This window comes from Diabrotica virgifera, chromosome 9, assembly GCF_917563875.1.
Source record: "Diabrotica virgifera virgifera chromosome 9, PGI_DIABVI_V3a".
In the NCBI taxonomy this organism is placed as follows: domain Eukaryota; kingdom Metazoa; phylum Arthropoda; class Insecta; order Coleoptera; family Chrysomelidae; genus Diabrotica; species Diabrotica virgifera.
In genome coordinates, this window is record NC_065451.1 from 17,712,478 (window position 1) to 18,722,763 (window position 1,010,286).

The 1,010,286-nt window shown below is 32.8% G+C and overlaps 8 protein-coding genes and 2 long non-coding RNA genes across 19 annotated transcripts; 3 read left to right on the forward strand and 7 right to left on the reverse strand.

Annotated features, from left to right (window-relative positions):
* Positions 1 to 3,430: 3,430 nt before the first annotated feature.
* On the reverse strand, positions 3,431 to 4,255 carry LOC114328489 (uncharacterized). The gene is made up of 2 exons (XR_003652180.2): positions 4,049 to 4,255; positions 3,431 to 3,769 (listed from the first exon to the last, which is right to left on the reverse strand). It is a non-coding gene; the product is annotated as an uncharacterized LOC114328489 (long non-coding RNA).
* Positions 4,256 to 10,535: 6,280 nt separating this feature from the next.
* On the forward strand, positions 10,536 to 158,173 carry LOC114328490 (fatty acid synthase). Of its 2 annotated transcripts, none has more exons than XM_050661743.1 (27): positions 10,536 to 10,717; positions 17,944 to 18,096; positions 18,229 to 18,396; positions 20,973 to 21,173; positions 33,467 to 33,705; positions 34,367 to 34,786; positions 37,993 to 38,121; positions 39,684 to 39,914; positions 41,559 to 41,748; positions 45,251 to 45,782; positions 50,532 to 50,784; positions 53,567 to 53,924; positions 56,748 to 57,064; positions 61,369 to 61,521; positions 72,399 to 72,626; positions 77,429 to 77,796; positions 85,803 to 86,073; positions 94,184 to 94,363; positions 99,154 to 99,319; positions 104,919 to 105,132; positions 128,264 to 128,394; positions 131,275 to 131,634; positions 144,494 to 144,676; positions 147,717 to 147,973; positions 148,800 to 149,030; positions 151,725 to 151,961; positions 158,024 to 158,173. In XM_050661743.1, the coding sequence occupies exons 1-27, from the start codon at positions 10,588 to 10,590 to the stop codon at positions 158,129 to 158,131; spliced, it is 6,408 nt and encodes a 2,135-aa protein (XP_050517700.1). In that variant the 5' UTR covers positions 10,536 to 10,587; the 3' UTR covers positions 158,132 to 158,173. The 2 variants fall into 2 exon arrangements, with proteins under 2 accessions (XP_050517700.1, XP_050517699.1); XM_050661742.1 differs by lacking the exon at positions 10,536 to 10,717 and adding an exon at positions 13,600 to 13,744.
* LOC126892249 (uncharacterized) lies at positions 10,539 to 13,757 on the reverse strand. Its single transcript, XR_007700745.1, has 2 exons — positions 13,628 to 13,757; positions 10,539 to 10,600 (listed from the first exon to the last, which is right to left on the reverse strand). It is a non-coding gene; the product is annotated as an uncharacterized LOC126892249 (long non-coding RNA).
* A 5,909-nt stretch (positions 158,174 to 164,082) lies between the features above and the next one.
* Positions 164,083 to 177,232, reverse strand: LOC114328496 (uncharacterized). The gene is made up of 5 exons (XM_050662576.1): positions 177,216 to 177,232; positions 176,723 to 177,046; positions 176,547 to 176,646; positions 166,694 to 166,852; positions 164,083 to 164,139 (listed from the first exon to the last, which is right to left on the reverse strand). Exons 1-5 carry the CDS (start codon positions 177,230 to 177,232, stop codon positions 164,083 to 164,085), a joined length of 657 nt encoding a protein of 218 aa, XP_050518533.1.
* A 30,188-nt stretch (positions 177,233 to 207,420) lies between these two features.
* LOC114328495 (glutamate-gated chloride channel) lies at positions 207,421 to 921,184 on the forward strand. 9 transcript variants are annotated; one of them, XM_028277355.2, is made up of 13 exons: positions 207,421 to 207,691; positions 389,476 to 389,600; positions 516,222 to 516,311; positions 594,581 to 594,669; positions 705,159 to 705,223; positions 769,064 to 769,284; positions 770,449 to 770,531; positions 781,860 to 782,000; positions 817,495 to 817,647; positions 847,368 to 847,582; positions 868,760 to 868,819; positions 889,131 to 889,241; positions 911,326 to 921,184. In XM_028277355.2, exons 3-13 carry the CDS (start codon positions 516,232 to 516,234, stop codon positions 911,488 to 911,490), a joined length of 1,383 nt encoding a protein of 460 aa, XP_028133156.1. In that variant the 5' UTR covers positions 207,421 to 207,691; positions 389,476 to 389,600; positions 516,222 to 516,231; the 3' UTR covers positions 911,491 to 921,184. The 9 variants fall into 9 exon arrangements, with proteins under 9 accessions (XP_028133156.1, XP_028133158.1, XP_028133155.1 ...); XM_028277357.2 differs by lacking the exon at positions 207,421 to 207,691 and adding an exon at positions 219,623 to 219,978 and having other exon boundaries at positions 911,341 to 921,184; XM_028277354.2 differs by lacking the exon at positions 207,421 to 207,691 and adding an exon at positions 219,624 to 219,978.
* Positions 460,235 to 466,185, reverse strand: LOC114328499 (uncharacterized). The gene is made up of 2 exons (XM_028277366.2): positions 465,934 to 466,185; positions 460,235 to 460,675 (listed from the first exon to the last, which is right to left on the reverse strand). The coding sequence occupies exons 1-2, from the start codon at positions 465,979 to 465,981 to the stop codon at positions 460,298 to 460,300; spliced, it is 426 nt and encodes a 141-aa protein (XP_028133167.1). The 5' UTR covers positions 465,982 to 466,185; the 3' UTR covers positions 460,235 to 460,297.
* On the reverse strand, positions 481,273 to 488,870 carry LOC114328500 (uncharacterized). Its single transcript, XM_028277367.2, has 2 exons — positions 488,776 to 488,870; positions 481,273 to 481,701 (listed from the first exon to the last, which is right to left on the reverse strand). Exons 1-2 carry the CDS (start codon positions 488,821 to 488,823, stop codon positions 481,324 to 481,326), a joined length of 426 nt encoding a protein of 141 aa, XP_028133168.1. The 5' UTR covers positions 488,824 to 488,870; the 3' UTR covers positions 481,273 to 481,323.
* LOC114328497 (uncharacterized) lies at positions 490,774 to 495,845 on the reverse strand. The gene is made up of 2 exons (XM_028277365.2): positions 495,694 to 495,845; positions 490,774 to 491,208 (listed from the first exon to the last, which is right to left on the reverse strand). The coding sequence occupies exons 1-2, from the start codon at positions 495,739 to 495,741 to the stop codon at positions 490,831 to 490,833; spliced, it is 426 nt and encodes a 141-aa protein (XP_028133166.1). The 5' UTR covers positions 495,742 to 495,845; the 3' UTR covers positions 490,774 to 490,830.
* An 11,651-nt stretch (positions 921,185 to 932,835) lies between the features above and the next one.
* Positions 932,836 to 949,015, reverse strand: LOC114328494 (facilitated trehalose transporter Tret1). Its single transcript, XM_028277353.2, has 2 exons — positions 948,877 to 949,015; positions 932,836 to 934,189 (listed from the first exon to the last, which is right to left on the reverse strand). Exons 1-2 carry the CDS (start codon positions 948,926 to 948,928, stop codon positions 932,868 to 932,870), a joined length of 1,374 nt encoding a protein of 457 aa, XP_028133154.1. The 5' UTR covers positions 948,929 to 949,015; the 3' UTR covers positions 932,836 to 932,867.
* Positions 949,016 to 981,260: 32,245 nt separating this feature from the next.
* On the forward strand, positions 981,261 to 983,571 carry LOC114328493 (facilitated trehalose transporter Tret1-like). The gene has a single exon (XM_028277352.2). The coding sequence runs from the start codon at positions 981,262 to 981,264 to the stop codon at positions 982,573 to 982,575; it is 1,314 nt and encodes a 437-aa protein (XP_028133153.2). The 5' UTR covers position 981,261; the 3' UTR covers positions 982,576 to 983,571.
* The last annotated feature ends 26,715 nt before the right edge of the window (positions 983,572 to 1,010,286 follow it).

The following is a 1,010,286-nucleotide window of genomic DNA, read 5'->3' on the forward strand; positions in this document are numbered from 1 at the left end:
TGGCATCACCTCACAGGAGGTGATTATACTAGTAAAGTGGGCACAGAAGCTAGAGCTTTAAAAGAAAATCCCACCCAATATTTACAAAATTTTGCAAGAGGTATATATATGTACTATGTAGATATACTTACTTTTTACCAATTATGTTACAAATGATTCTTTCATATATTTAATTTATCAATTATTTTACAGACTGTTCTCCATTTAGTATAGAAAAATGCACGAAGAATGCAGAAAAATTTTTAGTTAACATTACCAAGACTGTAGACTGCAATTGTACCTCATTCGATGAATTAAGAGTTTGGATTTATAAACACAAAAATTCAGTAATAGAAAATTTGCCACCCACTTCCAATTCAATTAAACTTCACATTTTAAGAGCTTTTTATGTTGTACACATTCAGACAAATGTTTTAAATTCAGCTATGGATGAATTAGATCCGACATCATATGGATTTTTTATGGACGATAATTTATTAATGCCACAGAAAGTACATATTTTGATTCCTCCAGCTGAAAAGTTACCAGCTGGTTGTAACTGTTCAGTTTGCGGTCCAAGATGTAATGCCGCAGGTTGAAAATACTTTGCTGCACCTTTTGTGCTTGCATGAAAAAAAATATTTGCACAAATAAACAGTAATTATTTTTGTTTTTTGTTTTTTATTAACAAATAAAAATTACTTACTCGACAATTGAATTCACTGATGTTTTCAATGCATCTCCAATTTAAAAGTGCCTGAAAACAGGCAATTTCTTCGTAGCTTGCATAGTGGGCACACGTAAAACGCTAAAACACTATTTGTTTATAGCTTCGTTTAACAATAAAAAAATTATTTCTTAGCAATGCAAATAATCAAAACCAGTATAATTTGACTTGAAATTTTCAATTCTGCCAGGAGAATTTCTGTTTTATTTTTTAGTCAAAAATTATTCGGGTTCAAAAATTGCAATTTTTCGATTTTTTGAAAGTCCAACCGCGTTTATCTCGAAGACTATGCATCCAACGAAAAAACTTGTAAGAACATTTTTTGCTTCGAATGACTCAAAAAATACAAAAAATTGTTTGGTTTTGCGAAATATCGCTGTTATGTAATTCCTCAAGTTCTTTGTCTATAACAATCTTATCTACATCCGAATCAACTGTTACCCAAAAAATTCGTGTTCTACTTAACGCGACCACGTAGAGAACAAGTCAAGCACTTGCAAACAGGCAGTTTCTACGTAGAATTCATAGAGGACACGCGTCGAAACGCTGAAACACTATGTGTTTAGAGCTTTGTTTAACAATAAAATAATTTATTTGCAGCAATGAAAATAATCAAAACCGGTGTAATTTAACTTGAGCTTTCCAATTCTGCAAGCAGAATTGTTATTTTATTTTTTATTCAAAAGTTATTCGGGTTCAAAAATTCAAAATTTTCGAATTTTGGAAAGTTCAACGGCGTTTATCTCAAAAACTATGCATCCTACGAAAAAACTTGTAAACACATTTTTTGCTTAAAATTACCCAAAAAATACAAAATATTGTTTTGTTTTGGGAAAAATCGCTGTTTTTTGATTCCTCAACTTCTTTGTCTATAACAATCTTATCGACATCCGGATCGACTGTTACCCAAAAAATTCGTGTTCTACGGGTCAAAATACATAAAAAAAACTTGGGTAAGTCCATCTGAATTAACGAGGCCGTTGTACCCCCCCTGGCGACAGGACTACAGTGTCAACAGACATATTCAACTTAGTACTAGAAAAGATAATTATTAGAGAAGCCAAGATCCAGATAGCGGCACGATTCTCAACAAAAGACAACAGTGCATAGGCTTTGCAGATGACTTGGTGTTTCTGACACGTTCAAGAATAGAACTTAGAAAAATTTGAAGAAGCTAGAAAATATGGGCTGGATATACATCCAGAAAAATACAAGCGTATGGAAATGAAAGGGGAAAAGCCAGAAGAAACTAAATGGATTACTCTAAGCACGAATGACACGGAGTATAATTTCAAGAAGGTATCAGAATTTGAGTATCTTGGAGTAACAGTTACAAACAGACGAGAAGAAGAAAGAGAAATAGATAAACGGTTGTTGAAAGATAGCAAAGCAGTAGGAACGTTAAACGCACTGTTCAAGCCAAAAAACGTAACAGGGGTAGCCAAAATTCTAACTTATAATACTCTGATATAATCTTATGATTGTATATATTAATAATATAGGTATTTAAAGTCCGCAGATAGTGTGCTACTTTTTTTAAACAAAATGGCGCCCGAAAATCGTGTTTTTTCTCAATTTTTTGCTCTATAACTCCAAAGATTTTAACTTTAAACAAAAATCTCAAATAAATATTCACCGTAATTAAATTCTGCATAGAGACGGGGTTTTTACGATTTACTTCGACAAAAATTTTCCCCGGAAAATGCGGGTTTTTCCAACAAATTCTTTAATTTTCAACTAAAATTTTAGATAAGTAATTGTTTATCAATAATTAAATAGCTTGGTAATATAAAAGGTCTTTCCGTATAGATTATAATTCCAGAAGCCGATGGAAATTGAATGAACACTTTAGTAACAATTCAATTGTTAATTAAAAATTTACGGTCGCTATAATAAGCACAATAATTACGATACATAAGAATAACTATAATTTTTGTATAAAAAGACACTGTACCTACCTAATGTATTTTACAGAATTAAAATTGGACTATTTAAGCGGCCTCAGGAATATTTTAAAATTATAAAAAAAATTTTGGCCTATAAACAAATAGAATATCTCGGAAAATATTAAATTAAATTAAATCATGAAAACGGTATTGGAAAAAAGGGGCAGGACGCTTCTTCTAAAAGAAAATACGTTTAATTGTGGTGGGTGGTTCCTGAGATACAACCGGTCAAAGTTGACTGGCATTTACTGCAAAGATGTAAACAATAGGATCATAATTTTTGAACCGTCACCTTCTCATTTTGGCCCTCTTTCTCCACACCAATTTTCATATCTTGAAAATACTTATAACATATATTATTATAATAAAAAATATCGATATTACGAGTGGAAATTGTCAATAAAGAAAATTCCAATCAAAAATTAGGTTGGAGAAAATGTAATCTCAAACTTCAAAATCTGTAAACGTTAAAAAAATGCATTTTCTCGGCTTCTCAGGAAGCAATTTTCTTTATTATTTTTTTGTTCCCAAAACTCGAGTAGAGCCATCTAACTAACGCATTATTAAATGTCAAAGTTGCTTTTGTTTTGTTATAACCCTTTCAGGCCTGAACTTTTTTTTGAGTGAATATGAAGTTTCCCTTTAAATGAATACGATATACGGTATCTAAAAAAGGTGTAAAAAATGCAGAAAAAAAATTCATAGTTTGAATCTGTCACAAATGACATGTCACGTTCGTGCGCTCTCGGTTTATGTTGTATGAATGCAGGATTGTAAGTGTATGAAAAAATTCACTTTTATTAAACGTAAAACACTAATAGGTCCAAATAACAATTATTTCTATAATTTTTTAATATGATATTACATACTAACTAAAATAAAACAAACATTTTTTGCTGAAATGTCATGTCTTTTCATTGCCTCCTTGCTGAAGAAGAGCTCGTTGAAGGAACAGGTTCTTCATCCAATACAGTATCTTCAATATCCTTGTCATCGGTGTTATTTTTAAACATTTAAACCTCAAAAGGACCATCATTTTCGCCATCTAAATCTTCTATTTCGGACTAGTTACCATCATTTAACAACTCTAGAGCCAAAGCGTGGGTGAGAGGCACACCTGTAATTAGAAAAAAATACTTGGTATCATTTAAATAGAGAAAAAATAATAAAAAGTCAAACCAATAAATATTTAGTATTTTTAATTTCCTGCTATTGAAAATTGAATGTGTGACGACAATTCACTATCGTGATATTTAAATATTACGGGACAAGATCTCTACAAACAAACCAATAATTTCTTAAATCTTGTTTATTATCTTGAAGTTGAAACTTTATCTATACCACAACCCCGTTACAATAACATTAACACTTATAAAAAAAAATAGCATTTACTTACCTTTACCGGTTGTGTCCTCAAAATACACAGCCATTTTATAGGGTATTCTATTGCAAAATAAGCGCGAATTAGTTAAATAATTTCAGTTACTCTGATAATACACGATAGACACAACATATTGATATCATCTTTCCCAGTAAAAATATGTTTATTTTGATATTGATACCCACATAAACATGAGCTCACGATCGTGTCAGCCGGTCACGAAAAGGATAATATATTAACTTATTTATAAGAAAAAAAAACTACATATTTTATCCAGTTGTAGACTTTTTTTAGATAAACTTACTACAAGTATACCTTTTAACCTTAAGAACAAAAATATTCTCATTTGAAAGCTGTATAAATATTTAAACAGTCTTTATTTAAACAAATTAAATTTTTTTTATAAAAAAAAATTAATCTATTATAACAAAACAAAAGCAACTTTCACATTTAATAATGCGTTAGTTAGATGGCTGTACTCGAGTTACTTGGAAACAAAAAAAGAATGAAGAAAATTGCTCCATGGGAAGCTGAGAAAATGCATTTTTTTAACGTATACGCTGTGAGCTCGTACGTAGAGGGGATATTTATAAATTCGCGAGCGCCAGTAGTGGCAAGTCTGTAAACGTTTACCGGAAATTTGACATAAATGTCAAAGTGAATAATTTAAAATTAAAATTAAAAACATTAATTATAAAAAATATTAGTTGGTAAAGGCTGTGGTATATATTTTTACCTTAAATATTCTTGCGTTTTAAATACTGAATTTACGTTTTTTTAATGTTCCGTAATATGTAATTATAAATTAATCTTAGCGCCATCTACACGATAATTGTGAAAGTATCTGAAGTAAGAAATTAATATTTCATCAATAGAACGTCAAAATGATGAGCAAAATCTTAAAAAAATCTATTACAATTTAATTACTTTTTAGCGTTGTAAATATTAAGCGATAACAATTAAATAATACTTACTAATGAAGTAAAAACCTCACATGTAGGTAGGTGGTATATAATTTATTAAAAAATTTTTTCTAAAAATGATCCAAGATGGATAAAATCACAAACGTTTTTGGACCAATCAGTCCATCATCAGGTGGTAGAAACCTAAAATAAGCAATGCTTAATAAATTATATACCACCTACCTACATGTGAGGTTTTTACTTCATTAGTAAGTTTTTATTATGGTATACAGCCAATGAGAGGAATATTTTCCTTTATATTTTAATTAAATAATAAATTTAAAAATTACCAGTGAAAGTTGAATTAGTAATCCGCCAGCAGCGACACCAGCGAAGCTCAGAGCGTATACCGATTTTGAACTTTGAGATTACATTTTTTCCAACTACTAATTTTTGATTGGAGTTTTGCTATTTTTGGCAATTTTCACTCGTTATATCGATAGTTTTTATTATAATAATATATGTTATGAGTATTTTAAAGATATGAAAATTGGTGTGGAGAAAGAGGACCGAAATAAAAAGGTGATGGTTCGACAACTATGATCCTATTGTTTATATCCGTGCCGTAAATGCCGGTCAAATTTGACCGGTTGTATCTCAGGAACCACTGATAACAATTAAACGTTTTTTCTTTTAAACGAAGCGTCCTGCCGCTTTTTTTCCAACACAGTTTTCATGATTTAATTTAATTTAATATTTCCCGAGATATTCTATTTGCTTATAAGCCAAAAAATTGTTTATAATTTTAAAATATTGCTGAGGCCGCTTAAATAGTCCAATTTAAATTCTGTAAAGTACATTAGATAGGTACAGTACAGTGTATTTTTATACAAAAATTATAGTTATTGTTATGTATCATAATTATTGTGGTTATTATAGCGACCGTAAATTTTTAATTAACAATTGAATTGTTGCTAAACTGTTCATTTAATTTCCATCGGCTTCTGGAATTATAATCTATACGAAAAGAGCTTTGATATTACCAAGGTATTTAATTATTGATAAACAATTACTTATCTAAACTTTCAGTTGAAAATTAAAGATTTTGTTGGAAAAACCCCGCATTTTCCGGGGAAAATCTTAGTCGATGTAAATCGGGAAAAACACGTCTCTATGCAGAATATAATTATGGTGAATTTTTATTTGGGTTTTTTTTGGAGTAAAGTTAAAATCTTTGGAGTTATAGAGCAATAATTGAAAAAAACACGATTTTCGGGCGCCATTTTGTTTATAGAAAAAGTAGCACACTATCTGTGGACTTTGCATACCTATATTATTAATATATACAATCATAAGGTTTGATTCCAACAATAAAATTGCTGGTAAATAACTTTTCCCAAAAATGGCCTATATGTACTCCGATATAATCTGCCAAGACTATAAAACAACAGTGAGACCGAAGGTGTTGTTGCATGTGAAACTTGGACAATGAATCGAAAAAACTAGATATTTGGGAGAGGAAAATCTTGATAAAAGTTTTTGGTGGTATAAAGGAAACTAACGGGGAATGGCACAGAAGAATAAAGCAGGAGCTAATGAAGATTACAAGAGACCCAAAATACCACATTAAATCATAGCGCAGAGAGTTAAGTTCATCATCATTAGCCTCTCTCGATCCACTGCTGGACATAGACCTCCTCTGTTTGTCTCCAAAGTGTTCTATCTTGTGCTTTCTGTATCCAGTTTTTTGTTGTCTTTCGTAAGTCGTCTTGCCATCGTGTTGGTGGTCTTCCTCTGCTAGGTTTATCGGCTCCTGGTCTCCATTCAACTATGGACTCGCAAACTAGTTGAATGGTTGAATGGAGTTAAGTTATGTTTTAGGAATAGCACAAGAAAGAAACGTCCTAAGAGTTGTGCAAGTAGGAGAACAAGGTAAGAAATGTAGAGGAGGACCACGAAGTAAGTGAAGACTGACATAGAAGAAATGAGAACCAGATACTGGAATATTTTCTTAAATAGAACATCTTTTGTTTTGGTATTATAATGAAAGTTACTTTTATGGTACCTTATTTTTTTGAGCATTCCTTACTGGCTAATTGGCTCAGCCAAAGCTATTATATAAAATAGTATTCACTATATTTATTCACATTAATTTGTTAGTTAGGTATTAGTGATTTTTTTAGTCAAACATTAATTGCAACAACAATAATTAGGTGAAGTTTTATTTCATTGCCGTGAAAATAGGTTTTTTGGCACGTTTTTGTTCAAATGAACCTCAATTATCAGCATTGTTATCATCAGTTTATATGCTTCTAAGGAAAGATATTTCTCAAAATTTTCAATTAGTGAAATGCATGATTTAGAACAAATTGAAGTTTATGTATGTTTAGTAGTATTTTAAAATTATCTTATTGGGAATTAACCAAAGTTTTTTGAAGTTTCAACTAGTTTCAAGTTTCATGTAATAAATTTGTTTAAGAAAAAACTTGATTGATTTTCAGTAGTAATTGCACAAGAGCTCTGAAATTATTGAATTTTTCCCGAGTGACACTTTGACAGTTTTAATTTCACGAGCCGAAGGCGAGTGAAATTATGTCAAAGTGTCATGAGACCAAAAATTCTATATTAATTTCAGAGGTCGAGTGCAATTTGTTGCGATTATTTCATGAATAAAACTGTTCAAAACCAAAATTTTATTGTAATTTATTTATGTAAGTACCATTAAACACACAGTTTTTATAAATATTTGACGATTGAAAGTCATCACTTTTATAATTTTTAAAACATTAATTGTCATTAATGTCACTGAATGTATTTTTTCGTAGCAACGAAGGGCATCTGACGTAATATACTTAACGACGGGAGATTATTAAAAATTATCGATTTAACTCAGATTTCTGTAGCTTTCTATTGGTCAGAATCTCCTATGAATGAAATAATCAATAGAACACTATTATATTGATTTCGGCGAAACTGCTTATGACTAGAATTAAACCGGTAATAGATAACGTAGTAGATATTTTTACATCTACTATGAATTTAATGCACGAGTGATCTATCTGACAATATAGATAAAGTTCCCCTTAAACGATTATGATACTTGTCTCTTGACATTTATATCATTTCTTGTACTTCCAGAAAATTTATTACTCTGGAAAAATCATTAAGTTATCGCGTAAATAAACAACTCATTGTGTAACCAATTTGATGATCACTATCGAAAACATAAATAATAAAAATAGTAAAGTCAGTTTTGTAACAATATAAACGCTGAGTAAAGATGAAACAGCAGGGGTGACAAAACACGTCCTTGTCTAACCGCCCTCCGAATTTCTACTTCTACTTTCTACTTTGTTGACTGCTGACCTAAAAGTCCAGTAGTTGTCAAGTTAACCAATCTTGTACATTATGAAGCCATGATATGCTTCTTCTTCCCGGACCTCACACTAAACCTGACGAAAGTTTGTCAAACATAATAAGAGACAAATAATGGAAAATTTTGCGGGAATTCGACTTCGCTTAGGAAAACTCCGATGGAAAATCTGTACTTAACGCGTAATGGCGTTCAATGTTGGTTTAAACCTTCACGATTTGCCTGTTTCCATTTTATAACAACTTGTCACTCTGATTGGAGAATACAGTAAACGAATGGGATTAGAGATTAATATCAAAAAGACCAAATTCATGATCATCTCCAGAAACTTGGATGCACTTGAAAACTCCACCATAACACTGAATACCAAGTCCATTTAAAGAGTGAGCAAATTTAAATACCTGGGAATGTGGCTTTTTGAAGACTGGGCATCGGACAGGGAAGTAAAATGTCGCATTAAGCAAGCTCGACAAGCTTTCCTAAAATTCAGGAAGGTACTGATCTGTTCAGAGTTAGATCTTCAACTGAGACTAAGGTTTACTAAGTGCTACGTATGGTCGGTGTTGATATATGGCGTAGAGGGCTGGGCACTCAAAATGAGGGATATAAACAGATTAGAAGCCTTCGAAATGTGGCTTTATCGCCATATCCTAAAGATACTATGGACCAAACAAAAACGAAAACTTTTTGAAACTATCAAGAAAAGGAAAACGATATCTTGGTCACATCATGCGAAACGAAATTGAAAGAGGGTAAAATTGAAGGTAAGAGAGGAATAGCTGGAATATAATAAACCTGCATTTATGTGCTTTATAGATCTGACTAAGGCCTTCGATTGTGTAAGATTGGAAGATGTGCTAAGATTGCTAAAGGAGAAAAATCAACCCAACAAGATGATAAGGATAATTAAAGACCTTAATACGAAGAAAAAAACAGAATAAAAGTCGAGAATGAACTAACATCAGAAGTAGAAATCAACTCGGGAATCAGACAAGGGGATAGCTTGAGCACACTGCTTTTTAATTTAGTAATGGACAAAATCATAGAAAACATTAAAGGTACTGGAAAAGGATATAAGATGGCAGAAAAACAAATAAAAATCCTCTGTTATATGTCCTCACAATACAGTGGCGAAGAACTACAACATGAAAATATCAACAGCTAAGACAAAATCCCTGGTAGTGTCAAGGGAACTCATAAGATGCAAATTAATAATTAACATCGAACTAATTGAACAAGTATCCAGATTATAATATCTGGGAGTATGGTGTTATGGAGATGTTAAAGAGAGTGTCCGAAAGCAAGCAAATAAAGCCAATTACGTGTCAGGATATCTGAGGGATGTCATCTGGAGAAACAAAGATACGAGGCTGGAAGGGAAAGTACGCATATACAAATCATGTGTAAGACCTATCATGACGCACGCGATAGAAACAAGATGTGACACAGCAGAAACGAAGAGGATACTGAGAACATCAGAAATGAGAACGTTGAGGTCAATAACTGGGAAAACACTGAGAGACAGAATACCAAACGCCAGAATAAGAGACTTCTGTAACACACAAGATATAGTACGGTGGGGAAGACAGAGACGACGAGAGTGGAATCAGCATGTGACGAGAATGGACAGCGAGAGGATAGCCCGTATAGTATAGCCAGAGATTCGAAGCCAACAGGCAAGAGACCAATAAGAAGGCCCTTTAAAAGGTGGCGAGATAGCTGACAGTCAACATCACAGCTACGAATACAAGCTCAAAATCGGTTAAGAACAGGCCAAGAAGCCTAATATAAGAAGAAGAAGAAGAAAAACAGAGGAATAGAACGCAAGAAAATGTCCTGGCTCCGAAACATAAGGCAATGGACAGGGATTAACGACATACAATCTCTGACACATATTGCAAGAAACAGTGAGTTCATGGAAAATGTGATCGCTAACATCCATTAGTGGATTTGCAGTAGAAGAAGAAATCGAGCATAGAAGATTAATAAATAATCGTTCTTCACTATCTTATGACGTAGTCGATAACGTTGAATAATACGATTTAAACTCAATTTACCTACCTATAGGGTCAATGTTAAAAAAATTGAAATTAATATTCATCATTCAGACACAAATATTTCCCTTATTGTTTCAAATGAACTTTAGTGACACTTACTGGAATTAATAAATGAATAATAATAAAAAAATCCTGACCACCATAAAATCGAAGTGCACAATAGACTACGTTCATTTTGGTTGTTTGTTTTTTTGGAAAGAGTTGTGCATCTCACAATCGAAAATGAATGTAGTGCCTGATGATGTGGTGATCTCGGGGATCGGGGGTCTTTTCCCAAAGAGTACCAATATTGGGGAGTTCAAAGAGAGGCTCTTTTCGAATGAGAGTCTTTTGGAACAAAGATTCGAAGAAGGTAAGTTTGGAATAAAATTATCGTATGCATATAATCTACTATGATCTACTGATCAATACAACGATTCCAAGGATTTTTCAAATTTTTTATGCGAATAATATGATTCTGAAAGCTCTGCAAAAGTCTATTTCTTCAATTATCTCTTTATTCGAGCTGAATTTTTTATTTACGAGTCATCTCTTTAGATTTGGCAACACATAATAATCGGAGGGGGCCAAATCAGTAGAATAAGCCGGATGAGAAAGCAATTCGAATCCCAACTTATGAATTTTCTTTCTTTTGTGCATATGCGGCGGTTTCTCATTGAGTTCCTGCTTAAGTTTGTTCAATAGCGAACAATAATATCGGCTATGGATAGTTTTACTTTTTGCACGATAGTCAAATTTATCCTTTAAAATCTCTAAATCCCTAAATACAGTGGCCATGACTTTCCGACCAATTTTTGCTGTCTTCCGTCCACTGCCATGCGTCCATTTTGTTCTCTGGTGTATAGTAGTGGATCAATATTTCATCAAAGGTTACCAATCAACGCCAAAAGTCTGATGGAATGTGCATCATAAGGTTCAAACACTGCTGAGGTGTCACACGATCATGTTTTTGATCAATGGTCAGAACACGCGGCACCCATCGTCAGGATAATTTTTTCATATTTACACATTCTTATGGACTGTGCACCTTCACTTTATGATCAGATAGAGCCATTTAGTTGCCTTTCCTCACATTTTTTAGTGTAACTGCCTCAGTGGGCCGTCCACTATGTGGTTCATTCAATGTAGATATACGGTCATTACGAAATTCACGGAACCAAAATTTGACACTGAAGTTTGAAGGAGCATTAGTCCTATAATATTTATCCAGGTTTTCTTTAATGAAACTCTACCGGTACTACTGGATCTGTTTAATGAAGTATATAAAACCGGAAAAATCCCTCAGGAATGGTTGGTGTCCTCCTTTGTAACAATACCAAAAACAATATATGCCAAAGATTGTTCAGACTATAGGACAATATCAGTAATAAGCCATACCCTCAAAATATGTCTAAAGGTGATTCATGGAAGATTATACAGAAAGCTAGAATGTGATATGGATGATACCCAATTTGGGTTCCGCAAAGGACTTCGAACAAGAGAGGCATTGTTTGCGTTTAATGTTCTCTCTCAAAGATGCTTAGATATGAACCTGGATATTTATTTCTGTTTCATCGACTTCGAAAAAGCGTTCGACAGTGATGGAATCTCTATAAACGGAAGAATAGTAAATAACATAAGATTCGCTGATGACACCGTTATAATGGCAGACACCCTGGAATCGCTACAAGAATTGCTAAATAGAATTAAAGATTATTGTATTCGATACGGACTAAAAATAAACAAGAAAAAAACTAAATTCATGATTGTCTCAAAAACAGAACATGGAAATCAAAGGTTAATGAGCAAACCCAGATAGAAAAAGTTAAGACATACAAATATCTGGGAACCTGGGTTGATGACAAAAATAACCAAAGCAAAGGAATTAAAGTCCGAATTGAAACTGCAAGGCAAGCATTTATAAAAATGAAGACACTGCTTACAAACAAAGACCTTCAGTTGCCTCTCAGATTGAGGGCTCTAAGATGCTACATATTTTCTATATTGCTGTACGAAATGGATGCTTTGACATTGAAGAGACAACACATAAGAAGAATAGAAGCGTTCGAAACGTGGTGTTACAGAAGAATATTGAAAATTTAGTGAATTCAAAGGATTACCAATGTTGAAGTGCTACGACGTTTAAATAAGGAGTTAGAAATTATGAAAAGTATAAAAACTAGAGTTAGTTAAAAATAAGGAATTAGAAATTATAAAAACTATTAAAAGTAGAAAAAATTTGGGTTACATTACCAGAGGAGAAAAATATGAGTTGCTGAGAATTATTATGCAAGGAAGGATCCAAGGAAGAAGAAGCATAGGAAGAAGACGCATCTCTTGGCTGAGGAACCTTAGAGAATGGTTTAACTCTAGTTCATTACAAATATTCAGAGCAGCAGCCAACAAAGTGACCATATCCATTATGATATCCAACCTCCGATAGGAGAGGGAACTTTAAGAAGAAGAAGGTTTTCTTTCGTTTCCTTCGCCGGTTTATTTTTCAAATAATTAATGAGAGATCGAAAATCGTTTTTCTTCATAAAATTTGACATGTGAGTCTAAAAAGGTTATAATTTCTAGAAGTAAGGTTTTTCTGAGATTGCAGTGCCATAACCGGCAAATGACCGGTTAGGGCTTATCGGATTGGTAACTAAGACCATTAGATATGTAGTTTTTATTTAGATTGTATTGTACCCTCAGAAATCGGTGAAAAAAATTTACACCCAAAATAACAAAATTCAGTTTGTCAACACTGTGTGAATGTTGATAGTAACATATCCCCATTAAGATAAACAGAACTGTAATTTAGTCCAGACAAATTAATATTTTTTTGTGCCAACAAAAATGAGATTTTTCAACCAAATAATAATGTTTCAAATATGATGTGCAAAATAATTTTGAATTGGATTCCGCTAATTAGCTTGCTTTTTTTGTCATTAAAGTACAAACAATTGTATATTTATTCTTTATAATCATTATTGTCCAGTTCTCGTCTTATTTATTTTCACTGTACTAATATCCGTCGACTAATTTACAATGATTAATGCGATGTTAAAACATTTTATCGTTAGCGGCTTCTGGAGTGTCTGAGACAAATCTAATTTCATTGATAAAATGCGCAGTTCCACCGAATTCCACTTAAACAATACAATTTTTTCACCGTCTACATACCATTCTTCTTTTATTGAGTAATCTTCTCCAGACAATATTGATCAGTTTGTCTTTGGTTGTTTGTTTTTTTGGAAAAAGTTGTACACCTCACAATCGAAAATGAATATAGTACCTGATGATGTGGTGATCTCGGGGATCGGGGGTCTTTTCCCAAAGAGTACCAATATCGGGGAGTTCAAAGAGAGGCTCTTTTCGAATGAGAGTCTTTTGGAACAAAGATTTGAAGAAGGTAAGTTTAAAATAAAGAAACCGTAGACATTGTCTATATAGTTTCTATTTAGACTATACAATATCTTCTCGGTTCTTCTTCTTCGTCGTTCTTCTTTTATTGAGTGCTCCTTTCCGGCAATTTTAATTATTTTGTCTTTAATTTTGCCAATTATTTCTTTTTTTGCCAATTTTTTAAATTTATTTCTTCTTTTAACTGTATCATTTATATCTTCTGTTTGATATATAGCAATTACTTTTATACTCAGAATTCTGACCAGTGGCATTCCCATACTATTTGTTTACTACTCTTAGTTATTTTCAAAATCTTATGGTTTTTACTTTATTAATTGTTTGCAGGGATTACCATTAATACCCTAATGGACCTGTAGTTATATTCATCGTTACAAGTTCAACAAGTTTAACAGTTCAGCCCGTTTCTGCCTTTAAGCGAGCTCGCATACCGAAGCAATATCCTACATCGCATGTGGCATGCATTGCGAAAAGATACGCACTGAGTGTCACATCTGGTTTTCGGTGAATCTTCGTTGACTTTCGGTGGAATTTCGTTCACCGAAAACCAGAAGTGACACTCAGTGAGTATCTTTCCCCAATGTATGTTATGCGATGTAAGGATATTGCTTTGGTTTGCGAGCTCTTGCGACTTTCCTGCGACATTTATTGTATGGGCGATTCCACAAAGTCCACAAGCGACTTGTTTTGGGAAATTCTAATGTTTCTTAGACTTACTCGACTGTTATGTAAAGTCGGGTCCATAGATATTTCGCCCGTCGGCAAATTCAAACAGATAACATTTGTATTGTTATGAAATTCGAGTAAACCGATGTCCCTTTGTGATAAGGCACACGCCGGTATTTTTACAACCGGGGTACTTATTGTAAATCAATCAGTTTAACACTTGAAAATGTATACTTGGGCATTAGTACAGTTAAAATTGTTAGACGATTATATTTAGATGAAATATTAAGCAATAGAATTGAAACTTTTTTTTACTTTTAAGGACAAAAAAGCAAGTTCATTAGCGGAACGTGATTCAAAATTATTCTGCAGATTATATTTGAAGCAATATTTGATTAAAACATCTCATTTTTGGTGGTAAAAATATATTAAATACATATATTAATTTGTCTGGACTAAAGGTTGTAAAATATGGTCTGGAGTTATATTTTTGTTTGAATTGGCCGACGGGCGATAGATAGATGGTGTCAACTTTAACAAAAGCCAAATCTTCCTGTATTTAGCGCCTCGTGTCAACCAACAGGGTTATTTGCACTTTCGAAACAATTTCGAAATAATTCAATCAATGTCATTTCGAACCATTCACGAAGGTTCTGCGGCCAAGAAATTTCTTCTACGTCTCACGCTCCTTTGTCCAGCGATCTTTCCTTCCATTAACAGCCCTAGAAACTTATATCTTTACCTCTAGAGACGTCGCCAAAAAACTCACGTTTTCTTTTATTTATAGATCGTCATCATCTTGGTGCTACAGCCCTTAGAGAGCCTCGATCTTCTCAAGCTTTCTATGCCATTCTGTTCTGTCCCTTGCTTGCATTTTCCATTTGCCGACTCCGATATTTTCAACATCTTGTGTTACCCCGTCCATCCACCTCAACTTTGGTCTACCCCGTCTTTTCATTCCCACGGGTTCAGCTGTTAGAATCTTTTTTATCATGTTCGATTCAGGGGCCCGGGCTACATGTCCTGCCCACTGCAGGCGGTTTCGCTTAATTATAGTGATAATATCTTTTCCATCAAACGTATGCTTGTAAATATTCTGCAGTTCAAAGTTATATCTACGCCTCCATATTCCGTGCTCACAGTCTGCTCCGAATATCTTGCATAGCATTTTCTTTAAAAAATCGATAGAGCGGATTCATCTGTTTTAGTTATCGTCCATGCCTCTGATCCATATGTGAGAACGGGGACTATCAATGTTCTATACAGCCATATACAGACTGTAGTTTTTTGAGATAGACGTTTGTTAGATAAGTACTTCGATAGACAATGAAAACACCTGTTTGCAATTATTATTTGCCTTTTTATTTCCTCAGATGTGTTATTATTGGGGTTAACCGATGTCCCTAGATATATGAACTCTTTGACCGCTTCGAAGTTTTGGTCATTGATGATTAGATTTGCGTCAACATTTCCAGCTCTTGTGTTTGTGTTAGTCGCCATGAATTTGGTTTTATTTTGATTAATATGTAACCCCATTTGTTCTGCTGCTGCTAGTAGATCGGTTAGGATTTCCGCAGTTCTCGCCCTGGTTCTTGTTATAACGTCCACGTCGTCTGAATATGCTAGAATTTGGACTGATCTATTAAATATTGTTCCTCTGCTACCTAAATTAGATAGAACTTTTTCTAATGCTACATTAAAAAGCTGACAAGCCAGCACATCTCCCTGCCTTAAGCCCTATGTATTTCAAATGGGGTTGCCGAGACATTTTGAATTTTTACTGCTGATAGCATCTTCGCCATTGTCACTTTTATCAAACATATGAGTTTTTTTGAATTCTTCACTCATTTTGATCGTTCTTTTTTTATTTGCTATGTAATTTTTCTGTACATTACAAATATGCAATTTGCCTAGACATTTATTAATTAATAAACTGTCTAATTTGTTTAAACCATTTTTGAAAAAATAATTTTTTCCCAAAGATCCACGATTTTAATCATACTATCGTTATTAATCATAGAAAAAGTTAAGGTATACTTTAATAAATAAATTATCTTCAATAAATAATTATCTAATAAAAATCATTTATTTATTAAAATGTATTTTAACTTTTTCTATAATCATTAATGGTACTATTAAAAAAAATAGAGTTTTGTATAAAAATATTTTTTCAACAATTGTTTAATCAAATTAGACTGTTTATTAATTAATTAATTTATAAACAAATTGCATATTTGTAATGTACGTAGAAATTACATGCAAATTAAAAAAAGAAAAATCAAAATCCATTGAGTTGATCCAGGGATACAGAAAATTATATTCGTTTGAAATTTCTTTTTCGGTATTTTAACTCGGTGGATTTGTAGGTTCCACCTAGTAATCTTTTGAACTACATTTTTGAAAATCGTAGAGGGTGCTGTGAAGCTACAATGTTTGTGCAATTTTTTTAAGAAAAAATACAAATCTCAGTCTTTAAAATGGCATTAATGAGATTCCTTCATTATTATAATCAAATTAGCAGCGAATTAAAAAAAACATAGCGCTAACTTTGTCCCAAATGAACCCAGGCTAAATTTTATTTATTTGAAAATTCGTGTTAAAATACTATATTTTCGAATATGTATATAAAAAGATTGTTTCTACGGACAACATTTTTAGTTATTCTAAATGTTTATAACCTACAAAATTTCAAAAATTTGGCATTAGGATTTTTGACTATATTAATTATTTTTTTTATCTTTTTTTAATACATTTTTATACTATCACTCTTTTACTTTCATTTGGAATACCTGGAATTGCTGTATCTTCCTTATTTTCTGTCTTATCTTATTGAAAAATGAAGGTCTCTGGGATAAACAAATAGAATAACTCTTAAACTAATTAATGGATTGGTTTCAAATTTTAAAGGTTTGTTAAGTACGCCAATATCCAACTTCGGGTGAAGCACTAAAGTTCTAAAGTAGCTTTAGTAAAAGTTATTAACAAATAACGATTTTCACTTATTTTTCAGTTTGGGTAGCAACAAATTAACTTTTTAACTTTCAAAAATTGGCATTTTGAAGAGTTTTTAATGTTCTAAAAAACTAAATTTTGTAATTTTATGTCAACTATTTAGCTTTTGAATACGGTGCAAAAAATCGAAAAAAACGCGATTTTGCACTAAATTATTAATAATTAAAAACGGACGCGAACTCTAGGCATGAAACAAGTATGTTTTCTGCCTATAGGTCTACAATAACTAAACAAGTAGTCAGCTACCTGGATCTTTGAGTGTCCCGAGAAAATCCTTATTACCCTGGACTATAATCTTTTGTTTTATTATTTGTGCAAGTAACTTTCTTCTATCTATATATCTTCTATCTTATTATATTCACGTTATTTTCGTTTGTGGCTTTTGTTTTCCTTTGAGGTATTGCTTCTGAACCATTGTCCCACTGCTATAAATTTTTTCTCAAAACTGTTGCAATTACAAATTAATGTGCTTGAAACAATTCATAAAAGCTTCCCTTTTTGCAATTTCAGGTTCTTTTAAAAATGCCAGTGGACTTGTTGGATGTATCAATGCAGATATGTTTGACCACTCCTTTTTTGGTATTCATAGACAACAAAGTTTGTATGCTGATCCCATGCACCGTTTGGCGTTGGAAAGAGCCTTGGAAGCGTTAGCTGACGCAGGTAAGATATTGAAGGAAAAAAATATTGTCGCACATTTTTTTCCTATTGTGTTGCTCTTTAACAAGTTTCTCCACTCTCACAGCTACATATATACACCTTTGTAGAATAAAATAACACATTGTTATCTTTTAGGAATCCACCCTTCTGAGTTTAGGGGAAGAAGAATTGGTTGTTTTATGGGTTCTACTGTTGGAGAAGACGACCACTTGTTTATGGAATCTGTAGTCAGTGGATTTGGTATAACTGGCCATTCAAGGGCTATGTTGGCCAATCGTATTTCCTATTTTTTAAATCTTAGAGGTAGGATTTACTTAAATTCTATTACCGATATAAATATTTTTAAAAGGTCTGTTTAACGTGTTCTAATACAGAGTGTTCTAAGTATCATCCGTATTCAATTCATAATGTCTAGGAAATTAATGATGATGATCCAGATCGTTGAACGCAGTTTTGTGATGTAATGCAAGATTTATATACTTAATCAAAGTCCACGCTTCATTCTTCTAGGACATCCATGTCCCACTACATGAATTCTGCAAAAAAATGACAGAAAAAATGGATTTTTATTAGAAATTTTATTAAATTTCAACAAAAACGCTTTCAGGCCTTTTTGCAGCAGTATTTTGCAGGCAAAAACACTAATATATGTATCAAAGCAACAAAACACAGAACCACGTTGTACAAGAACACCTATTTCTAGAAAATATTTGAGGTTATATTTATAATGGAATTGCTAGATAACGTAAAGGAATGTTTAGTAATACCGTAATACAGTTAAATTTGATTAAAGTGAATTTCGGGGACAAGTAGATACCACTAGAACTTTTTTAAATTATTCCTCTGCAGGAAACATAGAGGTTTTGGTTATCGATGTTCATAAAACTCAAAAACTTGTCAGATACCTGTAAGTTCAAGTAATGAAGCTTAAAATAGTACAAAACCTCGAAATTTTTACAGAATGGATCGATTTGCTTGAAAATTTGAGAATACGTAGTGGATAGTCCAAGGATCAAAATCTATATGATGCCGAAAGGCGCTTTTACCAAGGGGGTGGTTGCCACCCCATCTCGTTGGTGGAAATTTTTTATTATATTTTGACCGCACAAGTTGGTAAAAACATTTATTCTAAGCAAAAAACGTATTATACATGTTTTTGATAAAATTAATAGTTTTCGATTTATTCGCTATCGAAAGTGTTAGTTTTATATCGAAAAAATCAATGTTTTTAATAAGTTTTCTGCTAATAACTCCAAAGTTTTCGTTTTATCCAAACAATTTTACTTAACAAAAATGTACCTTTCGAAAAAATAAACAAAACCATTTTTTTTAAATTTCCTTAAGACCAACAGTAATCGAGCTATACTTTATTATGTTAGCTCTTCTTCGTCAAATGCTAAATATTGTATTTTCAAAGTCAAAAGACCGAAAAACTATGCATTTTTCGAGGATAGCTTGTTCAAACTAATTTAAAGTATTTAAAAATATCTATCTTCAGAACTAAAAAAGTATCTAGCTCAAAAATTAAGTGACTTATAATGAAATGAATGTCAGTCCCTTTTTTTTCAGCGAAAAAGTGATCGGAAGCAAGTATCCAAGCAAGATCACCATGCTAAGTAAAATTAGTCATTGACCTTATTTTGTCTTCTTTATTTATGTATTATTAATAGGTTCTAGAAGCTTGACCGGCTTAGAGTGATTAGTTTTAAAAAATGGAGTTAAAAGCGAATAACGAATTTTTGTAGTTTGGGAAAAATGGCCTTTTCTTCAGAATAGAAAGATAAGCGTCAGAGATACGAAAAAATTTTCAAAAATGAAATTATAGCTTATTTAATTTCCAAGAACCTGGTTTGCAAAAATTTTTTCTACTGCAAAAATTGAGTGAGCTATTGACAATTAAAACTTGTAATAACATGCAAAAACCACCTTTACCAACCCTTTCAAAGTCACCTCTTTTCGCGTCTGAGGATTTTAAAGAGATTTAATATTTGTAGGTTTATAGATCCTGTACAATCCTACAAAATTCTTTTTTAAGAGACTTTCTAAGATAAAAAATAAAAAAAGTTACGGTTAAAAAATCAATATATTTTTTTGAAAAAAAAAGGAGAAATTCTATTGGAAGCATGATAATGTAAGTTAGCGGTGTTTTTAGTCAATGACCTTATTCATTCTTCTTTATTTATCTCTTAATAATAGATTCTAGAAGTTGGACTGGCTTAGAATGATTAGTTTAATAAAAAAACTGGTGTTAAAAGCGAATAAAAAATTGTTGTAGTTTGGTAAAAATGCCATTTTTTTCAGAATAGAAAGATTAGCATCAGAGGTACAAACAAATGTTTAAATATAAAATTGTAGGTTATTTAATTCCCAAGAATTTGGTTTGAATTCTACGGCAAAAATTGAGTGAATCGTAAGACTGTATATCGAAAAACATTGATTTTTTCGATACAAATCTAACACTTTCGATAGCGAATAAATCGAAATCTGTTAATTTTATCAAAAAAATGTATAGAACATTTTTTGCTTAGAATGAACGTTTTAATCAACTTTTGCGGTCAAAATATAATAAAAAATTTCCACCCCCGAGATGGGGTGGCAACCACCCCCATGGTAAAAGCGCCTTTCGGCATCATATAGATTTTGATCCTTGGACCATCCACTACTTATTCTCAAATTTTCAAGCAAATCTATCCATTCTGTAAAAATAGCGAGATGAAAAGCTTCGGTTCCTGGACTACTGGCCCGATTAAAATCCTATACAGGTTACTTTTTTAACTTACTTCTCTGGATTTACATTCACAGTGTAGTAAAAACAAATTATATTAGAATCTATAATTCAGTATTCTTTCTATTTTCCTTATATTTTTTGTTTACTTTAGGTCCAAGCGTGGCCTACGATTGTAACTGGATATCAGGTATGGAAGTCCTCCGTTTAGCATACTGTGCTATTAAATCAGGACAATGCGAAGCGGTTATTGTTGGAACGACAAATTTAGCATCACTTAGAGAGTTTCATGAACTGTACGAAGATCTAGGTCTTCTATCAAAAGACGGAAGTACTAAAGCTTTTGATGCAGATGGTAAGTATTACACACTTTTTTTACGTTTCAATTATAAATATAGGTAAAGAGAATTAATAGTTCCAGGAGTAAAACAAAGATTCAATGAAAACCATGTAGTAGAGTATTCGATATAAGGTCGACCTTCACCTATCTGTTTAATGGATAAAAATTATTGGATATGTAATTTAGCATTCTAACAATTACAAAAAACAAGGGTCTCCGATCTAATTTTGTTCTAACTATAATTTATTAATTAATATTTTTTTTTCTAAATTTAAAAATAAATTTTTTGACCCAGGCAGATATTATTTCAGATTTTTTGGATCATTCTAAACAAAAAAGGTCTTTTGTAATTTTGCTCCAAAGTTGATCGTTTTCGAGTTATAAACAATTTAAAACTGAAAAAACAACGAACGATGACAATAATTTTCAAGTCTCAAAAACACAAGTATAGACCAGGGCGCATCTGTAAAAATATTAGTACATTTGGACGTTGAGAGGTGACTCAAATTTTTTTGCAGAAGTTGCTTGAAAATAACTCAAATAATAATATTTGAGTTATCCTCCCTCTCAAAAAGGTCCGGAACATTGTTTAAATAATCAAAATGTCAAAAAATTAAGGGAAAATTCGATTTTTTCTTCGTTTTTTGATTATAACTTTAAAAGTATTCATTTCCGAGAAAAGTTGTACTAACATAAAAGTTGCGTAATTAAATTTCCTACAATATAGAATTGGTTATAAATTTAAAAAATAGTCACCCTTGTTTCAAAATAGCAATAATTTTGAAAAAAACATACAAAAACAAGTATTCGCATTTTACGTTTTTCAACCATTTATGCTACACTTAGGACCTTCATATTTCACTCTGAAAAACTTTATGATACAGTAAAAGAATGCTGTAAATTTCATTAAGATCGGTTCAATAGATTTTGCAAAATAAATTTTGCAATCCAGCTTTCGTAAAAAAAATTCATTTTTTCAAAATATTACAGGACTGAAAATAAAGCAGATAGTAAGTTGAAAATTTTTTTGCGTATAGAAGTGTACTGTACCTTTCATTTGCAATTTTGCAAAATTAAAATCGATTAACATCACGGCGTCAGGAGTTTTTTTAAATAAACATTAACTATTGGTGCTACGCGCAGGACAGCTGATAGTTTGCTCTGATTGGGCATTCCAATGACCTTTGATAATGATTGATACATTTTAACTTTTGTTACATTTCGATATAAATAAATAAATTTGTTTATTTCAAAATAAAAACACATACTCTATCCTTTGAAATGACACTTGTATTAGCAAAAACTTTCTTTGCTCATATATTTTAACTTAAATAATAAAAGTTCATTATTTTTAAACATATGCAATTGTTTAAACAACATTTCACAAACAATAATAAAACTAGTTTGATTTTTGTGGAATTAAAATATTAAAATACAACAAAATATAGAGTAAGAAAATAATATATTAGATAAAGATTGGAAGAAATTTTGGTGGAAATCAACTTGTGTGAATCGAACACCGCTGTCCTGCGCGTAGCACCAAAAATTATTGTTTATTTCAAAAATTTTCTGACGCCGTGGTAATTAATCGATTTTAATTTTGAAAATTGCACATAAAAGGTACAGTACACTTCTATAAGCAAAAAAAAATTTAACTTGTTATCTGCTTTATTTTCAGTCCTGTAATATTTTGAAAAAATGATTTTTTTTTGCGAAAGCTGGATTGCAAAATTTATTTTGCAAAATCTATTGAACCCATCTTAATCAAATTTACAGTATTGTTTTACTGTATCATAAAGTTTTTCTGAGTGCAATATGAAGGTCCTAAGTATAGCATAAATGGTTGAAAAACGTAAAATGCAGATACTTGTTTTTGTATGTTTTTTTCGCAATTATTGCTATTTTGCAACTAGGGTGACTATTTTTAAAATTTTTAACTAATTCTATATTGTAGGAAATTTAATTACGCAACTTTTATGTCAGTACAACTTTTCTCGTAAATGAATACTTTTAAAGTTATAATCAAAAAACGAAGAAAAAAATCGAATTTTTCCTTCAATTTTTGACATTTTGAATATTTAAACAATGTTCCGGACCTTTTTGAGAGGGAGGATAACTCAAATATTATTATTTGATTTATTTTCAAGCAATTTCTGCAAAAAAATTTGAGTCACCTCTCAACGTCCATCTCAAAACAGATGCGCCCTGGACTAGTAAAAAATATCATTTTTGTAATCATTAAGTATATAAATTCAAGTTCAAACCTTTTCCATCAGGTCTGGATAAGAATTTTTCCACCTACCTCTACCGAAAGTATACTTTTCCGGACCTGATTGTAGGGAGCAAAGTTGTACTTTTCCTCCCTAGGGAGACAAAGTACTTTTACTCCCTAGGGAGTAAAAGTAAAAGTGACGGCATGGTATTTCATTGATGAAATATAACTTATTGACGCCCTGTACAATATCTATTTTATATTACGTAAGTATCTATACATTTTAACGTTTATTTAAAAACACTCTGTATTTTGCAGAATGGTAAAAAACAGTAAATTGTTATTCTGATTTAACATTGTTTACATTAATAATTTGACTTATATTTGACAGTTGACAGTTATATTGTACCTACTTGTTAGTTTTAGTTCTAATAAATTTTGTTGGTTAGTTACATAAATAAATTAAGTAAAAATGAAAAAATGTCTTGTTATTTGAGGAAGGTGGAAAAACCATATATATAACATGGGAGTAAAGTGCCTTTTCCTCCCTTGAATGATTACTGCCCTCCGCTACGCGTCGGGCAGTAAACTTCATTCTCGGGAGGAAAAGTAGCACTTTCCTCCCTTGTTATACAAATAGCTATTAAACATGTTTTGTTCTAAAACATATTTTTTAATTGTTAATGAGGAAGGTTTCTTAGGGGAAGCCGGGCATTAATAAGTAAAGAACAATGTTTCAGAATGAAATAAGTCCAAAAGACTTATCAAGAACTGATAGAATAAGGTTTTAACTTGAATTTAGGTACTTCGTAATTTCAAAACGGGTATTTTTTACTTATGTTTTTGAGCCTTGAAAATCGTCATCTTTCATTCTTTTTTCAGCTTTAAATTGTTTATAACTAGAAAGCTATCAAGTTTACAGAAAAATTACAAAATACCTTTTTTGTTTAGAATGACCTAAAAAATCTGAAATAATATCTGTCCGGGTGAATTTTTTTTTAAATATATAACAAATTGCATTTTTTAATTTTATTAATTAATTATAGTTAGAACAAGATTAGTTCGGGCAACCCTTGTTTTTTGTAATTGTTAACATGTTAAATTACATATCCAATACACTAATTGACAAATATTGTCAAGAACTTTCTCAATATTTGGGTTTGGAACGAGAGAGGCATTGTTTGATATGAACGTACTTGCTCAAAGATCGTAATCTTATAAAGCAAAAACTGTGCATCATCTTGTTTCCTGTGTTGAAAAACACGAGTGTTCTTATTTTGTCTGCAATAGACTACTTTTTGTGGTTAGGATATTAGTTATTCAGATATTGTACATTATTTTTATACTCATTATTTAGGTATATTTATTGTTGATTAAATCATTAAAATTAAAATGCATGTCAACCTGCTCAGTATGCAAATTCATTTTTCAATAAACAAGAATGTGTGTGTACTTTGTACGCGCGTAAGAAGTTATACTTCTACTACATATTATGTGATTTTTAAGACAATACCAAAAATTTAAAAAAATAAAAGAATAAAACGCACACAAAACACATTGAAAAATGCCACAAAGAAAAAATGATTTCTGAACGATAATAATTGTTGGCAAAAATTTTAAATACGCATTTTCTGAAAAAAAAATTATATAACAAATATACTTACAATCATAACATGCATAAAAAAAAATAAAACTTACATCGGGAATTGAACCCGTGAATTTCGTGGCGCTTTGATTCGTAATCGAAGCGTAGACTCACTCGTCCAATCCCACATTATTTATCATGTGGAAAAATACGGTAACTGAACGTTTTACTGTTTGACAGTTGTTTTGAAAATTAAATTATGTAGTTTAAATTTTGTGGAAGAAAATATAAAAATATAACAAAACAGTAAGAAAACAATATATTAGATGAAGATTGGTAGAACTTTTGTTGGTAATCAAATTAAGTATGTAAATCAAAGCATTACATACCTACTAGATAAATAAATCAACGCCAAAAAATCATAATTTAAAAATAAAAATCGAACCTAATTTGGGATTTCTCTCTAAAATCCGCATTCTTCAGAAAATAAATGTATGTATTTCAACCTAATCCAAATGTATAATTACAATATGATTATAATGAAAACTACTTACCAAATTAGAATGAGTTTTCCTTGTCCAAAATAGTCCAAAAGTCCAAAAATATAGGTATATGAAAACTATTTAAAAAGGCAGTATAACTATTAACTAACTTTTGTTTGTTGTTTCTTTTCACACAAATTTTAAAACGCAACAACCATAAATAATCTAACTACAGCTGTGCCACAGCCGCCATATTGAATAATTTTTGACATGTCATTTGAACATCCAATCAGAACAAAGTTATAATTCGCATGCGCCCGGTTGCTAGGTTTTACCATATAAAAATTCACCCTCTATCGCCGGTAAAGAAGTATAACTTCAAAAAACATTTATAGTATTCCTCAACATTAATTTCTAGATTATATTTAATCCCAAAAGTAGGCTGTCATAATAACGTTAAACCCCGCCCCACAACATTTGCGATAACTCTCTTGATGCCTGTGTTGAAATAGATCGTTATCCCTTATTTACGTCTTGACACGGTATTAACGTTAGCCTTTGCGATATCTCTCTAATATAATAATAAGTAATAAATAAAGACTGTGTAATTTAGATCGGAAAGGAGCAATCCAGTTTGAAAAGTAGTAATTTTGTGTAAAGTGCTGAATTTGGTGGTCGTGTAAGCAGATTCCTGTTGAGACGAAATCGTGATCGAGTCGAGAAGTACAATATCCTCGTGTCCGAATAGATTCCAGTTTCTGTCTGGAACGAGTAGCCGGTTTGTATCAATTTTGCACAAGATATCGAGCTGAGAGAAAGAATCTTGTAATTGTAAAGATTGATATTGTTTGTATCGAGTCGGAGACTAAATAGAGGAGAGATTTCGAGCGAGTGCTGCTTTTTATTTGTGAAACAGTTTGGAAGAGAAATACCGTAGCAGTATCCGAGGAGCACGTGTGGGAGAACCGAGGACAACACAATCAATGAGAAGGAGTAAAGAAGATAAAAAAAGGTTAGTCAGATTATTTGTGAAAAGGAGAGAGTTGTTGTATATTACATCCAATTTTTTACAGCATAATTTTTTCATTCATTAATTCATAGAAGAGTCTATTTAAAAGGTAAATTAAATATTGTTTTTTTTAATAATAAGAACAATCTACCGAATCATTTAAATGAAAATTTGTTAAAAGAAAAAGGAGCTAGTAGAATTAAAGATTAATTTTATTAGATAAGAAAATTTTGACAAAAGAATAAAGTTTTAGCATACATTTTGAATCTTATATTTATGGTATAGTATAAAAATAAATAATATTTATAAAATTTATATGAATTTGAGTATATTTATTTCCTCCGCCAGGCACTGCCTGACGCCAATTTTAATAAAATAATGTTACGGGTATACCTAATCCCACTCGAATGAACAATAAAAGGAGCAAACCGGAGCATGATAATTCTTTTGACGAAGAGGAAGCATTTAAGAAAAGTAAGTCAACAATAATAATACCACCCCAAAAAGAAGACAAAGAAAAACAAGAAATGGATGAAATAAAGAAAATATTAGCAGAACTGAAGCAGGAGATTAAAACAGAAATAAATAACTTAAAAACAGAAATGAAGGAAGAAAATAAGGAGACCAGAAGTGATACAAAAGAACTAAAAGAAGAGATAAAACAAAATAATGAAGAAATAAATAGTCTAAAATTAGAAATCCAAAAAATGAAAAATGAATGGACTAAGGAAAGACAAGACTTGATAGAAGAAAATGAATTCATTAAAAAAGAAAATAAAAAGATAACAGAAGATACAAAAGAACTTCAACGAACAATAGAAATAATGGATAAAGACAAAAGGAAAAATAATTTAATTATTAGTGGGTTAGAAATAGATACTGACGATTCAGCAGCACTGAAAGAAAGAGCAGCAAATATGATTGGAAAGCATTTATGAGTAAATATTAACATTAAGAGAGCATGTAAGATTGGAATTAGAACATGCTTAATAAAACTAGGAAACGGAGAAGAAAAAACAGCCATTATACGAAATAGGAACAAACTAAAGAATGCTGAACCCAAGAATATATGGATAGTAGAGGACCTTAGAAAAAAAGAGAGAGAAAAAAATAAATCTCTAAGAGACAAAGCAAGGGAGATGAGAGATAAAGAAAAAACAGTGAAAATTGGGTACAACAAAATTACAGTGGATGGTAAGGAATGGAGATGGAACTACAATGAGGAAAAAGTAGTGGAGGTAGCGAGTCCAATAAACTAGCAGAGCGACAGAGAAGCGACGAAGTAGAGGCCAGACAAGGATCAGAAAACAAGGAAATTACAAATACACTGGACAATGAAAATAAAAGTATAGACTTGATTAGTGATAAGATTAGGTTTAGAAACTCAAATGTTAAACATAAAAATATAAATAGGATGGGTGGTGGAAATATTGGTAGTATAGGTAGGATAAGTAGTAGTAGTAGTAATAACAATCATGAAAAATCAAATACTAATTTTGTAAATGACGAATCAGAACAAATAGGAACAGGGACATGGAACGTGACCTCTCTAAATGGAAAGGAAATAGATAATATGTAGGTAGCTAAACTAAACCCAAATCCGACACCCTAAAGCAGAGGTTCCCAAACTATTTTTTCTCGTAGACCACTTTAAAAAATATACTGGTTTCGGTGGACTCCCTGCTGCTACATTTCATTTTTACCACACTTCCAATGAAAAACAGGGGGGGGGGGTAAAAATAAGACATTGAAGGTCTTTTTCGTCTTCTCTTTTCTCAAAATATCATTTCAAGCGATTTTACAGTGATTTGGAATCTATTTAAACAAATTTGCATTTTTCATCGTAAATAATCGATTAATAAAATAATGTTTTATTTGAAGGGTTGTCCAAAATGTGATTATTAGGCATTATAACAAGTTTTTTGTTTTAAAACAAGTTGTTGATCAAACTTTGGCGTAGAAAACGTTAAAAAAATACTGTTTTTTCCATTTTCCTCCATTCCCAAAATGCATGTTCTTCTATTTGGCTGAAAATATGCCCACAGATAGCCAAAACACAGGACTTTAATAGTTAAAAGAATTTGTATAGTTTTACAATACAAGAAAAGTTACATGCAATGAAGAGTCAAAATTATATAGTACAGTCGGGTTAGCATTTGATCTGGCATGCCGAGATACCCAAGCAAGATTCTATTTTTCTAATCTTAAGGGGGTCAATAGTAGTGTAAATTTAAAATCGCAAATAAAGAAGAACCGTTTTTTCTCAATATCTCCGCCATATTTACTTTTCTACAACAAGTGTAAAGACTGAGTTATGGGGGAAAGAGTGACAGTTACAGCTTAATTATTGAATTATCTCGTTTATTATTAGTTTTATAACAAAAATGTATCTACACAAAAATGGAGAGAATTAAATTTTATACAATTTTGATCTCTTTCATGTTTTTCCTAAAATCAATATTTCAGGTAGTACGTATGCGGTAAAAGCGCGAGCATAAGCCCTGATTGATTTTATAGCAGTGGTTTTTGTTCAATATCACCGCAATTCTCAACTTTTCGACAAAAATGGTATAGGAACTGAAATTAATCCAAATAAATTGTGTTTACAATAATTATTATAATTTTCTTAACGATTTTTTTCGTATGGTCGATATTTTCCGAATTAATTGTACCTACAGTAGATGCCCATATTTTTGACTCTGATATTATTCCACGTATTTTTTGAAGTTATACTTCTTTACGATCGAGAGTGAAATTTTTATAATGCCCGGCCCATGCGCACCCAGGCAGTATGTATTTCGTTGCTAATCTTTGAAGATATGTACCTATGTATCAGCGCTGTCAGCGCAAATAAGTCATATTTATTATATCATATAAAAGGATATATTAGTGTTCTTAGTAAATGTATTATTTATTATAATTTTTGTGTCTTTGGATTTGTCTTCCTCGGGAATAAGATATTTTATAATAATAATAAGTATATTTAAATTATTTTTGTATTAAATTTGTCAGTATGTATGAGAAATCTTGTAACCTGTCAAAGCAAAAGGAATATAGCTCAGTGGTAGAGCGTGTGACCGGAGATCAAGAGGTCCCGGGTTCAAATTCCGGACGATTCATATTTTTTTTTATATTTTTGGTATCATTTTAATAAAAAAATTTTAAAAGTGGTAGGTAAAGAAAGTTAGTTTAATATTTAAATAAAATACAAATAACCTGTTAAGTATATTAATTTCGTTGAAATCATAATATTAGAAGTATAACTTCTTATGTGCGTACAAAGTACACACACATTCTTTTTTTTTGTATTGTAAAACGATACAAATTCTTTTAACCACTTAAAGTCCTGTGTTTTGGGTATCTGTGGGCAAATTTTCAGTCAAATCGAAAGGCATAATGTGTTTTAGGAATGGAAGAAAATGTAAAAAACGGTATTTTAACGATTTCTACAATAAAATTTGATCAAAAACTTGTTTTTAATCAAAATAACTTGTTATGATGCATTATAATATCATTTTTGAGTCACTACTATTAAAATATTATTTTTCCATTGATATTTTACAACAAAAAAATACAAATTTGTTTAAATAAATACCAAATCGCTATAAAATTTTCATGGACCCCCACTTGCAACTTGTGAACCCCCATTTTTATTTCACGCCAATGTAGACCCCCGTTGAGTCACTCGTAAACCCCTGGGGGTCCACCTGGAGCACTTTGGGAATCACTGCCCTAAAGAGTATAAGGAAGGGGAGAAAGAAAAAAAGAATTTTCCCTGTTCTGTCCTGGATAAAGTAAGCAACGAGAAATACTATAAGCCACAAACTGAAGGTGATACATTAAAATCAATTAGCCCTGAGAATATTTTATTGGAAATTTTTTTATTAAATTTTGGTATTGTTTCCATGAGTAGCAATTAAAATAATTAATTAATTAATTGAATCAATAAAATGCTAATCAATCTCATAACAGCGAGAAAATACAGAGCATAATAGTATATATTGTGAAAATAATACCAAACTTAAGCAAGTTAATGAAATTGTTTAGTTTGGATATCAATTAAATTGTAACGCAGAGAGTCACGGCAAAATTAGATCTAGGATAGAGCAGGCCAGAGAAGCTTTTAGAAGTATGTCCAAGGTGATGTAGAGTAACAGAGACCTAAAATTGGCATTGAGATCCGCCTACTTCGCTGCTACGTGTTTTCGGTCTTACTTTATAGTGTCGAATCCTGGACTGTGAACAAAATCGATCTAAATCACCATGAGGCTTTCGAAATGTGCTGCTATAGAAGTATTTTAAAAGTTTCTTGGGTGGAGAAGATTCGAAACTCGATACTAGAACGTCTCAGCAAGACTACTGAGATTATAAAAAGCATCAAGAAAAGAAGGCTGGAGTATTTCGGACATGTAATGAGAGGTCCCAAATATAGGTTGCTACAAAATGTTATGCAAGGATGAATAGCAGGCAAACGCAGTCCAAGACGAAGAAGAAACTCATGGTTGAAGAACTTGCGAGATTGGTATGGTGTTGATACAAGCATGCTATTTAGGGTGGCAGTGAATAAAATTCAGATAGCTATGATGGTAACCAACGTTCTGAAAGGACATGGCACATGAAGAAGAAGAGACCGGTCTTTCGTGGTAGAATAAATTATTGATTGTAAGTCTTTTCATTTATTTCTTCTTCTCTTCTTCCTTCTTGTATGTAGGCTTTAAAGCCTGTTGTTTCTTAAATATTAGCCTCCTAAATTGTTTAAGTTATCGCACTATATTTTTCTTGGTTTGCCAATACATCTTTGTCCATTCCGTGAATTATCTCGTGCTATTCGTACTATCCTATCCTCTGCCATTCTACTAATGTGTTCGTTCCACTCCTGTTTCCGTTTTGTCACCCATCCATTTATGTCTTCTACATTGCATACAAGTTTCTTCGTATGTTTTCGCTTCTCTCCCTATCCAACAGACTCCTCCCTGATATTCGTCGGAGTATTTTCATCTCTGTTGTTTCTAGTAGTCGTCTCGTTTTAGATGTGTCAGGCCTTGTCTCCGCCGTGTATGTCAATATAGGTCTAATTGCTGCCCCATATATTCTTGCTTTTGTGTCTTGTCTTAGGTGTTTTTTCTTCCAGATTGTGTCATTAAGAGATCCCGCCGCTTTACTTGCTTTTAAGCTTTGTTGTCGTACTTCCTCTTCAACATCTCCGTAACTGGTTATATCTATTCCCAGATATCTAAACCTTGCTTCCTGCTTTCTTATTTTCCCATCAATTTCGATTTTACATCGTAGTGGGTATTTAGACGTTGTCATACATTTGGTTTTTTCTGCTGATATTATCATATTGTATTTCTTGGCTGTTGTATTGGAGATGTGTGTTAATCTTTGGAGATCGTCTTCTGTCTCGGCGATTATTGCGGCGTCGTCTGCATAACATAATATTTGGATTTCTTTGTTTCCCATTCTGTAACCATGACTTTTACATACTGCTTCTATTATTTCGTCCATTATTATATTAAAGAGCAGTGGGCTTAATGAGTCACCTTGTCTGACTCCGCTTTGTACTGGTATAAGCTGCGTAAGTTTTCCATTTATCTTTGCCTGTATTCGATTATGAAAATAGATGTTTTCGATGGTTTGTATAATTTTGATTGGTATGTTTCTTCTATACAGTAAATGTAAGACGTCTTCGACTTGGATGCGATCGAAAGCCTTTGTCAGGTCTATAAAACATAGATATGCTGGTCTATTGTACTCAATGGCCTTTTCTGTGATTTGCCTCAGTACAAATACGGCGTCTACGCAGGATCTTCCGGATTTGAATCCTTGTTGTTCATCTGATAAAGTTGTTAGTTTATTGATTTTGTTGGTTAGGACTTTTGTGGTTAGCTTAAGTGCGGTGTTCAGTAGATTTATACCTCTATAATTGTTGGAGTCTTCTTTGTCTCCTTTCTTGAACATTGGTCTCATTATGCTGTTTCTCCATGTGTCTGGTATCTTGCAGTGCAATATTAGTTTTTGTATAAGTTTTGTCATATCTAGGGTTATACTTTCTCCTCCGTATTTTAGAAGCTCGTTGGTTATTCCGTCTGGTCCTGATGACTTCCTGTTTTTGAGTGAATTTATGGCTATCTCTCCTTCCTGAAAACTGATTTCTATTTCGTGTCTTAATTTAGGTAGGTTATTGTTTTGATTATTATTTTCCTTTCCTTTAAACAGTTCCGTCAAGTATGTTTCCCATTCGTTTGCTGGTATGTTATTGTATTCCTTCAATTCTGCCATTTCTTTCCGTTGGTTTCTTATGAATCTCCATATTTGTTTTTGTGTTCCATAGAAGTCGCTTTCCATCCTTTTTGTAAACTGTTCCCAGTGTTCATTTTTTGTTCTTCTTACCAATTGCTGTGTTTCATTTCGTATTCTTCTATAGGTGTCTCTGGATTCTGGAGTGTTTGATGTTTTATACTTCATGTAGGCCTCTCGCTTCTCTTTACATTTTTTTAATTTCTTTTCTGAACCATGGTGCATTGTTGTTGTTTCTTTTGTTCAGTATGACTTTGCGTTTTCCTAGAGCTTCTGTTGCTGCCTCTTCAATATTGTTTTTAATTTTCTCCCAGCTCGCGTTTATATCTTCGATGTCGTCTATTTGTTTCAGCTGTATCTTCTGTGCTAGCCTCCTTTGGTACATTTCTACATTGAATTTTTCCTCGGTGATTTCCTGTATAAGATGTTTTGGTGTTATTTTCATTCTTATTTTTGCTAGGACTAGTTTGTGTACACTCCCTGCGCCTGCTGAGTTTAAAGTTCGAATATCTAGAATCTGCTTTGGGTGGATTTTTCTATTAATGACTATTAAGTTAATCACAGATTTGTGCCCCTGGAGTTTTCAAAATGTATATTTATACTGAAGCTTATGGTCGAAAAATGCATTTATTTCTCTTTACCTAAATTGAAATAGACTCACATATATGTAATATACATAGTCAACATTTTTGTAAAATAATAAACATTACACATTTCTTGTAGCTGATGGATATGCGCGTAGTGAAGGAGTTGTGTTACTAGTTATTCAAAAATCTTCTGAATGCAGAAAACAATACGCCAGTATTGAACACATAGCTACACGGTTTGATGGAACAACAGCAGACCGGTTTATGGCCGTCGATGAAAATAATATGGTTGAGTTTTTGGAGGATTTCTACGAGAAATGTAGGATTAAGCCAAATGATATCGAGTATCTAGAAACTTATGGATGCGGAGTAAAGGTAAGAAATCTAAATAGAAAAGTATCAGTATTTCTGTATGAAATATTTTGTTTTATCAATAACATTCTATTCCAATTTCATCGAACGCTACACGCAGGTATTAAAAATTGTCCACCCTTTAAGAACTATAGCTTTTACCTCTTACAGATGTCACACTAAATTCTTCTTTTTAGTTTTTCTTCTGCCCCTCCCATGATCATATATTTCTGTGCCTCTTCAAAAATTATCTTCACAACTCGTCTTAATTCTTTCGCGGTTCTAGCTAGGATTGTTAGATCATCAGCAAATGCCATGTACTGGTGCTCATTTTTCACGATTGTTTCTTTTACCACCATGCTGCATTTTCTGATTATAATTTCTCACACTAAGTTGAATAATGTAGTGGATAAACGATCTCCCTGTCTCAAGCCTTTTGCAACCGTAAATTGATCTGAAATACCCGTAGCCAATAGAGTTTTAGTGTCATTTTTACTAGCTTGATCAATTTTTTTGGTACACCTACCTACCCAAGTGTTCCATTGCTCGGTGGCAGACCTTTTACGTTATCCTTAAATTAAGTGTATTGAATTGATCAGAATTAAAGCTCTTACTTTTTCTTTGTCTTTTATAACAATTTAACAAATAATCTTTAAAAAATCTGAAACACTTTTTTTATTTACAGGAAACCGACAAACGAGAACTTAATGGCTTAGCAAGAGTATACTGCAAGGACAGACCAAAACCTCTTTTAGTCGGTTCTGTCAAAACTATCACAGGACACGCTGAAGCCTCATCTTCTCTATTTTCAATAGTAAACGCTCTTGTAGCTCTAGACAGCGACTGCATTCCAGCCACGCTTCATTACAGCAAACCCAACCCAGATATTAAGGCACTGGTTGATGGAAAGTTCCAAGTCAATACTGAAAACAAAAAGTGGAAACCAACTTATGTAGCTGTCAACGGGTTGGGAATAAGCTCATATTTTGGACACGCTGTCTTTAAGGCTAATCCAAAAGAGAAGATTCTTAAGAAACCTGCTTTCCCTGTTTTACTGAATGCCTCAACCAGAACTGAAGAAGGAATTGACAAAATTATTGAGACGGTAAGACAACTAGAGACTCAATTATGGACTAGATATCACTCTTTTTTAATCTTGTGTGGATATATTAGTTTAGTATTCCCTGATAGTGAAATTTCAGTACAATACTTCTGTGTGAATTTTCATGTTTCGTCGGTCTGAGATTAATAATCAAAACGGCAACAGGTGTATGTTTTCAAAAACACTGATAGTGTGTAAAAACTTTATTAAAAATCAGCTAAGTACTTTCAGCATATCAGAGCTTTCGTCTTATAGGTATAAATACCTCAAAAAAGAGTAATTGTTGACCAACACATTACAAAATTTAAAATTGTCTCAGAGCTAACATTGCCGGTTTAACCTAACTTCGGGCCCTGGGCACTAGAGATTTAGGGGCCCCCTTCATTGCTATTCGTTGTCAAGTTTTTTAACAAAAAGACGCATGCATTAACCTGCATCAACTGTAAACGTTTATTGTAAAACCCATACATTTTTAAAAATTAAAAAAAAAATATTTTTAAAACAAACGAGAAAAATAGCAAACGTAAAACATATTCCAAAAAATAAATTTAAAAATATAAAACAAAAACAGAAAGTTCTACAGAACAACACATGACAAACAACAAAACATATTCTAAAAAATATATAAGACAAAAATTATCTCACTTTTTGTTTGGACTAGGCGTTAGCAAACTGCCATATTAATACTATCAAAATTAAGTTGCTCCACTTCTTCATTTTTTATAATACGATAGTGATAGTGCGTCTAGGTTTTCTTGACCCTTTTACCTTCAATATATGTATCTTTATGCTTTTTAATGCCAAAAACGACCGCTCGCCTGACGCATTAGAAATTGGTATCATCAAATAAACTTGCAGTAAAGTTAAAAGTTGGCAAAAGTTGCCAACCAAATGACACCAAATTTTCAAATGTTTATTCAAATTTTGGCATAACGTTATAAAATGAATAATTTCGTTATGCAAGTTCTCTTTGGTTTCATCAATATCTTTTTTAAATTCCTCGCATAAAATATTAATTCACTTTTTGACTTCTTTATTTAGCGTAAAAAAACATCTAACAGCTTATGTAACATCATTGTAGCATTATATTCTCTTTAAAAGATCTTGAGAAATATTGTGGCATATAACATTAAATACATAGGTACTTCAATTCTGAATATCTCTTGTCCCTTTAAAATTGTTTTACTTTCAACTGCTTCATCGAAAAATGTTCTTTTCTTTGTTTTTTGAAGGCCAATTCTATAGAATATGTTTGAGATTATTGCCTTCAAAAAAAAATATTTTTGGCTTCCAGTTCAATTTTGCTTAATTTATTTCTTAAGTCTCCAACAAAGCTCAAATGTCAATAATTCTACTCCAATTGACACGTTCGTCCACAGTTTCTAACGTTTTGCTTGTTGCATTCACTCGTTTTAAAATCCTTGCCCAAATCAGTGTCAATAGAGTATTTAAGTTAACCTGTCTCAAAGGTATCCATTTTATTATGCAGTGCTTTGGCTTCACTTCTAACTGCTGATTTTTTGTCTCTATTATTGCTTAACTGGAAAAATTTGTTTGATGGATCCGTAGTTTTTAAGTAAAGCATTTACAGCGTTAAAAGTTTCTACATGTTTTGATTTCATCGCTTCCAGGAATTAATTGCAAGTTTGGTCAGACAGATAGTTAACTGAACCTTTTTCTTTATTCGCTTCCGCTGTAAATGCCGAGCTAAGAAGTTGTCAAAAGCAAAGTATATAAGACAACTAAGTAATTTCCCTTATGACGACTCGTTAAATTCTCATGGGATCAACGAAAAGCTAGTCCTTGAGAAGCAAGTAATTTAATGGTCACAACAACTCTTGTTAGGACCTTTACTCAATAGTCAGCTTCGCCTTCTACTTGCTCTTTTAAGCCAGCGTCTATAACTCCAATTTAACTGATAACCCATCTAACTCCAACTGATGATCTTGTTATTAATGTAACCATAGAGCTTCATACATTTTTTTACAATTTTCTAAGGAATCGCTCTTTGGTTTAAAAGTTGTCATAGTTCTTATTTTTATCAGTCTTAAAATCAGACCATATCGAAATCGCAGGTATTTCGTAGTCTTTTTCTCTATTTAAAAAAATATGGTCCTCGAATATTTAGCGGACTTTAATTTGTTATTAATAAAAGGAAGGGTCCCTACGGGCCCCTCTCGGGCCCCGGCCCTTGGGCGCCCGCCCCAAGCGTCCAATGGATAAAACGGCACTGAGGTCTAAGCCTCTGGTCATGGGTAAAAAACCCTTAAATTATATAAAATATCACATTAATGCGAGTACTACACAATGGCTACCATTTTACATTGAACAGCTGTTACTGTTAGTAAAAACAGTAACATTGAACAGCTGTTACTAACAGTAACAGCTGTTCAATGTAAAATGGTAGCCATTGTGTAGTACTCACATCAATGTGATATTTTATATATTTTAATGGTTTTTTACCCATGACTAGAGGCTTAGCCCCGAGTCAATTTTAAATTTTGTAATGTGTTGGTCAACAATTACCCTTCTTTTGAGGTATTTATACCTATAAGACGAAAGCTCTGATGATGGCATTTTGATATGCTGAAAGTACTTAGCTGATGTTTAATAAAGTTTTTACACACTATCAGTTTTTTTGAAAACATACACCTGTTGCCGTTTTGATTTATATAGAAGTGTGTACAAATCATACAGTCTTTTTCTATTTATTGAGATTTAGAACACATTTCAATATTATTCAAAGGTTCTGGCATAGTGCCATCTTTAACGAACATTTTATTCTTACTTTATAATTTAAGCGATATATACTGTACACTATTCATCTTGTAAGGTACCAAAAGATTATTGTTTTATCTTGTTAAACATCCGTTTATTTTATTAGATTAATATAAAACATTCAATACATAACTTTAATTTCTCTAAAAACTTCTCAAGAAAAAAATTTTGGCCGTGCTAATGACATTTCTATTAGCTCAGGTAAAGTTCTGCCCTTTTACGTTTTGTATGTACCTTTGTCTATTTAAATATTTTTCTATAAAAGGTAGAGGTATAGAGGTATAGAGGTATTCTCTTCTATAGTTCGGTGGACCAATATTTTGGAGGAGCCAAGGTCAATATTTTGTTTATGACATTTTATTTTTTGTTAAGTTTAAACCAATTATTATGCTATAAGAAAAGTGTATTAAATGTCATCCATCATATTTTAGTTGAAGAAGAAACAAAAGGATCCAGAATTTTATAATTTGGTACACCAGTTCTTCTCCAAGGCAATCCAAGGTCATCTTTACCGTGGATATTTACTAATAGATGGAGAAGAAACTAAATCTGAGACAGTGGTCAGTATAATTCAAATCTAGATATATTAATTAGAGGCAAGATCGATAAGTTATCACTTCTTCTTCTTTAAGTGCCCATCTCCGCGGCGGAGGTCGGCAATCATCATAGCTATTCGTATTTTAGAGAGCGTTATCACTAGAGAGCGGAATATATGCAAAGTGCATATAGATGCATATATTGCATATTTTCAGACAACAAACACAACATTGCATATTTAAGCTAAACACGATTTATTTTGCATATTTTAAAAATAAATTATATAAAAGTTTAAAATTTTCCTCTCTTAGTTGGAATTTTATAACTTCGATATGAACGAGCTCGTTATTTATCTATCTATCGTTCATTATTATCTATCTGGACTTTCCCATTACTACCTGAATTTAACAATTATGGGTGTTCCCAGAAAAATATTATTTTATTAGCGTAGCAAGTCGTAGGTACCTACCTGCTTTTAAGGGTCTAATAATTATTTTGTCAGTTTCCGGCCAACATTTGTTTAAAGTAAACGTTGTATCGTATTTAGTGTTTTTGAAGTGATTGGTATATATTAAATTTAAATATGTCTACCATTCAAAAAGTGCTTGGATAAAGTGTTTTCCCGAGTTAAAGCTAAGTGGAGACAAAGTATTTTGCAAGGCTTGTTCCAAAATCGTAAGTTACATTCAATTTCACATTTCATTTTTTAAATGAGGAACTGACAAACAAAAGCATCATGTCCCACACAAGAAATTTTTCTGAAAAGAGTGTTTTTATTCGACAAATTCGCTTTTACTTCTATAAAGACGGACATAGAGAGAAGCATCAAAATACAAAACTCCATCAAATTGTAGACAATTCCGCTTTTGTTCTTCAGCTTAAGTAACGTACTTTGTTCTTTAAGTAACGTACAAATTGCTAAAGAACTTATGTTCATAAAAGTTAATTTTAGTTTTTTACCAGATCTAATAAAGTCATTAGAACAAAGGAATTTACAATTAAGTGATTCGGTTAATCTTGTTAACACTTTTTCTGCTCATTGTCAAAAAATTCCCGGAAATACAGGTATTACAATTAGAAATAAATTAAAAAATGTTTTAGAAAAAAATGAGGGCTTCGATTGTTTGAGGAAGGTTGTACGTATTTTTGAAGGCAACTTTTCTGAAGATCTTACGACTTAATATATTGTTTTATTTTTGAGTATTTTTAATATGCATTTGCATATTTAGACAAATTTAGAAAAAATACCTGCATATTTGTAGTAGAAGTAATGCATATATATGCGCATATTTTGGTAATGTTGTGTTGCATATATTCCGCTCTCTAGTTATCACAAATATTTTTCGTAAGAGTATTTTTTCGTGGAAATGGTTCCAATTAAAAAAAATAGTAAATAATGTTAAAATTATACAAGAAAATAGCTTCAGAACATTATTGATAAAATTATTATTATAAAATAATATAGGTAGTCCTATTATTATATATTTTTTTTCGATTAATATTTTACGAAATCGGAATAATAATCGGAAAGGCTAATAAGGCTATTAATTATTTACTAAGGCTAAGGGAATTAATTATTTTACAGAACTATATGGGCAACAAAAGACAGGTCTGGTTTGTCTACTCCGGTATGGGAAGCCAATGGAACCAAATGCTGGGCGATCTAATGCAAATTCCACTTTTCGCTAAATCCATTAAAAAATCATGCGACATATTGGCCAAGAAAGGAGTTGATCTAATGAATATACTATCTAACAGCGAAAAAACTATTTTCGATAATATTCTCCATTGCTTCGTAGGAATTGCGTCAATGCAGGTAAAGAAATATTTTTTATATGTTGTTTTAATATTTATTATAAGAATTTTGGAAATGGTCGCAATATCTTCTACAATTAAATTTAATTACATTACATTAGGCTTACCTTTTTTCTTTTGTACGCGTCCCATATAAAAAAATAAGTTGGTATTATATTTTCATAATGAGATCCCCTAAAAATATTTTTGTACGTCACTGAACCCTTCTATAATACACACTGTTGAGTTATAAATTAGATATACGAGTACACAATATACATGACAATACTGCTTTTCCGCTTCTCACACTTGAATCAACTCATTCTCATGCAACTCATTCTCATAAGCAATGTTGCCGATTTTAGCCCTTCCTTCACTGGGGTGTTTCTAATCGAACACTAAACGGACTGTATATCTATTAAAAGTTTAAACGAAATTTTTTCTATTTTTTTTTTAATAAAGAAGATCTACAACTCTGTCGTTTCCGACATTTTTTAATATTCGCCCTGTATCTCGCTAATGTAGGCAGCTATTGATGATTTGATTGGACAATCGTTACTTTAACGAAAAAAGAACTCATGACATCTTAACTACCTTTCTCTATCTCCTCTAGTTTTCGGCATGCTCTGCAAAACATACCAATTTGGGACACCCTGTACAGTGCCATAATCACTATTTTTACTATAGACACCTCTTTCATCACCTGGTTTTTATTCTGTTCTAATCTATTAAATCTATTTTATTGATAAACCACACTTATTGTTTATTAATACTTTCAACTAAATTACAAATGATTTATCTGATCTTATAATACTTATTTGTATACCTTATAGTCCATGAATCGAAGCTTTTCACCTCGAAATGTTTACAGAATTGATCGATTTGCTTGAAAATTTTAGAATAAGTAGTGGATAGTCCAAGGATCAAAATCTATATGATGCTTTTTTACCAAACTTTCTAAGATAAAAAATAAAAAAGTTACGGTTAAAAAATCAATATATTTTTTTGAAAAAAAAAAGTAGAAATCCGATTGGAAGCATAATAATGTAAGTTAGCGGTGTTTTTAGTCATTGGCCTTATTCATTCTTCTTTATTGATGTATTATTAATAGATTCTAGAAGTTTGACTGGCTTAGAATGATTAGTTTTAAAAAAACTGGAGTTAAAAGCGAATAACGAATTTTTGTAGTTTGCTAAAAAATACCATATTCTTCAGAATAGAAAGATTAGCATCAGAGATACGAAAAAATGTTTAAATATGAAATTGTAGGTTTTTTAATTCTCAAGAACTTGGTTTGAAAAATTTTTTTCTACGGCAAAAATAGAGTGAATCGTAAATGAGTATTATCGAAAAACATTGATTTTTTCGATATAAAACATAACACTTTCGATAGCGAATAAATCGAAAACTATTAATTTTATCGAAAAAATGTATAAAACATTTTTTTCTTAAAATTAACGTTTTTATCAACCCGAGATGTTGTGGCGACCACCCCCTTGGTAAAAGCGCCTTTCAGCATCATATAGATTTTGATCCTTGGAGTATCCACTACTTATTCTAAAATTTTCAAGCAAATCGATTCATTCTGTAAAAATTACGAGGTAAATAGCTTCGGTTCCTGGATTACTTATAATACTTATTTGTATACCTTAATAAAATCTTGCAGATTGCCTTAACCGATGTTTTAAAAGCTCTTGGTATCGAACCAGATGGAATTATTGGACATTCTGTAGGAGAACTGGGTTGCGCCTATGCCGATGGCTGTATGACCCACGAACAGATGATTCTATCCTCTTACTCAAGAGGAAGGGCTTCTATAGAAGCCACTTTAATTCCAGGAATGATGGCAGCTGTGGGTAGGTCCTAGTTTATTCATTTTTAGTAAGAATGGATGAGACTCGTGTAGTTAAAACAGCAAAAGATAAATCACCAATCGGTAGAAGAAGTAGGTATTGGATGACTGCGCAAAAGATGGAGTGACAACTTTGCACAGAGGTATCAATCCGCCAATAATTGCTTATAAAGAGGAAGCAGAATTACTTATAAATAGGAAAAAGAAGATAACTAAAAAGAAAAAACAAAAAATTTAAAATTTGAAATTTTTGTATTATAGCCACTTTACACCATGCAAGTAATTGCGCTATTAATTGCACAATTTCTTGCACAATAATTTGTGCAATTAGTTGCAACTACCTTTTTGCAATAAAGTAGGTGATTACACGGTGCAAATAATTGCATAAACTGACATGAAATAGACTAGAGAAGAAACTCTCAAAAGTCACATACTCGTATAACAAGTTCTCAAAAGCATTTTTATCCACCCTTACGTAATTTAAATATATAGACGGTTCATTAAACTCCTCTAAAAGGTTTAAAGTGTTGGATCGATAGCAGCCTAAATCCTGATCTAGAAATATGATCGAGAATAGAACAGGCAAGAAAATCTTTCGAAAAAATCAAAAAACTGCTTTGTGATTCTCGAACAAAACTCGAAATTCGACTACGTTTATCCAAATGCTACGTCTGGTCGACTCTTCTCTATGCAGTTGAGACATGGACCCTTAAAAAATCAACCGTAAAAAAATTGGAGGCCTTTGAAATGTGGATCTACCGGAGAATACTCAAAATTTCATGGACATCGCATACCTCAAACGAAGAAGTGCTGCATAGAATAGGCAAGGCAAGAGAACTTTTCAACACAGTGAAAGTTAGAAAAACATCATACCTAGGCCACATACTGAGAAATAATAAGTACCAATATGCTCAACTTATAGCGAAAGGAAAGATCGAGGGAAAGAGAGTACTAGGAAGGAAAAGACTATCGTGGCTCAGAAACACCCGATAATGGACAGGGCTAAATTTTGAATAGCTAATAAGAACAGCTGAAGACAGAGACTACTGGAATATACAGAAAACGAAGACCAACTATTATAGTTAATCAGGATAACCAGGTAGTGCTAGGTGAAAAAGAGAAAATTCATATATGGGAAAACTATATTCAGGAGCTCTTTCATGACGAAAGACCCATGAGTGAAGTGTATACAGACGACCAGCTGACTGGCCCTTCAATTACTAAAGAGGAAATAGAAAAGGCAATATTATATTCAAAAAACAATAAGGCACCTGGACCTGATGAAATCCCTTCAGAAATACTCAAACTACTAGATGAAAGGGGAATTTCAGCACTACATAAAATATTTAATTTTATTTATGAAACTGGTTGCTATCCTCAGCAGTGGTTGCTCTCTACATTTATTCCCCTACCCAAAAAAGTCAATGCAAAAAGATGTGAGGATCACAGACTCATTAGCCTGATGAGTCACACTTTAAAAATATTCTTAAAAATACTACATCAAAGATTATACAAAAAATGTGAATGGGACATCAGTGATTCTCAGTTTGGGTTTAGGCAAGGTTTGGGAACAAGAGAAGCAATAGTAGCAACACAGGTGTTGGTCCAAAATTGTTACGATCAGAGGAAGGACGTATTCCTGTGCTTTCTAGACTACGAGAAAGCGTTTGATCGTGTCCAACATCACAAGTTAATGCAGATCCTCAAGAAGCTTGATATAGACCAAAAAGACATAAGATGCATTGAAAACTTGTACTGGTATCAGGCAGCACAATTAAAAATAGACAATTCTATATCCAAATCCATACATATAAGAAGGGGTGTTCGGCAGGGATGTGTGCTTTCCCCTCTTTTATTTAACATTTATTCGGAAGCCATATTTCAAGAGTCTTTGGAAGATGCAGAGATGGGAATCAAAGTGAATGGAGTATTAATCAACAACATACGATATGCTGATGATGCTGTCTTAATTTGCGACAACATAGCAGATCTTCAACAACTTGTCACTATAATCGGAGAATACAGTAAGCGAATGGGATTAGAGATTAATACCAAAAAGACCAAATTCATGATCATCTCCAGAAACTTGGATGCATTTGAAAACTCCACCATAACACTGAATACTAAGTCCATTGAGAGAGTGAGCAAATTCAAATACCTAGGAACGTGGCTTTTTGAAGACTGGGCATCGGACAGGGAAGTAAAATGTCGCATTGAGCAAGCTCGACAAGCTTTCGTAAAATTCAGGAAGGTACTGAGCTGCTCAGAGTTCGACCTTACACTGAGACTAAGGTTTACTAAATGCTACGTGTGGTCGGTGCTGCTATATGGCATAGAGGGCTCGACACTCAAAACGAGGGATATAAACAGATTAGAAGCCTTCGAAATGTGGCTTTATCGCCGTATCCTAAAGATACCATGGACGGCGAAAGTCACAAATGTGGATGTCCTTAAAAGAATCAACCAAGAACGTCAGCTTTTCGAAAACATCAAGAAAAGAAAAACGGCGTATTTGGGTCACATCATGCGAAACGAAAAATACCAGTTCCTTCAACTTATAATCCAGGGTAAAATTGAAGGCAAGAGAGGAATAGGACGCAAGAAAATGTCCTGGCTCCGAAACATAAGGCAATGGACAGGGATTACCGACATACAATCATTGATTCACATTGCAAGAAACAGAGAGTTAATGGAAAATGTGATCGCCAACATCCATTAGTGGATTTGCATTTGAAGAAGAAGAAGAAGAAGACAGAGAAGAGTTTGCAATTGTAGTAGCCAACCTTCATTGAGGAGACGGCACTTTAAAAAGAAGAAGAAAATGTTTAAATTTCTTTTAGTAGTATCGTTATTTGCTAGCCACGATGTAACCAAGAACGCTGTGTTTTGCAATGTCCCATGTATTGCAATGTCCCAAGAACAATCTTATAGGTAATTAGTAATTACCAATCTGAACAAAATTGGGAAACAATCAAGCGTGGTCTTGATATCAAGCAAAGCATGACTTTGAAATTGAGGATGACAGAATGTTAATATCATCAGAAGCTTTTAATTGTTGACAGAAAAGTAAAAACACAAACAGTGTTAAAAGTTGCTAAAACTATAATCAAATTAAAGAAAAAATTGCATGAAAAAAAATTGCTGTTCTATTTAGCTGCAACTTATTAATGCAACAAGTTGCAGCAACTGTTCTGTGCAATTTTCATATGAAACGATGCAATTTCTATTGCTGCAAGAAACTGTGCAATTAATTGCGCAATTACTTGCATCCTGTAAAGTGGCTTTTACACTGCGCCGTGTCTTGCTTTCACTTACATTACCTCTTTGGTTTGTACTTTGCATTTTGGTTTGGTGTAGGTTTGCTTCTTTTTAGTTTTCTTCTTTAATATTGGTGTCCTCGTAGCTGCCGAACTTTAACATTAATTTGCAAAAAGACGTAACTGCGTGCTTTGTTTACTTAATAAAACTATTGAACAATTTTTAGTTTAGATTTTTTATAATTGCAGGTCTTGGATATAACCAGATTAAAGATCAGCTGCCTCCTACAATAGAAGTCGCTTGTCACAATGGTCCAGACAGCTGCACAATCTCAGGCCCCGAAAAAGATATGGAAGATTACGTTAAGACATTATCAGCTAAGGGCACATTCGCCAAGTTGGTTAATGTAGCAAATATCGCCTACCACAGTCGCTATATCCAACCTGCTGGCCCATTACTCCGCAAGTATTTAAACGAAGTCCTTCCTACACCCATGCCTAGATCTTCCAAATGGATATCCACCTCTAACTTAGAAGCCAACTGGGAGACAGATTTAGCTAGACATTCCTCAGCAGATTATCACACCAACAATTTGTTGAGTTCCGTTTTGTTTGAGGAAGGTATCAAGCATATTCCCAAAGACTCTGTTCTTATCGAAATTGCCCCGCATGGTCTACTTCAAGCCATTCTGAAGAGATCTGTTCCGCAGAGCATAAATGTTCCTCTCACCAAAAGGGGATCTAAGAGTGGCACAGAATTTTTGTTGCAGGCTTTAGGAAAGTAAGTAAATTTTTAATATTACCTTAAACACATATTCTTGTTCTTAAGGTTGCACCTTCAATTGAAGGTTGGATATCAACATGGCAATTCTTATTTTACTTACAGCGGCTCTAAATAGTTGGTTAGAGCTCAGACTAAACCATTCCCTTAGATTTTAGGACCAGGAGGTTCGTTTTCTTTCTACATCTGGTTTACCTTTTATTTTGCCGTCCATAATCAAACGCAGCAGACCATAACGAGGACCTCTTACTATATGACCGAAAGAATATTCCAGATTTCGCACCTTAAATGAATGTATAATTTCTTCCCTCTTAGCGAGGACTTTAATATTGCTAATCTTGATATTCGTAGCATCCTTCGATAACACCAATGCTAAAAAGCTTCCAATTTCTACTTTCTTCAATAATCAGGCCTCAGATCTGTAGAGGAAAGTTGTAAAAACGTAGCAGCGTAACAACCTTATCCTTAGGCTAAGGCCATACACGCGATAATTTACGGCGCCGTAAGAGCCGTAAAAAAAAGCGCCACACAGTATACCTAGGGTAAGGATAAGTTTGTTGCGCTGCTACACTAGATCCATTCTACTAGATCCATTCTTAGGTCTCTCCTACATAATAGATGTTTAATTTTCACAAATTTTGCCCTTGCATGCGTTTTGACTAATAGTCTGGGTTGATTATCGGAGAATAGGCCATTTTTGGGAAAAGTTATTTACCAGCAATTTTATTGCTGGAATCGAATTATAAGATCCTATATATTAATAATATAGGTATGCAAAGTCCTCAGATAGTGTGTTACTTTTTTATAAACAAAATGGCGCACGAAAATCGTGTTTTTTTCAATTATTGCTCTATACCTCCGAAGATTTTAACTTTACAACAAAAACACTCAAATAAAAATTCATCGTGATTAAATTCTACATAGAGATGCGTTCCCGATCTCTTCCGACGAAAATTTTCCTCGGAAAATGCGGGTTTTCCCAACAAAATCTTTAATTTTCAAATAAAGTTTTAGATAAGTAATTATCTACCAATAATTAAATAATTTGGTCAATTAAAAGACTTTTTGGTTTAGATTATAGTTCCAGAAGCTGATGAAAATTAAACGAATATTTTAGCAACAATTCAATTTTTAATTAATAATTTACGGTGGCAATAATAACCAAAATAATTATGGTACACTGATCAAGCTTTGAAATCTTATAAAGATGAGATGCCTATTTAATATTTTGTCGACAAAATATGAATTTTTTATTTTTTTGCATAATCTTTAAATGTTAAAAAAAAATAGTTATAAACAAATTAACGTTTCTCAGAAAGTTTTTATTATATTATAATTTTAAAAAATAGCTAAAATGCGCATTTTAAATATCTTTAAAATGAATGCTTTAAACCTTCTTTGCAACCATTTGTAAAAAAGTTATGAAACAGCAAAATAAACATACGATTACTACTGTGTTTATAATTTTTTTTAATTCTTTCAAAGCGTAGAAGTGAGTTTAACGTAAAAGCTAATTATTTACAAAAAAATATCGATTATCAGTTTAATGGTTATATTTTAATTAAAGATTATAAATATATTTTTTTGTAATTTACACGCGCGAAAGTAGAGTAACACAGTACTGTAGCTAAAATTTTCACTCGGAGCGACGACCGGCCGCGTGATGTACACTTTTAATAAATAATGCATGCTGCGTGTCAGTCGTTTCGAGTGAACATTTTAGCTCCGACTCTGTATCAGGCCTACGTTTGCGCTAAAAATTACAAAAAAAGTATTTTTAATCTTTGATTAAAATATAACCATTGCACTAATTTTTGACATTCTTTGTGAGTAATTAGGTTGTACCATAGACTCACTTTTAAGCTTTGAAAAAATTAAAACAAATTATAAACAATGGAGATTTGGTATATTTATTTTGCTGTTTGCTAACTTTTTTGCAAATGGCTGGAAATTTTTTTTAAAGCATTCATTTTCAAGACCTATGAAATACGCATTTTAAGTATTTTTTTAAATTAGAATATAATAAACAATTTCTGAGAAATGTTAATTTGTTTATAACAATTTTTTTAAACATTTAAAGATTATGCAAAAAAATGAAAAATTTATATTTTGTCGACAAAATATTAAATAGGCATCACACCTTTATAATCTTTCTAAGTTTGATCAATGTCTCATAATTATTTTGGTTGTTATTACGACTGTAAATTGTTAATTAACAATTGAATTGTTGCTAAAATATTCGTTTCATTTTCACCGGCTTCTGAATTTATAATCTATAACAAGAAAGCATTTATTTCACCAAGCTATATAATTATTGATAAATAATTACTGGCCCAAAAAATTTATTTGAAAATTCGAGATTTTGTTGGGAAAACCCACAATTTCCGAGGAAAATTTTCGTCTGAGCAAATCGGGAAAAACATGCCTCTATGTAGAATTAAATTGGGGTGAATTTTTATTTGAGTGTTTTTGGTGTAAAGTTAAAATCTTCGGAGTTATAGAGCAATAATTGAAAAAAATACCATTTGTCGGCGCCATTTTGTTTATAAAAAAAGTAGCACACTATATGCTGACTTTGCATACCTATATTAATAATATATAGGATCTTAAAATTCGATTCCAGCAATAAAATTGCTGGTAAATAACCTTTCTTTGTACTTTACTAATTAGACCAGCGTATTATAACTATTTTTTTTTTAAATTTAAAGATTATGCAAAAAAAAGAAAAAATTATATTTTGTCGATAAAATATTAAATAAGCATCTCATCTTTATAATCTTTATAAGTTTGATCAATGTATCATGATTATTTTGGTTATTATTGCGATCGTAATTTGTTAATTAACAATTGAATTGTTGCTAAAATATTCGTTTAATTTTCACCGGCTTCTGGAATTACAATCTATACCAAGAAAGCTTTGATGTCACTAAGTTATTTAATTATTGATTATTAATTACTTACCTAAAACTTTATTTGAAAATTAGAGTCTTTGTTAGGAAAAACCGCATTTTCCGAGGAAAATTTTCGTCGGAGCAAATCGTGAAAACATATCTCTATGCAGAATTTAATTGCGGTGAATTTTTATTAAAGTGTTTTGGTTGTAAAGTTAAAATCTTCGGAGTTATAGAGCAATAATTGAAAAAAATACGATTTGTCGGCGCCATTTTGTTTATAAAAAAAGTAGCACACTATCTGCGGACTTTGCATACCTATATTATTTATATATAGGATCTTATAATTCGATTTCAGCAATAAAATTGCTGGTAAATAACTTTTCCATGAATTTTGCTAATTAGCCCAGAGTATAACTAAGATGTGGGTATTATCAAATATTATTGACTGTAATACATCCAACTCCCACAGAAATCTGGAAGCACGTTGCCACTAGCGCCACTGTCGGCTTGAGTTGAACTACGTTTTGACAACCTAAAATTTGACGTAAACATTCAAATTTAATTTTATAAATTTTTGAATAACGAGCTAATTTTGCTAAATTAAATTAAAATAAGCGCTATTTCTTTGCTTCCTCAAAATTAATGGGAAATGTCAAGAGTTGTATGTATTACAGTCAATAGTATTTGGTATTATTAATAGGGAGTGCCTCGTTGTCTTTTAGATGTTTTGTAATGACCATGAATTTTCTTAATTTTAACACCATTATATGGTAAACTTTTCGTTCAGCCGTTCCAGTATGTTTGTCAGGCTTTGTATAGAGTTAAAGTAAATATGATAGTGTCATCGGCGTATCTTATTGTTTTCACCCAATTTTGAAAAAATGTGAAAACTTTGAATTATCCACGTCCGTCCGTCTGTCTGTCTATCTCTCTGTCTGTGAGCACAGCTCCTCCGTCATTATACTAGGTAAAATGACAAATGAGGTGTCAAATGAAAGCTTATAATCCAAGGATGTTACTAAAGGTGATCAATTTGATCTAGGCTGTCTGTCCGTCTGTCCGTCCGACAGCGAATATAACTCCTCCGTCATTATACCAGGTAGAATGACAAATTAGGTGTCGAATGAAAGCTTATAATCCAATGATGGTATTAAAGGTGATAAATTTGACCTAGGCCGTCTGTCCATCTGTCCATATGTCCGTCCGACCGCGAATATAACTGCTCCGTCATTATACCAGGTAGAATGAAAAGTGGGGAGTCAAATGAATGCTTATAATTCAAGGATGGTACTAAAGGTGATAAATTTGACCTAGGCTGTCTACCCGTCTGTCCGTCCGACCGCGAATATAAATCCTCCGTCATTATACCAGGTAGAATGACAAATGAGGTGTCAAATGAAAGCTTATAAGCCAAGGATGGTACTAAAGGTGATAAATTTGACCTAGGCTGTCTGTCTGACAGCGAATATAACTCCTCCGTCATTATACCAGGTAGAATGACAAATGAGGTGTCAAATGAAAGCATCTCATCGAAGGATGGTATTAAAGCTAAGAAATTTGACATCAGACTTCCGGTTTTAGAGTTGCAATAATGACTAAAAATTAGTAAAATCGTAAAATCGTATATCAATCGACGCAAAGTTACACGAAGAGTTCAAATATCGACTTCCAGTTCTACTTTCGATTACTTTGGGTGAAAACCTAGGACTTACGAAGTTCAATTACTTGTATTATTAAGGATTTCACCATTTATGATTATCCCATTCTTATTTGTTGTTGTTTTTGTTTATGTAACTCTGTACCTGTTTTAATGTACTTTTTTGTATAGATATTAACAGTATTTTTTTTCTTTTAGAGTGTATCTCGCTGGTGTTGATATGAACTTAGCCAATATTTATCCCAAAATTGAATATCCAGTAAGTAGGAACACGGAAACAATAGCCGATCTTATACATTGGAATCGCTCAGACAACTGGTCAAGAGATTCGTTGCAGAAGTCTAAATCTGGAGTAAGAAACTTTAATCTTACTCTAACTGCTCCAGAATTTAGTGATTGTATGGGACATAAATTAAATGGGCGATATGTGTTACCTATTAGTGCATTATTGGTAAGTATTATCCCGGTTATTTATAGCGTTCTTCGCCTTCCGGTTCCCAGTTTTCAGCTTTGTCGGTTGTTCCATTCTTCAGGGTGAAGATTCCTTTCTGACATTGCCTTCTGAATGCCGCCTAGCCAGGATTGTTTCGGCCTTCCTCTCTTCCTTCTTTCCCTTGGCGTCCTTTTTAGAATTTGTTTGGGCAGCCTGTGGTCGTCGATTCTTTCTACATGACCATACCAGATCAGTTGTCTCCTTTGCATTTTTTGTATTCTTTCAAGCCTTGATTTCTAGCCGATTTTCTCCAGAAATACATTTCGAATGCAAGTAGGCGTCGTTTCAGGGAATTAGTAAGTTGCCATGTTTGCCACTATACTTTTAAAGATGGAGTTAAAGATGAGATGTTTTCTTTGATTAGATAGTTATTTTGACCTAGCATCGAGTTCAGGCATCAAGTCACCCTTTTCCTTTCAGGATCCTTTGCTCTATCTCTTTTTGGTGCGTCCACTCTTGTTGATTGTTGTTCCCAAATATACATATTCCTCACAGTTCTTGATTGTTTCTTGTTCGTTAACTATTAGACCTTTTACTTCATTATTGGTAAGTTATTATTCAATTTATGGCAATACCATTCCAGTACAAAACGCCCAACACCATTCCAGCTCTTTTAACAACTCTAACGTCAATGTTATTTTTCACAATCTGTACCCCATCTGCACTAACCTCTAAATTTTTCAATTCTTGACACCCTATTAAAACAATTGCTATTAACTTTTATCAGCAGAGAAAAACCAAATGTATGAAAACATCCAAATACTTCTGAAGTATTTAGATATTGTCAGAGGCGTGCGGTCCATGGAAGCGGGGGAATCGCCGCTTCCCTATACCTACTTCGATATAAGAAAATATATCTATTATTAATTAATACCTATTTAATAACAAAATTTTTTCCCTAATCCAAGTAATCTACATATTACCTAGGCATACGCATTGAAAAATATTAAAAATTAATCGCGTACGAACGAAATCAATATGCACACAATTCAACTACATATTCGGTCCACTCCTGACAGAAGCGCATCTCAAAATCGCCGCTTGTCAAGCAGTTGTCCGGTGTAAAAATTGGTCAGGGTTCAATGACTGCAACCCATTAATCGCGCGAATTTTGGTACTCTGGAAGCGCTCGTCCTAGCGCATCCTATCGCCTTCCGACTGTTACTGCTGCAGCGGTGGTTAGGTACGTACGAGGTACATGTACATTCGCTTAAAGAATATGTATTTCGATTTAAATTTTTTGCAGATATTTTTCGTTTTACTGATCTTTCATTTGACATTTTACAGATGAAGTCAAATGACATTGCATTTTGTATAAGACAAATTGATGACTTTATTAATATGATAATTAAAAAACGAGAGCAGTTTAAAAATATTTGGGATAAAACTGAAAATATGGGGTTTGAACATGAAAGAAAAATAATGAAGATTGATAATGTCGGCAACAGAGAGACCTTTTGATAATATTCTATAACAAATGAATTCTAACTTTCAAAACTTTAACGATTTAAAATTTGTAGAATTATATATAATCTTAATATTTCTAATTATAATTCATCAAAATTTCCCACAGAGGAATTTACTTCACTACGATTAAATAATGAAAATCTTTTGATATCCCAGCTTTGCATTCTCAGTTAAGTGTCGTTTATGAAACAACTGACATTAGTGATAAAGAAATACCCAGAAATCTGGGTATTTCTATTATAACTACTGGTTTAAACAAGTCACTGTGTGAAGTGGTCAAGTTGTGTGAAGTAGTAGGTACTAACTATCCCAGCCACAACTGCATCAGTTGAACGAAGTTTTTTATAGGGCTTTTCATTCACAGTCATTTGTTTCGAGCTTCTGTCATGTGTCACATAATATCAATATATCTACGACATACGTTATTGGTATATACAATAATACAAACCAAAGACGCACGACGTACATATATTAATATTATATGACACATGACAGAAGCTCGAAACAAATGACAATTGATGAAAAGCCCTATTATTAAAATGCATTAAAAGTTTTAAATTAAGAGTTTAAAAGAAATTCAACATGCGAAATTTAGCCCTATTATCCATTGAAAAAGACTGCATTCAACAATTATCAGAACTTGATAGGAGAATAGACCTCAAGTATAAATAAGTGTCATATTGTTGAAAGTTGTGTGTTGTGGAAAACGCCTCGGAATATAATTTTTTTTTAAATAGAACTCTTCTTTAGGAAACAAAGCCCGGCGCGAGGACTCAAGGCCCGAGCTAGCAATATAGATCAATGATAGGTCACTAGTCACTAGGAATAGCGGGAATTGAGTGCCTCACGCATTGATCGGGGTAGGATTTAGTGTGTAAGTCCTTGTACCTAGGACGTCTCACATAAGCACTTTGCCGATAGAGAGCCCCTATAGCGCATCAGAGTGTTATCAGGTGGGAAGTGGCTCGACCCTCGAAAATATTTTTATATCCTTATTGAATCGCTTCTCCTTCCGAAAAAGTCACCGCATGCCACTGGATATTGTCATACAAGAATAGAAGCCTCTTGATTCCAATATATGTAGATGTAAAAGTCTCAGATCTTTATCATATATTCTAATCATTTTTATATCAGTTCAAACAGCCCTATCATGTTTGACCCTATCGAACCCATTTTCCAAATCTACAAAGCAGACGTAAATTGGTTTTTGTACTTCCCATAATCTATGTACATCATCACATATATTTAAAAACTGTGTTTTGTTCTTTTTCAGAATATAATTGTTCAAATTTCTGGAGATATAAAAGGAGCAGCTGGCTTGAAGTTCGAAAACCTACACTTTAGGAAACCTTTGGTGCTTTCCTCGATAGGTTCAATACCTATAAATGCCATGATTCAGCAGGGAAGTGGCGAATTCGAAATATTTTGCTCCGAAAGCGTTCTACTCCTGTCTGGTAAAATCACCATCGTCGAAAACGAAGAAGATATCGGTTTGGAAAAAACCGAAATAACTTTGGATCAAGACAGTTTGAAACTAGAGAGTGAGGATGTTTACAGTGAATTTGGACATAGGGGTTATGAATATAGTAACCTCTATAAGACAATAAAGGACTTAACTCTAACAGAAGAAGGTAAAGTCAAAATGCGTTAATAATTTTTAAAATTTTTTTTTTGCGTTTATTTATTTAAATTGAAAAAGACTCTATGACTTGTACACACTTCTAAGTAGGTCAAACCGGCAAACAGGTGTATGTTCTCAAAAAAATTTATAGTGTGTAAAATATTTTTATTAAAATTATCTGAGTACTTTTAGCACATTACCTGCTATCATCAGAGCTTCCTAAAAGGACATTATTTAAGTTAAGAGATTTTTTATAAAAATACAAGATTTAAAAAACTTACGTCCTATAGGTATAAATCGTTCATGGAAGACTAATTGCCAATCAACATATTAAACATGGATAGATACTGGGCTAAGCCTCAGATCTAGGGTGTAAAAAATCTTTACAATTATTAAAACCACATCCAAATTCTTTTTAAAGACAATATGGCTGCACTACACCATTGTATATTCAAGTGAACAGCTATGGACTGTCATTCATTAACATGATAAAGTTTAACATGAAAGTAACATGATAAAATTTATTGCTCTTTTTTTTTAAGATATCTGCTAACTTGATAATCAAGCTAGCAGAACAGTAGTTCAAAAATTGATGAATCATTTATAATTAAATGCCAAAGTATTATCTGAATTAAATGCAAATTTAATGTTCCAAGAAAAAAATTATTGCTCTTTTGTTATAAGTTATCCCATGTTCTACTACTAAAATCTACTATATTTTCTTCCAAATTCTAAAATCTACTAGATTTAAAATTTTCCAACTAAACCACAAGAAATTCTACTAGATCTAGTAGAAAATCTACTAAATTGGCAACCCTGAATATGGTACAAAAACTTCTATTGTGCAGTGAAGGAGAATAATTGCTCTAGAGTTTCTAATCGCATCTGCTTTTGGTAGTAATTATTCATTAAATTCCCACGGTTTATTAACTTCTTAATTAAATTTATTGTTGAAACATTTCATTTGCATTTAAGTCAGAGAATACTATGATATTCAATTATCTGATATTTTATCTATAATTATTGAACTACTGCTCAATGTTAAAGTTGAACTACTGCTAGCTTGAAATCAAGTTGGCAGAACATGCGATAACTAAAAAAAAGAGCAATAAATTCTTTCTTGGAACATTAAAGCATTTAATTCAGAGAATACTCTGGAATTTAATTATAAATGATTTATCAAATTTTTGAACTACTGTTCTGCTAGCTTGATTATCAAGTTAGCAGAACATGCGATAACTTAAAAAAAAGAGCAATAAATTTTTTCTTGGAACATTAAATTTTCATTTAATTCAGATAATACTTTGGTATTCAATTATAAATGATTTATCAATTTTTGAACTACTGTTCTGCTAGCTTGGTTATCAAGTTAGCAAAACATGTGATAACTTAAAAAAGGGAAATAAATTTCTTCTTGGAACACTAAATTTGCATTTAATTCAGAGAATACTTTGGCATTTAATTATAAATGATTTATTATCAAATTTTTGGAATACTGTTCTGCTAGCTTGATTATCAAGTTAGCAGAACATGCGATAACTCAAAAAAAAACAATAATAAAGTTTTTCTTGGAACATTAAATTTACATTTAATTCAGAGAATACTCTGGTATTTAATTATAAATGATTTATCCATTTCTGAACTATTGTTCTGCTAGCTGGATTATCAAGTTAGCAGAAAATGCGATAACTTAAACAAAAGAGCAATAAATTTTTTCTTGGAACATTACATTTGCATTTAATTCAGAGAATACATTATCATTCAATTATAAATGATTTATCAAATTTTTGAACTACTGTTCCGCTACCTTGATTATCAAGTTAGCAGAACATGCGATAACTTAAAAAAAAGAGCAATACATTTTTTCTTGGAACATTACATTTTCATTTAATTCAGATAATACTTTGGCATTCAATTATGAATGATTCATCAATTTTTGAACTACTGTTCTGCTAGCTTGTTAGGTAATCAAGTTAGCAGAACATGTAATAACTTAAAAAAAGGGAAATAAATTTCTTCTTGGAACATTAAATTTGCCTTTAATTCAGAGAATACTTTGGCATTTAATTATAAATGATTTATCAAATTTTTGGACTACTGTTCTGCTAGCTTGAATATCATGTTAGCAGAACATTCGATAACTTAAAAAAAAGAGCCATAAATTTTTTCTTGGAACATTAGATTTGAATTTAATTCAGAGAATACTTTGGCATTTCATTATAAATGATTTATCAAATTTTTGGACTACTGTTCTGCTAGCTTGATTATCATGTTAGCAGAACATTCGATAACTTTAAATAAAAGAGCCATACATTTTTTCTTGGAACATTAGATTTGAATTTAATTCAGAGAATACTTTGGCATTCAATTATAGATAATTTATCAAATTTTTGAACTACTGTTCTGTTAGCTTGATTATCAAGTTAGCAGAACATGCGATAACTTAAAAAAAAGAGCAATAAATTTTTTCTTGGAACATTAAATTTGCATTATATTTACACTTAATTATGGTATAAGAATAATTGTGTTCTGCTGACTTTGTTCTGCTAACTTGATGGACGTAAAGAAGGAAGTGTTCAAGCGGAACCATTGTCCTATGCGACCTCTATATTGGTAAATAATAATTCAAATATTATTTTAATTATTATTCCTTGTTAATATTTAATTACGCCATCTAGCGGTGGACTTACAATTATGAAAATAATTTCCAGGCTTTTCCCGAGACAACTTTTGTTATACAATTTTTTTCGCAAAGCTATACTATAAACCGTGCCTGAGATAGAGCCGAGAGCCATTCTTATTGGGACACCCGGTACATATATATATTTCGTAGGTTCTGTAAGTACAGTGGAATGGAAAGATCATTGGCTACTTTTACTCGAAGCCATCGTGCAGCAGCAAATTTTCAATGCCGGAGAACGAAGCCAAGAGATGCACGTACCAAAGTTCATACAAAAGATTACAATTGTTAATAACGATCTGCCTCAAGTCCAGAAAGATGTGAGCGTTCATTACGATTACTCGTCGAGGTTGATCTATACATCTGGAATGGAAATTAGTGATATGGAGACAGTTCCCTTTGAATGCAAATCCGATGATTTTAAGATTAGCAAGATTGATATGGTCCAGTTGGATAATAGTGTTTTATATGTAAGTATTTTTAAAACTTTTTTACATACTTGGCTTGGTCTTTGTCATTATCTTCACAAATTTTGTAATCCATTTTAAACATAGTTCTATATTTCCTAGGCCCTGAAAGTTTCAGAATAGCTCAGAACTAGCTAACAATGCAATATCTAATTGCAATTATATGGATAAATTGATTTTTTTTTAAATTTCGAACTATTTTAATGTTCTAATGTTAAATGTGACTAATGCAATGGCATTTAAATACCATTTTAAAGTACGTTAACGAATCGATACGTGGTAGCTCACTGGCAGAGTGGTAGACTGGAAATCGAGAGGTGCTGAGTTCGAAACCCGTCTGTTACGTATCTTTTTTTAAATTTTTAATAAATAATTAAAAGTTAATATAATTAAAATTCATATTTTATAAGTTAATTTTATACAGAGAGAGTCTGTAAAGTGGAATAAATTCAATATCTCAAATACTAATTGTTTTTTTGGAAAATGCTCAGACCCGTCGATTAGTATTTCAAATTGTCCTTTTTGACATTCAATAAAAATGTATACAGGGTGTCCCAATTTAGAGATATGACGTCATCGTCGATTTTCTTAAATGGCAACACTGTCATTTTGATAGCTAATTTGATAGGGTTTGTAGAGTTATACATAACTGCAAAATATCAAATTTTTATTCTCTACCATTTACAAGATAATAGAAAATAACAAAGTTATATCTGTAATTTGGAATATATTCAATAATTAAAATACTAACTGTTTTTTTGAAAAATGCTCAGACCCGTCGATTAGTATATCAAATTGTCATTTTTGACATATAATAATAATGTATACAGGGTGTCCCAGTTTAGAGATATGACGTCATCGTTGATTTTCTTAAATGGCAACACTATCATTTTGATAGCTATTTTGATAGCGTGTGTAAAGTTATACACATCTGAAAAATTTCAAAATTTTATTCCCTACCGTTTACAAGATAATAAAAAATAACAAAGTTATGAAGAACAAGAAGTAATCAAATAATAATTGAATTTATTTATTTCAATTAAGCAAATGCTCATAACGTTGCCCATTGACAATTTGACAATAATTGAGGGCAACATTATGAGTTTTTGCTTAATTTATTGAAATAATTAAATTCAATTATTAGTTGATTACTTCTTTTTCATAACTTTGTTATTTTTTATTATCATCTAAATGGTAGAGAATACAAATTTAAAATTTTGCAGTTGTGTATAACTTTACACACCCTATCAAAATAGCTATCAAAATGACAGTGTTGCCATTTAAGAAAATCAACGATGACGTCATATCTCTAAATTGGGACACCATGTATACATTATTATTATATGTCAAAAAGGACAATTTGATATACCAATCGACGGGTCTGAGCATTTTTCAAAAAAACAGTTAGTATTTTAATTATTGAATATATTCCAAATTACAGATATAACTTTGTTATTTTCTATTATCTTGTAAATGGTAGAGAATAAAAATTTGATATTTTGCAGTTATGTATAACTTTACAAACCCTATCAATTTAGCTATCAAAATGACAGTGTTGCCATTTAAGAAAATCGACGATGACGTCATATCTCTAAACTGGGACACCCTGTATACATTTTTATTGAATGTCAAAAAGGACAATTTGAAATACTAATCGACGGGTCTGAGAATTTTCCAAAAAAACAATTAGTATTTGAGATATTGAATTTATTCCACTTTACAGACTCTCTCTGTATATAAATATTATTATACTATTTTAAATATTTTCTTTGATTTATATGAAACTAAATCCGCTAGAGAAATAATTATGCCTCTAAAAAAGTCGATTACAAAATTATTTTTTCTATTATCATAATTAGTATAGTATAGTTGATCCAAAAGATGGCATAACCCAGACATCCAAAGTGAAAGATATCCTTCAACACCAAATTGTTCTATATAGTCCACACAATGTCCAGAAAAAAGTCACACCATTTTGAGCGTCGGGTTTGGGGGGAGAGGGGGGAGAAATCGGTAAATTCGTAGTTTTTTAAGTTTTTCGCCAATATTTCTAAAACTAGGCGGTTTAACATGAACAACCCTCTATACAAAATTGTTCTAAATTAAATTTAAAATAAAAAAGGCCTATGCATAATCTTTCTAAAATGAATGGTTCCAAAGTTACGGAGGTAGTATAGTATAACTGGTCCAAAAAAAGGCCTAACCAAAACATCCAAAGTAAAAGTTTTCCTCCGACACCAAAATGTCCTATATGGTCCACATATTGTTCAGTAAAAAGTTACACTATTTTGAGCTTCCGGTTTGGAAGGGAGATGGGAGAGAAGCCGGTAAATTAGTAGTTTTTTTACGTTATTCGTCAATATTTTTAAAACTATTCTTTAGCGTAAACAATGTTATATACAAAAAAGTTCTACATGAGATTAAAAAAAATATGTTCTATACATAATTGTTATAAAATCAACGGTTCCAGACTTACAGAGGGTGAAAAGTCGCAGTTTTCGATATTTTTATATTTTTGGGCAATATTTATGATATAACTATACCAAAAACCTAGACATCCAAAGTGAAAGTTATCCTCCAACACCAAATTGTTCTTTATGGTCCACATAATGTTCAGAAAAAAGTCACACCATTTTGAGCGTCGGGTTTGGGGGGGAGAGGGGAGAGAAATCGGTAAATATAAAAAGTATCGAAAACCTCCACTTTTCACCCTCCGTAACTCTGGAACCGTTGATTTTATAACAATTATATATAGAACGTTTTTTGTTTTAAATTTTATGTAGAATATTTTTCCAGAGAACATTCCTTACGCTAAAGCATAGTTTTAGAAATATTGACGAAAACCGTAAAAAAACTACTAATTTACCGACTTCTCCCCCATCTCCCCCCAAACCGGACGGTCGAAATGGTGTAAGTTTTTACTGAACAATATGTGGACCATATAGAACAATTTGGTGTTGAAGGAAAACCTTTACTTTTGATGTCTGGGTTAGGCCTTTTTTTGGACCAATTATACTATACTACCTTTGTAACTTTAGAACCGTTCATTTTAGAAGGGTTATGCATAGGGCCTGTTTTATTTCAAATTTAATATAGAACAAATTTGTGTAGAGGGTTGTTCATGCTAAACCGCTTAGTTTTAGAAATATTGACGAGAACGTAAAAAACTACGAATTTGCAGATTTCTCCCCCCTCTCCCCCCAAACCCGACGCTCAAAATGGTGTGACTTTTTTCTGAACATTATGTGGACCATATAGAACAATTTGGTGTTGGAGGATAACTTTCACTTTGGATGTCTGGGTTTGGGTCTAACTATACCATACTAAATGAACTTCATTATGATACAGATTTTCATTATGATAAGATTTTTAACCAATAGAATCGCGATATGGCATTCGCGATGAAGGTGGTACACATGCAGTGACCAATGGCGAGTCAAATACATACGCTTTGACAGTTCTCAATATGTAAACAAACTGACAAACTACTTAATTTATTTGCGTTACAAAATTAATAAATTTGAACATATTTTTTGTTGTGAATGATCATAGAAAAAATCGTGTATACAAATTGCATTTAATTACCATTAGGAAGCTCGTACTCTATACGAAACTCACCGCTAGGCGGCTCGTTGCATAATATACTATTATGACATAGAAATTGAAACAACCATAGTTATTTATGAAACAGTTCGTGAAGTATGCTTTTTGCGAACGCACGCGTGTTTAGAGCACGAGCGACAGCGGAGCGAGTGCTATACATCGTGTAAGTTCGCAAAAAGGCTTCTAATGGAAGCGGTCCACTCCATCATACTTTACGCAGCATCAGGACGACTGCAGGTGATACGTAAACATAAATAAAGAAGAATTCTAGATAAAAACCCTCCTGAACAGCAATCAGGTATGACATTAGTGAAAACGACAAAGCAGAGGAGGAAAAGAGAGAGAGAGATAACCATCAAAGACGCTTTGTTGTCTGTATAGACAGCAAAGAGCAACGAATGCGTATAACACTACTCAGAGAGAGATAAAGAGATCATGAGCCAGAGAGAGAGTGCGCGCGCGTGATAGAGAGAAAGAGAGAGAGAGAGAGAGAGAGAGAGAGAGAGAGAGAGAGAGAGAGAGAGGAAGAGAGAGAGAGAGAGGGTGAGAGGGGGAGTGGGGGGAGGTAGAAGAAAGAGAGCAGGAGTTTTTTCTTTCAATAATTTTCGCAAATGTAATAATGCATGTCTTGTATTCTACATATTGTTTATATTTTTTTAGTAATAGCTAACGAAATAATTAAAATTTTGAAATATTTGTTTTAGAATATGAGGGCTGCCATCGAACTAGCTTTCCATTTGTGTCTGTCCAATCACGGTCGGCAAAATGAAAAGAAGATATATGTTTCTGAATATGTGAATAAAAAATCGCTTAGCGAATATATCAAACCAGTAATAAGAGATTTCCATAAATGTAATGTAAGTAAATCACAGTTTTTTATACTATCTTACTATGGTCTGATAAGTAATCAACTTCCTTTGAGATAAAAAAACGTGTTTTTCGAGAAAATAATTTTTTTTATTATTCAATATAGACTCCCTAAACTTTCTATTGTAAACATTTTTGTATGTTCGTAACACTCGGAGGGGGCAAAATCAGGAGAATAAGCTGGACGAGAAAGAAATTCGAATCCCAACTCATGAATTTTTGACATTATCATAACGTTCGTGTGAGTCGGTGCATTGTCTTGGAGAAACACCAATTTTTTCTCTGTATCACTGAGTTCATGCTTCAGTTTGTCCAATTATGCACACATTGGCACCTGATAGTTTTACTTTTTCAAGATAGCCAACAAAAATTATTCTTTTGCAATACCAAAATACAATGGCAATGACCTTTCTGACACATTGATCAGTTCTTATATTACAAACCAGAATAAAAAACCGCTAAACGCCGTAAACATGAGTGGCGCATACAATATTCCAGCTACAAAAGATCTGATATGAATATTACGTGGCGCGAAAATGTATTTTCATTTTGATGCAAAATAAAATTTTAGTTTTATTTTAAAACATTTTTCCATAATATTTGCTAAAGGCTATAGCGGGATAAGATGGTCAAAAATTCCCCCGCACCGATCAGCCCTGCTATTTATGTTTTCGATAAAGGATATAAAATTATGCTCTCATGCAAATTTTTAGCTTCCCAGAGGTCCTAAAACGTCTTAAATCGAGAAAAGAAGAATTTAAGAATTTTTTGGTTTTATTTTTTTGTGAGCGCAATTTTACTTTAATTATTCTGAAAAAATTCAAGAGGTTGTATCTTTTGAATACAAAACAACCTAATTTTTTTGAGATTTTGAAGCGTTTAACATGTCTGCTCATATGGGAACAAGGAAAGACTATCTATAGAGATACTGGGGGGTAAGAATGGGGCTAAAGAAGAAGAAGCAGACACATAAAGCCTCGTTGCGGGACGGCAGCTCATTTGTTGTGCGGGAGCTAGGTCGTAGATTCGTTAGGGAGGGTGAAGGGGTGTTAAGATGACTAAACTACCATAACAAATACAAAGGGTACTTACTCTGACTAGAGGATCTTTCTACTATTTAAAAAAACAGGACGCCGTTCGAAACAAATCCTCTGGTTCATATATGGGTACTTACTAAGACTTTTTCTCACTTACGGGGTACCAAATGGGGGGACATTCATCATTGATTCCTCTTTGGGGTTAAACTGGGCTACATTATCTCAATACTGGCTTCTATGCCATATTCCTTTTCTTCCACTCTAAAACTTACACACAGTTGCATTAGAATTTAGTTAAAATTTTTCCAAAACAAGGTTACAGAAATAAAATGGTAGATACACTTACAAAACGTTTATTCAAAACTTTAAACTCTTACCAGGTTTATTCAAAATTTTACTACAAAAACAATGATTACAAACAAAACAATTACAATTGAACTTGTTGGGCAGTATATGTCAAATAAAATTTGACCTATTTATTTCAACACAAGATTTGACGTAGCTGTCAAATGTCATAAGTCACTGCCATTTTTTACCATTATGAAAGCAAATTTCTTTATACAATTATTTACCAGCAATTTATCCACTTGAAATTCAGTAAAATTAAAAAAACGTATCATACCTTAAAAACAAAAAAAACTCTTCGTCACAGTCACAAACTACAGGGGAGGGGTTCATCAACAAACAGGGTCATCGAACTGAGGCAGGGGGCAGGGGGAGGACATGGCTTCTTTCTTCAATTTCAGGACAAATGGGGACTTGGAGACTTCATTTCTGGGAACTGGAAACAAAACATCACGGAACAGGAACGACATTTCTTCGATGAAATCAGGGCTTGACCATCATACATAACACAGGAAAAAATGGGCAACAATGCCGGTTTGTAGAACTGCGTGTTTGACTCTCAAGAGGCTTTGATTTTCCATTAAATCCATCACTATATGTGGAAAAAAATCCTCTCAGAGCACTCACCACACATTCAGATCTTCACAGCGACCATTATACATTTTACCGGCGGGGAACAAAGGGACTACGCCCTAATTCGAGCGAGTACCAGCCGAGGAGATGCTATCACCTTCGGACGTAAAGCTGGACTAATTTGCGCTTCGCTCTGAAGCTACTACTGGGGAAAAGAACGACGGAAGTACCGAGCGATTTTGATCCTTAGGGATGCTTAGTTGACAAGAACCCAACTTTCAGTTCAACATTTCTTCTAGAAAGTTCTTCTACGCATCAGAACTGTACTTTTGTCAGCACTTCTTACAAATTGTAACACATTATGAAATATTGTGAAATACTTAATGGCTGTATACAGGGACGGCTTGGGATATTTTAACGATATTCAACTTCACAAAATAAATTAAAAAAAGGGACATTCTTTTTGGGAATTGGGATTTTAAATTAATGTTGGAGTTTTTTCAAACGCTACAATTTTTACAGCCAATTTTAGGATTTAGGATCCTGACTACAACAACTGAAAAAAAACTAAAATTGTGAATTTTGTCGTAAAATTTTTTATGTGGGCTTATAATAATATTTGGAACAACTTTTCCAAATAACTTTTATCGATATCTATAACGCGAAGCAAATCGAATCGCATATCGAAAATTCACCCTGTTTGTAGTAGGCCGCGTTTAAAATTTAAAGGATCGTTTAAACACAGCGATATATCAAACAACTTATCAAGGTCAATCGAGTTGTTGCAACTTATCATTGTGTGTAAACGGTGCATCGCACGACTTATCAAAGTTGGAGTTGGGTTGAGGTTGGTATCAACTTATCACAAGGATCGAGTTGTTTTAATTTATCGTCGTGTCTAAACGGTACAGCGATTTATCATTGGACTTGGGTCGTATCAATTTAGGAGAATCTTACCGTATTAGAATTTATTTACATATATAATTAAATAATGTACAGGGTGATTGATTAGTGGGGTAAAGCTACGTAGATCCGTTATAGTAATAGATAGCAATAAAAGTTAATAACAAAAATTGTAGCCAACTTTTAGATTCACATTTATAAAATTAATTAGAATGTTACATAGGGTGTTCGATAACATAGTGGCAGAAATCATAGAGCAAAACAGCGAAACCAAACAAGTTTGATTTCTCCGCTCGCACTCTTTGTTATTTTTCCGAAAAATGAATCTCGATGTCCTGATATCTGAAGTGTTTCAAAGAAAGCTGTTTTTGAATCAGTAAGATTCCCTATTCAGATGACGACGATGGCTTTTTAAATTTATAACTTTATGCAATTTTATAATTAAATAAATATTATGTAACTTAATAATTATTATTAGTTCTACGTTCTACAGTGTGGCAAAACCAAATGGAATAAATTCATTATTTCTTAAACCGACGACTAAAAAATCCGGACATATTTTTAAATTATGATTTTTTGGCATTTACATACTAGTGACGTCATCCATCTCGAAGCTGAAATAAAAAATATACATGCGGACCAATGTAAAAAAGGTCATTTCATTGTTGTCTTCTTACCGGCGTGAGAAATACAAAATAAGATTTACTATTTTATTTGGACATAAGTCACAATTCGAGTTTGAAATCAAGTTTACTTGACGTTTCGAGTTTCACTTCGGAAATCGTTATCAGTATATAAAAAAACATTCATAAATTAAAAATTTAACTTTTGTTTCTGGTGAAGCAACGCAGTTGGAACAAGCAGAATATTATAATTATTGTCACCGGAAAGCGAAAAAGGTAACGCACAACTTGAAAGAACTTATATATTTCTAACTTCGTTTCTGGTGAAGCAACGCAGTTGGAACAAGCAGATATATTATAGTTGTGTCACCGGAAAGCGAAAAAGGTAACGCACAACTTGGGAGAACCTATAGATTTCCAACTTGGTTTCTGGTGAAGGAACGCAGTTGGAACAAGCAGATATATTATAATTGTGTCACCGGAAAGCGAAAAAGGTAACGAATAACTTGGAAGAGCCTATAGTTTTCTAACTTCGTTTCTGGTGAAGCAACGCAGTTGGAACAATCAGATATATTATAATTGTGTCACCGGAAAGCGAAAAAGGTAGTCCCTGAAAACTATAGGTTTTTCCAAGTTGTGCGTTACCTTTTTCGCTTACCGGTGACACAATTATAATATATCTGCTTGTTCCAACTCGTTGCTTCACCAGAAGCGAAGTTAGAAAACTATAGGGTCTTCCAAGTTGTGAGTTACCTTTTTCACTTTCCGGTGACACAATTATAATATATCTGGTTGTTCCAACCCTGTTGCTTCACCAGAAGCGAAGTTAGAAGACTATAGGTTCTTCCAAGTTGTGCGTTACCTTTTTCGCTTTCTGGAGACACAATTATAATATATCTGCTTGTTCCAACTCAATTGCTTCACCAGAAACGAAGTTAGAAAAGTATAGGTTCTTCCAAGTTGTGCGTTACCTTTTTTGCTTCCCGGTGACACAATTATAATATATCTGCTTGTTCCAACTCCGTTGCTTCACCAGAAGCGAAGTTAGGAAAGTATAGGCTCTTCCAAGTTGTGAGTTACCTTTTTCACTTTCCGGTGACACAATTATAATATATCTGGTTGTTCCAACCCTGTTGCTTCACCAGAAGTGAAGTTAGAAAACTATAGGTTCTTCCAGGTTGTGCGTTACCTTTTTCGCTTCCCGGTGACACAATTATAATATATCTGCTTGTTCCAACTCCGTTGCTTCACCAGAAGCGAAGTTAGAAAACTATAGGCTCTTCCAAGTTGTGAGTTACCTTTTTCACTTTCCGGTGACACAATTATAATATATCTGGTTGTTCCAACCCTGTTGCTTCACCAGAAGCGAAGTTAGAAAACTATAGGTTCTTCCAAGTTGTGCGTTACCTTTTTTGCTTTCCGGTGACAATTATAATATTATATCAGCTGCTTTTTCCAACTGTGTTGCTTCACCAGAAACAAAGTTAAATTTTTAATGTGTGAATGTTTTTTGTTGATATTTTCAACTCAGGCGCTCCAAAACCAACAAACCACTCGCAAACCCGTCCAAATACGTATTGCGAACCATCAAAGCTTTTGTTGAAAAACCGACAGAAGTTGACGTGCCTGATCCCTTGATCACGCATTTTTAATTACTTTTTCTTTTGCGTAGACAGACGAATAGGGAATGTTGTATACAAATTAAAGTACGGTAATGGTACTTTTTAATAGTGATATAAAATACAGGGTATCCCATTTAAATTTTACTGAAAAAATAATGTACCTACCTACTTGAGTTTTAACTCACCCTTTATTAGATATAAAGTAAATTAGCAATATCAATCATTTTTAAAAATTTTGACAATAAATAAAATATGGCATCAATAAACCATTGCCGTTGTGCTTATTTTTATTTATACAGTGAGTTGAACTTGTTACGATTTTCATATAAAATTGGTTATAACTTTGTAAATACCCTGTATAACATACCCAACCTTTATATTTTGAAAGTAACAGGATCTATTTGTTTACGATGAAAACTAGTTATAATTCATTGAAGGGTCTAAAAGGGTCTAATGTACACAATGGTCCCCTCTTCAACTTGTTGTGGTCAACTTATCGCAGCGTCTAAACAGCGTTTCAACCTCAACAAATCACAGCAACTTGTCATCACAACTAGTTGCTGGACTTATCGCTGTGTTTAAACGCCCCTTAAAGTTCAGTTGACTATTTTAAAAATTGTGAACCATCACCCCGTATGACTGTGCAAAATTTCAAATCTGTATATATTTTTATAGCCGAAACATAGGAGTGTCTTCATCTTAAATGCGACACACTGTATCTTATCAATTTGATAATTTATTGCAACTAATATAGTCGTATTTTTTATAGATTCAAAATATACAATCAAACTACTGACTAATTCACTAATTTTATCATAACAAGTTCAAATTGATTGCATTGAAGTATGGAACCAATTAATGTGTATTAATAATTAATGTGTATTAATATATAATTATGTGTAATAATATAATATAATATAATATACAGAGTGAGTTTTATGTATGCAAACCCTCAATTATCTCGGAAATGGCTTGCACGATTTTTATGGATTGTGGTGTGTTGGGGTTTTCTAATGTGGCCGATATTATAGTAATACTTACATTGTTCTCAGATCTTCCGTTTTTCTGAAAATCTAATTAACTTTCTTATTTGAAATAGAACACCCTGTATATTTTTGCGTTTTGAAGTCCTTAAGAAATACTGATTATTTTCCATGTTATATTCCCTATACCCAAAGGCCATAATTTCGGAGTTATTGCTACATTTATTTAAAAAAACTTTTTAAACAAATTATAAAAATCAATTTTTTCGGCCTGCGTAGACATTATTTTACGTTCTTTGGACCATTGGGAACAAAAAAGTTCTCTTGTAATTTTTCTTTGAAGTTAATCATTTTCGATTTATAAATAATTTAAAACTGAAAAGAAATCGAATAATTACGATTTTCAAGGTTAAAAAACACAAATCAAACATTATTTTTGAAACTACCAAAAGTATAGAAATTCAAGCTAAAGCCTTATTTTATCAGTTACCAATAAGTAATTTGAGCTTGTTTCATTCTAAAATATTGTTTTTTAGTTGTTAATGCGCTCGTCCTCTCATATGCGCTTCATTAACATTTATTAAAAATCAATGTTTTAGAATAAAACATGCCAAAAAATTTTATAGCGAGCCCCTGGAAGAAGGGTTTTGGGTACTCCGCAGTTTCAGATATAATGTTTTTTACTTTTGTTTTTGAACCTTGAATAATCGTCATTATTCGATTTTTTTCAGTTTTAAATTGTTTATAAGTCGAAAACGATTCACTTTAGAGAAAAATTAGAAAAGACCTTTTTTTGTTCCCAATGATCCAAAGAACGTAAAATAATGTCTACACGGGCCGAAAAAATTGATTTTTATAATTTCTTTAAATTTGTTTTTAAATAAATGTAGCAATAACTCCGAAACTATGACATTTAGGTATAGGGAATATAACATAAAAAATAATCAGTATATCTTAAGGACTTCGAAACGCAAAAAATATACAGGGTGTTCTATTTGAAATAAGAAAGTTCACTAGATTTCCAGAAAAACGGAAAATCTGACAGCAATGTAATTATCACTGTAATATCGGCTGCATTAGAAAACCCCTACCCACCAAAAACTATGAAAAACGTGCAGGTCGTTTCCGAGATACTTGAGGGTTTTTATACATAAAACTCACTCTTATTATAATAATTATAATAATATTATATTACTACGCATTAATTGGTTCAATATTTCAATGCAATCAATTTGAACTTTTTATGATAAAATTAGTGAATTAGTCAGTATTCTCATTGTATATTTTGAATATATAAAAAATACGACTATATTAGTTGCAATAAATTATCGAATTGATAAGATACAGTGTGTAGCATTTAAGATGAAGACACCCCTATGTTTCGGCTATCAAAATACTGCACCGTCATACAGGTTGATGGTTCACAATTTTTAAAATAGTCAACTGAACTTTAAATTTTAAACGCGGCCTACTGCGAATCCACAAACAGAGTGAATTTTCGATATGCGATTCGATTTGCTTCGCGTTACAGATATCGATAAGAGTTATTTGGAAAAGTTTTTCCAAATATTATTATAACCCCACATACACATATAATTCAGGAATTTTTGAAACCCATCAGGTGTTGTAAAGGACGATGCCAGGAATAACTTCTACTAAAATGTAAATAAAAATATTGAGCGCTTTTTTTTAATTGCGATTTTCATTTGTTAAATTTGCAATTTTTAATGATTTTTAATTTTGTAGCTTAGGATATTGATTTTAGAGAAAAATTTTTTAATAGAAAGTTGTAGTAAATTAAAAAACCTACAATTTGAGCTATGGTAACTTTAATTTCGTTAATTGGTTATTGCCCGAGAGGGTAGAAGGTCTAAAGATTATATATATAATTGGTTATTGCAAAACAGCCTGCGAAAGGTCCAAAATGGCCGTTTTTTACAATTGCATTATTTATTGTACAAATAATGTTTTTCTATTTTTTAAAGCTCTAAATTTAAGATCTTTCCATTCCTAACATAAAAAAAATTGTAAAACCATATTAACGAATTTGTTGCTTAGATATTATAAATTGTTTATCCCAAGAGGTCAAATGTCGAAGGCTATAACTTTTTGAAAAAAAAAATCGTAGAGAGTTGGTGAAACATCCAATCTCCTTCTAAAGAGTTATATTTTCATATTCTGATGTAAATAAATGCGTAAAACATTTTTAAACCTCTAATTTTTGGGTTTGAAAATAAGGGGGCAAATTTCGTTACAAACATTTAGAGCTGAAGCGGCCCTGTACATCCTATGAGTTTTTAACTTACAGATTATTATTGCTGAAGATGAAACGAAGATTTATAAAAAGATAAAAAAATTTCTACGACCAACTGAAGCCGAGATAATTTTTGGGTTTGAAAATAAGGGGGCAAATTTCGTTATAAACATTTTAGAGCTGAAGCGGCCCTGTATATCCTATGAGTTTTTAACTTACAGATTATTGTTGCCGAAGACGAAACGAACATTTATAAAGAAATAAAACTTTTCTACAACCAACTGAAGCCGAGATAATGGTTTTTTTTCTTAAATCGTAGTGCCTTTATTTATAATAATTAAGAAATTATTTTACAGTCATTGACTAAAGAAAGACTTATATTATCTTAAAATAAAAATTATTATAACATATAATTACATTTAATTATTAAAAATTATTTTTTAAATCGGTGCTTTTGCAAGCGGGCGAATTTTGCAAATCGCCCGGCTGGATTCAAATCAGCGCGCTCGGAAAATTTTTACGTAACTTGTATTAAATTTTGACAGAAAAAAATTTAATAATATTACCATTATAATATACAGTCTATTTACCACTGTATTTGTTTTTCTTGATAAACTTTTATCTGTGAAATCCAAAAAGAATAGTCACTACAAGAAGAAAAAGTTTTATATTGTATATTATAGTAAGAAGTAACATTATTATTATTATATTTATATAACAATGAAAAAATTAAAAATATATTTCATATAATATATGTATCATTTTTGTAATATTATTTCTTTAGAAATGAAATTTCACATATAAAAGTTTATCAAGAAAAACAAATAGTGTGGTAAATAGACTGTATATTATAATGGTAATATTATTTAATTGTTTTCTGTCAAAATTTAATACAAGTTACGTAAAAATTTTCCGACCGCGCGGATTTGAAGCCAGCCGGGCGATTTGCAAAATTCGGCCCTCGAAAAAGCACCGATGTTAAAAATAATTTTTAAGAATTAAATGTAATTAAATTTTATAATAATTTTTATTTTAAGATAATATAAGTTTTTCTTTAGTCAATGACTGTAAAATAATTTCTTAATTGTTATAAATAAAAGCACTACGACTTAAGACAAAAAAACAATTTTCTCGGCTTCGGTTGGTTGTAGAAAATTTTTATTTTTTTATAAATCTTCGTTTTGTCTTCAGCAACAATAATCTTTAAGTTAGAAACTTATAGGATGTACAGGGCCGCTTCAGCTCTAAATGTTTATAACAAAATTTGCCCCCTTATTTTCAAACCCAAAAATTATCTCGGCTTCAGTTAGTCGTAGAAATTTTTTATTTTTTTATAAATCGTCGTTTCATCTTCAGCAACAATAATCTGTAAGTTAGAAACTCATAGGATGTACAGGGCCGCTTCAGCTCTAAATGTTTATAACGAAATTTGCCCCCTTATATTCAAACCCAAAAATTAGAGGTTTAAAAATGTTTTACGCATTTATTTACATCAGAATATGAAAATATAACTCTTTAGAAGGAGATTGGATGTTTCACCAACTCTCTACGATTTTTTTTCAAAAAATTATAGCCTTCGACATTTGACCTCTTAGGATAAACAATTTATAATATCTAAGCAACGAATTCGTTAATCTGGCTTTACAATTTTTTTTATGTTTGGAATTTAAAGATCTTCATTTTAAAGCTTTAAAAAATAAAAAAAATTATTTGTACAATAAATAATGCAATTGTAAAAAACGGCCATTTTGAACTTTTCGCAGGCTGTTTTGCAATAACCAATTAACCAAATTAAACTTACTGTACCTCAAATTGTAGGTTTTTTAATTTACTACAACTTTCTATTAAAATGGTTTTCTCTAAAATCAATATCCTAAGCTGCAAAATTAAAAATCTTTAAAAATTGCAAATTTAACAAATGAAAATCGCAATATAAAAAAAAGCGCACAATATTTTTGGTTACATTTTAGTATAAGTTATTCCTGGCATCGTCCTTTACAACACCTGATGGGTTTCAAAAATTCCTGAATTATATCCTGAAATCGACCTATTTTTCACCCACAGCCTGGGGTATCGGTTTAACTTTTCCAGCCACATACATACATATCCACAAACATTTTCCCTTTTTTAAATAGAAATTGAGTCATATTTCTGAGCTCCGTAACTTTTGAATGGTATAACCGATTTTCAAAATTAGACAAGCGTTGGAGAGGTAATGATCAGTACTATTAGAAGCCGCAAAGGTCGGACTTAAATTTTCAAAACTTTTGTGAGTTTTGGGGACGATAACGAAAAACAGGCCCTAACTAGGAAGGGCCGTAAAATCCACACCCTTGGACCAAAATGGATGTTTGGTATATGAATGGGTGAGTCTTTTCCTGAAATTTAAGATAGAAGTTGGTATAATTCTCAATTCCGTCAGATTTAGAAAATCGAAAATTTCGTGTATATATAGTGTCCCGTGTAGCGCCACTGGCGAGAACTGCCGTTCTCTGGTAATATTTTAAACTTAACGTTTTTGTTTTAGATTAACTATCTTCCAGTAAGGGAGATTAGACAGCTTAACACTATCGACACGTTTGCCAAACTGATTATTATCAATGATGTTGTAAGCAAGGAAATTATAAAGGTAATAAAGAACTGTGATACTGCCTTCCTATTGGCTAAAGTGGATCGAACCCAACAACTAGATCCCGCAATTGCCAGAGTTGCTTACTTCAGAGTTGGACAAGATCATTATATGATCTGCAAAAAGGTAAGGAATAAGTAAAACGACAACTACATAACGGTATCGAAATTTTCACGTAGTTTAAAAAAACCTTTGTAGTGTTGACATTTATGTCTTTAGAACTCTTTAAGATGTTATCCATCTAAGTACAAGTGTTGATATCCAACACATCTCGATAGATATTATTTGAAGAGAATCGATAGATATTATTTGAAACATCTTCCTAATAAAAAAATTTTAAAAAAAGTTAAAATTCAATTTATTGGTAACATATATTGGTCTCTTTTATAATGTAGCATCTTTCTCCTACACGTGTTTCGATGTTTCACTTCTCGTCAGGAAGACGTGTCATCATCGTCATCATCATCATTTGGCTCTACAACTCTATGTGAGTCTTGGCCGCGTTTACTATTTCCCTCCATTGTTGTCGGTCCTGAGCAGCTATTTCCCATTACTGTACTCCCATTTTGCGTAGATCACGGGCCACTGCGTCCTTCAATCTCTTTCTTGGGCGACCAACTGACCTTTTGCCATCGGGCCTTTCCCAGAATGTGGCGTTCAGAAGTCTTTCGTCACTCGATCTTAGCACGTGACCCGCCCATCGTATTCGGTTTGCTTTAATGTAGCGTACTATGTTTTCATCTCCATTTATTGTCTGGAGTTCATCATTGTGTCTTCTTCTCCATTCTCCTGTTGTCTGTTCTCTGCAATACCCATAGATAGTCCGCAGTATCTTTCTTTCAAGTACCAGTAATTTTGTCGTTTCCCGCTGGTTCAGAGTCCATGTTTCGCTTCCATACGTTATTATGGGACGAATTATTGTCTTATATACTCTTATTTTTGCTGGCCTTGAGAGTATTTTTGATTTAAGTAGGGTCATTAATGAGTAATATGCCCTCTTTCCTGCAATGATCCTGGCATTTATTTTCAGATGTTATGATCGCTCCCAGGTACTTAAATTCTTTGACGACTTCAAAGTTGTATTCATTAATTGTTACGATTTGTCTAACCCTTGGTCTTAGGTTCTTCGTAACCACCATGTACTTGGTCTTGTCGTCGTTGACCTTAAAACCAACTTCCTTGACTCCGTTCTCGAATAGGGTGAAAACTTCTTTTCATCTCTGATGGATTGTGCAATTGTGTCCACGTCATCGGCAAAGGCCAATAGTATTTTTGATCCTTGGGCGGCAAATCCGTTTGTTAGTTATGGCTGAGCTTTCCTTACTGCATGCTCCAGTGCGAAGTTAAACAGCAGGGGGCGAGAGGATGTCCTTGTCTAAGCCCGGTGTCAATGAGAAATTCCTCCGACGTGGTGCTGCCAATTCTGATTCGTGCAGAAGCGTTCTCCGTGCTCACCTGTGCTAATCGTACCAGCTTTCCAGGTACTCCCATTTCTACCATAGTCTCCCACAATGCTTCTCTGTTAACAGAATCGTAAGCTTGTTTAAAGTCCACGAAGATTTGGTGTACATCGCGGTTGAATTCCCAGTTTTTTTCCAACACCTGGCGTAGGACGAAGATCTGGTCTATGGTCGACCTTCCCGGTCTGAATCCGCTTTGGTAGTCGCCTATTATTTCTTCTGCGTATGGAGTTAGTCTTCTAAACAGTATTATGGATATAATTTTGTATGTTGTATTGATTAACGATATTCCTCTATAGTTCCGACATATTTGTTTGTCTCCCTTCTTGTGAATAGGTATTATAAGGCTTTCATGCCAGTGTTTCGGTATTTATTGTCTTTCCCAGACTTCTCTTATAAGATGATATATCTCAAGATGTAGTTTTTCTCCCCCTTTTTTTAGTAGTTCTGCCTGTATGCCGTCTGGGCCTGGGGCTTTATGGTTTTTTAGGGACGAAATTGCGGACTTTACTTCAGCTAGTGTGGGCCCTGGTATTTCAGGTTCGGCTAACTGGTACTGTCTTTGTTGCCCTGTCGTTGTGGGGTTTTCTGTATTTAAGAGTTGCTCAAAATACTTTCTCCATTGGCGGCTTATCTCTTCGTCGTCTGTGAGCAAATGTCCTGCATCGTCTTTTATAAATCTTCGGCTGTTGGTCGTGTTGCTAGTCATTGTTTTTAGGTCCCTATAAAACTGCCTAGACTGACCGGTTCTATGTTCCTCCTTGAGTTGCTGTATTCGTGCTTCTAGGTACTGTTTCTGTTTTTTTCTTAAAAGTCTTCTCGTTTGAGTCCTTACTCTGTTGTAGTCTTCCCTGTTCTCTTCTGTAGGTCGTGTTAGTAACTCCAGCCTCTTGATTGCTTTCTGCTGCAAGCTTTGTTCGCACTCCTGGTCAAACCACTGGTTTTTCTTCTTGTTATTCCTTTCTTTCCCTATAGTGTCCGCTGCAGCGCTTTCTATGGCGTTCGTTATATTTTGGCATTTCTGGTCTATGGTCAATTCTGGTGTTGATGTTTCTTCTTCTTTCAGTGCCTGCAATTTATTTTGGATCAGTGACTGATATTGGCGTTCATTATCAGGTAGATCGAGCCTTCAAATGTCCCATCTGTTTTCTTGTTGGCGTTGCTTTGGATGTCTCGTGTTAAGCCTTGTTCTCATTTTTATTCTGACCAGGAAGTAGTCAGAGTCACTTTCTGCTCCCCTCAGACTCTGTGCGCCGACGATATTGCTAGAGTGTCTTCCGTCAATAAGCACGTGGTCTATCTGGTGTCGTGTGATTTCGTCATTTGACACCCAGGTTACTTTATGTATATCTTTCCTTTAGAACTGTGTAGTTTTTACCACCATATTGTTGGCTACAGCAACTTGGCTGCAGCTACTGGAAGACTTGTGGTAGCTTGAATTGAAATCATCATTGTCCTTTGGACAGAATTGGTTGGTATGTTTTTTCTGGTTGGTGTTTTTGCAGTCGTGTCAGCAACTTTGTCACTTCTTTGGGACATAGTTAATTGATGTGGATGGTGGCACTGGATTGTTTTGCTCGTACTGGATGAGTTTTGGTGGTGGCATTTCTGGTGTCCTACAAGGGAAGGTATTTTCAGAGAAGAAAGTGCTGGGTAAACGGTTGTTTTCAGAATTTACTTACTTACTTACTCCGAGGCGTTACCAACTTTCGTGGGGTTTAATCGTCTTGACAACATTCCTATTCTAACTATTCCTTTCTATCTTGAGAAATCTCCATCCCATTCTCCACGCCCATAGTTTTAAGGTCTCCTGGTATATTATCTTGCCACTGGAGACGAGGTCGTCCACGTGTTCTTTCAGTTATTTCCAGACCAACCTCACTATTCTTTCGTCAGAATGTCTTCTGAGGTGTCGAGCCCATTGGAGTCTGCTGGACTTTTTTCTTTAATTATGTTAGCATCTGGATATAGTTCTTTGAGCTTTTTGTTAGTTCTTATCGATTATTGTCCTGCTGCTTCATCAAGCATCCTTCCTAGGATTTTTCTTTCCCAAATACGGGATTCCTTTCAGAATTGTCATGTTTTTTGTTTATTTAGTGATTTAATTATGTGAATTGTAACGAATAAACACGTTGTAGAAATAAAAGAGCAACAAGAGAACGGGCTATTTCTCCATGTAAAATCCCATAAGAAATCGCTAAGGTCCATTCTGCTCGTTTTTTGAGCGTTTTGTGGTGGAGACGCGATGGCTCGTCGGATCGTGACGTGTAAGGGCTCGTTGAAAAGGGGAGGGGGTTGCGAATATGCTAAGACCGGAACCATTTGTCTCTGATGACGTCTGTATGTCTCTGGTATCCTCTGTGGTCGTCTGTGTCTTGTGCTAACGTGTCTCTGATGACGTCTGTATGTCTCTGGTACCCTCTGTGGTCGTCTGTGCCTTCTGCTAACGTGTCTCTGATGACGTCTGTATGTCTCTGGTACCCTCTGTGGTCGTCTGTGCCTTCTGCTAACGTGTCTCTGATGACGTCTGTATGTCTCTGGTACCCTCTGTGGTCGTCTGTGCCTTCTGCTAACGTGTCTATGATGACGTCTGTATGTCTCTGGTATCCTCTGTGGTCGTCTGTGCCTTCTGCTAACGTGTCTCTGATGACGTCTGTATGTCTCTGGTATCCTCTGTGGTCGTCTGTGCCTTGTGCTAACGTGTCTCTGATGACGTCTGTATGTCTCTGGTACCCTCTGTGGTCGTCTGTACCTTCTGCTAACGTGTCTCTAATGACGTCTGTATGTCTCTGGTACCCTCTGTGGTCGTCTGTGCCTTCTGCTAACGTGTCTCTGATGACGTCTGTATGTCTCTGGTATCCTCTGTGGTCGTCTGTACCATTCTGTTAGCGTCTAGACGTCATCAGTTGACAAATGGTTCCGGTCTTAGCATATTCACAACCCTCTCCTCTTCTCAACGAGCCCTCACACGTCACGATCCGACGAGCCATCGTGCCGCCACCACAAAACGCTCAAAAAACGAGCAGAATGGAACTTAGCGATTTCTTATGGGATTTTACATGGAGAAATAGCCCGTTCTCTTGTTGCTCTTTTACTTGTAGATGCAACCCTAATCTTCTACACATCGGCAGACGTGTCCGCGGACGGCATCTGCGTTTGCATCCGCAGATGTGTAGATAGGGTAATTTGATTATTTGTTGTTTATATCACGATATCGCCGCTATTTGCAGCATATAAAAGTAATTGTAGAGCTTTTGACCTCTTTATCAAGCTTGACTGGTTGTTCAAACCATTTTTTTAACAAAAAGTATGCTATATCCTATAGTAAAAGTTACAATTACCGAACTCCAAGTTGCTTAACTTAACTCATTTGTGAGTAATATTTTAGAGACGTGCAGTTTTGTTATTTTGTTATGATAAAGAATCTACAGAATATAATTAATTTCTAACGTTGGTGTTTGTTTACAGGTGACTGGTGTGAAGCCAAAAATAATAAACATAAAGGAACCAACAATAAGTCTTTCGGACCTTCAGAAGAAATCGATTTCATGGGTATCCGAACTGCTCAAGTTCTCCAAGGAATCCAGTAAACAGCAAATACCTATTTTACTCACAACATCTGCAGTCCCATCTGAAGGCTTTATCGACTTCATCGAAGGCATCAGAGCATTACCAAACATGGAGAACGTACGAATCTTCTACAATCTAGACAAAACTCCAGATCGGGTAAACGAGGTGGTCAAACGAGATATTTCGCTTATGATTTTGAATAAGGGTCAATGGTGGACGTATATGCCTTTGGACTTGGGCAATCAAAACGAGAAACTTATAGACAGGTAGACTATCTAAAGGCCGTTTGTTATGTATTGTATTAATTTAAGTCTTCTAACTGGATCTAATAACTGAGACTGATTACTTCATTTCTCTAATCCCTATAACTACGTTTGACTTTAATCAAAGTGGTTTAACTTGATGGGTAGTTTTTCGCAAATCTTAATCCTTAACTTCTTAGGTCTGGATCCCGCGTATGAAAAAAAAGTTGATTAATAGCAAGCTGAAATTTTGTTAATAGCTTAAGGGTGTCTAGTCGGACAAACTTTAATATATGGGAACACTGGAACAGGGGAAGTTCTAATTGTGGAACGGGTTAAAAATTTGGAACGGTCAGACCACGAAAACGGCACATGTATTTTGTCCGACAGAACAGACTTAAACTCTCCGAACAGAGATTAAACTCTCATGCAAAAATCAGACTGCTATTTATCACCAAATGGGCGTTTTAATGAGTGGAACATGTAGAATATGTCAAATGACAGGAATTATGACAGGTGATAAATAGCAGTCTGATTTTTGCATGAGAGTTTAATCTCTGTTCGGAGAGTTTAAGTCTATTCTGTCGGACAAAATAAATGTGCCGTTTTCGTAGTCTGACCGTTTCAAATTTTTAACCTGTTCCAGAATTAAAACTGCCCCTGTTCCAGTGTTCCCATATATCAAAGTTTGTCCGACTAGACACCCTTAAGCTATTAACAAATTTTTAGCTTGCTATTAATCAACTTTTTTTTCATACGCGGGATCCAGACCTATCTGCTTTTGATCCATATGCACAAAATGGATATCGATGGTCAATTTTTAGATATTTTGTTTTGTTACCCTAAAATTAAAGAAAAATATGTATTTTTACTTTACAACAGTGGTTCCCAAACTGGGGGGCGCGCCCCCCCTGGGGGGCGTGAGGACATATCAGGGGGGGCGCGAGACAAGTTGAACATTAAATTAAATTTAGTTATTTTTCTAAAATTCAAAATTAACCGCTTGTTAAACTGTATCTGGTAACGCAGAGTAAGCAAAAGTTATCTCAAATACCTCTTTTTGACAATACTGTGAAACGCCGCATTGATGATATATGACCGAAGACATACAAAACCAGGTAGTTGATGCAGTAAAATAATCGCCATTTTTTGCTATTCAGCTAGACGAGAGTACTAACATATAATTATCATATTATCATATTCATAACACAATGTTATCAGTTAATTGTTTATGTTCGGTATATTCAAAACGAAAGAATGAAGGACGAGCTACTCTTTTCTACAGAGTTGGAGACTGGAAACCACGACAAAAGCTGTTAATGTTATGAAAGCAGTGTGAGAGTTTTTTGACAAACATGAACTATCTTGGCAAAAACTGATCAGTTTATGTACAGATGGCGCAACTTCAATGCTTCGTTTTCGTTCAGGCTATTTGTAATTAGTAATAGAAAAAAATGCTGATGTGATTGGGATACATTGTTTTATACATCGACAAGCCTTGTCAGCAAAAACCCTTCCAAATGAACTTAGGGATGTCTTAAAGTTGTGTATTAAAGTAGTGAAGTACATAAAAAACAGTGTGTTAAATACTCGACTGTTTAAAACTCTGGTGTCATCGACCTTCCTGAGTCCCCGATTGTTCACACTGCAGTATACTGCATAAGGATTTATTGGTCCTGAAAATTTAGAAAGTGATCACAAAACACTGCTACTTCATACAGAAGTACGATGGCTATTAAAAGGAAACATGTTGGCAAGATTATTTGACCTTTAAGATGAAGTAATCACCTTGGAACATCAAAAGCAAAATGAGCTAAACATGGCCTTCAAAAAACATTGTACCCAAGTAATATTGGCCTATTTGTCAGACATCTTTGACTCGTTGAACAGCCTTCACCTAAAACTGCAGGGTGGAAACTCAAATATAGTAGTTACTCATTGTGATGGAGGCTTAATTACTCAACTTTGGAGGCGTAAAATATCAGCAAACCCCTGAAATTATTCAAATTTCTCTAAAGTAGAGCCAATCTCAGAAGAAACACGCTTCAAGGACATTTATGAAGGACCAAGTTTAAAAATCCAAATATCAAACCATTTGGAGAGCCTAATTGAAGAGTTCCGAAATACTTCCCAAACACTTGTGACAATTTTATTTACAGAATCCATTCCATGTCAACTGATTCAATCCATGTCAACATAGACTCCCTGCCTGAATCACTTCAAGAAGATGCTTTGCAAATAAATCCAAATGATTTTTTGAATGATTCCTCTGCCAAATACTTTGCTATAATGGACAAACCTTCATTTTGGTTAAAATATTTCAAAGTGTATCTTAGTGTATCACGGGAAGCTCTTCATTTATATTTGCCTTTTTCAAGTAACTATTTGTGTGATTTTCAACACTTGTGGCAATTAAAACAAAGTATCGGTATAAACTTGATGTTGCTAGTGACTTGTGCTGTGAGCTTACTAAAACTCAGCCACGAATAGGCATACTAGTAAATAAAATGAAAGCACATCCATCTCACTAACCAACCTAATATATTTTTCTTGTATTAATAATTTTTGTATTTTATGGAAACTGATATTATAGTATCTTATGACAGAATAAATAAATGTTTTGTTTTCAAGCTAATACTTATTTGTTTTGATTTTGTTCCTATTTAGGCGCATACAATTTATTGTAAAGGGGAGGCGCGAGAAGCTTTCATTCCAACAAAAGGGGGCGTGGTACAAAAAAGTTTGGGAACCCCTGGTTTACAAGCTCCCATGTCGTTGTTTCATATATGGCCATCTATAAACTAATTAATGAAATAATTACATAGGAGCTTGTAAACAGTAAAAATACATATTTTCTTTAATCCTTATCCGGGCAAGATGGGTCCAACGGGCCCGAGACGCCAATTCTTTTATCATAAACTGATAAAAAAAAATTTTTGAATTTTATGCATCACTGAATTTGTTTAGAAAATGTTTGTTGACTTCAACATAGTCATGAGCCATTCAAAATATTCATTAACATTTTTGAAATTATTGCGTTGAAAGAATTTTGTCACGTAAAGGGGTAACACGGGCCCGTCGGACCCTATTTGTATTTATACGTAAAGTCTAAATCTTTGTTATAAAAGTTAATCTGGCAGTTAGGTAATGTTTTTGTGAATTATCTAAACGACTTTTATGATTCCGGAAATATAATAATAAAGCATAAACGTGTAACAAACAATTAAAACATCTCTTTAATGTGAACATCAAAGAGATGCTTACAATATCTGTTATATCTACTCTAAATGAATTTTAAGAACTGATAATCATTGTTGGAATGCAATAATATTGTTAGGTAGGTACTTATACATATTTTAAAACAAATAATGCATCTGCTATCAGTCGTTTGATATCGATGTTAGTGTCGACAACTAAGCTCCTAAAATTATATTGAATTACAGTGAAAGTAGATAGTGCGAATAAAATGTCCCAAAAACCATTATCAGCTGCAGAACTGCAGGATATTGCTAATAATGGGATTCTGATGACGAAGAATCTCCTGAAGTAGGTGGAATTGAAAGTGACTCTGAAATTGAAGATCATCTTTCGGAAGCAAGTGAAGAGGATGATCAGAAATTAGTATTAGTGATAATGAAGAAGAATGTGTAGCTACAAGTTTCCAGATTTCAGTGTGTGTAATTTTTGAAACTAAGGATGGAATTAACTGGAAGAGTCAACCACAATTGACAGGACGTATGCGATGCTGCGACATAAAAAGCAAAGGGCACAAAGTAATGTTAGCCCCTGGTTAAAGTATAGATGATCCTGTTGATTCCTTTTGTTTGTTTGTGGTCGAAAAAATTGTGAACAAAATAGTGAAGTGTACAAATAAAGAAGCCGAAAAAGTCCTGGGCATAGAGAACTGGAAATATTGCGATTCTAGAGAGCTATATGCCTTTATTGGACTAGGCAGATCACACTCTCAGGTAGATCGCACTCTCGAGGTAGACCGAATACTATAGTAGCACCTTTTTTTTAATCTAGACAATTTAAATTTAACTTTAATGAAAAATCAAAAAAGAATATTAGAAATATTCTGTAAATATGAATAGTACATTCAAGAACAGTGGTGGGCCCAACGGACCCGAGCTGCCCGGTTACGTAAGTAAAATGTGTTGCCCGGATAAGGGTTAATTTAGAGTAACAAAACAAAATAGCCAAAAATTGGCATAGGAGGTTGGGAACTTTCACCATCGATATGTTAAAATATAATGGATAAAATGGATAGTTTATACCAGTGTTTCCCAACCTTTTTTGTGCCGTGCCCCACCTTTGCCTTTATAAAATTCTTAATCTCCCCTATGTAACAATAGTTTTTATATAAAAAATTTGATTATTGACCTACTAAACTTAATGATAGATTTTAGGAAGAAATCAGTAGTAAATTGTTAACGAAACACAGTTAAATTTTCAAAACAGGAATCCAAATTCCCAATAATTTTAATCAATTTTCCTACTAATAAATTAATAAGTTTTCCTACTTTAATTTAGTGAGATCCTTGCGCTTGATTTTTGCTGCTTGCTGGACAGATATTTTATATAAGGTTCGAATTAGGTTAGCTTCAGCCTCCACGTTTTGTTATGTCCAACCAATTTTCCTTTACCAGTAAATCAGTCAGTTTTTATAAAATAAAAACTGACGCATCATTTTGCAATTCTGCGAGTCCTTCTTAATACTGCATATTTGATATATCAGACAAATCCACGAATATTGGCTGCATCAGCCATCTTGGAAAATCAATTTGTTTTATATTAATAGAATATTGTGATGATTGACAATAACAAGTAGTGTTGCCAGGTCCCATTTGGTTTTAATCGGTACATAAGCAAAAACAAATCGGGTTTCAGGGTTGTAGATCGGGACAAATAAACAACAATAGCCCAGCAAATGACCGCTTTGGAGTGTAATTTTCAGAGTCAACTCCGAATTCCATGAATATCTGGTTTTAGGTTCTACTTACTGTCTACATCAAAGCTGAACTTGTACCGTTGGTTGCTTTTACTTGGGGGGTGACAGTTACAGTTACCCCTTCTCGGGGGTAAAAAAACGCGTGTTTAAAATAAGTCTCAAAATGGATCAACTGACTGACTCTAAAGAAGTTTTCTTCTATATAATTTTTAAACTAAGTCAATACTTTTCGAGTAATTTGATCGAAAAAAATATTCTTAGCAAAAATGTAGCTTTTAAAAAAGCAAAAAAAATTGTATGTTCAGAAAGCCTATAAAATCAGTAAAAGCAAAGTTGTAGCTCATCAAAATTACATTCTTATTGTCAAATTCCAAATCGAATTTTTCAACTTGAAATAACCAAAAAATTAAGCAATTTTCGGGCAAACCCTATTAAAAATTTTTAAAGTCTTTAAAAGAATCTTTAATTTTGTTTTATATAAAAGTCTCTAGCATTAAAACTAAGCGAGTTACGCTCAAAATAAAGTTGGCTCCTTTTTTTGGTAAACAAAATCGTGAAAATCTCCCCCTATTTAGCGCCGTAAATAAAATTGATCGTTACCGCTTTACCATTTACTTTATATGTGTATTGTTTATACGATCTGTAAGGTTTACCGGTTGGGAGTGCTTAGTTTTGAAAAAAATTGTTTTATAGTAAAAAAAAATTTTCCTAAAATATTGAAAAATGCTTTTTTTTTCAAAATAACTTAAAAAGTATTAGGAACACTAAAAATCTCAAGGAGTAAAAAGTAGGTAGGTTTTGCTTTTATAAATATGATAGATTCATTTTGTTTTTCTGTAAGACAAAAATTGGTTCAAATATGGCTGTTCATATTTTCCTCGTGATTAGTGGCCCTTTCAATCATGTACAAAATACACGAAATACGTGAAGTAAATTGTTTTTAAAGCGGTAGCGATTAATTTCATTTGGGGTACTAAGTAGGGGGAGATTCTCAGGATTTTTTTACCAAAAAAAAAGGAGTCAACTTGATTTTGAGCATAACTCGCTTAGTTTTGGTGCTAGAAACATTTTTAAAACATAAAAATAAAGCTTTATTAAAAAGTTTTAATTGGTTTTTCCCGGAAAGTGCTTCATTTCTTGGTTATTTCACGTGGAAATATTTGATATGAAATTTGACGAATAAGAACGTATTTTTCATGAGCTACAACTTTGCTTCTGCTGGGTCTATAGACTTTACGAGTTCACAATTTTTTTCATTTTTTTTATATTATGCTACATTTTTGTTAAGAACATTTTTTTCGATCAAATACTTACTTTTTGAGTTATTTGTGAAAATAGCAAGAAAACGTGATTTTTTTGTCGAAAAATAAACATTTTCAATCTTAAATAACTCGAAAAGTATTAACTATTATTAAATCCGGACTTATTTTAAACGCGCGTTTTTTCACCCCCAACTAGGGATAACTGTTACCCCCCGAGTAAAAGCAACCAACGGCACAAGCCGTCCCAATTTTCATGCAATTTGGAGTTGATCCTGAAAATTACACGGTATCGCCGTATTTCCCGTTCATTTACTGGACTACTAGGTGTTTCTATAATCTGTATTTAATCCTACATAAAAATAATAATCAGACGAAATTACAAAAAAAATCGTAGATTAAGTAAATTATTTATTTTTTATTAAAATTATATTTTTTATTCGATTTTGCCGCTTTTATAAGTGCCTTGTTTTTATAACATACATATTTATAAAATTCACTGCAAGTCCTCCTGAAATTGGTTTTCGTGGGTGAAAATCGGGACATTTAGTGTCCCGATCAGGTACAAATCGGTACGCGTCCCCAGACCCCTGAAAATCGGGACGTCCCGCGCAAATCGGGACACCTGGTAACGCTAATAACAAGTAAAGAGGTATCAGTTACTTCACATTTTTGGAGCCACTGAAACTGTTCAAAGGTTTTGTTGTTAGTATGTTTCTGACATAACTCAATATGGGTAATGAAACCAAAAATAGTTGCATATTTAATACATTCGGTTTTAAAGATTTCCACTAAATAATTCACAAATGCTTTACCACCGATTGTGAACAGATACTTCATTTCAGGTTTGTCATTTAAACAATCATTAACAGAAGCAAACAGTCCATAAAGATTTTCAAGCAGCTCCCTTCCGATAGTCATCTTACTTCAGTATGAAGTAAATGTCTCACGTGGTCTTTATTTTGTTCTCCACAAAATAGCTTAAAGAGATGCTCACATTTAATTAGATTTAATATCATTAACACACTTTATTACGGAATGTAATGAATACTTTATTTAGAACAGGTGAGATGTTTTGAGCTACCAAGATTTCCTTATAAATAACACAATGCACAAGAATCGTTCCTGGATTCGCATCTTTCATGAATTTTAAGCAGCCATTCTCTTGCCCATCAATCCATCAGCAGCACAAGATGTAAGTTATCAATACTGTCTCAATATTTTTCAAAGTTAAATCAGCCATTTGCACTGAGAAATTTCATCTTTTCAGCTTTTCAACAAGCTGTTTTTCAATATCTTCACCCACTTCGTCTATTCTTCCACTAACAGTATTTTACTGACATAGCTTTTACATCTTTGTTATCTTTTACAAGAACCGTTTAGGAAATGTCGATATTGACTGTTTTGTTAAATTCTCTCCTATCTGATAACTAGCCTCAAAGATACGATTATTAGTTGAAGTATGCGAAGTAAATAGAGATTTTAATATTCTTCACCGAAATCTAGCATTGCAATTAAATGGCCCGGAAGGAAAGGGTTAATCTTGTGTCGAGTCCATATTCGAATTGCCCCCCTTAACAATCAAATTGCCTACATGGAAACACTGGTTTATGCGTTTCAAATTCTTCTATATATAACCCCAAATCATCCTGTTTTAATCCGAATACTCAGTCTTTGTGAGACTCGGTTAGCTCCAAAATACGAAGTGGGTAGTTTATAAGCTTGCAAGATTTATTTTGTACCTTCTTACGTAGTGTACCTTCCTCATTCTAGAAATTGTCTAATAAATAAATAATCTAATTTGACATAATATCACGCAGGCAGTCCGATGCACCTATATTAGAAAACAACTCGATAAGTTATCTGGGAGTGAACCTGAAAGATGAGGCTTTAACCCCGAATAATAAGGACAAAAACGAAATCGGAAATATTGATTATGCTGGTCTAGCTAAGAATGGCGAAAGAGTTATGGGTTTGGCATATTTGGATAAAGAAAATTCGAAGCTTATTGTTGACGATGACTTTACTTGGAACATACCTGCAGGATGGAACTTCGAATCAGCTGCTACAGCACCACATGCATATACTTCTGTAAGTACTTCTTTTATACTTTTTTAAATTTTAAAGAAGAATAAATAAATTTTAACTTTTTTTTCATATATTATATAAAGCTTCCTATTTTTCACAATCATAAACTTGTCAAGATGACACGTTTCACAATTAAAATCACGTTCCCCAATTAAAACTTCCCCTGTTCCAGTTATGGTGGTACTCCACCCTCAGGAACATCCTAGGTTAGTGGGGGTAGTTACCCCCTATGATAGGGGTTAATGAAGTAGACACTATTTGCTGAATACTTATTTATTTACCAACTATAAATACCACAGTAACTAGTTGGTGCGTTTGAGGTCTAACTATCTAATCAGGTATCTGAATCACGAATGATAATGGATAAAAGAATGATCCACGATGCTTTGCTGTAACTATAAATAAACTAGAAAAGTGTTGATGTTTTTAATGCTGACTCGGCTTGGCCGTGAATTAAGAATAATATTGAATAGCTGACAAAGCGTTATTGAAAGTAGTGCACTTGGTTGAGTAATCGGTGTCACCTTAATTATTTAACAACAAACGTGATGTTTGTTTTGTAAGACATTTAAAAATTAAATGAATATGTCTTATTTTGGATGCTGATAATCCTATACACAGTGTTCCCGTACATCTAAGTTTGTCCGACTAGACACCGTTAAGCTATTAACACATTTTCAGCTTGCTATTAATAAACGTTTCTTTAGTACACGGGATCCAGGCCTACATGTCTTTTGCGAAAATTTAAAAATTGAATGAGCGAAATAATCGTGGTTTTCCAGTGTATATGTTACCGTAAAAACCGATTTCAGTTAAAACCCGAATTTACTAGGAAAAACTAGTTTTAACTAAGCGCTTTAGACAATTCTAGTTTTAACTAGTCAAAACTAGATTTGACTGCTAGATTCAGTTAAAACTAGAAATCGCGAACGGATTTCATTTAGTGAAGTTTATATGCGATTCTCTTGTGATTGCATATCGATCAAATCTACCTGAAAGCGACTATTTATTTCTGCATGCAATATAGGTTTGGACACAAGACCTTCGTTTTATATTTTTACTCTTCTTTCGTTGGCAGGTTTCACAAATTGGTATAAAAGTATTGATCATATTAATAAAAAGTTAAATTTGCCTATTTCCTGGCGGTTTCAGCCTTCAACCTATCCCGATTTCCATGAAAAATAGCAACATGGGCTGCTTCAATTATGCCAAAAATATTTTCGACAGGTACATAATATTTGATGGGATCAATTTTAGAAGCTAACTTTTTTATTTCGCCAACTTCAACAATTCTAAATCATTTCAGTCTTCGATTTTGTATTGGTGTTTTCTTGGCAGATAGTTCCGCATCTTGTACTTCGACCATTAATTTATTATAATATGCTTTTGGTCCCAACATTGTAGTGACTTTCTTTCTTCTCTGTCTCTTCCATTTGTAAAATCATTTCCAAAATAGGTTCTTTTCACGTTCTTGTATCTCTGCTCTCAATCCGATCTTCGATATTATCACTAATGGTGAATAATACACAGTGGTGTAATATAACCAATAAAAACGATGCAAAACAATCAACAGTTTCACACACTACTTTGCTACCGACCGGCCGCCTTCGTCATTAACACTACCCACCCCGAACAAGCCGTAATACATACTTGTTTCTTTTAACAATTTTAACTGGTATTCGCCAGTAATTCCAAAACAGCTACTTTGAACTATTATAAACGGACGGGGTCGAGTTCGCTCCCAATGGTAAGAATTTTACCTGAACTAAAAAAGGTAGAGTCCGAATTGGCTCCCATAGACAAAATTTATTTTACCTAAACATGTTGAAAATATCACCCAGCGTTGTCACTTCTTTCAAATTTTCTCTTTTTGTTAGAAACAGGTACCTTCCTAGAAATATCTATGGGAAAGGAGGAAGACCTAACCCTTCGGTCCTAACTTAACTTTCGGGTATTAGAGTGTAGAGCGCAAACCGGCTGATTTCAGGTAAGAGCACAAAACGGTCGAGCGCATACCGGCCGACACCGATAATTTGTGTTAAAATTGCCACATATGCCAATGTTGAACTAAAACAAACTCTAAAAGTATTTGTCTAAAAGTATAATTTTACTATAAAAAGTCTATATCACTATGTAAATTTCCTAAGCAGTATAAATATTACACGATTTGGCAACAATGTCTAATGTTTCCGCGATTATATGAGAGCCTACCCGCATTAATGCGGGAGCCAATTCGTATCCTTCTAAAATATACCTGAACGAAGCGGAGCGAACTCGACTTCACCCTTATAAACTACTCTAAATGAAATCCGTTCGGGATTTCTAGTTTTAACTGAATGTAGCAGTCAAATCTAGTTTTGACTAGTTAAAATTAGAATTGTCTAAAGCGCATAGTTAAAACTAGTTTTTCCTAGTAAATTCGGGTTTTAACTGAAATCGGGTTTTAACGGTAACATATATATGTTTAAAAGCACCTAAAAACCTTTAAAAAACACAAATAAAGCCCTTTTTGTACACTTTTAAGTAATGCTTTTGTTTTTCTTTTCATTCACATTCTACAGGGTGAGTTTTAAGTCGGTGGCGCCCAAAATCCCGACAGCCAAAATCCCGACAGCCAAAATCTCGAGGGCCAAAACACCGACACGCCAGAATCCCGACACGCCAGAATCCCGACAGGCCAAAATCCCGACATGCAACAATCCCGACCACTACATTTTGAATATTTATTGTTTCCTTTTCAAATTCAATACCAAATCATATTATACAGTATTGAAATTGAAAAATTAATTACTTACTAATAAGTACGGGTACTAATTATTATGTATTTTAAAAGAAAAAATCATTAAACACTTCATTTTATAATATAAATGTAGTCCAGAAAACCACTGCGCATCCGCTAGGAAAAATGTTCTAATTCGGATTCTTTGCACAATCTTACTCAAAAAGGACTCCTTTTAACAAATTTGCATGTTGCCAGGACCAAAAAGTGGTCAAAAATTTTTTAAACGTTTTTTTTGTTTTTTTCCTAAAATTATTTTTTTTGCACGGAAAAAAGTTTTTTTAGGTTTTTTGGATCATTCCAAAGAGAAAAGGTCTTTAGTGACTTTTCTCTAAAAATGATAGTTTTTGACATATAAGCGATTAAAAATTGAAAAATTGCGAAATCGGCCATTTTTAACCCTCAAAAACTATGTGAAAAGCTGAAAATTTAAATGTTGCCAAGGTAGGTAGATATTCTATAAACATCGATTGATGAAATCCCGAAGAGTTTTTTGCAATACAATATTTAAAACTCCTTTGTTTTTTAATTGCTAATCAAGCGTACACGACACTATTTTCCACCGACAGTATGGTGCAAATGAAAGGAATAAATTCGTTATTTCGTAAACCGGCGACTTTAAGGAAAAATCCCGAAACAAGTCGATTTTCATTTTTAAGTTATGATATTGTGGCGTATATGGTATACTAGTGACGTCATCCATCTGGACGTGATGACGTAATCGATGATTTTTTTAAATGAGAATAGGGGTCGTGTGCTAGCTCATCTGAAAGGTTCTTCAATTCTCTATTCAGTAATATAAACATTTACATAATTATTTATACAGGGTGTCCAAAAAATTTTTATTAAATTAAATTATTTGACAAAAAAGAAGTAGAAGGACACCCTGTATAAAAAATTATGTAAATGTTTACACTACTTGATGGAGAATTGAAGAACTTTTCAAACGAGCTACCACACGACCCCTATTCTCATTTAAAAAAATCATCGATTACGTCATCACGCCCAGACGGATGACGTCACTAGTATACCATATATGCCACAATATCATAACTTAAAAATAAAAATCGACCTGTTTCGGGATTTTTCCTTAAAGTCGCCGATTTTCGAAATAACGAATTTATTCCCGTTTTCCCGGTCGGCAGAAACCTTGCCGTACGGGTTTACCTTATCTATGATAGCTACCCTAAGGTGTGTTACGGAGGCTTCCGCGAAGCTTTCCGCGAAGGAAGGGGCAGTGGTGTTTCCACCGCTGCGTACCTTCTTGTGCTTCTGCGGCGTGCTCTCCGTGGAAGTGCTTGGGTGAAGGCGCTTCACACCGGGGCTGTCAGTTCCTGTCCTCTTTTGGAGGTGGAACTGTTGACAGCTTCCGATGCGGGCACCTCACCTTTGTTTTTGGAGGCTGGAGAGGGATGGGTGGCTCCCGTAGGTTCCTTCCCCGCCGCCTCTCTGGCCTTCCTCCTTCTTTTTAGCTCGGCGCCACTAAGTTTGCAAATCGGCGCTTTTGCCGATTTTCCCGAGGTGATCCTTGTCCGGCCTCTGCTGGGGCCGAAGCTCGAGGTGAACATTGCTGTCCGTCCTTAACCGCGGCCTCCAGCTGAGGTGAACGTTTTGGTTCAGCCTCGGGATTTGGTTTTGGTTTTTTGTTTGTTATTGTTAGTTTGTTGTTTGAGTCCATGATGTTCCCACGAGTAGCTAGGGAAAGGTTTGTCACCCCTGGAAGAGCCCCGCATTACCAGAGGAAGGCTATATGCAATGGGGTTTCGCCTGGTACCCCAAGGGGATCGTTCACGACCACATACACCCTGTGGCCATCCAGCCATCGGCACGATTACCATCCACCTTAGCTTGGGTAGGTTTGGGGTAGGCTGCTTCTTGGTCGCTGAAGCAGTTCGCCCACTTCTAGTGTCTAGACTACCTAAGAGAGATTCCCAGATACCCCAGAGAACCAAGTGGTGACAGGAACTGATCTAGCAAGGTCGTTTCACATCCTTACATACTTCCCATTCATCAGGCCTAGCCCGTTTATAGGGAGTACCTACACTCAGCGGAGAGCTCCTTATTAGGGAGATCCTATTCATTCACACATGCATACTTGTTCCACTTCCTACACCAGACTACAGCCCTATCTAAACTGTCAGCTTAAGCCCCCGAACTCACGTCAAAGTCTTGCAGCCACTATCGGGGGATTATATTATTTATTATACGTATCATATTTACTAAAACATAACTGTGTATTTACAATTAAAAAACGTACCTATCTATTTATTGTATTATATTATATTGTATTATGTTGCTATTTATGTTATTTATGTTATTTACGTTAATATGTTATTATTTATTATTTTATATCCTATTTACCGAAACAGGTGTATCCACACCTCTCGGAGACCTTCGGGTTAATTTATTTACTTTAGCTGTAAATATCTAAAAATATTATACCTATTATTGTTGAATAAATTATTATTACTATTATTATTCCTTTCATTTGCACCATACTGTCGATGGAAAATAGTGTCGAGCACGCTTGATTCGCAATTAAAAAACAAAGGAGTTTTGAATATTGTATTGCAAAAAACTCTTCGGGATTTCATCAATCGATGTTTAAAGAATATCTACCTACCTTGGCAATATTCAAATTTTCAGTTTTTCACATAGTATTTGAGGGTTAAAAATGGCCGATTTCGCAATTTTTCAATTTTTAATCGCTTATATGTCAAAAACTATCATTTTTAGAAAAAAGTCACTAAAGACCTTTTCTATTTGGAATGATCCAAAAAACCTAAAAAAACTTTTTTCCATGCAATAAAAATAATTTTAGGAAAAAACAAAAAAAAAACGTTTAAAAAATTTTTGACCACCTTTTGGTCCTGGCAACATGGAAATTTGTTAAAAGGAGTCCTTTTTGAGTAAGATTGTGCAAAAAATCCGAATTAGAATATTTTTCCTAGCGGATGCGCAGTGGCTTTCTGGACACTTACTGAAATGGAAGGTTGTAAGTGACATGATAATATCTATTATATTATGAAAGTAAACTTGAATTCAGGATTTGATTATTTGTACATATAATATTGGACTATATATTGGCAAAAAAAAAAATAATTTAATTCATATACCCATGTTAGAAATTTTATTTAGAAAGTTATTTCATTATAAATGGTACATACTTCTGTTTAGTAACAAAATATAAAAACAGATGGCCATATAAATGTAATTATATGTTAAAAAGAAACTTATCAAAGCTTTCGGGATTCTGGTCTGTCGGGATTTTGGCCTGTCGGGATTCTGGCGTGTCGGAATTTTGGCCGTCGGGATTGTGGCTGTCGGGATTTTGGGATAGACCCGTTTTAAGTATAGAACCGCTTCAATTATCTCGAAAGGGGTTTGCACGATTTTTATAGATTTTGGTGTGTAAGGACCTCGTGACACGGTAAATATTATGATCGTATTTACATTGTTTTCAGATTTTAGAAATCTATGGAATTTTCATATTTTAAATAGATCACCTTGTAAGTAAATTTTTTATCTTTTGTATAAGTCCTTAAGACATACCCATTATTTTTCGTGTAATATTGCCTATACCTAAATGGTATAATTTCGGAATTTTTACTAGATTTACATTATCTTTGTCGAAGTTAAAAGAATACATTTTGATTTTTGAAACTGTTACAATAACAGGAAAAAATCTTTCTATATTTTTGTTTGAATAAATTAATTAGACTTATCGCAATTAAATGCGAGTTATCGATCACACAACTATAAATTCACGTCAGCAGACATCGTCAAAGTAAACTATGAAATGAATTTAATTCTGAGGTGTTTGATTATTTATATCTTTAGCCAGACTAATTACCTAAAACTAATTACTCGAAGAGTAATATGAACATTCCAAAGAGGTGCTTAAAAATGGATTGTAGCTGCACTGGTTTGATGCACTCTTAAGATAATTACACCCAGATATTTTAATTATAAATGGAGATTTGAAAATGGTGCGTAGTCTAGGCAATAAAACTGTCTATATACTAGAAAGAAAAGTGGCTATCAGGCATAACTATACACATTTTTCCAACTAGTCAACAGACGCAAGTTAACGATATACAACTCAACAACTCAAGAAATGTGGACGAGTACATGTCTAACCAAAATTTTAAATTCAAGAAAAATAAAATGGTATAGACTTTGTAAGTTTTCATTGACTGTTAAGTAGGTTTTTAATATATAGGGGAGTGCATATAGATTTATGATTCGGAAAAAATCAAACAAGATAGAACTTTTTGTAGTTTCATTAAGAAATGTTTAATAAACAACATATCAAATAGTATTTGATAGATTCGACAGTTACTTGACGAAAGTTCATTTTATGTAACAATAAAACACTGAAAACGTTTGTTTTCTATACTTCCACAAAATTTATTACAACTATGTGGCTACAGCTGTTTCGGAAGAGTGCCTTTCTCACTTGATAACTATTGATAACTTTTTTATTATCAGTTTTACGAAAAAAAGTTATCTTTATAATTTATAAATTACTCTGCATTATATAGAGTCTAAGATGCAACCATGAGATATCAAATTTTATTAATTTTATACGAGGTATGTCAAAAAATATGAATTTCACTCAAGAGCAAAGTACCTTTAAATTTCACAATAGCGAAAATTGTTATTAAGAAAAGTTGTTTGGAATTAAAAACAAAGTTTCAATGTTTAATTACATCCTTCTAATTGAAATATTGTGCACTATAAGGGCACTTAACTCTTAAGCGAAATTCATACTTTTTTAAATACCTCGTGTAAAATTGAAAAATTTTGATATCTGATGGTTGTATCTTAGACCAGGTAGAGCATTTTATAAAGAATACCTTTTTTTTCCTAAAATTGATAATAAAATAGTTATCATAATTGTAATAAAATGATGATCGCGTAATTTGAGAAAAATTTAAAAAAACTCTTTTTCAATTTGAAGGACGTAATTGTATATTAAAACATAGTTTTTAATTCCAAATAACTTTTCAGAATAACAATTTTTAATATTCTGGAATATAAAGGTACTTTACCCTTTAAAGAAATTCATATTTTTGACATATTATCTCGTATAAAATTGATAAAATTTGATATCTGATGGTTGAGTTTTAGATTTTAGACTATGCAGAGTATTTTATGGAGAATAACTTTTTTTCGTTAAATTGATGATAAAAAAATATAAGATTGATTATATATGAAATATATATTGATATAGAAAAATATAAGCTTGTTTGAATTATTCCAAAACAATGCATGTTTTCTTTCTATCTTGACTCCCCTAATATTAGGTTATTAAGTTTGTATTTGTTTTAGGCATATTACATGTTGGTAATCAAAGGAAGGGTTAAGCATGGAGACACGGTGTTAATCCATTCAGGTTGCTCACCTGTTGGTTTTGCTGCAATGAACATAGCTTTTAGTTACGGTTGTCAAGTTTTTGTTACAGTTAATTCAGAAAGACAAAAAGCGTTTATAAAGAAGCACTTTGTTTACGTAAGTACATTCGAAATATATTTCACATTTTTAATTTCTTGTTGTGTTAGGCCGTGGAGTTGAAATATCTACATTGTAAAAATGTGTACCCCATCCTCCATGCTATGGCACGCTGGACGCGCCATACAGTCTGTAGTCAACACCACGAGGTATGAGCGGGAACACAAAGTGAATCAATACTCATACGCTTATGAAACGCACCTGACGCATCATAAGGGCCTTCACATTTTACTCTTTTTCAACTTGTCTTGAGTGAAATGCCTTTAATCTTTCCTATCAGCCTCTCTTGGCTAACTCTTGTTTCTTCCGACCCCGAATGGCGATTAGGTTTCCGAAAGCAGACGGGTCACTATATTTTCTTCTACTACACCCTCTAGTAACCGAGTGATTACTGGTATAAGCAATATAAGTAATTCCCCATCTACCGGCCGACGGCTTCGGGCGGATGAGCTAGTAAATGGCAAGGCGCTCTGTTGTCCTGAGACTGAGAAATTGTTCTCGAAGGCGGAGGAACCAACAAAGTGGTCAACGGCATCAGGATGCAATAGAAATATGAAAGAAAGTACGATAATTTTAACATGCATAACAAGATCAAGGAAATAACAGGTAAAAGAGTGAAACAGGCATACATCGTAAAAGACAAAAAAGGTAAAATGATTACAGATTTAAATGAAAAACTGAAGAGAGGGAAAGAATAAATTGAAGAACTGTTTGAAGACGAAAGACCAGAAATAGAAGTTGCAGAACCTACAGACGACACAACAAGGCCTAAAATCCTAAAAAGCGAGGTAGAACATGCTATAAGGAACACTAAAGGGGGCTAAGCTGCAGGACCAGAACTTATAGAGGAAGACACACTTGTCGAGTATACCAAATAATGGTGAAACCAGTTCACCAAATAATGGTGAACCTCTTTAACAAAATTTATAGAACAGGCATCGTACCAAAGAAATGGCTCCCCACTACTTTTGTCACAATCCCGAAGACGAATAACGCCAGAGAATGTTCAGACCACAGGACTATAGCATTGATGAGCCTCATATTAAAAGTATTTTTAAAAATAATCCAAAAGAGAATATTTAATAAATTAGAAGAGGACATAAGTGCGACATACTTGTTATGTTAATGAGAGTATGTTAATGCAGAGATGTTTGGATGTAAACCAAGACCTCTATGTAGGTTTCATAGATATTTAGAATGCCTTCGATGAAGTCAGATATAATAAAAACTGTATGAAATCCTAAGAAACAAAAACATCGACAGTCGCGACGTTAACATCATATCCAGGTTGTACTGGGGACAAACAGCAAAATAAAAGTTGATAATGAGTTAACCGAAGAAATTGAGATTCGTCGAGGTGTGCGTCAGGGTTGTGTGCTTTTTCCACTACAGTGGAACCCCGATAAGTCGGCCCCCGATAACCCGGAACTCCGGCTAACCCGGACCGATTTTTATCAGACAAACATTTCAACAATAAAAATGTATTGCTGTTACAAAATCTCGTGAACCTAATTCATTCATTTGGTGACGTCAATATACGAACGAAACGATTGAATCCGACATTACTGGAAATATCAGGGTGCAGATGGGACCCTGTCGCGCAATTCGCAGCAAATAAAATAGTCGTATGTTTTTGGCTTCATTTTATTTCGGTTATACATACGCATTTTCAAGGTTCACGAGGTTTTGTACCAACTCTATGTAATATAATATTTGAGAGATAATGGGTATTTGTGTAATTTGAACTACATATACCATAGTAAAAATGACTCATGGCACACCACATTCATTGTCGTGTTATCGAAAACAACAGGCACCTGTATTATCCTTTATTTATTTGAAACTGTCTTAGCATTGTTTAGAAAAGACTATTAAAATTCTGTTTTTAACAATGGTCTTAGTCATCACTGATATTAAATAATATGACATCAGAGACGGTATTGTGTGTAGTAAAGTCGTATTGTTCGCTTCTGTCGTTCGTAAATCTATTCAGATTTTGTGTGCGTGTCTTTTGTCTATAAAGGCAACAAAACGTAAAAATGTTGTAGTGACAATGGAAAAGAAACTAGAAGCATTAAGTAGAATTGATAAAGGTGAATCTTGCAGCAGTATATGGTGTCGGTACATCTACAGTATCGGATTGGAAGAAAAATAGAACTAAAACCGAAGAATTTTTTTTCAAAATGATAACAAAAGACAGTTTGGACAATCGGTGCAAAGCTAATAAAGCTAAGAATGAGACTCTTGACGACGCTTTGTATGTGTGGTTTTGTGTGGAATGCGAACGTGGTTTACCAGTGTCTGTGTGACAATTATAACGGAGTTTATCTGTAAGCATACCATATTTTATTAATTTTTACCATTTTCTCCGGCTAACCCGGATTTTCGATAACCCGGATCGGCCGCGGTCCCGATTAATCCGAGTTAACGGGGTTCCACTGTACTTTTATCAAAAAAATGTATAGAACGTTTTTGCTTAGAATGAATGTGTTTACCAACTTTTGCGGTCAAAATAAAATAAAAAATTTCCACCACCGAGATGGGGTGGCAACCACCCCATGGTGAAAGCGCCTTTAAGCCTAATATAGATTTTAATCCTTGGACTATCCACTACTTATTCTCAAATTTTCAAACAAATCGATCGATTCTGTAAAAATTGCGAGGTTTTGTCCTATTTTAAGCTTCATTACTTGGACTATAAGTGAATTTTGATATTTTGTTTGGTGGTTCCAATAGGTATCACTAGGCCGACAGTAACTAGTAGGTATGTTTTGTTACAGAATTCAAAAATGAAAAGCTGCCTTGATTTGAGTAAAATAACAAGTATTGACGATTACGATTTACTAGGGATCGCCAACTTCTTGAAAATTTCAAGATCTTGTCTTGATCTTGTCTTGATTTCAAGACTCTTACAATTTATGGCCTCGCAAGCACTGTTAATTTTAAGTTACATTTGCCTTGAGTTTTTGATTTTTTATACAAGGTACAGTGGAACCCCGACAAGTCGGCCCCCGATAACCCGGAACTTCGGCTAACCTGGACCGATTTTCATCAGACAAACATTTTAACAATAAAAATGTATGTAATATAATATTTGAGAGATAATGGGTATTTGTGTAATTTGAACTATACGATAGTAAAAATGACTCATGGCACACGGCGGCAGAGCGACGTTCATTGGCTCGGATTATCGGAAACAACAGGCACCTGTTATTCCTTTATTTATTTCAAACTGTCTTAGCCTTGTTTAAAAAAGACTAAAAGACTATTTAAAAAATTCTTTTTTAAACAATGGTCTTAGTCTCCACTGTTCTTAAATAACAACATCATTCCCATTGTGACCGTATTGTGTGTATACTAAATTTACAATTAAGATGCAGTAGAAATAAACAAACCAAGACACGTTAAATGCTACTAGGAGCACTCCCGAATAATAATTTACAATGTATAAACTTTGGAAATCATAATTTGGGATATACAATGTATATACATTGTACAATATGATTCGGGAGTGCTCCTAGTAGCATTTAACGTGTCTTGGTTTGTTTATTTCTACTGCATCTTGATTCTAAATTTAGTATAGTATAGTCGTATTTCAATTATAACGGAGTTTATCTGTAAGTATACCGTATTTTATTAATTTTTACCTTCTTCTCCGGCTAACCCGGATTTTCGATAACCCGGATCGGCCGTGGTCCCGATTAATCCGAGTTATTGAGATTCCACTGTACTATTCAATATATATAGCGAAACAATAAGCCAGGAAGCGCTCCTAGAACAAAACATTGGTATGAACATTAACGAAGAGTTAATTAACAACATACGATACGTTGGTGACACGCTAATAGTAACAGATAACCTAGAAAATTTACAATATTTGCTGGAAACCATAAATACTCATACCGACAAAATATGGTCTAAAGTTGAACATCAAAAAGACTAAATTTATTATTGTAACGAAGAAGCTATACACCAATGTGAATTTAACCATAAATAATAAGCAAGTGAAAAGAGTCCTACAAATATTTAGGGGTTTGGTTCACTGATACTAATGACCAGACAAGAAAAATTAAGAGGCGCATAGAAATAGCGAGACAATCATTTATCAAAATGAAAAAGTACCTATGCTACCGGGACATAAATTTGAAATTAAGAATGAGAATGTTAAGGTGCTATGTTTTCTCCGTACTGTTGTACATCATGGAAGCTTGGACACTGAAAAAATCAACATCAAAAACATTGAGGTATTCCACATGTGGTGCTACAGGAGAATGTGGAAAATACCATGGACAGACAGATGTCTTACTGAAGATGGGGAAGGAATGCGAAGTCATAAAAACAATACAAACGAGAAAACAGGAATATCTAGGCCACATAACGAGAGGGGAAAAGTACTCCCTGCTAAGGCTCATATTCCAAGGAAAAATCTCTGGAAAGATAAATGTGGGATGTAGAAGAATTTCCTGGTTGCGAAATTTAAGGGAGTGGTACAGGTGCAGCTGAATACAATTGTTCAGAGCTGCAACCAACAAAGTTAAAATTGCTGTGATGGTAGTTAACCTGTGATAGGAGACAGTACTGTAATAAGAAGAAGAATTTCTTGTAATTCGTGCTCAAGATTTCTGTATTACCGGATTAAGAAATGATCCAGCACTCAGTTAGTTGGTTTCTTCCTCAGAACGCTTATCTAGACCTTGTTTCAAGTAGGGTTTGGTATGTTCCTTTAAAGTGAAATATTTTAAAATCATAATGTGAATCATAATAATGATAAGTATGTTCATTAATTTTAGATGCAAGCTAGGAACATATTGAACTACACCAGTACTAAGTTTGAGACTGATCTGATGACCATAACAGGAGGAAAAGGAGCTGAAGTTATATTAAATTGTCTTTCTGGGATTCTTCTTAAAAGTTCGTTAAATTGCATCGCAAATTTTGGAAGATTTATCCAGTATGGTATGTATAACAATTTAAAAAAAAAAAACGTTAAAAACCATTTAAACTCATTTTCATGCATTTTCGATTTATTCGGTTCTTCTAGCCTAAATATTGACTATAGGAAGGTTTGAATGAAATATGCAAGCTCCAATTAAGAGATTATATTAACGAAATCGTCCCTATAGAATGGGGGGTGACTAATGGGTTGAAATATCTATATAGCAGAAAAATACTTAATTGGTATGGTCACGTCAGAAGAATACATAGGAAACGTTGAATACGGATCATAACAGATTGATGTCCCATGGAGAACATGGAGAACAGCTATAATACTGTAATAGAACTATGGAAGTCAATGAAAGACATCGGTATCAATGGAAAACTCATACAAGCAACTAAAATGTTATATGAGACCACTAACGCCAGAATCAAAAACGGCAAGAATTTCACTGAGGCATTTAATACTTCAAAAGGCATCCGACAAGGATGTTGTCTATCTCCCACTCTCTTTAAAATATACCTTGACCAATCCTTACAGAGGTGGACAAAAGCAGTAAAACCGATGGGACTGAAAGTGGGAGATGACTTCCTATTTACATTATACTTTGCGGACGACCAAGTTGTTATAGCCCAAGATCAAGATGAACTAAGCTGTATGATACGGAAGCTAAATGAACATTACCAACAGGCAGGATTAGTAATAAATATGGACAAGTCAGAATACTTCATAGTGGAAAACGAAGACAGTGAAAACCTACCATTGGAACAAGGACATATTATTGGTGTGAAACAATGCAAATATTTGGGAGCTATATTTAAAAAACAAGGAAATAGTGAAGATGAAATACAACATAGGATCAATAAAGGTAGATGCATCACTAGATCCCTCAGTTCAATTTTATGGGACAAAAATATCAGGAAGGAAACAAAGAGAAGAATATATGAAAGTATAATGAAGGGCGCTACACTCTACGGTGCAGAAGTTTGGGACATAAGTGCAAGAAATAAAAATAAGCTACTTAGTACAGAAATGGACTTTTTGAGGAGAAGTTGTCAGGTTTAGAGATTAGAACATGTAAAAAATGAAACAATTAGAGAACATATCAAGGTGGAAAAAACTATAATATACGATATTGAAAAGAGACAGCTGACATGGTTCGGTCACGTTAAAAGAATGAATGAGACTCGCTGGCCGAGAAAAATATTAGAGTGGATCCCACCGGAGAGAAAAAAAAGAGGACGACCACGGAGAAGCTGGAGAAACAATATGCAGGAGGCAATGGATTCGAGGCAATTAGATGAAGATATTAGCATCGCAAATCGAAAATATTCTTTTAAACAACACACACCCAGTTCGTATTTGCATTCCGAGCAGTAAACACGTACCCATATCGCTCTCGAGATTCAAGTTTCAAGTTTTTTTGCCGGTCTCGGCTATCGGCCGGGACTAGTTTATTAATGATAAGTGATAAAAAATGATAAACAACACACATCCTTCGAATTCACAACAGAAATGAATTAAAATAGAAAATTTTGCATATTTATGGGAGGCAATAATGTCGGGAATTTCCACCCGTAATAATCCTAATTACTTCTTTCTACGAAATTGATTAAGCAGCAAAGTATTGTAAAACCCTTAGCAATTAAGATGGTTGGGACCGAATTTACTCGTTGACAAAAGGGTAGAAAATTATTAATTTAATCTGCTACCTGCCGGGACCCAATTTACACCCCATAAAACACACACTGGAAAAAACAGATTAAATTAATACCTGCAGGTACTACATAATTAGCAAGTCGAAGATGGAGGAACAATCATTGTTCTCCATCTTCGACTTGCTAATGATGTATTACCGGCATCTATTAATTTAATCTGTTTTGTCCTTTGTCCAGTGTGTGTTTTATGTTATGTGTTAATTTGCCAATTCTCTCACCAAACAAATGTTACGACATTTTGCCAGGATACCTTCCTGATTTGACGAAACGCCCCTGATGATGCTCGAGGAGCTAAGTATACTTGGGCAAAATTTAATAAACTAGTTGCTCAATATCTACCTTTTAGGTCTGGATCCCGCGTTTGAAAAAAAAGTTGATTAATAGCAAGCTGAAAATTTGTTAATAGCTTAAGGGTGTCTAGTCGGATGACCTTTGATATATGGGAACACTGTAACAGGGGCAGTTTTAATTGTGGAACAGGTTAAAAATTTTGAACGGTCAGATCACGAAAACGGCACATTTATTTTGTCCGACAGAACAGACTTAAACTCTCCGAACAGCGATTAAACTCTCATGCAAAAATCAGACTGCTATTTATCACCTGTCATAATTCCTGTCATTTGACATATTCTACATGTTCCACTCATTAAAACGCCCATTTGGTGATAAATAGCAGTCTGATTTTTGCATGAGAGTTTAATCTCTGTTCGTAGAGTTTAAGTCTGTTCTGTCGGACAAAATACACGTGTCGTTTTCGTGGTCTGACCGTTCCAAATTTTTAACCTGTTCCGCAATTAAAGCTTTCCCTGTAGCAGTGTTCCCATATATCAAAGTTTGTCCGACTAGACACCCTTAAGCTATTAACAAATTTTCAGCTTGCTATTACAGTGGAACCTCGATTATTCGTCTCTCTATTAACCGTCACCTCTGTTAACCGTCAGGGTCCATACATAAGTTATATTGACATAAGTAAAAATTTTGTAATCAATTCATTTTGTTTGAGCATTGCGATCAGCCAAACGAAATTCGTTCAAATGTACACGTGCAGTTATATCACCACCGCATTTTTTTATGTAAATAGTTTTTGTTCTTATTCGGGCCTCTGGATTAATTTTCAATTGAAATAGGTAATATTGATAAATGATACCGTGCTTTTAGAATTCTATTTTTATAATCGCAAGCCGAAAATAAAAACGCACAGCACTATAATTATTTCAGTCAATATCTGTGTGTCACCATAATTCAGTTTGATTCAAATTCAAACATTGATTGTGTCATTTAGTCGTTTGATCAATTAAGTTCTGAAAAATAGAGCCTTCCACATCTGGAGCATCAAAAAGAAAAAGTGTTGTTTTGTCAATTGAAAAAAAAAAAAAAATAAAAATTATTGCAGATTTACAGAAAGGTGTTTCCGCTGTCGCATTGAGTATGCTGTCGCAAAAAGTATGATGTTACGAGAACAACAATAAATGATTTAAAGAAAAATGCTGAAGGAAATAAAATTTGAGAGTAATACTATGATTTTTTTTTAATGTTCTGTTAACCGTCTTTTCGATTATCCGTCATACCCTTGATCCGGTGCCCTGATGGATAATCGAGGTTCCACTGTAATCAATTTTTTTCATACGCGGGATCCAGACCTATTTACTTCTATAAATTCCATATATTCAAGCATTCAACCTACTCCTAATTTTGCATTTGTTCTAGTTCCTCTACTTCTACTCATCTGGTTATCAACCATTGTTCTATTGCATTTTTAATCTCATTTCTTATGCGTTTTCGTTTGTTTTGTCTCTGTTTTTAATTGGAAGATCATTTAAGAACAAAAAATAGTTATTCAGTTTTCTATATTATCATGTACACTTTTAAATTTTCCACTTCGCATTTTTCAGATTTTATACTTAGGTCTGGATCCCATCATCACCATTGGCGCTACATTTCTTCGTGAGTTTTTGTTGCGTTTACTATTGCCTTCCATGTTTATCGGTCCTCTGAGACTAATTCCCATTGTCGCACTCCCATTTTCCCTATATCTTCTTTGACTGCATCTTTCCACCTTTTTCTAGGGCGCCCTACAGACCTTCTTCCATCTGGCTTTTCCCAGAACACATTGTTTATAAGGCGATTGTCGTTACTGCGTATCACATGCCCTGCCCATCTGAGTCTATTAGCCTTTATATATATATATATATATATCTGACTAGATTTTCTTTTCCGAATAGACTCTAGCTGCTAGCTCGTTATTGTATCTGCGCCTCCATTCGTTTGTCACGTTGTATCTGCAAGGGCCATATATCATTCGAAGGATTTTACGTTCCCACACCAGCAATTTATGTACTTCTCTTTTTGTTAGCGTCCATGTTTCGCTTCCATACGCGACTGCTGGTCATATTATGGTCTTATATAACTGGATTTTTGCACCTCGTGAAAGAAGTTTTGACTTTATTAGATGTTTCATTGCAAAGAAAGATCTGTTTCCTGCCATTATTCGCGTTTCAACTTTTCGCTTTAATTTGTTGTCATTTTTGATTGTTGCTCCTAGATATTTAAATTCTTTAACCACTTCGAAGTTATGATCGTTTATAGTAATATTTTGCCTTATTCGCCGTCGTTCTTGTTTTGAGACGACCATGTTTTTTTTGTCTTCATTTATTTTTAGACCGATGTTTAATGCAGCTTCTTCAAAACTCGAGAAAATTTCTAATGTTGATTGTGCTACTGCGTCTACGTCATCGGCAAAGGCGAGTATGATTTTTGCTTCCCGAGCAGTTAGGTCTGGTTTGATTTTTGGATACATTTTTCGCATGACATATTCTAAGGCCAGGTTAAACAACAATGGGGACAACGGATCTCCCTGTCTCAGTCCAGAATTTACGCAGAAAGCATTTACTGCAGCTAGTTTCTTGGGTACTCCGAGCTCGATCATTGCCTTCCATAATAATGCACGATTAAATGAATCATAAGCTTGTTTGAAGTTTATAAATATCTGATGAACGTCCTGATTATATTCCCAATACTTTTCAAGCATTTGTCTTATTGTAAATATTTGATCAATAGTCGATCTGCCAGGCCTGAAACCAGACTGGTAGTCACCAATTATTTCTTCGGCGTATGGTACTAATCTTTTTAATAATATCGAAGCCTAGGTCTGGAACCCGCATAAGAAAAAAAAGTTGATTAATAGCAAGCTGAAAATTTGTTAATAGCTTAACAGTGTCTAGTCGGACAAACTTTGATATATGGGAACACTGGATGAGGGGGAGATTTAATGGTGGAACAGGTTAAAAATTTGGAACTTCAGACTACGAAAACGTCAGATATATTTTGTCGGACAGAACCTCCAATTGATTTGTTGCTCTTTCATTAAACTCTCATGCAAAAATTAGATTGGTGTGTATCACCAACTGGGAATTTTAATGAGTGGAACACGAAGAACATGTCAAATGACAGAAATCATATTGGTTGCTTATAGCAGTCTGATTTTTGCATGAGAGTATAATGAAAGGGTAACAAATCAATTGGAAGTTCTGTCGGACAAAACACATCTGACGTTTTCGTAGTCTGACGTTCCAAATTTTTAACCTGTTCCACAATTAAAACTTCCCTTGTTTCAGTGTTCCAATATATCAAAGTTTATCCGACTAGACACCCTTAAGCTATTAACAAATTTTCAGCCTGCTATTAATCAATTTTTTTTGGCACGCGAGATCCAGACCTAACTGTCTTAGCGATAGATAAGTGAAGATCCTCATAAAGTAAACTTTGATTAAAATGAAAAATAATAAAAAGCCTTTTTAAGTTAATCTAGAAAAATAAATATTGGATATTTTTTTCCGGTTTCTTATCACTCTCGTACATTTGACTTATATTTTTAATCTTTCTAATATAAAACATATTCAAGGTAAATATGATATGGAGGAAGGGGGTAGCATTGGAATGTACTGCTTTTTAAGAAACGTTTCGTTTTACTGTGTCGATTTGAACAAGATATTTTTCAAAGAAAAGGATATTAAGGTTGAGCTACATAAGCTCATTGAAGAAGGATTGGCTAATTACACAGTGCGACCGTTGAAGAGGGAAGTTATAAAGAAGGACGACGTTGCAGATGTAATGTCGTAAGTAATAATTATATTATGTATTTATTTTTTAATTGTAAAGGTGTAGGCGCAAAATTTCGCGCCAATGGGTTTTAAATGATTTAATTTTTCTCGAATCCTGAGAAAACCAGGATTTTAAAAAATGTAAACTAGTCCAGAAAGCCACTGCGCATCCGCTAGGAAAAATATTCCGATTCGGATGTTTTGCACAATCCTACTCAAAAGTGACCCCTTTTAACGAGTTTGCATGTTGCCAGGACCAAAAGTAGGTCAAAAATTTTTTAAACGTTTTTTTTTGTTTTTTCCTAAAATTATTTTTTTTTTGCATGGAACAAAGTTTATTTAGGTTTATTGGATCATTCCAAACAGAAAATGTCTTTAGTGACATTTCTCTAAAGTTAATAGTTTTTTACATATAAGCGATTAAAAATCGAAAAATTGCGAAATTGGCCATTTTTAACCCTCAAAAACTTGAAAATTTGAATGTTACCAAGGTAGGTAGATATTCTTTAAACATCGATTGATGAAATCCCGAAGAGTTTTTTGCAATACCTACAATATTCAGAACTCCTTTGTTTTTTAATTGCTAATCAAGCGTGCGCGACACTATTTTCCACCGACAGTATGGTGCAAATGAAAGGAATAAATTCGTTATTTCGTAAACCGGCGACTTTAAGGAAAAATCTCGAAACAGGTCGATTTTTATTTTTAAGTTATGATATTGTGACATATATGGTATACTAGTGACGTCATCCATCTGGGCGTGATGACTTAATCTATGATTTTTTTAAATGAGAATAGGGGTCGTGTGCTAGCTCATTTGAAAGGTTCTTCAATTCTCTATTCAGTAATATGAACATTTATATAATTATTTATACAGGGTGTCCTTCTACTTGTTTAATAAAATTTTTTTGGACACCCTGTATAAATAATTATGTAAATGTTTACATTACTGAATAGAGAGTTGAAGAACCTTTCAAATGAGCTACCACACGACCCCTATTCTCATTTAAAAAAATCATCGATTACGTCATCATGCCCAGACGGATGACGTCACTAGTATATATGCGACAATATCATAACTTAAAAATAAAAATCGACCTGTTCGAAATAGTGTCGCGAACGCGTGATTAGAAATTAAAAAACAAAGGAGTTTTGAATACTGTATTGCAAAAAACTCTTCGGGATTTCATCAATCGATGTTTAAAGAATATCTACGTACCTTGGCAACATCCAAATTTTAAGTTTTTCACATAGTTTTTGAAGGTTAAAAATGGCCGATTTCGCAATTTTTCAATTTTTAATCGCTGATATGTCAAAAACTATCAACTTTAGAGGAAAGTCACTAAAGACCTTTTCTGTCTGGAATGATCCAAAAAACCTACAAAAAACTTTGTTCCATGCAAAAAAATAATTTTAGGAAAAAACAAAAAAAAAACTTTAAAAAAATTTTTGACCCACTTTTGGTCCTGGCAACAAGCAAATTTGTTAAAAGGGGTCCTTTTTGAGTAAGATTGTGCAAAAAATCCGAATCGGAATATTTTTCCTAGCGGATGCGCAGTGGCTTTCTGGACTAAACGCAGAATGAAAGTTCAGGGGTTTTACCCCTGTTTTATTTTAATAAGTTACAGGGGTGAACAAAAGAGAAAATTTAGTGTGATTTTTAATTTCAAATATCTCATTCAAAAGAAAATTTTTGTTTATTCTAAGGGACTTTCAGCCCTCAGTAATAATGTAATCTTTCATTCTGCGTTTAAATTTTTTAAAAATATTTATTAGTTTTCTCAGAATTAGAAAAAAATGAATTTCAAATGCATTTAAAAAGCGTTGTTCCGAAATTTCGCGCCTACGTTCTTAAGAAGGACTCGGTATATATGTTACAGTTCAAGTTGATTATCCAGTTGGAGTTGACTCCAACTAGTTGGAGTCAACTCTAACGGCTGGTTTCAGTAAAAGTTGATTATAAATATAAAATGAAGATTTATATTCAACATTTACTAGTAAAAGTAGACTCCAACTAGAAAAAGTATACTCTTCCTAATGCCATTTAGTAAAAGTTGATTCTGATTCACACAAACAGCCGATTCTAGAAATTAAATGTTACTGAATTTGTTCAAATTAGTCTAGACTGTATCGTCGCCCCCGTTAGGTAAATTATTCCAGTTCGATTTTTTTGCACAAACTTACTCAAAAATATGTCCTTATAACGAATCCACAGGGTGTCAGATGGTACTGTGGTCGAAAAATTGTTTAAACAATTTTTTTAAACAAACTCACAAAAAAATTCATTTACGACAATTTTCTTTACATCATTTGGGTCATTCGGAGCAAAAGAGGTCTTCTGTGATTTTTCTGTAAAATTTATTGTTCTCGAGTTATACGCGATTTAAAATTTGCAAAATACGAAAATGACCATTTTCAAGGCTTAATAACTCAGTTAAAAATTATTATTATTGAAAGTCCGAAAGTCACCAAATAAAATTTTAACGACCCCCCTACAAGATACTGAAGAAATTTTTGTTATTATTTTATTGCTAAGCGGTTACATATTTTTAATTATTAACAATGAGCGCTAGGAGCGTATTGACGCAGCTATAAATGTGAGTTCGAGTGAGATGCATCATTGCACCATTTTGACATTTAAAAATTCAAACTTCTGTCAAACCACAAAAGTGTCAAAACTTTTTTTGTAATTTATTGCTCACATGTCATCACCATGACAAGGCGAAAGTTCTTCTTCTTGTGGTGCTTTCTCCTTTAGTGGAGGTTAGCGACTACACTGGCAAATCTGTCTCTGTCCAATGCATCTCTAAACAAAGATGTTGAATCAAGGCCGGTCCAGTCTCTGATATTTCTAATCCATGAAATCTGGCGCCTACCGGGACCCCTTTTCCTTCAATCTTACCCTGGATGATCAGTTGCGTGAGGCGGTACTTTTCGTTTCTCATTATGTGTCCCAGGTAGCTAACTTTTCCGACTTTAATGATTTTAGCAGTTCCCTATCTGTACCTATTCTCCTCAGAACATATTCGTTGGTGGTGTGGGTTGTCCAAGGTATTTTCAAGTCTCTTCTATAAAGCCAGAGTTCAAAGGCGTCCAACTTGTTCATCAGTGTTGTGTTGTGTCCAGGCCTCCGTTCCATACAAAAGTATTGACCACACATAGCAATGCAGAAAACGACATCTAAGGCTGATATTAATGCTACTGTTACAAAATAAGCTTTTCATTTTGATAAACCCCTGTCGGGCTACCTCTATTCTCGTTCTTGACTTCTTGTTTATAATCAAGTTGATTGTTGAACCAACAACCAAGATATTTGTACTGGCTTACGTATTCAAGCTCTTGGTGATTCACACATTTATTGAAAGAGGTAAATTTTTATTCCTTGATATTCTTATAACTTTGGTTTTCGCAGTATTGATCTTCATCCCCATTTATTCACAACTCTCAGTAACCCTATCCAACAGTATCTGCAGCATATGGTCCGAAGCAGTCATTAATACTGTGTCATCTGCATAGCGGATGTTATTTACTCTCTGACCGTTTATCCTGATTCATTCTGAAGGGTGCGATAAAGAGTTCGCAAATATTACCTCAGAGTAGACGTTAAAAGTATAGGTGATAGCACACAACCCTGTCTAACACCTCGTTGTATTTCAATTGGCCTTGACGTATTACCATTGGTCTTTATGGTTGCTGTCTGATTCCAATAAATAGCCTCTATAATTTTAGAATCTCTTTTGTCGACTCCGATGTCGTTCAATCTTTCTATCAAGGTCTTGTGCTTCACCCTATCGAACGCTTTCTCAAAATCTATGAAACAGATAAAAAGGTCTGCTTGCTGATCTTTGTATCTTTGTGCCAGAGTTTGAAGACAGAATACTGCTTCTCGTGTCCCCATACCTTTTCTGAAGCCAAATTGTTCTTGACCGGTGACCTCATCACATTTTTTACAATATATTCTGTTCTGTATGATACGCAAGAAAAGCTTCAGAATATTATTTAATATACTTATAAGGCGGAAGTCCTGGCATAATTTGGCGTTCTTCTTTTTGGGCAGTGGTATGAAGACTGATCCAAGCCATATTTTAGGGATAGTCCCTGTATTGTAAACATTATTAAATAGTTCAAGAAGAACGTCTAAGTTTTCCTCGTTGATTAACTTGAATAGCTCAGCTGGTATTTCATCTTTTCCTACAGATTTGTTGTTTTTTAGTTGACGAAGAGCATATTCCAGTTCGGACTTCAGTATTGGAAGACCTTCGTCGTTTTCGGTATTTAATGTAGGAGGTTCTCTGATGTCATAGAAGAGTTCCTTTATATAGTCTTCCCACATGTTTATTTGTTCTTCAGGGCTTGAAATCAGTTTGCCTTCTGCGTTGATGTCCTTGTGAGTATGTCGTGCCTGTGAATTCTTTGAGTTTCTTATACAGATGGAAGTCATCATGTTTTTTATATAAGTTTTCGATTTCTTCACATTGTTCTGTTATCCATTTTTCTTTTGCAATTTTTATTTTTTATTTAATGGTTTTATTTAATGCTTTGTACATTGCTTTGTGCTGTTTGCGTTTTCTTCTTTCATCCATTAAATCCAATATTTCCTCTGTCATCCATCTTTGCTTCCGTGGTCGCTGTTTTGTGAGCATTTCAGTTGCCGTTGCAAGGGCGTGTCTGATTTCCTCCCGAAGGAGAAAGTTAAGAATGTTTAATTATATGAAAGGGTGTAAAAAACAGTGCGAAAAAGTAAAACCCATTTAAAATACATTGTTACTTCAGACACACTTTAAACTCTTCATGTACTGCTATCTATATTTACAATTTTCACACAATAAAACCTTTACATTTTACATAATATGAGATAGAGTAGATAAAAATTATTTTTGTGAATTTGGTTAACAAAAATTGGTTAAACAATTTTTCGACCGCGGTACCGCGTGACACCCTGTGTATTTGTTATAAGGATTGTTATACGGATGTATTTCTTTGAATAAGTTTGTGCAAAAAATCGAATCAGAATAATTTACCTAACGGGAGCAACGTTACAGACTATACTAATAAGTAATTGAAACGGTCAAAACAAAGAAACGCACACTCATCAAAAATGCACTTGAGATTCTCGTATAATCAACATTTACTGAATCGATCCAGGAAGAGTCAACTCCAACTAGTAAAAGTTGATTTAAATTTTTCAAATCAACTTTTACTGCTCGTTTCAGTTGGAGTTGACTCCAACTAGTTGGAGTCAACTCTAACTGAGAATCAACTTGAACTGTAACATATACACTGCCGAGCACAATTTTTTTTTATATTTTTTCTCTAATTACTAGAAAAAATGCTGTGAATCAATTTAAATATTTTATATTTCTTTTTTTTGTACGCTTCCTAGTATCAAGTTAACCATATCGTTCTGGTTTAGTTTTTGATACTATTATGTATTATTATTATTCCCTTTGGGTCTTTGTCGACGAAAAATCCATTCGATCAAATGTTCGTCGACGAATTGTACATTCGATGAATTTTGCATTCGACCAACTGTTTGTCGACCAAATGTTGTCGACTAATTTTCCGTCGACGAAGTGTTCTCGACCAACTTTCCGACACCGAATTGCAAGACGCCTTCTTCAAAGAGCTCTAGCACCATTAGGAAGCATTTTCGAACTAGGTGAATTGAGTTAAATTATCTTAAAATTATCTGAGCAATCTCCAGTCTTTGTTTATTGTTAGAGTTTCTGACACCCTGTATAAGGCAGGTGCGGATCCAAGGGGGGTCAATGGAGTCAATTACCCCCTCCTTGAGACCTCGCCTGGTATCTACTGCCACTTTTTTTTAAGAAAGAGATTAAGGTTGACAAAAAAAAATAGAGAATTTTGTGTCCTGTTGATAACTGAATATCTGAAACATACTTAAATATGTCAGAATTCATTGTAATCGAAAATTATTAAAAGTCTTTGGAACATAACAAATGAAAAATCTCCACAATAAATCTGTTTATTACCATCTATTCAATTCAATGCCAGAGACCAGATAAAAATAGTAATTGCCGCTGCTATGTTATGGTAATTTGTTTTCTAGAAAGGTTTGTATTGTTGACTGCAATAAAGTAAGCCGGTGGTCTCCAATAGACGCTGTAGGCTGCGTACAGCATTACGCCGCGCCGTAGGAAAATTATTCATTTTCGTTACTTGAAATAAACTTTGAGGGACAAAAACTATCTTATGTTCTAAAATTGTAATTCTAAAACAAAGATCTCTAATAAGAGCCACTTTTAGAAGGATATCCTAAGTATCATGTAACAGAGACTTGAAACTGGCATTAAGGAACCACCTACGTTTCTCGGACTTACTGTGTGGTGTCGAGTCTTGGACTGTGAATAAACTCGATCTAAATCGCCTTGAGGCTCACGAGATATGGTGCTATAGAAGAATTTTAAGAGTTTCTTGGTAGGAGAAGAACATAATGGCGTAGAAAGCTTGAGAAGGTCGAGGCCCTCTAAGGGCTGTATCACTAAGATGATGATGATGATGATGATGGGAGAAGAAGATTCAAAACTCCACAATACTAAAACCTCTCAGCAAGACTACTGCGATTATAAAAAGCATCAAGAAGAGAAAGCTGGAGTATTTCGGACTTGTAATGAGAGGTCCTAAATATAGGTTGCTACAAAATATTATGCAAGTGAGAATAGCAGACAAACGCAGTCCAGGACGAAGAAGAACTTCATGATTGATTAGGGTGGCCGTGAATAAAATTAAGATAGCCATGACGGTAACCACCTCTCTGAAAGGATATGGTACAGGAAGAAGAAAATAACAGCCCGCCCCGAAAAATAATTATGCGTACGCCAGTGACGAGAAATTTTGTATTTCATTGCCCCCACCTTGCCAGGTTGCTAGATCCTCCGTTGGTATAAGGATTGGTGGGTTAATGAAAACTATATTAATTTGCTATATTTAAAACTAAAAACTAATAGGCCTGGATCCCGCGTACCAAAAAAAAAGAATGTGTGTGTACTTTGTACGCACGTAAGAAGTTATACTTCTATTATAATATAATTTCAACGAAATAAATATACCTACTTAACAGTTACAATACAAAAAATTAACAATAATTACCAAAAATGAACCAAAACTTAACAATGCTAAATATTAAAAAAAAAAAGAAAAAAGTATGAATCGTCCGGGATTTGAACCCGCAATCTCGCGATTTTTTGATCTCTAGTCCAATGCTCTACCAACAAGGCCATCAAGCCGCATGCTATATACTTACCTTTCAGATATACATAATTATACATCACGGTGACAAGTGAAATATAAAATAGATGTTTTATTATTTTACGCCCAAGGAAGACAAATCCAAAGACACAAAATTATAATAAAAAACCTTTTAAACCACCTTTTTCAAATTGCGCAAGTTGTATTATTAATATTAATGTTAATAAATGAAATATAAATATTTTGACGTTTCACAATTTGACAATTCACTTTTAACTGCAGTGCCTTAAAAATTTTAAAGCACTAGTGCCTTAAAGTAGCATTTTTAACGCTCCTATGGAGTCCTAAAAATTGCATTTTTAACACGTTTGTAGAAAAATATATTTAAAAACACCAATATATTCTTTCCACACCTTTTCTGGACTGATACATACATAAATTAAAACATTTTGAAGTATAACTTCAAAAATATAATATGAAAACTATTTAAAAACGCAGTATAACTATTAACTTTGTTTGTTGTTTCTCTTCCCACAAATTTTAAAACGCAACAACCATACATAACTAAACCGTCAACCGTCCAAACCACAGCTGCGCTACAGCTGCCATATTGGATAATTTTTGACATGTCATTTGAACATCCAATCAGAACAAAGTTATAATGCGCATGCGCCCGGATCATAGGTTTTAACATATAAAAATTCACCCTCATATCGCGCGTAAAGAAGTATAACTTCAAAAATTTTATTAATAGCAAGCTGACAATTTTTGAATAGCTTAATGGTGTCTAGTCGACAAACTTTGATGTACAGGAACACTGGAACAGGGGAAGTTTTAATTGTGGAATAGGTTACAGGTTTCAAACGTCAGACTACGAAAACGTCCCATATATTTTGTCGGACATAACAATTGATTTGTCACCTTTTCATTAAACTTTCATGCAAAAATCAAACTGCTATTTACCACCAAAAATAATCCCTGTCACTTGACATCTTCTACGTGTCGGACTTATTAAAATGCCCTATATATTTGTCGGACAAACATTTTTTCATATATTATATAAAGTTTGCTATTGAATAAACTTAAGAGGATGGGTACGTATTTTCGGCTGCAATGCTATTCAAATGGGGATTCATTTTTTCCGAATCCTAAGAAAACTAATAAGTATTTTTGAAAAATTTAAACGCATAATGAAAGATTACGTTATTGGCGAGGGCCGAAAGTCCCTGAGAACTTCTATAAGGTTTATTTTAATAAGTTACAGGGGTGAAAACTAAGAGAAAATTTAGTGTGATATTTAATTTAAAATATCTCATTCAAAATAAACTTTTTATTTATTCTAAGGGACTTTCGGCCCTCGGTAATAATATAGTCTTTAATTCTGCGTTTAAAATTTTCAAAAATATTTATTGGTTTTTTCAGGATTCGAAAAAAATGAACACAATGTCCGTGGTAATATTTCCAAATCTATCTTTGTCATACAACGCACTCAGTCGAATAGAATATTGTCAGCATACTGTCAGTCAGACAGTGACAATCAGTGACAATTTTAAATATTTGACGTGGCATCGGGAATATCTTGAGTTGTTGATAAAATAATATTGATATATAGTGTATTTGATAAATAATTGATTTAAGCCGTGAACTTAAGGCTATAGGTACATAATTCGCAAATATTTTACGTGTATCCCTACTTTTTCTGTCTTTACACGGCAAATTACGTGTAGTAAAATTCACACTGGTATGGATATGTAAACATTACTATTCTTTTTCTCATGATCAACTTTCAGTGCGTCACAGTTTTTCGATTTTTTTCCAACGCATTAAATTGTATGTGACAGAAAAAAAGGCACGCCGGTGATTACATTTCTTTGGTGACATTTATAACATTTATTCTAGTTATTTTAGTTGTCGATAGATGGCGCCATAATAAAAAAATTATTTTTTTTAATTAGATAATAATATTACAAATATAAACTGTATAATTTATAAACTATACAAATCAAAGAGAATACCATTTTATAAATGCAAGAAACACATTTGATTTGTTTTTATTCCAAATTGAAAATAAAATGTGACAACTGTCAGATTTAACTAAAATTTTATGTTAGAATAAATGTCATAAATGTGTATTATCACAGACTTACCCTTTTTCCTATCATTTGTTACGCACTGAAAAATGATCATGAAGAGGACAATAGGGTATTTCATTCACAGTCATTTGTTTCGAGCTTCTGTCATATGTCGTATAGTCCATGTATATTAATATTATACACAGATTATACAACATATGACAGAAGCTCGAAACAAATGACAATCGATGAAAAGCCCTATAGAATGTCATTCTACTTGAAAATGTCATCATTAATTTAAAGAGATGGGTTTTGAATGTTCTTGGATAACTGTTATTTTTATAATTGCAAATTATTAATTCAGTTAATAAATGTGATAATTTTTTCACTAACTATGTATTCAGTGATTGTAATAATTTATTTGTACAACAAAGACTAATACTCAATCGAAAAAAGAGAAAAAGTGTTAAAGTGATTTTTTAATAATATATTGTTATGGAACGCTTACAATTTTGAACATCTTTAACAACAAAATACTTGGATCACAGAATACATTATCCTGATGTATTCTCTGCTTGGATCTTCCACAAATAATACACAATAAATAACTTTTTATTATGTTCACGTCTTAAATCAATTATTTATCAAATACATTATATATCAATAATACTTAATCAGTAACTCAACATATTCCCGATGCAATGTCAAATATTTAAAATTGTCACTGATTGTCAGTGTCTGACTGACAATATATGCTGACAATATTATATTCGGCTGAGTGCGTTGTAAGACAAAGATAGATTTGGAAAATATTACCACGGCATTGTGTTTATTTTTTTCGACTCCTGAAAAAGCCAATAAATATTTTTGAAAATTTTAAACGCAGAATGAAAGACTAAATTATTACCGAGGGCCGAAAGTCCCTTAGAATAAATAAAAACTTTATTTTGAATGATATATTTGAAATTAAAAATCACACTAAATTTTCTCTTAGTTTTTCACCCCTGTAACTTATTAAAATAAACATTATAGAAGTTCTCAGGGACTTTCGGCCCTCGCTAATAACGTGATCTTTCATTCTGCCTTTACGTTTTTCAAAAATATTTATTAGTTTTCTCAGGATTCGAAAAAAATGAATCCCCATTTGAATAGCATTGCAGCCGAAAATACGTACCGATCCTCTTAATAAAAAGTTAATTATTGTTTATTATTTGTGGAAGATCCAAGCAGAGAATACATCAGGATAATATCTTCTGTGATCTATGTATTTTGTTGTTAAAGGTGTTCAAAATTGTAAACGTTGCATAATATTACTAAAAAATCACTTTTTTTGTTGTACATATAAATTATTAGATACAATCACTGAATACGTAGTTAGTTAGAAAATTATCACATTTATTAACTGAATTAATAATTTGCAATTGTAAAAATAACAGTTATCCAAGAATATTCAAAAGCCATCTCTTTAAATTAATTATGACATTTTCAAGTAGAATGACATTCTAGTAATGTTTACATATCCATACCAGTGTTAATTTTGCTACACGTAATTTGCCGTGTAAAGACAGAAAAAGTAGGGATACCCGTAAAATATTTGCGAATTATGTACCCATGGCCTTAAAAACAATCTGCTAGTTTTCACAACCATAAACTTTTCAGGATAACACGTTCCACAATTAAAACTTCTCCTGTTCCAGTGTTCCCATACATCTCAGTTTGTCCGACTAGACACCGTTAAACTATTAACAAATTTTCAGCCTCCTATTAATAAATTTTCTTTTGGTACGCGGGATCCAGGCCTATAAAGATAGAATTAAATTTTGCAAATACTGCTATGCGTACCATATTATTATCTCTAATTCGTTGTCTAAAAAACTTTTGAATAATGATGAAAATACCATTAGACAGATTAAAATCAGTGTGATTTTATAAGGGGCTTGAACACTATAGATATAGTTATCCATTTAGTTATACATTTAAGTAATGACATTCAGTCGACCTTCAGAGATAATAACTATAATAGTTTATTTCTTGGTGTCATTGGCTTTATGAGTTGAAATATGTTTAAAAATCAATGACAAAGGCACAAGAGAAAATGGTATTTGGTTAACAATATACAACAAAATATGTAAAAAAAGGGAGATATGAAAAAGTCGGAGCAATTTTTCTAAAAATTGATGATATTAACCCTTAAGTACTAACACCCCGTCTCTCAGACGGCATCGCTTGTCGAAAGTGTGATATTTCCCTTCCCAGAAAAATTTGAAGGTCACCCGTTTACGACTTTTCAAGTTGGGTTGATTTTTAATAGTATTGAATTCGGGAATTTGCGGCAGGTTGTTATTCGAAAGACATTTAAGCTCAAAGTGTGATTTCCGTCTAATAGACGAGGTGTTAGTGTTTGTGCCCAGTTCGTCATTACACATAATGTGCCTCAGTTAGTCAAAAAACATCAAATAAGGGAATAAAGACCCTGAGAAAACTCCTTTGAAATGGTTTGATGAGGTAGAAGATGATAGAAGACGACATAAGCGAAGTGGAATCAATTTGTGATGAAAATGTTGCCACAGACTACCATTGCTATACTGTACTAACTACAGTACCTGTCAATTTTTTTTGTTTTAACATTTTTTAAAATACTTTTTATTTTCATTTTTCTTACTCTTTGTTTAACTCGATTAAAAATTTTTTCCGTCGACCGTCCATTTATGATCAATTTTAACACCCTCAAACTTATTGATTAATGACCCCTATTAATTAATGATTTTCTATTAATGAACGATTTCATTATAGGCTTGCATAAATTAATTAAACGCTCTGTGATTGGCAGTGACCTGTGGTGTAGGCACCAAACATATACCTATTTATATTCCCACTAAAAAATTTAAAATCAAGTAGCCGTTGTTAGTACTATCTGTCATTGTATGCCATTATTTACTTTATTGTGTAAAATTCTGTGTATTTGAAAAATCAAAAGATGGATATTGACAAAGAGTTTAATTTAACTCCACCAGAAGTGACAGAAACTGCAAATGAAATATCTTAAAAATTTCGCCCCAGGACCCCCCTTTTCATCCCTTTAAAGGGGGTAATTTGTAATTACCTTTAAAGGTAAAATTTATAAAAAAAAATAGTAAAATGAGGAGGACTATATTTCCTACTATTTATTTCTCGACAGCATATATCTATCACACACCGTTTAGTGGGGGTGGCGCCCCAAAGTTGACAAATTTTTAAAAAAGATGTTTAAAAAAATTTTTTTCCCTAACTGTACTGAAAATTAAGAAGAAACCCTACGGCAATTAATTACAAATAAGTGGCTGACTTTTTGGTATAGGTTTCATTTAAGGGAAATTGGAAATTTTTTAATTACAGGGTGTTACATTTTAAAACAATTTTATACCATCTGAACCACGTATGCTAGAGTAAAAAACTTTTAGCGATTATCCATGTACTGGTATTATTTACAAATTTTTATAATGCACCCCCATTTTTTTTCCAGAACCACCCAAAAAAAAAAGAGAACTAATAAAGAATGCGATTTTTGTGGAATCCTTCACAGGCCATGCCCTTTATTAAAATGCTTCATATATTATTTTGTGCACGTTCTTATTACCCTTGCATGGACATCAAAAGCGATTTTTTGATGCAACCCCTGTAGCCAAAATAAAAAATAAATAAAGAAGGGGGGTTGAAAAAATTTTCTTTTGATTTTTGGTCCATATATGTTCCATCAATAGCGTTTTTCATAAATATATATGACTATTGCAATATCCCTGCGGAAAGTACCCCTATCCTTGAAAATAAACTGCAGAAACTACCCCTATTCCTTGGAGAGCATGTTTTTACGATGTTCTCGTTACCTATGCAATCTTTTAAAACAAAACTTGTACAGAATTAAAGACCACTATTTTCTCTACAAATAAGGTCCTATGCATTTTTTTGTATAAGCAACCGTTACGGCACAGTGGCGCCGTAAACCTCAGAAATGCTTTGGCGGGCTCCAGTTTTGGTTTTTTTTTCGTCACCTATTAATTTTATGGATAATTTACTATTTTATGTAAAATAAAAGAACACACTGTCTGCTACACATTATGACCTATGCAAATGTTATTTTCTTTGCACCCTAAAACCACAGTGGTGGCCCAAAATCAATTTTTGATTATTTTCTTTATTAATTCTCCTTTTTTTGGGTTGGTTCCGGGAAATATATGGGGGTGTGTTATACAAATTTGTAAATAACACCAGTGCATGGATAATCGCTGAAAGTTTTTTTACTCTATCATAGGCGGTTCAGATGGTATAAAAAGGGGTTTTTAAAAATGTATCACCCTGTAATTAAAAAATTTGCATTTGCCCTGAAGTGAAACCTATACCAAAAAATCATCCACTCATTTGTGATTAATTACCGTAGGGTTTCATCTTAATTTTCATTACAGTTAGGGTAAAAATAATTTTCATCTTTTTTAAAAATTTGTCAACTTTGGGGCGTCACCACCGCTAAACGGTGGGTGATAGGCATATGCTGTCGGTAAATAAATAGTAGGAAATATAGCCTTCTTCATTGTACTATTAAGTAAATTTTTTGTAAAACTTACAGGAAGGGCTACCTTTCGCAAAAAACACAAATTGCCCCCTTTAAAGGGATGAAAAGGGGGTTCCGGGGCGAAATTTTTTAAGAAAGTATTAGTGTCCTAATAAGCACCCCTTGATATACCAGAAAAAAAAAATAAAACCAGACTTTTGTCCATTTTGCGAGGCCCAACCTCTGTTTCCTACACTATCAGAGTTTTATTCCAGAATCACAAAGAAGTTTTTTGATTTTTCCGAAAGATTTTCCAGCCTTCTATTCTAGATCTTATTTCTAGATCAGGATTTAGGCTGCTATCGATCCAACATCCCAGGTACTTAACTTTATTGACCTGTTCTAAAATGTATTGTCGAAGCGAAGATCGGTGGAATATGCGCATTTTATCAATGAAATTCGATATTTTTAAGATATTCCAGAAGCCGCTATAGATAAAATGTTTTAACGACATATTAATCATTCATAATTACTCAACGGATATTAGTACAGTTAAAATAATTAAGACGATAACCGGACAACATTGATTTAATGAGTAAAATTTAGTTTTTTTTTATTTTAATGACAAAAAAAGCAAGCCCATTAGCAGAACCCAATTAAAAATTATTTTGCACATCATATTTGAAACATTATTTGGTTGAAAAATCTCATTTTTGTTGGCAAAAAAAATATATTAATTTCTTTGGACTAAATTAACGTTGTGCTTATCTTAAAAAGGATATGTTGGTATCAACATTCGCACAGTGTTGCCAAACTGAATTTTGTTATTTTGGGTGTAAATTTTTTCCACGGATCTCCGAGGGTACTATACCTATTTATTTTGCAAGTTTGAGTACACGTTTTGATTTTTTCGGATTGACATCACTTTGGTTTTTTTAATGTTTACTTTCTTACCAAATTGCTCACAGGTCGAGTTGGTCTTGTCGATGAGTTGTTGTAGACCCAAGTGGGGAATCCGCAATCAACAACGTATCAACAGCATATCTGATGCTGTTGATATTTACGCCATTAACTTTGACTCCATCCTTGGAATCCTTTAGTGCCTCTTTAAATAGGAACTCGGAGTAGAGCTTAAACAGCAAGGGCAACAGGACACATCCTTATCTAACCTTCGATCCTAACTCTGGCGTTTTGGTTCCAGCAGAATTTTTGCAGTAATTTGATGTCTTTTCCATCTAAACCGACTTCTTGCAGACGTTCTAATACTGATCGTGTCTTACTTTAGGAGTTGTTATAAATAATTTTAAAACTTTTTTATTTATGATGATTATTAAGAACATGGATTTAGGATGTTAACAGAAAGGGGTTTTAATAAGGAAAGTTTCAGATTTAAATAACTATTACTTTGGGCTAATTAGCAGAATACAAGGAAAAGTTATTTACCAGCAATTTTATTGCTGAAATAGAATCCTATAATTGTATATGTTACAGTTCAAGTTGATTCTCAGTTAGAGTTGACTCCAACTAGTTGGAGTCAACTCCAACTGAAACGAGCAGTAAAAGTTGATTTTAAAAATTTAAATCAACTTTTACTAGTTGGAGTTGACTCTTCCTGGATCGATTCAGTAAATGTTGATTAAACGAGAATCTCAAGTGCATTTTTGATGAGTGTGCGTTTCTTTGTTTTGACCGTTTCAACTACTTATTAGTCCAGGCTGTAACGTCGTCCCCGTTGGGTAAATTATTCTGATTCGATTTTTTGCACAAACTTACTCAAAGAAATACATCAGTATAACAATCCTTATAACAAATACACAGGGTGTCACGCGGTACCGCGGTCGAAAAATTGTTTAACCAATTTTTGTTAACCAAATTCACAAAAATAATTTTTATCTACTCTATCTCATATTATGTAAAGCAGCGGTTCTCAATCTGTGGTACATATCATTATTTGCGGTGGTACACAAAACACACAAAAACTTAAAATAGTAGTACATAGTAAGTCTTGATTATACAATCTAAAAATATAGAAATATAATAAAAGAAACTTTAGATGGTACATGACTCAAAAAGATTGAGAGCCGCTGATGTAAAGGTTTTATTGTGTGAAAATTGTAAATATAGATAGCAGTACATGAAGGGTTTAAAGTGTGTCTGAAGTAACAATGTATTTTAAATGGGTTTTACTTTTTCGCACTGTTTTTTAGCACACTTTCATATAATTAAACATCCTTAACTTTCGCCTTCGGGAGGAAATCAGACACGCCCTTGCAACGGCAACTGAAATGCTCACAAAACAGCGACCACGGAAGCAAAGATGGATGCCAGAGGAAATATTGGATTTAATGGATGAAAGAAGAAAATGCAAACAGCACAAAGCAATGTACAAAGCATTAAATAGAACCATTAAACAAAAAATAAAAATTGCAAAAGAAAAATGGATAACAGAACAATGTGAAGAAATCGAAAACTTATATAAAAAACATGATGACTTCCATCTGTATAAGAAACTCAAGGAATTCACAGGCATGACATACTCACAAGGACCAAATAATCTAATCAACGCAGAAGGCAAACTGATTTCAAGCCCTGAAGAACAAATAAACATGTGGGAAGACTATATAAAGGAACTCTTCTATGACATCAGAGAACCTCCTACATTAAATACCGAAAACGACGAAGGTCTTCCAATACTGAAGTCCGAACTGGAATATGCTCTACGTCAACTAAAAAACAACAACTCTGTAGGAAAAGATGAAATACCACCTGAGCTATTGAAGTTAATCAACGAGGAAAACTTAGATCTTCTTCTTGGACTATTTAATAATGTTTACAATACAGGGACTATCCCTAAAATATGGCTTGAATCAGTCTTCATACCACTGCCTAAAAAGAAGAACGCCAAATTGTGCCAGGACTTCCGCCTTATAAGTCTATTAAATAACATTCTGAAGCTTTTCTTGCGTATCATACAGAACAGAATATATTATAAGAAATGTGATGAGGTCACCGGTCAAGAACAATTTGGCTTCAGGATAGGTATGGGGACACGAGAAGCAATATTCTGTCTTGGCACAAAGATACAAAGATCAGCAAGCAGACCTTTTTATCTGTTTCATAGATTTTGAGAAAGTGTTCGATAGGGTGAAGCACAAGACCTTGATAGAAATATTGAACGACATCGGAGTCGGCAAAAGAGATTCATTTATTGGAATCAGACAGCAATCATAAAGACCAATGGTAATACGTCAAGGCCAATTGAAATACAACGAGGTGTTAGACAGGGTAGTGTGCTATCACCCATAATTTTAACGTCTACTCTGAGGTAATATTTGCGAACTCTTTATCGCACTCTTCAGAAGGAATCAGGATAAACGGTCAGAGAGTAAATAACATCCGCTATGCAGACGACACAGTATTAATGACTGATTCGGACCATAGTCTGCAGATACTGTTGGATAGGGATACTGAGAGTTGAGAAACTCTCAATAACTACTGAGAACGGGTTACTAATCGCGGCAGATAAAGTAACATTCTTCTTTCAATACAACAAAGAGTTACTTTACTGCCGAAAATGAGGGCAAATGAGTACAATAATGAATGATTTTAGTGACGTTTGGCGATAAACAACGATTTTAAACAAATTCGCAAAAATAATTTTTTCACTTCGTACAAATTTTTTTTTAGATCCTTTGGGCCTTTTTTCTCTAAAATTGACTGTTGTCGAGTTATTAGCGACTTAAAATTTGAAAAACGCCAAAATAACCATTTTCAAGGTTTAATAACTCGGTTAAAGATAATTATTGTGTAAGTCGAGCGAGCGGCCGTGGAGTAACGGCATAATCGCTGGCCTCATACGCCAGTGCACGTGGGTTCGAGCCCTGCCAAAGACAAACCATTTTCATTTCCAATAATGACAGGAGTTGTCTCACCGTGCCTCGGAGAGCACGTTAAGCCGTCGGTCCCCCTGGGCTAGTGTACATCGACACTAGTTACTTGAAGCAGGGTTAAAGATGTAATTGGCGCCGGAACTGTCCGAAAGGCAAAAATGCCATACGATGTTATAATATATTATGAAAGTCAGAAACTAAAAAAAATCAAAGATAAAAGCTACCTCTATAAGATCCTGAAGAAATTTTTGTCATTTCATTAATAAGATATTATTTTTAATTATCAACAATGAGCGCTAAGCATGTATTGAGGCGGCTGTCAATGTGAGTGCGAGTGAGATTCACCATTGGACGGCGGAATGGTGCATCTCTTTAGCACTCACCATTGACGGCCGCCTAATACGCACTTAGCGCTCATTGTTAATAATTAAAGATAACAGCTTAGTAATAAAATAGTGACAAAAATTTCTGCTGGATCTTGTAGAGGGGGCTATAAACTTTGGTTTGGTCACTTTTTGACTTTCATAATAATGGATTTTAACCGAGTTATTAAGCCTTGAAAATGGCTATTTTCGCATTTTTCAAATTTTAAATCGCGTATAACTCGACAACAATCAATTTTAGAGAAAAATCACAAAATTCCTTTTTTTGCTCAGAATAACCCAAATGATCTAAAAAAAATTATTCGAAGTGAAAAAATTATTTTTGTTAATTTGTCTAAAAAAATTGTTTAAACAATTTATCGATCAAGGTACTGCCTGACACCCAGTAGATTTGTTATAAGGACCTATTTTTGAGTAAGTTTGTGCAAAAAATTCGAATCGGAGTAATTTACCTAACGGGGGCGACGATACAGCCTAGACTAATTTGAACATATTCAGTAACATTTAATTTCTAGAATCGGCTGTTTGTGTGAATCAGAATCAACATTTACTAAATGGCATTGGGAAGAGTATACTTTTCCTAGTTGGAGTCTACTTTTACTAGTAAATGTTGAATATAAATCTTCATTTTATATTTATAATCAACTTTTACTGAAACCAGCCGTTAGAGTCGACTCCAACTAGTTGGAGTCAACTCCAACTGGATAATCAACTTGAACTGTAACATATATATTAATAATATAGGTATGCAAAGTCCGCAGATAGTGTGCTACTTTTTTTATAAACAAAATGGCGCCCGAAAATCGTGTTTTTTTCAATTTTTGCTTTACAACTCCAAAGGTTTTAACTGTACACCAAAAACACTCAAATAAAAATTTACCGCAATTAAATTCTGCATAGACATGGATTCTCCCGATTTACTTCGACGAAAATTTTCCCCGGAAAATGCGGATTTTTCCAACAAAATCTTTAATTTTCAACTAAAACTGTAGATAAGTAATTGTTTATCAATAATTAAGTAACTTGGCAATATAAAAGCTCCTTTCGTATAAATTATAATTCCAGAATAGTATGATATAATTGATCCAAATAATGGCATAACCCAGACATCCAAAGTGAAAGTTATCCTTCAACACCAAATTGTTCTATATGGTCCACATAATATTCAGAAAAAAGTCACACCATTTTTAGCGTCGGGTTTGGGGGGAGAGGGGGGAGAAATCGGTAAATTCGTAGTTTTTTAGGTTTTTCGTCAATATTTCTAAAACTATGCGGTTTAGCATGAACAACCTTCTATACAAAAATGATCTACATTAAATTTTCAATAAAAAAGGTCCTATGCATAGTCCTTCTAAAATGAACGGTTCCAAAGTTACGGAGGTAATATAGGGTAGGTACTATACAAAAAAGGCCTAACCCAGACATCTAAAGTAAAAGTTTTCCTCCAACACCAAATTGTTCCATATGGTCCACATATTGTTCAGTAAAAAGTTACACCATTTTGAGCGTCCGGTTTGGGGGGGGGGGAGATGGGGGAGAAGTCGGTAAATTAGTAGTTTTTTTACGTTTTTCGTCAATATTTCTAAAACTATGCTTTAGCGTAAACAATGGTCCATACAAAAATGTTCATGTATTTGTGCATCGCCCTCTGAATCGAAATGAAACACTTAGATTTTAAAATAAAATAAAAATGTATACCATTTTAATTCAGTTGCAATGCGAAGGCAAAACTGTTTTATTTTTCACTTAGAACAGAGAGCGCAAACCAGCACTCTAAATCGACGATTTTCGACTCTAATTGGAGTCATCATCAGAGAGGCGCATGTTTGCTGCTCTCTGTCCCAAGTGACGAAACTGCGAGAGCTTATCCCAGCATTGCAACTGACGTTTATGGAGTAGGTGTCTAGCGACATCTGGCAACTGAAAGTCAAAGTTTTCAACCTAATAGAAATATTAAAAATATTGAAAAATATTAAAAATATTCCTAAAAGATATTTAATTGAAAACTTATTGGACTATTTTCCTGGTAACACCTTTATAAAAGAATACGTTTTCGTAATGGAGTAGTTACTCTGAGAAGAGGGTTGGTTGTTAGGAATACACTATTTGTCCATACTTTATTTATTGAACACTACTAATTGTTATCAGTAACAAGTTGGTGTGCTTAAAGTAGAACCATCGACGAGTGCATCTGGATTAAGAATGATATTTAATTAACGAATGAATTAGAATGGATCACGCTGCCTTCATGTATAGTCTAGGCGCCAAATAGAGGTCACCGTGTCATTTTCAATTCTGATGGACAAACTCAACGGTTTCTTATGGATTTTGGGCTGCTGATTAAGAATTTAGAGGGGGTATTTCGATCCGAGTGGTCAAAAAATTATTATAAACAATTTAATTGTTTATAAATTGTTTATAAGGCTCTGGCTCATAAACTAAAAGAGATAAAAAAAATGTTCCAAACAAAATTTGTTCCCTAATAAAAAACGAGGAAATAACCGTTTACTAAACTTAAATCAGACAATTAGAACTCAAGATATTGTAAAATTAGTGCACAATGCAAATTGCAAATTGCAAAATAAGTATTTTTCGAAGCTTTACCGATCGTAACTCGGCTTCTACGCAAGCAAATGAGCCTTATAAGGTGTCCTTTTAAAGCTTAATTAAGAGGCTTCCAAACAAAGTTCGCTAAATTATTTGATCTTCATTTGTTTTAAAGGTATACCCGTTTGAAGTTATAATTTTCTTAAAAAAATTGTACATTAATTTGTTTATAAAGGTTTCAAGCACACTTCAGCTATAAACATTTATACTTTAATTAACAATAATGATAAAACAACTCAAAAGGAATAATTTGAGCTTACGAAAATGTTCGTAAGTTTATTTTTGGCTAAGATGTCGATATTTTAATGGCGCGCTATGAGGCGCAAGATTGGCTCACAGTCAAGTAAGTATGTATTCTTCGACGCTTTATCGATCGTAACTCGGCTTCTACGCATGAAAATGAGCCAATATGTGATATCCATATAAAAATGGATCGAGTTCTTTTGCAGCATCATCATTGCATATAAAACGAGCATTTATGATGTGGCGGCATACACGCAATTGACGGGCCTTGATGATGCTGCAAAAGAACTAGATCCACTTTATAGGGATATCATATAGATAATTAGACCCTGAAGCCTCAAAAAGTTTTAGTTTTACTGCCTACAAGAACAGACTTGTACCACCATGTAACTGTTAAAATTTCGCTAAGAACTTATGCAGATGTAAAAAAGCTGATATTCCCTGTATATCTCTATGCAGATTTGCAGATGCATGAAAAAAATGTTTGTAAAAATAGTATTAATAAATAATATCACCTTACTTTTAGTTATACTTCTGAAATATTAGTTTTTAATGTTTTTTTCTCATTTAGTGCAAAAATAGAAGACAATGTAAATAGAATGAAAGGTGATACGAAGTAAAGTATGATGATTTAATTATAAGAATTATATGATAAAATTTTATTAGGATCTTCAAAAATGAAAAATGAAGATAATGTATGTATACATAGAAATTATAATTTGCATCGACAAGTTAGCGCGTAAACCTTTACGCGGTGAGCCGATCTTGCGCCTCATAGCGCGCGCCATTAAAATATCGACATCTTGGCCAAAAATAAACTTATGAACATTTTCGTAACCTCAAATTGTTCCTTTTGAGTTTTTCTATCATTATTGTTCATTAAAGTATAAATGTTTATAGCTCAAATTTGCTTGAAACCCTTATAAACAAATTAATTTACAATATTTTTAAGAAAATTGTAACTTCAAACGGGTATAACTTTAAAACAAATGAAGATCAAGTAATTTAACAAACTTTGTTTGGAAGCCTGTTAATTAAGCTTTAATTAACGACACCTTATAAGACTTATTTACATGCGTAGAAGCCGAGTTACGATCGATAAAGCTTCAAAAAATACTTATTTTGCAATTTGCAATTTGCATTGTGCACTCACTTTACAATATCTTGAGTTCTAATTGTTAGATTTAAGTTTAGTAAACGGTTTTTTCTTCGTTTTTTACTAAGGAACAAATTTTATGTGAAACATTTTTTTTATCTTTTTTAGTTTATGAGCCAGAGTCTTATAAACAATTTATAAACAACTAAATTGTTTATAACAATTTTTTGACCACTCGGATCGAAATCCCCCCTCGAAATTCGTAATCAGCAGCCAAAAATCCATAAGAAACCGCTGAGTTTGTCCATCAGAATTGAATATGACACGGTGACCCCTCTGGTGCCTAGACTAGTATAAGTATATAAACAAACTTGTAACATGTAGTTTGTTTATATTGCCGATTCAGCTTGACCATGACATACGAAAATATGAATTAGTTGACTATGCATTATTGTCGACTGGTGCTTCTAACAAATCTAGGTCACCTACTAAGATGTAAACAAATGTATATGTTTTGGTTTTGTTTCTAGTACATTTAAGAATTAAATGAATATGTCTTGATCTCAATTTTGGATGTTGATAAACCTTTACACCTTCATGGCTTCTAAAAATGGCAAGTCAGATGGATGCTGAAGCGAAGAGGACAAGAGGGAATTAAAAAAATTACAATTCACGGCCCCGTCTGTTCAGCTGGTAAATTCCAACGGAAAATGGACCTAGTTACTCAAAGGAGTAAAACTAATATAAAATAAAATTAAAATGTATACCATTTTTATTCAGTTGCAATGCGAAGGCAAAACTGTCTTATTTTTAACTTATAACAGAGAGCGCAAACCAGCACTCTACATCGACGATTTTCGGCTCTAATTGGAGTCATCATCAGAGAGGCGTAGGATGCTGCTGCTCTCTGCCCCAAGTGACGAAACTCCGAGAGCTTATCCCCGCATGATTTTGACTTAGATTTCACTTAAAAAATATGATCCGAACAGAACTTTAAGAGCAACTTGTATTTATTGACATTTTCCTTAACAAAATAGTCGCAAGTAGCTGCGCATAAGTTATTTCTTATTTTTCTCTATGTTGTGACATTTGAAGTTTCTTACAAAGTAATATACTTGCAGAAGACTTCAGAATCACGAAACCATAGGCAAGATTGTAGTAGAAACAGGCAACACGATGAATACCAACAAAATAAATTTCAAGGATCCCAATCGCTTCATCTGTAACGCAAAGGACTCATACTTAATTTGGGGTAAGTTTTATTAATATCCAAACGTTTTTGTTAATATACTAGAAAAGTCGATTCATCTCAAAAATAGTGAACTAGCACGTCCTTGGACTTTAACCCATTAGCCGACAAGACTGCATATGCAGACACATACAAAGGAACATTACTGTCTGCATATGCAGTCATGTCGACGAATGAGTTAAATAGCATATATCAGATCGTCCTCATCATGCGCAATCAAGCAATTTGGTCAGATATTTATTTACTTCGCATAATCGGGACGCAAGGAGAAAGAACCACATAGTTGGGCCTGCTTTTCTCAATGCTAACTTAACCAATGAAGTGTATATGGAGATGTTATAAAATGTAATTGAACCGGTAATTCTTAAAATTCTGGAAGATAATCCAGACGAATTCGGCAACTTGGAAACAGTGGCTCCCGTGCACTATTATATAATATAATAAATGTTTATTCAGAGAAAAGATACAATACATACAATGGTAATACATTAAAATCATTATAATTCCCTATAAATAAACACAAAAATACCACTTGAAGCAGAATGCTTGTGCAGTGGTTAATTTGGTTCATTTTAATGTAACAAAATATCCTAGTGTAGGTACACAATATCTTTTCACAGGCAATACCATAATATAATATCTATTACTTTTAATAATAAAAGAACAAAAAAAAGCAGAGCATTACATTGCTTTTCGAAATAATTAAATAATTAAAGAAAATAACTCTATTTCAAAATCTGAAAAAAAAAATTAAAAATACAGCATCCCTACGATGTATTTATAAAAAAATAACAGCAACAAATGAGAAAAAAACACAATTTGGTACAACAACTATGAGTCCAATATTTAAACACTTGTTTTATTTTCTAACTTCAATTAAATCATGTATAACTGAAAGAGGGGTATCTATAACATATTTCTTTAATTTATTTTTAAATTGTTTTATATTCTTGACATTCTGAACATTTATGGGTAAAACGTTAAAGGACCTAGGTCCTAGATAAGTGAAACAACGCTGTCCAATTGTTTTTTCACTTTTCGGGGTTATCGCTTTATTCCTGTTTCTGGTGGAGTATTCATGCAAGGGAAACTGTAGTGTTTGTCTATTTTTATATTGATATACAGTAACCGCTTTAAAATAAAGCTGCCTAATATCAAAAATATTAGTTTCCTTGTATAATAATTCAGTGGAGTAAAGCTTGGGCTTGCGATAAATTGATTTTAAAATTTTTCTTTGGCCGACATTTAGTTGTTCCAAATGATTGCCATACGCCCCGCCCCACCCAAGAATCCCATAGCATAATCTAGATTCTACTAAGGCAAAGTACATAGTTTTTAAAAGACGCTGTTCTAAAATATTGCTTAAGTGTTTAAATTTAAAGAGTAAACTTCGAAGGTTTTTTGTCACATTCGCCATATGTAGGTTCCATTTTAAATGACTATTAATTGTAATTCCCAAATACTTTACAGAATGAGCAGACAGAATATGTTGATCCTTATGTCCTTCATTGGATATTATTAGTGTTTCGTAGTTAGGCAGACTTGTTTTGTAAGATCCAAAAGGCAAAAAGAAAGTTTTTGTGAAGTTAACAGTTAGTTGTTTGTGTGCAAACCAATCAAAACAATTTTTTAAATTTTCTTCAGCCAATAATTTTAGATTCTCCCAATTATCTGCAGTATACAGTACAGCTGTGTCATCTGCATAACTAATAATTTTACCTTTTAATTTCATTGACAATAAATTATTTACATAAATTATAAACAACAATGGACCAAGAATCGCTCCTTGCGGAATACCGTACTTCACCACGTTTCCCTCACTCACACTTTCATTCATTTTTACCCTTTGTACCCTATTGTCTAGATAACTTTCAAAAAATCTTAATACGTTGCCTCTGAAACCTACATCAGCCAAAGTTTCCAAGAGTTGCTTATGGCTTACTATGTCGAAAGCTTTAGCCAAGTCTAAAAATACACATAATGTGGGCTTACCTCTATCAACTGAATCATAAATGCAACCCATTAGTGAAGCAATTGCATAATCTGTACCTCTGCCTTCAACAAAGCCAAATTGATTATTAGATATGATTTTATGTAGGTCTAAAAATTTTAGCATCCGAGTTTTAATCGCTTTTTCCATAATTTTTGCAAGGCTAGAGATTAGTGAAATTGGGCGGTAATTTTGGCTTAAATCCTTATTTCCTGATTTATATACATGTTTGATAATTGCGTCTTTAAAGTCTGTTGGACATTTTCCATTTTCTATAATTTTATTTAATAAATATGTTAAAGGGGATACAATTTCTCCTGAAACTTCTTTTAATATTTCTGCCTTTAATAAATTAGGTCCGGGAGCTTTATTCAACTTAAGGGATTGAATAATCGCTATAACTTCACCTTCAGTTATTGGATCAAAAAAAGCACTTTGAGCGACTGAGATTCTATTCGGATTATTGGATGGCGGTTTTTTTTATATTGTTAGCCAGTTTCTCACCAATAGTTGAAAAATAATTATTGAAGGTAGTAGCGATATCCAAATCAGAGTTCATAATCCGGTAACCCTCTACTAACTGTTTAACGCCAACAGAATTTACCTCAGTTTGGGTCAGGTCACGAATAACCTTCCACGTATTTCTACTATCGGGTTTATTAGTAATTACGTTTTTAAAATATTCTGCCTTATTATGATTATGATGCATAAGACGTTACCTAGATGGGAAATATCGTGGTAGATGGATTTTTACGACGAGGTTCAATAGAATGACCAGCTTGGGCACCGGACCTCATACCAGTTGATTTTTTTCTATGCTTATTATTTTCGTGCTCCTTATTTTCTTGCTAATATACATACAATAATTTAATTCTTGCGTTTTAAATTTTCAGGTGGATCTGCCAACCACTGGTCCCACATCGCAGAATGGCTCGTCCATAGAGGAGCTAGGAAAATAGTAATTGCAAGCGAAAGCAAACCGAAAGAGAACCATCTCAACAGAAGACTGCAATTCCTCCAGACCTATTACGGCGCTGATTTAATAATGGCACCCAGCAGAATTCAGACTAAAGAACACGCTCAGAATTTGGTCTCCGACGTTCAAAACTTTGGAAATCTTCATGCTGTGTTTGCACTTTCGCAGTCGATGAGTATTTCTGCTACTGAGAGCGAGTCTGTTGAACTTCTCGAAAAGGCTTTGGAAAGAATCGCGCCTAAAGCTATATTGATTAATTTTGTAAAATCAGCATCAGGTAAGATACTAGTTTCTAGTAGAATAGTTCTTCTTCAAGTGCCATCTCCGCTATGGAGGTTGGCAATCATCATAGCTATTTTAATTTTTAAGGCAGTAGCTCTAAATGGTTGTTTTGAGCTGCATCCAAACCATTCTCTCAGGTTCTTCAACAATGAGATTCGTCTTCTTCCGATGCTTCGTCTGCCATTTATCTTTCCTTACAGGATGCTATACTTCTCGCCCCGCATCACATGTCCGAGATACTATAGTTTTCTTTCTTTAATTGTAATTTCAACTTCCTTCTCTTTACCTATTCTTCTCAGTACTTCATTTTTCGTAACTCTATCTACCCAGGAAACCCTCATAATTCTTCTATAGGTTCACATTTCAAAGGCGTTAAGTCGTCTCATTGTCTCTACATTTAGCGTCCATAATTCCATTCCATAGTATAGAACACTGTATACGTAACATTTTGTTAGGCGTACTTTAAGAACTAATCTTAAATCTTTGCTACATAGGACCTTTTTCATTTTCATAAAATTAGAACGTGCTTTTTCGATTCTGACTTTGATTTCTGCAGTGTAGTCATCACTTTCTGTTATAAGTAGTGTGACCAACTCCAATTCAGTCGAATTCGGGACAAAGCTGAAAAAATTACCTGAAATCTGGGACTTTTTAACGAAAATCGGGCCATTTTTTTAATATGTCCCATTTTATTGATAGACCAGGGCGCATCTGTAAAAATATTAGTACATTTGGACGTTGACAAATTTTTTTGCAGAAATTGCTTGAAAATAACTCAAATAATAATATTTGAGTTATCCTCCCTCTCAAAAAGGTCCGGAACATTGTTTAAATAATTAAAATGTCAAAAAATGAAGGAAAATTCGATTTTTTTCTTCGTTTTTTGATTATAACTTTAAGAGTATTCATTTCCGAGAAAAGTTGTATTGACATAAAAGTTGTGTACTTAAATTTCCTACAAGATAGAGTTGGTTGAAAATTTATAAAATAGTCGCCCTTGTTGCAAAATAGCAATAATTGGGAAAAAACTATACAAAAACAAGTATTTGCATTTTACGTGTTTCAACCATTTATGCTAAACTTAGGACCTTCAAATTTCACTCAGAAAAACTATATGATACAGTTAAACAATACTGTAAATTTCGTTAAGATCGGTTCAATAGATTTTGCAAAATAAATGTTGCAATCCAGCTTTCGCAAAAAAAAATCATTTTTTCAAACTGTTACAGAACTGAAAATAAAGCAGATAGCAAGTTGAATTTTTTTTTGCTTATAGAAGTGTACTGTACCTTTCATTTGCAATTTGCAAAACTAAAATCGATTAACCATCACGGCGTCAGGAATTTTTTTAAAATAAACATTAATTATTGGTGTTGCGCGCAGGACACCGGATAGTTTGCTCTGATTCGGCATTCCAATGACCTTTGATAAGTATTGATACATTTAAATTTTTATTACATTTCGATATAAATAAATAAATTTGTTTATTGCAAAATAAAAACACATACTCTATCCTTTGAAATAACACTCTTTTAGCAAAAACTTTCTTTGTTCATATATTTTAACTTGAGAATAAAAGTTTATTATTTTTAAACATATACAATTGTTTAAACACTATTTCATAAACAATAATAAAATTAGTTTGATTTTTGTGGAATTAAAATATTAAAATACAACAAAATATAGATTAAGAAAATAATATATTAGATGAAGATTGGAAGAAATTTTGGTGGAAATCAACTTCATGTGAATCTAACACCGCTGTCCTGCGCGTAGCACCAATAATTAATATTTATTTAAAAAAATTCCTGACGCCGTGGTAGTTAATCGATTTTAATTTTGCAAATTGCAAATGAAAGGTACAGTACACTTCTATAGGCAAAATAAATTTCAACTTGCTATCTGCTTTATTTTCAGTCCTGTAACATTTTGAAAAAATGAATTGTTTTTGCGAAAGCTGGATTTCAAAATTTATTTTGCAAAATCTATTAAACCGATCTTAATGAAATTTACAGTATTGTTTTACTGTATCATAAAGTTTTTCTGGGTGAAATATGAAGGTCATAAGTGTAGCATAAATGATTGAAAAACGTAAAATGCGAATACTTGATTTTGTATGTTTTTTTCGCAATTATTGCTATTTTGCAACAAGGGTGACTATTTTTTCAACTTTTAACTAATTTTATATTGTAGAAAATTTAATTTCGCAACTTTTATGTCAGTACATCTTTTCTGGAAAATGAAAACTTTTAAAGTTATAATAAAAAAACGAAGAAAAAAATCGAATTTTTCCTTCATTTTTTGACATTTTAATTATTTAAACAATGTTCCGGACCTTTTTGAGAGGGAGGATAACTCAAATATTATTATTTGAGTTATTTTCAAGCTATTTCTTCAAAAAAATTTGAGTCACCTCTCAACGTCCATCTCAAAACAGATGGGCCCTGGACTATGATTATTTAACATTTTTATGCTGACAGTGATATTTTTGATGTGATTAAGCCACAATAATAATTACATTTTTGTTAGTCTTTGACGTTTCGACTTCCAATCCGGAAATCGTTCTCAAAAAAGAAAAAATTAGAAAATCAAATGATGTTGGATTTTCATGTAAATATCACCTTAGGTTAATATAAAATCACCTTAATCCCATCAAAAATATAATTGTCAAATATGCCACAAGAAAACAGCTTCAGAACATTTTTATGTTGATGACTTCTTACTATCATATTTGAATGATTGAATTTGCTTAAAAATGAGAAGAAAATCTTTAAAAATCAATCCATTCATATTTTAAATTGACCTCGATTAACTTTTAAAAATCAACACATTCATATTTCAAATTAAATTTTAAAAACAAAATGTTTTTAAGGTCTCAATGGCAAGTACCAATTTTTCGACTGTCCATATTTTCGGTTGTCCAATTTGTTCGTCCTACCAATTCAATTTGATGCGAATTCTTAAAAGAATAACGTATTTCAAATTTCAAAATAGAATTCTACCAAAACGTTGAAAATTCGGATGGCCCGGAAGCCTCGTTCGGGACGCCGGGACACGACGTCGAAATTCGGGTCATGTCCCGGATTTTTCGGACTAGTTGGTCACACTAGTTATAAGTGTTCCTAGGTAAGCATACTTTTTTACTCTTTCGATCTGCTGGCCCTGTACTCTCAAGATTTCGTTAGTATTATGGTTGTTTTTACTAACTTTCATAAACTTCGTCTTTGTGATATTGAGAGAGAGTCCGTACTCCCTACTACACCTTATTATTTAACTTATGAGTCTTTGCAGGTCTTGTAAACTATCGGCTATTATTACTGTATCATCTGTATATCTGATGTTGTTAACTAAGACTTCATTTACTCTTATCCCGACTGTTTCATCTTCCAGAGGTTCTCGCATTACTTCTTGAGAATAAGCGTTAAATAATAGAGGTGATAGTATGCAGCCTTGCCTGACTCCTCTTTTTATTTCCAGTTCTTCAGATGTTTCTTTTTTAGTTCTTACTATTGCTCGCTGATTTTAATAGAGGTGTGTTATTAGTCTTAAATCTCTTTCATCTAGGTTTCTAGTTTTTAGTAGAGTACTAGTTATAGTTTTGTTCCGTTGGTGGTTTACGGAAACAATTATGAAATTAAAATAAGTGTTAAAACAACGAACAATAATATATTTACTTATTTTGGGTAAACAAGCGTGCTTCGTTTATTATCTCGTAAGGGTTTGTTATTTAGCGGGGGTGTGAATGAACTGCCCGGGTGCCCGCTGTGACGATACTGACCTAGACCACAACACTATTATGTCATAATATATGCGGTTCTAATATGTGGCCAGAAAAGGCGATAAATTAGTAAATCTGGCGTTTTAAAAGCTGAGAACCTTTCTGTAGTTTTTAAGAAGTTGACATAAAGGCATCCTAGTCTTGTGTTTCCCTGAAAAAAAGATTAATTTTATACAATCTGGTTTTGTATTTTAGGAACGAAAAACACATGTGAATTTAACATTAGACGTATTCTTTCGTTTTGAGAAAATTTAATATTTAAAGTTAGCAATTAAAAAAAAAAATAAATGAAGCGTGTCGCTATAGTTTTAATAGTCATAAGTTTCAGTTTCTTCTTCTTTATGTACAGTTGGTTACCTTTTTTCAGGACGTTGGTTACCATTACCATTCTTAGCCTTCTATCGTCTATTTATACACAAAGGCCTCTCCCAACTCCTTCCATCAAATTATATCCTGAGCAAAATACTTCCAATTTTTTCCGGCTATTGTTTTTATGTCATCTATCCATTTGTTCTGTGGTCTTCCTCCTGGTCGCCTACCTTCGTGAGGTCTCCAATATTGTATTGTGGCATTCCAACGTTGGTCTTTTTGTCTAGCAGTGTGGCCTGCGAAGCCCAATATGAGTTTGGTAAATTTTGTTGTGATATTCTCGACTTTTGTTTTTGATGTTACCCAGTCGTTCCTCTTTTCATCTGATAGTCGTATACCTAGCGTTGTTCTTTCTATTGCCCTTTTGTTGAGGCTAGTTTATTCACATTAGCCTTGGTTAGGGTACATGTTTGACATCCATATGCCATGATAGGAAGGTTGCACTGGTTCAACACCCTGCTCCTCAAGTACTGAGGTATTTTGCGGTTATTAGGTATCCAACTCTTCTTCTTAAAGTGCCGCCTCCTCAATGGAGGTTGGCTACTACAATTACAAACTCTTATCTGTCTTCAGCTGTTCTTATTAGCTGTTCAAAATTTAGCCCTGTCCACTGTCGGATATTTCTGACCCACGATAGTATTTTCCTTCCTAGTCCTCTCCTTCCCTCGATCTTTCCTTTCACTATAAGTTGAGCATATTGGTACTTATTATTTCTCAGTATGTGGCCCAGGTATGATGTTTTTCTGACTTTCACTGCGTTGAAAAGTTCTCTTGCCTTGCCTATTCTATGCAGCACTTCTTCGTTTGAGGTATGCGATGTCCACGAAATTTTAAGAATTCTCCGATAGATCCACATTTCAAAGGCCTCTAACTTATTTATGGTTGATGTTTTAAGGGTCCATGTCTCAACTGCATAGAGAAGAGTCGACCAGACGTAGCATTTGGATAAACGTAGTCGAATTTCGAGATTTATTCGAGAATCACAAGGCAGTTTTTTGATTTTTTCGAAAGATTTTCTGGCCTGTTCTATTCTCGATCTTATTTCTAGATCAGGATTTAAGCAGCTATCGATCCAAAATCCCAAGTACTTAAATCTATTGACTTGTTCTAAAATGTGCCCATTTATTGTGCAAGGTTGAGGGACATTTTGATTTTTTCGGATTGACATCGCTTTGGTTTTTTTAATGTTTATTTTCATACCAAACTGCTCACAGGTCGAGTTAATCTTGTCGATGAGTCGTTGTAGACACAAGTCGGAATCCGCGATCAACACTGTATCATCGGCGTATCTGATGCTGTTGATATTTACGCCATTCACCTTGACTCCATCCTTGGAGTCCTCCAGTGCCTCTTTAAATAGAAACTCGGAGTAAAAGATTAAACAGCAGCGGCAACAGAACACATCCCTGTCTAACTCCCCTCCTAATTTCTACCACTGCGGATGTGGAACCCTCGATCCTAACTTTGGCCTTTTGGTTCCAGTACAAGTTCTTCAGTAAATTGATGTCTTTTCCATCTAAGCCGACTTCTTGCAAACGTTCTAATAGTAGGTCGTGTCTTACTCTATCAAATGCTTTTTCGAAGTCTATAAAGCATATAAATATATCTTTCTGTTGGTCGTACCATTTTTAAGCCAGAACTAGTAAACTGAAGAGGGCTTCTCTCATTCCCATGCCGGCTCTGAATCCAAACCGATCGTCTCCGATGATTGTTTCGCACTTTCTATAGATACGATTATGTACGACTTTTAACAGGACTTTTACTGCATGACTCATAAGATTCAAGATTCAAAAATTTATTGACTACGTTTACAAAAAAAAATTTTTTGAATTGTAGCAAGTCAATTTGATATATATAAAAAATACATGAGATAATGTGTAAATATATACAATATAACATATAGAAATATAATTACATTTACGCACATTTACAAAATATGACATCGGAAAACATAGTGAGTAATATTCATGTCCATGAATAAGGCTTATCAGACGGAACTCATTGCAGTGTAGTGGGTTTGGCTTTTTTGGTAGTGGTATGAATATTGACTCTAGCCAGTCTTGGGGTATTTTACCTGTATTATAAATGCGATTGAATAAAAGGACAAATATTTCGATATTTTCTTCACTGATTAGTTTCAACGTTTCTGAGTATATTCCATCTTGACCTGGGCTTTTATTTGTTTTGAGTTGGTTAATTGCATTTATAATTTCAGATTTCAGAATTGCTGGCCTTTCGTTGTTATTTTCCAATATTGGTTCTTCTCGTATGTCATGAAAAAGAATTTTAATATAGTTTTCCCACTCTTTCAGTTTATCTTCCGTTGATTCTAGCAGTTTGCCATCCGTGTTCAGCATGGTGTGAAAAGTTGTTCGCTTGGTAGTTGATGTAAACTCTTTAACCTTTTTATGTAAATTAAAAAAATCGTGCTTTTGTTGCAGTTCTTCTATTTCGACGCATTTTGTTTCCAGCCACTTTTCTTTTGCTGCGGTTATTTTTCTTCGAATTATTCTATTTAGTCTTTTGTATTCTCCATCCTGATCATCTTTTCCTTTAGATTCTCTTCGCTTGTCCATTAATTGTATATCCAACTAAGTTTACCGAATCCTGCCTTTGACAGTCTTGCTCTTCTTCTTCTTTTTAAAGTTTTCTCTCCTATCAGAGGTTGGATATCATAATGGCTATGGTCACTTTGTTGGCTGCTGCTCTGAAAAGTTGTAATGAACTACAGTTAAACCATTCTCTAAGGTTCCTCAGCCAGGAGATGCGTCTTCTTCCTATGCTTCTTCTTCCTTGGATCCTTCCTTGCATAATAATTCTCAGCAACTCATATTTTTCTCCTCTGGTAATGTGACCCAAATATTCCAGTTTTCTAGTTTTTACACTCTTCATAATTTCTAACTCCTTATTTAAACGTCGTAGCACTTCAACATTGGTAATCCTTTGAACCCACTGAATTTTCAATATTCTTCTGTTACACCACATTTCGAACGCTTCAATTTTTCTTATGTGTTGTCTCTTCAATGTCCAAGCTTCCATTCCGTATAGCAATATAGAAAATATGTAGCATCTTAGAGCCCTCAATCTGAGAGGCAACTGAAGGTCTTTGTTTGTAAGCAGTGTCTTCATTTTTATAAATGCTTGCCTTGCAGTTTTAATTCGGACTTTAATTTGTTTGCTTTGGTCATTTTTGTCATCGACCCAGGTTCCCAGATATTTGTATATCTTTACTTTTTCTATTTGGGTTTGCTCTATCATTGACCTTTCATTTCCATGTTCTGTTTTTAAGACGATCATAAATTTAGTTTTTTTCTTGTTTATTTTTAGATGCAATAATCGTTAATTCTATTAAGCAATTCTTGTAGCGATTCCAGGGTGTCTGTCATTATAACGGTGTCATCAGCGAATCTTATGTTATTTACTATTCTTCCGCTTATAGAGATTTCATCACTCTAGTGAGGGCTATATTGTGGCCAACATAACTTTTTAAATTGAATCTCATCAAGGTAAGTATTCACTATTCTACCGATATGAAGACTTGCGTCATGGTGCATTAACACGAATTTGTTATTCAATATGGCTGGCAAATGGCAAAACATGATCTAAAATGTTTTTAATATACATATCAGTTATCATTCACCCAATCACATCTACAAGTTGGGTATCTCCATTCCAATAAATACCACTCCATCATACTATGCCGCCCCCACCAAAATTAACACTCTGTATGAGGTTACATCTGGCATACCGTTCACCATATGGAAGCAAGATTTACAAAACTTCGTCAATAAAATATATACATACTGCGTCAAAACAATAATATGTCAGCTGTAAAAGTTTTCAATTTCTTTGCAACACGAAAATGCAGCAGCTGCATAATTCTCTGGTTAAATCGGAGAGTGCAGGAAGTGTCTAAATTATAAAATTACCAAAAAGAATTAAATTACAAAAAAGAGCAATAAGATATCTGTTTGGCCTCAGAAGAACAACACATTGCAGAAGCTACTTCAAAGATCACAGGATTCTAACACTACTTTTTTATATATTTTAGAAACTGTTTGCTTAATTCGTAAACATCTACATGTCTTTCCAGCAAGACCTAGACATGACTATTCCACCAGAAATTCTACCTTTGACATCTATTTACCGATCCCGTCCAGTGAGTTAGTAAAGAAATCTATATTATATTCTGCAAAAAAACTTTACAACCATCTCCCTCTACAACTTAAATCTGCAACATCTTTCCTCAAGTTCCGTAAAATGACTAAAGCCTATTTGTCTGAAAGACCATATTATTCAACAGCAGAGTTTCTTAACCAATAACTAAGAAAATACAGTATTCTTATTTATAAGTATAATCTTAATCTATATTTGAGTGTCATGTGCAGCAGCTTAACTTAACTTATTAAATTTCTTAAGGTAGATTATGCAATTTGCAAATTTTTTTAAATTTTGCAATAGATTGTTACTGTTTTTTTTGTTTCTCTTCATTATTTTTATTTATATAGACGATTTATATCATTTTAGTAAATTGTATTTGTTGTTTGTTATTGTTCTTATTTATAATTCTTGTAAGCTTTGTCTATAAAATTGTTAAATTTTTCATGACAATAAGGCATATTCCTATTCTATTCTATTCTATTCTATTCTATTCTATTCTATTCTATTCTATTCTATTCTATTCTATTCTATTCTATTCTATTCTATTCTATTCTATTCTATTCTATTCTATTCTATTCTATTCTATTCTATACCGGTTTCGGAGGCCTTTTCTCCCTCATCAGTAGTCCCATATCCTCTTCTCTCCGACTTTTCCAGGTATCACACTTTGGGCCTCTCCGAATTGCAAAGAAAGAAATGTCACGGATGATCTAGAGCCATCTACCGAAGAACAAAGTAAGTTATCAATCAGTATGTCAGTTGTAACCTTATAGAGAGCGTTAGTTTGATGGTGGCGGCATAGTGCTACGGAGTGGTACTGCTTTGAAAGGACATGACATGCCAAACACGTGAAGGTGATTAGGCGAATGATTCGGAATGATAATTGATATGTACATTAAAAACATTTTAGAAGATCATGTTTTACCATTTGATTTGAAAGGTTATCTTCATGTCGCTAACATAGTGAAAACTTACCTTAATAAGATTCAATTTAAAAATTATACTGGCCTGTATATAGCCCGGATCAGATTTAAATCCGATTGTAGCATTTATGCGATACTTTAAAACATCGCATTCTGAAAAGAAATCCTCTTCCTATGATACAGGGAGGGGGGGGGGGGGTGGTTATTTCCACATGCATGTGCAATATTTTTGTCCGTGAGTATATATTCATGGACTTGTTCTATCCTATCTCACAGCCATTTATAGTTATACATCTGTAGTCATCTGTGTTTGTCATTGATTTTGTTTTTGTCATATTTATTTTTTACCATCAAAGCTATCTTAATTTTATTCACTGTAAACCTAAATAGCATACTTGTATGCTTGTATTCCTTTTCAGACGATATCACAGCCATTTGCCAGGTCAACAGTGATATAACTTGCATCTGTTATTTGGCTTCTAGTTATTTCCTGTGAGTTATTTAAAATAGTGACCCTATTTAGAGTCTAATTGAAGCTAATTGCTAATTGCTTATTGAAGCCTAGAGCTTTCAAAATAGTTTTTTATACAGGGTGTCTATAAACTCTACCGAGAAACGAAAGTAGGAGATTCCTCCGATAATTTTAAGATAATTCAACCCAATTCACTTAGTCCGAAAATGCTACAGAGTCAGCTAGAGTTCTTTGAAGATGGCGTCTTGTAATTAGGTGTTCTTAAATACCCCCAGAACGCTTCTATTAAAAAAAAAGAAGATTGGTACGGATATTTATCACCCAGATATAAATCGATTTCATTCATTGTGAATTTATAGTACCGGTCATAGGCGTCGGTTTTGGGTAGGGCAACGGTTATTTTATCCCATAACTTTTTTGTATTTAATTTTTAAGCATTTTTGACTGTGGATTATTAAATTGTGTGGTATTCTAGTACTAAAAGGTACTCTTGCTTTAAGTCCATAGAATACACCGTTTTCTAGAAAAGTCAATTTTAAAATTTTTCGTTTCTTGAAATAAAAAATAAAAAAAACTATTTAGAAAAACGAAAACTGGTACGTTTATTTATATTCCAGAAATGAATCGATTTCGTTACATGCAAATTTCTAGTACCGGTCATAATATGCGTCCGTTTTGAGTAGGTCAACGGTTATTAATTTTATCGCATAACTTTTTTGTCTCTAATTTTTAAGAATTTTTGACACAAGATTAATAAATTATGAGGTATTTTGGTACTAAAAGTTACTCTAGCTTTAAGTTGGTAAACTACACCGTTTTCTTTTGAATTTTTTTTCAACTTTTTTTCAAATTTAAAAAACTAAAAATTTTAAAATCGATTTAATCAACAATTATCCAGTAACCAGGACTAATATAATTGGACAATATAATTAAAAGTGCGAATAAAGTTGCAGAGCGTAGAAATAGGGGTTGCTTTGCCGAACTTGCACGGTCCCAATAGATTTACACTTCGGAAAAAATTAAACAAGATAGAACTTTTTGTAATTTCATTAAGAAATGTTTAATAAACAACATATCAAAAAGTTCTACTAGAAAAGTAGGTGCTTCATTTTTTATTAAACAAATGAACTACGAAATTAGATGTTTTTTTAAATAGGTTCGAAAATATAAATTTTAGAAAAAAACTGACTTGACCATTGAAAAATTCAGAAAATTTTACAAAAAAAAACCTTATATAAAGAATTTTCTAAAATTAAATCTGCATCTTCTATAATTTTTTATTTATAACGCTAAAGTCACCCTTCTCACAAACATTGGCGCACTGTAAATTAGCGTACGGCGAAGTGCATTGTTGAGTTATTTTAATGTAATTCTTTAACTAATGGATCAAATAAAATTTTACAAATTGAACATGAAAGAAGAATAATTAAGCTATCTTATGGTTATAATAGAAATAAATAAAATGTATGGTCATAAGTACGAAGTGGGCGGAAATTGAGCCTTACATGAATTTTGTTTAAAAATGATTTAAAAATGTGTAACTAATACAATTCTTCTTATAAAACTCTCAATTTTGCACAACTTACCTTTCAAGCATCATACTAAATGACGTTTCATTCAAAAAAAAATCTCAAAAATTTAATTCAAATGATATGACGTCTCAAAAAATGTAATTTTTGAAATCTTCGTAGTTTTATAGAATTACCACCACTTTAAGACGGTATTACTCAAGTTTGAACAGATCTATTACAGTTTTATAAGTACTTTTTGAAAGCTTAGGATGTAATACTTAAAATTCACTAAATTATTTTACTTTAAAAATGAAATAAACTATTTCTTTTTGAAAAAATTAAGAAAGATAACAAAAATGTAATACAAAAACCGAAAATTACCAGCTAAAAAATGTTTATACAAAGTGATCAAAACTTTTTTCTGTAAAACTTACCTAAAATACATTTAATAATAAGCTTCAACAATAATAAATGTTCAGTAAAAAAAATTTTTTTTAGCTCTTATACAGTATGTCTGCGTAACTTGGAACCTATTGATAACTTTTTTATTATCAGTTTTACAAAAAAAGTTATTCTTTATAAAATACTCTGCATCATATATATAATCTAAGATGCAATCATCAAATATCACAGTTAATTAATTTTATACGAGGTATGTCAAAAAATATGAATTTCACTCAAGAGTAAAGTATCGTTACATTTCACAATATCGAAAATTGTTATTAAGAAAAGTTGTTTGGAATTAAAAAAATTTGTTTTAGTGTTCAATTACATCCTTCTAACTAAAATATTGTGAATAATAAAGGCACTTAACTCTTAAGAAAAATTCATATTTTTTACATACCTCGTATAATATCAAAAAAAAATTTGATATCTGATTTAGATTTTAGACCGGGAGAGCATTTTATGAAGAATAACTTTTTTTCGTAAAAGTGATAATAAAATAGTTATCATAATTGTAATAAAATGATGATGAGTATCCCTAATTTGACAAGAATTTTTTTTTAATTAGAATGATGTAATTGTATATTTAAACATAGTTTTTAATTTCAAACAACTTTTCATATCATTTTTTGATATTCTGGAATATAAAGGTATTTTACTCTTTAACGTAATTCATATTTTTGACATAACTCATATAAAATTGATAAAATTTGATATCTGATGGTTAATTTTAAGATTTTTGACTATCCAGAGCATTTTATGAAGAATAACTTTTTTTCGTAAAATTGATAATAAAAAAGTTTTCCATGTGGAAAACATACATACTGTATAAGAGCTTCTGATTAAGAATTTTCAAATTGCAATGCATATTCGGATTCAACATAATCAAAAAAAAAATAGAAACATATTTGATCAAAGTAAAATGATGAATTTAACGATATTTTTAAAATTATTTAGACAAAGCAATTGTTATTGTTTAAACAATTAGCGACCAAATCTGCGAGTAGAACTTTTTACTTTAACAAGTAAAACAAACAAAAAAAGTTTTAGAAAAATATAAGCTTGTTTGAATTTTTCCGAAACAATGCATATTTTCGTTCTAATTGCACTCCCTTATAAAATATAATTTGACTTTAAATACATTTCTGAAGGTATGTGATTTGTTTTATAATAATAAATTAATTTGTTTTTTTTAGGATTGTGTTATATCAGAGGACCTGATTATCCTACATACAATATTAACGTCGAGAGTGAAGAAGATGTTAAAGACGCTATAGTTTTTCTGGATAAGGTTTTATGCTACCAAATAAGTAACCTGTCGTTAAGAAGAGATACAGAGTTGGAAGAAATACAAGGATCAGTTAAGAGCGTTATAAAAGGTGAGTGGTACGATATTTTGGAGATCTGTTTGATTGAGATTTCTGTCTTTGTAATTGGCTTTAATAAATAATTGGGTCCAGTCCTGCTAAATGGACAGTTAGCACGCAATGAGAAGTAGCTCCTGCTAAAAATTAAAATTCAATGGTTTAGACAAACAGTAAATTAATGAAATTTAATGTAAAACAAAATATAAAGTGCAGTGAATTAGTGTGTAAAATAACAGCCGAAATCTGTAAGTTACTGCATGCTTTTTCTCAATTTTAAAATTTGCAAACAGTAGAATAATAGAAATTAATACAAATTACATGTCATTAAATTCCAATTTATTCATAAAAAGATAAGGTGATTATTAATAATAGAGATAAAAACCGACGTACAAAAGTAGAAATAATCACTTTAAAATTTTTGAGATCTAAACAGGTTTGGGCTTAAAAAATCCAAAATAATAGTCCAAACGTTTAGTAGGTAGAAAGACCTCTTCTGAAGGGTTGAACTGAGGGTGCTTTCTGGCGCCAGCTGTAATGAACAAAGAAATGGATAACATGAAAGAGATTAAAGACGTTTTCGAAAGTCCAGGCGAAATTAACAACGATGGAGGAAAAAATGGATAAAAATTCGGAAGTAGTAATAGGTCTTAAAAGGGAAAATCAAAAATTAAAAGAAATAATAAATAATAAAGAAAAAAGGCTAGATACAGTAGAGAAAGAAATAAGAAGAACTAATGTTGTATTTGTCGCATAGAAGACATAAATAACGAAACACAGAGAGAGGTGGAAGATAAAGTACAGAAAGTTTTCAATAACATCGGAGCAGAGGTCAATGTGAAAACTGACACCACAGAAATATGTAGACTGGGAGTATTCAAAGCAAACAAAAATAGACCAATTCTAATAAAGCTGCAAAACTGGGCAAAGAAAAGAGAAGTGTTCGAAAAATCTAAAAAGTTAAAAGGCAACCGATATTTGGATATCTGATGACTTCCCAAAAAAGTGCAAAAAGAAAGAAAAATACTGCTACCATATCTCAGAGAAGCAAGAGAAAAGGAAAACGAGCATATCTCAGACAAAATAAATTAATGGTAAATGACAAGAGCTATACAGCTCTAAAAAGACACAAAAAACAACAGCAAGCTGTATAAATATATTAACAAGCAAAATAAAATATTAAATATGGCAACAATAGAAAAGAAAGAGTGGCAAAATTATTTCAAAAATCTCTTAACGCAAGAAAACATACAAGCAAATGAAGCAAAATAAGATGAAGTTTTGGAAATAACAGAAGAAGAACGGCTTGAACAAAACATACCAACGGCAGAGGAATTTGACGAAGTGATAAGCCAACTAAAACAAAATAAAGCAGGGGGAACAGACTGTTTAGTTAATGAGTTGATTAAACATGGAGGGACAGCCATACGGCAAAGATTGTATAACCTGATTAAACAGATTTGGATAAAAGAATCAATGCCTAAAAAATGGGAAAAAGGGTTAATTGTTCCGATATTTAAAAAAAAAACCCAAAAGTTTGTGAAAACTACAGAGGTATTACTCTTCTAAATGTGGTTTTTAAGATCTTGACCACAATGATAAATAAACGATTGATGGAGCATGCAGATATAAAAATAGGGGATTATTAAAATGGTTTTAGGAAAGGAAGATCTACCGTAGATGCCATACACATAGTGACTCAGACAGTCGAGAAATTCTGTGAATATGACATGTGGCTACATATTCTTTTTATTGACTTTAAGCAAGCATTTGACAGTATCAAGAGGCCAGAAGTAGTAAACGATATGAGGAACATAGAAGTACCTGGAAAGATAATAAGACTCGTGGAAATGATGATGAAAGAATCAAAGGCATCCGTATTAACGCAGAAAGGAACAACAGAAGAATTCGAATACAATGCAGGAGAAAGACAAGGAGATGGGCTGTCAACTACGCTCTTTAACATAACTTTAGACGCCATAATTAAGACGTGCAAACTTAATGGGACGATCACCAAAAATTCAGTCCAGATAGTAGCATATGCTGATGACAGCAGTGCTGGCGAGAGACAAAAGAACTTTAGAAGATATAACCAGACAAATTGAAAAGGAAGCGGTGAAAAGAGGCTTAACAATAAATGAAGAGAAAACTTAGTACATGAAAATAGAGAGGAAAAACAAAGATTCAGAGGAAATAAATATAAAAATCGGGAATTATAATTTCGAAACAGTCAGTAATTTTCAATACCTATGAGTCATAATTAACAACAAAAATGAAAGAAATATAGAAATTACCAACAGAATACAAGCGGGTCATAGAGCATATTATTATAAATACAAAAGTATTTTAAAAAACAAAAAAATCAGCAGAGTTACGAAAACCCGAGTATACAGAACAGCAATTCAAACAGTGGTGATATATGGGGCAGAAACCATGAGCCTAATAAAGAGAGAAGAAGAAATCTTAAAAATATTTGAAAGAACAATGGTAAGAAGAATTTATGGACTAAAGAAAACAGTGCACGGAGATTATGAAAGGCTCTTGAATTTAGAAATAAGAGACTTACTGGGAGGCAAGGATATAGTGAAAGCTATAAAAACCCAGCGACTACGGTGGTCTGGACACTTAAAAAGAATGGTCGAAGAAAAAGATTTAAGGAAAGTTACAAAGGGCGAAAGGAAGACCAAAATGTAGGTGAGAAGACCAGGTATTAGAGGACATAAAAAGATTGAAAGTGCCAAGATGGAGACAGAAAATACAGGACCGGGATATATGGAGGAAAATAATAGAGAACGCTAAGAGGAACCCTAGATTAGACTAGTTACCTGGAGAGAAGATTGAATGTGGAGTGACTCACCACAATAAAACAGTCAATGAGCTCAATAAGAGTGGCTCCAACTCCGCACGGAGTGTATAGCCTGTATATAAATGGCTTTAATATTTCATTCATAATATTGTAAATGCCCCAGGATTTACTCCCACACCTCGTCTTAATCTGTTGTGAGTTGTGAACGATTGTGATGCTCCATTCTTTATATTCTTTATTTTGTTCTAGATGTAACTCAGCTACTTCCAAGTGAACAGGAGGTCATACGGCTGCAAAAGAACGCATCTGATGAACCAGAATTCGTACAAGTGCTAACGGAGGGACCTCTAGAAATTCGAGAATTAGCACCCCTCTTTGTAATACCTGGATTAACAGGTTTCGCGGAATTAGAGCAAATGCTGAAGCACATATTGTATCCAACGTTCTGCGCCGTTTTGCCTTCCAAATCTTGGTCTTTGGACAAACTTGCTAAAGTTTGTGCTCAAGTAAGTACATTTTTCTTTTTCAGTGTTCAATTTTTTAATTTTTTTTATTTTTTCTGTTCATATTTTTCACTGCATCAAATCTTAAATTATCACTTAATCCAACCTATATTGTTAATTCATACTACTGACTACCCCACTTCCTTAGAAATAAGTCATTTTTAAACAATGTAAACGAAAAATAACTCCATGGTTCCTCCTCTCAAAGTGAACGGACGCGAATCTCTCTTGACTGTTGACCCCCGCAGGCAATAAACGGCAATATCTCTCTATGATTGTGAATTCCGGACAGAAAAGACGCCCTTTTCGCTTTTGTATCTTCCGCCACTGATAACGCCTAGCTCAACAAAAACACTAACGTGATAATTATTGCGAAGTTCTATGATTCCATATTTCATAATAAACGAACCCTTTTTCTCCTTGTGAGCTAGTTTAAAACGCAAACAGTAATGTGTACAAATGTATCCGCTAAAAACAGGCAGACAAGTTATCCCGATTTTATCCGCGATGAACTACTGCGTGTGAAACTTGCCCATGTGACTTGATTATGACCGATTATTCTTCTACTTCATTTAAACCACATCTATAAGACACTTCAAATAACTGAAATTATTAAAATAATTTCGCATAATTGTACAATCAGTTGCAAGATCTGTTCATTTTCTCGGAAGATGAAGAAAAAGACGTCTTTCTACAGATTTTTTTAGTTATTTACTATTTTAGCTTTACAATATCTTCTTTAGTTACACATATTCTTATAGGGTCTTTTCTTTCACTTGTATCTTTTAAAAAGAGTAAAACTATTCCATAACACTTTTTTATCTTTCAGCGAATGTCAGAAATATATTCTGGGAACAACTACAACATTGTCAGCCTCTCCACAGGAGGTGCTTTAGCTATTGAAATCGCTAAAATATTATCCAAGCAGAACAAAAATCTTCACCTGTTCTTCGTAGATAGTGCGCCACTGCGTATTCAACAAGGGCTGGAAGACATCGGGGAAGGCCAACAGCTAGAAATTAATTTATTGCGAATAATTTTCGACATTAGTGACCCAGAGGTATGTATTTGCTATTTAAATAAAAAATACATATTTGTGACAACAAACTAACAAACTGGCATATAAACATTTCGTCAAAAGATATAGTCCTGGATCCCGCGTACCAAAAAAAAGTTGATTAATAGCAAGCTGAAAATTTGTTAATAGCTTAACGGTGTCTAGTCAGACAAACTTTGATGTATTCCAGCAAACAGACCGACGTGTTAATTACGTGAATTTTGGGTACATTTGTCACCAATATACGTAAATTGCTTACGTGAATTTCACGTGAAAATTTGGTTGGAATGTCACATTGAAAATACGTCTTTAAATTACGTGAATAACTCGTCTTCAATAGACGTGTTATTTACCTTAAATAGCAATAAAATGTTTCGGGAAATTCACGTTGCAAATACGTGTTGATTAACGTATCTTTTAGGGAATGCATATATTAATTTTCACGTGAAAGATTCGTCCTCGGTTCACGTAAATAATTCGACCTTTGATTAACTTATGAAGCACGTAATTATTGTCCTCATATGATATAAATAAAACAAGCATATAAAGTATTAACAATGTATTTATTTAGTAGAATTTAGAGACTTTAAAACATTTGTCTTATATAATTATTATACAAGATAACGAACCAAAAATGGTACCGACCTAAAGACACATTAAAAAATTTGCCAACACAAAACACAACACAGGTCACTTTGTATTTCGAGGAGGACACTTTCTTGTTTTTTCTAATTGCATCATCGGCACTTCAACCCTCGAGCAGTGAGGTGTGAGGTAAACGTTAATACGAAAGACATTATTATAAATAAACCCGCTTAAAATAAAACGAGGGAAATAAAGCTCTTCACGTTTCACTTTTTGTTGTGAGAAATGTGAGAAGCTGATATTAGAGGTTATGATCATCAATTATAAAAATCGATTATTTTTAAATTACAGTTAAACTATTCTAATTACTTTAAATTAGTATTACGTATTTTCTTTTTGTTTTGAAATTTCTTCTAATATTAACTAATTGGTCTTACTAAAAATCTATTTTAATACCAGAATAATATAAAAAAATAATTCTATCGAAACGTATCTATTATTCGATAAATCGATTAATTTAGTTTTCTAACCAACTATGTTAGTCACGTACCGTGGTCACGTGATAGTATTTAAAGGAGGAGAAAGGCTTGGCAGTACGTCATCACCGCGCGCGATTTGAAAATTAGACTCAACATCATTTTAGCTCCTGTGATATTTTTAAAGAAAAAAATGGCTTTTGAATTGAAATAGTTATGCTAACTCATTTTAAAAGCGAAATCATAAACTTTTTGTTTAAATATTGGTATTATTTACATTACTTTTACTTGAAATACATCTAATTTTTCGAAGTCCATAAAATACAGTGAGTAAAATTCAAGCGATACGTATTTAACCAACACCGTTGTAAAATTTTGTTTTCCAAAATATTTCTCAAAATTTAACCAAAGGAAGTTATTTCTGTTTTGTAATTATTACGTGAAATAAACGTACCTTTGCGATGTAACCGAAATTCACACCTATTATAAAAACATGTACTATATTCGTCATTATGATTTTATATTATTCTAATTTCAAACATGTATAAAGGAAGCACTAATATATAGGTGAATGATTTGGCACTGAAATACGTTTTTTTTCCCGTCATAAATAACGGAGTTACGTATTCGTTGAAATTTGCCGTAAATTTAACGTAATCATCACGTAACTGGGCTCAAACCTGTTTGCTGGGATGGGAACACTGGAACAGGGGAAGTTTTAATTGTGGAACAGGTTATGGATAAATTTGGAACGTCAGACTACGAAAATGTCTCATGTATTTTGTCGGACAGAACTTCCAATTGACCGTTATTATTTCATTAAGCTCTCATGCAAAAATCAGAGGGTGTTTAATCACCCATTGGGCATTTTAATAAGTCCAACACGTAGACCATGTCAAATGACAGGAATTATGACAGGTGATAAGTGATCAAAAAAAATCTGATTTTTGCATGAGAGTTTAATGAATGGGTAACAAATCAATTGGAAGTTCTCTCCGACAAAATACATGGAACGTTTTCATAGTCTGACGGTCCAAATTTTTAACCTGTTCCACAATTAAAACTTCCACTGTTCCAGTGTTCCTGTACATCAAAGTTTGTCCGACTAGACACCGTTAAGCTATTAACACATTTTCAGCTTGCTAATAATCAACTTTTTTTGGTACGCGGGATCCAGGCCTATTAAGGATATTGGTGTTACTCAAATAGAACTAAGCCGCGTGAGCGGTATGAAACGGGAGACTATTATTATAATTTTCAAATTTTAGTTTTTTATTTTATTACGAAACTTTTTAGTTGGTTAAATTTTTGATACCACAGAGATGGAATGATCTTAAGTTATTTTATAATAAAGAATTTTCATGAATATTTTTGTTTTTAAAGCATTTTTTAATAATATCACAATTTTTGATGAGCAGTCTATTTAATTTAACATATTATTAAATCTCCGAAAAGAAAAAACTTCCTACTAATATACAAGACCACACCATTCTTCAACTAGATATGCCACATTTATAACACTGCCATGTCAGCTGTGTTGCCTACATTCAGACTTCAAACTCACATAAATCAATATCACTCAAAATATGTTTGTAACTATATTTAAAAATTTATGATATCAAATTCATTTTTTCAGATTATTAAAAAGCTTACCAATAGTTCAAACTTGGAATCAAGAGTTCAAATGGTGCTGAAAGACAGAACTGATCTTAACGATAAAAATAAGAAACTTTTAGAACAGGGCTTACCCGCCATTAAAGACTATATCGAAAAAGTAAAATCATACAAACCTGACAATAAACCTATAAATGCTAAAGTCCATATTCTACTTCCTGAAGACTGTAGTGCTTATGAGAGCTTTGGCTTGTCTGCGGTAAGTATAAAATATCAAGTAGTTGTTATTTTCAATCGATATAATATAGTTAAACAATGATATAAAAAAAAATAAAAAAAATGTGATTTATAAAAGTTGAGACAATAATTTAAAATAATTTCAACATCAACAAATCTTTCTCATCATCAGTATCATCATTCAATCTTCGCTTTTCTACTGCTAGACATAGATCCCCTCAGAATCTTCCTTTTGTCTCGATCTTGTGCCTCTTGTGTTCAATTCCTATGACAACGTTTTAGGTAGTCAGTCAAGTGTTGGTGAAAGACTTCTACTTTGGTAGGCATCATCTTTTGGTATCCATTCCAACATACGCAGTGTCCAACTGTTGTCTGTCGTTCAAGCCACGTCAACCGCCCTGTACCACTTCGGTGTTGCTATTCTCTCTAGAGCATAAGGCACTCCTGATCTTCGTCGTAGTTGGCGGCTAGGGATCTTGTATAGCAGTGAAACGCTCAACAGAGCACGCTCCATCACCCTTTGAGCAACACGGATTGCATTGTTCTCCTTGTTATGGTCAAAATTTTCGCTCCATAAGTCAACACTGGCAAGACACACTGACTAAAGGTTTGTCTTCTAATTAGTATGTCAGACAATTTGAAAATATGGTTCAACTTGCCAAAGACTTCCCAAGTCAGTCTTAAACAACGGAGAAGCTCAATGCTTTGGTTATCTTTTCCTACGTGAATCTCGTGATCTAGGTATTTATAGGCAATTACCTGGTCTATGGATCTTGTGCCCATGCTTATATCTCCGCCGACTACAAGATTTGTCGTCATCTGGGTTTTAGATAAATTTATTTTCAATCCTCCTTCTAGTGATGAAAGGTAGAGATGATGTAAAAGTGCTTTGGTCTCATCTATCCTATCAAAGAAGTCGCCCAAAAAGTATTCCTCCATTTACGATGTTTTTTCGTTACATGATTCATTAATAACATTATTCTATCAGTGGCTATTTTGTAGACATACTTTTACCACTTTCTTCGTTTGTTTTTTATCCACAGTCACACTATTATCGTTGCTATTATATTATTATCGGTTGTGCATTTTTCCCTTATACAGGGTGTAACAAAAATACAGGTCATAAATTAAATCACATATTCTGGGATCAAATATAGTTCGATTAAACCTAACTTACCTTAGTCCAAATGAGCATACAAAAAAAGTTACAGCCCTTTGAAGTTACAAGATAAAAATCGATTTTTTCCAATATATCGAAAACTTTTGGATATTTTTTAATGAAAATGGAGACGTGGCATTCTTATGGCAGGAACATTTTAAAAATAAATTATAGTTAAATTTGTGCACCCCATAAAAATTTTATGGGGTTTTGTTCCCTTAAACCCCCCCAAACTTTTTTGTACGTTGCAATTAATTTATTATTGTGGTACCATTAGTTAAACACAATGTTTTTAAAACTTTTTTGCCTCTTAGTACTTTTTGTGAAAGCTAGTTTTTATCGAGATATTTTGAATATTTGTCAAATCCACCACATATTTGTATACTGTTACGTACGATTGTAGAGACCCGGTAATAATATGAAATTTTTTTATAAATTACAGTTTGAGGTATATTTTGAACCATATTAGAAAAGAAGCCACATCTCGATAAAAGGTGCCTCATCGGAAAAATACTAAGAGGCAAAAAAGTTTTAAAAACATCCTGTTTAACTAATGGTACTGCAATAATAGTTTAATTGGAACGTACACAAACATTTGGGGGGTTTAAAGGCACAGAACCCCCATAAAATGTTTATGTAAACATATTAAAAAAGAAGCCGTATCTCGATTAAAACTGGTTTATCGAAAAAATATTAAGAGGCAAAAAAGTTTTAAAAACATTGTGTTTAACTAAGGGTGCCACAATAATAATTTAATTGGAACGTACAAAAAAGTTTGGGGGGGTTTAAGGGAACAAAACCCCCATAAAATTTTTATGGGTTGTACAAATTTAACTATAATTTGTTTTTAAAATGTTCCTGCCATAACAGTGCCACGTGTCCATTTTCGATAAAAAATCTCTAATAGTTTTCGATATATCGGAAAAAATCGATTTTTATCGTGTAACTTCAAAGGGCTGTAACTTTTTTTGTGTGCATATTTGTACTAAGGTAAGTTAGGTTCAGTCGAACCATTTTTGGTCCCAGAATATGTGATTTAATTTATGACCTGTATTTTTGTTACACCCTGTATAGGGTGTCCCAAAAGTAGCGGAACGGTCGAATATTTCGCGAAATCAACATCGGATCGAAAAACTGAAAAATACGTGTTCAATAATTATCAAAAATCTATCGAATAACAAGAAACACGACCACCACTCCATCCCCTAGAGGTGGGGTGGGGGGTAACTTTAAATTCGTAAATGGAAACCCCCAGTTTTTATTGCAGATTTGAATCCCCTACTTTTAACTTTTATTTGAGAAATTTTTTCGAATTGTGGATAGATGGCGCTAGAATCGGAAAAAACGATTTATCGTGATACTATAGGTAAATTATAGAAACGGTCAATATCTCGAGAAATACACTTCCAATACACTACGTGTTTAATCTTTTTCAAAAACCTATCGAATAACACCAAACATGACTTTCCACCCCACCCCCTGGAAGTAGGGTGGGGGTAACTTTAAAATCTTAAATAGGAACCCCCATTTTTTATTACAGATTTTGATTCTTCATGAAAAAATAAGTAACATTTATTCGAAACATTTTTTAGAATTATTGATAGACGGCGCCAATAAATCGTATTTTTTCTATTACAGCGCCATCTATCCACAATTTTAAAAAATGTTTCGAATAAATGTTTTTTATTCTTTCATGAGAAATTGAGGTCTGCAATAAAAAATGAGGGTTCCTATTTAAGATTTTAGAATTACCCTCACCCTACTTCCAAGGGGTGGGGTGGAAAGTCATGTTTGGTGTTATTCGATAGATTTTTGAAAAAGATTAAACAAGTATTTTTTGGTCTTTCATTTGAAAGTGTATTTCTTGAGATATTAGACCGTTTTTATAATTTACCTATAGTATCACGATAAATGGTGTTTTCGATTATAGCGCCATCTATACACAATTCGAAAAAATTTCTCAAATAAATGTTGCTCACTTTTACGTAGGGAATCCAAATCTGCAATAAAAACTGGGGTTTTCATTTACGATTTTAAAGTTACCCCCCACCCCACCTCCAGGGGATGGAGTGGGGGTCGTGTTTGGTGTTATTCGATAGATTTTTGATAATTATTAAACACGTATTTTTCAGTTTTTCGATCCGATGTTGATTTCGCGAAATATTCGACCGTTCCGCTACTTATGGGACACGCTGTATATACATACGCTGTCCACCAGGACCAGGGTCATAGGGTTCACATTTGGCCTGGTAAGTTCCGCCGAACCTGAATCTTCTGGTTCTGCAAATTTTCATATGCAGAACTTTGATTAGAGTCATCGAAAACTCTGATTGTTTTAAAGGATACTTTTTTAAGTCTTTAATATGCCTTGCCAAGAAATAATAGAACAAAACAGAATACCACAAGAATGGAGATCAAGCATCCTAATACCTTTCTTCAAAAAGAAAGAAAAATCGGACCCGGAGAATTACAGAGGAATTAATTTATTAAACACAACACCAAAATTGACGACCAAAGTGATAACAAACAAACTGAATAAAATTATAACATTAGCAGAAGAACAACAAGGTTTTAGGTCGGGAAGATCATGCACCGACGCTATATTTACAATGAGGCAGATTCAAGAAAAATCGTCAGAATACAACAAACCGGCATACTTATGTTTCGTGGACCTTAAGAAGGCATTTGACATGGTAAAATTAAAGGACGTTATCCATTAATTTACGCAAGAGAGGTACCTCTAGGAATAATTAAAACAATCGAAAATATCTACCAGAACAACACAATAAAAGTAAAAGTAGATGAAGAACTAACTGACCCAATTGAAGCTGGTAATGGGATAAGACAGGGAGATTCCCTAAGTCCTCTGTTGTTCAACCTGATCATGGACGAAATAATAAAAAAAGTAAGAACAAAAAAAGGATACCAAATGGGAGAAAAACAACTTAAAATAATCTGCTACGCAGAGGACGCAATACTAATCTCTCAAAGTGAAGATGATTTACAACGTATGCTGCACGAATTTAATATAACCGCTAGAAAATTTAACATGTTAATTTCCCCAAAAAAGACTAAATGCATGGTTATAACAGCAGATCTAATAAGGTGTAAATTAGAACTGGAGGGTCAAATAATAGAACAAGTCATGGAGTTTAAATATCTAGGCATCACACTATGCAGTTACGGAAAGATCGAAAAAGAAGTGGAAGATCAGGTGAATAAAGCAAACAGAGCCGCAAATTGCCTGAATGAAACAATATGGAGAAATAAAAACATCGGAAAAGAAGTGAAAGGCAGAATTTACAAAACAGTCATCAGACCAATAATGACATGCGCGGCAGAAATACGACCTGATACAGAAAGGACAAAAAGAATGCTAGAAACAGCAGAGATGAAAACATTGCGAAAAAGGAATGGTAAGACGCTGTGGGGTAGAGCTAGAAGTGCAGATATACGAAGGAGATGCAAGGTGGACAACATTAATAACTGGATGAAAAGCAGAAGAGTAGAATGGAACGGCCACATAAGCCGAATGACAGCAAATAGAGTAGTAAGGACGGCGAGAGACGGTTCCCCAATAGGAAGACGATCAGTGGGAAGACCACGAAAACGATGGAATGACAACTTACTGGAGGCACATTGAAAAACAGACAGAATAATGTCTATATAAAAAGAAGAAGAAGAAGAATATGCCTTGCTTAAAATGAGTAACCCTCAATACCTTGTAAAGATCTCGATGGAGCGGATCTCTTCAATCGGTTTTTCATACAGTTTTACAACTTAAAATCATATATAGTAAAATCAACAAGGGTAGTTTGGAAAATGTGTTCTGTTCCCGCAGTCATCAACAAGGAAGGAAAAAATACAACTTAAGCATTTGATTTTGTTATCTTAGGCAAATCCTGATAATTGTTTCATGAGTCTCTGTCTCCGGAGTCATATGTGCATCCTCCCCGATCTTCAAATTTTTTAAAAACCAGTCTTCCATCTTTAGGTCGTGGCTTTGTTTTCTTAATCGAATTTTGATAATTGATTAATCTGTTTTTTTCTCTGGGACGCGGCTGACGACCATAGGCACCTTGTATTGGAGTTAACTAAACTCAAACTTTTATCCTTCCCACATAAGTACCCTCTTTAGCTCACATCAGATCAACAGTCTATTTCTTGGTATAATCTTAAGGAGAGTTCACCCACAGGGTTCCTGGACAGGCTAGAAGTTGTTTTATTGGACCGTAGAAGTTCATTACTACTTCCGATAGATAGGAGCCTCATCCACTAATTGTTTCAAGTTGCTGACGATCAGATTTATGAGCCTGATCTAGTATAGTATCAGGATGGTTTCTGTGTACTAATGCTATCTTCTATACTTTTGTGGAATTGTTATATGAACTAGTCGGGTAGTTAGAGTTCCTTGGTTTTTTATCAACCTTAGCAATTGCAGAAGACTGAATGATTCTGTTTCCTGCCATTGCCCATAATGTAGCCTCCAGAATACTTCTTTTAAACTATTTTGTCTTATGTCTGCTATTTGTGTAATTGTATGTGAATATTTACGACATTCCTGGAGGTACTGGATAGCCTCCCAATTTTGACGAAATGCCTCTGAAAATGCTCTGACATGGAACAAGTGAGAAGTACTTGGACAAGATTTAATAATAAACTGTATTTTCTATTTCTAATTTAAGGAGTTTCTTACATATTCCGTCTTTTTTATTCCCATGTTTATTTTTTTTGCGCCTTCGCTATATGTGTAATTTTCTTCATAAAATCACATTTTGTCACAAATTAGAAAATGTATCTTCCATCTGTTTATTAGTACCTATACTTTTTATAATTAGCTCACAGTTCTTTATTGTGTTAAGATGTGTAGTTATTACGCATTATATTTAACGATGTATAAATATTAATATTTTTTTTTATTTTAGTACTTTACGAGTCTGCCGGAATTCGCCCAGTTCGATGGAGACCATTTGAGTATTATTGCCAGCTACGATGTCAGCGAATACATCAATAAACAGCATTATCAAGATTAATTTTGATTTTAAATGATGAAGCAATAAAGACTTTTAATTGAACTGAGTTTTGAGCTTTTTTACACAGCCTTTACGTCTAGCAAATGAAACATGCAGTACCTATATTTTTAATTTAATATCAGCACAATTAGATTTTGAACTTTTTTTCCTAATCCTAAGACTAAACAGCATTTTATATTTAACCTAATCTGCTACTTTACTGTCCTATAGGTACTAAATTTAACTCTAATATAAAAGACACGTTAAATGCTAATAGGAGCACTCCCGAAACATAATTTACAATGTACAGTGGAACCTCGATAACTCGGATTAATCGGGACCGCGGTCGATCCGGGTTGTCGAAAATCTAGGTTAGCCGGAGAATAGATAAAAATGAATAAAATACGGTATTAGATGACTGGCCTATTAGAAATATCTCGAGAACTAAAGGCAACAGAATCATGAAAATTGGAGTGAAGGGGTTTTGAAGGGTGATCTATTTATTGAAAATATTTTCATCAATTTGCCACTTCCCGTTATACCGGAAGTTGCTTAAAACTTCGTTTTTTTAAACGGGACACCCTGTATATTTTTACATTTTTAGATTGTACTCGATGTGTTCTTTCTTAAAATATGCGGTTTTGTAATGTTATACAGGTTAGTTTAAAAGCTAATTACGTTTTTTTTATTAATTTCGTAGCAACTTTCTCACCCTGTAGAATTGTAGTAGTTGGATATCAAAAACTCTATTTATGTTAAAATGATTTTTAATATAATGTAAGATTATTAAAAATTATTAGTATAGCTAAATGTTAAATTTTGGTATACAGGGTTGGTCGAAACTCGGAATGAGGATTTTCTAAATTTTCTTAAATGGAGCACTCTGTATTTTAGTATTGCAATGAAAAGACAGTTTATGGTACTTTTCAACGAAAACTTTTCGTTTATAAATTTGCAAAAGTCTGTGTGTTATTGCGTTGCCGCTCTTGCAATACTTAGAGCAGATGTATCGATGGATTCTTATGTAGTTTTGTCTTCTGAATCCAAATATGAAAACGGCATTTCGATATCTCTAACCGTCTTCGAGATAATCGACCTCAAAATCTAAAATGTGACGTCACAATCCGGTTATTTCATACCACGCACGAAACGTCAGCTGAAATCTCTGATTAGGAAGTAGGCTCCTTTTTTTAATCTGAATTTGTTAAGGAAAGCAAATGTTATTATTTACATTTGAGTTTGACACTTCGTGAATGTCAAACTAAATTTTAAATTATTTAGCTATTAATAAAATATAAATGACATTTTATAGTGAATTTAATTATTATATAAAATATTATGTGTAATAAATGTATAAAAATAAAATTTGAGTATATTTTGAAAGCAATAATGTATTAATAACTTTCAAAAGGTTTGTACGATTAAGTATACGGCCTCCCCTTTAATGATAAATATACTGTTCCATAAGTACTACTACTGGTCTTGTTATACAATGCTACTACAGTTCATCAGTAAAAAGTATCTTTATATATTATGTATTTTACAATATTTGAAAATTGTTCTTAAAATGTTGTTTGGAATAAAAAATTATAATATTTGACGAATTTTCTCAAATTATGGATACCAACATCATTTTCATTTATAAATCTTGTATTTTTAATTTGACGAAGAAAAGTTATTCTTCATAAAAAGCTCTTCTTGATCTAAGATTTGTGATGCAACTATCACGAATCAATTTTTATTAATTTTATACGAGGTATATAAAAAATATGAATTTCGAGTAAAGTATCTTTATACACTGCTCGTCATAGAAAACGGGCACCCCAAAAAATGGGTCATGTTTGATGTCAAGTGTCTCCTAAACCTGTGGTCCGATTTAAGTAATTTTTTCAATATCTTATAGCTTTTTTTAACAATTTCGCTTTAATAATATTGTTGCTAAACACGTAAATTTTGATTGTATACCGGGTGTACGAATCAAACTGTGTTTTTTCCTCAAAGTTTGCAACACCCTGTGGCATATTCTAGCATTTATAAAATACTGAAATTAAAATACAACTATAGCCTCAGGTTCTCTTAACATTCTGTTTATTGATACATTCGCTTATATTGGATAATACAAAAGTTAGGTACTTTAACAACAAGCCATGCTCTTCATCAGTACAGGGTGTTTCTAAATAAGTACGACAAACTTTAAGGGGTAATTCTGCATGAAAAAATAATGACCATTTGCTTTATAAACATATGTCCGCAAGTGCTTCGCCTCTGAAATACAGGATGTTGAATTTTTTCCTACAAACCGACTATTTATTTATTGCATTAAAACCGGTTGAGATATGCAAATGAAATTTGGTGGATTTTAAGAAATAGTTATTGCGTATTTTTTGACATGCAATTAAGAATTTTATATTCACGTATGCACGCCAATGGTGAATATAAAATTTTTAATTGTATGTCAAAAAATGTGCAATAACTACGTCATGAAACCCACCAAATTTTATTTGCATATCTCAACCAATTTTTAAGCAATAAATAAATCGTCAATTTGTAAGAAAAAATTCAACATCCCGTATCTCGGCAACGAAGCATTTGCGGGCATACGATTGTAGAGCAAACTGTCATTATTTTTTAATGCAGAATTACCCCTTAAAGTTTGTCGCCCTGGTTCTCGCATTTAGAAACACCCTGTACTGATAAAGACCATGCCTAATTATTAAAGTACCTAATAACTTTTGTACTATCCAACATAAGCGAATGAATCATGAAACAGAATATTAAGAAAACCTGAGGCTACTGTAGGGCTTTAATTTCAGTGTTTTATAAATACTAGAATATTTCACAGGGTGTTGCAAACTTTAGGGAAAAAACACAGTTTGATTGGTACACCCGGTAGGTATACAATGAAAATTTACCTGTTTAGCAACAACATTATTACTATATACAGCGATATTGTTAAAGAATAATGCCATAAGATATTGAAAAAATTACTTAAAGCGGACCACAGGTTTACGAGATACAAGACATGAAAAATGACCTATTTTTTGGGGTGCCCGTTTTCTATGACGCGCAGTGTAGTTCACAACATTTAAATTAGAATGATATATTTGCACATTAAAACATAATTTTTAATTCTAAACAACTTTTCGTAATAGCAATTTTCCATATTATGAATTTAAATACGTATATAAACAAAGTTTTCGTTATGATAATGCTCGCATTTTCAGCTTGTTTATTTCTTAAGCATTCCCTATACCTAAATGCTTTAATTTGTGCTTAATTGTTAATCGCGACAAGAATGTTAACTAAGTAGGTATTTTGATAGCTATTGGCTATTATATCATTATTGGCAATACTAAAGATCAGTCTAGATTAATATGTATTTATTTCCGAAAAATTATTTGTGATTGAATGTTTTCACGGTCAACCTAATAAAATTTCACGCATTTTTTGTTGAAATTAATGTTTGGCTTGAATCACCAATAACACAAATTAAAGCAGTTAGGTATAGGGAATGCTTAAGAAATAAAACAGTAGCATAAAATATCATTTTATTACAATAATAAAATATAGGGTGTTCCATTTAAGAAAACTCAGAAAATACTCTTTCCGAGTTTCGACCAACCCTGTATAGTATAATTCAACATTTAGCTATACTAATAATTTTTAACATAAGTAGACTATATTAAAAATCATTTGAATAATAAATAGAGTTTTTGATGTCAAACTACTACAATTCTACAGGGTGTGAATGTTGCTAGGAAATTAAGAAAAAAACGTAATTATCTTTTAAACTACCCTGTATAACATTACAAAACCTCATATTTAAGAAAGAAGACATCCAGGAGAATCCAAAAATGTAAAAATATACAGGATGTTCCATTAAAAACGAAATTATAAGCCACTTCCGGTATAACCGGAAGTAGCAAATCGATGAAAATATTTTCATTAAAGAGACCACTCTTCAAAACCCCTTCATTCCAATTTTCATGATTCTGTTTTCTTTAGTTCTCGAGATATTTCTAATAGGACTTTTATCTGCCTCACCCTGTATACACAGTACCTACACATCTAAATTATTAAAAACACGCAAACACAAACCTAAGCAAACGGAAGCAAACAATACAAGACTGTTCTACACACAATACAGTCACAATCGGAACGATGTTATGAACAGTGAAAACTAAGACCATTGTTTAAAACAGAATTTTTTAAATAGTCTTTAAGTCTTTTTTAAACAATGCTAAGGCAGTTTGAAATAAATAAAGGAATAACAGGTGCCTGTTGTTTCCGGTAAATCGGAGACAATGACCGCCGCTCTGCCGCCGCCACAAATACACATTATTTCTCAAATATTATATTATAGTATTTTTACTACAAAAGCGATATTACGTAGGTCAAAATTTTTGACGTAAGAGAGCTGTCAAAACATTAGAATGTGACTTTTCATTATTGCCATGTTTATAATAAACATGGCAATGATGAAAAGTCACATTCTAATGTTTTGACAGTTCTCTTAGAATGTGACTTTTCATTATTGCCATGTTTATAATAAACATGGCAATGATGAAAAGTCACATTCTAATGTTTTGACAGTTCTCTTACTTCAAAAATTTTGACCTACGTAATATCACTTTTGTAGTAAAAATACTATACATACTATCCCTTGCAAGATAATTCGGATGGAATTCTCCATATTAAGAGACTGGGCCAATATCAAACAGAAAATAATCTGGGGAATTCCATCCGAATTATCTTGCAACGGATAGTAGATATTTGTTGTTGAAATATTTGTCTGATGAAAATCGGTCCGGCTCAGCCGGACTTCCGGGTTATCGGGGGCCGACTTATCGGGGTTCCACTGTATAGTCCGTCCGCTATAACTTTTCCCATGCGGTACGATTCATTTTCAATCAAATTAAGTCAAAACAAAAAGTAAAACGTACGCCGATGTGTGTAGTATATAGTATACAGTATACAAAATGTATATACACATCGACGTTCTTTTCAATTTATGTTTTGACTTAATTTGATTGAAAATGAATCGTACCGCATGGGAAAAGTTATAGCGGACGGACTATATAAACTTTGGAAATCATGATTTGGGATTTACAATGTATATACTTTGTAAATTATGATTCGGGAGTGTTCCTAGTAACATTTAACGTGTCTTGGTTTGTTTATTTCTACTGCGTCTTGATTGTAAATTTAGTGTAGGTATTTCCGACGGATTACCTTAGGATCTAATAATTATTATTGTTGCACATTTTACGGTTGTGGCTAGGTTCACTGCCTGAAGTTAAACTGATATTTATAAATTTATCACTATCACACAAGTTCAAAAGGTTGGGTGGGTTTGAACCTGCGGACTAGATCTTGATTATCTAACACTTCGAACACTTCCCAGTTTGTATGGTTGTGGAGCCAGTTTTCGTGACCAATGGCAATCTTCTTAATTTCTTCTTTAATTGTTGCATACGAAGTTCCTGATTTAGTTTTTTGTTGCGGATATACCACGGATATACCATGGATAAAGATATACCATGACTATGTCTCTAAGTATGCAGTTTTGGACTCTATAAAGGCAAGCATAGTTATTTTCACTACTACAACCTCATAAATGTAAACCATAGAACCTTACTGATTTAAGTATTTGTTTGTAAACTATTACCTTGATTGTAAGTTGTAAATTTTGATCAATCTTTTTGTGTAAATATTATATATTATGTATATTGTCCTTTTATTAAATCTTGACTTGATCATATGTAGATGTTAAATGAGAAAAATAACTATGCTTATTAGTTTATTATGCTAGTTAAAATAGCTTTGCGAAATCTACCAAAGCTTACTAGATTTATAGCTACGTGAGATCTGTGAGAGCATTAAAAATGAAAGTGAAATGTATCATTAAGCGCTTTTTGTTTTATCCTCAAGAGCAGTGTGGTTGTTTACATAGTATAGTTGAAACCATCATATTACTTGTCATACATCGTGGTAAAAAATGTGCAAACTGTATAACATAGTTTCATGATCTAAAAATTAAACAATTAAAAAATTACATAAGAACCTACCACTTTACTGTGGCATATGTAGCATAATGTTTTAGATGGCATAATAGACCAGGGCGCATCTGTAACAATATTAGTACATTTGGACGTTGAGAGGTGACTCAAATTTTTTTGCAGAAATTGCTTGAAAATAACTTAAATAATACTATTTGAGTTATTCTCCCTCTCAAAATGGTCGGAACATTGTTTAAATAATCAAAATGTCAACAAATGAATCAAAAATTCGATATTTCTCTTGGTTTTTTGATTATAACTTTAAAAGTGTTCATTTTCGAGAAAAGTTGTACTGACATAAAAGTTGTATAATTAAATTTCCTACAATATAAAATTGGTTAAAAATTTAAAAAATGGTCACCCTTGTTGCAAAATATCAATAATTTCGAAAAAAACATACAAAAACAAGTAAACTAAAAAGGGGTAGTTCCCTGGATTGGCTGTATACCTTATAGTTAAACAAACTGGAACATGAAGTAAAAACCACTTCTATGTAAAAGGTATATTTACTAAAAATTTTTAGAATCCCAATGGATTCAATAAAATGAGTTCATCAGAACGTTTTCAAACCTATCGGTCCATCATCAGTGATTTGAATACTTGCAAAATAGCCCCAGAACCAAACAATGGTTGTGATTATAAATAATTCTACATTATGTTGAAATAAATTTAAAATGGCTAAACGCCGATGTTCAAGGATTAAACCTCTGGGAACATGGTGAAACTCTACCCGAGGACCCAATCAACCATCTTCGGTCAACGATGACTACTAAGTCTTTAGTCTTTCGGTCACTTAGTAGTCATCGTTGACCGAAGATGGTTGATTGGGTCCTCGGGTAAAGTTTCACCATGTTCCCAGAGGTTTAATCCTTGAACATCGGCGTTTAGCCATTTTAAATTTATTTCAACATAATGTAGATTTATTTATAATCACAACCATTGTTTGGTTCTGGGGCTATTTTGCAAGTATTCAAATCACTGATGATGGACCGATAGGTTTGAAAACGTTCTGATGAACTCATTTTATTGAATCCATTGGGATTCTCAAAATTTTTAGTAAATATACCTTTTACATAGAAGTGGTTTTTCATGTTCCAGTTTGTACAAAAACAAGTATTCGCATTTTACGTTTTTCAACCATTTATACTACACTTAGGACCTTCATATTTCACCCAGAAAAACTTTATGATACAGTAAAACAATACTGTAAATTTCATTAAGATCGATTCAATAGATTTGGCAAAATAAATTTTGCAATCCAGCTTACGCAAAAAAATTCATTTTTTTTTAAATGTTACAGGACTGAAAATAAAGCAGATAGTAAGTTGAAATTTTTTTGTCTTATAGAAGTGTACTGTACCTTTCATTTGCAATTTGCAAAACTAAAATCTATTAACAACCACGGCGTCAGCAATTTTTTTAAATAAACATTAATTATTGGTGCTACGCGCAGGACAGCGGATAGCTTGCTCTGATTGGGCATTCCAATGACCTTTGATAATGATTGATACATTTTAATTTTTATTACATTTCGATATAAATAAATAAATTTGTTTATTGCAAAATAAAAACACGTACTCTATCCTTTGAAATAACACTTTTTTTCACAAAAACTTTCTTTGTTCGTATATTTTAACTTACAAAATAAAAGTTTATTATTTTTAAACATATGCAATTGTTTAAACAATATTTCACAAACAATAATAAAATTAGTTTGATTTTTGTGGAATTAAAATATTAAAATACAACAAAATATAGAGTAAGAAAATAATATATTAGATAAAGATTCGAAGAAATTTTGGTGGAATCAACTTGTGTGAATCGAACACCGCTGTCCTGCGCGTAGCACCAAAAATTAAGGTTTATTTAAAAAATTTCCTGACACCGTGGTAATTAATCGATTTTAATTTTGCAAATTGCAAATGAAAGGTACAGTACACTTCTATGTATAAGCGAAAAAAATTAAACTTGCTATCTGCTTTATTTTTAGTCCTGCAACATTTTAAAAAATGAATTTTTTTTGCGAAAGCTGAATTGCAAAATTTATTTTGCAAAATCTATTAAACCCATCTTAGTGAAACTTACAGTGTTGTTTTACTATATATCATAAAGTTTTTCTGGGTAAAATATAAAGGCCTTAGGTGTAGCATAAATGTTTGAAAAACGTAAAATGCGAATACTTGTTTTTGATTGGTTTTTTCTCAATTATTGCTATTTTGCAACAAAAGTGAGTATTTTTTAAATTTATAAACCAATTCTATATTGGATTAGGAAATTTAATTACGCAACTTTTATGTCAGTACAACTTTTCTCAGAAATAAATAGTTTTAAAGTTATAATCAAAAAACCAATAAAAAATCGAATTTTTCCTTCATATTTTGACATTTTGATTATTTAAACAATGTTCCGGACCTTTTTGAGTGGGAGGATAACTGAATTATTATTATTTGAGCTATTTTCAAGCAATTTCTGCAAAAAAAATTGAGTCACCTCAAAGTCATAATTATTTTATCAAACATTTTACCTTTGTAAAACAAATAAGCGACATCTCTCCCAATGCAGTTGATTTCAATGCTAACTTTTGTTGTGATCTTAGCATCATCAGTAACAGCACTTTTTTGTCGCTCTCATTTGCATCAACCCACATTACGCTATTATATATTACATCAGCTATTGATTTGCTCTAAAATAATGTATATAATATAAGATACAACTTTATCATAAAACGAAAGAAGAAGTCAGCATCTCGCATATAAAATCAATTTTACCAAGTAGGTAATATGTCCATATTCTTGGATTGGTAATATAAAAATATCTAAAATGAATAACCATTTTCAATTTCGTTGCAACACGAAACTACAGCTGCATCATTATTCCAGTTCAATCAGAGAGCGCAACAAGCACCTCTACCGGTTTCGAAACTTATTAGTATCTCATCAGGAGGCACATATGCTGCTCTCTCTGACCCAACTAGGACAAACCCCGGCGTGCAGTCACGGATTGCAACGAACGAAATGGCAGGGATACCCTAGCGGCAACTGCTATCAAAAAACTAAGTTTTCAATCTAATAGCACATAAAACAACATTCAAAAATGTCATTCTACATCCTACCAGACTGAAAACAATGGGAACCTTCTCTGGTAACACCTCCGAGGCTTCTACAATTTGCAAGCCATAACGGATGCTGAGACTAAGGAAGATGAGGGAATTTTACAATTAATAATTCACGTCCCATCTGCTTAGCGCGGTAAAGTTCCAACGAGAAATTATAAAAATATCTATTCGAGTATCATGGATTCTTATTTATGCTGAAAAATTACAATTTAGCCTTGATATTCCATTGGATATTGTTTCCACATATGAAATGTGGTGGCCGTAGCATAGTGGCTATGTTACTGGTTTAAAAATCTGTAGAACCCCGGGTACGAATCCCGGCACTAACAAATTCTTCAATTTCTATTCAGCTGTCACCGTGCTTCCGAGGACACGTCAAGCCGTCGGTACCGGCTACGTAAGGTGGCATAGCTTGGTTTTTGACTAATAATACTTGAAGACTGCTGGCAATCAACAAAGCAGTAAATATTTTTGGAAAAAACTGTCTTTTCTTATAAATCAATTGTCATACTATTCTAACCTTGCTAGATTTATATTACCAGAGAACGGTAGTTCTCGTCAGTGGCGCACAATACCCATACATGCGTCACTATATATACACGAAATTTTCGATTTTCTAAATCAGATTGAATTGAAAATCCCATATCCCATCTTAAAGTTTAGGAAAAGACTCGCCCATTCATATGTCAACTCTCCAATAATTTAAGTCTGTTGCGGTTTCTGATAGTACTGATCATTACCTTTCCAAAGCATCTCTAATTTTGAAAATCGGTTATACATTATTTCTCATGATCATTTTTCAGCGCGTCACAGTTTTTCGATTTCTTTCTAACGCATTAAATTGTATGTGACAGAAAAAAAAGCACGTCGGTGATTACATTTCGTCGGTGACATTTTTATAACATTTATTCTAGTTATTCTAGTTGTCGATAGATGGCGCCATAATAAAAAAATAATTTTTTTTAATTAGATAATAATATTACAAATATAATCTGTATAATTTATAAGACTATACAAATCAAAGAAAATACCATTTTATAAATGCAAGAAACACATTTGATTTGTTTTTATTCCAAATTGAAAATAAAATGTGACACTGTCAGATTTAACTAAAATGTCATGTTAGAATAAATGTCATAAATGTGTATTATCACGGACTTACCCTTTTTCCTATCATTTGTTACGCACTGAAAAATGATCATGAAAATGACAATACCATTCAAAAGTTACCGAGCTCAGAAGTATGACTCAATTTTTATTCAAAAAGGGTAAAATGCTTGTGGATAATATGTATGTATGTATATATGTATGTATGTATGTATGTATGTATGTATGTATGTATGTATGTATGTATGTATGTATGTATGTATGTATGTATGTATGTATGTATGTATGTATGTATGTATGTATGTATGTATGTATGTATGTATGTATGTATGTATGTATGTATGTACCTATGTATGTATGTATGTATGTATGTATGTATGTATGTGTGTGTAAAAGTTACACCGATCTGAATTTTTTTTCTGTGTTTCAAGAGGAGGTCTGGGCCGATTCAGAACCGGTGTAGATTGTCACTTTTGACCACCCATAAGCCAGCTATAGGGCTTGGTAGATACAAAATGGCATATTTTTTGAGCCTATATATCTTAGGATCAAGGAGAAACAGGAAAACAGCAAATACACCAAATCAAGAGAGTTGAGTGAAGCTTTCCAATGGTGCCTATGCGGTTAGGATCAGACATGCACACGGCTCAGTATAGCCAAAAAATTGAAAAACTAAACTTTAAAAATTTTGCAGATTTGACAATTACCCAAAATTTCAACCTACGAATTACGCCAATAACTAAGAATTTTTAAGAGGACTCTAGACGCGTCTAACGGTGTATATGTCATATCTGGGAAAATTCGAATTTTTAAGTTATAGCCTTCATAAGTATGATCAAATCTATCTCTTATGGGGAAAACGGTTTTTCAAGTTCAGTAATTCCTGTATTACCTTCAGTTGTCGTACTTGACCTTGGATGAATCAGATCCTACTTGTCAATAAATTTCAAACTCACGTTTAATGATGAAAATCGGTTTAGCCCTTCAGAAGTTATTGAGCTCCAAAAGTATAATCCATTTAACCATTATCGCCGAAGTGGTTTATGTAATTGTAGTGGTTACGACGCTAAAATTGTGCAATCTGAGTTCATTTTGCCGGTCATAATTATTAGGATGGCTGGGATATGAACTCGGATTGTCTTATCACAAGTCTGGTGTCATAACTACTAGATCATTTGGGAAAGAATGCGACAAAGGCGACCAATCATAACGCTTAACGTGTAATCGAGAAACATTACATTTAACTTCATACATTTAATTTATAAAATTTTTTGAAAAACTCCTGATACAAGAATAAAAAACCGCTAAACGCCGTAAAAATGAGTGGCCCATACAATATTCCAGCTATAAAAGAGCTGATATGAATATTACGTGGAACGAAAATGTATTTTCATTTTGATGGAAAATAACATTTTAGTTTTATTTTGAAACATTTGCTAAATTTGAAGTAAAACGAGCCACAAAAGAGCCTCAAAATGCAAATTGTATCAAAAGTTACTCTTTTGTGGCGCATTTTACTTCAAATTTAGCAAATATTATGGAAAAAATCATTTAAAATAAAACTAGAATTTTGTTTTGCATCAAAATGAAATAGTTATTTTCCTAACTAGTGCGGAAAGTGATACTTTCCCAGACGAGACTGCCGTTGAACCGAAAGACGCGATAGCGGAGTTCGGGCAAGCGGTCGAGTGCGGGGAAGACACTTTCCGCATGAGTTACGAATAATATTTTTTCTAGGGCCGTACGTTTGGAAAAAAGCCACAACAACTAGAGTTATATCAATTTTTATTTAGGAGTGAAAATACACAAATTAATTCTTTGACAAGGTTGTCAAAACCGAACTTTCAATATAATTGGTTACCATGACGACGATCTTGGTTTCCATGGCCACTATTCAAAACCACTGTTAATAATTGTGTACTGATTTGTCATATTAGAATTATTATTACTGATTAGAATTACTGATTTGTCATATTTGTACATGTCATATTAGAATGTCATTTAAACATAAATAACATAAACGACCTTTATAAGGAATTAAAAGATTTAAAATGTTTTTTCCCAATAAACCTTAATACTTTAATATTTACAAATGATATGGAAATTCTTCATCTCATTTATAAACATGTTAAATTATGTAAATACAAGTTGTAAACGTAATATAATAGGCATAATTTGTTAATGTGGTTTGAAAAAATTTAAAAAAAAATATATATAAAAAAAACACATAATAAAATAATAAATAAAAAAAAAATAGAAACAAACATAAAAAAAAGAAAAAAAAAATAGAAACAAACATAAAAAAAAGAAAAACAAAAAAAAAGAAACAAAAACAAAAAGAAAAAACAGTAAAATAATTAAAAAAAAAAACAAAAAAAAAAAAAAAAGAAAGCTACACAATGTACCAATGTATCTATAAAAATAATATTGTAGAATGTACTTATGTTTATAAGAAATTTATGACTATGAATCTGCAATCAATCACAAACAAGTCTGGCTAATTGGCTCTGCCAAAGCCATTTTTCAAAAAAAAAAAAAAAAAAAAAAAAAAAAAAAAAAAAAAAAAAAAAAAAAAGACTTTCGAATATAATATAAAAATAATTTTATTTCATCGAATTGGCGTGTTAGTTTCATTAAAACATGAACATAAAGAGATACATTTGAAATTAGTAAATAATATCTAATTATTAGTTTATTGCATGTATTATAATTATTTTAAGGCCATATTAAAAAGGTGTTTTACTTTCCCGCATGTCGTGCGGGAAAGTGTAACTTTCGGAAACGAAATGCGTACGGGAAAGTGGCTGTTTTAGCACGGCCGTAGAAAAATACATTTTGGCGCCACGTAATATTCATATCAGATCTTTTGTAGCTGTAATATTGTATGCGCCACTCATTTTTACGGCGTTTAGCGGTTTTTTATTCTTGCACATATTACATCAAAAAATAAAATGCAAAACAGAAGACTAAAGGGAAGGCGTCATAACTTGGAGTCTAGTGGCTTGTGACCGGCAATTTCGAACCAGAAATTAAAGGTCCGGAATCAATTTAAACTGCAGCGCTATCGGAAAACGCTGACAGGAATAGGATAGGACATCAATTAATGGAAGACGATTTTCTCGACATAAAATTAAATACATACAGAATCAGATTATTGAAAATCGGAAGAGCGGACTTTCTTAAAAAGAAAAAGAAAGAAAAGAAAACACAAAGGAATATCTGTCGTATGATATCGTATATTTTTCATTAATTTATGTTGGTTAGATAGATTTGTCTTAGAATATTTTCAATAACCTTTCAACATCTATCAATATCTATATGGACATCTATCAATATCAGTGACAGCAGTAACTACCAAATAATTATAAAGATAATAATTACCTCTTCTTGAATCTCATTAGCGAACCAAAAGAAAAAATACATTTGTATAACTGTCATATTGAATCCAGCAAAACATCTAAGTTTTAATTGTAACGATTCTTCCTAAAAAATGTACCAATCACTTGCGCTTTCTGTTTTTAATTGCAATAATTAAAAAAATAGGGTCTGGGTTTGTCCTAGTTGGGTCAGAGAGAGCAGCATATGTGCCTCCTGAAAAGAGAGTAATAAGTTTTGAAACCGGTAGAGGTGCTTGCTGCACTCTCTGATTGAACTGACATAATGATGCGGCTGTAGTTTCGTGTTGCAACGAAATTTAAAGTAGTTATTCATTTTTGATTGCAATAATTAAATTGATTAGTAAATAACGTACACTGAAAATACCATGGACGGATATGCTGACAAATGTGAGCTTAAGAGAGCAAATGCTGCCAAGCGAGCTTCTAGCGCTAAAATTTTAATGTCACCATTGCATGCGGTTGTCTTTTTAAAGAGAGATCACATGCTATGATTTTTTTTGTGACGGATATTCTGATGCCCTAGCGGCGGAGTTGGGGTTGATTTCATGTAATCGAATGAACTATCTTTCAGTAAAGTCGTGCCAGGAACGCAACTCATAAATTTGGCAATATCAGTTTAAAGTCTTCTACTTTAAAATGTATCATATGTATCTGAATTGCCGATATAAATGATACTCCGTTCTTTAACGGTAAAATATTGCAAAACCTCTAAATTTTAAAGAACCGCTTGGATTGACATGAAATTTGGCATAGACATAGCTAACAAGTCAAAGAAAAAAAGTGATATTGTGCCGATATGTGCTTTTGCCCTCGGGGTGGTTTTCACCCCCTCTTGAGGGTGAAAAAATTTTCGTCCAAAGAAAGTAAGGAAATGGATAAACTGGCTAATTTTAAGTAACTTTTGTTCTATGGAGTTTTTTCACTAAGTCAATACTTTTCGAGTTATTTGGCAGTGAATATGTTCATTTTTTCAACAAAATAACCACGCTTTTAGACGGTTTTTCGCAAATAACTCAAATAGTAAGTATTTTATCGAAAAAACATTCTTAGCAAAAATATAGCCTGTAAAAAATAAAAAGAAAATGGTGTATATATCACGTCTCTACACCTAGTAGAAGCAGAGTTATAGTTAATGAAAAATAAGTTCATATACGTCAAATTCCAAATGGAATACTTTCACGTGAAATAACCAAAAATGAAGCACATTTCGGGGAAAACTCATTACAACTTATTTAAATTGTTTAAAAAAAGCTTCATTTTTGTTTTATAAAAAAAATTCTAGCATCAAAATTAAACAAGTTACGCTCAAAATAAAGTTAGTCTATAAAATAAATGATCTGTAAGTTTCATCGGTTCAAAATCCTTATTATTGAAAGGGCTGTAGTTAAAAAGGGTTGAACTAGTCACTGATCACGAATGTATGCAAATTTAGAAACACCAAATCTTAATCAATTTTTGTCTAACAGAAAAACAAAAAAATACATGATGTTCAAAAAAGCAAATCTGACTATTTTTGTTTTTCGAGATTGTTGGTATCTCTAACAATTTTTAAGTTATTGTAAAAAATAGCATATTTCTCAAAATTTAAATTTTTAAAAATTTTACTTTGAAACCAATTTTTTTCAAAAATAAGCACTTGGAATCGATGAAACTTACAGATCATATAAACACAACATAAGTAAAATAATTTGTGGAGCGGTAACGATTAATTTCATTTAAGTTGCTAATTAGGGAGTGGTCTTCCCGATTTTCTTTTGCAAAAACAAAAGGGACCAACTTTATTTTGAGCGTAACTTGCTTAAATTTAATGTTAAAGACTTTTTGTAAAAACAGAAATAAAGCTTTTTTTAAACACTTTAAAAAAGTTATAATGGGTTCTCCCCAAAAAGTGCCTAATTTTTTGGATATTTCTCGTCGAAATATTCTATTTGAAATTTGTTAAATATGAGTCTATTTTTCATTGGCTATAACTCTGGTTCTACGAGATCCAGAGACGTAACGCTTACACCATTTTTTTTTACTTTTTTATAGGTTATATTTTTGCTAAGAACGTTTTTTTCGACAAAATACTTACTTTTTGAGTTATTTGCGAAAATCCGTCTAAAAATGTGGTTATTTTGTTGAAAAATGAACATATTCACTCGCAAATAACTCGAAAAGTGTTGACTTGGCGAAAAAGCTCCATAGAACAAAAGTTACTTAGAATTAGTCAGTTTACCCATTTTCGGACTTATTTTGAACATATATTTTTTCACCCCAAAAAGGGGGTGAAAGTCAACCCCAGGGCAAAAGCACACATCGGCACAATATCACTTTTTTCTTTGACATGTAAGCTATATGTATGCCAAATTTCATGTCAATCCAAGCGGTTCTTTAAAATTTAGAGCAAAAACCGTGAAAGAATGGACTATGAGTCAAATTAAATAAATTATTAGAAGAATTTTTTTACTAAGCAACAACATTTTTGTTTATGTTAGTAGGATTTTGTATTTTGACAACGGCACCCGATTTGGGCGTCGAAACGTTAATAAAAATCATTTTTTAATAATATTGTGGCTTATTTCCCATTATAAATAGTTAAAATCTTCAATTTGGCTTGACGCAGGACAGATCAGCAACTTATTTATAAGGAGCTAATTAAGTAAATAAATAAATAAAAGTTATTATTCATTGATCTTGAGAAAGCATATGGTAGAGTTCCTCCAGAGGTTCTCTGGTGGACGCTCAAAAAGAAAAGTGGTTCTCGGTGAGTGTGTAAATATCGTCATATTATCGACTGAAACATTTTGTATGAAAGGGGGATTAGAATTTGGCAATGTTGGATCCAATAGTGGATACCCAGAGAAGATAAAGACACCAAGGCAGACCAGCAAAAAGATTAATGGATAACTTGAGAACAACAGTGGGGAATTGGATACAGAAGGCACAAGAAATGGAAGAAGATAGAGGAGACCTATATCCAACAGTGGATGCAAGAGGTTGAGGAATGATGACAATGTATTTAATAATAGGGAAACTAAAGAGTCCTTGATTTTTTATATATGCTAACGATGCAGTCATTTGGACCAACGATTGGAACATTGGGAAGAAAAACAATTAAAGCTTAGTAGGACAATTAGAAGCAGGAGGAGAACCTAGCGTAGGAGGAAAATAACGTATCTAGAATGTTTATTTAACAATGAAACTACTCCCAAAAATCGGCAAATAAAGCTTGATGGTTTATCGCGTTTGTTTGTGGTAATGGCTTATCTCTGCCTGTCAAAGATTTCTGTCTCTGTGACCGTTCTCAAAAGAATAGTTATTCTTTCAAACGCAGAAATAATTGTTAGTTAAAATGTATGTATTACACCGTTCTTAGGCGTCAACGCCCTTCGGTAGGGATTTATGGGGGAGTATCACTGAACCGCAAGCCCTTATCCCTTGCCGTACTGCTCCCTCATAGATCGATCAGATGCCCGCATATTCCAGTCTAAGCGCCAGATTCATATTTAGAATTTTACACTGGCGCGTTAGCCTTTTTGTTTTTCCGATGGGCTGGGCTGGGTTTGAACTCACATACCTCAAGGCGAAGTGAAGTGTGGATCAGCCGCTAGTCGCACTGAGCTATCCGATCGACTGTTAGTTAAAAAATGATTAAGAGGCTACAGTAGCGATCAACAGGTAGCAACAAACGCGTTCCAAGTTTACGGCTCTAATTTTGAATATTTTGTCGAGATATTTGGCACACATATTCGTAATATAATAAAGAATGGCGGTACAGAGCCCAATTTCAGAAATATGTTAGTACGTGGAAATTACTCTATAACTAAATAAAATATTGAAAAAAGGAGCGTGTACCGCCATTAAGAAGAAACAAATTTTTTCTTCAAATAAACTTTTTTATCCCATGCCTAGATTTTGTGTAATCTTGGAACTACTAAAATTTTTTATTTCTAACAAGAAATTGAACATATTATAACTGAATAACTAATTAGGAAACATAGAGAAATTATCACTGTCATTTTGACAAACCTGCGTCAGATTTTCTCTAATCTGTTCTGTCATCTTTATCGATATATGTTCAGTGCAGTAGTGTGTTAATTTAAGAATTCGTTATTGTTGTTTCATAGGAAAGTGTTTATTGATAGTTAATTTATTATATATTTGTTGTTGTTGTAAAGTTGTTGGCCTGTTTGAAAGAATATATTGTTATTAATTGTGAGTTTTAGTTATATGTAGGTAGGTAAGTATATTTTACGTAAAAATATTTCGAATTCTAATGCGAGTATATAAAGTTTTAGGAGGATTTTTTATTCTAAAAATATTATCAATAGTTTAACAAAATGGAAAAAGTAAATCAAACGAAAAATAAAGTGAAACCTTTCAAGAAAAAGTCCATTAGAAACCGTGCCAAAATTATGCGAAAATCGAAATTTGTTTCGCTTCACAACAAAAAATGATTATTTATTATTGTTTTATTATTAGATATTTCATGCAAATACCTTTCTAAATACCTATCTTAACATAAAATTTTCACCCATTTTGGTTTATTTTTATAAATATCTATTTATTAATAATAAAATCGTTTTCTATTACGTCCATTTTGCGCGACTGTGATATTGTCAAAAAAATTAATCTTAGATAATGTCAAAGATTACCACTGTTGCCAAAGTTTATGATACTATCTCCCGAAGTTATATTTTGTTGCTACCTGTTGATCGCTACTCTTTACTCTTAATAAATGATTAATAAAAAATGTTTAATAAAATAATATTTACTGTCAACGTTGGTATCATAAAAGCTGCTGTATCTAATACATAGCTGACATACTGTATCAAAATGATTTCCTTTAGAGAATGTTGAATCCAGTTCATAAGTCTAAAAGGATAAAAAGGTATAAAACACAAATTATTATTTTTACAGTGATCACATTAAATGTTTATTGACATATTACCTTATAATCAGCTGATGAGATTTTACACAATCTTTCAATTTATTTTCACCAGATTTTTTAAGACCACAAACATTGGAGATATTTTCTATATTCAGCTGTCTTATATCATGTTTTAGTAAAGTAATTTGACCCAGAAGAAACAGTATCAAAGACATTGGTATTATCTTGTAGTAACAGAACAGTATCATCCCTATAAATACTGTTACGACGTCAAATAAAGAGCAAATCCATGGATAGTCTTCGACCATAAACGGATACCAGATCTGGAAGACAAATCCTCTCGCTAATGGACAATCTGGGTTATATTCTATATGCTTCGAATCGCTAAAAGAGATAGATTCATGTAAAAGAAGTCCAGCTAAAGTTATTGGAAATTTTATTAGTGTTATTGTGTATCCAAACAAAATATGGATAATTCACATATGTTTAGTTAATATTTAAAAAAGAAATAAAAAAGTTATGATAACTAGATAACATAGTAGCCTCGATTTACTGAGTGACTAAATCCATGATTAATGAAGGATATTCAGGAAACATTAGTGAACAGGCGACAAGGCAATGAGTTCGATTGACAATCCATCTGTGAAGAGATGCTACCTTGGGTTTCTGAGTACTGATCAGAACCCCCCAGGCAACCAAGTGACGTCAATAACGTCGAGGAAACGTCAGCCTTTGGTTAAATATATACACGTGTTTGAACATTAAGACGTATAAACGTCTTTTGTAGGTGATTTTAAATACGTAAGATTAATGACGTTAAAATACCTTTAAAAATACGTTTTCATTTCAGAGTATTTCAGACAGCCCAAGTCTGACATCACAAAAATGGGAGGAGCTTAACGGGTTAATGCTTATAATGTTCAGGGTTACCAGGTCTACTGACTTTTCAGTAGACCTACTGATTTTAACTCCAATTAGTGACCTACTGAAATCCATCAACATATTATATTGGCCGTTATTAGGTTATTAACAGGTAAATTTCTATGAAACGGGCTTCAAAAATACGAGATTATTTGGCCGCTTCCGTATAAATAAAGAATAATTATGACCTGGTATTAATGGATTATTTAAATAAGGAAATATTCATACAATTGGTTTTGAGAATTTTGAAACTGGCCGTTAGTACAGGTGGCCGATTTTGACAGATGACCGATAACAGAGGTCTTACTGTATTTACATGGCCTAAAAAGAATCTACTGATTTCTATTGATTTTTGAAAGCAAAACTACTGAAAAAGTAAATTTATTAGCCTTAAATTGTCATAAGAAATTTTTCATTTATTGTTTACGTGCTTTTTGTGGTAAAAAAGTACTTTTCATTTACATAGATATTTAGTTGAAGAAACGTGTTAATTAAGAGATTTTTATTCGTTTTTCTCAAGTGAGTTGTGAGTTAGTTTAATGCAATAGTTCTTCTTGAAAACGGATTGAGCTTATTTGTTAACTAGTTTTAGTTTGTTATAAACTAATTATGTGTTATCGAGTTATTAAATTAATTTGTTTATAATTTATTTATTAGTTTATATGTTGTTTCAGTTTTGACACAGTAAGTATACGCTAAATTTAAAACAGTTAAATGAAAAATTGCAATACCAACAATACCCATACGAATAATTATTATTGTGTATTTTTAAAACCATAAAATGAAAAATAATCTAAAAGACGACATAAAAACTACGTTTCTTATATCACCTAATTAAAACGTGATAAAAATGACGTCAGTTATGGTGGGACAAATTCACGTGACTTTCGACGTCGAAAAAACGTGACAAACTGACGTGGTTTGGTGATAATTGTGACGTCTTTTCAACGTTTTGTAAACGTTATTTGGTTGCCTGGGCCATCGTCCTTTCCCGTGTCAGCGATCGAGTATTGATCAATCGTTTCTGTTTCTCGTCTGTGTCGAGTAATTATCGACTGTCTCCGTCCCACCTTTCGCCTAGGTTGAGTAAGAAAACTTACTAATAGGTACAGAAATGAACAAAATCTTTTGGAAATAGACTATTTCACGACAAGCAATAAACATATACGCGAATGTCAATATGTGCAAAGTAGTAGCTAGTGAAACTGTAAGTCAGCAAATACTTACATTTCTTATGCTGTAAGTATGTATGTATGGAAATGGGAAACAAAACAAAGTCAAAAGATCGTGAAATGTTCGCATAAAATCAAATGGTGCAAGTAAAATAGATGAAAAAGTTGGTTTATTTAGAGCAAAAATAGTAAAAACAGAGCTGGAATAGAGAATTAACTTTAACCGCCATATGTCAAGGCCAAGAATGATGACTAGCTAGAACCGATACTTCTTGTAAAACTAGCCAGCACGTTGGGCCAACTACAAGCTATATTCACACCGTACTGTAATTTTAGATAAAATAGTGCTTCCTGAAAATACCAGGACTTTGCATATTGCCAGACATATCGAGACTGAGTGCTGAAAAACAAGAAGTTGCATTTGTACAAATTACATCTGGTCCAGGAGCTATTAGCAGTTGACTTTGGTAGAAGAATCGATTCTGCGAAATCATTATGGAATGATGTAACAGAGATCAAACTTTCATACCAAAGGTACTATTTTCAGAGGAAGCGGCTTTTTTGTTCAACTGTCACGTAAAGCGCCAGAGATATTGATACCAGATAAATGAACATCCACGTTGGATGGAAGAATATACAGTTAAGTCCATGGTTCTTTATCCGTGCGTCATTAATACCTGGCGAGATAAAACCCATACTTTTTATGTAGCATCATTGTCTTCCACGCATGAAACTAAAGACAAAGCAGTTACCGCCTGTTATTAAGTAAAGACACATGTTATTTTTATGAACGCTCTAGACATCGAAAGAGATAGGTACAAACAAGGGAGCGTTCAAGTATTACGTACCGCGATTTTTGAAGATTTTTGACCCCTCCCCCCTACGTAACGCACTCTAATGGGCGTTTAACTATTGCGTAACGCAATTTTTGAACATTTTTGACCCCCCTCCAACCTGCGTTACGTAATACTTGAACGGCCCCCAAGACGATTGGGGACGTTTTCAGATATTAAGTATAATTTCTGACGTTTCTGGTTGGTTTACTTGTTTGTGGCTGTCAGTTTGTTGGATTTTTTGCTGTTTTTTTCCTGTTTTTGCATTTAGAAGTTATTTATATTACACAAACAGTTGTTTTCACAACTAATTTTATATTCGAGTTTAAAATTTTATGGTAAGTGTATTTTATTTTGCCATTAATTGACATACAAAGTTAAACCAGCGGCGGCTCGTATCACTTTAAGTAGGTAGTGCCAGAATTCGGGCAGCTGCCTAAAATTTTAGTGACGGGTTCACGATATTGTCAAAAAAGGTATAAAATAGAAATTTAAAAAAATTGGTAAGGATACTTTCACATTATGTAGGTATATACTATTTCTGGGGTGTCAAGAAATTTAAACATTTAAAATGCATTCAGTGATTGATTTGACATCATGTCCGCCCCACAAGTAAAATCTCCAAAATCCCTCAACTTATCGCCCTTTACACAAATATCTGAAAACTATAACTAACTGAAATTCACCAGCCACGCGACGTCTGTCGTTTCATGGGCAATCACTGCAACACAAAGATAATTTTCAATTTCTTTCCTTATTTCCTCGTGATAAACATCTAAGATGCACTGAAGGAGTTCATTTTGTGTTGTTTTGAGGTACATGCTTTTAAAGATTTGGAACTTTGAATATGAACCTAAGTCGTTGTCTAATTCGGCTAACATTGAAAAGTTCCATAAAGATCCTTCTATTTTCCGAATTTTCCTCTTCGTCGTGATTTCTCAAAACTAACTCGAAAGCTCCACAAAACCATATAGATATAATTTTTAATTTGATTCAAAACATATCGATTCTTTATCCACTTCTTGTTCATTGTGTTTAATTAGACTATCACGGTAAGCTGAATTTAACTCGGGTTTTATTAAAAATTTAAAAATTTTAAATTACTTAAAAATATAATAGTTTATAATAAAAAGTTTATTAATTAAAAATGTAATAATTATAAATACAAAAACGAGCGATCGAACGCATAAAAAAACTCGAAAATATAATGTACTACCCTGCACGAGAATCTTTTTGCATCTACGATCCACTATTCACTATGCTGAGCATAGTTAAAAATATTAGATCTTTCTTGTCGAGCCAGGCACGAATAGTCTCATTTAAACGTGTATTAAAAGTGCAATATAGCTCTATCTCTGTCACTTACACAGAATGTCCGTAAAATCTTTCTCTTTTCAGCCGAGCCATCTAAGCTTTTGGCACGATGCGATCATCCCGTCCGCTGTGAGTGGCGAGGGTTGTACTACACTGCACAGTTGCCAGATTTTATATAATTTATAAAGAGAAAAGAAATACGCACAAAAAATGAACGGGCATTAAAACGGTTTAAGGATAAAAAAATGTTTCTGCATAAAAATAAGGTGGTGCCAAGGCTCCATGGCACTACCTCACCGGCCGCCACTGAGTTAACCGCATTCACACAGTTAAGAAATTGTTTTGTTTAAGTTTCCGCAAGAGTGAAAGAAAATTTAATGTATTATTTTAATTAAAAAAAAAGTTAGTTTAGTTAGCAAAACTAACATTTTACATTCTATTTATTTGATAATGTCAAATTTTATAATATAATCCGTGATAGAAGCAGTAGCTGCTTTCTGTCACTTGCTGTTGCGTGGAGTAAATTTTCGACTTATTTCGTATGCTTTAAATAATGACGCAAGGGTAAAGAACCATGGACACCTGTATTTGTAATGCTACTGTTTAAGTAGCTAATTATACGACTAAACTACGAATAGTCTTTTTGACTTAGTGCTTATTTGTGGTTGTTTGTTTTAAATAATATTTTTGAAGTTATACTTCTTTACCGGCGATAGAGGGTGATTTTTTTATATGTTAAAACCTCATCAGCCCGGCGCATGAGCATTATAACTTTGTTCTGATTGGATGTTCAAATGACATGTCAAAAATTATCCGATATGGCAGCTGTGGTTTGGAGGTAAAGGTAAAGGTAAACAAATGTATAATATATTAGTTTTATTGTTGTGAGGAGAGAAACAAAAAAGTTTATAATATTGTAGTGACTTTTAAATAGTTTTTAAAAGCAACAGGTACGTAATAATTGTTAATGTATCATGGGTATAAACCTATCTATTTGATCTGCCAAAATACATAGTATGTAATACTTTTATTTATATAATTTGATTACCATCAAAATTTATATCAATATTCACCTAATATATTGTTTTTTTACTCTATGTTTTGTTGTATTTTTTCAATTCTAAATCATTTCAATTCAAAATTAAAATAATTTGATCAATTTTCAAAATATCAAAATATCACAAGTTTAATCCGTTTAGTTAGTCGATCTTCGTAAATAGTCATTAGTGTCCGTGGCTAAGCGGAGAAGGCGAATGAATTCCAATACCAACCGCTCTTATCAGCGCTGGTTCGAGCCCCAATAGAAACTTTCTTTTTTGTTTTTTTTAATACATTTTATGATTGTAAGTATATTTATTATATAATTGTATTTTCAGAAAATACGTATTTAGTAAAAAAAATTTCGACAATTAATGTTCAGACATCATTTGTGGCTTGTTTAATGTGTTTGTGTGTGTTTTATTCTTTTATTATTTTAATTTTTGGCACTGTTCTAATAAAAATATTTGAGAAGTAGTAAGTATAAATTAGTTTAATATTTAAACAAAATATAAATAAAAAGTATATTAATTTCGTTTAAATCATATAATAGAAGTATAACTTCTTACGTGCGTACAAAGTACACACACATTCTTTTTTTAAACAACGATTATCTACGATTTTGTCATTGTAAATATGCAAATATATTGTATTATTATTATTAGAAATAACGATCTATCCATCCAGCAATTTTGCAAAAAGTTGTATTTTTTATGTTATCTGTGTAATATTTCCTTTCTTAATTACACTAGTAATAAATATAGTCTAGTCAAATCAAAAATCTATTGCATCTTAGTCGTTATGTCGTCTGCATATTAGTTCTAGTCTTACAAATGTTAAACCATCTGGAAAGCTATCGCATAAGCAATTACTAGATTTTATAGTGTGAAATTGCATTACTCCAGGGAGGTGATGCTCATATGTTAAGGTGGTTGATTCATTTTATGGTTGAAATATCTCTTGTTTAGTACAACTGCATCTACAATGGATATAAATGTTTTAGTTTGTTTATCTCCGAGTAGATATCATAATTATAATAGATATTTCTCAAATAACTATGGCTTATTTGCCGTATATAGGTACTGAATGAATGTTTTACAAATACTGTACCCTAATAGTGCAGTAGATAACCGTTTTGGAGTGTAATTTTCAGGGTCAACTCCGAATTGCATGAAAATTTGGATTTAGGTTCTACGTACCCTCCACTTCAAAGTTGAACTTGTGCCGTTGGTTGCTTTTACTGGTTTACCCGAGAAGGGGTGAAAAAACGAGCGTTTAAAATAAGTCTGGAAATGGATAAACTGAATAATTCTTTTGTTCTATAGAGTTTTTTACGTAAGTCAATATTTTTCGAGTTATTTGCGAATAAAAATATATATTTTTCGGCAATCGACAATAGTAAAAACAACTTTTTCAGGCGGTTTTTCCCAAATAACTCAAAAAGTGAATATTTTATCGAAAACAATAATCTCAGCAGACATGTAGCTTATAAAAAAATAAAAAACATAATCTGATAATGAAGTTTATAAACCCAATCAAAGCAAAGTTGTAGCTCTTGAAAAATACGTTCAATCATATTCGTCAAATTCCAAATCAAATATTTAAACGTGAAATAACCAAAAAATTAAGTAATTGCCGGAAAAAGTTATTAAATCTTTTTAATGTATTTAGAAAAAGCTTTATTTTTATTTTTGACAAAAGTTTCTAGCTACAAACCTAAACGAGTAACAAAAATAAAGTTGGCCCATTTTTTTGGTTAAAAAAATCGTGAAAATCTCTCCCTGTTTAGCACCCTAAATAAAATTAATCGTTACCGCTTTACCTTTTACTTTATACAGTCTGTTCCAACGACAATTTGACCCCCAGAAACTCAGAAACCAAAAACTTCTTCAAGATTAAAAAAAAAAACACTCCAATTATCAATAGGAGGGGGACGAATTTTAATATCTCTGCGTTTTCATCACTGACCATTACTTTTCTTTTTTGTTTGTTTATGTCATATTCTTCTAGAATATGACATGACGGTGTATCTGTCGGTGTCTATGTTATACTGAAAATATGTGTTTTAGCCTTAAAGTTAACAGGAATGAGAAGTGTGATAAATTTATTAATTACCTACCTTTTTCCTACGAAGTACCACATCCAAGAAACAAAGTTAATAATAATAATAAAAAATACACAAAGTTTATCATTGTTTCTGCAATACTTCGCATAAATTGTATGAGCTTCTTTAGTTTCAAAAGTTACATTATTTTCATACTTTATAATCCAACCTAAAAATCCCTTAGTGCTCTTGGATTTAAGCAGCAATGTTAGTATTATGGCTATGATAAAATGCACATAATAGAAAATCATTTCAAACATAGCAGTCTGACATTTTGGATAAAATACCAGAGTTAACAACAAGTAGTGGGTAACCACTATAAAGACCACCAAAAGTAAGTCCGAGCATTTGTTGTAAATACTTTGAAGGGAGCTGGGATTTTCAAATTCCCATTGTCCTGCTATTATCATCAATATTTTTTGAACTCTCAAATAACTGATGCGATCCATGTTGAACGATGGATGTAACTAAACTAGGTTTGATATTTCAAGTAAAGCGAATTTAAAATTGTAAAATTAGCCATTTGGTTTGCTTCCCAAGGCAGTACAAACAATTAAGTTATTATTCAAAATAGTGTTTGCTATTTGTGTTTATTATTAAAACAGAAATATGTCATCTGCTAAAAGTTAAATTATTTGTATACAACGTAGAAACACGTAGATGAGACATTTTTTAATATACAAAAAAAATAAATTACTTTTATTCATATTACCCACAGAAAATTTCACAGAAGTGATTCGAGGAGTCTGGAAAAAATCCCAATCCACAAGAAGGGAGAAAAACTCGGCAAGAAAACCTACAGTAGACAAGGCGAAAACGGCGGGTTCGTTATAAAAAATATTCCCATGAGATTTTGTCTCATGAGACATTCCAGAATAAGGTTCAAGAAGTCGCCCACGTGAAAAATGAATTTTTTTTTAACATTTTTTTTAATCAAAATGAAAAATCAATATTTTTTATTTGTACAAATTTTTGTTAGGTTTTTTGGACCATTCTGGACAAAAAAGGTCTCTTGTAATTTTTCTTTAAAGTTAATCGTTTTCGAGTTACAAACAATTTAAAATTGAAAAAAAACGAAAGAAGGCGATTTTCAATAATTAACAAATTGGTTAAAAGTTATTAATACGAAAGTCAGAAAGTGACTAAATCAAAGTTTAAAGCCCCGCCTACAAGATCCTGAAGAAATTTTTGTCATTATTTTATTACTAAGCTGTTATTTTTAAGTAATAATAATGAGCGCCTGCACGTATTACGCGGCTGTCTGTGGTGAGTGCGAGAGAGATGCCATTCCGGCAGTCCAATGGGGTAACTTACTCGCACTCACATTTACAGCCGCGTCAAGACGATCTTACGGCTTATTGTTAATAATTAAAAATAACAGCTTAGTAATAAATTAATGACACAAATTTCTTCAGGATCATGTAGAGGGGTCTTTAAAATTTGATTTAGTAACTTTCTGACTTTCATAATAATAATTTTTAAACAAGTTCTTAAAAATAGCCATTTTCGCGTTTTTCAAATTTTAAATTGCTTATAACTCGAAAACCATCAACTCTAGAGAAAAATTACAAGAAACCTTTTTTGTCCAGAATGGTCTAAAAAATCTAAAAAAAAATTGTCCGGAGCAAAAATAATAATTTTTGCAATTTGATTAAAAAAATTGTTAAAAAAAATTAGGACCACTTTTCGCGTGGGCGACTTCTTGAACCTTATTCTGGGGTGTATTACAAATGTGATTATGCAAAAAAATCTCATGGGAATATTTTTTCCAACGAACCCGCCGTTTTCGCCTTGTCTACAGAGGCATATCCGCACTCTATGTGAGCTACAGTCGGAAAAATGAAAGAATACCCATGAACGATCACATCAATCACATAAATATTATTAAGATAATTAATAATTTATCTCTCTCGTTTGTTATTCATAGAAAAAAAACAGCAAATACAAAATATGTGATTGTATGTGATTGATATGATCGTTCATGGGTATTCTTTTATTTTTCCGACTGTAGGTGTTTAACTGGACCATAAACAGGAGATTAAGTCACTTCACAAAGCAAATAATACAATAATAATACTAAGCCTGATTCTGACCAGGCCGTTCCACTATTGGTAGGGGAGCCCAAGCGGGGATTTTGCGAGTTACTCGAGCGCATCAGAAAATCACATGGGGAGAAACCTTGTACCCTGTAAACTAGGAGTGGGCAAATACTTTAAAGTGCGGGCCAAAATGAAATTTTCAAAATGTCTCCCGGGCCGGAGACCTACACCCAGTATGTACGCTGCGCACACGCTAATGTTTTTGGTGGAGGTTTTTCTCTGCCCAAGAAAGTTTTTTGACATAAACATTATAAGTATCATTTTAAAGCGTTTGGACAAATAGTAATAATAAATTGTCTTACTTGTGTGTACATGCGAACAAATTGTTTTCAGTAAAATTACGAAATTTTTAATATGGTCCATTAGATTAAGCCATAACAGGGATCCAGATAAAATATGAAATTCAGAAATTCAACAGCAGCCTTTTTGAAGATGATAAAATTTCTGAGCAACCAAAGATTCAATCTGCAAATCTGATATCGGATGATAAAATATTATGTCAAGTCAACCATCAAAGTCGAAATTCAAAGGTGTGAACTGATCTAGTATGGTCATGTAGAAAGAATGGACGACGACAGGCTGCCAAAACAAATTTTAAAATGAATACTAAGGGAAAGAAGGCAGAGAGGAAAGCCGAAACAATCCTGGCTGGGTGGCATACAGAAGACAATGTCAGAAAGGAACCTTCACCCTGGCGAATGCAACGACTTACGTACGAAGCTGGAAACTGGGAACCGGAAGGCACTCCTATGTCCACTCTATTCTTCTTTATTGGATTGGTAATGCTGACTTAGTGTGAAAGCTGGAAGATTTTGATATGTGGCTTTTTAGGAGAATTTTGAACATACCATGAAAATACCATGGACCGATAATATTACGAACGAAATGGTGTTGCACAGAATAGAAAAGGAACAGAGAACTTTGACCATCATTAAAGGGAGAAAGACAGCAAGGAGAAAGGGTACATACTAATAAATGATAAGTACGTTGTTGTAAGTTGTTGCAGCAGCTGATTATGAAAGGTAAAATCGAAGGAAAAGAGTCCTGGTAGACGACAAATACCTAGCCGAAAAATATTCGCGCCTGGACCGGGTTAAACACATAAGTAGACGCTTTTAAGAAAAGCAGAAGATAAAGATTCATGATTTATATGAATGAACACTACAAACACTAGATTAAGAGCGTAGGCGCAAAATTTCGGACCAATGTTTTTTAAATGTATTCCATTTTTTCTAATCCTGAGAAAACTAATAAATATTTTTGAAAAATTTAAACGCAGAATGAAAGATTACATTATTACCGAGGGCCAAAAGTCCCTTAGAATAACAAAAATTTTCTTTTGAATGAGATATTTGAAATAAAAGTCACACTAATTTTTTTATTTTTTTTTCACCCCTGCGACTTACTAAAATAAGCATTGTAGAAGTTTTCAGGGACTTTCGGCCTTCGTCAGTATAATTTACTCAGGATTCAAAAAAAATTAATGCATTTAAAAAGCATGGCGCCTATGCTCTTAAAAAAAAGCTTGCGGTATTTTTCAACGTGCCGGATAAAGGAAGCTAAAGGGCCGCATCCGGCCCGCGGGCCGCCTTTTTCCCACCGCTGCTGTAAATGTATCCCTATCACATATACTCTTAATACAGGGGTGTGTGTTGTGGGCAGTCCATAAAAAAATCTATCTTTAGAAAAACTCGAAATTGTCAGATTCAGACACGGTAAGTTAAGTACATGAAGAAAAGGGTATATATTAAAAAATGTGACGAATTTGAGCGGGGCGTAAGGAAATGGGCGAGTCTCAAAGTTTCACAAAAAAGGGAACATTTAGCGAAATGAATATGAAAATTTCGAAAAAACTGAAAAAAACTTGTTTCATATTTTTCAAAAATCTGTCGAATGATACCAAACACGACTCCCCACGGAGGGGGTGGCGTAAATTTAAAATTTTAAATAGGAACCCTGCGATATTTAGCGAAATGAACATTAAATCGAAAAACTGAAAATACATGTTGAATATCTTTCAAAAATCCATCGAATAAGACAATAAACCAGCACCTCGGAGGTTGGGTGGGGGATCACTTTAAAATATTTAATATGAAAGTCCCTTTTTTTGCAGAGTTGGATTCCTTACTTACAAATAAGTAACTATATTCGAGACATTTTTTCGAATTCTGGATACTAATTATATTAAAAATAACGAAGTACCTAATAGGCTATTGATTATGATCAAAATAAGAGAGCTAAAAGGAACTACAACGTTAACGTGATTTTATTGTCTCATATAGTCAATTGACCTCTAAGTTTGAAAAAACCGCGGAGTGCTACCATTTAAATGGGTGCGTTCTTGAGAAATAAGTGAATTAGTCCCTAGGCACATGGTGAATTAGGGTGAGTGCTATGCACTTTTGGTGCAAAGACGTCTACAGGAAAATTGTACCAGGTTAAATTTACTATCGAAATATTACATTTTACAGTCAAAAATATTTTTATTTTCAAAAATATATTCAAAAGAAAAGCAAAAAAAACAACACGAAAGAAAGCAATTTTGTTTTTTGCCCCATAACTTTTTTCCCCGAGGATATAGGTATAGACGTTGCTTCCAGAAAAAAGAACTTACATTCTTTCTCTTTAAAATGACGTTTAGTAGAAGTCTCTAGGATTTATATTTTCCGAAATAGGATTTTTTAAAATTCGCCGCTCACAGCATTTTTGAGCCATTTCCCGCATTATTTCGCAAACATTGTTCTGTAACTTTTTTAACGCATCTCTAGGTACATTTATTAGAAATAATAGTCAATTACCTTTAAAATGGTCTATTGTATAAGGTTGCTTGACTATTTTGAAGCAAGTTCTGCTTTTTCACGGTATTATACTTTTATTGATTTTTGATATCTTTTAAATTTCTCATTACTACTTTTTTCTTGTACATTTAGGGATATAAATTATATAATAGAAAACAGCATATTTTCTTTACTTTAAAATGGTGTATTGCAAAAAAATCTAGGACTATTTTTAAACAAGATATCCGTAGGATATCCAAGAGTATCCGTAATTTGAAACAATTTTAAAATTATTAATTTTTTTTCAATTAGAAGAATATAATTGCACGTTATAATATAATTTTTATTTTCAAATAATTTTTCTTAATAACACTTTTCGATATTGTAAAATATAAAGGTACTTTACTCCTAAGCAAATTCATATTTTTTAACATACCTCGTACACCAATAATAAAATTTTATATCTGATGATTGTATTTTAGGTTTCACACTAGTCAAAGCATTTTATAAAGAATAACTTTTTTTCATAAAATTAATATTAAAAAAGTTTTCCATATGGTTCCAACTATTGCATGTGTATATGTCACACTTTGAAAAAGCATACCTTGTTTAAAAATATTCCTCGAATTTTTTACAGTATACCATTTTAAAGTAAAGAAAATGAGCTTTCTTTTTTTATTAAACAATGTATATACCCAAATATACAATAAAAAAAGTTATAATGAGAAATTTAAAAATAATCGTAAAATATATCAAAAATCATTAAAAGTCTAAAATTGTGAAAAACCATACCTTGCTTAAATATAACCATATGGGCTTCTACGATAGAACATTTTAAAGGTATATGACTTATCTTTTTACTAAATGTACCATTGCGTATACCTAGAAATGAGTAGAAAAAAAGTTACAGAACAATGTTTGCGAAGTAACAAGGAAAATATCCAAAAATCGCTGTGAGTGTTGAAATTTGAAAAATTATATTTTGGAAATTGTTAATCACAGGGACTTTTACTAAACGCCATTTTAAAGAGGAAGGATGGAAGTTCTTTTTCTGTTAAGCAATGCCTATACCTATATCCCCGTGGAAAAAGTTATGGGGCAAAAAACAAAATTGCTATCTTTCATGATTTTTGCTTGCTTTTTTCTTGCTCATGTTTTCTTAAAAGTGGCAGCTGCATGCCACCTCTTATAACAGAATGACCTAGTTAACTTTTGACCCACTTACAACGTGTGGGAGTCATATGTTGCCCTAGGGCCGTATCCTTAGGAATTTTATCCATCTTTTGGATTTTTCGATGTTTTCATTTATATAAGACTTTTGTCTGTTTTTTGAAAGGCTTTGATCTTTGTATTTTTTGGTTGGCTCACCATGTTCTTGTAACACTGATGATGCTCTTGTTACAGAGCGAAAACGTTTTGTTCATATGTTTGTAGCCCTTTAGGGCTTTTTAAACTAATATACCTTTTACCAAGAAGAACATTTTTTATTAAATTTCACTTGTAATTAATGGTATACGGCCAACTACAGGAAGTTCTTCCTTGTGGATTTTTTTAAAATGTGATATTTCGATAGTAAATTTAACCTGGAATAATTTTCCTATAGACGTGTTTGCACTAAATGTGCATAGAACTCACCCTAATTCGCCCTGTACCTAGGGACTAATTCACCCCTTTCTCAAAAAGGCACCCATTTAAATGGTAGCACTCCGCGGTTTTTTCAAATATAGAGGTCCATTGACTATATGAAACAATAAAACCCTGTTAACGTTGTAGTTCCTTTCTAAAATACATAATCAATAACCTATAAATCAGAAAGATAAAAGTTTGAACAAATGTTTTTGTAAGAAGAATCAAAAATGATCACTGGGACCCGAAACAAATTGATCTATATAAGCGGACCTGCTTATAGAAAGCAGGAAGAAGAAAAAAGCAGGTTTATTAATTTTTTTTATTATTTTATAAATTATTGTGATATTTCTAGAAACGACTCACATTTTGGCCTGCTATGCTGTCACAGTAAAGTGATAAGTGATAGGATAGCCGGAAAAGTACACTCCTTAAAAGATGGCCAGAAAACTTGTTCAAACATGTTTTTAGAGTTTCTCAGTTGGTTATAAATAATAATTTTGTTTTTGGTTTTTGGTCTTAGGTTCAAGACCTATTTAGCCAGACAATTTATTAATAAGTAAAAAAAAATTACATTTTATAATAATATATAATTACAGTAAAATAATGTATACAGTCGGAAAAATGAAAGAATACCCATGAACGATCACATCCATCACTTATTTTGTATTTGCTTTCTTTTTCTATGAATAACAAATGTTTGTTATAGAAAAAGATAGCAAATACAAAATAAGTGATTGATGTGATCGTCCATGGGTATTCTTTCATTTTTCCGACTCTAGTTTATGCCGGTCAATTTTGTAGCATTACAAGTTTCTGCTACAATGGTTTGTAAATAGTATCCATTGATTTTATATCCTATCCCAAGAAAAATATCTAATTTGTTTTGTGAGTTTATATATCATTAAAATATTCTGAACCGCCCCTGGTTCTGAGTATAACGGTTTATTTCACAACATTGTAGAACTTAGGAAATTTCTTGTTTATTTGTGTAAGTAAACATTCATTATTCTAGAATGAATCCTTGAAAAGATTTGGTATTTTTCCCTTAGTTTTGAGCGCTAAGCATCGTTTGATATTATTGGTCAGAATTTTGAAAGATCGTTGAGTTCTCTCCGCCGATTGGCCATTGTCTTCCCGAAAGAATGATCGGCTTGACGCGTGAGCGTCTTTCACTGAGAAAGGTGATGAGAAAAGTCAGTTCTAAAAGTATGTTTGAAGGTTAAACATCTTTTTCCCGTAGAACTCATAGAATCGCACTTTGCCGGTTTAAAATGGCTTCTTTCGTTATGGTAAAGAAGAAAAGGACTTGCATTTTGTCCAGTAAACATTAAGGGATATTGTTGCAAAGTTTCACAGCAATAAGTTGGATATATTTATGTGAAACAGTATTATTGTGACGCAGTTTGTTTTGCCGGTAGAAAAGTGCGTGGTTCCTGTCTTTTGTGTAGCTGTTGCTATTTTTATGATGATGTTATGGATTTGTTCATGTTCCTGTAAGAATTCCTGTATTGAAGTATCCCGATGATATTTTATTTGGTATCAATTTATCCTGTTTCCTATTTGGTTAAAAATGAATGTCTTCCCAATCTTGGATGGAAAATTTTGGTTAAGTTCCAAGTGTGACATGTGACGATGGATTTTATTTTAAAAGAGGTATGGAATAATGTTTATTTTAATTAAATTCCAAGTGGATTAGATTGGTAAAGGTTTTAAATATTTATATAGTTTGTTTTCAACATGGTAATTTTATGTAAAGTAAATAAAATGGCAGTGACTTTTGACAGCCATAAGTCAAATTTTTGTTTAGAGATACACTGCTAAAAATAAGGTTAAGAATTGTAAAATTATATATTTGTTTTTATTATTCATTTCTTGTTTGAGAATATGTTTATTCTCAAAGTAAAAATAATAAGGTTTTAAAGGTTTGAATAAACATTGTAAAATGTACCTATTTTTATTTCTGTAACCTCTTTTTAAAAAATTATTAACCAGATGTCTAATACAAATGAAATAAGTTTTAGAATAAAGAAAAAGAAATGACATAGAAGCCATAGGATGGTAATTAATAGCCCAGTTTGACCCAATGAGGAATCTAAGATGAATGTCCCCAATTGGTTCCCATAAGTACGGAATATGTCCAGTAAGTACTCGATATGTGAATTTGAGGATTTTTCAAACGGCATCCAAATTTGTTTAAATAGTAGGAAAGTCCTCAAGTCTGTGTAAGTATCCTTTGCTTATTTGGTTATGTAGTTAGTCTTCTTTAAACCCTCTTACTTCCCCCTCCCCAACGATTCCACGACCTGCCACCGCACAAAAAATGAGCTGTCGTACGCAAGAAGCTTTATATGCCTGTTCCTTCTTCTTTAGCCCCATTTTGACCCAAAGTATCTATATAGTTAATCTTATCCTTGATCCCATTAGAGAAGACATGTAAAAATGCTACAATTTCCATTACGCACATTCACTCGATTTCCTAACCTTCCCATTGGAAACACTATTGAAGATTGTACAAAGATAATAGGTCTGGATCCCGCCTTTAAAAAAAAAGTTGATTAATAGCAAGCTAAAAATTTATTAATAGCTTAAGGGTGTCTAGTCGGACAAACTGTGATATATAGGAACACTGGAACAGAGGAAGTTTTAATTGTGGAACAGGTTAATAATTTGGAACGGTCATACCACGAAAACGGCACCTGTATTTTGTCCGACAGTACAGACTTAAGCTCTCCGAACAGAGATTAACCTCTCATGCAAAAATCTGACTGCTTCACCAAATGGGCGTTTTAATGAGTGAAACATGTAGAATATGTCAAATGACAGGAATTATGACAGGTGAGAAATAGCAGTCTGATTTTTGCATGAGACTTTAATCTCTGTTCGGAGAGTTTAAGTCTATTCTGTTTGACAAAATAAATGTGCCGTTTTCGTGGTCTGACCTTTCCAAATGTTTAACCTGTTCCACAATTAAAACTGCCCCTGTTCCAGTGTTCCCATATATCAAAGTTTATCCGACTAGACACCGTTAAGCTATTAACAAATTTTCAGCTTGCTATTAATCAACTTTTTTTTCATACGCGGGATCCAGACCTAAATAATTTATTATTACATTATTACATTCCTTTAGTTTTTAAATAGATTATGTTTTCAGTAATCATTCAAAAAATGTGTGTCATGATAATAAATGACAATAAAAGCCGAATTTTATGAGGCTCAAGTAGGTCGGAGAGCAGTGGTTTATGTCAGTCAGGTTCCAGAGAGCCACATAGTCGTGAATTATACAAAAGGTGTAACACAATAAGTACGGCACAACAAAAAAGAATTCGTGCACGTTGATTTGTGAAAAAGATAACTGGTGAGGCGTGTTGAATGGGGTTGCCTTTTAGGAAGTTGAAGAATGAAAAATATGTATATAAAAATAAAATCTACAAAAAAGTTTTGAGTTAAGACATTACTTGTGTAATATTGCGATATTGAGATAAATGAATAATTTTGATTCATGAGTGACAAAAATGAATTTGCCAATTTTTTTGGCAAAAACTTTTGTAGTGGTTTCTGTGGCTAATACAGAAATCACAAAAATTTATGAATCACTTATTCATAAGTGATAAAGTTTTCTTCTACTTTTAATGTTTTTTACACATTTTTCTGTAATGGAGAAACATTTTCATTTACAGTACCGCATCAAATACAATTGCACGATTATTTCTCAATAAAGTCACAGATATAGAAAACCCAATAATATTCTATGTGTTTTGACACAAGAAGTTTAGTTTGTTATTCGGATTGTGCTCCATATTGATATAGACCCACAAAATAGAAATGAAATAGGAATTTTCGTAATATCGGAACTAAAAAAATATGTCATCAATTTTACCCCAATGTGCCCCAATACATGACAGAAAAATACTCTGATATCTGTGAGCCACTTCATTTAACCTTCCGCCGGTAACGTGAATTCTTGTAACATAGTTGGTAACGCCGGTCTACGACACCGACTTTTTTAATAATGAATATCTTAGGTTGTGATTTTGTGTTAATATTTTGATGTGACTAAATGTTTAATATAACTATATTTAAATAACAATATAGTAAGAAATGATCAATATTTATTTACATTCGGGAAAAAAATGCAGATTAAAAAAAGTGGCTTCTTTTAGATAGTAACATAATTGACAAACAATTTACAAAAACATGTCAAGTTTTTGAATACAAAGTATCAACAAACATATCGAAAAGGGTTGAAATGTCACAAAAAAAATAAAATTATTCAACAAATGTCCAACACAAACTGAAACTATTGTCCGTTTGTTTCCTCATTTTTTATACACTCCACTGCACCGCACTGTACGGTTCTGGTTCGGAATTAGCAACAATTTCGTCAAAAAGTTGTTGCAACGTGATTTGTTCCCTTTCATAATCAATATTCATATACAACTCCTAAAATTAACATCTATTATTTAAACTGACTATGCACCAAAAACGACAAAAACTTACCGTTAAGTATAACACAAATGGTAACCTCGGTCTCTCACACCGTCAGGTCAAATAACATATGAACTATCTACACTTGGCCACAGATTTTTTAAGACTAAATAGTGTGATGAGAATTTGAAAGCTACCTGGCCGCGGGGACAAAAAAATATGCGCATTTGAGTTTTACCGCGAAAAATCCGCTACGTCGGTGTCAGGGACCGTACGTTACCACTCGAAGGTTAATATTATAACCTACTATTAACTTACAACAGGTCTATGCTCCTACTGCTGAAATAAAATATGACAATAAAGTATAAATTCGATTTAATAAGCTTAGCAGTGGCGGATCTAGAAATTTGCCTGGGGAGGGAAAATTTGCCTTAGGGGGTGGCGTAACCGGGGAGAGGGGTTCGGGGGTTGCAACCCCCCATTGGGACCTATTGGACCCCCCGTTGTATACGTTTAACACGACTACTATTCCATACCCCCTAGGAACACTCCAGTAGTTGTAACCCCGCTTACGATCATCCTGGTTACACCGTTGCTTAGGGGGGAACTTCCAATGAAACACCAACCAAAAGTTATAAAAAAGATAAACCCAAACTACATAAAAGACATATTATAATAACTAATATGCATTAAGTTCCCTTAATTTTCGTAACTAGCGTATTTATTGGGTTGAATTTGTCTGTCTGTGGTTTAAATTTCATGTCAGCTAGTATATTTTTGAGTTTCCACAATTTTTTTCTTTAATTTTGGACCTTGTTAGGGAGCTAAGAGGAATTTCCCCTTTTTCCCTCCCCCTAGATCCGCCACTAAAGCTTAGTGCAACATTAAAAAAGTTTAAACTCCAATGAAAACATGTATGTAATGGGTGATTTAAATGTCAAAATTGGTAAAGGGCCTAGATCAGTTCTTGTGGGGGAATATGGCCTGGGACACAGCAATGTGCAAGGGGAGAGCCGCCCCTAGAGATAATCCAACATGTATAATAAGGAATTAGATATATTCCTTTCTTATCAACAAAAGATTTAGAAACTCCACATCCACATTAATAGAGTTACGACATACCCTGTAGCAGATACTGAATCCTTTAATATAAGAATATTGAATCTTTAGTCCCCGACGTAAGCTTCAGTGTAAAATGAATATATAAACAACAAAAGTAAAATCTAAAACTATGTAAACAAGTGCATGAAGGAAATGAAAACAACCGAGTATGTTGAGAAAAAATGGAAATTATTACGTGAACATAATAATATGACCACAAGACTAGACGAATGTAACGAATAGATTCAAGAAACAGCAATGGATGACCTAAGAAATACTAGACCTTATGGAACAAAAAAGACAATATAAGGACAATGATTCTTCGTTATATTATGTTATGCTTATTTTATTTTGTTTATTTATTGGGAAAACGTAAGGAAATTGAAGATTACGTCATAACTGTTTAATAAAATGATGGATCTAATCTTATTGCAGCAAAAGAGTCTTAAAATCTATCTGTGAACGAATTGGTATAAGTAAAGTGGTTTTTATTAATACTGGAAGTACATGAGAAAAAATATAGCCTTCGTGAACTTAGAGGTTGTTCTCCTGTCAATAATTGTAAACTTTTAACTATGACGTTAGAAACGTGCCTGTGGCTAGATACACAATTTGTTGAAGATAAGAGATGTCAAATATCTGGCAAAAAATGTTAAGTTTGTGTTTTTTGTAATGTTATTTTTGATTGAAATTAAACAACTATACATTTCTTATTATAGTACTATTTAGATTTTCAGTTATCGGTACTCACCGGAGGGACCGCAGACGTTCGGAAACAATTAGCGTCTCTTTGCAAAGACAATGACGTCGACTTTGCAAAGTAACAAGACACTTACTCAACACACACACTACACATTACTCCCCTGACTTAGTAATAAGTTATACAATTACGTGGCTAAAGGTTCTAGTTCTAAACCAAAGCCAGAATCAGAGAAAAAAAAAGATTTTTAGTTAGTTTGTCTTCTTTAACATTAGGTTTCACGGCTTACCTAGTGTACGGTCTTAATGATAAGGGTAACCTTGAGTTTGCTTTAAAGCATCAGATATACTACATTTAATATTTATTTATCCTACACAATTTGAGAGGAAAGTTAACAACAAATGGGTTAATTGTGGTACTAAATAACAAACTGACGGAATCTTTATAAACTTGTACATACTGATATGATTCACCATTTCAAATATAAATATACAATTGGTAAAAATAATACAAATAAATAAATAGATACAACTTTATTTTGCATTATTTATTTTGGCGAAAACGTTTATAGTACAGGTAGTGAGCCCGCTCCGTATGAAAAAGTTTCTGATTTTGTGCAGCGGATATGTGAAACAATTGTGCATTTAATGATAGAAGTATATAATTTGGACCACATATACTGCACATATAAAGGTTCAAATTTAGATATGAGGCCATCTTAGATTTTTCCTTTTACAAAAATGGCGGGGATTCAAATTGGCGACTATACATTGTGACTAAGAGCACGATGACTTTTGAACGAGACTTCAGATTTCAACCAAATTTGGTATATAGATTCTTTTTTTGATGTATAAGATCGAGGTCTTGAACCGGAAGAATCGATTTACCAGAAGTTGCGTTTTGCCTGGTTTTTATGTAAAAATAAGCTGTTTTTTTTTCAATTCTTTCACCCGCTATGTATTAATTTTTCAAAAAGTTAATACCGCTATTGAAAAGAGCGTAAACATGTTTTTTAGGAAATATTTTTAACTTTTTAGTTATATTAATTACCATTTAATAAATGCAAAACGTATCTTCACATGTACCTATATGCGGCAGATTTGTGCAAATATTATAAGAATTATTCTGCATTTAATAGTAGAAGCATATTATTTGGACCACATATACTACACATATAAAGGTTCAAATTTAAATTCGAGGCCATCTCAGTTTTTGTTCCTTTTACAAAAATGGCGGGCATTCAAAATGGCGCCTATACATATGTGACTAATAGCACGATAACTTTTGAACGAAACGTCATATTTCAACCAAATTTGGTATATAGGTTCTTTTTTTGATGAATAATATCGAGGTCTTGAACCGGAAGAATCGGTTTACCAGAATTTGTGTTTTTACTTTTTTTTGTGTAATAATATGTTGTTTCTTTTTCAATTCTTTCACCCTGTATATATAAATTTTTCAAAAAGTTAATAACGCCATTGAAAAGAGTGTAAATATATTTTTTAGAAAATATTTTGAACTTTTCATTTGTATTAATTACCATTTAATAAATGCATAACGTATGTTCACATGTACCTATGGGCGGCAGATTCATTTTTAATGCCCACCATTTTTGTAAAAGACTAAATCTGAGATGGCTTCATATCTAAATTTGAATCTTTGTATGTGTAGTATGTGTGGTCCAAATTATATGCTTCTACCATTAAATGCACAATAATTCTTATATTATTATTTGAACGAATCTGCCGCAAATAGGTACCTACATGTGAAGATATGTTCTGCATGTATTAAATGGTAATTAATATAACTAAAGAGTTCAAAATATTTCCTCAAAAATATTTTTACGCTCTTTCCAACGCCGGTATCACCGTTTTGAAAAATTAATATATACAGGGTGAAAGAATTGCAAAAGCAACAACATATTTTTATATATAAAAAAACAGTAAAAACACAAATTCTGGTAAACAGATTCTTCCGGTTCAAGACCTCGATATTACTCATCAAAAAAAGAACCTATATATCAAATTTGGTTGAAATCTGACATCTCGTTCAAAAGTTATCGTGCTATTAGTCACATATGTAAAGTCGCCATTTTGAATGGCCGCCAATTTTTGTAAAAGGAACAAAAACTGAGATGGCCTCGTATCTAAATTTGAACCTCTATGTGTGTAGTATATGTGGTCCAAATTATATGCTTCTACCATTAAATGCACAATAATTCTTATTAAATTTGCACGAATCTGCCGCATATAGGTACATGTGAAGATACGTTTTGCACTTAATAAATGGTAATTAACATAACTAAAGAGTTAAAAATATTTCCTAAAAAATTAATACATACAGGGTGAAATAATTGAAAAAAAGAATGTGTGTACTTTGTACGCACGTAAGAACTTATACTTCTATTATATGATTTAAACGAAATTAATATACTTTTTATTTATATTTTGTTTAAATATTAAACTAATTTATACTTACTACTTCTCACACATTTTTATTAGAACAGTGCCAAAAATTAAAATAATAAAAGAATAAAACACACACAAACACATTAAACAAGCCACAAATGATGTCTGAACATTAATTGTCGAAATTTTTTTTAACTAAATACGTATTTTCTGAAAATAAAATTATATAATAAATATACTTACAATCATAAAATGTATTTAAAAAAACAAAAAAGAAAGTTTATATTGGGACTCGAACCAGCGCTGATAAGCGCGATTGGTATTGGAATTCATTCGCCTTCAACGCTTAGCCACGGACACTATGTGTCATTATTTACGAAGATCGACTAACTAAACGGATTAAACTTGTGATATTTTGATATTTTGAAAATTGATCAAATTATTTTAATTTAGAATTGAAATGATTTAGAATGGAAAAAGTACAACAAAACATAGAGTAAGAAAACAATATATTAGGTGAATATTGATAGAAATTTTGATGGTAATCAAATTATATAAATAAAAGTATTACATACTATGTATTTTGGCAGATCAAATAGGTAGGTTTATACCTATGATACATTAACAATAATTACGTACCTATTGCTTTTAAAAACTATTTAAAAGTCACTACAATATTATAAACTTTTTTGTTTTTGTCCTCACAACAATAAAACTAATATATTATACATTTGTTTACCTTTACCTTTACCTCCAAACCACAGCTGTCCTACAGCTGCCATATCGGATAATTTTTGACATGTCATTTGAACATCCAATCAGAACAAAGTTATAATGCGCATGCGCCGGGCTGATAGGTTTTAACATATAAAAATTCACCCTCTATCGCCGGTAAAGAAGTATAACTTCAAAAAACAACATATTTTTACATAAAAACCAGGACATTCTTCAGGTTCAAGACCTCGATCTTACACATCAAAAAAGAACCCATATACCAAATTTGGTTAAAATCTGAAGTCTCGTTCAAAAGTTATGGTGCTACTAGTCACATATGTATAGTCGCCATTTTGAATCCCCGCCATTTTTGTAAAAGGCAAAATCTGAGATGGCCTCCTATCTAAATTTGAACCTTTATATGTGTAGTATATGTGGTCCAAATTATATGCTTTTATCATTAAATGCACAATTATTATAATATTTGCACGAATCTGCCGCACTAATTCGGTTTCTTTGCTGATTACTGTTCAAAAATGTCCTCTTACAAATCAAAGGGTGCTGAAAGAAATTTTTGGGCAGAAATTATTTGAATAATTTTTTAAACAAATTCGAAAACTCATCTTTTTTTGTCCCGGAAAACACATATTTAGGCTTTATGGTTATTTTAAAGAGAAAACCTCTCTTGTCATTTTTGTATTGATAGTTTTCGAGTTACGTATCAGCGATTTAAAATCTGAAAAATGCATAAATACGCATTTTCTAGGCTTCAAAACCTATATTATGTAACACGTCATTTTTAAAGTTGCTAAGTTGCCTAAATTGAAGTTTAAACATTTTCAAGGTCAAGAATCTAAGGAGTAATCGGGGCTTATTTCAATTTAAACCGTTGTTGAGGTTATACTTCTTTAGGCGCGATTGAGAATGAATTTTTATTGTGCCACGCGCATGTAAGCGCAAATAAGGTATGAAATGAATATATTAGTGTTTTAGTAAATATATTTATTATAATTTTTGTGTCCTTGGATTTGTCTTCCTGGGGAGTAATATATTAAGTATTATTCAAACACTAATATTTATACTTCACTTGATCTATTTGTCACGGCGATTTGTCATTATGTCCGAGAAATCATGTAAATATAGCGATTATGGGTCTTTGGCAGAGCATTCGACTACAGATCGAGAGGTCCCGGGTTCAAATCCGGACGATTCCTATTCCTTTTTTTTGTTCTTTTTTAATTTTTGGTATTGTTTTAATAAATAATTTTTGAAAGTGGTAAGTATTAAAATTAGTTTAATGTTTAAATAAAATACAAATAAACTGTTTAAAGTATATTTATTTCGTTGAAATCATATAATACAAGTATAACTTCTTACGTGCGTACAAAGTACACACACATTCTTTTTTTTTAATTCTTTTTAATTGTTTAATTAATTATGCGCTTTTTACCGCTTTTTAAATGAATTAAAATGTATAAACATTTTCAATTTCTTTTCAACACGAAAATGCAGCAGCTGCATAATAAATTGAAAATGTTTATACATTTGTTTAAAAAATGTTTTTCTACAACCGTGTTAAAAATGCAATTTTTAGCACTCCATGCGTGCGTTAAAAATGCTACTTTAAGGCACTAGTGCTTTATAGTATATTAAGTATGGAGAACGGTAAGGGTTTTATACCGATCGAAGACAATTGTTTGGAGGAGGAGCGGAGCGACGACTCCAATTATTGTCTGAGATCGGTTACCCTTAACGTTCGACATGCTTATAACGTTTTTTGCTCATTATTGATACCATTTTGCGATTGATACCATTATAAATTATAAAATTAAACATTTTCGTCATATTGAATAGTTTCATTCATTTTATCAAGATATAATTTGAAGAAATTGAACGGGCTTGGGAAGAAGTGTTTTCCGCAATTATTCCCGAAAAATCCAAAATCCGTTATCAAAATACCTAACAAAGTTTTAAAAAATGGTGCAAAGGCAAGAATTTAAGAATCGAAGAAAAGACTCTATTGGCATATTTCGTTCAAAGACATATGCAGTTGAAAACTCCTGGAAGCCTCTGGGCAGAATATTCAATGATTAAATCCACCGTTTTTCTTTATGATGGCATCGATATTTCCAAGTTTTCAACTTTGATCGCGTATTTGAAGAGAAAAAATGTTGGCTATAGGCCTAAGAAGTTTCAATATTTTTTTTTTTTTTTTTATTTTAACCCCACATTTATTACAATCTATCTATACAATCTAAACCTAAATGTTTAGGTAGATAACAGACAATAAGTAATAGGACTGACAAAAATTAGGAATGACATGTAGGGAGGCATCCAGTGATGCACCCCTTTTTTAAAACTTAGCCTACAACACTGACTATTTCTGACATAAACTTATACACATTAATTTAGTACCTATTGTTCACTTAACTCTAACGGAACTTTTCGTTTTAACCTACGAACAGTACGCGGTTTATTCACTAAATTTTTTGCTAACACGTTTGGATGCACTTTAAGTTTTTCTGTATGTTTTTTCGCGCACTTTTTGATGTCATCTTTGACGTATGGTAGTCCGGCGTCCCGATGGATGGCTTCATTGGTTATGAACCATGGAACTCCTAGTATTGATCTCAATATTTTGGACTGAAATCTTTGTATGATTTCAATGTTGGAATGTGCGGCGGTTCCCCATAATTCTATCCCATAAGTCCACACTGGTTTTAGGATGGATTTGTAGATTAATATTTTATTTTCAGTTGATAGTTTTGATTTTTTGCCCAACAGCCAATATATGGTTCTTAACTTATGACCCAGTTGTTTTCGCTTAGTAAATATATGCTTCCTCCAGTTTAATCTTCTGTCCAAGTACATACCTAGATATTTGACTTCATCCCCTTGTGGGATTCCTTTATCGTTTAAGTATACAGCCGGACATGTTTCCCTACGCGTGGTAAATGTTAGGTGTAGCGATTTGTTTTCATTAATTTTGACTCTCCATTTTGTCATCCATTGTTGAATTTTATTTAGATTATTTTGTAAGATTTCTGAGGCTATTTTGGGATTTTTGTTCGATGATAGTATTGCCGTATCATCCGCAAATGTGGCTGTAGTGATATGTGTATCTGTCGGTAAGTCAGCAGTGAATATAAGGTATAATATAGGTCCTAGTACACTTCCTTGGGGCACCCCAGCGAGAATTTGTTGTATGTTTGTGTATTCATTCTCATACTTTACCTGGAAGTTTCTGTTGGTGATATATGACTTGTATATCTTGATGTATGACTGTTTTAGTTTACATAATAGGCCTTTATGCCAGACTTTATCAAATGCCTGACTTACGTCCAGAAATACCGCCGAGCAGTACCTATTATTTTCAAAGTCCTCGTTGATTCTCTCTACAATTCTATGTACCTGTTGTATTGTTGAATGTTGTTTTATAAACCCAAATTGGTGTGGTGGTATTAGTTTTTTGTTTTCTAGTATAGGCATTAGCTTAGTAAGTGTCAGCTTTTCAAAAACTTTGGATACCACGGGAAGAAGACTAATAGGACGGTAGGACTGTACATTTTCTGGTTCTTTTCCTGGCTTTGGTATCATTGTTATTTGTGCTAGTTTCCACTGTGATGGGAAATGACCTAGTCTCATTATAGAGTTAAATAACTGTGTCAGAAATTGGAAGCCTTTCTCTGGGAGTTGCTGAAGAGTTTTTCCTGTAATCAGGTCGTATCCTGGAGCCTTTTTTGGATCGATGTTGTGTTGTATAATATTTTTTACCTCATTTTTTGTGAATCTTTTTTCAGGAAGTTCTAGTTGATAAGGTTTTGTGAGTATCGAAATAATTTCTTCTTCGGTTTGTAGTGAGTAACTTCCCTCATTTGATGTAAAGACTTTTTTAAGGTGTGTCGCAAATGTTTCGGCCTTTTCTAGAGGACTTCTCGCCCATTGTCCTGTTTGTGTTCTTAGTGGTGGGACTGTATAGTTCTGCCTTCGTAGAGTCCTTGTAGCCTTCCATAACGAGTAGTCAGTAGCTTGAGTTGCATCTAGTTTTTGTAGGTATTCCTGAAAGCTTGCATTTTTTTCTGCTATTATCAATTTTTTTAGGTCTTTTTGTGCTTTATTGAGGTTTGTTTTACTTTGAGGTGATCTTGATAATTGCCATTGTTTTCTGAGTCTTCTTTTCTCAATTATTTTTTCATGTATTGTATTGGAACAGTGTTTGTTCATATGTCGATTTGTAGGTAATGGTGTTGAGTTCCATGCTGCTTCCTGTAAAACTGTGTTAAAATGTTCTACTGCTTGTTCGATTTGTTTATCGGTCTTTAGTGGGATGTCTAAATTGATTTGATTATTTACTTGATATCTAAAATAACTCCAATTTGTTTTGTTGTTGTGTAATATACAGCTCCTTTCTATTTTTGTTATGTTTTTGCTTACAGTTATGATAACAGGTGAATGGTCAGAGGATAAATCGTAACAAGACTTTGGTTTAAAGTATTTTTCATTTATTCCTCTCACTATAACAAAATCGAGGAGATCTGGAATTTTCGCAGGGTCTGTAGGCCAGTATGTTGGCCCCCTTGTGGTTACTATGTTCAGATTATCTATTAGTATTTCTTTTTGTAGTTCACGGCCTTTGGTATTAATAAGTCTAGATCCCCACATTAGATGTTTTGAATTGTAGTCTCCGCCACAAATAAACCTAAGTCCAAGTGTATCAAAAAAGGTTTTAAATTCTGGTTGTTTAATTGAATGTTTTGGTGGACAATATATAGCTGAAAAAGTTATAGGTCCTGTCCAGTCTTCTACAACTACATTTGTGGCCTGAATATGTGCTTTTTGATAGTGAGTTGTCTGGTAATGTTTGATGTTGTTTCTTATAATGATTGCTGTCCCACCATGTGCAGTTCCATCTGGATGTGTTGTGTGATATATTTTATAGTTGTGAAATTTTATGAAACTTTTTTTCGTGAAGTGTGTTTCTGAAATCAGTATTATGTCTAATTGGTGATTAGCTATAAATGCATACAACTCATGTTTGTGTTGTGTCAAGCCATTAGCATTCCATATGGCAAATTTTAGTGTATTAGCCATTAGTTCATTTTTGAGACAAGTGTTGTTAATAAGTTTAGCATGGTGCTCATTTGTTCCATAAGCCCTTTCATCATATTCTTTAACTCCTGCATGTCATTTGCCTGAGTGACCATTGTAATATCTTGTTGGTTGGTATTTACCATTTGAGCATATGTAGGTCTTTGTGTTGTACTTATATTTGTTGTAGCCACTGGTAGCTGTTGGTTTTGTAGTTGATTCGGTGACTCTTTCTTTCTTAAGGTTGGAAATCTTGCTTCTTGCAGTTGTTTATGTACACTGCATCCTCTGTAATTCGCTGGGTGGTTATTACCGCAAAGTACACACTTTACTAGATCAGATCTAATTTTGTTAGGGCAATCAGCTGTTTTGTGATTTAGAGCACATTTTACACACCTGTATTGATGATAGCAGAAATTTTTTGTGTGACCATATCTTTGACATCTGGTACATTGTACTAATTCTCTTTTTAGCCTTGGGGCTTCGACATCAATTTTTGCGTTGAGTAAATATTCCATCTTATAAATTTCTTTATTATTATCTTGCATTTTTAAGTCCACAAAAAATAGTGGTAGGGGTTTTTTTGTAATTCTTTGTAGTATATTCGTTATTTGTAGAACTATATGTCCTTGGCTCTCTATTTCTTTTTTGATTTCTTGTATATTCACTGTAGGATGAAGATGGCGAATCACTACTCTAAAGGGTTTATCTTGCTTCTTACGATATGTATGATATTCGGTTTTTTTCTCATCAAGTGCTTTTATTATACTGTCGTATATTTCAATTGTTTGGGCCTGTACCTTGACTTGTTCTTCATTAAACACTCTGATTAAATGTTTATCTTTGGCTATAGTGTTTAGTAGTTCGTTTAATGGTTGGATGTTTTTAACACCGGCAATAAATATTGGTGGGGGCTTCTCTTCCTGTTTTTTTTCCTCTTCAGTATCTGCTTCTTGTGTCTCTTCATTAATTAATACATTAAATTTATTTGCTGTTGGTGTGTTGAGCCAGTAGTTATCTATTTTGGTTTGTTTAAGTTTGGAATGTTGTTCCGGACTGGTTCTCCCACGTTTTTTATTTGGAACTATTTGCCATTCTTCATCATGTGCTTTGGATGTGGATGGGGGTTGATATTGTGGTAATGTACTTTGGACTGAATACTGGTATTGAGGTTGATATAACTGCATTGGCTGGTTTGGCTGGCTTGGAGCGAAATTTTGCTGAATTTGTGATACAGGATGTGGTCCCATTTGCATTTGTTGTGGAAAATATCCTAGTTGTTGAACTGTTAAGTTTTGGTCGCTGAGGTTCATTTGGCTAGATGTTGGACATTGAGAGTATGGAAATGGATACTGATTATATCCGTTCGACATTTTGATTTAAATATTAATATTAGTATAAGGTGTTACCTTGATTGGTTGATTCCAAAAATAATATTCACAACACATTTTTGACACAATCGCCAGCACTAATATTAATATACTTTATTTTTATTATTTAATTTGTTTTGAAATAATTAATTTGGTTGATTTAAATATATAAAATCTGTTTTGTATGACTACACCAGATTTATTTTTAATATTTCAAGTCCATTAAGGTATAATTAGCTTTAAATGGTAAATTGATAACAGTAATTGTTTTATCTACAACCGTCCTCGATCAAGTTTGGACGACTACTATATTAATATTAATCTCTATTATTCTATATTATATCTATAATAGTTTCAATATTAATAAATAATTCGTTAGTTTTCTTTATTCTTTCAAAAAATAAATTAAAATTAAGAGATTTTTTAACTCGACGGTAAGTGAATTACTTACCGTCGAGTTGGAGTACTTACCGTCGAGTTGGATTACTTACCGTCGAGTTGCTAGTAAATGTCACCTACTGACGTAAAATCTGTCACGATAAACAGTCAAAAATGATCAATCGTGCAAAAAATATTTTTAAGGCACTGCAATTCGTATTGACCGTATAGACAATTTTGATGTAATGTCAAAAAAATTTAAAAATGGAATGTCAGTCAAGTTCAAGTAAAAGTTTTTGTAGATATTGTCCTGTAATTACGTTTGATATGCGTGTATTGTATGATATTGTATGATATGCGTGTTAAAAAGTACATTTTTAATTCGCTATCGCTCATTCTGCAAACTTTCACATGCTTGCCTTAAACGTGTACTTTTAACACTTATATCATAAATAACTATTAAACCATTTCTTGCCAAAAATTTCGCCTGGCACCTTCAGATTTGTTTAAAAGGTACATTTTTGAACAGTACCTGCGTCGCAAAGAAACCGAATCGGAAACATTTTTCCTACGGGAATCGTCTCACAACCTGGACTATAGCTGGGTTAAGTTTGATTTGGCACTGGTAGGTTAGTTTTTAGTCCAGATTGAATATTTTTTTAGATACCTAGGTAATGCGTTTCGAGACGGCTTTGCTTAGCTCGGTTTGATTCAGTTTTTGGCGCAGAGTGACAAAACATGCGTTTCTCATTATTTGTTTGTTACATACCGGTAGACGAGATGTTATTTTAGTTTAGTTTTATGATTGTGATTTTCGCGAGCGGAAAACCACTACGGAAAAATTATAAATTGTTACGGACAATTTAAAAAACGTTAAATTGGTTTGTGTTGGTTCTGTGAAGTGTTAAGTGGAGTTGCGTGAAGTGTGTTATAAAACATAGTGTGTGAAGTTGCAGGGGTAAGCTGGGTCTTTATTATGCAAACAGGGTTTTGAATATTGTTTTCTAAAAATAAAAATTTGGTATTTGGTACAATTTTCAAAGCAAGCAAGCGTTAAAGATTTTTATAATTAATATTGTTTGCTATCAATTTTTATTTAACTCAATAAATATAATGAATACAGTTCGTTCACTCTCTATATTTGCCCATGTATGTAATTATTCATGAATTATACTAGGTCTCCTTTTTACTCACAGAAACTAGTATCACAACATTAACCCGTTTGTCCATAGAAACCACAATAAGTTAAAAATTTCTTTTTATTCTTTAATATTTGAAAGCATAATAAAACTAGCGATGATAATATTATATTATGCAACGAGCATTTAATGATGGTCATTATGAAGCGAGTATGAGGGTTACGCCGTATGCGGCGAGTTTCGTATAGACTACGAGCTTCATAATGATAATTAAATGCAAGTTGTATACACAATTTTTTCTATGATCATTCACAACAAAAAATATATTCAAATTTATTAATTTTGTAACACAAATAAATTCGGTAGTTTGTCAGTTTGACGGTTTGTTTACATATTGAGAACTGTCAAAGCGTATATATTTGACTCGCCATTCGTTACTGCGCGTGTGCCACCTTTATCGCAAATGCCATATCGCGATTATATTGGTTAAATATCTGTATCTTAATGAAAATCTGTATCATAATGAAGTTCATTATGATACAGGTAGTGAAAGCATAATTGATAAATACATATATAGTCCGTTTTTTAACGGTAAAATATTGCAAAACCTCTAAATTTTAAAGAACCGCTTGGATTGACATGAAATTTGGCATACACATAGCTAACAAGTCAAAGAAAAAAAGTCATATTGTGCCGATATGTGCTTTTGCCCTGGGGGTGGTTTTCACCCCCTCTTGGGGGTGAAAAAATATTCGTCCAAAGAAAGTCAGGAAATGGATAAACTGGCTAATTTTAAGTAACTTTTCTTCTATAGAGTTTTTTCACTAAGTTAATACTTTTTGAGTTATTTGCCAGTGAATATGTTCATTTTTTCAACAAAATAACCACACTCTTAGACGGTTTTTCGTAAATAACTCAAATAGTAAGTATTTTGTCGAAAAAATATTTTTAGCAAAAATATAGCCTGTAAAAAATTTAAAAAATAGTGTATATATCACGTATCTACACCTAGTAGAAGCAGAGTTCTAGCTAATGAAAAATAGGTTCATATTCGTCAAATTCCAAATGGAATACTTTAACGTGAAATAACCAAAAATTAAGCACATGTCGGGGACAATTCATTATAACTTATTTAAAGTGTTTAAAAAAAAGCTTCATTTTTGTTTTATAAAAAAAAATTCTAACATTAAAATTAAACAAGTTACTCTCAAAATAAAGTTAGTCCCTTTTGGTTTTGTTAAAAAAATCGAGAAAATCACCCCCTAATTAGTATCTTAAATGAACTTAATCGTTACAATTTCACAAGTTTCTTGACTCGTGTATATATTGTTTATATGATCTGTAAGTTTCATCGGTTCAAAGTCCTTATTATTGAAAGGGCTGTAGTTAAAAGGGGTTGAACGAGTCACTGATCACGAATGTTTGCAAATTTAGAAACACTAAATCTTAATCAATTTTTGTCTAACAGAAAGACAAAAAAATACATAATATTCAGAAAAGCAAATCTGGCTTTTTTGTTTTTCAAGATTTTTGGTATCTAACAATTTTAAAGTTATTTTGAAAAAAAGCATATTTTTCAAAATTAAAAAATTTTTGAAAATTTTATTTTGAAACCAAATTGTTTCAAAAATAAGCACTTTGACTCGATGATACTTACAGATCATAGAAACACAACATAAGTAAAATAATTTGTGGAGCGGTAACGATTAATTTCATTTAAGTTGCTAATTAGAGGGTGGTCTTCCCGATTTTTTTTTTTTGCAAAAACAAAAGCGACCAATTTTATTTTGAGCGTAACTTGCTTAAATTTAATGCTAGAAACTTTTTGTAAAAACAGGAACAAAGCTTTTTTAAACACTTTAAAAAAGTTTTAATAAGTATTTAGTCCAAGTAATGAAGCTTAAAATAGGACAAAACCTCGCAATTTTTACAGAATGGATCGATTTGCTTGAAAATTTGAGAATAAGTAGTGGATAGTCCAAGGATCAAAATCTATATGATGCCAAAAGGCGCTTTTACCATGGGGGTGGTTGCCACCCCATGTCGGGGGTGAAAATTTTTTATTATATTTTGACCGCAAAAGTTGGTAAAAACATTCATTCTAAGCAAAAAATGTTCTATACATTTTTTTGATAAAATGAATAGTTTTCTATTTATTCGCTATCGAATGTGTTAGTTTTATATTAACAAAATTAATGTTTTTAATCAGTTTTCTGCAAATAACTCAAAAAGTTTTTGTTTTATCAAAACCACTTTGCCTAAAAAAAATGTACCTTTTGAAAAAATCAACAAAACCGTGTTTTTAAATTTTCTACTAAGACCAATAGTTATCGAGCTATACTTTATTATATGTTAGGTCTTCTTCGGCAAATGCTAAATACTGTAGTTTCAAAGTCAAAAGACGGGAAAACTATGCATTTTTCGAGGATCACTTATTTAAACTAATTTGAAGTATTTAAAAATATCTATCTTCAGAAATAAAAAAAAAGTCTTTAGCTCAAAAATTAGGTGGCTTATAATGAAAAGAATGTCAGAACCTATATTTTTCAGCGAAAAAGTGATTGAAATCAAACCCCTAATCACCACCCTGATTAAAATTAGTCATTGTCCTTATTTCATCTTCTTTACTTATGTATTATTAATAGGTTCTAGAAGTTTAACTGGGTTAGAATGATTAGTTTTTAAAAAAATGGAGTCAAAAGTAAATATCGAATTTTTGAAGTTTGGTAAAAAATTCCCTTTTCTTCAGAATAGAAAGATTATCATCAGAGACACAAAAAAAATATTTAAATACAAAATTGTAGCTCATTTAATTACCAAGAACATGGTTTGCAAAAATTTTCTCTACAGTAAAAATTGAGTGAGCTATTGACAATTAAAACTTGTAATAACATGCAAAAATCACCTTTACCAACCCTTTCAAAGTCACCACTTTTTGCGACTGAGGATTTTAAAAGGATTTGGTATTAACAGTCTTATAGATCTTGTAAAAACCTACCAAATTATTTTTAACAAACTTTCTAAGGTAAAAATTAAAAAGGTTACGGTTAAAAAATCAATATATTTTTTTCAAAAAAAAGAAAAAAAAAAATCCAATTGGAAGCATAATAATCTAAGTTAGCTTTGCTTTTAGTCATTGGCCTTATTAATTCTTCTGTATTTATGTATTATTAATAGATTTTAAAAGTTTGACTGGCTTAGAATAATTAGTTTTTAAAAAACTAGAGTTAAAAGCGAATAACGAATTTTTGTAGTTTGGTAAAAAATGCCATTTTCTTCAAAATAGAAAGATTAGCACCAGATATATGAAAAAATGTTTTAATATGAAATTGTAGGTTATTTAATTTCCAAGAACTTGGTTTGAAAAAATTTTTTCCACGGCAAAAATTGAGTGAATGGTAAATGAGTATATATCGAAAAACATTGATTTTTTCTATATAAAACTAACATTTTCGATAGCGAATAAATCGAAAAGTGTTAATTTTATCAAAAAAATGTATAGAACATTTTTTGCTTAGAATGAATGTTTTTATCAACTTCTGTAGTCAAAATATAATAAAAAATTTCCACCCTTAAGATGGGGTTGCAACCGACCCCATGGTAAAAGCGCCTTTTGGCATCATATAGATTTTGATCCTTGAACTATCCACTACTTATTCTCTAATTTTCAAGCAAATCGATCCATTCTGTAAAAATTGCGAGGTGAAATGCTTCGGTTCCTGGACTAATTCCCCAAAAAGTGCTTAATTTTTTGGATATTTCACGTCGAAATATTCTATTTGAAATTTGGTGAGTATGAATCTATTTTTCATTGGCTATAACTCTGGTTCTACGAGATTCAGAGACCTAACGCGTACATCATTTTTTTTACCTTTTTATGTGCTATATTTTTGCTAAGAACGTTTTTTTCGACAAAATACTTTTTGAGTTATTTGCGAAAAACCGTCCAAAAATGTGGTTATTTTGTTGAAAAATGGATATATTCACTCGCAAATAACTCGAAAAGTGTTGACTTGGCGAAAAAGCTCTATTGAACAAAAGTTACTTAGAATTAGTCAGTTTATTCATTTCCGGACTTATTTTGGACATATATTTTTTCACCCACAAGAGGGGGTGAAAGTCACCCCCAGGGCAAAAGCACACATCGGCACAATATCACATTTTTTCTTTGACATGTAAGCTATACGTATGCCAAATTTCATGTCAAACTAAGCGGTTCTTTAAAATTTAGAGCAAAAACCGTGTAAGAATGGACTAATATTCTAATAGACTAACTTTCACCGGTAATTTTTAAATTTATTATTTAATTGTTATCGCTTAATATTTACAACGCAAAAAAGTAATTAAATTGTAATCGATTTTTTTAAGATTTTCTTAATCATTTTGACGTTCTATTGATGAAATATTAATTTCTTACTTCGGATACTTTCACAATTATCGTGTAGATGGCGCTAAGATGAATAGATTAATTTATAATTACATATTACGGAACATTAAAAAAACTTAAATTCAGTATTTAAAACGTACGTAGATTTAAGGTAAAAATATATACCACAGCTTTGACCAACTAATATTTTTTATAATTAATCTTTTTAATTTTAATTTTAAATTAATCACTTTGACATTTATGTCAAATTTCCAGTAAATGTTTACAGACTTGTCACTACTGGCGCTCGCGAATTTTTAAATATTCCCTCTACGTACGAGCTCACATCGTATAGTATGAGAATAGAATAATTATTTGTATAACAAGGGATGAAAGTGCTACTTTTCCTCCCGAGAATGAAGTTTACTGCCCGACGCGTCGCGGAGGGCAGTAATCATTCAAGGGAGGAAAAGGCACTTTACTCCCATGTTATACATATGGTTTTTCCACCTTCCTCAAATTAATAACAAGTCATTTTTCATTTTTGCTTAATTTATTTATGTAACTAACCAACAAAATTTATTAAAACTAAAACTAACAAGTAGGTACAATATAACTGTCAACTGTCAAATATAAGTCAAATTATTAATGTAAACATTGTTAAATAAAAATAACAATTTACTGTTTTTTACCATTCTGCAAAATACAGGGTGTTTTATAAATAAACGTTAAAATGTATAGATACTTACGTAATAGAAAATAGATATTGTACAGGGCGTCAATAAGTTATATTTCATGAATGAAATACCATGACTTCACTTTTACTTTTCCTCCCTAGGGAGGAAAATATTTTTCCTCCCTAGGGAGGAAAAGTAAAAGTGACGTCATGGAAAATATTTTTCGTCCGTAGGGAGGAAAAGTAAAAGTGACGTCATGGTGTTTCATTTATGAAATATAACTTATTGACGCCCTGTACAATATCTAATTTCTATTACGTAAGTATCTATTAAATTTTAACGTTTATTTATAAAACACCCTGTATTTTGCAGAATGGTAAAAAACAGTAAATTGTTATTTTGATTTAACAATGTTTACATTAATAATTTGACTTATATTTGACAGTTGACAGTTATATTGTACCTACTTGTTAGTTTTAGTTCTAATAAATTTTGTTGGTTGGTTACATAAATAAATTAATTAAAAATGAAAAAATGACTTGTTATTTGAGGAAGGTGGAAAAATCATATGTATAACATGGGAGTAAAGTGCCTTTTCCTCCCTTGAATGATTACTGCCCTCCGCTACGCGTCGGGCAGTAAACTTCATTCTCGGGAGGAAAAGTAGCACTTTCCTCCCTTGTTATACAAATAGCTATTAAATGCTGCTTTTCAATCATACGTTAATTTATTTAGTTGGTGATCTTTCCTTATTACTTCGACCACTGCTATTGAAAGTGTTTTTCAAAATAAAAACATCTGTAGCTCAAACCTGATATCACTAAAAATGTTTTCTACATTTTAACCGCCCCTCTATCTTTTACTATCTATAAACTCTTTTCTATCTATAAACTCTTTTATATACCTTATTCTTATTCTTATTTAAGTAATAAAAAATTAAATGACATCCAACAATCTTTTAAAAATTTCCTTGTCCAATCTTTCGTCTCTGTTTTATATGCTTGCTAAAACCTTTATCCAAATTCCTTCTATAAGACTAAACTAAGACTATTTTTGAAGTGTATGTATAATATTTAATTACTAGCTGAACGTTTTCAGCTTACAAAGACAACTTCAGAGCTGTGGTCAAAATCTATAAAGTACCACAACTAAAGTAGGATCTCAATTTTATTGACATAATTTTATTGAAAGAAATTTCTTTTAAAATTCTTCTTCCGAAGCTTAAAACTTACAGGATAGTTAATGGATAAACGGCACATTAGGACTTCACAAAAACATATTAAAAATTTTGTTCATGGTACAGGTGACAAGCACCCAATCATCTGGATTTGAGCAGGCAGACATACCAGCTTTGCTATTCATTACCTCGTGTGTTTTCCACTCTTCAAGCATCTGTGAAGATGATATTTCCTTAGCAGTAGCTACAGTACGCGTTACTTTATTATACCTGTCATAGCCCTTTCTATACTCTTTCCTTTCCCTAACCTTCTCTTATATGTACTTCGTCGTTCCATCAGCAAGTTTTTTTTCTCTTGGAGGATCATCACCTGATGTTTTTCCTAGCACTTTCTCTTCCACTTTTACTACAACTTTTTTGTTGGTTTCTCCGTTTTCCTGGAGATTCACGATTGCTTTAAGTGGAACAACAGGAAATAGTGTAAAAGCAATGTACGTCAAGTCTCCTTTCATGTTTTCTCTTCTTCTAATGTAACTTAAATACCTACAGGCTTCAGACAGATCTACATAGCACGTAGAGTCAGGTAAATAAGTTATATTCCAATCCTCCTTCACAAAATGTGGCTACGAAAATAGCAAAAGTGTCGCAAAAAGTAGCAAAATTGTCGAAAGCCTAATGGCTTGTTCCTCTTTACTGGTTATGTATTTTTCATTAATCTTATTGGCAAATATATTAGCAGTGTAATAGTTGTGTTGAGCAAGACATTTTTATTAGAAATTCGCCCAATATAAATCCTTATCTCATTCAATATTTGGCGATGTTAAATATCTTACATCAAAAATTTGCTTTGGTATTATTATTTTTTTGTTATTATGTGGTGAATCGCTGACAGTTGAACTTGTGTATTCTGTCAAGTATACCTGTGTTGGGGTTTGTAGGGGAAAATGTTTGAATTATTTTCAAAGTATTATGAGCGTAAAATTTTTAATGCTGTTATTTAGGTATAAATAATAGTACATATTAGGTTAATAGGTATAAAAAAACTGTTTTAAGCTTGATTCTCCTACGGAGTTCATCTTTTCTTCGAATAAATCAGTTGACATAATATGAAGCGAGGCAAAAAACCTGACCTTCGATTAGCAATCGTCCTAGCAATATTATAAGCTTGTTTAGTAAACCACCCTTCGTAAAGCCGCTATGTACATGGATAATAATTTCAACAAAGAGCAGAGTGTGTAGTGTATACACGTTGCAGTAGTTTCGCGCTACACCTGAATACAGACCTTTGGTGCGTCGCCCTTTCCAACACGAGCCAGTGTCTGGCAACAGATCATATAGATTTATTGGATCACAATACGAAAAAATTCACGAATTATTATCAAGTGCGACAAAAATAGCTGTCATTATATTAGTAAAGGTCTGTCCGACGACCAGGAAAATTCGACTCGATTTTCGTTGTGTCAGAGTCGATGAGGAAAATTTTCTGGTGCGCGGTCGTCACTAGTTGTACGTCTGGTCGACGGTGGGATGCGTTTCGCTAGTTTTCCACAGAGTTTCCTTTGCATCAAAGGGTGTTACCGTACCTATGAAATGTACTTGAATGAACTCTTCCAGCCTTCTTCGTGCGTCTCTTCGTCTTCGGCATCGTGTTACGAACTGCTTTGTATATAACTTCCTCCAAACGGTCATTGTTTTGTTTATCGCTTATTCCAGCGGCTGGTATTCGATAGCTCCATGAAGATTGACAAGTTGTTTCATGTTCCACCGCTTCATCTAAAACTTTCGGTCCTACTAGTAGTAAAAATGTCTGTAGTTTACTCTCTTTCAACCCATTGACGAGGGTATCTAGAGCTATTTTTTTCCAAAATGTAATCTGCTACCGACGGCTAAGCCAACCGCACTATAACAGTAACATCTGCTTCAAATTCTTGAAGATTTTCACTTGCTCGTTGAATTCTTCTTCATAGTTGTGCTTTGTACACTTGTTATAGATGGGCATTTCCATACCGCTTTTCTAATCGAGTAAATACAATCTCAAAACAATTTTCTCGAGTCTTATGGATCATTCGAGTATATTCGCAACATCACCTCGTAAAGGAGCCGTTAAGAAAACGTCGTTTAATGATTGGCTGTCGCAATAGATTCCAATGTTCTAAGTTTAAGGTATATTTACCAAAAGGCTTCCCATCAAATATTGACAATTTGAATCCCATATGATCCGATGTTTCGTCTCTTGGTGACCATTCTTTCACCACAGGATCTAAAACTTTATAGAATATACCAGGAACCAGGTGTAAAATGCCAGCTAGAGAACGTTGGGAGACACATTGTGTAGTCATATTATGACACCGGTATAATTAATATAAAATATATTCTAATCCTCACTCAAAGTCAATCATCAAAGTATTATAAACCCTTGGATTAAATAACCTCGAGTAACATTGAAATGACATGCTTATTATTGCTTAAAGATGTATATAAACATAACCCTGAAGATAAAGAATAATACTACATTTAGTGATATTAACGTAAAAACAATGGCGACATCCGTTGGGCTAGGTTACGATACCACTGTTGATGTTTATACTTACAGTTCGGATACCAGAAAATAAAGTATAATGTAGTTAAAGTCGGGTCGCATTTATTATATATTTAATTAATAAAAAAGAAAGGCACCTTATACCAACCACCAACCTATTTCCGTTACAATTCATCAGAGAAGGAGAGTAAGACTTAGTACAAGATTCTTCGATTACATCGATAAAAATATCATAAATATAGGAATATATGCTTGGCACAGAAAGGCGATTGATAGAATGTCGATGATGATGATGATGATTGAGCAAGATATTTTCATTACAATACAATAATTGGCGAAGTTAGAGCTCCTACGTTTAGAATTTGTGTTGGTATTATTTCTCTAGTTGTTATTATGTACTGCATCGTTGATTTTTAACCTTGTATATTTTTTGAAGTGTAGAGTTTGCGGGGAAGACCTGTTGCTTATTTTCAAATTATTTTGAGCGTAAAATTGTCAATGCTGTTATTTCTTGCTTTTAGGTTAAGATTCTCACGAATTAGTATTTTTTATTTTTCTCTAGTGTTAGAGTAATTATTACAAAAACAGTATTAACTGATAGAATCTAATAAAACTATGTATTAGCCTGATTCTTTTACGGAGTTCACCTTTTCCTCAAATAAATCAGTTCACATAATATAAAGCGAAGAAAAAAACCTGACCTTCGATTAGTAATCGTCCTAGCAATATTATAAGCTTGTTTGGTAAACCACCCTTTGCAAAGCCGCTATGGACATGGATAATAATTTCAACAAAGAGCAGAGTCTTTAGTAGCAGTAGTTGCGCGCTACACCTGAATACAGACATTTGGTGCGTCGCCCTTTCCAACACGAGCCAGTGTCTGGCGACAGATCATATAGATTTCTTGGATCACAATATGAAAAAAATTTACGAATTATTATCAAGTGCGACAAAAATAGCTGTCATTATATTAGTAAAGGTCTGTCCGACGACCAGGAAAATTCGACTCGATTTTCGTTGTGTCAGAGTCGATGCTTCTACAGAAATTTCTTCCAAAATGTTTGGAACCACTGTATAAGCTAACTGCATTATTCGAGCAACATCTGCTTCAACTTCTTGCAGATTCTCAGTTGCTTCGTGGTATTTTATGCACTGAAAGACAATCATCAAAATATTATAAACTTTTGGATTCAATAACCTCGAGTAAAATTGAAATGTCATGCTTATTATTGTTTAATGGTGTATATAAACATAACCCTGCTGATAAAGAATAATTGTTAGAGGAAAGTCGCCAATTATGGAATACCATTTTGTTTTAAGGATATAAAATAATACCTTTATAGAAATGAAAACCATTTAATGTTATGACACATCAGTCATACATTTTTATGAAGTAATTAAAAGCCTTTAATTAAATATCTTAATTAACAAAAAAAATCTAACAAAAAAAAAACAAAATCCCAAATGAGGAGCCAAATATGGAATAGGTACCCATATATGGAATATAGGCATAAACCAAAATATCAATAACAAAAATAGATATAAACATCTGAGATCAAATAAGAAAATTGTGAAAAATGAAAGAAGTAGCTTAATTCACTTGCAGACATCACAGATCCATGTATGAAACTCTGGACCAGCACAATCATAATGAGCCCACTTAAACTTAATCCACTATTCCATAATTAGGCACCAAAACGACTGTCCATATTTGGATTTGTACATTAGTTCAAACTAGTATCAACATTTTTTTAAGTCGGAATGTTTTAATTACAGAAGGTCATAAAATATCAAAATAAAGGTACAATTGATATACGCAATAACATAACAAGTCTGTATTCATGCATAATAACCAATAATACTCGTTGAATATATTTACCTTTGAAGTTTTCTGCAAGACGATAAAACATAACGCGCCTGTCAGACACGTATGGTTCGCGCATCTGACACAGAGGTGTGAATACGATAATAAAGAGGGCGACTGAAATAGAGGATGGTCTTGTAGTGCGGTTCCAACTTATATTTTCGGAGAAATCAAGGGATTCCATATTAGGGTACTATTCCATATTTGGCTACTTTCCTCTATAGTTCATATTTATTAACGTAAAGACGACGGCGACATTGCGTTGGGCTAGGTTACGATACTATTGTTGATGTTTATACTCAGAGTTCGAATAGCAGCAAATAAAGTATAATGTAGTTTAAATTGGAGTCGTATTTATTATATATTTAATTAATAAGGACCAAAGGTAACGTATCTTAACCACCGACTTATTTTCGTTACAACTCATCAGAGAAAAAGAGAGAGATTCAGAACAAGGTTCTTCGATTACATCGATAAAAACATCAGAAATATAGGAATACATGCTTGGCGCAGAAAGTCCACTCATAGATGTCGATAATGATGATGATTAAGCAAGATTACATTATTATCATACCATCATTACAATACAATAATTGGCGAAGTTATAGCTCCTACGTTAAAATTTGCCTTGGTAAATATTAATTCTCTATTTGTTATTATGCACTTCATTGGTGACTTTTAACATTGTGTAGTACATGCCAAGTGTAGATTTTGTGGGTAAGACGCATTGCTTATTTTCAAAGTATTTTGAGTGTAAAATTTTCAATGCTCTTATTTGCTACTTTTAAGTTAAATTTTTCACAAATTAATATTTTTTATTTTTCTCTAGTGTTAGAGTAATAATTACAAAACAGCATTAACTGGTAGAATCTAATAAAACTATGTATTAGCCTGATTCTTTTACGGAGTTCTCCTTTTCCTCGAATAAATCAGTTGGCATAATATGAAGCGTCGCAAAAAACCTGACCTTCGATTAGCAATATTATAAGCTTGTTTGGTAAACCACCCTTCGCAAAGCCGCTATGGACATGGATAATAATTTCAACAAAGAGCAGAGTCTGTAGTGAGTATACACGTTGCAGTAGTTGCGCGCTACACCTGAATACAGACATTTGGTGCGTCGCCCTTTCCAACACGCGCCAGTGTCTGGCGACAGATCATATAGATTTCTTGGATCACAATACAAAAAAAATTCACGAATTATTATCAAGTGCGACAAAAATAGCTGTCATTATATTAGTAAAGGTCTGTCCGACGACCAGGAAAATTCGACTCGATTTTCGTTGTGTCAGAGTCGATGAGGAAAATTTTCTGGTGCGCGGTCGTCACTAGTTGTACGTCTGGTCGACGGTGGCACGCTTTTCGCTAGTTTTCCACAGTGTTTCCGTTAAACAAGTGCAGCAAAGGGTGTTACCGTGCCGATGCGAGGATTTTTCTTTATGGATCTAATGCGGTATTACCTGAGGTGACGCAAATGTTTAAGGTAATTATGATGATCTTCATCAATAATTGACATAAAAGAATTTTAGCGACTGGACATTGAATAATTATGTTACCGGAAGTGTTCGCAAAGTTTTATTAGTAAATTCACGACACTTGTTTCGATGACAACGCGATTTTCCGCGTTGTCATCGTAATAAAGTAAAGTTTATTAATTAATTGATTCACCAAGATGAATTATGTGCGCCTTTAATGCATTCATTAAAACACACTACTACAATGTTAGCTAATAGATAAACATATTAATATATTCATAATATTTGACAATTTACAAAAAATTAAGGTTACATAAAATAATATAAAACAAACAGTGTTTCTTGTCACATAAAATTAAATAAAATCATTTTTTGCCTTAGTATTTAAATTAAATTATTAATTACAAAGCTCAATAGACCTTGAAAGCCTAGGACTAAAATGCAATTAATACAGTGCTTATGGATTACAGAATTTGTATCAAGTGGGATGACCAATTATGCTCATTGCCTAAAATATTTACTAGCTATCCTTATTTGTTGCAATTTCTTGCCAATTATCAACCAACACCTTCTTTCTGAGGACTTCCTGTACGCTACCAAACCATGCTTGTCTGGGTCGTCCTTTCCTTCTTTTCTTAATTTCTTTCTTTCTTAATCCATCATCCACCATCTCACTTTCGGTGTCTTTACGAAGCGACTGATGCTTGGTTTGTTATACATCCACTAGCTCATCTATTTGTTTTTCGCACCCAACCTTCCTCCTTGTTTTTTCCTCTGTATATGGCTCTGATCATTTTCCTGACCCAAACTTTTCTCTGGTAACAAAATATGATTTTCTATTGAGCGCAGCATTTTTTGAGTTTTTATTAGTTTACAGTAAGAACCTTAATCTTTATATTATTTGCATTTATAGATCACCTGACTCTTCCATGGAACTATTTTTTCAGAACCTGCTCGATTTGTTAGATGACCTGCCCCATAAAAGCAGAAAAATTTTATGCGGGGACTTAAACATTAATTATGCTGCTGCTTGTGCTACACAAATATCCCTGGTCAACAAATTTGAATCGTATGATCTAACAATGCACATTGATCCTCTTACAAGGATTACAAAAACTTCATCTACCATAATTGATTATATTGTCTCAAATTTCTCACCCCGTGACTATGCGGGACTATCTGATCATGAAGCGGTTTATACGAAGTTTAACACCTTTAGCAAGCCCTCTTCGAAAACTCGACGTTTAGGCAGGATTTTTTTTCGCTCGGAACTTTCGTAAATTCCAAAATTTATAAAAAATAAATAAACATTTTCAATTTCGTTGCAACACGAAATTACAGCCGCATCATTATTCCCGTTCTCTACCGGTTTCGAAACTTATTAGTCTCTCATCAGGAGGCACATATGCTCCTCTCTCTGATCCAACCAAAACAAACCCCGGCGTGCAGTCACGGATTGCAACGAACGAAATGGCAGGTATGCCTTAGCGGTAACTGCTAGCGAAAAACTAATTTTTTTTTCCAAAATTTATGCTTAACACCTGAGTGGCCCATTCCTTCTATGAACTTCGATAATAATTTCAGTAACTTTATTAATAAGCTTGCCTGTATCTTTAATAAAGTATTTCCTTTAATCACAATTATTAAGCCAAAAAATCACAAACCCTGGACTATCAAAGGTGTCCGCATATCAGCCAAAAATATGCGTTCACTACTGTACATCAAGAAATTTACTACCAACGTCTCTGTTACTGAATATGTCAACAAGTACAGGGCAATCTATTTAAAACTTATAAAATCAGCTAAAAAATTGTACTATTAAAATCATCTGGGAAGCTCTAAAAGTGTTGAAAAGAAACTTGGTCCATAATAAACGATCTTCGAAATAAAACTCACACAGCTCAAACATTTTTCCTTCCAGACCCAGAAAATCTAAATAAATACTTTGTTAATGTGAGTAAAAATAACACATCAAATATTGTGTCACAACAAGATCCCATTTACTATCTCCCTAATTCAAGAGAGGTCTCGAATTCATTCTTTATAAGGCCGGTTAATAAATCTGAACTGATCCAAACAATCAATAGTATCAAAAGCAAATCTTCCTGTAGTACCGATGGACTACCCATAAAAATTTTCTCAAATCTCCCAGAGTGTGTGTTGCGAGTCCTCATCTCTCTAATTAATGACTCTTTTGAGAAAGGTAAATTTTCAGAGTGCCTAAAGACGGCCATCATTATTCCTCTTCATAAGGGTGGTGAAAAATCAAATGCTTGCAATTATAGACCTATTGCATTACTACCGGTACTCTCCAAAATTATTGAGAGACTCATAAAAGCCCGACTTATGTCTTTTCTCGTTGATAACAATATTTCATCACAAAATCAGTTCGGCTTTTTAAATAATAAATGTACCACAGATGCCATGTTTTCTGTACTACATGAAGTTTATTAAGCATTAAACAATAATCTGCACACTGCCACTGTTTTTTGTGGTTATGCCAAAGCTTTTGATTGTGTAAATCACGACATTTTGATAAAAAAGTAGATTTCTATGGAATTCGAGGTATTTCTTCGAACTGGTTTCAATCTTACTTGGATAATAGGAAACAACTGGTTAGAGCAAATGATACAGACTCTACTCTCAAAAATGTTGTATGTGGGGTACCACAAGGTTCAGTATTGGGTCCTCTACTTTTCCATATTTTTTATTAATGACATCACTAGCTTAAAAATCGAGGGAAAAGTTTTTCTTTTTGCTGATGATACCAGTATCGCTTGGAGCAACTCAAATATCGCAACTCTCCATGCTACTATAACTTCTGATCTACTCACAATAAAATCCTGGTCCGATTCTAATGTACTCTCCTTTATCGTAGATAAAACAGTAGAATTATCATATAAAGGAGCTCTTCAACCCTTACCTCTTCATAGCAACCATATCAGTATTGTTGATACTGTAAAGTTTCTTGGCATTTTTTTAGATAGCAACCTTAAATTGTCCCTTCATATTGATGTGTTAAGCAAGAAAATATCCTCAGCTTGCTTTGCAATATGATCTGTTTCGAAGGAAATGAATTAAGCCTCTTCCAAAATAACATATTTTTCTTTGTTCGAGTCCCATCTTCGATATGGTCTCCCTTTTTGGGATTCTTGTACGGCTGCCCAATCCGATGTTATCTATTTGGCCTCAGAAGAACAACACATTGCAGAAGCTACTTCAAAGATCACAGGATTCTAACACTACCTTCTTTATATATTTTAGAAACTTTTTGCTTAATTCATAAACATCTTGTCTTTCCAGCAAGACCTAGACATGACTATTCCACCAGAAATTCTACCTTTGACATCTATTTACCGATCCCGTCCAGTGAGTTAGTAAAGGAATCTATGTTATATTCTGCAAAAAAACTTTACAACCATCTCCCTCTACAGCTTAAATCTGCAACAACTTTCCCCGTAAGTTCCGTAATATGACTAAATCCTATTTTTCTGAAAGACCATATTATTCAATAGCAGAGTTTCTTAACCAATAACTAAGAAAGTACAGTATATAATCTTAATCTATATTTGAGTGAATATGCAGCAGTTTAACTTAACTTATTAAATTTCTTAAGGTAAATTATGCAATTTGCAATTTTTTTAAATTTTGCAATAGATTGTTACTGTTTTTTGTTTCACTTCATTATATTCTATTTATTTTGACGATTTATATCATTTTAGTATATTGTATTTGTTATTGTTCTTATTTATGATTCTTGTAAGCTTTGTCTATAAAATTGTTAAATTTTTCATGACAATAAAGCATATTTCTATTCAATTCTATTCTATCTTTCCAATTTCTCTGTATTTGTACATTTCATTCTCCATACTTCGCTACCATACGTAACTGGGGCCCTTACTACCGTTTTACATATCCTTAACTTTAATTTTCTGGATATATATTTGGATTAGATCAGTGGTATTAGGCTTACCTTTTGTATTTCCCTTTGCCAATCTAGCATTCAGATCCCATTCTTTCTGACCTTACTTTTTTATAATCCCCAGATACGTAAAATGGACCACTCTGCCGAAATTATATAAATACCCTTGTTTTATTAGATGTGAAAATATACTATCGCTCTTCTTTTTGCTTCATATTTCCGAGTATCATGTACTTACCTTGTACTTATGTTGACTTTTCTGGTTTATTTCTAGGTCAAAATATTTAGCCTCATTTTCTCATCTTTTATAATATTTTTTAATTATTTTCTTGTTTTCATTAGAACAATTAGATCATCAGCGAAAGTTAGCCATTGATGTTCAATGTTTTAAATACCAAAAGCACAGTGTATAACGAGTCTTCTTGTCTAAGACTTCTGCTTACTTAAATTTCATCTGATGAGAAACTTTTAAAACACAATTTATGATAATAATATAACCATAACCACAGGGCCCCCGCAAGGCTGATTTGCGCCCGCGTGCGGGACATATTTTGGCGCCCTTTAAATCTACTGTATAAAACTAATAAATATTTTTGAAAAATTTAAACGCAGAATGAAAGACTACATTATTACTGAGGCCGAAAGTAACTGAAAACTTCTATGTTTATTTTAATAAGTTACAGGGGTGAAAATAAAAGAGACAATTTAATGTGATTTTTAACCTGGGAGCAGTAACGCTGTTAAAAAAATTTAACATTTTTTCCTTTTTCGTGATAACTCGATGAAAAATTTTGCAACATAACTTTCCACTCGTAAGTGCTTCGAGGAAGGGTGTATTAATGCGTGGGTTTTTCTTTCTTTTTTTTTCAACTTCTTTTTTTGGAATTTATGGCTTTGGTGAGAATTAATTAGCTTTAATAATTGTTAGAAGTAATATTTCTAACATATCAAGTAAATAAAAATACTATAAATTAAAAGTTTGTTGTAAATTCGTATTTAAATTCGTTTTGTTAGATAAAATCTAACGTGCGACCGATTACGCGACAGAAAAGGGCGCGACTGTTCCCGGGTTAATTGCAAATATTTAATTTAAAAGAAACTTTTTATTTATTCTAAGTGACTCTCGGCCCTCGGCAATAACGTTATATTTTATTCTTCGTTTAAATTTTTAAAAAATACTTAGTAGTTTTCTCAGGATTCGAAAAAAATGAATACATTTAAAACACATTACAAAACAGGCGACATTTTGCGCCTTTCCCTTTAATTTTTTTGCTACATTTATAAAGCACCTTGTATATTAAATTAAAAATATACATTTAAGTAAATAAACAATAATATTTGGTCATTTCAAAGTTTTCAAACAAATTTTATATAGGTTGTCTGCATAACTAGGAACCATATGGGAAACTGTTTTATTATTATTTTACGAGAAAAAGTTATTCTTCTTAAAACGATCTGCATTGTCTAGAACCCAGAATACAACCATCAAATATCAAATTTTAGGAATAGGAGGTATGTAAAAAATATGAGTTTCGGTCAAGAGCAAAGTACGTTTCACAATATTGAAAAATTATTATGAAAAGTTGTTCAGCATTAAAAACTGTTTCTATAATATGCAATTACATCCTTCTAATTAAAATATTGTGATCTATAAAGTCACTTTACTCTTGATCGAAATTCATATTTTTTACACATATCTCATATTTATAAAATTGATAAAATTTGATAGGATTTGATGGTTGGATTTTAGATTTTAGACCATGCAAAGCTTTTTATAAAGAACTTTTTATCATACAATAATTGTACTTTTCAACAGCGCCCTTTTTGTTTATTAGAAATAATGTGATAAGTCTTATATTATTAATAATTAGCCCTTTTCATTTATTACAAATAATGTGATAACTCTAATTAATCATTAATAATAAAGGAGTTATCACATTGTTTATAATAATAAATGAAAAGGGCGTTGGGTGTCTGTAATTTGAGAAAAAGAAATTTTCAATTAAAATGATGTAATGCCATATAAAAAATAGTTTTTAATTAAGTCCAAACAACTTTTCAGTAGTAATAACCCAAGAACATTGATAATTGTTCGAAAAAATTTTATAACAGATTTCGAAAGCTTGTTGCTTGGAAACAGACCGACGCCGTAGGCGGAGGTCTGTTGCCTGTAAGCAACAAGCTTGAGAAAGTTGTTAAAAAATTTTTGAGCATTTATCAATGTTCGAGGGTTATTCGGATAGAAAATTTTTTGCTGGTTATAAAAAAAAATACAGAGCAGAAACAATTTATTTAAATGTGCAATTAACAAGTATTCTTTGGTATATTTGATTCGATAATTTCATTAATATTCTCATCAGTATTACAACCAAATCGTGACATTTTGAAATATTGAATATTTGAAATGTCAAAATCGAAATGAAACGAAATGTAGGTATCCATAGCTACATGATTGAGTGAAAACAGCCCATGGGATCTGTTTTCAGTATAATGTTGGTTTTATTGGTTGTATTCAATCAGATGACCACAAATTAATTGATTTCATTGGATTTCTAATTGAGCAAAAAATTTTCATAATAATAATTTTCGATATTGTGAAATATAAGGTACTCTTGATCGAAATTCATATTTTTGATACGCGTATAAGATTGATACAATTTTTTATTTGGTTGTATTTTAGTTTTTAGACTATGCAAACCATTTTATAAAGAATAAATTTTTTCCGTAAAATTAATAATAAAAAAGTTTCCCATATGGTTCCAAGTTACGCAGGCACAATGTCTTAATTTTCTTTTTTTTTTCAAAATAAATTGTAAATTGTGGATTTTATTAGAGAAAACCCGATTACATATATATTATTTAAAATAAATTATTCTAAGTAATGATTATGATACTTACCATTTTCACAATTATTAATTTAATTTCCACACCACTTACAATAACAACAAATAAAAAAAATGTCCAATATTTTTTACACGAAAACAAAAGTTAAATATCAGGCCAAAAATAACCCAAGGGATACTGCAATACTTGTCGTAATTATTAACTTCAATATAAAATAAAATTTTAAACCTTTCACTGCAGGAAACCACTCTTCACCAGTAAGAGTAAATAATGTTTGTGCCTAATAGACGAGAAGGGAAAAGGTATTATCAAATACATAGGTTATCATAATTCATAGAGTATATGTATTTGTTTACTTCAAGTAAAAGATTCACTTTATAAGGAGTAAAACTGCTTGATCCAGCAAGTTGTGTTTTTGTAGGAGTAAACTGCTAAGTTGCATTTTATGGGTGTTCATGATTTATGTTTCTACTCGTCAAGGAGTGTGATTTGATGTTTATTTGACTATTTTGAGTGTCCCTTTAGTTTACAATATAAAATTAATTGGATGGTATGCCAAGCGTAATTTAATCTACTTCAAAGAAAAAAGTTAAGGAGGAACAACAAAATATATTTTTGACGGAGTAAGTTCAACATTTCAGGACAAGAATAATTATTTTTTCAGTAACAATACAATATTTGATTTTTGAGATTTCTCTAGCTGTTCATGAAATAATTAAAATCGTATATAAAAATGATTATCTCATTTAAAATAAATATTTACCAAACCTTCGGTTTGGCGCCCCTTTGGGATTACGCCCGCGTGCGCCGCACGCGTTGCACGCCCGGTTACGGGGGCCCTGCATAACCATAATAATAAAAATGACAACAATGGCAACACATTCTTTAACCACACCCGCCATATTGGATAATTTTTGACATGTCATTGGAATACCAACCAGAGCAGACGTATAACGTACATTTACATTCACTCCCAATTGCGCCTAAAGAATTATAACTTCAAAAAAAGCTCTTCTCTAAATTGGCCTGATGTTAATCTATCTATTTAAATTTAAAAGTCCTAAGTATTTAAACACCTAGCTGCAAATTCTACTAACTCCACTTCTGGGTAAGCAGAGCAGTAATTTTTAATGAGAGACTTGAAATCAGTTTTTATGTCATTTTGAATATGTTCACCCGACACCAATAAATAGTTGCGAACATATATATTGAAAACAGTTTTTAAACATCAAAAGGAGTGATTTATATCAAAAATTAAAAACAACGGTTTTTGACTTTCTTATATTACGTCATATACTTTTTCTATCCAACTCTTTATATTATTAATAGTGTATACCTCTACCGCAGTATACTAACCACCAGCTATAATTAATATTGTCGCAAATGGTCAAGGTAACAAGGTAACCATTTACTGGCTTATATAGGTCAAGAAAACCGATTTATCTGTCTTTAAAAAAACTGAGCTAAATATGCATGTCGTTATAGACCAGGTTGGATCTGTTTTGAGGTAGATGTGAGAGGTGGCATTCGGATTTTAGCAGATAAAGTTAGGTGACAACTTCAATATATACAGGGTGGGGCAGATAAAAGTCCAATTAGAAATATCTCGAGAACTAAAGAAAACAGAATCATTAAAATTGGAATGAAGGGGTTTTGAAGAGTGATCTCTTTAATGAAAATATTTTCATCGATTTGCTACTTCCGGTTATACCGGAAGTGGCTTATAACTTCGTTTTTTTAAATGGAACATCCTGTATATTTTTACATTTTTGGATTCTGCTGGATGTCTTCTTTCTTAAAATATAAGGTTTTGTAATATTATACAGGGTAGTTTAAAAAATAATTACGTTTTTTTTCTTAATTTCCTAGCAATATTCACACCCTGTAGAATTGTAGTAGTTTGACATCAAAAACTCTATTTATGTTCAAATGATTTTTAATATAGTCTACTATTGTTAAAAATTGTTAGTATAGCTAAATGTTGAATTGTACTGTACAGGGTTGGTCGAAACTCGGAAAGAGTATTTTCTGAGTTTTCTTAAATGGAACACCCTATATTTTATTATTGTAATGAAATGATATTTTATGCCACTTTTTTATTTTTTAAGCATCCCCTATGCCTAACTGCTTTAATTTGTGAGTTTTTGGTCATTCAAACCAAACATTAATTTCAACAAAAAATACGTGAAATTTTAATAGGCTGGCCGTGAAAATATTCAATAACAAATAATTTTTCGAAAATAAATACATATTAATCTAGACTGATCTTTAAAATTGCCAATAATGGTTGAGCTATCAAAATAACTACGTAGTTAACATTTTTGGCGCGATTAACAATTAAGCACAAATTAAAGCATTTAGGTATAGAAATGCTTAAGAAATAAAAAAGTACCATAAAATGTCTTTTTATTGCAATACTAAAATACAGGCTGTTCTATTTAAGAAAATTCAGAAAATCCTCATTCCGAGTTTCGACCAACCCTGTATACTAAAATTTAACATTTAGCTATACTAATAATTTTTAATAATAGTAGACTATATTAAAAATCATTTTAACATAAATAGAGTTTTTGATATCCAACTACTACAATTCTACAGGGTGTGAAAATTGCTACGAAATTAATAAAAAAAAATTAATTAGCTTTTAAACTACCCTGTATAAAATTACAAAACCGCTTATTTTAAAAAGAAGACATCGAGTAGAATCTAAAAATGTAAAAATATACAGGGTGTCCCATTTTAAAAAACGAAGTTTTAAGCAACTTCCGGTATAACCGGAAGTGGCAAATTGATCAAAATATTTTCATTAAATAGATCACCCTTCAAAACCCCTTCATTCCAATTTTCATGATTCTGTTGCCTTTAGTTCTCTAAATATTTCTAATAGGCCAGTTATCTGCCTCACCCTATATAATTGACGTATTCTCCTTCTCAAATATGCCCGGAACATTAATAAAAAAAGTTAAATATTTAAAAATTTCGAAAAATATCGATTTTTTTCTATTTTCATTGCTTATAACTTTAAAACGATTTATTTTGGAACAAATTCGTAGGAAAAGAAAATAAAGATAATTGAATTTTGTATAATATACGACTGGTTTAAAATGTCTTAAATCAGGGGTTCTCAATCTATGGTACATGTACCACTGGTGGTACATTTCATTAGGTGCGGTGGTACACAAAACGCGAAACCACAGCCAAAATCCAGCATATTTGTAGTTAATTAAATTACCTACCTCCATAGATACTTCAGTTAGGTGGTACCAAAAATAATTATAAGCATTTTGGTGGTACATGGCTCAAAAACATTGAAAACCACTGTCTTAAATTATTACCCTTTCTGCAAAATAGCAACCACCACCAAATTTCATTAAAGTCGACCTAATATATTTTGCATAATAATTTTGCAATCTATATTTTTTTAAAAAAGTTCAAATTTTTTAAAAACTTTTTGAACAAAAAGTAGACTATTTAGAAGTTTGCTAATTTTTTTACATATAAAGGGGTTCTCTACCTATCTAATACACTTTACAGAATTAAAATCGAATTTTTTGAGCGACCTCAGCACTGTTTTAAAGTTATAAGCAATGTTTTGGCTTATACACAAATACAGTGAGGACATTTTAGTTGGAATAAATTCATTTTCTTGACAATGGGCGACTCTGGAGATAAATCCCGAAACAGATCGATTTTTATTTTTAAATTATAATTTTTTGGCATAAATAATATACTAGTGACGTCATCCATCTGGGTGGGATGACGTAATCTAAATATTGGAATTAATTTAATTCAATTTTTTTTTTAATTCAAACCCTGTATAAATAATTATGTTAATGTTTATATTAGTGAATACAAAATTGAATAGCCTTTCGATTGAGCTATCACACGGCACCTATTCTCCTTTAAAAAAATCATCGATTACGTCATCACGCCCAGATGGATGACGTCACTAGTATGATATATATACCAAAAAAATATTTATCTCAAGAGACGCCTATTCTCGAGAAAATGAATTTATGCCAACTCAAACGTCCTCACTGTATTTGTTTATAAGCCAAAAAATTGTTTATAATTTTAAAACAGTGCTGAGGCCGCTTTAATAATCCGAATTTAATTCTGTAAAGTGTATTAGATAGGTAAAGAACCTCTTTTTATGTAAAAAAATTAGCAAACTTCTAAATGGTCTACTTTTTCTTCAGAAAGATTTTAAAGAATTTGAACTTTAAAAAAAATTTAGATTGCAAAATTATTCTGCAAAATCTATCAGTAGTATGGTATAGTTAGACCCAAACCCAGACATCCAAAGTGAAAGTTATCCTCCAACACCAAATTGTTCTATATGGTCCACATAATGTTCAGAAAAAAGTCACACCATTTTGAGCGTCGGGTTTGGGGGGGAGAGGGGGGAGAAATCTGCAAATTCGTAGTTTTTTACGTTTTTCGTCAATATTTCTAAAACTAAGCGGTTTAGCATGAACAACCTTCTACACAAAATTGTTCTACATTAAATTTTAAATAAAAAAAGCCCTATGCATAACCCTTCTAAAATGAACGGTTCCAAAGTTACGGAGGTAGTATCTTAAAAAACTACTAATTTACCGGCTTCTCTCCCTTCTCCCTCCCAAACCGGACGCTCAAAATGGTGTAACTTTTTACTGAACAATTTGTGGACCATATAGAACATTTTGGTGTGGGAGGAAAACTTTTACTTTGGATGTTTGGGTTAGGCCTTTTTTTGGACCAGTTATACAATACTACCTCCGTAACTTTGGAACCATTCATTTTAGAAAGGTTATGCATAGGGCCTTTTTATTTCAAATTTAATGTAGAACAAATTTGTATAGAGGGTGGTTCATGCTAAACCGCATAGTTTTAGAAATATTGACGAAAAACGTAAAAAACTCCAAATTTACCGATTTCTTCCCCCTCTCCCCCCCAAACCCGACGCTCAAAATGGTGACTTTTTTCTTAACATTATGTGGACCATATAGAACAATTTGGTGTTGAAGGATAACTTTCACTTTGGATGTCTGGGTTATGCCATCTTTTGGATCAACTATACTATTCTACAGGTCGATTTTAATGAAATTTGGTGAACGATTTAAGTATGTTATAAGAATTTTTTAACGAATTACAAAAGTTCTAAGCGCAACCAAAGTGGTTGAAAAACGTTGAAAAAAACATGCTTATTTTGCCCCCTTATTTTGTATTTATTGCTATTTCGCAGAAAGGGTAAGAATTTAAGTAATTTTTAACCAGTCGTTTATCATACAAAATTCAATTATTTTTATTTTATATACCTACGACATTGTTCCAAAATGAATCGTTTTAAAGTTATGACCAAAGAAAGTAGAAAACAATCGATGTGCTTCGAAATTTTTAAATATTTTAATTTTTTTATTAATGTTCCGGGCATATTTGAGAAGGAGCATAAGTCAATTATTATTACTGAAGGTGTCACCTAACTTTATCTGCAAAGATCCGAATGCCACCTCGCACATCCAAAAATAGACGATTTTTTACAAATCCGCCCTGGTCTATCAGTGTATTACTACAATTTTTAGTTAATAAATTCGCAATTGATTTTTTAATCTTACTAATTGTTTACGAGAAAGATTTAATATCAATTCTTAACTTTATTGACGAATGTCATAACTAAATTGATGAACATCAAACTATTTATGTATTTACTTATTTATTTGATGCTACAAATCGCAGAATTAACTTCCCTTGATTGCTACCAATGAAATACTAGATACAGTGGAACCTCGATAAGTCGGATTAATCGGGACCGCGACCGATCCGGGTTATCGAAAATCCGGATTAGCCGGAGAATATAGTAAAAATTAATAAAACACCGTATACTTAAAGATAAACTCCATTATAATTGCAAAACATGAAATACATATGCACAGCACATCTAAATTACGTACAGTTGTATACAGTATTGTTTATTTCTTGGTAAAAATACGCAGTCAAAGTGAAAAAATGTTTGTTTTGTCTGATGAAAATCCGGGTTAGCCGGACTTCCGGGTTATCGGAGGCCGACTTATCGGGGTTAAACTGTACTGTTAATCCTTTCGTACGCATTGGTTTATTTGAATACGACCTGTTCTTTATAGTCCAGGGCGCATCTGTTTTGAGATGGACGTTGAGAGGTGACTCAAATTTTTTTGCAGAAATTGCTTGAAAATAACTCTCCCACTCAAAATGGTCCGGAGCATTATTTAAATAATCAAAATGTCAAAATATGAAGGAAAAATTCGATTTTTTTATTGGCTTTTTGATTATAACTTTAAAACTATTTATTTCTGAGAAAAGTTGTACTGTACATTCTTGTTGCAAAATTGCAATAATTTCGAAAAAAAGAATGTGTGTGTACTTTGTACGCACGTAAGAAGTTATACTTCTATTATATGATTATATGATTATAAACGAAGTTAATATACTTTTTATTTATATTTTATTTAAATATTAAATTAATTTATACTTAATACTTCTCAAACATTTTTGTTAAGACAGTGCCAAAAATTAAAATAATAAAAAAATAAAACACACACAAACACATTAAAAATGCCACAAATGATTTCTGAACATTAATTGTCGGAAAATTTTTTAACTAAATACGTATTTTCTGAAAATAAAATTATATAATAATAGTACATTATATACCGCGGGACTGAAGTAGTACATTTAATCCTGAAGGTAAAGTTTATGGCCCGACCGCAGGGAGGGCCATAATTTACCTGAAGGATTAAATGTACTTCAGTCGCAAGGTATATACGATACTTTTCGTACTTCCGGTATGATTTTATTAATTATTTCAATAATTTCAATCAGTTTTTTCTCTCTTCAACTCATTTAATAAACTGTCTTTAAAATAAGTTACCATAGTAACATTGCGTTGTGACAGTTATAATTTAGAAACATTGTCATTACTAGTGTCATTGTAAAGAAACATTGTTATTGATAATTATTGGTATCATGAGTGAAGAAGGTGTATCTGATATTGATAAAAATATTTGGTCAAGTCGCCGATTCGTCCACTATAGTTATGCCACAGTCCTCATTCTCGCTTCCTGTTTCCGCAGGATCTTCGAAACAAACACCAGTTCAATATGAAAAGGACCTATCTGTTACTCGTCAGTTACCTGCTGCATTAACCCAGGAAAGACTGGTCAATATGACGAACTGTCACAATATTAATTTGAATATTAACGTTAATTACCATTCTAATTAATTATATTTTTCAATAAAATATCCCTTAAATTCGTTTGTTTGTGATTTAATCGTTCCGGGAGTTTCGTCAATATTTAATCCCGGAGGGATTAAATGTGACACTTTAGTACCTGTCACAAGGGAGTGAAGTTGTCACTTTAGGCCCGGAAGTACGAAAATATACTTACAATCATAAAATGTATTAAAAAAAAACAAAAAATAAAAGTTTCTATTGGGATTCGAACCAACTTACCACGCGGCTGGTATTTGCGTTGTATTGGGATTCACCCGCATTAAAACTGCACCACAGAAACAGCTTGTCATTATGTGCGAAGATCGTCTAACTAAACAGATTAACCTTTTGACATTTTTAAGTATTACATACTACTTATGTATTTTGGTAGGTTCAAGGTAGGTATCGGAGCCCGTATACGCTGTGAGCTCGTACGTAGAAGGGATTTTTACAAATTCTCGAGCGCCAGTAGTGACAAGTCTGTAAACGATTACTGGAAATTTGACATAAATGTCAAAGTGATTAATTTAAAATTAAAATTAAAAACATTAATTATAAAAAGTATTAGTTTGTCAAAGCTGTGTTATATATTTTTACCTTAAATATACAATACGTTTTAAATACTGAATTTAAGTTTTTTTAATGTTCCCTAATATCTAATTATAAATTAATATATTAATCTTACCGCCATCTATACGATAATTGTGAAAGTATCCGAAGTAAGAAATTCATATTTTATCAATAGAACGTCAAAATGATTAGCAAAATCTTAAAAAAATCGATTATAATTTAATTACTTTTTTGCGTTGTAAATATTAAGCGATAACAATTAAATAATAAATTTAAAAATTACCAGTGAAAGTTGATTAGTAATCCGCCAGGAGCGACACCAGCGAAGCTCACAGCGTATCCGCTGTGAGCTCGTACGTAGAGGGGATATTTACAAATTCTCGAGCGCCAGTAGTGGCAAGTCTGTAAACGTTTACCGGAAATTTGACATAAATGTCAAAGTGATTAATGTAAAATTAAAATTAAAAACATTAATTATAAAAAATATTAGTTGGTCAAAGCTGTGGTATATATTTTTACCTTAAATATACTTTCGTTTTAAATACTGAATTTAAGTTTTTTTAATGTTCCGTAATATGTAATTATAATTTAATCTAAAAATCTTAGCGCCATCTACACGATAATTGTGAAAGTATCCGAAGTAAGAAATTCATATTTTATCAATAGAACGTCAAAATGATTAGCAAAATCTTAAAAAAATCGATTACAATTTAATTAATTTTTTGCGTTGTAATGTTAAGCGATAACAATTAAATAATAAATTTAAAAATTACCGGTGAAAGATAATTCCAGTAATCCGCTAGGAGCGCCACCAGCGAAGCTCAGAGCGTATAACGACTAATAAATTTCATATGTTCAAATATCATAATAAAATTTGATCAACTATTTATAAAACACTTACCAGTGAAAGATTCTTTAGCTTTGAATAAGCGAGATCTGCGGCACTCATACTAGGCACAGTTTGATGAGCTTTCACATTGGCATGCAACAATCATCTCTTCTATGTAAATAAGTCCAAAAATATAATATGAAAACTATTTAAAAAGGCAGTATAACCATTAACTAACTTTTTGTTTGTTGTTTCTCTTCCTACAAATTTTAAAACGCAACAAGCATACATTATAACCAAACACAGTCCCACCCCACAGCTGTGCCACAGCTGCCATATTGGATAATTTTTGTCATGTCATTTGAACATCCAATCAGAACAAAGTTATAATGCGCATGCGCCCGGTCGCTAGGTTTTCCCATATAAAATTTCACCGTCATTACGCCCGTAAAGAAGTATAACTTAAAAAAAAAAGAATGTGTGTGTACTTTGTACGCACGTAAGAAGATATTCTTCTATTATATAGGTAATTTAAACGAAGTAAATATACTTAACAGGTTATTTGTATTTTATTTAAAAATTACTTTCTTATCTACCACTTTCAAAAAAATTTTATTAAAATAACGAAAAATAAAAAAAAGTATGAATCGTCTAGGATTAGAACCCGCGACCTTCCGTGTGCTTCCGTTCTCTGTCCCACCGCTCTGCCAACTACGCCATCGAGCCACTTGAATTGACATGTAAGTTTCGGATATAATTACACAACACGGCGACAAACTGTAAACATGTTATGCCTACATATTTTATTATTTTACTACAGAGAAACACAAATCCAAAAACACAAGAATTATAATAAATAATACATTTCCTAAAACCACTAATATATTCTTTTAATGACTTATTTGCACGGTTACAGATACATACATACCTATCTTGCAAGGTTAGCAATGAACTACATACTGTCAGTGCGCAGGCGCGTGGTTCATGTACAATTTTACCCTCAATCGATTCGCCGCTAAAGAAGAATATCTTCAAAAAAACCATACAAAAACAAGTATTCGCATTTTACGTTTTTAAACCACTTATATTACACATAGGACCTTCATATTTTACCCAGAAAAAATTTATGATATAGTAAAACAACACTGTAAATTTCATTAATATTGGTTTAATAGATTTTGCAAAATAAATTTTGTAATTCAGCTTTCGCAAAAAAAATTCATTTTTTTTAAATGTTGCAGGACTAAAAATAAAGCAGATAGTAAGTTGAATTTTTTTTGCTTATAGAAGTGTACTGTACCTTTCATTTACAATTTGCAAAATTAAAATCGATTAATTACCACGGCGTCAGAAATTTTTTTAAATAAACATTAATTTTTGGTGCTACGCGCAGGACAGCGGTGTTCGATTCACACAAGTTGATTTCCACCAAAACTTCTTCCAATATTTATCTAATATATTAGTTTCTTACTCTATATTTTGTTGTATTTTAATATTTTAATTAAAAAAAAATCAAACTAATGTTATTATTGTTTGTGAAATATTGTTTAAACAATTGCATAATATGTTTAAAAATAATAAGCTTTTATTCTCTAAGTTAAAATATATGAACAAAGAAAGTTTTTGATAATAAAAGTGTTATTTCAACGGATAGAGTATGTGTTTTTATTTTGCAATAAACAAATTTACTTATTTAGATTGAAATTTAATAAAAATTAAAATGTATCAATCATTATCAAAGGTCATTGGAATGCATAATCAGAGCAACCTATCCGCTGTCCTGCGCGTAGCACCAATAATAATTGTTTATTTAAAAAAATTCCTGACGCCGTGGTAGCTAATCGATTTTAATTTTTAAAAATTGCAGATGTAAGGTACAGTACCCTTCTATACGCAAAAAAAATTTCAACTTGCTATCTGGTTTATTTTCAGTCCTGTAACATTTTGAAAAAATGAATTTTTTTTGCGAAAGCTAGATTGCAAAATTTATTTTGCAAAATCTTTTCAACCGATCTTAATGAAATTTACAGTATTGTTTTACTGTATCATAAAGTTTTTCTGGGTGAAATATGAAGGTTCTAAGTGTAGCATGAATGGTTTAAAAACGTATAATGCGAATACTTGTTTTTGTACAGTTTTTTCGTAATTATGGATATTTTGCAACAAGGGTGACTATTTTTAAAATTTTTAACCAATTCTATATTGTAGGAAATTTAATTACGCAACTTTTATGTCAGTGACACTTTTCTCGGAAATAAATACTTTTAAAGTTATAATCAAAAAACGAAGAAAAAAATCGAATTTTTCCTTCATTTTTTGACATTTTGATTATTTAAACAATGTTCCGGACCTTTTTGAGAGGGAGGATAACTCAAATATTATTATTTGATTTATTTTCAAGCAATTTCTGTAAAAAATATTGAGTCACCTCTCAACGTCCAAATGTACTAATATTTTTACAGATGCGCCCTGGTCTATTATGCAAGTAATAAAAGCATCCACATAACTGCAAGTATTCTACAAGAGTCCATCTAATCTTTAGAAAAGTGCTCAAAGAAAACAGGTCTTCGCTTTTCTATAAATAGAACCAAAGCAATAGTTTTCCAAGAGCCAAACAAATAGATTGATCAAAGTTAGCACTCTATAAGCAGGATGTGCAGTATGCAGAAGAACATCGATACTTCTTGGAAATGATAATAGATGCAAAATTCACTTGATAAAGCAACATCCAAAAATTTACAAAAACCTTACAATAGATAAGCTCTACTCAAGCTCAACACTCCGGGTAATAAAAATTAACTTTCTTTGGAACCCTTAATCTTCAAGGGAAGTATTCTCTTAGTGAAATTGCTTCTTTTTTCAGAGGTTTAAAGTGAATTCACTAACCAATAACCAATGTGTATGGGCGCCAGGTATGGGCATTAGGGATGTAGAAAATGATGCTTATTTTTATAGTTGATTTCTTCGTAAGCAGATTAAGGGATTGCGCTTTTTTTAAATATAAATTTTTCTTTAGTATATACACAGTTGTGCAAAGGTTTATTCAAACTTCTTTTTTGTACTTACACCGGAGTACACCGGGTGGAATAAAATAAATGTTTTTGTATGTTAAGTTTGAGACAACCTGTAGGGAAGAGTACAAATGTGAGTACACATCGGAATCGTATTGTAGTTTTATGTTTTGTGAACATTTTGTTTTTTGAATGTGTCTGATATCTTTAGAAACAAAACACATGGCACAGAAACTAGGCGGTTTTACTCTTTGTGTTTTAATTGTGTGTTTTTACTCCATTTGTTTTAACTGACGATATGCGATACGTGAGGAGGCCATATCTTATCATACTACTAAGATGAATTTTTTTTCTATATATAGTGCGAAAGGAACAGATTGTTTAGAGATAAAAAATATATATAATGTAATGGACTCTTAAACAGAAGCATATCCTTGTCTTCTGTTAGTACCAGCATAATTAGTTTATCAGTGAACGCGGGTAGTGCCCTTCCTGTATTTCTGTGTGATGACTCTGTCATAAACTAGGTTAAATAGCCTCGGTCCAAGCAGTGGCGGATCCAGAACTTTTGTTTGGAGGGGGTCATGGGTCTTGAGGGTGATTTAATTACCTATCTCTGATGCAAAGTGACTTAGTCTTACCAACCTTAGGATACGTGGGTTTACAATTATGGGGGGGGGGTCATGACCCCATGACACCCCCCTGTATCCGCCAGTGGGTCCAAGGACGAACACCTTAAGGACTACGGAGATGACGTCGAATGCAACCCCTTTTTCTGCGACTATCGGCCTGTGCGACAGATAGTCAGCGATGATGTTTGCAGGTATTCTGGACAACGTATATCCCTCAGTAAGTCTATCGCCATCCCCATTAAACCCTACGTTAGGAGCGCGGTTATTGCTGACGAGCTTAGTCGCGTGGTCTACGATTGTAGACCAATAGTTTTTTGTCGTATAATACCTGATTTTGACAAAATTAACAAATTAATGGTTAATAACATGTTAATTTATGTCCGTACTTTGATATTAGATATGTTTTGTTCCTTGGCTTTTCTCATTTTGACAGTGGTAAAATTAAAAACGAGGTCATGATTTTTTGGGTCTTTATTCGCAAGTAAATAAAAATGGTCACAAAAATAAGCTCAATTTAGTAAAAAACACAACTATTTTTGAAGATATTCTTGTTTAGGCGCGATTCGATTGAGGGTAAAATTGTACATAAATCTGCGCGCCTGCACACACAGACTGTAAGTAGTTCGTTGCTAATCTTTCAAGATAGGTATGTATGTATCTGTAACCGTGCAAATAAGTCAATAAAAGAATATATTAGTGTTTTTAGTAAATGTATTATTTATTATCATTCTTGTGTTTTTGGATTTGTGTTTCTCTGTAGTAAAATAATAAAATATTATGTAGGCATAACATTTTTACACTATTTGTCGCCGTGTTTTGTAATTATATCCGAAACTTACATGTCAATTACAAGGACCTCGCTGGAGTAGTTGGTAGGGAGCTAGCTCCGATATTGGAAGGACGCGGGTTCGAATCCTGGGCGATTCATATTTTTTTTATTTTTGGTTGTTTTAATAAAATTTTTTTGAAAGTGGTAGATAAGAAAGTCAGTTTATTTTTTAAATAAAATACAAATAACCTAATAAGTATATTTACTTCGTTTAAATTACCTATATAATAGAAGAATATCTTCTTACGTGCGTACAAAGTACACACACATTCTTTTTTTTATCTTTGAACTTACAGAATGACCAATAGGGATGAATAATAAAGAAGAGAACCAAAAAGTAAGAAAGGCACAAAACTATTAAATGGTCAAAGTGGCACAATTTTAGTCCGTCAAACATTTAGTGGAAATATACCCAAAATGATCCTTGAATGCAAATTTGTCACATCTTTGGCATGCCCTTCTTGTTGACATATTGCAAATTCGTGCACAAATATAACATCGTCCCACGTAATTTGTTGGAATATTAGGGGGAGGGGGTACGACTTCTTGAACTACGAGCAGTACGTGAGCTCGTCGTCTAAGTTCTCTTAGCAGGGATGGTATAGTTGATCCATATTCAATTTGCGGTTTGATTAGTTTCCATGCTAAGTTTTCAATGGAGTCCCTTCTTGAAACATTTTCATTTAAGTATGTTATTAGCTTTGCTACATATTAGCTTTATATATACCACTGAAAACTGGAACGCGCTTAGTCGCGCGATCTACGGTTGTAGACCAGTGCTCTTTGAATAATGGTAAAAAAATAATGCAAACAGATGGGCGGCGTTTAGCAAACTGGAAAGTAAGTTAGAGGTATTAGTGACAGCTACTAAGCGGGATGGGGGCGTATGTGCAGTTTTCTGTAATTGGCGACCACTTAAAGGAGAGTGATCTACGATTGTAAACCGCGCGACTAACGGAGGGTTAAATGAAGTAAACGTTAAAGAACGTATTATTGGGAGAACAATATTACGATATTAATATGAAACAAATGTGAGAGACCCTGGACTCCTTTGGAATTTTAAAATATTGTCAAAATATATAAGATTTTTTATTTACTGTACGGTAAAAAGAACTTATACATTTAACTGGTGCATCATTACTGTAAAATTTATTTCCTTCCTGAATGAAAGCATTCAATACATAAAAAATTATGTTCCTACATCAAAGTATTAAAAGTACCTGTATAACGTCGACTTAAAATATAATTTGTTTCTCGGATAAAGAAAGAGGGCAGAATATCCTGAAATAATAATTTACCCTAAATATACCCAAGACAAAAGGTAAACCCGCATAAGATTCACTAATCTAAACATGACAGACAAACGGTAAATTCTCCTCCAAAAGATGAATTATTAATCATTCCTTTTAGTAGCAGCTTTCAGTTAGTTCTTTTGAAATAATTATAAATTAATATACGTAAGTGTTCAAAAGAAAAACTGTATTATTTTTAAATTATGCTCCTAAAGCTATTTTAATTAATTAATGGAATAGGCCACAATTTTAATTAAACATACTTTATATTATATGACGTTTCTTAGCCTCGCATTAAATGATGAATCCACAAGGAAAAAAGCTTTCCTGTAGCTGGCTGTATACCGTATATCACAGAAAATTAATAAAAATCTATTATAAATACTTATTTAACCAACAAATGTATTATTAAGGGCGATTAACAATTGAGATATTTTAACGCGTGAGCGGGGCGAGCGCGTTAATGTTCGAGATTGTTGATCGCCATTTTATTTCACGAGTTCGTTACAAAACTTTTCCGTCGACAGTACTTTTCAGAAATAAAGATATATCCATCTTTTGATTTTTCAAATACAAATAATTTTAAACAATAAAGTAAATAATGACATACAATGACAGATAGTACTAACAGCGGCTACTTGATTTTAAATTGTTTAGTGGGAATATAAATAGGTATATGTTTGGTTGCCTACACCACAGGTCACTGCCAATCACAGAGCGTTTAATTAATTTATGCAAGCAATGTATGTTGTGTTGCCTATAATGAAATCGTTCATTAATAGAAAATCATTCATTAATAGGGGTCATTAATCAATGATCTTGAGGGTGTTAAAATTGATCATAAATGGACGGTCGACGGAAAAGGTATATAATTTAATAAAATTTCCTTAAAGGGGTACATCATATTTGCAGAAAGTTTTCGTTCTTAATACAGATCATCATCAGTGCTGAACAGGATGTTCATATGCTAAGCCACCTAATTTGAAAATATATGTGTAAACACCAATTAAATATATGGGTAAAAGTCTTTGTCAAAAATGTTCTGTATAGGTGATGTAGCACTTTAAGGGAAGCGGTATTCTTCAAAGGACCAAGAGACCGGTGCGGAATTACTCTCAAATGCGCAGTATAAAGGGTGAGAGCAAAATTGAAGGAAAAATATGTCGGTGCCACGATACATCAAAACGGAAGATGGGAAGAGCATATGCGGGAGGTCATCAAAGCTTCGGAAAGTTGACTTACTGCATTGGAGGATCATGCTCATTATTTTCGAGCTCAAACCCGAAAGAAGGAGGGCCTTCACTCTATTATGTAGTCGATCATCTTTTACCCAGCACTGGTTTGGTATGGAGCAATACAAATGGGCCAATGAGCAATACAAGAGACGCTTAGCACAGTTAGAAGGAAAAGTCTACTTCATGTTAGATGAGCCTACAGAACCTTTCCTGCCGAAGCATTGAGGGTGAATGCTCTACATTCTTGTAGATGACAGAAATATAATGTCTAACAATAAAACACTGAAAACGTTTGTTTACTATACTTCCACAAAATTTATTATAACTATGTGACTACAGCTGTTTCGGCATAGTGCCTTTCTCAAGTGAATTAGTTTACTAAGGGTTTCTCTTTTTAAAGTCTTTAACTGAAGAGGTTCAGGAGTGGGGAGCTGTTTGTCTCAAATTGGTCATTCAGAATTATATCTGTATTATTTAATTTATTAATTTCCATAGATTCTAATAAAGATAGCTTAAGGCCTTTATTTTGAATATGCAGAATTTGAAACTGTTCATTAAAAGAATGATTATGATCTAGAAGGTGAAGAGCGTATGTAGAAGTGTCTGTTTTTCTATTATTGAAAGCCCTTTTGTGTTCTGCTATCCGTTTGTCAAATGTTCTGCCAGTTTAACCGATGTAATTTTTCAGACAGTCACCACAAGTTAGTTTGTAGAGACCACTCTGTAGTTGTTTATCTTTCGGCTCTTATTGTTCTTAATATATTTGCTTAAGTTGTTGTTAGTTCTGAAAGCTGGTGTTATTCCATTCTTTTTTATGTATCTGGCTATTTTTGTTGTTATCTTGCCATGCCATTATATGTGATAGAGCAGAAGGTACTGGGTTCTTTCTGTGGTGGTGGTCAGACTAATTTCAGGGCTTTCTTATGAAGTTTTTGGTTTAAAATTTTATTAATTGTTTGTTCGTTGTAGCCATTGTTTACTGCTATTTGTTTAATGATGTTCAGTTCTATTTCGAAGTTATTTTTGACACGGAAATTTCTGTCAGTCTATGTATCATGCTATGGTAGGCTGCTAATTTGTGTTGTGTAGGATATCATAACCTACCCATACTGACACAACTATACACAATTCATCATCATATCCTACACAACACAAATTAGCAGCCTACTATAGCATGACACATAGACTGACGGAAATTCCCATGTCAAAAAATAACTTCGAAATATAACTGAACATCATTAAACAAATAGCAGTAAACAATTAGTCCGTTCTTTAACGGTAAAATATTGCAAAACCTCTAAATTTTAAAGAACCGCTTGGATTGACATGAAATTTGGCATACACATAGCTAACAAGTCAAAGAAAAAAGTGATGTTGTGCCAATATGTGCTTTTGCCCCGGGGGTGGTTTTCACCCCCTCTGGGTGGTGAAAAAATATTCGTCCAAAGTAAGTCCGGAAATGGATAAACTAGCTAATTTTAAGAAACTTTTTTCTATAAAGTTTTTTCACTAAGTCAATATTTTTCGAGTCATTTGCCAGTGAATATGTTCGTTTTTTCAACAAAATATAACCACTCTTTTAGACGGTTTTTTGCAAATAACTCAAATAGTAAGTATTTTGTCGAAAAAAGATTCTTAGCAAAAATATAGCCTGTAAAATTTTTAAAAAAATGGTGTATATATCACGTCTGTATACCTGAGTTATAGCTAATTAAACATAGGTTCATATTCGAAAAATTTAAAATGGAATACTTTAACGTGAAATAACCAAAAATGAAGCACATTTCGAGGAAAACTTATTAAAATTTATTTAAAGTGTTTAAAAAAATCTTCATTTTTGCTTTATAAAAAAAATTTCTAGCATCAAAAGTAAACAAGTTACGCTCAAAATAAAGTTAGTCCCTTTTTTTGGTAAAAAATCGGGAAAATCACCCCCTAATTAGTATCTTAAATGAACTTAATCGTTACGACTTCACGAGTTTCTTGACTCGCGTATGTATTGTTTATATGATCCGTAAGTTTTATCGGTTCAAAGTCCTTATTTTTGAACTTGCTGTAGTTAAAAGGGGTTGAACGAGTCACTGATCACGAATGTATGCAAATTTAGAAACACCAAATCTTAATCAATTTTTGTCTAACGGAAAAACAAAAAAATACATGATATTCAGAAAAGCAATGCTGACTTTTTTTGTTTTTCGAGATTTTTGGTATCTCTAACAATTTTTAGGTTATTTTGAAAAAAATCATATTTTTCAAAATTAAAATTTTAAAAAATTTCACTTTAAAACCAATTTTTTTCAAAAATAAGCACTTTGAATCGATGAAACTTACAGATCATATAAACACAACAGAAGTAAAATAATTTATGGAGCGGTAACGATTTATTTCATTTAAGTTGCTAATTAGGGGGTGGTCTTCCCAATTTTTTTTTGCCAAAACAAAAGGGACCAACTTTATTTTGAGCGTAACTTGCTTAAATTTAATGATAAAACCTTTTTATAAAAACAGAAATAAAGCTCTTTTAAACACTTTAAAAAAGTTATACTGGACTCTCCCAAAAAAGTGCTTAGTTTTTTTGGATATTTCACTTCAAAATATTCTATTTGAAATTTGGTGAATATGAATCTATTTTTCATGGGCTATAACTCTGGCTTTACGAGGTTCAGAGACCTAACGCGTACATCATTTTTTTTACTTTTTTACAGGCCATATTTTTGCTAAGAACGTTTTTTTCGACAAAATACTTTTAGAGTTATTTGCGAAAAACCGTCTAAAAATGTAGTTATTTTGTTGAAAAATGAACATATTCACTCGAAAAGTGTTGACTTGGCGAAAAAGTTCTATAGAACAAAAGTTACTTAAAATTAGTCAGTTTATCAATTTCCGGACTTATTTTGGACTTATATTTTTTCACCCCCAATAGGGGGTGAAAGTCACCCCCAGGGCAAAAGCACACATCGGCACAATATCACTTTTTTTCTTTGACATGTAAGCTATGCGTATGCCAAATTTCATGTCAATCCAAGCGGTTCTTTAAAATTTAGAGTAAAAACCGTGAAAGAATGTACTAAATGGCTATAACGAACAAACAATTAATAAAATTTTAAACCAAAAACTTCATAAGAAAGCCCTGAAATTTGTCTGTTCAAGTAGTATCATTGTATTAGGCAAAAAGTTAGTAAACAAAAAAGTTGGCCCCTGAAAAATATGCGTTTGTCGTTTACGACATTTTGTCTAAAACCAACGATCTTGTTAGTTCTGTGATATGCCTTTCTGCAGGAATAATAATAGTCAATTTTGAGTTTTATCATCAATGACTTTATGGATTTTTCGCTTGCTCACGACCGAAGAGGCCCTAAAATCATCCTTTGCCAGGATCTTGAGATCCAAATCCATAACGAATTATTTTTTATGCTACCTACTAAAATATAGTATGCAGTTTTAGTCGTGTTTCCGTTTAACAACCGTAATAAAAGCATAGAAAACCTATTTTCTATTTTTATAAATATATAAGTAAATTTTATACTGATTATTATGAGCATTTCCTTTATTAAAACTAATTTAGTTATGTGATATAACCTAGTTATTACCAAATAAATACTTTAGAGCTACAAACGATAGATTCATTGATTACTCGATTTTAAAAAATAGACCTGTAAATCAACGTGAAATACGTCGATACCGTGTAATTTTCAGGGTCAATACCGAATTGCATGAAAATTTTTATTTAAGTTCCTCTTACTCTCCACTTCATTTTTGAACACTCATGTTCAATTTTCGACAACAACAAAAAAACACGTTTTTAAACGTACCTCATATAAAAAAAGAATGTGTGTGTACTTTGTACGCACGTAAGAAGTTATACTTCTATTATTATGATTTCAACGAAATTAATATACTTTAAACAGTTTATTTTAATTTTATTTAAATATTAAACTAACTTTATTTACCTACCACTTTTAAAATTTTTATTAAAACGATACCAAAAATATAAAAAAAAGAATATGAATCGTCCGGGATTTGAACCCGGGACCTCTTGATCTCCGGTCACACGCTCTACCACTGAGCTATATTCCTTTTGCTTTGACAGGTTACAAGATTTCTCATACATGCTGACAAATTTAATAGACCAAGTGAAGTATAAAAAAATACTTTAAATATACTTACTATTATTCAAAAATATCTTATTCCCGAGAAAGACAAATCCAAAGACACAAAAATTATAATAAATAATACATTTACTAAGAACACTAATATATCCTTTTATATAATATAATATGACTTATTTGCGCTGACAGCGCTGATACATAAATATCTTGAAAGATTAGCAACGAAATACATACTGTCTGTGTGCGCATGCGCCCGGCATTATAAAATTTCACTCTCGATCGTAAAGAAGTATAACTTCAAAAAACAAAAAAAGGGTAGTATGTGTGAAGTCTGTAGAAGCACTAGAAGCAGAGTTGTAGCTCCTGGAAAATAGGTTCTTATTCGTCAAACCGAATATTTCAACGTGATATAACCAACAAATGAAACACTTTTTAGGGAAAACTCATTAAATTTTTTTTAAAGTGTTTATTTTATTTTTAATAAAAGTTTCTAGAATGAAAACTAAGCAAGTTAAGCTCAAAATAAAGGTATTTTGAGAAAAAAGCCATTTTTTTAGAAATTTAATTTTTTTTTAATTTAACACCAAATTTTTTCAAAAATAACCACTTTGAACCGGTTAACCTTACAGATCATATTATAGAAAAAATATGTAATTAAAGTAAATTGTAAAGAGGTAATGACTAATTTCATTTGAGATGCTAATTAGGAGGTAATTGTCACGATTTTTTTTAGAAATAAATGGACGTACTTTATTTTGAGCTTAACTTGCTCAGTTTTGTTGCTAGAAACTTTTATAAACAAGAAAAATAAGGCTTTTTTTTAATACTTTAAAAAATTTTAATGAGTTCTCCCCGAAAAGTGCTACATTTTTGGTTATTTCACGTTGAAATATTCGATTAAGTTTAACGATTAAGAACCTTCTTCTTATGAGCTACAAATCTGTCTCTACTAGTTATACTGACTTCACATTATACTATCATTTTTTTTTGTATTTGTATAAGCTATATTTCCGCTAAGAATATTTTTTTTCGATCGAAATTAAAAAAGAAATACAAGCTGGAATATTGGCAGGCAATAGTACATGCGCATATTGAAAAGCAAGTTTTTATCAAGAAAATCAAACATACAATTATATAAAACAACTGTCGACCAATAGTAACATACTGCAGTCAGACATGGATAATGACAAAAAATAAACAAAATTTACTGAAGTCTGGGAAAGGAAAATCATGAAGAAGATATATGGAGGTATAATAGGGGACGTTTATGGATAGGAAGATCAAATGATGAGTTAAAGGAATTATGCAATCAACCTAATATAATGGGAGCGATAAAAGCACATAGATTTAGATGGAGAGCTTATCTAGAAAGGATGCCGAACACGAGTATGAGGACAAAAAGGGTACTAAACTATACTATAGCTTCAAAAAGGGAGGTCGAAAAATAGATGCAAACAAGAGGTCAATAGAATAGAATAGAAATATGCTTTATTGTCGCTGAAAATTTTTAAAATTTTATAGACAAAGCTTACATACAGTCAAAAGAAAAATAATATCAATAACAAATAACAACTACAATTTCCTAAAATTAGATAAATCGTCAATCGTCAATAGCAGTATATAAGATAAAAAAGTAAAGACAAAAAAAAATTTATTGCAAAATTTATATAAATTGCAAATTGAACATACTTACAACAAATAAATAAATCAATAAAATACAACATTAGGAACTGACAAGTTTAAGCTACTGCGCATGAAACCCAATTTTCTTAGTTATTCATTAAGAAATTCGTTTATTGAATAGTATGGTCTTTTAGATAGATAGGCTTTTGTCATTTTACGGAACTTTGGGAAAGATGTTACAGATTTAAGTTGTAAAGGGAGATGGTTGTAAAGTTTTTTTGCGGAATATAGTATAGATTTCTTTACTAACTCAGTGGATGAGATCGGTAAATAAATATCAAAGATTGAATTTCTGGTGGAGTAAAGATGATGAAGATGGGCCTTGCTGGAAAGACATGAAGGTATTTACGAATTAAACAAACCGTTTCTAGAATATATAAAGATGGAAGTGTTAAAATTCCGTGATCTCTGAAGTAATTTCTACAACGTGTATATCTTCTGAGGCCAAACAGATATCTTATTGCTCTTATTTGCAATTTAAGATAATATTAAATTGGGCAGCTGTACTAGAACCCTAAAAAGGAAGACCATATCGAAGATGAGACTCGAACAACGAAAAATATGTTATTTTAGAAGATGCTAAATTGAGTTCCCTTGAAGCAGATCTTATTGCATAGCAAGCTGAGGTGTGTTTCTTACTTAATGAATCGATATGAAGGGACCATTTGAGGTTGCTGTCTAAAAAAATACCAAGAAATTTTACAGAATCAACAGTACTGATCTGGCTGTTATTAAGAGGCAAAGGTTGAAGAGCTCCTTTAAAGGATAATCCTACTGTTTTATCTACGTCAAAAGAGAGTAAATTAGAGTCAGACCAGGTCTTTATCGTCAGTAGATCCGAAGTTATAGTTTGATGAAGAGATGCAATAGTTAAGTTGCTCCAAGTGATACTGGTATCATCAGCAAAAAGAAAACTTTTCCCATCTTTTTAAATAAGTGATATCATTTATAAAGATAAGGAACAGAAGAGGACCCAATACTGAACCTTGAGGTACTCCACATACAATGTCTTTGAGACTAGAGTCAGTATCATTTGCTCTAACTAGTTGTTTCCTATTATTCAAGTAGGATTGGAACCAATTCAAAGAAATACTTCGAATTCCATAGAAATTTAGTTTTTTAATCAAGGTTGGAAAAGATATGGAAAGAATGGGGCTAGAAAGGCATAAAATACACATGAATAACAGGAAGGAATGGAGAGAAATCACATATCAAGCCAGAGAAAATCGCAGTACATAAAGAAAAGTGAAAATGAAGAAAGAACAAACTTTTGAAACCATGGGCCTCTAAGATCTTTAGTGCTATTGTATATATATTTTTTTTTGTGATAAATCCTACTTTTTCAGGTTTTTGTGAAAAACCGTCCAATAAAGGGGTTTCTTTGATTGAAAAATGAACATTTTCACTGGCAAATATCTCAAAAATATGGACTTATGTAAAAGCTCTATATAGAACAGAAGTTGTTTAGAATTAATCAATTTATCCACTCAAAAAAAGTCACTTACTGGCCTAATTTTAAATAAAAAAGTCAACCAGCCACAATGTCGCCGCGAACGACGTTTTTAGCATTCTATTAGCATGTAGGAATAACTATTGAAAATTATAAAACCTACGTGGTATGTTCTTGAACTGGGACTATAATAATCGATATAGTAAAAGCCTTGTTGTATTTATAAATTTAATCAATGCCCTGTAAGTTCCTACCCCAAAACTGGAGGTTACGCTGTGTGATACGAAAAAAGTTAGTAATTGGGGTTGGGGTGTAGTTTGAAGACCGTGTTTGATTAAACAGAACACTAATTATGAAAAGTGTGGTTATGTCAAGGATATCGGTCAGGAGGTCTCATTGATCGAATGTTCGTTGTTGATATAATTAATACAAGGCATTTTTTAAGTTAAGGGTAGCTTTGCAGTAACCTTTAAGATTACACGCACAACCTTTACAATCACACAAACTAATTAGGGCTGTTTTTATGAAGAATAATGTTTATTACGACGAGTATTTCAATGCATGAGAATGTATTGAAAAATTCATAGCCTGTAGGAGCAAATACTTAAAAATCAAAATATTTTATTAACAGTCTCTGGTGTCTGATGATTGGTCTATGCTGGAGCAGTAGGTACGCTCAGAGATAAGGAGAAGCATCTTGGTGATACTCCTCCATTGATCCTCTTCCTAGGAAAAGGAGAAACGTATACAGGAAAAAAATACGAGAGGCGTAGACAAGAAGAGAAAGAATAGAAAAGTAGAGATAAAAATTATAAATAGTTTATATCAAGTATTTCCAGGTCTCGCCAAAATTTAAAAATTTAAAGATTTCAAGAAACTGAGGAAGTCCCTACGGCAGATAACAAACAACCTGTTTATCTTTGATTTAAGGCACTGAAAAATTTTCAACAAAATCCCAAATTGAAAACATAAGATGTTTTATTTACGGAATGAAGAATATAACGTTTGTAGAAGAGTTGAAGCCTTCACATAGTCCTATTAATTCTTCTTTCAGTACCCTGTCCGATTATCGAAAGTTTGCGATCATATTGGCAATAGTAACTTTGTTTACGGCATGCGGCAGCTTGAAACAGATTAGCGGTGGTCTTTTGATACCACTCCCGGAAATTTTGGAGCCAGGATGTTCTTATTCTTCGGCCTGGGCCACTTCTAAATTATAAGAAATTGTACGATAAAGCTTGTACATATGTGAGAGTATAAATATACTCTCAGGGTTGGACTGTATGTATGAGGATTGCTAGGTTCAAGTTGGAATATAAATACAGTCAAACCTGCCATATCCGGATCAATGTGGCGACAGACCGATCCGGATATGAAAAAATCCGGATATCAAGACCACTACTTCTTTTATAGTCTCTGAAACGTTTTCTCCTTCATACATTCCAGTAATCAACGCCGTCAATAACTTTCGTCGATAGACACGTTTTATAGATTCTATAATACATTATTTCACCATCTTTTAGTTCTTCTTTTAGTGCGTTGTTCAACAGCAGGACTGCCTTTCTCGGTAGATTTCGGTAGATCCGGACGGCGCAGAACCGTCCGGATATGGGGAGGTCCGGATATGGCAGGTTGTACTGTATAAGGTTTTATACAGACAATTTTCATATGTAGATAAAAGTCTTTCCAAACTGTGAAATCTTGTTCCAAGCACTAAAGTCGGTCACACACGCATTGACTGTTCAGCCCAAAAGAAAGGCTGTACCGTCAAGAGATGAGCGGTACCAGAGTTGACCCTTCGAAAGGTCGTAGAGAGAAGATAAATATTTCTTCTGTCGCGATTCCAAGTGTCCAAGTATTGTGTATTGGAAGGGATGAAATTAGGAGGGGATGAACTAGGTGGTACTGGACAGGACAGGGTTGGCCTGGTACTTATTTAAAGTTAAGGGTTGTAATAAGAGATTTAACACATTATCTCTAAATAAAAGGTCGGAAGTTTTCTAAAAGTTGTCTAAAAGTGTTATTAGCACACGATGATGACCTAGATCTTGTAACTACCCCAAAAATAAAAACTTGGCTACAAATACGAATGAGAATATGCAAATTATTAAAATCAAAAATACATTTACCTAAACTTCTCGAATACTTCTAAAAAAAAGTTCAACTTTAACATTACGGCAACTTTCACTGTAATTTTCGTTACAATATCTAATTGTTGTGGAAGTTTACAACTCGATTAGAGACCAACAAAACAAAGCGGACGTATTAGATAAAGATTAAATTGTCTACCTTAGCATGCAATAATTGTCCTTCAAAATATTTAGGTCAGACTGATCGGAGTTTTCGTATAGGAATAAAAGAGCATCTATATTCTCGAAAATCACGCACAAGGAATCATTAGCATTAACATGAGACATAGCGTCGTTAAATAAATCTTAAAAATTTCGAGCAAGGTCTATTTTAACGACTTAGATTTAATTAATAAAAGGAAAGTTTTATAGAAAATTTTATCGATTTAATTAAATAAAGACAAATTCTCTGATTGTAAAACTATTCTGTTTATTGCAATGGAAGTTATGAGTTTCTTTTTATGGTTCCTTCCTCTATCGGAGGTTAGGTAAAAAGCTGTGTCAAATTTTTGAAAAAAAGCCTTTCAAAGTCGATAAAACTTAAATTTGTGTCTTTCTTCCATTCATAAGCTTGTTCTAGGATAATTATTAAGGTGCATATGTGATCTATAGTGGAGCGTTTAGCACGAAAGCCTGCTTGGTTACTTCTCAGTTTCTTGTCCAATTCTTCTTTCATTCTTTCGAGCAGAATTTTTGTTATGAATGGCCTTGGATGAAGCGCTTAATAGAGTTTTTTAGTATTTTTATTATCAGTCCCTCTTTCCATTCTTGTTGCAATTCTTCGTTGGTCCATATTTTATTTAGAAGTTTATGTAGCATATCTATGACTTGTTCGGTGTCTGCTTTTATCAGGTCGATATGTAAATTATCTGTTATTGAGGATTTGCCATTCTTCAATAATTTAAGTGAGTTGGCAATTTCTTCTCTTGTAATTGCCCCAGTGTTAAACTCTAATTCTTGTATTTCAATTTGATCATCCAATTCTTGGGTTCGGTCATGTTTAACGTATATTTTTTCAAATCCACTAGGAAGAATTTCCTGTAGCTGGCTGTATACCATTAATTACAAGTAAAATTTAATAAAAAATTTTGGTCTTGGTAAAAGGTATATTATTTTAAAAAGCCCTATAGGGCTACAAACATCGAACAGAACGTTTTCGCTCTAAAAAGAGCATCATCAGTGTTGCAAGAACATGGTGAGCCAACCAAAAAATACGAAGGTCAAAGCCTTTCAAAAATGGACTAAAAGTCACATCAAAATGCTAACATAGCAAATTCCAAAGGATGGATATAATCCCTAAGGATATGGCCCTAGGATAACATATGACTCCCACACGTTGTAAGTGGGTCAAAGGTAACAAATTAGGTCATTATGTTACAAGAGCCTGTCAGCTCTTGTAACATAATGACCTAATTTGTTACCTTTGACCCACTTACAACGTGTGGGAGTCATATGTTATCCTAGGGCCATATCCTTAGGGATTATATCCATCCTTTGGAATTTGCTATGTTAGCATTTTGATGTGACTTTTAGTCCATTTTTGAAAGGCTTTGACCTTCGTATTTTTTGGTTGGCTCACCATGTTCTTGCAACACTGATGATGCTCTTTTTAGAGCGAAAACGTTCTGTTCGATGTTTGTAGCCCTATAGGGCTTTTTAAAATAATATACCTTTTACCAAGACCAAAATTTTTTATTAAATTTTATTTTTTCAAATAGTCTGGGCTGATTATCGAAGAATAGGCCATTCTTGGGAAAAGTTATTTACCAGCAATTTTATTTCTGGAATCGAATTATAAGATCCTATATATTAATAATATAGGTATGCAAAGTCCTCAGATAGTGTGCTACTTTTTCTATAAACAAAATGGCGCCCGAAAATCGTGTTTTTTTCAATTATTGCTCTATAACTCCGAAGATTTTAACTTTACAACAAAAACACTCAAATAAAAATTCACCGTGATTAAATTCTGCATAGAGACGTGTTTTCCCGATCTGCTGCCACGAAAATTTTCCTCGGGAAATGCGGGTTTTCCCAAAAAATCTTTAATTTTCAAAGAAAGTTTTAGATAAGTAATTATCTACCAATAATTAAATAATTTGTTGACTTAAAAGCCTTCTTGGTTTAGATTATAGTTCCAGAATATGGTGAAAATTAAAGTAATATTTTAGCAAGTATTTTTAATTCAATTGTTAATTAATAATTTACGGTCGCAATAATAACCAAAATAATTATGATACACTGATCAAACTTTGAAATCTTATAAAGATGAGATGCCTATTTAACATTTTGTCGACAAAATATAATTTTTTTAGTTTTTTGCAAAATCTTTAAATGTTTTTTTAAACAAATTAACGTTTCTCAGAAAGTTTTTATTATATTATAATTTTAAAAAGTTAATTCTGATTACTAAAATGCTTTAAAACTTTTTTGCAACCATTTGCAAAAAAGTTATGAAACAGCAAAATAAACATACGATTACTACGGTGTTTATAATTTTTTTTTTAATTCTTTCAAAGCGTAGAAATGAGTATAAAGTACAAGCTAATTATTTACAAAAAAATATCGATTATCAATTTAATGGTTATATGTTAATTAAAGATTATAAATATATTTTTTTTGTAATTTACACGCGTGAAAGTAGACTAATACAGTACTGTAGCTAAAATTTTCACTCGGAGCGACGACCGGCCGCGCAACGTACGCTCTTAATAAATAATGTATGCTGCGTGTCAGTCGCTTCGAGTGAATATTTTAGCTCCGACTCTGTATCAGGCCTACTTTTACGCTAAAAATTACAAAAAAAGAATTTTTAATCTTTGATTAAAATATAACCATTGCACTAATTTTTGACATTCTTTTTGAGTAATTAGTTTGTACCATAGACTCACATTTAAGCTTTGAAAAAATTAAAACAGATTATAAACAACGGAGATCTCGTATATTAACTTTGCTGTTTCATAACTTTTTTGCAAATAGTTGTGAAAATTTTTTAAAGCATTCATTTTCAAGACCTATGAAATATGCATTATAAGTATTTTTTAAAATTAGAATATAGTAAACAATTTCTGAGAAATGTTAATTTGTTTATAACAATTTTTTTAAACATTTAAAGATTATGCAAAAAAATGAAAAAATTTATATTTTGTCGACAAAATATTAAATAGACATCACACCTCTATAATCTTTCTAAGTTTGATCAATGTCTCATGATTATCTTGGTTGTTATTGCGACTGTAAATTGTTAATTAACAATTGAATTGTTGCTAAAATATTCGTTTCATTTTCACCGGCTTCTGAATTTATAATCTATACCAAGAAAGCTTTTATTCCACCAAGCTATATAATTATTGATAAATAATTACTAGCCCAAAAAATTTATTTGAAAATTCGAGATTTTGTTGGAAAAACCCACATTTTTCGAGGAAAATTTTCGTCGGAGCAAATCGGAAAAAACTTGCCACTATGTAGAATTAAATTGGGGTGAATTTTTATTTGAGTGTTTTTGGTGTAAAGCTAAAATCTTCGGAGTTATAGAGCAATAATTGAAAAAAATACGATTTGTCGGCGCCATGTTGTATATAAAAAAGTAGCACACTATCTGCGGACTTTGCATACCTATATTAATAATATATAATATAGGATCTTATAATTCGATTCCAGCAATAAAATTGCTGTTAAATAACCTTTCTTTGTACTTTACTAATTAGACCAGCGTATTATAACTATTTTTTTTTCAAAATTTAAAGATTATGCAAAAAAAAGAAAAATTTATATTTTGTCGATAAAATATTAAATAAGCATCTAATCTTTATAATCTTTATAAGTTTGATCAATGTATCATTATTATTTTGGTTATTATTGCGATCGTAAATTGTTAATTAACAATTGAATTGTTGCTAAAATATTCGTTTAATTTTCACCGGCTTATGGAGTTACAATCTATACCAAGAAAGCTTTGATGTTACTAAGTTATTTAAATATTGATTAATAATTACTTACCTCAAACTTTATTTGAAAATTAGAGTTTTTGTTAGGAAAACCCGCATTTTCCGAGGAAAATTTTCGTCGAAGCAAATCGTGAAAAACAGATCTCTATGCAAAATTTAATTGCGGTGAATTTTTATTTGGGTGTTTTTGTTGTAAAGTTAAAATCATCGGAGTTATAGAGCAATAATTGAAAAAAATACGGTTTCTCGGCGCCATTTTGTTTATAAAAAAAAGTAGCACACTATCTGCGGACTTTGCATACCTATATTATTAATATATAGGATCTTATAATTCGATTCCAGCAATAAAATTGCGGGTAAATAACTTTTCCATGAATTTTTTTAATTAGCCCAGAGTAAAAGTATTCTCTCCATCTTTGAGTTATTTCTTTCTCAGATTTAATTAATTTTCCTTGTTAATCTTTTATTTCTCTTACATTGCTTACTCTATTGCCTGTTAGGTTTCGTATAATCGTATATTATGTTCGTATATCATTATCTTGTGCTGCTTTCTCTGCTGATTTTAGCATTTTGTTTATGTAATTCCTTTTATCTTTTCTAGATGCCTTTTTAACTTCTATGTTTTCTGCTTTGTATTTTCTTTCGAGGATCTCTTCTTCTCTTGTTCCTTCTTTTTGCAATATGTCTTTCTTGATTTTCTTTATTTCTTCTATAAGCTGTAACGTGTCTCTAGTTATCCATTTTTTTTTTCACTTTTTTTCAGCCCGATTGTTTCGTCTGCTGTCTTCATCATGACCTCTTTGAAGTTTTTCCATATTTCTTCCACAGAATCTCCATTACAGTAGTGTATATTTCGGTTTACTGTAAGTCTGTCAGTGAATATTTTCCTTGTTTCTTCTTGCTTTAGGGTTTCTACATTGTATCTTTCTCTTCTGGTAGTCTTGCGATTATTTTCTCTGGCTAGTTTCATCCTTAATGTTTTACATGTAAGTGGTTACAGTTTTACATGTAAGTGGTATATATTTACGTCAGACAAATGTGTTCCTGCCTTAACACTCGTACTCTCGTGCGTCATCTACTACATAGTCCTTAAATCGTACCCCGGTACTCCGGTCCTGTCTCTTCTAATTATTTCATCCGGTCTTTGGTTATAAATGTGATTCGACGGCTCCATCTCGTTCATTCTCTCTAATTGGCCTGAGTCTAAACATTGGAATGGACAAAAAATAACAAAAAGGATACTGTTTTGTCTCTTCTTTGAACTTTAGTATAGAAGCGTTTCTTTTAAGGTCGTTTATAATGTTTTTCAAAAATTATAAGCAGTATTTCGAGAAAAAGTGATTGAGTTTAAATATCTATGCATCACACTATCTAGCTACGGAAGGCTCGAAACAGAAGTGGAAGATCAAGTAAATAGAGCAAATAGAGCCGCAGATTGCCTGAATGACACAATATGGAGAAATAGAAATATCGGAAAAGAAATAAAAGGTAGAAATTATAAAACAGTCATCAGACCAATAATGACATACGCGGCAGAAACAAGATTCGATGCAGAGAGGACAAAAAGATTGCTCGAAACAGCGGAGATGAAAACTCTTCGAAAAATTATTGGTAAGACTCTATGATCTATGGGATAGAGCTAGAAGTACAGATATACGACGAAGATGCAAGGTGGATAACAATAATAACTGACAACATGATAACAATGACAACAAATAGAGTAGTAAGGACAGCGAAAAACGGTTAGCCAATAGGAAGACGATCAGTGGGAAGACCACGAAAACGATGGAATGACAACTTACTAAAAGCACACTGAAAAAACAGACAAAGTCATGTCTAGGGAGCGGATTTTATGCTAAATGCATATTTCGCATATTTGAGAACTTTACAAAATTTTGCATATTTTTAAAGAAACGTGCATATTATGTGTCTATTTAAAAACATTTTTGCCCAAACGAAAAAATTCTAAAATTTTTTAATTCGACACAAAATATTTCCCCGCACATGCTGTCATAATATCTTTTCGAGAACTACCTGAAGTCGGCTCATTACTACCTGTTCGTTTTTTCTTAGAAAACACCCGGTCTTTACCAACAAAGTGCGTATAGTAGGTACGCCGTCATAAAATGATTGTAGGATGTTAAATACCCTATTATTAAGATAATATTTACACCCCTAAACATCGTTTTATGATTGTCTAACGCCAACGGAAATTTAAATATGATTTAAATCAGATCATGTAAATCAGTAAAATTAGTCACCTTCGTACTTCTGTTTGTGAATAGTGCAATATACCGAAAGATTCTAGCCTAGTTTATTCCCGGATCAGAACTTATCCCCAGCTTCTTTACACCAATGGAAAATTATTCTGCAAAGCATGTAGTAAAATGGTGAGTTTAAGATGGCTTTCTTCCTCTTTTTTCTTTAATAAATAATATTTGGCTGCTTCCTCGACATTTAAGTTTAAACAGTTTAAAAAAGTATGTGTTATTGTAGTAGATACCATCTCACCGAAAATTTTCCGTTACACAACATGTCGGGACAGAACTACATAAGTCAAAATGCAAGAAGATAAGCGAATCGAAAGTTGATCAGTTACCCATTGACAGTAGACAATCGTTGATGAATTCATCCAATGAACAATATAATTCGGATTTATGCGAAGCGATGATTTGTGCAAACATACTTTTGAAAAAACTGGAAAATCCTATGTTTAAAAGTGTTTTTGGAAATATATTCTAAGAAAAGTGTTCCTGATGAAAGTAAATTGAGAAAAAATTACGTCCCTCAAATTTACAACGATACCATAAAAAATCAAGAAGATAACTAGTGGAAAATCGATACATTCGATATTGTAGATAAATATGTGGTTTCTCAAAATGCGCATTTTTTGAAATTAGTGTGCATATCTTGGACATATTTCGTAATTTTTTACTGCATATGTATGCGCATATAAATCCGCTCTCTAGTCATGTCTATACAAAAAGAAGAAGATTTCAAGAAAAGAATTTTCTTAAAATATCTGTAGATTGCGCTTTTATTTATTTTATGAAAAGTATTTCCTTAAATACTACAGTTTTATATTATAGACCATGCAGCCTATTATTTTAAAGATATCTCATTTATTTAAAGCTATATCGTTTGAAACGCTAGAATAGGGAACCTCTAAGGAACAATAACTAGATAGAACTTCAGTTCATGAATACTTTAGACAAAGAATTCAATTAGCGGCAGTGGGATTTCACGAAAATTACATCAGCCAACTTAGTAAACGTACAAAAACGTAGATTCTCTAGAATTACGTAATTACATAGGAGAGTTAAATAAAAGTTTTTTGTATGAGAAGTTATTTTTTGATTATGTAAGTGAAATATTATAGAACACTCCTTACTATTTTCTTTTAGTATCAAATCAAAATATTTTTTAAATGAAATATTAAATGGGTAAGACAGAAATAAAAATTTAAATTTTTTATTATGAAGGTTCCAAAGTTTATTTTGAGACTCCCTCTCCACTGCCCCCTTGGTCCATTGGTGGTAATGTGCAGTTGGTTCTCCAAAACATCATATTCATTGCATTTATTCAGTTTTTTATTCTTTTATTCTCTAGAAGTTTTTATTTAGTAAAACTTTACTTACTAAGCAGAAGAAAAACTAACTAACCCAATTGAAGCTGTCAATGTTATAAGACAGCGGGATTTCCTAAGTTCAACCGGGATTGTTCAACCTGATTATGGAAGAAATAATAAAAAAGTAAGAACTAAAAAACGGTTCCAAATGGGAGAAAACAATTTAATATTATCTGCTATGCAGATGATGCAATTCTAATCTCTCAAAATGAAGATTATTTACAACGTATGCTGCACCAATTTAATATAACTGCCAGAAAATTTAACAATTTCCCCAAAAAAGACCAAATGCAGAGCTGGAGGGCTTTCTAGATACTAGAAAAAGTGATGAAGTTTAAATTTCTAGGCATAACACTATTTAATGCGGAAAGCTCGAAACAGAAGTGGAAGATCAAGTAAATAGAGCAAACAGAGCTGCAGGTTGCTTGAATGAAACAATATGGTGAAATAAAAATATCGGAAAAAAATGAATGGCAGAATTTGCAAAACAGCAATCAGACCAATAATGAGCTACGCGGCAGAAACACGACCTGACACAGAGAGGACAAAAAGATTGCTAGAAATAGCAGAGATGAAAACTGTTAGAAAAATTGATGGTAAGACACTATGGGACAGAGCAAGAGGTATATACAGTGCGTCCATAAAGTAACGCATAAATTCATTATTTCGTAAACCGGAGCCTTTAAAGAAAAATCCCGAAATAGGTCGATTTTTAGTTTGATAGTACGATTTTTTGGCATACATATCATATTAGTGACTTCATCCATCTGGGCATGATGACGTAATCAATGATTCTTTTTAACGAGAATAGGGGTCATGTAATAGCTCATTTGAAAGGGTATGTAATTCGCTATTCAATAATATAAACATTAATATAATTATTTATACAGGGTATCCAAAAAATGTTTTTTTTAATTAAATTAATTGGTACAAAAAGATGAATGTATGTAATTTGTTTAATTCTAAATATATTTTATTGGTGCCAGAAAACATCTTTCTTTCCCCCTTCCTTATACCCTTTCAGGTGTCGGATTTGGGTTTAATTTAGCTACATATTCATCCATCTCTTCCATTCTTTTCGGTCCTGTGCTATTAGTTTCATTTCTTCTAGCGTTTTCTGTTTGATTTTTCCTGCTTCTACTATTTGCTGTATCCATTTTTTCTTCGGCCTGCCTTTTTTCTTTTTTATAATATTCCTTGTTTCGTGAATTTTCCTTGCTAGTCTACTAGGTTTCATTCTCATCAGATGTCCATACCAGTTTAATTGCCTCTTTATTATTTTATTCATTATTGGTTCCTGTTTAGTTATCCCTCTTATTGTCTCATTTCTTATTCTATCCCATTTGGTCTTTCCGGCTATAGCACGTAAATGTCTCATCTCAATTGCATTTATCCTACTATTATGCTTTTTCTGTAAAGTCCAATTTTCGCTTGTATACAGTATCGTCGGTATCACAATCGTATTATATATTTTAATTTTTGTTTCGTGGGACAATTCTTTTTTCCTCAGAATTGGCGCTAGTGCGTTGTACAGTTTATTTGATTTTTTAGTTCTGTTTGTTATTTCGAGGTCTATTTTCCCATCATTGGTAATAATACTTCCAAGATAATCATATGCTGTAACTATTTCCAGTTGAGTATTTTTGCATTTTATAATTACTTCATTTTCTTCCTTTTCACCGATGACCATTATTTTACTTTTCTCGATGTTTATGTCCATTTTTAATTTCTCTATTTCTTCTGTCCATATATTTATGAGTTTTTGCATTTTTGTCACGGAATCTGCTATAAGGACTATGTCATCCGCATACAATAGGGCTTCTATTTTTATTGGCTGTAATCTTTGGTATCCTATTGTTGTCTGTATTTGGTTCGTTCTTTCTCCAGTATTTCTAGTCAATTCATTCATGACTATTATGAATAGTAGCGGACTAAGACTGTCTCCTTGCTTGATACCTCTTTCCCAATTGAATTCTTCAGATCTTTCCCCTGCTATCTGTACACGTCCTTTTACTACTCCGTATATATTTTCAATCATTTTTATCACTGTACTTGGTACTTTCATGTTCTGCAAGCATTTCCATATAATTTGTCTTTCTATAGAGTCGAATGCTGCCCTTAGATCTATGAATGCTAGAATGAGCTTTCCCCCCGAGTCAATACTTCTTTCTATTATATTTCTAATGATGTAAATGTTATCGTTTGTCTGTCTTTCTGGTCTAAACGCTGCTTGTTCTTCTCCCAGTTCTTTTTCTACCTCTTGTCTTAGCCTCTTCTCTACTATTTTCGTGTATATGTTAAAACATACCGATGATAAACATATTGCTCTATAATTTTCGCAGTTGACGTGTTCTCCCTTTTTGTATATTGGCACTATAAGGTTACTTTGCCAGTCTTTTGGGATTTGCTGCTTTTCCCATGCCTCTTTGTATATTTTCAACAACCAGTTTATCCCTTCTTCTCCCATGTACTTGACCATTTACGGGTCTATGTCATCATCCCCTCCAGCTTTACCTATTTTTACGTTTGATACTTCCAATATTACTTCTTCTCTATTTATTTGCTCTAATTCTTTGTTCTCGTTATCTTGATATGTTTCATTTCTATCATCTATTATTGCATTTCTAAATTTGTTTTCATAGTATTCTTTCCATACTTTAGCTATTTGTTCTGGAGTTGTTTGGATTTGGTTTGTTGTATCCCTTACGGCTGTTATTTCTTTATGTTTTCCTTTCTTCATATGTCTGATTGTTGTCCAGAAGCTTCTATTATTTGTTACATAGTTTTGTTGTAATTCTTCTCCAAACTCTCCCCACGTTTTTGTTTTTACTTGTTTTATGGTGTTTTTCGCTAATCGTCTCAGCCTTTTGTATTCTTCTTTATCTTCTTCCAGTTCGGTCTCAATGTATTTTTTCCATGCTATTTTCTTTTTCTTCACTGCTGTTTTAACTTCATTGTTCCACCATCTCGTTCTTTTATGGAGTTTGTTATGTTTTCTGATTCCACATATTTCTGTTGTTCTAGACTTTATGACTACTTTGAAGGCGTTCCATCTTTCTTCCAGTGTCCATGCCTCTTTTTGGTTTTCTAGTTGTCTTAATCTTCTATTTGTTTCTTTTTTGTAATGTTCGCGCACCTGTTCTAATTTGAGCTTATTTACTTTTACTCTTTGGTAATCTTTTCTTTCCACCTCCTTTATTTTTTCATCCTCGAGTTTTGCAGTAACCATCCTGTGCTCTGTAGCTAGTTCCGGTTCCTTTTCAGTTAAGACGTTATGTATTTTATCTTCTAGGTTTATCGTATAAACTATGTAATCTATCAAACTTTTCGCTCTTCTCTCTTCCGCCACGAACGTATATTTGTTTTCAATGTTTTGGTTTGTAAATGTGTTTCCTATTAGTAGGTCATTTGCTTGGCAGAAATCTAGCATTTTGACACCATTCCTGTTGAAACATTCCTCTCCGTATTTTCCAATGCATCCTAATCCTTTGTTGACATCCTTGCCCACTCTTGAATTCCAATCTCCCAAAATTATGATTTTCTCTCTCGATTCTCTTAATTTGTCTAGTGCTCTTTGGAGTTCATTGTAGAATTCTGTCATCGTTTCTTCATCTCTGCCTTCAGTTGGTCCATATAATTGTATGAATCCTATTTTGTCTTTTAGGTCCATTTGGATTGTTATAATTCTAGATGATAATGTTTCATAGTGTGTTATTCTTGGTTCTAGTCTCTTATTTACTATTATACCAACTCCTTCCTTTGCTTTTTGTCCCTGCGGTACTCCTGAATAATAAAGACTATATTCCTCATTTAGATTTATGTGGCCTCCTCCTACCTTTTTTGTTTCACTTATTCCCATTATTTGGATACCCATTTTTTCCATTTCTTCAGTTATTTCTATTTCCTTTCCATTTAGAGAGGTCACGTTCCATGTTGCTATTCCTATTTGTTCTGATTCTTCATTTACAAAACTATTATTTGATTTTCCATTATTGTTATTATTACTACTACTACTATTTATACTACCTATACTACCAATATTTCCACCACCCATCCTATTTCTATTATTATGTTTAACATTTGAACTCCTAAACCTAATATTATCACTAATCGAGTCTATACTTTTATTTTCATTGTCCAGTGTATTCGTAATTTCCTTGTTTTCTGATCCTTGTCTGGCATCTACTTCGTCTCTTCTCTGTCGCTCTGCTAGTTTTTTGGACTCGCTACCTCCACTACCTTTTCCTCATTGTAGTTCCATCTCCATTCCTTACCATCCACTGTAATTTTGTTGTACCCAATTTTCACTGTTTTTCCTTTATCTCTCATTTCCCTTGCTTTGTCTCTTAGAGATTTCATTTTTTCTCTCTCTTTTTTTGTAAGGTCCTCTGTTATCCATATTTTCTTGGGTTCAACATTCTTTAGTTTGTTCCTATTTCGTAGAATGGCTGTTTTTTCTGTTTCGTTTCCTAGTTCTATTAAGCATGTTCTTATTCCAATCTTACATGCTCTTTTAATATTAATATTTACACCTAAATGTTTTCCAATCATATTTGTTGCTCTTTCTTTCAGTGTTGCTGAATCGTCAGTATCAATTTCTAACCCACTAATAATTAAATTATTTTTCCTTTTGTTTTTGTCCATTATTTCTATTGTTCGTTGGAGTTCTTTTATATCTTCTGTTATCTTTTTATTTTCTTTTTTAAACAATTCATTTTCTTCTATCAAATCTTGTCTTTCCTTAGTCCATTCATTTTTCATTTTTTGGATTTCTAGTTTTATAATATTTATTTCTTCATTATTTTGTTTTATTTCTTCTTTTAGTTCTTTTATATCACTTCTGGTCTTCTTATTTTCTTCCTTCATTTCTGTTTTTAAGTTATTTATTTCTGTTTTAATCTCCTGCTTCAGTTCTGCTAATATGTTCTTTATTTCATCCATTTCTTGCTTTTCCTTATCGTCTTTTTGGGGTGGTGTTCTTATTGTTGACTTACTTTTCTTAAATGCTTCCTCTTTGTCAAACGAATTATCATGCTCCGGTTTGCTCCTTTTATTGTTCATTCGAGTGGGATTATACCCGTAACCTTATTTTGTTTAAAGTTGGCGTCAGGCAGTGTCTTCCACCCTATCCGTTCAGAGAAAAACACTACCTACCTACCTTAATTTAATTTATCTTCCACCTGATTAAATTTTCCAAAGCCGTCCCTGACTTTTATATTTAATTTTGCTAAACGGCTGGTCTTAATCTATTCTCGACAAGTTTTTTGTTCCTGATTTATTTTATTTAGTTTTTGATTATAATATGCTTAAATATTAGGTACTGGATTTTTGATTTTATGAATATTAATCTAGGCATGCATTAACTTACAGTTTTTCTGAAGGCTTTTGCGTTGTGTCGTACACTGCACTTTCCTTTAACTATTAATCTTACTTTTAATATTTTATTATTTGTTTATACCACTTAATTTTTTATTTTTATGAGAGCTAAATTTTTCACGTTGTTCACTTTCGATTTCCAGGACCGGACCGCCAGAAAACATAAAAATGTTTTATTTAAAAAATAAACATTGATTTTCGCATTGATTGATTAACGTTATGTTAATCTTCCAAGTGGCAGGTGGGTGGCAGCTCTAACATTGAATTTAAGCGAAAAGCAATATTTATTATTTGTCAAATACACATGTATTCCTGTTTTCTAACAAAAGTAAAACGAATTTTGAATTAAATAAGTTACATACATTCTTCTTTTTGTCTCAATTAATTTAATTTAAAAATTATTTTTGAACACCCTGTATAAACAATTATTTTATTGTTTGTATTACTAAATAGAGAATTAAATACCCTTTCAAATGAGCTATCACACGACCCCTATTCTCATTAAAAAAATCATCGATTACTTTATCAAGCCCAGATGGATGACGTCACTAGTATGATATTTATGCCAAAAAATTGTATTTTAAAAATAAAAATCGACCTGTTTCGGAATTTTTCCTTAAAGTCACCGGTTTACGAAATAATGAATTTATGCGTTACTTTATGGACGCACTGTATATTGTTATATAAATTTTATGGGAACAATTTAGAAAATTAATTTATGTCAAAGACCACGAGATCATAGATTTTCATCGCCCTGTATATGGCCAAATATTGTAAATAGTATAATTTAGTCATAAGCAGTGGTTCGCGGAAAGTAAAAATCGTTTAGTATTAATGATTCTATGAACGGACTTACACAAACGGTCGGATTAGAAAGTGCATATCTTCACTTTGGAAGTGAACAGTAGGACGTTTATAAATGCTTCTTAGAAGGAAATACGGTAAACACAATTGTTGAGTTTTAGAATATCTGGTTTTTATAGCATGTAGAAACACAAAAGTAATTTTGGTATCTCCAAGAATTTGACGAAACGGAAAAGTTGTATACAAAAATAATTTGTTCTTAAGAAATGAAAGTAGGGATGTAATGTGTAGAGAGGATGTTTTGTGATTGGCGAGAGAGACGGATGGAGGGAGAATAGAATGTTGGAGTCTGAGTTTGAGGAAAAGAAAAGTTTTACTGTGTAATGAAGATCTGGAGAGAGCAGTCCAGTTTTTGAAAAGTAAGAAGTCTGTGTAAAGTGGTGAAGTTGGCGGCCGTGTAAGCAGAATCGTGTTGAAACGAAATCGCTGATCGAGTTGAGAAGTTAAATTTCCTTGTGTCCGAAGAGATTCCTGTTTCTCTGGAAGGAGTAGCCGGCTGGTATCAAATTACACAAGATATCGAGCAGAGAGAAAACTGAGGAGAGATTTCGAGAGTGCTGTTGTTTGTTTGTGAAGCAGTTTGAACGAGAAAGATCGTCGCAGCATCCGAGGAGAACGTGTGGGAGAAACGAGGACTACACAATCCATGAGAAGAAGTAAAGAAGAGAAAAAAAGGTTATTCAGATTATTTGTGAAACGGAGAGAGTTCTTTTATATCACATACCATATTTGTTTATTTTTTATTGAACAGTACTACAGCATCATTTAGTCATTCATAAATTCAAAGAAGAAATAAGTAATCTATTCAAAAGGTGAAAAGTAAATTTTGTTTTTTTTTTATATAATAGTAAGAACAGTCTAACGAATTATTTAAATGAAAATGTTGTTAAAAAAAGGAGATAGCAGAATTAAAGATTAATTTATTAGATAAGAAATAGTTGCAACAAAATTTAGTTTTAGCATACATTTAAATCTTATATTTATGGTATATTGGATAAATAAATAATCTTTAAATCTTGAATGGGTTGTATGTGAGAGTTCAATTTTAAATGAAGTAAAAGTCAGACTTACTCTCAATCTTTATTATAACTTCCGACGACCGGTTTCGCTCTTTAAAATTTGTAGAGCATCTTCAGGTCAAAGGTAACAAGTTACAAAATGATTCGGATACAAGGTGCTATCAACTCAGTTTTCATTATCATGATGTTTCTTTTAAAGTTATGTTAACGGGATATGGTGGAATAGACGGACGATGCAGCAAAGGTAAACAAATCTATGGGACTTAGGAGTTCTTGAGGGTGATGAGATAGTTGGTGTAAGTAAACCAGCAAATCTATGTCTGTTATTATGTTTGTGTAAATCAAATTAGTGAATGACTTATTTACAATTTTACAATTTTAATGTGTGTTGATTTTAAACATTTTATTTTTATTTTATTTTAATTTTATCTATATTTATACATATATTAAAGAATTCTATTTATTATTAATGTAAGATTGACAACGTTTGGATCGTAAATGTATTGAGTAATTATTGTGTATGTTAGAACTTGATTGTGCAGTTGCAAACTGATTATTTTAAGGTCAAAACCAGATCTGTGACGTGTACAGTTCGTGTGGGACTATTGTTCTAATAAGAGTAGGGTGATCGAAAGATTTTTAATTGTAGTTAAAATGCCATATCGGCAGTCATATAATAAATAGCAATACAAAGTAAAAAGGTGGATTTAAATTAAAAATTAAAACAGCAATGTAGGTAAACAAAACATTACAAATTTAAGGGTGGAGAATTGGAATAGAAATTAAATAGAAATGAAAATGTATTAGGAAGTAATTTTTTGTGAATAGCAACTATGTTTTAAGTGATATAAGCTATGGATAGATATTAATAAACTATTGAACCAGATAATGGAAATTGGTAGTAAATTATATTTTCTTGGTATACCTACATTGTGTTACAAAATTTAGTCAATAAATAAATACTTGCTAGTTATGTAAATTCACCTCACATAGAAACACACAGGACAAAGGACGATACAACAAAAAAGAGGGATTAGTTAGGTCTGGAGCACTACATTTGATTATTTTACTACATTTATTCTTAATTTCTTAAAGTCTTTCTTAAGGTGTCAGTTTTTTAAAAAGATTGAGAGTAAGTCTGACTTTTACTTCATTTAAATAATCTTTAATATACATTTAATACATTAATATAACTTAGCCATGAGAATACATTTTATTGGAAAATTTTATGTAATTTTGGTTTTGATTCCTGTTACAGAATAAAAAATTACTGTGAAGGTACAAGAAAATTTACTACTCAAAAGTGCAAAAAAATTAAAGCTCCGGCTTTGAAACTAAAATTTCACTGAGACCTCTTCAATCTTCAAGGGGAGTATTCTCCTAAGGAAATTGCTTCTTTCTTAGGAGGTTCGAAAATGAATCATCCACCAATAAATACTCTATAGGGCGCCAGGTATTCACTTACTTATTACAATAACTGTACCCTGGGAATACCATCAAGGTACCTACTAAAAAAACTAAATAAAACAAAACCCAAACAAAAAAGAAAGAGTATTTACGGTGTATGGATCACCATCGAACAAGATACGTCCTGGGGTGTATTAAATAAAACATAAAATAAAACATAAAATAAAACAACGTACCTTCATAACCAAATCTAAGAATATATTTATTGAAAGAAAATAAACTCTATTTTATTTTATATAAATTCCTGAAGGATCAATCAAAAGTTACAAAGAAAACATATCAAATAATTTAATTCAAAAATTTACAAATCTTTATATACTAACGAACTTAATTACTTAAATTCCCAAATAGTTCTTAAGATTAAAACACTATGTACTTAACTTTGACATTGCCATACTCCAAACAAAAAATGTGAACTCGTCCAACCATAAAATACGTGCTCACTCCGGAACTAGACCATGAAGTCCATATTCATCCTAATAACCCAAATCCTACGGAACGTGCTCCTCTATATCGGGACACCGGGAATAAACCAAACCAAAAATCTGACATCCTATGAAAAGCTCCAGAAATCCTTAATAATAAGGGTTTATCTTAGACTACTTTGATCAGTAACATCCAGAGGATTAGGCAATTTAAGCTTTAATTCAGCCTCAAAAGACAGGCCACACGCCCTAACCTGATTGGCGATTTCTCTAAAAGAAAACGAAAGAGAAAAAATTACCTTAATGAAGGAAAAACGAAGCTGGAAGTAAGTACTTACAATCGCCTTTGAGCAGCTAACACATACTGAACAACTAAAGCTCAAAATAAAATTGTTTAAAATAATTTATTTCGATCTATTTACGGAACCAGTTAATCGACGAAAATCGGCCGTGCCTACTATGCCGACAACGGGTAAATAAAATTTGAAAATGTGACAAATATTTTGAGAAGTTTGAAATTAAACTTAAACACAAATTATACATGTTACATTAATGTTTACATTAATTGTAACATTCCATAAGTAATAATTCAAATAATTAATTAATTAATCGAAATAAGAATATGCTGATCAATCTCATAACAGAGAGAAAATACAGAGCATAACAATATATATGCATACGACGAATATGCAATGCGGAGAAACAAGGCGGAGATGCAAGGAAGATGAAACGACCACAAAACCTGAATGATAACAAATAGAGTAGTAAGGACAGCGAGAGACGGTTCCCCAATAGGAAGACGATCAATGGGAAGACCACGACAACGATGAAACGAAAACTTAATGAAGGCAAATTGATAAAATAGACAGATTCAAATGTGCACCAGAAAAAGGAAAAGAAGAAGAATAAGTTTCTTTTGTTTGTCATCCACATCTCTCAGCCAAAAAGTGAGCCGGTTTCCACTATTGTTTTAAAAATTTGGTGTTTGATCATCTAGACCAGGGGTGGGCAACCTTTTGAGTCGGAAGAGCCAAAAATTGCAATTTACAAAATTTCAAAGTTTTTAAAGAGCCACATTTTTTTTGTCAACGATAAATAGTACTAGCATAAATAAAGTTCTTTGTTAAAAAAAATTAATCTATTTATTCATCATATGTATATAGTGTATTTCACATATGTGTATATTTTCTTACATTTCATTTATTCAAGTAAAAAATTAAAACAAAAATATTCACTTACTACACTAACTTGTACTTCAATGACAAACAATTGAGCAAATAATCTCAATGAGAGCGTTGGCTTTGCATGGTTTTCGGAAGTTCGGATAAATCTGGCTCATAACTTGTTGTTTTAAGTTCCAAACACGACTCTAAATTTTCATTTTTTAGTTGGCTTTTTAGTTTACTTTTAATTATATTCATGCAAGAGAACGCTTTCTCGCAAAAATATGTCGATCCAAAGATAGTTAGCCCTCCAAATGACAAAATTCTTTACCTCACTGTATCACTAGCAATCTGGAAGACTATTCCATGCGTCGAATATAAGTCCCTCAATACGCGGCATTTCTTTCAAAGCTGTCCACTTTTATTGCTTTACGTACATACATTTCTGGACCTCCAACTCTTCCAACTTACTTTTCAATTCTGTAAATTTTCCACTCCACAAAGCTTTACTTTTTAACCCTTAAACGCCCAAGAGTGGGTAAAAATTGTCCACCTAATGCGTATTTCCTTGTAACATATTTATTACGTGTTTAAAATTTAAAAAAAAATTATTTATTGTTAAAAAGACAGCCCTTTATCGAATGCTAATTTGATTCTACCGATATTTTTGAAAATAAAAGTAGCATCTTGAGTTAAATATGGGTGGGCATAAAAAGTACACCCTTGGTAAAACTTGTTCCTAAAGGTTTCTATATAATTTCTCGTTGGTAGGAAGATAATCCATATAATTATCGACGTATAATTACATAATCTACATAATTATCCGCCAATGGGGAGGCCGAAAGAAAGAATGTGGAGAAAATCGACTAATCTGAATTACTGGCTTTTACTGGTATGTTAATTTTGACGTACATTTTAATTTTGATGTAAGGTTTGTAAATTGTTGATATTAATATTTTAGAAGATGCTGTGTTTATTAAGCATAAGATTCTTAAGTTTAATCCATTTCCAACAACTCTCAATAAATATATTAGCTATTTTCGAGGTGGACATTTTTTACCCACCCTTGGGCGTACATGGAACCTAAAAAAGGTTGGGCGTTTAAGGGTTAAATCGATCAATTGCATTTCTAAAGATCCAGTATCAATTATTCCAAATGGCTCAACGTGGATTTCGTTACTATTTGTGTTGACGAGGATTTACTATGAATGCTAGAGTGGTTCTGTTGGTTTTGAATTGTTCAAATCTGCCAGCAAATTCATCTTTAATTTTTTTTGTAACTGTGCTGAAGTAATTCGTATCAACAGTTGCACTGGTTTTATCGCGATATTTTGGTATTTATTTATTTTGGTAAAGTAAATAATATTTGCGTGTGGAACTAAAGAGCCGCAGTTTCACATCCAAAGAGCCGCATGCGGCTCGCGAGCCGCAGGTTGCCGACCCCTGATCTAGACCGATCAAATAAAATTTCAATACATGTAAATCAAAATGTAATTCCGTACAGGTTGGAATAAATTTTTTATCAAAGGTGAGGTCAAATCAAAAGATATTTTCAAGAAAGTATATGATTCATAATAGTGGATCAGTGCTTAAATAATTAAAAATGGGTAATTTTTGCACAAAATTTACTTTTTTAACTGCTGCGGTAGTTTAATGTTTTTATTAAGGATTTTACAATTTTTTTCTACAAAGCTGAAGAAAAAAATCTTTTATATAAGACTTACTGAATTAAATTTGACCCTTAATTTATTTAAATAATTTTAAATCAAAATTGAAAAAGAAATTTTCAAAAAAATATAATTTGCGTTATAAATAAACCCTATAAGACATTTTATTTTGCAGAAAAAATTGCGCTATGGTACAAGTATAAACCGAAAAAAATTGGTTAATAAAGATTAAGTAGTTTATGAGATATTTATTTTGTTTATAAAAAATTACCATTTTTTCAATTGCAAAAACGCGGTTGTTGTCGATACAAGTTTTTAAGGTCTCATTTTTTTGCTTTAATGTATATTTTCGACAGATGTATTGACAAATCAAAATTTCAATTAAACACTCCTCCAAAATGGTGTTTGAAAATTGGTGTAATTTGTTTAAAAGTTGTTTTTTTGATAACATCGCCGGGATTAAAAATTTTGAAATTATTTTTCGATATTCGTATTCCTGGTAGTTTTTGACATACTTACAAAAGAAAAAAATTCTAGATCCATTTTTTGCCGAGATAGCTTATCTAAGTTTAAAAATCCATAATTTGTTTATTTATCAATACTAACATTTAAAAGTGCGTGAGTACATGTATTAACCCTACTACTTAAAATACTATTTATACACATAATAAAAATTGTAGAATATTTTGAAAAATAATGATTTTCATAGCACCTCAAATGAAAACTCTTTGCCTGAAAATTGCCGGAGGAGTAGTTTGCGATATCCGTTAATAATGGGCCAATGTCAATGTTTTTTTTTTAATTTGGGGTAGCATATAAAAATAACAACACCTCCATGACCCTTTTTGCAATAAATATTCATTAGTTTGTTATAAACAATATTTCTTTCAAAAAATTATTGCCTCTAATATTGTGATAAATAAAAATTGGCCCCAAAGATTACCACAAAACAGTATTAAAAAATTTTTTATTTTAAAAATATAACAAAATAGTAAAATTTTGTTAAAAAACATAAAAACTTTTTTCTTTGTACAAATCATTGACAAAATCTCGCATATTATTTTTATATGCTACCCCAATTTAAAAAAAAAACATTGAAATTGGCCCATTACTAACGGAGATATCGCAAACTACTCCTCCGCCAATTTTCAGGCAAAAAGTTTTCATTTGAGGTGCTATGAAAATCATTATTTTTCAAAATATTCTACAATTTTTATTATGTGTATAAATGGCATTGTTAAGTACTAGGGTTAATAGATGTACTCACGCACTTTTAAATGTTATTATTGATAAATAAACAAATTAGGAATTTTTAAACTTGGATAAGCTATCTCGGCAAAAATGGTTCTAGAATTTTTTTTGTTAATGTGTCAGAGACTACCTTGAACACGAATATCGAAAAATAATTTAAAAATTTTTAATCCCGGCGATGTTATTAAATTAACAAATTTTAAACCAATTACACCAATTATCAAACGCCATTTTTGAGCAGTGTTTGATTGAAATTTTGATTTGTCAATACATTTACCGAAAATATACATAAAACTTAAAAACCTGTATGCTCTATCGGCAACAAACCGCGTTTTTGCAATTAAAAAAATGGTAGTTTTTTATAAACAAATTAAATATCTCATAAACTACTTAATATTTATCAACCAATTTTTTTTTCAATTTATACTGATACGCAACATTTTAGGCAAGACAAAATGTTTGATAGTGCTTATTTATAATACAAATAATATTTTTTTGGAAGCTTGTTTTTCAATTTTGATTTAGAATTATTTAAATAATTTAACGGTCAAATATAATTTAGTAAGTCTTATATAAAAGATTTTTTCTTCAGCTTTGCCGAAAAAAATTGTAAAAACCTTAATATTAAAACGAATTGCCGCAGCTGTTAAAAAGTAAATTTTGAGCAAAAATTACCAATTTTTAATTATTTAAACAATGATCCTCTCATATGAATCATATACTTTCTTGAAAATATCTTTTGTTTTGACCTAAACTTTGATAAAAAATTTATTCCAACCTGTACGGAATTACATTTTGATTTACATGTACAGTAGAACCCCTCTAATCCGTCACCCTCGGGACTAGGAGTATGGTCGGAACGCAAAAAAGGTCGGATTATCAGAAAAAGTCATTAAATACGTCTGTACAAGAAAAAAAGCCTGTATTATTCTCTTCAGTGATATAATAACCATACATATGTACATAATTATATTGCATTAAAATGCCAGAATTCTTTGTTATGTATTTATTAAATTATGTAATTGCAAAAAAAAGGTACATATGTACTGAAAAAATTAGTAGTCTACTTGGAAAAAAAGTCAGTGATAGATTTCTGTTCACGAGACGAAATTCTGGACTTAGTTGCAATGTTTCTCCAATTTTTGATCCACAAGATGTCCATCGGTGTTGATGCTGGATTCTGCTCTATGTACTGAAGGCCGATTTCAAATGCATTCTTGGCATCGGTGTGTGAAATCTGGACAGGAGGCTCGTCAACATCACTGTCGGATTCTGAGTTCACGTTTTCATCATCATCATGTTCCAAAACCGCGGCAACAATGTCGTCATCATTCAGCACTTCACTGGTTTCGCAGTTTTTGTCGCCTTGTTCAATCCACTCTTCAACTTCACCAGCAGGGATTGAATTATTCAGGGTTTAAAGATTTTTAACGATTTCCTGCATGTCGTTTTGCTCATCTTCGATCTGGTCAATTTCGGTCATAACTTCTGGCCAAAGCTTACGCCAAGATTTTCTTAGCGTGTCAGGATTCAGTTCTGCCCATGACTCAGCCATTGTATAGATAGCATCTTTAATGTTGAAGGATTTCATGGCTTGAAAAATGTCATATCCTTCGGATTTTTCTAAGATTTTTCTTTTTCAAATCCTTCTCAACACATGGCACAAACTCGTCAAAAATCCACGATTTGAAAATATTGCAGTCCATCCAAGCAGATTTTTGATTGCGGTAATAAACCGGCAATGATGATAAATTGATGTTTTTGAAAGCCCTGGGCTTCTTAGATTTGCCTATAACAAACAGGGAAAGCTTGTGTGTACCATCGGCATTGCTACAAGGAGTAACAGTTAACCTATATTTTAAGAGTTTCGTTCCCGCTACGGTTTCATTTGGCGCACTTAAGGTTTTACTGGGAAGCATTTTGTAATTTAGGCCTGTCTCGTCTATGTTATAGACTTGGCAAGGTAACAGTTCATTTTCTTTTACGATTTCTTGAAACTTCACCGAAAACTCGTTAGCCGCTTCAGCATCAGCAGATAATTTTTCACCACAAATTGAGATAAACCGGATACCATGACGGGTTTTCCAGCGATCAATCCAGCCTTCACTAGCTTTAAACTCACTTCCGACTTCTAGTTTTTTGTGCAAAATTATTGCCTTTTCTTTTATGATTGGGCCAGATATCGGAGTTCCCTTCCTTCTTTCTTGGCTGAACCACATCCATAATGCACTATCAAGCAGTTCAAGTTTAGGCTTTTTCAATGTTTTTCGATTCTTAAGAGTGTTTTCTCCATCTATCGTCATTGTATATGATTCAATGTCTTTCCGATTTTTTCTCCAATCCTTAATTGTTGTCACGCCTACGTTCAGTTCCTTGGCAATTTTTTGTAGTGATTCACCTTTATCCAGCCTTTGAAGCACTGCAAGTTTTTCACTTAACGAAAGAGTAATGTGTTTACGTTTCGCGGACATTTTGAAAACATATGTACACACCACAAGGTTCGAAATATCACTGAAAGAATTGCGAGCAGGCACTGAAGGAATTTGCCGGGGCATGCGGGCAGGTCGGATTACCCGGAGCGTCGGATCATCCGAGGGCGGATTAGAGGGGTTCTACTGTATTGTAATTTTATTTGATCGATCTATAAGTACTTTAGCATTTTTTCTACCTAAAAGAACTGCCAAGTGAATAAAAAAATTTACTTATTTCAAATTCCATAATTCCGCTATTTTCTGCCTAACTAGATTTTTTGATCACTATATAAAATCGTGTTTTTTTATACGAATACAAATCGATTCCCCTATCCTACACTACCATGTTGTTATTCTAAAAATAAACGATCTTGACCCGACTGAGTTCTTTTTTCTTCTGGAAAAGCTATCAACTAAAGACTCGTTAATAAAAATCGATAATGGGAAATTACCTTTTAATATATTTTACAGAAAATCATCAAAATGTAATCCGTGGAGTCATTAATACCCCAAAAATGTTCAACAGGCTTTTATATTTTTAGGACCATAATCTCAGAGGACGAAAATTTCCCATTTTGTTCCTTGGCAATAAACTTAATGGCTGATTAGTTAAGCTTAATTAATTATAATAATGAGTGAGTAATTATAATAATTAATTAAATTTTTATAATGTAAATATTATAATAATTAATGTAGTTAAGTACGTCAAAGTTTATATTAAACAGTTACACGAACCAGACACTGCTAAAATTACAACTCAGCTAATTAGTCAATAAAAAATATGAAAAAAATGTTTAAGAAACGCTTTTCTTTAGTGTCGAGTGACTAAAATTAAAAATATTTTTAAAAAATCAACTAAAAAAAATATAAAAAAATTCAAACTCGAAGGATTATTCGAAAAAAAAAACTGTTATACAGATTAAATATACAAAAATCCCACACATTCGATAAAAAATTGAAAAAATCTAACATATTCGTTAAAGAAAAGCATGGCGACGCGACGGCTAAATTTTCTAGTACTAGAATAATTACATATCTTAGCTCTTTAATGATAAGATATCAAGGAATTGAGTATTAACACTTTTGGAAGATGTACTTCAAATAGCATCTCATGAGAATCTGATGAATCTATAAAAATAACAAAGAATTTCAAAGCAGTAGTGGTAGATGAGATTTATTGAGAACTTTTAAGAATACTGAAGGACAAATCTACACTATAGCAGTTTTCATATTTGGTGGTAGGTATTCAATTGAATACCTACAGATATGTAGAACTGGAATAATTCCAAAATATTTGGCCCATCTAAACCTTTCTCACCATTCCAAAAAAAGTCCAGTCCTACCAACTGTGCCGATTACTGGCTCATAAGCCTAATGCGTCATGTATTAAAGGTCTCTCTTCGAACTATGCACACCATAATTTTCAGCAAATGTGAAAGTGAACATCACATACACAGTTCGGATTCTGCAATGGTTTGGGAACCAAAAAAGTCGTATTTGCCCTTAACGTACAGGCACAGAGATGCACTAATGCTAACCAAGCTTTGTCGATCTACTTCATTTACCATACTAAGGCCTTTGACAATGTTAAGCATGGAAAGCTAAGATTTTCGTCAAAGACGAAATAAGTATTCAGAGGGGTCTAGGATAGGAATGTATTCTCTTGCTAATAGTCCAGAGAACTGAGATTTTTCTCGTGACACATTCCCCTCCAGGCCGAAACCCAATTTTTTAAGTAGTATGGCCATCTATATTAATAACCTATATATTTCCTGCAGCCGATTTTGATGATATACATAGTTATAAACAAATGAAGATCAAAAAACGGTAAATTTTCGCTTTTTTCGTCTATTACCAAAAAGTTAAGCATTTTTAACAAACCCGAGAGTAAGAAACTCATAAATCGCATAAAAAACTCCAATATGGCAAGAAGTAGTCACTTCTGTTGGCACTCCTTAAAAGCCACCCACCGTCATTTATTCTCTTTCGTTTATAAAACTTAATAATAAATTAGAACATAAAATCACGTTACAATAATATTGTATACTCTCAGCAATAAAACAAACTAACACTCAATTATACAGTCTGCTATGTAAACCAGATACGCAGCAAAAAGTATAGTTTAAGTAACCAATACAGTGAAACGGGTCAGATTTGTAAGTCTTGCTAGTTCCCCTTTAATATAGTTCGGAGGCTGGTTGTTTTTTCTGGTGATTAAATATGTAATTAAAAATATTTATTTTTACTTAGATATACCGTTAAAGCAGGACATATCGTATGTGCTAAAATTAATTATTAATTAATTAATTAATCTTACATTAAACAACATTTTACACTCCATTTTCGAGCTTTAAATCACACACCTATACTCCAGTAAGACATACTACTGAACTAAAAGTTTTGTAAAACTTGTAAATGTCTGAGGCGACCGATTATGTGGGTGTGAAAAACAGATGTCAGCAAACGAACCGCCTCTTAAAACATCTTTGACAAAGAATACCAAATTTTGCCGACCTTAAAGCTGTTTCACAATATAAATTTCTCGAACTATACATTTGCAAGTGAAATCGTGGCTGGGTAAAAATTTGCTATCAGTTACCGCTGGGATGAAAATTTAAATATCTATTAATGCACATTTAGCTGAAAATACGAGCAAATATGGAACATGATATGCTTCAGAAACTCAGGAAGTTGTAATTTTCAGGAGCTTTATTGTACATCCGAGCTTTGTTAATGAACTCAGAAAGGAAAAGAAAATGAATAAAAAATAAGCGTAGACTATGTTTGTGTTTTATATTCAGTTTGAACTCAAAAAGTATAATTATTTCATGCAGAATTTGTAGAATGGATATTTTTACATACATTTAGTAATTTGGCATCATAATTACAAAAATAATGTTCTCTAAACTATTGAGTAAATATTTGAAATGTTTGAAATGGTACTTTAGCTGAAAAGGATTTAACTAGTTTATTTAAATAAGTAAAATAATCAAACGATACTAGGTCTGGATCCCGCGTATGAAAAAAAAGTTGATTAATAGCAAGCTGAAAATTTGTTAATAGCTTAAGGGTGTCTAGTCGGATAAACTTTGATATATGGGAACACTGGAACAGGGGCAGTTTAATTGTGGAACAGGTTAAAAATTTGGAACGGTCAGAACACGAAAACTGCACATTAATTTTGTCCGACAGAACAGACTTAAACTCTCCGAACAGAGATTAAACTCTCATGCAAAAATCAGACTGCTATTTATCACCTGTCATAATTCCTGTCATTTGACATATTCTACATGTTCCACTCATTAAAACGCCCATTTGGTGATAAATAGCAGTCTGATTTTTGCATGAGAGTTTAATCTCTGTTCGGAGAGTTTAAGTCTGTTCTCATCATCATCATCATCATTCTCTTTGCCTTATCCCTATGCGGGGTCGGCTTCCCTAATTTCATTTCCCCACACAATTCTATCTTGGGCCATATCAATGTTAATCCCCTTTACCAACATATCCTGCCTTATCGTCTCCCCCAAGGTCTTCTTTGGTCTTCCTCTCCTACTCCTTCCAGGAATCTGCACTTCAGCTATTCTTCGTATTGGGTGGTTAACGTCTCGACGTTGAACATGACCAAACCATCTTAACCTATGCTCTCTCATTTTGGCATCAATTGGTGCCACACCTAGACTTCCCCTAATATACTCATTTCTAATTTTATCCTTCATTGTCACTCCACTCATCCATCTAAGCATTCTCATTTCCGCCACATGCATTCGCTGTTCCTCTTTCTTTTTCACTGCCCAACATTCAGTTCCGTACATCATAGCTGGTCTTATGGCTGTTTTATAGAATTTTCCCTTCAGCTTCATTGGAATTTTTCTGTCACACAACACACCACTCGCTTCTTTCCACTTCATCCATCCAGCCCTAATTCTACTGCATGCATCTCCATCTATTTCTCCATTACTCTGTAATACCGATCCTAGGTACTTAAAATGATTGCTTTTTACAATCATTTCACCATCCAAAGATACCATTTTATTTGTAGTAGCTCCATCTTTAAATAAACATTCCAAATACTCTGTTTTTGTCCTACTAAGTTTTAAACCTTTTTCCTCCAGAGCTTGTCTCCACTGTTCCAGTTTTTGTTCTAAGTCTCTTTCATTATTTCCTACTAACACGACATCATCAGCATACATTAAGCACCATGGAACGTTACCCTGTATTTTCGCTGTTATCTGGTCCAAAACTAATGAGAATAAATACGGACTAAGCACAGAACCTTGATGCAATCCTACTTTCACATGAAATTTATCAGTCTCTCCCACACCTGTCCTAACACTAGTCGTTACTCCCTCATACATATCCCTCACAATCTTTACATATTCACCAGGGACTCCTTTTTTATTGAGTGCCCACCACAGAATCTCTCGAGGAACTCTATCATATGCTTTCTCAAGATCAATGAATACCATATGAGCGTTTGTTTCTTTACTCCTGTATTTTTCCATCAACTGCCTTATAATGAAGTCATAACTAATTTAAAGAGATAGGTTTTTAATGTTCTTAGATAACTGTTATTTTTTGTATAATTGCAACTTATTTATTCAGTTAATAAATGTGATATTTTTTTACTAACTATACTTCATCTAATTTACTAACCGTTGCACGTCATCCGCGTCATAGCCTGTGACGTCGCATAATACCAACACGAAATATTTAGGCGGTAGGTGTGTTCTTTTTTAGAATCATTTTGCCTAGTACACTGGAATCACAGCCACTAGACATATTTTATTATATACGCGTAGAAATAATATTTGAAGATTTCTATTAATGTTAACCTAAAGAAATACACAATAATATGTTTCATTTAATTCGTATAAATAGATTATAAAGCGTTTCTATGAAGCACATTTTTGTTCGGAACACACTGTAATTGTAATCGAACGAAGGTGACATTTTAGAATAAATTGGTAACATCTATTTGACAGTTGCGGTGATGACACTTCATATTTGTTTATATTCCTTACTATAAGTGTCTTTGTTATTATATTTACTGTTTTTATTATTTACTTTACTATAAAAAGATCCTCTACTATAAAAATATAAATTTCACATAATTTTATCACAACTTGGAATAATCGAGGTGCCTGACAACTTTTTTAGTTATTGTAGACATATACACAAAGAAACCTACCAGCTTCTGCCAAGAGTTCGGAGCCGTGTTTAATTTATTAACAATGCAGTGCAAAAACGCTTGCACTGCAAATCTTAAAAGATTATAACTTAATTCTTGTTCTCTATTTCTTAAGTTTTTACTTATTTACATTGAATACTAATTTGTTTTGTTGTATAATTCACGTTTACAATACTTATGTGATATATTTGATTTAAAATGGATTCAGGATTTTTTTATACTTTGGCAACTATGTCAACTTAGATCTCTGGCGTAGATAATGACGTGCAACGGTAAGTAAATTAGACGGACTGTATGTATTCAGTGATTGTAATAATTTATATGTACCTACAACAAAAACTAATACTCGATCGAGAAAAGAGGAAAAGTGTTAAAGTGATTTTTTAATAATATATTGATACTATGGAACGCTTACAATTTTCAACATCTTTAACAACCAAATGCTTGGATCACAGAATATATCTTGATGTATTATCTGCTTCTATCTTCCATAATGGGGGAGTGCAATTAGAACGAAAATATACATTGTTTCGGAATAATTCAAACAAGCTTATATTTTTCTAAAACTTTTTTTGTTAGTTTATATACATGTTAAAGTAAAAAGTGCTACTCGCGGATTTGGCCGCTAATTGTTTATTAATTGTTTAAACAACAACAATTATTTTGTATTAATAATTTAAAAATATCGTTAAATTCATTATTTTACTTTGATCAAATGTATTTCTATTTTGTTTTTGATTATACTGAATCCGAATATGGCATTGCAATTTTAAAATTCTTATACAGAAGCTCTTATACAGTATGTCTGCGTAGCTAGGAACCACATGGAAAACTTTTTTATTATCAATTTTACGAAAAAAGTTATTCTTCCTAAAATGCTCTGGATAGTCAAAAATCTAAAACTGAACCATCAGATATCAAAATTTATCAATTTTATACGAGTTATGTCAAAAATATGAATTTCGTTAAAGAGTAAAGTACCTTTATATTTCAGAATATCAAAAAATGCTATTATGAAAAGTTGTTTGAAATTAAAAATTATGTTTAAATATACAATTACATTATTCTAATCGAACTTTTTTTTTCAATTTTTTCTCAAATGACGGATACTCATCATCATTTTATTACAATATTATGATAACTATTTTATTATCACTTTTACCAAAAAAAGTTCTTCTTCATAAAATGCTCTCCCTGGTCTAAAATCTAAGATATCTGTACCTCAGAACCAGACAAACGTAAGTCACGTTTAGCCAATTTTTCAGGAGAGAGCAAAAACTAAAAAAGTTACCTACTTTTGCTTAATTACAAAGCTGTCACTTTAATTTACTTTCAAACTATTGTTTGTATTATTAACAAATAAGTATCCTTTATTTATTGTTTGATTTTTTTTACTAAATTATATCCCATTTTGCAAAAAGTGGACTTATGTTATTGTGGCTACACACAAAACCGTACTGTAGGACTTACTCCTGGACTTGCGTTATTTTGGCCCTACAAAAATCCCTCATAGGATTTAATTATCTAGGAAAGGTGTTTAGAAATAAACTTTATGTGCTACTATTAAAAACATGTAATTATTATAAACAAACATAGATGAAAAACTAGCATTTAGTCAATGTTTTTCAATTAATTTTGGACATTATTGTCAAAGAGGTAAGGAGAAAAAAAATATTCAAGAGCAGTCGAGTAATCCTCAGGGAAGTTGCCTTCGTGTTCACCAAGTGGAAGGTTTTCAAAGAAAGATTTGTATTCTTCAGGGATCCATTGCATCAGGTTCATGAGGTCGTTGTACTTTCCATTGCTTATTTTCTTTTTGTGTGCCCATATTTGTGGAACTGCCAATGGCATATTAATCCTTTCTTGCCTCCGATTTCTTTTTAGTTCAACACTTTTAAATGAATCTTCCTCAAAACTGGATTTGTAGTATGTATAGCTTACTGTCCCCTTTTCGAAGCTGTAACCACACTGCATTGGACATTAGAAATGGTTTGTTGTTTGTGTTCTTCCTTGGTATAAATGGGGCGTCTTTGCTCCTCAAGAAGAGAAACTCAAATAAGTCTTTAATGTACATCTGTCTGACAATAAATGGAGTTTTTTTTGAGCAAGTAGCAATAAAGTTTGCCCAATCATTTGTAGTGAAAATGGTGTTAGTTTTTATTTGTTTTTTAGCTCTCTTTATTATGCTGTGTTTTCCATCAACCTCCATGTGGGTGTGTCCGGCCAATAAGAACTTGTGGTTGACTGTCTTTACAGGAACTTTTTCCAAGAGCCACAAATGCATAAAAACCATATTCATATTTCTGTTTTGTCCACTGCAATTATCTGTCCAAATAGTCAGTACATCAGTAGGCTGATTATTAGTAATTTCTTCACTTGCCCATGTAAATAAGCAAGACGCTATTTCATTTCCTCCTCGACCCGCTGTAACTTCATTCCAGATCATGCACCAAGTTTTATGAGTTGTTGCAACATAAATAGTACTATTTAACGTCCATAGTTTTCTTGAGTAAAAACTTTTGGTGTTTTTTAAGTCTGGTGTTGGAAGGCACTTTTGGAGATCTGACATAATCACTCTTGATCCTATGTTAGCACTTCTTTCAAGTTTGTCTTTTTCTTTAACTCATATCTTAATGAGGCTTCTTCGAGGTGTTTATTTTTTTTTAATTTCAGTTCATTGAGTAGTTCATCATTTTTTTCATTTTTCACAAACATCACATGTATCGTTGTCTGGTGAATGAAAAGACAAGTTGAAATCTTCATTAAAAATTTTAGAATAAATCCACTTTTTTTCTGGTTTAACTTGTTCTTTTTTACACTCTTCCTCATACAATGCGTACATTGTTGAAATGTTCAAGTGATTTCCCAAATATTTTGGTTGAGACCTTTCCCTGCTGTAGTAGCTTTCATATACAGGGAACTTTGAAATATGATTTTTGATTCTATGATTCTATCTATAGGTATTTTATTACATGTTTTCCCCTAATGTCTTTAGTTACTAATCCAGATGCACTGGCCTTTTTTATGGCTACTCTCATGAAAGTTTCTGAAATTAAAAGTGTATTTAAAAAGAACATTTTGCAAATTACTTCCTCTTTTTTATGTAATTTAAAAGAAAACGAATGACTTTCAGATTTGTTCTTTCTTGTCCCGTCTCTCTGACGTTGCCTATTAACTGGCTTAGTTCTTATACAAAACAATACAAACTGCCGTTTTGATTCCCAGTTTCTTTCAGCATTCCAATATTCAGAGTGTATTTTTAATCTGTCTTCTTCTGTAAACCTCTGGTTACATTTTAGGTGACACTTATCATAACAAGGGGGTTTTATTGATATTTTTTAAACAACCATATTTTTGTGTTAACATATTCCTTACCAGCAAGTCTATTCTTCTTCTTTATATTTTTTTTCCATTTTTCTTCATGTCTTACTCGCTTTTTGCCTTTTTCTTGACTCCCTACGTTTGTATTGTCTTCTGTATCGGGGTCATTATAAGGGACCAGTTGAGCTGCATTCACCACAGGCTGTTCAAAAGCCTAGGCCTACTTACCACGGCTGCAATAGAATCACTGCTTGATGTAGATTCATTTTCTGAAACTGCTCCAGGAGAGTACGAAAGATCATCTATGTCATTATCTGCAAACATCTCAATTTGAGAACTAGACAACTCTCCATCTTCACAATCCTTTTGAAAGTCAGTGGGAGGTACCGGTGTTGCAATGCGTAGGTACAGCTTGGACTTACATTTTACAGGTTTTAAGCAAAACCTCAGAGGCCCTCACAGGCAAAGAGTTACGTTTGTTTGGCTCTGATATGGGTAAGGACTTACGCTCTTATAACCTTGGCTAATTTGGAAAGTATAATTTTTAAAGGAGTTACGTTATTATGGGTCGATGTAGAATTAAATTTTACACACAAAACACCAAAAACCCGAAAATCACAATTTTTGGACTTACGTTCGTCTGACTCTGAGGTACAGATATAACCATCAGATATTAAACTCTTTTAATTTTAAAAAGATAAAAAAAGGGTTCAAGGCAGGTTTTGTTTATATTCGATTCAGAGTTGGACTACCATCTCCATATAGTAACTATTTCAGCATCCTTATGCATCATCAGTGAAGATTATGCAGTCACAACTCTGAAGGGAATACAAACATTCTGCCTCTTTTAAAGCAAACCATCGCGATGCGATGAACCCGCCTTTTGAGACGCAATACAGCGACATCTCTCGTATTACGAGGAAAACGAAAAGCCCTAGATCCAAGTTTACTACTTTTTAAACAATTAGAATAATTGAAATAAAAATATAATAAACAATATTTTAAATCCAAGACTTTTCGTTAATAAACTGCTTTCTGGCTGCATCCCATATCTCCGGATTTTACAATATATAATCACATAGAGACGACGAAATAGGAGAAAGCAAATAGAGGACACTTAGGCCACGCATTTACCTTCTCTTCGTCTAGGAAAAGGACCGAAAGACAGTTTCTAAATACTCACAAATTGAGTAAAAATGAAAAAGATAAAAAAGGGTTCAAGGCAGGTTTTGTTTATATTCGATTCAGAGTCTTTTAATTTTATACGAGGTACGTAAAAAATATGAATTTTTCTTAAGAGTTAAGTGCCTTTATTATTAACAATATTTTAATTAGAAGAATGTAATTGAACACTAAAACAAATTTTTTAATTCCAAACAGCTTTCCTTAAAAACAATTTTCGATATTGTGAAATTTAACGATACTTTACTCTTGAATGAAATTCATATTTTTTGACATACCTCGTATAAAATTCATTAAATTTGATAGTTGATGATTGCATCTTAGATTATATATGATGCAGAGTATTTTATAAAGAATATCTTTTTTTTCGTAAAACTGGTAATAAAAAAGTTATCAATAGGTTCCAAGTTATGCAGACATACTGTAAAGAGCTAAAAAAAATTTTTTGCTGAACATTTATTATTGTTGAAGTTTATTATTAAATGTATTTTCCGTAAGTTTTACAGAAAAAAGTTTTGATCACTTTATATAAACATTTTTTTAGCTGGTAATTTTCGGTTTTTGTATTACATTTTTGCTATCTTTCTTAATTTTCTCCAAAAGAAATAATTTATTTCACTTCAAAAGTAAAATAATTTAGTGCATTTTAAAGACTACATCCTAAGCTTTAAAAAGCACTTATATAACTGTAATAGATCTATTCAAACTTAAGTAATACCGTCTTAAAGTGGTGGTAATTCAAAAAACTACGAAGATTTTAAAAATTACATTTTTTAAGACATCATATCATTTGAATTAAATTCTTGAGATTTTTTTTGAATGAAACGTCATTGAGAAAGATGCTTGAAAGGTAAGTTGTGCAAAATTGAGGGTTTTATAAGAAAAATTGTATTAGTTACACATTTTTAAATCATTTTTAAACAAAAATCATGTAAGGCTTATTTTCCGCCCCCACCGTACTTATACTCATACATTTTATTTATTTTTATTATAACCATAAGATAGCTTAATTATTCTTCTTTTTGGTTCAATTTGTAAAATTTCATTTGATCCATTATAGTTTGTGAGAAGGGTGACTTTAGCGTTATAAATAAAAATTATAGAATATACAGATTTAATTTTAGAAAATTCTTCATAAAAGGTTTTTTTGTAAAATTTTCTGAATTTTTCAATTGTCTAGTCAGTCTTGTTCTAAAATTTATATTTTCGGAGTTATTTAAAAAAACATCAAACTTCGTAGTTCATTTGTTTAATAAAAAATGAAGCACCCACTTCTCGAGTAGAACTTTCTGATATGTTATTTATTAAACATTTCTTAATGAAATTACAAAAAGTTCTATCTTGTTTGATTTTTTCCGAAGTGAAAATCTATATGCACTCCTCTATAAATAATACACAATAAATAACTTTTTATAAAGTTCACGTCTTAAATCAATTATTTATCATATACACTATATATCAATATTATTTAATCAACAACTCAAAATACTCCCGATTCATGTCAAATATTTAAAATTGTCACTGATTGTCAGTGTCTGACTGACAATATGCTGACAATATTCTATTCGACTGAGTGCGTTGTATGACAAAGATAGATTTGGAAAATATTACCACGGACATTGTGTTCATTTTTTTCGAATCCTGAAAAAAAACCAATAAATATTTTTGAGAAATCTCAACGCAGAATGAAAGACTAAATTATTACCGAAGGCCGAAAGTCCCTTAGATTAACTAAAAGGTTTATTTTGAATGAGATATTTGAAATTAAAAATAACACTAAATTTTCTCTTAGTTTTTCACTCTTGTAACTTATTAAAATAAACATTATAGAAGTTCTCAGGGACTTTCGGCCCTCGCTAATAACGTAATCTTTCATTCTACGTTTAAATTTTTCAAAAATACTTATTAGTTTTCTCAGGATTCGAAAAAAATGAATCCCCATTTGAATAGCATTGCAGCCGAAAATACGTACCCATCCTCTTAACATATTTTAATTATTATCCCAATTCAAAATCCTAATTTATAAGCGAACAAAACTGCTTCTAATCCAGACTTTTATTTACAATTCCTGTGAAATAAAACGCAGAGTTGTAAAAAATAACCACGATATAAAATTTTAAACGAAAGATATAGCATACAAATTTTTTTCTTTTTATAACATTTTTATATAGATATCGGCTTTTCACTCGACTACCATTCGACACTTTGAGTTCTTTGCCAATTTATACACTTCCCTAAGTCTTCGGATAATTTTGTCAACAAGCCGTTTAGACGGAGCTTTTCATATATTTCAGATCATCAGTGAACCGATGAACTGTTAAAATAATGGTTTTTTCTTCTTTCCTCCCTTAGTATCAATTTGCTAAGAATGAAAAATTGCCTGCCGAGGGTTTAAATATAACTCAATGCGGGTAGACCGCGATATTGAAAAAGTGTGTTATAGCGGTTGTATTCACCGATGAGGGTTTTATTGGGATAACGGTTAAATTTCTGAAGCTGAGGGGTTGCTTTTATAAAAACGTGGGCTTATAAAAATATACTCAGATACGTAAACAAGTTTTATTTTCTTCTATTGTGCAATACAAAACATATTGCTAACAGAATATTTTTATTTTTTTGTGTACTGGAGCTATATTTAACAACATTAAAACTGGTTTAACTTGTCATTCAGTCATCCTAGCACTATGTTAATATGTTGTTTCATAGTTTGCGTCTTCATCCCTTTCAAGTTAGTATGTACTTCCTCATCCTCTATATTTTTTCCTTCGTAAGGATATAACTATGTACCTTTATATTATATATATAATATGTTATAGTCAAAGCCCGAATTCCAGGCACCCCTAGGTTTGACTAGGCAATCCTCAGGTCTGACTGACGGTTTTAGTCGAAGCCCGAAATAGATTACAATTTCGGCCTTTGACTAGTCAAACCTAGGAGAGACTACGTTGGTCAGGCAAAGGTCGAAATTTAATTTTATGAAATCGGGGTTTGACTAGTCAAACTCCGATCTGGTATTAAAATGTCGTAATTTGTTAGATTAGGTCATTGTGTGTAGGTAATTATTAATCAATGATTAGGTTTAATAAAACGCCACTTTTTATTTGTAATGTTTATTATTTTTATATTGTCGTAATTAAATAAAAAAATTAGTGCTTATTCTCGCATGTTGAGGCATTATCATTATGGCATTTAGAGTTGCACAATACGTTTGACCTTTTACAATTACATTGTTTTGAAGAGCATTTCTTATTGCAATGGTATTTTACAAATCCTTCTCCTCCAAATTTAGAATATTTTGTACTAATTTCGCTTAGAGACAGCTTAACGTCTAGAACATCTTCGAAATTAAGAAAATTCTCTCAGAAAAAAGTGTGTTTATTGTTTCGTATTTCGTATTAACTCTATGTATATAAACCGTCAATTATTGTTTTATCTTGTATGATTTAATGTGACCAACTAGCCCGAAAAATCCGGGACATGGCGCGAATTACCAAGTCGTGTCCCGGCGTCCCGGACAAGGCTTCCGGGCCATCCGAATGTTCAATGTTTTTGGTAAAATTCTATTTTGAAATTTTGAATACGTTATTCTTCTATAAAGTTACATCAAATTGAATTGATGGGATGAAAAAAAGTCGACAATTTCTAGTGTGTAGGTAATACTAATACCACATCCAAAACGCATGCATTTTATATCGTGGTATTATAGTTCTACGAAAACTCAAACCATGGACATTTTCCCGTTTCTATATTTTAATTATCGTCTTCTGAAAAGACGACTTAAAAACATGAATATCAAATAATGATAATTATATTTTTATGATAACCTAAGGTTTTATTTACATGGAAAGGCATCAGTTGTTTTTCTAATTTTTCTGTTTTTGAGAACGATTTCCGGATTGGATGTCGAAACGTTAAAAACTAACAAAAATTAAATTATCGTTATAACCAATGCCATCAAAAAAAAATTTTGTCAACATAAAAATGTTAAATAATCAATAAAATGATGATATAAGTTTTATATTAAAAAAAAAATGGCCCGATTTTCATTGAAAAGTCCCGAATTTTAGATATATTGTTTAAAGCCTTGTCCTGAATTCGACTGAATTGGAGTTGCTCACACTATAGTATGATACCCAAAATATTTCGAGCATCTCCTTGGCAAGCGTTCAAGCATGCGTTCTGCACAGACAGAAAAGATTAAAATAAATAAAGGAAATGCGATTGAAGGTCTTCATGCCCAGCCTAACGCTATGAAACAATTAGGTGGAAAAAAATGTCCTCCAATTTTGATCGGAAAAACTGTAACAATACCTATCCCCAGCTTTGATAGAGCCAAAGGAGATGCTTGAAATATTTTGGTTATCATACAAGATAAAACAATTGACGGTTTATATAGAATTGGTACGAAATACGGAACAATAAACACACTTTTTTCAAGAAATCAAATAAGAGAATGCAAAGAGAAATTCCCTAATTTGGAGGAAAAGATTCTAAATTTGGAGGACTAAAATGCTACTGCAATAAGAAATTCTCTTCCAAATTATGGGAGAATAAACACTAGTTTTTTATTTTAATTACGACAATATCAAAATAGTAAACATTAAAATTAAAAAATGACGTTTTATTAAACCTAATCTAACAAATTACGACATTTAAATACCAGATCGGGGTTTGACTAGTCAAACTCCGATTTCATAAAATTAAATTTCGACCTTTGCCTGACCAACTTAGTCTCTCCTAGATTTGACTAGTCAAATGCCGAAACTGTGATTTATTTCGGGCTTTGACTAAGATCGTCAGTCAGACCTGAGGATTGCCTAGTCAAACCTAGGAGTGCCTGAAATTCGGTCTTTGACTATAACATATACACCGGTATTTAATATATAATAATATTGGACCAAATAATAGAAGCAGTACGTAAAGGTCATGGCTACAGAATTAGCCCGATCTGGGAACGCAAAATTTTACGAAAACCTCCAAAAAAATAAAGGAAGGATGAAAATTTGGCAATAGGTAGTTAAATTGTCTATTATTATATAAGAAAAAGTTTGCAATTCTACATCCCCTCCATTTTACAAAAATTGGAAAATACCGGGTGAAATTTTTTTTCTCGGGGGTGAAAAATATACGTTCAAAGTAAGTCCGGCATTGGATAAAATGGCTAATTCTAAGTAACTTTTGTTCTATAGAGTTTTTTACTAAGTCAATACTTTTCGAGTTATTTGCAAGTGAATGTGTTCATTTTTAACAAAAAAAAAAATGTTTTTGGACGGTTTTTCGGAGATAACTCAAAAAGTAAGTATTTTAGCGAAAAAAATTTCTCTTGTAAAAATATAGCTTATAAAAAATTGAAAAAAATAGTGTATGCGTAAGGTCTGCAGACCCAGTAGAAGCAGAGTTGCAGCTAATGAAATATAGGTTCTTCTTCGTCAAACTCCAAATCGAATATTTCAATGTGAAATAACTAAAAAACGGAGCACTTTTCGGGGAAAATTCATTATAACTTTTTTAAAGTGTTTAAAAAAAGTATATTTTTGTTTTTTAAAAATCTTGTAACATTAATAGTGAGTGAGTTACGCTCAAAATATTGTTGGTCCCTTTTTATTTTTTGGTAAAAAAATGGAGAAAATCACCTCTTAATTAGCTTCTCAAATAAAATTTATCGTTACCGCTTTACAAGTTACTTTACTAATGTATTGTTTATATTATCTATAAGTTTCATTGGTTCAAAGTGCTCAGTTTTGAAAAAAATTGGGTTTAAAATAAAACAATTTTTTTTAATTTTGAAAAAAATCGTAATTGTTTATGGAATTAACTTAAACAAACTAGGGATACCAAAAATCTCAAAGAGTAATAAAATGTACGTTTTGCTTTTCTGAATATTTTTGATTTTTGTTTTCTTGTTAGACAAAAATTGGTTATGCTATGGCTGTTCAAACTTTGCCTAAACTCGTGATTAGTTACTCGTTCAAGGCATTTTAACTACAGCTTTTTCAAAACGAAGCGCTTTGAACCGATGAAACTTACAGATCCTATAAATAATACATAGACAAAGTGACTTGTGAAGTGGTAATATTAAAATGTATATGTGATGCTAATTAGGGGGTGATTTTCGCGATTTTTTACCAAAAAATAAAAGGGACCAACAATATTTGGAGCGTAATTCACTTACTTTTAATATTACAAGTTTTTTTAAAACAAAAATAAACCTTTTTTTAAACACTTTAAAAAAGTTCAAATGAATTTTTCCCTAAACGTGCTCCGTTTTTGGGTTATTTCACATTGGAATATTCGATATGGAATTTGACGAAGGAGAACCTACTTTTCATTAGCTGCAACTCTGCTTCTACTAGGTCTACAGACCTCATGTATACACCATTTTTTTCAATTTTTGATGGGCTATATTTTTGTTAAGAATAATTTTTTCGATAAAATACTTACTTCTTGAGTTATCTCCGAAAAACCGTCCAAAAACATGTTTTATTTTGTTAAACATGAACATATTCACTCGCAAATAACTCGAAAAGTGTTGACTTGGTGAAAAAACTCTATAGAAGAAAAGTTGTTTAGAATTAGTCATTTTATCCAATGCCGGTTTTGTTTGAATGTATTTTTTTCATTTTCGAGAGGGGGTATTCTCCTCCATTTTTGTAAAATGGAGGGAATGTAGAATTGTAAACATTTCCTTATATAATAATAGACAATTTCAACTATCTATTCCCAAATTTTCATCCTTCCTTTATTTTTTTGGGGTCCGATTGTTCCTTGATCGGGCTAAATGGGTAACAAAGAAATCCAAATATTATGTTATGCAACGACGCCGCATTAATCGCCGAGACAGAAGACGATCTCCAAAGATTAACACACATCTTCAATACAACAGCCAAGAAATACCATATGATAATATCAGCAGAAAAAACCAAATGTATGATATCTAAATACCCACTTCGATGTAAAATCGTAATTGATGGGAAAATAATAAAGCAGGAAGCAAGGTTTATATATCTGGGAATATCTATAACCAGTTACGGAGATGTTGAAGAGGAAGTACAGCAAAGCTTAAAAGCAAGTAAAGCGGCGGGATCTCTTAATGACACAATCTGGAAGAACAAACACCTAACACAAGACACAAAAGCAAGAATCTATAAAGCAGCAAATACGAATAACACGAGATAAGTCACCAAATGGACGAAGAAGTATTGGCAGACCAAGAAAAAGATGGTGCGATAAATTAAACAATTTAGGAGGCTAAATTTGAAGAAGAAACAGGCTTTAAAGCCTACATACAAGAAGGAAGAAGAAGAAGAAGAAAAAGATATTTAGACGTTAACGCCCTTCCGGTAGGGATCTATGGAGGAGTATCACTGAGACGCAAGCCCATATCCCTTGCCGTACTGCTCTCCCATAGACCGATCAGACGCCCGCATATTCCAGTCTAAACCTCAAATTCCTATGAATTTTCAACTGCTGCGTTAGCCTTTTTGTTTTCCGTTCACCAGGCCAGGAATTGAACTCGCATTTATGACGACGAAGTGCTATCCCATGTACAGTAAGGGAAAAACCCCTTACTGTATAATATAATATGTATCAATAAATGTATATAATTTTAAGTAATTTAGCTTGTTACAAAAATATGTTGTTTCTAAATATGCAAACAAAACGAGGGTTGATTAACGCAGTTTTGTTTATGTAACCTCGTAGAGGCTCACGTATACTTTACTTTTCAAAGTCCAAATTATAAGGAGATATAAATAGCCCATAGAGGGATTACCAAAAATCATTATAGTATTGTTATTATCAAGATCGTTACTATGCTAGTGAGCTGCCCTACGAGAAGGGTGTCCTGAAAGACCACCCCGCGAAACAACATCTTAATAACCTTATGTTGATCGATGTTATAAACCGTAAATAACGTTATAAAGTTAGAGTCAGTGTTCCAACTCGACCTTCCAACCCTGCAAGCTTATCATGGCAATCTACCAACGTAGCACCAACGTAACACCCACTAGGTCATCCGATCGACTATATACCTACGTCTAGTACATCGGCTAATACTAGACAGAGGCAACGAAAACATTTTTTATTAGAGAAGGCTTTGGAATAAACCACCTTTTCTAGACTACTAGACTACTAGTCACGCCAGTGGTGCACCCATAATTTTCCTCTGGGGCTGGTTTGACTTGGGCACCGAAATTCTTTTGTATTGTCGTAACATAATGTTGTTCTCAAGCTATTTCCTTTTGGCATTTTTATAATCAACTATTTTTAATGGGAATAAGCCCAATTTTACCAAAAAAATGATTTTATTAACGTTTCGAAGCCCAAATCGAGTTTGGTTGTCAAAATACAAAATACTACTAAAATAAACAAAAATGTTGTTGCTAAGTAAAAAAATTCTGCTAATAATTTATTTAATCTGACTCATTTATATTGGCAATTCAGACGTATATTTTACATTTTAAAGTAGAAGACTTTAAAATGATATCGCCAATATTTATGAGTTGCGTTCCTGGGACGACTTTACTAAAAGATAGTTCATTCGATTACACGAAATCAATCCCAACTCAAGAATATCCGTCACAAAAAAATCATAGCATGTGATCTGTCTTTAAAAAGACAACCAAATGCAACGATGACGGCAAAATTCTCGCGTTAGAGATTCCATAGTAAATCACGAGGGAAAACCAGGAAAAAACCTCGTGATACTATCCCGACATCGTAAGTATTTAGTCTTACATTCAATTTACCTTCAAAAAACTAATACCAAATTCTGACTTTAATATGTTTAAATTATAAATAATATTAATAATACATGGATACACAATAAGTAATACTAAAATATAAAATTTGTACTAACTCGATATGTTATTGACTTACTAATCGTGGCATTTCCTTTCTATTGACTTCTTTTTTCAGTATGGGTAACCACATTCTACTGCATTCTACCGAGGAATTTGCGACACAATTGGTTTCATTTAGCATAATTAGATCCGCTTCTTTGATTTTTCTCTTTTTACTATCTGATTCTTTCAGGACTATACTTGAATCTCTCCACTGAACTCTATGTTCATTATCCCATGCTGGTTTTCCCTCGTGATTTACTATGGAATCTCTAACGCTAGAATTTTGCCGTCATCGTTACATTTGGTTGTCTTTTTAAAGACAGATCACATGCTATAATTTTTTTGTGGCGGATATTCTTGAGTTGAGATTGATTTCATGTAATCGAATGAACTATCTTTTAGTAAAGTCGCCCCAGGAAAGCAACTCATAAATATTGGCGATATCATTTTAAAGTCTTCTACTTTAAAATGTATAATATACGTCTGAATTGCCAATATAAATGAGTCAGATTAAATAAATTATTAGAAGAATTTTTTTACTTAGCAACAACATTTTTGTTTATTTTAGTAGTATTTTGTATTTTGACAACGAAACTCGATTTGGGCTTCGAAACGTTAATAAAATCTTTTTTTTGGTAAAATTGTGGCTTATTCCCATTAAAAATAGTTGATTATATTTCATTCTTCTAACAGGAAAGTATTAACTAACGTTTATGGTTTGATATATTTGTAAACTGGATTAAAATGTTCTAATTCCATCTATTTTATATCGCCATCAACCTTTCTCTTCAACCACCAACCAGAAGATTTACCTCTTTCTCTAACGACTCCATCTACACCCTCTTAGCTTGTTCTTAAATACTAATTACCTCTGTTAAAAACGCTCCCATCTACGCGGTTAATTGCCACTAAATCTTGACCCATATTCTGTTTAGGTGCTAATGATTTATCCCACATAGACATTCGCCATTTCCGCCATCATCCAAGAGCAAAGATTTACCACGCAATCAGTGGATTTTCGTCTCTCGTTATATCTTTCAGTCGGAGAATTTAATTCTTATCGTGGTCTTTTTATAGTCTGGGAGCCATAGCTACGTCACCGAAGTCATAGGAGTCATAGGGAGCCATAGCTACGTCACACTGATGAAAAGGCAGTTAATCTATACTAGTCAAATCCGTGTTTATCGTCCAGCCAATATAAAGTCGGAAAAATAAAAGAATACCCATGAACGATCACATCAATCACTTATTTTGTATTTGCTGTCTTTTTCTATAACAAACGTTTGTTATTTATAGAAAAAGACAGCAAATACAAAATAAGTGATTGATATGATCGTCCATGGGTATTCTTTCATTTTTCCGACTGTATTAGATTTGGAGAATAATATACAGTATGTCCCTGTAAGTTGTATCCACATGGAAAACTTTTTTATTATTATTTTTACGAAAAAAAGTTATTCTTCATAAAAAGTTTTCCATGGTCCAAAACCCAAGATTCAATCATCAAATATCAAATTTTATGAATGTTATACGAGGTATGTCAAAAAGTTTGAATTTCACTCAAGAGTAAAGTAGCTTTACTTTTCACAATATTGGAAATTGCTATTATGAAAAGTTGTTTGGAATTAAAAACTATATTCTAATATGCAATTACATCCTTCTAATTGAAATTTTTTTTTTAAATTATGGATAACTTACATTATTTTCTGTTATTTCAATTCAGATAACTCTTTTATTATTAATTTTACGATAAAAAGTGATTCTTAATAAAAAGTTTTGGATGGTCTAAAACCTAAAATACAACCATCTTATATCAAATTTTATCAATTTTATACGAGGTACGTCAAAAAAGATAAATTTAGATCAACAGTAAAGTACCTTTATTATTCAGAATATTTCAATTAGAAGGATGTAATTACATACTGAAACATAGTTTTTCTACGGCCATGCTAAAAGAGCCACTTTCAAGTACGCATTTCGTTTCTGAAAGTTGCACTTTCCCGCACGGCTGTCGGGAAAGTAAAATACCTTTTAATATGGCATTATAATATATTATAATACAAGCAACAAACTAATATTTAGATACTATTTACTAATTTATTTCAAATTTATCTTATTGTGTTCATGTTTTAATGAAATTAGCAAGATAATTCGATGAAATAAAATTATTTTGACATAATATTTAAAACTCAGATCAGTAGACAATTACAATGGTTTTGAATCATCATCATGGAAACAAATATCGTCGGCGTGGTAACCCATTATATTGAAAGTTTGGTTTTGACAACCTTGTCAAATAATTAATTTGTGTATTTTCACTTCTAAACAAAAATTGATATAACTCTATTTTTTGCGGCTTTTTTCCAAACGTACGGCCCTAGAAAAAATATTGTTCCTAACTCATGCGGAAAGTGTCTTCCCCGCACTCAACTGCTTGCCCGAACTCCTCTATCGCGTCGTTCGGGTCAACGGCAGTCTCGTGCGTGAAAGTATCACTTTCCGCACTAGTTAGGAAAATAACTATTTTAATTCTAAATAACTTTTCATAATAACAATTTTCGATATTGTGAAAAATAAACGAATTTTACTCTTGAGCGAAATTCATATTTTTTGACATACCTCGTATAAAATTGATAACATTTGACATAAGATGGTGGTATTTTAGGTTTTGGACTATGCAGAACTTTTTATTAAAAATCACTTTTTTTCGTAAAATTAATAATATGGCATTATAATATATTATAATACAAGCAACAAACTAATATTTAGATACTATTTACTAATTTATTTCAAATTTATCTTATTGTGTTCATGTTTTAATGAAATTAGCAAGATAATTCGATGAAATAAAATTATTTTGACATAATATTTAAAACTCAGATCAGTAGACAATTACAATGGTTTTGAATCATCATCATGGAAACAAATATCGTCGGCGTGGTAACCCATTATATTGAAAGTTTGGTTTTGACAACCTTGTCAAATAATTAATTTGTGTATTTTCACTTCTAAACAAAAATTGATATAACTCTATTTTTTGCGGCTTTTTTCCAAACGTACGGCCCTAGAAAAAATATTGTTCCTAACTCATCTGAATTGAAATAACTGAAAATATTGTTAGTTATACATAACTTTTCAAAAAAAAAATTTTTTCAATTAGAAGGATGTAATTGCATACTACAATATAGTTTTTAATTCCAAACAACTTTTCATAATAGCAATTTTCAATATTGTGAAAAATAAAGCTACTTTACTCTTGAGTGGAATTCAAACTTTTAGCCATACCTCGTATAATATTCAAAAAATTTGATATTTGATGGTTAAATCTTAGGTTTTGGACCGTGCAGAGCTTTTTATGAAGAATAACTTTTTTTCGTAAAATAATAATAAAAAAGTTTTCCATATGGATACAACTTACAGGTCATACTGTATAATATGCACTAGCTGTCTGGCTTATAGATGAATTTATAGGCCAGGATAATAAGACAAAAATATACCCTCTTCGTGTTGAAGTGAATTCACGGAGAAAGTGATTAAAAAATGCGTCTATTGTTAATAACTAATTGCGCAAAAGTATCGTCAATTTTTCTTTTTTTGAACCCTTTTTTTAAGGTGAATCCTTGAAAAAAATTTATTTTTTACCGTTTTTTAGGTGCATGACTACCAAGTAATGTTATTTATATGATAATTGATGAAAAATTGTAATAAATATATATAATTTATTATATAAAAAATAAAGACTTTATAAGGAAAATTGAACATACGTTTTCATAATTATTTATTACTAATAAATGCATTTTTTATGCACTTTTTTTAAACCAATTTGAAAGTTTAGCTCATGCTCTTTCATTTAACACATGTAGAATGGTTCTAACATTATTTTTTTATGACTTATGTTATTGCAAAAGAAGCTCTTTGGGATAAACAATTTGAATAAAATTTAAACAATTAAATGAATCGCTTTAAAATTTTTGTCACATATTAAGCACCAAAGAACTCTCATTTGACAAAAATTTCAAAGCTCTATACTTATTTTTACAATAGTTATTGCGAAATTAATTTTTTTGAAATTTCGAATTTTTTCGCAATTATGTTAGCAATATATTAGTGTTTTAAACTATACGCTATTTTAAAGCTTTTTCCATTCTCTCGAAGATGTTTGTACTAAGAAAACCATAAGTCATACTGTTTTCCATTAATTTGCAAAAAAAAATATCGTTTTTAGACACTAAATTGTTTATAAATAAAAATGGCCGCCAGATCCTACGCATGAAATAGTTACAATTTGTTCTTACAGGTATTACCTATCGAAAAAACGCTTCAGTACCTTGGCTGTTGAAGTGTCATGGAAAAAACCTTATTATCCTGGACTATTATATCAGCTTACAAGCGTTTCTCTCTAAGTATGAGGGTGGATTAATATATTATATAGACCCCACAATATATAAAAAATCTTTCCCATTTTTCTCTGAATTTATTATGTTTTCCAGAGATTTCTCTCCAGTTTTTCACCGGTTATTACTCTAAAAAGAAGAAACCGGTTATAACCGGGACAAAATAAAACCGGTTTTACCGGTTATTGCGAAGTAAAAAAACTGGTTTTAGGTTATAGCCGGTAGGTTTTTCCCATCCCTAGCTCTGGCCCATTGACTAATGTCTTTAAGTTGGAAAATTTAATCCTTATCGTGGCCTTTTATCCGAAAGTATTTATTACTACTATTGCTCGACTAGTAGCTCGCTTATTCGAAAATTCCAGAGTTCCAGAGTTCCGCCTTAAAAAGAATATTTGAGTTTTGTTTATCACGTCTGGCTAGAAATTGCGGAAAAGTCTGGCTGTAAATTAGTAGATATTCATGGGGGATTTTTTGTTATCTTTGTCAACGAAGTTATAAATAAAAATAGCCGAGATTTATATTGACCGAACCATTTTATCTTACATAACTTTTTAACTTTATGATTTTTTTGTTTTGTTTTACTATTTTTCTTTTAAAAATTGTTGGCGCTCAATTGTTTTATCAACTAAATGTTCTGTATAATCTTTCACTTATTTTTTATCCTTTTGTTTTCCCCTTCTTCTTCTTAAAATTCCCTCTCCTATAGGAGGTTGGATATCATAATGGCTATGGTCACTTTGTTGGCTGCTGCTCTGAATAGTTGTAATGAACTACAGTTAAACCATTCTCTAAGGTTCCTCAGCCAGGAGATGCGTCTTCTTCCTATGCTTCTTCTTTCTTGGATCCTTCCTTGCATAATAATTCTCAGCAACTCATATTTTTCTCCTCTGGTAATGTGACCCAAATATTCCAGTTTTCTAGTTTTTATACTTTTCATAATTTCTAACCCCTTATTTAAACGTCGTAGCACTTCAACATTGGTAATCCTTTGAACCCACTGAATTTTCAATATTCTTCTGTAACACCACGTTTCGAACGTTTCTATTCTTCTTATGTGTTATCTCTTTAATGTCCAAGCCTCCATTCCGTATAGCAATATAGAAAATATGTAGCATCTTAGAGCCCTCAATCTGAGAGGCAACTGAAGGTCTTTGTTTGTAAGCAGTGTCTTCATTTTTATAAATGCTTGCCTTGCAGTTTCAATTCTGACTTTAATTTCTTTGCTTTGTTCATTTTTATCATCAACCCAGATGTCTTAACTTTTTCTATTTGGGTTTGCTCTATCATTAACCTTTCATTTCCATGTTCTGTTTTTGAGACAATCATAAATTTAATTTTTTTCTTGTTTATTTTTAGTCCGTATCGAATGCAATAATCGTTAATTCTATTTAGCAAATCTTTTAGCGATTCCAGAATGTCTGCCATTATAACGGTGTCATCAGCGACTCTTATGTTATTTACTATCCTTCCGTTTATAGAGATTCCATCACTTAGCTCGGCTATCGCTTCCTGAAATATGGCTTCACTGTACAGGTTAAACAGTAGCGGCGACAGAGCATAACCCTGTCTTACTCCTCTCTTTATATCAATATTCTAGGATTCTTGTTCTTCTATCTTTATATTGGCTTTTTGATTCCAATACAGATTGATGATCATTCGTAAATCTTGTCTGTTTATATCTCTGTGTTTCAATAATTCTACTTGTTTTTCATGTCGGACCCTGCCGAACACTTTCCCGAAGTCGATGAAACAGGAATAAATATCCAGGTTCATATTAGTCCTGTCGCCAGGGGGGGTACAACGGCCTCGTTAATTCAGATGGACTTACTCAAATTTTTTTTATGTACTTTGACCCGTAGAACACGAATTTTTTGGGTAACAGTTGATCCGGATGTCGATAAGATTGTTATAGACCAAGAACTTGAGGAATCAAATAACAGCGATTTTTGGCAAAACAAAACAATATTTTGTATTTTTTGGGCCATTTTAAGTAAAAAATATTTCTACAAGTTTTTTCGTAGGATGCACAGTTTTCGAGATAAACGCGATTGAACTTTAAAAAAATCGAAAAATTGCAATTTTTGAACCCGAATAACTTTTGATTAAAAAATAAAATAGCAAGTCTGCTTACCGCATTTGAAAGTTTAAGTCAAATTATATCGGTTTTGATTATTTGCATTGGTAAAAATTTATTTTTTTATTGTTTAACAAAGCTATAAACACGTAGGGTTTCCCGTGCTTTTACATGCGTTTTAACGCATGTAACGTAGAAATAGTCTTGATTGCACTAGTACCTATTCTACCTACTCGTTCGATTTTAAATGAGAAATCATAGAAACATCACTCACGCACTAGTTGTTTGTAGCTTTGTTTAACAATAACACAATAAATTTTTAGCAATGCAAATAATCAAAACCGACATAATTTGACTTGAACTTTCAAAGGCGCTAAGCAGAATTGCTGTTTTACTTTTTAATCAAAAGTTATTCGGGTTTAAAAATTGCAGTTTTTCGACTTTTTGAAAGTTCAACCGCGTTTATCTCGAAAACTGTGCATCCTACTAAAAAACTTGTAGAAATATTTTTTGCTTAAAATGACCCAAAAAATACAAAATATTGTTTTGTTTTGCCAAAAATCGCTGTTATTTGATTCCTCAAGTTCTTGGTCTATAACAATCTTATCGACATCCGGATCAACTGTTACCCAAAAAATTCGTGTTCTACGGGTCAAAATACATAAAAAAAACTTGGGTAAGTCCATCTGAATTAACGAGGCCGTTGTACCCCCCCTGGCGACAGGACTATATTTAAGCATCTTTGAGAGAGGACATTAAACGCAAAACGTTTATTGAAAAGTATCCCCTTATTGAAAAGTAATGTCTATGGTGTCTTTGCCCCCTCACAAGATCTTTTTCTTGTTCTTGCTCTTTATAAGTAATTCTGCTTGTTCATTGGCGGATTAATACCTCTATGGCAGGTTGTCACTCCACCTCTTGCGCGGTCGGCGGCTACTTCTACCGAGTGTTGATTTATCTCTTTCTATTTCGATCACACGTGTATCCCCCATTCTGGTTATGTGGTGATTCCATTCTTTTTTCCTTAGTGTTCATTCGTTTATTTATACACTATACGTTACATTATCTTCTAATATCTTTACTCTTCTTTAGACCTTTCAGCTTATTTCCTGTAATTCTTTTCAGTACTCTCATTTCCGACGTTTCTCGTAGTCTTAGTATTTGGCTGCTTCGAATCTTGTTTTTGATGCATTTGTCATTATTGGTCTTACATTACTTTTATAAATTAATGGTTTCATCTCAGTGTTTCACACCAATGGACAATTCGATGTAAATAGCAGGATCGAATTGTTTTGTAATGCCCCTTTGTCCTCTTCTGCTCGATCGACGATGGTAAATAAATGTTTGAGTGTGGAGTAAAAATATGGTTTTATTGACAGCTACTTATAATTACACTATAGATGTTGTTCAGGTAACTTTGTATAATAGACTGCTATTCAGATTCTCTGGTGCGTAAGGTTCTCGTAAGGCTTCTACTTCTAATTTCGGTGGTTCCTGGTCTTTGTTTTATACTTTCTTTTCTCCACACTTCAAATTCGATCATCGATCTTGTACGGAACTGGAGAACAGCTGTTCAGGTCACTAAGGGTCGTCTCCTTCGAAGCTCTAATCCAATTAACGCCCTTTTGATGTTGTTTTGTCGAAGGACCAATGGACAATTCGATGTAAACTTATACAAAAACTGATATTGCACTGCAAGATACCAGACACATGGAGAAACAGCATAACGATACCAATGCTCAAGAAAGGAGACAAAGAAGACCCCAACAATTATAGATGTATAAATCTACTGAATACCGCACTTAAGCTAACCACAAAAGTTCTAACCAACAAAATCAATAAACTAACAACTTTATCAGATGAACAACAAGGATTCAGATCCGGAAGATCCTGAGTACACGCCGTATTTGTACTGAGACAAATCACAGAAAAGGCCATTGAGTACAATAAACCAGCATATCTATCTATGTTTTATAGACCTTACAAAGGCTTTCGATCGCATCCAAGTCGAAGACGTCTTACATTTACTGTATAGAAGAAACATAATAATCAATATTATACAAACCATCGAAAACATCTATTTTCATAATCGAATACTTCTTCTTCTTTAAGTACCGTGCCCAAATTTTTAGGCGTAGGTAGCTTCCATAACAATTTGCCGATATCGTTCTCGATCTTGTGCGGCATGTAACAATTGATCTGCTGATAAGCCAGTCCATTGACGAAGGTTTCGGAGCCATGAATATTTCTTTCGACCAATTCCTCTTTTTCCGTCGATCTTTCCATTGAGTATTAACTGCAGCATCCTGTATCTGCTACCTCTCATTATATGCCCCAGATATTCAAGTTTTCTCTTTTTTATCATCTTCATTAAGTCACCTTCGCCTTGACCTACTCTGTTTAAGACTTCTCTGTTTGCAATGCGTTGAACCCAAGATATTCTGAGCATTCTACGATACGACCACATCTCAAAGGCTTCTAATTTGTTCATCATGTTAACCTTCATGATCCAGGTTTCACATCCATATAGTAATACAGGATACACATAACATTTTAGGAACTTGATTCTTAGTTGTAAGTTCAGCTGAGAGTTGCTCAGAATTGATCTAAGTTTCATAAATGCTCCTCTTGCAATTTTTATACGAGTTTTAATTTCTTCATCCGGATTTAGTGTCTCGTTTATCCAACATCCTAGGTATTTAAAATGGTTAACTTTTGTTATTGATTCATCATTGACAATTAGTTGCATAGGGCCGACGTCTTGTTTACTAACCACAAGTAACTTTGTCTTTGTTGCATTTATGTTAAGTCCGTTATTGGAGCATTCTCTAGTGACTCGATCTATAAGGAATTGAAGATCTTCGATATTTTCAGCCATGATCGCGGTGTCGTCTGCATATCTGATGTTGTTAATAGTTTCTCCCCCGATTCGAACTCCACATTGTCCTTCCAAGGCTTCATTAAAAATTATTTCTGAGTATACGTTAAACAAAGTTGGGGATAACACACAACCCTGTCTGACACCTCTTTGAATGCAAATTTTGTCTGTTTCTTTGCCGTCTACCAGAATAGAAGCTTCTTGATTCCAATATATATGTTGTAAAAGTCTCAGATCTTTATCGTCTATTCCAATCATTTCTAGATATTCAAACAACCTATCATGTTGAACTCTATCAAACGCCTTCTCAAAATCTATAAAGAAGACGTAAATTGGTTTCTGTACTTCCCATGATCTTTGAAGTAATGTTAACATTGAGAACAAAGCTTCCCTTGTCCCCAATCCTTCTCTGAAACCGAATTGTTTGTTTCCCATTGTCTCTTCACATTTCTGCTTGATTCTATTAAGAATTATCTTAAGAAGTAACTTGAGAGAGTGGCTCATGAGACTAATTAGTCTAAAGTCTTTACATGACGATGTATTAGGCTTTTTTGGGAGTGGAATAAATGTAGACTCTAACCATATCTGTGGCATCATGCCAGTCTCGTATATATGGTTATAAATGTTTGTTAGTTGTGAGACATTGTCGTCATCCAGAAGTTTGAGCCAGTCTGATGGTATTTGGTCAGGGCCTGGAGATTTCCCATTTTTGCTCTGTTTGATGGCTTTCTCTACTTCCGCTTTTAAAATACTAGGACCAGTATTCGTATACTTTGTGGTGTTAAGTGGTGGCCTCGTATCCAGGAAGAGCTCTTTTATATAGTTAGTCCGAATACAGGCAAATCGAATACAGGCAAAGATAAATGGAAAACTAGCAGTTTATACCAGTACAAAGCGGAGTCGGAAAAGGTGATTCATTAAGCCCACTGCTCTTTAATATAATAATGGACGAAATAATAGAAGCAGTACGTAAAGGTCAAGCAGTACGTAAGGTCATGGTTACAGAATGGTGAACAAAGAAATCCAAATATTATGTTATGCAGACATAACCGCAATAATCGCCGAGACAGAAGACGATCTAAAAATATTAACACACATCTTCAATACAACAGCCAAGAAATACAATATGATAATATCAGCAGAAAAAACCAAATGTATGACAACATCTAAATACCCACTACGATGTAAAATCGAAATTGATGGGAAAATAATAAAACAGGAAGCAAGGTTTAGATATCTGGGAATAGATATAACCAGTTGCGGAGATGAATAGAATAGAATAGAATTTATTTCATCAAATATACAAAATTTCTTTTGTTTTTGACAAGTCAAAAGAATACGTACCTACATTATAAAATTTTGACAAAATTTAAAAGATAAATATTATAAATTATAATGAACAGGTATACAAACAGGTACTAACAAATTTAAACAATTTAACACACTGTAAAAACGTAAAGACATGAAATAAACTTAAAAACATGAAATATCGTCATAATCGGCAAAAAAACCCTGACCAAACTAGTGTACTTATTATAATGTATTATAAGCGGTACCTAAGTACTCTGTCTTTGCGTAAAAACAATGTTTTAAAAAGTGTGATTTTATTTTATTTTTAAACGTCTGTAAATGAAAACTTTTTACTTCATCTGGCAAAAAATTGTACAAACTAACATCAGTTGAGTTTTTTATACTTTTCGTCAACCTAAAACGTTGTGCTCTAATAGCATCGCTCGATCTTGTATGGTGATCATGGAAGTTGGAGTTTATGTTAAACTTACTTTTGTTGGAATGAGTTTCAATCAGCGTCTCATATATATAGAGTGAAGGTAGTGACATAATACCTAACTTCTGAAATAAAGGTTTACAGTGTTCCCTATACTCTGCTCCTGCAAGTATCCTCACTACTTTCTTTTGTAACTTAAAAATTCTGTCTGCGTGACAAGAGCCACCCCAAACAGTTATTCCGTACTTTAAATGGCTATGGAACAGTGCAAAGTAGATCATTTTAAGGGTACTTTTAGGGATCATAAAAACTAAGTTGCGTATCAAAAATATAGTTGTAGCAAGTTTAGAAATTAAGTAGTCTGTATGAGCACTCCAGTCCAAATTATCATCTAGGAATATTCCTAAGAGTTTAACACTATTTCCTAAGACATACTTTCGGTCAGAACTAAACATCAAATTCTGATTTTTGTCTTCATTTAGCTTCAGACCATTATGCAAAAACCAGTTTTTTGCTTTCTGAGTATCACTATCTATTTTAATTTTCAAATTATGATGATTAATGTCAGTATTTATGAGAGTGGTATCATCTGCAAAGCACACACATTTTATGGGAAAAGTGTAGTGAAATAGATCGTTCAGATAAATAAGAAACAAAGTGGGTCCTAGTATTGAACCTTAAGGAACCACGTAGTCGACCGTGTTCAAATCAGAATAGCTATTATTAAGAAAAACTGCCTGTTTTCTATTTGTTAAATAAGATCTAAATAGATTGAGAGTGGTTCCCCTTATACCATATTTATGCATTTTTTCCAACATTAATTTATGCGAAACACAGTCAAAAGCTTTGGATACATCACACAATGTCAAAGACACGAAATGACCTTCCTCCATGCCGTCGACTATATCTCTCACAATTTTCTGTATAACTTGTGTAGTGCTGCACTTTTTTCTAAAGCCATATTGGTTACAGTGAAGTATTTTGTGTTTATCTAGATATTCTATCAAACGAGTATTAAGAATGCTTTCAAAAATTTTACCGAAAATGGGAATGATAGAGATGGGACGGTAATTTCCAATTTCATCTAAAGACCCTTTTTTGATTAGTGGCAATACTTTTGTTACTTTTAGTACATCAGGGAAAATCCCCTCAGTAAGGCAATTATTATAAAGTAAAACTAATTTGTCAATAACAATATCAATAGTTTCGACAATTATTTTTTTGTTTAAAAAATAAAAATCTGTACAATGTGAATTTTTCAAGCCACGCAAAACATTTCTGATTTCTGATCACTTGAGAAAGGCACTTTGCCGAAACAGCTGTAGTAATAACATAGTTGTAATAAATTTTGTGGAAGTATAGAAAAACAAACGTTTTTCAGTGTTTTATTGTGAGATAAAATGAACTTCCATCAAGTAACGGTCGAATCCATCAATTATTTCTGATTTCAATATCAGTAACAGGTAGTAAAAATAAAGAGTGGCAAGGAGAGTGTACATCTTTCAAAATATCTATAGCTACATTTTCATTTGTAGAACTGAAAGAACCTCTAATATTTTTAGCTACTGAAGTAAAGTAATTATTGAAATCGTTTGATGAGATCGTACTAGGACTAACTTTTTTATTTTGACCTTTATTTCTGTGATAGTTTATAACTTTTCAACTGTCACGAGATATATTTTCAGAATTTGAAAAGAAATACCCATAAGCTAGTTTTTTCTTTAATGATATTGTTGATCTATAATGCTTCTTAAACTTATTATATTCACTATAATTTTTTGTAACGTCAGCAATTACCTTGACTGTGGAAAGATTTTCTCGCATAAGTTTTAATTCATCATCAAACCAAGAAATTGGAGCTTTATTCTGACTTCGCAATTTTTTTAATGGAAAATTGATTTCAGTTAACTTTTCATACATTTCAGTAATAAATTGAGCTAATTCTGTTGCTGTTTTGAGAGAAATAGCTAAAGACCAATCAACGTTATTTAACGAATGTTTCAACTTCAGTATGCCATTGCTCGTTATACGTCTTAGGTATGTATTTGCACTATGATTTTTTTCAGATTTTATTTTTAAGTTAATAAATTGAGCAAGATGATCAGAGATACATGGGTCCACAATTCCACAACCAACTATCCCACTGTTTATGTTTGTTAAGATGTTATCTAAACAAGTTGCTGATCTAGTTGTTATTCTAGTATATTCATTAATATTTATTGTTAAGCCAAAAGTAGAAATTAGATCACGGAAAATTCTGAGTTCATTAGAAGATTTTTTAAAATCAATGTTGAAATCCCCAATTATTATTATTTCCAAAAAATTAGCAGAGCAAAACACCAATAACTTTTCAAAAAGGTCTAGAAATATTTTAAAATTCCCATTTCCGGTTTTATACACTGTTACTAGAATAGTTTTAATATCTGTAATTTCTACTGCACAAAATTCACCCTCATATTCACATGATATATCATTCAAACAAACTGGTCGTGTAGAAAATTTATTATCGCTAAAAATTGCAACACCTCCATGTTCTCTTACCTTCCGACAGAAAAAAGTTGACAAAAAGTACCCATGACGTTGAAGAGGAAGTACGACAACAAAGCTTAAAAGCAAGTAAAGCGGCGTGATCTCTTAATGACACAATCTTGAAGAACAAACACCTAAGACAAGACACAAAAGCAAGAATCTATAAAGCAGCAATTAGACCTATATTGACATACACGGCGGAGACAAGACCTGACACATCTAAAACGAGACGACTACTAGAAACAACAGAGATAAAAATACTCCGACGAATATCAGGGAAAAGTCTGTTGGATAGGGAGAGAAGCGAAAACATAAGAAGATCATGCAATGTAGAAGACATAAATAGATGGGTAACAAAACGAAAACAGGAATAGCACGAGATAAGTCACCAAATGGACGAAGAAGTATTGGCAGACCAAGAAAAAGATGGTGCGATAACTTAAATAATTTAGGAGGCTAATATTGAAGAAGAAACAGTATTTAAAGCCTACATACAAGAAGGAAGAAGAAGAAGATTTCAGTGTTAATATGTCGGTATCGCCGTATGGTCTTATTGAGGCACCCTGCCTGTACTTGATTTCTCACTTCTTTGTCCAGATCTCCGTAGCTCCACAATGTAATTCCAAGATGTTTTATTTTTCATTACTTGTTTAATACTGAAGCCATTAATTTATATTATACATCTGATTGATTCTTTACTGATTACTATTGTTTTAGTTAGTAATTCTTGATTAATATTTGTCAGTTGGTAACTCTTGACTTTCATTCTGTCATGTCAGTTTTCACTTTAACGGAAGGGAGTGTTTCTATAATGTCTGTCGTCTATTTAAATTGATGTTTGAGCCATTATTTCATTATCGCGAGGGTCTGAAACTGTCAAGTCCTTTGTACTTAAAGGACGTAAGTATTTGTAATGAAATAATACTCGATGTAAAATACTTTATTTTAAAGAATTATGCACATGGTTTCCATTTTCTATCGCAGTATTAAGTATGTGACAGCTGTCGTTCAGATGACAGTAGTACCAACCTACATTCATGGTTAAGGGAGTTTTACACGAACATAACACCTCCTCCCTTGACCATGAATTACAAAAGTTAACTAGAAGTAAAAGTACTTACAAATTCAGTCTGGTAACAGGTTTCCTTACTCTAGTGGAACGCCTTAAAATGGGTTCCTCAGTTTCAGTTTGAGCCCCAGGTACACTATTCGAACTTTCCATATTGTTTGAAATTTCGGATTCATCAGTAATCACTTCGGTAGGTGGTGGTGAGACACTGTGCTCTGGAATTGATGCCTCCCTCGGAATCAAATTGTGAGTAATGGTATCCGGAATGTAACATGTTGGATTATTTTGAGATGGAGTATATTCCCCAATTTGCCGTATTTGGTCTACATGACGTTTCCATGTTCTACCATCATCTAACTGAATTAAATAATGCAATAACCCTAATCTGAGTACAATAATGCCAAATTGCCATTTAGAATGAAAATAATCCCTCACGGAAACCCTAGTTCCTATATCAAAGTTTCTTAGACTCATATCAGTATAGGTAACTCTATCACTACATGAAGGTTTAAGTAAATCTAATCTATTCCTTATTTGTCTTCCTAACATAAGTTCTGAGGGACTTTTACCTGTAACTGTATGTGGGCTTCTGCGGTATTGCATAAGTAGCTTACATAATTCAAACTCCCTGTCATTTCCCTCACTTCGCATAGCCCTTAAACATTTTTTTAGTATTTGGACATATCTCTCTCCCTGTCCATTAGTTGCAGGATGGTAGGGTGCAGTAAATTTTTGTGTAATTCCATTATCTTTCATAAAAGTTCTAAACTCATGAGAGTCAAATTGTCTACCATTGTCTGTAACAAAAACTTTAGGAATACCAAAAGTTGTAAAAATTTTTCGGCAAATTTCAATAGTAGTTTTTGTAGTAGTATTTTTTGTAAAATGAATTTCAGGCCATTTACTGAAGGAATCTACCAATATAAAATAATAACCTCCATTGAAAGGTCCAGCGTAATCAGCATGCACTCGTTCAAAACAAAATTTTGGTGGCTCCCATATATGAGAATTATCTTTAATTGGGTTGTTCTTGTGCTTATTGCACTCTAAACAATTTTTACAAAGTGACTCAATATCCTGGTCTATGTGAGGCCACCAGCAATAACTACGAGCTAAAGATTTCATTCTAACTATTCCAAAATGTGCAGTATGTAATTCTGTCAAAATTTTATTTCTCAATTTAGTAGGTATAACTACTCTTTGTCCTCTCATAATAACATCAGATTGTAATGAAAATTCAGCTTGATTTATATTGAAGCTAAATCGTTTATCAACAGGTTTTCCTGTTTTTAACCCAACAAGTAATTTTTTTAAGGTATGATCATTTTTTGTATGAAAAGCTAGATCTCTAATATTTGTAGGCAAAGTTTCAATTTGATTTATTTCAAAAATATCTGGCTCATCATGTGTGAAATTTTGTTCTGATTTTATAGGTAGACGTGAAAGTGCGTCAGCATTGAGATGAGAATCTGTATTTTTGTAACGAATGTCATAATTCAAACCTTGTAAGAAAATTGCATAATGTTGCATTCTTGTTGCACTTAAAACTGGTAGGCTTTTATCAGGTGCAAAAATTTGAACTAACGGTTTATGATCAGTGAGCAAAGTAAATTTCCTAGCACATAAATAATTGTAAAATTTTTTTACTCCAAAAATTATGCTGTAAGCTTCTTTGTCTATTTGTGAGTACCTTTGCTGTGTAGTAGTAAGAGTTTGAGAAGCAAACTGTAAGGGTCTCTCTGTACCATCTGAAAAGATATGTGAAAGTACTGCACCTACCCCATAGGGTGATGCATCAGTTGCTAGGACTAATGGTAAATTTGGGTCATAGTGACATAAAACATTTCTAGAACAAATGAGTTTTTTTGCTTTGTCAAACGCAGTTTGACAAGTATTCGACCATTTAAAATTGACATTCTTTTTAAGTAAATTATTTAATGGTTGTAAAATTGTAGAAGTATCTTTTAAAAAACGTCTGTAATAATTAATTAGGCCACAGAAACTCCGAACTTGAGTTCTGTTTGTAGGTATTGGAGCATTTGCAATTGCAGTTACCTTATCTGCACTAGTAGACACACCCGTTTTACTCATCTTATATCCACAGTAGTCAATCTCGTCTTTGAAAAATTCGCTTTTATCCAAATTTATATGTAAATTATGTTCAGATAATTTCTTTAAAACTTGTTCAAGTCTTTGTAAATGTAAGGTATTATTTGGAGCTGTAATTCTTATATCATCCTGAAATATTGAAATACCATCTATTCCTTGTAGCATTTGCTCCATTAAACGTTGCCATTTGGCAGGAGCACTAGCAATTCCAAACATTAATCGATTTGGTTGAAATAAACCTTTATGGGTGTTTAATGTAAGTAAATGTTTCATTTCATCTTTTATTGGCAAGTGTAAGTAAGCTTTCGTAATATCTATTTTTGTATATTTGTCCCCACCTGCTAATTGGGAAAGTAGGTCATCTGGTGTAGGTAAAGGGTATTCATCCACTTCAATGCAAGGGTTTAATGTGATTTTAAAATCACCACAAATGCGTATGTCCCCATTTTGTTTAACTACAGGAACAATAGGAGTTGCCCAGTCCGAAAATGCTACTTTCTTTAAGACTCCCTGATTTACTAAGGACTCTAATTCTGCCTCAACTTTAGGGCGTAATGCAAAAGCTACAGGACGGGCCTTACAAAATTTTGCTTTAGTACCAGGTTTTAGATAAATTTCAGCCTCTAACCCTTTTATTTCACCAACTGACTTTTCAAATAAATGTTTATATTTATCTAACAAAGTTGCAATTTCAAAATTTTCATGTAGAATTGTATTTACCTGATGTAAATTGATTTCCAGAGCATGTATCCACTCTCGACCAACCAGTGAGTAGCCATCACCATCCACCACATACAACTTTAGAGTGTGCTTTAATTCCTGGTGCTCAACCTCCACTGAAACTAAACCTAAAACATTCAAATTATTTTTGCAGTATGTAGTTAATTTAACATCCGATTTTTGTAATTGTAATGCAGGAAAATATTTTTCAAATATATTTTTATTTATGATTGTAACAGCAGCGCCAGAATCAATTTCAAAATTTAAAATATTACCATTCACTTTTAAATTTATAAAAAATTTATCTTTGCAATTCCCAGCATTTACTTCTAAGACCTCTTGAGCAGAGTTTACTGAATTTACTTGCCTGTGTGAATTTTGTTGTGCCTTTAAACAAACTTTTTGAATGTGTCCGACGTTTTTACAAAAGTTACAGATTAAATGCTTTTTATTACATTTATCGGCTAAATGCGAGGTGTCTCCGCATCTATAACAAGCCCTATTACGGTTATTTGACATTGTAAAAGTATTATTAGGAGAGCTACTATGATTATTTACTGTATTATTATCATTAAATTTACTAGTGTTTGTATTTTTATGAAAACTTTTTGCTTTCGCATTTAAAACATTTATACTAGCCTGATTGTAATTATTGTTGTGAGAAAATTGATTACTATCCTTTTCTGAAGTTTCCATGCTTGCTGCAATTTCTACGGCTCGGTCCAAGTCCAATCCCTTTGTTTCTAATAGTCTGGCTTGAATCCTCTTTGACTGTAAACCAAAAACAAACTGATTTCGTATAGCACTTTTTAAATATGTGGAAAAGTTGCAGTTTATGGCAAGTTTCTGTAGAGAATGTAGGTATTCTTGTATACTTTCGCCTTCTGCTTGTCTTTTTGATTGAAACCTAAATATTTCAGCAATTTCAAGTGGTGCAGGGTTGTAAAAATTATCCATTAACTTAACTGTATCCTCATATGACTTGTCTTCAGGGACCTCTGGAGCTAGTTTATCGCACAGTGTATCGTATGCTTCCGACCCCATGTAATGTAGTAAATAGGGCAATTTCATTTCCTCTGGAATTTTAAAAACTTTGTATGCTCCTTCCAGCCGTTTTACCCACCTGGACCATTTTGTAGCTGTCTGGTTAAAAGGTTCAACGGAAAACTGGAATGTAGAAACTTGTGTAGACATTACTGGAGCTGTAGCAGGTGCAACTATCGCAGTTGTAGTCGAGGAACTCGTGTTTGTACCGGCTGTAGTTGGAACGTTGTAGTTGATGTAGTGTCTGTAATATTTGTATCCATTATCCTCGTCGCCAAATGTCAAGTCCTTTGTACTTAAAGGACGTAAGTATTTGTAATGAAATAATACTCGATGTAAAATACTTTATTTTAAAGAATTATGCACATGGTTTCCATTTTCTATCGCAGTATTAAGTATGTGACAGCTGTCGTTCAGATGACAGTAGTACCAACCTACATTCATGGTTAAGGGAGTTTTACACGAACATAACAGAAACTATCTTCTAACACATCGTCGACAGTGAAAATACGTGGAATAATAGCATGAATTTAAACTGCAGCTACCATTTTTTTATGGCGTTTTGTATGTCGTCGAACGATCTTGTTTTCCGTCTCACTTATCTTCTTCATAGGAGTAAGGTATTGAATCTTACGTAGGTCATCTCAGTTTCGGGTCCTCTCATCTTCTGATCTCATATGCTGGACCAATACCAAGCGTTGTGATTTCCAAGCTTTCACTATATTTTTCGTTAATTCGCCCAAGGTGGATCATTTGCCCTGGGGGGGGGGGGAGTACTTTCAATAAAACACCAACCAAAAGACATAAAATAGAGATAAATCCAAACTAGGCCCTATTGGTATCTTTTTGAACATTTTCAACGAAAACTTTTCGTTTATAAATTCGCAAAGTCTGTGTGTTATTGTGGCGCCGCTCCTGCAATACATAGAGTAGATTTATCGATGGATTCTTATGTAGCTTTGTCTTTTGAATCCAAATCTGAAAACGGCATTTCGATATCTCTAACCGTCTTCGAGATAATCGACCTCAAAGTCTAAAATGTGACGTCACAATCCTTTTATTTTCCGTCGACATACTAAACGTCAGCTGAAATCGTTTATAGTAAGTAGTATAGTTTTTTAATCTGAATTTGTTAAGCAAAGCATAGGTTATATTTACATTTGAGTTTGACAATTCCTGAATGTCGGAAACTAAACGGCGGAAGCTAAATTTTAAATAAAGTATTAATAAAATATCAATGACATTTTATAGTGAATTTAAATATTATATAAAATAAATAAGATGTTCAAAAATACAATTTGAGTATATTTTGAAAGCAATAATTTACTAATAACTTTACAAAGGTTTATACGAGTATACGGCCTCCCCTTTAATAGGACTACCTAATGATAAATGGACTGTTCCATTTGTTATGAAATGAAAATTGTTATTATAGTCGGTTCGCTAAACTCAGAAACAACTGGCTAGTGATTTTAGTAGCTAATTTTTTAGTTTTTTGCGAATTTTGCCGAAATTGGAAAATTACTAATTATTTAGTAATTATTAACTATTTAGTAATTATTTGTTTGTCGAATTGGCAAAATTACTGACTAAAACTAAAATCACTAGCCAGTTGTGTCTGAGTTTAGCGAACCGAATATATGAAATGTTGTTTGGAATAAAAAATTATGGTCTGATATGTGCAATTACATCCTTCTAATGGAAAAAAATATTTGAAGATTTTTCTCAAATTCTCAAATTCTCAAGATTATGAGATTAAGATTTTTATCAGTATCAGAAGATGAATTATATTAAATAATATCCAATATTGAACTGGGTCAAGATTGTGTAATATCGACTAACATTTACCTTGATTGTTTATTTAAATATTGAGTGTCGAATTCTTGAGCCACGGGCGCTGAATTAGCACCCGTGTATTTGTAACAATAACACACTTTGATTATTGAAAATAATATAATTAAAAGATCAGAATAAACTTGGTGTTCGTCGAGGTAATATGTTTCATTCTCCCTTAACAACTTAACATTGAAAAGAACCTGATGTATTACCACCCTTAGCTCCCAGGGTGACAGGAAATATCAGTTATATTAGATGGCGTTCCACATACCACTATATCTTCATGGTCTAAGATTTATGATGCAACCACCATATATCAAATTTTATTAATTTTATACGAGGTATATAAAAAATATGAATTTTGATCAAGAGTAAAGTACCTTTTTAATTCACAACATTTAAATTAGAATGATATAATTGCACATTAAAACATAATTTTTAATTCTGAACAACTTTTCATAATAGCAAATTTTCCATATTATGAATTAAAATATGTAAATAAACAAAGTTTTCGTTATGGTAATGCTCGCATTTTCAGCGTGTTTATAATGATATTGTTCTTACTTTCTGTAATATATTTTAGCCCTAATTTGAGGGTGAATATTACAAACTATAATTTACTAAAATAAAACACATCTTTCTACAAAGAAGGCTCATTTAATACTCCTTTGGCGAATGTACTTTCTACAGCAATAAGAAATGTGTTACTCTGATAACAGTTGTTAGGTTTTACAGAGTGGTCTACTAAAACTATAATTACAATATCCAACATCTCCCCCTTAAAAAAAATTATTTTTTACTAGTAAAACAAATATAAGTATTTACCAAATAATAAAAAAGAAATTACTCATACGTTAAACGATCTATGGGTTTGACCACTCTTTTAGGCCGTTCAGTACTTTCTTTACTTAAATTCTCTTTATTTACAATATTTACATCAGTATCTACAATAGGAGAAACTTCATTTGAACCACTCAGTAGTGAAGATTCCACTATATGAAATTTTTTAATTTGGTTCAAATGACGTTTCCAGTTAACATCATTTAGTTCAGGAATTTTAACAATATATGTTACTTTTCCGATTTTCCTTAAAACTACGGCTTTTATCCACTCAACCGTATTTTTTTACGATAGTCGCGCACAGTCACTTGTTCACCAGGCTGAAACACTAAAAATCTCTTACCGCTAGAATACATTTTTTGTTTATTTTGTATTGTAGTTACATGATTTCTTAAATTTTTTCGATTACCTGGTAATAAAATGTCAAATATTGTCCTTAAGTTCCTATTTAACATTAATTTTGCAGGACTTACCTTAGTTGTGCAATGAGGAGTGGAGCGATAATCGAAGAGAAAATTATTTAATGCTAAATTAAGGTGTACATTTTTTTTATCACCTAAAAAATTTTTTAAAGCATTTTTTACTGTTTTCACAGCATTTTCTGCAGCGCCATTAGATGAAGGATGATATGGGGGAGTAGTAATATGAACAATATTATTATTTTTTAAAAAATTTTAAAACTCATCCGAACAAAAAGAACTACCATTATCGGTTACTATTTGACACGGCAACCCAAAACGTGCAAAACATGACCGTAGAACGTCTATAGTCATGGCAGAAGTTATTGAACTCATGGGAAATACTTCTATCCACTTACTATGAGCATCTAATATTATTAAAAAGTTTTTATTCAAAAATGGACCCATAAAATCCAAGTGAAGTCTTTCCCAAGGTCGTTCCGGCCAAGGCCACGATTGAATTTCGGTTTTTTCAGGTACATTCTTAAATTTTAAACAGTTTTCATAAGTTCTACATATTTCTTCAATTTGTTTTCCTAATCCAGGCCACCAAAAATAAGATCGCGCTAAGCTTTTCATCTTAACTACGCCCATGTGTGATGAATGTAAACTTTGTAAAATTTTTTGTTGTAATTTAGACGGAATTATAATTCGATTATTCCAAATTAAACAATCTGACTCGATAGATAATTCATTCCTAATTTTATAAAATGACTTAAATTTAATATCTTTTGCAAATTTTTTGTTTATAGACCAACCCACATCAACAAATTGGCGAACCGCAGATAAAACCTTATCATTTTTGGTTGCCTCCCTAACTTCTTTCAATTTAATAGGAAAATTACAATTTTCTGAAAAATACTCAACATAATTAAATTCAACATTTTCAACTGAATTATTTTCAATACATTGCGGAAAACGTGACAACATATCCGCTGGATTATTTTCACTTTTTACTACTTGTACATCATATTGATAACTAGATAGAATTATGGCCCACCTTCCCAATCTATTAGCTGAATATTCCGGTATTTTTTTATTTGGATGAAAAATATATGACAATGGTTTATTATCCGTGACTAACGTGAACTTTCTTCCATATAAATAGTTATGAAATTTACATAACCCAAATACAACCGCTAATGCTTCTTTTTCTAATGTACAAAATTTTTTCTCCCTGTCTAATAGTGTACGTGAGGCGTATGCAATTACTTTTTCCGTACCATCCTGCATTACATGAGAGATTAACGCTCCAACCCCCTGCTCACTAGCATCAGTTATTAATTTTAGGGGTAGTTCGGGATTATAATGTACTAAAACCGGTGCTGACACTAAAATTTGTTTAACTTTTAGAAATGCATTTTGGCAGTCAACTGACCAATTCCATGATACCTTTTGTTTTAATAAATTATAAAGAGGATTTAGCACGGTAGATAGGTTTTTAACAAATTTGCCGTAATAATTTATTAACCCTAAAAATGACTGTAAACTGTTCAAATTAGTAGGCGTCGGCGCCTTGACAATTGCCTCGATTTTAGATTCAGAGGTATGTAAACCATCTTTGTCAATATCGTAGCCTAAATATGTAATTTTTCTTTAAAAAATTCGCACTTATCTACAGATAATTTTAAACCTGCATTTTCTAACCTAAAAAGAACTGTCTCCAGCCTTGATAAATGCTCTTCCCTATTTTTACCAGTGACGAGAATATCGTCTAGAAAACATACCACACCATCAAGACCCTGTAAAAGTGATTCTAAAATTTTTTGAAATTTAGAAGGTAAACTTGCAATCCCGAATGGTGCTCTAGTATAACGAAATAAACCTGTATGTGTAGAAATCGTTAGAAGCTCTTTCGATTTTTCATCTAAACATATCTGCTGGTAAGCATTAGATAAATCCAATTTTGTAAAATGTAACCCCCCGTTTAATTTTGTAAACAAGTCTTCAATTTTCGGTAAAGGATATGAATCAATTTCTATTAAAGGATTTACGGCGACTTTAAAATCACCACAAATTCGAACAGACCCATTTCTTTTTAATACAGGAACAATAGGCGTACCCCAATTTGAAAAATCTACAGCTTCAATTACACCTAGTTGTAGTAACCTGTTTAGCTCATTTTCTACCTTTTCCCTCATCACGAATGGTAAAGGACGAGCTCTAAAAAATTTAGGACTTACAGAATCAGATTTTAATTTTATTGAAATTACACCTTTGGTAAATTTACCCAAACCAGGCGAAAATAAATTTTGAAATTTATTTAATATATCATTCAAATCTGACGGAAATGCTAAATCGTTTACGTTAAAAATGGTAAGATCGAACAGATTATAGAAATCTCTACCTAGCAATGGAGGTCCTCCTTTACTAATAACATACAAAGTTAACATAGCATTTTTCTCTTTATATTTAACCTCACAATTAACGAAACCTAAAGGTTTTAATTTGTCCCCATTATAAAGATTAAAAATTTTGGAGGTTGCCTGCAAAATTTTATTGCTAAAATTTAAATTATAAAAGCTTTCTGAAATAACACTATAGCTAGCGCCAGTATCCAACGTAAATGTAAACAACTCATTATCAATTAATAAATCTATTAACACAGAATTCGTATTTTATTGGAAACTATATAAACAATATTCTTCAGAATCTAGAAAATTGTTTTTATTACCTGTTTTATTAGATTTATTATTTTTATTTGAACACATTGGTGCTAGATGCCCTTTTATATTGCAAATGTGACAAAAACATTCTCGATAGGTACACTTATCTGAATTGTGGTTTTTACGTCCGCATACATTTAGTTTTGGTGGAAGTTCCAGCTGTTGAAGATTGGCTCCTCCCTCCTGCGTCGAAGTTGCTTTCCTGAGATGTAGATGCGCGAACATGCGCTGACTGTTTAAATTTGGAAGAGCTTCTGCCAGCGAAATGGATTTCTGGTTCCTTGTTTACAACTTGTAAATTTGAAAAACTTACAGATTTTGCAGAAGCTATTTCCACCACCTCGGAAAACTTTACCGTGGATTTCTCCTCGTAGAGACGATCTTTTACTGTGCCACTATCATAGCCTATGATAAATTGATTCACTAACGCCTGTTCGATTTCACGAGCGCCACCAAATTCACACGACACTACCAAACTACGTAGACGTGCTGCCCATTCTTTGGCACTTTCGTTGGCCATTTTGCGTGCTATAAAAAAATTTTCCCTGTTACTAAACACTGATTTAATCGGTTTAAAATGTTCATCCATCAAATCAACCAACTCTTTGAACGTTTGTATCTCTGGCTCGTCTGGAATACACTTATTGAACAACAATTTATACGCTTCTTCATTTAATAAACTTAAGAGAATAGCGCGTTTCCGATTTTCGTCACTAATATCATTTGCAGCAAGGTAATTACTTAATCGTTTCTTATACACTGTCCAATCTGAGTTACCGGGCACGAACTCTTGAATGGTACCGGTAAACGGAACATACAATGGCGTTTTTGGCACGTCCGGCATTTTTAATATAAAAAATGCGTTAACTACGACAAAAAGTCACTAGTCTCGTTCGTAATACTAGAACAAATGTCCATAAACCTCGTCGCCACTTTGTAATATATTTTAGCCCTAATTTGAGGGTGAATATTACAAACTATAATTTACTAAAATAAAACACATCTTTCTACAAAGAAGGCTCATTTAATACTCCTTTGGCGAATGTACTTTCTACAGTAATAAGAAATGTGTTACTCTGATAACAGTTGTTAGGTTTTACAGAGTGGTCTACTAAAACTCTAATTACAATATCCAACACTTTCCTTTTTCAGTTTGAAGTCTTCTTCAGTATTCCTCCCATTTTTTATTCATTGTTGTTTTTATCGCACATGTAACAACTGGCTGTATTAGTGTTTTACATATCTTTATTTTTTTAGTTTTGGTTTGTCACGTCTTCTCCAAAATGGTCTATTGTAGGTGTGTTCCCGTTCTTTCATTAAAGAAGATGTCCATGAACTGGCTCTTTTCTACTACCGAACTGTTATCAGGATGGCTCCCAATATTACTGTTTGTCATATATTTTCATGATGACTTTTACTAATCACTCATATATGAGTTCCTATTGTGACTGTATTGTTTTTGTCCATTTTTTTCTTGAGTAGAATTCCGAATCTAAGATACACTATGCACCAAAATTAACGCACCACCTTAAAAATGGGACATTTTTGATGTCATGTATTTCCTAAACCTGTTTAGGATTTTCCGATTTTAGTGATTTTTTTTAATATGTTATAGCTTTATTCTTTAAAAATACCGAAGTAATAATACTTTTGCTAAACAGATAAGTGTCATTGTATACCGGGTGTAACAATGATAGTGTCTTTTTTCCTCAAAGTTTGGAACACTCTGTGGAATATTCTGGCTTATATAAAATATTGAAATTAAAATTCAACTGTAGCCTTATGCTTTACTAACATTATGCTTTTTGATTCATTAGCTTATGTTGAATAATAAAAAAGTTAGTTACTTTAACAACTAGCAACGTTCTTCATCAATACAGGGTGTTTCTAACTAAGTGCGACAAACTTTAAGAAGTAATTCTGCATGAAAAATTAATGACCGTTTGCTTTATAAACACATGTCCGCAAATGCTTCGTTTCCTAGATACATGATGTTGAATTTTTTCTTACAAACTGACGATTTATTTATTGCTCTAAAACCGGTTGCGTTATGCAAATGAAATTTGGTAGCTTTTAAGAGGTAGTTATTGCGCATTTTTTGGCATACAACTAGGAATTTTCTATTCACCATTGGCGTGCATACGGGTAATATGACCGGGTAATATGACCTGTATGCACGCCAATGGTGAATATAAAATTCTTATTGTATGCCAAAAAATGCGAAATAACTTTAAAACCTACCAAATTTTGTTTGCATATCTCATCCGGTTTTAGAGCAATAAATAAATGGTCAGTTTGTAAGAAAAATTCAACATCCCGTATCTCGGAAACAAAGCATTTGCGGACATACGTTTATGAAGCAAATGGTCATTACTTTTTTATGCAGAATTACCCGTTAAAGTTTGCCACACTTATTTAGAAACAAACTGTATTGATGAAGAACATGGCTAGTTGTTAATACCTACGTTTTTTATTATCCAGCAAAAGCTAATGAATCAAAAGCATAATGTTAATAAAGCATAAGGCTACAGTTGAGTTTAAATTTCAATATTTTATATACCCCAGAATATTCCACAGGGTGTTCCAAACTTTGAGGAAAAAACCCACTATCATTATTACATCGATATTTTTGAAGCTATAACATATTAAAAAATTACTTAAATTGGAAAACAGGTTTAGGAAATACAAGAGATCAAAAATGTCCAATTGTAGTGCGTTAATTTTGGTGCTTAGTGTACCTGTACCGACTCCTCTTTCTACTATTCTTCTTAATAATAGTAATAAAAGAGAGGGGGGGAAGTAATCAAAATCTTATAATATTGTTTATTCGAGGAAATGCTATATCGGGTGCACCAATTATTAAAGGCACAAGTCAATTTCCAAAACCACCAATTATAATGGGTATAACTATAAAAAAAATTATAATAAATGCGTGGGCTGTAACAATAACATTATAAATTTGATCATTTCCAATTAGAGATCCAGGCCTACCTAATTCTGCTCGTACCAAAATTCTTAGGGAAGTTCCTACTATTCCTGCTCAAATTCCAAAAATAAAATATAAAGTACCAATATCTTTATGATTAGTTGAAAATAATCATTTATTCGGTAAAATGGCTAAGATTAAGCAATAAACTGTAAATTTATTTACGAATTTAGATTCTTTTACCAAGTCTTATATTCAATTATGATTTTAAATTGCAAATTTAAAGGTAATATTAATAAATATTTAACTTATTACTACAGTTTAATATGTCCCAATTTTAGTGAAAAGACTAAAAAAAGAAGGACATCCAAGAAGGAGCTCTTTTATTTTCATATTGCGATTTTTCCGAAATCGTTATTGCCCTTAATTTTTTATCAACCCGACCACATTGAAAGCACATTTATTTTTCCTAGTTTGCTTTACTTTTAATAAATTATTCCCTAGCTCGAATAAAAAGGAATTGAAATCACCATAATACAGCACCATCAAATAAATAACTCTATGTATAGAGCCGATTCGCAAGGCTCTCTTAGGAATGCTTTTAGAAATGCCTTCGTGCTACGAACATGTAGCAAGTGTCAATATGAATACATTTTTAACGTTTTACTAAAGTAAAGTTGGCGTAATACCGAAAGCGAGTTAGAATTAGAGGTGGAAACTGGAGAATATTTTTGGAATCAGTAAGCCCTGGTATTTTAACGGTGCCTCAGTAATAGGGAACTTGCACTAAAAAATTTTTTTGCATAAAATTGTTAATTTATGTTTTAAAATGTTATATTCAAAATATTACGTCTTAACAATGAATAGTGTACGTACAACATCTGATCAAAGTTCCGCGCGTAAAATTTCCGTTTCAAACAACTTCAAAACCGAGAGCTGGGGTCTGACGTCACAGGCCACTCGTATCGTTTGCCCGTTCGGTGGGCTATTACATTTAATGCATTTTGCCCATAGATAAAATAATATAGTTGAAATATCTTGTTTTACTCTGTGGCAAAAATGATTTTTTCTGTGACAGGCAAAATATTAACATTTTATCTCTGTTGACATGTATCAAAAAGTTCTTTTTTATGAAATTACTTTTGTCGTTTCTTGTGTTGAAGAACAAAGAAAAAACAAGTAACTTAAAAATAAACAAAACTTTTAGTAATAAAAGTAAGAGTAACTAAAAAGTATTGGTGCTACTATAGTATGCGGTCTACAGTCGGGTTTCTACTATAGCTTGCGGTCTACCGAGGGATGCGGTGTAAGTATAAGCTTAGATGATAAAGATATTAACTTGTAAAATTACAATAATGATTCTTCTTATTTATGCGTATTATTAACTTTGTAAAGAAGGATTTTGTTGGCTATGTACACGTTCTATCGGTACGTCTGCTAATCACCATAATCTTTTCTCAGAAAGCTTTGAACACAATAATGAAAGGCTCCAGTAGGTACTAATAAACATTACAATAAAATATAATCTTTATTATAATGCAAATTACACCGTAATCTTTTCCAGGATATACGAAATCCTTCGATTAGAAGTAGGTAGATCAAACCCACGGGGTAAACCGTATACTATAATCTAATGGATACCAAACTATTGTTATAAACGGTTTAAACATGCTTATTAATAACTCTTACTTATTTGCCTTGATACCTCGCATTTCTCCAATAGAATAGCTTTCACTACTTTTTATAAAAGTTGCTACCATGAAGACATCAACGGTAGGTAAGTTAGTCAGATTGACCCTTTGAAAAACCCTCGTCCGTCATATTATGCGTTTTAAACTCTTTACAAAGTAGCACTCAACTTTATTAATTTCAGTTTAAAACTAAGCTGATTGGGGAACTACTTATTACAATATATAAGATGAACATAAATATTACCTAGGAATTTTCCATTGAAGACGATTAAAATGTAATATACCCGTGATACCTACCCTAATCGCGTTGTTTCCGACTGCTAGGTCGGTTGACCGTGGCCCGTGACGTCGAACCAATAGAAGGGCGTTCAAGAGCCTCCTAAGATATTTGAATTTTATAGCATTTTCAAAGCGTCGTAATTAGCGTACGGGTTAAAAATATTTGTTTTTTTCGCATGCAAGCGTTGTAAGATCATGTTACATTATGCTTTTTAATACCATTTTAATATTTAAAAATTTATGCAAGTTCCCTATTGGCAGCAGTACATGAGATGCGTTTCAAATCGAAACGGGTCTAAGACAAAGCAATCCACTTTCCCCTTTGTTATTCAACTTAGCTCAGAGCACGCAGTTAGGAAAGCGCAATTAGAATCAACAAATGGCTTCGCTGACCAGGAATCGAAGTTGCTGTTAGCTTTTACTGACGATGTCGACAGAATTTCGCATACCACCAGAGATGCGAAACAAGTTTTTATTTTTTTTAAACCAGGGCCAAGAAAATTGGCATTAATGTCAACGACGATAAGACCAAGTACATGGTAGTTACCAAAAATCCAAGATAAAGAAATTAGAGAAAAAAAATTTGATTCGGCAAACGAATAAACTTTAGAAGTTGTCAAAGAATTCAAATTTTTGGAAGCAAAGATAATAGCGAAAACAGTTATGAAACAATTTAGCAGCTAGTATCATGTCACGAAATAGAGCATATTACACCCTGGTAATGCTACTTAAATCAAAATTGCTCGCAAAGGCAGCTAAATCAAAGGTATATAAAATTATAATTAGCTCCAAAATAACGTATGGAAACGAGACGTGGATACTAAGGCCGATGCCACATTATGCGTTTTGAACGGATGCGGTGAAAACGCATCCGTTTCCAACGCAACCGGACCGACCTGTCACACTATGCGTTTAGTCTGGTGCAGGTAGTAAGCGCGTACCGATGACTCAAAACGCATCCGCTTCCAACGCAACCGGACCGACCTGTCACACTATGCGTTTTCACCGGATGCGTCGGAAACGCATCCGGTCAAAACGCATAATGTGGCATCGGCCTAAGGCTACGGCTTTACGGGCGAGAAATTGATGCTAACAGTATAGTAGCAGTAAAATGAACTTAAGGTTCTGCGGAACGGAATGGGAATAGCCGAACTGTACCGACTACAGGACTTGTGCGTAGTCGGTTCAATTCGGCTATTCCCATTCCGTTCCGCGGAACCTTAAGTTCATTTTATTGCTACTGCTAGCGTCAATTTCTCGCCCGTGGAGCCGTAGCCTAAGGCATCCTGAAACAACAAAATTACTGGTCTTATTTATAAGACCTTTGAAGAGATAATCCAGATGGTCTTTGGGCTTTACTGAGTCGATCGATAAAACAGGAGCGAGGAGACGAAGACATACTCTGAAACTCCAAGTAGGTACTCTATGGAGATTAAAATAATATTTTACTATATTATAGTCATCAAGGCAAATCGTATAAGATGAGCAAGATGTACTGAGGTCGAATGATACTGAAAACAACCTTCTATAGTCTAAGAGCTAGTGAACCCTCCGACTAACGTTCGTCCTTTAAGGCTAGAAATTTGTCTAGTGATAATTCATAGCACACCAAGGCTAAAAACCATGACCTGGCAGGCCTCAGCGGTGCACGTGTATCTACCAGGTGAATCGAAAAGTGCAAATTTAGGGGGTAAAATAAACTTTCTCCAGTAAGGTTTAAATTTAAGTATGTGTTTGAGTAAGTCATTCAGAAGAAATGTGTACAATGACAGGCGATTCTGAAGAGCATAAGACCTTGCCAGGCGAGGGGAAAGATTAGGGGTTTTTCCTAAAATTATTCTTTTTGCATCGAACAATTTTTTTTTTAGGTTTTTTGAATCATTCCAAACAGAAAAAGTTTTTAGTGATTTTTCTCTTAAGTTAATAGTTTTTGTTATATAAGCGATTGAAAATTTTGAAAATTGCGAAATCGGCCATTTTTAACCCTAAATCGGACATTTATCTAAAAATTTCAATGTTGCCAAGATACGTAGATATTCTTTAAACATTGATTGATGAAATCCCGAAGAGTTTTTTGCAATAAAATATCGAAAACCCCTTTGTTTTTTTAATGGATAATCAAGCAGGTGCGACACTGTAGTATAAGTGAGGACGTTTGAGTTTGCATAAATTCATTATCTCGAGAATGGGCAAATTTCAAGAGAAATCCTCAGACAGGTCGATTTTTATTTTTAAATTAGGACTTTTTGGCATATATATAATACTATTGACGTCATCCATCTGAGCGTGATGACGTAATCGATGATTTTTTTAAATGAGAGTGGGGGTTGTGTGATAGCTCATTTGAAAGGTTATTGAATTTTCTATTAATTGATATAAACATTGACATAATTATTTATACAGGGTGTACAAAAAATTGTTTTTTATTAAATTAACTTTGATTAAATTTGACAAATAGAAGAAAAATTTTTTTGTACACCCTGTACAAATAATTATGTTAATGTTTATATTACTGAATAGAGAATTAAATAACCTTTCAAATGAGCTATCACACAACCCCCACTCTCATTTAAAAAAATCATCGATTACGTCATCACGCTCAGATGGATGACGTCACTAGTATTATATATATGCCAAAAAGTCCTAATTTAAAAATAAAAATCGACCTGTTTGAGGATTTCTCTTGAAATTTGCCCATTCTCGAGATAATGAATTTATGCAAACTCAAACGTCCTCACTTATACTAGTGTCGCACACTCTTGATTAGCAATTAAAAAAACAAAGGGGTTTTCGATATTTTATTGCAAAAAACTCTTCGGGATTTCATCAATCAATGTTTAAAGAATATCTACGTACCTTGTCAACATTGAAATTTTTAGATAAATGTTCAATTTAGGGTTAAAAATGGCCGATTTCTCAATTTTCAAAATTTTCAATAGCTCCTATAACCAAAACTATTAACTTAAGAGAAAAATCACAAAAGACGTTTTCTGTTTGAAATGATTCAAAAAACCTAAAAAAAAGTTTGTTCGATGCAAAAAGAATAATTTTAGGAAAAACCCATAATCTTTCCCCTCGCCTGGCAAGGTCTTATGCTCTTCAGAATCGCCTGTCATTGTACACATTTCTTCTAAATGACTTACTCAAACACATACTTAAATTTAAACCTTACAGGAGAAAGTTTATTTTACCCCCTAAATTTGCACTTTTCGATTCACCTGGTAGATACACGTGCACCGCTGAGGCCTGCCAGGTCATGGTTTTTAGCCTTGGTGTGCTATGAATTATCAGTAGAAAAATTTTTAGCCTTACAGGACGACCGTTAGTCAGAGGGTTCACTAGCTCTTAGACTACTAGGAAAGACCCAATGGCAGAATACTAGATGGCCGCTCACGAAAAATATGGAAAGAAGCAGTAACACGTACTTTACGTAAGCTTGAGGTTTTGTTAAAACCTGAAGGTTTCGACTACCATGATTTTGTTCTACATTATTGAAATACGTCTCAACATAAGTTTGCAAAAAAGAGAATATTTAGTGTTATACTCTGAAGATAATTTTGAGATTGTGATCGACAATGACATGTAAATAACACAGGTATAATGGCGTGAATATCCAGGAGCACTTTAGACAACAGATGGGCTACGACAATAGGAAATTAGACACCAACTAGACCAGGGAAGGAAAGTAATTAGAAATCTTAATTTAGTGTAGAATTGTAAATATTTTACCTTAATTTTTAAGACTCCTGTATAAAATTTTCTTTATTATTATGAAAACGAAATAAGAGTCTCACGCATAAGAACACAGGTGCGGATTAGCTTGGGGATTTGGAATCGGAGTTATCTGAGACGCAAGATAAACATAAGTAGCCTTGACGCCTTGACTAATTTTAATAGTTTTCGTTTATTGGAAAAATTCGGTACATACTTTGATTAAATTTTAATAGGTTGGTTCTCAAGGGAAAACGGAAAAGCGAGTTTAGATGTAAGAGAATTTATTTTAGCGTAGGAGTGCGAGAGTCAGTCGATTTTTGGATTCGAATAAAAGAGGCTGTATTTGGCTATAATTGAAAGGACGCGAAGACGTAACTTATATATTGACAAGCCGGTCATATATTAAGCAGATAAACGCGATTATTTCAAAGATATTTTATTTTGTGAGAACTCGTTAAATTTTGGTCGCAATTACACAAACACTTTTACATTTCGTCAATTTAATAGTATCTATAATTTAGTTATCTATTTTATTAATTAAAACTTTTAAACATCACACGGACTTTTATTACGATTGTCAGGGAACAACATATAACAAAGAAAAAACAATTAGGATTAGAAGAGTATTTGTGAACTGTAGTTATGTATGGAAGTGAAAAGAGGACTTTAAATTCTGAAGCAAAGAGCAAGTTAAATATAATAGAGATGATGTAATTACCAACGAGGCCACTATAGATATATTAAATGCCACAGACACTTTAACACAGTGATTCCCAACCTTTTTCCCATGATCGCCCCCTTAGACAGGTTTCACCAGTTGTGAATACTATAATCGCCCCCCTCCCCAATTAAATTGAAACAAAAAATTATTCAGTACAATATTGATTTATTTTTACATTTCGTAAAATAATACATGGTAAGTCATCATTCAATCTTCGCTTGTCCACTGCTGGACATAGATCTCTCTCATAGTTTTCCCTCTATTTCGATCTTGTGCCTCTTGCATTTTGTCCACGTGTTGGTGAACTTGGTTAGTAATAATTGTTAATTTCTCCCTTGGGCCTTTTGATACTCACATAATTTCTTTATGTCTGGCTCAATGTTGGTTAATAGCTATGTACCTCAAATCCTCTCCAAGGTGGAGGCAATATGTTTGAAGATCCTCAGAATAACCACATGATGATTTCTGGGGAACTTGGTCAGACCTCCTCTCTGTATATTTTCTTCAAAAATAGATAGTTTGTCAATGAATGCTCTGACTACTCCCTTCGCTTTGGCCATATTTATGTTCTTCCTTTGTAATTTTAGATTCGTTCTATTTAATTTTTCAGAAATATCTGACAGTGTGGGGTCAGTAGTTATCAGAAATTCGATAATAGTATCCATGAGACTGCAGAACCGCCGTAAGCAATTCCCTTTCGAAAGCCAGCAGACTTCCGTATGTAGTACTGTAGTAGCAATGTATTAATGTCAGAGTAGCAATGTCAGAGTGTACGAAATATTCCATCATTCTTTGGTTTTGCTTTAATTTTATTTACCTCATCTATGACAAGACCAATATTTACATATGAAGCACAGACATGGACCTTCACGAAAGAAAATATGGAAAGAATGGCCAATAATCAAAGGGCAATGGAAATAAAGATGCTGGGTATCAAGATAAGTGACAAAAATAAAAATACATGGATCAGAAATAAAACCAAAGTGAAAGATCTAAACAAACATGCAGCTACTCTCTAGTTAAAAACATGACAAAACAACAGACAAAAAGACGGAAGATGGAATGAAGCGACAATCCACTGGAGACCTTGGGACCGTAAAAGAGGAAAGGGCAGACCACAGATGAGATGGTCGAATGACTCAAAAAGATACGCTGGGACCATATGGACAGGATTAGCACAGACCGAAGAAGAGTGGAAAAATAAGGGGAGGACTACGTTCAACTTTGGACAAATGAAGGGCAAAAGATAGATAGATGACAAAACGACCACAATTTTGGCCGTACACTTTTTGTTAGAGTCAGATCGGCAGGGTCGGTACCTACTCTCATCATTCTTATCCCACTTCTATCCCTTTCTCTTTTGTGCGGATGTTCGCCCAATACGAAAGCTCGATAAAAGGAAAATGCAGAATTAATTATAATGTATTACTTACCCACAGAATTAAATTGTATCATGATTCATAGCCCTCTGTTACTAGACGAGATGTTTGTGTTATTATGACCTGCATTGATGTACATTTAATTACTTTTTATTATCCGATGGATATCCGATCGAAAGTATTGTTTTTTCTTCTCTATTACCCATTTCTCTTTTCCAGATGCTAATCGCCCACCTTATCGCCCCTTTTCTCTATTGCCCCCCACATCGCCCCCTTCGCTCTATCGCCCCCCTCAAAATCTCAAATCGCCCCCCGGTTGGGAATCACTGCTTTAACAGATAGAATAGGGAAGAGTCGTTTGGACATCTTTAGATGGAAGACAGTAGATGGCCCAGGAGAGTATTTGGATGGAATGATGGTAAACGTTAAAGAGGAAGACCACGATTGTCTTGAAGGGGAAATATCAGAAAGACATTGGAGCACAGGAATTTAGACGAAGAGGACGCTCAAGACTAGCCAAAATTGCAATAAAATCCCTTTTTCGTTCCTTTCATATGTTTCATTTTTTGTTCATATTGTTAGTTCGATTCTCAATCATCTTTCATATATCTCTTGATTATATGAAAGTGCGTATAATATTGATTAATATTATGCTAAATATTTCTGCTATATGCTATAAATTTAACAACGAGGTTAAACCAGAGTTTCTCAACGTTTTACCATTTGCGCCCCAATTTTCCATAATTATTTTCACCGCGCCCCCCCCCCTCGTTCAATAACAATATATCTATGCAATAATAATATACCTTGAGCAGCATGAAACCTAATAAACTAAAAAGACATTGGGAAACGCTTCATAGTGAGTACATTAACAAACCCCGAGGATTCTTCGAGTTAAAATTAAAATGGCGTGAAAGCAAAAATTAGTTTTAATAAAAACTTTGACTGTGAATGAAATAGCTTTACTTGCCTCTTATAAAGTCTGATATTAAATAGCCAGATCTAAAAAGTCTAACACTATTGGTGAATATCTTATATTACCAACTGCCATCAAAATTGTAGAAACTGTGTTTGGAGATAATTTTGCTAAAAAATTGGGGTGTATATCTCTATCAAATGATACTGTTGCCCGCCGAATTGGTGATATAGCTGAATATGTACAGGATCAGCTAATCAGGAAGTTACGTGAAAAGCTGTTTTCGATTCAGCTTGATGAGGCAACAGTAACAGTAGCAATAAATATGCTCATTTTATTGCCTACGTTCAATTTTGTGATGGCAGATCAGTAGTAGAACTACTTTTCTGCAAACCAATAGAATTGATAGCAAAGTCGCTTGAATTATTTGCTATGTTAAATGATTATATAAATGAAGCAAAAATAGAGACACTGCTTGATCAACAGAGAAGCTCTGGCTTGAATATTGTGCTAACTACGGTTGTAACAATAGTTAATTATCTACATAAAAATGAGACCTTTGAAAACTAAAATCTTTTCTGTACTTTGCAAAGACATGGATGCAGTACATTCAGCATTATTATTTTATTGTGAGGCAAGCTGGTTATTACGTGGGAAATTTTTACAACGTGTTTTGAATTAAGACATGAAATCGTCATTTTTCTAGAAGAAGAAAAGGGGCCGCAAGCCTAGATGTTTCACGATGGTTTATTTTTGATGAAATTGAGTTACTTGGTTGATATATTCGAGAAACTAAATATTTTGAACTTACAACTTCAAGGGGCCAATACACATATATTTGATGCGAATGATAAAGTTACCGCTTTCTGTGGAAAATTGAAATTGTGGAGCAGAAATTTAAAGCAAAAAACCTAGAAATATTTGAAAATGTGGATGAATGTTTTAAAACTTACCAGGCTGAAGTTGTGAAAAACCACGTGAAAGTTGTTTTTGTAACCAAGAAAAATCATTTAGCGATGCTGAAAAAAAATTTGAAAAGATATTTTTTTGCCGACAACCAATTAATAGGTACCTAATAGTTATGAGTGGGTCGGGAATCCGTTTCAAATTACACCCGAAGAGCTCTCTACTGCAGAAGAAGAAACCTTCATAGACTTCACAGCAAATGCCCAAATCAAGAAACAGTTTAATATTAGAGCCCTCTTTGAATTTTGGGCAGGGGTAAATGATGAGTTTTCTGTACTGAAAATCAGAGCGTTCCGTATACTATTACCGTTTTCACCATCCAACCTTTGCGAAACAGGATTTTCCGCGATGGCTGCTTTAAAGACCAAATATAGATCGCAGCTAAATATTGAGAAAGAACTGAGAGCGTCTATTCCTAATATTACACCCTGTGTCGATAAGCTTTGCTCTGCCAAACAGGCCCAAGGATGTCACTAATTTACATTAAAGTTGTTGATTTAGTATTCAGTGCTCATAACTATGTATAGCTCCTTGTTCATGGGTATTTTATTTTTTTTGTTTGTCAGAATTTTGTTTTGCTTTGATTTTAGTAAATTAGTCAATGTTTTAGGTGTTTTTTTTTTTATATTTTCACGCCCCCTCATTGGGTTAAATCACTGGGTTAAACTTCTATTGATTGCTTCCTACATACGGTGTTCAAGATGTTATCATCAGAATGCCCATCTCTATTGAGTGCTTCACTTACCGTCCTCGCTCACAATATGCGATATCCAACTAAACGAAGAGTTTTAAATTACCGTGCCAGGAAATATATACTGTAGAGAATATGTATCTGAGCGCTCTAATAGGTAGACGTAACGTATTTAGTGGGTATTTACTTTAGTAATTGCGCTGCTATGTTTAGTTGGAAATAGGAGACTGCTCTTCGTGAAATAGTGCCTCGGAGAGGGCAATAGTTCGAGTAATACAGTGCAAATGTAATATGCCTTAAATTGGTCATTTAGAATAGAAGATGTGTTAATCATAAAATCGCAAATGAGCAGTGGCGACTCGTCAGAGGAGGCAAGGGACGCTTAGCCTCCCCATAAATTTTTGAAGTTATACTTCTTTACGGGCGTAATGACGGTGAAATTTTATATGGTAAAACCTAGCGACCGGGCGCATGCGCATTATAACTTTGTTCTGATTGGATGTTCAAATGACATGACAAAAATTATCCAATATGGCAGCTGTGGCACAGCTGTGGGACTGTGGTTTGGTTATAATGTATGCTTGTTGCGTTTTAAAATTTGTAGGAAGAGAAACAACAAACAAAAAGTTAGTTAATGGTTATACTGCCTTTTTAAATAGTTTTCATATTATATTTTTGGACTTATTTACATAGAAGAGATGATTGTTGCATGCCAATGTGAAAGCTCATTAAACTGTGACTAGTATGAGTGCCGCAGATCTCGCTTATTCAAAGCTAAAGAATCTTTCACTGGTAAGTGTTTTATAAATAGTTGATCAAATTTTGTTATGATATTTGAACATAGCCACTTTGCACGACGCAAGTGATTGCGAAATTTATTAGTCGTTATACGGGCTCCGATACCTACCTTGAACCTACCAAAATACATAAGTAGTATGTAATACTTTTATTTACATAATTTGATTACCATCAAAATTTCTATCAATATTCACCTAATATATTGTTTTCTTACTCTATGTTTTGTTGTATTTTTTCAATTCTAAATCATTTCAATTCAAAATCAAAATAATTTGATTTACATAAGTTAAAAATGTCAAAAGGTTAATCTGTTTAGTGAGACGATCTTCGCACATAATGACGAGCTGTCTCTGTGGCGAAGTTTTAATGCGAGTGCATCCCAATACAACGCAAATACCACTCGCGTGGTAAGTTGGTTCGAATCCCAATAGAAACTTTTATTATTTTTTTATTTTTTTTATACATTTTATGATTGTAAGTATATTTATTATATAATTTTATTTTCAGAAAATACGTATTTAGTTAAAAATTTTTCCGACAATTAATGTTCAGAAATCATTTGTGGCATTTTTAATGTGTTTGTGTGTGTTTTATTTTTTTATTTTTTTTTTATTAGAAAAAGAAGTCGCATCCACCAAAAGGTTATTAGCGACGGAACAAAATATAAATAACAAAAGTAAACAACTACAGGTTGTACAGAATGTTTATGGATTTTAGATAATTAACTATATTGTCGCAGGAATAGTTTTGACCTAGAGCCTGTGGTAGAGCGTTTGGGATCTTGTAGCGCTGTCTTTCTTGGTCATATTTACTACAAACTATTAAAAAGTGTTCGACTGTTAATCGGACGTTACACTGATCGCATATAGGTGGATTACTCTTTGTGAAAAGGTAAGAGTGCGTTAACCTGGTATGTCCTAGACGTAAACGCGCAACCGCAATTTGTTCTCGTCTATTGCGCGACGATGGAAACCACTGAGACACATTATTTTTTATTTTAATTAACTTAGAATTAGATTGAGACCACTCATTTCGCCACAAACACAACACTTTATTTTTAAAATAAGCTTTTAAGTCACTGGAAACACACTTGTCTATCGGCTCCGAGAAATCACTTAAAATTGCCTCTCGTGCAGTCCTGTCAGCTTCTTCATTTCCTGTTATTCCGACGTGTGAGGGAACCCATACAAATTGAACGCTTCTTCCATGTTCATGAGCTTGGGAAAGACGATGGAAAAATCCATCAATGTTCCATTGAAGTATCGAGTTGAATGTTGTTAACAGATTCGGAGTTAGATGATACTGAGCAATTATCTACAGAAGAGTCACTGTCTAAGTCAGAAATCTCTTTCCCTAAATGGTTAAGAAGTTTCTTTTGAAGTTTTGTAAACTTAGTTTTTGTAGATCTATCATTTGCATATTGATAGCTGCTTTGTAAAAGATAGAGTAAACCAGGCATATCAGTTGTAAATTCTTTAACGACGCTAATAGTGTCGGGGGAGCCTTGGACATTATCAATCAGTAAGGACAATTGGTGGTAATTTAAAACGAATGCTGGGGTATGATTATCAATAAAATTTTCAAGAGTTTCCCGTGTCGATGGGACTTTAGATGAGCGCGGTTTTTTTTGGTTTAGAAGATTTGGGTTTTGCAAACAGATTTTGTGATGAAATTGCTGAGTCTGAAGGAGGAGTATCGATCTCACGAATACTGCGTTTTATGGAAGAACTTGCGTTTTCGCAAGTGCTATTAGAGTTTTCACTTAGATGTTGTGGCTTTATTACCTTTGGAAGTACTGGAGCAGACTCATTGGTAATGACAGAAGTCGAGCTTGAAGTTTTGATTGTAAGATTGGTTGAAATGGTTGTTTCGGAAAGTTGTGGTGATGTATCAGTTTTGTTGGAGTTTTCTGCAGTTGTATCTAATGGAAGAGGTGCTGATAGATTGGAGGATATTGCTTTATTATTTTAATTTTTGGCACTGTTTTAATAAAAATGTTTGAGAAGTAGTAAGTATAAATTAATTTAATATTTAAATAAAATATAAATAAAAAGTATATTAATTTCGTTTATAATCATATAATCATATAATAGAAGTATAACTTCTTACGTGCGTACAAAGTACACACACATTCTTTCTTTACACACTATACACTGTTTTGTTTATCTTGAATCTCGAAAAACAAAAAGCACTCTCACTATTATACAATGTGTAAATTCCATATTATCACTAAATATCCATACGCACGGAGCATTAACATTAGAACGCATGATTGCGTCTCAGTTTTTTTATTATTATTGTAGGCAGGACCCTGAGTTATCCCGAGATGCATGAACGGAGCCGAGAAGTCGGCCAGCCTCCGTTGCTAATGCTCCGCGCAGCGCAGCAGGCGTTTAGGGAGACCCGGTCTCCTAACAGTGGTATCTACGGTACCATCACACGCTGCCCGGAGATTTACCAACGGAGGCTAACTAGCTTCTCGGCTCCGTTGCCGTTGCGAGCATCTCGGGACAACGAATTTTAGGGTCATGACTAAAAATAATGAAAAAACTAAAAGTGCGAATTTTGTTATGAAATTTGGTATTTGGGATTAGAATAATATTTGGCACAACTTGTTCAAATAACTTTTTCCGATATTTGTAACGCAAAGCAAAATATCGTTAATTTATCATGTTTTTGGATTCGCAGTAGGCCGCGTTTTGAATTAAAAAATTCAGTTGAGTATCTTAAAAAATGTGAAAATTCAACCTGTATGAACTGCAAAACTTAAAATCTGTATTTATTTTGATATGCATATTTACTTACAAAGATGTAATTGTTAACAAATAAACGACACAAACTTTGGTATTAAACTTTTACAATTAGACTAATTATTTTTAAAATGATATGATATTATAAAATTATGAATTATGATGATATGTTTATGAAATGTAAATAAAAAATGGTCAAAAAATGCGGCCTTACATTACATTTTTGGCGCATTTTTTTGCTAGTGCAAATTTGTCTAGATATTTTAGAGTTAGGTATAGCCTCCCCTATTGTAAAAATTACGAGCCGCCACTACAAATGAGGAAGAGTCGCATTTGAGAGCTACAGGAAAAATTGAGTTGTAATCTAGCTGCAATTCTTAAGAAATTGGTAGGTAGAAGTAAAAGTTAAAAAAAACTTTACAGCTATCGACCTATTGTATCATATTATTGGGCACAGTAATTTCTTAAATACAAACATTAGAAAAACTATAGAGTTATGCTACAAAGAAAAGAAGAGAATCAAATTAATAATGAGAGACTTACCAATAAATACGTTAGGTGAAGACCACCTAAAAAATAAAATAGAAAACTTTACAAACAAAGAATTGTGGATAAAAACAGAAATAAGTTGAGCAAAAAAAATAAATAACGAATACGCGTGTCACTGAATTTGAAAAAATTGAAAATAAATTAAAAATATTGAAAGATAAAAGGTAAAGTAAGTACATATAAACAACACCGAGTATACATAGAATGTAATCTGACACTAAAAGAGATAGAAATACAAAGAAAAAACTTTGAATAGTCGCAAACGAAATGGTACATGTAAAAAAACAAAAATCCGGTACGGATTCATAATTATAGAAGAAATAAGATGGAAATAGAACCGAAAAACAAACATGATAGAATATTAATGCCAATGAATTGTCAGCTAGTTCAAAAAACTAGTGGAAGAGAATAGATAGATGGAACAGGAAATGGAAAAGGCGCAGAATAAGAACATGAGCGAACATAAATATAATAACAAAGACAGACAGAAACTATATACACTGTGTCCGTAAAGTGTGGAACAAATTCTTTTTTAGCTAAACAGAGCATTTTAAGAAATAATCCTGAAACACGTCGATTTTTGATTTTAATTTACCGTATTTTAAAATAATATTCGAATATACAGGGTGAATTACTTTCGAGTAATGACGTCACCGTAATTTTTTTTTAATGGAACACCCCCATTTTGTCTCAATTTTCGGATTACTATAGCTGAGTTGTAGAACACACACAAAACTATTGTATTTTTGTCCACCCTGTACCAATTTGAATCAACATGTGATACATTTTTGGAATCAGCTCAGCTAGAGTAATCCGAAAATTGAGACAAAATGGAGGTGTTCGATTTAAAAAAAATGACGGTGACGTCATTACTCGAAAGTAATTCACCCTGTATATTAGAGTATTATTTTAAAATACGGTAAATTAAAATCAAAAATCGACGTATTTCAGGAATATTTTTAAAAATGCTCTGTTTAGCTAAAAAAGAATTTGTTCCATACTTTACAGACAGAGTGTATAATGGGCAACGTAGAAAGAAACAAGGAAAATATCATTTTAAAAATAGCAACATGGAATGTAAGAGGCATAAACAGGAAAGAAATATAACTGGAAAAATAGAAGATAAGAAAATTCAACTAGTAGCTATAACAGAAACAAAATGAAAAGGAACAGGAACCACGATGTTGGAAAACCGAAGCTTACTAATATATAAAAGAAGAAGAACATAATATGTAGGAGACTTCTAGAGACTTTCTTTTTATTTTTTGAAAATGGGTTTATACAGGGTGTTTGGTAAAGAATGGGCCATAGCTTAACCTTAGATTCCTGAGCTTAAAATAGGTCGATTTAAGCTAACTTGCCTTAATACGAAAGTTGATAATAACCGAAATACAGGGTGGCAAAGTTAAACTTTTATTTTATTTATTCTTGAATAATTCCTGACAGGCACGGGATAACAACACGAAATTTGGTATTCGGGGGTTTTTTAGGATGGAAAAGCTAAATTTGCCACCAAAACTGATGTATTACCCAGAGGGCGTCGCCACATACTTCTTTTAGCGCTCATTTAATACGTTAAATTTTTTTTATCCCCCACTCTATTTACTTCTTGAATCTTGAAATTTTTATTCTCTTAATATTTTTACTTAAAAAAAGTATACTACATTCATCTCGCTAAACTCAACTCTTTTCGAGATAAACGCATTTTAAATCTGAGATACAACATAATTTTTTGCATAATATCATTGTAGTTAAACACGAAAAATAAATGAGGAAATTTGTGATATATTTTTTTAAATTTTTATGGTTTTAAGTTATTTTTGGGTGTAACTACCATGATACTATGCAAAAAATTATGTTGCCTTACAGATTTAAAATGCGTTTATCTCGAAAACGGTTGAGTTTAGCGAAATGAATGTAGTACACCTTTTTTAAGTAAAAATATTAAAAGAACAAAAGTTTTGATTCATAAAGGATATAGAGTGGGTAATAAAAAAAATATAACCTATTAAATGAGCGCTGAAAGGCGTATGTGGCGCCCTCTGAGTAATACATAATTTTTGGTGGCGAATTTGGATTTCTCGTCACAAAAAACCCCTGCTTACCAAATTTCGTGTTATATCCCATGCCTGCTAGGAAATAATCAAGAATAAATAATAAAATAAAAGGTAAATTTTGCCACCCTGTATTTCGGTCATTATCTACTTTCGGACTAAGGTCAGTTAGTTTAAATCGACCAATTTTAACCTCAGAAATCTAAGGTTAAGCTGTGTCCCATTCTTTACCAAACACCCTATATATTTGTAAACAATTCATCATTTCGTTTACATTCAAGATGAAAACTGGGGTTCTTAATCAAACAAAATGTAATTGCAAAACTTCGTTTAAACTTTAGAGGAAACTATCCCTCAGACACTTTGAATTCGAATGACGGTTAATCTTGTGATCCTTCCTATAATTTGCCAAATTTCAACTTCAATATCCCTCGGAAATAACCTCTGTTCTACAGTCTCTCTTCTCATTTGCATGCCCTTTCAGTGTAATGCAGTGCTTCTCACTCCCATGTGACAAAAGAGAATCCCTAATATGTTGTGGTCCGCAGGAAAGCAGGAAAGGGATCATCTTGCGGTTGTTTAGTCACCGGCATTAAGCGAGATTTTGTGGGAAAGGGTTACAACGTCGGGTTTTAGGAGTATTACAAAAACAGAAAGTAAACAGCAAGGCTGAAAAGCCTCTTTACAAATTTTTAAACGTTTATTGATTTACGAGGCCGCAGGGCGTATTTATCCCAGCAACGTTTTTCGTTGAATCTGCTGTAATCGCAGAAATAAAGTCTTAATTTTAGATTAAGGAATCTGAGGGCTAATATGGGGAAATATCCTAAATTGGGTTTATAATATAATGAATGGAAAGTTTAATAAGTTATATTTCGTTTTATGTCGACTTCGTTAATTGGATTTCGTTCCAAAAATAACCTACTTAGTTAAATTAAAATGAAGTAGGAAAAGATAAAGCGAAAATATAAATCAATGCGTTTGTTCCTTCGTTACAGGGTTTAGGAATACTCGTTGCTATGGTATCAAACTTTTTACTCAATTTTTTCAGAGTGTTATCTAGAGTTTCAGAGTGTTTATCAGAGTTCAGTGTTATTTTATTTTGTTGGCATATTCAAGAGATTTGAGTATTGTATAAGGCCAATTGAGCATATACCAATGGACAATAATAATATAGAAAAAGTTGAGTCCTATATAAATCAAAATCTTAAATCAAAAAATCGATCTATCAGAGATTAGCATAAATGCTGATTTAAATATACAGTGCGGTGGAATAAGTGTTAACCCCCCCGTTAACTTGTTTACTTTAAGAATATAAGCAAAACGCTCGGACAGGTCGATTTTTAAACTAATTATAGTATATTATAGCATCACCTTTTCGAACTGTACGCGATCCCTTTTAAGGTGACAGACATAACTTTGATTTTTTTAAATGGGAAAGTACATCACGTGATACCTTATTTAATAGCTTTTGAAATACTAATTACAGAAATGTATAATACTTTAATCCTTTTTAAGAGCGTAGGCGCAAAATTTCGTTCGAATTATTTTTAAACGCATTTATTTTTTTCGAATCCTGAGAAAACTAATAATAGGTCTGGATCCCGCGTATGAAAAAAAAGTTGATTAATAGCAAGCTGAAAATTTGTTAATAGGTTAAGGGTGTCTAGTCGGATAAACTTTGATATATGGGAACACTGGAACAGGGGCGGTTTTAATGGTGGAACAGGTTAAAAATTTGGAACGGTCGGACCACGAAAACGGCACATTTATTTTGTCCGACAGAATAGACTTAAACTCTCCGAACAGAGATTAAACTCTTATGCAAAAATCAGACTTCTATTTATCACCTGTCATAATTCCTGTCATTTGACATATTCTACATGTTCCACTCATTAAAACTCCCATTTGGTGATAAATAGCAGTCTGATTTTTGCATGAGAGTTTAATCTCTGTTCGGAGAGTTTAAGTCTGTTCTGTCGGACAAAATACATGTGCCGTTTTCGTGGTCTGACCGTTCCAAATTTTTAACCTGTTCCACAATTAAAACTTCCCCTGTTCCAGTGTTCCCATATATCAAAGTTTGTCCGACTAGACACCCTTAAGCTATTAACAAATTTTCAGCTTGCTATTAATCAACTTTTTTTTTCATACGCGGGATCCAGACCTATAAGTATTTTTGAAAAATTTAAACGCAGAATAAATTATTACCATGTAATCGAGGGTCGAAAGTCCCTGAGAACTTCTATAATGATTATTTTAATAAGTCACAGGGGTGAAAAAAAAGAGAAAATTTAGTCTTATGTTTAATTTCAAATATATCATTCAAAAGAATCTTTTTGTTTATTCTTAGGGAATTTTTGCTCTCAGTAATAATGTAATCTTTCATTCTGCGTTTAAATTTTTCAAAAATTTTAATTAGATTTCTCAGGATTGGAAAAAAATAAAGGCGTTTAAAAATAATGCGAACGAAATTTTGCGCCTACGCCCTTAAAAAGGATTAAAGTATTATACATTTTTGAAATCAGTATTTTAAGAGCTTTTAAACGAGGTGTCACATGATATACTTTCCTATTTAAAAAAATCAAAGTTATGGCTGTCACCTAAAGAGGGATCGCGTAAAGTTCGAAACGTTGATGCTATAATATACTATGGTTAGTTTAAAAATCAACTTCTCCGAGCGTTTTGCTTATATTCTTAAAATAAACAAGTTAACGGAGGGGGGGGGAACACTTATTCCACCGCACTGTATGTTTTTTAGCATGGGCAGCATTTGAAACATTACAAACAGTATTTAAATTAAACTTGCCAAATACTTACTTTAAAGTTTAAACGCAAAAATTTTCAAAAAGTAGGTATTGCCGGTTCTGACATATGGAACTTAAACATCGGCTTTGAACAAAAATATAGTAAACATGCTCTGAAATGCTACGTTTTGTCAATACTGCAATATGGACTTAAAATCTGGTCATTGCAGGAAGAACACATAAATTAAAAGACTAAGTTTTCAATCTCATAACACATAAAATAATATTAAAAATACCACTCTACATCCCACCAGATTGAAACCAATGGGAACCTTCTCTGGTTACACCTCCGAGGCTTCTAAAATTTGCAAGCCATAACGGATACTGCGACTAAAGAAGATGAGGGAATTTTACAATTTATAATTCACGTCCCATCTGCTCAGCGCGGTAAAGTTCCAACGAGAATGGTTCCCTTCGTACTCCAATTAGAGTAAACATGTAAATAAAATTGTTCTGAAGCTATTTCCTTGTGGCATTTTTATGATTAATTATTTATATGGGAAATAAGCCACAATTAAAATGAAAAACATAATTTTATTAACGTTTCGACGCCCAAATCGGGTGCCGTTGTCAAAATACAAAATATTACTAAAATAAACTAAAGTGTTGTTGCTAAGCAAAAAAAAAATTCTTCTAATAATTTATTTAATCTCACTCATTTATATTGGCAATTCAGACATATATTATACATTTTAAAGTAGAAGACTTTAAAATGATATTGCCAATATTTATGAGTTGCGTTCCTGGGACGACTTACTGAAAGATAGTTCATTCGATTACATGAAATTAACCCCAACTCAAGAATATCCGTCATAAAAAATTATAGCATGTGATATGTCTTTAAAAAGACAACCAAATGCAACGACAGTAAAATTCTCGCGTTAGAGACTTCATAGTAAATCACAAGGGAAAACCAGGAAAAACCCTGTGATACTATCCCGACATCGTAAGTATTTGGTCTTACATTAATTCACTCTCAAAAAATAATTCCAAATTCTGACTTGTAACATGTTTAAATTATAAATAATATTAATAATACTAGATATATAAGTAATACTAAAATATAAAATATGTACTAGCTCGATATTATTGACTTACTAATCTTGGTATTTTCTTTCTATTGACTTCCTCTTTTATAGAATTTGGTATTATTTTTTGAGAGTGAATTAATGTAAAACCAAATACTTACGATGTCGGGATAGTATCACAGGGTTTTTCCTGGTTTTCCCTTGTGATTTACTATGAAGTCTCTAACGCGAGAATTTTACTGTCGTTGCATTTGGTTGTCTTTTTAAAGACATATCACATGCTATAATTTTTTATGACGGATATTCTTGAGTTGGGGTTAATTTCATGTAATCGAATGAACTATCTTTCAGTAAGTCGTCCCAGGAACGCAACTCATAAATATTGGCAATATCATTTTAAAGTCTTCTACTTTAAAATGTATAATATATGTCTGAATTGTCAATATAAATGAGTGAGATTAAATAAATTATTAGAAGAATTTTTTTTGCTTAGCAACAACACTTTAGTTTATTTTAGTAATATTTTGTATTTTGACAACGGCACCCGATTTGGGCGTCGAAACGTTAATAAAATTATTTTTTTCATTTTAATTGTGGCTTATTTCCCATATAAATAATTAATCATGTAAATAAAAAATGAATAACCATTTTCAATTTCGTTGCAACACGAAACTACAGCAGCATTATATTCTAGTTCAATCAGAGAGTGCAGCAAGCATCTATACCGGTTTCGAAACTTATTAGTCTCTCATCAGGAGGCACATATGCTGCTCTCTCTGGCCCAACCAGGACAAACCCCGGCATGCAGTTACGGATTGCAGCGAACGAAATGGCAGGGATGCCCTAGCGGCAAATGCTAGCAAAAGATTCTCTGGTTACACCTCCGAGGTTTCTAAAATTTGCAAGCCATAACGGATGCTGAGACTAAAGAAGATGACGGAATTATAAATTGTAAAATGTGTGATGTAGAGTAGGATTTTTAATAATATTTTATGTGCTATTAGATTGAAAACTTAGTCTTTTGCGAGCAGTTGGCGCTAGGGCATCCCTGCCATTTCGTTCGTTGCAATCCGTAACTGCACGCCGGGGTTTGTCCTGATTGGATCAGAGAGAGCAGCATAATATTATGTGCCTCCTGATGAAAGACTAATAAGTTTCGAAACTGGTAGAGGTGCTTGCTGCACTCTCTGATTGAACTGGAATAATAATGCGGCTGTAGTTCCGTGTTGCAACGAAAATGAAAATGGGTATTCATTTTTGATACACATAAATTAAGTTACCGTCATTTGAAATGTGGTTTTACAGAAGAATACTCTTAGAATAGCATGGACACAGAAGTAAACGAAGAGGGAAGTATTGCGACAAATGGGACAAAGAATACTAAATAATAAACACAATAAAAATAAGTAACTTATAATATCTGAACATTTGTGGGTAGAATAAACATTGGGTAGAGGTATTTGTTTTTAAATTTGACATAAGTTAAATATTGTTATATTTAAATAATTATTTACAATAAGCTATGCTGATAGCTCTGAAAATGGATTTGTAAGCCGAAGGCGTTCAGCTAGGAATTAAATGCTTAACGTACAGGGTGGGGCATTAGTGTGACACAGTTGAATTACTCGTTTGTCGTAAGAGATACCAAAAAAAAGTTATTTAGGTAAAAGTTGTGGAACAGACAGGACCATAGCATAAAAATATTTTCAAATATACAGGGTCGCCCGTATTGACAGGGTGACACAAACTTATGTTTTTTTAAAAGGAACACCCTCTATATTTTTATATTTTGGATTCTCCTCGATGTCTTCTTTCTCAAACTATAGATTTTTGTAATATTATACAATGTAGTTTAAAAGGTAATTACGTTTTATTGTTAATTTCGTAGCAATATTCACACCATGTAGAATTGTAGTGATTTCACATCCAAGTTTCTATTTATGGTCAAACGATTTTTAATACAGTCTACTATTGTTAAACATTAATAATATAGCGAAAAGTTTAATAGTAATATACAGGATTGGTCAAAACTCGTAATGAGTATTTTCTGAGTTTTCTTAAATGGAACACCCTGCATTTTAGTATTCTAATCAAATGATATGTTATGGTACTTTTTTATTTCTTAAGCATTCCATATACCTAAGTGCTTTAATTTTTGAGTTATTCGTGATTCTTTAATTAAAACAATAATTGCAAAAAAATTACGTGAAATTTTATTAGGTAGCTGTGGCTAATATTCAATCAAAAATATTTTTTCAAAAAAAAGTAGATATTAATTTAGACTGATCTTTAATGTATTAATATTGGATGAGATATCCAAAGTCCTACGTAATTAAGATTGTTGGTGTGTAAAATATTATTAAAAACATACAAGAGCCTACCTAGTTGGCTATGAAATTAAGTTTGCTAAAACATTATTCACATTATACTATTTTTATAGTTCCAGATGCTTTGTTACCATTACTAATATGAATTTTTCTAATGAATAACTGATCAGTTTTGTTTTTGTGCTAGGGAAGTATAACAAAAATGTGCTACTAGCAATAAGAATTTTTTTCAGCAATTCAATGATAGACGAAAACCAAAAAGAGAAACTTTAAAAGTACACTAAAACGATTTCAACAGTCTAGGTCTAGCTAGTTAGATTATAAGAAGGTTCTTCCTAATATGCAGATCCTCAGTTGCACTAAGGATTACATTTAATTCATTTTATGCACGACCGGGCGATAAAGTTCATATTATGTATACATTTGGCGGGCGTAAAGTGCCACTTTAGCGCCCGTGGGCGGTAATGTTAGATGGCGGGTGTGGTTTGTGAAACACAAAGTTTTTATTTATTGTATGTTATTGTAATAATGGAATTTTAACTTTAGTAATCAAACATAAGTTTCCTACATCTATAATTTTATATTTATAACACAATTTGAACAATTATTTTTAGAAATGTTTAGGGTTTGCTACTTTGCTCTGTTGTAAGTTGCTATGAACTTCCAATAACTCCGTATGATTTGTGGAAGGTGCATGTCCAAAAGAATCACCATATAAATTTGGACTGCAATTTGAGCAACTTTAAATTTAACAACGATCGTGCAAGGAATTTTGTATCTTTAATAATAAATGATCATTAAAACAGACGTGCATAAAAATTTGTATGTATTTCGGGCGTAAACAGCGTTTATGGACCTTACGTGTTAATAGCGGTAATACACGTCGCGATCCATAAACACCTATTTTACGCCCTTGATATATAAATAACTATTATTCATTTACAATAGTTTTTATTCTATCAGGTTTCTCGTAATTTAAGTATCCCGTCCGTTGAAACCGTTTTAGTATATTTCCAAAAATTTATCTTCTTGGTTTTCGTTTATCGGGGATTTGCTGATGAAAAATTCTTATTGCTAGTAGCACATTTTTGTTATACTCTCCTAGCACAAAAACCATTTTAATCAGTTACTCATTAAAACTATTATTTAGTTAACTTACTACTAACTACTTATTAAAAAAATTAATATTAGTAATGGTAACAAAGCAACTGGAACCATGAAAATAGTATAACATCAAATGTTTTAACAAATTTATCGTCATAGCCAAGTAGGTAGAATATTGTATGTTTTTATTCATATTTTACGCACCAACAATCTTAACTACGTAGGGATTTGGATATCTCATCCAATATTAATAAATTAAGAATCAGTCTAGATTAATATATACTTTTTTTTGAAAAATTATTTTTGATTGAATATTTGCACAGCCACCTAATAAAATTTCACGTAATTTTTTTGCAATTATTGTTTTAATTAAAGAATCACGAATAACTCAAAAATTAAAGCACTTAGGTATATGGAATGCTTAAGAAATAAAAAAGTACCATAACATATCATTTGATTATAATACTAAAATGCAGGGTGTTCCATTTAAGAAAACTCAGAAAATACTCATTACGAGTTTTGACCAACCCTGTATATTACTATTAAACTTTTCGCTATATTATTAATGTTTAACAATAGTAGACTGTATTAAAAATCGTTTGACCATAAATAGAAACTTTGATGTCAAATCACTACAATTTTATAGGGTGTGAATGTTGCTACGAAATTAACAATAAAACGTAATTATATTTTAATCTACCTCGTATAATATTACAAAATCCTATATTTTGAGAAAGAAGAAATTGAGGAGAATCCAAAATATAAAAATATACAGGGAGTTCCATTTAAAAAAAACATAAGTTTGTGTCACCTTGTCAATATGGGTAACCCTGTATATCTAAAAATATTTTTAAGTTATGGTTCTATCCGTGCCCCAACTTTTACCTAAATAACTTTTTTTTGTATCTCTTACGACAAACGAGTAATTGGACTTTGTCACACATATGCCCCACCCTGTATGTTTAAAGTATGTAATTTTCTTTTCAATTAATTCATTACATAATTATTCGATGGTAGTTACACCAACTGCCTTGATAAATTCCCATTTCCCTATTTTACATATTTTTCTCCTAAATATTTGGTCTCCAAAAAAAGTATAAGATAACTTCAACACCACGGTAGGTTTTTTTACGAAAAATATTTCCTAAGTTAACTTTAACAAACCGCCAAGTCATCTTTCTAAATATCCTGAAAAGACCTTGATCTGAAAACACGCAGCCACATCTAATCTTTAGAGCCACATATTAGGCAATATTTCATCGCTGTAAAAGGACTGCGAGTCCTGAGGGACGCTTTTCATAAAAGTGAGGAGTGTACGGTGACATTTTAGCTAAGTGACTGAGATGGTTGATTTATATTAACTGCAACGCAATGTAAATATTAAGACTGATGATAAATAGGAACATCTTCTACAAAGAGTATGAATGATTTTTATAAATCTTCCAAGGTGTTGAAATAAATAATGTCTTTAATATTTTTATATTAGTTTGGAACAGTGGCGGCTTGTGACCTCAGTATGCGGGTAGGCTACACATATACTTCGGGTAGGCGACAAAAAATATCCTACAATTTGTAATACATTTTAGCCGTCTTGCAATACTAAATGTAATCTATGAGTGCAACAATGTGTAAAAATTGCTTTTGGAGCATCTACTTTAATTTTTGATTGTAATCGGTTTAAAGAGCCAGACACTTGCACCATCGTAAAATTGAGCAATTAATTTATTTTTGTAATCATATGGCTCAAGCACGTTTGAAATTAAACGAGCGTCTGCAGATCTATTCTCACTAACATCAAAAAACCCTAAAAATCTTTCTGTTACCTGACCAACTTTGTTAACAAAACGGATTGTTAGAATACACTGTGATTTTTCGGTTATATCAGTAGTATCGTCCGCTAGTATAGAAAAAAATTGACTTTCATTAATTTCTGTTGAAATTCCATATTTTACGTAATCAGCAAGGCAATCTATTAAATCATTTTGTATTGTTTTTGACAAACCCGTGAACACCCCTTCTATTTTTTAACATTATCCTGGATTTCCTGATCGCGTTTAACTACTAAATTAAATTTTTTTTTAAAATTACCCATGTTTGAAGAATTATGGCTCTCATCACGACCGCGAAATACAAGTTCTTGTTTTACTAACAGAATTTTAACATCAATTTCTTCAACTTCTTCAATCTTTTTCAACTTCTTCATTATATATCTTATTAGATAGAGAAATTTGTCCAGCTAAACCACTGTCAATAGTTTGTTTATTTTTTTCTAACCGTTTTAAACCTAAGCAATTGTTTAAATGTTCTTTCGAAGATTCATGTTTTTTTACACTAGCTGATAAATTTTTCAAATCTGAATATCCCTGCCTCACCCAAACATTTTGCTTCAAATTTGAGAGCAACAGACAAGGCCAACAGAAAAGTGAATTTTTAAAATAACTTCCGCTTAGCCATTTATGATTTTCATACCATATTGTTTTAAACGATCTCGAAAATGGTCGATTGTCTTTTGTCTTATCTGTGGATAAAATTGTTAAATTTGGTAAAGGCCGGCCCATTGAAATAATTTCTGATCTTTCTTGATTTTGGCGCCTTGAAAAAGGCGTCTCGATCAAACTGCATATTACATCGTTTAAAATATTCATATTCCATTACTAAAGTTTTTCCACTAATAAAACAACACACCTACGTTTCAACAACGTCAAATATTAGTTAACCAGTTAACAAGTTAACAATTAACCTCGCTTTAAATTTTTAATTATCTATATAATCTAATAACCAGGGATGGGCGGTGTCGATAATGTCATGTCGACAATTCGATTGTCGACATGTCGACAATCATGTCGATGTCGAGTGATTTAAAGTTGTTGCCAATGTCGACAATGTCGAGTATGTCGACAATTAGCAAACGATCAGAATGACGTTCCGTGCGCACTAATTTGAAATTTTAGGTTAATCTGGCTGCGCTGACTTATTGAAAAAGTATGCATTAATGTTTCAACAAGTTGCAAAGATACCAAATAATCTCAAACTTTTGAAACTTTTAACCTCACTATTAACTTGCGATTGTCAAATTCATAGGATATTCCATAATTGTTTGATTGCAGGTTTTTCAAGTGTAAATGAATTTTAAATAGATTCATATAGAGACAATTTATTATGTGCAAACCTCATGATAGAGTAATGCAATGTAATGAATCTAAAATATTACCATATAGATGCAAAACCAGAAAAAACCAGCAAAACAAATTTTCATAGATTTTTAATTTTCTATCGTTACTCGTAAACTCGTAACATTTACAGAAAGGTTTAAAAAAATTAAAAAGAAACGTAAACCTAAACGTCAGTAAACGAGGTAAGATTCAAAACCACAATCAAACATATCTCAGTACATTGAAACCTTACCTTGTTTCCTAACATTTCGTTTACTTTTTTTTTAATTTTACTAACTCTTTATTATAATAATTATAGTATAATAATTACTGAAACAGTGTTGAATCTCTTCGTGCTTTGGCAGAGACTGCATAATAAAAACATTACAACATTTTGCGGTTTTGCTAATTTTTAACCAAAGAAAACATTTAACCAATAATACATCAAATAGTTGTACTTTCCCCGTCCATATCTACAATTTCTTCCTCGTCCAGGTCATAACTATTTTTATCAGGATACTCTCCCTTTAATGAAACATAAATATGTACCAATTTCTTGGAATTAGTGAACGTTAATCTATTTCTTATCAGACTGTGAATGTGTCCCCAATTTGAAAAGAGTCTCTCGATTTGAGCTGAGGAGGCTGGCATTTTTAGAAGTCTGAGAGCCATTTTAGCAAGAATTGGGCATTCCAGTTTGACCACTCGCCAAAATACTAGAGGCTTTTCAACTCCTTTTTCCCAAAGTGTTGAGAATATTCCTGAAATTGTAAACCTAATATAGTAAAAATCAAAAGAGCGATAATTTTGTCTGAAAGACTTACCCGATTTAGTGTTAAATTTGTCCCATTCTTCTATGCCCTGATTGCACAACTTTCTGAGTAAGAACTGAGTTATTATACCAGTGTGCTCTGACGTAAGCTTGGAATTTTCATATTTCGGATGCAGATAGTACGCAGTTAATGCGTACACGTTTAACGCCATTTGTTGTCTGTGTTTCAATTTTTCTTTAAGGTTATCTGGCAGATTCAAATTGAGCCACAGATGAACGGCATCTGCTACAGATGTGTCAGATTTCTGACAAACATTGATCAGATTACAAATGGGTTCATAAATTTCTATGTTCTGTTGAATCTCATCCACAAATTCATCGTTGAAGATTAATTCCTTGACTTTCGGCTTAATCTTTTTTTTCGTTACAGCGGCTACTTGTTTCATATATACCAGATTTTCTAGGAGACTTTCGAAAGAATCTCGGTAAGAGCACCATCTTGTTTCGGCCGGCAATTTGATGCTGCGCCCTCCCTTATCAACTATCATTTTTTCTAAATCTGGTTGCTTAAATTCTTTGAGGACAATGACCACATTGTCGACTAACTTTTTATCCAGCACGTCTTTGGCTAATAGGTTGCCGGTGTGGCTACTGCACGTAGAGTGCCACATGTTGTGCTTGAGGAGGGATCCCATTTTAATCATTGCACTAGCATTATCCGAAACTATACCGTACGCATCTACATCGTATTTTTCTTTTGCAATTTTTTTAGATTCTGTTATTATTTCGGCAAGTTTTTCTCCAGTCTCAGACTCCGTGGTTATATCCCAAGCATCAAGAAAGGCATTTTTTCCGTCTGCACTATGCAACATTGTCACAACCGTTTTAGAATTAGTAGATGAGTTTTTCCAACCGTCACACAAAATGACTGACTCGGTTTCCACTTTTTTACGTGAAATCTCAATACAGTCTTCATAGCACTTATTTAAAAGCGATGTACAAAGTTTTTTCCGGCCAGGAATTTTGTCTAAATAAGCAGGACGGATCGTTTTTATAAAATTTTTAAAGAGAGGTGATTCTACCACAGTAAATGGTAAGTTACAGCCGAATATAAATTTGGCTAGTGCAGTGCTTATCTTCTCCTCTTCATACTCTTGTAATATGTCCATATAGTCGGTGATTTTCTTTGATTTTTTGGCTGGTCTAGCTTGAGATGTAGCGAATAAATTTCTTTTATTCGTGCTTGTGTAGCTTGTGCTGGAGGAAGTTGGAGTACTTAAGTTAGTCAAATTACTACTCTCAGTATCAGTAGTTGATAACATCATATTTTCAACAATACTATGAGTGCCTTGAATTGCTACACCATTGTTTTCTTCCAATTCCAATAAGGCGGCATCGGTATCTAATGAATTTTCTATAATTCCATCTAGCATGTTTTCAGGTGAAGTTCCAGTCACAATAGCTAGCGAACCATCTTCCATAACTTCGTAACTACCGTTCGTTGTATTCTAAAATTCAAAATAAAAAGAAACTCTAAGGTGACTAAATATGAAGGGCGGATCTACGGACACCCTGTATACAGAAGTTGGCATAGATACAGCGTTTTGTACTTAATTCAATAGGCCAATCCGTTTTTTGCCGTAAAATACTAAACTTGGTGTTTTTTAAATGGGACACCCTGTATATAGAGATGCAACAACGTGAAAATCTCAGAATACAAATTCTGGGGTGAAAACTGATGCAATTTATGTCCCCTTCCGAATTCGAATTAAATAGTAATCAAGAAATCTACAATAATATATAGTGCGTTATTTTCACTTCTTGCCGTTAGATGGCTATACGGTTTTTGACGCCATGTTTTCTCCAATATACTACTACCGAAATGGTGATCCATGCGTTGTTGAGTTATGCGGCTCCGAACACATTTTACGATTCATTTTTATATTATAGATAAATGTAATTTCAAAAAGTTCCCCCCAAAATTTTTTCTAGATCCGCCCCTGCTAAATATGTAGTAGAACATACGTCCTATATACTCACTTGTGGATTAACTGTAGGTGTAAAACCTGTGTCTGAGCCAGTATTTTCGTATATCGAAACATGCGACATTTCATTATTGGATTGATTACCATTGCCACGATCTAACTTGCAGACGTTTCTTAAAATGAAAGTACGGGACGGGGTTAGTTATCAGCCGATACAAATATCAATTTCAGAGAATAAATCTCTATAGCTATCCAGCTAAAATTAATTAAAATATTTCTTCTTACCTGTGACTTTGCAATCTTGCTGCAGCTGTATTTTTTATCACATTTCCACATACACAACATTTAGCCGCGTGCTTTCCTTCTATCTTTAATACTTTGAATGATAATATATCATAGTTTTTATTCAGTTTTCTGCCACTCATTTTGATTCTGATCAGATCAGATCACATTCAAAGTTTACAACTGAATAATTTCATAACATAACCTCACTTTTTTCCATTATGGACACGTTGCTGACATTGTCGACATTGTCGACATTGTTGACACGTTCTCGACATTGTCGACACGTCTGTGTCGACAATTAAAGTCGACGTGTCGATGCCCATCTCTGCTAATAACACAATTCGTCAGTTTAACTTTAAGTTATCCAAATTGTATTGAAACACAATAAAAGTATAATGGACGACTGACAAATAACTATTCACAGATTTATTTGTCGTTAGTGAATTATTACTAAATTAATATAAAATTAAAATGCCCTTCAATAGACCGATCTCAAATTTACCTGTTTATTATTCAGTTTTCATAAACAAATTTAAATTGTCCTACCTAGTTTTATTCAATACTTAACCTACTAATAACAGCCAAAATCAAAAAACAATTATTCAAAACAGTTTCACAAGACACAAGAGAAGCAACTGATAAAATTTTGTAGGTCCGGCTATAAGACTCTGTGCCTATCCGCCCTTTCAAAATCGTAGAATACGGTCGCTACCAGCAGACCTGCAGCAGGCCTGCTCGCGTAAACAGAGAGAGATCGCATGTCAATTCGGTGTTGGCGTCGTTCTATTTCAGGCTACGTTTTCAAGTGCCTGACCAAGGAAGAATATAGAATCTTATACAGTACTACTGATACTACAAGGAGCGTACAATAATTATAACTACGGAGAAAATTTTTTGGATATTTTTAAAAATAATTTGGATAATTTTTGCTATTTTATTGTAGGTATTGTGTCAAAATTTATAAATTACAATTTTGAAATAAGTAATTTATATTAATAATTTATATTATTGTACTACATTTGAAGAGGGTAGGCGGCGCCTACCTTGCCTACCCCGACGGGCCGCCTCTGGTTTGGAACAAAATTGTAATTTAAAAAGAGGAAAGATCATCCTTCTTGAATAATGAGATTTTCGCTTCGTCATAAACTTAAAATAATTGGGGAAATACAAGTTAGAAAATTCAGATGATAGTTTTGTAAAAAAGAAATAATATTAAAAAAGTAAGATTGAACTATGCTAAGCGATTATACGAATAGAAAAAGACTGTTTGATTTGTACACACTTCTATATAAATCAAAACGGGAACTGGTGTATGTTTTCAAAGACTGATAGTGTTTAAATAAATTTATTAAAATCAGCTAAGTACTTTCAGCATTTTAATGACATCATCAGAGCTATCCTATAAAAAGACTAAGTTGAAGAATCTTATTCATAAAAAATTATAAAGTGAAACTTACGTCTTATGGTTTGTAAATACCTCAAATGAAGAGAAAACTTCGAACAAACACATTCTACTATTAAAAATTAAACCGTTTTTTAAAAAATGGCTACCATTTTTACAATCAACAGCTCTTACTGACAATATTCAAAGACGACATGATGCTGACGGAAACAAGAGTTCCTAGCGGCATCTGTGTTATTAAAGTTACTTAAAAATTTGAAAATGACTAAGTTGTCATATGTAGGTTACTAATTGGTTTGAAGTTAGAAGTTAATATGAAAATCTAAAGTTAAATTTAAATAACAATTGTTAAGTTTAAAGTAAAGTTAAATGTGAAAATAATCAAATTATCAAAGTATTATTAAATTATTAAAAAAAAAACAAAATAAACAGTCAGTTCTCACCAAATATAGCAGTGAGATAGATGAAAACCAAGGAGATGTACCGTTGGACAAGCTCAGAGTTCCAAAACTGTTTCTTTAGGAACAATATTATTATTAAAAGCCAAATCGAAAATATTTACTTAATTGTAATCAATGAAAGAAAATTCAAATATATTATAAAGTAATGTTAAAAAAAAGATTGGATCAAATTTACAATTTAATTGAACCTGGGTGTTAACACAATTTTGAGGGTTTCTTTTTAGTTTCCGGCTAATTTCTAAGTCTTCTAATAAATTCATTTTTGTATAGTTGTTAATGGGTATGGGTATACCATGTAGAATCCTACTATCTCTTTGGAGACTGAAGTTATGTTTAGAAGCATGTAAGTGATTGCCAAAACTAGATTTGTCAATCTTAGACAAATACAGTGGAACCCCGATAAGTCGGCCCCCGATAACCCGGAAGTCCGGCTAACCCGGACCGATTTTCATCAGATAAACATTTTGATATTCAATATTTTGTATTTTGACAACGACCCGATTTGGGAGTCGCGAAACGTTAATAAAATTATTTTTCAATTTAATTGTGGTTATTATTTCCCATCAAAATAGTTAATTATCAGACAAACCCTTCAACAATAAAAATGTATGTAATATAATATTTGAGAGATAATGTGTATGTGTGTAATTTGAACTATTCGATATTAAAAATGACTCATAGCACACGCCGCAGAAACAACAGGCACCTGTCTGTAGTACCTATTCCTTTTTATTTCAAACTGTCTTAGCATTGTTTAGGAAAGACTATTTAAAAAATTCTTTTATAAAAAATGGTCTTTAGTTTTCACTGTTCTTAAATAACATTACATCGTTGTGACTGTATTGTGTGTCTTGTATTGTTCGCTTCCGTTTGCTTACGTTTGTGTTTGGTGTTTTTTTAGTAATTTTAATGAGTAGGTACTGTGCATATTTATAAATATATATAATGTTATTTCAATTCTAACGGAGTTTATCTGTAAGTATACCGTATTTTATTAATTTTTACCATACTCTCCGACTATCTCGGATTTTCGATAACCCGGATCGGCCGCGGTCCCGATTAATCCGAGTTATCGAGGTTCCACTGTAATGTTCTTTGATGCGTGCACATAGGTAACAGGGCAGTCTCCACAGGACAATTTGTATATACCACTTTTTGATGTTTTTCCAATTTTATCTTTGGTGTAAGAAAAAATAGATTTGAGATTTTCTTTACATTTGAATGATAGTTTAAGGTTGGGGATGTTATTTAAGATTTTGGCTACATTATCTGAAGGATAACCTATGTATGATATAGATCTATACATAACTGCTGTAGTGGAATTGTTAAGGACAGAATTGTAAGCTAGGGATCTATTCCTTTTACTCCTTAATTTGTTGAGTATGTTATCAACTAAAGTAGGGGAGTAACCATTACTATATGCAAGTTGTTTGATAATATCTAATTTTGACTTGACAAAATTAGTATCTGATAATGGTAGACTAAGTAAACGATGGATGTAGCAATAAAAAGAAGCCATCTTCTGTTGAAAAGGATGGTTAGAAGATCTAGGGATGGTATGGTCAGTCTAAGTAGGTTCTCTAAAGACAAAATTTTCTTCACAAAAATGTAATATTTTATATATTCAAGGGTTTTTACCCTGACCAGTGGTTAGATCCCTGGTTTAATTTTTAATAGTAGAATGTGTTTGTTCGAAGTTTTCTCTTCATTTGAGGTATTTACAACCATAAGACGTAAGTTTCACTTTATAATTTTTTATGAATAAGATTCTTCAACTTAGTCTTTTTATAGGAAAGCTCTGATGATGGCATTAACCTTTCGTTACTCGCGCCAACTTTTTGTGATCGGATACTCGCGCACGGTGCAGGAGACCGGGTCCAAAAATATGGGTCAGCAGTGTTTTAAAATAATTTTTTTTTGCAAAATTGTGTACGATTAAATTATTTAATGAATATATGATCATATCATTTTGTAGATATGCGTTTGTGTTCACATTATATTACTTTAATCAAAAATTTAATAATTTTCATTGTTATCCATTTATATGTATATACAAAAACTTTGGAAGTGAAAAAAAAATTGAATATGGTTAAATTTGTTTACTAAGAACTTTAGATCTTAATTCAATACACAAAAAAATTAAAAATAAAGAGTAATTGTAGTAACAAAAAAAGTTATAAAAATTAATTAACGTTTTTAAAACATGAAATACACAATGGCGTCACATTCATTGGAACAATGGTGTTCCAAACACAGATATTTTGAGCATATTTGTCAGTAAAACTTTGTTTTTCTATTTTTCTTCCAATCACAAACAGCACAGCGATCTGAAGTTCCTGGTGTTACGACTGGTACTTGTTCTGTTGGTAAACCACATATCTCCCTAAACCTCATTCTGATGGTTCTGGGTAAGTTATATATTTATATATATATATATATATATATATATATATATATATATATATATATATATATATATATATATATATATATATATATATATATAAATATAAATAAACTAATCTATAAACATTGAAAATAAGGAAAAGATCTTAAATTACCTTACTAATTAAAAATATCGATGTGTGATCCAAACACAAAAATTGGTGCACAAATACTCGCACACGGTGTACGGGACCGTGTTGCGTAATAACAAAGGGACAGTACTATTTTTTACACTGCGAACTGACTTTACCCACAGTTGATTGACCACTGAAGACGTATACGAAGTAGCCATTCAAAATCCCCACTACAAGCAGAGTTACAGGAATTTATTTACAGGCCCGGTCTCCCACACCGTGTGCGAGTAACGGAGGGTTGCATTAAAAATGCTGAAAGTACTTAGCTGATTTTAATAAATTTATTTACACACTATCAGGGATTATACGAATGCCAGAGAATCATAATGTTAAAACAATACTGAAGTAGGTAAAAATGGAGAAAAGAAAAAGACTCAAATTCGAAATTTTTATGCCAAGGAGATTCTGAAGACAGTTCCAAACTAACTTAGAATTAACTCGATTCGATTCCTACAGTTTCTCTTTATCAGGTCCTACAGATAACTTGTCACTCCCCACCCTTCAAGTTACTTACAAGTAGAAGGGGGGACATAGGGGTATGTCCGGCTAGCTGAACCCTGTCAGGCAGCGGAGTGGGTCGGAGTTCTTTATAGACCTAAATATGATGTAATAAGGGGCGCCAGTCCGTTCCAACGGACTACCCCTCGGCTATGAATGTTTTATTTTAGGAACAGACAAGAAATAAAACGAGCCTTAAAGTAAACCAAACATGTATTGACTCTTCTAATACGTAAAACAAATGAATAAATGAATGAAAGGAATAACGGAATCGGTAAGTCCTAACAAACAAAATAATAAATAAATACCAATCGAACAAATGCACCTCTTTTTAAAAAAAAATAAATAAAAAAGAAACTTTAATAAAATTTAACAATAACATGTACCTAAGTTCCTCATTTTAAAAATATAAATTAAACACCCTGTAAAGCATAACATATTTTCAGCACTATTAAAATATATAAATTAAACAACCTGTAAAACATAAGTAAGTTTTGTAATAATAAATATTATATAATATTATTCTCCGCTGTAACAATAAAATTAAAGAAGAGGTGTAGATGTACGCAATACCAAGCCCTGCGTATCTGATCAGATATGGGACCGTCAGGATAAATATTTGATGTCATATATATGTAGGGTTAAATATACTATCAATTACCCAAATTACAATTAATTAATTTAAAATAGTTGTCAATACCTGGCCTAATATTAAATAATGATAGTAGATATTGCTTGAAACCAGGCAAGTAAATAAAAATTTTTATAAGAACTTACCGTCCGACCATACAACTAAACTTATCTGAATTTAATAACATAGCATTTCTTCCTCCGCCGTCGATATGGCCTTTACGGAAAGCCGGTAGGATTTCCACATGTCCACGTAAGATATGTTCAGTAGGAAATATCAACGTACACGAAATCAAAAGTCCATTTATAGAGAGGAAAAGTCCCTATACCATGAAAGACAATTCTGCTTACAAGTTCCTCTACCAGCAAAAATAGGTAGAAAATGCTCTGCATACCAGGAAATAGAAATAATTCTTTATACCAGGAAATAAAAATGATTCTTCATACCCAACACAAAAATAATTCTTCAAACCCGGATCAGAAAAAAAAAACCCTAAAACAACACGGAGAAATCAGGATCATATCTTTTTTTATTTCATAAAGTATAAGCTTCCTCCAATTTAACTTTTTTTTTACAAATTGTGATAACTATGCATTCATTGAAACTAGGAAGTTTAGTAGAAACCATTCTTTAATTATATATTATTTAAATAACGTTCAAGAAGAAAGCTAAACCAAGAAATGGCATAAAAAAATAGAATGATGACAACCCCAAAAAATTAATACAAAAAATATACATAACTTACCCAGCAAATTACACCAGTGATTGAACTGGGGTTTTTATACAATTCACAATACCTTCGAAAACTTCCAAATTCCCATATAGTCCAGGAGTCCAATATAGTCAACGGGACATCAGACCGGCAGGAGACGACAAATAAATTTATCCCTTGAGGATAGGCTCACCTAGGAACACTCAACACAATAGGTAGCCCTTATAGAGGGGTGTGCAATATTATCCCTCAGCACGAGGTAGGATTTATCCAGAATATTTGCTATCACGCCCTTTTCAAACTTTGCCTTCCACCATGTCTCACTAACACATTCCCAAAATGTCCCCTCGGACCTCCTCTACGGAAGGAAATTCTTCAGCTTCCACAACAGTGTCGCCAATGCTTAGATCAATTAGGCCCTAATATATACGCGGCTCATTTAAATATCTAATAATTAAATATATAAAACAATATGTGTTGCCTACAGGTAGGGCCCAAATACACATAAATAATTAGTTACTAATTACTATTTTATACCACCAGAAACGTATTTGGCCATACTGATACAATTATACCTTTACGACCAATAACACAAAAGATGTTAGGCCAGTACAGTAAATATTTAATTTATATTTATGACAAATTATATTTGTGCTTTTGCACAGAATTTAAACGTAACAAACTATATAGCATAAATGTCCACTTGGAAAATAGTATAGTGATTATCTACATTTTCAGTAAGACTTATTCTTGATTTCCCTCCGTCTACTTCCGCTCTAACTGATTTGTCGATTTTAGAGGTGCCTGCATGTCAGCATTTATCTGTCAATATGAAATTCATTTTATTCTACTCCCACTCGTCCCTTCGTGGAAAGAAGGTGAAGACTAGTTTCAGAAATTATGTTTGCGTCCTAAATATTATTTAGGTTGGATTGCATCTGGTACCATTGAAGGAGGTTAGGATAGTAGTCATCCCTTATGTTATGATTAAGCATGATTTTGTATATTTTTAAAGTTTATTCAGCTTATTTTTGGTTGTTCTTTCTTGGAATTTAGACCAGCACACTAGCACAATTGTAGATTCAGTTAAGTTTGATGGTAGAAATACCTAAATCATGAAATCAAGAAATACAAGAAAAATATGTTTATTGTTTTCATCGTGTTCGGAAGTGTGAATTCCTTTTAATTAAACACAATTAAATTTTTTGCATAACACTTTAAAACAATCTAAACTCCCCTACTTACATAATACAAAATGTGATTATGTATCGGTGTAGCAGCGTGCTCTTATAGTGTCATCGAGTTAAAATGATGATGTTAAAAGGTTTCATTGATTATCTGTATTGGTAAATGCTAATTATATAGAAAAAGTATGTAAGTGAATGTAACTTGTAGCTCATACTTTTCATTCACGCAAACATTGATTTTTAGACATCAAAGAAGCATACGTCAACAGGTTTAATTATAGTAGTATTTTGGTTATATACATTTTTTGACGATTTATTATAAGTGATCTACAAAAAATTACTTTTTTCCTTCAAAGACTGTTGCGCGTTATCGTTGGCAAGAGCCGATTATATTTAGAAGAAAAAAAAAATAAAGTAACAAGTTGGACCCCATTGCAAAACGACGAAAATAAAATCAAAATCAAAGGAAAAATAATTTACTGGTGACCTGAGGTTAGGAGGTGAAAGTCAATGAGTTTTTAGGAGTTGTCTTTCCAGCTGCTGCAAAATAATCAACAGGTAGTAAGGCCGAGACCACTTTAACCCTTTCCCACATCTTGATGAAATAACATTGGATGGACTAAAATTTAAAATTGTACGTAGCAATAAATAGGCATCCACGCATATAATTTTAAAAAAGACCCTACAACTTTCTCAAAATATTGTTAATCATTACCACGTGGAATCTTACGTTTTCGAGTAATTTAAGATAAATTCATTAAATAAATCTAAATAAAAAAACAGGACTCAATATTACCAAAGTTTTGAAATTGGTAAGGATCTCAAACAAAATGGCAATTGAAAATGTACTATCAAAAGAAATATTTGACAAATTAAAGCAGTATAATATTTTCGATACCTTTTTATATGTTAGTGAAAAAATACACTTATGCTACTATACTAAATTTACAATCAAGATGCAGTAGAAATAAACAAACCAAGACACGTTAAATACTACTAAAAGCATTCCCGAATCATAATTTAAAATGTATATAAATTGTAAATTAGGCTATTGATTATGTACTATAGAAAGGAACTACAACGTTAACGGGGTTTTATTATTTCATGTGGTCAATGAATCTCTATATATGAAAAAACCGCGGAGTGCTACCATTTAAAGGGGTACGTTTTGAGAAATGGGTGAATTAGTCCCTGGACACAGGTTACATTAGGGTGAGTTCTATGCACTTTTGGTGAGTACGTCTACATAAAAATTGTTCCTGGTTAAATTTCCTATCTAAATATAACTTTTTAAAGTCAAAGATACTTTTTTTTACAAAAATATATTCAAAAGAAAAAGCAAAAAGAAACCCAAAAGATAGAAATTTTGTTTTTTGTCCCATAACGTTTGTCCACGAGGATATAGGTATAGAGATTACTTCACAGAAAAAAAAACTTGCATATTTCTCTTTAAAATGATGTTTGGTAGAGGTCATTAGGATTTACGGTTTTCAAAATATGATTTTTCAAATTTCGCCACTCCCAGCAATTTTGGGCAATTTTCCTTGTTATTTCGCAAATATTGTTCTCTAACTTTTTTCTACGTAACTTTAGGCATATGCAATGGTACATGTAAGAAGAATTGAAATCAATTCCCTTTAAAATGTTCTACTGTATAATGTTGTACGACTTATTTTAAAGAGGTTATCTTTTTCAAGAGTTAATACTTTTAACGACTTTTTATATTTTTTACGATTATTTTTTAAATTCCCAATTATAACATTTTTTTTACATCTACGTATAATATATTATATAATAAAAAAGAAACCTTATTCTGTTTTCTTTAAAATGGTGTGTTAGCCGTACGCCCCTCCATAGCGGAAGAGCTGAGGAGGTACGGCTCAATAAAAATAGGGTGGGTTGTGTGTCCAATAATGGAGAGACACAACCCAGTTAGGTGTTTTAAGTGCCTAAAGTTCGGGCACAACACTTACGAATGCAAGGAAGAGAGCAGGGCGGCGTGCTGCTATAATTGTCTCCAAACGGGACATACCGTTGCAAGCTGCGGTAATAAACCGTACTGCTCGGTATGCAAAGAAGAAGGGCATAGGATGGACAGGATGGCCTGTCCGTCGTACCGAGCCCTTGTATACGGTAGGGGAGGAGAGGGGAACCCCTAAAACGAACTGACCAAACATAAAATAGACTCCCTGGAAAACGAAGGTGGGCCCATATACAGCCCACCTAGGTGTTATTTTATATCTTTAAAATTTATTTTATCTATTTTATTTATTTTATTTATTCTATTTTACTCTATTATTTCAATTTTACTAAACCGCTTTTATTTATTGAATTCTTTTACTTTTACATATTTTATCTATATACCGTATCTATTTATTTTATTTATATTAATTAATTTATTTGTTTTAGCTTTTATGCTTTTTAATTTTTTCGAAAGACGTGAGTCCGACGCAGAAACGACCTCTGGGAACTGAACCAAAGTGGACCTCAAGGATCAACCTGGTATACGGATATTGCAGGTGAACGTGGGCAGGGCACGCCGAGCACACGACCTTGTCCACGCAAAAGCCTGCAAGCTAGAAATAGACTTGCTCATCGTCCCGGAACCGAACAAAAAAATAACATCAGCCGGTGGTTGGGTCCAGGATAATGGGAAGAATGTGGCGGTGCTCTTTAGAAATAGGGGTTTGGGGGTGCGTGGTATTGTCAGGGGAGGAAATCATATCCTCATAAAACTGAGGGATTTCAGCCTGCTGGCATGCTACGTGTCCCCAAATATCCCTATGATAAGATACAAAGCAATTGTAGATGAAATAATGAGCGCCGCCACGAACGAAAAAGAAGTGATGATCGCCGGGGACATTAACGCGAAATCGAGGTTGTGGGGTGCCCCCATAAACGACAGAAAGGGGGAAATATGGAATGAATGGATAGCCCAGGTTGGCCTCCAAGTATTAAACAATAACAAACCAACATTCGTAAGGGGGGTCAGCCGAACACACATTGATATTACGTTCGCGAGTGAAGGGCTATCCAGGAGAGTGCACGGCTGGGATGTCCTTGACGATCAGTTATTCACCTACCACCGGTATATACAATACGAAATAAAGGTTAAAGGGGGAATAAGGCGGCCGATAGGACACACGGAGATTTATTTTAACAAAACCAAGTACCTATCGGAGGTCAGGAAAATTAATGAACAAGAGATTTCTGACCTTGGCCAACTGAGAAGAGCACTGCAAAGTGCAGCAAATTTGGCCACCGTGAAGAGAAAAGATAATAAAAAATCCCCCTACTGGTGGACGGATGAGATAGAAGGTCTACGGGAGAGATGCCTCAGAGCTCGAAGGAATTATACGAGAAGCCAGGGCAGCCTCGAGCTCAAGGAAATATATAAAGATCTAAAGAAAACTTTAAATAAAAAAATAAAACAAGAGAAAAAAGAAAAGTGGCAGACCCTGATAAAAGCATTGGACGAAGATATATGGGGCGATGCGTACAAGATCACTATGAAGACGCTGAAAATAATCGCCCCATATAGACTCGACGAAGACCAGCGGATGGAATCAGCTGAGCTCCTCTTTCCTACCAAGGATCATCAAAATTTCATTAAGATATTTCCAACGATGGTAGAGGAGTTCACGGAAGAGGAAGTTAGAATAGCTGGTCAGGAGATGAAGACAGGGAAAGCTCCCGGCCCTGACGGGCTGCCACCAGAGGCAATAAAAATAATAGCAACGGAGAAACCAGGTTTGATCAGAAGAATATACAACGACCTACTGCAGAAGCAAGAGTTTCCCAGGGACTTAAAGGAAGCGAACTTAGTTCTACTCCTAAAGCCTGGGAAACCCCCCGATTCAGCAGCCTCTTATCGGCCAATATGCCTTCTGGACTGCCTTGGTAAGTTCTACGAAGGGCTTATCAAGAAGAGGCTGGAGGGCGTGTTGGAAGATCAAAGAGTGCTATCAAATCAACAATATGGATTTCGAAAAGGTAAATCGACAGTCGATGCCGCGACCTGGATAAGGGACGCGGCTAAAGCAAGTAAAAAAAGATGGGTGGTCCTTGTTCTGTTGGACATAAAAAATGCTTTTAATTCAGCAAACTGGGGTCACATAGTAGACCGAATAGTCGAATTTGGGGCTCCAGAGTATGTGTCCAACATAATAAAGGACTACCTATCTGAAAGAACCGTATGCATATCGAAGAAAAAGAAGAAAGAAATGACCGCGGGTGTACCCCAGGGGTCAGTCCTGGGACCCTTACTTTGGAATATACTATACAACGGGGTACTAGAAGTAAACAGGCAGAGAGGAGTGAGAGCGATTGCATACGCGGACGACCTAGCATTACTGGTCGAAGACGACATGAATAGGGGAATAATACAAAAAGTAAACGAAGCAATACAGAAGACCGCAGATTGGATAGAGAGAAATGATCTAAAGTTAGCAGTAGAGAAGACAGAATCCATTATCTTGAGGGGACCAAGAAAGAGAGATGACATAATATTTGGATATAAAGGCTCTGTAATAAGACCCCAAAAGACGGTTAAGTACCTCGGAATTATTTTCGACGACAAGCTTAAATTCGGACAACACGTACAAGAAGCATGTCGGAAGGCAGAAGAAAGGACCTCTATACTAAATAAATTTATGCCAAATATAGGGGGTCCTGGATCCCAGAAGAGAATAGTGATGGCACAATCCATCTTATCCATAGTTTTATACGGAGCCCCAGTGTGGCACGAGGTCCTTCGAATGAAAAAGTATAAAGACGTGCTTCTTAGGACACAAAGGAAACCTCTGATCAGGGTGTGCAGCGCGTATAGAACCGTATCAACCATTGCCTTACAGGTGGTGGCTGGGTCTGTACCGGTGCACATCCTGGCCAGAGAAAGAGTCCGAATGTACCAGAGGGGCAACGGGGCAATAGGTTCAGGTCCACAAGAAAGGAAAAGAAGTCTAGAGATGTGGCAGAGGGAATGGGCAGCCGAAGTCGAGAAGGCGGCCTGGACGAGATCCCTGATTCCAGATGTGGTGAGGTGGTACGAGTGCCGGCATCGGCGCGTCGGCTACTATTTCACACAATTTTTGACGGGACATGGATCGTTCAGGAAGTTTACTCATCGTATAGGGAAAACCATGGACGATCTATGCCCTGAGTGTGGAGTAGTGGATGACGCGCAGCATGTCGTCTTCGTGTGCCCTGCATACCAGGCGGGACGTACCGAGCTGCAGCTGGGACTGGGATCCCCTCTAGGCGAGCCTCACGAGCTAATTGATAAAGCTATCAATAGCAAGAGAGACTTCGACCTGATCATTGCTTTTGTCACGAAGACAATGAAGCACAAAGAGGAGAAAGAGAGGCGACTGCAAGCGGGATGACCGTCTATTTATTTATTTTTTTAACGTTTTTATTTTTGTGTCGCAGATGGCAGCCAGTGGGGGGAGGATCCTTTACATCCAACCTGCGCTGTCTGTCTTATTTTAACTAGTTTTACTTATTTATTTATTTTATCTTGTTTTATCTTCTTATTTACTTCTTCAATCTTATTTATACAATATTTATCATTTTAAATCAATTTTATTACTCAAATGTGTTGCGTGTTGTAAGCGGTAGTCAGCAGGGGGAGGACCTTTTACATCTAACCCATGCTGACTGCCTTTGTATTGTTTTGTTTACTTTCTGTTTTGTCTTGTTTTAGTCTGTTTTTTGTTTTGTATCAGGTAGTGGGGGAGGATTTTTACACCCAACCTCACTGACTGCTTCCTGTTAACTGTAGAATGAATGGGTATGAGTGTGAGTGCGAATTGATGAAAGCACGAATGTTTGGAGTTGCTCGTAACTGTCGACTGGTATCCTTTTGCTAGTTCATGTTTGATTGGGGGCACCCCGGTCGCCCCACCCGCACATGGTCTGCACGGGACGGTCGTCTTCACCGACCGGTCTTTGTGCGGGGTGTGTGCGGGACGGGGCGGCTGGGTGGCCGCTTAATCTACGGAGTGCACGCAGAGGGTGCCCGGGGGGAGTTATGAGTAAGGTCGACGAGTCAGACATGCTCGCCAAGAGCGGTTCCAGACCTGTCGGCTGGAGGAAGAGGAGGTGAGTTTAGTCGGTAGGCGGTTCGGCACGGTGAAGCGTGACGGATCGAATCCGACACACCTGGGACACCTTCCCAGACGGTCTTTTGAAGATTCTCACCTCCCAAAAAAAAAAAAAAAAAAAAAAAAAAAAAAAAAAAAAAAAAAAAAAATGGTGTGTTATAAAAAATTCTAGGATTATTTTTGAATAAGATATGCTTTTTCAAAATGTAATAAGTACTTGCAACGATTTTGATTTTAGGATTATTTTTTAAATTTCTCATTATAACTTTTTATGTGATTGTGTGTTATGATTGAATCTTATTTTTTATAGGTAATACTTTGGATCCACTTGACTCGGCCGGGCAAACTTCAAAATATGGATTAATTCATAATTCCAATATTTACTGTCAAAGCTCCGTAAATATACCAAAGGATGCACAAAAAACTGCGGTTGTAGGAAGATAGGAATTAGCTGTTCAATATTCTGCAAAGGGTGCATGTGCATGGGTAATAATTGTGGGAACTCTAAGATAACTGAGGTGTCAGAGGAAGATATATTGAAGCTAATGCTAACGAAGAGATGGACTTTGATTTTAAAAATTTTTGAAATGTCAACATTTAAATAAATTTAACTAAAGTGATGTTTTTTAAGACTAATGTTTGTGTAATTTTTGTAAAAGAAATAATTTTAAATAATACAGGTAAAAAATTATCAAAGAATCACTCGGTTTCCATTATTTAAATATAGATGATACACCATTTTAAAGAACAGAAAGTAAGCCCTTTTTATTGAGCAATATAGTACAAGAAAAAAAAAGTTATAATGAGAAATTTAAAAAATAACCCTAAAATCAAAAATCGTTGCAAGTACTTATTACATTTTGAAAAATAATATCTTATTCAAAAATAAACCTAGAATTTTTTGTAATACACCATTTTAAAGTAAACAAAATAATCTTTTTTTACAATATAATATATAATAAAATATTATATAATATATAATATATTATATAATAATATTATTTTATTTTTATATTATATTATTAAAAATCGTTAAAAGTATAAAACCTTGAAAAACCATAATCTCTTTAAAAAAAGTCGTACAACGTTATACAGTAGACCACTTTAAAGGTAATTGATTTCTATTCCTATTACGTGTACCATTGCATATATGCACCTAAAGTTACGTAGAAAAAAGTTACAGAACAATATTTGCGAAATTACAAGAAAAATTACCCAAAATTGCTGTGAGTGGAGAACTTAGAAATATATGTAGGTTTTTTTTCTGTAAAGCAATGTCTATACCTATATCCTCGTGGACAAAAGTTATGGGACAAAAAACAAAATTTCTTTCTTTTGGGTTTCTTTGTGCTTTTTCTTTTTACTATATTTTTGTAAAAAAGAGGTATCATTGACTTTAAAAAGTGATATTTAGATAGGAAATTTAACCAGGAACAATTTTTATGTAGATATGTTTGTACCAACAGTGCATAGAACTCACCCTAATGTAACCTGTGCCCAGGGACTAATTCACCCATTTCTCAAAAACACACCCCTTTAAATGGTAGCACTCAGCGGTTTTTTCATATATAGATGTCCATTGAACATACGAAATAATAAAACCCCGTTAACGTTGTAGTTCCTTTTAGCTATCTTGTTTTGAATATAATCATTAGCCTAAATCCCCAATCCTGATTTCCAAAGTTTATACATTGTAAATTATGATCCGGGAGTGCCCCTAGTAGCATTGAACGTGTCTTGGTTTGTTTATTTCTACTACATATTGATTGTAAATTTAGTATAGTGTTCCAACCCTGTATTTTATTGTTTTTGCTCGTACACTAAATTTGTTTGAAGAGATAATTTTAGATTGTTTTGAAAAATTAGACATGACTTTTATGACTCAATTTTTGTTTTTTTTTCAACTGAATGTTAAACAAATCGTTATTTTTATTTTTAATTATTGTACGAGTAGACACATCAAAAGCAACATTTTTAGTTGTTGAGATATCTACTAAAAATATCACAGATATATTAGTCTAAGATACGATATAAATTCGACCTGCATCTATCTGTTTAATGGATAAAAATTATTAGTTGATACAGTCGGAAAAATGAAAGAATACCCATGAACGATCACATCAATCACTTATTTTGTATTTGCTGTCTTTTTCTATAACAAACGTTTGTTATTTATAGAAAAAGACAGTAAATAAAAAATAAGTGATTTATGTGATCGTTCATGGGTATTCTTTCATTTTTCCGACTGTATGTAATTTAGTATGTTAAAATTTATAAAAAACAAGGAGTGCCCGATATAATCTTGTCCTAACCATAACTAATTAAAAACTAACTTTTTTTTATAAATAAAAAAAATTCTGCCCGGGCAGATATTATTTTATCCTTCAATACAAAAAAGTTATTTTGCAATTTTTATCCTAAGTGGATCGTTTTTGAGTTATAAACAACTTAAAGCTGAAAAAAGACCAAAATATGACTATTTTGAAGGCTCAAAAACAAATAAATATATAATTTTTGAAATTACGAAGTACCCAAATTCAAGTTCAAACCTTATTCTATCTGTTCTTGATAAGTATTTTAGACATGGCTGATTTTAAAATATTGTTTTTTAGTGGTTAATGCAGCCTAATGGCTTGTATTTCCATAAGAAACCTTCCTCATTAATAATTAAGACAATGTATTTTAGAAAAAAAAAAAAAAATGGTAAAGTTATCGGAACCTGATAGAAGAAGGTTTAAAGTTGAATTTAGGTACTTGATGATTACAAAAATAATACTTTTTACTTGTGCGTTTGAGTTTTGAAAATAGTCATTATTCGTTTTTTTAGTTTTAAATTGTTTATAACCCCTAAACGATCAACTTAAGAGGATCGGTACGTTTTTTCGGCTGAAATGCTATTCAAATGGGGATTCATTTTTTTCGAATCCTGAGAAAACTAAGTATTTTTTAAAAATTTAAACGTAGAATGAAAGGTTACGTTATTAGCGAGGGCCGAAAGTCCCTGAGAACTTCTATAATGTTTATTTTAATAAGTTACAGGGGTGAAAAATTAAGAGAAAATTTAGTGTTATTTTAATTTCAAATATCTCATTCAAAATAACTTTTTATTTATTCTAAGGGACTTTCAGCCCTCGGTAATAATTTAGTCTTTCATTCTGCGTTTAGATTTTTCAAAAATATTTATTGGTTTTTTCAGGATTAAAAAAAATGAACACAATGTCCGTGGTAATATATTCCAAATCTATCTTTGTCATACAACGCACTTAGTCGAATAGAGTATTGTCAGTCAGACACTGACAATCAGTGACAATTTTAAATAATTATTTGACATGAATCGGAAATATTTTTAGTTGTTGATTAAATAATATTGATAATATAGTGTATTTGATAAATAATTGATTTAAGAGGTGAACTTTATAAAAAGTTATTTATTGTGTATTATTTATGGAAGATAGAAGGAGAGAATACATCAAGATATATTCTGTGATCCAAGTATTTTGTTGTTAAAGATGTTCAAAATTATAAGCGTTCCATAGTAACAATATATTATTAAAAAATCACTTTAACACTTTTCCTCTTTTCTCGATTGAGTATTAGTTTTTGTTGTAGGTACATATAAATTATTATAATCACTGAATACATAGCTAGTGAAAAAATTATCACATTTATTAACTGAATTAATAATTTGCAATTATACAAAAAATAACAGTTATCCAAGAACATTCAAAAGCCATCTCTTTAAGCTAGTTATGACATTGTCAAGTAGAATGACATTCTAGTAATATGTACATATCCATACCAGTGTGAATTTTACTACACGTAATTCGCCATGTAAAGACAGAAAAGGTAGGGATAGCCGTAAAATATTTGCGAATTATGTACCCATAGCCTTATTTTTTGTTTAGAATGATCCAAACAATCTAAAATAATATCTGCTCGGGCCGAAATTTTTTTTTATTTATAAAAAAAGTAACTTTTTCATTATTAATTAATTATTGTCAGGACAAAATTATATCGGGCAACCCTTGTTTTTTATAATTATTTTTAAAATACTAAATTAAATATAGAATAATTTTTATCCATTAAACAGTTCGGTGCAGGTTGACCTTATAACGAATCCTTTACTAAACATTTTTAGTTGTTGTGATATCTACAAAAATATCACAGAAATATCTTTTCACATCGAACACAGTTATTGTTTCTTCCAACATAAAGAGAAAACTTATTTCAAAGAAAACAGAAATTGCAAGAATAGTTCTGCATATCTTAAAAAGTTATCGGTTATGTCAACTTTTAAATTAAATTTCATAGGGATGCATTTTCCTTTGAATATATATACGTGAAAATACGGTATTGTCAAAGTACACATATCCATGAAAGTTTGATGTGCCGACATACTTTTCAAAAGTTGGAAAATTCGATTTAAGAAAAGAAAATGAAGTACCTATATGTGACGTTTCATAAAGGAATCTTTAGAGAAAAGTTTTTTTTTTATTAGTTAATACTTTGATGAACCACGACTAGCAAACCAAGTTGTTATTACGCCTTTATGTTCAAAATATGTTATACACAAAACATACAAGAAACTAACTAACTTAATGGGAACTACACATAAAGAAGATATAAAAATCATCATTGGAGACATGAACGCGAAAGTCAGAAAAGGGGAAATATATAAAAGAGTAACAGAGGGGCGAATATTTCATCAAGAATCAAATGAAAATAAGAAAAGATTAATCGAATTTGCTACAAAGAACAAAATAAAAATAGCTAGCACTAGTTTTGCTCATAATGTAATATGCACTTCCTCCGATGAAAACGTAAAAAATCAGATAGATAGAGAGATAATTGACGCTCTGTTGAATATAGACCAACAAAAGAACAAAGAACTAGAAAGAAATGTGAATTGGCAAGAAGATGATGAGAGGACGTGCGTGGAACTAACTTTAAATGAAGTTAAAGAAATAATAAAAGACCTAAACAATAAAAAAGGACAGAACAGAGTGTTATCCCAGCTGAGATTTTTAAGGAAGGCGGTGAACTTCTGAAATAAAGAACATTTCGTTAAATAGTAGCAGTTTTGCAAAAGGAGGAAATGCTGAAATAATGTAATACCGCTCTTATTTGTACGGTGTACAAAATACATATATACAGAGAGGTCCTAAATTATGGAATAAATTTATTTTCTCTAAAACGGACGACTTCAGAGAAAAATTCCGAAACAGATCGATTTTTATTTATAAATTACAATTTTTTGGCATATATTTCATACTAGTGACGTCATCCATCTGAGAGTGATGACGTAATCGATGGTTTTTTAAATGGGAATAGGGGTAGCGTGGAACCTCATTTGAAAGGGCGTTTAATTCTCTCTACAGTAATATATACATTAATATCATTATTTATACAGGGTGGCCAAAATAATAATTTTTGAATTAAATTAATTGACGAAAAAAGAAGAATGTATGCAATTTATTTAACTCAACATACATTCTGTCGCTGTCAGAAAATATAAAAAAAAGTTTATTTGGCAAATAAACATTGCTTTTCGCTTAAATTAAATGTTTAAACTGCCAAGAGGTAGGTGGGAGGCTGTTTGTGATTTAATTTAAGCGAAAAGAAATGTTTATTTGTGAAATAAACATTTTTTTTCTATTTACTGACAGCAGTACAATGTATTTTGAGTTAAATAAATTACATACATTCTTCTTTTTAGATCAATTAATTTAATTCAAAAATTATTTTTTTGGTCACCCTGTATAAATAATGATATTATCGTTTATATTACTGAATAGATAATTGAACACCCTTTCGAATGAGGTGCCATACGACCCCTATTCCCATTTAAAAAAATCATTGATTACGTCACCACACTCAGATGGATGACGTCACTAGTATGAAATATATGCCAGAAAATTGTAATTTAAAAGTAAAAATCAACCTGTTTGAGGATTTTTCTCCAAAGTCGTCCATTTTAGAGAAAATGAATTTATTCCATAATTTAGGACCTCTCTGTATATAGGATGAGGCAAATAAAGGGCCTATTAGAGATATCTCGAGAACTAAAGGTAACAGGAAGTCTCTTCCGGTTATACCGGAAGTTGCTTATAACTTCATTTTTTTAAACGGGACACCCTGTATATTTTTACATTTTTGGATTCTGTTCGATGTCTTCTTTCTTAAAATATGAGGTTTTGTACTATTATACAGGGTATTTTAAAAGATAATTACGTTTTTTTATTAATTTCGTAGCAAAATTAACACCCTGTAGAATTGTAGTAGTTTGATATCTGAAACTCTACTTACGTTCAAATGATTTTTAATATACTCTACTATTGTTAAGAATCATTAGTATAGCTAAATTTTTAATTTTAGTATACAGGGTTGGTCGAGACTCGGAATGAGTATTTTCTGAGTTTTCTTAAATGGAACACCCAGTATTTTAGTATTGTAATGACATGATATTTTATGGTACTTTTTTATTTCTTAAGCATTCCCTATACCTAACTGCTTTAATTTGTGCTTAATTGTTAATCGCACCAACAATCTTAACTACGTAGGTATTTTGATAGATAAACTATTATTGGTAATTTTAAGGACCAGTCTGGATTAATATGTATCTATTTCTGAAAAATTATTTGGAATTGAGTATTTTCACGGCCAACCTAATAAAATTTTACGTATTTTTTGGTGCAATTATTGTTTAGCTTGAATCGCCAATAACTCACAAATTAAAGCAGTTAGGTATAGGGAATGCTTAAGAAATAAAAAAGTACCATAAAATATCATTTTATTACAATACTAAAATACAGGGTGTTCCATTTAAGAAAACTCAAAAAATACTCATTCTGAGTTTCGACCAACCCTGTATACTAAAATGAAAAATTTCATTATACTAATGATTCTTAACAATAGTAGAGTATATTAAAAATCATCTGAACATAAGTAGAGTTTTAGATGTCAAACTACTACAATTCTACAGGGTGTTAATTTTGCTACGAAATTAATAAAAAAACGTAATTATCTTTTAAAATACCCTGTATAATATTACAAAACCTCATATTTTAAGAAAGAAGACATCGAAGAGAATCCAAAAATGTAAAAATATACAGGGTGACCCATTTAAAAAACGAAGTTATAGGCAACTTCCGGTATAACCGGAAGTTGCAAAGAGATGAAAATATTTTCATTTAATAGATCATCGTTCAAAACCCCTTTATTGCAATTTTCATGATTATGTTGCCTTTAGTTCTCGAAATATTTCTAATAGGCCAGTTATCTGCCTCACCCTATATAATGGATCTCTACGGCTGTCGCCGCCTCTCCATACCCAGCTTCCAATTTTTTCTATCGTAACACATATCTTCATATAATTGCCTCGAATCCATTGCCTCCTGAATATTGTCCCTCCAGCTTCTTCGTGGTCGTCCTCTTTTTCTTCTCTCCGGTGGGATCCACTCTAATATTTTTCTCGGCCAGTGAGTCTCATCCATTCTTTTAACGTGACCGAACCATGTCAGCTGTCTCTTTTCAATATCGTCTATTATAGTTTTTTCCACCTTTATATGTTCATATGTTCTCTAATTGTTTCATTTCTTACATGTTCTAATCTTGAGACCTGACAAATTCTCAAAAAGTCCATTTCTGTACTTAGTAGCTTCTTTTTATGTCTTGCACTTATGTCCCAAACTTCTGCACCGTAGATTGTAGCGCTCTTCATTATACTTTCATATATTCTTCTCTTTGTTTCCTTCCTGATATCTTTGTCCCATAAAATTGAATTGAGGGATCTAGTGATGCTTCTACCTTTATTGATCCTATATTATATTGTATTTCATCTTCAAAAAATGTGTACAAAATACCCGTCAAAATGGAGTGCGAAAACTATAGTGGTATATCAGTATTAGAAGTAGTCTAAAAAATATTTGCAAAAAGTATTAACAAAAAATTACTGAAATATGAAAACAAAGTTATCGGAGAATACCAGGCATGGTGTAAACCAAACAAACAAGCAAACAACTATTGACCAAACAAGTATGTTAAAAATAATTCAAAGCAATAGCCACGAACAACACTCCATAAACTAAAGGATACTATATGATGCTATGAGAACACTAAAGATATTAGAAAAGCTTATAAGGCTTCTGAGAATGATGCTTAGTAATACGATAAATAAGGTAACAATGAAAGAACGCATCTAAAGCAGTTCAAAGTGTATTAACGAATTTATTCTACCTAGTTGAAAAATGTATGAAGATCAAATAATATAAGTTTAACAGAACTTATATTAAGAGGAAACAGTAGCGATCAATAGGTAGCAAAAACGCGTTCCAAGATTGCGGCTGTAATTTTGAATATTTTTTCGAAATATTTGGCACACGTATTCGTAATATAATAAAGAATGGCGGTACAGAGCCCAATTTGAAAAATATATTAATATGTGGAAATTACACATAGCTAGAAGGAGAACAAAAAAATCAAAAATTTCAAGAGAAAGTTGATTAAACCAAACAAAAATAATGCAATATATGGAAATGAGAATTTTAACTATTTATAATGGGAAATAAGCCACAATATTATTAAAAAATGATTTTTATTAACGTTTCGACGCCCAAATCGGGTGCCGTTGTCAAAATACAAAATATTACTAACATAAACAAAAATGTTGTTGCTTAGTAAAAAAATTCTTCTAATAATTTATTTAATTTGACTCATTTATATCGGCAATTCAGATACATATGATACATTTTAAAGTAGAAGACTTTAAAATGATATTGCAAATATTTATGAGTTACGTTCTTTGGAAATGAGAAAATACATAACAAATGAGAGTAAATATATAAAAATAAAAGGAGCAGAGGCTGGCTATAGTTTTGGAAAAATGACAAAATTGGATCAATTATAACGAACACGAGAAGAGAAGGAAAAGCAGAAAGATAGGATAGTAGAGATCTGGGAAAGAAAGGTGTTGCGAAGAGCATGTCACGTGCCAAAAAAAACCGAAATGTTAAATCAATACTGAACGAGGGAGAAATGGGAAAAAATAGGTGTACGTTGAAAAAAAATAATTAGAAGAAAAGTGATCCATGTCAGAAATAGGCGCGGGAGATTGGAGATAACAGAAAGGGACCAGAAAGATAAAGAGAAATAATTAAGTAAATTTTTGGAATTCAGGCGCCTACAAAGCCTGTAGCGCTGTATTTGTATTATTATGCTCTGTTAGGAGATTGATCAGCATCTTATTAATTCAATTAATTAATTAATTATTTTAATTACTACTCATGGAAACAAAATCAAAATTTAATAAAACTTTCCAATAAAGAATATTCTCAGGGCTAATTGATTTTAATGTATCACCTTTAGTTTGTGTTTTCTAGTATATCTCGTTGCTTTCTTTACCCAGGACAAAACAGAGAAAATAAACGTACTCAAAATCACATAAATTTTATAAATATTTATTTATATACTATACCATAAATATAAGATTTCAAAATGTATGCTAAAACTTTATTCTGTTGTCCAAATTTCTTATCTAATAAAAATAATCTTTAATTCTACTATTTCCTTTTTCTTTTGACAAATTTTCATTTAAATGATTCGGTAGACTGTTCTTATTAATATAAAAAAAAAACAGTTTTTAATTTATCTTTTAAATAGATTACTTATACCTTCTATGAATTTATGAATAAATAAATGATGCTGTAAAACTGTTAAATTGACAAAAAAAAAACAAATATGGTATGTAATATACAACAACTCTCTCCTTTTTACAAATAATCTGACTAACACTTTTTAATCTTCTTTACTTCTTCTCATGGATTGTGCTGTCCTTGGTTCACCCACACGTGCTCCTCGGATGCTGCTTCCAAACTGTTTCACAAACAAAAAACAGCACTCACTCGAAATCTCTCCTCTATTTAGTCTCCGACTCGATACAAACAATGTCAATCTTTATAATTCCAAGATTTTTCTCTCAGCTCGATATCTTGTGCAAAATTGATACAAACCGGCTACTCGGTCCAGACAGAAACTGGAATCTATTCGGACACGAGGATATTGTACTTCTCGACTCGATCACGATTTCGTCTCAGCAGGAATCTGCTTACACGACCACCAAATTCAGCACTTTACACAAAATTACTACTTTTCAAAACTTGACTGCTCCCTTCCGATCCTAATTATACAGTAAATTAATAAACTGCTTTCTGGCTGCATCCCATATCTCCGGATTTTACAATATATAATCACGTAGAGACGACGAAAATAGGAGAAAGCAAATAGAGGACACTTAGGCCACGCATTTACCTTCTCCTCGTCTAGGAAAAGGACCGAAAGACAGTTTCTAAATACTCAAAAACTGAGTAAAATGAAAAAGATAAAAAAGGGTTCAAGGCAGGTTTTGCTTATATTCGATTCAGACTTGGACTACCATCTCCATATAGCAACTATTTCAGCATCCTTATGCATCATCAGTGAAGTTTATACAGTCACAACTCTGAAGGGAATATAAACATTCTGCCTCTTTTAAGGCAAACCATCGCGATGCAATGAACCCACCTTTTGAGACGCAATCTAGCGACATCTCTCGTATTACGAGGAAAACAACGAAAAGCCCCAGATACAAAGTTTACTACTTTTTAAACAATTAGAATAATTGAAATAAAAATATAATAAACAATATTTTAAATCTAAGACTTTTCGTTAATAAACTGCTTTCTGGCTGCATCCCATATCTCCGGATTTTACAATATATAATCACGTAGAGACGACGAAAATAGGAGAAAGCAAATAGAGGACACTTAGGCCACGCATTTACCTTCTCTTCGTCTAGGAAAAGGACCGAAAGACAGTTTCTAAATACTCAAAAACTGAGTAAAATGAAAAAGATAAAAAAGGGTTCAAGGTTTTGTTTATATTCGATTCAGAGTTGGACTACCATCTCCACATAGCAACTATTTCAGCATCCTTATGCATCATCAGTGAAGTTTATGCAGTCACAACTCTGAAGGGAATATAAACATTCTGCCTCTTTTAAGGCAAACCATCGCGATGCAATGAACCCACCTTTTGAGACGCAATCTAGCGACATCTCTCGTATTACGAGGAAAACAACGAAAAGCCCCAGATACAAAGTTTACTACTTTTTAAACAATTAGAATAATTGAAATAAAAATATAATAAACAATATTTTAAATCTAAGAATTTTCGTTAATAAACTGCTTTCTGGCTGCATCCCATATCTCCGGATTTTACAATATATAATCATGTAGAGACGACGAAAATAGGAGAAAGCAAATAGAGGACACTTAGGCCACGCATTTACCTTCTCTTCGTCTAGGAAAAGGACCGAAAGACAGTTTCTAAATACTCAAAAACTGAGTAAAATGAAAAAGATAAAAAAGGGTTCAAGGCAGGTTTTGTTTATATTCGATTCAGAGTTGGACTACCATCTCCACATAGCAACTATTTCAGCATCCTTATGCATCATCAGTGAAGTTTATGCAGTCACAACTCTGAAGGGAATATAAACATTCTGCCTCTTTTAAGGCAAACCATCGCGATGCAATGAACCCACCTTTTGAGACGCAATCTAGCGACATCTTTCGTATTACGAGGAAAACAACGAAGAGCCCCAGATACAAAGTTTACTACTTTTTAAACAATTAGAATAATTGAAATAAAAATATAATAAACAATATTTTAAATCTAAGACTTTTCGTTAATAAACTGCTTTCTGGCTGCATCCCATATTTACGGATTTTGCATCGCGATGGTTTGCCTCAAAAGAGGCAGAATGTTAATATTTCCTTCAGAGTTGTGACTGCATAAACTTCACTGATGATGCATAAGGATGCTGAAATAGTTGCTATATGGAGATGGTAGTCAAACTCTGAATCGAATATAAACAAAACCTGCCTTGAACCCTTTTTTATCTTTTTCATTTTACTCAGTTTTTGAGTATTTAGAAACTGTCTTTCGGTCCTTTTCCTAGACGAAGAGAAGGTAAATGCGTGGCCTAAGTGTCCTCTATTTGCTTTCTCTCATTTTCGTCGTCTCTACGTGATTATATATTGTAAAATCCGGAGATATGGGATGCAGCCAGAAAGCAGTTTATTAACGAAAAGTCTTAGATTTAAAATATTGTTTATTATATTTTTATTTCAATTATTCTAATTGTTTAAAAAGTAGTAAACTTTGTATCTGGGGCTTTTCGTTGTTTTCCTCGTAATACGAGAGATGTCGCTAGATTGCGTCTCAAAAGGTGGGTTCATTGCATCGCGATGGTTTGCCTTAAAAGAGGCAGAATGTTTATATTCCCTTCAGAGTTGTGACTGCATAAACTTCACTGATGATGCATAAGGATGCTGAAATAGTTGCTATATGGAGATGGTAGTCCAACTCTGAATCGAATATAAACAAAACCTGCCTTGAACCCTTTTTTATCTTATACAGTAAATCTTTTTTTTTTCATCAATCTGAGACTCAAGCACTCTAATTCTCCCTCCATCATTCTCCTCGCCAATCACACGCATTCTCTACACATTAAATCCCTACTTTCATTTCTTAAGAACAAAGAGTGTTGTATACAAATTTTCTGTCTTGTTAATTTCCAGGAGATATTAAAATTAATTTTTTTCTTACAGTTTAGAAGAACCCTCCATTCTAAAACTAAACAAAATTCTTTATCATCGATTTCTTTCTAGGAAACCATTTAGAAACATTCTATTGTCTACTCCAACCGCGAGTACATTCACTTTCTAATCCGACCGTATTTTAGTTCATTGTTTAATTTGTATAAGTCCGTTCGTAGAATCTTTACCACTAAACATTTCCTCTTTCCACGAAAAACTGCTTACGGCTAAATCATATTATTTACAAATTTTGGCTATATGCATGGCGATGCAAATTTACGATCACGTAGTCTTTGACATAAGATTAATTCTCTAAATTTTGCCCATAAAAATTATTTAACAGTATATACAACGCTTTATAATTTATTATACAAAAAAGTGTAACGAAATGTTAACAAATTTAAGTAATGCTTTTTGTAAGTAAACATCTACCCGTCGATAAATACAAGATTTTTTTCTGTATATACATTTATTATTCATCCATAACAAAAACTCTATTATAGATACAATGATTAATGGATTTTGTTTTGTTTGGATTCGACTGCAACGCTTAGAGCTCATGTATTTACACACTTAATTCGATTTTTATTTTTATCTCACTATTTTAAAAGTCCGTAGGATTCGTCATTATTATCATCATAAACGCTTTCTAATAGTTAGTACAGAAGTTTAAGGTCGGATGCTAGAAATAAACAGAGTTTTGGCTAGTGTTCGCGGAATGTTGTGTATATTTAGTTATCTGGTGGATTTTAAATGACCCATTATTGATAAAGATAATAGCTTAATTGTTTATTACGTTAGACGATTCATAAATAACAAATATTAGCCCAGTGCATTTAGGAAAGAATAAGTCTTTTTTTAAATACACCACCTAGATAGTCCTGTCGCCAGGGGGGGTACAACGGCCTCGTTAATTCAGATGGACTTACCCAAATTTTTTTTATGTATTTTGACCCGTAGAACACGAATTTTTTGGGTAACAGTTGATCCGGATGTCGATAAGATTGTTATAGACCAAGAACTTGAGGAATCAAATAACAGCGATTTTTGGCAAAACAAAACAATATTTTGTATTTTTTGGGTCATTTTAAGCAAAAAATATTTCTACAAGTTTTTTAGTAGGATGCACAGTTTTCGAGATAAACGCGGTTGAACTTTCAAAAAATCGAAAAACTGCAATTTTTAAACCCGAATAACTTTTGATTAAAAAATAAAATAGCAATTCTGCTTAGCGCCTTTGAAAGTTCAAGTCAAATTATGTCGGTTTTGATTATTTGCATTGCTAAAAATTTATTGTGTTATTGTTAAACAAAGCTACAAACAACTAGTGCGTGAGTGATGTTTCTATGATTTCTCATTTAAAATCGAACGAGTAGGTAGAATAGGTACTAGTGCAATCAAGACTATTTCTACGTTACATGCGTTAAAACACATGTAAAAGCACGGGAAACCCTACGTGTTTATAGCTTTGTTAAACAATAAAAAAATAAATTTTTACCAATGGAAATAACCAAAACCGATATAATTTGACTTAAACTTTTAAATGCGGTAAGCAGACTTGCTATTTTATTTTTTAATCAAAAGTTATTCGGGTTCAAAAATTGCAATTTTTCGATTTTTTTAAAGTTCAACCGCGTTTATCTCGAAAACTGTGCATCCTACGAAAAAACTTGTAGAAATATTTTTTACTTAAAATGGCCCAAAAAATACAAAATAGTGTTTTGTTTTGCCAAAAATCGCTGTTATTTGATTCCTCAAGTTCTTGGTCTATAACAATCTTATCGACATCCGGATCAACTGTTACCCAAAAAATTCGTGTTCTACGGGTCAAAATACATAAAAAAAACTTGAGTAAGTCCATCTGAATTAACGAGGCCGTTGTACCCCCCCTGGCGACAGGACTATACAATGATTAATGGATTTTGTTTTGTTTGGATTCGACTGCAGCGCTTAGAGCTCATGTATTTACACACTTAATTCGATTTTTAATTTTATCTCACTATTTTAAAAGTCCGTAGGATTCGTCATTATTATCATCATAAACGCTTTCTAATAGTTAGTACAGAAGTTTAAGGTCGGATGCTAGAAATAAACAGAGTTTTGGCTAGTGTGCGCGGAATGTTGTGTATATTTAGTTATCTGGTGGATTTTAAATGACCCATTATTGATAAAGATAATAGCTTAATTGTTTATTACGTTAGACGATTCATAAATAACAAATATTAGCCCAGTGCATTTAGGAAAGAATAAGTCGATTTTTAAATACACCACCTAGAGACTTGCAACTTGTTGCATTGTATTCGGTATGACGTCAGGGAAAAAGTCTACAATAGAAAAATGAGTGGAAATGCATGACTGCATTTGGTGAAATTCCAATCAGTGACTCGAAGTTGAAAAAAGGAACTTGTGACCTATTATTATAGGAAGAGGGATGAAGGTTTTTGTTGACCCGCAAAAAGAAGATATTTTGACAGATGCAGCTTTTAATTTGATGTTAATAAGGCAGAAAAAAAGGCTAAACGGCTTTAATAGAAGTGTGTCATAGTTTCCTTGGTAATACAAAAGCTGACAACTGTCAAGAAAGGATCAAAGGACTTCTTTCTACTTATGAAACTCACTTAGCTTCAAAGTTATGTTGTATATCCGAACTGAGATTATTTTCTTGAAAATCTTGGTGCCATATCAGATAAACATGGTGAATATCATATCATACTATATCGGATGAAAAGTTTCATAAGGATATATTGCACATTCTATCATCAGTAATCTTGATGAAACTTGGGACCACTCACTATAGATAAGAACACGGTTGGAACTGGCAAGTACATTGTTTTACAAAATACAAAAGTTTTATGCAACCTCCAGCTGGGTATCTCATTGAGAACTAGAATACTTAAGTGCAATGTTTCCTTCACCTTGCTCTATGGTGTTAAAGCCTGGATAATAACAGAAGAACACAAAAAAGAATCCAAGCATTCGAACTCTGGTATTACTGTAAAATACTCAGAATATCCTACATGAGCCATTCGACAAATGCGGAAATCTTGCGAAGGATGAATAACGAAAGATATTCTAATAAGAATACGAAAATACAATTAAAGTATGACCTCCCCGAACTTATAATCGAAGGCAAAACCAATAGCAAAAGAGGGCCAGGAAGAAGAGTTCTTGGCTTAAAAACTTACGACAATGGACCAACATGACCTCCCTATAACTATTCAAGGAGGCTGCAAATAATGGCCAACGTCCTTAAGGATAATGCACCGTAAGAAGAAGAAGAAGATAAGTGCTGCACATTGAAAGACACTACAATGGAAAATGATCAGTAACAATGCTTGCCGATGTTTGTTGGTCGATTTACCAAGAAAAATTAATTAAAAAGGAGAATACTACAAAATAACTTGAATTTGATCATGCTAGTGAGAATAAGTTTATTGAAACTTTCAAGGCCAGTAGCTGAAAAACTACATAGTATGTTTTACTGTAAAACTTAACAGTAGCCTTTTAGAACTTTTTGTAGTTGTTATTACTGTAATAATTTTCGATTTTTGAATTAGCGAACATTATCTGAAAAGATTATAGCATGTTGTATTTATTTCCATGATATATTTCTCATCTATAGTACTAAAAATAACGTTAGCATGGATAACAAGCTGAAAATGCGAGCATTATCATAACGAAAGCTTTGTTTATTTACGTATTTAAATTCATAAAATGGAAAATTTCTATTATGAAAAGTTGTTTAGTATCAAATGCTATGCTTTAATATGCAATTATATCCTAATTTAAATATTGTGAACTATAAAGGTACTCTACTTTCGAACGAAATTCATATTTTTTGACATACCTCGAACAAAATTGATAAAATTTTTGATATATGATGATTGCATCCTAGATTTTAGACCATGCAGATATTTTTATGAAAAATAACTTTTCTTCGTAAAATTAATAATAAAAGAGTTATGAATGAAAATGGTATTGGTATCCGTAATTTGAGAAAAAAATTTCAAATATTTTTTCTTATCTTTAGAAGGATGTACAAGTAATAATTGCATATAGTCCAGAGAAATAAGATTTTTCTCGTGACACATCCCCCTCCAGGCCGAAACCAAATTTTTTGAGTAGTATGGACATCTATATTAATAACCTATATGTTTCCTGTAGCCGATTTTGATGATATACATAGCTATAAACAAATGAAGATCAAAAAACGCTAAATTTTCGCTTTTTTCGTCTATTACTAAAAAGTGAAGCATTTTAAACAAATTTGAGAATAAGAAACTCATAAATCATATAAAAAGCTTCAATATGGCGTTCACTGCATATGTCTATCCTTATTTGTTGCTTAGAAAATTGCAAAATAAATCATAAATTTTGAGATTTTATAAATGTTCATAACTTATGTAAAAATTAAGTTAGCACTTTCTTATTACACGAAATGCTGAGACTTCTGGTGCTTAAATTATATTCTAAATGTCAAAGCGATTGGTCAAATAGTTTAAAACTTATTTAATCTGTTTATCCCAAATTAATTTTTTTTGCAACGCTTAAGTCAGAAAACGATGAGGTTACAGTAATACTTCGGACAGTTTATGAAAGAAGAAGATTTATACTATTAACTTAATTTAAAAAAAAATGACAAAAAATAATTATAAATAGTGTAAAATTATTTTGCAAAATCATGTCGATTTTTTGCTTATAAACAATTAGAATAACTTTTTAACCGTTACCCGTAGAAAAATTATTTTTCCATATTTAGAAAGACTAAATTTTTATACATATTTATGAAGAAAAACAATTGTCCTAGGACAATTAGGGACGAAGTTAGCCCCCTTCCTTTTTTAATTCACAGCAGCTTTGTTTATAACAATTAAGAAATAAAATTAGCCGCATTTGAAAGAACATATTTCAAAGTTTTAACATACCAAGTATACAAAAGATTTGCTTTCAAGGAAATCGTCCACAAAGCTTAAAAATGTGGCCCTTAAAATCGGCCGGCGTTGAAACTTGGGATAGTGATGAGAGGGGGGAAGGAGCTGTTAACTGTATCTCTGGTTCTCGATTATTTATTTCGTTGTTTCTTTTTTTAATTTGTATGTACTTTTTACGTACATTACGAATATGCGTTATTTAAATAAACTAATTGTTATATACAACATCAAATTTGTTTAAACAATTTATTTTCAATTTTTTTAATAATATTTGATGTAACTTTTATTTTAAAACGTACATATTAGTTATACAGGGCGTAACAAAAATACAGGTCATAAATTAAATCACCTATTCTGGGACCAAAAATAGATCGATTTGTCCTAACTTACCTTAATACAAATGTGCACATAAAAAAATTTATAGCCCTTTGAAGTTACAAAATGAAAATCGATTTTTCCAATATATCGAAAACTATTAGAGATTTTTTATTGAAAATGGACATGTATCATTCTTATGACAGGAACATCTTAAAGAAAAATTATAGTGAAATTTTTGCATCCCATAAAAATTTTATGGGGGTTTTGTTCCCTTAAACCCCCCAAAATTTTGTGTACACCCCAATTAAATTATTATTGTGGTACCATTAGTTAAACTCTCTGTTTCTAAAACTTTTTTGCCTCTTAGTATTTTTTCGATAAGGCAGTTTTTATCGAGTTGCGGCTTCTTTTTTAATATGTTTACATAAAAATTTTATGGGGGTTTGTTCCTTTACACCCGTCAAATGTTTGTGTACGTTCCAATTGAACTATTACTGCGGTACCATTAGTTAAACACAATGTTTCTAAAACTTTTTTGTCTCTTAGTATTTTTTCGATAAGGCACCTTTTATCAAGATGTGGCTTCTTTTTTAATTTGGTTCAAAATATGCCTAAAAATGTAAATTATAAATAATAAATTTTCATACGATTACCAAGTCTTTATAATCGTACTTAACCATATTATACAAATATGTGGTGGATTTGACGAATATTTAAAATATCTCAATAAAAACTGACTTTTCGAAAAAGTACTAAGAGGCAAAAAATTTTAAAAACATTGTGTTTAACTAATAGTACTACATTAATAATTTAATTGGAACGAACACAAAGGTTTGGGGGAGTTTAAAGGAACAAAACCCCCATAAAATTTTTATGGGGTGTCAAAATTTTACTATAATTTTTTTGTAAGATGCTCCTGCCATAGAAATACCACATTTCTATTTTCAATAAAAAATCTCTTCTATATATTGGACAAAATCGATTTTCATTTTGTAAATTCCAAGGGCTGTAACTTTTTTTATGTGCATATTTATACTAAGGTAAGTTAGGTTCAATTGAACTATTTTTGGTCCCAGAATATGCGATTAAATTTATGACCTGTGTTTTTGTTACACCCTGTAATTATTATATTACTAATCCTATTCAATTATTCCTAAATCTAAAATTGGCTTATAATATTAAATTGAAAATAAAAAATCTCAAATAAACTAGGATTTATTTCTTGATAAAAATGCTACTAGATAAACGAAAAATGAAATGTAATAAAATTAGAGAGAGGATAAAAAGAACAAAATTATTTTCAGAAATTTTCTACAATATTGTAATAATAATTGTATCTTACAACATTGAAAGTTATAATTTTAAGATTGCAAAAAAAAACAAAAATTAAGATGTTTCATACATTTTGGTATGGCAGCAAGACTATTAAAATAAAATTAAAGGAGGTTTATCTAGGAATACTTGGTATTTTTATGAAAAACGTAACAATTATCAGTTACCCATTTATTATAAGTTTTTGTAAAGTCAAGTGCATATGATCCACTCCTATAATTGCCAAAAAAGTTATCCTAAAAATATCGTAAAAGTATTTCCAAAAATTGTTTACACAATTAACATAGTTAATTAAATAACCACTTTATTAACAAAAAACATATCCGTAACGTACGCAAAGAGTACATACAGATTAAAAAAAGGAACTCCAAAATAGATAATAGAGAAAGATTGAGGTTTTGATAATCGAAGTCCATAAACTATTTATATCTCTGTACTAACAAGTACTCGGTGCAACCAGTTTTGCAAGAGTTTATTTTTATTTTAATAAAATATCTGATATAAAGAAGATCTGTTGATCGGATCGGCACTAACGGTTCTTAGCTTAATATCCAACCCCAATCAATTACGTTTATCTCTTTTTTGGTAGTTCTGTAACTTCAGTTTTTCATTCATCTAATAGCATGTTTACTAAAAAAATAAAACCTAGTTTATTTGAGATTTTCTGATTTCCATAGACCAATATTATTTTTAGAAACCATCGAATGGGATAATTTGTTTTTTCATACTTTAAAATATTACTAAGTTTAATAAAAACTATGTATTATTATATTATTTATAGATATGTATGTTTTGTGATTAAAATTACTTCAAATTTTATTAAAAAATATTGAAAAAAAAAGTGTTTAAACAAATTTGATGGTGTATATAACAATTAATTTATTTAAATAATGCATACTCGTACTGTACGCAAATAGTACATACAAATTAAAAAAAGAAACGTCGAAATTCATAGGCGAGAACAAGAGATACAGCTAACATTTCCTTCCCCCTTCTCATCGATCTCCCAAGTTTCGAGGCCGGCCGATTTTAAGGGTCACATTTTGAAGCTTTGTGAACGATTTGTTTGAAAGTATATATTTTTTATATTTGGTACATTAAAACTCTGAAGTATGTTCTTTCCAATGTGACTGATTTGATTTCGTAATTGTTATAAAGAAAGCTGCTGTGAATTAAAAAATGGGGCGCGGCAACTTCGTCCCTAATTGTCCTAGGACAATTTTTTCTTTTTTTAAATTTGTATAAAAATTCAGTCTTTCTAAATGTGAAAAAATAATTTTTCTACGGGTAATGGTTAAAAAGTTATTCTAATTGTTTATAAGCAAAAAATCGACATGTTCTTGCAAAATAATTTTGCGATACTTAGAATTATTTTTTGTCATTCTTTTTTAATTAAGTTATTAGTATGAATCTTCTTCTTTCATAAACTATCCAAAGTATTACTGTAACTTCATCACTTTCTGACTTATAATGTTACAAAAAAAATTAATTTGGGATAAACAAATTAAATAACTTTTAAACTATTTGACCAATTATTATGAAAGTTAGTGTATAATTTAAGCACCAAAGTATCAGCAATCCGTGTAATAAGAAGATTCTAAGTTCATTTTTACATAAGTTATGAATATTTATAAAAACTCAAAATGTATGAATTATTTTGCAATTTTCTAAGCAACCAATAAGGATAGACATATTCAGCGGGAGCCATATTGAAGTTTTTTATAGGGTTTATGAGTTTCTTACTTCCAAATTTGTTTAAAATGCTTAGCCATTTGGCAATAAACGAAAAAAGCGAAAAGTTACCGTTTTTTATCTTCAATTGTTTATAACTATGTATATCATCAAAATCGGCTGCAGGAAACATATAGGTGATTATTATAGATGTCCACACTACTCAAAAAATTTGGTTTCGGCCTGGAGGGGGTTGTGTCACCAACAGGCTATTTTTTTTTCCTTATTTCTCTGAACTAATATTAAAACATAGTTTTTAACTCCAAACAACTTTTTATAGTAACACTTTTCAATATTGTGAAAAATAAAGATACTTTAATCTTGATCGAACTTCATATTTTTTGACATACCTCGTATAATATAGATTTGATATCTAATAAAAATAAATAAATACAAAATAAAGCGTTTTCCTTGAAAATAGTGAACTGTAATTTAACATTACATTAACATAAATAAATCAAATTTGTTTATCTGACATTTCAATTTTATGTTGACGTTTAGTTGCGTCAAACTAAAACAAAGTAGAGTTGACGTTTCTATGTCGGAAGAAAATGACAATTTAAAGGAGGCTTGTGACATCACAATGACGACTTTGAGGTCGGATATCTCGAAGATGGTTAGAGATAGCGAAATGCCGTTTTCAGATTTGGATTCAGAAGACAAAACTACATAGGAATCCATCGCCAGGTGGCCTCTAGATATTTCAGGAGCGGCAACGCAATAACACACACATTTTTGCGAATTTATAAACGAAAAGTTCTCGTTGAAAATAATAAGGAAACATTTTTTTACAGACCAGTGTAACAGGTTAATTACTATACTAAATTTACAATCAAGATGCAGTAGAAATAAACAAACCAAGACACGTTAAATGCTACTAGGAGCACTCCCAAATCATAATTTACAATGTACAAACTTTGGAAATGATGATTTGGGATTTACAATGTATAATAATTAGTGTGACCAACTAGCCCGAAAAATCCGGGACATGGCCCGAATTACGAAGTCGTGTCCCGGCGTCCCGGACAAGGCTTCCGGGTCATCTGAATTTTCAACGGTTTGATAACATTCTATTTTCAAATTTGAACACGTTATTCTTTTAAGAATTCACATCAAACTGAATTGGTGGGACGAAAAAAGTCGACAATTTCTAATAGTCGGTCTAAACTATCTGTCCAGTGAGTGTAAAGTGTAAAACTAATACCACATCAAAAACGCATGCATTTTATTTCGTGGTATTATAGTTCTACGAAAACTCAAACTATGGGTTTTATCTGTTTCTGTATTTTAATTATCGTCTTCTGAAAAGAGGATTTAAAAATATGACAATGTAATTATGATAATTATATTTTTATATTAACCTAAGGTTCTATTTACATTGAAGTCCAACATCAGTTGATTTTCTAATTTTCCTTCTTTGAGAACGATTTCCGGATTGGAATCCGAAACGCCAAAAGCTAACAAAAGTGTGTTTATCATTACAACCATTCCTATAAAAAAATTTTTTTAACATAAAAATGATAAATAATCAATAAAATGATTAAAGTTCTAAATTTAAAAAAATGGCCCGATTTTCATGGGAATGTCCCGGATTTTAGGTATTTTTTTAGCCTTGTCCCGAATTCGACTGAATTGCAGTTGGTCACACTAATAATAATATACATTGTAAATTATGATTTGGGAGTGCTTCTAGTAGCATTTAACGTCTCTAGGTTTGTTTATTTCTACTGCATCTTGATTGTAAATTTAGTATACATACTTGTGGTATATAAATTATACAGAGCTAGTCAATTAAAAAATATCATTATCAAGATATTAACTCGAACAAATTAAAAACAAAGTTAGAGCTGAATACATTATTAAGTATTTTTATTTACAAAACAAGTTGCCAAAATATTTTGAACAATGGTTTTTAAATAGATTTTACGTAGGTGCTTTATTCGATGGGATTAAAATAATAACTAAACTGGACTTGTAATAGTAGGGGAGCAAAATATGCTAAATGTGCAGTCACTCGAGCGTTATGGGGACCTATTGGGTTGTGAAGAGTAGGTCCTAAAACCAAAAAAGTTAAGTAAAGTTTTGCATTTTAGTGTGCGCTTGCCATTTTTTAATTTAATTTTCCATTTCCAACAATCGTTTTTTCCGATTATAACGCCATCTGTCCATAATTAGAAAAAATGTTTCGAATAAAAGTTACTTAGTTTTAGGTAAGGAATCTAAATTTGCAATAAAAATGGGGGCTCCTATTTAAGATTTTAAAGTAACCCCCCACCCTACCTCCGTGGGGGATCGTGTTTGTTGCAATTCGATAGATTTTTCAAAAATATTGAATAAGTGTATGTTACAGTTTTTCGATCTGATGTTCATTTCGCGAAATATCGCGGGATTCGTATTTAAAATATTAAATTTATCCCCCACCCTCTCCGTGGGAAGTCTTGTTTTGTATCATTCGATAGATTTTTAAAAAATATTGAGCACATATTTTTTAGTCTTTCGTTCTGTCATTCATTTCGCGAAATATTCGCTTTTTTCTTGTGAAACTTTGGGACTCACCCATTTCCTTACGCCCGGCTCAAATCGTCGGATTTTTGAAATATACACTCTTTTGCATGTACTTAACTTATCTTAATCTGACAATTTCGAGTTTTTTAAGGATAGATTTTTTTTCGGGCACCCCTTAACGAACTCCCCTGTGTTAAGAGCCAAGATATGGTAGAGGTACATCTGCAGGGTACCAGGTTTCTCCCCGTATGCTAATCTGACGCGCTCGAGTAACTGCAAAAATCCCCTCTTGGGCTCCCCTACCATAAATTGTATTCGTTTGTTAGTAATCGTTAAATTATAATTAAATTGTGTTTGCTAATTGCGGTAAATAAAAAGCTGGGGGATTTATATTTCGCTACAATTGCTAAAATTGATTGATTTAGTTGATTGAGTTAACCCAAAAATTATTAAAAACTTATAAAAATAAAACGATTAAATCTGTAGTTGAATTCGTTGTATTTTCTCTGCAACAGTTTTTTATGGAAACTTTTTTATTCGTTCCTATAATATAATATCAAGCATGTACTAAATGAAATTTTACAGGAATGTCGTTGTTTTTAACGTCTCATCAGCTAGAGACGAATTTTGTATCTCTCTCTCTCTCTCTCTCTCTCTCTCTCTCTCTATTGTCTTTTCCGTATTACTAAGGATCCTGATTTCCTCCAATACTAACAAACTTTCTCCATAGGTCTCTATCTTCAGCTGCGCTAAGGTTTTCACAGAATCAGTAACCCGCTGAATATTGAATTTGGTAGACCATCTGGATGATGACCGTCCCCTTGGTCTACTCCCCGGAACCTTTCCAGAAAAAGTTAATCTCTCTAAATTGTCGTCACCTCTGCGAACACCACGTCACCAAATAACTGTATAATTCGCTGCAGACATGTTGCAGATAGTCGTCTTTAATTTTAAGTTGGTTGAAAATGGAATCGTTTATCCGATGAGCTCTCCAAAGTATACGGAACATTCCTCACCAATACCACATCTCCAAAGGCATCAACTTCTTGACGTTCTTGTGTTCTAGAAGAGTCCAAACTTCTGTCTCTCATAGAAATATTGAGCATGTGGTATTAGCGACCATGTAGTATGTATAGTACTTTTAGTGTCTGGTAGTGGCATTAACTCCTAGAGATTTATTTCTCTTCAACGACTGACATAAATTCGATCTTTTACTTCAGAGAGCAAGACAGTAGGAAGTTTAAAGAAAGGCAGAATAAAGGGATGGGGCATGGAGTCCCCCAGTAAGGAATTTTGTATAATTAGCTAAAAATAATTTTTTATTATTTCAAATCAATAAGTACCGCCTATAGAGGGTGACTTTTGTGCCGAAGTCTGTCATAACTGATATTATAAATGAGATACTAAAAAGAAATATTTACAAAAACAGAAGGTATCTGTAAGATTAACTTTTGAAAATTACTTACAAAAAATATACAGGGTTTTTTATAACACCGTACCACATCAAAGATATGCTTTTTTAAGGTACAGGAATTACGCATATGTTATTTCTGCTTTTAAATGTTCTATTACCTAACATTTTCCCTATTATTGTTATTCCCTAACTTGTCTTTAAACATTCTATAGACGTTTATCATCTTAAAATATATATTTTTCTGTTTCAGATTCCATGGTATCAAGTACCTTGCTTATGGAAAAAAGGACACAAAGACCATGTTAATATCCTGAAACGAGGCTGTCACATAGACTGACTTCGCCCGTTTTTAGGACAAACCCTTTCTACCAAAACGTAAGTTTTTTCTCGTAGTTAGGTATGAAGTTTTATTATAGGCTCAATATTTTCAGCAACTAGTGACTTTTAGAATGTTTACGGTATATTCCTAATAAATGAAAAATGAAAAGGACATCAGTGAATAATACAACTAAACAATTATTTTACCTGTATTATTTTTAGATTAACCAGTTCGCTACCAAGGGGGTATTTAGGCTTCCTATTCATAGACAAGGGCTTTTTAAATTGCCATTATGTATATATGCAATGCGATCCGCGGCTCACAGGACGCTTGTCGATGGGAAAAATCGATGTGGCTCATATATGAGTCGCTTGGTAGCGAACGTGTTGAATATCTCAGCAGTAAATAACTACTACCTATATTGGCATCTGTACATCAGAATTAGAACTAAATAATTAATTCAACAATGTAACATTGAAGCTTCGAGGTGACATTTTGTCAATTTCCCAAATCTAACCAAGTCGAATAGCATTGAGACTTTGAGTGTATTTTACCGGTGCCTTAATATAAATGTGTAAAAATGTATCATTTACTAGGCGCACCAATATTTTTTGATGACCTGATTTTAAGTCTCACAATAAGCATTTCTTAGATATATGAAGTCATTAAAAGAAGTCGTTTATTAAGACAATTCCACGAAATGATAGGATTTTTTATACTTAATTTCAGTTAAAGTTATTTTACGGTTTAAAAAAAACGACCGTAACAATAATTGCAAAATTGAAATTATTTACCTACATAAAATGCAATAGACTAGATTAGATTTTATTATCTCATATGGTCAATGGACCTCTAAATTTGAAAAACCCGCGGAGTGCTACCATTTAAATGGGTGCATTTTTGAGAAAGGAGTGAATTAGTCAATAGGCACAGGGTGAATTAGGGTGAGTTTTATGCACTTTAGTACAAACACGTCTACAGGAAAACTGTTTCAGGTTAAATTTACTATCAAAATATCGCATTTTAAAGTCAAAAATATTTTTGTTATAAAAATATATTCAAAAGAATAACAAGAAAAAAACACAAAAAAAGCAATTTTGTTTTTTGGCCCATAACTTTCTTCTACAGGGATGTAGGTATAGGCATTGCTTCAGCGAAAAATAACTACCTTACTTTCTCGTTAAAATGATCTTTGGTAGGTCTCTCGGATTTATAATTTCCGAAATAGAATTTTTCAAATTTCGCCGCTTACAGCATTTTTGGGTCATTTTCCCCATTATTTCGCAAACATTGTTCTGTAACTTTTTTCTACGGATTTATAGGTATATGCAATTGTACACTTAGTAGAAAGAGAACTGTCAATTATCTTTAAAACGGTCTATTGTATAAGGTTGTACGACTATTTTTAAACAAGTTGTGCTTTTTCAAGGTTTTATACTTTTATGATTTTTGACATTTTTTATGATTATTTTTAGAATTTTTTATTACTTTGTTTCTTGTACATTCAGCTATATACATTGTGAAATAAAAAAAGTATATTTTCTCTACTTTAAAATCGTGTATGGCAAAAAATTCTAGGACTATTTTTAAACAAGATATCCGTAGGATATCCAAGGGTAGCCGTAATTTGAGAACAATTTTAAAATTTTTTATTTTTTTTTCAATTAAAAGGACACAATGGAAAATTATACCATATTTTTAATTTCAAATAACGTTTCTTAATAACACTTTTCGATATTTTTAAATATAAAACTACTTTACTCTTGAGCGAAATTCATATTTTTTAACATACTTTTTTTAACATACGTACACTATTGATAAAATTTTATATCTGATGATTGCATCTTAGGTTTTAGACTATGCAGAGCATTTTATAAGGAATAACTTTTTTCGTAAAGTTAATAATAAACAAATTTTCCATATGGTTCCAGCTTAGTGGGACCTATTTCATGTGTATGTGACATTTTGAAAAAGCATATCTTGTTTAAAAATAGTCCTAGAGTTTTTTACAGTACACCATTTTAACGTAAATAAAATAATCTTTCTTTTTTATTGTGCAATGTGTATACCTAAATCATCATCATTCTCTTTGCCTTATCCCTATGCGGGGTCGGCTTCCCTAATTGCATTTCTCCATACAATTCTATCTTGGGCCATATCAATGTTAATCCCCTTTACCAGCATGTCCTGCCTTATCGTCTCCCCCCAGGTCTTCTTTGGTCTTCCTCTCCTACTCCTTCCAGGAATCTGCACTTCAGCTATTCTTCGTATTGGGTGGTTAACGTCTCGACGTTGAACATGACCAAACCATCTTAACCTATGCTCTCTCATTTTGGCGTCAATTGGTGCCACACCTAGACTTCCCCTAATATACTCATTTCTAATTTTATCCTTCTTTGTCACTCCACTCATCCATCTAAGCATTCTCATTTCCGCCACATGCATTCGCTGTTCCTCTTTCTTTTTCACTGCCCAACATTCAGTTCCGTACATCATAGCTGGTCTTATGGCTGTTTTATAGAATTTTCCCTTCAGCTTCATTGGAATTTTTCTGTCACACAACACACCACTCGCTTCTTTCCACTTCATCCATCCAGCCCTAATTCTACTGCATGCATCTCCATCTATTTCTCCATTACTCTGTAATACCGATCCTAGGTACTTAAAACTATTGCTTTTTACAATCATTTCACCATCCAAAGATACCATTTTATTTGTAGTAGCTCCATCTTTAAATGAACATTCCAAATACTCTGTTTTTGTCCTACTAAGTTTTAAACATTTTTCCTCCAGAGCTTGTCTCCACTGTTCCAGTTTTTGTTCTAAGTCTCTTTCACTATTTCCTACTAACACGAGATCATCAGCATACATTAAGCACCATGGAATGTTACCCTGTATTTTCGCTGTTATTTGGTCCAAAACTAATGAGAATAAATACGGACTAAGCACAGAACCTTGATGCAATCCTACTTTCACATGAAATTTATCAGTCTCTCCCACACCTGTTCTAACACTAGTCGTTACTCCCTCATACATATCCCTCACAATCTTTACATATTCACCAGGGACTCCTTTCTTATTGAGTGCCCACCAAAGAATCTCTCGAGGAACTCTATCATATGCTTTCTCAAGATCAATGAATATCATATGAGCGTTTGTTTCTTTACTCCTGTATTTTTCCATCAACTGTCTTATAATGAAAATTGCATCTGTTGTTGATCTACCCTGCATAAAGCCAAATTGATTCTCGGATATTTCGGTCTCTTCACGTATCCGTCTATCAATTACTCTTTCCCATATTTTCATGGTGTGGCTAAGCAGTTTTATAGCCCTGTAGTTTGTACATTGTTGTATATCTCCCTTGTTTTTGTAAACAGGTACCAGTATACTGCTTCTCCATTCGTCTGGCATTTGTCCAACTTCCATAATTCTATTAAATAGACCTGCTAGCCACCTTGTTCCTGTCTCTCCCAATGCTCTCCATACTTCCCCAGGAATATCATCTGGTCCTACCGCTTTTCCTTTCTTTATTTTTTGAAGCGCTTGAGCCACTTCCTCGTTGGTTATTTTGGTGACCATTGCTGCTACTGTCTCCGTTGACTCTACAGGCTGTCTGTCAAATTCTTCATTTAATAAGCTGTCAAAGTACTTTCTCCATCTCTTTTTGACATCCCTTTCGTGAACTAGTATTTTATTATTTTCATCTCGGATACATCTAATCTGATTAAAATCTTTTGCTTTCTTCGCTCTCTGTTCGGCACAAAATGTGTATACCTAAATATACAATAAAAAAAATTATATTGAGAAATTTGAAAATAATCGTAAAATATATCAAAAATCATTAAAGTATACAACTTTGAAACCATAATATGAAAACATGAAACAAATTTTGAAAAACCAGATCTTGCTTAAAAAAATCACACAGGCTTCTACGATAGACCATCTTAAAGATAATTGACTTTTCTTCCTATTAAATGGAACATTGGATATACCTAAAGCTGCGTAGAAAAAAGTTACAGAACAATGTTTGCGAAGTAACAAGGAAAATGTCCCAAAATCGCTGTGAGTGGTATAGGGATTTATACCAAACGTCACTTTAAAGAAAAAGGATGAAAGTTTTTTTTCTGTAAAGTAATGCCTTCACTTATATCTCCATCGAAAGAATTTTTGGGACAAAAAACAAAATTACTATCTTTCGTGTTTTTTTCTTGCTTTTCGTTTGAATATATTATTGTAAAAAAAATATTTTTGACTTTAAAATGTGATATTTTGATAGTAAATTTAACCTGAAACAATTTTCCTATAGACGTGATTGCACCAAATGTGCATAGAACTCACACTAATTCGCCCTGTGCCTAGGGACTAATTCACCCCTTTCTCAAAAACGCACCCCTTTAAACGGTAGCATTCCGCAGTTTTTTCATATTAAGAGGTCCATTGACTATATGAAACAATAAAACACCGTTAACGTTGTAGGCCTTGGGCCCGCATATACAATTATTATTTATGACCACACCGTTGAAACTTTTTGTACTTGTTATTTGGGTGGAGTCGGACAAATTTTGAGCTTGGCGCATTATGATACTGGGGCGTTTGTCTGTCAAGCGGTGACGAAGTTGTCAATTTTATGCAAGAAAAAAATTTATTACCACATTGGTCATTCTATTTTAATCAATGGATTTTATCATATAAACAACGAAAACAATTTTGTCGGACAAAAATATTGGGGCATATGACGCGTCGGACACGCTAAATATGTCAAATTTATGAAAATAATAAATTTATTACCACATGGATAATTTTAACGGTATCTACCATAAAACATTTTTACAATAATGTGGTAACCTTGTCGGACAATTTTCACGGGGCATATGCGCAGTCGGACGCGCCGAAGATGTCAATTTCCTGAAATTTTTTTATTTACAACCATTTTTCCGACAACATTAGTAGGTTATAAGTAATTATATTCTTAATCAAAAAATCAAAGTGTCGGACAAAAATATTGGGGCAACTCGACAGTCGGACAAAAAATTTAATTTTTATTAGTAAAGTATACTTTCAAATTATGCTGGGTTCGTGCATCCCTTATCTTTACAACCATTTTTCCGACAAAAGTAGTAGGTTACAAGTAATTATATTCTTAAACAAAAAATGTAATTGTCTGACAAAAATGTTGGGGCAAACGAACAGAAAACTTAATTCTTTTAGGCTATCGACGAGGAGGTATTATCAAAAAAAAAATTTAAAACAGTTTTTCTCGGTTATTTTTGAATCGATTTAGCTGAATATTGGTACACACACTAAGTAAAACATTTAAAAAGGTATGACGTAGAGCTGTACCCAAAATTTTTCCAAAAAAATTTCGGACAAGAGGGAAAATTTTAGAAAAATTGTGATCTGATATTTGCGTACATACTCCTTGAACAACGACAAACATCGTTCTGTAGTTTTTTTTTCCAATTAAAAAAAATTTCCGACACAAGTATCAGGTTATAAGTAGTTATATTCTAAATCAAAAAATCTAAGTGTCCGACAAAAATATTGGGTCAAATCCAAAGTCGGACAAAAAATTTAATTTTTATTAATAAACTGTCTTTTAAAAAATACTGGGTTCGTGCAACCCTTACCTTTAAAACCATTTTTCCGACAACATTAGTAGGTTATAAGTAATTATATTCTTAATCAAAAAATCAAAGTGTCGGACAAAAATATTGGGGCTACTCGACAGTCGGACAAAAAATTTAATTTTTATTAGTAAAGTATACTTTCAAATTATGCTGGGTTCGTGCATCCCTTATCTTTACAACCATTTTTCCGACAAAAGTAGTAGGTTACAAGTAATTATATTCTTAAACAAAAAATGTAATTGTCTGACAAAAATGTTGGGGCAAACGAACAGAAAAATTCTTTTAGGCTATCAACGAGATTTATTGATAAACTATACTTTTAAATTATGCTGGGTTCGTGTATCCCTTATTTTTACAACCATTTTTCCGACAAAGGTAGTAAGCTACAAGTAATTATATTCTTAAACAAAAAATGTAATTGTTTGACAAAAATCTTGGGGCAAACGAACAGAAAACTTAATTCTTTTAGGCTATCGACGAGAAAGTAATATCAAAAAATTTTAAAAGAGTTATCTCGGTTATTTTTGAATAGATTTAGCTCAAAATTGGTACACACACTAAGTAAAATATTTAAAAGGGTATAACGTAGAGCTGTACCCAAAATTTTCTTAAAAAATTTTCCGACAAGAGGGAAATTTTTAGAAAAATTGTGATCTGATATTTGCTTACATACTCCTTGAACAACGACAAACATCCTTCTGTAGTTTTTTTTTTCAATTAAAAAAAATTGCCGACACAAGTATCAGGTTATAAGTAGTTATATTCCAAATCAAAAAATCTAAGTGTCCGACAAAAATATTGGGTCAAATCCAAAGTCGGACAAAAAATTTAATTTTTATTAATAAACTGTCTTTTAAACAATACTGGGTTCGTGCAACCCTTACCTTTAAAACCATTTTTCCGACAACATTAGTAGGTTATAAGTAATTATATTCTTAATCAAAAAATCAAAGTGTCGGACAAAAATATTGGGGCAATTCGACAGTCGGACAAAAAATTTAATTTTTATTAGTAAAGTATACTTTCAAATTATGCTGGGTTCGTGCATCCCTTATCTTTACAACCATTTTTCCGACAAAAGTAGTAGGTTACAAGTAGTTATATTCTTAAACAAAAAATGTAATTGTGTGACAAAAATGTTGGGGCAAACGAACAGAAAACTTATTTCTTTTAGGCTATCGACGAGGAGGCATTATCAAAAAAAAAATTTAAAACAGTGTTTCTCGGTTACTTTTGAATCGATTTAGCTGAAAATTAGTACACACGCTAAGTAAAGCATTTAAAAGGGTATGACGTAGATCGGAACCCAAAATTTTCTTAAAAAATTTTCCGACAAGAGGGAAAATTTTAGAAAAATTGTGATCTGATAATTTGTGTACATACTCCTTGAACAACGACAAACATCGTTCTGTATTTTTTCTCGAATTAAAAAAAAATATCAGCACATGTATCAGGTTATAATTAGTTATATTCCAAATCAAAAAATCTAAGTGCCCGACATAAATAGTGGGGCACATCCAAAGTCGGACAAAAAATTTAATTTTTATTAATAAACTATACTTTTAAACTATTCTGGGTTCGTGCATCCCTTATCTTTACAACCATTTTTCCGACAAAAGTAGTAGGATACAAGTAATTATACTCTTAAACAAAAAATTTAATTGTCTGAAAAAAATGTTGGGGCAAACGAACAGGAAACTTAATTCTTTTAGGCTATGGACGAGGAGGTATTATCCAAAAATATTTTAAAACAGTTTTTCTCGGTTATTTTTGAATCGATTTAGCTGAAAATTGGTACACACACTAAGTAAAACATTTAAAAGGGTATGCCGTAGAGCTGTACCCAAAATTTTCCCAAAAAAATTTCGGACAAGAGGGAAAATTTTAGAAAAATTGTGATCTGATATTTGCGTACATACTCCTTGAACAACGACAAATATCGTTCTGTAGTTTTTTTTTTCTCGAAATAAAAAAAAAATTTCCGACACCAGTATCAGGTTATAAGTAGTTATATTCCAAATCAAAAAATCTAAGTGTCCGACAAAAATATTGGGTCAAATCCAAAGTCGGACAAAAAATTTAATTTTTATTAATAAACTGTCTTTTAAACAATACTGGGTTCGTGCAACCCTTACCTTTAAAACCATTTTTCCGACAACATTAATAGGTTATAAGTAATTATATTCTTAATCAAAAAATCAAAGTGTCGGACAAAAATATTGGGGCAATTCGACAGTCGGACAAAAAATTTAATTTTTATTAGTAAAGTATACTTTCAAATTATGCTGGGTTCGTGCATCCCTTATCTTTACATCCATTTTTCCGACAAAAGTAGTAGGTTACAAGTAGTTATATTCTTAAACAAAAAATGTAATTGTGTGACAAAAATGTTGGGGCAAACGAACAGAAAACTTATTTCTTTTAGGCTATCGACGAGGAGGCATTATCAAAAAAAAAAATTTAAAACAGTGTTTCTCGGTTACTTTTGAATCGATTTAGCTGAAAATTAGTACACACGCTAAGTAAAGCATTTAAAAGGGTATGACGTAGATCGGAACCCAAAATTTTCTTAAAAAATTTTCCGACAAGAGGGAAAATTTTAGAAAAATTGTGATCTGATAATTTGTGTACATACTCCTTGAACAACGACAAACATCGTTCTGTATTTTTTCTCGAATTAAAAAAAAATATCAGCACATGTATCAGGTTATAAGTAGTTATATTCCAAATCAAAAAATCTAAGTGCCCGACATAAATAGTGGGGCACATCCAAAGTCGGACAAAAAATTTAATTTTTATTAATAAACTATACTTTTAAACTATTCTGGGTTCGTGCATCCCTTATCTTTACAACCATTTTTCCGACAAAAGTAGTAGGATACAAGTAATTATACTCTTAAACAAAAAATTTAATTGTCTGAAAAAAATGTTGGGGCAAACGAACAGGAAACTTAATTCTTTTAGGCTATGGACGAGGAGGTATTATCCAAAAATATTTTAAAACAGTTTTTCTCGGTTATTTTTGAATCGATTTAGCTGAAAATTGGTACACACACTAAGTAAAACATTTAAAAGGGTATGCCGTAGAGCTGTACCCAAAATTTTCCCAAAAAAATTTCGGACAAGAGGGAAAATTTTAGAAAAATTGTGATCTGATATTTGCGTACATACTCCTTGAACAACGACAAATATCGTTCTGTAGTTTTTTTTCTCGAAATAAAAAAAAAATTTCCGACACCAGTATCAGGTTATAAGTAGTTATATTCCAAATAAAAAAATCTAAGTGTCCGACAAAAATATTGGGGCAAATCCAAAGTCAGACAAAAAATTTAATTTTTATTGATAAACTATACTTTTAAATTATGCTGGGTTCGTGTATCCCTTATCTTTACAACCATTTTTCCGACAAAGGTAGTAAGTTACAAGTAATTATATTCTTAAACAAAAAATGTAATTGGTTGACAAAAATCTTGGGGCAAACGAACAGAAAACTTACTAACTTACTACTTTGTAACTTACTACTTTGTCGGAAAAATGGTTGTAAATATATAAGCGATGCACGAACCCAGCATGATTTAAAATTATAGTTTATTAAATGTAGTAATGAAACACAGACTTACTCACAATCATTTATTATAGTTATTAATATTTATTATAGTTTATTAATAAACATTAAATTTTTTATCCGACTTTGGATTTGCCCCAATATTTTTGTCGGACACTTAGATTTTTTGATTTGGAATATAACTACTTATAACCTGATACTTGTGTCGGAAATTTTTTTTTTCAAGAAAAAAAACTACAGAACGATGTTTGTGGTTGTTCAAGTAGTATGTAAGCAAATATCAGATCACAATTTTTCTTAAATTTTCCCTCTTGTCGGAAAATTTTTTAAGAAAATTTTGGGTACAGCTCTACGTCATACCCTTTTAAATGTTTTACTTAATGTGTGTACCAATTTTGAGCTAAATCGATTCAAAAATAACCGAGAAAACTCTTTTAAAATTTTTTGATATTACTTTCTCGTCGATAGCCTAAAAGAATTAAGTTTTCTGTTCGTTTGCCCCAAGATTTTTGTCAAACAATTACATTTTTTGTTTAAGAATATAATTACTTGTAACTTACTACCTTTGTCGGAAAAATGGTTGTAAAGATAAAGGATACACGAACCCAGCATAATTTAAAAGTATGGTTTATCAATAAAAATTAAATTTTTTGTCCGACTTTGGATTTGCCCCAATATTTTTGTCGGACACTTAGATTTTTTGATTTGGAATATAACTACTTATAACCTGATACTTGTGTCGGAAATTTTTTTTATTTCGAGAAAAAAAACTACAGAACGATATTTGTCGTTGTTCAAGGAGTATGTACGCAAATATCAGATCACAATTTTTCTAAAATTTTCCCTCTTGTCCGAAATTTTTTTGGGAAAATTTTGGGTACAACTCTACGTCATACCCTTTTAAATGTTTTACTTAGTGTGTGTACCAATTTTCAGCTAAATCGATTCAAAAATAACCGAGAAAAACTGTTTTAAAATGTTTTTGGATAATACCTCCTCGTCCATAGCCTAAAAGAATTAAGTTTCCTGTTCGTTTGCCCCAACATTTTTGTCAGACAATTAAATTTTTTGTTTAAGAGTATAATTACTTGTATCCTACTACTTTTGTCGGAAAAATGGTTGTAAAGATAAGGGATGCACGAACCCAGAATAGTTTAAAAGTATATTAATAAAAATTAAATTTTTTGTCCGACTTTGGATGTGCCCCACTATTTAGGTCGGGCACTTACATTTTTTGATTTGGAATATAACTACTTATAACCTGATACATGTGCTGAAAATTTTTTTTTAATTCGAGAAAAAAATACAGAACGATGTTTGTCGTTGTTCAAGGAGTATGTACAAAAATTATCAGATCGCAATTTTTCTAAAATTTTCCTTCTTGTCGGAAAATTTTTTAAGAAAATTTTGGGTTCCGATCTACGTCATACCCTTTTAAATGCTTTACTTAGCGTGTGTACCAATTTTCAGCTAAATCGGTTCAAAAGTAACCGAGAAACACTGTTTTAAATTTTTTTTTTGATAATACCTCCTCGTCGATAGCCTAAAAGAATTAAGTTTTCTGTTCGTTTGCCCCAACATTTTTGTCAGACAATTACATTTTTTGTTTAAGAATATAATTACTTGTAACCTACTACATTTGTCGGAAAAATGGTTATAAAGATAAGGGATGCACGAACCCAGCATAATTTGAAAGTATACTTTACTAATAAAAATTAAATTTTTTGTCCGACTGTCGAGTTGCCCCAATATTTTTGTCCGACACTTTGATTTTTTTATTAAGAATATAATTACTTATAACCTACTAATGTTGTCGGAAAAATGGTTTTAAAGGTAAGGGTTGCACGAACTCAGTATTTTTTAATAGACATTTTATTAATAAAAATTAAATTTTTTGTCCGACTTTGGATTTGACCCAATATTTTTGTCGGACACTTAGATTTTTTGATTTAGAATATAACTACTTATAACCTGATACTTGTGTCGGAAATTTTTTTTAATTGGAAAAAAAAACTACAGAACGATGTTTGTCGTTGTTCAAGGAGTATGTAAGCAAATATCAGATCACAATTTTGCAAAAAATTATATTGCCTCGCAGACTTAAAATGCGTTTATCTCGAAAACGGTTGAGTTTAACGAGATGAATATAGTAACCTTTTTTAAGTATAAATGTTAAGAGAATAAAAGTGTTGATTCAAAAGGTATGTAGAGTGAGAAATAAAACAATTGATCCTATTAAATGAGCGCTGAAAGGCGTATGTGGCGTCCTCTGGATAATATATCATTTTTGGTGGCAAATTTAGATTTATCTTCCCGAAAAACCCCTGCTTACCGAATTTCGTTTTATTATCCCATGCCTGTTAGGAAATATTCAAGAATAAATAAAATAAAAGTTTAACTTTATCACCTTGTATTTCGGTTATTATCAACTTTCGTACTAAGGTAAGTTAGCTTATATCGACCTATTTTAACCTCAGGAATCTAAGGTTAAGCTATGACCCATTCTTTACCAAACACCCTGTATATGTACACTCTGGACCAAAATTAATCAACCACCTTTAAAATGGGTTATTTTTGATGGTTTGTATTTTATAAACCTCTTGTCCGATTTAAGTGATTTTTTCGTAACATTAGCGCCTTATTCTTTAGCAATATCCCTGTAGTAATATTGTCGGTACACACATAATTTTTATTGCAAAGCTAGTGTATGAATCAAACTGTGTTTTTTCTCAAAGTTCGCATCACCCCGTGGAATATTCTAGCATCTATAAAATACTAAAATTAAAACCTAACTATAGCCTCATTCCTTCTCAACATTCAGTTTTTTCATTCATTCGTTTATGTTGGATAATAAAAAAGTTAAGGACTTTAAAAACTAGCCATGTTTTTCATAGACAAAGTGTGTTTTTAAATAAGTATGGCAATAAGGAGTAATTGTGCATGACAAAATAAAGTCAGTTTGCTTTACGAGAAAAACGTATGTCCACAAATGCATCGTTTCCGAGATAGGGGGTGTTGAAGTTTTTCTGACAAACTGACGATTTATTTATTGCTTTAAAACCAGTTGAGATATGCAAATGAAATTTGGTGGGTTTTAAGAGGTAGTTATTGCACATTTTTTAACTACAGTTAAGAATTTAATATTCACCATTGGCGCGCATACGGGTAATATGAGCCGAAAAATACGTAATTTAATATGAGGTCAAAAATGTATAAAAATTATTTTTTTTAAATTGTACCAAAACGCCCCATTATTTTTGTCTGACAAGTGGGTCCAATATGCATTACACATGTAAAAAAACAGTACAAAATAAAAATAACATCTGTGGTAATAAATAAAAAATTTTCAGGAAATTGACATCTTCGGCGCGTCCGACTGCGCATATGCCCCGTGAAAATTGTCCGACAAGGTTACCACATTATTGTAAAAAGGTTTTATGGTAGATACCGTTAAAATTATCCATGTGGTAATAAATTTATTATTTTCATAAATTTTAAGTTAATTTTTGGGTGTAACTACAATGATATTATGCTAAAAATGATGGTGTATCGCATATTTAAAATGCGTTTATCTCGAAAACGGTTGAGTTTAGGAAGATGAAAGAGGTATACCTTTTTTAAGTAAAACTAATAGGAAAATAAAAATTTTAATGTCAAAATTATACAGAGTGTGGGATAAAAAAAATTGAACGTAATAAATGAGTGCTGAAAGGCATATGTGGCGCCCTCTGGGCAATGCATAATTTTTGGTAAGGAATTTAGATTTCTCGACTCAAGAAACCCCCAGATATAAAATTTCATGTTGTTATCTCATACCTATCAGGAAATATTCAATAATAAATAAAAAAAAAGTTTGATTTTGACACCCTGTATCTCGGCTATTATAAACTTTGTACTAAGGTAAGTTAGCTTCAATCGGCCTATTTTAACCTCAGGAACCTGAGGTTAAGCTATGGCCCATTCTTTACCAAACACCCTGTATGCATAAAAATTACTTTTTCTTTTAATTGTACCAAATCGCCCCATTATTTTTGTCCGACAAGTGATCCAATATGCGTTACACATGTAAAAGAACAGTACAAAATAAAAATGACATCTGTGGTAATAAATAAAAAATTTTCAGGAAATTGACATATTCGGCGCGTCCGACTGCGCATATGCCCCGTGAAAATTGTCCGACAAGGTTACCACATTATTGTAAAAAGGTTTTATGATAGATACCGTTAAAATTATCGATGTGGTAATAAATTTATTATTTTCATAAATTTGACATATTTAGCGTGTCCGACGCGTCATATGCCCCAATATTTTTGTCCGACAAAATTGTTTTCGTTGTTTATATGATAAAATCCATTGATTAAAATAGAATGACCAATGTGGTAATAAATTTTTTTCTTGCATAAAATTGACAACTTCGTCACCGCTTGACAGACAAACGCCCCACTACCATAATGCGCCAAGCTCAAAATTTGTCCGACTCCACCCAAATAACAAGTACAAAAAGTTTCAACGGTGTGGTCATAAATAATAATTGTATATGCGGGCCCAAGGCCTATTGTAGTTCCTTTCTAAAATACATAATCAATAACCTATATTATGCATTCTATTTTTCTTCTTTTAGTCCACATGTTTATTTCTTCTACACCACGTCGCCAGTATTTCCTCACTTCTTAATCTGTCTTTTAGAGTATGGTTTGTTATTTTTCGTAAGATTTTCATTTTTACTGTTTCCAGCAGTCCTTGTGTTTTCGCCGTATTTGCTCTTGTTTCCGCTGTGTACGTCATTATCGGTCTTACGGTTGATTTATATATCCTGTATAGTATGGTATAGTTAGACCCACACCCAGACATCCAAAGTGAAAGTTATCCTCCAATACCAAATTGTTCTATATGGTCCACATAATGTTCAGAAAAAAGTCACACCATTTTGAGCGTCGGGTTTGGTGGGTGAGGGGGGAGAAATCTGCAAATTCGTAGTTTTTTACGTTTTTCGTCAATATTTCTAAAACTAAGCGGTTTAGCATGAACAACCTTCTACACAAAATTGTTCTACATTAAATTTGAAATAAAATAGGCCCTATGCATAATCCTTCTAAAATGAACGGTTCCAAAGTTACGGAGGTAGTATAGTATAATTGGTCCAAAAAAAGGCCTAACCCAGACTTCCAAAGTAAAAGTTTTCCTTCAACACCAAATTGTTCTATATGGTCCACATATTGTTCAGTAAAAAGTTACACCATTTTAAGCGTCCAGCTTAGGGGAAGATGGGGGAGAAGTCGGTAAATTAGTAGTTTTTTTTACGTTTTTCGTCAATATTTCTAAAACTGTGCTTTAGCGTAAGTAATGTTCTATAAAAAAATATTCTACATAAAATTTAAAACAAAAAAGGTTCTATACATAATTGTTATAAAATCAACGGTTCCAGAGTTACGGAGGGTGAGAAGTGGAGGTTTTCGATACTTTTTATATTTACCGACTTCTCCCTCCTCTCCCCCCCAAACCCGACGCTCCAAATGGTGTGACTTTTTTCTGAACATTATGTGGACCATATAGAACAATTTGGTGTTGAAGGATAACTTTCACTTTGGATGTCTGGGTTTTTGGTATAGTTATATCATAAATATTGCCCAAAACATATAAAAAGTATCGAAAACCTCGACTTTTCACCCTCCGTAACTCTGGAACCGTTGATTTTATAACAATTATGTATAGCAAATTTTTTGTTTTAAATTTCATGTAGAACATTTTTGTGTATAACATTGTTTACGCTAAAGCATGGTTTTAGAAATATTGACGAAAAACTTAAAAAAAACTACTAATTTACCGGCTCCTCTCCCATCTCCCTCCCAAACCGGACGCTCAAAATGGTGTAACTTTTTACTGAACAATATGTGGACCATATAGAACATTTTGGTGTTGGAGGAAAACTTTTACTTTGGATGTTTGGGTTAGGCCTTTTTTTGGACCAGTTGTACTATACTACCTCCGTAACTTTTTAACCATTCATTTTAGAAAGACTATGCATAGGGCCTTTTTTATTTAAAATTTAATGTAGAACAATTTTGTATAGAAGGTTGTTCATGCTAAACCGCATAGTTTTAGAAATATTGGCCAAAAACTTAAAAAACTACGAATTTACCGATTTCTCCCTCTTCTCCCCCCCAAACCCGACGCTCAAAATGGTGTGACTTTTTTCTGGACATTGTGTGGACCATATAGAACAATTTGGTGTTGAAGGATAACTTTCACTTTAAATGTCTGGGATATGCCATCTCTTGGATCAACTATACTATACTAGTAGAAACTAATATGTAATGGTAAAAATGGGAGATGGAGTCCAGATAAGTTAGAACTGTGGCTAGTGTCAAAAAGCTTTTTTTCTCCTAGTGCCTATCTTTTTTGGATTGGTGGCAATCATTCGGGCAATACTGAATGAATATTTTCATGATGGATATTGCCAATTAGGTTTTTCAGTTTTTTAGCCAGGATATTTGTCTTCTGTCGACGTCTCTCTGAACCTTGACTTTTCCTTGCGCAATACTCACAGCATCTCAAATCTACATAGCAAATGCTCTCAGCCTCTCCATTTTTCCCCCAGTCAGAATGACAGGTAAGCCAGAATGAAAAACACGAATATTATGGACGACCTAGAAATAAAACTATTACTAGGATTTATTGAACAGAAACAAGCAGGTTAGTAAGGAGACTTACAGCGCATGCGCAAGAAAATACCAAAGAAATGTGCTGGAATCCAAAATATAAATAAACAAGAAGAAGTAAACCATGACAAACGTGGGATAAAATAATTAGGAAATAACTTGAGAAAATATAAAGAAGGGAAAACATAGACCGATGCAAGAAGTTTGAGAATCAACAGATAAGAATGAAACATGAAAAGAGAGAAGAAATTTATAAAATTGTAGCAAATCTGTGTAATTTTATAGATTCCACAATTATTTTATACACACTACATTATTATGCAATAACTGAATAAAGAATTCTGTAATAACCAAGAAATGCATAAATCCTGAAGTATAAAGAGAGAAAAGATATGTTTATGAAACACAAATTTGTACAAAATTTGTAATACAACCAATTTGAAGACAATTTCGCCCATTTGAATCTACATACCAGCCAACGCTTAATAAAAAAAGCCAAATAACATGCACAACGACTTCAATATTTTCAGCTGAACGCGTAGAAGATTGCCAAGTTCTGTTTTTCAACATGTGCTGCCATTAAGTCTGAATAACTGCATGTAAGTTGTAAATATTATAAAATTATAGTAGTCAAATAATAAATTCAGGAAAATTTTTTCAGAAAATTATCATTTATTTTAGAATTAAACATTTCGCTATATAACTGAACAGTCTTACATTTTGCTCGATGATCAATGCAATTTTTTTTAATTGAAATTTCATGAATAAAAATGTTTAAAAATGAATTTACATTAATAAACTTGAAATTTCAAGTTTAAAAATTGATTCTAAAACTTATAGCTTGCCATTTATAACCTTGTCAGTTATAAAATTCAAGTTTTGTGCAAACAGAAAGTTAAGTACTGGAAGAAGTGCCAGAGCAATATACAATATACCTACACTACTAAGACACTAACATTTTACGAACGTATACAACGACTATTCTATTACATCAATCGAAATAGCTTAGCCCCATAAACAAATGCAGGACACCTCCCTGGACAGTTCCGTTACCAACCTTAGACCTTTCCTTATTCAATTATAAAATACGCATTCAGACACTCCGCTCGATATCTTCAATATTATGCAAATGTACTTAAGCACTCACATTTTTTTTTACTGACACCTCCAAAAATTTGGATGGAATAGCTGCTACTACAAGATCCGAAAACTTAATTTCTGGCAATATAATAGCTGTACTATCTACACTGCAGAACTTCAAGCAATGTTCGGTGGAGGTATAAGCAATCATATTTTTGGTATTCATAAGAAACCAACGCATGAAATCAACGGTCATAGCTGTCGATGCAACAAGTCCAAAGATATGTACAATCCGAATAAGGAAATGTCTCGTAAACTACAGTATCATCACTATCCATGCTCACATCGAAGATAAAGGAGTCTAGGAGAAGCATGAGTAAGAGAGCATTATCTTCATTCGATCAGCAACCAAAATGGTTTACGCTTGATTGAACTCAACTTTGATCCTGTCCTGAATTTTACCTTGATCTTGAAATGGTAATTTGAGAGTCCCAGTTTAAAACAAATGACACTTTCTTTAATAGATCTCTAGAAGTTGTCACATATGCGTATGGCGTCGCCATAGTAACTAGGTTTATACGGCTCTGATCTATGCATTCTGGTAGTTGAAGGTATCTGCAGAGAGAATGGAACTAAATATAAATACCTAAATGAGCAAATATGTATAGGTATGTGTTTTGAACTGGAAAGGGTGCAGACCTTCATATTCCCAAGCTCTCTCTCGTATAAAGGTAACAACGTCAACAAAGATATTGCTTGCTAATAAGTGTTACTATGGCTTGAGAAGTCACATTGCCTCAAAACTACGCAGAAAAGTTAATGAGCCTATAAAACATTGATAAAACCAGTGATAATATTTAGAGCAGAAACATGATCACTTACTCAGAAGGATCAATAGCTGCTTAAACATTACTAGCGAAAAGTCCAAAGAAGAATAATTACATGGAGGAACAGTTAGAAAAGTTTTTGACCGGACGAGGCCGATGGGACAACGAGCCTGAAGAAGACTGAGACTATGGTATCAAGACAACTTACAGGACGATTTAAAATATACTAAAGTTAAAACATGGAGAAAAGGTGCCAGAGACTAGGGTGAATGGAAGATTTTTGTGAAAAAAAGCTTTGGTGCAAAATGGCCTATGATACCACTGATGATGACAACATAACCTATAACGTAGTATTTTCCTTTCTGTATTTGTATAATGAAACCTACCGCTAAAACCCCTAAAGGTTAGTGCTAATAAAAAATTGATTCCTCTATAGTTTTTTTTATCACATATTTTTATATAGGTTACACACAAAACCATATCAACCGCGCAGGGTTATTAGTGGATATAACAAATACAAAAAATATGACATTAAATACAATTATATAACTTGATGTCTTTTAAATAGGTTCACACTGTTGAAGTTTTTTTTTTGTGAGAATTGTCTTGAGGTCATCATCTGTGATTCCATGGGATCTTCTTTCTTTCTTGAATTGCGGACACTCAAGCAGAATATGTTTGACAGTCAGTGGATCGGAGGAGTTGGAGCAGATTGGTGGTGGTTCTTTTCTCCTTTGTTATTAAATATTTCCCACCTAATATTCCTCTATAGTTATCTAGCTATTGCTATCGGTTTTTATGAATAAAGTTTAAATTCAGAAATAAGATTATTATTTTTATAAGCACATTATTTCACTGTTTTTGCTGTAAATTTTAAAGAACCGCTTGGATTTACATAAAATTTGGCATATGTATAGCTAGTACGTCATAGTAAAAAAGTGATATCGTGCCGATGCGTGCTTTTGCCCTGGGGGTGATTTTAACCCCCTGCCGTGGGTGAAAAAATATATGTCGATACTAAGTCCCGAAATGGATAAACCGACTAATTTTGAGCAACTTTTGTTCTATTGAGGTTTTTCGGCAAGTCAATACTTTTTGAGTTATTTGCGAGTAAAATATGTTCATTTTTCAACAAAATAACCCCACGTTTTTAGATGTTTTTTGCAAATAATTCGAAAAGTAAGTATTTTATCGAAAAAAAAAACGTTCTTAGAAAAAATATGGCCTGTAAAAAATTAAAAAAAAATGGTTTATGCATAATGTTTCTAGACCTAGTAGAACCAGAAAAATAGCTAATGGAGAATAGGTTTATACTCGCCAAATTACAAATAGAATGTTTCAACGTGAAATTTCCAAAAAATTAAGCACTTTTTGGGGAAAACTCATTAAAAACTTTTTTAAAGTGTTTAACACAGCTTTATTTCTGTTTTAAAAGAAGTTTCTAGCATCAAATGTAAGCAAGTTACGCTCAAAATAAAGTTAATCCCTTTTGTTTTGGCAAAATAAAATCGTGAAGATCATTCCCTAATTAGCAACTTGAATGAAATTAATCTTTATCGCTTCACAAGTTACTTTACTTATGTTGTGTTTTTATGATCTGTCGTATCTCATCGATTCAAAGTGCTTATTTTTGAAAAAATTGGTTTTAAAGTAAAATTTTAAAAATTTTTAATTCTGAAAAAAATGCTTTTTTTCAAAATGTCTTAAAAATTGTCAGGGATACCAACAATCTCAAACAATAGAAAATGTCGGCTTTGCTGTTCTGAATATTTTGTATTTTTTTGTTTTTCTGTAAGACAAAAATTGGTTAAGATTTGGTATTTCTAAATTTGCATACACTGGTGATTAGTGACTCGTTCAAGTCCTTTTCACTACAGCTCTTTTAAAAATAAGTACTTTGAACCGACGAAACTTACAGATTATATAAACAATACAGACACGTATAAAGAAACTTACGAAATGGTAACGATTAAGTTCATTTGAGATGCTAATTAGGGGGTGATTTTCCCGATTCTTTTTCCGAAGTAAAGGGGCCAACTTTATTTTAAGCGTAACTTTTTTACTTTTGATGCTAGATTTTTTTTATAAAACGAAAATAAATATTTTTCAAATACTTCAAAAAAAAATAAGTTTTCCCCAAAAAGTGTTTCATTGTTTCAAATTAAAATATTCGATTTGAAATTTGACGAATATGAACCTATTTTTCATTAGCTATTACTCTGCTTTTACTAGCTATAGAGACCTAACATATACACCACTTTTTTCAATTTTTACGGGTTATATTTTTGCTAATGTTTTTTTAGACAAAATACTTACTTTTGGAGTTATTTACGAAAAACCGGCTAAAAACGTGGTTATTGTGTTGAAAAATGAACATATTCACTCGCAAATAACTCGAAAAGTATTGACTTGGTGAAAAAACTTTAGAACAAAAGTTGCTTATATGTAATTAGTCAGTTTATCCAGTTCCGACTTATTTTTAAATATATTTTTCTACACCTGACAGGGGGATCAACTCACCCCCATTGCAAAAGCACACATCGGCACAATATCACTTTTTTTCTTTGACCTATTAGCTATGTGTATGCCAAATTTCATGTCAATGCAAAGGGTTATTTAAAATTTAGAGGTTTTGCAATATTTTACCGTTAAAGAACGTACTACATATAACAAAAAAGTCTCAAAACTAAATATTCCGAGATCCATAGTTACCAACTGCATTTCGATTTTATCAGACGTTCAATATATTTTTTTCATCTTATTCTATTAGAATGAAAACATATTATTATTTTCGTTCATTCCTTGTGTTCCTGATAATATAATCCCGTATAGATCCTGCAACCAGGAAGTGTATCAGTGACACGATCACGTAACAATGTTGATTCTCCCTAAAATGTGTATCGATTCAGATATCCGCTCCGGGGTTAAACTAAAACGTTTTTCTTTACTTTTTTGTCAGTTCGGATTCAGATGCGACAGAACTATTAGGCCAGATCATTTATGGATGAAGCTTCTTGGTTCGTTAAGCATGCCTACGGCGTTTCAATTCGACGATCTGGGTCACATACCCAGACTAGATATATCAAGTTAGTGAAGCCTGTGTAATAAGATTTAAAAATTTGACAACTGGAAGCAAAATTGGGGAAGGACAATATAGGCCAGGGTAATAGGACAAAAATATACCCTGTTCGTGACACTTCAGCAGCCAGAGTACTGAAGCGTTTTTTCGACAAGTAATAGCTATGGGAACAAATTGCAACTATTTCCTGCGTAGGGTATGGCGGCCATTTTAATTTATAAACAATTAACTGTAAAAAAATTGCATTTTTCCCTTTTTTTCAAATCAATGGAAAACAGTGAAACTTATGCTTTTTTTAATACAAATATCTTTGAGATTATGGAAAAAGCTTTAAAATGACATATTACAAAGTTTGATATACTCATTTATTGTTAATATAATTGCGAAAAACGGTAGGAATTGCAAAAAAAAAAATATTTTCGCAATAACTGTTGTAAAAATTAGTGTACAGGTTTGAAATTTTTGCCAAATGAGGGTTCTTTGTTGCTTAATATGTGATAAAAATTTCAAAGCGATTCATTCACTTGTTTAAATTTTATTCGAATTGTTTATCTCAGAGAGAATTTTTTTGCAATAACATAAGTCAGAAAAAAATGACGTTAGAACCATTCCACAGGTATCAAATGGAAGAGCATGAGCTATATTTTCAACTTGGTTTAAAAAAAGTTTAAAAAAAGTGAGTAAGTCTGTGTTTCATTACTGCATTTAATATGGACTCACATATGCAACCCATTTAATTTTTGCATAATTATTTATTACTAATAAATACATTTTTTATTCAATTTTTCTAAACCAAGTTGAAAATATAGTTCATGCTCTTTTATTTGACACCTGTGGAATCGTTCTAACGTAATTTTTTTCTGATTTATGTTATTGCATAAAAATGCTCTCTGGGAAAACAATTTGAATAAAATTTAAACAATTGAATGAATCGCTTTGAAATTTTTATCATATATTAAGCACCAAAGAAGAACCCTTATATGACAAACATTTCAAAGCTGTACACTAATTTTTACAATAGATATTGCGAAATTATTTTTTTTGCAATTCCGACCTTTTTACGCAATTATATTAACAATAAATGAGTATATCAAATTTTTTAGTAAGTCATTTTAAAGCTTTTCCATAATCTCAAAAATATTTGTACTAAAAAAACCATAAGTTTCACTGGTTTCCATTGATTGGAAAAAAAGGGAAAAATGCCATTTTTTGACACTTAATTGTTTATAAATAAAAATGGCCGCCAGATTCTACGCAGGAAATAGTTACAATTTGCTCTTATAGGTATTACCTGTCGAAAAACGCTTCAGTGCCCTGGCTGCTCGAGTGTTATGGAAAAAAACCTTATTACCCTGTGTCGTAAATATGTGTGTGGTTACTGCCTTCTAGGTCCCAATTAATTAAAACTCTATTGTTTGGTTCAAATACATTATATTTACAATCACCTCCATCAGCCTAACCATAACAATGTGTTTACATTTAACAGTAACGACCTACTACAACAATAATAATAATGATTTTGATATCATCGGGCGTTTACTTATATATTAGGCAGGCCGCACATCAAAGAAACATGAAACGTAAATTACGTTTCATGGAAATAAACCACTGCTAAACAAATATATGTCCGGCCATTTATGAAACTCTCCGAAAATAAAAATGTGTCATGAGCATGAATCACACTCGTTTCATTGGTAGGCGGACTTTGAGATTTGTTTAGCAGTGTTTCCTTTTCATGAAACATGTTGTTCGTTTCATGTTTCATGTTTTTCGTTTCATGTTTCTTTGGTGTGCGGCTTGGCTTAGAATGAACTTTGCAACCTCACGCGTCGGACTTGGTCAAGGGCGGACAATTTATGATATGCTTTACTTTCAATCAAACATCTTTTGTACATGGTGATATTATAATACAGTAGACTAATACAGTAATCTTGAAATACTCAAATACTGAACTTCCGCTCTTTTTGAAGTTATACTTCTTTAGGCGCGATTGAGAGTAAAATTTCATAATACTGCGCGCATGCGCACACAGACACTATGACGTTTAGTTGCTAAATCTTTTAAGTTATGCATAAATATATCAGTGCAAGAAAGGGCGTGAAAAGGATATATTAGTGTTTTTAGTAAATATATTTATTACAATTTTTGTGTCTTTGGATTTGCCTTCCTCAGGTGTAAGATGAGTATTATTAAAACATTTTATTGTATATTTATTATACTTCACACCTTGTCTGTTTGTTACCGTGAATTGTCATTAGGTACGTCCGAACCGATACAGACACAGTCGTCGTAGCGTGTTTGGTATAGCATTCGGCCAGAGATCGAGAGGTCTTGAGTTCGAATCCAGTGCAATCCTATACTTTTTTTTTATTTTTTTTTGAAAGCGATAAGCACAAAATTAGTTTGGTGTTTAAAAAAAGTTAAAACAAACTGTTTAAAGTATATTTATTTTTAAGAAATCGTATAATAGAAGTATAACTTTCTTACGTGCGTACAAAGTACACACACATTCTTTTTTGTTCTTTCGCTACATCAGTCGTCAATGTGCGATATGTAAAGGTTACTCAGGGAATGTTAAGTTAAAGATTTATAATTTCTTAATTAAATAGTTACATTACAAGTATGTAGTTAAAAACTTAAGACTAGAGCATTGTAGTTTTGTCGTAGTAGTGTTGCTAAATTTGCTATTGTTGTGTTATGTTTCGTTAATTATTCCTTTGAGGATTTAAAGGTAAAATCCCAGGCGCCCAATTGCGTTTATATATTTAGTATTCAGTATTTTCGTTTTATTTGAGCCCTAGTGTCAAACCATCATTTAGTGTTATCTATCCATCTTTTATCTATTGTCGTTTGATTAGCCCTATTCGCATATCATTCTTTACTCATTTAACATATTTAATTTTAACAGAAGCCCAACCCAAAGAACCACGCCCACATCTCTTCCGACTGAGCAACGTGGCCTTTGTTTCGTCAATGTAGGCGATTGGACCTTTTCATCTTCGGTCATTCCTTATTTCATCTAAGAATAATATCGTCCTGATCCTTCTGGTTCAGCTTCCATGATCTCTTGTCCATCCGACCGTTATAATGTTTATGCCGTAATCAGTACGAAAAAAAATTATCTATCTATATTCAGGTTTTTCAAGCATAAACTAGAACTACTATTATACAGTGTTCTTAGCTTTCATTGATTGTAGACCCTCTGAATTATATTTTACATATATTAGTTATCTTTAGACTGCTTAACTTCTTACACCAGGAAAATTTATCCGTGATGAACTCTTTTTTCGATAAAAAGCCTCAGCGTAAATGGACATGGATAAGCCCAGAAGGCAGTGTCAAAAATGAGATAGATTTTATCGTAACGAACAGAAAAGAAATAATTAAAGATATTGAAGTACTTAACAAATTTTCGATAGGAAGCGACCACAGATTAATCCGAGCAAGGATACAATTAAATGTCAACTTGGAAAGAACAAAGATGATCTTCAAAACACGAAAGAAGAAATGGATTCCCCCAGAAAACAACGACCTCTATGAAGATATACTAACCAGACGTATACAAGACTTAGAAAACGAAATAGAAGACATCGAACTAGCAAATAATCTCATAACGGAGGCACTTAAAGAAACCGAAAGAGAGTGCTGCCCGACGGTCGTGACCCATAAAGAAAAATTAAGCCAAAATACCAAAGAGTTAATAAGTAAAAGAAGACAACTGACGGAAAAATACGACTCCAACTACACAACACTGAAGAAATTAAATAAAGATATCCACCGGTCAATCCGAAAAGACATAAGAGAAACAATACAAGAGAAATAACTCAAATAATTCAAGAAAACAAAAGTTTAAAAGTTTTGCGGCGAAATACGAATAACATTGGCAACAAAAATATGTACAGAATAAGAAATAAAGACAACAGCATTGCTACGGATAGAACCGAAATCCTTAAGGTTGTCGAATCGTTTTATCGCGAAATGTATGAGAGCACCAACGCAAGGCAAGATCAGCTCCTGTCCAAAATCACAAACCAGGGATCAGAATTAATGCCAGAAGTAACACCATACGAAGTTAAAAAGACACTTTCAGAAATGAAAAATAATAAATCCCCTGGCGATGACGGAGTAGTGATCGAGGCAATCAAACAAGGTCGAAATAAAATTATCCAGGTTTTGGCCAAACTTTTCACCGAATGCATTTATCAAGGAAAAACGCCTTCTCAATGGAACAATGCAGTCATTGTTTTATTGCACAAGAAAGGTGACATAACAGATCTAAAAAATACCGTCCTATCAGTCTGCTATCACACATATATAAACTTTTCACAAAAATTATCAAAAAGAGACTGGAGGCTAAGTTAGACTTCTATCAGCTAGAGAACAAGCTGGCTTCAGATCCGGATACAGCACTAACGACCACTTACTGGTAATGAAAAACTTGATCGAGAAGTCTGCCGAATACAACAAACCATTGGCACTGATATTCGTGGACTCGAGAAAGTGTTCGATACCATAAACCAGCAGAAAATGTTAAAAGCATTGACAGAATGCCGAATAGATTATCGCTATACTAACATGATAAAATATATCTACCACAACGCAACGGCTAGCGTAAGACTATCTGATCAACAAACAAATAAATTCTGTATACAGCGAGGAGTACGGCAAGGAGACACCATCTCACCAAAGCTGTTCACAACCTTTTTGGAACACTGTTTTAAGAAGGCAGATCTGAACGAATATGGTATCAACATAAATGGAGAGAAGCTCAGTCATTTGAGATTCGCAGATGACATCGTCCTTATAGCCGATCGTATGGATGATGCAATAATAATGTTGAACAAGTTATATCACGCTTCCTTAGAGGTCGGACTAAAGATTAACATCAACAAGACGCAAATAATGACTAATCTGGTGCTAAATCGTAATATTGTTCTTGATGGAATGAATATTGAGCAGACTGCATCTTATAAGTACTTGGGACATGAAATTCGATTGGGAAGAGATAACCAGACGTGCGAACTCCCACGTCGCATAGGATTAGCCTGGGCAGCGTTTGGTAAACTGAGCTATGCATTTAAATCGGACTTACCCATATGCCTGAAAAGGAAAATCTTTGACCAGTGTGTATTGCCTGTACTCACTTATGGAGCGGAAACATTAACACTCACAAAAAAGGTAGTGAACAAGATTCGCATAACTCAAAGGGCTATGGAGCGCCAGATGTTGGGTGTCTCCCTGAGGGACCGAATCCCAAAGGAAGAAATACGTCGTAGAACAAAAACAGCGGACGCCGTCGAAAGAATCGCGTCGCTTGAGTGGAATTGGGCAGGACACGTCGCCAGATTGTCAGACAACCGATGGACAAAACGTATTGTCGAGTGGAGGCCACGAGAAGAAGCACTACGGAGCAGAGGACGACGACCAAGCAGATGGGCTGACGATCTGAAACGTATTGTCGGCAACTGGATGCAAGCCGCACAAAACAGAGAAAGATGGAAAGAGCTGAGGGAGACCTATATCCAGCAGTGGACGCGTACGGGTTGATGATGATGATGATGATGATGAGTTATCTTTAGACGGAGGTCTTCAATAGACACTGCAGGCTGCGTACAACGTCACGCCGTAGAAAAATTGTTTGTTTTCGTTGCTTTTAATAAACTTTAAAGGACAAAAACTATCTTATAACCGAAAATAGTTAAAAAAGAGTAATTCTAAAACAAATTCTAGTCTAAGAGCTTGTGAACCCTCCGACTAAAGGTCTTCCTGTAAGGCTAGAAATTTGTGTAGTGATAATTCATGGCACACCAAGGCTAAAAACAATGACCTGGCAGGCATCAGTCCTGCACGTGTATCTACCAGGTGAATCGAAAAGTGCATAGTTTAGGGGGAAAATAAACTTTCTCCTGTAAAGTTTAAATTTAAGTAAGTGTTTAAGTAAGTCATTTAGAAGAAATGTGTACAATGCCAGGCGATTTTGAACAGCATAAGATCTTGCCAGGCGAGGGGAAAGATTAGGCTTTTTACCTAAAATAATTTTTTTTGCCTCGAACAAAGTTCTTTTAGATTTTTTGAATTATTCCAAACAGAAAAGATCTGTAGTGACTTTTCTCTTAGTTTAATAGTTTTTGATATATAAGCGATAAAAAAGTTTAAAAATTGCTAAATTTACCATTTTTAACCCTAAATCGGACATTTAACTGAAAATTTCAATGTTTATAAAGTAGGTGGTTATTCTTTAAACGTCGATTGATGAAATCCCGAAGAGTTTTTCGCAATACATTATCGAAAACCCCCTTGTTTTTAATTGATAATCAAGCGGGCGCGACACTATAGTATAAGTGAGGACGTTTGAGTTTGCATAAATTCATTATCTCGAGAATAAGTAAATTTGAAGAGAAATCCCCGGACAGGTCGATTTTTATTTTTAAATTAGGACTTTTTGGCATATATAATACTAGTGACGTCATCCATCTGGGCGTGATGACGTAATCGATGATTTTTTTAAATAGGAGTAGGGGTCGTGTGATAGCTCATTTGAAAGGTTGTTTAATTCTCTATTCAGTAATGTAAACGTTAACCTAAATATTTATACAAATGATGTGCAAAAAATTTTTCTTCTTTTTGTGTAAATTAATTTAATAATTTTTTTTTGTACATCGTGTATAAATAATTATGTTAATGTTTATAATTATGAATAGAGAATTAAATAACCTTGCAAATGGGCTATCACACGACCGCTACACTCATTCAAAAAAATCATCGATTGCTTCATCACATCCAGATGGATGACGTCACTAGTATTATATATATGCCAATAAGTCTTAATTTAAAAATAAAAATCGAGCTGTCCGAGGATTTCCCTTTAAATTTGCCCGTTCTCGAGATAATCAATTTAACAAAATAAGAGGGTTTTTGATATTGTATTGCAAAAAACTATTCGGGATGTCATCAGTAGACGTTTAAAGAATATCTACCCACCTTGGCAACATTGAAATTTTTAGTTAAATGTCCGATTCATGGTTAAAAATGGACGATTTCGCGATTTTCAATTTTTTTAATCGCTTATATGTCAAAAACTATTAATCTAAGAGAAAAGTCACTAAATACCTTGTCTGTTTGGAATGATTCAAAAAACCTAAAAAAGCTTTGTTTGATGCAAAAATAATAATTTTAGGAAACAACCCTAATCTTTCCCCTCGCCTGGTAAGGTCTTATGCTGTTCAGAATCGCCTGTCATTGTACACATTTCTCCTTAATGACTTACAATGACTTACTAAAACACATACTTAAATAAATTTAAACCTTATAGGAGAAAGTTTATTTTACCCCTAAACTATGCACTTTTCGAATCACCTGGTAGATACACGTGCAGAGCAAATGCCTGCCAGGTCATGATTTTTAGCCTTGGTGTGCTATGAATTATCACTATACAAATTTCTAGCCTTACAGGAAGACCGTTAGTCGGAGGGTTCACTAGCTCTTAGACTATACGTCATCTGCTTGCGTTAAATACATCATTGCTTAATTTCACAACCATTGTTCCAAATTCAGACTACAAAGACAAGGGCTGCCACAAGGAGCTGTCATCAGCTGTCAATTATTCAACCTAATGATAAACGATGTGCTCGCAATGATTAGAAAGACACCTGGTGTTGATGCCCTCCTGTATGCCGATGACCTCCTAATATGGGCATCAAGTAGCAGTCTGAAAGCGCTCGAGGGAGTAATGAACCAGACTCTCAAAAATCTAGAAAAATGGGCGGATAAAAACTGCCTAACTGTCAGTACAACCAAAACCGTATATCAAGTACTTACCCTTTCAACAAAGAAGACTGCTCTCAAGCTGACATACAAAGGAGTCGACCTGGAAAGAGAGGATGTAACAAAATACCTGGGGGTGTACATAGATAAGAAAATGACGTGGAAACCTCAAATCGACGACATTGCAGAGAAAGTCACAAAGAGATGTCGACTGCTCAAACATCTCACAGCAACAAAATGGGGCGCCACGCAAGATGTCTTGGTAGCAACATACAAAACCTATGTCCGGCCGATACTAGAATATGGGAGTGAAGCTACAATAACTGCGAGTACAAACACCACCTCCAAGCTTGAAGTCGCCCAGAACACTGCCCTTCGCCTCATCACCGGTGCTCCAAAATCAACATCGATTACATAAATGGAAGCCCAGACCGGTATTGAACCAATACAATGCCGCAGAGAGCAACACGCGTTAACCTTCTGGGAAAGGCAAAGACGAATACTTCCACAAAAATGGGACGAATATAGACAAGCAGCCTCACGTCTTAAAACAGAAACCACTCCGCTTACAGTAGCAAATCAAATCATGGAAAAATACCACATTGACCTGTCGAAAGCCGCCCCCTTCCCAGCGCAAACTGCACTCGCCCGCTGTCTACCAAACACAGAATTGCGTCTTGAAAACCATAACGACCCGAAGCACTTATCGTCAGACATTGACCTAAGGAAAGCCGCCCTAGAGACGATACACACCAATTACCCAGCGCATGAGTGGCTCCACATCTACTGCGATGGCTCCTCGATGCCGGACTCGGGAAGAACAGGAGCAGGATATGTCTCATCGTTCTCCAAAGGCCCCATAGCTGTGGGTGCCCCTCTCACCAACTATGATGGCGAAATTGCTGCTATACACGAAGCCGCTAAAAGTCTCGAGAATCTCCAACACCCCCCAAAAAGTTGCCTTCTTCATCGACTGCCTAGCCGCAATCCTCGCCCTGTCGACCAATCGATATACCGACTGTGCCCAAACAATATCTTGCCGCGTCCAACTATCGAACTTGCTGGAAAAAGGGTGGCTGATTACTTTACAATGGATCCCTAGTAATGTCGGTGTTGAAGGGAATGAAGCGGCGGATGAACTTGCAAAAGAGGGCACTACGCTTCCACAGCCCCCTAGCTTCCAATCGTACACATCAGCAAAGTCCACCATTAAAAGAGGAATCAAAGCAAAGATAAAAGACCAGCAAATACAAGCCGGTGCTGGAAAATCTTGGGCCAACCTAATAGAGTCACCAATCCCTCACAACTTGCCGAGACCCATCAGTGTAGCCGCGTTCAGAACAACTACGGGGCATGACTACCTGGCCTCCCATCTACATCGCATCGGCGTCCGTGAAAATGACAACTGTTCACTATGTAATCAGCCCCAGATGGATGCTACTCACCTCCCAGAGTGCCCAGCCCTGATAACAGACCCACCCGAGGAGGATGAAGATCGCCTACGAGAAACGGCTCGTCTATACTGGTCAGCGCGCCGCCAAATGGCTAACATGCCAAGGGTGGGCGTTGGCTAGTAAGTAAGTAAGTAAGTATTGCTTAATTTAATTCTTATGTACTGGAAAGCCTTTTTCTGTTACATGAGTTATGTTAAAAATATTCTCTATTATGTGGATCTACCGGCTCTGAACTCATTCTGCTCAATATTTTCAAAGAAAAATGAAAAAGAGTGCTTAGTTTAGCATAAAAAATTATTTGCTTAGGTTTCAAAATTGTCTTTTATCACCAAACCATCAACAAAGGATATTGTTATCATGCCTTGTACAATTGAAACGTTCTGTTTTTGCTGATGTCCGAAATTCGCTTCCAAATGACTTGCATTAGTAATAAAAATAAACGCGATAGAGCTTTTTTTTCGGATACTGATAGAAACACACAACAGACTGACCTACATATGTCAACCCTTATATCCTTAATTGCCTTGTAAAAAGTCGTTGAAAAACTCCCCCTGTTTCGTAATTTGTAAGAGGAAAATGAACTGTAGTCAGTTTATCGTTTCAACATATTTTAGAAAGCAGAGATGTTACCGGTGAAGAAGACAATATGTTTTATAACATAAATCAATCATTTTATTCTATAAAAAAAATGATAAATAAAATAAAACAACTATATAATATGTGAACATCGAATAAAAATATCCCACTACCATACAAAAAAAATTAGCAAATAATTATTGGACTATTCAATGAAATACAATAGAACTAACAAGAGACAAGTTATGATATAAAGCAAAATTAGCTACAAATAAATTGTTCGCTTTTAATTTATTTTCAATTTTGTCTGTCCTTTAATATACGGGGTATTATTAAATAAGTGCGACAAACTTCAAGAGGTGATTCTGCATGACAATAGGTATCTGCATAGGTAGGGGAGGTAGATAGCATTAGCCTGCTCTATCACTGGATTTAAATTCTCTAGATTTTGCATTTAGGGTTTTCTAAGTCCTTTGGTGTTTCCACTCCTGTCGAAAATGTTGACGATCTTAGGAATTAAATTATAACAGGCTGTGAAACATTAAGAAACTTTCTGTTATTGTTTTGGTTTAATGTTATTGTAATAGATAGTTCTTGATAAGGTATTAAAGATATTGTTCTGAAGCTCATTTCATTTGAATTAAGCATCTTCATTGTAATTTGCTATTTTTATTCGGAATAAGTTACAATGTTACTTTAATATTTAGGTTTATTTCGACGTTTAAATTTACACTTTGTTTTCTTTATTTTGAGAACGGTTTCCAAAATTCCTGCCCTTTGAGGATAAAAACTAACACTTTCCACTTTTCAGCTAGCACTATTATTTAGTTTACCTGCTAGTATTTCTTATCGCCACGAAGAAAGCTCCATCTGCTCCTACACATGGGTTTCTCCATCTAGATCCTGCTTATGGTATCTAGGGCAGATATTTCTTTCCAACATCCATAAAGAACTTGCCTATTGTATTGTATTTATTACGCATAGATATCTGTACGCACCAGGATCCTCTAATTACTTTCCCTGTTTCGGGAAGTACCCCGTGTCACAGCTCCTGGTAATTCTTGTCTTCTTAGCAGGTTGTTCATAATATCATATACCCATTTCGCCTTCTCCTCAATGATGAGTTTTTTCATCTCGAGTTATTTCCTCCTTTGTGAATTCAGTCATGGATATCTCTAACTAAAGTGAAGTAAAGCTTACGTCTTCCCTCTGTGGAAAAAAAACATGGGCTAGTTCTTTTTCCCGGCTATCCTCGATCTTAAAGAAGTCTCCTGCCTATTAAAATTCGTGACCACTATTCGGTAGACGTGTCTCCTTTAAAAGTCCTTTATAAAATCGGTGACTCCCTCTGTGTCTCGTGATACACCGTATTAGGGCAATTTTGAACGGAGATTGTTATATATTGTGTTTGGAAAAGAAGAATCCTAAGGAAGATCTGTGGGCCTGTGCTTGATGAAGCAGTAGGACAGGATAGGATAAGAACTAACAAAGAGCTAGAAGAATGTACCAATACGCCAACATCATAAAAGAAATAAAGTCTAGAAAACTCCAATGGGCAGGACACCTCAGAAGATATTCTTCTTAATGAACAGTATGGCTGGTATGGGAGAAAGTCCCGACTGGAAGAAGACCACGTGGACGCCCTCTACTCCGGTGCCCAGATAATATAGCAGGAGACCTGAAAGCTATGGGCGTGGAGAATCGGATAGAGATTGCTCAAGATAGAGAAGAGTGGTGGCATGTTGTCGAGTTGGCTAAAAGGTTTGTAAAGCCACGAAGTAAGTAAGTAAATTTTATATATGTTGCATCATCTATAACCCATACATTTCGGGCCCATATAAATACTGTCTTCAGACGGCTATTGAAATACTTGGAAAAACGTCAGGAAAGAAGTTTGAGGATACAGATACTTGGTGGTGGTAAAATGAAGTACAAGCAAAAATAAAAGAGAAGGGAAAATTATATAAAAAGTGGCAAGAAACCAGATCAGACATAGATCTTCAAAACTATATGGTCGCCAAAAAGGAAGCGAAAGCAGCAGCTGTAGGAAACTCTAAAGCAGGAGCGTATTCAAACCTATACGATCAACTTGATACAAGGGAAGGCGAAGCAAAGATATATAAAATAGCCAAACAGAGAGCAAAGGAAGCAAGAGATTTTAATCAGATTAGATGTATCCGAGATGAAAATAATAAAATACTAATTCACGAAAAGGGTGTCAAAAAGAGATGGAGAAAGTATTTTGACAGTTTATTAAATGAAAAATTTAACAGACAGCCTGTGGACTTAACGGAGACAGTAACAGCAATGGTTACCAGAATAACAAACGAGGAAGTGGCTGAAGCGATTCAAAAAATGAAGAAAGGAAAAGCAGTCGGATCAGATGATATTCCTGGGGAAGTATGGAGAGCATTGGGAGAGACAGGAATAAGTTGGCTAGCAGGTCTTCTTTTAGGTTGGCTAGCAGGTCCGTTTGTCGAACGTTAGCGATCATGTTGGCTATCATAACTTTATTCGCAGCAGATCTGAAGAGCGATTCCGAAGTGTGACCAAACCATTGCCTCAAGTTTCTTAACCAAGAAACCAAGATGTTCTTCTTCTTCCTCGACTTCTTCTGCCTAATATTTTACCCTGCATAATTAAATGTAGAATGCTATATTTTTCCGGATGTTTTCAAACATGCGCAAAATAGTCGAGTTTTCTAGACTTTATCATTTTTACCAGTTCTCTGCCTTTCTTCATCCTGCTCAGAATAATATCATTACGTACCCTGTCCATCCAGCTTACTCTCAGCATTCTTCGATAGCACCATAATTCAAAGGATTCAACCATCTTAAGCATTCTTCCTGTTAAGGTCCATGACTCAACTCCGTAGAGAAGAGCGGAAAACACGTAACACTTTAAAATTCTTGTCCTAAGACTTAAATTTATGTCATGACCGCATAGAATTTTCTTGTAACGTAAAAATGCTGATTTGGCTTGAGCAATTCTGCCACGTATTTCGGTGGATGGATCCCAATTATCAGTGATTCTGCTTCCCAAGTATGTTATAGCTTCAACTCTCTTAAGTTGTACATCATTAACGCGAATTCCAGCATCGATGACATTATCCTTACTGACGACCATATATTTTGTTTTTTTGATGTTAAGGTGGAGACCATAATTACTGCACTGTACTACCACAGAATCCAATAGATATTGTAATTCGGTATCACTACTGGCAATCAGTACAGTGTCGTCTGCATATCGGAGATTATTTATCAGTTTCGCGTTTTTTACAACTCCACCTTGTGTAGTACTGAGTGCCTCTTCAAACATCTTTTCTGAATAAATGTTAAAAATTAATGATGAAAGAATACATCCCTGTCTTACTCCACGTTGAATTTGAATCTCTTCTGTGTGATCACCGTCTACTCTAACTGTGGCTTTTTGATTCCAGTACAAGTTAGCAATGATTTTTAGATCTTAATCGTCAATATTAGTTGACCTTAAAACATCTAACATCTTAGTATGTGATAATTTGTCAAATGCTTTTTCGAAATCAAGAAAACATAGGTACACATCAGCATTTACATCTCTACTCCTTTGTACTAATACCTGCAACCCAAACAGGGCCTCTCGTGTACCTAGTCCATTTCTAAAGCCAAATTGAGTTTCGCCCAAATGTTCTTCGATTCCTTTATAATATATTCTCGCATGGATCACACGCAGGAAGACTTTCAGTACGTGGCTCATTAGGCTAATGGTTCGATGATCATGACATTCTTTTGCCTTCGCTTTCTTGGGAATTGGTATAAAAGTAGATTTCAGCCAATCATGTGGTAAGTAACCATGATTATATATAGCATTAAACAAGTCAACCAATACTTTACTTCCGCAATCTCCTAGTAGTTTAAGAACCTCTGTGGGTATTTCATCAGGTCCCATGGCCTTCTTTGATTTTGACAAGCGTATAGCATCTTCCACTTCGCTTTTAGTTATAGGTGGTCCACTATTCGCGTCCGTTATGTTATGTTGTATTGGTCGATCATCCTGAAAAAGATCCTCAATGTATTTCCTCCATCGGTGCAGTTTTTGTTTGGTGTCAAACAATAGATTTCCATTTGAATCAGCTATCGCACGACTACTTATATTTAGACACTTTGCTAATTCTTTTACCTTCTTATGCATGTTGAAAGAATCATATTTTCTAGCAGGTCTATTTAATAGAATTATGGAAGTTGGACAAATGCCAGACGAATGGAGAAGCAGTATATTAGTACCTGTCTACAAAAACAAGGGAAACATAAAACAATGTACAAACTAGAGGGCAATGAAACTACTTAGCCACACCATGAAAATATGGGAGAGAGTAATTGATAGACGGATACGTGAAGAAACCGAAATATCCGATTATCAATTTGGCTTTATGCAGGGCAGATCAACAACAGATGCAATTTTCATTGTAAGGCAACTGATGGAAAAATACAGAAATAAAGAGACCACCACGCTCATATGGTATTCATTAAACTTGAAAAAGCATATATGATAAAGTTACTCGAGAGATTCTGTGGTGGGCACTCAATAAGAAAGGAGTCCCTGGCGAATATGTAAAGATTGTGAGAGATATGTATGAGGGAGTAACGACTAGTGTCAGGACAGGTGTGGGAGAGACTGATAAATTTCAGGTGAAAGTAGGATTGTACCAAAGCTCGGTGCTTTTTTTTTATAGCCTTTTTTTTCTATTCGAAATGTCGAATAAAGGCCTCTCCCATTTCTCGCCATTCATCTCTGTTGTGTGTGAGGCGTTTCCACATTGGTCCTGCGACTCTTCTGATGTCATCGCTCCAGCGCATTTGAGGTCTTCCTCTTGGTCTCTTCGCTTCGTACGGTCGCCAGTTTCCAACTTCCTTGCTCCATCTACCATTTTCGAGACGTTCGTTGTGTCCAGCCCATTTCCATTTTAATTTAGCCGCTTGTTCCACGGCATCCCTTACTTTTGTTTTGTTTCGGGTTGCTTCGTTTGTTTGCCGATCTATGAGTGAGATACCAAGCATCTGTCTTTCCATGGCTCTTTGAGTTTTTCTAATCTTGTCCATGTTCATTTTTGTGAATGTCCAGGTTTGAGCTCCGTAAGTGAGAACGGGAAGGATACAAGAATCGAACACTTTGGTTCGAAGGTATTGTGGTATCTTTTTGTCTTTTAGTATATATGAGAGTTTTCCGAATGCAGCCCATCCCATTCTTACTCGTCTGCTTATTTCGGTAGTTTGGTTTTCTTTGTTTACCTTGATATTCTGACCTAGATATATATATATATATATATATATATATATATATATATATATATATATATATATATATTCTTTTACATGTTCCACTTTTGTTCCTTGGATGGTTATCGTTGGTTGATCATCTTTGTTCGACATTAGCTTAGTTTTGCTTAAGTTCATTTTTAGTCCTTTTTTAAGGATTCTCTATGAAGCTCATCGATCATCACCTTCAGTTCTTTCCAGCTGTCGGCTATTAGTACCACGTCATCTGCATATCTTAGGTGGTTTAAATACTTTCCATTTATCGAGAGTCCCTTTGTTTCCCAATTTAATGATTTAAAGATGTCTTCAAGTGCGGCAGTAAATAGTTTTGGAGATATGGTGTCTCCCTGTCTTACTCCTCGGTTGATTTTGATTGGCCTAGTTTTCATGTCGTTATCCATCGTGACTACCATTTCAGCATGTTTGTATATATTATGTATTAATATCCTATATCTAGAATCGATTCTGCTATTGACCAGTGCTTCCTCAATAGCCCATAATTCTATGCTGTCAAAAGCTTTTTCGTAATCTATAAATGCTAAGCAGATTGGTAAATTGTATTCGTTAACTTTTTCTATTAGGATCTTTAGTGTGTGAAGATCGTCGCATGTACTGAAGCCTTTTCTAAAACCGGCTTGTTCTGCTGGTTGATATACATCGAACTTTGTTGTCAATCTATTTGTAATTATTTTTGTGAATGTTTTATAAAGTTGTGATAGTAGTGATATTGGACGATAATTTTTCACATCTGTATTGTCACCTTTTTTGTGTATTAAGATTGTGTTAGCAGTATTCCATTCCTTTGGTATGTTTCCTTCAAATAGGCATTTATTAAAAAGTATTTTTAGGTATCTGATAACTTCTTCCCCGCCGTCTTTCAGCATTTCTGCCAGAATTCCATCGTTACCCGGTGCTTTATTTCTTTTCATTTCTTTAAGTGCATTTTCTATTTCTGCTTCGCTTATTTCGGGCGTTAATTCAGAGTTTACGTTTGTTATTTGTCTTTTCAGATTTTGCTTTGAACAGTCGGGGGGATCGTTTTTTGAATGGTATAATTCAGTATAGAAGTTTTCAATTATCTTCGATATCTGAGCTTTGCTTGTTTCTAGTTGGCCTTGTTGATTTTTTATAGCTATAATATTTTTCTTGCCTAATTTCGGTTTGGCATATTTCAGACTTCGATTTTTCTCTATCACTTCTTCTATATGGTCTTCTTGCTGTTTTCTAATATCGTCTTTTATCTGTTTTCGTATGGCTCGGTTAAGTTCCTTGTATTCTGTGGTATTTCTTTTGTTTCGTGACAAGAGCTCTCTTCGTTGTTTCAGCATATTCTGCGATTCTGCACTTATTTTGGATTTTTTATTTTTATGACGGGTCGCTATTTCAGAGCTGGTATTCAATAGTTCTTTTGTTATAACTGAGTTAATTTTATTTATGCTGAGTTGTTCTAGATTCAGTGCTTGGGCGGTTTTTAATTTACTAGCATATTTTTCTTTATCGGCTTTTAGCTTTTCTGTATCTATTTGTGTCGTGTTCTTAAAGTTAGTTCTACGTTTGCTATACCCAATTCTTAGTTTAGCTCTAACCATTCTATGATCGCTTCCCAGAGAGACCGAATTTATTACTGTTACATCTTCTACGATATCTTTCTTGTTACACATGATGTAATCAATTTCGTTCCGTGTTTTTCCGTTTGGTGATAACCACGTCCGCTTCCTTTGCGGTTTTTTCTTATAAAATGTGTTCATTGCAAAATATTTGTTGCTATGTAGGAAGTTCACAAGGGTTTCTCCTCTATCATTTCTAACACCATAGCCGAATTCACCAATATAGCTTTCAGTTTCTTCTAGTCGTGGTCCGATCTTAGCGTTGAAATCTCCTATTATTAGTGTATAGGTGCTGTGATAGCACGTGTTGGTTTCTATTATTTTCTCGTAGAACTCATCTATCTCTTCATCGGGATGTGTTGAAGTTGGGGCGTACACTTGAATAATTTTTAGGGTGATTTTCTCGTGTATATTCATCATAATCATTGCAATTCTTTCCGAGATTCCCACATATTGTTCTATTCTACTAGCATATTTCTTAGAAACCAGAAATCCTACGCCGTTTAGACTTTGCTCATCGTGCCCTTTGTAATACAAGATGTTACCTGATTGCAATGTTATGCGCTCTTCGCCTTCCTTTTTACCTCTGCGAGACCAATTATGTCCCAGTTCAGGTCCTTTATTTCTTCTTCTAGCTCATAGATTTTCTCATATTTGTTTAATGACCTTACGTTGAGTGTTGCTATATTCAAATTTGTAGTTTTTAGCGATTTCTTGTTTCCCCCAGATTCCGTGAAGCTGTCCTTTTTTATAAAGGAGTGGGACTTGCCAACACTGTATGACTTACCCACCTGGGGACCTACTCCTATCGTTTTAGAATTCGCCATAGTTTTGGGGAGGTTATTAGCCTTAAAACACCGCGCTGGCCAGACGTGTTGGTAAGTGTTTAATCAGCCGTCCATTCTGGATCAGACGCTGTTCGTAGCCGCCCACTCTGGATCAGACGCTACAATTTGTGATCCTATACTATCCCTAAAATCAAGGGTTGCCAGCTCCGCCATCTTCGCCGTACCGGAAGTATTCTTCTTCGCCTTGGATGCCGTTCTGGACTTCATCCGTGACCCTGGACAAGGGACCCTTAGCAGGTGCTAGCTTCCCGGGTCAAGAAGCTCCTGGAATCTGCGGTGCTTAGTCCTTATTTATTCTCATTAGTTTTGGACCAGATAACAGCGAAACTACAGGGTAGCATTCCATGGTGCCTAATGTATGCTGATGATGATGTAGTGTTAATAGGAAATAGTGAAAGAGACTTTGGGTCTCCTGATGAGAGGTCATAAATACGCATTACTTCAAAATATAATGCAAGGAAAAATAGGAGGGAAATGGAATCCAGGCCGTAGAAGAATGTGATGGTTGCGGAATTTGAGAGAGTGGTTTGGCTGCACCACTAATGAACTTTTTAGGTCAGCTGTAAACAAAGTCAGGGTAACCTTGATGATTTCCAATCTCCGATAGGAGTGGCACAAGAAGAAGAAGAAAGAGACTTAGAACAAAAACTGGAACAGTGGAGACAAGCTCTGGAGGAAAAAGGTTTAAAACTTATTAAGACCAAAACAGAGTACTTGGAATGTTCATTTAAAGATGGAGTTATTACAAATAAAATGGTACCTTTGGATGGTGAAATAATTGTGAAAAGCAATAGTTTTAAGTACCTAGGATCGGTATTACAGAGTAATGGAATAATAGATGGAGATGCATGCAGTAGAATTAGCGCTGGATGGATGAAGTGGAAAGAAGCGAGTGGTGAATTGTGTGACAGAAAAATTGCAATGGAGCTGAAGGGAAAATTCTATAAAACAGCCATAAAACCGGCTATGATGTACGGAACTGAATGTTGGACACTGAAAAAGAAAGAAGAACAACGAATTAATGTGGCGGAAATGAGAATGCTTAGATGGATGAGTGGAGTGACAAAGAAGGATAAAATTAGAAATGAGTATATTAGGGGAAGTCTTGGTGTGGCACTAATTGATGCCAAAATGAGAAAGCATAGGTTAAGATGGTTTGGTCATGTTGTTGGTCAAGAATAGCTGAAGTGCAGATTCTTGGAAGGAGTAGGAGAGGAAGACCAAAGAAGATCTGGAGGGAGATGATAAGGCAGGACATGTTGGTAAAGGGGATTGACATCGATATGACCCAAGATATAATTGTGTGGAGAAATGCAATTAGGGAAGCCGACCCCGCGTTGGGATAAGGCAAAGAAAATGGTGATAAATAATGTCTTCACCAAATGTTTGTGTTATGTGTCGCTGATTTTGTACCACTTGTCGCTGATCAAAAAGATCAAATTTAGTGGCAAGGCAGCGTGTAACAAATTTGTACCTATATGCTTGGATCCAATGTAGCAAAGTTCATATAACATAAAAATAGCCTAGTCCATAAAACACATACCCTAGACAAATTATTATGGTAGTAAAACTTTATTAGTTGTTCTAGTTAATTAAAACAAAATAAAAGACAAACAAAGTTTAACACTAGCTTTGTGTATTTGGAAACGAAAATATAGATTTGTTCACCACTACAAGAACGTAAATACCTTTTACGATAAACGAAATAACAAACAACAGTATAATGTAACTAAATTTTCAAACTTTTAAATGATTAAATCCAAAGTTTATACAAAAGCTTCCTCGTGGGTGATGAGACTAACTCCAAAACTGCATTAGTAGTTTGAATAGTAATGCAATCTCAAACTTTCATTAACAATGGTCATTTACCATTAATAAGGGTATCACATTTAGTAGTATAAAAAAATTTAAATTTGAATATAAATGAAATTTGAACAGATTTTGCTTAAACAGAAAACTTACGCAATGTTTTATTTATATGTATATTCAGTATATCCTGACTATGTTTTGTTTAAGTGAGAAAAAGGACTTAATTGTTGGAACATACATCTTTTTAGCCAATTTTGGCTCCTTCAAAGTTTCATCTCTTACAAAATCTTAATAAGGTTTAGCCGAAAAACTTTAGGAGAACGTGAAAAATATGGATACGTACCTTTAGAGACCCGTATAAATATATGATTCCATGGTCTATCTCAATTACACTTTTAACATTTTAGTTACACGTTTCTTCTCTTCACAAATCTTTATCTATGTTGTTATAACTAATTTCGTCATATCTTTATGTACCTCTTCTCTCTACCTTTTTCTCTGCGTTTTACTTGTTTTGCATAATGATGTTACTCAATTAAATAAGGTTACTTACATGAACTAATCATATCCAGTGAATGGACGTGATTGTAACGTTTACATTTGCTGACTTATTGAAAAAAGAACCAGTGGATTGTTTAAGTTTTTATGCGAAATAATCCGGTAAATCTAATTTGATAATATCAAAGAATAGAAAACCAACAAAAGGAGACCAAATAAGCATGAAACTTTTTAAATATAGAGGACGGAACAGATAAAAAGGCCTTATCTGAAATGGAGAAGAATAAAATATCAAAGGTATTTCTGGGATCAACAATAAGAATAAACAGAACCATGCCTATAACAAAAACCTCAAATTTTTCTCTTTGAATTTACTTGCTTGCGCCCAATCAGTTTGGATTTGTAAACGCCTTTGGTACGAGGAAGGCTTTATTTAGCGTGCAGGTGTTGTTTCAGAAATGTAGAGATGTCGTGATGTTTTTGCATGCCTGATTGACTACAAGAAGGCTTTCGATAGAGTCAGACATGAACAAATGATGGAAGTGCTAAAGAGGACAGGGATTGACGGAAGGGACCTAAAAATAATAATTCAAAAATGAATAACCATTTTCAATTTCGTTGCAACACGAAACTACAGCCGCATCATTCTTCCAGTTCAATCAGAGAGTGCAGCAAGCACCTCTACCGGTTTCGAAACTTGTTTTCGAAACCGTTGTCTCCCATCAGGAGGCACATATATGCTGCTCTCTCTGACCCAACTAGGACAAACCCAGGCGTGCAGTCACAGATTGCAACGAACGAAATGACAGGGATGCCCTAGCGGCAACTGCTAGCAAAAAACTAAGTTTTCAATCTAATAGCACATAAAACAACACCCAAAAATGTTATTCCACATGTGTGTATTCTTTCCAAACTTTAAAATCCAACGATGTAAAAATGAAATGGTAAAATGGTAAAATCAAAATGAAAACGATTTTTTTTTCTTTAATACAAATTTACTTTTAAACTTTTTTACCATACCTACAATTAAACCAATTTTGGGAAATGAATTCGTCTGGGATATCTATGTACATACATATATAAATTTTATTAATTATTATAAAAATAATAAGTTGGAAATCTATAAGACTAACATTATTATTCCTATATAATACATACATATTTTTTTAAAGATATTTTAAAAGTACATACGTACAAGTATGTGTTAAGCACAAGCACATACTTTTAAAGTATATTCGATGAAGTTATATTCTAAGAATGTACTTTTACGAATATTCTGAGATACTAGTTACACGAATGTGCTTAGTATATTCGGTACGAGAATATTCTTTAAAGAATATGCAAAAAACATGAAATTTAGAATGTTTTTATGGTACATGCTACGCTTATACTAAAAAGAATATACTCTGTCGAATGTTAGTAGTATATGCTTTGAACATGATGCGTACATTATTTTTATGTGGGTACAGAGGATGAACACAACCGCAGATTTGGTCAACATCGCAAAGGGCCACAAGTTGCAGTAATTGGGACATATAGTGAGAAATCAAGGCAGATACGAGCTACTCCAATGCATTTTGCAAGGTAAAATTGAAGGAAAAAGGAACCAGGACGAAGAAGAATATCCTGGCTTGCTAACCTGAGAGCAGCGTATAGAAAGATCACAATACAACTGTTCCGTATAGCAACCAACAAAATCATCATAGTCAGAATGATCGCCAACGTTCGGAACGGACAGGCTCCCTAAGAAGAAGACTGAAATTACCCTGTATTTAAACCTACTTTTTTCTATTAGGCTAATAGACCAGTAAGGATCTGCGAAAAAACGTCTATTTTTGGATGGGAGAGGTGGCATTCGGATTTTTGCAGATACAGTTAGGTGACACCTTCAGTAATAATAATTGACTTATGCTCCTTCTCAAATATGCCCAGAACAATAATTAAAAATTTAAAATATTTAAAAATTTCGAAAAACATCGATCTTTTTCTGCTTTCTTTGCTTATAACTTTAAAAAGATTAGTTTTGGAACAAAGTCTTACAGAAATAAAATAAATATAATTGAATTTTGTATGATATACGACTGGTAAGAAATGTCTTAAGGTACTACCTTTTCTGCAATATAGCAATAAATACAAAATAAGGGCGCAAAATAAGGCTGTTGTTATTCAATATTTTTTAACCTTTTTGGTGGCACTTAGGACCTTAGTAATTTGCTTAGGAAATTCTTTGTAATATACTTAAATCGTGTACCAAACCTCATTAAAATCGATCTAATAAATTTTGCATAATAAATTTGCAATCTAAATGTTTTTAAAAAAGTTCAAATTTTTTAAAATCTTTCTGAACAAAAACTAGACCACTTAGAAGTTAACTAATTTTTTTACATATAAAGAGGTGCTCTACCTATCTAATACACTTTACAGAATTAAAATCGGATTATTTAAGGGGCCCCAGCAATGTTTTAAATTTATAAACAATTTTTTGGCTTATAAATAAATAGCTTTTTAAAAAATTAATTTTTATCAATGCAAATAAATAAAACCAGTATAATTTGACTTAAACTTTCTAATGCTGTCAGCAGAATTGCTATTTTATTTTTTAATCAAACGTTATTCGCGTTCAAAAATTGCAATTTCTCGATTTACAGTTTATCTCGAAACTATGCATCCTACGAAAATACTTGTAAGAACATTTTTTGCTTAGATTTACCCAGGAAATACAAAAAACATGTTTTATTTCGAGAAAATACGATTTTATGTAATTCCTCAAGTTATTTGTTTTTAACATTCTTATCGACATCCGGATCAACTGTTACCCAAAGAATTCGTGTTCTACGGGTCAAAATACATAAAAAACTTGGGTAAGTCCATCTAAATAAAGGAGCCCGTAGCACCCCCTCCTGGCCACAGCACTAATTTGTTAATAAGCCAAAAAATTGTTTATAATTTTAAAACATTGATGAGTCTGCTTAAATAGTCCGATTTGAATTGTGTAAAGTGCATTAAATAGGTGAAGTACTTCTTTATGTGTAAAAAAAGACAAATTTTTGTCTGTTCTAGTTTTTGTTGTGCAAGATTTTAAAAATTTTTAATTTTTAAAAAAAGTTTAGATTGCAAAATCTTTATGCAAAATCTAGTAAGTAAATTTTAATGAAATTTTGTGTACGGTTTTAGCACATTACAAAAATTTTCTAAGCGAACTAGGAAGGTTCCAAGTGTAACCTAACTGATGGAAAATCATTGAATAAGGACAGGCTTGTTTTGCCCCCTTATTTTATATTTATTGCTATTTTGAAGCAAGGGTGATAAATTAAGACATTTTTAACCGTATCTGATAGAAAATTTAATTATCTTTGTTTTATTCCTATAATAGGACTTTGTTCTTAAGTGAATAGTTTTTAAGTTATAAGCAAAAAAAGAAAAAAAAAAAAACGATTTTATTTTAAATTTTTAAATATTTTTTTTATTAATGTTCCGGGCATATTTGAGAAGGAGCATAAATCAATTATTATTAACGAAGTTATCACCTAACTTTATCCGCAAAAATCTGAATGCCACCTCTCACATCCACCTAAAAACAGATCCTTATTGGTCTAAAATGTGCTTTCTACATTTTTTCCAATATAACATTAATTATCCTTTTAATTCCATAGAACTATCCTTACACAAAAACCCTTTTTTCTCTGTAAATTTTATTTTTTACTGCAGCCCAATTTCCTCTTTGTGAAGTAGCTACTATCTAGTGGTAGTCATTTCCATGTTACTCTGTAACGATGATCATTAAAAAGACATTTTCAATTTTCCTTCAAGAAAATACTTCAGGGAAAGAGTATCCTAAAGATGGAAGTTAATGAGAAGTTTGTCGATTGCGGAATGGAATAAGAGGGTCATAAGAAATGTTTAAGCACCCTAAAAGTCGGAAAATCAAAAAGTACGGCGCAGTAAGGCAAGTGCATTAAAAATAAGCTTATATTTATACATGCTTACGTTGTTGATGAATGTTACTCTTTCTGTGAGTTTGTTTTTAAACTAGGTAGTTAAAGTGTTTGTTTGGTTATTATTAAATACAAAGATTATAATTTTATTCTGTAAAAAGGTTCTAACCAGTTAAACTATGCCTGCGACGATATTTCAAAAATAAATATACTATGTTTTTTATCAATGTACATTAAAAAGTATTCGACCAAAAATTTAAACATTTAGACCCACACATAACCTAAAAAAATCAAAACGTGTGTTTTCGTTTTGTTGACGATATATTCGGTTTTAATCATCGTAAACACTTCTTTATTCTATCATTTTATAGGGTTTTTATTTTTTGCAACATGGTACGAACGTAACGCCGATAAAAATTATTTTTCGGGGCTCTAATTTCTGCTGGATACATGAGTAGCTCACCAAGTAGATCAGTAAGATGATGCCAAAAATTGTTTGTAAAATTTGGTTTGGGGAGCAAATGCCTGAAGAATGGAGCTTAGGCTTAATATGCCCGTTACAGAAAAAGGGAAACCAACTGGAATGCAATAATTTCCGCGGAATAACTCTTCTAAATACAGCATACAAAATATTTTGCACGAGAGATTGAGGCCTTATACCGAAACGTTTCTTTATTAGAATATCAGGTCGGATTCAGGTGTGGACGTTTAACCATTAACCAAACCTTTATACTATTAGAGATCCTCGAAAAAACGCAAGAGTTTAACATAGATATGTACCATATTTTTTTCGGTTTTAAACCGGCATATGACATTGTCTCAAGAGTTAGGAATTCCAAAAAAACTTATATGGATGATAAAAGTGACAAGGGCGAAGATGCTATCAGCAGTAAAAATTCGAAACGACTCGTCAACTCTACTTGAAATACATAAGGGGTTAAGGCAGGGAGATGCTCTGGCGTGTCAGCTTTTTAATGTAGCCTTAGAAAAAGTCGGACGAGGCGCTAATTTAGATAGCAGGGGAACAATGTTTAATAGATCAGTCCAAACTCTAGCATATACAGACAACGTGGACGTTATAACAATAACATGGGCGAGAACTGCGGAAATCCTAACTAGCTTAACCTAATTGCTGCTAGTGGAAGCAACAGAACGAATGGGGTTACATATAAATCAAAATAAAACCAAATTCATGGCGACTAAGGGTCGATTCCCACTATACCTCCCGTTTACATTCCATAACCATTTAGTCCTGTCGCCAGGGGGGGTACAACGGCCTCGTTAATTCAGATGGACTTACTCAAGTTTTTTTTATGTATTTTGACCCGTAGAACACGAATTTTTTGGGTAACAGTTGATCCGGATGTCGATAAGGTTGTTATAGACCAAGAACTTGAGGAATCAAATAACAGCGATTTTTGGCAAAACAAAACAATATTTTGTATTTTTTGGGCCATTTTAAGTAAAAAATATTTCTACAAGTTTTTTCGTAGGATGCACAGTTTTCGAGATAAACGCGGTTGAACTTTAAAAAAATCGAAAAATTGCAATTTTTGAACTCGAATAACTTTTGATTAAAAAATAAAATAGCAAGTCTGCTTACCGCATTTGAAAGTTTAAGTCAAATTATATCGGTTTTGATTATTTGCATTGGTAAAAATTTATTTTTTTATTGTTTAACAAAGCTATAAACACGTAGGGTTTCCCGTGCTTTTACATGCGTTTTAACGCATGTAACGTAGAAATAGTCTTGATTGCACTAGTACCTATTCTACCTACTCGTTCGATTTTAAATGAGAAATCATAGAAACATCACTCACGCACTAGTTGTTTGTAGCTTTGTTTAACAATAACACAATAAATTTTTAGCAATGCAAATAATCAAAACCGACATAATTTGACTTGAACTTTCAAAGGCGCTAAGCAGAATTGCTATTTTATTTTTTAATCAAAAGTTATTCGGGTTTAAAAATTGCAGTTTTTCGATTTTTTGAAAGTTCAACCGCATTTATCTCGAAAACTGTGCATCCTACTAAAAAACTTGTAGAAATATTTTTTGCTTAAAATGACCCAAAAAATACAAAATATTGTTTTGTTTTGCCAAAAATCGCTGTTATTTGATTCCTCAAGTTCTTGGTCTATAACAATCTTATCGACATCCGGATCAACTGTTACCCAAAAAATTCGTGTTCTACGGGTCAAAATACATAACAAAAACTTGGGTAAGTCCATCTGAATTAACGAGGCCGTTGTACCCCCCCTGGCGACAGGGGACATTAATTTAACCACCATTCTCACTAGACGTCACGTTTACTTTCCCCATTTAATATTCCACACATTTTGTACCGGTTTGGTAACATTTTACCCTAAATTTTTGATTCGAATACACGTGTTTTTTCCGGCTTGATGAAATATGTGGTCTGAAGAAAATTTAATAATAGAAATGTAAAATATACCAATGTAAAGAAAGATTATTTCACATTTGTTTTCTTACCGGCGCGCCGTGGCGTGAGAAATACAAAATAAGATTTACTATTTTATTTGGGCATAAGCCACAATTCGAGTTTGAAATCAAGTTTACTTGACGTTTCGACTTTCACTTCGGAAATCGTTATCAATATAAAAAACATTCATAAATTAAAAATTTAACTTTGTTTCTGGTGAAGCAACGCAGTTGGAACGAGCAGATAATATATTATAATTGTGTCACCGGAAAGCGAAAAAGGTAACGCACAACTTGGAAGAACCTATAGATTAATATCTTCATTTCTGGTGAAGCAACGCAGTTGTAACAAGCAGATATATTATAATTGAGTCACCAGAAAGCGAAAAAGGTAACGCACAACTTGGAGGAGCCTATAGTTTTCTAACTTAGCTTGTGGTGAAACAACGGAGTTTGAACAAGCAGATATATTATAATTGTGTCACCGGAAAGAGAAAAAGGTAACGCACAACTTGGAAGAGCCTATAGTTTTCTAACTTCGCTTGTGGTGAAGCAACGGAGTTGGAACAAGCAAATATATTATAATTGGGTCACCGGAAAGCGAAAAAGGTAACGCACAACTTGGAAAAAGCTATAGTTTTCTAACTTCGTTTCTGGTGAAGCAACGCAGTTTAAACAAGCAGATATATTGTAATTGTGTCACCGGAAAGCAAGAAAGGTAACGCAAAACTTGGAAGAGCCTATAGTTTTCTAACTTCACTTCTGGTGAAGCAACGGAGTTGCAACAAGCAGATATATTATAATTGTGTCACCGGAAAGCAAAAAAGGTAACGCATAACTTGGAAGAACCTATAGTTTTCTAACTTCGTTTCTGGTGAAGCAATGGAGTTGGAACAAGCAGATATATTATAATTATTGTGTCACCAGAAAGCGAAAAAGGTAACGCACAACTTGGAAGAACCTATAGTTCTCTAACTTTGTTTCTAGTGAAGCGACGCAGTTGGAACAAGCAGACATATTATAATTGTGTCACCGGAAAGCGAAGAAGGTAGTCCCTGAAATGTTCAGGACTATATATCCCAGGATGTGTAAACGAATGGACAGTAAATAGAAGAAAAAAGAATGGAACAACCACATAGCAGAATAGAGACACGTGTGGTCAAAATAGCAAGAAATAAATCACCAATCGATAGAAGTATCGGCCGAACAAGCAAAAAATGGAGTGACAATATTCCGTAGAGGCTATCAATCCGCCGATGAACCAGCGGAATTGCTTAAGAAGATATTGGATGAAGAAAATATTTTAATTCCTTGGCAACAGCCGCCCAAAATATTGCCGTCTTTAAATGTATTATCACTGTATTTTTTATTTTCAAAATTAAAAAGTCATGTCAGACAAGTTCTATAAATTTTTATTGTCCAAATTTTTCTCACCATGTATTCCCCTATCCATAATCTCTATGTATTCCCCCAATCCATACTCTACCCGACAAGTCACACCTTGTCGTAGAAAAAAATACGTGACTCAACCGCGAGGTACTAGCAATATTCACATTATCCATAGGGTATCCGAGACGTCGCCGAAAAATACGTGGCCGATATTGAACGCAAAGATTCGGGAATGGTAGGTAAACGCAACGGAAAGTGGGCATATACTATATGATTTGTATTTAATAATATTTTATGGAAACGAAATGCCATGCGTATTGAAAGTAAACGGGAGGTATAGTGAGAATCGACCCTTACACATACCCAAGAGCTGGAAATGTTGACTCAGATCTAATCATCAATGACCAAAACTTCGAAGCGGTCAAAGAGTTCATATATCTAGGGACATCGGTTAACCCCAAACATAAGACATCCAGGGAAATAAAAAGGCGAATAATAATTGCAAACAGGTGTTATCATGGTGTATTAAAGTACTAGCTAACAAAAGTCTGTCTAAAAAAACTCGTATAAGGCTGTATAGAACATTGATAGTTCCCGTTCTGACATATGGATCAAAAGCATAGACGCTAACTAAAACAGATGAATCCGTTCTATCGCTTTTTGAAAGAAACGTGCTACGCAAGATATATTGGTGAAAGAATATTATCACTATAATTAAGCGAAACCGCCTGCAGTGAGCAGCACATGTAGATCGGGCCTCTGAATCCAAAATGATAAAAAAGATTCTAACAGCGCAACCCGTGTGAATGAGAAGACGGGGTAACCAAATCTGAGGTGGATGGACGGAGTAAGACCAGATGCCGAGAAGATCGGAGTCGGCAACTGGAAAATGCAAGCAAGGGATATAACAGAATGACGTAGAAAGCTTGAGAAGGTCGAGGCCCTCTAAGGGCTGTAGCACCAAGATGATGATGATAATGACATGAGTAGCTAGTGCACATCTCTCTGGATCTAACCTGGATGTTACTCTTGTGAGCTGTAATTCGGGCTTTTAGTTATCTACTAGTTTCGCCAATGTAATGTAACCCACTATCTGTAAAAGAGATCCTATAGATCACATCTGATTTTGACAACTGAGGTGTTTTGTATTTTAGTATATTATAGAGTTGGTCGAAAGTTAACACATTCCTATGTGCAATTTTCATGTTATTATCAATTCTTAGCAACCTTGTCAGACTACGTGTAATTTCTATTATATAAGCTTTTGTTATATAAGTGAAAAATATCTCGTGACATTCAACAACTCCTCCTGTGGGGTGTTGGATTTTGACAGGGTTGGGCCCTCTCTGTTGAATGTTGAATTTATTGATACGTTAAACTCCGCTACTTATAAAAAGTAGTTTTATTTGATTAATTTTCTATGATATGATTACCTCATGTTAAGACAGCTAAAACAGACTTACTGTTGAAAAAATTTATCATCACATGGATATAATAATTTATGATTACCTCCCCATCAGCTCCACCAACTTGATATAATTTCAATCACTCGATACAGAAATACAAAAAAGGCCGTGGCTGAATTATCACATTTCATTTGATACGGAATAATAGCCACAAGGGATGAAATTTATCGTTTATACGATTCGATACTTTTTTCGAATATGTATTTATTCAAACATCGGTAGATATAGGCTATCGATTTCTGCTGTAGCCATTAATAATGTGGTTATATAATGGGTTTCGTTTAGTATTACAATTATGATTAAAAATCACAAACAAAAGATTTTCGTTTTAAGGGGATAGGCGCAAACTTTCGGCTCCAATGCTATTTAAATGCATTCATTTTTTTCGAATCCTGAGAAAACTAATAAGTATTTTTTAAAAATTTAAACGCAGAAGGAAATTTTACATTATTACCAAAGGATTTGGCAGTCCCTTAAAACTTCTATAATGTCTATTTTAATAAGTTACAGGGTAAAAAGAAGAGAAAATTGAGTGTGGTTTTTAATTTTCAATATCTCATTCAAAAGAAACTTTTTGTTTATTCTAAGAGACTTCTCTCGGCAATAATGTAATCTTTCATTCTTACTCTGGGCTAATTAGCAAGATACAAGGAAAAGTTATTTACCAGCAATTTTATAGCTGGAATCAAATCTTATGATTCTATATACAGGCTGAGTCATGAGGAACTGTACATACTCCTACCTTGTATAGAGGCTCCTATGGGGAATAACAAATGACCATTAAAAAGTGTCTGCTCCCATTGTTTAATAATATACAGCGCGAGTTTCGCATTTTGACAGAAATTTGTATTCGTCATAATTGTTGAACGGTCTGATCGATGTGTCTCTTATTTTGGTCAATCGTTACACTATTACCACCTAATCAACTGATTTATTCAAACTAGAAAAAAATCAGGTCCGGCTTCAAAAAAATTAGTTCGTTTGGGTCTTAGAAAAAATTTCACCCTGTATACGCTTTCTGAAATTTCTAATATGAATTTTAGAAATTAGACAAATAGGCAATTAAAATGGCATATTTATTTTTTCCCCACACGATTACTTATTTTTTTTTATAAAAAATCAAATTTTACTATGAATTAAAAGTTTGGTAAAGTGAACCATAGATTTAAAAAAAAATAACTTTTATTACAAAAATTAATTTTTTTTGAACAAATATTTAATTTATGTTACCACCTAATCAACTGATTTATTCAAACCAGAGAAAAATCAGGTCCTGATTTAAAAAATTAGTTCATTTTGGTCTTAGAAAAAATTTCACCCTGTATACGCTTTCTGAAATTTCTAATATGAATTTTACAAATTAGACAAATAGGCAATTAAAATGGCGTATTTATTTTTTTCCCCACACGATTACTTAATTTTTTATTAAAAAATCAAATTTGTCAAAATCGGAATTTTAACCCAAAAATGAAAAAAAAAAATGAAATCACGGTTAAACTCGCTACAACTCTGTTCCGGTTTAATATTTTTTTTTTGCTGAAATTTTTAGAGCACATATCTCCTAACATTGTGAAGACTATGAAAATTGTTGTAGACTTTCAGTCTTCTTCTCATAAAAGTTATGAATTTTTAAAAATGAAAGGTGCATATTCGTTAATTGCAAAGTTATATCGCAAAAATTAAGTGAAAAAATTTAAAATTTATCTATTTGATCACGTCTATGTTAAACTATAGGGTCCAAAGAGAAGTGTTATGGGTTTTAGATCTAGACGTGGTATAGAAAAAAAAATGGTGAAGCTTTTAATTTTAAGAAAAACGTTTAAATTTTTTTTATTTTTATGGTTAAATTCAGATTTTGACAAAGTTGATTTTTTAATAAAAAAATAAGTAATTATGTGGGGAGAAAACAAATACGTTATTTTAATTGCCTATTTGTCTAATTTGTAAAATTCAGACAAGAGTTTTCAAAAAGCCTATACAGGGTGAAATTTTTTCTAAGACCAAAACGAAATAATTTTTTAAATCCGGGCCTGATTTTTTTCTAGTTTGAATAAATCAGGTGATTGGGTGATAACATAAATTAAATATTTGTTCAAAAAAATTAATTTTTGTAATAAAAGTTTTTTTTTAATCTGGTTTCTAGTAAATATGGTTCACTTTACCAAACTTTTAATTATTCAAAGTCAAATTTGATTTTTTTATAAAAAATTAAGTAATCCTGCGGGGAAAAAAATAAATATGCCGTTTTAATTGCCTATTTCTCTAATTTCTAAAACTCATATTAGAGTTTTCAAAAAGCGTATACAGGGTGAAATTTTTTCTAAGACTCAAATGAACTAATTTTTTAAATCCGGGCCTGATTTTTTTCTAGTTTGTATAAATTAGTTGATTGGGTGGTAACCTAAATTAAATATTTGTTCAAAAAAAATTAATTTTTATAATAAAAGTTATTTTTTTTTAAATCTATGGTTCACTTTACCAAACTTTTAATTCATAGTCAAATTTAATTTTTTTATAAAAAATTAAGTAATCGTGTGCGGAAAAAAATAAATATGCCATTTTAATTGCCTATTTGTCTAATTTGTAAAATTCATATTAGAGTTTTCAAAAAGCGTATACAGGGTGAAATTTTTTCTAAGACCCAAACGAACTAATTTTTTTGAAGCCGGACCTGATTTTTTTCTAGTTTGAATAAATCAGTTGATAAGGTGGTAATAGTGTAACGATTGACCAAAATAAGAGACACATCGATCTGACCGTTCAAAAATTATGGCGAATAAAAATTTCTGTCAAAATGCGAAACTCGCCCAGTATATTATTAAACAATGGGAGCAGACACTTTTTAATGGTCATATGTTATTCCCCATAGGAGGCTCTATACGAGGTAGGAGTATGTACAGTTCCTCATGACTCATGACTCACCCTGTATTAATAACATATTGTTATGATCTGCTGTCTATTACTTTTATTTTAATTGAGTGTTTATTTAATTAATTGTTGAATTGACGCCAATCATACATAAACAATTAATAAAAAATCTCAGGGTGCCTTTTTGTCATAAAAATTAACTAAAATTATCTTAGGTTATACTTAGCCTTTCTCGTGGCTTCAGTATCTTTTAGTTGATCCTTATCGGGATAAAATAGGAAAAGGAAATAAATAGAAAAATCATAAATAAGCACATACAAATACCTTTATTATCAAAAGCAATGCTCTGAAAATCTATCAATTAAATACTGTGGGCATAATTGTCCAAATGAAACTTTTACCATCCAGGATAAACCCACTGCGTAAAAGCTACCTTCTACTAAATAGTTACAAATCAATATACAGGGTGTATCAAATTTATGTGCCTGCGTTATAATAAAAAAATTAAAATTTTTACTCTATCTTTGATTGAAAAAGTGATACATAATAATATGTATGCAAAGTCCGCAGATGGTGTGCTACTTTTTTTATGAACAAAATGGCGCCCGAAAATCGTGTTTTTTTCATTTTTTGCTCTATAACTCCAAAGATTTTAACTTTACACCAAAAACACCCAAATAAAAATTCACCGTAATTAAATTCTGCATAGCAACGAGTTTTTCCCGACTTACTTTGACGAAAATTTTTTCCCGGAAAATGCGGGTTTTTCCAACAAAATCTTTAGTTTTCAACTAAAATTTTAGATAAGTAATTGTTTATCAATAATTAAATAACTTGGTAATATGAAAGCTCTTTTCGCATAGATTATAATTCCAGAAACCGAAGGAAATTGAATAAACAGTTTTGCAACAATTGAATTGTTAATTAAAAATTTTCGGCCATCATAATAACCACAATAATTACAATACATATAAGAATAACTGTGAGTTTTGTATAAAAAGACACTCTACCTATCTAATTCAGTTTACAGAAATGAAATTGGACTATTTAAACGGCCTCAGGAATATTTTAAAATTATAAACAATTTTTTGGCTTATAAATAAATAGAGTAGGTATCTCGGGAAATGTTAAATTAAATTAAATAATGAAAAAGGTGTTAGAAAAAAAGCGGCAGGACGCTTCTTTTAAAAGGTTGTGATAAGTGGTTCCTGAGATACAACAGTTCAAAATTGACCGGCATTTACGGCAAATATATAAACAATAGGATCATAATTTTCAAACCATCACCTTTTTATTTTTGTCCTCTCGCTTCACACCAATTTTCATATCTTTAAAGTACTCATAACATATATTATTATAAGAAAAACTATCGATATTACGAGTGAAAATTGCCAAAAATAGCAAAATTCCAACCAAAAATTAGGTTGAAGAAAATGTAATCTCAAAGTTCAAAATCGGTATACGTTAAAAAAATTCGTTTTCTCGTCTTCCCATTAAGCAATTTTCTTCATTCTTTTTTTGTTCCCAAGTAACTCGAGTAGAGCCATCTAACTAACGCATTATTAAATGTCAAACTTGCTTTTGTTTTTTTATGATAGATTAATTTATTTATAAGAAAAGGAAACTACATATTTTTTCCAGTTGCAGACTTTTTTTAGATAAACTTACTATAAGTGTACCTTTTAACGTTAAAAACACAAATATTCTCATTTGAAAGTTGTATAATTATTTAAACAATCTTTATTTAAACAAATTATAAATTTTTGTTATAATAAATAAATTAATTTATTATAACAAAACAAAAGCAACTTTGACATTTAATAATGCATTAGTTGGATGGCTCTACTCGAGTTACTTCGGAACAAAAAAATAATGAAGAAAATTGCTCCATGGGAAGCCGAGAAAATGCATTTTTTTAACGTATACCGATTTTGAACTTTGAGATTACATTTTCTCCAACCTAATTTTTGATTGGAATTTTGCTATTTTTGGCAATTTTCACTCGTAATGTCGATAGTTTTTATTTTAATAATATACGTTATGAGTAATTTAAACATATGAAAATTGGTGTGAAGAGAGAGGACAAAAATGAAAAGGTGATGGTGATGGTCAAATTTGAGCGGCTGTATCTCAGGAACCACTTATCACAATTAAACCTTTTTGCTTTTAAAAGAAGCGTTGTGCCGCTTTTTTTCTACCGTTTTCATGATTTAATTTAATTTAATATTTCCCGAGATATTCTATTTATTTATAAGCCAAAAAATTGTTTATAATTTTAAAATATTCCTGAGGCCGTTTAAATAGTCAAATTTCAATACTGTAAACTACATTAGATAGGTACAGTGTCTTTTTATACAAAAATCATAGTTATTCTTATGTATCGTAATTATTGTGGTTATTTTACCGACCGTAAATTTTTAATTAAAAATTTAATTTTTGCTAAACTGTTCATTCAATTTCCATCGGCTTCTGGAATTATAATCTATGCGAAAAGAGCTTTTATATTACCAAGTTATTTAATTAATGATAAACAATTACTTGTCTAAAATTTTAGTTGAAAATTACAGGTTTTGTTGGAAAAACGCGCATTCTCCGGGGAAAATTTTCGTCAAAGTAAATCGGGAAAAACACGTTACTACGCAGAATTTAATTACGGTGAATTTTTATTTGAGTGTTTTTGGTGTAAAGTTAAAATCTTTGGAGTTATGGAGCAAAAAACACGATTTTCGGGCGCCATATTGTTTATAAAAAAGTAGCACACCATCTGCGGATTTTGCATACCTATATTATTAATATATAGAATCATAAGATTCGATTTCAGCAATAAAATTGCTGGTAAATAACTTTTCCCAAAAATGGCTTATTTACCGATAATTATCTGCCCAGACTATCTGTGTTCAAAAAATATTTATTAGTTTTTCCAGGATTCGTAAAATTGAATACATTGAACATTCGCTATCTTTGTCATACAACGCACTCAGCCGAACAGAATGTGGTGACAAGACAGTGACAAACAAAGCTACCAAATGAGGAGGTTTCAATCAAAACCAATCTTGTCCACCATAAGAAGTTTTAGGGAAATCGCAAAAACGTTTTAGTAAATAATCTTGCACTGAAAATCGGTAAAATTAGAATATATCATTTTATTTAGTGAAATTAACTTATTATTGGTAAATATTTCAAATCTAAAGGTATAAATAAACCTGTAAATACGTTTTAAAAAAAGGGCATGTTCTTATTTGATTGGATTGGATTTTGTTTGAAGTATTATGGGACATGTTTGATTTTGGTTGCTCTCCAGTAAGATGGAATAGAATAGCATTCTATAATATGCTTACTTTTCTACAATTTTTATTAATATTTTAATCACGTGACCAAACCACGTCACCAAATCCGGGCACACGGGCACAACTATTAGCCAAATGGACATCGAGGAATGGTGTATAAAATGGAAGATATCCATCAACTCCGAAAAGACGCAAGCGGTACTATATAAGAAAGGAAAACAACAGCCAGAAGAACAGCTGACGGTGCTGAACAACCCTATCGAGTGGAAAAATGAAGCTAAATACCTGGGAGTCATCATGGATAAAGGATTAACCTTCCAAAAACACGTAGAAGCCACAGTCTAGAAGGCCAACATGGCGAGAGCAACATTAAGAGGACTCACAGGAAGAAAAAGTAAATTAAGACTAAAGACGAGGTTAAGACTAATAAATAGCATAATATTACCGGTATTAACATACGCATCTCTCGCATGGGGACAAGTATGCAACACCCACAAAAAGAAGATACAAGTGGTCCACAACAGCATCTTAAGAGAAGCAGCCAGAGTCCCAAGATACGTCGCAGAAAGATTCCTGTTCAGGGAACTTCAACAGGTGAGAGTCACGAAATGATGACAGATAAAGCAAGGGTCAAATTCGCGGAGCTGGCGCACCACCCAAGTCACATACTGCGAGAGATGCTAGGATATGACGCGTTCCACCGATGGAAGCACAAACGTCCTAAACAGCAAATAGTGGAGTAAAATAAATCGAATAAAGCATAAAAAGAGTGACAAAGTAAAAGAAAAAGTAAAAGTGAAAGTAGTAGTCAGTTCGTAGCCCGAAACACCTAGTGCCGAAGAAACACGCAACCCAAGCGTAGGTTCAACACCACGACCAGGTAAGTCAGCCAGTAAGAAAATAGAGGAAAAGGCGCAAGCCAACAAAAAAACACAAAAAAACAAAAAAAGGCGTAAGCCACAAAAAAAAAACATGTATGTATTACACCGTTCTTAGGCGTCAACGCCCTTCGGTAGGGATCTATGGGGAAGTATCACCGAGCCCAAGCCCTTATCCCTTGCCGTACTGCTCCCTCATAGGTCGATCAGATGCCCGCATATTCCAGTCTAAGCGCCAGATTCATATTTAGAATTTTATACTGGCGCGTTAGCCTTTTTGTTTTTCCGATGGCCTGGGCTGGGCTTGAACTCACATACCACAAGGCGAAGTGAAGTGTGGGTCAGCCGCTAGTCGCACTGAGCTATCCGATCGACACAAAAAAAACATAAAAAACACAAAAATCATGAAATTCTTAAACACCAAGCCATTGGACCGAGCTCAGTGGGGCTTGGTACAGTGACTTGGGGCCCAAGCAAGCAATTTTAGTACCGCGGATAAGTAACTAGAAGATAAAGGCATAGAAAGAGCGCTTCACGCTGGCCTAGTTTTGTAATTCGATTAGGGCACCACATTGGAATCTTATTACCCAGGATTCCATTGTGAAGAGCATTTGGCTACGATAGTTGTGCCCCCATCGCGCATCAGCGTGCTTTGGGGGGGGGGGGGAGGAAAGGGATGGCGCATTTGAGCGAGGTGGGGTGATCCCTGTTTTTACTCGGGTCAAAACACCTCGCCCCAATGAATTGTTACACCCGAATGTATTTTTTCGATAGGGTGGACATCTCCCACAGGTCGTGTTGAATCAAATTGCTTGCTTGCTTGCTTAGCCAAATGGACATGTGGTTTTATGAATGACATGATCTCATTTGATTTGGGACTCTAATATTGTGTATTCATTTTAAACAGGACATAATTTTTTTTAACCGAAACCAAAAACCTTACAGGATAGGATATACCATTTTTATTATGAAACAGCTGCTAACTCATTTTTGATTTTTATGGACATGATTGATTTTGATCGACATCTCCTCAAATATTGGACATTGCTTCAGGAATATTTTGAGTTGTTTATTAAATAATATGGATAGTGTATTTGATAAATAATTGATTTAAGACGTGAAATTAACAAAAAGTTATTTATCGTTTTATTGTATTATTTATAGAAGATCCAATTAGATCCATCTATACCAGAATATATTCTGTGATTAAAGTATTTTGTTGTTAAATATGTTTAAAATTTATGTAAGCGTTCCTAGTAACAATATATTATTAAAAAAATCACTTCATCACTTTTGCTCTTTTCTCGCTTATTAGTTTGTATTGTATATAGGCTATTGATTATATTCAAAATAAGATAGCTAAAAGGAACTACAACGTTAACGGGGTTTTATTATTTTATATGGTCAATGGATATCTGAATATGAAAAAACCGCGGAGTGCTACCATTCAAAGCGGTGCGTTTTTGAGAAATGGCTGAATTAGTCCCTGGGCACAGGTTACATTAGGGTGAGTTACATGCACTTTTGGTACAAACATACCTACATAAAAATTGTTCCTGGTTAAATTTCTTATCTAAATATCACTTTTTTAAGTCAATGATACTTTTTTTTACAAAAATATATTCAAAAGAAAAAGCACAAAGAAACCCAAAAGAAAGAAATTTTCTTTTTTGTCCCATAACTTTTGTCCACGAGGATATAGGTATAGATATTGCTTTAGAGAAAAAAAACCTACATATTTCTTCTTTAAAATGTTGTTTAGTAGAGGTAATTAGAATTTATAGTTTTCGAAATATAATTTTTCAAAATTCGCCACTCACAGCAATTTTGGGCAATTTTCCTTGTTATTTCGCAAATATTGTGCTGTAACTTTTTTCTACGTAACTTTAGGTATATGCAATGGTACACGTAATAGAAATAGAAATCAATTACGTTTAAAATTCTCTACTAAGTATCGTTGTACGACTTCCTTTTAAAGAGATTATGGTTTTTAAAAGATTTATGTTTTAACGATTTTTATAATATAATATAGAAATAAAATAATATTATTATATAATATATTATATATTATATAGTATATATAATATAATATTATATTATATATTATTATATTATATATATATTAAAATAATATTATATTATATAATAATAAAAGCTTATTTTGTTTACTTTAAAATGGTGTATTACAAAAAATTCTAGGATTATTTTTGAATAAGATATTATTTTTCAAAATATAATAAGTACTTGCAACGATTTTTGATTATAGGATTATTTTTTAAATTTCTCATTATAACTTTTTTTTTGTACATGAATATACTATATATTGCTCAATAAAGAGGGCTTACTTCCTGTTCTTTAAAATGGTGTATCATCTATATTTAAATAATGGAAACCGAGTGATTCTTTGATATTTTTTTTCCTGTATTATTTAAAATTATTTCTTTTACAAAAATTACATAAACATTAGTCTTAGAAAACATCACTTTAGTTAAAATTATTTAAACGTTGACATTTAAAAATTTTTCAAAATCAAAGTCCATCTCTTCGTTAGCATTAGCTTCAATATATCTTCCTCTGACACCTCAGTTATCTTAGAGTTCCCACAATTAGTACCCAGTCACATGCACCCTTTGCAGAATATTGAACAACTGATTCCTATCTTCCTACAACCGCAGTTTTTTGTACATCCTTTGGTACATTTACATGCTATTTTTTCAAGCAAAGCTTGTGGTGCAGGAACTTTGACAGTAAATATTGGAATTAATCCATATTTTGAAGTTTGCCCGGCCGAGTCCAGTGGATCGAAAGTATTACCTATAAAAAATAAGATTCAATCATAACACACAATCACATAAAAATGTTATAATAAGAAATTTAAAAAATAATCCAAAAATCAAAAATCGTTGAAGTGCTTATTACATTTTGAAAAAGCATATCTTATTCAAAAATAATCCTAGAATTTTTTATAATACTTATAAAACAGAATAAGCTTTTTTTTATTATACATATAATATATACTTAAATGTAGAAAAAAAGTTATAATGGGAAAATTAAAAAATAATCGTAAAAATATAAAAACTCGTTAAAAGTATAAAATCTTGAAAATGATAACCTCTTTAAAAGAAGTCGTACAACATTATACAGTAGAACATTTTAAAGGTAATTGATTTCTATTCCTCTTAAATGTACCATTGCATATGCCTAAAGTTGCGTAGAAAAAAGTTGCAGAATAATATTTGGAAAATAACAAGGAAAATTGCCCAAAATTACTGTGAGTGGCGAAGTTTGAAAGATCATATTTCGAAAACTGTAAATCCTAATGACCTCTACCATACATCATTTTTAAAGAGAAAATATGTAAGTTTTTTTTCTGTGAAGCAATGTCTATACCTATATCCCCGTGGACAAAAGTTATGGGACAAAAAACAAAATTTCTTTCTTTTGGGTTTCTTTGTGCTTTTTCTTTTGAATATATTTTTGTAAAAAAAAGTATCTTTGACTTTAAAAAGTTATATTTAGATAGGAAATTTAACCAGGAACCATTTTTAGGTAGACGTATTTGTACCAAAAGTGCATAGAACTCACCCTAATGTAACCTGTGCCCAGGGACTAATTCACCCATTTCTCAAAAACGCACCCTTTTAAATACTCCGCGTTTTTTTCATATATAGAGATTCGTCGACCATATCAAATAATAAAACCCCGTTAACGTTGTAGTTCCTTTCTATAGTACATAATCAATAGCCTAATAGTACCTGTAATATTATATATAAATTATTGTAATATCTGAAAACATATTTAGTGAAAAAATAGTCATATTAATTAACTGACCTAAGCGATTATACAAGTAAAGATTATCCAAGATTTCGTTTAATGTTACAATGATTATGATTAAATCACAAACAAAAGATTTTCCTTTTAAATCTATAAACTAAAAATTTGTATGATTAAGTATACGTGGTAACACGGAATCGCCGAAGAAAAGAATATTAATGGGGAAATAAAAGAATACATGACAAAATAGACAATACAAAGCAAGAAAGAATAAAGCAAGGAATAAGTGTAGGAAGCCTCTTGAAAAGATAGAAAAAAGATTGATGGAGGAACTGGCAAAAAATATGTTAATACTGATATGAAGAAGAATAACTGTTTTCGTTTTTTCTCTTGTGCCTTCGCTAGCAAATCTAAAAAATTACATGATAGAAAAGCAATTGACATAGCTTTGAAAGGAAAGAAAACGAAGCATTGGAAGCACTGGAGAATTAGTCATTGATTTTTAGTCAACAAAAGAGATTATAACCTCTCCAATTTCTTGAAAGTATTATTGGATATTTATTTCAAAAACTTGATAATAACATGTATCTTATACTACTTTCTAATTTACAACCCCCACTTTTCTCCTAGTTGTGAAGCTCTGAGTAGTGAGTGGTCAAAAAATGTACCAATGTCGTTGAACTCAAGGTATGCTTGCATATTTTTGCCAGATTGTATGCTCAACTTCCAAGGCAATGAGTGCTCAGCTCAAAACTCATTTAAAAATGGCGAGTTTTCTCGTTAATCTAGAATAACTCTCTAATAAATATGACCCTTATTAAAGGCAATTTAATTGGACGCAATAATTTATTATATCAAAAAATATTTATGTTTTATCTTTTTATGTTTAGAGATAACATATCATACCTATTGTACAACATAAAAACTAGAGTTGATAAAATGCTTTGATTATCATATTCATGCTTTTATTTAGTTCAATCGTTAGCGTCAAACCTTTAAACGTTAATTTGACTGCCTCTTCTTTAATGAAAATGAATGAAATTTTGCAGACATATGCATTCGCGGAACAATACACGAATAGTTGATCAAATTTTTTTTTGTGTTGATGAATTGTTTAAATAAAAAAAATGATTTTACTGGAAAATGCTTAAATTCTCTTGTTTTTTACAATGTAGAAACTTAAAACTTTTACAGATTGTAGTTAATTATATGAACTATACATAATATCACTTTTTACGTTAATTGTTTACGTTATGCTTCACACATAAATAATGAAGTTTCAAATTTATCCAGTTTCTGGATGTTATGGCACCACAGAGAGACGAATGCTGCCCTTAGTAGAGTCGTGGGCTTCAACTGTCCATAAAATGCAAAGTTACACTGTTGACAACGCTGTCGTGAACTTGGGCCCGAAAGTGTTTGCGTAATGATAGGCTTAAAAGCCTGCAAAGCTTACGTTGCATTGAGCCGAGTGCGATCATTAAGGTACTTATTCATACAAAGGTGAACCCCGCTCGGTGTAGCTGCTCAAATGGATACGGCATGCGCTCCTCTACATATAAATCGCAAACCAGTTGAATCGCAGAGGGTAAGGGCCGAGCGGCGATCACCGACGTATCCACTATAGGGAGCTACTACACTGAGTCGTCTGGAGAGATGGAAAGACCGGGAAAACTGTAATATGTTTGTAGAAAACTGTAATATGTAAACTGTAATATGTAAATGTTTGAAGAAATTACAGAAAATGTACAATGTATGTATCAAAAGTTGAAATAAATGCGAAAAATGTATCTGTCATATACTTACATCCTTTTTTTAAACATGACGATATATTTTAGGGTTTAAAACGTGTAAGACTAAAAAATAAAAAATAAAAAAATATGAAAAAAAAAAGATTTTTAAGAAACGCCTTTCTTTAGTTATGTGTGACTAAAATTTAAAATATTATAAAAAAATCAACTAAAAAGCAAAAAATAAAAAAAATCAAACATAAAGGATTATTAAAAAAAAACGTTCGTTAAAAAAATGAAAAATCTAACACAAAGAGTTTGAAGATAGCGCCCCAAGCTTTTTTTTAACGAATGTGTTAGATTTTTTCATTTTTTAACGAACGTTTTTTTTTCGAATAATTCTTCGAGTTTGATTTTTTGTATTTTTTGCTTTTTACTTGATTTTTTTATAATATTTTAAATTTTAGTCACTCATAACTAAAGAAAAGCGTTTCTTAAAATTTTTTTTTATTTTTTCTTAACCTAAAATTAGTAAGATTTGGGTCTTAAAGTAGAGGTACAGTTAAGGAAAATGGAGAGCAGTGTAATTTGTATTTATTCCTTAGAGAGAGTTGCTATAATTTCAAAAATAAAGAAAAAACATTTAACAAAATACGAAAGGGATAATTTTGCGATTACTAAATACAAGCGCGAAATAAAGTGTTAATTGACGCGTGTTCCCATCTAATGCTCTACGATAAATTCCACGTTATTGAGCATATTCTATAGAGCCAATTAAGTCGAAATAGTAGCAGAGACAGAGTACGGATCACAGATCCGTAATTTAGGGGCTGGCAAATGAATTGAATTATGGTCGTATGGAACATCTGTGAGAGAACTTTATGGACCGAATGAATATGAATGTGATGTGATATAGAAAGTATGTATTCAACTTAGGCAAGTTGAATAGTTGAAGTTTTAATAAATGTTTTAGTCAGACTAGGACTAGATAGAAATGCAACATTACGTAAATAACAGTTCATAGAATATGGCAAGAGAATACCGTTTAGAATAATAAATAAAAATGCCTTTTTTTAGTCTCAAGTTGGTTTAGAATGGTTGGTTTGTCTATGAGCTGTCCAAAATATGCGCAGCATTCTTTTCCAGCACCACATCTCAAAGGCATCAATTTTTTGGCGTTCGCGTGCGCGAAGAATCCAAGTATCTGCCCCGTATAGAAATACTGAGAATACAAGGGCATTCACCAGTCTAATCTTGACATTTTGAGAGATAGATCTGTCTTTCCAAACTTTAGTTAGGTGACTCATTGCATTTTTTGCCATACCAATACGTCTCCGAACTTCTGCTTCAAAGTTACCATTGTTAGTTATACTAGACCCGAGATAGACAAATGTGTTTCCTATCTGGTATTTCTGTAACATGTTAGTTAGGGTGGATTGAAAAACAATAATGTTTTACTTTCTAATCGCTATAACGCGGAATACTTGCCTTTGGGGTATATAAGTAAAATGCAAATTAAATTAAAGTTATATATTGAACCCCCAGCTAGCGCATCATACTTAAAATTTTAAAAATTTCTAAAAACTGAGGACTGGTTAATCGCAATCTTTTGAGTAAAGATGAATAGTATCTTCTAGACATAAGTTGTGCGATAGAGTCAGGCAACTGCCCTGTGGACTTATCTGTTCGAGAACCGGGTCCACTTTCCCACTCTCGATGGTTGACTACAGCTAACAGAGTTTTGAGACTGTATGTAAGTGTGGAAACGTCTTCAGTTGAATATAAATTGTTTGTACCCTTCATTTTTAAATCATACATGCCTGGATGGTTCAAAATATAGTACAGCAAATACATAACAAATGGACCTGAACATGTTTTTGAGGCTATCAAATCAACCAGATTTCTACCAGAGAATTTGATTAAAGTTAAACTCTTATTTATAATATAGATCATCCAAAATATTTACTCATTTGCCCATTTTTTGTGGTCAAGGTTTACAGAATATTATAACGTCACTAGGAGAACAAGTTCAGACATATTTATAAAGGTTCTTCTTTCTGATAATAAACAATTGCTATTTTTGCACGTTTACAGGTATACATTATAGTAGATAATCATTAATGAATTCCTCCATGCGTAAGAAAATTGATCTGAAGATTATTAATCTTATGGCAACAATGTTGTGGCATATCAACAATTTTATAATTCGTGTTTATATTGTTTGTGAAAAATTAAGTAACTAGTTCAACAACTGCGTGGTTTAGTAGTGATAAAACGATGATTATTACATTGATATTACTCTGATCAATTTAGCAAAATACAAGGAAAAGTTATTTACCAGCAATTTTATTGCTGGAATCGAGTCTTATGATTCTATATATTTATTAATAATAATAATATAGGTATGAAAGGTCCGCAGATAGTGTGATAGTTTTTTTATAAACAAAACCTTCTTCTTCTTCTACGGCAATACAGCCCAAATTGAGCCTTGGTCTCCTTTATTTTTTGCCTCCACCCTTGCCTGTCTGTGGCTGCTCTTCTCCATACACGGACTCCTAAAAGGGCTTGTGCGTCGCTGTTTACTGTGTCTTCCCAGCGCTTTCGTGGCTTCCCAACCGGTCTCTTTCCTTGCATTCTAGCATTCAGTGCTCGTTTTGGTAGTCTATCCTCTCCCATTCTTATCACATGTCCGGCCCACTGCAATCTTTGTATTCTAATGAAGTCTGACAGGGGCGTTTCCTTATAAAGTTGACAAAACTCGTTGTTCTATCGACTTCCGAAGATTCAGTTTTCCGTTTATAAACAAAATGGCACTCTCAAATTGTGTTTTTTTCAATAGTTACTCTATAACTCCAAAGATTTTAACTTTACACCAAAAATACCCAAATAAAAATTCACCGTAATTAATATCTGCATAGAGCCATGTTTTTCCCGATTTACTTCGACGAAAATTTTCCTCGGTAAATGCGGGTTTTTCCCACAAATTTTTTAATTTCCAACTAAAATTTTATTTAAGTAATTATTATACCGGGTGTCCACTTATAGTTTCCCCCATTTTAACTGCTTATAACTTCTAAACGACTCAAGATAGAAATATGCGGTTTTCGCTGAAATGTTTTATTTTAGTAAAAGTTTTATTTGAAAAGAATGAATTTTTTATATCGCTTTTAAATAAAAACTGGCGGATTTTTGAAAAAAAAACGTTGTTGACTTTTTTTTTGAAACACCCAGTATATTTTTTTTGTAAATTGAAAGAACGGTCATTTAACTATCCAGCGATATAAGGTTTTTTAAAATCGGTTGTCAAATGACTAAGCAATTAATTTTTAAAATGAGAGATGCAATGTGGAAGTCACATAACATAATATCAATTTGCTTAGTTATGTTATTTAGTTACGTCATATACACGTTGCACCTCTCATTTTAAAAATTAATTACTCAGTCATTTGACAACCGATTTTAAAAAACTTTATATAGCTTGATAGCTGAATGACCGTTTTTTCAATTTACAAAAAATAAATTGAGTGTTCCGTTAAAAAAAAGCCAACAAACTTTTTTTCAAAAATTCGCCATTTTTGTTTTCGTAATTGAAAGCGATATAAAAAAATTCGATCCATTCAGACAAAACTTTTACTAAATTAAAACATTTCAGCGAAAACAGCATATTTCTATTTGAGCCGTTTAGAAGTTATAGGCTGTTAAAATGGGGGAAAATATAAGTGGACACCCGGTATTATATGGATCGTTCACTCTTGTTAGAGTATAGGTCGCTCAAATGCTATGAGCTCTTTTAATACATTTCACGCGGTGGATTAGTCCGCAGTTTCCTTTGGGTCGTCGTTCATAGGTTGTGATGTTGTTTTGCCTTCTCTACTAGCTTCTTCCACTCACTCCGATCCTGAATCTTTTCTCTCCAGTTTGCAATTTCCATCTTTGATATATCGTCTAGCAGTTGATCTTCCCATCTTATTTTTGGTCTTCCTCTTGGTCTATTTTTACTGGTTTCCAGTTCATTATCTTCCTGATCAGTTCTTCTACCCCTCTTCTTTATGTGTGCCCAAACCATCTGAGCCTTTGTGCTTTAAAGAATTTTACTCTATCTTCTTCAGTTATATTTATTATTTTATGGTTCATCAGCTTTCTATATTCCCCTGTTTCTGTCTTCATTGGGTCATGTATTCTTGTCATAATTTTCTCTCAATTATTCTTAACTTTTCTTTTTTTTCGTCTTTAAGGCACATTTACGTCTTCTTTTTTCGTCTTTTATCGTAAGGCACATTACTTCTGCTCCATAGGCTATCGCTGGCCTAATTGCTGCTGTAATAAAGTAATTATTTATTAATAATCAAATAATTTAGTGACATAAATCCCTTTTGGTATAGATTATATTTCCAGATGCTGATGGAAATTGAATGAACAGTTTAGCAACAATTAAACTGTTAATTTAACAATTTACTGTCGCTATAATAACCATAATAATTATTTTACATATGAATAACTATGACTTTGGCATAAAAAGGTACTATAATTATCTAATGTACTTTATAGAATTGAAATTGGGCTATTTAGGCGGCCTCAGGGATATTTTAAAATTATAAACAATGTTTGGCTTATAAACAAATACAATATCTCGGCAACTATTAAATTATAACAACGGTATTGAAAATAACGCGACAGGAGGCTTCTTTTAAAAGAAAAAACATTTAATTGGGATGAGTGGTTCCTGAGATACAACCAGTCAAAGTTGACCGCCATTACGGCGAAGATATAAACAATAGGATGGTAATTTTTGAACCATCACCTTTTTATTTCGGTTCTCGTTCTTCACACAAATGTTTATATCTTTAAAAGACTCATAACATGTATAATATAAAAATAAAAGCTATCGGTATTACGAGTAAAAATTTCCAAAAATAGCAAAATTTTAATCAAAAATTAGGTTTAAGAAAATGTAATCTCAAAGCTCAAAATCGGTAAACGTTCAAAAATGCATTTTCTCGGCTTCCCATGAAGCAATTTTCTTCATTTTTTTTTTGTTTTTAAGTAACTCGAGTAGAGCCATCTAACTAACGCATTATTAAATGTCAAAGTTGCTTTTGTGTTGTGATAATAAATTAATTTATGGAGAAATATGTATAAAAATTGGGCGGAGAAGAAGAACAAATCAAGAAATAGACAGTTTAATAAAAGAATGTAAACAGAACAAACTTTATAAACGGTAAAAATTAGATCGGTTAAGATATATAGAAATTCTTAAAAATTAAATAATAACAAAATTGGTAAAACGGCGAATGCCACTAGAAAAGGGAAGAAAAGAGGGACAGCGAAAAAATTAATAATTGATGCTTTTAAGGTGAAAATAATGATGATTATTTCATTCATGGGAGATTCTGACCAATAGAAAGCTACAGAAATCTAAATTTAACTGATTATTTTTTGATGATTTTAACTTCCAATCGTATAGTAAGATATTTGATCACGTGATTAATTCTGTCCAATCAGATTAAAATTATACTGAGAATTATCTACTGTAGAAAATTACCGATAGAAATTTTTTTAGGTATATTGTTTCTGTTTATTGGCAAACAGTTTCCTAGTTTTGACAACTGTTACATTTAAGAAAATATCCATAATATACGTATTAAAAAATAATCTTACGAATATCACACGACAGTAAGAATAAATAAGAAAATAATGCTTCATTTTTACTCAAATTTGTTGTCATTGGGCATAGCCACTCGAGCCCTGCGGGCTCTCGTGTCTATTGCCAGACAACAAATTTTCGAAAAACTGTCGCATTATTTTCAATTTATTCTCACTCTCTTGTGATATTATACCCGATAATTTTTGATAATTTCCAGTCGTCAAGTATATTACGTCAGATGCCTTTCGTTGCTACGAAAAAATACATTCAGTGACATTAATGGCAATTAATGTTTAAAAAATTATAAAAGTGATGACTTTCCACCGTCAAATATATTTATAACAACTAGTCCATTCATTCACGGTTTTTGCTCTAAATTTTAAAGAACCGCTTGGATTGACATGAAATTTGGCATAAGCATAGCTTACATGTCAAAGAAATAAAGTGATATTGCGCCGATGTGTGCTTTTGCCCTGGGGGTGACTTCCACCCCCTCTTGGGGGTGAAAAAATATATGTCCAAAACAAGTCCGGAAATGGGTAAACTGACTAATTTTAAGTAACTTTTGTTCTATAGAGCTTTTTCGCCAAGTCAACACTTTTCGAGTTATTTGCGAGTGAATATGTTCATTTTTCAACAAAATACCCACATTTTTAGACGGTTTTTCGCAAATAACTCAAAAAGTAAGTATTTTGTCGAAAAAGCGTTCTTAGCAAAAATATAGCCTATAAAAAATAAAAAAAAAAATGGTGTACGCGTTAGGCCTCTGGATCTCGTAGAACCAGAGTTATAGCCAATGAAAAATAGATTCATATTCATCAAATTTCAAATAGAATATTTCGACGTGAAATATCCAAAAAATTAAGCACTTTTTGGGGAAAACCCATTACAACTTTTTTAGTGTTCAAAAAAAGCTTTATTTCTGTTTTTACAAAAAGTTTCTAGCATTAAATTTAAGCAAGTTACGCTTAAAATAAAGTTGGTCCCTTTTGTTTTTGCAAAAAAAAATCGGGAAGACCACCCCCTAATTATCAACTTAAATGAAATTAATCGTTACCGCTCCACAAATTATTTTACTTATGTTGTGTTTATAATATGATCTGTAAGTTTCATCGATTCAAAGTGCTTATTTTTGAAAAAATTTGGTTTTAAAGTAAAATTTTTAAAAATTTAAATTTTGAAAAAATGTTTTTTTTTCAAAATAACTTAAAAATTGTTAGAGATACCAAAAATCTCGAAAAACAAAAAAAGTCAGATTTGCTTTTCTAAATATCATGTATTTTTTTGTTTTTCTGTTAGACAAAAATTGATCAAGATTTGGTGTTTCTAAATTTGCATACATTCGTGATCAGTGACTCGTTCAACCCCGTTTAACTACAGGCCTTTCAATAATAAGGACTTTGAACCGATGAAACTTACAGATCATATAAACAATATATACACGAGTCAAGAAACTTGTGAAGTCGTAACGATTAAGTTCATTTAAGATACTAATTAGGGGGTGATTTTCTTGATTTTTTTACCAAAACCAAAAGGGACTAAATTTATTTTGAGCGTAACTTGTTTAATTTTGATGCTAGAAATTTTTTTTATAAAACAAAAATGAAGCTTATTTTAAACACTTTAAATAAGTTGTAATGAGTTTTCCCCGAAATGTGCTTCATTTTTGGTTATTTCACGTTAAAGTATTCCATTTGGAATTTGACGAATATGGCCCTATTTTTCATTAGCTATAACTCTGCTTCTACTAGGTATAGAGACGTGATATATACACCATTTTTTAAATTTGTTATAGGCTATATTTTTGCTAAGAATGTTTTTTCGACAAAATACTTACTATTTGAGTTATTTGCGAAAAACCGTCTAAAAGCGTGGTTATTTTGTTGAAAAAATGAAGATATTCACTGCCAAATAACTCGAAAAGTATTGACTTAGTGAAAAAACTCTATAGAACAAAAGTTACTTAAAATTAGCCAGTTTGCCCACATCCTGACTTTCTTTGGACGAATATTTTTTCACCCCCAAGAGGGGGTGAAAACCACCCCAGAAAACCACCACCAATATCACTTTTTTCTTTGACTTGTTAGCTATGTGTATGCCAAATTTCATGTCAATCCAAGCGGTTCTTTGAAATTTAGAGGTTTTGCAATATTTTACCGTTAAAGAATGGACTAAACTGTGTGTTTAATTGTACTAATTTGTACTTACATAAATAAATTACAATAAAATTTTGGTTTTGAACAGTTTTATTCATGAGATAATCGCAACAAATTGCACTCGATCTCTAAAATTAATATAGAATTTTAGAGCTCTTGTGCAATTACTACTGATAATGTTAAATATTTTAAAATTTATATAAACAGAATGCTAGAAATTGAAAGTAATGTAGGGAAGAACCTTAAAATAGAATATCTTGTAATTTTTTAAATTGTAGAGATACATTTTGTATTTATAGTAGGGGAGCAAAGTATGCTAAATGTGCAGCCACTTGAGCGTTATGGGGACCTATTGATTCGTATTTAAAATTTTAAATTTATCCCCCACCCCTTTCCGTGGGAAGTCGTGGTTTTTATAATTCGATAGCATAGATAGCAAAATACCATGAATTTATTAATATAAATTTATATACAAAAAAAATGTTTTTTCCTTTTACTATGTGCTGCACACACATAATGCATGTTGAGACCAATGACTGCATAGACATTTACCAAAAGCCATAGCTGCATCTTCAGGGCTTCCCGGTGCTCGCACGCCGCAGGTATCAACAATTTCTTTAATTTTAGCTTCGTCGTTTGAAACTTCTTCCAAGTCGCTTCTTAATCTCTCAACTGCAATATCGCCGTTTTCGTATTGAAGTCCAGCCTTTATGCTCGTACAAAGGGTATGCCTCGCCATATTCGGAACCACAATCGGTTCCAATTCTTGAAGCTGTTCCAGGTACTCATTGACATGTGATTCGGGGTTTGCTTGACATTCGGCATGGATTCTTTTGGCATCTTTGAATTTAAAAATATTTGGTCGAGAATATATCTGTAACAAATTGAAAAGCATCGAGTCATATTTCAAATTAAAAGTCATAACATCGATCAAGTAATAGCTTACAAATATCTAGAGTTAGGGCATTAAATTCGCTTACACCGAGATAATTGGACACTGAAATATAAAGAAGGGTAGCTGGCATAAGCTACTGGTAGATTGAACAATATTTTCCAGGCTAATATTGCAGTTCGTTTAAAAAAGAAAGTTTTTTAATCAATGTGTTTTACCGGTTCTGACATATGGTCCAGAAACACCAACTCTGACAAAAGGAACAGTAAATAAAATAAGAGTTACACAACCCACTACGAAAAGATCAATGCTATGTATTACCATATCAGAGATATAGTACCAAACCTAGAAATAAGGAGAAGAACAGGAGTCACGGATGCAATTGAAGGAATCTCTCTCTCTCTCTCTCTCTCTCTCTCTCTCTCTCTCTCTCTCTCTCCCTCTCTTGCCGTTTCTCCATTACTGAGGATCGTGATTTCTTCCAATATTCCTAACAATGTTTCTCCATTGGTCTTTATCTTCAGCTGCTCTAAGAACTTCGCAGAATGAGTTTCCAGCTGAATGCTTTATTTGGTCAGACCATCTAGTTGGTGATGGTCCTCTTGATCTTCTCCCCGGAACGTATACAGAAACAATTAATCTCTCCAAACTGTTGTCACCTCTGCTAACCACGTGACCAAAGAATTGCAGAATTCGTTGCAGACATATTGCGGACAGCCTTTTTTAATATTGAGTTGGTTTAGAATGGAAACGTTTGTCATATGAGCTGTCCAAGGTATGCGCAGCATTGGCGCTCGCATGCGCGAAGAGTCCAAGTCTCTGCTCCGTATGGAAATATTGAGAATACGAGGGCATTTACCAGTATCATCTTGATATTTTGAGAGATAGAGCTGTCTTTCCAAACTATAGTTAGGCGACTCATCGCATTTTTTGCCATACCAATACGTCTCCGAACTTCTGCTTCACAGTTACCATCGTTAGTTATACTAGACCCGAGATAGGTGTTTACTATCTGGTATTCCTGTAACATGTTAGTAAGTTGAATAGTGTCGAATCTGCCGACCACCATTATTTTTGTTTTAGCTTTATTGATTTTAAGACCAACTTTATTGCTTTTGTACTCAACTCTTCGCAGAAGATCAAACATCTCTCGCTCATTTGCTGCTATAAGTGTAGTGTCATCAGAAAATCTTAAATTGGAGATTTTCCTACCAGCTACTGTTGCTGTTGAAGGAATGGCCATGGCTAAATGGTCTTGGTCCGGACATGTTACCAGATTGACGGATGATAGAGATGGACCAGAAATATTCTGGAATAGCAACACAGACACGAGGCATATCGAAGAAGAGGACGACCACCGACTAGGTAGACGGATAATATAAAGCGTACCACCACAAATTGGATGCAAGAAGCTCACGATAGGAATAGGTGGAAAATTTTACGGGTGGTCTACGTTCAGCAATGGACGAAAAATATATGCTAATTTGATGATGATGATATATCTAACAGAATAATTGATACTTTTATATAAGATGGGTTTAAAATGTACAAGTTTTAAAAATGTGATTTGTAGAGAAGAGATTAATAAACTTATGAATTTAACACCATACACTCAAGGAATAATATCCACGAAAAAATAGAACTTAGATAAACGCGGTATATCACAAAGAGTTATGTGACATTAACAAATTAATAATTGAGTAATGTTGACGACGAACTTAAGCTTACTACTCCAGTCAATGGGAGCAGGAAGAGGATATTACCTCCGAATTCTATCCTACTGCATGGATTTTAATGAAATTTTGGCCCTAGCCTCTACTTATCTCCTAATTCAAAGTCTACCCTATGCCAATGTGTGCTTTTATCTTAGGGGTGGTTCCCACCCCTTCTTAGGGGCGGAAAATTGTTTGGTTAAAATTACCACGGAATTCGCTAGAGAACCTAATTCTAACCAAAACTGTTCTATTTTTTTTTTGAAAAGTCAATACTTTTGAGATATTCGTGGTTGAAAATTGGCTATTTTCATTGAAACATAATACCTTTTCGAACGGTTTTTTGCGAATACCTTAAAAACTATGCATCTAACCAAAAATACTATATTAAACATTTTTGTAGGTTTTAAAAAAACAAAGAGACACTTGCCTTCATAAATCTTTTAGTTATAATACAAAAAGAGATATGGTAGGTGAAATTAGTTTGTTTTATGGTACATTCTCAAATTGGTGTATTCAACTTGAAATAACAGAGAAACGGTCGATTTTAGGTGTATAATGCTACTAATAATTTTTGTGTAGTTCTTGAAATGACCTTTAAAATGAGCTATATTAAAGGTCCATTACATTAAAACTAAGCGAGATATGCTGCAAACAAAATTTATAACTAGGAAGCGGATTTATATGCGATCAATTTTGATGAAATATGCGCATATATATGCAGTAAAAAATTACGAAATATGCGCAAGATATGCACAAAAATTAAAAAAATGCGCATTTCGAGAAACCACAAATTTTCTGTTCTATTCTATTCTAGGTGGTACTTTTAAAGGGCGGCAATCTTATTTATTATCTTTCAAATAAAATCACTCTTTTTTATATATGCAATTTATTCACATTTTTTACAAAACCTGATACCAATAGTTACCTATTTACAATAAAACAACAATATCACTATTATATCTTCGATTATAATAATTATAATTAGTGAATTGTAGTGAATTATCCACTACAATGTGTTTTTCCAAATTTTTTACGAGGAAACATTTTCTTTGATTAGATAAAATATTTTTATAACTTGAACAACTCCTTTAAACATCAACAGAAATAAATGGGGCGTATTTAAAATAACTTGTTAAAGCCGAAAATTCTGCACCAAAATCAATTTCAAAATTGCCATTAAAAATTTCGCATATTATGTCCTCCAAAGTTTTAAAGCCGTTTAAAGACGGGATCTGATCTAAAGCAAGAATATTTCAATTTCCGTTGGAAAATCGTAAAACTATGGTTAAAGGTATAAATTTTCTTAACAATAGGGGATTTAAGAATCTCCAGAATTATATCCTATATAATCCTATAATAAAAGTAAATAAACATAAAATCCTTTATAAAAGGTATATTTGTTAAAAACCCTATAGAGGGCTACATCAAAGACATACTAGGTTTCCATCGGTTGACCGATCATCATCAGTGTAATCTTAGAATCTACATGCTAACCACCAAAGTAAAAATATTTGGGTAAAAACCCTTTACAATTGATCCGTCATAGGAACATGTGAAGAAGATGTGATTTATAACATGGATGCATAAAATATCCAATGTTTTACGCCCGAGGTACCAATGAGCTCAATCTGACAAGTTCACATCATGGCTGTATGGAAGCAAGTCGAAAACTAGTTATGTCTTTGATGTAGCCCTGTATAGGGATTTTAACAAATATACCTTTTATAAAGGATTTTATGTTTTTGTAATGGTATACAGCCAACTACAGCAAATTTTTCCTCGTGGTTTTTTAAAAGTAAATAAAATTCGGCTTTCCCGGTAAATCATCCTTCATCATTTTAACATCCTACAATCATTTTACAACGGCGTACTATACGCACTATAAGTACTTTGTGTAAAGATCGGATATTTTCTAAGAAAAAATGAGAAGGCAGTGAATGAGCCGTCTCCCTTCAGGTAGTTCTCGAATTAATATAGCAGCCTGTGCGGGAAAATATTATTTTGTGTCGAATTAAAAAAAAAATTTTTTTTGGACTTACATATTTTTAAATAGGCACAAAACATACATGTTTCTTTAAAAATATGCAAAATTTAGTAAAGTTCTCAAATATGCGAAATATGCATGCAATATGCATTTAGCATAAAATCCGCTCCCTATTTATAACTAATGTATTTTAAGAAAAAATGAGAAATTAGTTTAACCCCCATCCACCAAAAGGTAAATGCATCATTTTCCTTCCACAATACCTTTTATTATAGTGTTATTTATATGTTCAAAAAGTTGGACGGGTTTAAAATCAATGGTTTTTGAAAAAAAAGATCAAATTTTAGAGCGTATTTTTAAATTTTTTTAAAAATCTTCTTTTTCTCCATGTAACTTGAAAATGGTAAGAGATACATTAATAAAAAATAAAAAGAAATTGTTTATCTGAAAAAGCCCTATATTTTTGTTTAGTATCTTTTTTTGGTATCTCTTATCTTTTTCGAGTTACATGGAGGAAACGGAAGATTTTTAAGAAAATTTAAAAATGCGCTCTATAATTTGATCTTATTTTTTTCAAAAACCATTGATTTTAATCTAGTCCAACTTTTTGAATATAAAAATAACATTAAAATAAAAAGTATTGTAGAAGGAAAACGGTGTATTTAAATTCTGATGGATGAGGGGCTAAATATACTTCTCATTTCTTCTTAAAATACACTAGTCATTAAGTTTTTTGCAGAATATCTCGCTTAGTTTAAATGTAATCGACATTTAGTATTGCTCATTTTAAAGGTCTTTTCAAGCACTACAAAAGTTATTAGTATCATTATACACCTAAAATCGACAGTTTCTCTGTTATTTCAAGTTGGTTACACCGATTAGAGCCTGCAGCAAAAAAAAACAAACTTTTCTTTCCTACCATATCCCTCTTTGTATTTTAACTAGGAGATATCGACAAATAGTACGACATAATCAACAAAATAAAATAAAACAGTTGCAATATCTGTGACATATACCTAATGTGAGGATAATGCAATGAAACTCCAAGATTAATAATAAGTGAAAGATAAGAAGAGGAAAGAGTGTGGGAAGAAGAGTGTCATAGAGTAAAGGTAGTGATAATAATAACCATCCCATTGGGACATGGCACTAAAAGAAGAAGATCCCAATATCTTATTAGTTGAATATTCTCCACAAAAAAATAAAATTTTCAATATGTTGGGTCTCATCGCATTAGGCCGAAGGAACCGAAGAAGTAGATTATTATGTCAGAGATGTCCCAAAAGAAGAACAGTCAATAATTTTTGGGGGCGAATTGGTAGCTAGTAAGTGATGTTAAAAAATGTTTTAACCTAAAAGCCAATGCAAGTGGGAAAGTATCTAGATTAAATCTTTTTTCTCTAAAGAAGCTGTTATATTGCCCTTCTATGGGAATTTATGTAGTATTATGATGTTTTGTTCTGTGATTGAATATTTATTTATCATTCTACATTAATAATCTGAATGAGATCTAATAATAGAAACAAAATACATTTACTTACCATATTTACACAAGAGATAAAAACTAGTAACACAAAAGTGACCTTCATACTGGAAATGTCTAGATAATAAACTACAAAAGACAATAATTCTGGTTTAAATGCAGAATGCAACGAACCTCTTATTTATATTCCAAATCATCCAAAATATTTACAGCGTAATCAAGCACAATACATTTTTTGCAAGCAAGGTTTATAGAACATAATAACACTAGGACTAATAAGGTCACTAGGAGAACAAGTGCCGATATTATATTGATAAACTTTCTTCTTTCTGATAATAGAAATTGCTATTTTTGCATATTTACATGATACATTCCAGTACATAAGATACTTATAGTCTAGTCACAACATAGGGGGTCGCGTGGGCACTTTTAGCTCGCCGTGATTTGATGGTGATATTATAGGTTTTTTGGGTCGCTGAATCCAATGGAAGTGGTCTGGAAGCCCAAATCTGGTGCGTTTAATTGTTATTAACAAATTATAATAAAATTAGGTATTTTCAGGAATTATTAGAAGCCCTGTAAAGAAATTAATAGGGTTAAGGTCTTCTCTGGTGTATTTTTGGTCGTTGAATCGAATGCGACTAGTCGAGATTACTCAAAATGTGATCTTATTTTGTTAATAACAAAACAATTGTTTATTCGCCGAAAAGCTCGAAATGCGTTATCTACAGCAAGTTTTTAGTCTTTTTCACAGTATTTTTACACGCTAAATCGATTGTCACTAGTCGTAACAGCTTAAACCACGTTCGGACTTCGTTATTAATAAATTATTGCAAAAATAACGGTTTATAGTACGTTTACTCACGGTTTTTGCTCTAAATTTTAAAAAAACCACTTGGAATGACATGAAATTTGGCGTGCACGTAGCTAACATGTCAATCAAAACAAGTGATATTGTGCCGATGTGTGCTTTTACCCTGGGGGTGAGTTTCACCCCGTTTAGGGGGTGAAAAAAGAATCCTTTAAAATAAGTCCGGAATTGGATAAACTGATTAATTCTAAGCAACTTTTGTTCTGTACAGTTTTTCACTAAGTCAATACTGTTCGAGTTATTTGCGAGTGAATATGTTCATTTTTCAACAAAAAATTCAAATAACTCGAAAAGTATTGACTTAGTGAAAAAACTGTATAGAACAAATGTTGCTTAGAATTAATCAGTTTATCCACTTTCAGGCTTATTTTAAAGGTTTCTTTTTTCACCCCGAAAAGGGATGAAACTCACCCCCAGGTAAAAGCAGACATAGCAGACATCGGCAAAAGATAACTTGTTTTGTTTGACATGTTAGCTACGCGTGTGCCAAATTTTATATCAATCCAAGTGGTATTTTAAAATTTAGAGCAAAAATCGTGAGTAAACGTACTATAAACCGGTATTTTTGCAATGATTAATTAATAAAAAAGTCGGAACGTGGTTTAAGCTATCACGACTAGTGGCAATCGATTTAGAGTATAAAAATACTATGAAAAAGACTACAAACTTGCTGTAGATAGCACATTTCGAACTTTTCGGCGAATAAACAACTATTTTGTTATTAACAAAATTAGAAAATATTTTGGGTAATAGCGACTAGTTGAATTCGATTCAGCGACCAAAAATATACCAGAGAAGAACTTAACACTATTAATTTATTTACAGGGCTTCTAATAATTCCTGAAAAACACCTAATTTTACCATAATTTGTTAGTAACAATTAAACGCACCAGATTTGGGCTTCCAGACAACTTCCATTGGATTCAGCGACCCAAAAAACCTATAATACCACCATCAAATCGCGGCGAGCTAAAAGTGCCCACGGGATCCCCTATGTTGCGACTAGACTATTACTGGATTCGTCAATAAGTAAGAAAATTCATCTGAAGTTCATTAATCATTATATTATGGCAACAATTTTATGCAATGTCAACAATTTTAGCTTTAGGCTTTATGTGGTAAATTAAGTAATTAGTTCAATAAATGCATGGTTCAGTAGTGATAAAACGATCATTAGAATAATGTATTGGTTTAGTAAACACTGTTTGCGATGGAAAATATCCAAATTTTGACTATTTCTCAAAACAATTTTGCAATCGAAATCAGTAATAGCCAGGGAGGTAGTATCAAATTTGACCGGAGCATTTTAGCATGGCTGCTTTCTTTTTATTTAGTTAGGTATTCCGAAGCTTATTAACAAATGATGTGTCAGCTGGCCCAAAACCGGGGATTTTAGACAAGAAAAGGTAAAATATGAAACTTGATGGAAAAACGCTACAACTTATGTCAAATATTTATCTACGTGACTTACAACTCTTAACCTTCCGATGACCAACCTTTTTTTACTTGACTTTATGACTTTATGTCATTCAGCCAGTCACAACATGAGTATTAGTGTCAAGTGTAGTGTGTATGTTGAGTAAGTGTCTTGTTACTTTGCAAAGGCGACGTCATTAGCGTAAAACTACTTAGAATTACACATAATAGACGGTATTTTACTAAACATCAACTTCAGAATATATTTTTTATTCGTAAAATATAGGGAATTTTCTTTATTTCAAAATATGAGGATATCTAGAATGATATTAAAGTCAAATAAAAAAATAATGAGTTAAAAATTGAAAATACTTTTGAATTTATTAAAGAAAAACATACGCTGGGGTCACAATTTCCCCCGCTTGGTCATCCGAAGGTTAATAGCCTTGATGACTTATCTCCTAGCTTTCACTCAGGCAATCCGGGTTCAAATCCTGGCGTTGAAATTTTTTTTTTGTTTTTAAAATTGACATTTTATTTTGAAAAATAATTATTTTTTATAATACCACGTTTGTATTATTTATACGAGACAATATAAAAAAATCTCTATGTCTTTTATAGAATTATGCATAGAACTTATGAAATAGAACTATGCATTTGATCATAAATATTATGATTGACCTTAATAAGCAAAGTTGTTGTAAATGAACCCATGAAGCTTCCTGAGTTAGTACGACCAATCTAAGTGAAAAAGGGGGTTGCCCTTTTTTTTAATTTTTTGGACAAACTGTTTTTTCTTAATGTAATATGATGTAGAACCAAAAGATACATACAACCCTAATTTTTCACTTTTCTATCACCAACCCCCATTTTTTAATAGCAATCTAAATATTTCCCTGCTCTCTATAATAGGTACCTATATAACAATTGATGTTTGTCTGTATGAAGAGCGATCAATCAAAACGCAATAAATCCTGTTTTTTAGGATTTGAGTTAAATTAATACTAAATAGCTTTGTCATGAAATATATCCAGTGGTTACAGCCAATTCCTTCCAAACGCAATATATCCAATAGAAAATAGCTAACGAAAGTGAGCAAATCAATTAAAATACAATAAATCCAGTTATGATAGTCCAGGATTACTAGGGCTATCTTCTCCCGGTAAGGGTGGTTAACCCTTATCCGAGGGGTGGAATGATTAATAGTCGTTTCACTGTTGAAGTTGTTTTATTATACTCGCATGAGTACAAGCTGGTAGCAACCTACGTAACGTCGTCTCGCGGAGTGTAGATGACATTATCTTTTAATGTGAATAATCTTACATCTAATAAAATAGAATGACGAATGTGGAATGTGTAATGAGGATTCCCTTATTATGTTTTGGTTGTATAAATATATTTAAAAGTGCAAAGTCAGCGTCGACCCTGAAAAGTGTTTATAGTGGCTGTATGTATAATTACACCTCACGATCTAGGTCAACAATGTTTATGTAACGAAAGAAGGTTGGAATTGTTATGATGACATTTAAATAACCGAAAGAAATTAGCGTAGATAATTAAAGGCTGTTTTTAAAAGATATCTAATGAGTACAGATGAATTCTTCTACACCTTTCCCTCCTAAGAATTTTCTGACTACGGGCAGAAAATTTTGCAAGTAGTGCTACCAACCCATACTGTGTTGTAATCAATACAAAAAATTTATTTTATATACAAACTTCCTAAAACTACGTAAATACATAAATAAAAATAAAAATGTTCGTTTAACAACATTGTTCCATCACACTTCCTTCTCCTTTTCTCTTGCTTGAGCTCTTGTTATAGCTAGTATATGGGTGTTGTCTATGCATAGGTTCTTTAGTTGATGCAATGTTATTCTTGAAAGGCTGTCTGCGTAGTTACTTTTCCCTGTTATATACTCTATTTCGAAGTCATATTCTTCTAGGTCTAATCTGATCCTCGTGAGTTTTGAGGTTGGTTCTTTCATTGCAAATAGGTGTGTCAAAGGTTTATGGTCTGTTTTTACTTTGAATGTTGGTGGTCCATATAGATAACATTTAAAATAATTAATTCCCCAATGAATCGCTAGTAATTCCTTAACGATTATAGGTTTATTATATTCTCCTTTACTAAAACTTCTTGATGCATATGCTATAGGTAGGTCTATTCCGTTGTAATCTTGACTTAGGATTGCTGAACAACTCTCATTGGATGCGTCTTTTGTTAGGATAAACTGTTTGTTGAAATCAGGATATTTTAAAATTGGTGGTTTCGTCAGAGCTGCTTTAAGCTTTTTGAATGCTTTTTCACACTCCTCAGACCAAAAAAATTCTACTCCTTTCCTCGATAATCTGTTGAGTGGTCTGCATATTTCCGCAAAATTTTTAATAAAACGTCTATAATAGTTGCAAAATGCTACAAATCTCTTTGTTTCTTCTGCTGTCTTAGGTGTCGGATATTGTTCAATTGCTGCATACTTCGCTTTGTCGGGTGATACTCCCTCTTGAGAAAGATAGCCCTAGTAATCCTGGCAGGATCGCCATATGATAGTCCAGGATTACTAGGGCTATCTTCTCCCGGTAAGGGTGGTTAACCCTTATCCGAGGGGTGGAATGATTAATAGTCGTTTCACTGTTGAAGTTGTTTTATTATACTCGCATGAGTACAAGCTGGTAGCAACCTACGTAACGTCGTCTCGCGGAGTGTAGATGACACTATCTTTTAATGTGAATAATCTTACATCTAATAAAATAGAATGACGAATGTGGAATGTGTAATGAGGATTCCCTTATTATGTTTTGGTTGTATAAATATATTTAAAAGTGCAAAGTCAGCGTCGACCCTGAAAAGTGTTTATAGTGGCTGTATGTATAATTACACCTCACGATCTAGGTCAACAATGTTTATGTAACGAAAGAAGGTTGGAATTGTTTATGATGACATTTAAATAACCGAAAGAAACTAGCGTAGATAATTAAAGGGTGTTTTTAAAAGATATCTAATGAGTACAGATGAATTCTTGTACACAGTATTCCGCTGAATAACGCCCTTATTATAAAAATAATTATTTTTCAAAATAAAATGTCAATTTTAAAAACAAAGAATAATTTCAACGCCAGGATTTCAACCCGGATTGCCTAAGTGAAAGCTAGGAGAGAAGTCAGCAAGGCTATTAAGAGTTGTAAGTCACGTAGATAAATATTTGACATAAGTTGTAGCGTTTTTCCATCAAGTTTCGTATTTTACCTTTTCTTGTCTAAAATTCCCGGTTTTGGGCCAGCTGACACATCATTTGTGAATAAGCTTTGGAATACCTAACTAAATAAAAAGAAAGCAGCCATGCTAAAATGCTCCGGTCAAATTTGACACTACCTCCCTGGCTATAACATTTTTCTATTTGGAAAAAAACTTTCTAGTATCACTCTCTCAGAGACAGAAAATGATTAAAATAATTTTTTTTCAATTCTCGCTTACTTTCTTAAGTGACGTACACATCGACCTTTGATAGCCAACAAGCAAACCAACTCCTTAAATTGATACAAAAAATATAAGCAACTTGACTTCGTAAGTCCTAGGTTTTCACCCAACGTGATCGAATGTTGAACCGGAAGCAGATATTTGAATTCTTCATGCAACTTTGCGTCGATTGATATACGATTTTACTAAGTTTGAGTCATTTTTGCTTCTTCCGGTCATAACTTTTAAACGGAAATTACATCAAAACCGGAAATTACGTCAAAGCCGGAACTAAAAATTTGAGCTCGACTTTTCAATACGCGATGATTGATATATCATATGTACTATTTCTGCGACTATAATATGGTACTTCCGATTACACCTTTTTAATTGGAAGTGATATAAAAACCGGAGTATATATTGTTATGCTCTGTATTTTCTCTCTGTCATGAGATTGATCAGAATCTTTTTAATTAAATTAATTAAATATTTTAATTGCTACTCATGGAAACAAAACCAAAATTTAATAAAACTTTCCAATAAAAAATATTCTCAGGGCTAATTGATTTTAATGTTCACCTTTAGTTTGTGGCTTCTAGTATTTCTTGTTGCTTACACTATCCAGGAAAAAACAGGGAAAATAAATATACTCAAATTCATACAATTTTACAAGTATTATCAAATTTTATAAGTATTATTTATTTATAAACTATAACATAAATATAAGATTCAAAATGTATGCTAAAACTTTATTCTGTTGTCAAAATTTTCTTATATAATAAAATTAATCTTTAATTCTACTATCTCCTTTTTCTTTTAACAAATTTTCATTTAAATAATTCGGTAGACTGTTCTTATTATTAAAAAAAAAACAATATTTAATTTACCTTTTAAATAGATTATTTATCTTTTCTATGAATTTATGAATGAATAAATTATGCTGTAAAAACTGTTAAATTGACAAAAAACAAATATGGTATGTAATATTCAACAACTCTCTTCTTTTCACAAATAATCTGACTAACCTTTTTTACCTTCTTTACTTCTTCTCATGGATTATGTTATCCTCGATTCTCCCACACGTGCTACTGGGATGCTGCTACGGTCTTTCCGAGGGTCTTTCTCTTCCAAACTGTTTCACAAACAAAAAACAGCAGTTGCTCGAAATCTCTGCTCTATTTATTCTCCGACTCGATACAAACAATGTCAATCTTTATAATTCCAAGATTCTTTCTCTCAGCTCGATATCTTGTGCAAAATTGATACAAACCGGCTACTCGTTCCAGACAGAAAACTGGAATCTATTCGGACACGAGGAGATTGTACTTCTTTAATCTGAATCGCGATTTCGTCTCCACAGGAATCTGTTTACACGGCGACCAAATTCACCACTTTACACACAATTACTATTTTTTAAACTGGACTGCTCCTTTCCGATCTTAATTACTCAGTAAATCTTTTTCCTTCATCAATCTGAGACTAAAACACTCTGTTCTCCCTCCATCAATCTATTCGCCAATCACAAGCATTCTCTCTACACATTACATCCCTACTTTCATTTCTTAAGAACAAATAGTGTTGTATACAAATTTTCTGTCGTGTCAAATTTCCAGGAGATAATAAAATTAATTTTTTTCTTATATCCTAGAAAACCCTTTATTCTAAAACTAAACAAAATTGTTTATCATCGGTTTCTTTCTAGGAAACCATTTAGAAACATTCTATTGTCTACTCCAATCGTGAGCACATGCACTTTCTAATCCGACCGTATTTTAGTTCATTGTTTAATTTGTATAAGTCCGTTCGTAGAATCTTTACCACTAAACATTTCCTCTTTCCACGAAACACTGCTTACAGCTAAATCATATTATTTACAAATTTTGGCTATATACAGGGTGATGAAAATTTACGATCTCGTGGTCTTTGACATAAAATTAATTCTCTAAATTTTCCCCATAAAAATTATTTAACAATATTTATCATCGTCTTGCTAAGGTGCGTCTAGCAATATATCGCTTGTACTATTTCGGGGACTTTAAAACAGTACTTCCAGTTGCAACTCTCCAACCGGAAGTCCGACGTTAAATTTCTCACCTTTCTCATCCTTAAGTTAATTCTCACTCAACGTGTCAATTGTCAATCCATTATTTCTAATAACGTAGGAGTTATATTCATGGATAGACAGACGGACGGACAAACAGGTATGAATCCAGAAGTATATATTTGTTCTCGTCTTGCTGAGGCACATCGAATAATATATCGCTGGTACTATTTCGGTGATTTTAAAACAATAGTTCCGGTTGCAATTCTAAAACCGGAAGTCCTAGATCAAATTTCTCACCTTTAATACTATGGTTGGGTTACAAGCTCTCATTCGACACCTTATTTGTTATTACATCTGTTTTAATAATGGATGAGTTATATTCGAACACAGACAGACGGACGGACAGACAGCGATGAAACCAGAAACACATATTTATTCTCATATTGCTAAGACGCGTCGAATATTATATCGCTTGTAAAATTTCGGCGACTTTAAAGCAGTACTTCCGGTTGCAACTCTAAAACCGGAAGTGCTAGGTTAAATTTCTCGCCTTTCCTTGGGTTATAAGCTTTCATTCTATCTGGCTTAATGGTAAAAGTCAGTGGGACAGACATATATAAATCTGTGGCTTGGTTCTAAAAGGGCCAATGTCAAATTTTTGTTTTTTTGTACAGCTTTCTTTTGAATTTAATATTGTCCAAACAAAATGCAAAAAATTGAAATTGGCCATTTTAACACCGTCACATTTGGCTTAATGCTAAGGGCCAGTGTCAATTTATTGCATTTTGTTTGGTCAATATTAAATTCAAAAGAAAATTCTACAAAAAAAAAACAAAAAATTGACATTGGCCCTTTTAGAACCAAGCCATAGGAATAATTTAAGATTTTCACATTTTTTCAAAAAGTGTGAAAACAAATTAATTAAAATATGGCTAAAATATAAAAGCAAACTTTTTAACTTATACATATAAAACTTATTTCCCACTGCGTTTATTTTGAGATTCGAATAAGAGCGCCCCTATATTACAAGCTTTGTTCGAAAGAAATGACACGATAATAAAAACAATCGATCTCTCTCATGTAAACACTTTTTTTATGTTTTTTTGCAACTTCTCAATCTACGAGCTTGTACTTCCAAGCCTCATTTGTTCTCATTCTTTCTTTTTTGTTTCTCTCAAGGCATACAAAACCTCACTCGAAAGATTTACTCCACTCGTGACTTTCACGTTTCTTAGAAACAGCCCTAACCGAAACAATTCCTCTTCTGCAGTCCTTTAAGGATCTTTAAGGGCTTTTTCATCGTTAGTGTTTTTACCAGGATCAAGTATACATAAACAAAAGATATTGCGTTTATGTCGTAAGGTCGCCTCATATTATAATGCACGTCGCGTTTTCGGCACGTGGCGTTTCGTTTGCGAAAAATATAATTTAATGGTTTTTAAATTGAACCATTCATATTGTGCGTATAAGACACGTAACGTAGCGTATAAGACACGTTACGTCTGCGTTCGGTTCATTCGAAAACAATATTTTTCGGATGTTGACAGCTACGGGTCGTTTTCCCCTCGTTGTTTATTTAGGTATTTCTTTGAATTTGATACAGAGTATTTAGACCGGTCAGTATCGTCGCCCTCGCTAGCGAAATTATTCCTATTCGATTTTTTGCACAAATTTACTCAAAGAGAGGTTCTTATAACATATCCACAGGGTGCCAGACGGTGCCGTGGTCGAAAAATTGTTTAAACAATCTTTTTTAAACAAATTCACAAAAATATTTTTTCATTCGAGCAATATTTTTTTTAGATAATTTGGGTAATTCTGAGCAAAAAAGGTTTCTTTTCATTTTTCTCTAAAATTGCGAAAATGGCTATTTTCAAGGCTTAATAACTCGATTAAAAATTATTATTATGAATTTCAATAAGTGACCAAATCAAGTTTCAAACAACTTCTTCAAGGTCCTGAAGAGATTTTTGTCATTATTTTATTACAAAGCTGTTATTTTTAACTATTAACAATTACCGCTATAGTCCAACTGTATCGTCGTCCTCGTTAGCGAAATTAGATTTTTTTGCACAAACTTATTCAAAAAGAGGTCCTTATAACACATCAACAGGGTTCCGGGCGGTGCCGTGGTCTAAAAATTGTTTAAACAATTTTTGTTAAACAAATTCACAAAAATAATTTTTTATTAATAATTTAATTAAACCCAAATTAATAATAATTTGAGTTATTCTGCGCAAAAAAGGTCTCTTGTGATTTTTCTCTAAAATTGATTGTTGTCGAGTTATATGGCCATTTCCGCATTTTTGCAAGATACGTTTTTTGCTAAGAATAACCCAAATTATCTAAAAAAAATCGTTCGTAATGAAAAAATTATTTTTGTGAATTTGTTTAATAAGAATTGTTAAAACAATTTTTTGACAAGGGCACCGCCCGGCACCCTATGGATGTGTTTGTTATAAGGACTCTTTTTGAGTAAATTTGTGCAAAAAAATCTAATCGAAATAGTTTCGCTAACGGGGGCGACGATACAGTTGGACTATAGCGCTAATTGTTAATAACTAAAAATAACAGCTTTGTAGTAAAATAATGACAAAAATCTCTTTGGGATCTTGAAGAAGGGGTTTGAAACTTGATTTGGTCACTTATTGAAATTCATAATAATACTTTTAATCGAGTTATTAAGCCTTGAAAATGGCCTTTTCGCATTTTTCAAATTTTTAATCGCATGTAACTCGACAACAATCAATTTTAGAGAAAAATGACAAGAGACCTTTTTTGCCCAGAATGACCCAGTTTATCTAAAAAAATATTGCTCGAAATGAAAAAAATATTTTTGTGATGTTTAAACAATTTTTCGACCACGGTACCGCCCGGCACCCTGTGGATATGTTATAAGGACTTCTTTTTGAGTAAGTTTGTTTAAGAATATCGAATCGGAATAATTTCGCTAGCCGGGGCGACGATACTGCCCGGTCTAATTTAAAAAGTAGTTTTCGAGGCAATTTGTCATGTAAACATGTGTTGTGACAATAAACACATCTGCACCGCACCAAACTGAAACCAACGTAAACGTTCTATGTATGATAATGTGAATGGGCAGTCCGATTGCCGGTCTGCAAACGCTACGTGCCGAAAACGCGACGTGCATTATAATATGACGCGACCTGTAGATGTTCCAAGAAAAGTGTCTTGACTGACATGCAGGACTTGATAATTTAAATTATTCTTACAAAAAAAAACAGAAGTATTTAATTTAAAACGCTGTTTTGAGAATAATAAGTTAAGTAAAATAATAAGGAATATTTTTATGTTAACCCCACTTTTATTACAATGTATTTATACAATCTCAACCTAAATGTAGGCATCTTCTGTAATGCGCTGGCTAGGTTGTAGCTGTCCCTCGAAAGGGCGCTATTTTGTAGCGTTAACACGTAAAATGCCAGTGAAACATGAAGGAAAAATAAAATTTGACAAGATGCTGATATGTCATAAGAAGATGTGACGTGCTAACACAATTTGGAGAACAAGTCCACGGTTGCTCATAATCGGTTGAGATGTGGGGTGGTTCTTTAAGGGATGTTATTAATATACTCTTATTAGCTTAGAAATAAAAAAAATATTAGAAAAGTCAAAGTAAGAATGTCAAATAAAAAGAAATAGAATATTGGGCGCCACTGGTTACTTTATGGGAACCAAAAATATACAAAAATTTAAAAAAAAATATAGCTAGATCAAAAATAAAACAACAAAAAAAACATAGTCAACGTAAAATATATAAAATACTTTTACGTGAAAACAAATATGGCGCGAAAACAGATATATCGTGAATTACCATGTTATACTTTACTCAGCCAAATCTTTGTTGGACTTACTAAACAAGAGAGAAGGAAAAGAGAAATAATAAGATTGTATTTAGCAAATAAAAACATTATTTATTAAGATAAAAAGAAATTAAATTTGTGATCTCTTACAAGGTACAAATAGAGATCGTAATTACCAAAAAAAGAAAAAAAAATTTACAAAAAAAAATACCTTGTACATAGTCCTGAATTTTCTTATGATTGATTTTCAAAGTCCAAGGAACTATTCGCTCACAAAAGTCACTATACAAATGAATTAATATATGGAAAGTACATCTGCTAGCCATATTTTTTTTATGAAACTTTCAGCAATTATTTTCATTAAAACAAATTAGCACTTAGGGCCGGTTGTTCGAACGCTAATCAACATTGATCTATTTTTATCATGTTAAAAAAATAATTTTTTTACAAAAATGCCAAAAATCAATTTTGATGATTTTTCAAATTTACCTCGCTGTATCTGTGGTCGCTATAAATATTTCCTTTTAAAAATTTTACGGTGTCATCTTTGAAGTATGTAGATAACAATGAAATTTGTCCAAAATGTTTAAACATATTAAAAAAGGAGTTGTTAATTTATTAACTTTTTGTCATCATATTTCGTTAGTTTCATGTTTACTTAAAAAAGTTGAGTGACAAACTTTTTAGTTTATAATTTTAACCAACACAACAATAAAATATAGTTTATGAAGAAGTTTTTTGAAAAATTTTAAGTCACAATAGGTATATAATAGGAAAAAAGTTATGTTACTTCATATACAAGCGGCACACCCCAAAAAACGCTTATATCTCGACCACGGTGTGGTGAATGGCTAATTTTTATCATACTTTATGATTTTGATATCAAAAATCGTTTTTTTGCTCTGCTTAAGAATTTTGCATTTTGCGGTTGCGTCATTCTTCTTCTGAACCGGCGAATTTGTCCTCAAACAACTTCTTGGGCCTTTTCTATATATGCTTAGAGTTATAAGTTTTATAGTGGGAAGAAAGGTCAAAAACAGATTAATAATAGCATAGGAATGTTAAAATCATAATAAATTGTATGAATAAAAAATATATATAGATAGAAATGTAAGCCTAACTTTTGTTTTTATTGTATCCCTATGAGCATTCGAGAATCTGGTCAAGTTTGGAGCGCTGTAAAACCTATATAAATAAATAGAATTAAACAACTTTATAGTGGAAATTGTTCGCTGAAAAACCCTCTACAAAATTGCTATAATGTTATTTTATTTTAAAATGAACTGAAAAAAAGTTGTAACATCCAAAAGGAAACTTGTTAAAAAAAATTTACATATTTTTGGTTATATCTTCTTTGTTGGTCACTTGACGATAAATGTAATAGAAAAAAAATTGTGGAAAATTTAATTTGCTACATTTTATGTTTAATTAGATTTTCCGTAGGGTTGGTAGTTTACGAGATATAGCGCGAAACCACTTTGCACCCCTTTTCCAAGATGGCGACCGGGGGACAAGGATGGCGACCCCAAAAACTTGAACTTAAGCTTCTCCTGATCCCCCTACACATTAAAGAAATAAAATTGACTCCTCTAAGAAATGCAAGGTACGGCCTAAAAATGTAACATTTTAATGGACTAACTGCTCGAACAAAACATTATAGTATATTAAGTATGGAGAACGGTAAGGGTTTTATACCGATCGAAGACAATTGTTTGGAGGAGGAGCGGAGCGACGACTTAAATTATTGTCTTAGATCGGTTACCCTTAACTTTCGACATCCCTATAACTTTTTTTGCACGATTGATACCATTATAAATTATAAAATTAAACATTTTCGTCATATTGACTAGTTTCATTTATTTTATCAAGATAGATACTTTGGTTGTTAGGTAGTAACTAGGGTGCATAACAACAATGGACAATTGAGTTTTTATTTAGTTGTCAATAATTTTAAGTACAATTTTGATTATTATAAATTAAAATATGAGAGAAAGTGAATTTGAAGAAATTGAACGGGTTTGGGAAGAAGGGTGTTCCGCAATTATTCCCGAAAAATCCAAAATCCGTTATCAAAATACCTACCAAAGTTTTAAAAAATGGTGCGAAGGCAAGAATTTAAGAATCAATAAATCAATAAATTAATAATTCATTAAATAATTTAACAAATTGTACCATAAGTTTCAATATTAATAAATAATTCGTTAGTTTTCTTTATTCTTTCAAAAAATAAATTAAAATTAAGAGATTTTTTAACTCGACGGTAAGTGAATTACTTACCGTCGAGTTGGAGTACTTACCGTCGAGTTGGATTACTTACCGTCGAGTTGCTAGTAAATGTCACCTACTGACGTAAAATCTGTCACGGTAAACAGTCAAAAATGATCAATCGTGCAAAAAAGTTTATTTCTTCAGTATATTAAACTGTATCAAAAAAAAAAAAAAAAAAACAAAAGGGATTCAGGCTTTTATGGCGAATGTTAGAAACTGCTAACAAAAAAAACCTCTAAATAACTTCTGACTGGGTGCGAAGGAATTAGGTATACCGACTGGTATGAAATATCGCGTCTGCCTAAAAGCGGCGAAAACGCAGTGGTCTACGACTTAATTATACCATGATCGTCTAGTAGTCAGACCGTTGAAGAACACTTAACTTGATTACTAACACAAAGACTTCTGCATTTAAATTGAACAAGAACTTCACTATACTTAAACTCAATGGGATCCGCTTTCAGCGGCCCTCCGAGGCTCTAGGAACTTCAACTCTTGACGGCTCTCACATAACTCAATGTACCGATCCCCACAAACTCCAATCTTCTAAAATTCAATGCCCTCTTCAGAAATCATCTGATCTCTCCCATCAACAATTCACGACCCAATCACGACTTAAATTCACTCCATCAATCAAAGTCTTAGCCAATAGAAAAGCAAAACCATTCTCCGCCAAACCTCTAATTCAACGCCATGCATGTTTCACACACAATAAGAAAATACTCATCATCTGTAAACAGTTTCCTCTAGGCTCCCATGGAAAGTCTAATTCTCACATTGTTAGCAATACTGCACGTGTCTATTGCATAAACAACTCAGAGGCACTTGTCGACATTCCAACTCAAGTGGACAGAATTCAGTCTCAAAAAAAACATTAAACTCCTTTGACATTTAGCCGAAGACAAACAAATGATCTACTTATTAAAGAATTATGACCAAAATTCCTTTGTCGGTATAAGATAGAATAAACCCAACAAGGTACCTCAGACGAAAGCAGATATGATATTCCCGCTAAAATCCTGAGAACGTAAAATCGACAAAATACACAATATTTAACATCAAGAGAATCACTGAATATTCAATTCCTTGCGATACACGGTACAATTCCCGGAACGGATTCCGCATACAGGTTGGAACAAAAATAATACTAGGGATTCGAAAACGTTAATGACTTTCGTACCCGTTAAAAGTTCTTACCACAAAGTACACATTTTACTAAATCAGATCAAATTTTCCTAGGGCAGTCTAATGGACAAATAATCAACATCAATAATCACAAAGATATTAAACAACATATATACACAACTCTGGAGAAATACCAACAGAATTGCTAAAGTCTCAATTTATTGCAGTTTCGTAAAAACCAAGAGCCAAAAAATGCGAAGAATATCGTACGACAAGCCTGAAGCCGAATTTTTCCATGTGGTCATATCTTTGGTACCTAGTACAATGTACTAATACTCTTGTGTGATATCACACAGTTTTTCGTAAATTATAAAAAAATTAATAAAAAATAAAGATAAAATTTATTTATTGATATATATTTATATAAAAACTATTTTTCGCTGCTACTATGTGCTGCAAACACATACTGCATGTTGAGGCCATTGACTGCATAGACATTTGCCAAAAGCCATAGCTGCATCTTCAGGGCTTCCAGGGGCTCGAACACCACAAGTATCAACAATTTCTTTGATTTTATTTTCGTTGTTTGAAACTTCTTCCAAGTCGCTTCTTAATCTCTCAACTGCAATATCACCGTTTTCGTATTGTAGTCCGGCATTAATGTTCATACAGAGTGTATGCTTCGCCATATTTGGAACTTCAATCTTGCCAAATTCTTGAAGCCTTTCAAGGTACTCGTTGACATGTGTTTCCGAGTTTGCTTGACATACGGCATGGATTCGTTTGGCGTCTTTGAATTTAAAAATATTTGGTCGGGAATAGATCTGAAATATAGACGACATTGTAGTTAATTTGCACATTAAAATGAGATGGAACAATAGGTGGCGAATCAGATACAATTATAATATTCATAATAAAAAACCACTTTTCACCAATATTTCCCCCTCCAATGAGCAAATCCCTCCACAATGCAAACCTGGATCTCAAACGACCATATTACGCGAAACCAAATTGACCACATCATTGTAGATGCCCGACATGGGAACAATATCATCGACGTAAGAAGCCTCAGAGGAATAGACGGAGACACAGATCATTACTTAGTCTGAGCAAAAGTTAAATTCAGAATATCTAGCCACAAATACAACAAAACAACAATGAACCCACAATGGAACATGGACAAAATGCAGACAACACAGAAACATCATAAATATATAGAACAACTTGAACAAACCTTGAACTCTGAAACAGTTTACAATGATATAGAAGGGCTGTGAGAAACGACTACCGAAATAATAACCAAGACAACTGACAAGATCTCTGGAAGGAGTAGGCAGAAGAGGGCAAAAACATGGTATGACGAGGAATGTCGGAAAGAGCTAGAAAAAAGACAAACAGTGAGGAAGACATGGATACAACTACAAACAAACAAAAGTAAAAAGGAATACGACGACTGCCGAAAAGGAACAAGAAAAATAATACGCACAAAGAAAAGAATACGAACAACAAAATTATGAAGTATGGAGAGAGACCGACCCAAACCTGGCTCCAGAGACTTCTATAAAGCAATTTCCACTGAGAAAAGAGGACATAAAACCAATTCTATCCATACACTGAGAGACAATCAAGATCATAATATGATCGACGATATGATAATCGACGATACAGAACTAACAGAAGAATGGAAAGGGTATTTCAGGGACCTTTTAAACATCATATAGAAAGAACAGCACAAAGAAGAGATGTACATCACAGCGGACGTGCCCGTCGAAAATCACTCTTTTGAAGAAACCCAAAAGGTCTTAAATAAACTGAAAAATCACAAAGCGCCGGGTACGGACGATATACCTCAGAACTTCTAAAATATGGTGGAGACGCACTACGTCGCCAAATCCACCAGTTAATAACGCAAATATGGTTAGAAGAAAGAATGCCAGCAAGATGGACGGAAAACATCATAATGCCCATCCACAAAAAAGGGAACAAAACAAAATGCGCGAATTATAGAGTAATTTCACTCCTTAACACGGCACATAAAATCCTCTCAAACATCATTGTTAGTAAACTAACCCCATATGCTGAAAATGTCCTAGGAGAATATCAAGCCGGTAACTATAGCCGGTAAGCATAGTAACTATTCACGCTGAGACAGCTTCTAGGAAAGGAATGGGAGTATAACAGACCCACACACAATCTCTTCATAGACTTTCGGCAGGCATATGATAGCGTAGAAAGAAGCCAAGTATGGAATGCCATGGCGGAGTTCTCAATACCAAAGAAACTCATTCGGATGACTAAAGTCTGTATGGAGGGTGGAATATCAAAAGTACGTGTAAATAATAAACTGTCTAACAGCTTTGAAATTAACAGTGGACTCAAACAGGGTGATGTGATATCTCCACTACTTTTTAACCTTGTATTAGAGAAATGCATGAGGTCGGCCAAAATAAAAACGGAACTGCTATCGGTTCAAGGTCCCAAGTTATTACTAGCCTACGCAGATGACATTGATCTCGTTGGAGACTCCATCCTATCCACAAAAGCCATTTTCAACAAGTTAGAAGGAGCAACAAGCGAAGTAGGGCTGAGGATTAATGAAGAAAACACGAATTATATGTGTATAAATAGGACGACACGAAGAGACAGGATAGGACAAAATGTGACGGTCAACACCTTCAATTTCAAAAGAGTACAATGTTTTAAGTATCTGGGGGCCGTAATCACAGGTGACAACGATGTTACTGAAGAAATAAAAGACACAATATAATCAGCAAATCGCTGTCTATTTGCACTGGATAAGCTTATAAAATCAAAAAATCTTACAAGAAGTTCCAAGATCAAAATCTATAAATCCATCGTCAGACCTGTACTAACATATGGATGCGAAACGTGGACCATGACCAAATTAAACGAAGAAAAGCTCAGACGTTTTGAATGAAAAATACTCAAAAAATTTTCGGACCTCGCCACGACATTAACATAAACCAGAATAGGATCAGAACCAACACCGAATTAAAAGCACTCTATAATGACACCGATATTGTTCAAGAAATTAAATCACAGAAACTAAGATAGGCAGGCCACCTGCACATACATCATAACGAGAGACTTGTAAAACTGGTATGGGAGGAGATTCCTACAGGCAAAAGACCTCTCGGACGTCCCAGAATGTGATGGAGATATAACATCCAATCAGATCTCCGAAAAAAGAACATTCCATTTGACCCTAGGTTGATGGAAGACTGAACAAATTGGAAGAAAGTTGTTCAGTCAGCCACGACCCACCCAGGGTTGTAGCGCTACGTGTTGATGATGATAATGAGCAAATCATGTGTTTTAAATGATAAAAAACAGGTGTCCAAAAAAACTGTTGAATGCAAGAATGCAGGAGAAGAAACCTATTGGAAGATAGAGAAAGCGATGTGAGGATGATGAGGATGAGGATGCAAGAAATTTTCTTGGCAATCGATTACGGAGGAGAATGGCTATATACCGTAATAAATGGCGAAGTTTGCTAAAGAAGGCAGGCAGAATAGTAATGAAAAAATACCAAACACACGAACCAGCGATAAATTACAAATAACCAAAATATTTGAATTCAGAAATTTGCAATTGCTTTGCAAGAAATTTACGAGAAAGCGAAAAAAACATGATTGCAACAACTATCAAATAATAACAACAATCAATGCAGTTATGGAAATGTTTTAACAGATACTTAATAATGAAATATTTTCAAAAATACACTAGAGCAGTTACAAAGCGAACCTAGGAAAAAAAGAAACATATAAGACAAGATATATTTACAATGAAATAAATAACGTTAATGTATACAACAGAAGAAAAATATATATTTTTTAAATTAAAGATATATAGAAAGCTCTCGACAATAAATCAAGAAAACCATTAGATATACTGTATGCAATAGACAAAACAAACACAATTTATGTTATATACAAGAGGTGTTACACAATAATTCACAGCTGAAAACAGATTAAGACAAAGTGGTAGCCCTGCGATATTTACAATAAATATGGATAAAATAATAAAACAATGCTCAAGTGAAATAAACTATACATCGGACAAAGGAATTTACAAAGAACAGATATCTCAAAAGGAGCATTTGCAGATGATATAATAATCATGGCCGAAAATGGAAACAACTATAAAAGATTGATGGATTCGACCGTTACTTGATGGAAGTTCATTTTATCTCACAATAAAACACTGAAAAACGTTTGTTTTTCTATACTTCCACAAAATTTAATACAACTATGTTACTACTACAGCTGTTTCGGCAAAGTGCCTTTCTCAAGTGATATATTTTACAATGTGTTTGCCTTTTTAAGTCTTTAACTGAAGAGGTTGAGGAGTGGGGAGCTGTTTGTCTCGAGTTGGTCATTCAGAATTATATCTGTATTTTTCAATTTATTAATAACAATATTTATAAAAATATTAATATAAACAATATAAATATAACAATATTAATAACAATTTATTAAAAATACAGATATAATTCTGAATGACCAACTCGAGACAAACAGCTCCCCACTCCTCAACCTCTTCAGTTAAAGACTTAAAAAGGCAAACACATTGTAAAATATATCACTTGAGAAAGGCACTTTGCCGAAACAGCTGTAGTAATAACATAGTTGTAATACATTTTGTGGAAGTATAGAAAAACAAACGTTTTTCAGTGTTTTATTGTGAGAACTATAAAAGAACCTAGAGATCAGGAATTCGACTTCTTTAAAGAATGTGGAATGAAGCTAAATATGAAAAAAAATATAAAGGTAATGGTTGTAAGAGAAGAAATGAAACAAACTTAGAAAATTATGCTAAACAAGAGCTGAAAATAAATCAAAACAATAAATAAAAGATGAAAATTATACTATTTAATAAACAAAACAAACATCACAAAATAATTCAAAATGTCTTCTAATCTGTATGAAGAAGAAAATCATGGTCCATTAACGTAAAGGAAAAACCAAGCAGTATCTTTATAATAGAAAAAATAAGAAATACAGTGATAATGGACGAGCTCTCGAATTTCATTTTTTAGAGATAAGCAAAACAACCTAGTTGGTGGGGACACCTACAAAAGATGAACGACTCCGGCTAAGTAAAACCGGTATAGAACACGAGAATAAAAAAATAAAGAAGAAAAAAAACTAAAGCAGATATGGTACACATCTGTAGGGGATTTACTGCAAGAGAGCGGAGCAATTTGAGCCTAAAAACGAAATCCCACAAGTGATAAAATATCGACAAAATTTTTATATTACAATCAATAAAAAAATAAAATACTCCAGGTCTGGATCTCGCATAAGAAAAAAAAGTTGATTCGTAGCAGGCTGAAAATTTGTTAATTGCTTAACGGTGTCTAGTCGGACAAAATTCAATATATGGGAACACTAGAACAGGGGAAGTTTTAATGGTGGAACAGGTTAAAAATTTGGAACGTCAGATGAATTTTGTCGGACAGAACTTCCAATTGATTTGTTGCACTTTCATTAAACTCTCATGCAAAAATCAGACTGGTGTGCATCACCAACTGGGAATTTTAATGAGTGGAACACGAAGAACATGTCAAATGACAGGAATCATGTTAGTTAGTAATAGGAGTCTGATTTTTGCATGAGAGTTTAATGAAAGGGTAACAAACAAATTGGAAGTTCTGTCGGACAAAATACATCTAACGTTTTTGTAGTCTGACGTTCCAAATTTTTAATCTGTTCCACAATTAAAACTTCCCCTGTTCCAGTGTTCCAATATATCAAAGTTTGTCTGTCTAGACACCCTTAACCCATTGGCGCCCAGCGTTACCATATGGTAACGTAAAACACATGATTTTTAAAAGTTCTGCGGTATGCCCATGGAATTAGTCAGCCACATATTTTGAGAACTATCGTTTCTAGGAATAATTCTGGCATCTATAAAACGTAACGGATTCGTATTTTAGCCTTTTCTCAACCGTCGAGAGATAAACATATGACAGTGTGGTTTAAATTTATAAAAAAAAAATGGACGTCCGTTTTGCGTAAGCAATTTTTGATAGTCTTCTAGTAACTATATTTGCATATTTAAAAAAAAATAAGTTTATTATACCCCAACTTATTATAAATTGTTGTATTTTATCAACACTTAAATGTAGCGAATTCGGAAGGAATAGTCAAAGTACGCCGTTACCATATGGTTGCGGTGGGCGCTTACGGAGTCATAATCTTATTTTTTTTCAGTCGTGGATTTTTATTAGCAGAAGCGATAGTGTTACTGGTGCGATGAAGAGATAACTCTGTTGTTACAATAGCATCTACGAGTTGTGATGGTTCAGCATTGGGCACGGTAAAAAGATTTTCTCATGAAGAAAAAGGCCACATTCAAGTAAGTCGGCCTCACTATATTGTGAATACAACAAAATATGGTGGGTACCGACTGGATGGGTCAAGGTGTTTCAGCTTACCGAGTAGCAATTTGCAGTAAAAATGGTACTGGCAAATTGTAACATGGTTGTTGAATGTTGCAGTCCATATTTCATGGTATTTATATAAAAAAATAAAAAAATATATCCTTGCTATCGTTTAGGAGAGAATTGGCCCAAGTTCTTCTCGCAAGATATGGAGGTGGTCCCTTATATACAGGAAGACCTATGACTATGAAAATATTCTCAAATAAATATTTTAAAAAAATAAAAATTTTGGTTTCAATGATCCTAAAAATTCTTTAAGCGCCCAGCGAACACCATATAATTTTTTTAAAAAAAGACAGGAAACCGAATGGGTTAAGCTATTAACAAATCTTCAGCTTTTTATTAATAAACTTTTGTTGGTACGTGAGATCCAGACCTAATATTGCATTGGAACCCGTTACCACACATAGTAATTATTAAATTACTAGGTCAATTCATAAAATTTGAACTCTTCGAAACATGGCTTCGAAAGGTGGACAAACCAAATCAGGAAACTATTTTTTTGGAGATGTGATGCTTTAGGACAATGAACACAATATCATGGTGGAATATAATAAAGAATGTAGAGGTATTATACGAATTAGACAATGAGGGAGAGCGACTAATGCGTTACTTAAGTAGATTAAGCCGAGAAAGTTCCAAAAATTTGCAAGAATAATTATGGTATGCGGTATTTGTTGATTAGACAGAGACAATTTTCTAAGAGGCAAACATCCCTTAAAAACTGCTGCTAATAGAGGAGAAGTAGTAATAAATATCAACGTTAAATTTGAAGAAAAATAATATATCACATACTAATAGAAAAAGAAATATACAGTGTGTTCCAACGAAAATATGACCACTACCCCCAGAAACTCAGAAAGCAAGAGTTTCTTCACGATTTAAAAAATACATCAATTTATTTTGAAAGGGGGACGAATTTTCATGCAAAATTAATGCCCTCAAATGTAACCCCCTACTGCCCCGCAGCAACCACCAGTTTTTTTAATCGCATGTGTAGTCTAGTGGCACATTATTTGAAAGGTAATTTGTTTGTCTACATGACCCTCTATTTTTTTTTCTAATTTGCGGAATAAATTTAAAGATAATTTTGGATTTAACTAATTTATAATAAATTTGTTTAGTTCAAAATTGTCTTCAAAATTATGACCTAAATTAAAAAAAAATAGAGTGCCATGTAGAGAAAAAATTATATTTCAAATGAGGTGCTAGTCGACCACACTTGCTTTTAAAAAATTTGGGGTTGATGCGGAGGCAAGTAGGGGGTTACATTTATGGGCATGAATTTTGCACGAAAATTCGTTCGCCTCCCGATTTAAATTGACTTGTTTATTTTTTTAATTTTGAAGAAGATCTTGGTTTCTGGAGGGGGAGGGGGTCAAATTTTCGTTGGAACAGACTGTATAACAAATATATTTATATTCCGACTTACCCTATTTACAAAGCAGATAAAAACTAGTAAAAGTAAAGCGACCTTCATACTGAAAACTTTTAGATAACGATTTATAAAAGACAATGCCTCCGACTGATCTGCTGAAGAAGACTATATAGGAAATGATATGTATACTTAAGATCGTTTAAAAATATTTACAGTATTCAACAATCAATATTATCAAGTTTAATACTCCCATTATATTTAGATTTGTTAAGTAAATACAAAGGATCATTATTGTTGCATATACTGGATAAAGGTTAATTTGATAGTAATATTATTTGACTATTATTCTAGTATGCGCACGTAGTGTATTGAAAAGGTAATTGAGGGATTCGTTTCGTTTGTATAGCGTTATTACGGAATTTTTCATCTGTTTTTTGAGTTGTGAACACGAGAATAAATAATATTTGCTAAACACCATTTTTGCTAAACTTTATTTAATATTGAAGGAGAGCTAGAGAGAGAGACAGAATGAGGGAGTGATGGATAGTGTGTGAAAGAGAGAGAGAAAGAGAGAGAGAGAGAAAGAGAGAGAGAGAGAAAGATAGAGAGAGCCTTAATGTTTGTATTCTCTAGTGAGGACAATAATTGAAATTAAACCAATAAAACATTATTACAGAAATTAAAATGTTACGCAAATTATTTTATTTGAATTAAACGACATGTTAAGAGGAAACAGTAGCGATCAACAGGTAGCGAAAACGCGTTCCAAGATTGCGGCTGTAATTTTGAATATTTTTTCGAGATATTTGGTACACGCATTCGTAATATAACAAAGAATGGCGGTACAGAGCCCAATTTGAAAAATATATTAATATGTGGAAATTACTCTGTAATTAAAAATACAATATTAAAAAAACGAGCCTGTACCGCCATTAAGAAGAACAAAAAAATACACTTTTTCAAATAAACTTTTTTATCCGATGCCTAGATTTTGTGTCATTTTGGAACTAATAAAATTTTTGATTTCACTAGTAGTTCCAAAATGACACAAAATCTTAGCATCGAATAAAAAAGTTTATTTGAAGAAAGTGTATTATTTTGTTCTTCTTAATGGCGGTACAGGTTCGTTGTTTTAATATTGTATTTAATTACAGAGTAATCTCCACATATTAATATATTTTTCAAATTGGGCTCTGTACCGCCATTCTTTATTATATTACGAATAAGTGTGCCAAATATCTCGAAAACATATTCAAAATTATAGCCGCAATCTTGGAACGCGTTTTGGCTACCTGTTGATCGCTACTATATCACTTTAATTCAATAGTTATTTTCTTAATAAGTGCGGAAAGTTATACTTTTCCTCACGCGATTGCAGTTTGCCGAACGACACGAAGCGGAGTTCGGCAAGCAGTCGAGTGCGGAAAAGAGAATTTCGACAAGTGTTAGGAACAATATTTTTTCTACGAGCTTTAAAAAATTACCAAATCTTAATCAATTAATTGAATTAATATGAAAATACACAAATTAATTCTTTGACGAGGTTGTCAAAACCAAGCTTTCAATATAATTGGTTAGCATGACGACGATCTTGGTTTCCATGATTTGACTGATTTGACTTTCGCATATTATGTCCAAATAATTTTATTTTATCGAATTGTCGCGTTAATTTCATTAAAACATGAACACAATAAGATATATTTGAAATAAATTAGTAAATAATATTTAAATATTAGTTTATTGCATGTATTATAATTATTTTAAGGCCATATTTAAATATCTAAATTCAGTGTGGAAAAGTAATGCGGAAAATTAAAATTTTCTTACCTAAAACGCGTGCGGGAAAGTAGACTTTTGCTAACAAGTGCGGAATGTCATACTTTTCCGCACGCGATTGCAGTTTGCTGAACGACGCGAAGCAGATCAATATGAATTGACACCAAAATTTTTCCATGTGGTCATAGCTTTGGTCATACCTGGTACATTGTATTAATTCTCTTGTGTGATAACATCACACAGTTTTTCGTAAATTAAAATAAAATTAATAAAAAATAAAGGTCCCATTCATTTATTGATATATATTTATATAAAAAATGTTTTTCGCTGCCCCTATGTGCTGCAAACACATATTGCATGTTGAGGCCATTGACTGCATAGACATTTGCCAAAAGCCATAGCTGCATCTTCAGGGCTTCCTGGGGCTCGAACACCACAAGTATCAACAACTTCGTTGATTTTATTTTCGTTGATTGAAACCTCTTCCAAGTCGCTTCTTAATCTCTCAACTGCAATATCACCGTTTTCGTATTGTAGTCCGGCATTAATGTTCATACAGAGTGTATGCTTCGCCATATTGGGAACTTCAATCTTGTCAAATTCTTGAAGCTTTTCAAGGTATTCGTTGACATGTGTTTCGAAGTTTGCTTGACATGCGGCATGGATTCGTTTGGCGTCTTTGAATTTAAAAATATTTGGTCTGGTATAGATCTGTAATATAGACGACATTGTAGTTAGTTTGCACATTAAAATGAAATGGAACAATAGGTGGGGCAAATCAGATACAATTATGAAATACATTAAAAGAAACCACCTTTCGCCAATATTTCCCCCTCCAATGAGCAAAGCATGTGTGTAGAATGATCGAAAAAAGTTTACAAAAAAACTATTGAATGCAAGAATGCAGGAGAAGAAACCAATTGGAAGATTGAGAAAGCGATAAGAGGATGATGAGGATGAGGACGCAACAAATTTTATTGGCAATCGATTACGGAGGAGAATGGCTATATACCATAATAAATGCCGAAGTTTGCTGAAGAAGATAGGCAGAATATTTATGAAAAAATACCAAACACTAGAACCAGCGATAAATTAAAAATAACCAAAATATTGAACTTAAAAATTTGCAATTGCTTTGCAAGAAATTTACGAGAAAGCGGACAAAAACATGATTGCAACAACTACCAAATAATAACACCAATCAATACCGTTATACAAATATTTTAACAGATACTTAAAAATGAAATATTGTCAAAAATACACTAGAGCAGTTATAAAGCGAACTCAGAAAAGAAAGAAACATATAAGACAAGATATATTTACAATTAAATAAAAAACGGTAATGTATACAACAGAAGAAAAATATACATATTTTTTAAATTAAAGATGTATAGAAAGCTCTTGACAATAAATCAAGAAAACCATGGTATATACAGTATGTAACAGACAAAACAAACACAAATTATGTTATATACAAGAATATAACAAGTGTATCACAATAATTCACAACTGAAAACAGATTAAGACAAGGTGGTAGCCGTGCGTTATTTACAATAATTATGGATGAAATAATAAAACAATGCTCAAGTGAAATAAACTATACGTCGGACAAAGGAATTTAGAAAGAACAGATATCTTAAAAGTAGCATTTGCAGATGATATAATAATCATGGCCGAAAATGGAAACAAATATAAAAGGACCTAGAGCTCAGGAATTCGACTTTAAAAGAATATGGAATTAATCTAAATACAAAATAATAAAAGTAATGTTTGTAAGTGAAGAAATGAAACAAACTTAGAAAATGATGCTAAACAGGAGCCGAAAAATAAAATAAAAACAATAAATAAAAGATGAAAATTTTAGTATTTAATAAACAAAACAAAGCATCACAAAATAATTTAAAATATCTTCTAATCTGTATGCAGAGGAGAATCATGGACCATTAACCGTAAAGGAAAAACCAAGCAGTATCACAATAATAGAAAAAATAAGAAATACAGTGATATGAATTTCATTTTTTTAGAGAGAAGCAAAACAACCCAGTTGGTGGGGACACCTACAAAAGATGGAACACTCCGGCTAAGTAAAACGGGTATAGAAACCGAGAATAAAAAATAAAGAAATAAAGAAGAAAAGAAGACTAAAACAGATATGCCAGAGAGCGGAGCAATTTGAGCCTAAAGACGAAATCAAGTGAAGTGATAAAATATCGACAAAATTTTTACATTACAATCAATTGAAAAATAACATATACAGGGTGTTTCATTGGGAAAGTAACATAGGTTAACTGTAGAAAGAGGAAACTTAGGCGGTCTCAAAAATACCACACTTAATAGGTCTTACTCCATTATTAACAAAGATACTGGGTATTTTATCTATTTTGCCATTTTCTTAATTGGTTCATAACTTTTTAACCACACTGTATATTTATTTTAAATTTGGCACGCAAATATAATTTAAGGTGTACAATACACTGATTTATTTACAATTGTAAAAAATCCAGGTCCGGATTAAAAAATATTGGAAATATTTTCCAACCCAAAAACAACACCCTGTACATTAAATTTTTTAAAAATGGATTTTTCAGTTGAAAATTGGATGAAAAACTAAATTTATTGGTATACTTTAAATTTTCGGCAAAATGATTTTTCTGGTAAAATTTTGAATTTGAATTCTGAAATTATGTGAATTGCGAGAGCTCTAAGTAGAGAAAAATTGAAATACAGCTTACAACTTGTCAACCGCACTGTATATTTATTTTATATTTAACACGCTAATATTCTTTAGGTTGTCCAATCAATTAATTTATTTACAATTATAAAAATCCAGGTCCGGATTAAAAAATATTGTATAAATATTCCGACCCAAAAAACACCCTGTATATTAAGTTTTTTAAAATGGATTTTGCATGTAAAAAGAGGATTAAAAACTAAATTTAGTGGTATACTTTGAATTTTCGGCAAAATGATTTTTCTGATAAAATTTTGAATTTGAATTCTGAAATTATGTGATTGGCGAAGCTCAAAGTAAAAAAATTAAAATCTGACTTAATTTTAATTCATACCATTATTTAATCTAAATTGATAAAATATTAACATTTTGATACATAACAATAATTTTTGATGGTAGTAATTTTGAACAAGTAATTTAGTTTTGAATAGTTATTTATTATGCTGCAAATTTTCGATGTTTTGTTATAATTTTTAGATACTTTGTTGATTAAAGTGATGTATTCTTTATTGACCTTTATTATTTATTTATTATTTAAAGATGAATATTTGCCATAAACTATTTGTCACACATAATAAAAAAACACTGAAATGTTAACATTTTACCAATTTAGACTAAATAATGGTATTAATTAAAATTAAGTCGCATTTATTTTTTTCTACTTTGAGCTCTCGCAATTGACATAATTTCAGAATTCAAATTCAAAATTTTATCAGAAAAATCATTTTTCCGGAAATTCAAAATATACCACTAAATTTAGTTTTTCATCCTCTTTTCAAATGCAAAATTCATTTTAAGAAAATTTAATATACAGGGTGTTTTTTAGGTCCGAACATTTTTAAAATATTTTTTAATCAGGACCTTAATTTTTTATCATTGTAAATAAATTAATTGATTGGACACCTAAAAGAATATTCGCGTGTTAAATATAAAATAAATATACAGTGCGGTTAACAAGTTGTAAGTTGTATTTAAATTTTTTTCTACTTAGAGCTCTCGCAATTTACATAATTTGAGAATTCAAATTTAAAATTTGACCAGAAAAATCATTTTGCCTAAAATTCAAAGCATACCACTAAATTTATTTTTTCATCATTTTTTCAACTAAAAAATCCATTTTAAAAAAATTTAATGTACAGGGTGTTGTTATTTTTTAATCCCGACCTGGATTTTTTCAATTGTAAATAAATTTATTGTACACCTTAAAGGATATTTGCGTGCCAAATATAAAATAAATATACAGTGTGGTTAAAAAGTTATGAACCAGATAATAAAACGGCAAAATAGATAGAACACCCAGTATCTTTGTTTTTAATGGAGTAAGACCCATTAAGTATGGTATTTTTGAGAAAGCCTAAGTGTCCTCTTTCTACAGTTAACGTACTTTCCCAATGAAACACCCTGGATTGCATTGGAACCCATTACCACACATAGTAATTATTAAATTACGAGGTCAATTCATAAAATTTGAAGTCTTCAAAACATGGCTTCGAAAGGTGGACAAATCAAATCAGGAAACTATTGTTTTGGAGATGTGATGCTTTAGGACAATGAACACAATATCATGGTGGAATATAATAAAGAATGTAGAGGTTTTATACGAATTAGACAATGAAATTACCGATTAAATTTAATAGTGAGGGAGAGAGACTAATGCGTTACTTAAGTTGATTAAGCCAAGAAAGGTCCAAAAATATGCAAGAATAATATGCGTTACTTGCTGATTAGATAAAGAAAATTTTCTAAGAAACAAACATCCCATAAAGACTACTGCTAATAGAGGAAAAGTAGTAATAAATGTCAATGTTAAATTTGAAGAAGCAAAATATATCACATACTAATAGTAATAGAAATATACAGTGTGTTCCAATGAAAATTTGACCACTACCCCCAGAAACTCAGAAACAAGGGTTTCTTCACAATTTAAAAAATATGTCAATTTGTTTTGAAACGGGGACGAATTTTCATGCAAAAATCATGCCCTCAAACGTAACCCCCTACTGCCCTGCAGCAACCACCAGTTTTTTTTTAATCGTAAGTGTAGTCGAGTGGCACATCATTTGAAAGGTAATTTTTTTCTCTACATAAACCTCTATTTTTTTTTCGAATTTGCGGAATAAATTTAAAGATAATTTTGGATTTAACTAATTTATAATAAATTTGTTAAGTCCAAAATTGCCTTCAAACTTATTATGTAAATTAAAAAAAAATAGAGTGTCGTATAGAGAAAAAAAACTACCTTTCAAATGATGTGCCATTCGACCACATTTGCTATTTAAAAAAAAAGTGTGGTTGATGCGGGGCAGTTACATTTATGGGCATGAATTTTCCATGAAAATTCGTCCCCCTCCCGATGTAAATTGACGTGCTTTTTTTAAATTTTGAAGAAGCTCTTGGTTTCTGGAGAGAGGGGGGTCAAATTTTTGTTGGAATAGACTGTATAATAAATATATATTCCGACTTACCCTATTTAAAAAACAGATAAAAACTAGTAAAAGTAAAGCGGCCTTCATATTGGAAACTTTTAGAATACGATTTATAAAAGACAATGCCTCCGATTGATGTGCAGAAGAAGACTTTATAGGAAATGCTATGTATACTTAAGATGGTTAAAAATATTTACAGTATTTAACAATCAATATTATCAAGTTTAATAATGCCATTATATTTAGATTTGTTAAGTAAATACAAAGGACCATTATTGTTGCATATACTGGATAAAGGTAAACTTATGGTAATATTATTTGACTATTATTCTAGTATGCGCACGTATTGTATTAGAAAAGATAATGGAGGGATTCGTTTCGTTTGTACAGCGTTACTACGGAATTTTTGATCTGTTTTGTGAATTGTGAACACAAGAATAAATAATATTTGATAAAACCATTTTTGCTAAACTTTATTATTGAAGGACAGCTAGAGAGAGAGAGAGAGAGAGAGAGAGAGAGAGAGAGAGAGAGAGAGAGAGAGAGAGAGAGAGAGAGAGAGAGAGAGAGAGAGAGGAGAGAGAGAGAGAGAGAGAGAGAGAGAGAGAGAGAGAGAGAGAGAGAGAGAGAGGATGAGAGAGTGACAGATAGTGTGTGTGTGAGAGAGAGAGAGATAGAGAGAGAGACAGAGAGAGAGAGAGAGAGAGATAGATAGCCTTAATTTTTGTATTCTCTAGTGAGGACAATAATCGAAATTATTTCAATAAAACATTACAGTGACGAAAATATTTCGCAAATTGTTTTATTTGAATTAAAAGGCATGTTAACTCAATAGGTAGTTATTTTCCTAACAAGTGCGGAAAGTCATACTTTCCCTCACGCGATTGCAGTTTACCGAACGACGCGAAGCGGAGTTCGGCAAGCAGTCGAGTGCGGAATAGAGAATTTCCACAAAAGTTAGGAACAATATTTTTTCTACGAGCGTTTAAAAAATGACCAAATCTTAATCAATTAATTGACTTAATCTGAAAATACACAAATTGATTCTTTGACCAGGTTGTCAAAACCAAACTTTCAATATAATTGGTTAGCATGACCACGATCTTGTTTTCCATGACGAAGATTCAAAACCACTGTTATTGTCTACTGATTTCACTTTCGAATATTACGCCAAATAATTTTATTTCATCAAATTGTCGCGTTAATTTCATTAAAACATGAACACAATAAGATACATTTGAAATAAATTAGTAAATAATATCTAAATATTAGTTCATTGCATGTATTATAATTATTTTAAAGCCATATTAAAATATCTAAATTCTGTGCGGAAAAGTAATGCGGAAAAATAAAACTTTCCAAACTCAAACGCGTGCGGGAAAGTAGACCTTTTGCGCGCTCGTAAAAAAAATATATTTTCAATGTCAATTATTATTTTTATACGGTGTAAAAAGTTAAGAATATTAAAGACTACATCTCTCCAATACATCAGAGAGGCACCAAACATGATCCATTGAATTATAGGGGAATAGAAATATTACCAACAATAGGCAGATTATACTTCAAATTATTACAAAACCTAGTAGAAGCAGAGACGTCTGAGATGACTGAACCAAACAACAAAACTGGTTAAGATAATAAGAAGCTGCAGTTGGAATATTTCGGTCAAATTTTGGGACACTCCGAAAAATATGAACTTTTGAATCTATTCATTCGGAAAAGATTGAAGGTAAACGTGGTCCTGGTAGCAAAAGAAGAAGATTCATGGCTGAAAAATCTAAGACAATGGTATAAAAAATCAACTACACCATTATTTAGAGCTGCTCTTAGTAAATTCACGATAGCAATGGTAGCCAACATGATATACAACTATCGATAGCAGTCATGGAACTAGAAGAAGTAGAAGTAGACATTCAAGCATTACAACCTGAAGAGCAAAAGCAAGTTTCAGAGCTGGACGATCCATCATATTAATTAAAATTGAAAATCGATGTAGAAAAATGATTACAGGGACATACAGAAAATCAAATAGCCATAGACTTGGAAAAAATATGGTAGCGTACCGAATTCACAGTTAGACGAAAATGACGAATTTGAAAATAAATCCAATTGTTATTAAAGATACTCACAAATCTTATAAGAAGAAATCTGGAAGAATTTTGGCGGGAATACACATTCCAGGAAATTGAAAAAGGTAATCACCTAACAGTCGCTGGCATAAGCCAAGAACTGAAAAAAAAATGGCAGTTAAAGTATAAACCAATTATAAAGTACTCAAATAAATGTATTTAGTAGCTTCTTCGTCTCTCCTTAAGGTGCCTTCTTCATTACTGAAGGTTGACTATAACTACGGCAACTTGCTCTGTATCTTGAGCTGTTCTTAATATCGAATGTGTGCCCATGCCTATCCAGTCTCTTACATTCTTCAGCCAGAAGCATTTCCTTCTTCCTGGACCTCTTCTTCCTTTCACTTTCCCTTCCATTATGAGTCGTAAAAAGTTTTATCTTTATCCTCTGTAAATATGTCCTAGATAACTCGCTTTTCTGTTTTTTACAATAGTTAGGAGTTCTCTCCCAGTCCCCGTTCTTCTCAGAACCTCGTTGTTGGTCGCGTGCTCTGTATTACAAGAGATCTTCAGCATCCTTACGCCTCATCTTATAATTCCGAGATTCCTTGTTTCCACTTCGTATTAGTCTAAGAGCTCGGAGCGGATTTTGTGTGTGATAAGTAATATGGAAAAACTATACGGGGATATGTTGAATTAGTTGTGTACATGACTTTCACCAACGGCCGGAAACCAGAGTTGGGGCCGAGGGTAGTTATAAGGGGTCAAAATCGCGGTTTTTATTATTTTTTTTATGACGCTCATGTTCGAGATAGTATACCAAAATTTGGGAATAAGTAGGCCATGACGAACCTAAGTAAAATCTCTAGGGCCGCAACGCTGCGTGGCCGACAAAGGGGTGGGGGTAGGTGTGAATATAAAAAATATAAGCGGTTTTTTGCGACGTTCGTGATTGAGATAGTGCACCAAAATTTGGGTATAAGTAGACCATTACATAAGTAAGTAAAGTCCCCAGAGCCGGAAAACAGAGTGGGGGAGGAAGGTAGTTATAAGGGGTCAAAATCCCGTTTTTTATTATTTTTTTTGTGACGCTCATGATCGAGATAGTGCACAAAAATTTGGGAATAAGTAGGTCATGACGTAACTAAGTAAAATCTCCAGGAGTGAAACGCTGCGCGGCCGACAAAGGAGTGGGGCATGGGTGAATATAAAAAAATGTAAGGGGTTTTAAAGATACTCACAAATCTTATAAGAAGAAATCTGGAAGAATTTTGGCGGGAATACACATTCCAGAAAATTGAAAAAGGTAATCACATAACAGTCGCTGGCATAAGCCAAGAACTGAAAAAAAAATGGCAGTTAAAGTATAAACCAATTATAAAGTACTCAAATAAATGTATTTAGTAGCTTCTTCGTCTCTCCTTAAGGTGCCTTCTTCATTACTGAAGGTTGACTATAACTACGGCAACTTGCTCTGTATCTTGAGCTGTTCTTAATATCGAATGTGTGCCCATGCCTATCCAGTCTCTTACATTCTTCAGCCAGAAGCATTTCCTTCTTCCTGGACCTCTTCTTCCTTTCACTTTCCCTTCCATTATGAGTCGTAAAAAGTTTTATCTTTATCCTCTGTAAATATGTCCTAGATAACTCGCTTTTCTGTTTTTTACAATAGTTAGGAGTTCTCTCCCAGTCCCCGTTCTTCTCAGAACCTCGTTGTTGGTCGCGTGCTCTGTATTACAAGAGATCTTCAGCATCCTTACGCCTCATCTTATAATTCCGAGATTCCTTGTTTCCACTTCGTATTAGTCTAAGAGCTCGGAGCGGATTTTGTGTGTGATAAGTAATATGGAAAAACTATACGGGGATATGTTGAATTAGTTGTGTACATGACTTTCACCAACGGCCGGAAACCAGAGTTGGGGCCGAGGGTAGTTATAAGGGGTCAAAATCGCGGTTTTTATTATTTTTTTTATGACGCTCATGTTCGAGATAGTATACCAAAATTTGGGAATAAGTAGGCCATGACGTACCTAAGTGAAATCTCTAGGGCCGCAACGCTGCGTGGCCGACAAAGGGGTGGGGGTAGGTGTGAATATAAAAAATTTAAGCGGTTTTTTGCGACGTTCGTGATTGAGATAGTGCACCAAAATTTGGGTATAAGTAGACTATGACATAAGTAAGTAAAGTCCCCATAGCCGGAAAACAGAGTGGGGGAGGAAGGTAGTTATAAGGGGTCAAAATCCCGTTTTTTATTATTTTTTTTTGTGACGCTCATGATCGAGATAGTGCACAAAAATTTGGGAATAAGTAGGTCATGACGTAACTAAGTAAAATCTCCAGGAGTGAAACGCTGCGCGGCCGACAAAGGAGTGGGGCATGGGCGAATATAAAAAAATGTAAGGGGTTTTTTGCGACGTTCGTTATTGAAATAGTGCACCAAAATTTGGGAGTAAGTATACCATGACATAACTAAGTAATATCCCCAGAGGCGGAAACCAGAGTGGCGGACGAGGGTAGTTATAAGGGGTAAAAGCCGCGGTGTTTATTATTTTTTTTTTGTGACGCTCATTATGGAGATAGTGCACCAAAATTTGGAAGTAAGTAGATCATGAGGTAACTAAGTAAAATCTCCACGGGCGGAACGCTGCTTGAGGTACAAAGGGGTGGTAGGCAGGGGTGAGTGTAAAAATATATGGGGGTTTTTTTGCCGTTCGTGATCGAGATAGTGCACCAAAATTTGGGAGTAAGTAGATCATGACATTAGTAAGTAAAATCTCCAGAGGCGGAACAAAATCTCCTGCGTGGGGGACAAATGTTGTGCAGGGTCACAAAAAAAAAATAATACACACTGCGACTTTGACCCCTTAAAACTACCCTCATCCCCAACTCTGGTTTACGGCTCTGGGGATTTTACTTAGCTAAGTCATGGTCTACTTATTCCCAAATTTTGGTGCACTATCTCAATCTAGCACGTCGCAAAAGGACCCTTATATTTTTTATATTCACACCTACTCCCACCCTTTTATCGGCCATGCAGCGTTCCACCCCCGGAGATTGTACTTAGTTACGTCATGACCTACTTATTTCCAAATTTCGGTGCACTATCTCGAGCATGAGCGTCACAAAAAAATTATAAAAACGGCGACTTTTTCCCCTTATAACTACCCTCGTCCCCCACCTCGGGTTTCCAGCTCTGAGGATTTTACTTAGTTATGTCATGGTCTACTTATTCCCAAATTTTGGTGCACTCTCTCAATCACGAACGTCGCAAAAAACCTCTTATATTTTTTGTATTTATCCCTGCCCCACCCCTTTGTCGGCCACGCAGCGTTCCACTCCTGGAGATTTTACTTAGTTACGTCATGACCTACTTGTTCCCAAATTTTCGGGCACTATCTCGATCATTAGTGTCACAACAAAAAATTATAAAAACGGCGACTTTGACCCTTATAACTACCCTCGTCCCCCACTCTGGTTTCCGGCTCTGGGGATTTTACTTAGTAATGTCATGGTCTACTTATTCCCAAATTTTGGTCCACTATCTCAATCACGAACGTCGCAAAAAACCCTTTATATTTTTTATATTCACCCTTACCCCCACCCCTTTGTCGGCCACGCAGCGTTCCACCCCTAGAGATTTTACTTAGTTACGTCATGACCTACTTATTCCCAAATTTCGGTGCACTATCTCGATCATGAGCGTCACAAAAAAATTATAAAAACGGCGACTTTTTCCCCTTATAACTACCCTCGTCCCCCACCTCGGGTTTCCAGCTCTGAGGATTTTACTTAGTTATGTCATGGTCTACTTATTCCCAAATTTTGGTGCACTCTCTCAATCACGAACGTCGCAAAAAACCTCTTATATTTTTTGTATTTATCCCTGCCCCACCCCTTTGTCGGCCACGCAGCGTTCCACTCCTGGAGATTTTACTTAGTTACGTCATGACCTACTTATTCCCAAATTTTCGGGCACTATCTCGATCATTAGTGTCACAACAAAAAATTATAAAAACGGCGACTTTGACCCTTAAAACTACCCTCGTCCCCCACTCTGGTTTCCGGCTCTGGGGATTTTACTTAGTAATGTCATGGTCTACTTATTCCCAAATTTTGGTCCACTATCTCAATCACGAACGTCGCAAAAAACCCTTTATATTTTTTATATTCACCCTTACCCCCACCCCTTTGTCGGCCACGCAGCGTTCCACCCCTAGAGATTTTACTTAGTTACGTCATGACCTACTTATTCCCAAATTTTGGTGCACTATCTCGTTCATGAGCGTCACAAAAAAAAAAACGCGAATTTGACCCCTTATAACTACCCTCGGTCCCCACTTTGGTTTCCGGCCGTTGGTGAAAGTCATGTACACAACTAATTCAACATTTCCCCGTATAGTTTTTCCAAATTACTTATCACGCACAAAATCCGCTTCTATCTCTCCGACTATATAGCAATATCATTGATTAATAACTACGTGGAATATTTATAATCAATGGCAATATGGAATAAATGAATGTATTTATTATATTTACCAATAAATACTTATATCTTAGAACGTATCAAAAATATGTTAACCAGATATATTTAACCTGTTTAGTAAATGATTTTTTTTATTGACTTTTAAAGAAATAAAAAATGTTTTCTATTTTTCAGTAAGGTTTTTTCTGCCGCTTAGGGCTTTATGACCTGAATAATAGAAAATAAAAACTGGGGTTTACACGACGGGCATGTACAGAATATTCAATAGAAAAGGGGCGAAAGAAACGTAAACAACGAATGTATAGAAGTAATACACTTACGGTGATAAAGTGTTTATATTGTACTTAATTGTAACGAAAACCGGTTAAACTATTCAGTAAATTTGGCAAAACAGCATATAAAGTGGAGTTAAGGGGGTAGGCGCCAAATCTTGGTCTTGCTATTTAAATGCATTCATTTTTTTCTAATCCTGAGAAAACTAATAAATGAGGATGTTAAAGCCAAAGTGGTGTAAGTCATATTTGTGGAATGATGTAAGCCTTGCTTTACAACCTTGATAAATAGACCTCGTTTCATCAGGAAAATCAGGAAAAGTAGTGCAAATATTTACAGTTATATAGTAAGTAATGCAGTAAAAACTTACACTATTTTTCTTTGAAGAGGTCTATATATCAAGATTATAAAGCAAGGCTTACATCATTTCAAAAATATGACTTAGTACACCACTTTGGTTTTAACACATTCAAATAATTTTGACAATTTTAAACGCAGAATGAAAGACTACATTATTACCAAGGGCCCAAAGTCCCTAAGGATAAACAAAATGTTTTTTTTGAATGAAATATTTGAAATTAAGGATCACACTAAATTTTCTCTTTTTTTTTCACCCCTGCAACTTATTCAAATAATAGATGGAGGGGCAGCGCTGAAAAATCTATTTGAATTTACTAAAGCAAGATTTTTCACAGTTGATTACTGTGAGTGTGTAGAGAAACATACTGCGGTCGGTCAAGCGAAACGTAGAACAGGGGTTACTGAGAGGGTATCAAAGTTGCTTTCCTACGAAGGTAATTAAATCCATTTACTGAGGCTGAAAATCAGTACACACATTCTAAATTAAATATAAATAAAAGTTATTATAGTCGGTCAGCTGTAGGACGGGACAGAGCCGGTCGGTCGGCCCCAATAGTCGATTGAAGAAATGAAGCATTTTGGATCGCATTTTTTTCGTCCAGCATGGATTTCTTGAAATTTCCACAGAAGGTAGGGAATAGTCCAAGGATCATTTTTTATCATGCCGCTATCATACGCTAAAACCTTGGGGGTGGTTACCACCTCATCTCGGGGTGGGAATTTTTTATTACATTTTAACCATGCAATTCGATGGAAAAAGTGATTCTAAGAAAAAAATGTATTTTACATTTTCTTCGTAAAACTAATATTTTTTGAGTTATTGGCGCTTGAAAATAACAGTTTTTCGACGAAAAAATCGACTTTTCTAGAGGGTTTTTTGAGAATACCTCGAAAAATACGCATTTAAAAAAAAAAAACTGTAGACATCAAAATTGTGCCTTTTAGTAACACAAACCATATTATTTTCCAGTAATATATTTAAGACCAATACAAACCGAGATACGGCATGTTAAAGATTAGCTTTTTTCGTCAAATAAAGAATTTGAAATATGTAAAGCCAAATAATGGGAAAAATTTGCATTTTTAGAGGAAAACTTAAATAATCTTTTTTCAAGTAAACAATTAGACCTTTCAAAAAATAATAATAAGATTCTAGCATGAAAATTAAGCACCTTATAATCAAAAAAATGTCGGTACCTAGCTGCTTTTCTCTACGAAAAAATCAGTGAGAACAACCCCCTAAATACCTTCCTAATTCAAAATTGGTCTTTACCTTTCTGTAGTTCCTTTTATACTTATATTATCGATAGGCTCAAGGAGTTTGATCTATTTAAATGGCCTAATTTTGGAAAAATTGGAGTTTTAAAGAAAAATAGATTTTTTGCAATTTGGTATTTTTCACCTTTTACTTCATAATATCTCCGAAAATACTGAAGATACGAAAAAAATTATAAACTACTAAATTGTAGCTTTTTTAATGAGTAAAATTACCATGTACATATATTTTCATTGCAGTGAAAACTTAGGCAGATATAGCTGTTTAAAACCTCTATTAACCAGCAAACACCCCCTTATTTGAGCCCTTTAAACCCGCCCCAATTAAAAACTAAGCGATCTTACGAAATTTAATTTACCAATCTTATAGCTCTTTAAAAATCCTACAAAATAATTTTTGAAGAAACTTTTTATCGCCAAAAATATATAGAATATTTTTCGAGGTATTCTCAAAAAACCCTCTAAAAAGTCGATTTTTTCGTAGAAAAACTGTTATTTTCAAGCGCGAATAACTCGAAAAATATTAGTTTTACGAAGAAAATGTAAAATACATTTTTTTCTTAGAATCACTTTTTCCATCCAATTGCATGGTTAAAATGTAATAAAAAATTCCCACCCCCGAGATGGGGTGGCAACCACCCCCAAGGTTTTAGCGTATGATAGCGGCATGATATATAAAATGATCCATCGACTATTCGCTACCTTCTGTGAAAATTTCAAGTAATTCCATGCTGGTCGAAAAAATTGCGGGCCAAAATACTTCATTTCCTCAATCGACTATTGGGGCCGACCGACCGACTCTGTCCCGTCATACAGCTGACCGACTATAATAACTTTTATTTATATTTAACTTAGAATGTGTGTACTGATTTTCAGCCTTAGTAAATGGAAATAATTACCTTCGTAGGAATGCAACTTTGATACCCTCTCAGTAACCCCTGTTCTACGTTTCGCTTGACCGACCGCAGTATGTTTCTCTACACACTCACAGTAATCAACTGTGAAAAATCTAGCTTTAGTAAATTGAAATAGATTTTTCAGCACTGCCTCTTGGTCTATAAACATTATAGAAATTTACAGGGACTGTCGGCCCTCGGTAATAATGTAATATTTCATTAATTCATAATGTAATTTTCATCTTTCATTAAATTTTTCAAAAATACTTATTTGTTTTTGCAGGATTCGAAAAAAATGAATGCATTTAAATAGCATTGGATCAAAATTTTGCGCGTACCCCCTGGATACATTAAGTATTGAATTGAGGTTGATTTTGTGTTTCGAAAATTATTAAAGTCTAAGCTGCTAAAAACATTTGAGTGCGTAGTATGCTTTGTTTTTAAACCAGGAGGAGTAAACTAAAAAGACAGATTCAGACTTAAGAAAGTCACTAGAAAAATCACCAAATACATCTTCTTTTTTGGTTGATCATATCGGTCTATCGACGGTAACCCATAATAGTATTATATTATACTACTACGTCGCTAAACAGTTCTAAAAACAACAAGTTTTTTTTATATAAAAGCAAACTAAAAATCTAAAAATTAAAGTAATATGAAATGCCAATGGTATCAAAATTTCATAAATGACATTGGTGAGAAAAATTTCGTAACAGTGAAGTAAACTTGCTTGAGGTTGGTCCAATTACAAACAAATATTACGGCGCGGTAAATTTGAATTGCTGCTCCTAGTTTAAAAACAGAGCATAGCAATATACAATTGTTAGAATTTTTTTTTATTTAGGTAATGCCTCGACAACTAATGGCCATTGGCATGGTAGTTAAGGTGAATTTTTGCAGTTAGGTACCTAGTGTCATGTGTAGTGTGTGTGTGTTGAGTAAGTGTCTTGTTACTTTGCAAAGTCGACGTCATTGTCGACTAAATGTATCCGAACGTCTGCAGCCCCTCTGGTGAATACCGATCTCACAAGGACAGAAACTATTTTCATTCATTAATTTATCATAAACGAAAAATTCCTGACCCTGGTGAGATTCGAACTCACGACCATTCGGACCTTTCGATCCAAAGGTAGACGCACTTACCACTGAGCCACAGAGGGGGTAATTGTTAGAATTAAGTACACACGTAAAGGAAAAAATGAAGCTGTTCTGAAGACATTATTACAAACAGAAGATTAGTATAAATTATAGTAAATTAGATAAAAAGTTACAGGAGGTAAATAACTAAATAACCGAACTACAATATTTAAAAAACCTATCCAAATATTTTCATACGCAAATAACTTAGATCGTATCACACGCAAGACCCATAAATCCAGAGAGAAGCTCGTTCACTTTTCTACGTATAATAAAACCTTTATTTCATTTAATTTTATTGATCATTTTTGTATAGTTTTGTAAATTAATAGTCGAGAGGAAAGACTTAGATAAAAGGGAAACCGCACAGTTAAATCAAAGAGCGCTTGAATTCTGTGTACGACGAATCTTCTCATTTGATGGCGACCGACAAGAATTAATTTATCGTTTCAACGTGGATGCACATCGGTTTTTGATACGTAACTCTCAGATAACTATTGGTAGATCATCGACTGAAGGCCAGTGGCGGATATTTTTGTTTGGGGGGGTTTGGGGGGTCATGGGTCTTGAGGATGATTTAATTACCTTTCTCTGATGCAAGGTAACTTAGTCTTGCCAACCCTAGGATAAGTGGGTTTACAATTATGGGGGGGGGTCATGACCCCCCGTGACGTGGCACTCCCTGGATCCACCAGTGCTGAAGGCTCACGAGATAGCTGAGATAGTACGCATCTCAAAAGATCGAGTGAGTCATAGCCTGCATGAAATTTTGGGCATGAGGAAGCTGTCGGCGCGATGGCTGCCGCGTTGTTGCACTGAGGCCAATAAGCGCCACCATGAGACCACTTCAGAGCAATGTCTGAGGCTGTTTAAGCGTAATCTGAAGAAGAAGAAGACGAGGAATAAAGATAGAAGAACAAGAATCCGAGAATGTTGATATAAAGAGAGGAGTAAGACAGGGTTGTGTTCTGTCGCCGCTACTGTTTAACACTAGAAGCACCAGAGCGGCCATTTTGACTGTTTTCTATTTTTGACCCTCTGTATTACTTATTCCTAGTCGTTTTAGAAAGTTGATAATTTAGGACTTTTCCTAGATCTACTTGAGGATTATAATTCCTCCTTTACAGGTACTTAGTGTAATTACTTTTTGAGATGTGTTAATATATACCTAGAACCTAGAACCACCAGAGCGGTCATTTTGACTGCTTTATATTTTTGACCCTGTGTATTACTATTTATTCATAGTTATTCTACAAACTTAAAAAATTAGAACTTTGCTACATCTATTTAAGGATTACAAGTTCTCTTTTGCTGGTAGGTACTTAGTATAATTACTTGTTGCATATGTTGATGTCAATCTAGAAAAAATGCAGTCCTTATTACGGAGGAGAAATACCAGATCTAAACGATGATCAACAGATAAATTTGCACTTGCGTCGGCAATATGGAACTTATTTATAGAGAATTGTATATTTTGCTACACCTACAACTGGCTAAAATATATCTATCGACGAACAGCTTTTTCCCACAAAGGCAAGATGTCACTTCACCCAGTACATGGCGTATAATCCCGACAAGTTTGGAATCAAATTCTGGCCTACAGCTAATGTCTAGTCCAAATATTTATTGCACGGATTTCCTTACCTACGGAAAGATGAACAACGAATAGACAATCAACTTCTAGGGGAACATGTAATTAGCCGTCTAATGGGCCCATTTATGAATAAGGGAAGAAATGTCACGATACATAAAAAGTATTACGAAAGAAGGCTACCAGCAGTAGTGGAACAATAAACCGAGCAAGAAAGGATATTCCTCCGTCAACAAAAAACGAAAAGATGGAATTATACAAATCAAAAATTTGCATACACGAAGACTTGAGCTAACCAGGGAAACCAGGTGTACCAGAGAAAAATGATCAAAAATGTTCTAGCGCTGAATTCTCTGCACTCAAACAATATTGAAATAGGCATAGAAAAAAAGTGAAACCCAAAACCATTACCTACTACAACCATATAAAATACAGAGTAGACGTTGTAGATCAGATGGCCATACAGTGCTCAACCAAATCAGCTTCAAGAAGATGGCAGTTGCAGGCTTTTTGAAGTTATACTTCTTTACGCGCATAGGAGGGTGAATTTTAATAGGATTAAAACCTTTGATCCCGGCGCAGTCGCATTACAACTTTGTTCTGATTGGATGTTCAAATGACATGACAAAAATTATCCAATATGGCAGCTGTATCACAGCTGTGGGACTGTGGGTTGGTTATGTATGGTGTATGGTTGTTGCGTTTTAAAATTTGTAGGAAGAGAAACCACAAACAAAAAGTTAGTTAATGGTTATACTGTCTTTTTAAATAATTTTCATATTATATTTTTGGACTTATTAACATAGAAGAGATGATTGTTGCATGTCAATGTGAAAGCCCATCAAACTGTGACTAGTATGAGTGCCGCAAAATTACTGATAAAAAACCTATTAGCTCGAAGGCGTAGATAACTGTGGATAACAACAATCAACCGGGACGATCTACGATCTCGCTTATTCAAAGCTAAAGAATCTTACACTGGTAAGTGTTTTAAAAATAGTAGATCAAATTTTGTTATGATGTTGTCAAATTGTGAAACGTCAAAATATTTATATTTCATTTATTAACATTAATATTAATAATACAACTTGCGCAATTTGAAAAATGTGGTTTAAAAGGTTTTCTATTATAATTTTGTGTCTTTGAATTTGTCTTCCTTGGGCGTAAAATCATAAAACATCTATTTTTATATTTCACTTGTCACCGTGATGTGTAAATATGTATATCTGACACGTTAATAGTATGTGCCTTGATGGTCTTGTTGGTGGAGCATTGGACCAGAGATTGAGAATTCGCGAGGTTGCGGGTTCAATTCCCGGACGATTCATACTTTTTTCGTTTTTTTTTTAATATTTGGCATTGTTAAGTTTTGGTTAAATTTTGGTAATTATTGTTAATTTTTTGTATTGTAACTGTTAAGTAGGTATATTTATTTCGTTGAAATTATATTATAATAGAAGTGTAACTTCTTACGTGCGTACAAAGTACACACACATTCTTTTTTTAATATCTTAGATATGGTAGGAGTAAATGCTTGGATTCTGTATAAGGAGGTTACTGGTTGTCAAATATCTGGGCAAACTTTCCTACTTCAGTTAGCAGAAGAATTGCGACAAGATCATCTGCCTAAGGGCAGGACAATATCAACGGAAACAAATCAGAGATATAACACCTCAATCAAATAATAAACGTAGGCAGTGACAAAAGCCACAATATCTCGGACATGTGATGCAGAGCGAGAAGTATGGCATCCTATGACTCATAATGCATGGAGGGGTAGATAGCAGAAGAAGCATCGGAAGAAGACGAATTTCATGGCTGAGGTTTGGATGCAGCTCAAAACAACGATTCAGATCTACTGACTCAAAAATTAAAATAGCTATGATGATTGCCAACCTCCGTAGCAGAGATAGAACCTGAAGAAGAAGAAGTGGAAAACTGGGAACTAAAACTAAAATAAAACATGTGAAAGTCATATACCTATGTAAAATTTTTTTGTGTACGTCTTGTACAAGCACAATTAAAAAATTTTGTTACTACATAAATTGTGCATAATAATTAAATAATTTATTTAAATTAACTAAATGTCTTTTGTTACTAGGTATTAACTCAACATAGTTTTTTTTTTCAATTAAAATACGATACGAAAACGACTGGCGATAGAAAATTCTAATACCCGTCATCTCGACCGCTCCGGTGCTTCTAGGTATGCAAAAATGTTGGTGCTTCTAGTGTTAACCTGTACAGTGAAGCCATATTTCAGGAAGCGATAGCGGAGCTAAGTGATTGAGCCTCTATAAACGGAAGAATAGTAAATAACATAAGATTCGCTGATGACACCGTTATAATGGCAGACACCCTGGAATCGCTACAAGAATTGCTAAATAGAATCAACGATTATTGCATTCGATACGGACTAAAAATAAACAAGAAAAAAACTAAATTTATGATTGTCTCAAAAACAGAACATGGAAATGAAAGGTTAATGATAGAGCAAACCCAAATAGTAAAAGTTAAGATATACAAATATCTGGGAACCTGGGTTGATGACAAAAATGACCAAAGCAAAGAAATTAAAGTCCGAATTGAAACTGCAAGGCAAGCATTTACAAAAATGAAGACACTGCTTACAAACAAAGACCTTAAGTTACCTCTCAGATTGAGAGCTCTAAGATGCTACATATTTTCTATATTGCTATACGGAATGGAAGCTTGGACATTGAAGATACAGCACATAAGAAGAATAGAAGCGTTCGAAATGTGGTGTTACAGAAGAATATTGAAAATTCAGTGGGTTCAAAGGATTACCAATGTTGAATAAGGACTTATCATTAACTATTTAGATGGGAAATAAGCCACAATTATATTGAAAAAATAATTTTATTTTATTTTATTTCAATTTAATTGAGGCTTATTTCCCATCTAAAGCGTTAATCATAAAAATGCCACAAGGAAATAGATTCAGAACAACATTAAGTAGTTAGAAATTATGAAGAGTATAAAAACTAGAAAACTGGAATATTTGGGTCACATTACCAGAGGAGAAAAATATGAGTTGCTGATTATTATGCAAGGAAGGATCCAAGGAAGAAGAAGCATAGGAAGAAGACGCATCTTCTGGCTGAGGAACCTTAGAGAATGGTTTAACTGTAGTTCATTACAACTATTCAGAGCAGCAGCCAACAAAGTGACCATAGCCATTATCATATCCAACCTCCCATAGGATAGGGAACTTTAAGAAGAAGAAGAAAAAGGCGTTTCTACGTTGCTTTATAACCGTAGACGAAACTAGGATCCACTGGTACTCACCAGAAACCGAGGAACAGTCGATATAGTGGACCCCTCTTCGCAAACGTGCCCCGAAGAAGGAGGCGATTGTCCTATGGGCCGGAAAGGTGATGGCCACCGTTTTCTAGGATTCACAAATCCTGATCTCTATTATCTTCCCGTAAGAGGGCAAAACCGTCAAAGGGCTTTATTTGGACGCATTTTTGGTATAGTCCAGAAAGCCATTGCGCATCTGCTAGGAAAAATATTCTAATTCAGATTTTTTGCACAATCTTACTCAAAAAGGACTCCTTTTAACAAATTTTCATGTTGCCAGGACCAAAAGGTGGTCAAAAATTTTTTAAACGTTTTTTTTTTGTTTTTTTTCCTAAAATTATTTTTTTTGCATGGAAAAAAGTTTTTTTAGGTTTTTTGGATCATTCCAAAGAGAACAGGTCTTTAGTGACTTTTCTCTAAAAATGATAGTTTTTGACATATAAGCGATTAAAAATTGAAAAATTGCGAAATCGGCCATTTTGACCCTCAAAAACTATGTGAAAAACTGAAAATTTGAATGATGCCAAGGTAGGTAGATATTCTTTAAACATCGATTGATGAAATCCCGAACAGTTTTTTGCAATACATTATTCAAAACTCCTTTGTTTTTTAATTGCTAATCAAGCGTGCCCGACACTATTTTCCACCGACAGTATGGTGCAAATGAAAGGAATAAATTCGTTATTTCGTAAACCGGCGACTTTAAGGAAAAATCCCAAAACAGGTCGATTTTTATTTTTGAGTTAAGATATTGTGGCATATATGGTATACTAGTGACGTCATCCATCTGGACCTGATGACGTAATCGATGATTTTTTTAAATGAGAATAGGGGTCGTGTGCTAGCTCTTTTGAAAGGTTCGTCAATTCTCTATTTAGTAATATAAACATTTACATAATTATTTATACGGGGCGTCCAAAAAATTTTTATTAAATTAAATTATTTGACAAAAAAAGGAGTAGAAGGACACCCTGTATAAATAATTATATAAATGTTTACATTACTGAATAGAGAATTGAAAAGCCTTTCAAATGAGCTACAACACGACTCCTACTCTCATTTAAAAAAATCATCGATTACGTCATCACGCCTAGACGGATGACGTCACTAGTATACCATATATGCCACAATATCATAACTTAAAAATAAAAATCGACCGGTTTCGGGATTTTTCCTTAAAGACGCTGGTTTACGATATAACGAATTTATTCCTTTCATTTGCACCATACTGTCGGTGGAAAATAGTGTCGCGCACGCTTGATTAGCACTTAAAAAACAAAGGAGTTTTGAATACTGTATTGCAAAAAACTCTTCGAGATTTCATCAATCGATGTTTGAAGAATATCCACCTACCTTGGCAACATTCTTCGAAAATGGCTTCACTATATGCATTAAAGAGTAATGGAGACATAATACATCCCTGTCGAACTCCTCTCCTGATTTCAATTTTTGGACTGGGTTCGTTATCTATTACAATTTATCTCTTTGATTCCAGTAAAGGTTTGTTATTATTCGTAAGTCCCTTTTGTCTATGTTTTTTGTCTTTAGAATTTGGACTAATTTTTCATGTCTTACTTTGTCAAAATCAACGTAACAATCATGCACATCCACATTCATGTCCATGCATCTTTGAGCCAACACATTAAAAGCAAATAACGCCTCTCTGGTTCCTAGTCCGTTTCTGAACCCAAACTGACTATCATCTATTCATTCTTCTAGTTTTTTGTTTATACGACCATGTATTATTTTCAAGAATAATTTGAGAATGTGACTTATTAATGATATTGTTCTGTATGCACTGCAATCTTTAGCGTTTGTATTTTTAGGGAGAGCACAAAAGGTTGAGAGTAACCATTGTTTTGGTATGTTTCCTGTTTTGTACACTGTGTTAAACAAGTCTACGATAATGTCTAAGGTTTCATCATTTATGCATTTTAAGCTTTCTACTGGGATTTGGTCTGGACCTACTGCTTTACCATTTTTGCTGTTTTTTAATGCCGATTTAATTTCTTCTTTTAATATCTTCAAAACCGTATCATCTTCTACTTCGACTTCCATCTGCTCTGTTCTAATGTCTTTGAACAATTCATTTATGTATTCTGTCCATCTCTTTAATTTTTCATTAGTACTCAACACAAGTTTCCCATCTGTATCTTTTAGTATTCCCGGTTTTCTTTGTCTGTTGATCTGAGTTAATTCCTTAATTTTTCTATGTGTGTTAAAATTATCATGTCTTTTCTGGTGTTCTTCTATTTCTGCGCATTTTTCTTTTAACCACTGTTCTTTAGCCTGTTTAATTTTGGATTTTATTTGTTTATCCACATTTTTGTACATCTGATTATCTTTGTTTTTATGTTGACGTCTTTCTTCCATTAAATCTAAGATTTCCTCCGTCATCCATTGTTTCTTTTTGTATCTGGTTGGTGTAAGAATTTCTTTTTGACATTTATCTATTTCTGTCTTTATTAATAACCATTTTGTCTCTGTTTCAGTATTTTGCTGGATTTGTTCTTTAACATTCATTAAACGCTTATTAATTTCATCTGTCAGGCGTTGTTTTATGAGTGGGTTTCTTAGTTTACTTGTATCGATTTTTACATCTGTTGTTCTGCGTTTTATTATTTTCATTTTGAGCCTAATTTTGGTCACTACTGGGTTGTGATCTGAACCTATGTCGGCATCTGGATAGGTTTTTGAAGATATAATTGCGTTCTTGTATCTTTGTCTAATCAATACATAATCTATTTAGTTTCTTACAATTCTCCCTTCTTGATCTGCTGGTGACTTCCAGGTATATAGTCTTCTTTTTGGCATTTTAAACAATGTATTAGTTTTGACAAAATTATTGTTTTGGCAAAATTCGATAAGCCTGTCACTTCTTTCGTTTCTGTTGCCCAGACTAATCTGTACATCTGTACATCTGTAATCTGCTCCTGTACATTCTTCTACTTTTTCGTCTCCAACCTTTGTGTTAAAATCTCCCATTATAATCGTAACATCCTGCGTTTTAATGGATTTTAAAATATTGTCTAGGTCTTCGTAGAAAGTTTTAATATCGCTCTCTGGTTTGTCCGCAGTCGGAGCATAAACTTGTATTATGTTTAATTTGGGTTTATTCTGATTTAATTGCAAGAGGATAATTCTGTTGGAGTATGGAATGAAATTTACTACAGCTTTATCAACGTATTTGTTTAGTATTATCCCGACACCATATCTGTGTGAACTGTGAACCGTCTTGACTTCCTGAATAGTATATTGTTTTATTGTTGATTTATTTATGATGTTTTATTGTTGTTCGTTTAAGGGGTTATCCTAGTGCAAAAGTATGAAATTCATATACTTTTTACGGAATTTCTAAAATAAAAAGTACTTTACCAATTGTTTTGAAAATTTGCATGATCATTTATTATAAAAAGAAGTATATGAAAAACAATTTTCGTAAAAAAATATTGAAAATTCAACGGTTTATTCGCCATCAACGGGCACCGTGAAAATAAAAACAGCTCCACTGCTGCAGTGATTGGGACTAATAGAGATCCTGAAACATAAAATTTAAAAGTGATTATTGAAATATAAGACATTCTCTATACTATTAACTAGGATTTTTAAAAAATATTAAAATTTGGAAAAATTACGAAGTGTTGATTTTTTTTTTAAAATTAGCTAAAATATTTTCAGTTTCGAAAACCGCCAAATTGACATTTATCCGATCAAAAAACCCGTAGTTGATGGTATAGAGAATAACTTCTATTTAAATAATAACTTTGACATTTTATGTTTCAGGATCTCTATTAGTCCCAATCACTGCAGCAATGGAGTTATGTTTTTATTTTCACAGTGCCAGTAGATGACGCATAAATCCTTTTCAAATCAATTTTCAATATTTTTTTATTAAAATTGTTTTACAAAGTACTTCTTTTTAGAAATTCCCAAAAAAGTATATGAATTTTGTACTTTTACACTAGGATAGCCCCTTAAGTTATTGCACAATCTTTTTCTTGGTCTGCCAATACTTCTTTGTCCATTTGGTGACATCTCGTGCTATTCTTACTATCCTATCCTCTGCCATTCTACTAATGTGTTCGTTACACTCCTGTTTCCGTTTTGTCACCCATCCATTTATGTCTTCTACATGCATGATCTTCTTATGTTTTCGCTTCTCTCCCTACCCAACAGACTTTTCCCTGATATTCGTCGGAATATTTTCATCTCTGATGTTTCTAGTAGTCGTCTCGTTTTAGATGTGTCAGGTCTTGTCTCCGCCGTGTATGTCAATATAAGTCTAATTGCTGCTTTATACATTCTTGCTTTTGTTCTTGTCTTAGGTGTTTGTTCTTTCAGATTGTGTCATTAAGAGATCCCGCCGCTTTACTTGCTTTTAAATTTTGTTGTCGTACTTCCTCCTCAACATCTCCTTAACTGGTTATATCTATTCCCAGATATCTAAACCTTGCCTCCTGCTCTATTATTTTTCCATCAATTTCGATTTAAATCGTAGTGGATGTTTAGATGTTGTCATACATTTGGTTTTTTCTGCTGATTTTATCATATTGTATTTCTTGGCTGTTGTATTGAAGATGTGTGTTAATCTTTGGAGATCGTATTCTGTCTCGGCGATTAATGCAGCGTCGTCTGCTTCTAATACTGCTTCTATTATTTCGTCCATTATTATGTTAAAGAGCAGTGGGTATAATGAGTCACCTTGTCTGACTCCGCTTTGTACTGGTATAAACTGCATTAGTTTTCCATTTATCTTTGCCTGTATTCGATTATGAAAGTAGATGTTTTCGATGGTTTGTATAATATTGATTGGTATGTTTCTTCTATACAGTAAATGTAAGACGTCTTCGACTTGGATGCGATCGAAAGCCTTTGTCAGGTCTATAAAACATACATAGATATGCTGGTTACTGGTAAACTTACTGAAATACGATGTATTCCAGGATTCGAAAAAAATGAATGCATTTAAAAAGCATAGGACCGGAATTTCGCGCCTAGGTTCTTAAGAGCTTTAGAGCTCGTTCTCATGACAAGCCTTAACGCTCGTTTTTGTTAATGCGCGTTAAGTGCATGTCATGTGAACGGGCTTTTAGGCTGAATTTGGTACAAATGAATAATAAATAAAAGCAAATTTTATACTAACGATTAACTTTTAATTTCAGATGTCCTAATATGGGTCAGCAGTCTTGGATGCTGGTTCGCATGGCTACCATATTTTTTGTGACTAATCAAACTCTAGCTTTATCTGATATGTAAGTACTTTTTAATAGTTAACATATTGCTCATCACATTATTATCCATGACTATACACAAGTTGATTTTCTCATCTCATGCCATTTTGATAGATTCATTGTAGGAGACCTATGTACAATACAAAAATTCGAACCTCACACATTCGAAAAAAGAAAAATTTTCAGAAATAGTGGGAGTGTATTTATACTAAACTCATAAAATTTTTAGTATATATTTAAAAAATATATTTCAGTGATTATAATTTAATCTAATCAACATTTTTTAACTTGTCAAAGTGAACAGCATATTTTAGCAAATATTTAGACGAAGATATTGATAAAATATTAGTTAAAATTATTTATAAATGCAGTTATATTCATGAAATAATCTTACCGAAGAAAACTCGATCGCTTAAAATTGCCGATTTGTGTTCTCCTCGTGACAATTTGACATTAGATGCAGAACTAAAAGTTTATTATGGATATTTTCATAAATGTGACAGTTGTCAAAACTAAAAAACTGGCTGCAATTAAACAGAATCAAACTACTAAAAATTATTCTCACTGTAATAGTAGTCAAGGGCGCATCTGTTTTAAGATGGACGTTGAGAAGTGACTTAAATTTTTTTGCAGAAATTGCTTGAAAATAACTCGAATAATAATATTTGAGTTATCCTCCCACTTAAAATGGTCCGGAACATTGTTTAAATAATCAAAATGTCAAAATATGAAGGAAAAATTCGATTTTTTTATTGGATTTTTGATTATAATTAATAGTTACTATTCATTTCTGAGAAAAGTAGTACTGACATAAAAGTTGCGTAATTAAATTTCCTACAATATAGAATTGGTTAAAAATTTAAAAAATAGTCACCCTTGTTGCAAAATAAAAATAATTGCGAAAAAAATCATACAGAAACAAGTATTTGCATTTTACGTTTTTCAACCATTTATGATACACATATGACCTTCATATTTTACCCAGAAAAACTTTATGATATAGTAAAACAACACTGTAAATTCCATTAAGATCGGTTTAAAATATTTTTCAATCCAGTTTTCGCAAAAAAATTATTTTTAAAATGTTGCAGGACTGAAAATGAAGCAGATAGCAAGTTTAATTTTCTTTTGCTTATAGAAGTGTACTGAACCTTTTATTTTCAATTTGCAAAATTAAAATCGATTAATTACCACGGCGCCAGGGAATTTTTTAAATAAACATTAATTTTTGGTGCTACGCGCAGGACAGCGGTGTTCGATTCAAACAAGTTGATTTCCACCAAAATTTCTTCCAATTTTTATTTAATATATTATGTTCTTACTCTATATTTTGTTTTATTTTAATATTTTAATTCCACAAAAATCAAACTAATTTTATTATTGTTTGTGAAATATTGTTTAAACAATTTAGTCGAGGAAATGAAACGTTTTGGCTCGCAATTTTTTCGTCCAGCATGGATTTACTTGAAATTTTCACAGAAGGTAGGGAATAGTCCAAGGATCATTTTCTATATCATGCCGCTGTACGCTAAAACCTTGGGGGTGGTTGCCATCTCGAGGGGCGGGAATTTTTTATTACATTTTAACTATGTAAATCGGTGTAAAAAGTGATTCTAAGAAAAAAATGTTTTTTACATTTTCTTTGTAAAACTAATATTTTTCGAGTTATTCGTGCTTGAAAGTAACAGTTTTTGATGAAAGAATCGACTTTTTTAGAGGGTTTCTTGAGAATACCTCGAAAAATATGCATTTAATCAAAAAAACTGTAGATATTATAATTGTACATTTTAGTAACGCAAACCAAATTCTTTTTCTGTAATATCTTTAAGACCAACACAAACCGAGATACGGCATGTTAAAAGTTAGCTTTTTTCGTCAAATGCATAATTTGTAATCTTCAAAGTAAAATAACGGAAAAACTTTGCATTTTTCGAAATACTCTTTTTTCAAGTATACAGTTAGGTCTCTCAAAAAATAATAATAAAAAGTTTCTAGCCTGAAAATTAGGCGACTTATGATCAAAAAAAGGTCGGTACCTGCTTTTCTCTATGAAAAAATTAGTGAAAACAACCCCCTAACTACCCTCCTAATTAAAAATTGGTCTTTACCTTTCTGTAATTCCTTTTATATTTGTATTATAAATACACCCAAGATGTTTGACCTGTTTAAAAGACCTAATTTTAGAAAAATTGGAGTTTACAGAAAAATAATTTTTTTGGAATTTCTATTTTTTACCTTTTACTTCAAAATATCTCCGAAAATGGTGGAGATAAGAAAAAAATGATGGACTACTAAATTGTAGCTTTTTTAATAACTAAAATTCTCTTGTGCATAGATTTTCATTACAGTGAACAGTTAGCAAGATATAGCTGTTTAAAACCTCTATTTACGAGCAAACACCCCCTTATTCGAGCCCTTTAAACCCACCCTAATTAAAAACTAAGGGATCTTAGGGAATTTAGTTTACACAGTCTTATAACTCTTCAAAAATTCTACAAAGTTATTTTTGAATAAACTTTTTATCGCCAAAAATGAAGGAGCTATGTTTATAAAACGAATTTATTTTTTTCGAAAAATTCTGATAGTCCGCTTATGGATCATTTTCAATGTATGTATAATACCACAGAACTGGTTCGTATACTGGAAGATGACTAAAAAACTATTTGTATTTGTATTTGTACATATTTGTAAATTCGTATTTTTGTGTAAATAAATGTTTTTGTAATTCTTTAATTCTACTTTTTTTTCTGTATAGATCTATTAAAATATCAACTTATAAAAACTGTAATGTTATTAAGGGTGGTTTTTCAGGGTTGAAATATTATGATATTATATGCTAAAGTATAAAACAATCATTATTTAACCAATCAAAATCAAATATTACCCATATTAAAGTTTACAATGTTTTTATATAATTTTTGACAATAAGGGGTAGTTTACAACCCTAAAAATAATCAGCGCCCTTAAGCATGATATAGAATATGAAGAAAAAGGGTGAGATGATCCTAATCCCAAATTTTTATGTAAATCGATGCAAGCCGAAATTATTATTTTAGGATAAGTAAATTTTTTATATATAGCTTCAACAAGTGTGGTTTTAAGGGTTGAAATATTATGATAGTATATCTTAAAGCATAAAACAATCATTATGTAGCTAATAAGAACCAAATGTTGACAATATTAAAGTTTAAAATGTTATTTCATAATTTTTTACAATTAGGGGTAATTTTCACCCTTAAAAAACCAAAAGCGTACAACGGCTCAATATAGAAAATGAACTAGAGGGTGAAATGAGCCTAATCCCAAATTTTTGGGTATTTTTGTGTAAATAAATGTTTTTGTAATTCTTTAATTCTACTTTTTTTTCTGTATAGATCTATTAAAATATCAACTTATAAAAACTGTAATGTTATTAAGGGTGGTTTTTCAGGGTTGAAATATTATGATATTATATGCTAAAGTATAAAACAATCATTATTTAACCAATCAAAATCAAATATTACCCATATTAAAATTTACAATGTTTTTATATAATTTTTGACAATAAGGGGTAGTTTACAACCCTAAAAATAATCAACGCCCTTAAGCATGATATAGAACATGAAGAAAAAGGGTGAGATGATCCTAATCCCAAATTTTTATGTAAATCGATGCAAGCCGAAATTATTATTTTAGGATAAGTAAATTTTTTATATATAGCTTCAACAAGTGTGGTTTTAAGGGTTGAAATATTATGATAGTATATCTTAAAGCATAAAACAATCATTATGTAGCTAATAAGAACCAAATGTTGACAATATTAAAGTTTAAAATGTTATTTCATAATTTTTTACAATTAGGGGTAGTTTTCACCCTTAAAAAACCAAAAGCGTACAACGGCTCAATATAGAAAATGAACTAGAGGGTGAAATGAGCCTAATCCAAAATTTTTGTACAAATCGATGCTGGACGAAAAAATTGCGAGGTTTTGCCATTTTTTCAGCTTCATATCCTCGACTAATTGCATATGTTTAAAAATAATAAACTTTTATTCTCTAAGTTAAAATATATGATCAAAGAAAATTTTTGCTAAAAAAAGAGTTATTTCAAAGGATATATTATGTGTTTTTATTTTGCAATAAACAAATTTATTTATTTATATCGAAATGTAATAAAAATTAAAATGAATCAATCATTATCAAAGGTCATTTGAATGCCCAATCAGAGCAAACTATCCGCTGTCCTGCGCGTAGCACTAATAATTAATATTTATTTAAAAAAATTCGTGACGCCGTGGTAGTCAATCGATTTTAATTTTGCAAATTGCAAATGAAAGGTACAGTGCACTTCTATAGGCAAAAAAAATTTAACTTGCTATATGAATTTTTTTTGCGAAAGCTGGATTGCAAATTTTATTTTGCAAAATCTATTATACCGATCTTAATGAAATTTACAGTATTGTTTAATTGTATCATAAAGTTTTTCTGGTTGAAATATGAAGGTCCTAAGTGTAGCAAAAATGGTTGAAAAATGTAAAATGCGAATACTTGTTTTTGTATGGTTTTTTCGCAATTACTGCTATTTTGCAACAAGGGTGAATATTTTTTAAATTTTTAACCAATTCTATATTGTCGGATATTGCAAGAGAAGTGTAGGAAGGAGACGAATTTCGTGGTTGCGTAACTTGAGGGGATGGTACGGATGCACATCAACCGAACTGTTTAGAGCAGCAGCATCTAAGATCAGAATAGCCATGATGATTGCCAACATCCGTCGCGGAGATGGCACGTGAAGAAGAAGAAGAAGATATTGTCGGAAATTAGATTACGCAACTCCTATGTCAGTACAACGTTTCTCGGAAATGAATACTTTTAAAGTTGTAATCAAAAAACGAAGGAAAAAATCGAATATTTCCTTCATTTTTTGACATTTTGATTATTTAAACAATGTTCCGGACCTTTTTGAGAGGGAGGATAACTCAAATATTATTATTTGAGTTATTTTCAGGCAATTTCTTTAAAAAAATTAGAGTCACCTCTCAACGTCCAAATGTACTAATATTTTTACAGATGCGCAGAATTAAAAACGTGATGAAAAATCTTCATACACGATTGGAAGTTAAAATCATTAAAATATAATCGCTGTAATTTTTATTTCTGTAGCTTTCTAATGGTCAGAATCTCTATCAATGAAATAATCAATGAAACTGCACAAAAATTCCATTCAAAATATTTGTCATAAACATAAAACAATTATACAGAGATAGGGAAAATAAAATATTGTTTTATCAACCAAAGTACAACCTTTAATATTAGACATAGATAAGGAAATCTCATCTGATGAAGAAAAGGGAAATGTTGGGGATTAGTTTCATAATCTTCTACTAAAATCATTGACTTTTGAATATTCATATTTTTGACTAGAAGTGACTTATTGTCTGTAGGTGTTCTATGGTACATAACCTTTCCGAAATCCCGCTTGTTCAACAGATTGGTAACTATCGAATTTATTTGATAGTCTGTTATAGACCGGTCTGGTTAGACTCAAAAATAGGAGTGAGGTTACAATAATTACCATCAAGCTGAAAATTGGCAGGATTGTTCAAAATACCATCATAAATGAAATGTAAAAAGTTCTCATAAATCCGACCCGAGCTAAAAAATTTACGCGGGGTCAAAAGTCGCCAAATATGGTTTTTAGCGATTTTCAGCGAAACGGAAAGTTTTATCATAAAATTAGTTTTAACAAAAAATGTAGATTAGATAATTATCTATAGAAAATACTTTTTTTCGTAAGAACCACCGTTTTTGCAATACAAGGATTCAAAGAGTTGAAAGAGTTCTAATCGTCATAATATGTATTAGTACACCACGTATATACATCACTGAAGCTGTAATACAAGTAAACATAATAATATTCTATCGGTCAACTTAACTTATATTACACATAATAATACAAGATATTATAAATATGATAATGTTTCTACTCTACAGCTAGCTGTCTGCCGAGGGATGCAATGTATAAGCTGTATTATATTACGGTGGCAACAAAAAAATCTTTACAAAGTGGATGTAACGCGAAAATAATAAGAATTATTATTTTAATTTTACGGCTTATTCCCAACAAAAATTGATATGACAAAGTATTAACCTTTAATAACTCTTCTTGCTTTTGCGTCTTATTCAATTTGTAAAGATGTTTTTACGAATAAACACGTTCTATCGGTACGTCGGCTAATCTAATCACCCTACCTATTCTTTTCTCAGAAGGGTTTGAACATAATAATGAAAGCCAACTTTCTCGGCAAAATGTTTATTGCTAAGTACTAATAAAGATTTCAATATACAATAAACTTTATGCAAATTTAGTTTATTAACTATTATAAAAATTACACCGTTATCTTCCTGGGTGGCCCTTCAGGTAGATGACACACCCTCGAGGTATTAATTAGTCTTGAGTACTACTCCGAAGTGAATATACGTTTTAAACCTAATTTTAATTGAATGTGCTGAAGTTTTTAAAAAAACTAAAATTTAACTCAACAAGAAGTTATTTCCAACGGAATTAGCTTTCTTCTTTCTATGTATGGAGCGCCTAAAAAAAACTGCGTGCTTAGATAGGTTTCGATGTGCATGTTTCTTTAAAAATACTCGAAATAAAAAACAAGTGCCCATATCTTGTCTTCCTCCAACCACAGCGGCTGCTCATCAACATCATTTCGGGTATATTACCAAGTTCAAGTGTGGCTTGGTTATCAGCTAGATCCAAAAGACTGGGGATGGAAATTAGTCGACAGTTCATTAGTCACCAATTCAAACTTTACTCCCCCCTGCGCCGGAAAAACTCCTGAACACAATTTTTTGCAACTGTAAAAAGGGATGAAGCGCTAAATGTGGATGCAAAAAAGTTAGACTGTTTTGTTCGGTAGCATGCACTAATTGTCAAAACCGGTCGTGCTCCAAAATTAGTCTAGGCGTCAAATAGAGGTCACCGTGTCCTTTTCAATTCTGATGGACAAACTCAACGGTTTCTTATGGATTTTTGGCTGCTGATTACGAATTTCGAGGGTGGAATTCGATCCGAGTGGTCAAAAAATTGTTATAAACAATTTAATTGTTTATAAATTGTTTATACGGTTCTGGCTCATAAACTGAAAGAGATATAAAATAATGTTTCAAATAAAATTTCTTCGTTATTAAAAAACGAAGAAAAAACGTTTACTAAACTTAAATCCAACAATTAGAACTCAAGATATTGTAAAATTAGTGCACAATGCAAATTGCAAAATAAGTATTTTTCGAAGCTTTATCGATCGTAACTCGGCTTCTACGCACCAAAATGAGCCTTAGAAGGTTTTATTTTAAAGACTGGTGAATATTCTTTCAAACAAAGTTTATTAAATTACTTTGTCTTTATTTATTTTAAAGTTATATCCGTTTGAAGTTAAAATTTTCTTAAAAAAATTGTACATTAATTTGTTTATAAGGGTTTCAAGCAAATTTGAGCTATAAACATCTATACTTTAATTAACAATAATGATAGAAGAACTCAAAAGGAATATTTTGAGCTTAAGAAAATGTTCGTATGTTTATTTTGGGCCAAGATACCGATATTTTAATAGCGCGCTCTTAGTCGCGAGATTGGCTCACCGCGTAAAGGTTCACGTGCTTACTTCTCGATGCAAATTATAATTTCTATGTATATAGGTTATCTTCATTTTTCATTTTTGAAGATTCTAATAAAATTTTATCATATAATTCTTATAATTAAATCATCATACTGTACCTCGTATCACCTTTCATTCTATTTAATTTGTCCTCTATTTTTTGTACTAAATGAGAAAAAAAAAATAAAAATTGATATTTCAGAAATATAACTAAAAAGTAAGTTAATATTATTTATTAATACTATTTTTACAAACATTATCTTTCGTGAATCTGCATCGAAATATGCAGAGAATCTCAGATTTTTTACATCTGCATAAGTTCTTAGAGCAATTTTTACAGTTACATGGTGGTACTAAGTCTGTTCTTGTAGGCAGTAAAACTAAAACTTTCTGGGGCTTCAGTCTAATTATCTATATGATGTGGACTAACCACATATAAAGTGGATCTAGTTCTTTTGCAACATCATCAAGGCACGTCAATTGTGTGTATACCGCCACAACATAAATGCTCGTTTTATATGCAATGATGATGCTGTAAAAAAACTCAGTCCATTTTTATATGAATATCACATATTTGCTCATTTGCATGCGTAGAAGCCGAGTTATCATCGATAAAGCGTCGAAAAATACTTACAGTCGATTTTGGCCTCATAGCGCGCCATTAAAATATCGATATCTTGACCAAAAATAAACTTACGAACATTTTAAAAAGCTGAGAATGTTCCTTTTTAGTGTTTCTATCATTATTGGTAATTAAAGTATAAATGTTTACAGCTTAAATTTACTTGAAACTCTTATAAACAAATTAATGTAAAATTTGTTTAAGAAAATTATAATTTCAAACGGGTATAACTTTAGAACAAATGAAGATCAAATAATTTAACAAACTGTCTTTGGAAGCCTATCAATAAAGCTTTAAAATGAGACCTTCTAAGGCTTATTTTCATGTGCAGAAGCTGAGTTACGATCGATAAAGCTTTGAAAAATACTTATTTTGCAATTTGCAATTTGCATTGTGCACTAATTTTACAATATATTGAGTTCTAACTGTTGGATTTAAGTTTAGTAAATGGTTTTTTCTTCGTTTTTTATTAACGAACAAATTTTATTTGAAACATTCTTTTTTATTCCTTTTAGTTTATGAGCCAGAGTCTTATAAACAATTTATAAGCAATCAAATTGTTTATAACAATTTTTCGACCACTCGGATCGAAATCCATCCTCGAAAGTCGTAATCAGCAGCCAAAAATCCATAAGAAACCGTTGAGTTTGTCCATCATAATTAAAAAGGACACGGTGACCCCTCTGGCGCCTAGACTAAAGGTTGAATCACAAAAAATTATTGAGGATTGAGGATTCAATTGATTCTATCGAGGAGCCATGCGATGTGTCATTATTGGGGCAATTTACTTGCACTTAGGATGAACAAGAGGAAGAAGAACAAGGAGAAGAGGAAGCAGAAATACCTATTAGAAAATTATGAACCAGTTGGGTAAATTTCCATTTTTCTTTTAATTTATACCGCATTTTATAACTTTTGTCATTTTTAAACCTTGCCAATTAAATATCAATTATTCAATAGCTTCAAATTAAACACAATCGTAACAGATCCGTGGAATAGGCCTACTGGGGAAACCACGTTAAAAAAACGCGCTAAGTACATTACCTCATAGGTGATGTGCAAACGTGAGCGCATATTATGACGATTACAACTTTTTGAATCGTTGTATCTCAAAAACCGTGGCTCTTTTGTGGTGAGGAAAAGAGTAACATTTTTTATAGATAATTATCTAATCTACATTTTTTGTTAGAACTAATTTTATGATAAAACTTACCGTTTCGCTGAAAATCGTTAAAAACTATGTTTGGTGACTTTTGACCCCGCGTAAATTTTTTAGCTCTGGTTGGATTTATGAGAACTTTTTAGATTTCATTTATGATGGTATTTTGAACAATCCTGCCAATTTTCAGCTTGATGGTAATTTTTGTATCCTCAGAAGTGTAAGTTGACCGGAGTATTAGTAATTATTTTGGTAAGCAATTTGTACGGATATGGTAACAAGCTTATTAGTCTGTAATTTGCGAGTTTGTGTTTGTCTCCTTTCTTGTGTAGTAAAGGTACATGCGCATTTTGATAAGAAGTTGGAATTGCACCCACAAAGAGATACTTGTTCGTTAAAATTTTAATTGCCTCCAAAATTGTTTGACTTCCAGCTGTAATCATCTCCTTTGCCTTTGTTATTCCGTCATCTCCAGAAGTGTTTCCATTTTCATCTGTTTTAAGGCAGTTATAATAAATTAAATGCACAATAACAAAAAAGCAAAAGTACTGATCTGATTATATAAATTAAATTTCCAACAACAACTAAAATATTTAAAGGCGAATAACAAAATATTTTCAGTCCTTGACCAAGTTTGGAATAAAAAGTAAAATGGTTATATCCTGTCACGAAAATCAGATAACTCCAAATTAATATCAACACATTTGTAGCTTGTAATAATTTACAATGTTCCAACATGTTTATAAATTTCTAAAATATATTATTCATAACAATACAACAACCTTCTTTTTTAGGTATTTTGAAGGTAGTTTAATTACGGGTTACATGGTAAAAACAATAGGGCATGTCGTTTTTAAAATATCCTCAAAATTTGTTTTATTGTACGTAATTATAGAAGAAAACTTTAGGTGGGTGGATTATGATAAAAGTTATTTATGTGCCAAGGTCAATGAAATATACATTATAACTTTCTTTATTAACCACAAAGGGGCAAAATGTGGCTCCAATATTTTTTAGATGCATTCATTTTTTTCGAATCCTGAGAAAACGAAAAAGTATTTTTGAAAAATTTAAACGCAGAATGAAAGATTGCATTATTACCGAAGGCCGACGTAGTAAAAAAAACAATTAAAAAAAGTATAAAAAAAAACAAAAAAAAAATAAATTACAAAAAGAAATATTTACATACAAAACAGTGTATTTTTTAGATAATAGTATATTAGTTTGTTATGTACATGGTACATATATTTACAGTTACAAATACAGAAAAAATTCCTCTGATTGAAAAAAAAATGTTTGTTTTTAAAATAAATTGTCTGGCTAATTGGCTCAGCCAAGGCCATCAAATTCACACAAAAAAAATACCGAGGGCCGAAAGTACCTGAAAACTTCTATAATGTTTATTATAATGAGTTACGGGGGTGAAAAAAAGAGAATATTTAGTGTGATTTTTAATTTCAAATATCTCATGCAATAGAATTTTTTTGGTTATTCTAAGAGTCTTTCGGCCGATTTTGCATTTTGCCAAGAAGTTGGAATTGCACCCACAAAAGACACTTGTTCATTAAGAATTTAACTGCCTCCAAAATTGTTTGACTTCCAGCTGTAATCATCTCCTTTGTCTTTGTTTTTCCGTCATCTCCAGAAGTTTTTCCATTTTTCGTCTGTTTTAAGGAAGTTATAATAAATTAAATGCACAATACTAAAAAAGCAAAAGTACTGATCTGGTTATATAAATTAAATTTCCAACAACAACTAAAACATTTAAAGGCAAATAACAAATATTTTCAGTCCTTGACCAAGTTTGGAATAAAAAGTAAAATGGTTATATCCTGTCACGAAAATCAGATAACTCAAAATTAACAGCAACACATTTGTAGCTTGTAATAATTTACAATGTTCCAACACGTTTCTAAATTTCTAAAATATATTATTCATAACAATACAACAACCTTCTTTTTTAAGTATTTTGAAGGTAGTGAGTGTAATTAGGAGTTACATGGTAAAAACAATAGGACATGTCGTTTTTAAAATATCCTCAAAATTTGTTTTATTGTACATAATTATAGAAAAAACTTTAGGTGGGTGGATTATTATAAAAGTTATTTATGTGTCAAGGTCCTTGAAATTTACATTGTAACTCTCTTTATTAAGGACAAAGGCGCAAAATGTCGCTCCAATGTGTTTTAGGTGCATTAATTTTTTTTGAATCCTGAGAAAACAAAAAAGTATTTTTGAAAAATTTAAACGCAGAATGAAAGATTGCGTTATTACCGAGGGCCGAAAGTCCCTGAAAACTTCTATAATGTGTATTATAATGAGTTACGGGGGTGAAAAAAAAAAGAGAAAATTTAGTGTGATTTTTAATTTCAAATATCTCATGCAATAGAAATTTTTTGGTTATTCTAAGAGACATTCGGCCATCGGTAATTATGTAATCTTTCATTCTGCGTTTACATTTTTAAAAATACTTAGTTTTCTCAGGATTCGCATTCTCAGGATGAATGCATTTAAAACACATTGGAGCGACATTTGTATAGCATCCATAGAAGAATGTACTTTTCTTACAAATTCAACAAATGTTTTCTTGATATGGTCACTCAGGCATATTATACAAAATTTGCATCGAAAAATATTGAAGGAACTACCACATCCCTGGAAAATTGTCTCGTGAACTTCCATGACCCAAAAAATACTCATGCTCGTTGATTGAAATTCAGCATGCACAAACCAATTCAAATTCAATTTTATTTTCGTCGTTCGGAATAGTGTTGAAACTTTTGGGTCGTTTGGGAAAACAGCAGGATTGAAATTATTGCAAATTACGAATGAAATAAAGTCAACAAATCCATCGATTCGAAGTGCTCCAATGGCCAATGTATGAGAGAGCAAATACGGCTTTTGTTTTAGATGAAGTGACAATTACGGTCTGCATTCATTTCATTGTGACATTTTACTTTGTGTTTTTGCTTGAATTTAACGATTGATTTATAGCTTTTAATCAGGGATTCCCGAAATGTGCTCCACGGTCGCCGTGAAGATAAACAAGAGCAATAAACAAGGCACCCTTTTTTGTAGAATCGACAACCTGCTTTATTTTCAATCATTCTGTCAATCATTTCTTTTGATATGAAAAAATCCACATCAGTCTCGCCATGTTCACAATTCATAACCCATATGCCAGGTTCCATAACCTCAGGAAAAGACAGATCACTAGGAAATACTGGCCGTCATTTTCATTGTGCTCTTTTTCACCATAATCCTTCTCTCAGACAATTACTCCGGCAACACATTTATCAGGTAACATGGATATGAAACAACAGCATGGCCGTCCAACGGTGTTCATTCCCTCTGTTACGCAGTGCGTGGAATACGCTCACAATTGCATAAATCATGGTTTTGCCCTTCGCAAAAACCAAACTACCTTGGGGATAAGCCTGATATCTAAATCATGTCATCGATGCGTTCTCGCAGTATCCTTTCATATCGATCTTGATACTACAATAATTATGGAATTAGTGTTTTTACTGTATCAAAAAATATTTTAAAATTTTCACATACTTACTGTCCAATTAGTGCAGTCACTGAAGGTTTTCACCTCCGATTTGGTTGAACCTCCATCGATTTTCATGAAAATTGGTGAGCAGTTAGAGGATATCTCAAGGAACAAAGGTGGCATGATGCCAACTTGCGCTTTTACCCTGGGGGTGGATGCCACCTCTTTTCTTGGGCGAAAATTATTTTTTTAAAAATAATACCATAAATCGATAGAGGGACACATTCTAAGCAAAATTTGTTATATTAAGTTATTAACATAAATCAATACTTTTTGAGTTATTGAAGATCAAAGATTTTATTTTTTCGTAAAAAATGCATGTTGTAAAGCTGTTTTTCACGTATAACTCAAAAACTATTGGCTTTTAAAAAAAGTTATTCTTACCAAAATTAAACACAATAAAAAATTGAAGTTCACTCAAAGTACTACACTAATGTTAATTCAAAGTGAGTTATGGGTAATTGAATGTATATTATTTTCGATGAGAACTCAAATCTAAGTATTCAAGCTTAAATAACTAGAAAACGATGCATTTTATAAAATATACTTGCTAAACACGTATCAAAGTACTTCAGAATACCTAACAAATGAGCTCTAGAAGAAATTAACAGCATCAAAATTAAGCAAGTTATTATGAAACTAAGAGAACCCTTTCGAATTTTTTAGGAAAAAGTGAAAAATAAAACATACGCCATTTCCACAAAAATTAAAATTTATACTAATCCTTACAAAATTTTTTTTGTATTAGCTTAAGTTATGATTTTAACAATTTTCACCGGTTTAGAGGGCATATTAAAAAAAAGATATAATTTAAAAAAATCTGAATTTTTAAAATTATCGACATTTTCATTTTCTTCCGATAATAACTATAAAAATACTCAATAAATGTAAAAAATAATAAATAACTAAATTTTAGTTTTTCCTATACCAAATATTGTACCTTTTTACCATTTGTGCAGGGTGAAAAATAACCGAGATAGAAACGTTTAAAGCTTAAATTTTGCTGCGAGAACCACGTAACCGTAGCCATTTAATCTTTGATTTTTAAAAAAGTAAGGGGTTTAAAAGATTAAATTCAACGAGTTTTAATAGACTTTGGAATTGCCTTTCAGACTGTTTGCCTTCAGATATCAGGCGAACCTGATATCTTAAAAATTAACGGAGTTATTAAAAAAAACCATAAAATTTTTTGGAAAATTTTTTAAAAGATAAAGTTTGAAAAATTTTTGGAGCATAAATTTTAATGCTATGAACTTGTTCCGTATCTCGTTTGATAGATATTTTTAAGTAATTTCACATATGTTTAATAAGTTTATGTTATAAAATGCATCATTTTCCCGTAATTTAAGCTTGAATACTTAGATTTGGGTACTCGCCGAAAAAAATATGCATTCAATTACCTATAACTCACTTTTAGTTAATATTAAAAGGTTTTTTTTAGTAAGGAGTTTATTTAGTTTTCTATTATCTTCAATTTTGATAATTATAACTTTTTTGTAAAAACTTATAGTTTTTGAGTTATCTATGAAAAATCGGTTAAAAACATGCATTTTTCTTAAAAAAATTAAAATTTTTGATCTTTAATAACCCAAAAAGTTTTGATATATTTTAATAACTTTATATAACAAATTTTGCTTAGAATTTGTCTCCCTATCTAATTATGGGGTTATTTATAATAAAATAATTTTCACCCCAGAATAGGGGTGGCATCCATCCCAGGCTAAAAGCGCAAGTTGGCATCATGTCACCCTTGTTCCTTAAGATATCCTCTAACTGCTCACCAATTTTCATGAAAATCTATGGAGGTTCAACGACATCGGAGGTAATAGCTCATATCCACCTTCAGCAACTCCACTAATATTTAACTCAAGCTATTACTTTTATTTTCAAAAATATCGGTAGAAACAATTTAACATTCGATAAAAGGCTGTCTTTTTAACAATAAATAATTTTTGGAAAATTTTTAAACACGTAATAAATATGTTACAAAGGAATACGCATTAGGTGGACATTTTTTACCCACCCTTGGGCGTTTAAGGGTTAAACTTACGAGGTTTTGTCCCATAAAAATGCTACTTACGAGGTTTTGTAACTTACAATCATACTTAGGTTTTTTATAGATGTCGGTAGTACTATTAAATTTAAATATATACTTACAAACTTTGGTAGTTTAAAAGATATGCAAAAGTATAAACCAACAAAGTATAAAAGTCATAATGGACCAAAAATCGACTTACGAGGTTTTGCAGTTTAACCGTCGATACGCTAATTTGTTCTACACCGTTATTTTATTTCCTGTACAATTTTTATAATTATTTTATTTTATGTCCTCAAGTAATCGGGAAAAATGCGATTAAGTATATCTTATTTGTAACCATATCGTAGATCATAAAAGTGTTACACACAAGTATTGACTTCCATCATAATACCATTAGAACATTTTTATTGATTAGTTTACCAACTCATTACTATAAAATGAGACAATTATCGGTCAATTCTAAAAAATTGTTATATAGTTTAGGTATCTATTTCTGGTTGATCAATATTTAAGTAGTTGTTTATTGAAATTTATTTTAATGATCCATTTATATTAATTTATTTAAAGATTTAATATATTTATAATTAAACAGTTAAATAAATCATGTTACGTTATTATTTTTGTGACTGATATTATTTTACATTAGTCAGATTCTAAAAATATTTTTTCTACAACCGTGTTAAAAATGCAATTTTTAGCACTCCATAGGAGCGTTAAAAATGCTACTTTAAGGCACTAGTGCTTTAATAGTTATTTTCCTAACAAGTGCAGAAAGTCATACTTTTCCGCACGCGACTGCAGTTTGCCGAACGATGCGAAGCGGGAGTTCGGCAAGCAGTCGAGTGCGGAAAAGAGACTTTCTGCAAGAGTTAGGAACAATATTTTTTCTATGAGTCTTTAAAAAATGACCAAATCTTAATTAATTAATTTAATTAATATGAAAATACATACACAAATTAATTCTTTGACAAGGTTGTCAAAACCAAACTTTCAATATAATTAGTTAGCATGACGACGATCTTTTTTCCATGACGATGATTCAAAACGATTGTTATTGTCTACCGATTTTACTTTCGAATATTATGTCAAAATAATTTTATTTCATCGAATTGTCGCGTTAATTTCATTAAAACAGGAACACAATAAGATACATTTGAAATAAAATAGTAAATAATATCTAAATATTAGTTTATTGCATGTATTATAAATATTTTAAGGCCATATTAAAATATCTACACGCGTGCGGAAAAGTAAAACGCGTGCGGAAAAGTGAAACTTTCTAAACTAAAACGCGTGCGCGAAGGTAAACATTTTTGCACGCCGTAGAAAATAGTTATTTTCCTAACTAGTGCGGAAAGTGATACTTTCCCGCACACGACTGCCGTTGATCCGAACGACGCGATAGCGGAGTTCGGGCAAGCAGTCGAGTGCGGGAAAGACACTTTCCGCATGAGTTAGGAACAATATTTTTTCTACGGCCGTGTTTGGCTGTATTTAAAATTTAAATATTTAAAATATTTAAATTTTTATTTACTAGTAAATACAACAAAATATTTTGTGAAAAAAGAAGAACGTCTATTTATTGCTTCGTAATATTAAAGATAAATGACCAATTCGCAGCATTCTGCAAATTTATAACGGATGCAAGCTGATCCTTGAATTGGCACTGTGTATTCTCCCTCTACCTGTGCTCGCTGTGATCACTCGACGTAGATGTAGATGGTTCTAAAGAATCGATATTTAAAATTTTGTTACATACATCTCTTTTTTGCTTTTCAGAGTCTTCTTGGTAACCTTCGGCTACAGAAGTTGTTTTCCAATCTCCTACACTGTTACTAATAAACCAAGTATAAAAGTTATACTGAGAATAAATCAGCTATAAGCAAAATCACTACCAATAAACATGGAATAACTTAGGTATAGGTTATACTTGGTATAAGAATTTAGTCCAAGTTTATACCGACCCACACCCTTGTTTAAGTCTGGTATAACCTGTTTTATGACTGTCAAAGTCATCAGAGACAAAAATATATTATTTTTCGATTTGTTTTGTGAGTAGATATATAATAAAAAAAATGTGTTTAAGAGGTATTGTGGCTAACGAGGAAGTTGATAATTTAATTAACATGATGGAAAATACACGAAAAAGGAAAACTTTCAAAGAAAGCATAAATTATTTTTCAAAGAACGCCGAATAAAAATCCGGTTACCTAAAGATGATGTAAGATTTTTAGAAAAATTAGTAGGTGATTCACTTATTGTGAACAAGCGAGGAGGAGGATTATCCTCTACTCTACAAGAAAAATAATGTCTTTATTTTCTATAATATGTAGAAAATCTCTCACAATTTTCTTCAAAATATGCTGAAATTAACATATTTACATTGCATTTATAAGTAAAATAAATTAAGTTGTTTACTTTTTCTTCACTTTCCCATTTAATGTAACGTTCTGTTTTATTTGAAGCCTTTTTATGAAATACTCAAACTCAATATACAACATACGAAATAACGATTTATTAAAATATAGCAGAGAATACAACGGCCATAGTCCATCAAAAAATTATGTAAACTACATATTTTTTGAGTTTATACGACTCATAAAGGAAAAAGAAACTGCGGGTAGTTCATCAAAAAATGACCGAATTTGGTGTGTTAGTTATAGAGAAAAGTCAAAATTGACATATTTCACCCAATATATCGTTGGTTTATGCATTTGTGTAGAAGATTGCGGCGTTGCCAAACTATTATTTCGGAATAAAGTGGGAATACTTATAACTAACTTATACCGAGTTTATTGGTAACAAATTATTTTCGTATTATATCTACTTTATACTTAGGATAACTATTCTAGATATAAATACGGAATAACCTTAGAATACGAGTGTTTTATTAGTAAGGCAGTTAGACGTTTTATATTTGTAATCGTTTCTCCAGAATCGGCTAGGAAGGTTGCTGATGAGCGTCTGTAGCTGTGTCCTGTGTAACGTTCAGGATTGGGTAGATCCAAAAAGGCTGCAATTTCGGAGAGGATTTTTCCAAATGTATTTTTTCCTACACATTGCACTGTACATTTTTCCTTTCTGAAATTTTATAAACAAACGCCGATGAGTTGTGGTTGAAGGTCGTAAACTGACGTATTCTCTGTATAGCTTCAAAAACATTCCATTGTTTATTTCTTCTGAGACAACAAATGATCTCGCCGAGTTGTTTTTGGAGTCCGTAATTTTGACGATTATTAGATTTCCTTTGTCTTCAATATCATCGAGAATGATTTTCGTAAGTTCGGCTCTACGACAAGCCCAAGATAAACCAAAAATGTTAACTACTTTTATCATAAGATATATCTCCTTTGGTGCGTCTAACATAAATTTGGCTATATTTTCTTTACTAAAAAATTTTGCTTTTTGTGTTCGAAAACCAATATTTTGTTTTTTCAAAAAAGTTGTTAATTTATAAAACTTACTTATATCAATATTGTGCTTTATTTTCATTAAAATTTTGAATCATGGAATAGCGTGACCAAAGTGTGTTTGATGCTGCTAAATTCTAAAAAGTATGCCAAAAATACTTCCTCTTTATAGCTCCTTACTTTAATGGATTCGCACCAGTTCACAAAATGGACAAATTGTTTTTGATACCTCTCTTTGGATTTGGCAGGCAACAAATTTAAATTTGCTTCCGCAGCGGCTATCAAGACAGCTTCCGGGATCTCTTCGTCCGATGAATCCATGTAATTTTTTAAAAATTGCAGCGAAAACACACAAATGCATACGTTGTTTGACAAGGTTGTCAAAATCAAACTTTCAAAATTGGTTACTATGACGACGATAATGGTTTCAATGACGACGATATTCAAAACCATTGTGATTGTCCACTGATTTGACTTATGAATGTTATGTGAAAATAATTCTGTTTCAAAGAATTTTTGCGTTAATTTCATTAAAATATAAACACAATAAGATAAATTTGAAATAAATTAGTAAATAATATCTAAATATTAGTTTATTGCATATATTATAATATATTATAATGCCATATTACAAGGTATTCTACTTTACCGCACTAGTGCGGGAAAATTGACTTTCCCGCACTAGTGCGGGAAAGTGCAACTTTCGGAAACAAAATGCGTGCGAGAAAGTGACTGTTTAGGCACGGCCGTAGAAAAAATATTTTTTAAGGCACTACAGTTCGTATTGACCGTATAGGCAATTTTGATGTTATGTCAAAAAAATATAAAAATGAAATGTCAGTCAAGTTCAAGTAAAAGTTTTTGTAGATATTGTCCTGTAATTACGTTTGTAGAAAAAATATTGTATGATATGCGTGGCCCCTCCGTGGCTCAGTGGTAAGAGCGCCTGCCTTTGGATCGAAAAAATCCGAAAGGTTGTGGGTTCGAATCTCACCAGCGTCAGGGATTTTTCATTTATTATAAATTAACAAATGAATATAGTTTCTGTCCTTGTGGGATCGGTACTCACCGGAGGGACCGCAGATGTTCGGATACAATTAGCGTCTCTTTGCAAAGACAATGACGTCGACTTTGCAAAGTAACAAGACACTTACTTAACATACACACGACACATGACACTAATACTCATGTTGTGACTGGCTGAATGACATAAAGTCCATGCCATTAAAAAAAATGATGCGTATTAAAAAGTACATTTTTTAGGCACTCATGTGAATTGCAGAACTCGCTATCGCTTATTCTGCGTGCCTGCGAAACTTTCACATGCATGCCTTAAACGTGTACTTTTAACACTTATATCATAAATAACTATTAATTGGTTTTTCAATTCGGGCAAAATTTGTTTTACCGGGTGTCCACTTATATTTTCCCCCATTTTAACTGCCTATAACTTCTAAACGGTTCAAGATAGAAATATGCGGTTTTCGCTGAAATGTTTTATTTCAGTAAAAGTTTCGTCTGAATGGATTGAATTTTTTATATCGCTTTCAAATACGAAATAAAAAATGGCGGATTTTTCAAAAAAAAACTTTGTTGACTTTTTTTTAATGGAACACCCAGTATATTTTCTTGTAAATTGAAAGAAAGGTCATTCACCTATCTAGCGATATAAAGTTTTTCAAAATCGGTTTTTTTTTAAATGAGGGGTGCAACGTGGATATCACATACCTAAATAACATAACTGAGCAAAATGATTTTATGTTATGTGATTTCCACATTGCATCTCTCACTTTAAAAATTAATTGCTCAGTCATTTGGCAACCGATTTTAAAAAATTTTATATCGCTGGATAGGTAAATCACCGTTTTTTCAAAACTCAAAAAAATATACTGGGTGTTTTAATAAAAAAAGTCAACAACGTTTTTTTTTTTCAAAAATCCGCCATTTATTATTTAAAAGCGATAAAAAAAATGGTCGTTTACCTAAAAACTTGAAAAAACGGTGATTTATGTATCCAGCGATATAAAATTTTTTAAAATTGGTTGTCAAATGACTGAGCAATTAATTTTTAAAATGAGAGATGCAATGTGGAAATCACATAACTTGCTTAGTTATGTTATTTAAGTATGTGATATCCACGTTGCACCTCTCATTTTAAAAATTAATTACTCAGTGATTTGACAACCGATTTTGAAAAACTTTGTATCGCTAGATAGGTGAATGACCTTTCTTTCAATTTACAAAAGAATATACTGGGTGTTCCATTAAAAAAAAGTTAACAAAGTTTTTTTCAAAAATTCGCAATTTTTTATTTCGTATTTGAAAGCGATATAAAAAACTACATCCATTCAGATAAAAGTTTTACTAAAATAAAACATTTCAGTGAAAACCGCATATTTCTATCTTGAGTCGTTTAGAAGTTATAGGCAGTTAAAGTGGGGGAAAATATAAAAGTGGACACCCGGTATTTAAATTATTTTTGAATTGTGTAGGAAATTAATAAAATTCAATTTTTGGATTCGCCTAAGAGTGTACCGATACCAAAAATGTATTAGGTATAATAATTGTAGGGGAGGAAAGTATGCTAAATGTGCAGTCACTCGAGCGCTTTGGCGACCTATTGGGTTGTGAAGAGTATGTCCTACAACCACAAAAGTTAAGTTGTTTTCCATTTTAGTGGGGACTTTCCATTTTTTAATTAAATTTTCCATTTCCAACAACCGTTTTTTACGATTATAGCGCCATCTATCCATAATTTGAAAAAGTCTAGAATTAAAGTAACTTATTTTTACGTAAGGAATCCAAATCTGCAATAAAAAATGGGGGCTCCCATTTTAGATTTTAAAATAACCCCCCACCCCAGGGGGGTCATGTTTGATACCAATCGATAGATTTTTCATAAATATTGAATAAGTGTATTTATCAGTTTTTCGATCTAATGTTCATTTCGCGAAATATCGTGGGATTCGTATTTAAAATTTTAAATTTACTCTCCACCCCTCTCCGTGGGGAGTCGTGTTTGGTATCATTCGATAGAATTTTGAAAAATATTGAGAACGTATTTTTTAGTTTTTAGATCTGCCGTTTATTTCGCGAAATATTCGCTTTTTTCTTGTGAAACCTTGACTCACCCATTTCCTTATGCTTCGCTCAAATCATCAGATTTTTGAACTATACACTGTTTTGCATGTACTTAATTTATCTTATCTTAATTTGTTGTTTATTTATTTTTTATTTAGCGTATGGCTTAAGTATATCACAGAATATATTTAGATTTATGCATTATACAATGCATCACAAACAGATGTCCAATTTTTTTATATATTCGATTGACCCTTCGGTTGCCATTACAAAGTCTATAGGGTCGCCTGTGTATGCTCTGCGTGGGCAGTCCTGAACAATGTGACTGATCGTCTGTCTTGCAGCGCCGCAGTCACAAGAAGGCGAGGGGAGTTTACCCCATCTGTGGAGGGAGTCGGCGCATCTTCCACAGTTTGTTCGAATTCGATTAAGGGCTGCCCAAATCTTACGGGGACGTTCAAATTCGCCAGGTTTCCCTATGATGTCCGGTAGACTATGGTAATGCGGATCTGTCCTACTTTCCCAATCTTCTCTCCATCGGGTATTTAAGTCAAAGTTGGATTGCTGCAGCGCTTGAGCAGATTGTAGAGGGGGTAACCTGGATCGGAGACGGTTTCCAAGAATATCGGGGATGTCGTTGTGGACTAGAAGCTGGCGACTGTCCATTATTTTGTTATATTCTTTAACCAATGCATGTTCGCGGCGTAGGTTGGGTGGTGCTATATTACTAAGGGTAGGTAGCCACATTGTAGAGGTGGGCTTAATTGTGCCTGTTATCATACGCATAGTACGGTTTAGTTGGGTGTCGACCAGGTGGGTATGCCTGCTATTTAGCCACACTGGAGCACAGTATTCTGCCACCGGATATATCAGGCCAAGAGCAGAGGATCTTAATGTTGATGCTGTGGACCCCCATGTAGTGCCGCAGAGTTTCTGTATTATATTGTTGCGTGTTTTCAATTTTGCTGCTGTTTTCGTCAGGTGTTCTCTGAATGTGAGCGTTCTGTCTAGAGTAACCCCAAGGTCCAAGGTATTTCGGGTATTTGTTGTGTTTTAACAGCTTGTTATTAAAATACACTCGCAATTCTCGGTTTGCCAACTTGTTGTTTAGATGAAAAGCTGATACTTCAGTTTTTGTAGTACTTGGCTGTAGTCTCCATTTCTTAAGGTATTCGCTGAGGATGGATAAGTCATTCGAGTGATTTCTGTAGTTTCTAAAGATTGGTGGCTTGTTGCAAGGGTCCAGTCGTCAGCATATCCAAACTTCCGAGATTCTGTTTCAGGCATGTCAGCAATATAGAGGCTGAAAAGTAAAGGGGCAAGAACAGAACCCTGTGGAAGACCATTGTTAAGTTTCATCTGTCTACTCGTCTCCTTTCCCATTATAACCTGGAAGGCTCTGTTGGTCAGCATGTTGTCAATGAGGTTAATTATCTTTCTGCAGGGGATAATGCGGGCCAGTTTATATATTAATCCCTGTCTCCAAACAGTATCATATGCTGCTGTTAGATCTATAAATACTGTTGCTGTCTTTTGTTTCTTTTGAAAACTAGCTTCTATAAAAGTTGTTAATGACAGCACTTGGTCCGTACAGCTTCGATGAGGGCGGAAGCCAGCTTGTTCAATGGGGACATTTTCTAGTATCCTGTGACTAATTCTGTTGAGGAGAAGCTTTTCTAATAGTTTATATACCATTCTGAGTAGAGCTATGGGGCGGTAGTTTTCTGGCTTATCGTTTGATTTGCCCGGTTTCGGAATTGCAATTATCTTTGTTCGCTTAAGTGAGAAAGGAATGTTACCTGACTGAAGTATATCATTAAAGAACATTGCAAGCCACTGTTTCGTGTATGCACCACTGTGTATCAAGAACTCTGGATGGATACCATCAAAGCCAGGTGCTTTACCTGATTTCATTTCTTTCAGCGCATGTGTGATTTCAGAAATAAGTATTCTTGCTGAATATTCGGAGTTCGTACTGTTCATTTGTTTTAATGCCCTTAAGTCTCTTTTCACGTTGGTAGTATGTGTTCGATCTCGTGGAGCTCTGGATAGAGATACTATATGGGAGGCAACCTTGTTAGGAGACATTTTAGACTCTCTGGATTCCAGCTGGTTAGCTCCTCTAATTTTCCGCAACAAGGACCATGCCTGTCGGCTTGATTTTTTGAAGTCAAGGTTTTCGACAGTCTTTATCCATTTTTGGCGTCTAGCTGTATCGATGTTGTGTAAAAGCTCATCGGCTATTTCTCGGTCACCACTTTCGAGAAACTTCGTGTATAAGTCTTCACATGTTTCAGTCCATCCAGGCACATATTCTTTGCGATACCCCCTAGGGATGGTTTTCTTGGCAGTGCTTATTACTGCTTGTTGATACTTACCAAAAAATAATTGAAGTACTTGAAAACAAAAACACGTCACAATAGTCAGATTAATGGCCCAGAACTATTGAATTTACAAATGATGCTTCGGTTTATCACATAGCATAGTGTTGCCCACTCAGAATGCAAATAGGTGAAATATAACCGTATGGGAACAAGTCTTCCAAGGAAACTAGTGTCCCCAGTTTCCCCTACATAGTACAAAGTTTCTCCCCATATAATAATCTAAGGCGCTCGAACAACAGCAAAAATCCCCGCTTGGGCTCCCCTGCTAATCCTTAAAAAATTAGTATTATAATATTATAGACACTTTGCAAAAGCTCATTGTATAATTTTGATATCAAATCTGTTCCATTATCCTGTATGGTACTACTAGTACTACGAGTCGGTCTATAACGTTACCACCGTTTTCCGAATTCCAATCGCCACTTCGCCAGGTTGTTCCATAGGACGTCTTTTGTTTTTTTCTCTCACCTCTTTGTCTATTTCTTCTCTACAGATTGCTCTTGATTTAGCTCGTTCTCTTGCCTTTTTTTGACAGTTTATTCTTTCAAAATATATTGACTAATTAAAAGACCAAATAACATATTTTTGCAATCATATTTATGTACATATGACATATACCCTATTTCACGAATATACGACTGTGTTGGATTATTTCGACATCGAATATTTTATTGTATTGGGCAAAATATGAAAAACGAAAATAAATTGAAAATTACATTGCTGTTTATAGTCCAGGGTAATAAGGTTTTTTCCATGACACTCGAGCAGCCAGGGTACTGAAGCGTTTTTTCGACAGGTAATACCTATAAGAGCAAGTTGTAACTATTTCCTGCGTAGGATCTGGCGGCCATTTTTATTTATAAACAATTAAGTGTCAAAAATGGCATTTTTCCCTTTTTTTTCAAATCAATGGAAAACAGTGAAACTTATGGTTCCTTTAGAACAAATATCTTTGAGATTATGGAAAAAGCTTTAAAATGACGTATTACAAAGTTTGATATACTCATTTATTGTTAATATAATTGCGAAAAAAGGTCGGAATTGCAAAAAAAATAATTTCGCAATATCTATTGTAAAAATTAGTGTAAAGCTTTGAAATTTTTGTCATATAAGGGTTCTTTGGTGCTTAAAATGTGATAAAAATTTCAAAGCGATTCATTCAATTGTTTAAATTGTATTCAAATTGTTTATCCCAGAGAGCATTTTTTTGACAATAACATAAGTCAGAAAAAAATGACTTTAGAACCATTCCGCAGGTGTCAAATGAAAGAGCATGAGCTATATTTTCAATTTGGTTTAAAAAAAGCGAATGAAAAATGCGTTTATTAGTAATAAATAATTATGCAAAAGTATTGTAAATCTTTCCTTATAAACTTTTTATTTTGTTATATAAGAAATTATATATATTTATTACAATTTTTTATCAATTATGATATAAATAACATTATTTGGTAGTTGTGCACTTAAAACAGGGTAAAAAAGTTTATTTTTTTGAAAAAAGTTATTCAAAAAGTTTATAAGGAGAGATATACGATACTTTTGCATAATTATTTATTACTAATAAATGCATTTTTTATTCGCTTTTTTTAAACCAAGTTGAAAACATAGTTCATGCTCTTCCATTTGACACCTGTGGAATGGTTCTAACGTCATTTTTTTCTGACTTATGTTAGTGCAAAAAAAAATGCTCACTGAGATAAACAATTCGAATAAAATTTAAACAATTGAATGAATCGTTTTGAAATTTTTATCACATATTAAGCACTAAAGAACCCTCATTTGACAAAAATTTCAAACCTGTACACTAATTTTTACAGCAGTTATTGCAAAAATAATTTTTGTTGCAATTTCGACCTTTTTTCGCAATTATATTAACAATAAATGAGTATATCAAACTTTGTAATATGTCATTCTGAAGCTTTTTCCATAATCTCAAAGATATTTGTACTAAAAAAATCATAAGTTTCACTGTTTTCCATTGATTTAAAAAAAAAGGAAAAATGTCATTTTTTGACAGTTAATTGTTTATAAATGAAAATGGCCGCCAGATCTCACGCAGGAAATAGTTACAATTTGATCCTATAGGTATTACTTGTCGAAAAAACGCTTCAGTACCCTGGCTGCTCGAGTGTCACGAACAGGGTATATTTTTGTCTTATTACCCTGGTCTATTATTGGAATAATTATTAGAGCCGTTTACTTTCGTACTTCTTATGTTGCACACTGAAATATTCGTTGTCGCGATAATCCTAAACAGTCGTATGTTGGTGGAGTGAACCATAGTTATGTTTAACATGGTTATTAATTAACAAAATCAGTTATCAATCAAAGTAGCACAGAAAACGACAATAAATATCGTTCCCATACCACCACATTCACAACAGGTGGAATACTTTCTTTGGTTACAACTTCCCGAGATTTCAAAAATTATAAATCATACAGTATGCCGAGGAAATTAAGATGAGAGAATGGGTCTAGATAGGGATATGGGACTACTAAGATATGGGACTACTGATGAGGAGGGGAAAACCTCAGAAACCGGTATAGACTCTTCCTGCACTGCACTCTCCGATTTAACCAGAATATTATTATGCAGCTGCTGCATTTTCATGTTGCAAAGAAATTTAAAATGTTTATACATTTTAATTCATTTACTCTTTTGTTGAGTACTAAGGAATCTTTCTTGTTGGAACTTTTACCACGCTGAGCATATGGGTTGTGGATTATTTAAAATTCTCTGTTCTCTTGACAACAGGTGGAATACTTTCTTTGGTTACACCTCCTGAGATTTTCAAAATTTATAAATCAATCAGGATGCCGAGAAAATTAAGATGAGAGAATTTTAATTACTTCACAACTTATCTGATCAGCGTGGTAAAAGTTCCAACAAAAAAGAATCCGTAGTACTCAACACAAGAGTAAATGAATTAAAATGTAAAAACATTTTCAATTTCTTTGCAACACAAAAATGCAGCGGCTGCATAATACTCTGGTTAAATCGGAGAGTGCAGGAAGAGTCTATACCGGTTTCGGAGGTTTTTTCCTTCTTATCAGTAGTCCCATATCTTAGTAGTCCCGTATCCCTATCTAGACCCATTCTCTCATCTTAATTTCCTCGGCATCCTGTATGATTTATAATTTTTGAAAATCTCGGGTGGTTGTAACCAAAGAAAGTATTCCACCTGTTGCCAATCTGGTAGTATAGGAACGAAATTTATTGTCGTTTTCTGTGCTACTTCGATTGATAACTTATTTTGTTTTTCGGTAGATGGCTCTAGTGCATCGGTGACATTTCGTTCTTTGCAATTCGGAAAGGCCCAAAGTATGATGCCTGGAGAAATCGGAAAGAAGAGGATATGGGACTACTGATGAGGAGGAAAAACCTCCGAAACCGGTATAGACTCTTCCTGCACTCTCCGATTTAACCAGAGTATTATCCAGCTGCTGCATTTTCGTGTTGCAAAGAAATTGAAAATGTTTATACATTTTAATTCATTTACTCTTTTGTTAAGGACTACTGATGAGGAGGAAAAACCTCCGAAACCGGTATAGACTCTTCCTGTACTCTCAGAGTTAACCAGAGCAGCAGCTGTATAATGATACATAAAAATCCATAATTCGTAAAAATCGGTTAACTTCATTATTATAAAAACGGTAAAGTATTTTTTATAAACCTTGTTTTATTTCATTCACTATCAGTCAAGGGCGCCCATATAAAAATTTTTAAGGGGGGGCCAAACGTTAAGATGTTGCACATTACATTTTGTATATTTCGGATGACAATATATACAGTAAACTCTCTCTATAACGAACACGGATATAACGAGGTTTCGCTTATAACGAGGTACATTAGGTGTCCCATGAAATTCCTATTGAACTATAACGCTTTATAACGAGGCATATTTGGTTACAACGAAGAAAATTGAAATTGAAGAATAAGTATCTTTACCTGTTTTTAGCGTTGTAATGGTCATAAATAAATAAATGCCCCAACTGCCTGTACATAGAAATGCCCAACATATGTCTTATTATAGAGGCTAGTGCTGTAATAAACTCGGCCACCTGTAATAAAACTTCTGCCTGTTTATCGACCGATATTGAATATTATAGGAAATTTACAATTTATGACGGCGAAGTCTCATTGTTTACTGTTCAGGTTGACCATCGACACCTAATAAACTACGTAAGAGGCATCAAAACATTTCAATATTATTGTTTTTAAATTATTTTAAATTATTATTTCCCATTTAAAGTAGTTCAATATTATTCTTGTTTGATATAACGAGATCGGCTTATAACGAGATAATTAGTCCACCATTTCAGTTCTCGTTATAGAGGGAGTCTACTGTAGTTTAAACTACCTAAAAAAACCTAGTTTGAACCTTGTTGTGAGAAATTATTCATACATTTAAATAATAGACCAGGTTTTTAAATGGAAATGTAATGGGTACCACAAAAGTTGCGCCTCCCTTTAAAACCCGTTTGAAAAGAATACAATGCTTGCAAAGCCCTGCCTTCAACTTTGGCTAGTAGACTAACCATGAGTATTTGTCGAACCAACTTTTTACTTTATAATCTTAAAAAGGAGCCCCCTTTATTTTTGCAGATTTAGAATCCTTATGAAAAATAAGTCACATATATTCCAAACATTTTTAGAATCGTTGATAGATGGCGCAAATAAATCGCATTTTCCGATTATAGCGGCATCCTCAACAATTCTAAAAAAAGTTTCGAATAAATGATATTTATTTTTTGAGGAGGAAACTCAATCTGCAATAAAAAACGGGGCTTCCTATTTAAGATTTTAAAGTTAATTCTCACCCCCACCTCCAGAGTGTGGAATGAAAAATCCTGTTTGGTGTCATTCTAAAGATTTTTGAAAAATATTAAAAGGTATTTTCTAGTTTTTCATTTGGAAGTATATTTCTCGAGATATTAGACCGTTTCTATAATTTTGCTATGGCATCACAATATATCGTTTTTTCCGATTATCCACAATTCGCAAAATGGCTAGAATAAAATTTGCTTATTTTTACAAGGAAAATCCAAATCTGCAACAAAAAGTAGGGGTTCCATTTAAGATTTTAAAGCTTCACACCCAGGGTTTGAAGTGGTGGATATGCTTAGTGTCATCGCATAGATTTTTGAGAAATATTTAACACATATTTTTCAATTTTTCGATCCGATGTTCATTTCGCGAATTATTCGACCTTTCCGCTACTTTTGGGACACCCTGTATATAACACTCATTCGTCATGAAAGATCACCTGTTTTCATTTAAATAAAATTGTTCTGTTCATCATAATGTACACTTTAAAATAATCTACTTACTAAAAAAATACTTTTGCAAACTAAAATTTGACTATGTTCAATCAATTTAAAAAAAATGGCTCATTATAGGCCAGGAACCGAAGCTCTTCACCTCGCAATTTTTACAGAATGGATCGATTTGCTTAAAAATTTGAGAGTAAGTAGTGGATAGTCCAAGGATCAAAATCTATATGATTTCAAAGGGCGCTTTTACCATGGGGGTGGTTGCCACCCTATCTCGGGGGTGGAAATCTTTTATATTTTGCCCGCAAAAGTTGATAAAATCGTTCATTCTAAGCAAAAAACGTTCTATACATTTTTTTGATAAAATTAATAGTTTTCGATTTATTCGCTATCGAAAGTGTTAGTTTTGTATAAAAAAAATCAATGTTTTTCGATATACTCATTTACGATTCACTCAATTTTTGCCGTAGAAAAATTTTTCTCAAACCAAGTTCTTGGGAATTAAATAACCTGCAATTTTATATCGAAACATTTTTTCGTATCTCTGATGCTAATCTTTCTATTCTGAAGAAAATAGCATTTTTTACCAAAATACAAAAATTCCTTATTCGCTTTTAACTCCAGTTTTTTTAAAACTAATCATTCTAAGCCAGTCAAACTTCTAGAATCTATCATTAATGCATAAATAAATAAGAAGTAATAAGCCCAATGACTAAAAATACCGCTAACTTACATTATCATGCTTTCAATTGGATTTCTTCTTTTTTTTTTTTCAAAAGAATTATTATTTTTTAACCGTAACTTTTTTTATTTTTTATCTTAGAAAGTTTTGTAAAAATGATTTTGTAGGCTTTTAAAAGATCAACCCCCTGCTTGCGATCACTTTTCCGCTGAAAAAAATGGGGACTGACATTCTTTTCAGTATGTCACTTAATTTTTGAGCTAGAGACTCCTTTTTAATTTCTGAAGATAGATATTTTTAAGTACTTTAAATTAGTTTCAACAAATTGTCCTCGAAAAATGCATTGTTTTCCCGTCGTTTGACTTCAAATCTACAATATTTAGCATTTGACGAAGAAGAGCCAACATATTATAAAGTATAGCTCGATTACTATTGGTCTTAAAGAAAATTAAAAAAAAAATGGTTTTGTTTATTTTTTCAAAACCTACATTTTTGTTAAGTAAAATTGTTTTGATAAACGAAAACTTTTGGAGTTATTAGCAGAAAACTTATTAAAAACATTGATTTTTTTTTTCGATATAAAACTAACACTTTTGATAGCGAATAAATCGAAAATTGTCAATTTTGGCACAAAAATGTATAGAACGTTTTTTGTTTAGAATGAACGTTTTCACCAACTTTTGCAATTAAAATATAATAAAAAATTTTCACCCCCGAGATGCGGTGGCAACCACCCCCATGGTAAAAGCGCCTTTCGGCATGATATAGATTTTGATCTTTAGACTATCCACTACTTATTCTCAAAAATTTTCAAGCAGATCGATCCATTCTGTAAAAATTGCGAGGTTTTGTCCTATTTTAAGCTTCATTACTTTATTAGTGATTATCGGCCAGAGATCGGATTTCTTGCTGATATGATTTGCTCTGAAGTATTATAAATGATTTATTTAATTTGTAATTTTGGGTGTCGATTACAGTATAGATATATTATGTTCCCACGTTTCTAATATCTTTCAATGTTTTCGTTAATAACATACCGTGACTGTCCGAAATGTGTATTATGCACATTCCATATAGACCGCTGTCACAGACACACAGATTTATTTTCTGTTAAACCATTAATTGCCCAATATGTGAATTTTTTATTAATAAATATGTTGTTTCCAATTTATCTCTCAAAATTATCCAATAATTTTTTGATAAAAATTCGTTTTGTAATATAATTTTAATTTTTGTTCTTTCCCGAAATGCTAGGGGGGGCCACGGCCCCCCCTGCCCGTGTGTGTGGGCGCCTATGCTATCAGTGTTTTTAATGCAAAACAGATGAACCTTGGGGAATCTAATAAGTTTAGAATCAGATATACATGAAAGCTATCGTCAGCTGCTTTAAGTTGATTCTTCTAAGTCAGTGATTCTTAACCGGTGTTCCGCGGAACACAGGTGTTCCGCGAATGTGTTGCAAGTGTTCCGCAAAAAATATACATTAATCTCGCAGACTGAAGTGAAATTGTTTCGCTTCCAAGAGATCGGGAAGAATGAAAAATTCGTGGAAGAATGAATATGTGCAAGCGTATTTGTACAGATGTGGCACCATCAATGTTAGGCTCTATTAAGGGATTTGCTACACTTGCGAAAACGACAAACCCAAACATAATAATTACGCATTGTTTCTTGCACAGAGAATCACTAGTAAGCAAAACGTTGCCAAATGCTTTAAAACCTGTGTTAGATCAAGTAGTGGGAATGGTCAATTACATAAAATCAAGGCCATTAAAAACACGCCTTTTTAAACAGCTTTGTTCTGCAATGGAAGCACAACACGAAGTTTTGCTTTTGCATATTGAAGTTAGGTGGTTAAGCAGAGGAAAAGTCTTGAATCGAGTTTTAGAGCTTAAATGCGAATTGTTAGCATTTTTTCAAGGAGAAGGTGCATCAACAGATAAATTTGCAATATATTTAGAAAATAATATTTGGTTTACCAAATTAGGATATTTTACTGACATTTTGAAATACTTCAATAATATTAACACGAGTGTCCAAGGAAAATCTGAAAATATTTTGTCTTGTACTGACAAATTATCAGGGTTTCAAAAGAAAATATCTCTTTGGAAAAATCGCATATTAGAAAAAGGTACATTGGATATGTTTCCCAGTATTAGCGCAAATATTGAAGAGATGAAATCCGTTATCATTGAACATTTGACGCTATTAGAAGAAAAAATTGATCACTCCCTAAATACAGATAATTACTATTGGATTCGAAATCCTTTTATCTCGATTAATATCTCGAAATACCAGCTATCATTACAAGAGGAAGAAGAGTTAGTAGGCTTGTCAACGGATCGCACTCTGAAACTAAAGTTTTCTGAAATATCACTTGAAGAATTTTGGATTTCTGTGCAAGCTGAACACCCAATTCTTTCTACAAGAGCAATAAAGGTATTACTACAGTTTGCAACTTCATACTTGTGTGAATTAGGTTTTTTAACCTTCACAAACATAAAAACAAAGAAACGTGAAAGACTTGGAAATATTGATGAAGAAATGAGGGTAGCGCTATCGCATATTAGACCGGACATTGCTAAAATTTGCAAAAGTCATCAGGCTCAAGTGTCACACTAAATTTGTGTAATTTTTATGTTATTATGTTAGTTATGTTCATACATCTATATAATAAAATAAAATGTAATAAAATGTATTTACTAATCTACATATGTTTTGTTAATTTCTATTTTTAGAATATGTTTTTATTCTTATATTTTGTTTTTGCATGTATTTGCAGTTAAAGAACGTGTTTTATTTACATTTATATTTACATTTGCACCCCTTATTTAGTGTTTCCTATAAAATAACACAATGGTGTTCCGCGACTTTTTCAAAATTTGTCAAGTGTTCCCCAGCTTTGAAAAGGTTAAGAACCACTGTTCTAAGTCCTCGTCTATACCACTGCTGAAGTTCTAATGTTCTAATGTTGTCCGTTATTGGCTTCTAACTATGCAATGTATTTTACTGCTCTTTTTATTTTATTCACTATTTTTTAAGAAAACATTTTTTGACTTACCCCCTCCGTGGCTCAGTGGTAAGAGCGCCTGCCTTTGGATCTAAAAAATCCGAAAGGTTGTGGGTTAGAATCTCACCAGGGTCGGAGATTTTTCATTTATTATAAATTAATAAATGAATATAGTTTCTGTCCTTGTGGGATCGAAACTCACCGAAGTGACCGCAGACGTTCGGATACAGTTAGCGTCTCTTTGCAAAGACAATGACGTCGACTTTGCAAAGTAACAAGACACTTACTCAACATACACACTACACATGACACTAATACTCATGTTGTGACTGGCTGAATGACATAAAGTCCATGCCATTAAAAAAAATTTTTGACTTTCACGTAAATCTTTTTTAACTTGGTTATTATTTCTCTTACATGATTGCTGATATGGGATATGGTAGCCTTGAAAGTTTTGGCTTCCCTGTACATTTCTTGAGTTTTCTTTGTCGAGTTTTATAGTACTTATGGTCTACCTTCTAGGTTTTTATTAACTATTGCATTTTTTACTTGTTGACACGTGTGAACATGGCTGACACTGAACTGAGAAATTCACATTAACCACCAAATAACGTCAGCGTACTTTCAGCCCTTAGGTTTAACCTCGCCAATTTTAAGCATACCTCGAGGAATTATTACGTGTATAGGAAACTGCGGAGGATACTCTCATTACTACATAATTTTCTCATTTATTAATAACCTAGCCCTAGGTTGGGATATTTGTGGAAAGGAGTATATGTATATCGAATCCAGTTCACCATTAAAACGTGATGACTTAGGAAGGTTATTTCTGCTGCGTTTAAATCTATATATACCTAGTTTCAAAAGTTATGAATCACCCCTCGTATTGATAATTTTTACACTTATAAATGAGTATCGTTATCATCTATTTAATAGTTCTGTTTCGTATAAAATACACCTTTTTCGTTTTTTATCTTATTTAACTACCCGTTTAATTATTGTTCGTGGCGGAAAGGGTGGTGTTTCTCAGGGTGATATCTCACATATATGGAATGGCTTTCTGGAGACAAATCCGATACAGAGTAGAGGTCGCTCTGTTAGACCTCGAGTTACCAATAAGCAACAGAATATTTATATCAGAATAGAAATTTAAATTTGGATAAATTCTTCTATAGAGAGATTTCAGGCATACTTTATAACATTTATAAAACCAGCGGAAATATAAATATATTAATTTATATAGTTTTTACAATCCTTTTCTAAGTAAATCCAAATATTTTTCAGTTCTTTATAGAAATTCAAGTCGAATAAAAATTTCTAAACCACCCCTGAACTGTTTCACAATATTAAATAAGCTGTTATATTCTTAGAAGAAATGCGTGTTTTGAAAATCCCGGTAATTTTCCAAGCCTTCTTCTTGTAGCTAGAACTGCGTATTTGTCATAGAATATACTAGAATTATGACAGAACCAGAAAGCAGTCATTGGCCTATTCAAATGTCAAGTAAAAATCGTGAGTCGTGATTGGCTGCGACGAACGAAAACCCGAAGTTTAGTTCGACATCGATGGGAAGATTTATATTGTATTGCAAAGAACGCCGGAGTCTCAAAATAGTTTTTGACCGATAAACATGTCAAAAGTTAGATTCTAACCGGCATATTTTTGTTCCACAAAAGAATTTCCAAGTTAAATTTGGGATATATTAAAGTTCTTTTTGTGAAGATAATTAATGGTTTGATCGTTTAATAGTGTAGCAGTTCTGTTGGTTAGTGAATTTTTGGTTTATACGCTTTTGTAAACTTATGGTATGGCGTATTTAGTCCTTTGTGAAGCCGGTGAGCTGTTATGAAACCTTTATAGCTGGTTATAATAATATTGGTTATGGTTACATGGTAATGGATTAAACCTAAGTTTCCTGGATTAGAAAACTAGAGGTAAATTAGCATTTTCCTGTTTGCTATGGTATAATACCTACACCTACATATCCACCATACCAGTGGAATTTTCCAGTCATCCGTCGAGTGACGTATGGTGACGTATGAGTGATCTGTCAAAACTTTCCGATGGTGAAGTAATGTTGTGACAGATGAATATTTTCAAAGTTTAAGGTATAGTGACTATTTTAATTAAAAATTTAGATTCAAAGATTAAAGTAAGTTTTTTTTGATAAATAAAAATAATTTTTTTTTGAATTTAAAAATAAAAATATAACAAGTAAACTTTTGATTGGATCAGAAAGATATTTGCTTCCATCATTATAAAAATGATTGTTAAATCAAAATTGTGATTTAACCATATAAAAATTAATTGAGACATAAATATTTTTGGAATGATATTTGACAAGTGACGTAACTGACAGTTGTTATTTTCAAGTTTCAGTAAAAATAAACATTTTTTCTTTTTAATAATATAAATGCTATATTTTAAATGTGTCAGATATCAAGTCAATAAACAATAAATTTGCTTATTTTTTGGTGCACCATATCTATTTTATAGAAAGTAGATATATTTTAGTCACAGGTAAATATCGCCAATGTAACCTATAAAATCTAATGTTTGTTTTGTTGTTTGACAGGAAAAGTTTTTAATAAATATGTAATTTTATTTGTCCTGTTTATTTATAACTACCTATTAGCAAAATTTTAACCACACATTTAAAAGTATTTTAGAGTATACATATTAAGAAAATATTGGATTGTATAAAAGAAACTCCTGGTAAGGCGCCCTCAAACAAAATATATCCAGGATCATTTCTATGTAAACACCCTAGGATATCTGTGTAAGTACTCTTATTTCATTTGGTAATAGTAGTTGATACTCCCTAGTTCCTTAAACGAACCTATGACCTGCCACCGCACAACCATGAGCTGCCGCAGCAAGTAGCTCTTAGAAATATCCCCTAATTTTTCTCCAGACCCCTTTCTATTTAAGAAATAGTATTCATCCTACTAGAACTCTTCTTCCACCCCATTTCTAATTGTTACAACTTCAGTAGTGAGAGTATCGTTGGCTACAAAAAAGAAGAATGTTAAAGTCACGTTTAAGGAGTTGTCCAATAGGAGATGCTCAGCTATAACCTAGATATGTCTTGCACCGCCTCCAGTGGGCTCAAGAATACATACAGCTCCCTTAACAGTTTTCAAATTGTGTGCTTTTTTAGGCGAGACTAGAATCTGTTTAAATAGTGATAGCAAATTCGAAAGAGCGAGAGCCAACAAGAGCTACTATGTACACAACTAGCACATGCCTGTCCCATAACTCTTTTTGACGGTGGCAGTGTTAGGTTTTGGGAGGTACAGCACATGGACGCACGGAACTGGTGGTTGTCGAAGAGACTCTAACGGACGGAAACTAAGCTACATCCTTAAAAACAAAATATATTCACAACATCATAAGTCTAAGCTGTACAATAAATGCATACTCCCTGTTCTCACTTACGGTTCCCAAAAGTGGACGTTTACAAAAACAAACATGGACAAAATCATAAAAACGCAAAGAACAATGGAAAGGAAAATGTTGAACATAAGACTAATGGATAAGAAGATAAACGAATAGATAAGAGAGAAAACCAAAATTAGGGATGTTAGACAAGAAGTTGCAAAATTAAAATGGATATTTGCCGGACACAATATAAGACAAAAAGAAGACCGATGGAACAAAATTCTTATCATGTATAAACATCTTCAATTTCTTTGCAACACGAAAATGAAGCAGCTGCATAAAACTCTGGTTAAATCGGAGAGTGCAGGAAGAGTCTATACCGAATTAAAAGGTTTTTTCCTCCTCATCAGTAGTCCCATTTTCTCTTCTCTCCTATTTCCCCTGGTGTCATATTTTGTACCTTCCTGAATTGCAAAGAACGAAATGCCGCGGATGAACTATGTAGAGCCATCTACCGAAAAACAAAATAAGTTATCAATCGAAATAGCACAGAAAACGACAATAAATATCGTTTCCATACCACCATATTGACAACAGGTGGAGTACTTTCCTTGGTTACAACCTCCCGAGATTTTCAAAAATTATAAATCATACAGGATGCCGAGGAAATTGGAAGAGGATGTATATTCGAATATTTTGTAAGGGTTAAGATGTTTTATTTTTTGAATAAAAATGGCGCGTCGTATGAAAAAATAGGAAGATAGATTTATTGTCACAAATTGAACGAGGAATTCAAAAATGATTGCTAATTTGAAATATATCAGTGGCGTACTATCTTTTTTTGAAAAGTTCAGACCATTACCCCTATGCGCGCCAACGATAAATATCAAATCCTTAATGGTATGTCAAAACATGCACAATAACTACCTCTTAAAACCCGCCAAATTTTATTACAATGTTGCCAGTAGTTTCGGCAAAATCGTAAAAAATGTGTAAAATTTTGATTTCTTCAACGCCCAGTATCTTGAAAATGGATGGCGTTACAAAAAATTTTTATTGATAAAACCCCAATTATTTTTCAGTTTTTTACCTATACTAGTGACGTGTTACGTTTTTTGGAAAATATGTGTAAAATTATATAAAAAAACGAAAAAAAAACCAAAAAAATGCGGTTTTTTATTTTTAAAGGTGCGTTTCACCAATTTTAAAAATTTGAAAAAATTCAGGGTGAAACATTGTGCAAAAATACAAATACAAAATGTCTTAGTTATTTTTTTAAATTCATTTAAAATTTTAAAATCGTTCTAAAATTTATATTTTCCGCCAAAAATTAAAAAAATAATTTTTCGGACAGAACTTTTTCGAGCTTAAAACTTTTTTATTTAAAGTTAAAAACCTTACTTAGGCTCTAAGTGGGTCAAATGACCACCTAGGGGGCTAAAAATTTCAGAAAGTTAGTTTCAGTATATATGCTTAACGGTGACCTATATGGAATTCGAATCGAGTTGGGGGCACTTTTCATCATCTTACCCGGCTAGGCCCTTCATATTTAAAACTATTGTCAAAAATATAATAACAACACAGTATATACAATTTATCTACATAATTACACACTCAGACTCGTAGTCCCCAATCAAACATCGACTCATCTACACTGTTGCCCATCAGTTAGCTCTGGGCAGAGGTGGCGGCTACCGCTTACTGAGGTTACGGTTCTGGTGGAACGCCTCCTCACTACAGAGCGCGTCCACCTCGGCAGGTTTCAATTCATTCCATTGCATCTCTGCCGTTTGAGTCCTTACCGTTTCACTACACCTAGAAGAACTGCCTTCATGATTCTCCTTGCCCGTCTTAAATACACTCTCTGCGGAATAACACTCCTTTGGTTTCGTCGGGGCGGTGGTACGTAGGGGATTGCACCGATATGGAAATGCGTTCGATCCTCTACTGTTGATCTACCGAGCGCCGGCTACAGGCATCTTATCATTAAATCGTAACGATTAATAATAATGATTATCCCTAATAACACCAAACATTCCATGTATGTTCCTAGAATGTAAACACAGGATATTGAAAACATTCCTGGAATGTTCTCAAAAGCAAAAGAATGTGCCCTAAATGCCCCAGGAAAGTCCTCTGTCAGGATTTTAAACATTCATTGAATGTATTGTTGGAACATTCCATGAATGTCTACGAATGTTCTTTGGACATTCACAATATATTTTTTATACATTCCCTGGATATAATCGCTGATGTGACATAATACCTCCTATTTGTTTTTTCATGAGATTTGTAAGAGATACTAAAAACTTTTTTTACAGTCAACTCCTGTTTTCATATGATATTTTTTGACATGTTTTGTAGTAAATTCAACTATCTATTTACTACAAAACATGTCAAAATTTACATGTGAAAACAGGAGATGACCCTAAAAATGGTTTTTTTCTCCCACAAAATTTATGAAAAAGCAGATAGGAGGTATTGTCACATCACCGATGATATACCAGAAGTATATATGGCCATACCAAATAATACATCCTTAATAAATATAAACATTTTTATTGCACATAATCTTGTCATATATTTTCTCCATAATCTATGATGATTCATTGTATTGAATTGTACATTACAATTACAATCTGGTCAGAACTGACCAATGAGCAATTTTAATTTAACCTAAATTACTACTGTTCCTTAAAATGAAGAGCTAACCCCATAGCGCCTCTTTTCTAATCTACCAAGATCGTGCACTATTCTCACATACTTCTATACATTCTAACATAAAGCACTATGCTCTGCTTTTCACTATCACCTATCACTCAAACTAGATCAAAAGGCTTTGTCTTCTTCAATCTTCTAGTTTGCCTAGTAGTATCGAGCAGCTGGATTTCCTCAATATTCTTGTAGGTACTTTGCTCTTTACTCCAACTTTAAAAACAAATCCAGCTGTAAAATATTTATGTGCCTGAAGGCTTTTGTATGCTTCCATCTACCAGATATGTATAAATATCTATAATAGTAATTTGGTGGAATGCACTTTACTGTAAAAGCCAATTCTGACTGAATTGTATATGGATCTAAATCCCCAATTATTTTCAGCTTCAACAAATATCTAAAACAGTAAAAGAAATAATGTTATAGCCTGCAAAATTCATTAATATTGATAAATATTAGGGAAAATGAACAGTAAATAAAAATTGTTTCCCCTACCTTTATCCAACATCTGGAGTTTCCAATAATAATTTCCTTAAATAATAACTTTGCATTGTGGTAAGGTTTATAAAGTTTACAAAATACAGCAAACGAAATCCAAATGAATCCAAAATAAACAAAATACGACGATAAACAATGAAAAATAGATATTACAAACATAACCTCTGTAACTTTTTGTATGCCAATGCCAATTAGAAGTCACGTTGTTTGGATTGCCTAATACATAGATACACTCGCGGCAAATTTGAAAATGAACGCAAATTGAATAGTAAATGGCCTCTCTTAAAATATAGGACTTTGGTAGTATGTTCATAGAATGTCTTGTGGTAACATTCCACCAATAATTTAATCAGATGTTAACTGAATGTTCCTTGAATGTCCAGGACATTCAAACATTAATAGAACTTTGATAGTACATTCCTGGACTGTTTTGTGTTGTTAAGGATTAGGTCAAGTTATTTGTGGAAAGTAGTGTATATACATCAGTTTCATTTCACTAATAAAACGTGACGACATACAAGGTTATTTCTAGTGTGTTTAAATCTATATTAACGTTGAATTCTATTAATGAGTACGAAAATATATTTCATTTATCATACTTGACAATATATCATTTCGCATTTGATAATCCCACGTAATAAATAGTCCTCCCTAATTTCAACATTTCGTTTTTGAAGTCACGGTATACCTACTTCTCGAAACTTATTTTTGTATCCAACAATTTTCTCCTCATATGAGCTATTATTATCTGGAAACCGTACAACTCCACAATATTATATATTCCAGTATTGATTTTAAGTCCTTTGTTTGAAACCAACGAACGTCTTACACCACCTCAAGGATAATTGAGTTCAACGGTTTAATAAATTCGCTCTGTTTACTTTTCAAATTTGTTTTTTCCTCTTTTTTAGAGTGCTATTGATTACAATCGTGTTGTAAGACCACGCTTGTGTTTATGATATTTCTTTATACAGGACGATTGCAAATAGTGCAGAATATTTTAACTGGTAATCCTTCTGTAGTGTTAGGTACGTTAAGTAAAATAACGGGATTTGCGATAAGTCAACGACGTGACTCGACATGAGCGTGACTAAAATTCTCGAGGGTCAACGTTTTTCCTCTCTTTTTAGGCAAGCGTCCACAGACCCGCATCGTACGCAACGGATTTTAGTTTGCCTTGTACAAAAACTTATGTAACTGCGTCCACTGAACTGATCCGCATCGTACGGATCGCATCATCGGTAATGCCGAAGGGTTGCTTCTAGAGGCAACTCTACGATGCGTGCCGATGAATCATTCGGAATGCCGACCAGTGGACGCACCCCACGCGCTCTGTTCGGTATTTCGCTTGGCCCAGTGGGAGCTAATCTACGGCTAATTTACATTTGACGATCGTCTTCTTCATAATGAAACAAGTAAACTCAGTTTTACTTTTATTTTATATATAGGTATATTCAGGTAAAATATTACAGCCCATGATAAGTTGATTATGGGGATTAAAATATCATAAATATTACTCATTTTAAAACTATTACTCATTCAAAGTGTGTTACAAGTACAGTTTGGCCAAACTGTTTAAAAACAGAAAGTATTTTTAGTGGAGTCACTGAAGGTGGATATGAGCTATTACCTCCGATTTCGTTCAACCTCCATCGATTTGCATGAAAATTGGTGAGTCGTTAGAGGATATCTCAAGAAACAAAGGTGACGTGGTGCCAACTTGCGCTTTTACCCTGGGGGTGGATGCCACCCCTTCTCGGGATGAAAATTATTTTATTAAAAATAACCCCATAATTAGAGAGGGGCACAAATTCTAAGCAAAATTGGTTATATTAAGTTATTAAAATAAATCAAAACTTTTCGTAAGAAAAATGCATGTTTTTAACCGATTTGTCATAGATAACTCAAAAACTATAAGTTTTTACAAAAAAGTTATTATTACCAAAATTGAAGCTAATAAAAAAGTAAATAAACTTATTACTAAAAAAACCTTTTAATGCTAACTAAAAGTGAGTTATAGGTAATTGAATGCATATTTTTCCCGGCGAGTACCCAAATCTAAGTATTCAAGCTTAAATTACGAGAAAATGATGCATTTCATAATATAAACTTATTTAACATTTGTGAAAGTACTTAGAAATATCTATCAAATGAGATACCGAACAAGTTAATATCATTAAAATTTATGCTCCAAAAATGTTTCAAACTTTATCTTTTAAACATTTTTCTGAAAAATGTTATTGTTTTTTTTAATAACTCCGTTAATTTTTAAGATATCAGATTTACGTGAAAACGGTTTGAAAGGTACTTCCACAGGCTATTAAAACGCGTTAAATTCAATGTTTTAAACCCCTTAGTTTTTTAAAAATCAAAGATTAAATGGCCACGGTTACTTGGTTCTCGCAGCAAAATTTAAGTTTAAACGTTTCTATCTCGGTTTTTTTTTCACCCTACAGAAATGGTAAAAAGGTATAATATTTGATGCAGAAAAAATTAAAATTTGGTTATTTACAATTTTTTACGTATATTGAGTATTTTTATAGTTATTATTAAAAGAAAATGAAAATGACGATATTTTAAAAATTCTGATTTTTTAAAATTATATCTTTTTTCAAAAATACGCATTCTAAACCAGTGAAAATTGTTAAAATTATTACTTATGCTAATACAAAGAAATTGTTGTAAGGATTACTATAAATTTTAAATTTTGTTGAAATGGCGTACGTTTTATTTTTCACTTTTTCCTAGAAAATTCGAAAGGGTTCTTTTAGTTTCATCATAACTTGCTTAATTTTGATGCTATTAACTTCTTCTGGAGCTCATTTGTTAGGTATTCTAAGGTACTTTGATAAGTGTTTAGCAGGTATATTTTATAAAATGTATCGTTTTCCCGTTATTTAAGCTTGAATACTTAGATTTGAGTACTCATCGGAAAAAATATACATTCAATTACCCATAACTCACTTTGAATTAACATTTAAGTACATTGAGTGAATAGTGTATTCAAATTTTTATTGTCTTCAGTTTTGGTAAGGATAACTTTTTTGTAAAAGCTAATAATTTTTGGGTTATTCGTGAAAAACAGCTTTAAAACAGGCATTTTTTTTACGAAAAAGTAAAATTTTTGATCTTTAATAACTCAAAAAGTATTGATTTATGTTAATAACGTAATATAACAAATTTTTCTTAGAATTTGTCCCTCTACCGATTTATGGTATTATTTTTAATAAAATAATTTTCACCCTAGAAAAGGTGCGGCATTCACCCCCAGGGTAAAACGCAAGTTGGCATCATGTCACCTTTGTTTCTTGAGGTATCCTCCAACTACTCACCAAATTTCATGGAAATCGATGGAGGCTCAACGAAATCGGAGGTGAAAACCTTCAGTGACTGCACTATATGGGTGAGCATAAAAAGTACACCCTTGGTAAAACTTGTTACTAAAGGTTTCTATATAATTTCTCGTTGGTAGGAACATAATCCATATAATTATCAACGTATAATTACATAATCGACATAATTATCCGCCAATGAGGAGGCTGAAAGGAAGAATATGGAGAAAATCGACAAATTTGAATTACTGGCTTTTACTGGTATGTTAATTTTGATGTACATTGTTATTTTGTTGTAAGGTTTGTAAATTGTTTCTATTAATATTTTGCAAGGTGCTGTGTTTATTAAGCACAATATCCTTAAGTTTAATCCATTTCCAACAACTCTCAATAAATATATTAGCTATTTTCGAGGTGGACATTTTTTACTCACCCTTGGGCGTACATGGAACCTAAAAAAGGTTGGGCGTTTAAGGGTTAATTATAGTTTAAGATTTTAAGTTACAAAACCTCGTCGCTTTTTGGCAAAATAAAACAATATTAGTGAATTTTACTTAATGGTAATGTAATCGTTACCTAAAAAGAACCATACTCACAAAAAACAAATAAATTGAATCTTACATAAAGAAGCCAAAATGTTTTTCGTCTCTCCTCTAAAGTTAAATAAAATTGACAGTGATATTGCAGTTTAACCGTCGGTATACAACAAACATAGTCTAATTTATGAGACTAGCAGAATCAAAATTAATAGAAAAGACAATAAATATTTTCACCAAAATAAAAATTGGGATCTAGATGACCACTTGGATATACTGTACCCACTTACTCCCTCCGGTCCTTAGACTTGTTAACCGCTACTATTTACTGTAGTCCTCACAATTACCATGTGACATTCACCGTAGAGGACTTAGGGAACACTTTAAGAGATGCCAAAATAATTTTAAAACTAAATTTGTAGCAGGTTTAAAAACCGCTAAAAATATTCAAAGACATAACAAAACAAGAAAAAGATGTTAGATAAAATATAATAAGACAGCTGTCTAAAAGTAAGTTAGATTTTACGATTCTGAGACCGCAAAATAGTTGTAAGGGGGGTAAAGAAGGTAGTTCAGTTTGTAGCAACTTAAAACACTGTTTACTGAACTTTCATTGTACCCAGCTTCTTCTTCTTTTTGATGTGCCTATTTATGACGAATATCACAAAAATGCACATGTTTGTGATCTTCATGGCAATCTTTAATTTATCTACAGCAGCGGGGAAAAGCTGCAGAGATGTTTTGTTAAATCAGATTTTAAGTTCCTTTAAGCAGGATATACTCAACTACCTGATGCCTGAAACTTCTTCTGATGCTTTCAGCACAAAGTATAATAAAAAGATAACAGCCATGATCTGACACCTGCATCCAATCTTTAGCCCGATCAGGGAATACAAAATTTTACGGAAACCTCCACAAAAATAAAGGAAGGATGAAAATTTGGAAATAGGTAGTTGAAATTGTCTATCATTATATATGAAAAAGTTTACAATTCTACATCCCCACCATTTTACAAAAATTGGAAAATACGGGGTGAAAAATATTTTCTCGTGAGTGAAAAAATATACGTTCAAAATAGGCCCGGAATTGGATAAAATCACTAATTCTAAGCAACATTTGTTTTATAGAGTTTTTTCACAAAGTCAATACCTACTTTTCGAGTTATTTGCGAGTGAATATTTCATTTTCAACAAAAAAAAAAAAACATGTTTATGGACGGTTCTTCGCAGATAACTCAAAAAGTAAGTACTCTAGCGAAAAAAATATTCTTAGTAAAAATATAGCTTTTAAAAAAAAATTAAAAAAAAATGGTGTACGCGTGAGGTCTTCAGACCCAGTATGAGCAGGGTTGTAGGTAATGAACAGTAGGTTCTTCTTCGTCAAATTCCAAATCGAATATTTCAATGTGAAATAACCAAAAAACAGAGCACTTTTCGGGAAAAATTCATTACAACTTTTTAACGTGTTTAAAAAAAGGTTTATTTTTGTTTTTTTTTTAATTTCTAACAATAAAAATAAGTGAGTTAAGCTCAAAATATTGTTGGTCTCTTTTATTTTTTGGTACAAAAATCGCGAAAATCACCCCCTAATTAGCTTCCCATATAAAAATAATCGTAACCGCTTCACAAGTTTCTTTACTGATGTATTGTTTATAGACTAAGAGCCGCTATAGGTGAAATTTCTTAATCATTTTAGGCACGACGGGACCCTATAACTTAAATAGTAGAACCTAAAAGAAAACGTTTGAGCACTGTGCCGTCACTTTTCAGTGGCACATGCGTCTACAGTGGCGCATCAAACTTTCCACTTATGGACGGGATATATAAATTAAAAAATACCCTCCCCCATTATCAAAGTCTAAATTTTTTCATTTTTTTAAGTTTAATGTGATTAAGATATAAGATTCATCGTAATTTTAACCCACCACCTCCTTCTCCCTGCCCCCACCAACAAAAACTTTATTTTTCGATTTTATTTTTTTTTTTTGGTGGGATGCAATCAATTTTAAAATTTCAAAAAATTCACGAGCATAGATAAGGCTTTTATAAAACACGTCTATTTTTTATAGACCTGTAGGTTGAGTGTACATAACCTCAAAAAATTAAAAAAAAAAATTTTTTCGAAAGAAGTATATAACTTTTTTTTGGGGATAGCTGCAGATCTAATTTTTTCTTAGTCTTGTGTATTTTATCAAACACTATATTTCTGATTTTTTTCAGATTTTTCAGTAACGCTGGTCACCTTCAAAAATCCAAAAAACTGTTTTTTAAGGGGTTTTGGGGGGTTTGAACGTGTTTTTATGATTTTAAAATATTCTTAAGGAGTCAGTTACTTCAAGTTACATATCACCTATAAAAACAAAATTAATTTAATATATTATGAAGTCTATAAAATAGGGAAAATCCCCCAAACCCCCCCAAAAAACAGATTTTCGGATTTTTGAAGGTGGGGAGCCTTACGGAAAAATCTGAAAAAAATTAAAAATATAGTGTTTGATAAAATACACAAGATTAAGAAAAAATTAGAGCTGCAGCTATTCCTCAAAAAAAGTTATACGTTTTTGTGAGAAAAAAAATTTCTTTTAATTTTTTGAGGTTATGTACACTCTACCTATGAGTCTGTAAAAAATAGGCCTGTTTCATAAAAGCCTCAGCTATGCGTGTGAAATTTTGAAATTTTAAAATTGGTTGCATCCCACCAAAAAAAAAATAAAAACGAAAAATGAAGTTTTTGATGGTGGGGGCAGGGGGAAGGGGGTGGTGGGTTAAAATTACGCTGAATAAGATAAAATTTACTTAAAAAAATAAGAAAAATTTAATTCTGTTTGTAAGGGAGGGTAACTTTTAATTTATTTATCCCGTCCATAAGTGGAAAGTTTGATGCGGCACTGTCGACGCATGTGCCACTGAAAAGTGACGGCACAGAGGTCAAACGTTTTGTTTTAGGTTCTACCATTTAAGTTATAGGGTCCCATCGTGCCTAAAATGATTAAGAAATTTCACCTATAGCGGCTCTTAGTCTATTATATTATCTATAAGTTTCATTGGTTCAAAGTGCTCAGTTTGGAAAAAAATTGGGTCTATCATTTTTTTTTAGTTTTGAAAAAAAAATGGAATTGTTCATGGAATTAACTTAAAAATTATTAGTAATACCAAAAATCTTAAAGAGTAATAAAATGTACGATTTGCTTTCTGAATATTTTTCCTTTTTTGTTTCCTTATACTAAAATTGATTATGCTCTGGCTGTTCAAAATTTGCCGAAACTCGTGATTAGTTATTCGTTCAAGCCATTTTAACCACAGCTTTTTCAAAAATAAACACTTTGAACCAACAGATCATATAAATAATACATAATCAAAGTAACTTGTGAAGTGGTAATGAAAGAATTTATTTGTGATGCTAATTAGGGGGTGATTTTCATGATTTTTTTACCAAAACATAAAACGGACCAACAATATTTTGAGCGTAACTCACTTACTTTTATTGTTAAAAGTTTTTTTAAAAAACAAAAATAATCCTTTTTTTAAACACTTTAAAAATGTTGAAACGAATTTCCCCGAAAAGTGCTCCGTTTTTGGGTTATTACACATTGAAATATTCGATTTGGAATTTTATGAAGAAGAACCTACTTTTCATTAGCTACAACTCTGCTTCTACTGGGTCTACAGACTTCATGCATACACCATTTTTTTTTTTCAGTTTTTTATAAGCTTTATTTTTGCTAAGAATATTTTTTCGCTGAAATACTTACTTTTTGAGTTATCTCCGAAAAACCGTCCAAAACATGTTTTTTCTGTTAAAAATGAACATATTCACTTGCAAATAACTCAAAAAGTATTGACCAAGAGGAAAATACTCTATAGAACAAAAGTTGCTTAGAATTAGTCATTTTATCCAATTCCGGACTTATTTTGAATGTATATTTTTCACCTTCGAGAGGGGGGTATTCCCCTCTATTTTTGAAAAATGGAGTGGATGTAGAATTTTAAATTTTTCTTATATAATAATAGACAATTTCAACTAACTATTCCCAAATTTTCATTCTTCCGTTATTTTTTTGGGGTCAGATTGTCTTTTGATCCGGCTATTTATAGAACTTCTTCTTCTTCAAATGCAAATCCACTAATGGATGCTGGCGATCACATTTTCCATTAACTCTCTGTTAATGGAAATTTATAGAACGATACTATTTAAAAAATACAAAAAGATGTACATTTAATAGTTTTATAGAAAACACCGTCACCTATGAATCCAATGTATGGAAATTCAAACGGACAAAAAAATGAGTTTATGCCACCTAAAAGAAGTGAGGGGATAAGCTAGTTTTATCTAAATAGTTAAAAAGCAATGCAAAAGAAGCAATTAAGTGCAGAATTTTGTGAGGATTAAAAATCACAGAAACAAGTAAATTGGTATTTGCCAATGTATGTATATTAGGTTATGTTTATTCCCGTCTAAGATTTTGAGACGCAATTAGAAATGTTAATGTTAATGTTTATGATATTGAGACTGAAAAATAAATCCAACCCAAAAAACAAATAAAATAAAACCAATGTTTACTCTATTCTTTAGAAACACTATATATAATCATGTTAACCATCTATGTTTGGGGCGTCAAAATATCTTCTGTCTGAATAAATCACAGTAGAATGGATAAGGATAGAACACCTAGTAGAACACTTAGCGGAACTATGATGGGACGTCGGCTAGCAGGAAGGCCAAGGAAGAGGTGGATATAGAGAGACAGAAAGAGAGACGGAGAGAGAGAGAGAGAGAAATCACAGAAGTACAGTCCTGTCCAACAAGTACCTAGTTTAACACAATACAACCCTGTATCCTATCTGCCATACTGTAGTATCCACCAACAGTGTTGTTTTAATAGCTGACGTGACTTCTTCAATGGTAATCGGGGGTCCTGTTTGGCATTCAGTGTCTTCAATGGTATACTGCCTTTCATCTGCAAAAGTTACTTCCACATATTTCTTCCACGTGTCTAGTTTTTCTTCCACACTTAACAGTGGTTTGTCTTGGTTATCTGACAAACACCCAACTCCTCTAGGTTTGTATAAGCCTGCAGCTTCTTTAACTTTTTTGTGCATATTGAATGAATCGTGTTTATGTTGCAATTGCTGGATTTCCGCACACTGTTCTCTTAGTCGTGTATCCTTAGCTATTCTAATTGCTTTTTGATCTCTTTATCTAGTCTTTTGTATAACGACATGTCCTGATCTTTGGACTTTCGCCTCTCTTCCGTCATATCTAAAATCTCGTTTGTCATCCACGATTTCTTCTTTATTTTTGGTGGTTTGAGGAATCTCTCACGTATATCTTGTGAAACTGTATGCAACTTTTTTACCTCATGGTCCATTAGATCCGATTGAATAACGGTATTCAGGTTGTTCTGTATATACCGTTTTACATTCTGTTCTGTGTTTTTATCTTTTAATAGCTTGATGTCGAATTTTGGATTGACACTACGTCTAACCTTCTTTAGCCTAAGCTTAATTTTGCCAATCAGTGGGTTATGGTCTGACTTGATATCAGCTCCTGGGTATGTATTGACTGATGTTAGGCTGTTACGGAATTTTTCTATCTATTTTTATACAAGCAATGCAGGTATAATTTTTAAAAGTTTGTAATTATGTATAAGTATATATTATGATGTATATGATATATATGACGAACGCAGCAAAATAGAAAAACCCTATTATAAGTCCATTGTAAATAGTTAAAGAGATAGTTAATGCCAAGATCAATAAGGCTTAAATAATCACACGCGTTTGTGTGGGCGGTGTTGTCATAAAGAATTTATGACTGGTCAGTATTTGCCTTTGTACACAAATGTGGTCGAAATGGTGTTGATTATATCTCACATAATATTAAATATTCCGAAACTAGACCAAAAATTCCGAATGCTATAAATAGGACTGTTTACTGTACAAACTGTACATATTTAGATAAAACGAGTAGGTATGTTTGGTTTTCCTGTTCATTTTTGCTAAATATTAAAATATGCTATTTTATAATTATAAAAATAGTGGGTGTATAGATAAGGATAATATGAGCAAAGTATGCTAAATTTGCAGTCACTCGAGCGTTTTGGGGACCTATTGGGTTGTGATTATTAGGTCCTAAAACCAAAAAAATTTAAGTAAAATTTTCCATTTTAGTGGAGACTTTCCATTTTTAATTTAATTTTCCATTTCCAACAATAGTTCTTTCCGATAATAGCGCCATCTATCCATAATTTGAAAAAATGTCTCGAATAAAAGTTGCTTATTTTTACGTAAAGAATCCAAATCTGCAATAAAAATTTGGGGGTCCCATTTAAGATTTTAAAGTAACCCCCCACCCCGCCTCCGTGGGGCGTCGTGATTGGTACCATTCGATAGATTTTTTAAAATATTTTCAAAGTGTATTTTGCAGTTTTTCGATCTGATGTTCACTTTGCTAATAATAGCGGGGTCTGTATTTAAAATTTTAAATTTACCCTCCACCCCTCTCCGTGGGGGGTCATGTTTAGCACCTTTCGATAGATTTTTGAAAAATATTAAACACGTTTTTTTTAGTTTTTTAATCTGACTTTCATTTCGCGAAATATTCGCTTTTTTGTGAAATTTTTGACTCACCCATTTCCTTACGATCCGCGCTCAAATCGTCAGATTTTTGAAATATACACTCTTTTGCATGTACTTAACTTACCTTATCTTAATCTGACAATTTCGAGTATTTTTAAGGATAGATTTTTTTTCGGGCCCCCCCTTAACGAACTCTCCTGTGTTTAGAGCCAATATATGGTAGAGGTATATCTGCAGGGTACCAGGTTTCTCCCCATATGATAATCTGACGCGCTCGAGTAACTGAAAAATCCCTGCTTGGGCTCCCCTACCAATAGTACATAGCCAACAACTGGGACTTTCCCTTTTATTTATTTTCTATTCTTCGTTTTGGTGGATTATTACAAAATTTTCTTTAATTTTATTTATGTGCAAATTGTCTTTTAAAAGTAATCAGTAATCAGTTTAAAACTTTAAGCTATTAAAAGGTTTAACCAGATAAAGGAAAAAACGAGGGAATTTTGTCCGGTTTGCGTGTTTGCCATAGGAATCTTAGGACCTTAATCATGCTCAAATAACAACTGCGACATTTATAGTATTCCCTATGGGACAATTACAGTTTAAAGCGGGAAAATGAAAACATAAAAAAATAATAAAAGCAAAGCCAACTAAAACAGAATTGTCTCCTTTATTTTTTCTTGAAAGATATAATACTTGGGTAAACCAGAGTTGGATTGCACTAAAATTAAATATTTTATTATTTTTCCACCTACTTCTACCGAAAATATACTTTTCCGGACCTGATTGTAGGGAGCAAAGTCGTACTTTCCTCCCTAGGGAGTAAAAGTAAAAGTGACGTATTGACGAAATAACTTATTGACGCAATATACAATATTCTATTACCTATTACGTATGTATCTATACATTTTAACGTTCATTTATAGAATACCCTGTATTTTGCAGAATGGAAAAAAACAGCAAATTGTTATTTTGATTTAACAATGTTTACATTAATAATTTGACTTATATTTGACCACAAGGAACCATATTTGGACCAACACTTTACTTAATATACACATCGGATCTTCCAACCACCATTAACACAACAATTGCTACATATGCGGATGACACAGTTATAATGGCTTCAAATCCTATAGCAACAGAAGCATCCGAACTATTGCAAAATCATCTGACTGAACTAGAGAGCTGGCTTAAATTGTGACGAGTACAAGTCAACAGTTCAAAATCCACACAAATAACATTTACTTAAAAAAAAAGAATGTGTGTGTACTTTGTACGCACGTAAGAAGTTATACTTCTATTATATGATTTAAACGAAATTAATATACTTTTTATTTATATTTTGTTTAAATATTAAACTAATTTATACTTACTACTTCTCAAACATTTTTATTAGAACAGTGCCAAAAATTAAAATAATAAAAGAATAAAACACACACAAACACATTAAACAAGCCACAAATGATGTCTGAACATTAATTGTCGAAATTTTTTTTAACTAAATACGTATTTTCTGAAAATACAATTATATAATAAATACACTTACAATCATAAAATGTATTAAAAAAAAACAAAGAAGAAAGTTTCTATTGGGACTCGAACCAGCGCTGATAAGAGCGGTTGGTATTGGAATTCATTCGCCTTCTCCGCTTAGCCACGGACACTATGTGTCATTATTTACGAAGATCGACTAACTAAACGGATTAAACTTGTGATATTTTGATATTTTGAAAATTGATCAAATTATTTTAATTTTGAATTGAAATGATTTAGAATTGAAAAAATACAACAAAACATAGAGTGAAAAAACAATATATTAGGTGAATATTGATAGAAATTTTGATGGTAATCAAATTATATAAATAAAAGTATTACATACTATGTATTTTGGCAGATCAAATAGGTAGGTTTATACCCATGATACATTAACAATTATTACGTACCTGTTGCTTTTAAAAACTATTTAAAAGTCACTACAATATTATAAACTTTTTTGTTTCTGTCCTCACAACAATAAAACTAATATATTATACATCTGTTTACCTTTACCTTTACCTCCAAACCACAGCTGCCATATCGGATAATTTTTGACATGTCATTTGAACATCCAATCAGAACAAAGTTATAATGCGCATGCGCCGGGCTGATAGGTTTTAACATATAAAAAAATCACCCTCTATCGCCGGTAAAGAAGTATAACTTCAAAAAGGTGTCGCGCCTCCGGTTTCTATAAATAACACTCCACTACCAGTCAATACCGCCGTAAAATACCTGGGAATTCATTTAGATAGTAAACTTAATTGGGGCACCCACATCTGGAAGAAACGTCTTCAACTCGGCCTAATCTACAGGAAAATGTATTGGTACATGAGTAGGAAATCAAATCTTAGCCTGGAGTACAAAATTATGATTTATAAATGTATTTTAAAACCTGTGTGGCTATATGCAGCACACATATGGGGAACAGCAAGTAATACCAACATTCAAAAACTTCAACGGTTCCAATCAAAAGTGTTGCGCCAGATCTGCAATGCCCCTTGGTATGTTACGAACCAGAGATTGCACCACGACCTACAGCTACCAACAGTTAGCGAAGCAATATCTGCTGTACATTCTAGATATAAGACCAGACTATCCTGCCATCCAAATCCACTCGCCACGGACCAGCTCAACATTTCTCATGAAAGACGATTAAAAAGACCTGACCCTTTGGACCTCTAGTACATCTGGACATCAGAGCAACAACAGAGTGCAGTGCCATAGTGCAGTGAAATAATCATGTTTTAGTTTTAGTGATTTTTTAAACTTCTTTCGTATTTTTATTTATGTTCCTTAGACTTTTTATAATCATATTTTTATTGTCTGAACTGTCCACTATACTAAATTTTATCTATGTATTATGTTTTAAGTAATTGTTATGTCTTATTTTAAAATTATAATGTTATATGTCTTACTGGGTGCTCGCCACTGGGCGGCTTCCATCTGTGTTATTTTTCAATAATTATATGTATTGCATATTGTTTGTGATCAGACAGATTGCAATAAACGTTGGATGTTAAATAAAAAAAATATTTGACCGTTGACAGTTCTACTGTACCTACTTGTTAGTTTTAGTTCTCTAATAAATTTTGTTAGTTAGTTACATAAATAAATTATTTAAAAATAAATAAAGACTTGTATTATGATAATTAACATAATTAATTGATTAATTAATTATTAATTATTAATTAACATAACAATTATTAAAATAATTGATTAACCTCATAATTGTAATCAATTATGTTTTCAGCAACCCAATCAAAGTTGACATTGACAGTTGGTGACAGTAATTAAATATTTGATAATGATCAGTTGATTCAATTTTTGATTAGCGTTCGAACAACCGGCCCTAAGTCTAAATGAAGCGAGTAAAGTGCGAATATTAAGCAAATATACCTATAATTTGGTACCTATAAAACCTATTTATACCTATAAAATGGGTAAAAAAACTATTTCCCGTAAGATATAGCTGTGTTTACACCAAAGATTAGGATGCTAGAACAGAAGGTCGATAAATATTCCTAAAAATTACAAACAGCGTACCTGACTTTAACATAAAAATAAACAGTGATAGTACCTACCAAAGAGGAGACTATTTATTGACGTCAGGTTGTTTCCATGATCGCGATTTTTTAAATACTTTTATACTATTAGCACAAAAATAATAGTATGACATACTGCTGGCTTATTAAAAACTTCGACATGAAAGGGTTAGGTTTATAAAATTACAAACTTTACTCGTTAAAATTTCTCGTAAATGAAACAATGTTAAAAATAAAGATTTTTTACTATACTTAGCTTCATTGGCTTTTTTCTTTACCCTTTAATTTATTTACCCTTTAATTATCAAATGACGTTTGCGATCAATAAGAAATTATACTGCATAAACAATTTTCACCCCTATATTATACGCTCTCCATGAATATTCGTTTTGAGTAAAATGTAAGTCGATTGTAAATAATTATATCAAAATCGTTCATTGAAAATAGTATCGATTTGACCTTTCTATCTGCAGTTTGCACAAAGCATATTATTTTGTTCAGGTGAATAATAAGAATTCGTTATAGTTTATAAAAGACTTCGCTTGAATGCTAAAACAGTCTCTGAAATATTAAAAGGCGACTACATTTTACCAATTTGTTTCACAAGAGGAATAATTGACAAACCTAAAAATGTTGATAAATGTGTGAAAATTGCTTTACAGCATTATAGAAAACAAAGGTTAACTGGTTACGATGTTCATATTTAGGTACATAGTACAATAGACGTTCCTAGTTACATCACGTGTTCATAATATTGATCTTTGATTCACGTTTGTTATGTTGTGTCTGAATAAATAATCGTTATATTAAAATGACCAGGTACTGACCACGGAGAGGTAAATGGCCAATTTTAGACATACTGTATGTTTTTGACGGTGTTGAAAACGAAAATGAGATTTATTTTGAATTTCATGTAAGAGACATTGTCAAAACCGCAATTTTATCCTAAAAATAAATAAAAATAAAATCATGTTTTTTGCGTTTACCTCACTACAGCTCTGTTCCATTTTAAAAATTTTTTTCTGAAATTTTTACAGTATATAGATCTAATATTTCTGAAGTCAACGGTACATGTTTCAAGCTTCAATTCTTATTATGATTAAAGTTATGAATTTTTCAAAGGGAAAGGTGCGGATTTGTGCATTGCAAAGTTTAATCGCAAAAGCCTTTTAATCACATTTATGTTAAAAACGAGAGTACAAAGAAGTTTTCTGAAAAATTTTAGATCAAAATGTTTTATAGCAAATAAATAGTGCAACTTTAATAATTATCGACATAAGAAATTCCCAATATAACGGTTATTTTTCGAGATACTGATCATTGGTGGTGAATGGCTAATTTTGGTCTTAGATTTTGTTTTTGATGGTGCTGAAAATGAAAATGAAAGTTATTTTAAATTTTAGGTGGGGGAATATTTTCAAAATCGCAATTTTACCATAAAAATAAAAAAAGTGAAATCACGTTTTTTGCGTTTAACTCGCTACAACTCTGGTCCATTTTAATATTTTTTTCTAGAATTTCTACAGCATATATTTCTCACCTTTGTGAAGACTATGAAAGCAACTGTAGTCTTTTAGTCTTTTCTTCATAAAAGTTATGAATTTTAAAAAATCAGAGGTGCAGATTCGTGAATGGCAAAGTTAAATCGCAAAAATTAAGTGACAAAATTTAAAATTTATCTATTTGATTACGTTTACGTTAAACCACAGAGTTCAAAGAAGTTTTATGGGTAGTTTTCAGTCTAGACGTGTTATAGAAAAAATGTGGAACAATTTTTAATTTTAAGAAAAACGTGGTTTAATTTTTTTTATTTTTAGGGCAAAATTGCGATTTTGACAATGTTCTCCCACCTAAAATTCAAAATAAACTTGATTTTCGTTTTTAGCACCATCAAAAACATAAAGTAAACCAAAATTTAGCATTCACCGCCAATGATCAGTATCTCGAAAAATTTGCGTTATTTTGGGGATTTATATCGTAGATGTTAAAAGTTGCACCGTTTGTTTTCTATAAAACATTTTGATGCAAAAGTTTCTAGAAAACTTCTTTGTACTCATGTTTTATTGCTGAATTTGATTCAAAATCTATATTTCAAATTTTGTCAGTCAAATTTTGCGATTAAACTTTGCAATTCACGAATCTGCTCCTTGTACTTTAAAAGATTTATAACTTTTACTAGAATAAGACTAAAAGCTTAAAGCAGAAACCATTGTCTTCAAAACAGTGAGCGATATATAGTGTACAAACTTTTGAAAAAAATATTAACACGGACCAGAGTTGTGGCGAGCTAAACGCAAAAAAACGTGATTTCATTTTTTTTTTAATTTTAGCGTAGAATTGCAATTTTGACAATATTTATTTCCTCACCTAAAATTTAAAATAAATTTAATTATCGTTTTCATCGTGGTCAAAAACATAATCTAAGATAAAAATTAGCCATTCACCACCCATGGTCAGTATCTCGAAAAATAAGCGTTATATTGGGGATTTCTAATGTCGACATTAAAAGTTGCACTATTTTTTTATATAAAACATTTTGATCTAAAACTTACCAGAAAACTTCTTCGTACTCTCTTTTTTATCATAAATGTAATTAAGAAGCTAAATTTTAATTTTCGTCACGCAACTTTTGCGATTAAACTTTGCAATGAACAAAACCGCACCTTTTCCTTTGAAAAATTCATAACCTTTATCAGGATAAGAATAAAAGCTTGAAACAGGTACCGTTATCTTCAGAAATGTTAGAGCTATATACTGTAGAAATTTTAGAAAAAAATATTAAAACGGAACAGAGTTGTAGCGAGGTAAAGCAAAAAAAACGTGATTTCATTTTTATTTATTTTTAGGTTAAAATTGCGATTTTAACAATGTTTCCCCACATAAAATTCAAAATAAACCTTATTTTCGTTTTCAGCACCCTCGAAAATATAAAGTATGAATAAAATTAGCCATTCACTCCTCCGTGGTCAGTATCTCGAAAACTAAGCTCTTTTTTGAGGGTGTGTCGCTCGTGTATGTCGATTTATCCTCTGTGGAGATTTAAATGTACATGTTCGATGGGACTGCTCTCGATAGCGTGGGTTAGATTGTGAACAGTTTGACACTTTGACATAATTTCACTACCCTTCGGGCACTGAAATTAAAACTGTCAAAGTGTCACTCGGGAAACTAATCGATCATTTTATAGCTCTCGTGCAATTACTACTGATAATTGGACTGGAACTGGCCGATAAAATATCGATGTCTGTGCAATACTGTATTTAGTCCATAGATATAATAACTAAAAGATTTAGACAAGACGAAAACGGCGGGTTCGTTGGGAAAAATATTCCCATGAGATTTTTTTTGCATAATTACATTCGTGAGACATCCCAGAATAAAGTTTATGAAGTCGCGCACGTGAAAAGTGGGCCAAATTTTTTTTAAAAATTTTTTTTAATCAAATTGCAAAAATCAATATTTTTAATGTTGTTCTGAAGCTATTTTCTTGTGGCATTTTTATAATCAAGTATATCCAAATGGGAAATAAGCCACAATTTTACCTAAAAATGATTTTATTAACGTTTCGACGCTTAAGTCGGGTGTCGTTGTCAAAATACAAAATAATACTAAATAAATAAAATGTTGTTGCTTAGTAAAAAATTCTTCTAATAGTTTATTTAATCTGACTCATTTATATCGGCAATTCAGACACGTATTATACATTTTAAAGTAGACGACTTTAAAATGATATTGCCAATATTGATGAGTTGCGTTCCTGGGACGACTTTACTAAAATATAGTTCATTCGATTACATGAAATCAATCCCAACTCAAGAATATCCGCCACAAAAAATCATAGCATGTGATCTGTCTTTAAAAAGACAACCAAATGCAACGGTGGCACTGAAATTCTCGCGTTAGAGATTCCATAGTAAATCACGAGGGAAAACCAGGAAAAACCTCGTGATACTATCCCGACATCGTAAGTATTTGGGTTTACATTTAGTTTACTCTCAAAACTAATACCAAATTCTGACTTGATATTTTAAATTTTAAATAATACTAAAATACTAAATATGTACTAACTCGATATGTTACTGATTTACTAATTGTGGTATTTTCGTTCTATTGACTTCCTCCTTTAATATGGGTAACCACATCCTACTGCATTCTACCGAGGAATTTGCGACACAATTGGTTTCATTTAGCATAATTAGAGCCGCTTCTTTGATTTTTCTCTTTTTACTATCTGCTTCTTTTAGGACTATACTTGAATCTCTCCACTGAACTCTATGTTCATTATCCCATACTAACGTACTATCAAAGAAAATTAATGACACCTCATTACAGTAAGACACCACATTTTTATGGAGTACCGAAAATTCACAAAGCAAATATTCCACTCAGACCTATTTGTAGTACCATCAATTCTCCTTGTAGTGAACTATCAAAATTTTTATTAAATATTATAAAACCATTTGCAAATAATAATGACACATTTATAAAAAATACACAACATTTTTTAAACAAATTATCAAATATTGAATTAAATCCAAATAATATTTTAGTAAGTTTTGACATAAACAGTTTATTTACAAATGTGCCACTAGATAAAACTTTAAACATAATCAAAACGAAATTAGAAAATGATAATACATTAACAACTAGGACAAGACTAAATGTATCAGCTATAATGGAGTTATTGACATTATGTACTAATAATACCTATTTTCAACTAAATAATGAATTCTATAAACAAAATTTTGGTCTCGCAATGGGCTCTTCTTTATCTCCATTATTGGCTAATATATTTATGGAGGATTTCGAAACTAATATCATTTCTAAACAAAATTTAAAACCCACAGTATGGTGGAGATATGTAGATAATGTGTTTTCTATATGGCCTCATAGATCGGAATTGTTGGATACGTTCCTGAATATTATAAACGATCAAGAAGAGACAATAAAGTTTACAATGGAAAAGGAATACAATAACACCCTACCTTTCCTAGATGTTTTGGTCTCAAAGAACGATACTGGATATGAGACTCAAGTGTATAGAAAACCAACACACACCAACAGATATCTCAATTACAAATCAAATCATAACATCAACGTTAAAAAGGGAATCATTAAATCCTTATATGATAGAGCCAAAATTACTTGTTCTAACGAAAATTCATTTTTAGAAGAAAAACAATTGTTAACATCTGTTTTATTAAAAAATGATTATCCCATATCGTTTATAAATAAGGAATTGTCAAGATTGGATCGAATGGAACAGAACAACTTAGAACGGGATCCTACAACATTCACAAGAAATAATACGAGGAAAATATCAATACCATATGTAAAAGGACTATCCGAGAAACTTAAAACAATAGGAAATAAATTCAACATATCAACAACATTCAAAACAACAAACACATTGAGATCTATTCTATCTAAAACTAAACCTAACAGTGAACAAGAAAGAACAAAGAATTGTATTTATAAAATACCTTGTGAATGCGAACAATTTTATATAGGTGAAACGTCAAGACCATTAGACGTTAGAGTAAATGAACATCAGTCTTATATAAAAAATAGAGAATTTGATAGATCTCAAATGTGTCAACACGCATGGGATAATGAACATAGAGTTCAGTGGAGAGATTCAAGTATAGTCCTAAAAGAAGCAGATAGTAAAAAGAGAACAATCAAAGAAGCGGCTCTAATTATGCTAAATGAAACCAATTGTGTCGCAAATTCCTCGGTAGAATGCAGTAGGATGTGGTTACTCATATTAAAGGAGGAAGTCAATAGAAAGAAAATACCACAATTAGTAAATCAGTAACATATCGAGTTAGTACATATTTAGTATTTTAGTATTATTTAAAATTTAAAATATCAAGTCAGAATTTGGTATTAGTTTTGAGAGTAAACTAAATGTAAACCCAAATACTTACGATGTCGGGATAGTATCACGAGGTTTTTCCTGGTTTTCCCTCGTGATTTACTATGGAATCTCTAACGCGAGAATTTCAGTGCCACCGTTGCATTTGGTCGTCTTTTTAAAGACAGATCACATGCTATGATTTTTTGTGGCGGATATTCTTGAGTTGGGATTGATTTCATGTAATCGAATGAACTATATTTTAGTAAAGTCGTCCCAGGAACGCAACTCATCAATATTGGCAATATCATTTTAAAGTCGTCTACTTTAAAATGTATAATACGTGTCTGAATTGCCGATATAAATGAGTCAGATTAAATAAATTATTAGAAGAATTTTTTACTAAGCAACAACATTTTATTTATTTACTATTATTTTGTATTTTGACAACGACACCCGACTTGGGCGTCGAAACGTTAATAAAATCATTTTTAGGTAAAATTGTGGCTTATTTCCCCTTTGAATATACTTGATCAATATTTTTGGCCCGGACAATTTTTTTGTAGATTTTTTGGACCATTCTGGATAGAAAGGTCTCTCATAATTTTTCTCGAAAGTTGATCGTTTTCGAGTTATAAGCAATTTAAAATTGAAAAAAAAACGAAAAATGTCGATTTTCAAGGCTTAATAACTCGGTTAAAAGTTATTATTATGAATGTCAGAAAGTGACTAAATCAAAGTTTAATGTCCCCCGTACAAGATCCCTAAGAAATTTTTGTCATTATTTTATTACTAAGCTATTATTTTTAGGCAGCCGTAAATGTGAGTGCAAGTAAGATGCACAATTGGACTGCCGGAGTGGCATCTCTCTCGCACTCAGCATTTACAGCCGGCTACCATGTACATGGCGCTTAATATTATTACTTAAAAATAACAGCTTAGTAATAAAATAATGACAAAAATTTCTTCGGGATCTTGTAGGGGGGGGGGGGGGCATTAAACTTAGATTTAGTCACTTTCTGACTTTCATAATAATAACTTTTAACCGAGTTATTAAGCCTTGAAAATCGACATTTTTCATTTTTTTCAATTTTAAATTGCTTATAACGCGAAAACAATCAACTTTGGAGAAAAATTATAAGAAACCTTTTTATCCAGAATGGTCCAAAAGACCTACAAAAAAAATGTCCGGGCCAAAAATATTGATGTTTGCAATTTGATTAAAAGAAAATTGTTAAAAAAATTTGGCCCACTCTTCACGTGGGCGACTTCTTGAAACTTATTCTGGGATGTCTCACGAATGTAATTAATTATTCAAAAAATCTCATGGGAATATTTTTCCGAACGAACCCGCCGTTTTCTTCTTGTCTAATTAGGCAAGGTATGGGCCGCTCTGTGCATCGATATTTAACGGAAATATTAAGGACTGAGTGGTCTAGCCATCTTTGTCTGCCACATGCGCGGGATCGCCTGGTTAAAAATGATAGATAGACCACTGTTTTTTGTTCAGTATGCCTTGTCTACCATTAATATGTCTATGATTTAGTCAGATACGTCCGAACTGCTGCTCACCGGCATTTTACCGACACCGATCAGCGACCGACGTGTGAGCAATGTCCCGTTCTCACATGTGGTGCACTTTTGGAATTTGGCCGGTATAAAATCGACCGTCCAAAATCGGTATGTGTGTAATTACGCTTAGCGGTTAATGCAGTTAATAAAAAACATAATGATATTACTATTTTGAGATACATCAGTGTCTTTACTTTAGAAATGTGGTTGTTTTGTAATCATAAAATTAATGCAAAAATAGCATTAAGTCCGACGCGTCGCCGTCGGCGACGTCGTCTATTTCGAATACCGCTTAAACTCGTTAAATGATTTCTCATTGTTAACAACTTTTTATCGTTTAAGGGCGATATGTTTCCTCGGCCCTTTGGGTAGTTTTCTGCAAAGAATTAAGATTAATTATCGCTAATGTACGTCGGAAATGTGGGTCAAGGGAATATTTTCGACGAACGGCGATTAACATGTATGCTAATCAGATCGCGCTAGAGTTGAGCACGATCGTTACTTTTATTGGCTCCGATTCTTTGGCCTCTCGTCTTGATCCTTCGACATTTAAAGGCAAAAAAAAATAATTATTTATATTTTTATTGAGCTGGACAAGCTGGACATTCAAATTATTATAAAAATTGTACGTTCTATACACCTAGAATAAACTGGTATAAGTAAACTCCGGACTAGACCAACTAGAACAAAAAAGATCGTAGTGAAATCTAGTGATAGTGAAAGTAGTAATTTTTAAATCAGGCCGTGATCAACGTTCTTTTATATATAGTAAGAGATAGTCACAGCAATCGAAAACGAATCAACACGATTAAAATAATAGAATACTAACGATACAGATAAATCCATTGAAAGCATTATAAAACTTTCTTGACAACTCTTTCTCAAGGTACTAGTACACTTTAGCGGACCAAAAATAATCATTTTTTTCAACATTTTTTTTCTCAGAACCTTTATTAAAAATGAACATAAAACTTTTCACATATTAATATCTAACTCTTAGATAGTACAAAAAATATATCTCTTTTCATGTACACTAATATTGTAGAGGGCGCAAAAGTCGAGGCCTCGAAAAATGATGGCGGACAGTTAATCTCAGGATTGGGTTATCTGAAACAAAAAAATCGTAGTGCATTTAAAAAGGAAGGTTTCTTACGTGAAAGTTTACCACAATTTGACCAAAAAATAAAAAATAAATATTTTTTAACCATGAAAAACTGAAGAAAAACGGGTGATTTTTTCACAAAATTTTTTCAAAGTTCCTTAAAATCTTTTTTTTGCAGAATTTTTCAGTAACGGTGGTAAATTGTCACGTAAGAAACCTTCCTTTTTCAAACGCCGTACGATTTTTTTGTTTCAGAGATCCCAATCCTAAGATTAACTGTCCGCCATCGGAACTACTTTTTTTCGAGGCCTCGAATTTGGCGCCCTCTACAATATTAGTGAACGTGCATAATATATTTTTTGTATTCTCTAAAAGTTAGATATTATGTAATATGTAAAAGGTTTTATTTTCATTTTTAATAAAGATTCTGAGAAAAAAAATTTTGAAAAATGCTGATTTTTGGTCTTCTAAAGTGAGTACCAAGAAACTACAAATAATACCAGTATCTACCAGTACCTACCAGTATATATATATGGGTATATCTCCAGATATTTATCACCATATGGTAAGTATATGGGTAAATCCTCAGATATTAATCACCGTTCCTCAAATCACGTTCACCGAAAATATCATAATATTTATTATATAAACACGTTTTGTGAGGCGGTGACCGCGAGATTGATATCTGATATATCTGGTCTCAGGTCACGCTTATTAAAGTTAGCAAAGAACGGTAGTTATTGGTGATTTATAAATCACGGTAACTGAATCACTGGTAATGAAATCAAGTACCATTACTAGTGTAAGTGATAAAAGATAGACTTTTAGAGATTAAAGGCAGACGTTTATGTCGCCTTTTGCAATATTTACACAATTTCTGTAAAATTTGATCTCAATATCTTTATCTATCTTTACCATTGCGGAAACTGGTGTTACCTCTTGGTAACTGAAATGGTTTATATTTCCTATGAATGATCTTAGAATTTGAATTTTTCTTAGTTCTTATTCTAACGTTTAATGGTCTTGATGTTTCACCTAAATAAAATTGTTCGCATTCACAAGGTATTTTATAAATACAATTCTTTCTTTTTTCTTGCTCATTGTTAGGTTTAGTTTTAGATAGAATAGATCTCAATGTGTTTGTTGTTTTGAATGTTGTTGAAATGTTGAATTTATTTCCTATTTTTTTAAGTTTCTCGGATAATCCTTTTATATATGGTATTGATATTTTCCTCGTATTATTTCTTGTGGATGTTATAGGATCCCGTTCTACGTTGTGTTAATCTGTTCTATTCTAGTCAATCTTGACAATTCCTTATTTATAAACGATAAAGGATAATCATTTTTTATTAAAAAACAGATGTTAACAATTGTTTTTCTTCTAACAAAGAATTTTCGTTAGAGCAAATAATTTTGGCTCTATCATATAAAGATTTAATGATTCAAATTTTAACGCTGATGTTGTGATTTGATTTGTAATTGAGATATCTGTTGGTGTTTGATGGTTTTCTATACTTTTGAGTCTCATATCCAGTATCCTTCTTTGAGACTAAAACATCGAGAAAAGGCAGAGTGTTATTATATTCCATTTCCATTGTAAATTTTATTGTCTTTTCTTGATCGTTTATAATATTTAGGAATGTATCCAACAATTCTGATCTATAAGGCCATATTGAAAACACATCATCTACATTTCTCCACCATACTGTTGGTTTTAAATTTTGTTTAGAAATGATATTAGTTTCGAAATCCTCCATAAATATATTAGCCAATAATGGAGATATTTAATAATTTACTGTGGAGTCTCTAAAGCGAGAATTTCACTGTCACCGTTGCATTTGGTTGTTTTTGGTTGTTCGACTTGGTCGTCGAAACGTTAATAAAATCTTTTTTTGGTAAAATGGTGGCTTATTTTCCCATTAAAAATAGTTGATTATAAAAATGTCATGCCACAAGGAAATAGCTTCAGAACAACATATAGATATCGTATTAGAACACACGTATACTTATTATTTCGTTTTAGTTAATTTTTTGTATAAGTTGTTTTTCCGTGACATGCTAATGTAATCTAATTATTTATTCCAATTTCTCGGGAGCTGTTTTTTTAGCTAAACATTAGTTTGAATTACCCCCGCTATGATTATTATAAAAAAAGGTGGAAGTACTCTAGTGTAAATACGACCATAATGTGTAAGATTTATTTAAAAATTATCGTGACTGCAAAGCCACAACATGCATAAGTATTGACTTTTAGATAACCTTGCGTACACTACACACTACAACAGCAATTCTATGTTATTGAAAGTCAGCTAACATAAGGTTAACGTCAACTAATGATCAATCTAAGTCCTTCGAACTAGAGGTGAGCCAGTGGCGTAGCTTGCCCCACAGGGGCCCCCTATCAAAGTTTGTCGCGGGGCCCTTTTCCACGGCTGATATGGATATTGTTAAAAAAATGTTAAACAAATGCAGCAAAAACGCTTGTATAGAATAGAATAGAAATATACTTTATTGTCAATGAAAATTTTACAATTTTATGGACAAAGCTTACAAAGAGTAGGAAAAAACAACAAATACAGTTTACTGAAATTACATAATATGTAAATCGTCAATATTACAAAATAAAGGATAATAAAATAAAACAATAACAATATATTGCAAAATTTAAATAAATTGCAAATTGCATAATACAACCTTAGGAACTAATAAGTTCTTCGTATCACACCCAAATATAGATAAAAATACTTTAGTTCCTTGTACGTAATTGTAACTGTACTTCTTAGTTATTCGTTAAGAAACTCTTTTACCGAATAGTATGGTCTTTCAGATAGATAAGCTTTTGTCATTTTACGGAACTTGAGGAAAGATGTTGCAAATTTAAGTTGTAAAGGCAGATAATTCGATGGTTGTATGGTTTTCTTGCAGAATATAATATATCCTATTTCTTTACTAATTCAGTAGAAAAGTTCGGTAAATAGACGTCAAAGCATCAAAGGTTGAATTTCTGATGAAGTAATCGTGATTAGGTCTTGCTAGAAAGACATGTAGGTGTTTACAAATTAAGCAAACAGTTTCTAGAATACAGAATATATAAGGAAGTGTTAAAATTGCGTGATCTTTGAAATAGCTTCTGCAATGTGTTGTTCTTTTGGAGGCCAAAAAGATACCTTATTGCTCTTTTTTTGTAATTTACAAATATCAGATTGGGCAGCTGTACTAGAACCCTAAAAAGTTAGACCATATCTAAGATGAGACATGAACAAAAGAAAAATATGTTATTTTGAAAGATGCTAAATTGATTTCTTTCGAAACAGATCCAATCACTTAGCAAGCTGAGGCTAATTTCTTACTTAACAAACCGATAAAAAAGGACCATTTAATTTGCTATTTCAAAAAATACCAAGAAATTTTACAGAGTCAACGGTACTAATCTGGCTGTTATTAAAAAGCAAGGGTTGAACAATGCTACTATCTTATCCACCTTAAAAGAGAGTAAATTAAAGTCGGACCAGGTTTTTATTTTAAGTAGATCAGAAACTATAGTTACATAAATAGTTGCAATATTTTAGTTGATTCAAGTAAAACTCGTAGCAGAAAAAATGTTTCCATTCATTTTTAAATTAGTGATGTCACTTATAAAGATAATAAAAAGTAGAAGACCAGATACTGAACCATGTGGTACCCCACATACAATGTATGTGAGACTAAAGTCAGTATCATTTGCTCTAACCAGTTGTTACCTCGAAGAATAAAAACCTTGAAGTCCGTAGAAATTTATATACATAAATACAATATAAATATATAAATAAAAAATAGATTAACGCAAATATACCCAAACAATACACACCGTTTCAAAAATGTTCAAAGGTATAGCGATTACAAAAATTGCAATTTGGCATTATATATTATAGAATGTCTCACACACAGTAAACGGTGAATGGACAATGAACAATGAAAAGTTAAGTAGGTATATACAGTTCATAATAAGATAGATAAAGAATCCATTACAAGAAAATGTCGATATCCAAACAATACCCACTGTTTCAAAGCGTTTTAAGAGTGAAATTGTAGAATATTTTGTTCAATTCTTTTAAATGGAACTTTTGTTTTGACATGCCGCGCAGGGGCCCCTGAATCTCGGGGGCCCCGTATAATTGATACGGCTGATATGGCGGTAGCTACGCCTCTGAGGTGAGCTGTTCGTGAAGGAATCGTTTGATAGGAACAAAGCTATAAAAGTCGAAGAACACTTTTCGTGTTGTTGAATTTATGTTCCTTAAATCTCTATTTACTTATGTGGTTTCCGTTCCTATACTTCTTACAGTTGAATATCGTATACGTTATATCGATTAGGTGTTAAATTCCTGTGGAAATAAGCAAAAACATAAGTTAAAATATGACAAACAGCATTAGACCAGAGAAATGAGTATCTATCAAGACAGGCGATATAACTATCTAAAAATCTTTTTAGGTATGATATATAAATAAAGTAATAAAAGTTATGTCGATTTATCCATTTTTTTATATATTTCTTTATAAAAATATAGTGCAAAACGGCTGATTTTTAGAATTTTTGTCAGCAGAGTTATTTGAACATGATGAAGAGAAGACTACAAATGTGAGACAAACACTAGTTTGTAAAAGAGCCTTGCAACACTTCTTATGAAAAACTACGTGATCATTTAACAGTGGCTCATCCTGTAAATTTTTATTAGTAAACCATAACGGCAAAAGTGATAACGAATATCTGGCAAAGCTTTTTAGAGGAGAAGAACAAACTATAGGTTTTAACATTGCAGTAAATATTCTGCTAGTTTTGATTTTGTTCGTGCTATAAAGTTCTTGTTTACTTAGTGCATTGAAAATGTTGTTTTTTCGCCATGGAACGACTTCATTTAACTTTGGATGAGATAAACAGAGCTGTAGGCTAAGCCACAGTATAAAGAGGGACAGTAAAACCTCTTCTATGTCGGCACTTTGATCTCAAGAAGTAATACCGGCAGTACGCAATTGGTAATTCACCAGTGGTGGATGCGGGTTATTCCTGTTAAAACCCGTATGTTTCTACGCGACTAGCAATGCAAGAGTGGTGGTCTAGCGACTGGGAACCTTGCGCGGTCGCCATGCGCGTTGAAAGATTTTACTTCCAATTTTTTGGAGAGTAGTTCTACTTTCCCTCTTTATACTGTGGATAGGCCTTCTTCAATGTAGCATGCGGCAAACTAATATAGTTGAGCGCATGAGAGTCTCCCAAAGTGTTACAAGTCAACTGTGGCGGCATATTTGTGACACTGGAAGTCCTGCGCCTAACGCCATCTATGACATGAGCGCGCTACAACTGAGCTCAAGACCGATTTTTAGTGTTAACCGCTAGAAGACAACCAAAAGTTACAGCACCTGAATTGGTTAGTGATTAAGGCCAAAAATGCTATTAATATATTCCGATGCACTTACATAACCTGGAGTTTCGAAGTTATATACCAGGGGTGGCCAAACTGTGGCTCGCGAGCCACATGTGGCTCTTTGAAGGATTATTTGTGGCTCTCAATAAGTGTACCTGAATTACTTTTAATTTTTGTGTATCAAAATGTCTTAAATTACTGACAACAATAATTATAAAAGACTAAGCGTTACGTCAGGACTTGGACAAGGCAACCCCTTATCACTGTTGCTATTCAATTTGGTCTTAGGATATGTAATAAGTAAAATCATCTGAGCTGACCGGAGGATTTGCGAATCGAGGATCAAAACTATTGTTGGCATTTGCTGACGATATAATTGCAGTCGCTCATTCTAAAAGAGACGTGAGCGAGGTGTTTTCATAACTCGAGGAAGAAACAGGTAGTCAGGGCCTTCGAATAAATGAAGAGAAGACGAAATATATGTTAGTAACCAAAAATCCAAGACCAAGATTTGGGCAGAACATAACTATTAATGACCACAACTTCGAAGCAGTATAAAAGAATTTAAATATCTAGGGGCGGTAATCACAGATGACAACCACATGTAAAAAGAGGTCTCAGCAAGGATAGTTGTGTGGAATAGAGCATTATACTTCCTATCTTTATTATTCAGATCTAAGCTGCTAAAAAGACAATCTAAATTAAGACTGTACAGCCAATTATTTGCACAATTGTTACATATGGAAGTAAAACATGGACTCTACATCAACGGGAAATAAATAAGCTGCTGGTATTTGAAAGCAAAGTTCTCATAATGATATTTGGCCTTCAAAAAGATGAATTGATAGGAGAGTGGAGAAGTGGAGTGTGACTGTATGGTACTGAAAACATCGTCAAACATATAAAAGCTAAGATAAGATGGGCAGGTCCTGTGGTAGATCAGAGGAAGACAGAGTGTTTTTTGAGAGACGATAGAAGATTAGTAGGCCGTCCCAGAAAAATATTTAAGTATGATAAAGAAACGAAGTACCTATTCTGAATTAGTAAAGGCTGATTGTAGAATTATTTGCATATTTGAAAGAACAATGTGAACCATTTTATTCACTTTAAAATTCGTGAAATCCAAACAGTAAATACCTTTTTTACACTTTTTAGATAATTATTATTGTTTAATGGCGGCTCGCGAAAAATTTCAAATTTGGAAAAATGGCTCGGACTATGCCTGGCCATCCCTGCTATATACTGTTAAATAATTTTTATGGGGAGAATTTGAAAAATAATTTTATGTCAAAGACCATAATGACCGTAGATTTTCATGACCCTGTATATGGTCAAATTTTGTAAATAAAATAATTTAGACGTAAGAAGTGTTTGGCGGAAGAGTAAAATTTTAGTGTTAAAGATTCTACGAATATTTTATAAATTTCAACAGAACGGACTACAACGGTTGTTTAGAAAGTTAATGTATACCGCGGTTGATTGAACAATAGACTGTGCTTTCTAAATGGTTTTCCAGAAAGAAACCATAGTAAACATTTTTGTTTAGTTTAGGCTAGAGGGTTTTTTTAGATTGTAAATAAAATAATTTTAATATCTCCTAGAAATTGATAAAAAAGAAATTTTGTATTATACAAAATTATACCTATAATATAATATATAATTATACCTGTAATAGGTACAATACTATTTTTTCTTAAGAATAGAAAGTAAGGATATGATGTGTGGAGAATGCTTGTGGTAGGCTATGAGAGCGATGGAAGGAGAATAGGGTGGTGAGTTTCAAATTGATGACAAAAAAGTAATTCATTATGTAATTACCATCCAAAGCAATCAGTCTAGTTTGAGAATAGTGTATTTGTGCAAAGTGTGTTATTTTGGTGACCGTGGAAGCAGACTTGTGTGAGACCAAAACGAGATCAAGGCGAGAAGTACAAACTCCTTGTGTCCGAAAAGATTCCAGTGTTCTTTTTATAATAATAATAAGAACAATCTACCGATTCAATTGAATGAATTTGGTTCACAAAAGGAGATAATATAATTAAAGGTTTTTTATGATTATATAAGAAATTTTCAACAGAATAAAGTTTAGCATAAATTTGAATTTTTTATATTTTGGGTATAGTTTTGGGCATAGTATATAAGTAAATAGTATGTAGTTATAAAATTTATATGAGTTTTGAGTATATTTATTTTCCCTGTTTTGTCCTTAATAAAGCAAGCAACAAGAAATACTAGAAGCCACAAAATAAAGGTAATACATACAATCAATTAGCAAATTGTCACGAGGAGGACACAAATAGGCAAATTTAAGCGCTCGATTTACTTCGGTAAGATTATTTCATGAATAAAACTGTATTTATAAATACATTAACTAATATTTTATTAATACCTTCATCTAAATATTTGCTAAACAGCTTTTCACTTTGACAAGTTGAAAAATGTGTGTCACATTAATTGGGATCAATGTCACTGACTGTTTTATATAAAGACTTGAATTTTATATGTAAGTATTAAAAAATAATCTTACGAATATCACACGACAGTAAGAATAAATAAGAAAATAATGCTTCATTTTTTCTCAAATTTGTTGTCATTAGGCAATAGCCACTCGAGCCCTGCTAACTCTCGTGTCTATTGCCAGACAACAAATTTTCGAAAAACTGTCGCATTATTGTCAATTTATTCTCACTCTCTTGTGATATTATACCCGATTATTTTTTGATGATTTTATCTTCCAATCGTATAGTAAGATATTTGATCACGTGTTTAATTCTGTCCAATCAGATTAAAATTATACTGAGAATTATCGACTGTAGAAAATTACCGATATAATTTTTTTAAGGAGATTGTTTCTGTTTAATGGCAACCAGCTTCCTAGTTTTGACAACTGTCACATTTAAGAAAATATCCATAATATAGGTACGTATTAAAAAATAATTTTACGAATATCACACGACAGTAATGCTTCATTTTTACTCAAGTTTGTTGTCATTGGGCAATAGCCACTCGAGTCCTGCGGGCTCTCGTGTCTATTGCCAGACAACAAATTTTCGAAAAACTGTCGCACTATTTTCAATTTATTATCACTCTCTTATGATATTATACCCGATAATTTTTGATAAAATCCCGTCGTCAAGCATTACGTCAGATGCCTTTCGTTACTATTCAAAAATGAACATTCAGTGACATTAATGACAATTAGTATTTTACAACTTGTCATAGAGAACACCAAGAAACACGTTTAGCAAATATTCAGGTGAAGATATCAATAAAATATTAGTTAAAATTATTTAAAAAGACAGTTTTATTCATGAAATAATCTCAGCGAATTACCCTCGATCTCTAAAATTATTATCGACTTGTTTCCCTCGTGCCACTTTGACATAATCTCACTCCTGTTCGGGCCGTGAAATTACAACTGTCAAAGTGTCACTCAGCAAACAAATCGATAAGTTTAGAGCTCTCGTGCAATTACTACAGATGTTTATCATCATTTATTAAACCTCGCCGCCTTTTTCTAAGATTATCTGAATGAGACAGCTCCTATCTGTCCGAACTAGACATATTGCTACAAAAATGCGAATATATTACTCTTAAATGCACTTAGTATCGGAGTCAGTAAATCAATAAAAATATTTCGACACACGAGGCTTGCATTACAAAACAAAACAGAGCGCAAGGTTTACTACAGCACGACACATATTTTTAATATTTATTTCTTAAAGGGGCTAAGTTAGTTTACTTAGGTACTTTCTGCACTAAACCATTATTTTCTCATCCAAAAATGCAAGCAAGGAATAATTGAATTTAGTTTCTGCACCGAACGCTAAGATTTGGGACAATAACTAATTTAGCACATTAAAAGAAAATAGCCGAAATGGCACTTAGACCCTTTTAGAAATAATAGATTCAATTATATTAAATGTTTACATTTGTACATATAACGGATTCCCCTTGTTGAGCAAATTGACTATTCCATCTATTTCACGTGTCGAGACAGTACAACGTCACTATAAAGGGTGTCTACTTCCCTTCAAAAATAGAATTTTTCATTGTGTTGAAACATGCATATACATATTTAATAAAAAAAAACACGAATCTTTAAAGGTAAAATATTGCAAAACCTCTAAATTTTAAAGAATCGCTTGGATTGACATGAAATTTGGCATACACATAGCTAACAAGTCAAAGAAAAAAAGTGATAGTGTGCCGATGTGTGATTTTGCCCTAGGGCTGAGTTTCACCCCCTTTTGGGAGTGAAATATATATGTTCGAAATAAGTCCGGAAATGGACAAATTGACTAATTCTAATCAACTTTTGTTCTATAAAGTTTTTTCACCAAGTTAATACTTTTTGAGTTATTTTCGAGTGAATATGTTAATTTTTCTACAAAATAATCACGTTTTCAGACGGTTTTTCGCAAATAACTCAAAAAGTAAGTATTTGGCCGAAAAAAAATTATTAATAAAAATATAGCACATAAAGAACAGAAAAACATGGTGTATACATTAGGTCACTATACCTAGTAGAAGCAGAGTTATAGGATCGAAATCGAATATTATAACGTGCCATAACCAAAAAACGAAGCACTTTTTTGGGAAAACTTATTTCAACTTTTTTAAAGTGTTTAAAAAATGCTTATTTTTGTTTTAAAAAAAAATTTTAGCATAAAATTAAACAAGTTACGCTCAAAATAAAGTTGGTCCCTTTTTTTGGTAAGAAATCGGGAAAATCACCCCCTAATTAGAATTTCAAATGAACTTAGTTGTTACCACTTCACAAGTTTTTACTCGCGTATGTATTGATCATATGATCTGTAAGTTTCATCAGTTCAATGTCCTTATTTTGGAAAGAGCTTTAGTTAAAAGGGCTTGAACGAGTCATTTTATCACGAGTGTATGCAAATTTAGAAACACCGAATCTTAACCAATTGTTGCCTTACAGAAAAACAAAAAAATACAAAATATTCAGAAAATTAAAGCCGACTTTTTTTATTGTTTAAGATTTTTGGTATGTATCTCTAACAATTTTTAAGATATTTTGAAAAAAAGCATTTTTTTTAAAATTAAAATTTTTAAAAATTTTACTTTAAAACCTATTTTTTCAAAAATAAGCACTTTGAATCGATGAAGCTTACAGATCATATAAACACAACATAAATAAAGTAACTTGTGAAGCGATAATTATTAATCTCATTTAAGCTGCTAATTGGGGGGTGATCTTCCTGATTTTTTTTGCCAAAACAAAAGGGACCAACTTTATTTTGAGCGTAACTTGCTTACATTTGATGTTAGAATTTTTTTTATAAAAACAGAAATAAAGCTTTTTTTAAAAACTTTAAAAAAAGTTTTAATGTGTTTTCCCCAAGAACGCTTCATTATTTGGATATTTCACCTTGAATTGTTCTATTTGGAATTTTTCGAATGTGAACCTATTTTTCATTAGCTATAACTCTCTTTTGCTAGGTACAGAGACCTAATATATACACCGATTTTTTCACTTTTTTATAGGTTATAGTTTTGCTAAGAATATTTTTTTCGACAAAATGTTTACGTTTTGAAAGATTTGCGAAAAACCGTATAAAAACGTGGTTATTTTGTTGAAAAGTGAACATATTCACTTGCAAATAACTCGAAAAGTATTGATTTGGTGAAAAAAGAATGTGTGTGTAATCTGTACGCACGTAAGAAGTTATAATTCTAAGTATTATATAATTTCAACGAAATAAATATACTTAACAGTTAAACTTAAACAAAATAAATTAACCAAAACTTAACAATGCTAAAAATAAAAAAAAAAGAATATGAATCGTCCGTGATTTGAACCCGCGATCTCTCGATCTCTGGTCCAATGTCCTACCAACCTGGCTATCAAGGCGCCTGTTATTGACGTTTCGCATATACATAATTACACATCACGGTGACAAGTGGAACATAAAAATAGATATTTTATTATTTTACGCCCAAGGAAGACAAATCCAAAGACACAAAAATTATAATAAATAATACATTTACTAAAAAACACTAATATAGGTATTATTTTAATGGCTTATTTGCGCTGATACATAATTTGAAAGATTAGCAACGAACAACATAATATTGAACTTAAAGAAATAAATTATTAATCACCTAGGTAGATCTTGGCCATAGAAATAAGTTGCTTTAAACTGCAGTTAAATATATCGCAGTAAATACTTAAGGCATTATAATAGCTGCACATGACGAATAGAGGAGAATTCAACATAAGGTTAGTTCTAGCTTGTGTATTTCTGAACGTAATCGAATTTTTTACTGGATAAGACGGATTCATCATCATCATCAAACCGTACGCGTCCACTGCTGGACATAGGTCTCCCTCAGCTCTTTCCATCTTTCTCTGTTTTGTGCGGCTTGCATCCAGTTGCCGACAATACGTTTCAGATCGTCAGCCCATCTGGTTGGTGGTCGTCCTCTGCTCCGTAGTGCTTCTTCTCGTGGCCTCCACTCGACAATACGTTTTGTCCATCGGTTGTCTGACAATCTGGCGACGTGTCCTGCCCAATTCCACTTGAGCGACGCGATTCTTTCGACGGCGTCCGCTGTTTTTGTTCTACGACGTATTTCTTCGTTTGGGATTCGGTCCCTCAGGGAGACACCCAACATCTGGCGCTCCATAGCCCTTTGAGTTATGCGAATCTTGTTCACTACCTTTTTTGTGAATGTTAATGTTTCCGATCCATAAGTGAGTACAGGCAATACACACTGGTCAAAGATTTTCCTTTTCAGGCATATGGGTAAGTCCGATTTAAATACATAGCTCAGTTTACCAAACGCTGCCCAGGCTAATCCTATGCGACGTGGGAGCTCGCACGTCTGGTTATCTCTTCCCAATCGAATTTCATGTCCCAAATACTTATAAGATGCAGTCTGCTCAATATTCATTCCATCAAGAACAATATTACGATTTAGCACCAGATTAGTCATTATTTGCGTCTTGTTGATGTTAATCTTTAGTCCGACCTCTAAGGAAGCGTGATATAACTTGTTCAACATTATTATAGCATCATCCATACGATCGGCTATAAGGACGATGTCATCTGCGAATCTCAAATGACTGAGCTTCTCTCCATTTATATTGATACCATGTTCGTTCAGATCTGCCTTTTTAAAACTGTGTTCTAAAAGGGTTGTGAACAGCTTTGGTGAGATGGTGTCTCCTTGCCGTACTCCTCGCTGTATACAGAATTTATTTGTTTGTTGATCAGATAGTCTTACGCTAGCCGTTGCGTTGTGGTAGATATATTTTATCATGTTAGTATAGCGATAATCTATTCGGCATTCTGTCAATGCTTTTAACATTTTCTGCTGGTTTATGGTATCGAACGCTTTCTCGTAGTCCACGAATATCAGTGCCAATGGTTTGTTGTATTCCGCAGACTTCTCGATCAAGTTTTTTATTACCAGTAAGTGGTCGTTAGTGCTGTATCCGGATCTGAAGCCAGCTTGTTCTCTAGGCTGATAGAAGTCTAACTTAGCCTCCAGTCTTTTTTTGATCATTTTTGTGAAAAGTTTATATATGTGTGATAGCAGACTGATAGGACGGTAGTTTTTTAGATCTGTTATGTCACCTTTCTTGTGCAATAAAACAATGACTGCATTGTTCCATTGAGAAGGCTTTTTTCCTTGGTAAATGCATTCGGTGAACAGTTTGGCCAAAACCTGGATAATTTTATTTCCACCTTGTTTGATTGCCTCGATCACTACTCCGTCATCGCCAGGGGATTTATTATTTTTCATTTCTGAAAGTGTCTTTTTAACTTCGTATGGTGTTACTTCTGGCATTAATTCTGATCCTTGGTTTGTGAATTTGGACAGGAGCTGATCTTGCCTTGCGTTGGTGAGACGGATTAGATTATAATAAATATACAATAAAATGTTTTAATAATACTCATGTTACTCCTGAGGAAGACAAATCCAAAGACACAAAAATTATAATAAATATATTTACTAAAAACACTAATATATTATTTTCACACCTTTTCTTGCACTCATATATTTATACATAACTAGAAAGATTTAGCAACTAAACGCCATACTGTCTGCGTGCGCATGCGCGCAGTATTATGAAATTTTACTCTCAATCTCGCCTAAAGAAATATAACTTCAAAAACTCTAGAGAACAAAAAACAAAAGCTGCTTAAAATTAGTCAGTTTATCCATTTCGGGACTTATCTTGGACATATATTTTTTCAACCCCGAGATGGGGTGAAAATCACCCTCAGGGCAAAAGCACACATCGGCACCATATCACTTTTTTTCTTTGACATGTTAGCTATGCGTATGCCAAATTTCATGTTAATCCAAGCGGTTCTTTAAAATTTACAGCAAAAACCGTGAAAGAATGTACTAGAAACAGTGTTTTAGTATAAACAAAGGATGTTTTGTATATGTTACAGTTCAAGTTGATTATCCAGTTGGAGTAGACTCCAACTAGTTGGAGTCAACTCTAACGGCTGGTTTCAGTAAAAGTTGATTATAAATATAAAATGAAGATTTATATTCAACATTTACTAGTAAAAGTAGACTCCAACTAGGAAAAGTATACTCTTCCCAATGCCATTTAGTAAAAGTTGATTCTGATTCACACAAACAGCCGATTCTAGAAATTAAATGTTACTGAATATGTTCAAATTAGTCTAGCCTGTATCGTCGCCCCCGTTAGGTAAATTACTCCGATTCGAATTTTTTGCACAAACTTACTAAAAAAGAGGTCCTTATAACAAATATACTGGGTACCAGGCAGTACCTTGATCGATAAATTGTTTAAACAATTTTTTTTAGACAAATTCACAAAAATAATTTTTCCACTTCGAGTATTTTTTTTTAGATCATTTGGGTTATTCTGAGCAAAAAAAGGTATTTTGAGATTTTTCTCTAAAATTGATTGTTGTCGAGTGATACGCGATTTAAAATTTGAAAAATGCGAAAATAGCCATTTTCAAGGCTTAATAACTCGGTTAAAATCCATTATTATGAAAGTCAGAAAGTGACCAAATCAAAGTTTATAGCCCCCTCTACAAGATCCAGCAGAAATTTTTCGTCACTATTTTATTACTAAGCTTAATCTATAATTATTAACAATGAGCGCTAAGTGTGTATTAGGCGGCCGTCAATGGTGAGTGCTAAAGAGATGCACCATTCCGGCCGTCCAATGGTGAATCTCACTCGCACTTACATTGACGGCCGCCTCAATACACGCTTAGCGCTCATTGTTGATAATTAAAAATAATATCTTATTAATGAAATAATGACAAAAATTTCTTCAGGATCTTATAGAGGTAGCTTTAATCTTTGATTTTTTGAAGTTATACTTTAGGCGCGATTGAGAGTAAAATTTCATAATACTGCGCGCATGCGCACACAGACAGTATGGCGTTTAGTTGCTGAATGTTGCTAGTTATGTATAAATATATCAGTGCAAGAAAAAGTGTGAAAAGAATTTATTAGTGTTTTTAGTAAATATATTTATTATAATTTTTGATGAGTATTTTTAAAACATTTTATTGTATATTTATTATACTTCACCTTGTCTGTTTGTTACCGTGGTAACCGTGGACACAGTCCTCGTAGCGTATTTGGTATAGCATTCGGCCAGAGATCGAGAGGTCTTGAGTTCGAATCCAGTGCAATCTCATACTTTTTTTTATTTTTTTGAAATCGGTAAGCACAAAATTAGTTTGGTGTTTAAAAAAATTAAAACAAACTGTTTAAAGTATATTTATTTTTAAGAAATCATATAATAGAAGTATAACTTCTTACGTGCGTACAAAGTACACACACTTTCTTTTTTTAGTTTCTGACTTCACTAAAATCATTCATTATTGTACTCATTTGCCCTCATTTTCGGCAGTAAAGTAACACTTTGTTGTATTGAAAGAAGAATGTTACTTTACCTGCCGCGATTATTAATCAAATTAACCGAGATTGAATGTAAGTGGTCAATGGCAGCAATCGATTATTTATTTGAGTGAAATTAAAATTTATTTACTTTAATTATTAAAAATATTGAACAAAATTTATCTTATTATTAATAAAATTTATGCCAAAAAGTCAAATTCTGTAGTGTTTCGCAATTATATTCATACAAAATAGATTTTTACTTCAGACACACTTTAAACCCTTCATGTACTGCTATCTATGTTTACAATTTTCACACAATAAAACTTTTACATCAGCGGTTCTCAATCTTTTTGAGTCATGTACCATCTAAAGTTTCTTTTATTATATTTCTATATTTTTAGATTGTATAATCAAGACTTACTATGTACTACTATTTTAAGTTTTTGTGTGTTTTGTGTACCACCGCAAATAATGATATGTATCACCGGTGGTACATGTACCACAGATTGAGAACCGCTGCTTTACATAATATCAGATAGAGTAGATAAAAATTATTTTTGTGAATTTGGTTAACAAAAATTGGTTAAACAATTTTTCGACCGCGGTACCGCGTGACACCCTGTGTATTTTTTATAAGGATTGTTATACGGATGTATTTCTTTGAGTAAGTTTGTGCAAAAAATCGAATCAGAATAATTTACCTAACGGGGGCAACGTTACAGACTATACTACTATACTAATAAGTAGTTGAAACGGTCAAAACAAAGAAACGCACACTCATCAAAAATACACTTCAGATTCTAGTATAATCAACATTTACTGAATCGATCCAGGAAGAGTCAACTCCAACTAGTAAAAGTTGATTTAAATTTTTAAAATCAACTTTTACTGCTCGTTTCAGTTGGAGTTGACTCCAACTAGTTGGAGTCAACTCTAACTGAGAATCAACTTGAACTGTAACATATACAAAAATTTCCATATTTCTTTTTGTTCTAGATTCGAAGAGGGGAAATCCGATAAAGAGATCCTGGATAATCTTCTTAAAGCAACACGTTACGACAAAAGACTCTTGCCGCCAGTTAGAGGTAAGTTCAAAAAGAGAAAAAACGATTGTTAGTGGTGCTTGGTAGAGTGTTAGATTTTATAGGTGACATGACAAAGGACTCTTTCGTTCGGTGTTGGTTGGTTGCTCTTATGTGTTTCGATTAGAATAGCCGTGGAGAAAGCAAAAAATATGGAATCGTGCCGAGAACGAGTGTTTGATGTTTTTAATGTACCAATGAGAGTTTTAATGTACCAATGGTTTTTAACAGTCTTTTAAAAAGTAGGGCAACGTTTTATAAACGTCTTTGTAAATGAAAAAGTATTTCAAAATCGTTACAATGAGACATATTGGTCTATTTTTTTAATAGCTCTGGTGGAACGTTGACATATAGAAAAAATTTTCTATGCAAGCTTATACAGATGAAGCATAAAGTTATTCAAAAAAATTAAGCGATCGGTCGGGTGAGGCTTGTGGGGACCATTAGCGTTATACTTTCATATGAAAGACACCTGAAAGATCTTACCCGTCTTCGGGAGGGTTAAGAAAATATATATTATAGCAAGCCTACATGTGACACCAGTTGATACCAAGTTAAAAGAGCATACTTATTAAAGATCGTGTTCAATGTTATTCAATCTGGATTTTTTCTCAGATAGGAGTTTTCTTAATTTTTTAACAGAATACTAGTTGATATTCAATTTAAAATGCTTCTTTCTTGTAGAAGAATCACTACATCCCTAAAAATTTTGGTTGAAATATGTTTAAAAGAATTTGAATCGCTGAATTTTTTGTGTATGTACTTACTTTTGTGAGACCATATTACGTAAAAAATTGAATATGTTTAACACAAATTTATAAACTTATATATATGAAAAATCACATAACAGAAAAATGTGGGAAAACTAATGAATTCACAAAAATATTTCTACCCGAAAAAACAATTAAATTGGAAAGAATAGTTTGTTTATAGACAGATTTAAATTATTGACAAGATTTTACACAGTTTTTGTAATATTATTAATAGTTTGCTGTTTTGATAATACAACGGTTTATATGTTTTTTAAATAATAATATTATAACCATCGTTTGAATTGAAAACATATTTTTGTATATTACAGAAATATACAGCATGTCCAAAAAAATGGTCATAAATTATACCACACATTTTAGGGTCACAAATATTTCGATTGAACCTTCCTTACCTTATTACAAATGTATTCATTAAAAAAAGTTACAGCCCTTTGAAATTACAAAATGAAAATCGATTTTTTTTAATATATCAAAAACTGTTTGATATTTTTTATTCAAAATGGGCACGTATCATTCTTATGAGAGGAACATCTTAAAACAAAATAAAAAATTATAGTGAAATTTGTCCACCCCATAAAAATTTTATGGAGATTTTGTTCTCTAAAACACCCCCAAACTTTTTTGTACGTTCCAAGTAATTCATTATTGTGAGAGCATTAGTTAAACACAATGTTTCTAAAACTTTTTTGCCTCCTAGCATTTTACGTGCAATAGTATTTTTTTGACAAGCCAGTTTTTATCCAGATGCGGTATCTTTTTTAATATATTTACATAAAAATTTTATGGGAGTTTTGTTCCTTTAAACACCCCAAATGTTTGTTTACAATTGTTTTTTAAGATTCTGCTGCCATAAGAATGCCACATGTCCATTTTCAATAACAAATCTCTAAGAATTTTCGATATATGGAAAGAAAATCCATTTTCGTTTTGTAACTTCAAAAGGCTGTAACTTTTTTTGTGTGCACTATTGTATATACCGGTTCAATCAGCCTATTTTCATAGTCAGGTTCAATCAGCCTATTTTTGATCCCAGAATCTGTGGTATAATTTATGAACAATATATTCGGGACACCCTGTATAAATATGAAAAGTGCAGCTAAGAATATTTTAATATTTACAAAAATCTTTTTAAATTAGGGGTTTTTTTTTATTTATCAATACAAACTAAATGTCTTTTTAAATTCATGAAAAATTATTGTTACTGTGATAGTATTTTCCGAAAAAAAAAACCATTGGTGTATTGAAAATAAATGTTTTTCTTGCAATTATCGTACACAGATACTATTAAGTTTTCCAAGTTGTCAGTAAATAATAACAAATTAAACTGTCAATAACATAGGTGGATACGTTTTCGTCATATTTGAGACGAAAATAGCATTTGGGCTACATAATTGTATTTCCTCTATTTCGTGAACAGAAATGAAACTAATAATTTTAGCTATACAAAACTACATATTAGAAACATTAAGGTAACATTACTAAGGCGATACTGTTCCCATGAAATATTGGATTTTTTTAAGAGACTTAAACGCAGCTATTTTGCAATTACTTTTAAAAATGGTCCATATTTTATTGTAACATAATCAATAGTTTTTAAATAGATATATCTAGTATACTATATAGATAACAAATTAGTGGTGCATGCTAAATAAAAAAATAATTAGATATCACAACAAGATTTCCCAGATGGTAAGTTTTAAAACAAAAATATAAACAATAGGAAATTTCTGATAAATGATCAGTAACGTTTGAACTAATATGGAAAGAAGAGTTCCTTTAAAATATTGTGGGAAGAACAATTCGTTTTGTTGATGTTTTTCTTCTTGTCTCACCCTATATCTTTCTATAGTAATTTTATTTGTTCATATTTTGGTCGATTTTTCCATTCGTTTCTTTCGTTATTTTCGTACTATTATATCTTTGTTTCCGTTTTTTTACATCTTCACTTTCTACTCAGTCAGTGATACATTGAAACAATATTCTTTCTGCCATTTTTTTATTGCTTCAGTTTTACAGGGTTCAGTGTGTTGTCTATTGTTTATTCTTCACTCATGTTTCACTTGAATATATTAATTTTGCTATGAATTATGCATTGTATACATGCAAATTTATTCTACTTTTTTGTTTATAAATTGTATTACTTGATATGTAGTAAATTTGTGGATCGAGTCACAAATGAGGAGGGTCTCAGAAAAATTAAGAAAAGCCAGATAGACCGGCTAGAGAAATTATCCTGATTCGATTTTTTTGCACAAACTTACTCAAAAGGAGGTCCTTATAACATATCCACAGGGTGCCGGGCGGTGCCGTAGTCAAAAAATTGTTTAAACAATTTTTTTAAACAAATTCACGAAAATATTTTTTTCATTTCGAACAATATTTCTTTTAGATAAATTGGGTCATTCTGAACAAAAAAGATCTCTTGTCATTTTTCTCTAAAATTGATTGCTGTCGAGTTATATGTGATTAAAAATTTGAAAAATGCAAAAGTGGCTTAATAACTCGACTAAAAAATATTAGTATGAAATTCTATAAGTCACCAAATAAAGCTTCAAATCCCTTCTTCAAGGTCCCGAAGAGGTTTTTGTCATTATTTTATTACAAAGCTGTTATTTTTAGTTATTAACAATTAGAGCTAAAGTCCAACAGTATCGTCGCCCTCGCTAGCGAAACTATTTTAATTAGATTTTTTTACACAAACTTACTAAAAAGAGGTTTTTATAACATATCCATAGGGTGTCGGACGGTGCCGTGGTCGAACAATTGTTTAAACAATTTTTTAAAACAAATTCACAAAAATAATTTTTTCATTGCGAACGATTTTTTTTAGATAATTTTGGTTATTCTTAGCAAAAAAAGGTCTGCTGTGATTTTTCTCTAAAATTGATTGTTGTCGAGTTATATGGCCATTTTCGCATTTCTCAAATTTTAAATCGCGTACAACTCGACAACAATCAATTTTAGAGAAAAATCACAGCAGACCTTGTTTTGCTAAGAATAACCCAAATTATATAAAAAAAAATTGTTCTAAGTGAAAAAATTATTTTTGTGCATTTGTTTAAAAAAATTGTTTAAACAATTTTTCGACCACGGCACCGCCCGGCACCCTGTGGATATGTTATAAGGACCTCATTTTGAGTAAGTTTGTACAAAAAAAATCGAATCGGAATAATTTCACTAACGGGGGCGACGATAGATCCTGGACTATAAAGCTAATTGTTAATAATTAAAAATAATAGCTTTGTAATAAAATAATGACAAAAATCTCATCAGAACCTTGAAGAACGGGTTTGAAGCTGGATTTGGTCACTTTTTGAATTTCATAATAATAATTTTTAATCGAGTTATTAAGCCTTGAAAATGGCCATTTTCGCATTTTTCAAATTTTTAATCGCATATAACTCGACAACAATCAATTTTAGAGAAAAATAACAAGGGGCCTTTTTTTGCTCAGAATTACCCAAATTATCTAAAAAAAATTGTTCGAAATGAAAAAATTATTTTCGTGAATTTGTTTAAAAAAAATTTTTTAAACAATTTTTCGACCACGGCACCGCCTGACACCCTGTGGATATGGTATAAGGACCTCTTTTTGAGTAAGTTTGTGCAAAAAAATCGAATCGGAATAATTTCGATAGCGGGGGCGACGATACATCCCGGTCTAAGAAGGAACTCACCACCATCAAATTTCGAACGCTACAGTACTACGGACAAATTATACGAAATAACGTTTCTACAAGCCATCTTTCTTGACTTCAAATCGGTCGAAATATTCAGAAGTGCCGTAAGCAAGATCAGAAGTGCCATGTTACTAACCGAAGTTTGCAGCGGTCAGAGTAACTGAAAGAGAAGAAGAAGTCATATATATGTCCATTGTTTCTTTCACTTGTACTATTATGAACTTTATCCATAACATAATTTAACAATTTAACACGACATTTTATACTTTACAGTTCTTGTACTGATATATTGTTCAGTTTCTTAAGGGCCTGACGATGGCATATAAATTGTGAATGCCGAAACCGGTCGACCACAAACTGCTTTAAATAAACACCTTCAATAAGATTGCGAGTATTAGACTCCATTACCCTAACGCAGTGGTTCCCAAACTTTTGTGTCTGGCGACCCACCTTCTGATGCTTTTTCATGTTCGCGACCCATCCCTCACCCATGATGATAGAAAAAAATAAGAAAAACGGTCACTGTACGCTACACAGCTACTGTAAGAGTCACGCCGCGACCCACCTAAAATCCGCCCGCAACCCGCTAGTGGGTCGCGACCCACCGGTTGGGAAACGCTGCCCTAACGTATTTATCCATAACCTTTGACAAGATGTTGTCTTTGATGCCGGAGCCATTTTATACTCAGATTTTTAACGATATTTCTGCATATTTCCAAGTTGGTTTGAATTTTATATATATATTAAATTCCTTTTCCGTGTTCTACAATATTTTTTTATACTTTCTACTTTATTTAACCTTCCGATGACCAACCTTTCTTTGTTGCACGGATGACCAAGGGGGGGAAATGACCCCAGGTAAAAATGTCAAAAATGACAATTAACAAAAAAATGAAGTCTCACAATAAAACACTGAAAAACGTTTGTTTTTCTATACTTCCACAAAATTTATTACAACTATGTTATTACTACAGCTGTTTTGGCAAAGTGCCTTTCTCAAATGATATATTTTACAATGTGTTTGCCTTTTTAAGTCTTTAACTGAAGAGGTTGAGGAGTGGGGAGCTGTTTGTCTCAAGTTGGTCATTCAGAATTATATCTGTATTTTTCAATTTATTAATTTCCATTGATTCTAAAAGTGATAGCTTAAGGCCTTTATTTTGAATATGTAGAATTTGAAACTCTTCATTGAAAGAATGATTATGATCTAGAAGGTGAAGTGCGTATGTAGAAATGTCTGTTTTTCTATTGTTGAAAGCCCTTTTGTGTTCTGCTATCCGTTTGTCAAAAGTTCTGCCAGTTTGACCGATGTAAGTTTTCGGACAGTCACCACAAGTTAGTTTGTACACACCACTCGGTAGTTGCTTTCTCTTTCGGCTTTTATTGTTTTATGTTTGCTTAAGTTGTTGTTAGTTCTGAAAGCTGGTGTTATTCCTTTCTTTTTTATGTATCTGGCTATTTTTGTTGTTATCTTGCCAGTATATGTGAGAGAGCAGAACGTACTGGGTTCTTTCTGTGGTGGTGGATACACTAATTTCAAGGCTTTCTTATGGAGTTTTTGGTTTAAAAACCAAACACCACAGAAAGAATCCAGTACCTTCTGCTCTCTCACATATACTGGCAAAATAACAACAAAAATAGCCAGATACATAAAAAAGAAAGGAATAACACCAGCTTTCAGAACTAACAACAACTTAAGCAAACATATTAAAAACAATAAAAGCCGAAAGAGAAAGCAACTACAGAGTGGTATGTACAAACTAACTTGTGGTGACTGTCCGAAAACTTACATCGGTCAAACTGGCAGAACTTTTGACAAACGGATAGCAGAACACAAAAGGCTTTCAACAATAGAAAAACAGACACTTCTACTCTACATACGCACTTCACCTTCTAGATCATAATCATTCTTTCAATGAAGAGTTTCAAATTCTACATATTCAAAATAAAGGCCTTAAGCTATCACTTTTAGAATCAATGGAAATTAATAAATTGAAAAATACAGATATAATTCTGAATGACCAACTCGAGACAAACAGCTCCCCACTCCTCAACCTCTTCAGTTAAAGACTTAAAAAGGCAAACACATTGTAAAATATATCACTTGAGAAAGGCACTTTGCCGAAACAGCTGTAGTAATAGCATAGTTGTAATAAATTTTGTGGAAGTATAGAAAAACAAACGTTTTTCAGTGTTTTGTTGTGAGATAAAATGAACTTCCATCAAGTAACGGTCGAATCCATCAATTAAAAAAATGAAGTTCTTTTTTTTATGGCATGGACTTTATGTCATTCAGCCAGTCACAACATGAGTATTAGTGTCATGTGTTGTGTATGTTGAGTAAGTGTCTTGTCACTTTGCAAAGTCGACGTCATTAGCGTAAAACTACTTGGAATTACACATAATAGACGGTATTTTACTAAACATCAAGTTCAGAATTTATTTTTTATTCGTAAAATATAGGGAATTTTTTTTATTTCAAAATATGAGGATATATAGAATGATATTAAAGTCAAATAAAAAAATAATTAGTTAAAAATTGAAAATACTTTTAAATTTATTAAAGAAAAACGTACGCTGGGGTCACAATTTCCCCCGCTTGGTCATCCGAAGGTTAATGGTAATACACCACCATTTTATTTAAAAATTTAAAAATTTTAAGATTTGGGATATCGAAACTTGAATTCGAACGTTTGTTTAATAATACAAGACAATAGTATTAGAACCGTAATAATATATTTTTACATTGCACTATGCAGGTAACCACCAAAATTTCCACCATACACAGGATTTTATATAGGGTTTACACAGGTTTTATTTTAACTAAACCTAATAAAAGAGTAACACAAAAGCAATTTAAATTTGTACGAGTAAAACACACAGACGTATATTTACGTAAATTCAAATTTAGCAAATTCCATTAATGTAAATTTTTCATCAAGCGCATTCCCTATGTTCCCTTTGTGCTGCATTAAAACTTGCATTCTAAATGAAAACAGCTCTTATGAGAATTTAATGCAAATATGTGGGTTTGTGTTAATCATATTTACCAAAAATAAAACCAGTGTTATTTGCTCTGTTATCAAGGATTCTGCTGAAATTGCCTTTGGAAACTTTACAACTATAGAAAATTATATTGTGTATTATAGATTAATATTTACATTTTTAATGTGTTTAAAATTACCATATATACTGGGGGGCCGTGATCAGACGAAAATGAAACAGGGCCATTTTATCAGGGGGACTTTGAAAAGTTAAAGACTATGAAAACATTTTTACGTTATTTTTCGATTATTTTACGTTCATCCTGTAACAATTGGAATGCTTACTCTGAAGGGGGCTCGATATGAGGCTTAATGGAAGATAGAGCAAACACTCATGCCTACTATGAGCGACGGCTACTCGCGTTGTTGGAGGAGAGCTGGGCGTAGACACGTTTTGGAGGATAGGGAAATAAGAAACCAACTACCAACAATATTAAAATATGAGGATACCTAGCGAGTTTCGGGGAATTTTCGGCAATGGTAGTGTTGGGCGCAAGTTGTAACAATTGGAATGCTTACTCTGAAGGGAGTCGATATGGTGCTTAATGGAAGAGAGAGCAAGCAGGCAATCATACTATGCGTGACGGCTACTCGCGTTGTTGGAGGAGGGCTGGGCGTAGATACGTTTTAGGGGATAGGGGAATAAGAAACTAACTACCAACAATATTGAAATATGAAGACACTTACAGGAATGTCCTTACTGAAAATGATAGTGCAGTATTACCAGAGAATACCTTAAGAAACAAAGGTGACATGATGCCAACTTGCGCTTTTATTATTGCACTTGCGGTATTATTTTTAATAAAATAAATTTCACTCCCGGAAAGGGGTGGCATCCACCCCAGGGTAAAAGCGCAATTTGGCACCATGTCATCTTTGTTCCTTGAGACATCCTCTAACCACTCACCAATTTTCATGCAAATCGATATAGGTTCAACGAAATCGGAGGTAATAGCTCATATCCGCCTTTAGTGACTGCACTATAAACCGAAAGATCCTAACCTATTTGAAATTGGACGCCGGTTACAAGATCCTCTATATTCTCAGATTCACTTAGGAGGCTGAATCAAAAGGACTATCCAAAAATTCTTTCTTCTTCACCTTTTCTATTAAATCTTTCAAACTGTCTCACTAACCAAACAAAACACCAAGATGGACAGGGAACCTGAATACGGGGATAATGGTTGGTAATAATTGCCTTTCTGGATACTACAAGGAGAGAATGGGCTGTTACTGACTTCAAAATATAACTCGGAAGACAATGGCTGGGAACAATGACTGGAAAATGGGCTGCTTACTTCATATTACCATATAACCATTAGATACTATATAATGATCGGCTTACTGTAAAGAGACCGAAATCATTCGACCGAAAGCAGTAGACCGAACTCATTCGACCGAAAATCACTTTACCGAAACCTCACTATACCGAACAGCAGAAGACCGAAAAGCAGTTCTTTTTACTTGTCGCAGTAAAAGAGATAAGACTAATGTAATTACAACTAAATGTTATTTGGATGGTCTTATAAACATTTAGAATGGTGTTACCGTCACTCTACCCTTAGTTTATTTTTACCTTCACTAATTTGTTTAACGGATGAAAATTTTTTCATATCAGACTGTCCAGAGTAACAATTTACACAGTCTATAATATAAAATAGTACAAAAAAATTACAATAAACAAAAAGACAGATATACAAAATCTTAGCATAATTTACTGCAATCTTTTTTAATTTATGTACCATTTCGGTCTAATGCTGTTCGGTCTAGTGAGGTTTCGGTAAAGTACTTTTCGGTCTAATGAGTTCGGTCTATTGCTTTCGGTCTAATAATTTCGGTCTAATTGTCGTGTACCATAATGACCATGCCGGCTTATGACGCAATAAGGATTATTCTTTTTAAATCCTAGCTGTGGAGGTTTTGGTCTTTATCTTCTTATACAGCGTACACCAGGACACCATTCACCATTAAATCAAATTAAATCCAATCTTAAATGAACTTAAAGTCCATTTTTAAATTATATTTTCAAGTAATAAGTAAGTAATATTAAGTAGTAAGTTCTAGTAACTTTACAAATCATTCAGCAGAACTTTAGGTAGAATCGTTTTTTAGATTTTTTTTGTATTTTCTTAGATATTACAAAATGTCACTTAATACATTTCTAAAAAAAAAAACGATTAAAATCAAATAGGTTGGAAATTTAGCCTTGCTTATTGGTTCTTAAGAGATATTCTTATAAATAGATGTTCATATACAAGAAAAAATATCTTTGCTGAAATCACCACTTGGAAATTTATTAATTTTGTCATCTATATGACCTAGATACGGCCTATTCCTCTATATGTCCTAAAATATGCGAGTTCGGTTTACATATTTGCCCTTCGTTTCTACCCTAAACATGCGGAAAGTGAAAATACTTACTTACATTTTTATGTGGTTAATGATCAAGGGAGAAACTGAAAGTGGGATTTAAATACACTAATTGATACTTTTGGTAAAAAACGTTTTCCGATGACTTCGTATGTTTCCTCAATTAAATGTTAACGTTCTAGACACGGTTTTCCAATATTTCGGTGCGCCCCCTACGGGTACGTTATAAAGCTGAGTAGCACTCAAGAATATCAAGAAAAACATAAAAAATAATTTATTTTGTCATAAATAAATAAATTTAGACAGTTTTGGTGAATGTTATGGTTTGTTATTAAGCTCAAAGTGTAGCTAAGAGCGCAATATTTAAGGTATGTGCCATGATAGTACTTGTGCATGCTGATAGTATTTTCGTAACTGTTGACATTTTGTATCGTCTATCGTTATCGTTTTCATCATTTCATTTTACTAAAATATTTTAATATATTAGAGAAAGTAACATTTTATTAGTAGATAAAAGAAAAGCCATCAATGAAATTTTTTAGCGTTATTTAAACCAAATTCTATCAAAATTAAGGTACTAAAACTACCCTGTTAAATTTCGACAGACGATCAAATAGAAAGCACAAAATAAACAATGACAGAAAACAACAGGACGCATTATGAATAATGGACAATCACTAATAGTTAAATAAACTTTTATAGTCTGCTCAATTGGCTATGCCAAGTCCATCAAAAGGATAGAAAAATAAATAAATAAACTTTTGGAGGGATTCGCCCAACGGCTATGAATCATTATACTCTTTTGTTGACTTTGTTATTTGCTTCTATTGCTTTCTTCTGATATGTAACACATTCTGCTTTTTTTCTTTTTATATCATTTTGTCACTTCCCTTTTTTTATATTGATTTAGGTTTTGATCTGTTCCGATTTTTATCCATGTTTTCTATGCTTGTTTCTTCCCTATGCTTTTGGCTGTGCATTCTTCATCAAAACACTCTTTTGATTCACACTTTTGCCTTTGTCTTATTCTTTCCTCTGTTGCCTCTATTATCCTTGTTTTGATATTGCTCCACTCAGTTTCTTTATCTTCAGTCCCAACTGGTTGTAGTTTTTTGTTGTCTTCTACGTATTTATTATTTTACTACTTTTGTTTTTAGCTTGTCAAGATTTTTTTATGTAATTATGTTTAATTACCATCTACATCATTAAAAGAGTATTAAGTAAATTTGTTTCATGTTTTTGGGCATGAAGAAGAGACTTCCAATGGTGTCTCATCTTATTCTATTTATATTTAAGTTTTAATCTCCTTGTTTATCTAGTCTCCTTGTGGCAAGGCCATTATGGAATAATTCCTTTACTAACTCATTTTCATGGTGAATGGTAGGCTAATTTTGTGACTCCGTGGCTCGATGGATTTCTTCTCTGATGAAAGGTATATTTAAGTCTTCGTGAAGTGTTTGATTAGTTACGTACCATGGTGCATCCACTATTGATCTTAGAACTTTAGACTGAAATCTTTGGATGATATTCAGTGATGTTGACTTTGCATAGCCCCAGAGGTGTAGTCCGTAGTACCAAATAGGTTTGAGTATTGCTTTGTACAGAAGAATTTTGTTTTGGATATTAAGTTTTGATTTGCGCCCAAAGAGCCAATATATTTGCCGGAATTTCAAGTCTAGCTGCCTTCTTTTGGTCTGGATATGTTTCTTCCAAGTAAGACGTTGGTCAAGATGGAGGCCAAGGTATTTAGCGTCTGTTACTGTTGGTATTTGTACATTTTACATTCTTACAGCTGGGCATGTGTTGTGGCGGTTGGTAAACGTTATTTGAGATGATTTTGTTTTGTTTACTTTTGTTCGCCATTTTTTGTACCATTCACTGAGTATGTCCAGATGGTGTTGCAGGTCTTTTGAGGCTTGTATGGGATCTTCATTTACAGCTAGTATTGCTACGTCATCAGCAAAGGAAGCGATCATAGTATTATGAGACTCTGGTATATCGAATGTGTAGAGTGAGAAAAGCAGCGGCCCGAGAACACTACCTTGCGGAACTGCGGAGTTAATAGGACAGAGGCTAGATTGTTGGTCTTTGAATTTTACAGAGAAATATCTATTTGGGGAGGAAATAGTTACTAGATAGTGCTAATTTTACTTTATAGATAGTAATGTTATGAATTAATGATCGGCGTATATTCTTTGTAGCAGCAATCTTTCAAAAACTTTGCTAACGATTGGGAGTAGGCTGATGGGTCGATAAGACGTTACTTCATTGGGCGCTTTGTCTGGCTTAAGGATCATTATGATTTCTGCAAATTTCCATATTTTTGGAAAGTATGATAAGCTTAACATGCGACTAAATATTACTGTTAGCATAATAATGGCCTTACGAGGAAGTTGTTTTAGTACTTGTGCCGAGATTAAGTCATAACCTGGTGCCTTTCGTGAGTTGAGTTTGGTTATTTTTTTCTTGACTTCTATAGGAGTAAAACTTTTGATTGGAAGGGACATTTGACATGCTGCGCTAATTAGTTCTTCCACTTCTTCATCAGGGTCTGGTGGCTCGGTTTGAAATACACTCAATTTTAATACAATCAAGATTCAATTCAAGCTTGTCAAGACTCCAGAGTTTTTCTTTATTACTTGAGCTTGCATTATTATTATTTTCATTTTTAAATTTGCTATTACTAATATGTGGTCTGATCAGTGTTTTCTTTCCTGTATTTTCTGACATATTGTGTTATCCTTAGTCACTTTTTAAATAGGTAGCTACATGGTCTACCTGGTTACCTTCTCTTCGTCCTAAAGGTAGGCATATGTTATTTTTATGTTGGAATTTTGTACTGGCAATGTGTTTGTCTCCAATTATTAACTGTCTTCGAAGCTTTTGGCATATACCATTACCATTTGTGTTTCTACGTGAATTATTTTTGTCCCTGCACCTTCCCTATAATTTTCCTCTTTTCCAACCTTGGCAATAAAGTCTCCTACTGTCATCAGACTGTCGTTTTAGAGTTGGTTTTCATTAGCTTCTTCCAGTTGCCCATAGAGGTCTAATTTGACTTCATTATTTGCATCTTCTGTTGGAACGTAAACATTTATTATTGATAAATTGGCTTGTATTGTCTTGATTTTGAGGTAAGAAATTCTTCCATTTATTGCTCTTAAATCCATGACTCTATTTCTTTGTTTTCACTGATCATAATTGCTGTTCCATTTTTCCCCTGTTTGTTTTCTCCGGAAAAATAGAGTATGAAGTTTTTCTTTTCTATTCTATTCTATCCCTCTCTTTTCAATCCTTATATCCTGAAGGGCTAAGATATCTAGTTCATGTTTTCTCCTCTGTTGGATTAATTCCTGTATTTTTCTTACTACTAGCATGGTTTTCATATTGTTAGTCTCTATTGTTACTTGATCACTTTTTCTTGTTTTCCGATTTTTACTTTTATTAATTTGCTTTGAATTTTCAAATTTCTTTTTCTCTACTTGTTTTCCGACTTATTTGTATACATAACCTATTCCCTTGCCTGGTCTGTGCATTAAATAATACATTTTATTTATATTCTACACATAAATTCCATTTTTAATTTATTGACCACAGCCATTTTATTTATGTATTTGCTAATTTCCTGACACATTATATTATAGCTTTAGCCTGACCCAAAGTGCCCTTTATGCCACATAATTAATTACTTACTAGAAATTGGAAACACTCGGCTGGCCCTTCAGCTTGACCCTTGAATTTACAACAACTGGGAGCATAAATCAGAGAAAATTATTGCCTTAATTCACCGGTCTTTAGATAAAGACAACATGAGACTATTTTAAACTCATAATAGCTATTTGTATAACAAGGGAGGAAAGTGCTACTTTTCCTCCCAAGAATTTACTGCCCGACGCATAGCGGAGGGCAGTAATCATTCAAGGGAGGAAAAGCCACTTTACCTCATGTTATACATATGATTTTTCCACCTTCCCCAAATAGCAAGTCATTTTGTCATTTTTAAATAATTTATTTATGTAACTAACAAAATTAATTAGAGAACTAAAACTAACAAATAGGTACAGTAGAACTGTCAACTGTCAAATATACGTCAAATTATCTCACAATAAAACACTGAAAACTTTTGTTTTCTATACTTCCACAAAATTTATTATTTACAACTATGTGACTACAGCTGTTTCGGCAGAGTGCCTTTCTCAGGTGATATAATTTACAATGTGTTTGCCTTTTTAAGTCTCTAACTGAAGAGGTTGAGGAGTGGGGAGCTGTTTGTCTCGAGTTGGTCATTCAGAATTATATCTGTATTTTTCAGTTTATTAATTTCCATAGATTCTAAAAAAGATAGCTTAAGGCTTTTATTTTGGATATGCAAAATTTGAAACTCTTCATTGAAAGAATGATTATGATCTAGAAGGTGAAGTGCGTATGTATAAGTGTCTGTTTTTCTATTGTTGAAAGCCCTTTTGTGTTCTGCTATCCGTTTATCAAAAGTTCTGCCAGTTTGGCCGATGTACGTTTTCGGACAGTCACCACAAGTTAATTTGTACACACCACTCTGTAGTTGCTTTTTCTTTCGGCTTTTATTATTCTTAATATATTTGCTTAAGTTGTTGTTAGTTCTGAAAGCTGGTATTATTCTTTTCTTTTTTATGTATCTGGCTATTTTTGTTGTTATCTTGCCAGTATATGTGAGAGAGCAGAAGGTACTGGGTTCTTTCTGTGGTGGTGGATACACTAATTTCAGGGCTTTCTTATGGAGGTTTTGATTTAAAATTTTGTTAACTGTTTGTTCGTTATAGCCGTTGTTTACTGCTATTTGTTTAATGATGTTTAGTTCTATCTCGAAGTTATTTTTTGTCATGGGAATTTCTGTCAGTCTATGTATCATGCTATGGTAGGCTGCTAATTTGTGTTGTGTAGGATGGGATGATGAATTGTGTATAGTTGTGTCAGTATGGGTAGGTTTATGATATACGGAGAACTCATGTTTGTTGTGTAGTCTGGTAATCGTTACATCTAGAAAGTTTATGGAATTATTCTGTTCTGTTTCTATTGTAAACTCAATATTACTATGAAGTGAATTAATGTATGATAGAGCCCTATGCATAGGGCCTTTGTTATTTCAAATTTAATGTAGAACAATTTTTTATAGAGGGTTGTTCATGGTAAACCGCATAGTTTTAGAAATATTAACGAAAAACGTAAAAAACTACGGATTTACAGAGTTCTCCCCCTCCCCCCCCCCCCCAAACCCGACGCTCAAAATGGTGTGACTTTTTTCTGAACATTATGTGGACCATATAGAATAATTTGGTGTTGGAGGATAACTTTCACTTTGGATGTCTGGGTTTGGGTCTAACTATACCATACTAAGCCGTGTTTCTCCATATTATATTTTTTAGATATCCTGCTACTCTATTGGCTTTCTGTATTTGTTTTTTACTTTTGCTCATATACAGAGTGTCCAGAAACTCTACCGACAAACGAAGACAGGAGATTCCTCAGATAATTTTAAAACATTTAAACCCAATTCATCTAGCCCGAAAATGCTTCCTAAGGGAGCTAGAGCTCTTTGAAGATTGCGTCGTGTAATTAGTTTTTCTCAAATACCACCAGAACGCTTCTATTTAGAAAAACGAAAATTGGTGGACATATTTATCTTCCAGAGATAAATCGATTTCATCCATTGTGAATTTCAAGTACCGGTCATAGGCGTCCGTTTTGGGTACGGCAACGGTTATTTTATCGCATAACTTTTTTGTCTTTAACTTTTAAGCATTTTTGATACTGGTTATTAAATTGTGAGGTATTTTAGTACCAAAAGGTACTCTTGATTTAAGTCGGTAAGACACACCGTTTTCTAGAAAAATTGATTTGAAAACTTTTCGTTTTTTGAATTTGAAAAAAAATTGAAAAACATTTTTCAAAAAAAAACGTGTATTTTACCAACTGAAAGTATGAGTGACTTTTAGTACTAGAATACCTCATAATTTAATAATGTAAAGTCAAAAATGATTAAAAATTAAAGACAAAAAGTTATGCGATAAAATAATAACCATTGTCCTACCCAAAGCGGACGCATATGACCGGTACTGGAAATTCGCGATTAATGAAATTGATTCATTACTGGAATATAAATAAACGTACCAGTTTTCGTTTTTCTAAATGGTTTTTTTTTAATTTTTTTTGAAAACTTAAAAAATGAAAAATTTTCAAATCGATTTTTCTAGAAAACGGTGTGTCCCACCGACTTAGAGCAAGAGTACCTTTTAATACTAGAATACGTTACGATTTAATAATCCAGTATTAAAAATGCTTAGAAGTTAAAGACGTAAAAGTTAAGCGATAAAATAACCGTTGCCCTACCCAAAACCGACGCCTATGACTGGTATTAGATATTCACAATGGATGTAATCAATTTATCTCTGCAAGATAAATATGCGTATGGTCTATTCGCTAATCTGAGACACAACTCTCTACACAACAATCACAATAAAGATTCACTAGAAACAAACAAGCACAAGGAGCACTCCTAAATCATGACTAGGGAGTGGTCCTCGAACATTCAAGGTGTCTTGGTTTGTTTATTTCTATATAGTGCATCTTTATTGTGGTTGTAGTGTAGACAGTTGTGTCTCAGATTAGCAAATCGACTATACCAATTTTCGTTTTTCTAAATAAAAGCGTTCTGGAGCTTTTTAAGAAAAACTAATTACAAGACGCCATCTTCAAAGAGTTCTAGCTCCCTTAGGAAGCATTTTCGGACTAGATGAATTGGGTTAAAATGTTTTAAAATTACCTGAGGAATCTCCTGTCTTCGTTTGTCGGTAGAGTTTCTGGACACCCTGTATATTACCATAACTGGATGGTGTGATGCTAAATAGTTGATTTCCATAATCTGTTCAATGCTGGTACTGTCAATTTCTATTTCTAGACCTTGGAGGTAAACTACACTATGTCGACATGGTGTTGTTTTAAATAAGTTCCTTTAATCCACTTATTTTATTAGTTGGATTATACAAATTGGTTACCTATATATTATCATTAAGATATGGTTATATTTTCTTTCAACTAATTATGGAATAGCATATTTTAATATCCTAAGTGCTCTAAACTTTGTTGCAAACACACGCTAAACTCAGTTGCTCGAAATGGCATAGTGTAGTTTACCTCCGAGGTCCAGATTTTACATCTAATCGGTTCTTTAATGACGACTTTTGTTTTTGTTCTTTGCGCTGAACTGACCAAGTTTAACTTCTTTTCCATTATGTTAAATTTATGGAAGAATTCTTGTAAGTCATAAAACTCATTTTGTAAATTAATAATGAAATTAAAATTCTTTGTTATGCGACGATACAATATCAATAGCCCAAAATGAATATAGTGAAGATAGTTACATGACTATTTCAATTTAAAAATAGAAAAATATGGATCATTGAAGAAGTAATGGAAATAAGTACTCAAGGATCACACTGTCCAGCTATGGAGACGTTGAAAAATAAGTAAGAGGTTAAGTACAAAGAGCAAATAATTAAGCAGGATGACTTAGCACTATATGATGTAGTCTAGCTAGAAACTGTGAGACGAAATGAATAATTAATCTAAAATACCAGTATAAGGTCAGTACTAACGTACGCATTAGAAACAGGACCCGACAAGGCCAAAGAACAAGGAAACAACAGGAATAAGAATAATTAGAAGAATTGCAGGAAACATGCTGTGAGACCGAATAAGGAGTGGTGAGATCAGAACACATGGAACAATCACATCAGAAGAATAACCAAAAACCACGCAAGAGATGGATGTCCATCTTGCATAGACGCAACAACCAGCCAAAGAACAAGCAAAATTGCCGATACATCAAGGAAGAAAAAGATGAGGAGCTATAGAAGCAGTAGAAGAGAAGGGCCAAAGAACATTTTGTGGAAGATACTTATTTACAACATTAATGTGATTATCCTAGATACTAAAACGTAGCATTGCGGAAGTAGATTTAAAAAAAATTAGATTGCCAATACAACCCAATAGTTGAAAATAAAAGATAAAAAGTTATGTATTTCTGCTTCTAATTCTCAAACAGTTGCTCGTTTTGCAGCATTACTTTTAACAGAAGAACCATCAACAAATTTCTTATATACATAATAAATTTTGATACTTATTTATTTCATATATTAAAAAATCTAGTTTAAATATTACTTTCACAACAGCTCTTTGGTTCTTATTAATAATTTAACATACGAAAATAAGTCGAAAATTAATAATATAATAAATTAAAATTCCAGAACATAATATCACACTGTATTACTGTCTATTGTTACACTGTAGATGACCTATCCGTTCCCTGTTATTTGCTTGTTTGCATCTTGTTTATTGTTTGCCATTGTATGCTTGCGTAGATATTGTTAATTGTTGATTTGTCATTAACTATGGCTAATCTCCCACAATCTCACTATTGTCCACCTATAATATATTGAATTGCAAACCCAACGTTATGTACTACATTTTATTATGAATATTATTTATATCATTATAGGCCAGGACCGATAGTTTACTACCAGTTGGGATTCAGGCCTGAAAGGTTGACAATTGATCAAACAATTATAGTCTAGGCGCCAAATAGAGGTCACCGTGTCCTTTTCAATTCTGATGGACAAACAACTCAACGGATTTTTATGGATTTTTGGCTGCTGATTACGAATTTCGAGGGTGGATTTCGATCCGAGTGGTCAAAAAATTGTTATAAACAATTTAATTGTTTATAAGGCTCTGGCTCATAAACTAAAAGAGATAAAAAATAATATTTTAAATAAAATTTGTTCGTTAATAAAAAACGAAGAAAAAAACGTTTACTAAACTTAAATCCAACAATTAGAACTCAAGATATTGTAAAATTAGTGCACAATGTAAATTTCAAATTGCAAAATAAGTATTTTTCAAAGCTTTATCGATCGTAACTCGGCTTCTACGCAGGCAAATGAACCTTAAAAGATCTCATTTTAAAGCCTCAATAATATTATTTCAAACACAGTGTGTTAGATTATTTGATCTTCATTTTTTTTAAGTTGTACCCATTTGAAGTAATAATTATGTTAAAAAAATTGTACATTATTTTGTTTATAAGGGTTTCAAACAAATTTGAGCTATAATCATTCATACCTTAATTAACAAGAATGATAGAAGGACTCAAAAGGAACATTCTAAGCTTACGAAAATGTTTGTAAGTTTATTTTTGGCCAAGATATCGATATTTTAATAGTGCGCTTTGAGGCGCAAGATCGGCTCACCGCGGAAAGGTTCACGCGCTAACTTCTCGATGCAAATTATCTTCAATTATCAAGTTATCTTCAATTTTCATTTTTGAAGATCCTAATAAAATTGTATCCTGTAATTCTTATAATTAAATCATCATACTGTAACCTCTTATCACCTTTCATTCTATTTACTTCGTCTTCTCTTTTATGTACTAAATGAGAAAAAAAACATTAAAAACTAATATTTCAGAAATAGAACTAAAAAGTATGTTGATATTATTTATTAATACTATTTTTACAAACTTTTTGTTTTATGCATCTGAATCGAGATATACAGGGAATCTCAGCTTTTTTACATCTGCATAAGTTCTTACAGAGAGCAGTTCTTACAGAGATAAGTTCTAGAGCAATTATTACAATTACATGGTGGTACTAAGTCTGTTCTTGTACGCAGTAAAACTAAAACTTTCTGATGCTTCAGAGTCTAATTATCTATATAATATAGATATAATCTATATCATATAGGTATCCAGTGGATAGTGGATATTATCCATATAAAGTTGATCTAGTTCTTTTGCAGCATCATCAAGGCACGTCAATTGTGTGTATGCCGCCACAACATAAATGCTCGTTTTATATGCAGTGATATTGCTGCAAAATAACTCGATCCATTTTTATATGGATATCACATATTGACTCATTTGCATGCGTAGAAGCCGAGTTACGATCGATAAAGCGTCGAAAAAAACTTGACTGTGAGCCGATGTTGCGCTTCATAGCGCGACATTAAAATATCGATATCATGACCAAAAATAAACTTGCGAACATTTTCTCATGCTCAAATTATTTCTGTTGAGTTCTTCTATCATTATTGTTAATTAAAGTATAAATGACGAAAGACGAAGTAGTTAAATCAGTTAAAATATGGAGAACAGTGCCTACGTTCCTTCCGATGAAGGCTCCAATAAGAGCCGAAAATCGCGATTCAAGGGACTGGACTGCACTCCGTATTCTAATTGAAAAGTAAGATTGTTTTGCCCTCGCATTGCAACTGAATAAAAATGGTATATATTTTTATTTTAAAGTATAAATGTTTATAGCTCAAATTTACTTGAAACCCTTATAAACAAATTAATGTACAATATTTTTAAGAAAATTATAACTTCAAACGTGTTTAAAACAAATGAAGACAAAGTACTTTAATAAATTTTGTTTGAAAGCCTAGTATTAAAGCTTTAAAATAAGACCATCTAAGGCTCATTTGCATGCGTAAAAGCCGAGTTACGACCGATAAAGCTTCAAAAAATACTTATTTTGCAATTTGCAATTTGCATTGTGCACTAATTTTACAATATCTTGAGTTGTAATTGTTGGATTTAAGCTTAGTAAACGCTTTTTTCTTCGTTTTTTATTAGCTAACAAATTTTATTTAAAACATTCTTTTTTATCTCTTTTAGTTTATGAGCCAGAGCCTTATAAACAATTTATAAACAATTAAATTGTTTATAACAATTTTTGACCACTCGGATCGAAATCCACCCTCGAAATTCGTAATCAGCAGCAAAAAATCCATAAGGAACCGTTGAGTTTGTCCATCAGAATTGAAAAGGACACGGTGACCCCTCTGGCGTCTAGACTAATAGTATTTACTATCATAAACCCACAAGGAAAAAGGTTTTTCTCTAGCTGGCTGTATGCCGTTATCACAAAAAATTTAAGTAAAATCCTTTATAAAGGATATATTCATTAAAATTCCCTAAAAAGGCTACATCACAAATACAGAACTAGTTTTTGATCTGATTACAGATCATCATCAGTGTTGAACAGGATGCTAACATGCTAAGCCACCCAAATTGAAAATATTTGGATAAAAACCCTTTAAAATTATACAGTCATGGACAATCTTATACTCATATCTAGCCTATGTTTCCATGACTCTATAATAAAGGACTTTCACCCAAATATTTTCAATTTTGGTGGCTTAACAAGTGAGCATCCTGCTCAGCGCTGATGATGATTGGTAATCTGATCAAAAACTAGTTCTGCATTTGTGACGTAGCCCTTTTTAGGGAATTTTAATAAATATAACTTTTATAAAGGATTTTTACTTAAATTTACTATTATATAAATGCTTGAAAAGTATTGGGAGTATAATCAACACGGACATAAGATCTTTATAGATTTTGAATAGACTTATGACTCAATTAATCGTCTAAAACTATGGAATGCAATGGTTCGGCAAGGCATGTATAAGAAACTAGCTCAGTAAAGCCAATATGTGTAAGTAACCTTTTTACACAAGTTAGTGTAGAAGAAAAACATCAACATATAGGAGATCCGTTGCCCCCTCTGCTATTTAACGTGGTATTAGGATTATACCATGCAAAAATTTATCCGAAAATCAAACCAGATATACATAGCTGCTCGGGGAACAAATATCGTTCTTTCCCTGGCCGACGACATAGATGCAGTCGTGCAATCAACATTAAAAGTTGAGGATATTTGCTTGAGCTTTAAAGAAACTGCAATAAATATCGGTTTAAAAGTAAATGAAGACAATATGAGATAAATGATCGTTTCAAAACAAGAACGACGGCTAATAAGGCAAAATATTACTAATAACGGTCATGGCTTCAAGGTGGTTAAAGAATATACATTTAGGAGCAAAAATCATCAACGACAAGACAGTAGAAACGCGAAAACTGGAGGGAAACAAATCTTTCTTTACGACTCAGCATCTAATGAGCACACGAGGAGCACAAATTCCGATGTACAAAACCATAATAAGCTCAGCAGTCACGTACTTAAGCTAAACATGGACGCTAGCAAGAAAAGAAATAAATACATTGCTGATGTGAGAATGTAAAATCCTTCGAATAATATGATCCTTGCAGAGATATGCGTGATAAACGAATGGAAGTTCAGACACAAACACAACAACGAGTAAAAGTCTCTCGTCGAAGTATTAGAGCCTCTTTAGAAAGGTCTATAGAAAGGTTAAAAAATGCAATGAGAAAGAATCTGGAGAAAATGGAAGTGAGACAATAGTAATTAATGGCACAGGACTGACAAGAATGAAAGGCAATAGTAAACGTGGCAAAGATTCACGAAGAAGTGTAAAGCAGCAATTCATGATGATGAATTGGTGTTTAAGTAATTGATTTCAGCCATAGAAACGTCTTCTCTTGGTATACCGTATGAACGGTCAAAGTATGAACGGAATATTTACAACGAGTAATATCTATCTCATAGTAGACTACTTACCTGTTATTTAGAAATCATTAAATGCAGCATATAATGTTCCATACCTTTAGTGCAAACAAAATTCTGGCATTTTAATTAGCTATAATGAATAATATCTTATAATTAGAGCCAACATGGGACAATTTTTTTGTAGGTGCGTGAAGAGCCAATAAATGGCAACCTTGCCTGTCTCAATAATAAAACTAAAGTCTCCACGTCGATTTTATTATAAAACCTTAATGTTTTTTAAGGGAAGAGGAAAAAAATTCGGCTCCAATGCTTTTTAAATGCATTCATTTTTTTTTTCGAATCGAATAAGTATTTCTGAAAAATTTAAACGCAGAATGAAATATTACGTTATTAGCGAGGGCCGAAACTCCCTGAAAAATTCTATAGTGTTTATTATAATAAGTTACAGGAGTGAAAAAAAGAGAAAATTTAGTGATTTTTAATTTCAAATATCTACTCAAAAGAAACTTTTTGTTGATTCTAAGGGACTTTCGCTCTCGCATCCTCGGTAATAAGGAAATCTGTCATTCTGCGTTTAAATTTTTCAAAAATACTGATTAGTTTCCTCAGGATTCGAGAAAATGAATGCATTTAAAAAACATTGGAACTAAATTTTACGCCTACGCTCTTCAGCTATTTATCTATTTTTACCTTTTCGCTTTTCTATGTAGTATTTTTGAATCATACTTTCGCATTCAACTTCTTGAACTTCCAATTTTTCCTAAACTTTTTAATATTTCTCTATATTTTTATTTGCATATTTGTACCGCTTGTCTGTATACATATATTTTATTTTAAATAAATAATAAACATAATGCACACATAGTTCAATAGTGCCACAACTGCAAAAAATTCGAATTTTGAGTTAAGGCTGTAAAATATTGCTTATATTATGCCCCATCTAATGCAATACAGCCTAAACTAAAATATTGTTTTGGATAAATATAAAGTGAGATATTTCCGTATTTCACTGTAGGGTTTTTGGAAGGTTTGAAAATGCAATATGGCCATAACTGGGAGATGTGGCGATAATACACACCGCGACAATAAAACCCATGTAATTCAATACGGCCACAACTGCAAAAATTGTCAGGTCAGTGGTACGATTTTATAATTTTATCAGTTCCCAATTATTCATGCACAAGTAATCAACTTGTTTAGTGTAAAACTATTTGATTTAAAGCCTAAAAACAGTGTATAGTGATAATATTATTAACTTTATATCAAACATGATGTCAAGGCAAGAAAAATTGTTGGGCCAGCTTTGCAAATTAAAGATGATGAGAATATGAGAGACAATGCAGAGGTTTTTTATGAATACCTTGGACATTGGTGACAAATTTCTTAGAACAACCTGGAGAAAATCAGGTGGTAAAGGATCCGTGGAAAAGGAAAAAGAGGAATTTGTATGAAACGAACAACGGTTATTGAACCGGTGAAAAATAAAAAAAGAGAGCACATAAATTCTTTCCAAAGGGTAGAATCACATTACTTAGGAGCACAAACTACAAAGGAATACATAGATGGTTCACTTACTTTAGCACAAATGTATCGCTACTACAAATTACAGGAAGAGAGTGAAGGAAGACCTGTGGCTAAAAAATGCACTTACGAGCATATTTTCAAAACTGAGTTTAACATAAGCTTCTTTCGGCCGAAAAAAGATCAGTGCGCGGTTTGTGAATCATACAAAAATTCTTCTGCTGAACAGCAGGTGACTCTTGATCAAACTTATAATAAATATATCCAAAATAAATGCAGAAGCAAAGAAGAAGAAGCACAAGATGTATGATCCTCAAGTGTTGATAGCTTGTTTTGATTTACAGTCGATCCTTCCTACATTGTGTGGAGATGTTTCAAGCTTCTACTATAAATGCCGCCTGAACTGCTTCAACTTTACAATTTTTCAGATGGATCAAAAGAGTGGTTATTGTTATTTTTGGCACGAAGCTATTGCTAACCGCGGCTCAAACGAAATAGCTACGTGTCTGTTTGATTATCTTTCAGCTCATTGTAATGATAAACACAGACGGATATTTTATAGCGAACATTGTGTTGGGTAAAATAAAAATAAATTTATAGTTACTATGTATCTCTATGCAATTGCAAAAATTAATATTAAATCAATCACACACAAATTCTTAACAGTGGGACATACCCAAAATAAAGGGGACGCCATGCACGCAACTATTGAGAGGCAAAAGAAGCAAATAATTAAAACAGGTCCCATTTATGTGCCTGCCCAAAGGCCTGTTATCATAAGGTCTGAGGACCTTATGAGGAAAAAGAAGGAAATCAGTACAATGTAAAGGAAATGCCAACAAAAGACTTTTATGACTCTTATGACTCCAATTCAAAAATTGGAGGAAACTTTACAAAGAATACAAAAGATGAAAAGTAGCCTGGAATGATATCCAAATTATTAAAGTTGACAAAAACAATCCTGGCTCTTTCCTCTATAAAACAGATTATAATTCCAACGAGTTTAAAGAGGTCCATCTTAAAAGATCTACAAGGGGACACTCAACTACTTCGGAAGCAGTAATCAATTAAAAAAAAGCGTACATAAAGCCACCCTCGATATCTCCACAAACCAAGCAACATCTTTTAGAACTGTGCGAAAAAAACTTAATAATACCTCTACATCATAAATTTTATAGGGACTTGGTTAATAATAATTAAAAACATGTTTGTATACACTTGTAATAACAATAATAAAAATATTATTTTTAAGAACTAGTTGATTTTTTCATTATATTGCCTCCGTATCTTCTAGGTATCAATTTATAAACGACTTTCTTCACAATGCAATATCGCCGTAACTATCAAAATACAATTAACATTTTATTTTTAATAAATTGTTTTATTTACACGGCATAACGCCCTTGCTACAGAACGTTTTGCTTATTTCTCGAAATTATTGTGTTTTGAACTTGTGGCACTATTGAACTAGTGTGCGATAAAATAAACAACAAAAAGGGAGATTAGCCTAAAGTAGTATATGTAGTACCCCAATAGATGTCACTCTCACTGCACAGGGCACCGCTAAGTACTATTATTATTTTTTGTTTCCAGTGAACACGTACGCTGAGGCTAAAGGCACATTATCCAGAGCATGTTCATACACTTCCATTTCCTGAGTAAGAATCTGCGCTGATCCCACAACCAAACCATCAGTACCAACAAAGTATACATTAATATCATGTTGACATTGTAAGATTGCACTGTTTCAGAATAAATCGGCATTTTGAAGTATTTACAAAAGTACTTTTATAGTTTTAATGTTCCTGTGTTCTTATTAAGGTACTCATTGATAGACCTACAATTGTAATTTTATTCGATATAATCTAAGGAATACGGTTATTTCGGACCTACCCCGTAAAACGGTTCCAACTTGGCAGCGAGTTCTTGAAGCACCGGCTAGATGTGAAGAGCAAGGAGTTCCAGAAAGTACGATTAAGCCAGCGAGAAAAATCGAGAGTGCTCCGCCCATCTCTAGTTCACTGCACCAGCTTAAATTCTGAGCTCATTTAAGATCAAATGGGCCGGCAACGGAACAAACCGTTACAGCCCGGAATTAAATGCCTAAGCGCGCATTTATCGGCAACACATCGGCAAAATCCCGCCAGCTTAGTAAGTGTATTTACATAGTTCAGAGAAAGTGGATCCAAAAATTATTATTGTTAGTTTGTTATTTTGCTTAAGCTTATTAAACTTATTGGTTCCTAAGGTTGATTATCCAGATTACAATTTATTTAAATTTTTAATTTCCGATAGCCCATTCGGGATAGCATTTGACCTTGCATTACGAGCTGCCCCAAATTTTATTTTTCTAGTCTTGAGAGGGTATCAATAGTAGTAAAAATTTAAAATCTTGACTGAATTTGACCGTTGCGTTAGCCGCCATCTTGATTTTAAACAAGAACGGTTTTTGCTCAATATCTCCGCCATTTTCAACTTTTCGACAAAAAATATATAAACCGAAATTGTTTAAAATGTGATTTTCTATAATTTCGTTTATTACAATTTTTTTCGTGCGGTTCATATTTTCCAAGTTATGGGGAAAAAATAGTGACAGTTAGAGCATAATTATTGATTTATTAAATTATCTCGTTTATTATTAGCTTTACAACAAATTTTAATCTATACAAAAATGGAGATAATTAAATTTTGTACAATTTAGATTTTTTTCATTTTTTTGATAAAATCAATATTTAAGGTAGTACGTATGCGATAAAAGCGCGAGCGTAAGACCCGATTGATTTTATAGCAATGGTTTTTGTTCAATATCTCCGCCATTTTCAACTTTTCGACAAAAAGTGTAAGGAATGAAATTGTTGCAATTACGATTTACTACAATTTTTCGGGAGAACCAGTGGCGGGTCTAAGAGGGGGGGTGAGAAAATTCAACAGGGCCCAAAATTAAAAAAAAATGTTGAAATATTAAAATATGTTAGCTGACATGAAACTTAAATATCAACAGACAAATTCAACCAATAAAACCTGCTAGTTAATAAAATTAAGTGAACTTATTGCATGTAAGTTATTATTTATGTCTTTTATTTACTTAGTTTGGTTGGTGTTTAATTGGAAGTTTCAAAAATTTTATAAAATATAATTCTCTTTATTTTTGTTTATGTACAATTATGTCGTAAAATTAATAATAAATGAGACAATTCAATAATTATGCTTCCCCTCCGCCTCCACTATTTTCCACCTTAACTCGGGGAATATTGATCGCATAAAAAAATTGTGGAAAGTAAATTGTAGGAAATTGCGTTTCCAACAATTTTACTTCCTACCGCTTTTGTCGAAAAGTTGAAAATGGCGGAGATATTAAGCAACAACAGTTCTCCTTTAAAATCAATATGGCGGCTAATGCAACCGCGGAATTCAGTCGAGATTTTAAATTCACACTACTATTGATCTCCGCTAAAGGATAGAATTATAAAATTTGGGACAGCTCGGAAACAAGTTCCATTACAATAATTATGCTCCCCCCACCACTTTTTATTACTTTCCCATTTAACTCGAAAAATATCAACCGCGTGAAAAAAATTGTTAAAAAGAAATTGTAGGAAATCATATTTAGAACAATTTTTGTTGAAAATGGCGTAGATATTGAACAAAAACAACTGCTACAAAATCAATCAGGTCTTACGCTCGCGATACTATCGCATACGTACTACCTTAAATATTAACTTTAGCAAAAAAGTGAAGAAGATTAAAATTGTGTAGATTTTAATTGTACACAATTGTGTAGAAACATTTTTGTCGTAGAACTAACAATAAACGAGATAATTCAATAATTATGCTCTAACTGTTACTATTTTCCGCCATAGCTCGGAAACTATCGACGGCACGAAAAAATTGTAACAATAGAAATGATAGAAAATCACATTTTCAACAATTTTGGTTGTTATACTTTTTGTCGAAAAGTTGAAAATGGCGGAGATATTGAGCAAAAACGGTTCTCATTTAAAATCAAGATGGCGGCTAACGCAACAGTGGAATTCAGTCAAGATTTTAAATTTACACTACTATTGACTCTCCCTAAATATTAGAAAAATAAAATTTGGGGCAGCTCCTAATGCAAGGTTAGGCCTTTTATTCGTCTAACCCGACTGGACTACGACGGCAACATATTGAATAAGCATCTATTCTCACATCTGGTTTCATTAAAATATATACAGCTCATGAGGATCACCTTCGGCGATATTTTCTATTCATTCCGTTGTGGAAGTGCAAACTATTCACTACGTAGCGGATCGCTACACTACACTACAGTATAAAGAGGGACAGTAGAACCACTCTCCGAAAAATTGGAAGTAAAATCTGTAGTCGCGCCTGGCGACCGCGCAATGTTGGCAGTCGCTTTTGCCCCACTCTCGCATTGCTAGTCGCGTAGAAACGTACGGCTTTTAACGGGGGAGAACTCGCATCCACCACTGGTGAATTACCAATTGCGTACTGCCGGTATTACTTCCTGAGATCAAAGCGCCGAGAGAGGAGTGATTTTACTGTGGAACCTCTATATACTGTGACTACACTACACTTCAACGACGAAAATATTCTCTTCCGAGATATCGGCAAGTTCGATGTGAATCGATATGTTACGATTCCGTAAAGTAGGCGCTGAGTCATTTAAATACACGGAAACATTAAAATGCCGATAGTACATAATAAATATTTCTAACTCATTTACAATCTGTAAAAAATAGCAACAATATCATGAGACAGCAAACTAAGAATTAATAATCGAAAGAAGTAGAAGAAGAAGGTGAAGGAAGAATATTCGGTAATCCCACGACAATGAAGTATTTTAGTACAGTGTTTTCAAAACAATTATTCTTTTTTTATACCTTATGTACATAACCTGTTATTACTAGGTTATGCTTAATATATTTATTAATGAGAAGAAGAAAATGGCTATATAAGAAATACTTTTCTTAAAATTGGGCTTAACATTTTCAATATTTACCTTTAATAATTATAATATATTGTTTAAGGGGCATGGAGCAAAATGCAAAATTTTGACGCATGTCAAAGTTTTCAATGTGCTTTACGTGTTTTCATCTTTTTCGAATCCTGAGAAGACTAATAAATATTTTTAAAAAATTTAAATGCAGAATGAGAGATTGCATTATTACCGATGGCCGAAAGTCCCTGAAAACCTCTATATTATGTTTATCTTCATAACTTACAGAGGTGAAAATATAAGAGAAAATTTAGTGTGATTTTTAATTGCAAATGCTTCATTCAAAAGAAACTTTTTATTTATTCTAAGGGGCTTTCAGCCCTCGGCAATAAAGTAGTCTTTCATTCTGCGTTTAAATTTTTCAAAAATACTTATTAGTTTTCAGAGATGTAACCAGGATGATCCTAAGGGGGGTTACATCTACATGCAGGTCTCTGGGGGGTATGGAATAATAATGGTATTAAGCGTATAGAGCACAAAGTACATCCAAAAGGGGGGGGGGTTATAACCACCAAAACCACCCGTGGTTACGTCTTTGTTAGTTTTCTCACGATTAAAAAAAATGAATATATTTAAAACACATTGAAAATTTTGACATGCGCTAAAATTTTGCATTTTGCTCTGTCCCCTTATGTTCAAATTTTTAAATAATAAATTTAGTGTTTGTTAACTTTTATTTTAAATTACTTTAAAATTAGTTTAAACAATTACCAATATCAGTAACCTTCAGGATGTGATTTTGCATAAAAATAAAGACAGTTTACCAGATACAGTTTGTAAACACATATCCGTAAATGCTTCGTTTCCGAGATACGGGATGTTGAAATTTTTGTTACAAACTGACGATTTATTTATTGCTCTGAAACCGGTTGAGATATGAAAATGAAATATGGTGGGTTTTAAGATGTAGTTATTGATGGTGACCAAATGGTCTGAATTTTTTAAAGAAAAATATAGTATTTTACTGATATATTTCATATATAAAAGATCATTTTTAAATTTTTTGTTTAATTTGTCACAAAAAGTCTCTCTTGCCTATTTTTCATAGAGGCGCTGTACAACATACAACAAAATAAAACAATGATTTTTATTCTATTTTTAGGTTTACAGTCCGTTCTTTAACGGTAAAATATTGCAAAATCTCGAAATTCTAAAGAACCGCTTGGATTAACATGAAATTTGGCATACACATAGCTAACAAGTCAAAGAAAAAAAGTGATATTGTGCCGATATGTGCTTTTGCCCTGGGGGTGGTTGTCACCCCCTCTTGGGGGTGAAAAAATATTCGTCCAAAGAAAGTCAGGAAATGGATAAACTGGCTAATTTTAAGTAATTTTTGTTCTATAGAGTTTTTTCACTAAGTCAATACTTTTCGAGTTATTTGGCAGTGAATATGTTCATTTTTTCAACAAAATAACCACGCTTTTAGACGGTTTTTTGCAAATAACTCAAATAGTAAGTATTTTGTCGAAAAAACATTTTTAGCAAAAATATAGCCTGTAAAAATTTTAAAAAAATGATGTATATATCACGTCTCTACACCTAGTAGAATCAGAGTTATGGCTAATGAAAAATAGGTTCATATTCGTCAAATTCCAAATGGAATATTTTAACGTGAAATAACCAAAAAAGAAGCACATTTCGGGGAAACTCATTACAACTTATTTAAAGTGTTTAAAAAAAGCTTCATTTTTGTTTTATAAAAAAAATTTCTAGCATCAAAATTAAACAAGTTACGCTCAAAATAAAGTTAGTCCCTTTTGGTTTTGGTAAAAAAATCGAGAAATTCACCCCCTAATTAGTATCTTAAATGAACTTAATCGTTACGACTTCACAAGTTTCTTGACTCATGTATATATTGTTTATATGATCTGTAAGTTTCATCGGTTCAAAGTCCTTATTATTGAAAGGGGTGTAGTTAAAAGGGGTTGAACGAGTCACTGATCACGAATGTATTCAAAATTTAGAAACACTAAATCCTAATCAATTTTTGTCTAACAGAAAAACAAAAAAATACATGATATTCAGAAAAGCAAATCTGACTTTTTTTTGTTTTTCGAGATTTTTGGTATCTCTAACAATTTTTAAGTTATTTTGAAAAAAAGCATATTTTTCAAAATTTAAATCTTTAAAAATTTTATTTGAAACCAAATTTTTTCAAAAATAAGCACTTTGAATCGATGAAACTTACAGATCATATAAACACAACATAAGTAAAATAATTTGTGGAGCGGTAACGATTAATTTCATTTAAGTTGCTAATTAGGGGGTGGTCTTCCCGATTTTCTTTTGCAAAAACAAAAGGGACCAACCTTATTTTGAGTGTAACTTGCTTAAATTTAATGCTAGAAACTTTTTGTAAAAACAGAAATAAAGATTTTTTAAACACTTTAAAAAAGTTAAAATGGGTTTTCTCCAAAAAGTGCTTAATTTTTTGGATATTTCACGTCGAAATATTCTATTTGAAATTTGGTGAATATGAATCTATTTTTCATTGGCTATAACTCTGGTTCTACGACATCCAGAGACCTAACGCGTTCACCAATTTTTTTTACTTTTTTATAAGCTATATTTTTGCTAAGAATGTTTGTTTCGATAAAATACTTAGTTTTTGAGTTATTTGCGAAAAACCGTCTAAAAATGTGGTTATTTTGTTGAAAAATGAACATATTCACTCGCAAATAACTCGAAAAGTGTTGACTTGGCGAAAAAGCTCTATAGAACAAAAGTTACTTAAAATTAGTCAGTTTACCTATTTCCGGACTTATTTTGGACATATATTTTTTCACCCCCAAGGCAAAAGCACACATCGGCACAATATCACTTTTTTTCTTTGACATGTAAGCTATACGTATGCCAAATTTCATGCCAATCCAAGCGGTTCTTTAAAATTTAGAGCAAAAACCGTGAAAGAATGGACTATTAGTCTATTTAAGATATTAGATCTAGTATATTTTAATAGGTAACGTTAATTTTTGTTTTATTTTTATTTTAACAATATTATTGAGAGAACTTGAGTATCTTGTGCTTTTTTAATAGGTACTAGAAGCACTTGTTATTACAGAAAATAAAGGTATAGAGTATCTAAACTTAAACCCGATAAAAATACAACTTTCAAAAATAATAAACACAAGAATATATTATGCAATATTACATATAGAAAAAACACTGTTTGGAATTAATTATTTTTAACGCAAATGAGAAATTTTTGCCTCTTCTCATTTACCTACTGCGTATACTTAAAAAAATCCACAAAGCAGACAATACATTTTTAAAACTATGGTAATAGGCGCCTTTAAAACTGTTCCAAACAAAGAAGGATGCGAATAAAAAATTTACCAGGTAACATTTTTTAATTTTCATCTGGCGAAAAAGGTAATTTAATTGATAATGGACTTGCCGTGTTTGTTTGGGGATTAACCAGGATCGCATTTACCCAACTTATTGAATTTGTTATTTCAAGGATAAGATTTTTAGAAACTTGTCTAATTTTTTAAAATTCACCTGATTTTGTACTTTTTGCTCATTGATTTTATTACTCTCCCTAATCTCGAAGGCAAGCGCCAAAAAATTAATGCCTTTCAGATGTGATGGTGGAAAGGAAGGCGCATACCTTGGACAGCTAATAGGACAAACGTTTCCATGCTAAACCAACCCGAGATTAAAAAAAAATGCTGTCCACAATATGCCTGCAGTGAATTCTCCAATTCTTCGGTCACGTGGTTCCCAGAGGTGACGATAGTTTGGGGAGATTAATTCCCAGGCAACCAAGTGATGTCATATAACGTCGAGGAAACGTCAGTTTTGGTTAAATATATACACGTGTTTGAAAATTACGTCATATAGTCGTCCTTTGTAGGTGATTTTAAATACGTAATATTAATGACGTTAAAATACGTTTAAAAAACATTGTAATTTCAGACAGTTTAAGTCTGACGTCACAAAATTGGGAGGAGCTTGTTTGTATTACTCCAAACAATTTCGTTGAATAATATTCATAAGAAATTTCTCATTCATTGTTTACGTGGTTTGTGTCTTGTGTGATAAAATAAGACTTCATTTAGATATTTAGTTGAAGAAACGTGTTAATTAAGAGATTTGTATTCGTTTTTGCTCAGTAAGTTTGTTTAATGCAGTATTCTTCTTGACAACTGTTTGAGGTTAGGTTTATTTTCTGTTAATGAACTAATTATGTTTTATCGAGTTTAATTAAATTAATGTTTAGCCTTCTAAGATTGCTTCAGCAGTCTACAAGATTTAGCTATGAGATGGCAAAGAAAAATGACGCTCATGTACTACTGTATACAGGTATTCCAAAATGAGTTGTTCATGATTCTTTTTGATGTAATACATAGCGTTAAATTAAGACATTAAATATGCTGGATAATTTGTTAATAAATTATTTATTAGTTTGTATGTTGTTTCAATTTTGACACAGTAAGTAGGTATACTTATATAAATGGTGAAAATTCTATAATGCGAGGGCAGGTACAATCATGCAGAATCAATGTGAGATTGCTTCTAATGCACAAGCGATCTTAAACAAATGGTAGTATATCTTCGACACATGGGACGTAGACCTATAGGTTTCATGTTACCTATTTTTTATACTCCCTATTTTGAAACATCTGAAAGAGGCCACTTTTTGAAAGTATTAAAGACGTGATTTTACCGACGTATAAAAGTCGTCACCTTTTTGACGTTTTAAAATCATCACAATTATGACGTCAAATCGATGAGACAAATACACGTGATTTTCAACGTCGGTACTACGTCATTAAAACACGTCAATTGCTCATTTCTATGACGTGTTATCTACGCTACAAAAGCGTCGTTTGGTTGCCTGGGTTGTTTCTGGAAACGTTCCGGGAAGAGGATCAAGCGGACGATCAACAAATAGATGGTCCGACCAAATTAAGAATTCAGCTGGAAACTCATTCTGCGAAGCTCTTAGAGCAGCTGAAGATAGATACCAATGGAGAAACATTGTTAGGAATATTGGAAGATATCACGATCCTCAGTAATGGGGAAACAAAGAGAGAGAGAAAGATAGATAGAGAGAGAGAGAAAATGAGAGAGATTCCCTTTACTAACACTAACATAAAAAAGCCTTATGATTTATAAAGAAAGTGAAGACAAACTTTAAAGACAAAAAGAAAACTTTGCACAATACAGAACACAACAAACGCAACAGGCATATAACCAATATAAACAAATCTGAAATTAAACTAGTAGGTACTTTAGTTGTAATAATAAAAAAGTAACATTGGGAGAGCTTCTCGGAAGAGATATAACAGGACTTTAACGACACGCAAAGAGATATACAAGGAATAATCAGATAATAAAGAAAAAAAAAATGAACGAACTAATAGAAACCAGACACATTTAGAAGACAACATGAGCAGAATTTCGATACCTATTTGGTAAATGTGACGATAATAAACCACCAACGCCAGAAGTGATGACAAACGAGGAAATAAACATTGTGGTAAAGGGAAATCACCAATAGAGGAGAGATCTCAGAAACACGACCCGGTATAAAAAGAACAAAAATAATGCGCTAACGCTACTAGCCGCTACATCCAAAGTGTTGACCAAAATCATGTTGGCAAAAATTAACACCGAAACTGTATAACAAATTGAATAACATATATGTATGATAAATTGAAAAAAGCAAGCAGGCTTCTGTCCCAAATGCTTCACCAATAACCACGTACCGGGTGTCCCAATAAGAATGGCTCTTGGCCATATCTCAGGAACGGTTTATAGTAGAGCTTTGAAATAAAAATTTTTATAACAAAAGTTGCCTCAGGAAAAGCCTGGAAATTATTTTCTTAATTGTGGGTCCACCGTTAGAGGGCGTAATTGAATATCAAAAAAAAAAATCTAAATTTTACAAAATTTTCCTAATGAAGGGGCACTGTAAATCCGATTATTGTATTCTTCATCAAATTCTGCGCATATTTGATTTAACAAGTTTAACTCTACCTTTGCAAATAAGAGGTGGGGGTGAGTGGGAACCTTGTTATGAAAAAATGGCTGTAAGTCCGGTTCAGCTAAATCAAATTTTGAAAACTGGGTCTTGTTGAAGACAGATCTTTTTCTTCAATGTAAGCGTGATAATTTTGAACCATTCTATTAAGTAATAAGCCAGCTGGGAGGCGTTATTTAATTTTTTTCAGAAATCTAGTTTTCTTTGGAAAATATTAAATACAAGTATGCATTTTTAATCATACTTTATAAAATTAGATTAAATTAGCAATAGAATAGCGAAAACCGCATGTCGATACCTTTTGTCTATCTCAAGATATCTCGAGAAACGTGTAAATTTTATACATAACTGTTACTATCACCGGTAAACTAAGTTAATGAAAAATAGTGTGCTGTGGAAAAAAAACAAAATAACATTTTCCAGATGTCAACGTATAAAAATATAATTAATTAAAACAACAATATAAAGAGAAACAATACTATTAAAATTAAATATAACACAGAACAAAAAGAACTACTTAGTGACGACCTAAATATTCAAATTGTTGCCCATCATACACTACTCTAGAATACATTATACAGAGAATACTCAACGCCATTCAAAGCATATCGAGAGCAGAAATTGAGACTGCTGTTCAATCTACTCTTGAAAGAGTAAATGTTTGCAACGAAAATGATGGGCAAAAATTTGAACGTTTATATCATCACTAAATAGTTGTTTTTATTTCTTTGTAATAGGGCTTTTCAACGCTTCTCATTTGTTTCGAGCCTCTGTCATATGCCGTATAATCCGTGTATAATATTAATATACGAGATATGAACGAGGCTCGAAACAAATGAGAAGCGTTGAAAAGACCTAATATACGTTGACAGCTGGAAAATGTTTCTTTGTTGTTTCCATAGCACACTACTTTTAATGAATTATTTCGTTTACCGGTGACAGTAACAGTTATGTTTTTAAATTTACACGTTTTGTAAGATATCTCGAGATAGAAAAAAGTTATTAACATGCGGTTTTCGCTATTCTGTTGCTAATTTTGTCTAATTTTGTAATATGGTATTAAAAATGCATGTTTGTATTTAATATTTTCCAAGGAACACTAGATTTCTGAAAAAAATAAATAACGCCTTCTAGCTGGCATATTACTCAGTAAGTTGGTTCGAAATCATAACTTTTACATTGACTAAAAAGATCTGTCTTCAACAAGACCAAGTTTGCACAATTTGATTAAGCAGAACCGGACTCACAGCCAGTTTTTCATAACAAGGTTCCCACTCACCCCCACCTCTTATTTCCAAAGGTAGACCTAAACTTGTCAAATCAAATATGCGTAGAATTTTATGAAGAATACGACGATCGGATTTCTAGTGCCCCTTCATTAAGAAAATTTTGTAAAATTTAGATTTTTTAATTTTTGATATTCAATTACGCCCTCTAGCGGTGGTCCCACAATTATGAAAATAATTTCCAGGCTTTTCCTGAGGCAACTTTTGTTACAAAATTTTTTATTTCAAAGCTCTACTATAAACGGTTTCTGAGATATGGCCGAGAGCCTTTCTTATTGGGTACATACTCTCTTGTCGTTTCCCCATTACTGAGGATCGTGATTTCTTCCAATATTCCTAACAATGTTTCTCCATTGGTCTCTACCTTCAACTGCTCTAAGAGCTTCGCAGAATGAGTTTCCAGCTGAATGCTTTATTTGGTCAGACCATCTAGTTGGTGATCGTCCTCTTGATCTTCTCCCCGGAAAGTTTCCAGAAACAATAATCTCTCCAAACTGTCGTCACCTCTGCAAACCACGTGACCAAAGAATTGCAGAATTCGTTGCAGACATATGGTGGACAGCCTATTTTTAATATTGAGTTGGTTTAGAATGGAAACGTTTGTCCTATGAGCTGTCCAAGGTATGCGCAGCATTCTTCTCCAGCACCACATCTCAAAGTCATTAATTTTTTTGCGCTCGCATGCGCGAAGGGTCCAAGTCTCTGCTCCGTATAGAAATATTGAGAATAAAAGGGCACTTACCAGTCTCATCTTGATATTTTGAGAGATAGATCTGCCTTTCCAAACTTTAGTTAGGCGACTCATCGCATTACATAATGTACCCTTAAAATTATCTCGGAATGAGAAAATTAATGAAAAAAGATGTAGACGTAAGTTTTACCGATTTTGAAATAGACTTCGACGGAATAATTAGGGTACAAATAGACTGGAAACAAAATTAGATTTTTAATAACCTAGGGAAGAAGCAGGTTGTAGGAAAAACTTTTGCACCAACGACGACCTCCACTGTATGCAAGGGATTGTAGAAAAATTCATCGAATACAAACAAGCATTGGTTCTGGCTTTCGTAGGCTTTCGCAAAGCATTTGATACGATAAACATTAACAAGATTATGAGAGTGTTAGAGGAAAGTCATAAGTTTATCGGTGCTCCAAGCTGACCGCGAACATATACAATAATGCGACCATTACCACAATACTACACACAGATACAAAATATATAAAAATTAAAAAAGGAATTAGACAAGGAGATACGTTATCACCCGAACTCTTTACGGTAGTTCTAGAGCTTGCTTTGGGGGAAGTCAAAGGAGTCAACGTCGACGGCAAAATGCTCTCATAAATTAAAGATTGGGACTATGTTTCCTGAGTTAGACGCGGCCCGTAAGAAAGACGATTTGAACATAAATTTTGGAAAGACACATGTCAAATCTAGTTCCAAGCGAAAATCTAAAAGCCAAGTGCAAATAGCATTAGTTCATAATTATAAGAACTTAGTCCATGAAATCCAAATTGCCAGGATCAATCTGCTAGATTTTAAATAAAAATCACTTAATCATGGGCCGTATGTGGAGCTGTATCAGACATCTTCAAGATCAACATGCCCAATTGGTTGAAAAAAAGAGGTTCGATCAATGTGTGCTTCCAGTCATGGAACGAGGAAATAAAAAGAAAGACAATAGTCACAGATGTCATAGAGCACATATCATGGTTGAAGAGGAACTGAGCAGGCCCTGTAACCAGAATGAATGACAGGCGGTGTACTCAAAAAATTACACTGGCCAGGAAGCTGAAGGCCTACAGAACTTTAAGAAATTAGGGGAGGTCTATGTTCAACTTTGGACGCAGAAGGCTGGATAATGGTGATGATATGGGATACAAGAACAAATCAATTACTTAATAAAACTTTTCTATTATGCATACAAAGCTAAACTAGAACTCCAAGAGAAAATAACAAAAAATAGTCATAGTGGAGTAAACACGAGTGGGCACTATCTCCTACCCTAACTTTTATTTTAATAGATTTAATAGATATAACCTCTAAGGGTCATTTGGACCTCTCTTTGTTTCACTAAATTACTGATTTACAATTATCTATAAATTTAATTGAAAAACACTGTATGACTTGTACACACTGTTAAGTATTGTTATAAAAAAAATTGATAGTGTGTAAAAAATTTTTTGAAGTTATACTTCTTTAGGCGCGATAGAGACTGAACTTCTATTATTCTGCGCGCATGCGCACAGAGACAGTATGTTATTCGTTGCTAAATATTTTAAGTTATGTATGTATCAGTCAAAAATGGTGTTGCAAATGTATATTAGTGTTTTTATAAATATATTTATTATAATTCTTGTGTCTTTGGATTTGTCTTCCTCGGGAGTGGGATAATACGTATTATCAAACATTTTATATTTAATACTTCACTTCGTCTATTTGTTACCGTGATTTGTCATAATGTCCGAGAAACCGCAAACACAATGCCTTCGTAGCGTCTTTGGTACAGCATTCGACTAGAGATCGAGAGGTCCCGGATTCAAATGCAGATAATTGCTGTCTTTTTTTTTAATTTTTGGATTTTTAGAAAGTGGTTAGTATTAAAATTAGTTTAATAAAATAAAAATAAACTGTTTAAAGTATTTTATTTCATTGAAATCATATAATAGAAGTATAACTTCTTACGTGCATACAAAGTACACACACATTCTTTTTTGTAGTACTTTCAGCACATCACGTGCCATCATCAGAACTTCGTCCTATAGGTATAAATCCTTCATAGAAGAGCAATTGCTAAACACATAGGCGTAACCAGGGGGTTTTGGGGGTTATAACCCCCCCCCCCCCACCTTTTGGATGTACTTTGAGCTCTATACGCTTAACAACATACCCTTCAGAGACCTTCCAGTAGTTGTAACCCCCCCTTTCAGGTAGTTGTACCCCCCCTTAGGATCATCCTGGTTACGCCTATGGCTAAACAACATTAAAATGTATATATACGGCGACAAACCACAGATCTCGGGTGTAAAAACTCTTTACAAATAATAAAATTACATCTAAATTCTTTTATAATTTTAAAAGACATTCTGGCTGCGCTACACCATTGTAAAAGTTATAAATTATCTATAGGTTTAAATACAGTGATGAGCGCGCTAATAACAGGCAAAATAGCTCAAAAGATGGAAAACATAATACATTGCGAAACGAAAAGAGATAAAACTAGTGGAGATGGAAATGATCGTTATAAACGTTTAAAAATAACATTATATTACACAGCTTTCCACCTTTAGACGTATCAGAGGAGTATGACAACTGTCACTGTAACAGTAGAATTTTATTAAATACTCCTGTCACAGACGTCTAAAGGTGGGAAACTATGTAATGTAATGTTAATTTATACGTTTATAACGATAATTTCTACCTCCACTAGTTTCATCTCTTTTTGTTTCGCAATGTATTGTTTTCCATCTTTTGAGCTATTTTGCCGGTTATTAGCGCGCTCATTACTGTGTATTAGTTAGTATATGCAGTGTCTGTTTTGACGAAAACCGTTTTGCAGGGGAATTAAAAATGTGTTGTTTAAATAGTCACCATCGGTCCTTCGTTGATTATTTCATTCATAGGAGATTCTGACCAATAGAAAGCTACAGAAATCTGAATTAAATCGATAATTTTTGATAATCTCCCGTCGTTAAGTATATTACGTCAGGTGCCCTTCGTTGCTACGAAAAAATACATTCAGTGGCATTAATGACAATTAATGTTTTAAAAATTATAAAAGTGATGACTTTCAACCGTCAAATATTTATAAAAACTGTGTGTTTAATGGTACTTACATAAATAAATTACAATAAAATTTTGGTTTTGAACAGTTTTATTCATGAAATAATCGCAACAAATTGCACTCGACCTCTGAAAATAATATAGAATTTTTGCTCTCGTGACACTTTGACATAATTTCACTCGCCTTTGGCTCGTGAAATTAAAACTGTCAAATTGTCACTCGGGAAAAATTCAATAATTTCATAGCTCTTGTGCAATTACTACTGATAATTTTTTCTAGAACTGTGGATATTGCTAAGAGATATGTGCCTTAAATAGGTAAATTTGAAACGAAACAAGATTAGATTAAAACGTTGTATTATTTTTAAACTAAACTAACAAGGCCGGCCCTGTCCAAACTGAAAGTAATTAATGTTTTACAACTTTGCAAATTCTAGTTTCAGCTTCTGTTTAATGTTAAAAGTTGTGAAGATAAAATGTATGAATCCCTAATCCCGCAAGGATGAGGATGGTAGACTACTACCGCTGGCGATGGCGTGGCGCGTCGAACAGAATCCCTGAAAACGTTCGTAGTGGTTGGTGGAACCAAATGACCTACATCTTGAGGTTTATCTAAATAAAACTTTTAAAATATTCATCCGGTTTTGTGCGATTTGGAAAAAAATGTCGTTTTATCAAAATTTCTCTTATTGGGAAAAGTTCTACAATGACTGACCACAAAAAGTATGGAAAATATGAAATTGTTAATATAATTTCCTTTGTATGGATTGTTGGTGGTTCAAGTGGAAATTTAGAGAGGAATTATGATATACAGACAATATTATAAGTTTACAAAATTCTCACCCTAATCACTGATTCACCAATTGCGATTCTATCACGTCACATATACCGTTTTCACACGCGGTCGAGCCACCGCAGCCCGTTTATTTTGATGGACTGTACCTACTAGGTTCACTATACAAGCGGTAAAATTCAAAATTATAGCGTCTACGCCATAATTCATTTTCTTGGACGCCTTTATAAATATGTCTGGCGATTTTAAGTTCAAAACAACCTAAACATTCTTCATAACTTTTTGTCACCATCTACGTGTCATATGCGTAAGTGAGGGCGGGCTTGTTTAGAGGTCTGTATATCCATATTTTCGTTTTTGTGACTATCTCCTTCTTCTTCTTTAAGTGCCATTTCCGCGACGGAGGTCGGCAATCATCATAGCTATTCGGATTTTAGACACGGCTGCTCTGAAAAGTTCACTTGATGTGCATCCGTACCATTCTCTCAGGTTGCGCAGCCACGATATTCTGCGTCTTTCAATGCTTCTTTTTCCTTGAATCTTTCCCTGCATAATGAGTTAAAGCAAGTTGTATCTCTCTCCATGTGTAATATGTCCGAGATATTCCAATTTTCTTGTTTTAATGGTATTTAAGATTTCCGTTTCTTTATTCATCTTTCTCCATCATCCATCATCCATCATATTCAGACGATCCATATAACGGATCTTTTCCTATAGTCAAACGAGGAGACAAAACATTTGTCGTCCATGTAAACGGAAAAGACGTAGCAATTACCATCGAAAAATTAAAACCTGCATACGAAGTTAACTGAAATCTACATCAAGAACCAGAGAAAATGACAGTGTCAAGAAAAACAAACACAGACAAAAATATTGAGGACAGCAGACCGAAGAGAAAAACGAAATTTACTGCAAGATATCAATCAAGTTTCAATTAAAACATTTTTCAGTGATTTTTTTCTCGTATATACATTGTGTTGGGTTTTCTGTTATTTTCAATTTGCATTGTATGTATGTATTATCAATTGTCTTAAGTTCTCGAAGGGGGGTGTTGTATCGATATGGTTCTTAGTTTGATGCTGAATGTCTTTCAAGATACCTGCGCGGCGGGTCGCGTTATTTCCCGAAATTGAGATAGTAGTATATGGTAACGCGATACTTCCGCGATAATCTTTACGCTGCTATCGAAACAACCTTTAACAAGTCCCTTAATTCAAAGGGTCGTCGCACTGTCTATTAAGCACTGGTTAGCAATGTCCACTAGGAGAGCGAAATGTGAAAGAAAATCAGCTCCGATAATAGGTTTTGAAATGTTCGCCACTACGAAACGCCACGTAAAATTACGCCGTAGTCCCATATTTAATGTCAAGTTCACGTAACCGTATGTTGCGACCTTAGTGTCATTGACAGCGTGTAGTTCGTATGTAGTCTTTTCGCGCGCACCCCGTACATATTTTCTCGGAAACACGCACAATTCGGCCATATTTAGTACGTTCTTAATGTTCTTCTGAAGCTGTTTCCTTGTGGCATTTTTATTCAACTATTTTCAATGGAAAAAAATTATTTTACTAACGTTTCGAAGCCCAAATCGGGTTTCGTTGTCAAAATACAAAATACTGAGTATTTTGACAACGAAACCCGATTTGGGCTTCGAAACGTTAATAAAATAAGAAAATAGTTGAATAGTACGTTCTTTAACGCTAAAATATTGCAAAACTTCTATATTTTAAAGAACCGCTTGAATTGACATGAAATTTGCCATACACATAGCTAATAAGTCAAATAAAAAAGTGATATTGTGCCGATATGTGCTTTTGCCCTGGGGGTGACTTTCACCCCCTGTCGGGGGTGAAAAATATATGCTCTAAAGAGTTTTTTCACCAAGTCAATATTTTTCTAGTTATTTGCGCGTGAACATGTTCATTTTTCAACTTAGCCAAGTTTTTAGATGGTTTTTCGGAAATAACTCAAAAAGTATGTATTTTATCGAAAAAACATTCGTAAGAAAAATAAAGCCTGTGAAAAAGTGAAGAAAATGTTGTACACGTTAGCTCTTTATACCTAGTAGAACCAGAATTATAGCTAATGAAATAAAGCTTCATATGTGTCAAATTCCAAATCGAATATTTTAACGTGACATAACCAAAAAATTAGGCACTTTTTGGGAAAAACTCATTACAACTTTCTAAAATTGTTTAAAAAATCTTTATTTTTGTTTTATAAAAAAGATTTCTAGCTTCAGAAGTAAACAAGTTACGCTCAAAATAAAGTTGGTCCCTTTTTATTGGTAAAAAAATCGTGAAAATCACCCCCTAATTAGCTCCTCAAATTAACTTAATCGTTACTTTACAGGATTCTTTATTCGCGTATGTATTGTATATATCATCTGTAAGTTTCATTGGCTCAAAGTCCTTATTTTTGAAAGGGCTGTATTTAAAAGGGCTTGAACGTTTCTCTAATCACGAGCGGACGCAAATTTAGAAACACCAAATCTTAACCAATTTTTGTTCTACAGAAAAACAAAAATACAAAATATTTAGAAAAGCAAAGCCAACTTTTTTTATTGTTTGAGATTTTTGGTATCTCTAACAATTTTTAAGTTATTTCGAAAAAAGGCATTTTTACAAAATTAAAATTTTTAAATATTTTATGTTAAAACAATTTTCTTTAAAAATAAGCACTGTGAATCGATGAAACTTACAGATCATATAAACACAACATAACTAAATTATCTTGTGAAGCAGTAATGATTAATTTAAGTTGCTAATTAGGGGGTTGATCTTCCCGAATTTTTTTTGTCAAAACAAAATTGACAAACTTTATTTTGAGCCTAACTTGTTTACTTTTGACGCTAGAAACTTTTTTTATAAAACCATAAATTAGGCTTTTTTAAAACACTTTAAAAAACTTCTAATAAGTTTTCCCCAAAAAGTGCTTAGTTTTTCATGTCTATTAAGCTAGAAAGACCATTTCATAAGGGAGCCATAAGACACACCCCATATTTTTTTGCTATTTTATTGCTAATTTATTACGCAAATTAAAAATTTATTGCTTCATCCCCTTCAGAGAAACAGGTGGCCATTCCAGCTTAATATTAAGCTAGAAAGGCCAACATTCATATATCCGGAACGAAAGTAGATAGAGAGTTGCTTCTGGCTGCCCATTTTATTGCTAATTAATTGCTAATTTATTAAGCAAAACAAAAATTTATTGCTTCATCCCCTTCAGAGAAACAGGTGGCCATTCCAGCTTAATATTAAGCTAGAAAGGCCAACATTCATATATCCGGAACGAAAGTAGATAGAGAGTTGCTTCCGGTGGCCTATTTTATTGCTAATTAATTGCTCATTTATTACGCAAAACAAAAATTTATTGCTTCATCCCCTCCAGAGAAACAGGTGGCCATTCCAGCTTAATATTAAGCTAGAATAGCCAACATTCAAATTTCCGGAACGAAAGTAGATATAGGGTAGCTTCCGGCGGCATATTTTATTGCTAATTAATTGCTGAAAGATTGAGTTTACAAAAATTTACAAACTCACCCCCTTCAACCCCTACCGTTATCATAATTCCCTGGAATCCACAAAAAGTGAAAATAACCAGTTTAAAGAGCTAAAACGAAGTACGTATTTTTTGCTCATTAACTACTACATGCCTAAGCTAAAAATGAAGGTTTTGCTTCCTCCCCTAACGAGCCACAATGGCTACAGCGGTTTAATACTTAAGGCTGCAATACTCAACACTCCTATTTCAGGAAAGAAAGCAGATAGAGGGTCGCTTCTGGCGGAATATTTAATTTTTAATTAATTGCTGAAAGATGGGTTATACCAAGTATTTACAAACTCACCCCCTCCAACCCCTACCGTTATCATCAGTTTAAACAGTTTAATCAGTTTAAAAAATTAAAACCAAATGGGTATTTTTTTCTAATTAACGGCTGCAGGTCTACGCCAAAATCTAATTTTTTGCTTCATCACCTAACGAGAAACAATGGCTACTGCGGTTTAATTCTTAAGCTACAATACCCAACACTCCTATTTCAGGAACGAAAGCAGATAGAGGGTTGTTTCCAGCGGCATATTTTATTGCTATTTAATTTCTGAAAGATAAGGTATACAACAATTTGCAAACTCACCCCCTCCAACCCCCACCGTTGTCATCATTCCCCGGATTTCATAGAAAGTCAAAATTACTAGTTTAAAACCCTATGACCAAGTGGGTATTTTTTTCCTAAGCAACTGCTGCAGGTCTACGCCAAAAACGATTGTATTGCTTCATCCCCTAACGAGCAATAATGACTACTGCGGTTGAATACTTAAACTGCAACACTCAATTCTCCTTTTTCAGTAACGAAAGCAGATAGAGCGTCGCAAATTACAAATTTATAGCTTCAACCCCTTCAAAGAAACAGGTGGCTATTCCAGCTTAATATTAAGCTAGAATAGCCAACATTCACATTTCCGGAACAAAAGTAGATAGAGGGAAGCGGGTATTTCTTGCTTATTAATTGCTACAATTTTAAGCCAAAAATGAATGTTTTTCTTCATCCCCTAACGAGCCACAATGGCTACTACGGTTTAATACTTGAGGTTACAATACCCAACAGTCCTATTTCAGGAAAGAAAGCAGATAGAGGGTCGCTTCTGGTGGCATATTTTATTTTTAATTAATTGCTGAAAGGAGGAGTATACCAGAATTTGTAAACTCACCCCCTCCAATCCCTACCATTATCATCGTTTCCCGGATTTCACAAAGAGTGAAAATAACCAGTTTAAAGACTTAAAACCAAGTGGGTATTTTTTCTAATTAATTAACTTCTACGCAGGTCTACGTCAAAAACGAATTTTTTGCTTCATCCCCTAACGAGCAACAATGGCTCCTGCGGTTTAATACTTAATCTAAAATACCCAACACTCCTATTTCAGAAACGAAAGCAGATAGAGGGTCGCTTCCAGCGGCATATTTTATTGCTAGTTAATTGCTGAAATTTGTTGTATATAACAATTGACAAGCTCACCCCCCAACCCCGATCGTTATCATTCCGCGGATTTCACAGAAAGTGAAAATTACCAGTTAAAAACCTAAGACCAAGTGGGTATTTTTTTTTCTAAGTAACTGCTGTCGGTCTACCCCAAAAACGATTTTTTTGCTTCATCCCTGAAGGCCATCGCTGAAGGGCAACAATGGCTACTGCGGTTGAATACTTAAGCTACAACACTCAACCCTAGTATTTTAGGGGCGAAAGCAGATAGCTGGTCGCTTCTGGCGGCCTATTTTATTACTATATTATGCAAAATAAAAATTTATTGCTTCAACCCCTTCAGAGAAACAGGTGACTATTTCAGCTTAATATTAAGCTAGAATAGCCAACATGCATATATCCGGAACGAAAGTAGATAGAGAGTTGCTTCCGGTGGCCTTTTTTGTTGCTAATGAATTGCTAATTTATTACGAAAAATAAAAATGTATTGCTTCAACCCCTTCAGAGAAACAGGTGGCTATTCCAGCTTAATATTAAACTAGAATAGCCAACATTCAGATTTCCGGAACAAAAGTAGATAGAGGGTAAGTATGCAACGTCCTTAAAAAAACGAATTTACTAAGAGAGTTGACCATAATTTTTGTACTTATGCGTGCTAATAATAAGCTGCGAAAGAATTTAAGCATAGGTTTCAAAAAATTAAAGCAAGTGTTGTTTATTTAATTTTAATTTATTTTATCTTTAATGTACATTAGTAATCTGGGCGCTATTTTTTTGTTTCTTTAACGAAAAATTATTTTTCTAGTAAATTATCGAAGCCCATCCAAGATGTGTTTCCTTTTCGATAGGTATAGGTTATGTAGTGACCACCTCGATTTTCATTAAAATCAGACAAACTGGTTCCTCATACACCAGTGTATCCGATAGCACCCATTAATACTAGCTGATGATCGTCGTCGTGGGGTATGTTTAAATTTTTATGGAGTGTCTTTAATGGTATGGTTTTAATTTCTTCGTGTTCATTATAGACTTGAAAAACCACAACATCACCTGCAATGAATGTAAATTAATTAACTTTTGGTTTTTATAAAATACCTGTAGAGAATTTGGAATGAAATTGAGTACAAAAAAGACAAAAAGGGTGGTCATTAGCAAGCACCTAAACAGAAGTGTGAAGGTCAATGTCGACGAAACAGATCTGGAAGGAGTGAAGGAGTAACAAGAATAACGTACCTTGGAAGCAACCTTGATGAAACTTTGTACCACTCACTGGAAGTAAGAACACATCTGGAAAAGGAACGTACAGTGTTTTACAAAATGCAAAAAGTTCTATGCAACCTCCAGCTGGATATCTCATTGAGAACTAGAATACATAAGTGGTATGTTTTCTCCATCTTCCTCTATGGGGTTGAAGCCTGGACAATGACAGAAGTAACACAAAAAAAAATCCAAGCATTCGAACTCTGGTGCTACCGTAAAATGCTCAGAATGTCCTACATGAGCCATACGACAAACGCGGAAGTCTTTCGGAGGATGAACAAGGAAACAGAGCTTATTATTATATAATAAAAAAACGGAAAATACAATTTTTTTTCATCGTAAGAAATCAAAAGTATGAACTGCTCCAACTTAACGAACATAATCGAAAGCAAAATTAATAGCAAAAGGGGACCAGGAAGAAGACGCAACTCTTGGCTTAAAAACCTACGTCAATGGACGAATATGAACAGGATGGCTGCAAATAAGATAAAATGGGAAAATGTAATGGTCAACGTCCTTAAGGATAAGGCACCGTAAGAAGAAGATAAAATATATGAGTAATTCCACATAAATTCTCTAGATTTCTGTCACAGATTGTGGGTTTTTTGAAATTTAGGGGCATGCTTCTGAAACCACTTTTTGTTCGTTCTCTAGGACCTGAAAGTCAAGCTTTTTTGGGAATTGAAATTGAAACTTATGTCGCAATCTGTCCGAATTATCTTTCCTATCCTTGTTTGCATTCATTAAATGCTATTTTGTAAATTGTTTGGTACAATATATCAACACTCTCGATGTAAACTTGCACGCTCAAGAAGATGGCCTTAATATAATTTGTCTAAAGTCCAAAGTAACGTTCCTATTACCTATTTAAAAAAAAAACAAGTGAATTTTAGCATGTTTTTAAAGCGAAGGAACATTCCTACTAGCTCTTTTTGAACAAGTGTGTTTTAGAATTTTTTGCGTTTTTCTGTACTCCGACTATAATTTCAACACAAAAAAAGATACAAGAAACATTTCCATATGGACTAAGCAGAATTTACCTAAAACCGTAAGGAACTATCCTATAAGCTATTTTTTTAATGAGAGATTAGAGTATTTTAGCATGTTTTTTTTTTTCATTTTTATGCATTTATTTGTAGGTACTCTGGCCATAATTACAACGATAAAAAGTAATAGGTAGGTAATATTTTCGATGTAAAATTTTATACTGAAAAACATGATACTAACAGAATTTAGCTAAAGCCTGAAGGGACTTTCCTATAACCAATTTTGGAAGGAGAGATTAGTGGATCTTAAGATGTTTTTTAAGCTTAATTACTTTTTCTACAATCCGTTTTGATGCGCCATTTTGGTGGTGATTTAGTTTGAGATTTTTATCTGAATACAATATTAAGAACAGTTAGGGTATTCTCTTAAATTACTTTTAAGTATAAAAGTATTATTTTTAATCAATTCATCACGAGAACGGCACATGAAGATGGATTATAGAAAAAATCCACTAACATCTACTTTAAAAATAGCTTATATGAATGTTCCTACGAGCATTGTATTAATTATTCTATTAGTGTCATCTTCTTTATCCTGCAATATTAAATCCAAAATGTTACCTGATACTTTTTTTAGGGTTGATATTATGGACAGAGTGCAAATAAATACATAATAATGAAAAATGATGCTAAACTACACTTGTCCCTAATCTATCCTTCCAAAATTGGTTATAGGAAAGTTCCTTCAGGCTTTAGCTAAATTCTGTTAGTATCACGTTTTTCAGTGTAAAATTTTACATCGAAAATGTTACCGACCTGTTATTTTTTTATCGTTGTAATTATGGCCAGATTACAAATAAATGCATAAAAATGAAAAAAAAAAACATGCTAAAATACTCTAATCTCTCATTAAAAAATAGCTTGTAGGATAGTTCCTTACGGTTTTAGGCAAATTCTGTTTATGCCATATGGAAATGTTTCTTGTATCTTTTTTTGTGTTGAAATTATAGTCGGAGTACAGAAAAACGCAAAAAATTCTAAAATACGCTTGTTCAAAAATATAGCTAGTAGGAATGTTCCTTCGCTTTAAAAATATGCTAAAATACACTTGCCTCTTTTTCCAAAAATAGGTAATAGGAACGTTACTTTGGACTTTAGACAAATTCTGTTAAGGCCATCTTCTTTAACGTGCAAGTTTACATCGACAGTGTTGATATATTGTACCAAACAATTTACAAAATAGCATTTAATGAATGCAAACAACGATAGGAAAGATAATTCGGATATATGACATAAGTTTCGATTTCAATTCCCAAAACAGCTTGACTTTCAGGTCCTAAAGAACGAAAAAAGAGTGGTTTCAGAAGCATGCCCCTAAATTTCAAAAAATCCACAATCTGTGACAGAAATCTAGAGAATTTATGTGGAATTACTCATATATTTTATCTTCTCCTTACGGTGCCTTATCCTTAAGGAGGTTGACTATTACATTTTCCCATTTAATCTTATTTGCAGCCATCCTGAATAGTTCTGTGGAGGTCATATTCGTCCATTGTCGTAGGTTTTTAAGCCAAGAGTTGAGTCTTCTTCCTGGTCCCCTTTTGCTATTGATTATTTTCGTTAAGTTGGAACAGTTCATACTTTTGATTTCTTACGATAAAAAAAATTGTATTTTCCGTTTTTTTATTATAAGCATAAGCTCTGTTTCCTTGTTCACCCTCCGAAAGACTTCCGCATTTGTCGTATGGCTCATGTAGGACATTCTGGGCATTTTACGGTAGCACCAGAGTTCGAATGCTTGGATTTTTTTTGTGTTACTTCTGTCATTGCTCAGGCTTCAACCTCATAGAGGAAGATGTAGAAAACATAGCACTTATGTATTCTAGTTCTCAATGAGATATCCAGCTGGAGGTTGCATAGAACTTTTTGCATTTTGTAAAACACTGTACGTTCCTTTTCCAGATGTGTTCTTACTTCCAGTGAGTGGTAAAAACTTTCATCAAGGTTGCTTTCAAGATACGTTATTCTTGTTACTCCTCACTTCTTCCAGATCTTTGTTTTGTCACAGTCTGAAGGTCAATGTTTTGTCGACATTGACCTTCACACTGCTGTATAGGTTCTTGCTAATGACCACCCTTTTTGTATTTTTTTGTACTGAATTTCATTCCAAATTCTCTACAGGTATTTTCTAAAAAACAAAAGTTAATTAATTTACATTCATTGCAGGGGATGTTGTGGTTTTTCAAGTCTATAATGAACATGAAGAAATTAAAACCATACCATTAAAGACACTCCATAAAAATTTAAACATACCCCACAACGACGATCATCAATAATGGGTGCTATCGGATACACTGGTGTAGGGGGAACCAGTTTGTCTGATTTTAATGAAAATCGAGGTGGTCACTATATAACCTATACCTATCGAAGAGGAAACACATCTTGGATGGGCTTCGATGATATACTAGAAAAATCATTTTTCGTTAAAGAAACAAAAAAAAATAGCGCTCAGATTATTAATGTACATTAAAGATAAAATAAATTAAAATTAAATAAACAACACTAGCTTTAATTTTTTGGTACCTATGCTTAAATTCTTTCGCAGCTTATTATTAGCACGCATAAATGCAAAAGTTATGGTCAACTCTCTTAGTATATTCGTTTTTTAAGGACGTTACATACTTTATTTTAAATGTACAGATTTTAGAGAATCTTCCAATATTACCATTTAGTTATTAAAAAACGCTATACAAAATCTGAGCATTGGGTCACGTGCTACAGATATGTGATAATGGATATCGACAATTTAACATGGACTCTAAAGTATAAAAAACTCTACAAATCAATATTGAACTGTACAGATATTCTTAATGAGCATTTAAGAAAATTATAAATGAAATATGAGTGTTGGGTACTGTGGGTTTATTATAAAACTGCAGTAGCCATTCTTGCTCGTAAGGGGATGAAGCAAAAAATTCATTTTTGGCGTAGACCTGCAGCAATTAATTAGCAAAAAATGCACACTTGATTTAAATCTCTAAACTGGGTATTTTCACATTTTGTGAAATTAAGGGGATGAAAATAACATTAGGGGTTGGAGAGGGAGTGTCTGTAAATGCTTCTATACCCCACCTTTCAGTAATTAATTGGCAATAAAATATAGCGCCGCAAGCGACTGTTTATCTAATTTCGTTCCTGAAATATTAGTGTTGGGTATTGTAGCATCAGTATTAAACCGCAGTAGCCATTGTTGGTCGTTACGGGGATGAAGCAAACAATTCCTTTTTCGCGTAGACCTGTAACAATTAATAAGCAAAAAATACCTACTTGGTTTTAGGTCTTTAAACTGGTTATTTTCACTTTTTGTGGATTCCGAGGAATGATGATAACGGTAGGGATTGAAGGGGGTGAGTTTGTAAATTCTTGTATACCCAATCTTTCAGCAATTAATTAGCAATAAAATATGCTGCCGGAAGCTACCCTCAATCTACTTTTGTTCCAGAAATATGAATGTTGGCTCTCCTAGCTTAATATTAAGCTAGAATAGCCACCTGTTTCTCTGAAGGGGTTGAAGCTATAAATTTGTAATTTGCGTAATAAATAAGCAATTAATTAGCAATAAAATAGGCCGCCGGAAGCGACGCTTTATCTGCTTTCGTTACTGAAACAGGAGAATTGAGTGTTGTAGTTTAAGTATTCAACCGCAGTAGCCATTGTTGCTCGTTAGGGGATGAAGCAATACAATTGTTTTTGGCGTAGACCTGCAGCAGTTGCCTAGGAAAAAAATACCCACGTGGTCATAGGTTTTTAAACTAGTAATTTTGACTTTCTGTGAAATCCGGGGAATGATGGTAACGGTGGGGGTTGGAAGGGGTGAGCTTTTAAATTGTTGTATACCACATCTTTCAGAAATTAATTAGCAATAAAATATGCCGCTGGAAGCGACTCTCTATCTACTTTCGTTACTGAAATAGGAGAATTGAGTGTTGTAGCTTAAGTATTCAACCGCAGTAGCCATTTTTGGTGGTTAGGGGATGAAGGGATAAAATCGATTTTGGCGTAGACCTGCAGCAGTTGCTTAGGAAAAAAATACCCACTTGGTCTTAGGTTTTTAAACTGGTAATTTTCACTTTCTGTGAAATCCGTTGAGCGATGATAATGGTAGGGGATGGAGGGGGTGAGTTTGTAAATTCTGGTATACCCAAACTTTCAGCAATTAATTAGAATAAAATATACCGCGGAAAGCTACTCTCTATCTACTTTCGTTCCAGAAATATGAATGTTGGCTCTTCTAGCTTAATATTAAGCTAGAATAGCCACCTGTTTCTCTGAAGGGGTTGAAGCTATAAATTTGTAATTTGCGTAATAAATAAACAATTAATTAGTAATAAAATAGGCCGCCGGAAGCGATGCTCTATCTGTTTTCGTTACTGAAACAGGAGAATTGAGTGTTGTAGTTTAAATATTCAACCGCAGTAGCCATTGTTGCTCGTTAGGGGATAAAGCAATAAAATCGTTTTTAGTGTAGACCTGCAGCAGTTGCTTAGGAAAAATGCCCACTTGGTCATAGTGTTTTGAACTAGTAATTTTGACTTTCTGTGAAATCCGGGGAATGACAACAACGGTGGGGGTTGGAGGGGGTGTGTTTGCAAATTGTTGTATACCATATCTTTCAGAAATTAATTAGAAATAAAATATGCCGCTGGAAACGACCCTCTATCTGTTTTCGTTCCTGAAATAGGAGTGTTGGGTATTGTAGCATAAGGATTAAATCGCAGTAGCCATTGTTTCTCGTTAGGGGATGAAGCAAAAAATTGGTTTTTGGCGTAGACCTGCAGCTGTTAATTAGAAAAAAATGTCCACTTGGTTTTAAGTTTTTAAACTGATTATTTTCACTCTTTGTGAAATCCGTGGAACGATGATAACGGTAGGGGTTGGAGGGGGTGAGTTTGTAAATTCTGGTATACCCCATCTTTCAGAAATTAATTAAAAATTAAATATTCCGCCAGAAGCGACCGTCTATCTGCTTTATTTCCTGAAATAGGAGTGTTGAGTATTGTAGCCTTAAGTATTAAACCGCAGTAGCCATTGTGGCTCGTTAGGGGAGGAAGCAAAACATTCATTTTTGGCTTAGACCTGTAGCAATGAATAAGCAAAAAATACGTACTTGGTTTTAGCTCTTTAAACTGGTCATTTTCACTTTTTGTGGATTCCGGGGAATGATGATATCGGTAGGGGTTGAAAGGGGTGAGTTTGTAAATTCTTGTAAACTCAATCTTTCAGCAATTAATTAGCAATAAAATAGGCCACCGGAAGCCACTCTCTATCTACTTTCGTTCCGGATATATGAATGTTGGCCTTTCTAGCTTAATATTAAGCTGGAATGGCCACCTGTTTCTCTGAAGGGGATGAAGCAATAAATTTTTGTTTTGCGTAATAAATTAGCAATTAACTAGCAATAAAATAGGCTACCGGAAGCAACTCTCTATCTACTTTCGTTCCGGATATATGAATGTTGGCCTTTCTAGCTTAATATTAAGCTGGAATGGCCACCTGTTTCTCTGAAGGGGATGAAGCAATAAATTTTTAATTTGCGTAATAAATTAGCAATAAAATAGCAAAAAAATATGGGGTGTGTCTCATGGCTCCCTTATGAAATGGTCTTTCTAGCTTAATAGACATTAGTTTTTCAGACAATTCACGATGAAGTATTCCATTTGCAATTTGGTGAACATGAATCTGAATCTATTTTTCATTAGCTATAACTCTGGTTCTACTAAGTAGGTGTAGATACCTCATGCGTACACCATTTGTTTTAATATTTTAGAGGCTATATACTTGCTGAGAATGTTTTTTTTTTGATAAAATACTTACTCTTTGAATTATTTTTTTTTTGAAAAATGAACATATATTCACTCGCAAATAACTCGAAAAGTATTGACTTAGTGAAAAAACTGTACAAAACAAAAGTTGCTTAGAATTAGTCAGTTTATCCATTTCCGGACTTATTTCGGACATATATTTTTTCACCACCAAGAGGGGGGAAACTCACCCCCAGGCCAAAAGCACACATCGGCACAACATCACTTTTTTTTTAACATGTTAGCTATGCATATGCCAAATTTCATGTCAATCCAAGTGGTTCTTTAAAATTTACAACAAGAACCGTGAAATAATGTACTAATTATTTAATTTAGGAAGAAAAGTTATTAAAAATTAATAATTAAAACTAGTAATTAAAAAATAGTAATTGAAGCGTGTCGCTACATTTCCACCAAAAATAGTTTTAATAAATTATCCCAAATAAAATGGTAAAAAAAATTGTTTCAGAACAATTCTATTGTAATAATAGCAGCGAACACTAAAGATAAAGATTAATAAAAATATATATCTCCAACAACTAGGCGTTTATTATAAAGTGCACTGAATAAACTCCACGAACTCACACTACTTCGAAATTTATGTATGTCCTAGACCGCAGCCTCACCAAACATCAACTCGCTGTACATTTACCCAATTGGATTCTGTTAACTTATATATTCAACATGAAATTCAACTATAATCTAGTGCTACCCCTAGACATTTGAACTTATTTCGTTAGGATGAATGCCACTTGATTTACTGGATTTAGTCGTCCATCTGGCTTTGATCCAAGTTTATCTTGAGCAAATAAAAGTTGGAAGTTAAACATGAACGTTTCTAACGTTTTGGATAATGTAATTAAGTGTTTAAAGAGCAGGAAAATTGAAATTAACGCGAGAAAAGGAAAATGTGATAACTGTAGAAAATTATTTCAATAATATTGTTCGAAATCTATTTTTGGCTGGCATTTTAATGTTATTTACTACTTTTAAAACCTTTTTATTATATACTTGGCTTGGTCTTTGTCACTATTTTCACAAATTTTGTAATCCATTTTAAACATAGTTCTATGTTTCCTAGGCATCTGAAATTTTCAGAATAGCTCAGAACTAGCTAACAATGCAATATTTATTTGCTATTATATGGATAAATCGATTTTGTAAATTTCAAACTATTTTAAAAATGTGACTAATGCAATGACATTTAAATACCATTTTAAAGTACGTTAATATATCGATACGTGGTAGCTCACTGGCAGAGTGGTAGACTGGAGATCGAGAGGTCCTGAATTCGAAACCCGTCTGTTACGTATCTTTTTTTATTTTTTTAATGTATTATTAAACTTAATACAATTAAAATTCATATTTTATAAGTTCATTTCATTAAGATTGGTCATAAATTATACCACACATTCTGGGGTCAAAAATAGTTCGATTGAACCTAACTTACCTTAGTACAAATGTGCTCATAAAAAAAGTTACAGCCCTTTGAAGTTACAAAATGAAAATGATTGTTTTCAATATATCGAAAAATACTAAAGATTTTTTTTTTGAAAATTGATATGTATCATTCTTATGACAGGAACATGTTAAAACAAAATTATAGTAAAATTTGTCCACCCCATAAAATATTTATGGGGATTTTGTTCCCTTAAACCCCCCCCCCCCCAAACTTTTGTGTACGTTCCAAATAATTCATTATTGTGGTACCATTAGTTAAACACAACGTTTTTAAAACTTTTTTCCTCTTAGTATTTTTTCGATAAGCCAGTTTTTATCGAGATTCGGCTTCTTTTTCAATATATTTACGTAAAAATTTTATGGGGGTTTTGTTCCTTTAAACCCCCCAAATGTTTTTGTACGTTCCAATTAAACTATTATTGTGGTACCATTAGTTAAACACAGTGTTTTTATGACTTTTGCCTCTTAGTCTTTTTTTTTATCAAGTCATCTTTTATCGAGATGTAGCTTCTTTTTCAAAATATACCTAAAAATGTAAATTATAAATAAATTTTCAGATTATTAACAGTTCTCTATAACCGTACTTACCATAAATAGACCAGTGCAAATAGCAAAAAAACAATAAAAAATTAATAGCAGGATGAGACCAATTCCAAATGAAAGTACACATATTAGATAACATGTGGAACATTTTTCACCTAATCTGGATGAGGGGAACATGGGTTGGGGGAGCGCTTTTGGGGGTGAAAATGGTTAATTACGATTTGCGGCAAAACGGCACATCCTATCGAAAAAAGTTAAATCGCAAAGTTGTAGGCTATAAGAAGATCTATAACTTTTGTAAATAAGCATTTTTCACATAACATCAAAATATCCGAGAAAATTGGAAAATTCGATGTTTTTGATTTTATTTTTTTTTCTCACTGCAAAAAAAAATTTTTTTACCAAATATGGTGGAAGCTTACCTCTTTATGTCCCAAACACATTGTAATTTTTTTGTATAAAAGTATTTTTTAAAACTCTTGTTTTTTATGTTTAAGGGAAAATGTAAGCATTTTTTCAATTGAAAAATCTCCCGAAATTTTTTTAGCTTTTTTAAAGAAGTTGGCATTTTTTTTTGTTTATTGAAACCTCAATTTTCTGATGGTGTAAAAAAATATATACGTTACTGTGGAAAATTTTGTCACAAAAGGCAAAAATCGGAAATTTATTTGTGCCCATATTCACCAAATGCATAATTAATTCCAGAAATATTACTAAAAAGTATTGGCTGCAGCTGTGAGACTGGATGCAATAGTCAAAAATGTGGGTGCCGAAAGCATGGTTTAAAATGTACCAATTTATGTTCAAATTGTACTTCTGATAAATGCTCCAATGTCGAAAAACCATTTTTTTTATATAAATGAATGTCATGACCTTATGGATGAGAAACCAACGCCAAATGAAGAAAATGTAGACGAAGACCATGATGGTCTAGAAGATTTAGAGGAAACTGCAGAATCTGTAAGCATTACCGAATGTGATGAATAAATGCCATCAAAGAAGCAAAAACTTAATTAATTGATGAAAAATTGGCCATTAAAATTATAATAATTACTTTCTTCTGTATTAAATAAACTTTTTCGTTAAAAAAGTTGTTGCGACTTTTAATTTGGTTCATGAGAAAAAAGTTTAAAAAAAATGTAGTTTATAGGTAAGTAGGACGACTTTTTTAAAAAAATATATAGTTTAAAAAATAATAAAAAACACGCTTTTAAAGTTGTTCTGAAGCTATTTCCTTGTGGCATTTTTATGATTAATTATTTATATGGGAAATAAGCCACAATTAAAATGAAAAAAATAATTTTATTAACGTTTCAACGCCCAAATCGGGTGCCGTTGTCAAAATAGTAATATTTTGTATTTTGACAACGGCACCCGATTTGGGCGTTGAAACGTTAATAAAATTATTTTTTTCATTTTAATTGTGGCTTATTTCCCATATAAATAATTAACGCTTTTAAAGCACTAAGAATTTAAAAATAACTTTTAAAATTAAAGCTAGTAATAATTTACTTTTAAATTTTAGTGCTTTAATAGCGTGTTTTTTATTTTTTTTAACTATAATTTATTCACAAAATTAAAAATCACATACAACGGCATTAGTGTAGTAAATTTTTAACAGAGGTTCGTTGGTTCCTGCTCGCTATGCAACTTATATTACGTCTGAGAATCTGAAAATGGTGAGAGGTTGAAAATAAATTTCCGATTTTTGCCTTTTGTGACAAAATTTTCCACAGTAACATATATATATTTTTTACACCATCAGAAAATAGAGGTTTCAATAAACAAAAAAAATGCCAACTTCTTTAAAAAAGCTAAAAAAATTTCGGGAGATTTTTCAATTGAAAAAATGCTTACATTTTCCCTTAAACATAAAAAACAAGAGTTTTAAAAAATATTTTTATACAGAAAAATTACAGCGTATTTGGGACAAAAAGAGGTAAGTTTCCACCACATTTGGTAAAAAAAAATATTTTTTTTCAGTGAGAAAAAAAATAAAATCAAAAGCATCGAATTTTCCGATTTTCTCGGATATTTTGAGGTTATGTGAAAAATGTTTATTTACAAAAGTTGTAGATCTTTTTATTGCCTACAACTTTGCGATTTAACTTTTTTCGATAGGATGTGCCGTTTTGCCGCAAATCGTAATTAACCGTTTTTACCCCTAAAAACGCTCCCCCAACCCATGTTTCCCTCATCCAGATTTGGTGAAAAATGTTCCACATGTTATCTAATATGTGTACTTTCATTTGGAATTGGTCTCATCCTGCTATTAATTTTTTATTTTTTTGGTCCATTTTAGAGCTATCTGCACTGGTCTAAAAATATACAAATATGTGGTGGATTCGACAAATATTCAAAATATCTCGATAAACACTGACTTATCGAAAAAGTACTAAGAGACAAAAAAGTTTTAGAAACATTGTATTAAACTAATTGTGCCACAATAATAATTCAATTGGAACGTACACAAAAGTTTGGGGGGGTTTAAAGGAACAAAACACCATAAAATTTTTATGGGGTGCACAAATTTCACTTTAATTTTTTTTTAAGATTTTGCTGCCATAAAAATGCCACATTTCCATTTTCAATAAAAAATCTCTGAAAGTTTTCGATATATGAAAAAAAATCGATTTTAATTTTGTAACTTCAAAACGCTGTAACTTTTTTTGTGTGCACTATTGTATATAGGTAAGTGAGGTTCACTCAATATATTTTTGACCCCAGAATCTGTAGTATAATTTATGACCAATTTTGTATATAAATATTATATATACCATTTTAAATATTTGATTTATATGAGTTTAAATCCGCTAGAGAAATAATTATTCCTCTAAAAAAGTAGATTACAAAATTCTTTTACCTACTCTATGTCATATTATGTATGAGTTTTTACTTTGTGAAAACTGTCATTATAGATAGCAGTGCGTGAAGGGTTTAAAGTGTGCGTGAAATACCAATGTATTTTAAATGGGATTTACTTTTTCGCACTGTTTTTGACACACTTTCATATAATCAAATAGCCTTAACTTTCGCGTTGTCATGGTGATGACATAATGAGCAATAAATTAAAACAAAAATTTTGACAGTTTTGTGGTTTGAAAGAAATTAGAATTTTTAAATGTCATAGTTCTAAAAATTGTAGAATAGAAATGAATTCCAGTGACGAAGAGTTACAGTTTTTTTATTTGTTCATCATAGATAAAATATTGTATGAAACTGTGCGTGAATGAGGTATTTTTTGCGAACTTACGCGATGTATAGCACTCGCTCCGTTGTCGCTCGTGCTCTAAACATCGCGTGCATTCGCAAAAAATCATACTTCACGAACTGTTTCATAAATAACTATTATCTACTCTATATCATATTTTGTATCAGTTTTTAGTTTGTGAAAACTGTCATTATAGATAGCAGTGCGTGAAGGGTTTAAAGTGTGCGTGAAGTAACAATGTATTTTAAATCGAATTTAGTTTTTCGCACACTTTCAATGGGTTTTTTGTCACACTTTCATATAATCAAATATCCTTAACTTTCGCGTTGTAATGGTGATGACAATATGAGCAATGACTTACAACAAAATTTTTGACAGTTTTTTGGTTTGAAAGTAGTTAGGATTTTTAAATGTCAAAGTTCTAAAAATTGTAGAATAGAAATCAATTCCAGTGACGAAGAGTTACAGTTTTTTTATTTGTTTATCGAAGAGTAGATAAAATATTGCATGAAACTGTGCGTGAAGTACTTTATGCGAACTTACGCGATGTATAGCACTCGCTCCGTTGTCGCTCGTGTCTAAATATCGCGTGCGTTCACAAAAAGCATACTTCACGAACATTATGAAGTGAGTATGAGGGTTACGAAACGAGCCGTATGCGGCGAGTTTCGTATAGAGTAAAGCTTCATAATGATAATTAAATGCAAGTTGTATACATTAATTTTTCTATGATCATTCACAACAAAAAATATATTCAAGTTTATTAATTTTGTAACACAAGTAAATTCAGTAGTTGGTCAGTTTGACGGTTTGTTTACATATTGAGAACTGTCAAAGCGTATGTATTTGACTCGCCATTGGTCACTGCGCGTGTACCACCTTTATCGCGATTCTATTGGTTAAAAATCTGTATCTTAATGAAAATTTGTATTATAATGAAGTTCATTATGATACAGGTAGTGACATCATAATTGATATATTATAGTATGAGAATAGAAAAATAACTATTTTCTATTCTCATACTATAATATTATATCAATTTTGATTTCACTATGATGTATGTATATATGTATGTATGTAGATAGGGGTGATAGGTACACTGCGACCCGTAGGATCTATTGTGTCCCCCTTGCTTGCCATGAGTCTGATGTTTTCTCAGACCTATAGCAGCTTTTCCGGTCCTATTTTCCTAAGAAAGATTAGGACATCGTCGGGCTTCAATTCAGGCAGGTTCTCCTCTTCTATTTCATGTGCCCCTAGGTATCTGGCCCTGGAGTTCTGCAATGCAGGACATTCTGAGAGTATGTGTATTGAGGTTTCGTCCTCTTCCTCACAGAATCTGCATTTTGCTTCATTTACCAATCCTAGCTTCTTCATGTGACTTCTTAACCGGCAATGCCCGGTCATTATTCCCGTCAAAATCCGGATCTTCTTTTTACTGAGGTTGAGAAAGCTAAGAGATCTATTCTGGTTATAATTTCCCAGAATTGTCTTGGCTTGTCTCAATCCTTCCAACTGATTCCAGTACTTGGACTTTTCCCTCTCCAATTCTCCTCTTAGTTCTCCTAAGATTGCGCTACTGCTGATCCCACATGATGGTTCTGGTCCCAGATATGGGGTTTCGGCTCCTTTTTTCGCCAGCTGATCTGCTGTTTCGTTCCCTCCAATTCCTATGTGTCCTGGGACCCATAGGAGGGTGACAAGGTTCTTCTGGCCTAGTTCATTTAGCTTTCCTAGGCACTCCCAAACCATCTTAGAACTGATTATATGTGAGCTCAGTGCTTTGATGGCTGCTTGACTATCCGACATGATTACAATCTCTTGTCTGCGATAGTTTCTTCCAATGTTAAATTCCACACATCTTTCGATGGCACGGATTTCTGCTTGAAAGATGCTTGGGTATGTGCCCAAGCTTTCTGAGTGTTTGGCTCTCGGTCCAAAGACTCCTATTCCAGTTCCCTCTTCCAGTTTTCACTATGATGAACATCATTATGATACAGATTTTTAACCAATAGAATCGCGATATGGCATTCGCGATAAAGGTGGTACACGCGCAGTGACCAATGGCGAGTCAAATACATACGCTTTGACAGTTCTCAATATGTAAACAAACTGACAAACTACTTAATTTATTTTCGTCACAAAATTAATAAATTTGAATATATTTTTGTTGTGAATGATCATAGAAAAAATCGTGTATTCAACTTGAATTTAATTATCATTATGAAGCTCGTACTCTATACGAAACTCGCCGCTAGGCGGCTCGTTTCGTATCCCTCATGCTCGCTTCATAATGCCCGTCATTAAATGCTCGTTGCATAATATACTATTATGACATAGAAATTGAAACAACAAAATAGTTTTTAATTTTATATTGGGTCCTGTAATAATGAAAACGTTTTATTATAAAAAGTTCTTTTTTATAAAAGTGTAATCATTTAATAAATAAGTGATTATGCAGTAGCAGTTGGGAACAGTACAATTATTGTACACGGTCGCGCATTATGTATTCTGTTTGGAAAAGTGGGTTGAGGAGCATCCGTATATTTTAGCACTTAAGGAACACTATAAAAGGGAAGGCAGACATAATATGTAAGCGGGTGATGTAGCGTTAGTAGAAAATAGTGAAAGCTACTTAGAACAAAAACTGGAACAGTGGAGAAAATCTGTCAAGGAAAAAGGTTTAAAACTTAGTAGGACAAAATCGGAGTATTTGGAAAGTCCATTTAAAGGAGTTACTACAAATAAAATGATATATGCATGCAGTAGAATTACGGTTGGATAGATGAAGTGAAAGGGACCGAGTCGTGTGTTGTGTGACAGAGACTGAAGGGAACATTCTATAAAACAGCCGTAAGACTAGCTATGATGTACGGAACTGAATGTTGGGAATTTAAAAAAAGAGGAACAACGAATGCATTTGACGAAAGACGAACAACGAGAATACTTAGATAGATGGGTAGAGTGATAAAAAACTATAAAATTAAAAATAAGTGTATTAGGGGAAGTCTAGGGGTGGCACCATTTGATGCCAAAATGAGAGAGCATAGGTTTAGATGGTTTGGTCATATTCAACGTCGAGACATTAATCATTCAATATAAAGAATTGTTGAACTGCGGGATTCTGGCAGGAGTAGGAGGGGTAGATCAAAAAAACCTATTGGAAAATGCTTAAACAGAATATGTCGGCAAAGGGAATTGATATTAATATGACCCAAGATAAAAACTTATTGAGAAATGTAATTAGAAAAGCCGCCCCCGCATAGGTATAAAGGCAAAGAGAATAACGATGATGATCATAATGACACTAACGCATAATAAAAATGCTAACGACATGATTCTCCTTAGCATTTTGTTCTTGATAGTAAATTTTGACCTGTATGAGGTGCAAATGCCACATTTGCGCACAACAGAGATTAGACAAGAAGTGCAAACTCTGTGTATATCACTCATTTACAAAAAAAAATGTATTTATAATACCACATCTGTTATTTATACCATCAATATATTACCCAGAATCTTAGATGTAGATACAATTCCATTTGACGCTTTATAGTATATTAAGTATGGAGAACGGTAAGGGTTTTATACCGATCGAAGACAATTGTTTGTCAATTATTGTCTGAGATCGGTTACCCTTAACGTTCGACATGCTTATAACGTTTTTTGCACGATTGATACCATTATAAATTATAAAATTAAACCTTTTCGTCATATTGACTAGTTTCATTCATTTTATCAAGATAGATACTTTGGTTGTTAGGTTGTAACTAGGGTGCATAACAACAATGGAGAATTGAGTTTTTATTTAGTTGTCAATAATTTTAAGTACAATTTTGATTATTATAAATTAAAATATGAGCGAAAGTGAATTTGAAGAAATTGAACGGGCTTGGGAAGAAGGGTGTTCCGCAATTATTCCCGAAAAATCGAAAATTCGTTATCAAAATACCTACCAAAGTTTTAAAAAATGGTGCGAAGGCAAGAATTTAAGAATCGAAGAAAAGACTCTATTGGCATATTTCGTTCAAAGACATATGCAGTTGAAAGCTCCTGGAAGCCTCTGGGCAGAATATTCAATGATTAAATCCACCGTTTTTCTTTATGATGGCATTGATATTTCCAAGTTTTCAACTTTGATCGCGTATTTGAAGAGAAAAAATGTTGAATACTACTAATGTATGCGATTCTGCAGGAGTTTCTGTTAGAAGTGAAACCACAGCCCAAACAAGTGGGATTTCATTAAATAATTTAACAAATTGTACCATAAGTTTCAATATTAATAAATAATTCGTCAGTTTTCTTTATTCTTTCAAAAAGTAAATTAAAATTAAGAGATTTTTTAACTTGACGGTAAGTGAATTACTTACCGTCGAGTTGGAGTACTTACCGTCGAGTTGGATTACTTACCGTCGAGTTGCTAGTAAATGTCACCTACTGACGTAAAATCTGTCACGGTAAACAGTCAAAAATGATCAATCGTGCAAAAAAAATATGAGGGGGACTATTATTATAGATAGTACCTCTTAAAATTGTTTAAAGAATAGTTTTTATGACACTGTTGATACTACTCAACCCAATGTTAATAAAAATTTATTAACCAGAGCTAACAAAAAACCAAAATCCAGTGTATTTCAATTTTATTTAGACTGTTTTAAACTGCAAAAATATCTCGGATTTTATTTAAATGGTTTTATTTTAAAAGAAAGCACTTTATCAATTTTCTAAATGTACAAATTTTATCCATTTCAAATTAAACTCAAACAGAATTAATATCACATAACAATAAGTGGTTCTATTTGATTTATAATCAATCCACAAAAAGCTAATGGAAGGAAGAATGCTTAAAAGCATTTAAAGAAAATGAGAACACACTACTAATCCGAAGTTTGGGAGATTTGTAGAAGCTTGAAATAGCTTCAGGGGTTCATCGTTTAGAAGAGCGGATTTAGGATGACAGTTCTACGTATTTAGTGAAAAGGGTTATATACTGATATTAATTTACAGAAAACTCAACGAAAGTTTGATGAAATTTTAAATCCACATAATTAAAAAGTTATAGTTTTAATCGTACCTTTATAGTTATTTATGATATAAGTGTTAAAAGTACACGTTTAAGGCACGGATGTGAAAGTTTGCAGAATGAGCGAAGCGAATTCTGCAATTCACATGAGTGCCTTAAAAATGTACTTTTTAACACGTATATCATACAATATTTTTTCCACAAACGTCTTATATATCAACAATTATAATTTATTCATTCTCAATTACAGGACAATATCTACAAAAACTTTTACTTGAACTTGACTGACATTCCATTTTTATATTTTTCTTGACATTACATCAAAACTGCCTATGCTGTCAATACGTAAATCATAACAACTATAGAATAACATCTTACTTTTATTGTTGTATATTCTAACAAATTTTAATAGTTTTTTTCTACAAACGTGTTAAAAATGCAATAATACAGTTTAAATTAAATTTTAAAAAACCTTTTAGGGTATGTCAAATCACTCAGGCCATGTCAAATCACTCAAAAAACCATGTCAAATCACTCAGGCAAAAAATTTTGGATCTTCGATTTGTCTGAAAATTGGTATATAGCTTCTGGGGGACGTAAAAATAAGATATTTAAAGTCAAAAATTCTTCTTCTTCTTTTTTTCTCAAAATGTTATTTTATGCGATTTTACAGTGATTTGGTGTTTATTTAAACAAATTTGCATTTTCTGTCGTAAAGTATCAATGAAAAACATAATACTTTAATAGAAAGAACTCAAAAATGTCATTATATGGCATTATAACAAGTTATTTTGAATCAAAACAAGGTTTTGATCAAATTTTATAGTGTAAAAATCGTTAAAATACCATTTTTTACATTTTCCTCCATTCCCAAAATACGTTATCATCGATTTGGCTGAAAATTTGCCCACAGATAGCCAAAAGGTAGGACTTTAAGTGGTTAGAAGAATTTAAATTATATTTCAATACCAAAAAAGTTACATACAGTAATATCAGACTCAAAAGTATATATTAGTCCAGTCGGGATAACATTTGACCTTGAATGCCGAGCTGCCCAAAATTTTATTTTTCTGATCTTTAGGGGAGTCAATAGTAGCCTAAATTTAAAATCACGAATGAATTCCTCCGTTACTTTAGCCGCCATCTTGATTTTAAAGAACCTTTTTTGCTCAATATCTCCGCCATTTTTAACTTTTCGACAAAAATGGTAGGAACTGAAATTGTTCCAAATAAATCGTATTTACAATTATTACAATTATTTTTTAACAATTTTTGTCGTGAGGTCGATATTTTCGAGTTAATTGTACTTACAGTAGACGCCTATATTTTTGACTATAATATTGCATGTAACTTTTTTGGTATTGTAATATAATTCAAATCCTTCTCACCACTTAAAGTCCTATGTTTTGTCTATCTGTGGGCAAATTTTCAGCCAAATCGATTATGATGTATTTTGGGAATGGAGAAAAATGTAAAAAACGGTATTTTAACGTTTTCTACACTATAAAATTTAATCAAAAGCTCGTTTTGAATCAAAGTAACTTGTTATAATGCCCCTATTTATAATAACATTTTTGAGCCCCTTCTATTAAAATATTATGTTTTCCATTGATACTTTACCATAGAAAATGCAAATTTGTATAAATAAACACCAAATCACTGTAAAATCGCATAAAATAACATTTTGAGAAAAAAAGAAGAAAAGATTTTTTGACCTTAAATATCTTATTTTTACGTCCCGCAGAAGCTATATACCAATTTTCAGACAAATCGGAGGTCCAAAATTTTTTTTGCTCCAAAATTGAGTGATTTGAAATGGAATGACCCACCTTTTTCAAATTGCGCAAGTTGTACTATTAATGTTAATGTTAACCCATTAACCGCCAAGCAAAGAAATACTGCAATAATATGTGATATATTTGATTAACTAGAGTAAAATAAACTTAAACATTCGTAAAAAAATTTTTTTACACTTTGATAATGGCAGGTGTCACAACAACAAAATGGTTCGTTTTCGAACCTTTGGCGGAAATGAGATATAAAAATTGAAATACACAATTTTATTTGTTGTGAAAAGTCTCAAAACATTTAGAGTGTAAATGGACCTGGAAGTTTTCATAAACAAAAATAATATGGTTAGAACATTGCCTACACCTTCTTCAGCTTCTTTGTCAAAAATGAAGTCGAACGGCCCTCTATCCTTTTTAGAAATTATTTTAGATATTTGAAGTTTACACTTTCCAATCCTGTATCTTGCACTGTGCCAGTTGCATAAATTCGACGAATCGACATATTGTCTACTGTCTACAACACTACACATCCATCCTTATGGAGCCCCCCTCCCCCACCCTAGATTATAACAAAACTGAATACCAGAATACCCGTCTTTCTAAAGGTACGTATCCACTATGTTCGTAATATTGGACCACCGAGGCACTGCCGCACGGTCTTTGGCGCACTGTTGCACGGTCCGGGAGCGCCAACCATCCACTATGTTCACGAACCTCTTGCACTCCGCGCTCCCTGCAACTGCTCCAATCGATACGGTATGCGCTCCTCTACATACAAACCGACACCAATTGGAACGCCGAGACGGAGCGCGCATTGTTGCACGGTCCGGGAGTGCCTACCATTCACTATGTTTACAAAACTCTTGCGCTCCGCGCTCCCTGCAACTGCTCCCATCTACATGCATGCGCTCCTCTACATATAAACCGCCACCTATTGGACCGTTGAGGCGGAGCGCACACTGTTGCATCGTCCGAGAGCGCCAACCATCCACTATGTTCACGAACTTCTTGCGCTCCGCGCTCCCTGCAACTGCTCCAATCGATACGGTATGCGCTCCCTTACATATAAACCGCCCCAGATTGGAGCGCCGAGGCAGAGTGCGCAAAATTGCACAGCCCGGGAGCGCCAAACGTGTCCACTATGTGGAGCAGTTGCAGGAGCTCGGAGTGAAAGCATAGTGGATACGTGTTTTTACACATAATAAAGAAATATCCCAACAAATTACTGCCTGTGCATCACCTTGAACTTATTCCTGATCAGACAGGACTATGTCGACTTCCGCCAATGGTTCGTTATCGAACCATTATTTTCAAACACGAGATTTGATGACTCAGAAATTATTTTTTTTGTATTTTTATAACAATTGGTGTACAAATAGGTTAAAAAAATAATGTTTTAATTTATTTGACCACAAAAGTGTTATGCCGATAAAATTACTACAGTAAAAATAAAGTTGCGTCAAAGGATTGAAAATGTCGGACATTTAGAAAATATTTTTGTGATGAAAGCATGAGTTTGGAAATTAAACAAAATTAAATTTAGTTACACTTATATCTTCTGGTTGCTTAAAAAATACAAAGATTTAAAAAAAATTAACGAATTGCCAAAAAAAAATTCTACAAAAAAATGGTGCGTTTTCGCACCTTTGGCGCTAAATGGGTTAATAAATGAAATATAAATATTTTGACGTTTCACAATTTGACAATTCACTTTTAACTGCAGTGCCTTAAAATTTTTAAAGCACTAGTGCTTTAAAGTAGCATTTTAACGCTCCTATGGAGTGCTAAAAATTGCATTTTTAACACGGTTGTAGAAAAAATAATTTAAATACACTAATAGTCCAGAAAGCCACTGTGCATCCGCGAAAAATATTCTGATTTGGATTTTTTGCACAGTCTTACTAAAAAAGGACCACTTTTAACAATTTGGCATGTTGTCAGGTCCAAAAGTAAGTAAAAAATTTTAACTTTTTTTTTGTTTTTTTTTTCTAAATTTTTTTTTTACATCGAACAAAGTTTTTTTAGATTTTTTGGATCATTCCAAACGGAAAAGGTCTTCAGTGATTTCTTTAAATTTGACAGTTTTTGCGAAATCGGTCATTTTTAACCTTCGAAAACTATGTGAAAACTGAAAATTTGAATGTTGCCAAGGTAGGTAGATATTCTTTAAACATCGATTGATGAAATCTTGAAGAGTATTTTGCAATACAATATCGAAAATCCCTTTGTTTTTTAATGACTAATGAAGCGGGCGCGACACTATTTTCAACCGTTGCATGCATGTAATATGCTGAAATATATGTGCGGAAAAATATTCTGATTTAATTTTTTTTCACCATCTTGCTTGAAAAGGTCTTTTTTAAACAAATTTTCATGTTGCCAGGATCAAAAGGCAATCAAAAAATTTTTTGTTCGATGCAAAAAAATTTTTAGAAAAAAAACAAAAAAAAAGTTTAAAAAATTTTTGACTCACTTTTGGATCTGGCAACATGCAAATTTGTTAAAAGGGGTCCTTTTACTTTAAGTCCTTTTTGAGTAAGATTGTGCAAAAAATCCGAATCAGATTATTTTTCGTAGCGGGTGCGCAATGGCTTTCTGGACTATAATAAGATGGAAAATCCCAGTGGTTGGCTGTATACCACAGTTAAGGGGGGGGGGGGGTATAGTATTTTTGATTATTTTTTTTCGATTTTTTTTATTGGCTTATTCGATTGTAAATATTTTCAAGAGTATACTATTAAAATTTCAAGTTAATCTGAGCAAAATTGACGGAGATATGGATATATACAAAAAATTTCTTAGTATTATTGACAAAACTACATTTTTTTTTTAAAACGCGTTTTCTGAAAAACATGTTTTTTTGAGGCGGTGTACATCATAACTCAAAAAGTATTGCACCGATCTTTCTGAAATTTTGCACACTTCTTTTTTGGGTATTTTACTAGGTAGTGACGTCGAGTTTTTGCTTATTTTAACAATTTTTTTGTTTATATTACCATTTTTCTCTTTCCAATCACACTTTTTTTTGTTTTTTTTTTCGATTTTTTCATTTTAAGTTATACCATGAATTTAAAAATCAATATAATCATAAAAACTCGACGCCACTACCTCAAGAAACTCTTAAACTAAAATAATTTTTGTGGTTTATATGTTTCAAATGATTCTATCCGAAGATATAGTGTACACCGCAAATCATCTTCTTTTTTGGATCGTCTACTTAAAAATGACGCCACTGCTTCATTGTTCAATATTTTTCAATAAAAATTTAACTGAATCATCTTCAAGTGTTGTTCTTTAAGATATCCTTATACCCATTTAATTTAACCCCACCACTTTCAAGGGAAAACGTTTTAAAATTATGCAAAAAAACGCAGAATTAACTATACTCCCCCCCTTAATAAAACTTACAGTGAAGTAAAAAACTAGTTTTAAACGGTATATATTCAAAACTAATGGATGCCTTATTACACACGTGTCTCATGCCTCAATAAACACGTTTACACTGTTTGACGCAAGAACCATAAATAAAACTAATGTAAATTTTGGAAATTCATACAGCTACTGCTTCTTAAAAGCTTCACCGCGACTTCTGGCCCTTTTGTATTTCGTAAAAACCCGTCCCACTAGAAGTATTTTAAAATGTTTTCATATAGTTACTTCGATTGGTATTTGTAAATATGTCACTATATCCGCAAATTTTGTAATCCATTTTAAAAATAGTTCTATGCCACCTAAGCACCTGAAATTTTCAGAGTAGCTCAGAACTAGCTAACAATGCAATATTTAACAGCTGTTATATGAATAAATCGATTTTTTTTTAATTTCAAACTATTTTAAAAATGTGACTAATGCAATGACATTTAAATTCCATTTTAAAGTACGTTAATAAATCGAGAGGTGATGGCTCAGTGGTAGAGCGTTAGATTGAAGACCGAGAGGTCCCGAGTTCGAAACCCGGCTGTTGCGTTTTTTTTTTAATTTTTTCAATTAATAATTAAAGTTAATATACTTAAAATTCATATTTTATAAGTTAATAATTATTATATATAAATATTATAAATATGTACAATTTAAATATTTTCTTTGATTTATATGAGTTTAAATCCGCTATAGTGCGGCCGATATGTGAAACAATTGCACATTTAATGATACAAGCATATAATTTGCACCACATATACTACACATATAAAGGTTCAAATTTAGATATGAGACCATCTCAGATTTTGTCTTTTACAAAAATGGCGGGCGTTCAAAATGGCGGCTATACTTATGTGTTTAATAGTACCATAACTTTTGAACGAAAAGTCCGATTTCAACCAAATTTGGTATATAGGTTTTATTTTTGATTTACAAGAGGGATATGGTGAACCGGAAGAATCGGTTTACCAGAAGTTGTGTTTTTACTGGTTGTTTATGTAAAGATATGTTTTTTTTTCAATTTTTTCCCTCTGTATATATTAATTTTTCAAAAAGGTAATACCACAATTGAAAAGAGCGTAAAAATATTTTGTAGAAAATATTTTGAACTTTTTAGTTATGTTAATTATCATTTAATAAATGCATAACGTATCATCACAAGTACCTATGTGTGGCAAATTCGTGCAAACATTATAAGAATTATTGTGCATTTAATGGTAGAAGCATATAATTTGGACCACATATACTACACACATCAAGGTTCAAATTTAGATTTAAGGCCATCTCAGATTTTATCTTTTACAAAAATGGTGGGCATGCAAAATGGCGACTATACATATGTGACTTACAGCACGATAACTTTTGAACGAAAAGTCCGATTTCAACCAAATTTGTTATGTAGATTCTTATTTTGATGTGTTAGACCAAGGTCTTGAATCGGAAGAATCGATTTACCAGAAGTTGTGTTTTTCCTGATTTTTATGTAGAAACATGTTGTTTTTTTACCAATTCTTTCACCCTGTATATATTAATTTTTCAAAAAGTTAATACCGACGTTGAAAATAGCGTAAAAATAGCTTCTAGGAAATATTTTGAACTCTTTAGTTATATTAATTATCAATTAATGAATGCATAACGTATCTTAACATGTACCTATGAACCTATGTGCGGCGCATTCGTGAAAATAATGTAAGAATTATTGTACATTTAATGGTAAAAGCATATAATTTGGACCACACACACACTACACATACAAAGATTCAGATTTAGATATGAGGCCATCTCAGATTTCGTCTTTTACAAAAATGGCAGGCATTCAAAATGAATCTACCGCACATAGGTACATGTGAAGATACGTTATGCATTTATTAAATGGTAATTAACATAACTAAATGTTCAAAATCTTTCCTAAAAAAATATTTTTACACTATCTTCAATGGCGGTATTACCTTTTTGAAAAATTAATATATACAGGGTGAAAGAATTGAAAAAAAACAACAACATATTTTTACATAAAAACAGTAAAAACACAACTTCTGGTAAACCGATTCTTCCGGTTCAAAACCTCGATCTTATTCATCAAAAAAAGAGACTTGATACCAAATTCGGCTAAAATCGGACTTTTCGTTCAAAAATTATCGTGCTATTAGTCACATATGTATAGCCGCCATTTTGAATGCTTGCCATTTTTGTAAAAGGCAAAATCTGAGATGGCCTCATATCTAAATTTGAACTTTTGTATGTGTAGTATATGTTTTCCAAATTATACGACTCTACCATTAAATGTACAATAATTCTTATAATATTTGCACGAATCTGCCACATTTAGGTACATGTGAAGATACGTTATGCATTTATTAAATGGTAATTATAATTAACATAACTACAGAGTTCAAAATATTTCCTAAAACATATTCCTATGCTCTTTTCAATAGTGTTATTACCATTTTGAAAAATTAATATATACAGGGTGAAAAAATTGAAAATAAATTATTTACATAATATAAAATAGTTTTACATAAAAAACCATAAAAAAATATATGTATAACTCAAGATAAGATTAGATCTATATTGTTGTTACGGGTTCTCTCTATAACAGTTGTTAAAAAAAACTTGAATTATTTATCAAAACAGAATAGGCTAATGGATTATGTCCCTAGTCATAAAATAAAACTACACACACACACATACATAAAAAACCAGGAAAAACAAAACTTCTGGTAAAACGATTCTTCCAGTTTATGGCAACGGTCTTGTAAATCACAAAACGAACCTACGTACCAAAGGTTGAAATCGGACTTTTCATTCAAAAGATATCGTGCTATTAGTCATATATGTATAGTCGCCCATTTTGAATGACCGCCATTTTTGTAAAAGGCAAAATCTGAGATGGTCTCATATCTAAATTTGTACCTTTATTTGTGAAGTATATGTGGACCAAATTATACGCTTGTATCATTAAATGCGCAATTCTTATAATATATTGCACGAATCTGCCGCACTACTAGAGAAAATATAGTTTCGCCATGTTAATCGCCAGCGTCAAAGGGACTTGATAGGGCACGTTAAGAAGAAGAGAAAATATGCCTTAAAAAAGTCGATTACAAAATTCTTGTATGTCATAGAAATGAAACAACAAAATAGTTTATAATTTTATATTGCTTCCTATAAATTATGAAAACGTTTTATTATAAAAAGTTCGTTTTTATAAAAGTGTAATTATTTATATTTCATTTTATTTGTATATTAGGATGGTTAATTATTGTTTACAACCAGTAAAGAAACAGGTTTTATTACTTGAAGAATTTGAATGAAAAATTTCCAGAAAATTCAAAAAATATTGGCATTACACATTTTTTTTATAAAATTTTGCAGATATTTGCAATATCTTGTTAAGATATGAAATGTATGCAAAAATGGATTTTGCATAATATTCCAGCCTCTATTCATAACCAATGTTTTCGCAGTTTACTTTGATAATATCGAAAACAAAGATGACGTTTGGATATTCAATGGAATAATAGAAAATATAATTATTGACCAACTTTTAAAATTATAATTTTAGTATAATCATGATACATATTAATGCAGCAATGTCCACAAAGACCCACGGGAATAATAATTAAATTTGTGGTACCTATTATTTCAACGCAATTAAATATTTATATCAAGTAATGGCATTGTCTGGCTAATAAAAATAAATTTTAATATTTCAATATGATTATGAGTCACTGAAACACTAGCAATATAAAATTTTTATTAAAATATATTCCATATAACAGGCAAAATCTATTTACCAAAATTCATAAACTTAGTTTTAAAAGGTAATTAGGTATACGCTAAATACAAAATAGTTTTGACATTTATTATTTAACATTAAACTAAAATATTATCAGATAACAAAACTTTTAGAGAAAATTATATCACGAGTATTACCTTGTTTTGTTTTAATTTGAAATAATGTTCTTTTGTCGTAGTCACGTAGCCAAACATTTATAATTTTTAGGTCAGAATATATACTTATTAACAACTCGTATTAATACAAAATTTGAATTTTTAAGTTTTTTCATTAAAGCATGGAAATTAATAAAACAACGTATTCACTATCACTATTCCGATAAACACGTGAAGAAAACACTACTGAATTGGACATTAGCTAATGGGTGATAGAAGACATCAAAATATTAAGATTTAACCAAAATCGCTTAAATAAAATATGGCTCCTTACTGAGTTACAAGGTGTATTATGTAAAAATTTAAAAACTATTTTTGCTCGGTATTTTAAAACTGTTTGACGTATCCTCTTCATACTTGGCAGAAAGTGTAGGTATTATACATCATATAAAATTATGATAAATAAACGTTTCTGGCTACTACCAGTGCCGTACGACAGGGGACAGCGAATGGTTGATCTTTCCCAAATTCTACGCCACTAGCGGAATTGCCATTTTAGCACAATTTTTCGATTCTTCAATACCTTTTATGTAAATTACGTACTCTTTACTCGTAACGATAAAGTCATTAGTTTTCGAGATATTTGAAGTTAAACATGTAACGGCACAGATATTTTGATTAATGTATTGTGCCGATTAATTTTAAAATTCAAATATCTCGAAAACTAATTATTTTTTGATTAAGACTGAAGAGTAAATATATTATTCATTCTTAAGGGGATGCGTACGTAGGTTCTACTCCAATGCTATTCAAATGGGATTCATTTTTTTCGAATCCTGAGAAAACTAATAAGTATTTTTGAAAAATTTAAACTGATAATAAAATATTACGTTCTTATCGAGGGCCAAAAGTCCCTGAAAACTTCTATAATGTTTATTTTAATAAGTAACAGGGGTAAAAATCTAAGAGTAAATTTAGTGTGATTTTTAATTTTAAATATCTCTTTCAAAATATTTTTTTTATTTATTTTAAGAGACTTTCGGCCCTCGGTAATAACTTATTCTTTCATTCTAGATTAAATTTTTTTAAAAAATATTTATTGGTTTTTTCAGAATTCGAAAAAAATGAACACAATGTCCGTGGTAATATTTACCAAATCTATCTTTGTCATACAACGCACTCAGTCAAAAAGAATATTGTCAGCATATTGTTAGTCAGACAGTGACAATTTTAAATATTTGACATGGCATCGGGAATATTTTGAGTCGTTGATTAAATAATATTGATAGTGTATTTGATAAATAAGTAATTGAGTTAAGACGTGAACTTAATAAAAAAGTGAATTATTGTGTATTATTTGTGGAAGATCCAAGCAGAGAATACACCAGGATATATTCAGTGATCCAAGTATTTTGTTGTTAAAGATGTTCAAAATTGTAAGCGTTTTATAGTAACAATATATTATTAAACTATAATTTTAAGGTCTCCCCAATTATCGACCTTATCAAAAATTGCAGTGTCATCAGCAAAACTAATTATGTTTCCAACAGTTTTTAGTTTGAGCATATCATTGACATAGAGTGTAAGAAGTAGAGGGCCTAACGCCATAATTAATTACTTCAGGATCACTTTTGACACCATCAATTTTTACAAATTGTTTTCTGTCAGTTAAATAACTTTTTAGTAATGTCAAAACCCGTCCTCTCAGACCATACTTCTCTCAAGTTTTTTCAACAAGATCTCGTGAGATATCGTGTCAAACGCCTTAGAGAGGCCCACGAATATGCATAAACTATAAATGAAAAAGCTGAAAAAGAAAAACATCTCATAACACAGGCAAGATCGCTGGAAGAAGAGCTTCAGACCGAAGAAAAACATCCTGGCTCCAAAATAATCGATAGTTGTATCAAGAAATCACCGCCAATCTGTTTAGAGCTGCAGTGACCAAAGATATTATTGCCAATGTTGGATAATCGAAGAGGGTCCGAAGGAAGAAGAAGAAGTACTGGAAGGGATGTGGTTGACAAAAGTGGTTAACAGATAACACCTTTGATATAAAAATAGACCTGTTTCAGCATTATCACAAAATCAAAATTTGATTCATTTAATGAATGTTGTCAAATATAGTGGTGTAAAATGTCCGGGAAGATTCAAATGCCGGAAAGTTTCCGGAAATTTTCCGGGAATATTGGAAACTTTCGGAAACTTATGGAAATATTGTATTTTTTCTTGTTAGTGTATTGTATGTTAGTGTGTATTTTATGTATGTTGTATGTCTATTGTATGTTAGTTCGGTAAAAATGTTTTCTTTTTTGTCAATAAATAATTTGGGATGGTTGGTTAATATTTTGTCTATACACTGCTTAGCTAATATATGCTCTTTACCAGTGATGCTTTGTCCTGTTAAAAGAATCAAGTAAGTTTGCAGCATAGTGCACAGGCTTCACTGCCATTTTTTCCTTTTTTTTTTTCTAATTTAGATATAAGCATTCCTTTTCCTCGGGCTTACTGGTTGGAAGTAATGGGATATTCTCGGTAAAAATATTTGCTATGTCCTTAAATGCCTCGACAACCTGGGATATTTTAAACATATTGCCTTCCAATAAAGTAATCCATTTTACAATTATTATTGGTGTTAGCAAAACTGCTATTTTTTGCAACTTTATTCAAAATATTTCATCATCCAGACAGTTTTATTTAAAATTCCGTGAAAATTTTAAATTTTCTCCCTCTATGACCATGAACATTTGTAAAGCACTTTCAAACAAAATAAGGCTATTTTACAATTAAAGATTGAACCCGATCTAGTTTTTACAGGAAGCTTTAATGATATAACTTTATTCTAGTTTTGAAGCTAGTATGTATTAAATCGGGCAAGAGATTTGTGGGAATTAGTTACCTTTTTAACAATTAAATTGTTACAATTTCTCTACAACATGCCTCAACATTTTTAAGAGAATGTATGTTAATCAAATCACACACCAGCAAATTTAATGTATGAGAAACACAGGAATATGCTTCAATAAAATTATATTTGTTTTTTATTGATCATTTTGCCTTTGGGAAAATGATCCATTGGTGCTTCATTGTCTGTAACAATCCCACAAAATTTTTCTGGGCCGACTTCCTTTATATTATATTATTTATTATTTCTTGTGAAAGATATTCAGCTGTGTGCCTTTCACAATCTGTAAAAAGTGTTAAGTATACACATTACTAGTTCAGGTGTTATCAAAGCAGAGTTTAGACACCACTATAAATCGCAGCAATTTATCGATATCAATCGAATTGTTTCAATTTATCGTTGAGTGTAAACTCTACATTGCAGCGATTTATCGGAATTGGGGGATTGGAGTTGGTATCGGATTGCATCAATTTATTGTAACGATCGAGTTGTTTCAGTTTATAAGGCATCGTTTAGACATAGCGATAATCCGTGCAATTTATCGATATCAATCGAGTTGTTTCAATTTATCGTTGTGTGTAAATGGTACATCGCAGCGGTTTATCGGGATTTGAATTGGATTGGAGTTGGTACCTATCGGATTGCATCAATTTATTGTAACTATAGAGTTGTTTCAGTTTATAATCAATCGCGACAATATATCGCAGCTTCTAAACAGATTTATAAAAATCAATAAATCGTAGCAATTTATCGACACAATAAATTGCTCGCATTTATCACGGCGCCTAAACGCCCTTAAAAGTTAATAACAGATTCTTATATTTGACCAGTTATCACACTGAATGCCTAATGTATTCATGCCAATATTCTCAAAAGTTCTCGGAAATATTATGGAAAGTTCTTAGAAATATTCTCGGAAACATTCTCGAAAGTTCTCGGAAATATTCTCGAGAATTTTCCATTGAAAGTTTCCGGGAATATTCTCGAAAACTTTTCAATGTTCGCGAATATTCGCTTGGAAATATTCTCGACTCACATCACTAGTCAAATATCAGGATTGACTCTTTTCAGTGGTTAACCATGCAGATATTACAGCCGCTTTATAGCAGAAACCTTTTCGTTAAACCCCAACTTAATCGTTATAGTCTATAATCGCATGCCAAACGGTTAAAATGATCGAAATAATATGTAAAATATTTAAACTATCAGGTACTAATCTTCGATTAAACTGTAGAATTGTCGAGAACAACATATTTTAAAATATGACGTGTAACATTCGTGGAATTCCCTATAAATTAATGATTAGATGAAATTACACTAAAAGCTTTACACGAGCATATAGAAATTAATGCGCAAACTCTTGCATTCAAGGTACGTATACTTCATTATCTTTTGTTATGATCGAGAAATTTCACTTAATAATTTCACCTTGTCTTCGTTGAATAAAACACAATTTAAACATAAATACGTATTGATCGCTATGCAGTAATTCTAAAATTAATCAGTATAAATTGAGGCCTATAGAATCGGAACCTTCTAGATCCATGTTTTGAAATTTTTCAGGAGACTAAAAAAACATTAAAATGTAAAATTTCCAATAAGTATCCCGTATTTCTCAATCAAAGGGGTATCGATAAATGTCATAAAATATGTAGTTCACTAATTTGGTATATAGTCATTTTTCTGCATGTCCCTTACATCTTCAGAAATTTGTACTTTTAGTTTGAATTTAGCAGATTTTGATTTTAAGCCCACATACTATTGTCCAAAATCTTCATATTCAACTGCTTTTAGGAACAATAAAATTAATTAAAACTTTAAAAAGGGGTAAACCCTGTAGTTGGCTGTATACCTTCAATATAACAACATGGAATGAAGTAAACACTTCTGTTGTATGTAGGCATATGAATTTATTAAAATTCTTAAAATTTATCCACAAGGGAGTGGAAGTACAAAACGTTTACGGTCAAACTGACCATCGTCAGTGTAAACGTACAGTGTACAAGTAATTGTAACTAGCCACTTCAATAGGTGGAAAAACCTCTAAATTACATTATTGTTACATTCTATATTAAAAAGTAGTCGACATTAAGTCGATGTCTTAAGATTTTAAAGATCACATGAACATCTGACTTTTTCATATAGAATGTAAGAATAATGTAATTTAGAGGTTTTTACACCTATTGAAGTGGCTAGTTACAATTACTTGTACGCTGGACCTTTACACTGATGATGGTCAGTTTGACCGAAAACGTTTTGTACTTCCACTCCCTTGTGGATAAATTTTAAGAATTTTAATAAAGTCATGTGCCTACATACAACAGAAGTATTTACTTCATTCCACGTTGTAATAAAATTAATGAACTAAAATTGGGTATTGAACCATTTTGATAGGAAAACACAAAATATACAAGAAAAAGAAGTATTTTATTTAAAAAAATAAAAAGTATTTTATTGTTCATAAAATAAATGGACATACCACGTTAACATTCCACTGGTATTTTAAATCGGATTTTTTGAAGATTTTGAGCCGAGACCTTATGCCTATAGATTAACATTAACTTGAACTTTGAAAATGTGTAAAAAAAGGGAAAACGAAAAATTTAGGATTTAGCAGGTTTTAATTCTGATAGGCTTAATTAGAGTCGCCTTATATGCTTATGATTTATTATATCATCTTTTTCTTCGCGCGATGAAGTAAGTATTATTGCTTGTTACGGTTCCCCTTGTTTTCTTATACAGTGCGTCCATAAAGTAACGCATAAATTCATTATTTCGTAAACCGGCGATATTAAGGATAAATCCCGAAACAGGTCGATTTTTATTTTTAAATTCCGATTTTTTGGCATATATATCATACTAGTGACGTCATCCATCTGGACATGATGACGTAATCGATGTTTTTTTTTAAATGAGAATAGGGGTATGTGATAGTTCATTTGAAAGGGTATTCAATTCTCTATTCAGTAATATAAGCATTAACATATTTTTTATGCAAGGTGTTCAAAAAACATTTTTTTAATTAAAATAATTGCGACAAAAAGAAGAATGTATGTAATTTATTTAATTCAAAATACGTTTTGCTGTCAGAAAACAGGAAAAAAATGTTTATTTGACAAATAAATATTGTTTTTCGCTTAAATTCAATGTTAAAACTACCACCTACCAGTTTGAACTCTTTTTCTGACAGCAGTAAAAAGATGTTAGTGATGAGTGTGAATGCAAATGTAGTGACAAGGAGAACACTGTAGTCGACATGTAATGACTACAAAGAAAAGGGAATTTTGCCTGACAAAATTTCTCTAACTGGGGTTTAATCGAGACAAAGTATTGGCCCAATATATCAAAATCTAATACAACCAAGAAGATTGACAATATTCCAACAAAAGAATTAATTTCAGAAGGTCACGTGGATGCGCTATAAATAGACGTTATAGTAGGCTTATTGTATTACCTACTATCTGTAATACAATCAAAACAAAATTTTGTTGTAATCTGCGAAAATATTGTACAAAGTAATTGATATGGCAACGCTGCTAGGATAAAGTTCTGTTTGACGCGATTCTAAGCAGAAGGTACTGCTATCTATCGAACATAAATATTACCGATGTTATAGGTGGAGCCAGTTCACGGCAGCAAAAATTGATAGCGGCAATTCAATATATAATTCTTGTTTAACGAGATTTTTCGTATGTTTAGGAAAAAATATTCAACATTTTATTGCAAATATTTTCTACTCTTACAGTTTTATATATGTTGTTATTAAAATTGTGTCCGATTTCTTACCAGTAGCTTTATTATAAGCCAAAACATATCATTTTTTCTATTGTGGCAAAACTGTAAGATCAAAAATTATCAAAAAATTTATAAGTATTTCTTAGGATTATATCTTTATGCTGTAAGAAAATTATCAAAATTGTATGTTTGGTTTTCCCGCTTTATACTTGGAAAAAAAGAGTTTTTTTGAGTTTTTTCGAAAACGAAAACATGAAGTTTGCTCAAAAATTTGTCAAAATACTCCTAGTAAAAAATTTGTCACACTCACTTTCTCAAATTTTTTCAAAATTTTTAAACTTCAAAGTTTTTTGGGGGGGGGGGTTCAGATCAACCTTAAAACTGCCACCCACCTGTCTCTTAGTAGTTTGAAGTTTGAACATTTCGTTTAAACGAAAATCAATGTATATATATAAATCGGTTTTAAAACGTCTTGCGACGTTGTCCGATGCCTAATTTCCATGACACTCTATCATCTCATTGGCCCTTTCTAAGATCTCTTGCGCTCATCGCCTTCGTTACTCCCTCTCTCCAAGATTTCTTGGGTCTTCCTCTCTTTCTGCGGTTTGGTGGTACCCATTGCATAATTATTTTAGGGAGTCTTGAGTTATCCATCCTCTGGACGTGTCCGTACCATATCAGCTGTTTTCTTTCTATGTCTGTTATTAGAGAGCCGTCAACCCCCATTCGCTGTCTTATCTCATCATTACGTATTCTCTCTCTGCGTGACACTTCTACTGATCTTCTAAAAGCGTCCATTTCTACTGCCTCCAGTTTTCTTCTGTTGTTTTCGGTTATCCGCCAAGTTTCTGCTCCGTACAATAGACTACTTTTAATAAGAGATTCGTAGATATTGTGTTTTCTTCTTTTTCCTATTTCATGATTCCACAGTACGCTGTTTAGACAACCTATTGTTTTTCTGGATTGTGTTATTCTTCTCTTTATTTCTTCATCATCTTTCCCCGTTTGTCAATCAAAATCAATGTTTATTTGTCAAATACAATTTTTTTCTCTATACTGACAGTAGTAAAATGCATTTTGAATTAAAATAAATTACATAATATATTCTTCTTTTTGTCTCACTTATTTTATTTAAAAAATGTTTTTTGAACACCCTGTATAAATAATTATGTTAATGTTTATATTATTGGATAGAGAATTTAATATCCTTTCAAATGAGCTGTCACATGACCCCTGTTTCAATTTAAAAAAATCATCGATTACGTCATCAAGCCCAGATGGATGACGTCACTAGTATGTTATATATGCCAAAAAATCGTAATTTAAAAATAAAAATCGACCTATTTCGGGATTTTTCCTTAAAATCGCTGGTTTATGAAATAACAAATTTATGCGTTACTTTATGGACGCTCTGTATAATATGTCCATGTAATAATTTTATAAAAATTTTTCCACGTACCCTTTATTGTTTCTTCTTAGGCTTAAAAATAATAAAGCTGCAGGACAAGACGGTATAATTGACGAGATTTTAAAAAGCCGGCAAAACAGTAACAATCTCCATTGTACTAAAATCCCTAAATCTTGAAACGAGAGGCTAATAATACTGCCACGCAATAAAGAGGACAAAATTTGTTTTTAGGACACATTTAATGTGTCCTAAAGAATTAATAGACCTATAACATTGCTCAGTCAAGTTTACACAGTTTTTATGATAATTAATAATAACCATTTGACTTACAAAATGGATAATTACCAAACAGTAGAACAGGCTGGATCCTTTAAAGAATATAGTAGGTACATCATACCATCTGCTGACAATGAAAACATTTATAGAGAAGACAAATGAACCAACTACCCATATTTATTGCTTTCGAAGACTATGAAAAATCATTTGATGTTATCGAAAGGTGGGACATAGAACAAGCTGTTTACAGTTCAAACCACAAAAAATTGACTTATTCTAAAATAATAATTTCGGCTTACATCGGTTTACACAAAAATTTGAGATTCGGATCATCGCACCTTGTACTTCATATTCTATATCATGCTCAAGGGCGTAGATTATTTTTAGGGTTGTAAACTACCCCTTATTGTCAAAAATGATATCAAATCATTGTAAACTTTAATATGGGTAAAATTTGGTTTTGATTGGTTAAATAATGATTGTTTTATGCTAAAGGATATAATATCATATTTCAATCCTTAAAAACTACCCTTAATGACATTGCAATTTTTATAAGTAGATAATTTAATAGATATATAGGAACTAGTTCTGTGGTATATACATTGAAAATGCTCTATAAGAGGACTATTCGAATTTTTCGAAAAAAAAAATCGTTTTATAATCATAGCTCCTTTATTTCTGGCGGTAGAAACTTTTTTCAAAAATGATTTTGTAGGATTTTTGAAGAGCTATAAGACTATGTAAATTAAATTCCGTAAGATCCCTTACTTTTTTATTGGGGTGGGTTTAAAGGGCTCGATAAGGGGGTGTTTGCTCGTAAATACAGATTTTAAACAGCTATATCTCGCTATCTTTTCACTGTAATTAAAATCTGTGTACGCGGAAATTTTAGGTATGAAAAAAACTACAATTTAGTAATCTGTGATTTTGTTCGTGTCTCTAGTATTTTCGGATAGTATTTTCAGATATAAAGAAAATGGTGAAAAATACGAAATTGCAAAACATCAGTTTTCTTTTAAACTTCAATTTTTCTAAAATTAGGCCTTATAAATTGGTCAAACTTCTTGGGTGTATTGATAATACAAATATAAAAGAACATACAGAAAGCATAAGACAAATTTTTAATTAGTAGGGTAGTTAGGGGGTTGTTTTCACTGATTTTTTCATCAAGAAAAGCAGGTACCGACCTTTTTTTGATCATAAGTTATTCAATTTTTATGCTAGAAACTTTTCGCTTTTTGAAGTTATACTTCTTTAGGCGCGATTGAGATTAAGGGTGAATTTATATTGATCTGCGCGCATGCGCACACCGACAGTTTGGTATTAGTCTTTATACGGGCTCTGATTGGGTGTTGAAATGATATGTCAATAATTGTTCAATATGGAGGTTATCGGTAAACAAAAATGGTGTATAATATATTAGTTTTTATTGTTGTGAGGACAGAAATAAAATCAAATTTATAATTATAGTGACTTTTAAATAGTTTTGAAAAGTCACAGGTACGTAATTCTAAATGTTTCAGTTGTTGTATTCCAATAAAAAATTATCTTCATACCTATTTGGAAAATGTAAAAAAAATAATATACTTACCTAGTACTTTCTATGCTATAGGCCTAGTAGGCAATGCTTTAATTTACATAATCTGATTACGAACAAACTTTCTACAAATTTTCATCCAATGTATCGTTTTCTTACTCTATATATATTGTTGTATTTTAATTCGACAAAAATCAAACTAATAAAAATTCATATAAACAAAATGTCAAAAAGTTTTTCAGTTTGTGTATATTCCCACATGACGTATACGCGAAGGTGGTGCAGTTTGAAATCGCTTCGACTCTCGTACGGCGGGATACACGGGAAGTAGGTTCAAGCCCAATGCAAGTTATATCATTTTTTTATTTTTTTATAGATTATGATTGTAAGTATATTATATAATTTTTTTCAGAAAATACGTATTTAATTAAAATTTTTAGCAACAATTATTGTTCAGAAATCATTTGTGGCATTTTTCAATGTGTTTGTGTGTGTTTTATTCTTTTATTATTTTAATTTTTGGTATTGATTTAATTTTGAAAACATTTTTGGAAAGTAGTAGAGAAACTGTTTAAAGTATATTGATTTCGTTGAAATCATATAATAGAAGTATAACTTCTTACGTGCGTACAAAGTACACACATTCTTTGTTTTAAAGGTCTAATTGTATCCTTGAAAAAAGATTATCTAAGTTTTCCTCGAAAAATGCAAAGTTTTCCCGTTATTTGGCTTTGAATATTTCAAATTATACATTTAATGAAAAAAGCTAACCTTTAGCATGATGTATCTCGGTTTGTATTTGTCGGAAAAATATTATAGAAAAATAATTTGGTATGTGCTACTAACAGACACAATTTCGATAGCTCCAGTTTTTTAGATTAAATGCATATTTTTCGAGTTATTCTCAAAAAACTCTCTAAAAAAGTGATTTTTTTCGTCGAAAAACTGTTACTTTCAACCGCGAATAACTCGAAAAATATTAGTTTTACAAAAAAATGTAAAATACATTTTTTGCTTAAAATTACGTTTTACAGCGATTTACATGGCTAAAATTTAATAAAAAATTCCCACCCCCGAGATGGGATGGCAACCACCTCCAAGGTTTTAGCGTACAGCGACATGATATAGAAAATAATCCTTGGACTATTCCCTAATTTCTGTGAAAATTTCAAGTAAATCCATGCTGGACGAAAAAATTGCAAGCCAAAATGCTTCATTTCCTCGACTAAATTAACTAGACAAAAATCAAGTTAACGGATTTCTTTTTCATTGAATTTTATCCTTTATAAAGCCATTTTACTTCTATAAAAATAAAATATGTAAGGAAAAACGTAAAAAGAACGTCCCCATCATTTACCTCCTCGCGGCCGATAAAACAGTTTTATTATACTTTTTTAAAAAGCTACAAAATTAATGTCCTAAATTTCAATTATCTTTGTTTAAACCAGCAAACAAGGGGAGAAGCAAGGTAGTAAATTGTTTAGTATACGCCAAGAGGGGGGTTGCCCTATAGATATAAATTATTTTCGCGATAGCTCATGAAAATTTCGTCAGAGTCGAACTCCTGGAACAAATCCTGATTAAAAGGGGTAAAGGTAGGGTAAATGGGTTGAAATAATACTTACCCTTTAATTTTACTCCTTTTTTTTAAAGCATCTAATAATAATTTGTGATCAGCTTGGTATTGGTCGATGTATACAGGGTTATTCATAAATGGCGAACATTATTTTATCTACAAATTCTACAACATGAATAGTTTCTATTTATGATGCAGATTTTTTTTTATTATTATTTGCTAAGTGCTACAATCTGGTCTTTAACCAATGAGTAACTTTTTATCTATCCTATCTTACTAACTACTTAATATCTAAGAGTCACCCTTTGATGTCTTCTTAGTTGTCTTTAGTATTACTGGCGCACTTTTTGCTTGCACAATATCACACAAATAGTGCAGTCACTGAAGGTTTTCACCTCCGATTTCGTTGAACCTCCATCGATTTTCATGAAAATTCGTGAGCAATTAGAGGATACCTCAAGGAACAAAGGTGACATGATTCCAACTTGCGCTTTTACCCTGGGGGTGGATGCCACCCCTTCTCGGGGTGAAAATTATTTTATTAAAAATAATACCATAAGTCGATAGAGGGACAAATTATAAGCAAAACTTGTTATAGAAAGTTATTAAAATAAAACAACACATTTTGAGTTATTAAAGACCACAGATTTTATTTTTTCGTAAAAATGCATGTTTTAAATCGGTTCTTCACGTATAAATAAAAAACTATAAGCTTTTACAAAAAAGTTATTATTATTGAAATTGAAGATAATAAAAAATTGAATACATTCCTCACATAAAGAACTAAACTAATCTTAGTTAAAAGTGAGTTATTGGCAATTGAATGTGTATTTTTTTCGACGAGTACTCAAATCTAAGTATTTAAACTTAAATAACGGGAAAACGATGCAATGTATAAAATATTCCTGCTAAATATTTGCCAAAGTACTTCGAAATATCTATCAAATGAGCTTCAGAACAAGGTAATAGCATCAAAATTAAGCTAGTTATAATGAAAATAAAAGAACCATTTCGAATTTTCTAGGAAAAAGTGAAAAATAAAACATACGCCATTTCCACAAAAATTAAAATTTATAGTAGTCCTTACAAGAATTTCTTTATATTAGCATAAGTAATGTGTCCAATAATTTTGACGGGTTTAGAATGCATATTTTTGAAAAAAGATATAATTTAAAAAAATCATAATTTTTAAAATTATTGTAATTCTCATATTCTTTTGATAATAACTCCAAAATACTCAACATACGTAAAAAATTATATATAACAAAATTTTGGTTTTTTCGTGCCAAATATTTTACCTGTTTTACTATTTCTATACGGTAAAAAATAACCGAGATAGAAACGTTTAAATCTTAAATTTTGCTGTGGGAACCATGCAACCGGGGTCATTTAACCTTTTATTTTTAAAAAAGTAAGGGGTTTAAAAGATTAGCTTCAACGTTCTTAAATAGTACTTGGAATTACTTTCAAAACGTTTTTAGATGAATCTGATATCGTAAACACGAACGGAATCATAAAAAAAATATAACATTTTTTGGAAAAATTTTTAAAAGATAAATTTTGAAAAAATGTTGGGGCATAAATTTTAACGCTATCAACATGTTCGGGGGCTCATTTAATAGATATTTTTAAGTACTTTGACAAATGTTTATTAAGTTTATGTTACAAAATGCATCAATTTCCCGTTATTTCAGCTTGAATACTTAGAGTTTTTTACTCGCCGAAAAAAATATACATTAAAATTACCTATAACTCACTTTTAGTTAACATTAAAAGGTTTTTGTAGTAAGGGGTTTATTTAATTTTTTATTAGCTTGAATTTTGATAATAATCACTTTTTTGTAAAAACTTACACTTTTTGAGTTATTGATGAAAAATTGGTTAAAAACATGCATTTTTCTCAAGAAAAATTAAAATCTTTGATCTTTAATAACTCAAAAAGTTTTGATTTATTTGAATAACTTTATATAACAAACTTTGCTTGAAATTTGTCCCTCTATCGAATTATTGGGTTATTTTTTATTAAAATAATTTTCACCCCCGAAAAGGGGTGGCATCCACCCCCAGGGTAAAAGCGCAAGTTGGCACCATGTCACCTTTGTTCCTTGAAATATCCTCTAACCACTCACCAATTTTCATGCAAATCGATGGAGGTTCAACGAAATCGGAGGTAATAGCTCATATCCACCTTCAGTGACTCCACTAAAAGCGCTGCTTTTCACTTTATCACGAACTACACCAACACGTTGCTTGCACACTAGTCGCGCAATGCTCCGCTATTAGCTTTGTCGCACACTACACCAACTCGTGAGGTTTGGTCCTCTTCAGTCTTCTTTTCTGGTTTGATTTGTCCAGGAGCTGGATGGCCTCAATATTTTCGTGGAGAAGAAGTCTTTTTTCATGACTTTCTGCGTGTTTTCGGATTTCTTTGTCGACGGGCTCCATTCGTAGATCCTTGTGGAAGTCGTCATTACGGATGTACCAGGGTGCGTTAACTATGCCCCTTAATACTTTGTTTTGAAAAGTTTGTATTATTTTCAAGTTTGTCTTTTTTTTATATCCCCATAGTTGGATACCATACGTCCATACTGGTTTTATAACTTGTTTGTAGATTAGCATCTTGCTATACGTTGACAACCCTGAGTATCTTCCCAGTAGCCAGTACAATTTTTTATAATGAACTATTTTAGATGGGAAATAAGCCACAATTTTACCAAAAAAATTAATTTATTAACGTTTCGACGCCCAAGTCGGGTGTCGTTGTCAAAATACAAAATAATACTAAATAAACAAAAATGGTGTTCCTTAGTAAAAAATTCTTCTAATAATTTATTTATTCTGACTCATTTATATAGGCAATTCAGGCATGTATTATACATTTTAAAGTAGAAGACTTTAAAATGATATTGCCAATATTGATCAATTTTTTATATTTGGTATTTAATTCTTCCTTCTATTTCTTTACATGGGCTTTCCAGCAAAGCTTCGTGTCTAGGGTTAAGCCCAGGTATTTGGCTGTATTGGCATAAGGAATGTCATGTCCATTAATTTTTATTGGTGCCTACAGAATTTTTTATTAGTGAAATCAACATGTACTGATTTGCTTTCATTCAATGTAATCTTCCACGTCTTAGTCCATTTTTGGAATTTGCTCATCGCATCTTGTAGTTTATTGGCTGTTTATACGTTATCTTTACCTACTGCTAATATGGCGGTGTCATCGGCAAAGGTAGCTAAACAGTAGTTATCGAATTCTGGTAGATCACATGTATAAAGGAGATATAGGACCGGACCCAATACGCTACCCTGGGATGATACAGATTTAAGTGAATAAATATTGCTGACCTCCACAGTTAACTGTAGACGGTAAGAATCAATTTTATGTTTACGAAGGATTTTGCCCGCCGAAGAAATTTCACGAGTGTTGATGTGGAGATCCTCAGTAGTAGCTGAGAGTACATCATATTCCTTTTATTTAATTGTAAAGTTTTTGTTCTCTCGTCTTTTTATATGCAACTGATCAAGTGCGAAGAAAACGATTCATCAAATTTTCTACCTCCGTTCAGGATATCCGCTCAACAAATAGCTGCAGTGATGCGCGTAACACAGGTGGTTGGTTCAAAAGTTTATGCTTGGTATCAGGAATTAGGAAAGCTTGAAAAGAGAGCAACGTAAAGTCGCCAAAGACTCAAAAATTTCTCACCTTCAGTTTCAAAGGCAGCTTTTGACATCTACAGGTGTAGTGTATCAGTTGAAACGATAACAAAAAGAGCGCGTGCCCACACTAGGATACAGTCACAGGTTCCCTAGTAACTTTCAGGCCACTCCAAAACAGTGATATCCTCTGCTTCAAGGAAGTATGTAGTGACCCATTTAGGCGATTAATCTTGAGCTTGGATAACTGTTATCCAAGCTCAAGATTAATCGCTTAAATGGGTCACTACATACTTCCTTGAAGCAGAGGATATCACTGTTTTGGAGTAGCCTGCTTGCTAACCCGACCTTAACCCTATAAAGAATTTGTGGGATATTATGCTTAAAAGAAAAATCAGAGCTCGCCGGGCTAATCCACAAAACACAACACGGCTAGTACAAGCTGCTGTTGAAGAATTAAACAAGTTACCACAACAAAATGTTAATAATTTGATTAGAAACGTGCTGACGCAAATTGAAGCTTGCATAAGAGCTAGGAGTGGTTACCCTGACTACTAAAAAAATATAAATAAATAAAAATAATTTAAAGGTTATTCGTTTTACATTGAAATCTTGTATGACGTTGACTTTAAAATAAAATAGTTATTTTCCTAACTAGTGCGGAAAGTGGTACTTTCACGCACGAGACTGCCGTTGACCCGAACGACGCGATAGCGGAGTTTGGGTAAGCAGTCGAGTGCGGGGAAGACACTTTCCGCATGAGTTAGGAACAATATTTTTTCTAGGGCAGTACGTTTGGAAAAAAGCCGCAAGAAATAGAGTTATGTCAATTTTTATTTAGAAGTGAAAATACACAAATTAATTCTTTGACAAGGTTATCAAAACCAAACTTTCAATATAATGGATTACCACGACGACGATATTGGTTTCCCTGAGACGATTCAAAACTATTGTAATTGTCTACTGATCTGACTTTTAAATATTATGTCAAAATAATTTTATGTCATCGAATTATCGCGCTAGTTTCATTAAAACATGAACACAATAAGATAAATTTGAAATAAATTAGTAAATCGTATCTAAATATTAGTTTGTTGCATGTATTATAATATTTTATAATGCCATGTTACAAGATATTTTACTTTCACTTTCACGCACGCCGTGCGGGAAAGTGCAACTTTCGGAAACGAAATGCGTGCGTGAAAGTGGCTCTTTTAGCACGGCCGTAGAAAAATTATTTTATCGCCTACCGTCACTAAAGTCATTCATTATTGTACTCACTTACCCTCATTTGCGGCAGTAAAGTAACACTTTATTGTACTGAAAGAAGAATTTTACTTTACCTGCCGCGATTAATCAAAATCAACTGAGATTGAATGTAAGTGGTCGATGGCAAAAATCGATTATTTATTTGAGTGAACTAAAAATTTATTTATTAGTATTATTAAAAATATTGTACAAAATTATTTACGTTATTATTAATTAAATTTATCTCAGAAAGTGAACTTCTGTAGTATTCTGCAATTATATTCATAAAACATAAACCAAAACTTTACAGATTTATGGTAGGGGAGCCCAAGCGGGGATTTTTGAAGTTACTCGAGCGCGTCAGATTAGCATATGGGGAGAAACCTTGTACCCTGCAGATGTACCTCTACCATATATTGGCTCTTAACACAGGGGAGCTCGTTAAGGGGGCCCGAAAAAAAATCTATCCTTAAAAAAACTCGAAATTGTCAGATTAAGAAAAGGTAAGTTAAGTACATGCAAAAGAGTGTATATTTCAAAAATCTGACGATTTGAGCCGGGCGTAAGGAAATGGGTGAGTCCGAAAATTTCACAAGAAAAAAGCGAATATTTCTCGAAATGAATGACAGATCGAAAAACTAAAATATATGTGCTCAATATTTTTTAAACATCTATCGAATGATAGCAAACACAACTTTCCACGAAGAGGGGTGGGGGATAAATTTAATATTTTAAATACGAATCCCGCGATATTTCGCGAAATGAACATCAGATCGAATTACTGTAAAATACATTTATTCAATATTTTTGAAAAATCTATCGAATGACATCAAACACGACCCCCACAGAGGTGGGTGGGGGTTACTTTAAAATCTTAAATAAGGGCCCCCATTTTTTATTGCAGATTCGTATTCCTTACGTAAAAATAAGTAACTATTATTCGAAACATTTTTTCGAATTATGGATAGATGGCTTTATAATCGGAAAAAACGATTGTTGAAAATGGAAAATTAAATTAAAAATAGCAAGCGCTTACTAAAATTGAAAACTTTACTTAACTTTTTTTGGTTTTAGGACCTACTCTTCATAACCCAATAGGTCCCCATAACGCTCGAGTGACTGCATATTTAGCATACTTTGCTCCCCTACTATAGTAATTAGGTACTTATTCAATATTGATAAGAACTATCGATTAAACATCGAAATCGGCCATCATGCAAAAGATTTCTGTCATCGTTATTACTGTCATACAAAATTTTTATTTCGTCTAAAATTAATAAAATTCCTAAACCTTTTAAGTTTTCTATTAATGCAAATACAAATTGTATATTATGAAATGGTGTTTTTGTTAATTCGATTATATGTATTGATGTGATCTTAATTATTGATATGAGATAATATTTTTATATGTCATTTAATTTAATCAATGCATTAATAATAATCTAATTAATTTACCAGATCACATATCAATATGTTTTCAATCTCAGGGCTTTTTATAAAATTAATTACTTACATACGTGGCTTCTAAGTATTTCTCAATGGTTCCTAATCGGGATAGGAAAGAAAAGAGTAAAATAATAACACATATGGGTTACAATTGTAATCAAAATATTGTTTATTTTATTTAAATGGCAATCACTGCTTAATATTTGCTATATCTTATTATTCTTAAACATAACATTTACACATGGGAATCTTATTTCCTTTTGGTTTCCAATTGAAAGTTTTTATTAACATTTAACTATTCTGATTTATTAGCAACAATTCCATTTAAGTTTGATGAAGCTTTTCTGATATTATTGATTATGTTTCTTCAATTTTAAATGTGGTATTTAATACGAAAAACCCATACATTCATGTCCAAACAAATGAGACTGACCTTTTTCTGGTGAACTGAGAATGTCTTCACACAAGACCCGTTTCCTGCTATCCTTGGCTGCAATCAAAACCTCGTCCTGGCTTCCAGTAATGTTCTCCTCTGAAACTAGCTCGTATAGCTCTCGTTTCCTGCTTCTGTCGTGATGCTGTGTTCTACCTTTTTCGAAACTGCAATCAGCTACCGGGAACTCTTGGCTCAAGGAGGTTCTTTTACTCTCAACCTGGCCTACCTCTCGTTCCACGATAGATACTCCACACTCACGGAACTACACCGGCTTTCTCACTCTCCGTACACTACCGTCTACTACTGGACTTCACTTCTCGACAGCTCAAAACATTCTGCTCTCTATTTGTCATTCATTCCCCTACTTTCTAAATATCCCTTCCAGATTCACAAATCAAACTTCCACCACCAACTCTCATTCGCAGTATTCCTCAAAACCAATTTTTAATCTTTCTAAATATGCTTAATGGATTTCAAAAGAAAAATAGTTAATTCCCATTCTAAAATTACTTTCTACTAATTACAAAATTTAATGATCTATTATCTACTTCCACTAAGTCTTATTTAGCATCGGCTAATGATCGAACCTTCCGCGAACAACGATAATGACCTATTATCGATTTCACTTGAGTTTTATTTTAAGCGCATTGTCCCGAGTTTCGTTTAATCACTTCTTAAAATTAAATATAACAATTTGTTGTATACAGGTTGTTCTAAATTTATATGCCCGTGGTTGAGAAAATTGAAAATATTTTATATTAAATTGAATTTTATCTATAATTATCAAAATTTAATTTTCATATCAAATAGAAATATAACAGTATATAGGACGGTGACAGATATTAATGATAATTTGTTAGCAAATATATTTATTTAGATTTTCTACTATTCATCAAGGGAAAAGCAACTGCGCTGCGGGAGGCTACACTTCATAAACTTAACGTAACTATTAACGGTATTTTTAATTTTTATTATTTTATTTTAAGTGTTAAAATTGGTTTAATATTTAAATAAAAATACGATTAACTGTTTAAAACATATTTAGTTTGTTGAAATCCTAATAATAGAAGTATAACGTCTTACGTGCGTACCAAGTACACCCACTCTTTTTTCATTAGGATGTAATTAAGTAAGTGTTAATGTTTTTTATGATTGGCGATAAAATTTTGTATGCACCACGTCAGTAAAGACTCTTTATCGAACTCGTCTGTTATTCGCCTCGCTCGCTAGGCTCGCTCGGCTCATAATATCAGACTCGTTCCATAAAGAGTCACTTTACTGACTTGGTACATAATAGTAGATTATACCACGAGTCAATAATGATGGCTATTATTCCCGAGGAATATTTACGAACCGAGCCGCGTTAGCGGCGAGGGAGTAACATTCCGAGGGAATGGAAGCCATTATTGCGAGTAGTATACTCTACTTTATCTACGACAAATTAATTAATTTAAGATTTTTAATGAACAACTTTATTTGTTAAAAACATTAAAATTAGTAATAGTACAATTAATAAACTGAATTGGTTGAGAATCATCATTAACTTTAGTAGAGTTTTTAATACAAATATTTGGGATCTCGATTGTTGTAGAACAAGAAGATGGTACATTACTGTTTATCTCTTTAGCGATAGTATCTGCTGTAGTTGCCTTGTTTCTCATAGACTGATCAATGTATCCTTCAGCTACCTGTGTTGACTTCCAGCCCCCATGACGCTTTAATCCAGTTAAATCGCCTCCTCCATCAATATACAGAGTGGCAGATGATCTGCGATAACAATGGCCGGTATAACTTTGAGGATTTGGCAAGTTTAAATATTTGGCAATCTGCCTACCAATATCTGCAAATTTGTTCTTTCCTATACGTTGTATTGTACATTTAGATTTTTGATAATTTAGAAAGAATGAATTTATTTTCACATGTGACGGACGGAGATCGATGTATTTCTTCACAATATTGTAAAACGTACTGTTTATGGTAAATTTTCGTACAATTTTGGTTTTAGACTTGGGGATTGTTATTAATAAATCTGTTTGGAGATCCTTCACGTCTTGTATATTCATTTGATAAAGTTCGTTTGAGCGGTATGCACCCATAATTCCAATGATCAATATTACCTGAAGCAAATAAGCATATGAGTTTTTGAATAAATCAAATTAAATATGTATATTTACCTTAATGTAAAAGATAAATTTCATCAGGAGCTTTGTCAATAAATTTCCTAATTTGCTCTGGGGTTAGAGTGGAAGACTTTTTTGCTTGAAATCCTTCCGATTTTCTCTTTAGAAACGCTATTAGTTTGCCGTATTTTTCCAGATCAACGTCATGGTTTATTCTCAACATAGATTGAATCATTGAATAGAATGACCATAATGAAGACGGTTTATATTTTGCACTTAATTCAGCGAAATAGGCCAGCAGAACATTTTCGGAAAATGATTTCGCGTTGTTTCGAACACGCCATTCGTTGAAGGTTGCGTACGTTTTATTATAAATGGATTTCGATGTTTCAGGTATTAAGGTAGATGCTGTTGCTGTAGCTAGTTCTACAATTTCTGGTGGTGTACAATTAAAATATTCTTCATTTTCGTCCATCTCAACACAAACTGTCAAATATACTATTCGTTTGACAGTGACACTTTTTGAGGTTGATTATTTTGTTTCCGTGGTGAATTTTGTGATTGTTGTGCCAGAGGGATTAATAGCTATTAATCCCGCATTATTAATCCCTAAGGGATTATTATATGGCATTATATTGCAAACACCACAAGTATAATACATATATTATGTATCAGTCGTAGATAAATAACTATTACTCATATACATGTTGTTTTTTTTAATTCGCTTAAAATTATAAGAATATCAGATGATTCCATATATGTTTGGGTGTGTGTATTTTCTTATGACAAACAAATTCTTAATCAAAAAAGCAATATCATTTCCGACAATGCTTTCGCCGCATACTAAAAATTTTAAAACCCATCAGTTTTGATCGCAAAAGTGGCTCTATATTATATATACCTAATTTTTCGGAGGCTTTTCTCCGCGTCTGTTGTGCAAATATTGATTATTCAAGCGCGCAATTTTCAATTTGATTGAGAAGTTTTCCCATTTTCATACATGTTGAAGCCAGTCTCTAGAGAAAACTGTGCCAAATGCAATAATTTTATTGGTATGTTCAGAATCGGCTTATGGAAAATTTAGACGCTAGAAACCTATAAACTCCCAAAATTTATTTGTTTAGTATAATTTTCAACCTATTTGAAGAGAGATGTTGGATTTTATATTTAGACCGGGCTGTATCGTCACCCCCGCTAGCGAAATTATTCCAATTCGATTTTTTTGCACAAACTTACTCAAAAAGAGGTCTTTATAACATATACACAGGGTGCCGGGCGGTGCCGTGGTCGAAAAATTGTTTAAACAATTTTTTGTAAACAAGTTCACAAAAATAATTTTTTCATTGCTAACGATTTTTTTAAACAATTCGGGTTATTCTGAGCAAAAAAGGTGTCTTGTGATTTTTCTCTAAAATTGATTATTGTCGAGTTATATGCGATTAAAATTTGAAAAATGCGAAAATGGCCATTTTCAAGGCTTAATAACTCGATTAAAAATTATTATATTGGAATTGAAAAAGTGACTAAATCAAGTTTCAAACCCCTTCTTCAAGATCCTGAAGAGATTTTTGTCATTATTTTATCAAAAAGCTGCTATTTTTAATTATTAACAATTAGCTCTATAGTCCAACTGTATCGTCGCCCCCGTTAGCGAAACTATTTCGATTAGATTTTTTTGCACAAACTTACTCAAAAAGAGGTCCTTATAACACATTCACAGGGTGCCGGGCGGTGCCATGGTCGAAAAATTGTTTAAACAATTTTTGTTAAACAAATTCTCAAAAATAATTTTTTCATTGCGAACGATTTTATTTTAGATAATTTGGGTTATTCTGAGCAAAAAAGGTCTCTTGTGATTTTTCTCTAAAATTGATTGCTCTCTAGTTCTACGGCCATTTTCGCAATTTTTCACATTTTAAGTCGCGTATAACTCGACAACAATCAATTTTAGAGAAAAATGACAAGAGACATTTTTTGCTCAGAATGATCCAAATTATCTAAAAAAATTGTTCGAAATATGAAAATTATTTTTGTGAATTTGTTTAAAAAAATTGTTTAAAAAATTTTTGGACCACGGCACCGCCCGCACCCTGTGGATATGTTATAAGGACCTCTTTTTGAGAAAGTTTGTGCAAAAAAATCGAATCGGAATAATTTCGCTAAAAATCAAGTGTAAACATTAGCTGGTATTTTAGTCTTCTCAATCACTGATTTCTAATTTACTATAATATAATGAAACTAAAAAGGATAGTACCCTATGTTGGCTGTATACCATATAGTTAAATAAATTCTAACATCGAAGTAAATCAACTTCTAAGTAGTAGGTATAATTTAATAAAATCTTAAAAATCCCAATGGATTGCACAAAATATTTTCAGAACAAACTTTTTCGGACCTATCAGTCCATCATCAGTGAACTCGTATACTTGCTAACCAGTCCCAGAACCAAACAATGGTTGTAATTATAACCTACATTCTAAAGTGGTGAAATTGAACTGGCTCAACGCCGATGTTAGTATATAACCTCCGGGAACATGGTGAAAACCTATCCGAAAACTTTAACCAACCATCTTGGGCCACGAACGCCTTATTAAAGTTTTCGGATAGGGTTTTTCACGTGTTCCTAGAGGTTATCTACTAAGGTCGGCGTTAAGCCATTTCAATTTCACTACTTTAGAATGTAGATTGAATTATTATTACAACCATTGTTAGGTTCTGGGGCTATTTAGCAAGTATACGAGGTCACTGATTATGGACTGATAAGTCCGGAAACGTTCGTTCTGAACATATTTTATGCAATTCATTGGGATTTTTTAGCAGTTTATTAAATTATACCTACTACTTAGAAGTTGTTTTACTTCGATATTAGAGTTTATACAGAGTTAGTCTGTAGTTTGGAATAAATTTAATAGTTCAAATACTAATTGTTTTTTGAAAAATGCTGAGACCTGTCAATTAGTATTTCAAATCGAAATTTTTTACATACAATGAAAATATATACAGGGTGTCCCAATTTAGAGACATGACGTCATCGTTGATTTCTTAAATGGCAACACTGTCATTTTGATAGGTATTTGGATAGGGTGCGTAGACTTATACATAACTGGAAAATAGCAAATTTTTATTCCCTACCATTTAGAAGATAATAAAAAATAAGAAAGTTGTGGTTGTAATTTCGAATAAATTCAATAGTTCAAATACTAACTGTTTTTTGAAAAATGCTCTGACCTTTCTATTAGTATTTCAAATCGAATGTTTTACATACAATAATAATGTATACAGGGTGTCCCAATTTAGAGATATGACGTCATCGTTGATTTCTTAAATGGCAACACTGTCATTTTGATAACTATTTGGATAGGGTATGTATTTCCCTTTAGCTTCATTGGAATTTTTTCTGTCACACAACACACCACTCGCTTCTTTCCACTTCATCCATCCAGTCCTAATTCTACTGCATGCATCTCCATCTATTTCTCCATTAATCTGTAATACCGATCCTAGGTACTTAAAACTATTGCTTTTCATAATGATTTCACCATCCAAAGATACCATTATGTTTGTAGTAACTCCATCTTTAAATGAACATTCCAAATACTCTGTTTTTGTCCTACTACATGTAAAATGTACCTTTGGATGGTGAAATGCTTGTGAAAAGCAATAGTTTTAAGTACCTAGGATTGGTATTACAGAGTAATGGAGAAATAGATGGAGATGCATTGATGGAGGTGCATTGATGCATACAGTAGACTGGATAGATGAAGTGGAAAGAAGCGAGTGGTGTGTTGTGTGACAGAAAAATTCCAATGAAGCTGAAGGGAAAATTCTATAAAAGAACCATAAGACCGGCTATGATGCACGGAACTAAATGTTGGGCAGTGAAAAAGAAAGAGGAACAACGAATGCATTTGGCGGAAATGAGAATGCTTAGACGGATGAGTGGAGTGACAAAGAAGGATAAAATTAGAAATGAGTATATTAGGGGAAGTCTAGGTGTGGCACCAATTGATGCCAAAATGAGAGAGCATAGGTTAAGATGGTTTGGTCATGTTCAACGTCGAGACGTTAATCACCCAATACGAAGAATAGCTGAAGTGCAGATTCCTGGAAGGAGTAGAAGAGAAAGACCAAAGAAGACCTGGGGGAGACGATAAGGCAGGACATGTTGGTAAAGAGGATTAACATTGCTATGACCCAAGATACAGTTGTGTGGAGAAATGCAATTAGGGAAGCCGACCCCGCATAGGGATAAGGCAAAGAGAATGATGATGATGATGATGATGATGATGATGATTTGGATAGGGTATGTAAAGTTATACATAACTACAAAATATCAAATTTTTGTTTCCTACCGTTTACAAGATAATAAAAAATAACGAAGTTATGAAAAAAAGGTGTAATCAAATAATTGAATTTATTTATTTCAATTAAGCCAATACTCACAATGTTGCCAGTTGACTATTTGACAATATCTTAAAATATCTTTAAATTCAATAAAATAACCTTAAATTCGATTAAAAATAATATAATTAAATTCAATTATTTGATTACTTGATTTTTAAAACTTTGTTATTTTTTATTATCTTGTAAATGGTAGAGAATAAAAATTTGATATTTTCCAGATATGTATCAAAATAGCTATCAAAATGATAGTGTTGCCATTGGGACACCCTGTATACATTATTATTGTATTTAAAAAATTTATATTCAAAATACTAATCGATAGGTCTGAGCATTTTTCAAAAAAAATTAGTATTTCGACTATTGAATTTCTTCCAAATTACAGACATAATTTTGCTATTTTTTATTATTGTAAATGGTAGGGAATAAAAATTTAATACTTTGCAGTTATGTATAACTTTACACACCATATCAAAATAGCTATCAAAATGACAGTGTTGCCATTTAAGAAACTCAACTATGACGTCATATCTCTAAATTGGGACACCCTGTATACATTATTATTGTATGTAAAAAAATTCGATTTGAAAAACTAATCGACAAGTCTGAGCATTTTTCAAAAAAACAATTAGTATTCGAACTATTGAATTTGTTCCAAATTACAGACTCACTCTGTATAATATAATTATTATAAGTGAAAATTTGCGATTTTTGATGTTTTTATATTTTTCAATAAGTTTATTTCCATTTTAAAATGATAAGATATTATTTTCTACTACTCAGAACCCGCCATTGTAAATATGCGAATACAAAAAACAAATCAAAAACATTTTATCAGTTTCTATAAATGCATAAACTCAATTAAGTTACAGTGCATTTTGCATGTCATGCCGTGACAAGTGACAATTAGTCGTCGGTCAGTTTTACATATTACAGCAGTATGGTTTTTTCTAACGCGAAGGTTTACTAGTCTGATGTTAAAAAAATAGCTTTCATAATGCCCTAACCTAACATGTGGTAAGAGATCTCAGGAACCTTCATAATAAATCGATTCATGTCTTCCGAAAATTTGTGTAACTCTTATGTTATTGAAAAATACGTGAAAGAAATATGCAGAGAAAATTTAAGTCTTTAAAAAACTGTATAGAAAAATAGATCTTATTCTATAAAATACTGAAACAAATTTTCCAAAACTCGCAGGCCAAGATAATATTTTGTATTAATGATACTGCTGCGACAGATTCATTCTACATAGAAGTACCTTGACGAAAAAGAATAAATATTGAAGAAATACGAAAAAGAATAAGCTTGAGACTGCTGTGGTAGTGCAGCTGGAGCTAGATCGTTAGTCTTCGTTCTGGTTCTGTGTGGGTTCTTGGTATAGAAAGCTGTAAGGGGGTTCCTATGCTAGTTTCTTGAATCAAATCTTTCAGTAAACATTCTTTTCCTGTTTTTCTGTAAAAGTAAAAGTCTGATATTTTATTTTGAAATGTTACCAGCATATCTATTAGGTCGTTGTAGAATATGGTGGCTTATTGTAAGTTGTTTAATAAATCCCTAAAAGCACCGTGAGCAGAGGCTAAAGAATATAACATCTGTTCTCTTCCGTTAGAGGTAGAGCTCCTTTTGTAGAAGAATTGGAAGTAATCTTGTTATATTCTTTGGACCAAAGATCCTTGCTGCTCGATATATTCGGCGACTCGTTTTTATAGAGGACCGTAGATGTTGCCTAAATTCTCGAAAGAAATGGCTGCCTTATTGATAACATTTTTTGATGAGAGCACAAGTGAAAGCATTTTTACGAAGGCTAAATTAAAACTGGATGAAAGCGGCGAAAGATAGACGGGGTTGGAAACAGAAGGAAGAGGTCATGTTCAGAAGTGGACTTTTAAGGCTGAATGATGATTTTAATCCAGATATCTTTTTATAGTCCATATATATCTTTTTAGATGCAGAGGCACAAAAAACAACAATGGATGACTGATGAAAGAAAAACAGAAACTAATAAAACAAAAAATAAAGGTAGCTAAAGAAAAATGGATGGAGGATAAATGCAAGGAATTAGAAAAGTTGAATGAAAAACATTATACGTTTAATATGTTTAAAAAAGTTAGAGAAGTAGCTGGTCTTTATCATAAGAAAACTCCACATACTATAACCGATTCGTCGGAAAAAATGATAATAGACGAACACGAAATTCGAACTACCTGGTATAATTATATAAATGAACTGTATAATGATGATAGACCCGAAGAACTGGAGACTTTAGATAAAGGCGATGGACCAGAAATACTAAAATCAGAAATACTACATGCTATAAAATTGGCAAAAAAAAGAAAGCCGTTGGTCCCGACAACACACCTACAGAAATGTTAAAGCTCATAAATGAGGAAAACATTGGAATACTAGTCAAACTTTTCAATGATGTTTATTCGACTGGTGATATCCCTGAAGATTGGTTAAAGTCCGAATTCATAACCCTACCAAAAAAACAACGTCGAAAAACTGTAGAGATTATAGAATGATAAGCCTTATGAGCCACCCTTTGAAAATCTTTCTACGTATCATCCACAGTAGAATCAGAGATAAATGTGAAGAAGACCAGGATGAAACACAATTTGGCTTCAGAAATGGACTGGGAACCCGGGACGCACTCTTTGCACTAAATGTGTTATTGCAGAAATGCCGAGATCAAAGGAAAGACGTCTTTGCTGTATTTATTGACTATAAGAAGGCCTTTGATCGAGTACAACATCACAAATTAATTAAAATATTAAAGGATAAAGGAGTTGATAGTCAAGATGTACGAATTATAGAAAAATTATACTGGCGTTAAACATCGACAGCTTACATAAATGGAAAATCAACAGAGATATGCAAAATACAAAGAGGTGAGAGACAGGGTTGTATACTGTCCCCACTGTTATTCAATTTATATTCAGATAGAATATTTAGGGAAGCGCTGCATAATTTGGAATGGGGTGTGAAAGTTAATGGAATTCTGATAAATACAATCAGATATGCAGACGATACAGTTATTTTAAGTGATGATATGAATGGATTACAACACCTTTTAAATGCCATTGACACAGTGGGAAGAGAGTTTGGCCTAAATATAAACTGTTCAAAAACAAAATACATGGTATTTAGCCGTTTGGCCCATCAAGATTCACAGTTATATGTTGATGGTTATATAATTCAAAGAGTACCCAGTTTTAAATATCTTGGTTGCCATATTACTGAACAACTAGATCCAGATAAAGAGATAAAATGTAGAATCGAGATAGCCCGCACGACATTTTTAAAAATGAGGTCATTCTTCTGGAATGGTACCTTGCAACTTCAACTTCGAAAGCGCATGATTAAATGCTACATTTGGTCAGTCCTCCTCTTGTATGGTGTCGAAGCATGGACATTAAAAATATCCACCATTAACCGTTTGGAGGCCTTTGAAATGTGGCTGCACAGACGTATACTGAAAATACCATGGACGGCTATGCTGACAAATGTGGCAGTCCTTAAGAGGGCAAACGCTACCCGCAAGCTGCTTGATAACATCAAATATAGAAAGATGGCCTATTTTGGACACGTATTAAGGGGAGACCGGTATAATATTCTTCCTTATTATGATGGGTAAAATCGAAGGATGCAGAGGAATTGGTAGAAAGCAGGCCTCTTGGTTGAAGAATATCTGGGAATGGACAGGAATAAAGAAAGCAGAAAACCTATTTAGAATAGCTCGAGACAGAGACAGTTTCGCCATGTCAATCGCCAACGTCAAGGGGACTTGATAGGGCACGTTAAGAAGAAGATATCTTTTTATTTCTCAGATGTTATATTTTTTGATTCTTATTGTATCTTAAAAAATATAACAAGAGAATACCAAAACGCGTAAAAAATTTGGTTTTACTAGAAACTAAGAAACATCAGGTAAAATTTTAAAAATAGCAACGTTCCTTAACTTATGAAATTTAATATTGAATCTCTTGCATTTAGATACTTTCACATGGTAATTGGTTACCGGTTTATGAATATTCCATACAGGAATTAGATGAAATGAAATATACTACCCCATATACGCATTGCGAAAATACACCAGAGCACATCCATAATTCATCATGTACGTCAAAATGTACACGTGCAAACTAAAAAGCAAGCTACAGGCTTTTTCAAAAGGACCATCCATTTTAATACCAACTGAGATATAAAAATATAGCAGATATAATATAAATATAAATATAAATACAGTATGGTGCAAATGTCCGGAATAAATTCGATATTTCGTGTACCGGCGATTTTAAGGAAAAATCCCGAAACAGGTCGATTATTATTTTTAAATTACAGTATTTTGGCATATCTTTCATACGAGTGACGCCATTCATACGGACGTGATGACGTAATCGATGATTTTTTTAAATGAGACTAGGGGTCATGTTATAGCTCATTTGAAAGGGTATTCAATTCTGTATTCAGTAATATAAATATTACTGAGATGGATTAACAAGGGTCTACACAACCTACCTCTATATTTGGCTAAATGGCGCTACATAATTTGTAGCGTCGTCCCATAAGCATAATGTAAATATGAATGCAAAGATTGCATTTTTCTCAAAACTTCGATTTTGGGGTTAGGCCACTGTTGCTCTGAGCGCCTCAATTGGTCTTTACCAAAGCCATCAAAATAAATAAATAAATAGGATGTATTGTAGACATGAAAGTGTAGACGTTTAGACTTAACGTGGTTCAATGCAGATGTAATAATAAAAAATATGTAAAGGTAGAGCATCATGTTGCTGGAAGTAATCCATTGGCATCGACTTTAAGTCAAACTATTTTATTATATTTACTATGTAGTTAGAACATTTAATCCAACCAGTGTTTGGCATTGCGGCTATTGTGCAAGGACAAGGAGTTCACTGATGATGGACTAATAAGTCCGAAAACGTTTTGAACGTAATCGTTTTGGATTTTTTAAATTTTAATTCTTTATTAAAAATTTTATACCAACTACACCAGAGAGTTTTTACTTCACGTTAAGTTATATATTTTCTTCTAGGTTTCTCATTTTTTTTAGCCCACAGTATATTTAAGAATGGTGGGCTAATTTCTTGGAGTAGTGCCCTTTATAGTTTTTAGTCATAAATCTTTTAAAATTAATTGCATAAAATTCAACAGCGGTATTAAGACTGTAGGTTCTTAATACGTCTAATACATACATACATATTCGAACCGACACCGAACATTTTGACATGTCATGTCTACTCTTGTATATATGTACAATACGAAACCTACAGAATATAAACACCGGCATTGCAGTAATCCTATTAGACCATATTATTACTGGTATCATCCATCAGTTATTTATTTGAGCGTAAAATTTATGTTGACGCGTCTAATTATTATCGTTTCGTTTTCCCGTTGTTCATTTGTACTAGTGATTATAAAAGGGAATATTTCCAAAAACATTTGCACTTGATACATACTAGGGAGGTCCGATAAGTACTTAGTCTTCAAAAGAAAAATGAAAATGTCGGGAAAGTGTCAATTTATTTCTCTACATAGTCTCCTTTTAGCTCAATACACTTGACCCAGCCATGCACAACTGGAAAGAAATATTGAATGGTTGGTAGTCAATTATCTCTTATAGTCCTTATTTAAATAATCACTACTTCATCTGCTACAACATACTTTATTTACAAAAGTCTTCAAAATGTATTATAAACAATAATATTAAATCAGCCGAGGCATGTCGCGATTCTACGTACAATAATATATAACTGATTCCTCATATTATTGTCGTCTATTTTATATTTAATTGTTAATCACAACAACACGTCTCTAAGTTCACCTGTGGCCAATGTAACTCCAACAGTACACATCTCATAAGGTTATTTAAAATTAACTTAAAACATATTATTCTATACATAGTGTCCTACTTATATTACACCACCTTCTTTAACCCGTCTGAAAAATACCTGCCCTCGAGCTCTGCCGAGTAGGCTTCTGTGGCGGTGATGAACTTCGCTCTCCTCGGAGCACGTTCGTGGGGTGACGTCCAGTTTATCGACTGTTCTCTGGTCTTTAATGTATACCAGTGGAATCATGTTTAGTCGACGGTTATGAAACAAGCTATAAAGTCATTTGGATTACGCTTAAACAGCATCAGACACTGCTCTGAATTGGTCTCATCGTTTAATTTAGTCAATTTGTACTCTACGAGCTCGATAGTGGGAAAGTTTTGGGGTAGTTCTGATTTCTTTCATTACAAACGTCTTTTGGGCTGCTGAATCCGAATATGAGGTATGCGGACAAAATTTCTTGACGGAACATTGAAAAAATCACAAAAAAAGCGAAAAATTTCTGCTTTTTCCGCTTTTTTGCTAAAATCTGGAAAACTATTAAATTTTAGTAAATGGTCTCTCAACCAAAATTTAAGTACTTAAGATTCTCTACAAATATCACTATTTACTTTTTTTCAGACGAACCGTTCGGTCTAAAGCGCAAGTTGAAATTTGCCAATTTTTAACGGTCTCGGCAAAACCCACTTTTTATATTCCAAAACTATATTTTTTATTAGAATGCTGTTATTTGATAAATTTCTCTTAGTGTTCTGTACAAATAATAAATGTTAGTTAGTAATATGAATATGGTATGTCTCTTGTGACAGCTTCCATGAATCCGTTCCATCCTAAGGGGCCGGGAGTGTCTCTGCTGTTCCCTTAGAGCCACAGAAGATCAGGCACAGATGGAGTCACAGTTTCAGTTGGGGTGAACATTCCGTTCGGATATGTTATCTTGATTTCTCATAAACTTTAAGGTTTTGTCCTTTCAAAATGTATTAGTTGAACAGCTCCCTGTCTTCCATAAACCTCAGGCTCGGGTTTAGTTTTTAACCGAGGAATGGACTGGTTAGGAGCTACTGCATGTTTTGGTGCAATACAAGAATTGCCACCCATGACGTGAAAAGTGTCCGTCGATTATATGTAGTCCGTCGATTATATGCACATTAAAATCAACATTCCTTGCAGGGTTGGCCGTTTTCTCTACAAAAAATACGACTCAAGAAAATAGGCTGATGTAGTTTCCTCTTTGGAGTTTGTTCACCCTATACAGAAGCTGTTCGCCTGGAAATATCAGCATTCGCAGGCGATCCGCAGAAAATTGACCTGCCGTGCTTTACACAGCAGGTGTACGATAACGTTGATTTTAACGTACATACAATCGACGGATACCACACTTTTCACGTCATAGGTGGCATTTCTTTTATTGCACCAAAACATTCAATAGCTCCTAAGCAATCCATTCCTCGGTTAAAAACGAAACCCGCTCCTGCAGTTTATGGAAGTCAGGGAGCTGTTCAAGTAATTCATTTTAAAAGGGCAAAACCTCAAGGTTTATCAGAAATCAAGATAACAGATCACAAGGACATGTTTACACCGACTGAAACTGTGACTCCATCTGTACCTGATTTTCTGTGGCTCTAAGGGAAAAGCAGAGACATTCCCGGCCTCCCAGGATGGAATGGATTCATGGAAGCTGTCACAAGAGACATACCAAATGAACTAACATTTATTATTTGTGCAGGAAACTAGGAGAAATTGATCAAATGACAGCATTCTAACAAATAAATAAAGTTTTTGAATGTAAAGAGTAGGTTTTGCCGAGACAGTTAAAAATTGGCAATATTCAACTTGCATTTTAGACCAAACTGATCGTCTGAAAAAAAAGTAAATAGTGATGTTTGTAGAGAGTTTTAAGTACTTTAATTTCTGTTGACAGATCATTTACTGAAAGTTAATAGTTTTCGAGATTTAAGCAAAAAAGCGAGAAAAAGCAGAAATTTTACGATTTTTTCGCTATTTTTTCAATGTTTCGTCACGAAATTTTGTCCGCAACCTCATATTCGGATTCAGCAGCCCAAAATACATATACAATGAAAGAAATCAGAACTATCCCAAAACTTTCCTAGTCAAAACAAAATTTTATTGAACTAGTTGTGTTTATTGTTCGAAGTTAGAAAATGCAGCAGTCATAGCGCAAATAGCAATTTTATGGCCAAAATGTCATGCAGAGTATGATCAATGAGATCTTTTGAGATTTCTACTGTCTCAGTTATCTCACGCACCTTCAGTCAGCGGTCTACCAGTACGAAATCGTGGAGTTATTTCACGTTATCCTCAGTGGTAGCCGTTTGCGGGGCACCTGGGAGTGACTTATCAAATACATACCGACGTGTCACCACGTTGAAACTTGTTAAACCAATTTTGACGGTTGCTATCGAAGGAGAAGAGTCACCATACACAGCAGTAAAGTGCTTTTTGATTTCACTGCAGGATTTCCCTTCTAAAAACAAGAGTGGAATCACCGACTGATATTGTTCCTTTTTCGTTTTTCTAAAATCCCCAAACACGCCTTCTTACACACGCGGTCAAAACAAAATTACGAGTTCTAACAATAAAACACTGAAAACCTTAATTTTCTATACTTCAACAAAATTTATTATATATATATATATATATATATATATATATATATATATATATATATATATATATATATATATATATATATATATATATATATATAATGTTCTTGAACTCCTAAGTGGAGCATAGAGCTTCAGTGAAAACGCGCCATCGGGTTCTATTTTGCGCTAGGGCCTTCACCTCATTCCAAGACTTTCCTTGACTTCTTATCTCGTCCATGATGGATCTTCTCCAAGTTTGTGCTGGGCGACCTCTTTTTCTCTTTCCTTGGTGATTCCACTCTAGGGCATTTTTTGCAATACTGAAACTATCTTTTCGGAGTGTGTGACCTATCCACCCCCACTTTCTGTATTTTATTTCATTTTCTACCCTCTTTTGTTGGGTCAGGTGTAGCAGATCTTCGTTTCTGATGGTGTTTGGCCAGAAAATACGAACAATTCTTCGTAGACAACAAAATTTATTACAATTAATATAACTATTACAACTAATATAAGTGACTACAGATGTTTCGGCACAGTGCCTTTCTCAATCACTTGAGAAAGGCACTCTGTCGAAACAGCTGTAGTCACTTAGTTGAATTAAATTTTGTGGAAGTATAGAAAACTATCGTTTTCAGTGTTTTATTGTTAGATAAAATAAACTTCCATCAAGTAACGGTCGAATCCATCAATTATTTAAAAGTAAGAGTCCAATTTGGCTGATATTTTGACATAGGCCGTCTACAAGAATGTATTACACGATAGTAGACTTCTCTTGCGACAGTGACGCCATCGAACGGAGAGGCTAAGTACTTATCGGATCACCCACGATCCACATACTTGTATATTGATTATTTAAAATATAAATTGAATTTAAGCTTATAAAAGAATATTCTCCACTACAACAAAAATTATAGTGAAATTATTAATGCCTAATGACTAATCCAGCTTAGCCAAGCTCAGCTTAGAGATAGGGCCGTTTTAAGTCTCACTTATGTTGCACCATAATTTTCGATTCTTATCTATGCAATCCACGTGACAATTCATTGTGGCAAGCTGAAAATTGATCTAAGACTCCATGGTACAACACGTATATTTCGTAAGCTGAGCTTAAGGCGCGTCTTAGGCGTATGATCTGTTGGGGCAACCAGGCGTAAGTATGACTAAATCCTGGTTGCACCAACAGATCTTAAGTTTAAGACGTGCTTTACGCTCAGCCTACGAAACATACGCGTTGAACCATTGAGTCTTAGATCAATTTTTGACTTGCCACATTGGATTTCCACGTGGATTGTTTGAATAAGAATCGAAAATTATGGTGCAACGTAAGTGAGAGTTAAGGCAGCTCTATCTATAAGCTTAGCTGGGCTAAGCTGGAGCTTAAGATTTGTTGGTACAACCAGGCATTAGTTTTCAAAAATAACTCAATTTATTTTTTAATATTTAGTGGAGGTACAAAAATACTTACAATTATTTAAAAAATATTGGTGCTTCGTGAGAGAACAGATGATGACTGGTAGATTTAGAGTTCCCTAGTTACCTGGAAAAATAAGAAATGTAATAAATTTCAGATGAATTATAAAGAATAAAAATGTAATATAAAACTGTATAATATATCAAAAATGAATAACCATTTTCAATTTCGTTGCAAAACGAAAATACAGCCGCATCATATTCTAGTCCAATCAGAGAGTGCAGCAAGCACCTCTAACGGTTTCGAAACTTATTAGTCTCTCATCAGGAGGCACATATGCTGCTCTCTCTGATCCAACCAAAACAAACCCCGTCGTGCAGTCACGGATTGCAACGAACGAAATGGCATAGATGCCCTAGCGGCAACTGCTACAAAAGACTAAGTTTTCAATCCAATCGTATATAAAACAACATAATGTTATTCTACACCCCACCAGACTGAAAGCAATGGGAACCTTCTCTGGTGACACCTCCGAGGCTTCTACAATTTGCAAGCCATAACGGATGCTGAGACTAAGGAAGATGAGGGAATTTTACAATTTTTAATTCACGTCCCATCTGCTCAGCGCGGTAAAGTTCCAACGAGAATGGTTCCCTCCGTACTCCAATCAGAGTAAATGTAAATCAAAAATAAATAACCATTTTCAATTTCGTTGCAAAACGAAAATACAGCCGCATCATATTCCACTCCAATCAGAGAGTGCAGCAAGCACCTCTAACGGTTTCGAAACTTATTAGTCTCTCATCAGGAGGCACATATGCTGCTCTCTCTGATCCAACCAAAACAAACCCCGGCGTGCAGTCACGGATTGCAACGAACGAAATGGCATAGATGCCCTAGCGGCAACTGCTACAAAAGACTAAGTTTTCAATCCAATCGTATATAAAACAACATAATGTTATTCTACACCCCACCAGACTGAAAACAATGGGAACCTTCTCTGGTGACACCTCCGAGGCTTCTACAATTTGCAAGCCATAACGGATGCTGAGACTAAGGAAGATGAGGGAATTTTACAATTTATAATTCACGTCCCATCTGCTCAGCGCGGTAAAGTTCCAACGAGAATGGTTCCCTTCGTACTCCAATCAGAATAAATGTAAATCAAAAATCAATAACCATTTTCAATTTCGTTGCAAAACGAAAATACAGCCGCATCATACTCTAGTCCAATTAGAGGGTTCAGCAAGCACCTCTACCGGTTTCGAAACTTATTAGTCTCTCATCAGGAGGCACATATGCTGCTCTCTCTGATCCAACTAAAACAAACCCCGGCGTGCAGTCACGGATTGCAGCGAACGAAATGACATAGATGCCCTAGCGGCAACTGCTACAAAAAACTAAGTTTTCAATCCAATGGCATATAAAACAACATAATGTTATTCTATGCCATTTCGTTCGTTGCAATCCGTGACTGCACGTCGGGGTTTGTTTTGGTTGGATCAGAGAGAGCAGCATATGTGCCTCCTGATGAGAGACTAATAAGTTTAGAAACCGGTAGAGGTGCTTGCTGCACTCTCTGATTGGACTAGAATATGACGCCGCTGTATTTTCGTTTTGCAACGAAATTGAAAATGGTTATTCATTTTTGATTTACATTTACTCTGATTGGAGTACGAAGGGAACCATTCTCGTTGGAACTTTACTGCGCTGAGCAGATGGGACGTGAATTATAAATTGTAAAATTGCCTCATCTTCCTTAGTCTCAGCGTCCGTTATGGCTTGCAAATTGTAGAAGCCTCGGAGGTGTCACCAGAGAAAGTTCCCATTGTTTTCAGTCTGGTGAGGTGTAGAATAAATTATATTGTTTTATATGCCATTGGATTGAAAACTTAGTCTCCTGTATAAATATATCTTTGAGAAAGTTAAAATTTAATTAACTCTTCAACTTGTCCACTCCGTTATATAGATTAATAATAAGCTTACAGCATACATCAATAGATATAATTTAATTACCACTAACCAACTTGGTTTCACGCAAAATACCCAAGACGCCATTTTGAATTTAACACCAGAAGCTTATGAAGCACTAACCTTGGAGAAAGTTGAAGGTGAGAAACACCAGATAGTAAGGAAACAACAAGTAGACAAAAAAGGAATAACGTATGGAGTGCCACAGGGAACAATATTGAGGCCCGTCTTGTTGTTATATTTTATTGTTGATCTGGTATTGTTTCAGTTAAAACATATTATGTTAAAGCATAAAACCATTTATTTACTTTATTTTTGAAGATATCAGGAAAAATAAAAAAATAAAATTTTCACAAAATAAGAGAAGTTTAAGTAAACCCTTGCCGAATGGTATAAATACTAAAGAAAAAGTCTAAAATAATAAAAACATTGTGGAATCCGTTAATCTGTTCACGTGAGAATCAAATATCAAAATGAGCATAATTTTTGGTGGTGCAATACTTTTGCGGTCAAGTTTATAATGATGATAACTATAGCTTAAAACAGGGGAAAAAACTTATTTACTATGGTAATCAGAATATTCCCTAGTCTTAGGTAAGGGTTTATTCACAATTGATTTTTGGTGCTCTATCGAAAACCGTAATACCCAGATATTAAGAATTAGGAGTATGTCAGACAATGAGTATAAGTAACCGATGAAAAATTTTTGAAAAAAAAAGATAAAGAAGTTATTGTAGAAATAGTTAATATATATATTCTATATTTTTGTTACAGAATCGTTAACCGTTAATGTAAGCGTCTTACTGCTAAGTTTGGCTTCTCCAGACGAATCTAGTTTGGTAAGTGCTAATGGATAAGTAGTTTCTTCGCTCATTTTATATTTTATATTAAATCTGGTCTTACCTTGTTTTCCACTTTATTTTCAGTTATCAAATAAGGCTTATTCTATTACAGTAGAACTCCTCTAATCCGCCCTCGGATGGTCCGACGCTCCGGGTAATCCGACCTGCCCCATGCCCCGGCAAATTCCTTCAGTGCCTGCTCGCAATTCTTTCAGTGTTATTTCGAACCTTGTGGTGTGTACATATGTTTTCAAAATGTCCGCGAAACGTAAACAGATTACTCTTTCGTTAAGTGAAAAACTTGCAGTGCTTCAAAGGCTGGATAAAGGTGAATCACTTCAAAAAATTGCCAAGGAACTGAACGTAGGCGTGACAACAATTAAGGATTGGATAAAAAATCGGAAAGACATTGAATCAAATACAATGACGATAGATGGAGAAAACGCTCTTAAGAATCGAAAAACATTGAAAAAGCCTAAACTTGAACTGCTTGATAGTGCATTATGGATGTGGTTCAGCCAAGAAAGAAGGAAGGGAACTCCGATATCTGGCCAAATCATAAAAGAAAAGGCAATCATTTGGCACAAAAAACTAAAAGTCGGACGTGAGTTTAAAGCTAGTGAAGGCTGGATTGATCGCTGGAAAACCCGTCATGGTATCCGGTTTATCTCAATTTGTGGTGAAAAATTATCTGGTGATGCTGAGGCGGCTAACGAGTTTTTGGTGAAGTTTCAAGAAATCGTAAAAGAAAATGAATTGTTACCTTGCCATGTCTATAACATAGACAAGACAGGCCTAAATTACAAAATGCTTCCCAGTAAAACCTTAAGTGCGCCAAATGAAACCGTAGCGGGAACGAAACTCTTAAAAGGTAGGTTAACTGTTGCTCCTTGTAGCAATGCCGATGGTACACACAAGCTTTCCCTGTTTGCTATAGGCAAATCTAAGAAGCCCAGGGCTTTCAAAAACATCAATTTATCATCATTGCCGGTTTATTACCGCAATCAAAAATCTGCTTGGATGGACTGCAATCTTTTCAAATCGTGGTTTTTTGGCGAGTTTGTGCCATGTGTTGAGAAGGGTTTGAAAAAGAAAAATCTTCCCGTTCGAGCTCTACTGCTATTGGACAATGCACCATCGCATCCCTCTGAGGAAGATTTAGTAAAAGGAGATATAAAAGCTATCTTCCTCCCACCAAATGTCACATCACTTATCCAGCCAATGGACCAGGGAGTGATAGAATGTTTTAAGAGGCGTTATCGCCGAAAATACATAAGTTCTATCTTAGAAAAATCCGAAGAAGGATATGACATTTTTCAAGCCATGAAATCCTTCAACATTAAAGATGCTATCTTTACAATGGCTGAGTCATGGACAGAACTGAATCCTGACACGCTAAGAAAATCTTGGCGTAAGCTTTGACCAGAAGTTATGACCGAAATTGACCAGATCGAAGATGAGCAAAACGACATGCAGGAAATCGTTAAAAATCTTCAAACCCTGAATAATTCAATCCCTGCTGGTGAAGTTGAAGAGTGGATTGAACAATGCGACAAAAACTGCGAAACCAGTGAAGTGCTGAATGATGACGACATTGTTGCCGCGGTTTTGGAACATGATGGTGATGAAAACGTGAACTCAGAATCCGACAGTGATGTTGACGAGCCTCCTGTCCAGATTTCACACACCGATGCCAAGAATGCATTTGAAATCGGCCTTCAGTACATAGAGCAGAATCCAGCATCAACACCGATGGACATCTTGTGGATCAAAAATTGGAGAAACATTGCAGCTAAGTCCAGAATTTCGTCTTGTAAACAGAAATCTATCACTGACTTTTTTCCAAGTAGACTACTAATTTTTTCAGTACATATGTACCTTTTTTTGCAATTAAATTAATAAATACATAACAAAGAATTCTGGCATTTTAATGCAATATAATTATGTACATATGTATGGTTATTATATCACTGAAGAGAATAATACAGGCTTTTTTTCTTTTACAGACGTATTTAATGACTTTTTCTGATAATCCGACCTTTTTTGCGTTCCGACCATACTCCTACTCCCGAGGGTGACGGATTAGAGGGGTTCTACTGTACTTTATAATTAAAGATTCGTGCTAAAGTTCGAACGATTGAGCCGTGTATAGAATAACATTAAGAAAAGCCCCAATTACTCGTTGTAACAGTCGTTAATAAGCTTTTATGCAGTGTAAAAGTTGAGACAAAAGATGAAATATTTAGAATACATTAAAGACGTATTGCATCAATTATTGTTGGTCATGATCAGGTTATCATACTAAAAATTATCTGAAATACAAAGCAAAGAAACTTCAAGAGGAATATAGAAAGTAGGGGTTAGGGAGGTAGGGGGTAGGGAAAATTAATGCAGCAAAAACAAAGTATCTGACAATAGGAACCGAGATGGCGTAGATGGCATTAGAATATAATAACATAATTCTGCCCCGTGATCAATACACGTACCTTGAAGGGTTTTTCGATCCGACAGGGAAAGATGATAAAGAAATAAGAAAAAAACAGATTAATGCAAGCTAGCAGAACAATAGGCTGTTTGAACGATATACTCTGGATTCAAGAAATAGTAAAAAAAGGAAATATTAAAAGCACTCTGTTATATGGACCAGAAACCTGGAGAATAATAAAAGAAAGCTGGAGGCAGTCGAAATGGCGTATTTAGGAGGTCAGTTGGAGTATCCTGGAAAAGACTAAATTCTTGTAGGAGTTGAATGCTCAATAACGACAGACGTGGAGAGAAAGCCACTTTCTAAAACTGTCGGATATGGTGCGGTCATATCGAGAGGATGGAAAATACAAGACTCCCGAAAAAGATTATGAAATCGGTTTCACCAAAGTGCAGTAGAGCTCAAAATTCCTGGAGAGAAAGAACAACTAAGATGATGAAAGCAAGAGAGCTTAGGAAAGGCCAAAAGAATGATCGAATGGCATGGAAATTAGTCCTCTTTTATGCCATTTCGTATGTTAATTCTGTACTGATAAGTAAAAAGGTGTTAATTCAAAATATTGATTTTGACTCGTTTTTTAGTACGGTAAAAAATCGATATAGTGCGGCAGATTCGTGCAAATATTATAAGTATTGTGCGTTTAATGAGAGAAGCATAAAATTTGGACCACATATGCTACATATATAATGGTACAAAATTAGATACGAGGCCATCTCAGATTTTATCGTTTACAAAAATGGCGGGCATTGAAAATGGTGACGATACGTATGTGACTAATAGCACGATAACTTTTAAACGAAAAGTCCGACTTTAACCAACCAAATTTGGTACATGGGTTCTTTTTTTTGATGTATAAGATCGAGTTCCTGAACCGGAAGAATCGGTTTACGAGAAGTTGTGTTTTTTCCTGATTTTTTATGTAAAAATATGTTGTTTTATTTTTAATTCTTTCACCCTGTATATATTAATTTTTTTAAAAGCTAATGCCGGCATTGAAAAGAGCATAAAAATATTTTTTAGGAAATATTTTTAACTTTTTAGTTATGTTAATTACCATGTAATAAATGCATAACTGATCTTCACATGTACCTATGTGCGACAGATTCGTGCAAGCATTATAAGAATTATTGTGCATTTAATGGTAGAAGCATATAATTGAGACCACATATACTACACATAAAAAGGTTCAAATTTAGATATGAGGCCATCTCAGATTTTGCCTTTTACAAAAAAGGCGGGCATTCAAAATGGCGACTATGCGTATGTGACTTATAGCACGATAACTTTTGAAGGAAAAGTCCGATTTCAACCAAATTTGTTATATAGTTTCTTTTTTTTATGTATAAAATCGAGCTCTTGAACCGGAAGAATCGGTTTAGCAGTGTGTTTTTCCTAATTTTTTTGTAAAAATATGTTGTTTATTTTTTCAATTCTTTTAACCTATATATATTAATTTTTCAAAAAGGTAATACCGGCGTTGAAAAGAGCGTCAAAATATTTTTTAGGAAATATTTTCAACTCTTTAGTTATATTAATTACAATTTAATAAATGCATAACTTATCCTCACATCTAGGTACCTATGTGCGGCATATTCGTGCAAATAATAATATAAGAATTATTGTGCATTTAATGGTAGAATCATACAGTGTGTCAATTTTAAAACTTACAATGAACAAAACCGTTTCTAGAATAGTAAGGGGGAACTGAAATGACATGAAAGAGAACTCACCCCCATCAATCCCCTAGGCCCCACCCACCACAACCAAAAAAGTTTAAATATCAAACCCCTACTTGTGGTACATCATTTAAAAGGCTATAAAAAATGCTATGCAATGGTATAAACAATAATTATACAGGGTGTTAACATCAGCCGGCTTACTATGACTTTTGTATTATTGTAATCCTTTCCCGGACTAATATTTTGAACGATAAGTATACGTCGGTACATTTTTCTATTAAATAAAAACTTAAGTTGAAAACATCTTTTTTGGGGTTTTGTCAGATTCAATAATTTTTGGTTTATTTGAGACTTTTAAATGAGTGTCATTAGTTTTCACCATTTGTAAGATCGGTACTGTCATTCAGCTGTAGTTGTTGTCACTATGGTTTACAATATACCTGAAAGCGTGGAAATCATTTTTATATTTGCCTTCCAGAATTAGTGTTATTTACGAGCAGCTCAAATATTTAATGAAAGGCATTTACGACCAAGCAACCTAGCTCTAGACGAAGATTTGCTGCACTTCCAACAAGATGGAGCACCTCCTCACTATGCAGCTCCAGTTAAGCACTGGTTGGATACTAATTATCCGAACAAATGGATTGGAAGGACAGGTCCTATTGAGTGGCCACCGAGGTCACCAGACTTACCGCCACCTGACTTTTTTCTATCGGCTTAAGTCAGTTGTTTATAAAACTCAACCTAAGTCACTTGGGGAATTGCGAGAAAGAATTACTCAAGCATGTCGCGCTATTACTAGAACAATATCTGCCAAAGTTCGTGCAGAATTTGAGAATAGGCTGTATTATTGGTTACAATGCAATGTTTACAAACTTTGAACATTTATTTAATTGACATTTTTAACAAATCTGTAGTTCAACATAAACCTCATTAAATTTTCCATTTAAGCCAAAGTTTCACAGTTATTGCTTCACTCTGTATAATTATTGCTTATATCATTGGATAGCATTTTTTATAGCCTTTTCAATGATGTATCACATGTAGGGGTTTGCTATTTAAACTTTTTTGGTTTTGGTGGGTGGGGCCTAGGGGTTGATGAGGGTGTTCTCTTTCATGTCATTTTAGTTCCCCCTTACTATCCTAGAAACGGTTTTAAGCATTTTTCGATATCAGCATTTGTTCGTGAGATATAACCCATTGTAAGTTTTAAAATTGACACACTGTATAATTTGGACCACACATACTACACATACAAAGATTCAAATTTAGATATGAGGCCATCTCAGATTTAGTCTTTTTCAAAAATGGCGGGCATGCAAATTGAATCTGCCGCCCATAGGTACATGTGAACATACGTTATGCATTTATTAAATGGTAATTAACACAACTAAAAAGTTCAAAATACTTCCTAAAAAATATTTTTAAACTCTTTTCAATGGCGGTATTACCTTTTTGAAAAATCTATATGAACAGGGTGAAAGAATTGAAAAAGAAACAACATATTTTTACATAAAAAAAAAAGAGTAAAAACACAAATTCTGGTAAACCGATTCTTCCGGTTCAAAACCTCGATATTAATCATCAAAAAAAGAACCTATATACCAAAGGTTGAAATTTGACGTCTCGTTCAAAAGGTATCGTGCCATTAGGCACATATGTATAGTCGCCATTTTGAATGCCCGCCATTTTTGTAAAAAGTAAAATCTGAGATGGCCTCATATCTAAATTTGAACCTTTGTATGTGTAGTATATGTGGTCCAAATTATATACTTCTATCATTAAATGCACAATTGTTTCACATATCGGCTGCACTAATAAAAAGTAGTAGAAATCGACAGATTTTCATCTCTATTTTAATATTTAAAAAATGCGTTAAAAAGCGATGAAATTCACTCACTTTTTATGAATTTTTTAACGTACTAAAAAACTTGGTCAAAGTCAGTATTTTGACTGAAGACCTTTTTATCAGTACAGAATTATTAGTCTAGTAAAATAAAATTACACTACATGTAAATCAAAATGTAAATTCGTACAGGTTGAAACAAAATTTTATATCAAAGTTTAGGTGGGTACAAAAGATATTTTCAAGAAAGTATCCAAATCATACAAGGTGATCATTGTTTAAATAATTAAAAAGGGGTCATTTTTGCAAACAAACTACTTTTTTAACTGCTGAGGTCATTCAATTACCAATGAAGGTCTATGGGATTTTTTTCTGCAAAGCTGAATGGTAAGTGTTTCACAGAAGTCTTACTAAATTAAATTTGACCCCCTATTTATTTAAATAATTGTATATAAAACTTTAAAAACAAATTTGCAAAAAATTATTTTTAGCGTTTTAAATAAGCATTATAAAATATATTATTTTACAGAGTAAGTTGCGCTATGTTATTAGTATTAAGTAAAAAAAATTGGTCCAAAAATAATTAATATTTTTTGAGATATTGAATTTGTTTATTAAATGTTACTCTATTTTCTATTGCAAAAACGCGGTTGTTGCCAAAGAAATATTCACTTGTATTAAATCTTATTATTTTTACTTTTATGTATATATTTGATACATGTATTGATAAATTCAAATTTAAATTATACTTCCCCCTAAAATGGCACTTGAAAAAATTATTCAAATTTGTTTATAATTTGTTTTTTTTTAATAACGTCGCGGGGATTAAATATTTTGAAATGTTGTTTCGATAATTGGGTTCCTGGGAATTTTTCACCAATTAACAATTTTTTTTGTCTTTTTTTCTTTTTTCGCCTTCTTTTTTTTTGGAGTTATATTATTACGGGCCCCTTTAGGGTTAAGTTTCATTAAGAATGTCGAATCTCTAAGTTGTAGATTCTAGACATAAAAATATTAAGATTGGTTTAAAATCACTTAAATAAAATGTGGCTACGTGTTTTATTTACAAATTTAAAAAATATTTTTACCAATTACTTTCAAACTATTTGAAGTATCCTTATCATACTTCGCAAAAAGTGTATGTACTATACAGTCTACTAAATTATGATAAATAAAAGTTTCTAGCTGCTACCAGAGGCGTACGACAGGGGATAGTTAATGGTTGACCCTTCCCAAATTCTACGTCACTGAGGGAATTATTATTTTAGCGAAATTTTTCGATTCTTCAATACTTTCTATGTAAATAATATACTCTTTACTGGTAACGATTAAGTCATTAGTTTTCGAGATATTGGACGTTAAAACTGAAACGGCATAGTTATTTTGATTCATTCATTCATTCATTTTAAACTTCCAATATCTCTCAAACTGATGGCTTTATCAATACCAATAAAGTTATTTACATACAAAGTATTGGAGAATCGAAAACTTTCGCTAAAATAGTAATTCACTCAGTGGCGTAGAATTTGGGAAGGGTCAATAATTCACTATCCCCTGTCGTACGCCTTTGGCACTAGCTAAAAACGTTTATTAATCACAATTTAGTAGGGTGTATAATAGCCACACTTTCTGCCAAGTATTATAAGGATATGTCAAATAGTTTTAAAGTACTTGGTAACAATAATTTTTAAACTTTTATATAAAACACCCTGTAACACAGTAAGTAGCCACATTTTATTTAAGAGATTTTAGTTATGTAAATCTTAATATTTTTAGGTCTAGAATCTACAACTCAGAGATTCGATATTCTTCATAAAATTTAACCCTAAAAGGGCCCGTAATAATGTAACTCCAAGAAAAAAAAGAAGAAGAAAAAACGACAAAAAAATTTTGTTAATTAGTAAAAAATTCCCAGGAACCCATTTATTGAAACGACATTTCAAAATACTTAATCCCCGCGACGTTATTAAAAAAACAAATTATAAACAAATTTGAATAATTTTCAAATGCCATTTTAGGGGGGAGTTTAATTGAAATTTGAATTAATCAATACATTTGTCGAAAATATACATAAAAATAAAAATAATGACATCTTAAGCAGGTGAATATTTCTTTGGAAACAACCGCGTTTTTTGCAATTTAAAATATAGTAACATTTAATAAACAAATTCAATATCTCAAAAAATATATATTTTTTGAACCAATTTTTTTTTTGCTTAATACTGATAATATAGCGCAACTTAGTCTGTAAAATAAGATATTTTACAGTGCTTATTTAAAACGCTAAAAATAATTTTTTGCAAATTTGTTTTTAAAGTTTTATATACAATTATTTAAATAAATAGGGGTTCAAATTTAATTTAGTAAGTCTTATGTAAAAGATTTACCCTTCAACTTTGCAGAAAAAAATCCCATAGACCTACACTAATAAGTGAATTACCTCAGCAGTTAAAAAAGTATATTTTTTGCAAAAATGACCATTTTGTCATTTTTTAAACAATGATCCCCTTGTATGATTTGGATACTTTCTTGAAAATATCTTTTGTACCCACCTAAACTTTGATATAAAATTTGTCTTAACCTGTACGAATTTACATTTTGACTTTTTTTTTATTTTATTAGGCTATATAAGTTTGCGTACAACTCGGCAAAAAATGTGGTGAATATTTTTTTAAATTGGGATCATAATATGTTCTCATAATATTTCCTAATAACGTTTTATTTTTATATTCATTCATAAAGGCAGATTATTTAACGGGAAGTGTTATTTTAGGCATAAATCGCATTATTTTTTCATTTTAATGCCATTTTGCTCACAATGGTCGTCGAGACGGAGCCTTTATTTTACATTTTAAGAACATTCTTAGAGTTTCAGGAAGAATTGAGAATACGAGACGGAAAAACGTAAAAGTTTCCATAATATTATCGTAAGCAGAGAGTATGCATTCAAAACAGGATATGTTTATATCCAGAATACAAGCAAAATATTTCTGGAAATGTAATTCTAAAATTTTTGAAAAATGGATGTATATTCGGGAGATTTGACTAAAAGGAAATACAGTTTTGGGATGAATATATTGCGTATTATACTCTAAGGGCCGGTTGTTCGAACGCTAATCAACAATGATCATTATTAAATATTTAATTACTGTCACCAAAACTGTCAATGTCAACTTTGTTTGGGTTGCTGAAAACATAATTAATTACAATTATGAGATTTATTTTTAATTATGTTAATAATTATTGTTATATTAATTGATTATAGTCTCAGAATTGTAATTAATTATGTTTTAACAATTGACATTGGCAGTAATTAATTATTTGATAATAATCATTGATGATTAGCGTTCGAACAACCGGCCCTAAGAATATTGTAGTAGATGAGTATAAAAAAAATAAAGTAGGTTGCGAATAATTTATATACACTTGAGTCCAGGGTCCTTTACCCGTGTCATTGTCTAGCATCATTGTCTTCCACGCATAAAACTAAAGACAAACCAGCTACCGCCTGTGATTAAGTAAATACACATGTTATTTTTATGAACGCTCTAGACTCAGTACATCAAAAAGGTATAGGTACAAAAAAGACACTTGGGACGTTTTCAGAATTTAAGTACAATAATTTGTCAAAACGGCAAACAGGTGTATGTTTTCAAAAAACTTTTGATAGTGTGTAAAAAATATTTTATTATCAGCTAAGTACTTTCGACACATAACGTGTCATCATCAGAGCTTCCTAAAAGGACATATTTAAGATAAGATTTTTTTATATAAAAATAAGTGAAAAACTTACGTCCTCTTATAAAACCTTCATAGAAGAGCAATTGCTAAACGGCACAATAAAAAACATGTATACTGGGCAAAAGCCACAGATATAGGGTATAATAACCCTTTAAAGTGAATAAAATCACATCTAAATTCTTTAATTAATTAATAAGACAACATGGCTGAGTCAAACCATTTTGAGCCCACGTGAACAAGATCAGCTGAGGAAGACTGTCATTTATTAAAATGATCAAGAAGGAACTACAATTTTATGCAACCTCTATGTTCATAAATATTAATTAAAAATTGAAAATGACTAAAAAGCCATGTATAGGTTAAATGAAATTAAGGTTAAGATACTAAATTTTAAAGTTAAATTTTCAAAATATTTCTATTATTACTATTGAAGTGAAATGTTAACGTGTATATTAAAAGTTATCAGAATTCCTCCAAAAAACAAAACTGTTATAGTTTGACCAAGTGTAGAAGAAGTTAGATGAAATCATACCTAGGAGAAATATTATTTGACAAGCTCAGAGTTCGAAAGCTGTTATTAAAAATTAAAAAACTTATTGATTAATTCAGACAAATAACAAATATTTACTTGTTTACAAATATGTAAACAATGAACGAAAACTCAAGAATACCTAAAAGTAATGTTCAAAAAACTTTCATAAATTGTTGGGTGTACTGTATACTAAACCAAAATTACTAAAGAAATTTCTTAAAAATAGGATCGAATTTACAATTTAATTGAATCTGGGTGTTAACACAGTTTTGAGGGTTTCTTTTCATTTCTCTACTTATTTCTAGATCTTCTAGTAGATTCATTTTGGTATAGTTATTATTAGGTATGTTGTTTAAGATCCTACTATCTCTTTGTGGACTAACATTGACTAGAATAGAGAACAAATTAAGTTTTTCAGTCTTTAGAAAACCAACTCAGACTGACCATACTATCCCTAGATCTTCGAATCATCCTTTTCAACAGAAGATGTCTTCTTTTTATTGCTATATCCATCGTTTACTTAGCTTACCATTATCAGATACAAATTTTAGTTCTAAATTGGATATTATTAAACAACTTGCACATAGTAACGGTTACTCCCCCACTTTGGTTGATAACATTCTCAACAAATTAAGGAATAAAAGAAACAGATCTCTAGCTTATATTGCGACCCCGCACAACTCCAACTCAGCAGTTATGTATAGATCTATATCATACATAGGTTATCCTTCAGACAATATAGCAAAAATCTTAAATAACATTCCTAACTTAAAACTTTCATTTAAATGCAAAGATAACATCAAGTCAATTTTTTTTCATACTAAAGACAAAATTAAAAAAACTTCAAAAAGTGGCATTTACAAATTGTCATGTGGTGAATACCCTGTGACCTACGTGGGTAGAACGATGCGACCTTTGGATACTCTTATCAAAGAGCATATGTCAAAGATCGATAAATCTAGCTTTGGTCATCATTTACATGCATCGAAATATAGCTTTAGTCCACAAAGAGATAGTAGGATCTTACACAACATACCTAATAATAACTATACCAAAATGAATCTACTAGAAGATCTAGAAATAAGTAGAGAAATGACAAGAAACCCTCAAAACTGTGTTAACACCCAGATTCAATTAAATTGTAAATTTGATCCTATTTTTAAGAAATTTCTTTAGTAATTTTGGTTTAGTATACAGTATACCCAACAATTTATGAAAGTTTTTTGAACATTACTTTTAGGTATTCTTGAGTTTTCGTTCATTGTTTACATATTTGTAAACTAGGAAATATTTGTTATTTGTCTGAATTAATCAATAAGATTTTTAATTTTTAATAACAGCTTTCGAACTCTGAGCTTTTCAAATGATATTTCTCCTAGGTATGATTTCATCTAACTTCTTCTACACTTGGTCAAACTATAACAGTTTTGTTTTTTGGAAGAATTTTGATAACTTTTAATATACACGTTAACATTTCAATTCAATAGTAATAATAGAAATTTTTTGAAAATTTAACTTTAAAATTTAGTATCTTAACTTTTATTTCATTTAACCTATACATGGCTTTTTAGTCATTTTCAATTTTTAATTAATATTTATGAACATAGAGGTCGCATAAGATTATAGTTCCTTCTTGATCATTTTAATAAATGACAGTCTTTCTCAGCTGATCTGCTGTTCACGTGGGCTCAAAATGGTTTGACTCAGCCATGTTGTCTTATTAATTAATTAAAGAATTTAGATGTGATTTTATTCACTTTAAAGGGTTATTATACCCTATATCTGTGGCTTTTGCCCAGTATACATGTTTTTTATTGTGTCGTTTAGCAATTGCTCTTCTATGAAGGTTTCATAAGAGGACGTAAGTTTTTCACTTATTTTTTATATAAAAAAATCTTATCTTAAATATGTCCTTTTAGGAAGCTCTGATGATGACACGTTATGTGTCGAAAGTACTTAGCTGATAATAAAATATTTTTTACACACTATCAAATGTTTTTTGAAAACATACACCTGTTTGCCGTTTTGACCTATTTAGAAGTGTGTGCAAGTCTTGCAGTCTTTTCCAATACAATAATTTGTGTTTGTGACGTTTCTGGTTTGTTTATTTGTTACTATCAGTTTGTTAGATTTTTTGCTGTTTTTGTCCCGATTTTGCATTTAGAAGTTATTTATATTATACGAACAGTTATTTTCACTATTAATTTTATATTGAAGATTGAAATTTTAAGGTAAGCGTATTCAATTTTTCCGTTATTTTCATAAAAAGTTAACCTCATTCACAGTTAAGGAATGGTTAAGTTTCCGTAAAAGTGAAATAAATAACAAAAAGAAAATATTTCTTTGTCAAATATTTAATTACACTAATGATATTAAAAGGATTTATTAAGTTACTTTAAATGTAGCTGTAATTATTCACCAAAATTTTAAAGCAAAACTAACATTTTACATTTTATTTATTTGATAACGTCAAATTTTTTAATATAATCCGTGATCAGGGTAGCAGCCACTTTCTGTCACTTGCTGTTGCGTGGAATAGATTTTCGTCTTATTTCGTATGCTTTAAATGATGACGCACGGGTAAAGAATCATGGACCCAACTGTACAGCCGGATATCCCAAAAGTAGCGGGATGGTCCAATATCTCGCGAAATGAACATAAGATTGAAAAGCTGAAAACTACGGGTTCAATATTTTTCAAAAATCTATCGAATGACACACAACACGACCCCTCAGTCCACCCCCTTCAGGTAGGGTGGGGGGTAACTTTAAAGTTTGGGTTTTCTTAAAGTAAACACCCTTTTTTTATTACGGATTTAAATTGCATATCCGTCCTGTGTAAAAATAAGCAACTTATATTCAAGACATTTTTTCGAATTGTAGATAGATGGCGTTATAATCGGAAAAAATGATTTATCGTGATACCCTAGGTAAACACGTGTGTAATATTTTTCAAAACCGTATCGAATAACATCAAACACGACCCTCCACTCCACCCCCTGGTGGTGGGGTGAGAGTAACTTTAAAATCTTAAAAAGCAACCCCGGAATTTCATTGCAGATTTGAATTTCCCATGAAAAAATAAGTAACATTTCTTCAAAACGTTTTGTAGAATTGTTGAGCGCTATAAACTGAAAAATACCGTTTATTAGCGCCAACTATTAACAATGGTTTTTGGTTTTCCATTTGGAAGTGTCCTATTTCTCTAGATATACCGTTTCTATAATTTACCTAGATCTTTTTTTTTTCGAATATAGCACCGACTATCTACAGTCCGAAAAATTATCTGGAGTAATTTTTTCTTATTTTTACGAATGGAATCCAAATATGCAATAAAAAAATGAGAGTTTCCATTTAAGATTTTAAAGTTACCCCCACTCTACCTCCAGGTGGTGGAGTGGGGAGTCGTGTTTGATGGCATTCGATAGATTTTTGAAAAATATTTAACATGTATTTTTCAGGTTTTCGATCCGATTTTCATTTCGCGAAATATTCGACCGTTCCACTACCTTTGGAACACCCTGTATAAAGCAGAACATGTAGACACAGCATAAGAAACCAACCAACAAATCTGTGTCTTGCTATGATGTAGATCGAGCACCTCCTGGATATAATGCACGGAGGTCATTTTGCTTCTGACGAACACCAAAAGTGGCCTGCTTTTATAGGCAATAACCCACCATACCATATAGTCAAGTGGTTTATTCCTAAAAACAATTAAAAATGGAATATACAGACAATTTTTTTGCACTTCTGCTGCACCATTTTTGAACTTATACTTCTATAGGTGCCATTGGGAAACATGTTGAGAGTGAATTTTTATAAAAATGGCAGAATGAAGTTCGTTGCTAAATTTTTTAGTTAACAAGAATAAGAGTTTAACCAAAATACCATTTTCTTTAATTTTTGGTAATGTTTTAATAAATTTTTTTGTAAAGTAGTGAGTATTAAAATTAGTTTAATATTTAAATTAAATACAAATAAATTGTTTAAAATATATTTATTTCGTTGAAATCATATAATTAAGTACATATAACTTCTAACATGCGTACAAAGTACACACATATTCATTTTTTATTCGATTATAATATATGTATATTTCTCAAATTTCAAAAATGTTTTTTTTTATTTTTTCAAGTACAGTGGAACCTCGATAACTCGGATTAATCGGGACCGCGGCCGATCCGGGTTATCGAAAATTCGGGTTAGCCGGTGAATATGGTAAAAATTAATAAAATACGGTATACTTACAGATAAACTCCGTTAGAATTGAAATAACATCAAATATATATAAATATGCACAGTACCTACACATCTAAATTACTACAAACACGCAAACACAAACGTAAGCAAACGGAAGCGAACAATATACAAGACTGTACTTCACACAATACAGTCACAATCGATGTGATGTTATTTAAGAACAGTAAAAACTAAAGACCATTGTTTGAAAAAGAATTTTTTAAATAGTCTTTTAGTCTTTTTAAACAATGCTGTTTGAAATATATAAAGGAATACTACAGACAGGTGTCTGTTGTTTCTGCCGACGCGGCGTGTCCAATGAGTCATTTTTACTATCGTATAGCTCAAATTACACAAATACACATTATCTCTCAAATATTATATTACATACATTTGTATTGCTGAAATGTTTATCTGATAATTAACTATGTATTTTGATGGGAAATAAGCCACAATTAAATTGAAAAATAATTTTATTAACATTTCGACACCAAATCGGGTGTCGTTGTCAAAATACAAAATACTGAAAATCAAAATGTTTATCTGATGAAAACCGGTCCGGGTTAGCCGGACTTCCGGGTTATCGGGTCCGACTTATCGGGGTTCCACTGTAGTCCGAAAATTCCTATTTACAGATACATAACTTATAAAAAGCAATTTCCCGAATCGCTTTGAATAAAATTATTATCAGTTGTTTCCTTTTTATAATTTTTCAGTATCTCTATTCCACTTCCACATTTCTCTTTTTATTATTACCTTACTAAAGCCTATTTTTACTTATTTTCCAGTTTTTATTTCTTTGGTTGCTCTTCGTCTATCATTCTCTATATTTTCCTTCCTTTTTTTACTCAAATCTTGGTTTGTATAAACTCGTAAGTCTAAGCTATTTTTTTCTTTCTCGCAAATAAATTAAGTACTGCAAACAATTTTTACATTGAATACTATGTTTTTAAAAGTGTAGATCAGCGTCTTCATAAATTATGAGAACAAAACAGAAAGCTGTCTATTTTCAGCAACAGTTGATTGTTTTGTCGTATTAACTCTCCCAAAAATAGAACATAAAAGTCTACATTGATTTATAGCGCGATAAAGAGGCCTATCAAGTAATCAAGAAGCATTAACCGGCCAATATTAACTTTTACGGCCCTCTTGGAACAGCCACCATCGCTATCCCCATATTAAACAATTATATCATAATAAATACCCCAAGCCTTTTAGCTTGCCAACGTGGAAGCCACGAGTTAATATAATATTTGACCTGCATATTACTGGCAGCAAACGAAATGGTTTGGGGGTTCTCAGTTGCCAGTAATTACGGACATATATGGAAGGCTGTTTCCATTAATTCGTTACCGTGGGGGAGAAGACTGGAAAGCCAATTTGGGGTGAGAGTTTCTTGCTTGGAATGTTGAGTCCTGAGAAAATGAGATTACGTTGGAATATCAGATGTTAAAGTTATTTTAAAATAAAATATGTTTTAAGAAACATCTTGTTTTATTTACAATACCTATATGCCAGTAAGTTATTAGCGATCTATCAACTTTACAATTTCTGACCTACATACATAGGTCGATTTCATTTAGAAAAGTCATACTTACTGTTTATTTCTTTCAACTGTGTAACAAATATTATTCTTTCTGAAATTGTTTTCTTGTGGTATCTTCAAGTTATATATTGTTATGGCTGTCAGAAATTTCTTAATTGATTTTTTCTTAGTAACTTTTAAACAGTTTAACAACTGTTTCCTATTCCTCTTTGTTTCTCGTTCTCTCTTTGACCTCTCTCCATATCAGACCAATTCTTTCATGATTTCTTGTTACTGTTCTTCTCCAGATATTACCCTCTTCTCCTCTTCTTTATCTATCTGGTTGGTACTCGAGTGCCTGTCTGGTTATATCATATTAGTCTTTCCTTAATGCATGTCCCAGACATTTTCACTTTCTTATTTTAATCGTGACTCTTATTTTCTCTTGCTGTGTTCTCCATAGTTCTCCGTTTGTTATTTTGTCAAGACAATATATTTTTAGGACTTTTTTCAACGATTTATTTATAAAGCTTTGTGATTTTTTGATAGTTGTTTCTTCCTGACGCCAATATTCTGCGCCATACAATAATATGCTCTTTAGTTATATACAGGGTGAGTCACCTCTAACGGGACGGAAGATTACAGCGAAATGGTAAAAGATTTGAAAAAAAATTTAAATTATTAGTTTGTATGTTGATAAAAGCTACATTTTAAAATTACTTTTAAATATACAGGGTGTCCCAATAAATGGCGGCGTATCAAAGTTATATTTTTTCTTATGAAACACCCTGTATTTTATTGCATTTTTAATTTTTCGCAAAAAATAAGGTATAGTTTCAAAAGGCTTCCCTATACCTATGTACAGAGTGTTCGAAGTTATGTTGACTTTTCTTAAAAGTTAAAGTTTTAAAAGAAGGCTTATTCTGAAGTTATTTAAGAAACTATAAAAAAAATACTTTAACATTTAAATAGTTGGATACTGGTTGAATGTATTCCATTATTAAGTAGACTCCATTAAGTAGATTTATTCCATAGTTAGTGGTGACTCACCCAGTATATGCTGGGCCATTTCTATTATTTTTTTTACATCTGATCTACTATCGCCTTTTTTCCAAAATAATATTCGATCTTATGTAAAGTTATCTATTTTTTTATTGATATTCCATTTATTTTAATTTTAGTTTCTTGGCTGTTGTTTTTAAAGAGTCTCCTTTTGTTCTGTATTTATCTTAAGGTCCATTTTACTGGAGTATTTTTCAAGCTTGCAATCTTCTACATATTATGTTTGCTATGTTCCGATCGAAGACAAGTATCATCTACAAACTCCAAGTCCTCCAACTGGTTGTGTTAGTTCCACCTAATATGTGTTTTTCTATCATTCACTTTCTCCATATTCTTCTCTGTTAAGATTGGGAATAGTGATGTCGATAGAATAAGCTTGTCTGTGTCTTCAATAAAGCATTTCCCTTAATCACAATTAAGCCAAAACATCACAAACCCTGGACTACCAAAGATATCCGCATATCAGCCAAAAATATGGGTTCACAACTATACATCAAGAAATTTACTACCGACGTCTCTGTTACTGAATATATCACCAAGTACAGGGCAATCTATTTAAAACTTATAAAACCAGCTAAAAAATTATACTACCAAAATCTTCTGAGAAGCTCTAAAAGTGTTGCAAAAGAAACTTGGTCCATAATAAACGATCTTCGAAATAAAACTCACACAGCTCAAACATTTTCCCTTCCAGACCCAGGAAATCTAAATGAATACTTTGTTAATGTGAGTAAAAATATAACATCAACTATTGTGTCACAACAAGATCCCATTTCCTATCTCCCTAATTCAAGAAAGGTCTCGAATTCATTCTTAATAAGACCGGTTGATAAATCTGAACTGATCCAAACAATCAATAGTATCAAAAGCAAATCTTACTGTAGTACCGATGGACTGTCCATAAAAATTTTCTCAAATCTCTCAGACAGTTTGTTGGGAGTCGTCATCTCTCTAATTAATGATTCTTTTGAGAAAGGTAAATTTCCAGAGTGCCTAAAGACGTCCATCATTATTCCTTTTTATAAGGGTGGTGAAAAATCAAATGCTTGCAATTATAGACCAATTGCATTACTACCGGTGCTCTCCAAAATTATTGAAAGACTCATAAAATTCCGACTTATGTCCTTTCTCGTTGATAACAATATTTTATCACAAAATCAGTTCAGCTTTTTAAATAATAAATGTACCACAGATACCATTTTTTCTGTACTACATGAGGTTTATCAAGCACTAAACAATAATCTGCACACTGCCACTGTTTTTTGTGATTATGCCAAAGCTTTTGATTGTGTAAATCTCATTTTGATAAAAAAAACTATCCTCGTCCAATTTACTTACTGTCTCATATGTCCTTAGAACTTATTTATGTTCTAAGACTATGACAACCACCATGGCCAACTTCAGGTAACGGGAACATAACCCTCTCTTGCGAAGATGTAACATGTGACTAAAGTAAAAATACTAAAATATTAAAAGGTATATTATTTCAAGAATATTAAATATAAGACATGGTGTCAGGTTATTAAAAATTCAGATAGATAAAAATCTTAATATGGAGGGAAACTTCAAGCCGCCGAAAAACCTGGTGTTCGACCGGAACGTCCACGTGAATTTGGATAATTTTTTAAGAAGCTTGGACATTTATTTGAAGGCGACCGGTTTGAGCGAAAAAGATGATGAAATCAAAGTAGCAATATTACTCAACCTTGCTGGTGAAGAAGCCCAGAAAAAGTTCGAGGCATTTAAGTTGTCAAATGAAGACCAAAAAATATTTACTAAAGTTGTTGGGGCCTTTCAAAATCATTGTAAGCTAATGAGGAACGAGACTTATGATAGATACAAGTTTTTCACGAGAGTGCAGCAAGAAGGTGAGAGTTTTGACCATTACATCACCGATATAAAGACCCTTGCATCTCCTTGCAACTTTGGGGACCTGGAGGATTCCTTAATAAGAGATAAGATTGTAAGTGGCATAAGAGACTTGTCCTTACAAGGAAGATTCCTTCGTGAAACTAATCTAACTTTGAAAAAGGCAGAAGAATATTGCAGAGCCGCTGAAATAAGTTCAATTCAAGTAAAAGAAATAAGAAATGACATGGAAGTGGATTTTGTAAGATATAGTAACAAGAAATCAATGGGACGCAGTAGTAACAGACAGGGTGATGATGTGTACAAATGTTTCAAATGTGGAACAACCCATGGTAAAATGAACTGTCCAGCATATGGTAAAAACTGTCAAAATTGTGGAAAACTTAATCATTATGCAGTAGGTTGTAAATTTAATAAAAGACAGGTAGGATCAGATCAGGCAGGTCAGTCTAATAGTAGGTATCATAGTAAAAGTTTTGGTTATAAAAATAACAATCCTTTAAGAAAAAATGTACATGAGGTTGATAATGAGAGTTCAGATGAAGATGTTTCACTTTGCATTGATTATTTAACAATAGATTCAGTTGATAATAATAATAATAAGGCTTGGTATGTACAAGCGCAGATTAACAATCAGGTAGTATCGCTAAAATTAGATACTGGGGCTAGTTGTAACTGCATGCCTCTCAGTTTATTTAATAAATTAAATCTAAACAAAAATAAAATTGACAAGTCTAGTGTAACGATTGTGTCATATGGCAATAATAAGGTTAAAACAGTTGGGAGTATCATAATAAAATGTTTAATAAGAAGTGCTTTCTATAATATAAAATTCTTGTTGGTTGAGGAGGCGTCGGTGCCTATTTTGGGTCTGAACGCCTGTGCAAAACTAAATTTAGTACAAAAAATTGATTCTCTAAAATCGCAGTGTGATGACAAGGAAAATTTTATCAAAAATAATATTGAAGTTTTTGAAGGGACAGGCAAAGTTCCTTTTCAATATAAAATAATGCTTAAAAATGATTATAAACCATATATAAGTTCTTGTCGTAGAGTTCCAGATACAGTAAAACCATTGTTAAAAAATACATTAGAAGACTTAGAACGTAGAGACATAATTTGTAGGTTGAATGAACCAACGGAGTGGGTTAACAACATTGTAATTGTTGAGAAGCCTAATAAAAGTCTTAGAATTTGCTTAGATCCAATGCATTTAAATAACAACATATGTACCGAGCAATTTCCTATACCCACTGTGGATGAGTTGTCATTGAAGTTACAAGGTAAGTCAATATTTACAGGATTAGACTTGAAAGAGGGTTTTTATCATGTCCCTCTTGACAAGGAAAGTATGAATTACACTGCTTTTATCACACCTTTTGGAAAATTTTGTTTTAAGAGGTTAGCATTTGGTTTAAATATTAGTCCACAAGTATTTCAACGTATAAATGAAAAGATTTTTGGAGATTTAAATATTGGGATATATTGTGATGATCTTATTATTCCAGCATCTGATGAGGAAACACATGATTTAATTTTGTCAAAACTGTTGCAAAGAGCAAAGAAATTTGGAGTAAAATTTAACAAAAATAAAATTCAATATAAAGTAAGGGAAGTAAAATATGTAGGTCAAATATTTTCAAGAGAAGGGGTAAAACCAGATCCTTCCTATGTTGAAGCCGTCTTAAAAATACAAGATCCGACTAATAAAAAAGAGTTATTAAGAACAATTGGTATGATTAATTACCTTACTAAATACATTCCAAATTTGTCTCAGTTGTTAACTCCTTTAAGAGAGCTAACTAAAATTAATATACCTTGGTCTTGGACTACAGAACATAAAACAGCCTTGAATGATGTAAAATGCTTAATTACTAAAATTCCTAATTTAAAAATTTTTGATGCAAATTTGCCTATTGAAATACAGTCTGATGCGAGTCAATTTGGAATTGGTGGGTGCGTTTTACAACAGGGACAGCCAGTTGCCTTTTGCTCACGCAGTTTAACTGAAACAGAAAGTCGATATCCACAAATAGATAAAGAGCTTCTGTCAATTTGTTTTTCACTGTCTAAGTTTCATAACTATGTATATGGTAGAAAAATTGTAATAAAAACTGATCATTTGCCATTGATCTCAATTTGTAAAAAAGATTTTTATAAAGTTAGTGGTAGACTGCAACGTTTAAAATTAAAACTGCTTAACTATGATTTGGAGGTACAGTATTTACCTGGGAGATATATGTATATAGCAGACTTACTCTCTAGGTCATTCATACAAACCAAGAGTAAAGTTGATACAGAAATGTTGGTAACAGTGCATTCTCTTGAGATAGATTTGCCCATATCTGAAGAGAGATTAAAAGAATTACAGATTGCGACTAAAAATGACCCAAATTTGTCTTCAGTTAAAAACTTTCTAAGTAATGGCTGGCCACAAAATTCTCAAAATTTTAATTCTGAATTAAAAACATTTTTTTAAATTCAAAATGATTTATATGAAAAAAATAACTTAATATTTTATGATGACAGACTAGTGGTTCCCAAAAGTTTACAAAGCCTTATGCTCTCTAAATTACATATTGCACACTTGGGAATGGAAAAATCTAAGTCAAGAGCCAGGAAAATTTTCTACTGGTTAGGTATGACCTCAGATATTGAAAATTATATTTCAAAATGTAATACTTGTCTAAAATTTTCACGTAAACCAACAAAAGAACCTTTAATTCCACATGATAGGCCTAACATACCTTTTTATAAAGTTGGATGTGACATTTTAACTTTTGGTGGTATAGATTATTTGGTACTAGTGGATTACTACACGAATTGGATTGAGCTAAAAAAGTTAGAGTCAAAAACCTCTGGTGATGTGATTAATAAATTAAAACAAATATTTTCAACTTTTGGTATACCTATGATGTTGATTGCTGACAATATGCCATTTAACAGTGCCGAATGTCACAGTTTTGCTAAAGACTGGGAATTTAAAATTCAAACATCAAGTCCGCTATATCCAAAATCTAATGGTCTTGCATAAAGGGCAGTAGGTATATGTAAAAATATTTTGAGAAAAAGTCTAGAAGCAAATACAGACGTTTTTAAGGCGTTACTAGAATATAGGAATACTCCTTTAGCAGGGTGCAATATTTCACCTGCAGAATTGATTTTTAAGAAACAGTTGCGTAGTGTCCTTCCCCTTTCAGGTAAATATTTGGAACCATCCTTGAATAATGAATCACAGAAACTAACCGAAAAAAGGAACATGGATAAGATTCATTACGATCAAAATTCGAAAGGTAGGTCAGAGTTTAAGGTAGGTGATAGTGTAATAATCAGGTTAGAACAAGAAAAACATTGGATACCAGGGGAAATAGTAGGGAAATGTGATACTCCTAGGTCATATATGGTTCGGGATAACTTTGGCAGAGTAAAGAGACGAAATACTTCATTTTTAAGACAATCACCAAATGAATGTCCTCCCATTCAGAAAGAAGATAATATGTTTCCATTCATTAGATCTGAACCTAGCTCCTCACAAACAAATTTAAATATTAATAACTTTAAACCTGAGATTTGTTCAAACGAACCAACTGTTTCAACCAAAATTGTAGCTAGTAACTCAAATTGTAATAGTAACTTGAATTTAGGTAATAGTGAGACAGTTACAACAAGGTCTGGTAGAGCTGTTGTTAAACCAGCTAGGTATAAAGATTAGTTATAAGTTAGACATAATATTTTGTAGATGTATTCCTAGAGTATAGTCAGAATAGTTGTTTTTGTTAGTTTTTTTTTAAGAAATGTAAAGGGGGAGATGTCTCATATGTCCTTAGAACTTTTTTATGTTCTAAGACTATGACAACCACCATGGCCAACTTCAGGTAACGGGAACATAACCCTCTCTTGCGAAGATGTAACATGTGACTAAAGTAAAAATACTAAAATATTAAAAGGTATATTATTTCAAGAATATTCAATATAAGACATGGTGGTGTCATAGTCTTAGAACATAAATAAGTTCTAAGGACATATGAGACACTTACCGTTGCACGTCATCCGCGCCATAGTGACACGATACCAACACGAAATATCTAGGCGGTAGGTGTGTTCCCCTTTAGAATCATTTTGATTCTAAAAAAGAACACACCCACCGCCTAGATATTTCGTGTTGGTATCGTGTCACAGGCTATGGCGCGGATGACTTGCAACGGTAAGTAAATTGGATGAGGTAGATTATTTATAGATTTCTATGGAATTTGAGGTATTTCTCCGAACTGGTTTCAATCTTACTTGGATAATAGGAAACAACTGGTTAGAGCAAATGATACGGACTCTAGTCTCAAAAATGTTGTATGTGGGGTACCACAAGGTTCAGTATTGGGTCCTCTACTTTTCCTTATCTTTATTAATGACATCACTAGCTTAAAAATCGAGGGAAAAGTTTTTCTTTTTGCTGATGATACCAGTATCACTTGGAGCAACTCAAATATCGCATCTCTTCATGCTACTATAACTTCTGATCTACTCACAATAAAATCCTAATCCGATTCAACGTAGATAAAACAGTAGCATTATCCTATAAAGGAGCTCTTTAGCCCTTACCTCTTCATAACAGCCAGATCAGTATCGTTGATTCTGTAAAGTTTCTTGGTATTTTTTTAGATAGCACCCTTAAATGGTCCCTTCATATTGATGTGTTAAGCAAGAAACTATCCTCAGCTTGCTTTGCAATAAGATCTGTTTCGAAGGAAATGAGTTTAGCCTCTTCCAAAATAACATATTTTTCTTTGTTCGAGTCCCATTTTCGATATGGTCTCCCTTTTTGGGGTTCTGGTACGGCTGCCTAATCCGATGTTATTTTTAAATTACAAAAAAGAGCAATAAGATATCTGTTTGGCCTCAGAAGAACAATACATTGCAGAAGCTACTTCAAAGATCACAGGATTCTAACACTGCCTTCTTTATATATTTTAGAAATTGTTTGCTTAATTCGTAAACATCTACATGTCTTTCCAGTAAGACCTAGACATGACTATTCCACCAGAAATACTACGTTTGACACCTATTTACCGATCCCGTCCAGTAAGTTAGTAAAGAAATCTATATTATATTCTGCAAAAAAACTTTAGAACCATCTCCCTCTACAACTTAAATCTGCAACATCTTTCCCCAAGTTAAATGACTAAAGCCTATTTATCTGAAAGACCATGTTATTCAATAGCAGAATTTCTTAACCAATAACTAAGAAAGTACAGGATTCTTATTTTTATAAGTATGTAGAATCTTAATCTATACATATTTGAGTGTCATATGCAGCACTTAACTTATTAAATTTCTTAAGGTGTGTGTGTGTTCACAAAGAGGGGATGGCATTAGATAAACTTTTTGCCACAGATATTATTTCTTAAGGTAGATTATGCAATTTGCAAATTTTTTAGAATATTGCAATAGATTGTTACTGTTAGTCGGAGAGATAGAAGCGGATTTTGTGCGTGATAAGTAATATGGAAAAACTATAGGGGGATATGTTGCATTAGTTGTGTACATGACTTTCACCAAAGGCCGGAAACCAGAGTTGGGGCCGAGGGTAGTTATAAGGGGTCAAAGTCGCGGATTTTATTATTTTTTTTATGACGCTCATGATCGAGATAGTGCACCAAAATTTGGGAATAAGTAGGTCATGAAGTAACTAAGTAAAATATCTAGGGGCAGAACGCTGCGTGGCCGACAAAGGGGTGGGGGTAGGGGTGAATATAAAAAATATAAAGGGGTTTTTGCGACGTTCGTGATTGAGATAGTAGACCAAAATTTGGGAATAAGTAGATCATGACATTACTAAGTAAAATCCCCTGAGCCGGAAACCAGAGTTGGGGATGAGGGTAGTTATAAGGGGTCAAATTCGCCGTTTTTATTATTTTTTTTTGTGACGCTCATGATCGAGAGAGTGCACCAAAATTTGGGAATAAGTAGGTCATGACGTAACTAAGTAAAATCTCCAGGGGCGGCACGCTGCGTGGCCGACAAAGGGGTGGGGCAGGGGTGAATACAAAAAATATAAGGGGTTTTTTGCGACGTTCGTGATTGAGAGAGTGCACCAAAATTTGGGAATAAGTAGACCATGACATAACTAAGTAAAATCCTCAGAGCCGGAAACCAGAGTTGGGCATGAGGGTAGTTATAAGGGGTGAAAATCGCCGTTTTTATTATTTTTTTTGTGGAGCTCATGATCGAGATACTGCACCAAAATTTGAGAATAGGTAGGTCATGAGGTAACTAAGTACAATCTCCAGGGGTGAAACGCTGCGTGGCCGATAAAGGGGTGGGGGTAGGTGTGAATATAAAAAATATAAGGGGTTTTGTGCGACGTGCTAGATTGAGATAGTGCACCAAATTTGGGAATAAGTAGACCATAACTTAGCTAAGTAAAATCCCCAGAGCCGGAAACCAGAGTTGAGGATGAGGGTAGTTTTAAGGGGTCAAACTCGCAGTGTGTATTATTTTTTTTGTGACGCGGCACAACATTTGTCCCCCACGCAGCGTTCCGCCCCTGGAGATTTTACTTAGTAATGTCATGATCTACTTATTCCCAAATTTTGTTGCACTATCTCGATCACGAACGGCAAAAAAACCCCCATATATTTTTATACACACCCCTGCCTACCACCCCTTTGTACACCAAGCAGCGTTCCGCCCCTGAAGATTTTACTTAGTTATGTCATAACCTACTTACTCCCAAATTTTGGTGCACTATCTCCATCATGAGCGCCACAAAAAAAAATAATAAAAACCGCGATTTTACCCCTTATAACTACCCTCGTCCGCCACTCTGGTTTCCGTCTCTGGTGATATTACTTAGTTATGTCATGGTCTACTTATTCCCAAATTTTGGTGCACTATCTCAATCACGAACGTCGCAAAAAAACCCCTTATATTTTTTATATTCACCCCTACCCCCACCCCTTTGTCGGCCACGCAGCGTTGAGCCCCTAGGGATTTTACTTAGATACATCATGACCTACTTATTCCCAAATTTTGGTGTACTCTCTCGATCATCAGCGCCAGAAAAAAAATAATAAAAACGGCGAATTTGACCCCTTATAACTACCCTCATCCCCAACTCTGGTTTCCGGCTCTGGGAATTTTACTTAGTAATGTCATGATCTACTTATTCCCAAATTTTGGTGCACTATCTCAATCACGAACGTCGCAAAAAACCCCTTATATTTTTTTATATTCGCCCCTGCCCCACCCCTTTGTCGGCCACGCAGCGTTTCACTCCTGGATATTTTACTTAGTTACGTCATGACCTACTTATTCCCAAATTTTGGAGCGCTATCTCGATCATGAGCGTCACAAAAAAATAATAAAAAACGGAATTTTGACCCCTTATAACTACCTTCCTTCCCCACTCTGGTTTCCGGCTCTGGGGATTTTAATTATTTATGACATGGTCTACTTATTCCCAAATTTTGGTGCACTATCACAATCACGAACGTCGCAAAAGACCCTTATATTTTTTATATTCACCCCCACCCCCACCCCTTTGTCTGCCACGTAGCGTTGAGCCCCTAGGGATTTTACTTAGGTACGTCATGACCTACTTATTCCCAAATTTTGGCGCGCTATCTCGATCATGAGCGTCATAAAAAAAATAATAAATTCCGCGACTTTGACCCCTTATAACTACCCTCGGCCCCAACTCTGGTTTCCCGCTATTGGTGAAAGTCATGTACACAACTAATTCAACATATCCCCGTATGGTTTTTCCATATTACTTATCACGCACAAAATCCGCTCCCAGCTCTTAGACTATGTGTTTTGTTTCACTTAATTATATTTTATTTATATTGACGATTTATATCATTTTAGTAAATTGTATGTGTTATTTGTTATTGTTCTTATTTATGATTCTTGTAAGCTTTGTCTATAAAATTGTTAAATTTTTCATGGCAATAAAGCATATTTCTATTCCAGTAAGCATCTCACGAGGTTGATTTAATTCATTAGTAGTCCATACAGTTTCAGATTCTTCCACATTTGCTCTCTGTTGATATTACCGAAGGTCTTTTCGCAGTCAATAAATATTACATTTATATTTTTTTGCCTTTCGGTAGCTTGTTCCAAGATAATTGTTAGGGTACAAATGTGATCCATAGTGGAGTGTTTAGCGCGAAAGCCTGCTTGGCTGCTTTTCAGTTTCCTAAAAACCAAATAATAATGGTTTAAAAAGACGTTCCTATACAAATAAAAAAAAACTCTTACTTTATTCGCTTTATCATTGCCTTTGTTCTTCAAAATTCTAAATAAATTTTATGATAATCCAAATTTAAAAATTTTATAATGTCAAGTGTTAACCAAAAGCCATAAAAAACTGATTTAATTATTCCCAAACAAGCAAACTTTATAGGCCACACCGATAATTAAAAATTAACAACTGTATCTTTTATGAGTCTTCACTCGGCTTGCAATTTTCGTTAAGGCTATCAAATGTTTGGTCAATACTCTGCAAGTTGCCTGATTACACGACCTTTCATACAGCACATTGCATTTCGTGACGGAGGTAAATAATTAAATTACAGATATCTGCTTTATCGTCGCCGAGGAAAGTCTGGAGTTTCTCGGAATTTTCACTTTTTTATTATACTACTAGGAGTTGTCCTAATTCGACTTTTCTAGGTAGCTTTTTATTGAAAGATTTTAAATCTTTCTGTAGAGGCACGTATTTTTATATTAAAGAACAATTTTTAAGGTTTTTATTAAGAAATTTTCCAGTAGTAATGGGAATATAGAAGATGAATAAAAGTTTAAAGAGAGAAAAATCTCCAATATCACTTATATGAAAACAAACATGAAAGACAATGTCGGGCAAGATATGAAAGGCAGAATTTACAAAACAATCATCAGACTAATAATGAACCCAGGCAACCAAGAACCAAGTCACGTCAAGAACGTCGAGGAAATGTCAGCTTTTGGTTGAATAAAAACACGTGTTTTAACATTACGTCGTATAAACGTCTTTTGTAGGTGATTTTGAATACGTAAGATTAGTGACGTTAAAATACGTTTAGAAACACGTTTTCATTTCAGACAGCCCAAATCTGACGTCATAAAAATGGGAGGAGCTTAACGAGTTAATGCTTATAATGTATAATGTATATTGACGTTTGTAAGCTTAAATTGTCATGAGAAATTTTTCATTTATTGTTTACGTGCTTTGTGTGATAAAAATAAGACTTTTTATTTAGATATTTAGTTGAAGAAACGTGTTAATTAAGAGATTTTTATTCGTTTTTCTCAAGTGGGTTAGTTTAATGCAATAGTTTTTCTTGAAAACGGTTTGAGGTTATGTGTTTTGTTTTGTTTTGGTGATTATTTTCTGTTAATGAACTAATTATGTGTTATCGAGTTTAATTAAATTAATTTGTTAATAAATTATTTATTAGTTTATGTGTTGTTTCAATTTTGACACAATAAGTATACCTATATAAAAAGTGAAAACTCTATTGTTGCATTGAGGGTACCTATTGTAATTCTATGCATTTTATAGTCTCCCATTTGATTTTACTTTTAGGTCTGGTTGTTTGAACGCTAATCAAGAAGTTGATTATAATTAAATCCCCTTAACAACCATCAAATAACAACACCCCTCATTCGTACGTCAATCAGTTAATTGTAATCAATTATGTTAATTATCGTTATGATAATTAATAATTATACGAATAATTATCATTGTGTATTCTTAAAACCATAAAATGAAAAATAATCTAAAAAAACGACATAAAAATTACGTTTTTTATATCACATATTTAAAACGTGATAAAAATAACGTCAGTTATGATGGGACATATTTACGTGACTTTCGACGTCGAAAAACGTGACAAACTAACGTGGTTTGGTAATAATTATGACGTCTTTTCAACTTTTTGTAAATATTATTTGGTTGCCTGGAAAGTACGCGGCAGAAACATGATTTGACACAAAGAGAACAAAAATATTGCTCGAAATAGAGGAGATAAAAACCCATCGAATATTCGATGGTAAGACATTATTGGACAGAGCTAGAAGTACAGATATACGATGGAGATTCAAGGTGGAGAACATTAATAACTGGGTAAGAAACAGAAGAGTAGAATGGAATGACTACATAAGCCTTCTTCTTGTAGTTGCTCCTCCTATCGGAGGTTGGATATTATCACAGCTATCCGTACCTTATTGGCGGCTGCTCAGAAAAGATCTACTGAGCTGCAACTATACCACTCTCTTAAGTTTCTCAGCCAGGAAGTTCTTCTTTTACCTATGGATCTTTTCCCCTTAATATCTTTGCCCTGCATTATGAGCCTTCTTCTTCTTTTAATGCCTATTCGTTTCGAATATTGGCGATCATTCTGGCTATAATTATTTTATTAACTGATGCTTTAAATAGATTAGTTGTTGCTGTGGAGAACCATTTCCTCAGGTTCTTTAACCATGATATTCCTCTTCTCCCAATTCCTCACTTTCCGAATACTTTACCTTGAAGGATTACCTTCAGTAATCTGTATTTAGTTCCGTTTCTCATTATGTGTCCAAGATATTCTAACTTTCTCCTTTTAATGGTATACATCACCTCTCTTTCTTTGCCCACTCTTCGTAATACGGTCTCGTTGGTTATCTTGTCCGTCCATGATATCCTTAGGATTCGCCTGTATAGCCACATCTCGAAGGCTTCAAGTTTTTTCTCCATTGCTTCAGTGAGTGTCCAGGATTCAACTCCGTAATAAAATATTGAGAAGATATAACATCGCAGGAGCCTTATTTTTATCTTTAGATTAAGGTTGTGGCTTTTAAAGAGTTTGGCCATGTTATTGAATGCACCCCTATCCTTCTCTATTCTACATTTTATTTAAAATTTACTTGAAGTAAAATACTCCTTGGTGTAGTTGGTATATTTTAATAAATATTTTAAAAAATTTTAAAAATCCAAAAGGATTACGTTCAGAACGTTTTCGGACTTATCAGTTCATCATCAGTGAACTCCTGATGAACTGTCCTTGTCAAATAGCCACAATGCCAAACACTGGTTAAGTTGTATGTTCCAACTACATAGTAAAAATAGTAAAAGAATTTGGCCTAAATTGGATTTGACAGACTAAACGTGGTTCAATTAAGACCTAATCACATAAAAATTCTTTTAATGTAATACAGTAGAGCATCATGTTGCTGGAAGTAATCCATTGGCATCCAATTTAGGCCAAATTCTTTTACTATTTTTACTATGTAGTTGGAACATACAACTTAACCAGTGTTTGGCATTGTGGCTATTTAGCAAGGACAGAGAGTTCACTGATGATGGACTGATAAGTCCAAAAACGTTCCAAGCGTAATGCTTTTGGATTTTAAAAAGAAATAAATTTTTATTAAAATATACCAACTACACCAAGGAGTGTTTTACTTCAAGTTAAATTTTATTTAACTAGATGGTATACAGCCAACCTTCGGGTATTATCCCGTTTTATTTACTTTTTATTTCTTATGAGCCTTAATATCTCATATTTCGCACCTCTAGTAATGTGGCCCAAATATTCCAGCTTTCTTGTTTTGATGTTCTTTATCACCTCGCAATCCTTTTGTATCCTTCTTAACACTTCTGTATTCGTAACCCTTTGGATCCACGGTATTTTTAAAATCCTTCTATAGCACAACATCTCAAATGCTTCCAACTTCTATATGTTGTCTACTTTCAGTATCCAGTTTTCCATTCCATATAATAAAGTCGAGAACACGTAGCATCTTAAGGCTCTTATTCTCAGCTCCAGAGGAAGGTCTCGATTAACAAACATTTTTTTCATTTTTATGAATGATTTTCTTGCAATTTCGATGCTAGTCCTGATTACGTGGTAAGTCTACCGTGGTCGTTGTTTTCTGTTACCCAGATTCCCAAATATTTGTAGTTATTTACTCTTTCTACTTGTTTTCCCTCGATGTCTAGCTTTCCTACTGTGTGTTGCTTAGAAATAATCATGAACTTGGTTTCCTTAACGTTCATTTGTAGTCCAGATTTTATACTGACTTGATGTAATCTATTTACTAATCGTTGCAGTGCTTCTAGACTCTAGACTGTCTGCAAAAATAGCGGTGTCGTCTTAGAATCTTATGTTGTTTAAGATTTTTCCGTTTATTGATATACTTTGTTCTTCCTCTGATATTGTATCCTTAAAAATAGCTTCGCTGTACAGATTGAATAACAATGAAGACAACACGCAACCTTGTCTAACACCTCTTTGATTTATATGATTTCCGTTTCGAAATTTTCGAGTTTAATCTTTGCTTTTTGGTTAGAGTACATATTGACCATTACCCCTATATCTCGACTGTCCACATTCTTTTATTTTGAAAATTCTACGAGTTTCTGATGTCGTACTCTATCAAAAGCCTTTTGATAAGCTATAAAGCAGACATTGAGATCCGGGTTCATTACTAGACGTCTTTGTGCGAGAACGTTAAAAGCGAAAGAGCCTCTCTCTCGTTCCTAGTCCTCCTCTGAATCCAAACTGGGTGTCATCTATATATTCTTCTCTTGTTTTGTACTACATAAGCTAATCAGTAGGAAGACCACCAAAAAGATGGAACGACAACTTACTGGAGGCACATTGAAAAAACAGAAAGGGTCATGTCTATACAAAAAAAGAAGAAGTAGAATGAACGTAGTGGTTCTACAATGGTACCTTGACTATCAATTGTTTATGTATTTTAATTCAGAAACCCGCAAATTAAAGACCTCTTTAAGGTCTAGAACTTTTATTTAAACCATTTTCCTTAAAATGTGTAAGAACCATTTTAAAGGAAAAAATGATTTTTTCACTTTTTATGATTGTTAATCCCTTATCCGAGCAGCACATTTTACTTACGTAACCGGGCAACTCGGGTCCGTTGGGCCCACTGCTGTTCGTGAATGTACTGTTCATATTTACCCATATATTTCTAATATACTTTTTTGTTTTTTATTAAAGTTAAATTTAAATTGCCTAGATTAAAAAAAAGGTGCTACTATAGTATGCGGTCTACCTCGAGAGTGCGATATACCTGAAAGATTTGCACAAAATAATGAAATGCAAGAAAACTTTTGTGGAAAAAATATTTATTCAAAAGTAATAAACATTTGGAGCCAAATAAAGACTTAAGCAATAAATAAATAATAACTTTTATATAACTACCAGGCCATTTTATTTGAAAATAGGGGTTAATGTTTACGCATACCCTGGAAAAAGATTATGGTGTTGTTGCCTTTCATTATTGTGCGAAAACCGGAAAACCCTTCTGAGAAAAGATTATGATAATTAGCAGCTTATGTAAAAAGTACCGATAAAAAAATCTCTATAATATAGTAGGTCCATAAAACTTACTAAAAATTATATCTATGTACATTATGGATGTTGGCACTCAGGTGCCCTGCAGTTAGTGGTAATCCAATAAAGGCATAATATAGCTCTGTAGAGTTGCAGTATTTCCAGTTCTCTATCCCCAGGACATTGTTGAGCTTCTTTATTTGTACACTTTACTATTTCCCTGTGCCCTGCAGTTAGTGGTAATCCAATAAAGGCATAATATAGCTCTGTAGAGTTGCAATATTTCCAGTTCTCTATCCCCAGGACATTGTTGAGCTTCTTTATTTGTACACTTTACTATTTCATTCACAATTTGTTCGTCCACAAACAAACAAAAAAAATCAACAGGATCATCTACACTTTGACCAGGGGCTAACATTACTTGGTGCACTTTGCTTTTTATTGTCGCAGGATCGCATACGTCCTGTCGGTTGTGGTTGACTCTTCCAGTTAATTCCATCCTTAGCTTAAAAAATTACACACTCTGAAATCTGGAAACTTGTAGCTGCAAATTCTTATTCATTAACACTCAACTACTTGCTGATCATCCTCTTCACTTGCTTCCGAAAGACGATCTTTAATTTCGGAGTCACTTTTAATGCCACCTACTTCAGGAGATTCTTTCAGGACATTTTATTTGCACTATCTACCTTCACTGTAATTCAATATAATTTTAGGAGCTTAGTTGTCGACACTGACATCGATATAAAACGACTGATAGTAGATGCATTATTTACTTAAAAATATGTATAGGTACCTACCTAACAATATTATTGCATTCCAACAATGATTATCAGTTTTAAAACTCATTTAGAATAGATATAACACCTATTGTAAGCATCTCTTTGATGTTCACATTGTTTGTTACACGTTTAGACTTTATTTTGGATTTCCGGAATCATAGAAGTCGTTTAGAGAATCCACAAAAACAATACGTGACTGCCAGATTAACTTCTGTAACAAGTATTTAGACTTTAGATATAAATACAAATAGGTCCTGTTGAAGGAAACAAACAAATTCAGTGATGCATAAAATTCAATAAAAATTTTTTTTATCAGTTTATGATAAAATATTTGGCGTCTCGGGCCTGTTGGACCCACCTGGCCCGGATAAGGGTTAAAAAAAACAATCCAAAAGCCTTATTGACCCAAGCAAATTGTTTGTCTATAAATACTCTCTTCCGGTATATTTTTAGAATGGAAAGAACTCAACAACCCTTACCATTGTCAGACGTGACCCAGATAAACAAAACCATTCATCAAAGTTACGTTATCTATAAAAAACTCCTCCAAAATAGTTTTAACTTAGTTGTAAAGATGCATCGATCAAATCAAGTAGGAAATATAAAAGTAAATGAGCCAAGCTTTCTTGAAGCAGCTAGCAATTTGTATGAAGTGATAGAAAATAGATAAATGAGATTTTATTTGTTGGGCGTATTTGTTCAATGATGAAAGGGATTAACTAGTAAATTGATGATGGATTGAGCTGGAGTGTAATTTACTACGTACAGTTAAATATGTTTTAGAAAGCAGATAGAGTGATTAAGTAAAAAGTATAGTTCATTCCAGTATAGCAATAAATTTTGTCAAGATTAGTTATATCTTATATCTATAAAAATTGAAAGGAGAAGACTCATATTTATTTCATTTGCTTGTTATAAAATCCAGCATTCTATAAGGTTGCCATTAAATATAACTATTCTCTTTATCCCAATGTCAATATTTGAGGTAATTCCGGTTTTATAAACAGCCTTAGCGTTCCAGGTAGCGATATTTATTTTGCTCCCAGAGATTCTTAACACTCCTATTTTAAATTCAGTTTATTTTACGTATCGATTTTCGTTTCGGAAAACTGAATGATTTAAATAATAGTTCGAATCGAATGTGAAGGTTTGGCTCTGTTTTGGATGGGCAGAGTATCATTAAAAAAAAGTTGAAAAGACCATAGCAAAATATTGAGGAACATTATTCAATCCCATATATTGAAAGGCTCATAATAAAAACCAAAAATGAAACTTCGACTATACAATATGCATGTCATTAAGTTAAATATGAGAACATTATGGACCCTGAAAGATTGTTAAAACTTCTTCTTCTTATATCTCTTGGCCTGTTCTTAACCGATTTCGAGCTTGTATTCGTAGCTGTGATGTTGACTGCCAGCTATCTCGCCACCTTTTGAAGGGCCTTCTTATTGGTCTCTTGCCTGTTGGCTTGGAATCCCTTGCTGTACGGGCTATTCTCTCGCTTTCCATTTTCATCACATGCTGATTCCACTATCGTTGTCTCTGTCATTCCCACCGTACTATATCTTGTATGTTACAGAGATCTCTTATTCTGTCGTTCGGCATTCTGTCTCTCAGTGTTTTCCTAGTATTGACCTCAACGTTTTTATTTCTGATGTTCTCAGTATCCTCTTGGTTTCTGCTGTTTCACATCTTGGTTCTATCGTGTACGTCATGATCGGTCTTACACATGATTTGTATATGCGTAATTTCCCTTCCAGCCTCATATCTTTGTTTTTCCAGATGACATCCTTCAGATATCCTGACACGTAATTGGCTTTATTTGCTTGCTTTCGAACGCACTTTAACATCTCCATAACTACATATTTCGACTCCCAGATACTAGAATTTAGAGACTTGTTCAATTAGTTCGTTGTTAATTACTAATTTGCATCTTATGGGTTCCCTTGATACTATCAGGAATTTTGTCTTAGCTGTTGATATTTTCATGTTGTAGTTTTTCGCCATGTATTGAAAGTTTGTGCCATTCGCTGTTGGTTATCCTCGTTATCGAAGATTAAGATTGCGTCGTCAGCATAACAGAGGATTTTTTTTCTGTCATCTTATATCCTTTTCCATTACCTTTAACGTTTTCTATGAGTTTTTCCATTAATAAATTAAAAAGCAATGGGCTCAAGCTATCTCCTTTTCTGATTTCCAAGTTGATTTCTACTTTCGATGTTAGTTCAGTCTTGACTTTTATTCTGGTTTTGTTCTTCGCATTAATGTCTTTAATTATCCTTATCATCTTGTTGGACTGATTTTTCTCCTTTAGCAATCTTAGCACATCTTCCAATCTTACACAATCGAAGGCTTTAGTCACATCTCTAAAGCACATAAATGCATGTTTATTATATTCCAGTGCTTTCTCAGCAATTTGTCTGGCAATGAATATGGCGTCTGTTGTGGACCTATTTTTCCGAAAACCTTGTTGTTCCTCACTAATTTTGTATTCTTCATTTATTTTATTGGCAAGTATTTTTGTTAAAATTTTAAGAGTTGTGCTCAGCAAGGTGATAGTATGGTAGGTGCTAGGGTATTTGCTATTTCCCCTATTGTGTATAGGTATTGTTGTACTCGTCCTCCACTGATCTGGTACACGCTGCGCTGGCTACATATTATTTCTTGAAAGAAAATCTCTATGTTTTCGATGTTCTACGTTTTCGGGGTAGATCCATCGAAAACATAGAGATTATCTTTCAAGAAATAATATGTAGCCAGCGCAGGGTGTACCAGATCAGTTGAGGACGAGTACAACAATACCTGGGTCTATCCCAAAATCCCGACAGCCAAAATCCCGACAACCACAATCCCGACGGCCAAAATCCCGACACGCCAGAATCCCGACAGGCCAAAATCCCGACAGGCCAGAATCCCGACAGGTTTGATAAATTTGTTTTTAATACATTTATTTCTTGTTTTTTGTTTATGGCCATCTGTATTTATATTTTGAAAAGGAAACAATAGATATTCAAAATGTAGTTGTCGGAATTTTACTTATGCGAGTATGCGAGGATTGTTGCATGTCGGGATTTTGGCCTGTCGGGATTCTGGCGTGTCGGTGTTTTGGCCCTCGAGATTTTGGCTGTCGGGATTTTGGCTGTCGTGATTTTAGCTGTCGGGATTTTGGGCGGCATCGGTTTTGGGTCAAGGTTTCTCCTCCGTATTTTAGGAGTTCATTAGGTATCTCATGGGGTCCTGGGGCTTTTCTGTTTTTTTAATTTACGTATGTTATTCCTTATTTCTTTTTTGTGATTTCTAGTTTTATGTCTATGTTGGATTCGTCTTCATTTCCTGTTTCTTCCTCTTCTTAAGGTATTATAGTATCTTCCTTATATAGGTCTTCTATATAGGCAGCCCATTGTTCTGCTTCTATTTTATTTAAACTTTTGTTTTTTTTTCCACTTTTTAGTATTTTCCAAACTTTTCTTTGCGCCCCATAAAAATCGTGTTCCATTTCTTTGGTAATGCGTGTCCAATATTCTCGTTTTATATTTCTTATCTTAGAATTGATGTAATTTCTTGTATCTCTGTATTGTTGGTAATTCTTTGGTGTTTTGTTAGTGCAGTATTGTAGGTACGCTTTTGTCTTCTCATACGCTAGACCTCTTATTTTAGTATTAAACCAGGGCTTTGATATTTTTGTTGTATTCAGGTTATTTTTTCTGACTCCTATGCTTTCCTTTGCGGCTTGTAATATATTATATTCTATTTTTGCCCATGTCTCATTTACTCCTTCACCTGTTATTACTGGGTCTATCTCAAATCTTTGTTCTAAACGTCTTTTATACAGCCATTTTGTATTTTGGTTCTCTAGAGACTCTATGTTTAGTTTCTCGAAGTACTTGGGTGGTTTTTTCTTGTTTTGTGGTATTTAGAGCAAAAATATTCCAAGCACCATTTTATGGTCTGATCCGATATTGGATGATGTTAATGCTTTTACGTCTAGTATTTGTTTAGGTATGATTTTTATATATTTGTACTTATATAGTCTATTGTTGATTGTTGTTCTTGAGTGTTTTGCCACGTGTATTTGTGTAGGGGTTTGTGTGGAAAAAACGTGTTGTTTATTCTCAACAAATTTTGGGTACAGAATTCAACAAAGTATTCTCCATTTCGGTTCAATGTATCTTCGTTGAATCGTTGTTTGATATTATCTAGGCTGTCGTTTCCTATTCTTGCATTGAGGTCTCCAAGAATAATTATTTTTTCGTTCTTCTGTATCTTGTCGATGACACTGATTGTTAAAACTACTAAAATATAGATTTTATAGCATTAATATATTTTCTTGATTAAAGGCTATCATTTTAATTGATAAGCACATCCCCCATCACTTAAGACTGCTACTAGACTAAGTTTTTTATTTGCTTGTTTTGCCTTTTTACTATAACAAACTTCAGAAGATAGTATACCATATTATTAGAGCAGAAAAGGATTGTTTCAAATTGCTCCACTTTTTTGTAATTTAATTTATTTATAAAAACTTAGTTTGCGTTTTATTTTAGAATCAATTCCGTTGAAGTAAAAAGTGCTGTAAAGACTATGTAAGAAAAAGACAAACTAGGATTAGGGTTCACGAACAGATAAAATTACATCAACACACATGAAACGTCTGTCGGACTGTGAAAATGAAGTTGAAGTAAAAATAGAGAAATGTGTAAAGTTTTTCATCCCTATTGCAAAAGAAAGTCAGGACCGGTTAAGTACCGATGGTTAAAATTTACTGATAGTTTGAGGGATATGTTTATAAATTAGAAAATTGCCCATAAATACCTAGAATACTTCTTGGAATGGGTTTTTTCTTAGTATTTTTACTAGTTTCTGATGTAGCATTCTACTAAATGCCTTCTGAAAATCAAAAAAACCACACATAAATCCTGTTTTATACCTACGTAGCGGCGTTATCTAACTGCCCCACGAACTACCTGGGCCCATTAATCCCAAGTACATGCTGCCCCATCGCCGAGAAAGTTGGGGATTAAGTCTTAATGGCAGGAAATTCTAAATTTGAATATAGTTGAAAGTAAGAATATAAATATTTTCAGTTATTCACTTCAGTTGCAAGGTGAAAACTTTTTGTTATCTACGAAAAATAATTCCGCAATTTTTATATTCTTTGTATGTAGATGGAACTTTTCAATACTGTTCTAAATATTTTTGTCAGATGTTTACTATACATGGCTACAAAAATGGTTTTTATGTTCCTCTAGTATTTTGTTTGTTACCAAATAAATCACAGCAATCATACAAAAGTACTTTTGATACATTAATAACAATATATACAAATTTGAATTTAAATTTCAAACCGAAGCGAATAATTTCTTATTTTGAAATAGCAATTCAAAATGCAGCCAAGTTAGCGTGGCCCGACATTATTATTTTTTGTTGCAAATTGCATTTAAAACAAAATTGGTACCGAAAAATTCAAAATTTAGGTTTGTCATCGCAATATAAAAATCAAACTGTTATTGGAAAATATTTAAAATTGTTTTTCGGCATTCCTTATTTAGATCCAAATGATGTTGGTGACTTTTTTTCTGATGAACCTGATGAACTTTTTAATAGGTATTATGCCAGAAGATGACAGAGTTTTGCAATTTTGTGATTACCTAGTTGATAATTATTTAACGGAAGATTCAACATTTTTCCACCTTACATGTGGGCTTCAAATTCATCATCTCTTATATTTACTACAAACGCATGTGAATCATTTCACTCGAAATTTAACGAATGTTTTTATAAATCAAATCCTGACATATTTAAATTTGCAGACTTTTTGTTAAATTTTCAAGCAGAAGTATATGTGAAAATTAGAACTGCACATAGATTCGAAAAAAAACTTGATAAAACGGCAAAAAGAAAAGTTTATTTTATTGAAAAGAGGCTAAGTGAATATTACGTTAATCAAAACATTACTAAATTAGAGTTCATTAAGTCAGTTTGCAATTATTATGCAGCTAACTTTTAAAATCTAAAACATAGTGTTCACTCTTACTTAATTTAGTCACTAATCAGACATTAGAATTAAGCATTGTTATTATTTAACTGTAGTTTTTGTTATTGTATATAAGTTAATGTAGATTTATAAATAAACTTTATTCGATTATATTGTTATAGTTTCATCATTTAATAATTTAAAATTTTCGCTTATGCTTTGGGAATTCGGTTCCTTTTTGAATATAATAAAGTAAAATAAAAACTATTTACAAAAATATTATCTAAGTACCTAGCTAGCGTGGGGGAGTTCGTAGTCGCCCCTACGTAGCCCGCATTGTACTAGCACATTAAAAGCGGAAAGTGTCTTTATCTTTGATAGTTCTTATGAATCCCACTTGGGTATCTATATCTTCTTCCAGTTTTTTGTACATAGTTTTCTATATATTCTTTAGGGGAAAATCTTAGTCGTGTGGCTTCAAGGGTCGACCATTTGCTTCTGTAATCCTTCATGTATTTTTAGCATCGTTGAATAGTGTTGCTACGTATTATTTTCATAATAAAGGATTATTTTTATGTCTCTAATAAGTTTACGGTTATCTTTGATTATGCCATAATGCGCTCAATTTTTGGTATTTGTTAATTCCTTTATTTTTGTCAATATTAAGGCTGTAGTGTTTTCTATAATACTGTTTAATTTTCAAGAGATTCATTTAACTTTTCTTGTTGTAGAGTTTCTTTCTTGTTGTAGAGTCTTTAATAGTACTTTTTGTATGTTGTAATTTTTCGTCGACATATTATATTGTTATGATTGCTTCCTAGTCCTAATCGTTCTAGCCAGGTGTCCGAATCGCACTAAAGTAGTAGTTTAAAATTATAAGTTAATCTGTTACTTAGTCTGGAATAATATAATAGTGGGAGTGAAAACAGCTGTTATAGAGACTTTTCAGTCAAGAAGAGATTTTACGATCTTTTATATGCCTTTGTAGTTTTGTAAATTCAAAAGCAATAAAATATTTTACGGCCCACTATTAGCAATCCTTATAGTAAAAATAGAACGATAAAAATACAGGTGTGTGATTAAAACTGTTTTTGATGACCATAAAGGGAATTTAAACCTAGATTGTTGACGCCTTAATATGCATTAGTATCTGTCTTCTTAATAATTTCTCTTACCACGGCCAAATTCTTTAACACTTATGTAATCTACGAAAGATGGGAACAAATTCTTGCCATTCCATTTCCTTTTTCAAATAAAAAGCACTTAAAATACAAGACACAGAAAAAAATGTTCCATTTATTAAAAAAAAAATACTATTTACAAGAGACAATGCAAAACCAACAAAAGAAAAAGTGCCCCGTTCGAGAACAAAAGCCGCCCGCCTTCAAAACGAAACGAAACAAAATAATAATAAACTCCCAAAAACTCTCGGATAAACTTAATTTCCTTATTGTTAACGACCATTTGTCAAGTGGAATTTAATTAAAAGTGGTAAGATTATACAATTGCATCTTTATTTATGAAATCACGTTTCCGTGTCTGGCTTTCGAACAATCCGGTCCTTTTGTGACAAATACAATACCACAGAGAATAATCGAATTTTCGCTGGATATTATTAATAAGAATATAATTTAATATCTTTCATGTGGTCCTTCGATCCGGATTTGATATGACGACCTGTGGATTCAGTTCAGTCCAGTCTATCTATCTTCTTCCTTATTTTTCTCGACAAGGTAAAATTTTCGAACAATTATGGAATCTGGGAATTTGGAAGGGAACAAATTTTTACATAATTTCTTAAACACAAATCAAAAACCGCCGTTTTTATATTAAATTAAATAAAAGAAAGAGCACTTAAAATACAAGACGCAGAAAAAATATTTCGTTTATTTAAAAAAATACTATTTACAAGAGACAATGCAAAACCAACAAAAGAAAAAGTGGCTCGATCGAGAACAAAAGCCGCTCGCCTTCAAAACGAAACGAAACAAAATAATAATAAACTCCCAAAAACTCTCGGATAAACTTAATTTCCTTATTGTTAACGACCATTTGTCAAGTGGAATTTAATTAAAAGTGGTAAGATTATACAATTGCATCTTTATTTATGAAATCACGTTTCCGTGTCTGGCTTTCCAACAATCCGGTCCTTTTGTGACAAATACAATACCACAGAGAATAATCGGATTTTCCCTGCTGCCGCTGTCGGTGGAAATGCAGAGACGGACAAGAAGATTTGATTTTCGATTTGAGGTCGAAGGATTTATGTGGTTACAAACGCACAGATCGGATCTGATCTGACTGGATAAGTCGAACGGATTAAAAAATGCGAATTATTCCGATCTGAATACTTATACGGACCAAAAAAACCTGAGTAGACGAAAATCAACGATTGTTGAAAATTGTCGAGTTTTATTTTTCCTGAATTTAAAACTTTTGGTCAGTCCTGTGGACAGCCGAATTACTCCTTGACTTGTATATCGTTAACTTGTATTTGTTAAGTCTAGTTGGAAGAATGTGTACACTTATGCCTAAACTCCGCACTATTACAATCCTTTATTTTAGGAATTCTCTTCGATTACTTGCTGAAGCTAACAATAGTCAAAACAAATAGTCAAACACACACGACTTCATCGCATTTCTCAGTTTGTCGTCGAGATGGCTGCTGATGTAAATTTATAAGTTTTTAGTATTGAAAAAAATCTACGCTATGGTAAGATACCGGTCTCTGCTTGTTATGTCGAAAAGGAAACTACCTGAGGGTATCGCACGTATGTCTTTTTGGTGACCTACTTAGAAGTGTGTACAAGTCTTACAGTCTTTTCCAAGTCTTTTCCAATTTTTTGGTGTCAGCCTGCGACCTGCTTTCTTGCCATATGGTTTTTTTAGTGGAATTTAATTAACATTGGTAAGATTATACAATTGCATCTTTATTTATGAAATCACCTTTCCGTGTCTGGTTTTTCAACAATCTGGTCCTTTAAGGCGCGTTTTCACGGGTCGATCTGGATCAAACGATTTAGATCGATTATTAAATAGAAAGCAAATTGAATATGTAAACCATAAATCGACTTGGCCGTTCGGCGGAGTGAGTCGATTCGACGGACGTAGAAAGACTGTCAACTTTTGATAGGCGATTGTCGCCGAATCGATGTCGAACGCCTGGAATCGAATGTGTAAACACCTCGTCGAACAGAAACACAACGTGCCGAAAGCTGAGTAGAGTACTTCTAGCGTGTATGAAGTTGTTGTTTTTAGTGCGGCAAGCTGTAATATTGGGAAATAGTGGAGTCACTGAAGGTTTTCACCTCCGATTTCGTTGAACCTTCATCGATTTTCATGGAAATTGGTGAGTAGTTAGAAGAGACTTCAAGGAACAAAGGTGACATAATGCTAACTTGCGCTTTTACCCTGGGTGTGGATGCCACCCCTTCTCGGGGGTGAAATTTTTTTAATAAAAAAAATACCAGATGTCGATAGAGGGGCAACTTCTAAGCAAAATTTGTTATATAAAGTTATTAACAGAAATCAATACTTTTTGAGATATTAAATATCAAAAATTTTATTTTTTCTTAAAAAAATGCATGTTTTAAAGCTGTTTTTCACGTATTACTCAAAAACTATAAGCTTTTGTAAAAAAATATTATTACCAAAATTAAAGATAATAAAAAATTTAATACACTCCCCACTTAAAGAACTAAACTAATGTTATTTCAAAGTGAGTTATCGGTAATTGAATGTATACTTTTTTTCGACGAGTATTTAAATCTAACTATTCAAGCTTACATAACGGGAAACCGATGCATTCTATAGAATATACCTACTTGTTAAGCACTTGTCAAAGTACTTCGGAGTACCTATCAAATGAGCTCCAGTAGAAAATACCATCAAAATTAAGCAAGTTATGATGAAAAAAAAGAACCCTTTCTATTTTTTTAGGAAAAAGTGAAAAATAAAACGTACGCCATTTCCACAAAAATTAAAATTTGTAGTAATCCTCACAAGAATTTCTTTAGGTTAACATAGTTAATGATTTCAACAAGTTTTACTGGTTTAGAATGCATATTTTTGAAAAAAGAAACAATTTAAAAAAATCAGAATTTTTAAAATTATCGTACTTTTCATTTTCTTTTGATAATAACTCCAAAAATACTCAATATACGTAAAAAATTATGTAAAACTAAATTTTAGTTTTTTCTATTCCAAATACTTTACCCATTTTACTATTTCCGTAGAGTAAAAAATAACCGAGATAGAAACGTTTAAAATTTCAATTTTGCTGCGAGAACCGTGTAACCGGGACAATTTAACCTTTTATTGTTAAAAAAGTGAGAGGTTTAAAGACTAGTTTCGACATTTTTAATAGCCCTTGAAATCAACTTTTAATTAATTTTTAGGTAAACCTGATATCTTAAAAATTAACGGAGTTATTTACAAAAAAACAATAACATTTTTTGGATAAATTTTTAAAAGATACATTTTGAAACATTTTTGGTGCATAAATTTTAATGCGATCAACTTGTTCGAGGGCTTGTTTGATAGATATTTCTATGAGCTTTGACAAATCTTTAATGTTTATGTTATAAAATGCATAATTTTGCCGGTATTTAAGCTTGAATACTTAGATTTGGGTACCCGACGAAAGAAATATACATTCAATTACCTATAACTTACTTTTAGTTAACACAGAAAGGTTTTACTAGTAAGGAGTTTATTTAATTTTTTATTAGCCTCAATTTTGATAATTATAACTTTTTTCTAAAAACTTATATTTTTTGAGTTATTTATGAAAAATCGGTTAAAAACATGCATTTTTCTCACGAAAAATTAAAATATTTGATCTTTAATAACTCAAAAAGTTTCAATTTATTTTAATAACTTTATATAACAAATTTTGCTTATAATTTTTCCCTCTATCGAATTGTGGGGATATTTTTAATAAAATAATTTTCACCCCAGAGGAGGGGTGGCATCCACCCCCAGGGTAAAAGCGCAAGTTGGCACTATGTCACCTTTGTTCCTTGAGATATCCTCTAACCATTCACCAAATTTTCATGCAAATCGATGGAGGTTCAACGAAATCGGAGGTAATAGCTCATATCCACCTTCAGTGACTGCACTAAAAAAATGATTGAAAAATGGTCATATGCAGACATGGCAAGATTTTTGGATGCTTATCAAAACTGTTATGTAGTATGAAATCCACAAACCGAGCTTTATCACAATCTACAAGCGAGGCAAGCAGCATTGCAAGCAATTCTACATATGAATAAACTCAAAATGTCTGAAAATGACTTGAAAAATAAAATCTTTAGTAAAAAAGTTCTTTAAAATGTGCATTATCCATTCTTAGACGATTTCTATAAGCCTCTGGATCTTCCACAACCATTTCTTGGAGCCTGGCTTTGTGATGCACCATGAGTATTTCGTCTTAAAATCCACGGTCAGGTCTACCACCTTCGTTTATTTTTTTTAGTTTGATTTGACGATTTCTTCTCGAATTGCATAACAAATTAATTGCACACCTACATTAAGAATTTCACGTGACGCCATTTTATACTACAATTAATTCAACATTCATCGACTGTCGTGTAAACCTTTTTGCTTTCTGCACAGATCGAATTATGGTCGAACGATCCAAATCGTTCAACCCAGATCGACCCGTGAAAACGCGCCTTTATGGATTTATGTTGTTACAAACGAACAGATCGGATCTGACAGGTCAAGTCGAACGTATTAAAAAATCTGAATTATTATTTGAATGCTGATTTTGAGGCCAAAAGGTACTGTTCATCGGCATTTCTAGACGTTAGGCAGGCATTTGACAAGGTATGGCATGAAGGTCTCCTATACAAGCTAAAAAGGACATTACCGTACAGTTTTTACATTCTTCTTGAGTCATATGTATGTCAGGTAGGTGCAATTTTATTGAATACCAAGATGCAATTTCCAAACTCTATTCAATCAAAGCTGACGTACCACAGGGTAGCGTGCTGGGACCTACCTTGTATCTCTTATTTACCGCAGATATACCTCCAACTCTTCAGGAACCACTAGAGGAGAGACCACATACAGAAGAAATAATGTTAGGAACATTTGCCGATGATACTGGAATCCTAACCTCACACACTGACCTTATTTATGCCTCGCATCTCCTTCAAGCGCATCTAAACAGAATACAAGATTGGTTTTGGAATGGAAAATTAAAGTCAATGAAGGAAAATCTATTCATGTTACATTTACAACACGAAGAGGAACTTGTCCTCCTGTAACTTTAAGCAATCACCAATTACCATCAGCCAACGAGCTAAAATATCTTGGTATTCATTTGAACAGAAGTCTCACATAAAAGAAACATATCTGGACCAAGAGAAAGCAACTATGTCTCCAATTCAGAAATATGTATTGGTTAATGGGCCGTTCATCAAGACTATCTCTGGATAATAAATTGCTGCTCTATAATGCAATACTTATGCCAATCTGGACATATGGATTGGAACTATGGGAAACATCCAGTCACTTCTTCTTTTTAGGGTGCCTGTCTGTTCCGAACGTTGGCGATCATTCTGGCTATGATGACTTTGTTAGTTGCTATACGGAATAGTTGTGTTGAGGTCTTTCTATACCATGTTCTCAGGTTAGCAAGCCAGGATATTCTTCTTCGTCCTGGGGCCCCTTTTCCTTCAATTTTACCTTGTAAAATGCACTGGAGTAGCTCGTATCTGCCTTGATTTCTCATTATATGCCCTAAGTACTGCAGCTTACGGCCCTTCACGATGTTGACTAAATCTGCGGATGTGTTCATCCTCCGTAGTACTTCTTCATTGGTGACTTTTTCTGTCCATGGTATCTTCAGGATCCTTCTGTACAACCATAGTTCAAAAGCTTGAAGTTTCGATAAAGTTTCCACCTTCAAGGTCCACGTTTCTACTCCGTATAAAAGCACTGAGTACACGTAACATTTAAGGAGCCTTATTTTTGTTTTTAGAGTGATGTCATGGCTCTTGAACACACAGCTCATAGTCAAGAATGCACTCTTTGCCTTTCCGATGCGACATTTAATCTCTTGAGTATTGTCCCACGACTCATTGATTATAGTGCCCAAATAGTTGTATTGTGAGACACGTTCAATTCTCATTTGGTTCACATACAGATTTACTCCAGTTATGTTTTGCTTGCTGATGATCATTAGCTTGGTTTTGCTGGTGTTTATATCTAGCCCATATATGTTCTACTGGTTTCAGTTATTTTATTCATTAAGTTTTGCAGCCCTTCTATGGTATTGGAAAACACTATTGTATTATCTGGATATCGCAGATTACTGAGCTTGACTCCAGTTATTGAGATGCCCTCATCAATATCTTTTAGAGCCTCTTCAAAAATGTGCTCTGAGTACAGATTGAATATCAGCGGTGAAATTAAGCATCCTTGTCGCACTCCCTTTAAGATTTTGACCTGATCTGTATATTCTCCATCTATTCGGAGCACTGCTGATTAATTCCAATACAGGTTAGCTATTATTTTCAGGTCTCTTTCGTCAATCCCTGTCCTCTTCAGCACTTCCATCATTTGTTCATGTCGGACTCTATCGAAAGCCTTTTTGTAGTCAATCAGGCATGCAAAAAACCCTCAGAACCATCACTAATGTACCTTGGTACATCAACAACAGAATTATTCATCGAGACCTTAAAATGGATATGGTACAAGAAGTCATCACAAAACGTAGCGCTGCATATATTGCCAAGTTGGAGGATCATGAAAACCAGTTTGCACTTAACCTCCTAGACAATTCCCAAGAACAGCGTAGGTTAAAGAGGTTCAAACCACTGGACTTAATTTAGAGTAAACTTTTAAACTAATTAGTTAGTAGTTATAAAGTGTAGTTATTTTCTACACAACTTTATAAAAATTGTACTTTAATTTTACCAGTGGGTAAAATCTTTCTTGTCCTTAGTCAATGTCATTACTTTTGCTTATTGTTGACACGTAACAGATTGCTAAATACTTTTAAATTAAATAAAAAAATTGATTTTTTTCGAATCCTGAGAATACTAATAAGTATTTTTGAAAAAGTTAAACGCAGAATGAAATATTACAGTATTATCGAGGGTCAAAAGTCCCTGAGAACTTCTACAATGATTATTTTAATAAGTCACAGGGGTGAAAAAAAAAGAAAATTTAGTCGGATTTTTAATTTAAAATATATCATTCAATAAAATTTTTTGTATATTCTAAGGGACTTTCAGCCCTCGGTAATATTGTAATCTTTTTTTCTGCGTTTAAATCTTTCAAAAATACTTATTAGTTTTCTCAGGATCCGAAAAGAATTAATGCGTTTAAAAGAATTTGATCGAAATTTTGCGCCTACACTCTTAAATGGGATTAAAGTATTATACATTTTTGTAATCACCATTTCAAACGCTTTTAAATGAGCTGTCACGTGATGTACTTTCCCTTAAAAAAAATCAAAGTTTTGCCTGTCACCTGAAGAAGGATCGCGTAAAGTTCGAAACATTGATATTATAATATACTTTGATTATTTTAAAAATCGACCTATCCGAGCGTTTTGCTTATGTGCTAGAAATAAATAAGTATTAAGGGGGGGTAACACTTATTCCAGTGCACTGTATATATTTTTTCATGTAGATTGTCGCACTTATTTGTAGCACCCTGTATATGGGAAATATTTTAGTAATTCAGAATGTATACAATTCTGATGGCAGTATCCACGACTAAATATTTCCGCATTCCTTTTGAGAAGATTGAGTACACATTATGAATTAAAGACATCCCTTCCTTTTGCACAACAATGTGTGTCATCTATGCTCTCTGTCGAATTCGAAATAAAACGATTTCTCGAGAGGAGCCAACGTGACTGTTGTGGCAGAGCTGAAAAATGTTCCGATCGAATCTCGAGGGGCAGGTGGCAATGGATTCATTCTATTCCAGTCGTCACGTTGACAGAACTTCAATTTAGTTTTTAGATTTATTTTAAAAAACTAAACGCTCAGAGTGGCTAAATGCAGTCAGAGTCATCCCAAAGGTTTTTCCAATTTAAACGGGAGCGATTGAACAATCGTATATTGGATTGCTACGGTTTCCTTCATTACTATGCAACTCAGTCACTTAAATAATTAGAGGGATTTAATGACCTATTCACTTGTTTACATACAATGGTAAAGAGTTGTATTTAAACATTCTGATTACTTTTCTTAATTCGCAAGGATACAAGAACTATACAGGGTGTAACAAAAATACAGGTCATAAATTTAATCACATATTCTGGGACCAAATATAGTTTGATTGAATCTAACTTACCTTAGTATAAATGTGCATATAAAAAGCTACAACCCTTTGAAGTTACAAAATGAAAATCGATTTTTTCCATTATATCGAAAACTATTAGAGATTTTTTATTGAAAATTGACATGTGGCATTCTTATGGCAGTAGCATCTTAAGAAAAACTTATAATGAAATTTGGACACCCTATAAAAATTTTATGGGGTTTTGTTCCTTTAAACCCCCCAAACTTTTGTGTACGTTTCAATTAAATTATTATTGTAGTACCTACCATTAGATAAACACAATGTTTTTAAAACTTTTTTGGCTCCTAGTACTTTTTTGAAAAGTCAGTTTTTATCGAGATATTTTGAATATTTGTCAAATCCACCACATATTTTTTGTATATGGTTAAGTACGACTATAGGTAATAATATGAAAATTTATGTATGATTTATGTTTTTAATTATATTTTGAACCATATTAAAAAACAAGCCACATCTCGATAAAAGGTGCCTTCTCGAAAAAATACAAAGAGGCAAATTAGTTTTAAAAACACTGTGTTTAACTAATGGTACCGCAGTAATATTTTAATTGGAACGTACACAAACATTTGGAGGGCTTAAAAGAACAAAACCCCCATAAAATGTTTATGTAAACATATTAAAAAATAAGCCTTAACTCGATAAAAACTGCCTTATCGAAAAAATACTAAGAGGCAAAAAAGGTTTAAGAATATTGAATTTAACTAATGGTATCACAATGATAATTTAATTGAGACTTACACAAAAGTTTGGGGGGTTTAAGGGAACAAAACCCTCATAAAACTTTTATGGTGTGCACAAATTTCACTGTAATTTTTCTTTAAGATGTTCCTGCCATAAGAATGCCACATGTCTATTTTCAATAAAAAATCTCTAATAGTTTTCGATATATTCGAAAAAATCAATTTTCATTTTGTAATTTTTTTTATGTGCATATTTGTACGAAGGTAAGTTAGGTTCATTCGAACTATTTTTGGTTCCAGAATATGTGATTTAGTTTATGACCTGTATTTTTGTTACAACCTGTATAAAGCCATTAAAATTACGGAAAAGCAACTGAGAATGCAAAATACAACATAAACTTACAATGAAATGGAAACTTCTGATGTACTGTCTATCTACGACAGCGACGGTCCTACAGCCTCTTCCGTATCCCGGATTTTGATCTCTACCTTTTTCGGTCGTTCCATTCCTCCTCATTTATGGCTATATCTCTCATTATTCCTTTGATTCCTTCTATCCATTCTAATGCTGGTCTTCCTCTCCTTCTTCTATTCCATGGAACATAGTTTTAGGCCTATTTTGGCCATTGTTCGTTTTTGGAAAGCTGTTTGGATTCTCTTATATCTACGGTATTGTAAATTCGTACTACTCTTCTTCTTATTTCTTCATTTGGGATGGGATCAAGTTTGGATATCCATATCCGACCAATGAACTGTCAATAAGGATGGAATAGGCACAAAGACAACTCTAATGCAGCCACGATACAAGAGAGAGGTCCTAGAGAGAGACAGAAAAGGTGGTGCAAACTTTGACAGGCCGTGTAATTTGAGTTGCCTATATCAACTTAAATCGGGGAAATGGACCTCATATTTTTTTAACGGGGCTGATGGGGCAGTATTTCCAAATTTAAATACTTTTTTGTATATAAATACGTCAGAACTCTCTTCTTCATTTAAAGAAGTACTGGTTTTAATCTGTCTTTTTGTCATTGTCATTAAGTGATATACAATAAAATGACATATATATCATGGCGCAGTTCTAAAACCTACAAAATAGAATATGCCAAAAGCAAAGACTAAAACCAGTACTTCTTTTAATGAAAAAGAGAGTTCTGACGTATTTAAATACAAATGAAGGGATTTAATGCGGTCAGAATGAGAGCAATAGCCAGGGAAAGAGAGAAGATAATCGCCACCTTTCGTAAACAAACAAATTCATAGTGGTAGACGGTAGTTGAAGGTTGTAGTAATAAATATTTTACATCAAAAGACATGAGAGACTATTTGTAGAGGATTGAAACCTATATTAAAAACAGCTGTTAAAATTGTTCTACAAACATATTCCAAAATTTTGTATAAAATGTTATTCAGTTTTTAAATTAACATGCCACAGTTAAGTTAGGCCACACACATTGCAACAACGCTTTTTTCGAATTTAATTCTTTATTATAAAGCTTTTTTAAAGAAGTGGCACACGAAAGTTAAAAATATTGAACACAGAGAAATGGAAAAAGAAAAAGCAGTTGTGTATTACGACAAACATGCTAAAAAGTTCGAGTTAATTAAAATAGGTAGGTACTATAAAGTAACGATTCAAGATAAGAGAAATAATACCTAACCTACGTAAAATTATTAAAAAAAAAAAGTAACAATAACATAATCAAGGACTTCTTCACTTTATATAAAACACTAATTTAGCATTTAAACAGTTTTAAAACTATTTAACTCCCAAATACTTTAGGAAAGTAGGTATTTGTTTTGATAAATACAAATAACAATTCTGAAAAGTATTTAAACACCAAGTATGGCACTGTGTACTCTATTTATCCCCTAAATACAAAAAAGTGGTTAAATTTTGAAATATGTACTGCCAATCAGCATTAGGCCTTAGCCAAGTTAAAATATAAGTTAAAATATTCAACGAACTCTAAATACTGATTCAATCGGGTCCATTTATATAGGCAACTCAAATTACACGGCCTGTCAAATTCTCCAACACCTTGTCTGTCTCTCTCTAGGACCTCTCTCTTGTATGTTGGTGTCAATCTTGCTTCACTATTTGAATGGGACATGGCCATTCCATCCGTAGTGACCATGTATTGACAGTTCATTGTATCCGACACGTTTTTCTTAGATAGTCAATTCTACTACTTCTAGTTTTTCTTCCTTTCATCGTCATTTGACAACATTCCGATCCGTACGTCAAAATTGGTTCTGCAACCAAATCATTGTAGATTGTTATTTTTGTTCGTAAACTAGTTTTAGAAGATAGTCCAGAGTAATAACTATTTTCTCGGGACACTCAAAGATCCAGGTATAGTCTGTTCGCTAAACTCAGACACAACTGGCTAGTGATTTTAGTAGGTAATTTTTTAGTTTTTTGCCAATTTCGCCAAAATTGGCCAAATTACTAACTATTTAGTGATTAATAAATATTTAGTAATAATTTTTCTTGTCAATTTTACCAAATTGGCAAAATTACTTATAGTCGAGGAAATGAAGCTGAAAAAATTGCAAAACCTCGCAATTGTTTCGTCCAGCATTGATTTGTAAAAAAATTTGGGATTAGGCTCATGTCACCCTCTAGTTCATTTTCTATATTGAGCCGTTGTACGCTTTTGGTTTTTTAAGGGTGAAAACTACCCCTAATTGTAAAAAACTATAAAATAACATTTTAAACTTTAATATTGTCAACATTTGGTTATTATTAGTTACATAATGATTGTTTTATGCTTTAAGATATACTACCATAATATTTCAACGCTTAACACCGCCCTTGTTGGAGCTATATATAAAAAATGACTCATCCTAAAAGAATAATTTCGGCTTTCATCGATTTACATAAAAATTTAGGATTATGATTATCTTACCCTGTACTTTATATTCTATATCATGCTCAAGGGCGTTGATTATTTTTAGGGGTGTTAACTACCCCGTATTGTCAAAAATTATATAAAAACATTGTAAAGTTTAATATGGGTAAAATTTGATGTTGAATGGTTAAATAATGATGTTTTATGCTTTAGGATATACCATAATATTTAAACCCTTAAAAACCACCCTTAATAACATTACAATTTTTATACGTAGATAATTTAATTGATCTATAAGAAAAAAAAGTAGAATTAAAGAATTACAAAAACATTTATTTACAGAAAAATACGAATTTAAAAATGTGCACAAATACAAATTATATAAATAGTTTTTTAGTCATCTTCCAGTATACGAACCGGTTCTGTAGTATTATACATACATTGAAATGCTCCATAAGCGGACTATAAGAATTTTTCGAAAAAAAAAAGATCGTTTTATAAACATAGCTCCTTCAGTTTTGGCGATAAAAGTTTTTTCAAAAATAATTTTGTAGGATTTTTAAAGAGGTATAAGACTGTGTAAATTAAATTCCGTAAGATCCCTTAGTTTTTAATTGGGGTGGGTTTAAAGGGCTCGAATAAGGGGGTGTTTGCTCGTAAACAGAGGTTTTAAACAGCTATATCTCGCTAACTGTTCACTGTAATGAAAATCTATGTACAACTGAATTTTAGTTAGTAAAAAAGATACAATTTAGTAGTCTATCATTTTTTTTCGTAACTCCAGTATTTTCGGAGATATTTTGAAGTAAATAGTGAAAAATACGAAATTGCAAAAAATCAATTTTCCTTTAAACTCTATTTTTTCTAAAATTACGCCTTTTAAATAGGTCAATCTTCTTGGATCTATTGGTAATACAAATGTACAAGGAATTACAGAAAGGTTAAAATTAGTTTTTAATTAGGAGGGTAGTTAGGTGGTTGTTTTCACTGATTTTTTCGTAGAGAAAAGCAGGTACCGACCTTTTTTTGATCATAAGTCGCTAAATTTTCTTGCTAGAAACTTTTTGTTATTATTTTTGAAAGATCTAATTTTATACTTAAAAGAAGATTATTTCAAATCCTCAAAAAATGCAAAGTTTTCCCGGTATCTGGCTTTGAATATTTCAAATTATACATTTGACGAAAAAAGCTAACTTTTAACGTACCGTATCTCGGTTTGTATTGGTCTTAGAAATATTATAGAAAAAGAATTTGATTTGTGTTACTAAAAGATACAATTTTGATATCTACATCTTTTTTAATTATATGCATATTTTTCGAGGTATTCTCAAAAAACCCCCTAAAAATAAACTGTTTCAGGATCTATGCTTTTTTAAATGTTGAGAAACACAACACGGGATGATCAATCAATGTAAACTAAAAATTCTACTCATAAAAACGGAGAGGAGGTTAATACAATTGATTAAAATTGTGATTAAATCTAACTAAAAACATAACACCACTATAATAGAATAATTAAGCCACAAACTGTAAAATAAAAAGTAAATAACAAAACAAATTAATTTAATTGTCAACTGTCAGTTGTTAAATATGACAAGAGAATTGACTGACAGCGACATCTCTGGATTGGAATGGTAACTAATTTGCTGTCTTGACCTTGACAATTTACGTGAAACGTCTATGAGTATGTATGGTTTGTGGTTGTGTCTGAGTTTAGCGAACCGACTATAGCTGACTACTTTTTTAGTTATTGTATACCTACCGGAAGAAAACCTACCTGTTTCCTGCCTAGAGCTCGCGTCTGTTTTTTAATTATTAAAAATTTAGTGCAAAAATCGCGATTTTTTCGATTTTTTGCACTCTATTCAAAAGCTTAATAGTTGACATAAAATTACAAAATTCCGTTTTTTAGAACATTGAAAAACTTTCAAAATGCCGATTTTTGAAAGGTAAAAAGTTAATTTCATGCTACGCAATTGGCAAAATAAGTGAAAATCGTTATTTGTTAATAACTTTTAAAAACTACCTTAGAACTTAAGTCTTTCACCCAAAGTTGGGTATTGACGTACTTAAAAAACCTTCAAAATTTGAGACCGATCCATTAATTAGTTTAAGAATTATTATATTTGTTTATCCCAGAGACCTTTATTTTGCAATAAGATCAGACAGAAAATAATGAAAATAGGGCAATTCTGAGTATGCCAAATGAAAGTAGAACAGTGATAATATCAAAACGTATTAAAAAAGGATAAAAAAAATAATTAATATAGTCAAAAATCCTAATGCCAAATTTTTGAAATTTTGTAGTTTATAAACATTTAGAATAACTTTAAAAATATTGTCCGTAGAAACAATCTTGTTATACATTCGAAAAGATAGTATTTTAACACGAATTTTCAAATAAAAAAATTTGTACCTGGGTTCATTTGGGACAAAGTCAGCCATATGTTTTTTTTTTTAATTCACAGCTAATTTGTTTATAATAATTAAGGAATCTGATTAATACCATTTTAAAGAATGGGATTTGTATTTTTTCTTAAAAAATGTGCACAAACATTGTACCTTCACTGCTCCCTCTACGATTTTTCAAAAATATAGTTCAAACGATTACTAGGTGGAACCTACAAATCCACAGAGTTAAAATACCGAAAAAGCAATTCCAAACGAACGTAATTTTCTGTATCTCCGGATCAACTCAATGGATTTTGATCTTTCTTTTTTAATTTGCATATAATTTCTACGTACATTACAAATAGGCAATTTGTTTATAAATATATTAATTAATAAACAGTCTAATTTGTTTAAAGAATCCTTGAAAAAATATTTTTTTACAAAAATCAATTTTTTAAATCATAGTATCATTAGTGATCATAAGTTAAAGTACACTTTAATAAATAAATGATTTTTATGAGATAATTATTTATTGAAGATAATTTATTTATTAAAGTATACCTTAACTTTTTCTATGATTAATAACGATAGTATGACTAAAATAATGGATTTTTGGGAAAAAATATTTTTTCAAAAATTGTTTAAAGAAATTACACTGTTTATTAATTAATAAATGTCTAATTAGACAAATTGCATATTTGTAATGTACAGAAAAATTACATACAAATTAAAAAAAGAAAGATCAAAATCCATGTAGTAAATCAAAAATGATAGTAGTTTTAAGTTACATTTTTTAGTTTTTGAAATCGCGCTCGGCTCCCAGCTCCCCCTTGACTTACCACAAGTAGTCACCAATTAAACTACATTTTTAAAAATTCGTGTAAAATACCAGATTTTCCAATATGTAAAATGATTCTTTCTACGGACAATATTTTTAAAGTTATTCTAAATGTTTTTACACTACAAAATTTCACAAATTTAACATTAGGATTTTTGACTATATTAGATATTTTTTTTTATCTTTTTTAGTACATTTAGATCGCATCACTCTTCTATTTGAAGAATTGACCTATCTTCATTATTTTCTGTCTTATGTTATTGCAAATTAAAGGTAGCTGGGATAAATAATTAGAATAACTCTTAAACTAATTATTAATGGATCGGTCTCAAATTCTGAAGGGTTTGTTGAGTACCCCAATACCCAACTTTGGGTGAAACACTAAATTTCTAAGGTATTTTTAGTAAAAGTTATTAACAAATACCGATTTTCACTTATTTTGCAGTTTACGTAGCAACAAATTACCTTTTTACTTTCACTTTCAAAAATCGGCATTTTGAAGGTTTTTAGTGTTCTAAAAAATTAAATTTTGTAATTTTATGCCAACTATTTAGCTTTTGAATAGGGTGCAAAAAATCGAAAAAATCGCGATTTTTGCACTAAATTGTTAATAATTAAAAACGGACGCGAACTATAGGCAGGAAACAGCTAGGTTTTCTTCCTATAGGTCTACAATAACTAAAAAAGTAGTCAGCTACCTGGATTTTTGAGTGTCCTGAACATGATATACTTTTAGCTTATTACCCTGGTGCAAGACCAAATTAGCGAATCTAGTGTGTGTACCCCATTTCGGTTCTGTTATATTTTCTGCTAGATATACCATTTGGATATTCCTTTGCTATTTGTGAGTTTCTTTCTTCGTCCTTTATTCTAAGATATTCCTTTTGTTTATGTTGATTGTGAGTTCCCAATTTTCGTATTCTTCGGTTACATATTATAATCCATGTCTTCCTCATCGTTTGCCTTCCTTAGAGTCGTATTTAAACATTGTGGTTAGTTTTTTTAATTCAAAGAATGCAATAACTATATAAAATCTTTGAAACTTCAGAAAAATTAATAAACAAGGAAACGAAGCAATAGACCTTTCAAATTTCCGCAGTTAGATGAATCTCAACGAAACCTTTTGCGTTCTATTTCATAGAAGCCTTAGGAAAATTTGTGAATCAAAATGATGTTGAAATAATTATTAAAATTGCATTATTTAACGAGGACAATGCATCTCGTGCAGCAGATTCGGTAGGGAGTAATGAGTCCATGTTGGTCTTATTTTTGTATGATGAAGATACGTATTGCCTGTATCTCAAATCGTTCAGACTGGTCTCTTTTTTCTTCCATATAGAGCTATGCCATATAGTCTAGGCGCCAAATAGAGGTCACCGTGTCATTTTCAATTCTGATGGACAAACTCAACGGCTTCTTATGGACTTTTGGCTTCTGATTACGAATTTCGAGGGGGGATTTCGATCCGAGTGGTCAAAAAATTGTTATAAACAATTTAATTGTTTATAAATTGTTTATAATGCTCTGGCTCATAAACTAAAAGAAATAGAAAAAAATGTTTCAAATAAAATTTGTTCATTAATAAAAAACGAAGAAAGAGCCGTTTACCAAACTTAAATCCGACAATCAGAACTCAAAATATTGTAAAATTAGTGCACAATGCAAATTTCAAATTGCAAAATATGTATTTTTCGAAGCTTTATCGATCGTAACTCGGCTTCTGCGCATGCAAATGAGCCCTATAAGGTGTCCTTTTAAAGCTTAATTAAGAAACTTCCAAACAAAGTTTGTTAAATTATCTGATCTTCATTTGTTTTAAAGTTATACCCGTTTGAAGTTATAATTTTCTCAAGAAAATTGTACATTAATTTGTTTATAAAGGTTTCAAGCAAACTTGAGCTATAAACATTTATACTTTAATTAAAAATAATGATAAAACAGCTCAAATGGAACAATTTGAGCTTACGAAAATGTTCGTAAGTTTATTTTTGGCTAAGATGTCAATATTTTAATGGCGCGCTATGAGGCGCAAGATTGGCTCACAGTCAAGTAAGTATGTATTCTTCGACGCTTTATCGATCGTAACTAGGCTTCTACGCAAGCAAATGAGCCAATATGTGATATCCATATCAAAATGGATCGAGTTCTTTTGCAACATCATCATTGCATATAAAACGAGAATTTATGATGTGGCGGCATACACACAATTGATGGGCCTTGATGATGCTGCAAAAGAACTAGATCCATTTTATATGGATATCATATAGATAATTAGACTCTAAAGCCTCAAAAAGTTTTAGTTTCACTGCCTACAAGAACATACTTGTACCACCATGTAACTGTTAAAATTTGGCTAAGAACTTATGCAGATGTAAAAAAGCTGATATTCCCTGTATATCTCTATGCAGATTTGCAGATGCATGAAAAAAATGTTTGTAAAAATAGTGCTAATAAATAATATCAGCTTACTTTTTAGTTATACTTCTGAAATATTAGTTTTTAATGTTTTTTTCTCATTTAGTGCAAAAAATAGAAGACAAAGTAAATAGAATGAAAGGTGTTACGAGGTACAGTATGATGATTTAATTATAAGAATATATGATAAAATTTTATTAGGATCTTTAAAAATAAAAAATGAAGATAACGTATGTATACATAGAAATTATAATTTGCATCGAGAAGTTAGCGCGTGAACCTTTACGCGGTGAGCCGATCTGGCGCCTCATAGCGCCAGAGATCTTAGCGCCTTATAGCAAATAAAGATCAAGTAATTTAACAAACTTTGTTTGGAAGCCTGTCAATTAAGATTTAAAGCGACACCTTCTAAGACTCATTTGCATGCGCAGAAGCCGAGTTACGATCGACAAAGCTTCGAAAAATACTTATTTTGCAATTTGCAATTTGCATTGTGCACTAATTTTACAATATCGTGAGTTATAGTTGTTAGATTTAAGTTTAGTAAACGGTTTTTTCTTGTTTTTTTATTAAGGAACCAATTTTATTTGAAACATTTTTTTTTCATCTCTTTTAGTTTATGAGCCAGAGCCTTATAAACAATTTATAAACAGTTAAATTGTTTATAACAATTTTTTGACCACTCGGATCGAAATCCCCCCTCGAAATTCGTAATCAGCAGCCAAAAATCCATAAGAAACCGTTGAGTTTGTCCATCAGAATTGAATATGACACGGTGACCCCTCTGGCGCCTAGACTAATATGAGAAACGTATGTTTCCTGCTGTAGCAACCGCATCCTGATGTGCATTACGGTCTTTAAAAGCCTCCATGGTTAGTTGCAAGTCCGTTTTCATCTGCAAGACTTTAGGGAATTTCAGTTTTCCCTAATTAAACAATGCGGAAGTAGTATTACAACCACTCATCGTATGACATGCGATCCTGCAATGTAGGAATAAGATATGGTCCATTAGGATTTTTTCAGCAGCCAGATGAGGGTTGTAGAAGCTTTGCGAAACCTTTCCTTTTCCTGGTTTCAGAAAAAATATATTTTTTGTGTTAGGAGTACACAGGCCAATCAAAATGACCAGAAGGTCGATATTTTCCCCCACCACTGTCACATGTCCACTTGACGGAGCCATCTCAAGAGCTATCGTAATAATTAGAATATCAGCATCCTCCACAGGATAGAGGATATAAATGTATCAAATGACAGCATTCTAATAAAAAATAAAGTTTTGGAATGTAAAAAGTGGATTTTGAAGAGACCGTTAAAAATTGGCAATTTTCAACTTGCACTTTAGACTGAACCGTTGGTCTGAAAAAAAAGTAAATAGTGATATTTTTAGAGACCTTTAGGTACTTTAATTTCTGTTAACAGACCATTTACTAAAAGTTAGTAGTTTTCGAGATTTAAGCAAAAAGCCGGAAAAAGCATAAATGTTTTGCTTTTTTGCGATTTACGCAATGGTCCGTCACGAAATTTTGTCCGCAAACCTCATATTCGGATTCAGCAGCCCAAAATACATACATAACGAAAGAAATCAGAACTACCCCAAAACTTTCCTAGTCAAAACACAATTTGATTGAATTATATTTATAATTATATATAAAGGTTCATTGGTTTTTTTTGGTTTTGATTGATCCATCCTGTTACTATTTGATTTTGGTCTACAAAATTATTGACCTTATAGTCCGTATTAGGACTATTCCAACGCTTGGCATTAAAATATTCTAAAACAAATCAATAGCATTAATTGTATATTAATGTCAATATGTATTTCGAATTATTATAAAATTTATGGCTAATAAAAATTTAAATTTTGATTGGCTATAAATTGGAATTGACTTATCTATTTTAAACTACAATAAATTTGTTTAATTTAATTTAACGATTAATGTGTTATTTGCTATGTATAATAATTTTAATTAGTAAATCCGTTTAAATACAAATAAATATAATATAAATTTACCATAAAATATCAAAAAAATATGTTTAAAACATAATAATATACCTTACGGTTTAGGTATTTTTCTACGAGCGTGCAAAAATGTCTACCTTCGAGCACGCGTTTTAGTTTAGAAAGTTTTACTTTTCCGCACGTGTTTTACTTTTCCGCACGCGTTTAGATATTTTAATATGGCCTTAAAATAATTATAATACACGCAATAAACTAATATTTAGATATTATTCACTATTTTATTTCAAATGTATCTTATTGTGTTCCTGTTTTAATGAAATTAACGCGACAATTCGATGAAATAAAATTATTTTGACATAATATTCGAAAGTCAAATCGGTAGACAATAACAGTCGTTTTGAATCAACGTCATGGAAACCAAGATCGTCGTCATGCTAACTAATTATATTGAAAGTTTGGTTTTGACAACCTTGTCAAAGAATTAATTTGTATTTTCATATTAATTAAATTAATTGATTAAAATTTGGTCATTTTTTAAAGACTTGTAGAAAAAATATTGTTCCTAACTCTTGCAGAAAGTCTCTTTTCCGCACTCGACTGCTTGCCGAACTCCCGCTTCGCTTCGTTCGACAAACTGGAGTCGCGTGCGGAAAAGTATGACTTTCTGCACTTGTTAGGAAAATAACTATTTCCACCTACCTCTACCGAAAGTATACTTTTCTGGACCTGATTGTAGGGAGCAAAGTTGTACTTTTCCTCCCTAGGGAGGAAAAGTAAAAGTGACGTCATGGTATTTCATTCATGAAATATAACTTATTGACGCCCTGTACAATATCTATTTTCTATTACGTAAGTATCTATACATTTTAACGTTTTTTTATAAAACACCCCGTATTTTGCAGAATGGTAAAAAACAGTAAATTGTTATTTTGATTTAACAATGTTTACATTAATAATTTGACTTATATTTGACAGTTGACAGTTATATTGTACCTACTTGTTAGTTTTAGTTTTAATAAATTTTGTTGGTTAGTTACATAAATAAATTAAGTAAAAAAGAAAAAATGACTTGATATTTGAGGAAGGTGGAAAAACCATATGTATAACATGGGAGTAAAGTGCCTTTTCCTCCCTTGAATAATTACTGCCCTCCGCTACGCGTCGGGCAGTAAACTTCATTCTCGGGAGGAAAAGTAGCACTTTCCTCCCTTGTTATGCAAATAGCTATTTTGCTCGATAGGATTTATTCTTCTCTTCATATTTCCAAGGGGCGTCGTAAAGTTATTCTTTATTTCGGTGTATAAATCAGTATTAAATTTATTTATTTAGCTTATTTTTATTCATGCTTTATATCTACGCAGAAAAGGGAAACTGTTGTTTCCCTCCGGGTATAGAGTCCGGTTGTAGATGCATTGAATAACTTTCTCAGGTTTTGAAACCAAGATATTCTTCTTCAAGAACTATTAATATTTGATTGTAAACAAATACATTATTCATTCCCTTTGTGACCCTACGAAAAAGAACAACAGTTACAAAAATAAAAACAGTTAAATATATTGAAGCATTGGTCGAAATAGTTTATGCAAATTGCCCACAATTAAATTAACAACAAATAAAAAAATATAAAAAAAAATTAAGAAAGGCTTTTATTTAGTTACGATTGAATAAAATTAAATATATTATAAAAAAATCAACTAAAAATCAAAAAATAAAGAAAAATTCAAACTCGAAGGATTATTCGAAAAAACTCTTAGACGGATTAAATATATAAAAAAAAGTAAAAAAGTATCTATCCTTAAACCGTTTATTCGATGAAGACACGTCCCACGCTTTTCTTTAAGAGGATCGGTACGTATTTTCGGCTGCAATGCTATTCAAATGGGGATTCATTTTTTCGAATCCTGAGAAAACTAATAAGTATTTTTGAAAAATGTAAACGCAGAATGAAAGGTCACGTTATTAGCGAGGGCCGAAAGTCCCTGAGAACTTCTATAATGTTTATTTTAATAAGTTACAGGGCTGAAAAACTAAGAGAAAATTTAGTGTGATTTTTAATTTCAAATATATCATTCAAAATAAACTTTTTATTTATTCTAAGGGACTTTCGGCCCTCGGTAATAATTTAATCTTTCATTCTGCGTTTAAATTTTTCAAAAATATTTATTGGTTTTTTCAGGATTCGAAAAAAATAAACACAATGCCGTGGTAATATTTTCCAAATCTATCTTTGTCTTACAACGCACTCAGCCGAATATAATATTGTCAGCATATATTGTCAGTCAGACACTGACAATCAGTGACAATTTTAAATATTTGACATTGCATCGGGAATATGTTGAGTTATTGATTAAATATTATTGATATATAATGTATTTGATAAATAATTGATGTAAGACGTGAACTTAATAAAAAGTTATTTATTGTGTATTATTTGTGGAAGATCCAAGCAGAGAATACATCAGGATAATATATTCTGTGATCCAAGTATTTTGTTGTTAAAGATGTTCAAAATTGTAAGCGTTCCATAACAATATATTATTAAAAAATCGCTTTAACACTTTTTCTCTTTTTTCGATTGAGTATTAGTCTTTGTTGTACAAATAAATTATTACAATCACTGAATACATAGTTAGTGAAAAAATTATCAACATTTATTAACTGAATTAATAATTTGCAATTATAAAAATAACAGTTATCCAAGAACATTCAAAACCCATCTCTTTAAATTAATGATGGCATTTTCAAGTAGAATGACATTCTAGTAATGTTTACATATCCATACCAGTGTGAATTTTACTACACGTAATTTGCCGTGTAAAGACAGAAAAAGTAGGGATACACGTAAAATATTTGCGAATTATGTACCCATAGCCTTAACGAATGTGTTAGGTTTTTTCAATTTTTTAATGAATGTGTGAGATTTTTGTATATTTAATCTGTCTAACAGTTTTTTTTTTCGAATAATCCTTCGAGTTGGAATTTTTTTATTTTTTGATTTTTAGTTGATTTTTTATAATATATTTAATTTTAGTCACTCTTAACTAAATAAAAGCGTTTCTTAATTTTTTTTATATATATTTTTATTTTTTACTTTTTAGTCTTACACTTTTCAAACAATAAACTATATCGTCATGTTTAAAAAAAGGATGTATATGATAGACACATTTTTCGCATTTATTTCAACATTTGATACATACATTGTACATTTTCTGTAACTTCTTCATACATTTCTTAAATCAAAATCATTATTTACACCTATTACAGTTTTCGCAGTCTTTCCATCTCTTCTAATGCTTTACTATTGCACGGTGTAGACCCTGTTAATTTCTGCGAATTACGAATACTAATGTTAATTATAGCACGAAACGTCTCTACCGGTGGTTTTTCTAAGACTGTTTATACAAACAAAGATATGACCGTTCAAAATCGTCGCCGCTTAGGATGTTTATCAACATGATGTACAAACATGAAAAGTAGTCGGAATCATAAAGTTTATGAAGCATAACGTAAACAATTAACGTAAAAAGTGTACATATGTATAGAGTTAATATAATTAGCTACAATCTGTAAAAGTTTCAAATGTCTACATTGTAAAAAACAAGAGAATTTAAGCATTTTCCATTAAAATCAATTTTTTTATTTAAACAATTAATAAACATAAAAAAGTTATTGACTATTCGTGTATTGTTCCCACAAATGCATATGTCTGCAAAGTTTCATTAATTTGCATTGAAGAAAAGGCAGTCAAATTAACGCCTTTTATGAATTTGTTTGAAAATGAATCGTGACGCATGGGAAAAGTTTTTAGCAGTAGCGGACGAACAATACTGCGTAACACATTAAACAATCTCGACTGTGAAATAAAACTGTGATAGACTGAAGTTTAGTGACAATGAATAATGCCATTGAAGCAACGATCATCAAGGGAAAATACAATGGAAGGGATGTCTTGATCCCGCGTTACCGATGATTCTATGGGAATTACCGTTTGATTTTAAGTGTCTACAATTCCCCGTATGTTTGACTTTTCTAATTACGATAAGTAAATCTCAAAGCCAATTGATAGAAGTTTGTGGAATTAACTTATAGTGCTTCCATATTTCGCACATGGACAACTTTACACCGCATGTTTGCTCGTCGCTCGTCGTAATACTATCCTCGTTGTAGATTTACGCACTGCAAAAAAAATCAAAACCGTTGTTTATTCCAAAGCATTCAACTAATAAATTCATTCAACTCTTTTCATACATGATATTTTTGAGTATTTTTGTTTGTCTTTTTAAATTTAGCTCTTAACGTTTTTCTTTACTTTTCAGAAATACGAAGTAGAATTTTTACTGCAGCAGCAATGGTATGACCCAAGGCTAAAATACTCGAATCAAAGCCAATACAATTACTTAAATGCCATTCATCACCACAGTGATATTTGGATACCTGACACATACTTTATAATGCACGGAGATTTTAAGGACCCGATCATACCTATGCATTTTTCGCTAAGAATTTATAGAAACGGAAGCGTTAATTATCTTATGAGGTAAGATATCTGATTAAATTTAATTAGTTTTTTAATAAACTTTCACTCTTTCTCTCTCTCTCTTTCTCTCTCTTTCTCTTTCTCTCTCTATGTCTGCCTGTCTAATTTCGTTTCCCCATCCCCATTACTGAGGATCGTGATTTCCTCCAATACTCATAACAAATTTTCTCCATTGGTCTCTCTCTTCAGCTGCTCTAACGTTTTCCCAGAATGGCAAAACCGAATGGTGGTTCGCTGGAATCTGAATCTGATCGAAACATCTGATTAGTGACTGTCCTCGTGGTCTTCTCTCCGTTTCCAGAATCAATTTCTTCTTGTTGTGCTTATCCGTGACGAATGCAGCGCTTATCATGGCAATTTTTATCATATCTGCAGCTGTTAAATGTTGTATTGAACCAGGTTCTCAAGTTCTTTAACCTGGAGCTCGCTATCCAAATATTTTTCCTTGCAAGGTGGCTTGAAGTATTCAAGCATTGGAGATGTAATAGTGGTCAGTACCTCTCGGCTTTTCTTCATTCATCTGAGGACCTCCTCATTTGTGATTAGTTTAGGCCACCCGATTTTAAGTATTCTACGATATAGCCACATGTCAAATGCTTCCAATTTTTTGCACATATCTTCGTTTAAGGTCCACGATTTAACACTATAAAAAAGGACAAAGAAGACGTAGCATGGCACCATTCGTACTTATATGCCTAGAGAAAGGTTGTGGCTCTTGAAAAAGGCCCCCAGCCGGTTTGTGGATCTAGGTTTTCCGATGCGCGCTCTTATCTCTTGGTTGCTGGTTCATTCTTCATTTATTATGGTTCCGAGGTACATAGTTGTAGTGCGTTACTGTTTCTACAGGTATTTGGTTGAGGTAGAGTTGACCCTCTACTATCTTTTTCTTGCTATTGACCAAAAACTTTGTGTTATTTACGTTTATATTGAATCCATATTGTTGACTATAATACGCGATTTTGTTCATTAGGACTTTTAGGTGATAAGTGGTGTTAAACAATTTTGAACAGTTTAAGACCCAATATACATGAAGAGACCTTCCATCCATGAACTTAACACAATAAACACAGTTTTTTTTATAGTTTTTATAAGTCAAGACAAATTTTGTTATCTATTATTTTGACTAAGAAAAAAGATTAATTCTCATTTTAATATTGTTTCCAGGAGGCATTTAATCCTATCCTGCCAGGGAAGCTTGAATATTTTTCCCTTCGATGACCCAACGTGTACCTTTTCGATGGAAAGTAGTAAGTATAACTTTATTAAATTTGTATTAGAAATCGTTTAAAACGGCCACAAAATATTTAAAATTTTTAAAAAATTTTTAAAATAGTTAAATATATATGTTTTAATAAAAAAATATGACCTTTGTTAAGTATATAAAAATTAAGTATTTTTTTTAATTATGTAGCTAATGTGATTTTTGTTGTGATAAAAGACCATGAATTTATATGTACCGGGTGGTGAATTGGAAAACGGGCCATAGGAAACTTAATATAAAATTCTAAACTGTTGAATTTCTGCTTCCCTATTTATTTTACATCAAAATTCATAAGAAACTATTTGTAGAGGATTGAAATCTGTATTGAAAGCAACTATTAAAGTTGTTCTAAGAACAATAATTATTCAAAAGTTTGTAAAAATATAATACAATTTTCAGAATAATACGCCAAATTTCGGCCACACACAGTGCAATAATGTGTATAAGGTTGCATTTGGTGACAATGTAGTTATTATATTAAAAATTTGAACTGTCATTTTTTTATTTCTTTTATCATTTATTGTTTTTAACACAATAAAGTTGATAAGATACCCTCAGTTAAGGAGAATGTATTAATAATAAAGATATTTTCTTCATTCAATAGTGTGCACACTGTCAGTTAAATAGTAACGTGTGGCCTAACATGTCCACACATACCTACTGCGGTAAATAGATTATATTTTTCAAAATTTTGGAAAGTGTTTAAATCGTAGAACAATTGTAACTTTTGTTTTTAATACATATTTCAATCCTTTACAAATAAGTTCTTATGACTTTTGATGTAAAATAATTAGGGAAGCAGGAATTCAACAGTGTAGAATTTTACATTAAGTTTCCTACGGCCCGTTTTACGATTCACCACCCTGTATACATCTCTTGAAATACACATATTACTAAGAAGTTCATCACTTCATGAAAAAGAAATATTAAAAATCGTGGATGGTTGGCCATTTTTAATTTAAGACTAGAAATTCTTTTTTATATGCGGTGTTTACCAGGATCTAAAATTTTTGCTAAACTAGCTAGACTATTTTTATAACGGCTATTTACCACTCTGACAAAACGGCTACCAAAAAACCTAAATTAATAGGAGCATCTGAACCCCATCCTATCCAAAAAAGAAACCTTGCCGCCCGATCAACCCAAAATCTTTCTACCTTTTATCAACTGACAATGTTAGTAGAACTCTTAGTCCCATAAACATCAAAACCATCTTCCCTACTCACTCCGTCGTCCAATTTCGTCAGATCAGTAAATGACCAAAACCCCAATGAAGACCACAGTATTTATGCGATACCTTGTTCCAATTGCGCACTAACATACATAGGACAGGCAAACCGACGAATTCACAACCGTATTTACAAACATTCTATATCGGTAAAACATTCCGAAACTACTTCAGCCCTATCCCAACATCATATTCAGATAGGTAACAAAATAGATTTCGAAAAAGCAAAATCCGTCACTCCTAACCGCTCCTTAAAATCGAGAATTATCCGTGAAACCATCGAAATTGAAAAGAGCGCCCGCGCATACCGTTCCCGCGTATACCATTCCCACGCATACTGAGGGTATAAAAGTAGCTACTAGCTACACAGGGTAAGACCGGTTCACTCCACTAGCTAGAGTCCCCTAAGGTTCAATCTTAGGTCCAATATTATACATTATCTACAACAGTGACGTCCCCCCACCCCATTAATCGAACCGAGTCAATCCTACTATATACCGACGATACCGTCCTTCTTACTGTAGGCACCGCACATGGTACGCGGAAGCACTCTTGTGTATTCGACAGGGCACAAACCCAATTAAATAGTCAAGTGGTGTAACAAATGTAGATCCCCCAATCCAACAAAACCCCAATTGATCACCTTCAGACATTCTAACAGCACCAAAACTAAGGAGCTAGGATAGCCCTACAGGAATACCAACTCGAATTTCGTTCATCGGTGATCTATTTGGGATTTCACTTTAGCAGGACTCTCAACTGAAAGAATGATATCAAAAACAATTCAGACAAGGTGAGGAAAAAAGCTTGTGAGCGCTATGTGGAAGGTTTGGAGGCACGTCAAGCCGAACTCTCCTACACACCTATAAAACCTACATAATATAATATATATATATATATATATATATATATATATATATATATATATATATATATAGTAATGTTTGAATAACGGCAATTCGGTCAGTTGAAAGAAAACTCTATTTGTTTTACGGTCGATAATATTTGTACAAAATATATATATATATATATATATATATATATATATATATATATATATATATATTATAATAATATAATATATTATAATATAGTATATTATAATATATTGCCGACTACGGGGCATATCTTCACGCACCACTTAATACCAGATATAACAACATCATCGATTCTAAAGAACGTAGAATTCTCAGAAAGTACCTCAGAAAGCAATGGCGATATCCATCGGTTTTGGAAAATCCACTCGCTAAAATTTCCCCTTTACAGGAGCGAATTCGTTCTCTCGGCAGCAAGTATGGACTACGTACGATAAATGGCTCAAACACCAGAGCTAAAGATGCTCTTATAACGCCTTGCAATAGGTTAGGCTACATACTCACCAGGAAACCCAGAAATAAAGTTGCATTGCCTCCAGCCAATCTTCTACAATTGGCCAGAAATGAACTTCCTAGATCAAGGTCTCCTAATATATCGCAGGTAGCAAGCTGCATCTCCAAACGCTGATCCAAGAACCGTTTCCAAGTCCGCTGGTAACATCCTGGTTCCTTCGCTGGTTAGGCAAAAAGGTTGCTTCACAACATTCTACTCACTTAGCGCAAAATAGACGGTTCGCTCTGCAGCGCTACTCTGTGGATCCACAAAGTGGCTGAAAGAGGCGATTTTTAGTAGCCCAATTTTGTAATGGACATCGACAGTGGCTGGCCACTATCGCTCGACTGGAATGGCACGTTTAATTTACATAAGAATTTACAGCTAATCATCGGAAACTAACCTTGTGGATCCACAGAGTAGATCTGCAGAGTGGTTCGTCTATTTTTAAACTTTCACTCCTTAGCTTCTGTGCTAATTAACAAACTCAACCACCTTCTAAAGCCTCCTCTCCACTAGCAGATTGGCTTCTCCACCTGCATTACTCTCAAATGCCACCCCTACGCTCCCAAAAGGGAGATTCCGTACCCTGAAGAGGCCTAGGCCTAAACGGGGATAAAACATTCATTCATTCATTCGTAAGACCGGACGTCACTCGATACTGAGGAGTAGGCAGATTGAGACCTCAGTGCCGCTAGAGACCTCAGATACTGATACAAAACATGTTTTAATTCTAAGCATACAGTTACAATTTGACCTATTCTTCTTAACTCACCCTGTATATTGTTAGTCATATTCAGTTTTAGCTACTTATATGTCTTAAAATCATCCTCTCATGTTTTTGGTTATCTTATTGATTCATGAATGTAATCCATATTTATATAGTCATTAGTCGTTTACCGTTAACAAAATCATTTGTAAACGTCTGTAGCTTAACAGGAATAACATGACTATGTAATTCCCATTCACTGATCCTCGTTTTGCCTCGTTTACGACATTAAAACAGCGTGCAGCAATAAATAATGCCAGTTTCATTTGTTCCGTAATTTTTGAGAGAATTGAGATGAATGAAATTAATGTGCTAAGTTATGTGCTAACCAATATCAGATATTAAAAATTCTGTAGACGTTTGAGAATGCAGTCAAGCTGAATCGGAACACGCTACGCGACAATATAACTCGAAAACAAATTGCTGGGTATTTTAAAATCAAAACTAAGTAGAATAAGTTGGCAAAGTTCGGCAAGTTTATTTTGGTGTATTTAGTGTATTTAGTTGTTAATTTTCATATTTAGACCAAATTTGGGTATGCTAGATTAGAAAAGTCGATATATTCTCCATATACAAGCCACCAAAACCAAAATTTCTGCTTTAATCCCCACTAGATGATATACCTACAATAGCCACAGCAAATCCTGGAGTTATGGAGAAATCAAGATAGTGAACGAGTGGAACGCTGGGCTAAAAATATCCGACTTACTCTCATCCAACACCCGAAGCAGCCATGATCCTTTAATAATGGAAGATGGAAAAGAGGACACAACCCAGACCTAATATTTTCTAGTAATAATTTAAGTAACTTGTGCCTCAAAAAGGTCTTTAACCTAATCCAAAATGGCGTTAGGCAATGATATGCTTTGGAGTTGTAAACCAATTATATCCCTGTAAAGACCTTAGAACCATTTGCAGGCTGCACAAAAACTACTGCCAGTTATATGATGAGAAATCCCTATCTACAGCGACTATTCAATAAAGCCTGAAAATGATTAAAGAGTCTTGTCGGAGACAAGGCAGTACAACTCAACCACGCCAAATGTGGTACCCAACTAGAACATCAGTATTGGTGGGAAAGAAATAGAGCTCTTAGATAGATATAAATCCTGGGCAGGGCCTATTTTACCACTAGGCACGTGAGGCACCTGCCTCGGGCCCGCATTTTAATGGGGCCCGGAAAGATTACTAAAATTTTTTTTATAGCAATAACAAAATAAATTTTCAAAATTCTTTCATTTTACGAACAGGAAATGATAAATGCATGACTTCACTGTTAAAATTCCAGGCGACTTTACCTGTCAAGTACATCTCCGTCGTCGCCTATAGAAATCGACAATGTCAATAAGTCTTTTCCTAGCAATATGGGGGAGGGACCAAAACATTTAAATCGGTAATTTCAATATTTTATAAATAATCGACCGAATCAATGTATTGATAAAATTAGTGAATGTGTTACACAACTGGATATAACCAGAAATGGTAAATTTTCAATATTGTGTTTGGCGTTGGAGACGTCAGAAAAAGTTATTTGAAAAAGTTGTTCCAAATATTTTTCTAATTCAACATACCAAATCTCGTGACAAAATTCGCATTTTTAGTTTTTCATTATTTGTAGTCCGGACCCTAAAACTTAAAATTGTTTGGCCCGAGATGCATCTCGGGACAACTGAGACAATTTGGTATGTGGGGTTAGAGTTAGAATAAGATTGAGAAGTAGTTTTTCCGATATTTCTAACGTGAAGCAAAATCTAGAAAATTTGCCCTGTTTGTGCCGTGTCTCTTTGGCCGCGATTAAAATTTTAATTTCAGTTATCTTAATGTGAACCTTCAACCTATATGACCGTGCAAAACTGCAAATCTGCAACTCATTTAAAACAGTTATCCAGATTTAGCCAAACGGCTTACACTCTCTCTAAGGGTAAAATTGACTATTCCCAGATACCTACGGTATCAAAAGGATTGAGCTATGGTGGGACTCTTTCCGTGTTATCGAGCCCTAGGTGACTTGGTATGCTGGAGTTTCTCCCAGAAATTTTCGTACGCATCTGGCCGTCGCGAGTAGTACAGCTTTCTGCATGGTCTTATAAAGGTGTTCATTTAGACCCAGCTTTTTTATGCTTTCGAGGAGGGTCTTCGGAATGACTCCAGTAGTTGACATAATAATCGGTATCGTCTGGGTACTTTGCATTCTCCATTGCCTTCGTATTTGAATTTCCAGATCTCTGTACTTGGCGATCTTTTCAGTAAATTTACTACGTAGATTATTGTTGTTAAGTATCGCCACATCAATTAGTGTTGTTTGTCTTGTTAATTTATTAACTAGTACGAGATCTGGTCTATTATGTGCTACTGTTTGGTCTGTGAGCACAGTGCGGTCCCAGTATAGCTTGTAGTTGCCATCCTCAAGCATACTCTCGGGGACGTATTGATAATAAGGGAGATGGTCCGTTTGGAGAAGTCCCAGCTGGATAGCTATCTCTTGATGAAGGATTTTTCCCACTGCGTCATGCCGTTCCTTGTATTCAGTTGCAGCAAATGCCTGGCAGCCCCCTGTAAGATGTTGGATGGTTTCTTGGGCTTGACATCCATATCGGCATCTGTCATTTTGTACCTGAGGGTCTTTGATGATATATTTCAGGTAATTTCTGAACCTGATCCTGAATGGCCAGTAATGAACCCTCCGTTTCAGGAAATACCTTTCCTGATGTCAACCAATAGTTCGACGCTGTATTGTCGACGTAGTTTTGGCTGACCTCATTGGGATGTCGCCCGTACAGAGGTTTACCCATCCAGGTGCGCATTTTTTCGTCTTTAGTGAGGTGGTTTATGCGCATTTCTGGTGCCCCCAGTTTGATCGGTGTTGTCTCATCTACTGCGCAAATAACTCGATGTAGAGTAGATGTCTCAGCTTGAATCTGAAAATAAGTTCTTAAATTAGCAATTTGTTTATCTAATTGTTCAACTATATCCATAAGTCCTCTTCCTCCTAGATTCCGTGGTACTGTCGTTCTTTCTGCTGCACTTTTAGGATGGTGTTTTGTGCCTTTGTGAGGTGTGCTCGTACTTTTCGCTGAAGATTTTCTATATCTGTTTTTGTCCACTTAACAATACCAAATAAATAGCTAAGCGCGGAGCAAGCGTAGGTGTTTAGTGCCTTAAACAAATTTTTACTGTGAACGAAGCAGCCGTTTTATCCATAGAGTTATATATTAGCATAGAGAGAGTGTCATTCAGAGCGAAGTGACGACACCATCTTTTTTATTTGGATTAGTGCTGTTTCACTCTTACGCATAGTAAAGCTGCGACAGTTGTCTTCCCCTTCCGTATGTATACTCACACTTAATGTCATCTTAGTTTCTCGATACAATGTGTTAGAAAGAGATGCCGCAAACCAGTCCATGAGATCTTGTCGTCAGGAAGCGCGGAAGGTAAGCTCACTCTATGTTAATATATACCTCTATGGTTTTATCCTTCGTATAAACTCAGTAGCTATCTGTTTTCATTTGCTTATGGTAAATTCTCCGCGCCAAAAAACAGTTATTATTATTATTATTATTACTAAATCAACTTTAGGGGCCCGAAAGTTGTGTAGTGCCTCGGGCCTGATTTGAAGTAAAATAGGCTCTGATCCTGGGACATGAAATTAAGATTGGCAGGGAAAATCAGACTCATGAACTGAAGAGAAGAATAGGTCTTGGGTGGGCAGCATATGAAAAACTGAGAAACTTTTAAAAGTGAGTTGCCAACATGTCTTAATAGAAAAGTATTTAATCAGTGCGTCCTCCCAGTGTTGACATATGGAGCAGAAACACTTAGCCTAGCTAAACTGAGAGTCACGCAGATAAGAATCCATGTTAGGAATAACTCTGCGAGACAAAATAGAAAGCGAAGAGATCAGGAGAATAACCAAGGTGACTGACGTCATCAAAAGGATAGCCAGACTAAAATGAAGATAGGCAGGACACATAGCTAGAATGACATATGGTCAATGGACAAAGAGGTTATTGGAGTGGAGACAAGAGAAGACAAGATAAGCGTTGATCGACCACCTACAAGATGGACCAACTATCAGGATCAGATTACTACACAAATTCTACAGAAGAGTGACACACGTAAACGACAAGAGCACCCCAAGCAGTTTATAAAGAGAGGTCAGTCAGTGACCTGGAACCTGACAAATTAGGCCGGGAATTTACAATGGACGGGCTACAAGAGACATCACCATTGCAGAACTTAAGATATAATCCTTAGTCCAGATCCTTAAAAGTATGACAATTTGGCATATTCCTCGTAGCTTATTCTGTATATTGTTGGTCATCTTCATCTGTCTGATTATCTTATTGATTCATTGCGCAATCTAATCCACATTTATAGAGCCATTAGTCGTCCGTCGTTAACAAAATCATTTGTAAACGTCTGTAGCTTAGCAGGATTGTATAATTCCCATTCACTGATCCTCGTTTTGCCTCGTTTACGACATTAAAACAGCGTGCAGCAATAAATAATGCCAGTTTCATTTGTTCCGTAATTTTTGAGAGAATTGAGATGAATGAAATGTGCTAAGTTATGTGGTAAGCATTAGCAGATATTAAAAATTCTGTAGACGTTTGAGAATGCAGTCGGGCTGAATCGGAACACGCCACGCCAAAATATAACTCGAAAACAAATTGCGGGGTATTTGAAAATCAAAACTAAGTGGAATAAGTTGGCAAAGTTTGGCAAGTTTATTTTGGTGGATAGCAGTTAGGCTGAAATTGAAAGTATATAAAGGAAAGTTTGAAATGTTTTGAATTTATATCCATAACATCGGAATTGGAAAGACAGCAACAACCACGAGAAGTAGACAATGTTAAGTTTATAAGATTTATTTTTAAGAAACTTTTAGCTACATTTAAATGAACAAAATGTAAAGTTTTTGATTATTTCATTCATAGGAGATTCTGACCAATAGAAAGCTACAGAAATCTAAATTAAATCGATCATTTTTTAATGATTTTAACTTCCAATCGTATAGTAAGATATTTGATCACGTGTTTAATTCTGTCCAATCAGATTACAATTATACTGAGAATTATCTACTGTAGAAAATTACCGATGAAATTTTTTTAAGTAGATTGTTTCTGTTTAATGGCAACCAGTTTCCTAGTTTTGACAACTGTCACATTTAAGAAAATATCCATAATATACGTATTAAAAATAATCTTACGAATATCACACGACAGTAAGAATAAATAAGAAAATAATGCTTCATTTTCTCTCAAATTTGTTGTCATTGGGCAATAGACACTCGAGCCCTGAGGGCTCTCGTGTCTATTGCCAGACAAGAAATTTTCGAAAAACTGTCGCAATATTTTCAATTTATTCTCACTCTCTTGTGATATTATAAACGATAATTTTTGATAATTTCCCGTCGTCAAGTATATTACGTCAGATGCCCTTCTTTGCTACGAAAAAATACATTCAGTAACATTAATGACAATTAATGTTTTTAAAGTTATAAAAGTGATGACTTTCAACCGTGAAATATTTATAAAAACTCTGTGTTTAATTGTACTAATTTGTACTTACATAAATAACGTACAATAAAATTTGGTTTTGAACAGTTTTATTCATGAAATAATCGCAACAAATTGCATTCGATCTCTAAATTTAATATAGAATTTTTGCCCTCGTGACATTTTGAAATAATCTCACTCGCCTTCGGCTCGTGAAATTAAAACTGTCAAAGTGACACTCGGGAAAAATTCAATAATTTTAGAGCTCTTGTGCAATTACTACTGATAATATTTTGACTTGGACTCCTAAAAACAAATATTTGTCATCGAAATTAAATATATTTCTATTGTTTTCTTTTATCATTACTGCTACTACTAGATGCTCTCTAATATCTCACTTTATTTTTGCTCCTCATTTTATTTTCTAGCCCCCGTTCAGATGCTTTGTATATTTGAAACAGACATTCGATAGGGTACGATTGAAGGATGTGTTAACGAACTCTCCTTGAAAAGAAACACAGAAATCAGAAATATAGAAACATAATCAAAGAGCTCAATAGATCCAACAAAACAAGAATAAGAACCACACACGGGCACACGGAAGAAATCAAAATCAATGTCGGCATTAGACAAGGTGACAGCTTCAGCCCATGCCTATTTAATTTGATAATGGGTGAAGTTATAGCTAGTGTTAACAAAATGAATCAGGAATACAAAATGGGTAACCGAACCAGGAGAATAGTTTGTTACCCAGATGATGTTATCTTAATAGCCGAAAACGAAGATGACTTACAAAGTTAAAATAACCGCCGAAAAGTATAACCTGAGACTATCAACAGAGAAAACCAATCGATGGTAATATCCAAGAACCCAATTAAATATAAATTAGTAGTGGACAACGATATAATGGAACAGGTAATGAATTGTAGATAACTGGATGTAGAAATATCTAGCGACAGGCATCTGTCGCAAGAAACAAAAAACCTGGAAATGAAAACAGCGAACATTTTGTTTTTCTCTTATGAGCACAAGATAACTACCATGTGAAAATAAATGGAATGAAACTTTCATTTCAGATTGGCACATTACGTACGGACCACTCTGTATAATTAAACAAACACAACGTATTCATTACAACTGGTGTGACGCATGATGACTTAATTTTGTCACCTAATACAAATAATTAAAAAAAACATCCAAGAAAAACCTTCTTTAAATAAAGAAAATCTAATAATCAGGATATTTGATTTGTTCCTTTAAGTCGATCATTTGATGTGCGTGAAGCAAAAATCCAGCGTTCTGATGAAGTACTTCATTATTTTAGCTATGTATATGTTAGACCCAGGAAGGCACTTTCCCAGTAGATAATAGGTCTACACAAGGGAAGCTACCCTACCCACGCGAATCATACTTTGCTCTCAATTTCTTACTAAGAGAAACCATGCCACCTCCCTTTATCCTTTTAAAATGTAGTTGTCTATTTCGTATCCCTCCCTGGTGAAGAGTAGCAGCGATCATCTGTACCAGCAGTCGTTTTGAAACTGGACTACCACAAGTGTGACTGGAGCAGCTTGAATGGTTATAGTGTATTACATAAGGTAAAGGGGAATAACTGCACTATATATTTTCATGAGAATTTGTGAAAGAAAGATAGATTGTGTAGAGACCTGATTCACTCTCGACGTTATCATGGTTCCAAGTATGATCATCTTATACAAACTATTCGACTGAACCCAAAACTAATAAATTTAAGAAAGTGTCAAGGAATTGGAATATGGAACGTTCAGCGATTGATCCAAAAGCCTCGAAAGCTACAAATAATTGAAAAGAAAATAGCAAACCATAATCTTTCGATCTTGGGATGACTTGTGAAGTTCTTTGTAGAGCATCATGTTTCAATTACAAACACGTATATCAGCACTGCAAACGTTGATTGTAAACAGTTATTTCTAGAGGTAGAGGTGAGAAATTATCTATAGAAACTCATAAATTTACATTATATTACATTATAACTATCGATAGTTTCCCACCTTTAAATGTATCAGACAAATAAGGCAACTAACTTTGCGACAGAAGAATTTTATAAAATTGTGACAATCCTGTCACAGTGTCAGTTGCCATACTCCTCCGATACGTCTAAAGGTGGGAAACTATCATAGTGTTAATATGACGTAAATTTATAGGTTTATATTGATAATTTTCCACCTTTATAAGTTGCATCTGTTTTTATTTCATAACGTATCATGTTTTCCATCTTTTGCGTTATTTTGCCGGTTATTAGCGCACTCATCACTGTATATTTTTAAATCTATTAACAGGTGTTGTATAAATTGTTGACAAATATGTGAAAAACTTTATATCACATACCATGTAGGCATAAATAAAAAGCACCTGTATTCACATATTTGTTTATTGCATCGAATCACCTAAACCGACATTTTTCCTTTTCAGTATCTTATGAGATGACTGCGATAAAATATGTATGGAAAAACGGTGAAGACGTTTTACGAAAATCCCCCAGTCTGATGACTCTGAACGCTTATCTCATCAATAATTCAACGCTGGTGTGTCCCATCAAATCTAGTTGGAGAGGTAAGTTCATTAAATAAAGTGAATTCTTCAAAATTGTTCCCGGTTTGTACAAATCAATACATTATTCGTAATCATTAAGGAATGCGTGCTATTACTCCAGGGAAATAAGCAAAAAAAGACCGGGATAGTTGAGGTATCCGACAACTTTTTTAGTTATTGTAACCCTATAGAAAGAAAACATTTCTGTTTCCTGCCTAGAGTTCGGAAGTGTTTTTTAATGATTAACAAATTAGTACAAATAACGGGATTGTTTTTATTTTTTGCAGCCCTTTTAAAAGCTAATTAGTTGACATAAAATTAGAAAGTTTTATTTTTTAAAACATTGAAAAACGTTCAAAATGGCTATTTTTGAAAGTCATTTTGTTGCGCCGCAAACTAAAAAATAAAGGAAAATCGTCATTTTTTGTTAATAACTAATATTACAATTAACCTATACAGGGTGAGGCAGATAAAGGGCCTATTAGAAATATCTCGAGAACTAAAGGCGACAGACTCATAAAAATTGGCATGAAGGGGTTTTGAAGAGCGATCTATTTAATGAAAATATTTTCATCTATTTGCTACTTCCGGTTATACCGGAAGTTGCTTATAACTTCGTTTTTTTTAATGGGACACCCTGTATATTTTTACAATTTTGGATTCTACTCGAAGTCTTATTTCTTAAAATATGAGGTTTTGTATTGTTATACAGGGCAGTTTAAAAGATAATTAGGTTTTTTTTATTAATTTCGTAGCAATTTTCACACCCTGTAGAATTGGAGTAGTTTGACATCAAGAACTTTATTTATGTTCAAATGATTTTAATATAGTCTACTATTGTCAGAAATTATTATTATAGCTAATTGTTGAATTTTAGTATACAGGGTTGGTCGAAACTCGGAATGAGTATTTTCTGAGTTTTTTTAAATGGAACACCCTGTATTTTAGTATTGTAATGAAATGATATTTATGTTACTTTTTTTATTTCTTAAGCCTTCCCTATACCTAACTGCTTTATTTAATTTGTGCTTAATTGTTAATCGCACCAACAATCTTAACTACGTACGTATTTTGATAGCTCAACCATTATTGGGAATTTTAACGATCAGTCTAGATTATTATGTATTTATTTCCGAAAAATTATTTGTGACTGAATATTTTCAAGGCCAACGTAATAAAATTTCACGTATTTTTTGTTGCAATTAATGTTTGGCTTGAATCACCAATAACTCACAAATTAAAGCAGTTAGGTATAGGGAATGCTTATAAAATAAAAAAGTACCATAAAATATAATTTCATTACAATACTAAAATACAGGTTGTTCCATTTAAGAAAACTCAGAAAATATTCATTCCGTGTTTTTACCAACCCTGAAACGGGCTGTTCTTTTTTAATTTCTTGGGGTTGAGAGCGGACTGTATTTCTAATCGGTTGGAACAGCCACGGTGAGCAGACCTAGAATCACTATTCGGTGTAGGTATCTGCTCGTTTGGGGTAGAATTAAAAGGATGGCTAAATATTATGCCGTTTTAATCAAGCGAAGAAAATTATGACAATCAAAATCAATTTACACCGCGTCGGCCAAGGTTTTTGTTTGTATTGAGCGTTGCTATGGGACTAAAGCCGCGTTCGCTCAGCATGTAGGGACAACGCATTAACCATACCGCCGCCCTTGAAATAATCTTGGATTATTTAAATACATTAAGGTATTAAAATAATAGATGGGACAAAGTCTTGGCTGAGGCTATGCATATCAACTATAAAGTAAATAGAACAAATTGGTTATAAGCATAAAAAACAAGGTACGTTTACAAAGGAAACAAAAATGAATAAAATGAATAAAAAAGTTCGTTTGATATAATTTAGTTATTAGAGAGTGTCAGTGTCCATTTCGATGGGTAGAGGACAAACTTTAGTTACACTGCGTTTAACTATTCCATTTAACGTTAATACACTAACAACGCGCACAACACCGTCCTTGCCAGGATGAAGTTCACAAATACGGCCTCGAGTCCATTGATATACAGGAGAATGTTCGTCTTTTAGAAGAACCATGTTGCCTAGCAGATTGGGTGTGTCTTTCTCAAAGCGCCATTTGTAGCGTTGCTGTAGTGTATGTAGGTATTCTGTTTTCCATCTAGACCAGAAGTGCTGGAGCATAAGCTGCAAGTGCTGGTAGCGGGATAATCGGTTTATGGATCCTTCTAACTTTAGATCAGAGACCATGTTTATAGGATGCCCAATTAAAAAATGTCCGGGCGTCAAGGCTTCCATATCGTTAGGATCATTGCTCAGAGGAAACAGAGGCCGGGAGTTCAGTACTCCTTCAATTTGCACCAACAAGGTATACAATTCCTCGTAAGACAATGGATTAGTATCAGTTTACGTAAATGAGTTTTTATTGACTTTACAGCACTTTCCCATATACCGCCAAAATGAGGAGATTTTGGGGGAATGAAGTGCCAATTAATTTTGCTTTCTTGGGAGAAGTTTTTAATATTGGAATTTGTTAAAATATCATGAATCTTTAGTAGCTCGTTGTTGGCTCCAACAAAATTACTACCGTTATCAGAATAAATATCGGTGCACAACCCGCGTCTAGAAGTAAAACGCCTTAGAACGCTAATGAAACATTCAGAGGTTAATTCGCTAGCTAGCTCGATGTGCACCGCTTTTGTAGCCATGCACACGAACACACAAATATATGCTTTACTTAAGCGACGAGTACGAAACTTTGATTCTCTCAAGAGAAAGGGTCCAGCATAATCTACGCCAGAGCGCGTGAAGGGATGAGACATAGTGATGCGAGAAGGGGGTAAATCTCCCATTAGGTTTTTGATGGTCTTAGGGCTGGATTTAAAACAAGGAATGCATTTATGTAAAACCTTTCGAACAGCATTTCTTCCATTCAGGGGCCAAAAGTTTTGACGAACAAATGATAGAGTTGCTTGAGCTCCTGCATGAAGATTTCGTTGATGCTCGTGGGAAATAATGAGTTCAGTAAAATGGGTTTTGTCAGGAAGTAAAATAGGGTGTTTGGAATAGTATTGTAGATCGGCATTTCGCAATCTACCACCAACTCTTATAATATCATTTTTGTCTATAAAAACATGCAAGGAGCTAAGTTTACTGGAAGGCATCACTTGACCTTGCTTTTTTAGGATTTGAATATCTTCAAGAAAATTGCGAGATTGAATGTGCTTTATAAGAAGTATTTTTCCCTTTTCGATTTCATGCTCGGTCAGATCACCAAACATTCTAGACTCTTTGGCAACCTTGAGGTTTGATATAAATCTTAGACAATATGCGGTTACATTGATAAGTCTAGAATAGCTGGAGATTCTTTCGATAAGCAGGGAAACTATATCAGATTTGATTTCCTGGGTGGACAATATAATAGATTTTGGATTTATTTCTGGTAAATCCTGATCTAAATTTTTTGTAAAGTTAGAAATGTGATTAATTGTGGACCAGGTCTCATTTGGTTGAGATAAGAACGTGGGACCATGCCACCATAATTCAGAATTATGTAAATCAGTGGGAGTGGCTCCTCTGGATAAGATATCAGCGGGATTAGAATCGGAGCGTGTATGATACCAATTGTCAATGCTTGATAATTGTTGTATCTCTGATACACGGTTACAGACAAAGGTTTTTAAAATACGAGGTTCAAGAGATAACCAATTTAAAACAATTGTGGAGTCGGTATAAAGGTAAGTTCTTTGAATATTGAAATCCAAAAGATCAGTTATCTTTTTAGCAAGACGAGCAAGAACAAGAGCGCCACAAAGCTCAAGTCGAGGTAATGAAATCGCCTTTAAAGGAGCTACGCGTGATTTAGCGCAGAGTAAATTGCTGAGTATATAGCCTTGTGGACTAACGGATCTTATGTAGATGCAAGCGCCATATGCGTTAATCGAACTATCTGAAAACCCATGAAGCTCAAAGTTTGAGGAATTTTTTGAAACAACTTGTCTTGGAATATTATATGCATTTACAAGTGAAAGATTATCGATAAAATGTTTCCAAGTCTTATAAATCTCTGAGGGAACCGGATCGTCCCATGCAATTTTAAGGATCCATAATTTTTGCATTAAAACTTTTACTTGGATAATCATGGGTCCAAGGAACCCCAGAGGATCAAAAATTGATGAAATGGTTGATAAAATCGTTCTTTTTGTTACTAGAGTTGAAGGAGGTTTTATTTTAGATTTAAAATTAAACGAATCGGCTTGAGAGTTCCAAGATATGCCAAGAGCCTTATTATTGGGTGAGTCTGATATAATATATTCAGCGTTAGAGTTTTCTAACTTTAGATTGGGCAATATAGCGTCACTATTTGAGACAAATTTTCGTAAAACGAAACCAAATGAACCTAAAATGGAGGTTAGATTTTTACGAATTAAGATTAATTCCTCCTCGGTGGAGGCACCAGTCACTACATCGTCAACATAAGTATCGAGTTCTAATATGTTACTTTCAATTGGAAAATCGTCTTTTACCAAAATTGATATTTCTTTGAGACACCTTGTTGATAGGTAGGATGAACATGCCATGCCGTAAGTTACGGTATTTAGCTGATAAGTGGAAAGTGTTTCCGTAGGAGTATTTCGCCATATTATGCGTTGAAGATTACGTTGTTCAGGATCAATCAGTATTTGGCGATACATTTTCTCAATATCGCTTGTTAAAACAAAATTATGTTGTCTAAAACGCAGTATTATAGAAAATAGATCGCTTTGTACAGTAGGTCCTATCTTGAGTACATTGTTCAAGGATAACCCTGTTGAGGTGGGAGATGATGCGTCAAACACGATACGGGTTTTGGTAGTTAAACTTTCTTGCTTCTCGACAGCATGATGTGGTAAATAATAAGATATTGTCGAACTCGATTTGTCCGTCTGTAGACCAATGGGAGACATATGTCCCAAAGTGATGTATTCTGACATAAAATCGTTATATGCTTTATTTAGCAAAGGCTTTCTTTGAAGTTTCCTTTCAATTGACAAAAATCGTTTTACAGCGGAATTATAAGATTCATTAAGTTGAGTAATTTGAGGTTTAGTGGGCAGGCTCACTTGAAAACGACCCGTGTTGTCACGTATTGTGGTAGATTTGAAGTAAGTTTCACACTCTTCCTCTTCCTGAGTATACTTAGAAGAAGAAGACAAGTTATAATTTTCTTCTATTTTCCAGAAGTTTTCAATGCTAGATTGGAGCTGGTCATTAGAAGATGTTAATAAGCAAGAGTCAATAGTTGTGTTCAAAGAACAAGCACTCGGAGGGACGGGACCGCTAACAATCCATCCCAATTTGGTTTGTTGCAAAATTGGTTGATTTTTATTACCCCTGATTTGACCTGAGCTTAAGATATTAAAAAACAATCCTGCTCCTATGAGAATATGTACTTCAGAGGGGTCATAAAAATTGGGATCAGCAAGAACAATATTGTCAGGTATATTTAAATGAGTAGTGTTGATATAATGTTGAGGCGTTAAATCGGTAATACGATCGATAACAAGAGCAGGCATTTTAAATGTATAATCACCGTTTAAGGATTTTACTTCTAAATTTACTCTTTTGGTTAAGGAAGTAGTTGATAAATTAATTCCCGAGATTGGCAAGTCAACATGTTCGAAAGTAAGATTTAATTTTTCAAAAAGTTCCTGCGTTATAAAGTTGGATTGACTACCACTATCTAGAACTGCTCTGGTTAGTATAGGTTGACGATTTTTGTTAAGTGTTTTCACTACGGCGGTTGATAACAATATAAACGAATTAGGGCTTTGATTGGTTGAGTGCAAGTTACAAGAGGATTGGGAAGATGTGGAATTATTTGGTTGGAGAATTTCATTTTGCGAGGTGGATGCAGAACCATTAAAATTGTGGGTTGGCGAGGTTTCACTCGTGCTACTGATGACTTTATTTCTATGCAATAGGCTGTGATGTTTACCCTGGCAGGTTTTACAAAGGTGGGTAGATTTGCATTCACTAGATTTATGAGAAGATCGTAAACAGTTGGTACATAAAAAAGCCTTTTTGGCCTCAGAAAATCGATCAGGTACAGACATGCTATGAAACTTGGTGCAAGAATAAATGAAATGGTTGTCGGCACATAAAGGACATTTATTTTTGTTTTGAGCTAAAAGTGAATGGCTATTCGATTTAAATGATTGTTTAGGAATTTGATCGTATCTTTTATCATTTCCCCTTGAGTTTAGCTTACATTCAATAGACTCCAAAAATTTACATCTATCACTTAAAAATTCAGTGAATTGACTAATAGTAGGTGATTGAATATTTTTGGTAACCTTTTCCCATTCTTTACGAGAGGTTAAATCTAGCTTTGAGGTTAAAAGGTAAATCAAAATAGCATTCCATTCGGAGACTTTTTCTCCTAGGTTCTCTAATGATTTGTAGTGATTTATAAACGTGTCTGCCAATTTTCTTAGAGCGTGAGATGATTCATTCTTAACAAGGCTTAATTCAACAATGGCCTTGATATGAGCATGAGTAATGGCTTTCTTGTTCTCGTAGCGCTCAGTTAGTAATTTCCAAGCGACATCGTAGTTTTCTGCAGTAGCAGAAAGGGACTTTATGATTTGAGCTGCTTCGCCTTTTAAACTACCTTTGAGATAATAGAATTTTTCAATATTCTGAATATTAGAATTTTTATCGATTAATGCTTCAAAGGTTTGTTTATAGGTTACCCAAGTTTCATAGCTTCCTTGAAATTCAGGTAAAGGAATTGGGGGTAAATAGGTATTTACATGATGATTAGGAGGAGTGATTGAAGAAGGCTGTGCTAATGGTGGAGCTGGGGGCTCAAGAATGAATTTTGCTTTGGCCATAGAGGCATAATATCTGGTTTCGAATTCATTTCTTTCATCTTCTTGAAGATTAATTTCAGGAAGATCACTTGTTAAACAAAGCTGTTCAATATCACCTTGTATTTTTTCAAATTCTAGAGGAAGATTTTTTAGAGTATCCAAACGAATTTGTAAGTCAATACGACTGGTGCATGATAACGGAGTAACGCATTTTTTTACAAAGTTATCAAATCTGGTTAAGGAGGCTTTAATTATACCACGACGAGCTACTAAATATTTAAGCTTATCTTTAACGTCTTCTTCTGCCATGGTTTGACTAATTTAAAAACGTTAAACAGTAAGCGTTAAGTCGTAATATATAACTTGATGACCCTGTTTATACAAATCAGGTACGCCAATGGCAATCAAATGTTAATTTAATATTACAATTTTTATTAGAATGGTTTGGAATTAAAATTAAAATATTTTTACTAACCTTGGGAAAGTTTGGTTGCGCCTATGGCGAGGCAAAATGAATTAAAATACTTTAATCAAGTTTAAAGGAGGTTGGTTGCGCCTATGGTGAGGCAAAATAAAATTTAAATATTTTAATTAGTTTTAAAAGCGTTTGGGTGCGCCTATGGTGAGGCAAACTAAATTTAAAATATTTTAATTAATTTAAAATAATTTGGTTGCGCCTATGGTGAGGCAAAATAAAATTAAATATTTTAATTAGCTTTAAAAGCGTTTGGGTGCGCCTATGGTGAGGCAAACTAAATGTAAAATATTTTAATTAACTTTAAAATAATTTAGTTGCGCCTATGGTGAGGCAAAATAAAATTAAAATATTTTAATTAGCTTTAAAAGCGTTTGGCTGCGCCTATGGGAAGGCAAAATAATATTTAAAATATTTTAATTAGTTTTAAATGAAATTGGTCGCGCCTATGGTAAGGCAAAATTAGATATTTTAATTATTTTTAAAGAATTTGGTTGCGCCTATGGTGAGGCAAATGAATGTTTAAACGAGTTGTAACTTTAAAATTATGTTATCCACGCCAATGGTAGGCTTGAAAAGCTTAAGTATAAGCTCAGAATGGGTAAAAAAGGCTTTATTGAAATTTGGCGATTATTTTTCAGTTAAAATGTATGTCAGGAACTCGAACTGTCATCCATTGACTTTAAAAAATGTGTATTTCACGCTAATGCAAATTAAAGTTATACAATGTGAGGAACTGACCTGTATTCTTCGCTCTGAGTTTACCTGACGTGGTGATAACTGGGTATCCCCTTCGTAGTCTAATGGACTGGGAATTAGTGATGTTGAAAAAGTAACTATTCGTTACAAAGTACTCGTTACTTGCGAATACCGAAAGTAACGATTACTATTCAGAGAAACAAATCGTTACTTTGATTACTCTGATTACTTCGTACCAATCGTTGATTACTTTGATTACTCTGATTACTTTGATTACTCTGATTACTTTGATTACTCTGATTACTTTGATTACTTTGATTACTCTGATTACTTTGATTACTCTGATTATTTCGATTACCCTGATTACTTTGATTACTCTGATTACTCTGATTACTTTGATTACTCTAATTACTTTGATTACTCTGATTACTTTGATTACTCTGATTACTCTGATTACTTTGATTACTCTGATTACTTTGATTACTCTGATTACTTCGTTACTTCGTACCAATCGTTGAATACTTTGAATACTGTGATTACTCTGATTACTCCGATTACTTTGATTACTCTGATTACTTCGTTACTTCATACCAATCGTATCAGATCGAGTATCGACAGAGCGAGTATCTACTTTGATTACTCTGATTACTTCGTTACTTCGTACCAATCGTATCAAAAGAGTGAGTAACGATTATTGTATCTACAACCATTACACTTGATTACTTTCATACTTTCTAGACTGACCGTAAAAATGTGGAAATGATAATGTTTTTACAGTATGTTCAATGATCAACAACTTTAATTTTGTATGCGTTGCATTGGTTTTATTAGAATTAGACCAGGGCATTTATCACTAAAAGCACCAGAATAAAATGATTTTTAAATAGAGCACCTAGAGACTTGCGACTTTTTGCGTTGTGTTCAGGATGAACTCAAGAAAAAGGTTACAATAGGAAAATGGGTAGGAATTAGAAATGCATAAGTGCATTTTAAAATGTATAAAATGCATCCAAAAGTGCATAAACATGTCAAAATCAGTATACGGTCAGATTTTGTTATTCGGGGGGTTTTTGGGGTCACTGAACATGGAATATGCAATCAGAACTGACCTCCGAAGTACCTCTGGTATCCAGGGTTATTCAAAGGTACGTCATCTAGAGTTTAGAGGGTTTTTGTCACTTAATTGATGCAAACAGATTACTCGAGGGTTTTTACGATCTTCTTTAAATGCCACCATCTCCGCTGCGGAGGTCGGCAATCATCATAGCTATTCGTATTTTAGAGACGGTTGCTCTGAAAAGTTCATTTGATGTACATCCTTACCACTCTCTCAGGTTGCGCAGCCATGATATTCTGCGTCTCCCTATGCTTCTCTTTCCTTGAATATTTCCCTCCATAAACAATTTAAGCAAGCTGTATCTCTCTCCACGTGACATATGTCCGAGATATTCCAATTTTCTTATTTTGATGGTATTTAGGATTTCCATCTCTTTATTCATCTTTCTCAGAACCTCTTTGTTTGTGACGTGTTCTGTCCACGATATTTTCAAAATTCTTCTGTACACCAACAGCTCGAATGATTCTAGTTTTTTCATTGATGCAGCATTCAAGGTCCAAGCTTCCATTCCATAAAGCAAAGTCGAGAAAACGTAGCACCTAGCCAAAGTAACTCTTAGCTCCAACTTCAAATCTCTTGTGCAGAGCACTTTTCGCATTTTGTTAAAATTTGCTCTAGCCTTTTCTATTCTGATTTTGATTTCCTGTAAGTAATCTCCTGTGGAGTTGATCATTGTTCCAAGGTATGCATATTGGTCGACTCGTTCGATATTGGATCCGTTTATGAAGAGATTTTCGTTATCTCTTTGAGTTTTCGATATTCTCATAAACTTTATCTTCTTGACATTTATTGTTAACCCGTATTCTTGTCCAAACTCCGATATTCTGGTCACTAGCCTCTGAAAATCCCCAATATTTTCAGCTAAGATGACAGTGTCATTCGCATATCTAATGTTGTTAATGGGAACACCGTTTACCTTTATTCCAGCTGTTGCACCCTCAAGAGCTTACTTCAAGATCTCTTCCGAGTAGGCATTAAAAAGAATTGGCGACAACATGCATCCCTGTCTCACTCCACGTCTGATTTCAATTTCCTCTGACAGCTGATCGTTAACACGTACTTTTGCTCAATGCTTATAGTATAAATTCGATATAATCCTGAGGTCATTTGTGGTCTATGTTCTTTGATTCCAGGACATGCATTAATTGTTAATGTCGTACTTTGTCAAATAATTTATTATAGTCAATAAAACACGCATATATATCTTGATTGACGTCCAGGCACCTTTGTATAAGTATGTTAAGTGAAAAAAGAGCTTCACGAGTTCCCAGGCCTTTGCGAAACCCAAATTGCGTATCATTAATGTATGTATATGTCCAGTTTATGATATATTTATAAACAGAAACATATATTCATAAACATATAAACAAGTGTACATGTACAACTATACGCTTTCAGTCGAAAGTACTACGGACCATAACAAATGCACCTTCTTGGTTTATATCAAACAGGGAAGTCCGAGACGATCCCAAGTAGGCACAGTTAAGGAAATAGTAAGTGAATACAGCAGCCGCTATTTGGTGAAATTGAAAAACCACCCAAACAATCTTGCACTAATCCTGATAGATAATAGTGAGCACTGAACAGACTCGGAAACTGAAGAGCCACAAACCATTGGAGCTACCATATAGGTTCTTAGGTTCTAAGCGAAGTACTTAGTGTTAAAGGCACATTTCAATAATCTAAGAGACTATTGGAGTTTTTGTTATCACTGGATAACAAATCCAAATTTATAGATAGGTACATCCTTTTGTACAAACAAAAAAACATGTTTATAATTTTTATGTATGGATTCACTCACCATAGATAAAACCCTTATTCACCACCAACCCTTCTTCTATACCTCTATGTACGTTTAATTTAAAAATATTTACCTTATTCTGACTTCTCCAAAAATTAATAAATAAACGTCTATGAGGCAGTTAACGTGTTAAAATAGTTTAGTACCGAGAAATTGCGAGTCATAAAGTTCCACGAACTTCCTTGACACGTTCTTGTGTTGAGTTAAATATCTACTTTTATTTATGGTTACGCATTAACAAAAGTGGTTTTTGAAAATTCAAAAGCCCCTCATAAATTTCTATTACAACATATGGACTTACAACTGAGCGACAGGTCTAGTTGTGCCCGTATCTTTTTACAATGGAAGTTGAAGTACTTTTTTGAATTAGTGTAGTGTGTGTGATAAAGTTATTTGTCTTGTCTTGTCAATTGTGTATTATTCCGAATTTCGAGAAAAGTTGTAACGAATGAGCCATATGTCCCATATTATGGGAACCATATGTGTGCTTTTTGACCATCGAAATACAATGGACAAAAGGATAAAGGATTATTTTTTAATTTTCCACACTTGAGATAGTAGATTGAAAAAATCTACTAATTTAATAGTTGTAAAAATATATTTTTACTTCTTGTATTTCGATGGAGACTTTCTAATGTAACAAGTTCTTCTGTTACACAATTTTTTTAATTCAAAAACAATCAACAATTGAGCAGTGTTAGTTATATTGTTACTTTAATTAAGTAAGTGCCAATGAAAAGTACTTAAATTGTGAACAATTTTCTAGTAATTTAAGAAACATTGTTGTTGTAATAAACATTGATATAATTTCAATACATTGAACTGCTCTGCGTACAGACAATTTAAAATCTTCAAATTTTTAAAATTGTTTTGGTCAAATTGCGTTAAGGGGATGGGTACGAACTTTCGGTTTCAATGCTATTTAAATGGGATTCATTTTTTTCGAATCCTGAGAAAACTAATAAGTATTTTTGAAAAATTAAAACGCAGAATGAAATATTACGTTATTACCGAAGGCGAAGGTCCCTGTAAACTTCTATGTTTATTTTAATAAGTTACAGGGGCGAAAAAAAAAGAGAAAATTTGGTGTGATTTTTAATTTCAAATATCTCACCCAAAAGAAACTTTATATTCATTCTAAGGGACTTTCGGCTCTCGGCAATAAAGTAATCTTTCATTCTGCGTTTAAATTTTTCAAAAATAGGTACTTATTAGTTTTCTCAAGATTCGAAAAAAATTATTATATTTAAAATACATTGAAAATTTTGGCAGGCGTCAAAATTTTGCATTTTGTTCCTTTCCCCTCAATAGATTTTTTAATGAACTACCCTTCCGTAAATGGTTTGTTATGTTAAGCAATCTATTTTGAAATATTAAGGACTTTTTGATTACTTAATGCTGAATTGTGTTCTTTACATTTTTTAAAAGCGCTTTGTTGTCCGTCTAATGAGTTTTGTAAAGAGCCAATTTTATTTTGTCTGAATTGAGATTCAAATTTATTACATTCAATTTTGTGTTTCATGTAGTGGTGAGGCAAACGTAATTTCTTTGAATAGGTACTCTTATAGATTCTTTGCAAATTAAGCATAGTGCTTTAATAAAATTATATAAAGAAATATTTTTTTAAAAATGAATAACCATTTTCAATTAAATATTTTTTTCTTTATTAATTAACTTTTCATTAAATTCACACTTTTTCTCATTAATTTTTTTTTCTGTGGCATTTTATTTATTTTTTCTATGATAAGACCTGAATTATTTTACCAAATTAAAAATAACTTGTATTACGTATCTACTCATTAAGTATCTACTGTCGTTGTAGTGAAATACACCTTCCCATTATTCTGTTAGCCCGCATTGTTGCCATCGGCCACATTTCGGCATGACACTAAGTTTTTTGATTTTTTCTAAAATTATATTGGTGCTTTGGCGGGCCTTCAAAAAGGCGCAAAGGGCCGCATGCGGCCCGCGGGCCAAAGTTGCCGACCCCTGCATACTGTATCGTATTGTATTATTATTATTATTGTATGTTATTTTATTATATTGAATTGTATTATTGTATTTTATTGTATTGTATTATATGTATTATTTTATTTTATTGTTTTTATTTTTGTATTATAAATAGCTTAAATAAAAATAAAAAACTTAAAATATGTTTACATTTGTTAGAAAACCTAATTTAATTTAAAACCTGTTTATCTACAAATATTTGATATAGAATTTATTCTGTTAAAAATTATAAAATATAATTTTGTACAGACATTATAGTGTAGGAAACAAAGGTTAAACCTTGCAAAATGGACACAAGTCCGGTTTTATTTTTTTTCTGGTATATCAAGGGGTGCTTATTATAAGACTAACTTTTTCTGAAAAAATTTCGCCCCGGAACCTCCCTTTTCACCCCTTTAAAGGGGGTAATTTGTGGTTTTTGCGGAACGTAGCCCTTCCTGTAACTTTTACAAAAAATTTCTTTTATAGAAATATGAAGAGGACTATATTTTCTACGATTTATTTCCAACACCATCTCTCTATCATCCACCGTTTAGCAGGGGTCGCGCCCTAAAGTTGACAAGTTTTTAAAAAAGATGTTTTTAAAAAATATATATTTTTCCCTAACTGTAACGGAAATTAAGAAGAAATCCGACGGCAATTATTCACAAATAACTGACTGATTTTTTGGTATAGGTTTTACTTAAGGGTAATTGCCCTTTTTTTAATTACAGGGTGTTACATTTTAAAAAACCTCTTTTTATACCATCTGAACCGTTTATGCTAGAGTAAAAAGAATTTCAGCGATTACCCATGTACTGGTGCTATTTATAAATTTGTATAATGCACCCCCATCTTTTCCCTGGAACCACCCCAAAAAAAAGAAGAATTAATAAATAAATTGATTTTCTTGGAATCCTTCACACACAATGCCCTTTATTAATATGCTTCATATATCATTTTGTGGACGTTATTATTACCCATGCATGGACATCAAAAGCAATTTCCTAGTGCAACCCCTGTAGCAAAAAATAATAAATAAAATGGGGGGTTGAAAATTTTTTTTTGTTTTTTGCTTTTTGATCCATATGGGCACATGCTTCATCAATAGTGCTTTTCAAAAATATATATGGTTATTGCAACATCTCTGCGAAAACCACCCCTATCCTTGAAAATATACTGCAGAAACTACCCCTATCCCTTGGCGAGCATGTTTTTACGATTTTCTCATTACCTATGTGTTCTTTTTAAACAAAACTTATTCAAGGTTAAAGACCACTATTTACTCTAAAAATTATGTCCAATTCATTTTTTCGTATAAGCAACCGTTACGGCACAGTGGCGCCGTAAACCTCATATATGCTTTGGCGGGCTCCAGTTTTTGTTTTTTTTTTCGTCATCTGTTCGTTTTATTGATAAAGTACTTATGCAAAATAAAACAACACAGTGTAACCTACAAATTATGACTTATGCACATTTTACATTCTTTGCTCCCCAAAGCCACAGTGGTGGCCCAAAATAAATTTTTGCATATTTTCGCCACCTACATGCATTTTATTGCATTAATGCTACCTTAACAGCACAATATTTACCCTTAGGTGGTCGCTACGCAGTGGCGGATCCAGGGAGGGGTGATGGGGGTGATCACCTCCCCCCCCCTCTTAAACCAAGTGATATTATATTCAAAGATTATAAAAATATTCATTTATTTTTATAGAAATTTAACCAATTGGCACCCCCCTCTTAACGATGCTGGATCCGCCACTGTCGCTAAAGCATAAAAGTCATTCTTATAAAAATAATATTAATATAATATAAGTATTTCTATAAAAATAAATGAATATTTTTATAATCTTCAAATATAATATCACTTGGTTTGAGAGCGGTGGGGGTGATCGCCCCCATCACCCCTCCCTGGATCCGCCACTGCCTAGCGACCACTTAGAGGTGAATATTGTGCTATTAAGGTAGCATTAACGCAATAAAATGCATGTAGGTGGCGAAAATATGAAAAAATTTATTTTGGGCCACCACTGTAGATTTGGGGAGAAACGAATGTAAAATGTGCATAGGTCATGATTTGTAGGTTATACTGTGTTGTTTTATTTTACATAAGTACTTTATCAATAAAACAAACAGATGACGAAAAATAAACAAAAACTGGAGCCCGTCAAAGCATATATGAGGTTTACGGCGCCACTGTGCCGAAACGGTTGCTTAAACGAAAAAAAGAGTAGGACCTAATTTTTAGTGTAAATAGTGGTCTTTAACCTTGTATAAGCTTTGTTTAAAAAAAATGAATAGGTAATGAGAAAATCGTAAAAACATGCTGGATAATGTATAGGGGTAGTTTCTGCAGTATATTTTCAAGGATAGCGGTGGTTTGCGCAGGGATGTTGCAATAACCATATATATTTTTGAAAAGCACTATTGATGAAGCATATGCCCATATGGATCAAAAAGCAAAAAACGAAAAAAAATTTTCAACCCCCCATTTTATTTATTGTTTTTGGCTACAAGGGTTGCACTAGGAAATCGCTTTTAGTGTCCATACATGGGTAATAATAACTTGCACAAAATGATATATGAAGCATATTAATGAAGGGCATTGTGTGTGAAGGATTCCAAGAAAATCACTTTATTTATTAATTCTTCTTTTTGTTTGGGTGGTTCCGGGGAAAAAATGGGGGTGCATTATACAAATTTGTAAATAACACCAGTACATGGGTAATCGCTGAAAGTCTTTTTACTCTAGCATAAACGGTTCAGATGGTATAAAAAGGGGTTTTTTAAAATGTAACACCCTGTAATTAAAAAAAGGGCAATTACCCTTAAGTGAAACCTATACCAAAAAATCAGTCATCTATTTGTGAATAATCTCCGCAGCATTTCTTTTTAATTTCCGTTACAGTTAGGGAAAAATATATTTTTTTAAAAACATCTTTTTTAAAAACTTGTCAACTTTGGGGCGCCACCCTTGCTAAACGTCGGATGATAGAGAGATGCTGTCGGAAATAAATCGTAGAAAATATAGTCCTCTTCATATTTCTATAAAAGAAATTTTTTGCAAAAGGTACAGGAAGGGCTACGTTCTGCAAAAACCATAAATTACCCCCTTTAAAGGGGTGAAAAGGGGGGTTCCGGGCGAAATTTTTTCAGAAAAAGTTAGTCTTATAATAAACACCCCTTGATATGCCAGAAAAAAAATAAAACCGGACTTGTGTCCATTTTGCAAGGTTCAACCTCTGTTTCCTACACTATTAATTAATAATCAAAAATGACGTTTTTTAATAAATTCTACTAAAATTTTTTCGGCCCGGTAAGATATTATTGTATATTTTCTGGATCATTTGAAACAAAAAAGGTATTTTGTAATTTTTCTTTTAAATTGATCGTTTTCGAGCTATAAACAATTTAAAACTGAAAAAAAACCACAAATGACGATTTTCAAGACCCAAAAACACAAGTAAAATAAATATTATTGTTGTAATCATCAAGTATCTAAATTCAAATTACTTAAACTTTTTTCTATCGGGTCTCAATTTTTGGCAAGATTTATTCTAAAATATTTTTTTTAATTGTTACGAACCTGCAAAACTGCATTAATAACTAAAAAACAAAGTTTTTAAATGAAATAAGCCCAAAATCCTTTCGAGAACTGATAGAAGAAGGTTTGAATTCAATTTAGGTACTTCGTAATTTCAAAAATGTTATTTTTTAACTATGTTTTTAGCCTTAAAAATTGTCATTTTCCTTTTTTTTTGGTTTTAATTTGTGTATAACTCGAAAATTATCAACAAGAGAAAAATTACAAAACACATTTTTTGTTTCGAATGATTCAAAAATCTAAAATTCTAATAAATACCTACACGGGCCGAAAAAAATTAATAAGAATTTATAAACAAAGTCATTTTTTAATTATTAGATAACTAAGTAGTCTGGTCAAAATTATATCAGGCGCCCCTATTGTTATTTGTAATTTTTAAAATCATAAATTACATATCAAATTTATGAAAATAAAAGGCAAATATCGAGCAACTAGGTGATATCTGCCTTTTATTTCCATAAATTTCATTTATTCGAGCATTCAATCATCTCCTATTTTACATATAATCATTTTATCCATTAAACAGATCGGTGAAGGTCATTGTTATATCTGAATACCTATACAAAATACCTACCTACTGAGAAATACGATTCTCGATATGATTACCGGTACTCAAATACAAAAGTAACAAAAGTAATCATAGTAATCAAATCATTTTTATCCCTTAAACAGATCGGTGAAGGTCGTTGTTATATCGGAATACCTATAAAACATACCTACCTACCGAGAAATACGATTCTCGATATGATTACCGGTACTCAAATACAAAAGTAATCATAGTAATCAAAGTAACGAATACCGTAAATGATTACTTATTATATCGGAATACCTATACAAAATACCTACCTACTGAAAAATACGATTCTCGATATGATTACCGGTACTCAAATACAAAAGTAATCAAAGTAACGAATACTGTACATGATTACTTGTTATATGGGAATACCTATACAAAATACCTACCTACTGAGAAATACGATTCTCGATATGATTACCGGTACTCAAATACAAAAGTAACGAAAGTAATCATAGTAATCAAAGTAACGAATACTGTAAATGATTACTTGTTATATCCGAATACCTGTACAAAATACCTACCTACCTACCTACCTACTGAGAAATACGATTCTCGATATGATTACCGGTACTCAAATACAAAAGTAATCATAGTAATCAAAGTAACGAATACTGTAAATGATTACTTGTTACATCCGAATACCTATACAAAATACCTATCTACCGAGAAATACGCTTCTCGGTACGATTACCGGTACTCAAATACAAAAGTAACGAAAGTGATCATAGTAATCAAAGTAACGAATACTGTAAATGATTACTTGTTATATGCGAATATCTACACAAAATACCTATCTACCGAAAAATACTCAATACAAAAGTAATCAAAGTAATCAAAGTAACGAATATTTGAAATGATTACTTTATTCAAAAGTAACGATTTGTATTGATTACTCGAAAGTAACTATAATCAACATCACTACTGGGAATCCGGTTCGAAGATGACCATGAAACGGGCTGTTCTTTTTTAATTTCTTGGGGTTGAGAGCGGACTGTATTTCTAATCGGTTGGAACAGCCACGGTGAGCAGACCTAGAATCACTATTCGGTGTAGGTATCTGCTCGTTTGGGGTAGAATTAAAAGGATGGCTAAATATTATGCCGTTTTAATCAAGCGAAGAAAATTATGACAATCAAAATCAATTTACACCGCGTCGGCCAAGGTTTTTGTTTGTATTGAGCGTTGCTATGGGACTAAAGCCGCGTTCGCTCAGCATGTAGGGACAACGCATTAACCAAACCCTGTATACTAAAATTTTATATATAGCTATACTAATAATGTTTAACAATAGTAGACTATATTAGAAATCATCTGAACGTAAATAGAGTTTTTGATGTCAAAGTACTATAATTCTACAGGGTGTAAAATTTGCTACGAAATTAATAAAAATACGTAATTATCGTTTAAACTACCCTGTATAATAATATAAAATCTCATATATTAAGAAAGGAGACATCGAGTAGAATTCAAAAATGTAAAAATATACAGGGTGTCCCATTTAAAAAACGAAGTTATAAGCAACTTTCGGTATAACCGGAAGTAGAAAATAGATGAAAATATTTTCATTAAATAGATCACTCTTCAAAACACCTTAATTCCAATTTTCATGATTCTGTTGCCTTTAGTTCTCGAGATATTTCTAATAGGCTTTTATCTGCCTCACCCTATATATTTGGTATTTCACCCAAAGTTGGGTATTGGGCACTTCACAAACCCTCAAAATTTCAGAACAATCCATCAATTAGTATAAAATTTATACCATTTGAAATGAGTAAAATTAATGTCGACAACGAATCAAGTAATCTGTTAATCTAGGAAAATATTCCAACAATGCATTGCAGATTACCCATATTTGTCATTTTGTACTATAATAAATACAGAGTATGGTATAAAAAAAATGACAATAATCGGTTTGGTTTTGATTCAATTCGAGTCTTTTGCCATCCTCTGACACCGTGTTTCGGTGTCGTGTTTCTGAAATGAGAATATGGTATAAATATTCAAATATTTACACCGGAATTTATACCATCTTCTCGTTTCGTTTTGATTCAAATCAGTCTTCTTGTCATCACTTGATTACTATTTTCGTTTCCTATTTTATAATCTGGAGACCGACTTCCAAACTTGTTCGTTCTATCTGTTATTGTTGTACAGGTTTTTTATTACGTAGATCAAATTAATTATCGGGTATACACATTTCTTTGAGGTGCTCCATAATTGCTGAAAAAGCACCAGGTCGAACGCTTTTGTGTAAGCGATATAGCATAAATAGGTTGGTATTCTTCAAAAATCTAACAAGCAAGGAAAACACTCATGAACATATAAACATTTTTTACAAGATCAGCACTTATTCTAAAGCTCAAAATCCGAATGATGGTCCGAGATCCAGGATGAAGAACATCCTAATTAAAGAACCTCAGCTTAACATCAAGAACATCCCAATTAAAGAACCTTAACACAACATCTGTGCATAATAAGGTAAATATTGCCATGGTGATCGCCAGAGAAATGGACTTCTGGAGAAAAGCAGCAAGCAAATCAACAAGAGATCGAATAGACAATGAGATAAAACGAGAAATGATGGGAGTCACACATACAATAATTGATGACATAAAAAAACTAATATGGTACAGCCATGTACAGAGAATGCTAGATGACAGGATCCCTAAACAGATTTTGACGTGGACACTGCAAATGACACGAAAAAGAGGATAGTCGAGAAGAAGCTGGAGGAAGGGGTTTGAAAAAAAAAACTAGAGGAAAGAGAAATCTTTCCAGATCTATGGTTACACAAAGAAGAATGGCGGTTATGAGTCAGAAGGCGTAGGATAACGCTGTAAACCGATAGTAGTAGTATAGTCAACTTTAGTCGCTGATAGGTACATCAAAAAGAAGAATTGCTTACTTTAATTTAAGATTGACGATGTTCTGATAACATCGGAAACGTTTTGAGAAATTTTTATTACTTTTTGGATATTTTAATTATTACATTAACATACTAATTACACAACAAGTGTCATACTTCCTTGTAAGTTTTTTAAAACTATGGTATACAGCAGTGGCGGCCGGTGAGGTAGTGCCATGGAGTCATGGCACTACCTTATTTTTATGCAGAAACATATTTTTTTTATCTTTAAACCGTTTTAATGCCCGTTCATTTTTCGTATTTTCGTATTTTTCGTGCGTATTTCTGTTCTCTTTATAAATTATATAAAATCTGGCAACTGCATCGTGCCAAATGCTTAGATGGCTCGGCTGAAAAGAGAAAGATTTTACGGGCATTCTATGTAAGTGACAGAGATAGAGCTATATTGCACTTTTAATACACGTTTAAATGAGACTATTCGTGCCTGGCTCGACAAGGAAGATCTAATATTTTTTACTATGCTCATCATAGTGAATAGTGGATCGTAGATCCAAAAAGATTCTCGTACAGGGTAGTACATTATATTTTCGAGTTTTTTTACGCGCTCGCTCGCTCGTTGTTTTATTTATAATTATTACATTTTTAATGATTAGTCTTTTTATTATAAACTATTATATTTTTAAGTAATTTAAAATTTTTTAATTTTTAATAAAATCCGAGTTAAATTCAGCTTATCGTGATAGTCTAATTAAACACAATGAACAAGAAATGGATAAAGAATCGATATGTTTTGAATCAAATTAAAAATTATATCTATATGATTTTGTGGAGCTTTCGAGTTAGTTTTGAGAAATCACGACGAAAAGGAAAATTCAGAAAATAGAGGCATCTTTATGGAACTGTTCAATATTAGCCGAAATTAGACAACGACTTAGGTTCATATTCAAAGTTCCAAATCTTTAAAAGCATGTACCTCAAAACAACACAAAATGAACTCCTTCAGTGCATCTTAGATGTTTATCACGAGGAAATAAGGAAAGAAATTGGAAATTCTCTTTGTGTTGCAGTGATTGCCGATGAAACGACAGACGTCGCGTCGCTGGTGAATTTCAGTTAGTTATAGTTTTCCGATATTTGTGTAAAGGGCGATAAGTTGAGAGATTTTGGAGATTTTACTTGTTGGACGGACATGATGTCAAACCAATCACTGATTGCATTTTAAATGTTTAAATTTCTTGACACACCAGAAATGGTATATACCTATATAATGTAAAAGTATCCGTACCTATTTTTTTAAATTTATATTTTATACCTTTTTGTTTTTTGACAATATCGTGAACCCGTCACTAAACATTTAGGCAGCTGCCCGAATTCTGGCACTACCTACTTAAAGTGATACGAGCCGCCACTGGTATACAGCCAACCGCTTGGAATGTTCTCTTTATAGGGCTTTTCATCGATTGTCATTTGTTTCGAGCTTCTGTCATATTTTGTATAATCTGTGTATAATATTTAATATAGACGGATTATACGACATTTGACAGAAGCTCGAAACAAATGACTGTGAATGAAAAGCCCTACATCTCTGTTAGCAACTCTTTAACGCCAGAGACTGTAATCTCCACCTTTTAAATATGAACGTCATGTACCGAAAAGTAAATAAAACTCAAGATTAGAGTGCATCTCCCCGTTTTACGATCAACGGATTACAGTATTGGTTCTATTCGTGAGTATTGATCTTCGCAGCACCGTATCTTTGCTCAAACTTAATTTGTATTGGCCGCAATTAATGCACTGTAGGAACTCGGAGCACCAGTTTGTTTTCCAATAACAAAATTTGATTTTAATCACGTTAAGGGTAGAGTATTGTTTGAAAATCTTGCCGTTTTCGATTTTTTTATTATTGAAGTTATATTTCTTTAGGCGCGATGGGAGTAAAATTTAATATGCGCGAATTCATCAAAAACCTTTGTCTCCGACGCAGACGCATTATACCTTTGCTCTGATTGGGTGTTCAAATAGACGGAGAGGCAGCGCTGAAAAATCTATTTAAATTTATTAAAGCTAGATTTTTCACAGTTGATTACTGTGAGTGTGTAGAGAAACATACTGCGGTCGGTCAAGCGAAACGTAGAACAGGGGTTACTGAGAGGGTATCAAAATTTCTTTCCTACGAAGGTAATTATTTCCATTTAGTAAGGCTGAAAATCAGTACACACATTCTAAATTAATATAAATAAAATTTATTATAGTCGGTCAGCTGTATGACGGGACAGAGCCGGTCGGTCGGCCCCAATATTCGATTGAGGAAATGAAGCATTTTGTCTCGCAATTTTTTCGTCCAGCATGGATTTACTTGAAATTTTCACAGAAGGTAGGGAATAGTCCAAAGGTCATTTTCTATATCATGCCGCTATCATAAGCTAAAACCTTGAGGGTGGTTGCCACCACATCTCGGGGTGGGAATTTTTTATTACATTTTAACCATGTAATTCGATGGAAAATGCTATTCTAAGAAAAAGATGGTTGTACATTTTCTTCGTAAAACTAATATTTTTCGAGTTATTCGCGCTTGAAAATAACAGTTTTTAGACGAAAAAATTGACTTTTTTAGAGGTTTTTTTGAGAATACCTCGAAAAATATGCATTTCATCGAAAAAACTGTAGATATCAAAATTGTATCTTTTAAAATTTTGATTTTCTTTAATAATTTTTATAGGGTCTAGGACGCTTCATCGCCGTCAGTTCATCGCCGGCCGATTCATCGCCAGTCAGTTAATCGTTAACTGATTTATTTCCAAATTTCCGACCAATTTTCTACAATTACATTTATTATTTATTTTCAATGTTAGGAATTCTAGGAAATGACCTAACCTATCCTAACACTACATAAATTTGAACATACATATTTCTACAAAGGCCATTTTACACTACAAATTTAGTACTATTTAGTATAAAAGTTAGGGGAAGTAGAAATAGAGCAGTAAATATAATAATATTTTTTTATATCTTTTTAATTGTCTTAAGTTTTAAACTGAATTTAACGTCGTGTCGTGTCATTTCCCATAATACCAAATCAACTGACTCACTGGCGATGAAACGTACGGCGATGAAACGGACGGCGATGAAACGGACGGCGATGAAATAGACTGGCGATGAATCGGCGGCATCGAAAAGGCAGCGATGAACCGGCGGCGATCAAACGTCCCATTCCGTTTTTATAAGCATGTCGTGAAGCAACAATATGGAGATGTTTTTTGTTTTATGCTTATTTTTTTAACAATATAAATATGTTGATTTTCACCCTTTTTACAAAAAATTTATTTTTTTTTTTTACTTCTGAATGCAACCAAAAGCCCAAAAATAAAAATAAAGACTCGCCGAGAAAATAAAGTAAGAAAAGATATCTCCAGGAATGGAAATCTAAAAAGTTGTTTATCAACGCCATTTGATGAGGAGTAGATCAAAATCTGGATTTTTAAATGAAATTATCATATTAAGTACAATAATTCAAATAATATCCAAAAAAAATTTAAGAGAAAGTATTAAAAAATAAGAAAAAGGGTGGCAAATATTTACAGACCTCTCATAAAAAAATGGATTTTGCGGTGGACACCAGAATTCGTCATTGGATCACCTGAAGCAAAAAATTCAAAGTATTAATAATTAATAAAATCCTTTTGAATTTTTTGCTTCACGTGATCCAATGACGATTTGTGGTGTCCGCCGCAAAATCTATTTTTTATGAGAGGTCTGCAAATATTTGCCACCCTTTCTCTTATTTTTCAATATTTTCTTTCTTTGAATAATTGTACTTAATATGATTATTTAATTTAAAAATTCAGATTTTGATCTACTCCTCATCAAATAACGTTGATAAACAACTTTGTAGATTTCTATATTCCTATAAGGAGATTCCTTTTCTTATTTTCTTTATCGTACTGATTGTCAGAAGAGCTCAGCAGCTAGTTTGGCGTCCAAAAATAAATAGACCATTTACCGTTACCCAAGGTATACCAGTAGTAGACGACCAATCACTACTCCCCAAACAGCGACTGAGATATAAAAATCCTCCAATCAGATCTGCCCGAAAAGTTGGTGATTCTTATGATATAAGTGAATAAAGATGAATAAAGAAATGGAAGTCTTAAATACAATCAAAACCAGACAATTGGAATATCTCGGACATATTACACGTGGAAAGAGATACAACTTGCTCCAATTAATTATGCAGGGAAAGATTCAAGGAAAAAGAAGCATTAAAAGACGCAGAATATCGTGGCTGCGCAACCTGAGCGAATGGTACGGATGTACATCAAACGAGATTTTCAGAGCATCCGTCTATAACATCCGAATAGCTATGATGATTACCGACCTCCGTCGCAGAGATGGCACTTAAAGAAGAAGATGATATATGTACATTGGCAATGGTCAACAAGATGGATGCCAACAATAGAATCAGATTACATTCGCTGTTCAAATCGCGCCGTGCAGAAAGTTCCCAGTGCGATTGCGGATCATCCAGACAGACCATAAGCCATTGTGTTTTAGCTACCGTCCAGGACTTTACAGAATGTTTCTTAGCAGCAATTGAATGGCTATGTAACTTGGACATTATTATTTAGTTTTATGCATTCTATTGCATACATATGTGTATTTTTATCGGACTGTATAAGTCCTTACTCTAAATAAATAAATTTAACAATAAAAAAATTTACACAAATGTGCTTGAAATGTTGCTTCCAAACCATAGCCCCTTACGATCGATATGCAGTATTGGTATCTTCGCTCAAACTTAATTTGTATTAGCCACAATTAATGCACTGGAGGAACTCGGAACACCAGTTTGTTTTCCAATAACAAAGTTTGATTTTAATCACGTTAAGTATTGCAATCCGGATGCTAACTCAGTCTCATGACTGAAATGCGGAATAATGAGTTTGTATTCCTACGTGAAATAGTCCTCATTAGTTTTCGAGCAACGGGATCGATATGAAATTATTACCGTACATGACTTACTATACCGGATACGTTTTATGATACACTGGAGATTTTTGGTTAATTTAAATTAATAGTTGCAATTTGTATAGTTATACAAGGTTTTATCAAAAACTTTTTTTATTTACACAAAGCTGCATCAATGATAGGTTTAGTTTTTCGAGATTACACAATATGTTTCATCATCATCCAGCCCTTTGCGTCCACTGCTGGATATAGGCCTCCCTCATTTTTGTCATTGTGTTCTGTTTTGAGCACTTTGCATCCAATTTCTAGATATTTTCTTGAGATCGTCAGTCCAACGAGTAGGTGGTCTTCCTCTTCTTCTTTTGTCTAATCTCGGCCTCCACTCAAGTAATCTCTTCGTCCATCTCCCATCACTGATTCGGGCGACGTGTCCGGCCCAGTTCCATTTCAGGGTGGCAATTTGGGAAATTACATCGGTAACTCCTGTTCTTTGTCTGAAGTCTTCATTTCTAACTGGGTCACGAGGCGATATACTCACCATTGACCTTTCCATTTTCCTCTGGGCTATTTGCAGCATTTTAGAAGTTGTAGCTGTCAATGTCAACGTTTCGGCACCATAAGTCATCACAGGCAACACACACTGGTCAAATGTTTTACGTTTTAAAGAAATTGGTATATCGCTTTTAAAGATGTCTTCGAGTTTCCCATAGGCTAGGTTTCAATGTTAGGTTTATTCTTCTTCGTAGTTCGCATGTCGGGTTGTCTCTTTTGATCTTTATTTCGTGTCCAAGTTATATGTATTTTTCCACTAGCTCTACTTCGTTGTCTCCAATATTGATATTTCCGCCAGGTACTAGTGTCATAAATTTTGTTTTGGAGATGTTTATTTTAAGACCTACACTGGCACACACTAACTGAAGTTCATGTAGCATTGTACATATCTCCTTAAGGTTGTCAGAGAATAAAACTATATCTTCTACCGTCAATATTCAGGCCTCGCTCTTCCCAGTTAAGTTTTTTACAAGCATATTCTAGTACTGCAGTAAACAGTTTAGGCGATAAGGTATCGCCCTGGTGGACTCCTCTGCCGATTGGGATATGGTCCGTGTTTTTATGTAGTTTCACCGACATAGTTGCGTTCTTGTATGTATTGTAAATTAACCTTGTGTATCGGTAGTTAATGCGGTAGTGCTTCCAGAATTTTGTCAAATTCTATCGTGTCAAAGGCTTTATGAAAATCTACAAAAGACAAAACTAGTGGTCGATTGTATTCGACAGTCTTTTCTATTACTGTTTTATTGCTCTGTAGGTGATCATTTGTTCCAAATTAGGTACGAAATCCCGCTTGCTCTATTGGCTGGTAGAAATCAAGTTTTTTGTCAAGACCATTCGTTACTATTCTTGTAAGGAGTTTTTATAAGTGACTAAGAAGCCTTATAGGTCTATAATTTTCTAATTCATGGGGATCTCCTTTTTTGTACAATAGAATTACTTCAGCATTGTGTCATTTGTCGGGTATATTACTATCTAAAAGGCACATGTTAAAAATGTTTTTTATGTTCTTAAGAAGACAAGTGCCTCCGATTTTGATTGCATCAGTAACTACACAATCTTTGCCTGGAGATTTGTTATTCTTAGCTTTTCTTAGGGCTAGCTTTATTTCGTCTATTGTGATTTCCGTTAGTAGTTCTGATCCTTGGTGGACAATGCCCTTTTCCTTGGTAATATTTCTGGTAATATTTCTCTAAATAACCTTTAATCACAGTCTCTATGCTTTTTAAAATGCCGAAATTTTCAAAATTTCAATATACAGGGTGTTGGTTCAAGGTCACAATCTCTTTATATTATTTTGTTAATGCGAACCTGGATTTTTCTTGTCATTAGTAATTGGGTCGTTCCAATGTGGTAAATAATTATTATTGATTATTTTTAAAATGAGTATTTATTCCAATAACTTTAGTAATTTATAATTAAAAGTTAATAATACCTGCTTTCTAGTTTCAGAGTTGTTAAAAAATTCAATATAATTTCAAAATTAAAGTCAAGAAATTGGCTGGCCGAAAAATTGAAGCGAACCAATAAACTTAGTTTTTTGTGCTCTCTTCAAATAATATGCAAACAGATTTTCAAAATTTCAATATACAAGGTGTTGTTTTAAAGTCACAATTACTTTATAATTTGTTGTTAATCCGGACCTCGATTTTTCCAGTGATTAGTATGTCGGTCGTTTGGGTTTTGAACGAGACATATGTGTACCAAATATCAAAGAAATATACAGGGTGGTTCTAAAATTATGGCTTAGAAAATAAATGAGCAAAATCGATAAAACACCCTGTAACTCGGTTATAAAAGTCGTTAGTGCAAAAAATATAGTATATCTAAAACCGCCTCGGTGATCTCTATTCACCATTAAAGTATTTCCGTTTCCCAATGAAACACCCTGTATAAATTATGTTCTAGTGTAAATAGTGTTAAGTATAAATAAATTAAAATACGTGTAAATAAAAACTAAATAAAATAAGTGTTAAAAGATAAATTAAAAATAACTGTACATAAATTAAATATTAAATCATCACTGTATTTTTATTTTTATTTATTTTCTTCTAAAGTGAAAATAAATTTTAAAAAGTTCTCTCTATTGTTTGAGCTAACATAGACACCATTGTATAAGGTTGCATGCAATATTTTTCTATTTATCAGATTCTCCCTTAAATTTTATTTTCTCGACCCGACTTGTTTTCCGAGATCTCCCCAGGTCCGATCTCCTTATTTTCTGTCCTAATCTTTTGTGCATTGTTCTCAACAGAACTATCTGATTTATTCTAGTCAGTGATGTATTCAGCAATTTGTTCTCTATATTTTTATATAAAAGTTTCTCTCACGTCTAATAAATTCCTGTTGACTTAAATATGTTTGAATATTTCACTGAAGACAGTTTGTGTAGCTTTGTTTACGTTTCTTTACTAACTCAAATGATATTTTTAAATTGGCTTCGTTTTTTTGACAAAAACTGTTTATTTACAAACTAATTTGTATATTTAAAGTAGTATGTCTTTGCCGGAAATATTTTATTAATGTATAACTCTTTTAACCGCGGTGTCTTTGAGTATTAAGATTATGGTAAATTGATAAGCGGATTAATAGTCTGGGCTGATTATCGGAGAATAGGCCATTTTTGGGAAAAGTTATTTACCAGCAATTTTATTGCTGGAATCGAATTATAAGATCCTATATATTAATAATATAGGTATGCAAAGTCCTCAGATAGTGTGCTACTTTTTTTATAAACAAAATGGCGCCCGAAAATAGTGTTTTTTTCAATTATTGCTCTAGAACTCCGAAGATTTTAACTTTACAACAAAAACACTCTAATAAAAATTCACCGTGATTAAATTTTGCATAGAGACGTGTTTTTCCCGATCTGCTCCGACGAAAATTTTCCTCGAAAAATGCGGGTTTTCCCAACAAAATCTTTAAATTTCAAATAAAGTTTTAGATAAGTAATTATTTACCAATAATTAAATAATTTGGTGACTTAAAAGCCTTCTTGGTTTAGATTATAGTTCCAGAAGCTGGTGAAAACTGAACGAATATTTTAGCAACAATTCAATTGTTAATTAATAATTTACGGTCGCAATAATAACCAAAATAATTATGATGCACTGATCAAACTTTGAAATCTTATAAAGATGAGATGCCTATTTAACATTTTGTCGACAGAATATAATTTTTTTATTTTTTTGCATAATCTTTAAATGTTTAAAAAAAAATAGTTATAAACAAATTAACGTTTCTCAGAAAGTTTTTATTCTATTATAATTTTAAAAAGTAGCTAAAATGCGCATTTCAAATATCTTGAAAATGAATGCTTTAAAACTTTTTTGCAACCCTTTGCAAAAAAGTTATGAAACAGCAAAGTAAACATACTATTACTACGGTGTTAATAATTTTTTTTAATTCTTTCAAAGCGTAGAAGTGAGTTTAAGTACAAGCTAATTATTTATAAAACAATATCGATTATCAGCTTAATGGTTATATTTTAATTAAAGATTATAAATATATTTTTTTGTAATTTACACGCGCGAAAGTAGAATAATACAGTACCGTAGCTACCCGCCCACATACACAACTCGCGCGAGTTTAAGCGTGTCAGTCGCTTCGAGTGAACATTTTATCACCGGCTCTGTATCAAGCCTACTTTCGCGCTAAAAATTACAAAAAAAATATTTTTAATCTTTGATTAAAATATAACCATTGCACTAATTTTTGACATTCTTTATGAGTAATTAGATTGTACGATAGACTCATTTTTAAGCTTTGAAACAATTAAAACACATTATAAACAATGGAGATATCGTATATTTATTTTGCTGTTTCCTAACTTTTTTGCAAATGGTTGGAAAAATTTTTTAAAGCATTCATTTTCAAGACCTATGAAATACGAATTTTAAGTATTTTTTAAAATTAGAATATAATAAACAATTTCTAAGAAATGTTAATTTGTTTATAACAATTTTTTTTAAACATTTAAAGATTATGCAAAAAAATGAAAAATTTATATTTTGTCGACAAAATATTAAATAGGCATCACACCTTTATAATCTTTCTAAGTATGATCAATGTCTCATGATTATTTTGCTTGTTATTGCGACTGTAAATTGTTAAGTAACAATTGAATTGTTGCTAGAATATTCGTTTCATTTTAACGGGCTTCTGAATTTATAATCTATACCAAGAAAGCTTTTATTTCACCAAGCTATATAATTATCGATAAATAATTACTGGCCCAAAAAATTTATTTGAAAATTCGAGATTTTGTTGGGAAAACCCACATTTTCCAAGGAAAATTTTCGTCGGAGCAAATCGGGAAAAACATGCCTCTATGTAGAATTAAATTGGGGTGAATTTTTATTTGAGTATTTTTGGTGTAAAGTTAAAATCTTCGGAGTTATAGTGCAATAATTGAAAAAAATTTTGTTTATAAAAAGTAGCACACTACCTGTGGACTTTGCATACCTATATTAATAATATATAAGATCTTATAATTCGATTAAAGTAATAAAATTGCTGGTAAATAACCTTTCTTTGTACTTTACTAATTAGACCAACGTATTATAACTATTTTTTTTTCAAAATTTAAAGATTATGCCAAAAAAAGAAAAATTTATATTTTGTCGGTAAAATATTAAACAAGCATCTCATCTTTATAATATTTATAAGTTTGATCAATGTATCATGATTATTTTGGTTATTATTGCGATCGTAAATTGTTAATTAACAATTGAATTGTTGCTAAAATATTCGTTTAATTTTCACCGGCTTCTGGAATTACAATATATACCAAGAAATCTTTGATGTCACTAAGTTATTTAATTATTGATTAATAATTACTTACCTAAAACTTTATTTGAAAATTATAGTTTTTGTTAGGAAAACCCGCATTTTCCGAGAAAAATTTTCGTCGGAGCAAATCGTGAAAAAATATCTCTATGCAGAATTTTATTGAGGTGAATTTTTATTTGGGTGTTTTTGTTGTAAAGTTAAAATCTTCGGAGTTATAGAGCAATAATTGAAAAAAATACGATTTGTCGGCGCCATTTTGTTTATAAAAAAAGTAGCACACTATCTGCGGACTTTGCATACCTATATTATTAATATATAGGATCTTATAATTCGATTCCAGCAATAAAATTGCTGGTAAATAACTTTTCCATGAATTTTGCTAATTAGCCCAGAGTATAATTTTTGAAAATTTTACTTCAAAATTCATTCATTTTAAAATACATAGAAAAAAGTCTCAACCGCTCATCTCTAGAATTCTACACAAGGACTAGTGCAAGACAAGGTGGTGTCCTAAGTCCTTTATTATTCATCACTATAATGAAGGAAATTGCGAAAAAAATCTAGGGCTAAGCTAAACAGAACTAGGGTTGGTATATGCCGATGACCTGGTAATTGTGGCAAAATTCGAAAAAGACCTGCAAGTGAATATAAATGTTTGAGAAAAACAGAAGCTTTAACAATATCGAAAACTCAAGAAAATCTAAATGTAAACTAAATGAGATCATTGAGAATCTTCATAATAATGAGAACTTCTAAGTATCTAGGATCAACAATGAATCGACAAGTAAATATAGAACCAGAAATAAATAGTAGGGTAATGAGTGCAATAATATACTATGCATTAATAAGAATTTTAGTAGGTAATAAAAAAATTCAAACTCGAGGGATTATTCGAAAAAAAAAACTGTTAGACAGATTAGATATACAACAATCTCACACATTCGTTAAAAAATTGAAAAAATCTAACACATTCGTTAAAGAAAAGCGTGGGGCGAAAACCGTTTATTCGATGAAGTCGCGTCCCACGATTTTATATAACGAATGTGCTAGATTTATTCAATTTTTTAACGAATGTGTGAGATTTTTGTATATCTAATCTGCCTAACAGTTTCTTTTTTCGAATAATCCCTCGAGTTTGAATTTTTTTATTTTTTGTTTTTTGGTTGATTTTTTTTATAATATTTTTAATCACTCGTAACTAAAGAAAAGCGTTTCTTAAAAAAATTTTTTCATTTTTTTTTTTATTTTTTTACTTTTAAGTCTTACATTTTTCAAACGTTAAAATATATCGTCATATTTATTAAAATATATGTACACTGGGGTGCAAAATTAACCGGACACCTTAAAAAACGTCCTCACTTATACTACAGTGTCGCGTCCGCTTGATTAGCAATTAAAAAACAAAGGGGTTTCCCATATTGTATTGCAAAAAACTATTTGGGATTTCATCAATCAATGTTTAAAGAATATCTACCTACCTTTGGAACTTTGAAATTTTTAGATAAATATCCGATTTAGGGTTAAAAATGGTCGATTTCGCAATTTTCATAATTTTCAATCGCTTATATAACAAAAACTATTAACTTAAGAGAAAAATCACTAAAGACCTTTTCTGTTTGGAATGATTCAAAAAACTTAAAAAAAATTTGTTCGATGCAAAAAAAATAAATTTAGGAAAAACCCCTAATCTTTCCCCTCGCCTGGCAAGGTCTTATGCTCTTCAGAATCGCCTGTCATTGTACACATTTCTTTTAAATGACTTACTCAAAGACATACTTAAATTTAAACCTTACAGGAGAAAGTTTATTTTACCCCCTAAATTTGCACTTTTCGATTCACCTGGTAGATACACGTGCACCACTGAGGCCTGCCAGGTCATGGTTTTTAGCCTTGGTGTGCTATGAATTATCACTAGAAAAATTTCTAGCCTTACAGGACGACCGTTAGTCGAAGGGTTCACTAGCTCTTAGACTATATTTTAATAACTTGGTATTTTACCCAGAATGACACCAGTACATAGTTTCTTTGAAAGTATCAATGAATCTTTTGTACCTCATTGAATATATTATGTAGGTTATACATTTTTTATAAAAGAAGTATTTAAATTCAATGAATACACATTTGCATATTTCATTTCTTAAATTCATTTTGAATATACCTCAGGCGTATCAGATGTTTATGAGTTTTATTGTCTCTTATGTCAGTTGCATACATGAATTACGTCGTTCGTGATCTTTGGGAGCGGCATGCAAAATTTCAAAAGCAATAAAAATTTTTACCTACACGGTTCCATAGATTTGCTATAAAACAATACACAAATCAGCCACGAGCATACTCATATTAATATACCGACACATGCCATCGATCATCCTCTTTCCAGGCATCGAATTGTTACATACGGCCAGCCGTGAAAAGCGTAATCATCATCGGCATGCCCAGAAAGCCAGTCATTCTGTCGTTTATTAATATTATTGTGGGAGAGAAATGCAATTTGTTCGCTCTGTGGTTTTATGCAGATACAACCGTGAAAAAAATTCTGTCTTCTTTGATGTCTCGAATTTCCAAAATTTGTTGTCTGATTTCAGTGATTTTTTTAATATGTTGTAGCCTAATAGAATTGTTGCTAAAGAGTTAAATTTTAATTGTATACCGGGTGTACCAATCAAACTGTGTTTTTTTCTCAAAATTCGCATCACCCTGTGGAATATTCTAGCACTTATAAAATACTGAAATTAAAATCCGACTATAGCCTCATGTTTTCTTAACATTTTCTTTTTTGATTCATTCGCTTACGTTAGACCATAAAATAGTTAGGTGCATTAACAACTAGCCATGTTTTTCATCAATACAGGGTGTTCTTAAATAAGTATGGCAAACTTTAAGGGGTAATTCTGCATGAAAAAATAATGACAATTTGCTTTATAAACGGTATGTCCGCAAATGCTTCATTTCCGAGATAGGGGGTGTTAAATTTTTTCTTAAACACTGACGATTTATTTATAGCTCGAAACCCGGTTGAGATATGCAAATGAAATTTGGTAGGTTTTAAAAACCAGTTATTGTGCATTTTTTGATATACGATTAAGAATTTGATATTTACCATTGGCGCGCCTACGGGTAATATGACGGCTTATATTACCCGTATGCGCGCCAATGGTGAATATTAAATTCTTACTTGTATGTCAAAAAATGTATAATAACTACATCTATCGAAATGGTGGATGTGTGAATTGTTCGTAAGGGGATTTTTCCACATTCTCTATTTCATCTGTTTGATTTCGTACGAGTGTTCGTTAAACCATTAAGCTTGGATCTTTTGGTCACTGAGTGTGTTTCAAAGATCTACATCTTATGTTTTTAAACTACATCTTAAAACCCACCAAATCTCATTTGCATATCTCAACCGGTCTTAAAGCAATAAATAAATATTGAGTTCGTAAGAAAAACTTCAACACCCTCTATTTCAGAAACGAAGCATTTGCGGACATAGGTTTATAAAGCAAACTGTTTTTATTTTTTCATGTAGAATTACCCCTTAAAGTTTGCCATACTTATTTAAAAACACCTTGTGTTGACGAAAAACATGGCTAATTGTAAAGTACCTAACTTTTTTATGATCCAACATAAACGAAGGAATCAAAAAACAGAATGTTGAGAAAACCTGAGGCTATAGTTGGGTTTTAATTTGAGTATTTTAGAAATTCTAGAATATTCCACAGGGTGATGCGAAATTTGAGAAAAAAGAGAGTTTCATTTATACACTCGGTATACAATGAAAATTTACCTGTTTAGCAACAATATTATTACAGTGATATTGTTAAAGAATAAGGCTATAACATATTAAAAATCACTTAAATCTGACAACAGGTTTAGGAAATTGGATACATCAAAAATGACCAATTTTTGAGGTGTCCGGTTAATTTTGCACCCCAGTGTATAAAACATATATTATGATGTACAAATATGAAAAATAGTCGGAATCGGCAAAAAAATTGAAACTTTTTTGTTTAGTTATGAAGCATAACGTAAACAATTAATGTAAAAAAGTGAAATTATGTATAGTTCATATAATTAGCTACAATCTGTAAAAGTTTCAAATTTCTTCATTGTAAAAACAAGAGAATTTAAGCATGTTCCAATAAAACCGTTTTTTTTTTTATTTAAACAATTAATAAACCCAAAAAACATTCTTTTTTTTTGTTGACTATTTGTGTATTGTTCCCGCGAACGCATATATCTGTAAATTTTAATTCATTTGCATTGAAGAAAAGGCAGTCAAATTAACGTTTGAAGATTTGACACAAACTATTGAACTAAATAAAAGCGAAATTTGATAAAACATTTTTCTCGTGGTAAAAGGTATATTAGTTTAAAAAGCCCTAAAGGGCTACAAACATATAAACAAAATGTTTTCGATCTGTAACAAGAGCATCATCAGTGTTACAGGAACATGGTGAGCCAACCAATAAATACAAATGTCAAAGCCTTTCAAAAAACAGACAAATATCTTATATAAATGAACACACCGAAAAATCCAAAGGATGGATAAAATTCCTAAGGATACGGCCCTAGGGCAACATATGACTCCCACACGTGGTAAGTGGGTCAAAAGGTAACTAGGTCATTATGTTATAAAAGGTGTCAGGCAACTGTTAGTTGCAGGCCACCTACCTTTATGCAGTTCTGCTGGTATTTCGTTAACTCCCGGAGCTTTATTGTTTTTCTGGGCCTTAATAGCTTCGAGAACTTCCTCTATAGTTGGAGCTTCTACTTCATTACCTACTTCATTCTCATCTACGTAGTTTATACCGATTTCATCTTCCATGTCTACTTGTGTTCCAAGTAGGGTCTGAAAATAATGCTTCCAGGTTTCTCTGACTTTCTGTTGGTCACTGATTATTTGCCCACTTTCATCTTTACATAGACTTGTTTGAGGTTTATACCCTGCTTTTATTGATATATTAATAAAAAAATGCTCTATTTGTGGCTTAGACCACTGTTGGTCTGAGAGCCACATTTATAGAATAGAATAGAAATATGCTTTATTGTCACTGAAAATTTTTAAAATTTTATGGACAAAGCTTACATACAGTCAAAAATAACAATATCGATACCAAATACCTACATTTTACTAAAATTAGATAAATCGTCAAAATACAGTATATAAGGTATAAAATCAAACAAATTAATAATATAATAATAAATCATTATTTACTCATTGTCTAAATATGGTTTTTGTTTGCAGGAAACTACAGCTGTCTAATGGTAGAACTAATATTTACCAGAGATCGAGCCTTTTATTTTACGACAGTATTCATACCTGGTATAATATTAGTTACATCATCGTTCATAACCTTTTGGTTAGAATGGAATGCAGTACCTGCTAGAGTTATGATTGGTAAGTGTTCCGATATAAAATATCATTGCATAACAAATACTAATTACGAAAAATTGATAAAAAATGTCATCAAAAAATACAAGATGGAAGTAAATTAAGAAATTTTGGCACTGGCCCTTTTTAGACCAAATCGGGATGTACATTTTGTAAACCTCTTGCATACATTGTTGGACATTGCTCTCCTGCATCTTCTTCCGCTGTTCTCTATCGTGTGTTTTCTAAATCTAATTTACTGCTATTTTTCGTATGTCATCCATCCGTCTTGTTGGTGGTTTGCATCGATATCTCATGTTTTCTCTAGGTCCCCATTCTATGTCTATTGGTCCACATCTCCTTTTGGCATGTGCAATCTGTTCTATGACATCGGTTGTCTTGGTCATCTCTCTAACTATCCTGTTTGATATCATATCTCTTCTTGTTCTCCCAGAATTCCTCTTTCCATTGCTCTTTGGAATACTCTTAAATTACGGAAGATGTTTTAGGCAATGTTACTGTTTCAGTAAATAAGCTACAGTCATTTGAAATGTGGTGTTACAGAAGAATGCTTAGAATAGCATGGACACAGAGGAAAACGAACACGGAAGTACTGCGAGAACTGGGTAAAGAATGCGAAATAATAAACACAATAAAAATAAGAAAGTTACAATATCTGGGACACGTAATGAGGGGACCGCGATATGAAATGCTAAGATTGATAATACAGGGAAAGATAAGAGGCGGAAGGAGTATAGGAAGAAGGAGAGTGTCATGGTTAAAGAATTTAAGGGACTGGTTTAGATGTAGTTCTATAGAACTCTTTAGAGCAGCGGTGGATAGAGTAAAGATAGTGATGATGATATCCAACCTCCGATTAGGAGACGGCACTTGAAGAAGAAGAAGACTGTTTCAGAACCATATGTTATTGTTTCATATCTTTATTTTTCACTTTTTCCTAAAAAAATCGAAAGGGTTCTCTTATTTTCATCATACCTTGCTTAATTTTGATGCTATTAACTTCTACTGGAGCTCATTTGATAGGTATCCCAAAGTACTTTGAGAAATGTCTAACAAGTATATTCTATAAAATGCATCGTTTTCCCGTTATGTAAGCTTGAATACTTAGATTTGAGTACTCGTCGAAAAAAATATTCATTCAATTACCCATAACTCACTTTAAAATAACATTAGTTTTGTTATTTAAGTAGGAAGTGTATTAAATTTTTATTATCTTTAATTTTGGTAATAATAACTTTTTTACAAAAGCTTATAGTTTTTGCTATAAACAACTTTTATTCATGCATTTTTTTCAAGAAAAAATAAAATCTTTGATATTTAATAACTCAAAAAGTATTGATTTATGTTAATAACTTTATATAACAAATTTTGCTTAGAAGTTGCCCCTCTTCTTCTTCTTTTTCGTTTTTTTGGCTTGCATACAAGTGCATCTGCCAGCACATTTTATGTAGGTTATGCGAATCTTGTTCGAAGCCATGCACAACCTACGTTTTTATCCTTAGAAATAATAATATATATATATAACTTTTCTTCAAATATCCATTATTCCATTTAACTAAGAACAAACACATTAGCAACCATGCTCGAAAATAATTCTTCCTTAATAAAGATGAATTGCCATAATTTTACTACAATAACTATAACAGACAACACTAAGCTACTTCACTTTCACGAATTATAACTAAAAATTAACTTTTTTGGGGATTATTTAGATAACTTCAAATAAATTTTTCCTTCTACATAAAACATCCTTCGGTGGCCATTACCGCCAAAGGTCCCCCCGGCACAATGCGTATCGTATCGTATGCCCAACTATCGATTTCTGGTATTATTTTTAATACAAAAACTTTCACCCACGAGAAGGGGTGACATCCACCCCCAGGGTAAAAGCGCAAGTTGGCATCATGTCACCTTTGTTCCTTGAAGGATCTTTTAACTACTCACCAATTTTCATGAAAATCGATGAAGGTTCAACGAAATCGGAGGTGAAAACATATGGTCCCGCAGCGTTCCTTATAGAACATATCGAATCTTATCAAATGCTAACCATTATAAACCTACAAAGCGTTGAATCTCACAGGTTAGATAATTTTTTCCAATTCTAATTTCATATCCCAAGTAAATATAACGAAAAATTGCACTAAATACGTAGTATAAAAATATTATTTATGTATGTACACGATTACAAAAATAAATTTGTAATATGGTGGATGCGCCTTTTTTTTCATATGACGCGTCCACCATTTTCAAAACTCGGACAAAAAAATTCACTTTTCATTGAAATTAAGGTTTGGATGCCTAGTCCAAAGAAATAATATTTTTCTCGTGACACATCCCCCTCCAGGCCGAAACCAAATTTTTTGAGTAGTATGAACATCTATAATAATAACCTATATGTTTCTTGCAGCCGATCTTGATGATATACATAGTTATAAACAAATGAAGATCAAATAACGGTAAATTTTCGCTTTTTCGTCTATTATCAAAAAGTTAAGCATTTTAAACAAATTTCAGAGTAAGAAACTCATAAATCGTATAAAAAACTTCAATATGGCGTTCGCTGAATATGTCTATCCTTATTGGTCGCTTAGAAAATTGCAAAATAAATCATAAATTTTGAGTTTTTATAAATATTCATAACTTATCTAAAAATTAACTTAGAACCTTCTTATTACACGAAATGCTGAGACTTCTGATGTTTAAATTTTACACTAAATTTCAAAGCAATTGCTAAAATAGTTTAAAAGTTATTTAATTTGTTTATCCCAAATTAATTTTTTTTGCAACACTACAAGTCAGAAAATTATGAGGTTACAGTAATACTTCGGACAGTTTATGAAAGAAGAACATGTATACCATTAATTTGATTAAAAAAAATGACAAACAGGAATTTTAAACAGTGTAAAATTATTTTGCAAAAACATGTCGATTTTTTGCTTACTTATAAACAATTAGAATAACTTTTTAACCGTTACCCGTAGGAAAATTATTTTTCCATATTTAGAAAGACTGAATTTTTATACACATTTAGAAAAAAAAAAGAATTGTTCTAGGACAATTAGGGACGAAGTTAGACCCCCTTTTTTTATTCACATGTTCTTGCAAAATTATTTTGCAATATTTAGAATTATTGTTTGTTATTTTTTTATTCACATTAATAGTGTAAATCTTCTTCTTTCATAAACCATCCAAAGTATTACTGTAACTTTATCATTTTCTGACTTATACTGTTGCAAAAAACTAATTTGGGATAAACAAATTAAATTACTTTTAAATTATTTTACCAATTGCTTTGAAATTTAGGGTATAATTTAAGCACCAGAAGCCTCAACATTCCGCGTAATAAGAAGGTTCTAATTTAATCTTTACATAATTTTTATAAAAACTCAAAATTTATTATTTATTTTGCCATTTTCTGAGCAACCAATAAGGATAGACATATTAAGCGAACGCCATATTGAAGCTTTTTATATGATTTATGAGTTTCTTACTCTCAAATTCGTTTAAAATGCTTAACTTTTTGGTAATAGACGAAAAAGGCGAAAATTTACCGTTTTTTGATCTTCATTGATTTGTTTATAACTATGTATACCATCAAAATCGGCTGCAGAAAACATATTAGGTTATTATTATAGATGTCCATACTACTCAAAAAATTTGGTTTCGGCCTGGAGGGGGTTGTGTCACCAACAGGATATTGTTTTCCTTATTCCTCTAAACTAGCCACCTTTCAGAAAAACATTCTGTCTATAACCAGAATTTAGTAAAATTTGCAATAGATTGTTAAAATACACTGCAATAACAAGTTTGAAATTTACAAAGCATTTTCATGAAACAGAAACACACTTCATTTTGTGTGCTTGTGAAATGCTTGTGAAAAAGATTATTTAAGCTATGATCTCTCTGATACTTTTCAAAAGTGTCTTATATTTTTTGCTGTATATTCTAGATTAGCTTTTTTCTTATCATTTAAATTTTATTTCGTTAGATAATAATAACTAACTCCAAAAAATTCAAAATAGGCCTTAATGTACACTGAGATCTAGGTAACATGCATATTATAGTTCTGGATCCCGCGTATGAAAAAAAAGTTGTTTAATAGCAAGCTGAAAATTTTTTAATAGCTTAAGAGTGTGTAGTCGGACAAACTTTGATGTATGGGGACACTGGAACAGGGGAAGTTTTAATTGTGGAACAGGTTACAAGTTTCGAACGTCAGACTACGAAAACGTCCCACGTATTTTGTCGGACAGAACTTCCAATTGATTTGTTACCCTTTCATTAAACCTGCAAAAATCAGACTGCTATTTATCACCAACTGGGCATTTCAATGAGTGGAACACGTAGAACATGTCAAATGACAGGAATTATGGCACGTGACAAATAGCACTCTGATTTTTGCATGAGAGTTTAATGAAAGGAAAACAAATCAATTAGAAGTTCTGTCCGACAAAATACATTTGACGTTTTCGTGGTCTGACGTTCCAAATTTTTAACCTGTTCCACAATTAAAACTTCCCCTTTTCCAGTGTTCCCATAAATCAAAGTTTGTCCGACTAGACACCCTTAAGCTATTAATAGATTTTCAGCTTGCTATTAATCAACTTTTTTTCATACGCGGGATCCAGACCTATTAATGTCTAGATTCTACTTCAATTAGAACAATAATAAAAGGATTGAAAAATAGAGAAATCCCCAAATAAGAAATCAGATTTAAGTGACACAGAAAAGTGTAAAGTAAAGAACACTTGTAAATGAAGTATATGTATAAATTATGATACTTTTAATTTAATAAAGATAAAGTGATGTTTGGTCATAACCCTCCTTAATACAGCTTACAAAATATTTTCGAGTATCTTATATGGTCGCCTAAGTGCACATTCAGAGGAGCTTTTTGGAGAATATCAAAGTGGTTTTAGGCCTGGTCGATCAACAACAGACCAGATCTTTGTCCTAAGGCAAATACTGGAAAAAACCAATGAATCCAATATCGACACATACCATATTTTCGTAGATTTTAAATCGGCCTATGATAGTGTCCTAAGAAATAAATTGTATGAAGCCATGGATGAACCACATCCCTGATAAACTGATAAGATTGGTTAAGGCTACAATGCGTAAAGTCGTTTGCAAAGTCGAAATACAAGGCGAACAATCACAGGCGTTTGAAACAAATGTTGGGCTGCGACAGGGAGAGGCGCTGGCGTGTCTCCTCTTCAGCATATCTCTGGAAAGTTTTCTAGTTTTCCTCACAACACGCAAACTAGAAGAAATATATACCACCTTCTCAAATGCCTCAACAAAAATGGGCCTGAAAGTAAACGAGGAGAAAAGTAAAATGTTGACATCAACACCCAACAATAGAGCCAGAAACATCGGTCACCAATTCACTGTTGATAACTCTACCTTTGAAGTGGTGGACAAATTCATATACTTGAGACTCCCTGATCACCTAGGAGAACGTCATGATGAAAGAAATCAAGCGAAGGATAGTCCTAGCGAACAAATGCTATTTTGGACTGAGTAGATATATGAGAAGTAAAAGCTAAGCTAAAAAACAATAATAACCATATACAAAACCCTTATACAACCAGTGTTGATATATGGATCGAAGACATGGACCATCTCCAAGGCAAATGAAAACCTTTTGCTTATATTTGAACGAAGGATCCTGAGAGGAATATTCGGTGGCATCTGTGAAACTGGTATTTGAAGGAGGAGGTACAACTACGAGGTATACCACAAATATAAACATATATTTGGTGGTAAAGACGTAGTATCTTTTATAAGAATAGGAAGACTAAGATGGACAGGACATCTAGCAAGATCACAGCATAACAACCCTCCTAGAAGAATCCTTATGTCACAACCTGTGGGAAGTAGAAATAGGGGTAGGCCAAAATTTAGATGGAAGGATGGTGTAGATGAGGATGGGAGAAAAATAGGCGCAGCAAACTGGCAACGGTTCGCAATGGATAGGACTGACTGGCGTAATAGACTTGAGAAGGTCGAGGCTCTTTCATAGGGCTGTATCACCATTGATGATGATAATGTTTGGTCAACAGTATCAACAACATTTATGAGTCCTAGTATTTCCTATATCTTATAAATAAATCTTTATTCCTGCTTTAATATTCTTACTAATCACTATTCCTGTATTATGTTTATATGGGATCAAGCCAAAAGACAACAACAATCCACTTTCCTTTCTGGATATGTTATTCACAAAGGAGAATACAGGATATGAAACCAAAGATTACAAAAAAGAAACCCATACCAACAAATATTTAAATTGCCACTTAAATAACAACGTGGACATCAAAAAGAAAATTACTCAATCATTACCAGAGAACGGCAGTTCTCGTCAGTGGAGCACGCACACACCCCCCTACACGCGACACTATAATATATACACGAAATTTTCGATTTTCTAAATCTGACTGAATTTAAAATTGGGCCAACTCCCATCTTAAACTTCAGGAAAAGACTCACCCATTCATATATCAACCATCCATTTTGGTCCAAGGGTGTGGATTTTACGGCCCTTCCTATTTAGAGTCTGTTTTTCGTTCTCGCCCCAAACCTTCCAGAAACTTAATTTAAGTCCGAACTTTGCGGCTTCTAATAGTACTGATCAAACCTTTCCAAAACCGGTTATACCATCCAAAAGTTACCGAGCTCAGAAATATGACTCAATTTCTATTTAAAAAAGGGAAAATGTTTGTGGATATGTATCAAAGATAGAATAAAAACTTTATTAATTTTAATATAACGCGGGTACATAAATTTGATACACCCTGTATATTGATTTGTAACTATTTATTATAAGTAGTTTTTAAAAAGTGGGTTATCGTTAATGAGTTTTTTCCCTGAAAAATAAAAGACATTAGGAAAGAGAGTAATATGAATAGACAATAATTTTTCAGAGTATTTGGAGATTATAACGGTGCTTTGTTATGCACGAGGCCAGAAGCCACTGGTAGTGATATCTTAGAAAATAATGTAAAAGAAAGTTTGGAATTTTAATCTCTTTTTGTTTAAACCCGAGTAAATTTTGTAGAATTTCCCGAAAGTGATTAGTATGATGATAGGAATATTTTTGAAAGAATGCGTGAGTTTTTCGAATGAAAAAAAGAATGGGGAAGAAGAAATGTCTCTGATTGGTTTGGCAATTTGGAATGGGAAGGAGAGAAGGTTGAATTTTCAGATAGTTTTGGAAAGAGGAATTCATTATGTGACCGGCATCCCGGAAGAGTAGTCAAAGTTTTCGTGGATAGTTAAAAAGCAAGTACCAGCGGTTGTTTGATAGTGGAGAGTGGAGCTGCAAAGTGGAACGAGAGACAGATCAAATTGGGAAGAAATACCTCTTTGATTCTGTATTATTGTGAGAAGGAGAGGAGAGAATTTTGGAGTTGTTTGAATCGAGTACTGGTTAAAAGAGGCCTGGCTCGTTGTTTTTTGGAGAATTAGTGCTGGTATGCTGCTGGATTGAAGATTGAGAACGGAGAGGGCTTTGATGGGTAGCCTAACATAGTCAACAAGGGCGAGCTGTTTGAGTCAAGAGGAGACATCATTGTGAGTGAAGCAAAAGGTCAGTCAATTTATGTGAAAGATATTTTTATGTTCGGAAACTAAAATTTTGAGTAAAAGCATATGGATTAGGATTCCAATATTTCAAAAATTAAATAGGAAGTATAAGTAATTTTGCGAATACCTAAATTTGTTTGTTTAACTTGTTTTATCAAAGTCATCGGGAACAAACCGATAAATTTTTGTTTGAACTAGAGTAAATTTAAGTGGTAAAAATTTCATTCGGACAGCTATGTCCACAGGTTTTAATTGATCGATTTTTAGAGTATTGATTTTGATAATAAAAGATATTTCTGTATGCTTATTTTATATTTCTATTTATTTCCCTTTCCTATTTTTCTTCCGATAAGCACCAACTAAGAGATACTGAAACCACGAGAGAAGATAAGTATAACATAAGATAATTTAGATATTTTTTGTATTATAAAAAGGCACCCTGAGATTTTTTCTTAATTTTTTTGTATGATTTGCGACAATTGGATAATTGATTAAATAATTAATTGGAGTAATCAAATAAAGACTAATTGATATAAAACTAATAAAAAGTAGATAATAACAGTATGTATGTGGAAAAGTTAAACCGATCTGAGTTTTTTTTTTCTGTGTTTGAAGAGGGGGTCAGGGCCGAGTTAGAACCGGTGTATTTTTTAAATTTTGACCAACCGTAAGCCAGCTATAGGACTTGCTGGGTACAAAATGGAATATTTTTTGGGGGTATATATCTTTGGTATATATCTTTTGGGGGTATATATAAAAGAAAAGACAGGAGAACCGCAAATACACCAAATCAATATTGTTAAGTTATGCTTTCAGATGGTTTTTAAGCCGTCAGGATCAGACGTACAGACGGCTCAGTAGAGCCGAAAAACTGAAACACAAACTTTGAAAATTTTGGTTTTTCGACAATTACTCAAAATTTAAACCTACGATTTGCGCCAATAACTGAGTGTTTGTAAAAGGACTTTAGACAAATCTAACGGTGTTTACCTCATATCCGGGAAAATTCGAATTTTTAAGTTATAGGCTTCATAAGTATGATCAAATCTATTTTCTATGGGAAAAAACGGTTTTTCAAGCTCAATAATTCCTGTAATAACTTTAGTTATCATACTTGACCTTAGATGCATCAGATACTACTTGTCAATATGTTTCAAACTCATGTTTAGTGATCAAAATCGGTTAAGCCGTTTAGAAGTTATTAAGCTACAAAAGTATAATCCAATTAACGATTATTCCCGAAATGGTTTATGTAGTTGTAGTGGTTACGACGCTAAATTTGATCTGGCAACGGGTAACCCGAGTATATTTACCGACCATCCCAATATTTTTTCAATCTATTTCGAATAGAAAAAAATCTAGTGTACATTCGATGGATACTAGATCATATTATAAATACCTTTGAACAACTCCTGATACAAGAATAAAAAACGCTAAATTCCGTAAAAACGAGTGGCGCATATAATATTCCAGCTACAAAAGATCTGATATGAATATTACGTGGCGCGAAAATGTATTTTGATTTTGATGCAAAACAAAATTCTAGTTTTATTTTAAAAGATTTTTCCATAATATTTGCTAAATTTGAAGTAAACGCGCCACAAAAGAGTTTCAAAATTCAAACTGTATCAAAGTTACTCTTTTGTGGCGCGTTTTACTTCAAATTGAGCAAATACTAAGAAAAAATCTTTTAAAATGAAACTAAAATTTTATTTTGCATCAATATGAAAATACATTTTCGCGCCACGTAATATTCATAACAGATCTTTTGTAGCTGGAATATTGTATGAACCACTCATTTTTACGGCGTTTATCGGTTTTTTATTCTTGTTATAATAGAGTCCGAAACACCTTCTATAATGAAAATACATTTCGGGAAGAAACAACCTGCTAATATAAGGTTTAACAAAAATGATTAATCATTGCCATTTATAAACAAAGAATTTAAAAAGATTGAAGGATGAAAACTAAACACCACAGGCAATCCCTAACGCTCCAATGTCACAACAATATTCAAAAATAGCAATACACTGAGATCTCTCTGATCTAAAACCAAACATAACCCACATAGTGCAGTCATTGAAGCTTTTTAGCTCAGAAATTTTTTACTATGAACTGATTTATATGAAACTTTGGAATTAGGCTTATCCTAACCTTAACTTTAAAAATGATATTGACCTGAACTCCGCTTTCACCCTTGGGGTGGTTGCCACCCCTTTTTTCGGTGGTGGAAATTTTTTTTCAAAATAACCTCAGATATCGATAGAAGACCCAATTTTAAGCAAAAAATGTTGTATAAAATTTTTTCAAAAACCCAATACTTTTCAAGTTATTGGCAATTGAAAATTCGGAATTTTCTCACGATTTTCAACAGTTTTTTGCAAATACCTCCAAAAATATGCATTTTAACGATAATATTATAATGAACAAAATTGTAGCAGGTAAAAAAGTGAACAAATTAGGTTTTTAAAGAGTGTTCTAAGTGCAATATTAAGCGAGATATCGAAGATCAAAGCCGTTTTTTATTTTGTGTGAAATTTAATCGATGTATTCAATGCCATCTAGCGGAGAGCAAATAAAGTTTATGCCCGCTAATGAAAAAGGATTTTATAGTGATTAAAATAAACTTTAAAACTAGTACTGCTAAAAGTCTTTTGTACGTAAAATGAGTGAGCTGTAATGAAATAAAAACGAACATCTAATGTTTTTTTTAAATCAATAGATTTCATAAGAGCAAATTCCACCAAAATTACAATTAATCGCATTCCGTCTACAATCAACTTTAATATAAAATGTTTGATTGATTCTAGCAGTGTTGCTGCTTTGGGATACATATTTTTTGAAAAAATTACGATATTAAGAAAAAAAATTCGAATTTAAAAAAAACACCTTTTCTTCATAATATTTCAAAAATAAAGAGAGATACGTAAAAAAGTGTAATAATAAACAAGTAGGTTTTTTTTGACAAAAATTTTGGTCTGTTTGTTTTTCCTATCACACAAAAATTGACGAAGATATGATTGATTAAAGAGCGCGCGGTAGCGCAACCACAGTCTCTCTCGAGCCCTTTGACCCTTCACCGTTTCAAAATAAAAGGTTTTTCACTACATATTATACTGAAAAAAGTTGTAGCTCTTTTAATTACCTTCAAAATTGTTTTTATAAGTTGTGATAGCTTCAAAATTGAAGTAGTTATGGCCCAAAAACTAAATCATACATATTCAATGTTTTAATTTAGGGGTAGTTTTAAGGGTTAAAGAACTTGAGCATATGATTTTCCAGCATAGCTTTTTCGAGAACATGGAACGATATTTACAACCTTTTTAGTTTATCAAAAGAAATTTTTTATACAATTTTTAATCCAGGGGTTGATTTTACGGGTTGAAAGGGGTTTACAGTTAAATAATTAAGAAATGCAGCGTAAAATATTATTTACTCTATATTTAAGTCTTCTTGTTAAACCAAATTAATTTCTTGTAAATTTTTCTATTTGTTTTTAAGGGTTGAAAGTTGGTTAACAATATGATAATTAAGATAGAGAACGTAAAATATTATTTACTCTATATTTAATTCTTTTTATGTCATACTAAATTAATTTTTGTAAATTTTTTCGATTTAGTGGTTGTTTGCAAGGGTTGTACGGTTGTCAAGGGGATGAAAATGAGTTTAACATGAGGTTATTTTGTTAGAAAACACTGTCACTCTTTATTATTAAACACGTTTTCTGGCGATAAAATGGCTCAATGGCAATTTTTTCTATTAAGGGGTTGTTTTCACCAATTAAAAATAAAAACGTAGTTCGGGTCAATATCACTTTTGAAGTTAAGGGTAAGATAAGCCTAATTCCAAAATTTCATGTAAATCGGTTTATAGTAAAAAATTTCGGAGGTAAAAACCTATTTTACGCTTCAATGACTGCACTAACAAGAGAGAACAAAGAACTACATCTATAAAATACTCTAAAACCCTGTGAACTTTGACCACCGACGAAACAGCGCTGGCCCCTCTACTCAATATTTAATCCTAGAAAATTGAAAAATTACACTTTATAAATTGAACGTTCCTAGTTACACAGAACTACTACAACTAATATTGATTCATTTTCTGTGTGACCAACAAAAAAACGATCCCCCATTATACGATTAACGTTTTATATTTTACAAACCGTCTATTTATAGCTATGTATTTGTCAAAGTTGTTTTCATTTTGCTTATGTCGCTTGATTCAAGTTTTATCATTCATAATTTTTTTTGATACACTGCATTTTTACAATTTACTCTAAACACAAAGTCATAAGTAAATAGTCTGAAAGTAAATTAAGGTGAGTTAGGTACCATCCAGTGACGGTTCTCTAAGTATTATTGTTTATTGTGGTAGGTCGTCTGGCCATATTCTCTTTAGTCTTCTGTCAGCAAGTGGTTGGGTGAATAAATTATTTATCAATTCGTTGGTGTGGTCAGTGGTGCGATTTTTATATTTTATTTAACGATTTTTTATTAAGTCCTTGATTAGTGGGATGTCCAGATCATTGTGAAGTGTCTGGTTGGATACATACCATGGAGCTTATCATACGGAGAATTTTGGATTGGAATGTTTGGAGTATCTTCGTATTTGAAGGTTTACTGCAGCCCCGTAGTTCTATTCCGTAAGACCAAACTTGTATAAGTATAGATTTGTAGAAGCAGTTTATTTTCAAGAGATAACTGAGACTTCTTCTTAAATAGCCAGTTCATATTTTTTAGTTTAAGATCTAATTGTTTACGTTTGATTTTAATGTGTGTTTTCCATATGAGTTTTTCATCCAGATGCAATCCCAAGTATTTGACAACTGGCTTGATGGAAATCTGAGTATTATTTATAGAAACTTGAGGACATGTAGATTTTCTGATTGTAAAATTAATTTGTACTGATTTGCTGGCATTAACATTTAGTTTCCATCGCTTGAGCCAGTTTTCTAATTGGTCTAAATGATTTTGAACTTTTTGTGATGCTACATTAGGGTCGACATCCACTGCTAAGATTCCCGTATCATCGGCAAAAGTAGCTAAGAAGGTATCATTTCTGGTTGGAACGTCGGCTGTAAATATCAGATATAGAAGCGGGCTAGAACGCTACCCTGTGGTATGCCAGATTGGATGATGTGGTAATTTAAAGAGTTGTCTTCAATTTTGACTTGGAAATATCGGTCAGTAAGATATCATTTTAGAATAAAGTATAGTTGGTCTGTTAGGTGTAATTTCAGATTATAGAGGAGAGCTTGATGCCATACCCTATCAAATGCCTGTTGTATATCGAGAAGCACTCCAGCGCAAAACTTTTTCTCTTCAAGAGTTGTTTTAATTATATTTACTATTCTGTGGCATTGTTGTATGATTGAGTGTTCACGTCTAAATCCGAATTGGTGTTGTGGTATAATTTCGTTTACGGGGACAACTTGCTCGATTTTATGTAATAGTAGCAGTTCTAATACTTTCGACATTATTGGGAGTAGGCTTATCGGGCGATATGAATTTGCTTGTGTTGCGGGTTTACCAGGTTTCGAAATCATAGTAACTTGAGCTAATTTCCATTGTATTGGAAAGTAGCGAAGACGTAGTATGCTGTTGTATATTACTGTTAATAACACCACTGCTTTTATTGGTAGCTTCTGAAGTAATTCTCCTGTTATCAAATCATAGCCAGGAGCTTTCTGAGGATTTAGCATTTTTATTTGTTGTCGAACCTCTGTCGGAGTAAATGTTGTCAGAGGAAGAGATAGTTGACATGGAGTTTCGAGAAACTTTTTTATATCGTCATCTTCATCGTCATTGTTTTCTGGTGCTGAGAATACAGTTGCAAGGTGCTCTGCGAATACTGTGGTTTTTTCTTCATTTGTGTGGTCCCAGGTCATATCTGTTTTTCTTAAAGGTGAATTTGGTATTGTCGGTCGTTTAAATTTTTTGTAGCTTTCCATATAAGTGCTCTTTACGTGAGAGGTTCGAAACATAAAACTGGAAGGAGTCGTTTTTTTTCCTCATGTAGTGCTCTATTTAGTCTATGACTTATCCTATTAAGATATGTTTTATTTAATGGATTTCTCGTTTGTTGCCATATGCGTCGAGCTCTTCTCTTTTTTGCTACAAGTTCTCTTATATGGAGGAGAATATTATGGTTTTCTTGCACACTTCTTTAACGCTGCGGAGTTGCTTCCCACCCTGCTGTTTGTAAAAATGTTGTTAAATAGTCTACTGCTTCCTCTACCTCTTGGTTTTCTTTTATCCTAAAATCTAGTCTAATATTTGTATTTACAGAATTTTGGAAAATATCCCAGTTTGTTTATTTAGTTGACAGTTTGGGTGGTAATCTTCTCTACATTATGTGTGTGCTTAAAGTTATTATTATTGTGCTGTGGTATGATGTTAAATCGAAGTTTGACTCTATTGCACTATGGATGTCAGATATCCCTTTTGTTACAGCCAAATCTACCAAATCTGGGATTTTGTTGGGGTCCGTAGGCCAGTATGTGGGTAACCATAATAACCCAAAAGAGAGAACAAAGCACTACATCTATAAAATACTCTAAAACCCTGTGAACTTTGACCACCGACGAAACAGCGCTGGCCCCTCGACTCAATATTTAATCCTAGAAAATTGAAAAATTACACTTTATAAATTGAACGTTCCTAGTTACACAGAACTACTACAACTAATATTGATTCATTTTCTGTGTGACCAACAAAAAAACGATACCCCATTATACGATTAACGTTTTATATTGTACAAACCGTCTATTTATAGCTATGGATTTGTCAAAGTTGTTTTCATTTTGCTTATGTCGCTTGATTCAAGTTTTATCATTCATAATGACCTAAAATTTCAATTCGATTCAAATATATGTACATACAAATGAGACGAAAGTGTGTACTTTCATTCGTTTTTATGATCAGTTTGGAATAATAAAGTATTTTCTTTATGCAAATCATTGTTGTGATGCTATACTAGTTTTTTATTTAGATTTACAATATATTTATTAGGCGAGTGCATATAGATTTTCACTTCGGAAAAAATCAAACAAGATAGAACTTTCTGTAATTTCATTAAGAAATGTTTAATAAACAACATATCAAAAAGTTCTACTCGAGAAGTGGGTGCTGCATTTTTTATTAACCCTTAAACGCCCAAGGGTGGGTAAAAAATGTCCACCTAATGCGTATTCCCTTGTAACATATTTATTACGTGTGTAATTTTTTTTTAATTATTTATTGTTAAAAAGACAGCCCATTATCGAATGTTAATTTGGTTCTACCAATATTTTTGAAAATAAAAGCAGCATCTTGAGTTAAATATGAATGAGCATAAAAGTACACCCTTTGTAATATAGTTGGGACAACCTATATAAATTAAGTTGTAAATATCTTTATCAAAATATAATGTAGTGTATTAGCCATGCTCGAAGACAATGACTCCTGACCGTGAATTAATACGTGAGGTTTACATATTAGGTAGTGTATAAAAATGCAGCATAGGTAAATTCAAGAGTTGTTATAATTAGATACTTGATATGTACAAATGTGTGGTATAGGTAATGATTTGTATTTGTAAACAACTATGGTTGAATCACCGTTTATACGATGTAAATATAAAGTTAGCCAAACAATAGAGTTTTAATTAATTGGGACCAAGAAGGCATAACATCACACTATTTAATACATGGCTGATCCTGCAGATTAGAGGAGAATCTTCTGTAAGGAACAAAGATGGCGGCACCAGATTGGAAACACCGACGGCGGAAAATGGACCAGACCAGGAAGAATACAGGAACTAAACCCAGTGAAAAGACAAAGTGGAAATAAAATGTAAGTAAGAATGTCTATCTTTATTAAAAATGCTTCCCTCGTTTTTATATTATTATTGAACATTAAATATTTATCTTTTCTGATTTTTGAATAATTTATGAAGTATCGATTTTTTTTTTAAGAATATCTATGAATTTTGAAACATGAAGTGATTTTTGAATTGAATATTTTTATCAAAGTTTATTATATATGTTATTATTGAATTTTTATTGAATTTATTTGAAAAATCTCTATCCGATTTCGATTTTTAGTCCGGTTATTTTTGAATATTTTATGGAATCTCGAATTTTTTTTTCAAATTTCTATCGAATTTTGAGATATGAACTGATTTTGAATATTTTTATCTAACTTTTGCATATGCTATTTTTGAATTTTTATTGAATTTTATTAGCAGTTGTTTTTGTTATTGATCTTTTAGATACATTTTTATCGATTTTGTGTTAAATTTTGTATGATATGAACCTGAATTAATATTTTTTTGAGTGATAAATGATATTTTTTTAATGAATAATGATTAGTGATGACATACGTTGATATAAGAGCTTTAAGACAAACATTGCTATAAGCAAGAGATATATTTTTAACGAACCGACCTGAAGAGTCGAGATAAAGAATCTGGAGGACTATATAGATAAGAAGAAGAACTAACAATAGTATAAGCTAAATATTATGAGACAACTTGAGACAATAAGAAACCCACTGCTCTTGTCAAATTGGGAAGGTACTAAGTGATTTATAAAGCTTGAAAGCTTATTAGAGACCCACTCTGTGTTTTGAGAGTACCTATTTTATTCATGATTATTCGTGAATAAACAACGGCCTCAAAGCAAGGGATTGAGGTTGTGATATTTTTAGAAGAATTTGAACCGCATAAAATACCTATTTCGTGTTTTGAGTTAACTATACCACCTAAATGGTGCGTACAGATCAGGGCGAAAATTCGGGGTAATATTGGCGGAGAACTAAGACATCCGAGTGAAACCTCTTTTATTAAGGTAAAACGAAGGTATCGGAGCTAGTATATGAAGTGATGATTATGATGTTATATGAAATGATATATGAGATAAATGATATATGATTGTTATATGAAATATGTATATGAAGATGAATTATGTACACTGTAGAAGTGTTATTATGTGGAGAAAATGAAGAAATATAGTTGTAGTACCAGACAAGAAGAAGAAGAGAAAAAAAAATAATTTTTTTATTAAAATATGTGGGAAAAATGAAAGAAGACACATAAAAATTGCAAGAAAAGAAGCAAAATTAAGAAGATACTAAGCAAATAAGTAGCTAATCATTGAATTATGTCTAAAAATTAAAGTTGTAAATTTTTTTTGCTCTAAAGTAATGTTAATTATAAATAACTTATTTTTAAATGTAGATAATGAATTCAGGTTAAATTTTCGCGGAAAATGGAAGTGTTTGAATTAAGGATAGACAATATCTTACAATAGTGTTAGTAGATAGTAAGCAAAGGGACACAAAAAGTGAAGTTTTTAGAGAGATTAAATCTTTATTATAGGTACAAGAGAGTTATTAGAAGTTTTTTTAGAGAGATTACATTTTTATTATAGGTACATTATTTTAGAGTTAGTAAGACATATATAAATAAATCAAAAGAAGACTGAAATAGGAATTATTAATAGAGTAAAGGATACATTTTTTTACTTATTCGAGTAATATTAGCTTAGCTTAGAACTTTTAGGTAGATACGAGATTTTTAGTTAGGTATTCCCCCGCTTATATGAGATGCCTATAGGCACTAAAAGACTATTTAAAAGTTAGGATCAATTTCATTCACTGTGGACACTGTTTTGATGAAGTGAATTAGTGAACGAAAAAAAAAAAGGACGAAAAGACACGACGTGAAAGTACGTGAACTAGTAACAGGTTATAAAATACCAGTTTTAGTATAGGGAAAATATGAACTTTTGTGTAAAATAGGAAAAAGAATATACATGTTTAGGGAAAAATTGATTGATCTGAAATGTACCATGTTACAGTTAGTTAGCATAGTTAGGAAATTTAATTTTTGAAAATAGTATTAGGTAACCATAAACATTTTGTAAAAGGGAAAGAGAAATATATCTCATTATAAAACAGGGAGATGTAATATAGTTGGGACAACCTATATAAATTAAGTTGTAAATATCTTTATCAAAATATAATGTAGTGTATTAGCCATGCTCGAAGACAATGACTCCTGACCGTGAATTAATACGTGAGGTTTACATATTAGGTAGTGTATAAAAATGCAGCATAGGTAAATTCAAGAGTTGTTATAATTAGATACTTGATATGTACAAATGTGTGGTATAGGTAATGATTTGTATTTGTAAACAACTATGGTTGAATCACCGTTTATACGATGTAAATATAAAGTTATCCAAACAATAGAGTTTTAATTAATTGGGACCAAGAAGGCATAACATCACACTATTTAATACACCTTGGCAAAACTTTCTACTAAAGGTTTCTATATAATTTCTCGTTGGTAGGAAGATAATCCATATAATTATCGATGTATAATTACATAATCTACATAATTATCCACCAATGAGGAGGCTGAAAGAAAGAATATGGAGAAAATCGACAAATCTGAATTACTGGTATGTTAATCATGATGTACCGGGTGTCCCAATAAGAATGGCTCTCGGCCATATATCAGGAACCGTTTATAGTAGAGCTTTGAAATAAAAAATTTTATAACAAAATTTGCCTCAGGAAAAGCCTGGAAATTATTTTCATAATTGTGGGTCCACCGCTAGAGGGCGTAATAGAATATAAAAAATAAAAAAATCTAAATTTTACAAAATTTTCCTAATGAAGGGGCACTGGAAATCCGATTATTGTATTCTTCATCAAATTCTGCGCATATTTGGTTTAACAAGTTTAACTCTACCTTTGCAAATAAGAGGTGGGGGTGAGTGGGAACCTTGTTATGAAAAAATGGCTGTAAGTCCGGTTCTGCGAAATCAAATTTTGAAAACTGGGTCTTGTTGAAGACAGATCTTTTTGTTCAATGTAAGCGTGATAATTTTGAACCATCCTAATAAGTAATAAGCCAGCTGGGAGGCGTTATTTAATTTTTTTCAGATATCTAGTTTTTTTTGGAAAATATTAAATACAAGTATGCATTTTTAATCATACTTTATAAAATTAGATTAAATTAGCAATAGAATAGCGAAAACCGCATGTCGATACCTTTTTTCTATCTCAAGATATCTCGAGAAACGTGTAAATTTTATACATAACTGTTACTATCACCGGTAAACTAAGTTAATGAAAAGTAGTGTGCTGTGGAAAAAAAACCAAATAACATTTTCCAGATGTCAACGTATAAAAATATAATTAATTAAAACAACAATATAAGGAAAAACAATACTATTAAAATTAAATATAACACAGAACAAAAATAACTACTTAGTGACGACCTAAATATTCAAATTGTTGCCCATCATACACTACTCTAGAATACATTATCCAGAGAATACTAAACGCCATTCAAAGCATATCGAGAGCAGAAATTGAGACTGCTGTTCAATCTAATCTTGAAAGAGTAAATGTTTGCAACGAAAATGATGGGCAAAAATTTGAACGTTTATGTCATCACTAAATAGTTGTTTTTATTTCTTTGTAATAGGGCTTTTCAACGCTTCTCATTTGTTTCGAGCCTCTGTCATATGCCGTATAATCCGTGTATAATATTAATATACGAGATATGAACGAGGCTCGAAACAAATGAGAAGCGTTGAAAAGACCTAATATACGTTGACAGCTGGAAAATGTTTTTTTGTTGTTTCCATAGCACACTACTTTTAATGAATTATTTCGTTTACTGGTGACAGTAACAGTTATGTTTTTAAATTTACACGTTTTGTAAGATATCTCGAGATAGAAAAAAGGTATTAACATGCGGTTTTCGCTATTCTGTTTCTAATTTTTTCTAATTTTGTAATATGGTATTAAAAATGCATGTTTGTATTTAATATTTTCCAAGGAACACTAGATTTCTGAAAAAAATTAAATAACGCCTTCTAACTGGCATATTACTCAGTAAGTTGGTTCGAAATCATAACTTTTACATTGATGAAAAAGATCTATCTTCAACAAGACCAAGTTTGCAAAATTTGATTAAGCAGAACCGGACTCACAGCCAGTTTTTCATAACAAGGTTCCCACTCACCCCCACCTCTTATTTCCAAAGGTAGACCTAAACTTGTCAAATCAAATATGCGTAGAATTTTATGAAGAATACGAGGATCGGATTTGCAGTGCCCCTTCATTAGGAAAATTTTGTAAAATTTAGATTTTTTAATTTTTGATATTCAATTACGCCCTCTAGCGGTGGTCCCACAATTATGAAAATAATTTCCAGGCTTTTCCTGAGGCAACTTTTGTTATAAAATTTTTTATTTCAAAGCTCTACTATAAACGGTTCCTGAGATATAGCCGAGAGCCATTCTTATTGGGACACCCGGTACATTGTAATTTTGTTGTAAGGTTTGTAAATTGTTTATATTAATATTTTAGAAGATGCTGTGTTTATTAAGCATAAAATTCTTAAGTTTAATCCATTTTCAACAACTCTCAATAAATATATTAGCTATTTTCGAGGTGGACATTTTTTACCCACCCTTGGGCGTACATGGAACCTAAAAAAGGTTGGGCGTTTAAGGGTTAAACAAATGAACTACGAAATTAGATGTTTTTTAAATAACTCCAAAAATGTAAACTTTAGAAAAAACTGCTTGACCATTGAAAAATTCAGAAAATTTTACAAAAAAAAACCTTATATAAAGAATTTTCTAAAAATAAATCTGTATCTTCTATAATTTTTTATTTATAACGCTAAAGTCGCTCTTCTCACAAACATTGGCGCACTGTAAACTAGCGTACGGCGAAGTGAACAGTTGAATTATTCTTTAACTAATGGATCAAATGAAATTTTACAAATTGAACAGGAAAGAAGAATAATTAAGCTATCTTATGGTTACAATAAAAAGAAATAAAATTTATGGGCATAAGTACGGTGTGGGCGGAAACTGAGCCTTACATGAATTTTGTTTAAAAATGATTTAAAAATGTGTAAATAATACAATTTTTCTTATAAAACTCTCAATTTTGCACAACATACCTTTCAAGCATCTTACTAAATGATGTTTCATTAAAAAAAAATCTCAAAAATTTAATTCAAATAATATGACGTGTCAAAAAAGGTAATTTTTGAAATTTTCGTAGTTTTATAGAATTACCACCATTTTAAGACGGTATTACTCAAGTTTGAACAAATCTATTACAGTTTTACAAGTGCTTTTTTAAAGCTTTCTTTTTGAGAAAACTATTTCTTTTTGAGAAAATTAAGAAAGATAACAAAAATGTAATACAAAAACCGAAAATTACCAGCTATAAAATGTTTATACAAAGTGATCAAAACTTGTTTCTGTAAAACTTACCTAAAATACATTTAATAATAAGCTTCAACAATAATAAATGTTAGTTGATAAATGCGTTTTTTTTTAGCTCTTATACAGTATGTCTGCGTAACTTGGAACCTATTGATAATTTTTTTATTATCAGTTTTACGAAAAAAAGTTAATCCTTATAAAATACTCTGCATCGTATATAATATAACATGCAATCATCAAACATCAAATTTAATTAGTTTTATACGAGGTATGTCAAAAAATATAAATTTCACTCAAGAGTAAAGTACCTTTACATTTGGGGTGCAGAAATGGGGTGCAGATCCCAAAACAGCTTTATTGCTCTACAATGCTTGTATTCGGTCAGTCGTGGACTATGGGTGTTGGATATATGGATCAGCAAGCAATACGAACTTAAAAATTTTAGATCGGATACAATACAGATGCTTGAGAATATGTTTAAGTGCAATGGTATCCACTCCAATAAACATTATGCTAGCAGAGTGTAATGAAATCCCATTAAATTTACGTAGACAATTTTTAGCTCAAAAATACTGCATAAAGCTAAGAAACACTGAGTCAGACCTTTTAACAAATCTGGCTTTATTAAACATGGAAAACTTAACTAGTAAATATTGGAGAATAAAAAATTCACCACCACTAACAGATGCATTCATTGAAACCAGGAATTATACAGATTTACACAACAGTAAATTATTACCAATTTATAAATTTCCGTATAATACTTTGATAAAAAAAACCCAGAATCATAATTCCTAAATATACAGAATCAAATCATTTAAATAATATTTTAGTAAAATCTATACTGAGCGACTTTGTGGATTACACAGTAATTTATACAGACGGTTCTAAAAATCAAACAGGAGTAGGATGTGCTATGTATGTGCAAAATACCCATCAACATAATAATTACAAATTATCTAGTATTAGTAGTACTTTTACAGCTGAGATTATAGCCATCGAAAAAGCTCTAGAATGGATCAAAGAGAATAATATTGAAAAAGCTGTGATAATAACAGACTCCAGATCTGCAATATATGCAATTGAAAATACTGATTTTAGTTCATACAAATCAAAAATTTTATGTAATATAAAAAATAATTTGTCTAAAGTGGAAGTAGTATTTATATGGGCAAAAGGGCATGCCGGTATACTGGGTAATGAGAAAGTGGATGTGTAATAAATAGTGTGATGTTACTGCCTTCTGGTCCCAATTAATTAAAACTCTATTGTTTGGATAACTTTATATTTACATCGTATAAACGGTGATTCAACCATAATTGTTTACAAATACAAATCATTACCTATACCACACATTTGTACATATCAAGTATCTAATTATAACAACTCTTGAATTTACCTATGCTGCATTTTTATATACTACCTAATATGTAAACCTCACGTATTAATTCACGCTCAGGAGTCATTGTCTTCGAGCATGGCTAATACACTACATTATATTTTGATAAAGATATTTACAACTTAATTTATATAGGTTGTCCCAACTATATTACAGATGAGTTGGCCAAAGATGCAATAAAAAAAGGTGAGATACTAACTCACATCTTATCGACAGATGCAATAAATGACGTCAAAATTAGAATAAATAAAATATGGAAAAAAGAATGGAAAAATATTACAAGCATGTCAAAAAATTTATATTTTTCTTTACATCAAGAACTTCCTCCGCCACCTGAATACATATTTAAATATAACCTGCCAAAGCAAGATATTTCCACTATCGTCAGATTAAAAACTCGACACGGGAAATATGAGGCACATCTGCACAAATTAGGAATAATTAATTCATCAGTCTGTTTTTGTGATAATGTTTCGATTAGAGATTTAAACCATATTTTCTTGGAATGCAAAGTTAACGAGAGATATATAAATCAATATATAATTCAATTATATTACAATTTACGACAAACACAAGTTCATTTTCCAATTAGTATAGAAAATCTACTAAGTTGGCATAAAATGGAAATATTTAAATTACTCATAAACTACTTGAAAGAAACAAGTATAATCATTTAAGTGAAATACGTATAAATATAACAAAACTAATAAATTGAGTTAAAAATAAAATAAAAATCTGTGGCTAACGGACTCGCATCCAAGCCATTTTTTCACACACACACACACACACACACACACATACACACACACACACACACACACACACACACACACACACACACACACACACACACACACACACACACACACACACACACACACACACACACACACACACACACACACACACACACACACACACACACACACACACACACACACACACACACACACACACACACACACACACACACACACACACACACACACACACACACACACACACACACACACACACACACACACACACACACACACACACACACACACACACACACACACACACACACACACACACACACACACACACACACACACACACACACACACACACACACACACACACACACACACACACACACACACACACACACACACACACACACACACACACACACACACACACACACACACACACACACACACACACACACACACACACACACACACACACACACACACACACACACACACACACACACACACACACACACACACACACACACACACACACACACACACACACACACACACACACACACACACACACACACACACACACACACACACACACACACACACACACACACACACACACACACACACACACACACACACACACACACACACACACACACACACACACACACACACACACACACACACACACACACACACACACACACACACACACACACACACACACACACACACACACACACACACACACACACACACACACACACACACACACACACACACACACACACACACACACACACACACACACACACACACACACACACACACACACACACACACACACACACACACACACACACACACACACACACACACACACACACACACACACACACACACACACACACACACACACACACACACACACACACACACACACACACACACACACACACACACACACACACACACACACACACACACACACACACACACACACACACACACACACACACACACACACACACACACACACACACACACACACACACACACACACACACACACACACACACACACACACACACACACACACACACACACACACACACACACACACACACACACACACACACACACACACACACACACACACACACACACACACACACACACACACACACACACACACACACACACACACACACACACACACACACACACACACACACACACACACACACACACACACACACACACACACACACACACACACACACACACACACACACACACACACACACACACACACACACACACACACACACACACACACACACACACACACACACACACACACACACACACACACACACACACACACACACACACACACACACACACACACACACACACACACACACACACACACACACACACACACACACACACACACACACACACACACACACACACACACACACACACACACACACACACACACACACACACACACACACACACACACACACACACACACACACACACACATAACTTTACATTTCACAATATCGAAAATTGTTATTAAGAAAAGTTGTTTAGAATTAAAAAATTTGTTTTAGTGTTCAATTACATCCTTCTAATTAAAATATTGTAAATAATAAAGGCTTAACTTATATAAACTTAACTCTTAAGAAAAATTCATATTTTTTACATACCTCGTATAAAATTAAAAAGGTTGATATCTGATGGTTGTATCTTAGATTTTAGACCAGGGAGAGCATTTATGAAGAATAACTTTTTTTCGTAAAAGTGATAATAAAATAGTTATCATAATTGTAATAAAATGATGACGAGTATCCGTAATTTGAGAAAAAATTGAAAAAAAAAATTTTCGATGAGAATGATGCAATTGTATATTTAAACATAGTTTTTTATTTAAAAAAAACTTTTCATAATATCATTTTTTGATATTCTGGAATATAAAGATACTTTACTATTTTTGACATGTATAAAATTGATAAAATTTGATATCTGATGGTTTAGTTTTAGATTTTTGGCTATCTAGAGCATTTTATGAAGAATAACTTTTTTTCGTAAAATTGATAATAAAAAAGTTTTCCATGCAGTTCCTAGCTATGCAGACATACTGTATAAGAGCTTCTGTATAAGAATTTTCAAATTGCAATGCTATATTCGGATTCAGGATCATCAAAATCAAAATAGAAACATATTTGATCAAAGTAAAATTATGAATTTAACGATATTTTTATAATTATTTATACAAAACAACTGTTATTGTTTAAACAATTAATAAACAATTAGCGGCCAAATCTGCGAGTAGAACTTTTACTTTAACAAGTATATAAACTAAAAAAAAGTTTTAGAAAAATATAAGCTTGTTTGAATTTTTCCGAAGCAATGCATGTTTTCGTTCTAATTGCACTCCCCTATATTTCATATATTTAGTTACAGTTAAATTTATTATTGCATTTATATATTTACTTTGGAAAAATGCAAACTGTCTAAATTCACAATATTATTAATATTTATGTATCATTGCATAATATAATGTTTAACTTTTATTGACCATTATTTACACAATATAACTATAAGTAGGTAAATGGATACCAAATCAGTTGTTATAACAAAGTTATTTATAGAAACGGATTTGAAAGTACTGCAAAACCTTTTAGCTAAATGTAACACCGCCATTTTCAAACAAATATTCATAATTTATAAACATATAGGAATATATGAATTAGTAGAAACTATTGTATAGTTTATTTTATCAAAAAACGTATAGAAATTCCTAAGCAAGTCAACCTCTCCAACTTGAAACTAGTTTTACAAGCTCTCACAGAATTATTAATTTAGAAAAACTTATTTAAATGGTTAAATCTTACTTTACTACTGCTACTTCTTTAATTAACTAGTATCACCTATATGCACCAGCTGTTTAACACTTATTTTTAAATTCTGTTGAATTTTCTAACTTGTAATTCCCCAATTATTTGAAGTTTATTCATCTTCCTCATTCTCTTTGCCTTATCCCTATACGGGGTCGGCTTCCCTAATTGCATTTCTCCACACAATTCTATCTTGGGTCATATCAATGTTAATCCCCTTTACCAACATGTCCTGCCTTATCGTCTCCCCCCAGGTCTTCTTTGGTCTTCCTCTCCTACTCCTTCCAGGAATCTGCACTTCAGCTATTCTTCGTATTGGGTGATTAACGTCTCGACGTTGAACATGACCAAACCACCTTAACCTATGCTTTCTCATTTTGGCATCAATTGGTGCCACACCTAGACTTCCCCTAATATACTCATTTCTAATTTTATCCTTCTTTGTCACTCCACTCATCCATCTAAGCATTCTCATTTCCGCCAAATGCATTCGTTGTTCCTCTTTCTTTTTCACTGCCCAACATTGAGTTCCGTGCATCATGCACCATTGCCGGTCTTATGGCTGTTTTATAGAATTTTCCCTTCAGTTTCATTGGAATTTTTCTGTCACACAACACACCACTCGCTTCTTTCCACTTCATCCATCCAGCCCTAATTCTACTGCATGCATCTCCATCTATTTCTCCATTACTCTGTAATACCGATCCTAGGTACTTAAAACTATTGCTTTTCACAATCATTTCACCGTCCAAAGATACAATTTTATTTGTAGTAACTCCATCTTTAAATGAACATTCCAAATACTCTGTTTTTGTCCTACTAAGTTTTAAACCTTTTTCCTCCAGAGCTTGTCTCCACTGTTCCAGTTTTTGTTCTAAGTCTCTTTCACTATTTCCTATCAACACTACATCATCAGCATACATTAGGCACCATGGAATACTACCCTGTAGTTTACCTGTTATCTCGTCCAAAACTAATGAGAATAAATAAGGACTAAGCACCGATCCTTGGTGCAATCCTACTTTCACCTGAAATTTATCAGTCTCTCCCACACCTGTCCTAACACTAGTCGTTACTCCCTCATACATATCTCTCACAATCTTTACATATTCGCCAGGGACTCCTTTCTTATTGAGTGCCCACCACAGAATCTCTCGAGGAACTCTATCATATGCTTTCTCAAGATCAATGAATACCATATGAGCGTTGGTCTTTTTATTCCTGTATTTTTCCATCAGTTGCCTTACAATGAAAATTGCATCTGTTGTTGATCTGCCCTGCATAAAGCCAAATTGATTATCGGATATTTCGGTTTCTTCACGTATCCGTCTACCGATTACTCTCTCCCATATTTTCGTGGTGTGGCTAAGTAGTTTTATAGCCCTGTAGTTTGTGCATTGTTGTATGTCTCCCTTGTTTTTGTAGACAGGTACTAATATACTGCTTCTCAATTCGTCTGGCATTTGTCCAACTTCCATAATTCTATTAAATAGACCTTCTAACCAACTTATTCCTGTCTCTCCCTGCCAACTTATTCCTGTCAACTTATTCCTGTCAATTATTTGAAGTTTATTACGAAGCCAAAATCAACTGAACTACTGTTGCCACTTGCCGAACCATCAAGATATAGATAATATCTGAAAATAAAAGAAATTTTGGAAAATTCATATGAAAAGCATTGACTGCACTACAACCATAAGTAGCTCGACCAGTATATGTAATAATGTTACACTACTATAGAGCGAAGAACATTAAGGAATATCTATGACAATATTGGTGTTAAAACTGATATATTATTAAAAAAATTAATAACCATTTTCAATTTCGTTGCAACACGAAACTACAGCCGCGCGATATTCTAGTCCAATCAGAGAGTGCCGCAAGCACTTCTACCGGTTTCGAAACTTATTAGTCTCTCATCAGGAGGCACATATGCTGCTCTCCCTGATCCAACCAAAACAAACCCCGGCGTGCAGTCACGGATCGCAACGAACGAAATGGCATAGATGCCCTAGCGGCACCTGCTATATAATATATATATATATATATATATATATATATATATATATATATATATATATATATATATGCAACTTAGACTTTTGATATATTATTATTATGTGTGAGTGAATCAATCAATGGTCAAATAAAAGGAAAAAGTTTAAAATTTTAATAAAAATTTACCTTTTCGCCGTTAGATAATTCCCGTTTTGAAATATTAAATATTTCCCGTTTTGGAATATTAGATACTTCCCTTTCAAATCATTATTGGTAGTTCTACTTTCCTCTTTCGTATTTCTGCTAATAATAGCACAAAGGGCTCACGTAAAGATCTCCTTGTTCAATTCTGGATAACGTAATTTTGTTTGCATATAAGTTGGGGGGGAGGGGTTTGGGGGCTTATTTTAAAAGCGGGTTCGCCCTCTTGAATATTTCTTTGTATTCAGTGAATCTCTTTGTCGAAATACTTGTTCGGCACACTTCATTGCGATGTTTACATTAACTGGCATATTTTAAATAAGAGCTTTTTGATGGAGTGTTTGAAAAGTATTAAGAAGTCAAAAACAGACAAAGTGGTATAATAGACTGGAGCTAAAAGACTCTTTATCTTAATGTCCATACATCAAAGATAAGTTTTTGAATTGATTTATTTTAAAAATATATAGAACTTGCTTACAACTTATAGAAATTGTTTCGTCATCACTATCAGTAGAAGTGACTTATCATATATACAATAATGCAACCGTGGCCGTTCGAGTACACAAAGATAGATACCAAATCTATAAAAATCAAAATAGGAATTAGACAGGGAGACACGTTATCTCCCAAACTCTCTACGGCAATACTGGAACATGCTTTCAAACAATAGGGAACTTGCATAAAATTTTAAATTCGAAAAAATGTTATAAATCACAACAGAACATAATTTAAAACGCATCAAAAATAAAAAAGTTGTTTTTGTGTTCCGTTTAGCTCCTAAGGACGATTCTAAATTCAAATTTAGACCACCAGTGTGTTTACATTCTGCACCAACAAAGTAAACAAAATTGTATATAATTTTATATTAGACATTATAAACGTCAGTAGAAAATACGTTTGATCGTTTGAACTATTTTAAAAACATAGAAAACTTGTACTTTTACAAAACGGCACTAAACAACCCTTATAGTGTTTTCTTTTATTTTCCACTATTCCATCTTTCCTTTCCTTCAACAACTGTATAAAACTTCAGACTCAACAAACTGGTATATATTATTACAATGACATACGATAAATGACATTAGAATATAAATTTTTTCCTTATTCCGCGATTATGAGCTGGCCAAATACCCCAGTGGGTGGAGGCCAATAAACTAAAGAAAAAGAAGAATAATATGCCTAAATATAACCATAAATATAAATAGATCCATAAAGTTAAACTATGTGACGTCACGGGTCGTTACTATTCTAACTCACAAAAGATTTTAAAGTTGTTCTTCTAAGTTATTATGAGTTCTTGAAGCGTGAAATTTTGGAAATCTCATTTTTAAACAAAACTGAACATTATTATGTAATAAAAAAATGTGAAAGTTCCCTATTGGAGTGAAATTCTGTCAATACAATTATAGAGTATTTTAGGTTACTAATGATTTTGCCCGTCGCCATGCACCGGGTATCTATTGTAATTAATTGCCATTTACAGTCACACTAGTGTTTCGTCCAGATCGTTCTGGGCTATGTCGAGTTGGGACCGTTACTTGCGGTCGGTATGAATTAACTCTTTCGTTACAATATGAAACAAATTTGATTAAAAATTTAGTTAATTCTTCTGTTTTCTCTTTCAGGTGTAACTACAATGCTCAATTTTTTCACAACGTCGAACGGATTTCGATCTACGTTACCGGTAGTGTCTAATTTGACGGCAATGAACGTTTGGGACGGTGTCTGCATGTGTTTCATTTACGCTTCCCTTCTAGAGTTCGTCTGCGTGAATTACGTGGGGAGGAAGAGGCCGTTACATAATATAGTTTATAAGCCGGCAGAAAATATTCTGACACAGGTTAGTATTTTTTGCAAATTCTTTGTTTCGTAAGTATTCAGGGGGAAGCAGATTTTCAGGTTCTGTCGAGGTACGGGAACCTATTGCTCTACGGCTAATGGAAATTGGAAGGTATTGCATGAATTCTATTCGCCAATAATTTTTTGTTTTTAATCTCGTCTAGTTTATTCTACACATGCCTACTCGGCTTAAGATTGCACAAAAGCTTTTAATAGAAACTTGTATTGATGAACAGAATTGTTGTATTGTAATTATTTGTTCTATAAAGGGCCTAGCCGGATAAGATGATAAAAAATGCCCCCAACTCGATTCGAATTGCATATAGGTCAACGTTAAGCACATATAGATAAACTCATTTTCTGAAATTTTTAGTCCCCTATGTGGCCACGTGACCCACCTAGAGCCTAATTAGGCTTTCTATGTTTTTATTTTTTATCTCAGCCGCAGCGAGAGCTAGCGAAAAACTTTAAATAAAAAAGTTATAAGTGTCAAAAAGTTCTGTCCGAAAAAATTTTTTTTTTAATTTTTGGCAAATTCAAATTTTTGGACGATTTTAAAATTTTAAATAAGTATAAAAAAATAACGAAGACATTTGTTCTCACGAAAAAAACTTGTAGCGTGTGTTTTTGCATAATTTTTCACCCTGAATTTTTACAGATTTTTAAAATTATTGAAACGTATTATTAAAAATAAAAAACCGCATTTTTTCGTTTTTTTTTTGCTTTTTGACACAATTTTATACAGGGTGTTTAAAAAAGGTCACACAGTCACTAGTACAGGTAAAAAACTAAAAAATAATTGGGGTTTGTTTAATAAAAAATTTTTCCTGTAGTTGGCTGTATACCATTACAAAAACATAAAATCCTTTATAAAAGGTATATTTGTTAAAATCATTACACAACATTTTTGTATTGTCCATTTTCAAGATACAGGGCGTTGAAGAAAACAAAATTTTACACATTTTTTACGATTTTGCCGAGACTACTGGCAACATTGTAATAAAATTTGGCAGGTTTTAAGAGGTAGTTATTGTTCATTTTTTCACATACAATTAAGAATTTTATATTCATCATTGGCGCGCATACAGTTAATGGTCTGAACTTTTTAAAGAACAAAGATAGTACGCCACTGACATATTTCAAATTAACAATCATTTTTTAAATCCTCGTTCAATTTGTGACAAAAAATCTATCTTCCCATTTTTTCATAGGACGCGCCATTTTTATGCAAGAAATAAAATATTTTAATCCTTAAAAAGTATTCGAATTTCTATGTAAGTTTCTATACATCTACAATCTACATTATACTCATATTATGTACATCCATAGAAAAACTTCATTCCAATACTTTGGAAGCGTTAAGATATTTTATTGTTTGCATGAAAACTTCGCGTCGTATGAAAAAAAGGGTAAAAATCTTTTTTATCCGAAATTGAACGAGGAATTCAAAAATTATTTTTAATTTAAAATATGTCAGTGGCGTACTATTTTTTTTAAGTTCAGGCCATTACCCGTATGCGCGCCAATGGTAAATATAAAATTCTTAATTGTATGTCAAAAAATGAACAATAACTACCTCTTAAAACTTGCCAACTTTTATTACAATGTTGCCAGTAGTTTCGGCAAAATCGTAAAAAATGTGTAAAATGTTGTGTTCTTCAACGCCCTGTATCTTGAAAATGGATGGCATTACAAAAATTTTTTATTAGGCAAACCCCAATTATTTGTCAGTTTTTTACCTATCCTAGTGACGGTGTTACCTTTTTTAAACACCCTGTATAAAATTGTATCAAAAAGCGAAAAAAGCGAAAAAATGCGGTTTTTTATTTTTAAAGTATGTTTCACCAATTTTAAAAATCTGAAAAAATTCAGGATGAAATATTATGCAAAAATACACGTTATAAATTTTTTTCGTGAGAACTTATGTCTTAGTTATTTTTTTATATTTATTTAAAATTTTAAAATAGTCCTAAAATTTGAATTTCCCGCCAAAAAAAAATTTCAGAAAGAACTTTTTGAAACTTACAACTTTTGTATTTAAAGTTTTTCGCTAGCTCTCGATGCGGCGGAGATAAAAAATAAAAACATAAAAAGCCTAATTAGGCTCTAGATGGGTCACGTGAACACCTAGGGGGCTGAAAATTTCAGAAAGTGAGTTCCCCTATATGGTATAAACTGTGACCTATACGGAATTCGAATCGAGTTAGGGGCATTTTTCATCATCTTACGCGGCCAGGCTCTTTTACTTTAAAGGCAATTTCGATTGGTATGTATTGCCGGTTCTAGCATATGGAACTGAAACATGGGCTTTTAACAACAATATATTCCACAAACTTCAAGTGACTTAAAAAGTTATGGAAGGGAGAATGCTCAACATTAAGCTCAGTGATCGCAAATCCAATAAGAAAAAAAGGAAAACGATCAAAAATAAAAGATGTAAGCAATCCAAAAGATTGACATGTTAAAATGGAACTGGGCAGGACACATAGGAGGAATAGAGCACAACCGTTGGACGAAGCGAATTGTTGAAATGCGACTAAGAACAAGTATGAGAAGTAGAGGCAGATCTCAAACCAGATGGACTGATGACAGGACTAGCCAGGACTAGCCAGGAATGGATGCAAAAAACAATGAACAGAAATGGATAGATACACCTAATTCTTCATTAATATATTTACTACTGTTGTTGATTAATTTACTTATACACAGATTATTTTTTGTAAGGTTCATTTAAGATTAAGTTACTATAAATAAATAGTCCGAATAATCCGAATAAATGAAATCCGAACAAACAAACGAGAACCATGACCATAAACATCGAGGGTATTACTTGTAATAAACAGCAACTTTTGTCTGGACTGTGTAAAATCCACAAATGTGATATATTATGTATACAAGAGACTCACCGTGACATATCAGCACATAGACCTAGCGTTGAGGGAATGCAGCTTATCACTGAACATCCAAGTGCAAAACACGGAAGCGCCATATTCGTGAGGAGAGATATTGATGTAACATCAGCTAAAAAAACATGCTACAACTACATTGAAATTCTGACTGTCGAAATAGGAGCCTGCACAGTGACATCTGTGTATAAACTACCCTGGAGAGACTTTGTTTTCTCCCCTCCAAAAAATTTCGCTTCTCAAAAATCCAGATTCATTCTCGGGGATTTTAGTAGTCATAATGTTCATTGGGGCTAAGCTTCAACTGATAAAAATGGAGATCTTGTAAAATCTTGTGCTGAACAAAACGACCTGGCACTGCTGCATGACCCAAAACTGCCCTATTCCTTCCAAAGCAAAATATGGAAGATAGATTGCAACCCGGATCTCACCTTCATCAGCAGGTCTTTAGAGGCCGTTACGTTAGAAAGGTATATAAGCCTATACCAAAGACACAATATAGGCCCGTGGGAATAACCGTATACTGCGCTATAAAAGCTCCCAAAATACCTTTCAAACGAAGGCTTAATTTCAAAAAAGTGAACTGGGAAAAATATACTGATGAATTGGAAACACAATGAAAAATATAGTCCCGATCCCCAAAAACTACGATGCGTTCATCAAACTTGTGAAACGAACCTCATGTAAACACATGCCCACAGAATGTCCACAACATTACATATCTAGTCTGAATGATGAAACAAAAGACGTTATGACAAAATACACCGAAAAATATAGTAAAGGCCCATTTACCGAAGTTACGGCAGAGATAGGGGAGAGATTGTAGCAAATACTAAGCGCCTCCAGACAAGAACGGTTTAACGAGACATTAAGCAAATGGATATGACGCACAGTAGTAAGCAGGCTTGGAATATGATTAAAAAACTTAATAGTGATCCACAGAAATAAAAGAGCCATGTGCAATAACGCCAAATCAGATAGCCCACCAACTGCTTCTGAATGGCAAAACAAACCATCGTTGCAAAACGCCAAAGATTATAAGAACTCAAAAATAGGAAACAACTCTCTTGCGAAACCCATTTACCATCGAAGAGCTGAAAAATGGTATGTACTATATGAAAAATGGAAAATCACCAGGGGTGGACGAAATCCTAGCAGAGCAGATAAAACACTTCGGACAAAAAGCGAGACAATGGGTGCTCGATCTATTCAACATATGTCGCTCTACCTAACAAATTCCAAAACTTTGGCGTAAATCAAAAGTAGTAGCCCTTCTGAAACCTGGGAAAGACCCTGAACTACCGAGTAGCTACCGTCCAATATGTCTCCTATGCCATTTGTATAAATTGTATGAACGCCTCATTTTGAACTGCATCCAGGAAAAATTAAATGCAAGACTTACAACACAACAAGCAGGCTTCAGGCCAGGTAAATCATGTACAGGCCAAGTGCTGAACCTGAACAGAGTACATAGAGGATGGATTTGAGCAGAAAGAGATAGTGGGAGTGGCCTTGATAGACCTCACAGCGGCCTATGATACGATAAACCACAGAACCTTGCTAACTAAGATCTATAACACTGTGCTTAACTATGACCTGCTAAATATCATTAGATCACTGTTATGTAATAGACGCTTCTACGTTGCGCTAAATGGAAAGAAGAGCAGATGGAGAAACCACAAAATGGCCTACCTCAAGGAAGCGTCCTAGCGCCGTCCCTATTTAACATCTACACCAACGACCAACCAATGCACCCCCAGACTGATAGTTTTGTTTACGCTGACGACCTTGGTATCGCCGTAAAGGGAAAACACTCACACAAGTAGAGTCGACAATGGAAGAGGCTTTAAACATGATGTCAACTTACTACAAGCAAAACTCATTAAAGTCAAACCTCACTAAAACCCATGTGTGTACATTCCATCTCAACAACCATCTGGCGCATGTAAAACTAAATGTTTCTTGGGAGGGACAACGCTTGGAACATACCGATAGGCCCAAATATCTTGGAGTGATACTAGACCGGTCACTAACGTATAAATTCCACTGTCGGAGTACAGGACAAAAGGTTTCTACGAGAAACAACCTTTTCCGGAAACTTGTAGGGAGCAAGTGGGGTGCAAACCCCCAGGTCTTATGTTATGGTTAGGTCTTATGGATACCCCCAAGTCAACAGCTGAGACCTTATGTTTCTCAACAGGGGAATATGCTTGTCCCGTCTGGGGTAGATGTAGACACGCCCAACAAGTCACCACGGCTTTAAATGAAACATGTAGAATAATTACCGGTTGTATGAAGTCTACCCCTCTGCCCCTACTGTACCGGGTAGCTGGATTCGCATCATCAGACGACCGTAGATGCGCCTCACAATATGTGGAGAAGTTTAGGCAAACTTTCGATGAAAGGCAACAATTATACGGGTTTGACGAACCGGCAGGAACCAGCAGACTTAAATCAAGGAAAAGGTTTATGAGAAATGTCAGCGTCGAACCACCCGAACTATTCCCCCTACATCCAGAACGACCTAATGGAATGAACCTGGACTGGAGAACCTGGCGGACACTCAACCGCATACGGACAGGTGCCCCTGTAAAACAGAACCTTACTAAATGGGGCATCAAGACAGATAACGACGCACTTTGCGAATGTGGGGAAATACAGAACGTGGAGCACCTGAGAGTATGCAGACTTTGCCCATCACAGTGCCCCTTGGATGATTTATGGCTCGCAAATACAAAGGATGTAGACGTAGCCCGATACTGGGCAGAAAAACTGTAGTCGGATCTAGACACGAAAAAGTAAAGTAAGTACTATAAATAAAATAATAACTTTGGACGGTAAAATCCTGTCGTTTTAAGTAACTGGGATCCGAATTACAGAGTAATGATGAAATAGAGAGAGGTGCATCCAGTAGAGTTTAGGGCAAGATGGATGAAGTGGAAGGCAGCAAGTAGTGATATTACAGAGATATTTAATGAAACTAAAAATTATTTTAAACTTGCTGAAGACTACATACGATATACAGAATTGAATTTTGAGCAATAGAAAAAGGAACAACGAATGCATGTCACGAAGATATTACCGTAAATATCTTATTTGGGTGAAAACTAAACAAAAATATAATCTAAATTTCAACCGACACTGACGACGAAATGATCAACGAATAATCTATATACTAGGGGAATTCGATAAACATTTAGACTCCTTTTAGCTAAATATACCCCAGTGGAGCACCAACTTTTTTAAGCAGTTTGAAAAATACGCTTTCTCGAAATCTCTAAACTAAGCCTCCGTAGCGGCTATGACCTGCATATTTCATATGATCCTACATATGATCCAAATCTGGAGAACATAGTGAATAGAGCATCAGATAGCAGTCCAATTCGGCCAATTTAGAGGTGGGAACGGCGAAGTGTGAGCCGGTGGAAGAGGACTTTTTCTTTGGTTAATAGGGCCGTTTTTCCTGCAAATTACATATTGCTTTGCTAACTTTTTGAGGTATTTTTTATTTTTTGGCAAATAGTGGTTTTATATGTAGTATAACAGTACGTATTATTATAAATATGTATTATTATAAAATATCTATAAAACTATTTTTATATCTAGAATTATCTAATATGTTAAACATAGCGACATTTGCTTTATTAGAAAACTTTTTAACCTTTTTAGCTATGATTATGTAGTGAATAGTAATATTATACAGAGTGAGTCTAATTTGGAATAAATTCAATAGTTCAAATACTAATAATTATTGTTTTTTTGAAAAATCCTCAGACCTGTCGATTAGTATTTCAAATTTAAATCTTTTATGTACAATATTAGCGTATACAGGGTGTCCCAATTTAAATATATGACGTCATCGTTGATTTTCTTAAATGGCAACAGTGTCATTTTGATAGCTATTTTCATAGAGTGTGTAAAGTTAAACATACCTGCACATTATCAAATTTTAATACCCTGCCATTTACAAAATAATAAAACATAACAAAGTTATATCTGTAATTTGGAATAAATTGAATATTTCAAATACTAATGGTTTTTTTGAAAAATGCTCAGACCTGTTGATTATTATTTTAAATCAAAATTTCGTACATAAAATTTTAATTTATACAGGGTGTCCCAATTTAAAGATATGAGGTCATCGTTGATTTTGTTAAATGGCAACACTGTTATTTTCACAGCTAATTTGATAGGGTGTGTAAAGTTAGACATCAGCAAAAAGTAACAGTTAGGTAACAGCAAAATATCAAATTTTTATTCCCTACCGTTTACAAGATACTAAAAAATAACAAAGTTATGAAAAACAAGTAATCAAATAATTGACGTTAATTATTTCAATTACGCAAATGCTCATAAGGTTGCCCATTGACTATTTGACAATATTTTAAAATATCCTTAAAATGGGGCAACATTATGAGCATTTGCTTAATTGAAATAATTAAAGTCAATTATTTGATTACTTGTTTTTCATAACTTTGTTATTTTTTAGTATCTTGTAAATGGTAGGGAATAAAAATTTGATATTTTGCAGTTATGTACAAATTTACACACCCTATCAGAATAGATATCAAAATGATAGTGTTGCCGTTGAAGAAAATTAACGATGACGTCATATCTCTAAATTGGGACATCCTGTATACATAATTATTGTACGTAAAAAATTTCGATTGGATATACTAATCGGCAAGTCCGAACATTTTTCAAAAAAAAACAATTAGTATTTGAACTATTGAATTTATTCCAAATTGCAGACATAAGTTTGTTACTTTTTATTATGTTTATATTATTTTAACCAGGAAGAGTAAACTAAAAAGACAGATTCACACCCAAGAAAGTCACTAAAATATTAACCAAATACATCTTCTTTTTTGGTTGATCTAGTCGACCCTCAACGGTAATCCATAAATATGTATTATATAAAATTAATACGTCGCTAAAGAGTTCCAAAAACAACTGCCTTTTATATAAAAGCAGACTAACAATCTAAAAATTAAAGGAATAACACAAAAAACACAAAACTCGCCAATATAACTTAATTAACCTATGAAATGTCACTAGTGTCAAAATTTGATAAATATCATTAGTGTCAAAATTTTATAACAGTGGAGTAAACTTGCCTGCAGTTGGACCAATTACAAACAAGCAATACAGCGCGGTAAATTTGAATCAGTCCTCTTGGTTAAAAAACAAACAATATTATCTTGTAATTGGTAGGGAATAAAATTTTGATATTTTGCAGTTATGTATAACTTAACACACCCTATCAAAATAGCAATCAAAATGACAGTGCTGCCATTTAAGAAAATGGCACCATTGGGACACCCTGTATGCATTATTATTGTATGTAAAAAATTTCGATCTGAAATACTAATCGACGGTTCTGAGCATTTTTCAAAAAAAGAATTAGTATTTGAGCAATTGAATTTATTCCAAATTACAGACTCTTGTTTTTCATAACTTTGTTATTTTTTATTATCTTGCAAACGAAAGGGAATAGAACTTTGATATTTTGCAGTTATGTATAACTTTACACACCCTATCAAAATAGCTGTCAAAATGACAGTGTTGCCATTTAAGAAAATCAACGATAACGTCATATCTCCAAATTGGGACACCTTGTATACATTATCATTGTATGTAAAAAATTTCGATCTGAAATACTAATCGACGGGTCGGAGCATTTTTCAAAAAAACAATTAGTATTTGAGCTATTGAATTTATTCCAAATTACAGACTCACTCTGTATAAACAAACAATTACCTTACTGTAGCTTTTAGTCTTAAATGGAAAAATATGTCAAAAAATAATTAGACGTACCTACAAGGGAACCTCTTCTCAAAAATAGCAGTTGCAATCGTTCACAAAATCAGAAATAGACTAACACAATTTCGGAAATCGTTCTTAAAATATCGATGTTGAAAGCAAGACATTAAAATAAACGTATTTTAATTTGAAATCGTGGTTAATTCCTATTAAAAATAGTAAATAATATATATAATATATGTAAAAAATAATATGCAAAATGCCACAAACCAATAGCTTCAGAATAATATTAGGACTAACTGAAATCTGCTTCTTCCTTAACTCAATTATTTTTTCCCTAATTTGATTACATATATTAATATGACCAAAAATAGAGTATGTAAGTATGGTTCATTCTTGACATAAATAATCTTAAAATGTATTAGGTCTGGATCCCTCGTATGAAAAAAAAGTTGATTAATAGCAAGCTGAAAATTTGTTAATAGCTTAAGGGTGTCTAGTCGGAAAAACTTTGATATACGGGAACACTGGAACAGGGGCAGTTTTAATTGTGGAACAGGTTAAAAATCTGGAACGGTCAGACCACGAAAACGGCACATGTATTTTGTCCGACAGAACAGACTTAAACTCTCCGTGAACAGAGATTAAACTCTCATGCAAAAATCAGACAGCAAAATGCAAAATGCAAAAATCACCAAATGGGCGTTTTAATGAGTGGAACATGTAAAATATGTCAAATGACAGGAATTATGACAGGTGATATATAGCAGTTTGATTTTTGCATGAGAGTTTAATCTCTGATCGGAGAGTTTAAGTCTATTCTGTCGGACAAAATAAATGTGCCGTTTTCGTAGTCTGACCGTTCCAAATTTTTAACCTGTTCCACAATTAAAACTGTCCCTGTTCCAGTGTTCCCATATATCAAAGTTTATCCAACTGGACACCCTTAAGCTATAAACAAATTTTCAGCTTGCTATTAGTCAACTTTTTTTTCATACGCGGGATCCAGACCTATATTATTTATTGAACAAAATTCGTTAAGGGGAAAGGTGCAAAATGTCGCCTGTCAAAATTTTGAATGTGTTTTAAATGTATTCACTTTTTTTTTAATCCGGAGAAAACTAATAAATGTTTTTGACAAATTGAAACGCAGAATAAAAGATTTTATTATCACTGAGGGCAGAAAGTCCCTGAAAACTTCTATAATGTTTATTTTAATAAGTTAGAGAGGTGAAAATAAAAGGGAAAATGAGGGTGATTTTTAATTGAAAATATTTCATTCAAAAGAAACTTTTTATTTATTCTAAGGGACTTTCGAACCTCGGTAATAACGTAATCTTTCATTTTGCTTTTAAATTTTTCACAAATTAGTTTTCTCAGGATTCGAAAAAAATGAATACATTTAGAACACATTGAAAATTTTGACAAGCGACATCTTGCGCCTTTCCCCTTAAGATAAACAGATGTCAAGTTTAATTAAGAAGTAATTCCAGATACAGCCTATAAACCGGGAAAGCAAGGTATAATAAAAAATAATTCTTGATATAATACGTTGACATACAACATGGCAAGTTGTAAATGTAACTGCTCTAACTAGTCCAGAAAGCCACTGCGCATCCGCTAGGAAAAATATTCTGATTAAGATTTTTTGCACAATCTTACTCAAAAAGGACTCCTTTTAACAAATTTGCATGTTGTCAGGACCAAAAAGTGGTCCAAAATTTTTTAAACGTTTTTTTTTTTTTGTTTTTTTCCTAAAATTATTTTTTTTTGCATGGAAAAAAGTTTTTTTAGATTTTTTGGGTCATTCCAAATAAAAAAGGTATTTAGTGACTTTTCTCTAAAAATGATAGTTTTTGATAAGCGATTAAAAATTGAAAAATTGCGAAATCGGCCATTTTTAACCCTCAAAAACTATGTGAAAAACTGAAAATTTGAATGTTACCAAGGCAGGTAATCCTTAAACATCGATTGATGAAATCCAGAAGATTTTTTTGCAATACAATATTCAAAACTCCTTTGTTTTTTAATTGTTAATCAAGCGTGGGCGACACTATTTTCCACCGACAGTATGGTGCAAATGTAAGAAATAAATTCGTTATTTCGTAAACCGGCGACTTTAAGGAAAAATCCCGAAACAGGTCGATTTTTATTTTTAAGTTATGATATTGTGGCATATATGGTATACTAGTGACGTCATCCATCTGGACGTGATGACGTAATCGATGATTTTTTTAAATGAGAATAGGGGCCCTGTGCTAGCTCATTTGAAAGGTTCTTCAATTCTCTATTCAGTAATATAAACAGTTACATAATTATTTATACAGGGTGTCCAAAATTGTTTTATTAAATTAAATTATTTGACAAAAAAAGAACTAGAAGGACACCCTGTATAAATAATTATGTAAATGTTTACATTACTGAATAGAGAATTGAAGAACATTTCAAATGAGCTACCACACGACCCCTATTCTCATTTAAAAAAATTATCGATTACTTCATCACGCCCAGACGGACGACGTAACTAGTATACCATATATGCCACAATATCATAACTTAAAAATAAAAATCGACCTGTTTCGGGATTTTTCCTTAAAGTCGCCGGTTTACGAAATAACGAATTTATTCCTTTCATTTGCACCATACTGTCGGTGGAAAATAGTGTCGCGCACGCTTGATTAGCAATTAAAAAACAAAGGAGTTTTGAAAATTGTATTGCAAAAAACTCTTCGGGATTTCATCAATCGATGTTTAAAGAATATCTACCTACCTTGGCAACATTCAAATTTTCAGTTTTTCACATAGTTTTTGAGGGTTAAAAATGGCAGATTTCGCAATTTTTCAATTTTTAATAGCTTATATGTCAAAACCTATCATTTTTAGAGAAAAGTCACTAAAGACCTTTTCTGTTTGGAACGATCCAAAAAACCTAAAAAAAAACTTTTTTCCATGCAAAAATTATTTTAGGAAAAAAAACAAAAAAAAACGTTTAAAAAATTTTTGACCACCTTTTGGTCCTGGCAACATGCAAATTTGTTAAAAGGAGTCCTTTTTGAGTAAGATTGTGCAAAAAATGTGAATGGGACATCAGTGATTCTCAGTTGGGGTTTAGGCAAGGTTTGGGAACAAGAGAAGCAATAGTAGCAACACAGGTGTTGGTCCAAAATTGTTACGATCAGAGGAAGGACGTATTCCTGTGCTTTCTAGACTAAGAGAAAGCGTTTGATCGTGTCCAACATCACAAGTTAATGCAGATCCTCAAGAATCTTGATATAGACCAAAAAGACATAAGATGCATTGAAAACTTGTACTGGTATCAGGCAGCACAATTAAAAATAGACAATTCTATATCCAAATCCGTACATATAAGAAGGGGTGTTCGGCAGGGATGTGTGCTTTCCCCTCTTTTATTTAACATTTATTCGGAAGCCATATTTCAAGAGTCTTTGGAAGATGCAGAGATGGGAATCAAAGTGAATGGAGTATTAATCAACAACATACGATATGCTGATGATGCTGTCTTAATTTGCGACAACATAGCAGATATTCAACAACTTGTCACTATAATCGGAGAATACAGTAAGCGAATGGGATTAGAGATTAATACCAAAAAGACCAAATTCATGATCATCTCCAGAAACTTGGATGCATTTGAAAACTCCACCATAACACTGAATACTAAGTCCATTGAGAGAGTGAGCAAATTCAAATACCTAGGAACGTGGCTTTTTGAAGACTGGGCATCGGACAGGGAAGTAAAATGTCGCATTGAGCAAGCTCGACAAGCTTTCGTAAAATTCAGGAAGGTACTGAGCTGCTCAGAGTTCGACCTTACACTGAGACTAAGGAAAAATACCAGTTCCTTCAACTTATAATCCAGGGTAAAATTGAAGGCAAGAGAGGAATAGGACGCAAGAAAATGTCCTGGCTTCGAAACATAAGGCAATGGACAGGGATTACCGACATACAAGCACTGATCCACATTGCAAGAAACAGAGAGTTAATGGAAAATGTGATCGCCAACATCCATTAGTGGATTTGCATTTGAAGAAGAAGAAGTGCAAAAAATCCGAATTAGAATATTTTTCCTAGCGGATGCGCAGTGGCTTTCTGGACTAAACCGGATGAACAGAATTACATATAAACGATATCTTTAAATGGTGTAGACAAGGAAATGCGACACATTCCTCAACTTATTCTTCTTGTTTCAAAATTAAATCGTTTGTTTTCAAAAACGAAAGCGTTTAAAAAAATTAAATTAAGGATGTTATTATACCTGCAGTTGCTTTTTTGTACAACTATTGCTGTTATGTAAAAAAACAGATTTCTTTTATGTCTTTGATTTGTTTTTTTAGCATTTGTTAAATTTTTTACATGCTTCTTTTATAGCGTCTGTATATTTGGCAGCAATCGAAGTTTCCAGCTTTCTTATTTTCTCCTGACCCAGACTATACACTATTTTGGTTTCTACACGTAAAACTATAAGCTGGAATTTTTTAAATTTAAAACTGTTAAATTTTCCTATCGATCTAGCTTTGCTTGAGCCTTTCACGAAGATCGTCACGTGACTCAGAGCCATAAAAACATATTATTACCTTTTCCTTTTTACTCACCGATAAGAAGGTAACCCTTACCAAAAAGCACTTACGAAACAAATCTTAGTGAGGTTTTACACTAGATTGAAGATGTTTTTCACCCTTTGTTTAATGCAGTAAAAGATTGATTGGTATGTATAAGAATACAATATACCGGGAGTGACAAATGAAGCGAAATTTATATCAATCGAAAAACTGAAAAACACGTTTCAAATAGTTTTTCAAAAATCTATCGAATGACATTAAACACCATCTCTAACCCCACCCCATTTTATTCTTCTTCTTATTATTATTTTAGGCCTCTTGGCCTGTTCTTAACCGATTTTGATCTTGTATTCGTAGTTGTGATGTTGACTGCCAGCTATCTCGCCACCTTTTAAGGGGACTTCCTATTGGTCTCTTGCCTGTTGGCCTTGAATCTCTGGCTATACGCGCTATTATTTCGCTGTCTATTCTCGTCACATGCTGATTCCACTCTCGTTTTCTCTGCCTTTCCCATTGTACTATGTCTTGTATGTTACAGAGATCTCTTATTCTGTCGTTCGGTATTCTGTCTCTCGGTGTTCTCCCAGTTACTGACCTCAACGTTCTCATTTCTGATGTTCTCAGTATCCTCTTGCTTTCTGCTGTATCACATCTTGTTTCTATTGCGTATGTCATGATCGGTCTTACACATGATTTCTATATGCGTACTTTCCCTGTCAGCCTTATATCTTTATTTCTTCAGATGACATCCCTCAGACATCCAGACACGTAATTGGCTTTATTTGCTTGCTTTTGGACGTTCTCTTTAACATCTCCATAACTACATATTTTGACTCCCAGATATCCGAATCTCCAGACCTGTTCAATTAGTTCGTTGTTAATTACTATTTTGCATCTTATGGGTTCCCTTGACACTACCAGGGATTTGGTCTTAGCTGTTGATATTTTCATGCTGTAGTTATTCGCTACTGTATTAAAAGTATTTGCCATTCGCTGTAGATTATCTTCGTTATCGGATATGTAAGATTACGTCGTCAGCATAACAGAGGATTTTTATTTGTCTTTCTGCCATCTTATGTCCTTTTCCTGTACTTTCAATGTTTTCTACGATTTTGTCCATTACTTATTTAAAACAGAATAGGTACGATGGGCGGGTCACGTGCTAAGATCAAGTGACGAAAGACTTCTGAACGCCACATTCTGGGAAAGGCCCGATAGAAAAAGGTCAGTTGGTCGCCCAAGAAAAATGGAAGGACGCAGTAGCCAGTATGGGAGTACAGCAATGGGAAATAGCTGCTCAGGACCGACAACAATGGAGGGAAATAGTAAACACGGCTAAGACTCACACAGAGTTGTAGAGCCAAATGATGATGATGATGATGACTAATTTAAAAGGCAATGGGCTCAAGCTATCCCCTTGTCTGATTCCCGATTTGATTTCTACTTCCGATGTTAGTTAATTCTCGACTTTTATTCTGGGTTTGTTCTTCATATTAATGTCTTTTATTATCCTTATCATCTTGTTGGGCTGATTTTTCTCCTTTAGCAATGTTAGCACATGTTTTAATCTTACACAACCGAAGGCTTTAGCCAGATCTATAAAGCACATAAATGCAGGTTTATTATATTCCAGTGCTTTCTCAGGAATTTGCCTGGCTATGAATATGGCGTCTATTGTGGACATATTTTTCCGAAAACCTTTTTGTTCCTCACTAATTGTGTATTCTTCATTTATTTTCTTGGCAAGTATTTTTGTTAAAAGTTTAAGGGTTATGCTCAGAAAGGTGATGGTACGGTAGTTGGTTGGGTCTTTGCTGTTTCCTCTCTTATGTATTGATATTGTTATACTCTTGCTATACTACTTCTCCTCCACTGGTCTGGTACACGCTGGCTACATATTATTTCTTGAAAGAGAATATCTATGTTTTCGATTAACGTTTCTCCTCCGTATTTTAGGAGTTCAATTGTTATTCCATCGGGTCCTGGGGCTTTCCTTTTTTTGTTGAAGATTTAAATTTCTCATAAAAAAAGTAATCTAACTAAACACGCACAAAATGGGGACGGTCTAGTATCTCGAGAAATATACTTCCAAATGAAAAACCAAAAAACACATGTTTAATATTGTCGAAAATTCTATCCAATTACCTGTATCTATGAGATCCGTAAGTTGTCCATCTATTCTGACTTTTATCTTATTGTTTTGATAAACGTTTTCAATTGTTGTTATAATGCCCATCGGCCATTTATTATACAAGAGATGTTTTAAAATCAGAATATTCATTGTGATTGCCAACGTCAGTACCGGAGATACCATTTGAAGAAAAATTATATAAAGATGAATAAAAATATATATTAAAATTTAAATAGCAAATATGTTGAATTAATAATTTTATGTGCAAAATAAATATGTGAAATCAAACAGGGAAAATATAAATAGCATACCTATGTTAGGTTAATTTTTATACTTATAAATTTAATGCACTGTAAATACAATAATGTAAATACACAAAGCAAATTTTATTAATTTTTGTTAAAATATGGTAAGTAACCAATTAATCAAAAACTATTTTAATTACAGTCAAAAGAAAACTTTAGAAACATTGGTTTTCTTCTTCGAATATTTACAATTTAGACAATTATTTAGCGTCAAAAATTTCTGATAGTTTGCTTAATAAATATTAAGAATAAAAGGAAGAACACAAGACACACAGAACAAGAACCGACTTTGATGCAACAAAAGAGCTGGATTTGATAAACTAAGGGCCGGTTGTTCGAACGCTAATCAACAATGATCATTATCAAATATTTAATTACTGTCACCAAAACTGTCAATGTCAACTTTGTTTGGGTTGCTGAAAACATAATTAATTACAATTATGAGATTTATTATTAATTATTTTAATAATTATTGTTATATTAATTGATTATAGACTCCACAGACTTTTTAACAACCCAAACAAAGTTGACATTGACAGTAATTAATTATTTGATAATGATCATTGTTGATTAGCGTTCGAACAACCGGCCCTTAGGGCCGGTTGTTCGAACGCTAATCAACAATGATCATTATCAAATAATTAATTACTGTCAATGTCAATTGTTAAAACATAATTAATTACAATTCTGAGACTATAATCAATTAATATAACAATAATTATTAACATAATTAATAATAAATCTCATAATTGTAATTAATTATGTTTTCAGCAACGCAAACAAAGTTGACATTGACAGTTTTGGTGACAGTAATTAAATATTTAATAATGATCATTGTTCGAACGCTAATCAAGAAGTTAATTATAATCAATCAGTTTATTGTAATCAATTTTCTTGATAGGAATCAATCGAGACATCAAAAATACATGTTAAACACTAACCATTCATTGATTGTAGGTAAAGCAGTAATTAAAATATAGCCGCAGCTGTTAAATTATTAAAAATTGCTTATTATTATTATTGATTTGTAAGTAAAAACAAGAAATTAAAATCAGAAAGAGTTTAATTATGGTTTATTTTAGATTAAAACCAAAATAATAAAATAAATCAGTAAAAAATGTCAACATAACCTCAAAATGTGACATCTATCAGAAATACGCTTAATCAAATGTAATTGTAATTAAATAGTTGATAATGATCATTTTTGATCAGCGTTCGAACAACCGGCCCTTTGTCAATCATGCTGTGACTTTTATTAAATGTTAATACTAACAAATCAGGGCCGGTTGTTCGAACGCTAATCAAAAATGATCATTATCAAATATTTAATTACTGTCACAACTGTCAATGTCAACTTTGATTTAGTTGCTGAAAACATAATTATTGATTACAATTATGAAATTAGTTAATCAATTATGTTAATAATTGTTATGTTAATTGATTAACTAATTTCATAATTATAATTAATTATGTTTTCAGCAAACCAATGAAAGTTGACATTGACAGTTGTGACAGTAATTAAATATTTGATAGTGATCATTGTTGATTAGCGTTCGAACAACCGGCCCTCAATCTAGCAAGATTATCTGGAGCGTAGTCGGCTTTTGGTTGCATCTTCTATATCGGCAACGTCATGTTATTTAGAATCTTTTTATATTCTTTGGTCAGAAGATCGAGTCGGCAAAGGTGTGGTGGTGAATTTCGCTCAGCGCTGGTAACCAATGGGTTGTTGTAGATTTGATTATTCTAGCGATGGTTCTCGATATTATTTACCTGGCCGTCAATATATTGAACGTTAACACTTTTGATCCTGTTGCGTCGCATTACTCAGCTAAGCCCAATGACCTGAGTGTGGATACCAATGCTCCCCATGTTGTGTCGCAGAGCTTCTGAATGATGTTATTTCCGGTTTTTAGCTTTTCGGCAACTGTATTTAAGGTTCCTTCTCTAAAACTTTTTAAGTTTTCTGGAGGTACTTAATTTGATTCCATAATTAGGTACCTGAAATACTCTATCGGTGAGCATATTTTCTATTAATTTTGCGGTGGATTTGCAAGTAATAGTGCATAAGAGTTTATAAATCATTCCTTCTCGACATACTGTCTGGAAATCTGCAGACAAATCTGTGAAAGCAGCGAGATTCTTTATTTTTCTTAGAAAAGCGCTTTCCATGTAGTACAGAGAGATAGAGCTGATCGAGGCGACCTGGATTTGGCTAAAATCTGCTTGATCGATTGGGTGTATTGTGTTCAAAGTTAGTATTTCTAGTAGTTCTTAATGTCCTCGCTCTAGACAATAGAGCAATTGGTCGATAGCTTTTTAGATGGCCAGCTGATTTACATGGTTTTAGTGTTGCTTCATATAACTTTTGAATTTCTAAACTCCAGTGGGATTTTACCAGCCAGTCTAAATGATATTTGTGCAGAATTGTGCTAGCTGGATTTTTGTATCCAATTTCCCGCAATTGATTATGAATTCTGGGTGGATGCTGTCGAAACCTGGGTCTTTTTCAAGAGAAACGTCTTTAAAGGGGGTCTCTATTTCTTCACTTCATCTCTAGTCGCTCTTGACGTCGATTATTAAGAGCAATAAAACGCAGAAACAGAATAAATCAAGCTAAAAAAACTACCAGTAAAAACAAAATTGGTATTGGGAATAATCTTCCGCAGTGTTTTGGAAATGAAAATATTTCAAACCTGTTGAAATATGAAATTTAATATAAGTAGATATTATAAATATCTGATGCAGAGTTGTTCTTTTTGATCAATAACTGACTAACCTGACCCGATCAATAGTTTTGACGTTATTTTTTAATAATTTTTTAGAAACATCAAACCATATCTTTATATGACGTTTTTTCAATTATTGACTAAGAAATACCTATGGCTTGTAAGAACTTATTTTTTGCTAGAATTACAGTGATATTTGTAGTACTTAGTGACATTATGTCGGCGTTTTTGATCCTAAATTTCTGGAAATTGCATCGGGGATTCGTCTACAAAAACTCACACAAACACTAACTACACACTCCAAGTACACAACAGTATTGTCATTGGTAAGAAATCAAGCAGTAAGTAAAAAAAATAATTTTTGTTTTTCTTAAAATTCTTTTTATTTTTTTGAAATTCATTAAAATTATTAAAGACATATACATACATATTAAATACAAGATTGTCCTTTTGGTTTAACACTATATGGATTTACAGTTAAGGGTATAGGCGCGAAATATAACCTGTCAAAATGTTCAATTTGTTTTGAATGTATTTATTATTTTCGAATGCTGAGAAAACTAATAAACATTTTTGAAAAATTTAAACGCAGAATGAATGATTTCATTATTACCGAGGGCCGAAGTCCCTTAGAGTAAACAAAAAGTTTTTTTTTGAATGAGATATTAGAAATTAAAAATCAGCACTTAATTTTCTCTTCTTTTTCACTCCTCTAGCTTATTAAAACAAAAGTTATATAAGTTTTCGGGGACTTTTGGTCCTCGATAATAATGTAATCTTTCATTCTGCGTTTAAATTTTTTAAAAAGAATTATTAGTTTTCTCAGGATTCGAAAAAAATGAATACATTTGAAATACACTGAACCTTTTGACAGGCGACATTTTGCGCCTTTCCCCTTAATAGAACAATATAAAATTAGAACCAATGCAGAATTGGAAATCAACTGTAAGCAATTAAGAGATATTAGCATAGCTGCTTAGTGAACAGCTTATCGAACGGACATGCCAATAAAATCTAGTGGCTAATCAAAATACCATTATCTTCGCCTAGATCAGATGGAGGGATAAAGTTTCAAAAGATTTAATGCCATTAGAATATAAGTTTGGAAAAATTAACTAGACCGAAATAAATAGAGGTAAATAATTGTGCGCATCTACGAAGAGTTGTGAAGCTACACGTATAGAGAGAAACGGAGAGAAGTAGAAAGGGAGAGAGAAACAGGGAGCAAAAGGAATCTATGTGTCGCGTTTTAAAGATTATTTCTTACCGCACAGAAAGACAGATAGACAGAGGCGCACACATAGAAGGAGAAATGATACAATTAAAAAAAATTGTTTGATAAAAGAAACAAAAAAAAATGGTGATAAGACTGCTTATGTCAAATATGTGGAAAAAAGACCCGTACAACGATAAAACAGTGTTTAATAATCAACAAATTTACATATCTCGAATACATGACAGGACACTTCGAAATAACGAAGTAAACATTTTTTTGTTAATATAAAAGATTGAATACTCTGTGAATTTTCAATAAATTGAGGTAAATTATTAATTTTGTTTATCATTAAATTAATAATTATTATAATTACTATTATTATTAGGACTACGTTTAAAAATTAAAATAATCTAAAATGTCTCTTTACACGTCACCAAATATTCAGTTCCTCACAAATATTCTACTACAACCCTCTTTTACTGATATCTCTATACATTTTCCCTTCAGCGTTTTTCAGATTTGCCCTCCTTGTATTATTTCATACTTTGATTTTACTTAAAACCATAAACGAACAACTTTTTTACTCTTTTTCACATTGGAATTCTACTTCAACAAATCAATATATTAGTTACAAATTAATTTCACAACGAAAAAGGTGAGTTCGATTTTTTTCTCTGTCCCTATTTAAAAGTATTCTTAAAAATACCTATAAAAAGCTATATGACGGCTTCGAAACGCCTTTCAGAGCAGTATACTAATTCTCCCTGTAATATTTACCCGTCATTTAATTTTAATAAAAAATATATTATTGTAACCATTGACCTAAAGAACATTATACTAAAATCACAATCAAGATGCACTAGAAATAAATAAACCAAGACACCTGAATGTTACGAGGAGCACTCGTAACATTCAAGTGCCTTGAATCGTTGACGTTAAATCATTCTAAATCCCAAATCATGATTTACAAAAATTATACATTGTAAATTGTTCCTCGTAGCTCTCAACGTATCTTGGTTTGTATATTTTTAGCACATCTTTATTGTGATTTTAGGTTAATTTGGTATATTTGTTTGATGTAGTCAAGTTGTCAACAGTCTTCTTCTTTACTACAGGGATTAAGCTGCCCAATCTTCACAGCGGTATTAAATCCATCTATTTTTATAAACATTGTATTTATTGTAATTATTAATAGTGAATCAAGTTACTATCTCCAGTGACAAAACAAGGCCAAAACTATTAAATTATTGCCCAGTTGTAGTTCACCCAACACCAAGAGTATTTCATCCATTTATTCAGATAAAATTGTAAATTGTAAGCAAATATTTCACTTCATATTAAAAAAATGTAAAATCGCAATGCAAAATCTTGAAAATATTTACCGTCATAAGAGACTTGATGTATTTCAAAAAAACGAAATAAACATATGACAAATTCATAAAAACTGTCCTCTTTCCTAGTACATACTATCTATAAATATAATAAAACATCTTTTTTTGTGGGCCATATAAAAAAAATGATAACGTTATTTTCTTTTTCTCCTTGTAGACATTTAACTTGGCGGCCATCATGTTAGCCCTTCGCCATTTGACTGGGGTAACTAGTGAGGTAACCTTAGATGTAGAAAGCTCTAGTTTGGTTTTTTTTGTGGTTTTAATGCTAACTTTTTATTTTAACCCTTAAAGTTGTGACTTAACCTTAAAATGCTATAATACTTTATTTGGGGTATCGGTAAAAACTCTATACCTACTCTATACCCCAGCAGAGCACTTCTAAGGTAAGTCATATGGGTATCTATAATATCTATAGATGCCGATGGGTAAATCTTAGAATCTGGTTTATATCCGAAGTCATAAATTTCATCAAAGTTATCATTTTATTTGTAGTAATTCCATCTTTAAATTCCCAAGAACTGTGTTTTTTTCTACTAAGTTTTAAATATTTTTCCTTCAGATCTTGTTTCACCTGCTTCAGTTTTTGTTCTATCTTTCAGTATTGCATTCAGTACTGCATTTTTCAGTATTTTCTTCTAACACTACACCATCAACAGACATTAATCACCAGAAACAACCAAATAACTTGACCACTACGAGAACTTTTTAGGGCAGCAGTCAACAAAGTCAAAATAGCCCTGTTGGTGTCATAACATCTTGCCTCTAACAAGAGTTAATATATTGATGCCTCAGAAGCCAATCGGTTTAAGTCAATAAGTTTTTAAAATGAGATACTAACATGTTTCTGACAATAGTTGCAGAAATATAATTAGTTATTTAAAACAAACAAACTGTCTTTATTTATCATAATAATATGGGAAAAATATTCATAAATACAAAAAAGGAAATAATAATATCAGGCGCGGGTCCAAGGGGGGTCAATGGAGTCAATTGCCCCCTCCTTGAGACCTCGCCTGGTGTCTACTTATACTTTTTTTAAGAAAGAGGTTACGGTTGAAAAAATAGTGAGTTTTGTGTTCTTTTGATAACTGAATAACAGAAACATACCTAAATATGGCAGAATTCCTTGGAATCGAAAATTATTAAAAGTCTTTGGAACATAACACATGAAAAATTCCCACAATAAATCTGTTTATTACCATCTATTCAATTCAATGCCAGAGTCCAGATAAAAATAGTAATTGCTGCTGCTATGCTATGGTAATTTGTTTTCTAGAAAGGTTTGTATTGTCGACTGTAATAAAGTAAGACAGTGGTCTCCTATAGACGCAGTAGGCTGCGTACAACATCACGCCGTAGGAAAATTATTCATTTTCGTTACTTTTAATAAACTTTGAAGGACAAAAACTATCTTATTTTCTAAAATTGTAATTCTAAAACAAAGAGACCGAATAAGAGCCACTTTGAGAAGGATATCCAAAGTGTCTTGTAACAGAGACCTAAAATTGGCATTAAAGACCTACGTTTCTCGGTCTTACTCTATGGTGTCGAGTCTTGGACTGTGAATAAAGTCGATCTAAATCGCCTTGAGGCTCTCGAGATGTGGGGCTATAGAAGAATTTTAAGAGTTCCTTGGGACGAGAAGATTCAAAACTCCACAATACTAGAACGTGTCAGCAAGACTACTGCGATTATAAAAAAAAATAGAAAGCATCAAGAAGAGGAAGCTGGAGTATTTCGGACACGTAATGAGGGGTCCCAAATATAGGTTGCTACAAAATAGCAGGAAAAGGCAGTCCAGGACGAAGAAGAACTTCATGGTTGATTAGGGTGGCAATGAATAAAATTAAGATAGCTATGACGGTAACCACCTCTCTGAAAGGATATGGTACTTACATGAAGAAGAAGAAAATAACAGCCCATCCCGAAAAAGAATCCTGCGTACGCCAGTGACGAGAAATTTTTTATTTCATTGCCCCCACCTTGCAAGGTTGCTGGATCCGCCGTTGAATAATATTATTATATATAATAATAAGTGTTATTTATATCTCATAAGTCATTTTTAGGGAGAATGTGACTTACACCGTTTGACTTCTGAGGCATCCATATATTACGGATATAGCGCAATACATTCTACCTTTAGCCATTAACAACCACTTGCCGCATTGTCAATATCCTTCGCCACGCTTTCTATTCAAGGCATTATTTTCTCATAGATTTCTGTCATTAATTATTACTCTTCTCATATCTTCATTTTATGATCTGCATAGTCTACCTCGTTTTGTTCTTTCTGGTGGTCCACAATAAAATATTCTTACGGACTATCATTCTAATCATCCCAAGGTCTGTTTTTCTATTCAATTTGCCACTGTATCTTTCTTTCCTTTCTATTCTTGATTCTTGCGCTTCTAATATATTACATTCCTACCGTTAAGTTCTTCTTTTTAGGTCTACAATAAGAGTCCACACTTTCAGTTCCAAAAGATGAAACTTGAAGAAGAAAAAGCTTATTTGATGGAAAAATACCGATGGAATAGAAAATGGTCTACTTAACCTCCATACATAAAAATAAAAAGAAAAAAGTTCTACCCCTCATGATTATAGGGGAAAATGCGTCACACTTTCTGTAGCTAGGCTGTATGGATTAAGAAGAATAGAGGTTTTCGTCTCGGACGCTCATATAGGTGCCGAATATTTTTTATAAAACAGCTCATACAAAAAACAACAGCAACGCTAAATTGCATATTGTATTACTGTATCTCCGAAAGACTTAGGGCCGGTTGTTCGAACGCTAATCAAAACTGATCATTATCAAATATTTAATTACAATTATATTTGATTAAGCGTACTTCTGACATATGTCGCATTTTGAGGTTATGTTGACTGATTTATTTTATTATTTTGGTTTTAATTTAGAATAAAACATAATTAAACTCTTTCTGATGTTAATTTCTTGTTTTTACTTACAAATCAATAATAATAATAAGCAATTTTTAATAATTTAAGAGCTGCGGCTATATTTTAATTACTGTTTTACCTACAATCAGTAACTGATTAGTGTTTTACATGTATTATTCATGTCGTGATTTGATTATCATCAAGAAAATTTATTACAATAAATGATTGATTATAATCAACTTCTTGATTAGCGTTCGAACAACCGGCCCTTAGGATAGTAGCCACGAACCAGTAGAAAATTATAGGAGTAGATAACACTAGATAGTGTGATTTTACGGTATATAAATGCCGTAAAATTACGTTACAAAGACAATGAATGTAAATGAAAATCAGACAAAATTACCCAGAACCGTATAAAGTTGGTAAAGGACCCCGGCAAGCATGATGTTCGTCACCAATACCATTTAAACTTTATATAGATGAAACACTAAAAACATAGTGATAACCATAGCCGTTTGTTTGCCGACGATCAGATCATTTTAGCAGGACAAAGACGACATTTTCTTCATGGTAAAAAAGCTTAAAGAAGAATTTGAAAGCTGGGGTTTAAAAATTAATTATGATAATACGCAATACATAGTTAATCGAAACACAGCAGAAGACCTGGAGGTACATGCCGAATGAATAATACCAAGGGCGGATCCAGGGCGGGGGCCATGGCCCCCTCCGAGAATTTAAAAAAATATAAATTTAAATATTTGCAGTCCAAATGTTTTTAGTTTCAAACACATATACAGGGTGTAACGAAAATGTATGTATACACCGTTCTTAGGCGTCAACGCCCTTCGGTAGGGATCTATGGGGGAGTTTCACCGAGCCGCAAGCCCTTATCTCTTGCCGTACTGCTCCCTCATAGGTCGATCAGATGCCCGCATATTCCAGACTAAGCGCCAGATTCATATTTAGAATTTTATACTGGCGCGTTAGCCTTTTTGTTTTTCCGATGGCCTGGCTTGGGCTTGAACTCTCGTACCTCTCGTCGAAGAGAAGTGCGGGTCAGCCGCTAGTCGCACTGAGCTATCCGATCCTATGTAACGAAAATACAGGTCATAAATTAAATCACATTCTGAGACCAAAAATAGTTCGAATGAACCTAATTTACCTTAGTACAAATATGCACATAAAAAAGTTACAGCCCTTTGAATTTACAAAATAAAAATCGATTTTTTCGAATATATCGAAAACTATTAGAGATTTTTTATTGAAAATGGACATTGAAAATGTGGCATTCTTATGGCAGGAACATCTTAAAAAAGAATTATAGTGAAATTTGTGCACCCCATAAAAATTTTATGGGGGTTTTGTTCCCTTAAACCCCCCCAAACTTTTGTGTACGTTCCAATTAAATTATTATTGTGGTACCATTAGTTCAATTCAATATTTCTATAACTTTTTTGCCTCTTAGTATTTTTTCGATAAGGCAGTTTTTATCGAGTTGCTGCTTCTTTTTTAATATGTTTACATAAAAATTTTATGGGGGTTTTGTTCCTTTAAACCCCCCAAATGTTTGTGTATGTTCCAATTAAACTTTTACTGCGGTACCATTAGTTAAACACAGTGTTTTTATAACTTTTTTGCCTCTTTGTATTTTTTCGAGAAGGCACTTTTTATCAAGATATTACTTCTTTTTTAATATGGTTCAAAATATACCTAAAAATGTAAATCATAAATAAATTTTTATATTATTACCAAGGCCCTGATTCTAATTCATTTCGACAGTCGCAATTTCATTTCGACACCGCCATGACAGCCGCAGAATATAGCGATTCTTATTCATTTCGATATTAGTTACAACTGGGGATATTAACCTTATCATGTTGAGACTGCTCAGAATTTGGGTTGGCGCTCCCGTTTATTGGAACTTGTTGATAGTCTGGGAAAATTATCGAAAAAATGCCATTTTTGGGAAAAATTATTTACCAGCTATTTTATTGCTAAAATCGAATCTTAAGATTGCATATACAGTGCGTCCATAAAGTAACGCATAAATTCATTATTTCGTAAACCAGCGACATTAATGAAAAATCCTGAAACGGGTCGATTTTTATTTTTAGATTCAGATTTTTTAGCATATATATCATACTAGTGACGTCATCCATCTGGGCGCGATGACGTAATCGATGATTTTTTAAATGAGAATGGTCATGTGATAGCTCATTTGAAAGGGTATTCAATTCTCTATTCACTAATATAAACATTTACCTAATTATTTATACAAGGTGTTCAAAAAACATTTTTTTAATTAAAATAATTGAAACAAAAAGAAGAATGTACGTAATTTATTTAATTCAAAATACGTTTTACTGTTGTCAGAAAACAGGAAAAAAATGTTTATTTGAGAAATAAATATTGTTTTTTGCTTAAATTCAATGTTAAAGCTGCCACCCACCTGTCGCTTGGCTGTTTGAACATTTCGTTTAAGCGAAAATCAATGTTTATTTGTCAAATAAAATTTTTTTCTGTTTACTGACAGTAGTAAAATGTATTTTGAATTAAATAATTACATTATATTCTTCTTTTTTGTCTCACTTATTTTAATTAAAAAATGTTTTTTGAACACACTGTATAAATAATTATGTTAATGTTTATATTCTTGGATAGAGAATTGAATACCCTTTTAAATGAGCTATCATATGACCCCTATTCTCATTTAAAAAAATCATCGATTACGTCATCACGCCCAGATGGATGACTTCACTAGTATGATATATATGCCAAAAAACCGTAATTTAAAAATAAAAATCGACGTGTTTCGGGAATTTTCCTTAAAGTAACCAGTTTACGAAATAACGAATTTATGCGTTACTTTATTAGTAATATGGGGTATGACAAGTCCGCAGAAAGTGTGTTATTTTATTTATAAACAAATTAGCACTTCTAAATCTTCTTTATTTTTCAATTAGTGGTCTGTAACTCCTAAAATTTTTCCTTTGAGCCAAAAACACTCAAATAAAAATTCACCGTAATTTAGTTCTGCACAAAGTTATTTTTTTTCCGATTTCCTTCAACAAAAATTTTACTCAGAAAATCCGAGTTTTCCCAAAAAATCTGCAATTTTCAATTAAAATTTTAGGGAAGTACCTAATTATTTATCAATAATTAAATAACTGATGACATGAAAGATTTATTATAGTAGATTATACAGAGGGGCTAAATTATGGAATAAATTCATTTCTTTAAAACGGACGATTTTGGAGCAAAATCCCGAAAGAGGTCGATTTTTATTTTTAAATTACAATTTTTTGGCATATATTTCTTACTAGTGACGTCATCCATCTGAGCGTGATGACGTAATCGATAATTTTGTTAATGGGAATAGGGGTCGTGTGGTAGGTCATTTGAAAGGGCGTTCAATTCTCTATTCAGTAATATAAACATTATTATCATTAGGTATTTATACAGGGTTGCCAAAAAAATTTTTGAATTAAATTAATTGGCGCAAAAAGAAGAATGTATGTAATTTATTTAACTCAAAATACATTGTACTGCTGTCAGAAAATAGAAGAAAAGGTTTATTTCACAAATAAGCATTTCTTTTCGCTTAAATTAAATCACAAACAGCCTCCCTCCTACCTATTGGCAGTTTGAACATTTAATTTAAGCTAAAAGCAATGTTTATTTGCAAAATAAACATTTTTTTCTATTTTCTGACAGCAATAGAATGTATTTTGAGTTAAATAAATTACATGGATTCTTCTTCTTGCGTCAATTAATTTAATTCAAAAAATTTTTTGGCCTCCCTGTATAAATAATGATATTAATGTTTATAATACTGAATAGAGAATTGAACGCCTTTGTAAATGAGCTACAACACGAACCCCTATTCCTATTTAAAAAAATAATCGATTACGTCATCACGCTCGGATGGATGACGTCACTAGTTTGAAATATATGCCAAGAAATTTAATTTAAAAATAAAAATCGACCTGTTTCGGGATTTTTCTCTAAAATCGTCCATTTTAGAGAAAATGAATTTATTCCATAATTTAGCCCCTCTCTGTATATCAGGAGACCGGCGACAATCTAACCAATAGTTTAGCAATAATTAAAATGTTAATTAAAAAATTTCGGTCGAAATAATAACCAGAAAGATTATGATACACCAGAATAACTATGATTTTCGTATAAAAAAGCACTATACCTATTCAACGTACCCTTTTCGAAGAAAAACAAATTGAATTGCGAGGAGTGATTCCAGGTATAACCGGTCAAATTTGACCGGCATTTGCGACAGAGTTATAAACAACAGGATTTTAATCTTTGAACCATTAGATACCTTTTAATTCCGGTCCTCTTTGTACATACAAATTTTCATATCTTCAAGACACTTATAACAAAAAAGATTTATGTCACTGTCACCAAATAATTTAATTATTGATAAATAATTACTTCCCTCAAATTTTAGTTGAAAATTAAAGATTTTGTTTGGAAAACCCGAATTTTCCGAGGAAAATTTCCGTCGAAGGAAATTGGAATAAATTATCAATGTGCAGAATTACTGTCAATTTTTATGTGAGTGTTTTGGTTTAAAGTTAAAATTTTCGGAGTTATAGAGCAATAATAAAAAAAGATTTCGGAGCGCTAATTTGTTTATAAACAACATAGCACAATTTCTGTGGACTTTGCACAGCTATATTACTAATATAGGAAATCTTAAGATTTGATTTCAGCATGTCCAGCAATAAAATAGCTGGTAATTAATTTTTCTTGTTTTTTACTAATTTTCCCAGATTATTACCTTACATCTTTCATTGAGTTGATGATTCATGTTGTGGACATTCTCAATTATTATATTTCTAATTTAATACTATTCTATCTAATTCCTCAAAACAAGCAAATTTCAATTAAACCCAGAGCTATATTATAATACCTTTTGCTTTAGTTTTCCTTGCAAGAAATAAACAAAACACATCTAAACTAAACCTAACCTCGCTTTTGGCCATTCATTCATCTCCGTGTCAAATAATTTCGACAGTCGAAATTATAATATCAACACCCTTTTTAAAGTCGCTATTAATTTCGATAGTCGCTATTTCATGACGTCACTTCGTTAGTTCAACTAAAATCCACAAGGCTCGCACAATCGCATTTCAACCGTCGCCATATTGAAAGCGACTTGTTTAGTGTCGAAATTTGATTTAGAATCAGGCCCCAAGTCTCCATAATCGTACTTAGCCATATACAAATATGTGGTGGATTTGACAAATATTCAAAATATCTCGATAAAAACTGACTTTTGGAAAAAGTACTAAGAGGCAAAAAAGTTTTTAAAATATTGTATTTAGCTAATGGTACTACAATAATAATTAAATTGGAACGTACACAAAAGTTTGGGGGGGTATAAAGGAACAAAACCCCCATAAAATTTTTATGGGGTGTCCAAATTTCACTATGATGTTTTCTTAAGATACTACTACCATAAGAATGCCACATGTCTATTTTCAAAAAAAGATCTCTAATAGTTTTCGATATATTGGAAAAAATCGATTTGTATTTTGTAACTTCAAAGGGCTGTAACTTTTATTATGTGCACATTTGTACTAAGGTAAGTTAGGTGCAATCGAACTATTTTGGGTCCCAGAATATGTGATTAAATTTATGACCTGTATTTTTGTTACACCCTGTATATGTACAAAACTGGGATAAATATGTTTTCTGGACTAGAATTGAACAAAGACAGTAACAAAAGCTTCAAGAATGACATAGGATGTTTTATAAATCAAAATGTTGATAATTTTACAAAGTGCCAATTGTTAGAACGAGCTTGACAGCCATCAAAATCGTATCAATTTCCATATTCTATACACACAATGAATAAAAAAGAAATGAAGCGTTACTTGAGTCACTAGCACTTAAAACAAAGGAGTTGGTTAGTATTTTCGCGCAGTCAAAAGGAATTGTTTTACAAGTATTGCGTTTTATTTTTCTAATGAAAAATATGGTCACAATAAAGGGATAACAGCCCCAAGCCTTGTCACGAAATCTTTAACATCTTTCACCAAACTCATGAGCAAAGACAGAGCCATACATACACACCCATGAAAAAACATCATACCACAAGGAGTGCGTTCAGGTTGAGCTGGATTTTCTACAAAGTTATCGCAACCCTCAAAAGTCGGTCATTAACAAATAGACTCTCAGAGGTCTAAACAGATAAAAAAAAATAAAGAAAGACTACGACCAATCGTAGGGTCTATAGTGTTCTTATCTTAGGTCGAAAAAATATTCCTCTAAGAGACCATCGTGATGATGGTCTTCTGCTTCTGGACTAAGATGCTGAACCTAGCAATGAGGGGAATTGTTAAGGTTTAAAATCGCATCAGGAGATAAGACTCTTAAATAACACCTATCCACAGCATCTTCCTGAGCAACATAATTAGTAGCAGCAGTCAAAATCAATTAATAACATGTTGTGGCGAAGGAATAATTGAACAAATAATGAATCAGGTTCAAAGTGCAAATTATTACTCTATCTGTCATATTTGACGAAACGACCGACCCCGACGTATCCCACGTGGAACAGCTTCCTCTAAATTTGAGTTACCTACATACAATAACAACATTAGTGAAGACTTTGTCAAGTTTATTGACGCTTATGAGAACCTAAAAATAATTAGTGAAAATCAAGAAAGAGGGAAAGAACAATGCCTGACAGGAGAAGCATTGGGAAAAATAGTATTAAACTTGTTGAAAGAACTGCACTTGGATCAGAAGGAATGTGTAGGAATCGGTACTACCAATGGTGAATTTTAAGGCACTTCTCACATACGGTAAAAGTGTGAAAAGTAAGCCTTACAACTCACCATTGTAACCCTAATTTTTAAAAGTTACCCCCGTACCTCCGGTACCTCTCCCCAAAAAAATTTCATGGCCCCTCCCGAAAATTAGTCCTGGACCCGCCCTTGAATAATACAAACAAATGAATATAAATACTCGGGGTAACTTTAACAATAGAGGATCAAGTGAAATGGATACAATAAATAAAATAAAGGTAGAAAAAACAATAGGCAACAATAATTACACTCGATTATATGGAGCGTCGAAATTACAAAGAAAAATAAATACCAAATTTAAGACAGTGGAAGTGGAAAGCTGCTCATTGTATGGCTCAGAGACATGAGTGACAAATAATTCTTCTTCTTTACGTGCCATCGATTATATGGAGCGTCGAAATTACAAAAAAAAAATAAATACCAAATTTAAGACAGTGGAAGTGGAAAGCTGCTCATTGTATGGCTCAGAGACATGGGTGACAAATAATTCTTCATTACGTGCCATCTCCGCGACGAAGGTTGGCAATCATCATTGCTGTTCTAACTTTTAACACTACAGCCCGAGAGAGTTCAATTGAGCTACATCCAAACCATTCTCTGAGTTTTCTCAGCCATGTCATTTTTCTTCTGCCTTTGCTGCGCCATCCTTGAATTAGGAGTTCATATATGTCACCACGTGTTATATGACACAAATATTGTAGTTTTCTTATTTTGGTGGAATCCACTATCTCCCTGCTGCTCTCTATTCTCCATAGTACTTCTTCATTGGTTATTCTATCTGTCCAGGAGATTCTCAGCATTCTTCGATATGTCTACATTTCAAATACTTCTAATATATTGAAACATTGTTTATTAAGAGTCCAAATCTCTACACCATACAAAAGAACAGAAAATACATAACACTTTAGTACTCGTTTTTTTATGATTTAGGCTGATGTCTCTACTACAAAATATTTGTTTCATAATATTGAATGGACTTCTAGCCTTTTCTATTTTAACTCTGACTTCTTTGGTAAAATCGTTTGTTTCATTAATGTTTGTCCTAAATAGTTATAATTCTGAACTCCTTATATCGTCTTATTATTTACGTGTAAATTGATGTTTCTAATATTTTTCTTTGATACAACCATGAATTTTGTTTTCTTTATGTTTAGTGCCAGACCAAATTCTTCACTCGTTGCAACAACTTTATCTAAATTTTTTTGTAGATCTGTAATATTTTCTGCTATTAGTATAGGGCTTTTCATCGATTGTCATTTGTTTCGAGCTTCTGTCATATTTCGTATAATCCGTGTATAATATTAATATACGACATTTGACAGAAGTTCGAAACAAATGACTGTGAATGAAAAGCCCTATTGACAAATAATAAAATAATAGAAAACAGAATAACTGCAATGAAAATTATGATTTGACGAAAAAGCAGCAGATTTACACTAATCGACAAAGTGAGAAATGAACGAATTAGCGAACTAAGTATTAAATGTGAAGAAGATACTGAATGACGGAAGATAAAAAACGAAAGTTACTCTGGTATACCTATATGAAAATGATGGACAAGACAAGAATACCGTTGGAACCTGGAAATTAAAACCAAAGAGGAAGAGACAAATACAAAACAGCAATGGACAAAATAAGGCTTACTGGAGAAGATGTATATGACAAGAAGAACTGGTCATTGGGATGTGTTAAACGACGAACAGAATATGCTGTGTAGTGTCACTGGTAAGAAAGTATTTAACAAATAATACAACGAACAAATGAACAAAATTGGCAACACGAGAGATGGGTCAAAAAATTCACACAATAAAGACCATAGAAAGAGAAAAGGAAACTACACCTTCCAGTAGCCTTCCAATAGTCAATGACTACCTTGTATAGTGATATCAGGACGCTGGATTAACACAAAGACAAGTCGTAATAATAATTAGAGGAGCTGTAGGTCCAAAGATGGATAACACCAAACACTGAATAAAAAAAATATATACATACATAATAGGGCTGTCCGATAAGTACTTAGCCTTCAAAAGAAAAACGAAAATTTTGGAAAAGTGGCGATTTATTTGTGAATGTAGTCCCCTTTTAGCTCTTTAAACTTGACCCGACAATTCACTATCTTCTATAACCCGTCTGAAAAATACCTTACCTCGAGGTCTGCCGAGTAGGCTTCTGTGGCGGTGATGAACTCTTTATTCGATTTAAATTTCAGCCTGTCGAGTGACTATTTCAAGTTTGGAAACAAAAGAAGTCATACAGGCTCAAATCTGGAGAATTCGTTGGATGAAACAGCAGCTTGTATTCCAATTCGACCAAGTTGGCCGTGGCGATGGCGGAAGTGTGAGCCGGACCGTGTTTCTTCCAAAATTGGGGCTGTTTTTTCTGAAATTTGGCGTCGAGTCGGGCCAATAATGCGGCATAGTAAAGCCCTATAATCGTTTTGCTCTTTTCCAGGAAGTGGATGTAGATAACAGCTTGTGAATCCCAGAAAATGGTGGTCATCTCCTTTCCAGCCGATTGAACAGTCTTTACCCTCCTCGGAGCACGTTTGCGTGGTGATGTCCACTGTATCGACTGTTCCTTGGTCTCTGGTGTATACCAGTGGACCCATGTTTTATCAACGGTTATGAAACAACGTAGAAGCTCATATGGACTACGCTTACACAGCATCAGACACTGTTTTGAAGTGGTTTCATGGTTGAGTTTATTGTTTGGAGTTAGAAAATGCAGCAGACATCGTGCCGACAGCTTTTTTATGCGCAAAATTTCATGCAGGATATGACCAACGAGATCTTTTGAGATGCCTACTCTCTCAGCTATCTCACGCACCTTCAGTAGGCGGTCTACCAATACGAGATCGTGGATTTCTTTCACGTTATCCTCAGTGGTAGCCGTTTTCAGGGTCTAGGACGTTTCATCGCCGCTGTTTCGATGCCGCCAGTTCATCGCCGGCCGATTCATCGCCGGCCGATTCATCGCTGGCCGGTTCATCATCAGTCAGTTAATCGCTAACTGATATATTTCCGAATTTTCGACCAATTTTCGACAGTTACATTTATTATTTATTTTTAGTATTAATTAGGAATTCTAGGAAATGCGAGATATGACCATTCCCGTTGCCATACTTAATCTTTTCATAGACTTTTAAACTTTTATAATATAAAATATAATTTAACACTACAGATTTAATACTATTTAGTATCAAATTTAGGGGAAGTAGAAATAGAACAGTAAATTAATATAATAATATTTTTTATCTATTTATTTGCCATAAGTTTTGGACTGAATTTAACGTCGTGTCGTGTCATCTCCCATAATACAAGATCAACTGAATAACTGGCGATGAAACGGCCGGCGATGAAACGGCCGGCGATGGAATGGACTGGCGATGAACCGGCGGCATCGAAACAGCGGCGATGAACCGGCGGCGATGACACGTCCCATTTCGCCGTTTTCGGGGCACCTGGGAGTGACTTATCAAAAACCGACGTGTCACCATATTGAAATCTTAAAAGAACTTTTGATGGTTCCTACCGATGGATAAGAGTCACCGTTTACAGGGTTCAAGCGCTTTTTGATTTTGTTGCGGGATTTCTCTTCTAAAAACAAGAGTCGAATCTTCTTCTTCTTATGGTGCCTATCCGTTACGGATGTTGGACACTAACATGGCTATTCTGACTTTGTTGACTGCTGCCCTGAAAAGTCCGGTAGTGGTTAAGTTAAACCATTTTCGCAGGTTATGCAGCCAGGATATTCTTCTTCGTCCTGGACCTCTTTTCCTATGCACTTTACCTTGAAGTATGGTCCGAAGTAGGTCATATCGTTGTTCATTACGCATTATATGGTCCAGGTATTCCAGTTTGCGACGTTTTATGGTTACGACTAGTTAGCGCTCTTTACCCATTCTATGTAGAACTTTTTCGTTGGTAACTCTGTCTATCCAGGAAATCCTCAACATATGTCTATAGCACCACATCTCAAATGCTTCGATTCTCTTCAGTGATGCTTCAGTTAAGGTCCATGACTCTACGCCATATAAAAGAACGGAGAATACGTAGCATTTTAGTAAACGAACTTTTATTTCCAATTTTATATCGTGGCTGTTAAAGATTTTTTTCATTTTGACGAAAGCTGATCTTACCTTCTCGATCCTTATCTTAATTTCCGTCGATTGGTCCCACTGTTCATTTAAGTTTGCACCCAAATAACAAAAGTTGGTTATTTGTGTTATAGGTTGTTGGTTAACTAGTAATTGACCAGGTGGTATCCTATTTTTGCTTATAACCATGTATTTGGTTTTTTTTTATGTTAAAATCAAGCCCAAACCTGCTACTTACTTCTGTCACCCTGGAGACAAGTGTCTGCAGACCTTTAAGACTGTCTGCAAAAATGACAGTATCATCAGCGTATCTTATGTTATTCAATCGATCTCCGTTTATAAGTTTTCCCTCGTCTATGTCCGTTAGCGCTAGGTTCATAATATGCTCTGAATATGTATTGAAAAATAATGGGGACAATATACATCCCTGTCGCACACCTCCTTTTTTTCTTTATGTCGTCTGTTAACTGATCCCCTACTCTAACAGCTGCAGCTTGTTCGTAATAGATATTGTTTATTATACGGCGATCTCTGCTGTCTAGACCAATTGAATTTAATATTTTCATCAGTTCGTCATGTTTTATTCTATCGAACGCTTTCTGGTAATCAACAAAACACACATATATATCACAATTCACGTCTCTATATCTTTGAAAGAAAACTTGTATTGCAAAAAGTGCCTCTCGAGTACCCAATGCATCCCTAAAGCCGAATTGTGTGTTTGTCATGTGTTCTCACACTTTTTATATATTCTTTTATGTATAGTTTTTAAAAAAGTTTTCAAGAGATGGCTCATAAGGCTTATTATTCGGTAATCTTCACATTTTTTGGCATTGGGTTTTTTAGGGATTGTTATAAAAGTTGATCTTAGCCACTGTTGGGGTATTTTTCCACTTTGGTATATATTGTTGAAGATCAAGGTAAGTCTTTTTACTTCGTCTTTATCCATAATTTTCAAATAGTTTGAGTAGGTCTCGTCTGGTCCTGCGGCTTTTCCCTCCTTAATGTTGTTTATAGCAGCTTCTACTTCCGCTTCGAGGATAGGTGGTCCGGTATCGCCATTTTTATTTTGTGTGATGGTGACATTCCTATCGTCTTCAAATGTTGTTGTCACATCAGAGTCGAATCACCGACTGATATTGCTCTTTTTTCATTTTTCTTAAATCCCCAAACACGCCAGCTTACACACAGTGTTACCAATTTGGCTGATATTTTGACATAGGCCGTCTACAAGAATGTATTACACGATAGTAGATTTCCCTTGCGACGGTGGCGCCACTTGACGGAGAGGCGAAGTACTTATCGGACCAGCGGTTCAGCAAATAAATTCTTGATATTCAAAAAAACCTCAAAACTGAGCTGGATTAAAAGACAATGCCAAATTCAACAGATAGTAATATATTTAATTAAAATTTTTATCACTCTTGTCTTATTTTTCCCTAAAGACATAAATTTCAATTAATTTAATGTTTTCCGACTCGGCCTTACAAAATTGCCATATTTTTTATTCCAAGCTCTGACCTAAATATAAAACTGATACAGATGTTTTATCGAATTTTATGACGTTTTGTTTTTATTATAATCGGAGGCGGCATAAAGCGCCACCACCAAAAGACGCAGCGTGCCTCCTGTAATTTTAAAACCGCCTCCAAGACCTCGCCAAAATGCCCTTGCTAACGTCATTATTGATGATATTCGTTCTTAATTCAGGAATGGGACCGACTTCGACTCAGACTTCTATAATTAATTAAATGAATTTTCGATATTAGACAGCGATCTTTTTAGTATTCAAGCTAGCAGACACCTATCGATTTTTTTCATAATCGATTTTTGGTTGTGGGTTTCGCGAATAAAATAATAAAATAAATGGTTTATACAGGGTGTCCAGAAACTCTACCGACAAACGAAGACTGAAGATCCTTGACATAATTTTAAGACAATTTAACCCATTTCATCTAGTCCGAAAATGCTTCCTAAAGAAGCTAGAGCTATTTGAAGATGGCGTCTGGTAATTAGTTTTTCTTAAATATCTCCAGAACGCGTCTATTTAGAAAAACGAAAATTGGTGCATATATTTATCTTCCAGAGATAAATCGATTCCATGCATCGAGAATTTCTAGTACCGGTCATAGACCTCCGCTTTGGATAGGGCAACAGTTATTTTATCGTATAACTTGTTTATCTTTAATTTTTAAGCATTTTTTACTCTGGATTATTAAATTGTGAGGTATTTAACAACTAAAAGACACTCTTATTTTAAGTAGATAGGATACACCGCTTTCTAGAAAAATCGATTTGAAAATTTTTCTTTTTTTGAATTTCCAAAAAAAAATCAAAAAAAAACTATTCAGAAATCCGAAAACTGGTACGTTTATTTATATCAGAGGTGAATCGATTTCATAATTGCGAATTTCTAGTACGAGTCATATCCGTCCGTTTTGGGTAGGTCAAATTTTATCGCATAACATGTTTGTTTTTAATTTTTAAGCATTTTTGACTTTAGATTATTAAGTTATGAGGTATTCTAGTACTAAAAGTTACTCTTGCTTTAAGTTGGTAAAATACACCGTTTTTTTTTTTAATTTTCAACTTTTTTTCAGATTCAAAAAACGAAAAATTTTCAAATCCATTTTTCTAGAAAACCATGTGTCCTACCGACTTAAAGCAAGAGTACCTTTTAGTACTAGAATACCTCACAATTTAATAATCAAGTGTCAAAAATGCTTAAAAGTTAAAGACAAAAAAGTTATGTGATAAAATATCCGTTACCCTACCCAAAACGGACGCCTATGATCGGTACTAGAAAGTCGCAATGGATGGAATCGATTTAGCTCTGGAAGATAAATATAGGCACGGATTTTCGCTTTTCTAAATTGAAGTGTTATGCATGTATTTAAGAAAAACTAATTACAAGACGCCATTTTCAAAGGGCTCTAGCTTCCTTAGAAAGCATTTTCGGACTAAGCTAATTGAGCTAAATTGTCTTAAAATTATCTGAAGAATCTCCTGTCTTCGTTTGCCGGTAGAGTTTCTGAACACCCTGTATAGTTTATACAATTATTGAAGGACAAGAATTTATTAAAAAAACGTAGCATATGCATTATACGGGTATATATGAAGAACTAAATTGCCGACTAAACCACTTACAGAAAATTCAGGAAAAAATTACCCGTGTTGAGCTTCCCCCTCTCCCTCCACTTGCAAAAATTAAAAACAAATAGCACTGATTTATGAGCTATTTATGGGCTTTCATATTCCGCAAATTAAAAATTTTGAGCTCGTTACACTGGGCAGGAATTTAATATTTTAGTGGGGGGAGGGCTGAGTCAGCCCCTCCACTACTTAAAAATAGGGATATTGAATCGATTTTTGCGGCAGAATTACGAGCTATTTATAAGCTTTCGAAGTGATATAGCTTCGATTTTTGAGCTCATACCCTTCACTCCCAAACAACCCTTTATTGATTCAACTTTAGAGGAAAATGCTGAGAAAAATTTAAATATATCGTATTGCCAATATAATTCATGTAGCGTATACACTCTAAGAATAAACTCTTAAATCATAGCCCGATCAAAGTACAATCTGACCTCAAAAAAAATAAAGGAAGGATGAAAATTTGGGAATAGGTAGTTGAAATTGTCTATTATTATATAAGAGAAAGTTTACAATTCTACATCCCCTCCATTTTACAAAAATGGAGGGGAATACCCCCCTCTCGAAGATGAAAAAAATACATTCAAAATTAGACCGGTATTGGATAAAATGACTAATTCTAAACAACTTTTCTTCTATAGAGTTTTTTACTAAGTCAATACTTTTCGAGTTATTTGCGAGTGAATATGTTCATGTTTAACAAAATAAAACATGTTTTTGGACGGTTTTTCGAAGATAACTTAAAAGTAAGTATTTTAGCGAAAAAAATATTCCTAGCAAAATATAGCCCATAAAAACTTGAAAAAAATGGTGTATATATGAGGTCCATAGACCCAGTAGAAGCAGAGTTGCAGCTAATGAAAAGTAGGTTCTTCTTCGTCAAATTCCAAATCGAATATTTCAATGTGAATAACCCAAAAACGGAGCACTTTTAGGGGAAAATTTTTAAAGTGTTTAAAAAAAGGTTTATTTTTCTTTTTTAAAAAAACTTGTAATTGTAAAAGTAAGTGAATTACGCTCAAAATATTGTTGGTCCCTTTTATTATTTGGTAAGGAAATCGTGAAAATCACCCCCTAATTAGCATCACATATAAATTTTAACATTACCACTTCACAAGTCACTTTGTCTATGTATTATTTATATGATCTGAAAGTTTCATCGGTTCAAAGTGCTTCGTTTCGAAAAAGCTGTAGTTAAAATGGCTTGAACGAGTAACTAATCACGAGTTTAGGCAAATTTTGAACAGCCATAGCATAACCAATTTTTGTCTAACAAGAAAACAAAAAATCAAAAATATTCAGAAAAGCAAAACGTATATTTTATTACTGTTTGAGATTTTTGGTATTCCTAATTGTTTTTAAGTTAATTCCATAAACAATTACGATTTTTTTCAAAATTAAAAAAAAAATGTTTTATTTTAACCCAATTTTTTTTTCAAAATTGAGCACTTTGAACAAATGAAACTTATAGATAATATAAACAATACCTAAGTAAAGTAACTTGTAAAGCGATAACGGTTAATTTTATTTGAGAAGCTAATTAAGGGGTGATTTTCGCCATTTTTTTACCAAAAAATAAAAGGGACCAACAATATTTTGAGCGTAACTCACTTACTTTTAATGTTAGAAGTTTCTTTAAAAAACAAAAACAAACCTTTTTTTAAACACTTTAAAAGAGTTGTAATGAATTTTCCCCGAAAAGTGCTTCGTCTTTTGGTTATTTCACATTGAAATATTCGATTTGGAATTTGACGAAGAAGAACCTATATTTCATTAGCTGCAACTCTGCTTCTACTGGGTCTCCAGACCTCACGCATACACCATTTTTTTTTCAATTTTTTATAAGCTATATTTTACTAGGAATATTTTTTTCACTAAATGACTTACTTTTTGAGTTATCTCCGAAAAACCGTCCAAAAACATTTTTTTTTTGGTTAAAAATGAACACGTTCACTCGCAAATAACTCGAAAAGTATTGACTTAGTAAAAAACTCTATAGAACAAAACTTATTTAGAATTAGTCATTTTATCCAATTCCGGACTTATTTTGAATGTATGTTTTTTCACCCCCGAGAAAAAATTTTTCACCCCGTATTTTCCAATTTTTGTAAAAGGGAGGGGATGTAAAATTTTAAACTTTTTCTTATAATAATAGACAATTTCAACTACCTATTCCCAAATTTTCATCCTTCCTTTATGTCTTTGGAGGTTTTCGTAAAATTTTGCGTTCTTTGATCGGGCTATCACGCACATTTCGACTATTGAGCTACAGCCCCTTCGCAAGAAAACCACCCCATCTTCCCGTCTTAAGAGAGAATTGTACTTAAAATGAAATGTACTTAAAATGAATTAAGTTAATTATTTGGCGACTAAATATCGTTTTATAATTTATGAGCTCGCAAAATACGAGCATTTAGATCATTGAATTGCAATTTCTTTTGTATAGTGCAGTAACTGAAGGTAAAAATCAACTATTACCTTTGATTCGAAATCGATTTTTACGAAAATTGGTGAATAGTTAAAGAATTCCTCAAGAAAAAAAATTAACTTGTTGCCACCCTGCGCTTTTGTCCTGGGGGGTGAATACCACTCCTTCTCGGGGGTGAAAATGATTTTATTAAAAATAACTCCACAAATCGATAGAGGGACAAATTATAACTCTTAACAAAATATATACTCTTTACTGCAAATACTTATAAAGTCAAAAATGTGAAAATTTTTTAACATAAGTTAAAATTATTATCGGAATGTTTCGTCACACTTGTATCTAGCTAAATTCTTCAAGAACAAGGTAGTTTGTGGGTTGCGGTAACTCAAGTGTTTAACTTGCTCAAAGCCGAGAAGAAGATTCGTCTGTTTGTATTTTCGGATACCTTCAGATTTTAACGTATCACATTTTTTTTTTTTTTAAGAGAAATAGATATTTTTGGAAAGAATATAGAAACGGAAACACCTGGTGCCTTCCCATAGTTCTGCCTGTTTTTGGTTTGATGTTTAGATCAGTTTCATCTCAAGATGCCTCATACAAGAGTAGCGATTAGTTGATGATATCTGTCAAGCTGGAGCCCATGTAATTGTTTCCATGTAACCATCTGTAACATCGTATGATTAAAGCAATTTTAGTACATACTACCTTTATTGAGTTTACTGCAGTAACTGAACATACAATACGTTTAGTTTTGGATTAGATATAACCGACTGGAGCAAGCTGTAAAATTGGCAACATTGCTTATTCCACTATCGAAGTGGGGGAAGTGGGGACCGTCTGGTACTCGACGGTGCGCAGTGTTGCCAGGTCTAGGGTGTATATCTAATTTAAAATTAAGCATGCTGTATAGTTCCAGGCCCATTTAATTAATATATTTTCAAAGGTTCGTTATTAACGGACATACTATCTAAACTATTAATTTAATTAAAACTTAAACCAAACATAAAATGATAGAAATTGAAATGGAAGATGAAAGGTTCATCGATAACGTATTGTTTGTTGATATTTACTGTTCTCTGTTGTAGTTTTTCACTGTATATTTTGATTTGATTTGCAGCAAGGCAACAAAAAAAGAGAATCAATGCCTATGGTTCCTAACGAAATCATAACTTGCACCAATTGTGGACCAAATCCTTGTACACATACTGCAAATAATGGATGTCCAGAGGTAAATACGTTTCGTTATCATTTTTAGGCTCGATTTTGCAGTAGAGGTTCACGTTTTAATGTTTTATGAAATAGTATACATGATACTGTGTAATCCTTATACTGGTACAAAAACTTATTTTGCACATTATTTAATTTTTTTTATTTCATGTCATACTTATTTTTACATATATTATCTTTTTAATCTTACACATAACCTGTTTCCTACATAATAGAAACCTCACCAACCAATACAAGCCAGCAATGATCAGCTGGTTCAAAGTCTACAAATAAACAGCTAAAAACAACAGTTATCCAAAGATCACTTGAGCAAGAGGGACCAGATAGGCAATGGGCAATGGACAATGAGCAACTATATCTACACAACACCGACAAAAAAACTTATAGAAAGCAAAGGAAAACAACTGGAACACCCACCAAGATAAATTGCAATGAACACGTAAAGAGTAAAAGAAACCGAGGAAGTAGGGAGCTATTGCCCTTAGCTCATCATCCATGCTGAAATTTCCAAGAAGATGAACAAGTCACCAGGGAACATCTCCCGTATGTGGACAGATGTAGGCTAGGACTCACCGAATGCATATTCTCGTATTTTCATTCACATAGTACATTCACATAGGACATGCACAACAGTTTCATCTTCTCTATTCTGCATAGATCTGTGTCTCCTAGCTCCAGTTTGTGGAAGTATTTGCTTAGTTAAGAATGACTAGCTAATCTACCAACTGTCAAGCGTAGGTTTTTCCTGGTCATTTCCAGGTACTTCTTTGATGCTGACATTTCAAGGTTCCTTAGTATTGCCGTGGCAACTCTACATCCTTGACCTTCTTTCCCATCTTTTCACGGCTTGCGTATGGAGGTGACATTTGAAAATTTACGCGATTGTTGTAGTTGACCAACCAAAAAGATCACCAAATCATAAGAGTCTTAGGCCTGCCGTCTTCCTAGCTAGTTGGTCAGCAATGCGGTTGCCTTTGAGCTTTCCGAAGCTTTAGCTAGTAACTTATGACACTGCATTGATATTTCTGATGTGACACTTAATATATTCAAGGTTAGTAGCGCTTGTCTCCTGTGCCTGCAGATTATTACGGTTTTCCCGGCTAACCTTCCCGGATGGTCTCTTTTCCGGCTATGGAGATACCAGCCAGTTCTGTATTAACTACGTTCGCATTTGCTGTGGCATTTGTTTCGATTTTGTAGAGTTTGTCGAAAACAAAGAAAGGTTTAATAGAGTCGCAGCTTTTCTTTAGCAAGTGGATAACACATAAAGCTCTTCCCGCCAGAAATGACATCAAGGTTTACATCCCTGAGCGTAATCGTATCATTGTCACCAGCGTCACCTCTTGGACACATTAAAAAGGGGTGATACCAATGAGCAACTTCATTGCAGCATTTGAAATGCAGAGGTATTACAGAGATAAAAGCCAGAATGTTAAAAAAACTGAAGAAGGCAGCAAAGAAATTTGAGCTGTTGAATTATATAGACAAAGAGTTAAACAATATGAATTTGAGAAGATAAGTCATTTTGGCAAGGCAAAGGAATAAACGGATATTAAAAGAAGAATGGCAAGAGAAAGTAGGACTATTAAGATCCTAAACCAGATGCCTAAAACCAAAAGAGGGAAAGAGCAGCCTTACCTTAGAATGCTGGAACAGGAAAATACTGCGTAAAATGACGGAGCATAGAGACAAAGAACAAACAATGAGGTAATGGAAATGTATGACCTACCAAATTTAGTCTAGAAAACACGAGCGTTTTTTTAAGCAAGCTATCTGGACATGTTTACCGCCTGCTTGGGAATAGACTAGACGAAACAGAAACGAAAGCAAATACTGATGGGAGGTGAAGATGGGAAACGAAAAAAGAAAGGCTCACAAATAAATGGTATGTGACAAGGCGTGTGACCATTAGTTATTTATGACCATATAATACATTGCTGAAAATCTTAATTGTTGTAAACAGGTACTATTGCCCATATCATATTACATACATTTATCCCACCTCCATCCTCTTCTTTGCACTTAAACGCTATCTACATTTTCCCAGGGACAGGATCTGGTCCAATATTCTCAATTACGTACTTACTACGTGGCGTTACAAGTTGTAACTTACAACTCTTCGTGGGTTTTGGCCAACTTGACAACATGACTTCATTCATATGTCTTCAGCAATCGTCATCCAATTTTCCACACCCGTAGCTTTAAGTTCTCCTGCTACATTATCTCGCCCCCGTGGTGGTCTTCTTCATGTTGGGACACTTTCTTATACTAGCCTTACTGTTTTTTCGTCAGAACGTCTTCTAAGATATTCTGCCCATTGGAGTCTTCTGGATTTTATTTCTTTTATTATGTTAGCGTCTGAGTAAAGTTCTCCAAGCTCTGTGTTAGTTCTTATCCTATATTATCCTGCTGCTGGATTAAGCACAGTCTCAAAAATCCTGTAGTCCATTATGCTCATTCATCATTATCTTTGCCTTATCCCTATGCGGGGTCGGCTTCCCTAATTGCATTTCTCCACACAATTCTATCTTGGGTCATATCAATGTTAATCCCATTTACCAACATGTCCTGCCTTATCGTCTCCCCCCAGGTCTTTTTGGGTCTTCCTCTCCTACTTCTTCCAGGAATCTGCACTTCAGCTATTCTTCGTATTGGGTGATTAACGTCTCGACGTTGAACATGACCAAACCATCTTAACCTATGGTCTCTCATTTTGGCATCAATTGGTGCCACGCCTAGACTTCCCCTAACATACTTATTTCTAATTTTATCCTTCTTTGTCACTCCACTCATCCATTCTCATTTCCGCCACATGCATTTGTTGTTATTCTTTCTTTTTCATTGGCCAACATTCAGTTTCATACATCATAGTCGGTCTTATGGCTGTTTTATAGAATTTTCCCTTCAGCTTCATTGGAATTTTTCTGTCACACAACACACCACTCGCTTCTTTCCACTTCATCCATCTAGCCCTAATTCTACTGTATGCATCTCCATCTATTTCTCCATTACTCTGTAATACGGATTCTAGATACCAATATTTCACCATCCAAAGATACCATTTTATTTGTAGTAACTCCATCTTTAAATAAACATTCCAAATACTCTGTTTCTGTCCTACTAAGTTTTAAACCTTTTTCCTCCAAAGCTTGTCTCCAGTGTTCCAAATTTTGTTCTAAGTCTCTTTCACTATTTTCTATTAACACTACATCATCAACATACATTAGGCACCATGGAATGCTACCCGGTAGTTTCGCTGTTATCTGGTTCAAAACTAATGAGAATAAATAAAAACTAAGAACCGAGCCTTGGTGCAATCCTACTTTCACCTGAGATTTATCAGTCTCTCCCACACCTGTCCTAACACTAGTCGTTACTCCCTCATACATATCTCCCACAATCTTTACATATTCGACAGGGACTCCTTTCTTATTGTGCCCACCACCGAATCTCTCGAGAAACTCTATCATATACGTGCTTCTCAAGGCACACGCTTGATAAGATCAATGAATATCATATGAGCGTTGGTCTCTTTATTCCTGTATTTTTCCATCAGTTGCCTTACAATGAAAATTGCATCTGTTGTTGAGCTGCCCTGCATAAAGCCAAATTGATTATCGGATATTTCGGTTTCTTCACGTATCCGTCTATCAATTACTCTCTCCCATATTTTCATGGTGTGGCTAAGTAGTTTTATAGCCCTGTAGTTTGTACATTGTTGTATGTCTCCCTTGTTTTTGTAGACAGGTACTATTATACTGCTTCTCCATTCGTGTGGTATTTGTCCAACTTCCATAATTCTATTAAATAGACCTGCTAGCCAACTTATTTCTGTCCCACCCAATGCTCTCCATACTTCCCCAGGAATATCATCTGGTCCGACTGCTTTTCCGTTCTTTATTTTTTGAAGCGCTTGAGCCACTTCCTCGTTTGTTATTCTGGTAACCATTGCTGTTATTGTCTCCGTTAAGTCCACAGGCTGTCTGTCAAATTCTTCACTTAATAAACTGTCAAAATACTTTCTCTATCTCTTTTTGACATCCTTTTCGTGAATTAATATTTTATTATTTTCATCTCGGATACATCTAATCTCTTGCTTTCTTTGCTCTCTGTTTGGCTATTTTATATATCTTTGCTTCGCCTTCCCTGGTATCAAGTTGATCGTATAGATTTGTATAGCTTCTGCTTTAGCTTTTGCTACTGCTACTGTCGCTTCCTTTTTGGCAACCATATAATTTTGAAGATCTATATCCGATCTGGTTTCTTGCCACTTTTATGTAAAAATTGTAAAACTCATTGCGTATGTAAAAATGTATTCTATGTAAACTCTAATATACTAAATGCTTAAAATATATTTTAAAAGTTTATTATTTATTTAGCTTAAATGGTACCAGTGTAAGCATTAAACCAAAGTATCATGTATTTAGATAAAATTTTCGCTAGTTTTTATAATAGTTTCGTTTACGTTTTTTCAATTACTGCAGTTTTTCGGCTAAAATCAAACCATTTAACTGTTTTGGTGTTGTATGTTGTTTGTGCTGTTTTAATGTTATTGATGTGGTTAGTACTCTCACTTTAAATATTCTACACACACTTCTTGAAGTTCTGGGTAGTTCCGACAAGAATGGTAGGTTTGGTTAGCAGTTGTAAATAATCTTTGGTTGTGATTGCTTAGCTGTTCTTAGAAGATATTGGATGAATTTAAATGGAAGAAATACTGAAAATTTAGGAAATGCATGTAATAATTGTATATGTGTGTAAAGAATGGCTTAGTTTTTTCACATAAATATCAGAACACGTTTAGACTTCTCTTTCTCTTTCTTCTTCTTTTTAATCATAGCTTGGTATAAGGTAATGGGCTGAAATTTTGCACTTTGAATGCAGTACATAGCTCTGATATACTTGTTACTTTTATTTAATATCTATATTTTATACAATATATCTTAATATATTGAAACCATACAAGAAAACTATTTATTCATAATTTTAGGAAAAAACGTTATTCTTCGTAAAAAATTCTGTAAGGCAAGCCGCACACCAAAGAAACATGAAACGAAAAACATGAAACATGAAACGAAAAACATGTTTCATGAAAAGAAAACACTGCTAGACAAATCTCAAAGTCCGCCTACCAATGAAACGAGTGTGATTCATGCTCATGACACATTTTTATTTTCGGAGAGTTTCATAAATGACCGGATATATATTTGTTTAGCAGTGGTTTATTTCCATGAAACGTAATTTACGTTTCATGTTTCTTTGATGTGCGGCCTGCCTAAGAGTTAAAATCTAAAATGCAAAATAGGTTATAAAATTCTTTCAGTCGTGTTTCAGACTACATAAAAGTAAAAGTAGAAAAATAACCAACCCATCCAGTTAAGGCTGGCAATGGAATAAGACAGGGGATCCTCTGTGCTCTCCCTGATCATTGAGGAAATAATAAAAACCGTAAGAACGGATAATAGATACCAAATGGGAGAAAAACAACTTAAAATAATCTGTTATGCAGACGACACAATACTAGTCAATTAAAATGACAATGATTTAACAATATAACTCCAGAAAGTTTAACATGATAATTTCACCAAAAAGTAAAAATGCATGACTACAACTGCAAATCTACTAAGGTGTAAATTGAAGCAGAAGAGACAGATAATAGAATGAGTGATGAAGTTTAAATATCTGTGCATTACACTGTCCAGCTACGGAAAGCTTGAAACACAACTGGATGATTAAGTGAATAGAGCAAACAGAGCCGCAATATTCCTGAATGAAAATATTGAGGAATAAAAATATGGGAAAGAAATAAAAGGCAGAATTTACAAAAGAGTCATCAGACCAAAAATAACATATACAGGTAGAAACACGACTCGGCCTAGAAAGAAAAAAGGATGCCAGAAAGAGCAGAGATGAAAACCATTGGAAATACCAATAGTAAGACATTATGTGACAAAGCTAAACAGAGAGAAAAAGAGCAAACAATGTATTAATACAGGGATTGTGTTAATACAACACTAAAAAAAAAGAATGTGTGTGTGTACTTTGTACGTACGTAAGAAGTTATACTTCTATTATATGATTTAAACGAAATTAATATACTTTTTATTTATATTTTATTTAAATATTAAACTAATTTATACTTACTACTTCTCAAACATTTTTATTAAAACAGTGCCAAAAATTAAAATAATAAAAGAATAAAACACACACAAACACATTAAAAATGCCACAAATGATTTCTGAACATTAATTGTCGGAAATTTTTTTAACTAAATACGTATTTTCTGAAAATAAAATTATATAATAAATATACTTACAATCATAAAATGTATATAAAAAAATAAAAAAATAAAAGTTTTTATTGGGATTCGAACCAGCTATCAGCGCGGTTAGTATATTGGGGTTCATTCGCCTTAAACGCTTCGCCACGGAGGCAATGTGTCATTATGTGCGAAGATCGACTAACTAAACGGATTAAGCTTTTGACATTTTTGAATTAAATTAAATTATTTTGATTTTGAATTGAAATGATTTAGAATTGAAAAAATACAACAAAACATAGAGTAAGAAAACAATATATTAGGTGAACATTGATAGAAATTTTGATGGTAATCAAATTATGTAAATAAAAGTATTACATACTATGTATTTTGGTAAGTTCAAATAGGTAGGTACGTATGATACATTTACAATTATTACGTACCTGTTGCTTTTAAAAACTATTTAAATGTCACTACAATTATAAACTTTTTTGTTTCTGTCCTCACAACAATAAAACTAATATATTATACATTTGTTTACCTTTATATTGAACAATTATTTATAATTGACAGATTATTTCAACACCAAATCAGAGCCCGTATAACGACTAATACCATACTGTCGGTGTGCGCATGCGCGCAGATCAATATAAATTCACCCTCAATCTCAATCGCGTCTAAAGAAGTATAACTTCAAAAACTTTACTATAAGGTAATGTGACACTAGGTGAGAAAAGCGAAAAAGCAATCAAATTAGACGAGAAAACTTATCTATTATAGTTAAACTGATACCAAATTAACTAGAACAATACAAGAGTATGCAAAATAAAAACAAAATCAGAACAATTACAGGCGATAAAATATATGTACAGGTTGCCCTTTAAAATAGAGACTGACATTCCAAAAAAATATTGGAAATAGGAAAATAAAAATTGGAAACGATAAATGAAGATGAATTATAGAAGAGCAAATATTAAAAAACCAAATAACTATACGACTTCAAAAAACTAAGATGTCATACTTAACAAAACAACAAATAAAGGCGACAAAAGGAAAATGAAATCTGATGGAAAGCAAAAATAAAATCTCTCTGAATAAGAGAGAGTAGGTTAGGTTCAATAATCGACTCGAAGAGCTCTATTGTGATCCGTCCCTAGGTTAAAGTTAGCCTGTATAAAGTCTATTAGCCTCAATAATCCAATTAGATTGCCATGCTAAACTGGAACTGGGCAGAAGACAGAGGAAGAACGGAAGACAACCGTTGGACGAAGCGACTTGTTTAATGGAGACCAGAAGCAAATAATAGAAGTAGAGACAGACCTCCAACCAGATCGACTGATAACGCCAAACAACTGGGTGATTACGAATGGATGCAAAAAACAACGAATAAAAATGAATGAACATACCTAAGGAAGGCTTACATGCGACGATGGATAGAATAGCTGTTGATGATGATGATTGTGTAGAGAGAATTGAAGATAAGAATAAGTGAAAAGAACTGAACAACGAAAATACTTGAGAGAAAACAAAAGAAAAAATCAAAGCCACAGCTAAGAGACACACTAAATAAAAAAATAAAAAAAGCAGATTTAGAAGTAGAACCTTAAAGATTACTAATAGAAAAGCGGCGGAACATGATGAAATCATTGGTGAAATGTTCATGTAACAAAGGAAAGAACGCGTTCTTAAAAAATATGGAACAAAGCCCGGAATGAAGAAAAGGTACCAAAAGACTGTGAGGTAAGGACGATACTACTAATTTATATAAAGGACTATCAAGAAGACTGTAATAATTATGTAAAATCATTCTACTGTAATGTAATGATATAACATATTATAATACGTATAAACATTTGAGATAAGAAACTGGTTTACTTTTCAGAAAGATCGCTGTTAAATTATATTTAAATAAATTAAATTGTGATTAATTTCCATTAAATAAAGTAGAAAACGTCATATATCAGTAAGTAAAAGAATTTGATAACCTACGATTGCAGTTTTGGCTTTAGTCTTTGCAGAATCCTTTATGAAAAAAAAGTTTTTTTCCGAAAATTAATAAAAAAATTTTTTATATGGTTTCAACTTAATGAGATATTTTAATGTATAAAAAAAAATAATTTCCTACACTATAACACATACACATACACAATAATTGTTTTCGGTATGTCCAATGAAGGGAATTATTCGTGTATATACACGCTAATAGGGATCTTCGCTATGATGTGTCTTATGAAAACTAAAGCTTTTGTTTTATATTTCAATTTATGAATAGGCATATGTACATTAATGAAAACAGTTCTGTGTATTTTTAAACATGCACAAATACAGACAGCACACACAATCATATTGTTCATTCAAACACACAATGCAGATACATATAGTCTATGGGCCAGCTACGTCACCGTGGCTTTTTCAATTCTAATCGGTTCACGCAAGTTTTTGATGTATTTTTGGAAGGTGATTATGAATTTTAATTGTGGGCTTCGAGTCAAGTTGTCAAACAATTGTTATAAATCATTTAATTGTTTATTAGGCTCTAGCTCGTAAACTAAAAGAGATAAAAATTCAAATAAAATTTGTTCATTGAAAAAAAAGAAAGAAAATTCCGTTTACTAAATTTTAATCAAATAATTTGTACTCGAGATATAGTAAAATTAGTGCATACTGAAAATAGAAAATTGCAAAATAAGTATTTTTCGTAGCTTTTTCGATCGTAACTCGGCTTCTGTGCATGCAAATGAGCTTTACAAAGTCTCATTTTAAAGCAGAATTTATAAAATTTAAATAAAATTTATTAAATTACTTTATCTTTATTTGTAATAAAGTTCTACCCGTTTAAAGATGTATCGGAAAGTACCACTTTTTAAATTTCGATTTTTGTTTTCACCAAATGATGAACAATTACATTTCAGACACTGTAATAATTAAAGCTCGGATTATAGGCAAAATGCCTTTTTTGCCTATTTTGCCTATTATAATTGTTTTTTGTACTTTTTGCCTTTTTTGTAAATTCCGCCTATTTGTACCTTTTTTAAAATTTCATGGTACTACCCATGATATTATTCTATTACTAAACCATTCTATAATAAAATTTTGGGTCAATAATAAAATATCAATGGTTTGTTTATATAACAGATTTCTAGGAAAATGTACATGATCGAGACTTGAGGGTTAACTATTTGGAAATCCCTAAGCTTTATTAGTTTATTATCAGTTGTACAGTCGGTTACTGTATCAGAGTTTAGTCACAAATTGCTATATCCTAGTTTAGTTTTGTTGCGTATACCGAAAAGCAAAGAACACGTTTTAAAACGTTTTAGACATTTGTGTGAAAAGATTACATCTAAATTAAGGCTATGGATCGCACCTTATTCGGAACTTTCTCTAGAAGGAGATAGAGCATTTTGTAAACCATGCGGCAAATCGGTAGTTTTATTTTTTCTCTTTTTTTCTCGTCCCACAACATAACTAAATTTTAAAGCAGTTTTAGAATTCTAATTATTTTTTTAAATTCTCAGATTTCAAGTAGAAGAAAGTACTTTATTGACCAGCATTGTGGAACCCCACTTCATAAACGTAATTTGGAAAAATTAAATTCCTCTAAGTTAGCCCAAATATCTCTGCGGGATAGTTTAAGCAGTTCAAAAAAAAAAAGGAGGAAAACGCATTTAAATTTGATTTATGCCAGATGATGATTGCATCTAACATTCCTCTATATAAAGTTAATAACCCTAGTTTTAAATGCTTTTTCGAAAAATATCTTAATAAATCCTTACCGGACGAGAGTACATTGAGAAAACATACTGTGGAAAAATGTTATGTGGAATGTATTTCAAAAATTAAGCGGGAGTTAGAGGGCAATTTTTTGTATATTATCGTGTATGAAACGACAGATGTATGCGGCAGGTATATAGCTAATTTAATGATTGGAGTTTTGAACGAAAACTTTGCGAGGAAACCTTATTTAGTTGCCATTAAAGAATTGGAAAAAACAAACAATTTAAGAATAAGTCGATTTATACAAGATAGTTTAACAAACCTCTTTTTACCCAACCCTATACCAGTGAATAAAATAGTTTTAATGCTTTCAGATGCTGCGGCATATATGTTAAAAGCTGCTGTTAAGTTAAAGATTTTTTATCCTAATTTAATTCATTGCACTTGTGTAGCCCACGGGGTAAATAGAATTGCTGAAGAAATAAGAAATCTGTTTCCGTTGGTAAATAATTTTATAAATTTTATGAAAAAAGTTTTTATAAAGGCTCCGTTGAGGGTACAAATATATAAAGAAAGAGTTCCCGGTGTCCCTTTGCCACCTAAACCAGTAATTACAAGGTGGGGAACCTGGCTCGAAGCAGTTTTTTTTTTTTACTTTGAACACTGCAATGAAATAGAATTAGTTATGTCAGAATTTGATGATGATATTTCCGAAGCCATTCGAGAAGCAAAAAAATATTAAAAAATCCCAAATTGAAAGAGGAACTTGCTTATATCAATGACAATTATAAATTAATAGTTATCACAATTACCTTATTAGAAAAACCAGAGATAAATTTATGTGAGTCAGTAAAATTAATAGATAATTTAAAGACGAAAATTAAATCGGCACCTGGAAGTAACGGTCAATTAATTTTAAAAAAATGAAATATGTTTTCGACAAGAATGAAGGTTTTTCGTTTTTATCTAATGTTGCTAAAGTTTTGAATGGGACATTTTCCGAGGAATTACAAATTATGCCAGATTTATTATCCGCTCTAAAATATGCTCCAATTACATCTGTCGATGTCGAACGTTCGTTTTCAATGTACAAATTAATTTTAAGTGATCGAAGACATAGTTTTAAGACCGATAATATTGAAAAACATTTAGTTGTTTCTATTAATGATAAAATTTTAAGTGGTTATAAATAATAAGTTATATTCCTTTATTGCCTATATTTTGCCTAAATGTTAATGTTCCTGCCTTTTTTAATAAGAATCTTTGCCTATATAGGCGCCTTTTTCTTCAATTTTTGTTGCCTATAAATCCGAGCTTTAGAATAATAAAGTTAAATTATTGGAAAAATTAAATTATTTTTTCTATCATCGTATAACTTCATATAGTACAAAAAAATACTATTTTTGAAAAGCTTACAAGTGGTATGATCTAGGGACCTAGATTCCTAAATCGTACTACAGGTTTCCTTAATCGTACTCAATGTTAGTCTTGTGGAGATTTTTAAAGGATTTTTTTGCCATCTAAAACGCACAAACACAAGTATATTAGGTTGTTATTGTTCCTTTTAGTTGGCAAATAAGTAATTTTATATAAGGGAGGACATATTATTGTCTCTGATCGTACCAGTACGATCAGAGGCATAAGGAAATATGGAAAATATAAGGAAAATTCGCTAGGTATAATTCAGGAAACTCTGAATTTTCATGAAGATTTGCACTTTATTATCTAAAAATAAAACTTAACCTACTGGATTTTAGATACTAGATTAAGTGTATTATACAAATGTGTTGATAAAATGACATTTCACATACATTTAAAAAAGATGTGAGGTTACGTAGGATGCACGAAAACTACAAGCACATATTCAAAAACACAATAATTGTAATAAAACCACGCAGAATGACGCGAATACGCACAACTCTATGGAGGCTTGCCAGATTACCCTTGTAGTACACAGTTACGCCGTCAGGGCGCTCTTGTGTCCCTATAAAGCAGTAAAATAGAGGCAGAAAAAAGGAGGCAGTACGATTTACGCTACTTCTCCCAAATTTTCTTTAAAAAATGCAAAAAACTGTTCTGTAGGGGTGTCAGAATATTGGTGACCAATATGTTTGGGTGAACCTGCAGTCCATTTTGGTACTTGGAGCACAGAGAATAATTTCTTCTTTGGCCGTTTGGACTTTTTTTGGAGATTTTTAAATTAATTTGTTTATAAGTGTTTTACACAATGAGTAATAACCATTTATACTTGAATCAACAGTAATGATATAAGAACTCAAATGGAACATTTTGAGCTTGGTAAAATGTTCGTATGTTAACTGTTGGCCAAATATCGATATTTTAGTAGCGCGCTCTGAGGCGCGAAATCGGCTCGCAGCGAAAATTTATAAGCGCGAACCGCTCGATACAAATTATAGTTAATATAATGGTTCCATTTAACTTTGTCCATGCGTCATGATTCATTTTCAAACAAGTTAAATCAAATCATTGATACATACTGTCAGTGGTAATAATTAGGAAGTGGCTATTATCCTGTAGACGTATTTTATGAAGATATTTTATTGAAGTGTTTAACCCTCCGTTACTCGCACACGGTGTGGGAGACCGGGCCTGTAAATAAATTCCTGTAACTCTGCTTGTAGTGGGGATTTTGAATGGCTACTTCGTATACTTCTTCAGTGGTCAATCAACTGTGGGTAAAGTCAGTTCGCAGTGTAAAAAATAGTACTGTCCTTTTGTTATTACGCAACACGGTCCCGTACACCGTGTGCGAGTATTTGTGCACCAATTTTTGTGTTTGGATCACACATCGATATTTTTAATTAGTAAGGTAATTTAAGACCTTTTCCTTATTTTCAATGTTTATAGATTAGTTTATTTATATTTATATATATAAATATAAATAACAAGGTTGAAATATTGGGGTAGCAGCAATCTCAAAGAAAACTCTTTATAATAATTCCAAGCTTTCGATAATGTTTATTATCATCTTCAGGGAAACTACAAATATAAATATACAGTATTTAACAATTAGTCTAACTAAAATCAATAAAAATTGTTATCTTTGTGCTATCAGAAATCCAAAACACCATAGTTTTCTCTCACTAAACCAGGTGTCTAGGATCCCCAGAAACACAAAAACAACAAAATATTGCTCTGAGAAATGCAGAGCTAATACTCTCACTAGAAACACCGCATATCACAGAACAACCTTACTAAAAAATTATTATTTATATGTTTTGGTACTTACATTATTTGAGGATGTAGAGCCTAGTTGTTAAATACTGACATAACAATGAAATTTTGTCTTGGTAAATATGAATTTAATAAATTTAATAAATTTAATAAATTTCCGTATGAATTCAAAGAAAAATGAATAAACATCCATAACATTTTGTTAGACATTTTGTAAAATGCCAATTAGACATACATAATTTTTTAAAAAATATTTTAGCTTTTATCGCTTTATACTCAGATTTTTATAAGTTTTTATATAGTTTTTACTTTTATTTATATTATTTACTATTTACCAAGACAAAATTTCATTGTTATGTCAGTATTTAACAACTAGGCTCTACATCCTCAAATAATGTAAGTACCAAAACATATAAATAATAATTTTTTAGTAAGGTTGTTCTGTGATATGCGGTGTTTCTAGTGAGAGTATTAGCTCTGCATTTCTCAGAGCAATATTTTGTTGTTTTTGTGTTTCTGGGGATCCTAGACACCTGGTTTAGTGAGAGAAAACTATGGTGTTTTGGATTTCTGATAGCACAAAGATAACAATTTTTATTGATTTTAGTTAGACTAATTGTTAAATACTGTATATTTATATTTGTAGTTTCCCTGAAGATGATAATAAACATTATCGAAAGCTTGGAATTATTATAAAGAGTTTTCTTTGAGATTGCTGCTACCCCAATATTTCAACCTTGTTTCCTAACTGTTCAGCAAAGATTATATACCTGTTAAATATAAATATATAACTTACCCAGAACCATCAGAATGAGGTTTAGGGAGATATGTGGTTTACCAACAGAACAAGTACCAGTCGTAACACCAGGAACTTCAGATCGCTGTGCTGTTTGTGATTGGAAGAAAAATAGAAAAACAAAGTTTTACTGCCAAATATGCTCAAAATATCTGTGTTTGGAACACCATTGTTCCAATGAATGTGACACCATTGTGTATTTCATGTTTTAAAAACGTTAATTAATTTTTATAACTTTTTTTGTTACTACAATTACTCTTTATTTTTAATTTTTTTGTGTATTGAATTAAGATCTAAAGTTCTTAGTAAACAAATTTAACCATATTCAATTTTTTTTCACTTCCAAAGTTTTTGTATATACATATAAATGGATAACAATGAAAATTATTAAATTTTTGATTAAAGTAATATAATGTGAACACAAACGCATATCTACAAAATTAGATGATCATATATTCATTAAATAATTTAATCGTACACAATTTTGCAAAAAAAAATAATTTTAAAACACTGCTGACCCATATTTTTGGACCCGGTCTCCTGCACCGTGCGCGAGTATCCGATCACAAAAAGTTGGCGCGAGTAACGAAAGGTTAATATTTTTTCACTATTGAGGATATTAATGGACTCAAAATTATTAACTAAACAGCTTGAACATCATACCGACTATTACTAGTATAAAGATAAATATAGAACGGTATTAAATAAATTTAAAAAAAAAACAAAAAGTTAAACAGTAATCTCAACAAGTTTCCATTCGACATAACTATAGCCACAGTCAATTACAACAAGAAAATTACAACTTCAAACGGGTATAACTTTAATACAAACAAAGATAAAATAATTCAACAAATTCTGTTTGAAAATCTATGAGCTAAGCTTTAAAATGAGACTTCATAAAGCTCATTTGCATTCTTAGAAGCCGAGTTACGATCGAAAAAGCTTCTTAATTAATTAACAAGTTTACAATATCTCGAGTTATATTTATTAAATTAAAGTTTAGTAAACGCCATTTTCATTGTTTTTTAAGGAATAAATTGTATTTGATATTTTTTACTTCTTTTAGTTTAGGAGCTAAAGCATTATAAACAATTAAATTGTTTATAACAATTATTGTTTGACCATACGAACAGAGATCTACCCTCGAAATTCGTAATTAGTAGCCAAAAATACGTAAAAAAAACTTAAACCCATCAGAATTGAAAAGGACATGGTGACCTAGCTCTGGCCCTTAGACTAATACATCCACACATATTTCTGCTACAAATTAAGAGTAGATGTCATAACAACGTGAGCACACTATTTTCTGTTTACTGAAAATAATTAGTGAGCGCTAAACTTTTGATATAATACCAAAATGATATAAAACACAAAACTTGTAACAAAACATCAGGAATTACGGATAACACTTTCCAAACTACTGAACAAAATTAACGATTCAAATATTAGTCAATAAGCATTATTCATGAAACGATTAAAAACTGTGGAATAGTGATGATATCGTAGTGAATGTGTGAGATATCGTCTAAATTTTTGTATTCATTTGAAAGACCTCTCGATCAGGACTGGATTTACTTATGAGCTGAATGGGCTATACCCCAGGTGGCAGAATTCAGGGGACGGCAAATTTTGGTAAAAAAGTAAAAATGGCGGGGAAGGGCATCGCTCCATAGTGTTGTTTATACCATATTATCGATCGCCAGGTAAAATAAATGCATTATTTTAAATGCGAGCGTTCACTAAAATTAAGAGTACGATACTTTGCTCTAGGCTAGGATACGATGCGATGGTCTCCGATATGGCTGTTAGGGCTATTAACTACCATTAGGGCTGTTTCACAATATAAGAATTTTGAACGTGCGAGGGTTTTCTCGTGCGAGGGTTTTCTCGTGCGGTAGTTTTGATGCACTGTCCTTTTCACACAGTAAGAATTGAGTCGCACGAAGATATTTTGCTGTGTTGTTTGGTATATTATTTTTATTTACACTTTGTGGCTGAGGTAGGTACATAATACGATGTCTAATGTCTATCATTACGATGTATCATTACAAATGGGCATTTTTTGTCCATACTTTTGTTCTAATGTACTGTAATGCGTATTTAATTCATTTGCAATTTCTATTTTGTCAGATATTATTTTTTTCTTATGTTTTTAATTAAAAAATTTGTTTTTATAATCGTTGTTCTACTAAGTTATTTGTGGGATCTTGGATTAGCTCATCTAACTAGCTCATACAATCTATGGAATAAACTAATCTAAATGGGAAGTAAGTCACAACTGAACAAAAAAAAGATTTTAGTAACGTTTCGACATCCGATTTGGGCGTCGAAACGTTAATACAATTATTTTTTTAGTTAAATTGTGGCTGATTTCCCATTTATAATAGTTAATTACAAAAATTACACAAGGAAACAGCATCAGAACAACATTACAATCTGTGTTTTTTATGTACAGAATTTAAAAGAACCTCTGTCATCCACTCATGTTTAAATGTTGTTCCCCTCGTTTTAAATGTTGTTTTTAGATAATTTCACACATGACGTGACCGCCGCCCTGCTCCAGTCTTCACCGAGTCGTTCACCCTATAAGAGTAAATATAATTTCTTAGAAAAAAGGTATAGTTATATTATATGGAGCGAAATAAAATTATAACGTTGTGGTTACTTTCTCGTCGAAGAAAGAAAAATAAGAGGAACCGAATTCATTTTGTCCATCCTATTAACGCAAAAAGATACGATTTATAGGTTTTTATATTCACACATATTGATGGAACACCCTCTATACTCAACGTTAATTGCAACTATGTAAAATAAAGGTGTTTATAATATACTTAGCAGTTTTAATTATTGTTGTTATCAGTAACATATAAATAATTTTGATGTACTTACTAAATGTGTTTTTTTCTTTATCACCTAATTCGTCAAATTCACTGTTAAGTGCAAGGCATACACCATTCCAAGCATTTCTGGTCAAGTTCCTATCTTCATATATTTCTATTGTTTTGTCCCAAAGAACAGGTCTCGCTTCAAGTAATGTTATTAATATTTCACTATCAATCTGAGACATCATAATACAGTGTGTCCACGGTTGGGGTGCCCAAGAGGAAAAACTTTTTTATTTTCAATTTTAGCGAAAAATGTCATTCTTGATAAAAAGTTTTGCTTGTTCTGAAACCCCATAAAACTAAATAAAATTCAAGTTTTTCAAATCCTGCTTAATTTTTTAGCCAATTTTATGTAAATCTCTATACATTTTTGCACTAAGTTCGAAATCGTAACAACAATCTAGTGTTGCCAAGCCACAATGTAGCTTAGTAAATGTCAACTCCGATAAATAATTTGCGAATTGTCATTTTTTTCGATATTGTTAAGCGTTCAATAAAGAATTTATCTTGTGTTAAATTTCATTATTAAAATTATTGGATTAATAATTATTTAATTAATAAATAATTTGATGATTCAAGGAGAACGATCAAGTCTGGCTTCATAATCCAGAGAGGCGAAAGGGTTGTTCTTCCAAGTTATTATTGTTACACTTTCGAACTTAGTTCAAAAATTTATAGGGATTTACATAAAATTGGCTATAAAATTAAGCAGGATTTGAAAAACTTAAATTTTATTTCATTTTATGGGGTTTTAGAACAAGCAAAACAAATCAAGAATGATATTTTTCGCTAAAATTGAAAATAAAAAAGTTTTTCTTCTTGGGCACCCCATCCGTGGACACACTGTATAAAATATATGCATCTACTTCAAACAGTCACAAAGTGTAAATGAAAATAATGTACCAAACTACCAAGGAAACTACCTTCGTGCGACTGAACCACTGTATCATATGAAAGAATGCATAAAGTCCGCTATATTACTGGGTGCGTAAAGACGGCACGGCTGCCGTCTGTTTTTGTAAGCGAGGGACAGCATAAACACGGCGACTGCACCGAACGTTTCTAGTGAGAAAGAGTCCATATGATTACATGCGCCACCATTATAATGTCGTCGTGCGTTTTAACGCTCGCACGTCTAAATTCTTATAATGTGAAATAGCGCTTACGGGGTCAAATCGTATGATCTAGGTGGCCAGTTTATATTACCTCGACATGAGATGATCATGTCCTCAAATCTCTTGGGTAGAATCTCCGATGTGATATTTATGATGTGTGGCATGTAGCGCTGTCCTGTTTAAACCACATGCCTTTGGTGGCATCAAAATACATAAATAGAAGATAGAACATAGTAATAAAATAATAACTAGGTTTTGTTTAGCTAAACAGAATCTATATACCTAACTAGAAACTTAAATTTTAATAAGAGCATCATCTAACCAGCATGTTGTTTTTGTGAATTTTAAATTGCTACTTAACCTCTAACTACGCGATTTTAGTAGTGGCAAATTCAAGGCTTATAAAACAAATTGTTTCTAGTGTACTAGCATCAGTATTTAATAAGGTAGTTTATTTCATACCAAAATTCTCCAGGCTTATTCTTTTAACCTAATTTTATACAGATACAGGTAATGGAATAAGACAAGCCCAATCTAATATTAAACGAAGTGATAAAGAGCGTTAATAAAAGAATAGGATACAGAATGGGCAACAACGGAAATTAAAATTTTCTCTAACACAGATGATGCAATATTGATGTAATGTACAGGGTACAAACGAGTATTACATGTTATTTACATTAAATAGAAAAAAAAAGAATGAAACAATCACTTAAGTAGAATGGTGGCCAAAAGTCGTGAAGGAACAAATCACCAAGTGGTAGAAAAGTATTAGTCGGTCACGTAAGAGATGGAATAACAATATTTCATGGAGGCAACAACCTGCCAATAAACAAGATAAATTGCTTATTTAAATTAATAAGGAGAAAAAGAATAAGAGAAAGTCACTGTTATGCATAATAACAAAGAAAAACGACAAACATTAAAAAGTAAATTAGATGTATATATAAAAGATAATTGTGCCTATAAATCAAATTCACTAGTTTTCAAAAATGTTTACTGTCATTGCTGATGTGGTGTCTGGATCCAAATTATTCCAGACATTAAAATGCTGTCAGATAAGAAGCTTACTCTAAACTTTTTAGTCATATGTTTCCTCTTTAATTTGTAATGAAGGCAATAATTTAATATTTCTTCTTGATCTGTGATCAGCTCTCAGATGACGCTGAGATCTTTGTGGAATATTACCTACCAAATTAATGTTCAATAATGATACCACGATATTGAGGAGTTATTTCTGCCGATATGTAATCTAACGCATTTCTCAAAGTTGTTCTATTCTAATAGTCCAGAAAGCCACTGCGCATCCGCTAGGAAAAATATTCCGATTCGGATTTTTTGCACAATCTTACTCAAAAAAGAATTCCTTTTAACAAATTTGCACGTTGCCAGGTCCAAAAGTGGGTCAAAAATTTTTTAAACGTTTTTTTGTTTTTTTCCTAAAATTACTTTTTTTGCATGGAACAAAGTTTTTTTAGGTTCTTTGGATGATTCCAAACAGAAAAGGTCTTTAGTGACTTTTCTCTAAAGTTGATAGTTTTTGACATATAAGCGATTAAAAATTGACAAATTGACTCAAAAACTATGTGAAAAACTGAAAATTTGAATGTTGTCAAGGTATGCAGATATTCTTTAAACATCGATTAATGAAATCCCGAAGAGTTTTTTGCAATACAATATTCAAAACTCCTTTGTTTTTTAATTGCCAATCAAGCGTGCGCGACACTATTTTCCACCGTTGCATGTGTATACAGTATGGTGCAAATGAAAGGAATAAATTCGTTATTTCATAAACCGGCGACTTTAAGGAAAAATCCCGAAACAGGTCGATTTTTATTTTTAAGTTATGATATTGTGGCATACCTATATGGTATACTAGTGAAATCATCCATCTGGGCGTGATGACGTAATTGATGATTTTTTAAATGAGAGTAGGGGTCGTGTGCTAGCTCATTTGTGTCCAAAAAAATTTTTTAATTAAATTATTTCAAAAAAAAAGGAGAATGTATGTAATTTATTTAATTAAAAACACATTTTACTGTTACCCGAAAACTAAAAAATGTTTATTTCGCAAATAAATATTGCTTTTCGATTAAATTCAATGTTCAAGCCAGCTCCCGCCAGCCACCTGCCTCTTGGACGTTTGAACATTTAATTTAAGCGAAAAGTAATGTTTATTTGTGAAATAAACTTTGTTTTTTGATTTTTGAAAGTAGTAAAATGTATTTTGAATTAAATAAATTACATAAATTCTTCTTTTTTGTCAAATAGTTTAATTTAATAAAAAATTTTTGGACACCCTGTATAAATAATTATGTAAATGTTTTTATTACTGAATAGAGAATTGAAAAACCTTTCAAATGAACTAGCACACGACCCCTATTCTCATTTAAAAAAATCATCGATTACGTCATCACGCCCAGATGGTTGCCGTCACTAGTATACCATATATGCCACAATATCATAACTTAAAAATAAAAATCGACCTGTTTCGGGATTTTTCCTTAAAGTCGCCGGTTTACGAAATAACGAATTTATTCCTTTCATTTGCACCATACTGTATACACATGCAACGGTGGAAAATAGTGTCGCGCACGCTTGATTAGCAATTAAAAAACAAAGGAGTTTTGAATACTGTATTGCAAAAAACTCTTCAGGATTTCATCAATCGATGTTTAAGGAATATCTGCATACCTTGGCAATATTCAAATTTTCAGTTTTTCACATAGTTTTTGACATAGGCGTAACCAGGATGATCCTAAGGGGGGGGTTACAACTACCTGAAAGGGGGGGGTTACAACTACTGGAAGGTCTCTGAGGGCTATGGTGTTAAGCGTATAGAGCTCAAAGTACATCCCAATGGGGGGGGTTACAACCCCCAAAACCCCCCCCTGGTTACGCCTATGGTTTTTGAGGGTTAAAAATGGCCAATTTCGCAATTTTTCAATTTTTAATCGCTTATATGTCAAAAACTATCAACTTTAGAGAAAAGTCACTAAAGACCTTTTCTCTTTGGAATGATCCAAAAACCTAAAAAAACTTTGTTCCATGCAAAAAAATAATTTTAGGAAAAAAACAAAAAAAAAAACCTTTAAAAAATTTTTGACCCACTTTTGGTCCTGGCAACATGCAAATTTGTTAAAATGGGTCCTTTTTGAGTAAGATTGCACAAAAAATCCGAATCGGAATATTTTTCCTAGCGGATGCGCAGTGGCTTTCTGGTCTATAAGGACCATGATAATTATGTGGTATTATCGACGTAGTAGTCCAAGTAGTGGTCCAAGTTGGGACTGGTTGCCCCAATATGAATTCTGAAGTACCTGTTAAATAGAAAAGTTTGAATTCAAAAGTTTGACTGTCCTGTGATGCCATACTGAGCTAAGTTAGCTACTAATTGACGCTTGGCAATAAAATCCAATGATTTAGATAAGTCTGACTAGACTACATTAAGTTTGTGGTCGTTGAACGGCTGCTGATGAAGCCGTGATGTTGATGAGGGATCATATTTTCTTGAAAAATACACTCAAATAATGCTTCAGAAATACTTCACCTTACTGACAATAGGTATTGCGATGATTGGAAGATTACAATCAAGTTTATTGGCTTTCTTGAAAGTAAGAGCAAAAACCTAAGCCAATTTCCAAGAAGAAAAGAGATAACCCCGATATATAGCATGTATTAATGGGATTAAACAGGGATAAAAAGCATGGGATTATTACCATCGGTACATATTATGTGCATTATTTAGGGAAAAAGTATGTCAGTGTATCCAATGGAGCTAATAATTTCCTCTAACGAGTCTAAGATGATTTTTGTAACAATATTAAGAAATTAAGCAATAGCTTTCGTATAGAAATTAATGTTGCAATTAAATAATTTCAAAAATTAATAAAAAGTTTGCAACGATAGCTACATATGATTGATTATACAAGTATACCTATCCTTGTACTCTCTTAAATAAAAGCACGATGAGAAAATATAACTGTTTTCTAAAAAATACGGCTATTGTATTTAGCTGAATCTACTTAATTATTCTCAAAATACCGCATGCTTATTTACTCTTTTTATTGTTAGATTTAAACCGTTTGCTTTTCAAAAATAATCTAACCTTTAGTAGGTGTCTTTTTTGCAGGTGAGGAAAAAAGAACCTCCGCATCCGATACGAGTCGCAAAGACCATTGACGTCATCGCCAGAATAACATTTCCGACAGCCTTTGCAATTTTTCTTATATTTTTCTTTTACCACTACAAGAGCTTCACAAACATCACGCATGAGGATTAAGATTTTTAAGTACTTAAATCAAATATTTTATTCGAGGGTGGTGCGTGCTTCTAAGTAAAGTGAGAAGTGGTACCTACGTTTCTTTCCGAAGATTCGGTTGAGTGTAAGCGGTTTTAATCAATTAATAATTCACTAAGTTTAGCGAAAAAAAGTAGGTCCCAGTCGACCTGTCGGAAAATATACTAAAATACAAAAATACCAGAAGGTTCCAAAAAAACGGATCCAACCATCTCTATTTCATCAGCATTCTGAATGACCTTGGATAAATTCTCGAACACTGCGCAGCGCAGTGATTTCGAGAACATGGTTAGAGTTGGACAGTCATACGGTTGAGTTACGAAATAACTTTATTCTTTACAATATATAAATAATAGTAAAAAGATTCACAGCTGCCTATCTCCGCAGTTATGTAACACAGACGGGGCGGCGTACGTCGACTGAACCCCCGCTGAGATGTCGATAGCGACGCATCCCTTACTATATTTTGATGCTGTGACACACACCAGACGCTCTTAAAATTTTCGATGCAGCGGTTCTCTGGCGACATATCCTGGAACCCATCCACCGCCAATCGGTTTTATGACTTCGACGGCATATCATAAATGCGTGTATCGTGGTGCAACACAGACGATTGAGCGGTTCTTTGGCGTTTCTTGTTGTGGGTGGTGCCAAATCTTGTTTAATGATGGAAATTACAGACTCGAACTATATTTTTACTTGAATTCTTTACTCCCATATCAAATTATTTTTATATGGGACTCATCGTATTCTTATTTTTTTATCTTATAGCTTAAAGGGCGACTTAATTAGGTACATTTTTATCTGGAAAAAAAGTAAGCTACTAAACAAATTATTTTTCAAACTCTTTGAAACTAATTTCACAAACAGTCAAACAGAATTATCAAATCTGTAACCATTGACCAGTTTGAATTGACTTGAGTTATTTGTCAGAAGGATTGACTTTAATAAAAATAAAATTATTGACTCCATAAAAATAAAGATAATAAACAGTTATCTTACCTTATTTATTATGCTCTACAGGCCTTGTATTTACAATTTTACATAATAAAGTTTATACTACTAACTTATTATATAATTTTATTTGATGTATATTATGTAAACATTGCTGAACTATGGTTCTCCTATTTTTCGCCTTCTCTTTCCAGTCTATAATTTCCATTGATACTATTATATTCCTGAAACTTTCTTGCAGTCTTTTTCTTGGTCTACCTCGTCTCCTAGTCCCAACTGGTCTTCTTAGCAGTACCATCTTTGACATTCTTTCCTTATCCATCCCCTCGACATGACCTGCCCACCTGATTCTTTATGACTTTGTGTATCATTATTATACTTGGTCCCTTGTAAAGCATCCTTAATTCTTGATTGGTGCTTCTATGCCAGCCGTCTTCTGTATCTGTATTCTTTCTTCTTTCCCCTGAAAACAGCTCTAAGTACGTTCCGTTCTCAACTCTCTATCATTTCTTCATCTGTTTTATTTAGCACCCATGTCTCACATCCGTAGGTGACTGTTGCTCTTATTACGGTTTTGTATATTCTGGTTTTCGTCTTCCTTGATACGTACTTTGACTTTATTTTGAATAATTTTTTTGTTAATAAATTTGTGAAACATCACTATTTCCCAATTAATGGGTTGACAGCCTCTTACGAGTTATAAATAGTTTTTCCTATGTGATATGCTTTCCCTCATAACGGTGTTATTTCTTGAACATTACTCTTTAATACTTACTAATAACTCCTGAAAAGATTTTTTAGACATTCTTGTAAAATTAAAAAAACTTCTCTGGGTCTTTATTATATTAATTTCGTTATATAATGTGTAAAAAATCCCTTATACTTTCGTCCCTTTATGATAGGATGTATCCAATATCTGCGTTTCTTTTTTTCTTTAATCTAAGATAAAGTAAACTTGTATTTATTACAAAAGACAAATCGTCATAACTTTCAGACATCGTGTCGTACAGCAGCCAACACGCGACTAAATTTGGCAACAACGAAATACAAATACTTTAAATCGTAGCATAGCTGCCGCTGTTACACCGCGCCATGTGTTTTAAGCTGCCTCGACGTCGAATCGACGTGCGCCGCCTGGTGTGTCCTTGTGTGTCCTGGTGTTGTCCTTAGAGGTAAATATATTATTATTATCTCTCTTCCTCTCAGATTATCTATTTGTTTACATTTATTTTAACTAATCTTCTGATAGAAGAAACGTTAAAGATCTTCGAAAAAAATGATTAGAATGATTATGGGACCCAAAAGAATCAACCAAGAACGAAATAAGATTGTTAGTGTTCGCAATTAAAACTGGATCAAGGATGTCTGAGGGATTTAATGTCACGAAAGGATTGAAGCAGGGACACCCTTTTCAAAATTTATCTGGAACAAGCACTTAAGCTGTGGAAAAGAAAATGTAATGGCGTGGGAACCGCTCTCAATGATGAGACCAAATTCTGATTGCGCAGGATCATGACGACTTTAGTTACATGATAAGGAAGCTAATAGAAGAATATAACAAATGAGGTCTCGAAGTCAACATTAACCTTCCGTGACTAACATTGGGTCTGTAAGACGGACCACTTAGAGTTTTTACTATTATATCCAAATTGTTCGTTATGTATCTTCGCCGCCATTAGTAGCTGCCTGATTCAGGTGTCTGTTTTTAGTGTTGAAGTTTGAGTCTTTAATATGAAGTGATTATGCAATTATCGGCAATTTTATATAAAATTTTTTCTCAGAGACCGATGTTGGACGTCACATATTCGATGAAAAAAATATTTATATTATCGAAACAACATGCGAACAAGTGCTGATAATTTAGTAATCAAATTGCCAGAAGTAAAAGGTGAAGCTAGGTACAAAAAAAAGGCAGTGGAAAAATTAAGCTTGTTTTTCACAAATGAGATGTTGTATAATTGTCTTTATTTTCATTGGTATTTTGTTAATGTTTAAGAGGATTAATAAATTAAAAATAGGTATAAATCTGGTTTAATTACACTCCTTCAAGGAGTAAACACAACACTACACTTGAAAGTATGTCAATGAAAACATTTTTTTATGTAGGTCTCTGAGACGGATCTTAGCTTTAATGTTCAGAAAACCTATGTTAGTTGCGGAAGGTTAAGAAAACTGAAGTCATGTGTATTGGAGAGAAAAAGCAGTCCATTACATTAGAGGATGGGGTAGAAATTAAACACTGTGATGAATACAAGTACCTGGGCATGAAAATTTATCAAGATGGAACACTCGATGCTGCAATAAAAGACAAAAATATACAGGGTAGAAAAGCCAAATCCATGATAAACGGAATTTTGTGGGACCAACCAATATCTAAAGCGAAACAAACAGCTCATATAGAATACTATACTTAAAAGTATAATTACATATGGAAGTGAAATTTGACCACTGAAGCAAAGAACAGAGAAAATGTTACTAGTAACAAAAATGGACTTCTAGAGAAGAGCAGCAGGCACATCAAAAACAGATCGGATACCAAATGAGAGAATACGAGAAATTATGGGAGTCACACAATTAATTGATGGCATAAAAACAAAACAGCTCATTACAGAGATTGCCAGATGACAGGATCCCTAAACAGATTTTGACGTGGACACCACAAGAGAGAAGGAAAAGAGGAAGGCCGAGAAGAAACTGGAGGAAGGAATTGAAATAGAACTAGAAGAAAGAGAAATCCCTACAGGTCTATGGCTAAAAGAAAAGAATGGCGGTTAGGAGTCGGAAGGCGTCGGAGAACTCTGTAAACCGATAGTAGTAGCAGTATGTTTGCAAGTAATGTAATATAATCGCATGTTCAGCTGATGATTGCACAGTATAGATCTAAGTTTCATAAATGCTCTTCTTGCAATTTCTATACGAGTTTTAATTTCATCAGGATTTAGTGTTTAAAATGGTTAACTTTTGTAATCGGCTCATTGTTGACAATTAGTTGCATATGACCAATCAATATCTTGTTTACTAACCATAAGTAACATTGTCTTTGATGTGTATGATTGCTTGTTATTGGAGCATTCTCTAGTGACTCGATCTATAAGGAACTCAAGATCTTCACTGCTTTCGGCCATACTCGCTGTGCCATCTGCATATCTAATGCTGTTATTAGTTTCTCCCCGAATTCGAACTACAAATTACCCTTCCAAGGCTTCGTTAAATATTATTTCAGAGTACACGTTAAACGTTGATATCCAACCTTTGTTGCTTATCAACCATGTTGATATCCAACCTTCAATAAAAGATGGAACCTGAAAAATAAAGGTGTTAAACAAAGTCAGGAATAACATACAACCTTATCTGACACCTCTTTGCTCTTTGAATGAAAATTGTGTCTGTTTGCAGTGTACCAGAACAGAAGCTTTGTTAAATATTATTTCAGAGTACACGTTAAACGTTGATATCTAACCTTGGTTGCTTATCAACCATTTTGATATCCAACCTTCGATAAAAGATGGAACCTGAAAAAGAAGATGTTAAACAAAGTCGGGAATAACATACAACCTTATCTGACACCTCTTTGAATGAAAATTGTGTTTGTTTCTTTGCAGTTTACCAGAATAGAAGCTTCTTGATTCCAATGTAGATGTTGTGAGGGTATCAGATCTTTTTATCATGTTGGACCCTATCAAACGCCTTCTTAAAGTCTATGAATCAAACGTAAAATGGTTTTTCCCATTGCTACTTAATTCTATTAAGAGTTATCTTGAGAATCAGTTTGAGAGAGTTATTGATGACATTAATTAGAGTAAAAGTCTTCACGTGGTGATGTATTAGGTTTTTTTTTGGAAGTGGGATAAATGTACCATGTGGGACTCAAACCACATTTGTGGCATTATTTAAGTTTCGGATGTGTAGTTAGTTTCTAACAAAAAGTGTACAAATATTGGCATTTGCAGATGATGTTGATATCATAGCTAGAAGCAAAAGAGAAATGATAGAAGCATTTAATGCGATAGAATGAGCGGAAGAAAACAATGGCCTAAATATTAATGAAATAAAAACCAAATACATGAAGGCCAGCAAATCGACAGGCCAAATAAACCTACAGAACATAACCTACTATAACATCGAAAGCGTAAATTTTTTACATATCTAGGTTCACTAGTTACCGCAGATAACAATGTCAGCGAAGAAGTTAAGAGAAGAATACATATTGCTAATAAAACATATAATGGACTACTTAAACATCTAAGATCTAACAACATCACGAGAAAAACCAAATGCAAAATATACAAAACCCTGATAAAACCGGTCCTTATATATGGATCAGAGACATGGACACTGTCGAAAAGCGATGAGAAATTATTAGGTACGTTTGAACGAAAAATCCTCAGACACGTATATAAGGGGGTGAAAGAAAATGATGTATGGCGCAGAAGATATAATTTTGAACTATACGCAGCATACAACGAACCCGACGTCATAGCATCCATAAAGATCGGACGTCTGTGCTGGATGGGTCATGTTAAACGGATATTGGAGACCGAAACACCAAAACATATAATGAGGCAAACACCAGTAGGGAGAAGGTCAAAGGGAAGACCCAAACTTAGATACATGGAACAAGTGGAACAAGACCTGAAAACACTTGAGATTACCCACTGGAAGAACAAAGCAAGGGACAGAACAGAATGGCGGAAAATCCTAGAACAAGCCAGGACCCAAAAAGGGTTGTCGAGTTACTGATGATGATGCTGATGTGTAGTTATAAATATTTGTTAGTTCTGCGACATTGTCGTCATCTACATAGAAGTCACCCAAACACCAAGGCGAAAGAATAATCGCTGCTTATTCTGGATAAAAGTTGACGGAATCGATAACTACTCGATTCGTCGAGGAACGGGAAGCGCCCGATCAATACTTGGTAGCTTCAACTCTCGGAGCTGTTGGTGAAGTCTTTACCAGATCAGTACTCTGGTAGAACTTGGTTCTCTCTTGCGGCGGACGTCGTTTTATATCTTTGCCGGTACTCCATCTCTAGCGCGCATTGATGGTAGTGGAAGCTTCTTTGTTAAAACTGTCCAAAAATCTTAGTGGTTGAATTGTTAAACTCTTTACACTCAAAATCTTTAATTGTTGAACTATTTTCGTCGCGCATCTTGTAGCAAGAACTTCGTTTACCTTCGTAAAACTAAAAATTCTTGCCGTTCGGCTCACCAAACGCACCGCCCTTGACTTTATTAAATTATTATATTTAATAGTTACTAGTTCATATTGAAACTTTGTTAAGCGATTGTGATAAGCTAAGGCCAGATTGCCTATATTATTTATTGTAAAAAGATAAATTTTAGAAATTTAAAAATAAGCATGAATTTTCTGTAATTATTGTCAATTTTTAATAGTCGATATCTCGTCAAATGAAGTGGTCCAACAAACCCTGTCTTTATCAAATCAACAGAATAAGTAATAAAATAAAAGTGAAAAGGTAAGTATTTCAACCAAAAGTATACAACCACCAGAACCTGAGAAGGAACTATCTTTTCTTGTAGAAATTTTGACGTTCAGAATACCTATCATTCTAGAAACTGTTACGTAACTGCTCGAGAGCACACAGTTGAAGTGTCTCTTAACAGACAGCTATATAAGAGTCGTAAAGACCATTGACGTCATCACCAGAAAAACATTTCCTACAGCCTTTGCAATGTTTCTTATATTTTCCTTTTACCACTACAAAAGCTTCACAAACATCACGCATGAGGATTAAGATTTTTAAGTACTTAAATCAAATATTTTATTCAAGGGGTTGTGCGTGCTTTTAACTAAAGTGAGAAGTACTACTCGTATCTGTTTATTTCAGAAGATTCGGTTGAGTGTAAGCGGTTTAAATCAATTCTTAATCCACTAGGTGTATTACTAGCTGCTTCTTTAATCGCAAAAAAAGTAGGCCCCAGTCAACCCGTCGGATAGTTGATTCTATTATAAAATCTACAGTGTTTAAATTTCACGTCTTAAATTCCGACACATGTAAATGTCATAAAAAACCTCTTTAAGGTATCGTCAACAGTGGCGTTATACGAATGTGGGTACTTCCGTTAGATATGTACAAGAGCATAAAAAGTTTCACAACAGCCTGTCGTGCAAATATATTGCAGCAGTTATAATATATAGTATTACCATCTTCCTTTCTCTTACATTATCTTTGTCTTGACATTTGTTTAGAAATTACAGAAATTATCAGAACATGTAAGCAGAAATGTACCTAATGGAAAAACCAGCGAACTGATCTACCACGGCAAACAAACCTGAAAGATGTAGGCTAGGTGCTTGTAGAAGCTTTGTAGTAGGTTTATTTATTTCTTGCGGGCATTGCTATAATGTCTTCAGCCATGTGGAACTCCAACTATATTTGTGACGTTACTCCAGTTGCGTATGTTTGGATAGTTATAAATATTTGTTAGTTCGGAGACATTGTCGTCATCTAGAAGTCACCCAAATACCAAGGGAAAAGAATAATCACAATTTATTGTGGGTTAGAGGTGGCCGAATCGATCACTGCTCGATCCACCAAGGAACGGGAAGCGACAAATCAATACTTGGTAGCTGAACTCTTGGATCTGTTGGTGAAGTCCTTACCAGATCAGTCCTCTGGTAGAACTTGGTTCTCTCTTGCGGCGGACGTCTTTTCAGATCATTGCCGGTGCTCCATCTCTAGCACCCATTGATGATAGTGGAAACTTTTTTATTAAAACTCTCCTAAAAGCTTAGTGGTTGGATTGTTAAACTGTTTACACTCGAAATCTTCAATTGTTGAACTATTTTCGTCGCGCATCTTGTAGCAAGTACTTCGTTTACCTTCGTAAAACTAAAAACTCTTGCCGTTCGGCTCACCAAACGCACCGCCCTTGACTTTATTAAATCACTATATTTAATAGTTACTAGTTCATATTGAAACTTTGTTAAGCGATTGTGATATACTAAGGCCAGGTTGCCTATATTATTTATTGTAAAAAGATAAATTTTAGAAATTTAAAAATAAGCATAAATTTTCTGTAATTATTGTCAATTTTTAATAGTCGATATCTCGTCAAATGAAGTGGTCCAACAAACCCTGTCTTTATCAAATCAACAGAATAAGTAATAAAATAAAAGTGAAAAGGTAAGTATTTCAACCAACAGTATACAACTACCAGTAGGAACTATCTTTTCTTGTAGAAATTTTGACGTTCAGAACACCTATCATTCTTGAAACTGCTACACAACTGCTCGAGAGCACACAGTTGAACTATCTCTTAACAGACAGTTCTATAAGAGTCGTAAAGACCATTGACGTCATCAACAGAAAAACATTTACTACAGCCTTTGCAATGTTTTTTATATTTTCCTCTTACCACTACAAGGGCTTCACAAACATCACGCATGAGGATTAGGATTTTTAAGTACTTAAATCAAATATTTTATTCGAGGGTGGTGCGTGCTTTTAATTAAAGTGAGAAGTAGTACACGTATCTATGTTTATTTCAGAAGATTCGGTTGAGTGTAAGCGGTTTTAATCAATTCTTAATCCACTAAATGTATTACTAGCTGCTTCTTTAATCGCAGAAAAAGTAGGCCCCAGTCAACCCGTCGGATAGTTGATTCTATTATGAAATCAACAGTGTTTAAAGTTCACGTCTTAAATTCGCGACACATGTAAATGTCATAAAAAAACTTCTTTAAGGTCCCGTCAACAGTGGCGTTATACGAATGAGGGTACTTCCGTTACATATGTACAAGTGCATAAAAAGTTTCACAGCAGCCTGTCGTGCAAATATATCGCAGCAGTTATAATATAGTATTACTATCTTCCTTTAGCTTACATTATCTCTGTCTTGACATTTATTTAGAAATTACAGAAATTATCAGAACATGTAAGCAGAAATGTACCTAATGGAAAAACCAGTGAACTGATCTACAACGGCAACCAAACCTGAAAGTTGTAGGCTAGATTCTTGTAGAAGCTTTGTAGTAGGTTTATTTATTTCTTGCGGGTATTGCTATAATATCTTCAGCCATGTGGGACTCCAACTAGATTTGTGGCGTTACTCCAGTTGCGTATGTTTGGATAGTTATAAATATTTGTTAGTTTGGAGACATTGTCGTCATCTAGAAGTCACCCAAATACTAAGAAGAAAGAATAATCAATACTTATTCTGGGTTAGAAGTGGCTGAGTTGGTCAGTGTTGGATCCGTCAAAGAACGAGAAGCGACCAATCAATACTTGGTAGCTTGAACTCTCGGGGCTATTGGTGAAGTTTTAACCAGATCAGTACTCTGGTAGAACGCGATTCTATCTTGCGGCGGACTTCATTTTATATCGTTACCGGTGCTCCATCTCTAGTGCGCATGGATGGTAGTAGAAGAATTTTTTGATATTTTGTTAAAACTCTCAAAAAATACTTAGTAGTTGAATTGTTAAACTGTTTACACTCAAAATCTTTAATTGTTGAACTATTTTCGTGGCGCATCTTGTAGCAAGAACTTTGTTTACCTTCGTAAAACTAAAAAATCTCGCCGTTCGGCTCACCAAACGCACCGCCCTTGACTTTATTAAATTATTATATTTAATAGTTACTAGTTCATATTGAAACTTTGTTAAGCGATTGTGATAAGCTAAGGCCAGATTGCCTATATTATTTATTGTAAAAAGATAAATTTTAGAAATTTAAAAATAAGCATGAATTTTCTGTAATTATTGTTCATTTTTAATAGTCGATATCTCGTCAAGTGAAGTGGTCCAACAAACCCTGTCTTTATCAAATCAAGAGAATAAGTAATAAAATAAAAGTGAAAAGGTAAGTATTTCAACCAAAAGTATACAACCACCAGAACCTGAGAAGGAACTATCTTTTCTTGTAGAAATTTTGACGTTCAGAATACATATCATTCTAGAAACTGTTACATAACTGCTCGAGAGCACACAGTTGAAGTGTCTCTTAACAGACAGCTCTATAAGAGTCGTAAAGACCATGGACGTCATCACCAGAAAAACATTTCCTACAGCCTTTGCAATGTTTCTTATATTTTCCTTTTACCACTACAAAAGCTTCACAAACATCACGCATGAGGATTAAGATTTTTAAGTACTTAAATCAAATATTTTATTCGAGGGTGGTGTGTGCTTTTAACTAAAGTGAGAAGTGTTACTCGTATCTATGTTTATTTCAGAAGATTCGGTTGAGTGTAAGCGGTTTTAATCAATTCTTAATCCACTAGGGGCCGGTTGTTCGAACGCTAATCAACAATGATCATTATCAAATATTTAATTACTGTCACCAAAACTGTCAATGTCAACTTTGTTTGGGTTGCTGAAAACATAATTAATTACAATTATGAGATTTATTATTAATTATGTTAATAATTATTGTTATATTAATTGATTATAGTCTCAGAATTGTAATTAATTATGTTTTTAAAGTTGACATTGACAGTAATTAATTATTTGATAATGATCATTGTTGATTAGCGTTCGAACAACCGGCCCTTAGTGTATTACTAGCTGCTTATTTAATTGCAAACAAGTAGGCCCCAGTCAATCCGTCGGATAGTTGATTCTATTATAAAATCTACAGTGTTTAAATTTCACGTCTTAAATTCGCGACACATGTAAATGTCATAAAAAACCTCTTTAAGGTATCGTCATTATACATATGATAAGGTACTTCCGTTACATATGTACAAGAGCATAAAAAGTTTCACAGCAGCTTGTCGTGCAAATATATCGCAGCAATTATAATATATAGTATTACCATCTTCCTTTCTCTTAAATTATCTTTGTCTTGACATTTATTTAGAAATTACAAAAATTATCAGAACATGTAAGTAGAGGTGTACCTAATGGAAAAACCAGTGAAATGAACTACCACGGCAAACAAACCTGAAAGTTGTAGGCTAGGTTCTTGTAGAAGCTTTGTAGTAGGTTTATTTATTTCTTGCGGGCATTGCTATAACGTCTTCAGCCCTGTGGGACTCCAACTATATTTGTGGCGTTACTCCAGTTGCGTATGTTTGGATAGTTATAAATATTTGTTAGTTCGGAGACATTGGCGTCATCTAGAAGTCACCCAAATACCAAGGGAAAAGAATAATCACAACTTATTCTGGGTTAGAGGTGACCGAATCGATCGCTGCTCGATCCACCAAGGAACGGGAATCGAAAAATCAATACTTGGTAGCTGAATTCTCGGAGCTGTTGGTGAAGTCCTTACCAGATCAGTCCTCTGGTAGAGCTTGGTTCTCTTTTTCGGCGCACGTCGTTTTATATCGTTGTAGGTGCTCCATCTCTAGTGCGCATCGATGGTAGTGGAAGATTTTTTTAATCTTGTTAAAACTCTCAAAAAATAATTCTTAGTGGTTGAATTGTTAAACTGTTTACACTCAAAATCTTCAAGTATTGAACTATTTTCGTCGCGCATCTCGTAGCAGGAACTTCGTTTATCTTCGTAAAACTAAAAATTCTTGCAGTTCGGCTCACCAAACGCACCGCCCTTGACTTTATTAAATTATTATATTTAATAGTTACTAGTTCATATTGAAACTTTGTTAAGCGATTGTGATAAGCTAAGGCCAGATTGCCTATATTATTTATTGTAAAAAGTTAAATTTTAGAAATTTAAAAATAAGCATGAATTTTCTGTAATTATTGTCAATTTTTAATAGTCGATATCTCTTCAAATGAAGTGGTCCAACAAACCCTGTCTTTATCAAATCAACAGAATAAGTAATAAAATTCAAGTGAAAAGGTAAGTATTTCAAGCAAAAGTATAGAATTACCCGAACCTGAGTACGAACTTTCTTTCTTTTCTTATAGAAATTTTAACGTTCATAGTCCTTATCATTCAAGAAACTATTCAAGGACATATGTATATGGAGAACTCTTTCTTAACAGACATCTATATATAAATAGTATTACTTCGTACCTTGAAAATTTTCTTTCAGGAGAGCGGCGTAATCCTAAAATGATGCATAAAAGTGCCAGATGATCCCCTGAAAAAATATGACTGACTCAAACAAAGTGGAATCGATTCCTAATGTTATTTGAAAAAAAACGAAATATATTTTTTTTGTTATTAACAATTTCAATTGAAATTAATCTATTTATCTTTTACCCATATCTCCCACGCACCTTCTGTTCTTCTGACATTTTCTTCATTCTTTTTCCTCTCTTGGTCCCGATTTCTTGGATTTTTCGTCTTACCGTTTTCTGGGTCGACCCAGAAAAATAACCCTTTGTTCTTCTTCCTTGTATTTTGGCCTCTCTTATTTTCTTTACGCTTTTCCATTATTATTTTTTTCCTCTATTGTTTCAGTTTTAGCCTCTTTTCCTTTCTTTACCTGTTCAACTTCGTCTTTCCAGCTCTACTTCCCAGTTGTTTAATTTCTGCTGCAGTTATGGTACCTACATTAGTGTCTTTTATTTGTATCCCAAGTCTCGATTGCATAAAGAAATATTGGTACTGTGATTGCCTTATACACATACAATTTAATTTCCTGGTTGATTTCTTTTTTTTTAATATTAGTATGATACAATGGATCCAAATAATGGCATAAACCCAGACATCCAAAGTGAAAGTTACCCTCCAACACCAAATTGTTCTGTATGGTCCACATAGTGTTCAGACAAAAAGTCACACCATTTTGAGCGTCATGTTTGTGGGGTGAGGGGGGAGAAATCGGTAAATTCGTAGTTTTTTAAGTTTTTCGTCAATATTTCAAAAACTATACGGTTTAGCATGAACAACTTTCTACACAAAAATGTTCTACATTAAATTTGAAATAAAAAAGGTCCTATGCATAATCCTTCTAAAATTAACGATTCCAAAGTTACGGAGGTAGTATAGTATAACTGGTCAAAAAAAAGGCCTAACCCAAACATCCAAAGTAAAAGTTTTCCTCCAACACCAAATTGTTCTATATGATCCACATATTGTTCAGTAAAAAGTTACACCATTTTGAGCGTCCGGTTTGGAAGGAGATGGGGGAGAAGTCGGTAAATTAGTAGTCTTTTTACGTTTTTTGTCAATATTTCTAAAACTATGCTTTAGCATAAACAATGTTCTATACAAAAATGTTTTACATAAAATTTAAAACAAAAAAGGTTTGTACATAATTTTTATAAAGTCAACGGTTTCAGAGTTACGAAGGGTGAAAAGTGGAGGTTTTCGATACTTTTTATATTATTTGGCCAATTGTTGATGATTTTAGGTGGTGAGGTTGACGTTTCTTCAAGGGCTTATCACTAACATACCATCGGCCAGTGAAATAGTAAATTTTATTTACAAAACACAATCCTGTTAAAGAAAATTTCTTTCATTAGTAATATTATAAATTGCCCAAAAAATATAAAAAGTATCGAAAACCTCCACTTTTCACCCTCCGTAACTCTGGAACCATTTATTTTATAACAATTATGTATAGAATCTTTTTTGTTTTAAATTTTATGTAGAATATTTCTGTATAGAACATAGTTTACGCTAAAGCATGGTTTTAGAAATATTGACGAAAAGACGTAAAAAAACTACTAATTTACCGACTTCCCCCCTCCCCCAACCGGACGCTCAAAATGGTGTAACTTTTTACTGAACAATATGTGGACCATATAGAAATATTTGGTGTTTGAGGAAAACTTTTACTTTGGATGTCTGGGTTAGGCCTTTTTTTGGACCAATTATACTATACTACATCCGTTACTTTGGAACCGTTCATTTTAGAAGGATTATGCATAGGGCCTTTTTTATTTTAAATTTAATGTAGATACTTTTGTATAGAAGGTTGCTCACGCTAAATCGCATAGTTTTAGAAATATTGACGAAAAACTTAAACAACTACGAATTTAGCGATTTCTCCCCCTCTCCCCCCAAACCCGACGCTCAAAATGGTGTAACTTTTTGCTGAACATTATGTGGACCATGTAGAACAATTTGGTGTTGGAGGATAACTTTCACTTTGGATGTCTGGGTTTGGGTCTAGTTATACCATACTATATCGTATTATTTATTCCCTAGTATATTCTCGATGCCTTTTTTGTCCTATTTGCAATTTCTACATCTAGCTTTCCATCGTTTGATAGTAGCGTACCCAGGTACTCATAGGATGTCACCAACTCTAATGCTTGTCCTTTACAGAACACTCGAACACACAAATAAATCTGACGATAAAATCTGAAATCTGACACAGAAACGGTAAGTCGAAACCACTCCGTTAGAAACTGATAATGTGTGGGACCGGTCTTAAGATACAGTGTATGAAAAAACTGAAGACTTTTGAGATGTGGGCGTATCTTGGAAGTATCTTGAAAATCGCCTGAAAGCAGTAAATAACTAACCAGAAGTGTTCTACAGTTTAAGCAAGTACAACCTGATTAAAATAAGAACACTGTAGTATTTGAAACGTACGAGTACTTATAGGGTAAATATCATTTGATTGTAAAAGAAAAGATACATTAAATTGGAATGATATGTATTTTGCAGTGGCGTAACTAATGCCAATGCAACCAATGCGGTGAATTGGGACGCAGGCCTTAGGGGGGCGCAAAAAACTGATATTCTGGAAAATATAAATGGGTGATTTCATTTCAAATCACTCAATTTTGGATCAAAAAAAATTTGGATCTCCGATTTGTCTGAAAATTGGTGTATAGCATCTGCGGAATGTAAAAATAAAACATTCAAGGTCGAGTTGTCTTCTTCTTCCTTTTTTTTCAAAATGTTGTTTTAAGCAATGTTACAGTGATTTGGTACTTATTTAAATACATTTACATTTTCTATCGTAAAGCAACAATGGAAAAAATAATATTTTAATAGAAAGGACTCAAAAATGTCATTATATGCCATTATAACAAGTTATTTTGAGTCAAAACAAGTTTTTGATCAAATTTTAGTATAGAAAACGTTAAAATACATTTTCCTCCATTCCCAAAATACATCATACTCGATTTGGCGAAAAATTTGACCACAGATAGCCAAAACAAAGTACTTTCAGTGGTTAAAAGGATTTGAATAATTTTATAATACAAAAAAAGTTACATGCAATATCATAGTCAAAAATATAGGCGTCTACTGTAGGTACAATTAACTCAAACATAATATCGACTCACGACAAACATTGTTAAAAAGAAAATTGTAATAATTGTAAATACGATTTATTTGGAACAATTTCAGTTCATATCATTTTTGTCGAAAAGTTAAAAATGGCGGAGATATTGAGCAAAAACCGTTCTCCTTTAAAATCAAGATAGCGGCTAACGTATCGGAGGAATTTATTCGCGATTTTAAATTTAGACTACTATTGACCCCTAAGATTAAAAAAACAATTTTGGGCAGCTCGGCATGCAAAGTCAAATGATATGCCGACTGGACTAATATACTTTTGAGTCTGATATTATTGCATGAAACTTTTTTTGTATTGCAAAATTATTCTAATTCTTTTAATTATTTAAAGTTCTATCTTTTGGCTATCTATTTTGGGAATGGAGGTAAAATGTAAAAAAACGGTATTTTAACGTTTTCTACACTAAAATTTGAATAAAAACTTGTTTTGAATCAAAGTAACTTGTTATAATTCCTTATAATGATATTTTTAAGTCCCTTCTATTAAAACATTATTTTTTCAGTGACACTTTAGGATAGAAAATGCAAATTTGTTTAAATAAACACCAAATCACTGTAAAATCGCATAAAATAACATTTTGAGAAAAAAAGAAGAAGAAGATTTTTTGACCTTAAATATCTTATTTTTACGTCCCGCAGAAGCTATACACCAAGTTTCGGAAAAATCGGAGATCCAAAAGTTTTTGCCTGAGTGATTTGACTTGAAATGTACCAAATGCGAATAGGGGCGCACGGGGAATACTTGCATTAGGGCAGGGCGCAGTCAGACTAGTTACGCTACTGGTATTTTGGTCTTTATGCCTACAGTTCTTAAACAATTAGAGGATATGAGTTGTTTATATTATATAAGTATTGTTTTGATTCAAAAGAATAAATTTTCGTTTTTCATAATTAAATAATAACAAATGCAACATAGTGCAAAACAAAACCCAAGCAGTGAAGAATTTCAAACTGTCGTAAAAGAAGTTGGATAAAAATTGATCGATAAAGATCAAAAACAGGTAAGTGTGATCAGGTTAGTTTTTTTGACAACTAGTACAGTAGGTACAATATACAGGGTGTTTGGTAAAGAATGGGCCATAGCTTAACCTCAGGTTCCTGAGGTTAAAATAGGCCGATTTCAGCTTTACCTTAGTACAAAGTTTGTAATAACCGAGATTAAAGTTAAACTTTTTTTATTTAATATTGAATATTTCCTGACACGTATGAGATAACAACATGAAATTTGGTATGTGGGGGTTTTTTGGGTCGAGAAAACTAAATTCCCTACCAAAAATTATGTATTGCGCAGAGGGCGCCACATACGCCTTTCAGCACTCATTTATTACGTTCAATTTTTTTTATCCCCCACTCTGTATAATTTTGACTTTAAAATTTTTATTCTCCTATTAGTTTTACTTAAAAAAGGTATACTTTTTTATCTCCTTAAACTCAACTGTTTTCGAGATAAACGCATTTTAAATCTGCGATACACCATCATTTTTAGCATAATATCATTGTAATTACACCCGAAAAATAACTTAAAACCATAATAATTATGCCAGTTCTCAAATTTATGTCATTGCATCGCAAATTCCATTTGAAGAAATTTGCGATACATTTTTGGATAATTTTATGGATTTAAGTTATATTATTTTTCTGGTGTAACTACAATGATATTATGCTAAAAATTATGTTGCACCGCAGATTTAAAATGCGTTTATCTCGAAAACGATTGAGTTTAGGGAGATGAAAGATGTATACTTTTTTTAAGTAAAACTAATAGGGGAATAAAAATTTTAATGTCAAAATTATACGAAGTGACGGATAAAAAAAATTGAACGTATTAAATGAGTGCAGAAAGGCGTATGTGGCGCCCTCTGGGCAACACATAATTTTTGGTAAGGAATTTAGTTTTCTCGTCCCAAAAAACCCCACATACCAAATTTCGTGTAGATATCTCATGCCTGTCAGGAAATATTCAATAATAAATAAAAAAAAAAGTTTAACCTTGACACCCTGTATCTCGGTTATTATAAACTTTGTACTGAGGTAAGTTAGCTAAAATCGGCCTATTTTAACCTCAGGAACCTGAGGTTAAGCTATGGCCCATTCTTTACCAAACACCCTGTATACAATAATACAAACCAAAGACGTACGACGTAGATATATTAATATTATGTGACACATGACAGAAGCTCGAAACAAATTACAATCGATGAAAAGCCCTATTAGAAGGATGTAATTGAACATTGAAACATATTTTTTAATTCCAAACAACTTTTCTTAATAACAATTTTCGATATTGTGAAATATAAAGGTACTTTACTCTTGAGTGAAATTCATATTTTTTGACATACCTCGTATAAAATTAATAAAAGTTGACATTTGTTGGTTGCAACTTAGAATACGATGCAGAATATTTTATAAGGAATAACTTTTTTTCGTAAAACTGATAATAAAAAAGTTATCAATAGGTTTCTAATTACGCAGACATACTGTATAAGAGCTAAAAAAAAAAAATTTTTGTTGAACATTTATTATTGTTGAAGCTTATTATTAAATGTATTGTAGGTAAGTTTTATAGAAAAAAGTTTTGATCACTTTGTATAAACATTTTTTTAACTGGTAATTTTCGGTTTTTGTATTACATTTTTGTTATCTTTCTTAATTATCACAAAAAAAATAGTGTATATGATTTCTAAAGTAAAATAATTTAGTGCATTTTAAAGATTACATCCTGAGCTTTAAAGGAACACCTATAAAACTGTAATAAATCTGTTCAAACTTGAGTAATACCGTTTTAAACTGGTGGTAATTTTGTAAAACTACGAAGTTTTCAAAAATTACATTTTTTGAGACGTCGTATCATTTGAATTAAATTTTTGAGATTTTTTTTTAATGAAACATCATTTAGTAAGATGCTTGAAAGGTAAATTGTGCAAAATTGAGAGTTTTATACGAAAAATTGTATTAGTTACACATTTTTAAATCATTTTTAAACAAAATTCATGTAAGGCTCACTTTCCGCCCATACCATAATTATGCCCATACATTTCATTTCTTTTTATTACAACCATAAGAAATCTAAATTATTCTTCTTTCATGATCAATTTATAAAATTTTATTTGATCCATTAGTTAAAGAATTACATTAAAATAACTCAACCGTGCACTTCGCCGTACGCTAGTTTACAGTGCGCCAATGTTTGTGAGAAGGGTGACTTTAGAGTTATAAATAAAAAATTAAAGAAGCTACAGATTTAATTTTAGAAGAATCTTTATATAAGGTTTTTTTTTTGTAAAATTTTCTGAATTTTTCAACGGTCAAGTCAGTTTTTTTCCACATTTTATATTTTCGGAGTTATTTAAAAAACATCTAACTTCGCAGTTCATTTGTTTAATAAAAAATGAAGCACCCACTTCTCGAGTAGAACTTTTTGATATGTTGGTTATTAAAGTTGTTCTGAAGCTATTTTCAATTATTATTTTGGTTATTAAACATTTCTTAATGAAATTACAAAAAGTTCTATCTTGTTTGATTTTTTCCGAAGTGAAAATCTATATGTACTCCCCTATAAGTCAGTTAAGTGATTATTGCCGTTGATTTGATTTGTTTTTTTGGAGTGAAATAGAGGTTTTTAAGTTCTAATTTTACATCTGTAAGGAAGTAAGATAAGGTAAGTTGATTTGTGTAATAAATGTTTTTAGTACGATTTAAAAATAAAGGGATTTTTGTTGCTTTAAACTATCGCTGGAGTTACATGGTTTTCCATATTTTATTTTATGAACCCATGTTGGAGTAACATGTGCTTCTAATGTTACTGATTTTGGGCTATCCTGAAAAATTAAGGAAAATGGAGTTACGAGTTTTTCTTGTGTTGACGACGTTGTGTTTTGTTTTTATTGGCATTGTTATTTAACATGTTTTAACATTACAATGCCGAGTAAAGAACGTAAAGTTGATTCAGAACACCGGCGCCGTGTTATTAAAGATGAGTGTCCTTCAGTTAAGATATGATTAGGCCATCTCAGGATAAACCTCTCAAGATACTTCATAACAAAACCTATCAAAGCCCAACGAAACAAAAAGAAAAATATTTTCAACTGATCAATATTAAAGTTTAATATCTATCGCATTTTTAACCATATTTTAATACATAGGCGTAACCAGGGGGCGGTTTTGGGGGTTATAACCCCCCCATTTGGATGTAGGTCTATACGCTTAACACCATTACTATTTCATATCCCCCAGAGACCATCACGTAGTTGTAACCCCCTTAGGGTAATCCTGGTTACACCTCTGTTTTAATATGTCAACATGTCTATAACGGCTAAATTTGTATCATAGAAAACTTAAAGGCAATAAAAATAGCAAAAACTATTTACAATTAAATAATTAGTTCTTTAAAAAAATGTCCGCCGAATTTTAAATGTCGAGGACACTACTTAATACATAATAATACTTTATACATAAAATTTAAAGCTTCTTAAAACAGAGCAAATATTAGATTATGAATAAAACGTCATAAATTATTGTTGCTATGTACAAAGTATAGATAGCATACAAAACTAATACCTAACAAATATTAATAAATCATTGTATAACAATATGGTTATATCCTTAAATTTACTATATGACATGTAATGTAACATTAAATACAAAATATTTTTGATGAGAGTTTATGCACTATTATGCAGTGTACCTATTGTTTGAAGTTTTAAAAGAATTTCCCTATTGGGTTAAAGTTCGTCGTCATTTGACACATGCCTCTACTATTCAAGGCATGCTTCGAATAAAAGCAACTTAAATTTCATGCCTTAAGTGACTTAAATCTGTTACTTAGAGAGTTAAACCAATCTTTTATTTATCGTGTCTAATATGTTTAATGAGTCAAAGGTGAGATCTAGCTGGATATGGAATAACGAACAGTAGGTTATCATAAAATATGGTAGTGACTCCTACCGTATAAATTTTTTTCTCTTGTCCTCATTATTCTTCTTCTTCTTTTTGTATAGACATGACTCATGTATTGTATAGACATGTCTGTTTTTTCAATGTGCCTCTAGTAAGTTGTCGTTCCATCGTTTTCGTGGTCTTCCCACTGATCGTCTTCCTATTGGGGAACCGTCTCTCGCTGTCCTGACTATCCTATTTGTTGTCATTCGCCTTATGTGGTCATTTCATTCTATTCTTTTGTTTCTTACCCAGTTATTAATGTTATACACCTTGCATCTCCGTCGTATATCTGTATTTCTAGCTCTGTCCCATAGAGTCTTACCATCTATTTTTCGAAGGGCTTTCATCTCCGCTGTTTCGAGTAACCTTTTTGTCCTCTCTGTCGGGTCGTGTTTCTGCCGCGTATGTCATTATTGGTCTGATGACTGTTTTGTACATTCTGCCTTTCATTTCTTTTCCGATACTTTTATTTCTCCATATTATGTCATTCAGGCAATCTGCGGCTCTGTTTGCTCTATTCACTTGATATTCCACTTCTGTTTCGAGCCTTCCGTAGCTAGATAGTGTGATGCCTAGGTATTTAAACTCCATCATTTGTCCTATTATCTGACCTTCCAGCTCCAATTTACATCTTATTGGATCTGCTGTTATAACCATGCATTTTGTCTTTTGTGAGGAAATTAACATGTTAAATTTTCTGGCGATTATGTTGAATTGGTGCAGCATACGTTGTAAATCATCTTCACTTTGAGAGATTAGTATTGCATCGTCTGCATGGCAGATTATTTTAAGTTGTTTTTCTCCCATTTGGTATCCTTTTTTGGTTCTTACTTTTTTTTATTATTTCGTCCATGATCAGCTTATACAATAAAGGACTCAAGGAATCCCCCTGTCTTATCTCATTGCGGGCTTCAATTGGATCAGTTAATTCATCGTCCACTTTTACTTTTATTGTGTTGTTCTGGTAGATGTTTTCGATCGTTTTAATGATTCCTAGAGGTACCTCTCTCGAGTATAACAAATGAATAACGTCCTTTAATGTGACCCTGTCAGATGCTTTCTTAAAGTCCACGAAACATAAATATGCCGGTTTGTTGTATTCCAACGATTTCTCTTGAACTAGCCTCATTATAAATATAGCGTCAGTGCATGACCTTCCCGACCTAAAACCTTGTTGTTCTTCTGCTAATGTTATGGATTATTACACCTATTAGAACCACACATTATTACACCTCTTAGAATACAGAAATTCAGAAAATATTGAAGAAATCACTAACTGGCTGAGAAACCATGAACATATGATTATGTTCTACGATCTAAAACAATATATTATTTATGTCTTCCTTCAAGCATTAGTTGAATTTCATCTAAAGTTTTGCCCTTCGTTTCTGGGATAAAGAAGATAACATAAAACGATGTTAAAAATGAACATGCGGAAAACAAATAGAATGGTACATGCATACCATAGCTATCTGTCAGATAGTTGTACAAATTAATTGCAATAATAGCAGCAGACACATAAACACCATCCACCAAAGCCATACCCAATGCTTTTATCTTGGAAGCGAATATTTCTGCAGTTATCACTATAGGAACCATCCCCATACCGTACTTAAACACCAAAGCATACACCATAACAGCTACCAAGGGCACCCAACTAACATGTTTATATTCGTAACCAGCGTTTTTGATGTGGAAATATATAGCCAAGGTAAGAAGGCATATTCCTGTTAGAATACTTGATAGGTAAAGTAGCTTCTTACGTCCAAACTTATCAACTGTTCCAGATGCTAAACCGGCAGCTACAAACATAATGGCGGCAAAAACAATGGCTGATAATGACGGTTCCAGATAAATCGAACCTGCCGATTCTAAAATTTGATGCATGTTCATTAAGATGACATTGATGCTACTAAATTGCTGGGCTGCATTCAAAACTGTCATAATTAATAAAGATTTTCGGTAGCTTTTCACTGTTAATATATCCTTGAGTCCACCCTTTTCGGTCTCAGACTTTTGTCTTTCAACAGCTGTTCTGATGTCAATCAATTCCTTTTCTACTGAACCACTAGATCTATAAAACTTTATAGACCTTATTGCTGCCTCTTCTTGGCCACTAAACAACAAATAGTACGGCGTTTCTGGAAGCATGGAAAAGACAACCAGTTCTACTACCAAAAGACAAGTTCCAATGATCGGAGGAACGTAGTAAGGTAAGAATGGTCCAGTAATATAAATGGTTAATACACCAGTTAACATCATCAAATATATAATACTTGATAAAAATCCTCGAATTTTCTGATCAGCAATTTCAGCTATATAACAAGGTGCAGCTACAAAGGCCATATCTCCTCCTATTCCTGCTATAACTCTCGATACGTAAATGACGGTGACATCTCTGGCAAACATCACTATCACCCAAGCTACAACAAGTAACGCTGAGGCTAGCAATAGAGATCTTTTCCTTCCAATCTTGTTAACAAAATAGGCTGTGAAGGGTAGACCAATTACAGCACCCATTAGCAACCATGTTTCTAGCCATTCAGCTTCGTGTTTTGTCATCCTGATGTGGCTTTCTTCACTGAGAAAATAAGGTATCATTGGAGACGTCCATCCTACTGTCATTCCATCGGATATTGCCATCAAGTTTGCTAAAAGTATAAAGAGCGCAATTAAACGAAAATGTTAAGAGTTTGAAATATTATTTAATAAAATAATAACCTCACAATAATATGTGTATTATTACGTATTCTACAGAAACTGTATAAGGTAATCACCAAAATCATTGCCAAATGCTTGGAAGTTAAAATTGAATTCTATCAGTCAAGAAAATAAGCAGGTTTCAGGAAAAGTTACAGTACAAAATGTTCATCTAGTCCTGATAGAAAAGTCTGTGGAATATAATGGACCCTTAGCCTTATTGTTTATCGAATTCTAAGCATTTGAATGGAAGAACTAACATCAATAATAGAACTGGAAGAATGTAGAATATATTACAGGCTTTTAGAATGCATTCCCAAAACGATGATCGAGACTAAATGATGAAATTAGCACTGAAAGAGGACAATGAATCAAACATAAGAAAAATAGATAGAATAAGAAAAATAGAGTAAAACTAATAGTGCGGCCGATATGTGAAACAATTGCAAATTTAATGATACAAGCATATAATTTGCACCACATATATCTACTACACACATAAAGGTTCAAATTTAGATATGAGGCCATCTCAGATTTTGTCTTTTACAAAAATGGCGGGCGTTCAAAATGGCGGCTATACTTATGTGTTTAATAGTACCATAACTTTTGAACGAAAAGTCCGATTTCAACCAAATTGGGTATATAGGTTTTCTTTTTGATTTACAAGAGGAATATGGTGAACCGGAAGAATCGGTTTACCAGAAGTTGTGTTTTTACTGGTTGTTTATGTAAAAATATGTTTTTTTTTCAATTTTTTCCCTCTGTATATATTAATTTTTCGAAAAGGTAATACCGCAATTGAAAAGAGCGTAAAAATATTTTGTAGAAAATATTTTGAACTTTTTAGTTATGTTAATTATCATTTAATAAATGCATAACGTATCATCACAAGTACCTATGTGTGCAGGGCCGGACTGGCTCCTAAAAAAGGCGCCAACCCAAATTCTAAAAAAGGCGCCAACCCAATCTCTAAACAAAGGCGCCAGACCCCCTTCTAAGCTTTTGCATCAAACTTTTTTGAAATCCTAGTGCATTAGGCCTGGATCCCGCGTACCAAAAAAAGTTGTATAATAGCAAGCTGAAAATTTGTTAATAGGTTAACGATGTCTAGTCGGATAAACTTGGATGTGTGGGAACACTGAAATATGTGAAGTTTTAATTGTGGTAACAGGTTAAAAATTTGAAACGTCAGACTACGAAAACTGTCACATGTATTTTGTCGGACAGAACTTCCAATTTATTTTTTACTCACTCATTAAACTCTCATGGAAAAATCAGACTGGTACCAACTGAGCATTTTAATAAGTCAGACACGTAGAACATGTTAAATGACAGAAATTATGTTGGTGATAAATAGCAGTCTGATTTTTGCATAAGAGTTGAATGAAAGGAAAACAAATTAATTGGAAGTTCTGTCCGACAAAATACATGGGACGTTTTCGTAGTCTGACGTTCGAAATTTTTAACCTGTTGTACAATTAAAACTTCCCCTGTTCCAGTGTTTCCAAACACAAGTACATCAAAGTTTGTCCGATTAGACACTGTTAACTTATTAACAAATTTTCAGCTTGCTATTATACAACTTTTTTTGGTACGCAAGATCCAGGCCTACATGTAAAGTAAATTAATATTACTTGTGAATTTTTTTAAGTTTAATATCAATTTAAAACAATCAAGTAATTTACCATTTTTCAACTGCTTCTACAGAAGAATCTACTGGTTCAAAAACATTGATCAACAATCATGATCATTGGTGTTCAACATCATTGGTGTTCAACAGAAGGTACTTTTAAAATTATTTCGAATTCTTAGAGCGCTCTAAAATGAGCAGTGAATGGCCTAATGTCAGTCGCTCGCAAACGGAGCCCTCGGGAGAACTGGCGAAAGTCCTTTGTAATTCAGGCCTTAGCGTGGGCAAGGGCTCACTGCCTCGCCGGGCAGTATAATTCTCTCCTAATCGCGGGAACTATATGGATAAGTATTTAATCACTTAGGAAAATATAAAACAAAACGAAGTCAGAGTGGAGCGTGTCACCGGTGGTGGTGCAGCTTTAACAAGGTATGAATGAGATGATAAGGTGTTCATTCTAGTAAAGGGAACAAAGGAAAAATTCTAAGCGAAGAGGGAAAGAGGAAGAAAGAGACTATGATCTTCGGAAGAATGGGATCTGTTCGAAGATCTCCGGTCAGTGGTAGGGACCTGACCAAGACGGATCTCCCAGGGGAGACAACCTTGCAAAGGAGCTCCTCACTTGGGGAGAAAAGACCTAGAGAGAAGGAGGAGAGCTCCGACATAACAGTCATGGTAAGAACAATGGATAAACTTACCAGAGTTTCAAATAATTTAGTGAAACTAATGTCCGACCATACAAACACGAAGGTCGAGATCAAGAATGAGGTAAAAAACTTAAAGATAGTCACCAAAGACATGAAGAGCAATCTCAGACAAGTCGCCCTCGGCAGCATTGAGAATCGAAATAGAATAGTAGAGCAAACCGGTGAGGAAGGAACGACTAAGGAAACGGCAGGAGTGTCCACACAGGTCGCCTTCGAAGAGTTCTTTCCCGAAAAACTTAGTGAAGAAGAGATAGAAATGATCGCAACGGTTCTGAACTCAGGAGAAAGAGGCTTTAAAAAATAAAGGACATCATAAAGATGGGAAGAAGCTCACTATAGGGTCGCCAAACCGGGAAGATAGGATAACCTACATGCGACTTAGTAGTGGTCGTGGATTCAGTGAGGGAAAGGTTCCACGACCTGACAAGGAAAAACAGGAGCTGGGAGTATGTGCAGGAGGTACATACAGACCAGGAAAGGTGGAGTACTTCCAACTTAGTACTATGAGCACGATGACAAGGACGGGTCAGAAGGAAGAGAACCGGGAAAACCGTCAGAATATTTTCATGGTCCCTGTAGAGAAAGGGGTGACGGAAATCGACGGGGACAAGAGACTACTGGCAATTATTTCTAAATTGAGGAAAGACATGGAGATACTGGGGACTAGAGAGGCGTCCCTAAGAGTAGTGGGGGCTACAAAGGTAGGAACTTCAGGAAGCTCCTGGAAGTTACATTTATGGGTATGGACTTTCACCTCGCGCAGGTGGAGTATGAATGCGGGGAAAGTAGGATGTAGACGCAGAAGGTGATCATGAAGGAAGGTAGAAAATCCCATGCCGAATTGCTCAAGCAAATCAAGGGTAGCCTAGACACAAAGAAGGAGGCGATTAGCATCACAAGCGCTAAGAATACTACGGACGAGGACTTCACCCTCAAAGTGGCAGAGAAAGAACAGGCCAAGCGCCTGAAGAAGAATATCGTGACCCGCACGGAGGAAGGGAAAATAGAGAAAGGAACACAAACGTCATGGTCGGACTGACACGCATCACAGCCAAGAAGCCCCTGGAAAGAAAACATATACCAATTAACTGGAACTCGTGCAAGATTCGAGAGAGACTGCATACCCAGCGCTGCTTTAGATGCCTGCAGTTCGGGCATAGTAAAACCGACTGCAAGGGAGAAAACATGACGGACTCCTACTACAGATGTGGCAAAGGGGGCACCAGGCACGATAGTGTAGTAGCAAGGCGACTTTTTGCCCCACTTGTAAAGAATCCGATCACAGAGCCGACAGCTTACAGTGCCCGCAGTATAAAAATCTCATCCTCGAAAAGCGGGGGCTTAAGAGACACCTGGCCACAAGGGATGAGGAAAGGGTGGATGAAAGCACCTAGGACCAGAACTCAGACAGCCTATAGGTATGTTAGAGAGATAAGAACCATCTAATTCGAAGTTCCTTTAAATAAATATGGGAAGGGCGAGGGCCGCTCACGACGTTGCAGAGGTACTCAAACGAAGCGAATGTTATCACATTTAGTCTCTCAACAAAGAATCATTAAAGATAAGAGATCTAACGTGACCATATACGTGATGAACCGAGGAGTTGGCATCACCAGACACTTTGTTAAGAATCGGTATGTTGAAGTACAAGTTTGATACCTGATGGTGTGCAATTGCTATGTTTCACCAAATGTCCCGCTTTGAGTATATGAAGAGTATATTGACTCGATTATCCAAGAGGCTGGGACGGAGAGTGTACCGGTCTCCGGTTACCGATGGTAAAACCCATCGTCTATTTGTTGACTTCAAAGCCGCGTACGACAATGCTAAGAGAACAGTACTATACCAATCAATACATGAGTTTGTTACACCAGAATAACTAGAATGTCCAACTCCGACCAACTAGAATGACAATGTCTGACTTAAAAGAGTGCGTAAGTATAGAGAAATATAATTCTAGAACTTTTGAAATAAATGATGGACAAGGGGATGCGCCGGTAACCTGAATGTGAACGATCGTCCATGGAACCAAAGAGTTCAAGATGGGAGAGGGAAATACCTATGATAATGGATCCATGCACCTACGTTCGTAGGTAATAGTAAATACTTTCCGGACATCTCGCTGGTTTCAACGTTACTTCTAAACAGGGTCGTAAGCTGGACTGTTTTAAAAGAAGAATCACTCAGCTTACATAAATATGTGAGTTTTGAACTAGCGAGCAAAAGGAAGAAACGGAAAGATGAAGATATCGATCTAAAGAGATTTTTAAATGAGTAAGTCTTTGTGGGTGCTTTTAGCTTGATTGGTCTGAGATGCGAGGATCTGTGTGGGGCACCGGATCTGAGTGAGTTGATCGAGGATCTGAGTGGGGCACCGGAGTTGGCTTGTGTTAGGTCAAATGGGTGGTATGAAAGAAAATAACCGTACTGGTAGAATGAGGGGCTTGAATATCAGAGAACGAATTGTATGAGAGTAAGAATGGAGTGGAAGAGGTTATTAAAATTTCAAGCAGGAAAAAGAGAATCAATGAATTAAAGCGAATGCAGAACCAGTACAGAAATGAGATTACATGATTGAAGAGAGAAAAGTGGAGTAACCTGCTTCAGGATCTCAAAAGAGGTATCTGGGGACAGTGTTTCAAGATGGTGTGTATCTAACAGAATGGGAAAAGACACACTATCCCCTGCCCGAGGAGAAGAGACTGTTTAATACGGGAGCGCTTTCCTCAAGTGGAGAAGAGACGTTTAAGTGTTACTTATTTCATAGAGGCGGTACCCTTTACTGAGTTGGAACTCGGCGAGGCCGTTGGATGGAAAAAGATCCGAAAGGTACCTGGCATAGACGGAGTCATACCGGAGAAGCTAAGGCTCGCCGCACAACTGAACCAAAAGAGGTCAGAAAACCTGGGTGCCATTTTCAAGCTATGTGTGTTGGCCTTTGATTACCTGATACGAGTTGAATTTTGTTGTACCCACTGGCTTCATTATGATGTATGATTCTAGGGTTCAAAAATCCTGTATGTATGATTTAGTTATGGCGCGCAGAAAACTGCACTCATTAGGCCAATTGTGGGATGTAACACTATTGTAATATAATATAAACAGATGACATTGATACCTACGAAAGGCTCCTGAATCGTAAAATAGCCGCGCGACTCATCTAAGCTATTTATTATAACAGAAACCGTGGATACGAAAGGCGCCCGAATCTTAAAAATGGTCTTCGAGGGCGCCGCGCGTCCTCGGAGCAGATATCCTCGTTGCATCTAAGCTTTTTATTATAATAGAAACAGCGGAAATTGATACCCACGTGCGTTGAATACAAGCAATTTATTATAATAGAAACAGTGGATGTTGATACCTACGAAAGGCGCCCGAATCGTAAAAATTACCTTCTAGAGCGCGCGCGTCCTCGGACAGATATTGATACACACAAAGGCGTTCGAATCGTAAAAATGGTCTTCGAGGGCGCCGTTCGTCGCATCTAAGCAATTTATTATAACAGAAACAGCGGACATTAATACCTACAAAAGGCGCCCGAATCGTAAAAATGGTCTTCGAGGGCGCTGCGCGTTCTCGGAGCGGATATTGATATCCACGAAAGGCGCCCGAATAGCCTACGTTATTTGATTATCTGATATCTGGTATTTTGGTGTACCCACTGGCTTCATTATGTAGCTTTCTGGTGCCAAACGGCGAAATCACAAGCAAGTAGAAACATTTTTTAGGGGAATGGTAGCTGAATCATATTTGTGTAACAGTTAAAAAAAAATTTTTTTTCAGCGTTTAATTTTTTTAATGGATAGATAGTAACCAAGGCAAAAGGCGCACCGGCCCGATGGCCGGTGGGCCGGCGGGCCAGTCCGGGCCTGTATGTGTGGCAAATTCGTGCAAACATTATAAGAATTATTGTGCATTTAATGGTAGAAGCATATAATTTGGACCACATATACTACACACATCAAGGTTCAAATTTAGATATAAGGCCATCTCAGATTTTACCTTTTACAAAAATGGCGGGCATGCAAAATGGCGACTATACATATGTGACTTATAGCACGATAACTTTTGAACGAAAAGTCCGATTTCAACCAAATTTGTTATATAGATTCTTATTTTGATGTGTTAGATCAAGGTCTTGAACCGAAAGAATCGATTTACCAGAAGTTGTGTTTTTCCTGATTTTTATGTAAAAACATGTTGTTTTTTTACCAATTCTTTCACCCTGTATATATTAATTTTTCAAAAAGGTAATACCGACGTTGAAAAGAGCGTAAAAATATTTTCTAGGAAATATTTTGAACTCTTTAGTTATATTAATTACCAATTAATAAATGCATAACGTATCTTAACATGTACCTATGAACCTATGTGCGGCGCATTCGTGCAAATAATATAAGAATTATTGTACATTGAATGGTAAAAGCATATAATTTGGACCACACACACTACACGTACAAATATTCAAATTTAGATATGAGGCCATCTCAGATTTCGTCTTTTACAAAAATGGCAGGCATTCAAAATGAATCTACCGCACATAGGTACATGTGAAGATACGTTATGCATTTATTAAATGGTAATTAACATAACTAAAAAGTTCAAAATCTTTCCTAAAAAATATTTTTACACTATTTTCAATGGCGGTATTACCTTTTTGAAAAATTAATATATACAGGGTGAAAGAATTGAAAAAAACAACAACATATTTTTACATAAAAAAACAGTAAAAACACAACTTCTGGTAAACCGATTCTTCCGGTTCAAGACCTCGACCTTATTCATCAAAAAAAGAAACTTGATACCAAATTTGGCTAAAATCGGACTTTTCGTTCAAAAGTTATCGTGCTATTAGTCACATATGTATAGTCGCCATTTTGAATGCTCGCAATTTTTGTAAAAGGCAAAATCTGAGATGGCCTCATATCTAAATTTGAACTATTGTATGTGTAGTATATGTTGTCCAAATTATATGACTCTACCATTAAATGTACAATAATTCTTATAATATTTGCACGAATCTGCCACATATAGGTACATGTGAAGATACGTTATGCATTTATTAAATGGTAATTATACTTAACATAACTACAAAGTTCAAAATACTTCCTAATACATATTCTGACGCTCTTTTCAATAGTGGTATTACCATTTTGAAAAATTAATATATACAGGGTGAATAAATTGAAAATAAATTATTTACATAATATAAAATAGTTTTACATAAAAAACCAGGAAAAACAAAACTTCTGGTAAAACGATTCTTCCAGTTTATGGCATCGATCTTGTAAATCACAAAACGAACCTACGTACCTTTGGTTGAAATCGGACTTTTCATTCAAAAGATATCGTGCTATTAGTCATATATGTATAGTCGCCCATTTTGAATAACCGCCATTTTTATAAAAGGCAAAATCTGAGATGGCCTCATATCTAAATTTGAACCTTTATTTGTGCAGTATATGTGGACAAAATTATACGCTTGTATCATTAAATGTGCAATTCTTATAATATATTGCACGAATCTGCCGCACTATAAGAACCTGGAACGTTCAAACTATATTGAGACCAGGAAAATGGAAGAGGGAGCAAGAGAAATATAAAGACACAGAATTGACATACTAGCACTATAAAAAGTAAGACGAAAGGAAGAATAAAGAAAGTAATATTAAACATTGCACAATATTCATCTCGGAGAAAAACAAGCAGGGGATAATTGTGCAGAATTTAGGTTTAATATTTAGATAAGGAGCAAAAGTTATAGAATTCAATGATATAAATGGACGAATGTCGTGTATAAAAATAGAAAACAAATAAGCGGATATGAAAATTATAAGCATGTATGCATCAACAGTAGCGTACTGAGCAGGGTTCCGCGGAACCAGGGCCCGGGCCCCACAGGGGCCCGCTCTAACGCGCTTTTTGCTTCTATTGTTTCTAATTTGTTTGAGACATGTTGAACTACACAAGTACACACTACGAAATTGCTTAATAAATTTTAATTTTTGTGCAGGTATTTATAAATAAAAACAAAAAATATCTGTTCATCAAAAAATTTGAAAACCTTTATTAAGAAATACAGAGAACGCGATTGTAGGGTTGCTTCGTTTTACCTACTAAACAAAGCTCTTGTCTCAACACTTGTTTAGAATAACCGCCGGTGTCTACCTAAATACGTGCTAACACAAACACTTGTGTATTTTTTATATTAGCACGATCTATGGGTAAGGATTGTAAACTGCAAAGTTACAGTAATTCGGGAACAGATATTCAATGCAAGTTTTATACGCTGGCTCATAAAAATAATCCCAAGGCGCTCGATGTTTCTTTTGTTCGTATTTATAGCACCCTCATAACACTGCATAACTATAGACAATTATAGTGGTAAGGACAATAACAGTAGGATTAATATTAATTTACTGCTTTAATAGTCCATTCACTCACGGCAAAATATTGCAAAACCTTCAAACCAACAGAATTTAAAGAACAGCTTGGATAGACATGAAATTTGGCATGCACATAGCTAATATGTTCAAGAAAAAAATGATATTGTGCCGATGTGTGCTTTTGCCCAGTGGGTGACTTTCGTCCTTTCTCGGGGTGAAAAAATATACGTTCAGAATAAGTCCTGAATTGGATGAACTATCTGTTGATTCTAAGCAACTTTTTTCTATACTGTTTTTTCACTGTCATTACTTTTCGAGTTATTTGCGAGTGAAAACGTAAGTAAGTTACGATCAAAATAAGTTTGCTCCCTTTGCTTGTTAGTAACAAAAATCGTGACAAAATCACCATCTAATTAGGATGCGAAATGAAATACTTTACTTATGTATTTTTTATAAGATCTGTAAGATTCGTTGGTTCATAGGCTCCTTAGTTCATATTTTTGAAGACGCTGTAGTTAAAGGGGCTAAACGAGTTACTAATCACGAGTGTATACAAATTTTGAATAGCCATACCTTAACTAATTTTTGTCTTCAGGAAAACAAAAAGTCCAAAATATTTACAATAGCAAAACCTATATTTTTTACTACTTGAGATTTTTGGTATCACCAATCATTTTTAAGTTATTAAAAAAAATTTTTTTTCATAATTAGAAAAACAATCTTTACTCAACCATTTTGTTTCAAAATTGAGAACCAATAAAACTTACAGATGATATATAACATTAAATAGGTAAGTCAAGTAACTTGTGAAGCGGTAACGATTAGTTTCATTTGAGATGCTAATTATAATTAGGTGGTGATTTTTACGATTTTTTTTACCAATAAAAGGGATCAACTTTGTTTTGAGCGTACCTTGTTTACTTTTGATGCTAGAAACTTAAAAAAACAAAAATTCAGCTTATTTAAACACTTTAAAAAAGGTGTGATCAGTTAAAATATTCTATTTGGAATTTGACGAATAGGAACCTACTTTTCATTACCTGCGACTCTGCTCCTACTGGGTCTACAGAGGACTTTTGAGTTATTTCCGTCTAGAAACATAGTTTTTTTTTGTTGAAAAATGAAAATATTCGCTTGCAAATAACTAAAAAGTATTGACTTAGTGAAAACAATCTATAGAACTAAAGTTGCTTAGAATTAGTTAGTTTATCCAACTCCGGACTTATCTTGAACGTGTGACAAAGTCACACATCGGCACAATATCACTTTTTTTCTTTGACATTTTAGCTATGTTTATGCCAAATTTCATGTCAATCCAAACGGTTCTTTAAAATTTGGAGCAAAAACCGTGAGTAAAATGAACGATAAATTATAGGTCTGAATCCCGCGTATGAAAAAAAAGTTGATTAATAGCAAGCTGAAAATTTGTTAATAGCTTAAGGGTGTCTAGTCGGACAAACTTTGATATATGGGAACACTGGAACAGGGGAAGTTTTAATTGTGGAACAGGTTAAAAATTTGAAACGGTCAGACTACGAAAACGGCACATGTATTTTGTCCGACAGAACAGACTTAAACTCTCCGAACAGAGATTAAACTCTCATGCAAAAATCAGACTGCTATTTATCACCAAATGGGCGTTTTAATGAGTGGAACATGTAGAATATGTCAAATGACAGGAATTATGACAGGTGATAAATAGCAGTCTGATTTTTGCATGAGAGTTTAATCTCTGTTCGGAGAGTTTAAGTCTGTTCTGTCGGACAAAATAAATGTGCCGTTTTCGTGGTCTGACCTTTCCAAATTTTTAACCTGTTCCACAATTAAAACTGCCCCTGTTTCAGTGTTCCCATATATCAAAGTTTATCCGACTAGACACCCTTAAGCTATTAACAAATTTTCAGCTTGCTATTAATCAACTTTTTTTTCATACGCGGGATCCAGACCTATTAGCTTGAGTTTTTCGATAGAACGATCTATATTCAATGTTTATTAAAAACTTTTAATAGGTATACAATGTGTGGTTTTATTGGGCAGGCGGGCCCGCATCCCAACTGGAACCAGGGCCCGCTGATCTATCAGTACGCCACTGTGCATCAACGTAGGTGGGCACGAAGTAAATTAAGTTTTTAGGTGTATCTATTTAGGGCATGAAATTAGAATAGGAAAAGACAATCAAACTTGTGAGATCTAGCATCATATAGGCTTTAGATGGGCAGCATTTGACAGTGCATACTGCCGGTAATAAAATATGGTTCCGAAACAATAACTTTGAATAGCTCAAACATAACATTCTGCAAATAAATTGAGAATAGCCCAAAGAAAAATGGAAAGAGCAATGTTGGGAATAACAAGAAAAAATATAGTACCAACTAGACTAGTGAGAGAGAGGATCAAAGTGACAGATGTCATATAAAAAATTGCACAAGCCAAATGGAGATGGTCTGAACATGTAGCACGTTTAAATGATACTATGTGGGCCAAAAGACTCATAGAGTGGAGACCTAGAAAAGATAAAAGACACCGAGGTAGACCACCAAAAAGATGGATCGATGACTTGAGAAAAACAGTGGGAAATTGAATACAGAAGGCACAAGGTAGAAAATAATGGAAAAATATGGGGGAGACCTATATCCAACAGTAGATGCAAGAGGTTGAGAAATGAAAATTAAATTATAAGAACAACTAGAAGAATTATATGAAAGATAACCCAGAAATGGCAAAGTACTAATGATTCGTGACTTCAAAGCAAAAGTAGGTAAAAAAAACCAAAACAAGGAAATCGCAGGAAAAGAAACTATTCACATCAATTACATCATAAGCACAAACTTCAAGCATAGAAGAGAATATAAAGTAGCATGGCTAGTACCTAGGTTGTAACATGGCTAGTACATTATATGAACGGCCTCTGTGAAAAAGGTAACAAGTCATTTTTCGAATTTTTTTTATCATGTGATATTCATTGTTTTACCAATGTCTAGCTCTGTGCAAAAATAAACAAGCCCGCTACCACTGAAAGGCTATATTTTTTTACGTGTAGAATGTAACAAGTTAAATATGAAAAATTTAATTTGTGCAAAAGGAAATAAGTGGACTTGTTACCTTCAGGGCAGTATTTGAATTTATCACCATAATCACTGCCTGGTTGACTTGCTTCCAATCAGTAAAAGTACATAAAGTCATTTTATAATAAATTTAGTATTTTTGTGCCTTAAAGTTGCTGAAAAAAAGAAATAGTGTCTGAGTAAGTCTGTGTCAATGGTAACAAGTAAGGAAAATATTGTGCATTTTGTAACAAGTCGAAAAATTTAATTAAATTAAAAGTCCAACTATAAATTTTTTTAAAAATAGTTGAAAGACTGATAAGTTTGTACACACTTGAATGAATAAGGGAAAATGAAAATGTAGTATGTCAAAGTGTGTGAATAATTTTATTTACTTAGCTGAGCGCTTTCGACATAAACGTCATCATCGGAGCTAATGGTCAAATACTAAAAAAGTACCGCTACATAGAGGTGTAAACAAGTGCATCTTAGGAATGTACATTTGATTTTTAAATTTTGAATGCTAACTTAGTCCTCCGTACAACAGCAAACAGCAAAAAAACAGAAAGAAACGGCCACATACACGTTGCACAAAAACATATAAACTTTTTTCATGGTCCGGGTGTCGATATCACCCGTCCATCCTTGGCCTAGTAACAAGGGTCAGTCAGCTGTTGTTACTAGGCCAAGGATGGACGGGTGATATCGACACCCGGACCATGAAAAAAGTTTATATGTTTTTGTGCAACGTGTATGTGGCCGTTTCTTTCTGTTTTTTTGCTGTTTGCTGTTGTACGGAGGACTAAGTTAGCATTCAAAATTTAAAAATCAAATGTACATTCCTAAGATGCACTTGTTTACACCTCTATGTAGCGGTACTTTTTTAGTATTTGACCATTAGCTCCGATGATGACGTTTATGTCGAAAGCGCTCAGCTAAGGAAATAAAATTATTTACACACTTTGACATACTACATTTTCATTTTCCCTTAAAATTTTTTAAAGTTCAATAAAAACCACTATTTTGTATTGTTTTCTGAAAAAAATTAAAAATTTATTCGAAAAAAACCCAAGAACCGTTTTTTTTTCGTTTCCTCAAAACCAGGAAATTTGACTTGTTACCTTTTGCATAGAGGCCGTCCGTATTTTGATGGTCATATAATTCAAAGAGTACCCAGTTTTAAATATCTTGGTTGCCATATTACTGAACAACTCTCTCTCTCTCTCGTTCCATCCCTCCTTGTAGTGTATTGGGCGCTTATGCGTTTCTTGGCCAAAAGTGTAAGATTGATGTCTGGTCGGGACAGCGCATCTTCTTTTGTTTTTATTCTCTGGATAAATTGTGAACTAATTCCCTCCACTCTCTTCTATCTTTTGCTCTCTTTTTGACTTAGCCCCATCTTAGTCCAATTTTTTCGTGTTCTCTCGTTGTTGTTCTTTTCCAGCTGTTGTCTGGTCTGCCTCTCTTTCTTTTCCCCTCTGGTTGGTATTCAAGTGCTTGTCTTGCTATGCTGCTTTGGTCTTTCCTTAAAGTGTGGCCGATCCATTTCCATTTTTTTTCCTTGACTGTAGTAGATACGTTAGTTTGCTTTGTCCTTTCCCATAGTTCTGTATTAGTTATTTTGTTTGGCCAGTATATTTTCAGGATTTTTCTTAGAGATTTGTTTACAAATGTTTGCAGTTTTTTAGTTGTATTTTCGTCCTGTTTCTATGTTTCTGCTCCATAGAACAGTATACTTTTAATGCAACTGTTAAAGATTTTAATTTTTGTTGTTTCCGATATTTCGTTTGTTTGCCAAATTCTGTTTAAAGCGTTGAATGCGTGTTGCGCCTTTGTTATTCTCGTCTGTATATCCTTTTTACACCCCCCGCTCCTTTCCATGACAGATCCCAGATATGTGAACTTGTCTACCTCTTCTACTTCTTTACCGTTTATCATTATTTTATTATTTGGATGGTTATTATTTTTTAGAAGTTTAGTTTTTTCTGTGTTTATTCGAAGTCCAATCGTGTCGGACTGAACAACTAGATCCAGATAAAGAGATAAAATGTAGAATGAGATAGCCCGCACGACATTTTAAAAAATGAGGTCATTCTTCTGCAATGATAACTTGCAACTTCAACTTCGAAAGCGAATGATAAAATGTTACATTTGGTCAGTCCTCTTGTATGGTGTCGAAGCATGGACATTAAAAATATCCACCATTAATCGTTTGGAGGCCTTTGAAATGTGGCTGCACAGACGTATACTGAAAATAACATGGACGGCTATGTTGACAAATGTGGCAGTCCTTAAGAGAGCAAATGCTGCCCGCGAGCTGCTTGATAACATCAAATATAGAAAGATGGCCTATTTTGGACACGTAGTAAGGGGAGACCGGTATAATATTCTTCAACTATGATGGGTAAAATCGAAGGTCGCAGAGGAATTGGTAGAAAGCAGGCCTCTTGCTTGAAGAATATCCTGGAGTGGGCGGCAATAAAGAAAGCAGAACACCTATTTAGAATAGCTCGAGACAGAGACAGTTTCGCTATGTTAATCGCCAACGTCAAGGGGACTTGATAGGTCACGTTAAGAAGAAGAAGGCTAGTAACTGGCACAACAGATCACAATCAGATAGATTACATACTAATACCAAAAAGATAAACGTAAAACAAGAGGGCATGATGTCAGAGCATATAGACTATAGAGGAGCAAACACAGACACGAACCATTCTCTAGTAACAGAAAAAATAAAAATTAAGTTCTCAAAACCGAGAGAAGAAGACACCATAAGATGAAAAGATTCATTAAAGTAGGAAGATTAGTAGAGTCCCTGGACCTTCCTGGAAAAAGGTTTTTTATTACAAAAAAATATACTACCAAACTTACCTATAATTGCAGCAAACAATTGATATATTGTTCCTTTATCCATGTTAAGCATTTTTTTTTAATAAAACAAAACAAATTATTATTTCAAGACTTGTTAATTTTACTAGATCGTTCCAATAGCTAACAACTTCTTGATATTATATAATTTTTGTTTTACACCATTTTTATATAAAATTACACGAATCTTATCAACTAAATCTTTTAAGATGGAATTTGCACGATAATAATTTTTCCACCTACCTCTACCGAAAGTATACTTTTCCGGACCTGATTGTAGGGAGCAAAGTTGTACTTTTCCTCCCTAGGGAGGAAAATATTTTTCCTCCCTAGGGAGGAAAAGTAAAAGTGACGTCATGGTATTTCATTCATGAAATATAACTTATTGACGCCCTGTACATTATCTATTTTCTATTACGTCAGTATCTATACATTTTAACGTTTATTTATAAAACACTCCGTATTTTGCAGAATGGTAAAAAACAGTAAATTGTTATTTTGATTTAACAATGTTTACATTAATAATTTGACTTATATTTGACAGTTGACAGTTATATTGTACATACTTGTTAGTTTTAGTTTTAATAAATTTTGTTGGTTAGTAACATAAATAAATTAAGTAAAAATAAAAAATGACTTGTAATTAATTTGAGGAAGGTGGAAAAACCATATGTATAACATGGGAGTAAAGTTCCTTTTCCTCCCTTGAATGATTACTGCCCTCCGCTACGCGTCGGGCAGTAAACTTCATTCTCGGGAGGAAAAGTAGCACTTTCCTCCCTTGTTATACAAATAGCTATGGTTTTGCGACAATCTTATGTTAACAAATAATTAAAATATTATATGGGCCATTCCACGAACATACGCCTGTTTTGGATTACTTCGACAACGAATATTTTACTGTGCAACATAAGTACGAAAGTAAATGGTGCTAATAATTATTCCAATAAACAACAATGTAATTTGCAATTTACTTTCGTTCTTCTTATTTTGCACAGTAAAATATTCGTTGTCGAAGTAATCCAAAACAGGCGTATGTTCGTGGAATAGGGTATAACTACATAAGTCAACTTTTGTTAGAAAAATAATGTTATTTTAATGTTACTATAAATAGAAATTAAATATTGTATTTGTAAATGAAAATATTAGATTTGTAGTAAAGAAAAGAGAGACGTTCTCACAAACAATTTATTTTACCACTGACGACCGGTTTCGCTGTTTACAATTTATACAGCATCATCAGGTCCGGTTAAAGTAAAATCAAATGCTACAAACAACAAAAAACCAGAGTTAGTTAGGTGGTCTGGTTTAAATAAAATTTAATGATACAGCCAATATCAAAGTACATATGTTCATGCATGTACATGAATACCCACATGTATGTGCGCATGGTGTACAATCCTCATACTCACAAACATGCACGCATTCATGTGCAGTGGCAAGCAAAAGTATGTCAAGTATATGATATATACTTACTTTCCGGTATAAGGGAAGATTGTAGTAGTATTCAATATTATACTTTTCTGTGCACTTTGCTAGAGGGATAGTTGGTGAAGGGAAAGATTTCAATGTAATATATTAACTAAACATCGGTGGGGTCTTGAGGGGTTTAGTAGGGAAATACGACATTAAACCGATAGTCTAATTTGTTAGTTATATGTAGTGATGTTATTTTAATTTAATTATATATGGTGATGTTATTTTAATTATTAATGTAGCTTTTAATTATATATGATAGTTAGATGTTGTGCTGGGTGTGCGACTTTTAGAACAGATTGGTCGTTTATGTAATAGATGTGATCTGTTTGTGAATATTTATTTGCTATGTTTAAAAAGTTGAAAATGAAGAAGAAATTGAACAATAGTAATTTGTTAAAACTTTTTCATATAAAAATATTAAAAATTGTCAAAAAATTTAGTCAGAATGTAAAATCATTCATAACTGACTCAGAGTTAAAGCTAAGTGTTAAGGCAATGTAGTAAGTAAATTAAACTTATTGTAATGTGAAGTTATAATTATCTATAGTACAATGAAAAACTATGGAATATCACTAAGAAGTTTAAAAAGTTAAAGTGTAGAAAAAATTTATAATGATAAATGAAAAATGAAACAAGCATTGTAAAAACTTTTTATTTCTATTGCATAGTAATATTTGTTGAGTTTAATAAATTATTAATAAGAAATAAAAAAAGAAATAAAAATAAATAAAAATAAAAATAAAAAATAAAAAGTTTTTACAAAGCTTTTTTCGTTTTTCATTTATCATTATAAATTTTTTCTACACTTTAACTTTTTAAACTTCTTAGTGATATTCCATAGTTTTTCATTGTACTATAGATAATTATAACTTCACATTACAATAAGTTTAATTTACTTACTACATTGCCTTAACACTTAGCTTTAACTCTGAGTCAGGTATGAATGATTTTACATTTTGACTAAATTTTTTGACAATTTTTAATATTTTTATATGAAAAAGTTTTAACAAATTACTATTGTTCAATTTGTTCTTCATTTTCAATTTTTTAAACATAGCAAATAAATATTCACAAACAGATCACATCTATTACATAAACGACCAATCTGTTCTAAAAGTCGCACACCCAGCACAACATCTAAGTATCATATATAATTAAAAGCTACATTAATAATTAAAATAACATCACCATATATAATTAAATTAAAATAACATCACTATATATAACTAACAAATTAGACTATCGGTTTAATGTCGTATTTCCCTACTAAACCCCTCAAGACCCCACCGATGTTTAGTTAATATATTACATAGAAATCTTTCCCTTCACCAACCATCCCTCTAGCAAAGTGCACAGAAAAGTATGATATTGAATACTACTACATTCTTCCCTTATACCGGAAAGTAAGTATATATCATATACTTGACATACTTTTGCTTGCCATTGCACATGAATGCGTGCATGTTTGTGAGTATGAGGATTGTACACCATGCGCACGTACATGTGGGTATTCATGTACATGCATGAACATATGTACTTTGATATTGGCTGTATCATTAAATTTTATTTAAACCAGACCACCTAACTAACTCAGGGCCCAGAGCACGCCAAATAGAATTCTATTTTGCTGACGTCACAAAATAGAATTTCATAATGGGAGAATCGACGGTTGCTACGCAACGTGACGTCACTAAAATAGAATTCTATTTGGCGTGCTCCCACAGCTGGTTTTTTATTATTTGTAGCATTTGATTTTACTTTAACCGGACCTGATGATGCTGTATAAATTGTAAACAGCGAAACCGGTCGTCAGTGGTAAAATAAATTGTTTATGAGAACGTCTCTCTTTTCTTTACTACAATAGTATGGACTCACACATGCAACCCATTCATTATTTGGAAATATTAGAGTATAGAACAGGCTCTAAAGAAGGTATGGGGATATTCTCAACCTCACAGATAATAAATAGTCTTCTTCTTCTTCTTTTTGTATAGATATGACTCTGTCTCTTTTTCAATGTGCCTCTAGTAAGTTGTCATTTCATATTTTTCGTGGTCTTCCCACTGATCGTCTTCCTATTGGGGAACCGTCTTTCGCCGTCCTTACTACTCTATTTGTTGTCATTCGGCTTATGTGGTCATTCCATTCTACTCTTCTGTTTTTCGCCCAGTTATTAATGTTGTCACTGTCCTAAACAACTTTACAACAGGAAGTGATCACAGAATGGTTATTGCTAGAATAGAGATTAAAATCGACAAAGAGAGAAATAAACTAATAAGAAAGAAACAAATGAAACAATGGTCACAACCAAAAAATTAAACAGAGTTTGCAGATCAAATAACTGTACATCTACAGAACAGACCCCCTACAAATGATATAAATCAGCTAAATAAAATAATTACTAATACCACATCAGAAGCTCAAAGGAAATGTTGTACAGCCAACAAGAGAGAGGAGAGAATCACTGCTAACACCAAACTTAAAATGGAAGAAAGAAGAGAAAAGCTAAAAGATAAGAATATAAAACAACAAAGCTTAAATAAAATAAACAAAGAGGTCTCTAAAGCAATTAGAAAGGACATAAGGGCACATAAAAATGAGAAAATCTCGCAGACAATTAAGCATAACAAGAGCATGAAGATATTAAGAAGGAACTTGACGAACAACACAAAAGAAATTATCAGACTCAAGGGAAAAAATGGCAAACTAACATCCAATAGAGAGGAAATGCTAGAGATAGTGGAAGACTTCTATATACAAATAAACTTGACTTAAACCCGACAGAACATACAGAAAAAAAAATTATGAATCAAGGTTCAGAGGATATTCCCGAGATAACAACGGCTGAAATATATCATGCTTTAAAGAAAATGAAAAATAACAAAGCACCAGGAGGACGGAGTAGTGGTAGACGCGCTAAAAATCGGAGGCTCTGCTCTCATCAGGGCAATCAAACTCCTTTTTAATATATGCTTAGAAAACCAAGCCATACCAGCTGAATGGAATAATTCTATAACGCTCCTCATACATAAAAAAGGAGATCAAACAGACCTCGAAAACTATAGGCCAATTAGTCTTCTAAACCACCTATATAAATTGTTTGCTCGAATAATCACTGCCAGAATTGAGAACAAACTGGAGGCACGCCAACCGAGAGAGCAGGCAGGTTTCCGCCCTGGGTATGGTACAAATGACCATCTGACTTGTCTGAAGGTCCTGATCGAAAAAACTGTGGAGTACAACCGGCCGCTAGTTCTGGTATTTGTTGACTACAAAAAGGCCTTTGACACTATGGAAATGGTAGACATCTTAAGAGCTTTGCGATATTGTAGAATCAACTACCGATATTCCAACATTATTCAACATATATAATATGTAAATGCCACAACAGCAATAAACCTCCATACCCAAACTCAAAAAATAAAACTAAAAAGGGGAGTTAGACAAGGAGACAACATGTCACCAAAACAATTCAATGCCGTAATGCAGCATGCATTCCAGATGTTAGAATGAGAAAACAGAGGTTTGAATGTCGATGGCGAAAGACTGAACCACCTACGATTTGCAGATGATATAGTTCTAATAACCTACGACTTAAAGGAAGTCCACGAAATGCTGCAAGAACTACAACGAGTTTGTCAAAAAGTAAGGTTGGAAATAAACTTTGGGAAAACTAAAATGATGATCAATTTAGTACCTAGCGGACCACTGAAGTTGGAGGACTGCCATATCGAAACAGTTGACAAATACATCTATCTGGGCCACGAAATACAAATAAGTAGAGACAACCAAACATGCGAATTATCTAGAAGAATAACTTTTGGGGTGGGTAGCATATGGCAAACTAAGAGACGTGTTCAAGGAAAACATCCCAATAAAGCTAAAAAGAAAAGCATTTAACCAGTGCGTACTTCCAGTGTTTACTTATGGAGCTGAAACAGTGACATGGACTAAAACATTAATAAGAAAATTATAAGTAGCACAACTAAAAATGGAAAGATCCATGCTTGGCCTAACTTTGAGAGACAGAATACGAAATGATGAGTTACGGCGAAGAATTGGAGTGGAAGACATCATAAAATGCATTACGAAGTTGTAGTGGAAATGGTCAGGGCACGTCGCAAGACAGAGAGACAACAGATGGACAAAGAAGATTTTAGAGTGGCGGGCAAAGGCAGACAAACGAAGTCGTGGAAGACCACCTACCAGATGGATCGACGATATAAAGAGAATAGCGACAAACTGGATTGCAGCTGCCCAGGACAGAGAAGGGTGGAGACATCTTGAGGAGGCCTATGTTCGACAGTGGCCAAATTTGGCTGTGTGATGATGATGATTAATGTTGTCCACCTTGCATCTCCGTCGTATATCTGCACTTCTGGCTCTACCTCACACTCCCACAGTGTCTTAGTATCGATTTTTCGAAGTGTTTTCATCTCTGCTGTTTCCTTGCTTTGTCCTTTCTGTATCAGGTCGTGTTTCTGCTGCGTATGTCACTATTGGTCTGATGACTGTTTGTAAATTCTGCCTGTCGCTTCTTTTCCGATCACTTCCTGTACTAATTGTGGGGTGAATCGAGTAGCTCTGTGGTTACCACAGTAGCCGGTCCCAAGCCCGGATAAAATGTGGAGGGTGATTGCCAAGGTTAGCAACCTACCAATCGTTAAAACGAATTATGCTCAACGAAACGATGTGACGCCTCGGAACCAGAATGATAATATGAAAATGACTACGGCCAGATAGATAGTACACGTGTAAGTATGTAAAGGAACTGCTAAATGATGAAAGACCCATCTTCAAATTAAAGAAGCAGTAATTATAAGGACCTTTTTATTCTTAAAGTTCCATCTCCTATCGGAGGTTGAATATCATAATGGCTATGGTCACTTTGTTGGCTGCTGCTCTGAACAGTTGTAATGAACTACAGTTAAACCATTATCTAAGGTTCCTCAGCCAGGAGATGCGTCTTCTTCTCATGCTTCTTCTTCCTTGGATCCTTCCTTGCATAATAACTCTCAGCAAGTCATATTTTTCTCCTCTGGTAATGTGACCCAAATATTCCAGTTTTCTTGTTTTTATACTGTTCATAATTTCTAACTCCTTATTTAAACGTCGTAGCACTTCAACATTGGTAATCCTTTGAACCCACTGAATTTTCAATATTCTTCTGTAACACCACATTTCGAAAGCTTCTATTTTTCTTATGTGTTACGATAATATGAAAATGACTACGGCCAGATAGATAGTACACGTGTAAATATGTAAAGGAACTGCTAAATGATGAAAGACCCATCTTCAAATTAAAGAAGCAGTAATTATAAGGACCTTTTTATTCTTAAAGTTCCATCTCCTATCGGAGGTTGGATATCATAATGGCTATGGTCACTTTGTTGGCTGCTGCTCTGAACAGCTATAATGCACTACAGTTAAACCATTCTCTAAGGTTCCTCAGCCAGGAGATGCGTCTTCTTCTCATGCTTCTTCTTCCTTGGATCCTTCCTTGCATAATAACACTCAGCAAGTCATATTTTTCTCCTCTGGTAATGTGACCCAAATATTCCAGTTTTCTTGTTTTTATACTGTTCATAATTTCTAACTCCTTATTTAAACGTCGTAGCACTTCAACATTGGTAATCCTTTGAACCCATTGAATTTTCAATATTCTTCTGTAACACCACATTTCGAACGCTTTTATTTTTCTTATGTGTTATCTCTTCAATGTCCAAGCTTCCATTCCGTATAGTAATATAGAAAATATGTAGCATTTTAGAGCCCTCAATCTGAGAGGCAACTGAAGGTCTTTGTTTGTAAGCAGTGACTTCATTTTTATAAATACTTGCCTTGCAGTTTCAATTCGGACTTTAATTTCTTTGCTTTGGTCATTTTTGTCATCAACCCAGGTTCTCAGATATTTGTATGTCTTTACTTTTTCTATTTGGGTTTGCTCTAGTATTAACCTTTCATTTTCATATTGTGTTTTTGAGACAATCATAAATTTAATTTTTTTCTTGTTTATTTTGAGTCCATATCGAATGTAATAATCGATAATTCTATTTATCAATTCTTGTAGCGATTCCAGGGTGTCTGCCATTATAACGGTGTCATCAGCGAATCTTATGTTATTTAATATTCTTCCGTTTATAGAGATTCCATCACTTAGTTCCGCTATCGCTTCCTGAAATATGGCTTCACTGTACACGTTAAACAGTAGTGGCGACAGACCACAACCTTGCCTTACCCCTCTCTTTATATCAATATTCTCGGACTCTTGTTCTTCTATCTTTATATTGGCCTTTTCATTCCAATACAGATTGATGATAATTCGTAAGTCTCGTCTGTCTATATCTCTGTTTTTCAATAATTCTGTTAGTTTTTTATGTCGGACTCTGTCGAACGCTTTTTCGAAGTCGATGAAACAGGAATAAATATCCAGGTTCATATCTAAGCATCTTTGAGAGAGGACAATAAACGCAAACAATGTCTCTCTTGTTCCAAGTCCTTTGCGGAACCCAAATTGGGTATCATCCATATCATCTTCTAGCTTTCTGTATAATCTTCCATGAATCACCTTTAGAAACATTTTGAGGGTCCTGGTATAAGGTACCTGGCATAACCATAAATGAAATTGAATGAGCTATATTGACTGTACCAAAAAATAGAATAACTACTTTAGGGCCGGTTTTTCAGTGCTGGGTTAACCCAGATTTTTCGGTCACCGAAATTTTTATGGTTAATCAGTTTTTCAGTACTAGGTTATCGCTTAAACCCGTTTAAGTTGACCAAGATTTTAACCGATACTCGCTATCATAGGTGGTTTAACCCCGAATTTCCGACAGACGTTTATATTTGCTGAAAGAAGAGGTTAGTTAAATTATGACATTTTGTGTTATCGCGGGAAATATTGTATTATGTATTATTATATTCTTGATTATATCTTCATCATCAGATGAAGAATCGGAACTTGAATGCATTAATCATTTTTGTAATGTTATGTTATTTGTTATTTATAAAATAGGTTATGAAATTCTATTTTGTTTATTTTTCTGTCAAAAATCTATAGAATTGCACATCGTGGTTTAAAGCACTGAAAAACGATATAAGGGTTAAAATATTGGTTAAAATTTAAACTAGGTTAGCTAACCAAAATTTTAACCGCTCACTGAAAAACCGGGCCTTAGGGACACATTGGCTATTTAGTACATATTCCGGTTATGATACAGGGATACAAAGATGTCGGCCCTCGAGTTTATATGTGTTGTATTGACTCTGAGAAGAGCTTAATCGAGAAAAACATACTAAAATGATAGCTACTCTTCAGTAGGTCGGTATTGATGATAAAGACCTAGGAAGAATTTAAATTTCTACTGGCATCAACGAGCAAATATCAGGATCGGCCGGGATAATTCTGAAGAGCTTTAAATACAAATAGAAGTAACACAGAGGTGCATTGTGTTTTCATTAACATTAAACATCTATTCGGAGTTTGTTTTCGATAGAGCATTGGATAGTGCTCAATGTGGTATCAAAATTTATGGCATCAATATTGATAATCTGAGGTAGGTACTCGCATGGTACGGTTTTAATTGCAAATAGTTACGAAGAACTTTAACATTTGATTAATAGGATTAATAGGAATAGGATGAATATGGCTAAACACCACAAGGACAAAGGGAAGCTTGTCGTTAAAACGTCAATAAAACCAAAAGTGGCAACAGCTTATTATGGAGATCAACTGGAAAGAACCAACAATATTATTTATATTGGTTGTAATCTAAATGCGAACTAGAACATGATCCAAAAAATTATAATATGCATAAAGAGCCAGAGTTGCACTTTTAAGATGAAGATCTATGTGAAAATAATATTACTTTGAGACTTAAAATTAGATTAGAATGATGTTATGTTTTCTCTACTTTTCATATGTTGTCGAAGGAAAATATTCATCAAAATAATTCCAAAGCATTTATATCGATTTTTTTGATACCTAAGAGAAGAGACATACAAAAAGACCTAATAGAGGTTTTGATAACACCCAAAATATGTCGCTAAATTACTTTTGAGTTTATACCAATTAATAAAATGTTCTCTTTATGTTTTGCAATCTCAAGTTTCATCTAGCTCCCAGTCTAGTATGTAAAATCAGAAAAAAGAGATGAATATTAAACAACAAAATGTATACTTAATCCACATATTATGTAGATTAAGTACACATTTTAAATTTAAGTACACATGTTAAGTACACATATAAAATGTATACTTAACCTACATATTATGTAGATTATACTTAATCTACATATTATGTAGATACACATTTTAATTTGCACGTATTTGGCAAATACTTCGCATATTTGTGATATTAGCATAACAACAGGTGAATAATCTTCGTCCGGGTGTTCCATTTTTTATTTTATTTACTTGTAGTAACAAATATAAGGCATTTAAGTAGACCATAAAACGTTGCATTGAAACTTTCTCATTACAAATGATCTAACGTCACATGAAATACTTCCATAAAGACGATAATGGGTGAAATTTGTAGCTGAATCTGAAGTTGTGTAGTTTCGAAAAATATACTGGTGCAATCGAAAAGAGGCAGTTTTAAACGTATTAAATCGCTTTTAATGTGAATGTTTAAATTAAGCATTTTCTACGTATATTTCAAAGGTCTCATATTTGTTGACAAATCTCAAAATGGCAGTTTCATGTTATTTGTTATGAAAATGATGCTCTAACAATGGAAATTCCATAGTGACCGCTCAATTGAAGTGATTATTTCATTCATAGGAGATTCTGACCAATAGAAAGCTACAGAAATCTGAATGAAATCGATAATTTTTGATAATTGCCCGTCGTTAAGTATATTACGTCAGATGCCCTTCGTTGCTACGAAAAAATACATCCAGTGACATTAATGACAATTAATGTTTTAAAAATTATAAGAGTGGTGACTTTCAATCGTCAAATATTTATAAAAACTTTGTGTTTAATTGTACTAATTTGTACTTACATAAATAAATTACAATAATATTTTGGTTTTGAACAGTTTTATTCATGAAATAATCGCAAGAAATTGCACTCGAACTCTAAAATTAATATAGAATTTTAGAGCTCTTGTGCAATTACTACTGATAACTTTTATTTATTTCATGAGAATCATGAAAAATGGCAAAAGTTGCACAGTTTATTTATGTAACAGATTTATACAGTGCAAGTCCGTCCCCACCTCGTATCTTTTGAACGGTTATACTTATAATAGTAAAATTTGGAGGGAGGAAATAAACGGACGTAGGCTTCTTAACTAGTCATGACAGGTGACGTAATAGTGACATATGACTTTACAGCATCACTGTGACAAATAATTTTAAATGGTACCTTATGGCAAGTGATACCTCGTTTGAAAGGTATTGAAAATACCTTCAGTCATACTAATTTTTTGGGTTTATGCTGATTTTGGTGAATAAATTAAATAAATATAATATTGTAGTTTCGCATTTAATTAATAATAATTCAAATGTCCGCCTATGGTTTTTTTGTCAAAAAAGTTGATATTTTTCAATTCTCTAGTAATTTTTTACGTCAACGTCAACCTTTTTGACAAGTAGCCATAGGCGGCATTTTGAATTTTTATTAATTAAATGCGAAACTACAATTTTATATTTATTTCGTTTATTCACAAACTGAGCTTAAACTCAAACAAAATTAGTATGACTGCTGAATAGGTTACCTTTCAAACGAGGTATCACTTGCCATAAGGTCCCATTTAAAATTATCTATCACAGTGGCGCTGTAAAGTCATCTGTCACTATTACGTCACCTTTCATGACTAGTTAAGAAGCCTACGTCCGTTTATTTCCTTCCTTTAAATTTCCCTAATATAAGTGTAACCATTTAGAAGAGGCGGGCATGGGCGCCCATACCCACGGGCAGGGGGGGCATTGCCCACCCCTAGCTTTTCAGGTGCTGTATACTATATATGGTTATCCAAAGTATACAAAATATAATGTGCAACATCTTCACACGTCTGCCCCCCCCCCCTGAAAATTTTTATAAAGGCGCCCGTGGAGGCGGGGGACGGACTTTTGACTAGCACTATATAAACTGACTTCATTTGGAGCAAAATGAAAAAAATTTCATTCCAAATCTGCACTCTTGGCCTTTAAAACGCATTTTGATTTTTGTCGATAGGATACTTTTTTCAAAAGATATCGAATTTTTACCGTCGAGGTTCATGCGGGTAACTGACATTTAAAATCGCCGGTCACTTCAAGCGATGCGCGAAGTTTCTGAGAGAACGGTTCATTCCTTTTTGGTTCCGCCAGCTTCTTCGCATTTTTTGGCTCCTGGTTTTTTTGGAAGTGCAATAAACTCAGACTTCAGCCAGTCTGTCGGTATTTCTCCAGAGTTGTATATTATTATGTTGTTGAATATCTTTGTGATTATTGCTATTGATTCGTTGTCCATCAGTTTGAGTAGTTCTGCTTGTATATTATCGGGACCTGCCGCTTTGCCATCCTTTAGCTGTGTTATGGCAGAATTAACTTCCTGCTGTAATATTATTGGTCCATAATTTACCTCTTCTTCTAACTCAAAGGTGTTATCTCTTTGGTCTTCAAATAGTTTTTCTAGATATTCTTTCCACGTTCTAATTTTACTCTCTTTGTCTAAGATGATGTTTCCGTCAGAATCAGATAGATTTCCTTTCTGTCTCCGCCTTAGTCCACCTGTGAGTTCTTTAACTTTTCTATGTACATTGTGACTGTCGTACATTGTGACTGTAGAGTCTCAATTTCTTGGCATCTCTCCATTGCTTCTCTAATTTTACTTCTTATTGGTATATTAATTGTTTTATAATATGTCGGGGTGATTTTTGGCATTTCTTCTTTCGTTCATTAGTCTCGGGATCTCATCACTGTCATCTATGATTTCTTCTTGGTTAATTTATCTGCCTTTAAGTGTTTATCCTTTACATTTTGAACTATTTCGGTCATCTGTTTGATCATTTGTTCTTCGTTCGATTCGTCTCCAGTTGCAGTCACTTGCTCGTTTAACGTGACTTGAACCCTCATTTTCGTATCAGGGTCTTTTAGCATACGTAGGTCGTATGATTGTAATTTCTTTTTCTGCACTATTTTGAATTTGACGCGAAATACTTTCACCAATGTAACGTGGTCCGTCTCTAAGTCTACTCCAGGATAAGTCTTCAAGTCTTGATAGATTTAAAGCTGTTTCGGAATCTTTTGTTTACTAAAATGTAATCTATTTGATTTCTAATAATTCTCCCGGGTTTGTCTTGAGAGGATTTCCACGTGTACAGCTTTCGAGGTGGTAATTGGAAAAATGTGTTGGTGACAACGAGTTCTGAGTCTTCTGCGAATTTTTCTAGGAGGTCTCCTCTCTCGTTTCTGACTACAAGTCCATGTGCGCCGATGTACTGCGTCTTATCTCCAACTCCAATCTTGGTGGTTATTTGGTTCTTATTTACCTCTGTCCTATTTATCTACAGGATACTCCCCATACGTTCTTTGTAGCCTGTTCTATACACTAATGTTTTCATTTCATGTTTTCATTTGCAACTATTCAATTTCTATTTATAGTGATGATAGTAAAATAACATTGTTCTAACTAAAGTCAACTAAGGTCAACTAAAGTTGACTAAATTGCAATATTTTAATTCTCTGTAATTGTAAGATTGTCACGAATCTACTATAATACCACGCAAATTCCATCTTACGATTTATTTGATAAGATTCTTATAATTTTATATAAAATGGTGTAAAATAAAAATTATACAATATCAATAATTTGTTGAAACCATTTAGTGAAATTAAAGAGTCTTAGAAGAATATTTTTTTTATTATTGAAGAAAAATGCTAAATGTGGATAAGGGAACTATTTGTCAATTGTTTGCTGCTGTTATAGGTAAGTTTGGTATTTTATTTTTGGTATTATGTACATACTTGCATAAAGTCCTTGTAATAAAATATATTAGATACCCATTTTCCTAAGTATATGTCCATAAAAATATATTATGTCAGGATGTTCTTTTTCTATAAATAGTCCAGGGTAATAAGGTTTTTTCCATGACACTCGAGCAGCCAAGGTACTGAAGCGTTTTTTCGACAGGTAATACCTATAAAAGCAAATTGTAACTATTTCCTGCGTAGGATCTGGCGGCCATTTTTATTTATAAACAATTAGGTGTCAAAAAATGGCATTTTTCACTTTTTTTTCAAATCAATGGAAAACAGGGAAACTTATGGTTTTTTAGTACAAATATCTTCGAGATTATGGAAAAAGCTTTAAAATGACGTATTACAAAGTTTTATATACTCATTTATTGTTAATATAATTGCGAAAAAAGGTCGGAATTGCAAAAAAAATATATTTTCGCAATAACTATTATAAAAATTAATGTACATCTTTGAAATTTTTGTCAAATAAGGGTTCTCTGGTGCTTAATATGTGATAAAAATTTCAAAGCGATTCATTCAATTGTTTCAATTTTATTCAAATTATTTATCCCAGAGAGCATTTTTTTAAATAACATAAGTCAGAAGAAAATGACGTTAGAACCATTCCACAGGTGTCAAATAAAAGAGCATGAGCTATGTTTTCAACTTGGTTTAAAAAAAGTGATTAAAAAATGCATTTATTAGTAATTAATAATTATGCAAAAGTATCGTAAATCTTTCCGTATAAACTTTTTATTTTGTTATATAAGAAATTATACATATTTATTACAATTTTTTATCAATTATGATATAGATAACATTACTTGGTAGTTGTGCACTTAAAACAGGGTAAAAAAGATAATTTTTTTGGAAAAAGTTATTCAAAAAGTTTATAAAGAAAAATTGACGACACTTTTGCATAATTATTTATTTAACAATAAAACACTGAAAACGTTTGTTTTCTATACTTCCACAAAATTTATTATAACTAAGTGACTACAGCTGTTTCGGCGGAGTGCCTTTCTCAAGTGATATAGTTTACAATGTGTTTGCCTTTTTAAGTCTTCAACTGAAGAGGTTGAGGAGTGGGGAGCTGTTTGTCTCGAGTTGGTCATTCAGAATTATATCTGTATTTTTCAGTTTATTAATTTCCATAGATTCTAAAAAAGATAGCTTAAGGCCTTTATTTTGAATATGTAGAATTTGAAACTCTTCATTGAAAGAATGATTATGATCTAGAAGGTGAAGTGCGTATGTAGAAGTGTCTGTTTTTCTATTGTTGAATGCCCTTTTGTGTTCTGCTATCCGTTTGTCAAAAGTTCTGCCAGTTTGACCGATGTACGTTTTCGGACAGTCACCACAAGTTAGTTTGTACACACCACTCTGTAGTTGCTTTCTCTTTCGGCTTTTATTGTTCTTAATATATTTGCTTAAGTTGTTGTTGGTTTTGAAAGCTGGTGTTATTCCTTTCTTTTTATGTATCTGGCTATCTTTGTTGTTATCTTGCCAGTATATGTGAGAGAGCAGAAGGTACTGGGTTCTTTCTGTGGTGGTGGATACACTAATTTCAGGGCTTTCTTATGGAGTTTTTGGTTTAAAATTTTGTTAACTGTTTGTTCGTTATAGCCGTTGTTTACTGCTATTTGTTTAATGATGTTTAGTTCTATCTCGAAGTTATTTTTTGTCATGGGAATTTCTGTCAGTCTATGTATCATGCTATGGTAGGCTGCTAATTTGTGTTGTGTAGGATGGGATGATGAATTGTGTATAGTTGTGTCAGTATGGGTAGGTTTATGATATACGGAGAACTCATGTTTGTTGTGTAGTCTGGAAATCGTTACATCTAGAAAGTTTATGGAGTTATTCTGTTCTGTTTCTATTGTAAACTCAATATTATTATGAAGTGAATTAATATATGATAGAAATTGGTCAAGTTGTCTGTTAGTACCTGTAAAGCATACTAGTATATCATCCACGTATCTCCACCAATATAAGAACTGTTTAAATACGGGATGTTTAGAAATTGTTGGTTCATAAATATATCTGATAGCAATGGGCTTAGAGGATTACCCATAATAAGTCCTGCACTGTTGTTTGTGTATATTTGATTATTGAATTCAAAATAGTCTTGATTTATGCAAATTTCAAGAAGGTGTAAAATTTCAGATGCAATGATCGGATTTGTACTATTATGGTCTAAAAGATTTTTAACTAAAACAAAAGTTTCTGTAGGAGGAACACTAGGAAAAAGATTTTTTACGTCAAATGAAATTAGTCTGGAGTTGTTGGGCAATTGAAAATGTTGTATTTTATTAACTAGTTCTAGTGTATTTTTTACGGTGAATTTAGGTGAAAATTTAGTGTATTCTGTAATAATATCTGACAGTTTTTTTGAAACTTTATATGACGGAGCTGTATAAAAAGAAACTACAGGTCTTATTGGGTGGTCAGGTTTGTGTAGTTTAATAAAAGAGTATAATTTAGGAGGTTGTGGGTTCATAATATTAAGGTATTTCTGTTCTGTTGGATATAGTATTGATTTTGAATTTTCAATGGCTAGTTTAATTTGTTTTCGGTATTTTTCTGTGGGGTCTTTGTTTAGTTTTATACTGTTTTGGTTAGTTAAAAATTCTATTGTTTTGTTATTATAGTCTCGTTTGTCGATAGCAATAGTAGTGTTACCTTTGTCTGCTTTTGTAAATATTATGTCATGTTTTATTGATTTATTTTTAATTGAAACGGCTATTTGGTTTTCTTTGAAACAGGAATTATTAGTTTCACTACATACATCAGTAATAGATTTTGAAATGATGCTTTTTTCTATGTTTTTGGCAGTTTTGTTTAACGCTACTTCACATTCTACACCTAAATATTCTAAATTTTTTTGATTATTATGTTGAGGCAAGTTGTGTTTGAATCCTTTCTCTAAAAGTTCTATTTCACTATTATTGAATTTAGTATCTGTTAAGTTTATAAATCTATTGAAAAAACTATGATTTGAAAAATTTGTTGTATGAGTATTGAGTTTTTTACTATTGCAAATTAGATTATTTAGTTTTTTACATTGTGTATTAAATTTTTTGTCTATTATATTATCTACTTCAGTTCTTACTTTAGAATCTAGGATATCAAATTCTATATTATCTAATCTATAATGTAATTCTGAATGACATACCTTAAGATAAACAGCTATAATATCTCGTTTTCTGTACTGGGTGCTCCTATACCGTTTCAGCCATCTGGTTTGACCCTGGTGGATACCTGCTATGGCAGCGGCACTGCGGTTGTTGGTTTTTAACTTTATGTATTTCGGGAACACGTGCGTGAAAAACAACGTGTTCCCGAAATACATAAAGTTAAAAACCAACAACCGCAGTGCCGCTGCCATAGCAGGTATCCACCAGGGTCAAACCAGATGGCTGAAACGGGATAGGAGCACCCAGTACAGAAAACGAGATATTATAGCTGTTTATCTTAAGGTATGTCATTCAGAATTACATTATAGATTAGATAATATAGAATTTGATATCCTAGATTCTAAAGTAAGAACTGAAGTAGATAATATAATAGACAAAAAATTTAATACACAATGTAAAAAACTAAATAATCTAATTTGCAATAGTAAAAAACTCAATACTCATACAACAAATTTTCAAATCATAGTTTTTTCAATAGATTTATAAACTTAACAGATACTAAATTCAATAATAGTGAAATAGAACTTTTAGAGAAAGGATTCAAACACAACTTGCCTCAACATAATAATCAAAAAAATTTAGAATATTTAGGTGTAGAATGTGAAGTAGCGTTAAACAAAACTGCCAAAAACAGAAAAAAGCATCATTTCAAAATCTATTACTGATGTATGTAGTGAAACTAATAATTCCTGTTTCAAAGAAAACCAAATAGCCGTTTCAATTAAAAATAAATCAATAAAACATGACATAATATTTACAAAAGCAGACAAAGGTAACACTACTATTGCTATCGACAAACGAGACTATAATAACAAAACAATAGAATTTTTAACTAACCAAAACAGTATAAAACTAAACAAAGACCCCACAGAAAAATACCGAAAACAAATTAAACTAGCCATTGAAAATTCAAAATCAATACTATATCCAACAGAACAGAAATACCTTAATATTATGAACCCACAACCTCCTAAATTATACTCTTTTATTAAACTACACAAACCTGACCACCCAATAAGACCTGTAGTTTCTTTTTATACAGCTCCGTCATATAAAGTTTCAAAAAAACTGTCAGATATTATTACAGAATACACTAAATTTTCACCTAAATTCACCGTAAAAAATACACTAGAACTAGTTAATAAAATACAACATTTTCAATTGCCCAACAACTCCAGACTAATTTCATTTGACGTAAAAAATCTTTTTCCTAGTGTTCCTCCTACAGAAACTTTTGTTTTAGTTAAAAATCTTTTAGACCATAATAGTACAAATCCGATCATTGCATCTGAAATTTTACACCTTCTTGAAATTTGCATAAATCAAGACTATTTTGAATTCAATAATCAAATATACACAAACAACAGTGCAGGACTTATTATGGGTAATCCTCTAAGCCCATTGCTATCAGATATATTTATGAACCAACTTGAAACAACAATTTCTAAACATCCCGTATTTAAACAGTTCTTATATTGGTGGAGATACGTGGATGATATACTAGTATGCTTTACAGGTACTAACAGACAACTTGACCAATTTCTATCATATATTAATTCACTTCATAATAATATTGAGTTTACAATAGAAACAGAACAGAATAACTCCATAAACTTTCTAGATGTAACGATTTCCAGACTACACAACAAACATGAGTTCTCCGTATATCATAAACCTACCCATACTGACACAACTATACACAATTCATCATCCCATCCTACACAACACAAATTAGCAGCCTACCATAGCATGATACATAGACTGACAGAAATTCCCATGACAAAAAATAACTTCGAGATAGAACTAAACATCATTAAACAAATAGCAGTAAACAACGGCTATAACGAACAAACAGTTAACAAAATTTTAAACCAAAAACTCCATAAGAAAGCCCTGAAATTAGTGTATCCACCACCACAGAAAGAACCCAGTACCTTCTGCTCTCTCACATATACTGGCAAGATAACAACAAAGATAGCCAGATACATAAAAAAGAAAGGAATAACACCAGCTTTCAGAACTAACAACAACTTAAGCAAATATATTAAGAACAATAAAAGCCGAAAGAGAAAGCAACTACAGAGTGGTGTGTACAAACTAACTTGTGGTGACTGTCCGAAAACGTACATCGGTCAAACTGGCAGAACTTTTGACAAACGGATAGCAGAACACAAAAGGGCATTCAACAATAGAAAAACAGACACTTCTACATACGCACTTCACCTTCTAGATCATAATCATTCTTTCAATGAAGAGTTTCAAATTCTACATATTCAAAATAAAGGCCTTAAGCTATCTTTTTTAGAATCTATGGAAATTAATAAACTGAAAAATACAGATATAATTCTGAATGACCAACTCGAGACAAACAGCTCCCCACTCCTCAACCTCTTCAGTTGAAGACTTAAAAAGGCAAACACATTGTAAACTATATCACTTGAGAAAGGCACTCCGCCGAAACAGCTGTAGTCACTTAGTTATAATAAATTTTGTGGAAGTATAGAAAACAAACGTTTTCAGTGTTTTATTGTTAGATAAAATGAACTTCCATCAAGTAACGGTCGAATCCATCAATTAATTATTTATTACTAATAAATGCATTTTTTATTCACTTTTTTAAACCATGTTGAAAATGTAGCTCATGCTCTTTCATTTTACACCCGTGGAATGGTTCTAAGGTCATTTTCTTCTGACTTATGTTATTGCAAAAAAAATGCTCTCTGGGATAAACAATTTGAATAAAATTTAAACAATTGAATGAATCGCTTTTAAATTTTTATCACATATTAAGCACCAAAGAAACCTCATTTGACAAAAATTTTAAAGCTGTACACTAATTTTTACAACAGTTATTGAGAAAACATTTTTTTTGCAATTCCGACCTTTTTTCGCAATTATATTAACAATAAATGAGTATATCAAACTTTGTAATACGTCATTTTAAAGCTTTTTCAAGAATCTCGAAGATACTTGTACTAAAAAAATCATAAGTTTCACTGTTTTCCGTTGATTTGAAAAAAAAATGGGAAAATGCCATTTTTTGACTGTTAATTGTTTATAAATAAAAATGGCCGCCAGATCCTACGCAGGAAATAGTTATAATTTGTTTCTATAGGTATTACCTGTCAAAAAAATGCTTCAGTACCCTGGCTGCTGAAGTGTCACGAACAGGGTATATTTTTGTCTTATTACCCTGGCAACAGAAAGATATTTACGCCTGTTTTATCTACTATGAGAAAGCATTTGATACTAGCAAACATGACAAACTCATAGAATTATTACATCTTTCAGGACTTGACACTAAGGACATCCAGATTATAAAAAATCTATATTGGAATCAAACAGCCCACATAAAGAATGGACATATGGTGAGTGAAAACATAACCATTTCTAGAGGGGTTAGACAGGGCTGTATTCTTTCGCCACTGCTTTTCAACCTGTACACGGAACAAATATTTCTAGAGGCACTAGAAGAGTACAACGAGGGCATCAACAGATGCTAAAGTAGTAAAGCAGTACAGATGATGCTAAATAGAGTAAATATAACTGGCAACCAATTTGGACTGAATATCAATAGAAAGAAAACTAAATTTATGGTGATCAGTAAAAAGAACATTCAACATATCGACCTGAATATTGAAGCCGAACGTATTGAAAGAGTACACCGATTTAAATATCTGGGATATACAGTAAATGATAAGTGGGACCCAGACGTAGAGATTAGGATCCGAATTGAAATAGCAAGATCCAAATTCATAAAAATGAAAAAGCTCTTAAGCAACCGCAACCTAAGCGTTAACCTCCGATGGCGCGCCACAAAATGCTATGTACTCTCTACGCTACTTTACGGAGTAGAAGGGTGGACGTTAACAGCAGCAACTATAAAGAAGTTAGCTGCTCTAGAAATGTGGCTGTATCGACGCATACTGAGAATTCCTTGGACAGACAGAGTGACCAACACAGAGGTATTGAGACGAATGGGTAAAGAGTTGGAATTGTTAACAACTGTTAAAAGGAGGAAAGCGTCATACCTGGGCCATGTGTTCCGTAATGATAAGTACAGTCTGCTATAGCTTATCGTCGAAGGCAAGATTGAAGGTAGAAGAGGTTTGGGCAGGAAGAAGAAATCCTGGCTGAGAAACTTGAGAGAATGGTTTCAAATACCAGAAGCTGCGAACATAATACATGCGGCACAAAACAGAGAAACCTATCGTTTGATGGTCGCCAACCTTCGGTAGAAGACGGCACATAAAGAAGATTACCCTGGCCTAAAAGTATTGTAACTATCGAGATTTGATGGTAGTCAATATCTCTCGGTTCTTCTTTGTTCTTCTAAGGACCTATTCATTTGTGTCGTAAGTTGTCGTAAGAGGTACGAAAAAAAATGAAAGGTAAAAGTTGGAGCATAGATAGGAGCGTATTTTTAGAATATTTTTAAATATACAGGACGACCCATATTGAGCGGGTGGAACAAATTTATGTTTTTTTATAGAATACCCTGTATATTTTTACATTTTTGAACTCTCGTCGATGTTCTCGTTTATCTAATAGGTATAATGTTTTACAATTTTATAACAGATAAATTAAATCTGATTCAAAAGAGAGCATATCGATTATCCAGACTGGTTCGCATCCCAAATGAGGAAATAAAAAGAACAGGAAGGATTTACAATACCCTAGAGCCCTAGATACAATATGTAGAATCCAAACAGCTTTTATGGTACGGGCATGTAATGCGAATGAATGATTACAAAACAAGCGTTAAACTATGTTCCATGAAATAGAAGGATAGGAAAACTAGTACTGGAATGGAGAAAACGAATCAGAGGAATAATGAAAGATAGAGCCATAAATAAGGAAGAATGGAGTGACCTAAAAAGGTGTATATTATGGTACTAACGCTATTTTATGGTACTTTATTGTTTAAAGCTTATTCTTATTTCCTATACCTATTGCTTTCATTTGTGAGTCATTCGTGATTTTCTGAACCAAACATTAATTGCAACAAAAATTACGTGAAATGATATTAGGTTGGCCGTGAATTAAATCAAAAATAACTTTTAATATTTGTTGTCTTTCTCTCCATTGTACCTTTAATTACTGCTACACTAAACTCGGCTTTGGAAAGAAAGATAGTCGAAGCTAGTTATGCAATTTGAAAGAAAGTTATGAAATTATAGAATAGAGAAGAAGGAAGGAAGAAGAATACAATAGAGCACCGGCTAAGTAAGCGCGAAAAACAAGAGACTAAAAATAAGGTGGGATTCGAGAGCCAGAAAAAGGAATAAAATTAAAACAGATTTCTTTCTGAAATAATTTGGGCGTGAAAGAAGGAGAGCTGGAAGAATAAAACAGAAATTAGATAAATAAAACAGACAGAGATCCTGAACAAACTAAAATGGAGGGCGCCTGTCTTACTCTTCAGCAAATTAACAAATACCTATATAGATTAATAGTCGAGGAAATGAAGCATTTTGGCTCGCAATTTTTTCGTCCAGCATTGATTTACTTGAAGTTTTCACAGAATGTAGGGAATAGTCCGTAGATCATTTTCTATATCATGCCGCTGTACGCTAAAACCTTGGGGGTGGTTGCCACCCCATCTCGGGGGCGGGAATTTTTTATTACTTTTTAACCATGTATATCGATGTAAAAAGTAATTCTACGAAAAAAATGTTTTTTACATTTTCTTCGTAAAACTAATATTTTTCGAGTTATTAGCGCTTGAAAGTAACAGTTTTTTGATGAAAAAATCGACTTTTTTAGAGGGTTTTTGAAAATACCTCGAAAAATATGCATTTAATCAAAAAAACTGTAGATATCAAAATTATATCTTTTAGTAACAAAAACCAAATTATTTTTTTGTAATATCTTAAGACTAATACAAACCGAGATACGACATGTTAAAAGTTAGCTTTTTTTGTCAAATGCATAATTTGAAATATTCAAAGTAAAATAACGGAAAAACTTTGCATTTTTCGAGAAAATCTTGAATAATATTTTCTCAAGCATACAGTTAGGCCTTTTAAAAAATTATAATTTTAAGCTTATAGCCTAAAAATTAAGCGACTTATGATAAAAAAAACTCTCGGTACCTGCTTTTCTCTATGAAAAAATTAGTAAAAACAACCCCCTAACTACCCTCCTAATTAAAAATTGGTCTTCACTTTTCTGTAATTCATTTTATAGTTGTATTATCAATACACCCTAGAAGTTTGACCTATTTAAAAGGGCTAATTTTAGAAAAATTGGAGTTTAAAAAAAATAAATTTTTTGGAATTTCCCATTTTTTACCATTTACTTCAAAATATCTCCGAAAATACTGGAGATACCAAAAAAATGATACACTACTAAGTTGTAGCTTTTTTAATAACTAAAATTACCTTGTGCATAAATTTTCATGACAGTGAACAGTTAGCGAGATATAGCTATTTAAATCCTCTATTTACGAGCAAACACCCCCTTATTCGAGCCTTTTAAACCCACCCTAATTAAAAACTAAGAGATCTTACGGAATTTAGTTTACACAATCTTATAACTCTTGAAAACTCCTACAAAGTCCTTATTGAAAAAACTTTTTATCGCCAAAAATAAAGGGATATGTTTATAAAAGCAATTTTTTTTCGAAAAATTCGGATAGTTCGCTTATGGATTATTTTCAATGTATGTATAATACCACAGAAAAGGATCATATACTGGAAGATGACTTAAAAACTATTTTTATTTGTATTTGTCCATATTTGTAAATTTGTATTTCTGTGTAAATAAATGTTTTTGTAATTCTTTAATTCTATTTTTTTTTTCTGTATAATCTATTAAAATATCTACTTTTAAAAACTGTAATGTTATTAAGGGTGGTTTTTAAGGATTGAAATATTATGATATTATATCCTAAAGTATAAAATAATCATTATTTAACCAATCAAACCAAATCTTACCCATATTAAAGTTTACAATGTTTTTATATAATTTTTGACACTAGGGAGTAGTTTACACCCCTAAAAATAATCAACGCCCTTAAGCATGATATAGAATATGAAGTACAGGGTGAGATGATACTAATCCCAAATTGTTATGTAAATCGATGCAAGCCGAAATTATTCTTTTAGGATAAGTAACTTTTTTATATATAGCTCCAACAAGGGTGGTTTTAAGGGCTGAAATATTATGATAGTATATCTTAAAGCATAAAACAATCATTATGTAACTAATAAGAACCAAATATTGACAATATTAAAGGTTAAAATGTTATTTTATAATTTTTTACAATTAGGGGTAGTTTTCACCCTTAAAAAACCAAAAGCGTACAACGGCTCAATAAAGAAAATGAACTAGAGCGTATAATGAGGCTAATTCCAAATTTTTGTACAAATCGATGCTGGACGAAAAAATTGCGAGGTTTTGCCATTTTTTCAGCTTCATTTCCTTGACTATAACTAAACTTTCCTAATATAAAATTTATGTTGTTTCATTCTAAACCAACTACCCTTTGAAGTGAATTTGGAAAGAGATATGTAATAAGCAAAAACGAATTTTACTAAATTATTTATCACAATTTTCATAAATATAGTACAATTTACAAAAGAAAATATACAATTTTACAGTGTGATATATTGTTATGCTCTGTATTTCTCTCTGTTATGAGATTGATCAGCAAATTCTTATTTAAATTAATTACTTAATTATTTTAATTATTACTTATGTAAAACAAAACCAAAATTAAATTAAATTTCTAATAAATTTTATTCTCAAGGCTATTTTAATTTTAATGCATTACCTTCGGTTTGTGGCTTCTGGTATCTCTAGTTGCTTACTCCATCCAGGATAAAACAAGGAAATTAAACACACTCGATGTCATATAAATGTTATAAATATTTTTTATTTATCAATATACCAGGGGTCACCAATTAGCGGACCGCGGTCCGCATCCGGACCGTGAGCCAAGGGCGCCCATATAAAAATTTTTAGGGGGGGCCAAACGTGAAGATGTTGCACATTACATTTTGTATATTTCGGATGATAATATATACAGTAGACGCTCTCTATAACGAACACGGATATAACGAGGTTTCGCTTATAACGAGGTACACTAGGTGTCCCATGAAATTCCTATTGAACTATAACGAGGCATATTTGGTTATAACGAGGAAAATTTAAATCGAAGAATACTTGTCTTTACCTGTTTTTAGCGTTGTAATGGTCATAAATAAATAAATGCCCCAACTACCTGTACATCGAAATGCCCAACCTCTGTCTTATTATCGAGGCCAGTGCTGTAATAAACTCGGCCACCTGTAATAAACAATTGCCTGTTTATCGACCGATATTGAATACTATATGAAATTTACAATTTATGGCGGCGAAGTCTCATATTGTTCACTGTTCAGGTTGACCATCGACATCTAATAAACTACGTAAGAGGCATCAAAACATTTCAATATTATTATTGTTTGATTTAACGAGATCCGCTTATAACGAGATAATTAATCCACCATTTCAGTTCTCGTTATAGAGGTAGTCTACTGTAGTTTAAACCACCTAAAAAACCTAGTTTGAACCCTGTTGTGAGAAAATATTCATATATTTAAACACTAGACCAAGTTTTTAAATGGAAATGTCATGGGTACCTCAAAAGTTGCACCTCTCTTTAAAACCCGTTTGAAAAGAATACAATGCTTGCAAAGCCTTCCCTTCAACTTTGGCGAGCAGACTAACCATGAGTATGTGTCGAACCAAGTTTTTACTTTAAAATCTTAAAAAGGAGCCCCCTTTATTTTTGCAGATTTAGAATCCTTATGAAAAATAAGGCACACATATTCCAAACATTTTTAGAATCGTTGATAGATGGCGCAAATAAATCGCATTTTCCGAATATAGCGCCATCCGTCAACAATTCTAAAAAAGTTCGAATAAATGTTACTTATTTTTTGAGGAGGAAACTCAATCTGCAAGAAAAAACGGAGGTTCCTATTTAAGATTTTAAAGTTAACTCTCACCCCACCTCCAGAGTGTGGAATGAAAAATCCTGTTTGGTGTCATTCTATAGATTTTTGAAAAATATTAAACACGTGTTTTTTAGTTTTTATTTGGAAGTATATTTCTCGAGATATTAGACCGTTTCTATAATTTTGCTATGGTATCACGATATACCGTTTTTTCCGATTATAGCGCTATGTATCCACTATTCGCAAAATGGCTCGAATAAAATTTGCTTTTTTTACAAGGAAAATCCAAATCTGCAAAAAAAATTAGGGGTTCCATTTAAGATTTTAAAGTTACCCCCCGCTCCACACCCAGGGGTTGAAGTGGTGGACTTGTTTAGTGTCATCGCATAGATTTTTGAAAATTATTGAACACGTATTTTTCAGTTTTTCGATCCGATGTTCATTTCGCGAATTATTCGACCTTTCCGCTACTTTTGGGACACCCTGTATATAACACTCATTCATCATGAAAGATCACCTGTTTTTCATTTAAATAAAATTGTTCTGTTCATCATAATGCACACTTTAAAAATAATCTACTTACTAAAAAAATACTTATGCAAACTAAAATTTGACTATGTTCAATAAATTTAAAAAATTATTTTTCAGTATGAATTTATTTCAAAATATAAAATATAATTACTTTATACCAGTTCTCAAAGACAAATGGCTCATTAGTGATTATCGGTCAGATATCGGATTTCTTGCTGATATGGTTTTTTTTGCAGTATTATAAATGATTCATTTAATTGATAATTTCGGCGGGCGTAATTTCGGTCGGTAATCCCTTGGCCTACCTGCATAAATCAAGGGGTACCATTTATGACACGGGTAATTTCGGCCGAGGGGTTGATGTTTACGATGAGATTAAAATATTGGTAATTACACTCCTGGGGTACTCTACACTCTAATACCCGAAAGTTAGGTTTTGACGAAGCGTTAGGTCTTCCTCCTTTGAAAATTGTACTGTGTAATATATAATATAATATATTAATTTTTTAAAATTAGCAAAATTTCGGTTCAAAACGAATAAGAAGTAATTAAGAAGCAACTTAAAACCTCCGGCCGAATTTACCTACCGGCTTTTAGTACCTGCCCTTTTTCCGGCCGAAATTACATCCGCCCGATAATTTTGGGTGTTGATTACAGTGTATATGTTTCCCACGCCTCTAATCCTCTAATCTCTTTCAATGTTTTCGTTAATAGCATACCGTGATTGTGGGAAATGTGTATTATGCATAGTGTGACCAACTAGCCCGAAAAATCCGGGACATGGCCCGAATTACGAAGTCGTGTCCCGGCGTCCCGGACAAGGCTTCCGGGCCATCCGAATTTTCAAAGTTTTGCTAAAATTATATTTTGAAATTTTGAATACGTTATTCTTCTAAGAATTCACATCAGATTGAATTCGTGGGACAAAAAAAAGTCGACAATTTCTAGAGTGTAATACTAACACTACGTCCAAAACCCATGCATTTTATATCGTGGTATTATAGATTATAGTTCTACGGACTATAGGATATCCTAGAGAACTCCTATAGTTCTATAGGACTGACCGGGTCACAAATGAGGGGGTCCTTAGAAGAATGGGGAAGAACCGAAAAGTACTAACCACCATCAGATCTCGAAAGTTGGAATACTTTGGACACATTATACGAAATGAATCAGATATGCCCTCCTACAAGCCATTCTGCAAGGAAAAATATTTGGAAAGCGAGATCCATGAAGAAGAACATCCTGGTTAAAGAACCTCAAAACCTGGTTAAACACAACATCTGTGCAGCTTATTCGCGTTGCTGCAGATAAAGTGAAGATTGCCATGATGATCACCAACATTCGTCACGGATAGGCACGTCAAGAAGAAGAAGATAGTTCTATAAATACTAAAATGGTCGATTTTTTCGTTTCTGTATTTTAATTATCGTTTTCTTAAAAAATGGCCCGACTTTTATTGAAAAGTCCCGGATTTCAGGTATTTTTTTCAGCCTTGTCCCGGATTCGAGTGACTTGGAGTTGGTCACACTAATTATGCACATTCCATATAGACCACTGTCGCAGACACAAAGATTTTCTGTTAAACTATTAATAACTACCCAATATGTGAATTTTTTTATTAATAAATATGTTGTTTCCAATTTATCTCTCAAAATTATCCAATAATTTTTTGACAAAAATACGTTTATGTAATATAAATTTAATTTTTGTTCTTTCCCGAAAAGTTAGGGGGGCACGCCCCCCCCTCCCCCGCCCGTGTGTATGGGCGCCTATGCCGTGAGCTACTTTTGTGCGGACCGCCATTAAATTCAGAATATAGCGTTTGGCAATTTTGAAAATGTTTGGCCATGAAATTTTATATTATGTTTGACTCAACTTATGTGTGCGAAGCCACTTTATCAAGAATGAACTTTATTAAATATCAGTACAGATCTCAGGTAACAGATGAATATCTCAACTCCCCAATGAGAATCAGTTGCACCAAACTAACTCCAAACTTCAGACAGGTTGTACATAATAAAAAATGTCATTTTTCTCACTGATAATTTTATAAAGAATGACAAATTTTCTGATTCGGTTTTTTTTTGTGGATTCCTGTTCAAAAATGTCCTATTACACAAATAAGAAGGGGCCCGGGATGCCGGGCAAAACAATATTTTTATACAAATTCAAAATTACCTTTTAGCCCCGAAAATTGTATTTAAAAAAAGGTCTCTTGTCATTTTTTTCAAGAGTTGATGGTTTTCGAGTTATAAGCGATTTAAAATCTGAAAAATGTGAAAATACCTACGCATTTCCGAGGTTAGAAAACTCATAGGTAAATTATTAGTTTTCAGGTTGCAACGTGCCTAAATTGAAGTTTATAAATTCAATTTCAAGATTCTAACGAGTAATCGGGACTTACTTCAATATAGACCGTTGTTTTTTAATTGTTAATTATGCGAGTCCACTCGACTTCTAAGTAGTCGCACATCGCAATTTATGGTGCGTCTCTGTCGCACTTATTATACATATTATTATTATACGTACATACGCAAAAATGCCCAACAAATACTTAGCATTTATTAAAATTTTATAATTTATTATTACATATTTTTTTCTTAATGATTTATTTATTTATTCAATTAATTATTGCCAATGTGCTAATTAAATACGCCAATAAAAACAAACGGTCGAAATTGAAATAAACCCCGATAACTCATCAGAATCTTGAAATTGAATGTTTAAACTTTAATTTAGGCACTTGAAAACCGCAAAAATAATAATGTAAAAATGAATTTTAAAGCTTCGAAAATGCTTATTTTCGCATTTTTCAGTTTATAAATCACTAAAAACTTGAAATCTATCAAGTTTTGAGAAAATTGAAAGAAAATCTTTTTTGTTTAAGATGACCCAAAATGCTAAAAACATATTTTCGGGAGCAAAAAAGGTGATGTTTTGGATTTATTAAAAAACTGTTGAAAACAATTTCTGCCTAAAAATTTCGCACTGCACCCTTCTGATTTGTTTACCGAATTGTAACAACCAGACAGGTAGTGTTAACTCCGGACCCCGGAAGTGTCATAGGTTTTCGAAACGGACCCTCAGGAAATGTAATTGGTGACCCCTGCAATATACCATAAAAATAAGATTTAAAAATTATACTAAAATTCAATTCTGTTGCAACTCTTTCTCATCTAATAAATTTAGCTTTAATTCTGATATTTCCTTTGTTTTAACAAAAATTTTATTTAAATAATTCGTTAGACTATTCTTACAAAAATTACTAAATTTTACATTTCTTCTTTTGAATTGATTACTTATTTCTTCTTTAAATTTTGGAATGACTAAATTATGCTATAGAAATGCTCAATACAAAAATAAACAAATATGGTGTGGATATAAAACGAACTCTCTCCGTTTCACAAAAATCTGACTAACCTTTTTGTTTCTTCTTTACCAGGGCCGGCGATAACGGGCCTGCAAGGGATGCACTGCAGGCGGGCGCCCCTGTTTGGGGGGCGCCAGAATGAGCTTTTTCTGTTGGTGTTATGCAAAATACTAAAATAGAAAAATGTAATTTTTTAAATGTGGTTTAAATTCGTCTTAATACCCTAATCTGTGTTTGTTAGTTTTGCATATTACACAATTGTAAAATATACAAAAATATGCAATGCCTCATAGAATTCTTAAGCGGGCTCCACACTCTCGGCAAAGTTACTTCGCCAAAGTTGACTGAAGTCCGAAGTACCTCTCTACACACTCGTTCTACTTCGCGAGGAACACATTCAAGCGGTGCGATACCGACAAAGATCCCTTTGACTCGGACGCGCCAGACCGACAGAGAATGGAAGTAGAACGAAGTGAGGCAAAGTTGCACAAGGTGGCCGTCTACACTCTCGTACTTGTTGAACCTCGATCGACTTCGGCGAGAGTGTGGAGCTCACATTATGTGAGCCCAGTGGGTCTCACTATTCCATTAGAACAGACATACTGTCCCCGAGGCTGCTGTTGTACGAGTATCTGTGTGTATGTGTGTGTGGGTGGGGGGCGACTGTGTTAGTTTTGCAGGCGGGCACCTTATACCTTAGCGCCGGCACTGTTCTTTACTTCTTCTTCCTGGATTGCGTAGTCCTCGATTCTCCCTCACGTGTTCCTATGATGTAGCGAAAGGTCCTTCTCGTCCAAACTGCTTCACAAACAAACAAACAACGGGACTCGCTCGAAATCTCTATTCAGTTTTTCCTCTGCTCGATATCTTGTGCAAATTGATACCCACCGGCTACTCGTTCTAGACAGAAAACAGGAATCTCCTCAGACACAAGGAAAATTAACTTCTCAACTCGGTCAACGATTTCGTTTCACTAAGATTCTGCTCGCAAAGCCCAATTTCACCACTTTACACCGACTTCTCACTTTTTAAAAACTGGACTGTACTCTCCAGACATTCATTTCACAGTGACCATTTTTTCTCTCCTCAAAATCAGACGCAACATTCTCATCCCTTCCATCCATCTTTCTCCGCCAATCACAAACATCCTCCATACCCACTACATTCCATATTTTCATTTCTTAAGAACCAGAACCCATTTATTTTGTATACAATTTTTCCATTTTGTTAAATTCTAGGAGATACCAAATTACTTTTCGTTGTTTCAAAATGCTAAACAAAAAGCCTTATATTCTAAACCCAATAAATTTGTTTATTGTCTCTCCTTCTACGAATAATTTACAAATGTCCTATTGTCGATTCCAACGCGAAATAAAATGTACTTTCTAGTCTTCCGCACATTTGTCTAAGTTCGTTCAAGGAACCATTAACAAACCACCTTGAACGATTTCACTTTCCGCGAAAACACTGCTTGGTAACTAAATTATAATATTTACAATTTTTGGTCATATACAGGGCGATGAAAATCTATGATCTCGTGGTCTCTGATATAAGTTTATTTTCTAAATTTTTCTCCAAAAAAATTCTACAACAATATATAGTTGGTAAATAATTGAAAATAAAAGCCTTAGTGAGATTTGATGGTTTAAAAATAGAACAACCCATAGTTTTTATGTTTGTACTGTTCATTGAAATTTAAATAAACCCAAAAATAACGTACAGCAATATTTGAGATATATATTTTGCCGCTTTTTGACCAGTAGCGATAGAAAATCCTGGATAAAGTCTCCCTGAAGACTTTAGTTGGCTGATATTCACATCAGCGATCACCACACCGTGGTAGAGACGAAATTCAATGGTACGTGACCCATAAATTCACGTACGATAGAAGGAAACCATTCGATTTTCGGAAACGTCTAAGCATAGACCATTCCAGACAGCCTCCAACCAGAAAGTAAACCTATTTACTTTGAAGAAACGGAAAGTTTCCAGGTACGGAAAATATGTAGAAAAGCCAACAATAACCAAAACCAAAAACCATAAGACCCAACTCCAAAATCTAAACTCCAAAACTCCAAAATCCAAACAAAAATCAAACCCTGAAACAATAGAATATTGTTTATGATTTCGAACACTGCAGTGACAATTTTTTATCGGGATAGAAAAAGAAATCAAATAATTATTACCTTGTACAATGGATCTTCTCACAAACGACTGCTTGCCACCACAGCAAAATGAAGACAAATTAGATAATTCAGCAGGGTGCATTCAGCAGACGCAATCGCTGACTAATCGATTAGTGATTTTCTGCTGAATGCCACATAAATTGTCGATTAGTTATCATTCGATGACTTATCGGTCGCCATTTTAAACATCGGGTTTGAAATATGATTACTTAGCGAATCGAAACAAGATTGACGTATGACGTGTAACGCGTGTGACTAACACGTGTATCATGTATTTTAAGACTGATTTTAAGTTATCTGTTATCTTAACAAAACAAGAATTGAATGCAAGGAAGACATATAAATCACGCTGATAAAATAAATCAGCAACAAAACAAAAATGGAAAAATGTGACAGTTGTCATAACCTATTTCTATTTCGTATGTACATGATGAAAGTATACCATTCAGAAGAATCGTTAGCGATTACACATCGCTAAGTAATCGATTAGTCATCACAGTTTTCTGCTGAATGCAGCTATTAGCGGTCTTTCCAAATAACGAACTTTACAAAAACTAAACGATGTATAGAGGTGGGAACGGATATATTTTTGGTAGAGGCTTTGTAACTGTAACATTACAATCCTTAGAATGCGTGTCGTAATATTGGGAGGTTATTATTTTATTCAATAATATTTCCAGCTTTCCAACGTTTTCGATTTCGATCTTTCTACTTTTAGCAAACATTATGGCAATATCCGACGGAATGACAGTAGGATGGACGTCTCCAATGATACCTTATTTCCTAAGTGAAGAAAGCCACATTAGGATGACAAAACACCAAGCAGAATGGCTAGAAACATGGTTGCTAATGGGTGCTGTAATTGGTTTACCTTTCACAGCCTATTTGGTTAACAAGATTGGGAGAAAAAGATCTTTATTGCTAGCTTCAGCGTTGCTTGTTGTAGCTTGGGCGATAATAATTTTTGCCAAAATTGTCACCGTTATTTACGTATCCAGAGTTTTATCGGGAATAGCGGTAAATATGGCCTTTGTAGCAGCACCTTGTTATATCGCTGAAATTGCTGACCAGAAAATTCGAGGATTTCTATCAAGTGTTATATATTTGATGGCGTTAATTGGTATATTAATCATTTATACAACTGGACCTTTCTTACCTTACTACATTCCTCCAATTATTGCAATTTGTCTTTTGGTAGTAGAACTGGTTGTGTTTTCCATGCTTCCAGAAACGCCGTACTATTTGTTGTTTAGTGGCCAAGAAGAAGCAGCAATTAGGTCTATCAAGTTTTACAGATCCAGTGGTTCAGTAGAAAAGGAATTGGCTGCTATCAAAGCAGCTGTTGAGAGACAAGAATTTGATACTGATAAGGGTGGAATCAAGGATATATTAACAGTGAAAAGCTACCGAAAATCTTTGTTAATTATGACAGTTTTGAATTCAGCTCAGCAATTTAGTAGCATCAATATTATCTTAATGAATATGCATCTAATTTTAGAGTCGGCAGGTTCAATTTATTTAGAACCATCAACAACGGCCATTGTTTTTGCCGCCATTATGTTTTTAGCTGCTAGTTTAGCATCTGGAACAGTTGATAAGTTCGGACGCAAGAAGCTTCTTTACATATCAAGCATTTTAACAGGGTTATGTCTTCTTACTTTAGCTATTTATTTCCACATAAAAAACGCTGGTTACGAATATAATCATGTTAGTTGGGTGCCCTTGGTAGCTGTCATGGTCTATGCTTTTGTTTTTAAGTACGGTTTGGGTATGGTTCCGATAGTGATTACTGCAGAAATATTCGCTCCAAAGATAAAAACGTTAGGAATGGCTTTTGTAGATGGAGTTTATGATTTTTCTTCTATAATTGCTATTACTTTGTACAATTATTTGAAGGATATCTACGGTATACATATACCTTTCTATCTGTTTTCTGCATGTTCATTTCTAACGTCGTTCTATATTATTTTCTTCATCCCAGAGACCAAGGGAAAAACTTTAGATCAAATACAACTAATGCTTGAAGGAAAACATAAATAGTATGTTGTTTTAGATCTTAGATAAAATCATCTCTTCATATCTATCCATCAAGCTCTGTTAAATTTCTATATTCAAAAGAGTTTTAACTATCATCCTATCATTGTTTTTATTATCTTTATTTTAAGAAGCAAATTTTCAAAATGTATTGCTCCATGAAATATAGGTATCAGCCTAGGAATAAATGAAGAAAAAACGAAATGCATGGTGCTAGAAAACACAGAAAGAGAACCTGAAGATTTGCTAAAGTTAACAGCGTTCGATGGAAAAGAGTATAATTTTAAAAAAGTCAAGCACTTTACATCACATATCTAGGTGTCATAATAGACGAAAAAGGACACGAGCAAAATGAACTAAAGCACAGGATAACAAAAGGTAATAGAAAGGTCGGCAGTTTAAGAAAATTATTAAATCAAAGTACCTACGCATCGAGAAAGACGAAAATCAGAATATACAAAACCGTAATAAGAGCAAGAGTCACCTATGGATGTTAGATTTGGGTGCTAAATAAAACAGAAGAAGAAATAATAGAGAGGTGGGAACGGAAGTTACTGAGTGCTATTTTCGGGGGAAAACACGGAAGACGGCTAGCAAAGAAGAACCAATCAAGCATTATGGATGGTTTACAAGGAGCCAAGTATAACTTAGTTCCTTGGTGACAAAGTATTCATGTTGAGAGAATGGATATGACATAGAATGCCAAAAAAAGTACTGCTAAGAAAACCAGTTGTGACAGGGAGACGAGGTAGACCAAGAAAAAGATGGCACGAAAAGTTTGACGAAGATATTATAGGATCTATGGAAATTACAAAATGGAAAGAGAAGGCGAAAAAATAGTATACAGTAGAGAATCATAGTTATAGCAATTTTTACATTGACATTAAATAAAATTATAAGATATTAGTATTAGGCTATTGATTATATTCAAAATAAGAGAGCTAAAAGGAACTACAACGTTAACAGGATTTTATTGTCTCATATGGTCAAAGGACGTCTAAATTTGAAAAAACCGCGGAGTGCTACCATTTAAATTGGTGCGTTTTTGAGAAAGGGGTGAATTAGTCCCTAGGCACAGGGTGAATTAGGGAGAGTTCTATGCACTTATGGTACAAACACGTCTACAGGAAAATTGTTCTAGGTTAAATTTTCTATTGAAACAATTACATTTTAAAGTCAAAATTTTTTTTTTTTACAAAAATATGTTCAAAAGGAAAGCAAGAAAAAAACTCGAAAGAAAGCAATTTTGCTTTTTGCCCCATAACTTTTTTCCACAGGGATATAGGTATAGGCATTGCTTTAGCAAAAAATAACTTCCATCCTTCCTCTTTAAAATGAAGTTTGGTAAAAGTCTCTTGGATTTACAGTTTCCGAAATAGAATTTTTAAAAGTTCGTCACTCACAGCATTTTTGGGTCATTTTCCCCATTATTTCGCAAACATTGTTCTGTAACTTTTTTTTACGTATTTCTAGGTATATGCAATGGTACATTTAGTAGAAAGGGAAGTCAATTACCTTTAAAATGGTCTATTGTATAAGTTTACACAACTCTTTTTAAGCAAGTTATACTTTTTCAAGGATTTATACTTTTAATAATTTCTGATATTTTAAATGATTATTTTTTAAATTTCTCAATATGACTTTTTTCTTGTACATTTGGGTATATACATTGTGAAATAAAAAAAGCTTATTTTCTTTACTTTAAAATGGTGTATTGCAAAAAATTCTAGGACTATTTTTAAACAAGATATCCAAGGATATCCGTAATTTGAGAAAAATTTTAATTTTTTTTTTCAATTAGAAGAATATAATTGCATATTATAATATAATTTTTAATTCCAAATAAGTTTTCTTAATAACACTTTGCGATATTGTGAAACTAAAAGGTACTTTACTCTTGAGTGAAATTCATATTTTTTAACATATCTCGTACACTATTGATAAAATTTTATATCTGATGATTGCATCTTAGGTTTTAGACTATGCATAGCATTTTATAAAGAATATTTTTTTTTCATTAATAATAATTTCAGTTAATAATAAAAAAGTTTACCATATGGTTCCAACTTAGTGGTTCCAACTCTTGCATGCCATTAGAATGTGGGGTACCTCAGGGTTCAGTTCTAGGCCCTTTATTGTTTCTAATATACATAAATGACATCTCTAGTCTGAACATTAAAGATAAAATATGTCTCTTTGCAGATGATACCAGTATTACTTGGAGTAACACGGATAGCATGGATCTTCGCAATACCATAGCTACAGACCTAGTCACCATTAAATCGTGGTGCGATTAGAATCTCCTGTTATTTAACGTTTCTAAAACCAAAGTCCTACCTTACAACAGTATGATGCAACAACAGTCTAGAGGTAGTTGAATCGGTGAAGTTCTTAGGGCTTATTGTGGATAAGTCTCTAAAATGGAACTTGCACATTGATGCCTTACACAAAAAATTAAGTTCTGCTTGTTTTGCGCTAAGATCAGGTGCTACGGAAATGAATTTGTCAACATCTAGGACCGTTTATTATGCCCTTTTTGAGTCTCATCTTCGGTACGCCCTTCCATTCTGGGGTTCGTGTTGTGCGACTCAATTTGAGCGTATTTTTAAACTACAAAAGAGAGCTCTTTGCCAAGAATTCTTTAAAAAATTTAAAATATTAACTCTTCCTTCTTTGTTTGTTTTTGAATCCGTTTGTTTAATCCGCAAACATGCATCAGAAGGTCCAGAGAGACCCACGCACAACTACCCCCTTAGAAACGTGGAGCATAATCTTTATCTCCCAACCCCACGGTCTGAGCTGGTTAAGTGCTCTATACTATACAATTCGAGAAAAATGCACAATCACCTGCCATCTAACATCAAATCTATTGCAGCATTTCCCGCTTTTCGCAAGGCCTTGAAAGCTTATTTGCTTGAGAGAGCTTTTTATACAGTGAATGACTTTTTTATAAACGATTTGAATTCAGCAAATTGACTTGCAGGATTATTACTTTCGAGTACTTTTGTACATATTTACAGCGACATAGATCTTTTGATTTACTTTCCCTTTCCCTTTTCCTCGTTCGCCTTCTTTTTGCTCTGACGTTGTATACATATTGTTTGCAAAATTTTTAAAAATTTTTAATGTGTACTTAATAACTGTAAAATTGTATTTAAGTAGTATAACTCACGCCATTTATTTGGTGTCTGTTTCTGTTTTTGTTTTGTTTGTAGTTTTTATTATTTTTTGTTTTTTTATTGTATTTTTATTTTGTATAAGCTTTGTCCACAAATTGGAAAAAATTTTTGACAATAAAGCATACCTTTACTTACTTACTAGTGGGACCTATTGCATGTGTATTATATATGTCACATTTTAAAAAAGCATATCTTGTTTAAAAATAGTCATAAAACTTTTTACATTACACCGTTTTAAAGTAAAGAAAATAAGCTTTCTTTTTTATTGTACAATGTATATACCTAAATATACAATAAAAAAGTTATAATGGGAAATTTAAAAATAATCGTAAATATATCAAAAATCATTAAAAGTATAAAAGTTTGAAGAACCATATCTTGCTTAAAAATATTCATAGAGCCTTCTACAATAGACCATTTTAAAGTTCATTGACTTTTCTTCATATTAAATAAAACATTGCACATACCTAAAGGTACGTAGAAAAAAAATTCAAAACAATGTTTGAGAAGTAACAAGGAAAATGGGCCAAAATCACTGTGACTGGCGAACTTTGAAAAATCATAATTTGGAAACTGTAAATTATAGAGACTTCTACACAACGTCATTTTTAAGAAGAAGGATGGAAGTTTTTTTTCTGTGAAGAAATGCCTTTACCTATATCCCCGTGAAAAAAGTTATGGGGCAAAAAACAAAATTGTTACCTTTCGTGTTTTTTTCTTGCTTTTCTTTTGAACATTATTTTTGTAAAAAAAATATTTTTGACTTTATAATGTGATATTTCAATAGTAATTTTATCCTGTAATAATTTTCCTGTAGACGTGTTTCTACCAAAAGTGCATAGAACTCACGCTAATTCGCCCTGTGCCTAGAGACTAATTCGCTCCTTTTTCAAAAACTCACCCATTTAAATGGTAGCACTCCACGGTTTCTTCAAATTTAGACGGCCGTTGACCATATGAGACCATAAAATTCCGTTAACGTTGTAGTTTCTTTCTACAATACATAATCAATAGCCTATATGTACTGTCATGTGTATTATATAAAATTGTACCATTGTAATTGTAAAATTTGTAAAGCACTAGGACTACATGACTTTTTCCCGAATTTAGTGACAAATATGAAGAGTTTTTGTAGTATTTTGAAAATGCCTATATTAGAGGTCGTGAATTAAGAAATGACCGTAAGTGGATCCAGCATTTCCTACAAACTTATGGAATCATCGTCCAAATGCAGCAGATAGTTATATACTTGGTTATACTGTATGGATGTTGGTAATATAAATTGTAATAATTATTATAATAAATACATTATTGTTGCAGTGGTTATTATTTGTTTCATTATTATCCAAACTTAGTTTTACTAACTTGTTGAAGTTATACTTCTTTACCGGCGATAGAGGGTGAATTTTTATATGGTAAAACCTAGCGACCGGGCGCATGCGCATTATAACTTTATTCTGATTGGATGTTCAGATGACATGTCAAAAATTATTCAGTATGGCGGCTGTGGCACAGCTGTAGTTAGATTATTTATGGTTGTTGCGTTTTAAAATTTGTGTGAAAAGAAACAACAAACAAAAGTTAGTTAATAGTTATACTGCCTTTTTAAATAGTTTTCATATACCTATATTTTTGGACTTTTGGACTATTTTGGACAAGGAAAACTCATTCTAATTTGGTAAGTAGTTTTTATTATAATCATATTGTAATTATACATTTGGATTAGGTTGAAATACATACATTTATTTTCTCAAGAATGCGGATTTTAGAGAGAAATCCCAAATTAGGTTCGATTTTTATTTTTAAATTATGATTTTTTGGCGTAGATTTATTTATCTAGTAGGTATGTAATGCTTTGATTTACATACTTAATTTGATTACCAACAAAAGTTCTACCAATCTTCATCTAATATATTATTTTCTTACTGTTTTGTTATATTTTTATATTTTCTTCTACAAAATTTAAACTACACAATTTAATTTTCAAAACAACTGTCAAACAGTAAAACGTTCAGTTATCGTATTTTTCCACATGATAAATAATGTGGGATTGGACGAGTAAGTCTACGCTTCGTTTACGAATCAAAGCGCCACGAAATTCACGGGTTCAATTCCCGATGCAAGTTTTATTTTTTTAATGCAGGTTATGATTGTAAGTATATTTGTTATATAATTTTTTTTTTCAGAAAATGCGTATTTAAAATTTTTGCCAACAATTATTATCGTTCAGAAATCATTTTTTCTTTGTGGCATTTTTCCATGTGTTTGTGTGCGTTTTATTCTTTTATTTTTTTTTTAATTTTTGGTATTGTCTTAAAAATCAGATAATATGTAGTAGAAGTATAACTTCTTACGTGCGTAGAAAGTACACACACATTCGTGTTTTTAAACAAGGAGGAGGAAACTCAAAAGATAGATTTACACCCAATAATGTCACTAGAAAAATCACCATATTCATCTTGTTCTTTGGTTAATCATATCGGCCTTCGGCGGTAATCCATAACTGTTATATTATACTAATATGTTGCTAAAGAGTTCTAAAAACAGCTGTTTTTTTTTAAATAGATACAGACTAAGAATCTAAAAATTATAGGAATAACGCAGAAAACACAAAAAGTCGCCTATATAACTTAATTAACCTATAAAGGGACCAGCCGGGTAAGATGCTGAAAACTGCCCCCAACTCGATTCAAATTCCATATAGGTCACCGTTAAGCATATATAGTGAAACTAACTTTCTGAAATTTTTAGCCCCCTAGGTGGTAATGTGATCCACCTAGAGCGTAATTAGGGTTTTTATGTTTTTATGTTTTATCTCAGCCGCATCGAGAACTAGCGAAAAACTTTAAATAAAAAAGTTGTAAGCTTTAAAAAATTCTGTCCGAAAATTTTTTTTTTTAATTTTTGGCGGGCAATTTAAATTTAACAACGATTTTAAAATTCTAAATGAGTATAAAAGAATAACTAAGACATTCGTTTTCACGAAAAAATATATAACGTGTATTTTTACATAATATTTCACCCTGAATTTTTTCAAATTTTTAAAATTGGTGGAACGCACCTTTAAAAATAAAAAAACCGTATTTTTTCGTTTTTTATACAATTTTTTACACATTTTTCAAAAAAGGTAACACCGTCACTAGAATAGGTAAAAAACTGAAAAATAATTGGGTTTTGCTTGAAAAAAATTTTTTGTAATGCCATCCATTTTAAAGATACAGGGCGTTGAAGAAAACAAAATTTTACACATTTTTTATGATTTTGCCGAAACTACTGGCAACATTGTAATAAAATTTGGCGAGTTTTAAGAGGTAGTTGTTGTGCATTTTTTGACATACAATTAAGAATTTTATATTTATCATTGGCGCGCATAGGGGTAATGGTCTGAAATTAAAAAAAAAAGATAGTACGCCACTGACATATTTCAAATTAACAATCGCTTTTGAATTCCTCGTTTAATTTGTGACAAAAAATCTATCTTCCTATTTTTTCATACAACGCGCCATTTTTATTCAAAAAATAAAACATCTTAACCCTTACAAAGTATTCGAACTTCTTTCTATTTACATTTACATAAACTCGTACATCCATTATAACAACTAATTCGAATACTTTGGAAGCGTTAAGATATTTTTTTGCAGCAAAACGGCGAGTCGTATGAAAAAATGATAAGATAGATTTTTTACCGAAAATTGAACGAGGAATTCAAAAATGATTGTTGATTTGAAATATGTCAGTGGCGTACTATCTTTTTTCTTTGAAAAGTTCAGACCATCACCCCTATGCGCGCCAATTATGAATATCAAATCCTTAATTGTGTGTCAAAACATGCACAATATCTACCTCTTAAAACCTGCCAAGTTTAATTACAATGTTGCCAGTAGTTTCGGCAAAATCGTAAAAAATGTGTAAAATTTTGTTTTCTTCAACGCCCTGTATCTTGAAAATGGATGGCGTTACAAAAAATTTTTATTCAGCAAACCCCAATTATTTTTCAGTTTTTTACCTATTCTAGGTACGGTGTTACCTTTTTTGAAAAATATGTATAAAATTTTTCTTCGCTATTCTATCCATATTAGCTCTTGTAAAATTTATAATCCAAGTTTGGACATTCACAAAGACCTTCAACAAGTTTGGACATTCACCAGAGGTAATATGGCTAGGACAGACCATCATCATGGTTCAGCCAATAGCGTTCATTGCTGGATATAAAACGCCCAGTTTTATGGGAAATATTGTCTGCGAAATGCTAGATCCAGATTCCTTGGCTGCTAAGCCCATGAGTCAGTCATCAACGACTATATTCCATATTGTTGGTGACAATAAACCTCCTTGAGGGTAGCCCTTAGTTGCGTTCATTTATAACACGCATAATTCTTATTGTTATCTTTCTTACTGTTCTTGCATACTTTCCAGGTTTCCTTTCTTCTTGTATCCTACTTTAAACCTGCCTTTTGATCTTCTCTGACCAATTCCGTTAGTGGTTAGTGCGTCCATTATAATTTAGCTTAGTTTTTAAAACTTTTGATAATATAGATTCCCATTTTGATTGTTGTTTAGTTTTTTACCAATTTTGTTTTAGCTGTTATTTTTCTCAATTACTTGATCTGTACCCAGTTTAGTATGTATATTCTTTATTGTTGTGTTATTCATCCACTTTCACTTGAATATTGGTACACATCTTGAATTGTACTTTAGTTTTAAAGAATATTTGGAATGATTTCTTGATCATCCATGATAGCCAAAGAAAAATGTACAACTCCAGTATAGAGCTCTTGTCATTTAACTGCACCAGGACTTGTAATTAAAGGTAGAAAAATTGATAATCAAATTTTAGAAACCATATACATTTATTTAGATTTATTTCTCAAACAAAATCATCAATGCATCATGCATCAATTACAATTATTAATATATTATGTTCAACGGTGGTTCTTCATTAGTAAAAACTATATGATTCTATTGTCGGTTACCAATATTACAAAATATTTCTCTTTTACTAAATAAAATACCACCATAAAACATTTTACAATTATATTATTATATGGAATGTTTGAAATGTGAATGTCTACATCAAAACTTTTTCGAAATCATCAATCATAAATTTGTCTACTGCTGGATATAATGCTTCCATAGTGCTCTATCGTGTACAAGTATGAGATAAAATAGTTTTAAAAAGTACTTACTATCTGAAAGTGAAGAAATAATAATTACCGAAAGAACTACAGTAGAACGTCGATAATCCGGACGTCAAAAATCCGGACCGTCAATAATCCGGATTTGTATCTAGCAAAAATATCTGATTCCTTTAAAATAAATTAAGAACTTAGGTGCGAAAAACGAACCTCTACCGCAGTTCAAAAATATTTTACACATTTTTTAAAAGCCCAAATAATGTCTGATGTTTTTTACTGTACACATGCTGCTATTATAAATTAATTACAATACAGTGTTTAAACATAAAAAAAATGTTTTGATTAATTTCACCTCTATTTTTAGACACTTTACTGTACAAGAGAAAACATACAATTTTAAAACGTTTGTTGTACTTTAATGTGTATACTGGCTTTTTTTAGGTAATTTCGATATTCCGGATAATTTGATAATCCGGATGGGGTCCGGTCCCAACTAATCCGGATTATTGACGTTCTACTGTATTAACAACATAAGATACTATGTACATGACACAATGATTATGGCAATATCTGCTGAACTCCAACTAGTACGAAAATAAGACAAGTAGTTTCTGTGAAAAATATGGACTAAAAGTGAATATAAAAAAAGACTAAATATACGATAATAACAAAGAAAACAAATATACAAACAACCATACATTTGGGAGATGTACCAATAAAAAGGGTTGAAAAATGCAAATACCTGCGAACCTGAATTTCAGAAAATAATGATCAAACAACAGAAATAAGGGCAAGGATAAAAATAGCAAGAAATCCATTTGCAAAACTGAAATAAATGTTCTACAATACAAACCTTAAATTAGAACTTAGAGAGCTCTGATTGTTACTTGTTTTCTAAACTACAACACTCAAAAGCTGGATATTGAAGCAAGAACACATAAATAAGCTACAGCTCAGTTACAGAATGATTACCTATTCTAAATGGAAAATAAACCACAATTTAACTAAAAAAGTGATTTTATTAACGTTTCGACGTCTACATCGGACGTCGTTCTCAAAATACAAAATATTAAATTGTGGCTTATTTCCCATTTAGTTCCCCTTTCCTTTAATTACAAAAATGCCACAAGGAAATAGCTTCAGAACAAAATTACAGAAGGATGCTTAAAATATTATGGACATAGAAGAAAACGAACACGGAACTAAAAGTATTGCGAAAAACAAGCAAAGAATAAGAAATAATAAACAATAAAAATAAGAAAGTTACAATACCTGGGAAACGTAATGAGGGGACAGTGATATTAGTATGGTATAGCTAGACCCAAACCCAGACATCCAAAGTGAAAGTTATCCTCCAACACCAAATTATTCTATTTGGTCCACATAATGTTCAGAAAAAAGTCACACCATTTTGAGCGTCGGGTTTGGGGGGGGGGAGAAATCAGTAAATTCGTAGTTTTTTAAGTTTTTCGTAAATATTTTTAAAACTATACGATTTAGCATAAACAACCTTCTATACAAAAATGTTCTACATTAAATTTGAAATAAAAAAGGCTCTATGCATAATCTTTCTAAAATGAACGGTTTCAAAGTTACTGAGGTAGTATAGTATAATTGGTCCAAAAAAAGGCCTAACCTAAAAATCCAAAGTAAAAGTTTTCCTCCAATACCAAATTGTTCTATATGGTCCACATATTGTTCAGTAAAAAGTTATACCATTTTGAGCGTCCGGTTTGGGGGGGGGGGGAGATGGGGGAGAAATCGGTAAATTAGTAGTTTTTTTACGTTTTTCGTCAATATTTTTAAAACTATGCTTTACATGCTTACAGCTTATGCTTACAAAAATGTTCTACATAAAATTTAAAACAAAAAAGGTCTGACACATAATAGTTATAAAATCAACAGTTCCAGAGTTACGGAGGGTGAAAAGTGGAGGTTATCGATACTTTTTATATTTTTTGGGCAATTCCCTACTGATTTTCTTTAACAGGATTGTGTTTTATAAATCAAATTTGCTATTTCAGTGCCGATGGTATGTTAGTGATAAGCCCTTGAAGAAACGTCAACCTCACCACCCAAAATTATCATCAATTGCCCAAAAAATATAAAAAGTATCGAAAACCTCCACTTTTCACCCTCCGTAACTCTGGAACCGTTGATTTTATAACCATTATGTATGGGACCTTTTTTGTTTTAAATTTTATGTTGAACATTTTTGTATAGAACATTGTTTACGCTAAAGTATAGTTTTAGAAATATTGACGAAAAACGTAAAAAAAACTACTAATTTACCGACTTCTCCCCCATCTCCCCCCAAGCCGGACGCTCAAAATGGTATAACTTTTTACGGAACCATATGTAGACAATATAGAACAATTTGGTGTAGGAGGAAAACTTTTATTTTGAATGTCTGGGTTAGGCCTTTTTTGGACCAAATATACTATACTAATTATTTATATGGGAAATAAGCCACAATTAAAATGAAAAAATAATTTTATTAACGTTTCGACGCCCAAATCGGGTGCCGTTGTCAAAATACTACTTATTTCCCATATAAATAATTAATCATAAAAATGCCACAAGGAAATAGCTTCAGAACAATACTATACTACCTCCGTAACTTTGGAACCGTTCATTTTAGAAGGATTATGCATAGGACCTTTTTTATTTCAAATTTAATGTAGAACATTTTTGTAAAGAGAGTTATTCATGCTAAACAACACAGTTTTAGAAATATTGACGAAAAACGTAAAAAAACTACGAATTTACCGATTTCACCCCCCTCTCCCCCCAAACTCGACGCTCAAAATGGTGTGACTTTTTTCTGAACATTATGTGGACCATATAGAACAATTTGGTGTAGGAGGATAACTTTCACTTTGGATGTCTGGGTTATGCCATCTTTTGGATTAATTCTATCACACTATATGAAATGCTAGATTGATAATGCAGCAAAAAATAACAGGAAGGAGTGTGAAAAAAAAAAGAAAGAGTCATGGTTGAAAAATTTAAGGAACTGGTTTAAATGCAGTCCAATAGAGCTCTTCACAGTAGCGGTAGATAGAGTACAGATAGTGATAATGATATCCAACCTCCAATTAGGCATTTAAATTAGGCCCCGAAGGCTTTCGTGAAATACCAGCAGGAACAGGAAAGGGAGAGGAGTCCATTGAGGTTGTATTATAGATATGTGTCTAATGAAACCAGTGTCAATGTATGTACATTGTCAGTTCATGTCAGCTAATGTATTTTCATGTTTCAACATTTTGTTCTCTTTAACTTTGGACTCCTTCCCCATTTTCCTGCCGTCTATCCGCCAGTAGAAACTGTTTCTAAAAGAAAAATTAATCGCAGATATTAATTATTAAGATAATTAACAAAAAAAAAGAACCATTAGTGTAAGCAATTTTAAATTTACACGGTTTTTGATTGTAGACATTCAATTCTCAATTGTTTAACAAAACAATTTCAAAAGCAGGCGATATTAAATTTATTTTATATACAGATATTTAAAATATTTATTTACCTTAGTCCACCACTTTGACTAATAAAAATATCTTACATACCATTTTCTCTGCCGTACTAATTGCGTATAGACATATTTGACATTTATAATAATTTGTGCGAACGAGTTCCACGAAAAATGAAATTGATCTTCGCCAGTCTGATATTAATACTGTAGTAATTGGCAGTAATAGTATAGTCTTAATCTTAATAAATATTTCAGTTATCCAACAATAATAAATATGTATACTATATAGAGTTCACAACACTTGACGAACGTCATTTATATTTATAGGGGAATGTAACAGTGTTTGGGGCTTAAAATAGTTTATCAAACTCAAATCGAGTACACTTATCAAATTTATATATTCTTTGTCTTTATTTACTCTTTTACACATTATACGAAGACAGTGGCGGCTCGTGACCTCAGTATGCGGGTAGGCGACACATATACCTTTATATATACTCTATACTCTACTATACTCTACATATTATATACTCGTATACCTATATACACAGTGTGTCGCATTTAAGATGAAGACACCCCCCAATTGCGGCTCTCAAAATAAATACAGATTTAAAATTTTGCAGTCAAGCAAGTGTCGCGGTTCACATTTTTTTAAGATAGTCATAGTCAACTCAAATTTAAATTTTAAATGCTATCGACTACGAATCTACAAACAAGGCGAATTTTCGATATTTTGCTTCGCGTTAGAGATATCGGAAAAAGTTATTTGGAAAAGTTGTTCCAAATATTATTCTAACCCCACGTACCAAATTTCATGGCAAAATTCGCACTTTTATTTTTTTCAGTATTTGTAGTCAGGATCCTAAAACATACAATTGGCTATCCCGAGATGCAGCTCGGGACAACCATTGTCGAAGGCGCAAAAAAATGTAGCCTAACCTAGCCCCAAAAAGTTCCCGGAAATTCTCGTCCACTACTGCTAGACAAGCCACAGTTACAGCGTTGTGCTTAGCGTAAAGAATGAGAGACGCATATCATTATGTTCTGTTCTTTAGGCGGATTTGAAAAGTGCCTGATTATAGGGTAGTGCCATAATAGAAGTGAGTAGCACTACTACGAGGAGCGTACAATAATTACAACTTCGAAGAGAAATTAAAAAGTAGCTTTTTATTTTAGATATTTACGTATTGTGTCAAAATTTATAAATTACAATTTGGAAATAAGTAATTTATATTGATTTATTATTGTATTGTACATTTAAAGAGGTTAGGCGGCGCCTACCTTGCCTACCCCGACGAGCCGCCCCTGTACGAAGATTGTCACTAAAGCTTCTAATATTCGTTCACAGCTTTTATTTACATTACATAGAGTTTTGCCTTTGTATTTCTTCATTGATAATTTTAGATGGAGAACGGGCCCAAAATAACACCTGTTGGCTGTAAAAATTCTGCGGTACCTACTGTTTTAAGTGTTGACGAGCGCTATATACAAATTCATCAACTGCTTCGATGGCATCGATTTCTATAACAAGTCTTCTTCTTTTTGTGTAGACATGACTCTGTTATTTTCAATGTGCCTCCAGTAAGTTATCATTCCATTTATTGGTCTTCCCACTGATCGCCTTCCTATTAGGGAAACGGTCTGATACGTTACGAAATCATTTTTGAACTCTTTAATTATTTTTATAATTATTTTCTTTTAATCGCTTAATTAAATCTCTCTAATTTGCTCGTAATTCCCATTTATAACTATTATTTTCTTTTATATTTTAAAAATTTATTTTACGACGTCATACCTGAACACACTTAAAACTACCTGTTAGTTTCATGGGTTGGTATCGGCGAATATTCTTTTGTGTTCTGAGAGGTTGACGTCGTACTCGAGGAAGAAAGGAGAAGACACTTGGCTGCTGGCTGTCGAATTGCTTAGGCAAATGGCGGGTTGATAATTAAAAATTAGATACATTTAATTAAATGTCTTTAGTGCAATGTTAAAGTGAAAAGTTACCACACATTATTTCTGGAATAAGGATTGAAGTACCATCAATGGAATCTGGATAAAAATCACCCGGTAAAAAGTCTATTTTTTCTAATAATTTTTTAGTTGATGTTTTTATGGAAAATGTGAAATATTAGTTTCATTGTTAAATTACCTTAGTCAACCTATTAGGTGAAGTTTATGTAGATTATTTAGATCTTTATTTATTATCCATTCAAGGAAAATTATATATTAATAGATTTTTTGGTTAGACATAACCAAACATATGCAATTCTCAATTAATATTGGAAATAATTATCATTTCTCTGTAGGTATTAAACTGATTGAACATCCAATATTTTTATAAATTCAATATATTTTCTAAATATCATATTTTGTATTTAAATTCTGCCTCAAGGTCACACTCGTACCTTTTCACATTTGATAAGCCTTGCTAATGGATGTTTTTTATTGCTGTTCATTCTAAAAACCTCTTCTTCAGTACTTCTTTTGCTTTTTTTAGTCACACATGTTCGATTGGAAATTGAAACTAAGACTGGGAAATGTTTGTTTTTAGCCATTTGGGAGAAATATTAAAACCTACCATGAATCCTTCGACCACCTGGAAGGAGCCGATTCCAGCCACAGTCACAGTCAAGTCACTCTACAGTTTGGTCACTCGGGGAACAAGCTTTCTCGAGCGTTCCAGCTCCATTTCCGTCGCTACATCTGGACCTACAGGAGGTACAGTTTGGCACCAGCCTGGTGCTCATTTTCGGGGATGCAGCAGCAACCTTTTACTAGTCGTTTGGGTTTGTTTGGGAACAATTAAATTTCGTGATTTTAGTAACTATTGTTTTATATCTCAGACATTTGGTTGATGCACTATGATTATTAATTATTTTTTTTTTTAGATTTAGCTTACTTTTTTATATAGCATATTGAAATATTAGTGTATTTAGTTTCCAAACTGTTGTATCTACGGTAAGTTCTTGTGCACAAGAAATAAGCCAGAAAATTATTAGGTTTTTATAGTTTATTGTTTATTTAGGTCGATTTCATGTCATTATATAAATTTAGGTTGTATTGGTTGCTTGTTTCCCAGATATTTCGTTGATCATTTACTTATCTTCATTTATTCGGTCAATTCAAGTCGGTTGTATATTTCTTCGCTTCAATTTCATTCAGTAATTTTGCTTAATTCATTGTATTATATTTTTACTTAGACATGGTCAGGCTTGTGCCTGCTGTTTTTATATTATTTGTCATATTTTTCGGGTTTTAATTTAGTTGTACGTAGCAAGCATACTATAACCATTTGGTAATGGTCTCATGTGAGTTGTACCCTATACAGGGTGATCAACTTCTGCGACAAAGTCCAATATATCTGTTATTATAAAATATATGAAAAAAAGTTGTTAATAAAAGTTATAGACACCTTTAATGTACACATTTTAAACTTAGTCAGACATATACAGGGTCATCCATAACACGGTGCCAAACCAAAGTTATGTTTTTTAAATGGAACACCCTCTATTTTATTCAAAATCTGGTTTCTCTACATTTTTCTGATTAAAAAGATATAACACTTGTCTAGGGTTATACCGAGCGTTTCAAAGTTATGAGCACGTTTATCAAGAAATCATACTGATTTGATCGCCCTGTATGATTCTAACAGTATAATATAAACTTATTTTTTTACTGCTGTTGACTGTCAATATTAAAGTAGTTTTGCAACAACGTACAATTTTTTTATCACTACGCAAATTGTATACAGGGTAAGTCAAAATGCAAATAAAAGATTTTCTTCATATTTTTAAATGGAACACCCTGTATTTTATATTACCATCGAAAAGTTCTTTCATTATACTTGCATATCTTTTAAATATTCCCTATACCTAAAGTGATTACTTTTCGAGATATTTTAGTTTATTTGTTGATAACTCATAGATACGTTTATTATAGTAAATTAATTACCCTTAATATTAGAAACCTCCAATGAGTTTGTTAATGATAATTAAAATTAGACTGCATTTCATTTTTTCTCCAAGTTTATGGTAAATTCTATACAATAACGACAATTTTATATTTACTAACAAAATGATATTAATTTTCCGCGAAGAAATGGGAACTATAAATTGCTGCAAGTTCTTGTTTAAGGTGGCTTTGAAATACATAATTGACACAAGAACTGTCAGATGTAAGATTTTAATTATCAGTACGTTTTTATTTTTGTTATTGATTATAGTTGTTTGCCATATTTTTATAATTGTTACCTAACAATGAATTTTAGTCATGAAGAAATGACAGACATGATATGGATTTTAGGAGAGTGTTTCAAAAACTCATTAGTTGCCACAAGAATTTATAAGGAACGGTGTTCATAGCGTCAACAACCAAATAAGAGAGCATTTGACAACTTATTAGACAGGTTTAATCGTACTGGTTCTGTTTATGAAGCAAAGGAAAAAACAAAATCATTATTATTGATGAAAATGAATTAAATGTTTTACTGCCTGTTACAGAAAATCCTCATGTATTCAAAATATTACAAGAGAGCAAGATATAAGTTATGGATTTATCCAAAACATACTCAAGAAAAACAACATGCACCCATATCATATACAATTACATCAGGAACTTGTTGGGGATGATTTCGAACGAAGAGTACAATTTTGTCAATGGTCACAACAACAAATAGTTATACAGAGAGATTTTTTTGAGTTTGTCCTTTTTTTTGGAGACGAGGCAACAATTTTCATTATTATTCCACAACCAATCCGTACTGTGCTCAGACACATAGTCAAACGAGATGGTCCTTAAATGTTTGGGGTGGAATCATAGACAATTACGTTATAGGTCCTCTTTTCTTTGAGGAATCGGTAAATGGCAAGGTTTATTTAAATTTTCTAGTGAATAATTTACCTATTCTACTTGAAAATGTACCATTAAACATCCCAACATATGTGGTACCTTCACGACGGAGTCCCTGCTCACCACAACGCACCTGTCAACGGTGAGCTCGATGAACTATTTCCTGAAAGATGGATAGGAAGAGATGGACCAGTTCACTGGCCACCCAGATCACCAGAATTAAACGAAGTTGACTTCTTTTTCTGGGGTTATAATAAAGACGTAGTGTATAGGACACCTCCAACAATAGTTGACGATATGAAAATAAGGATTCAAAACGCCTTTCAAAGTGTCACACAACAAATGCTTACAAACATCAGTAGGTCTTCCGAAACTCGTCTCCAGGCTTGTGTAGACGTTATGGGAGGTCATTTTGAACACCTTTTATAACATAAGAAGTACGTTGAACATGTTTTTTATTTAATTTAGATTTTTAATAAATTTTAATAAATTAAAGTATTGTTATTAATCACTAAGTAATACATGTTGTTATCAACAATAAAACTAAAATATCTCGAAAACTAATAACTTTAGGTATAGGGAATATTTAAAAAATATGTAAGTGTAGTGATAGAACTTTTCGATAATAATATAAATTACAGGGTGTTCCATTTAAAATTATGAAGAAAATCTTGTATTTACATTTTGACTTACCCTGTATACAATTTGTGTAGTTATAAAAAAATTGTACATTGTTGAAAAACTAATTTAATATTGACGGTCAAAAGCATTAAAAAAATAAGGTTATATTACACCGTTAGAAACATACAGGGCGATCAAATCAGTATGATTTCTTAATAAAAGTGCTCCTAACTTTGAAACACTCAGTATAACCCTAGACAAGTGTTATATCTCTAGAATCAGAAAAATGTAGAGAAACCAGATTTTGAATAAAATACAGGGTGTTCCATTTAAAAAAACATAACTTTGGTTTGGCACCGTGTTATGGAGGATCCTGTATATTTCTCACTAATTTTAAAATGTGTACATTAAAGGTGTCTATAACTTTTATTAACAACTTTTTTTCATATATTGTATAATAACAGATATATTGGACTTTGTCACAGAAGTTGATCACCCTGTATATATGTAAGAGGTATATAATTTTGTAATATACATATAACAGGACTGTTGTTATATAGTATATCCTGTTAAAGCATAACTTTTGTCATTTTAGAGTCACATAATATGCATTTGGTTTAACTCCGAGAATGTTAAAGATCTAGTAGTTATTTTTAATAAATATTTATTTATTTTGTATATCATTTATTCTTATTATTCCTTTATATTTACATTTACTTATATATTTATTATATTTAATATTTGACATAAGTGTAAGATACCTGGAAGAGTGATCGAAGATCATTTTCTTGGCGCCCATGATTTGTTAGTTTTATTTAATTTGTTCTTCTTTAGCAATTATTCACCTTTATTCATTTTCAGAACATTATTCTTATCTTAGTATTTTCCTTTCTTAGTCATTATTACTATCTACTTAGAGCAACCGTCTTCGACAGGCATGCAAAATTGGCTGTATCCATCCTTGAGTGTCAGTTGTCGTTCTCTTGCATCTCTTGCGAGCTAACTCTATTCAGTTTGCCTCTGTCTATTCATATATCTATTATCAGTTCATCCCACTTACTCCTTTCATCTTATCATTTTCCCACACTTATACTACTGGAAAAGTAGTATTTCATTACTTCAGCTTTTTCTTAGTATTTTGCTTACTTCAGCTTCAACGGAGAAGCCCCTTCATTTTGTTAATTTAGCATGTTGCTACCCATTAGTTTCTTTCTTTTCCTTACTTCTGTTGGAGTTTATCGTTCTCTTTACTTTCACTCCAACAGAAGTTCGAATTTTTGTTATATCTAGTCTCTTACTTTTTCTACTTCTGCTGGAGTTTATTATTTTCTTTACTCTCACTCCAACAGAAGTTTTCTTTTTTGTTTCACATGCTGTTCTTCTGTTTTTACCCAGTTATTAATGTTGTCCACCTGGCATCTCCGTCGTATATCTGCACTTCTAGTTCTATCGCATAGTGTCTTACCATCGATTTTTCGAAGAGTTTTTATCTCTACCGTTTCTAGCACTCCTTTTGTCCTCTCTTTATCAGGTCGTTTTTCTGCCGCGTATGTCATTATTGGTCTAGTGACTGATTTGTAACTTCTGTCATTCATTTTTTTTTTCGATATTATTTCTCCATATTGTTTCATTCAGGCATCCTGCGGCTCTGTTTGCTTTATTCATTTGATCTTCCACTTCTATTTCGAGCTTTCTGTAGCTGGATAGTGCCAAGCCTAGATATTTAAACTCCATGACTTGGTTTTTCTGGTATATATTTTCAATAGTTTAAATTATTCCTAGAGGTACCTCTCTCGAGTATAACAAATGAATAATGTCCTTTAATGTGACCCTGTCAGATGCTTTCTTAAGGTCCACGAAACATAAATATGCCGGTCTGTTGTATACTATAACAAGTGGTCGTAGCATTTGGGGTTGCCTGCTTATTTTCATGTACTTCAATTTGTTAGTGTTTATTGGCCCATTTTTGTAGCCGCTTCTATTAGTGCTGCAGTTGAGGCTTAGCAGATAGTATGACAAACACGACGACAAAAATTTTTTGCCAAGATATCACACTGCAGAGTATATACTGAAAATTTGTTAAGTGTATTGATTTTTCTCGTTTACCTTGTAACGCAATCAAAAATATAAAAATTCGTGCGCAAGAAAGTAAAGAAAAATTGCTGAAAAGAATACTAAGAGTTTGGTAAAAAAAATATCGCTAACAGTCTGCAACCAGCCTCCAACAAGAAGCCAATCTGGACCGCTCCGGATCGCCTTTGAAGAACAGTTCCTGCGCAGTTGCAGAACTTTTTAGAAACAAATAATTCGATATTACAATCTATAAGCCTTGAAAATAATAATAATATTAAAAATAAGTACAGTTTCAAGTCACTGGCCGAAGGTCTACACTTAAATTCAAATATACATATACTCCATCTAATTTACTTACCGTTGCACGTCATCCGCGTCATAGCCCGAGACGTCACATGATACCAACACGAAATATTTAGGCGGTAGGTGTGTTCTTTTTTAGAATCACTTTGCCTAGTACACTGGCGTTACAGCCACTAGGCATATTTTATTATATACGCGTAGAAATAATATTTAAAGATTTCTATTAATGTTAACTTAAAGAAATACACAATAATATGTTTCATTTAATTTATATAAATGGATTATAAAGCGGCGTTTTTATGAAAACAATTTGTTCGGAATACACTGTAACTATAATCGAAAGAAGGTGATATTTTGGCATAAATTGGTAACATTTATTTGACAGTTGCGGTAATGACACTTCATATTTGTTTATATTCTTTACTATAAGTATTTGTTTCATTATATTTACTGTTTTTATTATGTACTTTAACGTAAGATTATAACTTAATTCTTGTGTTCTATTTCTAAAGTTTTTATTTATTTACATTGAATATTAATTTGTTTTGCTGTATAATAAACTTCCGCAAAAATTGTGTGATGTATTTGATTTAAAATGAATTCAAGAATTTTTTGTAATTGGGCAACAATGTCAACTTAGATCTCTAACGTAAATAATGACGTGCAACGTTAAGTAAATTAGACGGACTGTACTTTGAATTAATAGGTTTGAATTTTTCACTGCGTTAGTAGGTAATTTAGTTTTCATTCTGGTCCTTACATACCAATTATGTTTAGTTGGTACCTTTTATGTTGAACATAGATACACGAGCTAGGATATATTTTATAAAAATATTTTTTCTATATAAAACAATTTAATATACCCTGTTCCACGAACATACGCCTGTCTTGGATTATCGCGACAACGAATATTTTACTGTGCAAATTATGAAGAACGAAAGTAAATTGTAAAATACATTGTTGTTTATTGGAACAATTATTAGAGCCATTTATTTTCGCACTTCTCATGTTGCACACTAAAATATTCGTTGTCGCGATAATCCAAGACAGGCGTATATTCGTGGAATACACCATAGTAGAGTTGAAGCGGTTAAATAATATTTCATTGCATCATTGGTAATTTTTAACTAACTTTACTCAAAATATTCACAGAAATGTAATAATGTACACGTTTTGCAGAAAAACTGGAAAAGATTGACAGATTATGGCCAAAAACTTACAGTACTTTAAAATTAGGTAACTAGATTCTCACCTAATTTCGTCTTGGCCAATTGAAGTCCATACCCTCTGTAGCTCATGTAGTAGAAAAAAATAGGCTATTCGTAGTTATTAAAAAAATATATTCAGACCATAACCCGTCTCTAACGCATGTTCCATATACACCAATTGATTTCAGGTCTGGAGATTATGCTGACCAAGAAAGAACACCAATATTATTCATAGTAACAAAATTTCTACTTCCTGGGATACATGAGATAGCTTTTGCAAGCATTAGAAGAAATAGTTCGCTAACATTTGCTGTGTACACAAATACAATAGATTCATGATATCATCCAACGTTTACGTGTTACTATTCTTATGTCATTTACGCATCTCTTTTGAGGTCTATACTTGTTTTCGTTTTTAAACTAAAAAGGGGTAGTTCCCTGGGTTGGCTGTATACCTTATAGTTAAACAAACTGGAACATGAAGTAAAAACCACTTCTATGTAAAAGGTATATTTACTAAAAAATTTTAAAAATCCCAATAGATTCAATAAAATGTGTTCATCAGAACGTTTTCAAACCTATCGGTCCATCATCAGTGAATTTGAATACTTGCAAAATAGCCCCAGAACCAAACAATGGTTGTGATTATAAATAAATCTACATTATGTTAAAATAAAATTAAAAAGGCTAAACGCCGATGTTCAGGGATTAAACCTCTGGGAACATGGTGAAACTCTACCCGAGGACCCAATCCATTGGTTGTTTGGTTCTGGGGCTATTTTGCAAGTATTCAAATTCACTGATGATGGACCGATAGGTTTGAAAACGTTCTGATGAACACATTTTATTGAATCCATTGGGATTTTTAAAATCTTTTAGTAAATATACGTTTTACATTGAAGTGGTTTCTACTTCATGTTCCAGTTTGTTTTCGTTTTCTTTGGTCTCCACTCCACGATCTGGTAGTGTTATATCTGACCTGTTGAAAAGTATTCATTTAAAAACCTCTTACATGCGTCATTGCAGGTATAGAATTTTGAAGACTCATTTATTCTTTACTAAAAGGTCAAATTTTTTGTACGCCTTTAAAATGAGCTTTATTTTTTAAGAATAGTCTGTAAAATAGTTTATATATCGATTAATTGTTTTATATAGAGTAGTTTAATTCGAGAAACATATGTATCACTATTCACACGAATAAATAATACCTATTTAAGAAGAACAGGAAAATCGTTTATATATTTCTATACAGATTTTTTCACTTTACAGATTGTTAAATTGAATTGTTTGTTAAAATTTGCCCTCTAATTACAGATAACTGCTTTTTCTATGATATCTACAGAGGAAATGCACAAGATACGATTAATTAAAATTGGGTTTCCTGTATAATTATACAATTTTTCACTAAGGAGATGCGAGAATTTGATCAGATATTTTTATAGTTCGACATTGAATACATTATAAGAGAATATTAAGGGCATAGACGCAAAATGTCACCTGTTGTGTTCAATGTGTTTTAAATGTACAGTGGAACCCCGTTAACTCGGATTAATCGGGACCGCGGCCGATCCGGGGTATCGAAAATTCGGGTTAGCCGGAGAAAATGGTAAAAATTATTAAAATATGGTATGCTTACAGATAAACTCCGTTATAATTGGCACACAGATACTTGTAAACCACGTTCGCGTTCCACACATACAAAGCGTCGTCGAGAGTCTCATTTTTAGCTTTCTTAGCTTTGCACCGATTGTCCAAACTGTCTTTTGTTATTATTTTGAAACAAAAACAACATTTTAAGTTTTATTGCCATTACGTAGACAAAAAATCACGCAAACACAAAATCTGAATATATTTACGCGGAACGAACAATGCGACTTTACTAACACACAATACCGTCTCGCAACGAGAACGAACTTATGTTATTTAATAAGAGTGAAGACTAAGACCATTGTTTGAAAAATAATTTTTTTAATAGTCTTTTCTAAACAATGCTAGAGAGTTTCAAGTAAATAAAGGATACTACAGATGCCTGTTGGTTTCGATAACACGAGAATGAGCGTTGTCTGCCATGCCAGTCATTTTTACTAAGGTATATTATGTATCAAATTACACAAATACGCATTATCTCTCATTGTATAATGTGTTTGACATTGAAAATTGAAACGAATGAACTACATAGGAATTCGCTAAAGCGACAATTTTTTACGAAGAAAGTTTATTATGATAAATAAAATTAGCCTGAAAAATATAAGATATTATAGTATTCGAACAATATGTTTATAAGGAAAGATAAAAGAAAATATTTTAAGATGTTGAAAAGAAATTGGAAAATCCAGCATAAATGACATACATTTTTATTGTTGTAATGTTTGTCTGATAAAAATCGGTCCGGGTTAGCCGGACTTCCGGGTTATCGGGGGCCGACTTATCGGGGTTCCACTGTATTCATTTTTTTCGAATCGTGAGAAAACTACACTGCGGTGCAAAAAAATCGATTTACTAAAAATTTTGTCATTTTTGATGTTTCGAATTTGCTAAACCTGTTGTCCGACTTAAGTGATTTTTTACCACGTTATAGCCTTATTCATTGACAATATCTCTGTAATAATATTGTTGCTAGACAGTCAAACTATCATTGTATACCGGGTGTACGAATCAAACTGTTTTTTTCTCAAAGTTCGCATCACCCTGTGGACTATTCTGGCATTTATAAAATACTGAAATTAAAACCCAACTATAGCCTCAGGTTTTCTTAACATTTTGTCTTTCGATTCATTCGCTTATGTTGGATAATAAAAAAGTTAGGTACTTTAACAACTGGCCATGTTCGTCATCAGTACAGGGTGTTTCTAAAATATTTGCACAAAACTTTAAGGGGTTATTGTACATGAGAAAATAATGACAATTTGCTTTATAATCATAATGTCCGCAAACGCTTCGATTTCGAGATAAGGGATGTTCAATATTTTTTTACAAACTGATGATTTACTTACTGCTTTAAAACCAGTTGAGATGTACAAATCAAAATTGGTGGGTTTTAAGACGTAGTTATTGCACATTTTTTGACATACAATTTAGAATTTAATATTCACCAGTGGCGCCTAAACGGGTATTATGACCGATAATATTACCCGTATGCACGCCAATGGTGAATATAAAATTCTTAGTTGTATGTCAAAAAATGTGCAATAACTACGTTTTAAAACCTACCGAATTTGATCTGCATATCTCAACTGGTTTTAAAGCTATAAATAAATCGTCAGTTTGTAAAAAAGAAATTGAACATCCCGTATCTCGAAAACGAAGCGTTTGCGGGCATATGATTATAAAACAAATTGTCATTATTTTCTCATGTAAAATTACCCCTTAAAGTTTATCGCACTGATTTAGAAACACCCTGTACTGATGACGAACATCGCCAGTTGTTAAAGTATTTGAAAACAAAATGTTAAGAAAACCTGAAGCTATATTTGGGTTTTAATTTCAGTATTTTATAAATGCTAAAATAGTCCACAGGGTGATGCGAACTTTGAGAAAAAACAGTTTGATTCGTACACCCGGTATACAATGATAGTTTGACTGTCTAGCAAGAATATTATTACATCGATATTGTCAATGGATAAGGCTATAACGTGGTAAAAAATCACTTAAATCGAACAACAGGTTTAGAAAATTCAAAACATCAAAAATGACCAAATTTTTAGCGGATCTATTTTTTTGCACCGCAGCGTAGTAAGTATGTTTGAAAATTTAAATGCACAATAAAAGATTGCATTATTACCGAGGGCCGAAAGTCCCTGAAAACTTCTATAATGTTTGTTTTGATATAAGTTACAGGGGTGAAAATAAAAAAGAGAAAATTTAGTGTGTTTTTTAATTTAAAATATCTCGTTCAAAAGAAACTTTTTGAAGATATTCTTCTTTAGCGGCGATTCGATTGAGGGTAAAATTGTACATAAACCTGCGCGCCTGCGCAAATCTGTACAAAAATATTTAATATTTTTTGAGATATTGAATTTGTTTATTAAGTGTTACTCTATTTTCAATTGCAAAAACGCGGTTGTTGCCAAAGAAATATTCACCTGTATTAAATCTTATTATTTTTATTTTTATATATGTTTTCGATAAATGTATTGATAAATTCAAATTTCAATTAAACTTCCCCCTAAAATAGCATTTAAAAATTATTCAAATTTGTTTATAATTTGTTTTTTTTTTTAATAACGTCGCGGAGATTAAATATTTTGAAATGCCGTCTCAATAATTACATTCCTGGGAATTTTTCACTAATTAATAAATTTTTTTGTCTTTTTTTCCTCTCCTTTTTTTTTCTTGGAGTTATATTACTACGGGCCCTTTTAGGGTTAAGTTTCATTAAGAATGTCGAATCTCTAAGTTGTAGATTCTAGACCTAAAAATATTGAGATTTAACTAAAATCACTTAAATAAAATGTGGCTACTTACTGAGTTACAGGGTGTTTTATTTAAAAATTTAAAAATTATTTTTACCAAGTACTTTCAAACTATTTGACGTATCCTTATCATACTTGGCAGAAAGTATGGGTACTATACAGTCTACTAAACTGCGATCAATAAATGTTTCTAGCTACTACCAGAGGCGTACGACAGGGGATAAATAATGGTTGACCCTTCCCAAATTCTACGCCACTGAGGGAATTACTATTTTAGCGAAATTTTTAGATTCTCCAATACTTTCTATGTAAATAATATACTCTTTACTGGTAACGATTAAGTCATTAGTTTTCGAGATATTGGACGTTAAAAATGAAATGGCATATTTATTTTGATTCATTCATTCATTCATTTTAAACTTCCAATATCTCTCAAACTGATGACTTAATCGATACCAATAAAGTTATTTACATATAAAGTATTGGAGAATAAAAAAATTTCGTTAAAATAGTAATTCACTCAGTGGCGTAGAATTTGGGAAGGGTCAATCATTCACTATCCCCTGTCGTACGCCTCTGGCACTAGCTAGAAACGTTTATTAATCACAATTTAGTAGGGTGTATAATAGCCACACTTTCTGGCAAGTATGATAAGGATACGTCAAATAGTTTTAAAGTACTTGGTAACAATAATTTTTAAATTTTTAAATAAAACACCCTGTAACTCAGCAAGTAGCCACATTTTATTCATGAGATTTTAGTTAAATCTTAATATTTTTAGGTCTAGAATCTACAACTCAGAGATTCGACATTATTAATAAAATTTAACCCTAAAAGGGCCCGTAGAAATATAACTCCAAGAAAAAAAAGAAGAAGAAAAACGACAGAAAAATTTTGTTAATTAGTAAAAAATTCCCAGGAACCCAATTATCGAAACGGCATTTCAAAATACTTAGTCCCCGCGACGTTATTAAAAAAACAAATTATAAACAAATTTGAATAATTTTCAAATGCCATTTTAGGGGGAAGTTTAATTGAAATTTGAATTTATCAATACAGTTATCGAAAACATACATAAAAATAAAAATAATGAGATCTTAAGCAGGTGAATATTTCTTTGGCAACAAGCGCGTTTTTGGAATTGAAAATATAGTAGCATTTAATAAACAAATTCAACATCTCAAAAAATATTAAATATTTTTCGACCAATTTTTTTTTGCTTAATACTGGTAATACAGCGCAACTTAGTCTGTAAAATAAAAAATTTTATAGAGCTTATTTAAAACGCTAAAAATATTTTTTTGCAAATTTGTTTTTAAAGTTTTATATACAATTATTTAAATAAATAGGGGGTCAAATTTAAATTAGTAAGTCCTATGTGAAAGATTTACCCTTCAACTTTGCAGAAAAAAATCCCATAGGCCTTTATTAATAAGTGAATTACCTCAGCTGTTAAAAACGTAATTTTTTTGCAAAAATGACCCCTTTTTAATTATTTAAACAATGATCCCCTTGTATGATTTGGATACTTTCTTGAAAATATCTTTTGTACCCACCTAAACTTTGATATAAAATTTGTTTTAACCTGTACGAATTTACATTTTGACTTTTTTTTATTTTATTAGGCTAATAGGTATGTATGTATATGTAACCGTGCAAATAAGTCATTAAAAGAATATATTAGTGTTTTAGTAAATGTATTATTTATTATAATTCTTGTGTTTTTGGATTTGTGTTTTTCTGTAGTAAAATAATAAAATATTATGTAGGCGTAACATTTTTACACTATTTGTCGCCGTGTTGTGTTACCATTTGATCCGAAACTTACACGCCAATTACAAGGACCTCGCTGGAGTAGTTGGTAGGGCGTTAGCTCCGAGATTAGAAGGACGCGGGTTCGAATCCTGGGTGATTCATATTTTTTTTATTTTTGGTTGTTTTAATAACAATTTTTTGAAAGTGGTAGATAAGAAAGTTAGTTTAATTTTTAAATAAAATACAAATAACCTGTTAAGTATATTTACTTCGTTTAAATTACCTATATAATAATAGAAGAATATCTTCTTACGTGCGTACAAAGTACACACACATTCTTTTTTATTTATTCTAATGGACTTTCGACCCTCGGTAATTATGTAGTCTTTTGTTGTGCGTTGAAATATTTCAAAAATATTTATTACTTTTCTCAGGATTCGAAAAAAATAAATACATTTACAACACATTGTGTGATTTTTATATAACTCTTGCCTGCTTCGTTCTGTATTTGATTTCTTGAGATTATTTGATTAAAAGGTTGTATAAGAAGCAACTAAGAAGAGAAATAACCAATTAGTCTAGCGATATTATCATTACCAAATGTAATTCTACAATAAGGATGATTAGGGCTACGATTTTTTTTAAATCATCCATTTTATCCTCTACCATTTCATTCAACATTTTTGATTACTTGATGCTTTGATGTTC

What these genes read in the sequence shown, in the direction of transcription:
- LOC114328490 (XM_050661743.1), top strand. Translation starts at nt 10,588, where the DNA reads ATGAATGTAGTGCCTGATGATGTGGTGATCTCGGGGATCGGGGGTCTT. An exon ending in ATTATATGATCTGCAAAAAG is followed by an intron (nt 72,627 to 77,428) that starts GTAAGGAATAAG and finishes GTTTGTTTACAG; the next exon opens with GTGACTGGTGTGAAGCCAAA. An exon ending in GACGTTGCAGATGTAATGTC is followed by an intron (nt 105,133 to 128,263) that starts GTAAGTAATAAT and finishes ATATACTTGCAG; the next exon opens with AAGACTTCAGAATCACGAAA.
- LOC114328496 (XM_050662576.1), bottom strand. An exon ending in TCTCATCAGCTGATTATAAG is followed by an intron (nt 176,647 to 176,722) that starts GTAATATGTCAA and finishes TTATCCTTTTAG; the next exon opens with ACTTATGAACTGGATTCAAC. An exon ending in CGCTTATTTGTTTTACAAAG is followed by an intron (nt 164,140 to 166,693) that starts GTAAAATGTTTG and finishes TTTAATTTTTAG; the next exon opens with ATCATGAAACTATGTTATAC.
- LOC114328499 (XM_028277366.2), bottom strand. Translation starts at nt 465,981, where the DNA reads ATGAAGGTCACTTTTGTGTTACTAGTTTTTATCTCTTGTGTAAATATG. An exon ending in TTATCTCTTGTGTAAATATG is followed by an intron (nt 460,676 to 465,933) that starts GTAAGTAAATGT and finishes AATTTGTTACAG; the next exon opens with ATATATTCTCGACCAAATAT.
- LOC114328500 (XM_028277367.2), bottom strand. Translation starts at nt 488,823, where the DNA reads ATGAAGGTCGCTTTACTTTTACTAGTTTTTATCTGCTTTGTAAATAGG. An exon ending in TTATCTGCTTTGTAAATAGG is followed by an intron (nt 481,702 to 488,775) that starts GTAAGTCGGAAT and finishes TCTATATTTCAG; the next exon opens with ATCTATTCCCGACCAAATAT.
- LOC114328497 (XM_028277365.2), bottom strand. Translation starts at nt 495,741, where the DNA reads ATGAAGGCCGCTTTACTTTTACTAGTTTTTATCTGTTTTTTAAATAGG. An exon ending in TTATCTGTTTTTTAAATAGG is followed by an intron (nt 491,209 to 495,693) that starts GTAAGTCGGAAT and finishes TCTATATTACAG; the next exon opens with ATCTATACCAGACCAAATAT.
- LOC114328495 (XM_028277355.2), top strand. Translation starts at nt 516,232, where the DNA reads ATGGGTCAGCAGTCTTGGATGCTGGTTCGCATGGCTACCATATTTTTT. An exon ending in AGCGTTAATTATCTTATGAG is followed by an intron (nt 769,285 to 770,448) that starts GTAAGATATCTG and finishes TATTGTTTCCAG; the next exon opens with GAGGCATTTAATCCTATCCT. An exon ending in TGACTGGGGTAACTAGTGAG is followed by an intron (nt 868,820 to 889,130) that starts GTAACCTTAGAT and finishes TTTGATTTGCAG; the next exon opens with CAAGGCAACAAAAAAAGAGA.
- LOC114328494 (XM_028277353.2), bottom strand. Translation starts at nt 948,928, where the DNA reads ATGCTTAACATGGATAAAGGAACAATATATCAATTGTTTGCTGCAATT. An exon ending in ATTGTTTGCTGCAATTATAG is followed by an intron (nt 934,190 to 948,876) that starts GTAAGTTTGGTA and finishes TTATACTTTTAG; the next exon opens with CAAACTTGATGGCAATATCC.
- LOC114328493 (XM_028277352.2), top strand. Translation starts at nt 981,262, where the DNA reads ATGGCAATATCCGACGGAATGACAGTAGGATGGACGTCTCCAATGATA.